This window comes from Panthera pardus, unplaced genomic scaffold (assembly GCF_024362965.1).
Source record: "Panthera pardus isolate Hobbes unplaced genomic scaffold, ASM2436296v1 HiC_scaffold_20, whole genome shotgun sequence".
In the NCBI taxonomy this organism is placed as follows: Eukaryota; Metazoa; Chordata; class Mammalia; order Carnivora; family Felidae; genus Panthera; species Panthera pardus.
The window spans coordinates 60858405-61764359 of NW_026526766.1; the positions used below are offsets into that span (position 1 = coordinate 60858405).

At 42.5% G+C, this 905955-nt stretch overlaps 6 protein-coding genes and 4 long non-coding RNA genes across 21 annotated transcripts; 8 read left to right on the plus strand and 2 right to left on the minus strand.

The window, feature by feature from the left end:
* The first annotated feature begins 46441 nt into the window (after positions 1-46441).
* Positions 46442-154825, plus strand: COL15A1 (collagen type XV alpha 1 chain). Of its 2 annotated transcripts, XM_019454366.2 has the most exons (41): positions 46442-46644; positions 46722-46807; positions 84888-85435; positions 87060-87134; positions 88683-88763; positions 94234-94381; positions 98343-98452; positions 100510-100665; positions 101771-101923; positions 103923-104072; positions 104549-104692; positions 110361-110420; positions 111836-111928; positions 113430-113555; positions 114127-114189; positions 120220-120255; positions 120679-120819; positions 121024-121092; positions 121903-121938; positions 122044-122127; positions 123657-123722; positions 125692-125727; positions 128268-128330; positions 130587-130655; positions 130766-130801; positions 133422-133475; positions 133577-133636; positions 135049-135117; positions 135240-135281; positions 137767-137812; positions 139934-140014; positions 140422-140471; positions 140574-140675; positions 141592-141736; positions 144805-144869; positions 146220-146348; positions 146496-146555; positions 147296-147355; positions 151100-151285; positions 152599-152714; positions 153738-154825. In XM_019454366.2, the coding sequence occupies exons 1-41, from the start codon at positions 46634-46636 to the stop codon at positions 153949-153951; spliced, it is 4119 nt and encodes a 1372-aa protein (XP_019309911.1). In that variant the 5' UTR covers positions 46442-46633; the 3' UTR covers positions 153952-154825. The 2 variants fall into 2 exon arrangements, with proteins under 2 accessions (XP_019309911.1, XP_019309912.1); XM_019454367.2 differs by lacking the exon at positions 100510-100665.
* A 31159-nt stretch (positions 154826-185984) lies between these two features.
* TGFBR1 (transforming growth factor beta receptor 1) lies at positions 185985-243594 on the plus strand. 5 transcript variants are annotated; one of them, XM_019454362.2, is made up of 10 exons: positions 185985-186206; positions 208535-208637; positions 214111-214356; positions 218241-218483; positions 223767-223997; positions 228188-228355; positions 229979-230135; positions 232229-232353; positions 233819-233949; positions 239064-243594. In XM_019454362.2, exons 1-10 carry the CDS (start codon positions 185985-185987, stop codon positions 239187-239189), a joined length of 1752 nt encoding a protein of 583 aa, XP_019309907.2. In that variant the 3' UTR covers positions 239190-243594. The 5 variants fall into 5 exon arrangements, with proteins under 5 accessions (XP_019309907.2, XP_019309909.1, XP_019309910.1 ...); XM_019454364.2 differs by lacking the exon at positions 208535-208637 and having other exon boundaries at positions 186025-186206; XM_019454365.2 differs by lacking the exon at positions 208535-208637 and having other exon boundaries at positions 186025-186206; positions 218253-218483.
* Positions 243595-273301: 29707 nt separating this feature from the next.
* Positions 273302-282908, plus strand: LOC109270082 (uncharacterized). 2 transcript variants are annotated; one of them, XR_002081412.2, is made up of 3 exons: positions 273302-274693; positions 281087-281273; positions 281924-282908. It is a non-coding gene; the product is annotated as an uncharacterized LOC109270082 (long non-coding RNA). The 2 variants fall into 2 exon arrangements; XR_002081413.2 differs by lacking the exon at positions 281087-281273.
* A 6668-nt stretch (positions 282909-289576) lies between these two features.
* Positions 289577-295978, minus strand: ALG2 (ALG2 alpha-1,3/1,6-mannosyltransferase). Its single transcript, XM_019454360.2, has 2 exons — positions 295560-295978; positions 289577-292371 (listed from the first exon to the last, which is right to left on the minus strand). The coding sequence occupies exons 1-2, from the start codon at positions 295905-295907 to the stop codon at positions 291469-291471; spliced, it is 1251 nt and encodes a 416-aa protein (XP_019309905.2). The 5' UTR covers positions 295908-295978; the 3' UTR covers positions 289577-291468.
* A 281-nt stretch (positions 295979-296259) lies between these two features.
* On the plus strand, positions 296260-303148 carry SEC61B (SEC61 translocon subunit beta). Its single transcript, XM_019454361.2, has 4 exons — positions 296260-296374; positions 296567-296664; positions 299263-299364; positions 302865-303148. Exons 1-4 carry the CDS (start codon positions 296372-296374, stop codon positions 302950-302952), a joined length of 291 nt encoding a protein of 96 aa, XP_019309906.1. The 5' UTR covers positions 296260-296371; the 3' UTR covers positions 302953-303148.
* Positions 296368-825954, minus strand: LOC109270080 (uncharacterized). Of its 3 annotated transcripts, none has more exons than XR_008424280.1 (6): positions 825755-825953; positions 810428-810545; positions 729553-729774; positions 483613-483725; positions 313208-313275; positions 296368-296848 (listed from the first exon to the last, which is right to left on the minus strand). It is a non-coding gene; the product is annotated as an uncharacterized LOC109270080 (long non-coding RNA). The 3 variants fall into 3 exon arrangements; XR_008424279.1 differs by lacking the exons at positions 296368-296848; positions 313208-313275 and adding exons at positions 328453-330002; positions 330108-330218 and having other exon boundaries at positions 825755-825954; XR_002081411.2 differs by lacking the exons at positions 296368-296848; positions 313208-313275; positions 483613-483725; positions 729553-729774 and adding an exon at positions 800308-805225 and having other exon boundaries at positions 825755-825954.
* On the plus strand, positions 369263-378131 carry LOC128778619 (uncharacterized). 3 transcript variants are annotated; one of them, XR_008424277.1, is made up of 3 exons: positions 369263-369434; positions 377270-377396; positions 378022-378131. It is a non-coding gene; the product is annotated as an uncharacterized LOC128778619 (long non-coding RNA). The 3 variants fall into 3 exon arrangements; XR_008424278.1 differs by having other exon boundaries at positions 377270-377381; XR_008424276.1 differs by having other exon boundaries at positions 377270-377374.
* LOC128778620 (uncharacterized) lies at positions 570299-587796 on the plus strand. The gene is made up of 2 exons (XR_008424281.1): positions 570299-570574; positions 587377-587796. It is a non-coding gene; the product is annotated as an uncharacterized LOC128778620 (long non-coding RNA).
* Positions 745586-745882, plus strand: LOC109270079 (thymosin beta-4-like). The gene has a single exon (XM_053908125.1). It carries the CDS (start codon positions 745586-745588, stop codon positions 745718-745720), a length of 135 nt encoding a protein of 44 aa, XP_053764100.1. The 3' UTR covers positions 745721-745882.
* A 1813-nt stretch (positions 825955-827767) lies between the features above and the next one.
* Positions 827768-868662, plus strand: NR4A3 (nuclear receptor subfamily 4 group A member 3). Of its 2 annotated transcripts, XM_019454359.2 has the most exons (9): positions 830021-830118; positions 831652-831825; positions 832725-832796; positions 834067-835037; positions 838563-838692; positions 839156-839328; positions 849354-849553; positions 851810-851988; positions 865369-868662. In XM_019454359.2, the coding sequence occupies exons 4-9, from the start codon at positions 834069-834071 to the stop codon at positions 865614-865616; spliced, it is 1899 nt and encodes a 632-aa protein (XP_019309904.1). In that variant the 5' UTR covers positions 830021-830118; positions 831652-831825; positions 832725-832796; positions 834067-834068; the 3' UTR covers positions 865617-868662. The 2 variants fall into 2 exon arrangements, with proteins under 2 accessions (XP_019309902.1, XP_019309904.1); XM_019454357.2 differs by lacking the exons at positions 830021-830118; positions 832725-832796 and adding an exon at positions 827768-828409.
* The last annotated feature ends 37293 nt before the right edge of the window (positions 868663-905955 follow it).

Here is a 905955-nt window from a genome sequence, read left to right on the forward strand (position 1 = left end):
GATTACTTAAAAATTAAATCTTAAAAAAAAGAGAAAATTAAGAATCATGTTGATTGACATTTTCAGTTTTTGTTCCATCTTTGCTGGCAGATTTAAAAGTCATTTTCTGGGGCTCCTGGGTGGCTCAGTCACTTGAGCTTCCGACTTTGGCTCAGGTCATGATCTTGCAGTTCGTGAGTTTGAGCCCGCGTCGGGGCTTTGTGCTGACAGCTCAGAGCCTGGAGCTGCTTCGGATTCTGTGTCTCCCTCTCTCTCTGCCCCTCCCCCGTTCATGCTCTGTCTCTCTCTGTCTCTCTGTCTCAAAAATAAATAAACATTAAAAAATTTTTTTTAAATAAAAAAAAAATAAAAGTCATTTTCCAACCTAAGATTATCTAAAGACATACACAGATTTTCCTGTCATATTTTCATTGTTTCATTTTTACATTTATAGCTTTAATTCCTTTGGAATTTGTAAATGGTGTGAGGTAGGCATCTAATTTTATTTTTTTCCATGTAGTTAGCAAATTGTACCCCAATACATCTCTTTCTCATTGATTTGGAAACAATTGTCTTAGCATCTACTATTTTCTACATATCGTCAGGACTATTTCTGACCTTTCTTTTCTGCATTGATCTCTCTTTTCAGCTGTTAGCACACTGTTGAATTTCTTGCCCTTTTATGATACAATTTAGTATTTGTTAGGATAAATTTATACTATCCCTCATTTAAAAAATGCATAGTCATTATCATACGTTTATTATTTTTGTTTAGCTTTGTTAAGGTAATATAGTTATTTCATGTGATGTGCATTGCTATATTATTTAAAAATTTATGTTCTGCCTTAGAAACAATAGAAACAAGTAGCTGTGTGACACATTATAGATAAAGTAAACAAAGCATATGTGAGCTGGAAAAACCAAGGGAGCACTAAATATTCATGAGGTCTGAGACATCAGATATGCAGCCAGTTATAGCGGAGCTGCAGCAGGAGAGCCCCCTCCGTGCAGACTGAGCAGAGAACCAGAAAGGCCTGGGTCTCTGGACTCATGGGATGGCTGCTATGCCAGGCTGGTCTGCTCCCTGCAATTTAGGCAAGAGAAGAAGACACTTCTATTTTGTTCTAGCCGTGATTACGTGAAACTGAACATCACCCTCACTAATAGCACCCCTAATTTCAGTTTTGTATTTGGTTGTCTGGATTAGGATGTGCAGACCAGCGTTAGTCACACTGATGGGCATGGACATCTTTTTGGTTACTGATGGGAATGGGAATGGCTCTAGTAGTTCACCATTAAGCATCTTGACTTGATTTACATAGAGTACATCCCACTTGACTTGATTTTACGTAGAGTACACTTGTCACTTTAAGAAAATATTCTCTCTCCTGATGGCAATGAGGAGGCAGAGGAGGAAAATGATGATAGAATGTTGAATAGTCTCAAATGATTTGGTCATCTATCAAAATAATCATGTGGTATTTCTGCCCTGCTATAGTAATATGATGAATTAAGACTAATGAGTTTTTCTGCAGTTGAAGTATATGTGCAGCCTCCATTCTTTTTCTCTGTGTCCTCTCTTCTTATCTATATGTAGAAGCTCCATTGTAGCTCTTGATTCCCTCTTCAACCTTTCTTCCACCATATGCATCTCTTTAACCACTTCCTTTGAGTTCTAGAATTGCTCAGAATTTGTCTTCTGACTTCTGGCTCTTCTAAGTGTGGTCCAGGGACCAACAGTAAGACCATCACCCAGGAGTTTGTTAGAAATGCAAATTCCTGGGTCCCATCCTAGACCTACTGAATCAGAATCTGCACTTTAACAAGATTCCCAGGTGATTCATGTGCCCATTAAAATTTGAGAAGTGCTGTAAAATTCTAGCCAGAGGGAACCCTTTCCAGGTTTTTGGTGGTGATGCAGGACTTTCCCCATTATTATAGGAGCTTGATTATTTTAGTGTAAATTTGGAAGAAGTTCAAGAAAAAGCTTTGGATCGCCATCTGGCACCAGAATCCACAGGCTCTTTGTGACAGGATATGGAGGAGGGCAGTCGGCTACTTTGTGTGAGGCCATGAAATGAAAATGACATTCCATAGGTCATCAAAGTCACCACCAGGCATCATTAGACCAGCAAGAAAGAATCCTTCTGTTGCATTTCTGAAAGGCAGTGTGTATCCCCCAGAGGGCTTTGCCCACACTCCTTTCTTTGACAAATTTATAAATGCCAACTGGTAACCACATGAAAGCCTCTGGTCCTGAGCTGATAGAGGGAACGAAAGGGATCCGGCAGACTGGTTTGGTCTCCGGGCACGCATTTCCCTCTTTTCTTGGTAAGCAGAAGAAACTTCTGAGGTCATTGAGGAAAGAGATGTTTTGCAGGGCCCCAGCCTGAGGGTTGCCTGGGTAGCAGGGTGGTATTCTGAGACGTGAATTATGTGAGTATTAGCACATGGGAAGACAAATTCTTTTAAAGAAAAAATTAATTGAATAATGCACAGTTCTCATCAGTCCTGGCAGAATAGGCAAGAAAAGCCTGGGGAAGGTACCGAAAACTATTGAAACGATTCTAAAAAGAACAAGAATCTTTAGGACAAATTGGCTCATTCTTTATTGCTGTCAAACCCTTTATTCCCTGGAGACAGTTGAAACAATACCAGAGCATAACTCTCATTGTGGAATTGACAAACATCCTACCTCTCTTAATGGTTTCATGGAGTTGTTGTCTCAACAGGAAATTCTGGTCATTGTCACACATTCTTCTTGTTTATTATTAGTAATCATAACTCTTTGCATCACAGTCAGGCTCTAAACCTTACAAGGCTTTTCCACACAAAGTAGGTCATTTGGTCTTTCCTGAGAATCCCCGTGGGACAGCAGGGCCAGTAGGTATTAATGTGTCCATTTCACGGAGGAGGGGACTGAGGGTAAGAGGAATCACAGGACTTCCTCAGGGGCAAACTTGCAGTAAACGGGCGCCACAGGCCTCAGACTCATATTCACTGGCCATGAGAAGTCTCCAAGACACATTTGGCCAAGTGTCTTTTTTTTCTGATGTTTATTTATTTATTTATTTTGAGAGAGAGAGGGAGGGAATGAGTGCGAGCGTGGGAGGGCAGAGTGAGAGGGAGAGAGAGAATCTCAAGCAGGCTCTGCACTGTTAGTGCAGAGCCCAACTTGGCACTCAGTCTCACGAACCGTGAGATCATGACCTGAGCCGAAATCGAGAGTTGGACACTTAACCGACAGAGCCACCCAGGGTCCCCAAGGCCAAGTGTCTTTAATCATTAAGTCTCCCAGTCCACCCAGCAATTATGCCTGTGCCTATACAGTAACAAGAAGGAGGGTCACCACCCTTGTGTAAAGGTCACTCTCCACAGTTCTATGCTAAAATGCACTGTGTAACTTTAGTGAGGTTACATTCTTCAGCTCAGGTTCACATGGTCAGACATCTTTGATTCCATGTACGGTGTTTGTTTTCATGTCCCTGACTCTGACAGACCGTTGTTAAACTTCTGTCAAAGATCTAGTAAGTGAGGTATGGTTCATTATAAATCAATCAACAAAACTGTTTTTAAGTTATTTTCTAAATTTGATTCATTTCACTCGATGGGGAGGGTGATGGCATCTTCTTTCTACCTTTCCATGCTTCTACTCCTTATGCTTCTACACTGAACTTCCCCAATTCCCCCCACGTTCTATTTTTTTCTCCCTCGAGTATGTTCTCTTTGCCTTGAACATCCTTCTTCACTTCTCCACCTTCTTCACTCTTCTTATCCTTAACGGAACTTGGCTTAAAAACAGTTCCTTTGTGAAGACTTTCAGACCCAAAGCTAGAAATAACCACACTCTTAAAAGCACTTTGGTGCCATACCACGGACCTATCACAGTCTGAAATGTATTTCATTTACCTCTCTGTATACTGGGAATCAGACTGGGAACTACTCTGGAGCAGGAATGACCTCTTATAACTCTCTGTATTCTCTGAGCTTAGAACCTGACAGCTAACAGGAAATCACTAAATTCCTCCACCTGATGGCTTTAGTGCCTCAGGCATTCTTCTGGACCAGGTATCACTTTAGTGTCTGCAGTTTAGGTGATAGGAAGGTCCTAACCGGGGCTTCTCAAACAGAGCAAGAGTATCATGGCTTATCATTTTAAAGCAGGAAGTACACTAAACTTCTCTCATTGATTTGTTTTGGATTCTATTCCGTTATGTCTGCCAGATTAGTGCCATTTTAGGGGAGAGCTCCTTTATCAACATCCTTCATGACTTTGTCCCAAAAACTGGTTTTGCATTTTCTTTGGTACCGGGGCCTTTTTTTCCAGCTCCTTCACTTTAGGGAATTAATGGTCAATGTTCTCAACCTTGGCTGTTTGTTGTAATCACTAAAGGAACTTAAAAAAATGGTAATGTGAGGGGCCCTTGGGTGGCTGTCAGTCAGGTGTCTGACTTCAGCTCAGGTCATGATCTCATGGTTTGTGAGTTTGAAACCCTATGTCGGGCTCTGTCCCAACAGCTCAGAACCTGGAGCCTGCTGTGGATTCTGTGTCTCCCTCTCTCTCTCTGCCCCTCCCCTGCTCATGCTCGCTCTTTCTCTCTCTCTCTCTCTCTCTCTCTCTCTCTCTCTCAAAAACAAATAAACATTAAAAAAATACTGGTGTATCAGTTTTCACAAATTCGTGGATCCAAATTCATGGATCCCCCTTAAGTCTTTTGCTGAGTAGTAAGCTGTACATGAACAGAGTTAGACTCTAAGAAACCTGGTGGGAAACAGCTACCGAGGGCTGTGAGGTGGACAGAGATTTTGGTAGTCTCGCAGTGCTGACAGATGCTGGATTTCGGACTAGCTGTATTAGAGAGCCCTCACCCAATGCCCTGGACAGTCAGTTGAGACCCCAGGAAGTCTCTGCCTTTCTATCTTTAGAATAAAGCTAACTGTCTGCCAGGAAGAATACAAAACAAAACAGAAAAAGACAAAACAAAAACATGACACTCCTTAAAGGAAGGTAACAATCCCGAGTGTCAACATAGTATCCACAATGTCTGTCAAACAAACAAAAATTACTGGAAACACAAAAAAGCAGGGAAACGTGCACCAAACTCAAAGGAAGAACAGTTAGTAAAAACAGGTCCAGAGATATAAAATGATGGAATTAGTAGATAAAAGCTTTAAATAGCTATTATCAAAATGTTCGTCGATTTAATAGAAGATGAAGAGTTGGACATAATGAGTGGACAAATGGGAGAATCCAAACAGAGAAATGGAAATGACAAAAAAGAACCAAACAGAAACTCTAGAACTAAAAAACCTAATATCTGATATTTTAAAAATTCACTGGATTAGGATAAAGCAGATTGGACACTGCAGAAGGAATGAAGAGCATTGGGAAGGCAAATAACAATGTGGGCATGTTGAAGACTTTTTCTTGATACTTCATTCAGATGACTGAGGTCATCAACAGTCATAAGTTGTGGTAACTGTACCCTGGATGTGATGTGATGAGAATGGTGCTTTACCTCTGTGGTCTTCCTTTCTAAAATCCTTAACTCCAGCATAATATTGAGGAAAACAACATACAAATCCCCACTGAGGACATCTTAGAAAATAACTAATACTTCTCAAAACTGCCAAGATCATCACAGCCAAGGGGAGCCTAAGAAGACGTGTTGGCTAGATGTAATATGGTTTTGTGGGTAGGATCCTGGAATAGAAGAAAGACATTAGGTAACAGCTAAAGAAATCTCAATAAATAATGGACTTCAGTTAATGTAAAGGTGCCAACAATGGTTCATTCATTGTCGCAAATATACCGTACTAACCTAAGATGTTAATAATAAGTGAAACTGGGTTCAGGATACATCAGAGCTCTCTTTTACTACCTTTGCAATTTTTCTGTAAATCTAAAACTGTTCTAAAATAAAAAGGTTACTAAAAAAACTGACATAAGTGATAGCAAGGATGTGGAGCAATTGGAACTCTCTTCCATTGCTGGTAGGAGTGTAAAATGAAACACCTCGTACACCAGTCCGGAAGTTTCTTATAAAGCTAAACATACACTGCTGATATAACCCAGAAGTCCCACTCCTGAGTACTTAACCAAGAGAAAGAAAAACATATGTCCTCACAAAGACTTGTATGTGAATGTTTATGGAGGCTTTATTCAGAATCATCAACCATCACGCTGAATGGAGGAATGAATTGCATAAATCCACACAACGGAATAAAAGTAAGCAATGACAAAGGAATGCACTACTGATACATATAAAACATGGATGAATCTAAAAAGCATTATGCTAAGTAAAAGAAGCCAGACACAGAGGAGTACATAATGTATCATTCTTTCTTTCTATCTATTTATTTATTTTAATGTTTATTTTTGAGAGAGAGACAGAGCATGAGCAGGGGAGGAGCATAGAGAGAGGGAGACCCTAGAATCTGAAGCAGGTTCCAGGCTCCGAGCTGTCAGCACAGAGCACAACGTGGAGCTCAAACTCATGAATCGTGAGATCATGACCCGAGCTGAAGTCGGACACTTAACCAACCGAGCCACCCAGACACCCCTGTTTCATTCTATTTATATGCAATTCTGGAACAAGCAAAAACAATCTAAGGCAGGAAAATCAGAACAGTGGTAGCATCTTGAAGTCTGAGGATGGGGATTGATTAGGAAGGAACAGGAGGAAACTTTCTGATGTGATAGAAATGGTCCAAATCTTGATAGAGGCATAAGCTACATGGGTGTATGCATTGTTAAAACACATTAAGATATGTAGTTAAGATCTATACATTTCAGAGGTATGTAAAGTATATCTCATTTTTTTTTAAAGTAAAATGCTGATGTCTATGTCCTACTCCCAGAGATTCTGATTTTAATGGTTTTAGATGTAGGGTATTAGGTTTTTAAAAGCTCCCACAGCCAAGGTTAAAAAAAAAAACAAAACTACAGTTGTAGGTGATTTGGCTGGTGTGGGGATCCTTCATCGTTGTTTGCCCTGTAGATGCCTCTCTGACTTTGATGTATGGCCCCTGGAAGCTGGATTCATGGAGCAAGGAAATGGCTGTTTGGTGGCCAAGTCTACCTGGGGTTGGCTTATCGGCAAACACCAAGATGCCAAAGGGCCCAAGAAGAAGACAGGAGCAGGATGGACCCTGCCCCGCAAAGACCCACCCATCAAGCTCTTCACTTTCTGCCTCTTCTGAGAATGGCCTGCTTATTCAAGGAGTGGATTGTTATAGTAACAGGAGCACTGGAAGGGGACTCATTATGGGGCAGGGGGACCTCTTATTCCACATACCACTTTGGAAAACTCTCTTGTCAGTCCGCGGGTATCACACAGACCACAAACTCCCACTGGATTCTGCAAGCTGGCCTGGTGTCATCCTGATTTTGTCCTCTTGGTGACTTCGAAAAGGCTGTTAAAAGAGAAAGAGCAGGGTATGTCCATGTGTTGAGCACATGCCGGGGCCTGTGCTGGAACTTGGCTTCTTCTTTCCACTTCCAGGTTAGCACTCTTAACTACACAATTTTCCCGATAACAGTTTTTCTTCTTTTGAAGCTGACAGGCAACCCATTAACATTTTTAGGACAAAAAAAACTTTTCTTAAAACTCTATCCAACATTAATAAAACTGCATAATAAAAACTGAAATGATAAATCATGACAGTTATTCTGTGGATGCTCTTGGTCTGATATTTATTTCAGAACAGATGGCCAAGGTTTCCGAGAGGTCTCATTAATTACTGGAAGTTTGGCTAACAGTTTCATCTAGGATGCACCAATAAATGACAGCATAAACTTAGACGCCCCCAGCTGCTAGGAACTTTGCAGGTCATCTAGCCCAACCCCACTACAGTGCCCGAATAGTGACTGCATGGCCTGAGGTCTCTGCTTGCACACCTCCCAAACATGGAGCCTTACAAGACAACCCAGTATATCTACGAGCTGGTCTGACATAATTTTTCCTAGTATGATGCCACACTTGTTTCTCTTAGCCACAAAGAACATCAGATCCCTTTTCCTGTTTGCTGTCCACAAGCTTTTTCTGCCACAAGGTAAACATCTCTAATTGCTCAAAACATGCCTCTTAGGATTTGGGTTTGTTTGCACTCAACCAGCCTACTTTTTCTCTCCGTCATGAGTCCTGGTCCAATTCCATTCAAATCCAACACAATTCATTGGGACCCAATCTACAGCCATACCATCCCCAAAGCTCCCGATCTGGTCTAAACCCATGTTACCAAAGCACCTTCTCAGGGCCAGGCACTAACTAGGCTAAGGGCTGTGGGGAGGAGCAAATCAGGATTGGCTTTGTGAAAGAGAGAAGCCTCGTCCCCAAAGGCCCAACAACGTGGCGTGTGACACGGGGCAGGAGGGAGGACAGTGTCCTATTTTTCCCCCTAATTTCCAGGCTCTCATCTTGCATTACAGCACACTGGCTAAAATATATGGCTGTGCAAGCTCAGGAGGGAATAGTTAGAAGAGGCGGCTTATCAACTTTTTGATGAACGTATGCCAGTTGGCTAGGTCTCTACAGTCTAAACTCCTGGGAGGGACAGTCTGATTGGCCCAGCTTAGGTTGGAACTCCCATCAGCTGCCTGCAGAAGGGACCAGATCACCTCATATAAAAGACCACGTTTTCTGGACTAGGAACAAGGAAAGTTCTATGAGACATGAGTGTGGTTGGGGAGGAAATGATAGGCATCTTAGAGATGTATTATGGATATAATTACCATGATACACAACGTTCATAGGTATGTATAAGCAAGCAATATATAATATCCATAAGCATCAATCCTGAAAGATGGGTGTTTTCTCCATTTCATAGCTGGGGGAATGGATTCTGAGAAGTGAAGTGAATTTCCCAAAGTTGCTACGTGTTGATGGCGAAGTCATGGTTTGAATTTAGGGCTGCCACGTTGCTTCTTGGCATTTCCTCAACAATTCTTCCTGGAACTCATTTAGTCATTCACTTATCTATTCATTTATTCATTCAGCTAGAATTTCTCCTGCAGTGACCATGGGTCTGGCATTATGTGAGGGCCTGGGAAACAGCAATTAGCCACATAGACACACCCAGAGGGACAGCCATCAAGAGCACGAGAGACGGTTCCTGCCCCCTCACCCATCCGGTTTTGCTAGAGAAAGGACACATGTGGACACCACAAGTTCAGGCATAGTTGTGTGAAATGATTCCTAGAGTGACCAGTATGGTAAGGGCTACAGGATGTCAGAACAGACAGATCTCTGAGCACTGGAGTAGCTGAGGAAGCTTTCTGGAGGCGGAGCTCTGATGAGCGCCCAAGGATAGAGAAAGGAGAAAGAAAGAAGACACCACAGAGGGCCGGGAGTTGTGCAGATTCAACTTCTGGGGTATTGTTCATTGACACCTGCTTCTCTCAGTCCCATCTGGGTGTTCCCCTGGTATGGCTCCCTGGCACCCCACCCACGGACACAGCCTAAGCCTCCCCAGCAGATATGTCCCCGCCATGTCTTATTTTCCACCAATCCACTGTAAATTTAATTGAAAAAACACTTCAAACATATAAAAAAAGTACAGCAAATAATGCAAGAAACACCAAGATACCCACTATTTTGATTCAACAGGTAACATTTCACCATATTTGTTTTACTTCTCTCTTTTGCAGAAATAGAATATTAAAATCTCAGCAAAATTCCTACCCTATCCCTTAACACTCCCTCACAGAGTTAGTGTTATCCTAAGTTGATGGGATTTATTCCCATATATGTTTTTCTACCTTTTTTACTGAGGATCCACAAACCATATGGTATTGGGTTCATGTTCTTTTGCGAGTTGCCTTATTTCTTCCACTGCTCCTTATAGTTTCAGATTTGTCCTTGCTGCATGGAGATCTAATTCATTCATTTAACCACGGTGTGGTATTCTGTTGTATGAATGAACTGTAGTTGACTGAGCTGCTCCCCTACAGCCTGGTTAGGTCATTTCTGCTTTTTCACTATTACAAATGGCTCTGTGGTGAATATCTTCACACATGTCTCCCAAGAAACAGAGCTGCTGGGTCAAGAGTAAACAGATCTTCAACTTGACTAGGTATTGCAAATAGTTCTTTAAATGGTGGGGCAGGTTATAGGCGCACCTCCTAGTGTATCTGAATATGGGAGTTCCAGTGGCTCCACATCCTGACAGACGGCTGCTATTGTTAATATATATATTTTTAAATCGGGTCCCCCTTTGCCCATGGCAAACAGATGGATCTTTTTAAAGTACACTCCTGACCATGTCCCTTTTCTATTTAAAATCTTTCCAATGGGCCCACTGCTTTTGGTATAATACTCAGAGTCTTGCTCTGCCTGAATCAGTCCATGCCCACCTCTCCAGGCTCACCTCTTTATCCTCTCCTCCTCCAATATGCATGCACATGTACACACATGCACACACAGGCATGCATACACCCCCCATATACACATACATGCCCACATGCATACATATGCTCTGTGGTCCAGCCAAATCAAATCACGTTCATGTCCCCTAACCTGCTCATCCTCTCTTGTCTTTGGGCCTTGGTGAAGCTGTTCGCTCTGTCTGGAATACTTGTCCTCTCCTTCAAAAAACTGATTGCTCCCAGCCCTCAGCTCCCAGCTTGATGTCTTCTCCTCTGGGAACCCTCCACAGGCATCCCAAGCCTGAATTAGATGCCTTTCCTCCCTTTGCCTAAGCACTCTCGACTTCTGACATCATGGTTCTCAGGACATGGTCTTGTAATCACCTGTTTATTGTCTCCCTGCCCCACTAGACTGTGGACACCTTGCTAGAAGGGCCTGTATTCTCTGTGTCCAGGCTGTCTACTGAGTGAATGTTTTAGATAATCCGCAGGCAGGAGACAGGTCAGGATGGAGCAGAGGCCGCAAGATGGAAACAGTTGGAATCAGACTAGAGAGAATGTGCTATCCCATAGTCTCTATAGCGCCAGCTTCCATTAGGGAAACTGAGGTTCAGCTGGGTGGCTCATCCTATCTGGAGTCCTGCATTTGGTAAGTGGCAGGGCCGGATTTGATTCCGTCTCTGGACTCTGTGTCCGGGCTTTCTCTGCTGCACTTCAGCTGCAATGGGTGGAAAGGAGCCAGCAGAGAGGGAGAGAGGGGCTGCCAGGGAGGGGAGGCTGTGCAGGAGAGGGAGGTCCTGGGATCTAGGACACAGGTGGAGGGCTGACCCCAGCAGACATGACCCCAGATCCTCTGAGCCAGTGAGGAAGGAAGAACATTCGGCCAAGTTTCTAGAACAGACACTTGTTCAGGCTGCCCTGGGAGACTGGTAGGCCAGCCCTCCTCTGGGGAGGAGAAGACCTGTGGAAAGAAGTTCATCATCTCCCTCAGCACGCAGCCCACCCGAGTGGCTTCTTCCTGCTGCACCAGGAGAATGATTTTTCAAGACTCCCCTCTGGTAGGAGGGAGACCAGAGCCAAGGACAGCTGGAAAGAAATATGGACCCAGTGCAAACAGGTGGGAGCGAGAGCCCCAGTGGTGGAGAGCAGCATGCAGGTCAGGCTCATAGGCCCCAGGTCCTTGGGCATCTAGAGGAGCCCTGTGGACCAGCTCATGTATGGCAGGGCAAGCGGACATCAGTAAAATGGGGACAATGGGGACAATAATACCTATACCTCATATGATGGCATGGATTAAGTAAAATGAAATATGTAGAGGGCTTAGAATAATGCTTGGCACGTAATATGAGTCAATGAACTATTGTTACTTTCTCACAGGCCTGTTGGGAGTGAACAGGACGACATGGCAAACAGACTCTGCAGAACTGTGTAAGTGTTGGTGAGCAGCCTTCTCTTGTTAGGTACTCAGTAAGCAGCGTGGATGGTGATGAGAAATCCAGCAGACAGAGAGGAGGGGTGTGGAATTCGGTGACCAGTCACCCTCCTCTGTTCCCTGAGTTTCCTCATGGGACATTTGCATCAGAGACCACAGGGGTCAGTTTGGGAAAGATGCTTAGAGATCTGCACAGTCCAGTTCTCCAGATACACACAAGGGGACACCGAGGCCTGCAGGGTGGAAGCGACTTGTCTGGGGCCACACACAAGGCATCAGGGGTGAGCTTCCCAGACTCAGATCCAACGCTTCTCCTTCTGTCCCCTCAGTTCAGCCCAAGCGTAGGACAGGACTCTTACAGTAGGTTCAGTGGTTGGTGTTTCTTCCTGCAGGTGTCCCCTCCCCCACCAGAGTCAGTGGGACTCCCACCATCTCTGAGAGGCTCTGCCTCTGAGAGCTCCCTGCTTTGAATGCTCTCTTCCTGTTTTCCCATGGCCAGCCGTTGAAAAGTAATTGAAAGCCACTTCCAGCTCCTGTTTCCCCTCCAGAGCCAGGCCCCCCCTGGGCCTCCCTTGGAGAGGTCGGGAGCAGGTCAGCAGCATGTACGCACCTGCTACCTTCACCAAGGTTTCTTGAGCATTGGGCAAGCATGAGCATCTCCTTCCCCTCAAACAAGCTCCCTCCTTCCTCCTTCCTTCTCTCCCTGCTTCCCTTCTCCTGCTTTTTTTCTAAATGACACCCCCAACCTCCCAAAATTGCCATTGGACTCACCCACCCATCTGTCAGAAGCTTATTCTGAGGGACCTTGGGTATGTATCCTTGCCATTCAGGTGGGATTTCTCTGCTGCAAAGCAGTTGCAGGAGAATGCAGATGCAAAATGTCAAGCCCGCTAAGAATTCATTTATGAGGCACATGTTGACCAGCAAACCCAGCAATTATAGGCATGCCAACAGAGCAAAATTAAGATTCAGGGTTTTTCTTGTAGCTCCTTCCATTTCTTGGAAAGCTGTTGGATCAGCCCATGGGAAGGTCTTGCTGCCATGATAAACTCTCCCATGGGCAGAGGGGTTTCCGATTCATGAAGTTGGCTCACACACATTATTTCATCTGAACTGTGCAACTGCCCTGGATGGAATTATTTTGTCTGCTTTTCTGATGAGGAAACTGAGGTTCAGAGTGGTCAGAGTCACTTCTAAAGATCAAGAGATGGAAGGCTTCAATCAAGGGTTTCTGATTCCACACCCAGTTCTCCCTTACTAACTGTTGTACTAAAGAAAATCCAGAGTTTTAAACTCAGGACAAGCTTCTGCCTTGAATTTGTAGTTGAGAGGTAAAATTAAGTGAATCAGGAGTAGACGGCCACAATGGGACAGATTATGGTAAAGATAGAAGTGACCATTGAATCAATGAGAAATTGGCTGTCCCACTCTGGTCTCCTGCTCTAGGGGAACAGGACTCCTAGCTGGACAGCACTGGCTCCCCAGAGCTTTCCCTGACCCCCTTCCCACACCTGGGGGTGGAGTGGATTCACATCCTCTAGGACAACCTTCCCATGCTCTGCATGCCTCTACTGCAGTTCTTACACTACACTGTCATTCGCTTGTTCCGATAACCGTCTTGTCCTGTGCGCAGTGGGTTCCTCCTGTGCACAGAACCCCTGGGGCACCATAGCAGTGAGATGCTGCTTCAGGTGAGCTAGTGTGGGTCCGTTCAGCTGCACTGCACAGAGCTCCGTCTGGGGCTCGGCCAGAAGCAATAGTGTCTGGAGGTCCAGGGAAGGGCCTGCAGCTGCCAGAGCTGTAACCAGGGGCTGAGGAGGGGGCACTGTGGGAGTTTCTAGGAAAGTGGGTGGCTTCTGAAGTGGTCTGGGAGCCATAAGCCTGAGGTTTAGGGTCAGGATTCAAGTCTCTGGGTTAGGGACTCCAGTGGTCCTGAGGGAATGGGCTGCAGAGCTGGGACTGATACCAGGAGGGGATCAAAAGCCCTTCCCTGCTGGCTCAGCTGCCCAGGCCCACCGGAGCTGAGTCCTCTGAGCACCCTGGGGAAAGGCGGCACCATGGATCTGGGGCCATCTCAGCTGTGGAGAGCAGAGACGGTTGGGAGTGGGGAGCCAGGCAAGGCATTGTAGGGATACCCTGTTTCTCTCACTTCCTAAAGGCAGAAGTGAGAAGCTCTGAGAAGTTAAGATACAAAGAATGAAAAATAATGTTTGATTTAGAAATTGCTGTAACCTTCTTAGGGAACCTTCTTCTTAGGTAAGGGGCTGCCAGACTTTCACACAGGGCTTGTGTGACTCCCGCAGGAGAGGAGACATGACCTTCCTCGTGCAGAACAACTGGTTTCTGCTTCCATTCAGCTGCCCGGGTCTATCTGTCTGACCCCATGGACAGGCTGACATCCAGAAGGCATGTTGAGTAACTGAGCTCACATCTTACCAAACCACTTGGATTTGACTTTCTGGGTAAAGAGTTATCACCCAGTTTCTTTGAAGACGTGGGCTATTCCTATCACCTCTGGGAGGAAAGCCCTCAGTCTCTGCATCCTGTCCCCACAGTGAGGAACCCCAGCTGTTTCACTTATCCTTGGAGCCAGTGGAGTGGAAAGGCTGGTGTATCATATCCTTGAAGAAATGAGAGATGGGAACTCATAGTTTTTACTGAGAACCTGCTGTGCACGGACATGGTCTTAGGCCTTTTACATATGTCACTGTGTGTATGCATTTGCATACAACAGCCCAGAGACATAAAGCTTTACTGTCCCCAAGCCCCAGAAGAGGAAATGGAGGTTCAGCTGCCCTACAGCAAGAATAACGGACCTCTCTGAGCTCTTTATATCCCACCTTTCTGGAGATACCCAGAAAATGTTGGTGCTGCCTTTTCAGAACTGGGATGACAAAACCAAAGGCCACTGGAGCTGGTCTGGCCACCAGGGGCTTTCTGATCTTTCAGATGCTCCTTTTCCATGCCAGTCTCTACAGGTGACATCAGCTGGAACATCTGGAGGCCTGGCCCTGGTATCCAGAGGGGATGGCCCCATCCTGGCCCAGTGGCCACTCAGTGGTTAGGGAAGAGCGAGGCTGCTCATTCCCTGTGAGGGAACTGTGAACCCAGCCGAGAGGACGTGCTGGCTGCACAGGTCTGCCCGTGAAGGGAGCCAACGCAGTTGGTTGTAGGGAATCTGATGAAAATAATCAGCTGCAAGCTCCTAAAAAACAAACAGTCCGTGATCCAGAGGTTTGAATAACAGCCCCCTCAGCCAGATGGCCACAGGAGGCATGCCAGGGAGAGAAAATGATCTCCCGCCCTGAATTTCCTCTTTGTTCTGGACGTCATTGGCCTCCACCCCTCTCGTGCGCCAGCCACCCAGACAGAGTCTTGTGTTAGGGAGCTTAAGGAGGCTTTCCCCAGATTAGGATTTGGGGACAGGGAATCCAGGAAAAAAGCGGCTTTCTTGTCCCAGCATGAGTCACCAGAGGCGGCAGGAAGCACACAGCTGTCTGCATCTGGTCCTGGAATGCTGCTTCTTCCTCGGAGGACACTCCCAAGAAGCCCGGGACCCTTGTGGGTGCAGAGCAAGAGGTCATAAGCAGGGCTGCCTTGTGTGGGACTGAGCCTCTGGACACCTTGGTTCCCTTCAGTAGACCTTCCCATCTGAGCCGTTGGGAAGCTGAGCATAAGCTTGTTGCCTCGTTAAATTTCAACCGTGCCTGGAGTGAATGGTGGCCAGTGAGTCCTGCCAAACTCAGCTTCCCTATGGCTCCAATAAGAGCATCTGTGTAAGAGCATAGCCAACATGGGTTTGAATCCTTGCCCTGCCACTGTATGAACTTGACCACTTATTTGACCTCTCTGAGCCTCAGTTTCTACTTCATTGAGTTTTAGTGAGACCAATATGTAAAGAAATTATATTTTCACTGCGTGTAACACAGTATCTGGCACACAGCAGGCATTCAGTAAACATACCTCCCTCCCAGCCCTCTTGTCCAGAACTTTTTGGTACTAATTTCTTCTATTATCCACTCCTAAATGCTTTCACTGATCCATGATACAATATTTCATTCCTGGCTTTTGGCAAATCTTCTAGGTACAATCCTCTCCTGTTTTCTCTGAATGGATTCCCATCTCTCCATTGTTATATTAGCTACTCTGTCTGCCAGTATGTATTTTGACTTGCTGAGCTGCTACAGATTCTGTTTGGAAGGAAACTGGGCAGTGCATAAGTGCCGTGATTTTGCACTAGGCTCATTTAACTTACAAAGTTACTTAGAACTTTCCTCCCAATATATAATGTAATGCCACTTAAAAAATATTCACGACGACAGACAAATCTATTTATATGTAGTAATGTTATGGAGCATAGTAGTCAGGATGAGCTGGGGCTTGCTGCAGTAACACACAACTCCCAAATATGAAAGGCTTAAAAGAGTCAGGGGTCCTTTCTCACTCATGCTACATCCATTGTAGGTTGTGGGGTTTCTGCTCTATACTGGCCTCTCTTGGATAGTCAGAGTTCACCATTTGGAATGTTGTTGGTCACTGTAGCATAGGAAGGAGGAGATGAAGAATTGTTTCCAAGTATTTTAAAGCTTTGCCTGGTAGTAACGCACATCACTTCACATTTCATTGTCCCAAGCAGGTAATGTGGTCTCTCCTAAGTTCAAGAAAGCAGGGACATCCAATCCTATTGTGTTTGCAGGTGGAAAATAATCAGAAACATTGGTGGACAATGCTAATGTCTACCATATAGAAACTCAATGTTTTAAAAAGAATAGAGAGTTAGGCAAGAAGGAATTCTTGAATTCTCCACCCCCACCATTTACCACTAGAGATTTGCTAGTCACTTTAAAAGCAGAAAATGCCCAAACATTTGCATATAGAAGTTCCTTTTGTCCCTGCCTTCATTTTATTTCAGTGGTCCTCAATTTCTAGTTTGCATAAGAATTGTTATTTGACATTGGGCAACATGGTATATGCAATCCTAGAGAGTTTGAAAGTGTTTTGAACATATGCAGTTTCCCTGTTTGTGCTGAATTCTGAACCTAACCTATTTTGGATGTGACTATAGTAATTAATTCATACTAATGCCTGAATTCATTGTTTTTTTTTTAATTTTCTTTAATGTTTATTTATTTTTGAGAGAGAGAGAGAAAGCGTGCATGTGCAAGTGGGGAAGGGGCAGAGAGAGAAGGAGACACAGAACCTGAAGCAGGCTCCAGGCTCTGAGCTGTCAGCAGAGACCCTGAAATGGGGCTCGAACTCACAATCCGTGAGATCATGACTTAAGCCGAAGTCAGACGCTTAACCTACTGAGCCACCCAGGCAGGCACCCCTAAATTTATTATTTTTAAAACCACTTTATTGAGGTATGACTGACATACCATTTTGTATGTATGACATGCGAAAAGCTGCCCATGTTTAGTGTATACAATCTAATGAGTTTCAAGATAAGTATACACCCGTGCAACTATCACCACCGTCTATGCCATAACCATATCCTTCCCCTCCCAAACTTTCCTCCCACCCTCTTCAACTGCCTGAATTTAATTGTTCCAATGTTTTATCCCTTTTGCTCTTCTGTGCTACACTTGCAACCTGAGGGGCGACTCCATCCCTGAATCCAATTGCAGTTAGCATCTGTTTGATTTTGTGTCTATTTACAGGTACTCATTCTTACCAAAACTCTAAAAAAGTCTTTCACATGCATTGTGTCATTTAACAGTTCTCACCATAACCCTGAGGTGCTGGTTTATTAAGGGAACACTTCCATTATACTGATGAGCTAATAGAGGCTAAGAGAGGTTAAGTGACTTTCCCAAAGACACAGAGTACAGATGTGTTGAAGTCAGGTTCAGAGGCTCAGGTCCCACAGACTCCTCGCGCCACTGCTATTCCTATAGCCAGGGCTTTGTGCTCAGTGGAAGCCTGGCTTCCGCAGGGATTACTACTCCGGGCACACAACATTTCTGGAGCTGGACGTCCAGGAATTCCTGTCAATTAGGCATTTGTTCACAGAATAAACATTTCCCTGAAGAGCTCACCACAGCTGGCCAATGTCGTGGCCCTGCCATGGTTCTGTCTCAGGCAGTGAGATGCCCGTTAGTCGTGGAGGCACGACAGTGTGAGGTACACGTTCACACATGAACTGTACTGTAAGCGTGTAATATGTGTTAAGTGTGCAAGCCGTGTTCTGTGGGGGATCGAAGTCTTTGTAGATCTTTTTTGATTTGTAGGGTCCCCCAGTACAATACAGAATGCCCAGTTAAATTTGAGTTTCAGATAAACAATTATATTTTAGCCTAAGTACGGTCCAGATATACTAACAAATGATTTGTTGTTCATTTGGGCACCTTACGTTTTTACTGGCTAAATCTGACAACTACATCTGTGTGCATGTATGTCAGTGTAAATAGACTTGCTTGTTTACGGCCCAGGGCACATCTGAGTATGTGTGTGTGTGTCTGTATCTGTGTGTCTCTGTGTGTGTATGGGTTCTGTGTGCATGTGTATCCTGGCTGATAAGAAGTCAGAAGGGTGGTTGGGAATTAATGGCTTCACCACCCACAGCTCATTTCCTACTAGGGCAACCCTGCTGGATCAAGAGAGGCCAGGATGGGCCTTGAATGCCAGGCCAGAGAGCGTGGACTTCCTCCGGAGGGCAATGAGGAGCCATGGAAGGCTCTAAGCTAAGGAGAGGGCAGATTTGGATGTGTGCTAGAGGTGTCCTTCTGGCTATTTGCAGAGAACTGGAGAGGGCCCCACAGGAGGGAGGCTGGGAGTCACTTTGATGAGACAGGTGAGGATCTGGGCTCAGGCCTTGGCAGGGGAGATGGAGGGAATGAAGCCAGCTGTGGGATTTGCTCCTCATTCCTGCAGGGGTGAGTGATGGGGGAGTCGGAGGTGATGCTCAGGCTTCTAGCTTGGGCACCTGATGGACTGCAGGCTTCTTGAAGGTTTATCTTCGTTCCTCCCTCATCTTCAATGTGAGGCACCATGCCTGGCACATAACAGAAACAGAATTTGTTTCTGCCCTGAATGCATGTGTGTTTGAATGAGAGGAATGGGGAACGCAGCAGGATGTGGGGGGGGGGGGGGGGACGGGGAGGAGGAAAGGTCTGGGAAAGAAGCTGACCTCAGTCATTTGGGGAGACCTTGGGCTTGAGGTGGCAGCGGACCTCCCAGGGAGATGTCCAGGAGGTAGTTGGCCATAGGACCAGCTGAGGAGAGGGGTCCAGGCTGGAGAAACAAATTCAGGGGGTTGTGAGTAGGTAGGAAACCAGACCACTGGAATCAACTCCCTACAGGACATGGTGAGAAAGACAAAGGCAGTGGCTATAGAAGGAAGCTTGGGGGGAAGTGGCATTTAAGGAGCTGGAAGGAGTATGAGAGGGTTCATGGTTCCACCTCACAGGGCTGCTGGGGGCTACGTGAAGTACCCACTGGGTGGGAGATCCACGAGAGCCAGGCAAGGGGTGGCAAACAGAACATTTAACAGACACTGGCCAAGCAGATCAGGCTGGGCCACCGATGGACGCCAGGTTTTCTGGGCTCCCGGTTGTGTTTGAGCCCACTCCTGAGTAGTTGGATCATAGGGATGTCGGGAGAAGGATGGGAAGAGGGCCTGGGGCAGCTGGGGCAGGGATGGGCGCCCAGGGACTCAGGGCAGCTGTTCTGTACCAGCTAGAACAGAAACATGTAAATATTTTGATAAGTGGGACAATTCTATAGGGACATCCTGGCTGCATGTCAGCCCTGGGGACTGGCAGAATCTATTTCATTCATTCCTGGCTATGGCCCCACATTAGAATAGCACCCAGCCGTGAGTAAATGACAGTTTCCATCAGGTCCTAGCACACTGCCTGGCATATAATAGGTGCTCAGTAAATGCACTTTTTAATCTTTTCAGGGAGTAAAGATGCCTCCATAGTTCTAGGGAATTTCCTTCCCTGAGCACAATTTTTCTATTTTAAGGAATCAAATTTCCTTTCACTTGCAAAGATCTGTCTTTTCTGCCATTGAAGTCCAGGGAATTTCAAAGGCACTGGCTGGCAAGCTTGCTGCGGATCATGGGACAGTTGGAGCCCAAGTGAACAATGGCCCAGTCTCAAGGGATGGTTCCTGTCAGGGTCACCCCTCTCGTGGCCTCCCCTTCCTTCCGACAGCCCTGTCATCTGTCGGGAATTAGGGGCTTCTCCCGGGCCTGGCACACAGTCCATGCTGTGTAAGTGTTTGCTGTGATTATTTTTCTTATTACTGTCCCTGGGCCTGGTGTTTCCTCAAATTGAATCATTTCTGTGACTCTAAAGTTTAGTTTATTTTTTTTTATCCGAGCCTCAGACTAATATCTCAATGGCTTTGGATCCCCAAAGCCAGGCTGTCTTGCGAAGACTAATTCCGACACAATCCCTTTCCGGTGATTTTTAAACACTCACACCGCAGAGGAAGGTAAGCTTCCTTCAAGAGCTCACTTAGTTTAGATAAATACTTGGCCTGTGGATATACGAATGATCCTAAAATGTACCTTTGTCTAGGTGTTGGGTCTCAAAAGGAGTTTTCAGGATTCGGCACATATTCATCAGTGATTGATTTGCCCACCTAGCCGTTGCTGCTAGAATGTCAATGAGGACAGAGCTTGAGGCCCGTTTTGTTCACTGTTGTAGACCCAGAGGCGGAACAGTGCCTGTCACATCATAGGTGCTCAGTGCATATTTGTTGGATGAATGAGTGAGTGAATGAGTTACTTCTCTGTGCCAGGACGCCTGGCATTGGAAAGCCAAGGTAGGACACAATCCCTGCTGTCCATGGGCCTGTGGTCTTGTGGAAGGACTCCCCATCCCCATGACATCTACCAAAAATAGAAAGCAGGTCAGCATGGCTGCCCGTGAGGTACATTCATGCCTTGCAGTCTAGAGCCGGGTAGCGGTGGCATTGCTGTTGGGAATACCCGAAAGGGCATTTGAGCTGGGTTTGATTTCAGCAGGAGTTGGTGGCAGGGAAGCAGAACGAGCCAAGGTCCAGAGTGGGAGATCTTGGTATAGGAGAGGAAGTTTCAGGAAGGCCACTGGTTGTGTGGGTCACAGGGTATCAGCTCCTGGAGGGCAGGGGCTGTGTCTGTCTGGTCCATCTTCTGTGACACAGAGTCTGGCACATAGTAGGCTCTTAGGAAATCATAGCACAAGAGAGGGAATGAATGACAGGAGATGGAAGGAAAAATGGGACCTGGAAATCTCTTTTGGAGGTTTGTTCAGCAACTTCAGTTGATTGTCTTCCAGACTGGAACTGTAGATGCTCGTGTCTGGGAGGAACCTTAGGTCCAACCCCTACCATGTCCTTAACACCCCACCAAGTGATCATGGAGTTTGGGCTGGGATGCCCCTCAGTGATGGAAAGCCCCCTCCTTCCCACACAGCTGGCCCTTTTATTTCTGTATAGATGTGATGGTTAGAATAGCCATCCTTATGTTAACCACAGAGGAGTAGCAGGGATATAGCCCTGAGCTTGGTTTGGCTCTTGGCCCTGCCCCTGACTCCTACAGTTCTTTGGCAGGGCTGCTAGAGCCAGTGATTACAAATGTGGGCTCTGGTGTCTGACAGAACAGAAGTTACTTGACATCTCTGTGCCTTCATTTCCTTACCTGTAATTGGCATTTAGTAGTAATACCTACCTCGTAGGATTCTTATGAGGATTAAATACATCCTAATGTATTGGCTAATACATGCAAAGTTCTTAGTGCCTACTGGCAAATTAGTAAGTGCTCAATAAAAGTTGGCTATGATTTGTAATGTTATTGCCTCCTTTCTGGCTCTCAGTTTCTTCCTCTTTATAAAGGGAATAGAAGCCCTTCCCTGGCTGTCTTGTGGATTGTGTAAGTACCCAGAGAGAGAAGAGTGTGAAGGCATCGAAGAGGGGAGGCTTGTGTAGCTGTGGCATTTGCCTTGGAAGATCTCACCAGCATGGCTGGCCCCCTCAAATCACTCCCACCCCACCCAACTCCTGAGTTTTCTCTCCACCTTTAGGGGCTAGGTTTCTGTCCCTTGCCATCCTGTATCTTGACCTCTAAGATATATATTTAGAACAATCCCTCAAGGAGAGGAAGGGGGACATGAAGGGAAGGAAACAGGCAAAGTGCTCTCTTTCAGCAGTGCCTTGGGGGACTCAAGGCTCAGGCTTTCTGACCCCTTTGCAAGGGGGGCTCACCCAGCCTTTGAAATAACCACTTCCTCTCTCCTGGCTTTTTCAGATCAGAGAGGTGGGAGGGGGTGTGGAGATTCAGTTCCTGGATGAGCTGAACAGGAGGCTGCAAGCTTCCCTCTGATGTGTGACTCTTCTCGAGGGGCCCTGGCCCTGGAGACAGTACTCTGGGCTGCGGCGGCTCCTCTTGGAGTCTGCCTTGGACTCACCGCTGCCCAGCTGCCACTGACCACATGGATTGCTTTTAAGGGGTTTGGCTGACCTTCAACATAACTGAGATGCTGTCAGAGCTGGAAGAAGCTTTAAGACTCTTTCGGCCAGTAGTTCCCAGGTTAGGGGACCTGGGCACTGGGGGTCCTGAGACCATTTCCAGTTCTTTCACAAACCCCAAAGGCACAGCAGATGGCCCCTGTGTGTGCTCACAGGCTTCTAACAGTATCAGGAATCTCAGTGTTTTCCTGAAATCAACTCAGGGTGGTACCTTGGTGTTGCTAGATATAACAACAGCTTTTCATTGAGCTTATCCTCTGCCATTAGCTGGGCACAGCCCTTGACACACATCATCTCACTAATCCCCAACCCAGTAAAATGGGGATGTTGTATGATCTCTGTTTTACTTATGGAGAAAGGAAGGGTGCAAGATGCCTGAGGCCACATGCGCAGTCAGCCAGGATTCCCACCCAGGCGGACTGATTCCCCAGCCCCAACCCTCAGCCACTAGGAAACAGTTTCCTGGAAGCTCACTCGTGTGTTTTTCAATATTGCAAAAGGGCAAACATACTCGTCCTTACTCAGGAAAGGCTATTGGTAGAGAAACTTTCAGATGTAAGTAAAAGATGAAGGAGGCATAATCTGAGGCGTGGTGGGATAGGTGGGAACCAGCCACTTGTGTTGTAGAACGAAGGCCAGAGAAGTGAGGGAACACCCAGGGTCTTCTTGGGAACTGGCAGCTGGGACGAGAGTTTGTTTCACTCCAAGCGATAGGAGAACACCTTTGGCTAGTCAGCAACCAGGGCCACAGAGGGGTTCCTGCAGCTGATGGCTCCTGCCTGTGCTGGCATATGCCTGTGGCTCTGCCTGGCAGGGTCTCTGAGCTCCCCCCTGCCCTGCAGGCTGCTCCCCAACAAGGGTCAGACCACACACCCTGATAATTCTCCACCGGTCCCCACCTACCTCCCACCAGCTCCACAGTGCTTTGGCCTTGCCAGACCACAGGGCTGTTCCATGCCGGAGGGGCCGGCAGTATTTGTCTTCAGCAAACTCTTCCTTTGCCACTGCTGCAACTCCTAACTTCACACTTGTGCATGCACTTCACAGTTTGCAAAGTCCTTCCACATCTACCATTTCGTTTGAGACACAAGGCTGTTCTGGGAACTGGGCAGGGTAGGATAACACCTCCTTTTACAGAAAAGGAAAAGGAAGTTCTAAGAGGCAAGGTGCCTTGTTCAAGGTCATATGCTCAGCTAGGCGAGAGAGCCAGTAGGAGCCAGAAGGTGGAGCCGACTAAGCCTGGTCCACCTCACCAGACAGCTTCTCCCCTTTGAGGAGTGAGGACTCTTGGAGAGCAGTGAGTATGGTGCTAAGGCAGGTCCTGCAAAGAGCTTTATATATAACGATCTGCATCACCGTTAAGGGATAAATCTTTCTTCCTGTAAGGGATAAATACAGGTACCTTGATTAAAACAGTTAAAGCTGTGTCAACTGAGGTTTCAGGCCTGTACTGTGAGAACTCAGGATGTGACGAAAGACACAGATGTTCCAGTTGGAAATGATTTATGTCTCAGATCCATGACTTTATCACTGTGACCCTGGAAAGACAGTTCACCATCTGGGCCTCCGTTTGTATCCATGTACAATGAAGGTGACCACAATACCTACTTTGCTACTTATAAACAAGTAAGGCCATCATGCAAATTCCTCTGAGAGATTTTAAGAAGTGTTACACAGTGATTACATGTGACAATGAATTTTCAGAAACAGGGAAGGCAAAGGAAATTCACATTTATAAGCTAATGATTATTAACTGCTTCCTAAGTAATTTACATAGATTGTTCCATTAACATGAACAAGAACCTTGAAGAATCTGGTACCAAAATCATCATCACTGAATAGATGAGAGCACTGAGACCCAGAGATTTTAAGTAACTGGTGGCAAATGGCAGACACAGGATATGAAATTTTGGTAATTTAGTGCCAGTGGATAAGCACTTTAACTGCCGGGGGCATCAGAATCACCTGAAGGGATGGATAAAACATGAATTGCTGGGCCTCATTCCAGAGTTTCTGACTCAATGGGTTTGGGGTAGGGCCTGAGAATTTGATTAGATTTGGGGTGGGACTGAGAATTTGATTTCTTTAAAAAAATTTTTTTAAAATATTTTATTTATTTTTGATAGAGAGAGACAGAGCACAAGTGGGGAAGGGGCAGAGGGAGAAGGAGACACAGAATCCGAAGCAGGCTTCAGGCTCCGAGCCGTCGGCACAGAGCCTGACGTGGGGCTCGAACTCACAAACCACGAGATCATGACCTGAGCCGAAGTCGGACGCTCAACTGACTGAGCCACCCAGGCGCCCTGAGAATTTGATTTCTAACAAGGTGCTTCTTTGATTTCTGTCTCAGGTGATACAGATGCTGCTGGACTGGGAGCCACACTGTGAGAACTCTGCGGTGCACAGAATTCTCCTGGTATTTCCCATTTCACCAATGGCCAAATCTGGGCCTTCTGAGCCTGTTTGCACAGCTTAGCTGGCCACCCATGTGCACTAGATTCTTGATTTATGTCATGTAGACGTATGTTATGCTAATGGACAAAGTGGCTGAGTGGCCTTACTCCCTCAGAAACCAAGTGAGAGATGTTGCTCTGTGCTCTATGGCCTTGCAGGTGCCCGAGTTCTTAGAGCTGTAGCTTCTCAGGCCCTTCCCCAGAGCCAGCCATCAGAGGGAGGGCCATTTGTCTCAGGAAGGCACAGAGAACAGATTCACAGGCTACCTCTTCACTCCCATCAGTCTTTCCTTTTAAGCTGCTCACACTTGCGGTTTTGTGAAATAATCTATGAATGGGGAGATCAGGCTCAGTCTGCAAAAAGAGAAAGCACAGACTGAGGAGACTTAAATTTAATTAAAGTTAATTAAATTTATGTTTTTGAAAAGAAGGAAATGACTTCTAGAAGAATAGATGCATTTAAGAAAATAAGGGTTGAGCCAAAAGCAGGGGTAATAGGAACAAGAAAGTGAAAACCAAGGGCATATGGTTATCTAATTGTTCTGCAACTCTATTTTTGAAAAGACTGTGCTTTTTCCACTGAACTACCTTTATATCGTTGTCAAAAACTACCTTTATGTCTTTGTCCAAATGTAGAACTGCCAAAACAATGTTGAAAAAGAGTAACATCACAATTTCAAAACTTAGTACAAATCTACAGCAAACAAGATGGTGCAGTACTATTGTAAAGATAGACATCTATGCAGTGGAACAGAATTTGAGAGTCCAGAAAGAAGCCTTCACTTTTATGATCAATCGGTTTTCTGCAGTGGTGCCAAGACCATTCAATGGGGGAAAAACAGGGTCTTCAACAAATGGCATTGGGACAACAGGATATTCACATGCGAAAGAATGAAGTTGGACCCCTGCCTCAATGCCATATACAAAAACTAACTCAAAATGAATCAACGACCCAAACATAAGAGTTGAGACTAGAAGACTCTGAGAAGAAAACAACAGGGGAAGTCTTCATGCCCTTGGATGAGGTCATGGGCTATCTCTCCACTGATTTAGGTCTTGCTTAATTTCCTTGGCAGTGCTCTATAGTTTGCAGTACAGGCCTTCACCTCTTTTGCCAGATTTGTATAGCTATGCATTTTGTACCTTTTAGGCTGTTATAAATGACAGTGTTTTTAAATTTCAAGTACCAACTTTTTATTGCTGGTGTATAGAAATAAAATTGATTTTTGTGTGTTGATCTGATATCCTGCAACCTTGCTGATCACACTTCTTGGTTCTAGTAGCTTTAGAGAAGATTCCATCAGAATTTCTCTATAGACAATCATGATGGCATCTGTGCATAAAGGCAATTTTACTTCTTTTCCAATCTGGGTGCCTTTCATTTCTTTTTGTAGCTTAAGGAACTAATGAGAACCTCTGGTACCTCACAGAGGAGCAGTGAGCCATGCTCACTTTGTTCCTGATCCTTTGAGGAGAGGGACCAGTTTTGACCATTAAGGAAGATGTTAGCAGTGGGTTCTGTGGGTGCCCTTTGACAGATAGAAGAGCCCTCCTTCTATTCCCCTTCTATTCTTAATATGCTAAGACTTTCAATGAGGAATGGTTCTTGGATGTTGTTGGTATCTACTGATACAGAAAATACAGCGATCATGCATGGGAGAGTCCAAACTCAGCAGTCGCCTCTGCTTTTTCTCAGAAAGAAGGAGAAGAGAAGAAAGAGCCCCGCCCAGTGAAAGAAGGCTGTCTTGGACAACTGAGCTTGCCCCTTTTCCGCTCTGCACCTCACTCCTTGACTGATATTCCTAGATATCAGTCTGATATTCAGACCCTTCCCTGTGGACTCCAAAGCCAATGCTCTTTCCTCTACACCAAACTGTTTAAAGACTTTGATTTTGGAACTCTGCCTGGCCAAGGCCCTGAAAATGGATAAAACCTCAGATTCCTCAATAATATAACAGTACCAACCATTTACTGAGCCCTTTTGGAATATCAAGAACCAGGGCTGGGACTAGGGTGAAGTGGGTGAATCCTCCGTGGGTGCAGAATTTAAAGAGATACCTACAGGACTACAGATGCCTCACCTGCCTCACCCTCATCCAGGCCCTGCAAAGAACAGTGCTATATAGTCTGTTTGCATCTACTCCCTACATCCTCAAACAACCCTGCAGTGGTAAGTGCTAGTATTCTTAGTTTACAGACGAGGAAACAGGATCAGAGAGGTGAAGTTACTTAACCAAGTAATAAGCTGGCATGTGAGACAAAGGCTGTTCATGCTCCGTCTGTGTGCTTAATCAGTGGTTCCCAACTCTAGTGGGTCGGAACTACCTGGAAGGTTGGTTAAAACACTGATGGCTGGGCGCCATCCTACAATAACTGATTCAGTAGGTCTGCTGTGTGGGTAGGAGAGTTTGCATTTCTCACAAGTTCCCAGGTGGCGCTAATGCTGCTGGTCTAAGGACCACACTTCGAGAACCACTGCACTATATGTCATACTTTTTTTTCTCTGTAACCTTTGTTCATCAGATCCCAGGGGGCACAAAGATTCTAAGAGTAAAAAAAGAGAAGTCTGAGAAAACACTGCCAGATCCTTCTAGTTTGTGAAAGGAAAGAAAGCATCAATTTCTCAGGACAGGACCAAGAGTTTCTATGTCATCCATGAGTGTGTTGGAGCCCCAACCCCATTCCAGAAGGCCTCACACAAAATCAGTGAGCAGTTATGACTTGAATCGTAGGGTGAACTGACTGGTCGTGATGGGGCCTCTGTAGAGACTTATTCATCCTGAAAGAATGCCTGACATTTATTCTGAAAGGCGTCTTTCTATAGACCCTCAATCCTTGTAGCACAAAATGGCACTTTTTTCTAAATATATTTCAAATGTTTTCTAATTTATTCTTAGACATCTATATCAAGGGGACATGGTACATCACTTTTTCAAGTCTTTGAGTAAGAGCCATTGCAAAATAATAAGGGGAAGGGGGAATCAACACAGAGCTATTCACCATGTTATTAAAAAAAAAAAGTAAACTTAAACCAGTTTTGGCAAAATCTCCAAACTCTGACCATGTGACAACATTCCAGAGTTGACCCTCGTGTCTGAGGAGTTAAATTTTTCTTTAAGCTCCCAAATCTTTGGACCCTAAAACCCTCTTCCAGCTGCATTTGGCCCAAAAGTGCAATAAGGAAAAAGCTGATTTTATTCATTTACTTGAATTTTATGGTGAGTATCACAAGCCCCCATGGCAGGAATTCACAGCCTTGGCTGCACACTGGAGTCACTTGGAGAGTTTCTAAGAATCCCTTCACCTCTGGCCATGCCTGAGACCAAGCACTTCAGAATCTCTGGGAGTGGGATTAGGCATGAGTGTTTTTGAAACCCTCCAGGTGAGACTAGGGGCAGCCAGGACCAAGAAAGCCCGGCTTCAGGGAGAGCAAATTCTTAGTGCATCCCTACAGCCTTCTTCTGATTTTATACATTCTGTACATATGGACAAGGTCCCTTCCCAAAGCGTGGTACCAATTTACACCATCATGGTGAATATAGGCATAAACTCCACCTTGGTGCCTTTGCCTGCATTGCTTGCTTGCTGCAATCTCCCTCCCGATTTGATTCATGTAGAACGTTGCTGTGATTGACTAGAGATGAACACAGATTCTTTTCTGTCTCTCCCATTGAGCAACAGAGTCTAATTCCCTGCCCTTGAACCTGGACTGGACTTAGTGACGTTTTGACCAATAGTTTGTGATGGAGGAGATGTTCTGAAACTTCTGAGCTAAGTTGCTAGAAGTCTTGCAGCTTTTGGCTAGTTATCTCTGAAGGCTTGCTCTGGGAGATGCCACCTGCCAACATGAGTCAGCCAACCACTCCAGGGACACTGCCACACTAGAGAAGCCTAATGCAGGAGCAGTGGTCAACACAAGCAGCTGAGCCCATTCTACCAGCCTCCCCAGGCATCAGACATATGAAGGAACCCTTGGATCCTCTAGACTCATTTTCCAGCCAAATACCACTGAGTGCCCTGAGAGGCCATGAAAAGCAAAAGCATTTCTCAGCTGAGCCCTGCCAAAATTCTTGACCCATAAAATCGTGATCGTGAAATACAATAAAATGGTTTTTGTTTGAAGCTGCTAAATTTTAGGATATATTGTTGCGCAACAATAGATAACTGGGATAGGTGCCCTTATGTTTCCTTTTTAAAAATTTTTTTAATGTTTATTTTTTATTTTCGAGAGAGAGAGTGTGTGTGCACACACATGCACGGGAGGAGCAGAGAGAAAGAGAATCTGAAGCAGGCTCCAGGCTCTAAGCTGTCAGCACAGAACCCAACGCAGGGCTCAAACCCATGAGCTGTGAGATCATGACCTAAGCCAAAGTCAAGTGCTTAACTGACTAAGCTACCCAGGCGCCTCTGGGTTTCCTTTTTCTTTTTTTTTTTTTTAATGGTGTTAAGAACTATGTTCTTTTGATTTCCATTTCCAGTTTGTATTTTCCTGGGTATTTGGATTTGGATTTGTGATTTGTCTTCACCTTTGCACACTAGCCTTGTCTTGTCCCTAGGTAGGACTTTGACTCCAGATTCACACTTCCATAGCAGGTCTGAGACCCTGCATGCCCAACTTTGCACTCACATTGCTGTGAAATGTGTTCCTGCCAAGGAGATTTATACATGAATAACCTTGAATTCCTTTCAATTTTTCCATTATTCTAAGTGTTCTGGATGGTAGAGGGAGAAAATGAGATTTGTTTTCTAAACCCAACACTCATATCCAGCTGATCAGGTCATACTGAGTGCTACAGATGAAATAAAAATGTAGAGAGATATGAAGCATCATTTCAATGCTCCTTGATAAGAAGCCCCCTGTCAGTGGATCCATAACCACCCAAAAACACAGAAATTGGAGAACTTTTAAACCCTGAATGCTTTCTATAGTAGTATAATTTGGGTTTTTTGTGTCTTGAACAAAACTGCCTTTTGCATATGTTATATATTTATTTCATAAAAAGTTAAAGCATTCTAAAAACACGTAATAATTTGGGCAGTAAGCTGGACAATTTCCCATCTTAATTACCCCTAACCTCTACTAATGTTTCTTCCTACTTAAAACATGAACAGTGTCTATTATTCCCTTCCCTGCTTTTTTAGGGATTAAACTTTTTTTTTAAAGTAGAGATACAATAATATTAGAGAAATTTGAAAACAAGGTAAAAATTTATATCCCTACCACTTTGACATAGTGACAACTATATTTTTATGTTCCTTTCCTGTTTTTACAAATCATGTGTGTGCAAATTTTGTTCCAGACTTTCCTCACCCAATACTTTATCATAAGTATTTTCTGTGATCCTTCATAAACTCCATACCCATCATTTTTAATGGTTATAGAATATTTCTTCAAGGTTTATACCATAATTTACTTTACCAGCCTCTCTTTCCTTTTTTTGAATATTTGGGCTGCCTCCAGTTTTTCACTAAAGCAACTCTTTGATGAATATTTTTCTGCATATGGCTTTTTCCATATTTCAGGGTATTTTCTTAGGCCAGCTTCCCAGAAGGGGATTACTGAGTCAAAGTGTATGAACATTTTTATGGCTTCAAAGTATCTTTTGAAGAAGGTAGGTGTTCCATTTCATGAGGTACACAAACATAAAAAAAGGAAATTCAGCTTCAAAAAAATCCCTTGTAACACATGTACATAAAAACTTGGGCTAGGAGCTGCTCTGATAATTTTCTAAGTCGTTAAAGGTTGCCCTTTTAAATTAAAAAAAAATTAAAAAGTTACTTTTTGTTTTATTTGCTTTTGATGAGAGTCTTTTCTGAGATGTTTTACACTGCTGAGCTTTTCTAAAAAGAACCCACAAAGCACAGTTTAACCTTTTTCTTGATGACTCATGTGATCAGTATAGCCATCAGCCATTTTCTCTGGGCTTAATCCCCGAGTACTTCCAGGAATTTCTGCAGCGGAGAGGCCACTGGCTCCTTCACAAAACAGCCACGGATTAGGGGCCCCTGTGGAGGTCTGCCCCTGAGTCTCGTTTCACGGCTCTGCCTCCCAGTGGTGGGCTTCCCTTAGCATGCTGCTGCCTCCTCGGGCACGGTGTCGTTGGCTGAGGATGCCGGCACCAGCTCTGATCCTTCCTCTTTACTCTCAGACCACAGGCAGCTCTTGTAATTGGGGGGCCCATGCACTGAGCAAGCAGCGAGGTTCCCCCCCCACCTCCCCGACGGCAACAGTCCGCCTTGGCGAACACTATTTGTGAAGTGCAAATGTGGAGGTGGTGAAAAATGCGTGCTGGGATTTCCCTGGACTCGCCTTGCTACAGGAACTTGCTTCGCTCACGGAAGTCCCCAACTCTTCTGCAACTTCTCCTCTGAAGGTGAAAATCTCTCAGCTGTCTTTCCGTGTGTCACCTGGATAGCCAGGTGGGCGGCTGGAGTTTTGACTAAAGCCCTGGGGCCATACTGAGGCAGTGGAGTGAAGGGGGGATGTGAGGCCAGAAGACCCAAGTTCAAATTTCAGCTCTGCCCTTTCTTAACCTGCTGGCCTTGAGAAAGTTAGCTGTTTGACCTCCAGTCTTCTCCTTTGTGAAATGAGGGTAACAAGATGGACCGCTCAGGCCAGCACAAGATATTGTTTTATTTTATCCGTAGTTTGGTGGGAAACCCTGCAGTCTCACAGGTCATTCTTTTTTTTTTATTAATATGAAATTTACCGTCAAATTGGTTTCCATACAACACCCGAGTGCTCATCCCGACAGGTGCCCTCCTCAACAGGAGCCCCGGAAGGGTTGGGCTCCCCAGGGCCTGGAGTAGCGCGGGGAGGCATGGAGGGGGCGACCAGACCTTGGTGGCACCAAGGTCCTGCAGCGAGAGTGTGTGGTGTTTTCCACAGGGCTCTACATGTAAGAACACGGAGTCACTAACTCCAGGAAGTGGGAAAAGCATAAGCCAAGATAGGAAGGGACTGTCCATGGAGAGACAGGCAGAGTCCACTTTTCAGCCATTTAATGGTGAAAATGGTGTCTTTTCCGCCATTTAAAGTAATATGTTGAGGGGCACCTGGGTGGCTCAGTTGGTTAAGCATCGGACTCTTGGTTTCGGCTCAGGTCATGATCTGGCAGTACGTGAGATTGAGCCCCACTTTGGGCTCTGCGCTGACAGCACAGCCTGCTTGGATTCTCTCTCTCCCTCTCTCTCTGCCCCTCCCCACCTCTCTCTCTCTCTCAAAATAAATAAATAAAAACATTAAAAAAATTTTTAAAGCAATATGTTGATATGACAGTAGTTAAGAATGTGGTAAGAATAGGGGTGCCTGCGGTGGCTCAGTCGGTTGAGCGTCTGACTTCGGCTCAGGTTATGATCTCGCGGTCTGTAGGTTCAAGCCCTGTGTCAGGCTCTGTGCTGACAGCTCAGAGCCTGGAGCCTGTTTCAGATTCTGTGTCTCCCTCTCTCTGCCCCTTCCCCACTCATGCTTTGTCTCTCTCTGTCTCTCAAAAATGAATAAATGTTAAAAAAAAATTTTTTTAAAGAATGTGGTAAGAATAAGTAGGAATAAGAATAAGAGGAAGCAGTCAGAGAAAGGGATCCAATTACTTAGGTTGTAATCCATGTTAGTGGTCAGGAGGGGTCAAAGTGTGGCTGGTGGTCCCACCAACCAGTGTCACAGGTTCTACCCCTTAAGCCTAGCCCTGCCCTTGGCCTTGTGGGTGACATCTATTCTTGTATTTCTTCCCACATATTAGAACCAGTCCTGCTTGCACAGAGTGGGCCGGGAAGGTGTTTTTTTGTTTTTGTTTTTTTTAATGTTTATTTTTGAGAGAGAGAGACAGAATATGAGCAGGGGAAGGGCAGAGAGAGAGAGAGAGAGAGAGAGAGAGAGAGAGAATCTGAAGCAGGCTCCAGTCTCTGAGCTGTCAGCACAGAGCCTGACATGGGGCTCAAACTCGCGAATCATGAGATCCTGACCTGAGCCGAAGTCGGACACTCAAGTGACTGAGCCACCCAGGTGCCCCAGGAAGTTTGGAATCAAAGAACCAGGCTGCCCATCTGATGTAGGTGCCAGGCTGTGGTTCAGGAAGGTGAAAAATACTCCCTTAAGCCCTCTCAGCTTCAGAGTCCTCAGCCCCACTCCGCTCCCACTGTGGCTGGTTTCCATTGTCCACTGTGATATAAAACCTTTGAATGGCTAGTATCCATCTGTTCCCCACTGCCCCCTACCCCCCACCCCCCATGGGGATATGCAGGACACATGGGCTTCCAGCCTCAGAGCAGGGCCCTGTGAAAACCCCAGGCCTCAGCAATGGACAATTGTTTGTCTCTCTTTGGGCATCTGGTTTTGGGAGAAGGAGCAAGACTGGTTTAGCTCATCAGAAGTCACTGGGTCTTTCACTTGAGCCCTGAGATTTTGTAAGTCAAGTAGTGAGGGTGAGAGCAGATGACTAATGCTTGCAGAGCGATTCACTCCGTATTTCCACTCACGGGTGCTGATTACGAATTTTGAGGGGCACCTGGGTGGCTCAGTCAATTCTGCGTCCAACTCTTGATTTCAGCTCAGGTCATGATCTCACAGTGGAGATCTCTCTAAATCAATCAATAAACAAACAAACAAACAAACAAACATAAAAAAAAAAGAATTTTGAAATGATCACACCCTAATATGGGTGGTGGCTCATTCATGGGTCATAAAATCTATTTAATAGTTTTTGATCAATCTGTCTTTTTTTTTTTTTAATCCAGTGCAACAGAACAGAGTAGAAAGTACCTAAGCTCATGACATGTAGTAAGGGCAAATGAAACTTTTGCTTCAGAAATGTGTGTTTATGGGATTGGGAGACCAAGGGCCCTGTTCCAAAAGATTTGAAAGCCGCAATCTGCTAGCATTTCTTCGTGGGGCGCAGTTGGCATTGTTGCTGGGATATTTCTTTGTTGTATAGACTGCCTCTTGCACTGCAGAATTTAGCAGCCCCGGCCCCTGCCTGCCAGATGCTGGGAACATCCCCATTCATTGTGACAAAAGAAACTTCCCTGCCTGTACATTTCCAGCCACCTTTCTAGGGTTGCCACTGACCAGACCCTGAACTATAGGACTGAGGAAAGAGGAAGCCGCAACCCATCGTTGATCCAACACCACCCCTGCTGCATTGCAGGTAAGCCCAGCAGAGCCAGGGCAGGGGTCTCGTGGCACATCAGCGGGGAGAGGACATGTTTTTCATGTTCTGGCCACTCATAGAAGCAAGGTGTGGCCCTGCCACATGGGGACATCAGTCCTTAATCGGTGATAAAGCTCCTATCACTCTGGGGGCGCCTGGGTGGCTCAGTCAGTTAAGCAACCTATTCTTGGTTTGGGCTCAGGTCATGATCTCACTGTGAGTTCAAGCCCTGAGTCAGGCTCGGAGCTGGCAGCGGAGCTTGCTTGGGATCCTCTTTCCCCCTCTCTCTGCCCCTCCCCTGCATGCACTCTCTCTCTCTTCCCTCCCCCAAGATACATACATACATACATACATACATACATACATACATACATACATAAAAAAAGAGAAAGCGCCTGTCACTTTGGACAGGTTTCATGTCCTGCCCTCTCTAGCTTATCACAAGGACACATTTATCAATTCTCTTCCTCCTTGAGACAAAAATAGCTGTTAACTTTAATTCTTCTGTACCTGCTATCTTTTTATAGATACTGGGACATGACAGGTATTATCTGATGTTTTGATGAGGGGTTTGGGGTAAGATGGAAGGCAGGCAGTCCATAGGTGTGGGGTTTGCCTAAATCCTCTTTGATAGACCTCCCCTCTCTAGCCAAACGGTATCCAAGGGATCCTCTTGCTATCTTATTTCTCTAAATCTCCAAATTGGATTGGCCTTGGAACCAGGTGCAATGTCCCTTCTAGTTTTGAGCTGCTTTGTCTCCAAAATCTTGGATTCTAAAGGCCTTAACTCAACAGAACATATGATCTCTTGCTCTTTCAAAGGCGTGGTGAATGGGAAAGTCTATCCAAGAGAGAGCTTGGCAGTATGTCAGAGCTAGAAATTGTAAATGATCATGGTGGGGGGTTATATTTCAACTGGAAAGTGTCCTAATACCCAAAATGCCAAGCTAAAGTTGAGGAACCAGGTGCTGTGAGAAATAGAGATGTTGAAACTTCAGGCTGATAGCAATGAAACTTCAGTGTACAGAAGATGGAACAGAGGAGCTTCGTAAAATTCCAGTTCCCAGGTTCCACCTGCAGACATTCTGATTTGGTAGGTATTGGGCAGAGACTCAGAATCTGCATTTTTAACATTCTTCCCCACAAAATAATTCTGATGCACATCACAGGTTAAAAACCACTGGTCTGGACCATGGTTCACTAATGCAGAAAGGCAGAGTGAAATGCTCTACGACAGCAAAGCAGGCAGAGACTTTGGGGCATATTATGAGAATGAAACCTTCATTTCTTACTATCTTTCTGATCTGTAGTGGTCTTATTTCCAGGTGTATGGGGGAATTTGGCAGAAGCTCCACAAGGCAGAGAAAAGATCTGGACAGGTGTTTGAACACTTGGCTCTGGCTTCGCCCTGGATTAGAGTTACAGCCCCGGGCAAACCCCTTCCTCCTCCTGGACAGGAGTGGAGGCCGGCCTGACATTCTCTGAGCACTCTTCTAGAGCTGATATTCTATGACTATAAGTATGGTCTTTTTATTTTTATTGAACAGACAAAGGCACTAAATAATAATAAAATAGAAAACTGCTTAGTGACTGCTATGTGCCCGAGCCCTTTAATTTGATGCATTCAACCACTCTGTATTACTATAACTACCTTTCAATTCATGACACATGAGCACAGAAACATTAAGTAACTTTCCTAAGGTCACACGGCCAGTAAGAGACAATCCATGAATTTAAACCCATACAGTCTGATTTTGGATACTCTCTGATGCTCATATGTCAGATGTTGGATGGAATCCTTCTGCTCCTTAAAAATGATCTTTGCTTCCCCCATTCTGTGCCTTTTGAAAGCCAAAAGTCATCTTCAGTATCTGAGCAAATTCTCAGAAAGCTAAAGTTCTTATGTTTACCTCTGATGCTGAGTTCCGTTCCTAAATTCCAGTCATGTCTCGTCAAAGCATCCCGTGTGTGGAGCCTTTGTCCTGTTCTGTTGACCAAGGTATGGAATTCACCTCTCAGCTGGTGTCCACAGAACCCCATTTTCACGAGGCATTTTTGTATTTGGTAAACTTGATTGAAGGCTTCTGTTGTTGCTTCAGGAAGGGGACTTGCAGGAGGAATGAATGTCCATGCTGGAACATAAATGGCTACAAACTGTATGTTAGATTTATAGTTTCTCAAATGGCCTGGGCCACGCCACGCCTGCTAGAAATGTTTCACTGGCTGCTTCATCTACAGACTTTCTGGCCTCTGCCTTGATGGTGCTTATAAGCTCTTACTCTCCGTCTTAGCCTGGGTTGCAAGAAGCAGAGCCTGAGGCAAAGACTTCTATGTTACTTTCTTCCAGAGTACAATCCCAGCAATGAGGGAAGGGGGAATGAGGCAAAGAACAAGGAAGATAGGTAAGAGGCATCAAATGGACAGGATTTCTCCTCCTTTGGGATTTTCTTTTAAGAAACTGATTTTTAGGAAGGTTCATCTAAGAGAGGAAGGGAGAAATATCCATTCACTGATTTCTGTCTCCCGTTGTTCAAAAGTTTGCCGCATATTATTTCCTCCGCATTTCCAAGTTGCTTATGTGTGGGCACTAAGTGAATCCTGCAGCACCTCATGCTTCAGGATGGATGGAGAAGTCCGAAAGCAGGAGGGTGGAACCCAGTGTGGGTGTAAGTTAAGGCTGCCAGGTTGTGCCCATGGTTGGCTGGAACCCATACAGAGGTGATCGCTGCAGCAATGGCCGTGGCTGGAACAAATGGTCACCTGGAGGTGATGCTGGGAGGATTTGAAATGGTGCATTAGAGATACCTAATCCAGTCCACCCCTGTGCCACTTAGGTTTGCACATGCCCTCCCAATAGATCCAGCTCCAGTACTAGGATATGGGGCCTCTGATGCTGTGAGAACAAGATGTTCTCACGCACAAGTCCAACCAGTCAGAGAATCCCTTTCAAGATCAAAGTCAACTGAAATCTCTGGTAAGATTTTAGGCAGGAGAATTAGTGAAACACGCTTCATACAGTCTCCCAGCTGTAGCCAGTGCCATTTCCCTCCTCTGTTGCCCATTCTAGATTTCCTTTATTTCCGATCCACACTTTGGATGGTCTGAGTTGCTCACCTAGTGAGGTGACCTGGACGTTTATCCTTTAAGAGTCTGATCTGTTAGTTGCCTTGATAGTTTCATTCACCATCAGTGTGGAATATAGAGGTACCAAGAAATCCCCCATGAAATTACCTGAGTTCCTCTCTACCTTCATAAGGTAGTTGCTGTCACACTTCTCATGGAAATCAGGGTCCTTATTTCCACTAATGCAGCCACTCTTTGTCCACTGGCTCTCTGGCATGAGCAACTTAAGGTGACCAAGTGGTCTCAGCTTCAAGTTTGGTGACCTTACTGTAGCCTCTGGAAGAACTTTTTCTCTGGAAACTGCACCCCCAGTCTAGAAGAGCCTACAGTTTCAGTGGACCACTGGGAGAGAAGATAAAAGGGCTCAATCTGACTATCCTTTGGCTTCTAGATCCAAGTACTCTAGTTCCGGAGGACACAGCACCATATACAGACCGTGGGTTTCACACTCTGGAGGAGAGTGCCACAACCTTGCACTGTGTTGTCCCTAAGCTGGCGCCTTAGCTGAGCCTTCAACAGGCCCTTCCACCACTGTATTAAGCTAGCTTCTTCTGAGTGAAGTGGTACATGCTAAAACCAGTGAATCCTTTGGTCATTCACCCATTGTTGCACCTCTTTTGCAATAAAATGTGTCCCGTATCTGAGGTAATGTTGTATGGGCCACCATATTGATAAATGAAGCATCCTTGGTGCTGGCAAAGGTGCTTGGTCAGGGAAAGCAAACCTGTATCCAGATAGGTGTTGATGCTCGTAAAAGCGAACCTCTCAGGAAAGGATCTGAAGAAACTGGCTTGTCACTAAGTGGCTGGCTGCTGTCTTTGAGAAATAGTGCCATATTAAGCGGTCACGGTCAATTTCTGTAGCTGGCAGGTTGGGCATGCCACAGTGTGCGTAGCTAGATCTGCTTTAGAGGGATGGGGCCCATGTTGTTGGGCCTTTGTTTAGCACTTACCCCTGCCATCATTGTCACTCCACCATGTCAGCCCTGGGGTAGCCAAGGAGAGAGCCTGGCTCATCCACAGAATGAGTCACTCTGTCCACCTGGTTGTTGACTGTCTCCTCTGTGGTGGACATTCTCTGGTGAGCATTGTGAAATACAAAGACCAACGCATTTTGTGCCCACTCCCGTAGGTCAATACGTGATACACCTCCCTAGATCTCCTGGTCCCCGATAGTCCAATCTTATCTTTCAGGCCCCTGGCCAACATCCAAGACATTTTCACACTGCTCAGGCATCTCTGTATATGCGTAACTCAGACCACTTCTCCCTTCGTCATAGTGGTCAACCAAGTCTACCACTCACAGTTCTTTTTTTAATTTTTTTAATGTTTTATTTATTTTTGGGAGAGAGAGAGACAGAGCATGAGCAGAGGAGGGGCAGAGAGAGAGGGAGACACAGAATCCAAAGCAGGCTCCAGGCCCTGAGCTGTCAGCACAGAGCCCGACACGGGGCTCAAACCCACAAACTGTGAGATCATGACCTGAGCCGAAGTCGAACCCTTAACCACTGAGCCAGCCAGGTGTCCCATCATAGTTCTACCCCCCTGGAAGAAATTCTTTTCGTGATTATCCTTTGGGGCCATCCTTGAAATGGCTGCAATACAGAGAGACTCCATTTTCAACTAGTGCCAACACATCATACTGAGTCATCTGTATGCAGCATAAGTTCTTTCCTTCTCTGTTTATGGGTCGTAGGAAACCACCCATAAAGCCATAGGTGTGCATTGAAGGAGTTTTAGTGCAAAGTGGTAGGTGACATGGGGATCTGGGCTACCTGTTCACATATTTACCTGTGCCTTCTAGATCTGTTTAGGCCTCAACTATGTAATTGGAATAGATATACTTAGCTTCTGACAGAACACTTGTATTAAGCTATTTGACTTATGGAGATGGATGAGAAAGGTCAAGTGGAAGTCCTTAAAACCACCTCCCTTCTCCATCTTCAAGAGTAAGTAAGAAGCAATACCACCTCCCAGGAAGTATTGCAGGGATTAGACCCACTATTAAGGCTTAAATGGTACAGGGCTGGTGAGTCCCATTCTGTTTCTGCTAATTCACTTTCATGGCCCTTGAAAAAGCCAAACAGATTATGGTGGATAATAGTGGATTGCCATAAACTCGGCCAGATGGTAGCCTCGATCGCAGCTGGTATTCCAGATGTGGTATCTTTACTGGAATATATCAACACCACCTTCGGCACTTGGAAACACACCGTGACCCGGCAAGGGCAGTCACAATCCCTATCAGTGGGGAAAATTGAAAGCAGTTTGTTTCCATATGGCAAGGAAAGTACTACATGTTTACATTTTTGCCCCAGGACCGTGTTAACCCTCCTGTTCTCGGTTGTAATATAGTCCACAGGGACTCTGTCATCCTGACATGCCACAGATCACAACGCTGGTTCCCTCCATTGAAAGCATAACACTGATTGGACCTGGTGAGATGGAAATGACAGCTGCCTAGAGACCCTGTGAAGATAACATGAGTGTGAGAGTGACAGGTAAACTCCGCCCCCGTCTTCCCCTGGGTTCTGAGGCAGAAGTTTTTGGTGCTTCTCTGGCATTAGGGAGTATAGTCCCAGGGAGAGGAAGTGAAGGAAAGGGGAGTGAGGAGGGGAAGGAGGAGGGGCCAATAAGATGCATTAAATGACAGATATCTGTGTTGTGAGACCATCTTTTTCTTTTTTTTTTTTAATGTTTATTTATTTTTGAGAGAGAGAGAGACAGAGCCCGAGCAGGGGAGGGGTAGGGAGAGGGAGATCAAATCCGAAGCAGGCTCCAGGTTCTGAGCTGTCAGCACAGAGCCTGACTTGGGGCTCGAACCCATGAACCGTGAGATCATGACCTGAGCCAAAGTCGGTCTCTCAACCGACTGAGCCACCTAGGTGCCCCTGAGACAATCTTCTGAGATGCCTTATAAATGACTTTCTCGGGACAGTGTATCTGGGAGAGGTAGGGAGAAACGTGTTTGTTGGCTTCCTCTGGCAACATGTTTGCTTCTCAGGGTGTTATTTCCACATCACTTGCAGGCTGCTTATGCTGAGTGGATCACGCCATGTGCCAGCACCAATAGGGAGCCCTGGGGCAGGAAGTGAGAGGTGCTCCGCATGGGCATGGGGCACTGGACAGGGACCCTGGGTGCCTAAGGGTTCCCACCAAGTGGGAAAGGGAGCTGACATTTGTATTCACCAGTTCCTGCTGGTCACTGGTTAAGATTTTCTTGGTCGGCGTTAATTCCCCAGCACTTCAGGTCTGTGTGGGTAGGGCGGGCTCCAGTGGCCAGAGAAAGCACTCAGGTAAAGGGAAGCAGGTGCTGGCAGTGGTGGCCCTTGCCTGTAGTGCACCTGGATGACAAAGGCAAGAGGGGACAGGGACCCGGCGCTGACAGTGGCCCCAAAGAGGGTCTGACACACTCTCCCTCCTCGTCCTCTTCCTTTTGGGACTGTCAGATTTTCAAATTCATCTCTTTCTCTTATGCAGCCCTTGGCTCCCCTTTGCACATCCAAACACATCAAGGTGTTCATCAGAACAAGGTTCCTCCCTGGAAAGCATTGGTGGGCTTAAACTGTTATTGTTTTCTCTTGATTACCCGAAAGGCAGCCCTCTTTAGTTACTCTAGTAAATTCTTTTCTAGCCAGCTAGCTAAGTTTATTCCTCTTTTTCTGCTCGTGGAATCAGATGAGGATGCAAGCTTTGGGTGCCTGTGTGCGTTCTGTCACACAGCTCCACAAGGAAGCTGCTCACTGAAGAGACAGGTTCAGGAAGACTTGTGCTATGTGCTTGGTAACTTCTTCCCAAACCAAAATTTGGGATGCTTCTCACTGATTTTTGTACCCCTTCCAGCTGCTGGAGACAGTCTGGAGAATGTTTTCGGAGACGGCGTTTTCTGGGACACTTGGGTGGATTATGGGAAAATGGAACAGCACGGTAATTTAGCTGAGTCCTGGAAGAGCCGAGACATAAGATCCCCACATCTCCACACGTCCTAATCTCTCAGATTGTACTGAAGCTGTGGTAAACAATTTAAGACCTGCTTGGGTATGACATGAGGCTTCCTCTTGGCTATTTCTACCACTTCATATTGAATGGAAGGAAATTGCTGAAACCCTCAAAACACAGTCTGGCAGGAGGCAAAATGCCTTGCTTGGCATCCTGCCCTCACCCCTCCCACACCTGCAGCTGGGACCATTTGGATGCCCTGCACCCTCCCTGTCTTCCTTCAGCCTGAGCCCACAGTTCTCAGCTCTGGGCCCAACTCCAAAATGAGAGCCCTACTGCCTACGAACATGGGCCGCCTTTCCAGGTGAAGTAGGTACAAAACGAACAATATTTGGGGAGCCTGGGTGGCTCAGACGGTTAAGCATCCGTCTTCAGCTCAGGTCATGATCTCTCGGTTCGTGAGTTTGAGCCCCTCATTAGGCTCTATGCTGGCAGCTTAGAGCCTGGAGCCTGCTTTGGGTTCTGTGTCTCCCTCTCTCTCTCTGACCCTCTCTCTCTCTCTCAAAAATAAATAAACATTAAAAATTAAAAAAAAAAAAAAACAATATTAACATGCATCTGTTTCCAGTCATTTGTACAGAAAATATGCTTTGGAGACCTTCATTTTTAGATTCCAGTGAATTGGAAAAAATAAAGATTCCAGTGAACTGGATATTATCTAATACACAGAACCAACAAAATATGAAATGTGCACACAGGATCTCCCTGCCAGAATAGTAAAGGAACCTGCTGCCTTATGCATACAGATCTTCCTCTACTCACAATGGGTCCTGATAAACCCATCGTAAGTTGAAAATCGAAAATGCATTTAATACATCTCACCTACAGAACATCGTAGCTTAGCCTAGCCCACCTTAAATGTGCTCAGAACACTTACATTAGCCTACAGTCGGGCAAAATCATCTTAACATGGAGTCTGTTTTATAATGAAGCATTGAATATTTCATGTAACTTATTGAATACTGTCCTGAAAGTGAAAAACAGAGTGGTTGCATGGGTACAGCATGGTTATCGCTGTATTGGCTCTTTTTGTTTGTTTGTTGTTTTTTGTTTTGTTTGTTTTGTTTTTTGCTGTATTGGCTCTTTACCCGTGTGGTCGCTGGCTGGCTGGCAGCTGCAGCTTGTTGTTGCCGCCCAGGACCACGAGAGAGGATCAGAACGTATATCCCCGGCCCAGGAAAAGATCAAAGTTCAAAATTTGAGGTACAGTTTGTACTGAATGCATATCGCTTTCATACCATCATAGAGTCGAAAAATCAAACCATCATCAGTGTGAGACCATCTGTATGGACCCTGGACTATAAATGGGACCACAATTAAAGCTCACCACTCAAAACGGAGCCATGCCTTCATCCTTCCTGTAACATACATACCTGAGGGAGACAAGGTTTGTTTCATAATAGCATCTTGGTTTTCATTTTTTTCAAGGTAGATATACTTTATTTATACAGTAAACATGCAGAAATATGTTCTTGCACATGTTTTTTGAAACCTGACTCCCTGTTTATCTATACACATCTTTTTTTTTTTTACCCATTTTTTAACAGAGACATGAGCACACAATCTATTCCACTCTTCTCTTTTTTATAAGAAAGAAAAAGTGCATGTGATGGCAAATGATTCATATCCTTGGTGCTGAGGAACAAAAGGGAGTGGTGGGGACCAGGGCAAATGGCAGACCACTTTCTTAACTGAAAGTAGCAGCCCCTTTTCAATGCCAATCAACTGTTGGCACAGGGAATTCAGGCCCCGTGTTGACAGGTTTTCCAAAAATTTAAAAAGAAGCCAGAAATCTAGACTTGAATGTAAAATCAATTATCAGGCGCCTCGGTGGCTCCGTCATTAAGCACCTGACTTTGGCTCAGATCGGATCTCGCCGTAAGTAAGCTCGAGTCCCACATAGGTGAGCTCAAGTCCCGCTTCCGGCAAGCTTGAGTCCTGCTTGGGTGATCCCTTCTTCTCTCTATCTTTCTCTCCCTCTCTCTCTCTTCCCTTCCTGTGATTCTCTCTCTCTCCCTTGCTTACTTGTGCCCTTTCTCTCTATATATAAAAAAATAAAATAAATAAAATCACTTAATTATCAAACATTTCCAACTAATTTAATTTTGAGCTTGTCACCAGACAGGCCAAACAAAACCTGTGGGCCAAATTGAGCCAATGGCCACCAGTTCATCACAACTTCTGGTTTTAACAGTCCAATAGAACCATAGACCTATTACACAATTGTTGTTGATGTAGCTCTTTCTAAGCAATGTAGAAATATATTCTAAGTTTGAGGCCTAAGAAAGTCAATTATATTTCCAGTTGATGTGATACTTTATAAGCAATAGAGAAATATAGAACTAAGAGACCAAATTCCCTATGGTTAGTGATTCATACTAAAATAAGAATGGCTGCACGTGGGAGAGAATTCATATTCACAGAGAATATGAACCGATGAAGAAAGAAGACTGAAGCAGACAATTTTGTTAGAATGTGCTTTGGCTTGTGAGTTAATTCCACGTGGGGACATCCTAGCTCTATGGCTGCTTTGGCTGCTGGTGCCTCAGCCTCTTGAAGGCTGGGTTTGGGGTTTCGCCTCTCTTGCAGACATGCCCCTTGCAAGAATCGCGCCACCATCAATTATAGACGCTAACATTCAGTGAGCATTATTGTGCACCAGACACTGATAACTGCTTTGCATCCCAGGAACATCTTCATCCTTCCAAGAGCTGATAGGAAAAACTCATTGTCACCTTCGTCTTACAGATTTGCCCACATTTCATATAGCTCATAAAGAATGGAGCCAGGATTCGCCAGGCAGCATGATCCCAGAGTACCAGTTCATAATTCCTACCTTCTCAGGGACCTCTTGTTTGTTAAGAGGTGTATCTCTCTTGTGACAGGTAATTCACCACCTTTAAGGATCTTCTGCAACATTTCAAGACCTTACCTATTTTCTCCTTCTCTTATGTGTTTCTGCCCTTACCCCTGACTTGGTAAATTGCATGGCCTTTCTGAGCCTCAGTTTCTTTTTTTTTTTTTTTCTTTTTATTTTTTCTGAGCCTCAGTTTCTCCATCAATAAAATAGGGACAGGAGGGAGGTGGCTGGATCAGGTTTCGCAGGGCTCTGTCCATTGTAAATGTTCTGGGACTCCACAACGCTCAGGGAATACCCATGATTTCAAGTCCACATGCACACACCCATCAGCTGGCATGTCATTGAAGGTCTTGGCTCTGTAACACTTCCCTGCCCACCAGTCCCCTCTGCAACCCAGGAAATTTTTATCCATTTATAGCTTGAGAGTGCATCTCTCTGAGTACTGCCTTCCCCTTCCTCCGATGTATCCCCCTCAAACTCTCCTCAGACCCAGAGCCTGGGTGAACTTCACTCTCCTCTTGAAGCCTCTCCAGCTTTCTCCAGGACGTGCTGCTCTCTTCCTGTTCTGAAGACTGTTCACATTAATCCCAGATCTGTAGATATGTGCAGCATTTACAAGCGACAGAGCACTGTGGTGTGCAAGTTGCATATCGAGAGACCCACAGCCCAAGTCAGGATCATCGTGTCTGCTATACAGATGAAGAAATAAAAAAAAAATTCAGAAAATGTCAGGATTTGCCCAACTTTACTCTGTAGCCCAGACAAGAACTGGACGGGAAACAAGCTCCTGACCTCGGGCTGGAGCTCTTTCAGAGCCCTCACTGCCCATGCAGGCATTAACCCTGTCATGCCGGAGTGCTGCGCATCTCCAGTGGGTCTAACCCGCCGTTCTCGTGCAGGTAGGTGACTGAGTGGTGGAGAGCATGGGTATTGGCAACTGTCACGCATAGGTTGGGCATGTTTTAAGCCTCGGCTTCCTCATCCATGAAATGAGGATCATTGCAGTACTGCCTTTCCAGGGTTGTAGTGTGGATTAAATGAGGTAACACAGGTATATAGGTATTTTCTGCTTTCCAAAAGTTCCCATTTTGCCACTTTGCTTTTACAAAAGACCCACGGGAATACCTGTTCTCAGTAACTGAAAGAAATCTGAAGAGCAGTTTCACTGTTGCAGAAAAAAGGAGCAAAGCGAAAATAGCGTTCAGTGTTTTGGGCAAGCTGTTAAAGATGTGGCAAGCACCCCAAGAGTGTGATGGGCCCCAGGAGACATCTCAGCATCAAGCCGCTGCAGCTTTCAGCTGTAGCTTTCGACTGTGTCTGTGAGCATCTGTGCTTTATCTCAAGTTATTTTGGGCATCATTAGCAAGATGTGTCCTAAGGTTTCAGAAAAACCTAAGAGGGGTAATTTTTGGGGGTCTGAGAATGCTAAAACTTTTTTCCATATAAATTAATGGTAATTGCTTCTTCACTCTACACTGCTTTGGCTCATGAAAGATTTCATAGGCCCACTGTACTTTCTGATAGTGGGCGGAAACTGTAAAGCATTTAGTGCAGGGTCTGGGAAATAATCAGCACTCAATAAATGTTAGCTAGTATATCCATCCCCTCCTATCTCTGGGGCCCTAACTCAGATTACTAGAAATGAAAACCAGGAGCTGACAACAGAGACATGGCCCACGGTGGCTCCTTGGTGCGTCAGGAAGAGCCATTGCTGGGGCTTGCTAGGCTTCAGAACTGTGCCTCCGTGGTGCCTCCTCCCACCCCAAAACCTTACTCTGTGGTGCCTGGTAATCATAATAAAGAGCCACCGTGTGGGGGGTTGGCCAGTGCCAGACCCTGTGCTAAGCCCTTTCCCCGTGGGATAGTCACACATACCAGGGATGGCTGAGACTGCTTCCCCTCTCCCACATCATTATCGTGCCTGGAGAGGTGTCTCACCTCAGACTCTCACCTTCATGCACCCAATGTTTATTTGCATTTCTACCACCAGGTATTGTTTTAGCCAGCTAACAAAACAAATGTATCTTCTTGCCCTCCTGAAACTTACATTCCCATGCTGGGAGTAGGGGGGTGGGGCAGGCAAGTTATACAGCGGAAAACCTTGGAAATATCAGATACGTTCAATTTTTTATTAGGGTTCTCTTTGCGGCATGGATTTGTATATATCACGGGGCCATTTCTGGGCATTCACGTGGGGTTCGTGTGTCAGGCGTGCAGGGTAGGCACAGCAGTTAGGAGCTCAGTCCTTCTGTGTGCCCTTGTATATTCGCCCGGCCTCTCTGAGCCTCAGTTTCTTCATTTGTCATTTAAGGAAATCACAGTGACTCCAGCCTCCCTGGGCTGTTGAGAGAATCCCATTGGTCCATGAAAGGAGAGTGCTTTGGCCGCGGGGCAGCTCAGACCGGGACAGACGTTAGGGCGGGAGGGAAGGAGTCCCGCTGACCCAGACGGGCGCGGGCACGAGGCTTTTCTCGAAGGTTACATAAGGCGGCCCGGGGTGGCGGCCGCGGCCGGGAGCGCGCGTCCGTCGAAGGGGGAAAGGGGCGTGGGGACGGCAGCGGCGGCCGGGACCCCCGGGGCGTGAGTGCGGCGCCGCCGGCCTAGGTGGGCGCGGCGCGGCTCGCGAGCGAGCGCAGGGCGCGGCGGAGTCGGGTTTCAGAGCGCGGGTGACTCAGGGCGCGGGCCGGGAGCCGGGAGCCTGCCCGCCGCCGCCGCCGCCGCTGCCCAGCGCCGCCTTTGTTCGCTGCAGGAAGGGCGAGCGGCGGCCAGCGCTCAGCCGGGCGCACGGTGCCTTCGGGGGGTTCGGCGGGCCTGCGAGATGGCGCCAAGGTAGGACTCGCTTCCCCGCGCCCCGGGCCCTCGCCCCTCCCGCCCGCCTCACCTTCTTGCCCCCCCACTTCTTGCAGGAGGAACGGACGGTGCTGGCGCCTGCTGTTGCTGCTTTCGGTCTCCGCGCTTCTCCCCGCTGTCACCCGGACCCGCTCCGCGACAGGTAAGCGACCCGGCCCGGGCGTGGCCCCGGCTGCCTCCGCGCGCCCCGGGGAAGTTGGTTTTTGGCGGCGGGCGTGCCTGCGGTGCGCGCTCATTCCTGGACATAAAAGGGAGTCCTCGCCGCTCTGTGCGCACTGGCGCTCCCGGCGCCGCTTCCCCGGGCGGTGAAGGGGATGCGAGGGGGCGAACCGGGGTCCCTGACCCGTCGGGCGGGTGGCGCGCGGTCTGGACGCTGTGCAGCTAGGGCGCGGCCCCTGCAGCCGTGGGCACAGAGGGACTTTGGAAGTACGGGGGCAGCGCCAGCGGCTCCGAGGGAACAGTTAGCTCTAGTTCACCCGGAGCCCGCGCGCAGGTCCTGCGTGCCGGCTGGCTCATTGTAAGGACAGGTCTGGTGCCCGCTCTGCACACAGGTGCGGCCGCGTGATCGCTAGCAGAGACACCTGGCGCCTTTGCCGCGCAAGAAATAACGGGACTGAATCGCCTCGATGCCTAACTTACCCCTGAGTTAGCTGAAGGAGTCCCATCCATGGTGGGCAGTGGCGCCCAGGGTGATGAGAAGAACTACCGGCGGGGAGCCAGGGGATCTGGTCCCCTTCTGTTCCACAAGCCTCACTTTCCTCACTAGGACCCAGAGCAGGGTGGGTGACTAGTAGGGTCTGAGTTAAAACAGATTTTGGTTAAGTTGTGTTCAGGCTGCCTGGGCTTGAAGCGTGGCTGAGTTAGGTGACCTTGGGCAATGGATTTCACCTCTTCGTGCCTCAGTTTCCTCACCCCAAAAAACGGGAATAATTAGACCACCTTTCCTCATAGGGATGCTGTGAAGATTAAAAGAGGTCTTAGAGGTAATACGCTTTCCACACTGTGGCACATACTAGGCAGAAAATAAGCGATAGAAACTATGGGTCGGTCCTTGCAATAGCTGTTAGAAAGCAATGCAGGCAGTTTTTACAGAGGACACTGATGATTAGGGAGGCTTAGGAAGTGGCCTGTCCAAAAGGCAGGACTGGAGCCCGGATCCTAGGCTCCTGTCCTTCCACCCTCAGCCCTTTCTCCATGCCGAGTTTGCAGAACTGTGTTCTCCAAAGGGTCCCACCCGTCCTGGATTTAGGAGATCAGTACACAGCCTGGACAGAATACGTGTCTGAGGAGAAGGGGCAGCAACCTCTCTCCCTTTGAAGGACACTGAGGATTGAGGGGGTGGCCTGGGTTAACTCTTTGTATGCCAGAGAAAGCCTGGGACAACCTAGACCATTGTCTCCTTGGCCTCTGGCCACTTTTCCCACCGGAACATCCAGGCTAGCATTTCTTGTAGATCAGAGGGCAGAGGGAGCACAGTTCTGGCTTCTCAGCGCCATGCCCCATGTCGAAACGCTGCAATTTCCCATGTGATATAGGGCACTGCCAGCTCAGCGGTAGAGGGCGGCCTGTATTTCATGGGCTTTCGTGAATTTTGCTGCAACCCCTGCCTCCAAAAGGAAGAAGATTCTGGGCAAAGAGACTTTGGTGTTTCTTTCTCCTCCTGTGTTTGAAGGCTCCCTTTGATGTCAAGTCAGTTGTTAGAAACAACACAGAGGAAACCCTGTTCCCATCGAAAGCGTTAAAAGGGAGTGGCAGGAAACCGCCACGAGCTGGAAAGGGCCACGAGAGGGCCATCTGCAACTGATGGGTATTCAGTGTCCCTCTGGGCCTCTGCAGAAACTCTTAGACATGTAAGATATCCTCCTGCAAGCCCAGTTTTGCATGCCGTTTAATAAGGCCAACAGTTATAAGCAAATCACTTTATATGCTCAGGCAGAGGTGTGGGCATGTCTGGGTTACATTCATCCAATCTTCAAAAGTGCTCCAGGAGGCAGGGACTGGGACTGTTATCTTTGTGCTCCAGATAAGGAAACCGAGGTCCAAAGTCTCAAGGCTTCCCAACTCTAGAGGGTTTTTCCTGGCCTGCCCTGTTTGAAGAGATCCTTGTCAATGGGACCCTATCCCCTACACCGATCCTCGTGCCCCTCATGTGTCATGGCTGAGCTAGTAAAGTTACAGTGTCATTGGAACACCTGCTATTTTAGCAGATAAGAAGGTGGTTTTAGGGGACAAGGGCAGCGGTTTCACAAGGTATTTGTTCCTGTTAATAAAATCCCGATATGTGCAAATTATTTACTTTTCTTTATACTGTTTTATTGTGAAATATAATATCCATTCAGAAAAGTGCACACAAAAATTACAGCCCAAGTGTTTATCACAGAGCAAACAGCCACATAACCCGGGTCAAGAATAGGAGAGCCCCAGAAGCTTGTGCCCCTTGGATGTGACTGTTCCCTCCTTGCCCTCAGAGGTAACCATCACCTTGACTTTTATGGTGATTGCTTCCTTATTCTTTAGAAATAACTTTAGTACCTAAGCATGTATCCCCAGATTCTACAGTTCCACTTGAATTTGAACTTTATACATGGCTTATTTCACTGGATATTCAGTTTTCAGATTTGTCTATACTGTTGTGTGTGGCTGTAGTTAATTCATCTTTGTTGCTGTATAATTTTCTACTGTATTAACATACTGTACATCATCTATTCATTTGTCTCCAATATTTGGGTTGTTTCCATTTTGGCAGAGACAGTGGTGGGTTTGCGAACATTCTTGTACATGTCTCTTGGTGCACATGTGCACATACCCCTGTTGGTTCTGTGTCTAGGAGTGGGGTGCTGGGTAACAGGGTGTGTTCATCCTTCAACTGAACAGACAGTGCCAGACCATCTTACATATGGTGGTACTGAGGTGCATGGTCACCCACTGGGTATGAGTCCCCATTTCTTCAAATCCTCACCAGCGCTTGATCTTGTCACTGGGCTGAATTTCAGCCCTTCTAATGAGTACATAGTAGAATCTTACTGTAGTGTTTTTTTAAAAAAAAGATTTTATTTCAATTCCACTTACTTATTTTGAGGTAGAGAGAGAGAGCATGTGGGAGGGGCAGAGAGAGAAGGTCAGAGAGAGAATCCCAAGCAGGCTCCACGCCGTCAGCACAGAGCCCAGTGTGGAGCTTGAACTCATGAACCACAAGATCATGACCTGAGCCGAAATCAAAAGTCAGATAAAAGTCAACTGAACCACCCAGATACCCCTTACTATAGTCTTAATTTATATTTTCCTGATATTTAAGTTGATTACCTTTTCATATATTTATCGGACATCTGGTTATCCTGGTTGACTTTTTTATTGAGGTAAAATTCACATAACAAAACTAGCCATTTTCACGTGTACAATTCAGTGGCAGTCGGTCCATTCAAACTGTTGTACAGCTGTCACTTCTGTCTGGTTCCAAAGCATGTTCATCTCTCCAAAGAGTGAAAAACATTATTTCCATGAAGTGGTCACTCCCCATGGCCCCCATCCTCATCCTATTAGCCCCTGGGAACCACTAAACTGCTCTCTGTCTTTATGGATTTACCTATTCTGGATCTTTCATGTAAATGGCATCATAAAGTATGTGCCTTTTGTGTCTGGCTTCTTTCACTTAGCTTAACGTTTTTGAGATTCATCCATTTTTTAGCAAGTGTCAGTACTTCATTCCTTTTAATGGCTGAGTAATATTCCACTGAATAGATATACTACAATTCGTTTATCCATTCTTTCGTTGATGGGGATGTTGATTTGTTTCCTCCTTTTAGCTCTTGTGAATAGCGCTGTTATGAACATTTGATACAAGTATTTGAGTACTTCTTTTCATTAATTTGGGTATATATACTTAGCAGAACTGCTGGGTCACAGGGTAAGTACATGCTTAGATTTTTTTTTTTTTTTTTTTTTAGAAATTCCCAAACTCCTTTCCACAGTGGCTGTACCACTTCACATTCCCACCAGCAGTGTACAAAGGCTCTGATTTTTTTCACATCCTTGCCAACACTTTTTATAATTACAGTCATCTTAGTAGGTATGAAGTGGTCCCTCATTGTTTTGATTTGCATTTCCCTGATGACTAATGATATTGAGCATCTTTTCATGTGCTTTTTGACCATTTGTAAATCTTCTTTGGGGCAAATCTGAATGCTAATCAGAGCCAGTTTGGGTTTTTCCTCAGATCATCTCACTCTTGCTCATGGCCATCTGATATGCTTTCCTGAAGGAGAGCAAAGCGGGTAGGAATCACACCTGAGACCCCCCATCTCTGGCCTCTGCCTTACCTGTGCCCTGGCCTGTAGTGAGCTACTGTTGCTGACGTGCCATTAGAAATTACAATGAATATAAATGATTATAGTGTTTTAATTACTGGGTAAACTTGTTGGTTTTGTATAAAGTGGGGAATTCCTGCGGTAACATCCTGTGCCGTGCGTGTGTTTTACAGCAGAGTGCAGGCTGAAAGCTCCTGGCACACTGAACCAGCCACAGCTTCCCATGCAGTGCTGGGATTTTGTAGTCTCTTCAGCTTTGCACATGATGTGAACTAATCTCCCTGTCTGGAGTATACTTTCTTACCTTCTGTCTCTCTTTAAGGCCTAATTCTACCTCCCAGCTTAAATGGCGCTCTGGAAGAGGCATCTCTCTGGCCAAGCTTTCTCATCAACTCCCCATTCCCTCATCTCTCTCTTCCAGCACCAGCATTGTCCCCCTGTACTGTCAGTATGTTTATTTCTCTCTCTTTACCATGGGAGCACCTTGAGGGTGTGGGTCATGCCTCATTTGTCCACGGTTGGCCACTTGGACTTTGGCTCTTTTGTCATTATTATAAACAGAGCTGCTGGGACCATCTTCTGACAAATGATCTTTGTTTTCTTTTTAGGTTATTATTATTATTTTTGACTAGATTACCCCAGACTTACTTTCCCATCAAAGAACAGAAGTAGTTGCACGTTTCTTACATATTTAGATAGATCTCTCTTAGATACAAATTTAATCATTTTCCTTCCTCCTTTAATTGCTCTCACTGGATTCTCACTCTACCTAAGATGGGGGTCATGCTCCTTGCCGCAGAGGGCCCTTTGTGGCTTCCTGGTCTCCAGCCACACAGAGCCCCTCTTGACTTGGGCTCACTCCAAACCACCGGTAGCTTGCAGAATGAGACATGCGATGTCTCACCTCTGCATCTCTGCATAGGCTGGTCACTCTTTGAGAGAATGCCTTTCTTCCTGTCCACCTGGCAACCCCCCATTCACCCTTTAAGCATCCTCTCTGGGAAGCCCTCCTCTGCCTGGCATGTTGGGTGTTTTTCCTTTGGGCTGACACTGTTTATCCACTCGTCCCTTGGTCCCAGGGCTTCTCAGACCGGACCGTGACCACTGATGATTCGTTTGCCTCCCATGCTACATGGGAAGCTCCAAGAGGTAGGACTAGGTCTTTCCAACTCTGAATCCCAGAATGCCTGAGCAAGCATTCAGAAAACCCTTTCAGTGAATCAAAGAGGGAGTGAATGGGTAGGTCCAGGTTGTGGTCTGGAGAGAACGCGCCAATTTACCATATCATCTGTGGATTGTCATTCATCTCGATTCTTCCACAGCTCTGCCAACTCTGGGGGTGACCATGGCTGAGTAATGAGGGTACATTATGGGGCTTTTAGGTTTTTCTCCTTTAGTGACTTTAATAACTAGTTAGGAATTTATGCTTATGTTACTTTGCTCTTTATTTTCATTACATCTAATTGCATAAACAACTTGTTTTCCTGTTTATCCCCACTCATCTTATTCCTAGTGGCCTCCATTTTGTCCAGAGTTGTACACTTATCTTTTCTCTGCTAGCTAAATATATGAGTTTGTTTTCAAGGTTTCCTTTAATGTCTATAGCTTGACCTACTTAAAACGGACCATAAATTAGGTAAATTACATAGATTACATAGGGTATAATCTGGTCAGTTGTTTTTTGTTTTTTTTTTTTTCAAAATGGTACTCAGGATTCTCCAAAACACTAATTAAGATGTGAGCTATTAACCAATTATCATGTTGCTTCTGGTTGTGGTCATATACGTTTGTTTCTTTAATGGTCAAAAAATTTTTCTCAAACCTCTACTTTGGTCACTTCCCTGTACCTATGCATGTGCGTGTTTTTTAAATCCCACATGGTCTTCATGATCATTGCTTTAAAAAATGTTTATTTATTTTGGGGGCAGGGGCAAAGAGAGAGAGAGAGAGAAAGAGAGAGAGAGAGAGAGAGAGAGAGAATCCCAAGCAGGTTCTGCGCTGTCAGTGTGGAGCCCAACAAACTGTGAGATCATGACCTGAGCTGAGTCAAGAGTCGGAGGCTCCACCGACCTAGCCATCCAGGAGCCCTGATAATTGTTGCTTCGTAATATATTTTAAAATCTGGTAAAGGAAGTCACCCCTGTCTCGTTCACTAAGCCATACATTTTTTAGTACAGACTGATTTATCACCCAGGTTTTTCATGATACGATTGGATACTGGGAGTGTTGGCGAGGTGGTGAGCAGGTGAGGGTTATCAAAGAGGAAGAAATCTTACAGTGAGATTCAGTTGAAGATGCTAATGTGCAATAAGGAGAATGGATGGCAAATAAGGCTTCAAAGTCAGAGCAGCAGATCATGGAGCCTGAGCTGCTGCTGTCGACACAGAGCCCAGAGGAGCTGAGATGCATCAGAGGTGTTGGGAGGAGCAGGTTTGCTGGCTGACCACCTTCCTCTGTTCCATCCCAACTCAAGAGAGAAAAAGTCTATGGTTAGAGCAGAACCTGGGAGAAGGTCCAGACCTATTATTGGGCAAGATTTAATGAGGGAGTTATGAGGCTGGGGTCACCTAATGAGTGCAGCCCACCCCTTATCCCCATCAGAACTCAATTTAACTCAATGCAACCTAATCTAGTACAACCCACCTCAACCCAACCCAACCCAAGCCAACCCAAACCGAACCAGTTTTATCCAACCCAGTTCATTTTTGCACTTGTTGCATGGCATGGATGACTTAAGATTGGACAGGGAAGAAATCTGTTCTGAGGGTCCGCATATCTCCCTCAAATGAGCAGGATCCCTGAGTTCAGGTATTAGGGGGCCTCTTCCTGGGTTTGGAGGAGCTTAGCTAGAGTCTGGTGTGCAGGGAGTAGCCCTGCCTTAAGCCTCTCCAGGAGTCATCCTTCCATCACTGAGGCACTCACCCAACATGCCAGGCAGAGGAGGGCTTCCCAGAGAGGATGCTTAAAGGGTGAATGGGGGGTTGCCAGGTGGACAGGAAGAAAGGCATTCTCTCAAAGATCAAATGGGGCCCAGCTTAAAAGTCCCATCTACCACCAGGAGGGCTTTTTCTTTTTTTTTTTTAACGTTTTTTTATTTTATTTTTGAGACAGAGAGAGACAGAGCATGAACAGGGGAGGGACAGAGAGAGAGGGAGACACAGAATCTGAAACAGGCTCCAGGCTCTGAGCTGTCAGCACAGAGCCCGACGCGGGGCTCGAACTCACAGACCGTGAGATCATGACCTGAGCCAAAGTCGGATGCTTAACTGACCAAGCCACCCAGGCGCCCCCAGGAGGGCTTTTTCAACTAGTCTTTTCACAAAGCAAACATCTGCTAAAGTCTTTGAAAAACTTCCCTGTTCTGTGTTCTGGCTACTATAGAGATATATACATTTGTAGATATATAGATTTCTGTCTTCTTCCCGTATTTCCTGGCCGCCTGCTCTCTCTGAGACCCTCTGGGGTGGGTGGTGGGTGACTAAAAAGATGCACTGGACTGAGCACCCGTCCTAGAGGGACTCAGCAGAACTGACTACTGGTTCAGTAGTAGAGACCAGTGTGCAGCAACAGCTGGCTTAAATGCTGGGGAACTGATCCTGTGTGTCCTAATGGAGGTGCAAGCAAGCCTCAGCACTCCAAAGTAGGGGTGTCTATTTCCCCCAGAAGATGGGGCAGGCAGGGGGAGGGAAGCAGCCTTTGAAAGAGGAGACTTATTTTTTCAATAATGTTAAAAAAAAAATTGAGAGTAAAAAAAATAGTCATTGTAAAAACCTAGGGGGTGAAAAGAGTTCATAAATGTCACATATTATCTCACGACTTAGAGACAGATGCTGCTGGCATTTGGTGGACAGTTTTTCAAAGTAATTTGCTGAAATATGCACATACGTTATAAAAAGAATAGATCATTCTGTCAACATTGTGTTGTGTTGCTCGGCATTTTTTTCCTTAGTAATCATCTAAACACTTCCTCTGGGACACTAAATATTATTTCTTAACATCCTTTGTAATTTAAATAATATTTCATTGTACGTATGCCCCATAATTAAACTAGCCCCCTTATATGCCTTCAGACTATTTCTGGCTGTTCACTGTTATAAACACTATCATGATGACCCTACTCTTGTAGCTCTGGATTTGACCTTTTCTGAAGTTATTTCCGAACATAAATTCCTAAAACAAATTGCTGGCCCAATGCATGCCCATTTTGAAAGCTTCTGTTGCATTCTTTGGGAAGGTGATAGTAATTTGCACTTCCCGCAGCAACACACAAGACTGGCTCACCCCTCCTTTATCTGCTGCTGCTGTTTCTCTAATCCAAAAGGAGAAAAGGACAGCAGGTAAGAAGACAGTGCTGCATTACTGCCTCATATCATCCTTAGTTGAATGGAGTCGGGAATCCTTCCTCCCTTTTCCCCTCCTGCTTCATTCATTCATTTTGCACATGCCTTGTAAGGGCTGGAAGAGAAGAGGATTCTTCAGGAAATTGGAGTTCCAGAGGTGTTCATGGTCCATGTTCAAGGACCTTGGTGGTTCTCAACCTTGGCTGCACCTTAGAATCACTTGGAGTTTCAGAATGATGTGATGCCCAGCCTTCCCCACTTCCAGGATTCTGAACTCCCCTGGGGTGAAGTCTAGTCGTTGGCGGGTTTGAAAAGCTCCTGGTGTGATTCAAGGGTGCAGCCAGGGTTGAGAACAAACCACGCAGTCCAAGGGCCCCCTTTCAGAGGTGGTAATCCCGACTCCCAGAGACGAAAGTACCTGTCTGTGGTTGCAACACATGTGAGTGACAGAGCTCGCACTGGATCCCAGAGGGACCTTCAGGGGGTGTAGCTCAGGCATAGGAGCTCTGGGAGCCTGGGTCCTGAGTTCAAATCTCAACTCTGCTACTTCCCATTGAGTGACCTCCCTTTCCCTTATCATCCCTACCTGTAAATTGGGTCAATAATTCCTACTATGAAGACTAACAAGGTAAGCCTTGGGCCTGTAATTGGGGACCCATTCAATACCTCCTTCCTTCCCTGCTCCCACATGTCTGTGGGTTCCCTGAGGGTGGGAACCCTATTTTATTTATCCATGTTTCCTCAGCATCTGACATGGCACCAAACGGACACAATGAGCATTTGAATACATTAATGAATGAGTCATTCAAAGCCTGGGACTGTGGAGATCTTAGTGAAAACCCAGCATTATGAACCCTTGACCATAGCGAAGTCTGTGTGTGCCTCCAGCCCTGCTGAAAGACCACCCGCAGCCCTCTGCTGCGATGGATGGTGTGGGGACCAGAGTGGGCGTGAGAGCAGGGACTGGATATAACAGATATGTCAGGGATAGCATGCATGTCACAGAAGAAAAATGAAGGTATTCTTTTGGGTGCTGGAAAGTTATAACCGTTCTAGAATAGAAGTCTAGAGAGCCCAAAAGCTGGTGACAAACCGAACCTAAGTTCATGCAGTGTCAGTGGCATCATACACACAACTCCATCTGAAGTTGGGTCAGCCAGCTGCTTCTCTCCTCCCAGCCATACATCGTAGCAGTTGGCTTCTTTTGTCTTTATTTTCAGCACACGGGTCTGTCTCCCTCCACCCTACAATGCACCGCCCCCCAACTGCGGCGACAGTAGCCTTCTGGCTTTTTGCTACTCAGATGTACCGGCAGCATCAGCATCATGGGGGATGTTGGTAAAAATGCAGCATCTCCAGTCTCATCTACAGGCCCAGTAAATCAGTATCTGCATTTTAACAAGATCCCCGGTGATTCACATGCACGTTACAGTTTGAGCAGCACTGCAAAAGCAACTCTGATTATGTTACCTGTGCTGAAAACCCTCTGTCATCTTCCCATGCTGACCACCTGTGGTAGGCAGTCATGGCCCTCCAAAGGTGTCTACGTCCTAATCTCCAGAGCCTGTGACTAGATGAGGTCACATGGCATAGGAGAACTCGGACTGCAAATGGAATTCTGCTTGGTAATCAGTTGATCTTAAAAGAGGGTGAGGATCCTCAACTATCTAGATGGGCCAATGTAATCACAAGGGTCCTTAAGAATGGAAGGGGGTGGGCAGGAGAGGAGGGCAGAGAGATGCAACGTGAGAACTTGACCGGCTTTTTTTGCTGGTGTTAAGATGCAGGAAGGGGCTATGAGCCAAAGAACACAGGCGGCTTCTAGAAGCTGGAGAAGGCAAGAAATGGATTTTCCCTTGAAGCTTCCAGAAAGGAGCACAGTCTGTTGATACCTTGCTTTTTATCCAAATAAGATCTGTGTTGGACTTCTAACCTACAGAACTGTAAGATAATAAGCTTTTGTTAATATAAGTCACTAAATTTGGGGTGATCTCTTATAGCAGCCATAGAAAAGGATTACAGCACTTCTTAGCATGGCATTTGAGACCCTGGATGTCCCACCGATGTGGTGTTCTGGCTTCGTCTCCCAGAATATTCCTCTTCATAGCCTGACCTCAAACCACACAAACTCCAAAGTAGCTGGAATCTGGGGGAGGGCCACCTCAAAAGTCTAAACTGGGGACATTCTATCCCCTGTACCCCCAGTACCTAGCTCCATGCCTGGCCCCTGGCAGGTACTCAGGCAACGCTCACTAAACGAATAACCTGATGGCAGCCTGGTACATTCAGGTTACCATCAGCCATGAGGGGTTCCCCTAGATTCAGGAGGCAAGTATGGCAACTGTGGGGGAGGCACGGAAGAAACTTTCCCAAAGGCTCAGCTTTGATGTTCCCCTGTTCTTCTTTTGTCTTAGCTCTCTGCCTCTTTATGGGCCTCGGCTTCCCATCCGAGAAGTGAAGGGGTTAGAGCAGGTGAACCCTTAAAAGCACTGTTAGCATGAATATTATAGGATGCCTGAGTTCAGATGGCCAAATGCTGTGGCACTTGGGGAAAAGAATTGAACTCAGTGGCCCTCATCCCCGTTCATCTGGTTGCTAGGCAGATGCCTCACTCCATCCCGGTCTGCAAGTCAGGATACAGAACTGTGCCCAACAACTGTGTGTATTTGGCACAAAGCAGAGACCAAAGCTGCCCTCTCCCCCTGTCTAGTTAAAATGCCAAATTACTCACTCTCCCACAGCAAGAAAAAAAAGGGGGGGAGGGGGGCAGAAACCATTTCTCACTGCAGAGTTTTTCCATGTGACACATTTTCTAATTTTACTTCAGGTTTAACTGTCTGGAGTAGATGGCTCCATTTCAGGGTCTCCCCCCCCCCCTTCTTTTAGAATGTAAACTTCCAGTCTGAGAAGTGGAATGTTTTTGCTTGTTTAATATTTGCAAGTGTGGGCTGATACCAGATTACAGCTGAATGTGTTCATTTTCTCTGCTGGGGCAAGTTCTCTAAAATGCACAGCACTAACCTAGTGGTCAGATTCCTCGATTCTGGGCTCGGCTGTGGGAGCTTGACCGAGTCACTTCCATTCTCAGACTCAGACACTTGCTGTACGAGGACAGGAAAAGCCTGGCTCACCAAGGAGACTGTGTGGTTGGACTGGAAGAAGTGGTTGGTGAGCCCCATTTCTAAGAGTACTGTTGGGACTTCATTGGAATTGTATGCGCCTTATTTTATTTTATTTTTATTATTTATATTTTAATTTTTTAATGCTTATTTATTTTTGAAAGAGACAGAGAGACAGAGCATGAGTTGGAGGGGGGGACAGAGAGAGAGGGAGACAGAATCTGAAGCAGGCTTCAATCTCTGAGCTGTCGGCACAGAACCTGGTGTGGGGCTCGAACTCACAAACCATGAGATCATGACCTGAGCCAAAGTTGGATGCTTAACCGACTGAGCCACCCAGGTGCCCCACACCTGATTTTACAGGTGCCACCAGCTCTGTGTGGTTGTCCCAGGGCATGGACTGGCTGAGAAATTGTTAGTGCCTGGAAAGAGTCCTGCAGCTTTGTTTTAAAGAAATTGATCTTGCCCTTTCAATCTCTTGATCTTGCCTTTTTCAATCTCTGAGCTGTCGGCACAGAACCTGGTGTGGGGCTCGAACTCACAAACCATGAGATCATGACCTGAGCCAAAGTCGGATGCTTAACCGACTGAGCCACCCAGGTGCCCCACACCTGATTTTACAGCTGCCACCAGCTCTGTGTGGTTGTCCCAGGGCATGGACTGGCTGAGAAATTGTTAGTGCCTGGAAAGAGTCCTGCAGCTTTGTTTTAAAGAAATTGATCTTGCCCTTTCAGTGTCTCTGGTGTCTAATCTCCTGCTTGCATCCATCTGCCCAGAGTCAGTCCTGTGTCTTGTCTTCTAATTGATTGTTGTAGCTGCTCCCTTGCTGGTAGGACCTCTATCTTTCCGTCCTCAAGCACTCACTGCAAGTAGAGTGGCTCATTGAAACACAGGTCCCATCATGTCGTGCCCCCTCTTAAAAACCCTTCCATGCGTTCCATTACAGCACCTGAAATTCCACTCTCCTTGGGCTGAAGCTCCAGGCTGTTTGTCCCCTCCTATCCGTCTTCATGCCCTGGCTCCAGCCACATCAAGATACTTGCTGATCTCAACTTCACAAGTATGTTCCCTTCACTCAGCATTTGCTAGTGCCTACCTGCGGGCTGGAATACTCTCCCTGCCCTGCTGAAATCCTCTTTCGCCTTTTCCCCTTTATAGACTTACTACTCAAAACAGTCTCTGCACCAGCACATTGGCATCACCTGGGAGCTTGTTAGAAAGGCAGGGCCCCGGAGTGCCTGGGTGGCTCAGTCAGTTAAGCATCTGACTTTTGATTTCGGCTCAGGTCATGATGCCACAGTTCATGGGATTGAGCACTGAATCGGGCTCTGTGCTGACATCGTGGAGCCTGCTTGGGATGCTCTCTCTCTGCCTCTGTCTCTGCTCCTCCTTCACACTCTCTCTCTCTCAAAGAAAGAAGGAAGGAAGGAAGGATGGAAGGAAGGGGGAAGGAAAGAAGGAAGGAAGGAAGGAAGGAAGGAAGGAAGGAAGGAAGGATGGAAGGAAGGGGGAAGGAAAGAAGGAAGGAAGGAAGGAAGGAAGGAAGGAAGGAAGGAAGGAAGGAAGAAAAAAAGGGAAAAAAATGCAAAGTCCCAGGTTAGAATCACCCGATGCTGGGGGATGCATGTGTACATGGCCTTTGTAGCATGGTGGTTAAGTGCTGGGGCTGTGGGATCAGACAGAGCTGGCTGCAGTTCTAGGATTTGAACATACCAGCTGGTGACTTTGGATGATTTACGAATCCTCTTCTAGCCTCTGTTTCCTCATCTGTAGAGTGGGAGATAATAATAGTACCCATCTCAGAGTTCTTGTGATGAGGACATGAAATCATGTCCCCAAAGCTCTGAGCACAGTGCTTATACCTGATTCATTCCATTAGGGATCAGAATTCACGTGCAAATCTGTCTTGCCAAGGATAGGAGGGCTGGGATGAGGCCATTCATCTTTGGAATCATTGACCTTCCACTAGCAGGACATAAAAAGCCATACTCTGTTGTGGGGAAAAGTGAAATATAGCTAAATAAGAACTTTGCCAGGGTGGGAGGGAGGGTGGGATACAATTAATTGTAAACTTTCAGGCCTCCTTAGACTTCACCATCCTGCCTGCCATATCTGGTAGGATTTTCATTCATTCATTTGTTCACTCACTTTTACTGAATAAATATTCATTGACGGCCTACAAGGCAATGTGGTATGTGCTGGGCATCACATGATGAACAAGAGAGGCATGGTTCCCACCCTCTGGGAGCCGGCAGTCTATGGGGGACATAGACACCAAGTAAATAATTGTACGAAAACCCCCTAAATATATGTAGATGGTAAACAAATGTTAAGAAGAAGTACAGGGACCTATGAGAGCACAGACCTGGCCACTCTCATCAGCACCGGGGTGTCAGGAAAGTCTCCATGAGGAGTGACATTTAAGATGAGATGTGAGGGATGAATCGATTTAGCCAGGAAATGGGGTGGGGCTGGTGGGTTGGAAGAGGATTGGAATGTTCCAGATCAAGAGATCAGAATGAGGAGAGCGGGGAAACAGCAGCCTGTGTGCAGCCTGAGCGTGGTGTGGGAGGGGAGGCTGTGGGGGGTCTGGAGATGAACACAGAACCTCCATCCAGAAACTGTTTCCCCACACCTGGCCTCCAGTGGGGCCAACATCTTGGCTTCCCTCAGTCCCATGGGTCCCATGCAGTGCTCATAGCCCAGGATCCATGGGCTAGGGGCCTCTGGGTCCTGCCTCCTGCCCTGCTGGTGCCTCTAATTGCAGAGAGCGAACTGCTCTAGGGAGGGGGGTCTGGGGTCTCCATCTCTCTCTTGCACAGGAGAAGTGCATTTAAGAGATTTGCAGCAAAATGATAGGGGAGCAGGGCTGGAGTGAGAGCCACCCAGAGCCTCGGCCACCCGGAGCCTGTCACAGCTGCCTCACCAACAGGCCATGAATGTCACATGGGGAAAGGATTCTAAGAATTGCCCTCTGCAGTTAGACTCCAGTTAGCCTTGGCTTTGAAAAGCTTCTTCCTGTCTATGAAATGAAGGGATTGGACCAGCTGTAAGCCCATCCAGATATGATATTATCTCTTTTGATTTCTGTCTCTCTCTGGATCTCTGTATTCCGAACGTGCGTCCATAAACACACAATGCAGAATTAATTCTCTCCCCATGGAACAGAAACAAGATCTTGGAAGTAAATAACTCTGGTGGGAAACTTTTAGAAGTGTTTATGCAAGAGAGTAACTTCTTTAAAAATGGTGGGATATACCGGGGCATCTGAGTGGCTCAGTCAGTTAAGCGGCCGACTTCAGCTCAGGTCATGATCTCACAGTTTGTGAGTTTGAGCCTGGTATTGGGCTCTGTGCTGACAGCTCAGAGCCTGGAGCCTGTTTCGGATTCTGTGTCTTCCTCTCTCTCTGCCCCTTTCCCATTCCTTCTCTGTCTCTCAAAAATAAATAAATGTCAAAAAAAAATTTTTAATGGTGGGATATAGATGATGGGTTACCCCCTCCTGTCTAGGCCATTCCCCTAGAGACCTTCTCAAACTGGCTGTGCTCATGGTCCATGGCTGTGTGACTGTGGCATGCAAAGCCACATTGTTTATTTTCTGCATCCACTTTACTCAGAGGTTGGTAACTTGGGGTGGAGTGGGAAGTCCAGTAATAACTGGGGAATGATATAGAACATTTTATACTAAAAGGAACAGCACACATATATTATGGAGTGGAGTGCAAAAGTTGAGGGTTTTTAGAGATAAAGCAGGAGGCTTTAATTACGTTTCCAAGCTCTGGGGGGCTCTTTGGCTAGACCCAGATAGTCAGGAATAGGGTCCCCTCTCCCTGATGGTAGGATGCTTGAGTGGAGATGATGCTGTATATAGATTTGAGGTCCCTAACTTGTGGAGGAGGCTCAGAATTACGGCAGTGGGTGTCAGAACCCACTCTTGCATAAACATTTTCTCCATCTGCAAATGCCTAATGCACTTGTGTGTGGAAGGGGTTATTAATATTTTTGTTGTTGTTGACAAGATGAAAATTACTGCTCTCCGAAGCTCTTGTGCTAGGACTGTCAGTTCCATGAGGGAAGGAACTTGTTTGTCTGTCACTGCTGGATCTCCAGCACCTAGAATAGTGCCTGCTGGACAGCAGGTACTCAGTGAATGCTAGATGAATGAATAGCTGTGTGTATGTGTTCATGGCTGCAAGAAGCTTTCCCCTCTCGATCTGCATTTACCTTTCCAGGAATCAGTGTGTGGGGTAGCATTAGCATGGGAAGGTTGGGGGGAATGTGAAAAATGCTCCTCGTGCATATGCATATGAGAGACCAGCCAGTCCCACTCAGGCTCAGGGTTTCTAAGAATCACCCTTTGGAGACAGCCTCCTACCCAATGTGGTCCATGCCACACAGTGGCTCTTGTGGGAGAAGACACAGTTCACCATTCATGCATGTTGGAGAGCTTGGCTCCTACAGCTCCCCTCTGAAAGGGCCTGGAGATCCCCCAAACATTTTGCCTCCATCAAAACCCACTGGGAGCCTCGAGGACCCAGAACATGTGGGACTTTCAGGATTTCTTCATTACTGATGGAGGGGCACCTGGGTGACTCAGTCAGTTAAGTGTCTGACTCTTGATTTTGGCTCAGGTCATGCTGTCACGTCCGGCTCTGCACTGACAGCACAGAGCCTGTTTGGGATTCTCTCCCCCCATCTCTGCCCCTCCCCCGCACATGCACACACTTGCCCTCATGGGCAGGACACACTCTCTCAAAATAAACATTAAAAAAACCAAAATAAATTATAGATGCAAAGATGAAAGCCACACAGCTGGAATACAGAAGGCCTGGATCTGGGTCTTCTGATGTGCAGGTGGGGGGCACGGCACCACCCTGAAATTCCCAAGTCCCAAGAGTGACTGTAGATGCACAGTCAGTCTGTCCCATCCCCAGGGACGTGAGAGGAGAGCCGAGGGCAGGCATTCACATAAGCTGAGGTCCCTCACCTTGTGGGCTGTGGCAGCATGTGGTTAGAGCTGAGCTCTGGAATCATCAGATGGACTTCAAACCCCAATTCCGCTTTTTCTGAGCTTTGTGACTTGGGCAGATCACTCAGACAGAGTGCCGGATTCCTCACCTCGATGTGGGATGGGGAGAGGTGGGTAGAGGTCCCACCTCCAGGGCTGTGCCAGGCCTTCAGCAAGTAACGCTAGGGGAGAGCTCGGAGAGAGCCAGAGGCAGGCAGCATGCCCTTAGTGGATGGGAGCTTCTTCCTAAACCATGAACCTCACGTTGCCGCATGACGGCATCCCTGGCCTCATCCCAGAGATTCCGACCGGGGCGGTGGCAGCCAGGCATCAGTGTTCTAAGGCCCTCCGGTGGTGGTTTTGCCAGGGATGAGGAAGGAGCTCGGTGCTAGAGCACGCAGGCCATGAAGGCAGGGGGCACGTCTGTCCTATTCACTGCTGACTCTCCCAACAGCAGCAATGCCAGGCTTGTGGTGCTTGGTGCTTGATAATATTTACAAGTGACTGAGTGAATGCGTGAATGAATGCGTGAATGATGGACGAACAAGGTGTGCTTGGCACCTGACCTTGCCCTGCAGCACCACCCTGAGAGCCAGACATTGGCATCTCCACGTCCAGGTAAAGAAGCTAATGCTCAGAAATGTGAAAGAACTGGACCAAGGTTACTGGCTAGTAGGCGTTGGAGCAAGGACTCGCTCACAGGCCTGTCTGAAGTCCAATTCCGTGTCCTTTCCCCTGCACCTGTGGTCGGGGAGGCTGGTCCTCCTGGGATCCTCTCCCCCCGCGTCACGCTGAGTTCGGGTTTCCAGGTAGAGGTATCTCCTGGATACTCACCTTGGAATCTCTGATTCTTCCTCCCGTTGCTCTCCACCACCCTTCCTCCAGCCAACATGTGAGGACCATGGAGCTGTACTTTCATCTAGATTAAACAAGCGTCAGCCTGTTGCAAAATATGACTTCAGGGTCACCATCTGTTCCAGCTGTTTGCCGAAACCCACATCCCATTGCAGAGCCAAATGGGTTCCAGCATCCAGCAGGGAGCAGGTCTTTGCACAGTTGAGCAGGACAGTTTGCAGAGAGAAGCAGTGTGTTCGATAACAGCTGCACGACAAATTTCTTAGGTCGTTTGTTTCCGCCTGCTCGACAGCACCCAAGTCATTGTACGTGTGGACCGCAGGCCCCCACTACAGGCACGCGTGCATTCGTTTGCACATTGTGCCCCTACTGTGTATCAAGCACTGGGTGGGGTGCTGTCCTGTGCCTCGCCTTCTTCAGGGTTTTGGGGAGAAGTGGCCTGGAGAGTAGACAGCTGTGGGAACCTGATATGCCATGGGCACTGGGGTGACTCACACCGTCAGTCTGGGCCCCAGTTTTCTCATTTTGGGGACATTGGACCTGTGTTTCCTGAGGTCCTCCCCTAGCTCCGAAGGCCTCCGCAGGCCTCCACCAGCCTTGGTCCGTGTAGGTGAGATTTTGCAGTGCCTGCTGAAAGCCTGAACTCATTCTGCCAGGCTGCTTCTCTGCCTTGGCTGAGTTCACACAGACTCGTCTGCTGGGACACCCCGGACTGCTCCCAGGGAAGCTCGATTCTGCCTGGGGCGTGACGTGCCAAGTGCCCCAGAGGCTGCAGGAAAGTATGTCTCCTGCTGTTGCCAAACGACCGCCTTCGCTCCACATTCCAATTCACCAATTCCACCCTCTCCTTGGCAAGGGAAGGAAGGGGGCCTGGCTGCCAGGGGCAGCAGCTCGGGGTGAGGTAGTGATGCCTCCTAAAATGGTCAGCTGTGGCTTTCCTCAGAAACCTGCTGAGGCTCCCCATGGCCTGTTGGATACATTTTGGTCTCCTTGACTTGACATTCAAGCTTCTCTGCAATCTGGCTCTTGTCCCCTACGTGAAAAAATGATAAGAGTAGAAAGAGCTGGAGAGGACCTCAAGTCACCTACATTTGAGTCCCAGCCACCCACGCACCAGCTCTGTGGCCTTCATCTGTGAAATGAGATAGCAGTAGTCCCCACTTTATCAAATTGTCCTGAGATTACATGATGCATGTTACTGTAACACTTCTAAATCTGTATTTACCTGAGTTTGTAACTCTCTCCTTTCTGCTCGAATGCTGGAGATCATCTTAGGGTCTGTTGCTCCCTCCCCCGGAACTGCTCACATACCCCTCATTTTCCTTGTGGTGGGTTAGCTTGCGCTCTGCTGTCTCCGCCACGTCCACCTGTGCAGAGCCTTCCAGTTCAGGCCACCTGTATCAGGACTCTGCGTTGGTGTCTTGTTCCCTCTACTAGGCTCAGAGCTACTTGTAGACCAGATACTGCATCCTCTTGGTCTCCCAGAGTCCAGCCCCGAGCCAAGTCTGGACAAGGTCAGCCACTGGACACTGGTTGTAGGCAAGGGCAGAACCCTCGACTGGGACCAGGAGAGAGTGAAAGGGAAAGACCCCATCCAGAACCCATTCTCCCCTTGTGGCCACATCGTGGCTGGGATAATATAAATCATGACTGAATTGACCCACGTGGATAGCAGCTCTTTGAGAGATTTTGCTGACCAGGTGGTGTCACCCATGCCAAAAAATTCAAGAAACACCTGAGAATATACCTCACTTAAGAGAAAGGCTTAGAAAGCCCCAGAACTGTCAGTCTTTTAAGCTCCTCCCACCATTTGAAGCTCCTCCCATCCAGTGTCTTGCTTCCTGGGTGGGGATGGGGATAGGGGATGCAACCAGGAGCAGGAATCTTTCTGTTCTCCCCCCAGGACCTGGAGGGCTGGTCTGTCCCATCCCATCCCATCCCAGTTGTCCAGTGGCCCCAGCTCATGTCTGATACCCATATGGGCAGCTTCCCTGAGGCCTCCAGCCAAACTTCAAGACCCTAACAATATGTAAGGGAGAAGGGGAAAACGTCAAGACCCTAACAATATGTAAGGGAGAAGGGGAAGCACATGTTGCTCACATCCTCCACTCAGACCCTCACTTCAGGGAGGGGGAAGGTGGAGGCGGCTGGAATTTAGTCTGAAGTCTAAGAGGCCAGTGTATTTAAGGGAGGCACTCCCAACTTAGTGGGTGAGAGCCAAGAGCAGACGTTTTGCAAAAGACTGGTCATTCAGAGCCCTCCTGCTTAAGGGTCAGCCAAAAGGATGGGAGACTCCAGCCCTCAGGAAAGTTAGCATCAAGCTTTTGTAATATAATAATACTATTTTATTATATCTTAATAGTGGGTATCAGGTGAGAGCTAGTCTATTAGGTGCATATTGAGCTAACGGTGCTGGTGGCATTACTGTGGCAACACCCGGAGTTCATTAGACTTTTTGATTGATGACAATAAATATGGGATGTTAGGTCAAGCCTGCAATCACTCTTGTCCAGAATCCATTAAGCTCATCCATTCACTCACATGTGCATTATTTGTTCATCCATCCATCCATCTATCCGTCCGATCATCTGTCCATCCATCAGTGCTCAGTTTTTGCTTACCCCAGGCAAGGCCCCATGTTAGAGAGGTGGGTGAAGGTGGGAGATACAGAAATGAAAGCAGAACATGAGGCCTGCACCCTCAAGGGCTCATAGGCTGGTGGGAGACACAGGCAAGTGAACAGATAATAACAGAGTAGTGAGAAATTGGAGCTTCCTGGGAAATTCACCCAGGGAGGCTTTCTTAGCCAGATGGCGTGACTCATCTGTAGGCATCCAGGAGTAGGCCCTGAGCCCCAGCTTCCCAGTGTGGCTGCAGTGGACTTCCCTGGGTGACTGTAGGCCCTTGGTCCCAGCACGGAGCACGGGGAAGCTGGAGAGGCAAGGGAAGTAGCTGTTCCGGCCCCCCTGGAAGGCCTGGGCTCTTTCTGCTCAGGACATCTTTCCCTTGGGGATTGGGCCCCTTGGAGGCTGTCAGCTTACTGTTGGCTGCAGAACCCTGACCTGACACACCCAGGCCCTTGGGCTAGGGCTCCCAAGCCTCTTTGTATTCACTCACCACCAGCCTGGGGCCACTTGGACATCTCAATCCAGGCCCTAGGGCCCTCCTGTTGCCAATCAGTGAGATCTAGTCCCTCAGGGGACCCAGCATTCCATTAGCCTGGATAGGAAGCTGCTCATTTGTAGCTCATCATGGTTGGGGCCCTGCCTGAGTCTGTCCCCTGGTGAATGCGGCTGGAGTCCTGCCTAACTCTATGCCTGTGTCCTGACCCTGAAGCAGACTTTTCTGCTGCTGACTGTCTGCTCGAATCTCCTGCTCCATGGTTCCCCACCACCTGCCTCTGTTCCAGCCTTAGGCCACAACCTCAGCCTCCACCAGCACTGCGAACAACAGGTGTCACCAACCTGAGGGTGATCATCACCTGGAGGCCTAGTCCAAACACAGATGCTGGCCTTCGCTGCAGTTTCTGATTCAGGAGGCCTGGAGTAGAGCCTGAGAATTTGTACCTCTGGGTTCCCGGGTGCTGCTGCTGCTGGTCCAGGAGCCACACTTTGAGAACCACCAGTGTTGTGGTTAAGCACATGGGCTGTGGGGCTTGAACCCAGGCTATTTGGGTCCAGATCTTACCTCTGTCACTTCCCAGCTGTGTGAACCAATGCCTCTGCACCTCAGTCTCCTCATCTGTAAAATAGAGATAAGGTGACCCCTGCCTTACTAGGTTGCTGTAAGCATGACATGACCCAATCCAGGTCCCACTTGGCATACAGTGAGCGTGCGGTGAATATATCTGTGTCCTTGGATGCTGTCACAAATTACCGCAAGTTGGGTGGCTGAAAACCACAACAATTTATTCTTGTAAAGTTCTGGAGGCAAGAAGTCCAAAGTCAAGGTGTGGGCAGGGCCGTACCCACTCTGGAGGCTCTAGGGAAGGATCCTTCTTTGCCTCTTCCAGCTTCTGGTGGCTGCTGGTGTTCCTTGACTCCTGGTTGCCTCACTCCATTGTCTGCCTCCGTGGTCACACTGTCTCCTACGTTTTGTCTGTCAAATCTCCCCTATGTGTCTCTCATAAAGACACTTGTCATTGGATTTAAGGCACACGTGGGTAATCTAGGCAGATCTCTTCATTTCAAGATCCTTAATTTAAATATATCTGGGAGCGCCTGGGTGGCTCAGTCGGTTAAGCATCCACCTTCGGTTCAGGTCATGATCTCACGGTCTGTGAGTTGGAGTCCCGCGTCGGACTCTGTGCTGACAGCTCAGAACCTGGAGCCTGCTTTGGATTCTGTGTCTCCCCTTCTCTCTGCCCCTCCCATGCTCATGCTCTGTCTTTCTGTGTTTCTCAATAATAAATAAATGTTAAAAAAATTAAATATATCTGCAAAAGACCCTTCAACCCAATAAGGTTACATTTACAGATTCCGGGGACTAGGATGTGGACATATCCTTTTTGAGAGCCATCATTCCACCTACTACTGTGAACATGGCTATTATGATTATGATTATTATATTATTATTATTGCTTAGTTGTTGTTTCTTCCAGCAGCTGCAGTTAGGCCTGACTCCAGCTTCCTGCCCTGGGGTGGGAGGAATTGGGTGGGGTGCTAAGCCGATTTCCAGGTTCTAGCTCCTCTCTGCTGGCCCCATGTTACGCAAACCATTCCCAGGCTGGAGCAGGAGTTCTGCTTATGGAGTGACGTTGGTCATATTACAGGGTCTCCGTGTGTTCAGATTTCATTAATCTGAGAAAAATAGCAATCTCAGCTCCCAGACACCTGTTCAGAGGCCTCTGTCCATATTAACTGCTCCTTACACCTGAGATGGCTGCACTGGACAAAGCATTTTCCCATTCAGAGCCACATGGGGCCCTCACTGTAACCTAGTGAAGGAGGCTGTATCACCCTATTTGCAGGTAAGAAAACAGAGACCCAGAGGGAAAGTTGCTCCAAGCTATTTTTCATGGCAATTACAATAGTTCAGGGGAGAGAAAAGAAAGCTTATGTCATTGATAATGAGGGCAATGGCCATAACCCAATGTGCTTTATTAAATGTCTGCTTTTGCTAGGCCCTCAGCTCAGGATTTTATATCTGTTATCCCAGGTCATTCTCAAAACTCTTTCCTACAGCAGGTGGCAATATTCCTGTGCTACACATTTAGAATCTGAGGCTCAGAGAAGGGAAGCATTTTGTCCAGAGTTGCACAGCTTTTAAATGCAGAGCTGGGATTTGAAGCCAAAGCTGTCTTTCTCCCCAGCACCATTCTGCTTGGAGATCCTTCCAGCACTGAAAATATGTCTGGTCAGCCAAGATGAGAGCTGTGGCTTCCCAGGGGCCAGCAGGCCTGGAGTCTCTGGCCCTCCCAGATCTGCTCAGAAGAGGAAGCCCGAGAGAGACTGTCTCTGGCTGGCACAGAGCCCTGTTTCTGGTAGCTGGTAGGAGATGCTGTGTTGATGCTAAGAGCCATGGGGAGGGGCTATCAGGGTGATGGGGATAGAGAAGCAGATGGGCCCGAGGCCACTGAAGGCTAAGAGGTCAGGGTGTGCTCCTGGAGTGGATCAGACTCAGATTGAAGTGACATTCCTGGAAAGGAGCAGATGAACCCTCAACTCCTCACACCAGACAGATGAAGGTTTAAAGCCACCAGTTCTGGGACCTGATAGCTGTGTGCCCTTGGGCAAGTTATTTAACTTCTGTCTGCCTCTGTCCCCACACCTGTAGACTGGGCACAAGAAAAGTGAGGTTATTGTGAAGAACTTAGGGGCTGTGGATGAGTACCAGCTGGGGAGCTTGTGCAGCTTCACCAGCCCCGGCCATGGCCCAACTGAATTGAAATCTCTGGGAGTGAGGCGTGGGGAGTAGTATTTTTGGCAGTCTTCCAGTGATTCTTCTGGGCAGCCAGAGCTGAGAACCACCATGCTGGTAAAGCCCTTGTGCCCAGGACACAGTCAGGGCTCAATACACATGAGCCCCTGCTATGCATGCACTCGTATGTTCGTGAAACTGACATTTATTGGGCACCTGCCTGTGCCAGGCTGTGTGCCGTGTATCTGGCCGTGTATGCAAGCCAGCTGTTCATGGAGCAACCGTTTCTAGCATTGCTTCTAAGAAAATGAGTCAGTTGGTTTCAGTGCTTTGTGAAGACGTGACCCAAATCGGATATTCTGAGAAGGCTTTTTACTGATGAGGGGGAAAATATGGAAAATGTACCCACATTAGAGAAACCTAAACGCTGTGTGTAGGAAGTATAGTCAAACATCTCCAAACCTTTAAAGAGGTAGCCGGGGAAGGAAGAGTGGGCTTCAGACTCTCCGTGGGGCCCTAGGCCCATGTCTTCCCTTGCAATGCTTCAATGTGAATGTCAGTGACGTGAAAGGGTTTTGATGGTGGTTTTTTGTTGGTTGGTTGTTGGTGGGTTGGTTGGTTGGTTGGTTGGTTGGTTGGTTGGTTGGTTTTTAGCTACAGAACCTTCTTCAAATGAGGCTGTGACTGGAACCAGATATGTTCAACAAAGGAAGTCTGAGTTGCTTTGGTGCAACTGTGCGTATGAGGGTAGGTGAGTTTGTGCGAATGTGTGTCAGTGTGTGGGAGAGTGTCATGAACGAATGTGTGTGTGAGTACATGAGTGTGTATGTGACTGCATGAGTGTGTCTGAGGGATGAGTGTGGGTGGAGGTGTCAGAGGGTGCGTATGTGTGCATGTGAACGTGTGTGTATGAATAGATGCATTAGTGTGTGTGAGTATGCTTGTGGGTGTGTTGTAAACAGGTGAGTGTGTGCTGTGTGTGTATGTGTGTCTGTGTGGCTGTATACTTGTGTGTGTTAGGAGCCCAACAGTCAGGCCTTCTCCATCTCCCCTCTCCTGCTGTGCACCCCCCCTCCCCTGAGCCCCACCCCTGGTCCTAGGGAATGAAGTTTGAAACCTTCTGGTCCAGATGTCCACACTGACCCTGCTTGGCCTCCAGCTGTTGGCTCTTTGTCCCCTTCTAGTGCTGAGCCTGGCAGTTTTCAGGAGCTGCGGGTTGCCGGGTGCCCGCTTCCAGCAGGCCAATGCACGTTCCCATCCGGCATCCCTCCTGTGCCCCCGACAGGCCCCTTCCTCTCCATGCCCGTTTTCCATGAGTTTTCCTCGCGGTGCCCTGAGTGGAGTCCTCCAGAGCTGCCTGCTGGGAGTGATGACTCATTTCAGTTGATGTCATCCTCAGGATTCAAGGCCCTCATCACACTCAAAGAGTCTTTGTTCCCCAAATGGAAAAGGAAGGTCCATAAATCGAGAAGAGTTGACTAGAAAACTCTTCCCAGATGCTCACGCCTGCCCACACCTGCTGGCCTTCATGTGCCACCTGGTGCACGTGGGCCCTGGAATGGCTCTGTACCCAGCTTTCTGGAACAAGTTTGGAAAAGGGGTGAAGGAGGGGTCTGAAGACAAGACCCTCACTGCAGTAAGACAGCAGGGCTCACTGCATGCTTCCTGAGGCTCGCATATTACTCTTGCACTGGAGCCAATTTCTGCCTAGTCTGAGGGGGTAGCATACACATGCGTGTGTGTGTGTGTGTGTGTGTGTGTGTGTGTGTGTCTAGGAGGTGGTAGTGAGCAGACCTGGGTCTCAGAATGAGCAAGTCATACTATACTCTCTCCAGACTAAACTCTTCAGTTCCTTAGTTGCTGGGCCTACTTATCCAATTATATTATTACTTCTATAATGGTTAACAGTTGGAGGCTGGCTGGTGAGGGCATGGAAGCACGGGGCCCAGAGTCAGCCAGTGGGTGCTGAGTTCTAGATGCACCAGCCCCCTGCTAGGCGCAGCCCTCACTGTGTTGTCCATCCTCACGATGACTCTGAGCCAGCCTCTGTTCCTGCCCCACATACAGCCCAGAGGAGTGAAGTGGCTTCCACAGGGTCACACACAGGGTAGTGGCAAACTCAGGACTCCAGCCCAGGTCTGTCTGCTTGCAAAGCCCGGGGGTGGGGGTGGGGGGGTTTCCCTTACCTGTGGCTGCCAACTGGGAGAGGGCATCAGACTTACCCAGGCCAGACCCTAGAAGACACTGAGCCCACAGGGCCAGGCTGGAGGGGCAGACCTATGTCTTTTTTAAAGCTCCCTGGGTGACTGTGATGTGTGGCCAGGACTGGAACCTTCCCACCACGGTATACCACCCATTCTGATTGGAATCCTGACCTTAATCATTTATTATCCTCATGGCCTTAGAATGGTAATTAATTCTCCAAGACTTAGTCTGTAAACCTGTAAAATGGGGATAATAATATTATCTATCTCATAGAGAATCAGGAGGAAAATGAAATGATTCATGGAAAGGTCATTACACGGTGCCTGCCACGCAGCAAGCCCACAGTAAATCTTAGCTGTTTCTGTGCTTCCTTCTTGTCTGCATTCCTAGGTCATCCTTTCTAGGCTCTTCTGGCACTGGGGGCTGAGACGGGTCCGCATGGTCTATGCCCATATGTAGTCATATCAGAGAGGGAAGGGAGCTCACCACCAGAGTGCAGAGCGATGGGTGTGTTTGGGTGGAGGGATGGGTGGGGACTATGAGGACACAGAGGTGTGCAGGTGCACCTGGAGGGGTCCCAAGGGCAACCCGGGAGGCCATGGGTTGTAATGGGCAGAGCCTAGTACTGAGTCTTCCGTGCTGAGTCCTGCCCTGGGCTTCAAGTAAGTTATTTCCCCTCTCTGGGGCTTAATTTCCTCCTCTTTGAAATGAGAGAATGATCACTGCCTCGCCTCCCTTCTGGTGGGGGCTCAGGTGAGAGGATGTTTTGGAAGCTGAAGCAGGTGCTGAGTGGGGAAATGGCCTCTCCTTCCTGCCGGGTGGGTGGGGTGGCCAAGCCACAGTGCCCACACCTTGCCTGTCTCCGCCCACATCCAGGCACCTTCAAAACCATCCCTCTCTCAGTTTAGGCCAAAGACCTGAGAGAACAAGAAAGCAAGAGAGACAGAGAGAGACAGAGACAGACAGAGACAGAGAGAAAGAGAGAGAGAGAGAGAGAGAGAGGAGAGCTCACACAGTAACTTCATTGAGCATGAAAATTCCTATGCTATATATGAAAACCGGAAAAGGGAAGGAGGCGTTCTAAGTTTACATGTAGAAAAATGCTCCTCTGTAATTCAGAAAAATGAGGTCTTTGATTGTTGCCAAACCCAGGTCTCCTTTCTAAGTTGATCCAGGACTTTTTTCCCTGGCAGGAAAATGGTTCTTTTTCTAAGAAATGCATTGGGTGGTAGGTTTTTCTAAGAGGCTTTTGCATCTTTGCTGGGTGCAGAAGGATCCCATGCAGCATGAATTCTGTTGTGTCCCTTTTCCTTCGAGAAGGGAGTCAGGTAGAGCCGGGAGCCTCCGTGGGCTCCCGCCTGGGTGGGGCGATGCTTCCTCACAGGCAGAGTTGTAACATTTTCCTGGGCACAGTGCTCCACGCCTCTGGCCAGGCTCTGCTGCCCAAAGACCAGGAAGTTTGTGGGGAGGACTGGCTTTGTCCTGCTCCCTGTTGTAGTCATTCCTTCCAGGCCTGAAGGCTGTGGGCTGGAGGAATGGACGGTTAAGAGTGGTTAGAGGAACTGGGAAACAGGCAGGAGAAAAGAAGGATGCCGAATCAGAGACTCGCAGACCTGGCAGGGGCCCCTGGAAACCATCAGCCTGAGGGTCAGAGAGGAGAAGGGATTGCTCAAGATTATACATTGAGCTAGTGGCAGTCTGCCTCCCAGGCCGGCCGTTTCCCTCGCCGCATGCTTCTGAGGCCATGATGCAAAAGTCAAGGCCGACTTGTGTGTGGTCCCAGAGTGCCGAGCAGGGCCCAGCCAGGCGGGTGCAAGCTAAGGGAGATATGCCTGGGTCCATCAGGAGAAAGTTCTGAGGACTAAAGATTGTCCAGCAGTGGTCAGGGTTGTCAGGAGAGAGATGAACTCCCCATTAGTAGAGATGTGCACACGGAGACCTTGCACATGGCACATAGCCTTTTGGTGGCCGTGTAGTGGAGGAAACTGCTTCTCCAGATGGTGAGCTGTGCTCTTCCTGCATAGAGTCTGTGGCTTGCTGAACTCCCAGCTCCCTGTCTCTCTGGGGAAGTCAGAGGAAGGGAAGCCACAAGCCAGGAGGTCTGATCTGATAACCCAGAGTCCTCAGGGGCCATGTCCCTGTAGGAATGTCCAAAGGGAAGGGAAAGAGCGGTCCTGAGAAGATGCAAGAATGTCTGCCTCCCTGGTAGGATGGCCTGAGAAGGAGCAAGGGGAGGGACGCTTGGTTTTCTGAGGCTCCCCAGTTTATGCTGCTGGAGCAAAGGAGGTATTGGAGAACTCCTCTCTCCCCGGGGCCTGGGTGCAGGGAAACCCAGGCCAGAGAGGCTCTGCTGGGGTTCCCAGGGTAGTCACCCCCACTTTACCTGCATATCATTGCCTACTGGCTCCAGCCCCAGTAGGGGGCAGGGAGTAGGATCCTTTGCACCCCTACACCCAGTGGAATACGCCAACCAGCCTGAAGGAGTCTTTAGTCCCCATTTAAGCTGAATAAAGTGTTCTGTGGGTCTTCACAGCCATAGGTGGAAATGAGAGATGTGTGGGCGGGACACCTTTGGCTCCCCCCGCCCCCCTCCCGGCAGCGTAGGAGGTAGGCATCTAATTTCTAGGTGTGGCTTGACCACAGCAACCTGTGTGACCTCAGACCTGCTCTCTTGGGACCCTCCCGGACCTCTGACTCTGATTCTGGTTGTTGGGATCCCCGTTCTCCCAGTTTCCCCAGGCCCAGGCAGTGTCCCTCACAGTTGTAGCCTGGGAAGCCTTCCTTGGGTTTCATGGAGGCGTCGTTCTCCATGTGGCCACCAGGGGCCGCTGCCATGCAGGATCCTGGGATGTCCTCAGCCTCCCTCCCGGTCTGGCTTCTCTGCAGCCCTTGTTGACCTGGAGCCAGAGGAACGCTCCTTAGCTCCTTCCGGCCTTAAATGCTAACAAGCGCGAGCGCTGGGCTCAGGTCCCAGATGATCATCTGTGAGATGGAGCTTTGCGAAGCCAAATACAGTTCCCCAGGGAGGCAAGGCTCCAAAGCCCAGGCTTGTCCTAGGCACTGCTTCAGCACCCCACAGATGGAAGGACTGAACCAGCCCATTGCACAGAAAGAGAAACTGAGGCTTGACTGTGGAAGAGAAATACCAGATGCCCTAGAGTCTGTGGCTGCGAGGAGGAGAGGGAAGGGTTCCTGCTCATCACCTCCTCTGGCCAGGTTGCTGTCATCTGTGTGGAAGGAAAACCTGAACCCTGCCCTGTTTGTTTCTTCATTGCTAGGAATCTGCCCTGGTTTCCATGGAAACCGGCTTTGGACCCCTGGGAGGAAAGTTGCACCCTGCAGTGACTGTTCAGATTTTCCTCTGCCTGGTCCATCTCTAAAGGTTTCTGCTCCCTCCTCTTTGTGCCCTTGGGAGGGGCTGCCCAGAGCTGTTCTCAGGAGCCTGAGCCAAAGACTGGAGGAGAGAGAGGCCCCTGTGCATCTGTCTTTGCCCTTTCATCAGGCCACGGCACTGCCTGCCTGCTGTATGCCCTGATTTGAGTATTTAGAGGAGGGATTGATGCGTGTGGCTCTGTGTATAGGGTGAGAGTAGGGCTTGGTGTCTTGGAGTGCAGCTGAGCAAGCTTGGACGACTCAGCTGTGAGAAGATGGGAACTAGAAGGAATAGCATAAGCAGAGACAGAGAGAGGGGAAGAGACAATGAAGAAATGCAGCCAAGGTTCTCTTCAGTGTAATTTTGACTTGATCTTGAAGGCACTGGGGAGCCATTGAAGGCTTTGGGCTTGTAAATAGCATGAATAGGTGACTGCTAACCAAGACACCTAGATCATGAGCTTCTTGGGCACCTGCACTCTAGATTCAGTGTCATATCCCCCATGGCACACAGGCAGAAATTGGGGGCTTTATAAGTGTTATCAATTCATGAATTGGAAAAGTGTGTTGAAAAACCACCATTGGAGATGAAGCTATCCCTATGCATTGATGAAGGGAGAGATCAAGACTGAAGCCGGAATCAGCCCCAGGAGGTATTTTGAAGGCAGTGAAGATACATAGAATACGTCAGAACTGCTCCGGCTCTGAGATCCCATCTCATCTAACTCCTCGAAGTGCACATGGGAAAATGGCGGTCAGGAAGGAGAACAGCTTGCCCAGGAGCACAGGTGGAGTCAGTGGCAGAGCTGGCACTCAACTTATGAGTCCTGCTTCCCCCACCTGGGCCGTGTCTGTGCCCAGAGGGCTTCCTGGCCCCATAGACCTAACCCCATGGAAATGAGGCAGCGTGTGGGTCTCCAGGAGATGAAGGAGCAGTGAGGTCCTTGTTAGATGTGGAGCTTCAGCCTCATGTCACTGACCTTAACCAGGGCCTCGGACTCTGAACCTGGCACTTCCTGGGTGCTAAACATTTTAGGTGTATTAGTTCACTCAAGTGACATGGCTGTTTTATGAGATAGGTGTTATTATCTGTGGAGAAGTGCAGCCCCCTCCCACCAAGGGCCCGAAGCTCCTGAGGCCAGAGAGTTCCAGGATCGGCTCCCCCCTCTCCCACACCGCTGCCTCCCTTCGCACTGCCCCCTCTGAACTTGAGCCCCCAGGATGGCGGGATGTCTTCCCACCAGCTGTGATCCCCACGCCCTCCCCGCTTCCCGCCCAGCACAGAGCCATCCCAGGACAAGCCTGTGGACCAAGTTGCTGGGCCTGTTTGTCTTGGCTCCCTGGCTTCTCTCTCCCCTCCCTGGTGGCCACCAGAGCAGGTGGCCCTCCCGCCGAAGCCAAGGAAAAATGAGCCAGCAGGCCCAGCACAGCCCTGAGCATGGGTCATTCTAGGCCAGGGGTCGCTCCCCACCACGCCATGCTATGCGACGCTGTGTTTGGAGGGGGAGGTAAGGGTTGCTGAGAGCAGAGCTGGACTGACTCGGGCTTCCTGTAGATTGTAGCTTGGCTCTCTCTGTGGCCAACCCAGTGGAAACAAGGCCTGTCGCCAGGCCCCTGCACACTTGTCTTCCCTCACGCAGCTGGGACCTGGGCAGCAGGAGGGCAGGGGCGATTAGGAAGGGTTCCCATTGCACACTTTGCTTTTGGCTAAGCTTATACCTTTCAAATCAAATAGAATCCCTGGTTGCTACCATTTGCTGAGCATTTGCAATTCCCACCCTTCGTTTTGTTGGATCCCCATGTGTGAGATGGGCTGAATGTCCCCACATCTCCCCTAAGTCATCCACCCAGAGGCTGCCCACTTGGTAAATGGCAAAGGCTGGATCTGAACCCAGCTCTGTCCAATGCCAGGAACTCTCCTCTGCAGGTGGCTTCCTCTGCCCACTCTCCAGCTGGCCAACCAACCGCCTGGGCCTGGAAGGGGCTGGGGCAGTGGGGCAGAATCACACCTCCCCTCTGTCCATCCTTGCTCGCTGCTCATCTGCTACTTCCTGGCTGTGGCTCATAGTCACGGAGCTCCCTACCTGACCATCCATTTTCCTGTTTATAAAGCAAGGAGGTTGGATGGATTTGTGATATTTTTTTTTTAAAGCAGGATTCTTTTGGGACTAAAGAATTTCCAGAGTGGCCACGTGGAAGCCTGGGCTGTACCAGCCATGGCAGCGCTGGGCTGGTTGAAGCAGGCTTCCTGGCCTCTCTGCCTCTGCCTCCAGGTCCCCTGAACCCCCACCTGTCCCTGAAACCCTCAGGACACCATTTGGAAACAAGCCAGTGACTGGATGAGCGGCTCTGGCCCATTTACTCCCTGTGGAAGGACACATTGTCCAAACCTGGACCATCCCACCAGAAAGGGGTTTCTCTTCTTCTCAGTAGGGGGGAGATTAGAACAGGAGGAAAAGCTTTACACTGGGTCAGGGAAGAAGAAAGCACGGCTGTCAGCAGGGTGCTCTTGGTTTTGTTTTGTTTTTATCTTTAAACCGTGGAGGGGAGAAAAGAAATCTCAGTGGGGTGTTTGCTTTCATTTCTATGTCTTTTCTTTTCACTCTTTCCCTTCCCCCTTTCTTTCGGTACAAAGACAGGCTGTATCTGAGGGAGGAAAAGCAAGAAGAAAAGGTTTTATAGTTTCTAAAAGGGGATGGAAGGAGTTAATGCCTTTACAATATGCAAATGTCTTTTTCACACCATGTATATGGTATAAAATTTCAAAAAGTACAAAAGAGTATGGAGAGAAAAGAAAGTGTGTTCTTATTCCCCACCCACCACCTCCCCTGCCTAGAGACAGTCTCTGGTCCTAGTTTCTTCTGTATCTTTCTGGAGATATTCTAATATATATTTTCAAATATATATATTTGTATGGGAAATATGTATTAATGTATGCATTTCCAACTGATAGTGATTCTGCTCTGCACCCCTTTTTGGGCGTCTGTTTTTACTTAATACATCTTGTTGATTATTTTGTATTGGTACCTAAGGAATCACCCTTTTCAAAGGCTGCATGGTGTCTCAAAACTGGTGATGCCACCAAAGATGGACAGTTAGATACATTTTAAATGATGCTGCCATGAACGTTCTTGGACATGCTTTCTATTTCACATACGGAACTTCATCCGTTAAAAAAAAAATCCATAGAAGTATAACTTCTGGATCAAGGAGTACATGTTTACTTTTCATTTTGATGAATATCGCCAGAGCGCCTCCCACAGACATCATTTGCATTGATGGTCCCAACAGCCCATCGAGGGTAGAGAGGTGGGGATGGCCCGTTCCCTTGCACCCTTGCCGACTCAGTGTTCTGACATTCTGATGTTTGCCAGTCTGAGAGGGAAAATGGTGTCTCTGCGTAGCCTTAACTTGTATTTCTCTCATTCTGAGTGAGTGTGAGTGTCTTCTCAGAGGTTGAAGAGCCATTTTCTTTTTTCTTTTCTTTCTTTCTTTCTTTTTTTTTTTTTTTTTTACGGTGGCAAGAATGTCCTATTCTTTTCCCATCTTTCCACTTGGTTGTGGCTCTCCTGTGGATTCATCTGTTTTGTGTATTAGGTAACTAGTTTGTTGTCTGTGGCATATGTGGCAAATATTTTTGTCCGGTTTGAGATTTTATTTGACATTGTGGGATTTTTTTTTTCCCTGTGCAGAACTTTAAGAATTTCTGTGCAGTTAAATTTAACCAGATTTATCAGCCTTTTCATTTATGCCTTCTGGGGTTTCTCCTACTTAAAATTAATTCCTGTTTTAATGCAAGTTGCAAACTGGAGAGGAAAAGCCTTGGATTGAGGATCAGATCTGAGTTCGTAGCCAACAATCTGTTCCCTCTTTTAACCCCAGTTTCACCTTTTTTAAATGAGGGGTTTGATTATAGTCATGCAGTCATTTATTTGTTCATTCATTCATTCATTCATTCACTCATCAGAATTAGGCTGGATACTGGGAACACAGAGATGGATGGCGTGGTCCTTGTCCTCACTGTCTAATGGGGAGAGACAAGTGACCCCACAGTGACATGCAGTGTGTTGAGAACTATGATGGGGGACCCCAGCGTGTGTTGAGAGGGCTTCTAATGCAACTTCCAGAGGGAAGGGGAGGGTGTGGGTGCAGGAGGTGAGACAAGGGATTTCCGGGGAGGTGAGGCCAGGGCTGGGGTCTTGCAGGATGAGAAGGAGTTCTCCTGGCAGAAGAGCTGAGGGGGTGAGGGGGGTGAGGTGGTGTGGGTGGCCGAGGGAGAGGCGCTTGCTGTGGAGGGGAGGACCCGCAGCAGTGCGGGGCCCTCCAGGGCCTGTGTCAGGGCATGCTGGGGAGTAGGGAGCGTGGCTGCATCCAGACCATAGAGCCTTCTGGAGCCAGGAGGCAACAGCCTGATTCTCGCGCTGAGGGCCCTGGGTGGCCATAGTAGACTCTCAGCAGGGCACCAACATGATCACATTTGCTCTTTTGTTGAGGACAGGTCATTGTTTTCACTAAAATGTTGTGAAATATTTTCCAAGACGTGGTCTACAAAGACTACTACAATGAATACTTCTTTTGAATATTGCTTACTTTAGGAAGTAAACATTATTGCTATAGCTGAAAAGCCCCACAGACTGCTCCCATATCGCATCTCCCTACCTCCCCTAAATGTTGGTAAGAATACGCTGCTGGTGGGCATGTCGGACGGCACAGTGGCATCTTAAATGTTCTCGCCACACACACAACGATAGTTATGTGATGTTAATGGAGGTTTTAGCTAAAGCTAATAGATATACCTATATATACACGTATGAATATATTGCAACGTATAAATGTATGCAATCAACACATTATATATCTTAAGCTTACACAGTGTTATATGTGTCACTTATGTCCTAATTTTAAAAAGTAGCACTTCAGAGAACTTCAGAGGACATTTTAGCAGCATTCAGTGAAGTTGCAGGTGTACATCCCCATGTCACCCGATAATTCGGGTGGAATTGCCTGCACAGGTGAGCACGAGGAGATGTGTGGAAGGAAGTATATAGCAGTAAGTGTTTTGAAGAATGATGAAAATCTCCCTTTGCATCAGCAGAAAAGTGAGCCACTCTGTATGGCTTGTTTATACCATAGAGTGCTGTTGTGAAAATATGAGATCCAGAGCCTCCTGCATCAACACAGATCAGTCTTAAAAATACAATGCTGAGGGGCACCTGGATGGTTCAGTTGGTTAAGCATCCAACTCTTGATGCTGGCTCAGGTCATGATCTAACGGTTTGTGAGATTGAGCTCCTCATTGGGCTGTCTGTTGACAGCATGGAGCCTGCTTGGGATTCTCTCCCCCCCGTCTCTCTGCCCCTCCCCTCCTCAAAATAAATAAATGAAACATTTAAAAAAATAACAATTTTTCATGGGGAAAAAAGTGTCAGAAGGCATACGTGCAGCATACCAACACTGACATGAGGTTTAGAGATGCGCACAGTGGCTCTGCATTCTGTCACAGACACATACATGCTCACGTCGTAAACAAACAAAGACACGCACGGGAGTATACACACCACATCCCTCAGAGAGGCTGTCTTTGGGGCATGGCCAACGGAATAGGATTGGAGAGTGGTGAGAGCTTCTGCTGAACCAATACTTTCTCCCCCCCCCTTTTTTTTAACGTTTATTCATTTTTGAGAGAGAGAGACAGAATGTGAGCGGGCGAGAGACAGAGAGAGAGGGAGACACAGAACCCAAAGCAGGCTCTGGGCTCTGAGGTGTCAGAACAGCGCCTGATGTGGGGCTCGAACCCACGAGCCGTGAGATCATGACCTGAGCCGAAAGTCGGCCCCCTAACCGATTGAACCACCCTGGTGCCCCTGAATCAGTACTTTCTTAAGCAGAGTGGTGGACACATGCCTGTTCCTCATAATATTCCTCAGAAATTGTTTTAATAATGTATTCTGTTCAACCTAGTACTTCCCCTAATTATCATTTCAGCATGTAATCAATATACACGTTATTCATGAGATATTTTTCCTAAGACTTTTTTCCAAACTAAGTCTTTGAAATCTAGTTTGTATATTACACTGACGGCACAGGTCAGTTGCGATGACCTGTATTTCAGGTGCCCAACAGCCACACTTGTAATGGCTGCCATCTTGGACAGTGTGGGGTTCACACATCTCAGGTAGGGATCATATTGGGGGACCTCTGAGATTCCTTTCTGAACCTGAAAGTCAATGATGATGATGATGACGATGATGAGGATGATAATTCCCACCATTGATTGAGCATGTGCCAGCACCTCATGCTATTTCCTTCAGTCCTCACATACAGTTACTCCCTTTCGAAATGATGGCAAGACATTTGCAACCATGTGGGTGGAACTAAAGGAGATTATGCTAAGCGAAGTAAGTCAGTTAGAGAGAGACAAATATATGACTTCACTCATATGAGGACTTTAAGACACAGAACAGGTGAACACAAGGGAAGGGAAGCAAAAATATAAAAACAGGGAGGGGGACAAGACCTAAGAGAACAAACGGAGGGTTACTGGAGGGGCTGTGGGGCGGGGGGGGCTAAATGGGAAAGGGGCATTAAGGAAGATACTTGTGGGGATGAGCAGTGGGTGTTATACAGACGGGATGAATCACTGGAATCTACTCCTGAAATCATTATTGCACTCTATGCTAACTAACTTCGATGTAAATTAAAAATCAACAAATCAATAAATAATAAATAAAATGATGGCAAGACATAAAGGCACAAAATTGACCATTTTAACATTTAATATGTGTCTCATATTATTATTTACACTTTTTTGGTATGTCCTAACTATTTCATAATAATTTTGTGACCCACGCGCACACACACGCAGGCTAGCTGCTGACTTTGTGTGGCCTTCTCTGGGGGTGCTGGGGAGTGGGGCACTGGAGTCAGGGCATCTCTTTCTCTCCCATTCTCCAGGGAAGTTTGGGTTTTCCTCGATCACCCAGAGCTTCAGTTGCACCGTCATGCTGCTAAAGGGTCATTGGCATGGCAGGCCGATTAGGTTGGGCTACCCCCAGGCCCCTGGGACGGAGCACCCCCCCCCCCCCCCCGCCACCCGCCCAGCTTATGAGACTGGGCAGTGAACCAACCTGAGGTCAGACCAGTCACGGCTTGAAAACACCTGCCACTTTTACTGTGTAACTCAGGGAGTCATTCCGTCTTCCCAAGCCTGGGCTCTTCATCTGTAGGGTGGGAGACTGGCAGTCCCCGGGGCTGCAGTGAGGACTAAGTAAAATCCCGTATGAAAAACCCGGTTGTTTTTATATTCTGTATGGGGAGTTCAGGAGCACAGAGACAGGGTGTCCAGGCCACCCCCCCCCCCCACCCCATCTTGGCCTCCTTTTCTCCCTGTCAGCACAGTTGGGGCAATAACTCGGGCTTGCTGAGTGGATGTAATAAAAGGAAAGAGTAGTGAATGTTCAATGCATTGCCACCCTATTTACCAGGGTTACGTGGATGGTGTCATTTCATCATTTTCGTGGGGCCCATATCGTTGAAGGAGACCCAGTCTTGGAGCAGTGAAATGACTCACCCAAGGTCACACAGCTGGTTAGTTGTCCAGTCAGACAGGGGCAAAATGTAAACTGAAAGGCAGGCTTGATTCGTCAGACAGGGCTTTACTCATGGCGCACTTGAGTGGCTTGGGTCTTCTCTGGACACAAACCCAAGTCCCCCGTGGTCACTCGGGCTCTCAGGATCCTCTGGCTTTTGGCCGTAGCCCAGGCAGTCACCAGGTATCTGCTCTGCCCCTTGGTCTCTGGGGAAGGACCCTGCTCCACTCTGACCCTCCCTCACTCCAGACCTCCTCATGGGGCTGAATCCTCAGGATCTGGCTTCACTTCTGAGGCCATAGGGTCCTGCATGTCCATTGTCCTGCCTGCAGGGATCCTGTCCACCAGTCCCTGAGACCTGCCTTCCTGTCACACTGCTGGCATGGTGGGTATCCCCTCTGGAGCGGGTGCACATCCCTACAAGCCAACCCAGAATCTGCTCCCAGCGCACCAAGGCTCCTGAGCCTGGGGGCCTTTCCAGGCCGCCACAGTGCAGCCCTGCGGTATCAGTAAGAGCTCAGACTCTGGGGTCAGTTGCCCTGGCTTTGAACCCTGAAGGAACTTACCTTGGGCAAATTTCTTAACTTCTCTTGGAAGTAAAATGAGGTTAACAGCGCCTTCCCTCCCAGAGTTGTCGTGAGGATTAAATGAACTGATGTGTGTGAAGAGTTCAGAGCAGGGTCGGGCACAGAATGAGAGCTCAGGGAATGTCCACGATGATGATGGTGATGATGATGATGATGATGATGATGATGTGAATTTCATTGCCCTGAGGTTTGGGAACACTTCGCTTTGTCCCTACTTGTCCCCCACACCCTGGGACACTTCAACAGTAGACCTCATTCTAAACAAACAAAACAAACTTACCCAGTTTTATAGAAAGAAATGAGGAACAGTCTTTGAGTCGATGGGAGAACATCATATATTCTAGGAATATTCTAGGAGATATTTTTCAAAGTTTTCCAAACTGTAGGTCAGGACCTTTTAGTGGTTAATGAAATCAATGTAGTGAGTCATTGCCAGGATGCTTTTAAGAAAATAAAAGAGAAGAATTCTGAAACAGAGGAAAATATCAGAGTGCCTGGTGGGTATTAAAAATAAATAACGTTGGGGCGCCTGAGTGGCTCAGTCAGTTGAGCTTCTGACTTCGGCTCAGGTCATGATCTCGCGGTCCGTGAGTTCGAGCCCTGTGTTGGGCTCTGTGCTGACAGCTCAGAGCCCGGAGCCTGCTTCAGATTCTGTGTCTCCCTCTCTCTCTGACCCTCCCCCGTTCATGCTCTGTCTCTCTCTGTCTCAAAAATAAACATTTAAAAAATTAAAAAAATAATAATATTTTCTGAAACATTGGTTTCAGTGTTACAGGTATATGTCTATTGAAGGGGGAATATTGTGTTGCAATGTAAATGCATTTCTTATTGTGGGTCATTGTCAAAAAAAGTTTGAAAGCCAGTAATTAAGGCACTACCGTGGGGTTCCGAGGAATCCCATTTCGCTTGTGAGTTTTTATTTCTTCATTTCCAAGCATGGTAGAATATATGTGTAAGGCATGGCCTCTGTCTCCTTCCCTGCAGAATCGGTTTCTCTGGGCCACCTGGACCTCACGGAGCTCATCGGTGTCCCCCTGCCCTCATCTGTGTCCTTTGTCACGGGCTATGGTGGCTTCCCAGCCTACAGCTTCGGGCCTGGTGCCAACGTCGGCCGCCCGGCCAGGACCCTCATCCCTCCCACCTTCTTCAGGGACTTTGCCATCACCGTCACGGTGAAGCCCAGCAGCGCCACAGGCGGTGTGCTCTTTGCTATCACGGATGCCTTCCAGAAGGTCATCTACCTGGGCCTGCGGCTCTCGGGTGTGGAGGATGGCCGCCAGCGGATCATCCTCTACTACACAGAGCCAGGCTCCCATGTGTCCCACGAGGCTGCTGCCTTCCTAGTGCCCGTGATGACCCACAGGTGGAACCGCTTTGCAGTGATTGTCCAGGGCGAGGAAGTGACCCTCTTCATGGACTGTGAGGAGCACAGCCACGTCCCCTTCCAGCGGTCCTCCCGGGCTTTGGCTTTCGAGCCCAGCGCGGGAATCTTCGTGGGCAATGCAGGAGCCACGGGGCTGGAGAGATTCACCGTGAGTCCAAGCCTCGCAGATCAGGGAGGCCAGTGGACACCACGCGATAAACATAAGCAACTATTCCTGTTAATTATTTTTAAAAATATTTTTTAATGTTTATTTATTTCGAGAGAGAGAGAGAGAGAGATCGCAAATGGAGGGGCAGAGAGAGTGGAGAGAGAGAATCGCAAGCAGACCCTGCACTGTCAAGCGCAGAGCCTGATGTGGGGCTGGAACTCACGAAACTAAGAGATCATGACCCGTGTGGAGATAGAGTCTGATGTTTAACCAGCTGAGCCACCCAGGCGCCCCCTCGTTATTGTCTTATCCTTACAGCCTCAAGGAGGCGTGTGTGGGTGGTGTGGAGAGTCCTAGTCCTGGAACCCCAAACCTAGATTCCGGTGCTAAGTTTCCAATTTAGCCTGATGACTTCAGAGTGTGGATTCTCTGGGTTTTCTTATCTGTACACTAGGATAAGAAGACCTACACCATGGAGTTGTAGATTTAAGTGGGATAGCCTGAGTGGAAGCTCTTTGTGCATTTTTAAAAAATGTGTATTTATTTTATTTTTGAGAGAGAGAGAGAGAGAGAGAGAGACAGCATGAGCAGGGGAGGGGCAGAGAGAGAGGGAGACACAGAAGCTGAAGCAGGCTCCAGGCTCTGAGCCGTCAGCACAGAGCCCCATGTGGGGCTCAAACCCGCTAACAATGAGATCGTAATCTGAGCTGAAGTGGGATGCTTAACCGACTGAGCCACCCAAGTGCCCTCTTTGTGCATTTTTAAGGCATTAGAAAAAGAGGAAGGCTTATTATTCCTTCAGTGACTTTTCCTTTGGAGAGGGGCAGCGGTTACATTGAAGTAATTTCTGCAAAGGTGGAGTAAGCTAGAATGCCAGAGTGACAGGTGATTTCTCTCTCACCTTTTAGACAATGTGCCCTGAAAAAATAGCAGAAAATTGACTTTCCTGTCAAAATGGGCTTTTATGAATAAGCCATTCTAAAGAAAATCCCTATGTTATTGTAGTCACACATTTAGTCAGCACCCATGCTTCTGATACCTCACCTAACTGGTACAGGACGGTTCCATGTGGCAGAGCTCAGGTATATTTGCAGTACGTGGGGACACAGTGAGTGAATCTTAAGAAGCTAAAACCCAATTACAATTTTTCAACACTGACTTTGGAAGCCTCATGGAGAATGAACTGTCAGGTGTGGAGAGAGGAGGCAGGAGTGGAGGCAGGAGGCTGGCTGGCCGCTCTTCTTCCCAGGAGGCCTTCCAGCCAAGAAGCTTCATGCTCCAGGGGAGAGACACTCTGGGAGTGGGGAGACGTGCATCTTAGGGCCTGCCGCGGACAGGTTGGGGACCTGGGGCCAGTTAGGAGGCTGCTGTGGCAGTCCGTGCTTGGAACCCAGTACTCCCCAGGGGCCTCCCCAGGTAGTGGAGCTCATATTACATTGGCCCAGGGAGAGTCCCCCTAAATGAGAGTGGGCCAAGGGTGGCTCCACTGTCACGGCCACAGGCAGCACATTCTCGCACCCGTCCTTCCCCTTGGTCTTCTCCGTTACAGAACAATCGTGTTTCCCACTAGCGGTCACGCTGTAGATGTACAAGTGGTGGCTTCTGACCCTCTGCTTTTCCCCAGGGCTCCATACAGCAGCTCACTGTCCACCCGGACCCCAGGACCCCTGAGGAGCTGTGTGAAGCTGATGAGTCCTCGGTGAGCCCCCACCCCCAGCAGCCAGTCGGCCAGGGAGGGTTGGGTGCCCAGGCAATTCCTCTTCCCCAACGTCATGGAGTCTCTAAAATCTCTCAACTTGTCAAGCGCTGCCTCAAGTCCTATTTTGGGCTTTTTGGATTTTTTTTTTTTTTTTTTAAGTGCTTCAGCTATCTTATTTGTGGGGGGAGGGGAGATTGTGTTTCTTGTAAGGTGTTAGGCTCTTCTATGGCTGTGGCAGTCAGTGGCCTGGTTTCCAGACTTCCTGCCAGGAAAGGGTGTCAGGATTCTAAAATCAAAGTTAAAACTCTAAGACATGAGTGTAAATTCCTATAAAAACGAACCTAAATTTAGCTTTTGTGCCTGGCAAATGAATCAGTTCCTAAGTTGGGGGTGGAATATGGTAGGCAGGGAAAAAAGATGGGCCCTTCCGCTCCTCCCCCCTTCCCTTCTGTCCCTCCCCCTTTTCCCTCCCACTTTGCCCTCCCCACCCCCCCCCCCCGCCTGTCCCTGCTAGGTGACAGTCCTGGGGGGTGCTGGACATAAAGGGATACACTGGCACCTGTCTCTGTCCTCCAGCTGCTCACACACACTTAACACGCTCCAATGCAGTGACAAAGCTGAGGGTGACTGGAACACCGGGGAGGTCCTCAAACCCAGGTTCTCTGGCTCGGGTGGGGGTGGGGGCACAAAGGTGAAAGAAGAGGAACCAGACTAGGTGAGGGGGGGCTGATGCCTGGCCAATGACAAGGGAATGTTAGCCAGATGAAGAAGAAAAGGCATTTCAGGCAGAAGCCATAGCCTGCTGCAAAAAGTCGGAGGCAAACAAAGCAGTCTTAGAACTTTGGGGGCTGTCAACCCCAAAGCAAAGCATAAGTTGATTTCATTCATTTAGAAACAAAGCAGAAAAGCCCTTCGGAGGTAGAATTTGGCTCTGTAAGAATGTCTGCACTCCCTGAGGCCACGATCCTGGCCTGACATTCAGATAAAGCCGGGAGCAGGGAAACCTTATGTATATTCATTCCTTTCTCTGCAGTGCTGTGAGTACTGGAAAAGTAGAAGCAACCCCAGAGTCCAAGAATAAGGCATTATTTACAAAATGATGGCCCCCAGGCCCTTTGGCTGACATTAGAAGGCTAATTAGGAAGAAGAGGTAGCAACAGGAAGACATTCTCTGTTACTGTTCTCCACTGTGTAATTCCATGATTCTGGTGACAGCCACGCAAGTGGGAGGGCCTTTGGCAGGGATTGAAGGGACCTAGACAAAACCAAAGTAGGTATGTTAGAGACTGTCCATTGATTGTAGCTTTTTGTTTGCGTGAGCAATAAAATGTGGAAGGAACAGCAAAAAGAGCCAAGCCTGTGCACTGTACACATTCTCTCTCAGTTCCGCTCTTCCTGTCTCTTTTTCCCTCTTATGCACACACACACACACACACACACACACACACACACACACACACACAGAGTTTCTCCAAAGGAGTCATCTTATGTGACTTTCCCACTTGTCAACTGCTCCCCCTGTGCCCGGCATGATTTATCTCCATACAGGGGTCGGGAGAGACCAGCGGGCTTCAGGAGACAGAGGGAGTGGCCGAGATCTTAGAAGCTGTCACCTACACTCAAGCCCCGGTGAGTACTGACTGGTAAGCCATACCTTCTCTGTCAGCTTTTAGAGGCTGAGTGCCCAGAGCCTTAGGTCTGACATCTCTGTTCTTAGATCTGTGACTTCCATTGTCGGCTCATCTGGGCAGATTGGGAAAGTCCTGGCCGAGGGCATTTTGCCAGATCTCCAGTGCACTGGAATGCCAGTTGTCTCCCGGCCACCTTGTGCTGTGGCCACAAGAGGACTGTCCAAAGGCAGATATTGTGTCCTACTGCCTCCAAGCTCTGTGAACTTAGCAAACACATTCAACCTCTCTGAGCCTCAGCTCCTCTTCCATAGAGTGATAATCAGAGTCCTAGCTCCTGGGGTTGATGTGAAGGCCAGATGACGCAGCGCAGGGCCGGGTCTCAACCCAGTGTCTGGCATGAGGGAAGTGGCCCTGAGTGGGAGATGATGTAGCATTTGCTCCAGGCACTGGGCTGTGAGAAAGAAGTCAGGGCTGCCACTCCTGTGAGATGTAGAGTCTTCTCAGGAGCTCCCGTCTGGCCCCATGGGAAAGGCAGCCATCCTCCCAGTGGTTGGGGCCTCCTCCCTCCTGGGAATCCACCCTGTGGCCTAGACAAGGAAGTGGTTTTGAAAGCACTGAGTCAGACTGTGGAGACAGCGGGAGCCCATTTTTAATGAAAACAAGCCAACAGCATCTGAGTCATTGAACACAGAGGCCCGGTAATCTGGCACATTCTATAGACTCATCTCCGATAAAGGAAAAGAAGGAGGTAGAAATAAGGCAGAGGCTATAAATTATAGATTATAGACCTGTGGGAACAGAGGTTTGGGTAGGGCAGAATAGAATTGTAATCTGTTAGTGCTCTTTCTGTAGAGAGGTATATGGAAAACTACCCTTTGCAGGGCAAACTGAGACCCAGGCAGGGGAAGAGACTGGCCCTTGGGTACCTGGGCAGAGCTGAAGCTACAGCACGGGTCCCCTGATGCCCCATCCAGGGTTCAGGCCACAACCCTGTGCTTCTGGCCTGGGCAGTAGTGCAGAGGTTTATCCCCAGGACCACAGCCGATTCGAGGGCAGCTGAGATGGAAGAGGCAAAGGTCCAAGGTGGGCTAGGTGGCAGTGGGGAAGGTGGCTGGTCTGGGCAGTGTTGGAAACCTGTGTGCCACGGCTCTTGGCCACCCTGTTGGCATGTCCAGGGCACATGCAGCAGGGCACAGAGTGGTGGTCCTTTGGGCCTTCTGGCCTGATGTGGTGGTACCCCCAGTGCACCAGTTCACAGGTAGGAGTGAGGCCAACTCAGGCAGAGATGCCAGTAACCCACGGTGGCCCTGCGAGAGGGACGGGAAAGGGGAGTGAGGTTTGAGAGCATGAGATGATCGTGGTGACGGGGACTGGTCAGGGAGGGCTTTCTGGTAGAGGAGGCGTTGGAGCCAGGCAGCTCTCAAGAGGGGTAGAGACAGAGAGGGGACGGAAGAGAACCAGGATTTCCCCATACCTACCGTGGCTCTGCTGCTTTTGTATACATGACTTAATGTAATCCTTACAACAACTGTGTAAGGGAACTGACAGCAGACACTTGGAGAACAGGGTGGCTTTGCTAGGGTCATGCAGTGGTGAAGTCAGAACCTTGGACTACAGTACTGCACGTGGGGGCACACCGCAGCCGGGAGGAAGTGTCCGGAGAAAAGTGATTTGATGGACTCTTGTTCCTAGATTTCCCAACCCCACTCTCCCCAGTGGTTTTAAGAGAACTGGTGCATACCAGAGTTTCACCAGGTGTGGTTTAGCTCTGCCGCTTGCTGTTTATTGACCTTGAATCAGGAACTTTTTCCCACTCAGTTGAGATGGAGCATGGCTACTTCATAGGCTAGCGTGAGTTACATGACCCTCGTGAAACCTGGGTGGGACTCAGCACATGACAGCCCTCAGTTTATGGCGGTGGCTGTCATTAGTCCTGACTGATAGGCTTATTGTGCCAGAGTGCCCTGTTCCCCTGGGGGTCCCCTTCCCACCACCTGCTTCCTGCCTGGCTGGTGACTGGGGCTGCCGGAGCATGCCAAAGCCCTGTAGCTGTCCTCAGTCCTTAACAGAATTCTCTGTGGGCTGTGGGCCCTGATGCTAACTTGCCTGTTCCTGGTATCAGAATCCCTTTCGCAGGTACCTGCACAGCATTCACTTCCTTTGCCATTTGCAGGGCGGTGTTTTTCCATTAATTCTTCAGAGGAGGCACTGAGGCACAGAGGGGTGAAGAGCTTTGTCCCCAGGGCTGCCTGGCTTGGAGGGGGACAGAGCCAGGTCTCCAGCTTGGGTCCAGATCCTAGAGCTCCGTCAGTAATGTCACCATCTCCTGGAAAAAGCTCTGTGGCTCCCTCTATGCCCCGCCACCCCCCCCCCCCCCCCCCCGCCACCCCAGGACAGGGAGTTTCCCTCCTCTCTCAGACGTTCCCCTCCCGTCTCTGTCTTCTCTCTTGGAATGAATCTCACTTTCCTGTCCTCACCCTTTCCAATCTGCCACCCTGCAAGACACAAGCCATGACCAGCGAACTGAATCATGGACTGCCTAAGCAGTTAGGGACTTAAAAAGCCAGCCCTCCTCACCTCTTTTCCCCATTTAGGGCAGGAGTCCCTGCTACCCCGTTCTTCTCCCCTGCTAAGTCAGCTTCTGTTGACACACCTTTCCATTTCTGGAAAGTTCTATCATGCCTAGTTAGAATTAATGTCCTCACGGTTCTCAGCTCTGGCTGTGCATCAGAATCACGTGTGTGTCTTGGCAGGTGGTGGGGGGGCCATAGTGGGGGGACAGTTGCTGCCTACCTGGACATTCGGATTCTGGGGGAGTGAGGTCCACCAAAGTGTAAAAGCGCTGCAGGTGATTCTGATCCACAGCCAGGACCTCTTTTCCAGCCACACCCAAATGCTCACAGTTTCCCAGACTATACATTGCATCCCTTCATCCAGGCCCCAGTGGTCTGTTTGCCTAGAGGGCCCTTCCCCCGCCCTCCCCTACCCGCCCCACCTGGCCAATTCCTACTTTTCCTTCAGGATCCAGTCCACAGCCCCTCATCAGAGCTTCCCTCCTGCACTTGGGTCTCACTTCTGCTGTCCCACGTGTCACAGTCAACCACATTGTGTCTGGGTCTGGTCTCCCCATAGTCCAATAATTGAAGGGCAGACGCTCTGCCTTATTTCTTCATTTCTCTATCCCCCGGGATCACCTAAGGATCTGGCGCACAGGAGAGCCTCAGGAAATACGTGTGGAATGAGTAACTCTGTTGTTGAGAGAGAGGCCCAACAAATCTCTACACTTTTAATACAAAGTCTATACACCCGACAGCCCCGTTGTGTCATAGACCACACTGGTTCCACATCCACGCTAGCCCCTGAAAACCACAGCCATCTGCTGGAGGCAGGACAGCTGCCCTAACCACCGAAGGTCGGCTTACCAGAGTCACGCTCTGCCTTGAACAGGGCATTATAGCTGACTTCTTGGGAGTGTGACAAAAGAGGGTTTGGGCTTGACAGGCTGGAGTCAGGGATTTCATACAACAGAACCTTTGCCATCCTGAGTAACAGAACTCAGCCCGTTGTTCCCTTGCTATCCTGTTTCTCATACCCCCACCTGCCTGCCTTGTCCCAAAGCTCAGGTCCCCTACAGGACACCATCAGAGAAGCACTGCAGGGTGCCCCATGCTCCTGGAAGGGAGAGAAGAGGAAGTGCCCGGGGCAGGGCCCTTACCACCCTGCTGGGTCACCACCACAGCTGGGGAAGTGTGGGGAAGACCACTTGCGAGTTCTCCACAGCCTTCCTGCGGTGGCACCTACTCTCTGCTGCCATCCCCCGCCCTGGTCCTGCCTCTGTAGTGCAGCCTCCCGGTCTCTTGGCCTAAACCTCAACTCTTTCAACCCTCAGATCCACGCTCCAGTTGGTGTCAGGATGAACTCCCCACAGCACAACACTTCTCTTGAGCCTGATATCCCATGAAGGCCCCAGGTCCAAGGCCAAACTTCTCACCAAAGGGCCGGCCTCCCCGCTCTCTGCCTCTCCTGGCTCCGGCCCCCTGCTTCCCTCCTCCAATCCTTGAACCCTCACCAGGCGCAGGTTGCCAGGCCCTGACGATGCTGTGTCCTTTCTTACCCAGCACCTCCCTCCTTCCCTGGCTGCTGAAGTTCTCCTCATTCTTCAACGCCCAACTTCTTGGAGGTTTCCATTCCTGCTTCTACCCTGGAGAGTTTACGCTACAGTAACCTAGATTTTGTTTTTCAATACATATATAGTCCATAATCGTTACTGAAAAAACTGCCAATTGCAGATGAGCAAAGCAGATAAAAAAATCACCTCTAATACCAACACCCGGAGAAAAACACTATTGAGGTGCTGTCCTTTCTCAAAATTTAAAATTCCAGTGATGTTGATAATAGCTACCATTGATGGGTTCGTACTATGGGCCTGGCTCAGTGCTGAGCATCTCCATGCATTTTCTACCCTGAGAGTATTACTATTGTCTCGTTTTACAGAAGAGTGAAGTTACATGACTTGCCTGACAAAATGTGGCCAGTAAGTGGAGAGCAGAGATTTGACCTAGATTTGACTGTAAGAACCGAACCATTAAATCCCAAGTTACGGTGCCCATAAGAATCCCCTTTGTTCTGATGGACCAGAGATCCACTGTTTGTACACTGGATTTTGGCACTAAGGAAGTAACCTATTACTAGTCAGGATAGGCAAGTCATGTGACCATTAACAAATCAGCCCTAATACCTCAGTGGCTGAATTTTCTTATTCATACCACGGGTCCAACACCAGTCAGCAGGATCCTTCCATTCACCGCCCTCAACCACTTGAACTCAGAAAGGGATGAGGCTGGGTCTAGGGTTCCTGGATCTTGGGATGATATCATGACATTCATGGCCCCCCATCACCATTTCCATCTAGATCTTGAAGATGCTCTGTGTTTCCAACTGTTGGGGGTTTTTGTCTGTTTGTTTTTCTCTACTTGGTAAGGTTAGTCTAGACATTGTCTGACTTTGGAAAAGCGACACAGACCCTAAAGTTTCCTTGGAAGGAAATCACACTCATCTTCTATTTCATAGGTGTTCAGGACACATCTGGGAGTGGATGTATATGGTGCTCACTGAGTGCAGCCTGGTTCATTCATTTGTTTACTCATTCATTCCCTCATCTAACAGAGCTTTATTGGGCACCTCCTCGGTGCTGGCCTAGGGCGCAGGGTCCTTGTGCTGGAGCTTCAGCCAAGATGAGCAGAACCTCTCTGTAAATGGAACAGAACTCAATTCCCCCAGCACATACCTTTTTCAGGCCCTGGGAGGTTCAGTAGTTGCCTATGTACATGGCAGGTGGGTCCAGCCATTTTTCTGGGTTAGTTCAGCACCTTGTGGATATGTTATTTTCTTCAGTGATAATCACTGCTGTTTTTTTTCTGCTTCCCTCCCAAGTAAATCCTTTTGGGTCTCATTTTTCCTCCCTTCAGTCTAAAGAAGCAAAAGTGGAACCCATAAACACACCTCCGACTCCATCCACACCTTCTGATGATGGGGAGCTTTCCGGAGAGCCTGTACCTGAGGGGACTCCGGAAACCACCAACTTGAGTGTCATCCTGCACAGCAGCCCTGAGCAAGGCAAGTCCCTGATATGCCTTCATATACGGTGGTCTTTTAGTAAGTGGTTACTGTGTACCCAGCCTGGGTGATGTATGCAACGTAGAGCATCTCATTTAACTTTCCCCTCTGTCCTTTGAGGAAGGAATGCTAACCATTCTCATATTATAGACAAGACGGGGAGATCAAGTCAGGTTGGGTTACCTAGCTGAGGCTCTTTGGCTTGTAAATGGCATGGCTGTGTTTGAACTTGGATACTTTAATTTTTTTTTTTAACATTTGTTTATTTTTGAGACAGAGAGAGACAGAGCATGAACAGGGGAGGGTCAGAGAGAGGGAGACACAGAATCTGAAACAGCCTCCAGGCTCTGAGCTGTCAGCACAGAGCCCGACGTGGGGCTTGAACTCACGGACCGCGAGATCATGACCTGAGCCGAAGTCGGCCGCTTAACTGACTGGGCCACCCGGGCGCCCCTGAACTTGGATACTTGAACTTTTAACTCCCAGACTCCAGTAGGGACTGAGTTCCAACAGAAAAGCTTACAATAATTATTGCTGCATAATAAATACCTACTGTGTGCCAAGTATTTACATACTTTATCTCCAATCCTGATAATACATCTCCCAGATGGTATTATTGGCCAGGATTTTATGGGTGGGAAAACCAATGCTTGGAAAGGTAAGTGACATGCTCACAGTCACACAACTAGGGAGGGTTGGGACCGACCCAGTGCTCAGGCCTGACTCCAGAATCCCCACCCTTTCCAGCTTCGGCCACAAACTCCTGACTCTCAGAGGATAAGATCGAGTCATCTAAACTCCTACGTGGCTCACGTGGGAAACTGGTGGCCAGAGAGGGGCAGGTGCCCAGCAGGTCAGCGGCAGCCCCTGGGGGAGGTGCTGGCCTCTTGGCTCCCCATCCAGGGCTCTCACTCCTAACTCTTATTCCACGAGCTGTGCAGAGGACACTGGCCAAAACCCAAGATCTGATGTGATCCCCCGGGCAGCAGCTTGACACGTCCCAAGGTCTGAGATTGGTCTGTGCTTTCTGCCTTTTATTAGAGGGGTGGCCATTCCATTGAAGGTACTGCCCGTGCCAGAGCACCAAAATGCAGGGCAGGAAAAAAGGGCCAAAAACCACTCAGACTGCCTGGAGGAGGGATTGGTTGGGCATATTGTATTCCATTCATATGTACAGCCCTGAAATTGGAGATGCAGAAGATTCAGTGTCCCAGGGACGCGCTCATGGTATACTCCATGAAAAAAAAGCAGATTTCAAAACTATATGTGTGCTGTAACCCTAATTTTGGATATGTTATTTATATCTACTTGGATATAGCCATGTGGAGCAGTGTATATGTGTGTGTGTTAGAATAACATACAACAAAATGTTATAGGTCATTATCTGGGTGGAAGGATTGTGGGTGGCTGTTCTTTCCTCTTTTTACTTCTGTGTTTGACAGGTCTTCTGCAGTCATATGTATCATTATTCCTTTTACCTCTGCCATCAGTAAATGAACGTTACTTTAAAAACGAAATTGGGAGGCGCCTGGGTGGCGCAGTGAGTTAAGCGTCTGACTTTGGCTCAGGTCATGATCTCGATGCTCGTGGGTTCGAGCCCCGCTTCGGGCTCTGTGCTGACAGCTCAGAGCCTGGAGCCTGCTTTGGGTTCTGTGTCTCCCTCTCTCTCTGCCCCTCCCCCTATCATGCTCTGTCTCTCTGTGTCTCAAAAATAAACAAAAACATTAAAAAACAATTTAAAAAATAAAAACTAAATTGGGAAGCGTATGGATGAGAGACGGTATACAGTACCGATTAGGAAAAAATTTGTATAATTATTTAACAAAGTCATAATACAATCACTGAGTCAGGGTGTAGCCATGGAAAGAGTGGCGACAGAGCAGACACTTTGGACGGAAGCCCTGCTCAGCCACCTATTTGCTGTTGGGCCTGGGGCATGTTGCTTAACACTTCCAAGCTTTGGATTCTTTAACTGCCCCCTGGGAGTGTTCCTAATCCCTTCCTCCCCAGGTAGATTAGAGAATTGAACCCAGTCAGGGATGTGGAAGTGGTTTATGAATTGCAAGTGCTGTCCTCCTGGGCCGAATTAGGATCTCTGAGGAGGGGCAAGGAAGTGTGGGGGGCTTCAGGGCTGGGACCAGGGCCTCTCCTAGACTGAGGGGTGAGTGCAAAGGCGGTGGGAGCCAAATGCAGACTGGGACGCAGGTCCAAGCACAGCTCATCTGTTCCCTGTGATCAGCCAGTCTCCTTAACTGGCAGAGAAAAGGCCAAACGGAAACCATGGAGCTTGCTGAAGTGTTTGTGTTCTGCTGGTTGGGTGGACAGCCCAGATGGTGAGGAGAAAGAGGTCTGAACCCTGAGCCCTCTCCCTGGCTGCAAAAAGCCACCTAGTAGTTTTATTCTAAGCTTTTCTGACATCATCTTGACCCATGGCACCCCCATTCCCCACCCTCCAAAGAGTGGGGACTCAAAGGCATGGGATCTGGCCTGCTGCTTGCACAGCACCCCCTGGTGGCCAGAGCCGGGAGGACGAGAGAGAGTGGTGATGTGTGCTGACAATACATAGTTCACTTCTTACCGTGGGACATGCGTGAGCACACCGTGTGTGCAGATGGCCTGGCATGGGGACAGGCCAACCTGGCTTCAGGGCCCCTCCCAGTCACTTACTTTCTGTGGGACCCTTTTCCTCTTCAACAAAGTGGGGTTAATAATAATAAGGTGCTAACGTGCAGATCAGAGCAGCACACCTATGCCATAAGGAGATGGTGGGGAGACTGAAAACGTGAGATTCCTGTCCTGGCTCTGTCCCTGAAGCTGCCAAGTGGTGGGAAGGTCCTTGTAGGTAGGACGGATAGGCTAGTGGCAGAATGAAATGAGACACTGCAAGGGACATGCTTAGGCTGGGGCCCCACCCACTAGCCTGGGGCCCAGCCCATAACAGGCGTGTATTCATATTAGTATAATTTGTTTTTCTTTGCTTTAGGACTCCATTTGTTTTTTATTTTTATTTTTATTTTTTTTTAATGTTTATTTATTTTTGAGACAGAGAGAGACAGAGCATGAACAGGGGAGGGTCAGAGAGAGAGGGAGACACAGAATCTGAAACAGGCTCCGGGCTCCAAGCTGTCAGCACAGAGCCCGATGCGGGGCTCGAACCCATGAACCGCGAGATCATGACCTGGGCCGAAGTCGGATGTTCAACCGACTGAGCCACCCAGGCGCCCCTCCATTTGTTTTTTAAATTGCAAAAGAGATATGTGCTTGTGCTAACAGTTCAATCAGTGCAGAGTTGTATGAATCCCCCAAGATAGTAGTTTCCTTTCCTATCCTCTGGCGGAAACCAATATTAAGCATTGTGGGTTAGCCAACTGTGTGTGGCATGTCTGCACACACACACACACACACACACACACGTATCTGTATATTACACACATTATTTAATAATTGCATTAAATATATAATGATGATTATATGTATAATGATAATAACACAAGTAAACTCATATAGTTTTTTTTTCCCTTTACCCATATAGAACCACTGACAGTGAACATTTATCAATTGCTAACTATATTGAGGGGCTGTCCTCAATGCTCTTTCTGCATTAATGTATTTAATCCTTATAAGCACATAGTCTTCAGAACAACCTTGTGAAATAGGAATTGTTATTTCCGATTTGCGGATGAGGATCCTGAGACACAGGTTAAACGACTCGCCACGGGTCACGTTTCTAGTAAGTGGCAAAACGGGGTTCCCACTCCGCAGCTGGTGCCAGAACCCGTGATCAAAGCACAGTGTAAAATTGCCCCTCAACATCTGTTTTTCTGCAACTTGTTTTTATTTCCTCTTAATCCTTAATCCTGTATTATGGACATTTTTTTCAAGTCAGTAGATAAAGAGATACTTCATTTTTTTCCAAGATTGCAAAGTGCAGTTATTAATTGCAGAATGGCTGCTTCCTTAGGGTCTGGTGAGATCCTGAACGACACACTGGAGGGAGTTCATACTGTGGACGGTGCCCCCGTTACAGACGTTGGCTCGGGGGATGGGACCCTCATCCATGTCACTGAAGAGGTGAGTGAAGAGTTCATTTCATTTGCTAAGTCAGTAGTAAGTTTGCTTGTTTCAGACTTGCTGGTGGCTTGCCTTGGGCACCATAAAGAAGGAGGAGGGTTTTAGTTGGATGTCATGGGGACTGCCTCCCTCCTGCTGCTACAGAGGAGGGCAGACTCGGGGCCCCAGAGGCTCACCAGGGATGCAGGAAGACAGGAGAGGTGCAGCAGAAGCCTGTCCTCACATCTGCATGGCGCTGAGCACCGGGTCCTCCCTACGGTACCCACCTCCCTCCTGCTCATTTCTGAAGATAAACAGCCTTATCCACCCTTTGAGCCCCTTTAAGACAGAATCCGATGGACTGCACATGTGTCCACCCCGTTGTTGTGTACTCGGCTTTTATACTCGCAAAGCCGGTTTTCTAAAAGCTAGATACAGTAAGGTGCGAAAGTAAAGCACATGTGTTTTTCTCACAGCCGGCTCTGCTGAAAACCCACAGGGTCAGCTCATTCTTTCTGCTCTCCTGGGATGAAACTCAGACACGTCTCATGCTCTCTCAGTCACTATCTGATAATAACCTATTTTCACAGCTATTTCCAAAGTTCAGTCCAACAAAATACCAAAATTCAGTTCCTTTGTCTCCCAAATCCCAAAGAACACGTATCCAGCTCACCAAATGATTTGTAGTGGGGAAAAGGGAGGGGAAAGTCCCAGCACACTGACAATTCTCTCCAAAGGAATTTTTTACCTTTTCCTATATAGCCCAGAGGCAGGTAGTAGGCCTACCCTGATGAACTGATTTCCTTTCCTTGTCTCTTAGCCCGTCCCACACAAGTGGTCTGCTTGCTTCTTCCAGCGCATGGAAGTGTACTTAATTGTACAATGAATTAGTTGTTTTTTTTAAATTTTACTTATTTATTTTGAGAGAGAGAGTGCTTGTGAGTGAGGGAGGGGCAGAGAGAGAGAGGGAGGGAGAGAGAGAATCCCAAGTAGTCTCCATGCTGTCAGTGCAGAGCCTGATGCAGGGCTCAAACTCATGAACTGTGAGATCATGACCTGAGTCAAAATCAAAAGTCAGACGCTCACCCAACTGAGTCACCCAAGCACCCCAGTGAATTAATTGTTCCTAATTGTACTTTATTGTATAGGCCTTTGGGACTCCAGCTAAATTTGAAGCAGAAAGAGTCTCATTTTGAAAATCTGTGACATCATTTTTTCTCTCTTTTTTGGGGAGGACAGTAATTCTGCAAGGAATTCATGCTGTAGGAAAAAAGGGTTCTGTGGTCAAATATGCTTGCGAAATACTCTGTTATGTAGTATATAGCATGTCTTACAGATTCCTTATAAGTCTTGTAGCAAGGAAATCTAACTTTGATCGGCTTAGTGTTTTTAGTGTCTAAAAGAACTACTTTTTGCAAAACAAAATTATACAGAATAACCTGTGTCCCGCCCCCAAGTTTAAAAGAAAAAAAAAAAACCTTTGGAAACTGAGATAAAACCTAGTTTTAAAACCTAGCCAAAATTGCTGTTGCTATTTTGTGCATCTGCTATGTAACCTCCGGAGAAGGGTATGCATTTCCCAGGGAAACTGAGTCACAGGGAGGGGGGAAGCATGGAGTTCAGTCTGGAGAAGGCTGGGGAGGTCAGAGCTGCTGCCCACACATCTCTGAAGCACCATCAGGGGCAAAGACATTCACTTGTTCTTACAGCTTCTGGATGGGCACATAGGGGAGGTCACAGGGAGGCAGATGCTTCTAGATAGAAGTGTTTAGAGCTGGAGCAGGGCTGGCTCAGGAGACAGGCATCACCGGTCACTGGCATGTGCAAACAGATGCTTGGAATCAACCAGCAGATACAGTCATCTTGTAGTCTCTCCTGTCCCTGGGATTCTGGGATTCTGGGACTGTCATGGGGCTGCAGTGAAGTCGAAGATAAGAAAAGTGCTTTGAGAAAAAGAAGCTAGAGAAAGGCAAGCTGATAGAGAGAGGGGTGTGGGCAGTCTGTTCTCTCCAGCCACAGGCTTGTTGATCAGGGCCACGGACTCAGTGATGTGGTCCCTCGCGATGCTTTTGTTCCAGAGTGTGCACACTGAAGAAGGTTTGGCAGCCACAGCAGCGGCCGGGGAGGTGGAGGTGCCCATCAGCACCGCTGGGGAAGCGGAGGCCAGCAGTGCACCCACCGGGGGGCCAGCCCTGTCCTTGTCCACTGAGGACATGGGGGAAGGCGTCACTCCAGTGAGTAGCTCAGAGTCCATTCTCCACCTCACCTGTTTCTGAGGGGTCGTGGGCATCTCTGTGGGAGGAGTCACTGGGTTTCCTTACCAGTCTGCAGAATTCAGAGTGACAGCCTTGTGGGATCAGATCTGAATAGACATGGATTCGGAGGCTGAGGCATCTATTGACTCATCCAGGTGTTTGTGGAGTGATGTGTTGTGCTGTGCACAGGTGCATAAGATAGACCAGTTCTTGGGAACAGAGTGGTAAGAGGTGCAATAGGAGAAGCACCAAAAGGGGCCGAGGGCCCAGATTTTGGGTCCTGCAAGCCTTCCTGGAGAAAGGATGCTGAAGGTAAGACCATGAGGACACCTAGAAGGAACCTGGCAGATGGGAGTGAGACAGGTGTTCCAGGAGGGACGCCAGCAGGAACAGAGCCCTGGGGGCTGTTAACACGAACATGCAAAGAGGTCCTGTGTGAGCAAGGGAAGGTAGGGAATGTGGCTGGAGAGGCCTCTGAGACCTGAGAGCCGCGAGTCGGAGCTGGAGCATGTTCAGAAGTGGGGAATCACTGAAGGGCTAATGGCCAAGTCGGAGTAGGATTTAGAAAGTGGAGAAAGGGTGGGAGAAGCAAGCCTGGGGTCTGTGTTGTGGTCTAGGCAAGGGGCTGGGATCGGAGGCTGTGTCATGGTCCAGGTAAGGGGCTTGGATCAGAGATCAGAGGAAGTGGTCAGTGAGGCCAGCTCACTCCTCTAACGAGAAAGAAAGCTGGGTTTTGCTCCAGCACCATGACTTGGGCATCGGCGAAAGCCCCCCTCCTAGGAGGAGCGAAGACGGTAGGGACTGTGGTGGGTGGCCCTGAGGGTGATGGGGAGGAGCGGGGTGAGCCACACAGGGGGCATGCTGTCCAGGGACTCCTGCCTTGAGTGGTGTGTGAGGTGTGGATTTCTGCGTGGGTGCCACATTCGAGGCAGCGGTGTGGGATGAGGTCTCGGATATACAAGCGCTTTGAAGGCGAGGAAGCAACAGGGTGCAGGTGCCCCACAGGCCTCGGCTGTCTGCCGCCTGCAGCCAAGCCGACCACAGTAGATTGCTGCTAGGTCCCTCATGATGCCTTTCCATTCAGGGTGCAGATGCTGAAGAAGGCTCGGCAGCCACAGCAGCTGAAGAGGCCGAGGTGCCCGTCAGCACGGCTGGGGAAGTGGAGGCCGGCAGCGTGCCCACGGCGGGGGTGACCCTCTCTGTGTACACCCAGGGCCTAGGGGAACGGGTGACACTGGTAAGGAGTGCAAAGTGCTGCAAGGTTGAAGTTGCCGCTGGGAGCAGGTCCCAGCCTTCATGCTGTTCCGCACACCCCAAGGAGCCTGGATGGGACACTTCTCTGAAGGGGAGTCGGCCAAGGCCTGGGTACACGTGCGGTGGAGCCCTGTTGGCCTGGGGACCGTGCACACTGGCAGTCCCAGCAGGCCGGTGGGAAGAGAGGCTGGGGACAGGTGGAGAGCCAGCGGCGGGGGCAGTCCCAGGGGCCCATTACCCACCACCTCCACCAGCAGTGGGGCAGGAGCTGGGGCGTGAGTGGAAGAGGTTATGACGGCACAGCCACGGCCTGTTTCCGGGCACAAATGCGGGCTATCAGAGGGTAGAGGAAGGTCAGGGTCCAAAGGCAGGGGCAAGCATTCTCAGCCCTCTTTTTAGGCAGCATGGAGAGTGTTTCCAGCTCATGAAGATGGGATACAGATACAGGACACTTGGCAGGTCTGTCCCTGTAATGTCATCATAGTGTCTGTCCTTCAGGTTCTCCAGACTCAACAGACTCCAACCTGGACTCCTCATGTCCGCTCCTCTTGTGGTCCCACCTCAAATGATTGGGACCCTCATCCCCTAGTTACCCAATCCAGAATTCTCTTCCCTCTACCTTATTCCCCACATCCTGTCAAGCATCAAGTCTTGTTGAGTTTTTCTCCCTGTTATGGACCCGCCTCCTTCCCCTGCCCCTTTCCCCATGCCAGGCCGTGGACTGAGACCGCATGTCCCCCATCCAGGCAAGGGCTGAGGTCCCTGCCTCACCTGTCCATGCTCTCCCCCGACTCCTCCTGCAGGGGCAGCCCTGTGCATGGAGCCTTCCATCGCCCTCACTCCAGACCCTGCTCCCCCACCCAGTCACAAGGCCTTGCAGGGTCTGGCCTGACTGGCCTTGGTGACCACATCTTAGGCCACTGTCTCCCTGGTTCTTGGGGCTCCCACCTCACTGACTTTCTTTCAGTTTCTTGAACGTGCCTCTTTCCTTAGAATCTTCCCATACCGTGCCCTCTCTCCCTAGAACCTTTTCGCCCCTTGGCCCTGCCTTTAATGCCAATTTATCCTTCAGAGTTCAGCTCAAACACCACTTTATCATGGAAGGACCATCCTAGAGTGTGAAGTCTCCTCCTCAGACACGTTCATGGGGCCCAAACTTCTCTTTGGAAGGCCTCATCGTAATTGTAATTAATAATAATCTTGGTAAATGGTTCATTCCTGGCTCCCTACAACCATAAGCTCTGCGAATACATCTAGTTCATTGATCTGTCTTTATCCCTGCACATAGATGGTGGGTACTCAGTGGATATTTGCTGCATGAATGGAGGGGATGTCTGGCCATCAAATATCAACAACATTGGCCTTTGAGATCACTCCATCCGTTTGCTCCCAGCCTTTTCACCTTTGGTCCACGAGGGAAACTTTGCAGTGGGGATGCTTACCTGACCAGCTAATAGCGCTTCCGGGCCCCTTGCAAGTTATGTGGATTATTTTCATTAACAAAGTGGCTGCCACCACCTTCTCTACCTCCTCTTCCCCCTCCTCCTTCTTCTTCTCTTTCATCTCTCATCTTTGACCCCTCATTCCTTATCCTTCCCCTTCATTTCCTTCCTCCCCCCACTTCTTGAAAAGCAAAGCACTTGTCATGGGGTGAGAGAACTAGGGAGCGAGTATTGACTCAGTAGAAAGCAGCTACCCCGGAGCTAAAGATGTGCAGGCTGAGGCCAGGCCCTCGGCACAGGTGTGCTGTAGGGGAGCCGGGAGGTGGGTGGATTGGCCTGACAGGCGCCCTCCAGCCTGGGGCTCCAGGAGTCCGTGGGCCAAGGCAGGTCTTGCCTGAGCAGAGCTATGGCCGTGTTATCCATCTGGCTGTCTATCTGGCCATGCTATCTATGTGGCTGTGGCTTCCTCCCTGCGCTCACACACCCACTGACCCAGGGGTATAGAAACGGCGGCCGATTCTCATGCCAATTTTGTTTCAGGGTCCAGTCGGTGAAGAAACATTAACAACAGCAGCAGCTGCAGCAGAAGCGTCCCTCAGCACTTCTGAGGAAGAGGAAGCTCGTGGTGTCCCTACAGACGGCCTGGCTCCCCTCGCACCCACAGCGGCCCCTGAGCAAGAGGTCACTTCTGTAAGTGGTTCTGGTATCCCGTCTGCCTCACAGCGGGGAGAGGGGTCAGTGTCACGAGACAGGAACAGTGACTGGCCCTCCCCAGGGGCAAATGCAGCCCTCAGCTTTGTGAGAGCACGTATCTGGGTAGGTGCCGTTCGAGGAAGGCAGGGTGCGGTGGAAGCAGCATGACAGAGCGGGTCAGAGAATGCGAGTCCCGACCGTGCTACCTCCTAGCTTTGTCCAGGAATTTTCTCAAGTCAGAATGGGTTGCTGGGGGCAGGGGGGAAGGAGCGCCCCATCACCAGAGGGGATGCATTTGTTGGAGGGGGATCCTGAGTCTGTGAGTCTGTGCTTTTGCGAATGTGTGGTGGGTAATGACGGTCGAAGGTAAGAAAGTGTTGTGAAACGACAGTCACCCAGACTCTCCGGCAGCTGTGTGCACGTTGCGTCACAGGTAAGGTGAGGTGACTCCTCTTGTTGGTTTTTCTTTCCAGGGTCCTGGCGATGAGGAAGACCTAGCAGCCGCCTCCACGGAGGAGCCCATCCCCGTGGCTGTGGCAGAAGAGCTGGACAGCACCCTCCCTGAGGGGCCCCCACTTCCCGTACCCACAGTGGCTTCTGAAAGAACGGTCACTCCGGTAAGTGGCGTTAGAGGCACGGAGATTTGCACGGCCGTTCTTACAGGGGAGAGAAGGAAAGTCCTGGGAGGGACTGCCCCTGGCTGGCTCAGAGCGGGTTTCAGTTTGGTTCATAAAGTTCCAAATTTGGGCATTTGAGGGGCGTCTATCCTGGGAACACACAAGGAAGCTGCAGTATGCAGAGGAAAAAGCAAGAGATAAAAATCTAGGGCACCTGGCTTCATGTCCCAAATCGTCCTCCATTTCAAATGAGAACTTCCTAATAGGCAGAGCTGGCAAAGATGCAAAGACCCCATTTCAAATGTCATGAGAGTCCCATCCTGAACGTGGGGAAGCCTGTAAGACTTGGTGGGGATTCGGAGGTGTGTGTGGGTGACCCTCACGCCCCCTCCAAAGAGAGTTTCTATATTTCTGGGCTATTCCTGTGTGGCCTCTTGCAAACACTTTCTTTACTTTGGGCCTCATTTCCTCAGCTCTCTGGGAGGGTGGCTCTGAGATCATGTCAGAGAATGCAGGTCAGGGAATGTTTGGAAAGCTCTGTACACATGCATGGGGCTGTCACCACTTAACGGCTATAACTTTGTGTTTTAGAATGAGGAAACCTAGTGCTGGTTGTCAGCATGGCGGGTGTGAATCAGAATGAAATGGCTTTCAGATGTCACAATGTTTTTTTAATGTGTATTTATTTTTGAGAGAGAGACAGAGTGTGAGCAGGGGAGGGACAGAGAGAGAGGGAGACACAGATTCTGAAGCAGGCTCCAGGCTTTGAGCTGTCAGCACAGAGCCTGACATGGGGCTCGAACCTGTGAACCTCAAGATCATGACCTGAGCCAAAGTCAGACACTTAACCAACTGAGCCACCCAGGTGCTCCCAGATGTCACTATTTTTTTTTTTAATATTTATTTATTTTTGAGAGAGCGTAAGCGGGGGAAGGGCACAGAGAGGAGGACAGAGGATCCGAAGTGGGCTCTGTGTGGACCGTCTGACAGCCGTGAGCCCAATGTGGGGCTCAAACTCACAAACCGGGACATCATGACCTGAGCTGAAGTCAGATGCTCAACCAACTAAGCCACCAAGTGCCCCTAGATGTCACTATTTTTAAGAGACAATCTGGTGACCAGATAGGGCATATCAGCTTCTCAACAGCACTTGGTTACCCACGCTTTCAAAGCCTTGACTTGAGCTACAGGCGTGTGACCTGTCACAGTGCTCCAGGGCTGGCCCGTGAGGGGAGGGCCGTGGGATCAGACTCAAGAGCACACTGGCGTCCAGAGTGCCCATTCCTTAAGGACCTCGTCCAGTGGCCCAGTGGTCGTCAGCACTGCTTAACTGTCTCTTTATTTAGAGTCTGTCCATTTGTTTATTGACTTACTCATGGACTCAGCACAGCAATTCAGGGCCTCAGTCCAGACACTTGGAGATAGAGATGGGCATGGCCTCGTTCCTTCTCCCAAGGAGTTCACGGTTGAGGGGCAGGAAATAAGCTGTTTGCACTGATGTTTGTGAAGCACTCTGTGTTCCGAGTTTATCTGACCCTATTCATACCACCTCTGTCTGGTACAAGGTGAATGGGCCCCAGTCTGTCGGTGAGGGTTGTGAGACCTCCAGAAACCTGTCTGCTGTTACATGCCTCGAGGAGGCAGAGCTGACTTTCGAACTGAGGCATGCAGGCCAGCAGAGCTCATGCTCTTGAACTTCCCTGAGAGTGTGGTGAGGTGGAAAGGTGTCAGACTGGGGGCCAGGAGGCCAGGGTTCTTTCCGGGAATGCCACTGACCCGTGATGTGTCCTGAGTGTCAATGTTACCATCTGTAAACAGAGGGAGGTAGACAAGAGCTCTGGTTTTTAACCCTCTCGGTACATTAGAGACACCAGGACATTGAAAATGCTGCAGGTGTCTGAATCCACTGCCAGACCAGTTGAGGAGCCCCTCCATCTGGGGTTCAAGCTCCCAGGAGATTCTACCATACAACTCACTGGGACCCACCCAGCTGGCTGTGATGTCATACATTGTGACTGCCAAAACACCAAGACCATATCCCCCCACAGTGACGCCACATCAGTGCAGCACATGTACATAGAACCAGCCCTCCTTTTTCCTTTTCAGAAACCTTTTATCATGGAAATTGTAAAAATTCACAAAAGGATTTAGAGTACTATAATAAGCCCCCCACATACCTGTGACCCTATGTGAATAAATATCAACTTGCCCGTGTGCTTTATCTCCTCCACCTTCTGTGCCCATCTTTTTGGAGCAGAGATGGAGGCTGGAAATATGTTTAAGTAAATCCCAAATATGGCATCATCTAACTGATGAATACTTTAATGCACATTGCTAATAGTTTGATCTGGGACTCTCCCCTCCAGCGTTAGCCACAATGCTGTCCATCAGTGGTCATTCTGATTGGATGTCATTATCCTTCTAACAACATTAACAATGGTTCCTTCATATCGTCTGATACCCTAGTTGTTAAAAAATGCCTTTTTGCAATTAGTTTGACTCTGGATCCCAACACTTACTACACACTGTGTGTGGCTGATGTGTTTCTTAAGCCTCTTTGGGTCTATGATTGTCTCTCACCTTCCTTTTTCTTTGTGCCATCAATTTGTTGGAGAAACTGGGTCATTTGTCCTTCGATCCCTTGTTTTTTCCACTTGGACAAGTTGGCACTCGAGGGCCTCACCAGACCAGCTGTGTTGGTGGGAAGGTAGATTACTATTTCTGAGAAAGTTCTTTGTCAACACATGTTAACAACTGTAAAACGACATATTATTGATCCAGAAACTTCTGTTCTAGGAATTAATCCTAAAGGAGGTAGTCTTATATGTAAAAAAAAACTGTATACAAATTTGCTAATCTCAGTATTGCCCATAATAGAAAAGAATTGAACACGGTTTAACTAGACAACAGTAGGGGGTTGATTGAATAAAGTGTATTCAAGTAATGGAACATCATGCAGCTATTAAAGTTATACTTCTTAGGAGTATTTAATGATGGGGGAAATACAACACAATGTCAGATGATAAAAGCTGGTTATAAACTTCAGTTACGTTGTGTGGTCTTAACTATTTAAAAGTTGGGGCCCCTGGGTGGCTTAGTCAGATAAGTGTCCAACTCTTGATCTCAGCTCAGGTCTTGATCTCAGGGTCATGACTTCAAGCCCCACACTGGGCTTCGCACTGGGCATGAAGCCTACTTTTAAAAAAAAAAGAAAGAAGAAGAAGAATAGACACACGCACAAACCCTGGAAGGATATACCCTCCCTGATCGTTAGTAGTTGTGGCCTCAAAGTGGCAGAACTGTGGAAGGATGGTAGGTTCCTAATACATTTTGGTGTTTTTGCCATGAGCGTATTTACAATGGGAATTTTTAAAAGCTCTAAGAAGAGTTGGGTCGGGGGCGGGGAAGGGGGGAGGGAAAGACAAACACACGGTATTTCATCCTGGCACGTGACTAATAACAGATCACCCCTAAGTGCCTGTGTCAGGAACTGGCAATGAGGTGAAATGGAAGCCTCCATTTGAGCAAATGGTTTAAAAGCACAATAGGGACCAGCCAAGAGAGCACTCACTCTGGAACCTTGTTAGGATCATTATGAATCTCAGAGTCAGCCAAAGAAATGAGTGAAAGGGACATCCACATCTAGCCCTGCCGTAGACCTGTGACAAATTTCTCACCTGTATCTTTGGTTACTCATACATAAAATGGGGTCATAGTACTCGCGTCTCGGGTTGTGCTGGGGATTAAATGAATTAACACGTGAAAAAGTTTACCTAGTGCATGGTACACACTCAACAAATTAGTATATCGAATTATTTTGCAGATGAGGCCCAGAGAGGTTAGGGGTCACACAGGGCCACATTGCTCCCGGGAGATGAGTAGGGGTGAAAACCTTGGTGTCTGGACTTTCTACCTTTGGTTTTTGCAGTGTCCACAACCACCCGTCTTCAGACATGGGTCAGAAGTTGGTCAGCAAGGTCCATGAGGTTCAAATGAGGTCACTCCATTTCTAAGGTCTTCCCACTAGTCGTTTGGCAAATACTATCAAGAGCCTAGTGTCTTCTGGGTGTTAGGGACACAGCAGAGACTAGAGGGCCACACCTCTGTCTTCATGGGGCTCGCTGCAAGGCCCCTGGCCATCCTCAGCTTGCTAAACAGCTCACTCATCAGAGCTGAGCCGCTCCACGTCCCAAATGCATGGACCAGGTTTTAACCACATCTTCTTGTTTTAGGATCAGAGAGGGCATGTGGGAATGGAAGGGCAGGTTGGGCCCAAAGGAGAAAAGGCTGGTGCTGTGACCATTCTAGAGACCACACTGGATCTGGTCATGTGCCCTGAGCATGTTATTTGGGGTTAGTCAATTCTGGTCAAGGAAATAGCAGGAGTACTGAGAGGACTGAGCCCCAAAGAAACCAAATTGAGAGTCGGGGAGACCCACAAAAACATTGTGGGGCTCAATTCTTGCCACATCTTACCAACCAGTGACCTTGACCTCTGCAGCCAGTTTCTCCATCTGTAATCAGAGGGTCCTTCCAATTCTGGTGTTCTGTGGCTAGACTCCAGGCTCTGTCCCTGAATTTTTTCCTGGGAAAGCTTCAGGCAAACGGGAGCTTCAGAGACCTGGGTGTGCTTTTAGTAGTTGTAGAATTTTTGGAGAGATCTTTACCCCTTCTGTGCTCCAGTTTCTCCATCTGTAAAACAGGGGTGGTGATGACTACCCCACACAGAAGTAGTCAGAATGAAATGAGGTGATGTTGGTGGAACTGCTTTGTCTGGTGTCTGTCACCACAGAAAAACAACAAACTCCTCCTTCTGAAGCAACAGTGAAGTTTATTGCCGAGGGGATATGCCCGCAGCAACCAGGGCCATGGCCCCCCGGGAGCCCCACATCCTGGGGAGGACCTGCTCAGGGAGCCTACTCTGGCAATAGGCAGCAACCTGGCTGCCTCTGGAGACTCTTTGTCAGCCTGCTGGTCCTGGTCCTCTGCCCTCCTCACCTTCCTCAGGGCTGAGGCCGTCTCCCAGGGAGGAGGGTGCTCTGGCCCTGGTGCCTCATGAGGCTGCCTGTGAGGACATTGGGGAGGGTGGTGTCCTCACTGTGATCTGACCGCCTCAGTGGACTTTAGATGCCACCAGTGTTCTGGGGAGCAGTAAGGGAGTCAGAGGAGGACATCATACCACACAGGTTTTGTGCAGATTTACCGTTCATGTTTCCATTCCTTCCTGGGGCTCAGGCCATTCTGACACCTTTTTTGTCAGAGGAGGCAGGCCTATAGGCAAGACAGGCTACAGGGCTGGTGGGAGGGGCAGGGCGACCAGGACCTGCTTCAGAGGGAGACATGCTGGGCCTGGCTACCAGGCTCTGGCAGGACCTAGATGGGGGGGGGGGGGGGCCTAGGTGACAGGGTGGGGAGGGTCCCTACTGCCTGGTTATTTCTACCATATCCACCTACCCTACACATGTGGTGCAGAAACAAAGGGCTCCTGAGCCCAGGGTGGGACAAGGTGCCCTTGGGCTGGCGCATGAAAACAAAGCCTTCTTCACCCCTGCAGAAGCTTCATCTTAAAGATGAGTGGTTTCTACAGAGAAGAGGAGGGACAGTGGCGGGGGGGGGGGGGGGGGGGTGGCGGTGCCTAGCACTCCACTGACCATCTCGTTCTCTTTAGGGTGAAGCTGGGGAGGGGCTTCCTGGCCACCCTGAACCTGTCAGGCCTACTGCAGCCACGGTGAGACCCCCTGTCCAGGTTCCTCACACACACAGTGTTAAGGGACTGGGCTTGCTGACAACTAGCCACAGGCTAAGGATTCTACCTTTCTTTTATTTTTAAATTTTTTTTCAACGTTTCTGAGAGAGAGAGAGAGAGAGAGAGACAGCACAAGCGGTGGGGGGTCAGAGAGAGAGGGAGACACAGAAACCAAAGCAGACTCCAGGCTCTGAGCCTTCAGCACAGAGCCTGATGGAGGGCTTGAACCTGCAAACCGTGGGATCATGACCTGAGCCGAAGTCCGGCGCTTAACCGACTGAGTCACCCAGGCGCCCCTAATGATTCTACCTTTCAATCCAAGATGCCTCCAGTGAGACCTTGGGGCTTTCACCTCTATCAGAACCCTCAGTGAGCTCAGGAGCAGAGTCTGTTTATGTCCCATTCATATCCTGCACCCTGAAGGACCCACGCGTCTGTCAACCACGTCCCAAACAGCTCATCACCATCCCCCCAGACCCGCTCCTCCCTCAGGATGCTCCTGTCTCTGGGAGTGGCACCCCATCTTCCTGGTCACCAAGACAGAAATCAGGAAACAACCTGCAGTGGCCCTCTGCCTCCCACACCCCATCTGGTCAGTCTACAAGCCCCGAGTCTAGCTGTGCAGTGCCTCCTGGTCCCTCAGACGGTGGCAGCAGCCACCCTGTCACTACCTCCCTTCTGCATGTGCACACCACTTCCGCCCCTCTAAACCCAGCCCAACTTCTTCTTGGAGCCTCTTAGCAGGTGCCCCACGGACATTCCATGATTGAATTAAGGCTCTCCTGGTTCCTGTCTTCGGGAACTAAATACCAGAAAAGAGTTTCAGAAATTACCTTTGTTCTTTGGAGGAATTTGATGGCATTCAACAAGTATGCACTGAGTGTCTTCTTGGTACCAGATCTTATGCTAGCTACTGGGCATCCAGAGGTATCTCAGGATCGGGCAGACCCTGGGTCTAGAGTTTAGAGGGGCTGACAGACACACGCAACTGAGCTTCAAGTCAGGTGGCCCTACTACCAAATCGAGACCTTAGTAGAGGTTAGTGGGGAACACAGAGTAGGGAGAGATGAATTCCACCTGGAAATGGGGTAGGTAAGAGGGCTTCATGGAGGAGGTGAGAGTGGAACTAGGCCTTGAAGGATGAGTAGGAGTTTGAAAGGCAGAAAGGGAGGCTGAGAAGATGTGAAAGAGCATAGTATGTTTGAGGACCTATTGGCTGTGCAGCGGGAGGTGGTGAGGGAGGAGGGGAGCAGTGGAGGGGGAAGTGGGAGAAAAGGCTGGAAGGAAAGTTGGCAGCAGCAGTTACTGGGCTACAGAATAAGGGAAGAGTTTTGGTGACGTGGCTGTCCTTGGAGTGGCAGGTGAAACCAAGTGGTGGGACTTTCTTCTCTCTCCAGGTGAGCGCTGAGGCCGAGGGCTCTGGCCTGGGCTGGGGTTCAGACGTCGGCTCTGGCTCTGGGGACCTCGTGCGCACTGAGGAGCTGTTAAGAGTAAGTGTGAGAATGACACTACCTGGTGCCTGGGATTGCCCTCTCGATAATCAGGAGGATTATACTTTCCCTCCACATTTGTATATGTTTGGCATTTTCCACTTCAGTCAGTTTTGTTTTAAGTGAATATGAGCCTTAGTTTATATTTAGGACCTCCACTTTCCCACTTGCCCCCTTTCCCTAGCATTCAGGGCTATTTCACAGCAAGTATGCCCATGACCTTCACCACTGCCTTGGCTCTGCCCCCATCCCCTTTACCGATGATACAGAACTGACTGCTGGCCTCTTCTCTAGGTAGCATTTAGCACTTGGCTTCCAGGCCCTTCTTGAAATCCTCCCTACCCTGATGCAACCCCTACTACCAGTTCAGACCACTCCTTCTCCCTCTTTGCTCCTGCTCCCCCAGCCTTCAGTCCAAGGTGGGCCCCCATCGTCCCTGGTTCCTGGGAAGCACCTCTCTTCTCCAGCTGCAGCTGATGGCTTTGTTCCGGGGCCCCAACCTCCCCGCCAGCCCTTCGTCTGAGTCCCAGTGCTGAATCCCTACCTAGAACACTCCACTCAGTTACCCATCTGCCTCCTCCTCAGGATAGGGAAGGAAGGGTTCTGGACTCGCTGGATAAGTGGAGTGGGAGTCACATGGGTCTTCCAGGCTGGTGGGATCAGCCAACCCAGCCAGAAGCGAAAGAAACTAGTACACTGCAGAGTAGTATATAACCCTTTTAATAAGGGTTAACAACAGGCAGTTTTTGACCACTCTGCCAGGTAATCAGAAAACTAAGTTAGCTAGAGCACCTCTGAAAATTCCAACTGATTGGATTTTTATTTTATATATATATATATATGTGTGTGTGTGTGTGTGTGTGTGTATATATATATATATATATATGGAGAAAACATGCTATAATGGGCTCAGAAAGACTTGGGTTAAAATCCAAGCTTTTCTAATAATTAGCCATGAGTGGGTGAGCTCAAACCAAGCCACAATATCCTACTGAGCCTTAGTTCCCCATCAGCTAAGTGGGAACACCAGTCTCTACTTGCAGTGTTACTGTGAGGAAAAGAGAGAATGGGTGGAACATATATGTTCTGATGTTCTGTATATGTTTATCCCCTCCCCCGCTGTTTCTTTTCTTTTCTTTTTTCTAATAATTTATTGTCAAGTTAGCTAACATACAGTGTATACAGTGTGCTCTTGGTTTTGGGGGTAGATTCCCCCGACTCATCACTTACATACAACACCCAGTGCTCATCCCAACAAGTGCCCTCCTCAGTGCCCATCACCAACTTTCCCTCTGTTCCCCCCCACCCCAAATCAACCTTCAGTTCGTTCTCCACACTCAAGAGTCTCTTATGGTTTGCCTCCCTCTCTGTTTGAAACTATTTTTTCTCCTTCCCTCCCCACCATGGTCTTCTGTTAAGTTTCTCAAGTTCCACATATGAGTGAAAACATATGATATGTCTTTCTCCCCTGCTGTTTCTTAACAGAGTATCTGCCTTTTAGGGTCCCCCAGGTCCCCCGGGCCCACCCGGCTCACCTGGGATTCCAGGAAAACCAGGAACTGATGTTTTCATGGGACCCCCTGGATCGCCTGGAAAGGATGGAGCTGCTGGTGAACCTGGGCCCCCGGTGAGCCCCTGGGGTCATTTCCCCCCTCTCCGTGGCCATGAGACTTCCTCTATCCAAGGAGGGGTGTACAGACCCCATACCCCAGCATGAAGACTCATGATAAGAGCGAGCAGCTAGCTAACATTTGTAAACAAAAGTCCTCCTCAGCTGAGTCATTACTAAGGCTCATAAGAAGCAGAAGCCGAGAAACACACCATCCTATACACTGTTTTGCAGCTTTATCTTAGTATAGGAAATGCAGGCTCATGGAATCTTGGAATTATGGGATATCGAAGTGCTGGGCCTGGGGCAGGGGGTCCTTAGAGACCCTCTAGTCTGACTCAACCTCCTGTTCCCCCTCAGAGGGGAAAATGCAACCCAGAGAATGAAGGACACTCGTCCAGGGGTACACAGCCAGCAGTGGCCATGCTGGGGCCAGGGACCAGCATTCCACCCTGGACCAACACAACCCTCCTGGACCCACTGGCCTCACCCGCTCGGTCCTCCCAGCCCTGGCCTCCTTTTCCAAGAAAGGTTCATGCTTGATTCTTATCAGAGATGTTATGGGCTGATTGTCACTGATGTTCTCCAGGGCCCTGAGGGACAGCCTGGACCCGATGGAGCCTCCGGCCTTCCTGGGATGAAGGGGGAGAAGGTACGGGCAGGGGGGGTTCCAACACATGGGGGCCACCAGGCCCACACTGCCTGTCTCTGACCTCTGGGCCTGTCCTTGCCTCTTAGGTGAAGGACCCTTTCTGATCCCCTCCTAATCCTCTCTCTGCTGGATGTTCCCATCCCAGGGCTCTTGATGCCCAAACCTGAGCTCAGCATCTCCAGCTTTAGTGAATGGTGCTGCCATCTACCCAGTCACGAGGATGCAAAGGCAGAATCTCTAACCCCTCCTTCCTCTCTCTTCCTGCCGTGCCCCACCTGTTGCTAGGACTGGCCCGCCTGACAGTCACCTCTCTTGCCTGTCTCCACCCTGATCTGATGTTCACCTCTCCTGGCCCACACGATGGCATCAGGCTTCTCGACAGCGTCCCATCTCCCCACCTGTAACCCACCTTCTGCCCACCTGCCGCACCTGTCCATCTTCCTGCTTCAGGCTCTCTCCAGTCACAGCCCTCTCCACTGAGAAGGCACCGAACCCTGTGTGCAGACCTGCCTTCCCAGCTCCATCTCCTGCTGCTCCCTCACGTGGCTTCTGGGTCAACCAGCAGCACTACTGATGTGCTGTGGGCATGCTCTTCCTGGACAGCCCCCTGTCCTTTGCACATGCTTTCTCCCCATCTCAAGTGATCTTTCCCTTTTCTCATCCTCCAAGGGCCAGTTTGGATATATCCTCTGAGAAGCCCTTTTAGACTCCCTATTAGCAGAAGGGAGCCCTCCTTCCTGCGCTTTCCGTTAGCACGGTATTTGTTCTGCTGGGACTCCTCTTAGCCAATGTTAGCTTACCTGTGCCCCCACCCCTCCCCTGACAAACAGCACTAGCACTGTCTGTGTGTCCTTAGTTTCTGGCTCAGGCCCCTGTTAGCGTTTGGTTAGCGAATCTGCTGCTCCCTTCACTCTCTTCATTCTCTGTAAGCCTGTCTCTCTTCGGTCTGCAAACCCCACGTGGTGCCTTGGGGGCGGGGTTCCTGCCCCTACAGTGTTCCCATCCGGGGTTGATGAGATAAGCCAAGTCCCCTGCAAAGGAGGGCAATAAAGATAAGGTAAGCCTCCGTGTGGTGATACAGGCAAGCATGAGTTTAACTGGGGTTCAGAGGAGGGAGGGTCCCTCCCAGCTGGGATAAGGACCAAGGTCTTCTGTGTACTCCACGGCATGAAGTCGTGGAAAATGTCAACTCCCTAGACACCACCATCTTCACGGAACTGATTTTCCAGTTGCCGACAGCTCTCAAGTGTGTTTATTTCAATTGAAGCAGTAACTCGATTTTCGCGGAAACCTCCTTTCTCAGAAAAAGAAGAAAGAAACGGTTGTCAAGCTGTATAGAACTCTCTATACAAGTACCGACTATTTCATAAGAAATTAGATTCTTCGGGAAACATCACAGACCCACACTGTTCCTCCCTGTCCTTCTTGCCAGCTCTCCTGCACCCGCCCCCACATGCCCCTCCCTTGCTCGTCTGGCATTTAAAAATACCCGTGCCCACATCCGCATGCTGACACCAGAGTAAGCACACTCTGCACTGTTCAGGGGAGCAGCCGTGCACAGGGTGGCAGGCTTGTATAGGATGATTGTTGGAGATCAATTACATTCCCCACCTCCACCCCCCAAAATTTGCTGTGAGTCCTAATTCATTGCACTATGTGCATAAGATGCTTTCTGGTCAGGTAAAAGCAGATTCTAGAAGGACTTGGAAACTTACATCTGGAGAGCTCAAAGGAATCATTGCAGATGACATTTACCTAAAAATAACTTTTAAAAGCCAAAAGTAAACCAAGGAGCATAGTATGGATGTAAAATAATAGAAATGTACTACAGAAAATGAGCAGTCTCTGGGAGGGAACCCAGCATAAGATCCAATGATACAGCTGATCCTTGACTCCCCTCCACAGTATCTGTTCTTCAGGCTTGCACACCTCCAAGGGACTCATTTCTTGCCAGGAAGTGCCTTCCGCAGTTGCATGGATTCTTGTAAGGAGATCTTTTCTCATGCTGCTCAGAAAGCAGCCTCCTTCTCACTTACAGGGCGCATAGACCAGTCTGGGCAGTTGTCTAAAGGGGAGTTTTTTTTCCCAGAGAATGAGGTCCAAGCTTATCTGACTGGAAAAAAAAAATATTGTCATATATAATCATTATTTTCAAATGTAGGATTGTCATCAAAATGTGGATGGTCTTTAAGAATTCTTGAAATAAATAGTTTATTTTATGTTGAGTTCCATGATAGGAGTACTCCTTAATATATTTTCCCAAAATTAAGATGAACAGCTACTCTGAGATCTTTAGCCCATGAAGGAACAGGCGAAGAGTATCCTGCTTTCTCAGCTACTGAATGTTCCTGGAAAGGATGCTGAAGAACGTGCCGGAGACACGTCTCTATGACATTCCTTTCTGCTTTTTGCATTGCACACTGTGACAGCCGGATCTGCGGCACACATGTAGCATATTTACTATTGTCACTCTTTTCCTTCGTTCACACTCTGAATGATTCATTGTATTCTTCAGTGTCAAAAGGTGCTGGGACACCGAGGCAGAAAAGAGCTTGTGTTTTGACATTTTCTTCTGTGTCCAGAATTGCTGAGGGACATGGAGCTCCCCGTAATGGGCTTTGAATGATCTCACTGAGCCACCGAAATGTCAGTGTTGGGCCTTATAAAGCAGATTCTGTCTTCCCCATGGGATGAGAAGAAATGCAAGTAATTCATCATTGCCTTCCCTTTCTCTGTGTAACCCCAGTTTGGTTTTGAGCAATTATCTAAGTCTTACACACTAAAAACAGGGTGCCCCTTAAGAACCTAAGCAGTGGGTACATCATAATCAGGTGTCAGGATATTTTCCTGACTCCTTCTTTTGTGAATCCTCAGAGATTCTCCCATTGGAGGCCCCCAACCACAGTCCCCTGATGTAGGGCCATATCTCCTGTGGTTGACCACTCCTGGCCACCAGTTCCCTTTGGTCCTCCCCTCTGCTCAGAACTCACAGCTGGCTCCATTCTATGGAACCCACATGCATTTAACAAGGATCCAGTAATGGTTTGGAGCTCGTAACAGCTTATTTCAATTAAAAATTCCAATATTGGCCCGATTTCCTATTTCATATCTCCTTTAACCATCAGATGTGTTTGGTACAAAATCAGGATTATGGGCCTCCATAAAACCAAATAGACCAAGGTCAATTGTAATTGTAACTAATTGAAGTTATCGATGGAACGAACACCATGAGCAAAAGTGACAGACAGCCACAAGGCAGTAAGTTGTGCCATCTGAGATACCACAACAGAAAACGACAATCCATGTATTTATTAGGTTTTTTGATGTTCCTGTATGTTGAAGTCTAATAATGTCCTTGGCAAATCTGATAACTATAATGAGCAGAAATTTCTAATGCATTCTGAAGCATGATTTTGTAGCACTCCTGCACCTTATTCTTTTACAGTATTTCCCTTGTAGAACTGACCTCTCCACACTTCATCTCCACAACCAGACCTGCAGCTTGGCTGGCTGAAATTGTAAGACACACAAGCCTCACACTGAGGAATTGGATATAGGTCTGCCATTATCATTTTGGGAGCAGAGTCTTTGCTGACTCTTGTAATTGGAGTTTCCCAGTTTTCACTCTATCTGTTCGTGTAAATTCCAGTTAAGATGAGCTCTCCCATCCCCAAGCTGATCTGCTCAGATTCCAAAATGGTGGCCACCAAATCTGTGAGCCAATGGAATGGGTCTAAATACTACCTTTTTGCATGTACAAGCTGGATAAAATCATCTGCTTCTGAGACCGGTAACTCAAGGTCCAAAATATCTTCTAGACTTCCTGTGAAACTGCTACAAGACATACTCTTAATTTGAAGAGCTGGGAAGGCAATTTAAAAAAGACAGTTTTTCACTTTCCAAACATAATTTTCTTTGACAGGCTCAGCTGGCAACACAACAGTAAGGTTTTCAGAGAATAGAGTCCAGAAGTCAAGAGATGAAGCTAATTTGACTTCTCTCTCACAATTTCCCTGACTGTGATTTGACTTGTTACTGGAAAGGTGCATACGGTTGGCACTTCCTTCAAGGACAGATTGCGACAGGCAGCAGATGATGGCGCGGCTGGTCACGCCCAAGAAATGTAGGCGCAGGAACCGCAGCCTCCAGATTAGGCAGCAGAACCGGAACCCGATTGTTTTTGTTTCTGCCCATGGTGAATGGTCACAGGTAGTTTCTCCTGGGTCAAGTGGGCAGGCAGAGAAGCCTCTGAGCCCAGCCACCACTGCTTCCTTCGCCGAAGCACCCCTTCCCCTCCCTGCACCTGCTAATGCCCTGGGCGACTGCAGCCTGATTGTGACAAGGCGCATCTCTTGTTATTCAGCCCTTACAGGTGACTTCCTTTCAACAGCTAATGTATTTTTATTTCTAAGGTCTCTAATTCATTCTTTCATATAAGCATTGTGCTTATTTCATAATAATTTGTCCATGTTTCATGGCTGTAATAGCCTCCCTTTTCTCCCTGAGAATATGTATTGTACGCTTAAAGTCCTGATAAGGTTGTGTTCCTCACGCTCCTTCCTTGGGCATACATTCTATTGCCGGCACTGCTGCCTGTCTTTCTTAAATGTTTATTTTTATTTTATTTATTTTATTTTATTTTTTATTTTTGTATGCCTCTCTTTGATAGTGTTGCCCTCCCTCTGATATGTGTTGTTTCTTGCTCGTGTGTTTGCTTTCAAAGTTGGAATCTCTCTTTGGTCTGTTTTCTGCCTCTGTTCATACAGATTGTTGAGGAGTTGGGCAGCGGCTACTTCCGAGGCTTGCAGGTTTCAGTGGGTTTCAGGATGGGGGCAGTGGGTGTGCCATCAGGCAGGGCACCTCAGCAGCTGGTCTTAGGAGTTTGGGGTATCCCTGGATCTCCCAGGATTCCCTAGCCACTCGGGGCTCTGCCCAATGCCCTGGCTCCAGTAAATAGCTCTTATTGTTCTAGGAGTGGGGGCTGGGAGGTGAGGGGGAATGGGCAGGGCTGGCTGGCTTTCCTGCTCCGGAATTTCGACCTATCTGCCCATCAGCACCACACCCTGCCCCTCGCTTCCACCGCCACTTTGCAGGATACTTTTTCCCCTGTGCTTTCTCTCCACTACTGAAGTCTGTGGCTTCAGCTTTCTGTATTTTCCCTTTGGTATTCCTCACTATTTTCAGATTCAGTATCATTCACCATCTTATTTTTGAGCATGTTATTTTGGAACTAGCCACTTTGTCCTTCCTATGGATTTGATATTGGAAGGGCAATCCAACCTAGAATAAGAGGGGACTGGGGAAGGGCACAGCCTTAGATGGTAGGTACATCATAATCGGGTGTCAGGATGTTTTCCTGACTCCTTTTGTGAGTCCTCAGAGTTTCTCCCGTTGGAGGCCCCCAACCACAGTCCCCTGATGTAGGGCCATATCTCCTGTGGTTGACCACTCCTGGCCACCAGTTCCCGTTGGTTCTGCCCTCTACTCAGAGCTCACAGCCGGCTCTATTCTGTGGGACCCACATGTTACACCCCAGAAAACCTATTTTGTGGTCCCCATTAGGGGTATACATGTAACCTGCTTTAGAGAAACACCCCCCAACCCCATCCTGGGGCCACTCCAGCCAGCCTTTTGTCTTTAGATATTTCCGGAAGAAAGCCAGTCACCAGTTCACAATTCTCCAAAAGTCTAGGGAATACATATCAAGTTTTTGAAGCCCCTTTCTTGGCCTCAAGTAGCAGACCTATCTCTTTATTTCCGACATGGGAGGGGTGGGGTAAGGGACCCGCCAGTACACAGATAATTCTCCAAGGGAATTCTTCCTCTGCAGTCTCTCCCTGGTTAATCTCCAACTTCTCCTTTTTACTCTTAAGGTAGGTAATGAGCTAAGAGTTGAAAAATGGGTTTTTCAAGTCAGCTCATCTAATAACCTGTTACTTGAAAGCCTCTAATTCTGCATTTTCTTTGGAATATACCTACTGAAATATATATTAATTGGGCCTTTTTCTTGCCTTTTTTTTTTTTCCTCAGGGAGCAAGAGGGCCTAATGGGTCAGCCGGTGAAAAGGTAAAAGAAAAAAAAAAGGAAGAAAAAGAGAAAGCTTTCTTATTCTTCCCCTTTCTCTGGGTTTACTGTAATTGGACTGCTGAGTATATAAGCATCGGGGAGAGAAACACATCTCTCAGATGTGTTCTCAGAGAGAAACACATCTCAGGAACTGTTCTGGGACCGCAGACCCACTAGAGAGGGAGGGGGAAACCACTTGCTCCTTTCCCATGCCCTCCCTCCGCACAAACACGTGCACAGGAGCGCATCCGCTTGTCTCCAAGTGTCAGCAAGACCGTGGTTTCTGTACCTGGAAGCAGTGCCCATCAGAAAATCCATCAACCTCATTTAGTTCAAAGAATGATTTCCCAACTCAGGCGTGTATGTTACTCCTTTTACCAGCGACCCCAGAGCTGCACAATCAGCCCGTCCTCTTCCTTACAGGGTGACCCTGGCAGCAGAGGCTTACCAGGACCGCCGGGGAAAAATGGACAAGTTGGCGCTCCTGGGGTCATGGGACCCCCAGGGCCTCCTGGACCCCCAGGGCCCCCAGGCCCTGGATGTGCAATGGGACTTGGATTTGAGGTACTCCCCCACCCTTTTTGTGGTTAAAGAACAATGGGCACTAGGGGCTGTTGGAAAAACCAGCTAAGAGAATGCGGGTCCGAGGGCAGAGGCTGTGTGTGACTCCCCACTGGGCCCAGCCAGCTCCAGGTCCCAGCTCCACACCTGGCACATGCATGTGCTCTGGAATTGGATGTGAAATTCTCATTCTTCCTCCTTCTCCAGGATACTGAAGGGTCTGGAAGCATCAGGCTGTTGCATGAACCCAGGATCTCTGGACCAGCGGTTTCAAGTGTAGGTTGAGTTTTGAAACCTTCATTTTGAGGATTGTCATATTGTCCTGCTGGAGTGGGGAAGCTGTGGGGTGCTGCCGTGGCCCTGTTCCTTTTGGTAACTCACCCTCTCTGCACCTCCAGCTTCCAGCCATGCAGCGGGGAGACTGGGTGCTCTTTACAACCTGTTTCTTTAAGGAGCAGCACAGGAGTTTTGCACAAAACATCATAGGGGAAAACTTGAAAGTCATCTTTGTCTCTCTCTCTCTCTTTCTCTCTCTTTCCCTCTCTCTCTCTAGTCCCTTACCATCAAGCATGTCTGCTTCATTGCCTCCTACCTGCTGCCTCATTTCAGAACCCTGTGCTCCCAACAAGTGCCCCTTCCCACTGCGTCCAACCCTGGGGAGATGTTGTCCCTCTTCTGCAATGATTTCCTGCTCTCAAGAGGACCAACCCCCAGATCTCATTATGTTTGTCAAATGGGACCCAGAGCTAAGCACGCCAGCCCAGCAGAAACAGAGCCTCGAAGGGACAAGCAGCATACCCCTCTCTGTGGTTAAATTAGACCTTCCCTATCCTCCAGATGCAGAGGGCTCTGAGAGTCAGGGTTAAGAGGACACTCACCCCATGCTAGGAGAGAGCCTCCGTGGGTGTTCTTCCTTCTGATTCTGGAAGGGGGATTTGCCCCACATCTTTTGCTTCCCGGGGCAAAATCCGTGTGGGAGCTGAGGGAGAGATGGCAAGATGTGAGGATAGATGAGGAGTAAACAAAGTGAAGAGAAGAAAACCAAAGAATGTGTTTGATTGTTTGTTTGTTTGTTTGTTTTACCAGGGTCCCAAAGGAGAAAAAGGAGACCAGGGGCCCAAGGTGAGGTCACAGATCTGAGGCGGGGGTGGGAGAAATTTCCAGCCAGCTTCTAGGAGCATTATCCATGTACAATGAATTTTTTTCCACTATCACTGTTGTATCCAGGGTGACAGAGGGATGGATGGAGCCAGCATTGTGGGACCCCCTGGGCCCAGGGGGCCGCCAGGGCGCATCGAGGTCTTGTCCAGTGTGAGTACCAGCCAGGTTGGAGCATGACTATGTATTTTCTGCCTTCGCTAAAGGGGAGAGAAAGTTGTCCACAACTTCAGGGATGGTGGTTACACAGAAGGCATGTAGCTGGCATCTGGCATTGGCATTTCCACCTACCAGCACACCCCTTGTGTCTGCTCCTGCCCCAGTACCACGGTTCTCTCACACAGTACTTCCAGAATACTCCTCTTATTGGCAGCATCTGCAGTCAAGAGAATGGCTGTGACAGAGAGGCAGAGGAACATAAGTGGGAGAAGAGTGAGGAAAGATGTTTTGGGGTATGTGAAATTAAGGAAGCCTTTCTGGAGGAGGTGTCTTTGAGCAGGGACTTAGGAGCTGAGAAGGATCTTACCAGGTAGGCACAAAGGACAGGACTTCCAGAATTCAGATGGCAGGCACACTCTGAGCCACAGCACAGAATAGGAAAACGTGAGTGAATCCAAGGCACAGGAGGCTGATGGGTATGGAGGGTGTAGAGAGTGGTGGAAAACTGTAGAGAAGGCTGGGGTGTGGGCAGGGAGCAGAGCAAGGTCCCCTTCATGTTAGAGCATCACACTGGTGAAAAACTGTGGCTCTTCTGAGACAAGTGATGCCATACTGGTAGATGAGAGAGAGACAGAAAAGTCCCAAATAACTGGGGAAAAAAGGATGCCTACAGTTAAAAAAAAAAAAAAAAGTGATTACAAATATCCAGGGTGGGTAAGGGTGTGGTGAAATAGTGAGTCTCATATGCTTTGGTAGCAGTGTAAGTTACAAGGCCCCTTTAGACCACTCTTCAGCAATCCATTAAAACAAAAGTGTCCATACCCCCCAGTTCCATGTGGAAAGACATCCATGCTCCATTGTTGGAAGAAGCAAGTTGAAGAATTCTACATTCAGCCTGATGCCGTTGATGTAAAATAGGCACACGGACACACACACTGTCAACGCTGCATGCTTTCTATGGAGATATATATGGAAATATATGCTTTAAAAATATGTGTGTGTGTGTGTTTAAAATTTTAAAAGAGAAGACATTCATAGATGGTGCAATTTTTTTATTTTTATTAAAAAAATTTTTTTAATGTTTATTTATTTTTGAGAGAGAGAGAGAGAGAGAGAGAGAGAGAGACAGAGTGCAAGCAGGGGAGGGGCAGAGAGGGAGAGGGAGACACAGAATCCGAAGCAGGCTCCACACTCTGAGCTGTGTGCACAGAGCCCAACGCGGGGCTCGACCTCACGAACCGTGAGATCATGACCTGAGCCAAAGTCAGACGCTTGACCGACTGAGCCACCCAGACACCCCATGGATGGTGCAGTTTTAAGGTTAATTGAAAGAAGAAAGTCTACAGCAGCTCAGCGCTGTTTCATAAGGGGTGGGGAGGGGATGGATGTGCTGCCAGTGAGTTTAGGGTGTTGTGTTTGCCTCTGCTCTGTGGTGCTGGGGTGACTTCAGTTAAAGACTCCCTGCCAGGAACAAGGTGGAATGTGCTACCCTCTGTCTCATTGTCTGTTTTCTCTCTTTTCAGTCTTTGGTTAACATCACCCACGGGTTCCTGAATCTCTCGGATATCCCTGAGCTCATTGGGCCTCCGGTGTGTATCCACAGCTGCCCTAGAGTGAAGTTCTTCCCAGATACCCTGCTGAAACTAAGCTGGGTTGGTTTGGAATCTTCTTAGCTCCTGAAGCATGGAGCTAGAATATGTCAGAATAGAATGGAAAAAAGAACTTTGCATTTCTGAGAAGTTGCTATCACATTAATTTGATCACTCGGGAAGTTTTGTGTCCAATGCAGTGGAAGCTTCCAGTCTCATGTATCGGAAGTATGTGTCATGGAAAGCAAAGAATCCTAAGTAACAAACCGATTGATGTCTGTGGGATGCCTTTGGCCTGCTTTTGTTTGCATATGATCTCATCTCCTAGAACGGGAAGAGCCTAGGGAGACCTAGCCTTGTGCTAATGGGAAAACCAGCGCACAAGGGGAGAACATGACCTGCTTTGGTCTTTCCAGCCCCCTGTTAGAGATCGGGACCACTTAGCAAAGCTGTAGTATCTCTGCAAGTCTGCAGAGTCGGCCTATGGCATAAGGAGACCTAAAAGGAAGGAAGCTCCTTCCTGCAGCCTGTGCCATAAATCCCCGTTGCACCTCCCAGCATCTGCTGGTGACAGCCGGAAAGAGAGGAAAGAGCTGTGGTCTTAGGAGCCCTGGGGTTCCAGCCCATGTCCACACACCACTCTGAGCCTCTGAGCCTGTCCTTTGACACTGCCTCAGCAGCCTTTGGGGCAGCTCATAAGAGGTTGGTGGATGTGAATCTGCTTTGCAAATGGCAGCACTTAGCGCAAGCCCACATGCAGATTGAGGCTTATACTTCCACAGCTGGGCAGCCCACCCACCCCTGTGGTCCCTAATGAGGTTGGCCTCCACCCCTAGCATCCATGTCCTGGGGAGAACTTGGCGCTCCCCCCAAGGCTTCTGCAGATATCTGGGACATTCTTCTAGAGCCAGCCTGTCCTGCTGAGGGGCCTCTGTTGGTGGGTACTTCTGCCGTCTCTTTACTACAGCCAATGGGGCTTCTTTTCCTTGGTTTCTGTAAAATCACTCAAAATACCCCAATAGTTAACCCCTAAAGCAAACCAGCTCTCAAGAAAAAGTCATCTCACAAAGGGTCTTGGTATTTCCCAAACAATTAGAGGTTTGGGGTTATTAGGCAGGTTATTACTAAAGGAAAATACCCTCTAAAATCAAAGATTCGGCATCTCTGTCCTAAGAGTCCCTGGGGCTTGTCTGCCCCATCCCTTCTCCCTCCCCACACCCCTAGAATCTGCCTTCCCTGCCAATCCCCGTCCTTCCTTTAGCAAATCCAAGGATCCTTTTCGTTCCTAATGAAGGGCCAGAATTTTCCTACTCAGAGGCCCATCCCTCCCTGAGGGGACTCAAGTCCCAGCTGGCACCCTTCTGCTTCCCCACCCCACTGTATATACAGTGGATTGAGAAACGTGTTGCTCTCCAGTTGTCTGTCTCTCTATGTATTCTGCCAAAGTCAGACATTTAATGAGCATGTGGGTACCTGGGCCGGCAGGAAGAAGATTCCCGGCCAATGTGGAGTGAACCGCACACTGTCTGTTTGTTCTTCTCTGAGGGAGAAGCACTGAGTCTTCCACCCCCAAATACCTCGGCACACCCTTTGGGCCCACGCCTCAGAAATTAGGGGCTGCTTCTCCAAGAACATGTATCAAGTGATTTCACAGAGGAGAAGGCAGACCCTTCAAATGCAGAGTCCTGCATGGGGGTGGGGTGGCAGTGGGGGCTCTGGGCTCCTGGGCACAGTTTCTGGCCCCGTCACTAACCAGCCGCGTGACTCTGCACGGTCCCTTCCCCTCTTGGGCCTCAACATCCTCGTCTGCAACATGGATCGTGAGACACCTTCCACCGTGGGAACATGCTTGGGTCTTTGGGAGCTGCTGGGAGGGGGTGGGCCCCTGAGGCACAGCGTTCCTGCTGGCTCTGGAAATGCTGCTGCTAACCAGCCTATTTTATCTTCGGTATTTTATCTTTGGTCACAGGGTCCAGAGGGCATACCTGGGCTGCCGGGATTTCCAGTAAGTACCACAGTAGCCATCTTCCCTCTGTGCCCTGGGGCTGTGTTCATTCTGTGCCTTCCACCTGGAATGCCATTCTTCTCCTTCTCTATGACACCATCTTGTTTATGTAACCTGCCCTGGTTGACCCTCACCTGGAGTGATCCTTTCCTCCTTTTTTTTTTTTTTTAATTTTTTAATTTTTTTTTTTTTTTAAAGTTTATTTAAAAGAGACAGAGCGTGAGTGGGAAAGGGGCAGAGAGAAAGGGAGACAGAGAATCCCAAGCAGGCTCCGCACTGTCAGCGTGGAGCCCAATGCAGGGCTTGAACTCATGAAACCTTGAGATCAGAACCTGAGTCGAAACTAGGAGTCAGGACGCTTAACTGACTGAACCACCCAGGTCCCCCATCCTTTCCTCCTTTGAGTCCCATAGGCTTTATTTTCACCTCTGCTGTGATTCTTTTCTGCCCTTAATAAGTTATTCACACCCTTGTCTTTTTTTCTCGATTGTACTGTGAACAGCTTGTGGAGGTTGGGTCTTAATCTCTCTCCTGGTACCAGCAGAAACCAGAGCCAGTGGTTGGCTGCCTATGAATGTGAGGGGATGAGTCAAGTATACAGTCCCCGCAGATCAGTGTCCTAAAGAGAGAGGATGGGAGCAGTGGGGGATGAGGGGGAGCAATCACAGACTAGAAGCCCAACAATTAATAGTCTGTGTGCACACTATTGTGGCTTCCACCATGGAAGGTGAATATGCATTTCTGTATAGAAAGTGATCAGTTTTGTCTAAAAGTGTGAGCTTGTGCTTACGCTCAAGGCTCCAGCGTGAAATCTGCACAATTTCTCCAAGACGCTCCAGATCTGAAATGTCCTAATGCCAACAGCGTATGCGTTGCCTCCAGGCAAATGAAGGAGATTTAACAAAACTGTGACAGAAATTTGTTCTTGATGATGGAATATAAGTGATTTCTCTTTCTGTTTCTTTCCGTTTTTCTGAGCTTTTTACATTTTGTTTTTTTAATTTTTTTTAATGTTTATTTTTGAGAGAGAGAGAGAGAGAGAGCAAGCAGGGGAGGGGCAGAGAGAGAGGGAGACACAGAACCCAGGCTCCAGGCTCTGAGCTGTCAGCACAAGCCCAACTTGGGGCTCCAGCCCGTGAGCTGCGAGATCATGACCTGAGCTGAAGTCGAACACTTAATGGACTGAGCCACACAGGTGCCCCTGAACTTTTTACATTTTGCAAAAGGAGCATATCTTGTCATGACACTGGCAATACGTGTGAACGAGACCTCAGGAACAGGAGAGAGAGTGGCAGTCATGGAGAACACCTCTTTTGTTAAGAGGAGGAGAGGCCAGACCTCTGAGCTCCGGCCCTGGCTTGGCTGCTCCGAACCAGGGGCATGTTCCGGAACACGTTTTCTTCTATATGAGTAGGGCTGTGTTCCCGCGGGAGCCCCCAGGGCCACTTTAGGGAGTAAAGAGGGGGCCACAAAGTGGGATTCTAGGCCACCAACCTGCAATAAAGAAGCTCCATTTGACATATTTTATATATTGAGCTTTCATTCAAGTCTTTACTTGAAAAAAAAAAAAAGGAATGAAAAGAGTTTCATTGCTAAAAAGTAATAACAAATGTTTGAAAGCCACTGCTCTAGTGGGTAACTCCCCCTTTAACCCACAAGACTGCACAGGGACTTGTGAAAAGCTACATGGCAGTAAAGTGTGAAACACCTTTCTGGGGCAGACATCTGGCTGTGAGTCACTGTCACAGGTATATAGTGTTGGAGTTGAGAAGAGGTCACCTCTGGCCGGGTGTGCAGAACTTGGCTCTGCAGAGGGGTGGCTGGGCATTCCCGCAGCAGGAAGGGCGTGGGCGGAAGCGCGGAGGCAGTGCGCAGGGCAGAGAGGATAAGGGGAAAGGCTCACCTGGGTGTGTGATGGGGAGCAGGGGATGAGGTGCTGAGGCTGGCTGGGATGGGTTTGAGTGTCAGGCTGGGACGTTTGGATCCCATCCCATATGTGGTGGGGAGCCAGACGGGAAGCGGGAGTCCCAGGCGATGAACGGTGGGTGGAGGCAGGCCACAGGGTGGCCAGGAGGACCCATGGGGTAAGCAGGGGCAGCAGGACGAGGCTGTCTCAGTAGGGCCCCTCAGAGGAAGCCAAAGTTCAGAGGCAGGGGCCTCTAGGCCTCCTAGCGCTTAGTGCTGTCGTCTTTCCACCATACCACAATTCTTGCATCACTTAAAATTAAGAAAATGTCATGGCTAGTTGTGACTTCTTCCTAGCAGCAGAAGAAGCTCTTTTTTTTTTTTTTTTTAAGTTTATTTATTTATTTTGAGAAAGAGAGAGAGCTGGGGAGGGGCAGAGAGAGAGGGAGAGAGAGAATCCAAAGCAGGCTCCATGCTGTCAGTGCAGAGCCTGATGCAAGGCTTGAACTCATGAACCGTGAGATGACCTGAGCTGAAACCAAGAGTTGGACACTTAACCAACTGAGCCGCCCAGGCACCCCTAAAGCATTTTAATCTTAACAAACAACAAAATACCCTCCGATGATTCCTTTCAGGGCCCTCGTGGACCAAAAGGTGACACCGGTGTGCCTGGATTTCCAGGACTAAAAGGAGAACAGGTAAGAGGGACCCAGGTATTTAGTGGGATCATGCTCCAGAATTTGCTAAATATTTCAAATTGGCTGAAAGTAGCTTTTAACTTTAAAAAGGTTTTCTGAGATATAATTCACATGCCGCAAAATCCATTCCTTTAAATTGTAGAGTTCAGTGATTTTTAGTATATTCACAAGGTTGTACAGCCATCACCACTTCCCAATTCTTGAACATTTTCGTGCCAAAAAGAAACTCCATATTTAGTAGCAGCCACTCCACAGCTGTTAACTTTTATGATCTAAGTGGCCCTCCAAGGTGAAGGTGGGTCATGGTGGGGACATTGATTCTCATCATAGTCCCATGTGCCATGCTTTATCTAGCGACCTGTTGGGCACCCCCATTAGAGTGTGTGCTCCCTGAGGGCAGGGCCACATGCCAGTTTCTTCTCTATGGTCCCAGTACTTAGCATAGGATCCGGTGCACAAATGGCACCCAAGACATTTATTGGATAAAGGAACATAAAATTAATCAGTACAATAGATGCTAGTATTTAGAAATTATAAGTTGAGCATTCTGCATTTGGATGGCAGTCTTGGTCCAAAATCTTTGGAATAAGTATTTAACATGCAAAGAATATCCCGGGAACTCCCAAGACATGGAACGGACCTTTCTATCCTTCCGTATTTGCCTCTTAGAATTAACTTCCTGGTTGGTTTTTATAGATAAGGGGGAGAGTAACATCTATACACAGATTGCAAAGACTCTGGATTGGGTCACGAATTCATCTATCCATTTGTGTACTCATCCATCTTATATCCATTCCTAAGGATGTGCCAGCCGGGTTCCTATAGTAGGCACTAGGGATATAGAAGTAAGACATGAGGAACAGACATGCAGTTAGCCAACAGAAAGCATGGCCGTTGCTGTAACAGTGGTCTATGCAAGGCCCCTGATCCTTCCTTGAGAGGCACAGAGGGTGGGTATGTCTCCAAAAGGAGGGAGCATTAAGCTTCTGTCTTTTTGTTCTCCCCCCACCATTCCACACTGGCCCCCCAGCAGAGGCTCCAGTGTCTGTTGGACCATAATTTTAGGGCGTAGGGAGTTCAAAGGCTGAGCAAAGGGGTCTGCATTTGGCACCATGTGGGGTGATGTCTTGGGATGCTTTTTGCTGCCTTGGGCCTTTGACAAGCCGCCGCTGTGGCTTGGGAGGAGGCCTGGTCGAACCAGAGTGGCTCTTGCTTTAAACACTATTTTTAGAGGGACCTACGTGCCGTCGCCACCGCTAATTTCCTACCACCTTGAAAACTGGGATGGGCGCCCAGCCAGCTCTGCTCCAGCCCTCGCAGCAAACGCACTTTCTCTCGCTCTGCCTCTAATGCTTCTGTGCTTGTCCTTCTTACTGCTGCCGTGCTCAGGACTGCCTTTCCTCGCCAGTGCAGTGGTAAGATCCAAATATGAGGTGTGGGCTCAGGGGGACGGAGGGAAGAGGCCGCTCTGCTTGCTTTGGCACTGCTGTCCCGGCTGCTTCTGGCCCCGTTGAAGGGGGACTTTAGTGTGGTCCAGCCTAGCACCTCAGGGGCCAGCGCTGAAGTTTGGAGCCAGAGTGTTAGAGTGATATGGAAGGTCCCTCCACCTGGCCTTCTCTGTGCACACATATCTTCTAGGAAGCCTCCTGGGATAAGTAGATGGCTCTGCTGAGGACGGGATCTAGGGCAAGATTGGCCACCTGGCTACCCATCTCCCCAGTTCCCCAGCATCTGAGATAGCTTTGTCTGCTCAGGTTTGCACAGGATCCTGGAGTCTGGGGACAGAGTTCCACATGGAGACACGAGGCCTCTGTGTTGAGAGAGGCCTCTAATGTTCATACTTTTGTCTCTTTCCCAATTGCAGGCGTTTTAACAAGAATAAGGATTGTTAGGGAGGCAAGCCACCAAGTAAATTAGGAGCCAGAGGTTCTCAGAGGGGTGCTGTGTAGTAAGAGGTGGGGAGGACCTTGTCAGGCTGGTTCCTGGAAGGTCGGGGGGTGAGGATGTAGATCCATCGGTGTGGGAGCCCTTGAGGCTTGCAGGACGCCCACCTGGACTTGTGTGTTGAGGGAGTAACCCAGAGAGCGAGTGCTCAGGTAGGAGGCCCCTGCAGTTTGTTCTCCAGGGACAGGTCATGTCCGATCAGCGGGACGGCAGGTACGGGATTGGGGCTGCAGGACCACAGACCCAAGGGAGCCTCTGGATGAGGCCGTGAGGAAGAGACCCGATTTCATTGAAAGGTTCTCTGAATTGCAGGGAGAGAAGGGAGAGCCAGGTGCCATCCTCACCGGGGACATTCCTCTGGAACGGCTGCAGGGGAGAAAGGTAATCATGTCACCAGACCCTGAAGGCACACATCCGCTTCAACGCCCCATGTTTGTTCCTGGCACCGACTGTGTTCCTCTGAATGACGAGTTTGTATCTCCCTGCTTTAGGGTGAACCTGGTGTGCATGGAGCCCCCGGACCAATGGTAAGCCAGACCATCTCTCAGCTGGGGCTGGACTGGGGGGCTTGAAGCATTTCTCATACTTTGGCTGCGTTAGATTGAGTTGTCAAGTTGTGAAAATAGCAAGGGTGTGGCAAATGTATGTGGATTAGGGTATGCTAATTGTAGTCCAGTGAAAATCTCAGTGGGTTAGCACAGAAGCAGCTTCTCACTCTTGCCAAGCCCATGGTCGTTGTTCCTAGGTGGGCATCTACCCCAAGCAGTGATTCAGGGACCCAGGATACTTTTATCCTGGGACTCTGCCGTCTGGTGGTTTCCCAAGCCACACTGGCATCTTCCAGCTCTGCAGGCTGAGGCTGGGGAGGGGAAAGAGGTCATGAAGGATGATGAACATCACTTTTAGCACATTCCACTGGCCAGAACTCAGAAGTATAGGTTGGCTGTGTGTCAAGGAAGGAGAGGAGAATCGACTGGTGCCGACCACTCGCGGGTATACCACATGCTTGCTAGCTGAAGATTGCCATTGTCCAAGGAACCCCTCAGAGGAACCCCAGAAAGTCTCTCTTGTTTCTTGGACCTAGTGTCTATGAGGCCTTGGGCAAGTCCATTTCTGTCTAGGCTTCTGTTTTCCCATCTTACAGAGGGTAGAGGTACAGTTAAAGGTATCAAGTTAGTACTAGATGATATGATAGGGCCCTTCTTGGCTTACTTGCTCTAGGAATCTGTAACCCATTTGGGCTGCTGAATGGTTTTTAAGCTCCCAGTTCTCTCAAGAATGAACTGCAAACCTCTCTGTCATAGAGTCCTCCCCAAGAACAACAACAACAAAATTCAGGCGTAAAATGTCCACTGTGGGTCAGACGCTGTACTGATACTTCACACAGACCATCTCATGTCAGACTCACTGCTCTAAGGGGTATCAGAATTCCCAGTTTATAGACCAGGAAATGGAGGTCAAAGAGAGTGAGTAACTTGCCTGCTGTCACACAGCTTGTAAGTGGTACACTGGGGATTTGAGCCAAGCCTGTTGGAGTCTATATCCAGGTTTTCCCCACTGACCCCAGTAAACATTTCTTCTAAAGCATTTTGGCCTGGAGATTTGTACATGGGGTTTGTTTGGTTGAAGCTGGACCTCAGGCCTGAGGAGAAGGGACCTCACAGACACATGTCCTTGACGAATGGCCCATAACCTCCAAGTTGCATCCCTCAAAGGACCTTCTGAGGCCTTTGGCCCCTTCAGTCGGGCAGAATGGGTGCCCTGCAGAGGAGAAACCGTGGGCTAAGACAGACTGGGGGAGTATGGTGCTAACCACTGGTGAATCACTTACCAACATCCAGTACCGTGGAAATATTCCAGGAGTTAGCAATGGTGGCCAGCACGCCGCTTCAGATGGCCATGTCACTTGTTCCAACCAAAGCCCAGTGTGTGCACAGCTTGCCAAGCTCAGACAGCATGGGAGACCTTCTTCTCCTTCGCATGATGATGTCATATGGGCTACTTGTGGCCCTCATGACTGGTATAGCTTACAGCACCTTTACAAGCTCCCTAGAGCCTTGTTACTCGTGGCTCCTGGATCAGCATCATCAGCATCACCTGGGAGCTTGTTAGATATGCAGAGCCTTAGGCCGCACCCTGGACCTGCTGGGTCTGCGTTGTGACAAGATCCCAGGTGGCGCCTGGGCACACTGACGTTTGAGAAGAGCTCTGCACTAGAACATACCACCAAGTGGCCTGTGCCCTGTTACTCCTTCTGTTCTTGCTTTTCTATCTTTAGGACTATTGTGGGCTGGGTACTTTACATACAGAGCCCGTTTTAACTCAGCTTTATTTGCCATTTTCCAGGGCATGGCTATATCTGTTAATGTCAGCAGGAAGAAGGGACTTGGAGACCCCAGGCTTAAACTAGTCATTCCCCTGGGAGGACGGGGCAGACCCAGCTACAGAAGTAGGAAAGTGTAGACTGGAGGCAGAGGGTGTTCTGGGAAGAGGTAGTGTGCATTGTACATATCCTGGATGCCAGAAGGCATAAGGGTTCCTGCAGGAGAGTGGAACAGGGCAGTGGCTCTAGAAGCATGAAGACATAGAAAGCCAGCACTGGAATGAATAAGGGTCCACAGGTCAAAGACTCACCTGAAGAATTGAGGTGCCAGGCCAAGACTCTGGTCCTGAGAGACAGGTGGGAGCAAGGCAGGAGCCAAATCCCGGAGCAGGTTCTCAGGCTGGGCTAGCATGAGAGGCGAAGCAGGGCTGCGTTATTCCGACTGGGACGTAAGACCTAGGGCAGAGGTCCGTCTTCTAAGCTACCCCAGTACCTAGCTACCAGGGGGCTGTGGCCCTGAGCTACTGCCTCTTGCTCCTTCCTTAGCCCTGACTGAGAGGGTGGGGTCCAGAGTCTTGGGTGGGGTACAGCCTGCAGGAGGCCATGGAGTGCAAAAGGGGTTGAATTGGTGGTCCCAGCTGAGAGCAGAGAGGTTGGGAGTCAAGGTTCCAGGCAGGTGCATACTTCATAATTGCCCGTTGTCCTCCCTCCTCCCTGCCCAGTGATTCATCCTCACCACTATCATGAAGGCAGGCCAGTGCCCCTCATCGCCCTGGCCCTTGACTTTCTCTTCTTTTCTAATCTGATACTTGTTTTGCCTCTAGGGGCCCAAAGGACCACCAGGACACAAAGGAGAGTTTGGCCTCCCCGGACGACCCGTAGGTGTCGCTGTTCCTCAGACTGGATGTGAGGGGAGGACACGTGGGCTGGGCCAGCTGGCGGTCAGTGGGTTTACTAAGGCATCTCCTGTGGGTTGCAGGGTCGTCCGGGACTGAATGGCCTCAAGGGCGCCAAGGGAGACCGAGGGGTCATGATGCCGGTGAGTGAGATGACCAGTGCCCCAGCCCCCCACTACCTGGGGACAGAGCCCTGAGTCCAGTGTCCATGGGGGTGGGGGGGGGGCGGCTAAGAGAGTACCGGGTCCAGTGAGTGGGGCTTGCAGACAGAATCTTCAGGAATGTTTGTCTCCTTCCTCCATTGCCACTTCCAAAGATCCTCCAGCCCATCCCTGTCCTCCAGCCCACTCTCAGGAGGGTCTCTGCCACTGAAAGCTCCTTAGTGGAACATAAGCTTCCTTGTCCCGACCCAAGAGGAAGGGTGGGAGAGCGATCTGGGTATGCTCAGGAAATCTGGTCTCACATCCCAGGCTCCTGATGCTGGGGTAATACCCCATCTTCCCGTTGTACACGGTCCCAGGGATATCACTCCTCTAGGGGCTCAGCACATGTTTGTGAGTGCATATCAAAGGTAGGTCAGCTACTTAGGCAGAGCCTCACAAGGTGGCAGACACTGGGGGCATCAGCAGGGTCCAGGGTCTACAATAAGGACGCCAGTGTTTCTTGAGTACCTACTATGTACCAGACTCTCTACAAAGTCTACTTTTGTTTGCACCATCCTGTCTCTGCTCTGCATGTCCAGAAATCAGACAGGCAAGTGAGGACTGGCTCACACTCCTCAAGCACGCTGCGGCTACTAGGTAAAGCAGGCACTCGTGCCTTCACTTAGGAGGATCCGTGCAGCTTCCAAGCGGGCTGGACTCCTCATACCTGTGGTCAGAGCCTCACCCGTCCTGCTGCAAGGTCCTGCTTGAGATCCGGGCTTGGAGGAAAAGACATTGCACAGCATTAAGGCCGCTGACCTGGCTTTGACAATAATGCCACTCTGTGGAGCAAGCTTGGGATTCTCTCTCTCTGCTCCTCTCCCACTCACACACTCTCTGTCTTAAAATAAATAAATATTAAAGAAAAGAAAAGAAAAAAGAAAAGAATGCTGCTAGTGAACAAGAGTTTTGCATTTATTTTTGCATTTATGAGGCACTCTCTAAGGTACCGTATCAGGTGAGGGACCCTCCGGTCCCCACGCCACCTGCCCCTCCATAGCAGGGATGTGCTGGTAGAGAGGTGGTGGGCTCCGTGTTGGCTGAGCCCTTCTCTGGGAGGCAGAATCTGGGTTCCAGCTGTGTGGCTTTGAGCAGGTCACTTCCCCTCTCTTGGCCTCTGTCTCCATTCACAAACCAGGGATAGTGCTTGCTCCTCTGCCTCTTCCATGGGTGGCCGTAAAGATGCAATGGGGTCATGGATGTTGACGTGCTGTTTCCAAGTGTCAGGCTTCCCTGTGGGAGAAGTAGGCGACTTTAGAGGGTCTTCTTTCCCCATTCCTGGAGGAAGTATCCCGCAGCCGCCCTGCACTCACAATAACCTCAACTCAGGAATGGCCTTTTTCTCCCTTCAGGGCCCACCTGGCTTACCTGGTCCTCCAGGGCCCCCTGGACCCCCTGGAGCTGTGATCAACATCAAAGGAGTAAGCTGGGTAGGGCGGGGGAGGGAGACCTTCAGGGGCTAGTGGGGAGTAGGCCCCAGACTGGCCTAAGCTGGAGTCAGGCGTCCTGATGGCCTCACTTCTCTTGTTCTCACTTCCTGCAGGCTGTCTTCCCAATACCAGTCCGGCCACACTGCAAAACGCCGGTAAGTAGTATACAGTCACTGCCCTGAGGAGCAGATGTTGGCATAGAAAGCGACTCAGAGAAGACGATCCGTCTTTGTGTTGAACCCCTTCAGTCCATCAGTGTTCTCTTTGATGTCTCCTATCACTTACATATAGACCCTTAAGTAGGTCGCTAGAAGCTCCCAGATAACAGACCATGGCAATGACACATACTGGATCTTCTAAAAGGTGCACACACTGGCAGAGTGTTTCTTTTAATGCAATCAAAAAGCAATGTCTTTTGTTATTATAACCACATTAGCTTCACATTTGGAGCAAATAGTAAGAAGTAAAATAACCCCCTTAAAAATACAGATAGGAAAATAAAGCAATTCCAATCAGTGTTCTTTGCGTTAGGAACTTTTGGCTAAAACCTATAAGTGAATGTGTGCTGTCCCTTCCCATCTGGTATGTTGAACAGCATACAACGCTGAGAGGAAGGACTCTCCCTCCCACTTTATAGTGAGGAAGCAAACTGGGACTGGGACAAGCTCACAGAGTTGTCCAAGGTTTCAGTACTGACGGAACTGGGGTCATCCCTCGGGTCCCCTGACCACTAGGCACTGTGATTCCAAGGGGTCAGGCACGTGCCCGGTCACCCCAGCTAGGCAGTGGCACTGTCCCTGAGGTCTTGCCCATTTCTTTGGGGAAGCCCAGGGAGAGTGGGCCTGTCCCTGTGCACGGGCATTGGTCACAGAGCTGTACGTGACCATTTCCTCATTTGTGCAACAAGTATTTATTGAGGACTTACTGAGAGCCAAGTACTCTGCTAGGCCCTGGAGATGCAGGGGTGAACTAGACGGGCGTGGCCTCTGTTCTCAGAAGTTTGCAAATTACAATTTAGAAAGGTTCCTTGAAGTGGCATAATTGATGCTTGTTGGGTGTGGTGTTGAGGCTCGGGTCAGAGGCTTTAAGATGACGCAGTTTGGCTGAGTTCTGTCCATGTCGAAACTTTGAGGCACCCAAGTCTGCAGCCCAGGGCCCGGGAACTCTGGCATAGAATGCAGATGATATGACCCACTAAGACGTCCAGGGGGCCTGCTGGTCTATGTGAGGACGACATCAAGCCAGGTCATGTTTACACCGATCGCCTGAAGGGAAACATAAAATGTCAGTACTGGAGGGACGCTCCTGAGATATGACTGCATTCCTCCTCCTTATCATACAGAAGGAGAAACCGGCAGCCCAGAGAGGCAAAGGGTCTGCTCGAGATTCCCGGAGAGTTTGTGCCCAAAGCCCCTCTCCGCTAACATGATTGCAGGTGTCATGGGACAGCACTTAGCAAATGTGAGAGTGTTCTAAAAATGTACTGCAATTACCACGACCTGTGCTAGGACCCTTTCCAGTGGCCACAACCTTTGGGGTCATGAGATCACAGAAAAGAAACCAAAGATGAGCTCAGACCATTTTTGGTGAGCTTTTGATTTCACATTGCCTGGCTGGACACCATGGGGCTTAGGCATGGACATTTCCTGATCAGCTCTTGAAACGGACACTTGAAAAACAAATGCTTTCTGTCACGTCCATCATTCTATAAGCCCCTTCTAATTTCGGCCCCTTCCTGACACCACCATGATTTCTAGCCACATGGGGAGCGGAGGAACCCTATCAGCATAGCCACAGGATACCAGCTGGCCACTCCAGCCTACATCCTTAACTTTGAAATGTCTTTTCTGGGGGATTCTCATCTGTTCCCCCCATCTTCTCTGGGTGACCCCTGAGCAACTTGTGACCCTCCACCCAAAAGTAGGAGGATCCTGGTGCCAGAGGGATCATTTTGATTCCACATATCAACTGGGAAAAGGGGAAGTTGGGTATTAAAAGCAGGGTCTCCAGTGGCTCTGTTCTATAGAAAAGACAATGCAGGAATCTGGAAATGAACTGGGAAGGAATATTATCTAGGACAACTTAGATGCCAGACCCCTGGCACTTAATGGGGAGTCTAGAATAGCCCTTCCAACCAAATGATAACCCCCCCTTATTCATTACCACTACCGTTATCAGCTCCTGTTCATTACACATATCCTTGGTTATACACCGTAGCAAAGCTAATGGCTGTGTAGCCTCACACCTGGGTCGTCACTCACTGGGATGCTTGACCTCTCACATGAATCAATCCTAAATGATAAGAGAGCAGGCCAAGAGCGTTCTCGGTTGGCTAAATCAACACCGTCGGGATTTGTTGTCTTGCAGCTTTGGGCTTTCCCTTTGCATGGTTGTTCAACCAGTAGGTCTCATCTCCCCCCGCTGGCTGCATAATGGTCCCCCCCCAGTTGAAGGCCTGGGATGCCTGTGCAATGAGGGCTCCTGGGCTTCTGGGGGTTCCAGAGCCAAAGAAAGGCCTGACTCCGTGACATCGTGCCTCCTACCACACACCCCTGGGACAGGGGACAGTGGCGGCTGCCTGTGGATGCAAACACCAGGACACGGTTGGCACCTTATGACCTTGCCTTTCTCTCTCTCCAGGTTGATACCACTCATCCTGGGAATTCAGAACTCATCACCTTTCATGGTACAGCTTCTCTTCTTCACCTTCTGTTTCTGTGGGACCCTTTTCCAGACCCTTGTAGCTCTGCAGAAGGTGGTCTCCACTCCCAGTGCTGGACCTAAGACTCATGGTGGGGAAGATCTGGCTGCATGTGGTGGGATCAGGGGTAGCTGAGCCAGCGCTGTGGGACTGGGCACCTCTCTTTGGTTTTGTCACACATCTGTATATTCTATACATCGTGGCTGGGACTTCCAGCCAGCAGGAAGTACTCAGGTTGGCTGTTTATTTGTTAATTTGTTCATAAAGCATCCACCAAGACCATAGTGCGTGAATCTATCCCGTGCACTGGGCAGATGAATCCTACGCCATTCTTGCCACCCGGGCCCTTAGACTCCCTTAGATAGAACTATTTTAAAAATCATTCTAATGTAATATACCAAGAACTAATACAGGGAAGGGCTATGGGAGCTCAGAAGACCTTTGCTTCAAAGTGTTTTTGGACCAGCAGCATTACCATCTCCTGGAGGCGTGTTAGAAATGCAGCGTCTCAATCGCTTCTCGGGCCTTTGGGCTAAGATCAAGTGTAAGATCCACTGCAGACCCGCTGAATCAGAGGCTGCACTTTAAGTCCCCTACTGTGTCTGCACAGGAAAGTGTGAGAGGCGCTGGCTCTAGGTATCCGATTAGTAAATGTCAGCAAGGGGCATAGGCCAGGAGACAGGAGTCTGCAGGGGAGCAGTCGCTCTGGTCCCCTGTCCCCACACCCTCTCTCCCTCTGTGTGTCCCTCAGACTGAGAGGTCTGAGCACTTGCAGTTTAAACAGGGAAAAGTCATTTTTTCCCCAATACTGACCTCTGGCTCTGTTCTGTTGTCCATGGCCCGCCAGGCTGTGGTCTTCCTGATGATATCTGGCCCCGTGGGTTTTCTGTTGGTTTTGGTTACAAGGTCCAGACTGTTTCCACCCTCCATGCTCAGATCCAGTTCAAGGCTCCCCCTGCCCCTGGTGCAAGGGGGACCTTGGGGAGGCGGGGTAGAGCTGGATTTGCTGTCTCAGATCCCTGGTGGTTCCCCCATCCCCACGGGGCCACTCTGGGAGACAGGGGAGGGAAGAGACCTTTCTGGACAGGACAGCCCCTGGTGAGCCTGTATCCTGCTACTTACTGGTGGTTGTTACTCCCGCTCCGTGAGATAAGCAGCCACATCGGTGGTGGTGATCGAGCTCACCATCCCCTTCTCTGGGCTTCACCACTCCTGTGATCTCACCAGGGAGGGTGGAGGCACTGCCGCCCTGGCCCTGTGATTGCATCTCCCAGGGGACCCCCAGCTGGTGGCATTGGGCCTCTGGTACTCACACTCCTCCCGTGCCGGGAAGCTTGAGCACCCAAACCCCATCTCTCGGCCCGAGAGCACTGCTGGGTCGATCTGTCACATCTCTTGGGAACTGGGAATTCGGAAATCTAGTGTCTACCCCACCCATCAAAGTGGGGAAAGGGGATTGCTTCCCTTTCCCAATGCTGAACTTCTGGAAGGTTCCCTCCGTGCCTCTCCCCCGCTATAAAAGAGTTGGAGAGAGAGAGAATGCTTCTCACAAATCCTGAGGGGTGGTGGTGGGGTCCACAGTTGGCATCCTTCCAACTTTGTGCATGGAATACTTCGCACCCTTATGGTCCTCTGAGGGAACCTGGAAGGTTCCCCTCCTCCCCTATCCCACCATGCCACACACACACACACACACACAGATGAGATGGGACTGGAGGCCTGACTGGGTGTTGAGCCCTCAGGCTGTGTGCACGAAGTTGTCTGAGACAGAGTTAACTGTAGCTTCTGCTGGGCCCCCACTGTGCATTGCTGGCACCTTAGAGACAGCACTTACTGCCTCCTGCTTCACATTACCCTTCACCATGTCCATCTTCCCACAGAGACCGAGCTTTTGAAGGTCAGGAATTGCACCTGATGTATCTACCTCTGCCCTCCCCATAATTTAGCAAATGATTTCATACCCTCAATAGGCCTTTGTTTATTGAGTGGACTTTGCTAAAAGGGCTCAATTTGAAAACTTGTCACAGAAACGTTTTATATAGAATGAAGGTGATTTTCCGCAGTATTTTTTTTTTATATATAAAATATATGTGTATTTGATGGCAGGTGTTAAAGGAGAAAAAGGATCCTGGGGTCTTCCCGGCTCAAAAGGAGAAAAAGGCGACCAGGGGGCCCAGGGACCACCAGGTATTTTATCTCTTGTTCTGGATCTTGCCTTTGATTTCTGTTCCTGAGAAACCCAGCTGAGCTAGAAAGTAAGACGGATTATATTACCACCCTGACCACAAGCTCCATGGAGTTCTAGAGAGACCCAATCATGGGTCCAAGATGGAACACTGTCAAAAGAGACCAGAAGTTCCCGTGCAAAGCAAGGCCCAAAGAGGGCCAGTGACACGCTTAGGATCCCACAGTGTCTGGGTTGTGGGGCCCAGCCAAGGACTCGTTTCTACCTCCAAGGCCAGTGCCCACTCTGTTAGCTAAACCAATGTGGGGGCACTTCCACTGGGGAATAATGATGGATGCCAACTTGGAGAGTTTATTTTTGAATTTCTGAGATTACGGTGGTGAATTATACACAGCACTTCTTTTTTCAGGCCCTCCAGTGGACCCGACTTACCTGAGATACCTTCTAAACAGTTTGAAGGTGAGTATCTCTCTACCAGACATTTGGCCTGTGTTTCCAAGTTCTCGAGCTCACGGTATGCACTGGTTCGCCTTACTCTTATTGAATGTTCTCTGCTTGCAGGGGGAGAACGGAGACAGGGGGATCAAAGGAGAAAAAGGAGACTCTCATGGTGACTTCTTTGTGTCAGGGCCTCCAGGACTACCAGGAAGTCCCGGCCTGGTTGTAAGTAGTGATTTTTCCTCGCCATTTTCCTCAGTGAGTCACAGCCTTCCTTTGATGCCCCCCAGTGGGACTAGGCAGTTGGAGAATCAAGGGTCTGTCACAGCACCACAAGCTGGAGGTATGAGTTGGGCATCGGCCTCTCTCCCTCGTATTTACTTACCAATAGGGATGTTGGCTGAGGACCATGGAGGAAAGGGAGCTGGCCATGGCCATATGCATTCAGGTAACTTCCAGGTCATTAACCACGCTGCCTTATTCATGTCAACGGTGGAAAATTTGCTCAACCCAAGGAGTTACTAACTAACGGTGAACATATCAGATAATAAAGGCAGAATGGAAGGTGAGGGAGATATTTTTAGAGGGGCTATTTGATTCTTCTGAAATCTCACGAAAGAAGGAGCCCCTAGATAGGCTTGGTCTTCTTAGGACGCCAGGTTTCTCCAGCTCACAAGAGAAATTCAAGTTGTCTCCAGTGAGATTATGACCAGATCATGACCCTCAAGAACCAGAAGCAAACCCTGGTCCCGGGCAGAGCTCACCATGAGGGCAGACTCCAGCAAAGCCAGGAGACCAGGATTCTCCTTCTACCTCTGCTGCTAATTTGCTTTGACACTTTGGACAAGCCCTAACCCCTCTCTGTGCCTGGGTTTCTTAATCTGTGAAATGCAAAGTCTGGACCCTCCCGACTCCAGGGCTCTCTGGGGTTGTATGCAGTGACATTGAACATAATGACTGGGTTGCTGTTCTTTAGGTCTTACACCTGAGTTGTGCCCAGATTGGAGGATAATGATAGCAATAGCTTGTATTTATTGACTTTTTACAAACATCCTCACACAAAGAAGAGCTGGGACTTACAGTGATTACTGGGACTTACAGTTGCTTTCTCTCTTCTGTTACTATGCTCTTGCCTTGACAGGGGCAGAAAGGGGAGACTGTCGTCGGGCCCCAGGGACCCCCTGGTGCTCCTGGCCTGCCTGGGCCTCCTGGCTTTGGAAGACCTGGTTCACCTGGGCCACCGGGCCCCCCAGGGCCACCAGGACCACCAGCTATCCTCGGAGCAGGTTAGTACTGTGAATGCCGTCCCTGCTGTTGAGCTCAGGGTCACCACATTGGGCAGGCATGTCAGAGCCACACTGTATGACAGAGAGCTATTTCCAGGTTGGAGCTTTCTTTCTTTCCTTTTTTAAAAAAATTGATGTGTAATTCACATGCCATAAATTCACCCATTTAAAGTGTACAGTTCAGTGGTTTTTAATGTATTCACAAGGTTATGCAGCCATCACCTCTCTCTAATTCCAGAACATTTTCATCACCCCAGAAAGACACCCTGCACCAACTAGCATTCAGTCCTCTTTCTCTCCTCCCCCCCAGACATGGGCACCTGAAGATTTACTTTTTATCTCTCAGGATTTGCCTACTCTAGACATGTCCTATCAATGAGAGAATAACAATGTGTGGCCTTTTGTGTCTGGCTTCTTCCACTCAGCATCCTCCATGATGTATTATGTGTCAGTACTTTGTTCCTTGTTATGGCTTAATAATCTTCCACTGTGTGGACATAGTACGTTTTGTTTATCCATTCATCAGTTGGTGGACATTTGGGTCGTTTCCACTTGTTGGCTATTAATAATAATACTGTAGGGATGCCTGGGTGGCTCAGTTGGTTAAGTGTCTGACTATTGGTTTCGGCTCAGGTCATAATCTCATGGTTTGTGAGTCTGAGCCCCGCATCAGGCTCCTCTCTCCCTCTCTCTCTACCCCTGCCCCATTCTCTCTCTCTCGAAAATACATAAACTTAAAAATTAAAAAAAAAAAGAATAACGCTGCTGTAAACATTCATGCACAAGTCTTTGTGTGGACATATGTTTGCAGCTCTCCTGGGTATTTACCCAGGAGTGGAATTGCTGGGTGGAAGAATGTATGTTCACTCTGGTTCATTGTTTGAGGAACTGCTGACCTGCTTTCCAAAGTGGCTGTGCCATTTTTGCATTCCCACTGGCAGTGCACAAAGCTTCGAGGCTTTCCTCTTTTCACCAACACTTATTATTGCCCTATATTGTTTATTCCAGCCATCACTCATTCACGTGCAGTGATATCCTGCGGTGCCTTTCCCTGAGGTCTAATGATGTGGAACATCTTTTCATGTGTGGGTGGAAACTCCTTGACTGCTTTGTCAATGCCTGGCCCTTAAGGGACTTGAGGACCAGCACTGATTCTAACTCTATAAAAACTCTCCTTACCCATAGCTACCTCACTTCCTCAAATAAAAAATGGGTAGGGGCCATTTGGGTGGCTCAGTTAAGCATCCAACTTTGGCTCAGGTCACGATCTCAGGGTTCATGAGTTCGAGCCCCACATCAGGCTCTGTGCTGACAGCTGGGAGCCTGGAGCCTGCTTTGGATTCTGTGTCTCCCTCTCTTTCTCTCTCTGCCCCTCCCCTGCTAGTACTCTGTCTCTGTCTCTTTCTCAAAAATAAATAAAACATTAAAATTTTTTTTAAAAAAAGGAAATGTAACTCCAACTAGCTTAAGCAAAAGGGAGATTTATTGGACGTGAAGGAGGTGAATCATTAACTTATGGGAGGGGCTGGCATGCAGCAGGACCTCAGGCACAGCCGGAACCAGGAACTCAACCCCTGTGAGGATTCTCTGGCCATCTCTTGTCATGGCTTCTCTCTGTATGCTAACTTCGTGCTTCTTCACCACAGACCACATCCTTTGCATGATGGGAAATATGGTTACTGACAACTCAGAGCTTCTACAATCAGCTAGAAATCTTGGCCTTCCTTCTTGGTGTTAGTTTGTGAGGTCCTGGGGTGGAGGACATAGGATCGAATTCTGTCTAACCCATCCTGGCCCAGATACCCAATCTTGGGCCAGTCACCTGTGGCCAGAAGGTGCGGTCACATAACAACGAGGCAGTGCCTCCTGAATCCAAATGGTGGTAGAGGGGATGGGGAAGATCTCAAGAGAGGGTGAGGGTACTAGTCCCACAAAAAAGGAAGGTGCTAGGCAGATAAAACCACAGGTGCCAACATAACCTTGAAGGATGAGCAGGAGTTGCAGGAGGGGGAAGGATATTACAGGACGTGGAGAATCGGTTGTTCATAGCAGCTCTGTATGGGATGCTGCCCACAGCTCCTCGCTCCGCTGAAGGACTGCCCCTCACGTAATGCCCACAACCCACAGTTTACAAAATGCTCTCATACCAATTATCCCATTTAATCTTCACAGCAACCCCGGGAGGGAGAGGAAATGGATATTACTATAAAACTCATTTCATGGATGAAGACACTGAGGCTCAGAGAGGTTAGAGACTTGCTCGAGGTCACAAATCCTAGTGGGAGACGAGGCTGGGGTCCAAATCCAAGTCCTCTGACCCTCCCCTCACTAGACGTTCACCACCTATGTCATGATTTTCAGGTCCTGTGCCAGAACTGCAGACCTGCTTACGTGACTTGGAAAATCTCGTACAGTAATTTTACTGGGACTTGTGAAAACATCCTTCACTGCCAAGAGCTTTGCAGATTTTGGGAGGTTACAGAGGTAGAAGGAGAGCACAGCCATGTGCATTGTTCTAGGGGAAGAGGGCACTGACTCTTCAAACGCTGAGAGCCCCTGGTTGGGTGCTATGTAGTGTGTATCTTTTCTCGGTTCTCACCTCAGCCCAGTGAAGGAGAAACGCTTGTTTACATTTCACAGGTGACTAAACTGTCGCTGCACTACCCCGCCCTCCTGCAGCCCCAGCACCTTTCTTCCTCTTTCTGAGCCTGCTGGCCTCTGTGTAGCAGTTACTGGCTTGTCTCTAGGGTGAAGTAACTTGCGTGAGTCAGGACATATTTGGAAACTCAGCGCAGACTGACCTATATAAACAACAGAAGCACCAATAATTTATTCACTTACAAAACCCAGAAGTCCTAGCGTGGCTTCCTGCAAGGCTACAGTCAAGAACCCCAGATCTTTCCCAAACCTGCCAATGTGGCAGAGTCCCAGCCTCCTACAAGATGCAGTTGCAAAGTGCAGAGCTCCGAATAAGGTGGTGAACACTCCCCTCAGTGACCAGCAGACATCTGAGGCACTTTTCAGAGAGTGTGCTTTTTTTGTAACTTGTCTTTTCTGCTTTGTCTTAGCTGTGGCCCTTCCAGGCCCACCCGGCCCTCCAGGACAGCCAGGGCTTCCCGGATCCAGAAACCTGGTCAGTGTTATTATCAATGTGTATTCTCTCTTCTGCTCTGGGTGGATTTACTTAGAACTTCAGCTGTAGCGTTTAGGGGCCAGCACACTTCTTATGTAAGAATTAGGCCTCCATGGCAATAGAATCGGTACAACTCCACATTCGGAGGGCATGTATTACCTCTGTAGGTGACTTATTAAGTAAAAAGATACAGACTACAAAACCATTGATGATTTTGGTTCCACGCTCCTGATCCTTAATTCACTAGACTGTAACAGGAACCGATTGTATTACATCAAAAAACATAAGCACGAGAGTAGAAACAATATGGCAGCAGGTCCTGTGCTGGTCCGATTGGCCCTGGGCAATTCAGCCTTCTCTCTCCTGCCAGAGGATGGCTCTTGCACATTCATTACCCTACACACCACTGGCGCAGGGGTAGGTAGCACTCAGACCCTATTATGATGCACAGGAAGAGGGACAAATACCTCACAAGGATGTCAGGAGTCCTGGGAATGCTCTTGGATCTTGGCTGGATTTAACTGGAAAATTTGGCTGCCAGATGAAAAAACCGTCCAGCAGACGACGGAATTTTGATATCTGGCGCCTTTGGGGGATTTCCGAGCCATCTTGCTGCACAGAGTCATTATTTTCAAGGCTAGGTGAAAATTAATTTTTTATAACCTTTCTCAGTTGAAACGAAAGGTAAAAGCTCTCTTGGCCTGATAATTTCTTTAAGACTTGATGCTTTTTGATAGATTTCTGCAGCTTCTCTGTCTGCTCCTGGATTTGCCAAGATGGATGTCTAATCTTCGGCCATTTCCTAGACAGAGAAATTGCGGACCGTGATTTTCTATCATGTACTTAATGTTACAACTACCCAGCTGGGCAAAACGGATTCAAAACTTAACTGGCATCGCTCATTGGCTTGCCTTTCTTATTCCAAATGAAAACAAACTTGAAACTCTTTAAGGAGTAGCATGAGGTAAACGCAATTAATGTCAGTGCTGCTAAGCGGCTCACACAAAGGAAGTGGCAGAGCTGACCCGCGACTTCGCTAATGCCAAGACTCCACAAAGATAACTCTGTTTACAGCTTTTTAATGTCTTTGCGCTCACGGAATGTTATCTTTCTGTTCTCATTTATTTATTACAGTTTCGATTTATGTTCTAAGCCAACTCATGTTTTCGTTTCCTCGAAAAGAATATCATTTGGTTATTAACCAAGGTACATGTCTCTCTAAGGCACAGTGAGCCTTTTCATTGGCTCTCGGGGGATGGCGCCTATTTGCATTTGCAAAGGCCGATTTTTCAGATGGTACCACCGCTCTAATGGTGACTGCACTGTCTGGAATTTAAAATTTCCTGACAGGTTACGGCATTTAGCAGCATGGATGATATGCTGCAGAAAGCACATTTGGTTATCGAAGGGACGTTCATCTACCTGAGGGACAGCACAGACTTCTTTATTCGTGTCCGAGATGGGTGGAAGAAATTGCAGGTAATTTTTAAGCTTCTCTTAACAAAATGCCTCCAAATCCCCTCTTAAAAATAACAACCGACCCCTGGAAGCGCCATTTTTCTGTTTTGAAAATAGCCCAACAGTTTCTAGCTGATGTCTCATTTTCGATGTCCTGTTTTCCTTAAGCTGGGAGAACTGATCCCCATTCCCGAGGACAGCCCGCCGCCTCCTGCGCTCTCCAGCAATGTGAGTGGTTGCCCTGCCTGACTTCTCGCTCCCTCCCTCAGCAGCAGCAGCTTCTGATTCCCCCTTGCTGTCCAGAACCAAGCTCTCCAAGCTCTGGCCAGCCAGCTCTGCATGGTTTAGTATCTGGTGGAAGCCCAGAGATTGCCAAGTGCCAACAGAATGTTCTCGTTAGTAGAGCAGAGGAAGAACTGGACCCAGAGGCAGGAGAGCTGCTGTTTCCACATCATAGCTGAATCCTCTTGGGCAAGAGGCTTGCCCACTCTCAGCCTCAGTTTATTTACCTGTGAAATGATGGCCGGCATAAGCAATCTAGAAGAGCCCTTTAGTTTTTGCACTCTGAGACTTCTTTGCCTGAGAACATTTGCAGCTTCCATTGTCCCTTTTTCAGCCCCACAGCAACCCTTTGAGGCAGGCCTTGTCATCCCCATTCTGCAGCTGAGGAAACCGAGGCTCTGAAGAGTTGACTGTTCCATTAAGTGAATGTGTTGACTATGAAACATGGGTCTTCCTCTTCCTTGGTTTAGTGTTCTCTGTAAAAGATTTGAGAATGTCCCCTCCCTTTCTGAGGATCATTTCTGCATGGGGACATGAAATTCTTGGCAATTAAGAGCGGCCCCCAAAACAATGGCAAGCTATTTAAAGTATCTATTCAAGAGACATCACTCTTGAACCTCCGTGTACTCTGAAGAACAGTTTGAATGCTTATTCAGGACTGTTTGTTTTGGTCTTTCCCATAACAGCCCCATCAGCCACAGCCTCCACTGATGTCTCTGTCAAGTGTCAATTACCAGAGGCCTGCAGTAAGTACAATTCATGCATTTATCCCGCAGATGTTGAGCTATGTGTCTACTGTGTGCTAGGCCCCGTGCGTGGTACATAGTTCCCACCCTCAAGGTGCATCTAGACTAGAGAGAGGGGCAAACAAAAAAACAGGTAGTTACAGTAATGTGGTAAGTCATTGGGGCGAGGCCAACACAGGGGGCTGGGGGTGTGAGGAACATCAAAGAATTTTGGCATCTTTAGAGGGGGTGACCTCTACACTAAGGCCTAAAGGAGAGCTGAGAGAAGGAGAGACCCAGGTGGGGGGAAGAGAGCGGGCATTTGAGGCAGAGGGGATTTGGAACAGAGGGAGGCAAGAGAGAGAAGTGTGCTTTTGTGTAGTTTTAAGTATGTCAGTCTGGCCGAAGAAGCAGAGCTCAAGGTAGAGAAGGGAGAAGGTGAGTCTGCAGAAGGCAGAGACTTGTCATCGAGAGCTGGTAAGCCAAGCTAAGGACTTTGACTTTTCCAGTGGGCACTGGGCAGCCACTGGAGGGTCTTAAACAAGAAAAGGGTCTATAAGATTGGCATTTGAGAAAATTATCTTGGTTACAGTGTACAAATGAATTGGAGGGAACAGGACCAGGGGCCCAAAGACAGTTAGGTGGCTGTTGTTTTATCTGAACCAGGATCACAGCAGTGAACATGTAGAAAAGTAGGAAGATTGGAGAGAAATTAAAGAGATAGGAGAGTGACAGATTTGGTCACTGGTATGGATACGGGGCAGCAAGGATGAGGGAAATCAGGAATGATGCCCAGGTTTCTGCTTGGGTAATTGAGTGGTGCTGGTTTCCTTCCCAAGGATCATTTGTTACCAGAATTAAAATTCTGACTCTTTTCCTTCACTAGCTTACGTGAAGATTTTGTTCAGATAATTGCAGGAACCTCCTGGCACTCAATTGCAGGAAGTACAACTGGGTCTGTGGACTCTTGTCCCTGCTATTAGTCTGCTCCTCTCCCTCTACAGACCAGCTCCTGCAAGGGTCTTTCTTCCCGCCTCCCTTCCGCCCCCACCCCAACGCGCAGATGTAGGTTACATCCACAAAGCTCGCACACACCACTTTGGGTTGCCATGGCGCTGATCCTGGCCTCCGCTCCATGTGATCTTGCAGCTGCAGAGCCCAGTGCTACCTCACCCCATTCAGAGTCTGGGGAGAGGTAGTCTACATGGGTCCTCTTGGGCTAATTGCCCACTCCCAGCCAGATCAACGGCAGCCAAGAGAAGGAGATTGAAGGGGACCTAAGGCCACTCTTTTTAGCGAGCGTTGTGGGGACATTTTCGAAAAACAAGCCACCAGAAATGGGTTTCCTGTAGTGCTGCTACTTGTCAGGCAGGACCTCATCCGGGGCCCAGTGAGTGCGGGCACCTGTAGGAGACCTGAGTGGAGGCCACCCGGAGGGAGGCAGATAAGGGGCCTTATCTGGAGATACAGATCTGGGAGTCTTCAACCGAGCCCTGGCAATGGTGAGGGAGGGCGCTAGGATTCCCAAAAGAGAATCTGCACCCTGAGGAGAGTTTGGACTGTGAGGAGCAGAAGCAAAAGGAACTGATGGAAGAAACGTGAGAACAAATAGAAGCCGTAGCCAGAGAGGAAGAAAGAATGCCGAACAAGGTAAAAGCCAGCCGCGTCACATGCTTCCAGGAGGTCCATCAAAAGAACTAAATGGTGTTCTCCAAAGTTAGAAGCCAGAGAAAAGCATTTCTGGAGCGTGAGGGGATGCCAACGAGATTCCCTCTGCTTGAGGAATAAATGGGAGGTGAGGTGAGGAAAGAGAGGCGTGTGTAGGTAACCCTACCAAAAGCTCAGCCGTGAAGGGGAGAAGTTAGGGCAGTGGCTGAAGGATTTTTAAAATAACATTTTATAAATTCTAAATTAATCTGTATTTTTAGAACATTTGGATGATAAATAAAAAGAATGGAGAAGGAAACGGGACATCGCTGTAACTTTACCAAAACTACAACCATCCACAGAATCACCCTTTTAACATTTGACTGTTGAAACATTCTTGTCTTCATAAAAATGATAGTGTGTTCGTCATAAAAAATGTTCTGGCACTTAGAGAAATATAGACGTAAGGGCACCAAAGCCCCCAGTCCCACCATTCAGAAACAGCCATCATTCCAGACAGTTCTCTATGTATTTTTTTAAGGAAAGAGAAGTGGAGATAGGTGGGATTGGAGGCATGGCAGGGAAGCCCTGTGCTCACCTCTGCACCTTTCCTAGGTGTCCCCTGGTATGGGGACACCACCCTCCTGTGACTGCCCTTGGGTGTGGCCACCAGAAACCCACTGGTTGGAAGATGATGAGACCAGAGGGCCTCTTGCCTCAGGTGCTACAGTCTGCAGATACATGGGAGGGGGGAGGACAGAGTTTGTATGTGAGACTACAAGTCTGGTGGCCTGGAGGTGGTCGCGGTGAGTGAGCAGCATGCTGTAGCCCCCTCCCCATGCTAAGGGCTGCTGCTAGGAGGGCTGCAGGGGAAGTCTTGTCTCAGTTGGAAGGGGTGGTGTGCTTGACCTGGACCTCTATCCAGCATGGTGATACAGGCAAAACAAGGATGAATAAAAAGGAGGAAATTGGGGGATGTTGCGAGCTTGGAGTCTGTTCTCTTCAAAATGGGGCAGGAAGGGGATGGTGAAATGGAGAAGAAGGTCCAGAGACGGGCAGGGACTGCGTGGAGCAGTCCGGATGTTGTACTTCACTGCAAGCTGTGCCCAACCGGGTGGACTCTGGAGGAGCAGAAGAGTGCCAACATGGTGGCACTTGGGGCTGGGCCACAGAGAGGCTTGGTGCCGGGTCTCATTCAGACCTGAGAGACAGTGCAGATGTGCGAGAGAAACACCGACCACCTCCCGCCTCGCCACACAGGGCTCATTTGCATGCCCTTTGGTTTGAGATCGTTTGAAATATTTTTCTTTTCTGGAGACTTGGGCACAGGGTCTGCACCAGCCCTCCCAGCTCTATGCTGATGAGAGGACAGCTACTCCTGAGGTGACATCGAGGAGGGAAAGGACCGCTCCTGGACACATGCCACAGAATGTGTTATTCCAGAGGGCACAGCACAAAGGCCGGGAACGAGGGATGGGTTTTGAGGGAGGAAGTGTGGGAGAAAGCAAGACTATGGAAGGACTTTTATTTTGGCTGCTGACCAAAGTGGCAGGAATGCAAGGCTAGAATTACTCTGCGACCCCTAGTTTCTAAAAGGGTCTGCCCAGCAGTCTTAGCAATAAACGTCATGACCTTCTCCTTTCAGTGCCTTTCCCTCTGGGCCTCTCACAATCAGTCCCAGGCCTACTGGGGAAGTAGATGAAAGGGCAAGGTCAGAAAGCTTGGTGTAGCTCTGGGATCCAGGACCAGAGCCATTCAAAACCCTTCTGGAAGCTGAACTAGGACATACCCAGAAGCTTCCAGCAAATGGCCTGCACACTAGATTCAGATCTCTGAAGTGCTCTGTTTTGTTTTTTGTTTCATATATGGAAGAAATTTCCACCATTTAGAGCTGTTCAGAGAGCTGAAGCAGCCTGCCTGGGATCTGAGCTCTCCTGCCTTGGAGATGGTCAGGCTGGGGCTGGAATGCCACTGTCAGGTGGAGGCTGAATATGATGACCTCTAGCACCTTCCATCCCAGCAAGTCTGGGATCTTACTAGGAACATGAGATGGGTGTGGGGGTTGGGTTTTGCTTTTTAACTAACTACACTGTCTTTTCTCTCACTTCCCTTTTTCAGCTGCACTTGGTCGCTCTGAACACGCCATTTTCTGGAGACATTCGAGCTGACTTTCAGTGCTTCCAGCAGGCCAGGGCTGCAGGACTGTTGTCCACCTATCGAGCATTCTTATCGTCCCATTTGCAAGACCTCTCCACGGTTGTGAGGAAAGCAGAGAGATATAGCCTTCCAATAGTGAACCTCAAGGTAAAAATAAATATTCTTCCCATTGTCTCCCGGGCACACTGGTCTCCACAGAGTCTGTAGGCAACTGCCCCTTCTTGACATCATCAGAAGTGTGCTGGTCCAAGACCTCACCTGCCTCTGATTGGCTATGTGGCTTTGGGTGGGTCCGTTTAACCTCTCTGCGCCTCAGTTTCCTTGTATTTATAGTGGCCCTTGGACAGTATGACTCTTGGGGCAGACAAAAGGAAGGAATAATAATCCCCTCTTTCGCTTACATAGCTCTTAAAATGTTTACTGTATATCCATTATCGTAACAGTACTTCCAATAAAAGAGGGAGTTGTTCTTTCCTCAGGTTGTCAGATGAGGAAACTGAGGCTCAGAGGGAGAAAAGAGTTTGCCCGGAAGCCACTGCCAACAAGAATTCCTTTACTTGACTCGCAGTGCAGGGCCGCCAGTTCCGCCCGAGGCTGCTTTCTGTAGGGCATTGACTGGATGGCACCAGAGAAGAGCTACTTAGCACTGGTCCCAGAGCGGAGCCACGTCATCCTGCATATCTAAGCAGGATGGTCCTCTCCGCATATCTAAGCTGCCCAAACCTGCCAGACATTTCTCTGCCCCCTTTCGCTGGCCAGGCAGGGCCTTGTAGGCCCCCTGTTATTCCATGGAAATTGCCGGCTCCTTTAAGGCTACAGAGGGACAGCTCAGTTACTGCTCAGACCCATCCTGGATCCTGACCTCTCCCCATATCTCAAAAGTGCTTTGAGACCCTTAAGTCCCTGTGACCCCAGTGCTCCAGTTTGGTACCTTGAGGCTAGCAAGTTCCATCCTGACCCCATAGCTGGCACTTTCCATCCCTTCTCCTGAGGTTCTCTTCTGCCACATTCACCCAAATTGTTGGTATTCTTGGCATACAAATAACTGAAGGCAACTGGGCTCCTTCAGGAAAAGAAGTAAGAGATTCATCTCTGTATCACCCACAGTGTAGATTGACACAGGCCTGGCACAGATTTGGAGTTTGGTGTATATGTATAAGATTTTTAAGATAAAAATTAGTGAAGACGTGAAACACACTTTGGTTGGGGAGCAGCCTTCATACACATATGATAAGAGAAATTACCACAAGAAATAGGACCATAAAACCACAAGGGTTCAGGGATGGATGATGAACTCAAACCACAAACAGCTCCTGAACTCCCACTCTGTCCAGGCTCTGGGATTGGGGCTGGTGGCTTTGGTGTGAGGTGGTGTGCGGGCCTTGAAGAATGAATAAATAGCCAGTCCGTTTGCAGGCTGATGGCAGAAGAATTCCAATGTAGCATTTCTATCTCCATAGGGCCAAGTACTTTTCAATAATTGGGACTCAATTTTTTCTGGCCACGGAGGTCAGTTCAATACACATGTTCCAATATACTCGTTTGATGGCCGAGACGTGATGACAGATCCTTCCTGGTAAGTAAAGGTAGAAGCCCTCAAAGTATATGGGGCTGTAGACTGTTTTAAGAGACATTCTAACAATGCTATGCTTTTACCAGCTGCCCCTCTGGGCTGTTGCTAGACTGAGCCTCAGTGAGCCAGCTGAGGGCCATGGAGAGAGTCCTGGCCTCGCAGCCAGGGGACCTGAGTCCAGTACCTTAATAAAGGACCTTTCCAGGTTCTCCCACTCTCTGAGCCTCAGCTGCCTCGTCTGTAAAATGGTCAAAATAATCACATCTATCCCCTAGGATTGCTGTGAGCATCAAATGGTAAGTATGAGACTGTCCAACATGCAGTAGGCACTCGATACCTGGTAAGGAACGCTGTTCTTAGTGACCCTTTAACCCTGTGCTGTGGGAGCTGTGCTCTAATTCTTTCAATACGTGTGCTCATCAAGATCAGAACGAACTGGCAAAGCTTTCCTCAGTGTCTACCCTTTGCCAGGCCTGATGTCCCCCATGAAAGGCACAGTAATAAACTACATGACCCCATGCCCTTACAATGCTCATGGTCTACAGGGGAAGACAGACACGAACCAGCTACAATTCTGGACAGAACACTGTGATTGTAAAATGGAGAAACAGATAAAGATGACACAAGCACAGAGGAAAGATTCGTCCTTGTTTGGGGCTGACAGTTAAGAGGGCTTCCTGTAAAAGGAAGCATTTAATGGACTTTGGAAGATGAGAAGGGGTCACTGATCTGAAAATGAGAGAGAAGCTACTCCAGGCTAAGAGACCTTATGAGCAAAGGTTCAGATTCACACAAGTGGAGAGTCTGATCTGAGAAAGTCCAAGCTGGGTCTGGTCGGAATACAGGATGTTCAGCTAGTCGAAAAGAGCAACTTTCCAAGTGGTGGGGTCTGACCATGATGTGGGGCCAGACCATGAAGGACTCAGGAGTCTGACTTGGTTCATTACTTAGGCCAGTTTGTTCACCGATGGGATAGGCCACAAAGAAGTGACATGTCAAAAGTAACGTGACACAATTCTTTTGCAGGCCCCAGAAGGTCATCTGGCACGGCTCCAGCACCCATGGAGTGCGTCTCGTGGATAAGTACTGTGAAGCGTGGCGAACCGCCGACATGGCTGTCATGGGACTGGCCTCCCCACTGAGCACAGGGAAGATTCTGGACCAGAAAGCATATAGCTGTGCTAATAGGCTAATTGTTCTGTGTATCGAAAACAGTTTCATGACAGATGCTAGGAAGTAATGACCCTCCAATGATTCTTAAGAGTTTTCCAATTTTTCGTATGTGAAGAGCCAACACTGAAATCGAAAATGTTTAAATGTTGTAAATATTAATTTTTTATTACACATCCGTCACAACAGCAGCCAAAGAAAACATACCTCAATACACTCAAAACTGAAGACATAAAGGACTCAGATCAAAAGTAAAATCTGATCCATCTATCGGTGCTATAGATTCTGCAGGAGACCCCATGCAGTGTGAACACATCCCAGCACGGTTAAGAGCGAGTTGAAAACAAAGGCCTTGGCTTTCTGCCCACTGCATCCTTCAGAAAGTAATTTCTTCCTTTAACCATTGTTGTTGAGTGTAAGATGTCCTTCATGTTTTCTCACAAAGTCAGTGTTTAGAAATGTTACCCTAAGTTATGTGCAGACCAAATGCTTTATTCTTCATACATCCATAATATACATCCGTCCTTTGCTGTTCATACAGAGACACAGAACTGCTCAAATGATCCTATTTGTATTTTCTGATATTACCAGACCCTAATGTTTATTTCCTAAAATATTTTTGCCATCATGCTTTAGGAGTTTTAGATTTTTACACAATATTTTAGTATGGCATCTGTTTATATAACTCCGACTTGCTGGAAAAGGTTAAACTCCAAATTATCTGAAACTAGAAAAGAAATAATGTGTAATGACTACCTTTCCCTTGGCAGGCCCTCCCCACCCTCTGCCCCAGATTTTATGACTTTCGCGGGGCAACTCTCGAATTATAACAGCGTTGAACAAACAGGTTCATGAGGATGAATTTTCTGAGACACATATATCTTTGTGCTATATGCTTTGATTTTTTTCCATGTAAGTGAACATAAAAACGTCTTTTCCAGGTGCTTTCTTCTGTTTGACTCGTTTCCCCTAGTTCCTTTATTCTCCACCACTGATGTGGAAGTGGCCCTGGGGTGGGTTTGCTAACCCTGCCACTGCTCCACAGCCCTTGGGAGATGATCAGAGAACAGGAGCATTTCCCGTCACGCTCCTCCACCCCTGCCTGTTGTCTCCCACTTGGAGGGCGCAGCATGGGGTAGGGCAGAAGGACCCCAGCGAGGAAAACAGGGTGAACTATGACTGTTGCAGTGCGTGACCTTGGGCAAGCCCGCCTTGTTTTTTCAAGGAGGTTGGGATAAAATAACCATATCAGCTCCCAGTAATTAAACATCAGACTTATTATAAGGCCCATTTACCTTTCTTAATAACCCTGCAAGGTAGGTATTTTTAGCTCCACTTTATAAATGGGAAAAAAAAAAGTTAGGGCTCAGGAAGTCCCTTGTTTCGGGTCACCCAGCTGGTGAGTGGTAGGTCTGTGTCAGATCTTTGCAAGGAGCCACTGCATGAGGCTGCCTGTCTGCTCCCTCCAGCTCTGAGTCTGTGGCGCTCTGGCTCTTGGCTTGACCCTGCAGAGAAGCAGAATCACCAGGCACGGGGCATGCTGGGATACTTCCTCCCATTCAGCTGGGCTGGCCCAGAAGCTCTGCAACGTGAATCCACCCGAATAGTCCTTGAGGTAGGAAGGAAATTGAGGACAAAACAATAAAAGGAGACAGCCCATAACCTCACTTAGGGGCTTCCTAAGTGGAAGAGTGATGAGAATCTCTAATGAGTCATGGAATAAAAGACAGCTATAGGTTGGAAAGCCCCAGAATTGGATTGTTGAGGACCAGCCCATCCACCAAGTGAGTGGGGGCTGGGTGGTGCCTGGTACAGACAGGAACAGAGACAGGAGAGGGACAGGAGGCCCCTGAGGTCATGAAGTGAAGATGTCATCCATTTTAGTCAGAGCCCACCATGGGCCTGGGTCACAGAGCAGGCAGGACAAGGTGGGAGTGCAGGAAGAGTGACAAGGAGCAGACACTCCTTCTGCTAACTCCCGGAAGGGAGGTTGAGGTGTATGCCCTGGCTTCCCAGTCCTGTTTCTCCATGGGAGTAGGTATAACCAACCGGCTCTCCTGGAAGAGGCCCTGAATCAACCCCAGCCCTTTCAGTCTCGGAGAATGATGGTTAAAATCCTGGGCATTCAAGACCTTTCAGTGAACATCAGCTTTCCTGTCACTTGCCAAAGGCTACCAGCCCCGTCTCCTCATGCTTAAGTGAGTCACATAGGCCTCTGCAAGACCGTTGCTCACGGCCCACCCCATCCTGGGGTAGCCATCACCAGTCTACGTCTAGCCTCGCCCGCTCGCTGATAGCCAGTGCAAACTCTGCTTCGTCCTCGACATCCCCCAGTCCCCTGAACCTGTCTGCCGTTTGTATTCTTCCTCCTCTGAACACCTCAGGTGCTTGGCACATACTTGAAACAGAGGCTGAAAGGTCCCTAAGCCTTTGCTTACTCCTGAATGTACCTCAAGGCCAGGAAACAGGCTAATTCTCTCAGGAATAATAGGGAAGGAACTATGCCCCCAGTAGTTCATCTTTACAGCGCTGGAGGCCTTTGGGTACTTGCCCTGAGTCCACAGAGCATCAAGGTCTGAAGCCCACAGTGTCTAAGTTCCCCTGTCCAGAAGCAAAACCAGAAGGACGGAAGCAGATGTCAACATATATGAGGGGCCAGGCCCCGCGAGGAGACAGACTTTGAAGGGCAAAGAGGAGCCAAGAGACTGAGAGGGTATGGGAGGTGGTGAAGACAAAGCATGGAGAAGGTCCAGGGTGATACTCCCTGCCAAGCTGAACGTGGCCACGTGGTGGTGTCTGAAGGGGAACTGAGGAAAGGAGGAGGATGGATCCCAAGAGCCACTCTCCAATTTCCTGCACCCACTGGACTTCGTATGGCTTGCACTACATTGTCTGAACCCGTAGAGAGTGCAAGAAGGAGACAGCACGGAATTCAGGGAACTGTCAGCAATACAGTAGAGCTGAATACTCATCGGTAAGGGAGACACAAGTTGAATTCATAAGCCAAAAGACATAAAACAACAAACAAAAAGGAACGGCTCTGGAAACCAGGAAGAAGGGCGGGGGATGCAACAGACTCGTGATGTGGTCACTTAGTCTGTTCTCTGTGTGTGTGTGTGTGTGTGTCTGCGTGTCTGCTCTCTTGCTTCTGCTTCTCTCTGTACTTGGCTTCCTTCCCTCCAGAGAGGAACAAGAGTTCTCCGTGTGGCACAGGTTGTTCCCAGACAGCTCCAGGCACATATTACTCCACCACCCCAGAGACTGGCCTCAGAGAAGAGACTTCCTCTCCCTTCTGGGATTATAGTACTTCCTGGAAAGGACACGATCAGTCCCACTTGTGTTGTGTGCCTGTAAGTGGGATTGGCAGCTCCCCCCAAGATGAGTTGTGCAGAAAGAACATATCCTCCACCCAAAACGTGAGGCTTACAGTGACTGGAAAATGGAGACTCAGAAAGTTGAGAAAACAACAAACAAGCAAACCAGTAAAAATTCCAACACACACAGCACCAGGGAAGGGCTGAGTGTGGGATGTGTGGTGGTGGATGATAGAGGTGAGATCACACTGGCCTTGAATTCTAGAAGAAGACATTTGAACTTGATTCTGCAATTGGCACACCTTGGGAAGATTTTAAGAAGATTAGATACAAGATCAGGTCTTCGAGAAAAATCAAGTAGGTCTTTTGTTTATTCATTCATCTGTTCAGAAATACTTTTAAAAAGTTTTTTTTTAATGTTTATTTTTGAGAGAGAGAGAGACCAGGGGAGGAGCAGAGAGAAAGGGAGACACAGAATCTGAAGGAGGCTCCAGGCTCTGAGCTGTCAGCACAGAGCCCGATGTGCAGCTCGAACTCACAAACCGTGAGATCATGACCTGAGCCAAAGTCAGACGCTTAGCTGACTGAGTCACCCAGGAGCCCCCAGAAGTACTTTTTGAATAATGATTTTGAACCCAGGACTATGTGTGGATTTGGAAGTAGGAAGACAGATGATGCTCCCACTTTTCAAACCCACTGAACTCATTCTCATGCCACAGACTATTTCAGATCTCACATATATCTCCTTTCCCCCAGCCAACTCCACAGAGACCTCACCAGTTGAGGCAAGTGTATATGTGCAATCTCTGCCTAAGCTAGCAGCTGGAGAAGCACTTCTCTGGTTACTCCTTGAGCTCCTGGGTCACTGAGGCACCACTGAGTCCCTCACAACTCTCAGATCCCCACTGGCCGACTTTTTCCTTTGCTTTCCACTTGATACTCCAACTTGCAGGGCAGTGGAGTGTAGACAGGCCCTGGTCTGGGTTTGAATTTGGGCTCTGCCCTCTAAGAGCCTTGTAATCATAGGCAGGTTACTGAAGATTGTCCCCTACATTCAACCTTTCCCTGCAGCTCAGTTGCTTTAGCTACAAAATAAAGATAGTAATTGGACCTGCCCTCTATTGAGTTAAGCTGTTGGAAACTCTAGAAAGGGGGTTCTCACACTAAGCATCCATAAGTGCTCACTATCCTTGGCCTGCCCTCAGGTTTCTCAGGAGGAGCTGAGGGCTTGCCTTGCTGGATGGTGTCTTCTAATCTGGTTTCTCTGCCTGACCTCAAGCCCAGGGCTTGGGCTCAACCTGTACACACTGGTGCAACTATACCTGTTGGTGTATATCCACTGTCCCACGCCCCTAAGTGGGGAGGAGTCCCAAGCCTCTGGCTACCCTCGCCCTCTGCTCCTCCTCCCCATAATCCAACAACTTGGATGTTATCATCTGGCTCTGTAGGGGCTCCAGGATTCAGCTCTGGCACTGGGGCTGGATCCCTCCTGATTGGCAGGAGCACGTGCTATGATGACCATAAAATAGTTGATTATTCCCCTGCCTAGGCCTGCCCAGCACCCTGAGTTCCAGAAAGTACCCAGAGTGCCCTGTTATCTGCGATGTTTGTATGGGAGATTGCCTGCCCCACCTCTTCCCCCACACATGCTCTTTTTCCTCTGGTCCTTCACTCAGTGAATGGCACCGCCACCCAGCCAGTAGCCTGGGAGTCATTTATTTCTTCATTCACTCATTCATTCAACAAATATTGACTGAATGCTTCAGTAGTAGTGACAACAACAACAACAACATCAGTAATTTGAAAAAGCCATAAAAGTTAGTGCTAGGAAGTTCAGCAAAGTCTGGGTATTTCCATGATGGCTATTTCTATTCTTCTCGATGTCACAATATTTGACCAATATCTTGGGGCACTGTGCTGTGCTGCGTGTGTTGGTCTTTGAGACACAATGGGATGTTGGCTCCTCTCTTACCTTCCCTGGGACTGCTGCTCACACCTCCAGGCTGATCTGGCCTCCAGCTCCCCCCCTCCACACCAGGGGAGAGAACTTTCTTTTTTTTTTTTTTAATGTTTATTTATTTTCAAGAGAGAGAGAGAGCAGGGGAGGGGCAGAGAGAGAGGAAGATAGAGGACCTAAAGAAGGCTCTGCATTGAGAGCAGAGAGCCTGATGCGGGGCTCAAACTCATGAGCAGGACCTGAGCTGAAGTCAGACGCTTAACCAACTGAGCCACCCAGGCGCCCCAAGAGAGAACTTCCTGAAGAGCCTGCCACACACTGTCCGTGTTTTGATTTGGGTTGCCCCTTAGATAAGCATTCATTTGCAAGTTGTTTATGTGGGAAGTGGCCCCAGGACCCATCAACGGGGGTGTGGGGAAGTGAGACAGAGAAGGGATGGCAGGCTGCAAAGGGGCATCTAGTCACCACTGTGGATGACCAGGTCATGCTCTCCAATTAGGAACTCTAGGAGCCAGTACGGAGTGAATAGGCACCTCCGAATTTCCCACCTAAGGGGCAAGTGAGCTGTGGTAGTTCTACACCATCAGTCACTGAAAAGCAGGGGTGTGTGAAATGCCAGGACTTCTGACTGGCCAGGCCCAGGCAGAGGGGCGCAGGCTGCCAGAGAAAGCTCTTACGTAGACTCTTGTGGTCGGAGGTTGGAGGTCTACGGGCCCGGCACTGCTAAACCTACTGACCCAGGGTCAGTCTAATGGGAAGCCACACGGGTTTGGTTTCAAGAACACCTACCAGGCAGAAACCTTGAGAATTTGTGGAGGATGTGAACCCTGTGTGAGCGCCTATCTGACAAACTCAGGCAAGGCAGCACCTGCCCGTGAGCCAGTCCAGGGGCTGATATCCACAGGACCGTGCCAGCAGGGCCTGGGGACAAACCTGTGCCCAGAGCAGCGAGGAAAGCTCACGATGGCCTGTGCACTTGCTCACGGCACTCAGAAGAGCTCCCGGTCCTCTTCAGGATAGACTTTCATACTTTCTCAACATCAACGAATAACAAGCATTTGTTAGTCATCTGAGGAGATGGTGCGGCCTCAAAATGGCACCAGACCGCCAATCAGAGCCAGTTAAGAAGAATTACGACAGAAAGCAGGAGTTAACTTTTAAACCAGTTGAAATTTGCATTTCAGTGAAAAGTCAGAGGGTAGAGAAGGCACGAAGTGGGATGCTGAGAGAACAAGAAACAATCCTTGAAAGCAAAATGATTGTGCGCGCCCCCAAATAAAATGGAACTGCAGCATGTATACTATTGAAAACTGACTTAGTGAGTTATCAGATAAACTCATAAGAATTCATACAATCCCCTCAGAACACAGACGAAAAGATAAATTTATAAGATAAAAAATAGGACGAGGGAAAATACATATAATGTTCCAACATTTATGTAACAGGAGTCATAGAATCAAAAAGACGAATGGATGGAAGTATTTTTTTAAGTAATCTCTACACCCAATGTGGGTGCTGAACTCATGACCCCAAGATCAAGAGTTGCATGCTCTTCTGACTGAGTCAACCAGGTGCCCCAGAAATGAAGTATTAGTTAACAGAGAGAGAGAGAGAGAATTTCCTGAGCTGAAAAGAGTTTATCTATGGATTGAAGTGGTTCACTGAATCACGGATTATAATGAAAAAGTCTATAAACCGCTGACACAGAAGCCGTTAAAAAAATTTTTTTAATGTTTATTTTTGAGAGAGAAAGAGACAGAGCGTGAGCGGGGGCAGGGCAGAGAGGGAGACACAGTATCCGAAGCAGGCTCCAGGATCTAGGCTCCGAGCTGTTAGCACAGAGCCCGATGCAGGGCTCAAACCCACGAACCATGAGATCATGACCTGGACTAAGCCACCCAGGTGCCCCAACAGAAGCCATTTTAAAAATTAAAAGATTCTATATAAAATTTATTGGTATGAATTTTTAAAACATAGATATAATGCGCTATGAAAATGTAATGATCAAAACTGATGCAAAAAAATAAATAGCCTGAGTATTCTAACCACAAGTGCAATTTAAAAGATTATTAAAAAATCTGGCTGTCTTTCCCCATTCTGCATTCTTAGATAGTTATGGCTGGGATAAAGAGAGACTCCTCAATGAAAGGGTGGTGCTACAGAAGAAAGAAAATGTATATTGGCAAGTAAAATAAAAGACCCTTTATATCCTACCTCTTGGGTGGGAGACTTTCTCTGTATATATAACTCCCATACACACGATTCTAAGAATGCCTTACTTCACATACACTAAAGGTGTCTTCACCCCCAAAGTGACATCACAGCTACCACATCCAGCTGCTGCAAGTTGAGGGTCTCTGGGTGACATCCCAGTCCACCAGGCCCTGATGGTGGTCAATTGTTAATCATTTATTGAGCACATAGGGGTATGGAGAAAGAGTAACTGCCCTCAAGGATCTTCTATTCCAGCAGAAGGAAAAATAAGTTACACAAATACAAAGAAATATGTAAATAAGATGGACTCAGGTAGTGAAAATTGCTAAAAGAAGACAAAATAAGGTGATGGAATATGGTTGGGGGAGGGGATGCCGAGATACCCTTCCGAGAAGATGGCATTTGAGTCGGGATGTTTGTAACGGGTGTATTCAGATGTCTTCCTTAAGGTATAACTTGATTTCTTACAAATATTGTCCCCAAACTATGCTATATCTATAGCACAGTCCTTCACAGGATAGGCCTTTATAAACCTCTCAGGAAGTATATGAGTAAAGGTCCATGCAGAAGACAAAAACACTTTATAAACTTTTGAAACAGGAAATTTGCTGTAATGAGTCACACAAGTGATAGAAAAACCTAAGAACTAAGCAAGGCACAGTAAGGCTATCCAGATATTAACAAAAGAGAGGCAAATGGAGGAGGATATGTGACCAAAGCCCAGAGGCCAGGAGCAAACAGCAAAAGTTGGGCCATGCTAGGCCTGGACTCATAAAGGAAGGAGACCTCATAGCCGGAAATCACACTAGAAGCACAGAGGGTGGAGGAAGATGCCTTAACGCGTCCCTTCCTCCTGCTTTTCAACCCCCCATCCACCAGCTGACCCAGTGGCTTGGGCAGCATGGCCTGCCAGGATCAAGTTCCCACCCCCGAGTTTGGGAAAGGGTGAGAAATGTACCTGGAGGGCAAAGGGACCCAGGACAGATGAAGGTGCATTTCATGACCTCCTGGGGATTAAAAGTCTACTTTAATCAGTCTCAAATGGTTTGAATCTCTTCTGCCTCTCCTGAGCTGGGTCCTGGCTGCTGGGAGTGCAGATGGGGAAGGAGGGCGATAGGTTCTAAGATACCACTCCCCCTTCCTTCTTCAAGGCCCCGCTCTCCCAGTGTGTTCGGGGAGGGCAGAGGGACAGGAAACCGGACAAGAGTGTCTTTACTCACACGGCCACAGCTGTTGTTCTTTCTAAATTGGCTGTTCCCGCTTCTCCGGCTAACAGTGGCCACTGACACCCTCTCTGTGGCAGGCATTCAAATACTAGTGTGTCGTCGGGAGGACCCGAGCCCAACTACCTCCCTTAGTGTCCACTTGGCCCAACCACAGATCCTTCCCTCCTAGCCAGTATACTCCCCTTCTCCCCCTACTCCCAGCTGGAAACAGTGCCACGCTTCCTCTTCTGGACTCACACAAGTCCAGCGGCAAGTCCGAAAATGATGATCAGCTTGGGAACAGCAGGTCTATCAGGGACCCCATCTCTATGGCTGATTCGTTGACGTCTCCCCAGTATTTGGCTTGGGGGAAGGTCGCCGCTCGCCACAAACACTGCTGTCCCCACAAGGCAGAGGATTCTGGCTCTAACCCCCTCTTTTCCTCCACCCCAGTCATCTCATGAAGATTAGAAAGGAGGGATGGAGGGCGGCTGGTAGGGACACTCTGACACCTTCCAGTAAGCCCCAGCAGAGTCTGGTGCTAGGGTGGGCAGTTCACTTGAGAAAGAGAATGCTTAGAGCCTCTTTGTCCTCATCTCTGGGGTTTAGCTGGAATTCCTGGACAACAAGAAAAAGCCCGCTGAGTATCCTGTTACCTTTGAACGATGGAAAGGGTGTGGGCTTGCAAAGATCTGGGGGAAGAGTGTCCCAAGACGAAGAAACACCAAATGTAAAGGCCTCTTTATGGGGTATCTTAGGGGCAGAAAGAAGCTGGTAAGACCTTAATTAAGAGGCAGTGAGGGAGAAGACAGAGCCAGACAAGAGCGGATGGGGCGGAGGCAGCTGCAGATCACCTAGGCTCCTGAGGACTGAGGTAAGGTGTTTGGATTTTACATCTGGTTGCTCTGAGAAGCTACTGGGTTTTAAACAGGAGGGCGACATGAACTGGTTTTATTTATTATTATTTTTGAGGCCACAAATGATACAACTGCATGTATTATTACGATTATTTTCCACTGTCCGAAAACACAAAACCAGCACCGACTCTTCCTATACACAAAGAGAGTCTCACCGACATATGCGTGCCTCCTGCTGTTAGCATTCATTTTATTATTGACATAGACACTATTCTCTAGATGTTTGCTCGCAACAGATCTGTTAGGTTTGACAGCACATGAACTGAGTTTTGTTTTGGAAAGACCACTGTGACCTCTGTGTGCTGAATGGACTGTGGGGGAACGCTGGAGGCAAATGCCCAGTTCATAATTTGTTGCGGTGATTTAGCGAAGTGATGATGCCCTGGGCCATGGCTAAGCCAAGGACGTGGTGAGAAGTGGGGACATTTGGGTTGGATTTAGGAGGGGGCTACTGAAAGGGCTCCATAGTCAGAGAATGATTCCTGGGGTCTGGGCCTGGACGGTTGCCTGGATGGTGTCCCTACTTCCTGGTACGGAAATGACTCCGCGAGTCGTAAGTCACTGCTGGTTGGTTGTTTTCTTCATTATTGTATTCCCAGGAGTATCTGCCACTTAGTAGGTGCTCAATAAATATGTGTTGACTAGTTGACTAGCTTAATCAGATCATAACTGAGAAGCCTAGTGGACATACTCATACTCCTGCCACTTGCGACTAAATGATATGTTAACTCCATATATGTTTGCAAAATTGCATTTAAAAAAATTGGATTGGGGAAGCAATTCCGGTTGTCATCTGCCAACAACCTATATCTCGTCCTTCTGGACAGGGACAGGAAAAAAACTCACTTCTCTGGCAGAGGGGCAAATTCCTCCATGCTCCTATTGGTCCTGCCTCTTGGGAGACATGGGAGAATTCCACCGAGCAGCGGCAAACTGGACCCCATAGTGGAGGAGTCTCTGCCTCCCAGGCCCAGAGAAGCGTCCATTTCCTGGGGGCTCAGCTTCCTGGCCTGAGCTGGCTTGAAGCTCCACGTGATGAGGAAGGTCTACACAGGCCCTGGGCCGTGTTCCAGTCAAGATGAGATGCTTCCTCTTTACTCCAGCACCTTCCTTCCCAGCCACAGATTTCTGCTTTTGCAGTTATTCAGGGAAAATGGTCAGCCAACTCTCTGCACCCATGGAATCTTGCCATGAGGAGAAAGAGCTACTCTTTTATCTGTCTGCTGATCCTTCCACTTTCAAACAACCCAGCTTTGATGGAAGCATCTTTTTCGGTAGTGCCCAGACAACCCATTCCAACATCCTGGCATCTTTTGGGATAGACCTCTTGTAACAGCCAGTGACCATCTAACCGGCTGTTCACAGCACATGGCCTGGAATACCAGCTTCTCCCCCCAGGAAAGGGGAGTCCTTGTGGTTCCTCACCCCCTTGTCCCAGCCAGCTCCACATTTTAGGGTCCATTACCTTATTACTCACAAGTCTCCATTTATAGGGACGAATTGCTGTATTATTCAGGCTTCTTTAGTTGTGGGACAGAAATCCAGTTAACCCTGGCATACCTAGAAAAGGGGGGTTACTGGTGTTTGGACAAAGGGTGGGCCATTGTCATGCTTTTTGCTTTCTACTCCCATCCCTCTTCCTGCTTCACTCAGCACATATATACATATATATATATATATATATATATATATATATATCCATGTATGTATATATATATACATATACATATATGTATATACATATATACATATACATACACATATATATGTATATGTATATATAAATGTTTATTTGGGGAGAGAGCGTGAGCAGAGAAGGAGCATGTATATATGTGTATATATAAATGTTTATTTATTTTGGGAGAGAGCGTGAGCAGAGGAGGAGCAGAGAGAGAGAGAGAGACACAGAATCGGAAGCTGGCTCCAGGCTCCGAGGGGTCAGCAGAGAGCCCGAAGCAGGTCTTGAACCCACGAACCGGGAGATCATGACCTGAGCCAAAGTCGGACACTTAACTGACCGAGCCACTCGGGCATCCCCCTGCTTTCCTCGTCTTGACGTTTCTCTGTGCCCCGGCCTCATTTTCTCTTACTTGGGGTGGCTTCACCCTGGCGAGGACAGAGTACAGGAAGCATGGCCACCAGAAACTCCTGACGTGTTATTTAGCTCAGCTGTGCCAAGGCAGTGAGAAGACTGCTCTCCCCTCCCTGTGCTGAACCTGAGGTTAAGTCCCAGCTTCCACCAGCCTCCTCCTTCAGTCTCGAGGCTGCGGGATGGGGTTCTGTGATTGGTCAGGCTTAGGTTGCGTCATCGCCTGGGGAGGGGGTCAGGACTCGGCGACTGGCAGCCCCACCAGAATCAACCAGATCTCTACACGAACGAGGTGAGAGTGCTGTTTCTCTTAAACAAGTCGGATAAAGGAGCTAGGCAGGCAAACCCAACAGATCCGTCTTACAGGAAGTCAGATTGAATGCAGCCCAGGAACCGGAGAAAGCGTGCGCACTCGGAGGCTGGGTCTGTTTTCTTTTTTAACCCAACAAGAAATGCACGTTGTGGGCAGGAATTGTAACGAGGCAGCGAGCGCCACGTGTTCCTCCGTGGAGAAAAGTAGGATGGAGGGGAGGGTGGCAAACGGAGGCCCTGCCTTCTCGCCAGCCAGCAGGAGGCTCTAGGAGGTGGAAGCCACTTCAGGTGATGATGACTCAATACGGTGTATCACGCCTGCCTCAGTTCTGCTCTGTCCAGTTCTCCAAAGCCAAATAAATAGGAAGTGTGGCAGACTGGATTCTTTTTAGCAGCAGTACGCTTGGGTTTGTTTTCATGGGCATGAGTCCACTGGAAAGCAATTATTTTCCCTTGCCTTCTTGCTGCATCAGAGAAATGGAGCAATGTTAAAGAGAGACTTCAAAGAAACAATTTTGTAACTTACAAAATGGAATCACACAGTGGCTGCCAAGTTGGCTGTGCTGATATGTCAGGACTGGTTCTTTTTTAAAAAAATAAAACTGTGTATATTTAAAGTGTACAACATTTTGACATACATATACATAGTGAAAAGATTACTACAGTTAAGCTAATTAACATATCCGTCTCTCCACATAGTAACCACTTGTGTGTGTGTGTGTGTGTGTGTGTGTGTGTGAGCACCTGAGATCTACTCTGAGCAAATTTCCAGTATACAATACAATATTATTAACTATAGTCACCATGCTGTACATTAGATCTATAGAACATATTCATACCTCGTAATTGCAATTTTGTACCCCTTGCTCAACATCTCCCCATTTCCTCTGCCTCCCCACCCCTGGGAACCACCATTCTACCTTCTACTTCTATGAATTCGACTTTTTTCAGACTCCACATGTGAGTGAGATCATGCAGTATTTTTCTTTCTGTGTCTGGCCTATTCCACTTAATATAATGTCTTCCGGGTTCATCCATGTTGTTGTAAATGGCAGGATCTCCTTTTTAAAGGCTGGACAATATTCCAGTGTGTGTGTGTGTGTGTGTGTGTGTGTGTGTACACATACATAAATTACACAGAGTAATTTCTTAAAAAACATTTTTTTTAATATTTATTTTTGAGAGAGAGAGAGAGAGAGAGAGAGAGAGAGAGAGAGAGAAGCAAAGCAAAGCAGGGGAGGGACAGAGAGAGAGGGAGACACAGAATCCAAAGCAGGCTTCAGGGTCTGAGCTGTCAGCACAGAGCCTGACGTGGGCTCAAACTCATGAACCGTGAGACCATGACCTGAGCCGAAGTCAGATGCTTAACTGACTGAGCCACCCAGGCGACTCCAGTAATTTCTTCATCCATTCAACCATCGACAGACATTTAATCTGTTTCCATGTCCTGGCTGTTGTGAATAATGCTGCAATGAACATGGGAGCACAAATAGATCTTCAAGGTACTGATTTCATTTACTATGGATATATACTCAGAAGAGGGATTGCTGGATCATATGGTAGTTCTATTTTTAATTCTCCAAGGAACCTCCATACTATTTTACATAAAGACTGTACCAATTTACATTCCTACCAATACTGTACAAGAGTTCCCTTTTCTTCACATCCTCTCTAATACTAGTTATCTTTCGTCTTCTTGATAATAGCCGTCCTAACAGGTGTAAGGTGATATATCATTGTAGTGTTGACATGCATTTCCCCAATGATTGGGGATATCACGCATCTTTTCATATACTTCTTGGCCATTTATATGTCTTCTTTGGTAAAATGTATATTCTGGTCCTTTGCCCATTTTTAAAATTAGGGTTTTATTTTGTTCGTTTGTTTTTGCTGTAGAATTGTATGAGTTCCTTATATATTTTGGATATTAAACCCTTATCAGATATAAGATTTGCAAATATCTTCTATTCTGTAGGTTGCCGTTTCACTGTGTTGATTGTTTCCTTTGCCCAGCAGAAGTTTTTAGCATTTAGTGTAGTGCCACGTGTTCATTTTTGCTTTTGTTGCCGGAATTTCTGGTTTCCTATCTCCAAAAAGTCACTGCCAAGACCGATGTGTCATACAGTTTATACGAAAATCAGCGTGCTAGAATCAAAAGAGATCTTACAGATTGCAGCCAACCCTGTCACACTGCAGAAAAGGAAACTGAGGCCCAGAGAGGGGGAGAGAGTGATTTAAAGGACCTTAGTGAGTTTGAGGCAAAGTGAAGTTTAACACAGAGGTCTTCTGCATTGTTACACCAGGATCTTTCCATTAAGTCACTCAAGACTGCTTCATAAAGTAAATCACGGAATGTCCACTGCACATTTGCTTCTAAATGTCCTTGAAAACAGTTGATGAGAAATTTCAACCTGCTGCTGCAAGTGAAATTGCTAAATGAATTCGATTCTTGCATGCCAAAAATATCTCTGCAAAGATGTGCCTCTGTCCTCGTTCAGACACAGGACACTTGCATTCAGCCATCAAGGACGTGCCCCGGCCTCCCAATGGCCTTCTCAACCTCTGAATTGCCATGGTCTGAAGGTGGTCTCCCTGAATCGACTGCTTGTGTGTGTTTTTGTCATCTCTGGTGTTTCCCCATCTTGACTGTTGGGCTGTGCTGCTCAAGACCAGCCCCCCCATCGCCCTGCCCCTCACTTTTCACAGTGAGGCTTTGGGGGTCAGTTGCCCCTCCAGACCCACCAGGCTCTGTGCCCTGCAGAGCATCTGCAGTACGGCGGGTTCCCTTGTATGTTGGCTTCCAGCTGGGCTAGCCCAGTAGCTCCGGATGGAAGGGAGGGAGGAGTGTGAGGTCGGGGTACTTATTTGCAGGGTTTCCTGTCTTGGGCTCTGCTGCATCCCTCCTTTGAAAAGCACCACTCCAGTCAAGTGGCTCCCTACACGGGCCCCCCTCTCCACACTCCGGCAGCTCCTCCTCCCTGCACCCATTCAGGCTGGGCTGCTGTTATTGGTGCCTCCGTGAGCCTTGGGCTTCTGCATTCTCCCTTGTGGTTTCTCCATACCCTGCCGTCCCTTTGAAAATAGTCTTTTCATCAAACGCTCCTCAAATTACCCCATTTGCATGTGTCACCTGTTCAGCTGGGATTCTGACTGACAAACTACCTGACTCCAACCTGGGACTTCAGTCTCCGCTAATCTCTGGGACATACTCTATGCTGAGAGAGACAATGTTCGGAGCCTAAGTTCAGGAGTCAGTTTGCCTGGAGTATCCTTGAACCTAGACTCCTAAGGCTTAATAGTGAATTTTCACATTCTTCCTGAGAACACCCCTCCAAACCTTGGGGTGGAACTGCTCACACGGCGATGGCAAGTGGCCAGAAATCAGGACTTTGAGCAAGGAGCCTGCAGAGCCATACTGCTGTCTGGCTGGCATCAGAGGTCTCATATGGCAGAGGGGCAAGGACAGGGCCTGGGAATCCTGAAAGGGAGCCTCCCCTGGCAGCATCAGAAGCCACAGTGTTCTTGTGCTTTCTTAGGCTGATAAGAGCCGGGGGAAGGATTTGTGTCCATGTTTAGGCCCGAGCACGAAGGAGGTGCACACCTGCCAGGGCCCGGTGTGGTAATGGCAGTGGGGGGCCTACTAGCTGGACTGAAAGAGCCCCTAGGAAAGGGGAGGCATAGTACTCTCCTCTCAGCACTAACCCCTCATAGCCCACAAGTTCAAAGTCCTAGTCCCCTTAGACTTGTCATCCCAGGGGTCTCTGAAGCTCCAAGGCCCTGTTCTGGTGATCACAAGCTATTCAGTAGTAGCCGGTGCCGTCTTTATTTCTGTCCCTCATTGTGCTAGACACAAAATATGTTCGATTGAGAATAATTTACAGTCACTTACAACCTGCTTCCTTCAGACTGCCACTCGAGCACAAAACTGTGTGGGATAGCAGTTTCACAGAAGAAATAAGCAGTTGCAAAGACGCCCAGAGTGATAATATTATCTCACAGGTTTTACAGTGTTTCACGGCGCGTCAGACATTTTCTCATGCGTTACATATCAATGGAGTCTCACCATAAACTTATTATGTGTGTGTGTGTGTGTGTGTGGGTGTGTGTGTGTGGGTGTGTGTGTGTGGGTGTGTGCGCGTGCATTTATCTATCTGTGTAGCAAATGTATCTGAAGAGAGTCAGGCTTCAGGAAATAAAATGACTTACCCAAGGTCATATAGAGAGCCAGAATGAATTTCTTCTTTCTATTTCTTATTATCTCAGTGTGTAATATGTTTGTTGTGATTATGTCTGTCTTCCGCTTGAGCCTGTGGGCTCATGGAGCATGGACTCCATGGCTTATTTTATTTTTTGTCACAAATGCCAATAGGTGTGTGTGTATGCATTCATTGTGTCTTTAAAGTTTAACGAATAATAAAATAACCAGCCATGTATCTGCCACTTAGATTGAAAAATAAGATGTTACCATCCCTGTTGAAGACCCTTCTGTGTCCTTTCCCTATCTCTCTCTCTCTCAATCTACTAAACCACTCTTCTGAATTGTGTTATCATATTAACGTATCCTTAAAAATATATACTTGTGGATGTCATTTAACGTTGTGTACCTGGGTACATGGCCTATTTATCCTCACTCCCCTGACGTACCCCCCCAGGTGCACAGACACATCCTGCGCCCAACAGGTGCTGAGCCTGGCCCTCGCATGACCAAAAAGCATCGTCTTCTCACTATAATCCAGTCACCAAGGGGTTGAAGAAGTCTGGTCAGAGGTTGGAATTGGTTCTGGGTAACAAAAATCACGGAACAAAACATCTCAGGGCACCCAGCTGGATTGCATGCCCATACAGCCTCTTCAGAGAAGTCCTTCGTAGCCATAAATCTGATCTATTTGGGAGGAAAGTCCCATAGACTGATTACTACTTGAAGCTAGAGTCCCACATTGGAATTCAAAAATCTCTACTCCCAGGGCCTTCTTTCTGAGTCATAAGTGACAAGCACCACCCCCGTATGCTTAATGACTTTGTACTCTCCATTAACTCAACTTCCTCAACTTCCACGTCCATACACATTTCCCTGTTAAATTCCTGCAGAATTTATGACACATTTAACAACCATTTAAACTATGCAAGTAGTGTATGTAAACCTTCAGAGTAGCATTTGTCAAACCATGGGCTTTGACCCACTAGCAAGTTGTGAAATCAGTCTTGGGCATTTAGACCAGGATTTTTAAAAAACCACGATAGAATTAGGTGTTACCTGGCCAAGAAGCCAGGACCACAAAATTTCACCATGTGAAATTTGCTTTCACAATTTTTTCACAATTTGCTTGCCTGTAGCAAGCAAAGGGTAAATAGTATTTTGTGGAAGTTTTGTGAAAGCCGTGTGTGGGGGGTGGGGGCCGGTACTGGGTCACAACGTAAAGTGTATTTCTTACTATGGATCATGTACAGAAAATGTTTGCAAGCCATTGCTCAAGAGGAACTTTGCAGGGGACATTGGCTTCTTGCTAACTTGCCACCTATTCCCTCTTTCACCACGGTGGGATAGCCTTGTGGTTAGGGTGGGCTCTGGGAGTATCCATGGACCGACCTAAACCAGTTGCCAGAATCCCAATCAGTTGCCACCGTGATTGGTTCATGGATGGGCAGTAGTCCTAGACCTAAACTAAAATATGTTACCCCACGGCCACAGTGAAGGGACACATGACCGTTGCAATTAATCCAGGGATCTGCCTCTTAGGGAATCCAACCAGATCCTTTGATGGCCCCGAAAACCTTACAAATAAATGCTTTGGAGATGCCCAATCTGGTCGGAAACACAAAAAGGCTATTCACTGTCAGCCCCAGCCCCATCCCGGGCCAGAACTTGCTGGGGAGGGAGGAGAGACCAAAAAACAAACAAGACACAGGGTGACTTCCAAACTACATCATCAACAACCTACTTAGAAAAGTTATGGTTTTGCTGCCCTAAAGAGAGCTTTGTAGTTGACCAGAGGTCTCTCTCAAGCTCTGGGTTCCCCCAAGGAGTGGTTTACAGGTTGGAAGAACCTGGGCACTTAGGAGCTGAATTCCTGGGGAAACAGGGATTTGAGAGTCATCAGCATGTCCGCGCCAGGGGAAGCCAGGGGAGCATTTGAGGTTGTCCAGGAAGTGGTGTGAATTGAGTCAAAATGAGAAGACCTGGGACAGACCCTGGGGAGCAATAGCGCTTGGGGACAGACAGAGGAAAGAGTGGTGAGAGGGAAGACGGCCACCAGGGCCGCACCTGTCCTGTTGCACCACGGTGGACACTAACAGCAGCCACTGCCCTGCCTGCCCTCTCTGGCAGCCTGCCAAGACCTCATCTGCATTTGCCCACCAGACACACAGGGCTTTTGTGGCAGAGATCTGGGTAGTGGGAGAAGTGGAGGGGGAAGGCTAACTGCATAGACATTAGAATGGGCAGGGGCCTGTCGGAAGGGAGGAAGAGGATAGGGCGGCAGAGGCCACATTTTGTCTTTTAAATGTAATCTTTCTGGCACCACTAAAAATTTTATTTTCAACAACAATGTAAACGACTTCTTGTGTGTGCTTTGGGAAGTCAGACCGTTTTCTCTTGGGATGAAACATGATGCAAGAGTTGGGAGGTGGTCCAGTGATGCTGCAGTTAAGATCCCACAATAAGTGAAAATTGTATGTAGCCATCTCCCTCACTTAACTGTGAGCACCTAGAAGGAAAAAAAAGGCTGGGCTGGAAGGAGGTGACCTACTCATGTCTGAGAGAGGAAAGAAGAACAGTTGCATGGAAAGACCTCATGCTTTAGTCCCGTCCTTCCGGGGGCTCCTATCTTTCCCCACACCACCCCGCTCATGAGGGCTGGGAGAGAGCAAGTAGTGCATTCAGGGAGCCTGCCCCCTGCCCCCGCCGACACACACACTGGCTTTTTGTTGGGATTAGGGCGAAGGAGCCCGTCTCATATAATATGGAGTCATCTATAAATGGAACTCTCAAATAGGGTGTGACACAGAACCTTCCAGAAGCTGAGACACACAGATTCTATAAGCTTGAGGGTCTACAGCATTTTCTTCTTTCATTTCCTTAAGCCTCACAGTTAAATTCCTTTGGAAAGTACCTAGTTGTCTCAACTGTCTTACTAGAAATGAGGAAGGAGTTTGGGTTACATTTTGGGGCCTGAAGGAGCCGAGACCTGTACTCTGGAGGTCAGAGTTGGTGATGCGGGCATGGGGTGCCCTTACCTGAGCAGTACTCATCCATTGCTCAGGCTCATTGAAATCTCTCCTAAATCTCCCGGGCCATTGCTTTGGACTCAAATGAGATGCTTCTCGGAGCCTGGCTCCTGCAGCGTCACGCCTCATCCACTCAGCTCAGCCTAGACATGGGAACAAGGCAGAAACCTAGTTGTCATCCCACTGGAAGCTGCGGCCCCGAGAGGGAGGTTGTGACTGTTTACTTTCCAACTGTCTGAGGGCAAGACTGGTACAAACACAGCCACGGTCCGCAGCCGTGGGACTGCTTCTCAAGGTCAGAGAGAAGATGGTTCAGGCCTGCTAGCCCTCAGCCCTAACTCACAGGGGCCAGGAAGTTGGCGTTACTTTTTAGTTCTACGCTGAGGTAAGGAGGGTGGTGAAAGCCAGAGGATGCGTCTCTGGGGAGGCAGGGAAAGCAGCGGGGAGAGCTTAATGCACATCTGTGTCTTTGCAGACCAAGCAACCAAAATTAAGCAAAGGTTAACTACCAGTATTAAATATGCACACATACACAACACAAAAATTCACATGTACAAAAGGGTCCACTTCTGTTTTCCAGGATCAATGGGGCATTTATAAAATTAATCAAACATTCACAAACAAATAAAGTCCCCAAAGCAGAGGAAGTATCCATAGGACAAGTTCTTTATCCATAGTGTGTTTAAAAGTAGACATCCACAACAAAAGCCTGAATGAAAACAAAACAATACAAAACACAAAACAAAACATTTTCTTAAAGCAACCCAAGCATTTGGGGAAACCAGCTTGACAGAGGCGAGTAGGATAGACAGCCTGTGAGCATATTTTTAATGCTTGAGAAGCAGCAGAGACAATGCCAGAAGCTGAATTTCTTTTACACTGTATTGGCAAAATAGCTTTTGTTTGAATTCCCTTTGGTACTTATAACAGTAACAACTGTGTTATGCTGCAGCAGAAAATTTGATAGTAATTTTGAAGATGCCTGTGCAATAGGAGGTTAGATAGCATGAGTTTCATTCCTGATAGTTGATGGGTTGACCCTCCCATGGAATAAACCTAAAAATGCTGGGTAAATATATCTTCCTAACTGCATGTATCAGGGGGAAAGAAACTAAGAGATTCTTCGGCCAAAGTACTAAGTGAAAGAAGGAGCTCATCATGGAAATTGGAGCACTGTGGCTGGCTGTTGCTCTGAGGGCACTTATTGAACCAGATTAACTTGAGCTTCTGATGTCTGGTCTCATAGAATACAGGGAATCACAGAGTACAAAGATCAGGGGCCATCCAAAGCCTCTGGACACCCCTTCCATGAAGATGAGACCCCAAAGGTCTACACTCCCCGTGAGAAGGTGAACCAGAAATAACCATTAATCCCATCAACCAGCAGGGAATTGCAAGAACTTGAATGCGGAGCAAAAAAAGAAAAATAATGTTATCACAGAGACTCTGGAAGCATAAGCTGTCCCTCATGCAGTCTAAAGCCCAAATTCGTATTACCTGTGTGCTCTAAACAATAAACAAATAAAAAAAAATTCAACCCAATAATTTGTTAGAGTAACCTGAGACTGGTAGGGGTACAGGTTACAAGAACAAATGCAAATCCTCGATAGAAGAACATACCTTTACCTCAGACCTTAAAGAATTATCACAAATAAAATTCTGGGGTGCCTGGGTGGCTCAGTCAGTTGGGTGTCTGACTTCAGCCCCAGTCATGATCTCATGGTTCGTGGGTTCAAGCCCCGCATCAGGCTCTGTGCTGACAGCTCATGGCCTGGAACCTGCTTTGAATTCCGTGTCTCCCTCTTTCTCTGCCCCTTCCCTACTCACACTGTCTCTCTCTGTCTCTCAAAATAAATAAACATTGAAAAAAAAATTTTTAAACAAAATTCCGAAGAAAATGCACAGCTTTCAATAAAACGAACAATGTGTATGCAGAGGCACTATAAATGAGAAACAACAGACACAGAAATAGACTCACAAGATTTCATATGCTTGAATCATCACATACAAACACAATTATGAAGTAACTATGATTGCTGTGGTTTTTTTTTTTAACATACCAATGCTTTAAATGCTGTAAAAAAAAAAAACAAAACAAAACAAGCCAAATTGAAAAACACATGTTGGAAACAAGGAACAATAAAGGAAGACCAAATAGAATGGGGAAGATTCAAATACAACTTCTATTAAAAAAAATTAAAACTTAATGGAAACAAATACATGGAGGTTAAATAACCTGCTACTAAACAATGAATGGGTCAACCAAGAAATCAATGAGGAAATCTAAAAATACATGGAGATAAATGAAAATGAAAACACAATGGTAAAAAATTTAGGATGCAACAAAAGCTGTTCTAAGAGGGAAGTTCGTACTAAAACAGGCCTACCTCAAGAAGCAAGAAAGATGTCAAATAAACAACCTAACCTTACACCTAAAGGATCTAGAAAAAGCAGAACAAATAAAACCCAAAACCAGTAGAAGGAAGGAAATAATAAAGATTAGAGCAGTAATGAATGAAATAACAATAGAACAGATCAATGAAACCAGGTTGATTCTTTGAAAAGATCAACAAGATTGATAAATCTTTAGATTCATCTAGAGAGAGAGAGAGGACTCAAACAAAATCAGGAGTGAAAGAGAAGAAATAACAGCTAACACTACAGAAATACAAAGGATTATAAGAGAATATTATGAAAAATTATATCCCAACAAATTAGGCAACCTAGAAGAAATAAATTCCTAGAAACATATAACCTCCCAAAACTGAATCAGGAAGAAACAGAACATTTGAACAGACTGACTGCTAGCAATGAAATTGATCAATTAACAACAACAACAAAAAACCTCCCACCAAACAAAATCCCAGGACCAGACAGCTTCACAGGTGAATTCTACCAAATATTTAGAGAAAAGCTAATACTTATTCTTCTCAAACTACTCCAAAAACTAGAAGAGGAAAGAAAGCTTCTGAATTCATTCTATGAGGCCAGCATTACCCTGATATGAAAACCAGATAAAGACACAACAAAAAAGAGAACTACAGGCCAATATCTCTGATGAGCATAGATGCAAAAATCATCAACAAAATATCAGCAAACTGAATTCAGCAATACATTAAAAAAAAAATCATCCACCACAGTCAAGCAGGATTTATTCCTGGCATGCAAGTGTAGTTCATTATTCATAAATCATTCAACTTGATACATCACATCAACAAGAGAGAGTATAAAAGAAAGGATACGATCGTTTCAAAAGATGCAGCAAAGGATTTGACAAAGTACAACATCCATTCATGATAAAACCCCTCAACAAAGCAGATTTAGAGGAAACATACGTCAACATAATAGAGACGATATGTGAAGAACCCACAGGTAATATCATCCTCAATGGTGAAAAACTGAGAGCTTTCCCCCTAAGGTCAGGAACATGACATGATGTCCATCCACTCTCACCACTTTTATTCAACGTAGTATTGGAAGTCCTAGCTACAGCAATCAGACAAGAAAAAGAAATAACTGTATTCAATTTGCTAAGGAAGGTGTAAAACTTTCACTATTGCCCATGACATGATACTGTATATAAAAAACTCTAAAGACTCCCCCAAAAAACTACTAGAACTGATAAATTAATTTAGTAAGGTTGCAGGATACAAAATCAATATACAGAAGTCCATTGCATTTCTAGGCACTAATAATAAAGTAGCAAAAATAGAAATTAAGAAAAACAATCCCCTTTACAATTGTACCAAAAATAATAAGACACCTAGGAATAAACTTAACCAAGGAGGTAAAAAACCTATACTCCGAAAACTATAAAATACGGATGAAAGAGATTGAAGATGACACAAATAAAATGGAAAGAAACCCCGTGCTCATGGATTGGAAGAACAAATATTGTTAAAATGTCCATATGCTCAAAGCAATCTGCACATTTAATGCAATCTCTATCAAAATACCAGCAGCGTTTTACAAAGAACTAGAACAAAATTTGTATGGAACCATAAAAGACCCCAAACAGCTGAAGCAATCTTTAAAAAGAACAAAACTGGAGGTATCACAGTCCCAGATATCAAGATATACTACAAAGCCGTAATAATCAAAAGAGTGTGGTACTGGCACAGACATAGACACATAGATCAATAGAACAGAAGGGAGAACCTAGAAATAAACCCATGATCATATGGACAATTACTCTTCAACAAAGAAGGCAAGAATATGCAATGGTAAAAAGACAGTCTCTTCAACAAATGGTGTTGATAAAACTAGACAGTCACTTGCAAAAGAATGAAATGGGATTACCTTCTCACCTATAACAAAAATAAACTCAAAATGGATTAAGAACCTAAATGTGAGACCTGAAACCATAAAAATAGAATAGACCACAGGCAGTGATTTCTCTGACATTGGCTGTAGCAACATTTTTCTAGACATGTCTCTCAAGGCAAGGGAAGTAAAAACAAAAGTAAACCACTGGGACTACGTCAAAATACAAAGCTTCTGTACAGCAAAAACAAAACAAAACAAAACACCAAAAAAAAAAAACCCAAAACAAAACAAAAACAAAAAACAAAAAACCAAACAATCCACTAAACTAGAAAACAACCTATGAAATGGGGAAAGATATTTGCAAATCACATATCTGATAAAGGGTTAGTGTCCAAAATATTTCAAAAAACATCCCAAAAAACAATCCAATTAAAAAAATGGCAGAAGACATGAACAGACATTTCTCCAAAGAAGACATCCAGATGGCCAACAGGCACATGTAAAGATGCTCAACATCACTGATCATCAGGGAAATGCAAATCAAAAACTACAATGAGATATCACTTCACACCTGTCAGAATGGCTGAAATCAACAACACAAGAAACACCAGGTGTTGGCAAGGACGTGGAGAAAAAGGAACTCTCGTGCACTGTTGGTGGGAATGCAAACTGGTGCAGCCACTGTGGAAAACAGTATGGAGGTCCCTCAAAAAGTTAAAAATAGAACTCCCCTATGACTCAGTAATTGCGCTACTGGGTATCTACTGCCAAAATACAAAAACACTAATTCAAAGGGATACATGCACCCTACGTTTATTGCAACATTATTTACCATAGCCATATTATGCAAGCAGCTCAAATGCCCATTGATAGATGAATGGATAAAGAAGTTGCGGGGTGCGTGTGTGTGTGTGTGTGTGTGTGTGTGTGTGTGTGTGTAGATGGATATATAGGTAGATAGATAGATAGAGATTGAGATATATTGTAATATTACTCAGCCATAAAAAAGAGTGAAATCTTGCCATTTGCAACAACGTGGATGGACCTAGAGAGTACACTGCTAAGTGAAATAGTCAGAGAAAGATAAATGCCATATGATTTTACTTATATGTGGAATTTAAGAAAGAAAATAAAGGAGCAAAGAAAAAAAGAAACAACCCAAAAACCAGATTCTTGATTACAGAGAACAAACTGATGGTTACCAGAGGGGAGGTGGGTGGAGGGATGGGTGAAATGGGTGATGAAGATTCTAAGGAGCATGCTTGTGATGAGCACTAGGTCATGTATAGAACTGTTGAACCACTGCATTACACACCAGAAACTAATATAATTCAGTATGTTAGCTAACTAGAATTAAAATTAAAAATTTTAGAAAACATAATGGAAGCAATTAGAAAATGAAATTCATTTATAATAACATAAAAATGTAGCTAGAAATAAATTGAACAAGTGTTATGAATGACTTCTACCAACAAAAACTATAAAACATTGGTTGAGAGAAATTAAAGACCTGAGGAGATGGAGACATATACCATGCATACAGATTAGAATGATCAATATTATAAAGACGTCAGTTCTCCCAGAATCTGAATTTACAGTTTCAATGCAATTTCAATAAGAATTCTAGCAGGCTTTTTTGTAGATATTGACAAGCTATCATTACAATTTACTTCTTACAGTGGGCAAAACAATGGTGAAGAAGAACAAAGTTGGGAGGCAAACTCTACATGATTTTAAAACTTCCCATAAAGTACAGTAATCAGGAGAGTGAAACTGGCATTAAGATAGACAATTAGACCAATGTAAAAGAAAAGAGTCCAGAAATAAACTGACAAATATACAGTCACATAATTTTTGACAAAGGTACCAATGTAGTTTAAAAGGGGAAGAAAATTTTTTCAGCAAATAATACTGAATGTCAGTATGATCAACGGAATGTCAGTATGGAAAAAATTAAACCTTGACTCATACCTCACATCTTATACAAGAGTTAATTCAAGGTAGCTTAAAGACTTAAGTGTAAAAGCTAAAACTTTAAAGCAACTTGAAGAAAATGAAGAGGAATATCTTTGTGGTTGAGGGTAGACAATTTTTTTCTAGACAGAACACAGAAAGAACTATCTATAAAAGAGGAATAATTAAAACTGCTGCACTTTTAAAACAACATCAGTAAAATAACAGAGCAAAACATATTTACTATATACACATTTGGCAATAGCCTCATATCCAGATTATACAGGTAACCCCTATAAATATAAGACTTGAGCAAGAGAGTTGGACAGGCACTTCACAGAAGATGATATGTAAATGAATAACAAACACAGTTGCCCAGCATTTCCTCTGATTTGAGGAGCTCGAGATCAGAGCTCAGGGAACCCGCAGCTGCTAGAATCTGCAAGGCAGAGCTCTGGTGAGGAAGGAGTTCTACAGAGAGTTTGAGAAATCCACATTGGGGTCCTTTTGACTTTTTGGCTGAATACTAACCTATGCACGCAGAGAGTGAGACCCCCACAAGGCTGGAAAGAACAACTTTGGAAGACAGAAAAATTACTGAGAAGCTATAAAACAGATTCTCAGAGTTCAGATGAGCTCAGGAATTGAGTCCTCTCCAGCCAGAGTAGAGAGACCTTGTCGAATATATAGAGCATTTAGCAGAGATCCCAGAAAGAACACACCTTCTAAATGATGCACAATTAGTCTTAAAATAATAGTTATTTTGGACTTGCCCTAAAGGAGTTTTAAAATAAGCCTCTGAAGGGTGAAACTAATCTGCAAGTAACTTAACTCACTGTCAGGAAAAGATCATGACTCCTCAGGAAAATAAAGCATTCCATACCCTAAAATTTACAATGTCTGGCATCCAATAAAAAGTCACTAGACATAAAAAGCGGCAGGAAAATGTGAGCCCAAAATATCAGTAAACAGAAACAGACACAGAAATGACAGAGAAGATGGAATTAACCAACAAGTACGTTAAAACAGCTATTGTAAATATGCTTCAGATATTTAGGGATGTAAAGAAAAATGTGGACATAACGAGAGGAGAAATAAAGATTTTTAAAAGACCCAAATGAAACTTCTAGGGATGAAAAATTCAATTAAATAAAAGCAGCCAGATATGGAGCAATAGGACTTGCATTCATTGCTAGTGGGAATGCAAAATGGTACAGCCACTTTGGAAGACAGTTTGGCGGTTCCTTACAAAGCTAAACATACTCTTATCATATGATCCAGCAATCATGCTCTTTGGTATTTACCCAAATGAGTTGAAAACTTATGTCCACACAAAAACTTGCACACGGATGTTTATAGCATCTCATCCGTAATTGCCCAAACTTGGAAGCAACCAAGACATCCTTCAGGGGTTGAATGGATAAATAAACTCTAGTAAATCTATAGAACAGAATATTATTCAGCGCTAAATGGAAATGAAGCATCAAGCCATGAAAAGATATGGAGAAAACTTAAATGCATATTACTAAGTGAAAGAAGCCAATCTTAAAAGGCTACAGTATGATTCTGACTATATGACATTCTGGAAGAGGCAAAATTATGGAGATAGTAAAAAATTGGTGATTGCCAAGGGTTAGGGGGAGGGAGAGACAAGTAGGCTGAGCACAGAATATGCTGTGAAACTATTTTGTATGATACTAGGGTGGTAGACATATGCCATTAAACATTTGTTAAAACCCCTAGAATGTACAACACAAGGGATGAATTCTAATGGAAGTTATGGACTTTGGGTGATAATGACGTGGTCAGTGCAGGTTTATTGATTATAAAAAAGGTACCACTCTGATGGGGGATATGAATAGTGGCGGAGGCTGTGCCTGGGAAGAGACAGGGAATATATGGGAACTCTAGGTAATTTATGCTCAATTTTGCTGTGAACCTAAAAAATAAATGTTTTATTTATTATTTATTTGTTTATAAATATTTTTATTTAGAAAAAATAAAGTCTATTCGAAAAAAGTAGAAAGACCAAGTACCTACAAAGGAGAAACAGACTAACATCTGATTTCACATACACAACAATGGAAGCCAGAAACAGTGGAAGGATAGCTTTGATTGTTGAAAGAAAACAATTACGAATCTAGAATTCTATGTCCAGTGAACACACTGCCCAAAAATAAGGATTAAATGTTGTCATCTCGGTCAAATGAAAACTAAAATTGTTTGCTACAGAGTCGACTCTCACCAAAGGGAATTTGAAAGGATATACTTCAGGCAGAATTAAAGTGATTTGAGATGGAAACGCTAGGGATTAAAAAAAAAAAAAAAAAGTAAAGATCAGAAAAAGTGGTAAAAAGTGTTTGCAAAAATGGCCACATTATTTCTCTCTTGGTATCCACACACCTTTGCAATGTGACTTTGCAGCTCTTTTTATGAAGAGGTGGATTCTATTTCCCCACCCTTTGAATTTGGGTCTGGCCTAATTCAATGCCCAAACCAATGGGATGTGGCAGAAATGATGTGCCAGTTGTAAACTGCCATTCATCATCTTGGATCCCTGAACTGTCATGTTAACAAAAGTAGGCTATCCTGCTACAGAATGAAAAACCACATAAAGGAGCTGAACTAAACCATTAGATGTGTGCAACTCCCAGCTGACCTGCCCCCTGACACCAGACTCATATGTGAGCTCGGCTGCAATCTGCTTAAATTGGCCTAGGCTGAGAAAAACAGCGTAGCCTACCCACAGTCTCCTGAGAAATAATATATGGTTATTATTCTAAGCCACTAAGTTTTGAGGTGATTTGATATTCAGTTAGGAACCCAGGAGTTAGTAATAGATAATGGCACAAATCAATAATAGCTTGTAAGTTAAAAAATAAGATAGAAACAAAATATACAATAGTTAGCATACGACTAGAATTGAAGTGTTTTAAGGTGAAAAAAAGATGTTTATTTTTTTCATGTAATATGAACTTCATTTGTAAGCATTTAGAGCTGGCACAGTTGCTCAAGGAATTTATCAAGGACCCAGACTCTCTCCATTTTTCGCTCTACTATTCCTACTAGTGACCATCATCCTTATGCTCACAAAATGGCTGCTGTACCTCCAGGCATTGCAACTGTGTTCTGGGCAGAAAGAAGATAAGAATGTGAAGAGTCTATCTCTGCTTTATGGGGAAAACAGTATCATTCCAACAACTCTACCTGGTAGACTTCTTATGTTTCTCTGGGCAGAACTCTGTCACATGGTCATATCTAAGTGCCAGGAGCCTGGGAAATTAAGACTTTTAGCCAGGTGAACTGTTCCCCCCTCCCCCCAAAATGAGGATTCTGTTATAAGGTGAATGTAGGAATGGATGTAATTTAGGCAACTGGCTGTCTCTGCTCTCTACTTGGAAGAAAACATCTTGAGGGAATAATCCAAAAGGAAAAGCAAACAATGTATTTGTCATAAAGACTGAGCGGTAGCATTGTGCAGAGGACAAGGCATTGGAGTAAGAGTCTCTTAGTCCTGGCTCTGAAGCTGACTTGCTGGGGGCTGGTTGTCAGTTTCTTCCCCATGAAATCAAGATGGAGTAACAAGCCTTTTTCAGAGCCTATAGAGTCTGCGACGGGAATTAACAGTTATGGGAGATTCTCCATGTGCAAGAGCTCATTTAGACCTTACAACAAATATATGAGTCAGTATCATTATTCCATTTTACACCGGGGAATGTGAAGTCTCAGAGAAATCATGGAGTGTACACGCATCCTACATCTGATAAATGGCGGAGTCAGAATTGCGGCTAGGGTCTGCAGGCCTCCAAAGCCAGAGGCTTCTTCCATTGCTCTCCCTTTCTCAAAAGGTGAAATAAGTATATGCATTTTTATTTCTTGAATTTCAGGGCAACATTTTCCAAACCAGTGTCTTTTGAAGTGTGGCCTGGTGACACCGGCAGCAGAGTCACCGGGGTCTTTGTCTCCTGGACCTCCTTCAGATGAACTGATACAGACTCTCTGGGGCTGATACCCAGGAATCTGCATTTTTAAAAGTTCTCCAGCTAATTTGAAGACATTTTAAAGTTTGAGAACCATGATTTTATTTTTTTTTAATTTTTTTTAACGTTTATTGATTTTTGAGACAGAGAGAGACAGAGCATGAAGGGGGGGAGGGGCAGAGAGAGGGAGACACAGAATCTGAAACAGGCTACAGGCTCCGAGCTGTCAGCACAGGGCCTGACGCGGGGCTCGAACTCACGGACCGCGAGATCATGACCTGAGCGAGGTCGGACGCTTAACTGACTGAGCCACCCAGGCGCCCCGAGAACCATGATTTTAAACTTATAATTTATTGTTCCATTCCCATGTAGTTTATTTATGGATCCATGCTCATGGAAATTTCCTCCTAATATCAGGAAAATAAAATTTAAAAATAGTATGTTTCTCCTTCCTGTTCCTCAGTTTTCTAATGAAGACTCTCAGTTCCATGGAAAATATTAAGGAACTGGAAGTGTGTCATAGAAAATAATCTGACACTGATTAACTGAGGCTCTGTAAGGCGAAGGTACAGGTTAACAGAAATGAATGCTGATTAGAATCAAACAGAGCCGGAAGGGGCTGGGCAAAGGAAATGGCATTAACTAAATATTTACTATGTCCTAAAAAAATGTATTTACTGTGTTCTAGACACTGTTCCAGACACATTACATCATTTAAGGGGCTCAAGATATGTGATTCAATCCCTTTTGTTTATAAATGGGGTAGGTATAATATTTCCATTTTAGAGATGAAGAATCTAATGAGAGAACCCGATGAGGGGACACTTCACTTGTCTGGGTTGAATCATTCATTCATTCATTCATTCTTAGAATAAATGTCTCCTGAGCTTTCATGGAAGACACTGAGAATAGAGTCCTGAAAAATCAGTCCAACAGACCCCATGGTATCACAAGACCCTTACCCACCACATCTCCATGGAAGAAACTGGAACTGAGAGAGCAGATGGGGACCAGAGCCAGCCAGTGGCAGTCTTTCCCTGCCTGGTCTGCCCGCTGCAGGGAGCCGGAGGAGAACTTGTTACCCACTTTCTCCAGCTGCTCAAGAGGGCAGGCTCTGCTTTGTTTTTGGTAGTACCTGCATCCCTAGCTCGGCGGTTCGGTGTAGAACCCTAGCTTACTTGTCAGAGAGCAGTGGCTGGAGGGAGGGCCTAGAAGTACAGCTTGAAGGAGGGGGAGAAGAACCCCAAATCTTACATCCTCTCACTAAAGAGGAGGTATTGTTTCCATTTTACAGATGAAGACATGGAGACTCGGAAGGTTAACTGACTTGTTCAAATAAGTATCCTGTTCAGGAGGGGAATGGGGCAGGTCTCAGATCTCCACTCCAACACCCTACCTACCCTTTTACAGCTCGGGAGGGAAGTCTTTACTGGCAGGTCAAGTGCTCAGCGAGGAGTAGCGCTAATTTACAAATTGATGCTGGAGGGTGATTCTGATTCCCGCCACCAAGGTTTATTTAATTCCAAGCTCAAATCACACAGAAAATAAAATTTTCTCCTTAAAAGTTTCTGTGGAAAAATGTTCTCTGTTCTATGTAACAGCCTCCTCGGCTGTGTTTGTGTCTGAAGAGAGGACTAGTCTGACAGGAAGAATTACAAATCTGGAGCTCATTTTGGTGTCCCAGAGGGAAGGTGGGTGGAGCGTCTCACAGTAAATTAGGAATTCAGAATGAAAACGTAGCCGAGTTTATTTGGGTTTCTAGTGACACCTCAGAATTATTGTGCAGGCGTGTCAGAGGCAAGTCAAAGTATTAACTACGCCCCCTCCGCCACGGGAGGAGTGCTGCGTGCTAAGAAGGAAGTCCTCCTTCTTGGGGGGTGGGGGTGGGAACCTTCCCTTTCCCACCTGGATCAGGAGGAGGTCAGAAAGGAGTGTGGTTTGGAACCCGTTCTGGGTCTGCTCTGAGTTCCGAAGGGAGAGAGGCTCTTCGGGGGTGTGTCGGAGCTCAGGATCTGAAGTCTAAGTCTGAGATCTGAGACCTGAGACCAGGATTTGAGGACTTTCAGGGCCTGGAATTTGAGCGGTGGGCTAGATTGGGGTTAGACACTGACAGCGGGAGGAGAAGACTGAGTCATATATCAAAGGCACGGAGGAAGGACTTGGGGGGCGGGCTGTTGAAAGTTGAAGCTTGGATTTGGGAAATGGAAGTTGAAGCCTGCCTGACGACGGCGGATCTGGGCGACTGTGTTGAGGATTGGTGGTGCAGGGCCATGAAGGGGGGATCGGGGTGGGGTTGGGGTCAGTACTAGATCTTAGGTGCTGAGAGAAGGCTACAAGAGAAGAGCGTTAGAGCTGCCACAGCCTTTTTCCGAAAGCGACTCACACCCAGACACACCCCTCGTGCAACCCTCGCCCTCCGGGGCTGGAGGCTAAGCCAGGGCAGGGGTCGCTAGACCCTGCCGCTACCCGGCCTCCTCCAAGCAGGGAGCGGCTCGAGCTGGGGCAGGGGTCTGGCAGCGCGGCCCCCGGGGAGTCTGGGGGCGTGGTCAGAGGCCGGCGCCCGCGGCTGCGGATTGGCTGTCCAGCGAGCCCGTGGGCGGGGCTCCGGGATTGGTCCCGCTTGGCCGCTCGCAGACAGCCGGGAGGCGGGGCCGGCGGGAGCCCGCCAGCCAATGGACGCGCAGCCCCGGAGCAGTTACAAAGGGCCGGAGCGAGGCCGCCGCGGCGGCGGGAGGTGGGGCGAGGCAGGGCTTGCTCAGGCGAGGCGGCGGCCGGGCCGGACCGGGCCACAGGCGGTGGCGGCGGGACCATGGAGGCGGCGGCCGCTGCTCCGCGTCCCCGGCTGCTCCTCCTCGTGCTGGCGGCGGCGGCGACGCTGGCCCCGGGGGCGACGGGTGAGCGGCGGCGCGGCAGGGCTGGCGGGCGGCTGCGGGGCGCGCGGGCCGGGCCCGGCCTCTGGCTCGCTACCTCTCTTTCTCAAACATGGCGCGGGGCCGGGGGCGCAGGTGGCGGCGCCGGGCCGGGGCCCGGCTGGCCTGGCCTGGCGGCCGCCACGCGAATCACGGGCGGGGAGCGCGGGCGGGGCGGGGCGGGGCGGGGGCGTGTGTCTGGGCGCGGGTGGACCTACCGGGCAGCGGGCGGCCGCCCCTGCTCCCAGCTCCCCCGGGGAGGTGGCGTCGGGCGGAGCGGTCCGAGGGCCGGACTGCCTTGCGGGGAGCCAGGGGGCGCGGGCCGAGGGCCGGAGGTGGTGTGCGGCCGGCCGGGCCTGGAGGAGCCCGGGCGCCTTGTGGCGTTGTCTGGGCACCCCACCCCGAGCGGGAGGGTCGCACGAGGTTTTCGGGGCCCGGGGCGGGGTTGGGGTCGCCGGAGGTTTCCCGGGCTGGGTATGAACTCTGAGCCTGCCGAGCGGTGGGAGGGGGCGACGTGTGGGGAGACCCCCGGGTCATGGGGGTGCCCTGGTTTTGGGCACCGGCCCGACCCCTCCGAGAGGGGCTGTTTCCCCAGCCGGGGGTGGCTCTTGGAAGGGGGAGCCGCGAAGCTTTGTGTGAGAAGAAGGAGGCACGAAGATGTGCGGAATGTTTCTTCTTTGGTGCGTCTGGGAAGTGTTGAAGTGAATCCAGTAACCAGAAGGCTACAGATTGTTTTCGTAGTAGAAACTTGAACGTTTGCTCACTCTGCGGGGTTTGGAATGTTTGAATGGGAATGACTCCGAATTGATCAAACGCTTTTATTTCCTCGAAGGAACATCGCTAGTGATGTTCCTTTTCTTGAGTGACAGTAGTTTGAATCAGTAGTCTCTGTGTACTTTGGTTTTCAAGGGAGAATGTTTGTTTGCTCCTTTTTTCCCAAAATATGAAGTCAGGATGGGATATGTGGTAATAACCTACTTCCGTGGAAGGAACAGTGAAAAACTTTGTTAACATCCAGACTAAAATACTAGAAACTAAAATATAGAATCCTTAGTGTTAGAAACTAAATTACATTGAAAGTACATTTCTGTTTCTAAAATTGAATACCAAATGTTTTAAAAAACAAACAACTCAAGAATGAGAGTGCCAATTATGAGTAATAGCTACTGTCTGTTAAAAGCTTACCATGCTGTAGATGCATAAAGTACATTATCCAATTCTCACAATGAAACCCTCAGGCCTTGTGGCATTTGCCCCATGTTATAGATGAGAACACTGAGTTTCAAACAGGTTAGGTTAAGTACTTAGTTACTAAGAGCTGGAGTTAGGATTTCCACCCAGAGTTCAGTCTTTCCAGAACCTATATGCCTTAATATATACACCTGTCTGACGTAGCCCATATTTCTTTTCAGTCCTCTAATGAGCACTTGGTCTTTATGATTACCTTTTTGGTTTTGTCTTCACACTATGAAAATCCGGTTGGCTTTTTTCTGATGCCTACCTCGTCCATTGCTGGAATCCCTTCATACTGGGCCTACATTAGAGGAAATGCTGGTTTTCTGACAATGGCCTAAGGAGTGGGGGCAAGGTAAATATGTGGACAGGTAGGAGAATCCATAGTCAGGTATCAAGCAAAAGTAACATTTCTACAGCACTAGTAATTCGAATAGCATACTTCACTCTTCCCATCTAGCCTACCCATCACACTAAGTGTTCATGTATTCACTTGACAATATTGGACTTAATTAGCATCCAGAACAGTGCTCAGTCCATGCTGGGGAGAAGCTTCCAGACTACACTGGTGTGCATACAGCACAAAGTTGATCCTGGTGCCGTTACTCTGTAGTCTAGACTCCCTCAACTGGTCTGCCCATGCTTGTTTGTGTTGATCTTTCATTGATTCTGAAGCAGCTCAAATGCACTTTTAAATTTATAATTTAGCTTCCTTTTTAAGACCTTGCAGTTATTCCTTATTGTCTGGGTATCTATCAGTTTTGTATTTCTCTGCCCAGCTTCTCCTCTCTTTAACATAGATTTCTCTAGGGAAATTGGTTCCCTGTCCCTAGTACACAGATTAGTACCATATGTCCTAATATGTCCACAGTATGTCCACATAATATATCCCGTGTGAGAGTCTGGTTTCCTTTCTGCCATCGTGTAAGTTTTTTCTTTGAAAACATGCCTAAAACTCCCAACTCTTTTTTTGTTGTTGTTGTTGTTAAGTTTGTTTATTTATTTTGAGTGAGAGAGAGAAAGTGTGTGAGAGCATGAGCCAGCCGGGAGAGGCAGAGAGGGAGGGAGAGAATCCCAAGCAGGCTGTGTGCTGTCAGTGCATAGCACGATGAGGGGCTTGATCCCTCAAACTGTGAGATCTGTGAGATTACGATCTGAACGTAAAGCAAGAGTCAGATGCTTAACCAACTGAGCCACCCAAGCACTCCTCCATAAACGCTTCTCGAATGTCTCTTCTTTTCTTTGTATGCAGCCATCAGTTTAGCCCTGCCTGTTATCCCTTGACTCTAAGTTGCTTTCTAGTTTCTCTCCTCTAGGCTTTTCTATAGGCTATTGCCAAGCTAATCTTCCTCAGCCATCCTCACAAAGGGTTTACAAGATTTTCCATTTGTATTCAGCAGTTAGAGCAATACTTGAGGCTTATGATTGAAGCCATCTCTGAGTATTCAACCAAAGATTCTCAACTCGTTACTACTGTAAACCCTCAATTCCGGTGATTTCTGTTTTCCCACTGACTCTTGACTTTTTAGCCTTTTAACTACATACTTAACTTTACCCCTTTTGGGAATGTGAGGAGAGAAGTTCTCAGTCCTGTCTTCATGTACTGATTTAGTTCCTGAACTCTTTATTTCCTTGAACTGTATAGTACTTACAGTTTGTGTTGTTTATTTCCACCAGTCCTGTGCCGTTCTTTAACTATACTTTTGAATGTGTTATAGGTACCCAGAGGGCAAGGGTTATGCCTTTTCCTTTATACTTTTGGAACCTAGCACTGTGTTTTATATTCTGTTCCACTTAAATGCTCGTTGATTAAGTGAATTCCACTTGACTGAGCCTTCCTTTAGTATTTATACTGTTTTATGTAAGTACAGCTTATGCAATATTAATTGGCATTTCTGTGTATATAATATGGAAATTGCATAATGTGATGAAAGAAGCAGTTGGTTATTAGATTTGCTTGTTAGTCTCAACCTCACCCCTAGTTATACAGAAACTCTGGATCATACCTACTTTTCCTAATTCATGAGATTTTGAATACCAGATGAGAAAGTTGTATTGGAGTTTGAGGTTGCTATTTTGTGTTGATATTACTGGATTGATGTTCAGCCACCAATTTCCACTGGGCCACGTGTGTTTTGACTGATCAGACATCCTTTCTGATTGGTTGGTACCATTGTGGAGCCAGTTGTTAAATATTTTTAAATTACCCCTGCAGAGAGGCATCAAGTAGTCAAAGAGGGAAATGATTAATGTAGGCTGAAGTAATGGGGGGAGGCTTTCTGGACACTTTAGGACTTGAACTGACTTTGAAAGGTAGCTTAAATCCAAATGGGCAGAGAGGGAGAGTTGATGAGTAGTAAGCTGTGTCCCCCACTGTCCTGGGGCCTACACCAGGGCAGGAATCAAAGCTTTTATTGACTGGCAAGTTCCTTTTTAGAGTTCAGTTCTTTATTCTATACTGCAGGGTTTGGATGTATTACCACGGTTTCTTTCCCCCAATTCTGAAAACTCTGTAATACGTGAATGGAAACAAAATAGAAAGGTAATCTAAGTGGGATAAATAAGGGAAAATAATATTATAGACTGCCCACCAGGGGTAAGCATTCTAATGCTGAAAGTTGTAAGTCCCTTTGGTTTATAAGGGAAAAAAATGACATCAGAGATTAGGTGAATTTCTTAGGGTCAGGCAGAACTAAGACAGGAATTTAGATTATCTCATTCCAAATCTTCTGCTCTTTTTTTTTTTTTTTTTTTAATTTTTAACGTTTATTTATTTTTGAGACAGAGAGAGACAGAGCATGAACAGGGGAGGGGCAGAGAGAGAGGGAGACACAGAATCTGAAACGGGCTCCAGGCTCTGAGCTGTCAGCACAGAGCCCGATGCGGGGCTCGAACCCACGGACCGTGAGATCATGACCTGAGCCGAAGTCAGACGCCCAACTGACTGAGCCACCCAGGCGCCCCACAAATCTTCTGCTGTTTAAAATATGAAGGGCTTTGAGGAGGGGAGGGGAGGGTTAATGGAGTGACTTACCTAAGTGAAGTTAGTTATCTTGAATTTTACAGAATTTATGAAAAGTGACTTCTGATGGAGTGGGGGAGGAGCTAAAAAGTCCTCAAGAGAAGGTCAATATCCTTTTTATATTGCTGATAAAAAGACCTGGTGTAGAGCTTATTGATTGAGAAGAGTAGGCTTTAGTAGTTTAAAAGATGGTAAAGCTGTTTGGGGTTTAATTGAAGTGGATGTAATTGAGAGGCCTTGCAGTACATGGTCTAGGTTTAGAGTTTTAGATGATCTACTTTGTTGAAATTAAATAGGGAACTGACATGATCAAAATAATTGAGAGGGAGGTAAATCTTGTTCCTCTGAGGAGGGCTGCTTATGTGGAGAAGACCTTTGCTGAAAGGTTCTTCTAGGCCTAGTTGAAACAGTTATCTGAACTCAACACCATTCTGGTAGTACCTTTGTAGTTCATCAGATATTTTCATGTCTAATGACATGGGTTTTAAAAATGCCATTTTTTTTATGGATGGCCCTTTTGATGTGAGAACATGTTTCTTCAAACCACAGAGCCTCCTGCACATGTTGACAAACTGCCTGCCTTTTGCTGTTCTTTCTTGGTTGTGGCTTACATAATGCAAGTTCTCTGAACAGATGGACTGTGGTTTATTATCATGTGATTGGGTCACATCTTTGCTTCCTGCTTCTGGAATTGAGGGCAGATGCTGGCATGTATCTCAGGGATTTTCATGCATTGTCCCATAGAACTGGCTTGAGAAAACTTTTGGAATCTTAAAAATTATGGTCTGTCTTGACCCGGCCTAACTCTAATACTTAGGGTAATTAATGACTTTCTTAACTGAATTTCTTCATTATCAAATCCAAGTGTTACGCATAAACATTAAGATTTGTTGCTACTTTGAATGAGATCCAGTTTTAGCTCTACAGTTTTGGGCCAGGTGATGCAGGTAGGTTTCTTATGGTTACCCTTTTTTTATATGAACTTAATGATTGGTTGACTTATAGGCTATTTGCTTTAGACAGACACTTTCTCCAACACTAGTGAGAGAGAGGAGTAAGTCTGGGTCCAGTTTCTGTGGGTCCAGTTTCGTAGATCACATCTGGCTTTTTGGAAAGCTACTCCCTGTTTGGCAATCTAAGAGAATACACATTATAAAGAATGATTTCTAACTTAAAAAAAAATTATGACTTGCAGGAGATGGGTGCACACAGGTTACTTTGACATTTCGTGAAGATTCAGTGGTCCATGTACCATTTATCAATCTGAAAAGAATATATGATAAGAATGTGCCAGGCATTCTGTCTGCCTTGTCTCATTTAATTCTCAGAACCAACGCTGATGGTAGTTGTATAATAGTACAAAAGTTTCTTATGTACCAGTTAATTTCCAGATTTTTTTTTAAGTCCATTTGTTACTAGGTCCGGGTGACCAATGCTCAAGAGTTAACTGTAGATTTTGATGACATTGTTTTTTTTTTTTTTTTTTTAATGTTTATTTTGAGAGAGAGAACATGTATACAAGTGGGGCAGAGAGAGAGGGAGAGAGAATCCCAAGCACTCTCCGTGCTGTCAGCACAGAACCCAACACGGGGTTCGATCTCATGAACCATGAGATCATGACCTGAGCCAAAATCAAGCATCAGACACTTAACTGGGCCATCCAGGTGCCCTGATGACATTGGTTCAAACCCAGGATTCTTTTCAGCTATCTTACATGTTATTCAAAGATGTCAATATTCTTTCATCTTTTAGTCATAGATATATTTATAAAAAAAGATACTGCTTCAGATAGAATAGAGATCTGTAAGCTAGTAACAGTCCAACCACTGAGGTTCGAATGATTGTGCATTACCACTAACTCCAGTAGGCAGAGTTAACAGGATTTTGCTCAGACTGGAACTTAGTTTGTATCTGTGAAAGTTTGTAAAAGGAAGAGCTTCTGTGTTTCCATTTTATAGACCAGGAAACTGAGGTCATGATGTTAATAAGTGGTGGGACCTGTACTTGAACATTTTCAGAGGGTGGACTCTTTCCTGCACATCATGTTGCTTTTGTATACAGTAAATATCTTGTTTCGGTCACTTCATCAGGAAGGGGTTTTTTTTTCTTCTTTTTTTTCAACCATGAGAATTTGCTTCAGCTTGTCTTAATTATAGTGTGCCTCTTTGCAACTGCAAGTTACTCAGATGCTTGCAGTCTTTGACTTCTACTTTTAGGTAATTTTAATCTCTCTGATGAGTCTAATGACAGTTGATCACACACTATTTGTATTGATTTATATATTTTCATAGCACACTCTTTGCTTCTTAAAGTAACATAACCACAGACTTGAAAATAGCTGAAAATTTGAATTAGAGAAAAGAAAAAAGCTATCACTGTCCATCACTAACACTTTGACTCATCCATTCCCCATGGGTTTTTTTTAGTATAATAAAGTCATTAAAAAAATCATTCTATCTCTTTCAGTAGTTTATCAAAGCTAATAAAAGTGTTTTTAAGTTGTAAAGAGCTTCAGCTTGTAGTGACCAACACAGTGGGAAGTAGAGAAAGAGGCTGACTTCCTTTAAGAAATATGATACCTGGGGGGTGCCTGGGTGGCTCAGTCAGTTGAGCATCAGACTTTGGCTCAGGTCATGATCTCACGGTTCATCGGTTCAAGCCCTGCATCGGGCTCTGTGCTGATAGCTCAGAGCCTGGAGCCTGCTTCAAATTCTGTGTCTCCCTCTCTCTGTCCCTCTCTCGCTTGCACTCTGTGTCTGTCCGTCTCTCCCTCTCAAAAATAAACAAACATTAAAAAAAAATAAAATAGAGAAATATGATACTTGGGAAATATGATAAATACAGATTCAGTAATAGCAGCCATAGACACTGCTTTATAGAAGTGGTAGGACTTGATCCCCTGTGGGATGGACAGAGTTTAGATTGGGGCAGAGAGAAAGCGCTCCTAGGTAGGGGAGGATGATGCATATGAAGAAGGAGCATGTTAAGTTCCAAGAATTTTAAAGGGAGGAGTGGAGGTTCATGATTTAGAGGATGGGTTCAAGGAATTATGGGCCTTAAAAATCAGGTGAGTGGTTTTAATCTGACATGTTTTTATGACATTTCAAAGAAATCGGAGGAGCTGGTAGTAGGGCCTTTGCAGGGCTGTCCCTTTGCCTCTGCTCTTCCCCACATATCCACACAGCCTCCTCCCTTACTTCTTCCACATCTTTGCTCAAATGTCACCTTTTTCTCAATGAGACTTACCCTGACCACCCTTTTTTTAAATTGCCATTATCTTACTCTGCTTTTTCTTTTTTTGTGACATTTACTACCTTCTGAGATCCTGTACTTACTTAACCGTATTTACTTATTTACTCTGTCTGTTGTTTCCCTCTTCCTACTAGAATATAAGTTTATGAAAATGGATATTTCTGTTTTGTTCCCACTGTATCACAAGGGCATAGAAAGTGTCTGGTGCATCATAGGTACGCAGTAAATATTTGTTGAACGGCAGTAGATCTTAGTTGTAGGAAGTTGGAGTACAAAAATTAAGGATTCCATGAAATAAAAAAAGAATGACTCCAGGACTTTTACATCTGGATAATGCTTTTAACTAGTAAGGAATTAGGTGAGAGAAAGATTGACGGGGAAATGAAACCTGATTTGAACATGTTGAGTTTGAGGTGAGGGTCGCATAACCAAGTGGAGTTTTTCAGTAGGCAGCAAAGATGTAAGATTGGAATGTGGTTGGAAATGGGAGAGAATCTTAGGCAAAGAAACAATTATCAGCATTTGCCTTCTACCTCATTCTCTCTCTCTCTCTCTCTCCTTTTTTTTTTTTTTTTTTTTTTTTCTGGTGCCCTAAAAAGCCACCTTAAGCGAAGTACTTATTTTGACTCTGAACTCCTAACTTAGATGTGGAGCCTTGCTCAGTTCACTGAGATATTCTTCCCTCCTGGATTGCAGGTCCATGCTTTGTTCTCTCCACCCCCTCCAACACCAAAGAAATATGTATTCAGAATTATTTGTGATCTTCTGATTGTACTGACATTAGCGTTCAAGCTCTCTTTCACCTCTTGAGAATCTGCTCTGGTTCTTGGATGAGGTAGAAGAGAGGCCAACATATAGCATTCATACTCTTTAGCATTCATACCTTTGAGAGGAGCACTATTTTGTAACTTTCTTATTGTATGGGAAAAATTATTCAGTGATTGGCTTGTGTCCTCTGACTGTTTTCCAGGAAAGGATTTAGGAAACTTGAAATAAAAACATATGCAGTAAGATCAGAACTAATGACCAGAAAGATAAGAACCAATAAATAAAAGGGGAAAAGAAAGAACAATTCTCCATAACTTTTAGCTGGGGAAAGCTTTTGTAGTTGAACACAATACGTAGCTCTGAGTTTTCTAGCAGTGAGAGCAATCAGGGAACCTGATAGTTTGCATCTCATTGCCTGTTATTGAGCATTTATGGGAGGCTGCCTCCTTCCTTAATAATAAGGAGCCCCAGACACAAAGATGCAATGCACGGAGAATCTCTAAGTAGTAAAGGCTTCCTGGACCTCAGCCCTGATTCTCGTTCGCAGGCTTCTTCTTCAACATGTATTGAGGGTTGTGCTACCATTTTTCTTCTCCATGCAAAGGCTGTGATCCAAGTATGGACACACTAGTCTTACGCTAATGCCAGTGGAACAGCTGATGTAAGGCTGCAGCATTTAAATCAAGCTTAGCTAAAAGCTAGAGGATAATGAATAGAGAAAGCAACATGAAACTGTTCAAGCTGGCTTACAAAGACATTTTCCTCATGTCCTTATCTTTTGGCCTGTCTCCATTTGGCAGACATCATCTGAGTACTGTCACCAGAAGTGAATAGAGCCAGGCATTTATCTTTCTTCAAACAGGGCCAAAACAGCAGGGTCCAGAGAGTGTCTTTGCTTAGGTTTCCCATCTGAAGAGCTGCCTCCTTTCTGGGTGATGGATGTTGGGATCGATGACTTCCTTTAGGAGAGACCACACATACTCAGAGAGTGTGTCCTTACACAGGTAGGATGCATAGTAACCCCAATATTCATATAAAAGATACTCACATATGTTACCATGAAGGATATTCTTTGTTAGAAACATGCCAATTTCATTGGGAAAAACAAGTTTCTCCCTGCTCTGGAGCAGAATCTACTATAGAAGTCTTTGTATAAGGGGCATGAGAGAGAAATCAAGTGAAGAGTTTGGGTTTATCATTGTCCATGACTTGAGTAGATTCACTTTCCTTTCTTACTTCTCAGTCCTAGTGTTTCCTTGTTCTAATCAACAGGGCTGAACCTCCTTATTTTTGTTCATTTGCTTCAGGATAACCATTCCATCTAGATTTCCTAGGTGTGAACCTCACGTATTACATAATAGTGTGTATTTATAGTTCTAGGACACCTTGTGCGGGCATCCTGTTACATTTCTACAATATAAGATCTTTAAATATGCATTGAAATACAAATAGCTCCCATGGAAAAAAGCAAAAACAAACAGCTTTTTTTAACTAGAAGTGAGGGCTAATATTTGGGAGCAATGAACATGGAGGAGATAGGTAAGCCTGAAGAGGAATGTAGAGGTAGAAAATTAGTAACTGACTTTTAATTTATATGAACACGCACAATATATGTATGGTCTTTGTTGGTTTTTTTCTGGATGTATTTATTCCCAAATGGAACCATAATGTGCTCTAATTGAGTCTCTTTGTTTAGCACATGGCTGTTGATTTGAGTACTTTCTCCAATTGAAAAACTGACATTTTAATTTTGTTATTCAATGTGCAACAGATTTAAATAAAAACACCAAGATTGTGTATTGTAGATTTCCTTCAACAATAATTATATGTAATTATTTTACCAAAATAAACAAGTTAAAGTAGTTTTGGCTGTTTTATCGCATTTTACATTTGGAAAAAAATTACACACCACGGACCAGAGTTTGCTCATGTTTCTCAGTGAGGAATGAAAATTTCTGTTTGCCAGTTCTAGCTAGTTCCACCAAAGCAGTACAAAATTGATGTTAGTAAAAGGTACTGAAAATGTGAAGGGGAAGTGCAACTGGAATTAGGTCAGAGTGGCTGCATGCTACTAAAAACAGTGGGTAGTTTTCATGAATGTGGTATCTCAAAATTTTAAGGAACCTATGAAGATTAAATGAGATTATAGCATACTTCCTGCCACATAGAAAACACAAAGTAAATGGCAGTTATTTTTAAGAAAATTTCATAGAAATATAGGATTTTTAGGCTATAAACAACCATAAGTATGGGGATCATGATTACATTTTGTCTCACTTTATTTTACAGGTGAGGAAACTGGGACTCCGAACATATATGGTATTTCAGGATAATTTTAGGAAAATAATTCAGCTAATAACTAAACAAGAATTTCACTTAAAACTTCACTTAGCATCCCTCACCCCTTTTTTTAAAATGTTTATTTTTGAGAGAAAAGAGTGAGCACGTGGGGGAGGGTCAGAGAGAGAGAATCCCAAGCAGGCTCTGCACTGTCAGCACAGAACCCGATGCGGGTCTTGATCTAACAAACTGGGATTGTGACCTGAGCCAGAATCAAGAGTTGGACGCTTACCCAACTGAGCCACCTAGGCACCCCTAGCACCCTTTTTCTCACTCAAGTCTCCATTAGGGAGAATGGTTTTTTTTAATTGCCTAAATTTATGGAAGATCTCCTTAAATGCTCTGAAATTAGACCCTCAACAGATGGATAAATAATGATAAAATCAATATAGCAAAATAGTGACAATTACAGAATTTAGGTGTTCACAGTTTTTCTGAATGTTCTGAATGTTTCTGAATGTTTGAAAATCTTCATACTAAAAAGTTGGTGGGGATAATTGAAAAAAATCTATAGTATCTCCTCATCCCAGATATGTTTCTAATACTGATCTCTCTAAACATAGACAAACCAACAGTACTTGCTATAGCCAAGTGGAGTAAAAAAGCCAGGGCCCAGTGCCCTCTGGGATACACACAGTCGGCCCTTTTCTTGACATTCTTTAAGGATTGAGAACCACAGATCTGTCTTTTGTCCTTTACTTTTCTTTCTTTTCTTTCTCTCCTTTTTTTTTTTTTTTGTAAATTATTTGAAATTCTCTAATCACCAACAAAGCAAGCCAATTAACACAATTATCACTGTAGATCACTTTCTTATGAACACATACTCTATTTTTTCTCTTTCCATTGTTTTTATTTTTCCCGTGGTAAATTTTAACTTTTGTTCTCTTCCTTATTTATAATGCATTAAAAAAAATTTTTTTTTAACGTTTTTATTTATTTTTGAGACAGAGAGAGACAGCATGAACGGGTGAGCATCAGAGAGAGGGAGACACAGAATCTGAAACACGCTCCAGGTTCTGAGCTGTCAGCACAGAGCCCGACGCGGGGCTCAAACTCACGGACCGCAAGATCATGACCTGAGCCGAAGTTGACTGCTTAACCGACTGAGCCACCCAGGCGCCCCTATAATGCATTTTTAAAAAATGTTTATTTTTGAGAGAGACAGCATGAGTGGAGAAGAGGCAGAGAGAGGGGGAGACACAGAATCCAAAGCAGGCTTCAGGTTCTGAACTCTGAATAGAGAGTTCATTGTGGGGCTGGAACCCACAAACTGTGAGATCATGACCTGAGCCAAAGTTGGATGCTTAACCAACCAAGCCACCCCGGGCACCCCTATTTATAATGCATTTATGAGCTTGAGTCTTTCTGCTCTCATGCAGTCTTTTCCCCCAAGATCACAATTGCTTCTTCCACTTTATTCTTTAAAAAACAAACAAACAAACAAAAGGCAAGGTCACATAAATATTCTTTTAGCTAGAAACTTTCCACCATTTCTCATTGATCATATACGTTATGTCAGATCTAGCCTTCCCTTGCCTTATGATGAGAGAAGGGGAAGGAGGGAGGAGTTTCAATAAATTTGAATTTAGGAGTCAGGCAGAAACCTTAGGGGATACTTTTCAAGGAGCAACAGACTCAGAATTAGCTGTGCATTGCAAACAGATGGCATGCCCTAAGGAAATAGCTGGGGTGCTTGCATCTAATTTAGCATAGAGATCCTGGAACTGGGGGGAAAGTCTCATGGAACAAATGGGTGTAATCACCTATGAACCATTCTAAACCGTAGCTAGGGCATAGTAATTATTGACTTCTATATAGATGTCATAAATTCTGTACATGTGCTGCATAATTCTATACATCAAGTCCTGATAGACCCTTACCTTTTAATAACCAGCCTTCTACTAGAGGCCTTCTTCAGTAACCAAAATGCTAGCATTAATGCTAACAGCAATTTGAAACCCATATTCCTAGTGCTAAGCTTCTGGACATTTATATCGTGATGTCTGAAAACTGTATTTGGTTGGTTCTTCTGAAAGGAGCTCAGACAACATTAGATACTCTCACATCCTCATGCCCCAAGAAAGGCCATGGATTTAGTGGTTAGAAATATTACAAAATATTATAAAAGTCACCTCATTTTGGCTGGTCTTTTCTGTCCTTATTTGGTTTAATTTAGCTGTATTCCTCTAGGAGACTGCAACCAGAATTGAACTGCTTGCTTTGATATTTTGTTTGACAAAGAAGATGAACATATCAGACTAGGGAAGTCAAGAAATTAAAACTTGTGTACCTATATGTGTGGTTCACCAAGTCTTTGAGATTTCCAGCAGTGTTTATCTCTGCCATCCCTCTTTTAGCTAAATTCAGTAAGTGTTTCTTTGTTCTGAAAAGGGATGGGAATGACATAAAGCTAAATACCAAGAGACTCAATTAAGTGTGGAAAGTGTGATTGCTTCCGTGGAGCAGGAAATAGAAAGGGCTGGATGTTGGAGAGCTGCTATCTTTTTTGTGGGAGGAGGGGTAACAGTTTTGTAGAATTATTTGACACTGTAGACTCTGTACATACATAACTTTGATAAAAATAAAATCTAACTAAAAAAATAATCAATGGTCAGGGCACCTGGGTGGCTCAGTGGGTTAAGCGTCCGACTTCGGCTCAGGTCGTGATCTCATGGTTCGTGGGTTCAAGTCTCATGCTGGACTCTGTGCTGACAGCTCCGAGCTTGGAGCCTGCTTTAGATTCTGTCTCCCTCTCTCTTTGCCCCTCCCCCGCTTGCATTCTGTCTCTTTCAAAAATAAATAAACATTAAAAAAATTAGAAAAGAATATTTGAATGACACAATAATAAAGATTTAATGTATTCCAATTTTATAATCATGAACAGTATTCTTTTAAAATACTTCTTCACTTTTCCAGGAAATTGGTGATAGGAAGGTCTGCAAAGAATACCCAAATTAGAAATTCACAACAACTAAAAGAAAAAGTCAAAATAAATAATATATCCTCTTGGAAATATAAGATTATTCTTCTAAATAATCCCTGTAGTAAAGAAGAAATTACAGTTGTAATTACAAACCATTTAGAAATGACCGGCAACACAAGCCCTACATAACAAAACTAGTGGGGATTTTGCTAAAGCATTACCCAAGAGAAAATTCGAAAGCAAGAAGATTTCAAGCTAGAGAAGGAATTAAGTACAAATCAACCTAACTGCATGCTAAGGAAATAAAGATTTAGAAAAAATTACAGTAGATTTGATCTATAAAACACCAAATTGATTCTTTTTAAACACAGTGCTAAAATGGACAAATATTTGAAAATCTAAAAGAAGAAAAAGACATGAATAAGAAAAATGATATAGGAGAACAGTATCTTTTTGACAGACTTTAATGTATTTTAATGTAGTTTAACTTCTGTTGTTTTCTCTTAAAGGTTAGGGCTTTTTGAATCCTATTTGATTAATCTTTCTGGACTCAATGTCTTGAAAATATTTATGTTTTATTCTAGAAGTCATCTTGCTTTACTTTAATGTTGATATGTATAGTCCATCTGGAGTTGATTTTTCATTATGGAATGAAATATATATATATATTATTTTTTAATTTAATTTTTAATTAAAAAATTTTTTTAACATTTATTTATTTTTTGAGAGATAGAGACAGAGCACGAGCAGGTGAGGGGCAGAGAGAGAGGGAGACACAGAATCTGAAGCAGGCTCCAGGCTCTGAGCTGTCAGCACAGAGCCTGACGCAGGGCTCAAACTCATGAACCGCGAGATCATGACCTGAGCCAAAGTTGGTCGCTTAACCGACTGAGCCACCCAGGCGCCCCTAATTTTTAATTTTAATTCCAGCTAGTTACCATACAGCATAATATTACTTTTTTCCTCTCTCAAGTTTTACTTAAATTCTAGTTAGTTAACATACAATGTAATATTTATTTCAGGTTTAGAATTTAGTGATTCAGCACTTCATACGATACCTGGTGCTCATATCAACAAGTGCACTCCTAATCCCCATCACCTATTTAATCTCCCTACCCACCTCCCCCCTGGTAACCATCAGTTTGTACTCTATACTTCAGAGTCTTTTTCTTGGTTTGCCTGCCTCTCTCTCTCTCTCTCTCTCTCTCTCTCTCTCTCTCTCTCCTTTGCTTATTTGTTCCGTTTGTTAAATTCCACATGTGAGTGAAATCAGGTGGTATTTGTCTTTCTCTGACGTATTTTGCTTAGCATAATACTCTCTAACTCCATTCAAGTCATTGCAAATGGCAAGATTTCATTCTTTTTTATGGCTGAGTAATATTTCACTGTGTATATGTATGTGTGTGTATGTGTTTTATTTTTTATTTTTAAAATTTGTATGCCTAATTGATCCAGCACTACTGTTGGTAATATCTTCCTTTTCCCAGGGCCCTGCATTGTCACTGCTATCATAAATCAAATAGTTGTAGATGTGAGAATCTGTTTCTGGAATCTATTTGTTCTGTTTGTTCTCATGCCAATACTTAATTAATAGTCCTAATTATTATCATGTTATGATGGGTCTTGATATTCTGTAGTGTAGGTCTTCCAAAAGCATTGTTTTCCAAAATTGCTTTGGCCGTTCTTGGGATATTTTTCTATATAGGTTTAAGAATTAGCTTGTGAATTCCTACACACACACACACAGCTGTAGGATTTTGATTTGATTTTGTTGAATCTGCAGGTCACTTTGCAGAATATTAACATCTTATAGTATTGAATGTCCCTCCATTTATAAATAAATTAATTTTCTTTTGTATTCTTCATAATTTCTGTCAAGTAATGCTTTGAAGCTTTCCCTGTAGAGGTCAGGTCTTATATATTGTTAGATTTATTCCTATGTATTTGATTTTGGATGCTTTTGTAAATGATACATATTTGAATTTTTGTTTTCTATTCATTGCTGGTTTGAGAAACACCTATCATGAATAGGTGTTGAATTTTGTTATTCTTTTTTTCATGTTGTTTATATCAAGATGATTTATATGATCTGTTTACATTTTCCTAAACTGCTTGAAGTCTCTTATTCCTGAATCTATACAGAATCCTGGTACAGCATCTCCCTGGAATGACTTCCCTTTCTTCTTTAGCCTTCTGTAAGTCTCAGGGGAGGCACCATCTTTGAGGGAAGTGTCCCTATTCTCTGCTCTCACCGCACTTTGTGCATTACCCTCTACCCATGGCGTGCTGGCTTTCTACCTTACATTGTGAGCTCCTCAGCAGCCTAGGAATCTCCTAGGCTTCTTGGTCCTCCTGAAGGTGTTCCTCCTTTGTTCCTACACAGGTTACATACACTGTTCTGGTGAAAGGTGTTTAGGCCTTACTCTGCGCTTCTAAAATATGAACTACACAGTGCTCGTTTCTTTATGGCTCCAGTAGGTCTTTTGCTATTTGCAGGCCCAGGTGTGACTCTCTTCTTCCTTTCATTCAAAGGCAGCTGGTGGGTGGTCACCACTTCCTTCTCTTACCACGGTTCTATTTTAGCTTTATTGTAGCCCAGAATGATTTGCCACTTTTCATTTAGGTTCATCCCTGTACCTCAGTACCTGTGCAACTGAGTCACATCACCTAGAGCCACTGTTGCTTTCCAGAGGGAAAGGCTTGAGTCCTTCATCGTGTCCTACTTGGGAGAGATCATCATAGATTTTCCAATATGCTTTTTTCCCCTGTGCTTTTAGAATATATCTAGATTGTGTTGATGTAACTCTTTGGGCATTTCTGTTTCCTCATCTGAAAAATAAGAGAAAAGGATCAGGTAATTACCAGGTTCCTCCAAGCATGAACATTTTATGAGTTATGATTCTCTATTTGTTAGGGATATGTGCACACTGGATGTATTCCAACACTTTGTTAATTTGGGTTGGAACTGAAAATCTACTTTCTTGTAGGTACGTCTCATGCTACTTACATCTCACGCTGCCTAAGAACTACTGAAGTTCTAATAACCCTATTCAAACAGTCATACTGCTGAAAAACTCTGTATGGGTACCCATGAATGGAGAAAGAGACAGAAATAGCTGACGGGAATGTTCACTGCTTTATGTGCACACTGTTTATATTATGTATTCTGTGTCAGTGTTGTCTTCTGGACTTGTGTAAAGGTTTGCTCTGATTCTCTGTACAGCAGGTATAACAGGGACTGGCACATAGTAGGTGCTAATAAATACTTGTTGAATGAATGCATAAATGAATTTTTTAGCATTTTATGTGCTGAGTACTATGCTAAGTGTTCTTTCTTTCTTTCTTTCTTTCTTTCTTTCTTTCTTTCTTTCTTTCTTTTAATTTTAGAGAGCTAGAGAGAGAGGGAGAGCATGAATGGGGGAGAGGGGCAGAGGGAGACAGAATCTTAAGCCGGCTTCCACATTTAGCACAGAACCTGCTGCCACGCTCAGTCCCACAACTTTGGGATCCTGACATGAGCCAAAATCAAGAGTTGGACACTCAACCAACTGAGCCACCCAGGGTCCCCTGAGTATTCTTATTTCTGTACATATTATCTCAATCTCAAACCTTCTGAGATTGCTGTTGTTATAAATTTAGAAAACAGTCTCAAAAAAGTTAAGCAACTTCCCCAAGATTACTTACAGGCTGTCTGGCAGAGATAGGATTCGAACTTCTTTTTGTCTCTGAATTCCCTTATATTATCATACTCTTGTAATAACCACTAGTCCACATAAACTATAATGAGAAACTATAAAGGTATGTTTAGATTGGGAAAAACCAAGAAATTCAGTTAATGTTGTAGCGCTAACCATCAGAGATAAAAGTTTCTCTATTCTTTTTAGGGGCTAGGGTACACATCTGCTCTGTATATCAACATACCCCTTCAACTCTTTGAAGTGGTTAAAAAAAAAAAAAAACAAGACACATGATAGCAATAGAATTATAATCACATTGTATATAGCTTTAGTAATATAACCATTTCCCTGTCCTTAAAAATGCTTCTAAAATATCAGCTTTAATGCCTATATAGCATCCCACTTATGACTGTGCCATAATTTATTTTGTCATTGTCATATTGTCATTCATATAGGTTGTTTTCAACCATAAAATGCTGTAACAAACATCTGCGTGCATATCTTTGCTCTTATCTCATGTTACTCCTTTAGACAACATTCTAAGAAGTAGTATTAATAGAGTTAAAGAAGTTTTATTTTTTTAAGTAATATTTACTTTTTTTTAAGTTTTTTTAAAAGTTTTATTTATTTAGGTAATCTGTACCCTCAGTGTGGGGCTCAAAGTCATGACCCTGAGATCACAGGTTGCATGTTCTACTGATTGAGCCAACCAGGTGCGCCCCCAAAAAAGTATATTTTAAAGGCTATTACTGTATCTTGGCAAATTGTTTCACAGAAAGAACATTAAAGTTTTGAAATTGGCATGAGGTGGCAATACTCCATATAGTAAATGTACTAAGTTAGGAGTTTTGAAGATAGTATAGGAGAAAGGGATGGAGCATAGGCATTTTTTATTTTTTTATGACACTGAATAGATATAATACACTCACATTTTTCTAAATTCAAAAAGTACAAATGTGTGTGTAGTGAAGTCTCCTCCCATCCCTATCATCTGGGTACCCAGTTCCCTTCCGTGGAAGTCAGTGTTACCTATTGCTTTTGTATTTCCAGGGAGATGCTTTGTAATATGTACAAGCCAATGTGTATATGCATTTTCCTTTCTTCTTTCCTTCCTACCTTTGCTTTTTAGCCAAAATGTTAGTGTATTAAATATACTGTTCTGCACTATGCAGTTGTTTTTTAGAGAGAGAGCCTGATCAGAGAAGAGGGGCAGAGGGAGAGAAAGAATCTCAAGCAGGCTCCATACTCAACACAGAAACCGATGTTGGGCTTGATCCCACGACCCCGGGATCATGACTTGAACTGAAGTCAAGAGTCAGATGGTCAACTGACTAAGCCACCCAGGCGCCCCCAGATTTTTACTTAATACATCTTAGGGGTTAGTCTATGTTAATCATCATCAAATTTTTGAAAACAATTTTTTATGAAAACATCAATTTTTTTTTTTTTTTTTTTTTTGTAGCTGTATGGGCTTCCATTTTAGTGGTACCATCATGTTATTTCACCAGTTCTATTGATAGATGCATAGGCAGGATTAGAAACAACCTAGTATAAAATTCTTAGGAAATTAATAACCATGTATGTTAGGCACTTTTCACATGTAAAGTATATCTGTAGGCTACATTCCTTCTAGGTCAGAGGGTATGTTCATTTGTAATCTTGGAAGTGTCAGGTTGCCTTCCATTTATATGGAGGAAGAGGTTATTCTGGATGATGGGGTATTGTCCATCAAATGGGCTTAAGGGAGGTACTTGAGTGGGAATTTCAGACAGCTGAAAGGAGAGCATTGAGAGATGGGAAAAAGACTTCAAAAATGAAGGTAGTTAAAAGTAAAAAAATTTGGTTGCTTGGCCATTTAATTGAGGACCCTGGTGCTAGTGACCACCCACATACAAAAGAGATACTCCTGGGATGTTTATTCAAGAATCATACTGGATCCTTTCTGGATTCTGGACCTAGGAATGCAGAGATGCATAAAATACTCATAAAATACTAACCTACAGTGTAATGGAGGAAATAGATCAACAAACAATTATACAATGAGTTTTGCTACCCTAAATGCTGTACCTTGAAGATGTCAACTTAAGTTGAATTAGTCAAAAAATGAAAACATGGAGGGGCGCTTGGGTGGCTCAACTGGTTAAGCATCAGGTCATTATCTTGCAGTTTGTGAGTTTGAGCCCTGCATTGGGCTCTGTGCTGTCAGTGTGGAGCCTGCTTCAGATCCTCTGTCTCCCTCTTTCTCTGCCCCTCCTTGCTCACTCAAAAATAAACAAATATTAAAAAAAAAAAAAAAAAAAGGAAAGTATGGGTGTTTAATATTTGATGCAACTTGTAACAATAGAATCTTACTATTTGAAGAATTGTAGAGTTTTAGTTTTATATCAACCCTTTACTTAGTGCAGGAGATCCCTACTTCACAAATTCTGACTATTGGTCATTAAGCCTCTGCTTAAATATCTCTAATGATAGAGAAGTCATAATCTTCTGTGAGGCAGTCAGTTCATTGTAGGGAGGAGCTGTAGTAAGGAAATGCTTTTTATGAAACAAAATTTACCACATCCTGACCTCATGATTTGATTTAGTATTGGAGTGAGACAAATAGACACTAGGTCTATAAAATGAGGTAGTTGTCTCCACGGCTAGGATACCTTTCCAGTCAAACTTTGTCGAATTCGTTCTTTGATTTTCTGACCCATATTTACATAGCAGATGGATGTTCAAGTAACATTGATTATTTATTATTTGGACATTTGTGGAATTTTGTGCCCAGTTCTCTCTCTGTCTCCCCTATCACCATGGCTACAGTTAACAGTAAATGCTGTTGACTTTTAAAAATCTGTTGTTAAACAGATTCCCCAAATTTGCTAAGCAAATCTTTATCCTGTATTTATGCAGTTTATTTTATTTGAGCCTAAACGAAGGCCTTTATATTAATTGTCCCTGTTAAATCTCATCTTGCCATTGAGGCAGCCTGTTCTTAGTGTGTTTTTCTTGGATATCAGTTAACTTTATATCAACTAATTCCATGGAGCTCAGGAGACTAGAAAATGGAAGTATTGTAAAAAACAAAAAAACAAAAAACAAGTGATTGAGAATTTAGGCATGCCCCTAGTCCTCCAGGTTGGAGTTGTATGTTGAATTAGAAATGTTTCTTAAGTCCTTGGACTTTCTGGAAGCATTTCTGGGTAAATCATATTTTTGTTTTAAAGCCCTAAATTTGGGAGTGGAATGTTATCCGGACTAGACTAGAGAATTCGCTTTCACGCTGTATGGTGCTTGGTGTTTTGACAAGCTCACTTTGACATTACAGCTGCCAGGTAACCCTAAGGGGTGGAGTTGAGAAGAACCACTGAGTACTTGGAAGAATAAAAACCCTGTTGGTGGTCAGGGTTTTAGCCTTGTTTACAGAGATTGGCAGCATATTTACAAAAGAAGAGAACCTAGTATGCTTTCCCCAGAGCTGGAGCAGGGAGAAGAGAAGAGAGGACCAGACTCCTTGAGAGAGGGTGTGGCACTGGGCCGAGAGGGAAGACCGGAGGCAGAACTGGAGTGGGACTCGGACAAGATTGTAGCAGGGTTGCCAGCAGTACCTAAAAGGGTTTGTATGTATTCTAACTTTTGCCTTCATCCTTGCCAACAGTGGTATGATCTTCAGTTTTTAACAGTAGCTAAGCAGACTGAATAAAAGACATCGTTCATGTCCTTTACCTGTCTTTTGGTGCATATTTGTAATATTTGGGAATACTCTCACTAGGTAGCAATACATAATTGTGCTATAATGGGAAGGGTAAGGGAAAGTAAGGGTCATCACCCGCAAAGTCAGAGTGGTGAAAAGATTGGAATTCAGTCTCTGAGAGGGAAATCTGCATCCTCCTGTTGCTTTTTTACTGCTGAGCTGTCTCAGCAATGAAGGAACCTGAGTCCTTGTGGGGCCCTTTGATTACATCTCCCACTATTAGAGGAATAATGTTGTATTTTGGTTTTGAATGTGTTGACTTTGCAGTAAAAGGCAAGCCAAGCAGAGTGTTTCTTGGAAGGCAGTTAAAATATGAGTTTGGAGCACAAGGCCAAGAAGTGTAGAGATGTAGATCTGAGAGGTAGCAGAGGGCTGACTGTGGACATGGAAGAGTGGTGTCATGTAAACCAATAAAGAACAATGTGTCAGTGTGTCTCATATCCTGAAGAATTTTAGAAAAGAACATTGAATTTCACCAGAAAGGCATCACTAGTAATTTCAACAGATGTTTCAGTCAAGTACTTGATAGAGGGAAAGAAGGATCGTGAGACCAAACAACAAGGGTTGAAAAAGGAGGGAGTATTGAAGTATATGCATAAAGCGGGGAGTAAGTTATTGGCCTGAGAAGACAAGGTTTCTGGTGCCAGTTTTTATTTAATCAACAAAGGTCATAGACCTGTCTGTTCTGTGTACTGTTCGCAGGCTGTCTGCTTTTCCACTTGTTTAGCAGGGTACCTGGGTTTGTGAATCAGCCCTGGGTGGCCCTAGCTGACTATCTAGCAGTGAAGGGAGGTAGAAGGAATAGGGTTTTGATGTGTGACCTCCAGACACACTCAAATGAAGCAATGATGGAAATTTCCTTTATAGTTGGGACCAAGTGCTAGAATCTCAACTTGGGATTTATCACCATCAGTGAAGTTGATAACCCCAGGAGTCCCGCTGTCTCTCTTTACTGTTGTCATTTTCTTTGACAGCTAGATGTTTGGTTTCTGACAGCCCTTCACATCACACCAACATCTTCTAATTTTGAAAATTCTGTGATTTATTTTGCAGTCTTTGGAAATTTCTATTGCTAGTAATTGTATTTCCTGGCATGGGATTGACAATTTTCTGTGAACGCAGTGGCTTTTCATTGCAGTGCTGAATCGTAGTGAAATCTGCCTGAAGACCTTAATGGGGAATAAGGTTAAGCTAAATTTTATTTGCAGGAGAGATACCAATGCAAATAACTAAAGTGATAATTAGTAATTCCTTCTATACATAGCCAAGTTTGTACATGGTTTGGTTGCAGGAGCAATATCGTGTCTTACCTTTCTGTCCAGAGGCTGAAGTTTTCTTTTCACCTTGATTGTAATGCAGATGCAGATTTCAGAAGTGAGAGTGTGGGAAAATGTGCATCATAGAATGGAGGAAGCTGTAGCTGCTGGTAGATATTGGGGCCTGGAAGCAAAAGGTGACCAAGGTAGGAGAAAGGTACTGAACAGGGAGTTTGATTCGTATCTTTGCTGTCAGGCAGAAAAGCCCAACTCTAGGGGTCCAAGCAAGAAGCTGTCCTATTGAACCACTGGGGAGTCTTGAAAGATTTGAGTTATTTAACATCTGGATACTAACTCAGAAACATACAGATACCAATACCATCACATGTTTGTGATGAAAACGTAGTGGGAATTCACATCCACCTGTAACATGGGTAGGATGTTGTTATAAATTATTTTGGTACTCCTCAGTTTTAGTTTCTGCATTAATAAAATGATGGAACTGAATTAGAATGAGACGGTCTTCAAGGTTTCCTGCGGCCCTGTCTAGGACTGTACAGTGGAACTTTACATACTACTTTGGGGAAGACGCGTTTCTTTGGTGGCCTACAAATAAAAACTGTGTGGAACAACGCCATTTATTATATGTGATAATTCTGTGTGGTCACATATGATTTATATTAGTAGTTTCAAGATGTGCTATTGTACAGTATCTCATTTGATGATCTCGTTGAGATGATGAAATAGGTCAGGAAGGGATTATGTTCATTTTGCTGATGAAATGAAACCATTATGGTTAATATCTTGAATAGTTATTGAAATCTGATGGTCTCATTAACATTTGGGATGCTAGCCGCCAAGGATAAAATCCTGCCACTGAGGAGAAAAAACCTCAGGACAAAAAGCTGTCAGGACAACTTTCTCACCTTCAGCTATCTAGCAGAGTTACATATGCTCCAAGTTCTGACTCAGATGGCCTGTGAAGCTTTTCTTGATATCCCTTCTACCTTGGCACAGTTGAAGCGCTTTGATCATTGTCCTCCAGACCCTGGATTTTAGTGCTCCGTTTAATCCACCCTGCTGAGCTCTTGCAGTCCAGATACTTGTCTTATTCATCCCTGCACCCCGCAGCCTGCGCAGTACCTGGCAGATAGATAGATATGCTCAGTGAGAAGTTGCAGAATGAAAGAGTCGAGTTGGTGGGCTTGTGTTAAAGGATGCTGCAGAGGAGGGTGTGAAACCTGGGCTCTGGGGTGGGAAGAAGACATCATTGTACACCTTTTTTAGATAGAAATTTTGCCCTGTATGTGCGTTTAAAAATTAACAACAGCCTAATTAATAAAGAGAGGTAGCTAGGGGTCAGATCTATCTATTCATAAAATAAATTTGAATTAAAAAATGAGAATTAAAGGTCATGAATTCATGGAAATTTTTAAATTCTTGTTTTATTTTTTCTCTGAACTGTCATCATATATGTCAACTCTAAACATCATATATGTTTAACAGCAATCTTGTATTCAGTCTCAACTCTGATTTAGAGTAGTAAAATAGAATTTTAAAATTCTCGCAAGAAATAAACCCTAATCTGGTTAAGCTTTATGTTAAGTGAAGTTTATATTTGTCCAGTGACCTATTCTTGTTGAAGGACACTTGTTCAGAGAAGCCCTTTAGCCCTAATTTTCTCAAACTTGCCATAAGTAGTAACCCCTTTAAAAGGAAACATGCAGAATGTATTTTTCATGTTACTTAAATTGTATAGCTGTGAAACTAGATAAAAAATTTTTTGTTGTTTTTGGCTCATTTATAACTATAAACCAAGACTGCAAATTAAATACAAAGACAACTATGAAACTAACAAATTTCAAGTTAATAGTTATTCGGTGAGACAGGTGATGTTTAGGTTTCACAATAGAAAAAAATAGCCTCAGGTCTCATGCCATTTTAAATCTGTTTATTTTCACGTGAGTGATACTAAAAGCTGCAAGTATCCATTCTCTGTAAGTAATGTTGTGCAAGGTGCTATTAATGACTTTAAGGCTTTGTTTTTAAGTTCGGGATAATCAGACCTCATGTCTGACCAAAACACTTGCCAGCAAACATTCCTTAAATACCGGTTTTAATGAGATGTCAGCTGTGGTGTTCACTCGGAGATGAGGTTAACATGATGACATTACTGAAGTCTTTATTAAATGGTTCTCTATACCAGCTCATGCTGGAAGTGAGAATGGAAAAATGTCATTGGATACTTCCATCCACATTTATTTCTAATGAACTTTTGCAATTGTACTGCAAAGATAGGACCCATGTAATACTTGCAGCATATATATGTGGCATTAGCTGTTAGACTGTTTGTTGGCTTTTGACGATGCCTGTATTGTCATATGCTCTGATGATTCTAGTTTCCTGTACAGTATTTTTCACTGTTGGTTACAGTTACAATGAGACCTTTCCTTGCACAGTGTGCCATGAGAAACGTTTGGCCTGAGGGAGATCTTAATACAACCAAAGAAGCATCAGTGAAAGACAGCCTACTGACAGTACTTGTTTAGATTGTGGTTACTTATGATCCAGAATTTTTATCATTCATTTTAGATTATCTTTTAAATGAAAGCATTAAAAATTTTTTTATACACAATTTGTAGACTCCCCTTCTTCTCCCAACATACTTGGGACCTCTGGTTTGGGAAATACTGCGTCAGCATGTATTTTTGTGATCACCATCTAAGAGTCCAGGATTAAACGGTGGGAAAACAAATTTTAAAAAACTTGGCCCTTCTTAATGTAATGAGAGACACCTTAACAGCAAACTATAAATAGAGTGATTTGTTCGATATGACAAGTCTTAATTAAAGGTCCACAAAGAAGACTAGGAAACGTATCATAAGGACCCACCCAGTTATCTTAAGGGTGGGGAAGAGTTTAGAGCATATCATGGAAAAGATCTTGTTTGAATAGGGTCTTAAAGGATGAGAGGTGGGTTTAAATGAAGCAGAAAGATAGTATGTGTGAAGACCATGGCCATGAAAGACATGATGGTGGGAAATGTGTGGCCTTAGATGGCATTTGCGAAGGGAGCCGTAAGTTGGAATCCAAAAGTAAAAGTCTTGTTAGGCCAAGCGTGTAGGTCTCATTTCATATATGCTAAGAGAGAAGATGAAGATCTTAGAATTGAGAGAGTATTCATGGCAGTATTTTTTATACATAGCAATTACACACTGTATCGTAGCGTTCGCCTTCTGTAGGCCTTGGAGCTCTTCAAGTGCTGGAACCATAAGTTGGTCTTGGTACACTAAGCTTTTGGTAGAGTAACTGATAAAACTAATGGTTAGACAGTATTGGTCGATTGACTAACCATGAGTACAGAGGATTCAGGAGAGAATTATGACAGTCTCCTATGGTGGTGGTTGTGATCTTTTGTGGGTGACAGACTCCTTTGTGATTCTGCTGAAAGCAACAAACCTTGAAAGCCATATATTTGACCTGCAGTTTCATGGCATTCATGTATCCCTGAAACCAGTCCATGGATTTTTTAGTCAGAATCCCTCCTTAGGAAATTATACCCGGGGAACCTATAATCACTGTGAATAACTACTGTCTCTTTTAATAATCTTTAAGTATTAGACTATGGACTATGACTGTGTCTTTTTTAATACTCTTTTTGAGTTCTTGTGTTTGGGAGGAGTTAATTCAAATAGCTGAACTATTTAAGAAGAAGAAAGAACAATTTTTTTTTTTTTTTTTTTTTTTTTTTTATGACGACTAAGGTAAAACATTGCTGGTCTGTAAAGGTAGTAAGTATATTAGTTAAGCCAGCAACCAAGAAGCACTTGCTTGAGGCATTCCTGACATTCCTGAGTTTGGTTTTAGCAAGTGAGTTGAGGTCCCCAAGACCACCCTTAGGCCCAGTGATTTGCTAGGACTAACAGGACTCAGAAAAGCTGTTGTACTCATGGTTATGGCTTATTACAGTGGGAAAGATACATAGTAAAATCCTCAAAAGGAAAAGGCACATGGGGCAAATCCCAGGAGCAACCAGGTGCCAGCTTCCAGGTGTGCTGGCCCAGTGCAGTGGCACAGGTGCACTCACTCCATAGCTCAGCATCACTGTGACAGCACGTGCAGAGTGTTGCAGCTTGGCAAGCTCAGTGGAGCCTTGGTGTCCAGGGTTTTTATTGGGTCTCAGTCACACAGGTTTGCAGTGTTCGTATCAGGGAGAATGTGCCAAGGGCTCAGAGCTTATTGCCTAGGGACTAGCCAAGGGCCAGTCCTAAACAGGCCTTTCTTGGGAATATGCAACATTTGAGCATCACAAGCCTGTTGAGTTCTCCTTTCCTGCACAGTAAGCTGTTCAGAGAGTTGGCTTTCTTCTGGCCTGCCTGTCTAGCTATTCTTTTTCTAGATATGCTGTTTCTGTGGACCTCCTTGGTCTCATCATAGGTAGCCATTCTGTGTACTACATATCTGGACTGTAACGTTTTCCTCTCCAACGAGTAATTGGGAAGTTTGTTTGGACCTAAGGACATAACTGTGTTTTGCAGTTTCATGAGTTTGTAGTGAAATCTAAGTGCCCATTCTATCATTCATTTAACAAAAGTGTTTTTTTTTTTTAATTTTTAATGTTTATTTTTGAGAGAGAGAGAGAGACATAGGGCCCACAGGGGAGGGGCAGAGAGAGAGGGAGACACAGAATTCCAAGCTGTCAGCACAGAGCCCAGTGCAGGGCTCGAACTCACAAACTGCGAGATCACGACCTGAGCCAAAGTCGGACGCTTAACCGACTGAGCCACCCACGCGCCCCTAACAAAAGTTTTTTGAATGGTGGTATGTAACAGGCCTGTTAGACATGGATTTACAGAAATGATTAATATGGATCTCTGCCTGCAATGTGCTTATAGTTTCATAGGGGAGAGAAAAAATATAGCAATCCTGTTAATGTGTGCTTTGGGAAGCACTTAACCTCATTGGAGACCATGGTGGAAGGTCTGTGTTTGTTTGTAGGGGAAGGTGTTGGTAATTACGGGAAGACTTCCCTGAAGGAGTCACTTCTCCAGTTAAGCCATAAAGATCAAAAGATACAACTGGGCATGTTGCTAGTGTTTCTCCAGTCTATGATTACCTTAACTGGTGCAGTCTCCTTGGCTTACTGAGCAAGCACCCTAATCCTAGCTAGAAGATACATGCCTTTCTCAGGGTTTGCACAAGAGGAAAGAGAAATACAAATCTATTTCCATTACTCCATTACCATAAATCCACCCAAATGACATTTCCAGCCTCTAGTGAAGTAGGTAGTTGTATTTTCACATATTGCTTCCAGGTGGGGGAATATGTGAATACATAGCTTTGGGCTGATAAGAATAACCATTAAAAATTTACATGTACTGTGTTTCAAATGGGAGAGCCTTACCTTGATGAAATTACTTGTAAGAATTTTTCTGTAGTTGTAAACCAAAAAGTTTTAGAAAAAAACCTCGGTCCCGATTTTATCACATTTGACTCCTATGTATGTGTGCTTCTGAACAGAATTTGGAACTTCTGACAGAAATAAGCATTTTATTTTTTGAACAGTGCAAAGAAATTGTATTATAATAGGATCAGGAATGTATTATTTTAGTGAATATGGGATAACTTCACATTGTGAACCTTGAGAATTTTTTCTAATAGAATCTTCTCTTTTCCCAGCATTACAGTGTTTCTGCCACCTTTGTACAAAAGACAATTTTACTTGTGTGACAGATGGGCTCTGCTTTGTCTCTGTCACAGAGACCACAGACAAAGTTATACACAATAGCATGTGTATAGCTGAAATTGACCTAATTCCCCGAGACAGGCCGTTTGTGTGTGCACCGTCTTCAAAAACCGGCTCTGTCACTACAACGTATTGCTGCAATCAGGACCACTGCAATAAAATAGAACTCCCGACTGTTGGTAAGTGGTTGTGTAAGACTTTTCTCTAATACTGCACGAAAAGCTGATTCTGACCCTGGTTTTAGAACTAAAACCTTGCTCCATGGAGAGGCAAGAAGGAACTTGTCCGTAGTTGTAGAGTTATAGGAGTAGCCAAGATCCTGCTTGCTGGGTGTGTGTTGTTGGAGAACGTGGTTCCAATAATAGACTTTCTCTGAGGTCTGTTATGCCTAAAAGGCCATCCTCTTCAAGGCGGATTCTGACAGGGCTGCTGCAGCAGTACATCCTCAGAGTGTCCCTGCTTTGTCCTCAGAGTAGCCTTCTCTTCCTTGTATGATGCCCCAGCCTTTTAAAGCAGTCGGTAATGGGCAGGAATTGAGCGCAGCACTAAACAGTCCAGATGCCTTCATTTTGTAATTTAACTTTGCTTTATGATCTTTATATACAAATCATTATATATGATTTCGGGGCTTTTGGTCCTTCACCATAGTTTACATTTAACAGTGTCCTGGCCGAGCCAGGAATTTGAAGGCTTCATAAATTCTTAGAATTAGATTAATGTTCAGGTTCTAGTTTAAGATGTTAGCCTGAGCACATGTATTTAACTCCTTCCATCACTTTCTTCAAATCCTGAATTTCTACAGTGGCAATATAGAATATTCAATATAAAAGTGGGGGAAACCTGTATTCATGCTAGCAGAATTAATGGAAGAATACCAGCCTCGTGCCTATATTTGTGAGAAACTTCTATGATTTATAGTGCAGATAGCATCAGACTAGTGAAGAATTGACTACCCAGATGAAGAGAAGTACATGAAAGCACCTCTTACAGAATCCCACCTAACCTTACACTGAGGCACTCGGGTGAGGAGGTTACAGGAGGAAATGCCCCATCCTTCTTTAGGAAGCACCTGCTTTCATTGCTCACGGAGGCAACCACAGTGCTCCCTCTCCACTCCGAGTTGGTCCAGGCATCGTGCTAATTAGAGTAGGAAGCACTGCTGTGGCCCAGCAGAAAAGGGCCAGCCCTACAGGTTACAGAGCGAGGCAGTCCTGCGCTTCATTCAAGTGATAACAGCAAAGTAAAACCAGACTTTTCAGCATGGTGGGGAAGCTCCCCATGGCAAGTTTCTATCAGACTGATTTTTCTGACTTCTGTTTAGGCATCTGCAATTCTAAAATGACAAAGAAAAATTATAATTCCACAATTTCCCATTTCCATTTGGCTTGAAATACCTAAATGAAGACTCATAAAGCCTTGTGAAGAACTCACTTCATTTCTAATGCTCAACATACATAAAAATCCCTCATTCCCAGGTCTCTGATAAGCAAACAACAAAAAAATAAAAATAAAAAAAAAATTTTACCAAATGAAAAGATTCAGTGGTTCAGAAGTGAACTGAACTGGATGAATCAATCCTATGAAAAAGACTTACCTCATGATAGGGAAGAACTCCCAGACAGTCTAAAGTCCATTTTCAGTTAAAGATCACTTTTATTTTATTTTATTTTATTTTATTTTATTTTATTTTATTTTATTTTATTTTATTTTTATTTTATTTGTTTGTTTATTTATTTATTTATTTATTTATTTATTTATTTATGTTTATTTATTTTTGACAAAGAGAGAGCAGGGGAGGGGCAGAAAGAGATGGAGACATAGAATCCAAAGCAGGCTCCAGGCTCTGAGCTGTCAGCACAGAGCCTGATGCGGGGCTGGAACTCACAAACTGTAAGATCATGACCTGAGCCGAAGTCAGACGCTTAACTGACAGAGCCACCCAGGCGCTCCTAAAGATCACTTTTAGATGAAAAGCTCAACTGATGAATTATTTTTAAAAATGCAGTATTGAGAGTGAATAGCAGACTGGATACTAATATTTTACAGTTAAGTGTGATACAAGCTTAAGGCAAGATAAGCTTGAGAAATTGTGTTATAATTCAGGGAGAAAAGAGGGTGAGCAAATTAAGAGCTATAGAGGATAAATCTAGGTGATCCAATATACTTACTACAAAAATTCCAGAAAATGACAAATGAGCAGACAGAAGAGATGCAGAATGTTATGCAAAATTAATGAAAAAATACGTAATGAAATACATATAATAAAATGTCAGTTTCAAGAATGAAGAAAAAAATTGCTTATGCATTCGGCACAAGTGAACACTGATTACCTCTAAAAAGAAGAAAAAGTTCAGATTTTCTGCTTTTTTAAATATCAGAAGTTAATGGAACATCATATATTAATTGTTACCTAAAATTCCTTAGGTCTGCCAAGATTTTTTATGTATAAAAACAACAGCCATTTTTAGATAATAAGTATTCAGTGTATGAGAACCCATGTACTCTTCTTAAAAGAAATTATAAGAATTAGGATTCTATCATAAGAAATCAATCCAAGTAAAGATCTCAAGAATGGGAAAGTTGTGATATAAAAGAAATGGTTCCGAGCAGTGAACCAGCAAGGCTCAGGATTAATGCCAATGTAATTAATGTGTTTCTGAAATAATGCAAAATGTTAGTTATTAAGAGATTATAAGAATATAAATGATCTTGAAATAAAAGTCCAAGTGGTAAATGTCTGACTCTTGATTTTGGCTCAAGTCATGATCTCTTGGTTAGTGAGATCAAGCCCCATGTTGGGCTCTGAGCAGACAGTGCCCAGCCTGCTTGGGATTCTCACTCTCTCTCTCTCTCTCTCTCTTTCTCTCTTTTTCTCTTTTTCTCTTTGCCCCTCTCCCACTTATGAGAGCATGGACACACTCCAATAAACTTTAAAAAATAAAAATTAAAAAAAGTCCAAGTGGTTAACATAGACTAGGAAGTATATACATGCAAACTCTATTAACAAAGCAAAAGATATATTTTACATTTAAAAAAATGGATGGAAGGGTGTCTGGCTGGCTCAGTTGGAAGAGCATATGACTCTTGGTCTCAGGGTCCTGAGTTCGAGCCCCATGTGGGGTGTAGAGATTAAGTAAATAAAAACTTACAAAAATGGATAGAGATAGATATATATACACAGACATATACTAAAATGTGAATTGTTTGGGGCTAGTAAGGCTAAAGAAAATTTTTTTTCATTTTACTTTTGCTCATCTATATTTATACTTTTTTTTTTTTTTTTTTGCCTGCCATTTGTATATATTATTGGCCTTGGAATAAGAAGACAAGCTAAACTTCTTTAAAAAAAAAAAAAGACTTAACACTTATGATGAGCACCGAGTAAAATTGTATGATTAAAATTAAAATTGTTTAATCACTGTACTATGTACCTGAAATTAATATAACACTGTATGTTAACTATACTGGAATTAAAATTTAAAAACTTGATTAAAAAAAAGGACTTTTAAGACATTAATGGGAGTTTTTCCAGATTATTTTTTTTAATTTGTTTATTTACTTATTTTTGAGAGAGAGAGGAGGAGGAGGAGGAGGAGGGGCAGAGAGAAAGGGAGGAAGAAAATCCCAAGCAGGCCGTCAGCACAGAGTGTGGTGTGGGGCTCAATCCCACGAACTATGAGATCGTGACCTGAGCCGAAATCAAGAGTCAGATGCTTAAGTGACTGAGCCACCCAGGTGCCCCAGATCATTGGTTCTTTTATTAGTGACCTGAGAGTGATAGTGTGGATGTCCTGGAATGTTGGTGGTCACTGGCTTTATTTAGACGAGGCTGAAGAGCAGAGGAAGAGTAAGTGGATGTTGTCTGACCTGACGATCATGAAAGGGGGGCCAATGGGAGAAGACTAAATGATTTATTTGTTCTGGGTTTGAGCCCTATGAGCTGCTGGAATGAGGCTCTCTGACTAATGGGAGTAGTGGCCAAGTGCATGAAATGGGGAGGATTAGGAAATTGTGGATGCCACCTTCAGTGTTTTTGCTATTGTTGATGTTTATTTCATTTGAGGCCCTTTTTCAGGAAAGCCATCATCTGGCCTTGGTCCCGTCGAATTGGCAGCTGTCATTGCTGGACCAGTCTGCTTCGTCTGCATCTCACTCATGTTAATGGTTTATATCTGCCATAATCGTACTGTCATTCACCATCGAGTGCCAAACGAAGAGGATCCTTCCTTAGATCGTCCTTTTATTTCAGAGGGCACTACGTTGAAAGATTTAATTTATGATATGACAACATCGGGTTCTGGATCAGGTAACATACTTGTTTTTCCTTTTTCCTAAGAAGTCTTTTAAAGATTAACTGTGTTATTTATTAGTTGGCTAAGCCAATTGGTGTATTGTGTAAAACTTAAGATAGTGTAAATACTAATTCCAGCTTTAAGGCCAGTTAAGGTCTGCGGCTAATTCATCGTAGATGAATTAGAATGTACTTTTAATGTTGAAGTAAGTTTGTAAGTCATCTTCATGTTTGTATAAATTTCAAAGCTTTCTCACCTTCTTATGACTCCCATGAGATAGAAAGAATAAGGACAATTATTTCTTGGGAGTGAGGCTGAAGTTCATAGATGTTCAAATGATCTGTAGCTACCTACTCTATTCAGGATTGTTTACCAGCTTTATTTTGATGTTTGAAAGCAAACATGGCAGAAAATGTTTTTGGAATTTTTAAGGTTATTTGCTTTTTTAACATATGCAATTGCTGTCCTTAGCTCAGACCTAGTTTTTTTTGTTAAATGAATGGTTTTCTCACTTTAGAAAAATGTCTAACCACCTTGTTATTTAATATAGCTTTATGGATCCATGACCTCTGTGATGTTTGCTTTTCTCAGTTCCATTTGCTGATTCTTGTGGTTTCAGAAGTAGACTGGCTAATTGCCAGAATCATCTCTTGAAGTGGATTTTGGTATGGCAGTACTTCATGTTTAAACTGAAAGGGATTTATTTTTTCAGTTGCATGAGCTTGAAAAGACACTGAGAGAGGAAGACCCCTGTCCTCTATAATAGTATAATTTGACACTGGGCTAGGAATCAAGAGATCAAGATTCTGGTGCAAGTTTTGTCGTTGGTTGGCTCTCTGACCTTGGTTAAACCGTATTTCTTTTGGGCTTCTATGTCCTTATCACAAATTTGGAGCAGATACTGAGAAACACTGTCTTTTGAAAAGTATAAATCAACTTCAGATAAAGCCTGGATTCATGGATAAAATGAAGATTTGAAAATATATATGATGAAAATTCCACTAATTTTATAATCAAGTAACTAAAGGAACATTAAAGCAGAAGTTGTGACTGGAGTAGGAATAGGACTGAAGCATGAAATCTCATCTGATACCAATGAAATTTCACACTGTGACAAATGTCTGTTTATTTTAAGGAAATGAATATAGATTTATACGCGTATCTGTTTATTCATTTAAGCGCGAGGAAACCGGCTTCTTGGCCTGAAGTCTTCTGTGGACTTTGGCCATATACATTCAGTAAGTGACTTGTGTCCATGACACTAGTACACACACAGGCTTGTGCTGCGACTCAGGTCTCTCAAGGCAGCCTATAGGGACCTCTGAGATCGTTGTGAGCAGGGAGGCAGTGAGAGGTTGGACTGAGATAGAGCAGCCTTGCTGCTGAAGTGTGATAGTCTTTGGGCCGGAGTGCTAAGAGGAATGGAGAGAGCTTGTTTTAAGGCTTCTCTGGGGTTTTCCACTGATTCTGAGTATAGTCCAGAGGGTTCCCAAGGAACATCTGGCTCATTCTAGAAGTCACCCTAGACCAAAAAACTATGATAAGCAAAGACCAAAGTCACAGAAAATCAGAGTGGCTACAAATCATTTGGAATTCCTTATTGCCATACTTCCTGCATAGCAGTAATGTATCAGGCCTCAAGGGGAATAAGCCCACCTAAAGCATTAGAAGAAGTTTCTGTCTGCATGGCAGCTGATTTCTGAATAAGAATACATTTATTAACCTTTTAAGATACAGACATGAAGTAAAGAATGAAATTCTTCTTTTTCCATTTTATCTGTATTTCTAGATACATCGGGAACTACAACTCTGCTGTCTGAAACTTTCTTTCTCTCCTTTTATGCTCCACCCTGCAAAAACTGGTCTACACTGTTTGCTAGCCCTGTGGCTTTGGACAGTTAGCTGATGTCTCATGCCCAAGTTATTTTATCTTTAAAATGAAAGTAATGAACCCTGCCCTCTGCACGTCATTGGATTGTTGTGAGGTTCAAATGAGACAAGATGTTCTGATAAATTGTAGTTAGGTCCAAATGACAGGTGTTACTCTTATTGGAAAGGTATTTGGAAGAAGAATCTGACATGCAGTATAATTTGCTGCATTACAAAAAAAAAACATAGTTGAAGGCCTTCTTTCCCTGTCATAGTTCATTATGTGCTGAATAGCCTCCAAATTTATTGAGACAGAAGCTATCTTATGTAGAATGATAGCAGAAAATGCCACTCGTTTACCTTCTATTCATTATAAAGCCTTAGTCTCATGCATGGGACTCGTGACTGTGAGTAAAATGTCTTTACATAAAAGCCTTTTTAGCCCTTTCACTCACTGAGAAAAGAAGAAACTAATCATTTCATGTTATGAATTCATATGTTCATTATTCAGTACCATGACCATAATGGAGGAAAGGCCTGATCTCTGTTTCTCAAAAACTGTGTCTTTAACTTGGAAACCGTGGGCAGCTCTACCCCTGAAGCTAGCCTGATCCCTGTTGCGTTCATTTGAATCACAGGCTGTATGTGGGCCCTTATTTAAGCTGTCATTAGATTGTAAACTATGTGTGAGCATGTGCATGTGTGCCAGTTTGGGGAAGAGAGTAAGTCTCTTAGGCCACTGTTCATTATGTCTTGTTCATGCTTATGGTCTCTTAGAATGTACGTGGTTGTTCCGGTCTCGTTTTTCTCATTTGCTGCATGTGAAGCTGCTTGGACCCTGTCTGCATATTGATGTTTCTCACAAGCATTTCTAAGGATACAGAAGAGGAAAGCAGATAACATAGAGATTTGAGTTAGGCCTGTTTCTTTTTCTCTTTAGAAGAAAATTATTACTTTTTAAAAATGCTCACTTATTCATACAGGTTGTGGTAACTAAATATAGATACTATGACAGATCTAGATTTGGTTTTGAATTTTAGTTTGGGATCTAGAATGCAGTGATGATGGGGAGACAAAAACTTTCCCCTTTCTTGACTGTATCATTTACATGAGGCCTGAATGTGTTAGACGTTTTCATCCTTCCCATTTGCAGTTCCCCTTTCTCTTGTACTCCTTGCCTTTTTTTTTTTTTAAAGTTTATTTGTCTGTTTTGAGAGAGAGAGAGAGAGAGAGAGAGAGAGAGAGAGAGAGAGTAGGTGAGGGGCAGAGAGAGAGGAAAAGAGAGCATTGCAAGCAGGCTCCAAGCTCAGTGCAGAGCCTGATGCGGGACTCAGTCCCACAGCTGTGAGATCACGACCTGAGCCGAAATCACAAGCCTGCCATTTAACCAACTGAGCCACCCAGGTGCCTATCCTTGCCTTTCTAACTCCCAGAGTCGCTTCCTGAAGTTAACTCTTAAGTATACTTTATATCTTTAGACGTGTGACCCCATTTAAAGGCTTTAAGAAAATCTTGTGAATTAGTATCTATACTAAATAACATAACTAAGAATTGATTATTCATAATATTAAAGAGCTCCTTGATTTAAATAAGAAATTTTCACAGATCTATTTTTAGCTAGCAGCCTCCTTATCAACAAAAACAATTGCTTATAATTAGACTGCTAACTACTTTGCAATAGGTGGGGAGGATAAAGAGCAAGGAGAGAAAAGGACCCATTTGAGAAACTTCTAGATGAAAAGAGGAAAAACTTTCTGGTCACTTTAAAGCAAAAACTTAATGTTCTGATTAATAAGCATTTTATACTAGGAAACCAAGAGAGCACATATTTTCATTTGCTATCATTGGATTAATTTGGTCTACCAAGCAATTCTGAATATAGATTATAAATTACATAAATTTACGTGTATAGGTCATATAAATAAAATACAAGTGTAGAACATAGTTTAAACTGGTATTTTTACTGTTAGGGTCAGTATAATTTAAGATGACATTTCCTTAGTCCATAGGGGATGTGATATTAAGTGAATTGGAATAGTTCCAAATACAGTGTTACTTAAATGTTGTAGATAGTGATAAATCCTTTTCTGTAAATGAGTGAGTGTGGCAATATTTTAAAAATACATATTTTAGAGTAAGGCATGTTCAGATGGTGAAATAATGCCAATGTCCCATCACCAAGTTATAAGTTACTTGGCATCGTTCTTTAAGATGCTAATGTTGCCTAGGCAGCCCGTTCCTAGCAAGTAAGTTGCTTGTCTTGAAATGGTTCCTGTGATAATTTTTACTGATTTATTAAAACCAGTATGGATTGGGGCGCCTGGGTGGCTCAGTCGGTTAAGCGTCCAACTTCGGCTCAGGTCATGATCTCGCGTCCGTGAGTTCAAGCCCCGCGTCGGGCTCTGTGCTGACTGCTCAGAGCCTGGAGCCTGTTTCAGATTCTGTGTCTCCCTCTCTCTCTGACGCTCCCCCGTTCATGCTCTGTCTCTCTCTCTGTCTCAAAAATAAATAAACGTTAAAAAAAAATTAAAAAAAAAAAAAACCAGTATGGATTGTACATACTGATTTTATGTTTCTTGTGTTCACATACTTTTCTTCTCCCGTCAATAAAACCATTACTACATTCATCCTTCTAAGATAAGATCTTTAAATTACTTCTCCTCATTCCCCTCATGGGCCCTTTTCAGAAATTTTTAATAGTTCCTGTTTTATCCACAGCTCTCATTGGTCATCTTGGGCTCAACATACAGTACTCGTCATACTCTGTGGACAGCTTCCCTTCTCTTCCATTGCTTTACCATGTCCATCCCCGTCTGTGTGTCCAAGCTGGTTCTGTAAACATCCATTCATTTTCCTCTTCTACCTCTGCTTGAATATTCCTCCTACCTAAATTCTTAGCTCCTCTTATCCTTTGGTCCTATCCCTTCTGTAAAGGACAGTCAAAATTCAATTTAGTGTACAAAGTCTACCTGGACCCTCTAGGCAGGAGTTTCTAGATTCTTATATTTATTATTTTCATTTTAAATATGAATTGTTGTTTTTGTAAATAAAGTCTGTGTCTCCCAGTGAGACTGTAAGCTCCTTAAAGATAGAGCTGTAAGGGGCGCCTGGGTGGCGCAGTCGGTTAAGCGTCCGACTTCAGCCAGGTCACGATCTCGCGGTCCGTGAGTTCGAGCCCCGCGTCAGGCTCTGGGCTGATGGCTCGGAGCCTGGAGCCTGTTTCCGATTCTGTGTCTCCCTCTCTCTCTGCCCCTCCCCCGTTCATGCTCTGTCTCTCTCTGTCCCAAAAATAAATTAAAAAAACCAAAAAAAAAAAAACAAAAAAAAAACGTTGAAAACTAAAAAAAAAAAAAAAGAAAAAAAAAAGATAGAGCTGTAAGAGTTATTCTGTTCCTGAGTCACTCTTTAATGCCTATGCTTATCTTTAGGTTTACCATTGCTCGTTCAGAGAACAATTGCAAGAACTATTGTGTTACAAGAAAGTATTGGCAAAGGTCGATTTGGAGAAGTTTGGCGGGGAAAATGGCGAGGAGAAGAAGTTGCTGTCAAAATATTCTCCTCTAGAGAAGAACGCTCATGGTTCCGTGAGGCCGAGATTTATCAGACCGTAATGTTACGCCATGAAAACATCTTGGGATTTATAGCGGCAGACAATAAAGGTCAGTAACAGTTCCTTCTCCTTTGAGTAGAATGAACTCTACTTGAGCCTTTCCACAAATATGGCTACTAAACATTGTCAGATTTGGTGAGAAATCAATGTTTGCCATACAGATTAGACCCATTAAGTCAAATAGAATATATTAGAAGCCTTTAGAAACTGGAATTTCTTAAAGATTTTCTTGACTCTTGACTACGTGTTTCTAAATCTCTAATTGTTTTTATAAAATATAAAGAGCAATGTATATTTTTTAAAAGCGATGTTCTTTTTTCTAGGCAGTTAGTTATTGAGTATAGTCATAACATAGAAAAAATTTTATAAACTCTGGTTGCTCAAAATTGAGATAGGATAGAGCCCAGAGATCTGTTTCCTTTAAATTTCCTCATGACTGTTAGGGCATTCTGATCTATACTAATGACCGTATTTATAGGAAGAGTGAAAATAACTGCTCAGTGTATTTTGTGTTTTAAATTGCCAGGGGCTAAGTAGCCTTTCAAATAAATAAAATAAACTTTTAAATAAACTCAGTTAAATAGAGAAATAGTTTGTCCAAGACCACCTTGCCTATTGGTGATCATTCGGACGCTTTCTTGCCTGTGGCACAGATCCGATGCCGCAGGAAGCAAAGAAGCCACGTCAGTGGAGAGTCAGAATGAGTGTGACTGCAAGCAGTGGCTTCAGAATGTCCTTCGCCTACTGTCTTGACTTCAGTTACTACTGTCGTGTCCACTGTTCCTGCTTCCGTAGATTCATCAGAGACTTGTGTTAGAGCTCCTGTCATCCCAACCCAGAATCAGATGTATTTCCCAGCTTTCCTACTTTTAAAAAACGTTATCATTTTCTTGTTTAGATTGACCAGAACCATAGTCCTCTTTTTCATCCTCTCCCTTCCCGTTTTCCTCAACAGTATTTCTTCAGAATATTAAGTGTATTTAAGATATTTAAAATATTAAGAATATTTTTCCTTTTGCTTCTCTGAATTTTCAAACTTATTTGTAGTAAGCATTTATTACTTGGGTTGTTTTGATTTGTTTTTAGTTTTCAGTTTTAGAAATTTTCCGGTATGTAGAAAAGTGAAGTGAGTAGAGTATAATGAATGCCTGTCACTTAGCTTCAACATTGATTGTTAGCTCATTGCCTCACATTTGATCTCTGATTCCACCTCCTGCCTCTGTCTGAATTATTTGAAGCCAAAGACATGATAATGGATATTTTCTCTATAAAAATTTTTAATTTTCATCTTTAGATTAAGGAATCTTTAATGAAACATGACCACACGACCATTGTCACTTTTTAAAATGTCATCAGGTATCTAGTCACTTGAAATTTCTGCATCTTTTTTTTTTTTTAAATAATTGGTCATTCACTTTACGAATAACTTGAGTTCACACATTGCACTTGTCACTTTGTGTCACTTTAGTCCACACAATGCGTTTGGTTGATAATTATCTTAGATTTAAAATTGCTTAAAACTTAAACTTAAAATTGCTATGTTCCCTCTTAATCTTTTTTTTTCTTCTTGAAGTTTATTTGTTGAAGAAACTGGACTGTTTGTCCTGTCTGGCTCATTCTGGACTCTGTTGATTGAGTTTCCATAGTATCTCAGAACTTGCTCCTTGTAGTTAGAATTAGAGACTGAATCTAATTACATTTTATTGGTTTCTTGGTGATATTGTATACCTTCCTGTATATTGTATACTTCCTATGTATCACATCAGGAGGCATATAATGTTTGATTATCTCTTTTTTGTGACTTAGGAGTAGTGATGGGTGTGATGGATGTAGGCAGTGATTTATCAGTGGTTACTACCAGTTCCATATTACTTACCTTAAAAACAGATAAAAGCAGTGATCATTGTTTGACCAAGTCCTTCATTTTCATTTTCTTCTGCCTTTTACGTCATTTAGCTTCCTCTCCAACCCTTAAAAGGACCTTAAAAATAATGTTCCGTGACTAGATTTTCTGTCATTTCTTATTTCTTAGTAGTTGTCTTTGTTTTCTAAAACCCTTCTTACTGATTCCTATGAGAGCTCTGTGTCTACGAACAATAATTGCTCCTTTGAAGAACTTACCCACATGCATAGTTTCTAACTTGGCTGTGGTGGTTGCTTTCAAATCTGTATTTTGGGGCTCTAAATGAGCCCAACCTGTTTTAGGCGTATTTCAAGTTGCAAACACACTGGCACACGGTGCTCTTGCTCTGTGCCCTGGCCTTTCTCTTCCCGGTTGCTCAGGCCGCAGCCAAGCTTGTGCTGTCCTCTGGTGGTCAACATGGGAACTGGCTGCCCCTGCTGCATCTTCCCTGCCCTCTCCTCTTTTCTTTGTCAGGGGTTAATGGACTTTGCCCAGAACCTAGTCCATCCACACCAATTCCCTTCTCCTTTATCCTTATCCCCCTGAATTAGTTAATTCCACCTGAGACAGTCCTTTATATTGCTCAGCCTCTTCCTTCTCCCTCTTCTGCCTTTCTTGCTAATTACCTCAGAAAACCTCCCTTTCTTCCATATGCCTGTGTTCCTATTTGTCAGCCTTTCAGAATTCAGTCTTGATTAGTAAGTATGCAGATCAAGGTAGTGATGCATCCGTGTCAAGGGAAAGAAAAACGTGTAAGTTTGAATAGAATTCGTTTGTACAGTTTATGAAGAACAGTTTATAAAGAACTAGTGTCATGAATATCTAAATTCTTTTGGAAAGTACCCAGAAATCCCCTCTAGAATCTTCTGAAAATACCTTTCTTATTCTCTTCTAATCAGAGTTGCTTTCCTTCAAGTAAAAACCTTCAAAATATAGATGCTGTTTTATGTCAGTTGTGTGGGTTTTTTTTTTTTTTTTTTTACAACCAGTAGGGTAGGAAACATCACATTTACAAAAATTCTTTTAATTTTTCATTTTTTAGGGGGAGAGAGCAAGCACAAGTGGGGGAGAGGGGCAGAGGGAGACAGAGAATCTTAGGCAGGCTCCATGCCCAGCATGGAGCCTGATGCCGGGTATGATCCCATGACCCCAGGATCATGACCTGAGTTGAAATCAAGAGTCGGACCCTCTACTGATTGAGCCACCCAGGTGTCTCAGGAAACAGGAAACAGCCTATTTTAAGTTCCTGTGTGCCATGCGTTACACTAACTGCTTAACTAATTATCTTATATTTTAAATTTTAACACTTTTGCAAAAGTAAGGTATTCTTGCTGTGTAAAAGAAGAAACAGGCTCGTTGGTTACAAAACTTATCTGAGGTCACATAATCCATAACAACAAGGCCCTGGCTTTCACTCCACGTCAGAATGACTCCAAGCCTGCATGTTTTACTGAATTGTGCTACCTCCTAGTATTGTCGTAATGCGTGATTTCACGAAATATGTGATTTTCTTGCTACTTTTAGGTTAAATAGGCTTTTGTGGACCAGCCTAGCCCAGAAGCCTAGCCAGAATCTTTACCATGATTCCCATGGGAAAACACATTTCAAATCCATGTATCAGTTTACAGGCAACCTTTTTGAAATACATATTACTAGTTGTCAAGGTTCAGAATCACCTTATGTAAAACTGGGTTCAGCCCTAGCTTTTTGCCTCTGGACGTTTTAGTTCCTGTCTCTGCTTTCCCATGTGTCAGTGGGAAATACCACAATTTTTATATTTTTTTGTAAGCTGTAAACCTTGGGTTCATAATCCTCTTATCTGGCTTCTTTGTGAACTGAAGGTACAGTCTGTGATAAAGCTTGCATTTCTTCATTTAAGCTCACAGTTTTGTCCTGTACTATTCCATTCCTACTGTGGCCACACTAGGCTCCAGATACTTCCCATCTTCCTTCCTCTCATTTCCCTGCTCCTTCCAGAAACAACCATCGAGCACCTAACCTGAACCAGACATTTTTCTAGCCACTAAGGAGTCCCCGCTCTGTTACTGTCTGTGTAGGTTCAAGGTCACCATTTTGGAACTATGACTCCTTATCTCTTAAATGGGATTAGTTATCCTTGCCTTATCTCAAGACTAGGGGGCTTACTCAGAGTATCTGAAAGATATGTATGTAAAAGTATAAGACAGACAAAACATGAAGGAAATAATATGCACACTTACGGTACCATCATCATATGTTACAGTTGTGGATTTCAAGAGTAAAAAGTGGTAACTTTTGAATTGATAAATCTTAAATGTTCTACAACCCATCTGAAGCATTGTTATTCTACTCTATAGACAACGGTACATGGACTCAGCTCTGGTTGGTGTCAGATTATCATGAGCATGGATCCCTTTTTGATTATTTGAACAGATACACAGTGACCGTGGAAGGAATGATAAAACTCGCTTTGTCCACAGCAAGTGGACTTGCCCATCTTCACATGGAGATTGTTGGTACCCAAGGTAACTCCCAAGTAATTCTGTTATTTAAGCTTTAAATTCCCCTGAATCTAATGTCTGTTAGAAAATTTTGTGACAGGTCGGCCTAAGTGGAGATGTTTAAAATGAGGTTTTAAATGAAATTATTTTATCTTTCTGTTGAAAATCTCAGGGGGAATTAGCAATGTAGGAATTTGTTTAGAGATTCTCTAGTCATTGTGGCACCACTGACGTGCTCGTGAGTTCTTAAAAGTGGCATGTAGTCTTGTGATTTTGAGGATCTTCATTTTAGAATTAAAGTCTAAAAGAATGTATTTTTATGTGTAGTATCAAATGTAATGTGAAAGATGCTTTATAAAAATTAACATGCTATCTAATATTATCTGGCCATCTAATAATCATATATAACCCTGAGATAAGGAGACTGCATGAGACAGTTTATAGTTGAAAAATTTTAGTTACGAAATTGTTGTGGTATGATTTTTATGCCATGTAGGATATCAGATGCCAGTATCTCTCTCTCCTGTAGAGATTCTACACTTGCCATCACTCCGCACTTTACTGCACACATGCTATTTCACATCTTAGCCTCATCTTTGTAATTATTATTGTTGTTGATTGTACCAGCTCCACTGAGTTATAATTCACGTATCATACAATTCACCCATTTTAAGTGTATGGCTCAGTTTTTAGTGTATTCACAGAGTTGTGAATCACTGCAGTCAATTTTAGAACATTTTTCATCACTCCGGAAAGAAATACTGTGCCCATAGCAGTCGCTCCCCAGTTCCTCCCAAACTCCTTAGTGGCTGGCTTCTTGCTCTTAATGTATTTTCAAGGTTCATCCATGTTGTAGCACATATCAGTCCTTCATTCCTTTTTATGGCCAAATGGTATTCTGTTGTTTGGACGTACCACATCTACCCATCAGTTGATGGACACTTGGGTTGTTTCCACTTTTGGCTGTTGTGAGTAATGCTGCCATGAACATTGGTGTACGCTTTTTTTATTTTATTTTTTTGTGTGTGGGCATATATTTTCAGTTCTCTTACACAGTGGAATTATTGGATTATATAGTAATTGATGGTGTTGGGGCACTGCCAGACTGTGACGATTTTTTCCGAAGTGGCTGTACCTTTTTACATTCCTGCCAGCAATGGAGGAGGGTTCTAGGGTTTCCACACTGTAATTATGAGTTTTTAATAGCATGTCTTCCCGTGGTTAGTATTAAAGGTTGTGAATCTAAAACTGAGTACATTACAGTTGGGAGGTAGATGAAGTGATGTAGATATTTGGTTCTTAGACTGAAATATCAGTCTGTGACTAGAGTTCTGTAAATAATTCATGAGATGTCAACAAACTAACGTCTTTAACCCCTAGGCTTCGAGTTGTTAGACTTACAGTTTTTGAGCACCATCTTTTAGAGAATCTTATTTTCTCTATGTTTTTTGAAGAAATGTGATTTCAGCAACTTTTGGTATAATGACTTGCTTGGGGTTGTTGAGTAACTGTCCAGGTATTGTGGATGATGCGGGCTGAGATGCTTTGACACTGCGCTGGGACAGGAGTAGAGGCTTTGAACCTAAAGGTGAGAATTGTGACTGGTATCACCTTTTAAATAATCACATTTAATTTTTGTTTCTTTAGGGAAACCAGCCATTGCTCATAGAGATTTGAAGTCCAAGAATATCTTAGTAAAGAAGAATGGAACTTGCTGCATTGCAGACTTAGGACTGGCAGTAAGACACGATTCAGCCACAGATACGATTGATATTGCTCCAAACCACAGAGTGGGAACAAAAAGGTATACTTGTGAATTGTATTTAATACCTTCTGAAATCAACTTCTTTTTCATTGCCTTCTCATTTGTATATACGTATCTTCTGAAACTCAAACCTGTACTTTATTAGATTGCCCACAGGTAGAAGATCTCATGGTCTTGCCTGCTCTGAAGCCAAGGTTACCTGACTTTAAAAGATGCCTGCTGATGAAAGGTGGCCCTTCCAGAATATTATCATTAGTTATATTAATTATAATAACAATATTAGCTGACGATAATAGGCTGCCCAGTATGTGCCAATCATTTTAATGGGTCTTGTATATATATCATCTCAGTTAATGCTCTCCTTATATGCTGTACTGTAGCTAGCCCAACCATTTCCTTATTTTATTATTTTTAAAAAATGTTTATTTATTTATTTTGAGAGAAAGAGAGAGCAGGGGAGGGGCAGAGAGAGAGGGAGAGATAGAATCCCAAGCAGTCTCTGTGCTGTTGGGACAGAGCCCAGCATGGGGTCCAATCCCACAGACTTCAAGACTGTGACCTAAGCCAGAATCGGGAGTCAGATACTTAACAGCTGAGCCACTCAGGTGCCCCCATTTTCTTATTTTTAGTTCCTGAGAATACACCTTTCTTTCTTCCTCAGAATTTTTGCATGTGCTGTTTCCCTGATTTGTCCTCACCCTTCCTTTCTCATAGGAAGCCTTTTCTCGACAGTGAAGTGCCTTTACCAAGGGCTCTCAGCAGGCTGAACCTGGACGGTTAAGGCACTTAGCACATTGTAATTCTCCATTTATCTGTCTGTATATTCCACTGGATGGCAAGCTGCTTGAGAGCAGCCTTGGATTCCCAGTATCCGTTACAGTGCTTAATACAGAGCAGGTCTTCAGTAAACATTTGTTGAATCCATGAATTTCAAAAGAACATAACTAGGTAGGTGTCCTTATCCTCATTTCATAGATGAGGAAACAGCCCCATGGAAGTTAAATAATGAGGCCAGCCTCATAAGGATGGTAACCTGAAGAGCTGAGATATGAACCTCGGCCTTTCTGACCCAAAAGGCCTTACTCTGTATCACAGCATGTTGCCACAACATATGTTCACACTACTGCCTCGGCTTTGGATAGAGCCAAGCTTCATTCTGTCTCAGTTGTATCTGTGATTTCTGGATTCAACAGGGACTCTCAGAACTTTTGACTTAGGGTCCAGGACAGTGGTTGCTGCAGGTCAGGTCTTCGTGGATCCTGATCTCTAACTTTAGTAGGCTTTTTAAAACTTGAAAACCCTACAATGTGGCATCAATAGGAGGACTGGCGGGAGCCTGGGTGTCCCAGTTGGTTAAGTGTCTGACTTGATTTCGGCTCAGTTCATGAGTTTGAGCCCCACATCGGGCTCTGCACTGACAGTGTGGATCCTGCCTGGGATTCTGTCTCCCTTTCTCTCTGCCCCTCCCCCACTTGCTCTCTAAAAAATAGGAGGACTGGCATTCATTTTTTCCTATTATTTTGTTCCCTGGATTATGTCTTCGTCCTTCCTTTCATCCTCTTCTAGTGAGAAGATTTCTAGATTAAAATGTATGGTCCCTGCATGGTACTTGACAAAGTAGGTGGTATATGTTAGGACATTTATCATAGTCATGGTTATTATATGTTGTGTCTTTCATTGGAAACTAAGATCATTAAGGCAGGTAGCATGAAATTGCTGTTTCAACTTTTCATGGGATTTAGTTAACATCAGTAATTTTCAAATCAGTATGGATATTTAATATTTTTGAGGGTAATATGATCTTAGTTATGTAATATTGTATGTATATGTCCATATATAGAGAGAGATATCTGCAAGGATGTTGATCAAAGTGTTAACACTGGGTGGTAGTAACGGAATGATTTTTTACTTTGTACTTTATGAACTTTGGGAAAATTTCTATAAGAAGTGTGAATCATTTTAAAAAGTAGCAGAACCATGCTAAAAGGGAAGAAAAATCTCAGAGGTAATACTGGTAATACTGATTTATTTTATTTAATTTTTTTAATTCTCAGGAGAAAAAAAATCTATGAAAGAGTTCAAAAGTATTGTGGCCACCATTACATAAAGTAAAATGCTGACTTCTTTTTTAGGTACATGGCCCCCGAAGTTCTAGATGATTCCATAAACATGAAACACTTTGAATCCTTCAAACGTGCTGACATCTATGCAATGGGCTTAGTATTCTGGGAAATAGCTCGACGATGTTCCATTGGTGGTAAATTTCTCCCCCTCCCCCATTAGTTTGTCATGAACAGAGAAGCTGTTCAGGGATAGCCTTGTTTTTTTTTTTTTTTTAATTAAAAAAATTTTTGTTTAATGTTTATTAATTTTTGAGAGAAAGAGTGTGAGAGGGGGAGGGACAGAGAGAGAGAGAGAGAGACAGAATCCAAAGCAGGCTCCAGGCTCTGAGCTATCAGCACAGAGCCTGACACAGGGCTTGAACCCATGAACTGTGAGATCACGACCTGCGCTGAGGTCAGACACCTAACCGACTGAGCCATCCAGGTGCCCCTAGACTTTTTTTATTGAGTGTAATTACACATATCAGCAGTGATCACTGAGAGTGCCAAAGAAAATAAAGGAGATAAAATCTGTGGTGAGAGGAAATGACATGACACACTTATTCTAGTGTATTCTTTTTCTATTTTCCATTTAAATCTTGGGAGCATCAGAAACCAAGCCCTTGTTATCTTGACATATAGTTATTTAGAGTGGATGACTACTTGAGAGGCCACCCAGGAAGCTGTTTCTAAATTATAACTGGGTCAAACTCATTTTCCCCCCTGAGATTGTGGGTATTTTGTCCAACTTCATAGCTGGAAGTTACAAATACAGAATACAGTTATATCACCCTTACACTATGTTTTAAACTAAGTTTTAACTTAGGTTTAGTTTTAGATTGAGAAACTCCCATATTTACTTGAGGAATAGTTTCTTATCCTTGGGGGCCCAGGCTTGGTTGAGACTAGGGTCTCAAGTTTATGTAACAGTAAGAGGGGGAGCATGTCTCTTACAGTGAAGAGGACAGATCCAAGTAGAGGTAAAGGACTTGCACCTCCGATTTGCTTGTAGGATTTACATCTCCATGGTAGAGTGTAGATCCCTGTGCCAAGTGAGAGGGTAAGCGCTCACAGAATAAAAACTCTCATTTTTTGTACCATAGGGTTCTATAGGAAACTGTCAATCTGGTCAACATAGCTCATGGTTAACCATCGTCAAAATAGCCTTTGATGGGGCGCCTGGGTGGCTCAGTCAGTTAAGCGTCTGACTTCGGCTCAGGTCATGATCTCGCGGTCCGTGAGTTTGAGCCTCGTGTCAGGCTCTGTGCTGACAGCTCAGAACCTGTTTCAGATTCTGCGTCTCCCTCTCTCTCTCTGACCCTCCCCCGTTCATGCTCTGTCTCTATCTGTCTCAAAAATAAATAAATGTTAAAAAAAATAGCCTTAGCTGATCCCATGGTGATATTTAGTTGCAAGCTGTACTGGACCCAGTACCAACTCAGAAAGATGGGTTGTTGATGCAGATGTGGATGAGACAGACCAAGCCATAAGCACTTAGCTAATTCATGAATGGAACCCTGAATAGGACTCTCAGGTGTTCCTTTTCTGTCTGGACAAAGAATGGTCTGGCATTATCAATAAATTCTTCAAAATTGTTGTTGTTGTTTTTAACCAATATAGGAATTCATGAAGATTACCAGCTGCCTTATTATGATCTTGTACCTTCTGATCCATCAGTTGAAGAAATGAGGAAAGTTGTTTGTGAACAGAAGTTAAGGCCAAATATTCCAAACAGATGGCAGAGTTGTGAAGTGAGTATTTCTTTTGGATACTATACAATTTTCTAAACTGTTTCTGCTTGTTAAGTGGAAATTTGCCTCTTTTTTTTTTAAGGAAAATAGACACAAGAATTTCTTTCTTTCTTCCTTTCTTCCTTTCTCCCCTTCCCTTCCCTTCCCTTCCCTTCCCTTCCCTTCCCTTCCCTTCCCTTCCCTTCCCTCCCCTTCCCTTCCCTTCCCTTCCCTCCCCTCCCCTCCCCTCCCCTCCCCTCCCCTCCCCTCCCCTCCCCTCCCCTCCCCTCCCCTCCCCTCCCCTCCCCTCCCCTCCCCTCCCCTCCCCTCCCCTCCCCTCCCCTCCCCTCCCCTCCCCTCCCCTCCCCTCCCCTCCCCTCCCCTCCCCTCCCCTCCCCTCCCCTCCCCTCCCCTCCCCTCCCCTCCCCTCCCCTCCCCTCCCCTCCCCCTCCCCTCCCCTCCCCTCCCCTCCCCTCCCCTCCCCTCCCCTCCCCTCCCCTCCCCTCCCCCTCCCCTCCCCTCCCCTCCCCTCCCCTCCCCTCCCCTTCCCTTCCCTTTTCATGGCAATTAAACCAGTGTTTTCATGGCAATTAAACCAGTGAGTGAAAAACAGTTTTCATGTTCGATCTCAAGTCCATCAAAAGGGCCATGGAACATTTGCAGAGGCTGTCAGTGTATCAGAATAGTGTTTAAATCTACCAATGAACCAAGGCATCTGCATTTTATTTTATCTACCTATTTTGCTATCTGTCTTTTACATGGAGTGTTTAATCCTAATGCACTTACCGGTCTGGTGGAATTTAAGTTCACCATCTCTCTCTCTCTCTTTTTTTTTTTTTTTTTTTTTTTGATAAGTACATTCCTTAATCTCTATCACCTATTTAACCCATACCCCCATCCACTGGCCCTTTGGTAAACATCAGTTTGTTTTCTGTATTTAAGAGTCTATTTCTTGGTTGTCTCTCATTTTTTTTCTTGTTTTGTTTCTTAAATTCCACATATGCGTGAGAGCATATGGTATTTGTCCTTCTCTGGTTGACTTATCTCACTTAGCATTATATCCTCTAGATCCACCCATGTTGTTACAAATGGCAAGATTTCATTCTTTTTTGTGACTGAATAATATTTATCCATTGGTTGCTTCCATAGTTTAGCTATTGTAAATAATGGTGCAATAAATGTAGGGGTACATGTATCCCTTTCAATTAGTGTTTTTTGTAGTTTTGAGGTAAATACCCAGTAGTGCAATTCCTGGATCGTAGGGTGGTTCACTTTTTAATTTTGGGGGGAATTTCCATACTATTTTCCAAAATGGCTACACCAATGTGCATTCCCACCAGTAGTGCAAGAGGGTTCTTTTTTCTTCACATCCTCACCAATGCTTGTTTCTGGTTTTTTATTTTAACCATTCTGACAGGTGTGAGGTGATAGCTCATTGTAGTTTTGATTTGCGTTTCTCTGATGATGAGTGATGTTGAGCATCTTGTGTTTGTAGTCATCTGTATATCTTCTTTGAGAAATGTCTATTCATTTCTTCTGTCCATTTTTTAATTGGATTATTTTGGGGGGTATATACTTGTATCAGTTCTTTATATATTTTGGATACTAACCCTTTATCAGATATGTCATTTAAAAATATCCTCTCCCATTAGTTTTGTTGATTATTTCCTTTGATGTGCAGGTTTTTATTTTGATGTAATCCCAATAGTTTATTTTTGCTTTTATTTCCCTTGCCTCAGGCGACATATCTAGAAAAATGTTGCTACAGCCAATATCAGAGATAATTACTGCCCATCCTTTCTTCAAGAATTTTTATGGTTTCAAGTCTTACATTTAGGTCTTTAATCCATTTTGAGTTTATTTTTGTGCATGATGAAAGAAAGTGGTCCAGTTTCATTCTTTTGCATGTGACTGTCCAGTGTTCCCAACACCATTTGTCTTTTTCCGATTGTGTATTCATTCCTGCTTTGTTGATTAATTGGCCAAATAATTATAGGTATACTTATTGGTTTTCTGTCCTATTCTTTTGATCTCTATGTGTCTATTTTTAGGCCAGTACCATACTATTTGAATTACTACCACTTTGTTATATAAGTTAAAATCTGGAACTGTGATACTTCCAGTTTGGTTTTTTTGTTTTTGTTTTTGGTTTTCCTTCAAGATAGCTTTGACTGTTTAGAGTCTTTTGTGGTTCCATACCAATTTTAGGATTGTTTGTTCTAGTTCTATGAAAATGCTATTGGTATTTTGAGAGGGATTACATGAAATGTATAGATTGCTTTGCGTAGAATAGACATTTTAACAATATTTGTTCTTCCATCCCATGAACATGGAATGTCTTTCCATTTCTTTGTATCATCTTGAACTTCCTTCATCAGTGTTTTATAGTTTTCAGAGTATAGGTCTTTTACCTCTTGGGTTGAGTTTATTCCGAAATATTTTATTGTTTTCAGTGCAATTGTAAATGGGATTGTTTTCTTAATTTCACTTTCTGCTGCTTCATTATTAGTGTATAGAACTGCAACAGATTTTAAAAAATTTTTTCAAGTTTATTTATTTATTTATTTTGAGAGAGAGAGTGTGAGTGGGGGAGGGCCAGAGAGAGAGAATCCCAAGCAGTTTCTGTATTGTCAGTGCAGAGCCTGGTGAAGGGCCTGATCCCACGAACTGTGAGATCATAACCTGAGCTGAAATCAAGAGTACTTGGAAGTATTCATGCACTCATTAAGTAGAGCACATTATTAAACAGATGGCTTTTTTTTTTTTTTTTTTAGAGAAAGAGCGAGAGCCTGAGCGTGAGCTGCAGAGAGGGGCAGAGGGAGAGAGAGAATCTGAAGCAGGCTCCATGCTCAGCATGGAGCCTGACGTGGGACTTGATCCCACGAACCTGGGATCATGACCTGAGCTGAAAACAAGAGTCAGAAGCTTTAGTTTTACTGAGTCACCCAGGCACCTCTAAACAGATGGCTTTTTAAGCATGAGGAAAAGTTAGCAGTTAACATTAAGAGCACACATGCAATTTGCTGAATTAATGCCATCGCTGTCATTTTTGTTTTTTCTCAATTTGATTAGTTTTATATGTACTTTATACTAATTCAGTCTTACACTTTTCTAGGGTTTTATGAATCTCCTCTCAATAGTTGAAACACAGTAAGAACATGAAACTGATAGAATAACTGAAGAAATGTCTTGCAAAATCTTCTGATATTTTCCAGTCTGGACTTATAGTTCTCTAGGCCCACTGTGCAGCTTTCCCCTTGGGATATCCCTCACCTTTGGGAGGATTCCCTCACCTGGGATTCCCTTTCCCTTTGTTATGGTGAATATTCTTTCCTGGCTGCATGACTTCCTGTTTCTGGTTTATTCAGGTTCCTCCCTCTTTTAAGTCTCTGCTCAGACGTTACCTTGTTATACCCATTTCAAATATCATCTTCTTTCCCTGGCATATTTTATCTGCTTCCCTAAATGATGTTTCTCCGTAGCACTTACCACTGCCCGTCCGTGTATTTTACTTACTTACTAATTATATGCTTTGGCTCTCTAGAATGTGAGCTTTATGAGGGTAGGGATTTTGTCTGTTTGCTCGCTATTGTATCCCCAGTACCTAGGACGGTATCTGGTAGATGGTAGGCTGTCAGTAAATTTATTATTTTGTTGAATGAGTATATGTATGTGATAGGAACTTGATCCTTTTTATCTGGAAACAAATGTTCATTTCTAGAAAATGTCCCTGAAGTATTTCTTTGATTTGTTCCCTTCCATTTTCCTCCATTCTTTTTTTTTTTTTTTTAAGTTTATTTATTTTGACTGTGAGAAAGCACGAGTGGGAGAGTAGCAGAGACAGAGAGGGAGAGAGAGAATTCCAAGCAGGTACTGCCCTGTCAGTGCAGGGCCTGATGTGGGGCTTGAACTCACAAACCATGAGATCATGACCTGAGCTGAAGCCAGGCACTTAACCGACTGAGCCATTCAGGCGCCTCCTCCTCTGTTCTCTTTCTTACAGTCTACTTACGAATGGTAGACCTCTTGAAGAGGCCTTCTAATTTTCTTGTCTTTTCCTCCAGCTCTGGTTTTTTTCTACACTTTCCGGGAGGTTTATCAACTTTTATCTTTTTTTATCAGGTTTATTTTCCAATTCTTCTGTCAAGTTTTTCCAAAGTCAAACAGGAAGCAAAAAAACGATCAATGGTAAATCTAACATGAACATTTTCTTTTATCTCCTTAAGGATATTAATGATAAGTTGTTGATGTTTTCTTCTCTGTACAACTGTTTTTTCCAAGTTGCTTTGTTCTGTATCAGCTTCTGCATTCATATTGCTTTCTCTGGTGTCTAATCAAACTCCTGCTCTCTTCCTGTTTAAAAATAGGATGCTAAAAGCCGATGGGAAGCTTTGTGCACATGAAGGGAGCTTATCACCTGTGATCTTTAGGGTGATCTAACTGGGTTACTCGCTTGGAGAGCCACTGATGGCAGTATCTTCAGGTCTTTCCACTTGGGCTCGCATTCCCCAGAGAGGACTCTTACAGTCTCTTGCCTGGAGGAGTGTCTACAGGTTGTGGCCTGTGTTTTGGGGAGAAAGCTTATGGTCTTCTCATTTCGTGAGTTGTCAGTATGGAACTTTGCCCCCATGTTCCCCAAGTCAGAGGTCTCTGCTTTACCCTCTCAGATACCAATCTCTAGTCTTTTGCTGGTGGGGGGCTGCAGTCACCCAACTATGTGATGCTCAGGGAGGGGCAAGGATCTGGGGTTCCAGCTCTTTTGGCTGATCCTATTTTTAGCTTGCACTTCACCTCAGAGGAACTCAATGCAGTTAATTCCTTGGATTTTGGGGGCGTTTCAGTGTGAGTCAAGTTCCTTATTTGCCATGTACAACTCTGGTTTAGGATTCAGATTTTTTAGGTCTGCTAATAAGTAAGTCACCCCTTGTCCATCTGCTTTCCAGCTGCTGACAGCAGTACCCTACTGAAGGGAATTGAGGAGGTTTCTATTCATTTGTTATTACAGATAATGCTGAAACAAACAAAAACTTGAACGTATGTCACTTGGAAAGAAACTGTACAGAGTAAAGATCTAATCCAGATGAATGGAAAGTGGTGCATGCGTTAACTATAATTTTTCTTCTATTTTCTTGCAGGCCTTGAGAGTAATGGCTAAAATTATGAGAGAATGTTGGTATGCCAACGGAGCTGCTAGACTTACAGCTTTGAGGATTAAGAAAACATTGTCACAACTCAGTCAACAGGAAGGCATCAAAATGTAGTTCTGCGGCTTCGCCTGAACTCTGCTTTTCTTCAGATCTGCTCCTGGGTTTTAATTTGGGAGGTCAGCTGTTCTACCTCACTGAGAGGGAATAGAAGGATATTGCTTCCTTTTGCAACAGTGTAATAAGGTCAATGAGAAACTCCCCAGGATTTCTTTGGACCCAGGAAACAGCCATGTGGGTCCTTTCTCTGCACTATGAACACTTCTTTCCCAGGACAGTTACAAAGTGTTGTGTAGTCTACCTTTATTTTTTATTAACACAAAACTTGGTTGTTTTTTTGTTTTTTTAAAGATGATTGCTGATCTTAACTTTAGGTTAACTCTGCTGTGCTGAAGATCATCTTTAAGGGTAAAGGAGCTGGATTGTTGAGTTACACGAAACATTTCTTATTTTTCAGGAAAGTGATTTTATTCCTGGTTAGTACATTCTCAGAGGATTCTGAACCACTAAAGAGTTTCCTTGATTCAGACTTTGAATGTACTGGTCTATAATTTTCAGGATCTTAAAACTAACACTTATAAAACTCTTATCTTGAGTCTAAAAATGACCTCATATAGTAGTGAGGAACATAATTTATGCAATTGTATTTTGTATACTATTACTGTTCTTTCACATATTCAGAACATTACATGCCTTCAAAATGGGATTGTACTATACCAGTAAGTGCCGCTTCTGTGTCTTTCTAATGGAGATGAATAGAATTGCTTAAAGTCTGTGTGTCTTAAAACCTATAGTATTTCAATTCAAGAAATTTATTTATCTGGGTAGCCCAGACTTTCTCTGTCTAGTTTTTTGAAGGAATTTTTGTAGTATGTCATTTGGTAGTCCATTTTGAAAATGCCTTTCTCCTACCAAAATGTGCTTAAACCACTAAAGAAATGAAGTGGCATTAATTGGTAAATGTTATCATGGTCATATTTGAATATTCTCACTTCAAGCTTTTGCATTTAAATTGTGTTGTCTAAGTATACCTTAAGTCAAGTGGCACTCTAGATGCTTATAGTACTTTAATAATTTAAAACTTGTAGCCTACAGACTAATTTTTCTAAAAGGGAAAATTTGTCTAGCTGCTTGTGAAAAGTTGTGTGGCATTCTGTAAGCCATTTTTTTCTTTATCTGATCAAAGACAGTGTTATTTTTTTAAGAAATGAATTACATTTAAAATTAGGATATGGTTGATGTTAAATAATAGGTTTTTTTCTAGGAAGGTAAAGGTAATTAATTTGAATAGCTAACAGGTGTGCAAGAGAGTCACATTCGTTATGTCGGAGTCAGTGTTCAGTGGGCTTTCTGTCTTTGTAACTAAGGTCAGAGTTCGTGTGGTTCTGGAGTCTCACTACCCTTTGAAGAAGGCAGCTTCTAATTCAGTCTTTCCCTCCGTGTGCGCATACTGTGCACAAGTGCTTAATCTCCATGGTTATGTAACGAGTTCAGTACACCCTTGATATTTGGGAGTGGTAGCTAAAGAACATCCTGAGTATAGGTTCTCCATTTACAGATGTTTTTAGTCAAATTAAATGTTTCAAGCAAACTCGTCATGGTCTTCACATTAACTTGAAACTAACTTACAATAACTGGTTTTTACTTCCAGTGCTAAAAGTCCTTTAGGGCTTTTATAATTTTCAGAGTTCTCTTTATCACTGTGATCTTATTCTGACGGGAGAGAAAAAACTATCATAGCAATGAGGCAAGACATTGACTTTATAACTGCTATCAGTTTCTAAATGAAAGGGTCAGAATAACCTTTACAGTATTTTGGTCAGTAAGAGATAGTGGCCATTTACACTGACTGGGCTGCATTCTGATAATGTCTTATCTCTTATACATAGAATAAATTTGAAAGACTATTTGGTCTTAAAGCCAAAGTAATTTTAGAATGAATGACATATACATAGGAATTTAGTGTCAATTTCATGTGTTTAAAAACATCATGGGGAAAATGTGCTTAGAGGTTAATATTTTGACTCCAAATCTGAGTTTTTTCTGTAGTTACCATGATTTTAATTTTGTCAAAGCAAATGAATGAGTTTGAGGGGTTTGTTTTTATAAATATGTTAGATTTCCTGTTTAATAATCTCTAGCTCTGTGATTATAAGTACCTTTTTTTTTTTTTTTTTTTTTTTTTTTTTGGCCATTTCTAAGCCTACCAGATCTGCTTTATGAAATCCAGGGGACCAATGCTAAAACTATTTTTATATAATTTTAAGAACATACCAAAAGTTCTTGTCTGATTTGAAATTGTGATACATAATTTCTCACTTTCCTATAAGGTAAAGTAATCAACTTTTACTGAAGATATTCTTTATTGAATCAAAGATTGAGTTGCAGTTATACTGTTCTTGCCTAAGTGAATAAAATGTACTTTTGGGGAGTCAGGGAATTTTTTTTAAAGTTGGAGTTTAGTTCTAAATTGGGTTTATTATTGCAGCAAATTCCTTTTTTGGCTAATGAGTTTGATAAACCCCATTTGGCTAATATTGGAAACGGAAGTCACTTAAAAGATGAAATAGATCCTGATTGCTACGGCCATAACTGCAGATAAGTTTGACTAGAGTGTTAATTTTGTCACTCAGAAACACAAGCGTTTGTTTATGCTGCCTGTCTTCAGACGTTCACCTTCCAAGATTAAACTTGGCTTAAAATGTACCTTCAGACCAGTTACCTGTCCACGTCCATTTTGTCAGTACCCTGGAGGACTGGGGATGAGGGAGGTACGACCCGGTGGGGCACAGGTGTCCCCGGTCCTTCCTTTATAACTTCAGCTTAGTTTTCTCAACCGGCCTTCCTGCTGGTCCCTGCTCAGAGACCATTGCCTTGCCGCCACCATGCCCTGCCCATATCCCCTCAGCAGCCTTTTGACTGAATAGCTGCTTTTGGTATCTAAATGATTGATGGAAACGTAGGACGTGCTTCCATTTCTTCGAGTCATGGGGTGTTGCTGGGAGGGCTCTCCCAAGTTTGGAGACTGGGTGGGTGATGGCTCTGCTGGCTGCCTTGTTGTGACTTCAGTTATGGCCAGGGAGTGGGAAGGCAGCAAGGTGGCAGTATGGCAATAGGAGTTGTGCCAGAAGCAGTGGCCGATCCTACCCACTGTAGGACAGGGTAAGGTCTGAAGAAGGGAGCCTGTGATTCTGCTGTAATGATATTGCTCAAGAAGTGCCTCGAGTCAGTGCACAGTGCCATGGCCATCAAGATTTCCAAATTTCAGTTCTCCTTATGACATTTAGTGATCAGCTCATGCGTGAGCTACCTTCTGTTCCCCCTCTACATCGCGAACTGTCCCACTTAGACTGTTTTGTGAAACAAGATGGCCTATTGCCAATTAAAATGCAGAACAAAATCAGTATCCCAGTAGACCTGTCATATCAAGAGTTTATTTTTATCCTTGCACTGAAAGAGTGATTATAAGTCAACTGTTTCTTTTTGTTTCTTGACTGTGGCAGTGTTCTGGCTCCAAATGATGGAATTTCCAAACAGTGGTTCTGTTACAGCTTGGCAGGAAATGCCAATTCAGATATTTTTGAGATCCTAAAGAATAGCTCTGGACATGTAATCTGTAGCTTCTTGAGTGTGATTAAGAACGCTGAAATACCCACGGGCCCCTTCCGGCAGTGCTGGGATTCTAAGTCATTCTGAGGATTGTCAGTACATTCAAGCTTTTCCACACCATTATGCAATCTTACTTGTAATTGTAAACTTCTAAGAATGTGGTTAATAATATTCAACCTGTTTCTTAAAACTTAAAAAGAACTTAAGTGAATTTGTTTTTATTTTTTAACAAGATTTATGAATTGAATATCGTGAACCGTGTTTTGATATCCCTTTTTCACCTTGTGCCAATGGAATGGGGTGTTTGATATTTCTTTCTATGTCAAGGAGATGCTTCAAAATGTCAATTGCTTTAAACTTAAATTACCTCTCAAGAGACCAAGGTACATTTACCTCATTGTATATATAATGTTTAATATTTGTCAGAGCATTCTCCAGGTTTGCAGTTTTATTTCTATAAAGGATGAGTGTTATGTTGCTAAATTACTCAAATGGTACTGTATTGTTTATATTTGTACCCCAAATAACATCTTCTATACTCTCTGTTTTCTGTATTTTATTGTATTCGTGCAAAATTCTTTTGGCTTTTACCAGTGTAACCTCTGCCCTTTTGGATGTGTACAGAAAATGTCCATGTAAATTTTCATTTAAGTTGAATGATTTTGAGAAACCTATAAAGAGGAAAGAAAAACAAAGACGACAGTTCCCCAGAAGTTTTTAAAAATTGTATATTGTATTTGTAGTAATATTCTGAATGAGCTGTAAATAGGAAGTAGAAGAGCGATGCTTATGTCGGGTCCTAACACTACAGTAGAGAAGTGGAAGCAATGCAAATAAATGACTTTTTTTTCCCAAGTGCTAGTGGCATCATTTAAAATAAAGTATGTATATTGGACTGAGCCATGCTGATATGAAATGCAGTTGCTATAGACAGATCCTAGAGTCTTTGGATTATTCCTCAGTACAAGTTGCAACATGGTAACGGGGCTGAGAAGTGCCCACCTGCCTTGAAGGTGCATCCGTGGCATCCTCCCACATGCGTGGGGGTGCCTGATCTGTCAGGGGATGGGATGGACCTGCCTCCACGTGAACTGCTTATTGTCTCTCACTCCGCAGGTTTGCTAATGTTTTGTTAAAGATGTTACTATTTTGATTCTCAAAGTTTTTTCAGTGATTTTCAAAGGAAATTGAGTGCATCCTCTTTCCTAATTTAAGGATTTGTGAGAATTGGCATTTTTTTTTTTTTTTTTTAAGTCAGTTTGAACAGTTAGTATGCTAACTCGGCCGATAAGGAAACTGAGAAAATAGCAGTGGAGAGAGGTGATGTGTCCCCAAACTCTTGACTAACATTGAGAAAGGTTTTATGGATTGGATTGTTCTTGCGTTAAACACTGTCACTTCAGTTCAAAGACTGGATTTAGGGATTTTTTTTTTTCTTTCTCTATACTAAAGAAGACACATCACCAGGATGTAGCGCTTTTATTGAAAGATGGAAAAAAGTAAAGTTATTTTTAAAATACAGATTCAGAGAAACAGCAGAACTAGCTTTATACTGGTCTCTTCTATTTTGGAAAAAGTGTTTTTACATATGTGGCCTCCCGGACATATCTTGTAGCTCTTCAACCGTCTGTTTGGCTTTACCACTGAGGATTTACAAAAGAGTGGGGCTACTCTGAAAGACAAGAAAATCTTGATGTTATAAAAGGTAAGGCCGAGTCATGCAGGGCTCAGCCCTGCATATTTTTTCAGAATTGGGAAAGAAACTATATTAAATCATTATGGGAAAAAAAAAGGATTCTTTATGAGAGCTAAAGAGAAATAGAAAAAGTAAGAAACTTAAGAGAACTATTTTCTTTCCTGTTAGAAGGAATAGAATTATAAAGGGGGATTGGCAACTTAAGTATTTCAAAAGGGAAAGGGGAAAGAAACCATTGACGGAGGGTACAGAAAAATAGGAAGTAAAGGGGAGTATTGGCATGGACCAGTAATGAAATGTGCACATGTCATAGGCAGCACTAAAACACTGGGATCTTGATGTTGTGGTAGATGGTGTGCAGGGAAGTCTAGTTCTTTGTTAGAGGTGTGGTTGATAGACTATTTGGTAACGTTAGACATTTTATTTTTTCAAAGGAATCTTTATTTTATTTATTTAGAGAGTGCAGAGGAGAGGGGCAAGGGGAGAGAGAATCCCAAGCAGGCTCTGCACTGTCAGCATGGAGCCAAGGTGGAGCTCAATCCCACGAACTGTGAGATCATGACCTGAGCTGAAATCAAGAGTCATACGCTTAACTGACTGAGCCACCCAGGCACCCCCGCCCTAGTGTTAGACCTTTTAAAAGGAAAAACTGTGGGAAGGGTTATGGATGTCAACCATAAAGTAAAGTTAGAGCTGCTGCTTGGCACCCCGGATACCTAGAAGAGGAGTCAGGTGGTCATTGGATTCATAAACTGAAATACATGTGGGCATTCAGCGAGTGATGGATTAAATGCACTTTTGAGATTTAATTCCAGATGTGCAGAGATCATTGTACTGATCATCACCTAATGTGGAGTTTTCCCAAGTGCTTTTATATGTATGGTCTCACCTGACTTTTGCAACTAGGACAGATGGTGGCCAACTGAGTGTCCTGAGGAGGGTAGAGAGGACTTGGAGGAGGCTGGCAGTCCTTCCTTTAGGGAATGACTGAAGGTGAGCTGGCTGCAAATTGGATAGAGGGGTGAGGCCAGAGAGGGCAGATGCTGTGTAAGAGTCTCAGGAGCAGCTTTCTCTCCCTCACTGGCTTTGCACTTGGTGAGCTTCTTTAACCCAGAAGCTTCTTTCACTCCTGGCTTCTTCCCTGAGAGTTCAAAGCCTTGTAGCTTGGGAGGCTGGTGGCAGCCAGCCAAGTCCCAGAGTCAGACCCAAGGAGAGTGAGACTTCAAAATATCTCTCCTCATAGCAAAACAGACAAACCAAAACACTCAAAAAACCTAGAAAGCTGAACATTCTAGATGTTCTCAATACGTAGCAGACCTACCTAGACCTGAACAGGCTAGAGCAGTTATAAGCAGTACAGGTGGAATAGGCCACAGATGACCTACAGGTGCACGTCTCTCTGGTTCCTGGGTAGGGGAGGCTCAGGGAGGGCACCTAGGTACAATGGAGCAGGTTTATATACACCAAGCTCAGATCTTTCCTTCCTTTTCCAACTACTGGATTCCTGAGAGTGTAGGGAGGGTGATTCCTGCTGCCCTGAGCTCTAGTCAGCTTAGAAGGGCTGGGCATCCTGTGATTGTGACCCAGATTTAGGGCCTGTAGATTTGGGATTAGGTTGCCACTCTCCCCAGTAGGCTCCAGAGTATCTGATATTTCTACATCTAATCTTAAAGCCCGCTGGCGTAACAGTCCCCTTGGGATCTCTGACTCGAGACCAGCAAAGGGGCTGTGGGCTCATAGGTGATCATTGGACTTTCAGGAAGCTCCAGGGACTTCTGGAGGATTTGGACACAAGTTAGCTTTCAGAAATGAAGGCGTAAAATAAGGTGGCAAAATAAAAAGATAAACTAAACCAATTTTTTTTGCCTATGGATCTGTTTTTAAATTCTTCAGAACGAAAATATGATGGCTACTCGAATCCACAGGATAGAATGAAGAGTCCTGTAAATGGTAAATATGTGAGTAAATATAAAGGATTGTATAAATGTATGGCTGACATAACAATTACTACAAACGTGCTTCCGATGATACCCGCTTAAGATCGCACACTTCTACGTGTAGTTCGGAAGTTCAGGGATAATGTGGCTCAGTTGGCTCTCTGATCCTTGGTTTTGAAGGTCAAAATCAAGGTGTGGGCTGTACAGTATTCTTTTCTGGAGGCTCAGTATAGATTGACTTCCAAGCTCATTCAGGTTGTTGGTAACATTTGGCTCCATATGGTTGTAAGACTGAGCCCCCGTTTCCTTGCTGACAGGAGTTGTTCTCAGCCTCTAGGAGCCACTCACATTTCTTGGCTGTTGGCTCCTTTCCTCCAACTTCAAAGCCAGCAACAGCAATTTGGTTCCTTCTCATACTTCATCTCTCTGGTCTCTTCTGCCTCATCTCTGTATCTCTCTTCCACTACATTTCTCTCTGATGGACTCTTCTGCCTCCCTCTTCTATTGTTCAGGGCTCATGTGATTACACTGGGCCCATCTGGATAATCTAGGATAATTGCCCTATGTAGTAACCTTAATTTCATTTGCAAAGTCCTTTCAAGACAGCACCTTGATTGAATAACCAGAGGATGGGAATCTTGGGGAGACATTTGCTTACACAATAAATGTATGTTTTTCTTTTTTTAAATGCCATGCTATTGTATAATGCAATAATAACACTGTATTGTTGGGGTTATAACATAGGTGCAATGTATATTATAATAATAGCACAAAGGAGGGAGTAGGAATTGGAGCTATATTGAAACAAAGCTTCTGTATTCATTGGAATTATGTTAATATTAATCTGAAGAATATTGTGCTAAATTGAAATGCATATTATTGTAGTCCCTAGAGGAACCACTGAAATAATACTCAAAAAATATAGTTAAAAAATCAACAGAGGGGTGCCCGGGTGGCTCAGCTGGTTAAGCGACTGACTCTTGATTTCATCTTAGGTCATGATCTCATGGTTCATGGAGTCGAGCCCCACGTTGGGCTGAAAATGGAGTCTGTTTAAGATCCTCTCTCTTCCTCCTTCTCTGAGCGTGTGTGCTCACTCTCTCTCTGTCTCTCAAAAAAAAAAAAAAGTTAAAAAGTTACAGAAAAATATATACTGCAAGTGGTAACCATAAGAAAGCTGTAATGGCTATATTAATATCAGGTAATGTGGGTTTTTAGACAAGAAATACTACTAGAAGTAGAGGACATTTCAAATGATAAAAGGGCCAATATATCAGGGATATACAATAACTATTAATGTATATGGGCCTAACAACAGAGCCCCAAAATACATGAAGAAAAAGTGACAGATTTGGAAGGAGAAATAGACAATTCAACAATAATATTTGGAGATTTCAATATCCCACTCTTAATAACTGATAGAACAACTTGACAAAAAGCACATAAAAGAATGCTGCTGGGGTGACTGGGTGACTCAGTCAGTTCAGCTTTTGACTCTTGATCTCAGCACAGGTCATGATTTTGCAGTTCCTGGGACCAAACCCCATGTTGGCCTCCATGCTGACAGCACAGAGCCTATTTGAGGTTCTCTTTCTCCCTCTCTCTCTGCCCCTCCCCTGCTCTTTAAATAAAGAAATAAATACTTAAAAAAAAGAATGCTGCTGGTCAACTTGTCCTGACATTTGTAGAACACCACCCACCAGCAGCAGACCACACTTTTTCAAGTCCACATGGAACATTCTCCAGGGAAGACCATATGCTGTGCCGTAAAACAAGTCTCAACAAGAAATTCTAAATCATAGAAAGTATCTTCTCCCACTATGTTGAAATTAAATTAGAAGTCACCAACAAAAAGAAATCCCCAAATATATGGAAATTAACACACTTTCTAAATAACTCATGTAATTGAGGAAATCACAAGGGAAATTAGAAAATAATTTTAACTGAATGAAAATGAGATGTCAATTTAGTGTATGAAGCTAAAACAGTGCTGAGAGGGAATTTTATAGTTTTAAATACCTATATTTAAAAAGGTATTTAAATCCCATGAAGATTGATGCAAAATCCTTAACACAATATTGGCAAACTGAATCCAATAATAAATAAAAAGATTTATACAGCAGGACCAAATAGGGTGTATTCAAGGGCCTCAATCTTGATTTACCATCCAAAAATCAATCTTTTACACCATATTTATAAAAAGGGATAAAACCCTTCTTTTTATAAATGGACACAGGAAAAACATTAGACAGAATTCAACACCCATTCATGATAAATACTTAATAAAGTAGGAATAGAAGGCAACTTCCTCAACCTAATTAAGTACTTTTCAATTTATGAAAAACCACAGCTAACATACTTAATGGGAGGGGGGAGTGCTTTTCTCCTGAAATCAGGAACAAGTCAACAATATCCACTCTCATTATTTCTATTAAACACTGTAATGGAGGTTCTATCCAGTTCCCTCTCTTCCTCTCCCAAAAAAGATAAAGTCATTCAAAGTGGAAAAAGAAAAAAAGAAAACTATCTTTATTCACAAATGACATGATCCTGTAAGGTTTGAAGGAATCCACACACACACACACACACACACACACACCACACACAAAACTACTAGAAAGTAAATTTAATATGGCTGTAGAATACAAGTTCAATATACCAAAAAAAAAAAAAAAAAAAGATCTATTGAAATCCTCTCTATTAACAAACAATACCCCCCAACAAAAAAATCCACCCACAATAGCACAAAAAGAATACAGAAATAGATTTATTTCACTGAAATTTACAAAAGTTTCTGAGAAATTAAGGATGTAAATAAATGGAGAAACATTCCATGTTTGTGGGTTAGAGGATTCAGTACTATTATAATGTCAATTCTACCCAAATTATTCCATAGGTTCAACTCAATCCCTGTCAATATTCCAGCAGGATTGTTTGTTTAGAAATTGACAAACTGAGGGACGCCTGGGTGGCTCAGTCGGTTAAATGTCCGACTTCAGCTCAGGTCATGATCTCACGGTTTGTGAGTTTGAGCTCCACATCAGGCTCTGTGCTTATAGCACAGAGCCTGGAGCCTGCTTTGGATTGTGTCTTCCCCTCTCTCTGCTCCTACCCCGCTCATGCTCTATCTCTCTCAAAAATAAATATGTGGTCTATTCTGGAGAATGTTCCATGTGCACTGGGGAAGAATGTATATTCCACTGCTTTAGAATGAAATGTTCTGAATGTTAAGTCCATCTGGTCCAGCGTGTCATTCAAAGCCATTGTTTCCTTGTTGATTTTTTTATTATCTGTTCATTGCTGTGAGTGGGCTGTTGAAGTCCCCTAGTATTATGGTATTACTATCAATGAGTTTCTTTATGTTTGTGATTGATTTATATATTTGGGTGTTCTCACATTTGGAGCATAAGTGTTTATAATTGTTAGGTCTTTTTGGTGGATAGACCCCTTAGTTATGATATAATGCCCTTCTTCATCTCTTGATACAGTCTTTATTTTAAAGTCTAGATTGTCTGATATAAGTATGGCTACTCCAGCTTTCTTTTGTTGACCATTAGCATGATAGATGGTTCTCCATCTCCTTACTTTCAATCTGAAGGTGTCTTTAGGTCTAAAGTGGGTCTCCTGTAAACAGCATATAGATGGATCTTGTTTTCTTATCCATTCTGTTACCCTATGTCTTTTGATTGGAGCATTTAGTCCATTGACATTTTAGAGTGAGTACTGAAAGATATGAATTTATTGCCATTATGTTGCATGTAGAATTGGAGTTTCTGGTAGGGTCCTCTGGTCCTTTCTAGTCTTTGTTGCTTTTGGTCTTTATTTATTTGTTTTTTTCTTTTTCATTTTTTCTCCCCTCAGAGAGTCCCCCTTAAAATTTCTTGCAGGGCTGGTTTAGTGGTCACAAACTCCTTTAATTTTTGTTTGTCTGGGAAACTTTTTATCTTTCCTTCTATTTTGAATGACAGCCTTGCTGGATAAAGAATTCTTGGCTGCATATTTTTCTGATTCAGCACATTGAATATATCCTGCCACTACTTTCTGGCCTGCCAAGTTTCTGTGGATAGGTCTGCTGCAAACCTGATCTGTCTTCCCTTGGTAGGTTAAGGACTTTTTTTTCTCTTGCTACTTTCATGATCCTCTCCTTGCCTGAGTATTTTGTGAATTTGACTACTATATACCTTGATGATGGTCGGGTTTTGTTGAATCTAATGGGAGTCCTCTGTGCTTCCTGACCTTTGATGTCTGTGTCTTTCCCCAGGTTAGGAAAGTTTTCTGCTATGATTTGCTCACATAATCCTTTTACCTCTATTTCTCTCTCTTCCTCTTCTGGGACCCTTATGATTCTGATGTTGTTCCTTTTTAATGAGTCACTGATTTCTCCGATTCTTAAATCATGCTCTTTTGCCTTAATCTCCCTCTTTTATTCTGCGTCATTATTCTCCATAAGTTTGTCCTCTATATCGCCAATTCTCTGTTCTGCCTCATCCATCCTTGCTGCCATGGCATCCATTCGAGATTGCAGCTCAGTTATAGCATTTTTTATTTCATCCTGACTAGCTTTACTTCTTTTATCTCCACAGAAAGGGATTCTAATCTATTTTTGACTCCAGCTAGTATTTTTATTATCATGATTCTAAATTCTGGTTCAGACATCTTGCTTGTATCTGTGTTGGTTAAGTCCCGGCTGTCATTTCTTCCTGCTCTTTCACTTGGGGTGAATTCCTTCATTTCATTATTTTGAAGAGAGAAAAGGAATTAATGGGTTAAAAAAAATAAAATAAAAAAAAATTAGAAATAAAAAATTAAAACCAAACACACACACACACACACACACACACAATCGAATAAATGATGCTAGGTCCTAAGTGTGTTTTGGTCTGAGTGTTGAAAGGGGCTTGATAGATTAGAGAAAAAAGGGGGGAAAAAGGAAAAAAAAAAAGGAAATCATTTGAAAATTTGAAAAGATGAATACACTGAAGTAGACTAAAATGAAATGATGGAAGTAAACTATAATTTGAAAAAATTTACACAAAAGTAAAAAATATAGTAGAAAAAAATTAAATAAAAATATTTTTAATAAAAATTGAAAATAGCAATGAATTTTTTCTCTTTCTGTATTCAAGAAAGAGAAACAAAAAAGAGAAAAAAGGAAAAAGGAAAAAAAAAAGAAAGAAAATTGAATAGATGGACCGGCAAACAGACTGAAATACGACTGAAATTACTTCACTTTCCCCTAGAAATCAAACTACGAAGTGCTTTATAGTCCATAAACTAAGCAGGCGGTGAGACTTCTGTTCTTGAAGAGGGAGGTTGGCCCAGTTGGGCGGGGCTTAGTGTAACAACTCCGTTCTCCACTAGATGGCGCTACTAGCCTACTGGGGTGGCTTGTTGTGGTGCTTGTAGGTGCAAATGCACATGCGCGGGAGCGGTGAAAATGGCGTCACCCAGCTACCCAGTCTCTAGTATCGGGACTCTGTTCTCCCAGATCAGCAATCGCACACCTGTCCTTTGTCTTCGGCTTCCATCCACTGCCCGCTTTTACACAGTCTGTGACCAAAGCTCCAGGCAGCACCTCCCTCCTGAGTTTTGTCTCAGGTGCAGTTGTTTTTCCCGACCCCTTACTTCTGAAGGTCTGTGGCTTTGACCCGTTCTGCCCTTCTGCAGGAGGGTCTCACCGAGTAATGGCCAGGTGCCAGCCACACCCAGGAACGTTCACAGGACTGTGCTGCTGCTGATGCCCAGAGACTGCAGCCAGGTGCCAGCCCACCCCAGCAAAAGTTCGTGAGATAGTGTAGCAGCAGCATTTCAGGAATTATGGCAAATCACAACACACATCTAGCACCAGGTTTCACCCTTAACGACCTTGTTCCAGCACCAGCGAATGTGGTTGTTCTCCTGGGTCCACTGGGGCCTGGCCTTTGGGGGACCCACACAGCCTCTACCAGGTGTCCTCCCAGCAGAGGAACTGCCTCTCCCGGTGTAGCCTGAAGAACCCCAGACTCCACTCTGCTCCTGGGGATTCGCCCTTCCCACCAGAGCACCACCAGGTATTGAGTTGCGGAGTTTCAGACTCTGCACTCCCCCTGTTTACAGTCTTAATGGAATTTAAACCCCCTCCTTTCTCCTTTCCCCCTTTTTAGTTCAGTCCCTGTGGCTGTTTCCACTTTTCCACTTTCTTTCCAGCTGCTTTTGGGGGGAGTGCTTTTCCCGAATTCCATCCCCCACCCCATCTCTGTCCTCTCTCCACACGCAAAAGCAGTTCCCTAGCCTCTGCAGCTTCTCTCTCCCCCAGTTCACCTCTCCGTGCTGCGTACCTGCTGAATTCTGTGGTTCAGGTTGTGCAGATTGTTGTGTCAATCCTCAGATCAGTTTTGTAGGTGTGCAGGGTGGTTTAGTATTGGTCTGACTGTATTTCATGGACCCGAGATGCACAAAAAACTTCCATGCTGTTCCACCATCTTGGCTCCTCCCCCTCTCTCAAAACTAAACAAATGTTGAAAAAAAAAAAGGAATGGACTACTGGTACATACTGCAACATGGATGAATGTCAAAACCATTGGCCAAGTTTAATAAGTACGATGACAAACCTGTAACGGGCATGAGGGAACTTTTTGGATGATAGAAATGTTCTAAAACTGGATTTTGGTGATGGATATACAACCCTAAAAGTCGCTACGCATCATTCATTGTACCCATGCACACAATGTGGCGGGTGTAAATCATACCTCATTAATCTGTTAAAGAACTTCTGCCAGTCTTGCCACCCCGTGCTTTATCGCTAGTCCTACTGAATTGCCCTCTCAATGCCCTGCACACCCTGCTCCTCAAAGCCTCTTGGTGTGGCTTTCCTTCTCTGGCCTGCCAGGTCTTCCCCTAGCCTCTGCTCAAATGTCACTTCCTCCACGTTTGCTCATCCTGCCTGGTGGTACATCACTGATCCCCTGCAGCATTTCCAAATCACTTGGTACAGCCTCTAATTGCCCCTCATTCCCATTTTAGCCCCAGTAGGATTTTCAGGACTTCGTCTCCCTCCTCGCCTTGAAGGAAGAAGAGGGCTTTCCTACCTTTCCCTTGTCTAGCGCCTGAGGACTAACAAAATTGGATCCGGATTATTCGGATGCTAACTCTGCAGGGCCCTTGACCTCTCAGGGAGCATGGCGTGATGGGGGTGCCCTGTCAGAAGCACACCTCCACTTCTTCAGGCTATCTTCTCTGCAGCGCTCCCCGCCACGCTGTTTCTGAAGCCCACGTCACAGCATGCACACGCTTCCTTCTAAGCCCTTGTCCTTGACTGGCTCCAAGGCTGGCCTCTGCAGTTAGAAATGAGCATCCCCACAACAGGGGCCAGGGGCGTTCACTGTGACCCTGTTGCCTAGCCGGGGGTTTGGCTCGGAGCAGACCCCACGAAGAGCTTGTGGATGAATGAGCATCCCGTTTAAGGAATCCTGAATGGATTTGATGTGACAGAATGTAACTATGGAGCTGGATACTTACTTTATAGAAGCAAAGTCTTTCACTCATGGGCTCCCCAAATGGAGGGCCTGCAAGCTTTTTATACAGGCATTCCAGCCTCCAGCTTCCCTTCAGGCTTTCTTAGAGAAGACTTTTTTCTTTGTCCTTCCTCATGGCCCCACCCATCCCTGGCTTCCCGCTTACTGTTCTGTTTACTTCTTCCATCAGCTACTTCCATTGTCCTTCTCTCTGTAGTTTTCTCACACTTGATTTTTTTTTTCTAAACCAGTGGGCTCTCCTTAGAACCCAGCACCTCTTTTTTAAAATGTTTGTTTATTTTTGAGAGAGAGACACACACAGAGCATGAGCGGGGGTGGGGGGGGGTGGGCAGAGAGAGAGAGGGAGACACAGAATCGGAAGCAGGCTTAAGTCTCCAAACTGTCAGCACAGAGCCCCACACGGGCTTGAACCCACGAACTGTGAGATCACGACCTGAGCTGAAGTCAGACACTCAACTGAGCCAGACAGGTGCCCCCCAGCACCTTTTTGGTAAGAGTAAGTTTGGGGCTTTTTGATTTAAATTATTTAAAATGAAAGAATATTTTTACATTCTCAATAACTGTTTATTGAGCATTGACGATATAACAAATTCTATACATTATCATTCACGTCTATTTTCTTGTACTGTTCTTTCAGATTAAATCACTATCAGAATTCTTACAGCATTCCAGACCTCAGCCCAGCTTGTAAGCTTGGTGAACCAGATGATTTTGGAAGTCTTTCCAGTTCTAATATTTTCTGATCCTAATATAGTTTTTCCCTTATGTTTCTTTTTTAAAGTAAGAAGTGAATGAAATCTGCTTTGATCTTATTGGGAGCTTGATATTTTTGAACTTAGGAACAAGAGTTTGGTTCATTAGATTGTACGGCCTGAGCTTTTAAGGAATGTGTCCTGAGCGTGGATGAGTGTGATCTGGAAATCCCGTGCTTGCTAAACACAGGTTGGGTCTGGCAGCATGGCTGACCAGATATAATTTGATTCCTCCTGGACTCTTTGGTGCCTTGGCTATGTTGGAGTTATTCCAAAAGCCAGTCTGTGGATCTGTGTCTCTGGGTGTAAGGGGACTTGCACAGTGCTTGACATATAGTAGGTACCCAGTAGGTATTTGTTGAATGCCTGCACGCCAGGTCAGGTAATGTAACGTCTCAGAAATGCAGGCAGCCCTTCTTTCTGTGACTGTAGGATAGAGGGCTACCCCTGCCTCTCTGTTTACTCGTTTTTACTGACCAGAGAGGCATTCACTGTTTCACAGGACAGTATAAGTTATTTTTGGAAGGAATACCTATTAAAAGGTCCCTTCTGGTATGCTCTCATTCCTCTTCATTGGTCCCACACACCAAGCCTTTGCCCCAGGGCAGCCGTGTCAGAAATTCGAGACCATGTTCTCCCTTGGGCCAGCTCTTTGCTGGGTTGAACAAACCTTATTTCTTAAACTGTTGCCCAGGCCTTCCCACACATCTCTCTGTATGATTCTGACTTCTTACTTATATTGCTAGGAATCCATGCCCCTGGTAGAAGATAAACCAGATTTCAGGTCTCTGCTAGTCTCAGAAGGTAGTTATTTATAAAAACAAAACAGAAAGCCTTTCCCACTCAAAGCCTTCCCCACTCCTCCAAAGAGTCCTCAGCAGATGGCAGTGTTGATCTTCCATTTTTTTTTGTTTTGTTTGTTTTTTTTGTTTTGTTTTTTGTGGGTTTTTTGGGGGGTTGGTTTTTGGTCTGTGGAGGGTGTTTTTTTGTTTGATTTTCACAAATTTAGAACAGTCAACGTTTCTGCCTTGCTTTATTTAGATTGCAGGTTCCACAAAATGTAGTTCTTTTTACTCAGTGTCTTTTTTGTTTGGTCCTTACCAAAAACCATAAGTCCCCTAGGCAGGTTAAGAATTAAGTAAGTCCTCAAACTAGTATCCTATTTAAAAAAAAAATTAATTGCAAAAGTTATGCGTGCTTGTAAAAATTCAAAAGATACAGAAGTGTAGGAAGTAAAAGTGAGTGAAGGTTTTCCAGGTGTTTTACTGGGCATGCAAAGTATGTATACGACAATATATGTATATATAAATGGGGCCATACTATTTATATTACTCTGCACCTTACATTAGCTTCCTCACAGCGTATGCATTCCTCCACGTCAGTACATACAATCTACGTTCTTCCCACTTTCGTGGCTTATAACATTTACATTCTGTTCCGGAACTGTAGTCAAGTCTTCCAGGCCTGAACTTCTGAATACTTAAACCCAATAAAAATAGCATTTACCATACTGTGGTTATGTAAATATTAATCACAGCAGAACAAAATGAAATCAGATCTACAGCAAAATAAAGAAAACCCATGAGTTTATCCCCTACCATGAAATTGTTAAGGTTCAAAGCTGTCTCTTCTTTTTTAATGGAATTTCCCCCTTTATTTTTTTATTTTAAAAATTAATGTAATCAAATTGTAATTGACATACAATACCCTGTTCATTTCAGTTATACCCCACAGTGATTCAATGTCTGTATACACGATGAAGTGATCAGTGCAATTTACCATCACCATACAGAGTTGTTTACAATGTCATTGATTATATTCCCTGTGTCAAAGCTGCCTTTTAATTTCATTTTTCCTTTCCTCACTTTTACTCAGCTACCACTCTTCTTTATCAGTTTGTTTTCATCTCATGTTTCTTAAATCTCATTCTTGCATTCCTTTTGCTCTGCTCCAGTATCTCCTTGAGTAGTGTGTGCATTTGAGTGCTGCCATCATAAGGTTTCCCAGCACAGCCGATTGCTGGTTCGGCCGGAAATATAATTTAGCTTTAAATTCATAGTCCACGAATTTTAAAGCCGTAGTTTAAATTTTGTTTTATGTTTACTTATTTTTGAGACAGAGAGAGCGTGAGCACGAGCGAGCACGAGTGGGGGAGGGGCAGAGAGCGAGGGAGACACAGAATCTGAAGCAGGTTCCAGGCTCTGAGCTGTCAGCATAGAGAGCCTTATGTGGGGCTTGAACCCACAAACCATGAAATCGTGACCTGAGCTGAAGTCGGGTGCTTAATCGACTGAGCCACCAGGCGCCCCTAAAGGCATAGTTTAAAAGTATTTCTGATGGGAAGTCTGATGTTAGATTCACACTCCTCTGTGACTGACCTATTTTTTTTTTTTTTTTCTTTCTGGACGCCTTTGAGACTTTATCGTTGTTCTTGGGGTTCTGAAATTTCTATAAGTATCTATTTTTATTTATCCTGTTTGGTACCTGGTGGGCCCTTTCAATCTGAAGATTTATGTTTTCCCCTAGCTAAGAAAACTTTTCTGTTATGTCTTTGATTTCCCCCCTTCCTTTTTCTCTTTTCTCCCTTCCTCCCTTCCTTTCTCTTCTTCTGTTCAAACTCCTATTGAATGAATGAATGTGGAATTCCTGGATCTTCCCTCTGTATGCTTTTTGTATTCTTTCATTTTTCAATGCCTTGTGCTTTTTCCTGCGTTGTAGATTTCATTGACTTCCAGATAACCAGCCTCGTTTTCAGTCTTGGCCACATTATTCCTTCAGTTTTCTGTATTTTAAAATTTTGACAATCCTTTCATTTATTTTTATTTTTTGTAATGTTTATTTTTATTTTTAAGGGCCATGGATGGGGGGCGGGAGCAGAGAGAGAGGGAAACAGAGGATCCGAAGCAGGTTCCAGGCTCTGAGCGGTCAGTGCAGAGCCTGACTCAGGGCTCCAACTACCTAACTGAACCGTGAGATCATGACCTGAGCCAAAGTCCGATGCTTAACTGACTGAGCCACACAGGCACCCCTTGATGACCTTTTTAAATGTACAGAAATGATTTCTTGTTCTTCTGATGGCTCCCTTCTTAATGGCAGCTAGCTCTTATTTCAGAGATTTAACATTCTCTCAAATCTCTCCAAAGATACTTCGAGTTTCCTTTTGAACATTCCCTACTGCATCTTGTTTTGTCTGTGGTGGTTCCTTTTGTTTATTCATCTTTGTTTAGCTTTCCTGCTGTTGGTTTTCCTCAAGTTGGTGACCCCTGGCTGTTCATTCACTTTCGTAAATGAAGGACTAGACTAATCTGCCTAAGTGGCTGGTAAGGCCCATTTCCCAGGCTTGAGAGGCCTGGCTGCAGGCACCTAAGAGTGATTGGGCTGTGTTGTCCATGTGCTTACCTCTAGATTGCAAGCTGGGGATGCCCACACTTTCCACCGTAAGAAGAGTTTTCAGTAATGAGCAGTTCACTATGTTTTCCTCTTGGGTAGAGCAAAACCCTCCTCCCCTGACATAAATGTCCCTTGTGAATGTCTAGGGAGACTTTAAGCTCTATTCTACTTTTCTGCTGAGTTTTGACACCCATATTAGGATCCCTTCCCAGATTGATTACCCACAGTTTTTGGAGAGTAATTTTTGAGTCCTAGGGACCCAAGAGACACAATTTCTCCTTATGGGTTGGGAGTAGGGGAGGGGGAAAGGTGGGGGGTCCCTACCGGCCCATGTACTGAATGTAGTCCTTTGCTCCGTTATTCTGGTGATGTCCTGTGTTTCTGTTTTGGAGTTCTTGGGTCTGAGTTGAGAGTTTCTCTGGAACTCACTTGAGAAGGAAAGTTCTTGGTCCTGGAGTTTGGTGCTATGGATTATCTTTGCTCTCTCTCAGTGACTCCATTCCCATTTACTTCCAGCTTCTTGCATTTTCTCAGACTTTCCGATCTGCTGCCACCCTCTCTTGTTTTCTAGCAGCAATATGACTTAAGTCTTTAAAAACTACCCTATACTTATTCTAATGAGCCCATGGCTTAGTGGAGAGGTGGACACATGTGCTCGGTTTGTGACTTCCAATGCAATGTATTGTTCAAACTTCAAATTTTGTCTTGATGCACATGGTCCCAAAGGTATAAGATGGATATATAAAGTGAAAATGCCCTTTTCATCCTGTTGCAGATAAAGACCACTAGTTGCCCCCTTCTGCCTGTTCTTTCCTTCTTCCACTAGAAATAAAGCCCCAGATTTTAGCGGGGCTCATCTCATGACTACTCAACTAAGGAGGGTACCTCCTAGGTGTGGCCGAGTGATTGGGTTCTGGACAATGGTAGGGGAGCAGAAACTGTGTGCTGAACATTCCTGGGCTCCTCTGAAAGACATGGATGTGCCTGCCAATTCCTTGCTTCCCCCTTTCCTATTGGCCGGAATGCAGATTTGGTGGGGAGCCATCCTTGTCCATGCAGAGGAGGGCAACGCCGTAGGAATGGAAGAACAACAGAATGGAAGGGGCCTGGGAGTTCCTGACACTTCATTGCCATTATGCCAGCCTCGTATGTGGGAGAGAAATGAGATGCTCTCTTGTTTCAGCCTTGTATCCTGGGGTCACTTCTTACAGCAGCCTATCCTATCTCCTAGCTGGAAGAATTTCTGGGCTACTTGGTCCTCCCTGGAGGCAACCAGTGTGAACATACCGCTGGATCCTTCCAGGAACCTTTCATGCAGGGACTAACATATATATCCACACATGCATGCGTATATGCACACACATACACACAGACATATATATAGCCCCCTGTCCCTTTCCACATAAATGATATTAAACCAAGCAGCTATTTTTTGAAGAGACTGAGCTCTGAAAAGGAGGATTGTTCCAGCTTCTCTTCTGTGCTGACAGACTGATCTCTGCCTCCAAAGGTGCACACTGCCCCCCTAGTGAAACCAAACCCTCTCTACTCTGAGACAGCTTCTTACCCAAATACGTCCCCCAGATGACTCATTACTCCTCCCCCTTCTAAAAAAGGACATTTATTGAAATGTTGTAACCACACAGAATAATCATTGTGAGAAGTTCCAGCAAATTCATTTCCCCCTCCATCCTTCATCTCCAGGGGTCTGCACGATAGAAGCTGTGCTCTGGGGGATGCCCAGCGGGCACCCTGTTATCTCAGCCCTGGTGCTGCTTCCACAAGCTCCAAACGCAGACGTTTCAGCTCAACAATGAGCTGACTCTTCAAGGCCTCCTTGTAAGGTCTGTTCTCTCTGCCCATCTTCCCCCCGCCCACTGCCACTCCCGTGCTGGGTTCCAGTGCCCTGAATTGATCTTGTGAGAGAAAGCACTGGAAACGGGACGGCATCTATCCTGAACTTTCTATTTCTACCCTTTCTGAAAAGAAGGGAGAAGCCAGGAATCTACCAAGCTTGGTGGGAAACGGAAAAGGTCTGTGTGTTGGAGGGAGAGGTGGGTGGGATCAGTCTCAGAACAGAGAGACAATCTATTAGGGCCGCTTCCTGTGCAGCCTGGGCCAGCACGGTATTGTCACACCTGTGTCTTCCTGACTTTTCTCACCCCTCCTGCCTATCTGAACCCTGCCCAGCTCAAAACTACACGCTCCACTCACAAGAGTGTGGAGGAGCTGCTTGTGGAACCGATATCCTTTGAAAAACCTTATTTATTGATAGGTAATGCACTGAAAGAATCCACAAATGGTACAGCCATTATGGAAAATGGCATGGAGTTTCCTCAGAAAATTAAAACTAGAATTGCCATATGATCCAGCAATCCCGCTTCTGGATCTATATCAGAAGGAAATGAAAACAGCATCTAAAAAGAGATACCTGCACTCCCATATTCACTGCAGCGTTATTAACAGTGGCCAAGATGTGGACACAACCGAATGTTGTGACAACCAATGTCCTTCAACAGAGGAATGGATAAAGAAGATGTGATACACACACACACACACACACACACACACACACACAGCAAATGATATATCTCATTTATTTATTTTACTATATATATTATTTATTTACTATATCATTTTTTATTTTCTATAGTACATGTATATAAGATAAATAAGATATATCATTTAGCTATGAGACGTGAGGAAATCCTGCCATCCACAACAACTTGGATGAAACTCGAGGGCATTATGCTAAGTGAAATAAGCTGGACAGAGAAAGACTGATTCTGCATATGTGTTTCATATGTAAATCATGTATATGTGGAATTTTAAAAAGCCAAATTCATAGAAACAAAGAATGGTAGTGGGGGGGGGGATGGGAAGATACTGGTCAAAGGAAGATATTGGTCTTATAACTTCTGATTATGAGGTTAACAAGTTTGGAGGCTCTAATGTAGAGCAAGGTGCTTATAGCTAGTAATACTGTACTACATACTTGAAGGTTACTATGAGAGTAAATCTTAACTGTTCTTACAGCACAAAAGAAACGGTAATTGTGAGGGACTAGAGGTGCTAGCGGAGGCTATGGTGGCAGGAAGCATTTTTGCCAACATTCTCTTGATGGATGCCTGACTCTCAGGACCAACCAATGGAAGGGGTCCAAATGGCTCGTCTCACCCACGAGGGACACACCTCCAGACTTACTCACAAACCCAGGACGACCCACTGGGATTTTTCTCCGCCCTTATCTAGGTCACCGAGGGGTTAAGCTTCTGCTGACCCTCCAGGTTTTCAGCCATTAATCATTGGGAACCAGAGCTGCCCTTGTAACGTTGTAAAGCTTACCAGCAATTAACCTGTGTTAGAGGAGCATTGTTACCCTGGCCTGGCTTCCTTCACCCTCCAAATTAACATTTCCCAAGCAAAGTGCCAGTTAATTGGAAGGGCAATAGAAAGAAAGGCCACACACCCACCTAGTCTAACTTAATAACCTTGAAAGGAGCCATTAATGAATGGGACACATGGCACATTCAGATCTGGTCGAGTCCCGGCTCTGCTCTGCGCCCGCCCAGCCCCGCCAGCGCCCCAGGCTGTAAAACACACACTGGAATAAAACTTCCCCTCTGCAGAATGTCCCCACTGACCGGGGTGGGGGAGGGGGGTCCGAAGAGGTTCCTGGAAGCGCTCTTCTTATTGTCTAGACGGGGAAACTGAGGCTGAGGAAAAGGAAGAGCACTGCCTGGAGTCCCCCCGTCAGCGGCGGGCTGCTCCCCCGCCTGCTCCTCCCTCCGCTCCGCCTTGAAATGCTGAGCAGAGTCCCCTCTGCTTCTGGGTGCCAGGGCGTGTCACCGTTCATGTCGCTGCAGAGCAAGAGGCTGCTGTGGACAGTGGCAGCGGTGTCCCCAGGCAGCCTGCTCTCACTGCCTGTCCCCGTGTGCACCTTTGGGTGCACTGGCACCTTCCTCCTCCAGCCGGGCAATCTGGGGGTCCTCGCAGACCCTCCTCCCCTCAATTCCCGCTGTCTGGTCTCAGATCCCGCCAGGAATCATTGCTCTGAATCTTTGCTCAGCCTAGCTCTTCTTTTCCTGCTCTCCTCTGAAGCCTCCATCCCAGGGGGCCTCCACTGGCCCCTCCTCCCTTTCCTGAGCCCCAGTCCGCACTCCCTCTTCCAGCCCCATAGAGACTGTTTACAAGTTCCTTCCTCGTTTTAAGTCCCTACCTCATCCCTCCATGTCCTTGTCAGACAGACTCACCTCCTGCTCCAAGAAGATAGGGTGTTTGAGGGGAAGGGAGGATGAGGAGGGGAAGGGAGGTGAGGGTGGGGTTCTGCTTAGGGTCCTTTCCTCTATGGTGGGGCTCAGCTGTCCTGGGGCTGCTTTTTAGGTGTAGAGGCTCCCTGAGGCCTCTTTGGGGGCCCTGAGTCTGTGGCCCTCTGGGGTCTTGTTCCTTTCCCCTGTCTCAACCCTCTCTCTGTCCTGGATTCTTCCCTCACTTTGCAATAGTCCCCAGTGACCCAGTCCTAGTCCTGGAGTAGCCTGCTCTCCTGAGCGCCCTGTAGCCAGCAGCCCCCCTCTCTCCTCTCCTTGGCTGTCGAGCCATCTACCCCTCATTGCATAGTCTCACCTCCCATCCACTCTCACTTGCCCCACAGAAACGTTCTTTCCTAAGTTGAAAACGACCTCCTTGTTCCTAAATTCAGAAGACATATTTTAGAGTTTAAAAAAAAATATGACCTTTCTGTAGAATTTTCTAGTTGATCACTGCCTACCCCCACCACCCCCCCCCCCCTTCCTAAAACTCACTCTTTCCTGGCTTCCATGAAACCTCTCTTGCCTTTACAAGCATCTCTTCCTGCCTGTCCCCTCAGGCCCCTTCTCTCCCCATCAGGCATCCTCCTGGGAGCACCGTCCTTGATGGTGGCTTCCATTACCAACCAAATGATGGTGATGATGACCTTGAGAAGGAGGAGGAGGACTCCTGAATTGTATGGAATCCAGATCTGACTCCTGAGCCTCAGGCTCATAGCCAACCACCCTGGAGACATCTTACTTGGGAGTTTTACAGGCATCTCATGCTCCCTGTGTTCAAAACAAGCTCATTGTCTTCCCCTTGCCTGCTTCTCCCTGGGGCCTCCCGACTCCACTCGTTGACAGGGTGACAGGGTGACAGGGTCACCGTGCACTTGAGGGTCGTCCATGCCTCCATCTCTCATGTCCAATCAGCCAGTTAATCGTCAAGGCCTATACATTCAGTCTCCAAGGGGCCTCTGTGTTCCTACTGCCATTTCTTTAGCTGTGACAAATTCCAGTCTTGTCCCCCTACAGCCACAGTGGTCTTCCTAAACCCATAGTGTATCAAGCCACTCCCCTCAGTGGCTCAGCACCACCCTCGGGTCACTGGGCAAGCTCTTTAGAACATCCTACAAGCCAGACTCCTCAAGACCACCAGATGGCGTTCCACATTGGAGAAATTCATGGACTAAGGCAAGAGTTCTCACTGTGGGCTCCTTTTTCTCATTTCTAAAAATCAAACATCCTTTCAACAATGTCAGTTCTTAGGACTTTGATAGCTACCTCCTGATTTAGGTCTTGAAACACCTCCGTGAGGTAGGTGCTATTTTTCCCATTTTATGGATGAGAATAATCGAGTCTCACAGAGTCCGAGGTCACAAAATAATCAATTTGAACACCCGTCTGTTATTTCCTATGTTCTTTCCGTGACCCAAGAGGAGGGGGCTTCCAGGGACTCAGAGACCACTCTGACCATGCCATAGATCTAAGAGACCTTCTCACATTGCAAACACCTTTTCCCGTGTGCCACTGTACCTGGGACCTGAGCCCCCACCCTGAGTTCTGGGTCACAGAGAACCTGCTCCCACACCTAGTCTCAGATGGGATAGGGATGACAGACGAGCAGAGGATCAATAGCCATCTGTCCAGGCTCCACTGACAAGCTAATCTTTTCAGTAAACATTTCATTAGCCCCTGCCAGGCTGCTCGCACCTGCTGACAGGAGAGGCAGAATGGGGTGGGGGCGGGGGTCGGGGCCCTCTGCTTTATAATAGGCACAGATGTCAGCCTGGGTCTCCTGGCCCCTGAGATCCAGCTAAGCTCAGCTAGAATGCTGGTGCCGTGCACTGGCGGAATCCAAATCATCCCCCAGATTTTTGTAAATTCCCGGGGACTCATGTTCTTTTTGCTTCCTCTGGCTTTCGGGACTTACCATCTCAAAGAGACCTGCTCCCACTCTGCTGTGAAGCTCTTACAACTTCCGTTTTCCCTTCATAGTACTCTTACTGCTGCTGCTGCTTATTGCGGCTACTGATATTGTCAGTTAACACTGACAGTGGCAAGCACCCGCCATGTGCTGGACTCTCTGCTGACCTATATGCATTACCTTTGGTAAACCCCACAACGATCCTATGAGGGAGGTGCTGTTGTATTTCCCCATTTGGCATGTAAGCAAAGAGTCTCAGAGATTTCATGGAGGAGTAGGGGGTAGATTCTGGGTTTGTCTACCTCTAAAGCCCAAGCTCTTACCCCCTGTATTGTATTTGGAGTTTGTGGAATTATTTGACTAACCTCTGGCTCCCCACCAGACTGGGAGGTCTGCAGAGGTAGGAAGCACGTCTGATTGCTTCACCACTATGTCCCCAGGGCAATGATTTTTTTTATAAAAAATAATGCGAGGTATCGTACATGAGTTTGTTTAGGCTTTATTGCTCTGAAGCCAATGGAGGTAAGAAGCTGGTTTTTATTTGTTTTTCTTTCGTGGAGGGAAGCAGTGTTTGTTCTTGCCACGCAGATGCATTCTCCTCAACTGTTTCAGTCTGGGTGACCTCTCATTTAGCCTGCCTCCTCTGTTTCTTCAAACCAAACAGTGTCCATAAAGTGTCCTTTGGCTAGCCGATAACCCCTGCTTTCCCATCGCTCTAAATATGCTCCTCCAGTCTTGCATGTCGGGCTGTCTCGCGTTTTCAGAATTGTGTTTGGTGGCTTTCTCTCCGCTTCTTCATGTTTCTCCTGTTCAGCCTCCTGCTTTATGTCCCTGCTCTGGGCTGCCCGTACCTACAAGGTTGCTTCTGGAATCTTAAATGTCTCCACGCTTAATAAAAACTTGGTGCTTTGGGTGATTTCCAGGAAAAGAAAAGGAAAATATGGACCTGCCCTGAGATGACTTTATGGGGACTGGGGTGCATCTGTCTACGGGGAGCAGCCCAGTTGCTTGTTGGCAATTGGGAATACAAGCTCACTGGCACCGGATCTTTCAGGTTTGCGTATGGCTGAGAAAGGACCCAGCCACACTGTCAGCGTCTGACTCTAAAATCCTTGGTCTCGAGCATTGTATTACAAGGTCCCCGCTGGCTGTGCTCTTGGAAGAAAAATAGGAAACACCGATAAGCTACAAGAAACAATTAAAATCACGTATCATGTTTCCACCTAGAGAAAATCACCATCGAACATGGGACATGGTGGTTAAAAGCATTCTGATTTTTTTTCTATACATATACGTACTGAAAAAGTATTATCACACCAGGCATTGATTTTGAAACCAGATATCCTCATTTGGCACCATAGGATGAATGTATTTCCATGTCAGTAAACACAGATTTATTTAATTTTCAGTGGCTTTATGGTATTCTAGCATATGCACGAAGTATGATTTATTTAACTAGTCTTCTACTGACGTGGACTGTTTTTAGTATTTTAGTATTTTAGTATTATATATATATATATATATATCCCTGTGGACTCCCCTGAGTTTCTCCGCTAAGGCAAGGAGGCTTCTTTACAGTGACACTTCTGATGTTCGGACCGATAATTCTTGTTCTGGGCGCTGACCTGTGCCTTGTAGAATGCTTAAAGCATCCTCGGCCTCTACTCACTAGATGCCACTAGCAGACTGCTCCCCACCCCCCCCACCCCCCTGCCGATATCCTGACGATCAATATCTGTTGATCGCCAAGTGTCCCCTGGGTGGCAAAATTGCCCCTGCTTGAGGACCACTGCCTCCAGGATAAAGTTGTTAAGTGACAAGGTTAAAGGATACGCATATTTGAAGACTTCTGTTACCTGTTGCCAAATTGCCTTCCAAAAGGTACAGAATCTATTCCCACCAACAGTGGAGGGCGGTGCCCCATTCATCCCCCTTGTGAATATGTGCCTTAACATAAAAAACCACTTTACTGATCTCAAAAGAAAACGTTCTTTCCGTGTTTGTTTGATTTTTTTTTTTCGTGTGTTTATTTCTAGGGTGAGGTTGGACCTTTAAAAAACCACGTTGATTGTGTTGACTGGCTGTTGTTTCTTGGCAAACTATCTTTCCTTATAACTATTTTTTTCTTTTGGAGCATTCCTTTTTTTTTTTTTTCATTTCATCTTTTAACATATTAAATAAAATGTGCACGTCTATCCCGGTTTGCTGTCTGTCTTTCTGTGTCGATATCTGTGGTTGTGTTTGTGGTAAAACCCTTCCGGATCTGGCAGTAGAGTCCAGGGAAGCATCCTTCCCGGTTCCCTTCCAGGGGCTGGAACTGTGGCTCTGCTGGGGAGCCTCCAGGGCCCCAGCTTTGCCTGGTAGAGGATCCTATTCAGGTCATGCTCTTTTATACCAAGATCTACTGAATGTTCCTTTTGTGTTTGAGGGAAAAGTTCTTGCTCTGGACACCAGCGTGTCAGGGGACAGCGTTGATCTGGGGGGACTGACCGGGGGCTTGACCATAATTAGTTCAGGTTAATTATTGCCGATCTGTAGATTCACAGCACAGGGACCTCTCTTCCCTTAAGCCGGGGCCTCTGGAGGTTTCTTTTATGAGCTCTGAACCCTGAGGGAAGACTTAAAGTAATGAATTTTCCTGTAATCAGATTTGAGGGTTTGTTCCTTGAGACATCCAGTCAATTGGAGAATTGAGCCCTGACTGGTTTATTTGGCCAAAGGATGCCGAAAACAAAACCCAGGACATCTGATACGCAATCCAGGGAGTAGGTTGGAAAAAATGACTTGATATATTAGATGCCTACCTCTTGTGTTTCATGACGTTGTAGGGGGAACAGTTTTATTTACAAGGAGAAGACATAATCTGGACCCAGGGTAGGAAAGAGCGGGGTGGCTTTTGTGTTGACTATCAGGGATGAGAGTCTGATTATCCTTGAGTAAAACCTTGTGAGACTCACTTTCACCTTTTTCCCTTATGGCAGGGACACAGTTTATGCATGTTTATAAATATTTAATGTGTTCGGTATTTATTCAGCATTCACTCATTCGTCCGTTCCTTTATTCAATCACCCAGAGGCACTGGGGATGTAGGATCCACGACGCAAGGCTCCTGCACATCTCAAGTTGCTGACAGGTTGCCTGTATGTTGGGAGAAAATAATAGACCGTGTGTGGGTTTGGTATGTACATCGGGGTTGCAATGTGAAAATCTAAGAGGCCTTGTGGCAAAGTTAGTGAGGCTGGTTCCGGGGATCAATAAGAGGATGAGAACAAGGCTGGAGTGAAGGTGACAGGTGACACGTGCACCGGTGGGCCACCAGGCATTCACTGGATGTGAGTCCCTTCTCGCAGGAGTCTCCCATGTGAGTCTCTCAGAAAATGCAACAGCCTCACTAGGCCTGATCCTGGAAAACAGCCCCTTCCAAATGGATGTCCCAGTCAAGGGACGGACGGGAAAAGCTCAAAGACTTTCGTGTTGCTCTGGAGGCCACATGGCCAGAAGCAAAGGGGAACTCCCGGGGATCTCCCTTTTCCTTTTGGCAGAGGCACCTACACAGCAAAACACAGCCTTGCTCCGGGGGGAGAGGGGGGAAGCCGGTGGGGGGGGGGGGTGTAGAGGGAAGCAGGGGAGGGCCTCTTATAAAGCTGAGCAGCCCAGACCAGCAGATCTGGTGCCCCCTGGCCCTGGGAGGCAGCCAAGTGAGACAGAGGACATAGGCTGCAGAGGGGACCCTTCTGCTGTCTCATCCATTCCTGGAGTGAAGCACGTGTATCTTGACTCTTGATATGCACGGGGCACCTGGGTGACTCGGTCGGTTAAGTGCCCGACTTGGGCTCGGGTCATGATCTCGTGGTTCGAGAGTTCGAGCCCAGTGTCTGGCTCCACGCTGACCGTTCAGAGCCTGGAGCCTGCTTCGGATTCTGTGTGTGTGTCTCTCTCTCCTGTTCCCCAGCTTGTGCTCTGTCTCTCTCTCTCTCTCTCTCCCCCTCTCAAAAATAATAAACATTAAAAAAAAAGGATTATGCTCATTTCTAGTTTTTCTTTGCAATTGCATGACTCTCCTTTTCAGCAAATCTCATGGGTGATACAAAGGAAGACTTGCGATAGAGTTTCTCTTCAGCCTCCCTTGTCTCAGGAGCCACTCACTGGTTTCACACAGGAATGCAGGTTACAAAACTTCAGAAAAAAGTGTTCTAGGGACAGGGATCCCAAAAGGGAAGTTCATTCTAGAATGACGTGAAGCTCTCAAAAATGTCATTCTAAGTGGATTCCATTCTGCGCTTAATTCCCATAAAGGAGAAAAGAGAGAGGTAGCCAAAGACACAGGCATGGCCGCACTGGAAACTGCTGGATCCAAGCAACATAACTGCCTTGTGCCAAAGATGGGACGAGAACACACACACACACACACACACAGCAAGGACACGTAGGGATAGGGTCAGGATAGTAGCCCAGCATGACTAAGATGTGTGGAAAATGACAGAAAGGTTTTGATGGTTCTACTCTCTGTGAATTCAAAGTTGCATTTAACTGCATTTTCAAGGACCTGAAAAACAATGGTTTAAACCAAACAGGGCTGCATTTTTTTTTCTCTCTTAGCACAGGGTCGCTCTGGGGGCTTCACCATATGCCATCAAAATCTGCTTGCTACTCTACCATCCTTACTTAGTGAGGGGCTTCCATTTGCAAGTTTACCTCATGGCCCAAGAGGGCTGCCACTGCTCCTACTATATTGGTGTTCCAGGCAGGAAGAAGAAGGAAGTGAGGGAGAGCAAAAAGGGTGCCTTCTGAATGTGTAAGTTCCTTTTAAAGTAATTCCCCAGAAATCTCCCCAGCGACTTCTGCATACATCTGACTGACCACCTCATTTGCAAAGGAGGCTGAGAAATGTGGTTTTAAAGCGAGACACATGGCCGCATTCAACACTCTGGAGATTCTGATTACTAAGAGAGCGAAGAGAATGGGCCATGGGGAGGCAACTAGCAGTTTTGGACACAAGCTCAAGGAAGACAGTGAACAAAGAAGGGAAAGTTCCCTCCCTCCCCTTCTTAGTCTGGAGTACGTGGTGCACTATTAACAGGCAATAAAAGCCTCTAGCAAATTTTCTTCCACCCTCTCTTTAAACGTTAAAGGGAAGTTCAGACCCAGGGAAGTGTGACAGAGCAGCATTTAAAATGATTTCAAGTTCCAGCTCCCCGGATAAGTTTCAGTGCAGGGTGCTGAAAAGGACTCAGAAATCCAGAGAACGTGATGAGGGAGGGACTTGAACAGGAATCCCATTTTCTGAAGTGCGTTCCACAAGACGTCGCTCTGTGTTACACGAAGAAATGGCTCCTTGGCCAAAAGGCTGGGAAACTCTGGACTAAAACAAGTTAAGTGCTGTTTATTTAAATTAAAAAAAAAAATTGGAGTCATAAACATGCTCACATACCTTATGATTTTTTGTTTTCCTTTCTAAAAGGGAGCATTTCCAAGCTTATTTGATCATGGAAATCACTTCTTGCAGAGCATGCCGTGGGACAAGGGTTCTAGAGTAAACATTTGGGACACAGCGATGTGGTCAGAGGCTGCCTCCTTACCTGCCAGGCTCTAGCTTTCTCAGAGCACTGCCCGCATCAAAATCATCCTAGCCTCACTGCGGGCCTACTAAATGTAATGTTGGGTCCATGGCCTGAAAATCTGCATTTTCCCAAGCTCTCTTGGTAATTCTCAAAACTCACTGGCGTTTGAGGTCCGCTAGACGACAGAGCCGACCCTCCACTTTACAAATACTATGACTTGATGAATTCACCTCCAGGTGAGCTCCTGCTGGCCCCCTCAAAACTCATTTCGCTCATCGCCATTTGGTACCCGGATAATTTCCTAGGCGCTGTGCACGGCAGCCTGCATTTATCTTTATTGCCGTTCTCTTTATTGATTTAGGTCCACCTCTGCAATTCGTCAAGCTTGGATTGTATTTTAATCTTGTCCTCCCGAGTAGCTAAGATCCCTTCCAGCTTTGTATCATGCCGACATCTGATTAGCTGGGTCTCGATTCCATCCTTCAAGTCATTAATGAAAATATTAAATGGTGCTGGGTTAACACAACGGTCTTCAGGCCTCTCTGCAGATGTATGGCTCCTATAACTGCCACTGGTCTCTTCTCGGTGCCGTCATAGGTTGGACATCGCAGCCAGCGTTTCGGTTGAAGGTTTTTGCCTCCTTTACAAGTCCACACGTACAGGGTAAATCTAGGTAGAGGAAAATAGAACTACCTAATGAATCAATTCAATAAACATTAGAGCAACAAAACGTCTTCAAGGCATGCTATGATTTTCCTCTCACTCCAACGGCGTGTGGGCCACAGGGTGAAGAAGCTTATCCCAAGTGCGTGCGTTAGAAAGATCAATTTTTCTGTAAAAGGCAGCTCAGCTCCATCTTTGAGCCACACCATTCTGGGCTGAGCCAGGCTCACAACAATCAGCTTGTACGTAGTAATGCGGAGAGAGCTCGCTTTTCCGAACCTTTCCTGAGTGCTAGCTACTGTTCTTACCTCTTTAGAGGCGTTCACTCTTGGGATGCTTAGAACTCTCCCATGACGTGAGCGCTGGCTGCTTCAGCGCCCTCTTCTGGACGGGCTGTCAGAGGCACAGAGAAATTGGATAGCCTGCGCGAGGTGCCAGCGCTGAAAAAAGTCAGAGCAGACACTCAAACTCAGGCAACCTGCCTGGTTCCCTGACTGGACTCTGGACCACCACCCTGTGTGGCTACAGCTGTGACGGAGTGAGCAATTTGGTCGGAAAGGCCTATCCAGGGCTCAGAACCCAGAAATTACCAGCAAGACTGTGCGTGGTGTTAACGGGTTTTTATCAGTTGTCTTACTGAATGTTTGGGAGCTGTCAATCGGGATTAGCTGCACCTGTTGTACAGATGACAAGATAGAGGCACCGATATTCCCCCTCCCCCCCGAATCCACCCCAGCTCCTTCTGACTCCGTCCCCAGGCTGGCCTGGAGGACACCTGCCAAACAGCCGGGGCCCTGAGGACTCCCCAGGGCAGCGGGGGTGGAGAGACTAGCACCACAGGTCACGTGTTCAGTCCTCCCCACTCTCCCCACTACCCAGAAATTCCTTCTGTGGCCTCCTCCGCAAACCTGCAGCAAAGTGGGGCTGGGCTGAAATTTTCTCCCGTTGAACAAACACGCTCACTCACTCCAGGCTGGGCCTGGCCTCATTCCAGCAGGTGAACGAGACCAGCCCCTGCCTTCGGAGATTTGAAAGTGGAGCAGACATCAGCCAACAGTCCCCACTCACCCTGACCCCGGGGCGGAGGAGGAAGCGGAGGTGTCACCCAGCTGTCACCTGCTCTGGGAGAGCTGGCGGGAGCCAGCCAGGCTTCCTGCAGGGGGCGAGAGCTGGGCCTTGAGGTCGGGTTTCAGCGGCAGCCGAGGGGCAGGCGGGTGGCTTCTGGGGGCTTCTGGGGGCTTCTGAGGGCGACCGACGCCTGGCGAGCAGCGAGCACCCACAGGCAAGTGCCTGCCTGGCAACAGGCAAGCCCCATCCTCACCTCAGTCCTCAGACTCAGCCCGTCAACCAGGCCCCGGCAGCTCCCTCCTGAGCTGACGCCCATCTCCTCCATCAGTAGAGCCACGGCAGCCAAGGACAGGGCCCCCGGGATGAAAAGCTGTCCCCAGACGGACACTTTGCCGTGGCGGGTGGAGGAGACCTGGAGACACGCGTCTTTGTTCTCTCAGTTGGCTATGAAGCACTTCGTCCTTTGGCCACCAGAGGGCGACAGTCGCCCACACAGCGGCTATTGCTGCATCCTGGGGCATCCGCCTGGGACATCTGGGAGGCTGTGGAAGAGGACTTTGTCACTGAAATTTCGTGGGGACTTCTCTCCCCCCCATCTTTTAAACGTCTTCAAAGCGGCGTATTCCAATCCCAGGGAGCAGCCTAGTTTAGGGATAGCACCTTAGGTACCAGGATACCAGATCCGGGGAGTCTAGACGACTGGTTCAGACTCGGGCTCTGACCCTCCCCAGCCTGAACTGTCTCCTCTGTAAAATGGGATGGTTTCCATGACAGGAGGGAAGTGAAGGGGCTCTGAAGGACACGATGCATGACGAAGAAGTTTTGATCAAAGCTGTTTCTCCTCCTGGTGTCAGTGGCAGTATCCTGCTGGTCACGGAGAAGGATGGGGAGGCCAAGGAGCCCGCCCACCATGACCTCGGGTGTCCCGGAAGGTGACTGTGTCCCTACTTCCGAGGGCAGGAGGGAGGCAGGGAAGCTGGGACAGGGTAGGTGGTAGTTCACAGGGTGACGGCTCTGGCCCTGGTTCTGACACCGCCTCACAGTGTGACCTCACGTGTGACCATCTGTGCCTCTGGACCTCCCAGCGCCCTCCCAGCTCTGCCATTGCAGTATCTCCCAGCCTGCGGTCCTCTGAGCTGTTTTGAGAGAGAAAGATCACTGCTGTGGGAGTTGGAGGGAGGGGATGAAGAATAGCCCCCATGCACCTGGAGATGGGAGTTTCCCTCTTCCTTTGAGCCTCGATTTTCTTATCTGTGGAATGGGCAGGTTAGACTAGGTGATCTCTAACCATTGTCTCTTCACCCTGTCTCAGTAAATACACACAGAGTTCATATTGGTGCTAAAATTTCCTGATTCTGATTCCATTAAACAAACAAACGTGCCTCTGCCCAACCTGGCCAGGTCTCCAGGGACAGACACTCTGGGGCACATACAAGTGTCAGTTCTGGATCCTGAGCTCCCCGCCCTTCTTTCTCCTTGCCAAAGCTCTCTCCCCTCTGGGTCTCCAGTGTGCTGTCTATGACGGGTCATTTTGTCTTCAGGGGCTTCTTCTGTCTCCATCCACAGCCCTCCATCCTCCCAAGTGAGGGAGCTGTCCACAGCTTTGTCCTTTCTAGTCCCTGTCCCCAGTGCATGACCCACCCACAGCCAACACCACGGGCACAGGAGCTATTCCATAAACAGGAGCTGGATGAATATTTAAAGGGAAGTAGTAAGTACTATATTAACAACTTACATGGATGTTGTAATGATCCACAGTGAAATATTCCCTCACCTCTTTGCGAAATTATCATTCCAAACCACGGAATACATTAGGTTTTATGATCTACTCGCTTCCTTGGGGAAATATAAATCTTGAAACATCATCTTCATAGGACAGGGCAAAGAGTCCCCTGGGACACAAGATGTTTAAGAACGTTAACTGAGAATCAGAAATAGTTTGCGATTAATATCGGGGTTTTGTTTATGGGCACAAATAAATCCCTGGTGTAGGGCTGACCTGTAAAAATCTGTCCAAGATGAAAACTCTGATTGCAGATGATGGAAATGGGGAAACAATCTGAATTTAAAGAGGTGATTTGGGGTGCAGGGTTGCAGTGTTTAGGAGCTAATATTTTCTGACCGTAAATTTGTATGCTGTTCAAACATTCCTAGCCACCCACTAAAATAAATATGATAGAGACTAAGAATTTATATCAACGGTCTACAGCCATCCAAGTTTTGTAAGTAGGTCATGTGAAACAGGGAGGTTCTTGTTCCTAGGGTCATTGGAAGATCCCCCCTCAGCCCTGTTGCACCATCACTCAGGTGAGGCCCCCGCTGTGAGATGCTCAACGTTGGGGGGTTGGAGAGAAAGCTGTGTCAGCGTCTGGGGCCTCGGGTGACTGGAAGTAGGGGGTCCTCCTGGGAAGAGAATTGCTTTGGGGGTGAGGAGACCCACGTGTGCCCTCTCACTCAGTAGCTCTCTGGGAGGTTAGGCAGGCCTCTTCTTTGTTTACAATCCATCACGGACTCCTCATAGCTTCTCGAACAAAGTCGAACCCTCAGAAGCTCTAGCCTGGGTCATAAAATCCTCTGTGACTTGACTCTGCCCCTTTCTCCAGGATCATTTCCCATCACACCAGGCTTTCGGGACTCAGTACGTACTCTCCACTTCTTGGTCCCTTAACCTGCAGCTTCTTCCCAGAATATCCTTCCTCTTTGAGCCATTTGGTACACAAATTGCTATTTTTTAAAAACAGCACGACGGTCTTCTTGTCTCTCAAGCCTTCTCAATGGCTCCTGGGGAGAGGTAGTTTCTCCTTCCTTTGAGTTTCTGGTAAACCCTGAACATCGCGCTCTCCCTCTGTCTTGCGGACCTCCCTGTACACAGAATGACAGAACCTACATCCCTGCCTTACTGGTCTTGGACTTGGCCAAGGGGCTTGATTAAACCAGTGTGATGTGAACAGAAGAGCCAAGGCCTTAAGAGGCCATGTGTTTTCGTGTTCTCTAGTGCTTCTTTGATTTTCCGTGGGAAGAATGTGTCTCTGACAGCTGCTCTCCCAAGGAGAATATGGAGTCACCTGGAGCCAATCTGAATCCAGCCCTTGTCTGGAGCCAAGCCCAGCTGCCCTCAGCCTGGAGCAGAGCTGCCTTCACCAAAGCACAGACACGTGAGGGAAAAAAATAGATGCTTATCGTCGGACGCCACTGAGTTTTGAAGTGGTTTGTTATGCAGCAATACTGTGTCAACAGCCGACTGATGCACCATTTCACCTTGGGGCCGGAGCTCAGAGAGGAAGTGCATGTAGAGGAAACCATCTGCTAATTTCGGAGGAGTTAAAAAATATTGGGGCTGGTGCTCTAAGCCTCTCAGAGGAGTCCACCTTCGGTGCGATGCCATGTCTGATAGTGGTGCGTGGGGAGGCAGCACCTTCCAGAAATGGGCAGAGGTAGTGCCCTGGCTTCATATTCGATGCTGGGACAGAGATCTAGGAATTCCCACATGTCCGGTAGGGGGTGACGAATGTCTGGGGGGAGCTCTCTGGTTTATATAGATGAGAGATTAGCACAGGGGCACCACAAAGCACAGGCCCTTGGGATCTCAGGTTGCACAAGGTCTCCAGTTATCAGCCTGACATGCCCAGATCAGACAAGGACCAGCCACTGGGGGTCCCCAGGGAAGACCCCAGCACAGGCTGCCCTTATAGTATGAACACATAGCAGTAGAGAATAGATACATGTTGTTTTAAGCCACGGCAGCAACAGAAAACGACTGCAAGCTGGAAGCCTGTTGCTACTCTCCAGCAGCAGGGGATTGTCTGATATAATCTTGTTTTTGTAAAGAAACAAATGACAGAGATTTATGGGAGGGAGTATAGAGCTGTGGTTACAAGTTCGGCCTTTGGAGGTAAACAGATCTGGAGGTCTTCCTCTGGTTCCACGCTTCCCAGCTGTGTGATCCTGGGCAAGTGACTTACCCTCTCCCAGCCTCAATTCCTGCATCGGTAAATCTCATATTGTTGTTGTGGGAACTGAAATGTGCCTCCTATACAGTGAGCACCCACTAAACAGAAATATCTATTATTATTATTATATTATACAAAAGGACCTACAGCAATGTGACAGTCATCTTGGGGTGAGGATGACTTTATTTTTGTCCTCGTTTTCTGATTTTTCTATCATGGACAAAATTTCCTTTGGAATACGAGAAAAAACAATACCAGGTGAATTGAAACAACGAAAGAATCTGAAAATGTTTGGAGCTTTTTATATGTCTGATTTGTTCTCAAACAATGAGCTAGATGGAGTTTGTTGCCTCTTGGGTAATGTTCCCATTTACTTTAATTTTTACAAGCTAGTTGCAAATAAATGCTTTCCAATGCCAGTTCTTTTAAACCATTTTTTAAAAAAGCACAACAGACTGCTTTTGCCCACGTGGTTTGTTCCCAAGACCTTGCGGGGGAAGGGACCCTAGTGGGGCACGCGGCCCTGGGAGAAGTGCGTGGGGTGCAGGAAGCCGGGTCTTCTGAGGATGCAGGGTTGGGTGGGAGCATCTTGGGACAGGGGGCAAGCGGGCTGTTGCTTGATACTGGACTCTGGGAGGAAAAAAAAAAAAATCAATGTTCAATTGTGGTTTTAAGGAGATTATGTTTACTTAAGAAAGTCATTAGTTGTGGGTATTTCTTTGCAAATGGCTTGAAACCACATCTTTGTTTAGCTATGCAAATGTTAGCAGGTAAAACGGATTTTATTTCTAATTTTAATTCACCAAACATATCGAGTGTCCACCATATGCCGGGTAGACTGGAGAGTGGATTTGGGCGAGTGGATGAGGAAAAATGGATAAATCAAGGGCTCCAATTTCCATGAGCTTTATTACCTACTTTAACATTTCCCCATATTTGCTTTATTTTGCTATTTCTTTTAAAATTATTTTGCAAAGCCATTTGAAAGTAATTTCCAGACAACGTGACTCTTTACCCCCCACGGATTTCAGCATAAACCTCTTAAAGATAAGAACATAGTCCTGTATCACCATATGCTATTATTACTAAGAAAAATCATTACAAATTCTGTAATATCTAAGTCTATATTCAAACGACTCTCTCGCACTCTCTCTTTTCAGCTGTTTTGTTGTCATCGACACCGATGCTGTGTTTTGAATTGGCTGGAGTAAAAATGACCTTTGCTCCGTGTAGCCAATGGCACTGTGTTCATCCCCTAGCACCCGCTTGCACAGCAGAGTCCTGTTGGAAAGAAAGTCATGGGCTCAGCAGGGCTGCCTTGCACCTTCCCCTTATGTGACAACAAATATCATGTCTCATAAGAGAAGCTGGTCCCTTTTGACTCCCCTACCCAAGCTACCCAGGAAGAGCTTACGCTCTCATCCCAGAGCAAAGGCTCAGATACACACCTTGCCTGATGTCACCACCTAGAAAGTGGCAGAGCAGAGAGACTCTGAACTGAGTTGTGTAATTACAAAGCTAGAGCTCTAGGGGCTCCCGGGTGTTTCGGTTAGTTGAGCGTCCCCCCGGCTCAGGTCTTGATCTCACAGTTCATGGGTTGGAGCCCCGCATGGGGCCCTGTGCTGGCAGCTCAGAGCCTGGAGCCTGCTTCGGATTCTGTGTCTCCCTCTCTCTCTGCCCCTCCCCTGCCTCAAAAATAAATGAACATTAAAAATTTTTTTAAAAAAGAAAACAAAGATGGAGCTCTGCTTGTCACCCCATCCCCCCTGCCTCCCCTTCTCCCACGTGCAGGAACCACTGGAGTGAATAACTCTGACACCTAAGTAGGAAGCGGACCCAGCTCAGTGGAGGCGATTACTGTCCAATGGTGATTCCCCTCACAGTATGCCACAGAAACCATGGCAAGAGCTTCAAGGAAACAAGAGCATTGCCTTCTCCAGAATGACTCCCCTGACAACCTGTTGACTTAGCTCAGGCTGCCATAACAACATGCTGAAGACCGGGGAGGCTCAGACAGCAGCTCTCTACCTTCTCACAGTTCTGGTGGCTACAAGTCCAAGGTCAAGGTGCCATCAATGTTGGTTTCTGTGAGGCCTTTCTTTCTGGCTTATAGACACCTGCCTCTTGCCGTGTCCTCACGTGCCCTTTCCTCTGTGCGCACTCAAAGAGACAGATGGAGCTTTCTTGTGTCTCTTATAAGGACACAGTCCTTATTGGATTAGGGCCCGACTGTTATTATCTCATTTAACCTCAGTTTCTTCCTTCAAGGCCCTGTCTCCAAATATAGTTATAGCTTAGGGCTTCGGCATGTGGATTTTGGGAAACACAATGCAATCCATCACGCCCGTTCAGTGTTTTTACTGAAAAGCAAATATTTTGGTTGCATCTAAGTTGGGTTTAGCACAGTGTAGATGGTGGTCTGCCTAGCCTAGATGCTTCTTTTCAATCTTGACCATTCCCCCTGCTTAAGCGAGGTTCCCCTGGCTTTACCCGTTGACCCAGCAAAAGGAAATGCCAACTGATCACATCCTGGAGAAAAACCCAGCTCAGCCCTCAGTTTCTTCCTATAGTCTTCTCCTCACACCCTCCCACTGTAGAAACTGAAAATGCCAAATATTCACTGCCCTGTCTCCTTTGCACCAAGCAGGACCATGACCAGGGCTTGGCCAAATCAGACTTGTGCCCGTGATTTGAAGTGTGGCCTGCTGAAGCGGAGGAGGGATCCTGCAGAAGCCCCTCCGGCAAGGCGTCGGGAGCAACGGCAGCCAGTTTCCCGAGGTGGCAGATCTGGCGGCTGCCTCAGTGGGGCAGCAGCAGTGGGGTCTCCATTGGGCCAGTGATGAACATGGTTTCCAACACTGTCCCAGCTGCGTGGCTTCTGAGGCCCTCTCGTATGTTCTGTGTGCTATTCAGCGTCCTACGGCAAAGTCCTTGTCGGTGTGAATTACTGAGTAGATTTCTGCCACTTGCAATGAAGAACTCTGGCTGCTACCTCACCACCTCTGAAGGCCGTGCAGGCACGATCCATTACTAAAAGGAATTGTCTTACCTATTAGCTAAGCACAAGGGATGCTGCAAACTTCCTTTTCTTTCCAAATATACTCTTTCTCTTGGAATAATTTTAAACATACAGAAAAATTGCAAAGGTGGTGCAGAGTATTCTCATATACTTTACAACCAGTTTCTTCTATTATTATTATTATTTTTTTTTTTGGAGAGAGAGAGGATGGGGGAGGGGCAGAGGGGGAGGGAGAGAGAATCTTAAACAGGCTCCATACTCAATGAAGAACCCCACATGGGGCTCGATCTCATGACTGTGAGATCGTGACCTAAGCCGAAATCAAGAGTCGGACACTCAACCAACTGAGCCACCCAGGCGCCCTAGTTTCCTCTATTATTAATATCTTACTTTAGTATGTTACAGTTGTCACAGTTAATAAACTGTTACTGATACATTATTGTTAACTAAAGTCCAAACATTATTTAGATTTCTTTGTTTTTACCTATTATACTCAATGTCCATTTTCTGTACCAGGACCCCATCCCGGATTTAGTTGTCATGTCTCCTTAGTCTCCTCTTGGCCATGACAGTTTCTCAGACTTCCTTCGTGTTTGATTAGTTCTGAGGAGTACTCATTGGACGTTGCATAGAATGTCTTTCTATTGGGACTTTTCCGATATTTTTCTCATGATTAGACTGGGGTTATGGGTTTGGGGGTAGGAAGACCACAGAGGTAAGTGGCCCTTCTCATCATATCATATCAAGGATACATCCCATCAACATGACTGATCACTGTTGATGTTGACCTTGGTCAGCTGGCCTAGGTTGTATTTGTTATATTTCTCGACTATCAAGTGATTCTTTTTTTTTTTTTTTTTTTTTTTTTTTTTTTTTTTTTTTTAGAGAGAGACAGCATGAGTGGGAAAAGAGGGGCACAGGGAGAGAGAGAGAGAGAGAGAGAGAGAGAGAGAGAGAATCTCAAGCAGGTTTCACACTCAGTGCAGAACCCAATGTGGGGCCTGATCCCATGAACGCATGACATCATGATCTGAGCCAAAATCAAGAGCTGGACACTCAACCGACCGAGCCACACAGTCCCCTCTATCAAGTCACTTTTGTTCTTTCTTTCCATTGTGTAGTCTTTGGAAGGAAGGAGCCATGCATAGCTCCCCAACTAACAGAGGAAGTTATGATTCACTTCCTTGTGGGTGGGATAGCTTCTGCACAAAAATTTCTTTTCCTTCCTTCCTTCCTTCCTTCCTCCCTTCCTTCCTCCCTTCCTTCCTTCCATATGTAGGTATTTAGTACTTATTCAGATCAGTATGGGCTCATGGGTATTTATTTTATATTTTGGATTATAATCCAGCACTATTTTATTTATTTTGTTGCTTCCATATCCCATTAGCATACCCTCCATCAATGTGGGCTTTAAAATTTGTTTTGTTAGCACTTTCTACCTTTGGCATTGTAAGGTGTTCAAGGCTCATCTTACCTATTTCCCGCACCATGCTGGGGTTGGCCGTTTCTCTAAGGAGTGTCAATTCCTTTCACTGGAGAATGGTATTTGAAACCACGGTTTGGGTGCTAGGTATGCTTGTAGCTACTGAACGGTTCTGGCCATTTCCTAAGCCTCTCAGCTGAGAAGACAAGATGTACATGGGTACACTAACCTGTGTGTATACGCACGCCTATACGTACTCTATGTGCGACCGTCTGTTTATATTAAGTTGAGTAGGAATTCATAGTCTTATCCCCAGCTCCCATCCATTGCGCACTAAGCACCTGCGAACCTCCCACGCCCACAATGAGAAACCTCTCCCCCATCTGCCATCCATTTACGTCAGTGTCCAATTCCAGTGTACCCACAAAGTAGGTTCAGAATTAACCCTCACCCCGATGGGAAACAACTTTGTCAACTACAGTAGAAGAGGTTTATGTGTCATTCCTTTTGCCTTTAGTTGTTTTAAAAAAAATTTTTTTTTACATTTATTTATTTTTGAGAGACAGAGAGACAGAGCACAAGTGGGGAGGGGAGAGAGAGAAGGAGACAGAATCCAAAGCAGGCTTCAGGCTCCGAGCTGTCAGCACAGAGCCCGACGCAGGCTCAAACCCACGAACTGTGAGATCACGACCTGAGCCGAAGTCCAGCGCGCAACCGACTGAGCCACCCAGGGGCCCCGCTTTTGCCTGCTTTTGCCTTTAATTTTGCAGACACCACTAACTCGCAAAGTTACCTCAGGCAGCACCTTCTGCTCCACCCCTTTCAGTAAGGCTGTTTGACTTTTGTGCAAAATCCCTTTTTTCTCCTGTTACGCAGATCTCAGCCCAGACGGAGTCAGTCTCAGACAGTCCCTAGGACCCCTTCTTTCTCCTGACCATCCTTCCTCTTTTCTATCCTCTGTCGTCTTCCTGAAACCTGCTAGCCCTTTCCCTGGGGTGGGCCGGGGAATATGAGCTCGGTCTCGAACCTGAAGGAGCAGAGGAGAGTTCTTCCCATCAAGGAGTGATGCTCCATAGACCTCCGGGGGATGAGGTCCAAGGTCCCAGATCCCCCAGAGGATAGAAACTATGAAACAAGAACCATTTTCTCTTCTTAGTGTTCATGGTCTCTCGGAGAGTTACTTCCAGTATATTGTTTCTCAAACTTAGCCACCATCCACAGACATGAGGATGGAAAGGAAGACAGGGGTGAATGGGAACAGGGAACAGTGTCCCGCCACGTGGAAGACTGTGTGGACTGGCTGCAGGGTTGGGTGAGAGTCACTCACGCCACAGATCCACAGGGTAAGGATTCTCCCCAATCAAATCGTTCATGGAAACAAAATTTCATTCGCTTTTAAACATTATGTTCTTCAATTTTCTCTGTTATGTCTAGTTAAAAAAAATCACCAGTGTATTGGAATACTTTGAAAACTGACCCACTCCTGCCTGAAAGGTGATCTAATAACAGTCTGGTGCCTGTCATAATCTCTGCGGCTCTGGCCTGGGGGTCCCCAAGTTTGAAGTGGCGTCCCTCATTCTGTCCCCGGGGGTGCGGAGGGAGCCTGACAGCCCGTCGTTTCTTGCCTTTGATAAGCACCTTCCTTATACGAATTGCACCTTCCCCTGAAGTAACTTTTCCAGCTTTACCCCTCACCCCACCCCTTCTGTCCCTGTTTAAAAGGAGGCTATTCAGACAGCTTGAGAACAATGATGCTTCGGGATGGTTTAATCGGGGAAAGGAAACCTGTAGAGGGTCTTATCTGGGGTGAGTGTCTCAAGCATCCAAGATTATCTCCCTGTCACCTTGTGACCCATCTTCTTCATGCCACCTTTTAATTTTGGTAGCAATTACGGTGTATCTGGATAATGCCCATTAGCATATTCATGGTCATCTCTTCACATTTATTGTCCACACGACTCATTAATCTTCATCTACTTTGTGCGTTTGACAGCTCAATCTATTTTGCAATCTCTGGGAAGCAGCCATAGCCCCCCAAAGCCTTTGTTTTCCTGTAAATAAACGGTGTTGGGACCAGAGGACAATGGTGCATCCCGTGGTGATTGACACCAGCCACGGCTACTAATCAGGATGGGACTTCATCGCCAGCTGAGTCGAGTGCATTATGGGGCCATTGTTCCAACGCTGCCGGGGCAAGAACACACACAGCCAGTCACCTTCGCAAGATGGGTTGATTGTTCTTCAAGATTAGACCGAGTTGCCTTATTATCCGTCCCAGACAACAAGGCATCTCACCCAAACAGACGCATGTGCAGGGATGGCCGGTGCGCTGGCCAGATTTGAATTGCTAATGTATAATCTGCCCGGCACAGATGTGCAATGAATATTTGGATGTTGTTTTGCCCGTCAGTCGAAGAGGCTGAATGGATGAGGTGATGAGTATTCAGTGATGGGTCCTGGACGTTGGCCAACAGCAGAGTTTGAGAACTTGTGCTGAGGATAATCAGATTACCCTGCAAAGTACCTTTGCGGTACTTTAGCAGCAAATTCTGTTAGAGACTGGTTGGTGGAAAGTTCCCTTTCCTTTTTGGTGCAACGAGATGTTTTGTTATGTGTTTCAGACTTGGAAAATGTATAGAAGTTGCCTTTATCGTGCCCTCACCTACCAACACTTGAGGCTGTGAGTAATGCAGAGCTGACTGGTTGGGTTTGAATTCACCGTTTTCTAGCTTATTTGTTTAAGCTCATTTTGCCTGTTAAAATATGGCTGAAAAATTCTATCAACCATATAGAGCTGCTATGAGAATCCAATGAGTTGATGTACATAGAATAAGTCCTAGAACAGCACCTGGCTTAAGCATGTGCTCAACAAATGTTAACAATTACCACATTATTGGTCATTTGCTTTTTCTCAGTGTTACTGTGGTCAAGTAGATTGGATACACTGAAAATAAAGTTAAACCATGTTCATTACGTCAGGATGTCTCCTGGCCTTCACTATGCTGCTTTATCTGGCACAACTCCAGGTGTATGGGACATTTCCTGTATTTATATGATCACAGAGTCCTTTTACCTGAAGCATCTCTTACAGCTTATTCCCCCAGAACATACTATAGGAAAAGCTGCCTAGAATATAACACATTTGCAAAGCTTTCAAAGAAAAACATGGGATTCAAGAGTGTATATATAATCAAGCTACTTATATGTGAAAGCAGTAGGAATTAATTATGCAAATGCATATATTCTCTCTGAAAAATATGTCATTCAAAGGTAGTATTCCACACGGAGGGAACACAAGGATGGCAGCTAAGAGCTTGTAGGAACGCAGTGAGACCAGTGGATTGCACTGAAATAAGTCTAAGCAATCATAGCGAATATCTTGTTAAATAGACATCAAAAGATTAAAATACCTTGAAAGAAATTATGTATATTAAAATAATGGGATAACAGCATATAACAATGCAGATCAAAAGAATGAAGAATGGGAAAGAGAAAGCAGGTGATTTAAAAAAATTTTTTTAAGTTTTATTTATTTATTTTTGAGAGAGAGAGAGAGGGAGAGAGAGGGAGTGGGGGAGGGCCAGAGAGAGAGGGAGAGAGAGAGAATCCCAAGCAGGCCCTGCACCGTCAGCACAGAGCCTGACGAGAGGTTTGAACTCACACACTGTGAGATCATGACGCAAGCTGAAACTAAGAGTCGGACTCTTAACCGACTGAGCTACCCAGACGCCCCAGAAAGCAGGTAATTTTTTTAAGAAAAAAAAAAAGAAGGTAGAACAGATTATCATCTATCATCTATCTATCTATCTACCTACCTACCTTCCTACCTATCTAAAGGTGTAATAAAAGCAATTCTGGTAATTGTTCATTAAACATCAAAGGCTGGGGCACCTGGATGGCTCAGTCACTTAAGTGTCTGACTTCGGCTCAGCTCATGATCTCACAGTCCATGATTTCAAGCCCCATGTCAGGCTCTGTGCTGACAGAGCGTGGAGCCTGCTTCAGATTTTGTCTCCCTCTCTCTGACCCTCCGCCATTCACACTCTCTCAAAAATAAGTAAACATTAAAACAATTTAAAAAAAATCAAAGGCCAATACTCTTAGATATGAAGGGGGAAAAAACCCCTAAATCCAAGGTTGCTCCTCTTATTAAACAAACCAAAAAATAAAATATTCTAAGTTAAAATATGGGTAAAATATGATTACTCAAATGTGATCAAGAAAATCAGGTTTGGGAATATTAATATCAAACAAGGCAGAATTCTAGTTAGAGAGTATTACATGTTAGCAATTTCATTTCTTTATTCCAGTCCCTTGCACAAGGTGGGTCCTAAACAGATAGTAGGTTTATTGTAAAAGTGGAAGCAATTGGCAAAATGTATGTGGGAAGGGATGGTTTGTTTGCCAGGGCCATTGAGTGGACTATTTTAAAGGATCTCCATTTTAAGTACTGGAGAGGACACCTGCTTTGTCTGCCTGACTCACTGACCTCTGCCTCCTTCCTCTGCCCTGGGCTTCCTTCTAGCTGTATGAGTCCTGCTGCTGTGGGATCCTGGATTCTGGATCCTGGCCACAGTCTGTGGGAGTCAACCTGCGCCTAGCAAACCGTAGAAACTTGCCCCTGACTTGCTGCATTAAGAGAAGGGTCTGTCTCCGTCCTTCACTGATGTTTCTCCAAACTCTGAAAAAGAGGACCTGATCCACCTGGACGATGCAAGAGGGAGTAAGAGGGAGATCTCTGCTGCTATTGGTGACTGTGTTTCCTGCCACGAGGAAGAAACTGGTCTACAATGAATGACAACGAAGTCTGCTACACAGAAATGGTATTCTGGTGGCATCTGAATTTCTAGTTTTATTTGATCCTCAAGCCAGACACACCCCTGCACTTCTCCTGGTTCCGGTGTGCAACTTTTCCTTGTGATAACATGATCCATCCCTGCAGATTCCCCAAAATTCCCTTGCCTGCCTAAGCTAGTATTGGGTTTCTGTCACTTGCAACCAAGAGTCCTAATTGTGAAGAATGTTAAAGAGTGGTACATACGTCCTGACACAGGATATTGTACTGCTCTAGTGAACTGGAGTGTTGAGTTAGGTTTCCTGGTCCCACAACACAACAGAGGCCTCACATTTGGCTGAAAGCAAGCTGGTCAACATGGTGATTTGGGTTGAAAAGAAACATTACCAGTTAGTGATTTTTGTTTTTGACAATTGCTATTTTTGTGTGTGTGTATTGGTAGGCAGTTTGGCAACCTTCTCATGTGTCTATTTTTTTATGCTTCTCCTTTTGAAATTTCCTTCTTAAAAGTTTAAATATTTGCTTTTAGAAATTCAAGTTATTTCTCCTTGAGGCTGCTCATAACTGTAAAAAGTTGGACTAATTTTGATACATAATAATACAGATTAATATAGAACAATATAGTACATCCCCAGTAGGGCCATCGTCAGAAACACAAATATCTAAAAATATGTTGTAAAAACATAACTGACCATTAAGATTCTTTTATACTTTTATGTTCAATTTTCTTTTATTTTCTTATGAGAAAGGCAACTTATGCCACATCAGAAAATACACACAGAAGAAGAATTTAATGCATTTTGATAGTCACACTTACCTGGGGGCAACCAAAGTCATCACATTGGTGTATATTCTAGTAGAAACTTTTATAATTACCTACGCTCCTGTCCTTTCACATTTATTCACTTACAACATCTTTCATTTCCCATAAAAATGAAACTGCAGCACATGTGCTTTAAAACAACTTTGAGGTTTAATTTCCATACAATAACATACCTTTATTTTAAGCCCATATTTTATTAGTTCTGATAAATTCATACATCTTTATAACCAGCATCATAATAAATACATAAAACACTTTCATCCTCACAAAGTTTCTTTATGCCCTTACCTAGCTGGTCTCGGCCTCACCCTGGGCTGCAAGAAAATAGTGACCCGCTTTCTGTCACTGTAGATTGGATTTTTTTCTCTGAAGTTTCCTACTAACAGTATGAATTCTTTTGTGCCTGGCCTCTTTCTCTCAGCAGCAGGCTTTTGAGATTCATCCGTGTCATTGTGTTTACTGCTAGTTCACTCCTTTTTATTGCCGAGAAGTGTTCCATTGTATAATACAACCACATTTTGTTGATCTATTATCATTCACCTATTGATGGGCACTTGGATTGTTTTCAGCTTTTGACTATTAATACATTAAACTGCTATGAATATGTGAATAAGTCTTTGTTCAGATATATGTGTTCACTTATTTTAAGCAAAATACCTAGAAGGGGAATTGTTGGTTTGGACGGCTGGTGTCATGTTTAACTTTGTAAGAAACTGTCAAAGTGCTTTCCAAAGCGTACTTTTTAATATTTCCACCAGCAATGGGTGAGAGTCTAGGTGTTCCATATGTTTGTCAACATTCTTACTGAGAGTCTTTCATTCTATGGGCGTGTACTGGTGTCTCGTTGTGGTTTAAATTTCCATTTTCTTGATGACCTATGATGTTGAGCATCTTCTCATGTGCTTATGGGCTATGTGCATACTTTCTGCAAAGTGGCCTTTCGAATCTTCTGCTCTTTAAAAAATGTGGGTTATTTGTCCTTTTGAGTTGTTAAGAATTCTTTACATATCCTGGCTGCAGGTCTTTATCAGATAAATTAACTATGAATATTTTCTCTCAGTCTGTGTCTTGCCTTTTCATTTTTTTAAAACACAGTGTCCTTTGAAGAGCAGCAGTTTTTAATTTTGATGAGACTTGACTTATCAATCTTTCCCTTTAGGCTTTGTGCTTTTTGTGTCCTATCTAGGACATCTTTCCCTACCCCAAGGTTATGGAGATTTTCTTCTGTTTTCTTTTCTAAGTTCTGCAGTCTAGCTTTTATATTTAGGCCTAGAATCCCCTTCAAGTTCATTTTTGTGTATCGTGTGTGGTAAAGGTTGAGGTTTTTTTCTCCCCCATACAGGTATCCAATTGTTCCACGCCATTTCTTGAATAGACAAATCTTTTCCCCGTTGAGTTTCTCAGCACCTTTGGCAAAAATCAATTGACTGCATATGTGCAGATGTATTTTAGGACTCAGTTCTGTTGGATTGATCTATTCGTTGTCTGTCCTCACTTTGGTACCACACTGTCTTGACTGTTGGGAAACCTCCCAATGTTGAGTTAAGCAGTGCACAAATTGACAGGGAACTACTCCTTTTGGGGTGGTTTAAACCACCTGTCCATTGCCCCATGGTGTGACTTGCCCTGGCACAGGCAGACTCCCAACGCTACTCTTAAGGGCAATTCATCCAGCCTGTGAAACACTGCCTTCATCCCTAACAAGCTCATGACACGCTGTAATTTACAAATCAGCTTCACATCCTCTGGCTCACTCATTTACATACTGATTCAGCCCCTCCAACTCGCTCTTATCTGTCCTTCTCCACAACCGCCCCGTGGGTCAGGCTACTTAGTTCTGATCATACCACTTTATGGATAAGGAAACGTAGACTTCAGGATTATTGGCATCAAGACACCTTCTCAATAGTTGTGGAACCCTGGAATTCTAGAAGTAATCCAGAAAAACAAAGGCCAATCTGATTTAATCGTTTTAGCAGTCTGTTCTAATTGTGCCTGCCAACATCTTGGGTGAGTGGCAGGTCACAAAGGTAAGCCCCATCTACGCCTGTACCCCTCCGCCCCCAACACACACACACACACACACACACACACACACACACACTGTCTTCTATATTTGTCTGAAATGACATCAGTAGCTGGCCTAGTGATAGTTTTGCTCATGTTCACATCTCTGGGTCACAACAATTCACCCTTATTGTGAGCCCCATGCAATCCTCCGATCCTTCTGACAAGGCCAGAGTGCTGGCTCCAGCAGCCCCTTGGCTCAGGAATCAGTATGGTAAAATCCCTCTCTTTCCTCCCTCCCAAGGGTTACTGTTTGATCAGAGGACAGGTCGGAAACGGAGTCTGGCATTTGGAAAGCTCCCATCCCCCAGCTAGTAGGCATGGCACTGGTGTTTGGATCGTGGCATTCTCATAGGCTGCTGGGGATGGAGTTGCAGAGGCTCAGGTTAGGGATAAAAAACTGAGGGGTTCAAAGGAAGTGGCAGGAGATGAGGTTTTTGATAAAAGTGGAGGGGATGTGAGGGGCTTCATTAAGAAGTTACAGGAGAGTTACGATGACACTGTGTGACCTCAGGCAGGTCCTTTTTTCTTTTGAGGCCTCAGTTTTCCCACCTGTGCAAGAACAAATTAGGCTGGGTGACCTCTGGGGTCCTATTCAGCTGAGTGGATTTGATAGTGGGAGTTGGAAACGCAAAGAAAGGCGGTCACAGGGCAGTTGGCGCCACTGACAGAGGCGAACAGACAGCAGGTCGGTGAAGCGTGCGCGTAGGTGCCTCATTCTCCTTACGTTAGGAGAGGTGGAGCCAGGTAGCACACGTGGGGCTGGGGACTGGGCAGGGTAGAGGTGGCGAAGCATTTACTGGAGAGGCATCTGTTGGACCTTGCCGATCTGGCATCAGACAGCTGGGTTCGTTACAGCCCCAGGGCTTCCTAGCTGCAAGCTGCAGCTTTTCCACTGTCAACACAGCTACAAGAACTATCTGCAGCGACCCTGTGAAGAGCAAATGAGACAACCTGGAAAGACCTTTGCAAACTCTGAAGTTTGCGGTATTTACCGAGGGGGGACGGGCTAAGATTTCCTGGTATGTGCAGTCCTGGATGGATTGGGTAGCTGTGGTGAATCCTGGCTCATTCCCTTTTTAGCTGTGTGCCCTTGAGCAAGCCTTTCATCTCCCTGAGCTCCCTGGGGGATAAAATGGGGGATAACCAGAGGCATCTCACGAGATGGCTCTGAGGCTGAAAAGGGAAAACGATTGGCAAAACCTTTCTAACCCTGAGGACCTCAACAGGCCCGCCTGCAGTGCTGTAGAGGGTTTCACGGAAGAAGGGCCACACAATGAGTTTGGTTAGGGGGAAGGCAAACGGAATGGTAGAGTGGTTGGACTGTGGAACCGGAGAGCCTGGAGACTGTTCATCCCTCCGCGCTGTGTGACACAGGCAAGCTGCTTAACCACACTCACCTATAAAGGCAAGAACCCACACGCCTCATAGAACCGTTAGGATAGATCAGTTGTCTGCTATGAATTGTCATGCCCAGCACACAGTGATTGCTAGAAGAATTACTATTGATAGGGTCCTGGACAACTCACTTCAGTGTGCCATGCTTCTATTTTCCCTAGCTCCAGCTTAGTTTTGGAAGCTGTGAATACATCTTATGGGCAAAGCTCCATCCTAGGTCTAGGAGCCAGGAGCGAATCCATCAGGGGCTAGAAGCTCACGGCACGCAGAGTTCTGCATCCTTCACCCCCCATCTTTGGTCTTATTGTCACCTGCCGGGGTAGACAAAGAAGGGAAATTAAACTTAAGGCCCATGAAGTCCTGTAGTCCATTTTGCTAGGATCTGCGTAAAAATGGCCAAATAGGCAAAAGTTGTAGTGCTCTGAAGGGGTAAACACCAGTTATGGATCAGAGCATGCATGACTCTGTCCTAAACTCAGTGGTCTGAGCCACCAGGCCTTTCTGCAAAGCCTGTGGTTCCTTGGAGGAACACGTGCACCAGGCCACAAAACACAAAACCCACAAAATGGGGATGACCAACTTTATTGGACTGTAAGCTTTCACAATGACAAAGAAAAGCAAAGTCAACTTTTCATTCCACAAAAGACTTCATATATTTGACTCTCATTTTAGAGAACTCCTTTTTTGGTACAGTCATTTTATTGCATATTAAATATTAAAATATTCCTGTGATACAGACTAAGGTGATAAATTACAACCTGAAAGTTCATTCTGTAAAGAACCCCCAAAGCGCAGCATGAACCCACATGGAACTTCTGCAGTTTTCAATATCCCCACATTACAAAATAGCTAATATTTATGTAGCCCATCCCACGTGCCAAGTACTGTTTTAAGTACTTTACATATAGTATGGTAATCTATCATAACTACTCTGTGAAGAACATAGAATATTACAGCTGATGAAGAAGTTGAGGCACAAAAATTAAGTAATTTGCCCAGTCACTGCCACAGGCTGTTAGGCTCTCAGGTCTGTGCTCTGAGAATTGATGAACGTGGAGCCTTTGGCTAGCGATCACTGCTCTTTTTTAAAAATGAATTTGGGGTATCTGGGTGTCTCAGTCAGTTGAGTGTCTGTCTGACTCTAGATTTCGGCTCAGGTCATGATCTCACGGTTTGTGGGATTGAGCCCTGTGTCGGGCTCTGTGCTGACGATGCGGAGCCTGCTTGGGATTCTCTCTCTCCCTCTCTCTCTGCCCCTCCACGGCTCACATGTGCACATGTGCTCTCTCTCAAAATAAATAAACTAAAAAAAAATTGAATTTAGCCTTTGGGGTGCTTGACTGGATCAGTTGGTAGAACATGGGACTCTTGATCTTAGGGTTGTGAGTTCAGGCCCCACGCTGGGAGGGAATAAAAAAATAAATAAGTTTATCTGTAAAGATACGTTGAAAAGTGCTTTAATGTTTATTTGTCCTTAGACCAACAGCTAAGTAAGGAACTGTAAGACTGGTCAGTGCCCCGCAAGGGCTAGGGTACATGGAAGGCAAACACCACGTGCAGGCTGGGAGGAGGGAGGAGGGTTAAGCCTCACAGCCATGGCACCTAAGGCAGGCCTTGAAGGATACAAAGCAATTGTGGCTTACACTTGGTAGGAGCTCACTTAACAAAACACCAACATTAACAAAGCTGAGGACTCTGAGGACATGAAGATGCCAACCGTACGGAAGAGGCACACTCATGAGTGACACTGTCCCCTCACTTCAACATCTAGTTTACTCTAGTTTTGGACTTCAGACCTGGTTGTCTACGTTCCTAACAATACCACACAGATCAAGAGGTCCAAATCTAATGTTATTTTCTTTTCCTATGATAAACATCTATTAATGTAATGTCTCAGTGTGCAAAAACATAATAAATCATCTTTGTAAAAAAGTACAGAACATTCTTGCTATGGATCCAGGCAAAAGGTATGACTAACAAAAATTTCCTAATGGAGGACAGTGAAGGCTTAGGTGCATTGATTTTGGGAACTACGGTGACCCTGTTTTCATTATGCTATGAACCCAAATTAATCGACTTTAATGATGACGTACTTAGACTATCAAAACCAAGTAAGGCACACTATGACTCAAAATTCATAGGCAGAGCAACAAAAATCCAGAGAAAATATAATTAAAATACTCTGCTGAATGTAGAACTGTATCATTTTTATATCTTAATCAATACTGGTAAGACGTGGAATAATCATAGCATAAAACATACCTTCTTTTTCTGAAAAAGTAGATGGGAAGGTGTGGTGTATAGTAAAGTGGCTCAGATTCAAGATTCAAGTATATTTTTCTTTTAATCTTGTCTGTAATAGATTCTAGGTTTCTTTCTTGGTTTCAAAAGTGAGTCTACAAGCTACAGAAAATGAAATTATGAATACAGCATAAAGGCCTTTAAAAAATTCTGATTATACCAGCAGTTTGGCGACATACTGGTAGAGCTGTTCCGTAAAAGCTTCAGAGGAAAACTTTTCCTTCACCCTGGCTCTCCCGGCCAGTCCCATTGTGGCTTTTAAGGAAGGTTCATGGATGAACTTTTCCATTGCTTCTGAGAAGTGCACAGGGTCAGGCTCACACAGAAACCCTGTGACACCGTGGACGATGGACTCCAAGGGCCCACCCGAATTAACAGCAATGACTGGGCACTGCATGTACATGGCCTCCAAAGGGACGATGCCAAAGTGTTCATTGCTTGGTGTGTAAAGCACGCAGGTACAGCCGCAGAGGAGTGAGATTTTCTGTTTGTCTGAGAAAGACCGCAGGAAGGTCACATACTGTGCAAGGTCGGACTGCTGGACCATTTTCTTCAATTCCTGATAGTGTTCCACATTCTCCAGGACTCTTTCGTCATACCCACCTGCCATGATTAGGTGAACCTTGTCCCAATCTTGGGATGTCAATCTTCCACGCAGTTTTATGAGGGCTTCCAGCGCCAAAGTCAGATTTTTCTTCCTTTCGTATCTGTTGATGGAGAGGAACAGGAATTTCTTCCCCTTGGGGATGAGGTCATCAAGCTTTTCAGAAACAGCTGAGTCAAAGCTGGTGACATTCAGAGATGGGTAGAGGATATCAGGGTCTACGTGAGATAGGGACTTGAATGTTTCCTTGAAAATGGCAGCTGTAAACCGGCTGTTGACCAAGATGCAGTCTGCCATGCCTGTGGTATATTCCTCTATCCAGTCGATCGGAGCCCTGTATAAGCGTTTAAGCAATGAATCTCTCCTGGTGAGCAGCAGATCTGGGAAATGACAATAAAACAGGATCTTCTTACGCCGTCTGGCCAGCTTGAGCACTGGGATACAGGCAGACACCTAGCCAAAGCAAAAATCAACAGCAGATATAGACTGGTCAACTCAACTTCAACCAGTCAAAAGCATACCCATCCACCCTGCCTGCTAGTCTGTGGGCTCATTGTGGGCAATGTCTGATTCTGCTTGTGTTCCCCTAGACTCTCATCCAGTACAATGGCTGGTGTATAGAAGGCTCACAGACACCTGCTGGCTGTGTGCTAAGTACTTACAGCTGCAGATCCAAATGTTTCCTCTAGAACAGCGCTGTTCGACAGAAGTAAAAATCTAATAACCATACTACAAATTTTTTAAGGGTGAAATTTAAAGAATATCAAATTCTTATTATTCCAAAATGTAATCAATTATCATAAAAGACACTTTACATTTGATTTTTATTAAACCTTTAAAATCAGATGTATATTTTACACTACACCACATCTCAGTTCAGACTAGCCACGCTTCAAGTGCTTAAGAGCCACATGTGTCTAGTGGCTACCACAATGGACACAGCAGCTCTATCTAGTGTTTCTCCTCCTAAGGAACTAGATGAACTACAGTAGTTTATAGTATAGGCTCTGGAATCAAGATTGCCAGCTGTGTGATCACGAGCAAGTAATCTACCTCTCTTTGTGCCTCAGTTTTCTCTTCTGTAACAAGGCAACAGCTGCAGTTCCAAAAACCCTTGTATGGTTTTTGTGATTATTAAATGCACAGGTGTGTGTAAAATGCTTAAGAATTTAGCACACAGTATGTGCTCAATAAATGTTAACCATAATCATTACTAAGCATGAACTATATGCTGGCATTCCTAGAGACCTTCCTGTTGGGTAATCTGTATAAGTTACTTGATCTCTAGCTCACTTATCACCTGAAGAATACTGCGAGATTTATCCAAAGCTTCTTAGTTAGAAAGTAGCAGATATGGAACCAAATCCAGGTCTCCTACTTCCAAGCTGTTTTTTTCCCCTATTCACTAGTCTCAGCTGCCTCTTTTTTTTTTTTTTTTTTTAAATTTTAGGACGAAACAGATGATCTTGGGATGACTCTTCAGTTACTTAAAAAAATTTTTTTTAATGTTTATTTATTTTTGACAGAGAGAGAGAGAGAGAGAGCGAGCATGAGCGAGGGAGGGGCAGAGAGAGAGGGAGACATAGAATCCGAAACAGCTCCAGGCTCTGAGCTGTCAGCACAGAGCCCGACGCAGGGCTCGAACTCACAGACTGCAAGATCATGCCTTGAGCCGAAGTCGGATGCTCAACCGACTGAGCCACCCAGGCGCCCCTCAGCTGCCTCATGCTTAATGACTAGTTACACATGCAGGATATTTGGAAATGTCCACATTTCTTAAAAAGAAACAGCTTCTATACAAGCAAGGATGACCAAAGTAATTCAGGAATAATAATTAAAGGAACACACAATTACAAATGTGAAACATTTTCCACTTATCAGTTTGGCAAAGATTAAAATGGTTGATAACACCCAATGTGCACAAGAGCATGGAATAACAGGAATAATATGAACAGGAAGAACATGGAATAAAAGGAATAACACTGTGGGAGAGCAAAGTGACACGACCTCTTTGAAAGCTTAATTTGGCAATAGCTATTGATATTTAAAATAAACTCTTTGGGGGTACCTGGGTGGCTCAATCGGTTAAGTGTCTGACTTCATCTCAGGTCATGATCTCGAGGTTCATGGGTTCAAGCCCCATGTCAGGCTCTGTGCTGACAACTCAGACCCTGGAGCCTGCTTGGGATTCTGTCTCTCTCTCTCTGTCCCTCCCCCATTCTCTCTCTTGAAAATAAATAAACATTAAAATTTTTTTTTTAAATAAAATAAAATAAACTCTTGGAGGGGCCCTTGGGTGGCTGAGTCTAATCACCCGACTTTGGAACTTCGGTTCAGGTCATGACCTCACAGTCTGTGGGTTCAAGCCCCACGTTGGGCTCTGTGTTGACAGCTCAGAGCCTGGAGACCGCTTCAGGTTCTGGGTCTCCCTCTTTCTCTTCCCATCCCCTGCTCGTGTTCTGTCTCTCTCTGTCTCTCAAAAATAAATAAATACTTAAAAAATAATTTAAAAAAACCCATCTTGGACACCAACTTTGTTTCTAGGAATTTACTCAAAGGACATGCGGACAAAAGTACAAAGAAAAAGGATACAAGGATGCCCACTACAACACTGATCTATTTGCAAAAAACTGGTCACAATGAGCATCCTTTAACAGAATAATGTATAAATTATAGTACTTTCAAACAAAAGCAGATTTTCCAGCAACCATTATGAAGCATGAAGTGAATCTCTAATATCGATATATACGGATGTCTCAAACAGAAATTTGGGGTGAAAAAAAGGTTAAGTTATCATATAGTAGGTGTGCCACAATCCTCATTATTACAATTAAGATGCATCTGAGAACAGACACATACGTTAGAGCAGCCACAGGCAATTTCGGGAAGAATCCAGGAGAAACTGCTAACAGTGGCTACTTTTACGGAGTGGAACTGGGATGGAACGTTTATACTATTTGAATTTTTGTTCTGAATAAACGTTACTTTCTAAAATAAATTGAGGGAAAAAAAAAAGAAGAAAAGAAGAAGGCGTAGAGTCCAAAATAGCTAGAGCCCAGATCCAAGTAGACATTATTTATAAAGAACTCTGACTTCTCCCAAGCCTAATAGGGAGCCATGTTAAAGTTTTAACAGGGGCATGACATGCTTAGCTTGGTGTTTTTAACACTACACTGAGGACGAATGGGGTGGCTTGGCCTCAAAAGCTACAGGCAGTGGGATGCATGTGGCCTGGAAGTGTCAACAAAAATAATGCAAAGAGAGAAGATGTGCAAGTTACTCAGAAGTGAAAGGTGGCTGAAGGCTGACTTCTAACGCTTCTGCTTCTTAAAGCAAGCCCCAAGGCCCATCTATTTCAGAATCGCCGATGATCCTGCGAAAATGCAGCTTTCTGGGCCCCACCTCAGGGCTCCAGGATGAAAGCTTCTGAGAATGGGGCCCTGTGACAACGTGCAACTTTAATGTGTCCACACTAAAGTTCGAGAACTAGTCTCACTCCCAATTCTCATCTCTCCAGATCAGTTCGGATCTTTCCGAACCGCAAACCGGGAGAGCTCAGCAGATGCCATGCAGTGCGCCCTCCCTACTGGGAAAAGGAGGCGAGGCGGGGTCGGGCGTGGCCGAACTCACGGCCGCCTCACCTGGTCGCACACGACCACGTCGAACTCCTCGTCGCCGAGAAACAGCACGTACAGCGCCAAGAAGATCATGCGCACGTAGGCGCAGACGGCCGCGCCGCGGCCGCCCCAGCCCAGGCTGCGCGGGAGCCAGTCGCCCGCGCAGCGCACCTGCAGCTCGCGACTATCCGCGAAGCTGTGGCCCGGATCGTAGTGCGCGGTCCAGACCTTCACGCTACATCCGCGCGCCTGCAGCGCCAGCGCCGCGTCCAGTACCAGCCGCTCGGCGCCGCCCACGCCCAGGTCCGGGTGCAGGAACAGCACCGACGGGTTGGGACCAGGGTCTTCGTCTCGGCCCCGCTCCTCCGCCATGGCCGGGATGTCGCGCCAGCGCCCCGCGCCCCTGCGGGGTTCCGCGCATGCTCCTCTCCGGCTCCCAGCGGGCCTCTGCGGGGCCGACCACGCCTCGCGGCGCCTGCGTCGGTTAGGCCACATCAGCGCAAATCTGTGGGCGCCCCGTGTCTGCCAGAGGGAATTTCTCGTCTGACCGTGTCTGTATCCTCCCTTTGGTAGGGAATGGACTCTATGGAGGACGCTGCGATCCAAAGGAAGCAGGCGGAAGGTCTGCACTTCCCACGCAGCGACTGATCAAGTCTCCTGTAACAAAATTTATGCAGGCATATGGTGGGACAACCCAGGCGTCCCTGGAGCCACCGAGGACCCTGCCAGGGGCCTGGGGGCGGGGTCTGAGCCAGCCTCTCCTGCCGCTGGGCCTTTGAGGTCTTCACGGAGCCTTGGCCGTCAGTTTCTGCCTCCAACTCCTTCTAGTCTCCAGCATGGTATGGCGGCCCCGGTCTTCCCTGTTTGACTCTTCCTCTCCCTGGCGCCCCGTCTCTTGCTGTCTGCCTTGCCCTCCTCTTGTGGCAGCCTCGCTGTCCCCAGCCTGTGCGGGTGCTGGTCTTGGCCGCCAGGGCCTGGGGTCTGGGGGCGTGCCGGCGGCGCTCACACTCTCGGTTCGTCTCTCTCTGTAGCCTGGTCCGACTCCCAGTGGTACTAATGTGGGCTCGTCAGGACGCTCTCCCAGCAAAGCGGTGGCTGCCCGGGCGGCCGGATCCACGGTCCGGCAGAGGTAAGGATTCCCGCGACCCTCTGGCTGTGGTGTCAGAGAGATGGGGCCCAAGAATTCGCTGGTCCGGAGGAGACCCCGGAATGAATCACCAGGGCAAAATGAGCTTCAGGCGACGTGGCTGTAGGTCTTTTGTGTCTCGAGAGGAAGGCAATGTTTTCTTCCAGTTGTTCAGTTTGGGACACCGCTGTTAAAAGAGTAAAGTTAACACACGAGTTGGATCAGAGACAACTTTGAGAAAACTGATGTTATTAAACTGGTCTTTGGTCCTGAGCTTTCCCGTCTCATTTTTATTTGGAGGTCCCATCACACTCAGTCTAACAGGACTTGTCTGATAACAAAACTCAGTCTCCTTTCATCCTAGCTTCTGCCCCAGTTATATTTCCCTTTACTTCCATATGGCACTGTTACTAAACACTTGTTTCCCAAAGCCAAAACTTCAGGGTGGTGTTGGATTTTTCTTATGCTCTGTCTCTATTTAGTCATTTGTGAGACCGAATGGGACACAGAAAGCTTCTCATCCGTCCTTTTCTTTTTTATTTTCACTGTTCTAGTTTAGCCCAACTTCTCTCCTCTAGACGTTTGCGTTTTCTACCAAAGTCTTGTCTCCAGATCACTTCCACTCCAATCTGTACTGCCCTCTGATTCTGTCACACATCTTCTTAGTTTCTGTCTCACTTCTTTTTGCTGAACCTTTAAAGGAAAATGGGTGGGGGTGGATACCAATGCTTTTGGTGTTTTTTTTCAGCCTACTTGCCTCTTCTCCTCTTTTGTGATCTAGCAGCAGTGAGCTTAATCCAACAGGACTCACTAGGCAGCCCCTTCACCCATTTATATTTATTCTGCAAGACCAAGTTCAGGGGTTATTTCCTCTTGAGGCCTTTCCTGACTTGGAAAGCAGCAGTAGCTATGAGTCTTCTCTTTTGCTCCCAAAGCATTTTGTTCATGTGGTTATGGTAGCATTTATATTTTTGTATTCATCTGTTTTGTTACGCTTTTTCAGAAATGGCCCATCATCTCTGTCCTACTATAAGACCTGGCATAATAAATGATGAATGAATGAAGGAATATAGCCATCCTGTAGTCTTGGGATTTTTGAAGGAACCATAGGGCATAGGAAGTGGGAGGCAGTTACACTGTGACCAGAAAGGAAGGGTAAAATAGACCCCTAATAGAAATTTAAGGGATTAAAATGGGCTCTGTCAACTTCACCTGGCTTTCCAGTGGAGAGATGGGTAGTGTTTTGAGTACATTTGGTATTTCCAGATACCCTGATTATCAAGTCCTCTGCATTGTCCCATGTGCCAGTAGATATGAAAAATCTGTAAAGAGCCTAGACTGATTTCTTTGGATCTCCTGTAATTCCGGGAGACTTTGAGAATAAGCACTGCAGTTGGGAGGTTGTGGGAATAGTGGGAAGTGCGTGGGTCCTAGTCCTGGCTCAACTGGTGACTTATCCTGTCCATACTGGATTTACTATCTAGTTCAAGTTCCTTTTTATGAACAAGGAGGAAAATTTCAGGTACCTACCCCACAGCTTAAACGATGTATATCCTTGTGTGTAAAGGCTGTTCCAATCCCTGTATGATTATGTTTGCTATTTACAATCAGCTTTCTCATAGAAACAGCCATATACATGGACTTCTAAGTCCCCAGGCTACCGTATAGCCTATAATCAATGTGTCTGCACTAGAGTCTGGGGTAAAGGCCCCATGGCAAGGGGATTAGGAGCAGAGCTGGAAGGGCAGCGAGAAGAGATAGGGGCAGCAGGGTTTTCACTTCTGGCTTTTCCCTGTGTACCCTGGTCGGTGGCAAAGTGCTATTTGGCTACTTCTGTGTTCTAGGGCTGCCTGTACCACACAACTCGTTTGCCAACCCTTGATCCCCTTGTGAGGGACGTTCTGGCTGGATGTTGTCTGCGGTTTTCATATCTTACCTCTCTGCCCAAGATCTATAGATAGTATATCCAAATAGAGAAAACGGATTACAAAATAATTTTTTCTAAACTCTATACTCCATTTTAGGACCTGGATTACAGTAAGAGCTTAATTGTTTTGGTTTTTTTGGTAGCAAGTACAGTAACTTAAAAACATTTTAAAGTAGTCATTTTAAAATCTGATTAAATGGATGCAGGGCTTTTAAGCAGGGGTTTATTACTTGACTTCACAAAAACACGTTTGAAGAGAAACTGAAGTGCATTGTCCAAATGAGGCACCCATGGTATGTGGGCAAGTGGATGGGCTCGAGTCAGAACTGGGTCCACTGCCTAAGTTGGCTGCTTGCTGGCTGTGTGGTCCTAGGCCCTTTACTTAACCTTTTATGAGCCTGTTTCCCTCATTTATAAAATGGAAATGGTGACTACTTACTGGGGTTGTTGTATTCCTTGGGATATGGCAGTACTCAGTCCTTAGTGGTTTTCCTGATAATGGAGTAAAAGCAAGAATTTGGGGGGTTCAAGGGAAGAGAAGTTTTTTGGTTTTTTTGTGGGTTTTTTTTTTTGTTGTTTGTTTGGTCTTTAACAACGTAGTGGTCGCAAATGCTATAATGCTGGTGTAAGGGCATCAGAGAAGTAGCCGTTTGTAATATTTCTTTTCTTTCCAGAAAAAATGCTAGCTGTGGAACAAGGAGTGCGGGTCGCACAACCTCAGCAGGCACAGGGGGCATGTGGCGATTCTACACCGAAGACTCCCCTGGGCTCAAGGTGTAAGTTTTGGGAGCCGACCTTGCATTTCTGTCCAGTGTCGCATGGCCGTCGGCAGCACTGTCTCTGCCACCAGCGGGGTTTGCTTTGATGAGATTTACAGTGCACAATGGCTGCATTCGTGCCAGGCGGGCTGGGTTTGGTTTGTCTGTGTATCAGTCAATCAGCTTAGGGCCTGGAATAACATCTCTCCTTGGATTGAGTGGCAGCAAGGGAGAATCTTCACGTGGCTGTGTCAGAAGAAATGAATGGGAACAGAGAGAGCTGGAGGGAAAGCTGCTTAATGAGGTGAAATTGCTCTTCGTTTGGTGTTCTTGTCCCACCGTGAGTAATAGGAGTGACCGCTTGAATTGGCGTCGGGTGAGTTTGCAAAGCTCTCCTGGAGGAACAGGCTGATACTGTTACAGCCTAATGGGAGTTTCTCCGTCAGGCTGTGTTACCAGACGTTCTTTGGCCTCCTTGCGTTTGCTGGGCGGTGAGTAGACCCTGGAGGGTGAACATGTCACTTTCTGAGTTCGTAGGTCCGGCAGTGCTCATTAGGTGATGGGAAGTGGGCGTCCAGGGTCCCTAGGCCTCGCTCACCTTGCAGTTTCTGGTACTGTGTGCCAGACCTGATCCGCAGGTCTCTGCGTGTGAGGCTCCAGAACACCACTGCTTACAGCTGTTTCCTGCTTACACCCGGCAGCTGAGGAACTGGAATACTGATGCGCTCGTTTGCTCACAGAGGCACTTACAAGGCAAAGACAGCAGGAGCTGGAACTACATCTTTTTTTTTCCCCCTCACTTACTTATTTATTTTTATTACAATTTATTGTTACATTGGCTTCCATACAACGCCCAGTGCTCATCACCCGCTTTTCGCTCTCCCCCACCCCCATAAACTCTCAGTTTGTTCTCACTATTTAAGAGTCTCTTATGCTTTGCCTCCCTCCCTCCCTGTTTGTAACTTTTTTTTTTCCCCTTCCCCTCCCCATCGTCTTCTGGTAAGTTTCTCAAGATCTACATATGAGTGAGAACATACAGTGTCTGTCCTTAACTTATTTCACTTAGCATAATACCCCCCAGTTCCATCCACGTTGCTGCAAATGGCCAGATTTCATTCTTTCTCATTGCCAAGTAGTATTCCATTGGATATATAAACCACGTTTTCTTTATCCATTCATCCGCTGATGGACATTTAGGCTTTTTCCATAATTTGGCTACTGTTGAAAGCGCTGCTATAAACATTGGGGTACATGTGCCCCTATGCATCAGCATTCCTGCATCCTTTGGATAAATTCCCAGTAGTGCTATTGCTGGTCATAGGGTAGTTCTATTTTTAATGTTTTGAGGAGCCTCCACACTGTGTTCCGGAGCGTCTGCACCAGTTTGCACTCCCAGCAGCCGGGCAGGAGCTGGAATACACCTTCTGACTGTGCAGTCCCATGCTCTTTCCACATGGCTTGTCTGCTAGAAAAAGACAAAATTACATTTACTTGGATTAGCTTAATTAACTTGACTAGTAGCTTGACTCGGATTGCAAATGTAGTTGAGGAAGACTTCCTAAGAGTTCCTTGGAATTCTTGAGATTTGGTTTTACTTGATTTTTTACTGTTGTCGTGAAGATTTATGAGGTGAGAACATATTTAGGAAATAATTCTTGATGTTGGGATGTGTGAGTTGGTATTAAAAACCTTTTGGTCTTTGTTCGAGGTAATCTTTAGGAGTATTTCAGAGAGAAATTTTGAAGCCTCTTGCTCTTCATGGTATCCAGAGGACTTAATTGTATACTCTTGTCAAGAAGGTGGTAAAACCTCTTCGTAGGCGTCTGGCTTGTGCTTGCTCTGGGCTTTGTGTTGTTGAACCGCCAGGCTTGCTTGCTGCTGCTTAGTGCTTGAGTCCTCCCAGGATAGAAGCTGTTCCTTGAAGTGTCGTAAACCACAGTTTCATCCTCAGGAGGAGAGCGATATTTTTGATGAAAGGATGCAGTTGGGAATTTATATCCACAGATTCACATCTTGGGTCTTGTTGCTGGTTCTTCTTAGGAGTTCAGAATTATTTTCAGGCTGATAATAATTGCATTTCCTGGAGCTTAGTGTAAGCCTGCATTGTGTTCGTATTATTTATTTAACACCTCAACAACCCTATGGGAGAGGCGCCGGGATTATCCCCATTTTACAGATGAGGAAAACGAGGCTCGGAGAAGGTAAGTAACAGGGCCATGGTCACAGCTCATGAGTGACAGAGTTGGGTCCCAGACTCCAGCTCTCTGGGAGCTGCGCTCTCAGCTTTATGTTCCGTGTCTGGTGTTGCTCTAACATTGCACCAAAGTAGAGGGTACGATCAAGTGTAACTCGATGAAGATTGCTTCCCATGTATTTTTAAATTTGTTTATTTCAGTAATTGTACAGATTTTGGAAGAACGGAATAGTGTAGCAAGGACTTTGATCTGTGTTGTTTATCAGCCACTGATGGACTCTTACTCCACTGCTCCACTGGGTTACTCCACTCACTGCCTTCACGATATTCTGGGGTCTTTTCCAATATCCACTCCCCAGTTGTATCTGGGAGGTGAAGCAACATCTTTTTTTTTTTTTTTTTTTTCTCAATATATGAAATTTATTGTCAAATTGGTTTCCATACAACACCCAGTGTGAAGCAACATCTTAACGGGGTGGGGAGTGGGCTCATTTCACCAGCTAGCATTCACAGGTTGTGTGAGATCAAAGGGTTCTCCCTTTAAGAAACCCATGTACCAATTCTCAACTTGAAAAACTGATTTGATTAGGGAAGCGTTGATGGGTAGAATCTGTTTCCTTCTTATGATAAACTCCTAAATTGAACTAGATGGGAACCTTAAAGAGTAAGATGAGCACTATGTATGGAATTAGGAAACCTGAGCTCAAATCTCTTCCTTCCTATTCTGGCTGTGTGCTGTTACGCAAGTAATAATTAGTCTCTGAACATCAGTTTTCCTTATTTATAAAATGAGATTAATATTTGTTCTGGGTCATGAGTTTTGTTGATCAAGTGGAATTACATATTTGAAAACACCTTGTAACTTAGAATGTGATATGTGTCTTTTTATGCCTGATACATTCTAGTTAGACAATGAAGGTTGTCTTTAAATAAATATTAACTTGAAATAACAGTTTGGTAATTGGGTTATTTGCACATAGAGAGTTTGGGAAATTTTTCTTCCTACTTTTTATTATGGAAAATATCAAGTACGTGAAATTACAGAGACTTGTCTCTCCAAGACATCAAATCATTTTATTTATGTATCTTTTAGTATGTCTACTAAAAGATAAGGATTTTTCCTTTCTAAGTAAGCATCATGCCATTTCCACAGCCTCAAAATATCCATAATAATAATTTGGGGGAATATTACTAAATGTTGTAATGATATTCTTGCATGAATCTCAGGTACGCCCCCTGCTTTTCCCCTAGGCAATCTTTAGTGTTACAGATAAAATAATGTATTAGTACTAAAAGTAAGCCTGCCTTCTCTTCTTATTTCCAGTGGCCCTGTTCCAGTATTGGTTATGAGTCTTCTGTTCATCGCTTCTGTATTTATGTTGCACATTTGGGGCAAGTACACTCGTTCATAGATTCGGCTACATCCATCTGTCTGTCATCTGAAGAAGAAGGAAAGAAACCCAACATATCTTGGACCAAAAGCATAGTGATTTTCTGTGTGTGAGAAAGAAATATACTGTAAGCTTATTGTTTTACAGGGAACTTAACAAGAATTGGTTTTAAGGAATCAATTTTTTTCTATGGCTAATAAACTTTTTAATTAATTTATACCAAGTCTCGTTGCTGATCCCTGACTACCAGGGCCCTTAGTCTCTCCAGATTTACAGGTGAATATGCAGAAAACACGTCTTGGGGAGATTGTTTTCTTTGTTGGATTCACAGTTCCTTATATGACCATGTAGTCACTCAAATCCAAGATACTGTAACTGGCCTTGGCTTGTTTTCTTCCAAGTATTTCTGTCCTGGTGATTGTCATTTTGTGTGTGCTGTGATTGTTAACGAGTGTGTCTGTGACTCCCATCAGGCAGATCTGTGTTCAGAGGCAGCTGGTACCCAAGGGAACAGCCATAGGGATCATAAACCAGATATCTTGGATAAAATGGTTCCTCATTCTGTTCTTTGTCTCTAAAACTGTAGATAATATTTTTGCCTCTTCTCTCTCTCAGTTCTTAATTCTGTGAGTGTAGACCCGAGATGTCCATTTATTTATCACTGGTTGCTAAATCTGTTTTGAAAGAATTTATTTGGTACATTAGATTTATCAAAACAAAATTTGTTTCATTTTGAAAATTAAAGACCTTAATAATCAGTGAGATACCAGCATTTCTAAACTGAGCTGATACAATTCCAACTCAAAATAAAAAAGTTTGAAGTTTCACTTAGCTTATGTTGTCTTTCTAGGAAAAGCATTCAGTTTCTCGTAGACCCTAGGAAATACCAAGAATAGCTCACAGTGCATATTCCAGGAGTCTAGGACTCTAAGCCAGAATTTCTAAAGAGTGAGAGATCCATATGAAATGCCCTAGTTGTTCTGTACAATCAGAAAATGGAGAGGTGGTGTATTAGTTTAAAAAATAGCTGATTTTAAAAACCTCTTAAGTCTGTTTAAGAAAAACTTCTTAGAACATTTAAGCAGTTTCCCGAGTTTCTTTCTTAAGTCCTGGCTATAAAGTAATTTAGGTCCAGAGTATCAAGTTTAAATGAAGGAAAAAGTATGTATCTTGTAAAAAGATTTCCTAAGGCAATAGATGGGTGAGCGAGCTCTTGTAAATCCAAACAAATGGCCAATTATTGGGGGAAAAGGAGGAAAAACTGGTTCCTTTGCATCCTGGCCGCTGCTTATTGCATGAAAATGCATAGCTATCTTCATGTTGAAATTCAGGAGACAAAGTCAATTTTCATTTGGAAGAAACGAAAGATTATGTTATCCGTAATGGATTTTTTTCCCTGATATTCAGGTTGATGGTTCCAGTAACAGCTAAAAGTTATGCATTTCATTTGCAAAAGAAATCTGTTCCTCTCTCCAGAGGGTCCCTTTTTCTCTGGGGGAGAAGCTGAAGTCACTTGGAGGAGCTGTTTGGCTGCGGGGGGCACGTTCTCTTCGCTGCAAGATGCTGCCCGCTAGCCCTGCCTGCCTCAGTGATCTCCAGTGGACTGGTAGCTGAAAGTCACGGAATTTTCTGAGCTAGTGATTTGTCAGAAAATACTAGTTGTCAGTGGCAGAGCAGGGAGATGTTTCTTTCAGCAGAAGGAAAATTGGTGGTTGGGCATAAAAATGTACGACATCTATTATGTTATGTAGCTACTTTTGGCTCTGATGATACAATGCTAATACCATAGCTGAGAATTTCAGTGTTCAAGCTGTTCCTTTCTCTTTTCTTTTTCATTTTTAAAAACTAGGGTAAAGTACACATACTGTAAAATGTACCATCTTCACCATTTTTCAGAGTGTAGGTCAGTGGTGTTAGGCACATTCACACGCAGCCATTGCCACCGTCCATCTATAGGATTCTTTTTCATCTTGCAAAACTGAAACTCTAAACCTACAAATAAAAACTCCCCTCTCCTCTTCTCCCATCAGCCCTTGGCAACCACCATTCTACTTTCTGTCTCTGAATTTCATTCTCTAAGTACCTCACAGGGGTGGGATCATATAGCATTTTGTCCTTTTGTGATGGCCTATTCAACTCAGCATAAGGTCTTCAAGATTCATCAGTGTTGTAGCAGAATTGCGTACTCAGAATTGCCTTTGTCAGCCTTTTTAAGGCTGGATGATACTCCCATTTGAATGTATATACCACCTTTTGTGTTCCTTTCTTTCAAAATAGAGATTTCTAGGCTGTTTCTTGAGCCCTAGGGGACTGTAAGCTATTCATAGTTCTGAAAGTCTAACAAATCAGATCTTTTTCTGCGTTACGCTTACCTTGACCCAAGGAATTCTCAACCCCCCTTCACTATCGGCTATAATTCTAGCCACTTCCAAGTGGACAGAAGCCAGCACGGAATCAGTACGCTCGTGGTGTATGGGCAGTGGTGCCGGGGATTGAAAAACTGTCACTGCCTTTCAGGAAATCGCTACTGTATGGTCACTTGTCCAACAGAAGAAAACCAGAGAGCCGGGGTCCCCTAGCTGGAGAGACTAAGAATTCACTGCGTCCTCCCAGTGTTTAATAGAAGCGCCTGGGGCCTGGAGGCAAGATTGTACCGCGAGTTCATAGAGCAGAGGCCAGAGACCAGGCTTCCCGATTCCAGACCAGGGCTCCTCCTCAGAACCGCATTGTGACCCTATTTTGGGCCCGTGCATAAGTCAGCGACCTCTTTCTAGAGGCTAGGCTCTGGGACTAGATAAACAGCGGTGGGCTTTGGAGTTACTGGGCAGTGTTGGTCAAAGGGGGAGGAGTGAAGCCAGCAAGGTTAGCCAGTAGAAATAAAATGAATAAGTCACTAAATTTGGGAGAAAGTCAGCAGGTTCATAAGACTTCATGGGGAGACAATCGGGAGAAGCGGCCAGCCGAAGGGCATGTTTGCATTCTCAGGACCACAGGTGGTAGGTGAGCCAAGCACACAGCGAGACTGACCGAAGAGGGCTCAGGTAAAGGCTGCGCTGCCCAAATCCGATTCCTAGCAACTAGCCCTCTTTCCCGTGCCAGAGACATTACAATAAAGTAAAATGTGCAAATTAACTGAATAGTCTGAGACTAGTTATACACAGTCTATATGGCTCCGTTTTGGGGCAAGGTCTAGAATTCTGTATCTCAAAACAAAGGACATGAGGGGAAGAACTTGATTACACGCGAGTGGGTTAAATTGGTCCTGCAAACAGGCTTGTCTTTCTTCGCATTGACTCTGGCCGGAGGCAGAGTAGACAATAGATCCTGTAGGGCAGCTTGTTCTAGAACCCCTCTAAACTGGTGTGGGTGGTAGAACTGAAGTGGTTCTCAAATGTTGGCATGTGTCAGAATCGCCTGGCAGGAGTCTGCTCCTGCCGCGTGGCAGACCTGGCTGGCAGCAGCCTGGGAGTCCCGGTGTGGGCTCAGGGTGGGCCCAGGCCTGTCACCGACACAGGAGTGCTATTTTTGTTCCCCTTTCTTGTCTTTGAAGCTTCAGCCACGGTACCACTTGCTTTGCGGTCTGCACTGTGCTGGGAAATTCACCCTGCCTTGTGGGATTTTGCATTTTGTATGTTTGCCGCGGGGCGGTGTGCGTGGTCAGCTGGCTGCCGTGAGCCCCTGCAAGGCCCAGAGTCCCGATTGCCCCTTCTTCAGTTCCCTCACTCTCTCTCATAGCAGCACCTCTTTTTACAGATGTGCTGCACGAATGCACAGAACAGGCCCTTGTCAGACTTCCTTTTGCAGGAGGCTCACTGCACTGGAACCTGCAGCCGGCTCCAGGAGGCAGTACCACTGAAACGTGATGATCTCACTGGGCGAGGATTTCCTGCTGGGTGGGCCATTGGATACCAGCGTGGCATCCCGCTCTCCCAGCCCCGAGGTGTGATCGGCAGGGAGCCTCGGCGCTGTGCTCCTCGGCCCGCACCTGCCTGGCTGTGGGAGAGCTGCCGAATCTCCCCCTGGGGTACACCTGTGTGGCACATGCCAGGGAGCCGTGAAACATTTGTGTTCATGCCATGACCACCTTGTCAGCCTTACATTTGTACTGCTTGTTGGTGCATTTGGCACTGCTTGTTGGTGGGCTTTGTAGGAAACCACAATTAAATTTTGGTAAGTGGGGAGTTAATTCTCACCAACCTCTGACCCTGCCTCAGGCTTGGTAGTCTGACCCAGCTCACTGCTCCTCCTCCTCCTCTTCCTCCTTCCCCTCACCCTCCTCCTTCTTTTCCTTTTCTTCTTTCTCCTTTTCCTCCCCGATCCTCCTCCCCTTGCTCTCTTCTGTTCTACACAACTCAGATTCCTGGGCTATCGCATGCAAAGAAACAACAATCCTCCAGTGGAAGTTATTAAAAAATAATTCTGATTTTCACCTATCCTTTTGCAAGTTGTGAGTTGAATTGTGTCCCCTCAATGTATATGTTGAAGCCCTTGCCCTTAGCACCTCAGAATGTGACCTTATATGGAAACAAGGTCTTTACAGAGGTAGTCAAGTTCAACTGAGGCCATCAGCATAGGCCCTAATCCCATATGACTTAGTTCTTTTAAGACAGGGAGATTTGGACACACACAGCCATGCAGGAGGAATGCCGTGCGAACTTGAAGACATCCATCAACAGGAACAAGCCAAAGGCAGGCCTGGACCAGCCCTTTCCCTCGAAGCCTTTAGAAGAAGCAAACCTGTCAGCACCTGGATTTTGCACTTCCAGCCTCTAGGACTTCGAGACACTCCGTTTCTGTTGTTTAAGCCTCCCTACCTTGTGCTATTTTGCATGGCAGTGCTAGCAAACTAATACACAAGGACACTGAAGGGGCAGCCAATCCATAGCTCAGCCATGCTTTTAAACACCCCCCTTCTTGTCTTCCTAGTCCTGTGACACCTGCAGCAGCTAGGGAGCCCCCCTCCCCACCCATGAGGGAGGAAGGTGGTGCCCCAAACCTGGAGCACAACCGTTTTGGGTCACCAGCAGTGATGATGTCCCCTGTCAACAAAAACCTGGCCTCTGTTTATGCACAAGGCGAGCACTATTTCCATCCAGCTTGTTCAGTCTGGAGACTTGCTCATCTCATGATGAACTGAGAAAAACCTAGTGTTCTGACTCAAGAGACCAAGTAGGAAAACTTGGTTGGTGACAAGTTCTTGGGAGGGAATTCGGTAGTGAGCAGATCTTGTTTAGGTGAGTGGATGACATTCCTACAACCAGCCATAAAGCCCGGACCAGTGGAGGCCTTAGCACTGCCAGCTGGGATTTGGTGATATGCAAACCAGCTCGGGATCTAGATTCAAGTTTTCACTTATGCATAGTCTCCTTGCATTCCTGCAATGAGTTCCACTTGGTCATTGGGATGAGAAGACTTAGCACAGCAGGCCAGACCCTGCTATTTTCAGAAAGGTCTGTTTGCAAAGTTGGCCCTTGACCGGGGGTCTGGAAACTTGGCATTTGAGCCGTTCCCTAACTCGTAAGACTGACAATGTGGTTTAGCCTGGACACCAGCTTTCCTTCCCAGATTCTAGAATTTTTGGTAGTTGCCAGGCAGAAGATGCCTATGAAACCCCTGCCAATAAAGTCCTTGGCACTGAGTTTTTAATGGGTCTCCCGGACAGAAGCATTGCACACATTCCTGCATCCTTCACTGCTAGAGAAAGGAACGTGCTAGACGTGAACCTTTGCAGGAGGGACAGAGTATAGGAAGCCTGTGCATGGATTTCTCTAGACTACACATGTGTCTTTTTCCTCTGATGACCCTATAGTGTATCCTTTCACCGTAATAAACCTTAGCCGTGAGTACAACTATATGCTGAATCCTGCAAGTCATTCTAGAAACTCTGCAAACATGTGGGTGGTCTTGGGGACCCCTGAAACAGTCTGATGTATTATTTTGTAATGCGCTGTTGGACTATGTTTGCTAATATCAATAGTCTTCAGTTCAGCTCTCATTTGTCAAGCTTTTCCTTCACACACACTATTCTAGACACACTGGCAGACAGCAACTTCTTTGATCTTTGGAGGTACCCACGATGATTCATCTTACAGGTAAGGAAACCGAGGCCCACAGAGATGGCGTGCCTCACCCAAAATCATGGAGTGACCGACCACGTAGCAGAGCTGGGAAGCCAGGCGGCTGCCTCTGCGTTAGGGTGATGAACTGTCCTAGTATCCCTACCACCGAGGGGTTTCCTGGGACATGGCACTTTGAGAACTAAAGTTGGGGTGGTCCAGGGCAAACCAGGACAGGTGGTCACCCTGCTTCAAGTCTACCGCTGTTTTATCTTTATCTGACTGGAGACTTCTATTTTCCTAAAGGAGGTGGGCATACTTAGCCCTGAATTGGAAGAGCAGACACGTGGCCTCTCGAGAACAATTTCCAAATTCCTTTCCCTAGTGCCAAACACGGGCCCTCACAACCTGCTTTGCTGTGTCTGCTCCTTCCTCTTCCCCACCAAGCCTCCCTCCACCCCTCACCCCTGCTCTGCTCACCACATTTTTCAGCATTACTGGTTTTAATTTCCTTTACAATCCCCTTTGCAAAAACTTCTTTCCTGATTTAATTACTATTTCCCTTAATTCAATTTCATTCTCTTGATTGTCATGAAACTCCTGGCGTTGTTTCTCCAAAGAATTTAACGGCGAGGGCCTCCGCTCAGAGATTAATTGTCATCATTTCACCCTCAAACACAGGCACTTTCTTATTTCTTTTCAATTATCTCCTGGAGAAAGGAAAGTGGTCACTCTTCTTCTCAGGGCTTCTCTGAGAACAAACACTGCTGGGGGCTGCCTTTTGAGAGAGAGAGAGAAAGCGAAGTCTCTTACATTTTTCTTCTACCTTCTACTGACTCTAATCTCAGGATCAGAAAGCAGAGAACACCAGGCCCCATGGCTCTGGCCATGAACAGTTCAGGGGCTCCAGGGGGAGGCAGCCCAGACTTAAGAAATGATGGCCCTCTGCCAGGAGGGGTTTGGGACGGTGAGGAAGGGGAATGGGGGCCGACTCTGGCCTCGAACAGCCCGCCCAGCTAGAGTCTTTCAGAGGAATGTCATGTAGCTCAAAGGAACAGAAACACCATGGGCTAGAATTTCCCTTCTCTGGACTGTCCCTCTCAGGACACCAAGGCCCCGGTGCCCTGTGCCTCTCACTGTTTCCTTAGGTTCTCAGTACAGCAGCCCATTGACCTTGCAGAGACACCCCCAGCCCTCAAACTCTATTTTTGCCCACTCTGTTACCCCTGAATCTCCTCTGTCTTTGTGTGCAAATCTTGAAAAACAGTTGCCAGAGGAGACTGGACTATTCCAGGTGGGGTGACTTCCAGTGGATCCAGTCGCTACAACTCCTGCCCCTGTGGGTAGAGCCCCCTGAGAGGCTGGCTCTGGGGGGTCAGACCAGCGTCTGAGCCTCACGCAGCCTGGCACCTAGCCGCTGTGTGATCTCGGTGCTTAGCTACCCCGAGCCTCGGGTCCCTTGTCCACAGATATTTGGACATCACACCATGTAAAAGGGGCCTAGGCCTGCCTTATCTTTTAGGGCAGGGTTAAATGAAAGAATTCAAGCAAAGCATTCAGTACGGCACCTGGCACGTAATAAGCCTCCAATAACAAGTAGTAACGTTCACAGTGAGGAGCATTTGGTCATATGTTGTAGGATTCCCAACTTTTAGAACTGGAAAGACAGTTTGAATTCCAGTTCAAATCTCCAATCTGAATCTAAAGTCCTGTCTTCAGTCTCTGACTCTGCTTGGATACCTCCTGCGATGGGGAGCTCGCTGCTCTTTGAGAATCCCTGCCTTCTTCGGGCCATTCTGCAGATGCCAAGTAGGAGCTGTATTTACAGGTCTGATGTGTTTCAACTGCTTTCCACTTGTAGGGAACTAGATGCCCTTCCCTATCCAACAATAACGCAGGCGGCCAGAGGACAGGACCAAATGATTGCTTGGAGGATAATTTAGCAAATAACTCAATCACATCCTCACAGGTGATGGTTCCAGACTCCAGACTCTCCCCTTAGCTGGTTCCTGGGACTCTTGTCCAGCTGAAGAAGAGGTTTGGGACTGAAGGAGGAGCACAGCTTGTCCAGACACATTTTATAGACAAGGTCTTAAAGATCCCCAAGGAATCTTAGAAATCACCCTTTCCTTGGGTTCACAAGCGCTCATAAATGATACGATCTATTCCTGGTTATTCATGCTCATTAAATGTCAGAATAAAGAGCATAGAGCCCACAAGGGGCCCCATACCTATTACTCCGGACCGCTTGGCTGCATTTATGACGAGAAGGCTCAGGGGTGTTTAATATAAGCTACCCGATTTGTCTAATAAAATCCTTCCACGTCTGATGTTACCAGCTTCGTGTCACACACTCTTGTGCTATTGGGACAGACCAGAATGTATTTTAAATTCCCATTGTGTCTATTTAATTTTTATTTAAAGGAAATGATTTTCGCAGTGTAAGGCGGGTTTTCTCATGTAAATATACCTATATACCTATGCATCAAGACACCCAGGAGATGATTTAAGAGGAGCACAATATAGGAAGGAAGGAGCCACAACGCATTCACGGCTCGTTTAATTGTAGATCCATACTGTTCTCCTAAGACTTAGGATTTCTGCAACAGTGGATTTGCATTGTTATGTAGCATATATATTTTTTCAAGTTTATTTATTTATTTTGAGAGAGAGAGAGAGGGAGAAAGAGAATCCCAAGCAGGCTCCGCACTCTCATCGCAGAGCCCGATGCGGGGCTTGAACTCACGCACCCGGAGATCGTGACCTGAGCCGAAGCCAGACGCTTAACTGACTGAACCACTCAGGTGCCCCTGTAGCATATGTTTATATAAAGCTGAATTTCTTCTCCTTGAACACTTAATAGATTTAATCTTATTTTAATGATATAGTTTGTATAGGCTTCTAGAAGGTTTGGATTGGTCCTTAGAATTTAATTTGGCCAATCCTTGCTGTTACAGATGAAAAAACTGAGGCCCAGAGAGGTTAAAGGATTTGCCTGCCATCACACTGGTGGAAGCCTAGATTTCAAACATTCAAATGGAGTGCTCTTTCTACATTAACACAAATCTCTTACTGTATGGATAAGTATCTGACTCTCACGTACATACCCACACGGGAGGGAGGTGACGTGTACCCATAAGGATGTTTACGACCAGGGCATCTGGCTGCACTGTGTGTCAGCACTGACCGCCAGGATTCACATGGCCACCCGGTGTTTCCGTGGCTGTCCTCTTGCCCCGCTCCCTGCGCCTCTTGAATCCCAGGCATAGCTGCGGTGGAATAAAAAAAGTGGACAAACCCTGAATTAGAACAGCTGGCCTTTGAGCCAACTGTCACTTCACCTCTCTGGCCTTCATGTGGAAAATGGAGCTACTTCCTCCTGTGACCCCCCATGCCCCCATGCTAACTGCAGTATCTGTCACACGGGATGCAAGCAGTATTGGTCTAAAACTCACCCCATGTGTAGTGAGATGAGCCTCTTTAGCAGTCTCTGGTATAAAAGGGCAATACTACTGCCTCCTTGTCCTCTGGCTCTGAGATCCTGTTTAGGTTGAATTAATCTGGCAGGTGGATCAGCTTGCCATCTCACAGGTGCTGCCCCTTCCTCACACCCATTGATGAGGGACCACAACCCCCTTTCCCCTCCTGTGCGCACAAGGCATCTACACATGTGTCGCAGACTCTACAGAAGGCTTGAAGAAACAGAGAGGTTTGCATCATCGTATTGCTTATTCCCCCCTCTTTTTCCAGCACTCTTCTTTCTGTAGGGTTCATCCCAGAAATTCCCTCTCACCTCAAAACACAGAATAACTTAGCTCATCAATTCTCTATCATTTAGGAATTATGTTTTGCTTCAACACAGACTTGTGAAACAATGTCTTAAATATGGTTTAAAATTTTCTCCTGTGTAAAAGAACTTTGGGGATAGGCATCCTAGGGCTGGTGTGGTAGTGTAATAATCTCATCAATGTCCTAACTTCTTGTCTTTCTATTGTGCTATCCTTAGCACAAGCCAACCATCTTCAATCGAGATCACCTTAGGACCGCAAAATGGCTGCTGCAGCACCAGTCATTACATCCATGTTTCAGGTAGAAGAAGACGAAAGATCAGCAAGTAACCTGTCAACTTAGCCCCATTTTCAGGAAGCTTTTCCAGCAGTCTTATCTGTAGTTTATTCCTTTATTCCATGGACCAGAGTTGGTCATATGGCCACTCTTACCTGGAAGGGAGGTTGGGAAATCTAATTTTTCAGCCAGGAGCATTGCTACCTCCAACAAAATCAGGGCCCTGTGTAAGTAAGAAGAGAGGAATAAATTTTGGGTAGGCAAACCAGCAATGTCGGCCCAACTCAGTTCTGGACCTCCCTTTGCATAGCCAATGACTCATTACATCAAAGCTAAGAGACCATCACGCTGCCGAAGGGAGGGAGCTGGAGTGAAAGAACTGGTTGGATCTTTCATCTGCTGTCTTCACTAACCATCTCTGAAAGTGATAGGAGCAGCGAAGAGATTAATTTATTTCTTTATTCAGCTCCCTACCCCCTTATGAAACTGACCACCCTGCTTGGAACGGAAGTTACAGTTGCCTTTATTTTCCTGCTGCGTCACCCAGGGATTCTCCTGACAACCGGAAGTCAGCTATGAGAAAGCATGTTACCTCCTGTAGATTCAATTCAGTGACAGAAATGATGGTTGATCGTTATTCTGAGTGTCACCACGTCTGCTAAAGCTGCCCGCTCAGCTGAAGAAAAGGGTTTTCTGAGAGAGCAAGAGCCAGAGCCGAAGTGCAAAGGAGTCCAAGGGGGTAGGACGGAGGCAGTGGGGAGAGAGAGAGAAGAGGGGAGAGAAGAGGGAAGGGGGAAGAGTAGAGGCTCTTTTAACATCCAAGGCAGAACAAATATGTATTGATAAGATTGATGTCCATGAGTGACCCAAAGGTACATACGATGGCCTGGGAGCTGGCATCAGACTTTATTCCAGTGTCTCTCACTATTTAAAAATATCTCCCTCCAGCCAAAGCATAAGAGACTCTTAAAAACTGAGAACAAACTGAGGGTTGATGGGGGGTGGGTGGGAGGGGAGGGTGGGTGATGGGTATTGAGGGGGGCACCTTTTGGGATGAGCACTGGGTGTTGTATGGAAACCAAGTTGACAAATAAATTTCGTATTAAAAAAATAAAAATAAAAATATCTCCCTCATTTCAAAGCAATATACGTATATTGAAGACCATGTGAAACATTATGAAAAGACACAAGAAAGTGTTTTTAAAAACTGCTTTACTGATGTATAATCAACATACCAGAAACCGTCCATATTTTTAAAAACTAATTTATATTTATTTATTTTTTTTTTCAGGAGGGAGAAAAATCTTATATTTTTTATTTTTTAACATGAAATTTATTGTCAAATTGGTTTCCATACAACACCCAGTGCTCATCCCAACAGGTGCCCTTCTCAGTGCCCATCACCCACTTTCCCCTCCCTCCCACCCTCCATCAACCCTCAGTTTATTCTCAGTTTTTAAGAGTCTCTTATGGCTTGCCTCCTTCCCCCTCTAAAAGGCAACCAGAATGGGAAAGGATATTTGCAAATGACATATCGGACAAAGGGCTAGTATCCAAAATCTATAAAGAGCTCACCAAACTCCACACCAGAAAAACAACCCAGTGAAGAAATGGGCAGAAAACATGAATACACACTTCTGTAAAGAAGACATCTGGATGGCCAACAGGCACATGAAAAGGTGCTCAACGTCGCTCCTCATCAGGGAAATACAAATCAAAACCACACCCAGATATCACCTCACGCCAGTCAGAGTGGCCAAAATGAACAAATCAGGAGACTATAGATGCTGGAGAGGATGTGGAGAAACGGGAACCCTCTTGCACTGTTGGTGGGAATGCAAACTGGTGCAGCCGCTCTGGAAAACAGTGTGGAGGTTCCTCAAAAAATTAAAAATAGATCTACCCTATTTATTTTATTTTAGAGAGAATGAGTGAGCAGGGGAGAGGCAGAGAGAGGGTGGGGGACAGAGGATCCAAAGCAAGCTCTGCGCTGACAGCATCCTGATGTGGGGCTTGAACTCACGAACTGTGAGATCATGACCTGAGCCGAAGCCAGACCCTTAACTGACGGAGCCACCCAGGCGTTCCGGAAACTGTACATATTTAAAGTGTATAATCTGATACATTTTGACATAAGTATACCCCCATGAAACCATCACTATGATCAGCATAACAAATCCATCACCCCCAAAACTTCCCTCGTCTCCTTCCCTCATGCCCCTGCCTGGCCACCGGCCACCCCACCAGGAATCCCTGGTCTGCTTTCTGTCGTTAGAGATTACTTTGCATTTTCTTAACTTTCATGCAAATGTATGCCACACATGTGCTCTTTTTTGCCGGGCTTCTTTCACTCAGCATAATAATAAGAAAGAAAAAGCCACAAACCCAACTTACAGAGAAGTAGAATTGATAATATAACGTAGAACTTCCAGGATTGAGAACAATTAACGTTTAGTCATATTTGCTTCAACTTTCCTTCTTTTTTTTTTTGTCATGTCATTTATACAAAGAGGTAAGTTTTTAAAACTTGTACATTTTAACGCACAATTATAAAGCAAACCGCTGTGTAACCACCACCCCTGTCAAGAAGTGGAGCGTGGCACGCACCCCGTGTCTCCTCTCCTCTGGACAGCTACGCCTCCCTCCCCATTGCAGGTCATCACTAACCTCACTTTCGGGAAAGTCAATTTCTTGCTTTTCATTTTGGTTTTATGACCTAAGTCTCTGTCCCAGTAGGGCAGAGTTGAGTCACCTGTTTGTGAATTTTGTATGAATGAGATCATCCCGCACATCTCCTGTGACTTGCATTTTCTCCCGTTCTGTTTGTGAGATTAGCCCCGTTGTGCAAGGTGGTTTGCTCATTCGAGTTGCTGTGGAATATTCGGTTGTATGAATGCAGCACTGTGGGCCCGGCCCACACCAGCGAGAAAACTTTTAAATGTAATCAGTTTGGCCTTATGTTGGCACCAAAGCCTGGCAGTCAGCAGACAGTCATCCAGCAGCAAGCAAAACGTCCCCCATCCTGCTGCCAGTCCCCCAACCCCCACCCTGTGTCCAGAGAAGCTTAACCATAAATATTCACATATGCAAATTGTAACTATTTACAACAATAGCTTCTGCCTGACAGAGTATTCTTCCAAAGAAGCAAGCACAAAGTCTTTTTTTGTTTTTTTTTTAAAGAGACATCGAGAGGGAGAGAAAGTGTGAGGAAGTGGAGAGAGGCAGAAAGAGAGGGAGAGAGAGAGAGAAAGAGAGAGAGGGAGAGAATCTTAAGCAGGCTCCACACCCAGCACACTCATGTGGGGCTCGATTTCACAATTCTGAGATTATGACCCAAGCCAAAATCAAGAGCCCAACACTTGGGGCACCTGGGTGGCTCAGTCAGTCAAGAGTCCGACTTCAGCTCAGGTCATGATCTCGAGGTTCGTGAGTTTGACTCCCACGAGTTTGAGCCCCGCGATGGGCTCTGAGCTCACAGCTCAGAGCCTGGAGACTGCTTCATTCAGATTCTGTGTCTTCCTCTCTCTCTACCCCTCCCATGCTTGCTCTCTCTCTCTCTCTTAAAAATACATAAACATTAAAAAAAATTTTTTTTTGAATAAAAGTAAAACGTCCAGTGCTTAACTGACAGCCATCCAGGCGTCAGAAAGTCTTTTAAAAGAAACCACGAACTTCATGTCATTGTGTCAGTCAGCTCCGGCTACTATAACGAAATACCACAGACGGGGGGGGGGGGGGGGGGCTTAGACAACAGAAATGTATTTTCTCAGTTTTGGAGACTGGAAGTCTAAGATGAAAGTGTTGGCAAGTTTGGGATCTCCAGCAGCTTCTCTCCTCGGCTTGCCGATGGCTGACTTCTGTCCTCACAAGGTTGTCCCTCCTTTTCCTCACTGTTGCCATCTGTGCCACTTTGTGTCCTGATTTCTTCATAAAGACCCTGGTCAGAGTGAGTTAGAGCCCACACTGTGAGCCCGTGGCCTCATTTTACCTTAAACACTGCTTTAAAGGCCCCGTTTCCAGATCCAGTCACCTTCTCCCTCATGGGACTGGGGGTTAGGACTTTGATATATGAATTGGGGGGAGCAACTTCAGCCCACGACAGTCGTGTTCATCTTAAGACAGCTGGTTCTGTTCTCCACGCCAGAAAGAGAAAGCAGGCCAAAGTTGGAGGATCTCTTTCGAAGGGCCGCTGACCCTATTTCCACTCTCTTCCTCAGGCCTTTACTCCACCTGGTTCACAGCACCTCAACACCATTGTTCTCAGGCTTCTTCAAAAGACGCTCTCACTATGAGTTATAAAGGAAGCACCAGAAGTCCAAACCCAGTTTCACGTTTCTTCACGTATCAGGAATAGTATAATAAGAGTCACTGAAGTTGGTCCTTGCAGTTTGAGACTTTTTTTAAGGCTTCAGTGCATTATTCAAGTTAAAAAATAATGATTTAGACCTCGTCCTGCCTGTAGCAGATGGACCCCATCGCCCCTCCTGAGCCTTCTGTCAAGAGGTTCTGTTTATCCCGTGATGGCCGGAGCATCTGCTGGAGTGAACCTTTACAAGCACGGTCTCACTGGTGAATGGTTACGTCCTAATCACCACCCAGCAAAGTAATCTTAATCCCTGTTGTACCAAGGAGTTATCTGGAGAATGAAGAATGTGAGATTTTCAAGGTCACACAGTAGGAAAGTCACAAAAGCCAGTTTCCGTTTCTCAGTCTAATATGAATTCCACGATTGCCTTCTCCCAAGGGGAAGTCCATCATCAGTTTTCTGTTCAAATTGGGGTACCGTGGTGATAGTCGTTGGAGGGGGAGCAAGTGAAAACAGCATGATGACCCAGAGTGGTCAAGAGGAAAATGAGTTTATGAGGAGGCGGGAAGAGCAGGCAGAGTTGGGGAAGCATTTACGTTCCTCTGGTAGCAAGGCACACATTTTGCTTTTCAGAATGACCCAGAAGGCACACCGGGTCCCACTCACGCTTCCATGGTTTCAAGGCTTCCTTTCTTTGTCATAATCCAAACTCATGGATTTTGTTTTTTCACACTTTGTACATCTAACAGTTTGTCATGAAAGTTTAGAGGATCCTTTCTTTGGGGGGGGGGAATTTAAAAACTCTTCATTCAGGTTCTTACTTTCTTACAAAAAGAGCTGGGTTTTCCATTTTTTCTCAAGTGAGTATTGGCGACTGTGGTAGTTTAGATCAGGGGGTGACCTGTCAGCCTAATGCAGCCACTGCCTGTTTGTGCAAATAAAGGTTTATCAGAACACAGCCGTGTTCATTCATTTACATATTTTTATGGCTGCTTCCTTGCCTCAGGAATAGAGGTGAATACTGGTGACAGAGACTATGGTCTGCAAAGCTTAAAATAGCTAGTCTAACCCTTTATAGAAAAAGTTTGTCAATTCCTAAGCTTGACTATTATTCTCAGGTATTAGCTGCCCCTCTCTGGGGAAAGGTTGTCCTTCCCCTCACCACCAACTTTAGCATTGGTCGTGCTTTAGGTAATTAATGAAAGTGACATCAATCACCTCCAGGCAGAATCTTTAAGAGCCAGCACATGATACGCCATGTTCTTTCTTTTTCCTCTTCCCCATAAGACGAGCTGTGGTCCAGATACCAGCTGTTTCATTAGCTTGAATGAAGATACGTAGGCAGCTGATCTTGATGGATATGTGCATTGCAATTTTTCTGCAAATCTAAAATTACTCCAAGACCAAAAGCTTTAAAATATATTTAAAAAAAAATAAGTGAGCTGCACACCGATGATATACGTACTTGCTGTTTCAACTTGAAAACTGTAAGTGCTAAATACAATGCAGAATAAGGGCATTAATGGGAAAAACAGGTGAAATCTGAATAAAGTTGGTAGTTTCATTAATAGTAATGTTCCAGTGTTAATTTTGACAAACGCACTGCGGTTCTGTAAGACGTTAACATCTGGGGAACCTGGGCGAAGGCATCCAATAAACCTCTGTACTCTCTTTGCAAGATGCTTTTAAAAATACAAAACATACAGACCCCCTAAAAACTTCAAGTAAGAGCAACACGGAGAGGACAAAGCCACCCTTAGCTGTAACCCAGCAGCCTTTGAGGGGCTGAAAGGGGAGGGTTGGAAGCTGGTACATCCTCACTTGGGCTTGTCCCCACAGTTCACTGACGTCCTTCTTATTTTTTAAAAGTTCTTTTTTCTCTGTGTGTTTCATTTGGAATAGGTTCTATTTCTATACTTTCAAGTTCACTGATTTTTTTTCTTCACCCATCACTTCACGCAATCCACATGTTTTTCACCTTAGACATTGTAGTTTTGATCTCTAGAAGACAGATTTGGGTCTCTTGTATATTCTCCCTGTTTACTTGACTCTTTGAACACCTGTTTAAGGTCCTTTTCTGGCGATTCTCACATACGTGTCAGTTCTGAGTTGGTTTTGGTTGATCGATTGGCTTCCTTATTGGTCATGTTTTCCTGAGTTTTTGCATGTCTGGTAAGCTTTGATGGGATATCGGCATTGTACATTTTACTGTTGATGTTAGATATTTTGTATTCTTGCAAATTACAAGTATTGTTCTGGATGCAGTTAAGTACTTGGGAAACCGGGGGTTCCTTCTGTTCTTGTTGTTATGATTGGCTAGTCAGGTCTGGAGCTGTGCAGTCCAGGACTGCTGGCCCACTGCTGAGGCAAGACCCTCCTGAGTGCTTTGCCCCATGCCCTGTGAATTATGAGTTTTTCAGTCTGATGGCTGGCTGTGGGCCCTGCTTCCAGCCTTGTGTGGGGCTTTAGGTTTTATCGCCTCTAGTCCTTTCGGGTGGTTCCTTCTTCCATCTTAGGGAGTTTCTCCTCATGCATGTGTAATTGGCGGGTGCACCAAGGGCCCTGTGCAGATTTCTGAGGTTCTATCTCTGAGTGACCTCTGTATTATAAGCTCTTGCTGCTTTGGTTCCCCCCTGGACTCAGCTCCATCTGCTCAACCCAGAGAGTCGGCCAATTCTGCCCCAGTTCCCTTCCTGTGCTATGGCCGGAGGACAATCATAAGATACTAAGTTGGGGCAACCACAGGGCTCATCCCCTGTGCTTTGGGTCTCAGGTATGTTTGTCCTCTGCTGTGTGACCACCCGTGCTCTGAAAACCATTATTTTATGTATTTTTTCTTTCTCTTTCTTCCTTCCTTCCTTTCTTTCTTTTTTCCCTTCTTTTCTTGTTTTAGGTAGGAGGTAAATGGGTCCCTGTTGCTTCTCTTGGCTGGAAGCAGAAATCTCCTATTCTTTTTTGTGCCCTGTCTTTAAATGAGATGTACTTTGTTGGTCTGTTTATAGAGGTTTCTGCGGTGAGGGGAAAGAGGGACCAGGACAGCTCTCCTGGCTTCAAAGTGCAAGGACTCCCTCTGCTTTTGTTACCACAGAGAACTCAAAATGTGGAACTACTCACTCTCCAGAGCTAAGCTTTCCGCCCCCAGTTGGTGTTCTTAGAGCTCTACCAGCCTTACCTTCCAAGGTGGACAGCACAAGTCTTACTAAGGAGTGAAGACGTAGTCTGAGTTGAAGAGGGAGCCATTTGTGAAATGGCAGGGCTGAAGGAGATGCCAGGGCAGATGCAGAGAGGAGCTGGAGGCAGAGGCCGAGGCCATACAGGTGAAGAAACCAAAGCTGGGGCCAAATACACACTACACGAGGGCCATGTTTAAGGGAAAGTCCACTCATTTACACGTTCCACGTCTAAGGCAGGGGCAGAATACAAGTTTGCCAAACAGAGGAACAGCCACGTATAAGAAAAGGCCCACACACAGCTGGGTAGGATGTTGAGCATTTGAGAAGAGCTTTGTGTCTGAAACACCTATGTGACAGAGATGGCTTGGCTCCCCGCTGAAGATTAAGAGCTTCCTCTGCAGGCCTCCCAGAGAGTTGTCACCAGGGAGAGCGTGCCTGCTCAGGGAAGTGGTAGACATGTGACTTAGGCCCAGGCCCCGGAAGGTGAGAGGTGGTGACGTGTATCTCCCTCATGGGCTAATCAATTTTGCCCCATCCCTTGGACCGTGTGTGTGCATACTGGATGACCTAATCACTGTCACGTGCCGGGTAATGCCCTGCCCCTCCTCGTGTTGGGGGCCTAACAATGGAGTCTGACTTCATTTCATAGGTGGGCAAACTGAGACCCACACAGAGACATGGGGCAGCCCAAGGTCACTATTTATAAGTTGCAGAGTTGGGTTTTCCTACATTTCTTGACTCAAAGACTTCACAGAGGCCCCCTCCCACTCCTCACACCAATATGCACATTCGAGTGTCTTCACCTGCCTCTGTGAGTTGGTGGAAACCACAGAGTGGACCTGTGGGGAGACAAGCCCCCCATCACCCTTCAGCCTTCACCCAGATGGATTGCACAGTGCAGGGGTGGTGACAGGGCAGAAGGCAGCTTCTCACATACCCCTCTCCCCCCCTCCCCCCCAGCCTAGTCTGCTCCTGCTTTCATCTTTCGGGGGAATCCTTCCTGCCATCAGCTGGTGGCCTCATGGGGCAAATGCCTTGAGTCACTGTCGCCGCAACACTGGGAAGGTGACCACAGAGGGTGACCACAGGGCTGAGGAGCTGGGACTGTCTAGAAAGAAGTTTCCCTTTGAACGTCTATCTAGAGGTTGCTCCTCATACATGTCCCGGATCCCGTCCGCCCTCCCCAAGCTCCTCACAGGTTGACTGTTCTAAGTTATGGTTGTGACCATGTCTCCCCATGAGCCCACAGAGTGGCATGCAAACTCCTCAGGGGGCATTCAGGGAATGCATTCTCCAGCCCACGGTGGCCTCCCTTGTGTCTTACATGGAGGGACGCCTTTGCTCTTTGCAGACAGCACCAGTTGCTTTCAGACCTCTGTGCTTTTGTACAAACCATTTCTTTTGTCTAGGATTTTGTCCTTAACCTGAACTGCTTGGAACACTCTCTCCTCATTCTTTTATTTTAAAAAATGACTTATTTAAAAAATTGTGGAAAAAATATACATAACGTAAAATTTACCATTTTAGCCTTTTTTTTTAGCATTAAGCACATGCACATTGTTGTGCAACCATCACCACCATCCATCTCCTGAACTCTTCCTCTTATAAAACTGAAACTCTGTCCACATTAAATGACGATTCCCTATCCCTTCCCCCTACAGCCCCCTGGCAGCCGCCATTCTATTTCTGTCTCTACGAATTTGCCCACTCTACGCACCTTATAGGGGTGGAATCATACAGTACTTGTCCTTTTTAGACTGACGTTTCACTTAGCATAACGTCTTCAAGTTTCATCCATGTGATAGTATGTGTCAGAATTTCCCTCCTTTAAAAAAATATTTTTTAATGTTTATTCCTTTTTTGACAGAGAGAGAGAGAGAGAGAGACAGTGTGAGTGGAGGAGGGGCAGAGAGAGAGGGGCTTAAACTCACCAACCATGAGATCATGACCTAAACCAAGATCAAGAGCTGGACACTTAATTGACTGAGCCATCCAGGCACCCCCAGGTTTACTCTCTTGTTTGTGGTGATAAGAGTCGCCCTTTCCTTACAAGATTGCTGGCTATGTTTAAAAAGGCGATATACATGAGTCGCTCTGTGCAACCCCTGACACCACAAAGAACAGCAGGTGCACCTAGTACTTGCCCTATGAAGGCACCTGGTGGCTCCTAGAGATGTTTCTCCATCACAGCTCAGGGGCCTGGGTGAAGTCTGTCACCACCATGCTCTGAAAACATTTGTGGGCTGAGAACTGGACAGCACAGCACGACTGGATTTTCGTCCTGGTTCTAAATGGCGGTGTGACCTAGGGCAAGCTTCTTCCCCTCTCTGGGTTTGTTTTCTTTTCTAGACCACCAAGGCCTTGGACTAGAAGCTGTTTGAGGTCCTTTGGCCCATAGAAGCTGGGTGATCTGGGTAATGGGCAGGATGTTACTTTCTGATGTTGTTGATTCTCTCCAAGGAAAGAGATCTCTTTCCGCTCCACCCTTTGCTGAGAGCTCTGCTGGTTTCTTAGGCAGGCCTCACAAGATGGCATGCTGGAGGCGGGTCTAGAGCTAGGGGTTCCAAGGCCAACAACGTCAGTTCCCCTTGCATGAGGTCAGGACCTGAGACTGGTGCCTCCCCGCTGAGTGCCCTGAAGACGCCCCCAGGGAAATGCTGCCTGGATTACTTTCACGGTTCTTGCCCCACCTGCCCTGGGCAGCTCAACCCATGTCCTCAGATCACGGGGAGAGTTCAGTATGTCCTGCTGTGACACATGGCCAGAGGGCAGTAAAACAAGCCCTCCTGGCGGGCAGGTGATCCTCACTGAGCTAGCCAGGCCTGACTCAGAGCCTCGACCCGCCAGCTCCTGAACTAGCTGCTCCCTGGGCCACACTAGGCAGACATCACACCGTGGGGGAGGGGATCAGGCTGCGGGAAAGCGTGTCCCTTGCCCTGGGGCCAAGGAGGGGAATGCGATATCAGCCTGGTCCGACTGGCCTGAGAGAACAGCTGACTCTGCAGGGAAAGCTGAGATGAAGTCCTCAGTTCAAGACTGGCCTGTAGCCTCAGGACAGGGATTGCGATGGTCTGAACCCCTGCCAAGAAGAGAGCTATACTGGACCCTCTGAGGCCGAGCCCCTAATGCCACCTCCCACCTGACTGGGTTTGTCCTTCACTTGGTTCCTGCCCTTCTTCAGGGCCTTGCTTCCCCGTCTGGGGTGAATATGAAGGTATTATGAGAACAAGTTTTGTGGTGTCTTTACTTAAAATTTGGGGACCCTGTTCCTTCTGCCTTTAATGGAAATGTTACTCTGAAGGGTAAATCTATGCTGTGTAATTATGTGCTGCAGTGGACATTCTCTCTCTTCACCACAGACTCACCTGTCCTTACCATGTCCTATGTCTCAGCTGGTCCCTATTTTCCCATTTTCTAGAAGGAAAAGTCCCTTCATGTTGGATTATAGGAAATGACAATCCGGACGTTTCAATGTATAGTTGAAGAGGTCTAGACTGACCAAGAAGGTCTAATTTCTAGTTCCAGCTCTACTGGTGGTGTCTTGAGCAATTCTCTTCCCCTTCTGGCCTCAGTTTCCCTCTTTGTAGTGTGAAGTGTTTCTTTCCGGTTTTGTCTCAGGGTCTCTAATTTCTCCTTGGAAATCCAACCTTTTTTCCCACTTTGTCTCACAAATGGGTTTAATGGGAATGTCTGAGAAATGAAACATTTTGCTGGAGACCAGCTCAGGACAATGAAACCTCTAACCTCTACTGTGAGGGCCGTTGGAGAATTGCTGCCCCCACTCTGTTTGCAGAAAAGGTAAGACACCCTGTTGCTATGGTGCCCCCCCCCCCCACCAGTGGGAGGTAAGTAGGGGCTTTTGGAGAATGTCTCTGAATGGAAGTCAGGTAGAAAAATGTGCTTGGTATGGGGCCATGCTGGGATTCTCTTCATGGAAGAGCCATAACTTATTTTTCCACAGACTTCGAGATTGTTTAAGGGGATTCCAGAAACTTCATGTGAGCAGTGAGGACCCGGCATCCTGGGGCTGCTGGCCAGTAAGGTGAGCTCTCTGTGTTGGCCGCCACCATGTGCTGACTGGGAGCTGGCCGTGGCCGCATGGCATCCCAGGTCATGTGAGAGACTTATCAGAAAGCTGGTGCTCATCCGTCAAGCATTCGGGTGGGAACCTTTGCCACGGAGCTGTCAGCATGCCTGTATCAAATGGGTTCACCTGCATGTGCCAGTGGAAGGGCCACACTCCAGGTGGCCCTTCTGGCTGTCCTGTCACCCTGCTCTGTGGCTGACAGACACCCACAGCCATATCTCTCGTCCGTGCTGCCAGCAGCCTGGGTGCTTGCTTGAGCAGCTGGGCTTTTAGCTTGTTGCCGGAGGGAACCCTACCCTTCGGCCTCTGAGGAGCTGAGCTCTGAACAGTGAGCAGGAGAGAAGGAGGAAGAGCTTTCTGGATGCAAAATTGTGTGGGAAGATTCATGGCAAATTTGGGTAATACAAATTAAACCAGCTTGCATAGACTAGATCAAAGGTTCCTATGCAGATGATCACAAACCTGTGATGATTTGTGAAGAACGTTCATTCTTCACAGCAAAATGGGGAAAATAAAGCCAATAGAATGAATTTTGCAAAACTAGTGTAGCTTGAGGAATTTTTCTTCATTTTAAGAGATATCCTTGTTCCTTCTTTTCTTTCTTCCTTTTTTAAATAAAATGTGTATTTATTTTTGAGAGAGAACAAACCGAGGAGGGGCACAGGTAGGGGGACAGAGGATCTGAAGTGAGCTTTGTGCTGACAGTGGTGAGTCCGATGTAGGGCTCGAACTTATGACCACGAGATCATGACCTGAGCTGAAGTTGGATGCTCAACTGACTGAGCCATCCAGGTGCATCCACCTTGCTCTTTTTTAATGTTAAAATGTTTCTTTCTTATAAAATGTTAGTGATATTAGATGGTAGTTGGTTTTTAAAAACATTCCTACCTGATAACCTATGTCAATCCTCTGTCATTAAGAAAATTATTTTTACTGATGGACGAATTCCAAAAATCTAGGAACCAGTGTACTCTCAGAGGACTCATGAATAGAAGGTAATGGAAGAAAAGGGCAGGAAGTGGAAGGCCTTAGTCTGTAAGCGGCAGGTGACCATGCCTGTTTTGCTCACTGTGGTAAGCTTGGCATCTAACACATGGGTCAGTAAAGTCTTTTTTTTTTTTTTTTTTTTTCTGTAAAGGGCCTGGGACTAAATATTTGAGGCTTTGGGGGCCATACTGCCTCTGTCACAACTGCTGACTCTGCCCTCATAGCATGACAGTTTCCTTAGATGATATGTAAATGAGTGATTGGGGCTGTGTTCCAATAAAACTTTATTTACAAAAACCTGTGGCAGACCTGATTTGGCTCAGGGGTCACAGCTTACCCCAATTTAGCACAATGCCTAGTATCTAACAAATATTCAATAAGCATTTCCAGTGGGCAAGGAGGACACATTGCAGGGGTCTGAGGTAGGATTTCAGAAAGATCAGGGTGGTCGGGTGTGTAAGTTGGGCAGGGGGAATGCGAGGTGGAGCCCAGGCCTGGAGTGTTGGGGGTTCAGTCTGGAGCAGGGCAGGAGGGAAGGTGGTATGGGAACGGTTGAGCCTGTGTGGTGAGGATATATTTAAGGAGGGAAGGAAATGTCACAAATAGCTGGAATTGAAGTCCCAATTCCTTCAGCTAGGCCTCTCATGCTGCAAACCATGCTTCTAGAACTCAGAGCCTTATTTGATCTTAAATTAAAAAGCTTGGCTCTTCCAAACCACACTCTTGGCTTTCAAGACTGTTTTTGCTGTGACTTTCCAAAGCCCACTCCAAAAGCCAAGAATTTGAATCTTTGCTTTTTCTTTACATTTCAGCTATGCCAGCTTTGCTTGGAGGCAATAAGTCCTGTATGTCTTAGCCTCCTGACTTTTCTGTAATGGGAGAGAGGTGTGCACCAAAAAGAGAGAAAGAGAGAGCAAGAGAGTGAGCGAGAGAGAGAGAGAAGATGTACTTGTTAACTTATATTTGGTGCTAATAAAAGGCAGGAAAATCTGGGGACGGTGCTGTTCTCGGTGAAGGCATGCTCAGTCATTTTTGGACATTTATGGTGATGGGGGGTGTTCAGTTGGGATGTCGGGGGGCACTCAGAATTGCTGCCCAGGCTTACCCCAAGGGCGAGTCTGGCTGGAGAGTCGTGGAGGGAGCTGCAAGCAGAGGAATTCTCTAACAGTGGGAAGAGCCAGAAAACCTAAAGCGTAACCTTCGAAATATGCCATAATGTATCCCCTCCAGCCCTAGGCAACCATCAGTCTTTCTGTCTCTATAGATTTACCTATTCTGGGCCTTTCATATTAATGGATTTTCCTATGTGGTTTTTGTCTCTGGCTTCTTTCATTTAGTATGTGTTTTCAAGGTTCATCCATGTTGTCACATTTATCTGAACTTCATTGCTTTTGATTGCCAATGCTAAATAATATTGTATAGATAGATATGCTACATTTTATTTATCCATTCATCAGTTGATGGACATTTATTTGGGTTGTTCCCACTTTTTGGCTATTATGAGTAATGCTGCTATGAACATTGGTGTACAGATTTTTATGTGGAGGCGTGTTTTCAATTTTCTTGGGTATATACCTGGGAGTGGGATTGCTGAAGGATGACTTCTTGGATCTTAATCCCTCCCCACCCCTTCACACTCCCTATGCTCTGACCACAGTGGGGTTCTACTCCCCCACCCCTAGCCCATACTTTAGACCCTCGATGCTTTGTCCACACTGCTGTCTCGCATGAGAAGTTCTTCCCTCCTATCATTTGGAGTTCAAATCCTATGTGTTACTAAGGGCCCAGCCTAACTATCACTTCCTCCATAAAACCTTCCTCCAATGCCTTTTACAGAGAGTCATGCAACCTCATATGTCTGACATATAACATTAGGCTTTTTGTTTTTGGATTACAGTTATTTTGTGCCTAGGTCTTATTATCTTCTCAGAGACATTACACCTCCAAGCCTCATCTAGACTCTAGTTTTAGATGTACTTTAGTATTCCAAGTGCTTGGCACACAGCAGACTCTGCATAAATGATTGAACAGTGAGCATTCAATGTGTTCTGTTATTTAATGATTTTAAGATGGTATTTCTACACTTTATATGGATATCAAGACTGCAAAAGCCCTTTCCATCTTTTCAGAATGAAGACTCATTCTCCAAGCAGCACCTGGGGCATAAGGCTGAGCTGCCTTCTGTTCCTCTGTCCTATTCCTCTTGTCTCGAGTCTTACGTGGACATTTCAGCCTCTTAACATTTCCAGTTAAAATCTAATGAATTACTCTGAAAAAACAGGGTTATGCTTTTTGGATCCTGACTTCTTTGAGCATTGCTCATGACTTTGAAATTTATAAACATAGACATCTGTCTTCCCAGATGACCTACTGAATCATATTCCCCTAGAAAGCAGAGCTAAATTAGACGTTTAAGGGATCAGAAAGTGAAATGGACTAGATGATTTCTAGCCCCGTGCAAGGTAGGTGCAGGCCCTACAAATGGTCATCTGGTCTTGGAAGGAACATTTCTAATAACAGGTGCATATCTTCCTCCCAAGGCCACCTGGAGGGTGAGGAAGTTTTTCTGTACATGGAGGTAAAATCTTCCATCCTGCAGTTCTCGACCATTGTTGGCCCAGCCCTCTGGCGTCCCTCAGACCACTTCTCCTGTTCCAGATTGGCCCTTCAAGTTTTAAAATAGGACTGTGGCTTCTGTGTTTGTTCTTACCCAGATAGAATACCTCCAGTTCCCTCAGGAAGTAGTCAGTACTTTAACAGTAGAAATAATAGATCATAAACAATCAATTAATGATAATGGATACTTTCAAGTAAGAAAAATACCAATAATATTATAATAAAAAGTGACAATATTAAAGTCATAGCCTTTACTATTCAATGATTGAGCACTTAGCATATGCTGGGCTTTGTGCCCATGGGATCAACTTTTTCTACCTCGAAAACAGCCATATGAAGTAAGGACTACTATGATTCCCACCTGACAGATAAGGAAAGTGAGACTCAGAAAGACCTTAGTCTGATAAAGTTTCTATAGCTACGGATAGAGGTGAGTTTTGAACCCAAGCATGTCTTCTTGTGTTCAAGGTCTAACTTGCATGGGCACAGCCTTACTCTAGGGCCCTGGCAGGCAACAGTGACCTTTTCCAGAGAGCTGGCTGCTGGCCTCTTCCTTCCATGGTTCAGAAGAAGAGTAGGGGATGGAGTGTCAGGAAATAAGAGTTCCAGTGTGGTGTAAATCTGCATGAAGTCCCCTCCTTGCCCGGATGTCAAAAATGGGATCTGCAAAACAAGGATGTTAAACTAGATGTCTGTAAAGTTGCTATTGGCTTGTGATTTGAACTTTCCAGCCTTCCTTGAGTATGCGCTAAACTCTCACACTTCTGGGCCTTCGAGGCTTCAGTCTCCTTGCCTGGAAGTTTCTTCCATCTCTACTGCTTGACTAGTAAGAACACATCTTCTGAGACCTGGTTTGAATATTGCTCTCTCTGCATGGCCTTTCCCGAACCCCAGCGGAGGTCAGCCCCGCTCCTCCCTGTTCCCTAGACGCTTGTGTAAGTGTCTGTCCTAGAACCTGTGATTGTTTCCCAGATGGACAGTGAACTTCTCAAGGACTTGTTTGTTTGTGGTGACCTCAGCACTGAGCACAGTGGACATGTGTCTTTGAAGGACTCTGGGATGGCCCTGCTGGTGCCATTTCACCAGCACATCTGCTAGATGGCGCTGCAGCCCACGGGAATGTGCCCCGCGTCCCGGCAAAACTGCAGGTCCTGCCAGTGGAGGCCACAGCCTCAGGCCAAGCTGGGAGATCGCTGGGCCGGAAGCCCAGGAAAAGTACAAGTTTCCATTCCTCACCGCTCCCCCCACCCCCATCTGCTCAGTGTTGAATCCTACTAGGACTGCACCCTCTGTATTCCCATTGCTTGAGGGCTAGGAAGTCTGAGGACGCTCCCTACTTCCCTCCTCTGCGGCCTCATAGCAGGGGAATTTAGACCATTCCTTTCCTCTGTCTTTGGACTGTTCCAGGTTTACTGTCCAACGTATGTACTATCTGCTCCTTTTTTCTGCGTGCTCTCCTTACTAGCTCCTCTGACAAGAGGAGAGGGAAGATACAATTCGGCATTTCATGATATGTCTTGACCAGATGAACCTCTATTTCTGATGCTCTTCCTGTTTGTTCAACTTTGTTCCATTTTCTTTAGATGTTTCTATTTTCTTCAATCTTCTTTCTGCTCCTTCAGTGAGTTAGCACACTCTGAGCACACCTCAGCGAGGGAGGCAGGGTGGGGCATTGATTAAAGACACTGAAGCCGGCTTTCCTGGTTTGATTCTTGTTCTTGCTGCTTCCTTCTATAACCTTTTGTAGGTTACTTGACCTCTTGGTGACTCAATTTCCTCATCTGTAAAACGGGAGTTGTTGAGATGATTAAATGAGTTCTTAGTGCTTTATTTTCCAGGGGCTGATAAATGCTGAGTGCTACTACGGGCTTGTTAAGGAAACTTACAGTTGGAATTCATGTGCTCCATGTGGAATGTACCTCTTAGGTTGAGAGTCTCAAGAAGGCGGGGTTTGGTTAGTCTCGCTCACTGTCTCATCCTTAGCCTCCGGAAGAGTGCTTGGCATATGAGAGAGACTTAATTAAAATTTTTGGAAGAACCACAGTCTCTTTTGTTTCTCCCTCATGATAACAATGAACTAAAATTATGATATATAATATCTTTTACCCTTTTAAATTGGTTAGGATTTAAAATCAACAATACTTAGTGTTGGCAAGAACATAGAATTGGTGCTTGTATTTATTTCTGGGGGAGTGTAAAATGGTAGAACCTTTCTGGAAGGCAATTTGACAATATGTAGAAAAAGTCTGGAAGAAGGTTGGCTCAGTTAATTCCACTGTCATTTGGTAAAAAAATTCGAGTGTTTGGATATGCACCAAGGGTTAAGTACAAAGGTGTTTGTAACAGCAGTATTTATTCTGTTAAAAAATCACTAACGATTGAACAGAAATACTGAAATGGTTAAATAAATGACATGCCCATGTGATGAGATATTAGGCAGCTATTAAATGATCTCTTCTGGGGGAGAGTTAATGATGTGGGAGAACATTCCTGATAACAGTTTAAATAGTAAGAAACAATCTACAAAACTGAGTATACAGAATGGGCACATTACTTAACCTCTTTGTTCCCAATTTCCTTATCTGTAAAATTAAAACAGTAATGGCGCCTATCTCTTAGGATTGTTACAAGGCTTACAAAAGTATTTCTTTAAAAAGGCTTAGGGGTGCCTGGGTGGCTCAGTCGGTTAAGCGTCCGACTTCAGCTCAGGTCACCATCTTGCGGTCTGTGAGTTCGAGCCCCACGTCGGGCTCTGGGCTGATGGCTCAGAGACTGGAGCCTGTTACAGATTCTGTGTCTCCCTCTCTCTGACCCTCCCCCGTTCATGCTCTGTCTCTCTGTCTCAAAAATAAATAAACGTTAAAAAAAATTAAAAAAAAATAAAAAGGCTTAAAATATTGTAGTAGTCTGGGCATGGGAGTGAGGGTTCAGTAAGTGTTAGCAATGGTCACAGAACCTGTCAGAAGAACAAGACTGGAAGGAAATATAGCAGAGTGTTACTAGTAGTTGATCTCAGGTGGTGGGTTTACAGGTTTTCATTTTCTTCTTTATAAAATAAAATATATGTAGAGCAACTAATAAAATGCTGGACCACAGTAGGTGCTTGATAAAAGGTAGCTAGCATCACCCTAGTGTCCTCTATTTTCTCTTTTTAATAATGAACGTGTATTACTTTAAAGCTATTTAATATATCCGCAACACTAGTTTTTTATATTTGTTAATTAATGACTTCACATGACTTAACATGCACTGCACTTCAGGCTTTGTGACAGCCACTTTGGCTCTATGGCGAGAACACTGACCATGACCCTTTCCCCTTAAGCGGCGAGCTCAGTGCCACCAACTTAATTCTGCTTGCATCATCTTCTTTTTAAGACCGTCCCAAATATTCTTTTCCTGTGGCCATCATTTTTGTGATAACACATTCCTTCTATGACTCAGTAGTTTTCTCTTTTGCCATTTTCTCCTCAGACTTTCCTTTTTTCACAGCAAATTCCATGACTATCTTAACTGCCTTCCCCCGATTTTATCCCACACCAACACTCTCCTTTCCTATCCAAAACAAATAATGATTCTTCTCTCCCTTGTAAATGAAGTCAAGATTGTTGATATTAATCATTTCGATCTCTTTTAAGTCCAAATAAAAAGTATATGAGTAAGTCGGGATTACAAACCAGAGGAAAGGATGACTAATTTGATGAAAGATATTGAGAAATGTAACCAACTATTTTGGAAAAAAAAAAAAAGAGAGATTCCTATGGCATACCGCACAACAAATAAATTCCAGATGCATTAAAGAATCATAGCTAGCAAAACCTGAAGAAGATATTGGTGACTATCTCATCTCAGAGTGCGGAAGAACTTTCTAAAGACTTATGATGTGCGAAGGCATATCTATGTGTCTAAATAAACATAAATCTTTTCTAACTCAATACAGTCCAAAACAAAATGGCAAACACAAACATATTTGCAAGATTTGTGACAAAAGTAGATTATCCTTCAGATAGAAAAATACTTTACAAATCAGTGGGAAAATATGACTAAGTCAACAGAAAAATAGGCAAAGATAAGAAACATTGAAAGATAAGTGACAGACCAGGAAAAAAAGTTTGTAGTGTGTAAAACAGATCAAGTATTAATAAACCATTAATTGTATAAAGTGCTCCTCCAAGTCAATATGAAAAAGACAACTCAAAAGAAAAACCAACAAAGGCTGTGAACAGGCACACTACTGAGGCAGAAATAAAAATGACCAACAAAGATATGAAAAGCAGAATCTCACCAATAACCAGGGAAATGTAATTCTTTTTTTTAAAAAAGTCCCCTTCCCACCTAACAAATTGGCAAAAATCAAAAGTTAAAAATCACCAAAGTTGACATGAGTGAAGCAGTCACTCTCTTAAGCCCCTCCTGTTGAGATGATATAAATGAGTAAGGTCTATAGGAGGGCAATTTGGCAGTAAATTTTTAAAATGTTCGTCCTTCTTGGTGTAGCAAATTCAGCTTCAAGAGATATAGCCTCAGAAATACTATACATGTGCACAGAGATGTGTGCAAAAGGTGCTAATTGCTTATTGTAGTAAAAAAGCGAAGGAAAAGGGATTCACATACTGTGGAGAACACTTATGGAAGTGCACACAAGTGTATGCATGAAGATTATCACTGCAGTTTTGGAAGGACTTGGAAATATCTCAGATGTCTAATGAGAGCAGATAATGTAAATAAATTATGTGCATTTACTTAACGGAATACTCAGCTTGTAAAATGAATGAGGTCAATCTATACGCGCAGATAGGGAAAGATGTGCATAATAATTTAAAAAAACCCCAATAATGTCCATAATCATTACTTTAAGAAGCAGGTTGTAGGACTTTAGGTGACATCTGATCCCACTTATGTAAATGAAACTATGGACCCTGCAATCCAGCTGTATGCCTCCGCTTGGGTGGGTGGGGGCCCTGCTGATGGAGGCTGAGCTGGGACTGCTGGTAAAGCTGAGCGGTAGCCCTAGTTCCCATCATGCCCTGCTTTTCACAAGTTACTGCCAGGGGAGGGCTCTTGCCTGAGCATTCTTCCTTTACCAGTCCGCTGGGTGGACTTTGGGCTCCTTTGCCTTTTTAAGTGGGTTTAAAGTAGGACATGACCCTATTATCAAATTCTGAAGTTTTTTCCCCAGGAAATGAATGGAATGGTCACTATTTCTCCATGAGAGAAGGACAAACCAGTAAAAGCTCCCAGAAGATCTTGGGCTTTGTACCAGGAGATCTTTTCCAACAATGATAGTGGATCCTAAGTGGGCCAGGCAGGAGGACTCTTTGTACCAGAAGGAAGGAGAGAGACCAAATGACCATTAGTCTGTGAGATCTGTTTGGACGGCCCTTTCTTTCAAGGTCTTCTGTCTCCTGTAAAGAGAAAATATGCTTCTTTGTGGTTCTATCCTAGGTCTTTTGCAGTCAGGCTTGTCTTCCTAAGGAGAACATTTTAGAAACTCAAAGACAGTTTTCTGTTCTCTGTGTCAGTGCCATGGTGTACAATCCCCCTGTCACTTGAGGGGTTCAAATAGACGCTGCAGTGCCATTGTTAGAGGAGCTGATAAGGGGAATCCCCATTGGTGAGCGGTTATCCTGGTTGATCCCACTAATCAATGGTTCCTTAGAATTCTCTTAGATTATATGAAACTAAGACTTATTGGTGAAGGGCTATATTCATTTTCATTATCCACTTGTTCCTGTGGCCTTTTTCTCTGTGAGTTGCCTAAAGGTCTCAGCAAATGTGAATAGAGAAGGAATCTGTAAATGAATGGGCTGTGGAGAAATGAGTGGCAGTCCCTAGTAGTAGTGAGACTCTCAATGGCTTTGTGGTCCTTGACCTTGAAGAGGGAATAATTCTTCTGAGTGATGATCCTCATGGAGAGACCTTTCCCTCTTTTGAGTTGGGATGAGTATGGTTCTGAATTTATATGAGTTTCTATAAGCTGCTAGTGAATGAGAGGTAAAAAACCACTAGTTGGGGGCTTTGTAAGGAGTTAGATGGTTGGGGCAGCCACATGGGTGATAATGGAGGACCATGGCAGTCTGGGTCACTGTTAGCTCAGTGGTTCTGCTTTGAAGAAAAAGATGACTGGTCATCATCTGAATTCTTATTTCCATTTGGATTTCCTTTAGTTACTCAGAAGATAAAGAATATTATAGAAAAGTATACCAAAACACAGTGTTCTGGATTTTCTTTCTCTAAACTACTTAAATTTCATTTTCCTGAATGAATAATACTTTTTTTTCAGGTGTCATAATTTTTGTACACTGGTTATATTTTTAAACATGTTTCATAGTAATTGAATAATTTTGAGATGTGAAGAGAGCAAAAGAAGACAGTATATACGTGCAGATTATTAGAAACTCATAATTTTATAAAATTGACTTGGCACTTAAAACAAAACAAAACAAAACAAAACAAAAAACTCCCAGTTATTTACTTGTGCAGCCTTGGTAGAAACTCAGTCCTAAGAATTTTGAAACACTGGCGAAACAACCCTTCCTTCTGCTCTGTTGAGTCCATCTCCTCCTGCCTTCTAAGGAACCATAGGTAACATTTTCTCTTCTGTATATTCAATGATTCTGTCTCAACTGGATCATCCCATTGATGTGTAGCCATGATAAACCCTTTCCTATTTAAGAAAGCTTCTAATGTTCCACATTCCACATGAGTACTTCCCATCTCTTTCCTCTCCTTTTACAGCTAAATGTCTCCACAGAGTTGTCTACACTTGCTGCCCCATTTCCTTACCTCCCACTTGGCCCTCGACTCCTCCACTCTGACTTTTCCACCCCATCAGTTTACCACAAACATCCTTAGTAAAGTCTCTAAGCATCTCTACTACATTGCATCCAGTGGACATTTTCAGTCCTTACTCGACTCCTCAGCAGCACTCGACACTAGTGACCATTTCATCTTTCCTGAACCCCTCCTCCAGTGACTTCTGAAGTGGGACTCTCTTGGCTCTTCCTTCACCTCTCAGGCTGGCAGGCAATTCTTCACCTCCCTACCCTTTCAATGTTGGTATCCATCAACTTCTCATCTGAGGGCCTTTTTCTCCTTTTCATTTCATATTCTCTTCCTCAGTGATCACATTTACCAATCTTTAGAAAAGCCACTTTAATTTATTTGTCCCCAGTCAGAATGTCTCCTTTGAGCTCTGGATCTGAATATCCAACTGGCCACTTGCTTTGGCTTGGATGTCTCAATGGTTCCTCAAAGTTGTGTGCTCAAGACTGAACTCATGATCTTCCTTTACCCATCCCTAATCTGTTCCCATCTAAGTGAATGCACCACTAATCCATGTGTTTTCACAAGTCAGGAAACTAGATTTTATCCTTGACGTCTCCCTCTTGTCACTTTTTTTCTGTGAATATCTCTTGAAGTGCCCACTTCCCTCCATCTTTACTACATTAAAAGTATAAAGCAAAAGGGGCTACTTTGAAAGGAAGTGAGCTCACCATTGTTGGTTTTATCCAAGAAGAGACTGGTTGGTCTCTTGGCATGAGTGATATAGGGGCTAGATGCCTAGGTGACTGCGAGTGTTCACTCATCTTCTCTCACTTGAGGGTAGGGTGAGGGTTCAGCTCTTCATTCTCTTGGACCACTCTTTCTCCTGCTTGTGGAGCCACTGCTCTGGGGAGCTTATAGAGCTCTTTGAGTTCATGAGGCCAACTCCAAACCAAAATCCCTTTTAGGAGAGGTCAGAGTTACTCAGAGCCATGAGGGTCCCCAGATAGCATTCAGCTCAGATGGGAAAGTTGAGGCTCAGAGATCAGGGCAGGGACTTACTCTAGCTTAAACAGTGAGCCAGTGGCAGAGTTGGGGCTAGGACCCAGCCTTCTGCTTTCCTATGCTTTGTCTTCTCATTATCCCCTACTGGCCCTCATCAGTCCACTCTGTGTCATTTAAGGCTGGTGAGTAATAATTTGCACTAGACCCTGTCAGATGATAAATTATACCTCTCAAGTAGGAAGAACGTTTCAATGCTGCTCTGGGCTAGGGTGTCAAAAGACAAGAGCTATTTGTTTGAGACACAAACAAGGAAACTGGAGACATAGTAACAATGTGGGGACAAGGTCCCAGTGGATGCTTTATTTGTTCACCCTCATATCTAAAGACTTTAAGTTCAGGCCCATAACTGTGTGGAGGATGTCTTCTGGGGTGAGGGAGGGAAATATTAAAATCTGTGAGTTGAGGGGCATGCAGTTTGAAAAAGGATATTCCATACTGTCACATAATTTTATGTCAGGAAAACACAAAATAGCTAACAGATTCTTAGTGAAAACTCCAGGGAGTAAAGCTTGATGAAATCTTCATGGTCGATAGGGTCATACAAAAGATACGGTGTTCTAAATTAAGGCGTTCTAAATTAGCCTTAAGGGTAGCTGAGATGATGGCCAAAAAATCTGAATCTCTCAAAAACAACACAGAATAACGAGAAGGATAAATAAAACTGCACAAAATCCATGTCTTTGGTGTAACTAGAAGAAAGAGAATGGATACATTTCAAATTTACCCACAAGTAGATAAAGAAACACCAACTTGCAGCAAATCAACTCTCATGCTTTGCCCACTGGCATTCACAAAGAACAAGGATAGTAGGCAAAATGTTAAATGGAAAGTAAAGAGGGTAGATACTGACAAACCCATGCTTGATCTAAAATCACTGCCAGAGAGGGAGAGTCTACCTTAAGTCAGAAAATACTGAAAAAGAGTCCTTGTGTATCTGAGCATTTGCTATAAGAAAGGAACGTAAAACTGTATGCTATTTAAGGGAGCAGTTTTCAAAAGATGTTGCTTCTGAGGGAAAAGAATGTGAAAGGGTAGGGAGAGGTGCTTTTTGGAAATTTAGTGGCAATGGTGAAAAGAAGCAAAGGAGAAATTTTAGAGTCTTGCAAATAAGAGAGAACGCCAAAATTGGAAGACACGAAATTTCTGCCCCTATCTTAAAGAATAAAAGCCATCTTTAAAGATATTATGCTTTGATACATGGACACAAAAGAGAACACTTGAATTAGGAATCTAACAGAATTGGTTGACTTCAGGAAAGAAATGTAAGCAAAAGACAAAAGCATACCAGAAACCAAGATCAAATGTCCTTGGGCACTTTACAGGTGCCCAAGAAAGAATAGACTAAAATTAAATTTTAATTAGGGAAATTGAAGAAAGGCAGGGAAATGATCAAGAGAACAAAAGCAAGATAAAATGAGAAGCAAAAAGGGTCAAAGAAAACATGGCTGAAATGGTAGACGGACAGGCAAGTAGAAACAACATATATATAATTGTAGTAACTGAAGAGGATAATTCCAGAAGACTTTACAGAAATAAAAGATCAGGGTCTATACATTTATAGGGCCCACTGGGTACCTGGGAAAATTTACTCATAAACGTCAACTCTATAACACATTCGAGTATAACTGTTAGACTTAGACTTTACTTTTTTAAAAATGTTTATTTATTTTTGAGAGAGAGAGAGAACAAGCAGGGGAGGGACAGGGAGGGAGGGAAACAGAGGATCAGAAGTAGGCTCTGGGCTCTGGGCTGACAGCAGAGAACCTGATGTGAGGCTCAAACTCACAAACTGTGAGATCATGACCTGAACCAAAGTTGGATGCTTAACTGACTGAGCCATCCAGGTACCTCCTAACTGTTAGACTTTAGACAAAGAAAAAGGCCACCAAGCACAAAAGATCAAAAGATGTATAAGAATAAGAGTTAGAATTGAGGTTCTTTGCAGCAACAGATAAGTAATACATACGGATTTTTACATATTGCAAAGGAGAAGTCCAGCTTCTTTACAGTCCCAGTAGTTTAAAACTGAAGAGCATTCAACATAGTATTGGAAGTCTTAGCCTCTGCAATCAGACAACACAAAAAAATAAAAGGAATCCAAATCAGCCAGGAGGAGGTCAAACTTTCACTCTTCACAGATGACATGATACTTTATATGGAAAACCCAAAAGATTCCACCAGAAAACTGCTAGAACTGATTCATGAATTCAGCAAAGTTGCAGGATATAAAATCAATGCACAGAAATCGGTTGCATTCCTATACACCAACAATGAAGTGACAGAAAGAGAAATCAAGGAATTGATCCCATTTACAGTTGCACCAAAACTCATAAAATATCTAGGAATAAATCTAACCAAAGAGGCAAAAAACCTATGCACTGAAAACTATAGAAAGCTTATTAAAGAAATTGAAGAAGACACAAAGAAATGGAAAAAGATTCTATGCTCCTGGATAGGAAGAACAAATATTGTTAAAATGTTGACACTACCCAAAGCAATCTACATATTCAATGCAATCCCTGTCAAAGTAACACCAGCATTCTTCACAGAGCTAAAACAAATAATCCTAAAATTTGTATGGAACCAGAAAAGACCCCGAATAGCCAAAGCGATCTTGAAAAAGAAAACCAAAGCAGGAGGCATTACAATCCCAGGCTTCAAGCTGTACTACAAAGCTGTAATCATCAAGACAGTATGGTACTGGCACAAGAACAGACACTCAGATCAATGGAACAGCAGAGAGAACCCAGAAATGGACCCACAGACGTATGGCCAACTAATCTTTGACAAAGCAGGGAAGAATATCCAATGGAATAAAGACAGTCTCTTCAGCAAGTGGTGCTGGGAAAACTGGACAGCGACATGCAGAAGAATGAACCTGGACCACTTTCTTACACCATACACAAAAATAAACTCAAAATGGATGAAAGACTTAAATGTAAGACAGGAAGCCATCAAAATCCTTGAGGAGAAAGCAGGCAAAAACCTCTTTGATCTTGGCCACAGCAACTTCTTACTCAACACGTCTCCGGTGGCAAGGGAAAAATGAACTACTGGGACCTCATCAAAATAAAAAGCTTCTGCACGGCGAAGGAAACAATCAGCAAAACTAAAAGGCAACCGACAGAATGGGAGAAGATATTTGCAAATGACATATCAGATAAAGGGGTAGTATCCAAAATCTACAAAGAACTTATCAAACTCAACACCCAAAAAACAAATAATCCAGTGAAGAAATGGGCAAAAGACATGAATAGACACTTCTCCAAAGAAGACATCCAGATGGTGAAAAGACACATGAAAAAATGCTCAACATCACTCATCATCAGGGAAATACAAATCAAAACCAAGTGAGATACCACCTTACACCTGTCAGAATGGCTAACATTAACAACTCAGGCAACAACAGATGTTGGCGAGGATGTGGAGAAAGAGGATCTCTTTTGTATTGTTGGTGGGAATGCAAGCTGGTGCAGCCACTCTGGAAAACAGTATGGAGGTTCCTCAAAAAGCTAAAAATAGAACTACCCTACAACCCAGCAATTGTACTACTAGGCATTTATCCAAGGAATACAGGTGTGCTGTTTCAAAGGGACACATGCACCCCCATGCTTATAGCAGCATTATCAACAATAACCAAAGTATGGAAAGAGCCCAAATGTCCATCGATGGATGAATGGATAAGGAAAATGTGATATATATATATATATATATATATATATATATATATATATGCACACAATGGACTATTACTCAGCAATCAAAAAGAATGAAATCTTGCCATTTGCAACTACGTGGATGGAACTGGAGGGTATTATGCTAAGTGAAATTAGTCAGTCAGAGAAAGACAAAAATCCTATGACTTCAGTCATATGAGGACTTTAAGAGACAAAACAGATGAACATAAGGGAAGGGAAACAAAAATAATATAAAAACAGAGAGGGGGACAAAACAGAAGAGGCTCATAAACATGGAGAACAAACTGAGGGTTGCTGGAGGGGTTGTGGGAGGGAGGATGGGCTAAATGGGGAAGGGGCATTAAGGAATCTACTCCTGAAATCATTGCTTCACTATATGCTAACTAATTTGGATGTAAACTTTAAAAATAAAAAATAAAGTTAAAAAAAATCATACTGATGTAATTACAGAGACAGTGGATTTTCCTGCAAACTGGATTTTTCTGCAACATATAATATTGGACTGGAATGTGTAAAAGTGAAATTGTGATGTAAAGTAGCTCATTTAATCACAAAGAGTGATATTAAAAATATTCACCCAATGGAGACACTCTCCTCAATCTTACATTTGGAATACTGCCAAAAACTACTTGCAGATGAACACTGGGAATTTTTTTTTTCTTATTCAGTTCCATAGTCCAGTGTCAATGTGATTGTGGAAGATATCAAACTTCAAATTTTGCAAAAAAGCCAATCATAACTCATTTTGTTTTTTAGTTGTAATGAATCCACAGAGGAAAAGAATTGAGTACAGTTATTTCTTTATGCCTGGTATGGTTAGAGACACATTTGAATCAAAAGTGCTACTTTTAAAAGTGTTGAAGAAGATCATCACTGAAGTTGAGGGTGTCCGTCAAGCTGTGCCAAAGTTATTTAAGGTTAATGAACTAAGTTGGGGGAAAAATACTTATAGTGTGCCTGATGGACATCGAGCAATGCTGGATTTTTTTTAATGTTTATTTATTTTTGAGACAGAGACAGAGAGAGAGAGAGACAGACAGATCACGAGTGGGGGAGGGGCAGAGAGAGAGGGAGACACGGAATCTGAAGCAGGCTCCAGGCTCCGAGCTGTCAGCACAGAGCCCGATGTGGGGCTCAAAGGCACAAACCATGAGATCGTGACCTGAGCTGATGTCGGACACTTAACCGACTGAGCCACCCAGGCGCCCCTGGATTTTTTTAATGGGAAAAAATTTTAGATTTCACCTGCTTTTAGGATATATGTTGACATTACTGATAATCAATTTATGAAAGGATTTTCATCTTGTTGTCAAGAAAGTAATTTTTTATTTGAAAATTGGGTAGAAGCGTCAGATTATTTGCTTTGCAAAAAATTTAATGTGAATAACAAAGTTCTGTTTTCTGTGAGATTCACTGACTGTCATTGGTTTTATCTTTGAAATTCTAGAAAAGGATCAGCTGTGCCAATTTAAAAAGTGAGATATTTATTTATGAAATATATTTAAAACATTGAATACATTGAAATTGAAAATTCAAGTATATAAGCCAAATTATTATTCATTGTGTTATACTCCAGACATAATTTCACTTCCCACAAAGATATTGCAATGATTTTCTAAGGAACACGCTACTCTCCAGAGTAGAATCACTCGGAATGAGAAACAGAATTTCCAAAAGAAGGCCTGCAGGGTGGTCCTCAGAAGTTCTCTGGATTCTCAACCTGCTGAATCGAATTGCAGTCTGGGAACGACATAGGTACAGGTGAAAAGAGACTGGTGGTACAGGTGTGATGTGCTCCTCAAAGTGAGGATTTCCTAGATGTAATGTCCTAGGTCAGTGGTTCTCAGACTTTCTGTGTTCATGCCAAATGTTCAAATACTAGAATTTTTGGCACTATGCATGAAGCACTTCCCAAACATTTGGACCATTGGATCCATTTTCTCAAAAATATGATGTAAGATCAATATTATTACCAACATCCCTTGGGAAACACTTTCCTAGATGACAATGAGTTTGTTCATATAGAGCTTGAAAGAAAAATACTGTGACCAAAGAGTTAAACTCAGTCAAGATGTTCATGCATGAAGCAATTGGAAATAATTCAGTTGAATGAAAGGTCTCACAGAGTTCACCTTATACATACTTTCTCTGAAATAACTACTCAAAGATATTCTTTCCAGGGGTGCCTGTGTGTCTCAGTTGGTTAAGCATCCAACTGTTGATTTCAGCTCAGGTCATGTGTCACGGTTATGAGTTCCAGCCCTGTGTCAGGCTCTACACTGGGGCATGGAGCCTGCTCAAGATTCTCTCTGCCTCTGCTCCTCCCCAGCTCATGTTCTCTCTCTCTCTCTCTCTCTCAAAACAAAAACAAAAACAAAAAACACAACATAAAAAAAACCTTAAAAACGATATGCTTTCCAATGTATTTCTATTTGAAAAAATAACGAATGAAATATTCTAAATGAAAGAGCAGACCTAGGCCGGCTGACTAGTGACTATGTCCCCGACATGGCCGCAGAAAGAAGTTCCTGCTCAAACCTCAGAACACGCCTCCTCCCCTTAAGTAACTTACTGATTGATGCATTCTTCCGAATTCTGAGGTGGGAGGAAGGGGAATGTGAGAGGCGTGGAAAGTGTGAGTAGAAGAGGGAGGGCTTCTCTCAGGTAGGGGCCAGAGGCAGTAGCCCTCAACCCTGTCCAGGCTTAGAATGATCTGGGAGCATTTTACCCCTCCCCAAACCAATTAATCAGAGTCTCTGGGAATGGTGTTTGGTGCTAGGTATTTATATAGCACAGCAAGGCTGACAGTCAATGGTTAATAGGTGACCAGTGAGAAATGTTCTGTATACACTGAGGCCAAACATGTTAGAGATCCTCAGACACAGTGGTTCTGAAACTTCAGGTGCATCAGAATCTCCTGGAAGACTTGTTCAAACACAGATTGCTGAACCCCACCCCCAGAGTTTCTGATTCAGTGGGTCTGTAACCACCAGGCCCAATATTTGCATTTTTAACAAGATCCAGGTGATGCTGATAATTGCTGATCTGGGACCACACTTTGGCAGCCAATCGGCTGAGTCCACGACCCTTCCCCAGCCAATCGGCTAAGGCCATGATCCCTATAAAACCTTTGTGCTTTTGAAACTCACTCTCTCTCTCCGGTATCTCACCGCTGCCTCGGTGCAGGTAGGAGATTGAGCTCAAGCTAGCTCGAATAAAGGCTCTTTGCTTTTGCATCGGACTCGGCTCCCTGGTGGTCTTTGGGGGTCACGAATTCTGGGCATAACACTAAACAATTGTGGATATAAAAGTAAACATGTTCAGAGAGAGAAAAATGCAACATTGTAATGTATTAAAAGGATACAGAAAGTATTAAACTAAACACAATAGCAGGAGGTAAATAGTGAAGTTGGAAGGAGCAATCAGCAAATTAGGAAACAAAATCTAAGAGCTGATTACTTTAAAACAGATGAATCTCTGTTAATCATAATCCACCCAAAGGGCAAAAATACAAACACAAACACACATATGCACCACCAGAAAAGCATATTCAAAATCATTACATTGGCTACAGACTTTTCTTCTTCCTCTACCTCTTCTCTCCCATTCCTTCTTCCTCCTCCGTAAGGTGACTAATGGAAATGACTTGATATGTATCCTTCTACACATTTATCCTATACAATGACATATACCCATACACAGGATTTTTTTTGTTGTTTATTTTTTATAAAACTGGATTCTTATTAAAAACCTTTATCTTCAAATACTTTTTTTTCCACTTAACAATACATTGGGTCAACCATTCAGATCAATGGATACAGAAGTCATTTATCATCATCATCATCATTATCATCATCATTATTATTATTTGTTTTTGCTTTAAACTTAAAAAAAATTTTTTAACGTTTATTCATTTTTGAGAGTGAGAGAGACAGTGTAAGCAAGGGAGGGACAGAGAGAGAGGGAGACACAGAATGTGTCTGAAGCAGGCTCCAGGCTTTGAGCTGTCAGCGTAGAGCCCAACGCGGGGCTCGAACTACTCATGACCTGAGCTGAAGTCGGACACTCAACTGACTGAGCCACCCAGGCGCCCCTGCTTTTGCTTTAAGCTTTAATGAAATGCTCAGCTGAGAGAAGTGATAACTTGGCTGTGATATGCCAGGGAGATAGAAGTCATTCATTCTTTTCAGTGAATACCCATTTTCAGTGTTCCCCCTGGTACAAATAATGATGCACAGATATCCTTGGATGTATTATATTATTGCTGATCAGAGCACATATATGTTTTAAATTTGCATAGACATTGGCCCTTTATTGTTCTTGCTGGGACACAGTCCTGGAGAGGGATAGGAACTAGCCTAGGGAGCAGATGAGCTGACTCATTAGGAGCAACGGCTAGAAGTAGATCGCCAAGCTTCACACTGGGGCCTGACCTCTTACTGGGGTTTGTGACCTTTGGCATATCATTTAACCTATCCTTGATTTCCCCTACATAGAATGAGGGAAAACAATAGTACCTACCTCGATGGACTGTTATACAGATCAAATGACAAGCTGTTAAGTGCCTGGCATGACGTAAGTGCTCGATAAAATACATCATTATATCTAGACAGTTTTCCTGCAGCCAGAGCCCTCCAACCCAGGGAAGCAGCCATGGGGAACTTTCTCCAGTCTCAGGTGGGTTTTCATCTGAGCTACCTCTGCAAACTCAGCTGGCTGTCACCTCTTGCCAACGCTGCATCATTTTGCCTTGCACTTGAGTTAGCTGCTGGCTTGTCTGTCTTCTCTGAATCTGGGATCTTGCTGAGAGTTCCCGGGGCTGGTTTACTTCATCTCTCCCAGCACACAGCCTGGCACAGATTAGAGTAGACCTTCAGAAGAGCTTTGGGGGAATGGATGCCTTTGATTCCCAGAATTTCTATCTATCTATCTATCTATCTATCTATCTATTTATTTATTTATGAGAGAGGGAGCAAATGAGGGAGAAGGAGAGAGAGAGAGAGAGAGAGAGAGAGAGAGAGAGAGAGAGAGAGAGAGAGAGAGAAGTGGGGTTCATCTGAAGCAGGGCTTGAGCTCACCCGATGTGGGACTCGAACTCCTGGACTGTGAGATCATGACCTGAGCCAAAGTCAGATGTTCAACCGACTGAGCCACCCAGGTGCCCATGATTCCCAGGATTTCTCATTTGCAGAGACTTATAGGTTGTCTGACCTGATTGTCCACCCAATTTTTGGAATTCGTCTTTAGACCATCAAGCAGATATTTTTCCAGTCTCTGCTTACATACCTCCAGTGGTGAGAGACTCACTATTGCTCAAAGGAGCACATGCTACTTTTTAAAACAGCTACATTTTTAGAACTTTCTAATTTTAGTCAATAGGATGAATTTTTCCACCATCTGCATCAAGTTTTGGTTGGAGACTGCAGAGACATGCAGAGAGAGAGAGAGAGAGAGAGAGCACGCTGGCAAATAGAATTACTCTGGATTTATGGCTGAGGTTACACAACAGTAAAAAGAGTGACAAAGCACACAATATCACTTTAATAAGCTTTGCTTAGCTAGTCAGAAGCAAGCTCTCAGAAATGACTATACATTTCTGCCTGCTATGCTTACTGGGAAAATCCTTATATGGTTGTTATTTACAAATCCAGACAGGAGTTTATAGAGGGTTTGAAGACAGCAGTTTATAGCGAGCTTGATGTATTTGTTAGCATGCTAATCTTCTACAAGTTCTTTTTCCGCTCCACGATTGTGGGGAGTGGAGTGAAGTTCTGAGGGTGCATTTGAAAGCTCCAGTAAGAAAGGGCTTGACCTTCTACTTCTAAGATAGTTTTGTTGCCTTCTGGAGGGTGTGCTAGGATCTTAGGAGATGTCTCCCAGACACCCAGAATGCTCTGTGGAGTTTAGCCAGAACATCAGCCTCCATGGAGAATGGACAAAGACAGGTTGGTGCTAACGGTAGTCCTAGCCAGAAGGTTCTTAAAGTCTCCCTGTGGCCAAGCTGTCTGCAGTGGGTTGAGGCTTCCCAGAAAACTTCAGAGAACTGCTCCCCTGAACCTTGCATCAAGAGCAAGAGGGTGACCCATGGGGGGCAGCGTGGTTCAACTGAAGGAACACCAGAAAGGGGAGTTGGTGGTCTAGGGGTAGATATCCATTTGCTGCTAACTCCATTTTTCCACGGAAAGTGAACTCTAACATGCTGAAAATTTAAAACAAACAAAGCAGTCACAATCCTCTCCAACTGCATAGAGCTTCCTCTTGCCCTCATTTAACTCAAACCTTCCCAGCAACCCCGAGAAATAGACGGGATGAAAGTTATAATTTCCATTCTGTAGATGGAGAAACTGAGGTTCGGATTTGATGACAAGCCAAGGTCAGACCGTAAGGGATGGGCAGATCCTGGAGTTCTGCTCTTTCCCCACCCCCCACAGTTGTGACTAGGCCTTCTGACTCCAACAGTCCATAATTATTTGGTCTGCCTTGGTACAGCGAACCGTCTCCTGGGGGAGGTGAATAGTTAGATGGCAAGTGTGGCTTTTATGGGGAAGATGTCTCAATACAAAAGCGTTTTTATACAAGGAGACGAAGAATAGGGGCTCAGACTGTCTCTGGGATAGCGATCTTTTGTCACTTTATTAAATTCAGATTTATTGCTGACTCCCTGACCAAAAACATAGCTGTTAGCAGTCCATAACGTGGGGCAGAAATACGAGTTCTCAGTGAATCCGAGGGGAAAAAAAAAAAAGAGAGAGAGAAGAAACCTTAATGACCTGTCGCTCGGAATAAATCTTAGTGGCCACATAAACTGGGATGACAGGAATTTATATTGTTCTTCAGCACTTGAATGACTAATGTGGCCAGAATGGGGGAACCACAGAAATTATTTCTCTTAACAAGCCAGCACCTGTTTGTAGACTCTTGGAACTGCTTTGACGAAGCCTAGGAATGTCGCCTCGATATCCCTCGGTCACGTTCTTGGGGGGCAGAAACCTTCCCACACAGCTTGAAGCAGAGGTGGCATTTCTGTCCTATCCTGAGACCCTCAACTTGGCTGTTCCGAGGGGCCCCAGAAGGTTCTGACTCAGAGGAGTCCCCTCGAGAGGCTAGAGATAATCATCTGAGAGATACTGACACTTGCAGGGCAGCAGCGGCCATAAAGGGTCTCAGAGGGTCTTGGAGTGGATGTACATCTGGACCATTCCCAATTCTACCCTAATCCCATGCTGGGAGTCTGTATTCTGGACAGGAGATTTACTAAGTTAGAGCCTGAAGTGTCCCCAGAGATCAGTTACTTCCATTTTTCAGAAGAGAAGACTGAGGTTTATGGCATGGAAGTAACTAGTTCAAAGTCACAAGGCAAGAGTGTCTGATGCAGAATGAGAGCTCAGATTTCCAGACACTAGACCAACACAGCTTCTGTGAGGTGACAACAGTCCTTCTTTATTTGAGTCTGAATGATTGTAAACCTGCACCCCACTGATGCCTAACTGATAGCTGTCCCATGTTCAGGGCTGGGGATGTAATCCCTAATGCAAAAAATCCCATTAAGATGCTCCCATGAGTCATTACTGACCCTTAAAAGCCCCCCCTCACTGATGTAGCATGTGACCACCTATACCCTGGTTTCACATTTTTCTTCTTATGTGATTCTCACAACCTCACTGAAAAGGCAGATAGGATGCTACTTTTCGTCATCGTCCCGATGAAAAAGCTGAAGCTCCTAAGGCGAATACAGCTGCACTTTCGTTTTCTCAAAGGAGCAAGAGTCTGGGGAATCAATGAAATCCCGGATGCATTGAAATGAAGTGCTATTAGTGTGTCTCATCAAGAAACATCGCTGTTGTCATTAAGAGTCCATAGAATCCCCAGCTCCGACCGTGACCTGAGGCAGGCAGTCTACTGGGGAAAGAAGAGGCCATCAGAACCTCTGAGCTTTTCAGGGCTGGGCTGTCCTAGCCTTCCCGGAGCCTGCCCAACCCATTCCTGGAGTTTCTGTTTAATTAAACTAACATCATTTTTCCCCCTTAAAAACAGGGCATCTAAAATCTAACCTTTAAAAAAGAGCTTCTGTGTCTGACTGATTTGGTGCCCTATTCTTTTTTTGTCATTAAAAAACATTTTAGCTGTTTTAAAACTTGTTCATCCTAAAGTACTTCTGGGTAAATTTTATGCTTCTATTCATTTATCAAATTCACAGCATCTTCTAAAGATGGCATTTCTTATCTATACAGGTGTCTTTTCCAATAAGAGGTATAAAACTACCTTTTTCTCAAAATGATATGTATCTAGCAATAAATACATGCATTAAAAACTTGAATTCCAGTCACTTATTATGCACAGACACCCCCAATCCTGTCTTTGTAATTACAGGTGCTATGTACCAAGGTTGGGCATTTTCCATCTTGTGCTTCATAATCAGCTATTAATTTATGAACTAAAATATGGAGTCGATAACCCGGGTCGCCCAGGGTGAGCTGCTGCAGATTTGATTGATTGCGATCTGAGAACGTGCATTAGGGGTCACCCAAGTAACACCTAGAACACCGGGGAGATGGTGCCAGAAGAAGGTGTGGGTAGGGAGAGGCCTTTGAACACTGGCAAATACCACCTGTGAGGAAAGACTGACAGGAGTTCTAGGGCCTGGCATTTGAGCCCATGTGCATCTTAAAAAGGCTTTAAAACTGATGACTTTAGGGCAGCCATTGTTTTCATTCATTCATTCCACCAATTGATGGAGCGTCCATGTATTCCAGACACAAGGCTTGATTCCGGGGACACAACTGTGGGCATAGCCCCACATGCTCCCTGACTTCGTGGAGCCTATTCTGTGATGAGGGAGACACATCTTAAGTCACAGTCACACATCCGTGTTTTTTTCCTTTTTGTTCTTAGTAACAGAATCCTGATATTGTGTGGGGAGGCGATATGCCACAGTATGAACAACTTCACTTCCCAGTCTCCCCTGCAGCCGAGGGTGGCCACACGACACTTTCTGGCTACAGAAATGTAAGCGGAGGCCTGTTGGATATTGCAGGAAACTTTTGTGTTCAATCTCGTTGCTTCCTTTCTTTTTCCTTTCCTTCTGGACTGCGAATGTGAGGCTGGGAGTGAACAGCCATCTTGCAGCCATAGTGCGGCCAGGCAGCATTGTTAAGTGAGAAAAAATAAGCCCGTTCTCTTTGGTTAAACACACAGTAACTGCTTCTCTCTTACACGCAGTCCCTACTGATAAAACTCACCCGTATCTTCAACGTAAGGTTGAGAGGCCAGAATTCTCTGAATGGGCAGCAGAAGCCCGTAAAGGGTGATTCCGGCAATGGTCAACTGCCAGAACTCCAGAATCATGTCTGCAAGGGCTGGACAGACAAGTAGGGTCTAGTCTGCTGTGTTTCAAGGGTTCCCCCCAGGCTGGGCAGCATGTGCGAGTGGGAGGCAACTATTCCTCCCGTCTTCCATTCAGTGGCACTGTGCTGTGGCAGGAAGTGCACCATGGCGCCTCCTTCCCAGGGCTGTCACCTAAGAAGAGGAGATGGGGGAGTGTGGGCGGAAATCTGTAAAAATAAGGAAGGGCATGAACGTCAGTTACCTTTCTTTTAATACCAGGCAGTCTGGAATTAAAGGTAGCAAGGCAGGAAATACATCTAGTGAAAGGCTAAGGAAGAGGTGGATTTTGGACTGGACCCTGAAGAATGGCGCTGACCGTCATGGGAAAGACACCGAAGGGTGCGCAGCAGGGGCCAGCATGGCAGAGGCCAGGCAACAGGAAAGGCTGAGAACCAGGGCAGAAAAGAGCCGGGCTAGGACCCACATCCTTCTATATGTTAAAGAATGAATTGGAAACCACTGTAAACGACTAGTGACTGGGTATAAAGGTGTGTGTGTGTGTGTGTGTCCACGTGTGTGTGCGTGTGTGTGTTCCCAGTGCTCCCGTTGAGGGTTTTATAAGGGGGAGAGAGGCACCAAGGTGGAGGTTTCTCCAACAATCAACTAAACTGAAGGAATGTGGGGCCTCGGTTGAGTTATTTTTGAAGCAGTATTTCCAAGGCCTGGGGGCCCGGAGTAGAACTGAGGCTGCCTCCCCATTCCTTCCCAGAGCGGCCACCCACTATTCGACATGCACAAGCCCGGGCGTTCTTTCCACGAGGCGTGGCAGGGCCAGGGAGAGATCCATCCCGGGTAATGAGACAATTAGCTCCTTGCATTCTTCCTGCAGGAACAAATCTGGGCCCCCGTGGCATCTGTCCCCTCCTGTTCCTCCAGCTGGCCTCCTTGCCACGTGCACACCCTGCCGGGAACCAAGCCCCGGCTGCCTGCCGCTCCCCTGCCCACTTGCGCTCCCAGGAGGGGATCGGGGGAGGCTGGAGGAGCAGGAAGGAACCAGAGGCTCACAGGGGGCGGAGTGATTGATCGCGCGCGCCCCTGAACTCCTCGGCGAAGTTCTCCTGCGGGGTTGGCAGCCCCTTCTGGAAAGCTGCTCCGTAGCGGAGGTGGCATATGGACTGTTGACAGAGCAGCTGCCGGGGAAGAAGACGCTGAAAGGAAGCCTCGAGGGATAAACAGAGAAATCCATGTCACTACGTGGGGCCCGTGGCGCGCCGCTCCCCGCGCAGGCGAGCTCACGCTTCTCCTTGCAGGGAAGGGCCCTGCAAGGAAAGTGGTTTGGGCTGCTGGGCTCCGATGCGCTAAAATATGATCGCGATGACGATCCTCATCGTTGCATTTGTTGAGCACTTACTACGCGCCAGCCAGTTTTGTTAAGTACTTTAGGTGTGTTATTCCAGTTACTCCTCCAGAGTCCTCTGCGGAGAAAACTCTTGACCCCACTTTATAGATGAAAACACCGAGGCTGGAGAACTGAAGGATACCGTGCTGGTCGGACAGCTATTAAGTGGCCCCGGGGGGAACTCCAAAGACTGTACTCCTAAGCGTTGTGGTGGCTCCAAAGGAGCACTTTGAGCGTCAGACCACTGGATTCATGTTTATTAAGACTCACGCTGGTGCACCTGACACAGCCACAGGGCCTTCATTCTCTCATGGCACCTCCAGAGTGAAGGGGCAGCTTACATTTGCAGCTTAGAGCCTCTAGCCCAGTGTCAGGCATAGAGGCATACAATGGATTGCATGAATACACCAGTCAACCCTTGGGGGAGCTGTTTTCACACCCATTTCACAGGTGGGAAAGCAGGCTTCTTAGACAGTGTTGCCTAAAAACCTTGGCAGAGAAGAGGCTTGAACTCTGGTTTTCAAACCATAGGACTGGACCTGTCTGTGGCCTACCTGGAGTGCATCAGGTTAAGTAGGGGTGGGGGGTAGGGTGGAGGGGGAGCTGGCTGGGTGGGGGGAAAGGGGAGAGGGTGAGTGAGAATATAAAACCACGAATGTGGTTTATTACGGAATTAGTTGCTGATATCTTAATAAATCCCTGGTCTAGAGAGTTAGCAGAATATTGTGTCAAGAGTATCTAGCTTGAGTAAAAAGATGTTAAATTTTTTTTCTTGTTGTCAGAGCCCTGTCTGCAACCAGATCCCCAGGGAGCTATGGGTTGGTCTCTGTCCTTCACGTCTATCAAGTGCTATTTTCCCCAGGTGCATCAGTCACCCCAGTTGGGAATCTGGACCTTGCAGACATGAAGACAGAAACCAAGAGCCCATTCATCACATTGAAAGCTGATACCTGACAGAGATTCAATCTCATCTTGAGGCTGCAAACTTGGAGATAAATGGAGTGGACTAATTTTCTCAAACTCCAGAGGGAAAAGTTCCCAAGTATCAAAGGCAACCTCATAAACCACACGGATGGCACTACCACATAGCTCCCCGTGAGGTTGAGGCAATTCATGGCCTGGCTGTTGGCACGAGGACAGGAGCAGAGGCTTGGCCCATCTGGATTGCAAACATTTTTAAATGTCCACTGAAACCATAGGCACTTCTTCTCCACCTGATAGGCATGGGGGTACCCTGAATGGGTCCTTGCTGATAGAGAACAACAGAAGCAGGCTCTTGGGCCTGGTTCTTGGTTCTTGGGCCTGGTTTTTGGCTGACCTCCTTCCTACCTCTCCAGCCTCCCCCCAAGTCCTTTCCCCTCAACCTCATCTGATGCCATTTCACCTCTGGGTATTTGCATATGCTCTTCCCGTAGTGCATATCCTACTCTATACACTAAACTTTTTTATACTTAGAAGTCCAGCTCAAGTCACATGTTTTGGACACCCCCCCCCCCCGCCCCCCACCCCAGCAGAGTTGGTTAATTTCTGCTCAAGATTTCCATAGCACTTTTCATGTTCTTCTACATCCAAGGATCTGGTTGATTCTGATACTTGCTTGTTGCTCCTTTTGAATGAACAGTAAGCCATGATGTCTAACCTGTTGGCAACCTCTTCTGCACTATGTATTTTGTGCAAACTTCCAAGGGAGCTTTGAGAGACCAGTGGGGAGCAACTTGGAGGACTCCTGAGGTGCAGAGGCTCCCGGGATTTTGCCCATCCTGAGCTTCTGTCCAAATGGAAATGTCTACCCAGAAAATAACGTCTTCCGAGGCCAAACCTGGATCCCAGGGAAGGGGAAGGCTGAATGGGGACAGTAGATCTCAGTCCCAAAGGTCTCCATGGGCCTTTTGACACCACAATGGCCCCCTCTTCAGTCCTTCCCAAGCCCTACTAATGCCATTATCATCCCTGACATCCAAGTGGGGCCTGAGGAATTTGTGCCAGTCTGTATTTCCACTCCCCTGCCCTGCACCTAGTGCGGATCACCCAGCCTCAGTTCCCCCACATGTGGCTAACAAGGACACTGACTTCAGGATGGAAACAAGGATAAAATGAGATATCATTTACTTCATCACTTATGTATCTAGAGTTTTTTTTTTATAACCATGCAATGAAGTGCCTGAATCTTAACTATAAGCTTGATAATTGTTTTTACATATACTCAGGTAACTACCACCCAGATCCAGATATGGATCTAAATGAGACTTTAAAAACTGACATAAGCTTATAAACTGTAAAGTGCGGCAGAAATGTCGGTTTTGAATATTACCAGGAGGTGGAGCCTCTTTCACATTAAATTCCTCTCCTCCTACAACTCCTAGGTTTCTAGAAATCATTAGCATCGGTTACAGTCATGCTAGCAAATCTCTGCAGGTGCCAGGAGCTCAGCATCCCAGCTATGTCGAGCGGAGACAAAGACCCACCCACAGCTGCTGACACTCACAGCTCCCAAAACCACTGCTCTGGGCAGGTAGCTCGGTGACTACTCCATCAGGCATTTGGATGTCCTGACAAAACGCGGCCAGTGACAACACAGGGGTTGTGTCGTTTCAATTCAGTGCATCTGGCCCTGGGCAGAGAAGGAGAGAAGGAGCTTCCCGGGCTGGGCCTCCAAGGGGCTCACAGAAGGCGGGGCTGTGGACATTACCATGGGCATCCCTGTGAGGTTGGACCCCACAGAGGCGGAGGGTCTGAGCGTCATCCACCTCTCCTACGGGACTCTCTTCCTGAGTTCCCAGGCCTGTCTCTCCAGGGCTGACCACTGCTCTGGGCTTTAGCCAGCTTCTCCACTTTCTCCACCTGGCTGCTCCATGGCCCCTCAGACGCAGCGTGTCCCTGAGAAAACGCATTTCCTTACATTCTTACTTCCTAAACCTGGCTCCTTCTTCCTGGTTTCCCTCCTCCCTCATGGTGACAGCACTCACCCCACCCCAGTCATTCAATCAAAGCCATGCCTGAGGGTCACATTCTTCCTTCCGGTCCTTCACCACTGTCACCTCCACCATGACCTTTGGAAACCCTCGGTCCACTGGGAGCCTCCTGACCAGCTCCCTGCCAACTTGTACCCAACCTTCAAGACCTAGGAAAGTGCCTCTGCCTCTAGGAGTGTCCCCATGTCCTTCAGTTCCATGTCACTGACCTCTTGTGCCTGTTGATACTGCCACTCTTTATCCGAGCCTCTTTCGAGGCCTCTGGCTGCTCTCTACCTGGCCTCGCTCATTTATGCCCCTGGCTCCTGGTACGGAGCATGGCGTCTGGCCCTGGGGACTGGCGAAGGAACGTATGCATGCTGCGCTAATGACCGGGCGGCATAAATAAAGGCAAAACCAACTGAGCTATTAATCATACTTTTGGAGACCCAAGCCTTTTAAAAAAGGCCAGGATATGCTAATTCGAATGGGGGGCTTTGAGAGGCTTCCTTCATCTTCTCCATCCCTGGCCCCTGACCTAACAGAAAAGGGCGAGTGCCTGACACCTCACAGTCCTCGGAGCTTGAAAATGCTGCATCTGGAGGAACTTTGCCATAATTACCTCCCTACTTGAAAGTACAAACTATGTAATTTGCCTTTAAGTGATCTTAAATTAATATAAATAATGAAGTATGCTCAGAATACTCAAGTACTGGTATATCCAATTGAACACAATTAAAATTAAGATGGATTTATTAGTATTGTGACTATTATTGATTAAAATGGTAATGATAAATAAGGAGAAATGTTAAGTACAACAGGGAATTGGTAATATTTCTTCAAAGTAATCATTTTGCTGTGACTACCCAATTATTAGTACATTTAATGTGTTATTCAGTGCAATTAATTACCCACTTGGCTTCTGGGAAGGCACTAAGAAAAAAATTGCTTTCTGCCTGGAGTGGTGGTTGCTTGGGAGAGACACCGGGAAAAGACCCTGCTTGCGAGAGCTTCTGTGACCAAGACCATACTCTTTGGGCATATGTGGGTCCCAGCGGCTCTGATGGAGGCTGCCAGTGCCCTTGGGGGAAGAAGAGACTCAACAGAGACCAGGGTCTCAGTCTCACAGTCGGATGCTTTTGTAGCTGTGGGAGGTGGTGATGAGCAGATCCAGGCGGGGGGGGGGGGGGGGGGGGGGGAGGGGGGGGCTGGGGGGGGGAGGGGGGGGCTGGGGGGGGGGGCGGGTAGACTCAAACAATGTGGCCTGAGACTTCACTGGGTCACCCAGCTTTGGGACCTGAGTTTACCCACAGCATCTCCCAGAGGCTCGTTTTTCTCATCTGTAAAATGGCAATGATAAAGCCTGCCTGCAAAGATCTGTATGTGAGGGGGATCTGCCCACTCCAGTGGGGAGAGGACGAAGTGTTTGCTTGCCAGGAGACAGAGGACGTCCTCAGGCTCAGTCTGCCTTGTGGATTCGCTTCTGGCTCCTGGAAACCACATCTGGGCAGTGTCTCTTGCAGGCCGTTCTGGGTTCTGGATGCCATGCAAGGTGAATGTGGAAGCTCACACACTTGCCCTCTAGCCCTGCTTCACTCCATGTTAGGCTGTCCGTGCACCCCCTTGCTGGGAAGAATGCAGATGATAGAACAAAAATTGTTGGACACTTTTGCAAAGTTCTTGCCTATTCATTTTCTATTTGTCTGCAGAGCCATCCTGTGAGGTAAAGTAAGCTTTATGGGCCGAATTTAAAAAATGAGGACACTGGGGTCTAGAGAGGGAAAGTGACTTGCTCAAGGTCACAGAACTAAGTGGTAGCTTGGGGATTTGAACTCGAATCATCTAACACTAAGAACCACAAGCCCCTGCCTCTTTAGCTTTCCTACATTATTGCCACACTTCCTTATCCCTGAGTTCTCTGGCCCCCAACCTTCTCCAATGCCAAGGTCTCATTGTATTGTCTCATGAAGCTAATTGCTAGTTTTTACATAAAGGTTTTATTTTATGAGCTCCAAATTGCCCAAATTAGATTTTATTAAGCTCGCACATATGATTTTCCTTGTTTTTATTAAAATTAAGTTCACTCATTTGCCATTTGCAAAGGAGTTTGAAATTAGGATCACTTTGTATCCACGGAAACACAGGGAGAATCTTATATGTGATCAGACTTTTACCCACAGAATGGGGGGGGGGGAAAGGCAGCTGGTAATTAGGTGCGTAATTCATAGGTGAGCTCCTGGGGCACAATGGGTCTGTTCATCTGCTTTGTGGATGACGGTTTACAACAGCTCTTCCTGGCACGGCTGTGTGGGACTGGGGAAGGGTGGTGGTGGGTGGGTAGGATGGAGGGGTGGGGGGGAGCTGGCATCAGTTCCAGCTCTGCCCCTCACTCATTCCGTTGCTTTGGGAAGGCATACCTTTTGTACTGGGCCTCAGTTTCCCCATCTAAAAAATGGGGAATTAAGGGAGTTAGACCTAGAAAAAATTTTTTAGCCCTTATCTCAATTCTTACTACTGGCAGCGAGTGGCCATAATGATGTAATGGGAAAGGTTTTACTGCTATATCTGGACTCAGCAGAAAAATGCATCTTGATTAACTGACTCATTCAGCAACTATTACTTGAGCAACTACTAAGTACCAGGGACTCTTCTAGTCACTAGGGATAAGTGAACACATCAGAAGAGGCTTCTGTTTTCAGGAAACTGCGGCAATAACAGCTACAGAAACTGACAACTAAATAAATTAAATTATAGAAGTGATGATATTACAGAAGATGAATTAGAGACAGTGATGCTACGTTAGACTGGGAGTGGGAGGGGTCAGCAAAAACCTCTGTGAGAGAGTAATCTTTGAGCTGAGACCTGAATGATAAAAGAGGTCCCGTCACAAGGAGATCTGGCTGCCTCCAACGTGCAGGGCACAGGGAGGATGGAAGTGGGTATAATACGGGTCAGCGTAGCAGGTGAGACGGAGGTGGGCTCGGAGCGGGAGACATAGGTAGCTCAATGGTGATTGATGAGTTATGTCTGCTACTGCAGTGGGAAGAGTGCTGTTAATGTGTGCTCCCTACTTGTAATCCTTGGGCTAAATGATCCCAGCAATGCTATCCCAGGAGTCTGATGGCAAAAGCCCCTTCCTGGTACACAGTGTGACTCCACTTGGGTGAATAGGGGAGGGTCCCATGAGCAAGGGGGTGACATTTGAACTGGTCTTTGAAAGATGCTCACTTCCATACCAAGGGGTGGCATGACCCTCTCCATGGCATCCAGGTTTGTCCCCCAGTGTCTGGAAATGTACTTGCCTAAATGTACAATTTAGGCAAGACATAGCCCAGTTTAGGTGGGGAGGACTCTCTGTGGAGGCAGAGAAACTGGGCCCAAGCCCATGCTCTGCTGTTCATTAAGCATGTGACTTGTGACTTGGCCGGTTGCTTCAGTTTTTCTGAGCCACAGTTCCCTCATCTATAAAATGGAGCAGTAAAAAAATTTGCCTCTCAGGGTACTGTGAGAACTCAAAAAATAGCAGTACAGATTTATAAACTGTGATATCAGCATTTTAATATTTATAATTTATGTATTAGCTATAATACTTATACTATGAAACATTACTAGGTTTTACAAGTTGTTATTCTCTTTAGGATGCCTCCTGATGCCCATCCCTCAAAAGAATTTGGAGTTTTTCCTTAAGTGTAAATTGTCACAGCTTTTATGGGAAGTAATTAGCAGTATGCAGTATGCAATGGCCTAAAAAATATTTTGTTTCTTTTTGTCCAGGAATTCTACTTAGAATTTTTTTAAATGTTTATTTTTGAGAGAGAAAGAGAGAGACAGAGTGAGAGTGGGGGAGGGGGAGAGAGAGAGGGAGACACAGAATCCGAAGCAGCCTCCAGGTCCTGAGCTGTTAGCACAGAGCCCCATGCAGCCCCATGCAGGGATCTAACCCCTGAACCACGAGATCATGACCTGAGCCGAAGTCGGATGCTTCATTGACTGAGCCACCCAGGCACCCTTAAGTTTATTTATTTTTGAAAGAGAGAGAGAGAGAGAGAGCTATTGAGCATGAGTGAGGAAGGGGCAGAGAGAGAGAGAGAGAGGCACAGAATCCTAAGCAGGCTCCAGGCTCCGGGCTGTCAGCACAGAGCCCGATCTGGGGTTCAAACTCACAAACGCACAAACTGGGAGATCATGACCTGAGCCAAAGTCGGATGCTTAACTCAGGCACCCCTCAACTTCTTGGAATTTAACAAAAAGAACTAAGTGGACTTCTGCTTCTGGGTCTGATGGAGTAGCTTGAAGCAGCCTGCTGCTCCTGCTAAGGACTAGAAATGCTGACTAGGAGACAAAAGAAAGGTTGTGGCTATTCATTCAATGGAATAATATGCAGCGACAGGATGAATGAACGATTGCAATGAGCAGAAACATGCACGAATCTCACAAACATAATGTTAGGCAAAAGGAACCAGATGCACGATCTGTACAATTTTATATTTGAATATACATAAAATATATCAAATGTATGTTTTTCTGTAAGTTTTTTATGTAAAATATTATATCAAACTCAAATATAAATTTATATAGAGATGACATAAATAAATATCTAAGCTATAAAGATATGTAATATATATAAGAATGAAAAATATAAGTAAATTTATAAATATATACTTATATATTACATTTGTACAATATAAATAAGTAAATATATAAATGTACAATATACATTTTATATACTATATATAGTATATATATTTCTATTATGTGTGTGTATATATATATATATATATATATATATTTTTTTTTTTTTTGCATTTATATTGGTGTTGAAGGTTAGGATAATGTTACCCTGAGGGGGGGAGGTGTCATGACTGGATCCGGGGCACAAGAGGAGTTGGGGTTCTAGTAATACTCTGTTTCTTGATCTGGGTAGTGGTTCTATGGGGTATTCACTTTGTGAATTTCACTTTGTGAAAAGTCACTAAAGTGTATGCTTTTGATTTCTTCATTTTTCTATATGTATGGTTCACTTTAATTTTTAAAAAGTTTAAGTAAATCAGGGCACCTGGGTGGCTCAGTCAGTAGAGTGTCTGACTTCAGCTAAGGTCATGATCTCATAGCTTATGAGTTCGAGCCCCACGTCGGGCTCTGTGCTGACACCTCGGAGCCTGGAGTCTGCTTTGGAATCTGTGTCTCCCTCTCTGCCCCTTCCCTGCTCATGCTCTCTCTCTGTCTCTCAAAAATAAATAAACATTAAAATTTTTTTTAATGTTTAAGTAAATAAAAAAGGCAATAATTGGGTATATAGACAAAGATGTGTGAATAAAAAGGTTTATTGCAGCATCTCATATAATCGTGAAAATAAAAATAATATGAGTCCAAAATAGGAAATACTTTTTTTTAACATGGTAATGATACTGTCTTTTAAATGATGTTTTCAAAGAATTTTTAACCACGTGGGAGAATTTTGATACTACAGTGTTACTGGAGTAAAAGTACCGTGAATACTGGGTACAGGATTGGAGCCTGGGTTATGACTGAACAGCCTCCTTAGCCCTGGATGATGAAGGGAGGTGGGAGAGGCCAGGTGTGGGGCGAATCCCCCTCTGCTCAGCATCTGAGTTTCCCGTATTCAAGGGAAGGTAAAGGGATCTCATTTCCTGACCTTGTTCTTCCTTGTTCTCCTCTCGAAAACCCCCTCATCTCTTAGCCACTCCCTTCGAATCTCCAAGGTTTTGGGAGCCTCACGCAGGGGTCCTGTCCTCCCCTCCAGGGTCACGTCTTATCCTCAGCAGGGCTCACACAGTCTGAGCCATCTGGTCTGGATACCTCCCCAGCGACCCTCAGAGTCAGTCTGATAAAAGGCATGGGGGAAGAAAGAGACACATTTTCCTACCTGCCCCATAGTTTACAAAACTGCTCCTCCCCACAAAGTTGTGAGCCCCTCTCACCACTTTGCCATCCGTCCTTACCCCTGGCCAGGCATTTTGGATTTAGGATGGCTGCCCCCTTAGGTCCACAAAGATCTGAGAGAGGCTTTGCCATCATCACCTGCAAGAGCCTGATTATATTCCCATTCAAGCTGCCTTCCTTTCCATCTTCCTCCCTAAACAATGGGAGTGGGGTCGGGGGAAGATTTCCAAATTTTCTACAGTGAGTTTTGTTACTTTCATAATAGAAATTATTAAATAATGTTCTTTATCTCTGTGAGTGCTCTAGAGCTGTGCTTATTAAATGTTAATGTGCTTTGCCTAGAAATCCCCTGGGGAGCTTTTTGTGCAGGTTGCGATTCCCTAGGACTGGGGTGAGGTCGGGGGGGGGGGGGGATGCTGCTAGTCCACACCCCCTCTGAAGAACAAAGTGACAGAGGACAGTTGGGGAGCGGGTGCAAGCTGTGACCTGTTTCCTTGCTTTTCATCATTCCCCCAGCGCCCATGTTTCACAGGTTTTCACATTTTACTGTACAGTTAGTGTAATGATGGTTCAGTAAGAAGTTTCCTAGAAAGTTGGAATCTACATATGTATGTGGGCTAACCAAAGCACTTTGGACGTTTCTCCTTTAGAGACAGATTTGAGCTCCCTTACTCCCCAAGCATATACAACATAGTGAACTCCTACAAAAGGACTTAGATAAAAGTCAAGAGGCCAGGACTTTAACCCCAGCTATGCCAGTGACTCAGTTTCCTCCAATGTAACTAATGAAGTTTAGTATAAATTGTTGGTAAAGAATGATTTTCATGATCCTGTGAAAGGGTTGTCATGGAGTTAGGGAGCACTCAGTCAACCATGTCCTCACTGGAGGCTGGAGAGTCGCTTACTGGGGCGTCAGAAAAGGGATCTGAGCATCAGAGGGGAAGGCGGTGGAGAGACCTGGAATATCCTGATAATAGTGAGTCTCTACTCGCCTTCATTTTCCAGTTCTATTTCTTTTTAAAAAAATTTTTTTAATGTTTATTTATTTTTGAGAGAGAGACAGACAGAGAGAGAGACAGAGAGAGAGAGAGACAGAGCATGAGTGGGGAAGGGGCAGAGAGAGAAGAAGACAGAATCTGAAGCAGGCTCCAGGCTCTGGGCTGTCAGCAGAGTCCGATGCAGGGCTTGAACCCACAAGCCGTGATCATGACCTGAGGCAAAGTCGGACGCTTAATCGACTGAGCCACCTAGGTGCCCCTTTCCAGTTCTGTTTCAAATCAAGTCTGTAATTATGTCTTCTTGGAAAGGTGAATAGGAAAATATTGAAGCTACATTTGTGAACTAGTTGTTTTATTATTCCAAATTGCAGAATCAAGCAGTGCTAGGTTGAAGAGGACACTTAAAGACCCCCAGTTCCACTGCTCCTGTGAAGGACACTGGAGGAGCCTTGGAGCTGTGGCAGGAGAGGTCTCCCAAGTTCAAAGGGGACCAGAGCTTCTGTGATGCACTCTAGGGCCTCCAGGGGAGCTGGTTGTGGTTGTCTGGGCTCCAAACACATCCAGGGACAGGGGATGACTCCAGGCAGCCTGTTCACCACTAGGTGGGTCTGACTGTTCATGAATTCTCTCAGATGAGCAGAAATCAGACTCTCCGTGGCCTTTACCCACTGGCCCAAGGTCTAATGTAGGTGTTTTCAAACTTCTCTGATGACAAGTTTCACTTGGGAGGCTTATTTAAAATTCAACACAGCTCCAACCCACTCAAAACAGATTCTCAGACCCTTCCTAGAGATTCCAATTCAATGGGACTTGGCCATTTTTTTCTTTCAGTAGCCATACTTACTCCTTCAGGCATATGAAATCAATGAGGGAGGGCTTTGGATACAAAAGCTCTTCCTTTGATGCAAGGGAAAAAAAAAACCCATTCCTGAAAGTGGCACATATAATCTGACTTCTTTATTTGATTTGTATCGTATGAGCTGGTAGGTGATATGTTGTTTTCATCTGAACTTAAATGTGAGATGTATATCTATACATTTCTTCTAAATGTTTTAAAATGCCTCCTTCCCTGTGATTGTGAGAAAGATAAGTGAGGCTGTTTTAAGGCAGATAAAACTGAACAAAGGGTTAACAGAGAAAATATTAAAATATAAAAATAACCCACCAATATAGTTGTGATTGATAGTAACAAAATTGAAGTCAAAGTCCAATATTTAGGTTAGTGGATTAATTTCAAGTATGTTTGTGAGATCTAAGAAGAACTACAAAGATGCCCATGTCCTGCAATGCAACACTCTCCCTCCTAGAATTTTAAGGGAAATAATTCAATAGGAGATAAAGGAGCCTTATGCACAAAGATACTTATTGAAGCATTATTTATAATTTCAGTAAAACTATGAACAAATTCAATGTCCAACAATTGAGTATTAAGCAAATTGAGATATAACCATGAATGAAATATTATACAGCTATTGAAATGATTAGAAAATCTATATATCAACATGTAGAGATGCTTATGATATTCAGTGTAGGTCAGCAGAATAAGAATTTGGTCCATTTATCTTTTTTTTTTTTGGTATATGGCTGAATATTAGAAGATAACATGACAAAAGCACACTTTAGTTAAATAATTAGTAGCTAAATAAATATATAGTTGCAATACTGTCATTAATATAATAATGTGACAATAGGGGCAATGGACAACTCCATTTAGAAGAAGTAGAAGGTCAGGCTTTGATAAATATCCATTGAAACCAAGGACCCTAAGATCTTTGAGGTGTTGAGGGAAGGCCCTTAGGGTTGCTGTTTCAACTTGCTAAGCATCGTAAGGATGTTTATTTTAGTCACCTTGACAAATGGCATTCTGTATCCTCCTTGACTTCTGCAACTGGTAAGCAGCCCAAGAAGTTTTCCTCAAAGTTCACGTCTACCTTTGGGAGCGATCCAACGTGGGGGGTGTGGGGAGAGGCAGATGCTCAAAAGAGCAACTAGAAAAGCCAGACTTCCTATCTCAAATTTTGTTTTTTTCAGACCCAAATTCTTTTGTTCAGAACAGATTGGCACCAACGTCTCACAATTTGCATCGTAGAACAAAGATTCATGTTTGAGTAAAAACAATGAGAATAGCACAGCTTGTGTCTCAAAGGTTCCTCCTGCCCCCACTCCCACCACTCAGATTCCCTATTTCTAGTCTGCTAGGGGCCAAGAAAGCCGATGAGTCAGATCAGGAACCATGTACTGAGGTGAGGGCCTCTGGACTAAAGGATGAACCCCAGGGCAAGGACCCTAAGAGAGCTACTCTAGGGGCTGGTGCAGGGGCCTCGGGTTTCCTCACTTCTGGGGTAAGGACAATACTCCTGAGCATTAAACTTCCTAGGTTAGATCTCGAATAAATGTGACAGTACTGGGTATTTTGGAAGGAGCTGGACTTATGTAGAAAAAGCATATATTTTATTATTTTTTTTTTGTTTATTTATTTTACTGTAGAGAGAAAGAGAGTAAGTGTGAGAGAGGGGCAGAAGTAGAGAGAAAGACAACCTTAAGCAGGCTCCACACTCAGCACAGAGCCCCATGTGGGGCTCGATCCCATGACCCTAGGATGGTGACCTGAGCCAAAATCGAGAGTTGGTGCTCAACCAACTGAGCCATGCAGGCACCCCATTACAGCACATATTTTAGAGTCAGAAAGCCTGTATCTTAGTAGTGATGAGATTTTGGGCAATCACATCCCCTTTCTGGGCCTGTTTCCTAACTTATGAAATGGGAAAATAATCACTGTCTTGTACAACTCACAGAGTTATTGTAAAGATCCTTTAAATAATAAATTGGAAGTACTTGATAACTGCAAAATGTTATGCCTGGTAATTATTTTAATAAGCAATAATGATTATAGTGACATTGTAATTCTGAATTTTATTTTGGGGTCTTAGGTATTGATTCCCACAGCCTTGTAATTATGTAAGGGCTGATTTATGGGCTGTCATGTATTGAGGTTGTAGTATAAACTATTTTCCATTTGTGCTGGTGTGGATGGGGTTGTGGGTGAAAGTGTTCAGTCACGCAGTCAAAGTATCTGAGGAAGGCACTTGCTCTGAGAAAGCGGGACCAGACACCTTAGTCCCTTGCTTATTTAAAATCTCTGAAGTATATATAAAGAGGATATGCTGGCCAATGTCGTAATGATAGGAAGACATCTTGAAGTCCCTTGTCAGAGTGATGAAAGATGGAGATGTCTGAGATGGCTGAGATGGGAAGCTGACCGTGCAATGGATTGCCTGTTGGCCAGTGACACCAGAGCAGGATCACCCAGCACCAGGGGGGATACAGAGTGACCCAAAAGGTGGGTACCTTCCATCTGAGCCCTCTCTACACTATTTGTACCCATTCCTGCCTTTCTTCCCTTCCCCAGGCCCGAATCTCAAGGCCAGGGACCCTAAACCCTGAGAGATGAGAATCAGCAATTCATTGCTCTTCCTTCCTTTTTGTCCCGTCTTCCTACCACACAGAGATAGTGATGATACCTAATGCATGTTTCCAGACATTACTCAAATGATACAATCATTCCATTTTTTTTTTTTTTGGTAAAAGAGCCAAATGACAGATGTGATATATAAAAAGAGTCGAACTCTCCTTTCCCCACTCCTCCCCACCCCCAGAGGAAGTGTGGCATACACCCCTCTCCCCTCTTGATGCATTTACACCCGTAGGCGTATTAATCACATATCATTTTGCTGCTTGCTTTTCCCACGAAGTAATATATTTTGGAGATCTTCCTGTTACCATATCTCTAATGCACTCTGCTTTCTGAGAAATGGATATACTACCATAATTTACTTAGCTATTCCTCTCCTTATTAACAGTAAATTAGGTTTTAGTTTTTTGCTACCGCGTACAATCCTGTGATGAGCACTCTTGGATCCATTACATAAATTTGAACAATGAGCTGTGTGGGGCACACAAACAACTTTTTTTTTTTTTTTTTTTTTTTTTTTTGGAAAGAGCCCTAGGAGGGGAATAGCTGTCTCAATTGATATGTGCATTTGAAATTTTGATGGGTGTTCTCAACAGGCCTTCATCAATTGGTTTCATCAGTTCATATACATAGCACATATGAGAATGTCTATTTCTCCACATTTTCTCCAACTAATCTATCTTCTTACTTTTGGTCAAATAATTCTCTTTTCCTTGACTAATGCAGCTCTGCATGATTATTAATTGGGTGTGAATTATTAATTTTCTGTGAATTGCCTGTTTATTTCCTTTACAAATTTTTACAATTGAGTTGCGTTTTTCTTTTTGCTTTGTTAGAAACTCTATATGTTCTGGGTAGTAATCTTTTATCTAAGTGTGTCATTTAATTTTTTCCCCAAATGAGTAGCCAACTGGTGGCTACATTTGTGGATTAATCCATTGTTTCTCTACTAATTTGAACTATCACCTCAATCGTATACATAATTTTCATATATACTTGAGTTTGTTGCTGGGTTTATTATTCTGTCCTATTGATCTATTTGTCAGTATCTTCACCAATACTAGACCATTTTAATTACAATAGCTTACAGTGTGTTTTGACATCCGGCAGGATAAGACCTGAATAAAAAATGCTGTTGAATTTAGACTGGAATTGCACTGATGGACAAATGTGGGGGACATCAGTGTATTCTCAATACTAAGACCTCCTAACCAGGTTTATTACTTCATTTATTTAGATTTTCATGTTACTTTATCTTCAAATAGATCTTGCATGCTGAAAATTATTTTTGTTTTCTAGGAACTTTATGGTTTTTTTGTATAAATTGAATTCTTTAAAAGTTATTATTCAGTTAATACTATTGGATTAAATATATAAATGAGTCTTTCCATGGTTTGGAACTTTCTTATTAGTTCTGATAGTTTTCTGCTGGTTTTTCAGGTGGGCAGTCATATTATCTGCAAAAAGTGAAAGTTATTATTTTTTTTCCTTTCCAAGTTTTAAGTCTCTATTTTCCTTGCCTTGTTGACTTCACAGCAATAATGACTAGTATCGATGACAGCAATCAGTTCTGTTTTGCATTCATCTTTAGTGGGGATGCTTCTAGATCCCATCACTAAGCATTTAACTGCTGATGAATCCTGATAGGTATCCTTTTTTCTGTTGATGAACTTGCATTCCAATTCCTGACTTACTGAGATTTAAAATTTTCTTAATGTTTATTCTTGAAAGAGAGAGAGAGAGACAGAGTGTGAGTGGGGGAGGGGCAGAGAGAGGGAGACACAAAATCTGAAGCAGGCTCCAGGCTCTAAACTGACAGCACAGAGCCCAACGCAGGGCTCGAACCCATGAACCATGAGATCATGACCTGAACCAAAGTAGGACGCCCAACCGACTGAGCCACCCAGGTGTCCCCTGACTTACTAAGATTTTAAACAATTAATGCTGAATGCTAAATTTTATTGAATACTTCTGTATTTATTGAGATAATTAATATTACTTTATTTCTGTGGCAAATTACAGGATGAATTTCTCTAATGTTGAATTGTCCTTTGCCCCTTAGGTCAGTTCTCCTTGGACGCAATTTATTCTTTAATATACACTTGGATTTGATTTTTTAATATTCATAATTTAGGATGTTTGCATCTACATTTCCAAGTGACAACTGGCCATACCTTTTTATTTTTAATGTTTATTTATTTTCAAGAGAGAGAGAGTGAGCACAGGGAAGGGGCAGAGAGAGAGGGAGACAGAATCTGAAGCAGGCTCCAGGCTCTAAACTGACAGCACAGAGCCCCACGTGGGGGCTCGAACTCATGGACCGTAAGATCATGACCTGAGCCAAAGTTGGACTCTTAACCGACTGAGCCACCCAGGAACCCCGGCCATACTTTTCTATGATTCTCACTCCCCTTATTGTCATCACTACTGTTACTCTATTGTTACCTATCATGTATGGTCACTGTGGCTTTCATACTCTTCTTTAAACACTTCAAAGCCAATGATACATTCACTGCTTCCTCAGACTGGGTAGCCTTTCCCCAGAAGGCTGCATGAATGTTTGTGACTGCATGCTGGATGCTTATTAACATTCAGGCATCTGGCCACATGTCACCGCCTTGTCTAAACTAGCCACCCTGTCATCCTCTACCCCTTTAGCCAGTTTTTTGTCCTCCCCAGAGCCATTTCTATCAGGAAGTATATTATTTGCCAATTTGTTTCCTTGTTCATTATTTGTTTTTTCCTACTAAGCTGTCACCCCATGAAAACAGAGCCCTAGTCTGCCTGGGGACGGCTGCATGTCACAGAGTAGGTGCTCAGGAAATACTTATTGAATGGAGAAGTGTATTTGTTTTTGTTTTGTTTTGTTTTGTTTTGTTTTGTTTTGTTTTGTTTTGTTTTGTGTTGCTTTGTTTTTCCAGACAAAGGGCATGGGAGACAGTACATCTCAGTCTCTTTAGCTTGGGATCGTGTTGAATTTTGACTTCTTCATTGCACACCAGTTGACTGGCACAGGATTCTAATATTTAAGTGCCACTCCCTTGCATGTGCATAATGGAGATAATAAAGGTACTCATTTCATGGAGTTTTTAAGGGCACTAAAGGAGAAATGTACACAAAATACCTCTCACCATAGCAGACATGTAGGTAGCTAGTGTCCAGGAAATGCTTGCTATTATAGTTAGTCACTCACACAACATGGAGGGGACTTCCTGAGTCTCAGTTTCTCCTCAGTGTCCAAGGCAGGTAGTAATCCCTGCCCTACTTATTTCACAGGGTGATATGAGGATCAAAAGACAGCACGGAATTTGAAAACAGTAGAGTGTCATGAGAATATTGTGATTCTTTCTTGCTATGCCCAAGAAAGACCCCCTTTAATTAAAAGAACCTGGAAAGCAGTATGTCTTGTAGGCAGAGAACAGACCTGGAGCTGTCCTGGGTGTAACAGACCACCCTAGGCTCAGACCTCCACTCTAGTATTTACCTGCTGTATGGTTTTTGGCAAATCACAAGCCCCTCTGATCCTCATCTTCATTGTTACTGCTGTTCATTCTGTAAAGTGATAATAACACCTATTTCATGGGGTTGCTGTGGGGATTACATGGAAGGGAATACACAAAGACCCACTTTTGCATTTTTCACAGAAGTGGGTATTTAATAAATGATACCTATTAATATTATATTTGTATGAAAAGGATTGGCAAGCCGTGATTTAGAACATTCTCTTTCCAATTTCCCATCATCAAAATAATCACACTTCTCACATCCTCACTGGCAGATTTCACAGCTAGTGCGTTCAGGAAAAGTTATTTATTTGAATAACAAATTCTTTGCCCAATTCCCCAAACTGCACATTCCAGCAGGGTTATTATAGGTGGACAGAGTGGGGTGGATTGAGGAGATGTGGTGATGGGGGTCATAGAGCTAGCACGTGTGGGGCCCTTGCTGTGTTCCGGGCACCCCTTCATTCATCCTCGTCTTACAGATAAGAAAGCAGAAGCCCAGACAGGCTAGGGAACTTGCTCAAGGCCACACAGCTATCAGAGGCAGAGGCCAGATCTGAGTCAGCAGCCTGATTTCAGAATTTGTTGGTGTTAGTGCTCAAATGGAACAGAGGTATTTGGGGATAGCTCTTTGCTTGAGCTTGCCTCAGGCCTCTAATGTGTCACTTTTCATGGGTATAGGTTCCTTGCTCACAGTATGTGCTTGACTAATGCATCCTGAATGAATGAAGAATCAGCGAATAAACACAGGAACACACGTAGTCTTCTGAAGACCCCTGTAAACAAGCCATTCAGTATGCCATGAGACTATACACTTTATAAGTGTGTAAGAGTGTGCTGTGCACAAGACTGTAAGGGATCGTAAAGAGAACCTATCATTCACTTTCAGCCCAGAACTCTAGGTAATGCTCAATCTGAGCATCTATTCTTGGCATACGTTTCCTTCTGTTAATTATATTAATATATGTGGAAGGCTGGCTAGCCCCCCACCAAACCTAGACTGTATTTCCCAGCTCCTTTTGCATCAAAGTGTGCTCTGACATGGATTCTTGCCCCTGGACTGTGACTGGAATGATGAATGGTACTTTCTGGTTGTGGTGATTGAGACGTAGGTGTGTGCCTTCTCCCTCCTTTCATTTTCCTCATCTGCTGGCTGAAGGCAGGGGATCCAGAAGCCCCAGAGGGTGAGGACAGAGCCACAATGTGGAAGGAGCCTGGATCCCTGGAAAACTGCACAGCAACTACCAACAATTGGTGTTGGATGTTCTCATGAGCCACACAACTTTTATTGAGGGAGGCCACTGAAATTTGGGGATTTATGACCGCTCTTCGCATAATTTTACTCAAAAGTCTGATTCCTTCTGAATGACCTCATATCCTTATAGGCATTTAGGTATACAGGTTGGTTTGTTTTATTGTTGATAACTTGTGAACGTATAATTAATAAAAAGCAGAGGCATAAGAAGGATGCCACAGAAGATCCTTCTCCCTCTCTAATTAAGGTATAGAAATAGTCTTTATAATTTACAAAGCAGATTTACCTGATTATCTAGCTCTTATAATTTAGTGGTGTATTTATCATTAAACAGGGGAGGAAATTAAAGTCCAGCTAAGGAGTTTCCCTCAGGTCACCCAGATGGCAATTCAGGGGCTGTGTGGGGACTCAAACCATGTCTGTCTGGCCATGTATCCTCTGCTTTTTTGTCACAATGCAGTAACAAATGTGCCATTCTCCGTGGATAAGTTCCCTTTCCGTAAATATGGTGTGTAAGATGGCTTTGACAAGCGTCCTGTCCTTTCCTTCTTTACACCTTTGTCTCTGCCAGGGTTTCTTTGGGATGGAGTACTCAAAGCTTGTGATTAAAAACAGCTGCAGAAACAAGAGGAAAACATCTTCTAAAAATAAGTAGCGCCTTGGAACACAGTGTGCCAGGACTTTTAGGAGGTGGATGGGGATGTGCCATGTAGAGCGGCCACAGGCAGAGCTCTGGTTTTCCGCACAAGGTGACTGTTTCTGTTGTGAGCTGCTCCCCGCAGACTCCGTGAACTCGATCTTAGGACCAGGGGCAGAAAACTTGGACTTATCTTTCACTAAGGAATGTGAACACTTCCTTCAGGAATTCAAACTGCTTCTAAGGTAGAGCGTACTTAGCCCACGGAGATAATGTAATTCAGTTATATGGTTGGTTCAAAAGTATTTAATGATACAGGAAAATGCTTACCAGAAAAAGAGTCAGGTCATAAAATAATATGATGCAAAATAGTATAATCAAGAATTTATTAAAATTTTATACAGTCACACACACGCTTGGCAAAAAGACTGAAAGAGAATACACCTCAGCGCAGCAGGAGTTATTTCTGGATGATGAGAGATCAAAGTTGAAATTTATTTATTTTTGAATTCCTTTCTGTCATTTTTAATTTTTGTAAAATAAACATACACTATTTTTATAATCAGAAAAAAAACATTGTAGGACAGAAGTAGAGGTTGTTTTTCTTTCTGAATTGATTTAATTTTAAGGTTTTTGCTCATTTTCAAATTATAGCTTTGTTGGGAGATAAAAGAAAATTAAATAAGCTACAGGAATTTTGCCAAAAATGATAAATTGCTATTAATGTTATAAATTATATAAGTTATCAGATCAAAATTGAAAGCCAGCATAACAGGCTATTCATATAATACTCTACTTCAAATGTTCCCATTTATTTTGAATTGCCTAACCTGCTTTACAGAGTTCAGATAACGTAGTTGTTTCATTTTGTCATTGTTAGGGTTTTGTTTTGGTTTGGCTTCCTAAACAAATGACACAAACAATAAATCCAACCCTCCACAGATAAAATTAAAAAGCAAACCAGATGACCAAGCATAGGTAGGTACCTTTGACAGAAAGTTAAGAACTGCATTTTCTAAAGTGTTATTTATAAGAAAATAATCATAGGTAAAATAATATAGGCAAATGAAGAAAAGAATATTTATAAGAAAATAATATTTATAAGAAAATAATCATAGGTAAAATAATCGTAGGTAAAAATAACATAGAAAATAATATAGGTAAATGAAGAAAAGCCATAAGTGTATTTTGCTCCATAAAAACATAACAAACGAAATAGCAAATGAGTGTGAATCCTGACTAGCGATCCATGCGGTCATAGTATACACAGCTACGATAAGCCCCAAATGCTGACTAAAATAGTTGTGAAACTGGTCAATGTCTGGAGTCTCTGTAGTGATACTCATCGACAGACATCACGACCACTGTGACCCTTTCTTTTCATTGTCTCCACTGGGGAAGTCAGCTGTGCAGATAACTCAACCGAAGCAAAGGTTAAATGAAGACAAAATTTAACTCCAATATTTTCTCTGAGTGTAAGGAAAAAAATACCGGAAACAACCCAATGATCCACCGAATAGGAATGGAAGTAAATTCTGGCACCCCAACTTAATGCAATACAAGGCAATGATTATAATCACAACTATGAGGGCCACACCAAACTATTAAATATATTTATTATAAAGTACAAAATGTAAAAGAATATACAATTATATTCTGGCTATGATTGCTATTATTTCAGCATAAAATCACATGTACCTATGATCAGGGATGGAAAAGGAAGAGATAATGAAAGCAGTTGCATCTTGGTGAATTATAAACGGCCTTCCTCCTTTCTTAAACATCTAAAATATATATATTGTTTTGAATGTGTTTTTAAATTTTATTTTGAGAGAGTGTGAGCAAGGAAGGGGCAGAGAGAGAGAGAGAGAGAGAGAGAGAGAGAGAGAGAGAGGGGATCTGAAGTGGGCTCTGCACTGACAGCAGTGAGCTCAATGTGGGGCTCGAACTCACAAGCCGTGAGATCATGACCTGAGCCAAAGTCGGATGCTAACCGACTGAGCCACCCAGGTGCCCCTGAATGTGTGTTTCAATAAAAAGAAAGATTGATATTTCGCTCATCTCCATAAACAAAGAAAAATATTCTGAATGTGAGATCCTGTGAAGTTTGAGTTGATTTAATTCTGGTTTAGAAATAAAAAATGATAAAAAATGACTACCATTGGTTAATTAAACAAATATTTATGGAGCTTCGTATTTGTCTTCTATGGCTGTGGTAACAAATCACCGCAAACTGAGATGCTTAAAATAACACATATCTATTGTTTTATGGTGCTGTAGGTCAAGAGTCAGACACAGGTCTCACTGGGCTAAGATCAAGCTGTTGGAAAAGCTGTGTTCTTTCTGGACTCTTAAGGGAAGAATCTGTTTTCTTGACTTTTCCAGTCTAGGGGCTGCCTGCATTTCTCGGCTCATTGCCCCTTCCTCCGTTTCAAAACCTCTGGCCGGTTGAGTCATATCACATCACTCCAACCCTCTCTTCTGCCTCTTCTTCTACCTTTAAGGAGTCATGTGATTAGTCGGGGCCCCCCAGGATAATCTTCTGATCTCCAGGCCAGCTGATTAGAACCTTAATGGCACCTGAAACTCCAGTTCCCTTTAGCCAAATAGGTAACCTATGAATTGCTATTCTGCCTGCCATAAGGTCCTACTCAGTTCTAGAGGTGATGCCAGCAGATGTTGGGGAAGTGGGGAGAGGGTCCAAAAATGAGGCTCATGGTCAAGAGTTGAGAATAACCATGTAGGAGAAGACCCACAATACAGTGTGGGCAGTGATTAGGGTAGTGGTAAATGGGGAGCACGGTGAGCTGGGGGACTCCAGGGAGGTTCACGGTGGACTGGCGTTTGGGCTGGGCCTACAAGGATAAGTAGGATTTGGATACAAAAAGATGGCCGAAGAAGCCAATGATATTTCAAGTAACAGATAACTAAATCAAAGCCAATGAACTAGCCATTTTTGTAATGGAAGCATAGTCACAGATTGACTTTCTAATTCAACCTCATGCATCAGAGCAAAAGGCGTGGAGACAAAAGGCAGCAGTGTTATAGGAAAAATTCGGAAGGCCTCTTCCAACTCCTCTTTAACTAACTTGGTCAGAACTGGTTTGCTTGTTTGTTTTATCAGCTGCTCAAATTCTCATTTTTCCTTACACAGCTTCCAAGGTGCCAGTTATGTAGTTCCCTTCCAAGAAAAGTAGCCTCTTAGCGATTTTTTATGGCTTACAAAGCTTTATGCTTTGAGCAGAACAAATTCTGCTGTTTTGATTGGACCAGCTGGAGCTAAAGGCTGCCTAACAGAGAAACGCCTACTTGGATGCCGATCATCCAGTCCCGTCAGATGGTACCTGCTCTGGGCAGTTGAACAGGAGAGACCAAGAGAATGCAGACACTGTAGGGAAGGGGGAGTAAGGGGTGGGCGAGGGAGGGAGGGAGGCTAGGTCAGCATTAGCCGAGGGCTACTATTGCGTCCTTCCGATACGGTTCTGTTATTGAAGGTTTCCTGAGCATGTATCTGTGCCTTGAAGTCAATGAAAATAGTGTCGGGCATGTTTTATGGAGGAATCCTGTGGCCTCACCAAACCTCTGAGTCTGTTGTGGCTGCAGGTTATTTTGGTTATTAAGATTTCCATATTGCTTTGATTATTCATGAGCTGGAGACAGTTCTTTGGGTAGCCAAGTGCTTCTCTTTTGTACCTTATCACACATAGCTCTTAATTTACTTATTTTCAGATAACCACTCATAGGGTTTTTTTCTTCTAAGTCCTGGATAGACTCTGTCTATCATATCACGTCATGTCACCTTACTGGTCTGGCTTCCCAAGGGTGAGGATGCTTCTGAACCCTTATGTCTAAAATCCAGAGGAGATAGCCCCTGGTGGCTGGTGGTGTTGTTATGGACTCTGCCTCAGTAATCAACTCTCTACAGCAAAACTGGAAAGATAGGTTAGAATAAACTAGATAGGGGCAGTCACAAGGGCCACTGAGTTACAAGGCAGGCAAACCCCCAAAGAAAGAAAATAGTAGAGGAGTTAATAAATTAATTCAGGAAAGAAGAAAAAAAACATCACTAAAGGAAAGAAGACACCTTCAAATGGTATTATTAGTAGTTACTGTTATAAGATGGAATAAAATGGAAGCGGACGGAAGGATAGAGAAAAGAAATGGCTCACAGAACATGTCTCAGAGATTTAGAAACAGGAAGATTTTGGATCAACCCCTTTTTATAGTTATAAGCTTCAAGGAATTATAAAAAGAACACTAGAGACAATAACCAGCAAACTGGAAATCATTACCAGCCAACAAGAAGAAAAAGGAATTAGGTTCACAGAAAAGAGCATAAAGACCACCAGAGCCAAGAAACTCCATAAGCTGGGCTTTAAAACAAGAGACGGGGGGCGCCTGGGTGGCTCAGTCGGTTGAGCGTCCGACTTCGGCTCAGGTCATGATCTCACAGCTTGTGGGTTCGAGCCCCGCGTCGGGCTCTGTGCTGACTGCTCAGAGCCTGGAGCCTGTTTCAGATTCTGTGTCTCCCTCTCTCTCTGACCCTCCCCCGTTCATGCTCTGTCTCAAAAATAAATAAACGTTAAAAAAAAAATTAAAAAAAAAAAACAAAAACAAAACAAAAAAAAAAAAAACAAGAGACGGCCCTGAGGATAGGCAGAAGAGGAATGTTCCCCAAGGTATAGGTACATTTGAAGGAAGTGAAAGAGGAAATGGGGGGAAATAGGAAGAAAACAAAGAAAAATTCTTACAACACTGTTCCCAAAGAACTATTGTAGAAACAACACAAGAAAATCTGCAAAAAAAACCAAATAAAGGTGCACCCAGATAATTAGTGGCCAAAAATTCCTGAAGTCCGTGTGGAAAGAAAAGATCTTAACAACTTATGGAAAAAGAAAAACGTTATCCTGTACGGCTCAATTTAACAAAAAATATGCCATATTTAGCATCAGCCACTCTAGGAGAAAGCAGAACGCATGGTCCCTGAGTATATACACCCTGGTGAAACACCAACCAAAATAAAAGCCCAGACCCAGGTCAGGTTTCCAGCCAAAATATATCATCGCATTTAAAGAGAAGATTTTTGCACAGCTAGAAAGTCCACAAAAACTAATCCATCTTGGTTCTAAAAGAAGACATTCAGGAAAACGTATTCTTTTATTCCAGGAGGGGTTAAGACAAGGGCTGTGCTAGGTGGGGCCATCAACCATCCTGGACTGGCTGGGACAGGAAAGTTTCCTGAGATGTGAGACTTCTGGTGCTAACGCCAAGCCAGCCCTGAGCAAACTGGGGTAGGTTACCCAAGCACTAGCTTCTTCCATGTGATAACCCACCGAAGCTAATTGGGCTCAAATGGTCAGTTCCATTAAGAGAGAGTATTCTTTAAACTCCTCAGGTACTGCATCTTTAAATTTGTTGTTTTTCTCCTGCCTTCTAGGAAAATGTTCCTAAAATATTCAGCATTTGGTGGTTCATTCACTCATCCAGTTAAATATTGATCGTGTGCTCTTTCATGCCTTGGGGTTGGTGTCTGGTTATAATGACAAATAAGCCCCCGCCTCCATGGGGCTCAGATACGAAGTGGAGAGCAGGGTATGTGGGGAACAAACACAACTATGCCTATAATTGGAAGCGTGATAGATGGTGTGAGGGAGAAGAACAGGGTGGTATGCTTGAGAGTGACATAGAAGATGTAATTTTGACCCGGGGAGAGGAGGCCTGGTCAGAAAAGCCCCTCTGAGGAAGTGGCCTGAAAGCAGAGACCTGAAGGATAGGAGAGGAGAGGAGCCAGATGAGGAGTCAGGCTGTAGTAGGGAAATGTGTGAGTGGGTGGAGAGGGAGGGCAGAGTGTTCCCAACAGAGGCAGAACATGCAAAGGCCCTGAGGCAGGAAGGAGCCTGGTGAGGTGAGGAGTTGAAAGAAGGCTGGCGTCTCTTTTCCATTAAGGGGAAAGAGGAATGCTTTGCCCTTCAGCTGCAAGAGCCAGGAGTACCAGGAGTGATGGTGGTAACAGTGATCCAAGCAGAGTTGGTGAGAGAGAGAGAGAGAGAGAGAGTCAGAGACAGAGACAGAAATGGGGGGGAAAGACTCAAGAAGCAAAGGCTAAAGATCAGTAGATAGTGATTCTTTTTGCCTGAACTTTTCTTATATCATCTAAAGAAATCGATATAACTGCCCCGGGGTCTCTCTGGTGAACACACATTATAAAAAGCTTTGGAACACAGATGGAAGCAGAAGCTTAGAAACGGAGCTGAAAATAAGAAATGACAGAGACTTAGAAGGATGAGTCGTGGAGGATAAAACCCTACTTAATCTGAGATTTGCAAAAACGATGAGAAAAAGAAATACAAAGGCTGTTTCTAGCTATGCTAAGTGCCAGAAGAAGGGGGAGTATTAAAATGTGAGCAACATTTTGGCTAGTGGATGGTCTCATGCCAAGAAGACCCAGATATGCCTCAATATTGCTTAATGGTTCCCTTCAGAGGCCCCCAGAGGAGAGATACCTGAGGGGTTCTGAGGTAGGAAAGCAGTGTTTTCTTGTGGAGCCTTTTTTTTTTTTAAAGCATAAATGAATCCATAACCTGTTAATTACTCAGGATAAACCTGTAAGGAGGATTTTTCTATGCTTCTAAACTCAATCTTTGGACCTATTGAATGTTCTAAGTAAAATCCCTGTGAAAATGTTGAAAATGTGTTCTACAGTTTACAAGATGAAACAAAAGTGGGAGTCCTGTCTGAAATACTGGATTACACAAATTCATAATCAAACTGACAGGCTGGAAGGATGACCTACTAGAAGGATGGGATTTTAGCGACCATAGGCGGAGCCAGTGCGACAATGAGGGGCCCAAGAGGGGCTGAAGAGGGGCCGAAGAGGCTTTTCTGTGCAGGGGTCCAGGCTGGGGCTGGTGGCGGCTGCCCAGGACCAGAGGGGCAGACAACGTATGGGCGCATAGGTGGTGTGGCCTCTGCCTGGGTGACTCCGTTCCTGCTGTCTTCATGCACCTATTCTCGGAGCTCCTGTGTGCGCTCCCTTGTGGTGCAAGCCCAGGGTTGGGGCGCATGCGCCACTCCAGGTGCTTGCCATATTGTCTTTTGCGTCCAGAGGTGCAACACAAGTTTCCAGAAAACAAGGCCTAGAACTTTCCCTGTATGGTTAACTGAATCTCTGGGAGCCTCCATGCCCAACACGGAGTACCTACATAGAAAAATTTCAGAAAAGATTTTAGCCCGGAGGAAGTCAATCATGGCATGGACTTTAAAATAGAATTTGAATGTTGATGTGACCCGAAACTCTGAATTATCTCCATTCTTGCCATAACATTCTCACTAGGTTTTTATTTTATATGCTTGAAAGAAATGCTGAACGGTTTTATACGGCAAGACAATGGGCAGAAAGCCACTAACAAAGCCAAAGATCAGAGAGGGGGAGTTCAAGCAAATTGTCATCATTATTGAAAAGCAGCCTGGGTCATATGGTGCTAATGCTAAATAGAGCAGAGCACACAGACTTTGGAGTCAGAAAGACCTAAGTTTGAATCACGCTCTGCCACTTAGTGTCTGGCTTGGTGTTACGCTGTGTTAAGGGGGTCAGTGATACTTATTTCAGGAGGATTAAATGAGATGATGTATGAAGAGCATTTAGCACAGGGTTGGACACATAATAAATACTCACATTTATTACTATTGCTGTTATTATTATTGCTGTAATTTTAGGATGCGTGAAATCGTGTTGAAAATCCTATCAACTGATTTAAAAAATCACTTTAATAATAGACCCAATAGGCAACCAAGCCATTAAATTCACAGGCCTGGTAAATATCTCCAGAAGCCAGCCAATTAAGTAGCATCCAATCAAATCATCTTTGTGAGTCAAGAGACCATTTCAACATCAGGCCTAGGGATCATGGAGTGAATGTTTGTCCCCCCCCCCCCCCACCCCAATGCATATGTTGAAGTCCTAACCCCCAGTGTGGTAGTGTTGGGAGGTAATGTGAGAGACTCTACCTTCATGAATGGGATTAGTGTCCTTAGGAGAAGAGATGGGACAGAGTATGCTTCTCTCTCTGCTCTCTGCCAGGTGGAAGTACAATGAGAAGACACCCATCTGCAAACCAGGAAGTGGGCCCTCACCAGACACCAGATCTGATGGCACTTGATCTTGGACTTCCCAGCCTCCAGAACTGTGAGAAGTAAATGTTTGCTGTGTAAGCCACCTGGTCTGTGGTAATTTCTTATAGTCGCCTGAACTGACTAAGACACTAACACAGTAGGAATCTAGAAAATAAAAAGACAACAATATTGGCCCAGTTGCTTAGAGGTGACAAATTTATGCAGTATTTAAGTATGTAAGAAACAACACTAGATAATATCACCTACTTAGAATATGCAAAGCTAGAATGTCTCTGCCAACAGGCAGACAACGACGAGGTTTTAATGAAAAGAACAAATGGGATAAGATGACAACAAGGAAAAAGAAAAAGCTAATAATAGATTAAGAATTAATCTCAAAAAAGATGATGTTCACATAAAAATGAGCTAAAAAATGCACACTATTTCCACAACCAGAGAAATTAAATTAATTTATTAAAAATATCGATAGCATCTAAAGTCCCCCATGCCAGCAGAAGACATGCATAGAAGTATTGACAAGATTTTGCCATTGAGAGATTTTTTAAAGCAATTAAAAGTAATAATAACATGAAAACAATATAGCTAACAAGAGCAGCAGTCTTAAACATGTGGAAATAGGTCAGAAAGGAGCCCAAATATAGAGAGAAGATATAACACAGCACATCTACCCATTTCCTAAGATGTACTTTTGTTTCATAGGAATTATGAATCCAGAAGTTCAAGACAGAAATAGAAAACCAAGAAAATGGATAACATTTACAACAAGTTGGGTGGTGGTCTCTTTAGATACGTGACTTAATAAATTGCAGGCATTTTATTTTTTGTTTTTTTTTCTTTTGCTTTAAAGAATACAAGACAACGGCATAGAAATCCAAATATAAAATCGATGTTGAGAGATTTATTCACCTTTCAAGCATGACCAGAAGGATCTTCCTAAGTCATATATCATTTTGACCTTAAAGAAATCTGAAAGCTCTCCAGTGAATGTAGGAGAAAGTTTAAACTCCAAGGTTCATTGCTCATCTCTGGGTAGAAGCAGATGCCCCGAGTCAGGCTTGCCTGGATGGAAACAGGCTCCATCACTGATGGGTGATAATTGTTTGGATTGGGACAAGTTACTCTTTCATCCTTAGTTTATTATCTGTGACATAAGGACAGTCGTGTGTAGTAGCACAGTGCCTGGTGTGTGGTGAGCTCACAGAACAACTGCCAATATCACATGGATCTCTCTGCACGGTTAGTCTTCTCTTCCTGTACGTATCCTTCTTCCAGAAGAATAGCCATTCCCTGAATACACCCCATCATCTCCTGCCTCTGTCTTTAATCCGATATTTGTAAAAGAAACTGAGGCTTGTTAAGCTCACAAATAGAGCCTCAGAACCTGGATTTGAACTCAGTTTTGGGGGATAGCTGACTCCTGCCTTATGCCACTTCTCCTTCCCATTTTATGCTCACTTTCACTTTGATGGACAAGCTTGTATCAGAACAATCCCCTTTCAAGAACAAGTAGGAGAAAATAACTGTTTAAAGTTGTTGATGAGCTACCAAGGAACCAGGATTTGGAGTGTCAAGGTCCTCGAAACAAGGAAGGCTCATTGAGATGAGGCTGCCATTTGACATTGCTTTTTCTCTTGAAGCATTTGCTGCTTCATAAGAGGAACTAAACAGGTGGAGGCCTCTTCCTCACTCATGGATTAGGAGACTCAATATTATCACTTCTTGTCAAATTAGTTTATAGATTATTATAAGCCTAATCAAAATGTCAGCAGATGTGTGTGTGTGTGTGTGTGTGTGTGTGTGTATGGAAATTAACAAGCTGCTTCCAAAATTTATATGGAGACACAGAGCACAGAGAATACCTAAGAATACCTAATGTAGTCTTGAAGAATGAAATTGGAAGGCTTACATTTCCAGCTAAAGCTATAGTAATTGCAAGAGTAATATTGGTAAAAGACACATAAAGGAACCAGTGGTACAGAATAGAAAATCCAGATATAGACCAACACTTGTCCAGTCACCTGGTTTATGACAAAGGGGACACTGGGTACAATAAGAAAAAAATTGTCTTCAATACATGACTCTGTATCAATAGGATATTCATATGGAAGAAATCTGAATCTTGTCACCCACTTCACACCTTACACAAAAATCACCTCCAAGTGGATTATAGCTACAAATGTTAAAATTATAAAGCTTCTAGAAGTATAACATAGATTATATTAATGACTTTGGAGTAGACAAAGAGTTATTAAATATTAGGATGAAAGCAGCACTAAACAAAAAGAAAATCTTACAAAATTGGACTATATGAAAACTAAGAACTTCTGTTCATCAAATATACTATTAAGAATTAAGAAAGTGAGGGGTGCCTGGGTGGCTCAGTCGGTTGAGCGTCCAACTTCAGCTCAGGTCATGATCTCCCAGTTTGTGAGTTCAAGCCCCACATTGGGCTTGCTGCTGTCAGTACAGAGTCTGCTTTGGATCCTCTGTCCCCCTCTTTCTGCCCTTCCCCTGCTTGTGCTCTCTTAAACATAAACAAACATTTTTAAAAAAAGAAGAACGTGAAAAGCAAACCACTAAATGGGAGAAGACATTGCAATACATGTATTGACAATGAACTTGTGTCCAGAATATAAAAGCAACATACACAGGCAATCAAAAAAGAGGCAATCCAATCTTTTAAAAATGCAAGACACCTAGGGGCACGTGGGTGACTCAGTCAGTTGAGTGTCTAACTCTTGATTTTGGCTCAGGTCATGATCCCAGGGTCCTGGGATTGAGCCTTGTGTTTCTGCATTGAGCATGGAGCCTGCTTGGGATTCCGTCTCTCTCACTCCCTCTGCCCCTCTCCCTGGCTCATGTGCTCTCTCTCTCTCTCTCTAAAAAAAAATTAAAAATAAATAAATAAAAATGCAAGAAACCTTGAACAGAACTCCAAAAGAGAAGATATGTAAATGGCCCGATAAAAATATGAAAAAGGGCTTAGGATCATTAGTCATCATGAAAGTGGAAATTAAAATTAAAAAGAGATAACACTACACTCACTAAAATGGCTAATCTAAAACACTGATAATAGCACATGTTGGGGAGGATGTGGAACACTGGACCTCTCATACATTGCTGAGAGAGGTGTAAACTGGAGGTTGAGCCTTTGAAATTACTGATATTCAGCTTTGACCTGCAAAGATTACAATTTCCTAGGGTGCAAGCAAATACAACTACTTTGGAAAACTGCTTATCAGCAAGTACTACAGCCGAATATACACATAGCTTATGACCCAGTAGCAATTTTACTCTTAGGTATAAATCCAACAGAAATGTGTGAATGTGGGAGTCAGAAAATACGATCAGGGATGTTCACAGCACTGCTATTTGTAGTAGCTCAAACCCATAAAACACTCAAATATCCATCATCAGTTGAACAAAAAAAAAAAAAAAGAGAGAGAGAGAGAGAGAAATTGTGACATTGATTCAATGCAATACTCTTCAATAATGAAAATGAATAAGCTACAGCTATAGGTGACCATGTAGAGGAATAAAATACACATAATATTGAGTGAAAGGAACCAGACACAAAAGGATGCATACTGTATTAAGTTCAAAAACAGTCAAAACTAATCTCTGGTGACAGAAGACAGAATACTGGTCACCTTTGGGAAGGGGGCATTATTGGTTGGGAGGGGGACTAGGAGGGATTCTGGGGTGCTTCCTGATCTGTCTAGATGTGAAAACCCATTCAACTGTACACTTAGGCTTCATGCATTTAAAAAATACACACATACTTAAATTAGTTAATTAATATTATTTAATTACAAATCAGGGGTGAGAGAGCCTAAAACAGTGGGGTGGGCAAGTCATCATCAGGGATTCCAGGAGAAAATGGCCCTGTAGGTATTTCGAGCCCCAAGGTCAACTACAGTAGAGTCGATGTGAAAGTAGGCAGAGAGGACTGGAGGAAGCCCTGTACCGCCCCTTCCAGCTCTCCATGTCTGCGTGTCCTTCAGAGGGAAGGACCATGTTTCCCTGAGCTCTAGTGGAGGACTCAGAGCTACCAGAAAGGCCACGTCATTTGCTATTTGTACTCATGTCCTGCATTCTACCTGCTCAATGGGTAATGGTGAACACTAAAAACTGAAACCTCTAAACAAAAACAAAAACAAAACAAACACAAAAAAACCGAGCCCTCTAAGTTTAGGCTCTTTGAGGCCCGTACGTTTTTCTTCTCCACCCAAAACTTGGCTTTTGAAAATGAAATTCTTGATTCTCACAGATCCTAATTTGGAAGTTAAAGTTTGAACTAACATCTTTTCTCTCTGCATTGCAGCTTTAACAGTCTTATTCTCCACAAGGCAATGGCCTTCTGGCTGAAAAGGACAAATCTGATGTGGGGAAAAGCAAAGCACCTTAAAATGCTTTAAGGGGCGCCTGAATGGCTCAGTTGGTTAAGCATCCGACCTCAGCTCAGGTCATGATCTCGCCGTTTGTGAGTTTGAGCCCCACATTGGGGTCTGTGCTGACAGCTCAGAGCCTGAAGCCTGCTTCCAATTCTGTGTCTCCCTCTCTCTCTGCCCCTCCCCTGCTCACTCTCTGTCTCTCAAAAATTAATAAACATTAAAATTTTTTTAAATCCTTTAAAATGTTGTCTTGGCACATTAACTTTCATTTTTATTCAATAATAGGTGGGGAGCTCTCAGGGGTCTCTTTTATAATGGTAGTAATCCTGCTTATGAGGATCCACCCTCATGACCTAATCACCTCCCAGAGACTGCATCTCCAAATACCATCACATTGGAGATTAGGATTTCAACATATGAATTAAAAAACATTTTTTTAAATGTTTAGTTTTGAAAGAGAGAGAGAGAGAGACAGAGAGTGAGTGGGGGAGGAGCAGAGAGAGAAGGAGACACAGGATCCAAAGCAGACTCCAGGCTCTGAGCTATCAGCACAGAGCCTGATATGGGACTCGAACCCACAAACTGTGAGATCATGACCTGAGCTGAAGTCAGGCGCTCAACCAACTGAGCCACCCAAGTGTCCCTCAACATATGAATCTTTGAGAGACTCAAACGTTCAGTCCATGACAGGTACTGACATCACAATGTGTGAAGTATGCTTGAAAAAGCTGTGTGTTTTAGTAAAAACAAAGCAAAACCAAAAAACCCAACAAACCCCCAAACTTCAGGAGAAATATCAGTTGACTTCAAATATCTAAAAGGTTGTCCCTTCTCAGTATTTTTAATTATACTTGCACATGTGTTTTGGGTTATATTACCTCATGTACATTTTTGGGTAAGAATGGACAGTACTACATCTTCAAGCAAATACAATACAATTCAATTCTTTATGTTGACCAGATTGACCTGCTCAACATACTCCTTTAAGTTAAAAATTTGCATTTTTCATTTTCAAATAAAATTTCAAATCAAATAAAAGCAGTGGCTCATTTTATTGAGGCAACTATATGTGTATTGCTGAAGAACTTACTGCTGAAGAACAGATTACAAAAGCTTGTTTGCTTCTTTAAATGGCTTTACATAATAGCTGTTTTCTGCTCAGCGCAGTACAGAAAATACATCCTTAAAACTAATATATAGAATTGGAGACCATTCACTATCCATATTTGCTTCAATCAACTTTGGAAAATAAAATCTCCACATTGAATTTTTTGTTGATGAAGCTGCAAAGTGAATTTTGGTAAACAAAACAACAATAAAAGTCTATGAAAATGTGCATTTATATGATAAAAATAAAACCTTTATCTATCTGAATCATGGAAAAAAGGGATTATGGTTCTTTTTTATGGAAATAATCCCCCCCTTACAGAAAGAAATGTGTATTGGTTACTTGCATTTTTCTGGCTGGTGTTTTCTCTCATGAAATTGATCAGATATAGATCAAATTTTTTAAGTGATCACAAATTCAAGGATCAAAGAATAGTAGGAAAGAGACCAACTTTGGTGCATGCTCAGCTGAAGTGATTAAAACTTAAAACATCTTTGGTTTCACAGGCTTTGCATAAGAATGTTACACGGATCTCCATATAGTTGCTTAAATAACATCCATCCTGATGCCCAATTACTTGCAACAAAATTTCTGGTCAGTACTTTAGTAGATCTCTCAAAAGTACCTATAACACTTGATTGCAAAGTTCTTATGTTTGAGAGACAGAAGACAAACCATGCCTTTAAGATGTCATCTGAACATAAATAAAATCTTGGCATTTGACATTTTTATCATTATTCAGTACAGTCCCAGTTCTATTCTGTCTGTCCTAGTCCATCTCATCCCATCCCATCCCCCTTCACTTTGCTCCACTTGTTCTGTTAAGATTCGCTGATCCTTGGCCTTCTACTGTGCACTTCAACCTTTCAACACAGAGTGTCCCTCTTCAATAGGAAATTATGGGTCAGGGTGGTGGTGGTAGTGGTGGCGGTGGTCAATATTTCTGAAACTATTTCATCATAAGTAGTGCTTCCTCTACTGGAAACAGTTATGTGATTTCTCATTCAAACTTCAATCTATTTTATCTATTTTATCTCAGGTAAGAAGCAGAGTCTCTTATTAAAACTCATTCACTCACACAGCCACACATTTTAAAGCTTAGTCTTTCATATTGGAGACTAATACAATTCTGAGATCTGAAAGGTCTTTAGGTATCTTGTAGCAGTGGCTTGAGAAAGAGACTTTGACCATGATTCATTCATTCACTCACTCATTCATTCATTCATTCATTCATCTATACATTATTGTACAAGTATTTATTGTGTATTGGACACAGTGCTATGGGGGAAATGGTGGCAAGACACAAGATCTCTGAACTCTTCACCATTCTTTGGGTGCTGAGATCATTTCCTTCCATTTTCATCTTTTTTGTTTTGTTTTGTTTTGAGCTCATTTGTAGTTTCCCCCAATTATCAACTCTTAACAAATGAGTAGAGGCCCAGATTCCAATTCCGTGTGAAGCACATACATTGGGTGAGACTAGCCATATGCCTCAATTGGCACATGCTCCTTTTTTTTTTTTTTTTTGAAAGGATTTGTTATGTCTTTAATAGGGATTTAAAAAATAGTTGGAGTTTTTATTCTACCACACAATGGAAATATTTCTACAGTTTGTTAGGGAAAATTAACATAAGCCATTGACACCGAGTTTGGGCATAGGGATGCCAGATGAAATATGGTATTTGGGACATATTTGCTGAAAATTTTGTTGTTGATCTGAAATTAAAATCAAACTGGATATTTTTTTCCCCTAAATCTGGCAATCTTATTTGGGCATCATAAATTTTCTAAAGCGGGTCAGGTCCATAGTTTATCCTTCAGTAGAATCCAGTCCAAACACTGTCAAATAGAATTGCACATAAAAAAGGACTGGAGATCTTTTAGTATCTAAGAGAATTCTGTTCTGACCTTACCAAAAAGTCACCAAGATCATGTCAAGATTAGTAGACTCTAACAAGAGTCCTTACATGGAGAGTAACACAGGCATTGGAAATGATGCAAAATGTTCAAGAGCCAGGGGCCTTCCGAAGGCCTTCCCACATTTGGTGTTAGAAAAAAATTCATAAATGTGAAGCTGATCTGTAGAGGGCATGATAGTGCTTCAGGTGAATCTCTGGGTTCACGGTATAAACACTCCTTTACATAATGTTTATCTCAGAGACTAGAACAGTTCCAAAAGAAGTTCTCTCACTTGCCAAGAAAGATCTATTTTTAAAAACCCTTATTATAAAAAAAAAACCCTATTTAAATATCATGGCAATAATCCCTGAGGAAAGGTGTAGTATTATAAAGAAAATTGTAAGATAAAAAGATTTAGGAAGGAACTCTTAGGGAAAATTCTCTCTTCCCAGCGGAGACTTTCTGAACTCACATACCCAAATAACTCCAAATAGATTTGCTACTCAGTATTTTTAAGTTATTTGTGCATGAATATTTTATACTGATTTTAAAGAACAGATGTTCTCATATTTTCCCCTCTTGCAAATTTTGAAAATAATCTTTTAAAATGTCTTCAATATTCCAAAGTGCTTAACCTTTGCTCTGAGGTAATTACAGGTAAACATCTTGTTACCCAGTAGGCAGGTTTTTCAAGGATTTCCTAAATCGCCTATGAGTTCTGTTCAAATGTGTCTGGCACCTGGTAGGGTTTACCAAAGAGTAGGGTGAAGATCAGCACAAATGCCCAGTAATGGCTCTGACAATAGTTGATACTTCTTTTATAACTCCCTTATGACCCAGCTGCACACCAAAAATAAAAGGCAAAGGGTTGAAATCAGCCATAGATAAAAGGGTGGAATAATCTGGGGATGACTAGGTGGCAACGGAAAGACAGAAAGAAGATTGGAGAGCTTACATCCAGACTCTGAAACTCTACCAAGAGGAAGAGGGATTGGGTTGGTTGTGTGTGGCCCTGGAGGCTATAGCCAGGATATCTAGGAGAAACTGAGGGAAGGTAATTTTTATCTGTGCTGTAGAAGACCTTCCAATGATGAGAACTTCCACTTCTCTGCTCTATTGGAGGAAATGGAAATGTTAGCAGTTCTAGATGAAGCTTGCCTGTTCAACTCTATATTTGGGGGTTCACAAAATTTAGCATCAGTGAAGCCAGAATGTGCTATTTCAGATCTGTACATTGGGAAGTCCTATTTGAATCTGAATCTCAGCTCTAGCCAAGTGACCTTGGGTAAGCTGCAAAGCACTGTGAGGATTGAACAGCATATGAGTAATGTCTGGCACTCTGTAAAATGCCCAGTAAAAACAAACAAACAAAAAATAACCCTCCCCCCAACCTGAGCAGCTACATTAAAAAAAAAAAAAGGTTTCACCTGGGGTGGGCTTTTTCTGAGGTCTGAGCCTTTTTTGATGAGTTCACAAACACACCTATGGGAGAAAAGAGTGGACTATGCCCAAGAGTTGATGGGGTTGAAGAAGTAAGTAGTCTGACCCCTGGTGGATTCCCAGGAGGGTGGAATCAGTCTTTTACAACCTGGGTAGATGCCTGAACCATCATGACCTTCTTTTGAAGGGCCATTTTGGCCTTGCAGGGCACGGGGCAAGTAAGACTTTTCTGCAGGAAATAGTAGCACTAGACAGATGGTGGGGGATGCTGAATGGATGGTGGGGGGCACTGGAGGGATGGTGAGGGATACTGGATAGAGAGATGGAAGGGGATGCTGGAAGGATGGTGGGGATGCTGGATAGATGGTGGAGGACATTGGGTAGAGAGTGGGGGACATTACATGGATTGTGGGCATCATTGTATGGAAGTAGGTGGACACTAAATGGATGGTAGAGGACACTGGATGTATGGTGGGGGACTCTGGGCAGATGGTGGGGGGCACTGGATGGATGATGGGTCACTGGATAGAGAGATGGTAGGGGACACTGGATGGATGGTGAGGGGACACTAGGCAGATGGTGGGGGATTATTTCCAGTGTCTGTGCAAGAGAGTCACAGGGGATTTTCCCTGTCCAACAAGAGTTTCTTTTTTTTAAGTTTATTTATTTATTTTTGAGGGAGAGAGAGTGAGGGAGGGGCAGAGAGAGAGAGAGGAGAGAGAGAGAGAGAGAGAGAAGAGAGAGAGAGAGAGAAGAGAGAGGTGAGAGGAGAGAGAGGGAGAAGAGAGAGAGAGAGAGAGAGAGAGAGAGAGAGAGAGAGAGAAGAGAGAGGGAGGGGGAGAGAGAGAGAGAGAGAGAGAGTGGAAGAGAATCCCAAGCAGTTTCTGCACTGTGAATGAGGAGCCTGATGTGGGGCTCAATCTCACTGAGCTGAAGTCAGACACTTAACTGACTGAGCCACCCAGGAGACCCTCAACAAGAGTTTCTAAATGTCTAAGTCTTTGGAGTTTTCATACAATCTAGGGGAGGGGAGGGAGCCATGAAGGTAAGATACTGGACCTTCTGCTTTTGGTGGATGGGGCCATGAAACAGATCTAATTTAACCTGCAAAATAAATAAATGTGACCTTCCTTGCATCCCTAGTGAGTGGAGCACCCCTGCTTTTTCCTGGTGTTTTCCCACATCAGTGCCCAGTCCTCCGTGCCTTGTCCACTCAGTCTGGGTTCTCTTTGAACATTCCCTTCAGACTGCAGGCATCTACCTTGGGACTGCATTTCTGTACTATTCCCCACCCCCAGTTTTTTTCAATATTAGAGAGCGTATGAAAACATCAAAGAGGAAATTTCTTGGTTATGATACTGTTTGCCTGCACATGGTTCAAAAAATAAAGTGAGGAAGTGCTTTGCCTGTTGTCTTTTTGAAATGCAGGGGTTAGAATCTGTAAGAATCTTTCTAGTTCAAAAGTCCTGCGATCTTTGAGTTGGGAAGTACTACTTAGTCAGATTTGCAGTCACAGGGACAAAAATGGAACTTCCATGATGCACTTAAGTGTTTCCACTTGTGTAGCTGCCATTCCCATGTCAACACTGACCGTGGGAAGAGTGCATGTTGGCCCGGGAGAGACACAGGCTCTATTCTCATACTCAGATGCACCTCTGGAGAGTCTGGTTTCCAACCTTTAAGTGCTTAAAGACATAACTTCAAGGTCAGCCTTAACCTCTCAATTTGCACCTTCTCCGAAGATTTACTCCAAGCCAAACATTAAAACATTTTGATTTAAGAAGTAGTCACCAACAGTGTAATCACTCTTTAAAAATACTCCTATGGTCCCTTCCATTTTCTACCAGAATCCTCAACATCTTTCTGCATAAAATAGAGGTAACTGCTTGTGGGATTAATTGAGACAAGGTGTAAACCGTGCCTCTCATGGTTGCTGTGAATAGAGGCTCCTGAATAGAATCAATGGCAGTCTTAGTAGAAGTTATTGTTGTTCTATTTGGGCTCTTACGCCTCCTGTTTGGTTCACACCAGCGAGAGGTCATGACTTTCTCCTCACTCCTATTACTCTGGAAGGATCCTGAAAGTATCTTTTTTGAGGAACCAGATTTCCCAGCTGTGACCACAATGAATCCGGGGGAATTGTCAATTCAGTGAACCATTTCTTTGGAGCTCTACTTGCATGATTTTCCATATTTAATGACATTCCACCAGCAGGATAAACATACATGCAAGGTTGAATCATCTTTTCTTTCCCCTTGGATCAGGAATCCAGGAAAACAGGTGCAGGAAGCAGGTGGGAAGTCTGGGGAGCAGGATGCTGCTCCTGCCATGCTTATGCTGTGCAACGGCCCCCCCGGGGGATGTGGGTAGAAGCAGTGCAGGGGCTCTTGGGCTGACTAGTGGCTCACCTCTGTACTATATAGCAGTACAGGAAGGAGCATGTTGTGGGTTGCCTAAAAGCAGTTCTTCCAGAAGCCTTTCCATCAAGACCAGAAAGAGGCAGTTTCCATGGCAGTGGTTTCGAGAGTTTCGAGGGGAACCACATCACTCTGGAGGCTTGTTGAGAGATTCAGGGCATGAGGCTTGGCTGTGAGGCAAGAGAACTAATTACATCTCTGACGAGTGCCGTTTGCTCTTCTGGCTAGAGGAGAAGAGGAGAGGCCTCCAAGAATATCTCTTTGGCCTCTTTTAGAGAATAGAAGAGTTTCCAGATTGAATGAGAGAAATGACAGAAAAGAAAGTTAAAAAATGTAGATACTTCCAAAGAGATGAACGGGCATCAAAATTTAGAGAAGGGCGAGTGGAAGAACTAGGCATTTTCAAATTTACATCTGTATTCCTTGCCTTATTTCGCAGCTTGCTGGAAGCAGCTGGCAGTAGACACCATACAGCAGGATAAGAATGAAATGAGGGGGTTTGGGTTTAAAAAGGCCTTTGGGAATTCTGGTTAAAGGTGGCAGCACAAAGGCATTTTTCATTCTCCTCCCTTCCTAGAAACCCATTGAAAACAAGTAAAAAAAAAAAGAGTGGGGGTGGGGGACCCTTCATTTTACATAAAACCAGGAAAAAGCCACGGCTCCACACCATAAACAGTGAAGCATACCTACCAAATACTGTGTAATGGAAGGGAAATAGGAGAGGAATGGAGACCACCTCAGGGCTTGAGCAAGAGACGTCTTAAATGTGAGGATTCCCACCCTGAAAGGAGCCTTTGATTGGAATAACATCAATTTGGGTGGGTCACCAGATTAACAGGAATGTCTCTGTAGAGGACCAGCTGCATTCCTGAGAACAACTGCAGAATGGGTGCTGGAGAAGACACCACAGGCATCATCATCGCGACCATGGTCTGAGCCTGACTCCTGGTCCAGGGCTGCTGCAGGGAAAGAGGCTGAGGAGGCAGTATTGGCTATTTGCCAAAGAGCCTATGGCTTAGAGGGCTTTGCTGTGAATAGCATGGGCCAAAAAAGCATCCAAGTGCAAAGAAAACAATGGGGATTTGATGAAGGGGGGTGTTTTGAGACAAGAAACCCAAACCAAAGTTTCAGACGTCCCCACCTCACTTCTCCTGCCCCTCCCCACAGGAAACTCCCATAAACAGCTCATCTCAAGAAAAGTCAGTAAGGAACACAAAGGAACCCACAGATGACTTACATATAGATCCTGCAAAGAAAGAAGACATATGACTAATAAAAAAGGCAAAAGCGTAAGAGACATCTTGATTATGTTTGAAATATCCAAGATTATTCACTCTGGTGTGTCTGGTGATGCCAAATTAAAGTATTATTTCTGTTGTGAAAAAAATAGACTTGGTCGTGGACTTGAGTTAGCCAAGTAAATATTTTCTTGGCAGTGTACAATATCAGTGCAAAATGCCTATTTATGCATAGACTATAATTATAGCATTCAATTAACATTCTTAAGTGATTCTTATTTCTGGCCTGGTGGTTGTTGAGACTTGGGAGATAGGAGTTCTGCCTGGCATCTTCGCCTGGATGCCAGGCGAAGTTTGAGTTTGGAGATTTGACATGGACATACTAGCACTGAGGTTAGTGGGGAAGTGTGACATGTGCCAAGTTCACATCTCAACTTGTTGAAACTGGTTGTCCAATCTTTTCAGTGAAATGGAACTTACCAAGGTTAAAAAAAAAAAAGTCTACTTGCCAATTCAATAGACACTTTTCAATGGAAAGGCAGCATAGAAGGAAAGGTATATGCAGAGAATACATTTTGCCTCTCCCATACACAGGAGGGCAATGATTTATTGAGTGCCTATTATGAGCAATTTGTAATTATTTCTCAAGTTTACAATCAACTTGAGTAAAAGGTGGCATTGTTCCCACTTTACAGATGAGAAAATTGACTTCAAGAGGTCAAATCATTGGTTCAGAATCACACAGGCAGTAGTTGGAGGAATGGAGATCTGAACCCAGTGATGAGAGACCGAGTCTATTAGCATCAAAAGGGTCATAGTGTTGATATTCCTCAGTTGGAAAAAGTTTCTTAAAAAAAATTACCTACTTAAAAACTTTGGTGGGATATAAGATGGAAATACAAATATATGCATTTTTCTCCCCTCTCATGCAAAATGTCATTAAAAGGTCAAAGAAATACAGTAAGGGGGGAAATGTGCAGGGAAATAGGGAAGGATGCTTTCCACTTGCTAAAGATGACAAATACTTTCTCCAGAATGCAGTGGAGACAGACATGCCTGGACTGAGCAGGGCAGTGGGTGGGGGCTGATCAAGAACAATTGGTCACATTTCAGTGATATCTTCTGGCTCAGTGCTGGGCTGGAGGTGGGGGGGAACCATGGAATTTCCAGAAGTTTATTAGAGCAAGAAGCCTCCCTAGCTGCATTCTCTTGCCTCATTCCTACCTGCATGGTGATGGAGCAAGGGACGGGCCCTATTCTTCACCAGCTTCTTTTTTTTTTAAATTTTTTTTTTTTCAACGTTTTTTATTTATTTTTGGGACAGAGAGAGACAGAGCATGAACGGGGGAGGGGCACAGAGAGAGGGAGACACAGAATCGGAAACAGGCTCCAGGCTCCGAGCCATCAGCCCAGAGCCTGACGCGGGGCTCGAACTCACGGTCCGCGAGATCGTGACCTGGCTGAAGTCGGACGCTTAACCGACTGCGCCACCCAGGCGCCCCTTTTTTTTCTTTTTTTTTTTTTTTAAATTTTTTTTTTCAACGTTTTTTATTTATTTTTGGGACAGAGAGAGACAGAGCATGAACGGGGGAGGGGCACAGAGAGAGGGAGACACAGAATCGGAAACAGGCTCCAGGCTCCGAGCCATCAGCCCAGAGCCTGACGTTCACCAGCTTCTAATGCAAGCTGTAACTGGCCCCAAGAAGTGGCAAGTCAGGGCTTGAATCTTCTCTGGGATTCAACACATTTATACCCAATGGGTGTTGGAGACACTAAGATGAATTAAAATAAGCCCTTATCTTCCATGAATCACAATCTTGTGTGGGATGTAGAGTAAACTGTGCTATGACAAATGGCAGGGAAGCTCCCAAGGGCAGAGAAGGCTCAGAGGAGGGAGAAACTCTATGTGACTGGAGAAGGGGTCTCCTTGGAAAAGGTGACACTGAACTAGACTTCAGGATTGATGAAGTAATTGTTAATGTAAGAGGAATGCAGCTTTGAATGAAGTATATGAAGAGGAAATAAGTGGATGAAACAGTGAGAGTAAATCTTGAGAAAATTTAAGAAACTGGGCAATACACCAACACTCCCACCCGCCTCTAGGGAGCGCACTTCCAGGCCTATGAAGAAAGTTTGCTGAGAGGTGCCTGAGGTGCCTGAGCAGGAGAGTGGGCAGGGCAGTGTTCTCCCATGCTTTGGAATGTTCTGCAATATTCTTGTATGCTCTGGCAGGGATCACCATGGGGGTGAAGTAGTAGGTGAAGTTCAGGGAAGAAGTAGGGTTTGCTGTTCTTTACGGCAGAAGGAAACTCCCTACCGAGGGAGGAATAATGTGGCTTTGTACTTGTATCCAAGGTACCAGATTTGATTATGGCACATCCCTGGGTCTCAACAAATAGGACTGTGAAGCAAAACAGTCACACTACTATTGATATTCGCTGAGCATCAGTTTCCCCATCTGTAACTGGGGAGATGTAATAATTCCTCCATCACTTAAAAAATTTTTTAATGTGGGGCGCCTGGGTGGCGCAGTCGGTTAAGAGTCCGACTTCAGCCAGGTCACGATCTCGCGGTCCGTGAGTTCGAGCCCCGCGTCGGGCTCTGGGCTGATGGCTCGGAGCCTGGAGCCTGTTTCCGATTCTGTGTCTCCCTCTCTCTCTGCCCCTCCCCCGTTCATGCTCTGTCTCTCTCTGTCCCAAAAATAAAATAAAAAACGTTGAAAAAAAAAAAATTTTTAATGTTTATTTTTTTGAGAGACAGAGCATGAATGGGGGAGGAGCAGACAGAGAGGGAGACACAGAATCCGAAGCAGGCTCCAGGCTCTGAGCTATCAGCACAGAGCTTGATGCAGGGCTTGAACTCACAAACTGTGAGATCATGAGCTGAGCTGAAGTCAGACACTTAGCTGACTGAGCCACCCAGGCGCAATTCCTCCATCATTCTTATCTGTGTCACTGAGCCTGGCACCTACAGGATAAACTCTACAATTTTAAATGGAACCATTAATTTTTAGAGTTATTCCTGTTTCAAACCCAACACTTCTTCCTCTATTCAACAATGGCCTCTTATGGAAAAGCAGACAGGCAGAGGAAGAAACAAATTTAAATTTTATTTGTAGAACATTCTGCAATTTGCCAATTTCATTTTTTTCTATGTCTTTGGCCATGCTTTCTCATGCCATCTCATTCCATGGTTCTGCACACATTGTTCCTTCTGTCTGAAACATCCCTCCTTCCTATTTCCCCAACTGACTTGGTCTTGAACGCTCAGCTCAGCTTTCACCCCTGCGCCTGCCTCTGGTCTACATGTCCCTTCTATGATATACCTCTCTCACGTTGCACCTTCATCCCAGATTACTACCATCTGGACATCTGTCTTCTTTGATAGACTGTGAGTCCCTGAGGACAGGGGCTGTTTTATTTCTCTTTACCTAGTACCTCGCTATGCAGTAAGCCTGACCAAATGTTTGTTGAAAGACTGTCTTGAAGCAGAATCCATAAAATATTGGAGGAAAATGCACTTTTTAATAATTTGGCATTGAGTAATTGTGCATGAGAAAAAGAGAGAGAGAGAGAGAGTTTCTAAAATTAGACAAACTCTCATGATTCATTAATTTAAACAATTTTCCCCTGAGGACTTCTCTATCTGGCATTGTTCCAGGCTCTGAAATACAAAGGCAAGTAAGAGAGTCAGCTTCTGCACCCACACCAAATGAGTATGATGTCAGAGCTCCACATCAGGTATTCAGAGGGTGGAGCCATGGATGTTTCACCACAGTGGGGTGCTGGGATTGTCTTCCTATACCTGAACCCGGAGCTGTTCTCTGATGCCTGTATTATAAACAGTTGGTCTAGTGATCAGGTAAGGAAGCATAGAGCTGTTGGATTCGGGCCCCCACAGTAAATGTAGAAATAGATGTAGAAAGAGCAGCAGTGGTCCAGGGGGCAAGAGATGGGTTCTTGTGTGAAGTTTGCCATTGAAAGTTGCATGATTTCAGGCAACTTGCTCCCTCTCCTTTGAGAGAGAGCTGTCAAACTTTCGTCAGTTTCTGCTTATACAAAAAAAGAGTGAGATGAGATAATCTCTAAGGTTCCTTACAGGAAGCTTGGCTCTATGGCAGCTTGAAGCAGGCTCTGAAATCCATCAGCAGGAGCACTTTGATTGGGAAGATACCCCACAGCCCACAAATTGGGCCTTCCCTCTTCCCAGCTGTGTGATTGGCATCTCACCAATATGGTCACAGCATCTGGTTCAGGGAACCAGTGCATTGACTCTCAACTGTCAGAGCCTTACTGCCCATCGGTGAAAGCCATCCTAATGTCTAAATGAAAGTCCATGAACTAGACCAACCAAGTGACCTCAAAAAGGAGGGAGTGGACTTCTGAGCACAGGGAGGTGAGTTTGTTTTTAATTCTAATTAGAGGAAGGAAAAGAGTGTCAGGAGTCTTTAGTGATTCACATCTTAATAGCCTGGTTATAATTTATTAATCCCTTTCATCAAATTTTCAGCATCTTTTTCCCCAGGAGTGTAAGACTGACTCAACTGTATTTATTGTTTCTAGGTGGGGTGTCATTAAATATTTGGCATCTCCTAAAGCTGGTTGGGAAACTGGATTATATATTACGTGAAGGCCCACAATTTCTGAAGGGAAAGGCATGAAGCGATGAAACATTTTTAGGCAGAATGAGTGATATATGCAGATACACATATGTTTATTTTTTAAAATATTAATAACCACATATTTATCTCCAATACTGACAATGTAGGTCTGGCATTTCATTTTTTTTCCCTGTAATTTCCCTTCACCAGCAAATTCAGTGGCTTTCCTTAAGGTGGAATATTAGCTGAATAGTAAATGTGTCATGCTTTTTGAAAATTTGATATATATATATGTTGTAAAATGATTACCACAATAAAGTTAGTTAACACATCCATCATCTTGAATAGTTACTGTTTATGTGTTGGTGTGAGAACATTTAATACTCACCAAATTTAATACTCAGTAAATTTCAAGTATGCAATACAGTATTGCTGCCCTGTAGTCACCATGCTGTACATTAGGTCCTCAGAACTTATAACTGAAAGTTTGTACCCTTTGACCAACATCTCCCCATTTCCCCCACCCCCCAGCCCCTGGTAATTACCATTTTACTTTCTGATTTTGGAGTTCAATTTTTTTAGATTCTACATATAGATGAGGTCATACAGTATTTATCTTTCTCTGTCTGACTTATTTCACTTAGTGTAATGCCCCCAGATCTCATCCATGTTGTCACAAATGGTAGGATTTCCCTTTTTTATGAATGAATAATATTCTATGGTGTATATGTGTGTGTATATATATATATATATGTATATATATATCATACATAGATACCATATATATGCCACATATACACATATCTGCTTATATACCCATACATATATCTATATATGCCATATATACATCTATATCTATAGATGTATATATGCACATCTATAGGTTTATACATCTGTATATATACTTCTCTATCTCCAGGTGTGTGTGTGTGTGTGTGTGTGTGTGTGTGTGTGTGTGTATCTCACATTTTCTTTATTCATTCATCTGCTGATAGACACTTAAGTTGTTTCCACATCTTGGCCGTTGTAAATAATGTTGTGATGAGCATGAGATCTCTCTTCAAGATAGTGATTTTGTTTCTTTTATATATATTCCCAGAAGTGGGATTGCTGGATCATGATAGTTCTACTTTTAATTTCCAGAGGAACCTCCATACTGTCTCCTGTGGTGGCTGTACCAGTTTACATAACCACCAAGAGTGTACAAGGGTTCCCTTTTCTCCACATTCTTGCTAACACTTATTATCTCTTGTCTTTTTGATAATAGCCATTCTAACAGGTCTGAGGTGATATCTCTTTGTGGTTTTCATTTTCACCTCTCTGATGATTAGTGATATTGAGCATCTTTCACGTACCTGTTGGTCACTTGGATAAATTCTCAGAAATATCTATTCAGGTCCTTTGCCCATTTAAAAAAGAGGACTTTTTGGTTTTTTGCTATTGAGTTGTATGAATTCCTTATATATTTTGGCTATTAATGTTTTATCAGATGTAGGGAGTACAAATCTTTTCTCCTATTCCATGGGGTTGCTCTTTTGTTCTGTTGATTTTTCCATTGTTGTGCAGAAGTTTTTTAGTTTCATGTAGCCTCACTTGTTTACTCTTGTTTTGGGGTATAAAAAGGAGTCCAACTTCATTCTTTTCATGTGAATATACAGTTTTCCCGATAACATTTACAGAAAAGACAATCTTTTCCCCACAGTGTATTTTTGGTGCCCTTGTCAAATATTAGTTGGCCATATATGCATGGATTTATTTCTGGGTTCTTAATTCTGTTCTATTGGTGTGTGTCTGTTTTTATGTCAGTACTGTACTATGTTGGTTACTATAGCTTTATAATATAATTGAAGTCAGGAAGTGTGATGCCTCCAGTTTTATTCTTTCTCAACATTACCTTGGCTATTTTGGGCCTTCTGTGGTTCCATATGAATTTTAGAATTGTTTTTTCTGTTTCAATGAAAAATGCCGTTGGAATATTGATAGGCATTGCATTGAATCTATAGATCACTTTGGGTAGTATGGACATCTAAACAATATTAATCCTCCCATTCCATGAGCATGGGACATCTTCATTTGTTTGTGCCTTTCTCACTTTTTTTTTCATAATAGTCTTATTTTTTCAGTTTATAGATCTTTCACCTTCTTGGTTAAGTTTATTCATAAGTATTTTATTGTTTTTGATGCTATTTTAATGGGATTATTTTCTTTATTTCTTTTTCAGATAGTTCATCATTGGTGTATAGAAAAGAAACTTATTTTTATATATTGCTTTTGGGTCCTGCTACTTTACTGAATTTTTATATTAGTTTCAAAAGATTTTTTGGTGGAGTCTTTGGGGTTTCCTATGCATAAGATCTTGTCATTTGCAATCAGTCAATTTTACTTCTTTCTTTCTGATTTGGATGCCTTTTATTTACTTTTGCTGTTTAATGGCTCTGGCTAGGACTTCTAGTACTATGTTGAATAGACATGGTGAGAGTGGGCACTCTTCACTTGTTCCTGATCTTAGAGGAAAAGCTTTCAGTTTTCAGAACAGAAGTTTGATGTTATTTGTGGGCCTTCCTTCCTTCCTTCCCCCCTCCCTCCCTTCTTCCTTCCTTTCTCCCTTCTTCCTTCCTTCCTTCCTTCCTTCCTTCCTTCCTTCCTTCCTTCCTTCTTCCTTCCTTCCTCCCTCCCTTTCTTTCTTTCTTTCTTTCTTTCTTTCTTTCTTTCTTTCTTTCTTTCTTTCTTTCTTCTTCTTTCCTTCCTTCCAAGAGCATGCATGCATGTGTGCGTGTGCAAACCAGGGGAGGGGCAGAGGGAGAAGGAGAGAAAATCTCAAGCAGGCTCCACACCTAGCACAGAGCCCAACATGAGGCTTGATCCCATGACCCTGAGATCATGAAATGAACCAAAATCAAGAGTCGGACGCTTAACTGAATGAGCCACCTAGGCACCCCAGTTGTGAGCTTTTCATATATGTTTTCATATGTGGCCTTTATTATGTTGAGGTACATTACTTCTAGACCTAATCTGTTGAAAGTTTTTAATCACAAAATGATGTTAAATTTTGTCAAATTCTTTTTTTTTTTGCATCTATTGCATTTTTTGCACCTATTTATTCATCATTTGTTAATGTGGTGTATCATATTTATTGTTTTGTGTATGTTGAAATATCCTTGCTTCCTAGGAATTAATTCTATTTGATAGTAATCCTTTTAATGTGCTGTTGAATTCAGTTTGCTAGAATTTTTTGAGAATTTTTGCATCATGTTCATCCAGGATATTGGCCTGTAATTTTCTTTTCTTGTAGAGTTCTTATCTGGCTTTGGTGTCAGACTGATGCTGACTACATAAAAAGAGTTTGAAAATGTTCTCACCTCTTAAATTTTGGAAGAGTTTGGGAAGGATTAGCATTAATTCTTTAACTGTTTGGTAGAATTCACCAGTGAAGCTGTGTGGTCCTGGGCTTTTTTTTTAGTTAACAGTTTTGCTTACTGATTCAATGTCCTTACTTGTTATTGAGCTGTCCAGATTTTCTGTTTCTTCATGATTCAATCTTGGTAAGTTGTATGTTTCTAGGAATTTAAGCATTTCTTCTAGATTATCGAATTTGTTGATGTATAGTTGCTCATAGTAGTCTCTTACGATCTTTTGTATTTGTGGTATTAATTGTACCATCTACTCTTTCATTTATAATTTTATTTATTTGAGTCATCTTTTTTTTCTTGGTTAGTCTAGCTAACGTTTTGTTAATTTTGTATACCTTTTCAAACAACAAATTCTTAATTTCATTGATCTTTTCTGCTTTCTATTTCACTTATTTCTGTTCTCATCTGCATGATTTCCTTACTTCTACTAACTTTGGGCTTAATTTGTTCTTTTTCTTTCTAGTTCCTTTGGTGTGTAGAGTTAGGTTATTTATTTGAGACCTTTTTTTTCTTAATGCAGGTATTTATAGCTGTAAATCTTCAGTTCTATTAATATTTGCTTTATATATTTAGGTGCTCTTTATAATTTTTTCATTTAGGTATATTTAGGTACTCTTTATATTTATGTGCTCTTTACAATTCTTTTGTTTATTTATATTTACATGCTTTTTATATACTTAGGTGCTTTTTAGAATTCTTTTACCTTCCTGATAAATTAACCCCTTTGTCATTATATAATGACTTGTTTTGGTCTCTTGTGATCATTTCAGACTTCAAATCTATACTGTTTGATGTAGACTTGCTCTCTTTTGGTTACCATTTTCTTGAAATATCTTTTGAATTCCTTCACTTTCAGCCTATGTGTGCCCTTAAAGCTAAAGCGAGTCTCTTATAGGCAACCTATTGTTGGGCCTTATTTTTTATCCACTCAGCCATTTTGTATCTTTTGATTGGAGAATAAGTCCATTTAGGTTAAAATAATTCTTGATAGGTATGGTTAAAATAATCATTGACAGGTATGGACTTACAACTGCCATTTTCTTTATTGTTTTCTGCTTTGTAGTTTCTTTGTTTCTTTATTCCTCTCGTTGCTTTCCTTTGTGATTTGGTGATTTTTTTTGTGGTGGTGGTTTGCTTTGATTTCTTTCTCTTAATCTTAATATATCTGCTACAAATCTTTCCCTTGTGCTTACTATGAACTTACATAAAATATCTTAGAGTTGTAACATCCTGTTTTAAGTTTAAAATGACTTAACATTGATTGCATACAAATAGCTATACTTTTACTTCTCTTGGTCTTCAATTACTTCAGTGACTTCTCAGTCTCCCTCAAATTTTAGGTTATTGGTGCTATAATTTACACCTTATTTACATTGTGTATCCAATAACAAATTATTGTAGTTATAGTTATTTTTAATGTTTCTATCATGGCTTGAAAGTTTGAAAGTGGTTTATGTATCCCCATTACAAATTAGAGAATTCTGACTTTGTTTATGAATTTACCTTTGCTGGTAAAAAATATTTAAAAATACATTCATATATTGTTATTGTTATCATATATTGTTTTCATTTACCTTAAAGAATTCCCTTTAGCTCATTTTGTAAGGCTGGTCTGGTGATGATGAACTCCCTCAGCTTTTGTTTGTCATACTTTTATTCATTCTGTTCTTTTCATCTACAATGTACCAAAATATGTGGCCACATTACTAAGGGTCTATCATTATTACAGAGTAGGAAAGGACCTCAGGAGTAATTTTAAAGGGATGTAAATTGAAGCCTGGAGTGGGAAAGTAACTCAGAACCATAATTCTAAAGATGGAATGAGACCTAACAGCTCTAACTTCTTTTGAGGCTGTAAACTCTTCTATAGTATTTCCACTAAAAGTTGACCTTTCTTGGCTAGTTCCCCTCCAGAGACAGAGAGCTGACAATCTTCAGAGGTAGCCTTTCCCTCATGGAGAGCTTAACCATCAGAAAGCTCCTCTTCAATCAGCTAAAATATTCCTCCCTCTACCTTCTCCTTTGTGGTCTTCAGTTCACCCTGAAAACATCCCTTGCTCTTAGCAAACAATGACAGAGCCGGATGCTGGGTGAACCTAGGGTAGGAAGAATCCTAAGAGAGGGACAGCCAAGCCTGACACAATTACCAGCAACCCCAGGTGTATCTGCCCTAGATGGGATAGTTCTCTGAATATAGTGGAACATTAGCTATTCATGTGGTTTGTCCTAACTAGGAAAAGGAATCCTTTCACATGGTCTAACTTGGTTTATTAGAATTCTGTAACAGGTTTTAGTACTAGAGCCTTAACTGATAATGTCTTATTTTGGTACTTTTGATCATATATGTCTTCCGTGGACTCTTTATGAGAAAGAAAGTGGTTGGGAAGTTAGACAGAATTTAAGGTATACCTGGTTCTCCTGGCCAAATCTATTTTCATATAATTTCTCAAATATATGATTTCTGATACACTGGACATTGACACTGTACATCCTTTGGCTCACATAAATTATCCTTTTGGTTCACACAGTGCATTCTTGGACTCAAACTGCACATTCTCAGACTCCTCTCCTGGCTGCTTGATGCCTCAGTGGGCCCATCTCATAGTGTTATCAATGTCTTTGGGCCTTCCACTTTTTGAGATCTTCCCTTCTTGTAATAACAGAAACTCTGTAATATCTTTGGCCCAACATTTATTTACAGAGTTCAGGGCCTGGCCACCACCCCCAGATTTCTTGTCTACCAAGTTTTCCATAGAAAATAGAGCCTTCATCATCTTTATTGGCATATCTTGAAAGCACACACACTTATAACATGGTCTTTTTCCTTCTCTACCAATAGGCAACATATAAACCTAATTGACCCAAATCTACAAATCCCATATTTACAGTTGTTCTTAGTAATGTAAACCACTTCCTTCTCAAAAGCTTTCTCATCCACACTGTCCCATTGTAATGGCAAGGTGACCATTTTCATGAAAGAAGCCAGGACACATACCCACTGCCCAGCTTCTAACCATCCTGAAGGCTATTTGTCAAAGGGCCTTAAGGTTTCTCAGATAGTTGGAAGACCATTTGTGAATGTCTCACATCCAGCTCACTGATGAGCAAGGATTTTGTGAAGAAGATCACCCTAGACATCTAGAGTATTTTTAAAGAGAAATAATGAAATCCTTTCAGAGTACAAATCCTAGGAAGTAAAATGACTGACATCAAACTTTCCATTCATTTTGAAAGCATTCATGTGAACAATATGGTATAGGATGGAATTTGTGTTGAATTTCTTACTAATGGGTCTTTGGAGGAGATATGCACTTCTTGCTGTTGTCCATCTATTTTCTCAAGACAATTACCCATCACCATAGTACATATTACTTTGGCCAAAAATAAAATCAGATGAGGAAAAATTTGGTCTTCAAGTAACAATTGGTCATTATTATAATGATAATAGTAATAGTTAACTGTGTAAGAGCTAGCTGAGTCTTAGGCACTTTATATACATTATCTTTAATCCTTACACCTCCAGGAAAATATGTATTAATGGTAGTAGTGATAAGATGGCAAAATGTTTTGCTGAGATCTCAAATCCATGAGTCCTTGATTGGCTGTCTGCCTTGTCTGGCACCAGTCCTGCCACCTCCATAGGCAAGGTACAAATGGATGAACCTAGTTAAAGGAAAGCTGTTTATAACTATAGAGAAAGCGGTGGCACCAAGTCTTCCCACCTTGGGAGAAAGGCTAGACCATGTCTGAATCATAAGGACTGACTCTGTGCTCCTGGGTGGACTAAGGCCTACATAAAAAGCCATCCTAGCTCATTGTGAGAGCTATCATTCCCATGAGCAGAACCAAGGAAGGACAGACCCAAGAGAAAAAGCATACAGGTAAAGAGTATTTTCCTAAGATCTAGTGCAATAGCATTCAGTCTTTCACCCTACCCACTCTTACAAGATTAATGGTAGAAGAGAGCAGTCTCATAAGCTAGGGTAGCCCTTCTTAGCCAACTAGAGTTACAGACTTAATCAATCCAAAAAGGAAAATAGATCCACTAAGGCATGCCATGTGGGAAGAAGAATTTTTAAAGTTCTTTGTTCCTCCTATTGAAAGCTTTTCTTGTTAGTACAGGAATGGCCAAGTACTAAGATGAGTATAGATGTTCTCAGCTCCTGAACCATAGCCAACATCCCTAATCAATGATGTCCCTCATTCATGCCAAACCTAGAATCTTTCTCAATATGATGCCCTAAGCAGCTATATTAGATGACTGGAATTGGCAAGTGTTTAAAATCCTTTTACTAACATGATCATAGCACCCCAGTAAGAGTACTGTCTATTATCCACTTCAGAAAGCTCCTGTTTATGTGTGCAGTGTGAGAGATGCCTTAGCTTTCCTCCCCAGAAGTTGAAGCCTGCAGCCAACATGCCCTCAGTTCTTTTTTAAAAAATATTAGAGAGAGAGAGAGAGAGAGAGAGAGAGAGAGAGAGAGAGAGAGACAAAGAGCAGGGCAGAGGGAGAGAGAGAGAATCCCAAGCAGGCTCCATGTTCAACATGGAGCCCAACGTGAGGCTTGATCCCACAACCCTGGGATTATAACCTGAGCCAAAATCAAGAGTGAGACACTCAACCAAATGAGCCACCCACATGCCCCATGCCCTTATATTTTCATCGATTCTATTACTTAGGGATGTGGCCTTCAGCCACAAAAATCAAGAGTATCAGAAAAGTCTTGCTTGACTCTTCATGAGGCCTCTTTTCTAATCCTTGCCTCTTCTGTTATGTTTAGACCTAGAGCCAATGAATGGTTACCTGTTACTTAGACCACCTAATCTTTTCTAACTTCCATCTAGAAATATGTTTAGTCACTTTGTACAATCAATTTCAAGAAAGGTTTATACAGTGTACACCAGAGAATGAAGTAATGTACACAAAAAACAAAAAGAACACACAAACATCCCGGATAAATGCTAAACCAGACAGAAGTCAAGACAACAGGCATAAGCTAGGACTTTGTTCAGTGAATGTGGATGTAAGGCCACTCCAGTCAATAGTGTCTCTAAGAAGTACACAGTAACAGTCCCACACCCATGGAATGTAGAAATCACAAGCATATCTCAGGATCAATGTGACTTCATATTTACACCCCAGCCTAATATCTAGACTTGAAGCAGACCAAGTAATTCTCTGCTCCCATTTCCTTACCTCCCAAATGAAAAATACCTGGTATCTTTAAAAGTATATATATGGCATATGACACCTCCCTTCCTCCCTCCAATATGGAAAACAGGACTGCCCCAGAAACGGAGACAAGGTGAAGCCAATCCTGGCCATTCAGATGCTCCTCAATTCCTAGAGTTGGGCTCTAGGGAGGGGTTTTTAAAATCCGTTTAATCCCAGGTCTTTATCTCCTGGAAACTGGTATATGTGGTTGACATTTGGCTTTGGGATCAGTCTGTGTTTTCCAGATGGTGCAAGTAAGTCTTGGTATGGCAACTTGTCTTGTTGACCCTTTGGAACTTTGGAGAAGTGGAACACGGTATTGGATGGACTAAATGGGGACGTGTGGGAGTTGCTACAGTAGAAGATGCTGTCTGCAGCTCCTGAAGAAGAGAGCCAGCTTCTGTTTTGGCTTCTCCAGCTCCCATGGCTCTTATTGCTGGGGTCAAGCACAATAAGAAGAAGTAAGGGGCACATGACCCCGATGTTTACTGCAGCATTCTTTATAACAGCCAAAGTATGGGAGCAGCCCAAGTGTTCATCAGTAGGTGAGTGGATAAAGAAGACGTGGTATATATACACAAGGGAATATTACTCACCATCAGAAAGAATGAAATCTTGCCATTTGCAGTGACATGGATGGGAGCTAGAGAGCATAATCCTACATGAAATAAGTCAGTCAGATAAAGACAAATACCATATGGCCTCACTCATATGCGGAATTTAAGAAACAAAACAAATGAATGAAGGAAAAAAGAGGGAGAGAGAGACTAACCAAGAAATAGATTTTTAACTATGGAGAACAAACTTGGTAGTTACCAGAAGGAAGGTGGAATAGTGGATGGGTGAAATTCGTAATGGGGATTAAAGAGTACACTTATCGTGATGAGCACTGAGTAATGTACAGAATTGTTGAATCTCTGTATTGTACACCTGAAACTAATATAACACTGGATGTTAACTAAACTGGAATTGAAATTAAAAAAACTTAATTTAAAAAAAAGGCATACTATAAGAAGAAGAAAGAAGATGCAAAGGGAGCGTCTGACATAATTTGAGAATTTGAGAAATTTTTCTCTGTGGCAAAGGGGGTAGTGTAAACAGGAGGGTTTACACTACAATAACTGGACAGCGTGGTGGCAAATGTGTTTCTGTTGCAGTCATGGCTTGTTGCTCTTGGATGTCCATTATGTAGTCTTCAGCTTGTTAGCCATGTGGTTAATATGAGAGAACACAACTTTTCAACCTAGTGTAGAGTGTGGGGCAGCATGAAAAAGGCATTTGTAAAGCCCTTGGGAGTATGAACTTCCATCTCAATAGTCTCATGAAGGACCGAGTGGGACATGGAAGTAGTGGAAAGGATTAGAGATATTGCACTGCCAGGATGCTACTAGGACTGTTCTTATAATTCATAATTTTCTCTCTTGCTGGGACATCTGTGCCTCTGGTGGGTCTGGTCATGGAGCGCACTGGACTCACTAGGAAAAAGGATGGCCTCTAGAGGGCGCAGTAGGTCTCACCTCTGGTGGAAATCAAGTCAAAGGCATGCTTGGATTATAGTTATCTATCAGAGAGGCAGGTTAAAAAATTCTGGTGTCTGAGTAGCAGGTTCCGCTTAGACCCTTCCCCTTTGCATCTTCTGTTTTGAGGATCCTACTTTGGGCCTTCTCATCTCCTAAATAAGGAGTGGCTAAGAAGCCAGCCACTGTTTATACTTGAAAGTCCAGTGGAAACTTAAGTGTGACATATGTAGTTAAAAAAAAATTGTTGGGGCACCTGGGGGGCTCCAACTTCGGCTCAGGGCTTGATTTCACAGTTTGTGGGTTCCAGCCCCATGTCGGACTCTGTGCTGACATCTCAGAGCCTGGCGTGCTTCAGATTCTGTGTCTCCCTCTCTCTCTGCCCTTCCCCTGCTTGTGCTCTCTTTTGAAAATAAATAAACAAACATTAAAAAAAAAGTGTGGGTAGGTGGCTTAGTCAGGCTGCCCTAAACTTTAAAGAGTGGCTAGCTTTCCCTGCTCCAGAATTAAGACAGAGGAAAGTGTACCATTTAGGGCAATTAGCCTGCTTGGACCAAGGATTTAAACCAAATGAAATTCTAGGCTCACATATTATTCACCCCAAACTACCAAGACATTTATTATGGTTTGGGGCCATGATTGGTAATGAAAAGGGTGGGCATCTGCCTGCCTTTGTTTACCCTTTAGGGATGTCCCAGGTTCAAGAAAGCAGCTATACAAGATCCAGAGGTCCAATCCTGGTTTCTCATAGTCACCACCGACCATTATCATCGTTAGTGTCCAGACGAGACCATATGGCTTAGAAGTAGCAGAACTAGGCTTGACCCTTCCCTCAACTCTTCTTGCCACTACACCTCTAGTGTGGGGGTCAGGACACATGCATTTCAGCTCTTCCTCTGCCACCTTCCGTGGGACACCAGGAAAGCTCTCTCTCTGGGTCTCAGTTTCCTCATCTGACAAATGTATGGCTCACATCAGACCTTCTTCAAATCTGACACTTAATGATTTGTTACATTATTATAGCTTGTACTGTTTTGATCTAGGGACTTGGTATTTTAATCTACTTTAAAAAAAAAAAAGGCATCAAATCAGGAATTCAAGCCTGTAGCCAATGAACTTTCCGCCCCCATTATGAGAAACAATCCCCAGAATCCCAAGAAAACCGAGGTCCAGGATTTCCCCTGGGGGAGGATTCTGCATGCGCATAACTTATTTTGTCTTGTAAAAAACAAAACTCTTGTGACGTCCTTCCCCCCTCCAGTAAAGTCAATGACTTTCAACTTCCCTTCCCTTTCCTAGTCTTCTCTGGAGTCCTAGGCAAATTAAAGCAGGAGCATTTAATCTTCTCCCCAGATGTTTTGATCACAGAAGGGCCACATATGTGCACACATTCCTGGATATTTTTAGATATTTACAGGCTCCAAAGTTCTAACTGCTTTTTCACTCTGAGCTTTGTGACCACAGCGAGCCACTCTGCCAAAGTGGCCAAGGCAAGGCTGCCGGAACAGGTCTTGGTGCAGGGAGGCTCTGATGCAGCTCCACTCAGCCACATTCCCAGAAGTTGTTCCAAGCCAGCCTTGCAGGCTGCAAGGCTTCAGGCCCTGAGGCCTCTCCGGCCACAGAGAGGAAACAAACCACTGCCATTTAAGAATAAGAATTATGGGTTGGGGCACCTGGGTGGCTCAGTTGGTTGAGTGGCTGACTTTGGCTCAGGTCATGATCTCATAGTTCATGAGTTCGAGCCTGCACTGGCTCTGTGCTGACAGCACAGAGCCTGGAGCCTGCTTCAGGTTCTCTGTCTGTCTCTGTCTCTCTCTCTCTCTCTGTCTCTCTCTCTCTCTCTGTTCCTCCCCCTGCTCACGCTCTGTCTATCTCCAAAATAAATAAACATTAAAATTTTTTTTAAGAATTATGGGTTCCACAGACATCCCCCTGGAGTGTTCTGCCTGCAAGTCCCTTACAAACATACCAAAACCCCAATGAAGAGATAGCAAGGTAGAGCGGGCAGAAGATCAGCAGATGTGCCTCTGGTGGGCTATATGACCAGTTACTTTTCTTCACTGGGCCTTAGTTTCTCTACCTGCAAAATGGGATGCATCATACATGTTGCACAGAAGTCTGCAAACTATGGTCTGCCAGCCTGCTGGCTGTTTTTACGAATACAGTTATACTGGGACAAAGACAGTCCCATCTGTTTATGTATTATCTGTGGTTGAGCTGATGAGTTGCAAGAGAAACCACAGGGCCTACAAATCTAAAATACGTACTCTCTAGCCCTTTAAGAAATAGCTTGCTGACCCCTGATGAAACTTGCCACATTCAGTACTCTAGGATGTGCCAAAGGCATCCTACTGCCAGCAGTTGGGACTCTCCTTTCTCTTGGGGGAGGAATGATAGAAGCTAATGTCCCCAGGAGCAGCTGTCAGCCAATGACAGATGGAAATTGAGGGAAGCTATCCCTGCTTCCTTACCTTGCAGGTGGGAAAATCCTGAGATGTGTTTCATATTGTCTCCTACATGTCCCCAGTAGGATTACAACTCAGATAGCCACAACAGTAGCCTCCTCATCACCATATCCTGAATCGGCTTTCTTCCTTTCCCTGTCCCCTCTCCACTCTCCTACTGGTGCTTTCTGGATTCCATTCTCCCCCAAACCCATAGCACTCAAATCCTTGACTCAGAGTCTGCTTCTTAAATTTTTTTAAATGTTTTATTTATTGTTGAGAGAGAGAGAGAGAGAGAGAGAGATAAGAGAGAGAGCATGAGCAGAGGAGGAGCAGAGCAAGAGAGGGACACAGAATCCGAAGCAGACTCTGGGCTCGGAGCTGTCAGCACAGAGCCCGACACAGGGCTCAAACTCACAAGCAGGGAGATCATGACTTGAGCCAAAGTCAGACGCTCAACCGCCTGAGCCACCCAGGCACCCCTACTCAGAGTCTGCTTCTGAGGGTATGTAGCCTAAGACAGGACATAAGTCTTGTGAGCCTTCTGTTTTTCTCCCTTGGCTAGCATCCCACCTACACTAGGCTGCACATTGACTTCTGGGCTTACATGAAATGCCACAAGGCAGGATGTGGGATGCGCTTTCCCAATGGCCACCACAGTGCTGGATGACTCACCCTGGAAGCGTAGGGAAGCTTATTCTCCATGGGGTGAACCTCGACCATAGGAGGAAAACTGACAGACACATGCCCCCCACTTTCCGCTTCCTTGGGCTTCTGTCAAGTGTGATTTCTCTTTGCAAGCTTTCCAGGGAAATTCTGTGTGCTGAGAAAGCATGCTTGCCAAGAGACCTACTGTGTTCCTTTGGTGCCCTATTGAATAGTTGCATGGTGGATAACTCATGCATCCCCCTTGTCTCACTTCCCAGTTTTTTCCTAACCCTAACTACCCTGTGTTTGTACTTCCCAAGAAAAGTCTCAGTACTGTAATCCTTGCTTCAGGCTCTGCTTTCCAGAGGCCCTGAGCTATGGCATGGTATTGGTTTAAATATCTCTAAGGACTCTTTCAGTTCTGAAATACTAGAGTTCTACTAAATTCCATTCTTTACATACTTAGGAATAAAAAAAATTACATACCTACTATACTGGACATGAAGCACCGTTTAATTTCTATAGAGACTAGCTTCTGAGATATGCCAGGGGTCTTGCTTGTTACAATTCAAATCAGACCAGCAGAAGATGTTATAATTATTATTAATAATATTTTTAAGTTCTATATTCTAGGTTTTAAGTATCTGATCCTCATTTAAGCCTTATTGGGCTCTATTATTACTACCATTTTACACAAGAGGAAAATGAAGTTCAGATGAAGCCACTTCATCCTAAGTTGCCTAGTAAGTGGCCAAGCCAGAATATGAAACCAGGACTTACAGATTCCAAAGGCTATGTTCGAAATCATATGCTTTGGTATATCTAATATAAACAAATATAATAACTCTCTGAAAGCTTCTTCTTTGAATAGACACTTCACCAGTGAAGATATGTGGGTGGCAGGTAAACATATGAACAGATGCTCAACATCATTAGTCATTAGGAAAATTAAGAACATAATACACTATCTCTACACACCTACTGGCATGGCTTAATTAAAAAGATGGGCCCTACTTAGTGTCGGTGAGGATGTGGAAGAACTGGATGCCCACACACTACTGGTGGGAAGGTAAAATGGTGCAGCTAATTTGGAAACCTGTTTGGCAGCTTCTTGAAAAATGAAACATAAATTGACTATATGATCGAGCCAATCCAGTCCTAGGTATTTGCCCAAGAAAAATGAAGACATATGTCCACACAGAGACTTGAATAGGAATGCTCATGGCTACTTTATTTGTAAGCTAAAAGCTGAAAAGAACCCAAATGTCCATCGGCAGGTGAATGGATAAATAAATTGTGGTACTCTATCCATAAAGTAGAACACCACTCAGTAATGAAAAGGAATGAGCTTCTGATACATGCAACCATGTACAAATCTCAAAATAGTTGTGAAGCAAGCCAGATAAAAATGAGTACATAGTGTATGATCCCATTTATATATGTTCTAGAAAATGTAGTAACAGCAACAGAAAGTAGGTCTGTGGTTGCCTCTGTGTGTGTGTGTGTGTGTGTGTGTGTGTGTGTGTGTGTGTGTGTGCAAGGAAATTTTTAGGGGCAGTGGATATGTTCACTGTCTCAATAGTGATGGTTTCATGGGAGTATAACTATGTCAACTCATCAGATCATATGGTTTAAATACATGCAGTTGATTTTAGGCAATTATATCTCACAGCTGTAAAGAACACAAACACATTCTGTGGATAACCAAACACACAAGAAGTGGCTTTGGAGAAATGTTCTTTTAAATTGGCTTTTGGGATTGTCTACAGAAATCAAACCAATGGTGAGTGAGGGAGTTGACTGACTGACTCAAAATAGTGTAGCGCAAAGAAAGAAGAAGGTGGAGATTCAGTACTTGGCAATTTTGGGACAGACTCTCTACCTCCTTCAGCCTCAATGTCCTCATCTAGAAAATGGGAATGTCTTTGCCTGCCCTGCATACCCCATGAAGCTGATTTGAGGAAAACTAAGTGACTTTGCTTTCAAGTGTGAATGACCAAATTTCCTCACCCTTATACCATGTACCTGCCACGCTCTTGGTGGCAATCCCAGGCCTGGGTGCCACTGGCACCCCCTTGGGGGTTGTGCTGGGAGCTTACAGACCCTGCCTCTGGAATCAGCACAGATCATCTCCCTTTTAGTCTCTCAGGCCGACTTCTCCTCTGTGACTTTGTTCCCGGGTCCTGTTCGGCTGGTCCCTTAGCACTCATTTCATGTCTACACTTTCTAGCTGCTTTTGATAGCCCTGTTGGCCTCACATACCTCTCTGCACATACTTTAGCTCCCTGTGTGTCTTCTGCCATTGAGAGACAATAGGCTGGACCTGCCCACCCACCCAAGATCACCTGCCCTGCCCACCCACCTGGACCTGCCCACCCACCCAAGTGGCTCCCATTGTTCAAGGCCTCCCCAGACACTGGAGAGACAGACCAGACATCGAAGGAACCCACAGCCTGGTGAGAGCAACAGATACACAGGTCTACGGTGCCAGCACCTATCTTGTGTGATGCTGTGTGGTAGAGGTGTCCTGGGCCATCCCAGGGATGGTGGGGGGTGGAGGTTGGGGGAGTAAAGGGTAGCAATATTGGGGGCTGGTTTTCAGATGAGGAAATGGCTCAGCTGGACTCAGAAGGATGGGTGAGTACTTTTCAGATGGAAGTCAGAAGAGAGAGCATTTCAGACACAGGACATGGGAATCCCCCTTCCTCAAGGGCAAAGGTCTTGGGGGTATTGGGACACTGTGAATGGTTTAGTGTCACCAAAACCCAGCAGGAGGTGAATCTAAAGGGTAAGCCAGGGCCAGATCATGGAAAGAAGGCTTGTGGTGTGCACCAAGAGGGTTGGGTCCAGACCTGTGGGAACTGGGTAGGTGCTGAAGGGTTCTAAGCCTGAGAGTGACAGTCACAACTCACTCTCCAGTAGGACAGAAGGTTCGCTTGTGGGGCCTGCTCAAATCTTCCCCGGGAGGATTGGATTCTCTCTCCAGCAGGGTTTCTTAACCATGGCACCACTGACATTTGGGGTCTGGACGGCTGCCCTGTGCCTAGTAGGATGCTCAGTGACAGATTCTCTGGCCTCTACCTACTGGGTGCCATTAGCACTCTTCCAGTTGTGACAATCAAAAGGCCTCCAGACATTGTCCCTGGGGTGGCAAATTGCTCTCTGTTGAGAAGGACCGCTCTAGAGGATTTTCCCCCTATTTGTTTGTTTATTCTTGAGTGTGTATGCAGTTGGCCCTGCCTGTATTTGTCCTCTTGCCTCCTGCTAATGCCTGGCATCCAGCCTTCCCACGAGGCACACGGCTGGACGATACTCTTGGCTCCGTGCACAGCCTCGTTTCAGTACCTTGTCTCAGGTGGCTCAAACCCCCTGCTCATGGGGGCTCTGGCTGGGGCTGGCTAAGGGAGCCATGACTCTGAGACATCCACCTTTGCCTCAGGCCAGCGGGGCACCTAACTCTCGGTGGGGCACACCATGTGATGTCAAAGAGACTACTGGAAGGGGTCCCACCTCGAGGTCAGCTAGACCAGAACTGTCCAAGCCTGTTGGCCCTGAAACCTCTGTCCTTTGGGCCTGCTGTCTGCCAAGCTTAAAGCCTGGAGGGACGAGGGAAGACTGCCAGGGAGAGGGCACCAGGCTGGGGACAGAGGGCAGGTGGTGGCAGCTGGAGGCCATGTGACCGCTGGAGGCTATGTGTGTCACAGGGCAGAGCTGGGCCACTGGCTCATTCCTGTGCTCAATCTGAGAAGGTCTCACATGACTTTTCTGGGGGAGCCTGCGTGTCAGGGTGGGAGAAGAGGTGGGAGGGAGGGGGAAGTGATTTTAGGATCCACGCTAGAAATACAGAATACATTTGTGAATCACAAGCAGATATTCATCATATGACCCCATCGGCTTTGCCAATGTAGAAATCAGGCTAAGGGCACGAAATATTCATCCCACCCCCTGCTCTGTGCAGGCTGTGGTAGCTGAGACGGTCACTAGGATTAGAGTAGGAGGTGAGGGAGCCAGCCATGCGACCCACAGTGTCAGCGAAAGCAGAACATAAACCGGCCCCCAATTTTGGATGTTTCCATGTGCTCATTCACATGTTAATCTAACAACAGCCCCCCAATTCCCAGCGAGAAAACCAAGACCAGAGGATTCCTCTATGTTCCTTTTTCTTCTTTCCTTAGGGTTTCCAGGGTTTAATCTGGTTTTGGTTTTGCTTTCTGCACCCCCACCATCAGCTCCCCTACCTCACCATGGCCCCAAAACGTACATGCTGGCAGGTCCTTCTTGTTGACAGGACAGGTGAGGGTTCCTAAAATCACCGTGCCTCCGTGGAAGAGGCCTCTGTGCTGCTGCGGTACAGGATCCCCAGCAGAAGAGGTCAGAAATGCAGGAGACAGAAGTCAGGCAAGTTCTAGAGAAGGACGAGAAAGCCCTGGAGGCTTCTCCTCCCCCCACCCCAGGAATGAGAGGAAAGCCCCAGGGTTCCTCCAGTAGCCCCACCTCCTGGCCCTCAGTGAGCCAGGAGCTTTATTTAGTTGCGCAGAAACCCCATGGCCTGGATCAGGACTCCTAAGCCCATGTCCTTACCATCCAAGAGGACAAAATCTTGTGAGCAAGATCTACCCTCTCCGGGAAAAGAGCCACCTGTCTCGTGCTTGCTGAATGTTTCACCTCTAGGGTTATTACTTTCAAAATAACATTTAGTATATTTAATCTGATTACATAAGCAAGATATATTCAGTGCAGAATATTTGGGAAATCCAGAAATGTATAAAGAAGGAGATTAAAAATTCACCATCACCTCACCAATCAGAGACAGCCTCTGCTAAAAGTTTGGTATATAGCTTTCTCATCTATTCTTGAGTCCTGGGTATGTATATAACTATAAAAAGTAAAACCAGAGAAATACTTCAGACAAAAATTTTTTTTAAATTATTGAGGCATAACATACATAGTAAAAGGCACAAATCTTAAGTGTACAGCTCAATATATCTTTACATATTATTGCAACCATGAAACCCTCAGTCAGATCAAGATATAGAACATCTCCAGATCCCAGCAAACTCAACTCCTGTCCATTCTCAGTCAATAACTACACTCTGCTTCCAAGATGTAGCCAGTATTCTGATTTCCATCTTTCCCGATTAGATTTGCCTATTCTTGAATATCGCATAAATGGGTTCACAAAGTATTTACTCTTTTGTGTCTGGCTTCACTCACCCAATCTGTGGCATCTATCATAAGGCCTGGCCTAGAAAAGGCACTCAACACTGGCACACGAAATGTATGTTGGATGCATGTTAAGTAATTGAATGAGTGAGTGAATGAATGAACGAGTGAATAGGGTTTGGTGATGGGGCGGTCTCCTGTGTTTTTTGGTCCCCATCTGGTGGTCCGTGTGGAGAAGGGAGAGCAGTCAGGTAGCTTGACTAATTATCCTGGTGGGATTAGATGAACCTGAGCTAAAGGGGTGGCCGTGGGGAGGGTGAGGAGGGAGCAGGTTGTACACGCCTGTCTGCCTGGCACTCACGAGGGTTGGGCTGGTGCCCTGTGAGCAGCAGACCGGGAGTATTTTTAGAAATCCCATCAGAGCAGCCACTTGACACGGTGGCTGTCTCACTGTCACAGTGTCCCATGGCTCGATGTGGAGTGCCCACCCTGGGTCAACCCCTTGTACTCTATGAGTCACATAGCATAGTAGTATGTTACTGCCCCCAGTAGGGAATCATACTCAGCAGTGGCTTGGGATGATGAACAAGAACATAGCAAGGGGACCCAGGTGTCCCCAGAGAGCACTCTGTGGGGAAATACAATCACTTGGCTCCTGAAGAAATGTGTACTGTGGTCCTGTACCCCGAGAAAGAGACGTTTACTCTCTAGAATCAGAATCATGGCATAGTTCCTAGCCGGTGTAGTCCCCCTTTACTATCTGAAAGTCTCAACATTAGGAAGGACCCTTCTCCTGCCCCATGCCCCATGGTGGGGGGGAACTGAGCCCCCCTTTGACAATCTTTCCGACACAAACTTAGCTTTCACACCTGCCTTTTCCCCTTTCTCTGCATCTCCACTCTGGACCCAGCCACCATCATCTCTCGGCTGCCCTGCGCTAGCAGCCTCCTTTCTCCATCTGCTTTTGTTTCCCGTTATCCATTCTGCTCTGCAGCCAGGGGTCAGGCACTTTCCACAGCTGTGGCCTTGACAAAGTGGCTGGACACCGCAGGAGAAGGAGCAACCTTGCCAGAGAGGGATGAAACCATGGTCGGCAAGAGATTCCTGCCGGGCCATGCAGGTGGGAGGAGAAGGCAACCTGAGGCGCAGCTGGGGGTACGAGGTTGATGGGGCAGGACAGGTCACAGGTGGCCTGAGACCAGGCAGGGTTTGATTATTTGATGAAGCTTCATTGGCCTTGATTCCTTTCCTTGGGCTTGTAAGGAAGGGGTTACAAGGAGATGAAAGGGTAGGCATCAGGTTCTTTTATTGTTTTTCTCCCTATCACTGGGGACATGGTAATGGCTTTGGGAATGTAGGAAATCAGTTTTCCATGAGCTTATGAACTATTGGGATAGAAGATTGTCATGTTAAATTTATAAACCATAGACGAACAGGCTGTTAGAATAAACAGTGTCGATCACTGAGAGTGTTTGTTTGTGCAGCGCGTGACCTGGCATGGTTTGTAATGCTGTCCCAGAGAACTGCAACGTTTCAGATCAGCAGTATTTGGGGGTTCTACTTGGAGAAGGCGACCCCTCAGCTGACTGGTGCTGTCCTCAGCTGGGTGATTTAATGGTCAGACCTGCTTAGTTGAGGGGGAGCAGGGTCATGACAAGGCACCTGTGCCCATCTGCCAGTTCAGATTAAGGGCCAAATCACAGGGTCAGTAATGCCTCCTGGCCAGAGGACATGAGCCGAGCAGCTGTCCCTGACATGCTGGCCAGGAGAGGTCCTCTTACCAAGGCAGCCAGGTCACCATGGGGAGGGTGAATCCCCTGTGGTCAGAGGGTATGTGAGTATCAGGGCAGAGGGAGGTAAGGAGCCTGTTCCCGGCCCCTCAGACAGCCACGAATCCAGGGAGCTGGAAAGGAGGTCTTTGGGCCAGGACGGAGGACACCCCAGTACTCTCCGTGGCCAGAGGGGTGGGTTCTTAGTATACACTGGGGCCAGCTGGGAGAAGAGATGGATGGGAACTGAGCGTGTTGCAGTGAAATAAGTCTTAGACTGCAGATTATCTCTGTGCTTCCTTTTCCTCTTCTGAAGAATGAGTAAAATGAGATGGGGGAGGAGGTGCACATTCCCCATAAGTGGAACGATATCATATGAATCTAAGGCACTATTTGCCCCAGAAATTTTTGTGTGTAATATTTTTATCAGCAAATTGGAGGAAGATACTGGACACAGGCTCATCAGATGTGTACAGAAAATAAAGCTGGGGAGAGTGCTGAGACCAGTAAGGGAAACCTTGAATTGCAGGATCTGAAAAGCCTCAGGGTTTCTCTCCCCTGGGTGCTCTCTCCATGCGCCCATCAGAAAAGGCAGTGTCCCTAAAGGAGCTCCATCCTTCATGAGGTGGCCAATGCCTCTCTCTAGCTTAGCGTTTCCCAATCTTGGCATTACTGTCATTGTGAACTAGATCATTCTTCGTTGCGGGGCTGCCCTGGGCATTGTAGGATGTTTAGCGGTATCTCTGGCCTTTACCCAGTACAGTAGATGACAGTAATGCTACCCCTCTTGCTCCTGTGACAACCAAATGTCTCTGGGGGACAAAATCACCCCTATTTGAAACCACCCCATTACCCTCATCCTTTGCATGTCCCTGCGTACATCCTGTGTGGCTCTGGTCACACTGAAGTATGTGTGGCTCCTTAAATAAAGCGTTTCCACATGCTTCCTACACCTTTGCATACACAGATCCCTCCCCCCATCATCCCTTCCCACTCCTGCCTTTGGAGCTTCATGAAATCCGGCTCATCTTTGAAAACTCATCTTAAGCATCCCTTCTTTGAGGACACTGTCCCTGAGGCTTCCGGGCAGCTGGTGGACTCACAGCACACTTCTTCTGGAGCCCTGGTGGCATGGATGTTCATTTTTTGCTTGCGATTGCCTCTCCCATTGGACTTTAAACTTGAGGGCAAATCCTGGATCTCGTTCATCTTTGCTCCCCAGTGCCTGGTACACGGCCTGGCACAGTGTGGGGCTCAGTAAATCCTAGCTGAGTAATATCATTTAATGAATTACTGTTAGGGGGTCCAGTATAATGGTATAATGTATAATGCTCCAGTTGAGAACATTTTCTGGATCCTAATAAAGCAGAGTCTAGTGTTCCATCCTTAAGCAACACAGTACAATCTATCTCATCTCTTATGCACAGAAAAACCAACTTATTATTATGTTAACCTTTAGGATGCTAGAGAGGTTTGGGGGAGTTTGCTCCTGTGACTCCGCCCTTGAGAAAGCACCGGTGTGGCTGCAGTAGGTAGCACTTTCTCTTTGAAAGATGCTGAGGGTTGATGCCAACCCCAGCCAAACTTTCTCCTTGTTTCCCTCCAGAGCAGGGGACTCCAGCACGTCTTTCTTAAATGCAAATGCCCTCCGTCGGGTCCCAGAGCTAAGCCCCGCCCCGCGGCTCCCTGCACCCTGGGCTACGGGACTTTCTCCAGCTCTCCCCTCGGCATTGTCAAAACGGGAACAGACTGCGCAGAAGGAACGCGTTTGGTGCTGAGACCAGAGCCAGGGCAATAAGCGGCAGATCCAGACAATCTGCTCCGCTCCTCCCCAAGGAGAGAGGAAAGGTTTTTATTACTTGCTGACAACCAAGTCAGCGATGGGAAAATCTCTGGGTGACCAAAGCTAAGCAAAGCAAGAGACTCACCCCCTACACTGATGCGCCTTGAAAAAGTAAACAGCCTCTGGCTTTAAATGGCCAGGCTTCGCTGTGTGTGTGTGTGTGTGTGTGTGTGTGTGTGTGTGCGCGCGCGCGCGCGCGTTGGGTGAGGGGGTGATGGGCATGCACAAAGAGAAAAGTCCTGGACTCTCAGATAGAAAGACCCATCAAGTCCAACCTTCACTCAGGAGGGAACTGCACTGATGATCCCTCCTCCCCAACCTGAACACCATCCGTGACAGGGACCTCTCACCACCTTAGCAAAAGATAGCTGGCTCTGTCTAATGGAAAGCTTTTGGTCACTCTGATGGTTTATCCTTTTGTTTCCAAGACCACTTTTTTTGTTCCATTTGGAGTTCACCCAATCCTTCTTCCCCAGGGAAGATTTTCAGAGGCAACTCCTTTACCAACCAAATCTATTCTTTTGGCAAAACAGACCCAGTTCTTTCTGCCAGCTGTCTAGCCCATGGCACAGTTTTGTTGCCTCTCTTCCTGACCATCCTTTTCTTGTTACCATGATAGGTCCCACAATACCCCCATTTTCTGCAGTTCTCAGAGAGTGCTATTTGGGATGACAAGTTTTCCAGAGGGCTGAGGAGGTACCTCCTTAGCAACAAACTTTTGAAAAGTATGACAGAAAGCTTTCGAGGGTGCATATACAGGTCCCTCTTAGAATGAGCACAGCCCTGCCAACTCTCTCTCTCTGACCTTTCTACTCACCCTGTTTCTCACTTCATCCCTTGCCACCCTTTCCCAGATGCCTCCCTGCCCCTCTTTGCACACCCCCTTCCATCAGGACTGGACATCCTGTGCCATCTCCGGACGCACTAGGGCCACGAAGGGGTAGGCACAGGGAAGCTGAGCAGTTCAGATCTGGGAGGGGTGACACCAGCTGGGAGCAAGATCTCCATCTGGAAGATGCTAAGCAGAGGTCCTTGGCAGGGTGTTCTTGAGGGGTCCCTACTCATGGGTCTGCTAACATTTGGAGTAGGGGCCCCACAGTCTCTTCCAGCCCTATGATTTGTGTCTGTGGGCAAAGCTTGCACAGAGGGGTTTAATGTGAAATAAGGACCCCTGGGTGTCCTTGTGACAGCTGTGGGGGAGGGGCAGAAAGCCAGTTCTTTCAGTCAAACAGTTGTGGGGCCAGAGGCAGGGCAGGTCTCAGCCCCAGGCTGTGGCTGAGCAGGGGGCAGGGCAAGGTGGGGGGGCTTGAAAGACGAAAGAGCACACAGAGTGTAGTGACAGGCGAAAAGAAGAAGGGCATGAGTTTGTCTCCTGCATTTCGAGGACTTAAGGGATGGGGCTTGAATGTCCATGGGTCAGTTCTCTCTCTCTTTCTCTCTCTCTCTCTCTCCCTCCAGGAAGCCAGTTCTCTAATTGGTCCAGGAACATGTACCGTTCTAAAAAGTATGGGGATGGAGTCTGGGATATTGTCCTGGAATGATTTGCCAAATTCCTGGACACCAGAGAGGCCAGTGGGCTTATCATAAATGTGGGTATCAGTGGTTTTCATAGGATTCTGGAATTCATTCCTAAGAGGGACCTTTATGCCCTTCCAGTCCAGCCTCTCAGAGGCTGGCATGACCTCCCACACTGTCATCCAGCCTCTGTCACAACACCCCAGTGTTTGATTAAAGGAGGTGATGGATAGAAATTATCTGCCCCTGGCAGGTAGATAAATGTCTTCCTTCCCTCTTTCTTCCTTTCGATGACAGGGAGCTCGCTACCTTCTGAGACAACTCACTCCATCTTTGGGTGACTTTGACCTGAAATTTGTTTAGCTGGGCGTCCCACTGGACATCTTCTTATTAATACTATGCTATGTGGGGAATCAGAAGTTATTTATCACTATTGCTTATGACAAACACTAGTAGCAAGTATTAGTAAGTACTACCTTGTGCCAGATAGTAAGTTAAGTGCTTTACAAACTAAAAACAAATGTCAGGCTTATGAAAACTCTAAACTGCATTAGAAGGTCCCCCAGACACCATTCCATCTAGTCTTCATGCTCCAGAGTGTGAAGTTGTAAGCCACCAACATTAGCTCTCGCATGAGTGGATGAAAAGTCTCCCTAAAAGAGGCTATGGTCACAAAGATTTTTAGATGCTTCCATCTACCTGAGGTTTCCAAGAAACCAGTCCTTTAGGAATGTAGTTAAGGTCAGTGGCTCCCCCCAGGGTTACCCAGAGAGCCTCCTCAGAATGGCCTGTCTATCCAATGTCAGGATACTGGGCCAAAGAGAGGTGTTCTGCAGAAATGGAGGGCCCTCTCTGGCCACCAAGGACAGCAGAAAGAGGTAATGACAGTCTCAAGTCAGGTTCCCTAGAAGCAAAGCCTAAGATAAGGAACCTGTGGCTTGTTGAGAGAGTGCCCTTCAGGAACAGCCAATGAGGGAGGGAGGAGAAGGAAAGGGATGAACACAGATGTGGTTGTGGGTAGGGCCACCATATGAGATAGAGGACATCTGGTTACATTTGAATTTCAGATAAACAGCAAGTAATTTTTTACTACAAGTGTGTCCTAAATATTGCATGGGACGTACTTATACTCAAAATATATGCTTTATCTGAAATGCGAACTTAACTGGATATCCTGTATTTTTATTTCCTAAATCTGGCCACCCAATCAAGGCTAATTAACTGGCTCCAATTGTCCAACACTGAGGGGTTTCTGGGACGTGGGACCCTCAGTGCTAAAAGGTGGGTAGGCAGACTGGTTTGGGTGGGCACCCTAAGTTGGGGTCTCAGGTAAAGCCTGACCTTGGCCTGATCCTTGGGGAGGGAGTGAAAGCAGGACTGACTTGAGCCTAAAGCACACTGCAGAGTTATCCCCCGCATCAAGGGGGTCTCCATGGTGTCACTTAGTTGTTGCCCTGCTGGGTGTGGTTGGGAGTAGGTGTGGGAGAAAGCTGTAACCTCCTGGAGAGGGAGCCCCTGTTTCCTGAGGGCAGTTCTTCCAGGAGAGGGGGCAACAGTGAGTCGTTAACAGGAAAAGGGGGGTGGGGGGCTAGGGTCATAGATCCCCACACCCCGAAGATGACCAGCTTGGGCACCACGGCGTCTATTACCTTAGTAGTGTCCTCCAGCCCAGAGACTCTGCTCCAGCCTTTAGGAGAAGGGGTGAGAATGAAGCCTGACTCCAGTCCCATCGATGAATCGAACATCGCCTCTGTTCTTGGCTGGGCATGCGGCTACTTCCTGCCCTGGCCTGGGGCATGCTGCTATGTTCACAGAAGGTGCTGAAAGCCCAGAGAAGGGGCTCTTGTTATTCCTAACTGGGAGAGAGGACCAGAACAGATTTCACAGAGGGAGTAATATCTGCCCCAGACCTTGAAAAAAGGTGGGAATTTGGCAACGGTCCGGGGTAGGGAGGCCAGGTGGTGGTGATGGGAAGGGTGTGGCCAAAGGCACGAAGGTCAGAGTCACGGAGGGAAGGTGTAAAGCTATGGCAATGCAAAGAGGTCTTACCCTCAAGTCCTCCAAAAAGCAGCTACAGGGGACTTTAATTCCTTTTCTGCAAGCCAGTTGTTAAGTTGGGTGAACACCAGGCCTCACCAGGTTGCAGATTCTGGGACAGGTTTTGTCTGAGCTGACAAGACATCTGGTCTGTGCGAAGGGCTGTATGATTTATGTTCTGACCTAAGCTAATGCTTTGGAAAAGTGCTGGCGGCCCTACTGACCTGGGGATGCCCGGGCACCTGGGGAACGTCCCAGCTTCTGGCGGGGGAGGCCCTGCCACCCGGCGCTGGCCCTGATCCAGGGGAAGACAAGCTTCCTTCTCGCCTTTCCAGTATATCCTGAAACCAGAAGCCCCATGACACTGGCTCCTCTGTCACTGTTCTGGGATTTCGGCACTGGCTGAGGCAGGACACTCACACTGCTGAGAAGCCTGAGAAGCTGCTGGCACAAAGGTGCAGGGAGGGTCAGCCGGGGAGAGTGATGGGACCCAGCCCAGATCAGTGTCCCCATTTCTGGGCTGAACTTGGCCCAGCGCTGCTAGAGCTCAGCATCCGAGCCTTCCACTGGCCCTGCAATTTCTTTTCAGCCCTTTGCAGAGAGAAGCAGGACTATAAACCCTTATTTCAACCACTAACTTGCTGTGTGACCTTGAACATGTCACTTGGCTTTGCTGAGCTCTCTTTCGTATCTATACTAACGTTAAAAACATCAGCTTGGCAACTGATGGTCTTGTAGTATTTGCCAGCTTTCAAAGCAGCACACTCACATAAATCCCCTTGTTTAAACTTCTCTGCAAACTGTGAAAAGAGCGTGTAGGAAAGGTGGTATTGGTATATCAGTTTAAGGAAGAAGAAATTAAATTGAATATAAGCAATGTGACTTGCCCTAATGTCACAGCTTCTAGGCTTCTGGGCTTGGGTCTCCTGACTGCAGGGCACCAGGTAGATAATAATCTCTTATCAGAGTCTCCAAGAAACGCCTGAGCCAGAGTCAGCAATTTTAAAGTCTTGATGATGGGGACCCGGGGAGCATTTTGTTTCTGTGAGTTTTCTGACCCTGTAGAAGCTGGGCTAAGGAGGGCAGGTGTCCTACAATTGGCTCTGTACTCTTCCACTACAGTCTGAGGTGAATTCGAAATCTCAGTACTCTTTGCTCTTAGAAATACAATAAAAATACTTCACTCTGAAGCCACCATCCAAATTGTTGGAGGAATAAAATAAGATTTGACAACATGGGGTTTCTCTGAGACCTTTGGGGGTTTACAAGGTCTTTCCAGGGACCCACAGGCTGGTGTCCTTTTAGATTCCAATGTGTTTGTATTTCAGATCAGTTACCATTCAGGGTCTGAAGGGGACCTTCAAGTACTGAGAAGTACATGCAAGTACTGAGAGTTCCGAGGTGGGAAGGGTCTCTTCTAGCTGGGGTGGGGGCTGAAGACAGGAGCCAAACCAGGAACAGAAAGTAATAGAAACAGCCTTAATTAAGTCTGTTTATTTTTCTGGAGAGGTGAGAAGGAAGCAGTAGGTATGAGATTTGGGGCCAGCATGCAGGCTGTGGCCAGACCTGTAGATTCAAGTCCCAGCTCTGCCACTTAGCAGCTAATTGAACTCAGGGCAGTTGCCAGATCTCTTTGGGCCTCAGTCTCCTCACCTGTAGCCTGGGTGCAGGCAGAACCAGCCCTTAGCACCATTGTCAGGGTCCAGATTTGACCACAGCAGGTACTTAGTATGTGTTAATTCCACTGACTTCCCCCCCTTCCCACCAGTGGATCGTGCATCTAGGAAGTATGAAATCCTCTTTCATAAAAACAAACAAAAATTCTGCTTCTTAGGAAAATCTGATAACATTAACTTGTAAGCTGAAACAAGGTTCTGCATGAATGATGAAACTATTGGCTTATTTTCTTCTGACCTTGCTAGCTACCCCTTCCCCAACCCCAAACACACACACACACACACACACACACACACACACACACACACACAGAACTGGAATGCTACAGAGAAAGAAGGCCAGGCTATATCCCAGCATCCTGCCCAGATAAATTGGAGGCCATTATGGACTCCAGGGAGTGGGATCTGTGCTTGCACCCCACTGGCACTGAAAAAATCCACAGGTCTAGTGCTTGGCCACACTGCCCACTCTGCTCCATGAGGATGGGGCCCTGAGTGTCCCCAGAAAAACTCTGGAAACACAGCCTGCCAAAGACCTCTCGTTCCGATTTCCTCTTGGGGAAAGAAAGGAAGGAAACTGGAGAAAGGAAGGAGAAAGAAAGAAGAAACGAAAGCAAAATGATGGAGGGAAGGAGGGAAGGAAAGAAACCTGGTACAAGTGTGAAATCAAAATAATAGACTCAGGATGGTGAGATGCATGTGAACAGAGTGTGACGCGGGCAACCCCCACAAATAGACCTTCTGTTAAAAATAGCCTTTGTCTAAATGTGGAAAGGGTGTAAATATAGTAGCGGTTTCGGCTTACTATGGAGCCGCCCCAGCTCCAAGTAACAGAGGCTTATTATAGGACGTGTGCGTCAGCAGCAGGAGAGGAGGGAGGGCAGGCAGACAACCTCTGGGCTGTGGGTACAGTACCCACCACGGCGAGGGGTCAGCCAGCCGCCATCTCCCCATCCAGCAGAATGGCCGGATTGCTCCGAAACGTTCTCACAGAGCTCCACTGGGCAGATAGCTCCAGCCAAGCAGGGGAGGGAAGAAAGGAAGGAAGGAATCACAGTGCTGAAAAGGATCTGGGGAGATTGTCTTGGAAATGCCACTCGCTTTCGTCTGGAGTTTCACCAGGCAGTGTGCTCACTGTCCAGCAGGCTGCTTTGCTCCTGGACATGACAGGAAGTTTTCACGGGAACCCCCTGGGATGACCAGCCTGTAGACAAACCAGTTTCCACAGACCTGAGTGTGGGGGACAAAACCTCTAGAAACCTGTGGAAAGTGCCAGAAAGGACTCTGACTCCAGTCTTCTAAAAAAAAGACTTTAGGTTATTATCCTCCATATCTCAGGTGTCACTTAGCAGGTGTGTAGGGCCTGGTGGCTGGACGGCTGAGGGGGACAGCTGCGTGTGGCTAAGGGTGCTGCTTCCCTGGTCTGACGCATGACCAAGGAGGCCGGAACTGTTCCAGACAGGAGCCCATTGCTCTCCATTTTTTTTGACACGGGTGGCCAAGGGTTGACTGGCTGTGTGGGTGCCAAGACCTAGAGCATGTCTCCCATCCAACCCAGCCGGACCCCTCGTTGTCCTCCTGGTCCATCCCCAAGTCATGTCTCCTCCCTGCTCAGCACATGTTCATGTGCACAGGTACTCACAGATGGCCCAGCACACACGTGCATGCATGCACACACACACACACACATACACACACCCCCAACACACACATATAAACACGCCAACATTCAGTGAGAAGCCTGAGTCCAATTTCCAACAGTAGCCCTCATACTCCTTGCTTCGTCCCCACTCTGGCCCCTTGCTCCCACTGGGGTCCTCCATTTGCCCTGCTCTAGCTCTCTGGCAGCTTTTCATTCCTAACCTTGAGCTTGCTACTTGGATCTAAGGTGGACCTGGCTCTTCCAGGGGGACCTTCAACTTTTCTCTGACATGTTTGGGGCTTGCTGTCTGATTGTGCCCCCCTCCGGTTCTGCTAGGCCTGGTGACTACACCACTGATTTAGCTCTTGCTCCGGAACTGATGCCCTTATCATTACTCACCAACACCACTACTAGAGACTGGTCCCATCCTGCTGGCCTCCCCACAGCATCATCCAAACTTCCCAGGAAACCATCTCAAAAATGCAGACCCACAGTGTCACTGCCCCACTCAAAATGCCAGCAATGGCTCCCTGGGACCTGTAGGACAAAGTCCAAACCTTGTAAGGCTCTGACTTGCTTCCCATCTGCTTTTCCATCTGTGTCCCTTGCCACCCTACCCTATGCATTCTATGCATAGGTCCTGGAGATGAGCTCTTGTCTACTGGACATATCCTCCATTCATGCCTTTGCCAGGGACCAGGCCATCTCCTTAGGCTGACGTGCTTTTCCAAATCTTTGCCCATCAAAATCCTACCCACCCTTCAAGTACCCAGCTCCAGAAGGTCACTTGCCTCTCCTGAGAAGCCCACAACTACCACCTCCTTTTTCATCCTACCCCAAATTCTAAGTTACTTTTGCATATGTAAATGGAAAATGAATCAAGAGGCCCAGCAGCATGTCTAGGTGAGGTGCCCTCCCATGTGCTACAACAGAGCCTTTATGTCCCTCTCTCAAAGTGTTTATCACTGTGTGTTGGTGTTGCCCGTTTAACTGTTGGTCTCCCCCACTGGACTATGCCTCTCTTAGGGTGGGGTCTGGATGGTCTTGTTCAGGCCATAGCTCCAGTGCCTAGTATGGGGCCTGGTTTTATTGCACAAAACTACAGGGCTCTCTATTTCTGCTATGGACAGAATGTTTGCGGCACCCCACCCCACCCAATTCATATGTTGAAACCCTAATCCCCAAAGTGTTGGTATTTGGAGATGGAGTCTTTGGGAGGTAATGAGGTCATGAGGGTAGAGCTTGCATGATGGGATTAAGGCCCTTATAAGATGAGGCAGGAGAGAGCTCCCTCTCTCTGCTCTTTCTCCCCATCATGTGAGTTCAGAGCAAGAAGACAACAAATGTGAAGGAGGTTCTCACCAGCACCCAATTAGGCCAGCACTCTGATCTTGGATTTCTGGGTCCAGGGCTATGAGAAGTAAATGTCTGTTGTTTAAGACCTCCAGTCTGTGGTATTGGTTTAGAAACCTAAGCTGACGAAGAAAACTTTGTCACTGACAACCTGAGTGCTCTCCAAATATCAGGGCCTCCATTACTGCCCTCACCCACTTACAGCCGTGCTTTGGAAACCTGCCCAGAAGTCTGCTAGGTTGACTCCAGCTGCCGTTTGGGCCCATAAGGATGTCCTAGAAAGTACTTCCGCCACTCTCTGTGTTAACAGCTCAAAATCTCCAGACACTTCTGGTTACCAGGACCCTTTTGTGCACACAATGGTTTTCTTCCTCAAAATTAAAAAAAAAAAAAAAAGGTTTGAATGGCAGTCAGGACTGGCAGAAGTTGGATACTCATTGTGAACCTAGGAAGGAGGCTGGGAAAGGAAATGGGAAGAAAGTGGATATGCTGATAGGCAGGCTGTTGCTTCTGCAGGTAAGTCTACCTGCCCTGGCCCCAAGCAGTCCCCTGGGCTTGGCTGGGCCTGCAGGCTCCCAGAACACAGCAGAACTAACAAACAGCCTGGAACACCATATATTTGGACAGATACAATCTTCTGCCTAGAGAGTATTATTACAGCAGAAAGAGCTGGGCTTCAGCAAAGCCCAGCTCCAGTCTCTGTTCCACCCTCTTATGAACAGAGTAAACTCAACCAAGCCTCCCAACATCTCAGAGCCTTGGTTCTTCATCCATAAGATGGGGATCAATTTGACAAGAACCAAAATCAAATATGATAATTTATGACAATCTCAAGCACAGTACCTGCACTCAGTAGATGGTAATTGAGACTGATTATAAATAGATTTCTACAGGCAAGTATATCATACTGCGAGGAAATAAGCAAAGATAATGATTCAGAAAAGTAAGGTGTTAAGAGTAGATTTTATTTTATTTTTTTGGTAAACACATCCTAATCAGGACAAAACAAACTCCACAAAGCAGGCTGAAAAACTTGCCCTGATCAGCAAGGGTTTGGGGGAAGGACAAGAAAAGAGATCTCCTGTAGGATTATACTAGACGAATCAGAGCCTCAAATTTCTTAAATGCTCCAAAATCTGTGCTGTGGCCTACTGTATAGAAATTCTTGCAGCTAGGATGCAACATGTGTTTCCAGATGACACATACTAATAGAATCATATTGGAGGGGGTGCTTTTGGAACTATGTCCCTACATTAGCCATCGATCTATAATCAATCCATACCTCTCCATGTATAATTCTCTTCATTTTTCTTATATATGCACGCATATGTGGTTTCATGCAACAAATGGTCATATGAATGGGTGGGGGTAGGGATGTAGTGGAGAGGACAAGAGCTCAGGTTTTGAAGAGGAACATTCCTGGTTCAATCCATGGCTCTACCTTATATTACCCAAGTGGCATGTTGGGGAAAATGTTTAGGCTGAAAAGAAGATAATAGCTGGACACATATCTGCTTATCTACCTCATAGATACTTGTAAAAGTGAGAGATACTGTGTGTAAAATGCTTAGCATAGTGCTAACGGTATCATTGTATAAATTCACACACACGTACACATAAATATTCATGCTTATCCACTTATGAAAATATACCCATTCATCTGCATGCACACTGACAATTAAGCACGCATACCTACACATGTGTGCATTCAAGTACAGATGGAGACACAGGGCATGTGCAGCTTTGCTATGTGATCTAATAAAGAAGTGGGAAATATGTTTCTCCCAGAGTTGGGGTCCTGACACATCATTGTGCCTGAGTTCCTATAATATTGTGGGTGAGGAGACTGTGGGTATGTAGTATAAGGCTCTTGAAGGTGTGGGCCTGAGACCAAGCACCTGATGTGTGTGGCCAAGGGAAAGATGTCAGGATCAGGTAGGTATGGTGACCATGCAAATACATCAATACAACTGGCAGACAGGGAGCCAAATTGACCAAAGGCCCCAGATGCTGTGCACTCACATTTGGGTTGAGGTCACACTTCCTATGGGCTGCTCCCAGCCAATCGGTTACTGAGTAGGGCAGAGGTGCTAGGTCACAAGGGACAGGGGCATCTCAGATAAGTGACTTTGGCTGAAGACTCGCTCTTGGTCTTACTGAAACTTCCTGGAGCTCACAGGAGTCCAGGATACTTTTGCAACCTTCCTTCCCTCCCTCTTGCATTCAGGTCAGACTTGCATGTGGTTGATGGCTTCCCAGGTCTCTCCTGACCTCTCCCGGCTCCCTCCCCATTTTCTCTCAGGTGTTTCCCAGGTAAAACCCTAGTGATTTTTGTTGTTGTTGTTGTTGTTGTTGTTGTTGTTGTTGTCTTATTTATTTATTTTGAAAGAGTGAGAGTGGGGAAGGGGCAAAGAGAGGGAGAGAGAGAGAATCCTAAGCAGGTTCCACACTGTCAGTGGAGAGCCCAATGCAGGGCTTGAACTCATGAACTGTGAGATACCTGAGTTGAAATCCAGAGTCAGATACTTAACCTACTGAGCCACTCAGGTGCCTCCAAAGCCTCGTGTATTGAATTCTGTCTTGGTGTGTTCTTCTAACACTAGAGGGGAGTGTGGAATCCCAGGTCACAGAGGAGTCAGGGTTAAGAAGACCCAGGAGCTCAGAGGACAGCACACAAACTCATTTCCTTGATCATGCATTCTGTACCTCATTAGTGTCCCCGGAAGGTTAGGAGACTAAGGTCTGGGAAGTTCTATGACTTGCCCAAGGTAACAGGATCAGAAAGTAGCACAGCCTGGTCAGGAACCAGGCCTCCTGACCCCCCAACTCTCTGCATTTTTTGTTCTGTGCTGCCCACTGAGCGTCTTCCTGAGGGATTCCACAAGCATGGTATCATATCCTCAATTTCCCTTGTGATGAGGCAGAGTTCACCACCCCCATTTCAAAATGAGAAGCTGAGACCCAGAGAGGTGAGGTCAAATCGCCCGGGGTCACCAGTTATAACCCTGGTCTCCTGCCTCCCAGCCCAGGGCTACACACATTTTGTCCCTCCTCTAAGCTACTTCTTCCCTACAAAAAATCTGGGAGTTGCCCACTCTGCCACACCCCACACATTCTCATTTCCCCTCTCTTCCTGGAAGCACCAGTCCCAGGGTGACCAATGGCGTGGCTCTACCAGGTACACAGCAGCTTGGGGTCCGGCCTGGGGGTGTGAGGAAAAGCCCCTGCTCCCACCATTGGAAACCTGCCCGCTGAGCTTCTTTCCTTCTTGCTTGAAAGTGCTCTAGAGTTTCTGTGCTCACAATGCATCTCTTTGGAAGTCTGCCCTCCCAGGGTTGCCATGGTGACTATTTTGGTACTGCATGCTAGAAAAAGCCGAGGCACCTGCTGGTCACACCACCAAAACTTGTCTCTCTGAAAAATCAGCAGATGGCATTTGTCAGAAATTCCTACTTCTTGATTAATTTGGGAAAAAGAAGAGTGTGTGGTAGTGCTGATATCCTTTAACCTGGACTGGCTATGTTGGTGTTTTGGGGAAGATGGGAAATAGCTGTGCACAAACCCCATGAGCTTCCTCTGCAGTGGTGGGTCATTTAGTTTTCCCAGAGAGGCTCAGAAGTTTGGTAATTTTAATTCTAGTAGATGAAAACAAGAGGAAGACCATGATGTCGATTTCCTATTAAGAGGGCTTGGGATTTCAGGGCTAGTTCTAGAAAGGCCCATACATCACTTCTAGTAACCTCCACAAATTCTCAAACATGACTCAGGCTGGGTCCAGCTTTTAATTAGCATAAAGGGGAAAAATTCTGAGTTTATTCAAATCCCAGCTCTGCCACCTATTAATTGTGTGACCTTAGTTCAGTCTCTCAGTCCATCTAAACCTTGGTTTCCCCATCCGTAAAACAGTGATGATGATAGTGTTTATCTCACAAGATTGCCATGAGGATTATAGAAGATAGTTACCATCATCATCATCGTTATTCACTAGAATTAAATATAGGCATGGAGGGATTGACCCATATAAATGTTCATGTGGTTTTTACACACACCTGCGCTCATGAAAATAAATCTATTAATTGGACTATCTAAGCAATGATTTATGTTAAAGCAACATAAAAAATCCCCCCAAACTTCTGGGTGCACACAGTATAATGTGTCTCTAACTTGTTATCTTGTTCTGCTTTTCTAGGAACTTATTGCCACCATTTCTCACATCCTGGCTTTCACACACCCTTTTTTTTCAGTTTGCAATACTATTTGTTCCCAGTGTAACTCTGACTGTAGGTGTGAGCCGGTTTCCTAGGCATACATTGACTACCACCTCCTAATTTTGGACTAGGTAATTTCAAGAGTCTTCTATTGAACTGGTTATGTAGTTTTCCACCCTTCTTTCCCCTTGGTTCTCTGTGGAGAGAGCCTCTGGTCACACTTGCAGTTGGAGTCTATAATGAGGCCTGGTAAATCAGACCTCTCCCCTCCATGGCCATGACAGACACTGCTCATCAGTCTCAGCACTCTTCCCACTGAGCCCCAAAGGGCCTGGGAAGCTTCCTGAGGACAGTGCTCAAGGCAGCCACTGCTGATTCATCAGAATTAGCACAGAAAAGCAGGAAAGCTGATGCTGATTTCAGTTCTGCCTTTAACTAGCTGTGTGAACTTGGACTAGTTATTTCCTTCTCTGAGGCTCAGTTTCCATATTTGAAATGAGCTAGAAATAAAGGAAAGGAAAGGAAAGGAAAGGAAAGGAAAGGAAAGGAAAGGAAAGAAAAGGAAAGGAAAGGGAGGGGAGGGAAGGGAAAGGAAGGGGAGAGAGAAGGGGATGGGCAAAGGAGAGGGGAGGGGGAGGGGAGGGAAGGGAGGGAAGAGGGAGAGGGAAGGGGAGGAGGGGAGGGGGAGGGAACGGAAGGTGAGGGGAGGGAAAGAAAAGAAAGGGAAAGAAAACAAAAGAAAAAGAAAAAGAAAAGAAAAGAAAGGTGAATAATATTTAATTCCTTCTGGTTCCAAAAGTGTCCCTACTCTCAGCATCCACCCCACCCCCATCACATACACACACACTCTCCCACCAGGTGGGCTTCCCACACCCAACGCAGGCTCTGATCTGTTCCTCTCCTGGGGCTTGTCCAAATGATCAGATTTTATCAAATATCCTGGGGTGGTTGCAAGCTAAATAAAACATTCTCAGATGCTCAGAATGATCAAATCATAACACTTCTGAGCTGAATGTCACCTTAGAGCACAGTCAGCTGAATCCTCCATATTAAAGATGAAGAAATTAAAACAAGAGAGGTTCAGCTACTTCCCAGCGGTCACTCAGCAAGTTAGCAAGTTGATAATGGTCTCCCTTTGGGGAGCCAATGGCTCTGAGATCAGGGAGGTCCCTTAGTCACACGACCTGAGCTCCACCAATCAAATGGGTCCATGAAGGAATTCTGCTCAGAAGTGGCACAGAAGTTAGAGGGGCCGCTAGGAGCCTTCCCTTTGACCAAAGGGGCAGTGGAGGCATGCAGCCTTGGTGGTGTCAGAGTCCCAGGTTCTGGTGTTCAGTGCTCATCGTGTTCGGTGAAAGCTGTGATGTCCATCCATGGCCAGGGGTGTCGCTGGTGTGTGTGGGGGAGGGCGGTCTTCGAAGGTGTAAATCTCACTTCATGGTTTGGGCACCTCCCTGGCTAGCTATCTTTATGTTGCTTGCACTCTTTGGCTGCCCTTGAGAGTCTGTGAACTATCCAGTATTCTTTAATAAATTCTCTTTCTACTGAAATGAGCTAGGGTGGGCTGTGTTGTTTATACCAAGAGCCCTGACTGGCACACCAACCCTTGAAAGGAAAGGAAATTCTAAATATAAATGCCACTTTGCAGACACTTGTTAATCCTCTCTCTTCTCCGCCCTCCTGCCTTTCCTCTGTCATGCCTGTCAAACTCATCAAGGCAGTGCATCACTGAAGCATTGTGGGACCTGTGAAAAGGGATATGTTGGATCTAAATTCCCACAAAATGACAGTGATTGTTTGAAAACGCTTACACAGAGGCAATGCTCCTCAATGCAGAGGGGTAAGAATCACCAGGATTTGTGAAGGCTGACCAGGGCCGGGTCAAGGGGGGGAGTGGTGCAGATGTCCCTGTGACTCCTCACTTCCCATCTGCCCCGTTCTAGAGTTTAATACCACAAGAATAATGTAGGAGCACCTTTTACTAGTTCATGTATGAACTTGAATTAGAGTTGCTTCCTAGTTTGACTGTCCTGTTCTTTCCCCAGCTCCCTCCTTGGAAAGATTTGTGTATTACAGCAGGAGCTACTTACAGGTTCACTTGCTTGAAAGGACCTTTCATGTAATGACAAAGCCTTCATAGACCATCCAAAACCAAACAAAAGAGGGGCAGGAGGGGAAATAAAGAAGAGCATAGCAAAGGGGAGGTTGCAAACATCAGAGTGAATCCTCCTTACCCAAACTCCACAAATGGCAATTGTTCATATACAATTTTGGCCAAGAACCCTGACAGGCAGGAGGTGGTAGTAGATGGAACAAAGATTCAGACAGACCTGAGTTCAAGCACCGACTCTGACGCCCATCAGATGAATGACCTTGGACTCTTCGGGCAATTCCTCTAAACTCTCTGAGCCTTGGTTTCCTTTGTTTTATATATTGTATATATTTACAGTCTATGCTGTATTTTCACTATCTGTGATAGTTGTGGTCTCTAAAGTCACCGGGAATGCCGCATCAACAAATACTGAACTGCTGCTTGTAGGGGAAACACAGGGCTGGGTTCCAGGACGCCTCTGGGCACACTTTTGTCAGCCATAAAACTTAACCTTGTTTGGGTGTTTCTGCTTAAAGACATCTTATTCAATATTATTGTTGATTCGTTAATGTTGAACTCCTGGCCAATAGCACTATAATTCCTGACTGAAAGAAGCTCATCTAACACACATTTTCTCTAGAAGGCATATCATAACTTCCTGTGCACTATGCTTCAGGACATTTTAAACAGCAAAATCACTACCAAAAAAAAAAAAACCCACAAAAAAGGTGAGAAACATGGCATTAAATAGACCACAAAAGGACACTTGTTTATAGTATGAGAACTGAAACACAGCTTCACCTTGTTTGACCTCAGCTGGGAATGTATGCAATGGGCCACTAAAATTATTCACTGCTCTTCCCATGTCTGCAAATGATAATAAAGTGCTGTGAGTATTGAGTTTGGGGTTACAAATAAATGCTAATGAGCAGACAAATTTGCATACATGGAATCTGTGAATGGTAAGGACTGACTATACTGTATTCAATATATGTATTGTTACCTCACCTCACATAGTTTTTATCAGGACCAAATGCATATGAGAATGCGTCGGAAACCATGAGGCACAGTATAAATGAATGTGAGGGTTATATAACACATATGCCCAGTGATCCTGGCTCTTTCTTCAGGTGTCACCTCCTCCAGGAAGTCTTGTACTAAAGGCAAGTATTTACTAACTGTAAATACAAACTAGGATGGGTTCCTGAGTCACATGGGTGTGGAGGAGAGAAAAGAAGGTCAAGAGGACAACTCATTTGCCTCATTCAACTTCTCACCTTGTCCAGGAACCCAGATGCAAGGGCACACATAGCCAAGTGGCAAAATCAGGATTTGCATCCAGGATCTCTGACAACAGAGTGAGCAGCCTTAACCTCTAGAATTTGCTGGCAATAAATTTAGTTATATTATCATTGAGACAAAAGCACATCACCTAAAAATTCCTGGAGAGAACAGACCTTTGAGGATACCTCTCTGCACCTCCTCCCATCACCCCCATTAGAGAAACATGGATTTACCAGAGTCCCTCTGAAGTGTGCTATGGGCTGTAAGCCCCCTTTTCTGCCCCCTTCACACCATCCCCCCAGTGGTGATGTGGTGGCTCCAAGATGACAACAGTGTGGGATGAAAACCTCCTGCCATGGGATCGTGTGAGCTAGGGATGAACTGACTCCATGGAGGATTAAGGATGGAGATGCTAGCTAGGAAGTGGCTAAGCATCAGCAGGAATACTAAAGAGGCTCCCGCAATGGGGACACTCCCTGGTAGCCTCACGGCAGCCAATCTTCCCTCCACTGCCTGCAAGTTTATGGGGATATGGGTTCCCTGGGCAAAGGCAATACTTCCTGCAACTAGTAACCTAAGGAACTCAGTCATTCCACAAACATTTACCGAACAGCTACTGTATTCCAGGGCTAAATGGTTGGGCATATTGACATTAGGACACTATATTGACTTGAGGACACTATAGAGCAGTAAAGCAGTGTGTCCAAAGTCACAGCTGACACCTGGCCAGGTGAGGAGGTGAACTCAGGTTTTATAAGTGCAAGTGCTGTGTCTTAGCTGATAAGCTCTACTGTCCTCAAGGAGCTTACAGCCTATTGGGGTAGCTGGCACTTTTAAACAAATAATCGCAGTGGGTTGGAAAAGAGCTGGAAGAGGTGCATGGTAAGGCAGCCCTCCACAAACCTGTTCTCTCCCCTGCACTCTCTTGTTGGTGCCTATGTGGCAGAGACCAGATCTTACCCATCTTGGTTCTCCTTGCACCAGTCAGGTGCTTGGTAAATATTTGCTGGTTTAGTTCGATTTGAATGAGATATAATGACTCTTTCAGATGGCTAATGATTTCTCTCGAGTGTGGATTACAAGCCCTCAGGGTATGTTATTGTTTCTGAAGTTGGAGCCAGAAATGACAGTCTCTGTTTAAGGATGTAAGAATGCTCAAAATAGGAACGATGTTTGTTGCAGGCAAATTTGCTAGATGTGCGCTCTTTTGGTTTCTGGGTCATTTACAACTGGCTACCTTGGACTTTGGTACATTCCAAAAAGCTCCCGGCTGTTCTGTTTCCCTGAGTCATGAATTGAAAATGCAAAATAAGAAGGCAGATCTTATCTTCGCAATGAAAACACGCTACATTTCATCTGTAATCGCTTGCTCTGCGCCAATCTGACCCCTCCCCCAACTCTATGCTCCTCCTGCCTCTGCTTGGTCACACTCAGGGGAAGGGAGATCACCACCATTCGTTCCATCTTTGGGAATGTCTAAGCCTCAGGAAGGATCTTCTTACTAAGTGAAAGCTGCCTGTCTCGAGCTTTCTCCCACTTGTCCTGCCTGCCCAACCCAGGGCCATGCAAGGCCCCATCAGCTTCCTTTGCCTCAAGACAGTCTCTTATATAGTTGCCAAGATATATGGCTGGTTCCCCACAATCAGTAAGCATCAGTGGGAAACTGCCGTGAGTGGGGCAACAAGAGAGGCGAGTCTCCTCCTTGCACTAGACCCTGATGTACAGATTGGATTCACGTGGTGAGAAGCAGAACCAGGAGAGCAGGCCATCGGAGAAAGCCTTGAAAGAGGACATGAGCCCAGGATTAGGAGATCTGGGTTTGAAGCACATTATTCCACTTACAAGCCCTCTTACGACATCTCTGCTCACAGGAAGGAGACGTCAAAGTGACACATAGCCTAAATATGCTGGGTCACCAAGAAACACCAGTCTAACGTCCAGAAAGCCATGACAACCTATTTAAATTAAAAAAAAAATTTTTTTTACATTTACTCATTTTTGAGAGATACAGAGAGACAGAGCACAAGTGGGTGAGGGGCAGGGAGAGAGGGAGACACAGAATCGGAAGCAGGCTCCAGGCTCTGAGCTGACAGCACAGAACCCGACACGGGGCTCAAACTCACAAACCGTGATATCATGACCTGAGCCGAAGTCGGACGCTTAACCAGCTGAGTCACCCAGGCACCCCAACCCATTTAAATTTTTACTGAGGTCTCTAAGTGGCAACATGGAGAGACTTAATTGGCTGAATCATAGCAAAATCCTTCTTTGCCTAGGTATCTCCCCAGAGTTGGCTGTGCTTTGATAGCTGGACACTTTCTCCCATCTAGAAGCTCCTTTGTTCCCAAACCTGTAAACCAAACTGTGATGGGGAAGATGGCCAGTAGAAGAAAACTGAACTCTTGATTCCCTGTACCCTTTCTTGCTCTTGCCTTTAACTGAGTTGCTCATGTTTACTCTGTTCTTCCAAGAGTTGTTTAAAAGTTTTCAAAGGCATATAAGATGCATGTTTCAGTGGGAAAAGACTGGGCTCGTAAGGCAGTGTTTACTCCCTTAAGCAAGTTAGTACTGTTGTCTCCTCCTACTCCTCCTACTTCTCACACTGCAGGAGCCAGTAGGGGCTTGAGGTGGAGAGGGAAAGGGGAACACACACAACCAAGTCTGGGTTCAAATTCAGCTCCACCATTTGCTACCTATGTGATCCCGGGCAAGTCATTTAACCTCTCTGAGCCTCAGTTTCATCATCTGCAAAACAGGACGGCATTACTACCAAGGCTTTGGAAAGATTAAATGGAAGGTGTCCAGTATGTGCCTGGAAACAATATATCCCTTCCAAATCACGTGTGCTAGGGTCTCTGGGAGGTGTTCACATGTCCCAGACTGAGCCCATTCCCTGGGAAAGTTCGTGGTGCAGCAGGGGAGAAAAGACAGGCATAGCAATACACCTAATAGGAAGTAGAGCCTGCTGAGAGGGTGGCACAGGGCTGTGAGGGAGACAAGGATAGGCTGGGCCCAGAAGGCTCCCTGGAAAGATGGAGTGTCGGTGGGTTACTGCTGGATGGCCGGGTTTGGATGTAAAGGGAAACCCAGGAAAGGAAAGTGTGGCGCCTGTACTGGGAAAGAGAACTGCAACACTGAATGTGTAGGTGGTCAGGCTGGGAAGTGGATGGAAGGTGGGTAGTTGTCTGAATAAGGACTAACTTTCTGGTCTCAGAGCTCGAGCTGCAAACAGGTCCTCCAAATGGACTTTCACACAGGCTCACAAACAAAAAGCAGTACAGAAAGCTTTAATGTTGTCTCCTGCTCCCCCAAGACCACGTGGGAAGAGAGAGAAGGATTGCAAGGTGGGTAGGGGGTGGTCACTGTTTCTCACTCCTCTGGGCAGGTTTGGTGCCAATGACTCCAATAGAAGATGAAGATATTCTGACAGCCTGTGGTCCCCGAAGAAACTGGGTCCCTCTGCGTCCTCTCACTTGCCCAGAAGCAGGAGCAGGTGTGGGTATTATTGCCACAGGCCTCTTACGTGGATGATCATCAGCACTTCTCATTTCTGAGGCCAACTGGGCGTGGCTGTAACTTTTATTCGGAGTCAGGCCTGGACTGTTTAGTCAGGAGTGACCGTCAGTTCTTGAAAAATGTATAACTATAACCTGTCACACTTTTACCATTTCAAGCATAGCATTGGTGCCTACATATGAACTGCTGATGGCATCTGTCATCTTTATTTAAAGCCTACCTGCTTCAACCACTTTAGGATACTGTTATCTGTTTATGGGCTCCAGGTCCCCCCAAAAGAATTTTCCCCAGGACTCTTACCAAGATGTATGAATGCCAGGTTCAGGCAGCTGGAGGGTCTTTCTGTAGGTTCAGGAGGTGTGTGAGATGTAGGGTGGGAACTAAAAGGCCCAGGAAGAAGATAGCTGGAGCAGAAAAGACCATTGTGGAGAGTGCTGGGGATACCATAATTACTCAGAGGAAAGGCAAGGGGCTGGACCAGGCATGAGGCAAAGGAGAGGACAGACTCAAGAAATAAAGTCAAAGGCAGACTGTGACCCTCAAGAAGTGAGATGGTAAGCCACAGGTAAGTGACGAGGTAGGCTACCTCTTCCATATCAGTGAGATGAAGGAGTTCCTTCCCAGTGGGTTGTGTTTTTTCTGTGCAAGAGGAGAGCTAGTTCTCCTGGGGTAAGATGCTAGAGGAGAGGTGGGGAGAGGTGAGAGGCATGGGGAGGAAGGATGGAGACCACAGGGCCAGGAGCAGGCATTCAGAACTCTAGCAGGAGTGGCTCTGCCTCTTCACATCCTCCACTCCCCAAGTCTCCCAGTACAAGACAAGTGCTTTGTACCAATTACAGATTGGACCACAGGGGAGGGCCTGCTTGTTCCGGGGTCCTTAGAAGGCACAACCAACGGACATGATGACGGCCCTCTGAAAACTGGCAAGCTGGCCTCAGGAGGTTGTTGGAAAATGATGGATGCGGAATACCCAGTGAAGGAGCAAGCATGTGCTCAGTGTCAATTCACTGTTTCCTTCCTTTTCCCCAGTTTTTAAGGCATTTCCAACTTTAGAATGCTCAAGCTGGAAAGGATCATCATGTGGTCAAACCCTCACATTTGCCACAGGAAAAAGAGGCAAGTATAAAATGGAATGATGGGTGCTCCAACAGAACCGGCAGGGTCATATGGGAACACTAGCGAAGGACACTTAATCCAGCTCAGGGTGGGAGCAAACTCCCTAGGATGCTCCCCTCCCCCCGACCCCCCGCCGGGCCCACTGTCACCGCCCCCCCTCCACACCAGGCCCTGGCTGTCTTCTGTGTCCCTCCCCCTCATGCAGGCACACGCCCACACTGGCTTCGAGCCCTGGCTGCCCTGGGAATGGTCTTACAGGGTGGAAAGCTCTTAGGATACTTTACTAGGACTAGAATATCATTGTGGAAAATCTCCCCGGGCTCCAACCGCTGACTCATCCCTTGAGCCTTGTCCAGGAAATCAGTCTCCAAGATTGCACAAACTCACATGCAGAACAGCTATCAATATGTTCACATTTGTATCCATGTCAATCTCCTTCCCTTATTCCTTGATATAATGAGTTATCTAATTATGGTGACATCTGTTGAGGAGGAATCTAGCTTCCCGCTCCCTGCTCAGAACCCAGTACAGGGCTCTTTTTGGGGGAGATCACATGCTTCAGAGTTTGTGGGGGAGAGGCAGAACCCCAAAAGGAATCAGCCATGGCTGCCACATGACTTTTGCTATCCTCAGCAGCCAGCTCCTCCCTATCCCCAGCAGGGTCTCAGGGGTGGGCAGACATGCAGATTGAGCTGATAGAGCCACAGGCTACCTGCCCACAGGTCTCTGTCCTCCCAGCCCGGCTGATTGAGAAGTCAACAGGGAAGGCAGAAGAGCATGTGCTGGTTGCCTTACCTTTGTCTAATAATTAACACAGTTGCTTTCTTTTAACCCAGAAATGAGTTTACATTGGTTAACCGCTATGTGACCTGGAAACTAATGTGTCTACAATTCCTCCTTTCATGTGTCAGCATTACTCAAAGTTGGATTGTAAGTCTTGGCCAACAATCATTCATTCATTCACTCATTCATTCAACAAATATTTGTTGAGCACCTACTAGACACTAAGAGGCTCTGAGATAAATAAGCACAGTCTCTGGAGAATTTAACATTTAGTGATGCAAATCATAGCCACACAGGAAGATGATGCCTAAGAGTTGAAGAGGGTGCTGAGAGAGACTTAAAAGAAGAGGCCATCTCGTCCAGGGCTCCCCCTTTGCCATTACCCCAAGGTGTCTTTAGAAACCACAGAATCTTTACCTCTCATGCAGAAGACTCACAGTGGCACCCCCCAACATGCCAAACCACAGATTCAGTAGGGTCAATGACACCCCAGTGAACTTGGATTCATTTTGTTCGTGCTTCTCATTGTTCTTTTTCTCAGGAGAATTCTGAGCAGGTTTGATTCATGTTTCCAAGCTTCCTGTGTCTTCAGGGTAAATGTGACTGCTGTACATACTTCTGACAGAATTGCTTTTCTTGATATGTTAGTCCTAATTAAAGTGAGGGAACAGAGGATCCACCTCTTACACAGCCCTCACTAGTTTGATAAGATCTTCCACTATGCCCTAGTACTCAGTGTCCTTTGGAAGCATTTTTTTCAATTAAAAAAATTGCTTCCACTCGTTTTTCTAGGAAATTCCTAATGGTGTAGTCACTAAAAAGCAAAGCTCTTGAGAATCTAATGATCCCAATAATAGAACTGGAGGGCTAGATAGGACCTTCAAGATCATGTAATCAATTCTCTTCATTTTGTGGATTAGAAAATCAAGGCAGAGAGTTGGGTTTTGAGAACACATATGGCAGGCTTTGCCCTGTGCTCCTTCTGTACTCAGATTCGTAGGTTCCTGCCATTACCCACCTAGTTTGTTTTCCCCTTTACAGATCAAAGTATCTTTAAATATAAATAATACTTTTTTTTACAGCATCAGAGTTAAATTATATTTTACAGGTTGTATTCACTCACTTACTCAATTATTACAGATACATTCTATAAATACTTTTTGAGCACATAGTATGGGAGTGCATTTTGTTATTCACTGAGGAAGACCAAAAGTGAGTAAGACTCTCAATGGCTCAAATTTTATTATAGGAGATAAGACATGGACACAAATAACTTTAATATAATAGCAATAATAATAATAGCCATTGTTTACACAGAGCTCATTCTACTCCAGGCACTTCTCTTAGCTTATCATGAATATTAACTCATTAAATCTTTACAGTGACCTTAGGAGACAGGTATTATTATTATTATCCCCATTTTTACCAGTGAGGAAATAGGGGCCCAGGAAGGCGAGAGAACTTTCCCAAGGCCAAAGAGCTAGCAAGTGGCAGAGCTGTGGTTTGAATCCAGACAAGCTGATTCTAAAATTGAAAAAAAACAACAACCAAACAATCACTGTAATTAGAAGGGAACATTTGAAGAAGCATGAGAGCCCCAAGAAGAAAGATCCCTTCCAAGTGACAAGATTGGGGAAGAGCTTCATGGAAGAAGCGGCACTTGAGGGGGGTTGCCAGATTTAGCAAATCAACATATTGTGCCAACTTGGTGTGGAGGTGGACACAGGAGGTATCGCATCAGGGCAACGTGAAAACTTGCAAAAGAGGGACGTTCTTAGAAGCAGTGGTCCAACTGGTCTCCTTAACCCTGAAGACTCTCCCACTCCTTCCAATCCTCTTTCCCATTTCATCTGAAAAAAGTGATGATCATGTCATTCTCTACTTAAGACCTTTTACTGCTTCCCCAGTGCCCTCAGGATTCGGTTCTGACTCCTTTACCTGAGATTTGCCCCTCCCTCATTTATTCACATCCATTTGCTCATTCATTCCGTTTCTCAACCTTATTGCAGATAAACTTCCATCACCATAACAACCGACTGCTCAAAAGCCTCCATGGTTTCCCATTGTCAAATGGTACCAATTCTCCAGATTGGCTTTCAGTGTTGTCCACAGTCCAGACCCTCATATCCACCCACCTCTCCTGAAAGAAACAACCTGCTCCAACTGGGTTCTTCAGAATTCGGGGGCACATCCTGCACTTAGCCTTGGCCCATCACATCCCAGAAAATGAGATTCATTCTTTGATCAGGCTGTACCTATTCCCTCCGACCCAACCCAACTCCACCTCCCCTGCCTCACAATACTTTCGGCCTTTGCTCACCTCTCTGCTTTTCCACACCCGGCATCGTGGTGGGTCCTAGATTCTGCTCTCTGCAGAGCTGCAGCAGGCCCCTTTATTTCTATGAGGGCATCTAGAGTGTCATCCCTAGGCCTTTGCTTGCAGAGATGATTATTTTATTTCGATGTGTTTTTGTTGGCAGCAGTCTGATGCATCACACATCCAACTTAAAGTGTGATGTGCATCATACAGTGCTCTTACAAGAGGAGTAAACAGTGAGACAAGCAAGTGGCTGTCATTTGTCTCAAAATGTCTCCATTCTGAGAATTGCAGACTGCAGATAAGATCTGTCAATCAACAGTCATGAATATTGTTAAAACTGGCAAAGACACTTTTTGAACTTTTTTTTTAAAGAAGAAAGTCCAAATTACTTAGCCAGACCCCTAAAATCAGTTTCCCAAGAGCTAATTAATCAATCAACGAATCAATTAATCCGATAAATATTTATGGACCGTCTACCACATGCCAGGCACTATGATAGGTGCCTCAGAGAATATTGCACAAAAGGACAAAATCCTCACTCTCCTGGAGCTTGCATTTTGGTAGGCAAGTGGTCAACAGACTCTGGCCCATAGGTCAGATCCAGCTTGCCGCCTGTTTCTGTAAATAAAGTTTTATTGGAACACAGCCATGCTCATTTATTTATGTACTGTCTATGGCTGCTTTCGCACTACAACGACAGAGTTGAGCAGTTGTGATGGAGACCGTATGGCCTGCAAAGCCTGAAATATTTACCATCTGGCCCTTTGTAGAAAAGTTTGCCAACCTATGGCCTAGAAAAATAAGTATATAATATGTCAGGTGACAGTTCATATCATAAAGGAAAATGAATAGGTGTGAAGATAGAAGTGATAGAAAGGAGTGTCTGTAGATGCATACTCCAGTAACGTGACCGTTGAGGAAAGACCCCAATGAAGGTAGGAAGCAAGCCACAAGAAAAAGGTAACCAACTGAGGCAAGGACTCAGCAGAAACAGCAAGTACAACAGTCATGCCACAGAGGCATTCTGGGTACATTCCAAACATCAGGAATGCTGCGGGGTTGAAGCCAAGTGGGCAAGGAGAAGAGAAACAGATATGGGATCAGAGCCATGGTGAAGGGCCAGATCACGATGGTGGACTTTGGTTTTATCCTGACAGGTGTGAGGCCATTGTAGGATGGGGGCAGAAAATGGTCTAACTTTGAGTTTTGAAGGATGTCTTTGGCTGCTGTGTCAAAGAAAAGGGGACAGGATGTGGGGTCAAGGGTGGAAGTGGAGAGGCTACTATAATAGCTCAGGTTGGAGATACTGGTTCTTGGACCAGGTCCATAGCCATGTGGGGATGAGGGTATTCTGATTTAGGGTGCAGATTTAGGGGCTAAGGGGAGTCTTATTTAGGGTGCAAAGCCAGTAGGATTCCCTGATGGATTCAATGGAGGGTAAAAGAGACTCCACAGTTTTGGGCCTGAGCGGACTGCAGAGTGGAAGTAATGAGATGGGAAAAGTTGAGGGAGACCAGACTGGGGGTTAATGAGTGAGTGGACATTGGCCCTTCTACTTGGAATGTGTTATGTTTGTTTCTTAAGTGTCAAACGTGAAATAGGCAGCATCAGCCACTACTGCTATCCTTGGCTCACCGCCCCACGGCCTGCAGGGGTCCTGTGCCCTCCAGCGTGCTTCTGGCCCTGTGCTCAGACTGTGCACGCCTTTCACCCCTGAAGCGGGTCACACACCTTTTCTCCTGATGATCCTCCCCAGTACGGCCTCCCACGAGGCCCTCTCCCCTCTCCTCTGCGGAGAGGGCCATATTGCACCCTGCAGGTTGCAACTTAAACATGACCTCCTGAGAAGAGGTCTTGCCAGCCACCCTGCCTCAGGTAGGCCCCCCTCTTGTTACTCTCTACCTCAGCCTCCATATCTTCACCAGGTAGTGCCTTTCCACGTTGTATTTTATACTTTATTATTTTATTAATTTTTTTTAACATTTATTCATTTTAGAGAGAGCTTGAGCAGGGGGAGGGGCAGAGACAGAGGGAGACACAAAATCTGAGGCAGGCTTCGGACTCTGAGATGTCAGCACAGAGCCTGACGCGGGGCTCAAACTCAAGAACTGTAAGATCATGACCTAAGCCAGTCAGACACTTAACCGACTGAGCCACCCAGGCACCCTCCAGGCACCCTGCCTTTCCACGTTTTAATTATTTTATTTATCTGTTTGCATACTTGTCTTTTGACTGGCTCTTCAGCCCCTCCCATATCCCACGGAACCAAAAACCATAGACAGTATGTAACTAAGCAAGAAGTCTGCGTCTGTCCTGTTCGTCATTATATCCCCAGGGCCTCACAGACTCTCTGCCATGTCACTTTCAACTTGTTCTTTTTCAGTCATAAAGCCTTTTCCTTATCCTGAAAACCTGTGCAGAAGAGCAGTAAACACATTCATTTATTCACCACACAGATAAGCAGGTGTGATAAGACAGGTGTGCCTCTGGCTGAATTGGCACAGAGGGGCCCCCTCTCATGGCCCCTGACCTGAGAACGCTTGTTCTTGCCAAACTGGGTACCTCCCACGCTCCAGCTATCAGAGCGTCAGAATGTCCAAGAGGTTGTACTTCCTGGGACAGTTAAATGTCAAAAGGCGGGGAAGAATACCAACATAAGATTGGCAATGTTTTAATTTTGCTAAATAGAGATATGAAAAAATTAAACAGCTACTCTCTTAGTCAGACTATGCTGCAGGAACAAATAGCCTCCAGAGAGTCACAGCTTGATGCAACAGAAGCCATAGCCACTACGTGCCCAGTGAGGTTGGCAGGGGCATGGCTTCTGGGGGAGCCAGGATGACAGAGGCTGCACCTTGACACATGTTTCCAGAGGCAGAGAAATGGGATCATCCAGCTCCCAGAGATTCAGCCCGGAAGTGACGAGTTCTTTCCACTTGCATTTCACTGCTAAAAACAAGTCACTTGTCCAGACCTAGCTGAAATGGGAGCCAGAAAGACAAACCCTCTCATGTGCCTGGCAAGTGAGAGAGTCAGGATAGTTAGATGACCAGCACGGACGACATGCCCCCTCCCCGCCCCAGCTACCACTGAAGATGACATCATTTTATCAAGGGAATGGCTCTTTGGTACCTGAAACATAAGGAGGACATCACGTCAGAATAAAAGCAAAACTTCAAGTTGAAAGAATTAGCTTTATTCAAAACTTGCTCTTCGTCCTTACTGTTCTCACCCTCACTGGGGGAGGGACTGGAGGAAAACAGTTGTAGATTGGTGCGGGTCCCAGGGCCAGCACTGGTTGATCCGTGCCCGGATCCACTGGAGGACTCCCACCTCCTCGCCCTCACGCCAGTTCCTGTACCCGCAAACTCATCCTCCCCTTGGTCCCTCTGTGTCCCAGTTTCTCCATCTTTCAAAGTCACCCTGCCGAAGCGTCCAGCGTCACTGTGCCCACGCCTCTTGGGGCCCAGAGCCCTTTCTGTCTTGCTTGTGCATCGTGTTGAGGGGATCCGAGTACGGATGAACGGAGAGGTCACGGTCTGTTCCCATCCATACTCATTCACAGACAAAGGGGGAAGTATGAGAGCAAAGGTTCATCACTCAGAGTTTCCTTATGCTGGAGGAGAGGAGACAGACACTAGAGGGGACAGATGGCCCAGGCACTACTGAGAAGCCCTCACAACTACAGTCTCCCCCTGAGAAATGTTTCAAGTGGGAGGCACAGGTGACAGGAGGCAGCAGAGTGAGCCTCAGGCGCCTGGGAGCCTGTGGGCTTTGGACCACCTAGACCTCTCAGGTGTTCCTGGGCTCTTAACCGTTTCTCCTTCCCTGGGTACTTTTCTCAAGACACAAACTTTGGGCCACTTCTGTCTCCTTGTTGGGGGTCCCTTTGAAGTTCAACAGGACGGAGGGAGAGAGGAGTACCTGTGCCCTGTTCTGATGCGACCATGGCTCTGGAAAAAGCCAGATTCTACTTGGTCAAAGTAGAATGGAGATTTGAATAAATCAACGATGTAAACAGTTTTATGAAACAGACTCAATTTGGCCAGTGCACATTTACCAAAGCTTAAAATAACAATGATAATAACAACAACAATAATAATGATAGCCTAAATTGTCCGGCACTATGTAGTTTCCTTAAAAAGTGCTTTCATATGTACTTTCTCACTCGATCCTCATCAGAAGTACGCAGAGGTGGATTATTATAAAGCTCAGAGAGGTTAGGTGGTTTACCCAAGATCACACAGCTAATATATAACTTCAGATGCTTTAGGTGGCAAATATTGGAAAACTGGCTTAAATAATTAAAGGGGAATTTACTCTCTAACATCATCAGAAGTCTAGGGTAAAGCAGGATTCAAGTTTGGTTGATTTAGCAGCTCGAGTATATCATTAAAGAAGTGTACTCTTTCTACCTCTTTGCCATCCCGGGGTGGCTTTGTCCTCAGGCTGGTGACACAGGAGTGCCAGACCAGTCATCCAGACATAATCATAGCAGTCATAGCAGAAGAAAAGAGACCCGTCATTTGCTGGGCCTCTCTGAATGACTGGAAATATTCATGAGGAGCAAGCCCCCTAACTCTTGCCCCCAGTGATGCCTTGCATCTCACAAGCCATTTCTGAACCACTTACTTGGATGGGAAATGAGGTCATGCTCAGACCACTTGGGCCTGGCTTGGGAACTGGAAAGGGTCAACTTTATTTGACGCATATGAATGTGTGGGTTGTGTCTACTTTAGCTGGCAAAAGGCAGAACTGGCATTTGAATTTTGCCACATCACAGATGTGATGTGGCTCTCTCTCTCTTTTTGTTCTGAAGGACTACCATATTATAAAATAACAACCACACAATAGGTATCTCTGAAGTAGCAGACTCTTTTAGTTTTTTCAAAATAGGAGTTTTTAAAGACCATTTCTATTCTTCCTCTACCTCTGCCCCAAATAAGCAGGCAAGTCGCCTCAAGCCCAGGACTGGGGGACAGAGTGGTGCCAGTGGGTTCAGGCCAGCATGGAATCTCTTGCCTATGACAAATGAGCAGTTCAAGTTCTAGAGAAGATGCCTGAAACTTGGAAGTCAGAGGGAGAATGGTCAAGGCCTGCTCCAGTCCCAGCCAGCACTCATGAGAACCAAGAGGAGGAAGCAGGCCATGTGGAAAGATCACTTCCAACAGCCCTGAGGAGGCGGTGGGGGCCACTCAGAAACATCTAGATTCCTAACCTGCCATCATGGCGAGGTCTGCTTGGTTTCTGATGGTAGATATTTGCTGAACACCTGCTATGGTTAGGTGCTTTAGACACATTCTCTCTTTTGCTACTCACTACCTCCATGTGGGGTGAGAAATATCACCCACCATTTTACAGAGAAGGGACCAGAATTTCAGAGAGGCAAAGTAGCCTTCTTGGGGGAGATCACAGTTAGTATGGTAGGCTGAATAAGATCCTTCAAAATGTCCACATCCTGATACCCAAAACCTGTGAATACGTTGCTTTACATGGCAAAAGGGTCTTTGCAGATGATATTAAGTTAAGGGCCTTGAGAGGAGGAAGTCATCCTGAGTTATCTGGGAGGGCCCAAGGTAACCACAAAGGTGCTTAGAAGAGGGAGACAGGAAAGTCAGAATAGAAAGGGGAGAAATGTGACAATGGAAGCAGAGGTCAGAGTGAGGTGAGGAAGGGAACCATGAACCATGTAGTTGGCCCCCAGAACCTGGAAAAGGCGAGGAAAGGATTCTGCCTTAGAGCTTCCAGAAGGAAAGGATTCCTGCCAACACCTTGATTTTAGGATTTATGACCTGCAGAACGGTCAGGTAATAAATCTGTGTTGTTTTAAGCTAGTAAGTTTGTGGTGATATGTTGCATTAGCCATAGGAAGCTAATACACTCTACCCTGGGGTTAAGTATATAGATTCTGAAGCCAGAATGCCCCAACTCAAAGCCTGACTCTACTACTTAGTAGCTGTGTGACCTCGAGCAAGTCATTTAACCTCTCTTTGCCTGCACTCCCTCATTGATAAATTGGGGATGGAAATAACATTTGACTCAGAGAGTGGTTGTGAGGCTTAATATAGGCTCAGCCCCTAGAATGTATCTGAAGCATTATAACAAGCACTCAACACATGCCAAGTCTTATTATTATTAATATTTGTGGTAACACTGCAAGGTGGGTATTTTTATTTTCATTCACACGCTCAGAGAACTCACATGAATTGTCCAAGGCCACAAGGCCAGGAAAAGCCAGAACCCGCAGGTCCATCTGGCTCCATATGCCTTTTACCTTTTACAAGATCTCACTGCTTGTAAGGCCCAGCAGTTTTAGTGATTGCAAATGTCCTGCCAAGAACCTGGTCTCCAGTCCCCTTACCTGCCTTCTCTCACCTGTTCTGCTCAGCCTCTCTCCTTTCTGCAGTCAGCCACCGGCTCAGATTGAAGGCAGCTAAAAAACGGTGTGATTTGCATCCCATGTTCTAAGCGCCATCTCACATTATTCTTGCAACAACCCCACGGGTAGGCGGTTAGGCTGGGCAGGGAGCATCAACCCCATTTCAGGGATGAAGATACTGAGGTTCGGAGAGGCTAGAGGACCTGCCCAAGGTCAGTGGGTCCCTGAGAGGCAGAGGAAAGGGAAGAGGTGGTCTCCTGGCTGCTGGTTCTGAGCCTTCCCAGCTGCCTGTTGACTCCTCCTGAAGGCTCCTGCTAAGTCCCTGCTGTCCAAATCCGAGCCTGTGAGAACTGCCATTGGTTTACCGCTCATCTAAGAGAATGTGATATAAATCCTGCGTAGGTGGTCTGTAGCATGTGCACATTTTCTTTCCCTTAATATTTGCTTTAATTGAGTATCACTTGGGTAAATGCTTTGATTAGCAAATGTTTGTGCTTTGTGGATTTAACAAAGTTAGACTTTTCCAGTGACTGGAAAATACTGACTGCTGTGATTGTTTTGATTTTTACGGTGAACCCATTAGAAACCCAGGGACCCTCGTCAGGGGTCATCGTCCTAGGCTGAACCCAGCAGAAGATCCTGCGTCACTGACATTCCTGGTGACAGTGAGCAAATTCCTTCCCCTCTCTGGGCCCCAGCAACGTGCTCTGGGAAATGAGGGGGTTGGACTAGATAATCCCTAAGGGTCTTTGCAGCGAGAGGTTTTGACGACCAAACCCCAGGCTGAGGGTTCCTAGAAGCACAGGAATTCTCTCCCAGCTCGCACGCTACTGAGTCCCAGTGCACAGGGAGGATTGGCCAGGGTCCAGGGTCGCAAGTGGAGCGGGGCCCTGTGCACCGCGTGCCCCCGCCGCAGCCTGGCTACCTCTGTGTGTTCTCTGCCATCACGGGGAGGCTGTCCTGCCCCAGCCACGGCTGTCCCAGCCCTGAGCATTGCCGTGAGCATCTGGGCCTCTTCTCCTTGGCAATTCAGAGACAAGATGGGGGTGCCAGAACTGTTTCCTGGGGCCCATGCTCTGCCTGTTTCATAATTCTCCACAGAGGGGCTGCTAGGTGTGGTTGAGGGTGAGCGGCGGCTCCATGGTCAGTTGGTTCAATGAGGAATCGATTCAATCCCCCCCACCTTTTTTTTTTAATTTATAAAGATGACCTTTTCCTTACTTTTAAAATCAGGCATTCAACTTATTTTGTGTTTCATACTCTTCACTCTGTGCACACCATTCTTTGAAGTGTGAGGCTGTTTTTATGTTCTGGAGGGTGTCTCATAACCCAAACATTCCCAGGCCTTAGCAACTTGGGGATGCAAATGCAGTTTGGTGACATTAATGCCGAAGTCTTGCTGCCATGAGCCCTGACCTGGATGACCAGGGGACGTCCACAGACGTCTGCCCCTGGCTGGTCCCCAGGGCCACCTCACCTGTGCCCCACAACGTGTGCATCTGTATGCTTCCTTGCTCTTCCTCGCAAATCCTCCTTCACACAGCCTCACTGCACAGGGTGCTTCCGTGTGGCTCTAAAGCCACAATCTGCCGTGGTTCAGAGGGAGGAGGCTAGTGGCCTCTTCCCTGTTCTGGGGCGAGCTGCCTGTGCATGCAGAGCCTTTCAGTGTTTTGTGAACACGGTCCCTCATCTTCCAGCCTGCCCCCTGCCCCCAGGATCCATCTCTTAGGTCTCCAGAGGGGGCAGACAGTGTTCTATCTTAGGGTTTCTCTTCTTTACATACTCCCTCCAAAACTACACTCCCATCCTGGCGACCAAAAATAAATGTCCCCATGCCAATAGAATCAGGAAAATGAATTGCAAAGGAACCAAAAGTGCACCAGTTCTACAAACCCCAGTCTTCAAACCTCAGTTTGGTTTACATATTTAATTTTTAAAAAATTATTTACATCCTAATTGATATAGGAAGAATTCTGAGATTAATTCATTATAAAAATAAATTTTAAAATGTCAAAAAGAAGATAGCAAAAAGGACCAGAATAGAGGTGCCTGGGTGGCTCAGTCAGTTGAGCATCTGACTCTTGATTTTGGCTCAGGTCATGATCTCACCATTTGTGGGATTGAGCACCGGTCTCAGGCTCTGTGTTGACAGTGCAGATCTTGTTTGGGGTTCTCTCTCTCTCTCTCTCTCTCCCCCTCTGCCTGTCCCTCACTCATGATCTCTCTCTCTCAAAATAAATAAGTGAACTTAAAAAAATACCAGAATATCTGAACAAATTTAAAAAACATATATGGGCTGAATTTTAGGAAAACTGGTCATTACATGAATTGGTCAACAGAAGAAATGGCTTTGGGTGAAGTTGTTTTAGCCAGTGGGATCTGTTAAAGAAGACGGGCTACCTACAGTGGAATGTGGATTTTTGGTACCTAACGCGGTACCTACAGCATAATAGGAACTTCATAAATGCTTACCGAATCAATAAATGAATGTGTAAATGAGGTAAGTTTGGTCATTTCTAATTCAGCTTTGAGGATACCCAAGTAAAATCTGGTGGAACATCTCTGATTTCTTTTAGGGGTAGCCAAAGTTCTCAGGACACTGACAAAATTCACCTTCTCTTGGAAAACAAACCAGTGCCAGGCAGGTTTTGGGAAGACAGGCCAGCAAGTCAACAGAACAGAGAAGGTGCAGAAGTCCGAAGGCCTCACCAGTCACGGGTCTAGCGTTCCCTCCTGAGAAGAAGCATTGGGTGCCAGAGGCAGGATTCTAACGGTCCCACTTGGGTTATGAGGAGTCCCACCAGAGAGGTAGACTGCCAACCTGATTTTGTGTGAAGCTTCCATAGCTCAGCTGCAGGAGAAAGAAGGATGGATTTCTGAGTTACCAAAAAATTTCTTCAGAGCTACAAATGGTGGTTGAAGTGGTCCCAGTGGGACTCAGATATACTAAGTTTGTTCAGTCATGCATTAAAATTTATTGAACGCCTATTATGGCTCTGGGGTAATAATAGAAAAGAAGATATAATCCCTTCCTTCGGGATACCCTGGAGACAGGTTAACAGAAAATTGGAATTTATTGTACTTATTAGAAGTACCAGGTGCTTTGAAGCTAAAAGCACCGAAACGAAGTCTGGTGGTTTGAGGAAGGCCCTGAGGTCTGAGCTGAGTTCCAGGGAATGAGGAAGGGTAAGTCTGAGGAATGGGCAAGTGGGGACAGGAACACGGACGAAGAGAACTTCAGGAAGAGGGCACTGCAGGTGAATTGGTTGGAGGGGAGAGGGAACGGTAGGGAATTCAGTTCTCACTTCCCTCAGCTGTGGTGGGCTCCTGGGAAGGGGGTGGGTAGGCACCACTCAGGATCTCACTGCCACACGTGGCATGTCCACCAGCCACTTAGGCCTCTACAAAACAGCTGTAGCAAGAGGCGAGTTGAACCAGGGGTTGCTCTGCAGCACAGGGGCTGCCTGCCTGGAAAGTCCCCATCAGAATTGCTGGAAAACTACATAACTTCTATCAGAGTGAGGTGTCGGCCAGGTCCAGAAAGGTGGGGCAGAAAAGTGAGGAAGTCCTAAGGGTTAGTTGCAAAGTAAAGATAGCATCCTACTCAAAGAGGCACCAGAGAAGAGATAAGAGGAAGCAGGTAGGTTTGGTGGGCAGGGCTCCAGGGAGATTCTGAAAGGCAGTAGGAAGCTCAGGGAGCCTTTTAGGGGTGCTGCGGCCAGGCCCACTGTGAAGAGGAACCTGGGAAGGATGCCCTGCCTATTTGGGGCGTGGACACCACAGTAGCCAAAAGACTAGAAAATAGGGTAGTGAACAAGCCAGGCAAGTCACACCGCAGACTATCATTCCTCCCTGATCTAGTGTGAGCAGTTCATTATTACCAACAAGGAAGACTGGCTGATGGGTACCACAGGGACATGCCTGGAGTCTTCTTGGGATTCTTGGGATATCACTTCAGAGCTCACAACAGCAAAAGGAAAGGGATTCTTGGCAGAGTCAGAATCTTTAGAGACCTCTTATATTCAGATAATACAATAGAGTCTATACCAGCCCTTCATGTCCATCGCTGTACAGATAGCTCATCCCAGCCCCGGGAGACCAGCAGAGGGAAGGGTACTATCCCTGCTTGATGGATAAGAACAGTGAGGTTCAGAGATGCCACCCAGATATGGGAGGGAGAACCAGGGCCCAAGCTACTATGGCTTGTCTGCCTCGATCCTTGCCATCACCTGCACGTTACTATCTATGCACTGCCATGCTCCAGATCTCAAACCTTGCAAAGGGTTAGAACCCATTTGTTTAAAGTATGGTCCTATGGGAAGGCAGTCACCACACATCCCTCCGTGAAAGAGGTGGGTTACAACACAGAATTGCTGTATGGTTACGTATTTGTAAAAGAAAAATATGTTGACACACGTCCTTTACGTGACCATTGGACAATGTCTGGGTGAACAAACAGCACAATTCTGGCAGCAGTTGTCTCTGGTGATGGGGTTTCTAGGAGGTTTTTGAAGAATTCATGCTTATCTGCATTTTATCATTTTTCTACAATCAATATAAATCACTTCTTTAAAACTCGACAGTCAGGGTGGGGGGGGGGGCAGGGGGAGATTTCACAGCTAATAGTGACAGCTTCTCAAAAGAAACATTATCCATGAGGGATAGAGTGTTCTAAAATAGAAATTTTGTCCAGAAACTGGCAAGTAAGCCCAAGTCAGAGTGTATCGGAGAGTCTGCACAGGGTGTTTCTGAGAACTCAGCCTTTAGAGGCCACAGAGGGGCCATCCCAGACGGCAATGGGCCAGCCACCCAGGGATGAAGAGGAAGGCTCCCTGCTGCCATAGTCAGCGGCACCATATCCTCCAGCCTGAGGCAGCTCTGGGTGCCACCTTTCCCAATTGGTACTTTTCATACTGAACTATTATTTTCCTCATGTGCATGCTCATATTCCCCAAGGCTACAAGCCTTGGGGAGCCGGGCTATGCCTTAAGACAAACTAGAGAGGTTCTGTAGAGAGGTTAAGACCTCAGGCTTTAAAGCCAGATATTCGGGTTTAAATTTTAGACTGTCTACCACGGATACGTTCTATGACCCTGGATACATTACTTAAATCCTCTTAAAATGTTTTTAATGTTTATTTATTTTTCAAAGAGAGAGAGATAGAGTGCAAGCAGGGGAGAGGCAGAGAGAGAGGGAGACCCAGAATCTGAAGCAGGCTCCAGGCTCTGAGCTGTCAGCACAGAGCCCGACCCAGGGCTCGAACCCATGAACCATGAGATCATGACCTGAGCCAAAGTTGGACGCTTAACCGACTGAGCCACCCAGGTGCCCCCTAAATCCTCTTAATCTCAATTTGCCCATCTGTATAAGGGGGATGATACTAATACCTACTTCATAGGGCTGTGAAGAAAAAAGGGATAATGCATATACATCCTTAGCAAAGTATCTGATACTCATTAAATAGTGGGTGGTATTATTATCATTAATAATAACGATAGTAATAGCAGTAGTAAGCTCAGGATCCCCAGGCCCAGTATGGGTCTTGTAGGCATTCCACGAATGTTTACTGAATAGAGAGGTGCCTCATTGTGGCTTCACACAAGCTTCCTCTCCCCACTGACCCCCGGCACAGGTCAGCAAAGCACCATACACCCTCTCCCTGGTTTTTTCACAGAGCACACTGAAGTAAGACTAGCCTTGGGGTATACCTCCATCTCTGGGCCTCAGCCTAACATATTCTCCTTGATCCCAAGCCCAAATCCTTGAAACTCAGCCTCTGATTTTCACGAGGTTGAAGTGATTCACAAACGAGTGTTTCAAGCCCACCTTTGATCCCTGTGAACTGACATTTGACTGGAGAGATTTTAAAGAGAGAGCTACGTCTTCTACCGGCTAGATGCCAACAGAGAAAGCCTTATCAGCCCGGCAAACTCGTGGCCACATTCTTCACGGTCAGAACCGAGTGGCAGCAGCTGAAATTCGCCATGGGTGACTGAGGTAATGCTGTGGCCTGAGAGGAAGGCCCAGGGTCCCCCGAGGGTTGTCATGGTAGAGAGCCAAGTGCACAGGCTCTGAAAGCAGAAAGACCTGAATTCAAATCCTGTCTCTGCTTGCTCTCTAGCCATTCAACTGCAAGCAAAGTGTTAAGCTTTCTGAGCCTCGGTTTCCTGCTTCTCTGTGAGAACTAAATGAAATCCAGAAGTAAATGTCTGAAGACTCACAATAGGAGCTCAATAAATATTACTTTCCTTCCCTTGGTCACCATCTCCCTCAAGCTCCCAAACCTTATGGAGGTGAAGAAGGTGGTATTTGAGCTTGACATGGAAAAACTGGGTATGGTTTGGAAATATAGAGATGGGGGGAGGACATCCTACACAGAAATGGTATAACAAACCAAGGCCCAGAAGCAACAACGCATGTTGTGGTAGGGGTAAAAGGAATCAGTTATGTTTGGGCCCTATCTGGTCAGGTAGTTTAGGCAGATCTTTGCTTTTCTACGCCTCCCCCCCCATTTTTTTCTATTTTTTCCCTGTTTGCTTCTTCACTTCTTAACTGTCTGCGAGAGGTTAAAGCAATCTGAATTAAGTTCGTTAAATTGACTTTTATTATTGAATTATAATCATTTGTGTAATTATGAAACCAGGTGTTCCTGATTGAGATCAATTATTCCTTCACCTGATCACTATAGAGCTAATAAGGACTTAGAATTGCTGTTCAAGTATACTTCCAGCCGGGTTGAAGCCTTCTGGAAAGGCATTTATTAAGCCAAAGAGTGGTGGAAAAAAAAATCCAGGGGAGAACAAGGACAGAGATTAAAATCCTTTAGGAAAAGGCCTAGAAAGGCTGATTTGATCATTAAGTAGCCTTGATGGGTGGCTGGCTGTTGACGAGGAATCTTTGAGGTGTTCCTACAGGAACTTTGATGGGGGTAGGGTAGAGTGGGGGTGAGTTAGGCATGGGGTAGGGCAGGAAAAGAGGACACAGACACTGTGTGTAAACTGCAGGTTAGAGACCCATCTTCTGCTGTGTTCTTCTGCTGAGATGGAATTGCCCTCTCTCCCTCCTGAGGCTTCTCAAGCCTGACTTTGGGAAAGATGCGAAGATGCCATGGTGCCCCCTTCCACTGTGTGAGGAGTGTGTGAAGGGGACGTGCAGTCTCTGTTCTAGGAGATGCAGGTGTGGGATGCATAGAGGTCTAGGTTCCTTCACATCTGATCCTTATTAGACCCCTCAGGAGGACAGAGCAGTAGTTACTATTTCCATCTTACAGGTGGAGTTCCTGAGGCTTGGTCAACAGACATGCCTACAGTCACAGGATTAGTGGCCAAGATGGGGAGGGGAGAGTTAGACCAAGCCCTTCAGATGCCAAGACCACAGAATGGTCTTTTCCTCACAACCTGACTGCCTGAGATCCCATTCCATGGATAAGTAGGGTGAGTTGATCATTTCTGCAGAGATGTGCAAGTCTCCTTAAATGTTAAAACCACTTAGGGAGATTAAGGAAACACCTGTTGTTTGGGCTAATCTCTAGATCTGTTAAGAGTCTGGCTGTGGTACCATTAGGTTTTAGAAGTGCCTGAGGTAATTCTAATAAGAGTCAGGGCTATGAACCATTGATCTCATGGGTAGCTCATTAGCTAAATGGAGCCTGGATGGCCTGGGGGAGTTCTGTAGCTGTATAGGGCCCTTTGGGTTGCAAAGGACAGACACCTAATGCAGCTAACTTGGCTTGCTATTTGCAGGGAGATTCATTAGATGGCTTATGTAATCAAAGGCATGTAGGGGATATAATGGGATCCCAAGGACAAATGGTATGTGGGAGTAGAGAATCACCTGATCTCATCTAACCCAACTCCACATCCTTCATGCCAAGACCTGAGGAGCCATTTCATTCTCTCCCTCCTCAGACTGTTTGTGCCACAGTACAAGGGACCTGGCCACTGATGCCTCTAGACATCTCCACTGTTGGAGAAGATTTGAGACTACTTTCTTCATCTCATCCTTGGGCAGGTGCCCACTCCAGACCAATCACTTTGGTCACATGGTTGTGCCATTAAGATTCTGGCAACTCTCTTTCAAAACACATGGCTATAGTGGGGAAGGGGTTATTTTCCATAGGAAGGAGGGAATAGTGTTCTAGAAAGACATACAACAGAGGTTTCCTAGCCATCATCTGTGACCTTCACATAGAATTCCTGCAGCTGGAGCACTCACTTGAGAAAAAAATCCTTCAGCAGTTTCCCTAAAAGACCTACTGGTCTGGAATCTTGCACCATCAAGGAGCAAAAATGACAGCTTTGAAAACAGGACAATCATCATTCCATGAATGGTCTAATCATTCCATGAATGCTGAGCAGCAAGACCTGCAAGGCAGAGGAGATAGATGCCAAGGCTGTGTAGACACTATTCCTGGCTGCACTGCCTCTCCCTGTCTGCCAAAGACTCACAGTCTTGGATTTAGAGGGGACTCTATATTAGTCAAGGATCTTTGGTTTGTAAGTGACAGAAACCCAACTCAAACTAGTTTACCCACCAGAGAAAAGAAATCTCTTGGGTCACATACTGAAAAACTCAAGGTATTTGCTTCCAGGGGAGGCTGGATTCAGAATCCAGACAATGTCCTGAAGATAGTCACTCTCTCCCTTTCCTAGCTCTGCTCTCCTCTCCTGAGGTGCCCCTCAGGCAGGTTCTCCCTTTGCAGAGCAAGATGGCCATCAGCTTCTTAGCTACCCCTGTGGAAAGACCAGCATCTTTTTTCCCCAATGGAATTAACAAAAACTCCAGGGTTGTGTATCATTGGAATAATGTAGGTCCCAGACCTGAGGCTGTATGTGTGGTCAGAGGATGAACTCACACAGGGGAGGTGGTAGTAGGAATGGGTGCCAGGCAGAACAGGACAATAGATGTCCTTTAAAGACCCCAGAGCTCATCTAGTCTGATAGGCTCCAACCCACCTGCCCAAATATGATCCAAATATGATACTCTGTGAAGATGTCCCCGATCAACAGCCTGACCATGGTCAACACTCCTCCTTGTCATCTTATTTTGTATACAGGAAATACTCAAAAACCACTCTTGTTGTGAACCTGCCAAGAGACTGAATATGAATCAGTTGTCTTGGCACCCTAGCACTGGACCCTGACAGAGAAATCTGTGAGTTCTGTTGAATCAAAGGACTCCAAGGAGCCAACAAGTTGAGTAGAAAATGGGCCTCAGAGGGTGGTAGGCAGAGTTCTGAAGCTGGAGCCTGGCCTGGCCAGATCAGATCTGATCCCAATTCACTATGCCCCTCAGGCAAACCTCCTTCTCAACCTGCACTTTGTCCACATGACCCTGCCTACCTACCTGTTAGAATTACTCAGAAGTTTGTATTAAAACAAGTTGGGACAAACTTGTAATTGTCAAGTAGTATCATTATGCTTCTCGCCCGTAGAAAAACCAAGGTCCAATGTCAGAAAATACGACGTTATGAAAAACAGCTCAAAGGTAGGAAAATCATACAATGATGGACTGCCAAACAGAGAAAATAAGTCTAGAGAAGAATGATTTTAATACGAAATATGTGCTTTGAAGAAAATAACAAAATGGTAAAAAAAAAGAAAATAACAAAATGGGGAATCTAGGAGAACAGAAGCAGAAGCCAGAAGTCCATGGAGCAAAATCAAAGGGGGTCGTCATGCTGGAAGGGAATCCTGGGCACAAGCGAGTGCTGAGATTGTAGCTGGACCAGACTCTGGATATGGTCTTTCCAGGCCTGGCCACAGAGAGATGCTGCTTTTGAAGGCCCTGGCCCTTCTCAGGCCTTCTACTCCCTTTCCAGTCTACAAAAGGAGGGTCAGTGAGGCAGGGGAGCCTTGCAGGCAACCAGACCACAACCAGATCCAATCCTGTCTGAAGACACCATGGCTGCTCCCTTCCCTGATACTGAAGGCCGTCTGGCTTTCCTCACTGTCATCTTGGGCTGTAAGTAACCCACTTAAATCACCACTGGACAAGGAGAAGCTCACAGCCTGCTTTGCAGCTCTTCTTCCATCCAAGCCATTAGTATATTTAATAGCTCTGGCCCCATGCTGATTTATGACACGTGGTAATTAATTCCTTTCTACTCAGAGATACAGACATTCACAGGTCTCAATTCAAACGTGTCTCTGCTCTGTTCCTTTTTAAAAATACTCGAAATGTTGAGTTGGAAAGCCATTTGGTCTTTTGTGAGAAGTTACTGATCTCTATCCCATCCTTATATAAAAATAAATTCTAGATATATGAATGATTTACATGTAAAATATGAAACTATAAAGATATTCTAAGGTGAATATATAATCTGAGGGTGAGAAAGGTCTCTTTAAGCATGCCACTAGAGGCAGAAAAATAAAGATCAAGGTTCATGAATTTTTTTCACATCAAAACTTTAAACCTCTGTGCAGCCTAAATTAATAAAGTATAATTGAATTAAATGAAAAGAAAATGACAAATTTGGGGAAACCATTTACTGTGTACAATGATGCTATCTATAGGGAGAAGGAGGATGTGGCTAATATTTATTTCTATGTGCCAGCATGTTAATATATACAGAATTCTAACAGGTCAATTCACAAAAGAATAAAATAGTAAAGAAACATAAGAGACAATATTCTTATTTATAATTAAAATGATGATAGAAGGCTACTTATGACATTAACCAAATTGATAAAAACAATAATACCCAAATATTAGGGTTCAGAGAAATGTTCACTCTCACTCACACATTGTTGTTTGGGAGTCTAAATTAGTGCAAACTTTCTGAAGGTAAAATTTGTCAAAATCAGAAGCATGAATCCATTTCCATATCAAGGAATCTATCTTGGAGAAATAAGAATATGCACAAAGATACAGCTACAAAATCCTATTTTAACAGTAAAGGTTGGAATTAATCAAATGCCCAATAATGAAAAGTGTGCTAAATAAGTTGTCATACACCCATATTATGTTGTAAATGTATATTCACTAAAATGGAGGAGGTTCATTATGTATTGTCAGTAAATAAAAATAGGTTATAAAATTGTAAGCTCAGCATACATTTTTTTTTGCAAAAAAAATCATATAAGAAGTTTGAGGAAATATACCAAATATTAACAGTGGTAAATTATCTCTGTGTAGTAAAATTTGAAGGTATTTTAATTTGCTTCTTTTGTTTAGAGGTCTTTTCTAATTTTCCTATAATGAATGCATAGTTATAAAATAGAAATAACAAAAATGCTTATTCTGTACAATTAGTGTGAGGATTAAATAGTATAACAGAAAATGGTTTAGGTGAATGGTAACTATGATATCCAAAGAGACAGCCCCACGAAGATGATCAGAGAATTTGGGAAAGATGAACCAAAGGGAAAGTGGAACTTGAATATGCTCATGACATGCAAAGAAATCAAGGTGCAGGGGTTCTGAAGGGTGAGGGCAGACAGAAAACATGGACACAAACCTCCCTTTTGGAGAGTTTGATGGAGTAGAACAAGGAGAAGGGATAAACAGAACCAAGAAGGTCAGAGGGTCCAAAGAAGTACTCTAGTGTTTCTCTTTTTAATTTTGAAGATTATGAAGTTCTGAGAATGTTTAAAAGAGGAGAAGTCTTGTGAAGACTCATACAGAAGTGTGCAAATAATCAGTCTGGATCACAGTTCATAAACTTCTAGATCCATGGCCCCTGATCCATGTGTCTCCCAGATAGGATCCCTCTATTTCATCTGGGGTTTCTGCCGATGGTCTCTAACTCTCTGAAAGTATTATATAGTTGTGATGTTATTTACTCCAATGAATGATCTGGCAACCTTCATCAGGATTCTCAAGACTACACCAGGAGAAGTCAAGCTATAAAGGATTCCACAGGCTCTAGCCAGTTGGAGGGTGTCCCATTCTTAGGAAAACATCGTATGGCATCTAAACTAGAAGGAAGTAAGGACGACCAGGCTAATCCTTAGCCAGTTCTAGACTCCCCTTTTCAATGATCTTTTTTTTTATTAAAAATTTTTAAATGTTTATTTATTTTTGAGAGAGGGAGAGAGACAGCATGAGCAGGGGAGGGGCAGAGAGAGAGGGAGACACAGAATGTGAAGCAGGCTCCAGGCTCTGTTCTGTCAGCACAGAGGCTGACGTGGGTCTCAAACTCATGAACCGCAAGATCATAACCTGAGCCAAAGTCAGATACCCAACTGACTAAGCCACCCCGGTGCCCCTCCTTTTCAATGATCTTTATAACTAGTTGTCTAGCCTTGTGCACACACCTTCAATGACTGGTAGTTCACTACCCTAAGCCAGTCACCCACAAATGGATGAGCTTCAGGAAACATGCCAAACACTAATGTCTAGAAGTTCTGTGGTTTTTTAAAAATCTGCTACAAACTTTTTATAGTTTCCTATTCATTGAAGACATCTTCAAGTTTTTAAAAATGTTTATAATCCTTTTCACATGTAGCTGTTGTGAATATAAATTATTATGTTACAGATTGCATCTGATAATTCTACCAGTGAAATCCCTGTTGCTCTGTTTCCATTGCTGTTTCTGAACCCCTTGTAGAGCCTAATTTTCTTTTGTGACTTGTTTTTCTTGACTATTTACTGGGTGTTATATTAGAAAAACTATTTTCAGGAATAATTTGAGGTCTAAAATGAAAGTACCTTCCTTTTGAGAGGATTTGGGTTGGCTTCTATGAAGGATCTTGTCAAAGTATAGATTCTGATACAAGTGGTCTTGGATGAAGCCCAAGAATTTGCATTTCTAATAAGTTCCCTGGTACTGCTTAGGTTGTGGCCCCATGGATCACATTTTGAGTAGCAAGAGACTAAAGAGGGACCCAGAGGACTGGAGCCAGGCTGTAATTCTATGGGAGCTATGTCACGTGTTCACTCTCGTGCTGGCGGTGAAGCCTTTGGGGTCCTAGCTTGTCATGGGAAGGGTCTCTGAGGAGATGCCTCACTATGTGTGGCCTGGGCTTTAATTTCTGTCCCTCTTACCTCTTAGACTTCCAGAACAGAGCTTTGATTTTGAGATACCAGCAAGGGTGTTCAAATCAAAAGCAGTTTCTGTGCTTGCTTATCTCACTAGGTTTTCATTTTCCCTTTATTTTTAATCCATTAATTCCTTATTTTATTATCTCTTTTATGCTTTAAAAATTTTTTTTAATCTATATTTTTAGTTGCTTTCAGTGGGAGGATTGGCTAAATAACCTACTTGGCTGTTTCTAGAAACAAGAAGGTCTATGCCAAGCCCTCATGAACTCTTTAATACTCTCAAAATAATAATATCCCACGAACCTCCCAGCATCATCTCCTTCATCTAGGTAGGACTTTGCATGCATCTATGATTATTTGTCTAGAATACATTTGTAAAGTTCTCTCCTTCCATTTGTACTTGTCCTTCCTGTAAGGCTCCACTCAGTCTCCTCACTCAGCAGGCCTCTCCTTGCTGCTTTGGCTTGCCTGGGTATTCCTCTTTGGACAGCCCTCTTGCCAATGTGTCCAGGATTTCAGAATGGGGCCACTATAAGGAACATAAAGATCCCCTTCTCATTCCACGCCTGAGGAGATCGAAGCCCCGAGAAGGAAAACAACTTGCTGAAGGTCCCACAAAGAATTACTGCTGTACTCGAGACCAGAACCCAATCCTCGTCACTCAGCCTGGCAGTGTCCCACCATCACATGCGAGTCCTTCGTTATGTCGAGCCAAGCTTGCCTCTCAGCAACTTCCATGTAGTAATTAATCAAGAAATGGCAAGATGTGTGTCTTCTAAATCTGGGAAAAACACCAAAAGAACTTGGTACATTTTTATGTAATTTATATCTGCCCAGTTCTGAGGAGAAAGGTCTCCATCCCCAAGCAGCGGACAGGGAAGGAAGAAGTCAACAGACATTCCTGGAGAAAGTAACAGTTCACAGGGTTTGATTTTTAACTTTCTCCTTTTATTTAATTTCTATCTGTGAGATCTCTGAAATCTAAGGAGCCCTGAAACACCACAGAATACACCCACTGTCCTCCTGGAAGAATTCCAGTAAAAACAGCTTCTAATTAAATAAACGAGCTCTGCCATGTTCGCTTCAGATAGCAGAATAAGGCTTCCAATGACAAGCTCATTTGACTGCAGTCAGTTTATTACTTGTTAAATAATCATTGACTTGCTGTTCCTATCCATCTTATAACCTTTTCGTAACTGAACACAGAAGAATGTAATATAAACAAACAAACAAATAAACAAACTAATTATAATTAAAAAAAATGGCAATGCTCAGGGAAACTTGAATATCTCTAATGAAATCCATTAAGAAAGGAAGCAAAATGACTAATTCAGGAACTAGGTAGTAACTCATTCAATCTAATTTCTTAAACTCCTGAACTCCTGGCCCCCAAACACTTCTCTGACCATATGTCCTCCTGAATAGCACCTCCCCCTCTCAACCCACATAGACATACACACAGACACACACACAGATTTACACACAGACACATACAGACATACACACATAGACAGACACGCACAGATACACACAGACATATGGACACACCCATACACACTGAAGTCCTTCTCAGCCTTTCAGGACCTAATAACAACTTCCCTGAAGATTTCTCAAGGATGAAGTTCCTAGCCCGACTTGTGGGAATCACTCTTCAGAGAGGCCCTGGAGATTCAATCTCTCTGGAAGGGACTCTGATTCCAAAGTGTGGCTGTTCCCCCATAATTACACTGTTTGCTAGTATAAGTGTGTCCCATGAAATAGTTGGGACATACTTATACTAAAAAATTATTCATTGTTTATCTGAAAGTTACATTTAACTGAGCATCCTGTATTTTATTTGGCAACCATATTTGGGTGGTGTGGCAAGTCTGTGGCAGTAGTTAACATTGTAGGACCTTTGCAGGCCTTGCTTACTGCCCAGGACATAACGAGAGCTATGTGCAACTTATAGGATAATGGCTCACCTTGACCTCTGCTATTAAATAAAGCAGGTAGGTATGAACTATCCATAAGCTTGAGTCTCTTCAAACATGTGTATATGACTTTTCAAGTTCATGGGAAAATAACCCAAATAATAATATAATAATAGTAATAATAATAACTATATTGCCAGGTACTCTTCCAAGTGTTTTACAAATACTAACATTTAATCCTCCTAATAACCTATGGGGTAGGCACCCTTATTATTGGCAATGAGCATTTAATAATTTGTCCAGGGGACAATAGGTGGCTGTGGTTGGTCAGTGACAGAGTTGAGACTGAATACCAACATCCAAAATCTGCCTTCTCAACCCTTCTTCTCCCCTGCATGTTTAATGGCCATTGCTCACGCATTACTCATAGCCTCTCACAACTGATTGCAACAAACCAGTGTGTAATGACCTTATACTTGTGAACAATGTCCTACAGAGTCAATTCCAAATTTGTCACCTGGGGAGTCATGACTTGTCATAAAGTGATGCAGGTTATCTTTACAGACCCAACTCCTGATATTCCCTTTCTCCATGTGAGAGAACCTCCCCACGAGAGGAGAAGCCATGTCTGTCTGGTTCTAGCACCTTGCAAGAATCTCTGGAAGAGATGAGTAGACACTCAAAAAATGTGCCTTTCACTCTTTTTTTTGATACACATTCTTTGTGACACATTTCAATGGCTTCATTTTCTCCACCATTCTTTCTTCTCCAAAAGGAAAATCCCTACTCATTCTTCAAGATCTAACTCAAATGTCATGTCCTTTGTGAGGCTCCCCTAATTTTCCCTGGCCATGTTAGTTCTCCCCCATCCTTCTGTGTTCCCTTAGTACTTGGGTGATGGCTCAAAGCCTGGTGTCTGGATTTCCTAATCAGGTATTTTTCTGATCTCTCCACGCCATCTCAATGATATGCTTCTCTGGAATAGAGGTTCTTCACCTTAACTGCAGCTCAGAATCAGCCAGGGGGTTTTGTAATATCCAAATACCCGGTGCCCTGCACGCCAAAATTCTGATTTGGCAAGTTGGATCCAGACGTCAAATATTAAAAAAAAATAATCCACAGATGGTTCTGAGCCACAGCAATGGAGCTTGTTCAGAGTCATGGTTCTGAGTAGCAGGTGATAACTCTAGATCAGTTTGCTGAAGCTGAGTTGTGTTCTTGGTACCCAGTGAACATACTCCTCTTTATTGGCCCTACCCTTAGGTGCTGGGGATGGGTATGACAGAGAGTCTGGAAAAGTTTCGGGGAAAGTCTTTAAGGTCACTTCCAGTGCAACGCTGTATTATTCTGATGACATTTTCTGACATAAGATTCAATTCCATGGACCCAAAGCAGTGCCCCCTGCTACAGTAATGTCAGGAAAAGGGAAAGTGCGTGTTTCAGAGAGCAATAGAATTGTTTAGAGGAGAAAGACATTAAAATCAGCTAGTATCATCCCAGGTGGGAAAATCAGAACTCAGAAAAGTAAAGGAAGCCACCCAGGTGTGTTCTCTGTGCCTTCACATTCTTCATCAACCCCACCCAAGGTCAAGTCCCCATAGGTGGATACTTGAAAATGAAAAGAAAATGGGTTTAACCCATGCCCCTACCCTATATCCAAGCAAAGAAACTACACTCTGGTCACCCACCCAAAATATAATTTTAAATGGGATCTAGCCTCATAAAAGACACACACACATACACACACACACACACACCATCACACTATTTAACAAAACCCTCTACCGCAACATTATTCAAACTAGTGTAAAGCAGCTGCATTAAAAAAAAAAATTGAAATTGAATTCTGAGGCATAATCCAAGAGATAAAAGTAAAAAAAACCCCAATATGTGATGATTGAGTATGCACGACCACAACCCTTAATCTCTGCCATCCTCTGCGGTGTAAACAAATCTGCTGATTGTTGATGATATTGCTGAAAACATCACTAATCAAACCTTAAATACCAAATACATTTAAGCAAATAACACTCCAGTAACAGTCATTCTAGCTGATCGTGAAGGAAATTCAAATCGGAGACCAGTTTGAAAATGGCCAGGGCTAGACTGTAGCTTCACATTAATTGACCAACATCCTAGAGGCAGAGCTTTCTCTTAAGTACAGAAGGCCTGAAACACAAAAGGAAATAAGGAAGAAGTCCAGGAGGCAAGCGCTAATGCAATTTCAAGCTGGAATTACATCAGCAGCTTTAAACAGATGGCAGAATGGGAATAAATGTGTTAGCTCCTTTCTCTTACTTGGGCTTTCATTGTTTATATCATTAAAAATAAGGAGAGTTTAAAATAACATATATCGTCATGTAACGACTCACAGAGACATACAAAACTAGTTTGAAGACAGGGCTGAATTTGGTCATACTCCTGGTTGTTTTGAAAACAACTTGGTGAATTCAATTAAGTAACCAGCTGCCTATTTACAAAAGAGAATAAAACCTTGTAAAGGCACACTGATGATGACTGAGCTGGTCATAGAAAAGTCTAGAGAATCCAAAGACTGGTTTCTGAACATTGCTCCTGTATGGGAGAAGGTGACAATGGGTTACGGAATCTTATACCCCTAAGGTTGAAGAGATCTAATTGATGATCTAGTCCAGGGATAGCAAAGAAATGTATGAGTGTCACCACCTGCTGCTCCCAGACCTCAGCAGACATCACTAACCTATGATGGTATCATTCCTGCAACTTGATGCTTACTCCCAGAATTCTTTGCAAGACACCCTAGCAGTTTTTTCATGACAGAGTTGGTGTATGGAAACCTGTTTCCCATCCCTGATCTTGTCCAACTCACTCATTTTACAGAGGAAGAAACTGAGGCCCAAGGAGAGTAAAGTGTCTGGTAATATGGATTATTAATGCTTTGCTCTATAAATCAAATGCTCCATCACTACTTACATATTTACTGTGCATGACCTACATGCCTGGCACCTTCCATGAGTCATCTCACTTGACCTCACAACAATCCTATAGACGCAATTTTTGTTTCTATTTAAAAAAATGAGGAAACAGAGAGGTCAAATAGTGCTCTTCTTGTCAGGATGGTGGAGTAAGCACACATAAAATCCTTCCCTTCCTTGAATACATGGGAAGGTTGACAAAATATTTAAAATGTTTAAAATGCACTGGAAATAAAGGGAATATCTTCATGGAGCACGAAGAAGAGAAAACCTACTTACCTACTTACTGGCATATAGGAAGTGGGGCCCTGGGGCATAGGAACCAGATGTGAGCCCCTCAAATATTTGGGGGCTCCTAAGTATGCCTGAGCTTGCATTCTAGCCTACATATACCCACCTTCTCTGTTCAACTTTTCTTATGAAGTTAGGAGATGCTGCAGAGGGGAGTGAATTTATGTTGCACTGAGCCCTGCGGGGGTCCATTTGGTGAGGTGTGGACTGTCAAGCTGCCTCAGAGGACCTGGGCTCACGCCCCCAGTCTTGCCTCTTTGGAAATGTAACCTATGTTCTCGGGGATGAAAAAGCTTTTTCATCTTTGAAACAGAACATCTGTGCTGCTTCTGTGTACTCACAGGTTCCTGATGAAGTTATGGTGGGCAGCCTCAAAGGTGGCCCTCAGTAATCCTCAGTGGCCAGTGTCCATGCCCTGCAAAGTCCCCTTGCACACTGCGAGTGTGATGATCGTGGTATGTCTGCTGAGGCTGGGTCCCATCGTGACTTTGCCTTGTTCTCTCTTGTGTCACTTGCTCCAGGGAAGCCACCGCCACACTGTGAAACACTCCAGCAGTGTTACGGAGAGGTCTCCGTAGCAAGGAACTGAGGCCTCTTGCCAGCACCAATCTGTCATCCAGATGAGTCAGCCACCTTGAAAGCAGATCTTCCAGCCCAAGTCATACTTAGGATGATGGCAACTCTAGCCAATCTTGACAGCAACTCCAGGAGAGACACGAATTTGGAACCACCCAGCCTAGCCTCTCCTGAGTTCCTGATCCACAGACAATGTGAGATAATAAATGTTAATTGTTTTAAGCCACTAAGTTTGGGGGTAATTTGTTACACAGCACTAGAGAATTTGGAAATAAGTAACATAGTAACTCTAAAGTGCTATATGTTTATTTACCTTAGGGATCATTTTGATACCATCTGAAAATCTGAATTTCAGGTCACTGCATTTCTACTTTATTTTATATAAGTCACTTGGCCTTTCCCCTTGGTTTCTCCTGCAAATGAGTAGCAGAATTAACTCAGCATTGTAAATCATTACTAACTGAAGATGTGAAATCTCAAGTCCCAGAAATGAAATGCAAAGGACTTAAGCCAGCACTGTTTCCCCCACCCCTGGTGAATGCAAATTAGGTCTTGGGATGGTGTGCTCCAAGATGATGCCCCTGAGACCTCATTGCCTTATATTAGCATCCAGACTGGTCAGCTTCTTGTTAACATTTCTCCCTAAGTCTGTTGAATCCCTTGATGACTTTAGCATACATTAATTGAAGGCTTAACTTCAGGAGAGAAAATAACAGATAAACATTGTTTTTACCTGCTTTAGGTATTACCAAAAAAACCCATTCTGGGTCAAAGTTCATCAATATTTCACATAATTAGTCATATTAAATAAAATAATATGTCTCATATTTCTTGTTAGGTTCTTATCTTTCGTTCCTTGAAAACCAGAGATAAATAATTCCTTGCTAAAGACTAACATTTTATAAAACTAATTGCTTTCATAGTCATCTGGAAATTTTTTTGAATTTTTTTTAAGGGTTAAAGCTTCTCAAACCCCTCCCATTCTTGAGTCAGAGTGAGATTAAAAAATTTTTTTAATGTTTATTTATATTTAAGACAGAGAGAGAGATTGGAAGAGAGAGAGAGAGAGAGAGCATGAGGAGGGGGTAGAGAGAGACTGAGATAGAATCTGAAGCAGGATCCTGGTTCTGAGCTGTTAGCACAGAGCCAGATACGGGGCTGGAACCCACAAGCCGCTAGATCATGACCTGAGCCGAAGTCGGATGCTTAACTGACTGAACCACCAAGGCGTCCCAGAATGAGATTTTAAAAATCACATTGGGACTGCAAATATTTGTCAGTTATTTAAATCATAATACTTCTCCATATTTGCAGTATGTTTTTATACAAATATGTTGAATTGAATGGATGGATATGTTGGGGCTTTGACTTAAAAGAATTATCTTGTGGCATGAAAACATTTCCGAGGTGATGTATTACTTAGGAACTTGTCCTAAGGCTAAGAAACCGGTAGTATTGCAATTTAAAAATATTACTGTAGTCTTATTATATCTATAATAGCAAATCGTAATTTTGTGAAATTAAAGTTTTTTGCAACTTATTTCTCACGAAGATACTAATATTAGAACCTGCCCTCCAAAACACTCACCTGGGCCCCATGAGCAATAGAGAAGGTCAGCACAAAGCTTCCTGAGGCTCCAGAACACTAAGCCCTAGTCTGATTCTGTCCCTGAATGATTGTGGGAGCTTATTTAATTACTTTCGTTCTTGGGACTCATTGTACTCATCTATAAAATAGTGTCTCCTGGACTATAGATGCTGGAGAGGATGTGGAGAAATGGGAACCCTCTTGCACTGTTGGTGGGAATGCAAATTGGTGCAGCCACTCTGGAAAGCAGTGTGGAGGTTCCTCAGAAAATTAAAAATAGACCTACCCTATGACCCAGCAATAGCACTGCTAGGAATTTACCCAAGGGATACAGGAGTACTGATGCATAGGGGCACTTGTACCCCAATGTTTATAGCAGCACTCTCAACAATAGCAAAATTATGGAAAGAGCTTAAATGTCCATCAAAAGATGAGTGGATAAAGAAATTGTGGTTTATATACACAATGGAGTACTATGTGGCAATGAGAAAGAATGAAATATGGCACTTTGTAGCAACGTGGATGGAACTGGAGAGTGTGATGCTAAGTGAAACAAGCCATACAGAGAAAGACAGATACCATATGGTTTCACTCTTATGTGGATCCTGAGAAACTTAACAGAAACCCATGGGGGAGGGGAAGGAAAAAAAAAAAAGGAGGTTAGAATGGGAGAGAGCCAAAGCATAAGAGACTGTTAAAAACTGAGAACAAACTGAGGGTTGATGGGGGTGGGAGGGAGGGGAGGGTGGGTGATGGGTATTGAGGAGGGCACCTTCTGGGATGAGCAATGGGTGTTGTATGGAAACCAATTTGACAATAAATTTCATATATTGAAATAAAATAAAATAAAATAAAATAAAATAAAATAAAATAAAATAAAATAAAATAAAATGTGTCTCCTGGATGCTCTCTAGTGTCTTTCTGTCAGTCTTTTCAGACTGGTGATAACGACAAGAGTATACTACCTCCTGATCTGAAGTGAGGGCCTCCCATCATCTCTCACCTGTTAAGGGCCCCTAAAGAACGTTTTACCTCCTTTGTCTTCAAATAGGTAAGAGTTGCCATTCGTACTACTGAGAGTAGGAACAAAGTATGTAAGGTCTCCAATGGTGAGAGATTTGAGGCCTGCCTGAATAGTTTTCTCTGAATAAGCCCATAGTTAAAAACTGTTTTCTGATAAAGCAGTAATACTAAAGAAGTACAAACGGTCACAGGGAAAAAGTAACATCGATTGCATGCTTCCTCTGTACCAGACACTGGTCTAAAACCCTACCTCTATTAATCGTTTAATTCTTACATCAAACCTATGAAGTGGCTGCTGTTATTTTCTCCATCTTACAAATGAGAAAACTGAGGCACAGAAAGGTTAAGCAACTGGCCTAAAGTCACATAGCTCATAAGCAGCAGAGCTGTAATACAAACCTGGGTACCTTGTGTGCTCTTGATCTTTTGCTATACGTATGAAAAGGTAAAAATCTTACAAATAATCAGTGAAATGAAAATAATTAGCATACTATTTGTTTGAATCCACCAAAGCAGCAAAAATTTTTACATTGTTAAATTAGGTAATATATCCGAGCTAGGGAAGTATGTGGGGTATTTTCACATACTTTCGGTGGGAGTGTAAATTGGTATCGTAGCATAAGTGCATTTTTTTTTTTTTTGAGTCTTCCTGGAGTAACACCCACACATATGTTCAAGGTTGTACAATGTGGTGCTAATGTAACAGCAAAACATGAAAATCACCTGGGGTGGGGGAGGGGAAACAAAAACACTGCATCAGAATTACTACGGGTGGGGCCTGGGCACTGATTTCGTGGTATAGCTCCTCGCCTGATCCCAGTTCAGAACCAATGAGCTAAATAAACTGCAAGTCTCTCCACTTGATGGAATATTATGCTTTTTTCCTTTTTTACTGAGGTAGATTTACCTGTAACTGACGTGGGTAGAAAACTGCAGGCTATGTGTTATATGCCATCTCTGTAGAAATGAAACAATAATGTGTATATTTATGTGCATATATATGTATATGTGAATATGTTGAAAAAATCTAGAAAGATGCATGCCCACGTTATGTGATTACCTTCGGGAATTTGAGGATGATGGTCCAGGATGATTTTAGCCTTAAGAGTAATGTTTTTAATGTCTTGCAAGTAGATAAAAAATAAATTTAAAAGAACTTATAGATGTTAAAAAATGACTACATTGAAACAATACAAATATAGAAAAGGAAAAAGCTCAAATCATAATCCAACCAGCTAGAAAAAGCCATTTAAAATCTTTTGGTTGTTCTCCTTCCTCTCTTTTGTCTATACTTACATATATGTTTATTTTGATCTACCTACCCCTCTTTTCCACAAAGTAGGAATTATTACGTGCTGACTTTTCTTTCTTTTGCAAAGGTTTTTCTCTATGGATGCTCCTAAAGTTTGTGCACCAACCCCTAACATTCCAGCATCTTGAATTCTGTCCTGCCTTCCATGAGAGCCAGGCTGGGGATGGGGGCCTGAGGTATGAGCCAGGAGACGGGGGGGGTGGGGGGGGGTGGGGGGGTGGTTACAACATCATATGGACCATCACATATAGAGATTTGCAGGGTTCTTCCAAACCTGCCACAGGGCTGGCATTCCTGCTTGGGGATTTAAAGTTTTGGGAAATGGAAGTATGGAAACCACCCCTTTTTTGAATGTGAGTTTGTTACTTCCAGACAATTATCAATCTGTATGAAAGTAGGGGGTCACCTATAATTGACTTCACCCCAAGAAATGGGATCAAACTATGCAAAAGAATAAGAACTGGGTCACATGTTCTAAAAAGGAGCATCTGACACATCTATCCCTCCAAGTGGATGAGACTGTGTCTTCTAGTCTGCAAGCCTACATTATGACCCAATTGGTGGTGTTACAAAGTGTCTGTTCCCATGATTTATTTCAACCTCATACATGTTTATGAAGCATTGGCACCGGGATGGGTATGTATTAAAGACCTGGATATTGGTCTGTGGGCTCCCATGGTCCAGAAGGGAAGACATACATACATGAAGAGCCCTGATTCAAGGCCAGGTGTGATGCACTATAACTAGCAGATCCCTAAGCAATCTGTCAAATATGGGTGTAATAATGGGGACCAATAGGATGAAATTCTTCAAATCCATAATCATGAGGGTGGGGAAGGGGAGTTAGGGCAGTTTTCCTAACCACCTTGGATTCATTCTTGGACTCATAAACTTGAATTCACAACACTCCTGTGGCTAGAATGCCATCCCCATTTTGGCTGCCTAGAGAAGTATGGCTGCGTTTTAACTCCAACTCAGGGCGGCTAGCATTAAATACACACAGTCTGTTAATGCCTGGGAGACAGTGTGAGCTTGAATCTTTCTGGGGTCCACTTCCTCATCTATAAAGTGAGGATCATTTTGTTTTACATTCCCTCTCATTTATCTACACACACACACACACACACACACACACACACACACACACACTCTTGGGAATCAAATGAGTTAATGGATGTGAAAACAGGTTCCACATTTTAAATAGCTATAGACACATAAGGCCATTATATAGATTTTTATCAGAGCTGCAGGTTTATCAAGTGTTTATATTTCATCCTTGGAGACCTGTGCTTTTATTTGAAATGCAGTATTCATCTCCTCATTTTTTTGTGAAACTAATCTTTTTATCCAATGACTTCAGTCTGTTTGCTAGAAAGCTGTCTAGGTGACAATGCTGATATTCAAAAGCCAATCTGAAAACACTTTCCATCTAAGAAGTGTCGAAAATCACAAATGTGTATCTTTTTAAAAATTGACTTTATCCACTGTTTTACAACCCGGTGAAAATATTGTCAGTTGTAGATGTATGTCTGCTCTGAATATTTCTGGTATTCTTCATGGGCCTAAGCGTGGTTCTTGATTTATTCCTCTTGAATAACCTGGTGCTCCCAGGGGGAATATCACAGTCTATAAGTATCACTATTTACAATAAGATGGATTTTCCTATCTTGCTAATTACAGTATTAATTTCCATTTACTAGTTGGTAATTTGTAGCATCAATCCTTCCCCTGTCATTGGGGTGGGGCTGTTGTTTTCAAAGAAAGCCCCAGGAACATCCTTTCTCTTCTAATCTCCAGTTGTGCTACACATAACAGAAAATGAGAAAAAAAAAGATAGGATAATTTCCTTGATGGCAGACTAAGCAGGCAGAAACTGCTCAGGTTTCTGAGCAAACTCTGCACACAGAACCACACCCCGGGCTTCATCAGCCTCTCAGAATCCTCATCACCCTCCCTGCCTCATCCTTCTACAACCAAACCAAATTGCATCCCCACACCAGGTATTAAAGCATTACCATCATTATTGCAATATTTATAATCCCACCCCACTCCCCCCCACCCCCGTTGCATATTTCATTTCATCGCCAGGTGTGGGAAGAAAATCATGAAGTAAAAGCATTTCCCCACATGCTCTGTTTCTCTGCTTTGAACCCTCAGTCCCAGCTGCCAGCAGGAGCTCCTTGAGGGCTTTCAGAAATTCAATCAGTTCCTGGATAAGAGCATAACAAGATTTTAACTTTCACACTGCTTTCCTCTATGACTTGGATTTCCCACTCTTTGAGTAAAGTCTAATAATTTTGCTTCTAATGGGACCAAGGAGTGGTAAGAAGTATGGAGATGCTTCTCGGGCTGGAGCTCAGGAATTTAGGAATCCCCCCCACCTCTGCCCACCCCAAAAAATGGCTGAACTTTTCCTCTCTTCCTTCATTACTGGTTCTAGGACAGTGGAGATGAAAGGATGGCCAAGATTATGAAAGCAGCACAGATGAGAAGTCAAAGTAAGAGGGGTCTGAACCTGAGCTGGACCCGGAGGACTAGACCTCAGTGGCAAGCTGGTGTGCACAGGCAGCCTTGGCCAAAGGGCATGGTGCAGAGCCTATCCTTGGAACTTCCTTGGACTTCTCCTGATGCTTCATCCCTGTATCAAAATTCTAGAACAGGAACTAAGGACCTCAGAAGTCCTCCTGTCTTTCTTTCTCTTTGATTGGTAAACTGAAGCTTTCAAGAAAGCTTGAAACAGAGCCCATGGATGTAAACAGACCTAGAAGGTGATTTGTCCAAGCTGGAACAGGAGGACTGAGGAGAGAGAACAGAATGGAACTACTGAAGAACTCAGTGTGTCTGGATGTTTTGAGAGGAGTTTTATAGCTTGGTCAGGAGAGCTTGGGGGAAAATTAAGAATAAGGACACAGAGACCTAAATTGCTGGGGGGAAAAAAAAGGCATTTACTCACTTTATAAAAAATTGCACAAGAAAGAACATGAAACCATAGTATGCTACATAGCTCAGCTATATGTGCTGTTTACAGGGTCATGATGTTATAAACACTCTGTGCAGAAGAGAGGTAAGTCCAATTTTCCCTAGTAGGAATTGAAAGATGGCAGCTAAAATGGAAAAATTAGGGAATAGAACTATCCTTGTGTTATTTAGAAACTTGGAGGTAAACTCTAGAAGAAACCAGTAGAATAATTTAAAGTGGCTGCCACTTGGGAGTAGCCTTCTGGAATAAAGCAGGGGACTGATTTTTCATGATGAAGCCTGTAGTTCTATTTTAAAGGATGTGGACTTTATTTAAAGATGTTCATGTATTTTAAGGGGAATCACTGGGACTGCCCATAAATATCTGGGGCACTGTGGAACTTGGATGTGGCCAACCAATTTGTTTTGGTCAATGAAATGCGACTGGGAGTGAAGCTTCAGGAATGAGAGCACAATCCAACACTGTCTCTTCCCTGTCTTAGCTCTTGTGGATCTTGGAGCTGGATTTTCCCTCCACTGGGGTCCCTGAGTAAGGAAAGCATGAAGCAGAGCCCCCTCAGTTGCCCCACGATTAACATGCAATATGAAGGAAATTAAGCCCTTATAGTTTTAAGCCACTGTGGGTTGGGGTTGTTTATTAATGCTTACAAATTTGGCCTATCTGACTGCTATAATCACTTCAATACAGGTAGAATCAAGCGAGAAAATGAAGATATGGAAACAGCCCATTCCATCCAAGCCACTGAGTGTGGAGCCAAGGGTAGAGAAATAAGACTCTGTGACAAGGAACCGGGAAAAGGTGCCATAGGTATTTCACTGTATCATATGTGTATATATACATACATGTACATATATATGCATTCAATATACATATGCAGAAATTTTTAAATGCACGGATATGTAATACTTTCATAATGTATGATATAAATATGCAATACATATAAAATTCATATGTATATAATATATATATTATATATTACTATCATATATACAGTGATAAGTAGAATAATGGCCCCCAAATACAACCATATCCTATAATCTCTACGTGGCTAAAGGGACTTTGCAGATGTGGCTAAGGTCAAGAACCTTGAGATGGGAAGATTATACTGGATTATTCAAATGTGTCTAATCTATTCACATGAATCCTTAAAAGCAGGACTCATTCCTGGCTGCAGAAAGCTAGAGACATGGCAGTGTAAGAAGGACTTGGCCTGTTTGGAGAAGAAAAGGAAGAAGAGGCCACAGGCCAAGGAATGCGAGTGATCTCTAGAAACTGGAAAAGACAAGGACACAATTTTCTCTCTAGAGCCTCCAGAAAGAAATACAGCTTTGCCCACACCTTGATTTTAGATCAGTGAGACTGGCATTGGACTTCTGATCTATATAGCTCTAAAATAATAAATTTGTGTTGTTTAAGTCACTAACTTTGTGGCAATCTGTCATGGCAACAGTAGAAAACACATACATGCTCACATACACATGAATTCTAAGAAAAATAAAATTCTAACTTTAAAACTTAGTTCAACATGAAATTAAAAAATTTATTTTAATGTTTTTTATTGTAATTTTGAGAGAGGGAGACAGAGACAGAGCATGAGCAGGAGAGGAGCAGAGAGAAAGAGAGAGGGGAAGACACAAAATCTGAAAACAGGATCCAGGCTCCAAGCTGTCAGCATGGAGCCTCACTTGGGGCTCAAACTCACAAACTGTGAGATCATGACCTGAGTTGAAGTTGGTGCTTAACCGACTGAGCCACCCAGGTGCCCCTCAACATGAAATTTTTAAAAATTGTAAACATGGTTGTAAATGGAAATGTTTAGAATAGTTCTTAAAAGTAAAAATATATGAAGCAAAAAGTAAAGGAGTAATAAACTCTTCCAAAATGTACTGTCTGAATCCAGACTCTGTTGCCTGCTACATGAATTTGGGCAATTTGCCTAACTTCTCTGGCCTCAGTGTTCTCAGCTGCAAACTATCCACCTTACAGAGCTCTAGGAAGCCTAGAATAAAGATGCAGTGTGTTCCTGTCCTGGGACTATTTCTTTAGGACAAACCACTCACATGTAATAGGCGATCAGGAATCAATAATAATATACCAGCCTCGAGTTTGAGTCCCAGTCCTACAACTTACTAATTGTTATAGTCATTCACTATATGATTCTCAATTTCTTCATCTGTTTATAGGGATAACAAAACCATTTACATTCACCGAAAAGGTCATATGAGATAATGTTTTAATAAATGTACATAGAGAAATCATCTTTTTTGAGGACAATACAACAATGTCAAGAGTGGAACCTAGGAGACCAGTTAGAAGGCTAAGGTCATATCAAAGAGAATGACAATATTGACTTTGGACAAGGATATAAACATGGAGAGTTCATTATCTGGAGATACTGATCAGAATATTTAAACTCTAAATGCCCAAAGTCCTATAGACCTATATGAAAAGTCATGGCATAATTAGAATTTCACTTGAGTATGGTATCAGGGAAAAGGGGTTAGTAAGAAGAATCAAATATTTAATGTCACAGTGCTGATAGGGTATGACTTATCCCTTCAAAATCAAGGATGAATTTGCCAAGAGAACAGGGATATTCTATTAGATGCAATCCCCTGTGTGCATTTTCATATTAGATATACTCTTTCTACTGGGATTATTGACCAAGGCTCTCTTGTCACTGGAGAGCTGTGGATGGGCACTGACAGCATGAGTCCTTGTGATTCCCCTATTCCCAATGGTTTCCATTGCCAGCTTACGGCCGATTTGTACATTACCGCTTTAACTAGGTTCATTTATTCAATCACATAATAATCAAGCCGGGTCCAAGAGGGCCATGAAGTCAATACTCATTAAATAGAGCAAAAGTCCCAAGAAATCACCCACTTTACCCCATTCTATTTCCTGGTAGATAAAGAACATTGTGATCAATCAGAGAGGAACAAAATAATATTCAAATTATAACAATGCAGCAATTACTCCAAAAAGTATCAATAGGAACAAGAACTATATATAATTTTACAAATTGCTTTAATTAATTCAAGAACAGCAGTGATTGAAAGTCACACCCAACTCATGAAAGCTCTGATGGTGCCCTTATAACAAAGCTTCCTGAGTATCTCACGCGCATCTTGACTCTCTGATGTCTGCGCGTGGCTCTAAATTTGCTGTGCTGCCCAGCCTTGTGTGTAGCATTCTGACTTCTTATTAGGACACCAAGTTAGAATTCTTAATAAACTCTGGTAATGTGCTCCTTTCTTTATGAATATCAAATCTTGATATCTTTTAATAACCCAGTTATGAGTTGACTATGTTTCCCTTGGTTATACATAAAAATAATAATGAGTAACACCTCTTAAGTTCTTATGATATTCCAGGAACTCTTCTAAGAGCTTTTCATGCGTTAGAAAAATGAGCATTCGTGGTATTTCCCATCATTCATTGATAAGAAGAAGGAAATTGTATTTTTGCTTCATATCCAGCCAGTCAGTTTGCTCCTAAACATTGCTTTAAGGTAAGTTTGTATGTCTCTGTCCTAATCCACATGTGCCTATTTTGAAGTTTAACTTCCAAAAGCCATTCTCATTTCCCTTGTTTTCAAGTTTTGGGAACTATTCTTCATCATATCCAGGTCCTGACCATAATATATAAAAACATTTTACAAACTATCAAGTGCTGCATGTGTGTAAGGGTTTTAGAATGAAGCCCGGAACTAGCTCTTCCTCTCTATTTACAAGTGAGGAAACTGAGGCTCAAACAGGAGAGAAGACATTTTCAAGGCCACTCACTGAGCAGGCAGAAGAGTCAGGATGAGACTCAGGCTTTCAGCACTCTGCAGACCTCTCCTTCCAAACTGCTGAAATCACTCAAAACCCTCCCGGACCCATTTTCAGAAGAGTACATTCATCCTTTTCCTGAGCACACCTTAACAAAGTACCCCAAAACTTAGAGGTTTGAAGCATGTTATCTCACAGTTTCTGAGGGTCAGGAATCCAGGAGGGGCTGAGCTGGGGGCTTCTAGTTGGAGGTTCTCTCTCTCAAGAGATTGCAGATAAGATGTCAGCAGGGGCTTCCATCACCTGAAGGTTTGACTGGGTGGGCGAACCTGCGCCCACACTCTCACGTGACTAGGGGCTGGCGGCCTACATTTCCCACCACATGGGCCTCTCCATAAGGCTGCTCATGACATTGGCTAATGATCAGAGAGACAGAGACAGGGAGAGAGACTTGAATGCCACACCGAAGAGCCTGAACTTTATTTCACGTGTCGTGGGGAGCCACTGATAAGGGATGCCTTTTGGGGATTCATCACCGATGTTCAGTTCTGGTTTAATTACCTGGGCTGAGGCCATTCTACATTGCCTAAACCACCACAACTGGTCGCTGTCAGAAGCTCAAACACAATTTAGTGGCAAGAATCCTCTGACCATTCTGTAGTGGCACATTAGAAAGGGAGCCAGGGAAGGGGTGTCTGGGTGGCTCAGTCGGTTAAGCTTCGGCTCAGGTCATGATCTCACGGTTTGTGAGTTCGAGCCCCAGGTCGGGCTCTGTGCTGACAGCTCAGAGCCTGGAGCCTGCTTTGGATTCTGTGTCTCCCTCTCTCTTTGCCCCTCCCTTGCTCATGCTCTGTCTCTTTATATATATATATATATATATATATATATATATATATACACACACACATATATATGAATATATATACATATATATATATATATATATATATATATATGTAAAATAAATAAAATGTAAAAAAAAAAATTTAGAAAGGGAGCCAAGGAGGAATGTACTGGAGGGCATCATTAGTCCAGGGAGAGAAGAAAGGTTTATATTTGAACTTTTCCTTTTATAAAATTTACAATCACAGATCCACTGACTTTGGATTTAGAAAGGAACTTTGAAACGATCTAGATGCACATAAGCCGATGACATCCAGATCTACATCTCTGGCTTCAACCACTCCTCTGAGCTTTGAGCTTTGGGCATGCTTATCCAGCTGTCTGCTGGACATGTCAGTTGGTCGAACTCTGGATACTTTCATTTCAACATGTCAGAAATTGGATTCATTGCTTTTTCTAGCCTCTCCTGCTTTGGGTGTTTTATTTAATTAAATCATCACCTGCCAGGTCACCCTAAGCAAGAGCCAGTAGGCCACCCTCTGTTGAATGCAGAAAGCCACATCAAATCTCCCCATCCTCTTCTGCCTCCAGCCCTTAAGGAATGTCTTGCCTGGCCTGGAACATTCTTCTCTCTTGCCTGACTGGAAAACTCTACTGGGTTTCTCAGGACCCACTTCAAATGTCACTTCTTCTCTATGGAATTTGTCCTTCACCTGGACTCCCCATACATCATCACCAACTTCCAATATCATTGCTGCTTACATGTTTATGAGCTCTTTTTACTTTATGGTCAGAGAGACTGTGGCCTCTAAAAACTGACTTACCTGAATTCAGGTTCACTCAGTTTATCAATAGCAGAGCCAGGACTAGAAGATATTCCAAACACAGGGCTCATGCCTACATTACCTCTATGATAAAATGTATGCTGGTTTTTCCTTGCTGTTGTTGTTGTTTGTTTGTTTGTTTTCTTTTCAGTGATGGAGAAGTATCTATGGGCTAAATCCATGGTCATCTTTGAGATTAAAGCTGAACCCCCAAACATGTGTCCTGTGTTGTGGGTGGCAGGGCAATACCCTGACTGGTAGGCCGGGGAGCGTGTGCATTGAGGGGCTGGGTGGGGATGTTCAGGCCTTGCTTGCAGGACGGCCCATGGAGAGGAAGTGCCACTCCAATTTGTGAGTCACCCATTTCCGCTCCACAGAGGCCTTGTCAAGTAGGAGCCTGTCAGCTCTCATCTCCATCTCTCTTACCCCTGGGGCCAAAAGTCAAATTCTGTTTCTGCTCACTTGTTTGATTTTTAGTGGCTCCTCTGGCATCTCCAGCTTCAGAACCTTTAGCAAGTGGCTTCTTTTGAAAGTTTAAGGTGGAAATCTCTGAGCTGGGCCAGTGCTTCTCCCGACAAGTGTGCAATCGATGTGAAACCGCTCACTGGAGGCCATCCAATCCCAAGTCTTGCTAAAAGGCACTTTCAGATGATGGGAAAGGCTCTTAGAGGCCTTTTTCAATGGACTAAACTGGCTTAAAATCGTCACCTTTTTTCTCCTGGGTGACCATTCACCATCACCAACCTCTCTGGCAATCAAAGAAGAATGTGAAGATATAGACAGTAAGGAGATCACTCCTCAATACATACAGGACAGAAGGGGCAGCCAAAAGGTCAATGGTGTGGGAGAAAACTGTGAAGTGTGGGTGGAATCCAGGGGTCTTTGGGCTTTGTTTCTGCCCTTCCAAGTATCCTGTCTTTCTTGGGGTTTTCTGCCTTTGATCCCTGCAGCCACCACCACACCTGGCCCTTCCCTACCAGCCCCCAGGGAACACAAACGCTTTTCCAAAGAGGGCTTCACTAATGTGCTAAATAAAATGTACATAGAAAATACCACCCACATTGAAAACAATCCAGTTAACTCATGATCACATGTTGATCCTAAGAGCCCCAGAAACAAGCGTGAGAGGTCTTCATCGAACTTCCCCCAGTGCCCTACCCAGCTCTACCCCTTGTCTTGCTTCTTCCCCTATGGATTTCCTGCCCTTCTGTCAACCATAAGGCCTCTGGGTACCATTTTGTTTTCTGGCACCTAGAAGATGGTGTGGAGAATCCTTTTGTTCAAATCAAATCAGAGTGGGAAAGAGATCAGTCAGGAGATAGTTGAAAGCTAAATTAAGGCATCAGAGATAAAGCTAGGCAGCAGTATAAAGATGCAAGAAATATTTAGGAGTCAGAATAGGTGGAATTTGGGGTCCCATTAGATATGAGATGGAAGGGCTGAATCTTCTTTTTCTTGTTTTATAAAATATCTTCTGAACTCAAGCTGGAATCCCCTATACCATGTGCATGTTGGAAATAATATTGCTAAAAAAATTGAAAAAGGGAAGGAAGCACAGACCAACATAAAGGGTTAAACAGGACTTCTGTTATTAATGAAGATATATGTAATGGCATGTCACTTAAAAAAAAAAATCTAACTTATGGGAGTGCCTGGGTGGCTCAGTTGGTTAAGCGTCTGACTCTTGATTTAGGCCCAGGTCATGATCTCACAATTTGTGGGCTCGAGCCCCAAGTCAGTCTCTGCACTGTGAGCACAGAGCCTGCTTGGGATTCTCTCTCTCCCTCACTCTCTGACCTTCCCCCATGTGTGCATGGACTCTCTCTCTCTCAAAACGAGTGCACTTTAAAAAAATAAAAATAAAAAAATAAAGAATCTAATTATGAAGATATAATTTACATATAATAAAGTGCCCACATTTTAAGTGTATGTCTCACTGAGTTTTGACAAATATATATACCCATATAACTACCATTACAACCAATATGTAGAACATTTCTACACCTCAAAAATTCCCTTGTGCCCTTGCCCACTTAATATCTACTGCCCCCCCAAGCCAGCCACTGATTGGCTGTCCCTATAAATTAATTGTGCATGTTCTAAAATAAACAGAACCATATAGCATACAATCTTCTCTGTACAGCCTTCTTTCATTCAGCATTATGTTTTTGAAATTCATCCCCATATAGCATTTCATTTTATTGCTGAGTAAATATGTCATTATTTGGACATGCCACAATTTGCTTACCCATTCACCTACAGATGAATGTTTGGGTTGTTGGGGGGTTTAGTTATTACAAATAAAGCTGCTGTGAACATTTATATTCAAGTCCTTGGTGGGGGGGCTATATTTCCATTTTCTTAGAGAAATACCTAAGAGGAGAATTGTCATATGGTGGGTACATGTACATTTAACTCTATGAGAAACTGGAAGCTCTTTTTTTTTTTTTTTACCAACAGAATGCTTCTTACCATTATTCACCATAATTCAAGGATGAGAAAAAAACAAATTTAGCCCAATCCTACTTGGATTATCATAAAATTTAAATTAGTAGGATCTGAATTAATGAGATTGAGCCATTATAACATGTTAAATTAATCCAAAAATGGTTTGGATTTTTAACTCATATGAAAATAGTGTTTCTAAAAGAATATTACATGTACCAGAAGGGAGAAATTTTGTGAACTTTGTATATTTCCTCCCAGAAAATAACAGCAATATATTGTTATTTTATCAATGGGATTCAATTATATAATGCTATATAAAAGTGTGAAGTGCTCTATAAACATACATAGGGTATTATTGCATTACTTTAATGGAAGTTGTCAGGGGACTGCTAGTACTGTTTTGCTTATAACATCAAGTGGATCCTGTAAATGCCATGATATCAGCCTTCTGAGTTGACTCAGCCAAAAGCTGAGACGTGTATCGCTAGGTAGGCCAGTGACTTGGAAAATTATAGCTACGCTGTCCTCAAGGGTTCCCCTGCGATCAGGAGACTTCACATTGCCCCTAGGGACCTAACATCTCCAGGAGCTGCCTAATCATTGGCTCAGAAATTTCTTTAGAGGCTGATTGACAGCAGCTGCCAATCTAGATAATCACCAGAGAGCCCCAATTAAAGCTCTGACCATCGATCTCACTGCCAGGATGGAGGACTTTAATATAAATCCACAAGTGGAAAAAAATTACCCCCTGAGAAAAAAGCAGCATTTTTGCAGCAAGCACTATATTATACAGCCATATTATACATTATTTATAATTCATGGATGCATTTTTAACCCATCTTCTGAAATGTTGTATTGTTAGTCTAATAAGGATGGTATTCAGAACCTTTCTTTTTCAATTCTTCACTTTGGAAAGAGACATAGTAAATCTAGAAGAAAATATAAATGAAAGAGTATTTTTAGCACTGACAAAAATAGGACCGTTTTAAAGTAATTTGTACTATTGTCATCACTGGGGCCTTCATTAGCCACCTATGGAGGAAGCGCCCGATGTTTTCACTAATCCTCCAGATGAGGCCAAGTTGAAAACACACACTCTCTATAGGGATTATGTGAAGATGTTAAAAGTTGGCCAGAAAGGTGACAAGGTATCTTGATAATTGAGACAGTCCTGGAAGTCAACTGGTCTGTCCAACCGTTATGAACTAATGGTGGGTAATCAAACACAGCAGGTCTGCACAGATATTGGCAAATGCCAAACAGCTTCCTGTATGCACAGAATTCAGCTTAATTAGTCACAGAGGAGGACTAGGCACATTTAAACTAATCCAAAAAATCATTATTGTTTGAGTTGCTTACACGAAAACATAAAAACAGTTGCCTTCTTAGGCCAAGCAGTTCCTACCTGCAAAGGGAGGGCATGTGAGACAGTCAACTGACCTTCATACAAAAGAACTGTCCAGAAGATTAATTCTCCCCATCATTTCTCTTTTTGGTTATATCCCAGCCTTATTTCTCAGTAGCCCTATTTCATCCAGTAGATGATAAATGCATGGTGCATGCTAACTCAAGAGGGGCTACTGACGGGAAATGTAAATGGACTTTTAAAGTGTTTGCATAGTTTTATTGGCGAGGCGCTCAAGGGCTGGGAAAGGGTTATACACACCTGACTGGTAAGGTGGAGCTTTCCATGCCTGTCTCTGTGGCTCTTCCCTAGCAACTAGAACACGATTGGCAGGTGAGGGCTTTCCTGTTGCCCCAGAATGGAAACTAAGGCTCTGAATGGTGAGCAAAAGGCACTTAGTGTCCCACTTTCTAAGTCCATCTCTCCAAGGGGGCTTTAGATGCTTGGGCCCAACCATAACAACATGGGCTTATCAAGAGTTCTAATTCTAGAATCAGCCCCTCCTCCATCCCCATTCACCACCCCTACCCAAAACTCACAGGAGGTTAGCGAGGGTCAGCCTTTCGGTAGCGCCGCATTTGCCAAAGGGGGCTATTGCCTTCCGTGAATAAAACTAAGGAGGTTCTTCCTGCCCACAAACCATCTTGAAGTAGTATGCTCCCCCCTCTCTAATCATTCACAAAGATGGGTGGTGTCTATGAGAAGACGCATTTCATTTTGTCATCATGCTCAGGCTGTGTGAACTGAACGAGAAAAAGAAACAGTCTCCCCATTTGCGTAGGTGTGATTGGGAGCCACAGCCCTGACCGCCTCCACAGAAAGAGCAAGGAGGCATCTGCATCAGAGGAACATGGTAGGAGAGCCACCAGCTGGGGTTAAGTTGGAATTTTCCATCAAATCTTTTGAGGGATCTTTTATGTGGAAGATGACTGCTTGGGCGTGAGTCCCTTATCAACTGACACATTAGAGCTACTGCCGTCCTCATCAAAATCATAGAAAATGAGACAGAAGAGCAGTCAGCCAGCCCAGAAGGCCATGGCTGTACCCAGTTAAATGAAGAGGCACGTGCCCTTTCCTTCTCCCTCCTCCCTGGCCCACATAGAAAGCTCAGCACCCAGATCAGAGGGAAGATGGTGTTTGAAACCACACCCGGCCTCCCCCTACCCCATCCCAAGCACTCAAGGCCAAGGAGCTGTGGCCAGTGTGAGGGCCCATTTCTTCTCTGTCTCTGGATAAAAATCTAGCCAAGATTCTCCACCTTTCTCCAGGCATCCTCAGGTAATAAAAAGGACCAACATTTTCAATCACAGATATATACTCCATTTTAGTAAATAAAATAACCAGTCAAAACAAAATTGTCAAAACATTACTTCATCCAGAGTTAAAGCTCTCCACTCTCCCCAGTCCTGGCCTGCCTCGGGCTTAGAGACCATTGGTGGGTCAGCTTTTTTCCTTTTCTTCCCCCACCTCGCTCTTCTCCTTCTTACCCCCTCACTGGGCTGTCTCTGACTTCCAAGGGGTTGGAAATAAGATAGAGGGAAGTGGAGAGAAGGGTTGGCGAGAGGAGTAGTAAGGGAGAGGAAAGGTGTTCGCTGACTACAGGTGCAATCAGGCCATGATGCTCTTTGGGCAGGGTGGAGTCCTATTGCTAATTCTGTTTCCTGAGTGAAGCTTTCATGAGGGACTCTGTGACATCCCCTCTGGGGCCTCTGGCTGTGGCCCCCTCGATGGGAATGAAGCCCATTTTGGCTCTTGAGTATCTGGAGGCCCTTCCTATTATCCTTCCAGGCAGTCTTTCTCAGGAGAACCCAAGACGACCCCATGCTAACTCTTCTTCCCTCCTTCCCTAACGTGGGCTGTGTGGTCCCTCAAACACCCTCATCCACCCAGCACCCACTGTTCATGGAAGTACAGTTTGCTCCTTCCCAACAGTCCCCATTCTGTTGCCAAAGACCCTTTAAGCATGGTCTTGCCCGTGGCTTTTTTTTCGGACCAATTTGATAGAGATGCAAATGATTTTTGTCTGGTGGAACAGATAATCTCAGTGGGTTATGATTTGTGGTCATCATGGAATACTGACAGGTTCTGTATCTAACTCAGCAATCTTATCCTAACATTGCTATAAATACTTAGCTTTTCAAATACTCCTTGGAATGATTTTAACATCCTAGTGGTTCCTTCATTAACTAATGAGTTGAATAAAATCTTTGACTTGTGTTCATTTTATATCTGAAAGAGAGTGATAATTTTACCTTTTCGAAAATTAGTTCTTAATAAAATTCAAGTCCCAACACTCTCTGCTAAGAAATTCTACTACCACTAATATTTGATGATAGTACTGACTTACATGTCTGTAGCAATTTGTAGGCTGCAACTTCCTTTCTGCAGTGAGAATCTTCTTGAGGAAAGAGACTCTGGCTGTCTTGAGCACCACTGCATCCCTTCTTCCTGGCAGAATCTCTAGTAAATAATAGGAACTCTGTAAATATTTGCTGTGAATCTCATTTGATGTTCTTATAACCCTGCAAGGTAGGTAGAGAGATCCTCTTTCTTCACTTCACAGATTAAATGTATTTGGATGGCTTGCCCAATGTCACACAGGTGGTCAGTTAAGAAAGTTGGGATTCAATTCAGGCCTTTTTATTTCTAGGGCGATGCTTTTTTCCAGTGTACCACAATTGTGTCTCGTTTTATCAACATGTACTTAATACTCCCATACAAATTAGAAATGCCTCCTGGCTAAAAGCTTCCTTAAGTGACTGCTTCTTGTTGTTCTAAAAGAAATTTTTAAACATAATCCAATCTATAAAACTTCCCAATTCATACTCATAAGCATGAAGTTATCTAAGGTCATGGCAATAATATCTAGAGAAATTTGAGGAGGAGGATTTGTTATTGAAACAGTGGGAAGTATTTTTGCCTCAGTGTGGCAGTGTGTCGTGGTTTAAGAAAAATCCAAATGTATGGAGCCTTTGTTCTCCAAGCAAGGCACAAATTAACGCCGGAAAATCAGAGGCCAGTTCCAGTCTGCAGCTGGGATTTCCCTCAGTAAATGTTCTTATTTCTTTGAAAGCCAATGGAACCCCCAACCCTCCTGAAAAAGAAATCAAACAAACAAAACAGAGAAGGTGTGTGTCCCTTCAAAATATGCTTGAGTCTTCATTTCTTCCCATTCCCATTGCCAGCGCCCTATTATAAACCATTATCCATTCTTATCTAAATTGCTGCAAAAATCCCCTCGCTGATCTCTCTGCACCTGTTCTTATGCTTCCCTCACATCAACACAAGTAAAGAGATTTTTAAAAAACACAATCTGATCTTGTTTCACCCTCACTGTGGCCTCCCACTGCTCTTAGATAAACCTAATTCCTTAATGTGGGCTAGAGGTCTCCCACGACTCGGCCTTGCCTGATTCTGTTTCCAGTTACTCACCCTTGCTCACTCAAGACCTTTCCCATCTCAGAGCGCTTGCACATGGTAATCCCCCTTCCTAGAAAGTTCTACCTTTGCCCTCACCTACAGCATCCCCCGTCCAGTCTCAGTGGCAGTACCAGTCTCTTGGAGAAGACTCCTGCACTTCTCCAGGCCCTGCGTCACACTGTGATTGCTTTTTCAGCATCTGTCTTCCCCCCAGACTATGAGTTCACTGAGGCCAGACTTGCCATCTACCTCGTCTGCAGCCCTGGGGCAATGCCTAGCATTGTGTCTCACCAGTTCTAAGATGCGCATTTTGTCACTGTTAACATCTCTGAAATCAGGATATTACTTTCAACCATTGGTATGTCATAGTTCATTCCACAGCATTTTTATTTCCTAATGCAGGTAAAACAATTGAGTGTAATACAACTAAGATTATCTTACATTTGGGGAAACCTGGTAGTTGGTACATGAATGACTACTGGTAACAAAAAGCCTATAGTTACTTGGCTTTTGGCCTGAGTGCAGAAATTCTACTACTTATGGATGGAAGGCTGGGTTCTTGGAAGGCTGTTTGCAAGTTCAAAAGCAAGACAGTCAACTGCTGTTTCCTCCACGGGTAGGACCGCCCTGGTGCTTTTTTGCCTGAGTACTAGCTAGATGCTATGCGTGTTGGAAGCTCATGGGAGAAGAGCACTGTATCTGGGATAATTCGTGTTGGCTACTGCCTGCTGCTCTGGTGTCTGCTGATTCAACGTCTGTCAACGCAACTTCATATCCCAAACACTGCTTTCAGCACCTGCTCTGCCAAAGCCGATGTCACGTCAGCTGCCCCGGCTCAGATCAGCTGCCCCCGACACCATCCTCCTTGTACTCCATATAGTGCTTCTCTCAGCTAACCAAACAGAGCGGCCTTTTGGTGCTCACAAGACACTTTACCCTGTTATACTTTCAGATCCCTCTGTTGGGAGCCCAGGCATAGCCCTGGGAGAGAAGAAGGGAACTATGGAATGCTTGATCACTCATCATATTCCTGCCTTGACCATTGGTTCAGAGCCCTAAAGCTACCACAATGGTTGAATCACATTTCCTTGGAATCCAAGAGTAACTCCGGAGTAATTCTAACAGAGAAGGAGAGCTACAGGGCCTAACAAATTCCAGTTTTGCCTTTACATAAAACATTAGCTCATTTTTCCCCTTCTTGGGAATCGGCTCTTCCTCTGGTAGAGGTTGTTCCATCCTGATTATTTATGGAGAAAACTCTCTCCTTATCCATGGCCATGTCTCAGCCCTAGAACAAGAAGGCATAAGTAGAACAGGTTTGTTCAATTGACTGTGGCCTTGATAAGTTGCAGCCATGATTGACGAGGCTGCTATTTCTGGGTGTCCTCTCCCATCATTACCCTGCCTGGGGCTTTACAAAATAGCTGGGTTGTATCCCACTGACAGAATCTTTTAGCCACTTTCAATTCTGCCAAGGAAATACAGACATGGGCCTCAGCTTCTAAATTAACTTTGATTCCCTCCAGACCCTGGTCCCCTTTAGGTCACAAAGCATCTTAAAGTGATCTGAACATTTTCATTTAAAAGAAAAGAGAGAAAGAAAAAAAAAAACATGAGGGAGAAATAATTGAGGCAAATATGACAACGAATTAACACCTGCAACAAATAAAGATCTTATTCAAAATGTAAGAAAAATTAAGATCCCAATAAATAATTGAGATTTGTCCAAACTTTCCAGCCCTAAATGGAAGCAAAGACAGAAATATCTGGTTAGAGGGTGCCACTGAACTGTGGCTCACAGAGGACTCTCCCCTCAAGTGCAGCACACTGGGCTGGAGCCAGAAGTCATGTGTGGATGAGAATCCAATAAGCCAGAGAGGAATATCTGATGAGGTTGCCTCACCTGAGGGACCAAGGGCATATGTCAAAAGCTAAAATGTTTGGAGGGGGTTGGACAGAAAGATGTGCTGTGCGTATAGACATTAGGGTCCCCTAAGAAAACCAACTGAAATTATCAAATGAAAACTTAAAAAAAATTTTTTTTTAATGTTTATTTATTTTTGAGAGACAGAGAGAAAGAGCACAAGTGAGGGAGGGGCAGAGAGAGAGGGAAACACAGGATCCAAAGTAGGCTCCAGGCTCTAAACTCTCAGCACAGAGCCTGACATGGGGCTTGAACTCAGGAGCCGCGAGATCATGACCTGAGCCCAAGTCCGGTGCTTAACCGATGGAGCCACCCAGGCGCCCCTCCAATGAAAACTTTAAAATAGGGACTAATAACATCACTTATGATACTAGAGAATGATCTCAACATACATCAGAAATTTTGACAAGCATCTGATCTTCAAATGGAACCATTGGGCATCCAGTTGAAGGAAATATCCAAGGCAAAGGGCACTCCTAATTCCTGTGGGGGTACAGGCTAGAGGCCAAACTGGGCCATGAGCGAACAGGGACCTCTTCACTTGAAAATGCATTTGCTACCATAGAAAAATCTTTGAGAATCAGCTGTGCGGGCAGCACAGGGGAAATCTGTCACATTCAACAGGAAGCCCAGGAGAGCAGGGTGTTTGTCTTAAGTGGTTTTACTCTTCTGTGATATGGTCAGAATTTCCCTCATGGGGAAGACAGAAGTACAGGAAGGCTGTCAGACACAGATACAGAAGGGAGGCCAAGCCAGACAGTGATTTGGGTGTAGAAACTTTGTTAATATAAAGGTCCCCTTGTAGAAGACCTCTTCTGATAGACATCTATGTTCCTAAACTAAAATGACATGGTCAACCAGTCCTCCAGTTGAAGACTGAAGATTTTAAGTCTATCCAAGTAAGACCTAAGAAGAACTCGCCCACCTTACTTTTCGGCAAATACAGGATACACACACACACACACACACACACACACACACACACACACACTATTTTTTGAAAGCTTATTTATTTATTTTGAGAGAGACAGAGACAGTGCAAGTGGGGGAGAGGCATAAAGAGAGGGAGAGAGAGGATACCAAGCAGACTCCATGCTGTTAACGCAGAGCCTGACGTGGGCCTTGAACTATGAAACCGTAAGATCATGACCTGAGCTGAAACCAAGAGTCAGAGACTTAACCGACTGAGCCACCCAGGTGAACCCCCCCAACACACTCTATTAAAAAAAACTTTCTGTAACATACAAGATAAATGTAGCATTGAGAGACAAAGACATTTTTACATATATATTTCATTCAAGCCATGGAAGTAAATTTTAGAGAAAGTCTGCTTTACACCCTGGAGGAAATAAGAGCAAAGATTTTAAGAAGTAAGAGATAAAAGACAAGATGGTAAAACAATATATTCACATGTTCTGAGGTAGTTCATTAAAGAATATATATAAAGACACTGCTACAGAATAATCTGATAACTGTTAAAGGCAGAACTAATCACAGAAAATCAGATCTGTAACAGGGAGGATAAACTTGAGGTGGTCTCTCATGATAGGAGGGAAAAGACACTAAAAAGACATTAAAGTAATAGAAGAAACATAAATAGAAGAACCAGAAAATGAAGAGTCCACATGTAGGTCTGCTACTTACTTGCTCTAAAACCGTTTCTCCTGAGTTATAGGTGTTGCTCCAAATCTAAAATGAGCTGACTTCAATACTAGTCTATAGGGTACTGAGAGGATTGACTGAGACAACTATCATAAAGTGCCTAGCATTGAGAAAGCATCAAATAAACAGTAGTTGCTCTTGCTACTATTACTACTACCATTACTCCTCCTCCTCCTCCTCTACTATTTCCATTATTATTACTAAATAAACAAAGACAGGGAGGCATGGAGAAAAAAATCAGTACTATTGACTGTGGTCTATGTACCCGGATGATCAGCTGGATTTTGTCTATAGATATTTTTTTCCCGAGAAGACCTCAGAGCTGCTAAATTCCCTGAATCCATTTTCTAAGGATATCTGGCTTCATGCATAAATTATACATACATAAGTTATCATTTTATGGATATAAAATATTTGTCTAAAATTTTTCCCATAACTCTGCACACAGAGCTTTAGTCTTCCGACACTGAATGTTGCAATGGAGAAATCAGAGGCCAGTTTGATTTTTTTTTATATGGAATATATTACATAGGATAAAAATTACAGCTACCACACTATCCTTATGGTTCTGTAACTTGAGATATGGGTCAGGTTTTTTGTTTTTGTTTTTGTTTTTGTTCTCAGGCTGCTGCTGCTGCTGCTTCTTCTTCTTCTTCTTCTTCTTCTTCTTCTTCTTCTTCTTCTTCTTCTTTTCTTTTTCTTTCAGGACTGAGTGCTCTGCTGACCTGCAGGCTCAGCTCTGGGTTTATTACAGGGAAGTTTTTTCTATGATAGCTTACAATGCATTCAATGTGCTTAGGTTAGTTGGCCTTTATCTTCCATGTCCATCCCTTTTCTAACAATTAATAAACATCGTCTTTCCATTTTCCTTAGTTACTCATGCTCTGGATTCTGGCTATTACAGCTTCTAAGGTGACTTCTCTTTCAATAGTTTTATTATTGTGTTCAGTTTCTTTCCTAAACATTGACAGTTCTCTTTTTCCCCTTTCCCTATCTTACAGTCTCTTCCTTGAGTTCTTTTCTCTCCCTTGTGCTTCTTTCCCAAAGGAGCCATGTTCTTTTTAACTTCTCTGAGGTTGAAAAAGTATTTACCTGAACTTTTTTCTATACTCTAGAGTATTTTCTTTGATAGTTTGGAATGATTCCAGATGTAAATTCCTCATCCAGTTTCCACTTCTTAACTTTGCTCATTCTTTTCCTTTGTGTAGTGTCTATACATAGGACCCATAGTGTGGCTTTTTTAATTCACTTCTCCATTAAGGAGGGGACCATGCTACTTGAGTTAGCTATTTGCTCAAGAATGGTGTGTAGAGTTGCAGCAGAGCTGTGATTTGGAGCAGCTGATAGCTTGGGTCCAGACACATGGTTTCTGAAGATATCAGAGAGATTATTTTCTTCTTAATTTTTATTGTTTGTCCCTATCAGCTGAGCAGATTGCCCAGACAGGAGGTAGGTCTGGCTCACAGTAACTCCCTAACACACAACTGGCATCCATCCCATTTACTTTTAGCCGAGTATCCCATTTACTCCATGCCGAGGTCTGGAGAGTTATATATCACCTCTCAGCATCCTTCTTCAAATCCATCCCAAACTCACTGATTTGGCAGACATCCTTTTTATTCTATGGGTTGGCAGTTGTAGCTCTAACTCTATTTGATGGAGTTGTCATTTTCTTCCCTATTTATGTTCTTTGGATTATTTTAATAGGTTACAAACTGGGGACTATCGTTAACCTGCTTTTCACCAGAAGTTCAGTGTAGACTTAAAAAAAAAATCTGATGGTGGTATTCTGCTACCTCGCTGTGATCTGAGGCTTAGCTACATCTCCAGCACTTTTTTGTCCTTCACTCTTCTGCTTCATGTGATGTTGTTCACTTGCTTTCTCTCTGAAATCTGTCCTCTTGTACCTTTTGTTCCCTCTACCTGAAAGTTCTCCCTCCCCCACTCCCTTGGCTTGGCCAATGCCTCACACTCCAGGCTCACTGTAAACACCACTGTCCAAGGATGCTTTCTCTGATCACTTTAAGTTTATATTCACGCCATGTTCTTGCACTTGCTATGTCAAACGTCCCTTCACCTCTGGTCAGCAGCTCCCAAAATAACATCTTGATTTCTCTTAATGTTATGTGGTGTGGGCAATAAACAATGAATTCAAATTTTAAACTGCAGTTTTCAAGTGCATATTCTCGAATCTAGACTGGACGTTAGTAGGAAAGTAAAAACTCTGTGAATTGATTGTGGTTTGGGTTTTTAAACTATTTTTTATTTTTAATGGAAGTATACTTGACATATTACACTAAACTAGTTTGAAGTATATGACATAGCGATTCAACAATTATATACATTACCAAATGCTCACCACTTAAGTGTATTAAAATATTATTTGTCTTTCTTTGACATATTTCACTTAGCATTATACCCTCTAAATCCATTCATGATGTTGCAAATGGCAAGATTTCATTCTTTTTATGGCTAAGTAATATTCCAGTGAGTAAGAGAGAGAGAGAGAGAGAGAGAGAGAGAGAGAGTGTGTGTGTGTGTGTGTGTGTGTGTGTGTGTATCTCAAATCTTCTTTACCCATTTATCTATGGATGAACACTTGGGTTGCTTCCATACCTTGGCTATTGTGAATATGTTAATAATGCTACAGTAAACATAGGGGTGCATATATCTTTTCAAATTAGTGTTTTTATTTTTCTTTGGGTAAATACCCAGTAGTGGAATTACTGAATCATGGAGTAATTCTATTTTTAATGTTTTGAGGAACTTCCATACTGTTTTCCACAGTGGCTGTACCAGTTTGCATTCCCACCAACAGTGCATGAGGGTTCCTTTTTCTCCACATCCTCGCCAACATTTGTTATTTCTTGTTTTTGATTTCACTCATGTGTGGAATTTAAGAAATAAAACAAAAACAGAAAAAAAGATAAACAAAAAACCAGACTCTTAAATAGAGAACAAACTGGTGGCTGCTAGAAGGGAGCTAGGTGGGGGGATGGGTGAAATTGCAGAAGGGGATTAGGAGTACACTTATCATATGAACACTGAATAATGTATAGAATTGTTGAATCATTATATAGTACATTGGAAACTAATATAACACTGTATGTTAATTATACTTGAATTAAAAAATATTATTTTTTAAAGTTTTTATTTAAATTCCAGTTAGTTAACACACAGTATACTATTAGTTTCTGGTATACAATTTAGTGATTCAGTACTTCCATATGACACCCAGTGCTCATCACAAAAAGAGTACTCCTTAGTCCCCATCACCCATTTATCCCATCCCCCACCCATCTCCCCTCCAATAACCATCAGTTTGTTCTCTATAGTTACGAGTCTGTGTCTTCGTTTGCCTCTTCTTCCCCTCTATGATCGTGAATTTAAAAATATTATTTGATGAAGTTTCGGGGTGATGGTGGGGTGGTCTGGAGCTGATGGCCAAGAAAGAATTCTTGAAGATATCTTTGGTGCAAAAAAGGTGATTTTATTAAAGCATGAGGACAGGACCTGTGCACAGGAATAGCTGCACCGGGGTTGTAATGGGTAATTCATTATGTACCCTCAGGTTGGGAGGGGGTCAGGGATAGAGTAAGTCTCTAAGGTATTTTAGAAGCAAGGTTTGTTTCCAGGACCTTGAGGGGCTAGCTGTTGCTGGAGAAACATCACTTATTACCGTTTAATAAAACCTCAGTCATGAGACCTTTTAGATGTATATTGGGAGGCCATAAGCTTGGAGTATGATTGCCAGCATATATCTTGGGGAAGTTGAGATAAAAAGAAGCAGACTCACAGGATTCTAGAGGTTGGGATGATGTTAAGCTAAGATTCTCTTTTGCTCCTAGCAAAGTGTTATCATTGAGGCAGCTGAGTTCCTGAGGGAGGTCACTCTGCCAGTTTCAAGGACCTGTCGATGGGCTGTAGGCAGTAAGGGAATTTAATTTTTCATTTTCCTTAGTTTCCCACCTTACCAAGGCAAGCACTTAAACCCCTTTCCTTTGTTCTTGAGTAGCTGGGAGTGTCCAAGGACTATCACACAGATTCCACCTGTGGCAGTGGGGGGAAGGGGGTAGTGCCAGCCTGTATTTTGCCCACAGCTTGCCCCATGCTCCCTCATCATTATTGACTATATTCCCTATGCTGTACTTTTCATCTCTGTGACTTGTTTATTTTATAACTAGAAGTTTGTACCTCTTAATCTCCTTCACCCATTTTGCCCACCCCCCACCTCTGTCCCCTTTGTCAACCACCGGTTTGTTCTTTATATTTATGAGGCTGTTTCTTCTGTTATTGTTCATTGTGAATTGATTTTGAAGTATCGTGTGCTTGTGTCCATTACAGATATTCACTCTAGAACAAGTCTAGTATAATGAGATGTAATAAAAATGGGTGTTTCAGAATCTGTATCATAAAGCTGAACAAATGAATGACTGGTATATCTTTAAGTTCCTACCCAAACATCCAAATAAAAGGTGATTCACAGATAGGCAGTTCTGTGGGGCTGGAAGAGGGAATACTTTCTCAATACAAATCAAGGCAAGGATTCAAGTTTTTCCATCAACTCGCTCCACTGTTTTCATACTTCCTGTTCATAGGTAAGCACTTTGTAAACCTAGATGCAAAATGGAAGGCCTGCAGATTCCTTGCTAACAAGCTGTGTGAGGCATTCTCCAAATTTCTCCAGGCTGTCAGAGGGCTTAGATCAAGTGTTTTCACACTTTGCCTAAGCTCTTCTCAGACATATTTGCTCCAGGCTTTTATCAACTGCCAGGAACTGAGCAGCTGTGAGTTCCAGACCTCACAGGTCTGTGGAGCTGTCAACATGTCCAGTTCTGATCAGCGGCAGAGAAGCTGTGCTAGGGTCAGCTCTGTCTGACACCCTCTCCTCTGACCAGCAGGAGCTCCTGTGAGCTCTAGGCTCCTGCTAAACTGGGGGATTTCTGTTGAAGACACTCAGTCTGGGGACTTCCGCCAAGCAGAGCCTGGTTCCCACCCAGCTTCATATGGACCCTAATGCCCTGTCATCCAAGATGCCACATGGGATTCGGAGGGCAGGATTAGCTCCGGCACCCTGCACCTGCCTGCAGTCCATGGGCTGCACTAGATTAACTCAAATGTCTGTGTACTATTTATTTATTTATTTATTTATTTATTTATTTAATTTATTTTTAATTTTTTTAATATGAAATTTATTTTCAAATTGGTTTCCATACAACACTCAGTGCTCATCCCAACAGGTGCCCTCCTCAATGCCCATCTGTGTACTATTTAAAATGTGGCTCACCACTGAATTCATTTTACTTGGTTTTAAAGACTAAGAGTTTAACTCCTTTTTTTTTTCTTTTCAGTCTTTTATGATATGGAAAATCAACTACTTTATGCACAGGGAAGTTTTTCATTGTTTTAATGCCTTTCAGGTTGAGGCTGGGTCTTTGTTTTTGGCTTTAGTGCTTTTTTTCAATGAGCTACTTTTTAAATGTGTTAAGACTCCTTTTTTAGGCTTTAATCTGCCTTCAAGTGATATTACTGTTTTGTCTTTTAAATTTTATTAACTTTTATTTGGGTGTTTTAAGAGTCTTCTTGGTGGTGAGATTTCATTCCACTGTCTAGAATCATAGACTTTTAGAGCTGGGAATGCCCTGGAGATTTTTCCTAAATCTCCCCTTGTAGAGGTGAGGGAAGTGAGGCAGAGGTGTGAAGAGACCTGCTCAGTTTCTCACAGTCAGTGGTAGAGTTGGAGTGAGGAAAATCAGGTTTCCTAACCCTCAGTTCAAAGGTATTTCCATTACAGCTGCTTATCTTTAAGGTATTTCCACTTGCTATGCTCAATATCTTAGACTCTAAGAGCTCCACCCCCACCTTTGATGAAAATACACATGCCAACTTGCATGGGAAAAGAATTCTAACTACAGTCAGTGTGATTTTGTCAACTCTTCACCCAAGACCCAAGAAATACTAATACCTATGTCAAACAGTCAATCAATGGTTAATTAGTATTAAATGCATCTGTGTGTCAGGACAACTGCCAAAATGTGGAAGCCTTAGTTTCATGACAGGGTCATACGGAGATATGAACTGTGACATCCTGAGAAGCATAGCACTAATAATGGTAAACTAGATTTAGCAGTGGATATGGGGGAGAGGGGCATTCCTTGGAAGCCAGATATTCAAATTACACATCTTAGGCTAAGAAAAGCAGAAAATCTGGTGCTCTCTTTCAATTAGTAATACTGATAGATTATGCTGAATTTAGCAAGCCCTCATATTTTTTACAATAATAATAATGATAATAACAATAATAATATTTTCATGGCATCTTAAAGTTTGCAAAGCTCTTTCAAATTTATAATCTCATGTAATTATCACAATAAATATTTTAAATAAGTATCTTCTTTTTTAAAAGATGACATTTGTGACTCTAAGTCTCACAGCATATTAGTGGGAGACATTAGATTTCAACCCAGTTTCTTTCTACTCAAAATCTCATGATCTTTTGTCATTTCTTTCTTCCTCCCTCCTCCAACACATGTTCATGGAACACTGTTTATGTGCCAGAAACTGTAGTAAGGAATGATTCCATCAAACGTGCAAAATTGGTTCAACACAAGGAAAATTATGGGTTAATCTATCACTTTAATAGACAAAGTAACAAAAATCAGATTTTGTGACTACATCAGAGCAGTAAGAAACAGCTCTTTGGATTAGCGTGCCCAAGTTCACATTTTACAGATGAGGGAAATCTGGCATGGAGGTGGGAAACAGCTCAAACATCCAGTGAGACAGAAGCAGTACACTGAGTAGCTCAGATATTTCTAGTAGACCACAGTGCTTCTCAGGAGACACACAAAACATGCACTTGGTAAAAATCTTCATGCATTTCTGAAGAATGGGCATGGATACACACAAAGACACACACACACACACACACACACACACACACACATATACAGATAAAATATATACATAAGCAAGTCAATATTAATCTCAATGGGGAAGCCACAGAAAGGCCTGCCCTCTGAAAGAATAGGATATTATAGTTTTTAATATAGATTAGCAATGCTCTATAATTAGAGATGCTCATGAAAGGGGATTCACATAGAAAGGAAAAGAGAAAAACACCACCTTCTAAAAATCCAAGGGAACCAACCCAAAATCTAAGTAAGGTAAACAACGTGGCAGAAACCAAGTAGAAATATAATAACTAAGTCCTGAGAACCTGAGATAAATAGCCAGAAACTATCCTAAAAAAGAAAAGTTGAATTATAATAGCAATGCACAGCATTAAACATTTTATTTATTAATTCAATAAATGTTTATTGCCTAACAATGTTCTGGGCACTTGGTTTACAGCAGAGAACAAATAGACAAAGATCCTGCCCTTAGGGATCTTTTGTTCTCATGGAGGAGACAGACAAAGCATAAGGAAGTTGTATCATTCCTTGGAAGCTAAGTGCTATGGGAACAATGGTGAGCATGGTAAAGGGAATCAGGACCACAGATAGTGAGCATGGGTTATAGTGTCAAATAAGATAGTCAAGGCCACTGAGAAGGTAACATCTGAGTCAAGACCCGAAGAAGGTGAGTGAATTAGCCTTGCAAATATTTGAGAGAAGAGTGTTCAAGACAGAGAAGTCAGCCAGTGTAAAGGCCAGGAGGTGGCCTCTCTGTTGGGTTAAGGAAATAGCATGGCAAGGTGAACTACCCAGTGTTTGATTTAGCACAGAAGTGGAGGAGGGGTGTAACCCCACAGAGCCTTGAACACCCTTGTCTACTACTCTAAGAACATGAAATATGAAGCCATGTGGGTATTTAGCAGAAGAGTGTCATGATGTGACTTGAACCTTAACTAGATCACTCTGGTGATGGTGTTGAGGCAATGTTCCATCACTGCCCTTTTTTTCTTCTCCCTGGCTCACACCTCTTTCTTCTCAATTATTGTAGATAACAGTGGCATGGGCCAAGGTAAGGGCAGTGGAGGCAGTAACAAGAGGCCAAAGTTTGTACATATTTTGAAGGTAAAGTCAACAAGATTTCCTGAGGTGCAATGTGCAAAGAAAAGGATAATGCTAAGGATTTCAGCCTTGACCAATTGGAAGGATAGTTAATAATTAACATAGTATGGGATATATGAGAATTACTGAAAGAAAATACCAAAATCCTTATAGCATAGTACCAGAACTAAGACTCTATCCTCCTTGTTCTCTGTATTCCTGGAGTCTAGACCAATGTCCAGAACACAAAAGGCACTTGATAAATATCTGTTGGATAAACTGATGAATGAATAGTAATTATTGGAATCTCCTTTCTGAACTATAGTTTAAGCCAGCAGTTCTCAAACTCTCGCATTCAACAGAATCACCTTGTTAAAACACAGATTTTGGGCCTTGTCCCCAGACTTTCCGATTCAGTAGGTCTGGGATGGGACCCAAGAATTGGCATTCATAACACATTCCCAGGAGGAGGCAGATGCCGCTGGCTCGAGGAGCACACTTTGAGAACCACTAGTTTGAATGCTGTGCTGACGACGTGCTCTGACAGTGAGCACATCCCCGCCAAACCTGAGGTAGACTGAACTCCTGCTTCTCTGAGTGCTTGGACATCCCAGCTTCCCAGGATTGGCCTCCACGGGCCAAATGATGCCACCCATTCCTGACCACTCATTCCTGCTCCTTAAAACTTTTCTTTTGGTTTTCAATATTGCCATGTATTTTTTAATTTGCAAATGATTTTACTGGTTATCTCTTTTTGTTTGGAGCTGCCATTTTTGCCACTGAGTCTCAGCTGCCTCTCACTTCTTGGGGCTGTTTTCTTCTTTAAGTTCTGTCTCAATTCAAATGGGAAAATAGCCCCCTTTCCTTGATTTCCTCAGAGCACCATAACCCCCTGTGAGGTGGCTGTGTGGAGCAGGCATTTTACTGAGGAGTCTAGCACACCTCAGCAGATACTTAAAATCTAACAGAAGACACTACATCTCTGTTTCCAAATTTCATAAGCCACTCCCACAGAGACCAGAGGGCTTCCCTTTCCTGGCCCAGTGACCCTCATTCATCAGTCTTTCTTATTGAACTCCACACCACATACACACACCCCTAAACTGAAAGTCCTTCCCACTTTGCTATGCAATGTGCTTCCTCTCTTTTTCTCACCTAGGCTCATTCAGGCCAGGCCCTGGGGCTTCCCCTTTTACCAAAGTGATTTATTTTTCCAACAAAGATGACTTTCCCACTTATGAGATTTCTGCCATCTTTATAATGGTAATATTTTCCTCTACTATAACACACACATGCATATACACACATGTGCACTCATACATACATTTAATTTTAATAAGCAAAAGACCATACCTCACTATGGTTCTAATTTGCATCTCTTTGCTCATTTAGGAACTGAGGTCATTTTTTTGTGTGGTTTTTGTTTCAATGCGTATGTGTTTTCCAAGTAAATGTCAACTTTCTATCCTATCTGATGGTCTGCCTTTTAATTTTGTTTTTGCCAAAGTGTTTTAATTTTTATTAGTTAAGACTGTCAATCTATTCCTTGTGACTTCTTCAATCATTTGTAACCTTCCTTTCTTTCCCCTAAACTCTGAAAGTCTTGTGTTTTTTTGTTTGTATGTTTATATTTGGCTTTTCTTTTATAGTTGACCATTTATTACACCTGGAATAACTTGCCCCTGATATGAAATAAAGTTTAAATGAATTTTTCCCCTGTTAATCAATCTTCTTTATAGCCCTGTCACCCAGCACACGTTCCCACTAAATGTTTTTACAATCAGTGAATGCATCTCTGTACTTTGTAGAAAATAATACTTCTCTTCCCTATTGAACCTTGTTTTATTTAGGGATGTGATGAACATGGCATTCACCATTCCGCCAGCTACCACCACTACCTACCCACATATATACACTTCGGGAAAAGCAAACTCCTCTTGGACATATTAGGTCCTTCTCAACTAGTGAATCTGCAGCCAATCAGAGACGGTCAGAGAAGATGTGAGCATTGTCCAGAAAAGAAGGTCCAAATGCTCTCTGGGTTTCTGACAACAGAGGCATGAGGATTGGAAAGGAAGGGATAAAACTATCTCTCTATGCAGTGGGTCTGCTTCTGTATGTGGAAAACCCAAGAGATTTCAGAAAAAAACTACCTCAAATGGTAGGACAATGTAGTGCAGGAGCACATAATGAAAATCAACATATGAAAATCAATAGCTTTTGTGGAACTGAATTATGTATAAACTACATATCAATCCAAATTGAGGAGCATTTTATAAAATAACTGGCCTGTACTCCCCCAAAATGTCAAGGCCAAAAAAGGCAAAACGAACAAACAAAAAAAAGCCAAGGATCTCTTCCATAATAAAGAGACTAAAGAAACACAACAGTTTCTCCTTTAGGAGAAGAGAGATGGTGGAGAGGGAGGGGCAAAAATATCAAGGACTTTGTTGGTTTAATGGGTTAAAGTTAGATATCAGTTGTAGGTTGAATAGTCACATTATGATGTTACATTTTTTGAACTTGATAACTGTACTGTGGTTATGAAAGGTAATGTCCTTGTTCTTAGGAAATACACACTGAGTATTAGGGGTAAAGAGCATCATATCTCCAACTTACTCTCAAAATGATTTGGGGAAAATGAAAATGAAAGCAAGATAGATAGATAGATAGATAGATGACAGGTAGGTAGGTAGATACATGATAGATAGATAGATAGATAGATAGATAGATAGATAGATAGATAGATAATAGGCAGAAACAGAGCAGAGGCAGAGACAGAGAGAGATCGAGAATGATAAAACAAGTGGAACAGAACATAAACAATGAGTCAATCTGGGAAAGCATATATGGAAATCTCTTGTACTATTCTTTCAACTCTTCTGTAAGTCTGAAATTATATCAAAGTTAAACAATTAAATAAAAAGTAAGAACGCTGACGTTTACAAACACAAACTAGTTAGAAGATACAACAGAAGACAAGGCCCTGTTCACACAAACATGTACCCAGCATAGACCTAAAATGAAATATCTAAAACCTTATGAGAAAAATGGAAAAAAAACCCACTCCCTAAAGACAAAATTATTTTTATAAACAGAAAGATGTTCTTGATTAGAAAGACCCAAATTTAGAGAAGTCAGTCCTCCCTAAGTTAAACTACAAATTTATTGTGATACCTATCAGGTATTAGATATAGTTTAAAGGTTCTATAATTAAATATGTGGTATTGGCATAGAGATAGACCAGTAGAATAGAATAGAAAGCCCAGAAATAGACCCAATGTAAAAGAAAATTTAAAGTATGATGAAGCAAATTCATAGAGAAAAGATGATTTGGGATAAGTGGATAGCCAGATGGAAAAAGATAAAATTTGGTCCATTCCTCACATCATACATTAGGATACATTCTAATTGGATCAGAGGTCTAAATATAGAAAGAAAGAAAGAAAGAAAGAAAGAAAGAAAGAAAGAAAGAAAGAAAGAAAGAAAGAAAGAAAAAGAAAGAAAGAAAGAAAGAAAGAAAGAAAGAAAGAAAGAAAGAAAAAAAGAAAGAGAGAAAGAAAGAAAAAAGGAGGGAGAGAGGGAAAGGAAGGAAAGAAAAACGAAAAGAGAGTGAGAAATATTGGTACTAGAAGAAAGCACAGGTTAATTCTTCTATAATACAGGAATGGAAAAAAGGTTTTAATTGAAAGGTCATAAGAAAAAGATTGATAGATTTGCCTTTATAAAAAATTTAAAAGTAAACTTTCACACAGCGAAAATACATGAAATGACAGTAAAAGACAAATGACAATCTGAAGAATATTAACTCACAGTGCATACAGCAGGTTAATATCCTAACCTATAAAAAATAACCTAGCCTATAAAAAAACTTAAAACAGAGACTAAAAAGAGCAATGGCCCACAGAAAAATGAACAACACTGATGTGGAAAAAGAAATGCAAATGGCCCTTAATCATATGAAAGATGCTCAATGTAACTCCTGCTAAGGGGAAAATAAATGAAAAGGACATTGAGACACCATTCCAAAACTTCGACTATTGGCAAGATTTAGGAAATAGACATTGTCATACATTGCTGGTGGGATTTATAAAATGGTATCTCCCAAAGAGGTGAATTTGTCAATATCTGTAAAAATCAAATACATGTTTACACTTTGACCCAGCACCCCAGTTCCAGGAATCTAACCCAAAGACATACTGGCAAATATAGAAGGTATGTGTACAAGGCTACTCACTGCAGTAAAATTTGTTATATTACTTTGCCCAGTAGTAGACTGTTGAACTATGTGACATGTTTACATGACCAAGGCCCAAAAAAGGAATGCATATATGTGTATGTGTGTATATCTATATCTAAAAAATATATATGTGTGTGTGTGTGTGTGTGTGTGTGTGTGTGTGTGTGTGTGTGTGTGTATACTTTTTGTCTTGGTTATTCTATTTCTAGGGATTTATCCCGTGCCAATAATTTTAAGTATATTAAAATTGACTATGTTGGTTTTCATTCTAGTATTATTAATCATATCGAACAATTAGAAATAATTGAGATCCCTTCTCCAAGAAGCCTTCCCTAATGCTTCACACTCACACAGTTCATTGTGACTATCTCTCCATGGCAATCATCACCTCATGCCTTGCTTTTGACGAATTTGTGTATGTCTGTTCCCTAGGCTACAGGTTCCTGGATCCAGGGAACCAGAGATGTATTGCTCATCTCTGTATCCATTTCACCTTGACTCTTACCTTTTCCCCTAAAGACTGACCTGTACCTTACCCACACTAGGCCAAAAAAGGCAAATAGTTTTCATTTGCAGCATTAGTCCTAATCACCTAATAGTGGCTTCCTAGAGCACCATTTGAGAATGATTCTGAGGCTGAATGCAGGCTTTGCTAGAAATAGTGCTATAATCAATCTATCTGTCAAACACCTTGAAAAGAGAATAGGGGCACATATGCCATGCCTTGCATAAGAAACTATACCTTGGTCACATCGCACTGACTTTGAGTACTAATTATTCTAACAAAGGCATTGACTCATCTTGTAATTCCTAGTTGTATTTAAAACACAGACACACTCACAAATAACCACTGTATATGGCAGACTTTATTAAAGGTGTTTAGGAAAAAATATGCTGTAGTTTTAATTCCAAAGGTAAAGACATTATAACTAGCTGGGGAGACCCCAGTCAGCTTCAGGGAAGACAAACTTGAGTCAGGTTATGAAAGATGAACAAAATGGTAAAATCTGAACAAGAATAATTAGAAAGGCATTCCAGGCAGGGGAACAAGTGTGAACAATTCATTAGATAGGAAAGACTGGGTCAGTTTGAGGGCATCGCCACCCAGCATTCTTTTTCTTCCTAACTGAACCCTAAATTTCTTTTAGATATCCACCCCTCCCTCATGCAGCCACTTGCACCAAGAAAGGCTGACTCTTCCCCCAGCTCTAAGCATGGCCCTGACTGGTGGAAGAGTAAAGCTATTCGTGATGTCAAAGATCAGTTTGGGAACAGTGTGTGTTCTGTTTCTGGCCAATGAGATATGAAGAGGAGTTTTCTCGGAGGGCTTCTTGGAATAATCTTCTTATTATAAAGCACTTATAAAACAGTGCTCCTTTCTCTTTGAGATGTTGCCATGTTGACTTGATAACCCGGAACTGCTGCGGCCAATTCAACCTCTGGCCTGAGGTTGAATCCAACGCTAAGGATGGCAAGGCAGATGGGTGGGGCCCTGGATTAGGTCACTGAGCTGCTAAACCCAGTATCCCTGCAGCCCAACCAATCTCCAGAATTTCTGTTACGTGAGAGAACACGTTGCCTTTCTCTAAATGGCTGTTTGGGTTTCTGATCATGGCAGCTGAAAGCATCCTGAGTCATTAGAAAACTGTGAGAGCCCCAGCGCCTTTGGTTAGAGCAAAAGGTACCTGAAAAGAACTTGACTGGGGGGCAGTCCTCACAAAACCCTGCATGCCAGGCCAAAGGATTTGTAAATAATGGGGAGCCACTGACAGTTTTGGTAAGTAATGGGGAGCAGACTCTCAGAACAGATGGGATAAATATTGGTGCAAATGCATGGTGTAGCTAGCAAAGGACTCAATTTGATTCAGACTTCTCTCTCCTAAGTGAAATATGCATCTTCGGAGCAGCATCTTAACCAGACTGGGAACAATATGGAAAGGACGTGGGCGTGAGCGATGATCAAGTCCCCGGCATTGGTCTCGATGGTCACGCTCATACACAAATGCTGCCCTTGGCTGCAGTTTCGCCAGCATCGTGTGTGAAACCAAACAGTTGGTTTCTCCGCTTTCCTTGGCAATGGCAAAGCCCCAGTTGGAGCCCCTTGTTTGTGCTAAACTCCAGGCGGCATGATTCTGATTTATAACTTTTAAAATTATTATAAATGTGATTTCTTTCCATTGTAGAAAAATTGGAAAATACATATAACAAAAAGAAAATTAAAATACTTTTTGATCTATCTCTCAGAGACAAATCACGGATAACAAACATTTTGTTGTATTCATTCCAAACTTAGTCTCTCTCTCTGTGTATCCACTTGATAAACAAAAGTAATATCACAATGTATATATTGTTTCATTTTTTTTCACTCAGCAATATATTGTGAATCACTTCTCATGTCGATAAATATTATTTATTTTATACAATGTCATTTTTAATGGCTCCATGAATTTCATTCTAAGGAAATATCCTGATTGGAATATTATTTCCAATGTTTGTTATTATATACATAGATGCTACTGTGATGAACATCTTTATATATATGCACAATTTATATACGCTGTCCAGTTATCATCTTGAAATAGAATCCCAGAAGTAAAACTGCTAAACAAAGATACAATAACATAAAAAAGTAAAAAATATTATTTCAAATTCTCTTCTTAACTAAGTATACAAATAAGTAAGAGTATCTCTTCTGTGTGAGTCCCCCAAGCTACATGTTTTCCAAGCTTTTGAAATATCTATTGAACACCTATTTGGACATATGTCTAAATATACAAATGCATCCACGTATATAATTCAATAGATATAGGTATATATACACACAAATATACAAATCTCTATTTAGGTAATTTGTTTTCACAAGAACAATAGATCTGTTGTCCTCATATGAAGACTTGTGAATAGTGCATGTTACATTGTCCTACCAACATCTTCCCATCTTCCTCCTGAAACTCGCTGGGATTATGCTTTAAAGCAGGGCCACCAACCCAATTGCTGCCAACAGGGATCGCACTGGATGCAAATGATCATTAAAACGACTGCCAAAGGCAGGTGACTTCAAACACACTGTAGTTCAATGCAACCTTATTGTGAATCATTCTTTAAAACCTTCCAGGTTTCTGTTCTTTCCACCTGAGAATGACTGGGTGTCACCTCCTCCTCTCTCCTGTTGACATGGTAGATATAATATACACACTGTGTCCAAAGACTTGGCTGTATTGCTGACTTTCTCAGTGTCATCATCCAACCTCTCTGTTACTTGATTATGCAACCTATAAATGGGACTGCAAGGCATGGTATAGTGTGACTGAAATTGGGGGTTCCAGCTCCAGACTAACAATGAACAAATAGCATTCTAAGAAGCCCCATCAGTGTGGCAAAGTCAAGCCAAAGCTGTTTTCTGGAGTCAGGATGGACAACGCCAAGAATAGAAGCCAAGCACAAGAGTCAACATCAATGCAGTGACGAAGCAGGGAACAGGCACTGGAGAATCTGCATGGCCAATAATATCATCCCTCTGAGTTATGATTCCCTGGCATGAGGCCCCTTTGTGGAGCCAAGCACACACCTCCCTGATTATTCTGTGGACTGTCTTAAAAGCACCATCTACCACCTGCTAAGGATTCAACTAATCATCTGTGAGCCAAATCATGGCATCAGAGTCAGTTTTCACAATGGCTACAACCTAGAAACCAAATCATAGGATATACATATATTTATATATTCAACTACATTCATTCATTCATTCATTTGAAAATACTTATTGAGCATTTACCATATTTAAAAAAATTTTTTTAGTGTTTATTTATTTTTGAGAGAGAGAGAGAGAGAAGGGCACAAGTGGGGAGGGGCAGAGAGAGAAGGAGACGGAGAATCTGAAGCAGGCTGCAGGCTCTGAGCTGTCACACAGAGCTCAATGCAGGCTTGAACTCCGGAACTGTGAGATCATGACCTGAGCCAAAGTCACATGCTGAACTGATTGAGCCACTTGAATTTACCATATTCAAGTCCAACACCAGGCTCTGAGGATTCAGAGGTGAGTGAGAAATAGTACCTGCCCTCAGGGAGGTAACACTTTAGTGGGACTGAGACACATAGGCACATGTTATTTCAATAGATTGTGTTAATCACAAAGATAGAGGCTGGAAAAATTGTTCTAGAGTACTTTTGAGCAGCACATGGAAGATTTCATGGAAGAGGCAGCACTCAGACAAAGAACTCCAAATATGCAGAAATGAATCAAATGAAGATAGAGTGGTGATGAGGGTGTTCAGGTAGAGGGGGCAGCCTGTGCAAAGGTGAGGGCTTAACAGGCTATGTCAGGAAATGCTTAGGATTCAGAGTGACCAAAGCAGAGAGGGCAAGCAGGCAGGAAGGAAGGGTGGTGAGATCTAAAACCAGAGAGGTGGGGCATCTGGGTGGCTCAGTCGGTTAAGCGTCCAACTTCGGCTCAGGTCATGATCTCACAGTTCGTGAGTTCGAGCCCCGCGTTGGGCTCTGTGCTGTCAGCTCAGAGCCTGGAGCCTGCTTTGGATTCTGTGTTTTCCTCTCTCTCTGCCCCTCCCCGCTCACACTCTCTCTCTCAAAAATAAAGAAACATTAAATAAATAAATAAATAAATAAATAAATAAATAAATAAAACCAGAGAGGTAATCAAGGGCCATCAGGATCTTACACACCATGCTAAGGGGTATGGACCTCATCCTAAAGAAGATGAGAGCTACAGAAATGTTTTAAGCAGAAAGAGGGCTGGATTGGCATTTTAGAAAGATCATCGAGGCAAATGGATTGGAGGCAGGGAGACCATGCCTCTGAAAACTGATGTCAAAATAAGCAACATTTTCTTTTTCTACTTCTCATCTGACCATTTTTTATTCATTAATATTTACTGAGTATCTATTAAGTATCAGATTGTATATTAGGAACCAGAGGTAGAAAGAACAGGACATTAGCCTTGCTAGAAAGTGGTTGACTGCCCCGGGCTGCTCTGTGCTTGTGCGATGGGTTTGTTCAAGGGTGCATGTCATTAGAACTTTAGCACCCTGTATTCTCTATAAAAAGCATCACGAAACCTCCTGCTCAGCTTCGGTTTCAATAAGAAAGCAGTACTCCCATCCCCCTTAATCCAATTAAAGGAGCTCTGCGTCACTGTGAGTGCCAGCCTGGCCATGCAGAAAGCTCCTGGCCACGGAGGATGTCCCATTCCTCGAGCTCGGCCTGGGCTGTTGGGCCCTAGCTCCTCCCCTGAGCCGTTTCCATGGGCTGCTGGCCATACTTTGAAAAATGCACAGGTTGCCAAACTGTCAGCAAAAGCTTTAATGAATGGTTCTAATTACATTCAAGTAGCAGAGCCCACTGCCATTTTAATCAAATCTGGGCCTGGCAAGCTCTTTGGCAGGAATACAAGAGAAAGCCTCATGAAAATCCTGCCAAAACACTAATCACCTTTTATCCGAAATTTGCCTGATGGAGGCCTGGATGTAAAACGCTTAGGGAGGGGGGAGAAAAAACCCAACAACAACAACGTTTGGATATTTTAAGGAGCTTATTTTGGGGCTTGCCATAAATTATTACATGTGGGGAGGGGAGAAAATTCCAAATCAGGAGTTGCTGGGGGACCTCCCTTTAGGAACAGTCCTAGCTGTTCCTAGCTGAGGAGGGGGAGGAAGCGAGCCCTCACGGGGTCTGAGGCAGGGGCACTCAGCCAGGTCCAAGTTCACCTTGCACACTGACAGAGACCTAACCACATAGCCTTGCCCAAGGCCTTGCTTTGGGCAGCAAAGGACCTACAGCCCTGCTCTGTGTCCTTGCACTCTCTGCCACCTACATCGTGTCACTGAAGGGAGTTCTTCCGACCTGAACCGGGGTGGTAATTAATAACTTCTTTTTTTTTCTCCCCAAAAAAGATGGCTTTCATATTAACTACTGTGATTCTCAAAAGCTACAAAGAGAAGGCTTCCTCTACCGAGTTATTCAAGGCAAGGACACAAGCAATAGGAAAGCTAAAACCCAGACACCTAGCAACTAAGTTCTAGCCAGGGCAAAACAGAAAGAGGAGGTTTGGTGATAAACACGGTTCCTCTCCCCTGGGGCAGAACAAGAGGAGAAGGATTCAAATTGCAGCAAGAGGGAATTCTTTTACAAATAAAAAGGAGAGCTTCCTGACAATGAGTATAGACAGTGAATAGGGAACAGAGATAAGGAGTAAAATCTCCTTCACTCCCAACTCTACCCTTAGAATCTGTTGTGAGGGGTTTCCACACCACCCCCCAAGTCTAAAAGCAAGTTGCCCTCAGGAAACAAAATGAAGTCCTCTTAACATTTTACTACTACAAATACCTCAGCCAATTGTATAACTCTCCAGCTTCTTGGTTTGAGTTTTTTCAACTTTATATTCTATATTCCACATATTTTATACCTTTTCCCCCATAATGAAGCCCCCAAGAGCCCTGGGATACAGGGGAGTCTCAAGTACCTGAAAGGGTTTGATTCGTGAATTTGGAAGCTCTGTTTTTAAACCCAATCCCTGTTATGGACTGGTTATGTGACCTGAGCCTTGGGTTTTTTTTTGTGACTTTCGGTTTTTGTCACTTATAAAATGAGGATTAAAATATTTGCTCTGCCTTTTCTACAGAATACCTACAAGGATTATATAAGATCATGTATATAAAAATGCACAGGGACGCCTGGGTGGCTCAGTCGGTTAAGCGTCCGACTTCAGCTCAGGTCATGATTTATGGCTTGTGAGTTCAAGCCCTGCAACGGCCTCTGTGCTGACAGCTCAGAGTCTGACCCTGCTTTGGATTCTGTGTCTCCCTCTCTCTCTGCCCCTCCCCCGCTCACACTCTATCTCTGTCTCTCAAAAATAAACATTTATATATATATATATATATATATATATATATATATATATATATATTGCATTGCAAACAAGAGTACTTTACAAATATTTGCTCATTTCTTTATTTTCATATAAATATAGCTATAGAGGGTGATGGGGATTGAGGAGGGCATTTGTTGTGATGAGCACTGGGTGTTGTATCTAAATGATGAATCATGGGAATCTATTCCAGAAGCCAAGGCTACACTGTATGTTAGCTAACTTGACAATAAATAAATAAATAAATAAATAAATAAATAAATAAATAAAGCTATAGAAGAATCTGAAGATCTGAAGTCTAGTCTTGAATGTCACTTATTCACTGGCTACATAAACTTGTACTCTTGCTCCCTCATCTCTAAAATGGGTATAATATTGCCTCATAGAGCTATTGAGAGAACTGGATAAGATAGTCTATGTGAAAGCACTACAAAAAATAAAACAATAGAGAAATATGATTATACCACAACATGCTTGCTGTGGGACCTAAATTATATTGGTTGGATCCTGGAGATGTGCCAAGAACTAAAAAATTGGTCAAAGCCTGCAGTTTAATTTGGGGAAAACAAACATCTCAATGGACATGAGGTTCCAAAAGAATGAATGTCTATGTAGCCAGTAGTTTTCTGACCCCATTCAGGTGATGGAGTTCAGCTCAGGTACTACATTGCTAGGAGACCAGGTTGGGTTCTTCAGCCTTTCAGGATCAGTCCTTCTAAAAAAAAAAAATAAAGCATATTTCATATCATATATAGCTGATAGTACTTTATTTAATTGAAATTTGCTAAGGGAAAAGAACTTACATGTGTGCGTGTGTGTTTAAAACAAAACAAAAAAACCCATAAAATGGAAATCCTCCATTTTTTACTCCTTATCTATGAAATACTTGAAGGTTATATAATAAGCCTCCCTTTTATCTTTGAAGAACTTGGACTTTTAAGAAAGTGTTCATAATAGAAGTAGGATCACGTAACCAAAGATGAATACAAAAGTATGGTGGGGACACTTAAGAATAGTATCCATAGATTAGAGCCCAAGAGGTGTAGTGCTCTTTAAGGACCCATAAGGTAGAACAGGGAAGTGGATGGGAGCAGGAACTTGCAAGAATAGTTGGGAATGCTCAGGACCAAAATAAGCTGAGAGATAAAATTAAAAAGAAGGAGGAAGAAGGGAAGGAAAAGAAAAATGAGAGGAAGAGGAAGAGGAAGGAGGAGGAGAAGAAAAAGAAGGAAAGATGGAGGAGGTGGAGGCAAGAAGAAAAAGGAGGAGAAGGAGAAGGTGGTGGTGAAGATGGAGGAGAAGGAGGAGGAGGAGGGGGAGAAAGAGAAGGAGAAGGAGAAAGAAGGAGAAAGAGAAGGTGGTAGAGGAGGAGGAGGAGGAGGGAGAGGAGGGGGAGAAGGAGAAGGAGAAGGAGAAAGAAGGAGAAGGAAAACGAGAACAAAAAGATTTCAACAACTAAGAGGAAAGATAGGCCCTAAAAGTGAGAGCAGTATTTCCCAACATGAATTCCTTGAACATCAATTTTGTAGAGCGTTATTAAGGGACAAAGAAAGGAAAAGAATAACTCTTACCAGAGTAACTCTTTACTAAAAAGTTTTAGAATTGTTGAATTATATAATTAATTAATTAAGTTCCTTTATTGAGGGACTTCTCAGAGACTTTAATATACTAATATGCACTGAAGTCTCTAAGATGATACAGTGACGTGTCTCCCAGACTTATTTGACCACAGGATTTTTTTCATAAGGCATCTTGAAGAAATAATACTCCACAGAACAGTTTGGTTTAGAACGCTGGCTTAAAAGATCCAAAAATTATATTCTCTTTTATGATGACCAGCAGAGTCTCTGGAATGTTAGATATTCTGCCATTTCATTAATTCATTAATTTATTCATTCAACAAATATTTATCAGCATCTATTATAAACTGAACCCTATCCCAGACCCTGGATATACTGTGGTGAACAAAACAGATGAGGCCCCTGCTCCCACCCATGGAGGGTCCATTTTACTAAGGGTGGCAAGGAGAGAAAAAACATAAACAAGTAAACAGACATCTGAACAAGATTGTGGTAGGCTCCATAATGGTCCATAAGGATGTCTGCATCCTAATCTCTGGAACCTGTGAATGTTACCTTATGTTCACAGGAATTTAGCAGTTATGTTTAAGAATTTTGAGATGGGGAGATTATCCTGGATTATTCATTGGGCCCTAAATGTAAACACAAAACACCTTATAAGAAGGATACAGGAATGTCAGACAGCTGAGAAACAAAGAGAGAAACACCATAGAAACAAAGAGAAAAAGCTGTGAGACGTGGGGACACAAACCAAGAGACGTGGGCAGCCTTTAGGAGCCGGGGAAGGTGAGGAACAGGTTCTCCCCTGGAACCTCCAGAAGGAGCCTGTCCTGCCAACATCTTGTGAGACTCAATCCAGACATCCAACCTCCAGAACCATAAGAGAATAAATGTATGTTGTTTGAAGCCAATAAGTTTGTAGTAATTTGTCATGGTAGAAACAGGAAATGAATACAAAAGTCATATGAGCTGATGATAAGTTCAGTGAAGACATTATGACAGGACCTGATGGTGTAACTGGCTGGGAAGGGGACAGGCTGCTGTTTTCAGCTGGGTGGCCAGGGAAGGCTGCTCTGAAGGGGATTCAAATGATAACACACTCAACACAGCTCAGGTCTGCTCCTCTGTTGCCTTGTCCCCTCTAGCAAGGAAAGGGGGCTCTCTGGCAGCTGACAGTTGAACCCTGTTGGTACAAAGAATAAAGACTCACTCCAGTCACTTTAAGGGATGAGCAGCTTACTGAAAGGACACACATAGAAGTAAAGAAAGCACGATCATCATCCTGGGCCACGTCCCAAGAAAATGGAGGAAAAAAGCTTCTCAGTCCAACTCCCAGAAAGAAGAGGAAGGGTCTTCTAGAGGTGGGAACAGAGTTGTTCAGAAATGGAAAGGAAGCAGGGTAGGCCGACACCATCAATAGGAAAAATAAGGGTCCTTAGCCTAAGCCTCCCTATTTAGCTGAGTTCTGTTTCTGTCTCTGCTTTTTCCTGTGTGTCTTACTGTGTTGGCTCCAAAAACAAATGGCTCACTCTGCCAAACTCTTCATTAAACTCCCTGAGAGAAAAAAATCTGATTTGTCCAATTCTTCACTAGTATCTCTCATTCGTCATTGGCCTGGGTAGAGATTGGCTGCCTCTGGGTCAAGTGCCCACCCCTGATCCAATCAGCTATGGCCAGAGTAGCCAGGTTGGTTGCAAGAGGAAGTGCCCAGGACCGCAGCAGAGAGGAATGGAGTCAGGCCTGGCTGCTTCCTTCTGAAGAGGTTGTGGGTGAGGCTGGAAATCAGCACCAAAGACCCATCTCAAGATTTAAGTTCCTACAGAGTGAAGCCTGTTTTACTTCTATCTTACCTCAACAATGTCTGATATTCTTAAAAAAAAAAAAAAAAGAAAAGAAAGGAAAGAAAGAAAGAAAACATGATCTATGTAAAATAATAGTATCAAAACTTACATACACCTCTTTGTCATTTGAGTTATCCAAGCAGCAACCCTATCAAGATGACAGAGAAAGGATTTCATCCTCATGTCTGACCCCAGAGATTTCCTCACAAGCCATTTGCATTTCCTGAGCACTCAGATATGTAGAAGGATAATCTAAATGTGTAGACAGCAGACACGAGGATGGCTGGTCCAGTTGACCTCCAGATTGTGACCCCTGCTAAAAAGCATGATTTCATGACATTTCAGACCAGCCCCTGTGGGACGGGGCAGGAACAGAGAAAGGAGGAATCAGAGGTCAAGAAAAGGCTAATGAGGCCAGTTCCCCCTTCCCCCACCAGAGCCTAGAGATGAACCCAGGAGTTTCATGGGGTCAGGGAGCAGACAGATTTTCCCCTCTCTTCCTGTCCCATCAGAACCTATAGATGGAGTCCATGTGGTAACTTTGGGGACTGAGGGGGAGGTTCTTTGGGGGTCCATGAAAGGTAAAAAGGCAAAAAGACTCAGTCACTTTATAGATCCCAAGTACAAAGGTCTATTTAAGTTTATCTCTTAATTTTTTTTAAATTTTTTGAAGTTTATTCATTCATCATTTCTGAGAGAGAGAGAGAGAGAGAGAGAGAGAGAGAGCATGCGCACACATCAGGGAGGGGCAGAAAGAGAAGGGGACACAGATCTGAAGCAGGCTCCAGGCTCTGAGCTGTCACCACAGAGCCGGAGATCATGACCTGAGCTGAAGTTGGATGCCTAACCAATGTCTAACTGACTGAGCCACCCAGGGGCCCCTCTTAATTTTTATAATAGACCACAGTGATAAGGAGATCTATATTAGCCCATTTCAGCAATGAGGAAATGAAGAGTTGTAGAGGTGAGTGTCCACAATGTCCAGAGACCCCTGAACCTCTGCAAAGCACCAGCCACCCCTGGGCAGCTCACAGTGTGATGAGATTCCTATCGCTGCCTCCTTTCTGCCAGCTCCCTTCCTCCCCATACACACAGCTTTCTGCGAGCAGACCTGGATGTAATAACCACTATGGTACGGCAGAGAACTAGAGAAAATACCCAAGAACATTGATAAGATCTGGCCTGGGACAGATGGTCGCTAGGCATGGCTCAGGGAGGGAGAGGAAGAGGGAACCCAGGCTCCATCACTTGTAAGCAGAGAGCCCTTGTGAAAGCCACCTCACCTCCAGCCTCCGTGCCCTCAACTGCAAAGTATTTCTGCCCACCCTGCCATATCACAGACCTAAGGTAGGAGTAATTCTGAGACAGTTTGTGAAAGTGCTTTGCAAACAATAAAGTGTACTTTGAAGATTATTGTAGCCAGAAGGAAGATTACTTGGCCAGACTAGAATCTCTCTCCCAAGAAGCTGAATTTTCTCATCTAGTCATTCACTATCCCAGGTGACTGCTCTCTCTCTCACTTCCAACTCCAGCTGCAATCAGCAGTCCTGGAAGGTAGGGGCTTTTGTCTGAGCACCTTTGAATGCTCATCAGTTCAATGAATCTTAATTGAATGAACGTTTGTGCAGTGTTTTAGTCTATGCAGATTTACATGTAAACCATTTCATGAGTTCCTCGCGAACACCCCATGTTTGCCATAACCCTTTTAAGTAAGCACTAACCTTTCCGTGCATCATCTCATTTAATCATCCCAACTCTATGAAGGCAGGTGTAGTATTATTATCTCTTTATTCCAGATGGGGAAACTGGAGCACAGGGAGGTAAGGGAACTTGCCCAAGGTCACACAGTAAATAAGTAACAGAGTTGGGATACACTCCCAGGGTGGCTGGCTCCAGAGACTATCCTCTATAGCATGCTAAACTGGCTCTCGGCAATGCCCTTGTAGTATCCATTTCCTTTTCATTGACATGTGCCATATCATTCAACCACTACAGGAGTCCTACAAGGCATGTGATTCCATTATCCTGAAAAGGAGCAGTAAAGTGATTTTTATGAATCTTCGCAGTAACAGAGCAGGATTCATACCAGGTCTTGTAACCTAAGTCTGGTTTTCTTCCCATCAGAGGTACCTCTCTGATAATAAAGGTAAAAATAAGCTTCTTCCACGGTCCTCTAGAGATAATTGAGATAACAAAGGGCAAGTGGTTTGATTTTCTTGGGAAGAAAGGTTCTTGAGAAACTTAACATTTGATTATTGTTCCTGCGTCTTCAGTGAGGAGCAGCAGTGTGGGGGTGATGCCAAATATCAATCAGCCGGCGAGCAGATCAGTCATCTTCTGGGTAAGTGTGTGCATCAAATTAGCATTTTAGGAGCAAGGCAGAGAATAAGGTTTCTGATAAGTCTCTCTTCAAAACATATACCAGCCTTCAGAGATTCGCTTTAGATATTTCTGACATCCAACATGCACAGGATTTTCACAAGAAAGTTAGTAATCCTAAAACTCTCACTAGGCAATCAGCACCCTGCTTAGAAATTATAACAATAATCATTCTGAAGAATGCAGTTAAATTCTACTTCCTTATTTTCCAATTTCACATACCCTACAGTGGTCATATGTGGGATGTTGTTGATTTCTAAAGAAAAACCTAGTTTTACCCAGTGGAATTTTTGCAAGGGTGGAAAGTTACAAAAGGTGATTATTTAGTCAAGTCAACAAACCATCATTCACCATAGATATAAGAAACAAGATTGATCTTTCAACTTGACTTGCTTGAAATGATCTAGGAACGTAACAGGACATGTGGGAGCCTAAGAAGGCTTTTTTTTTTTCTCCTTGTCACTTCAACTTTTATTCTTCTGTTGAAATTAGGATAAACAATTTTAATTATTTTTATGGTGTTTTATATGTTCCTTTAACCTTTCCCCCAGCTTTATTGAGATATAATTGACATATGACATTGTGTAAATTTATGGTGTACAATGTGATGATTTGATACAGTATATATTGCAAAGTGATTACCACAGTAAGGTTAGTTAACACACCCTCACGTCACATAATTACTATTTTGTGTGTGTTGAGAAGAATCATTTAAAATTGACTCTGTTAGCCACTTTTCAAGTACACATAACAGTATTGTTAACTATAATTACCATGCTGAATATTAGATCCCTGGAACTTATTCAACTAATCACTGGAAGTTTATATACTTTGACTGAATCTCCCTGTTTCTCCCACCACCACCATCCCCAGCCCCTAGAAGCCATTCTACTATCTAGGAGTTTGGCCTTTTTTTTTTTTTAATTTCACATGAGATCATATAGTATGTGTCTTTCTCTGCCTGACTTATTTCATTTAGAATGATGCCAGTAGAGTTCATTTTGGTGTATGCAACCCAGCTCTGGCACTTATTAGCTCTGTACTTTTAGGCAAGACAATCTTGTAACACTTAAGCCTTAGTTACCTTATCTGTAAAATGGGAACAAAAATAATACCAACTGGATTATAATAAGCGTTGATTGGGCAACTACCATATATCAGATACTGTTAGAAAGCTGGAGATACAGCATATAACAAGGCAGGCAAGGCCCTTGATCCTATCGAGCTTACATTATAGAGGTACTCAATAAATTGTTTGTCATTATAACATACTATTACTGTTACTGATATTTTTTTATTGATGGGAATTTGATCCTTTTCTCCATGCCATTTTTTAGAAAAGAATGTATTGTTTCAATAGAAGTTATTTTCTTTTTCATGCTTAGTGAATTTTCTTAGTGTTGCTAATAGTGGTGTATGAGTTGTCTTATAGACCAAAAAAAAAAAAAAACAAAGTACAGAAATTTGTTCTGCAGGGCCTGGTAATTTCTCGAGAGGTTAAAGATTCCTGGAGAGATACAAGCAAGGTCTTAGCACGATCTTGGAAGAATTCATGCCATTACTGAGTGCACAAGGAATGGCTTGAACAAGAAGGCATCCTGGAAGCATCACAGAGATGCAAGGCCCACCATGAAGGGACAACATGGCTGTGGCCACTGGAGAGACTCAGAGGGACATGCCCAGGAGGGGCTGAGAGGTGCCCTCAGACAAGGGTAGCTGAAGAAAACTGCCAGGAGCATGAGGTGCACATGTGCTGCACCTCTCTAAATATCTAGGGGCGCCTGGGTGGCTCAGTCGGTTGGGCGACCGACTTCGGCTCAGGTCATGATCTCACAGTCCGTGAGTTCGAGCCCCGCATCGAGCTCTGTGCTGACAGCTTGGAGCCTGTTTCAGATTCTGTGTCTCCCTCTGTCTCTGACCCTCCCCCGTTCATGCTCTGTCTCTCTATGTCTCAAAAATAAATAAACGTCAAATAAAAAAAATTAAAAAAATAAATAAATAAATATCTAAATATCTGCTCCAAGAGAGACCCCACAAAGAGGTGGAGCCTATCACTCGCCTGCGCAGCCTTGAGTAGACCCACTCACCTCACAGCTTCCCTTTGGAGCCCAAACAGGCTTCTCTGCTTCTGACGCATCTGGATGGTTTTGTCTGGAGGCTCCTATAAGGCTCTCGGACCTTCTGTAGGTTTGCACATCACCTCAGCCCAGTCTAACTACTGCTAGAAGCAAAGCTTTGAAACTGAGGACACAGGGATGAAGATTTGACTTTGAATTCACCTCTACATTTATTTATTAACAAAGATACTCCCTATTAATTTTTTGATAAATGAATGAACTTTCGTACAGTTTATAAAGTTTTTAAAAATGGGGTAAGCATTCCTAGAACTTCAGAAAAAGAAATTATTAGAGATGGAGGGGCGATCAAGTCAACTAATCCAACCTCCTTGTTCAGAGCTGAGGGAAAGGCAGTTTGGAGAAGGGAGGGGCCTCTTCTGCAGCCCTATAATTAATATCTGAAAAATCTGGAACCAGGAACCAGAACTTCTGCCTCCCAATCTAGTGCTCCTTCCACCTCTTGATCAATTTACAACCTGGAGCAGGAAATTTGACTATCCTTCTAATCTCCTCCCAACTTGTGCAGCTACAAAAATAGATACAATCTGGAAGCCCAGCCATGCCAAATATTGTGGCAGACTTCCCAGCCTCTCCTCCTCCCCCAGCTGATGGGAAGTTGAAGCTCTATAACACTCTTGCTAGAAATGTGAAAATTATTTCTCTTTTATTCTTTCTTATATCTAAATCCTACTGCCCAGCCCAGTGAGGTTCAAAACCTATCCAGGATCTTCAATCCAGAGGGAAGATCAGACAGGTCATCAGCTAAGCAGAGTCCCCTATTTCAGATTCTATAAATTTAAAAATATCTGAGACAATTGTGAATATTTATGTTTAAAAAAGACCCAGACTAGTGATGAAGAAAAACATGAAGTCTTCAAGGGAAAACCTATGTGGCCACGTGAGGTCTTTCTACGGGGAGAAAAGGCTAAAAAGAGAGGAACAAACAAACAAAAAGGTTGGACTACTTAAAAGATTAATTTGAAATGGTGGTTGGACCCTATGAGAGAAGCATCCTACGTACAAAAGACAAGAGCATTTGAACATAGATGGACGTTGAATTCAAGAAACTGTTTTTCTTCATGCCGATACTTGGCAGCATATTGGAAAGAGTGATGGGGACATACGTACACAGCAGCCCACTGCTGCATTATTTGTAATAGAAAGACATGAAAAGAATCCAAATCTCTTTCCATAGGAGACCTGTTAGAATAAATTATGGTGCATAGGGAGTATGGAATATCATGAAGGTTAGGCTGTATGTTCTCACATAGGATGGTGTCCAACAGACATTAAGATACTACATGGTGAAAAGCAAGTCCCAGTACTGTATGATAGGATCCCATTTGATCTCATAAGAAATGTGTGTATGTGTATACATATACAGACAATTCTAGAAGAACATGCAAGAAAATGCTGGGAAATACTAATAGGAAGAGAAGGACAATGAGAGGCTTTTGTCATCTTTTATTTTTCTAATGTGAAGGTTCTACCCTGAGAATATATTATGTCTACTATCTTTTTTTTTTATAAACCGTGAAAATCTAATATTTTAAAAACTGCAAGAGGGGAGTTTTGGGTGGCTCAGTTGGTTAAGCATCTGAGTCTTGATATTGGATCAGGCCATGATCTCACGGTTAGTGGGATTTAGCCCCATGTCTGACTCTGCACTGACAGCGTGGAGCCTCCTTAGGATTCTGTCTCTCTGCCCCTCATTTGCTTGCTCTCTCTCTCTCAAAATAAATAAATATTTAAAAACTTTTTAAAATTAAAATAAAATGAAAAAATCCCACAAGAATAATCCAGAAAAACTGATTTTCTCATAAATTTTCATTTATTAACAAACCTTCCACAACATATAAAATAATAATGATAATGTCATTAAATGAAAATAGTCCCTTTTCTCCCTTCATGAAGAATTCAGCCCTTGGATAAAAGTTATCCTCCCCATCCTTGCCATCACCCTCTGTAACTTTGAAGACTGACACCATGTAAAATTTCTTGGTCACATGCTTTCTTGTTCTCCTTGCTTCACAGAGCTCTAGATCCATCCTACAACAGCCACCAGCCTTTGGTTACTTGCTGGGTCTCATTATAATGCCTAGAGCTAGAATTTGGAACTTCTTTTCTTTAGTCAAAGCCCAGAGAGCTATGATCACAAAGAATTGGCACAGATGCCCCAATAAATCCAACCAAACCATCTCTATCCCCTTTTTTTTTTTTTTTTTTTTTTTTTTTGGTAAAAGAACAGATCAGGGAATGTCCTTAGTGGGGTGCCAGTGAAGTGCAGCAAGGAATCTGCCCAAGTCTCTGCAACGTAGTCATGGCAGCTCTCGAGGAAGAATGGACTGGAGAACTGAGGAGTTAAGGCTACAGAGTCAACAAACACATCCACAAAGTGTAGGTTACTAATTATGACAGCCTGAAGGGAGCCTCTAAAGGTCTGCAAAAGGGTCCAGATTTGGGCCCTTTCTTGCTGAACCTACTTTTCAGTGATTTGGAGGAATACTGGAAAGCCATGTTTTCAATACTCACTAACTTTTCACCCATCACACTGATTTTCTTTCTGCTCCCACTTTATTAAAACATTCCAATCTCTGAATTGAAAAGGTAAAAATTGTATCATATCTTTTCTATGTTAGCAAGTTGCCTGTTTGAATACTATAGATTTCCATTTGTATGACATTCTGGAAAAGGCAAAACTATTGAGCTACAGAACAGGGCTCCTGGCAGGAGTAGGGACTGGCTACAACGGGGCCATGTGAGTGAACATTTTTAGAAGATGAAACTATTCTGTGTCATGACTGAGGAGGTGGATACATGACCCTATGTGTTTCAAAACCTACAGAACTATATGCCAAAAAAAGTTTGAATTTTTCTGTCTGTAAATTTTAAAATGAATCCCCAAAAATGTGCTTGTCATTTTAAGATTCTAATATTGACATTAATAATAATACAACATGGAAAAATAAATGCTAGCTTCTCAGTTCATTAGCTCACATTGAAAAGGTAGAAATCACCTGGTTTCTTTGGAGTTGGAGTTAATACAGGGCTGGACGTACGCATCTGATCGTCACCTGGTCCCTACCTGCTTCTGCAGTTTCACCTCCAATCACTGCTCTTCCCCCTTATTTCACATTCCCAGTCCTAAATGGAGCAGGTGGTTTCTTGCTCCTCTGCCTTCACACAAACTCTTAATTGATAATGACTTCCCCCCACCCTCGCCTGCCACCCCATCTCCCTATGGGGCCCTACCAGAGAGCCCTTCCCCCTTCAAAACCTAGCTCAGCCATCAGCTTCCTGGGCAAATCTTCCCTGACTCCTGATAGAAATGATGCCTATTTCTATCTCCACTCTTTTGATGCTGGACTGTGATTATGTATCGATTCACCCCATTAAAATGATCTCCTGGAGGGTAGATACTGGGTCTTCTTATTTGCTTCTAAATCCAAGGAACTCAGCAGCATAGTGTGGGGTGGATAATTCAGCACTCAATAAATATTTGTAGACTTTAAACAATTTAAACAACTATTTTTTTTTTCTGACTAGGCAAACTAAATCACTAATTATGTGTTGGAAGAAGGGGCATTTCTCCAAAAAAATAATTCCTTAACAATTAATCAGTTCTCCCTTTTCCAGCATTTTGTTACTACTTGGGAGCAATTTTATACATTCAGAGGATGCAATCAGCAGTAATCCATTTTATAGCATGTTTTGCGAGATGCATTCCTGTATCTCATGTTAGTCCATTTTCCTCTAGTTTTTAGGCTTGCAACATCTTTGTGCAGTGTGTGATTCCTAATTCTTCCCTGCAGTCCCTTATATGTAAGATAAGAGGACTGAAGTGCATTTGATTTCAGCTGGGGCTTATCCTAATGCACCCGAAAGCAAAGAGAAATATTGGCAGACCACAGACTCGTGTGATGCATTGCTGTGGAATCCTAGACTATTGCTTATGGTAAAAACCCAGGTGTCTTACTCAAATACTAAGGGATCTGAAGGGATTGCAGAAAGGGATTTCCTACCCCAGTATTCTGTATTCCCCAAAGCTGACCTCATTCCCTGGCTAATGAGATAGGTCAAAGACATCTGGCTGTTTCAGACTGGGATTTCGGCAACAGCTGGGATGAACCCTCGTCTCCAGTGAGACTTCAGTAGGCTGGGTCTGCCAGCCTTGTCACACTTGTTCGAGTCTGGTTAAGTCAAGGTTCTGGCTAGAGCTGGGGATGCAGGCGGACCATTAGAGGTCTGAACAGAGTGCAAATACTGGCAAGGCAAGGCTTGGGGACATGGCTTAGGGGCCTTGACAACACCACTTATGAACATAGTATCTTAGAAGAGTGGCATAGAAAACATGTGCTGTCATCTCTGTGATTCTGTTTCCCTATCTGTCAAAGATAATGCTTGCATTAGAACTAATGATTTCTGAGACACCTGGGTGGCTTAGTCAGTTTAAGCGTCCAACTCTCAGTTTTGGCTCAGGTCATGATCTCATGGTTTTGTGAGTTCAAGCTCTGTGCTGGGCCTTGTGGAGCCTGCTTGGGATTCTCTGTCTCTCTCCCTCTCTCTCTCTCTGCCCCTCCCCCATGCACTCTGTCTCTGTCTCTCTCAAAAGTAAAGAAATAAATTTATTAATTTTTTTTTTAAAAGGACTAATGATTTCTAAGGTTTCTTTCTTGATCCCAATTTAGATAAAATGGTTTGATCACAAACAAGGCCAGGCAGGAACAGAGGACAAGGCATTTCAGGGTTCATGGTAAGCTGGACTTCATGCTGAGCTAGAGAAGGATGCAGGTAAGAGTGGCCCCCAGGGACTCCAACAGCCCTTGGGGAAGCTGTCCCCTAGATGGGCTAAATTTCCCAGGCCAGCTAACAAGCTATCTGCTTAGAGGATATTTGTCCAAGGAAAGGCCTTCAGAGGCCCACATAGCAGCCCATGGTCAATCCACTAGGGGCTCAGCATGCCAGGCAAGAATCCTAGAATTTCTCAGCCCCGCTGCCCTGCATCCACACTGGCCCCAGGCTTCACACAGCCCTTCCAACTCCTTTTAAGGACCCTGCCCTCCCCTACCTCCAAAGCATATTTCATTGGGAAGCAGCATACACAGTGTAAATAGAGCAATTTTAGAGCCTGAATCCCTGGATTTGGGTCTCAGTTCTGACTGTTATGCACTTAAGTGACCTTGGGTAGATTATTTTCCCTACCTCTACCTCAATGCTCTTTATCTGTAAAATGGAAACTGTATCACCCACCTCCAAAGATGTTTCCATGATTCAAATCAGATCACTAAATAGCTGTGCTCTGTAAACTGAAACACTAGATAAACCTAAGCCATTAGCCACATCAAATTATTTTGGGAAGTTGTTGGGGTCTAAATGATGCATAAATAAAACCAGAGCTAGAGAGAAAGCCTCTCTATGCCCTGTGCAGACTCGCTGTCTCCTATCCTTCATCTGGCGATCCAACACCACCCCCCCACCCCATCCCGACCCTCCCCTCCAGGCTTCCGGGCTTGGCTGTGGGGCCAGCCAGCCTCTAACAGGCCGGCTTACTGCTCAAACCAGACAGTCCCCAGGGCTGGAGCTTGTGCCTGTCAGCCTATCAGCTGGCATGCTGACAGACAAGGAATCCGGCCAATAAATGTCTAATCAGGATGATACCAATTCTCAAATCTGGCAATTCAGCATAGTGAATCCAAAGGAGTAGCAGGCAGTTCTATAGGCTAGAGGTCTGCTGGCCACAAACCCTGGAACTTCAGGGCTATGGGTATTATGGGAGGGGGACAAACTGGGGAAAAAGCACATCAGCATACCTTGCACAGGAGGCAGTGCATGGCAGTGGAAAATGCAATGTTGAGTCCCTAGACACTCAAATACCAAGCCCCGCTGTGCTATGTACTGACTACACAACCTTGGCCAGATCGCTTAACTTCTCTGAGCCTTGGTTTTCTCATTGTACAATGGGTGTTACAATAAAGGATAATTCTAATAGCTCCAAGCTGTTCCTTTTGCCTGGGAAGGAATCTCACTGGTGAGGCCACTGGGGGTTGACAGTGGGTGTGACTCAAAAACCCTGAATGAGCCCAGTGTCTCTGTGGCTGCTCTACAGGTGGAGGAAAAGGCCAATCCCAGGCAACTAGAGGCCCTTGAGGGTAATTTCTGTCAGGGACATTTCCAGACTAGGGAGAAGGGGGGCATGGCTCTCAGTGGAAACAATTCTGAGCTTGGAAGTCCTCAGACCCATCTCAGGGTCCCACAGAAATTGAATGCAAAATTGTATGCATGAATGCTCCAGGTATTTTTCTGGGGAGAAAGTCCAAAGCTTTAATCAGATTCTCAGAGGCATCGCTGACTCACAGAAGGAAAAGAACGGTTATTCTAAACTGCCATGCTGACTTCCACACCTGAATCATGCTCTTCCAAGTCCTAGTCCCTGGAGGTAGTGTCTGTGGACCATGACCATAACCAAAGGAAATTGCCACCAGCCTCTATCTGCTTTGCCTGGCATGATCTTTATTTTCCTATTTCATTTATATATATATTTGTCAAAAATATTTTAGTGAATAAATAGTACCTTTATAGTCACTCAAAACAACATAGTTCCTTTCTCTCTTTTTTTTTTAAGTTTTAAGTCCATTATTTAACCCAAGAAACAAGAGTTAACATAGGCAGGGTTTACCACTTTGTCTCAACAAACACAATTTAGATGTGCTGTTTCTAATGAAAACCAAAACAGAGCAAATAATTAAGTTAAAAACAACAGCATCAATTTAGTGGTTTACCAATTAGCAATTCACTCCAACATGTATTGAGTAAATGCCGAGCTCACAGAACATCATGCTTAGTGCTCCTAGCTTAATTGGCCTCTCTGCAACAATTAGCATGGCTGGCCTCTGTCATCTACACCACCACCTTCCCTTGGTCTTGGTGACAGACACTTCTCAGACACTCTGTGGGTTTCATGTGCAGGTTCTTTCCTATTTCTCTGTGCTCCCCTAAGATACTGGCTGTACCCCCAGGCCCCTTGTTTTCTGGCTGGCTGTTTCCCTGATGGTTTCCTTTGCTTCTATGACTTTGGAGACCATTTCTACCCTAATGATTCCCAAATATGTAACTCTAGCCCAGGTATCTAGAAAGAATTCTAGGTCTGTAAGCCAGTCTCCTACTGGACACCTACATCTGAAGGTCCTACAGGCATTTAAACTCAACATGTCAGAAGCTGAACTTCTTATCCCCAAGGTCAACCCTCCTCCAAATCATGATCTTCGTCTTATGTCTCCTATTAATGCATCCAAGCAAGAACCAAGGATGTTTGACTCCCTCTTTCCTGCCACACCTAGCGATCCTAAACATGTCAGTTCTTCCTCAGTACCCTCAGTAACCTCCAAATCCATTAGCTACCGTACTAACTTCACTCACGGGGTGATGGCAACAGCCTTCTATCAGGCCTCTTTGCCTCCATTCTTGCCTGCTTTGATCTATTCTTGATGCAGCAGTCAGAAAGAACTCTTCAATAGCTCACCAATGCCTTCAGGATAAGGTTCAAGCATCTGAGAATGTCTTACAAGTTCCTCTGTCTCTGACGCCATCCTTTCTGACTACTTCTCTAGACTGCATCTACTGTCATCTGTAGTAGTTAAGATTGAGGTTCGAGCTGCTATAACAAAGACACAAATATCAGAGTGGCTTTTAAACAAGGTAGATGATTTTTTTCCCCTCTTATATAGCAATCTAAGTTCAGTTCTGGACTTAAAGCAGTTCAGGATAGAGGAACCCTGATTCCTTGTATCCTGTGGCTCTATAATTTTTACTATGCAGCTTCCATCCAAGATGGTCTAAGGTGGTTTCTCCTGCTCCCACCTTCGCTTCCCTTGCCTACCAACAGTGAAGGGCTAGAGAGACAAGGGAAGGATCCAGAAAAGGTAAAATATGACATCCAACTACACTCCATTGGCCATAATTTAGCTACTTGCCCACAGATGGCTGCAAGGGTACCTATGTAATAGAGTGCTGAGCAGCCCTGTGCCTACTCAGACTTGTTTCAACTTAAGACTTTGTAGGGGAGCCTGGGTGGCTTAGTCGGTAAAGCGTCCAACTTCGGCTCAGGTCATGATCTTGCGGTCCGTGGGTTTGAGCCCCGCATAGGGCTCTGTGCTGACAGCTCAGGGCCTGGAGCCTGCTTTGGATTCTGTGTCTCCCTCTCTCTCTGCCCCTCCCCTACTCATGTTCTGTCTCTCTCCATCTCTCAAAAATGAATAAACGTTAAAAAAAATTTAAAAAAAAAGACTTTGTAACCACTGAGAAGCATTTCCATCCCACAGGATGGTGTGCTTCCTCTCCTAAAGATCTTATTACACTCAATTTTAGTTATTTGATCACTTATCTATCATCCCATCTAGGTTACGAGATTCTTTAGAGCTAGAATTGCATCTTGTTTATTTTTGTTTCCTCAATGTTTGGCATGATGCCTTATGCATAATGGGTTATCTATACATGTTTGCTGGTTGGATTAATGAAAAAAATTAAAAGTAGGACCCCCAAATTGTGTACACACAGTATGAACTTAACTATGAAAAAAACCACAAGAACAAAAAGACAAACCACCAAAAAGACAAAAAACAAAAAACAAAACAAACAAACAAAAACATAAACATAGTCCTGAATGGAAATATGTCAAAGTGTTAACAGTTGCTGCTGATAGGCAATGAGATCTGGGTACTTACTTTCTCCTTCTAGCAGTATTATTTTAATTGGGGCAGGGAGATAACATAAAAAACAAAGATGGAAATTTTGCTCCTTTTAATTCATATTAAGATCTTTAAAGGTTTCACTTAACAAATGACCATTACATTTTTTAGAGCATTGCTCTTTCAAAACATCAAGGAGTCAACTTAGAATGAACTTTTTTTAGGTTAACAGTTATGGTTAGCAATCACTAAGTCCAGCCTGGCCATTTTATACATGGGAAAATCAAGGTCCAGAGAAAAGAAGGGGCCTCCATGTATATGGTCTTTCTAAAAAATACATGCACTTAAAAATTATACAATATAGTATTATTGATTATGGGCACAATGTTGTACAATAGAACTCTAGAATTTACTCATCTTGCATCACTGACTCTTTATGCCAGTTGAACAGCAACACTCCATTTCCCCCTGACAAGGACCATTCTATTCTGTTTCTCTGAGTTTGACTATTTTAGATACCTCATACAAAAGGAATCATGTAGTACTTGTCCTTCTGTGACTGGCTAATTTCATTTAGCACAACGTCTTCCAGGTCCATCCATGTTGTCGTAAATGGCAAATGGCAAATGAATGGCACCCATTCATAAAGGACATTAGCTTGTTTTCATATCTTGATTACTGTGAATAATGCTGCAGTGAACATAGGTAAAGTCATTTCTCTTTGAGATGCTGATTTTAAGTCTTTTAGATATATCACCAGAGGAAGGATTGCTAGATATTGTGATAGTTCTGTTTCTAGTTTTTAAAGGAACCTCCATATTCTTTTCCATAGAAGCTGCATCATTTTATACCCCCACCGATAGTATTTCAGGGTTCCAATTTCTCCATATTTTTACCAGCCCTTGTTACCTTTGTGGGGTTTTTGTGGTGGGGGGGGGGGGGTGGTGGTGAGGAGTTTGGATAATAGCCATCCTAACAGGTATGAGGTGATATTTCACTGTTTTTTTTTTTTAATGTTTATTTATTCTAGAGGGAGAGAGAGACAGAGTGTGAGTGGGGAAGGGGCAGAGAGAGAGGGAGACACAGAATCTGAAGCAGGCTCCAAGGCTCTGAGCTGTCAGCACAGAGCCCAATGCAGGGCTCAAACTCATGAACTGTGAGATCATTACCTGAGCCAAAGTCGGACGCTTAACTGACTGAGCCACCCAGGCACCCCATCACTCTGGTTTTGATTGCCATTTCCCTGATGGTCAGTGATATTGAGCATCTTTTCATATACCTGTTGGCCATTTTTATGTCTTCTTTGGAAAGATGTCTATTTGAGTCCTCTGCCCATTTCTCCATTTAAAAATTATTATTATTATTATTATTATTGCTATTGAGTTGTAGGAGTTCCTTATACATTTTGGATATTAACCCCTTATCATCAGATACATGGTTTAAAAATATTTTCTCCCACTCAATAGGCTCCCTTCTCACTCCGTTGATTTTTCCTTAGTTGTGTTTTTTAGTTTGACATAATCCCACTTGTTTTTTTTGTTTCTTGTGCTTTTGGTATCATATCCAAGAAATTATTGTCTAGACCAATATCATGAAGGTTTCCCCCTTTCTCTTCTTCTAGGTTTTATAGATTCAGGTCTTATATTTAAATATTTAATCCATTTTTTTAATGTTTATTTTTTAGAGAGAGAGCACCGGCGGAAGAGGGGCAGAGAGAGGGAGACAGAAGATCTGAAGCAGGCTCTGCGCTGACAACAGGGAACTTGATGTAGGGTTTGAACTCATGAACCATGAGATCATGACCTGAGCTGAAGTCAGATGCTTAACCGACTGAGCCACCCAGACGTTCCTTAATCCATTTTGAGTTGATTTTTGTGTATGGTGTAAGTTATGGGTCCAATATCATTCTTTTGCATATGTATATCAGTTTTTGCAATAGCATTTATTGAAGAGAGTATCCTTTTCTCATTGTGTTTTCCTGGCACCCTTATTGAAGATCAGATCACTGTGTTTGCATGGGTTTATTTCTGGGATCTCTATCCTGTTCCATTGATCTATATGTCTATATGGTCTATATGCCAATACCTTACTGTTTTAATTACTGTAGCTTTGTAATATATTTTGAAATCAAGAATTGTGATGCCTCTCATTTGTTCTTTTTGCTCAGGATTGCTTTGGTTATTCAGATCTTTTGTGGTTCTATATGAATATTAGGATTATTTTTTTCTATATCTGAAAAAGAATCATTGGAATTTTGATAGGGATTTCAGTGACTCTAGACCACTTTGGCTAGTATGGACACTTTAACAATGTGAAATGTCCAAACCACGAGTATGGGTTATATTTCCATTTATTTGTGTCTTCGTTGATTTCTCTCATCAATGTTTTATAGTTTTTAGAGTACAAGTCTTCCATTTCCTTGGTTAAACTTATTCCCAAGTGTTTTATTCTTTTTGCTGCTATAGTAAATGGGATTGTTTTCTTAATTTCCTTTTCAGATAATTCACTGTTAGTATATAGAAATGAAACTCATTTTTTTGCATGTTGATTTTGTATCCTAAGTTTGTTTATTAGCTTAAACTGATTAGCATGTGGCTCTGGATATATCAGATTTGGTTTTATTCTTCAGGAAATGCCTTTGATGTTTTAAAATTTTTTGATTGTTTTCATTTTCAGCCATGAGAGACTGCCGGTCCAGAAATGATGCATCCCACTGTGTGCATGGCTCAGTTTGGTGCCTTGGCCAGCGCATTGGAAATAAATGATGCAATCAGCCCTAGTGGCCCACTGCAGATGCCACCACATCACAGCATTCGGAGACAAGGCCATTTGTCTATAGGTCTTCTAGGAAGAAGCCTCTGGCAGAGCTCTTCAAAATAAAAGGTGAGGCTGCCAGATGTATTTCTTTTCCTGACATGATTGTGGAGGCCATTTTGTGGTAATTTAAAAAATATATATGAATTTATTCTTCTTTCCACTTACCTCTTTACCTGTCAGTTATGTGGGCTTGCAGAAGGCACAGAGAGGCAAGTCATTTTTTAAAAGACTTTAAAAAGCAGACAAATTCAAGGAGGAACTGGATCCTTGGTTTTCTGTCTCTCTGTTGCATGCTACATTCTGGGGAATTAGACTTCTTCCTCAGCATAAACACAGCATGAGCACACCTAACTAGGCATCTTTACTCACAGCTTCTTCTGCCCAGCCTCCATACCCGATGGTGTTACCTGTCTTCCTGAAATTCCTGAAATCTCTGCTCTCACCTGCCCCAGGACTCCTAGTTCATGGTGGATATGCATGCACCACTCTTCTACACTTCCCATGTACACCTTAGGCTGTGATTAAAAAATTTTTCACATGAACCTGCTGTTGCCCCACACCACGGCTTTCCTGAAGGCAACAACTGCGTCTGATCTGTCTCCATTTCTTCAGTGACTCACACTCACTAAGCCCTCAGGACATTCTTGTTGACTCCATCAGATTGTCTAAGATCCAACCCTCGAGGGCAGCTTTGCTCTGGGATTTGAGCCAAGATTCCTTTCCCAGCTCGCCCAGAGCTTCTATCTCTCATCCACAGATCTTTGGAACCAAGGCCTTAGGCTTGAGGAAAAGGAGAAAAGGGTGTGGGGCTGGTGGAGTTCTGGGTGCAAGTCTAATCCCACCCACCACTAATTCAATGAGTCATTTCATCTCTTCCAGAAACAGGTTTTTTTTTTCCCCACCTGCAAAATGATTGTTGTTGCACTTCACAGGTTGTAAGGATTCATTGAAGTAGTATACCCAAAATAGCTTGCAGACAGGTTAAAACTGAAAAAAGCAACTTTGTGCATCTGTGAACATTACCTTTTTCCTTCTCCACTTACAGGCATCACTACTTGTTTGTTTCTTTTGCATCCATGTCTAGCCTATCTGCAACATTGCTATCCACAAAATTCATCCTAGCACAAGATGCCCTTGCCTATAACAAACAGCAGTTTCTAGAATTTCAAATTTCATAATTGCAAATGGAGTCATTTAAGAATACCATGATCAGTGCCATGCCTAGGGTCTACTATGAGGGTCCAGAAATAGTTATAAAAATCAAATGATCTCTCTATTATTATAGACAGCCAATATATCCTGCAGGGATTCATGTTAGCAGGAATGCCTAGATGGTGACAGTAAAAGGGTATATGGAAATGGAGTTCCTACAAATTGTATTGGCCATCTTATGTAAAGATCCATTGTTTAGCTCCCTTTGTTCACAATGCTACCAGCACATCAGCACCCTACATTTCCTTTTTCATGGCTAAGGCCACTTGGGGGAACTCAGAATATTTCTGCAGCCTTCATTTTGTGAATACGGCCTGATCATATAAGTACAACATGGATCCTTCATCTTTCCACTATTCGATATGTAGAATTTTTTTTAACTTTTTAAAAATTTTATTTTATAAAGAGAGAGAGTGTGTGTGTATAAGCAGGAGAAAGAGTCAGAGGAGGAGGGAGAGAGAGAATCTTAAGCATTCTCTCCACCCAGGATCATGAACTGGGCCAAAATCAAGAGTTGACACTCAACAGACTGAGCCACCCAGGTGCCCCTTGATATGTAGAATTTATATAATGTGAAAATTCATCTTATCTCTTGATTCTAGACATGGGAGAGCTCATATATGAGTCTAAGAAAAATATCCTTGGTGCCAAGATGTCAGAAGAGCCAGATCCATGTGGGATTTTCTGGGGCTCTTGTATAATGCAACATGCCCAGAGTCCGGAAGAAGAAAATGTTATTGGGTGAGACCTTGCAAGATAAACACCTCTGAACTGGAGGGCAAAGGTCACAGTGACAGGTTCCTCCTCCTGCCTCTCCTACAAATACTACTTTTCATGGGATGTGACTTGTTATAGTGATGGAGGCAGAGTGGAGTGAACCTAGAGGGAAAAAGGAAATGTGCTATTGGCTATGGGTTCTCTTCTCTTCTGCCATGCCTCCTTTACATCTTTCCCAACCATAGTCTGCCAACTCAACCTTTAACAGCCATGTGCCTTCTGGCAAACCTTACCACACACATTTCTACCCAATTGCTCATTTTCAGATACTCCTTCACTGATTAGTTCTTTTCAGACTGATAACTTCTTAGGATTATCTACAAATTTTAGATTTGACCTCCCTCTTCTATTAAAATTATGCACTGGAGGCCTTAGGCTAGGCAGGCACCTAGGTTCCTGGAATACTGCTCTGGCTAAGACTTCTGAGCACCCAGGTCCCTGGTTTCTGAAAGAGAAAATTGGACACCCTGTACACATATCCTCTCTGATAGGTTTATAGTCCCCTGTGAGAGTCTCTCATTGGGTTATGGCTCTGACACTTCAGAAGAATATACTTTGTCACTAAATGAGAAGCTCAGTGGTCCCTAAGTAAAGGTCGAATTATGCATTGTTTACTCAGCTAGAAAATACCTTTTTGAGAAAGAGCTTAGAGCTGGAACTGGCTGTAGGCTCAGCAAGGGTGGACAGTACAACATGGTCACTCATCAAAGTCTGCAGCATCTTGGGCAGTCTTGGTAAATGAGAAGAGCTCAGATGAATGGGAGGGAGACAGGGGCCTCTTTCGACCTTGTGCCAGTCAATCCACAGTTGGATTACCACACTCCTAATTACAAATCTCTTCATATAAGTCACACAACCGGAGTCCATAAAGAGAAGAGGAGCAAGATGGATAAAGGGTTGGATATGTAACAGATGTGAAGAAACAGGGCATCTTTAGCTTGCAGGGGAGAAGGCATTTTAGGCTCTATAAAAGCTGCTTCCAAATATCTGAAAGGTTGTCACTTGGAAATGAGATCAACCACATTCTATGTGAAAACTGAAACCAATGGCTGAAATTAATTTTGGCTAAACATTAAGTATACCTTTTCTAACAGAGCTGCTTATCAGTAGAAGAGGTTGCCTTGTGAAGGAAGGAGCCCCTCACCAGTGGGAGTGGTCAGAGGTCCGATAGCAAACCATTAAGAACATGGTTTAAGAGGATACAACTTTCGGGACTCAAAGCTGATGACCTCTGATAGCTTTCTGAATTCCACAAAGTTTTCATGCCAAAAGAGAGTCCAGAACCTAATTCCAAAGAGCAGCCTTTCCCCTACCCGCCTTTCTGTTCCCAGCACACTAATTTTCTCTCCTTTGGTGCTGGTAGGAAGCAGGACTCCATGAGAGCTGGTAAGTGAGACAAGGCTCTGCCCAGCCCTCTCAGCATGATTGGCAATTAGCTGGACTCCAGCCTTCCAGGACTCACAAGCTCTCAGCAGGTTGTGATACTCCACAGTGCTTATTTAGAACCCAGGGAAGGAGGCAGCCACAGGTAGCAGGAGCTTAATTCTGAACCCATGCTAACCAAACATTAACATTTGCATTTAAAAAACAGAGCAGGAAAAAGAGCAATGAAAACTCTACTCAATTAAAGCTGTTTGCAAATGCAAATATGCCTGACACAGAAAAGAAAGGGGCTCCGGAGTGGCTACCCTTCTCTGCTGACATTTGTGACCAGACAGGAGAGGGGAGTATATACAAATGGTGGAAGAAGGAACTGGAGTGGATGGGGAGTGGAGGATGAGGAGGGACAGAAAGATAATTTGGTTCTATACCATGAAACCTATAATTTCACTCTGACATGAAAATTAGCTCTGTAGCTAATTAGCTTTCTAATATCATTTGCTGCCATAGAAAGGACAAAAGTTTATCAATTTATGAAGCTACCTGAAAAAGAAAAAAAGGTGGCAAGTTTGCAAGAGGGGATTAGCTGATTCAAATGACAGGGACCATTTCAGGGAATTAGGCCTGTCACTGCCTTTGTGCTCTGAAGAGCCCACAGAGGCAGGCCTTGGGTTGTGTCTGTACACAGTCACCACTCTGGCTGGCTTGGCTTCTCTGAGGAGCCCTTCAGTATTTGGAAAACACTGCCCTCTCATACTGTGCTGGACTCTCCTCTGCAGCAACCCACCACTAGGCCTACTTGTGCCCTCTTGAGCCACTGAGCGCACTTTCCCTCCTCCTGCCCAGAACAAGCCTACTGTTACTTGAAGTAATTTATAAATCAGACCATAAATCCACTTGGAAGCTGGCCTTCTTACCCTATCAAGCATCTAGCTCCCTTCACCTTCTCTACCAAGCTCTATGTGATCCACTTAGGTTTAGAGCCTTCTGGAAGCTTTTAGAACTCAGCCTGACCTTGGGAAATCTCTCCTTTATTTTTATTTTCTTTAAAATAGAATCATGGGGGGGTGCCATGGTTGGCTCAGTCGGTTAAGCATCTGACTTTGGCTCAGGTCATGATCTCACTGCTCATGAGTTCGAGCCTTGTGTCAAGCTCTGGGCTGACAGCTCGGATCCTGGAGCCTACTTTGGATTCCGTCTCTGTCTCTATCTCTCTCTCTCTCTCTGCCCCTCTCCCGCTCATGCTCTGTCTTTTTCCCTCTCTCTCTGTCTCTCAGAAATAAATAAACATTTAAAAAATAATAAAACAATAAAATATAATCATGGTATAACAGAAAAATAGCAGGATATGAGGTCTAACCTATGTAACTCCCATAGAAGCACTGATTTTAACAACCACTCATGAACGATAATACCTTTAGTGGAGTCCAAGAGCACAGTGGAGAGGTTTCAGCACCCAGGTGGAGCAAAAAATCCAAGAATAGATGCACTGATGGGTATAAGAAGAGCAATTTTAATTCACCAGCACCAACTCTCCCCCAGGTTGGCATAATTCAGGACTAAGAGAAACCCCCTAGGGCCACGATTTTTCCCAAAAGGGAAAGTGAGAGCAAAGTGAGTACCGAACTTCCCTAGTCTTGTAGTACACTACTCATGACCCACTTTTGTCTCATCCCACCCAGAACACTCAAGGGATGGGAACAGCCAAATCATCTGGGAACAGTTAGGAGCAGAAAAAAGGGATAAGGATTCACAGCACCCAGAACATGGATCTCAACAGCTCACAGATACTAACCAGCTTGCAGGCTCCACTAAAAGCCCTAGAACAGACAAACAAAATTAAGAGTTAATTTTTTGAAAAGATAAACAAAATTGACAAGGCTTTAGTTAAAATAAGTAAAAAGGTGAAAAGGGGCACTGGGGTGGCTCAGTAGGTTAAGCATCTGGCTTTTGGTTGAGTCAAATCATGATCTAAAGGTGAGATTGAGACCTTCATCAACTCTGTCCTGAGTGTGGAGCCTGCTTAAGATTCTCTCTCTTTTTCCCTCTGTCCCCCCTAAAATAAAGAAAAAAAAATTTTAAGAAAGAGAAAAGGCAAGAAGACTCAAATCAATAAAATTACAATTGAAAGATGAGACATTATAACTGATTCCACAGAAATACAAAGGATCATAAGACACTACTATGAACAATTATATGCCAACACTTGGATAGTCTAGAAGAAATAGCTGAATTCCTAGAAACATACAACCAGCAAGATTGAATCACAAAGAAATAGAAAATTTGAACAGACCAATAACAAGTAACGAGATTTAATCAGCAATCAAAAACCTCCAAACTAAGAAAAGCCCAGGACCAGACAGCTTCACTGGTGAATTCTACCAAACACTTAAGGAATTAACACCAATCCTTCTCAAACTCTTTCAAAAATGTGAGGAGGAGGGAACATTTCCAAACTTATTTTAGAGGCCAGTATTATACCAAAGTCAGGCAAGGACACTATAAGAAAAGAAAATTACAGGCCAATATCCCTGATAAACATAGATGCAAAAATTCTCAACAAAATAATACCACACCCATTAAAAAGCACATCAAAAGAATCACACAACATGGATCAAGTGGAATTTATTCCTGGGATAAAAGACTAGTTCAACATATGCAAATAAATACATGGAACATATCACATTAACACAGTGAAATATAAAACTCATATAATCACCTCAATAGATGCAAAAAAAGCATTTGACAAAATTTGATATCTTTTTATCACAAAAACTCTCAAGAAATTGGTATGGGAAAAATGCCTCTTGACATAGTAAGGGGCATATGTGACAAGCCCACAGCAAATATCACATGCAATGGTGAAAAGCTTCCTCTAAGATCAGACACAAGACAAGGATGCCCACTCTCACCACTTCTATTCAACATAGTAATGGAAGTGTTAGAGCAGTTGTGCAAGAAAAAGAAATAAAAGGCACCCAAGTAGAAAGTAAGAAGTAAAGTTGTCTCTGTTTGTAGATGACATGATTCTATACATAGAGAACTCTACAGAATTCACCCAAAAGCTGTTAGAATAAATAAATTCAGTAAAGTTACAGGATACAAAACCAACAGAAAAACAAGTTGTGTATCTATACACTAATAACAAACTATCCACAAAAATAAAATTGAAGAAAACAATCCCATCTATGGCAGCACCCCCACAAATAAAATACTTAGAAATAAACTTAACCAAGAAGGTGAAAAATCTGTACACTAAAAATTATAAAACATTGATGAAAGACTAGCAATCCCACTCCTGAGTATTAAATCCATATCTTAAGATATCTGCACTCACTTGTTCATTATAGTATTATTTATAGTAGCCAAGATATATTTATGATGTGTATATATGTACATATACATAGACATATATACCATATATATGATATATATCACATTATATACAATGGAACATTATTTAGCCATAAAAAAGCAACATATTTTGCCATTTTTGACAACATGGATGAAGCTGGATGACATTAAGCTAAGTAAAATAAGCCAGAAACACAGAAAGACAGTGTATGATTTCCCTTATATGTAGAATATAAACAAGTCAAACTTATAGAAGCAGAGAGTTGAACAGTCATTGCCAGGGGCTTGAGGCTGGAGAAAATAGAGGATTTGGGTCAAAGGATATAAACTTTCAGTTATAAGATAAGTAAGTTCTGGGCACCTAATGTACAAAATGGTGATAACACTTACCAATATTGTACTGTATACTTGAAATTTGCTAAGAGAGTAAATCTTAAGTGTTCTCATCAGGGGAAAAAAGGGAACTAAGTGAGGTGATGAAATATGTTAAGTAGCTTGATGTGGTAATTATTTTACAATGTATATGTATACCAATACATCACATTGTACAACTTAAATATATATAATTTTTATTTGTCAATTACACCTCAGTAAAGGTGAAAAAAATTGAAGAAGATATGAATAAATAGAAAGATAGCCCATGTTCATAGATGGGAAGAATTAATATTGTTAAAATGTCTATACTATCCAAAGCAATCTACAGATTCATTGCAATCCCTATCAAAATTCCAGTGCCATTTTTTTCATAGAAATAAAAAAATCCTAAAACTCACATGAAACCACAAAACACTCCCAATAACCAAAGCAATCTTGAATAAGAACAAAATTGGAGGCATCACATTTCCTGATTTCAAATTATATTATAAAATTACAGTAATTAAAGCAGTAGGATACTGGCATAAAAACAGACATATAGACCAGCGGAATAGAATAAAGAGCCAGAAATAACCCACCTATATATCGTCTAATTCTTTATAAAAACAACAAGAATACAAAATGGGGAAAGGATAGTCCCTTTAATAAATGGTGTTAGGAAAAATTGATATTCACAAACAAAAGAATAATATTGGACCATATCTTATACTGTAGACAAAGGCCAACTCAAAATGGATTAAAGACTTAAACATAAGACCTGAAAGTATAAAACTTTTGGAAGAAAATATAGGGGAAAAAACTCATTGCCACTGGTCTTGGCAATGATTTTGGATATGATACCCAAAGCACAGGCAACAAAAGCAAAACTAAACAGGTGGAATTGCATCAGACTAAAAAGCTCCTGCATAACAAAAGAAACAATCAACAAAATGAAAAGACATCTTACATAATGGGGGAAAATATTCACAAACCATGTATCTGATAAAAGGTTAATATCCAAAATATATAAGGAACTCCTACAACTCAATAGCAAGACAAAACAAAACACAACAACCAAATAATCTGATGTTAAAAGTGAGCAAAAGGCTTGAATAGACATTTTTCTGAAGAAGACATACAAATGAGCAGCAAGTTCTTGAAAAGATCCTCAACATTACTAATCATCAGGGAAATGGAAATCAAAATCACAATGAGATACCACCTCACACCTTAGGATGGCTATTTAAAACAAAATGAAACAAATGTTGGCAAGAATATGGAGGAAAGGGAGCCCTGGTATGCTATTTGTGTGAATGTAAATTGGTAGATCCATTATGGAAAACAGTGAAGAACTTTCTCAAAAAGTTAAAAATAGAACTATCATATGACCCAGCAATTTTACTTTTGGTATTTACCCAAGGGAATTGACATAAAAATCTCAAAAGAGATACCTGTACTTTGGTGTTCACTGCAGCAGCATCATTCATAGTAGCCAAGATATGGAAATAGCCATTGAAGGATGAATGTGTAAAGAAAATGTGGTGTACACATTCAATGGAATACTATTCAGCCTTACAAAAGAAAGAAATCCTGCCATTTGCAATAATATGGATAGACTTGGAGGACACTAGGTGACGTGAAATAAGCCAGACACAGAAAGACAAATACTGCATGATCACTTATAAGTAGAATCTAAAATAGTCAAAGAAGCAGAGTAGAATTGTGGTTGCCAAGAGCTGGAGAGAGGAGAAAATGGGGATGTGAAGGTCAGAAGGTATAAAGTTTTAGTTATATAAGATAAAGAAATTCTGGAGATCTACTATGCAGTATAGTGACTGCATTTCACAATATTGTATATTTCAAATTTGTTAAGAAAACAGATCTTATGCTGAGTGTTCTTACCACAAAATAATAGTAATAGTAATAGTAATAATAATATAGTGGGACGAAATTTTTGGAAGAGATATGTTTAGGGCCTTGATGGTGCCATTGGTTTCATAGGTACAGCTTTTTATATGTTAATCTTACCCCAAAAAAGTATTTTTTAAATATATGTATAATCATAGTTACACTTACTGAGCACATCATGTACCAAAAATGTCATGTACATTATCTGATTTAACCCTCACAGGAACCCTGGGAGTTAGATGTTCAATTATTATTCCCCCTGAACAGCTGAGAAAACGGAGTCTCCAAGAAGGTATTGCCCTACGCAAGGTTATAGAGCTGGTAAATTATATACCCAGGATTTTGAACCCAGGTCTGTCATTTTTTACCAATACCACTACCTCATACATGTAGGACCCTTTGCAGCTCATTGATTATCAATTTCATTAGCTCTGTGAATTCTCCAATTTCCCAAGGTGGGGGTGAAGAATGTAAGCTTCACAGAGGTTGAGTGACCTGTCCCCTGTCAACAGCAGGTTGTTCTGGGGTTGGACACAGATTCTCTGTTCTATGCTTTCTGCATCACAGCACACTGATATACACCTGCTAAATATTTTGTCCTAAAATTATTTTCTTTGGATTAACCAACTCTCAGGATTGTTAGGATTTCCATAAAATAGAACACTTACCTGTAATTAAGCTTATTTTTAAGGCCCTTTCCATGGGCCCATAAACATGACATAATTGCATTCCAAGGCTTTCTATATGCAGATGGATATCAGCTTCTGGCCACACGTAACCACCAGGCTTTGTGTCCAAAGCATCACAATCCAAGAGTCCTGGGGGTGGGAGTCCTTCGAAGAAGGCCAGGGAGCCTCAGAGTCCTGCCCAGCTCCTCATCCATACAGAGTGCCTTCCTGCCCTTTCTCCTATTCCTTTTCCCCTTAGCAGTCCCTCCCAGCTTTGAGGCTGGATTTACCCAGTGACTACAACTCCCACACTGACCTGTAAGTTCCCAGATCTGTTATCTCCTGGGATGGGACCACTAATGGTTTCTTTTTGGCCTCCACAGCCAGGTCTAGGCTCTGTGCCACATGCTTCCTATAATCTGTCCTGACACCTTCCCAGATTTCTTGGTATCCACAGTTTGTAGTAACCTCAACCTTAGACAGGACACTTTAAAAAACAAAAAAAGAATATCATCCATTTATCTGGTAAAGTCCACAGTACACAGAACCCCCGTTGAGTAAAAGTGGGCCCTCAGTAAAAACATCAATTAAGCTGAATTAAAAAAAAAATCTGTACCAAGTTACCATCCTCTTTCCAAATATTGTTATGAATTAGAGTTCCTTAAATGATTACATTCTTTAATTGTCAGAAATGTACTCTGGGATACCTTAAAAAACAAATTTGAAGATGAATCAAGCAAAGCTCCCTGATACTGTAATTGCTAAACTTCTCATGGACTATAAGAAGCAAACTTACTTTTAAAACATCCTCTTCCAGGTGATGGGGCTTAGGGAACTGATACAAGTAACTGATTGTTACTTGGGCACTTCCATACAGAGGGTTGTGTATAGAGACAACAATAGTACTCTTAAAGAATAATTAGCATCTTTAGAATAGGATTCATGAATATTACTTATCACAGTTTATGGCATCCAGCCAAAAGCACAGCCAACGGACTAATGGCTGTTGATATACAGAAATAGCCAAACCTGGCAGTGTGATCAGTGGCCTCAACAGTCCAACCAAAGAGTGGAATGGGACTCGAGGGGGCATGAGAGTAAGCACTTCCCACAGCATTCTGAAGATGGTCATCTGGTACAAGTGACCCCCCAATTCAATTTCTTCATTCCCAATAGTGCCCTTAAAAAAAAAAAGTTACTCTTAACTATTAAGAGTGCATCCAGTTTCAATGCTCTCGCGCTTCTCTAAGAATACAATCCTGCTTTCTGTTTTTATATTTATGACATAGTTGAGGTTCATCAATATTTTGGGAATGATTTCTATCTTTCAAAACTTTTGCTGAACTTGATCTCTTCACAAATGAATGAGAGTGTCCCTGTTCTCCAGGCAGCCTCTCCTTCTAGCTCCCCACTCCGTTAAAACCCTGCCATTCCCTTCTTTAGTCCCTCCAACATGGTTCCCCTCCAAAATAGACTTGCTACCTCGTTTTCGAGATGTGTCCTCCATTCATTTCTCCATGTATCTCTCACCCTCCTCCTCACTTCTTCTGTGGACTTCAGATTCAGCTGACATATCTGAGCTCACTCTGACAGCCTGAATACCGAAAGAGCTCCTTTGGCCCTGCTCTTTCCTTGCTGTGTCTCAAGTTTAGCCTTAATGATTTTGTTTGCTTGCTTCATTTCATTCTTTTCACTTCTTGCAACAACTCTTGAAAAGTACCGTCTTGATTTCTCCCACTGGTCCCCTTCAAAAATATGATGGAAAGATGGGGTGCCTTGTGGCTCAGTTGGTTAAGTGTCTGATTTTGGCTCAGGTCATGATCTCACAGTTTGTGAATTTGAACCCCACATTGGCCTCTGTGCAGACAGCTCAGAGCCTGGAGCCTGCTTCAGATTCTGCATGTGCGTGTGTGTGTGTATCTCTCTCTGCCCTCCCCAGCTTGCACTGTCTCTTTCTGGCTGTCTCTCTCAAAAGTAAATAAACATTAAAATTTTTTAAAAATATGATAGAAAGAGGTCTGAGGTGGGAGAGATGGCTTTAGAAAACTGGAATACAAATGGCACTGCTAACAAGCTGTGTGACCTAAGGAAAATCACATAACATTTCTGAGCCTCTTTCCTGGTTTGTAAAAGGGAGATTATCACTCAACTAATAGGGGTTAGCACGGGTGAGTGGTTAATCCAAGCCATCCTCATCACCTTGCCATTTACACATGTCTGGAGGCAACAAGGTGGTACTAGAAGGACACAGCTTTGAAGGACGATGTCCTGGGTTCGAGTCCTGCCACCAACCGTTTTTACTAGCTGTGCCATGCTGGGTTAGCCTCTGAACTTCTGTGATCCTCAGGTTTCTCCTCTATGAAATGGAGACAAAAATACCTCACAGAGGCACTCAGTAAGTGCAGGGAGCTCATTTGAGGAACATCTAGTTTTACTGCTACTTTTCTGGGATTAAAATTTCCTAATAACTTGTTAGCTAAGTCCCACGGCTTTCTGGGGCCACTATGCCATTCATAGGTCCAAGGAGGGAAACACTTAATAGTCCCCCTAGATGACTTACTTGTCTCCTAGACATCTTCCAAAATAAATCTCATTTCTTATACCATGCTCCATATCTCCAGAAAATGGAAACAAGACAAACATAACTCTTGGATTAATTCCGAACAATCACTCACTGTTCCCCAAATAAGCCCCTCATGTTGTTGCCCAAATCCTACCTGTCTTCCAAGTCTCTTGCTCTCTGCTTCCCCTGATGTTCAGAATCCTCTGCTAACATGTCTTACCTCCTTCTCTGCCCTGGTAGCTCCTGGAGGGCAGAGACCTTGCTACCATCTCACTGGGGGAATTCAGAGTGGTACTTAAGGGGAAGAGGAAGTGGAGAAAATGGTACCAGTAACTGATACAGGAAGAAGAATGAAAAATTACTGAAGTCAGGGAAAATTTGAATCCGAGGGTCACCCTATGTTCAGACAGGATTTTCATGACAGGAAAACACCGTCTAGTGTAAGAAATCAAATGACAGAAGAGCTATGGGGAGTCTTTATCCTGGAAGAGTGCAAAATATTCTCACAAGGCTTTCCGTATACTATGTTCTGTAAGACCATGATTAAAATCCACAAATAATAAGAAGGTAGATGTAAACATAGAATAAACATTAGTGCTCAATCAATGCAGAAATGATCATCAGTTAAGCCACCTGGAGAGTCTCCAAACAGCAGAGGTACTCAAACTATCCTGGAGGGCTCTCTCCTCTATGCAATTTCAGAGTGTTTCACTTTCCAAGTATTGCGGTTGTCTCCTTCCGGGGCTCCACAGCGACAAAGCTGAATCTGATTCTTGCCTGTCTTCTTGGCACCCAGTAGAGGATCAGCTTCTCCAAAACTGAGTTCTGGACCATGCCTCCTGCCCACATTCTCTCACACTGCCAGAGCAAACCCTTTGTACTCAGGGTGAGGCCTTGAGTTGCTGAGGTTTGATTCCCAGTCCAGCATCTTTCCAAGGCAACACAACCAGCATGCTAAGAGGCCTCCATGAATATCTGCTGACCAAGACCTGCCCACCTCCTGGCACCCTCTTCCCTGTATAACTCTGGCAGGAATGCCTCTTCAGCCCTACCTGTGGGCTCAACCTGACCTCCAGCTCTGGGTCCTTTCCTGGCCTGAGGTAAAGGGAAGCATAAGTCCTCAGTGTGAGCCAATATGGCACCTGAACGACTCAGACTTAATCTCAAGGAGACAAGATCCCCAATCTTCTTATCATCCAGTCAATCTATAACAGCAATGGATTTGGAGTGCTACCACCTTAATAAATCACCTGGTTTCCTTTCTCCTTGTTCCAGTATAGACATGACTTCTACATTGCAAAACAATAGAAAAATTACAATTTTTATTGTGTTTTTTTTTTTTTTTTTTGCTTCACATTATAAATATTTGTTTCCATCTTGTTGTTTGGTTTCTAGTGGCCTAGTGGCTGTATAATATTCAGTCAGGTTGATATACCACAATTTACTTAACCAGCTGTCTATTTTTGGACACTTAGTTACTTCCACACTGATACTAAACAACCCTACAATTAACACCTTTTTCCTGATTCAGAATTATTTTCAAGTGAAGATTTCCAGAGATGGAATCAATGAATCAAAGAAGAGGAGCATTGCAAAGACTCTTAACACACACTGTCATATTAAAGTTAGTCTACCTTGCTATGAGCAATAAATACGTAAGTATCCCAGTTTCAACACGATATCACCTATATTAACTATCATGATTATCTAACATGTTTGCTAATTTAGAATGTATAATGGTATCTCAGTAAAAAAATTTTTATTCTTCTCTAATCACTGGTGAGATTGGAAGGTCTCCCTTATGTTTGTCACTAATCACATTGCCTCTTGCAGGTTTTGACAGCATCAGAATTTGGGTTCTTGCATTTGTGACCTGTTCTCCCTGCCTCTGGCTTTAGAACCCATCTGCTAATCTCCCCGACACCACTTGATCCCACATCTGTCTACCATTTAACCAAGGTCTACAGACCTGGATAGGGATTTATAATCATGGATTAAGAGAACGTCATCCACAATTAGAAGTTTGGGTTTCACTATACACCGTTTTTTGTTTTTTAAAATTATGTGGCAGTAACTGATCCACTTTTCCTCTCAAGGCCTCTCTTCCCTCACCTAGGAAAAGAGTAACACCACTCACCACTTACCCACAGTGTTATAGGAGTGCTCTGGACCCTATAAAAGCAGGGCCAGCTACCTTTTTCTGTAAAGAGCCACATGGTAAATATTTTAGAGTTGAAGGTCCTATGGTCTCTGTTACAACTACTCAATTCTGCTATTGTGGCATGAAAATAGCACAGATAATGACAGTAAAGAAATGAGCATGACTGTGGTCCAGTAAAACTTTCTTTCTGGATACTCAAATTTAATTTTATATTTATATATAAACATTTTATAGTTATATATAAATTATATATGTAAAATACACAATAACATATTATAATAACATATAATAGGTAATTATACAAGTAACATAAATAATATACTTACATTTATATATTATATAATTAAATATGACCTATATAATGATATATAATAATATGCATTAATATATATTTTTATATAAGTTTATATATATAATATAATATAAGAACATATTATATGTTACTATATATAATATATTATTACATATTATAATAATATATAATGGTGTGTGTGTATACCTACGGGCCAGTTTGCCAACCCCTGCTCTAAAGCCCTATCCAGCAATGATCTCATGGGATGGTCAAAACAAATAAGTAGGGACTCCTGGGTGGCTCAGTCGGCTGAGCATCTGACTTCAGCTCAGGTCATGATCTCACGGCTTGTGAGTCTGAGCCCTGCGTCGGGCTCTGTGCTGACAGCTCAGAGCCTGGAGCCTGCTTTGGATTCTGTGTCTCTCCCTCTGTCTGCTCTTTCCCAGCTTGCTCTCTCTCTCTCTCTCTCTCTCTCTCTCTCAAAAATAAACGTTAAAAAAGAAAACAAATAGGTACACAGAACAGGCACTAGTATTCATTGATATTTAGTTGTGAAAACTAAAGACAAAGCAGGTGAAGTGACTTGCCCAAGGCCATTCAGCCTTTTTTTTAAAGAAGATATACCAGATGGGGGAGAATATTCCCAAGGATGACGCAGCACATGCAAAGGTAAGGAAATGTGAAGAGCAGGTTATGGGGATTTGAGCCAGTAAGAGGTAAGGCATGGGGCTGGGGAAGACCCAGGTCTTAAAGCTCTGAGAATCTTTTAAGTTTATCCTGAGGACAATGGGGAGCCACTGATAATTCTTGAGGAGTGATGGGGTCACTTTGGCCTTCTTGGTACAGTCTAGGAAGGACAAGCTCAGAGGTGCTTGAGTAGCCTCTGGTGCTTGAGTAGCCAGAGGAGGGAAAGGAGAAGTTGACCTGGGAAGAGAGAATGAGGCTACCTCCCCCCGCCAGGAGTCTTCCAGCTGCAAGGGTGGACTTGGGATTCTGACCAGATCTGTCTGACTCCGAGCCTCCAAGCAATGTCTGCTGTAGCCAGCCACCTCCCCAGTCAGTGATCTCAGCCCTGGGCCAACTCTTTCTCAACCTGAACCTATTCCCAGACCTCCTCTCCTTCCTCAGCCTGCTCTAGGCTAGGCCTAGGGCTACCATGGTCATATTAGCATTAACAGGGAAAGAGCAAACCCTGTTTCTCTGGCTCCAACAAACGGGCCCTTGATTCTCCTTCCTACCGCAAGCCATGTATTTGCAGGTCAAGCTCTAGTTTTCCACATTCATGGAGATGTTTAGTTGTATATAGATAGAGCTCAAATCTGCCTTCCATACTCTGCAGATACTTAGTCACCAGCTATCTCTGATTATAAATCTTCTCTGTCCTGATGTGTGACCACAATCATATCTTTCTTTTTAGTCTGCTTTTGACAAGTTCTCACTCTTGGAGGACAAGACCAGAAATAACAACAAAATCACTACTGTCAGAAACAAGAACCTTACTACAATAAGAGCCTAAATAGCCCGGTGGAAAGAGCATGCAATTTGGAAAATGAAGACAAAAGTTCAAGCCACAGATTACTCGACGCCCTGAGGTTCAGTTTTCTCATCTGAAAATAAGCAGAATTAGCTTTAAATGAGAAAATATATGTAAATGTGTATTATGAACTGTTGAGCGCTATACTAAAACACTAGCTAACAATGCTAATATCAGGTTTGTACTATTCCAAACAAAACCATGACTCTCTTAGCCATAATCAAATTGCACAACGTTCATCATCTATAGAAACTCTAAGACAGTGTTTTCAGATTTGTTTCCCCCCAAGCTTTACTTTCTTTCCTGCATGAATGGGAAAGTGAATTCATTATGAATTCTCCTGGCCCCGGCACAAATCTGAAGTGCATGTGGTTTGAAGTGACAAATGATAGGATGTTATTGCAGGGGCTTGTGGGGGCTGGCAGCACAGAGCCAGCAGCAGCATCGACAGCCTCTGCATGACACTGTGACTGCTGCCTACACGAAGCACATCACAAAGTACCCCCGCCCCAGAGGAGGCTCTCAGCCTGGCCAGCCTCTGAAATCCCAGGGTTGTCAGATACACACCTCTCCCTGCCTTTCTGGAAACTCAGTCACCTAGACAAGAATCCTTTCCTTGGGTTCTGATCAGTGCCTGTTTAAAGCTTAAAAAGACCCCGCATCACCTAGTCTAATCTATTCCTCTTACATATGGAGAAACTGAGGCTCACATAGTAAAAGTGACTTACCCCAAATTATGTAAGCCCTGGTCTTAGCATTAGGAGACTTTGGTGTGAATTCCTGTTCTGTAACCAACTAGCTTTGTGACCTTGGTCAAATCATCATTGTTGAAAGACATTAATCGTATCATCAACAGAAAGCTAGCATTTCAATAGTACTTTAGGATCAATCAACTGTATTCACACTCGAAGCCTTACAATATACATTAAGACAGGTTACACATTGTGCTCATCTGCATTCTGGTGAAGAGGAAATAGGAGTTCAGAGAAACTAAGCTATTTGCAAGGTTACCCAACCAGTAAGTGGCATGTTCTGGTTCCAAGTATCATATTTTCTCCACCAATATATATTGCTGAAATTCTTCAGTGATGAAACAGAATTAAACCTTGTCTTACAAGATGTATAGAGTATATGTTAAAGTATGCTTGAACTAGAAACTGCTCAACTATTGGTTCCTGACATTTTGAAAATGAGGGTCTGTATTAGTTATCCATTGCTGGGGAATAAACCACCCCCAAATTTAGTAGCTTATAACAACAAACACTTATGCCCTCACACAGTCTCAGCTCGGGAATATGGGGGCAACTTAGCTAGGAGACTGTGGCTCGGAGGCCCTCACCAAGTTGCAGTTAAGCTGTCAGCTAGGGCTGCAACCATCTCAGTACTTGACTGGGGCCAGAACCCTCCTGCAGGTTCTTGCCTGTGGTTGGTGGCAGTGTCTCACTGGCTGTTGGCTGGAGACCTCTACTCCTCCCCATGGAAGTCTCCCCATAGGCTGCCTGAGTGTCATCATTATGGGACAGCTGGCTTCCCTCAAACTGAGAGATCCAAGAGGAAGAGAGAGACAGAGAGAGTACACCCAAGACAGAGCTGAAGTGTTTTATAACCTAATCTTAAGGGTGATATACCGTCACTTCTGCAGTCCACTAGTCATTAGAAACATGTCACTAAGTCCAGCTCATACTCAAGGGGAGAGGATTACACAAAGATGTGAATACTGTCTGATGAGGATCGTGAAAGCCATTTTGGAGGCTGGCCGCCATAGGGCTTCTTTATCATTCCAAAATCTTTGTTGACTCTCACAAAATCAAGATCATAATTTTTGTATCATGTGTTTATTGAAAAAAATTAGATTAAACTACATGAAATTGCCTATATTTGATGATTTGTGACCCGCAAAAATAGTAATCTCATATGATTCAACCAAATTTATTACCTCTGGGAGTTCTCAGATATCTGCTAACAATTTGTGATTAAGTTGCATTTTATGAATCATATTAGCATATGTGTTCCCTGGGAAAACGTTAACATGTATTGTTGGAGATATGTTATTTATTTGGTCTTCAGACAATGGTTGGTGGAAAATGACTTCATGTCTATGCATCACCTTCTCAGAATGAACTACATCAGCCTATGGGGATCTAGAACTCATAGATGTAATCACTGCACAAGCCAGGTGTGAGATACTACTAACTCTAACAGGTGCCAAGTGTCCTTTCTATTATAGCATACTGTCTTCCACTAAGTCTTGTTATCAACCATAGAAACCGCCTTTTCTGTTAAAATGAACACTTCCAATGAATCAGTTCTGATTTGCTAATAGCTGCCCCATATCAATCAGAGGTTTTTGTCATACTTACTGGTGCTGAAGTAATGAAACTGAAGGAATCATTTTTAAGCTTAGTTATCATTTTATCCTCCCAACTTCTGATTGACTGTACTTCAAGCCATTGGCCTATTATACGTATCCTTACTGATTTACATGGTTAATGCTTTACTATTAATACCACCCTATAAAAAGTAGCTGATAGCAGTGATTTGGTTCAGGGAGCGGCTATCCTACGTAGTAACTGAGAAACTAGTCTGGGCAGAGGCTGTTCTGGGTCCTCCAGGTGCAGTGATGGACAAGACAGGGAAGGTCTCTGCTCTCATGGACTTTACGTTCTAGTGGTTCCCAAACCTGGCTTCTTAGAAATATGGATCCTCAGGACACACCCTAGACTTACTGAATCAGAAAACGTGGGATAGAGGCCAGGAATTCATGTTCCCTAATGCCTCATAAGTGATTCTGATGTAGCTGAGTTCATGGTCCAGCATTTGGGAGTCACTGGCACATATTTCAGTTCTCAACTGTTTCACCTCCCATTTACTCCATGACCTACAATGCTGATTTCCACCTCAATATTTCAAGCAACTGGTCTTGCTAACATCACCAATGAACTCCTGATAACCAAGTCCTTGGCTTATTTCAGACTTTATCCTACTTTCTCCCTTCGTGGCATAATAATTGCTCACCTTCCCGTGCTTCTTGAAATCCCCCTCCCTTAGCTTTTGACAATGTTCTCTTTTGGTTCTCCTCCTACCTTAACTCTGGTTGCTCCCTCTCAGTGTCCCACTGATCCTCTTTCTTTCCCACTGGATAAATGGGTGGTGGTGGTGGTGGTGGTATGTCTGTGTGTGTGTATAATGGAGATAGTAACTGTACCTACCCCACGTAATTATTATAAAAAGTAAATGAACTAATGTAAATAAAATACTGAACACCTGTCTGGTACATAGTAAGGATACTTTCGTGTTAGCACCTTTCCAATCTCTCCATAATCTTACTTGCTTACAAAAATTTGCATGTGAGTCAGATTCAATTGTTAAGCTCAATCTTAGGCCAGAGGGTAGGTAACTGCACCCCTGAAACTGTATGCATAATTTTGTATAAATATGTATATGTTTGTTTTTCTGAGGAGAAAAGCCATTACTTTCACGAGATTCTCAAAGGTGTCTAAAGATGTCCAGAATGCTTAAATATCATCTGCTGGTCAACATTTCAACAACCATTACCATTCTCACTGGTTCGTAAACACACTACTTTCCCATCAAGATATGCACCAGTGGGATGCCTAAGTGGCTCCATTGACTAAGCATCCAACTCTTGATTTCAATGCGGGTCATGATCACAGAGTCATGGGATTGAGCCCCACATTGGGCTGCACACTGAGTGTGAGGCCTGCTTAAGATTCTGTCTCTCTCTCTCTCTCTCTCTCTCTCTGCCCCTCTCCCCTGCTCATTCTCTCTCTCTCTCTCTCTCAAATTAAAAACAAAAATGAGCTTGAATTCAAAGAATATTAAAAAAAAGATATGCATCAGTGACTCAAAGATGCATCTTTTAAATGTTAGTAGAGTCTTTATTCATTCATGCATACATTTATTTGTGCATGATCACACAGTCAGGGGATTGAGCCCCACATTGGGCTCCACACTGAGTATGGGGCCTGCTTAAGATTCTGTCTCTCTCTCTCTCTCTCTCTCTCTGCCCCTCTCCCCTGCTCATTCTCTCTCTCTCTAAAATTAAAAAAAAAATGAGCTTGAACTCAAAGTATATTTAAAAAAAAAGATATGCACCAGTGACTCAAAGACACTTCTTTTAAATGTTAGTAGAGTCTTTATTCATTCATGCACACATTTATTCATTTGTGCAAAGGCAATTATTGGTACTGACTCTACATCTGACATTGCTAAGCACAGGGTACAGGGGCACACAGACCGTGAGATCATTCAAAAGGCAACTGCCTAAGCTGTGATGAAGGCTTAAAGGGACCATAAAATTTGAAGAAGGAACTTTCCAGCAGCTTAGCAGCAACCGCTTTAAAATTTGCTACTTTCAAGACAATAAGAATGTTTCTGAGGAAGGGAGATCATTCAGTAGGGAACACATATGTAAGTTAGAGAATGTTTTCTGTTTAACTGGACAGAAGCTAAACAGAGACAGTCTCCCAAACTCTCCCACCTATCCCCCCTGCCTCTTTAGTTATTTTGAACCCAAATCTTCCCTTTATGTTCTAGAGTTAGTCTTTTAGCTGTGTGTGGATTGTAGACTTTGGACTCTTTGAACTGGGAGAGCCCTTAGTCCACAGACACAGCATATAAATTAGGTCTAGGGGCTCCTGGGTGGCTCAGTCCATTGAGCATCAGACTTTTGAATTCGGCTCAGGTCATGATCTCATGGTTTGTGATATCGAGCCCTGTGTAGGGCTGTGCACTGTCAGCTGTCAGTGCAGAGTCTGCTTGGGGTTCTCTTTCTCCCTCTCTCTCTCCCCCTCCCCTGCTCACATGCTCACGCTTTCTCTTTCTCTCTCTCTCTCTCAAAATAAGTAAACATTTTTTAAAATAATAAATTAGGTCTAATCTTGAAAATCTCCAAGGGCAGGGGTCTCACTACCTTGAGAGGTTCATTCTATATTTGAGTGGGCCTAAATACTAATAATTTCTTCCTTGTCTTGAGCTGAAAGATGCTTTAATTTTCACCTCAAAATCCTAATTCCATACTCTGGGATTGTAGATGTCTCCCACATCAATATTTTTCATTAATAGGTCATAAAATCAATTTTGTGGTTACATTCTGCATTATGTTTAATGAAATTAGGATAGGATAGAAGAATAGAATAGAATAGAATAGATCAGAGTTCATAGCATGTGAGAAAGACAAGTTTTATTTTTCAAAGTTTTGTTTTAGTTGTTTTAAGATTTATTAATATGTGTATTAGGTTGTGATATAAAATGTATTTACTGTGGGTTGTACTGACAAGTTTGAGAAACACCAATTCCTTCAGATAATTTAAGATGGCTGTGTCATGGAGCCCTATGCCTTCTCTTCTCCAGATTCAATATCCCAGTCCCCTTGAATGTGCCTCCTTTGTTTGTTTGTTTTTTTTTTCCCAGTCTCTTCTCTACTTAGGTCTCTCTCCTCTGACTACGCTCTCTCTCAAGTGTTCCTAGTGAAATGGAATGCGTAGAACCACCCAGTCATGATAGCACATGCCATGACAGGACAGACAGAGGGACAATACACATTTGGGGGCAAGGAGACAGGCAGGAGTTCTCCCTGCTTCAGTGTTTGCTAAGTTCTCCGATGCCCTCAGCAGTGGAGCTCCAAGGTCATTGACTCTATCGCCAGAGGTTTTAGGAAGGTATTATGGGAGACGTGGATTCAAAAATACGTAATGTACAGCTACTCTACCAGGGCTCAGGCTAGTGCCAAGAGATACGGAGGTAACACCACCATCCTGCACATTACAGGCCCACTCACACCCATCATCTCACTGAATCTATGAGCTAAAAGTCAACTAATTTTACAACAAGAAACCTGAGGCTCGGAGAGGCAGGTAAAAACTTCCTGACGTATTTGAGGACTTGTCATAAAGCTTGTAACAAATGTTTGTCAGACAACCTACAATGTGACATGGGTGACAATGGTGGTAGCTTTCACTGTAATGGCACTTCATTGTTTTCAAGAAACTCTTATATCCCTTATCCTGATCATCCAGTGATATGTACAGGGCAGATGATAGTTTTTCCATCTTTCCAATGAGAACATGGGCCCAGGGAGATTAAGTTACTTATCGATGGACACATAGCTAGAGGTTAGTATAGCTAACTCTAACTTAGATCCTAACACTAAATCCAAAGCTATTTTCATGGGCCTCTCTGCCTAATGCTGAAAGTTGTATTCAGACCTATGGAAGCAAACTGCTCTTTATCTTTCCTGGCCCATAAATTTACAAAGAAATAGATTCTGGGGTGTTAATGCTCTATGCAGCTATCCTGTTATGACCACGATGGCATTAGCCTTTGTGACTCTAGCATAAGATAGATTCTTCCCGCAAATGGCCAACAAGTTTGGGCCAAGTTATAAACATTATTTACATCAACCTTAGACAGCAGCTGAGTCTGTGGTCAGGGTGCCAGGGAATAGATGAGAAAATCAGGCAGCCTTAATCTCTGTAGCATGTGGAAGGAAATAAAGACCACCTTGACTGATGGTTGGCTTGATATATCTGAAGAGGATTAAGTCTGACTGTGACAGAAACGGCTGGGGAGCCAAGGTGAAGACAACTCGATGAGGTATGGCCTTCAAAGTTTAAACTTCTAATCTCCAAGGACCAGAGTGACTTCGTAAGGAATTCAAGAAGAACGCAATTCACTCAACATATAATAGGATCCTGAAATCCTAAGAATGTTTTCCTGAGGCCAGAAAAAGGAAAGAAGTGTACTGGTGCCCACTGTGGGGTGACTGAAGTCTCAGGCAGACTGTGTGGTGCTGCTTTGATAACTCAGGGCTACAAAGGTATTACAAGACTGATGACATTTGCAGGTGTTGTCACCTACCCAAACTCATCCCCTAAATGGAGAGCTTAATAGATAGAAGCAAGCAACTAAACATATCCATGCATTCACCCCAAATGGCAGACTGGCAAAGTCAAGCCCGGAAATAAATGGAATTTAATCTCTGGAGTTTAACCTTAAATACCATCATTGGGTTTGTAAGGTGATTCTCTGGCATCCCCCCGCCCCCATCCACTGTTTTTCTTCCTGTAGGGGTTTGTCTTTTGATAACAAGCTCTACTTGCATTTGCAAAATATAAAAAGTGAACTTCCAGATGGACTTCTCAAAGTGCAATCCAAACATGAAGGAAACAAGAAATCCAAAAGTCAAAGGCGAGTGGGAGGTTTTCTTCTCCCCCAAATCTCTGGGGAGTCCAATTCATTCAACATGCTCACATTCTGGTTTCATTTCCATTTTCTATAATAAGAGATGAAGATGTAATATGTCAATGTTGATGTATCAGAGAGATGATGAATTCCAGGCTAAAACACAGCGACATCTGCTTGGAAACGAGATGGAAGAAATTAAGATGCTTACCATGATTATTTTCCTCCCGAGCAAATTTATAGTATCTCTGGTCTCAAGGGCAGAAATTCCAGACAGATTAGCTTTTCATCTCCTAGGTAACTCTCTGAACCGCATAGCTATAGAAATTCATTGCTTCAACACTGGGTGTCCTTATTAGGGAAATATCTTAAATTCTGTGCCAACAAAGAAACTCATTGACTACTAAGCAATAGTCACGAAAATATTTATGACATGGATTACAAACAGGTGCTCCAAACAGAACAAAAGCTGGGGTCATTCACCATTTGGGCTAACTGGGGAAAAAATTATTTACACCTAGTACAGTACGTTTTATGCTTTCAGTAAATATTTTTTTCTGGGTTATGTGCCCTCATTTCTAGGAATGGTAAATTTGCTCAAGTACCAGAGGAAATTGGCAATGTGAATAGAGCTATACGAATAATAGGTGCTAGAGCTATAGAACTGCCTGTATTATACTCATTTGTAAATTATTCAAAAAAGATGCATCCAGTCCCTACTATGCACCTGGTTTTGGCACTGGAGATGCAAAGATAAATACAACATGACCCTGTATAGTTCAAAATTTGCTTTATTTATTCTCTGTAAGTGTCTTAGGAAGCTGTGCAGGCATAAGGCATGTCCATTTCACAGTTGAGGAAGCTGAGGCTAGATGAGGTCACACATCTGGAAATGCCAAAGTCCAGAATGGCATCCCAACTTTCTTTCCTCAAGTCCAGTGCCCTGCCTACTCCCTCATACACTGGCATTGAGATGAGACCCGAAGGAGGTTTGGGTGACCCACGGGCAACCACTCATAATGTCGGAGGACATTAAAACTGGCTTTTGACTCATTATTAACACTCCAATGCATCTCAATTTTTATTTTTCAGCCAGATGTTTAGCACCATGTAGACACAACTGTGGTCTCAGTCAAGCCTAAGCAATATTTTCCAGGGAAGACTCTAACGCTCACTGAAAAACTCTTGTCTTCTCACTGTGTTCTGAAATGATCCAATGTGGGGAAAGGGTTTTGGGGCCTTTTCGAAGCAGCTTCTCTCAGAACTTTAGCAACAGGAGTTGTAAAATGTTCCCAAAAATATTGCTTGGCATGAAAACCTCTTTCAATGCAAATGAACCATTGATAAAAAAGAATTTGTTAAGAGAGACAGGAGTTGGGGGTGAAGCTCATTAGCCATTTGGTTGCCAAGGAAGCAAAGCTGCCAGAAAAGCTCCAGTCGGGTTGGGGCAGAATGCCTGGGGGGCAGGCACCAAGCACACGGGGTCATTTGCAGTCAATAAGGAACACAGAGGACATTTTTACACCCATTTTAGGTACTATTATTTTTTTAAAAACCGGCAGAATTAATATGGGACTACTCTAAAATAACCACGATAAAATGTAAATAGCGCCATTAAATGAAAATGATTTTAGGTTCAGAAAACCTGGATTTGAGAATTCCCTCACCTGTTCATTGTGTGACCTTGGGCAAGACCCTGAACTTCTCTGAACTCCCATTTCCTCATCTCCAAAATGAAGATAATAATTCCTACCTCACAGGATAAATATGACAGATTTGACAGTGCTTATTAAATTGTAAAACAGTATATGAATCCAAGTTTTCCTTTTCTATTTACACAAAAACTCAAATCCCAATACAGAGTTGAACATCTCTGTGTGCTCAAATATTATTCATCACTAATTCAGTCTAACTTTGAGCGGCCCCAGCCTCAGCCACACTCTCTCTGTGCCTCTACTAAGAATAAACATTCAGGTGCCTTCTGCAGGCGCCCCCCACTCCAAGGCTTCAGTTCTGTGATCTCAGACCTGAGAGTGTTTGCTGAATCCCTGACAGGAAATCAAGGCTTTCTACTGGTTTTCCCAGCACTCTTAATATGCAAAAGGCCACACAGCAACTAATCCAGATGTCTGACTGCTATCTCAAGCGTGACCCTTGATCTCTAACCTCTCCAGCCTGCTCTGTACCATTTCCTCGAATTTCGGTAAATAGCAACCCCATTCATCCAGTAGCTCAGGTCACAAGAGTAGGGGTCATCTTCTACTCTTCCATTTCATTCGCTCTCCATCAGTATCCAGTCCAGCCCCCAGTACTGTCACTCTGCCTTCAAAGCACATCATGTTTATTTTGTCTCCCCACGGGAATATAAGCCCTGCAAGGGCATTCATTGGTCTTTTTCATTTATCAACATATCTCCAGCATTTAAATTAAACTGGTCCATTGTAGATGCTTTAAGAGGCTGCCTGATGCATCCTTGAGCCCATCAGGAGATCCAAGTTGTCTTTCATTTGGGGGCATACTTATCCAGTTTGGTGAATGGTATGATTAAGGGTATAGAGAGGACCATGTATCAACCAAGGTGTTCTGCCTGAAGCTGAGGAATAAGGAGGTGATCAGTTCCGGCAGTGCGAACGGATACCATAGAATCTCCAGAGCTGATAAACAGAGACATTGAACCTGGATCACAATGGCCATTCCAGGAAGCTCTGGTGGCTGCTGCCTTGGACACTCAGGAGACCATGAGAGGGGCAGCCTCTTCTCAGGCCTTGGGTGGGTCTCCAAAAGGAGATTCCGACTTCCTGACCCAGCCTGAGTTGGCATCATGGGACTCACCCACAGAAAAGGTGCACTTTAACTTGTTTCATGATTGTGAAACTCTTGGGGTTTCAGTTCCCAGGGACTGCCTCTTTCTCTAATTCTCTTGAAATCTCTCAGCTATGAAAGCGGGTCACCAGGAAAATGTCCTTCCAGGGCCCTGTCCTTGAACTGGAGACAACATCCTGACCCCAGAAGCTTACCAGGTCCTCTGAGGTTGGCAGAGGAGACAGACCTATGTCTAAGGAAGGAGATGTCTTCAAGCAGGCATCACTAAGCCTTGATAAAGGCACTTCTCTCCTCTCTTGTGAGAGGCTGGGTGCTGTCCTTTACGCCGCTTGCAAACCCTAGAGCATCCTGAAGTGCATTGTCATTACCAAAGACGGAATAAGTGAAAATCCTCAGTGAGACATTCAGATCTCATACAAGTATATGTTCTTATGATCCCCCAAACACTCTCACTATGCTCTGCACAGGCACTACCAATAACCAAAGTTATTCTCTCCAGAGCATGCTGAGAGAGAAAGCTATTTTGCTGAAGATTGTGTCTTTGACATTCACGCTCCAACAAGGATCGTCTCTTCTGGGCCTAATTTGACTTCTTTATGTGCCAAGAGGAAACTTTCCTTCTGAAGGGCAGGCATACAGATATCTGAAGAGGTCTTTAGCAGGCACTTTATAATTTCCTTGAATTTCCTAGAATGTTTGGAGAATAATGTGTATTGATTAACTGTCTCTTTCAAAATACTTAAAGTTCTCCTATCCTTCCTTTTTTTTTTTTTTAAGGGAATTAACAGTGAAGGGGAAAAAGAAAAGAATATACCTATTCACTTACCCATGTTTTCTAACCACAGAGAGTGTGGCCTAAGATCCCATGAAACAGAACGAGTCCACAGAAGGACAGCAGAAGCCAAGTGGCCATTCCTGATAAATGTGGAATCGGGGCCAGTGGAAATAAGAAAGATGGCAGAGACTCCTTGAGACCATGTCATAATCTAGAGCTGACACGAGGCTGGCCAGTGTGACTGCACAGAGACTTCATGAGTCCAGGGTTATCAGGGATACATGACCTTCTGCTGCCTGGCACAAAGGGAAGTAGAGATCTGACCGTGTCACAGACGTAGTCTGTGTTATTTAATATGCAAAGCAAATGATACTCCTAGGCCAATATTCTAATAGAGAATTCTGCATCCAATCAATGACTTGGCACAAAAACAATAGGAAAAATGAAAGCTATGACCAGTGATGCCACATAATAGCAAAACTAGCATGTCTGAGGGGTTGGAGTTTTTTAAGTTATTATTATCGTGCCCTATATGCAGGGTTTCTGAGTGCTTTTTCTTCCTCGCTCACCCCAGGGGATTGGCATTTTGGCATACTGAGGACCCACTGGTGGCACACTGATAAGCCATGGCACATGGGTTGAAGCTTTGCTGGTGGAAAGAGCACTGGATTTAGGGACAGACCTGGGTTGCATTCCTGACCGTGGCTACTAGCTGAGTAACTTTGCACAAACTACCTAAATTTCTGAGCCCTGCTGCTATTATCTCTAAAATGAAAAATCTGGAAAATTCAAAGGGCTAACCTTAGGAAGGAGGCATTATCATCCCCATGTCACAAGTGAAGAAACTGTGGCCATGAATTCATAAGGAAAAGAACCGAGATAGTAAGATTTTTCAGATTATGTTTTTAGTGCCTGTCTATACCATGATTTCCTGAGGCGGCCTCAACAAAGAAGGAAAAAGAGTGATGGGGAGTGGAGCTCACATCTGTAAGAAGTCCAGGCACGGTGAGGAGGGAGGGAAAAGAATGGCAGTGGGGTTACTGTTTACCCACCCCAACACACAAGCCTACTCCCGCTCTTAACCACGCAGCTACACCGTGTGGCTCCTAAGGTGAGGGCAGGGCCAGATCCCAAGCCTCTGAGGACATTGCAAATGGATGTGCCTCAGAAAGGCCTGGAATCCACCTAAGGGACCAGATGATTCTGAAGCCTTCACTTTAACATTAAACGCATTTTACATTTAATACACTGTGAGTTCATTAATACACAGTGCATTAAAAGTTGTACAGCAATAATAGCCAAATTATGGAAAGAGCCCAAATGTCCATCGAATGATGAATGGATAAAGAAGATATGGTATATATATATATAATGGAATATAACTCAGCTATCAAAAGTAATGAAATCTTGCCATTTGCAACAACGTGGATGGAACTAAAGGGTATTATGCTAAGCGAAATACATCAGTCAGAGAAAAGACAAATATATGATTTCACTCGTGTGGAATTTAAGAAACACAACAGATGAACACAGGGAAAGGAAGAAAAAATAAGAAAAAAGAAAACAGAGAGGGAGGCAAACCATAAGAGACTCTTAAATACCAAGAACAAACAGAGGGTTGCTGGAGGTGCAGTGGGTAGGGGATGGGCTAAATGGGTGACGGGCATTAAGGAGGGCACTTTTCAGTATGAGCACTGGGGGCTATATGTAAGAGATGAATCACTGAGTTCTACTCCTGAAATCAAGACTACACTGTATGTTAACTAATTTGAATTTAAATAAATTTTTTAAAAATTTGCACATTAAACTTCCTCCACTCAGCCCAGCTTTGAGGGCAAGGAGGTAAAACATAACAACTCCTGAAACCATTTTCTCTTTTTTTTTCAAGGTGCCTTTGAGGAACTTAGAGCTAAAACAAAGGAAGTAAAACAGAACCTTTATTTTGGTCTTCTTTCCAGCTTTCCTGTAACCCTTGGGTCCAGCCTCAGTGCCAGCACCAGCCCCACCTCCTTTCTTTGGACAGGTGTCAGCTGTAGCCTCGCTTCCTCAGGGAAGCCCTCCCTGGCTCCCCAAAGGGTCTCGTCCCCACCTCTCTGCTCTCCCCGCTACCCCCAGAACTCTGCCTCTGCAGGGTATCGCACACTTGTCCTTGTTCCATTAAACTCCCGAACTTATTGGTTAAGCACCTGTCTTCCCTAGAGACTCTGAACTCCAGGAGGATGGGGACCCTGTCTGTTTTGTTCACTACTGAGCCTGTAGAGCCTAAGGCAGTGCCCGGCACAAGGTAGTAGATGCTGGACAAATATGTGTTGGCCGAACCACACCCTAGTCATGACCTCCTTCCTTTCCTCCACAAGGTCTGAATCACCCACCACCAGAAGCTATCCACAGAGCACGCACAGTGGGTGGTAATGTGTTGGGTGACGTGGAGTCCAGAATGTCACCTCCACTCCCAGAGTGAGCTGACGCTGATCTGAGGCAGCTGCCATTGTGGTATGTTAGAAACAATACTGTTTGCAGCCAGGGTACCCTGCTTCAAACCTCAGCTTCCCCATCTGCAAAAAGGAATACAAACACCAAATTCACCTAACTTACAGCATTGTTGCAAAGACCACATGTGAAAAATAGATGAGAGATGTTTATTTATCATGCAGCATGTTACCATGAATGTCCAATTTGTATAAGCAGTGTAAGAAGCAGGTGACTTTCCTTAAGCCCTACAGAAGGGCTCTCTTGTGGCTCCCTTTATCCCTTGCTCCTCTCTAAGCTCCTTTTGGGGCTGTGGTCTCCAAGGTCTCAGGACCTAACCTTTCATTTTATAACCATGGCTCAGAAAACGGAAGGGACATGCCCAAAATCAAACATGGAGTCTGAGCCAGGGCCAGGTCTGGAACCTTGTGTATCTGGTGTCCTTTCCATCCATCTCTTTTGTGTTGCCTCCCTTCTGTGTCTCCTCGAGTCAATTTCCACGCTCCTAGATAGTTCCTTCTACCCATCTGGAAACCATTCTCCACCTTCACTGCACAGAATACTGATACAAGAAGGTGCCGGCTGAAGTGTTTGTTAAATATGAATTTAGTTTCACGTTTGGTTGTTAGAGGCCCAGAAATATTTTTTCACAGGCCAGGCTGACCCTTAATACTTCTCCAATTTTCCATTCATTGGTTATTTTAATGAGGCACCTTGTCAGGATCTCCTCTTATTCTCGTCCTAAAAAAGTAAATACACCTTTCACCTACAGAAGAGAATTTCAGATTCGTTGTTACCAGATCCAGGGACAGAAGAGTCTAGCAGATTATAGCCCAAGTCTGTGGAGCTGAGGTAGGCTCAGGGAAAGGGGGGGTGTGAAGGAGGAAGAGCAAAGGGTGCAACCCAATCACCGCACTTTCTCTAGCAGTACATGCTAAGCCTTTAGCCTGTGGGATCTAAGTTAGTTCTTAAACAATCATAATAAGGTGGTAGCCTCTGTTAAATAATGTTCCCACAAAATTCATGTCCACCTGCAACCTCAGAATGTGGCCTTATTTGGAAATTGGACTTTTGTAGGTGTAATTAGTTAAGATGAGGTCATACTGGATTGGGGAGAGCCCTGATGCAATGACTGGTGTCCTTGTAAGAAGAGAAAACTGAGACACAGACATGCTGAGAGAACACCTATGACCAGGGAGGCAGAGACTGGAATAATACATCTATAAGCTAAGGAACACCAAGGGTTGCTGGCAAACACCAGAAGCTAGGAAGAGGCAAGGAAAGACTGCTCCCTAGAGCCTTTGGAGAGAATATGGGTCTGTGGACACCTTGATTTTGGATTTCTAGCCTCCAGAAGCGTGAGACAATAAATTGCTGTTGTTATAAGCCACCCAGTTTGTGGCAATTTGTTACAGCAGCTCCAGAAAACTAATATGCAAGAGGTATTAAAATTCCCACAGCCTAGATAAAGCTAGAAAGTGTTTCAAGTCTAGCACCTTTGATCTTGATAATAGCCCAGGGATGGTGGGGAATTCTGTGATTAGTCTCCATTTCATGGGTGAGGCCACCGAAGCCAGAGAGATCAAGCAAAATGCCAACGTCATGTGAAAGCAGGCTTTAGAGTTGAGATTAATGCATACCCATTTTAAGTCAGGTCCAGGGGGTTGTTCCCAAAGAACCCAACACCCTTCCCATGGCCTACCCTTCACCCCCTCCTGTGAACAAAGAGGTTTCCGGGTGTCAGGTCAACCCTTGTCAGATAGAACTTCTAACTCTGGCTTGTGGGTCTAACAGAGAATCCAAAAACTCACGGATCCTTGAGTCTTGATTTAATAAGACAAAACTGGACTACATTTGAAATGGTAGAATGCAGTAAGCTTGTTGTTTGGCCTTGAAAGTGAAAACACTTCAACTAAAGTGGTTTCTCCTTGTTGTTAACTCTCCTGAAGAGAAATTTACCTAAAAGTCATCTCCCTTAAAATGCTTTGAAAATTAGATGAGATTAAAACGGGGATGTTAAAATGAAATCAAGCAATCGCTTTAGGTGGCAAGATTTTAGTTAACTGACTGAGAGCCTTGAATGTCAAGCTGAAGAGTCCTAACCATTTTAGAGGCTATAGGAGAAATCATCAGAGGGCTGTGAGTCAGAAGTGATACACTCTCTAGAAAGTCTAACTTGGCAGCCATAAAAAGGGTGGATTAGACAAGAGATGGGAAGACATTTGAGAAAGTTGTGGTAAAAGTTCAAAAGGGAGAGCTGAGGCCTGGGCTGCAGCAGGAAGGACCAAGTGATGGGCAGGTCAAAGACACATGGCAGATGTACAATGGCATTTACTCCTGGATGATGGTGGGAAACCAAAAAGGGATAAAGCCTGGATTGTCCATGAAGAAAGAAGGACAGGGCAAAGAAAGGCAGGGGGATAAGTAGGGTCTGGGCAACACTAAGGCCAATGTGACCACAGGAACCCTGGCCAGTTACCTGAATTTTGGTCTGCTCATTTCTAGACTTTAAGTGACAGAAATATAAACTTCCATCTGGTTTAAGCCATTGTTATTTTGGGTTTTTCTGTACATTACAATCAAATGTAACTCTAACTAATACCAATCCTGGGGCTCTGTTTTCCCCACAACTACAGTCTCTTTCGAAGAGACAACTGCTGCATCTCCAGAATACTGCATAGTTTTGAAAGAAGCTTCTCCTCCCTCTCAGAGTGCTCATATTCCGTCTGTCCCTAAAGCTTACAATTTCTCACTTAAAGATACATTTTAGATTCATCTTTCAGTCTAATGTCCTTGAAGGTGTTCCTCTCTTGAGGGCTGCTCACCTGGAAGAGCATCTCTTCCCCATCCCACCAATGCAAACACTGCCGATGGCCTGCCATGTGCTGCCCTGATGGACAGCCCTACAGCCCACCCTGACACTTCTGAACCTGACTTTCAAATTCCTCCCAAATCTGGCTTTGACCAATGTGACATTCTTTCCCACCGTTTTCCAACAGGAACTTTAGTTTGAATCAAACCAGTCTTCTTTCCAAAACACCATGACCATTCCCAGCTCCGCGGTCCACTTACTCTTTCTACATGAATTCCTACTCACTCTTCCCTTGGCTACAGTGTATATTTAGCAATCTCCATCTCTCAAGGCCTTGAACAAACTAGTAAGCCATGAGATAGGAGCGGGTATGACCTGAACCAGGGCACAAATCCATCAAGACTGTAAGCAAGCTTCCAGCCAGAAACCATAAGCAACTTGAAAGCAGAGGTGCTTTCCAACACCTCCTCAACACCAACCCCCTCCCCATAATTCTGAGAAGAGTGATCAATACTGAATCTGCAGAGATTCTCCAAATGAGGGAAGAAAAATAATGCAAAATGAAAGCGAAATCATGAAAAGAGTCACAGACAAATAACTAAAACTATGTGATAAAATAGACTCGCACACACAAATATAATTGGATTTAAAATTTATAATCTACAACGGCCTACCCATTAGGATGGCTACTGTCAAAAAACAGAAAATAACAAGTGTTGGTGAGGATGTGGAGAAACTGGAACCCTTTTGCACTGTTGGGAATATAAAATGGTGCAGTTGCTATGGAAAACAGCATGGCAGTTCTCCAAAAAATTAAAAATAGAATTATCATAGGATCCAGCAGTTTCATTTCTGGGTATGTACTCCAAAGAACTGAAAGCAGGGTTTTGAACAGATATTTGTATGCCTATGTTCATAGCAGTATTATTCACAATGGCCACAAGTTGGAAGTGTCCATTGATGAATGAATGGATAAATAAAATATGGAATATACACACAACGTAGTATTATTCAGTCTCAGAAAGGAAATAAATTCTTACACATGCTACAACATGGATGAACCTGGAGGACATTACGGTAAGTGAAATAAGCCAGTCGCAAAAAGACAAATACTGTATAATTCCACTTATATCAGGTACCTACAATAGGCAAATTCATAAAGACAGAAAATAGAACCATAGAATGGTGGTTGCTGAGGACTGTGGGGAGGAGGAAGTGAGGAATTATTGTTTAATGGGTTCAGAGCTTCCGTTTGGGAAGATGAAGAGAACTCTGGGGATTGGTTGCACAACAGTGTGAATATTCCTAACACTACCAAACAGTATACTTCAAAAATGGTTAAGATGGTAAATTTTATGTTGTATGGACTTCACCACAAGTAGAAACAATTTTTTTTTTAATTAGAATCTAGAGGATTTTGACGTTTGGCAACCTATTTGAATTCTGGCAACCTATTTGAATCACCTGGGCAATTATTAAAACAAAACATTGATTCCTGCCTCTCTTTTCCCCTTATCCTCCCCTAGAAATACTTATCTAATTAGTTTGAAGTAGAGTCTTAATAAATGATTCTAACATGCAAACAGGGGAATCACTGGTATAGAAATTAGGAAAAAATGTCAATGACCTCACACATACTTTTTAGACATAGAATCTTAGAAGAAATGTGGGAGAGGAAGAAGAAAGAGTTTAGACATCAGTTTAACATACCTGAGGTTGATTCCTGTCCTACCACTTACTAGCTTTGAGACTTTGGGCAACTTATGCCCCAGCGCCTGGCAAAGTACTCAGTGTCCATCTTGATGCCTGGCACACAGCAAGCTATCAATATATATTAGATAAATAAATAACACATCTCTCTGGGAGCATAATGACCATACTGTCACATTATTCTGAGAATTAGCTACCAGACACAATAAAGGTAGTTTCAACTATTGCTTGGTACACAGTAGGCATGCAATAAATGGTAGATGTTATTACAAGTATTATGGAAAGACTGGAGGGCATCTCCAGTCTTCTCACTTAGCAGGTAAGAACACTGGGGACCAGTTAAGAGGACAGGTTCTTTACCCAATGTCCATATTATTATATAATAGCCTTCTACTTTCTTAACTTCTTGTGTCTGAAGTGCTTTCATGTAAACACCTATACTAAGACTTCCAAAAGTCAATGCTGCTGTTCAAACCATCAGTTATAACAGGAACCGGGATATATGTTCATATAAGCCCATAGGTGCCTTGCTCAGCAATGGTAGATGGTAGAATGTAGCTCTTTATGACAATCTGTGGAACATCAAATCTGAGACAATAACCTTGAGAAGCTACAGGTCTGAGTCATTCTATGTATGGAAGGCAATTTCCTGGGGTTCCCTGGGGAGCAAATTGCTCCTTGCTGAGTTTCCAGGGTTTTCTCTAAAGTGGGGCTTCAGGGGCACCTGGATGGCTCAGTCAGTTAAGCATCTGCCTCTTGATTTTTGGCTCAGGTCATGATTTCATGGTTTGTGAGTTTGAGGCCCACTGACAGTACAGCACCTGCTTGAGATTCTGTCTCCCTATCTCTCTGTCCCTGTCTCTCTCTCAAAAATAAATATTTAAAAAATAATAAAATAAAATAAAATAAAATGTGGCTTCAAAACTCCCAAACTGTCAAGACCTCTGACCTACCAGCAACGTCTGGTGCCCTATGGCTCTTAGTTATTCCCTGACAGCCCCTACAGAATGTGGCCAGAGGGAGGTGCACAGACCATTGTGGCACCTGTTACAAATGAAGATTCCAAAACCTGAGGGTTCAATTCTGCAGTCTCCATTTTCCCAGACTCCCAGGTGACTCATGCATGTTAAAGCTGAAAAGCACTGTCATTCTAGGAACCATCTGGCAGTTCATCTCTTCCAGTGGTCAACATTCTACTGAGCAGGTACTCCATGCAGGCCCTGTTCTTGGCACTATAAAGTCAAAGAAGACATTGTTCTTATCCTCAAGGAGAGGGCAGATGATAGCATGGAACAGCAGAAGATATAGGACAGCGTGATCATTCATTCATTTCATTTAATCATTCAACAAATAACTATCAAGAGCCATGTTCCAGGCATAGATTTGCATACAGAAAGGCCATATGGTGTGTTGGTTAAACCAGGGACAGGGTATCTATGCTTCCAGGGTTCGCATCCTAGCTCCTCTGCTCACTACCAGAGTGACCTTGGGCAAGTCACTTAACCTCCATATGTCTCAGTTTCCTCATCTATAAAATGGATATAATAATGGCACCTCTCTCACAGGGTAGTTGTGACAGTTCAATGAGTTAATATATTTATAGCCTAGAATAGTACCCTGCACCTGGTAAGTCCTGAGTAGATTTCCACAGGAGTGGAATTGTCATGAATGCCAGGATTTTTGTTTGCTTTATCCCTAACACCTACAGCAGTATCCACTACATTAGCAGTCAATCACTATGTATTTGCCAGCAGCATGGCAGACTGAACTGGAATTAGCAGATTCTTCTCCACTCTCAACACATATATGTTGGGTAATATATAAATAGACATTAAAAAAAATACATATCTGGCCTCAAAAGAAAGATAAATCCCCAGGTACTAAAAAATCAAAGAAAGGAATCGCAGAAATTTAAGCAGAAACTGGAAAATTAGAAGTCTCCAAAATGGCCAGTTCTTTTCATGATGGTGGTGGTGATGGGGCCGGGGATGACGGGGAGATGAAGATGAGGGCTGAATGAAGATTGATCTCAAGAATTACAGGGTACTTGTATTGAATTACAGGGCAGTCTTTCTAGAGCAACTCCTTGGGAAGAGATCCCCTTCCCTACTTTTTGCCTGTGACACCCACATACTTACCAAATACATTGCAACCCCCATGAAGGTGGGACTGCTTACCCGGCTCATCTCTTTGTCTCAGCTCTTTGGGTTCATCATGTGATCACTGTACTTCAGAAACTGAACCAGGTGTAGAAACTTCCCTGGGGCACTTTCTTCTGTCTCTGGAGCAACCACACACAGACACAGACTTACCCACCAATGTTTAGGAGAGACACAACATGTCAATAATATCAAACTCTCATGAAGTGTTTCCCTTCACTGCTCACCATAGCTACTAAGGTTGCCCATCCTACTGATCACTTTTTTTTATTTAAAACTTTGTTTAAGGTTTACTTATTTTTGAGAGAGAGAGAGACAGAGACCATGAGTGGAGGAGGAGCAGAGAGAGAGGGAGACACCAAAGCCAAAGCAGGCTCCAGACTCTGAGTTGTTAGCATAGAGCCCAATGCAGGGCCCAAACTCACGAACTGCAAGATCATGACCTGAGCTGAAGTTGGATGCATAACCGACTGAGCCACCCAGGCACCCCCACCCTACTGATCACTTTAAGGAAAGAATTCAAACTTTCATGAGTCTGTTAGAAAGGGACTGCAGCCTGCTGTAACCTGCTCTATAAGGGATGATAAGACATTATTGGAATAAATAAGAATATGGTGTCTGCTAACCCAGATTTCCACACAGCTCCTTCAGATAACTACCAAAATATAAATTGGACCTGCTGAAACTGACATAGCACATTGGAATAGAAATTTTAAAAATATTCTCAGCTGGCACTAACCAATGCAAGGTGAGTATTTAATTCTTTACATATGCAAAGTGTATAGTGCAAATCCTGGATATACCACCAACTCTGAGACTAGCCAGCTAATATTATAAAACCAAATAGGACATAGGATAGGGCTGCTCATTAGTAATGAGTGATCTAGGGGTGCCTGGGTGGCTCAGTCGGTTGAGCGTCCAACTTTGGCTCAGGTCATGATCTCATGGTTCCCGAGTTCAAGCCCCACATCGGGCTCTGTGCTAACAGCTCAGAGCCTGAGGCCTGCTTCAGATTCTGTGTCTCCCTCTCTGTCTCTTCCCCTCCCCCACTCATGCTCTCTCTCCCTCAAAAATAAATAAACATTAAGAAAATTTTTTTAAAGGAATGAGTGATCCTTTTTATTATTTAAATTTTAAACCCTTTAATATTATATCCCCCCAAAGCTATCTTTATCCGAAAAATCAAAATTCCTCAACAATTTTTGGGGTGCCTGGGTGGCTCAGTTGATTAGGTGTCTGACTCTTGAGTTCAGCTCAGGTCATGATCTCATGGTTCATGAGTTTGAGTTCCATATTAGGCTTCATGCTGGCAATGGGGAGCCTGGTTGGGATTCTCTCTCTTTCTCTCTCTCCCTCTCTCTCTGCCCCTCTCCCATGCACATGTGTGTTCTCTCTCTCTCTCTCAAAATAAATAAATAAACTTTGAAAAAGTTTCAAATTTCCTCAACACTTCTAAGTAAAGTGTTATGATACATTAAGTAGACATAATAAATTCTTTATTTTTAACATAAAGAAAGAGGCACACCATTTTTATTACTAGAAAATCAGTTTCTCCTGAACCTACTAAAATACTGAACAAATCTTGAGGGATTTTTCTTTTCAAAAGTGCCCACATATCTCTATCCCTGGCTCTGCCATTACAAACACCCACCTATTACCTGCCTCTGGTCCCCCAAACACGGATACCCATGCTTGGTCAGCCTCTGAAAGCCAACTTTACTTCTAGACAATCAGAAATTCCTGGGGAAAGGCTCAATTAGGAGACTCAATCCCCCTTCCCACCATCAGAGGTGGCACAGAACACTGGTTGAGTCTACAGGGTCCAGCTACCCAGGTTCGCCTCCTGGCTGTAGAATGACTGTGTGACCACTCAATAAACATCTGACCCTGGGAAAGTTACTCAACTTCTCTGAGCCTATTATCTCGTCTATGCAGCAGTAATAATGCCTTCCTCATCCTGCAGTTGTGAGCTAAAATGAGTGAACACCGTGGGAACATGTAGAACAGTGCTTGGCACAGAGTAAGTGCCCAATACTCATTAGATACTATTATTGTTGTCACTGTGCCCTTTCTAGCCCTAGATGACTCTTTCCTTCTTCTCTACTCTGGCTCAAGTTTGTGTCACCTCTTACACAAATTTCTACCATGAATTGGAGTTGGGGCTATAGACATGCCATAGTAGACGTTAGGGAAACTTCCATGAAGGCAATGACATTAGCAATTAAAAAATGCCTCCCTCCCTATTTAGCATTTATCAGAAAATTAGAAAGAGCGAAATTAAGGAATTACACAATCCTCTTAAAATTCTTTATAGGCCAACCAGGGCCCTCGCAACTTCCTTCTGTAGTTCTCAGACAGGTATCTTTAGTTCTTTCTCTCTCCCTGTATGTCACATCTTCCCCACCTTACTGTTATACCTTTTATCCTTTGGAGCTTTTCTCCTAACTTTGTCTTTTCTAAACTTTCTGAGCCCAAAGGCATGCCATGTGCCAGCCACAGTAACACCGAGGCTTAGCAGAGCAGACTAACACACCAAATTTTCCTTGAGCTTTCGATTCCCAAGAATATGATTAACTTTGAAGAAGCCACACAAGACTTTAGTTAGGCAAAAATAAAATGAAATGGCTTATTCGACCCAAACTGTTTTTTTATTTGTGCCATTTCTGTCAGTGTCACACATAAATTTTAATTATACTAAAAGAAGAATTATGGAATAACTCTCAGGAGCACAGAGTGAAACTGACAGGGCTGCTGCAGGTTATGAATGTTGTTCTCTGCACAAAGGCAGCCAGCTGAGGGGTTAGTGGGGCCTGAAATCCAGCCTCTGACTCAGAAAGCTGTGCTTCCTGGGACAGGGTGGGATTCACTCAGAAGAGATAGCTTTTTCTATTTCATACAAAGATACTATATGGCCTAGTGGTGGTCACATACAGGGGGCTTAAATAAATAAGTGAATATATTGAGGATAATGAGACCCAGATTTCTCATTGTCAAAGGAGTTTTGAGCATGGAAAGGGTGCTGGCTGGAACTGGAGGTGTCAGTGTAAACTCATGGTTTTTTTAACATAGGCAGATACAATTTATGTGGGTATGTGGAATGTGTATATGGATAATATTGCCTAACTCTTTCTACCAAGACCAAGAAGGTCTAGAATCCATGATATACCTGTAGCAATGATCACACCTCGTAACCCAGATCTTGGTTTATTAAATGCCTTTTTCCACTAAAAGGAACAAAAAATCCACTGGAAAGGTGGAGGACTCCAGGGTGGGGACAATGAACATGTAAGACAAGCCAGGAACATCCTGTGGTTCTTGAAAGTAAAGAAGTACTCTAAAATTTTGAGAACATGCCTAAATTGCATAAGGGCAGCTGGAAATGACTCCCTCCCTCCACCTGTATCTGGTCTCCCAAACACCCATACCCATGCTCACCCAAATCAGGGGAAATCTGAGCATCAAAATAAGTAATGATGATCATAGATTATAACCCATTAAATAAAATTCCAATTCTGTAAATCCATACTCACACACACACACACACACACACACACAAATAAATGAATTTAAAAGGGAACTTAATAGAGGGAAAAGCTACACCTTAAAATAGAATACCAGCTAATAAATACACAATAAATGCTAACATCAGTTGTATTTGGCAACTGTCACAACAACTGATTCAGGCAAAGTCAATGAATGCTAAAATTAATGGGTGAAAGTTTGATGGGGAACAGGATATTTACATCCCAATGTATCATCCCCAAAATGCTTATTAATAAATACAAAATATTTATTCATTCCTACGTACAAAATAGCTATTAATCTTAGAGCGGATAACCTTCCAAGACACCGTCTTAACCAAATGCCAACACATAGTGAACATCATGTACCACCTGACAGGACGCACTGAAAAGAGCACATAATCGCTTCTGTGGTCTTCCTGACAAACATACATAAACTGAGTCCGATCATTAGGAAACATTAGACAAATCCAAATGGAGAGACTTTCTACAAAGTTATGGGATTACACTTCAAAAATATCAATGTCATGGAAGGTAAGAAAAAAGTATAGAACTCTTCCAGGCTAAAGTGGCGCCATGAGTAAATGCAACACATGACCCTGGATTGTATCCTGGATCTGCAAAAGGCATTATTGGAACAATTAGAAAATTGCTGATGGCATCGATAGATTTTGATATTTATTTTGTGGGTATGTAGGAGAGTTCTGTTTGTGTTTTAGGAAATATACACAGAAATATTAAAGAATAATGAGGGATCCTGTCTACTTTACTCTCAAATGGTTCAGGAAAAAAGTATGTATTAATAGAGAGAGGCAAAAGTGGCAAAATATGAATAATTGGGGAATCTGGGTGAGGGTATATGGGATCTCTGTATTATTGTTGAAAATATCTGCACTTGGGGCCCCTGGGTGGCTCAGTCAGTTAAGTCTCTGGCTCTTGACTTCGGCTCAGGTCATGATCTCATGGTCTGTGGGTTCGAGCCCCATATCGGTCTCTGCACTGGCAGTGTGAAGCCTGCTTGGGATTCTCTCCCTCTCTCCCTCTCTCTCTGCCCTCCCCTGCTCATGCACTCTTGTCTCTCTCTCAAAATAAATAATAAACTTAAAAAAAGAGAAAATATCCATAAGTTTGAAAATCAATTAAAAAGATGTTTTTTCTAAAAAATGAGGACAGTGAAAAGATTTTTAGACAAAATGACCCTGAGAGAATTAATCCCAGATAAGCCCACACTGAAAGATACTAAAGGAAGTTCCTCAGACAGAAGGAAAATAGTTCCTCTAAAACACTGAAATTTGAAAAAGAATGAATAACAATGGAAAAAGTGAAAGTGTGGCTAAATGTACATGAATACTGAGTATAACAATGATACTATATTGTGTGGTCTAAAGGATGTGTAGAATAACACAAAATGGGTGGTGGTTGGGGGAATACGTAGAAGTTAAGTTTTAAGGCCCTAGCATTGTCAGTGAAGTGATAAAAGTACTAACTTATATTAGACACTAATAACTCAAGTTAGCATCCTCCAATTGCGGGGCTAGCCATTAAAGACATAGAAATATATACATACATAGAGATGTATGTATATATATAACTACAAGCAAATAGGGAAAATGGAATAGTAACAATAACTTCATTAACCCAAAAGAAGGGAAGAAAGAAGAAAAAGCAAATAAAAAAACAGGTGGAACAAACAAAAAAATTAAATTATAAGCATAGTAAAGTATATAAATAAATCATTTACATAAATATAAATACTAAATACTCCCATTTAAAGACAAAGATTGTCAAGCTGAATAAAAACAAAACATAAAACCTAGTCAGAGGCGCTTGTAAGAGTTAAATATAGGAACATGAAAAGATTCAAAGTAAAAAGATAGAAAAGGTATACATACAAACACTAACCAAAAGAAAGTTGATATAGCCATATAACATCAGACAAAGTAAAATTTAAGATAAAAACCATTGCTAGAAACAGAGATACTTTTGATAATAACAAAAGGTTCAATTCACCAGGAAGATAAAACAGTTTCTAAATTTGTATTCCTCCAATAACAGTTTCAAAATATATGAAGCAAAAATTTTACAGGACAAAATGAAATAGTTAAGTGTGCATCATTTAAAAAAAATTGACCATACTTCTCATAGTAACAAATAGAATAAACAGGAAAAAATCAGTAAGAACAAAGAAGACCTAAACAATGCAATTAATGAATTTAACCTAATTGATACACATAGAACACCACAGATGAAGAGGAAATACATGTTCTTTTCAAGTGCATGAAAAGTGGTTGCTAAATTTGACATATGCTAGATCATAAAGTGAGCCTTAACGAATCTCAAAGAATTGAAATCATTTAAGGTATGTTTTCTGACCACAGTGGAATTAAGTTAGATATCAGTCACAAAAAGATGACTCAAAAATTCCCATGTTTGGAATTCAAACAATAAAATTCTAAACACCTTCTAAAAGATCTGCATCTACATATCAGCCTGACCTCCTGGCCACCTTCCCTAACACTGCCATGCCCTCTGGCTGTCCTAAAGGCAGATCTGGTCCTCTCACTGCCTGACCCTTTCAATGGCGGGCCTCCTCAGGCTGTAGCTCTGGGCATGGCCCTGCTTTCACATCCTGGAAGCATTCCGTGGACGCTCTCCCTCTCTACTCCACATAGTAATCTGGCCATAGGTCTGCCTCCTTTCTCAGCCTTCAGAAAAACCTGTATTTCAGCCACCCGAGAATATTTACCATGCCCTCGGTGCACTATGTTCTATGACACATGCTGTTCCTGCTGCCTTAAATGCCTCATTTCCTCTTCCCCACACCACCGACTTTCACCTGCCTGTGGAACTCCTACTCATCTGTCAATGCCCCGCTCAAACTTCATCTTATCTCTCCCTGAGCCCCAGTCAGAACCAAATATGGTTTCGGAGGCTATACTTCTACTCTAATACCAATTTTATTTACTCTGGCAGACGTATTTGTCTGTCTCACCTACAGATCAAGAGCTCCAGGAAGATGTGGACCTTGTACTGTTCAGTTTTATTACCTAAAGACTGGCTCCATGAATTAAAAGTAGGAACTGCGCTATCACTAAAGGAATGAAGCTGGTAGGCATTAAAAAATTGTCTTTTAATAAATGAATAAATATTTTAGAGGTAACTTCTACTTATTACACATCTGGACACCAATACTGTTATCTGCCATCATCAACATATGGGTGTAGGTTGATTCACTGATTGATTCATTTACTGAATCCCTAATATTGCAGTGGACTAGATGCTGGAGATATGGAGGTAAATAGGACATAGACCCTGCCTGCACGGAGCTCAGATTCTCCTTGAGTTAATGTAAAACAATGTAAAGGCTCCTTAATAGGCACATGCTTAGGGCTAATGCATTTCAAAGAAACCTATGCTTCTTTCAAAACAATATGAAGTTCGCATGCTTGTGATAAATGTTATTTAGTGGCTGGTAACACTGCAGAAATTTGAAAATGGTTCCATCACCAGCCATTTCAGTCTCTGGGTGATTTTGGTTGACACCAAGATCATCAGGCAAGGTTTGAAATAATATTCATTTAAAGCTGAAAACATGAATGAGTTTCCACCTGAAAGAAATGATGAACCCTTGTCCAAAAACAGAGATAATTGTTAGCAATTTCAGAAGGTGAACTAGTAAAAGATTCATTCTCATATCGTTCTCATCTGTCTGATAGAGATGGAAGGTTTATACAGGCTTGTCTAGTCCCCATGGCAACAGCCTTTCTCCTGGGTTACCATAGGAATTGTGAAGGCCTTTATAAACCTCCATTAGCAGAGCCCGGGCCGGCAGCCGGCAGAAACGTCTGCTGAGGAAGACACTGCAAAGTGTCAGCAAGGGCGTCTGGGAATTAATTTCACCCTAGAGTAGCTGTGCAGGTCTGTTGAGCCCCCAACTCTACAGCTATGAACACCAGATAACACTAGAAGCAGTCTGATGCCTTGAACACCTCATACGAAGGGGTTTTCAAAATCTAGCCACAAACATATGACCAGATTTGAAAGATTTTGAGACGAGGAAGGAGTCTATTCTGACACAGCCTCACACAGGAGAGAGGTAAATTCACTCTTGTTTTTTTTTTTTTTTTTCCAGGACAGGGCATTAGAGCCATATTAATAATTAATATAGTGGTAGATGGTGGGGATGGTTATTCAACAATGTGAATGTTCTTAATACCACTGAACTGTAACTTACAAAACTGTTAAGCTGTTAAAATTTTGTCATGTGTATTTTAGCACATTAAAGATAATTTTAAAAAACCTAATAGTTATAATACTACTGTTACTGAGGACCTACGACGTCCCAGGCACTGACGCTAGGCACTATACATGTTCTATGTCACATCATCTCCCAAGCCTAGGGGTAGCTATCCCTACTTTAAAGATGATTACTATTCCTACATTGAAGATGAGAAAACAGAGGTTTCGAGAAATAAAGTGAGTTACTCAAGGGTACACAGCTAGTATGTCGGTAGTGACCATGGTCAAGCCCAGGTCTCTCTGACTCTGGAATCCTGACCCTTGACCACACAACCTCAGTATTGATGCCACACTCTACGTCAGCTCTCGGATGTGATTAGGACAGCCTCTTTTGAACTGATAAGTTAAAGCTCTTGTGCAATTTTGTTTAAATTCTGTTGTTTTCTTTTTTAAGACATGATCGGTAATCTCTTAGGGTGTGACTACAAGAGGGCTTTCATTTTCATTCTAACCTTTGTATTATTTTACAACAATCGTGTACTTTCAGAAAATATAAAGATACTTCCATTTTTTTAAAAATTGTGTTGTATAATGATGAATAACTCCTGACACTTTCAAATAGTGATCTGTATTTAAAGAAAAACTTGCCACTAACATTTGCAGGACAGTTGCATTTAGGGGGAAATTATTTAATAAGTAAGCTGGAGGATGCATTTTTAGGCACTGGAAAGCTCTTTCTCATCAGGGTAGAGAAAATTACCATGTTTCATACCAAAACAAAAGTGGAACGCATGTGGTTATAATTTCTTTGGGCTTTGGTCAAGCTGTATGGACGAAGTATGAAAAAAGAGAACTCTAGAGAGAAGGAATTCTAAAACCCTAGGGAATTTCTTCAGTAGCAAGAAGGAAAGCAGCACTGGGAATTGGTTTTTTAAAAATAAGCCTTTGGGACATGCCAGCAGAGAGGAGGCATGTCCTCCTTCAAGGTTTCTTCCACAGGCCAGTCAAAGCTGTGAAGAACACTAACCAGGATTTTTCTACCAAGAGTCAAAAACCTGGGTCCCGGCCCTCAAAGCTCTCGATGCTCAAGGAGGTAAACGGGAGAAGGAATTACATTTTTTTCCCTTTGAAGACATTAAGTGGAAAAGAGGATACTAATTAGCAAGCAGTGAAAATATACCAGATTGCATCTACTTTTCTTTATTATTTTGCTTTTGAAGTACACTTTTAAATATCTGGTAGTGTTTCTCCTTAGCTGCTTTGATAACTTTTTGTTTTAAAAAGTCAAATTGAGGGGAAATGGAGAGTTCTTGTTTAGTGGGTATAGAGTTTCAGTTTTGAAAGATGAAAAGATCTGGAGATCTGTTGCACAACAACGTAAATGAACTTAATGCTACTGAACTATACACTTAAAAATGGTTAAAATGACACATTTTATGTTATGCGTTTTTAGCCAGAATTTTTTTTAAAGGGTAAAATTGATGACATCTGTCTTAGTCAGCTCGGGCTGCTATAACAAAGTACCACAGACTGGGGGGCTTAAGTACCACAGACTGGGGGGCTTGGGCAACAGATTTATTTCTCACAGTTCTGGAAGCTGAGAAGTCTAAGATTAAGGGGCCATAAGATTACCTTCCTGGTAAAATCCCTCTTCCTGGCTTGCAGATGACCACCTTCTTGCAGTGTCCTCGCAAGGCAAAGAGGGTAAGCTCTAGTTTTTTCCTCTTCTTACAAAGATACTAATCCCATCATGGGGCCCCACCCTCTTGAATTTATCTAATGACTCTTGTAGTAGGCATCAAAGAAGAGACACCCTTTCCCCATTAAAAGACAAAATCCAGAACTCTCTTGGCTTTACTCTTACATTCAGCTCACTTCTAGTCCTGTTTCTGCATTTACTCACCCCCGACCTCTTGCTCTGCCTTTGTCCATCAGGGTAATGATGGGCATGGCTTCTTTGACCTTGACTCTTAACTCTTTTCCTGGGTCTTCATGCTGAACTTGCCCCCAAATTAGATCTGCTTCTGACCAGGCCTCTGAATCCTACCTCACAATGAGAGCCCATCCCAGCCTACCTCAAAAGTGGGATGCATTGGACAGAAAGCCAAAGGCATTATCAAGACATTGGGCAAGGAATTATAAAACAATAAGCGAAATTCTGTCAGGAATAAATTTAGAGCTCTGCTGTTTTAGTCATTAAATCAATTGTTTCCATCTAGGATTCAAGACATAGCTTGATATCAGTTCATATGAAACAGATATTGGGCTTTTATTGACCATTATTGACAAATCTAATATTAGTCAACAGTCTAATAAGGTCACTAAGAGTACTAGGATAATGTTTTGTCACATCAGAAAGTTGGCAAAGTTGTTTAGTGAAGGGACAGGTAGTAAATATTTTAGAATTTGCAGGCCATACAGTCTCTGTCGCAATTACTCAACTCTGTCCCTATCTATCAAAATCAATCAGAGACAAAGTGTAGAAGAAAGGGTGTGGCTATGTTTCAATAAAACTTTAGTTATACAAACTGGGTCAGTTTGCTGACCCCTCGGCTACAAAGCGCACAGCCAAGATCAAGGAGGTGATATTCTCACTGCACTCTGCAATAGTCAAGCCATAAGCTAATTCTTGCTTATTTCTGGGCTCTAAAAGTATAGTTGGTCAGAGACAAGAGAATAGAGATTTTCCTATTGGTCAATATTGGTTTATTAATCTACCAACTTATTAGTCAATATTGGTTTATTAATCCATCAACTTTGAACATGGTTTTTCAGTTCATCTAAGAATCTACCTAGAAGTATTCATATTCCATTTGGACTTCTCCATCTGGTCCCCCAGGAGAACATGGCTATCCTTGTCATCATTTTGCTGAAATCACACCACCAAGTCTACCACAGAATCTAAGAACTGAGAGAGGTTAGAGTGTGGCATATCAGTATTGGTCCTTAGTGAACCCGTGTAGTTCCCAAGGATTATCAGTCCTTTAAAATATTTACCAGGTGATCATTTAATAGACTGTCCTAACTTCTGAGCTACAAGATGGCAAATCTATGGGGAGAAGTCAAATACTGGTGGCCTATTAGCCCTATCCATCTACAAACCTATTTAATTCAACCTGTATAATATTAAAAAAAAAAAAACATTTAAATTGTGATCCCCATTTGAAAATTTTATTTATTAAAAAAAAATTTTTTTTTAACGTTTATTTATTTTTGAGACAGAGAGAGACAGAGCATGAACGAGGGAGGGTCAGAGAGAGGGAGACACAGAATCTGAAACGGGCTCCAGACTCTGAGCTGTCAGCACAGGGCCCGACGCAGGGCTCGAACTCACGGACCGTGAGATCATGACCTGAGCCGAAGTTGGCCACTTAACCGACTGAGCCACCCAGGTGCCCCTTTTTTTTAAATTTTTTTTTTTTTAACGTTGAAAATTTTAAAATTTAACTTAACCATTCTGGGCATGGCTACCACCAGAGCTGGAGCTCAGTAACAGCTGCCCTTTTAAGAAGGAGCCTCCTTTTCCAGCTCACTAGGGTCTCTATCTGCCCTACTTGACTCTTTAGTTATTTTCTGGTCTCTGTAAAATGTTTAAGTTTACAATCCCTGTATATAACCCACTTTTTCCCCTTTTAGAAAATCATGACTATTCTTAGCTGATTCCAGTCTTCTGACACATCCCCCATTTTTCACAGCTCCTCTGAGATAACCAGAAGTGGCCCAGTAATCTCATTTGCAAGGTCTCACAGTTCCCTAGAATACAATGTTCCTGGGCAGGAGGCTGGAAGCTTTGTGCTCACTCACAGTCTCTTCACCAGTCTGGACTTTGCTGATCTTTTTTATGCCCCCCTTGATTGTTCTACCCTTTCCATTCATAAGGTCATTCACCTTGGCAGAACAAACGAAGGCCAAGTGTTTTGGAATGGCTTTGAAAGCATTTACCCAAGACATTTGCTTTTGCCTTGTTCACTCTTCAACTTGCTCCAAATAGCATTCTGTGTCTTTTATGATGTCCTGAACATTGTTCACAAGTCAGGATTTATCCTGAGCTTTTGCTTTTCTGACGTCATTTGCACAAATCTTCACCATTCTTTGTTTTCATTCTTTGGTTTCCAGTAATGTCCTTTGAAGAGCTGAGCTCACATAGAGATCTCTAAGAAGCCAAAGGATTCCTTCTATTTAGAGACCACCTCTGTTTCTTTGTCATCAGAATTGCATGCAATTTCATAGACAGAATATCCACATGGGGACCTTCCCAACCCCTGTTGAGACATCTACCACTTTAGAATTTCAAACTAACTCAATCTTTTCTCTGGGTTTCTTTTTTCCCCTTGGCTCACGCAAGCTCTTTCTCTCTAGCTTCCTCTTCTTTCTATTACAATTAAGTACAGGCGACGATCTCATCACTTCATCTACCTGCTGGGAAAAAATAAATCGTGTGGCAAGTAAGGATTTATTAGAAACTGTGCAGAATCTGAAATTTGGTTAGGTCTGACACCTTCTGGTTTCCAGCTTTATTCTTTGAATTTTGGGGGAGTTAGGAAGCCTCCTGGGAAAAGAACTCAGATATATATGGCATAGGAGAGGAAATGATAAGGTAGGGGCATTCAACAGAAAGTAAACTGCAAGAGGACCTGCAGAATCCCTTGGACATAAATTACATCCAAAGATGAGCAGTTCTGCATGACTAGTTAGACTCAGTGACAAAGCCTGAGAGTCTATGGGGAGAGATGTTGCAAGAACCATGATGGGGAGCTTTTGCTTGAACCTACTCTGACTCCTCCATCCAAAAAGACATGTGTGCCCCGGAAAGAAGGCAGCAGTGAGTGAACTAAAAGAGGTTTCCACCAAACTGGTTGTGGGTTCCTCTAAGAAACTGAGATATGAAGGAGAGAAAGGAACAGCCAGCCAGAGTAGCAGTGGGTATTAAGTGCTGGTATAGAAGCAAGCTGGGGACAATCAAGATACAATATGTAGACACCTTGCTTCCTTACCAGACCTGTAATATGAGTCAGGGATTCATTTTTTCCATCTGGCTGGATGATCTTCAGCATGCCCTTATGTCAATAATAACTTCTCTTCTTTTATATTTTTGCCTTTCTCAAGATTTGACTCACATATCAATGTGTTTCTGTTCAAGGATTTGTCTTGTGATATGTAGCACTACCATACCTGCTTTTTCCTAACAAAGTGAACACCTCCATCACCATATTTAGGATCCTCCCATCATGTGTCTGAGACTTCTAAAGCTGTATCTCCCTTCTTTATGTGAAAATATCAAAATTATTCTATTTCACAGTACTAGTAAATCTTTCCAACCCCTTGCCTAGTTTTCACTTTCCATTATCTGAGATTCTCCCTGCCCCCACCCCCAGTCTTATGCTTCTGGATAACTAGCAACCAGCTCTACAATTTTTTTCTAAATAGTCACCGAGGACACTATGATCTTGCCAGTCCTCATGTGATAATAGTTACTAGTAATGATGATGATAAGTACCACTTATTGGGTAGTTACTATGAGCTGTTCACATCTATTATCCCTCATATTTGCAAGGGATATCTTTATTTCCACTTCATAGATGAAAAAACTGAGACTCAATTACAGAAATAACTTGCTCAAAATTCCAAAGCTAGTAGGCAGATGGGCTGGTCTAACAGGGTCCAGATGACATCCTCAAAAGAGATGACTGAAGAAAGTTGAATGAAGGGGACACTGTAAGGTATTCAGAGTTACAGAAAACCTGCAAGAGGTATAAAGGGGCCCATTAATAGAAACAGCAGAAAGCTTTTATTATCCTTGGGCATGAAGGGGCAAGAAAAGCCAGTGGTTACTTGAACCTGGAGAGAAAGCTATAGGAAAGGGCCAACTGTCAGGAGAAGCCATGGCCAAACTGCAATCCAACTGAGAGGGAGCTGGGAAAATAAATATCCTGACCTCCCTTCTCACCTCTGATTACCTGCCTATGCCTCCCATTTCCTAAACCCAACAGGATGCAAGAGAGCACATCTTAGATCAGCCCTCAGCACACAGAACAAGATGAAGAATGGTGGAAAGTGGGTCTGGAGGAAAATGGAGAACATCCCTCAGAACTGAGATTTAAACCCTGGTTTGTCTAACTCCAAAGTTTTTGTTTTTCTCAAAATTCCAGTGTCTTAAATTCTAGATACTTAAATTAGTGTCTTACCTAGGAGCTCATAATTTCAGTTTCTAACACCTTGATCTCCAAATGCAAATTCCATTCTTAGACATGTGACTTTGGCAGCCATTAACTTCCCAGATAACCTTATTTCTTCTAAGTCATCTTCCAAATAATGACCCAAGGAAACACAGAGGAAAGCCATGCCAGTACCCATGCCAGGACTGCAGTGTCCTGTTGAGCATATTAGAATCCCTGGAGATATTGATAACATTTGCCCACACAAATGATTCGTTAAGAGTGGGATATCTTAGCAGACTCTGCCACAGCCCAGACACCTGCTCCAAAAAGTCAGTCCTTTCCTGATTGGATGACTGGCCCAACTCATGGTCCTTTGAAATCCTTTACTCCTTGGTTTTCTCTGACCTTTTTTCTCCCATTCCATCTACCTCTTTCTTAAGAAGGAATACCAAGAGGCATTTATCAACCTCTTTCCTATCCTACTCAGTCAGGGAAGTCTTCCAGTGACTGCTGGTTACTGATTTCTGTATAATCAACATGGCGTCATCGATGGACAGTGTCTTCCATGACTCTGCCAAAGATGAGGAAATAGTGATTGTATTGGTCAGTTCCCAAGACAAAAAGTGAGCCACTTTTTCAAGCAGACAGTATCACTGTTTTTAACAGGCATGTAAAATTAAAAAAAAAAAAGTCATGTGAAATAAAACATAATTATACATGCAGAAAATCCTAAGAAATCTACATAAAACAAGAACTAATAGGTGAATTTAGCAAAGTCACAGGTTACAAGGTAATTATATAAAATAAATTACATTTTCATAGACTATCTGTGAAAAATTAGAAAATGAAATCAAAGAAACAGTACCAATTACAGTAACATAAAAAACAAAACATTTAGGAATATGTTTAACACATATATGCAAGACCTGTACACTGTAAACTACAAAATGTTGCTGTGATAAATTGAGAATAACTAAATAAATTGAAAGATATAAAAAAAGAAAGAGATACACATATGTTCATGAATTTCAAGTCTCAATATTGTTAAGATATAAATTTATTTATAGATTGAATCTCAATATTGTTAAGATATAAATTTATTTATAGATTCAATGTTATCCCTATCAAAACCCTCGCAGTCTTTTTTGGTAGAAATTGACACACTGATTCTAAAATATATATGGAATTGCAAATGATTGAGAACATCCAAAACAATTTTGAAAAAGGAGCAAAAAGTTGGAGGACTTACCTGACTTCAAGACTTAGTATAAATTATAGTAATCAAGACAGTGTGGTATTGGTATAAGGATAGACAAATGGATCAACGAAGCAGATTAGAGAATTCACACATATATTTTCAACAAAGGTGACAAAGTTATTCAATGAGGAAAGGGCAGTCTTCAATAAATGTTGCAGGAATCACTGGATATCTGTATGGGAAAAGGTGAACTTAACCTTACCTCACATCATACACAAAAATTAACCTGACATAGACTATTGAACAAAACAGAAAACTAAAACTATAAAACCCTAGAGGAAAACATAAGAGAAATCTTTGAGACTTTAAAGTTGACAAAGAATTTTTACTCAGGACACAAAAGGCATTAAACATAAAATAAAAAACTGATAAATTTAACAACAGTAGTCCTGAGGCTACCGCCTGGGCAGTTTAAGCCAACTTGGCACCTAGATGAGTCTCTTTTTCTCTGTGTATTTTTGCCCTTGTGTTAACGAGCATGTTAAATTGACCCTTGGCTAAAGCTTTTGAGTTCTCCATAACTCCAGCCCAGCCTGCCAAAGTTCTCTGTGCTGGACTGGGTCTCAATTCCAGTGGACAATAAAATGTGAATGTAACTTTCTTTGCCTCTGTTCTTTGTTAATGCATATACTTGTAAATACGTAAAGAAAAGAAGAGGTTAAGCAGAGACAGAATTTATGTTCTCCTGGGTCCTGGGTCCTAAGCCAAAATATTAGAGTGAAAATCATACTCCATGATTATCACAGGCTTCATGTACCGCTGCTTTGTCTCATTCTATGATTTAAAAACCAGTGTCCTCTAAGTGTTACATTAGCATCCTTAAATTTAATTAATAGGAGGCCACATTTTCTGACCCTGCCTTGGAGAAGAAAAACTCTTCCCAAGAGAATGTTTCTATTATAATCCACACTGCCACCTTGGAAATACAGTATACCAGGATTGCTGTGGATATTGTCCCTATCACAGAACCTCAAGTCCCACTAAAGGATCAAGCCGCGGCTTAACTAAGGACATGGACAATGATAAAGGTGTGTCTCTGCTTTAGAGATCGAGGTATGTTTTAACTGCTTGAGGCCACCATAAGGTCCCTGCATCCTTGCCCATTAGGACAACGAGAGAGGCAATAGAAATCTAAAGATAAAAGCAGGTGAGGCTGAAGACATCCTTTGAAAGAAGAGCACACATCTGTGGTCTCATAGCTATGAATCCATTGACCCTACCTTGGCTTCGTTTCTTACTAGCCCTGGACCTGTGGACTTAAGTCTTTATCCTTTTGTGTTAACCCAACAATTCCTGAATTTCTGATCTTGCTGAAACCTGCCCTCAGCACCTTAGGGTTCCAGCAATGTCTCCAGCATTAAAGATGTTCCTTTGGATGTGGTCCCAGCTGATCCAGGTTACCCAACATTGGCTGTTATTCTGTTCTTTAATAAAAGCACAGAACTGAGGAAACTTGTAAGGTTTTGCCACAGCTCTATCTCAGACTCTCCAGTTCAGTTCTTTTCTGGCCTTGGAGACACAAGGTGCTCCTTGACTTCCAGAAAATTATTCTCTGGTTAGGGAGAAACTGAAGCAAGTCCCACAATTTTTTTTTGAACTAAGACAAGTGCTGTTTACAGGGCTGGTATGCGGATCAAATGGAAAAATATAAACTACATGTGCAATAAATTCGTATGATTTCTGCACACATGGAATGCTACATAAAATGTGCCTTCCATTAGAGGCTGTGTTAATGAGGTCCTTAGTCTGAAAACAATCAAAGTGCAAAAAATTAATTAACTAATTAGCAGAAGCCTTGCTTGAGTTCTAGATTTAAACCAAAACCATAATTACTTATGCAGCACACTGTCTTGATATCCTTTATATATCATTAAAGATGGTATTTTGGCTACTTTTTTATGTATTTTCTGTTTTCACATAAACAAAATGGCCCCTTCAACCACAACTCTGGGCCCCACTTCTGGCCAAAATGGACACTCTACATTTAATAGGCCTCAGAGATGGCACTGAGATGGGCCCTCCACCTGTTGCCAGAGCCTTCTTGGATCCTACCATCAGCCATTCTGCAGAGAAAGGGTTTTATAAGTACCCTATCCTCAATATAAAAGTTAAGTCGTGTAGCTAAGAAGACACAGATTTAACTCCTGCTTAGCTTTCCACCCTCCTCCTCCTCAAGCCCACCCCTACACAGCCTCACTGGTCTCATTTGTGTATATATCAATCTCCCCACTGGATTCCAACCTCATTTGAAAACAAAGACTATATGTCTCTTTCATCTTGAAGAGGCCCCCAGAGCTGTCTATTCAATAATTTGCATACAATAAACCTAAATACACATTTTAAAATAAATTAATACATCAAAGTCTCTTTCAAAAAATGTATCTTTGGGTGGGGTGCCTGGGTGGCTCAGTCGGTTAAGTGTCTGACTTCAGCTCAGGTCATGACCTCACAGGGTGTGAGTTTGAGCCCCATGTCAGGCTCTGTGCTGACAGCTCAGAGTCTGGAGCCTGCTTCAGGTTTTGTGACCCCTTCTTTCTCTGCCCCTCCCCTGCTTGCTCTCTCTCTCTCTCAAAAATAAATAAATTATATATATATATGTATATATATATACATATATATATATATATATATATATATATGTATATATATATACATATATATATATACCCTTGGGAGCTGGATATGACCAGCTGGATATGACCAGCAAGGACAGTGGGACCCTCACCCACTTGTCTGGAGTATGGATAGATGTGAAGTATGAAATGGTCACCAGAGAAATGGGGTTACAAAAGACACTGTTGCCAAAAACTGAGAAGCTGTTAATGTGGGGCTCAATCTTTTTCAGAGGCATCCCTGGGAACCTGGGGATTACAGACCATTAAGCCTCACCTCGGTATCAGGACAACAGATGCGGAGTTTAAAGAAGGACAGAATAGTACAACATAGATAAGGTGGATGTGATACTAGGTCTCAGCATGGCTTTCCCTGGGGAGGCTGTGCCTCTGCGGCCAGGCTGAGTTCTTTGATAAGGAGAATGAAGGAATAGAGTGTTCAACATGGTTGTACTAGGATCAGATTTGCTCATGTTTTCAGCCAGTTTGGGTGGGGAGTAGAACACAAACACTCTCGGAAGAAGAGCCAGAGGAGTTGGCACAGGATCTTGCCTGCATTCAAACATCTTCCTAACAGCAAACAAATGTGGTTAACCTGGGTAGCACTGCAGTGGGCTGGGAAGTCTTAAGGAGTCACTTAATAGAAGAGATGCATTCCAGCTAGGTCTACTGTGGGGGGTGTTTCTTATTGGTGAATCCTACATTCTTACTGATCGCATTTTAAAAAAAAATTAGACATAAATTCTTTTGATATAAGAACCAACAGTCCAGTGAAGTATACCAGAATTTGATCACAGACAGAATGCTTAGTTAGAGACTTATCATGCCCAAATGACGGTTGTCTCTCCCTTGAAGAAATAATAAGCACTACCATCCTCCCGGCCACAAAGGTAAAAACACACAGAAACCATCTTTAACAACCTCTTACCAGTTCTATCCCAATAACATCCCTCTTCTTCAACCCCATTACCACTGCCCTAGGTCAGACATCCTCAGGTCTCACTGGACCAAATGATAGCTTCCCAGCTGGCTCTTCTGCCTCCTGATATTTCCCTTTAAGCTCCCTCCACACAGCACTTCCAGATCAACTTCAAAAAGCATATCTGTCATTGTGTCACACTCCTGCTCAAAACCTTCAGAGGCTCAGGGCGCCTGGGTGGCTCAGTTGGTTGAGCGTCCGACTTCAGCTCAGGTCATGATCTCGTGGTCTGTGAGTTCGAGCCCCGCGTTGGGCTCTGGGCTGATGGCTCAGAGCCTGGAGCCTACTTCCGATTCTGTGTCTCCCTCTCTCTCTCTGCCCCTCCCCCGTTCATGCTCTGTCTCTCTCTGTCTCAAAAATAAATAAATGTTAAAAAAAAAAAAAAATTTAAAAAAAAATTAAAAAAAAAAAAAACCTTCAGAGGCTCCCCCTTGTCTAAACAAAATCTAGACTTTGTAAACTGGAATTCAAGAGCTGGATAATCTGCCCCAGCATATCTTTATAATAATTTTTTTAGTTCCCCGAAATTTTCACTTTTCTTCAAATTTAACTTTGATTAAAATAATATCCACTATTTATTGAATATAGGCTGGGTGTTTTTTTTTCTCTCTCTCTCTCTCTCTCAACCACTTTATGAGACATGTTTTTTGATTAATCCCCATGTGACATCAGGTCCAAAAAGATAAAATAACCTGCCAAAGGTCATCCAAAAACCAGGTGTGGGCCTCTGCCCTCCCCCCACAACTGCTCCTGTTCTGGGAGCACTTGCACTGCCCCCTCCTCCCCATGAAGAGGAAATGCGCGTGCTCCTTTCACACCATGCTTTTAGTTCCTTGGAGTGTTCTGTTGTACAACCTGGGACTAGGAGTTTTCTGGCTCCAATTTTCTATAAAGATTTGACTCGTTAAAGCAGGTCACTCCCATTCATTGCTTGTTCATTTATTTCTAATTCCACTTATCTGAACTGGGAGTTGTCCCTTCAGAGTAGAACTGCTTTTCCTCCTTTCTTGCCAGGCAATAGAGAAAGAATTAGATGAATGACGTGTGTTCACTTAAGGTAAATTGGGTTGGTTTGTGAAATCTTATCTGAGTTCTCCCCTCTCCATGGCCTGATTTTCACACAGAACTGAGAGGTATGTAAAATGTCCCCGCTGGAAGAGCTGGGTAGAAGGGGCAGTCCAAAGGCACCAGGGGAAGAAGATGAACCGCCATAAATTCCTGAAGATTCTCTGTAGATTCGTGTGCTTCTATGTGGAAACTGGATTAGTGCTCTTGTCACGGCTATTAAGTAACATCAGCTGATTATTTTCACAAGTGCAGCTCTCATGCCCTGGGCATATTGGCTAGGTTTTTAAAACAAAGAAATAACCCCTTGCTGCACTTTACAGAGCACCATACTGATATAAAAATGCTTATGCAGATTTTTGAATGAATATGAAGTCTCATTAAAATTTGTACAGGATCCATAATGTTGTGATAGATCTTTTTTTCCCTCTGTGTGTTTCTGCATATCCTATGTAATAAAACATTTTCATAGTACTTTGCAGTTTACAAGGAATATTTATGTTTTCTTGAAAGGTAAATAGAATAATTGTAGATAAGGAAGCATGGCTCAGACAAGGAAAGTGACCTATACCTGTCACAGGGAAAATGGATGGAAAAAGAAAGGATTTGAACCCTGGCTCTTAATTCCACCCCTCAAAGCTTTTTCCAAGCATCTTCTAGATACCTGGCCCTGGATTGGGCAAAAGGGACAGAAGGCTCAAAGAGTCTTCAAGAAGCTTACATTGTAGTGGAAGGATATACATAGAAGGTGGTATAAAGCAACTTGATGGAGGTATGCACAAGGTGTTCTGGAAGCTCTGAGGAAAGGCTCATGTATTAGCCAAGGGCTCAGGAAGGACTTGTGAGCTGAGTCTTAAAGAATAAATGCAGCTCAGCCAGGCAAAGGAGAGGTTGAGAATAATGAGGAATTCCAGGCAAGGGAAGAACACAAGCAAAGGCCTGCCTGGTTGGGATGGTGTCAGGTATGGACTCTGAGTAGTGAACTGCTACTGAGGCAAAAAGGATCATGGAGGGAGGGCTGATCAGTGGAGCTGAAGACATCTGCGGATGTTCGATCAAGAAAGCCTTCGTATGGGAAGAGCTCGGACATTCCCCTGGACATCCTGCTTATTTTAATGCTTTAAGCATGGGCGGGCTTGCCTGGTCAGATTCATATTTCATTAGATGGTGCTGACTATGGCATGAGAATAGACCAGAAGGGAACAAGGTGGAAGCAGGGAGCCTTGCATGAAGGCCATTGCACCAATCCAGGAGACAGCAAAAGGGGAAGCTTTAATTTGGCAGGATATGCCCACGGATATGATGTGGCTGACAAAGGAGAAAGAGATGTTAAGGGTGTTTTCCAAGTTTTAACCAGGTGCCTAGGCAAGGATGAGTGAATTGTAGAATTTAGGAGAAGGAGCTGGTTTGGGGGCATGCTAGGTATGACAGGTCACCTAGAGCTATCGAGAAGATAGTTGAATTCCTGACTCAGGGAAGGTATGAATGGAAAAGAATACTTAGGGGTTAGTGAACTTACAGGTGTTAATAGAAGTCATAAGCGTGAAAGAGATCATTTAGGGAGGGTGTGAGACAGTGGACAATTCCACAATTTCCAATATGTAAGAGGAAGAGGAGCCATGAAGAACCAGAGACAGAATTTTCAGCCACTATGAAAACTGGAAGGATGCATACTCTGGATGCAAGGAAATCCAGAGTCTCAAGAAGGAAAAGAATGATTAACAATATTAAATATTGGAAAGTAGTTCTCAGTAGGATAAATACTGGAAAGACACATACTGGATTTAGCAATCTGAAACTTAGTGTTAAGTTTAGTGAACAGCTGTTTCAGTGGAATGACAGGGGCAAGAAGCCAGACTGAAACAGGATGGGGAGTGAATGGAAGATGGGAAACTGGAGGTAGTGAGTATAGGCAACTCTTTTGAGATAGCTGAATAAGATGTTACTGAGTTAGAGGTAAACATGGGGTAGAAGCAATTATGGTTTGTTTGTTTGTTTGTTTGTTTGTTTGTTTGTTTGGATAGGAAAAATGTGACCATTTTTATATCCCGAGGGAAAGGATTTCATAGAAGGGAAAAGGTTTCATAGAGAGTTGATGACTGCAGAGCAAGGTGCAGGGAGAGAAAGTGGCATCAAGGATACAATCCTCTGAGGTAGAGAGAAAAAGAAGCAATGGATGGGAAGCTGCTGAACGTTGAGAGAGATGGATCAAGACTAGAAGGATCAATTTCGTCAGTGCAGTATGAGACATGACATTCTGCTAGGAATGTACAGTGTGGTTTGCAGGGTTATGTATGGAACTCAAGGAGAGTGGTAAGTGTTCAGAGAGTTGCAGAGAAGGAAAGGGTAATCAACCATGGACCCCAAAAAGGAAAATAAAAGAATAAAAGTTGGGAGAGGGCCAACTGATGGAGAGAAAATTAAGGGTCCGACAAAGGCATGAGGCTACCAGAAGGGACATGAAGGCTTCAAAAAGGAAACTCTTCTGGGGGTTGAGTATGTGACTGAAATTGAGGCAAGGTAATGGTCTCCAGAAAGAAGGAGTACCAGAGTTATGAGACTAGGATGGTGGATGGTCCAATTCTTGTCATTGAAATGACCTAGGATGATGATGGCAGGAGTTGAGATGGAAAGAAAGGTCATGAATCAGGTGCCAAAGCCTTCAATAAACCAACCACAGTGCCTGGAAGGCTAGTAGATGACAGTGATATAGAAAAGACAGTGGATCATATAGCCAGATAGGATAAAACTCAAAACACATTGCAATTTTTAACTAGGGTGAAAGTGTAATGTCTGTAAACATAAGAGGAGATCCAAGAAAATGTCAACTCCTTTCCCAGCACCATGGTGCATGGAAAGTGGAAGAATGAATAGCTTCCAGTGGGGAAGTCCACATAGGGCAATCCAGATCTCAGCAATAAGCAAGGTGAGTGAGGAGTGGCTCAGCATGAAGCAGTGATCCAGGGGCACAGTGGAGAGGGGTGGGGAAGGCAGTAGTGAGAAGCAGCTTGCATTAGTCAAGAAATTAATGGGACACTAACAAGGGAAAGGAGAGTAGTCACATGTGGCCTTTCTTCTGTGATAAAAAAATTGTTGAGATAGGAAGTCTGGTTAGAAGATACCCCCCACCCCACTTTCAGGGAGTGGTCTCAGGGACACCACAAAGGACACCACAAAGGACACCACAAGGTTTGCAAACAAATCTCCAGAGCCTTCTCCTTGTCTCCCAATACTCCAAAAAAAAAAAAAAAAGTATTCTTAGTTCATCCTACATTAATTTTTATCCAAAATAAATCCTGCAATTAAAAAAATCAACTCTCAATCTTTTTAAAGATGTTAAATTAAAATGTGCAAAACAACTATTACTTCTTCCTTTAAAGAGAAACAGAGAAGCCTTTACTTCTGCTTTTTCATATTTTGCAGGAGAAAAAAAAAATGGAGCAAATGATGTGATTGAAGCCAAGGTTGTCTATAAAGTGTGAAAGCACTTCCTTTCCTTTCCCAGGAGCCAGGACTAACACTAGGAGGGAGAGGAAATTAGCATGAAAGTTTTACTTAAATTACGAGATGGGTGAAGACCTTGCCCAAAGATGATATCTCCCTGTCTCCTGTGACAGACAATGAATGGCTTTCAAGACCAAGGTTGTTCTCTTTGTTAGGTAGTTTCCAAGAAGCTCATAGAATGTTCCACTGGGCTGAGGGTGATGGTACTGACCCAGGAGGATGGAGTCTGCTGGATTCCTCCTCACTCTGCTGCCTATGCACTATATGACTCAGTTTGATCCTCTGTTTCCCCATTTTGAAAAAATCAGAACCTGTGCCACAGAATTACTATGAGATTAAATGAGATGATGATGGGAAATTGCTTTATAAGGTGAGAAAAGCACCAGATGCATGTTTATTGATGCTAGGGTGGCCTAAAATTGCTGTTTCTGCATTTACTGTCTTAACTCTTGGCTGAAGGAGTGACAGTAGGGCAGAAGAATGGCTTCAGGCTGTAGAATACAGCGGGACAGAAGCTTCCGGCAGGCAGGGTCCAAAGCGAATCCTTCTCAAACCATACATGATAAGAAACCTTTCCTTTATCTGGCTATACCTGCCCTCGTTCATCCGTCATTCAGAGTGGGAGTACGAAAGCACACCATTGTTACAATTTTCTTTACAGTCCAGTCAAAAAACAAAGAAGTTCTTTTCTTACTCACTTAGAGGCTCCTAGATATATAGTTCACAGGTCATCAAACTAGCTTCTGCAGAAATGCATGTGTATATATCAATACATAAACTATACACATATACACATATGTATACATATACATATATACACACACATATATACATATACTATATATATTCAATTCCTGCTTTTGCATCTCCATCCGGATGTCTGCCAGTTCCTTAAACACAAAGCTCAGTGTGGAGAAAGAAACTTAGTGGTTGAAAATGATGTATTGCTTCTACAACTCTGTGGCATGGCTGGAGGGCTCTTCTTGCCTGGGATTACTCCCACAGCCACATTCAGCCAGCAGATCTGCTGAGAGCTGGACTCAGCTGGAGCTGTTGACTGGAGTGCTCCCTTTCCCTCCACAGGGGACTTTCTCGGGCACAGTGGTCTCATGGCACTATTGAGAAGAAGCAGTATGAGAAGGTGAAAATGGAAGCCACAAAGGTTCTTAAAGCCAAGGCTCCGAAGCTATGCAGTGTCACATCAGGAGCATTCTACAGGTCAAAGCCGGCATGGGGTCAGCCCAGGTTCAAAAGAGAGGAAACAGACTCCACCTGCTGAGAGGAGCAACAAGTCTCATCATAAAAGGCCTGTAAGATGGGAGATTTTGTTGTAGCCATCTTTGGAAATAACCTGCCACATCTGACTCTAGTCTCTCTCCTTCCTTCCTTCCCTACTTCCTCCCTCCCTTCTTCCCTTCCTTCCTTCCCACCCTCTTTCCCTCCCTCCCTTCCATTCTTCCTCCCTTCCTCCCTTCCAGTTCATTAAATTCTTATAATCACTAAGTACCTGCTAAGAGCCAATCCCTATTCTAGGTGCCAGGGATACACCCATGTGCAAGACAAGTAAGACCCCTATGCATGTGGAACTTAAATTGTAGTGGAAGGAAACACATAGATGAATGACTTCACATCAGCTGGAGATAAAGAGTGAGGGGAATGAAGACACAAGGTGGGGGATGAGAGGGCATGGAGACAGCTTTAGAATGGGCAATCAAGGAAGCCTCTTGAAAGAGGTGACATTTAAGCTAAAATTGGGCACAGAGGTCCCCAAGTGCAAAAGCCCTGAGGCAGGAGCAGATGTGGCCATGGCTGCAGCATGGTGAGTTGAAGGAGAACGGCAGGGCAGGTGTTTTCCTATTTACCACAAACTGTGTCTCAGCCTTTTAGGCTAGACACTTTTCAGTATCATTCTCAACTCCTTTCTCTCTCATCCCCACATCCATTGAGGCCAAGTCCAGTCAATTCTTGTGTAACCTCTCAGACCAGGCTCTTCCTTTCCATCTCCACTGCCACTCTTCTTGGCCTCTCTCACCTAGATGCTGGATTCACTCTCCTGCCCGCCTCTGCTTTCTTCCACTTTAATCTAGTCTTCAGAGAGCTGCCTGAATGATCTCCAGAAGATACCGCTCAGATACAGCTCAACAACCCTCAGTGGCTCCCCTGCAGCCATTGGATAGAGTCCAAACCCCTTAGCTTCTCTTTGGAAGCCTACATAATGTGGCCCCCTGTCTACTTTTTGAGCCTATCTCCCCACTCTGAGTCTAGACTGTACTGTGAGAGGGCCATTCTTCTGAGGTTGAAGTATTGCTCTTCTCCCAAAGTGCCAATGAAATGAGAATTGAAGCCACAATCTGCCATTAATCTTTCAACGTGCGTTAGAAAAGCAGAGGTTTCTAAAGCCAGCTCCTCTAGACAGCAGAAAACTGGGCCAGAAAGGAGTCGAAATGAAGGGGAGCAGGGAAGCAGCAGGCTCAGTGCTAAGGGTAAGGATGGAGTTTAAATCTGAACCTGAAATGAGCAGCTCTTGGGGACAAGCAGAGTACATGAAGAGTGGGGGTGAAGGAAAGGTCAAGAGTCATTGACAAAAAGTGGAACAGCATTCCTAAATAACTCATGATTCACAGAAGGCCAGAGCCAGATATGACCTTGGGGGCCATCAAATCCCACCCCTCATCACACAGAGGAGGGTGACCACCCTAATTGAGGAAGTGTGTCGCTCCCTGTCACAAAGTGCATCCAGCCTGGCCCTCAGGCCCTGGACTCCCAAGCCATGCTGCCACATGTCACTTCCCACTAATTCACCTCCCATGGTCTGGTAGATTGACCTCCCGGAGCCAGGCCCAGACACAGGGAGCCTGATGTTACTTTAGAATGTCGCAAAAAAAAAAAAAAAAAAAAAAAAAAGCCAAAGGGAAGAGGGTTTTCTCCAGCCCTCAGGGTTGTACTTTCCCTGGCATACAATGGAGGCACCCAGGTCCAAAGCGTCTGGGTCAGAGACAGAGGCTTCTTATCTCCTGCTGTGCTGATGTGACACATCTAGAGGCTGACAGGAAAACAACCAAGTCATTTATTTGACTGCTTGAGAAGTGAATTGGATCAGCTGTGCAGCTGGGCCAAGGAACTGCTTGGAAAGATGTCATTAGGGTGGCCAAGAGAAAAGCATCAACCCCTGGCAGCCAACCTAGTGGCCTCTTTCTAGCTAAAAATAGCCACCGCATCACAATCTTTTTAAAGAGGTTTCACATCCATTATATAAAATTCTCCACCCAACACGTCTGTGAGGTAGGTACTATTTTTCACTATTTAAGGATGAGGAAATGAGAAGCCGAGGGCACACTCAAGGTCACATGAGCTCATGAGTAGAAAAATTAGAATTTGGACACAGGTCCTGGGACTTCAAATCCACACGACTGATATTACTTAGCCTTAAAAAGGAATGAAATGCTGACACACAATACAACATGGACGAAATGAAGACATTAGGTTAAGTGAAATAAGCCAGACACAGAAGCACAAATACTGCAGGATTCCACTTCTACAAGGTCCTAGAGGAGTCAACTTCACAGAGACGGACAGTAGACTGCTGGTTGTCAGACGGACAGTAGACAGGGGCTGTGGGAGTGGAGGGAAGTGAGTGTTTAACACATACAGAGTTTTGGCTGGAAAGGTGAAGAAGTCCTGGACAGGGATAGGAGTTAGAACGATAAGTTTTATGTTATGTATACTTTACTACAATAAAAAGTAACATTAAAAAAATTTTTTTTAAATCCACATGAAGCCAGGACGCCTGAGTGCCTCAGTCAGTTAAGCGTCCGACTTCGGCTCAGGTCATGATCTCGCGGTTCATGAGTTCGGGTCCCGCATCTGGCTCTGTGCTGACAGCTCAGAGCCTGGAGCCTGCTTCAGATTCTGTGTCTCCTTTTCTCTCTGCCCCTTCCCTACTCACTCTCTCTCTCTCTCTCTCAAAAATAAATAAACATTTAAAAAAATGTTAAATCCACATGAATCCAATGACGCATGTTTTCTAACAATTCCATTCCTTAAACATAGTTTATAGAGTGCTAGAACTGAAAGCAGCCCTTAATTCCCAAAGGAGGAAACTGAGGCCCAGAGAGGAACGTGGATGAACATGGGTCAGTCAGAAAGTTAGGAACAAGTCATGTCTTTCTGGCTTTCTTAGTTCTTTCTAGCCTATGTCACCCCTGCCTTTTGTCAAACTTCCACAGCTAGCATCTTGGCCAGCTCAGGCTGCCCTAACACAATACCATAGGCTGGGTGGCTTAAACAACGGAAATGCGTTTTCTCATAGTTCTGGAGACTGGTAATCCAAGATCAAGGTGCCAGCCAATCAAGTCATTCCCCGTGAGAACCCTCTTCCTGGCTTGGTTACATGTCATGAGTCCTCACGTGGCCGAAGAGGAGAGAGAGAGAGAGATATTTCTGTTCCTCTTCTTATAAGGTCACCAACCCTATTAGACCAGGACCCTGCTTTTATCACCCCATTTAACTTTAATTTCCTCCTAAAAACCCTATTTCTCCAAACATAGTCACATTGTGGGTTAGGACTTTAACATATGAATTTTAGGGGAACACAAGTCAGTCCATAGCAGCTAGCTACCCTACCCTGGGCACTTACCACGTGCCAGGCGGGTCCTGTGCTTTTGCAGAAGCCGTCCCTCGTCTTTCCAATCTTTCATTGATGGCGTGCCCCAGGGCTCAATCTTGGCTCTCTACTTTGCCTACATCCACTCCCTAAAGTGATTAAGGTCAGTTTCATGGGTTTCTCCCCAAGTTACATCCAATCTCTGCTCCGAACTCAACATCTCCCTTACTTAGAAATGCTAAAGCATCTCGAATTTAATATATTTCAAACTAAACTCTTGATTATTCTCCTTCAACCTTCCCTTCATCCAGTCTTCCCCATTTCAGCAAGTGGCAACCCCATTCCACCTGCTTAGAGTCAGCCTTGACCTCTCTCTTCCTCTTCTAGCAAATCTATCTGTGAGCTCTACTTTAAAATAATTACAGGGCACCTGGATGGCTCAGTCGATTAACTGTCCAACTTCAGTCTGGGTCATAATCTCACAGTTCGTGAGTTCGAGCCCCACATCGGGCTCTGTGCTGACAGCTCAAAGCCTGGAGCCTGCTTTGGATTCTGTCTTCCTCTCTCTCTCTGCCCCTCTCCTGCTCATGCTCTGTCTCTCTGTCTCTCAGAAATAAATAAACATTAAAAAATTTTAATTATTATTTCTTGCCTTCCCTTCTGCAAGCATCGTCATACACATCATCATCACCTCTGGAACAACTACTATAACAGCCCCTATCGTGGGTGCTGTGATGCACAAGTCAGACCCTCCCTGCTTCAGGACTGAGGTATTGATTCCCCCAGGTGCTGAAGGCTCATAGCTGCATCCCTCCTTAGAAACAGCCCTCAGAAAGGAGCTCTCACTCCAGGTCTCTCTTCCCCATAAATATCCACATGGGTCAAGTCCTTATTCATCCATGTTTCTGTTCAAATGCCATCTCACTGCAGAGGACCTCCAGCCACTCCGATGCAAACAACATCCCCTTTGTTCTCCAGCTCCCTTATCCTGCTTTAATTTTTCCTCATAGCATTTATTAGGCTCTGACATATATATTTTTTTATCTATTTGTTTATTGTCCTACAAGTTAAGCTCCAGAAGACCAGGGGATATCTGAGTGCACCAGTGAGTGCTTGTGTGTGTGTGTCTGAATGCTTGGCCCCAGCATCTAGAACAGAATCTGGTGGCACATGGCAGACATTTGTATCAGTTTCCTATGGCTGCTGTAATAAATTACCATAAATTTAGTGGCTTAAACAGCACAAATTTATTATTGTGCAGCTCTGGAGGTCAGAAGTTTGAAATGGATCTCATGGCTAAAATCAAGGAGCAGGCTGGGCTGTATTCCTTCTGAAGGCTCTAGGGGAAAAATATGTTTCCTTGCATTTTTCATTTTTTAGAAGCCACCTACGTTCCTTGGTTCATGGCCTTGTTTCTCCACCTGCAAAGCCAGAAGTAAAGCATCTTCAAATCTCTCTCTGACTCTGATCCCTCTCCTGCCTCCTTCTTCCTCTTCTGAGGACTTTGGTTACCAAATTGGGCCTATGCCATTAATCCACATTAATCTTCCTATTTTAAGATCAGCTGAATAGTAACCTTGATTCCATCTACAACCTTAACTCCTCTTTGTGAAGTAACCTAACATACTCACAGGTTGTGGGGATTAGGCCATGGATACCTGTGGCAGGCAGAGGGGTTGTCATTTTGCCAACCATGACACTCAACAAATATATGATAAATAAATGAATTAATGATTATCTAATTTCACTCATTCAGTGATCCCTTAACATCAATGCCATGATTCTCCCATTTTACAGATGAGGGAAATAAGGTTAAGTCAACGTGCCCAAGTTCACACAGTTAATAAATAATGGAGAATTCAAATACATGCAGGCTGACTCAAGTCAGTCTGTCCCCACTTGCTTAATTTTCCTATAATTTTCCTATAATAGGCAGAGACCAGGGCCTTGCCTATTTGTAGCCCCAAAGCTCAGTCCAGGACTTGGCAAATAGCAGCAACAATAACAGTGGTAATTTATTGAACACTTGATATGTGCCAAGTACTGTTATAAACACCCTGCACCCAAAAATATTTACTGAGTAAATGTTGAATGGATAAAACCATCTATATTCACTAAACCTTAATAGCCACATATTTAGCCCCATCTAATACTCAAGCTCTATACTAAATGTACAAATTCAGTCATATTAAGTTGTAGAGACTCTAAAATATCATCATATCATCAAGAGTGGGTTTATTTCTGTCTTCTGGTCTGAATCCAGAATCCCAACTCATCATCAATCAGCCTGTCTAATGAATGAACATTCACCGTGAATAGATTTATCCATTTTAGATTAAGACTTTGATTTGACAAACTAGAAAATAATGACTAAGATACACAGAGGTCTTCCCCATTTCCTGAGCACTCTCACAGATGCATTTAATTCTCACAAGCGCACTGCACACAGAGTAGGATGTAGCATTGCTCCCATGCATCACAGGGAACCCCGGACTCAGAAATCCTAAATTGCTAGCCCAAGGTCACCCGCACAGTGAGGACTGCAGGCCAGATTTCCTGTCTTCTAATTCCACACTTTTCTACTATGTTGTGCTGCCAAGTAGAACATCATATGCCTTTTAGAAGGGACTGTCCGTGCAAACTGGCAAAACTCGGCTTCCATGTGGATCTGTGGGGACTCCGCCAGCTCCTCACGTCTGGTTTCCCCACTCTTTCAGATCCCCCAGCTCTCCCAATTACGAGGTTTACAATTTCTCAGTCTGCACAATGAAAGGGCAGCCCTAAGAATTTGAATCACTGCATAAAGTCTATTTTTTAAAATACTACTACTACTAATAATAATAAGGAAAGGGGATAATTGCCATTGGGATGGTTTTTAATTTGTCTTCAAAAAATGTTTACTGAATATGAATTGTGCATAACATGGGATTCAGGGAAAGAATTTGGCAGGTTGAGGAGATTTCTATTCTGTTTTCTTTTTATCCTCTTTTCTAAGCGTCCTTTCTGTTTCCACTATGCTTTGAAAAAAAAAAAAAAAACGCAAGAGAGCTCAGACTCTGGGGTAAAGAGAGAAAGAAGAATCCCAGAGTTACGGAGCCGGGCTAACCCCTTTTCTGTGAAGGTCTGTGTGCTCTTTTGTGCGCTAATGAAGAGATGGAAAGAAAAGACTTGTCCCCACATTATCCACCACTAGGCCAGCCAAAAGGACCTCTGACTCGCGGAGCGAAGCACACTCTGCTGCAGGCCTGTTCCCCTCGCTTCTTCGCGTCGAGACGACACTCTCAGAGAATAGCTCTGTCCCCGCAGAGATTGTCCATGATTTGTGGGTCAAGAGTTGCCACAGGAAAAGTATCCAATTCCACTTTCACACACTTGTGGTGTCAGCAACCCAAATACAGAAATCTATTTTGGCCACATTTTAACTACTCAACTTAAAGGCAATGGCAGAGAAAAAGAAGCCCACCTGTTGGAACCAATGAAGAAATGTCCTAAGTCATTTCTAGGCTATAATTCTAGGTGAATTCACCTCACCTAACATCCTGTAAGGTTTGTTGTTACAAGAGACTATGGGGTTTCCAACTCCAATACATGCTGCACATTCCAGCCAGAGAGGACTTTTCTGGCGTAGATTTCTTCCCTTCAGGTCTATTTTTCAAACTGTCACCAAAGGGATTTTTTTTCCAAAACACATACACATTTATTCCACATATACATATTCAGTTGCAATTAAGTGCCAGGCACTTTTCTAGGTAGGTTAAGTGATCAAGACAGGCAAGTATCTGCATTTGTCCAGACAGGGGAGACAGCATTACTAAAGTAAACAGGGTTACTTCAGATAACTGCTTCGTCATAGAAAGACATCAAAATGGGTCTTGGGATAGAAAGTGACATGGGTGAGGGGATATGTCGGTGGAAACATCACATCTGAACCAAGGTCTGAGAGACAAGAGGGGAAGAATTGTGCCAAGATCCAAGAGAAGAGCATTCCAGACAAAGGAAAGAAGAGATCCAGAAGGTAGGAATGAGCCTGGCTCTTCAAAGAACACAAAGAAGGCCCAGGAGGCTGGCAAGTGGGGGAAGGGTGGAAAGTGGTCAGAGCTGAGGCGAGAGAGGTGAAATAGATGCTGGCGTGGTCGTGGGAGAAGAAAATAAACAGGTGGGCTCAGGACACATTTTGGAGGTACAGCTCACAGTACTTGCTGATAGATTTGACATGGGGAAACAGGAAAAAATAATCAAGGATGATTCTTGGGTTGGGGCTTGAGCAACAGAGTGGATGGCAGTGCCATTTTGAATGGGGGCAACAAAGGAAACTAAGTTGGGAGAAAAACAAGTATTTTCCTTTGAATATGTTACATGTTAAATATCCATTACACATGTAAGTGAAATGTCAAGTCAATAGCTAGCTACACAAATCCACAGGTAAATAGAAAATGGGGGTAACTATATAAATTTAAGTGTCATGGACATATATACCTGTTATTTGAAGCCATGGAATTCCTAAGGAGAAGGGATGAAGAGGGCAGAGAAGAGCCATAGGGCACTCCCAGTGTCCAGAGGTTCAGTGGTGGAGGAGAGACCAGCAAAGAATAGTAAGGGAGAGTGGGCAGTTGTGGTTGGAGGAACACAAGGAAAATGTCACATAATGAGCCAGAAGAAAGTAATCAAGAAAAAAGGAGGCAATTAACTGTGTCAGATTTTGCTTAACAGTTTACTTTAAAAATAAGAAGAGGGGAGGCACCTGGGTGCCTCAGTTGGTTGGGCATCCAGCTCTTGACTTCAGCTCAGGTCATGATCTCACAGTTCATGAGATTGAGCCCCAAGTCAGGCTCTGTGCTGACAGCTCGGAGCCTGGAGCCTGCTTCGGATTCTGTGTCTCCCTCTCTCTCTGCCCCTAACCCACTCACATTCTGTCTCTGTCTCTCTCAAAAATAAATAAATATTTTAAAAAATTTAAAAAAAAGGAGGAATAAGATCTTGTCCTATCATTACTACTTTCCCATTAGAAACTCATCGATGGGTTGTTCTACACATTAAAGGGTAAGGGCTGCATTCCTTTCCAGAAAAGTCACTTCCTGACAGCCAACTCTATAGAGGAAGTCAGTAATCATATTCTGCATTCTTAGTTGCAAATGAGCAGAAAGGGATGTGTGAAAGGATATTAGGTATCTCACAGAATCTCCAGGAAGGCCCAAGAACCAGGCTTGGATCCCACTATAATCAGAAATAACAAACACAGGAGCCACACTGTGAGGAGAAACTCCCAAGTGTTTCCTAGGACGTTTCTAGTATAAATGGACCTAGAAGTTCCACCACAGTTGCCCCAGAAGAAGCAGATGCCCCCAGCATCATGCCTGTCAGAGGAGCCAATCTGTCCACACAGTCAACACCTTCTGTTGTTCATTTCATCCTCCTGTTGGCAGATCCTTAGCCACACGTAAAACAGGTAACTGCAAAGGGGTCTGAGGAGTCTACAATGTCTATGGCACCTTCCAACATCTATTTCCCCTTCTTTTGGACTACCCTGATTTTTGTTAACCTTGTAATACACTGGATTTGGAGGATGCTGTCTCTAGTCTCAACTTATGGATCATGCTTGTGATTGGTTGGCCTATGGCAATGAGCATAGCCCCCACCTCTAGCCATAGATATAAATTCAGGAATGAACATATGACCTAATTCAGGTTGGTGAAATTAAAGTAGACATTTGCTTGAGGCTTCTGTAAAAGAAACTACCTTAATCTTCTAAGAGAGCTCCCAGAAACAATCTTCTCTCTCTATTCCTGGATTGAAGGCTTATCCCCAAGGGAGAACATAACCCTGGGAAGAGTTCATTGACAACCATCTTTTGGCTGGAGAGGCACCAGCTTGGAATTAAGCTGATCCTGCAGAAGCACAGGAGAAAGACAGAAAGAAGACAGACTTTAAAGCACATCCTTGGGCCACTGAAATAAACCAATTCTGAGACCTGCCCTACTCCTGGACTTCCCAGTTACCTAAATGAATAAATCCCTTTTAATGTTTAAGCAAGTTTGAACTGATTTTGGTTAGTGGCAATGAAATGCATTATAGTTGATTCTGACTCGAGTCTATCTCTTGGGGCTCACTTCTTGGCATCACTCATAGCTAGGCGCATCAGCCCATTTACTTTAAACCACCAAAATTCTGTCAAGACTGGTCTCTCTGCCTGGATGCCCTTCCTTCCTTTTCTCCTTTGCTGCATGCCCGCTTCCTACTCACACTTAAACCCAGCTACAACGTCACTTCCTCCCTGAAGTCTGCCTGGATTTCTCTTAGCTTGCTCTATCATAGTGTACATCACTGTCTGACCAGTATCATGATAACTCTTAAAGATATGTACCCTTAAATTAGATCATAAGCCCTTTGACAGCCAGAGTAGTCTCTTTGTCCTTAGTGTCCTTCAAAGGCTGGCGCTGTCCTCGCATCCATCAAATGTTTGTTAACTCTCCAATGATTACCAAAAATGTGTGGACAGTGGAGATTTCCACTGTTGTGATCTTATAGATCCATGTGCTGAGACAGCTTTGTGTAAGTGTTCTGGTCAATCCCCAAAGAACAAAGCAGTCCTTGATGACAGCTCCTCCTAGAACCACTGAGTTCTCATAGCTCACCTAATTCACCATCTCATTTTACTAGGGACAGAAGAGAAGCCCAGAGAAGGGAGGGTCATGGGCAACTGGGGCATGAAAACCGGTGTTGCCTAATTCACCGTCCATTCTACAACAGGAAGTTGCTTCTTTCCTTTGGCCCTGAGAGTTGAGGGTGAGCATGACTGACCATCATTCTGGATATCTTTGGTGTCTGTAGTCTGCTCCTTTGCCACAGCCCTTTTCTGCCTCCCACCTCCCTTATAGCTAGCTGGAGAAGGCACAGATGGAAACTACGTGAGACAGGGCCATTATTTCTTCTGGCTTACCTTTGGTGGGAAGGGAAAGACCTTATTCCTCATAAAGGAAGTTCTTATTTTCCCCTTGCTTTATTGAGAAACAACTGGCAAATAAAACTGTATACATTTAAGGAGTATAATGTGATGAGATGAAACATGTATATGTTGTGGGATGATTACCATGATCAAGCTAATTAATACATCCACCACCTCACATTGTTGCCATTTTTTTTTTTTATGGGTGGTAAGAACACTTAGGATTTACTTTCTTAGCAAATTTCAAGTATACCATACAGTATTATTAACTATAGTCACCAGGCTGCACATTAAATCCCCGGATCTCAATCACCTTGTAACTGGAAGTTTGTACCCTTTGACTGTTGGAGGAAGTCATTGAGAAGATATGACCACCTGTAACGGGTAATCAGAGGCTCTTGACCCCTCCCACTGTACATTCTGCCCACTGTTTCCACACATTGACCATTTTCAAGGACACGGCCTTGAGAGAGCGATGAGTTGTTAAGACCATCTGGATGGCATACCTGATTAAACCTTGTTAAGTCCTCTATGTCAACGTTTAAGATTCTTGTGGGCCAGTGTAGAGATCTACTCATCTCATAGTCATCCAAGAGAAGCCTCATTTGTAAGTTCCCTTGCTCATTAAAACTTCCACCTACCCAACTGGAGTGGCCTGCCTCTTTCTGTGGCCTCTGCTTGCACTCAGTGTACAGCGCCCAGTTTCAAATTTCATGAGCAACTCCTGAGGTTGCAAATCAACACTGACCACCATCTCCCTGTGAGATGGTGCCTGGCTTATTTGACTTAGCATAATGTCCTCCAGGTTCATCCTTGTCCCGGATGGCAGGATTTCCTTCTTTTCTATGGCTGGAATATGGAATATTCCACTGTATGTGTGTGTAAATGTGTGTGTGCTTATATATATCACATTTTTGTTATCCAGTCACCCCCTGATTGACACTTGGGTTGTTTCCATATCAGAAATTTCTGAGTCTGTATGAAAAGAAGGAGAGATTTAGACAGGGTAGGATTTTTTCATGACCTCTGCAACTTCAGCTCCCTCCTCCTTCTCTGGTGCATTTGATCCCTTTGCGAAGCAGACTCTGGCTAGGGTTAGAAATGGGGGGGAGGATACCTGTAGAGTAATCTCCTTGGTTGCCCTCTGTACCCTCCCTCATACTCTGGCTCTCTCCTGCCCAGCAGTGTACACTCGCCTGCCAAGCTTCACTTCCCAGACTCAGGCTGGAAATTACCTTCCAGGCAAGTGAGCAACACGCCCCAGGGTTCCCAAGGCCAGAACACGTGATGGTGCCTTCGGGAGTCAAGGAAGGCTTTAGTACAAGGGGATGTTTGAGCTCATACTTTAAGGACAAAACAAGTTTGCAAAGGGAGGAAAACATGATTGCGAAGGACCATCGAGGATCAAGGGTAGAGGGACAAAAACCGAAGTAAAGGCACAATTGTGAAGGGACGTGAATGGTGCCTCACCTCAAACTATATGTCCACATCCTAACACGTAGAATCCATGAATATGATCTTATTTAGAAAAGCGGTCTTTGCCGATTTAATTAAGTTAAGGGCCTCCAGATGAGGTCCTCCTGGATTATCCTGGGATTATTACTGACAGGTACCCTTATGAGGGAAAGGCTGAGGGAGAGGTGAGACAGGAGAGAAGGGAAAGCCCCACAGAGGAGAAGGCCATGTGAAGAAGCAGGCTGAGGGATGCTGCCATGCCCGAGGAACATGTGGAGCCACGAGGAGCTGGAAGAGGCAAGGAAGGGTTTTCTCCTAGAGCCCTCAGGGGGAACATGGCCCTGCCAGCCTTGATTTCAGACTTCCAGCTTTCCAAACTGTGAGAGAGTATGTCTCTGGTGTTTTAAGCCACCAAGTGTGCGGTAACTTGTCATAGCAACCCTCAGAAGCTAATAAAGATGGCCAGATGTTCACTGTGGCGGGAAACCGGTCACCCTTCTGTTTCCCCTTTCTATCAGATACGGATCCAAGCCATTCTACCCTTCATGAGTTGCAAAGAAAGCAGCCACTTACAGCTAGCCTGGCTTCTCTTCAATGAAAGCCAGGCTTGCTCGGCAAAACCCAGACACAATAGTGAGGACATCTAGGTTTCCAAAACGGGCAAGTTCAATATATGCTCAAATACTAATGTGAAGGGACTCAGTTACCCTGGGGGATGATAGCCACCCTCATCTCTCACTCTGGGACAAGCTGAAACCTGAGGTGTCACTCAAGTTTGCAAAATCAGAGAGGGAGAACTGCCCCTTGGGCAAAGGTCTGCAGTGAGGACACCACACTAGAGAACTGAAGAGGAAACCAGGTGGGGAAAGAGAACCTGAGAGAGAGGAACCCATCAGCAGAAAGTCAGACATCTTCTCTAGGAGGACCTTGGGCCTTTTCTTGTGTGGGATCAAACAAGAAGTATCTGGATTTTGTATCTTGATGCTGTACATCCCCCCCCCCCCCACCCCGGGATCTGGGAAAGAGCCTCGTACAATGACCCCACTGTCTGGCTGATGGGTCTGGTGAAACTGGAAGGGGGAAGGGAAGGGAAGCCCCCCGCCCCCACCCCGAATGGAGTGACCTTGAGTGCCTCTCTTCTCTGGGACTGAAGGGTGCTGTCCCCTGTGGGCATTCCTATGTAAGAGAAGTCATGTTGGGCAATGACAGCAGCAAAGACCCCCCCTCCCACCCCAACTAAGCTGGGAATAAAACCAAGGTACTGATGGTTTTCAGCCAGGGAGGGCATGATCAGATGTGCTTTTTATAGAGATTTCACTGTAAGAGCAGTGTGGAAAATGGAGTGCATGGGAAGAAACTGGTGACAGAAGGATCATGTTCCAGAATGTTTAAATAACAGTCCAAGAGAGATGAAGAAGACAGATGAAGGCAGTGGCGGTGTGGGCAGAAGCACTGACTAGAGACTGAGCTGGGAACTGTTCTGTTAACCAAGATCTGGACAGAAGGCAAGAGGCAGAATTCTCCATCCGATTCCTATTCCCAAAAAACTGGGCTGTTGGGGCACCAGGGCTCCTCACGGGTCTAGAGAATTCCAGGGCATTTCCATCTTTAAGGATTTCAGAACTTTAACTAAAAAGGAGGAAATGCAAAAATGGGGCCAAATAAGCCGCAGTATCTCTGAAATATTTGTTTTTAAAAAATTATGGCTTTTCAACCACGTGAACTATGCCATGCATGTTTGTTTACTCTCCAAAGACAATCACAGAAATTATCAACGTATTTACCATGCCATCAGGGCTCCAGTCTCAGAAACAGACAGAATTTTCAGTTGCGCGACGTGAGTCTTCTCCAAGGCTTGGCGGTGCCTCACAGAGACTGTGCATAACCCTGATTCGAGATGAGGTTAAAAATAGACACCAGGGGCTCAACACAAATGTGAGGCCTGGGTAGGCGGTCCTCGGTAATCAACACTGAGGCCTGGTTGTGGATACTCTGACAGCTGAACTCTGAAAAACTGCCCAAAGAAATAATTAATCCAAAGCCAATGGTTAGAAAGAGCTAGAAGCCAGAGAGACCAGGCTGAGTAAAGGCTGGAAGCAAAGGGGGCAGAGCTGGGAAGCACTCTCAAGCCCACCAACTGGCGGCCACATGGATGGAGGCGGGGGGAGGATGTGCTTGGAGGGTTGAAGGAGACAGCCTGGGCCTGAACACTCTCTGTCCCTCCAGCAGACTGGGCAAGAATAAAAGCTTCCTCCATGGGAGCCCAGCACTTGCAGTTGGGCGGGAATTTGTCTCCTGCTATAGCTCTCTTTTGAGCCCTAAGTCCCCTCGAGAGGTTTTCCTCGTTGGGATTCTGACCTGTATTTTCCCACTCTCTTACTCTTCCATCTGTAACACCTGGCACGTGTACTATGGCACAGAACAGAACACTGAGAAAAGTACTGGCTTCAAGGTCACACAGATCTAGCTTCAAATGCATGGGCACAGCAATGCATCATTCTGAGCCTCAGTTTCTCTACCTATGAAATGGGAGTGGTAGTACGAACCTTGTAGGATTTGTTGTGAAGATGAGCAGATAATGGCAATGAATGTGCCTTGTGATCTCAAAGCACCCCAGGCACTAGCCCAAAGTGAGGTCATTGGCTTGTAAGTGGCATGGGGAAGTCCTCCTGGCACAGGACCCAGAGTCAGGGATGCAGCCACAGTGTTATGACTTGCAACCTAAGCTTCCACAGAGCCTCAGCCCCTCCTTGTGACTCAGTGCCATGGGATGTCTTCTACCCCAACTTCTCTTTCTCTGCTGCCCATAACTACCTGCCCCCCTCCAGCTGGCTCTTGCATGGCCTAATTAGGATCTGTCCTCCCCATAGCCCTTGAGCACCATCCTGAGCCCAGACCTTCAGGGGCCCTTTACCGCCCCACCTGTCCTACAAGGGCTCTCGTTTGGGCACTGACTTTGAACACGGCTGGTCTCTAGTGGTTAAAGGAGCAGAATGAGGAGGGGGAACATGATCACGCTGACCTTCCAACAAGTGTGCCTCCCCCAGCCCCATAAAGAAGGCTTTTAGGTTCCACTCAAGTTGTTCTTCAAAGCCCAGCTAACATGTTTTCCTCCAGAAAGATCCTTGATATTCCCGGTGCTGTGAATTCTGAATCCCATCTGCCTTCTGTAATGGCCCCGAGCATTCTGGGACGTACACGATAGTGATGTGAGTTCCCCCACCATACCATGAACTTCTCATAGGTAAATCCTGTGATTCATCTATGTATCCCTTACAGGGCTGGACACAAAGTAGCTGCTCAGTAATATTTATTGAGTTTATAACAAATATCCTCATCAAGGTTTTCTATTGACCAAAGGTGGCTTCTCCCTGCCCCACCCCCAACATCCTGAGTGCTTTATACCAGAGATCAGAAAAGTATGGCCCACCATCTCTTTTTGTAAATAAAGTTTTATTGGAACACAGCCATGGCTTTTGTTTATTTAGTGTCTATCTCTGCTTTCATGCTGCGATGGTAAAGTTGAGAGTTGTGACTGAGACCTTCCAGTCCACAAGGCCTAAAATATTTACTATCTGACCCTTTACAAAAATTTTGTTTGATCCTATCTTACAGCAAGCAAATTTAAGTTTTTTCATCTGTAACACAGGGATAATAACCAAGAACAGAGAACTGTTGAGAGGATCAAAAAGGGTAATGGATATAAAATTGTTCTGCAGACAGCATTCACTCTGCCCACCACATGGGGTCAAAGGCTCAAGTGTTGATATGGGAAGTGGGAAGGCTCACTTGGGGGACATCCTATCCCATCTAAGCAGATACCTGGTAAACATACAGTGCTCTATAAATACAGAACTCAAATATCTGCCTGCAAGGAACCAAATTCCCCCTGCCCCCGGGGATAGACTCTTCCCATTCGGCATTAATTCAAATGAGGCTATGGCTCCTGGAGAGAATAAAAAAGGCCTCTGAATGTTCCTGTTCCTCATTTAAGATAAATGCTCCGAGAAGTAAGAAAGTGCTTTAATTAATGCCATTGGCAGACTTGCATAACTGCTGGTTATGATAGATAAGAATGATTTTTTACTTGATTTGACAGAGCTAACATGCAAACCCCAAAATATTTTCAATTACCCTCCTAGCTAGTTATCAACATGGATCTCACACTTCCTAAGGTGGGCCTCGGAGCCTTGAGGAAGTGGCTTGTTTTAAGCTACGTAGGAAGTGAGGGGGATGGGATAGGCAGGCAGGCAGGGGCACAGCCCAGGGTCTGTATGGAAGGAGACATTTCACTGTGGCTGAGCTGGAAGAAGTGTCTGCCAAGAGGGTCGGATTGGAAGGCCAGGCCGCTCTTGGCCGCGCGCTGCCCATGGGGCTGGGATGGCGGGATGGCAGCTGTTCTGATCGCGTGGACACCAAGCGCAGCTGCCTTTGTCAAGCTGAGATCTTTCGACTACCTTAGTGAGATATGAAGTCTTGCCCCAGAAAGGGGAAGTCGTGCACTCTCTGAGTGAGTCAGTGGTGGGGTTACGCTTGACCCCGGGCTCCTCCTACCCACTTGGATTCCCCACTCCCTGCCATACTTCACTTTACTGCTAATCAGATGCCTTGACCGCCACGATCAAACCGAGCCTGGGAAGGAGACAGGGAACATTAACACTGTCCACGCAGAGGAGGAAACTGAGGTCCAGAAACAAAATGCTGCGTGTGGCCCTCATCAGCGGGACATATGGGTGGGATCCCAGCCCTGCATCTTCCTCTCCACCATGCTACTTGCCGTGAGAACGGCCTCATGGGTCTCCGACCCTGACTGCAAAGCTCTGGGCTGGGCCTTCTTACCTGACCACCAGCAGTGAGGCTGAACCTCCGCTCAAACCAAACTTCCCGTCTGAGATTTGCCCCAGCAGCTGCCCCAGAAGCCTGTTCCATGTGTCGCTGACGCATGAGTCCTACCAGGGCTGGGAGTGGGTGGGGGGTGGGGGAGAGGTAAGTGAGGCACCAGGGCACAAAATTCAAGGAGACCCTGACTCTCAGGGACTGTGCAAGTGCTGTCGTCTTGTTGTGAGGACGAAATGAAATAAGAAAGTGCTTAGAGGCAGAACCTGGCACATAAGAAGAGCCATAAAAATATTCGATTATTATTGCTATCAGTAGTAGCACGACTACTACTGGTAGCATTGAGAGAATCTGTTTCTTCTTCTGCCCACTGGAGATAAAATTAATTTCTGTCAGTGAAGAGAGTCGATATTGTAAAGTTCTACAAATGTAAGCTATTGTTCCAGAAGGCCTTATACTACTTTGGGGGCGCAAGTGTCCCTGAACAAGGGACAGTTAACCTTGTCCTATTTTATGGCCTCAGCCGACCCCCTACCCTGCCTGGCCTACCTTATATGCTAAGAAAACTTGGATTCCACGAAGGAGCTAACAGGAGCCACTGAAGGATTTCAAGCTGGAAGTGATACGGCAAATCTGTGCTTGATGAAGTTTCCTCTGGTAGTGTGATCTTAGACCGAAGAGGGCCGGAGCTAAGGCAGGGAGGCCAGTCGGAGGCAAGTGAACAGTTCTGGCAAGAGACAGTGAGGTCTGCAGAAGGGTAGCGGTAGTGGGGACAAGAAAGGACCAAGCAAGAGAGTGGGGGTGAGGAAATGAAATCTGTTCATCACTCCTGGAAAAACAACTGTGAATCAGTGATACCATCTTTATCCCCCAAAGCAAACAGATCCTTCATTAGTGCTAGCAATTGAGAGCTGTGTGAGGTTTGGTACCCACTAGCTGCTAAACATGCATATAAAAGGAAGCACACCATATGCTGTGATGAGTTAATGCCAATTGGCCCCACTCAGATATATACTGCTTTAATTTTAACACTTTATTTGAACAAAAGTCTACTTCTAAGGAAGCTCAGGATTCCCAGAGTTTCTTCTTGCTGGCCATTTGACTTGATTTCTTTCCTCGGTAACGAAATGTCACTTTCAGTAAGTATGGCCAGGATTCAGATGTCAAGTCAATAGAAACAAAACTTCATGGACAGATGAAATGAGATGCCTTTTAAGGTAGTGAGCTCCCTGCCACTGGGGGCATTCAAGAAAAATCGGGATGGCCACTTGATGGAGTTGTTGCAGAGAAGATTCAAACATCAGAAGGTGAGTGGAATGGGGATGTTAGACTTGATGACCTTTAAGGTTTTCAAGAACCATAAGTTCTAAGAGGTTGAATCACAAATGTAGTTCTTGGCTGACCAGGGGAACCCCATAATCACAGCAGAGTCAGAATGAGGATATAAGATTTTTTAAGCAAATTCAGAATTCATAACCACCTTAGGGAAGAAATCTGGACAACCCATCAGCCAAGACAGCTCCAGGACAGAAGAATGGAGATCATCAGAAGAAAAAGTTTGTCTGCAATGTCATCCTAAAAAGCCTGGCATAAATAAGGGACTTCTCTCAGGGCTAAGAACTAGGAAAACACTTGGGTCTTCTTTTCTATATAACTGACCCTGTGCCTCTTTTCACATTGGCCGTTAGGAAGCTCAGAACTTAATTTGCACATAAAAATAAAAACCGCATTGGGGCGCCTGGGTGGCTCTGTCGGTTGGGCATCCAACTTTGTCTCAGGTCATGATCTCACAGTCCATGGGTTTGAGCCCCACATCGGGCTCTGTGCTGGCAGCTCAGAGCCTGGAGCCTACTTTAGATTCTGTGTCTCCCTCTCTCTCTGCTCCTCCCCCGCTCTGTCTCTGTCTCTCTCAAAAATAAATAAAGATTTTTAAAAATCTTAAAAAGAACAACAACTGCATAGACCCTTGTAATCTGTCATCATCGCTCTCTCCTTCCTCATCACCATTCTGGCCTCTTATTTTAATGTATGTTTCCTAGTCCTAATTTTGTTTTTAATCGATAGTTTGCCTTCTAGTCCTTTCTATAAGCTTCCTCAAGTGCTCTGAGAAACAAGCAAGGAAATAAACAAGAAAATAAATAATAAACTGGCACCTAGGATGCCAGTTATTAGCTCCCACTGATAAATGCTGGGGAAGTAGAAGGGGGAGCATTGGACTGGGGATCACTTGAGTTGTCACCATTCCTGTGCCACAGTGGGAGCTTGGGGAAGACGCTTCCTGGACTCAGTCTCCCCTTCTGTAAAACAACAGACTAGGGCATGGGCGTGGATTGGACTTTGGCTCCCGAGAGCTCCTTGCCTCCCGAGAGCTCCTTGCCTCCAACTGTCCATCTAGGGTTCCCAGGTAAATCTCCAAATGCCGCCCCTCTACCAAGGTCAGACCTCCCCTGGATTTTGAGGTCTCTTGCCTGTAGACAGTATCCTAGGCTTTTTATTTATGTTTAAAAAAAACACATGTATATAGTATTCACTATATTCCTTGTACTGTTCTGAATACTTCCATACTGTGATTAATGTCAATTTTGTAACGACTTTATGAGAGAGGTACTCTTATTATGCCCATTCTACAAATAAGAAAATGAAGGCTTTTAGGGTTTAAGTAAATCACTAGTAACTGACAAAGCTAGATTCAAAACCCAAGGCACCAAGTCTCTGAGTTCATACTTTTAACTGTATGTTCCTTCAAATCCAGCCATGACTTTGGCCCGACAACCTGACTTTATTATAATTCCTGACCTGGATTATTAGCTCTCCTAGATTATTGCCCACCTGCCATCCAAGTAAGCAAAGACTTCTCTGGGTGCTTACTCTGTGCCAAACTCTATGCTGGACCAGGGACAGGCATGAATCCAATATGGTCTTATCCAAAGGGAGCTGTCTATTTGAGGACAGGAGTCAAACATATATCCCACTCACTAGAATCCAAAGAGAAATTAAATGCCATGTGGACGTTCAGGCAATGGCTATGTCAATGGGACTTCCAATGGGGCAGATGATGGTGGAAGGGGGTGGGGAAGAGCATTGCAGGCAGAGGGAAAAGCATGAGCAAGTCACAGAGGCATGAAAGTATATGGTATGTGTCAAAGGGACTGGCTCCTGGCTTTCTCACCAATCTGGTCCTGTATCACCCTTCCCCTTCAGCTGTTTTACGTATTTATTTATTTACTGAGTGCCAACTGTGAGTCAGGCACTGTTCTAGATGCTGAGGATATAGCAGTCCAAAAAGGTAGCTTTCATCATGACGCTTACAAGCTAGGGGAGAGACCCAGATCATTAACAGATAAAAATGATATGCCGGGTGGTGGTAGGTGTGATGAGGAATAACATGCGGAGTAACGGGACAGAGAGCAAGGGAGGGTCACTGTCACAGGAAGAGGGAGCAGAGAAGGCCCCTTTGATAACATTTTAGTGCAAACTCAAATGAAATGAGGGAGTGAGCTATGAAGATATGTGCTACGCGTGTGGTATAGGTAGAAGGGAGAAAAAACTCAGTTGCCCAGAGAATGAACTGTTTGTCATTTTTGAAGAATAGAAAAATGAGGCCAGTGGGAGAGGGAGCTGAGCTGCAGTATGGTTCTGGGCCACGTGCGGTCTGATTTATGAGAATAAGGACTTTGGATTTTGTTCCCAGTGTAGTAGGAAACCATCACAAAGCTGTAGCTGAACCAAGCTATTACAAGCCACACAAGCCCTTTCTAAATCTCTTTGGGAAAATCAACTTCTGTTCTACTTCAGGGCCTTTACCCAGTCTGTGCCCTCTGCCAGGAATGCCCCCACTGTCCCCCATCTCTTTGCTGAGCTATTTCCTACCCCGCCCCAAAGGTGGCACTTCAGGGAAGGTGCTCCTGACCCTCCTAAACAAATTAGATTCCCCTGCTAAACAACCTCACCACCCTATACTTCCCTTTTGTGGCACTTAGCGAAACTGCCATGACATAATATAAACCATAACATAATACAACTTTCATTTTCTACTGTTTCTTCCACTGGATAGTGGGCACCATGAGGTGAGACAGTGTCTTTTCTCTTTACCCGTGGATTGTCAGTGCACAGGGTCTGAGTCTTAAGAAGAGCTCCATAAATACTTGTCGAATTAATGCAAGGATAAATTAAGTGAAAGGAAAGGATGAGAAGGCAGGTTGGAGGCTCTAACCCTGGGCTGGAGAAGCACTTTGGCCTGGAACCACAGACAGGCCACATGGAAATCATATGAGGGGTGTAGTTCAAGGTACACTTAAGCCAAGCCCCTGATGGCTGTGGGCAGGAGAGATTGAAAGGTAGTAAGACTGGGGGCAGAAAGAATGGAAAGCAATTTTTAAAACTGTTTGGTGGATTCCCTGCCCTATGTAAAATGTTCATATTAAGAAAAATCTATGTGTTATAGATGTTTTCATGAATTTGGGGAACCACAAAGATCTCAAGGTATATCCCTTGGGATGTTGCTGGGATGGTGATAATAATCAGCTAGTGTGTAACCAAATGACAACAGCAATAAATGCCAAGTAGCAGAAATCATACTATATGGGAGTCAGGAGACCTGGGTTTTTTCATTCATTCATTCATTCATTCATTCATTTATTCATTCATTCATTGTTCATGCAATAAATATTGGCTATTGACCGCAAACTAGAGATTAAATCCTGCGGTAGGCATGGGTTTAGACTCTGTTACCTACTCAGTATACAAACTTGGACAAGTCATTTAACCTCTCTGTATAAAAGGAAAAAACCCTTTTATTTATAAGGGAATGGTCTACCTTATTAAAGGAAAATACAAAGCCCTTTGGTGCTGAACGGGGTCTCCACATGGGAAGAGATGATGTAATAAAAGGTCTTACTTCCGTTCCCTTGAGTTTCCTTTACCCCTTGAAGTTTGATTTTGGCTGTTACACCCAAAAAGTCTGGAATGATGGTCATCATCTGTTTCATGGCCTAAAAAAAATCTCTTCTTGTTCCTCAAAGCCCAGAGGAATATCAAACATCAGAGCTCCTGAAACCTTCCCTGGTTCCCCGCTTCCTAGGCGAAATGAATCTCTCCCATCCTGCCCTGCTTTGAACGCTAGCTCATCCAGTGCTGTATGGCTCACTACTCCATGTGACATAGTTGGGTTCACCTGAGAGCTGTGTTTTCTCTCCTCTGTTTTCCCAGCCTCTGCCTGAGTGTCTGGCCCATAGCACATATTCTGTTGTTAAATGGATAAAAAGTCACCAGGAGAGCAGAACAGCTGACAAACCACACAGTGGTAGAAAGAAGTCCAAACAGACTTGCTAAGAGCCAGAAAGAAGAGACTAAAGCAGCTGGGAACATCAATGAGTACTCTCTGAGGGACACTGAGAGACCATGGGACATTGTGGGTTGGGGTCCATGCAACTTCCCTGTTGGAGAAAACAGAATGGCAGTCAAGTATTTATTTTCTTTAACAAAACCACATCGTAGTCCATACCTTTGCAATTTAGAGGCTGATGTAAACTTAGGAAAGTCATTTAACCTGACTGTACAAGGGAAAAAAAGATGATGATGATGGCTTACCAAGCTGTAAGTCTGCAGGGACACACCCTTATTGCCTTTGATGCCTTGGGCATTTCAAATTAGAATCGCTGATACCTTTTCTAATAGAATGTAAATAATTAAGAAAAACTACAAGATATAATTTTTAAATGTAGCAGTTGTTCCAATATATCAAAGCTGTGTAACTCACTACCTTGCTTTCACTTAGCCTAAACCATGAACTTCTGTTCACTGAGTACTACTGTGTTTGTGAGTACTTCTACCTGGCATTGAGTGTTTTGTATGCATTATGTAATATAAAACTAATGCAACAAAATGAGGGAAGTTGTTTTTATATTCTCCATTAGGATGCCTCTGAGGGGGAAAACTTGAATATTACTGCAAGGAATATTTTGATAAATGATGTGAGTGAGAGATGAGACCCCAAAAGACATACTTAAGTAACAAGGGATGAGTGCTAAAGTTGCTTCTGACAGACAGTCAGGTGTTCACTTAACGGCAGGGTTTTGAACCACTGAGTAGCAAGATGGCTGTGGGCTGCAATGGTGTGCAAGTCTGGGGCAGAACTGAATTGTTCAGAAATACTAGAGTAGAGGCTAAGGACAGTGTTCTGGAAGGATCCTAGGGATTGCGAAAACCCACAGTGAGGCATGTAATGAAACCTTCTCCATCTTCCTTGGAAAATCACCAGAAAATTCTTCCCTATTCCCCATTGTTCATGGGACCTGAAGATTATTTCACAGGATGGAAAGAAAGTCTGAGGTCAGCAAAGTCAGCAGACATAGGGGAACAACCATAAATCTGGCTTACATTTCACCCACAAGCCTATGAGACAAAAAGCATTACCCTCCTTTTACTGGTGAGGAAACTGAGGCTGGTGTAGGTTAACAACCTTGTCCAATACACAGCTCCAAGTGGCTGGGCAGCCATTCGAAACAGAGCTGCTTGATTGCAACACCTATAATTTTAACCCTAGGAGAGAACTTCCCTCTGTGATTCTAAGAGTGTTTCCTGCTTATCAAAAGTTCGGTAAGTTTGATGATTACTCTTCCTAATTTCATTTTAAGCCATACTAATAACAGGAGAAGTAGTTGCACATAGACTAGAAGGAGAGGAATGTTTCTAGCCATGGGGTATAAATAGCCTACTGATCTCTCATCTTCAGAAAGGGACCAGAAGTGAAGCTGCAGCAGGAGGAGTGATTGCATGTGAGGGAGGGGAGCAGCCTTTTGCACACATGGGCACACGCTGCCGAAAATGAGACTTGCGTTATCACTGCCATAGTCTCGACAAACGCCCACCGTGGAATGACATCATTGCCAAAGCCCAATTAGCTCAAAGAAGACCCTGGCACTGGATGATGTTCCTTCAAGATGGCATGAAATTCCAAATATAAATTGGGTCCGCACTGGGCGATGATTCAAGGAATCGTATTGGCCAGTTCACAGGACAGCTTGGCAACTAGAAATCCTTTAAACAGGCTTTTGAAACTGTATCACCCCCCGAAAAGACAGAGGTATAATTATACCCAGATCCCTCAGTAAAAATCTAGAAAAAGAAATGCAGAGGTTCTCTGTACATGGAGTGGTTATATCATAAATTATACTTCTAGAAAATGGAGGAAAAGTTTACCAAGGTGCATCATCTTCTGAAGCTACTTTGTCCTTTCAGAAAGACAATTGTTAGACATTTAAAATAGCAAAACTTCCTCACAGTATATAACCCTTTCCAATGTACTGCATGCCTTCATGTACTTTATCTGATTATACCCTCCCAACAGCTTGATGCAATTATTGTTGCCATTTTATAGACGAAAACCTAAAGTTTAAGAGGGATGTGTCAAGAACTGCTTGAGGGCAGGGATTTTGTCTCATCCTTCTTTGAGCCATCAGCATGCCTTTTAGGGGTTGACATATCACAGGGATACTATAAATGTGAATGCGATGGAATCTACTGGAATAGAACTGAGTGACTTACCCAAGCCAACTCATAGTTCAGTGTTCATTTCTACCTGATGTGCAGCCCCATCACTCAACCAAAGTTTGCCATACACCTGTTTTGTGTCTGGGCATGTAATAAACACCAGAGAACCAGAAGAACATGGGGGAAGGCCAGGTGTAACATAAGCATAAGACAGGGTCCCTGTGAGAGACTGAATATACAAAGGGACAATAGCCAGACTATATATGAAAACAGAACTCTGACCCACTGTCTGCAGCCATCAATCCAGGAAGGCAATCCACTATCTATAATCGATAGTCAAGTAAGCCAAACAATGACTTCTACAGCAATCAGCCCCACATGGTGGAAATTGACTAATAACTGACAGCTTCCCTATTTTTTATTCTGGTGTCCAATTTAGGACCAAACAAAGAAAGCCATATACACACTCCTAACCAATCACATAGAATGCTCTGCCTTTAGTCTACCTCCAGCATCCCTATGCCAATGGCCTCCAATCTGGGCACACTTGAAGCATTCCCTATTTCCCACTAATAAAACTTTTCCACTCTGCTGCCTGCCTTTGAATCTCTGCTCAACCCAAGTGATGGTGGCTGACTCCCTTAGTACAGCAAACTCTGAATAAATAGCCTTTGCTTATTCTCATTTGAGTGGTCTTTGTTTTCTTCTACATCTGTGTTTAAGGAACTTATACTATAGTGAGGAGAGAAGAAAGAACAAGATATATGCATAGGAAATAATAAAATTATAATATAGAACAGTGCCAAAATGAGTGGTCAACTAGTTTTTCAACCCCCAAAAAGAAGGATTTTTATGTACTAGCAGTACAAAGCTATCAGTGATAGCTGCCTAGGAGAAGCATTCCATACCCAAGGTTGACTTGCCTCTGCTGAGTCAGGGGGAGGTAGCCTGGATGGACAGGGTGTGAGGAATATATGGTCAAGAGATGTCACAGAGATGACAAGGCTTCCCAAATACACCAACTACTACACATGTTTATAGATCCATAAAGCATCCAAAAGCCTATGGATATCTCTCTTGTCACCTTGAAGTACTGGATAAAAACTAAGAGACTAGAGGGCCCACTTATTCCAATTGAAAGGTGTGACCTTGAAAGACAAGCAATTGTAGGGGGTGAACATTTGGCTACATAAGAGGGAGGGGTGTGAGAGTCTGTTCGGGACTGTGGTTGACAACGGGCTTTTGGAAAGGTATGAGGAAATCTTATCAGAACCACAAGGTTCTTCATCAACCTAATAAGACATGATCTTATACAATACTTATTGAGCAGTTAAACTATGCCAAATATTTTTCAAGGAACTGGAAATACAAAAGTGAGTAATGTGGCCTGTGCCCTCATAGCCCTTACAATCACTTGCTTTAAGTTAAAATTTGAAAGAAAAGGCATAAAAATGCTAGGAAAATTCTAAACCAGATCCTAATACATTTTATACAGAATCTATCCCCCAAACCAAGAGCACACTGTACACACTGTATGTTAGCCAATAAATTATATTAAAAAAAAAGATACAGGAAGTATCCAGTAGTGCTAAGAAGCCAATCAGAAGGGCTATGCGTATATCTGAGATACCTGCATACTAATTATGCCCAGAGCACAGAGAGAAACAAAGTCACCCTAAAATGTCAACACTGACTAGGAAGTATGTAGAACTTAATAGGTCTCATGTATATCAGTCCTGGTATCAACTGGGTTTAAACTTCCTCCCATTCTTCCCATCCTCCAAAGTCCATCAGAATAGTTTCTTAACTCTGACATACTTGTGATCATGTCACTCTCCAGCTCGGAACACTATAATGACTCCCTATTAGCCAATGCATGGTTTTCAAGGCCCTCTATTATATTACATTGCCTCAGTAAATCCTCCAATGCAGTCTTCAAAAACCCTTTCCCAAAGGATCCCTTGTTGCAGTTACTCTAGATCGGTGTGATCCAAATGGCAACCTCTAGCCACATGTGACTATTTACAATTAAATAGATTAAAATTAAATTACAGATTTACTTCTGCAGTTGCATCAGTCACATTTAAAGTGCTCAATGGCCATATTTGGCTAGTGGCTACCCTATTGAAAGCACAGATCTAGAATATGTCCATCATCATAGAAAGTTCTATCAGACAGCACTCTCCTAGACTAATCAATCTCTGAACACATTCTCTGTGCCTTTAGTCATTCCAGTCCTTCTATCTAAAATGTCATTTCCCATCTCTACCTATGAAAGTTCTAACCATCATTACAATTTCACTTCAAATGGTACTTCCTCCAGGAAGCTTTCCTGAATAAATATTAATTGGCTGTCCTCTGTGCTCCTTTGAGTTACTTGGAACTACCATTTGTCACTTAATCATATTCTGCTTTTACTAAGGTCTTTGTGTAAATAAATGTTTCCTCCATCAGAGCAAGTTTTTTAGGGCTTTGTATCTGGTGAAGTGTCTTACATGTAGTTAAGGAGCAAAAAACTTTTGGCTTTCTGTTGAATCCTGGTGGAGCTGACTCTTAACTAAAGCAAAGCAATGGGAGGTAAAATGACAATACCCAAAGGAAGGAATGTAGGTAAAATAATGGCACCCCAAAGTTATTCATGTCCTAATCCCAGAACCTGTGAATACATTAGGTTACATGGCGGGCGGGGAATTAAGGTTGCTAAAACAGCTGACTTTAAGAGAGGGCGATTATCCTGAATTATCCAGGTGGGCCCAATGTAATCACTTTTCCGCTATCAAAGGGGAAGAGGGAAGCAGGAGAAAAAAAGCCAGAGAGATGGTGGTGTGAGGACTTGGTCCAACACGCTGGCTCTGAAACTGGGGGAAGGGGGTCATGAGTCAAGGAGTGAAGGCAACCTCTAGAAACTGGGAAAGGCAAGGGAATGGATTTTTCCTAGAACCTCTGGAAGGAAAGCAGGCTTGCTTTTATATATATATATATATATATATATATATATATATATATATATATATATATAAACGTTTATTTATTTTTGAGACAGAGAGAGACAGAGCATGAGCGGGGGAGGGGCAGAGAGAGAGGGAGACACAGAATCTGAAGCAGGCTCTAGGCTCTGAGCTGTCAGCACAGAGCCCGACGCAGGGCTTGAACCCACGAACTGCGAGATCGTGACCTGTGCTGAAGTCGGATGCTTAACCGACTGAGCCACCCAGGCGCCCCTCTGCTGATATATTGATTTTAACCCAGTGAGATACACTGACCTCCAGAACCATAAGATAATAAATTTGTTTAAGCCATTAACTTTGCGGTAATTTGTTAACAGCAGCAATAGTAAACTAATACAGAGTAGCAAAGGAATATTATAAATCAAGGCTCATGATTCCTGTATGGATCAAGCACTGACAATATTTGTATCCTTCCTCTAGCACTTTGCCTCCACACATTTGTCCTAAGAAAATAACCAGAATTCTCATGAAGGTTTATATCAGGATGTTCATTTATAGTGTTATTTATCCCAGTAAAAAGTTCAGTAAGTAGGGATTGATAGCCATCCACACAACATAGCATTATGTGGCCATTAAAAAATACCACTTTCTTTGAAAACTATTAAGTGACATGGGAAGAGCTGACAGTCAAGTTTAAAAAGCAGGATATGAAACAATATATGATCCCAATTTATAAAAGTTAAAGGAAATATACCAAAATGTTAATGATAGATTAAACAAAAATTTAATGTTAATGATGGTTATCTTTGTGGAATAAGATTAAGAGAGATTTTTAGTTTGCTCTTTACACATTTCTGTGTCTTCCAGGTGTTCTATAATGAGCATGAATTACTTTTATAGTCAGAAAAATAAACAACTTTTTTCATGTCAAGCAAGCCCCTCAGGTAACAAGAACCACAAAATTAATCATGCCTTTGACTGAGTAATCTCATTCATGAAAATATATCCTAAGGAAATAATTCAAAACAAGAAAAAGAATCTTATAAGTAGAAAGGCAATGTTTTATAGCAATGTTACTTATAATAGTTTAAAATTGGAAGCAACCTGAATATCCAGCAATTTAATTATGATAAAGCAAATTGTAATATATTTGCTTGATAGAATATTGGGAAGTCATAAAAATAATTAATACAAACACTATCTAGAAATTCAGAAATGACAGAATAACACAAAGCAAAAAAGCTCAAGCAGAAAAAACAAAATAGCTTCCATTATAATAACGCCACTTAATGTGGACAAAGATGGGAAGAAGAGATAAAGATTATAAGTCCTTGTTATGTTAAAAGGGGTTCTGAGAGTAATCTGCATAAAGTTGTTTTGATAACAAACACAACTATTTGATAAAGACTCACACCAGCAGGTAAATGAAGAAACCTGAGAGGAGAAGACATGGTAAGAGCATGGAATGATGATGGCAGCACAAATGCGAGCAATTTCTGCTGGAGACCACCCACACAGGACATGAATTTTCACCTCTCTATCCATCAAATATTTATTGAGCCTGTTTTCCCCACATACAAATAAAACCATAATGAAAAACAAGAGAATGAAAGACACAAAAATTTAGAGTCTGAGTTACTCTTGGGGAATTAGGGTTCCACTGAGGAGAGGAACACAGAGTTTCGTAGGGTATCGGTAATCTCTTAAATTATTTCTTAAATTGGGTGCATAGATGTTCTCTTTAGTCTTCTGATAAATCACAAGTGCTTACAATAGGCTTGGCATATATTGGCTCACACAAGAAATTATTTTCAGAAAGAAACTTTTCAGTGGCTCTGTAAATAAAGCTCAGACTCTTTAACATGGCATTAAGACCTCTTCAGGAACTGGCTTATAGCTAATTTATCATTACCTATGACTTCACCCTAATCTACAATCACTCTTATTAGTTTTTTTGCCAAACATGTAAGACTTTTTAGTGTCTCTGAGACTTTGTCCAGCTGTTTTGTTTGTTTGTTTTCCTTTCTGGAATGTTCTTCTTCACCTACAGATTCCCTAATCTCAAGGCCAAGTTCAACACACCTGCTTTGCAAAGCTTGTTGATCTCCCTAATTGTCTCTTCTCTGTGTTCCATGCTGTTCTATTTCCTTATCTGTGCATTAGAACCTGACTTGCTCTAATCTATTATAATCTCTCACATTAATGCTTTACTGCTTACAAAGTCCTCTTAGCTCCATTATACTTGCAATAACATTGTGAGTTAGTCTTCATTAGCCCACTTAACAGATGCAGAGTCCAAGTTTCTGAAGGAAGAACAGGACTTGAATACCGATCTTCAGATTCACATGGTCTCTGAAGGGACAGCGCTGCCAGGGAAAGAGAGGGCAGGAAGAGGCTGAGGGGATGAAACTATAGTTTCTAACAATGCAGTCAGCATTTGTACGATAAGGGCATTCTCACAACTATTAAGATCTGCCATGAAGATTATGTCCAGTATGTTTAAGACACATAAGTTATTATACCTGTCAAAGTAGAAGGTGGAACAGGCTAAAAGAATGACTACAAAATTGAAAGGAAAAAAAAAAGTTAAATGAATTCAACAGAATGGGCCCTACATCTTACCAGGAAACTCATAGCAGACTAGTCTCCAAAGTAGGAACCTTGCCTTATTTTTCTTTTATTCCAAGTACCTAGAATAGGGCCCAGCACTAAAAAGGGACTCAGTACATGTTGAAATAATTTATTAATGAAAGGATGTGCTATTGAGAAGCACAATTAGTTTTAGATTTCCTCAAACTGCTTCTCTTCAGTCATGTTGGCCCTTTCAGTTCAGGGGGACTGGACATCAGTTTCTTGTGTGTTTAATAACACAGATCCTGAAGCTTCTCCAATGCTCAAAACCAAACAAAATATTCACTTGTTTGAATCAGTCAATAAGTATTTAGGCAGTAAAGTGGATTTAGAATGTGTTAGACAGCAGACAACTGCCCTATCTTTTATACCATCTTTAACATTTGAAACCTGCACAATGCCTGATTTGAAATACTATACATGAAGAAATCCTCATGCCTAAAAGTCACAGATCCAACGAAAAGAAAACCTACCAGCAAGAAACCTTGACCTGCCATAGAGACACAGCTCTGATGAAACTAACAGTAATATGGAACAAAAAGATACCACTGAAAAACTCAGTGGGAGTTTTTGAAACCCTGCCATCGAATACCAATGGCTATCTACTCTTTAAGTTGATCACAGAAAACCTGCTTTTGGGAAACTGGCCATAGGACAAACCAGCCTTTGGAGAATTTGCTTTTTGCAAACTAATTTTTGGAGAATTGACCTTGAACCAATGCTGGACACTGGTACTAGGCACTCTGTAGTGTTTCACAGCCTGGCCTGTGGAAGTAATCTATAGTTAACTGATCATGGTTCTAGGATACACTTCAGGTAAAAAAAAAAAAAAAAAAAAAAAAAAAGAGAGAGAGAGAAAAGAAAAGAAAAACAGGTCTAGGTTCAAATAAGTTGATTAAAACGAAGCATTTGCAATAAGAAAGGATTTAAAGGATGTGCCAAGGGATGCCTATCCTGGAATGGGCGAAGGGTCTTGCCCCCGCTGCCTTATCTCTGTGTCTCATTGTATGTTGTCATTTCGTGAGGGAGAGGAGGATGAAGATAGCGATCCCCCTTAAAGAACTAGGGCTTAATTGTCCATATTACAATCCTTATGTGCATTTACTCTCATGGGTTCTGCCATCCCCAAGCCCAAACCCAAACCTCTTCCTTTCATTCTCTTATTTAATAAATACTTAATTAAGTGTCTATATCCTATTCTAGGGGCTGGGAATATGATAGTGAACAAGACAGGTAAAATCTGGGCTCTTACCAAGCTTACATTCTAGAAGAAAGAAATGAGAGTAAGAAAATATCAGGGGTTGGGAAAGTTGAAACCCCCAAAAGTCTGTGCTATTGTAGGCAACAAGGTGTTTAATCTTCATTCCATTTCCCAGCAACATTAGACAAACAGACCAAACAGCAGACCTACTCAAATGCTCAGCAGTACCTGGAAAAATTTGATTATGAGGGGTGGACAGGAGAGAATTGCTCTATTTGGTCCAATTTCTAAATGGAAACTCACAGTCTTTGATGAATAATGAATGTGAATAATTAATGCATTTGAGAAAGGAAATTTCCTTACCTGTCAGTTACTTATCTTGGAGATTACACATCCATCACTCCTCCCCCAAGGGGCTAGACTCATCTCCATAGAAACTGGGGGCAACCCAGAATGTTAATTATGCCTCAATACCAGATTTCCCTGCTCAGAATGTGACTCACCGGAAGACCTTCTAGGGCTAGTTTGTTCTGAAAAGTAGAAAATTTAATTTATCTGAAGTATTTCTTTAAAGCCCCAAATAGTGAAGTATCTTAATAAGACTAAGAAACAATTGAGACACGGACTCTGTGTGTGCACACACTTAGGAAAATATTGTATAGAAACACATGCATCCTCTGGGCAAGAGGCTGGATGGAATAAATGGATCCTTGATCCGGCACCACGAACAATGACAAACACATAGTAGATGCTTATTGAATATTACTGTTATTGTTGAATTTTGTTGAATGAACCACCAATTGTGTGCTGAGATAATACAACAATTCTTATTTTCATGGTGACATTGTACACAATGTCCTTTTCATACACGTTATTTCATTTATTCTTTATGACAACTTGAAAACTGGGTCTACAATACACTATCCATAATTTTTTTAAAACTCTAAAACCAAAAGTTTAAGGGAAACACATATGATGAAAAGCCTGATTTCAGCTGAAATGAGCCTCTTCATAGTCTTTATCCTACTTATGTAAATATTTATACATTTTGCTACAGAAATATTAATACATTTGCATTTGGAGGACTTCCTAGGTCCTGTCAGGCTTTTTTTGACCTATATATCATATATAACATATTACCTTTCTAAAATCTAAAACATTCAGAATCCAAAAAACACATCTTGCCCCCAGAATTTTGGTTGCAAAGGTCATGGGTTCACATTGTCATCCCACTTTTATAACTAGGATTCTTTGACTCTGTAAAGCTAAGCAATTTACCCACAATCACAGAGCTAGTAAATAGATATTTAAACCAAAATTCTCTGATGCCAAGTCTTTGGGGTTTTATTTTCCCAACTACACTAAACTTCAAACAATTAAACTGAAATTAATATTATTAAGTATTAAGATAATTGTCTGAGTATTAAGATAATTGTCTATCTCATTGACATAAAAGAGGTAAAATTATCAGAAGCAGCACAGACTTGGTCAGTGCAGCAGAAACTGAAAAAGAACAAATGGAGCTTGGTGAGGGCTGTCTCATGTCGAGAGACCTCTGATCCCTGAAGGAAATGACTTCTGAAACTTAGTCTCATTCTTCAGCTCCTGAAGTGCACATGAACTAGGAGCTGATGAAGGGTTTTCTGGCAGACTTCTTTGAATAAGTCAGATATGACCCACATGATATTGTCATACCACATCCTTTTTTTTTTTTTTTCTAATCATGAACTTTTATTTGAAGGTAAATGATACCTAGATCTCTCTCTTGGGAAGAGAGAATAAGACTAAATTATAAGGCTGGCACTTTTATCAGTCAGGATAGTCTAGGTTATGCTGAGGTAACAAACAACGTACAAGGTTCTGTGACTTAAAACAACAAAGGTTTGTTTCTTGCTCATATTACATGCTTATCACAAGAGGACAGGAGAAGCTCCGTTCATTGTAATCATTTTGGGACCGAGGATGACAATGCAGCCACTCTTTCAAATGTTGCTAGTTGCCTGACAGAGGAAAAGAGAAGGCAAAAGAGCACGTCCTGGCTTTTTAAGCTTCTACCCAAGACTGATATGTTGTCACCTACACTCACATGGCTCATTGGCCAAAGCAAGTCATCTAGTCACACCCAACATCAAATGGGTAGAAAGTTCAAAATTTGTGGCTTCCATGATTTTCAATACATTTGCCTGCTCAACAAATACTTTCTTGAATGCCTGCTAGTGCTAAGCACTATTCTATGCACTGGGGATTTAAAAAAAAATTGAGTGCTATGAAGAAAAAGAAAGTGAAGCAATGGGAGGTAAGTGATAGGGTTGGGGAAGAAGAGGTGAAAAGTAAGTTCAGGAAAGCATTCTCTGAACATGAGGCCTGGAGGAATTGAGGGAGGGAGCCGAGTAAGGGAAATTCTACCTTTGAGACCAAAGCAAGACACAAAGAACTCAAATCCCAGGAAAATCCAGCATGATTCTTAAAGTAGAGACAGAGGGGTAAAGCACCAACAGTGTGTATCTGTGGGACTGAAAAACAGTTGGGCTCATTCTCTTCAAGCCCCATAGTACACCTTCCCACTTCCTTCTTTTTCTGACTGAAAAAACACAGACAGCAGAACACTTCCTTCTTCCTGAGGTTAAACAACATGCAAAAGTGTTTTACTTGAGGAAAGAAGAGCAATCAGCAAGTGTTCTGTAAATAAATAAAACTATCCATTTATTGATGGAAATTTATACTACATGAAGGGTCTTGGGTATTTTAGATACTTCATTTTATTGAATAGGGTTGTTGTAGAAAGGATAAGATACATAGGATTATTATTACCATTTTACAAATGAAAAGGCTACTAACGAGGGTTAACTGACTTTCTAGAAAGGTATGCAGGGTTTTTTGTGGCAAAGATAGTCTGACTCCCAAGCCTGTGCTCTAAATTGTCATGAAACATAGTGAACTTTAGACTACTTTTGGAGGGAAAATTTGTGGAAATCCACATCTACATGAATTCTTATTTGATAACTTAAAGATAGAATTGCCTCTGTTACAGGAAAAAAGGAATGTTATTTAGACATCTTTGCAACAGTGATCAGGTCTTCCTATAGATAAGACTGAGCCCATGGCTACTTCATCGCATACTCATCCAAAAGTCACCTTCTCAGTGAACTTTCCCCTGACTACCCTATTTAAAATTGCAATGCTGCCTCCTCAGTACATCCTACCTCCTTCTCTGGCTTTGTTTCTCCACACAGCATTTATGACATTCTTATAAACTATATGATTTATTTATTCACTGTATGTCACCTACCACTTGAACGTAAACTCCATGGATGAAGGAAACTCTTATCTGCTTTTTTAAAATCACTTTTATTTCCCCTAGAGTATAGAAAAGAACATTATACTCAATCAGTAACTATGAGTGAATGGCCAGAATGAATGAATGGAGGGGTGAATGAAAGGATTCAGAGAATGATCTCTTATTTAAGCAAGAGTTTTTAATCTGAGGTATATTAATGGGCTTAAGCATAAAATTACATGCAATTGTGTGGGGATAAGAGTATTTGTGTGTGTACAGACAGTCTCAAAGAAGTCAATGACCCAAAGGTTAAAAACCAACTTGTGTGGTATATCCATACAATGAAATCTTATTCAGCCGTAAAAAGAAATGAAGTCCACAGGTCACCTGGGTGACTCAGTTGGCTAAGCATCTGACTCTTGATTTCAGCTCAGGTCATGATCTCATGGTTCGTGGGAGCAAGCCCCACATCAGGCTCTGCACTAACGTCAGGCTCTGCACTAACAGTGTAGAGCCTTCTTGGGATTCTCTCTCTCTCTCTTTCTCTGCCCCCCCATCACTCTCTCTCTCTCTCTCTTTCTCTTTCTCTCTCTCTCTCTCTCTCTCTCTCTCTCTCAAAAATAAATAAATAATCATTAAAAAAAAAAAAGAAATGAAGTCCTAATACTTGCTACATGAACGAAGCCTGGAAACATTATACTAAGTGAATGAAGCTGGACACAAAAGATCACATATTCTGTGATTCCATTTACATGAAAGGTCCAGAGTAGGCAAATCTATATGGACAGAACATAGTTGAGTGTTTGCCTGGGGCTCAGGGGAGAACAGAGGGCAGAACAGGGGGCAATTTCTTAATGGATATGGGATTTTCTTTCAGGGTGATGATAACATCCTGGAGCTAGACAGTGGTCATGGTTGCACAATATTGTGAGTATACTAAATACCACTGAATTGTATATTTTGAAATGGCTAAAATCATACATTTTATGTTATGTGTGTTTTTGGCACAATTTTTTCAAAAAAGAACCACTTTGTGAATAAGGGAAAGAAAGAGATGACAAAGATTAGGCAAATCATCTCCTACACTGAACAGGATGGATGAGGGAATCTAAGTCTGAAAACTGTCAGTTGCAGTCAAACATTCTAAGAACATATGGAATTGGAATATTTATAATACTAGGAAGAATAACTTATATTTGTATCGAGTTTTGCAGTTTTGGACAAATTTCCAAGTGTATTATTTAATTTAACTCCTAGAAAAGAAACTTGTGAGGTGGGGCAAGGGGTAGCTATAATTCTATGATTATCTCCATTTTATAAATGAGAATAATGAAGTTCAGAGAGGTTAAGTAATTTTCCCAAAGTCACATAGCTAATGAATGGTAAAATAAGGATCTAAACCCAGGTCTTTTTATGCTTTTGGCATAAAAGCTCTTTTCAACCTTTCAGTGTCTTTCCAGAAATCACAAGTTTTCCTGTGGCAAGTCTCCCCAGGTGAGGTCAAAGGCCAAGTTTCTCCTCTAACATTTGGAATTACATCCCCTTAGTGTGGTCACACTGAGAACTTCACTGTGACCAGAAGTTCTCACTAGAAATTATACACATCCATGATAAATGATAGCACTAGAAAAAATAGATTATTACTTATGCAAATTTTTGGGAGTGAGAATGTTCTAAAATGCAGAGTCAATAGTAAGAAAAAGGTAATCAAAGCTAATGAATGAAACCCAACCTCTTCATTTTACAAATGACAAAAGTCAAGCACAAAAGGCTTGTCTAAGATGACACAGAGTTGGTGTCAGAGGTAAGATCAGAATGTAAGGCTTTTAAATACTCTGTAAAAGCACAGGGTTTCTAGGAAACCACCCTTCCAACAGCCTTCTCTTCTCTGAGAAGAGATTATTTATTTAGTTTGTGTAGTTAGCAGGTCCACAAATATGCCGACATTTATCATAAACACGGAAAGGAGGAATTAGGGATCCAGTGGTAATAAATAACCCAAATGCATAAACTTGGCCTCAAATGAATCTGTTTTCTACCTTTTGTCATCTCCATTGGACTGAAGCACCAGGACACGTTGACTTTTCTGTTTTATCCAGGAGTGGTTAATTATCCAGAATTTACCAGTCATGGTTTGTAAACACAGTTGGTGGTGGGGTGAATAATGCAGGCCCATAGTGTCACTTCCGTCCATGGTGACACAGATGGTCAGAGCTGAAGGGGCCTCAGAGACCTTGCAGTCTGGGGTTTCCCAGCCACAGTCAGCTGACCTCCAGGGAGTTACTGCCTTGAGCCTGTGTCCAACTCCACCTTCCTTCTCAGAGACAGAGCCTGTGTTTTGCTCCTCTCTCCCTTTCTCATCTTCTGCTCCCTCACTCTGAGGTAGGTTGAGGGTTTGCAATAAATGCTCCTAGAGTGGAGCATCAGCCATCTTAGGGAAGATGTGGAGGAGAAAACTTAAAAAAGGGGAAAGCACCTGCTAGAACAAAGTAAATTTAGCAAAGCTCCTCGGTGTACACTTTGAGCTGGAAGGAAGATGTTCAAAATCATGTAAGCTAAACCTTCACTTCTCGTATGAAGAAATTCAGGCACAGAGAATGGATGTGACTTATCCAAAGCTACAAAGTCAGGAAGCGGTAGAGTCAACATCAGCACTCAGATCCTCCAAGTTCTAATCCAGTGCCTTTTCATGATACTTCTTCTCAGTTTCCATTGTTCTCTCTTACGTAAAATAACCATGATTCATAACCCACCACTGCCACATCACACATTGACTACGCTACATTGTCTGCACGTTTCACAGAGTATATTTTGACACTCAAGGACATATGAGTTAAGCCAAGGATTTTTGTCTTGTACTCTTGTACACCTGTATCTCCTCATACCTAGTACAGGTTCTGTCTCATAGGAAGGATGCATGATTTTTTTGATGGAATGGATGCTGTGCATGGGACAGGTGGGGTTCCAACATGGCTATTAAGGTCTCTTATGACATGCCCTCCTTTCCTCAGGGCAAAAGACTTCTCTTTGTGTCCCCTCCACCGCACCCCTCATTTTCCCTCTGTCAAAATATTTTTCAGGCCCCAATCAATAGCTACCTCCTGTTATCTCTAGCAGAAAGGGAACTGCCAAAACTGGCATCAAACAGACTTTAATTTGCATGCCACCCTAACTAATGTATGATATGCACTGACTATATGATATAGGTGAGTTACTTAATCTCTCTGAGACTCAACTTAGCCAATTGTAAAAGAGTTCATAATACCAACCTCATTTGATTTTTCTGTAGAAGAAATAATATATGTAAAATTTCTATGCCAGCATATGCCATATGGTAGCTACTTAACAAATGTTAATTCCTTTCATCTGGTCAATTCCTCCCTTAAAACTGTCCCATGGCTCTCTGCTTACTCTTCACCAGTTTATTATGTATTATTTTACATGTTATTGATAACTTCAGAATACTTCTGTCTTCCCACTAGACCATAAACTACCTTGAAGGCATTACTATATCAAGAAATCTTTGCATTTAACGCAACGTGACTTCCCACAGAATCTAGAAGGATGGCCAGCACAAATGTGGCACGTAAAACTTATTTTTGTAGAAGTAAATTGAAATGTGTGTGGGTGGTGGTGATGGGGAGTGCATAGTGTATCTGGCCCTTTAGATAGTTTGTCTGAAAAGTAATAGCACTTATGCTGGTGTCTTATGTATTTCTCCATGTTATGCGTATTCTTCTCCCTAAAAACAAGTAGCCAGTTGTTTGGCAATGACACCCTTCCATTCAAAGTGAGCATCTGAAGAGCTGACGCCCCCTCAGTGAGTGACCAAGCTATATTTATGTGTTTGGTCCTCATGCCCCCACAAAGAGGAAGTGGTATTTCAGGGATGACAGATGACAATGTGACGTCACCCATCTCCGTCAGTGCTCATTTCATTTCTTCAATTTCAGCAAAGAAATTATAGAAAAGGTTGCTCCTTTATCACATGGGTGACCTATTTTTATTATTTATTAATGAAAATAGGGAAGGTTCTCTTCTCCCTGTCTTTCACTATTGAGCTTCCCATTTCTGTCCTTACCTCTTATCCCACCTTTCTGGAGGAAATAAAGGCCAGTAACTGAAACTTAAATGGTAAATTCATAGATCATATCTATCTATGTTATAATCTAAAAAAATAAAAGAACCAAAAAATTTTTTAAAGAATTAAAGTATGGATATATATGCATTCCTAAAATAATAATTAAAATTAACAAATGTTTATAAATTATTATTAGACAACAATTATTGAGCTCTTGTTATGATCAGGTCTCTGTGTTCTATGTTTGCTTACTTCATCTACTCCTCAACTAGCCCTACATGGAGGGTGATATTAACTTGTCCAAGATCTTATATATAGCTGCCAAGAGTCAGGGAGATTTGCATCTACATTTGTCTGAATCAAGAGGATGCATTTATAATCATTACCCATACTGCTTTGCCCATCCATGTGAGGGATTGAGTCATGAGTTAGTAATATGGAAATTAATGACACATAGCCCCCTCCCTCAAGAAGAAACTAACAATGTAGAATATACATACACATACATATATATTCCAGAGAGAAAGAGAATATATGTATATATGTATACATAGATAATATAGAGTGATTGGCGCTATACTAACACTACTAAAAAGGGACTATGGAAGTTCCCAAAAGGCAGAACTGAATTCTAAGGTCCAGATAATGGAGAAGACTCAATATATAATCTGTATCAAAGGTGGTTCTAGGAACTTTCACATAAGTGATCTTTGATATCAATTTATTTAATTACAAAGTACTCCTGTGTGATAAGTGGGTAGTAGTATCCCCATTTTACAGATGTGGAAACCATGTCTCATATGATAATAGCAAACAGCTAACTAGCACTTATAACATATTGGATGCTGTTCTAAGAACTACGTGTATTAATCCTGTATTGATCCACATGTATTAATCCTCACAATGATTCAACCATACAAGTGCAGAGCCCATTTTAGAGATGAGGAACCTGATTTCCAGAGTGTTTAAGTCGTTTTCCCAAGGTCTTACCACCAGTAAGAGGTAAAGCCAGGTGGAGGGGTAAAGTCAGGTAGAGGGGTTTTTATTTTCAACCATCATGTTATTGCTCTGTAGAGGGAAAGTAAGACACCCAAAGTTACCACCTAGAAAAGTGAGCCAGGATTTGACCCACATCTGCCTTTCTGTAATAAAGACAATGCTCTTAAAAAATACATTTAAAATATTTTATACTATAAAAGAGACTGGAAATATAGGTTGAAGTAAAATACCCTGATTGCCACAGCAAAAAGTAAGAATTCTATTCTATGGCAAGGGAAACTCTCAAAAGACTTTGAGCAGAAAATTCAAAATCAATATGATTAAATCTGCACTGAAGAGGAAAGAAAGCTCACTAGAATGTAAAGAATGAGTCAGAAGTGGGTGAGGCAGAAAGTAACGAGCCCTGTTAGGAGGATTCTGCAAAAGTCCTAGTGATGAGGTCTGAGAGAGGACAGGTCACAATTAACAGAGAACGTGGGAGGGAATATTCAAGAGAATTTTCAGAAATGGCTTTGGCAGGACTTACTCAATGTGGAGAGAGAGGGACAACTCAAAGAGGAACCCAGAGTCTGTAGCTTAAATAACTGAGAAAATAGTGGTACTCTTGACTGACCTAGGTAACATGGAGGGATAAGAAAGTTGGGGACATGTTGAGTTTCTGGTGCCTGTAAATCCTATGAAGCTTACCAGGGGAGAGTCATTTCAGGAAATAAAAATTATTTAGTCTCTTGGTCTCTGGGAGAAACCCTCTTCAGTAACTTTCAGGATTAAATAAACCAATATGCTCTTTATAAGTCATTCTAGCCAATAAAGCAGCAATTGTGACCTCTTTCCTGTAGCAATACATGAGGGATGCCATTCACAAACACAGCATCCCCTTAGCCATATCCACCATGTTGTAGAACCTTCAAGGTAAGTGAGACAGGTAGTACACAATTGTACAAAATTTTCAGAGTACCAGCTGTCATTCCAAAACACACAGTTTTTTTTAAGTATATCTAATAGCATGAGAAAATGTTAAGGAGGTAATCAGATTAAGTGGGGGGAAAAGCAGAGAACAAAAAATACATATAATGTATTCCAAAAAACATAATATACATATATATTACACACAGAAAAGACACTACAGGGAAATGCACCAAAATGTTAACAGAGGTCCTTCATTAAGCAAATATTTATGGAGCACCTGTAGTATGCCAGACTTTGCCTATTCATTATGTATGGTGAGAAAAAAGGACTTAATTTGATGCCCTCATATAGCTTACAGTTTGGGGAATAAGCTAAGAATATAAAGACTGTAAAGCAATCTGAGTACAGAATCCTTCTGGCCTTTTCTAATTGACTAAGTCTTTGCTCTCAACCATCATGTCCTGTTGGGGTAAAGTAAGGTGCCCCAAATTACCAGCTAGATAGGGGACAGAGCCAGGACTTGAACCATGTCTGTTCCACACCCATATGGACACCAATTCTTTTAGCAGGTTACGTGTTTAGTGGTGCAAGTGTTTCTAAAACTTTCAAAGTTCTCATAGAAAGGACTCTCTTTGCATTCATATTTCATTGATTTACATAACTTTGTAATTGAATTCTACAATTACAACAACAAGTATAACTGTCATTTTCCGTATATGTGAATAAACACAAGTGATTCTTGTTGAGCATGTACCCCTTTGGAAAAGGTACAAGTGCCTGACCACACTAAAGAAGAGCCCACTGGTTTCCAGCATTCAGCATGAGGACATTGGTTGGCATAACTTACAGAAGTAATCAAGAGAATACATCAATCCACTAGGTGAACTAAATGAAAATTGATTAAGAGAACCTATATTGTCACATTTCCAGTCATACAGCTTGAGATTACTACAACATGAGGCAGCCAGTTAAATCATATTGACCTCTCTGTCAGTTAAAATCTTGTTTTCATTATTATTATATTTGCCACCAAGTCATAATTTTGTGCTTGTTATTTGTTGAATTGTGTCCTCCCAAAATTCATATGTTGAAGTACTAATCCCCACTCCCTACCCCAGTACCACAGAATGTGACTTTATTTGGAGATAGGGCCTTTAGCAAGGGAATTAAAAACAACAATGAACTATTGGGACCTCAACAAGACAAAAAGCTTCTGCACTGCAAAAGAAACAATCAACAAAACTAAAAGGCAACTGACAGAATGGGAAAAGATATTTGCAAATGACATATCAGATAAAGGGCTAGTATCTAAAAGGTATAAAGAACTCACCAAACTCCACACCCAAAAAAACAAATAATCCAGTGAAGAAATGGGCAGAAGACATGAATAGACACTTCTCCAAAGACGACATCCAAATGGCCAACAGACACATGAAAAGATGCTCAACATCACTCCTCATCAGGAAAATACAAATCAAAACCACACTGAGATACCACCTCATGCCAGAGTGGCTAAAATGAACAAATCAGGAGACTATAGATGCTGGAGAGGATGTGGAGAAACGGGAACCCTCTTGCACTGCTGGTAGGAATGCAAACTGGTGCAGCCACTCTGGAAAACAGTGTGGAGGTTCCTCAAAAAATTAAAAATAGAACTACCTTATGACCCAGCAATAGCACTGCTAGCAGTCTATCCAAGGGATGCAGGAGTGCTGATGCATAGGGGCACTTGTACCCCAATGTTTATAGCAGCACTTTCAACAATAGCCAAATTATGGAAAGAGCCTAAATGTCCATCAACTGATGAATGGATAAAGAAGATGTGGTTTATATATACAATGGAATACTACTTGGCAATGAGAAAGAATGAAATATGACCTTTTGTAGCAATGTGGATGGAACTGGAGGGTATTATGCTAAGTGAAATAAGTCAGATAGAGAAAAGACAGATACCATATGTTTTCACTCATATGTGGATCCTGAGAAACTTAACAGAAGACCATGGGGGAGGGGGAGAGGGAAAACAAAAGTTACAGAGAGGGAGGGAGGCAAACCATAAGAGACTCTTAAGGACTGAGAACAAACTAAGGGTTGATGGGGGGTGGGGGGAGAGGGGAAAGTGGATGATGGGCATGGAGGAGAGCACTTGTTCGGATGAGCACTGGGTGTTGTATGGAAGCCAATTTGACAATAAGCTATATTTAAAAAAAAAGAGATAGGGCTTTTAAAGAAGTAATTAAGGCAAAATGAGGTCCTATGAGTGGGTCCTGATCCAATACGACTCGTGTTGTTATAAGAGGAGATTAAGACACAGACAACACACAGATGGAGGGGCAACCACATGAGGACACAGCAAGAAGGTGGCCATCCACAAGCCTCCAAGGAAAGGAAGAGGCCTCCAAGGAAACCAACCCTGCTGACACCTTGATCTTGGACTTCCAGCCTCCAGAACTGCAAGAAAATAAATTTCTGTTGTTTAAGCCATTAAGTCTGTTGTATTTTGTGATGGAAGCTGTAGCAAATTAATACAGTGCTTATCTCAATGGCTGGCACATGGTCAGTATTCAAATATTGACATAAATGAGTGAATGAGGAATGTATATGTCTGCTATCCTGCATTTCTGTGATTGATTTTTTGAGGATCTTTAAAAAAGAAGTTTAGGCTGGCAAGGATGTGGAAAAACGGGAACCCTCCTGCACCGCTGGTGGGAATGCAACCTGGTGCAGCCGCTCTGGAAAACAGTGTGGAGGTTCCTCAACTCTTACATGAGCAGGACCCATAAAAACTAACTATCCAGGAGGTATTCCTTACTGAGTGAGTCTTGGCAAACTGACCCAAACAAATCCTCTTGGTTGGGAAGGCAAATGAGCCAAATAAAAGCAAAGGGCCACCAGACCTTAGCAGTTGAGACAAGATGGAAAATATGTACTGAAGAAATGGAAGCCTGGATGACTGAGTGGTGGACAAAGGGACATTCCCATATTTCCTTGTAATCAATCTGCATGTCTAATATGAAAACTTCAGAGTAGAAGGTTTTAAAGTCTGTTTTATCCTGCTTTCCAACCCTTCAAAGGCCAATATGTGTATATAACGACTTTTCTTCATTCTCATTGCTTTAGAACCCTTCCTCTGTGTCTAGGACACCCTTAACAAGGTTTTGATTTCACCTTGTCTGATAAATGAAACTTATGTAGATTGCAATATATCATGTTGGACCCTAGATACTGTGAGGGTATAAGAGGATATAAAATTCTTTGGGATACAGGAAAGTCCAAATGATTAGAGATTTCTAAAAACAAAGTGAATGTACTGAGGGTTTTTTCAATTAGGAAGATACTCCCCCCACCAATAATGCCATAGAAGCAGAGATTCCACTTTGCTTCTTTTGTTCATTTTGGGATGACAGGGAGGGATGAGCTTAGAAAGTAGGAAGAAGGGACACCTGGCTGGCTCAGTCAGTAGAGCATGCGACTCTTGATCTTGGGGTTGTGAGTTTGAGCCCCATTCTGGGTGTAGGGAATACTTAAAAATAAAATCTTAAAAAAAAAAGAAGAAAGAAAGAAAGAAAGAAAGAAAGAAAGAAAGAAAGAAAGAGGCAAGAAAAGAATAGGCCCCAGCTAATCTCAAACTCCAGAAGCTTCTATCTTCCCAGAAATAAATACCTCGCTTTCCATTTCAACACATGAACATAAGGTTCATGTGAGACATATTCGGAGGAAATAAGGTTTAGACAAAAGAAATCATTCAAGAAATGAATTCAGTATCTGTCCAAGTAGTTGAAGATGTATACTGGAGATGTAGTGATAAATATATACATGGTTTTTGCTGTCATGGAGTTTATAATCAAATGATCCTTGCTGTTCTTTCGACTGATGTTACAAATAGTAGTCTTTACAAACTGTAGTGTTGAGGGAGTAAAACAATCATGCCCTAAACATCTTGCTATGGGCTGAATATTTGTGTTCCCCCAAAATTCATATATTAAAATTCTAACCCCCAATGTGATGGTATTAGGAGGTGAGGCCTTTGGGAGGTAATTAGGTCATGAGGGTAGAGCACTCATGATGAATTAGTGCCTCCATGAGAAGGGGCAAGAGAAAACTTGGTTTCTCTCTCTGCTCTCTGCCATGTGAGGATACAACCCAACGACAGCCATCTGCAAACCAGGAAGCAGGCCCTCAGGAGGAACTAAATTGGCCAACACCTTGATTGTGGAATTCTAATCCCTAAAACTGTGAGAAGTAAATATCTGCTGTTTAAGCTACCTAGTCTATGGGTATTTTTGTTACAGCAGCCTGAAAAAGACATATCTACAGGTGCCTAGCCATGGGCACACACTACTGGGGACAGAGTGGTATAAAAAAGATTTATAAAACATGGGCTGTGTCCATGATACGCTAAAAAATCTAATTGGGAAAATAAGATACCCATGTGAAACTGTTGGCCAACAGAACAGTTTAAATTAAAGTACTAGATGGAGTGATACAGCTGCTTAATAACTAGAAAATGTACAATAAAATGTTAAGTATATGTATGGTCTTAGCAACGAATTTTGAAGGAGTTTAAAGAAAGATCAATATAGAATAGAGATATCAAAAAAGACTTTATCAAGAAAGTGGTGCCTGAGTTAAGTCTTAAAGGATGGGCAGGAGGGGGTGGGCATTCTGGGCAAGAATAAAGCCATAGTGGCAAAAAAACAAAGAAAAACCAAAACAAAAAACGAAAAAGAAAATTAAAAAACCTGACAGTCACTGGGTAGGGATAACAGAGTAAAACCAATTAAATAACCACAAATTGTGAATGTTATAAAACAAAACCAAACAATTCAGATCACACCTAACAAACAAAATTATAATAGAAATACCATGTCTGCTCCCCAAACACATGCACATTCTAACACATTCTTGGAAAGAGTGCTGTAACATTGATTTATATCTGACAGTCCAAGTAAAAAATGAAAGAGCTGCCAAATCTGCCTATATAAATCCCAGTGATTTCACATGTTTTTATCCTATGAACTGAAGGCAGAAAAAAAGATTTAAGCCTTTGAGACAGCAGACAATAAAACGGTACCCTAGTGAAGCTTCTCCGAGGAGCCACTAGAATCATATTTATCATGTCCAAGACTGACATTAATTCTAATGTGCAGACACTCTTCAGCATTCAGATGCACAATATTAAATAACTCTAACAGGTGAATTTATCGAGTCATGCAGCAGTACGCTGAGTTGTACAGAGGGACCATATAACGGCTGTATTATGCAGAATCAAACACTCCATAGGAGCCACATTAAGCTTCTTCTGTTGACAGACGGATGATTGACAAGACCCTCCTCCAAAATCTTCCTGGATAAAAGTGCTTCTCTTTTGCCTTGTGGTGTCAAACCCTTGGGCTACAAATGCCTTGAACAACTGATCAGAACCAAAACAGCTACCTAAGTGAGAAGTCTGGGCCATGCTTGTAGGTAATCCTGACTGGTTCATGAAAAGGAGGACTGATCCTCTGTCTTGGTGAGATTACAAGTCCAAATCCCTAGCTATTGGCAGAAAACATCATTGCTGCTGCTTCCTTGCCCTTACAGAGAACTGCCTGGCTTCCTGACCTCACTGGAGAGCTCCAATTATTAGCTAACAAGCTACTGTTCTGGTCAAAAGCCCCAAAAGAAAGGTAAGGATCTGGGGCAGAGCTAGAAATCTGCATTTCTAACAAGCATCCCCAGGTACGAGTTTCCTAATTTGGTTGATCACTGGAAGCATCTGGAGCAGTTTCAAAGTGTGAATTCTCAAAACATACCCCAGACCTCCTAAATGGAATCTCCAACAGTTTGTAAATTATGATTGAAGTGATGGATCATTATGCTGTTCAGAATTGTTTATATAACAATGAAAGTGAGAGATTCCAGTTGATAGAGATGTCACTTCTCTAATTGTTTGCTTCCTTTTACAAGAAAAGAAGAGTTGGGGAACCCATTATGTTTCTATTCTTGCCATGGGTGCCAGGAAACTGTAAACTGATAGCGACTCTTCCTGGTTTAGATTTCTAGGTACAATTGCTCCCCTTTGTATTATTAGGCCTTTCTTTTAAAATGTAACTTTGAATTAAGTCACCTAGAAGTGGTTGGAGCATAAATTACAAATTAGTGCAATATAAATAATTTTAATTCAAGCTTCACCTCAAACTTCAGAAAGTCACTTTCTCTGTTCAGTTTATAAATGTGGGCAAACCTTGCATTTTACAGCTTCATACCAATGATGGTGCTCCCATCAACCTTCCTCACTGGACAAATGACAGAGGACAAAGGTCCCTGAAGGACTGCTCTACTTGGCAGAGTAGAGGAATCCAGGCCTTATTCAGTTGTCCAGAAACTCAGCTGCTCCCTCTTAAACCCAATGACCTGCCAAGGAGAGCCACCTATGGAGTAGGGAAAACACGGTGTGAACCACGTCAGAGAACTGAGGTTGAAATCCCAACTCTGTATGGTATTCCATAAGCCATTACCTCTAGTTTCCTCATTGGTGAAATGGAGGTAACTAACTTGACTTTGCCTGTCTCGGGGTAATTGTGAAACGTTTTACAAGATGCACATTATTTAACAACTAATGGAAATAGCTCAGAAATGCTATACTCAACTGTGATAATGAAAGAGGGTTCTCTTGTTCCTAGGAAAAGGTTGTAGGTTTTAAAAAACTAACCTAGAGGGATTCTAATGTACTCCTCGAACAGATGAAAACTTAAGAGCACAGTGAGGTCCCCAACTGGGAGGATGGCCTTTGAGTGTCAGGGTGTTAAGGTTTATGTTGACTTTGCACTAAATTCAGATAATGCTTGGAGCATTGTGTTCATCTTTCCACAGCACACTGCAGCAGGCCTTCACCACCTGTTGGTGTCCAAAGGAAACCAATCAGAATATAAGGCTCTAGAAATCATGTCCCATTAAAACTAGTTGAAGGAACTAGGCACATGGAGACTGGAACAGATTTAGGGGACATGGCTGTGTTTTCAAATGTATATAATGACATAAGATTGTCATGAAAAAGAGAGAGGAGTTTCTTTCAGTGAGGACTAGGATCTGGGGAACGTGGATTTCCCAAAGGAAAGTTGCTGGAGACAAGATGTCGATTTAGGGGAAGACAAATTTCAGAATGTAGTACATTAGCAAGTTAAAATGGGGAGCTCCTACAGCATCAATTTTCAGATGTTTCAAAAAGGATTCTTGCCCTTGGTAAGAAGTTGCAATAGATAATCTTTGAAAAGTTCTGACCCTAAGATGCTCTAAGTCTGTCCCTTCATCTATGGCAGACGTAAAGTTTCTCATTCTTGGAGACAAACTGAAATCCTTTGGCTAAAGAACTCAAACTTGACTTCAGGTGGTAGAAATTGGGAGTTATCACTGAGAAAGGCTCAACTTTGGGACTCTCCGCTCACCCCCTGCCAAAATTGGTGCTCTTCAACATCTCCTGGATTCACTACTTCACTCTGATTGCCAGGCTTCTCAGATCCAAGCTTGATGCAGCACCATCCCCCTACACTGTGCCTACCTTGGCACCGAGCCAGAAATCCACTGCTGCCATTTGTGTTTTCATTTAGTAAATAAAGATCAGAAATGGCTGCTGCTTTAATAGATTGAAAACTCTGGCCTGCAAATAAATATCTTGGGGGAATTAGAGAAGATTTGGAGAACAACAGTCAATCTCAATATAATTAAAAATAAGCTCTCACCTGCTACTAATTTCCTTCTTGTTTCTTTGCTAACAGAAATCTTTGTTTGAACAAAGAGGTAAAAGGCACAGTTAGAAGCTGTTTACATAGTGCAAATGAGAGTGCTAATTGTAGGGAGCCTGCATGTTAATGAGAAAGAGGTTATTTATCAGTGTGAAATTCTGAGTGCAATAAATTGCAGGTGATATTTCAGGAAACATTCAGTTTCTAATGATTTCTTTTCACCTCCAACAGTGGCCCCAAATCAAAGTGCAGTATGTTGTCATGAAATAAGAATTCCTGTGGAAGCCAAGAGATCTGGTTGTGGCCCATAGCTAGCTGTATGCCCTGGAACAAGCTTTCCCTCTCTGACTTTCAGGCTCATATCTGCGGAAATTTCGCATCTCTGATTTTCCTCCCAGTTCTGACCATTGTTGGATAAGAAGTACCAGTATATAAGAAGTACCTAGTGCTTCTACTGAGAAATCAGTTTCTCTTTCTTGGGATAACCTTTGTTGTTCTGAAACCAACGTACAAAAATACATTCTTGGAAAGGGCCTGGCTTCCTAGCTCCCAGGTTTTCCCCTACCCTGGCTGCTATGGTTCTGCCCGGCAATTTTTGAGGAACTCAAGGAAGATCCCTAGAAGCAAGCCTCCTAGCAGCACCCCAATATCACAGGCCTCCCAGCTGCTTCCTCAGTCTTTCTCAGACCTCTGAAGAGGCTCCAGGACCTCTGACCTCCCTGTGACTCATTCATTCGGCAAATCCTCTTTGAACACCCACTGTGTGCATGGCACCATGCCAAACACTAGGAACACAGAATTCTGCAAGGCAAACAGTGCATTCCAGCATGGAAGTATCTAATGGGGAAGTCAGATGTGAAACAAATAATTATACAAGTGACAATGTGATAAGCCCTAAGTGGCAAAAATATGGGTTGCCATGACAGGAGGGTCAGGAAAGGCTGTCCTGAGTGACACTTGCACTCAAACCTAAAGTAGAAGTGGGCTGGTCGTGGCGGGAGGGGTGTACAAACTGAAGAAACAGTACTCAAGGCCATGGGCAAAGAGCCCAGTACATCTAATGACCAGAAAGTCAGTGTGACCAGACGACTCTCCATAACCAGAGAACAGACAAATACAGGCTGGAGAGGTAGGTAGGGCCAATTCATGTCAGACTCTGGAGGCCCTGCAAGGACTTTTGGACTGTGCTCCAAGGTAACTGGAAGCCATTAATAGATTTTTTTTAAAGTAGGCTCAACACCCTCTTGAACTCATGACTTCAAGATCAATAGATTTTAAATGAGAAAGAAATGTGATCAGCCAGAGGGGGTGTATCAATCTCTCTCAACTGTTGTATCTAAATTCAGGGTCCTGGCAGGACCCTGGAAGCCCTCTCCCATTCCCTCTCAGGGCCACATATGTATACCAAGCTCTGAGAGAAAAGGGTGTCCCAGTGTTCAAAGGAAATGGCATATTCTAAGTATTCCAAAGAAAATGAATCCACAAATACACTTTGGTAACAATCCTCACTATAGGAAGAAATCCAACAGGGACCTTAGAGATCCTTCTACCCTCCCTCCTACTTTCCTCCCTCAAGTGTACCATGTAAATAGGATAGTAAACAGGAAGGAGCCTACTCCATAGCAAGACAGGAAGTGATAAGCAGGAGACCCTGAAGGCTACAGATTATAAAGGAGTGCAAATACAGGGGAAAAAAATATTAAAAAAAAAAAAGACATCTACAGGCTCTGGCCATGGACAGAGTTCTCAACTCACACTCCCAGAAGGCTTTGTATGAAATGTTTTCAAACACTTGTGGGGGCAACTGCTTACTCCCATGAGAGGCAACAGCAGGAAGGGGGTCACGGTAAGCCAGCTCCAGGAGTATTGGGGGATGCTGGAGGCGGAGGTGGACGGAGATGGAATAACTTCGTAGTGTTTCCTAAAGCATGATCTACAGAACTAATGTTTCCTAATCAAATAGGGTGTGGTGACAAATGTAGATCCCCCAGCCCCAGAAACACACAGCCCTTATAAGTAGCATGGGGCTGAGGCGTCAGCACATGGGCCCTGAAGTCAGACTAACTGGTTTCAAATCCTGATTTCACACACTTACTTGTTTTGTGAACACAGGCACTTTGCCTCATCTATTTTAGCCTCAGTTTCCTGGCATGTAAAAATGAACATCATAATAGGACCTACCTGGTAGGGTTGCTGCGAAGAGGAAACAAGGTAACTCCCGAAAAGAACTTGGAGCAGTGCCTTCCTGGGACATAGTAAGATCCTGATGATTATTAGCTATCAGTGTAACTGAGAGTGGGCCTGGGGACCTGTATTTTTAACATGCTCTGCCTGCAATTCTCCCCACTCATTAATGTTTTATTTTCAGTTTGAGGAGTATTTATATGCCAGCTTCTGAGCTGAGCCTTTTATGTTTCTCATCTCATTTAAATCCCATGAAGTAGCACCAATATCTCCCCCTACCCCCGCTTATCGAGAAGGGAATGGAAGCCTGGAGTGGTTAAGTACTTTCCCCAAGGCCAGATCCTGAACTTCTAGATACTTTTTAGGAACAGCATATTCCACCAGGATAGGGACAGACAGAGCACATATAGGGGACCTGAGCAGGCTAGCGCTCATGAGCTTGGAGAGCAGCTGTGAGCAAAGTCCACAGCCTCTGCCCAGCTGTCAGCAGAAGGGTGGGTTTGAGGGTGGGCTGAAGCTGGTGGGCAGACCTGGTCCCCAGAAGGAATGGTGCTTCCGCCCAGAGGGAGGGCCCATCCTGAGTGTTGTTGCAAGCTTATCATGTAGCTGCTGGCCGCTCGCTGTCCTGACCTACATGGCATCACCCCTTCTGCAGTCTGTACACCTTTCTCATGGCATGGAGCCCTTGTGTAGCACAGTTGTTTACGAGTCTGTCAACCCCTGTCAGGCCTTGACCGCATGAGTGAAGTCTGGCTGTGTCACCACGGTCAAGTGTGGTGACCGGAGAGACATCATAGTGTCATTTCAGATTGGTATAAAACTTGTTTTGTGCTTAAGAGTTTCTCCTTGTCTGGCCACCCCAGGCAGAGCTGGGCCTCCTTTCATGTGTTCCCATTGACTTTCCAAAGCCTTTCATCATGGCACCTGTGACACTGCCTTGGTATCTACTGGTTCCCCTAGCTGCACTGAGAGTACACCCTCTGAAGAAGCAGCCCTTCGCACTCACTCCCCTCCAGAGGTAGCAATGGAAATCTATCCCGACATGTCTGGACAGCCTACTCCTTTGAGACTGACCCAGTGACCGTCTTCATCACAAAATCCTTCATAAAAGGAATTGAAAATTCTTGCTTCTTATCAACAAGCCTCCCCTTCCATGTGAGCAAGGACATGTCTGTAGAGAAAATTACTACCAGTGAAGTCTCATGCTCTTGAACTGGAAGCCAGGCCTGCCTCTGAGACTTTGCCCTCTCTCCACCTCTGGACTGAGGGTCCACCTGGTAAGCTGAACACACAAGCATGGAGTAGGAAATCGAGCAGAGCCCAGCCTCCCACCAGGGCCAAGTCCAACTCTGGGGAGTACAAGACAGGTGCTTCACGGAGGTTTTTGATGAAGGAAGGAAGGAAGGAAGGAAGGAAGGAAGGAAGGAAGGAAGGAAGAAAGGGAGGGAGGAAGGAGGGAGGGAAAGAGGGAGGGAGGAAGGAAGGAAAGAGGAAGGAACGAAGAAAGGAAGGAATGAAACTTTCAAAAAAGAGAGCCTTTTCATTTCAAAAATTCTAGAGCTAAAATTTCATAGCAATCATAATTTCCTCTGGATATACAAACACACAGGAGTACTAGCTACAGTAAATACCTAGGTGGAGCCCTATCCACTGTCAAGAGTGTCTCATATTCCTCAAGAATCCCCACAATCCTGAGGGGCAGGAGTTGCCTCGGTCCAACACACCCTTCCCCGTTCCTGTCTGCCTCCCTGTGCTGCCCACCCCACTCCCCAGCGATTTTGCCTCCTCAATTCATTCTTCAGATCTGATTGGCACTCAAAGGTCAGTTCTTGCAAAAGGCCTTTTTTGAAGGAGTACCTGAAGGAATAGGAATGCCCATGTTCATCTTGTAATAGTGCACCTGCCTATCAGCTCATTGCAAAGGTATTGGTCTACAGTGGAGAAAGACAGAGAGACTGAAGTGTAATGCTCACACCCAGGGTCATGTTTACCAAAGGGTCAAGAGATCCCTGTTCGACTCATTAGGATTACTTACTAGTAAACCATCAGGTTAACAGGAATAGCAGCAAAGAAAGGAGAGTCACCAGGCAGGGTTAAAATCAGCTTGTCTGCCAGATGAGGAACTGAATGGACAAGCGGTTTTCTGTGGCAACATTCAGGGAAATTTCTAGGGGGTGGGAGTAGTGGGCCACAGAAGTCAACCAGCTCACTGTACAGCCAGAAGAGAAGGTTTCTGTTGTGGTCCTGTTTCTCTTCCTACTGGAGGTGGAGAACAATGGTGCATAATACAAATGATTTTCTCCTGCCCCCTCCCCACTAGAAGTCACAGTAAAGGCTCTTGAAGAAATATCTCTTCCATGGCTTGTGAGGAGAACAATAGTCAAGAATACACTTGAGTATGAAACAAATAAGAAAATCATTCCAAAGAGGCAGGGACTTAAAACCAATGTCAGTAATCTAAAAAGTGGTAAAGACGGGAATGAAGATCTCCCTCCAGTTCTCACCATCATGGGAAAGTCCCATTTTTCTAAAAGAAGCAATAACTTATATTCCTTAGAACAAAATGAGTGAGTCTCACACACTAGGAAGTAGGAAGCATCTTGTTACCTTCCCTCCTCCACACACACATACACACACCCCTCCCAGGAGAACAGAAAGTTCCTCCTATACCACAGCTGATACAGCAAACTAGGGGGTGGTATCTTCCAAAAATAGCAACCTCCCAAGATTCAAATCTCAGTCTCAGCATCCTACAGTGGAAAGATCAAGGGTTCTGAAGCCAACCAGATTTGGATGGGATCACCTTCAGGTCATTCAATCAGAGGCAAATTATCTGACTTTCTGAGTCTCAGTTATTTCATCTGTGAAATGGGCACAAAGTATCTCTTGCACAAGGTTTTTATGGATTTTAAAAGATATGACTAACATAAAGCACTTGGCAACAATGCTGATGAAATTACAGTACATTATAAAGAATGTTCTGAGCCCTTCCTTCACATCTGTAGATTTGCTAGAGAACAAGGAAGCCAGAAGAAATCAAAGGTGCTGAACTGTAAAATTTCAAATAAAATATATACTTCCCAAAACAATGGAGAAGCTAAAAGAAACTATGTACCATGTATAGAGAATGACCCTCTAAAATGTAAGAAGAGGGGCGCCTGGGTGGCTCGGTCAGTTAAGCGTCCGACTTCGGCTCAGGTCATGATCTCGCAGTCCTTGAGTTCCAGCCCTGCGTCGGGCTCTGTGCTGACAGCTCAGAGCCTGGAGCCTGTTTCAGATTCTGCGTCTCCCTCTCTCTCTGCCCCTCCCCTGTTCACGCTCTGTCCCTGTCTCAAAAATAAATAAACGTTAAAAAAAAATTTATAAAATGTAAGAAGAAAGTAGAAAAAAAAGTTAATGAAACAAAATACAAAAAACATGTGTAAAATATATCTGCTTTAACAAAAATACTTAAATGACTTACAACCCTTATTCAACTCAGATTGGGTCAAATAACAAAATCTAATAATTGCTATTTACCAAATATACCTTAAAGTAAATCAACACAAAAATAGAAGGAATATTAAGTAAATGCACACAAACATAAAACATGAGTACAATATTGCTCTCAGATAACATTGAAAAAATTTTTTTTAATATTTATTTATTTTTGAAAGACAGAAACAGAGCACAAGTGGGGGAGGGGCAGAGAGAGAGGGAGACACAGAATCCGAAGCAGGCGCTAGGCTCTGAGCTGTCAGCACAGAGCCCAATGAGGGACTCTGTCTCAGGAGCTATGAGATCATGACCTGAGCTGAAGTTGTATGCTTAACTGACTAAGCCACCCAGGCGCCCCGCTATCAGATAACATCGACTATCAGGCAAATGCAAGAGAGACCATTATTTTATATTGGTAGAGGGTTTAACTTACAATGAAAATATAATTGTCATGAACATTGATATGTCAAATAATATTGCACTGACACAGTTAAAGCAAAAATTGTTAGAAATACAAAGAGAAAAATGAAAGATACATGATTACATTCAGTAATGCTAAAGCATCTGTCTTTGACAGATAAAATTAAGAGTAAGCAAGGATATAAAGATGCTGATCAATCTATTTATCAAAATCGATTTAATACACAATTTTATAAATTATACACTTTAATATTATACAAACAGAAAATATACTTTGTATTCTAAGACCTATAGACTACTTACAATAATTTATGATACATTAGGATATAGAGAAAATTCCAAAGTTCCAAAACCAAAGCTTCACAACTTGTACTTTTGAATGTAACTTAACAAAATTATAGATTAATAACAAAAATTTAAAAAAAAAGCCCAGCCTCTTAGAAGGTTAAAAATCACTTCATTAAGTAATTGTTAAAAAAGAAATATGAATAATTTCAGATAATTATTTAAATAAAGATGAGAAAACTATAAATAAAAAATTATATGAAATTCCCAAACAATTTTCAAAAAAAGAGAGCACAGTCTTAAATATTTCAATATGTAACAGTAAAGGTGGGGAAAAAATAAACTACTCTATTATTTAAAATCTAGAAAAATAGCAATAGTATAACTTTTAAAAATAAAAAAGGAATAAACATCAAAGAGAATAACAAAGATAAAAGAATAAAAAATATTATATAGCCAGTACTCAGAATTGGTAAATAAACCCCAAAGCTGGTCTTTTGAGCATAGCAATTATCCAAAAAAGCTTCTAACATATAATTAAGAAAGAAAGGGAGAATTCTGGGAAGATGGACATGATAGTGGCAGGTTCATTTTTGGATATTCCTCAATATCCACATAAAGACAGAGTAACTAAACAACAAAACCAAAATCTATAGACAACATTTACAGCAAAACTAGGTGACAGGTGTCTTCTTGAGCCCTTAAATACAAGTGGGTGGGACAAATCTACAAGAGTCAAGGCCTGCATATCACTGGATCTCTGCAAGAAAAAATAGTAGGATACACAGGATGTAACTGAGAACAGAAGCCTCCTGAAAAGGCCTGCAGGTTTTCACTAAAAAATGCAATGAACCAATTTAAGAGCAGTGGCTAAAATTGGCAGGAATTTTACTCACTCCAAGATTAGATAAGAACAAAGAAGCCCAAAGGGATGAAGCAGCCCTGCCCCTATGAAGTGAGAAAAATGGGAGAGAGATATTTGCCATGAAAATTTTCTCTTTTGAAAAAAAATATTTATTTATTTTTGGGACAGCGCAAGTGGGAGAGGTGCAAAGAGAAGGGGACAAAGGATCCAAAGCGGGCTCTGTGCTAACAGGCTGACAGCAGCAAGCCTGATGTCAAGATCATGACCTGAACTGAAGTCAGAAGCTCAACCGACTGAGACACCCAAGCACCCTGGATGGCACAGTTCTAAACCATAACTTACTGTTATACTCTAGAAAACTTTAGAAATCAAATGTATCAAGAATTTTAATTGAAAGTATGAAATGGCTTTGTCAAAGCCATGTGCTTTCAAGCAATGCCCTATGCCCAGACACTCTACTGAGAGAGTAGAGCCAAGCAACTGCCAGAGTCCTGATTCCTGGGGTGAGAAGACAAACCACCCTGAACAAAAAGCAAATACAGCACCTGAACAAATACAGCACCTCGGTGCAAAGAAAACTCCACATTACTCGCTTCTAATTCCTTAGGGCAATAAATTGCAAGTGTCGGTCACAAAGCAACTTTTACCTAGACAGTTTATGTATTAACCAATGATCACCTAATAGGGCATTTTAGTTTAAATGTCTTCATCAGATTATACAGTCAATTTTACAGGACAGAAAAACATTATATGGCAGTGTACAGTTTGCAAGTATTTTTCTATCATTACTTTATTTAATCTGAATATAACTACATATCATTGCACTGGGAGAAAAGGACAAGAAAGCAGTAAGTCTTGATGGGAGCACCAGATCACTTGACATCCCCTAGCTCTAATTAAATGACAGAGATATGAACCAGCATCAATACAAACTTTTTTCCCATATACATCAAGGTTTCCAAATTGGAAGAAAATATTTCTTAGCTCATCAGCACATGTTAAATAAATAGTCATTAACAGGATTTTTTCCCCTGCCAGGGTTCAAACAACAACCTTGGTAACCAAAGAGAAAGTTAAAAATAGGTGAAATCTCATTTTTAATAATATTAAAATTAAAAGTCTCTCCCAGAGAAAGTGGACATGATTCAGTCATTCTTACTTTCATCAAGACTGTGGTTGTAAAGTATTTACTCTTATGAAGCAGGTAAGAGTGGAAAGCTTTGCCTGGATGCTATATTCATGTGCTAGAAGCACCTGCTTTCTCTCTGTCACCATTTCTCCATCACCTATTATTGGAGTGCTTAGACATTTTGACAAGGGTGTTATTTCACTATGAAACCTTACAAAAGGGAGGAAGAATATTTCAAAAATATGATGAAAACATCTAAGGTCATTATGCTCCTCATTTCTTTGCACTGAATTTATTTCCTTTTGGTATTTTGCAGTACACACAAAAAATTTCAGTGCAGAAGACATTCAAAAGCTCCTCTCTCCCCAGAAGATAAAATCTTTAAGAATCGGGTCTCTCCCTGGCGAGTGTTTTAAGAAAAACAGAATCGAATGTTAAAACTTCTGTGTAAGGGCATCAGTCATAGAAGTCCTATTTCATAAAAATTATGTATGGCAAATATAGCAAACACATTAAGAAGAAGGTCTAGTCAGGACAGAAGAGCTACCATTCCTTAAAATAGTTATCGCCATATTCATAGATTGTACATTTCCTTTGGGGCTCAGTATATCCGGCTATATTTGCACGTGCACACACACACACACACACAATTTTTTTTTAAATTTTTTTAATGTTTATTTATTTTTGAGAGAGAGAGAAAGCAGAGTGTGAGCAGGGGTGGGGAGGGGCAGAGAAAGGGAGACACAGAACTTGAAGCAGGCTCCAGGCTCTGAGCTGGCAACACAGAGCCCGACGCGAGGCTTAAACTCATGAACTGTGAGGTTATGACCTGAGCCGAAGTTGGACGCTTAACTGACTGAGCCACCCAGGTGCCCCAAAACACACATACATTTTAATCCATACCTTTTGAAAAGTCCTGTAGACTATGGCTTAAGCAAGGAAGTAGTGAGGGAGTGCTTAATGAGAGTTGCCCCTGAAAGCAGATAGACATGGGGGGGGGGGGGTTCATATTCAGCAACCTACAAGAAAACCATGCTTATTGTTAAGTGGGAAGCAAAGCAGAGAAGTCAAGTACCCCAAAGTTATTCTTTTTGGAAAATTTTTTAAATATTTATTTATTTTTAAGAGAGACAGAGTGAGAGCAGGGGAAGGGTAGAGGGAGAGGGAGACACAGAATCCGAAGCAGTCTCCAGGCTCTGAGCTGTTAGCACAGAGCCCAATGTGGGGCCGAACTCACGAACTGCAAGATCATGATCTGAGCCAAAGTTGGATGCTTAACCAACTGAGACAACCAGGCGCCCCTCAAAGTTATATTTGAGGGTTGCCAAAATGGTATAAATGGAAAGACTGTGACATGAACAGGTATCAAAACAATAAAATGAAACAACCTCAAGAATCAGGTGAGCTAATAACAGCCAGTATGGGAATTAATCTGGTGAGCACAGCCAGTCTGCCATTGTATCCTTTGGGCATGGCTTGGGTTGAACTGGGGACCTATCTTTTAGAGCAGTCTTTTCCAAACTGTACTGGGCATAGATTCCCCTGAGAAACTTATTAAAATGTAGAATCTGATCATTCTGAATCAGTAGGTCTGTTGTCAGGTAGAGATTCTGAATTTCTTACAAGCTCCCAGGTGCTGTTGGTGCTGCTGGTCTAATGGCCACATTCTGAGTAGCAAGTAGCAAAGGCAGAATCTCATCCTGAGCCAATAATGACTTTGGTAGCAACACCTTTTGCCTCTTCCATCTTTGCTCTACACAACGCTAATAGCATTTTTAAAACTTTTTAATCATTGCTTTTTAGGAATCATACAAAGGTAATTGGACCAAGACTGTACTTGGACAAGTGTCAGGATCTGTGCCAGCCAAGAAATACCATGTCATCAAGGAGATCACGATCCATAGAAAAGTAAAAGGACCTTTATGAACTTCTTCCTGTTTCAGGAGTGACCCAGGGTACAGATGGCAATATAAAATGGGCAAAGAGAAAGCCTACATGAATCTTGAAAATGGTATGAGAGATTCAACTCTTTAAAGTTTGTTGGCTCCATGTTTCAGCTCAACAGCAGAAAAAAGTAAAACAAGAACAAAAAAATTCCAGGAGGAATGGTAATCAAGGAGCCTCAGTTAAACCTCCCAAATCCAACACTAACATTAAACCCAAATTTCATAGAACTGAAAGCTTTTACTTCCCATGTTATAAAAAATGAATGGTGCTAAGGCTTCCCTGCAACCTAAAAGACTTTAGGAAAGAATATGGGTGTTCTATCTCCCCTTGTCAAGAAATCATCAAATAATAGCTATTTTTCTTTCACATTTCCTGATTTAAGCACAATATGTGCTCTAATTTAATGCTCACAACAAACCTGTGTAGTAGCCACCACTCTCAACTCCATTTCACAGATGAGGGACCAAGTTTCAGAGAGATTGAATGATGTGCCAGAGGTCATTCAGCTAATAAGAAGCAAACTAGGATTCTAAACCAAGGTTGGTTAGAGTGTTTTCATAATAAAAATATTTTTTTAATTAAAAGTCTATTTAATTCTAAAACTAAAATGCAATTAAAAACTATAATAACCATATCTACCTGAGCTACCTCACATGTTATTTACAAAGTTCCAATGAAAAGATTAAAGATTTGAAAGTGCTTGGAAAATATCTGTAGCAAAACAATAAAGAAAGAAAGACAGAGAGACATACAAAAAGAAAGAAACTGGCAAACAAAGGTACTTTGTAAATAATAAAGGATGAGTTTAGTTGTTAATGTGATTTATCATTATTAGATCCCAAGATTGTGGAGCCAAGTTAAAGCTGCAAACATAAATCAATCCTTCTTCAAGCTTCAGGAGATAAAAGGACCTCTTTGAACTCTAAACTTCAACTTTTCTTGGCCTTGGTATCACCCTGTGGTAATTTATATAAATGAAGACTAATTGTAAGAAATATTATTTCTCTTTCCCCAAGGAAATTCTCTCTCTCTTTCTCTCTCTCTTCATCTCTTTCTGTTTCTGTCTCTCTGTCTCTCTATGTCTCTCTGTCTCTGTCTCTGTCTGTCTGTCTGTCTGTCTGTCTCTCTCTCTCTCTCACACACACACACACACACACACACACACACACACACAATTAGATCTAACACTTAACTTTTTCTTCTCATGAAAGCAAAAAAATGAAATCCAGGGAATAGTGATAAGCCCAAGGTCTAACTAGACAATAGAAGAGTCAACATTTTAACCATCCATTTGACTCCATACTGTTTCTTTTTGAAACGGAATGAGAAGCAAGTTATGGAATAAATCACAGGGACAAAAGGGACAGCATAAGAATATAGTCAATTATTATGATAGTGTTGTATGGCAACAGAGGGTAGCTACACTTTTGGTGAGCACAGCAAAAAGTGTAGAGTTATTGAATCACTATGTTGTATACTTGAAACTGACGTAACTTTGTGCGCCAACTATACTTCAAGAAAAGAAAAGAAAAGAAAAGAAAAGAAAAAAAAGGAAAAGAAAACTGGAAGCAGGATGCACTATACCTTCCTTCCTCAAAGTACATTGTTATCAATTCCTTCATAATTCAACACATGTTTATCAGAGTTCAACATTGAGTGCTGGTATCATAAAGCTGAATGAGACATAGTCTGTATCCTCAGTGAAGTCATAGTCCAAGACTTTCTGTGTGCTGGGCACTGCCTTTGCCACTTTGAGAATCAAAAATAAGTCAGTGCTAGTCACTACTCTCAAGAAAAGTGGTAAAGAAGTAGGACCTGAACCTAGAAATGTTTGGCTGGGAGACAAGTGTGAGGAGGACCCAAAGAAGAGCAGGATTTGGGCTTTTTTGGGGAGAAAGTAACAATTCCACCAACATGATAGATTTGAGAAAAAAGATCAATGTGCCTACTGGAAGATATGACTATGGTGGAGACTCCTGGAAACAAAAAACCAATGGTTGGGAGAGATTTTACATACCTAATCCAAAGTTGAGCATCCTACCAGAGAAGTATGTGTTCTTGGATAGGAGGTTTTTCAAGACATGTTCTGAGAAGTTTCAGGGGTTGGAGCCATAAGCATTATACTAAAACTGGGTTGCTATTCTGGCATCATTAATAATTTTTATTTTTCACTTTATTCAATGTTTAAGAGAGTGCACATGCTATGTCTCCAAAGTAGAGTCAAGCTTCCCATTCGTTCCTGGGAGCCCTCTAGCATCTTTTGGGCCATGATTTTTGACTTGTGGAAATTCCTGCTTTGGATTGCTTTCCTACAAACAACACTAAATCCAGAAGAGAGTTCTAATTTCCCCACTCATGTCCCACCTACCCACATGTATAGCTCCAAAGTCTACCTTAAAAACTTTAAGGAAGGAAATTCCAAGCCTCTCTAGTAAAGAAACGATCCTGGACCTTGACTGATGGGCTTCCACACCTTGAATTTTGTTGAGCCAGAATCCCTCCCCCCATTGGTTTAAGCTCATTCCTACTACATAAGACCTCAATAAAGACAGTTGATCTGGGGCACCTGGGTGGCTCAGTTAGTTAAGCGTCCGACTCTTGATTTTGGCTCAGGTCATGATCTCACAGTTTGTGAGTTCAAGCCCCACATCGGGCTATGTGCTCTGCTTGGGATTTTTCTCTCCCTCTCTCACTGCCCGCCCCCCCCCCCCCCCCCGCCGGCTTCCCCCTTGAGCTCTTTCTCTCTCTCTCAAAATAAATAAATAAACATTAAAAAAAGACAGCTGATCCTAATCCATCTCTTACTGATTAATCAAGCCTAATGCTAAGCTCCAAGGAAGGGCTGACTTGCTCCTTTTATTCATTTCTTCATGGGCATTCAGTATTCAGAGCACTTCCTATATGTCAGATCTGTGCCAGAAACCAGAGCAGATACAAAGAGAATCAGTCATGGTTCCTGTTTGAATACCTTATCTTCTAATATGGAAACCATGCAGTACAATAACTATAGGAACAAAGAGAAAATGCTCAGAGGCCTAAGGCAAAAACATAGACAAAGTGCTAAAGAATTTGGAAAGGAAAAGATTACTTTCATTTGGGGGACAAGGAGGCTCACGAGAAGTTGTGTGGATAAAGTAGCACTTAGCTAGGGATGGAAAGATAACAAGGTGGACATGTGGACTTGGAGAGGAGCAGAAATGGCCAATGTCTTGAACCAAAAGACAGGACACCAGACTAGTTTGTATGAGGGAGTTTGAGGGAAAGAGGGAACCACTGAACGGTGATATAGTCAAGGGATCTGCACTAGGGAGAGAAAACTGTTTTCAGTGATACACAGCACAGGTTCTGTGTGAACCCATGAGTCTTTTTCTGTCTATATTCAGTCAAGTCAACCTGAATTCAGAAGGAAGATACAGAAGAGTTTTAATTTTAGTCTCAGAAGAGGAAGTCACTGCTAGGGAGAAAAAACGGGTTTAACATAATAAGGGAGGACAAGGGTAGCAGGTTTGCTCTTATATCAAAAGTGTACCATGGCATAGACCCTGAAGTTTTATGTATAGAGCTACACCAAGAAGGTGTTTGGATAAAATATTATCTTCTAGGATGAAGTGTTTCTTAGATGTTACGCTATGGAGCAACTTATAGGGAGAATGCCAGTGCAGTCAAACAGGACAACAGGCAAATCTCCTTAAAAAGTGAATGTCAGGAAATGGTCATTTTCCCCCCACACTTGCCAAGCTGAGTAATGTGCCTGTAAATTTTACACATTAGCGTCCTCAAAAGAGAAAAAACACAGAACAATGAAATTAGGGAAGGATCTGGCAATCAGATTAAAGACTCCTGGGTGAAAAAAGTCCCCAAAATAAATGTGTTGGAAAACCCATTTTGTTAATCATGCCAAGAGCTAAGCCCCACTTGAACTACCAGGGATGTGTGAACCTTCCTTAATGTCATTTTCAAGAGAGTGCACCTAACAAGTACAAGTTTCCCTGGGAGAATCACAGTTGTGCAATGGCATTTTTTGTTTGGTTGGCTAAAATGCCTTTTTTGTGTGTCTTTTATTTGTAGAGGGGCTTCTTTTTGTCAAGATACTGGGTCCTTTCTCCACCTCATAAAACTCTGTATGTGAAAACGGAGGGGGGAAAAACACATTTATTTGGGGATAGAATTAAAAATAAAACACTGTTATCTTGAGCTTGGGTAAGTTTGAAGGCAAATATTTTAAAACAGCATAGCTTATTGGGAAATATGGATCAAGGGTTCTTATAACAGTAAATCACTTTCAGAAAACTAGTCTTGGCTGCTATAAAAACAGAGTTGCCTTTTCATTCAGCCAATAGACCATTTCTGATAAAATGATCCTATCTGGGAAATACTGGTGATCCCCACTGAACTCAACACAGCTAAATAAGAGTGGTTCAAGTTACGCTTCCCCCATGGCAGCCAGGCAGCAGGGCACTAATTCACCTTCTCCAATGAAGGACAGTCAGGACAACAGATATCTTGTTTGGAGAAAGGTATCGAACAAGGCTATACAAGACCATGTAAGTTTATAAACATTGGCATCTGCCCTTCTGTAAGGAAATGGAGACAGAAAATAAAGCCATTTCAGTACATGAACTGGCTAAAATGAAAAAGGGAAGAGAAACTGTAAAAGTAACCAGCTCCTGCAGAGGATGACAACATGTATTTTTGTTTGAAAGTACTAGAAAATAAAGGTGTGGTCATCAGCAACGAGTAAGAATTCCAGAAGAGTTCGGAAGGTGTGTTTAAAATTTAGTACATACATATCTATCACCCACACACACACATACGCACGTATGGCAATTTGGCATTTTGAATGCCTAGGATATGTCTCTTCTACCCTTTTCCCTTTTCCACATAACCAGGAAAAACATAGATATCAGTCCAAAAATATAATTGGGTAGAGAATAAATCTCAGGAAAAAAACAGTAATAAAGAAAAAGGATGTCCTGTTTCCTTAAACCTTTCATTCATAGATAATCTTAACTACCTCTTACTTTTGCACCAAATTATGACTCCAGTGAATGTTCCATTGGCAGTGGGTAGTGTTCACTTTCCCTGCTGTCTGAGGCCAGTCTACAGCTGCATTTATTCCCCTTTGTTCATTTTGAATAATTAGAAGAGCCATTGTATTTCAAGCCACTTGAAATGACAACCCTCCAGTTGTGAAAAAAAAAACTATAAAATTGACTCACATAAAAGAAATTTGCTGACTTTTCTGGCTCTAGGTAGTATAGATCCACAAACACTCCATCAGCAAAGCACAGCGTCATCCCTGGTGTCCTTCTCTTGATTGCACTCTTGCTGCCAGAGATGGAGTTCTCAAGAGGTCCTGAGCGTCTACTGAGGCATTACTGGTTTATCTTATATAGCATTCCTTAACTGTGTAGTGTCCTTTTGATTAAAAGTACTGCATCTTCTTTGGCTCATGTAATTATTTTGGAAATTTTTTTGATTTTGCAAACCCCAAAAGAGCAAAAGTCAGCTTAAGCGGACTTGGGAGAGAATAAACTGGTCAAATACTAGGGCTGGGACTTAATCCCTTAGCAGCCAGGAAGGCATTAGCAGATGGCAATTGTACTTTGAACAGAGTGGAACATGAGCATGCATAAGTTCACCAAGAACAAGATAGAACAAATCTCATCTACTTTTCTGATACAGGAGAAGACCACAGATATAAAGTTTTGTATCTCATTCAGCATTATATCTGACCAAGTGCCTCATAACATACTTATGTACCAGAAAGAGAAATACAAATTGGTTGATCATATAGTTGACCAATAAGAATTGGTTAATGTAGCAAGGTCAAATAGGAGGGAAATCTCCATTGGTGTAGAAGATTGTTTAACTAGCTTCAACTCCCAGCAGCTCTTTCAGACCCTACAAATGTGATATCAACCTGGAGGGACAGGGACCTGTATTTACAAAATTACTATGTATTGTCTTTCAAGGTTACTATATTAGTTATACATTTTATGTGCATTGGTATGGAAATGAGCACCTGACCTGTTATTTTTCCCCTGAGAATTACTGAGCACTGTCTCCCATTGGCATCTTTGAGGCCCCATCTATTGGAATCTGTGTTGCTCTTACATTTAGCATTTTTACTCTCCTCTCCAATATTCAGTTAAAATCCCTCTTGGTAGGTAAGTCTCCTAAACAAAACAAAACAAAAAACAAACTCTTTTTTCCTAGTCTTTGTAAGAAATACTCTATAATAGTAGTTTGAACCACTTTTGTAAGTCAAAAGAAATCATCATATATCAGCAAACCCAATGTCTTCTGCTAGTTCATTGGAAATCATCACAATCTGGGGGGGGGGGGTGGGGGAGAAATTTTAGTTCATACAAGTCTATGAAGATAATAGAGGAAAACATTTGAAGTAGGTATCACTACTAATGTTAGCTCAGGAAAAAAACATAATTGGACAAAGGTCAATGAGCTTCAAGCATGTCTTTCTCCTTCTCTTTACAGCTCTATTCCTAAAGATGAAGGTTTTCTCTTTCTGCCTGACAGAGTAGAGGCCATTACTTCCCAGGAAACTTGAGGATTTACCACACTGTACTCTAATGTTGATGATTTTCTCTGCCTCAATTTTTTAAGGCTTCCTATAAACAGGCTGAAACAAAGAAACACTCTTTTCTTAGAATTTAATAACAGGAAATTCCATTCAGAGCAAAACTGAAAACATATAAAAGTTAATTTAATCATTTGATTTGAAATTGTCAATAAAGAAATATTATATGAGATAAGTGAGGTTATGCATAAAATATTTCATAGTTGTAAACAAAAGTAACTTTGTAATCTAGAAAAGTATTTTACTAGTCCATTAAAAAATAGAACTCTGCTTTGCTTCAAAGAAAAGTATTTTTGTAATTTTTAAAAAATATACATTTATCTTAAGTCTAGATTCAAGTTGTTATAAATATTCCATCTCTCAAGTCTGAATTATAAATCACAACACTCTATCAGAGTTCCCAAAAGACAGACCTATATTATTATAGAAAGTGCCTTGCCATTAAATATAGCAAATATAATTTGCCCCCAATTAAAAAGAAAAAGAATGATGACCAGATGGAATAAAATGTAAATATCCAAAATGCTAACCTATTTATAATATATGACCAATTAGAAAGCTGGGAAAAGGGAACTGAGAATATGTTGCCAAAAAGAAAATGACTAAAGGGAGATTTTGATCATTTTTAGTAAGTTTCTGAATTTGATAATTTTCATTGTTTCTGGACAACTGAAAGAAATATGAAAGCACAACTTAATGAATCTGTAGAAAACTTAGGAGTGACAAGATGGCAGGCAGTGAGTGGATACCTAGTGTATTCCTAGAATGTTCTATGTTCACAGTTTTTAAAATAGCAAAATCTCTCTGAGACATGAGACTTTAAAAACTTGAACACAGAAACCAAAGAGGATTTCTCCAAGCCTGAAATCTTTTCAACTGTCTTTTCTCATCTTTGTGTCTAAGAACCTAGGACTTTAGTGGAGCAGTTCATTGTGAGGAGGAAAAAAAAGGAATGTGAAAATAGTTGAAATTATGACATTGTTAATCTCTAGCCACGTGTTCATTTTAGGCAGGTATTATTTCATCTTGCCGAGTTCTGTAAAATTGTCTCATAAAAGTCCCCGACTCTCACCAAAACAGTCAGGACATGATGGAAGAACTCCTTTTTTGAGTTTGTGACTCATACACTTAAAACTTCACTTGCATTATCAGAGTTTCGGTATTAAGTTCCCATTATTATGCTCTCTGAGGATGTAGAAAGTTAGAAGTTATCCAGACATCTCAGGTAGAAGAAATAGATATTGAACAGATCAATCAGTATTAGCTATGGGTAGAAACACAAATTACCATATAAATTATTGATCTGCCTAGTTGACTTTGTCTGCACTTAACCAAACAAGTCAACTGTGGGCAAGACTTAATGCTAGATGATTCTTAGGTTTTCTAAAAATAGGCATTTATCTATTTGTTTTATTCTCATTTCATTTCACAATGTAAACACAAATGCTTGCAGTACAATTGAAAAAATATATATAAATTAAAAAATAAAACAGGACAAAGCAAAATAAAAATAAGAGGCATAGCCCAGGGAAAGAGAAGCTCAGATAGGCAACCCGAATGACCTCATATGGACTATAGAGTTTACTCTGATCTTCCAGAATGTCACGGCAAAAGGGCATTGTTCTTTTTTTTCTTATGAAATTCTTTTCATTCTTTTTTTAATGTTTATTTATTTATTTTGAGAGAAAGAGAGAGAGAGAGCACACAAATAGGGGAGGGGCAGAGAGAGAGAGAGAGAGAGAGAGAGAGAGAGAGAGAGAATCCCAAGCACGCTCCACACTATCAGTTCAGAGCCCGATGTGGGGCTCGATCTCACGAACTGGAAGCTCATGACCTGAGCCAAAATCAAGTCTGACACTCAACCAATAGAGCCACTCAGGCTCTCCAAAAGAGCATTATTCTTATTTGTGGTGCTGAAATATAGCTATCCCTCTAGAGAAGGAAACTTTTTAAAATCAATTACCTCTAAAATAAATATCTCTAAATTGAGGAATGTGGTGTAATGCCGTTAACCATGGTGCTAATTATTTTCTATTTGTTCCTCCAGCCCCAATTTGGAATCTGCTTTTCCTTCTGCTATGTGCATAGGAGGCTCACCCTGTGGACTCTCTCTCCCAGGATTCTTCCTGGTTGGCTCCTGGTTGGGTTTGGCTGGAGACTGGTAGTCAAGAGAAAAGAGAGGTTGAAGAAGCTCTTCCCCACTCCTCTCTGCTTCAGCCACATTTCTGCTAGAGGCTGCCTGTCTTTAGGACCACAGCCCTGTTGGGTAATACTTCCCATGACTCCAAAAGCCTGTCGGCCCAAAATAGTAAGATCTTCCCACTTTGCTAAACTCTGGCTGCCTCAACATTTTTTGCTAGTTCTCCAAATTCTTATCCACACCTTGCTGTCCTTGAAGACTCTTCCTGTGAAGGAATGCCCTGGCTTACCTACCCAGGACCCTGATTGATACAGACAAAATGTGTATTTCAAAAGCCTCCTTCTCAAAAGAAAGGTGAGAGCATAATAATTGCCCTCAAATACATCTACATAAAAACACCTTTACAAGACCAAGAAATTATTGTTCAAGTATACAAAAACTAATAGTCCAGAACAATACTACCCAATAGAACTTTCTGATATATTGGAAATGCCTTATATCAGTGTTGCTTAATATAGTAGCCATTAACTCTATGTGGCTATTGAGCTTCTGAAATGTGGCTAATGAACTAAAACACTGAATTTTTAATTTTCTTTAATTTTAATTAATTTACATTTAGATAGCCACATGTAGCTAGTGGCTACACTACTGCACAGCACAGGTCTATACTAACCCAAGGACAAAATCTAGAGACTATCCAAATATATCATACAAAAATAAGTACAGTCCCTGCTGATCAAGAGCCTACCGTCAGTATTGGATTAAGCAAAAGGCAATAATGACTACAATATGAGGAAATTAAGGTCCACAAAATAAAAAGGATACAAAGTATAAAAGAGGAAAAGTTCACACCAAACCACAGGTATCCAGAAAATCTTCACAGAGGAGTCTGAAATGAGCTTGGACAACTGAACAGATTTTGTATTAGCTTTCTATTTCTACTAACAAACTACCACTCACTTAGTGCCTTTAAAACAACACAAATTTATTATCTCACAGTTCTGTAGATTAGAAGCCCAACATGGGTCTCCCTGGGCTAAAATCAGGGTGTCAGCAGGACTATATTCCTTTCTGGAAACTCAGGAAAATCCATTCCCTTCCCTTTTTCAGCTTCTAGAGACCACCAACATTCCTTGGCTCATAGCGCCTTCACCCATGCTTCAAAGCACCAAACTGCAGTTCCTTCTATCTTTCTTCCATAGAAGAAATGTCCTTCTGACCACAACCAGGAAAGGCTCTCTGCTTTTATTTATTTATTTATTTATTTATTCATTCATTCATTCATTTATTCATTTATTTATTTATTTTAAGAGACAGAGAGAGAGAAAGAAAGAGAACGTGAGCAGGGTAGGAGCAGAGAGAGAATCTTAAGCAGGCCGGACACCCAGCTTGGAGCCCCATGCTGGGCTCAGTCCCACCACTGTGAAATCATGACGTGAGCCAAACTCAAAAGTTGGATGCTCAATGGGGCCACCCAGACAACCCAAGTTCTCTGCTTTTAAGGACCCATGTGATTACATTGGGTCTACCCAGATAATATAGGATAATCTCCCCGTCTTAAGATCTTTAACTTACCCGCATCTGCAAAATCCCTTTTGTCATATGTACAGGATCCAGAGAGTAGACTGTGGATATCTTTTGGGAGCCAGTATTCTGCTTACCAAAGATTTTCTTCAGCCAGAGTTTGGAGATGAAAACAAAGGGATTCCAGGAGGAGGTGCAGGGCAAGAGAAAAGCAGACCAACAAGAATTGACAAAATAATCCCTAGAATCTGTCAACCAGTTCATCTGATTAACCAGTATTCTCTCTTCCCTCTGTAAACCCTATGGTAACACAGAGCTGGTAAGCTACCCTGAGACACCTGTTCACATCTACTTCTCCCAAATGAGTTGTATGCCTACCAAGAGCCAGCTGTGTTTCTTGCAAAACCTATTTAGGCCAGATGTACTTGTCATTGTAATATATAATTTAATTAAATAGAACCTAAACCAGGGGTGCCTGGGTGGCTCAGTCCATTAAGTGTCCAACTTTGGCTCAGGTTATGATCTGGGGTTCATGAGTTTGAGCCCCACATCTGGATCTCTGCTGTCAGTGCAAAGCCCACTTTAGATCCTTTGTCTCCTCTCTCTGCCCCTCCCCGACTCTCTCTCTGTCTCTCTCAAAAATAAATAACCATTTTTTTGAAAGGCTTCAAAAAATAGTACATAAACCAAAATGATGTGAAAAGAGAGTTGTTTCCATGCAAATTAAGTTGAATGCTTTGGAAGGACTCCTTAAAAATAAGACGCTAGAAACTTTTGCTAACAATTTAGATATGGCCAAGACAACTACAAAGATTTTGGAGAAAATAGTAAAAATCTAAGAAGATCTATAATCAGATTGTCTTTTAAATATGTTTAAAGCATACTACATGTTATGAGCTAGGTTTATTCAAGAAATGTTATAAAGAACTTCAGTCAGATGACCCATGCTTAAAGAGATGCCCTATCCCTTCCTCATATGAATGTACAGTGTACCTTCCACGTATAAAAACGTTTAATGTGTATGTAAGTTTTATACATTTTTATAATGTCCTTCTTTCAATGACTTTTCTCAATAAAATGGTTAACTAACTGTGTTACAAAAGAGGGCTCCTGCTGTATTTAAAAAACAAAGATGGTACGATTGCAGATGGGGGAGAGTGGAAGGAGGATATGCCATCAGTACAGGTTGAGTAGACACCGAGAAGGACCTGCAACGTCACAATGAGGAATCTGGATACTGCGATAGGCCATATGGGGACGTTAAAACGCTTTTGTTTTGTTATTTGATAGCAAATGTTTTTGAGTGTATCAGAGGACATGGCTAAGATCTGCCCTTCATGAAATTCATTCGGCAGCTAGCAGGCTTCCTGCTTCCAGTCCCCAGAAGTCCAAGTCACTCCTCCTTGTAGCAAAGGCCCCTGGACTCCCACCCACAAGCTGAGTCTTACTCCTTGGGCTCTAGACCTGCTCTGTCCAACAGGGTAGCCACTAGCCACGTGTGGCTCTTGAGCACTTAAGTGTGGTTAGCCCACACTGAGATATGCTATGAATGTAAAATAAACCCAGATTCCAGAGACTTAGTATGAGAAAAAAATGTAAAAATCTCATTAATAATGTTTTACTGATCACATGTTAAAACAATAATATTTAGTATATATTGCATTAAATAAAGCCTATTATTAAAATTCATTTCACTTATTTCTGTATACTTTTTAAAAATGTAGCTACTAGAGAACTATTGAAAACTATATATGTAGCTCAAATCTGAGGCCTGCATTATATTTTTCTTCTGGATAGCAATGCTCCAATCTTAGATCAGTCCTGGCATGAGATAGGAAGTTTAAGCCACCCCGTCCCCAAGCCCTATGCTTTGGCACTCACATTCCTATTACTGGGTATCTAATTTGAAATAAAGAGCCCCTGTCACAATCTTCTTTCTCTATCTTGGTACACAGTCTGGCTTCCTTAATTTCTGTCTTACATTTTTTTCAAATTTATTTACTTATTTTCAGAGAGAGAGAGACACACACACACATGCAAAGAAAGAGAGAGAGAGAGAATCCCAAGCAGCCTCTGCACTGTCAGCACAGAGGCCCACATGGGCTCGATCCCATGAACTATGAGATCATGACCTGAGCCGAAATCAAGAATCTGAAGCTTAAACAACTGAGCCACCCAGGTGCCCCTCTGCCTTACAATGTTTACAGCTCAGGTTACTGGCTCCTTAAAAATATGCTTTCCTTCTCACTTTCCATCATTCCCAAACTCATGTTTCCTCCCTCTGTTGACTGTTTGCTTCCTGTGGAGAAGCAGAGATTTCTGGGAATATGGAGAGCAACAATAGGGCATTGGATCTGGTGGTTAGGGGATCATTATTGACCTTCATGAGAGTGACCATATCAACTGTTTGAGTGGACACCTGAGCAATTGTCACAATTGCCACATCAGTGATGTCATGGAAATAAAGACCAGAAGAAGAACAGACAATGATGACAAAAGCACTTGCACATCCCTGACACAGGCTTCATCTACTGGTGTAACCAAGACTTGGAGAATGGAGGGCCTCCTGCCTGTTATTTATTAGTCTAAAGTAGAATGTTACCAAGTGTATGCTTTAAAAAAGCACCCTGTTAGACAGTTAGGGATCACAATAAGGTTAAAAGGAAAAGAAATGCACTAGGACTACATTAAGAAGTAAGAGATGTTCCTGCAAATCACCTCACTCTCATGCAAACAAAACTGAGCATCCCCTGATTTATTTTCCCATCCAGGGAACTGTCCAGATCTTTTTCTAAAACTCTGGAGGGCAATCTTTGTGTTCATGTTGCCTATGGACATGACCTGGAAGAAAGTATGTGATTGTGCCTTAGAGACAATTCAAATTCTCTTGGGCTGCTGAGGAATCTCAACAGAAAATGTTTCAATACATATGAGTACATGCATACCTGAGCATATATGCATGTACATATATCTCATGTGTGTGCTCACATGTTTTATGCATGTGAGAATTTTAGATGATGCAATGCAATAGATACCCAAAAACATGGCGCACAAAAAAATCAAAATCGACTATTCACTATCAAAATAATTCCAGTGAAGTTGGATAGGTATATGTTTCATTTGGGTTTTGTTTTTTTAAGTCCCTATATTGAAAACTGTGTCACATTGTACATTTTCATCCTGAGGTACTTTATAACTTTTTGTGAAAAACTGCTTCCTTCTGATTCTTTAGTCTTGCAAAGTGCTCAGTGACTTTGCTGTTGTAGTCTGAAACAATTTAAATTCTTAGCATTCCGGTTCTCAAAGAGATCTCCCTGCTGACCACGTGGAAGGGAGCATGAGTGGTAAAAAGAGTCCTAAACAGTAAGCTAAAGGATGTGGGTTTAAGTCAGAACTCCACCCATTGTGAATCTAGGCAGGACCTTTCACACTCCCTAGTCCATTTCCTCATTTATAAAATAAAGCTATTAATCCTTGAGCCTGTCTTTCTCATGGGAGTTAAAAATAAATAGGTGGGAATCGACTTTATAAACTTTGAAGTACCAAGTACTTCAAATACCTATTTGAAGGTATTATTATCACTACAATTGTTGAACCATGTCTCATGCCTAAGAAGTAGCTCCAGTGCTGAGTTCTTTGGTAAAGTGAATCAGGAAGGCAAGTAGTGGATCCCAACACACACCTGTCCTGTGACTTCATTCATGAAATTCAGGGTAGAAACTTAAAATGTTTCCCTAGATTGCATTACAATTACATTGGCTTCAAAGGAGGTAAAAGTCAAGATGTAACAGAAATTTTTATTCTAATTTGTTCTGAAATATGGGTTTTCAATCATCATGACTCCTTAAATTAGAATGGATCTGCAAAAATAGATACATGCAAACATTTTTTCCTAAAATTTTTTCATGTAAGAGTATGCAGCCTGCTATGTAATGTCACACATTAAAATAACACTGGCATAGAATGGGAGTAAAATCCTTTCTCTGGAAATAAGCATATGTTATTAAAATTATATATCATTTGTAGCCAACTACTAGAAAAGAATCTACACTGCAGTGTTTAAGTTTAGGAACCGGAGGACTGTGACATTGTGCAGTAAGCATAGGACTAGGAGGCAAGGGACTTGGGTTCTACTTCCTGATACTCCACTAATTAACCTGGTGACTTGAGTCAAGCATTGACTTCCATGAGCCTTAATGTCCTCATGTATAAAATGGATTAACAGCACATGCCTACTTAATCTGTTTCTTAGAATTCTTACAGGGATCAAATGAAAGTACCTATGAAAATGGCTCTGTAAACCATGAAATGGTGTGGACAAATAAACAAGAAAATGAGCTTTATGTTAAGGTTTTTATAGCATAATATTGCTGTCCACCAGTTTCTTTATCATCTGTGTAACCCACAGAGATATATTGGTCATTCTGTTTTTCATACATTAGCCTTAATAATGTTATAATAACCTTGACCTTAATAAACCTGCTAAAAGAGAGCTAAATATGCTCTTCATCCATCATTCCTCTCCAGAGTTTTTGAAGAGAATTCACCATCCCCCAAGTCATACAAACTTTAGTTACTCTGACAAAGTTGTATATACAGAATAAGCCACAAAACTGTCGTTATGATATTAATAACAAGAGTATGAACAAGACCTTTGAATATGTAAAAAAACAATCCTATAAACACAATGCATTTACAGAACAATAATTAAGAATATAATCACAGATAATATAGAAAATGATGCCTCTGAAAACTGAATGCATCTATTAAGTGCAGCCAAAGTAACTCTTACAGAAAAATTTCAGGATGTTATTCACCTCATTTTTTAAAAATTAAAGAAAATCAGCTGAATATTTTAAAGGATAAAAAGACAACCCAAACAAAAACAAGAAAAGGGAAAAATAAAATTAAACAAACCTACTGGAAAATTGAACAGAAGTGTAATTGAAAAATAAAATCATAATCTGACTTGCTAAAAACAGATAGGTCAACAGCAAAAACTTAATCAAAGGTAAAATGCAAATAAATTAAATAGAAGTGAGAAAGAATACATAATCAAAATACAAAATAAAATGAGTGAATATACAGTTGTATGAAAACGAATTTCATGCAATGAATAATTTCCTCTTACAAAATATGATAAACAAAAACTGAAAAAATTGCAGATAAGATCAAAGGAAGCAGAGGGATTATATGAGTTTATAGATAAATTATCTAAAATGATCAGGGAATAATATCAAAGTATTATAAACCATTTTTGAACATAGCGAAAATGATAAAACCATAAGTAAACTATGATTTCGACTCCAAAACCTGATAAAGATAATAAAAAAAAGCTACAGGCAATTTCATTTATTAATATGCATGCAAAAATGGTAAACAAAATATTAGCAACAGAATTCAGCTAGTCACTAAAAAAACAATACACCAATGAACAAGTGGGAATTGTCACAGGAATTTAAGGAATATTCCACATAAGAAATAAGAAAAGTAATCAAAACAATATACCATGTTAATAGCATAAATAATAAGAACCATAAATATATGCCCAAAGGGTTTTCAAAAAACATTAGAACTTACTTGTAAGTTTTAGACATAAAATATAGGAATAGAAGCTATTTCATTTTGACTTCACAAAAATGTTATTAAATAAATCCTTACTATGTGGAAAGATAGTCAAGGGAAAGGAATACTTAAAACCATCAGCTAGCATCCTGTGTGACTGAGGAAAACATTAGAGGTGTTCTCATCAACATCAGAAACAAAACTTAAATGCATTGTCACTGTTTATTAATACTGCATTTCAGTCTCTTACAAATGCAATGACACTTAAAGAAATAATCCGAGATGTTAGAAACAAGAAAATGTTAATTTCAGACATTACTGTATACAAAATTTTTAAATCAGTCATAAAATTATCAAAGTTATTAAGAGTTCAGCAAAGTAGTCAGTGACAAATGCATACACCCCTAGTATTTCTCTGTACTATTTCCACATCATTAAAAGTAGTCAGAAATTAAAATAAAAACAATTTATTCGTACCAACAACAAAAATGTAAAATAGAGATTTTTTTAGGTATAATTTATGTTAAACTGTGAATTAAAATTCTGGAAAGAAAAGAACAAATATTATAAGAATGAAAATCCTCCACAGGTTAATCTATAAATTAAAGCAACTTGAAAGTGAACCTCAACTATTCCTAATATAACTTGAAAAATTATTTTTAAATTCATTTGCAACGGAATTCCTTTTTAAAATGGAAGCAAATCGGCAATCCCTGATGCAGTTACTTTCAGCAGCCCAGTAAAATTACCAAGAAAGAGGAGAAGTCCAAAATTAAAAACAAGTCTGAAAACTGAGACATGCAGCAAGCCGGTTGCCAGAATCTGGGAGGAATTTTCAGTATCTACAAGACCTATGGAGCTGGATTGAGAAATACAACCGGTGGCTTCCTTCTGCTTCACAACACCAATAATAATAAATAAAAATAAAAAGTCCAAACATCATGAAATAAAATAGGAAGGCACTTGTCTCTCATTCACAATCTCTTCCCTGGCTCAGAAAACTAGAATCAGGGCCAATCAGACTGTTGAGCATCTATTCCTCTGATATTATGATATTCCTTTTTTATGACTTTTCTTTCAACCCTCTCTTCTTTCTACAGTCGTTCAGAGAAGGTACTAGAATAAGATTATTAAAAGGGGGAATCGTGTTTTACTAAAAAAGCAAAACTAACAGCAATTGTATGCTAGAATGGAAATTTTTCCCAAGGAAAGAACAGTAGGCAGGTGCAAACAGGAAAGAGCTCTGACACACTACAGTCCGTTTGGTAGACTGTAGCTTGTCTTTTATTCCATAGTTTCAAAAGCATCAACAAACCAGAAAGAGAAAGCAGAAGATAGCACAATGGTCAGCAGAATCATCTACTTGAATACTGGACAAATACTTAGAATTGGGCTCAAAAGTTCATGCAACCAATTGTAGATCTAAGGAAGGGATCTGGCACAGAAAACAGAAGGGAGAAGCCCTGCAATCTTTCTTTTGTAAAAATCTCTGAATGTTAACTCTCTTGTTTGAAAATGAGTAAATAACACACACACACACACACACACACACACACACACACACACACACCCTATAAAAAATAATGCAGAAGGAGAACAGCAGTCCATCATCCTTAAAGTTAAAAGAAAAAAAACATTCTGAAAAATAATCTTCTGCAAGAAACAGAAGTCATCATGAGAAATTTTTGTGTGATATTTTGCTCAGATGCAAAAACTAGGTTTCCATGAAAGAGAATCAGAGAGTAACAAAAAAAAAGAGAGGAGAAAGTAAAACATAACAAAAAAAAGGGCGGGGGGAACTTAAATCTTACCACAGCGATTCAGGAAATTGACAAAAACTTCCCAAATATTGCCCAGTCCAGTTGATTTTATAGTTACATTTTGCCAAACTTTCAAAGAACAGATCTCTATCTTATACGAGCTTTTTCAAAAATATAGAAAATGAGATAAAACTACCTAACTCATTGTCTGAGACTAATATAATCAAACTCTCAGAACTGGATGAGATTGAAACAAGCAAATAAAAATGTTGGCTTGGGGCGTCTGGGTGGCTCAGTCCTTTAAGTGTCTGACTTCTGCTTAGGTCATGATCTCACAGTTTGTGAGTTTGAGCCCCGCGTTGGCCCTGTGCTGACAGCTCAGAGCCTGGAGCCTACTTCGAATCCTATGCCTCCCTCTCTCTCTGCCCCTCCCCTACTTGCACTCTGTCTCTGTCTGTCTCTCAAAAATGAATAAACATTAAAAAAAAATTTTTTTTTAAATGTTGGCCTGGTAGCTCTACAAATATAGATGCAAAAATTCTAAGTGAAATATTAAGTAACTGAATTCAAAAATATATTTAAAAATTATACATCATGATCTTATAGATTTTTCCCTAGGAATGCAAAAGAAATCTATCATTGTAACTCAAGATACTAAAGAACTAAAAAAAAAAAAATCATGGGTATTTCAATGGATTTTTTAAAAAGTATTTTAGATACTTTAAAAAGTATCTAAAAGAGACTGACTTCTGGAATGATGAATTAAGAACCTCTGAAAATCTCTTCCTTTGTAAAAACACCAACCCCCTCCCCCCCCACCAAAAAAAAAGGCCAAAATCAACTTTTTCAGAACTCTGGAGACTAACCAAAGACTCACAACAACCTAAGGAGGAGTTATTCAGAAAAAAAATGGTTGAATCTTAATACAAGCAGTGAGTTTTGTGGCATCTTGCCCTACTACCATCTTCCTCTCTCATCTCCATAGTAGTCTTGAAAACCAACAGCCTCGAAATCATGGCAACTATGAATACCAGCAACCTTGCAACCACTAAAAGAGGCTGCCATGTTTGCCCAGAAGCCCCATCTCCAGAAAATTGTTGCTATTAAATCTGTCTGGCAGTTTCCCTAGTAATCTCCATTTGCAGAGCTTATCTTTATACAACCTGATTCCAATCTTTATACAACTAATTCAATGAGAACAGCATTTTCCCTGGAGGTATTTGTCTAAAACAATCAGTGGCCAACATTTAATATATGACTGCCTATAGTGTTGATGAGAGTTGGGGCCAATAAAAAGCTGATCTAAAAACATTAAAATATATATATGGGGAATGAGATGTCCATTAAGGGGCTTTGAAAAGCTCTAACATATTCCTGGAATCCAGAAAGCCACATACACAACAGTGCCCAGGAAAGACCTAATTAATTTATCACCTCTGAACTCGAAGCTCTGTGCAAGCAGGAAGTGAAAGCTAAGGCAGAGTTGTATACTACCTGCCTGAGTGCCAAAGGAATGCCCAACACACGAATGGAGTCCGTTAGTGAAGGCTTGGAATACTATTGGCAAAGCATTTAAGACAAACAACAAAGGAAAACCCCAATAAGAGACATCAAAGAAACTATGAGTAAATGGAGTGCTATGACAGGGTCACAGAGAGATGATTAACCTAGTCAACTCTTCCCACTTTATCTGTGAAGTCAATGCAATCGCAAAGAAAATTTCAGCTTTTTTAAAGCATTTGAAAAAAAACATCCAAACTTTATAAGAAGTTGTAAAAGTCATCAAATAGCTTGTAAAACTTTGAAAAAGAAGAGAAAGGAAGGAGTGATTTCCTCTAACCAAATATTATGGACTTATTAAAAAGTCACTGGAGGGGCGCCTGGGTGGCGCAGTCGGTTGAGCGTCCGACTTCAGCCAGGTCACGATCTCGCGGTCCGTGGGTTCGAGCCCCGCGTCAGGCTCTGGGCTGATGGCTCGGAGCCTGGAGCCTGTTTCCGATTCTGTGTCTCCCTCTCTCTCTGCCCCTCCCCCGTTCATGCTCTGTCTCTCTCTGTCCCAAAAATAAATAAAAAACGTTGAAAAAAAAATAAATAAATAAAAAATAAAAAGTCACTGGAATTAAAACAGTATGGTACTGATGAAGGTCAGATAGGTCAATACAGCCAATTGGAGAACTCAGAAATAAACCCATGTATGTATGAAAACTTGATATAAGACAAAGAAGCATTTTAAAATAAGGAGAAAATAATTTGTCTAGATGGTATTAGAAAGATAGGCTCACTACATGAATAGAAATAAAGTTGGAACACCCTGCCTAACGTCATTTACAAAGGTGAACTTAGAATGGATTAAAGACACTTCCATATAAGGTAAAACTACAAAGCTAACAGAATAAAATGTGGGAATATCTTTGTGACCTAGGGATATGAAAAATTTTCTTAAGTAATATCCATAAAGCACAAACCATAATGTAAATATATATATATATATATATATATATATATATATATACATCTATTGCTAGATCTTACTATAATAAAATACAGAATTTCTTATTTAGGCATAAATCTTTAAAAATATGAGTAATACTTAATACAAAACATTGCTGAGAGAAATGAAGGGAAACCAAAATAAATGGAGAGATATACTTTGTTTATAGGTTGGAAGACTCAATATTGGTGAAGGGTCAACTTTTCCTACATTGATCTATAGATTTCTTGCAATCCCAATAACAATTCTAGTATGCCATTTTCTAGGTATTAAAAACCCAATTCTAAAATTCATATAAAAATGCAAAGAACCTAGAATAGCCAAAACAAATCTGTAAAAGAACAAAGTTTGAGGAACAAAGTTTACCTGATTTAAAGCCTCATTATAAAGCTATAGCAATCAAAACAATGTATTGCTGGTGAAATGATAGAGAACTAGATAAATGGAATAGAAGAGAGTCCAGAAATGGACCCATACATATCTAGGCAACTAATTTTTTTTTTAATTTTTTTAACATTTATTTATTTTTGAGAGACAGAGCATGAGCAGGGGAGGGGCAGAGAGAGAAGGAGACACAGAATCCAAAGCAGGCTTCAGGCTCTGAGCTGTCAGCACAGAGCCCGACACAGGGCTCAAACTCACAGACCATGAGTTCATGACCTGAGCCAAAGTCGGACGCTTAACCGACTGAGTATAGGCAACTAATTTTTAACAAATTAGATTCAGAGGCAATTCACTGGAGAAAGAATCACTTTTCAACCAACAGTGGTAAAATAATCAAATATTTATCTTTTTAAAATGATCTTCAATCCATATTTTGCACTGTATTCAAAAATTAACTGAAAATGGATCACATACAGAAGTGTAAAACCTAAATCTGTAAAACTTAGAAAAGAAAAGATATAAGAAAATCTCTGTGATCTTGGTTTAGACAAACATTTCTTATGTAGGACAACAAAAGCACAATCCCTAAAAGGGAAAAATAATAACCTGGACTTCATCAAAACTTAAAACTTCTTTAAAAGACATTGTAAAGACAACAACGACAACAAACAAATCAAAATCACAGACCAGCAAAATACCCTTACAAAGTGCTTACATTTAGGGCACAAATACAAGTATACATAAACACAAGTATATATAGGATATTTAAATGCAAATATCTGAATGAATACAATATCTGATATACGACTTGAACCTAGAATATATTTTAAAAACTCAAAATTCAATAATAAGAAAATAACGCAACCTAAAAATGGGCAAAAAATTTTAACAAATAAAGATCTATCGAGGGAAAATAAGCACATAAAAAGACACTTGACATTAGTCATTTAAAAAATGCTTATCAAAACCACAATTGGATACCATTCCTTGCCTATTCGAATGGTTAAAATTAAATAAACTGACTACATCAAGTATTTGTGAGGATGTGAAGGGACTAGAATTCTCATATATCCTGCTGATTGGAATGTGAAATAGTACAACCATGTGGATAAAGAGTTTGGCAGTTTCTCATTCAACACTATGCATTTTATGTGGTGTGTGTGTGTGTGTGTGTGTGTGTGTGTGTGTGTGTGTGTGTGTAAAATCTATATGCTATGTATATTAAAGTTTATTGATTTTTATACTGCATAGTATTTTATAATATGCATCCAGTATACCTCATTTATCCATTCTCTGCAGAAAGAAAGTCATACTTGACTTTCAACTTTCTACTACATACTTACACAGCACCCCGTTGTACCTCTGTAGGAATTTATACCCAGGAGTGGTATTGCTGGACCATAGGATGTATGCACACTAAACACTGTTATATTCCTTTCCAGAATGACTGGTAAGAGTAAATTCCAACCAGTAATGCACAAGAATTTCCATTTCCTTTCCTTTTGATAATTGCCAAATGGTGATCTCTTAATTACATAACTCTTTCTACATTTATTACTTGGCATATAAGGAAGAACTTTTCAATCTCCACCTGTTCGTTTATTTATTCATTTATTTATTTAATCAGTGTGGGCTCATGGATTTCTAATTTACTCAAGGGATTATAATCAATTGAAACCATTATTTTGATATGCACATTGTCCCAGAATGGGAGCCCCCTCAAGCTGGTACCTGTGTCCCTTTGATAAGTCTCCATCAGTATTTAATAAACTTTTTTCTTAGATCAGTTTTAGGTTTATAGAAACGTTGAGCAGAAAGTACAGAGAGTTCCCATACACCCCTCCCCACATAGTTTCTCCCTTGAGGTCAAGTAATGAATTTAATTCACCTTTGAATCCCTAGCATCTAACACAGTGGTTGCCACATAGTAAGTACTCACTATATGCTTGAAGAAATCATTAATTCATAAATCCAGTCTGAGATAAGCTACCACGCATCAAGTTTTCAGAGATTCTGAATATCCTAATAAACCATGGAGGCATAAACACGTTCTCAGAAATGGAATTTTTCCAGTCTTCTGTTGCCAAAATGTTGCCTCATATAGGCTTTATAGCTAAACAATAAACTCCATACTCCATCTATGCTTGGAGAGATCTTCACAGCCTGACAACTCTCCTATAATCCTTCCCTATACTCACAAAGAGAAAAACAGAATGTTTGGTGCCATTTCCCCAATCCCTGAAAATACATCCCATGCATGCATATCATCTGTAATTTCTACATATCACAAAATCACATGGCCACAGAGCCACAGGGTTAGAACTTCCAAAAACCTTTTCCTCTCATTTTATAGATGGGACAACTGAAGCCTAAGGAGGTAAAATTACCTCCCCAAGGTCATAAAGCAGATGAGCAGCAGCGCTAACCCAAGTCTGGTGATTCTTAACCATTTGACCAACATTACTACAGCAATAAAATTTAATTCTCTCACCCACACATAAGCCTTTCAACCGCTGGTTCACTTACAAATTGTTCCAGGATCATTGTTAATAATTGTTACTAAGCATGAATAAGTTTGGATACTAAGTTGTAAAATAACAGACAACCTCCTGCACACAATTGTTGCTATTGATTCAAAACAAAGTGACATGGTTGATCAGTGTCCCATCTAATTCTTAGATGCCTTTGGTTTGTTTTTGTTGTGTGTATGTATGTGAGTATGTGTGTGTTTGATATTTTTTTCTCTGATTTCTATTAGCACTATACAAAAAGGGAAGTTGGAAATGTGAAGGCTCCTATCGTTGTACAGGCATGTGACTCTTGTCTAAATGGCATTACAACTGTTCAGACATTGAAATGAAAGCAAATGTGCGTATACCTATCACATTACATAGGGAAACTACTGTAGGCTGAGTTGCATGTCACCAAATGCCCCACATGTGACATACAGGGAAAATGACATAATCCAAGTATTCGGCAAAAGCAGCCCACAGTAACAAATGCATCATTTCTGAAGAGGAAGAGAGAGCAGATGGCTCAGCAAGCAATTGTAGAACAGCCAGCTTCCCCCTCCGCACCTCCAAAACCAAATTGCCTCCCGGTGTCTCATCCTAGGCCCTGGGGAAACTCAGAGGCAAAACACTCAAGCACCACATCAACAGCAGCCATAGCAGAAGGAGTCCTAGGTCATGGTGCCCTGGGCTTGGACCCAAAGGACCTGAGTTCACAGCCACATTCTGTTTCTTACCTTCCTTGCTACCTTAAAAAAGTTACTTAATTTCTTCAAATTTTATTTCCTCATCTATAATGAAGGTTTGGCACAACTCTAGAATGTCAAAGGGGATATTGAAATGAAAATGCTTCATTAACTACAAAGTATTCAACAAATGTTAAAGTTCATTAATTTAAAAAATGCAGATTAGTGGAAACTGATAGTTAGAAGCCAACCTGAAACCTAACAGCATATATTGTACAGTGTTCACAGAGCTCCAACCCTAAGTAAGTGATCACAGCTTCACAGTTCCTTTTCAAGAATGGTCAGTGGATTTGGGTTGTCTCTGTGTTAAAAAGTCACCATGACTTTATTCCTATCACAGGAGTGGAATAAATCTCTTTCATTCATTACTCACTCAATAAACATTTATTGAGCATTCACTCTAAGCCATGCACTTGCTAAGTGACAAAAGATACAGTAGCTGGGGCTCTTCAGCTGCTAATTTTTTTTAAATAATTATTTCTTTTTCTTTTGTTGCTACTGCTTAAAGGGCAAGCATGGTGGGAAACAAAATAAATATTTAACTATCTCAAGAAGGTTAGAGACAGACATTCTTTGATGATGTGTGTATCAGCATAAGAAATAATGAATTAGATTCTTAGCATTTTCTTTTTTTGTTGTTGTAATGTTTACTTATTTTTGAGAAAAAGAGAGAGACAGAGCGTGAGCAGCGGAGGGGCAAAGAGAGAGGGAGACACAGAGTCAGAAGCAGGCTCCAGCTCTGAGCTGTCAGCAGACAGCCCAATGTGGGGCTTGAACCCACAAACCGTGAGATCATGACCTGACCCGAAGTCGAATGCTCAACTGACTGAGCCACTCAGGCGCCCCTCCCCCCGGCATTTTCTTAAAAGTTATTCCATAGATGTTAATTCATTTAATCTTCACACTTGCTTTATAAAGTAGGACATATTTCCCACTCTTCAGAGACTAGAATGCAAATCCAACCAGTCTGATTCCAAGTCCAAAACACTCCCCACTCTACCACACTGCCTCTCCCTTGAATGCTAAGGGATTTCAGGGTGGGAAGAGAAAAATGTCCTCTAACAAAACAAATCATGCTTATTTTCAATACTCTAGTGTAGGTTGTTGGGGCAGATTCCTAGGACTCTACTGTCCTCAAACTTCATAAATGGTAGAAAAACAGCTAAAACAAACATTAGGAAAATCATAAAAATGAGACTAAGTAATTTCAATAATCCCTTTTGCTACTGTTTTAATCCCACACAATACATTTATTTTATTTGTTTATTCACTGACATTCTGCTAACTGCAGAAGAAACTCCCAAAAGCTGAGACTAGACCAAAATAGTAGAACACTACTAATTGGTGGATCAATAAAGTACTCCATTCTGTTTGCATAAATAGACATTTTGATGGCAATCCTTTGCTTTGATGGCAACCAAAATAGATTAACTGGATCTTTAATAGATGTATATAATAAGAACAGCAGACAATATGCCCCGAAGATTGTCACTCTTGTATTCAGGCAGATGGTAGAAGTGGAGGAAGGGGGAAAGAAGGGAAAGAACATTCCTGGAGCGGCTGTTGCATGTGGGCACCATGCTGGGCACTTTACATATTTTAACTCTTTGAAGCTTCATAATAACCCTAGGTGCAATTTTACAAATGAGGAAACAGAGGCTCAGATAAGACTCAGTCTCTTCTCTTTGCCCCATGGCCTTACATCGCCTTTGAAAACGATCTGATGTGGGAGGGCTAGAGCATATGTGCGTTATAGAGAAGCTCCCCGGCTCCCGATACTCCTTAGAGTTCAAGTGTCATGATTCAGGAATCATGCATGCCGCCGAGGTCACAGGTGGTACCCTTGAGACTCCTTAGCCTGTGCACACAGTAGTCCCAGAGAGCAGTAAAAGCAAAGGGTGCAGTTTTAGAGCCACTAATTGGGGGGCTAGGGAGGCAGAGAGAGAAATGCAAGATGTGAAAGATCTAGAAAAGTACAAATCCATAGAAGTCAAGTATGTGTTAAGAAAAAATGGGCGGTCAAAAGCTAGGACAATGAGAACAAAGGCTAAGAAATGATGACCTCAGGATTAGGGACCAAGTCTTTATTATCCTGTAAGACAAGAAAGTTAGTAAAAGGGTGGAATTTATTTTTTTAATGATCGTAAAACATAATGATGCATTTTATGATAGGAAATTGGTAAGCACATAAAAGTATAAAGAAATTGGGCCTAGGCTGGGGGGTGGGGGAATCACCATAATTCCACCCTGATGTGATTAACATTTTTTAACATTTTAGCATACTTTCTTCTAATCTTCTGGGAACTTTTTACATAGATGAAATCATATCGAATATGCAATTTTGTATGTCATTTTTTTAAACTTTATTTATTTTTGAGAGACAGAGAGTGGAGAGGGGCAGAGAGAATGGGGGGTGGGGTGGGCAGAGGATCCAAAGAGGGCTCTGCACTGACAGCAGAGAGCCGGATGCGGGTCTTGAACTCACAAATCACAAGATCATGACCTGAGCCAATGTAGGACACTTAACCAACTGAGCCACCCAGCCTCCCCTGTGTGTCATTTTTTAAATTTAACATTTTCATGAACACATGCCCAAGTCTTTACAAATTCCTATAACTGCTTAATCTTGCATTCTACTGAACCACAGACATAGAGGGTAAGGTCAATGTTTTATTCTTTTTGTACACTTCCATAGAACTCAGCACAATCGTTTATAGACAGTAGGTGTGCAAAAATACTTGCTGAGTGGAAATATGAACACCAGTGCACTCTCATCAGCCCTTAATTTACCAGTCCTCTCCAGCCCTGTGTCTATGGTTCATTTTATGGTACATTGTGTCTATTCTCAGGGTGTTTTATTTTTTCCGTTTCAGGCATGTGTGCTACTCCTAACTAGAAAGTATGTCCTATGAGAAAGAAAACCATGTCTTGCAATTCCTCTTATATCTTCTGTTTTCCATCTTCACCAACAGTGCCCACTATTGTGTTTGTTTTACGGAAGACAATTTAATCTCATTAAATTACAAAATAGATTGTAGCTTTTAAAAATTCAAAGAGCCAGAATACATTTGTGTTCGTGATACTTCTCCTAACACCAGGAAAGCTTTGATTTTTTTTCCCTAAGTTTCACTCCCTAGTATCAAATCCTCTTTATGCTTTCTTTCTCCCCTTCTTTTCCCCTTACAGTAGACTGAAACTATATATAGGTATGTGTTTGCGTGTATCAGAACCAGAAAATTCCCAAAGCCATAAACAACGTATAAATCAGACACTAGTTCATGATATTTCTTTCTTTGCCCTCTTGACTAGTCATCTAAACAGGATAATTCAAACTTGGGTGAAATAAATAAAGTATCCAGAACAAGGAAGGAAACATCATGCTCTGCTTTGGGATGTCCAGTAATCCTAGGAAGACTGTGTTCAGCCCAAAGACAAACACTGTAAATGTAAATTAAAAGGAGAATAATGTCCATAGTGAAATTCCCAGGAAGGCGATGGGTCTCAAAAACATAAGCAATTATCAAGGGAGATGTTTTTTCATGTAGGAGATGGATTCAAGGACACAGGAACTTGTATGTCATGGAAAGTCCTTGACTTTTGTCTGTAGAAACTGGAAAGTGAATTTTGAGCAGAAGAATGACATGATAGAACTAAGGTTTTTGGAGGATCATTTTGTGGAGGATAGATTATAACAAGGCAAGAGTAGAAAGTAGACCAGGTAGGAAGCTATTGCAAAAATCCAGAATTTACAACTCTAAAGTGTAGAACCTCCACTGCGTGGAAGGCATAGTCAGGCATATGGTATGGGCTGACTCAGAAGGCTGTGTGCCATCAGAGGTATACAAGTAGAAAACCACTTGGAAGGATATTGCAGAGGTTGGCCTTATAACCTAAAAGTCATTTGTAACATCGAGACTCCATGCTCATTGCCCATAATCTACCCATACCTTCAGGCAGCCTAATAATACCACCACTGTGTCCATAATTTATTTTATTATAAAAGCAGAACATGCTCATTGTAGAAAATTAGAGATGAGAGATACAGGTAAATGGAAGAGAAAGAAATAAAAATATAGTCTTAGCATCCAGAGATACTCACTGTTAGAACCTTGGTATGCATCCTTCCATTACATTTTCTTGGCACATGTATCTTTAGGTAGCCAGATGATAGGAAGCACAGATTTTTTTTCTCAACTAAATGGGATTACTATCTTTATGGGTTTTTTATAATCTTCTTTTAAAATTAAATAAATGGTAAATATGTTCCCCTGTCAATTTATGTTTTCTTCCAGAATCAGAAACCCCCTATAAATAGCCCCTATAACAGTCTTGAAGTAATGGGTAATATAAATAACACAGAAACTGGCAGAGGACACATAGTAGTAGGAGATTTTCATGATGAGATAATATCTTCCTCATGAGTGTCTCCCACCTAGGTTTAAGAGGGATATTTTGAACCATCTCCATTACAATATTTTTCAATCCTGTCCCAGTTTCAGTTTCCTTCCTTCCAGCATATAACAAGCTATATCCCATGTCAGGTGACAGGAACATAACCAGAAGAGAGTGAAGGAATACCCGTCATCCTAATTGAGCCTCAGAGGTCTCATCTGACTTTTCCCTTGTTACCTCTGGGCATCTTACAATATTAAAGCAGTCATTCATCCCATGAGCGCTTAAAAGTTTCCAAATGACCCTGGGCTTTATTCATCACATTAAAACTAACAGTAACACTATGGTATTTCCTCAGATACAGCATTTGTAGATTTATTCAACAACAAATATTTATTGAGCATCTAATATGTACCATGCACAACATTTGGGATAAACCAGTGAACAAAAGAAGAAAAATCTCTGTCCTGGTAGAGCTTTCATTCATGTTGGAGAAAACAGACAGTAAGAAATAAGTATGTTAGACGGTGGAGGTCACTACAGAGGGAAAGAAAGCAAGGAAGAAGAGCAACATAAGGGAGGAGGAGGATTGCGATTTTAAATAATTGTGTCAGGAAAGTCCTTGACACAAAAGATTGACATAGCAGAGGGGTGAACCATGAGGGCAGAAGAGAAGAGCATTCCAGGCAGAGGCCCTGAGGTGCGAAAGTACTTGGGCATATTCTAGGAACAGTATGGAGACCATTGTGGGTGGAACAGAGTGAGGAAAAGAGTAATTCAAGATGAGGTCAGAAAAGATAGCCAGAGGCATGGTCACATAGGATCTTGTATATATATATCATGGAAAGTCTTGAATTTTTTTTCTGAGGGAAATGGAAACCATTCGTAATTATTGATCAAAGAAAAGAGACATGACATGACTTGGGTTTTTGGATAATTGTCTTGTTGAAAATAGATTGTAGAGGGCAAGAGTGGAAGCAGTAAGACCAAGTAGGAGTCTAGAACCATCCAGTAAATAGTGGCTGGGACCAGAGGGTAGTGGTGTGGGTGGGGAAAAGGCAGTCAGATTCCACATAAATTTTGAAGATTCAGCCTCAGGATATGGTGACAGTTTTGATATGGCGTGTGAAAAAAAGAGGAAAGTCAAGGATGTCACCAAAGTTCTTGTCCCTGGAAACTGAAAGAATAGAATTATTACCTGACAGGGGAGGGAGCACTGTGGAAAGAGCAGATTGACAGGGTGGGTATTTAGGAATTCAGCTTTGGACATCTGAGTTGAACAACCATCAAAGTGGAGAAGTTAAATAAATAGTTGGATACATTCGTCTGAGTCTTGGAGAGAGGTCAAGTTAGGAATTTAGGAGTTATCAGCACAAAGATGGTTTCAAGAGCCAGAGACTAGAAGAGTTTACCAGTAAGTGTAGATAGAAGACAAATAGGTCCAAGAACTTAACACAGGGGCCAATATTTAGAAGTCAGAGCCTATGTGGAGGAACCAGCAAGGGGGAAAACGCATCAGATAAATACCGATATGCATAAAGCCTTCATGCTAACTCTAGAAAAGGTATAAGTGAAAAGCTCTAAGAAAAAAGAAATTATACATCATCAGCTTGGTGACCCTGAGATATGCAAGATGATATAGGACTGTAATAGTGTCCAATCTGGAGAATAAAAGAAATATTGACCAGAGCAGAGTTGATCCCTATCAAGTTAATGGCAACTTCAGAACTCCATTAATTCCTATTAAAGCCACTTGCAACCAATCAACATGCATAAGTAATGTATGAATGTATGAATAATGTAAATGATTGCATAATATTCCATTATATGAATATTAAATTATTTATTTATTTAAACAATTTCCAGGTTCTGGGCATTTATGTTTTACATCTCTTAGCTATTTAAATAACACTTTAATGATACTTTAATGATACTTAGCTATTTAAATAACACTTTAATGATAACACTGGTAAATGCTTCTTTGTAGACAATTATTTCCTTAGAATACATTGCCATAAGTATAATTACTATATTAAAGGTAGTGTGCACTTTAAAAAGACTATTAATATATATTTTCAGATTAGCATCCATAAAGGTTACACCAATTTATATTCCCACTAACAGGGTATAAGTGTCTTATGAGTGAGATATAATAAAGCCAGCCTGTGAATCCAACAGCAGAATCTGTATGGACAGCCTTCAACTGATTTTTTTCTACCTACTAATATCTAGACACCCCATTCGTTCTTATTCTGGCTTTAGACCTTGGACTTGAGCTTTCAGGGGCTCCTCCCCTCTCCATCCCTGATTAAATTATTCCAGGGTTCCTTCCAGGCCCTGATCTTCCTTACCTTTGGTGAACCCCTCCCCATTCTAGATGAGGTACAATCATTTTCCTGTTATCAGTTCAGCACACCTCGAAGTTTTGCCTCATTCAAGTGCCAGGAGCACCAAGAAAGAAAACCCACCCATCTAAGTCCCCTCACATGGGATGGGAGGAGGTATTTGGGGACCATCTGTCCTGATTGCTCATCTCCATGGACCCCTTCCAAAAGCTTGTCCACCCACTAAAGCCTTTCTTTATTCTGGCGCAAGGAGGATACTAATGTTCCCCACTCCTGAGACCCTGTCCACCTCAGTGACCTGGGTCAAGAATAGCGAGAGAGAGTGTAATCTCAATAATTACCTCACCTGAGACTCACAAGGACCCTGGGAAGTACATATATATATACAATCATATCACATGCACTCAAGAACTAAGAAAAGCTTCCACTTTTAAATGAAATGTCTTACTCCTCCTAAAAGAACAGTGCTTATTGAGATAAATGAAAAGAGGGCGGTTGTTTCAAATCAGTATGACTAATGTTAAAAAACAGCTGGTAAGGAATACTAGGTAATCACATACACACAAGCTACCAACTGGGAACATTACAGTGTTATACCTACCATAATTTAGTTCTCCCTCCCCATGTAGTCACTCAGAGTGGCAGCTGTGATCCTGGGCTTTGCACGTTAGAGACCATTAGGAAAAGCAGCATGATTCATCATCTTCTGCTTGTGTTATTTTAACTTAGTCATTTGGGGGCAGATCTTCTGAGGCACTAACAATAGTCTGAGACTAGATTGATTTTCTTCTTTAAATAACTTGTGGATTTTTTTAACTGTTGAAATTTCTGCCATTTCAGAGAAAGGTGTATAAAATCTTGGAAGTGGAAGGGAACATGGAGGTCACCTAGAACAATCTCTCACCTTCATCAAACTATCCTTTATAACATTCCCAGAAAATACACAGACTCTCCTTGATTTCTTCTGATGATAGGAGGCTCACTACTCATAAGAGATCATTTTAATTTTTTTAGATAGTTCTCATTAGAATATTTTCTTTAATGTGTTCCTTTATAATGAATCCTTGGTTTTTCATGTTTTCTTCTAGATTAATCCAGGAAGCAATTATTCTCTTATCCATATAATACCTCTTTAACTATATTTTGCTTTGTCTTCTCATTTCTGGGATAAGCATCTGTAATTTCCCTTAATTTTCCTTTAGAATCCTCAGCATCCCAGATACTCACCTTTGATTGAGTATCTCTCTTGGAAAATGACGTAAGAATTTAACATAGGGCTCCGGATGTGATCTAGCCAGGGCATAGCATGATGGCACTCTGGGCACAGTGCTATTACAGATGAAAATTTAGCTTTCCTAGAAGTCATGTCACACTATTGGCCCATCTGAGTTTGCAGTCACAGAAGCCCCTGGGGTCCTTTTCAAATAGTCTGCCTTGCTCTCAGGGTGTTCCTGGCTCTATAACCCAAGGATATGCTTTTTAACCTAAATCCACTATTTTATATGTATTTAGAGCTACCAAATTTTATCTTGTAGACTTTAACCCAACATTTCAGGTGCTAAGACCATGTAACTGTCTGTATCCACTGTCCCTCCCAAATTTTCATTCTCCAAAATGTGAGGAGTGTATTCTATGACTTCATCCTTGATGATTATTCTGGGTATTCAAGGACAGAGCAGAGCATTAGAGACATCAATCCTTTAATGAATGATCTTTGAAGAAGTTTTAATAAATCACCCTGTTAAACTAGAACCTAATGGTAAAAGCGTTTACCCAACTACCAGAGAATTGCATATCTTGATGGCATTCTCATGACCCTTAACCCCCAATTTCCCACAGAATTTTTTTTAACACAATAGTGCTTTGGTCCACAAAAAGGTACTCCATAAGAAGCAGCCCTTGAAACTCACCACTGTATTTCATGTGAGGATGTACTGAGCAGATGGTTTACTATATGACATATGTCCTCTTTACGAGAACCCACTGAAGTTTCTCTCTGTTCTCAGCACTGTTTTTCTTTCTTATAGACATTTTTATTTATGATGTTTCTTCTTTGCATGAACTGTTAGGAAGTCCACAACAAAATCTTCAAATCACCTCTAGAAAGTGTACAGACTATGGAATAACAGAATCTCATGGTGTACATTTCATGGACCAACCACACACTTGTGGTTTCATCTTATTCTCCCTAACATTTTTTCCCTTTACTCTAATTTCTTCACTTCTTTATTTTGGGATGGGGTGGGGGGAGGAGAGAGGTTCATCTTATTGAGTTTTGTGTATTATTAAAACTACCAAAAGTCTTTTTAGAACAAAGAAAAAGATGGAAGATAGATAGATAATCCAGACCACATTTGTCTAAATATTTTATCCACACGGATACCATAAGGATTTTGTTAGAGGCTTTGCTGCATCAGAATACACTATGTCTACAGCATTGATGTGATCCACAGGACTTACAACAATTTAGTAGAAAAGAGAAATGTCCTGGTCTTAGTGAATCCACACTAGCTCCTAACAATCACAGCTTTTGTTTCTAAATGCTTACAAATCATAAGTATACTGCATTTTTAGAATTTTTCCAGAGATTGCTATCAAGATGGCTACTGTATCATTTGGTGAGGAAGGGAGTGAGGGCACATATTTTGTTCTTCCTTTAGAAATTTGGAGTATTTGCTCATTCCTAGTTTTCTGGAATTCCTATCCTCCATGTCTTATCAAAGATCACTGATAATAGCTGTGAATTTTTCACTGCCAGTTTCTCTCAGCATTCTGGGGCAAATAATAAATGCAGTGAACTTTATATTTAAGCCCAAGAAAAATTAGGCATCGTTCTTTTGAGAATAAGGTTTAAAGTATGTTACAAGCTGTTACGGTGGTTAAATTATAATAATTAGTATTTTGTGCAAATGATTTTACCCCAACTAAAAGCCTCAAAAGATAGGAGTAAGAGATATTAAGGAATTAAAATTTATTGAGTACTCACTATGTACAGGTACCATACTAGGTGGTTTACGTATTATCTTATTCCACATACATAATAATCCTATGATTTCGGTTACTGTCCATTTTACAGATGAGAAAACTAGGTTTCAGAGAAGTTAAGTAGCTGCCCTAGATCACAAAGATAAATTGCAAAGCTGGGTCTCGAACCCAAAGCCTATGCCTTTCTCCCAGACATGCGGAATTGTGAGTAACATAAAAATGATTACCCTGTCATGGGATGCCTGGGCAGCTCAGTTGGTTGAGCGTCTGACTCCTGATTTCGGCTCAGATCATGATCTCACAGTTTGTGAGATCAAGCCTTGTGTGGGGCTTTTCACTGACAAGGGGGAGCCTGCTTGGGATTCTCTCTCACCCTCTCTTGGCCCCTCCCTCGCTCACTGTACTCTCCCTCTTTCTCTCACTCTCTCTCTCAAAATAAATAAATAAACATTTTTTTTAAATGGTTAGCCAGTCATAACCTTTATCTGGTTGGAAAATGACAACCATGCGGTTTGTGCCTCTTCCTTGGCAAACTCGCTCTTTCAGCACAGTCTAGTTCCTTCTGGATCTAAGAAAACTAAGATGAAAGAGGAATTTTGTGTTCCTAAGAAAAGTAAATCACAAAGAAAATATTCTTTTGCCAGAGTATGAAGAGCTGACAAAGTGAATCATACCAAAGGCTGAGTGAGAAACTCTCTTAATAACAGTTAAGTACTCGTACCTAAGTATGAGAAAATAAGAAAATGTCCTTAGAGCACAGTGAAGAAACAAAAAATTAAAGGTTACATCAGGCAATGACAGATTATAGTTAAAGCTGAGTTAAGAAAAAGGTATCTATACTAAGTTGCTTGTATTTCTTTAAATTTGCCTTAAATTACACCCAAAGCCATTACATTAGAGTGTACAGAAGGAAAAACTGATCCAATGGGGTGGGACAGATTCCAGACTATCTCTCCTTTCAGAATTTTTTCTGGAAAACTCTAGTGCCCAACTCCAGGTGAGAAGTTTGGGCCACGATTTTGTATAGCATGCTGTTTTAGTATCTAGGAATAAAGCAAAGAAAAGGTACTTTCTAAACCTGAGTTTGGTAATTAATTACTATGTAACAGTTTGCATAACTTTCTATAGAAGTAACTCATCTTAAGAAAATTTTGTAAATTATTGCTAAGAAGAATAATGTGATATTCCGATTCCCATCAGACACCAGAGTATTTCCTGAATTCATTCAAGGAGACTAGACTACATTTCTAGGAAGACGTGACAAGAAAGCAATGGAGGTAAAGATGGTGATAAATCCATTGCCTTGTAACTTACCTTGCACAAGTTTACGTCAGCTAAGGGACCAAAGAATGAACTGGATCACAAACACCAATTTATCATTTTTTATCTAGCAGTACACAAGTAAGAAGATGTTTCCATAATAGATGGAAACATTCTATACATAGAACCACACCTACAACAAAAGGGGCAATTCAACCAGATAATTGTGCCTAACAGAAATAGCCCTTTATGCATACAACTTTTTTTTTTAATGTTTATTTATTTTTAAGAGAGAGACAGAGCACTAGTGGGGTGGGGGTGCAGAGAGAGAGACACACACACACACACACAGAATCTGAAGCAGGCTCCAGGCTCTGATGTGTCAGCACAGAGCCTGATGTGAGGCCCGAACCCATGCACCCCAAGATCATGACCTAAGCCAAAGTCGGACGTTCAACCCACTGAGCCACCCAGGTGCCTCTATGCATACAACTTCCTGTTCCAATTTTTGTCCCTTCCTATTCCAGCTATTCATAGTAATGTCTGTGCCCAATCAGATCTGCACCCGGTGAGACTTCAGCAGTCCCATCCCATTGGCTATAGTCCCTATGGAACCCTACTATACGCCATTCAGTCTATCACTTGAGGACATGGTACCTTCCATCACCTTTTTCTGGTAGCAGCTACCACTGCAAAAGCAATAGCCCTCATATTTTGAGGATCTACAATGCACCAGTAGGCACTGGGCTTAGCCAGCTTCATAATTAATCTCAGTTAAACCATATCACAAACCTACAAGGTCTGTTAATAACCTCAATTTAAAGATGAGGAAATTAGGTCAGAGAGCCAGTGTGTGACAGAACTAGAACTGAAACCCAGGTGCATCCAACTCTAAAGCCCACAATCTTCCCAATATGTCACGTTGCTCCTCTAACTACAAGCAGAGTATGCTCTTCCTCTCCAGCACCCACTCCTTTCTCTGACCTTTTCCCAGTGGTAAGCACCTTGAATTCGCCATAACATACCTCTTCAATCAGTTGGGATGTTTTTATTGTCACACTACATTTCCAAGTACTAGTAAACCTAACTCAAACTGGCTTAAACATTCAAGGAGGTTTATTTAGTGCCTGTAACTAGAAAGTCCAGAGGTAGGGAAGCAGCAAGCATGCATTCTGTTGGCTCTGTTTGACTCTATGAGTTGGCTTTGCAAGATGGTTACAAGCAACGGTTTCATTGCTTACATATGGGAAAAAGGAAGTGTCCCTTCAGAGAACCATTAAACAAAAGTACTAAGATTCATTCTGACCTTAAACCAGTCTCAGTGGCCAGGGGCAGTGATACACCGTGGCTACCTTGGGTCTGTGTTCTTCATCTCCAGAACAATTCCTGAATAAAACCTCCTAGCCAAAAGGGTAAGAGTACCCAGCTTGGTTACACTACTGGTTCTCAGCCCTGGTTGCCATTAGCATCATCTAGTGAGCTGTATATACACTACCAAGTCTCAGGCTCCAACCCCGATCCACTCCTCTCTAAGGGTGGTGCCCTAGTGTCTGTATTTTGTTAAATTCCCCCAGTAATTGAAATGTGCATCAGAATTAGAAGTAACCTGTTGATATTAATCAAACCCCACTAGTGTTAGGAGTGAATCCCATTCACACTCTAGCTCCTCCAGGAGAAGTGGAATGGGTGAGATAAAGGGGGAAGAGGCTGTTTCCACACCCTCTACAACATTTACCATCCTGTGGTAGCTGCTTATTTTAATGGTGTCTCTTTCCCTCCAGACCATAAACTCCATGTCATAAACTATGACATAAACTGTGTCAATATTACTCATCACTGTATCCCCAGAACCTAGCAAATACTGGGCACCTAGGAGTAAATGACCACTGGAACTTTTTCATGAATGAATGAAACTCAGACTCCATTGGACTGACTTCGCAAACAAGTCCTATTATCCTTTAAGTGAGTCAGGCGTCTCCTGCAGATTAATCTCTCAGTGTTCATTGTCAGTCCCCTCCACGCACACACTTGAAATTCTCAGGGGTTCTCCTCTGACTTCATCGAACCTTTAGCAACTTTGCCGTGTGTTTAAAAGTTCTCTATAGTTTATCCTTCATCTACCTCCCCAGGCTCATCTCTCAGGATTACCTGCATTTAGAAGACCTCATCTATTACTAAATTCCTCTCAGACGCATCCTACATACAAGAAGCTCTGCTTATTTTTTTTTCCTTTTTGCCAACATAGAGAATGGCTATAAAATAATCTATTTTCATTTAGAAATTGGGCTGATGTTCTGTGCAAAGCAGTCTTGAATTGTACGAAGGACAATAACAACAATAAAAATAACGCTAATAGCTAACACTTTTGCAGCTCCTATATAAGCAAGATACTGCTCTTAGTACCTCATACGTTATATATTAACTCATTTAATCATCCCAATAATCTTAGGAGATGGATATGAGTATGATCCCTAGCTTCCCAGATGAGAAAACCGAGGCACAGAGAAACTACGTGACTTACCCAAAACCACACAGCTAGTAAGTGGCAAACCTAGGATTTAAGACCAAGTCATCTGGCTGCAAAACCCAGGAACTTAACTGCTACAACTTTGAGGTGTCACAAGAGACTAAACTAAGATGATGGCAATGGACATGAGGAGAAAGGATCATCTGTGTGTTCACAGAGAGCTACTAGAAAGGAAAGAACAGCCGGACTTCAACAATACCCTGCCTTACAGCTACATGATAAAAATAAAAATGCCACCGTATAGGACAATAGGGAAATCTTGGTAGAGTATAGGCAATCCTTAAAAGATGAGTTTTTAAACAGATTTTATATGATCTGAAGATTAATCATATCCAGGAGGCTGCCAGGAAAGGGTGTGAATGTGAGGGTAGCTGGGGTCAGAACCATGTGAGAATCTGAGGATCAAGGTCCCAGATCTACCTTCTAATACCTGAGTCAGACTGAGACTCAAAAATAAAAAATTCAACAACAGAGTCAAGGTCTCAAAGGCCCAGCCCATGTGGCTTGCGTCCTCTTGAGAGAGGCCCCAAGATTTCAGAAGTCTAGAAATGTGCATAGAGAAATAAGGCAAAACACAGCAGGTGATGCCAGCTGGAACCTTCTCTGTTTTATTCATGCCTCGTTGGCAGACGGCTGGTTCCCAGGAGGTGGCTGAATCTCACAAGGTTCAGATGTTAAAGGAAACAAATAACTAATTGTGCTGAACCTCAGCTTGGATTCACTCTGGGGTGTGGACAAGCGTTTGTGTCTCCAGAGCTTGCAGTGAAGTGGAAAGCATGTATTAGCCAGCTTGGTGATCTGAATTGAACAGAATAATTGAACTGTTGCCAAGTCTGTGGGTGACTAGATGTCCTGTGTGAGCCTGGACGGTCCTGAGAAATCGTAGTAATTGTCAGACACGGCCTACATTTGAAAGATAAGACATGTACCTCTTTTTCCCTGGTAAGACCTTATGCATCTCTCTAAATTTAAATTTAAGTTTGGTTAAATCCTTGTAGGACCTATGTGTATTTTCATCTTCTACATTCTACCTAGATGATTAATAAGTTTAGTCTCTGCCTACAAAAGAACACTTCCTTTTTATTTGCTTTAAAACTACTGATTTCAGGCATCCAGCCCTGCCCTCCTGTTCTAGTTCAATTCAGAGAGGCCAGAATTAGAACAGTTTCTGATCTCTCTCCTATCTGCAAGATGTTATGCTCCAAGTTGGGCAGGTGAATAGAGAAGGATTAAAAGGTTGGCCCTGGCCTTCAAGTAACTCCCAAATCATTAGGGATGCAGACACAACTTTTTATAATATGATAATGGTACAATTACAATAACATAAGATCTCAAATGATGATTCCATTCATTATATTGTAGGAATGTGGGGAAGCTTCCTAGAGGAAGCAACTCTCAGATTAACCCTGAAGATGGAATTAAAATTTCAATAGGAAGTGAAAATTGTAGTTTGCATCCTCTAAGATTCATTTAGAAATAAGGTATTATATGAATACAAAATAAAATAAATATTCAACTTGCAGTATGTGCAGAGGTCTATATAAAGATATACAAGAAGTAGTTGGAATTCACGATTGCAACAACACACACAGAAGCCACATACCTACAGAGATAAGCAAAGCCATGGAGATGTATATGACATGGCAGGAGTGGAGAGTCAGAAGAGAAGGTTGAGCTTGTAATCTTGGGGAACACCTAAGTCTGAGGCAGAGACAAGAGTGAAGCCAGCAAAATGGGCTGAGGAACACTGGTCAGAGGGAACAGAGAATTATCAGCATATCAACATAAAAGGGCTTCTGGAAAAACAAAAACAAAAACAAAAAAACATCATGCAGGATCAACATTGGGAGGAAAAGGCCATAGGATCTGACATCGAGAAGCCATTGTCAACTTTCATAAGAGTAGTCTCAGTAGAGCAAGTGAGTGTGAAGTCTGAATAAAATGCAGTAAGAAATGAAAGGGAGGTGAGGAAGTTTTGCAGTTCTTTTTTTTTTTTTTTTAAGTGGAGTGAAGGGCAAATGCCATCTTGAATAGAAAACAATGGCTAGGCACAATGTAAATTAGTTGAACCAAGTGATTTCCCGTATTTTTAGGGTTTATAGTCTGAGAGAGAATTACAACAGAGAGTGCCAAGATGGGTAAATTATACAACTGCATAACTTATGGATGTTAACTTAGGTTATAGGTTTATAATTTTAGTAAGTGTTGTAGATTTTTATAGTTTTCTTTGCCTGGCTCTTCTTGAGGAAAAGCATACCTCTTCTTTTGATGAAATATACCTGGTCTACTAATGATTCCAGTGAAGAGTACCAATCTTAGCGTGAACACACACAGTTGTTAGACCAAGTGATGAGTATGTAACCAACCAGGCTGATCAGAGTCCTTACTAAGATATTTCAAACAGGAGCTAGCAGAAGAGACTGAGTCCCTCTCATGAGGTAAAGTTGGAACATAAGCCTGGAAGCTGCTCGTAGCTATGTTTCAAGCCTAGTGGGAAAACATTAAAAGTGAGAGAATAAATCCAATACAGATGAGAAGCAAAAAATAGTTGATAAAGAAAAAAGAGAGGGGCACCTGAGTGGCTCAGTAGGTTAAGTGTCTGACTTCAGCTCAGGTCATGATCTCACAGTTCATGAATTTGAGCCCTTCCTTGGGCTCTGTGCTAACAGCTCAGAGCCTGGAGCCTGCTTTGGATTCTGTGTCTCCCTCTCTCTCTGCTCCTCCCCCACTCATGCTCTGTCTCTCTCTCAAAAAACGAATAAACATTAAAAAAAAAAAAAAGAAAAAAGAAAAGAAAAGAAAAGAGTACCCCACAGATATTCAAGTCCCTGATTCCAGAGACCCTTAAGGCCCAACTCTACCCCAGCCCATCTTGCAGTTTTGTGATCCTCCCAATAAATTTCTCTTTTCTTGTAAACTAGATGGGCTCCTGTCACATGCAATCAAGAGGCCTGACTATTATAGAAGAACAAATAAAGGGTGAAGAATTTTTATTTCTTATTTATTTAAGCTTCTGGTGCTTTTTGTTTGTTTACTTATTTTTGAGAGAGAGAGAGAGAGTTGAGTAGGGGCAGACAGAGGGGGACAGAGGATTTGAAGCAGGTTCTGTGTTGACAGCAGACAGCCTGATGAGGGGCTCAAACTCACAAACCGTGAGATGGTGACCTGAGCCAAGGTCGGAGGCTTAACCAACTGAGCTATCCAGGCGCCCCTCTTATTTTTTATTTGTTTCTAGATTTAGGTTTAGGGTTAGCTTTAGGGTTAAGGGTTAGGGATTAGGGAGGGTATGTGCCTGGTATCCTGCAGTTCATAGACCTCCTGAGATAAAAACCCCAGACGTCTGCTGGGGTGAGAATAGACATGGCAGCCATCTACAGAGCTGAGTCAAGGAGGGGATTTGGGGCTCTAAATACTCTTTAAATAAATATTCAACTGGTCCTTCTGTTTTTATATCTATCCTCACAAGAGGTGGAGAATTTTTAGAACTTGCCAGTTAATGGTAATATTTTCAAGATTTTTTTTATAGTTGACAATTGTATAGTAAGCTGGAGTTGGAAGAACATGGCATAGACAGAACATGACTTGGTAGAAAACTTGGAGATGTTGTTAGGTATATAACATTCACTAGAAGGCACTCAATAAATGAAAGACAGAATAGAGTGGATTTACCTAGACTTTGGGTTAAAAGCTTGGCTTTGCCATCTACCAGCTGTGTAATCTTGGGCAAATTTTCTTTTTTATTGTGGTAAAATACACATAATTTAAAATTGCCATTTTAGCTGTTTTAAAGTGTACAACTCAGTGACATTTGGTACATTCATGATGTATAACTGTCACCACTAATTCCAGAGCATTTTTATTACCCCAAAGGGAAACCCTAAATCTATCAAGAAATTGTTCCCCATTTTCCCCCAGCAACTACTAATCTGTTTTTGCCTCTATCAATTTGCATAGTCTGCACTTTTCATATAAATGGAATCATATAATATGTGGCCTTTTGTGTTTGACTTCTTTCGCTATTTTCATGATTCATCCCTGTTGTAACATGTATCTATCCTTTATTCCTTTTTATGGCTGACTAATATTTATGGCTGAATGTATGGATATTATCCATTTTGTTTATTTATTATTTGATGGACATTGGGGTCATTTCCACCTTTTGATGGTTATGAATGGCACTGCTATAAAGATTTGTGCTCAAGTTTTTGTCTGAACACCCATTTTAACTCTATGTCTAACTTTTTGAGACATCATCAAACTTCTCTACAGTGGCCGCATCATTTTACATTTGACAGCATTGTAAGAGCATTCAAATTCCTCCACACCCTTGCCAATATTTGCTATTTTTCATGAGTTTTTTTAAATATTATTATAGCCATCCTAGTAAATGTGGAATAGTTTCTCATGTCGTTTTATTTGCATTTCCTTAACAATTAATAATATTAAGTATCTTTTAATGTGCTTGTCAGTCATTTGTATATCTTTTTTGGAGAAATGTCTATTCAAATCCTTTGCCCATTTTTAATTTGGTTGTTTATCTTTTTGCTGTTGAATTGTAAATGTTCTTTATAGATTCTGGATACTCGACCCTTATCAGATATATGATTTACAAATATTTTTTCACTCAAATTCTGTGAGATGTCTTTTCACAAACAGTGTCCTTGGATGAACAAAGTTTTTAATTTTGATGAAATTCAATGTATCTATTTCCCATTTGTCCTTACAATGTTGTATCTAAGGAAACACTGTCAAATCCAAGGTCATAAAGATTGAGCCCTATATTTTCTTCTATGAGTTTTCCGGTTTTAGCTTTTATATTTAGGTCTTAAATCTATTTTGAGTTATTATTTGTATATGGTGTGAGATAAGAGTCTTGGACAAGTTTTAACCTCTCGATATCTCAGTTTCCTTACCTATAAAATAAAGATAGTAAAAGCACCTACCTCATGGGATTTTGTGAGGCTACATTATAAATCAATAAATTAAGGTGTGTAAAGTACTTAGAATGGTGCCTAGCACATCTAATAAGTAAATATTCAAGAGTGTTAATTATGATTTGCTGTTGTTGATTGATTGTGGTATGAGAGAAATCATCTGAATATGAGCTCATAGACTAGAAGAGAAGAACAAAATTTACCTCTCACAAACAAATATTTTAGGTGACTTAAGATCAATTTCCATCATCTATGTATTATGGGTTTTTTAATAAGTTAATATTATCACTGCAGTAATAGAAGCGTAAAGTTGTTAAATAAAGAGAGATGATAGTGTTTTGCTATCCTGGGCTACTCAGAATATACCTTAAGTGTGCCTATTTTTGAGCACACTTAAAAAGAGCTTTTGATAACCCAAATTACAGCAGATAAACCAACTTAGTTATAAGAAATCTCAAAATGACTAAGTTTGGAAAAGAGCTGAAAAAATTGAGAACAGAGGGAAATTTTCTATGAGGCTGATGAAGCTTAAACTTCAGGCCTCCTCTGTGGCACAAACTCCTCCAGGCCCTAATTTTGTATTCATAATTTTGTATTCTTTTTCTTTTTTTTAAATATGAAATTTATTGTCAAATTGGTTTCCATACAACACCCAGTGCTCATCCCAACAGGTGCCCTCCTCGATACCCATCACCCACTCTCCCCTCCCTCCCATCCCCCATCAACCCTCAGTTTGTTCTCAGTTCTTAAGAGTCTCTTATGTTTTGGCTCCCTCCCTCCCTCTCTGAACTTTTTTTTTCCTTCCCCTCCCCCCATGGTCTTCTGTTAAGTTTCTCGGGATCCACATAAGAGCAAAAACATATGGTATCTGTTGTATTCTTTTTCTTAAGAAGGAGTCCAAAATTATATACACTTTGGGGCCAACAAAATCTGTACCACCCCTGACTGAGAATAAACAAAATCACCACCATCGTAAAATCTCATTGCCACTAAGCAGAGGCTGACCCCATGCAACTGATGACTTATTGAAGGAACTGAGTCCAGGGACACCTGGGTGGCTCAGTCGGTTAAGCATCTGACTCTTGGTTTCAGCTCAGGTCATGATCTCACAGTTCGTGAGTTCAAGCCCTGCTTCAGGCTCTGTGGTGACAGCATAGAGCCTGCTTGGGATTCTCTCTTTCCCTCTCTCTTTCTGCCCCTCCCCTGCTCTCTCTCTCTCTCTCTCTCAAAATAAACAGATAAACTTAATAAATAAAATAAAATAAAGAACTGAGTCAGCACTCAGCAGAGAACAGAGTCCAGGACTGGTAGGGTGCTTTCTAATATTATGGTTCCAATTTTAAAAGTTTCACCCCTTTTCTAGGAAGCAACCTTCAAGAATTTTTTTACTCTTAATTTGTAGTACAGTAGTTCTTAGCCAGTATAATAAATAGATGAAATATAGACAAGTGGATAGATAGATGATAGAGTCTAGTTATATGTGATTTTGACATATAACTTCAATATGAGAAAATTTTGATTGATTAAAATATTTTTGGGGACACCTGGGTGGCTCAGTCAGTTGAGCATCCAACTTCAGCTCAGGTCATGATCTCGCAGTTCATGGGTTCAAGCCCCACATGGGGCTCTGTGCTGACAGTTCAGAGCCTGGAGCCTGCTTTGGACTCTGTGTCTCCCTCTCTCTCTGCCCCTCTCCCACTCATGCTCTGTCTCTCTCTTGCACTCAAAAATAAACATTAAAAATATTTTTTTTCAAGTTCTAAGCCTAATTCTACCACCAATCCACTGTATGTTCAGTTTTCTTATTTCCTTATAAGTATTAAGTATATTTATTATAAATAATTCAAATACTGCAGAAAAGCACAAAGATTTAAATATCAGTTAAATATCACAACATAGAAAGAAACTGTGCTAATATTAGATGAATTTCATCCAGTCATATTTGCTTTACTTTTTGGTTTTTGTTCTTGTTGTTGTTGTTTTGTTGTTGATGTTGTTGTTGTTGTTTTGGGGGGTGTTTCAGTTAATCTTTTTTTAAATTTTATTTAAATCCAAATTAGTTAACATATATGTTCAATTTTATTCTATAGTTCAATGAATATAGTTCTTAGACTAAGTCAAAAAATTTTAAAGCTGTTTGCTTGCCTTTAGCACCTTAATTTTAATTTTCTTTAAATTTTTTAACAAAAATAGTTTATATCTATTATAGTTTCTCTAAGGTTTTGGTATAATTGCTCTGTTAGCTTTGTGAAATTAATTGAAAAGTACACCATCTGTTTATTATGGAGCAGTTTATACCTAGGAATTAACCATTCATTGAAAGTTGTTAAAAGATTGTCTGTAAATCCATCTAGACTGGGGCCTTTCTAGGAGTTAGTTCTTTGACAATTTTTATAATTCCTTTAGTGGTTACTGAATGTTCAGGTTTTCTAACTCTATTTGAGGTCATTTTGGTAATATATATTTCTTAGAAAAATAATTTGTTTTATCCAGGTCTTTAAAAAGCCTTGTCATGGTATTTTTTAATAATTATTTTAGTGATAACTATATATAATTTTTCTTTTCCTTGAATACACTTGCCCAAAATGCATACCTTTATTGATTGTTTCTTTAAGAGCAGCTATTTAATTTATTGAGCAATTCAACATTTTTTTTCATTTTATAATTCATTGGTCTATTTTCAAATTTTAACTTTTCTGAACTTTGAATATATCTTTCAATAGACATCAAAGACATTTGGCAGTGGCCAAATAGAGGAGTAAGTTGAGGCATAGTTGTAGTTGCCACAAGCATAGAAGGTATGTTCATCCAGTTGTTGCCTTGGGTGAGTTAATTGCATTGATAGCCCAACATGGTATTAAACTTTAGACTAAAATGAGATTCAAAATATCATGTTATGTAGCAGCAAATGAAACATTTGGGGTATGCAGATGATTTTCTGTCTCATACAAGGCAATACAATTAAAGTAAGTCAAAATTGACAAATTTCTCAGACAGATAATAGAGCTTTCAAAGCTAGGAACAGAAATGTAACCAATGCTGGCCAACTTTCTAGTGATACTAATTGTCACCCAGCTATAAGTACTCCATTTAAGGTGGAAAAATTATGAGTTTAACCCAGCAGAAAAAACAAGTGAACCCCTTGCAGTATGCTTTCAAATTAAACTGTCAACTCTAAAGGTGAATAGTGGTTATGTTCAGAAAAACAGGAATAGAAAGCAGTGTGTCACCATAATGTTAGACAAAAGTATTGACTGCAAGAAGAGACGTAAGGGGGATGTCAGACTTGGAGTATGAAGAAGGCTCAAACTAAAAATTGGTTGTAATATTGAAAAAGAAAAAAGTACATAATTGTGTTGGTAAATATGTACTATATTTATTTATTTGTAGATGACATGAATTGTATATGTAGAAAATCCTAAGATTTTCTAAATCCTCTAAATCCTAAATCCTTGTGAATTGAACAAGGTCAAAATATACTAAGTAAATATACAGAGATTTATTGCATTTCTATATAACAGTAATTGAGAAATTATATTTTAGAAAAACAAGATACAGGGGGACCTGGATGCCTCAGTTGGTTGAGTGCCCTACTCTACTCTTGATTTCGGCTTAGGTCATGATCTCGCAGTTCATGGGATCGAGCCTGACAACATGGAGCCTGCTCAGGGTTCTCCCTCTCCCTCTCTCTCTCTCTGCTTCTCCCCCAATCACACACTCTCTCTCTCTCTCTGTCTGACTCTCTCTCTCAAAATAAGTAAATAAACTTTTTAAAAAAGAAAAGATACAAACTAAATATACAAAATCAATTATGTTTCTACATAGCAGCAATTAGAAATGAAATTTAAACAATACCTTTTACAGTGGAATTAAAAGCATATAATGTTAACAAAAGATGTATAAGACCTTTACACTGAATAGTAAAATAAATACCTAAGAAATATTTTAAAAGAACTAAAAGTATACAAAGATGTCAGTTCTCTCCAAATTGATAACTAGGTTTAATACAATTCCTATAGAAACCCAGCAGGCTTTTTTTTTTTTTTTTTAAGAAATTGATGAGCTGATTCTAAAGTTTATATGGAATTGCAATAAATCCAGAATAATCAAAACAATCTTGAAACAATAGAACAAAGTCAAAGAAATTATAATATCTACATCTAGATTATTATCAAATTAATTTATCCATTATCCATCTCCTTTGATAATCACTTTTGACATCAGCAATCAGTTCTATAAACATATTTACAATAGTTATTTTTAAGCAGTGATTTTCAAACTTTGTTCCATAGAGTCCTAACATTTTGAGGAGGTACCTCACTGGTTGCCTGTGGGTATGTCTCTTAGCTCTTCATACCCTCTTTAACCGGAGAATGACAATTGTAGCTGTTTTATATTTGGGGTTTTCAAGGAAGATTTCCTCTAGATAAATAATTTAATGACTGAAAATCATTTGATACATAAACACTGATTGGACATATCCCTGTTTTAACTGGTTTCAGACCTAAGGAAAATCCTTTTCTAGCTTAGGTTCTCCATTTTTAGGCTTTTCCAAGTAATTGTTTTCAAGAAGCATACATATATCATAAGTCCTTGCTTATCTGAGATGTCTTTTTATTATTCACAAGTCAAAGATGATTAGGCTGGGTATAAAAGCAATAAGTTACAAACTTTTGTTCTCAAAAGTCTGTGTAAATAAGCTATGTAAATACTCTGTGCAAATACTTCTAAATTTAGGCTTTCAGAGTAAAAGCCAAAGAGCAATCATACTTTTGGTGGGTATTTTTTTTTTTGGTTTTTTGGTTTTTTGGTTGTTTTTTTTTTTGTAGTCTGTTTCTTTTGCTGAGATGCTTGTGCAAGTTTTTTCTTATCTTTATAGATTAAAATTCTTGGCAGGATACTTCCTATGTGTGTCTTTGTGCACTGACTTATCTGGAACATAATGACTTTTTTTTAATATGGGTCTTATTTCTGCTTATGAACTCTTCCTGTTATATCTTTGGGGTGGCAGGATGAGATTATTTATTTATTCATTTATTCATTTTTATTTTACTTTAATTCTTGTATAGTTAACATACAGTGTTATATTAGTTTCAGGTGCATAATACAGTGATTCAACAATTCCATATATCACCCAGTGCTCATCACAAGTGCACTCCTTAATCCCCATCACCCATTTCACCCATTCCCCCACCCACCTCACCTCTGGTAACTATCAGTTTGTTCTCTATAGTTAAGAGTCTGTTTCTTTGTCTCTCTCTCTCTCTCTTTCTGTTATATCTTTAATTAGTGTTCCTTTCCATTAGTTTAAGTGTCTTCTTCAAGAATACCAAATATCTATATATTTACTCTCTGCTCTTTAACATCCATACTTTTTGTATTCTATGGAGGAAGTCAAACACTTCCCTGAAATCGTCAAGTTTCTGGACCCTCTTGTAAATCACTTCAGAGATGTGCTCTTCCTTTGGGTCTTCTAGATACTCTTTCTTCCCTTGCAGTAAAGTCTTTTTCACGCACTCAATGTGTTTTTTTCCTCCTCCTTACTTATCTGTGAACAACTTGAAATCTATTCATATGTGGTGTTTATCAAAACACTGGAAAGTTAAAGTACCCTTGGCTCCACTCCATTTATTAGATGTGCACAGCAGCATCTGGCCTAAGCCCTGGTTTTCATCATGGCTTCCTCAAAAAAAATCTGTAATTCCCAGCATACACTGTTCCCAGAGTTTTGGTGGTGGTGGTTTCTTTTTGTTTCTTTGTGACCCAGCCTAAACCTAAGGAGATTTACCCTTAAGAAATTTTCCCCTGAAAATGCAATATACCTCCACCAGCCCTCCAACTCAGCCAAAGCTGACCTCACTTTCTGAGGATCCAAGTTGTTTTCTGAGAATTTTAATTTCTCAGGATAAAGAATTATATGACAATACTCTCAGCCTCACAAATCAACACACATGGGTAAGAGCTCACCTCCTCAGTTGTGTTGATAATGAACAAGACAGTGGAAAGGACACAGTGCCCTCCCTCCCCATTTCAAAGGGTTTTTTGTGTTATGTAGTAAAGCCAACTCAGTGTGCCATAGAAAGAGACTTGAGTGGATTTGTTTCAATCTTGCTTTGTAACTAGTGTAGATTCTTCTTTCCAATTTTGAGCCTATGCTATCCATTGTTTTTATTTGTGTATTTAAATTATTAAAGTTTTTTCTTTGTCTTTACAGGCATTTTAGTAGGAAATTTGGGAAATATTTCCCCAGGGACTTCTATCAAGCTTCATTTGTAGCTGGAATTCCTGTAGCTTCTTAATGAACAATTAAAACATGTCTGGAGAGGATATTCAGAAACTAAGTCAATGCTAGAAATTATTCATTAAAGATATGAAATCTGGGTATCTCAATATGAAAAGAGAGAAATATTATTTTCCAGGAGTGAAATAAAATTCCTAATAACTGACTAATATTCCTTACAGAAATGATGACAAAGAATGGTATTCCCAAAATAAAAGGCTTATGCTTAGAGCTCAAGTTGCTCTCCACCCAAGCAGAATTAAGAGTACCATTCTGCAGATTTGGGATTAATGTCACCACATTGAGTAGCTATAATGCAGGCAATAACGTTTCGTAAAAAAGAACACCATGTGGCGGCCTTGCTAATCTTCTGGATGAGAATCAGTTGGAAGTTGGCAACACATATTGACATGCCTTGGACTAAAAGGAGTTCTTAACATGACACTGCAGTTTTTAGGACTATTCAGAGATAAGAACTATATGGTCAAATATAGTGTGGAATATGGGCAACTATAAAACAATTGAATACTAAGAACTTAAATCAAATGAAATTTTTAAAACAAGACAGTTTAAACAAAAGCCTAGAGCCTTGAGACTGCAGTCTTGCAGTTGCAGTTGATATCTCCTTGTTGAAATAGTAGTTGATATCTCCTTGAGTGGGATGTGGGAACAGTGCTGCTAGATGGGGTCCACTTGAGGCTGAATCTTGTCATCCTTTTTTAAAAGAATTCAGGTTAAATTCTTCAGTCTTAACTAAAGAACCTTAATAAAGGAATGGGTAGATGGCTCATTCTGGGAACTAAAACTGCCTCCACCAAGAACAAAATGTTCCCCCATGAGAAATATGAGCTCTTCATGGCTAGTGCCCTAAATAAAGGAGCCCAATCACATTTCTGAGGTCAATGTTAATATCCCCAACTGAACAAGCATTGAGCAGCTCCCAGTTCTTAGCCAGCCAAATGAGCAGAATTTAACAAGAAAGGGCTTGCCTTCACGATGCTAAAGAAAGGCTAAAACTACAACCTGCCTAAACCTAATTTCCCAAGTAAGAAGTACCATAAAGCAAGACAGGAACAGGGATACAGAAAGGAGATGGAAAATGAGCAGCTGAGACTGGGATGGGATCAGGAGGTGGGCAAAATATTTTTAAAAGCAGAGCCTCAGTACTCTGGCAACACATAACAGGGAAACATCTTGTTTGAACTAGTCTGTCCTGTCCTCCCAATAGGAGGGACCCTGCTAATCCTTGGATAAATTTATTTTAGAGCTGAAAGAGAATTTAGAGATTATCTAGTCCAGTCCCCTCACTTGAGGACACTTAGGCCCCAAGGCATTAAAAGACTTGTGGGGCTCATGTGATAAATACGTTGAAGAAATGGAATTATAACCCCAAACCTCCTATACTCATTGTGATGTTCCTTCCACAACACTACCAACCTCCTCATAGCTATTCTTGTGGGAATTCTAAGGGAGGCAGTATATTACAGTGAAAAGAGAAATATATCAACTATAAGTTCTGAGTTTTAGTCTTTGGTCTCTTAGTTTGAATGACAGAACATTAGAAGTCATATAGTTCTACCTGCCACTCAAAGTGAGAAACCTCTATGTAATAACCATGAGTAACTGGGTGGATGGCCAGGCTCTCAGGACCACTTCTCAAGGGTGGATATCTCACTACCTTGGTCAGAGCTGATATGACTCCATGACCTGAAATCTGCTTCTCTGAAATTTCTATTCTGATCTCCAAGCCCCAAGAAGGGGCCTTCATCTCTTCTACACGATAACACTGCTCATTTAGCTCAACACACATTCACTCAAAGCCCAAACGTGCTAGATGCTGGAGCTATAAACTTAACATAAGGAATGCATAATCTAGTCAGGGAGATGATCCTTAATCAATATTAAATATGATAATGTATGTCTACCAGTCCAGTCACATGTACACACTCAATAAATACTAGACACTATTCTTATTAACTGTTATATAGTTCTTCCATTTTTTTGTGTTCGCACTGAATCTCCGCTTTCTTCAAGCACGCAGCATAAAATGGCCTGTAAGTCAGGAATCAGCAAGCTTTTTTTTCTGTAAAGGGCCAGATGATAAATATTTTAGGTTTTGTAAACCATATATCTCTGTCACAACTACTCAACTCTGTATTTGTAAGACAAAAGCAGCCATAGAAAATATGTAAATGAATGGGTGTGGCTGTGATCCACTAACACTTGACCTATAAAAACAGAGAGCCAGCTGAATTTGACCCCAGGCCATAGTTTGCTAACCTCTGCACTAGATGCTTCCCTATCCTCACCACCAGCCTTCAGTTTGTCAATGTTTCTTTTAAAATATGTCAGTGGAGGGGGGCCTGTGTGGCTCAGTTGGTTGGGCGTCCGACTTCAGCTCAGGTCATGATCTTGTAGTGTGTGAGTTCAAGCCTCACATCCAGCTCTGTGCTGACAGTCTGGAGCCTGCTTCCGATTCTGTGTCTCTCTCTCTGCCCCTCCCCCGCTCACAGTCTGTCTCTCTGTCAAAAAATGAATAAACGTTAAAAAAATTTTTAAAAATAAGTAAAATATGTCACTGGAAGCTAATCTCTGCTCTAAAAAGGCCAGAACCTGTATTAAGTACAATAGGGCTATTAAATACCATGAAGAGGATGCCAAAAGTCAATTTTTATCGCTGAAGATGGTCACTTTTTTAAATAAGAAGGGTAGTTACATTAATTTATTTTTAGTTTGCAATATGCTTCCAGAATTATTTAATTTTAGTTGCTGCACGCTGTACTGGTTTATATTACTTTTAAGGTCAACTAGAAATCCTGATTCCAGAGAGTGAGGATGAAGTACCTTAGTAAAACAAGAGGAGTAAGTGAATGTTGCCATTCTAAACAATGAAAAACCCCAACCTCCTTTTTCTTAATAAGGTGTCAAAATTCTGAGAGGGAAATTTAAATCTTGTACTTACCATGAGGGCAAGAGATAAAGGATTCTGCTCTAGGGGCACCTGGGTGGCTCAGTCAGTTAAGCGCCCAACTTTGGCTCAGGTCATGATCTCACAGTTCATGGGTTCGAGCCCTGCATCAGGCTCTACTGACAAGCTCAGAGCCCGGAGCCTGCTTCAGATTCTGTGTCTCCTTCTCTTTCTGCCCCTCCCCCACTCATGTGCGTGTGCGCTTGCGCGCGCGCGCTCTCTCTCTCTCTCTCTCTCTTTCTCTCTCTCTCAAAAATAAATAAACATTAAAAAAATTAAAGGATTCTGCTATAGAGAAACAGACAGGCCTGGTATTTGATACTGGTATTTCAGAATCCCCAACGAATGAGCTGGGTTCTTTCTGAGTGGTCAGTGAAGTCCACTCCAGCAACTATCAAGCTTTGCCCATAAATAGTTTTCAATCCGCTTTTTAGTGCCTCATTTTAAAATAGGAACAGACAACCAAGGATCGCCAGGCATTTCAGGAAAACCACCAATCAATATTTAAGACAGAGACCAATATAAACATGCAAAAAGAAGGAGGAGGAGGAGGTGGAGAAGCCACCACTGCCTAAAGGACTAGAAATAACACAAGGAATTTAAAAAGAAACCCTCCCCCTCCGGATATATAATTAATATCTTAAGCAAGAATAAGATGTCATGAAAAAAAGAGAATACTTAGATATTCATAGAATAAGAAAAAAAGTCAACAGAAAGATTAAAAGATAAAATTGAAGAAGTTATCCAGAAAGCAGAAGAAAAAAAATGAGAATATTAATAAAAAAGATTTAACATTTAACTAATAAGAATTCCAAAAAGAAAGAATAAAGATAACAGAAGAGAGGACATTCTTTAAGAAATAACACAGGCAATTTTCCTAGGCCTGAAGGAAACTAAATTACTTGTTGAAATGGTTCATAAGAGCTCTACACAATGTGCACAGCACCTTGCCAAGTTATAGCCCAAGTGTTAGAAGTCACTCAGACAACTACCCTTTATTGATCTGGGCTAGGTACTAGTGGTGCAGAGCAAACAGGAGAGACATAATCCCTGACCTTGGAAGGTTTATAGGCTAGTGGTAGGTTAGATTTCTTCACGTATCCCCCAAAAGCTTCTCCTCTAAAAGACACATCTTCCCCCAGACTACAAAGTTTGGCTCTTAGTAAATGATAAGCCTGGTCCAAATGATCAACCTGCCTCATCAAGACTAGCCCAAGTGGCTGGTAGAAACTTAACTTTCCTACCCAAGGAGGTTTTCCCTTGCCCCTGTTCTCTGAAACAGGTTTTTGTAAATATTTATGCTTTCTTGCTGCAGTCCACCCTGACAACTGACCTTCCCACAGAGTTGGTATATAGTAGAAACCATGACAACAACAACAAGCGCGACATACATCTGCTGTCTCAAATTCTTTCTGGAGAAAAATAGGATCTTAACAAGCAAATGAAGATAAACAGATATATAACATTCACTTTAGCACTTTACTGGTCTTTTTCACACATTAGCTCTCTTTACAACCCCATTTAATGCTCTTTACAACCTTATGATACAGATACCCTTGGCCATTTGTGCACAAAGTTCCAAAGGGGTTAAGTAACTTGCCAGGGGTCCACAGCTAGGCAATGGTACTGCTGGAGTCACTTGTAGGTTCTTCCTTCCATTGTACAGATTTAATTGGACAATGAATGCTCCAACTAGACTCCCCTCACACATACACACACAAGAAAACCCAGCTTGTGTAAAGCAACATCTACCACAAATCACCTCCAAAATTAATCATTAGTGATCATGAATCACAAATTAATCTCTGAATTGATAAAACAGAATACTTGGTATTACCAGGAAGCATGTATGAGGTACCAAGTACATATTTAATCTGAGAAAGACAGCAAACTATAACACAAAGTTCAATAGCCTGAGGGTGGTGGTGCAGATACCAGCCATAATTCTGTCTCACATTTAGTCAGATTATATAACCTCCCCAGACTTACTGATCCTTATCTATGAAATGAGATATTGAAACTAGATGGTGCTTATTCTCTTTCACTATAACAGTACTTCTGAAAACATGGGACTTTAACTCAGTCTTTATTTAACTATACTTTATTAAGTAAGTTATAAACATGAAAAATTGTTTAAACTCACTAGTAACCAAAAACAAATCAAGAGGCTAATTTGCCTATCAAATTATCAACTTTTAACTTTTAATATTTTTTAATATACAAGAAATACTCTTTTACAGGGGGCAAATTAGAAATAGTGATACGGAAATATCACTACTACCCACAATTCTATGAGTCAAATACAACTATTGTTCACATTTGTATGCCCTTCAAAAGCAACATCATGTTATTCTTTTTGGTTTCATAATCAATTTACTCCCCAAAATGGATTGCAAATATCTTTCCATTTCAATACAGAGCTACATCATCATTTCATGGGTCTGTATCATCATTTATTTAACCAGTTCCCTTGTACTGGGCATTATTTGTTGTTATCTTGGCTATTATAAACAGCCACAGTGAACATCCTTGTAATATACAACTTGTCTGATTATTTCTTCAGGCTAAATTCCTGTAAATAGAATTTATGGTATGCAAATATTGAAGACTTGTGGCAACTTTTGCCAGACTGTCTCCAGAAGTATATTTCATTCTCTTATTAGCCCCATGTAAGACTGCCTATTTCCCATAGTTCCACCAACATGGGGTATAATAATCTTAACTTTTGCCAAACTTATAGGGAAACTTGTTTAACTTGAAACACTTTGTTTATTAGGGAGTTAAAATTTTCCACACATGGCTATCAATATTTTTAATTATTTATTTCTTTATGATAGTTATATCCTCTGGCCATTTTTCTGTTGGGATTTCATGGCCGATAAGATGTAATTATCATGTTCCCTTGGAATTTTTCACATAAGGAATAGTTGATGGAAAAGAAGTTTATTTAACCTAAGGAAAAGATTTGAGTGAGATATGATTATAAACTATAAACATTTGAAGAACAGTTCTTGGTATAGGAGCCTCTATAGGATGCAGAACGTGAATTATCATTTATTAAGTGTATATATATGATATTTGGGATTTGTACGAACCAAATAGCCTAAGACAGGTCCCAAGCGGGAAAATGGTCTCCCATCAGTCCCTCTTGTAGATGGATAGACAGGGGATTATAACCATCTTAACCCAACCCACAGCAGGGGTCCAGGGTGTAGGACCCCAGCCTTTCACAGCTAGCCCAGAAAATCAGGGATGAGTGGAAGTGAATTCTGTTTTGACTGATTACCACATTCAGGAGATATTAGTCACAGTAGAATTGTACTTATCCTATTTCTTATTACGAATAGTATCACAGAACTGGGGAAATTGCAGGAAAAATGACCCTTAACCACAAATTATTGCCAATTTGTTTTCAGAGGCCTGGGGCCCTGGATTCAAGAGGAAGTATACCTCTTTCGGTTGGAATTCAATTCCAAGTACAAGGATAATTTCTCACTCTCAGATAATGGTATGCAACACCATGCCTGGCTTCCCGCTCTAAGAACACCAACACAAAATCCACTTGGAAGGTAGGCTGTGTAATGACATTCAAGGCCTACTTGAGTTGCGGAGGCAGTATAATCAATCACCCCAAGACCAGAGTCCTCCAGCCAGGCTGGCCCCCATACCCAAGGTAACATGGGGGGTAGGAAATTAAAGTATGAACAATTTCATATGACCTTCTGCCTGGACATCCAAGGGTAAAGTCATCCACATGACAAGATTTCCCAGCATTAGTTGCCCACTGATGCATTCACTTTCTCCCATGGGATTTCCGCCTTCTTGGAAGCTACATTGGTAAGCCCTGTTGGTAATCTTTCAAATCTGTTCAATACTCTACAGTCCATCATAGTCATGGTCAGCAGGCAAGTTGCAGAGTCTCATCATTCCAAAGCCAGTGGAAACACTCTAGAGTAGGCTGCCAACCATAAAAGAAATGAGTACACAAAGCTAGACCTTATTAGTTCATCATTTAGAGGACAATTCAAAAATTACCCAATAGCTATAAGTAGGTGATCACGGAGTCTAAGATTACTATAGCATAGACAGAGCATCACTCTAGTTGTCCAGCATTAAGCATGTAAGTAGGAAAGAACCCCTCATGCTACCTGGGGTTCTTCATACATGAGCATAGACTATGCCCGGACTCCAGTAGGTCTGATGAGCTGGTGTGGGCAGTGGTCATTCTATCTTTTTACCAATAACTATACACAAGCAGTCAACCTTGGACAGATATGCACGTTAGCTTTTTATTTTATTTATTCATTTATTTAGATGGAGAGACAGAGAGAGAGAGGAGGGGAGAGAGAGCATAAGCAGGGGAGGGTCAGAGAGAGAATCCCAAGCAGGTTTCCTGCTATCACCTTGGAGCTTGATATGGGGCTTGATCTCATGAACTGTGAGATCATGACCTGAGCCGAAACCAAGAGTTGGAGACTTAACTGACTGAGCCACCCAGGCACCCCCTGCCAATAACCATACACAGTAATCAAGATTGTACAGACATCTACATTAGCTTATTTTAAAAGGACTTGTCAAGGTGCTCTTCATAAACAGGGCACCAAAGGCATTAACGTCCAAATAATAATAGCTAATATGATCCTCTCTCATTTTTTTTACTCCACTCTCCACAAGCAGAGATGACAGGATGGTGTACCTTCACTACAGCACTCCTACAAGATAAAGTTTCCCCACACATGGAATTTCTTTGGCTTTCAGGTGACCATGACATTTCTCTACCTTCCCATTTAAGAAATACTAACAGATTTGACTACTTGATATTTTTAAATTCTGTAAATAAAATCATAGCCAAAATAAAAAGCAAACAACCAACTGGGAAAAATATTTGCAGCAAAAATGAAAGATAAACAATTCATATCTTGGTTGTTCAAGAAACTAATTTATAAGAAAAACACAAAGTCATAAAAGGCAATTAACCAAACAGAAAATATAACTATTATAAAATACACACACATACATATGCTGACCATCATAAATATTCATTCAAACAAGGCACATTTTATTTATCACTTGGCCTCTCAACAAAATGTTTCTAATGATATTTCTCAAAGCCTCAGAACTATAATTTCAATGGTCCTGAGCATTTACCATGGGAACTTCAAAAGAACTCCAGAACAACTAGGATTTAGAGCCAGAGTGTGCTCCCTTAGAGGGGATTAGTGACTGAGCAGCGACCAAAGCCCCCTGGAGAACTCCACCTGCCCTAGACCACTATCTGCTTTACTTTGTCCTCTTGGGCCACCCTAGGAGCAAGCTCATATGAACCCCTCAGAGCCTATGTGACACATCAGATTTATCAGCTTTATTTCACCACTGAATGCCTTCTATCTCTTTCTCTGATATTCTTTCATGATGAGCATAGCAAGAGGGAAAAAAGTCTGGAGATCAGTCACTTCATACCTGAAAGTATATTGGTCCTTTTATTAAAAAAAATAATTCTAACTGTATAGCAGAAAGCAAGTGCATAAGAGATTGGAACTGTGTTAATTGGTTTACTAAGGATATAGCTGAATTTAAATGACTAACTCACACAGTATAAGAGATAATCAAGGAGCATAAAAGGGATTCTGCTGACCTAGGACCTATCCTGACTTTCACACTTTCACAATTGTTCAGAACACAGAAATCATTCACTAAATATTCACAGGAATCCTTAGCATAGAACAGAGGGTCCACTAGAAAAGACAAAATTTGTCCCTGACCTTTGATTGGTCTATCAGCAAGGCAATGGATTCTCTGACTAGCTAGTTTAATTAAATCCCAGGTGGCTGAGAACCACTGGGGGAGATCTGACCCTTAGAAACAAGAAGAGAGCACTGAAGACCAGAATGTGTTCCGAGAAAGGATTTTAGACTCTAGATAGAATAAGTTATCAGGGATTAGAAATAAGTGACCACCCTAGACAGAAATCTTAAATTTCTAGATTGGAGAAGACCTAAAAGGCCATCTTAAGATCCAAGTACTTATACAATGCATGAATGGCCTCTACAGCGTTCTGGATGGGTGAAATACAGTTCTCCTGTACAGCTTTCTTCCATTCCCTAAGCTAAGATTTCCTTTTGTTTAAGTTGAACTTTAGACTTGGCTGGTGTTGCTCAGCACTTGGAAATCAGATCTGGTTGCTCCCATCTAATATGGGATCTGGGAAGGCAGGATGTTACCTCTCTGAGACAGTGTAGGGAGTAAATGGAACCTAAGGAGTGAAACTAAGCTTCATGCATCCTACCCATCACCTCTTCCTTCCCCGTCACCTGAGAGGAAGAGAAGGGTTCTCTTCTCTAGTCAAAAGCTAATCTTTCCATCCGAACTCTACACTAATAATTCTTAAACACTAAGGTGCATCAGAATTACCTGGAGAGCTTAATATAGATTTTGGATTACCACTCCAAAGTTTCTGATTCAGTAGATCTGGGCGTGGCCCAATAATTTGTATTTAGAAATTCCCAGGCGATACTGATGATGCTTATCCACTGGAACCACTGCTCTAGACCAGAGGTCAAAAGCCTTCTGTTAAGAGCCAGGTAGTAAATAGGTTGGGTTTTGCAGGCCATACGGTCTCTTTTGCAACTACTCATTCTGCTGTTGCAGTATGAGAGCAGCCAAAGACAATACGTAGATAAATGGATATGGCTGTGTCAAAATAAAACTTCATTTATTGGAAAAAAAAAAAAAAAAGCCATGGACAGGGCTGCAGGCTGTCATTTACCAACCCCTGCTCTAGACTTTCTTGCTGCTCAGAGTTCTGCCATCACCCCTAACTTTTACAGACAAGTTTCTTAAACAAGTCAACACTCTTTGCTTCTACTTTTTCACTTCCCATTCACTCTGTAATCCTGGTAATTTGGCTTCTACCCACTCCACTCCACTGAACTGGATCTCAGCAAAGTCACCAGGGCTGTCATATGAGAGTTTTCAATCCTTTTCTTATCTACGCTTTTCTCTTGCAATAACTCTGCTGACTTCTCCATCTCTCTTAGAACATCTTCCTCCGTCAGCTTCTTTGACATCACTCTTTACAGCTCCTGTCATATTTTTTTTTCTGTGGCTTCTGAGTTTTCCTTTTCTCCAGCTAGGAACAGCTTCATGGAAGTGAGTCCAGTGCAATTGCATAAGACCCAAAGTTCAGAAAGGCCCCTGCTTGGGATTTAATGTACTCCAGTGACTATCTTGAAATTCTTAATAATTTTTCCTTTGAATTTCTACTTTGTTAAGTCCAGTGGGACAAAGGAACATGCACTGGGCTTGGAGTCTCAGCTCATGTTCACCCTGCCTCTGCCTACCTCCCAGAGATGGGTTCTTGCTGCCCATTGCCATGCCACCTTGCATCCCAGGGCCTGCCTGGCCTCCCCCACTCACTCTACCCCATGACTCTAGCCACTTTCTGCCCCTGGAAAGGGCCTGGGCCAAGTACTGGGAAGATCAGGATTGGGTACACACTCCATTACTGTGCCACATTAGCAACACCATGGCATGTATGGCAAGTGAGCAACTGGAGGCTGAGTCTTGGCGCACAAACCTCTTGGCCACCCCATCCAGGTACTCAGTGTATTGTGGTTTAAAGTGCAAAGGTTTAAACATCCTAGGGGGCCATCCATCTGCCGTGACGTAGGAGAGAAGATCATGGTTAGAGGAAATGACTGGCTCCACATCCCCAAACCCACCTTTGCCCAGGGCTTGGTATAGAAATTCTACGTTGACAGAAGGCAAAACCTAGGAGCCTTTAGCCCCAAGCAAATGAGTGTTTCATATCATGGGCAGGGCCTTGCCCAAAAGTGTTCTTTCAGCCAGTTTGAAGGGAGGCCAGATACAGGAAGGAGAATCCTCCCTCTTCCTTTTCCAACATTACTGAGTTTGGCTTGAAGGTGACTCTTCTGTCCAGCTTGAGGCACTTTTCAGAAATGAGCCATGAAGTATGAAATGTGTCATTTCAGTAATTCCACATACTACTTAAATATTCTGATATTTACACTTAAAATTGGCATTGCTGAAAGAAGTCAGTCACAAAAGACAATATATTGTATGATTCCACTGATATGAAATATCCAGAATGGACAAGACTATAGAGATAGAAAGTAAATTAGTGGTTACCTAGGCTGGGGGGAGGGAGTTATTGGGACTACCAATGGGTGCGGGGGATTTCTTTCTGAGATGATGAAAATGTTCTAAAATTAGATTGTGGTGATGGCTGCATAACTCTGTGAATATACTAAAAGCCACTGAACTGTGCACTTTAAATGGGTGAATTTTCTGTATGCAAATGATATCTCAATAAAGCTGTTAAAAAACTAGCATTGCACACTATAAAGATGAATGATAAAATTCATGCTAATATTTTAAAGTTTCAATTCTTCTTTATTGGAGTGATATTAAACAGTGAATAAAAGCCACCATGATGTCAAGGGAGAGACCACAAAGGAAAGGAAAAGCTTTGTAATATAACTATAACAGCACTTTTTCCTGTGTTTCTTGAGCAATTGGTGTTGTAATTTCATTTGCCTTGGCTCCACCTCTGACCTCTTAAGTTTTAGTGTTTCCCACAGTTTTACCCTTAGCCTTTTTTTCCTCACAATCTCCCCAGGAAGTCTCATTCAAGACCGAAATTTCAGCTACCATATATTTCTTCACGATTCCCAGGTCTTTATCTCCAGCCCAGACAACTTAAGATACAAATATCCAAAGGCCCAGTGAATATCTCCACAGGCACACACGTACCCATAATCCGCTCCTTCTTTGTGTTTCCTGTTCTGATGAAGGACATTACCATCCAAAACTACTCAAATCAGAAACACTGGAATCCTCTTGTTATTTCTCCCCTACCCCCTTTCATTCAGTCATTCACTAAATTGTAAAACCCCAAGTAGCATCTATTCTAGACCTTCTTTTTAATCTCCTCTGTTTCTGGGCTGACTTATATCTTCATCAAATCTTAGCTAGACTATCAAATAGCTTTTATATGAATCATTTTGGCTTAATCTCAACCGCCTGCAATTCATCTTTCACTTTCTAAAATGCAGAGCTGAACATGCCACTCCCTGGCTAAAAATATGCATATGTGTCACCATAGCCTATGTGATAAAATGGAAATTCACCATGGTACACAAGACCTATGGATTCATAAAGTGTTTTTTAACTTTCATCATAATATTCTTATAGTAGGAAAACATTGGGAACACAGTAAATGTCCAATAAAAACGGAGTGGTTAAGTAAGTTGTGGTATATCAGCTTGATGAATACATTCATTTGAAACATTAAAATATTAATTGCAAAATAAACTGGGGTATGTTCACATAGTACTTTATTGTATTATGTCATCATTTTAAATCAAATTTAAAAAAAATAATTTCTGATAGTATGGTGCACTAATTACCAAAACTGGCCATCAATTAAGAAAAAAACCCTAAAATGGAAAGATAAAATTTTTATATCTCCTTAAGTTAATATATGATATGATAAGAAAATAAAATATGCAATCTAAAAATTAAATAAAGGCAAAATCTCAGAGAAGAAAACAGAACACCGAAGCTGGCTTTAACCATGAGACTATTTGCTAAATCAGCTCAATTTGAGTTTAATTTTTCACAACCTTTTGAGAATCATTCAAGGTGGAAAAACTAATGGGCATCTCTTCCCATAAAATTGAGATCTCAAAGGACTATGCCCCCATGGTAAGGATGAACTAACAGAAATAAACTGAACCCCACCTCCAAAGAACTTATATAGAAAATCTCCTGTGTGGGACCTTCACTATGAGTAAAGGTAACAAAACCTAAATCTGCCTTGAGAACTGGTAATGACAACCAACATTTATTTGGGTTTTCACACGAAACTTCCATAACTTGATAGTTTCAAAGAAATAAACTTAAAATCTCCAGCTGAGAATTTAGCTTAAAATGTCCCAGTTACACACTGATGTTACCACCCCACCCAAGCAGGCACCTGACAGAAACAAATGCAAATTCTCTCTGAAATAAACCACCTTCATCAGGGTCTCAGAGAGTTTACCCAGAAAAAGTTCCAAGGCACAAATCAGTCAAAATTCACAAAATGCATAATAAAATGAGATGAAATGACAGCAGAATTATAGCTGCAAATAATTAAATACTGGAATTAATGACCAAAAACTAAGAACATTCAATATTTTCAGGAAATAACAAGCTGACTTGAAACTATGAGTAAACAGCAATGAGATTTTTAAAAAGAATAAAAAGAGTGGTGCCTGGGTGGCTCGGCTGGTTAAGCACTGGACTTTTAATTTCAGGTCAGGTCATGATCTCATGGTCGGAAGATCAAGCTCCACATTGGGCTCTATACTGGGCGTGGAGCCTGCTTAAGATTCTCTATCCCTTTGCCTCTTTCTCTTTCTTAAAAACATAAATAAAAATCAAAAAATAATTAAAAGAGTAAAAAGAACATCTAGATGCTAAAAACATAATCTTTGAAATTAAAATCTCAGTGGAGGGGCTTAACAACAGAATAGACACGCTGGAAAAGAGAATCAACAAATGGTTAGATCTAAGGAAATTATCCAGAATGCAGTTCAGAAGGACAAGCAGAGGGAAAGTGTGAAAGGTGAAAAAACATAAAATGTATGTAAAAGTATGTAAAAATGCATCTATTTATTTGGACTTACAGAATAGTTTCATAACCTTTTAAAATTGGAATAGTCTTATAACCATTAAAGCAATTGAATCAGAGGTATAGTTTCCACATCTGGAGAAAATGCCAAATACAGATGGCTTCACTAGCAAGTTATACCAAACAGTCAAGAAAAATATCCTTCCAAACTTGCAAAAACTCTTCCAGAGAACAAAAAGTAAGGGAATACATCTCAATTCATTTTCTCATTTTATAATCTAGCATGGTCTTCATTTTAAACTTGACAAGGACCTATGGCAAAGGAAAAGCACAGACCAGTCTCAGACAAGAATTCTGAGGCAATAATCCTAAACAGTATAGGAACAAATTAACAATATATAACACCTATCAGTATACAAAAAGGATAATCTAACCATAACAAGTTGGATTTATGCCAGAAATACAATATTAGTTTAACACTAATTCCATAGGGAATAAGACCCACTATCCCCACTTTTATAAAATATTATATTAGAAACTCAAACTAGTGTGGTAAGGAAAAAAAAAGAAACAAGTGATACAGCAACTAAAAAAGAAACACTGAAATTGTCACTTTTGCATAAGATAGTATTCAAAATAATTTACCAGATAGATGATTAGAATTAGAAAGAATATTTATGTATTTTTCTGTATAAAAAGTCAATTTACAAAAATCAATTATATTTCAATTACCAAAGAAACAGATAATTAGAATACATATTTTTAAAGAGGCCATTTTCAATAGCATTAAAAAGAAATTTAACAAAAGTTGTATAAATGCTCTCTGGAAAAAATATTTTTAAAAATTACAAAAAGCATTCATTAAGACCTAGATAAACAAAATAATATTCCACATTCATTGAACTAGAAGACTCAGTATTACTGAGATGTCCATCTCCTCTAACTTAAGCTATAAATTCAATAATATTCTAAATAAAATCCCAGCAGTTTTTTTAAATTGACTTTGCCAAGCAGTTTTTAAAATTTACGTGGAAGAAAAAAAGAGCCAAGATTAATGAACACATTCCTAAAGAAAAACTAGGACATTTGTTTTACCACATATCAAAACTTCAAATAGAGCTGACATAATTAAGAAAATGTGACATTGGCATAATAACAAACAAATTAACCAAAAGGGCAGATTAGAGAACACAGAAATTCACCCACCCATATATGGAAATTTGGTGTATGGCAGGGCTGGTATTGTAAGCCAGTATAGAAAGAGTAAATTTTTAATAAATAGTACTGAGTCAATTGGCTATCCTTATTTAAAAGAAAAAAGGAAAAAAGAAAATGTGCTTGTACCTCGAATCACACACAAAGTCAATTCCAGGTAGGTTACAAACCTAACTGGAAGACTGAACTATAACATTTTCAGAAGAAATGCAGAATATCCTTAATACCTGAGAAAGAAAATTTTTACTTTAGACACAAAGGGCACAAATTTTGTATCAAAACCAAAACAACAACAACAACAACAACAACAACAACAACAACAACAACAGAACAGATCAATGAAACCAGGAGCTGGTTCTTTGAAAGAATTAACAATATTGGTAAACCCCTAGCCAGACTGATCAAAAAGAAAAAGGAAAGGACCCAAATAAATAAAATCAGGAACAAAAGAGGAGAGATCACAAATACAAACAGTAATAAGAGGATATTATGAGCAATTATATGCCAACAAACTGGGCAATCTGGAAGAAATGGACAAATTGATAGAAACTCACAAACTACAAAAACTGCAACGGGAAGAAATAGAAAATTTGAACAGACCTATAACCAGTAAAGAAATTGAATCAATTGAATTGAATTGATCAAAAATCTCCCAAGAAACAAGAGTCCAGGGCTGAATAGCTTTTTAGGGGAATTCTACCAAACATTTAAAGAAGAGTTAATACCTATTCTTTTGAAACCATTCCAAAAAATAGAAATGGAAGAAAAACTTCCAAACCCATTCTACAAGGCCAGCATTACACTGATTCCAAAACCAGACAAAGATTCCACTAAACAGAACTACAGACCAATTTCCCTGATGAACATGGAGGCAAAAATTCTCAACAAGATACTAGCAAACTGTATCCAACAATACATTAAAAGAATTATTCACGACAACCAAGTGGGATTTATTCCTGGGATGCAGCCTGGTTCAATATCTGCAAATCAATGTGATACATCACATCAATAAAAGAAAGGATGAGAACCACACAATCCACTCAATAGATGCAGAAAAAGCATTTGACAGAATACAGCATCCTTTCTTAATAAAAATGCTCAAGAAAGTAGGGATAAAAGGAGCATACCTTGAGATCATAAAAGCCACATATGAAAGACCCACCGCTAATATCATCCTCAATGGGGAAAAACTGAGAGCTTTCCCCCTACGTCAGGAATAAGACAAGGATGTCCACTCTCACCACTGTTATTCAACATAGTGTTGAAAGTCCTAGCCTCAGCAATCAGATGACACAAAAAAATAAAAGGCATCCAGACTGGCAAGGAGGAAGTCAAACTTTCACTCTTCACAGATGACATGATACTCTGTGGAAAACCTAAAAGACTCGACCAAAAAACTGCTAGAACTGATACATAAATTCAACAAAGTTGCAGGATAAAAAATCAATGTAGAGAAATTGGTTGCATTTCTATACACCAATAATGAAGCAGCAGAAAGAGAAATCAAGGAATCAATTCCATTTACAATTGCACCAAAACCCATAAAATACCTAGGAATAAACCTAACCAAAGAGGTGAAAAATCTGTACACTGAAAACTATAGAGGGGCAGCTGTGTGGCTCAGTTGATTAAGTGTCTGACTTCAGTTGAGGTCATGATCTTGTGGTTTGTGAGTTTGAGCCCTGCGTCAGGCTCTGTGCTGACAGCTTGGTCTGTAACCTACTTTAGATTCATCTCCCTCTCTCTCTGCCTCTCCCCAACTCATGCTTTGTCTCTCTCTCTCTCACACAAATAAACATTAAAAAAAAGAAAACTATAGAAAGCTTATGAAGGAAATTGAGGAAGACACACACAAAAAAATGGAAAAACGTTCCATGTGCATGGATTGGAAGAACAAATATTGTTAAAATGCCAATACTACCCAAAGCAATTTACACATTCAGTGCAATCCCTATCAGAATACTGGTGCAACCACTCTGGAAAACAGTATGGAGGTTCCTCAAAAAATTGAAAATATAACTACCCTACAACCCAGCAATTTCACTACTAGGTATTTATCCAAAGGATACAGGAATGCTGATTGAAGGGACACATGCACCCCAATGCTTATAGCAGCACTATTGAGAATAGCCAAAGTATGGAAAGAGCCCAAATGTCCATCAACTAACTGACGAATGGATAAAGAAGATGTGGTATATATATATATATATATATGTATATATATATATATATATACATATATACACACACACACACACACACACACACACACACACACACACACACACACACACTGGAATATTACTCAGTAATCAAAAAGAATGAAATCTTGCCCTTTGCAAAGACGTGGATGGAACTAGAGTGTATTATGCTAAGCAAAATCTGTCAGTCAGAGAAAGACAGATATCATATTATTTCACTCATATGTGGAATTTAAGATAGAAGACAGATGAACATGAGGGAAGGGAAACAAAAAACAGAGAGGGAGAAAAACCGTAAGAGACTCTTAAATACAGAGAACAAACTGAGGGTTGCTGGCACAATGTTGGATGGGGGGATGGGCTAAATGGGCATGGGGCATTAAGGAGGACACTTGTTGGGATGAACACTGAGTATTATAAATAAGTGATGAGTCACTAAATTCTATTCCTGAAATCATTATTGTACTATATGTCAACTAACTTGGATTAAATTAAAAATAGGGGCACCTGGGTGGCTCGACTCGGTTAAGCATCCAACTTCATCTCAGGTTGTGATCTCATAGTTCGTGGGTGCAAGCCCTGCATCAGGCTCTGTGCTGACAGCTTGGAGCTTGGAGCCTGCTTCAGATTCTGTGTCTCCCTCTCTCTCTGCCCCTCCCCCACTCATGCTCCATCTCTCTCTGACTCAAAAGTGAATAAACATTAAAAAAATAAATTTAAAAATTTTTAAATAAATAAAAATAAATTTTAAAGGGCACAAATTTTTAAAGAAAAGTTTACACATTTGACTAAATTAAAATTAATATTATATGCTTACCACTAGATACCATAAAGAATGAAAAAGAGAATAGGAGAAGGTAATTGAACCCATATAACCCAAAGAATTAATAACTAGAACGTCTACAAACCAATCAGGAAAAGAAAACCCAAGAGAAATATAAGCAGAAGATTTGAACAACCTCTTCACTAGAAGATAAACCATATGAAAAGATGTTCTACCTCATTACTAGTGGGAAAAATACATATTTAAACCAAATGAGAAAGCATCTCATAGCCACCATATTAGCAAAAATTATACTGTCTCATAATATCAGGCGTTGACAAAGGTGTAAAACAACCAGAATTCTCACATGCTGTTGGTAGCATAATTTGGTACAACCACTTTGGAAAACAATTTTGAATTACCTAAATATTTGAGGAAGAGTCACTCTTAAATGTATAAAGGAAGTCTTAAGTAACTGTAATAGGAATGGTTTATTACAATGTTCTTTGCACTACCATTTATAATAGGGAAAACAATCTGGAATAAGCCCAAATGTTCACTATGGACGATAAGTTGTGTATATTCATATACTAGAACACTTTATAGTCATGCAAGTGAATGCAATATATAACACACAATAACATGGAAAAAAATAAAGGTATTTAATATTGGTTGAAAAAATCACAAGAGAATACACCCAGTATGAATCCATTTAAATATAGATTCAAAAGCATTCACTAAACCATGTGTTGTTTGGAGAAACAACAAAATATATATAATAAAATTATACAGAAAATCAAGGGTACAATAAACACAAGATTTAGGATAATGGTCATGTGACCTCCAGGAAGTAAGAAGGGATGAGATAGGAAAAAGGCACATAGGAACTTTCAAAGATAATGGTACTGTTCCTTATCTTAAACTGAATGATAGTCATATGGGTATTGATAACAGATTGATTCATGATAGCTTATATGTAATTTGTAAATTTTTGCATGTATTCAACATTGAATAGCCACTTCAAAAAAAAATATCTACTGACATGAAAATGCCTATTTGTCCAAATGATCATTACAAATTACACTATGTAGAAACATAAAAACATGAATTTGATATATTATTTAAAATTAGAATAATAAATTATGTATCAAAAGCTATGGTTATGACTACACACAAATTATGGTTATAAGTGGATACAAACTAAATATAAGCAAAGGAAAAGAAAAGACACTTGATTCTTAATTTAATTTCCCTTCCTTATTTTTATTTCCATTAACGTGGTCATAATTCTGTGCCAACAATAAAATGATATAATTAAAACAGAAAACTGATGCTCTGAACAGGTCTTCCATGAAAGCTATTTGGTCTCTAGGCCAGATAACCAAGGTACCACCACTCACCTGGTGGCAGCTTATCTCAATTGCAAACAAAGTATTCAAGGAAAAAAATCAATGTCTTGATTGCTGCACTTATGAACCTTGCTTTATATAGCAACCAAAACATGCTTCATCAGCCTTCTTCATCTATGTTACCTTTGCCCATAATGCTGACAGCCATAGAAACATGGTACCCAGATAGCTGAGAAAGGACACTACCACAGAAATCTTTCCTAAGGACAACTCTGCAACCCAATGACCTAATTTTATAAAAGACATTGGAAGAGAAAGATTATGACCAATTGACTCCTTATTACTAGGGAACTAGGAAGAGGGAATATGATTTAAGGAAACTGCACCAGGTTCTATTTGATCTGCAACGAAAACTGCTCCTACTATTCTGAATTTAAGTATCATGAATCATCCAAGGTCATCAGAAATACTTCATCTCAATCATATTAAGAAAAAACCAAAATGTTCCTCAAGGAGATATAAAAAGGAAATTTGAGGAGCCTTCATACTTACTCTTGTACCCGTCCAAATATCTCAAGTTTGTGAAAGAATAGAAATTGAAATATAAATTAGTGATGGTATTGAAATCGCTTTAAATCACAATTAAGCATTCATACCATCAAACTTAGAAGAGAAAAGCCAATACTGCTATATTGAAGTTAAGAATAAATTAGAGGCATGTAAAAGTCTGGAATAACAATATGCTATAAAAATTACTGATATAAAAATATGCCATTTAACAAATTTGATACTACAGAGGCATAAAATTCTACATAGAGTCTGGAAGCAACCATGTGAGCATAAGGAGGTAGCTGGGGTAATGCCAACATGGTTAATTCAGAAAGAAACTCAAATTTATAACTGGTTTAATTTCTGTTTTGAAGATAAATTACATGCCAGAAATGTATATGTTTCAGAAATTTTTCTACCGATATTTAAAGGTAAAAACTGGACAATATAAAAAATATTTTTCAGTAAATATCTTCCCTCTTTTCCCCCCAAATCTCATGAACACCTCAGTTCACACACATGTATGCACACACTCTCACACATATTCTCATGCACATTTCCTAAACTATTCAGTAGTGAACAATTCTAGGTTACCAACTATACTGTATTATATAGGTATAAAACATTGTAATTGTTTAGAAACTAACTGTACAATTTGGTGTTCAAAGATTTTTAAAGAAATTGATTTAGGAAAAGTTGGAAAGGAAGCCCAAGTTGATTGACAGTCTGGAGTTTGTGTTTCCACCATCTGAGCATAGCCAAATGCAAATGTGATTAAGTTCTGAGAGACAGGAATCTGCGAAGTGTCTGCAGCTTATTAGAATCTTCTCTCTAGGTACTATCCCGCAAGGGCATCAAGGGTGACCTCTCAGCTTCTTGTCTTAGAAGCCGCTTAGATTAGGGAAGAGAAAATCATCTTTATTCCATGCACCAAATCTAACCCATTGGTGGAGTTATTACTGGAAGGTAGAGTTCTGAGTTCATGCCCAGGATCAATAGGAAAAAGAACTGAAATGATTTGTCTGGCATAAGCACACAAGGAGAAAATGGTGGCAGAGGTACTATGTGGTTGCTATCTTTGCCCCAAGCAAATTCTGCAATTACCTATATCATTAGGAGGTTAAACATACACACTTATATGCATCCTGTGACAAGTGCATTTCTTTATGCTATTGCTTATGTATATAGAAATTGCAGAAATGTAAACCTGTTTCATATAATCATTCAATAAAGATATTTTACAGTTCAGTTAGAAAACCCATTTTTATGTATCCATTTAACAAACTGAGTCATAATTATATGTACCACACATTATTCTAGGTACCTGGAGATATAGAGTAAGATGAATTGGTTCATGCTCTCAACGAATTCACAATCTAGAGTAAAAAATATAAAAATCATCATCAGACACTATGCCAGTGGAGAAAGGTACACAGAGGAGGAGCAACTAACTCTTCCTCAGAGAACTCAAAAGAGTTTTCTCAGAGGAAGTAGCATTGCTTTTGGTCTTGAAAGGCAGGTGTTTGTCAGGTGAGACTGGTCATGGCATTTCATGCATCAATTAATCAACAAACAGGGTCCTTTAGTTGTGCCAGAATCTGTGCAAATTGCTGGGAATAGAAATAAATGCCAAGTCATACCCTCCAAGAGCTGTGGTCTAGAAGTTTGGAGGTAGATGAATAGAATCCAATAAAGAAACAGATTGGAGTGGGAATAGAGATTGGAGTGGTGATAGGGACTGGAATGGTAATAGGCAGTATGATTCAAAGGAATATTACAAAAGATATTTTACCAAATAAATAACTTTATATATCATCCTCTTGGGAATTCTGTTTCCATTTAGAATATAAAAAGCTGGAAAGAGCTCAGTCCAAACCTAACAGTAAAAAGCTGGATGGACTACAAATCATAACTTCTCTTGAACCATCAGAGAGCTGCAATTATAGGACAACCTAGTAACCTGAATTCTAAGAAAAGATGGACCGTTCCGAGGAGAGCCAGGGCAGGAGCACTTGCTCATGAGAGCCACGGAAATGAAGGAAGAGATACTAGGTGCTAGGTAAGTGGGTAAGAATAATTCAGCTAAATATTTTAACCAATTGCAAAAGGTCAAGTGTGCGCTATCTTTTAACTCTCTCAACATGTCACAGCTACTCTGCAACCATTTGAAATAATAGGCTTCAGTAAAAAGGCAACAACTTATTTGGATTCAGGAATAGTTGGTTTTTCCAACCTTGACAGGTCCTAAATTTCTAGACTCTATTCCCTCTGTTTCTGCTATCAAATCATCAACACTCTGGCTCTGTGTAACCACTTTCTTAGAGTACTCACATGATAATCATATAAATGATCGTGGGTTCAGTGAATACACACACAATCTTAAGGAGGTAAAAGATGCTTATTATGGGACTTGTACACTAATTCATAAATCTCTAGAAACCTAAGAATCTCAATCCATTCCTATTTCCAAATATTTACCAACATTTAGATAACAGGACCAGAATCAGAATAAAGAGTCCAGAAATACACCCTTTCTCATTTAGTCAAAAGACTTTTGACAAGGCACCAAAGAAATTCAGTTGAGAAAGGAAGTCTCTTCAAAAACTATGTTAGAATAACTGGACATCCATAGCAAAAATGAGAGAGACAGAGAAAGAGAGAGAAAAAAATTACCTAATGCCATACACAAAAAGCAATTAGAGATGGGTCATAGACTTAAATGTATACAAAGGCAAAACAGTAAAGTTACTAAGAGAAAAAAAAAATCACAGGAGAAAATCTTTATAGCTTTGTAGTAGACAAAACTTTTTCAAGAAGGACATAGAAAGTATGAACCATAAAAGAAAAACATTGATAAACTGTACTGTGCCAAACTATAAAAATGCTCATTGAAAGACACCATCAAGAAAATAAATAAGCAAGCCATAGCCTGGGAAAAAATATTAACGGTGCATATACCTGACAAATACATTGTGTCCAGATTGTACAGAGAAATCCTATAAGTCAATTATACAAAGACAAAGAACAAAACGTCTTAAATGGGCATAAGACTTAAACGGCTCACAAATGAAGATATACAAATGGTCAATAAGCACATGTAAAATATTAAACATCATTAGTCATCACGTTAACACAAAGTATAATACATGACATGCCAGTATATACAACACACACACACACACACACACACACACACACACACACACACCTGTAATTTTAAAAATATTAACAACACAAATGTTGGAAAGGATGTGGAGCAGCCCAAATTTTCATTGGTTCTAGTGGGAGTAAACTTTCTACTTTGGGAAACGGGTTAGCAATTTCTTTAAAAGTTAAACATAATCTACCCTATGACCCAGAAATTCTATTCATAGATATTTTCCTAAGAGAATTGAAAATGTATGTTTACATAAAGCTTTATATAAGAATGTTCATAGCAGTTTTATTCATAGTAGCCAAAAACTGGAAACAATCCAAGTATACATCAACAGGAGAATGGAGTTTTTAAAAACTGTGGTACATTCAAAGATTGAATACTACTCATAAATAAAAAGAAATGAACTGCTGATACATTCATGAATGAATCTCAAAAATATTACGCTCAGTGAAAGAAACAAAACACAAAAGAGCACATACTGTATGATTCCATTTATAAGAAATTCAAGAATAGACAAAACTAACCTATAGAAAGCAGAGCAGTAAGTAGTTGAGGAATGGGTATGGGGTTGACCAGCAAGATGCATGAGGGAACATTCTGGACTAATGAAAATATTTTATGTCTTTATATGCAGTTGTCAAAACTGATTTAAGATGCGATTTTACCATGTATAAATTGTACCTCCATTTTTTAAAAAGGTTAATAAATGTTGCTAGGGGCCCCTGGATGTCTCAGTCAGTTGAATGTCTGATTCTTGATTTCAGCTCGGGTCATGACCCCAAGGTCATGGGATCAAGCCTCGAGTCTGGCTCCACACAGGGTATGGAGCCTGCTTAAGATTCTCTCTTTCTCCAGGCACCTCGGTGGCTCAGTCAGTTAAGAGTCCGACTCTTGATTTTGGCTCAAGTCATGATCTCAGGGTTCATGGGATCAAGCCTCGAGTCACAATGTGGAGCCCACTTGGAATTCTCTTTCTCTCTCTCTCTCTCTCTCTCTCTCTCTCTCTCCCTCTCTCCATCTCTCTCTAACCCTTTCCCCACTCATGTTTTCTCTCTCACTAAAAAGTAAAAATAAATTAAAAAATAAAATTAATTAAATAAAATAAATTAAAAATAAAAAATGAAATGAATATTGCTAAAGGTATAGATTTCAGGTGATACCTCCCTAGACATAATTGATAAAAATGTAAACTTTTCCTAATGTCCTGGCTTTGCACCTTCTTTTGACTTACATAAAGTTTGATTCTCCCTATACTTCCACAAATCTCCTACACTCAGGTTGGAGGAGTGGTCACCCCTAGCCATCTGAAATGTTGGCCTCAGATCCTGGAAGAGTGAAAAAAGTAGCATTTCAGAAGAAACTGAAAACAGGGTTGGACAAATCCAAGGGACACTACAAGAAGAACAGGAGCTTTACCAGCCTACTATGGGACAGTGACCAAGAGCTGACTCACCAGATACAAAACTATGTAAGGTGGTTATCAGGGATTGATTCTTCACACCCACCCCTTCTGTGCATAGATGCAGAGCCACAATAAGGATGTACTGCCTTATGTTTTCAACTAAACATAAACTGGGGGGTGTCTGGGTGGCTCAGTCAGTTAAGCATCAGACTTAGGCCCAGGTCATGACCTCACGGTTCATGAGTTTGAACCCCGCATCAGGCTCTGTGCTGACAGCTCAGAGCCTGGAGCCTGCTTCAAATCGTGTGTCTCCCTCTGTCTCTGCGCCTCCCCTGCCTACCCTCTGTGTGTGTGCCTCTCTCTCAAAAATAAATAAACATTAAAAAAAAATTTTTTAATAAACATAAACTGAAAATTTATTGAAGCCAATTACCTACTGTGTTGGCTTGAACTTTTCCATTTTGTCTTTAGAGTACTCAACTTTGAACATAATCTTGGCTGGATGAAGCCACCTGTACTTCGATCTCACAGAAGACTTTCCATAGAAGAGAACACAATTGACTTGCACTTAAGTGTTTTGTCTTGTAAGTGCTTTAAGTCATTGGTGCCAGCCTCAAGTTAGTTTCATGGCCAAAAAATAACCAATTTGGTCTGTGATTCCTGATAACAGCTGGCACAAATCAAGCTACCATCCTTCAGAACTGAAGTCTTTGGGCATACTGGTAAGTGGATGAAAAAATTTCAGCAGAGAAAGTTAGCTTTATTTTTAATGTGGTTATTCAATGCTGAGACAAGTGTTAGTGGATTTTAGAGACATGGAATAAGAATGGAAGTTTGGTGTTTTTGGTCACAGGAACATACTGTGACTTCTCAAATATAGAACAGATTACTTATTTTTTTTTAGAAAACAAAAGCATCTTGATGATTTAGGGGGCTATTTATTTACAAATGGATGAAATGGATGAGTCTTGCAGAATCTGATTCTAGACCCCAATATTCTCTAGGAAAAACTACAACCTAGGGGCACTTGAGCGATTCAATCGATTAAGTTTCCGGCTCTTGATTTCAACTCAGGTCATGATCTCATGGCATCCAGTCCCATGTTGGGCTCTGTACTGACAGCGTAGAGCCTGATTGGGATTCTCTCCCTCTCTCTGTCCCTAATCCCACACCTGTACGTGTGCATACACTCTCCCTCTCTCTCAAAAATAAATTTTTAAAAAAAAAAAAAAACCTACAACCTAAATGTAGTTTGTCTGCTTGTGACCAGTAAATGCAAGGGTGGGGGGAGGCCCTGGCCTTAAGTTTGCTTTGTAGCCCTCCCTAAACATACTCTGAAAGCAACCACATTACAGCGACAACAGCGTTGCAGTCCACTGAGTAATTTCTTCCTGGTAGATGTCCATTGTTATTTAATTCAGGGAAGTGTATATGAGGTTGCAATAAAAAGAACTATGCTTAGTGGTTAAATTTCTTATTTTCTTGTAATAATACCCTTCTATTTCTGTGACTATGTCTTTGCAGGTGCACCCTACTTTCTCCACTTGCCTGACCCAGTGGTTCTGTTCTATACAATTCAACTCCTTGACTCTCCATTATTTTTCTTCACTATCCCCCTACTTGTAGATTCCTCCACTAACATCTTAACTACCATGGTTTTAATGATAGTTCCCAATCTTACAACTACAGTTCTTCTGTCTTTTTTTTTTTTAATGCTAATCCTACTGTTTACTTTTCACTTGGATAACCCATCATACTGCCAACTCTGCAGATCAGGCCAGCACCACTCCTCACCTTCTATATCCCCTGATAGCACTCCCAGGCTGCAAGACTCTCATATCCAAAACCTGGACTGCTGATTTCTATTTCTCCTTTCTTCACCCACATCCTACCAGTCCTCAAGTCCTGGTAAATCTTCTCTCGTAATTCTCTCATAATCTCCACTACCCTTTCCATTGTCCAATACACCAAGATCCCCCTCTTGGATTGCTGCAGTAGGCTCTTACCAATTTCCCTAAGTGTCCACCTCCCATCTATTCACGTAGCAGCAATAGCAAAGGCACTTCAGACAACACAGTTGGGTGATCATGGGTAAACTGCTTAATTCCTAGAGGCACAGGTTCCTATCTGAAATGGGAAGGACAGTACCTCACAGGTTGGTGTGAGGGTACTTGAAGGATGCTAGAAGAATGATTTGTCTGAAGGCACTTTGCAAACAATGAAGTATTGTGCAAAGTGTTTGCCACCAGCTGGTAATTATCTTCCAAATAGACTAGAAACCCCTTGCCAGAGGGGCAAGGGTGTCACATTCCTGGATGTTCCTCAGAGTGCCCATTAGGAGGGTCCTCCACATGATAAGTGGTCACTAAATATTTGTTGTATAGAGTGAAGTCAGCCTGGCAGCTGCAGGCAGCAGATGATGGTGTCCCACAGCTCTGTTGCTACCTGCTGCCATCCAGTCATCCCTCCCCTTCCTCCTGCACTCACCCCAAGCCTGAATATCCCAACCTCCACAGGCACCAAATTCTCAATGCATGGCCTTTAACTTAGCTAGCGGCTGTGCAATATGATGTTAGTGATTTATGGGTACTTACCACTTTTTCCATTTTCAGGACAAAGAATGGGAGCAATGATAGCATGTTAATTGCTAGAAAGTCTGCTGTGACACTTTAGGTACCAAGGAAATTAGTACAGAGAGCTCTTTCCTGAGATCATTCAATTCTTTGGGAGCTTTATGCCCCAGAGAATGTGAATGGGAAATCACAACTCAGTCTAATCAATAGAGACTGTAAGGAGCTCTTATATAATCCTTCAAGAATCTATATCTCCATCAAGAAAGTAGGCCGAAGGAGTGAGGATGGGATGGATATAGTCCATCTGAATACACACAAAAACATTTTCCTAGAATCTTAGAATTGAAAGAGATCTTTATGTCATTTAGATCAAATTCCAAATCAAATACAATAATGTCTACTCTGATATGTCTCATGGTCCTCTACTTAAACACCTCCAATGACAGGAAGCCCGCTGTCTAGGAAGACAGCCTACTGATAGACCAACTATAAATTCCACTTCAGAGCACATCTAATCCAAATCCTGATTTCACAGATTATGAAACTGAGGCCTACAGAGTGGAGAGACTTAATATCACACAGTAATTTAGAGGCAGAATCAGAACAGAAATTCTTCTGCCCATAACAGAAAGTTAAAACACTTCTGCACCCCACACCATCCACTTTTATTCCTACTCTCTTCTCTGGGTTCCATCTCCAGAGCAACAGAGACTCTGTCTAATTCCTTTTCCACACGATAGCCCTCCAAATTTTTCAAGAAAGCTTTATTTCGGCTCTTGAGTCTTTCTGCAAAAGAAGAAGTTATGTTCTTTATTCCAGCCCTTGCCATCTTTCTTAACTTGGAATGACTCTACACTCTTCATCACCTTCAGCCCTTGATCACCCACAGGCTGAAGGCACTTTCTAAATTAAGGACACCCAGAACTGAACAAAATCCCAGCAGTAAACAGTACAGTGGGCTATGAGATTCCTTTGACCTTGACGCCTCACTTCTATCATTGTACCCAAAGACTGTTTTACCTTTTTAGAACCAGGTCATGTTGTTGAGTCTGTTATAATAGATATCTATTGAGTATTAATTCGACCCAGGCATTCCTCTAAGTACTTCACATGTGTTTAATTCTCACAAATATTCCCACAATTATTCCAACAATATTAGCTAGAACTAATATTATCAGGAAGGAAAATAAAACACAGACTTTAAAAAACATACCCCAGATCATACAGCCAGTGAGTAGCAGAACCCAGATTCTAACCCAGGCAGATGGCTTCAAAGCCTGCACTCTTAACTTAAGGCCACACATGACTTAAAGGAAAATAAGCCTCTTTATTTAAAAAATTGTTAATTCTGGGGTGCCTAGGTGGCTCAGTCAGTTGAGCATCCAACTCTTGGTTTCAGCTCAGGTCATGATCTCACGGTTGTGGGCTCGAGCCCCGCATTGGACTCTGCACTGCCAGTGTTTGGGATCCTCTCTCTCCCTGACCCTCCCTTGCTCTCTCTCTCTCTCTCTCTCTCTCTCAAAATAACTAAATAAACTTAAAAAATTCTTAGTTCTATTCGTTTCTGTCAAGGGAGACCTCTCACAGCCTATGAAATGGGATATTTTGCTACATTTGCATCCATCTCTATTAAATTTCAGATTGTGAGTTTGGGCTTCTCCTTTTCCACTTTCATTCTATAATTCAATATATTAGCTATTTTCCTTCAGTTTGTGTCATCTTCAAATCTGATAATATGCTTTCCAGCTCTCCATTTAAGTTGTTGGTAAAAATTATAACTAGCAGAGGGGCCTGATGATATGAAAACTTGACTGGCAGTAAAAAGTAATCTAAGAGTTGGCCCTTCTTCACACCTCTTGCTTAGCCAATCAGAAAGCTACATAACTACTCTATTTTCTAGCCCACATTTCTTCATTTCGTCAGAAGGATATAGTAAAGAAATTTAACAAACACTGTATAAAAATGGGTACTAAGACTACAGAATTCCCCCAAACCTCTGTGTCTAGAATATCTTTATGAAAATGAGGTTAACATGGTCTGATGTGTTCTTTGTGAATCCTTGTTACCTCTAAAGCATTACAACTTGGCAAATTACTTAAAAATCATCTGTTTTAATGGTCTATTTTAGAAACGGGGCCTAAAGTTGTCATTAAGCTTATCACCTATAGTGTCTAATATTCACCTTTTGCCCTTCTTACAGGCTTGTAGGAACTATGGCTTTCTCACTCACTCCGCATCCATCATCAGAACCCCAATAAAAGTTTCCAGCAGTGCTACCTCAAATACATATGCACGTGATATTCTTTCAATATCATGGGCAGTTGGTCTTCTGAACCTAGGATTTGAAACGTATTTTCACAGCTTCAGATTCTTTCATCCACTCGCCTCTGTTGTATCTTCACTTAGGTGTCTATGAAGCATTTCCAATTTAATATGTATCAAATGGAGCTTCTAATTGTTGCCTCAGTCTCAAACTTGCTCTTCCCACAGTCTTTCCCTTCTCCATAAATGGTCAGGCCACAAATCCTGGAATCATCCTTGATTCTTCTCCTTCTCTTACATTGTATAAACAATCCATTAGCAAATCCTATGGGCCTTGCCTTCCAAAATTTTCCAGAATCCAACCACTTCTCAATACCTCTACTGTTACATTCTAATCTAAGCCACCGTCATCTTTCTTCTGTACTATTGAATTAGTCTCCTAATTGGTATCTTACTTCCATCCTTATTCCACGTAGAAGATGCTATTGGTATGCTCGGCCATGCCCCCTGGAACCCCTTCTACCAATGTGGTTGGTTAGCCCTTTCCAATCCATTGTGAATGCATCCATGAGGACTGCCCTTCAGCAATAGAAGCCACTGTACCTGGATGTGCCTGGGATTTAGATTCTCCATCCCTTTCCTCAGAGTCTTTAGCCAGTAACCAAGGTGAGGGTAAAAAGCCCCTCTCCCTTGACTCAAGTGAGGAAAACTCTACAGTGAAATTATGTTACAGAGCTTGCCATGGGATCAGGCTGAAGCTTCACATCACCTAAAACCATTTTCTTGCCACTGTCCTTCTTCATTTCTACCCTGCATCCTTCACTCCCTACCAGTTTCTTCATTAATCATATGCACATATTCATCTCAGGCTCTACTTCTAGAGAACTCAATGTAACACACGCCCCTTAGTGCAGCCACAGTGATCCTATTAAAATATTCACATCATTCCTTTGCTCAAAACTCTCCATTGGCTTCTCATCTCACTAAGAAAAAAAAAAAAAAGAAAAGAAATCCAAAGTCTCTACCGTAACCTAAAAGACTCTCCATGGTCTTCCCCAGCTATCTTTCTGACTTGCTTCCTTTCCCTCTCCCCACTCATTCACTCCACTCTCACTGGCCTCCTTGATATTGATAATGATTGATGTGCAATCTCCTCTCTCAGGCTGTGTACCCAACTTTCCTCCACCAAGAAATCTCTCCCCTGAGGTATCCATGAGGTGTCTTCACTTCTTTCAAGTCTCAGTTCAAATGTCACTTATTATTGAGGTCTTCTCTAATTACCCTATTATAAAACAGCATACATGTCCCACTTCCTGTCACTCCCTTCCCAAGAGAATGTAAATTCCCTGAGAGTGGGAGCATTGCTCTGTACACTCTTATATCCCCAGCACCCAAACAGTGTCTGGCATATATTAGGCACTAAATAAATTTGTTGAATTATTTAAACAGACTATCTTTTGACTTCCTATACACAAACCACACAAACACACATACACATCCAAAAACTACCTCTGATTTCAAAGCCCTATTAGCACTATCTGTTCTATTTTTTTATAGCTTGGGAACCATTACCTGTGATGGCCACGACAGAAGAAAAATAGAAGTTGAGTTGTTATGACTTACTGCTGTAATCTATTAATGTTCTTCCACTAGAAAAAAATGGATAATATGGGGAAGTCTAGAAAAAATAGAGCTTTGCAAACCAGAAAGCTTGAGAATTGTACTGTTAGCTCAAAAGGCTTATAGTCAAGTTGCTAGGCAGGTAACTCCAAAATATGAAGCATAGTTGCCATCATTAGTGAAAATTAAAGGAATGAAAATTAAAGGAATGAAATTTAAAGTTAAGAAAAACTTACATAACAGAGATCATTGATATTTAAAACCAAAGAAAGTCCTATAATTATTTAATCATATAAAGAGTGGATATATTTCTCTCAGTACTCATAGAAAGGTTTATGTGGTAGGTTCTTGGAATGGACAAAAACTAACACAAAAGAATTTTGGATTTGTAGCACATGAACCATGAAAATGACACTGAGGTGTTTAATCTATAATTTTTAAATGTATAAAATCGATGCTGAGGCAAAAAGGACTGATGGTATGAGAGGCACAGGTTGATCTATGAGAAGGAATGCTTTGCTTAGTTCAAACCACAACTCAAAAATCTAGGAAAAGCTGTCCTTACCCACAGTTTAGAACACCTCCCTCCCTATTCCAAGTTCTTTGAATATACCCTTATTCTTCCAAACAGATGAGTTCATCAAAAATGTTATAAAAGTCAGTGTATATATTAGATAAGTAACCTATAGGAAGTTTTCTAGCTTGTTTGCAGTTAGTGGAGGGAGAGGTTAGCTCTGGGCTTCTCCCTATACCAAGCCCTACAGAGCCTCTCCTACTTCTTCAGCTTCATAGTTAGATTCCTGACCGCTCTGGGACATGCCTGCTCTATCCTGAGGTCTTCCCACCCTCCCTTCCAGTGAGGTCCCCCAGAAGCTGCTCACGTCTCATGTCCCTCTGCCTACACCCATAGTCTGCCCATTTGAACATTTCTCCAGTGTGCTCCATGCTCTCTGTAGCCACATTTGACAGCTCTCCCTGCCTTCTTTCTCTCAGCCACCAGATCCCTTGCTCTGTTTCTTTTTTTTTTTTTAATTGAAGTATAATTAATGTACAGTGTTATACTAGTTTCAGGAGTACAATGCCATGATTCAACAATTCTACATCATTCATCACAATAAGTGTTCTCTTAATCCCCATCACCTATTCCATCCATCCCCCCACCCACCTCCCCTCTGGTAACCACCAGTTTATTCTCTATAGTTAAGAGTCTGTTTTTTTGTCTCTTTTTTTTTCTTTCTTCATTTGTTTTGTTTCTTAAATTCAAATATGAGTGAGATCATATGGTATTTGTCTTTCTCTGACTGACATTTCATTTAGCATTGTATCTTCTATGATGTTGCATCCATGATGCAGATCCATCTGTGATGTTGCAAATGGCAAGATTTCATTCTTCATTATAGCCGGGTAATATTCCATTGCGTATATATACTATATCTTTTTTATGTAATCATCAATCGATGGACACTTGGGTGGCTTCCATGTCTTGGCTATTGTAAATAACACTGCAATAAACATAGGGGTGCATGTATCTTTTCAAATTAGTGTTTTTTGTTTTCTTTGGGTAAATACCCAGTAGTGAAATTACTGGATCATCTGGTAATTCTATTTTTAATTGTTTGAGGAACCTCAATACTGTTTCTACAGTGGCCGCACGCACCAGCTTGCATTCCCACCCACAGTGCACAAGAGTTCTTTTTCTCCATATCCTTGGTGGCTGTCCCTGCCTACCCTCTGCTCTCTCAGCTACCAGGTGCTTTGCTCTGGTTCTTTATTGATCCTACTGGGAGATAAACCTCTCTGTATGACAGGGTCTTCACTGTTCCCAAAGGGAATCATTATTTATTTCCCAAAGACACCTCTTTTACCCTTCGACCTTCCCCCAACAGCTCCCTCTACAACCTGTTACAGGGCTTTTCAAAGAGTAGTCCCAGATCCCCTGAGACAAAATCTTGGGTCTGGGCCAGAAATTCTCAGTGTGCCATGTGTCATTTCTAACAAGCTTCCTAGGAGATTTTGTTGCACATGTAAGTTAAAGAACCACTGCATTCATGTACCTCAAGGGAGTACCTCTGTAAATCTCCCTCCTCATCTCACAGAAGTCCCCACCCCTCCCCATGGGTAGCATCAAAGAGGGGAGATGGTCTATGGTCAGGGCCTTTTAGAGGCCACACCACTTCTAATTTCTGAGAATGACGATATCTTAGAAAATGAAAAAAATATCAAAACAGCATGACAAAAATTGACATATTTTAAATGTTTGCACTCAATAAACATATATAGTGCAATACAATTGTGCTATTCACAGGTTTACAAAATATAAAATTTATAGCACCCCACAGCTAATGCAATCTGGTCATAGAACACAACTTTCAAGTCATGCTTAACAGCTGTTTTGGGATATTTTTATGTGTTTTGTTATTAGATCAGTGTATGTCTGTGGCTATGCTAACCCCATTTGGAAATAACATCAAAAGTCTAAATTTGAGGTTGTTCTTAAATGTGAGGTGTTGGCAATATGGCCCTCCTGATGCTCATTGTGTCGCCCTATCCCTTATCTCTTCGAAAGTGGCAAGACCCCCCTTCCTGGGACATAGTCCTAGATCTACTGTGTGGTGAAAGAAACAAAGGTCACTCAGCTGGAAGGGTGAGTACAGCCAACATGGAAGTAGAACAAGAATAGCTGGGAGGTTTGGGGACATTCACAAGGTGAGTCCTCCCCAAGTGTGCTCTTTTATTGGAGGCAAACCCAGCAGACATTACTGACCCAGCCTAGGGAGAGAAAACTGCCTCTGTGGAGTCAGATCAGCGTGCACTTGTCACTCTGTGGTTGGTGGCTGCTTGTTACCCCCATCCTCTTCCCCATCCCAATCCTATTCAGGTCTTGATTGAACCTCCCAGCCTGTTCTCTGCCTTGTTACAGAAAATTGAGACGGGATACCTGTCTGAGCCAGGGAGACCCTCCTGGGACTGTTGTAACAACTAGTGAGAGATCCTCAAAGAGGGGTGGATGGCAGGGTCAGGGACTCCTCCTCACACTTCTCAGTGACACCCTGGACAGCTGGGATTTAGTTTCAGGGGGGAAGATGGTGGAGTTCATTCTAGTTACATAAGTTAAAATTTCCCTCCATGCTCACCTTGTTTCAATCAAGAAAATCTGAATCCTTACAATCAGCAACACTCACTAGAGAAAGGAAGTTCTAAGGGAAAGAGGTTTAAGTTCTTCTGGGTTTCATTCACACTTTACCCTGAAACCCAGGATTGAAATTCACACTATTTGGCAGACACTTGGAGCTGGGGTTGTTGTCTTTCATCCCTTTTCTCCCCCAGGAAAAAATAAAAATCCTTTCCACACCTGAAGGCTTTCTGCTTTCCTGCCATCATACCAAAGTAAAGCGTCATCTCCCTGGCAACTTGTGCCTCGTGTGAGAAAAGAGTAAGCCCCTGGGCACATGTGTCCGGCACCTATCTGGGAGGAGAGGGGTCTCCACAAACGTACTCCTGTCTCTTCCCAAACAGACATTCTGGCATTATATTCAATCCCTAACTGTGTGGATTTATTTAGCTACAGTGTTATCTCCATTAAGCCACAAGTAAGAGACAATTCTCTGCTTTTATTTATAACCTGAAGGGATTATTTTTCAGTTAAGGCTTTAAGAATTCAGATCTATCAGGAAAGAACAGCTTGTGTAATGAACTTCCTGTTTTCATCATATTTGGACACCGAGCCTCCTTGTTGCCTGTTATTATTACCCAGTTAATATGAACTGCCTGGAGTTTATTTTTAGCTGCGTTGACTCTATTGTAAGGACTGCATAACTGCTTTCAAAATGGGAAAATGTAATTACGGGATCTAACACTAAGTTGGGGATATTCTTAGGTTCTTTCACAAGGCAGTGGCTTAAAAAATGAAAATAGACCATTTTAAATGGCTAAAGAAAACACAGTTATTTGATCCAAAATAGCCCATTGATCCTTTTACAAACTAAACACTTACTTCACAGAATAAAGTCTCATTTTTGTTTAAGTGACCTAAACATATGAATTTATTTCCAAGTTCAGAGCAGGGGGAGTCGAGTGAGGAGGAGAAATTGGTGGAGAATTGAGGCAGGAAAGGTTTAAGCAACATCTACTAAAAGAGCACAAGATTAAAACCATGCTGAAGGCACCTAAACTCCTACCATGGGGGTTAACAGATAAGGGTTGGCGGTGGGGGTGTGAATCTCAGCACATCTTGGATCATTCTATTGTGTGCACCAAGTGTCTCATTCAGGGGCTTCACGGGCAGGGAGAAGCCTGCACTCAGAGGGCTGTGTAGGCTTGCCTTTCACATTTGGGGGCCTTGAATTAGTCACTTGCACAGTCCACTGCCTCAACACCCACCTCTTCTAAGACTCCAGGTACTCACCACTGCATTATCCCTTCATTCAACAAAAATGTACAATAGTTCCCCCTTATTGGGGATATTGGTTCAGAGAACCCCAGTGGATGCTTGAGACCCAGAGTATGGAAATATATATATTTAGTTATATATAGTTACTTATTTATATTTATTTATATACATATACACATATACCTGTGGTAAAGCTTAATTTAGAAATCAGGCACATTAAGAGATCAACAATAAGAGTAAAATAGAACACTTATAACAATATACTGTAATAAAAGTTATACGAATGTGGGCTCCCTCTCAAAATATCTTATTGCATGGTACTCACCCTTCTGTTGAGTGTGTGAAATGATAAAATGCCCTCGTGATGAGATGAGGTGAACAACCAGGCGTTGTGTCCTAGCGTGGGGCTAACTCATGCTACGTCAGAAGGAGATGTGCCTGCTTCCTTACCTCCATCACCATTGACCACAGGAGGGTAACTGAATTTGCAGACAGTGACCCCGATAGCAGGGCACACTGTATTGCTCACTCAGATTGTGCTGGGTTCCTGGAATGAAATGGCAAACAAGACATGGTCTTAGATCTAAGTGTGACAAATGGACGGGTAGACAGAAGTCTAGGGGATTCTAGAAGCACTGGTGTACACCTAACCCAGCCTGGATGAGAGGGGGAAGGCTTCCTGGAAGAGCTGATGTCTTGAGCTGAGTCCTGAGGTACAAGCTGAGCTTATTCTGAAGAATGGCACTGTAAGCAGAGGAGGAGGCTGGGCAGAAAATCCAGATGTGAAAGGAACTGTGGCAAGGTCAGGTAGCCTGACTGAAGGGGAGAGTGTAAAGGAAGACAAACAGAATGAAGCCTGCTGTGTTGTGTGGGGGCAGGTTGTAAGCCATAGGAAAGCCTTTTAGGTTTATCCTGGGAGTAATGGGGGCAAGTTACTATAAGGTTCCAAGGGAGAAAATATATAATAAATACCACTGTGGTCCCTTTGATGTATGAATAGACAAACAAGATGTGGTATATACATACAATGGAATGTTATCCAGCCTTAAAAAGGACAGAAAGGCTGACGCATGCTACAACGTGGATGAACATTGAGGACATTATGTTAAGTGAAGTAAGCCAGTCACACAAGGACAAATAATGTATGACTCCATTTATATGAGGTCTCTAGTGCAGTCTGTGACTTTCGTAGTCACAGAAAGTAGAATGGTGGCTACCAGGGGCACCTGGGTGGTTCAGCTGGTTAAGCATCCGACGCTTGATTTCGGCTCAGATCATGATCTCATGGTTGGTGAGATGGAGCCCCATGTTGGGTTCTGCTCTGACAGCGCAGAGTCTGCTTGGGATTCTCCCTCTCCCTCTCTCTCCGCCCCTCCCCTGCTTGCCCTCTATCTCTCTCTCAAAATAAATAAATAAACATTTTTTAAAAATTAAAAGAAAGAATGGTGGCTGGCAGGGCTTGGGGCAAAGGATCATGGGGAGCTAGTGTTTAATGGGTACAGACTTTCCATTTTGCAAGAAGAAAAGACTTCTGGAGATGGTCGCATAGCACTGTGAATGTGCATAATGCCACTGAACCATACAAGTTAAAATGGCTAAAATGGCAAATTTTATGGTATGCGCATTTTACCACAGTTTTTTAAATTTTTAATCAAAAAAAGAAATATCACTGTGGTGGCTGGGTTTATATGTATGTGTATACATATGTAAATGTGTATATAAATATATATATATACACCATATTATAGGTATATGTACACACACACTGAAGTGGCCAGATTAATATATTATTATGTATGATATATAATATATATGTTTATTTGTATATACATATCCAGCTACTGCAATGATAATTGGTCATACACACACACACACACACACACACACACACACGCGCACACACAAATGTATATCTATACATAGGTAGATAGGTGTATGTGAGTACATCTATGTATCTCTGTGTGTGCTTGTGTGTGTGTGTGTGTGTGTATACAGAGAGAGAGAGAACAGAAAAGTAGAGGTGAGGACACCAGTTAGGAAGCTGTTGCAATAGTCCAGTAAGGTATAAACAGGCCTGAATTTTAGGCTGTGTGAATAAAGAGAAGAGAACAAAATCAAGGTTCATTTGGACAGTAGAATAGGAAGACCTAGTACTGACTGGAAGTGAGCACTGAGGGAAAATTCATTTGCTACTCCTTTTCAAGGAACCCCTCCAGCATGAAAAGAGACACAGCTACTCTAGTATTTCTTTCCCTCATGCTAAACCTCCCCATTTCCTTCAAGTGCTGCTAGTGCAATATGGTTTCCTGCCCTTGCCATCTCAGTCATCCTTTCTGAAATATATATGTGTGTGTATATATATATATATATATATATATATATATATATATATATATATGTATATATGTGTGTGTGTGTGTATATAACTTGCTAGTGTCCCTCTTAAAACATAGTACAAGTATATTAATATTTAATAATACCATAATATACTATTTATATATAATACTAAATGTAGTATTAATTTTGAGTTGATATTTATATTTTCAAACTATCAGCACTTGGACATCTCAAATTGGATCTGTCCAAAACGAAAGTCCTGACCTTCCTTCCACAGTCTTCTTCATCCAAGACATGGCAATTCCATCCTTTGCACTCCTTGATGCACTTATTCAGACCAAAAACTCACCTTTTTTCACAACTCCTATCCTAACAGTCACCAATCCTGGTGGCTCTACCTTCAAAATATGTCCAGCTTTTCCCCACTTTCACCAGTACAGCCCAAGTCCAACTGGCCATCATCTCCTAGCTAGGTTTCCTGCTTCCACTTTTCCCACATCTCACTACTGTCTATTTTCCACAAAGCAATCAAGTGATGCTTTTAAAACATGTCAGATCACCTTACTCCTCTGCTCAAAACCCTCCAGTTGTTCCCTGTCTCATTTTTTAAACCCCTTAAAATGGTCTACATGATCTGGCTCTCTACTCCCTCTATGGCCTCTCAACCACTCTCTTTCCATGCTCCATTCCTGCCACATCAAACATGCCAAGCACAGACCTACTTTGGGATTTTTGCACAAACTGTTCCTCTGCATGGAAACTTTTCCCAGAGGGACTCACATAACTCTCCCCTTCCAATCTCTGCTCAGATGCCACCTGGTCACACTATTTGAAATAGCAACTCCACACTCACACCCTGTGCACTCTATCTCTCAGTTACCCACTTGACTTTTCCCATAGCACTTATCACCAACTGTCACACCATGTATTTTTTTGTTTATTATTGACTATCTTCCCCCTGTCCCTACTAGAATGCAAATTCTGTAAAGACAGGGAGCTCTGTCTGTTCTGTTTACTGATGTATCCTTGGCACCTAAAATGGTCTTTGGAATACAGTAGACTCATATATGGAGAATGAATGAGTGAATGAATGAGTATGTTCCCAGCTAGACGCCCTGGGGTCAGGCCTACAAAAACATCTCTACTCAATTGCCTGCACTTGTCCTAATAAACCACCATAGTTCTACCCACCATCTTTTACTAATTTCTTCTTAGGGCTTGGGCAAAAGGTATTGACTTAATTCAACTATGAACCTTATGTCATAATTTCCTTAAATAGTAGAGCTGTACATGCTACAATAAAATGGATCTCTTCAAGGCTTAACAAAATCTATGAAGAATATTTTCATCTAATTCTGAATTTTAATGAATAGTTATAACGATGAGTAATTAATTTTGATATTCATAGAAAATGAAATGCATTTCTTCCTCTATGAAAATCTAGTACTTTAGGAACAACAGATTCTTGGAGAAAAAAAATCTTAATGAGATCATTAAAGTTGGAAGGATTATACCAACCTAAGCCATAACAGGCACAGCAACTGAATGGACACCAAATGGCATCCTCTCTGTTGTGCCCAACTCTGCTACCCAAGCTCATCAATTCCTCTGATCTGTATGAAATTGCCAGTGGAGAAGTACTTGGGGTAAAGTATGAGTTTCCTGGTAACTAAAGCACAAAGAGAAATGCCCACTCTCTAACCTATGTTATAAGCAAAGAAAAGTTATGTCCTAAATTCAAAAGGAATTTATCACATATTTGTTTTAATAATAGCTTGTAGGTGACATAAGGCACTACACCCTCAGCAATGATATTTGCAAAAAAAATGCATAAGCATTGTTCCAATGGACAATTCATATATTGATTCTCACAAAGGCTCAAACCAGACCGCTAAATTTTTAACACGGTGGGAGTTTTTCTATCAGGAATTTATATCAGGCCAGATACGTTGCTTCCCAATACCACAACGAATCACAAGAACAGAGATTAGAGTTCCTGGAAGAAAAGTGGAGAGACAACCCATTTTAAATCATCTCTCTCCAATATCATGTGTCTTAGGTGAGCCTTTGGCAAGTGTACAGTTACAAGTCACTTCAGGATTGAATTCACTGACAAGTGTCTGAAGTGCCAATAGTCTATGCTGTTGATTATCCATAAGCTTTAAACACCAGATGTGCAGGAAGTGAAGCTGACATTCTGTTGTTAAATTTTTAAGAACCTAACTTGTATTCTTGCCATTCCATTTCTGCACAAAGATAAGCTGCAGGGGTTCCTGCAGGTGACACCAGTATTTCCCGCAAAACGGAGTTTGAATCCACTCACACACTTAGACGCACTCTTTTGAGGATCCCAAGTTTTTCACTATATTGCAGAAGGCGATTTCATCCAAGGTTTTTCCTAGGGCAGGTGTAACCAATCAATCATTTCAACTATTTTTAACAATAAAATAAAAACAACAAAATGAAACACTCTCCTTGTGGACCCAGTTGAACCAATATCTGGAATGCCTGTCACAAGGAGTTGTTAGCGAAGGAAGGAAGGAAGGAAGGAAGGAAGGAAGGAAGGAAGGCAGGAGGGAGGGTGGAGGCAGGTTGGGAGGGAGGGAGAAAGAAAGGGAAGGAAGAAGGGAGGAGGAAATGCTCCTATGGACCAGGGGAGTTGACTTCTGGATTAAGGTTATCTGACATTGTATATCTGATGTTGAGGAGCCTCTGCCAAAAGCAGCAATTTTAGCTCTGATAGAGTCGATGCTAAGCTGCTCTTTCTAACAATAATTAGTCAGCAGGTTCAGCTGCTTCTTTTATAGTATTGTTTATTACAAAACATTACAAAAACATTGACAAAACTCAAAAGAAAGAAAAATCCACCCAAAATCCTGCCATCCTACAAACCAAACTGTTTACATTTTTTTCATGCTCCCTTTTAGTCCCTGTCCATATGCAGACAGAATTTTTGCAGTTGTAAGCATAGCACAGATACAATTTTGTAGTCAGGTTTGTCTCAATTAGAGTTTTAAAGCATTTTTCTAGTTCACTCTGTCATCCTTGGTTTCACTACCGGGAACACTTCACCCCCGCCATCCTTACTGACCTCTCATGGGATCCTAAATGGTGAGGAAGGCTTAGAAAGAATAATAATCAATAGAATTAGGGGAAAGGGCTATTTTTAAATTCCTTGTTTAAGGATGGGGGGTTTAGAATTAAACGTGTGTAGAAAGTATTTCTCTCAACCTTTGTTTGCTCCCATGGCTGGAAACCTTCATGAAAACAGCTACATTTCCCACCATCAAGCATGTTTTTGTTATCTTAAGAAAGAGCCCTTGCAGGTATTTCCTCTTTACCTAGTTTGTTTTGAAGGCCTGCTTAGTATTTAGGACATAGGCATATACAGACATCTTTTCCTCCATCTGCTATAATGATTTACGTAACTTGGAAGTTAAGTGTGGATACTAGATACAGAATCCATATAAACATGAAGTGAAATATTCAGCTGTCAAAATGCTGAGTACCTGGATGCATCTTTTTACATTTTAATTTGCAGCTCTGTAGTCACTGGCTTCCACACCAAATGGCACGTCAGACTCATGTTGGCAGGAGCTGGTAAAAAATAGAGATCATGGGATTCACCCTTGACCTTGTGAAGCAGAATCTCTGGGGCTTGGCTATGGACTGATGTTCGGTAACATCATATATCATAAATTGTCAGAGGTCTCTCTTTCTTAATAATAGCTCTGATTATTATGGGTTCTGGATTTTTATGGGGATGAAAGGGAAAACAGCTGTAAGGATTTGGAGAAGGCATGGTAATATGGAAGAAGAATGTGGCCTATAGAAGCTTTGTTGAAATTTTTCTCTTTGAGCTAGATAGGCCTAAAATGTGAATTACCTGCTCCAGCAATTCTAGCAAGAATCCCAAAGTCAATAGTTTCCCATCTTGGTAAGCCAATCTATCCTAAATTTTCTATACACAATCCTGGAACCCCAAGGGCCATGGTCACAAAGGGGAGGATATCTGTTGGTGACAAGGTTGGGGAAGCATGTATCAAATCTCTCTTGGTTTTTTTTTTTTTTTAATTAGAATACTTTGGATGGAACTACAGTGTATTATGCTAAGTGAAATAAGTCAGTCAGAGAAAGACAAATATCTGATTTCACTCATATGTGGAATTTAAGAAACAAAACAGATGAATATAAGAGAATGGAAGGGAAAATAAGATACAGAGAGGGAGGCAAACCATAAGAGACTCTTAAATACAGAGAACAAACTAAGGGTTGCTGGAAGGGAGGTGGGTGGGCAGATGGGCTAAATGGGTGATGGGCATTAGGAGGGCACTTGTTGGAACGGGTGTCATATGGAAGCGATGAATCACGGGGTTCTACTTCTAAAACCAGTAGTTCACTGCATGTTAACTAACTTGAATTTAAACAAATAAATTTAAAATAAAGTACAAAATAAAACTGCATTTACACAGTAAGAAAAAAAAAGAATACTTTGACTCCAGAAATCTTTCATTTTTAATTCAATTTTAAATTAATTTTTAGAAGCATGGATTCATGTATTAACTAGTTAATTTTTTTTTTAACTGAAGAGTGGGTTATACCCATATGTGGCCTTTTCAAAAAAAAAAAATGATCTCACCCGTGGCCCAATTAGTGTCCTGGAATCTGACCAATCAGATTGCTAGTCCCTCCTTTTCAGAGTAATCAAAGAAGTTAGAGGGCAGAAAGATAGAATTTTTTCCTCTCTCCCTACATTAGACAAAGAAGGAGGAAAGCTTTCCAGGAACAAATAACAGAAAAAGCAAGGAAGAGAGGTACTACAGACCCTAATGTGTGCAAAGAGTTTGTGATTCACCACCCAAGTCCTAGCTACAGTGAAGTCATATGAATGCAGTTATTTTTGATCACCATACCTAGAAGTGAGTACCATTGGCATCTAGTGGGTAGAGGCCAGGGATGCTGCTAAACATCTTAAAATGGCACAGGATAGCCCCAACACAACAAAGAATTATCTGGCCCAAATGTCAACAGTGCAGAGGCTGAGATACCTGCTGCAGTGTGAAGAGTGAGGTGGTGAACAATAGGTAGGAAATAAACCTGAGAGGCTCATAAAAACCAGATCATGGGACACCTTGAATTTTATGCCAGGGAACTTTATTTTTTTCCATTTTACTTTTATTTTATTTTATTTTATTTTATTTTATTTTATTTATTTTTACTGTGAATGATGGAGAACCACTGAAAGAAAATTACATGATTGAATTTGGATTTTAAATATATCACTCTGAAGGCATTCTGAAGGGTAAATTGGAGGAGGCCATAACTGGAGAAAAAGAAAGTCCTTAGGATGCTGTTATAAAGGCCCAGAGAGAAATGTAAGGGCCTAGGATAGCACAGTGCCAGAAGGCACCAAAGAAGAGAGGGTCAGCACACATGTAGGATGTGAAAGTTCAGCAGGTATTGGGAACTGAATGGGTATGAGGTGGGCAGGAAGGATTCCAGGATAACTCCCATATTTTCTTTTAGATGATTGGATGGACAATGGTTAGAAGGGAACATTTATGGAAGAAAAAAATAATGTATCCAGATAAAAGTTTCACAAAGTTATTCTTTGGAGGAGATAAAATAGGTAATAGAATCTATTCACTCAACAAATATTTTCATAACCATTATCTGTAGAAAATAATTGCTAACTAAAGCTGGTTAGCTCCTTATGCAAGCAAGCTATTAGACTGAGCCTTAAGTCTTTCAACTTAAGAAGAAATTTGATGTTATTTTGAGGAAGTCTCTAAGAGCCTTAACGGTTCTCTAATTTCAGGAGATGGAAAGTTTCCCTTTTTGAACCTAGAGTCAACTACACTTAGGGTTTATCTTGAGGGAACCATACCTGTGGAGTTAATTAAGGTAAATAGGTTGGCAAGGACTTCAGCCAACTACTCTAGCAAGACCAAAATAATTCTGTCAGCAAAGATTTTCTTCTGGAGCTCGTTTCAACCTTGAAAGACTGGACTTTTTTTTAGAGTTGATGAAAATAATGGATTCTGGCTTTGGAGAATACTGGAGACAACAAAATGCAGAGATGCAGAGTCGAAATTGAGATGATTTGTTTAGTAATCAATCCATGCACGTGATTCTGAATTTCCTCATACTGAAATGACACCAAAGAAGATAAAATCCTCAAATCTGCATGGTTGGTGTCCCTGCAGTCAAGCACAAAATATTCCAGAATATTTTATGTAATTTAATTTTTGGAAAGGATAAGCTGTTTTTAGAAGAACTATAATTTAATGAGTCTTTGGATGACTTGATCTCTTGTTATATTTGAGATAATATCTTGACAATATGGCCTGGAATTTTTTTTCCTTTATGATCTCTTTTATGAAGCAAGAGATAAAAGAACTTGCTCTTGAATAGTCCGGCAACATAAGTACTAAAACCACAGTTTGTTAATATTACAAATAGTTATTTTTGAAGACTTCCAGAATAAAATATGTGCTATAAATTCTGGGTTACCATAAATTTACTTGTTCACTTCAGTTTAACATTATCCCTAAAATCTCACTGATTGAGTTATGTGTAGGGACAGATACAAGGATGATTTTGAAAGTTCAGATTAAGTTTAAGGGAAAAATATTTACTTTCAACCAGTCTAAAATTTCCAACTCAAGGTTGTAGATAAGCTCTGAAGACCTAACTCTTCAATCATCAATAATGCTGCCTCTGGTTGGAAATGTAAGTAAAAGCCCACAGATTTATCCCACAGCCTGCCATTTACCATTATTGGACTATGATTATAAATGAGTTTGACCAGATATTTTCCTATTTGATTCAGACAGTTATTCCTGGAGAAGTGCCTTAAAAGGAAGAATCTGACAATTGCTGTTTTCTGATAGATGTAGCTCTGGTGGAACTGCTGCCAATCCTGGCATTCAAGTCCTCTGAAATTATGTCAGCTAATGAATACTTAGAAAACATAAAGTTCAGAAGGCTGCCAAATTACCGTACAATTTGAAGTATCAGTATGTACATTGTAGGGAAAACGTATGTGTTAAAACCTAAATCAGCCTTACCAGGAGCTGGATTAGTCCATAAATTCCATACCCTATACACTTAATTTTGACTCAGTAAGTGCCTTCTATGTGTTGGCCACTGTGTGAAGTTTTCACAACAACATATCTCCATTCACCTATGCAACAATCCTTTGAAGTAGTTTTAGTAGTCTCCCATTTAGAGATGAAGAAGAAAAGCTAAAGTTCAAAATTATCTTTCTAATAATTGTTGGAGCTGGGATTTAATCCAGGTCTTTTGACAATAAATGTACCTTTTTGGCATTACACCATTCTGTGCCCTCCAATTTCAGGAAATCAAGCTCGGTGTATGAACCTGAGTTCATCATTTTTCTTCTCAATTTAGCTCCTTCTGTTGAAAACTCACCATCCCTCTTGTCTTCTGTCCCCATGACCAATCAACTGTCAATTCCTATCAATCCTACCTTCAAAGTCTTTGCTATTCAGTGTGCTCTGCGGGCCAGAATCATTGGTACCGTTTGGGATCTTGCTACAAATGCAACATCGCAGGTCCCTATGAACCAGAACCTACTGAACCAGAACCTGCATTTTTGTAAGATTCCCAAGTGATTCATGCACACATTGAAGTTTGGAAAGTATGTCTCTAGGCTAAGTGGCCCCTCTCCATTCCTGTTATCACCATTATTCATCAGGTTCTCAGTGTCTCCGATCCAGAGTGTTTAATAATCCCCTAACTAGACTTCCTCACTTTCAGTCTCTCCCTAATCCTTCACCACCAAATTCCTATTCATAAACCAACACATTGACTTTTCTAAAGAAAAGATTGAGTCAGTCACTCTCCCCCACCCCCGACTCAAAAACGTCCACTTGTTCCTCAGAGCCCATGAAAAATAATAACAAAAGTTAACAATGGCATTCTTAGTCCAAATATTTTATAAGTCCTTTACATAAACTAACTCCTTCACTCCTTACATCAACTACGAAATTGGTATTATCATTACCCCCATGTTAGAGATGAGAAAATGGAGACTGAGGAAAGTTAAATAACTTGCCCAAGGTAATGCAGCTAGTAAATAGTGGCAGCAGGGTTAAGGCTCCCCCAAACTTCTTAACTGGTCTTGAATATCCTCCACAGTTACATTTAAAAGGAAGGGAGGGTTTTTGTCCAAGCATCCACTCTTTGTCAGGAACTTTGCTAGAAGTGTCCACTTGATTGTATCTCACAACAACCGCACAGCAAGGTTTTGATGTTATTATTCCAATTTTTACAGATGAAACTAAGAATTAAAGAAAATTGAACCAAATTTCAGTTAACTCCAAGTCAATATAATTTCTATCTATAGCTCTACTATTCCTTCCACCTAGAAAGTGTTCGCTACATCTCTGAGTGCCCAGATTTTACTGTCTTTTAAGACCAGTACAAATCTTACATACAAATTTTTCCCTTTCCTTCCAGTATGGAAGTATTCTTACCCTCCTCTGAAAACTTAAAATCTCTTTCCCTCCTTTTTCCTTTGGCACTACTTTGTATTTTTTAATGGTTATCTCTGTGTATGTATAATGATGTATATGCATGAACATTTTCAGAATACTGGGTTCTACTTTCTTTCAGTAACTGTGATTATTGTTCCTGAAGTTTTAGAAGATTAATCTAAGGAAAAAAAATTAAATTAGAGCTATAATATTAATAAAATTTAACATAAATTCATGAACAGAAAAAATACAACAGTGATAATTCAGGGTTGAAACAAGAATTATCACCCTGATAAGACAGAATTTGAGAAACAGACAAAAATTAACATTTACTATTTTCTTAATTTAAATTTTTTAAATGTTTATTCACTTTTTTGAGAGAGAGACAGAGACAGAGACAGAGAGCAAGCAGCAGGGGGGCAGAGAGAGAGGGAGACACAGAATCCAAAGCAGGCTCCAGGCTCTAAGCCGTCAGCACAGAGCCCAACAAGGGGCTCAAACCCACAAAGAGTGAGATCATGACCTGAGCTGAAGTCGGAAGCTTAACAAACTGAGCCACCCAAGCACCCCTATATTTAATTTTTTCCCATAAAATCAAGCAAATCCCTGTTGTGAGTTGATTTTCATGCAAGATGTTTTCTTAATTTTCCACCAACTCATCAGTTATTTTCTGTCACTTTGCTTACATCTTTCATTCTATTTTATTTTTCCTGACAGCTGTTATCCATTATAAACAATCCTTTCAGGTAGCTCCACTCTGATAATAATTCCAAAATTACCCCAATATGATTCCAACCTTTTCTTACTACCTGACATATTCATTCCCACAAATAGCCCATTTTAAAAGGGATATGAAGGGAAAAGGAGAGAAGACTTGGCTTAAATATTCTTTTAAAAACTTCTATTGTGGTAGTTCCTGCAGCCCTAAAATTCCATTAGCAAGTGAGTTTAAAACTTTACCAGCCCATGTTAATTACACTAGAATTAAAAAAAAAAGCTTATCAGCTGAATATTTTTCCAAGATATATGTCACATAATTTATTGTCAACCAAACAATAAAATATATACATTTTCTATTCATACTTATTTATAATTATTACTGATACCCAATAAAGATATTTATAGTCCAGAGATAATTTCAATTTTATAACTCAATAAGTATTATCATACAGGCAGCAACCAAGAAAACTTTCATTTCCTCTTTCACTGATGCTGACTCCCACATCTAAATAAAGGTCAGTCTTAATTACTTGGTAATTCCTTTTTTTTTAGTGTACTTTAAAAAGCAGAGCTCTGAAGTGTATTTCCAAAGGTGTTCTAAGATTCACTTTAAGAGAGGGATATAGTATGCAGCTTTGACTTGAATCTTTTCTAGAAAGAACATCTCACACTGGTTTCCATGGAATGCCCTGTAGGACAAAGTGTAAAGTATTTATCTTAAGCCAAAAGAATTCCCAAAAGCCAAAAACAAACTTCAGACATATTATATTTTTTTCTATTCTGTTTAAAAGAGAATTGGAACTAAGTGGAAGTATCACATACAGTGCCATAAATTCCAAAGAGCCTTGGAGTTTATATCATTTAATGGCACTAGAATATACTTTCCATGAGAGGAAGCATCTTGACTTTTTTGTTCATTGCAGATTGTCCAGCATCTAACATACTGCCTACAGTTTAACATTTGCTTAATACTTGTTGAGTAAATGAACACTCTTTTCATTTCACAGATGAAGAAATTGGGAGCCAAGTAGTCAAATGACCCAACCAAAGTCACACAATAACTTTGAAGCTGTCCTGGCACTAGAACTTCAGTCTACACCCCTCATTTGGGATCATTTCCACTGGTTGAAACATAAGCAAATTCAGGAGTTGGGTAGGGAGAGAAATGAATGAAAAGTGAAATTAAATAGAAGCCTAGAGACTTTTTTCAAACACCACATCAGAAGCCAAAAATAAAATTGTAATTAGCATTGGGAAGGGAGTACTAAAAAACATGTTTTTTAATTAAAAACTCTTCCAAGAGCAAACAAACAAACAAAAACTCCACCTGTCTGACTGATGGCCAAAACAGCAATTACAGGGGTTTAAAAGAAAATCAGGTTTTAATAATAGAAAAGTAGCCCACAAAAGGAAAGGAAACCCACAAACAGAGCAGGTTAACCTTAAAACTGAAAACTAGACCAAATATAATTTGAGAAATGCTTTGAAAAGGACTCCAAAGGCAACAAAACACTTTTTACAACACACTAAAAAAAAAAAAAAGTGGGCTGAAGAATCTGAATGACAATTTAATGATCAAGGTCTAAAAAAGGTACACTCATCAAAAGATCAGATAGCAAATTGGGTAAACGAATCACTTTTCTTGGTCCTCATGGGGAAAAAATGCTAGAAGGGAGGTTCATGCATCATAAATATCTTTTGAAACAGAAAACTCAGGGCTATCATATCAAATAGTGGCAAATGTCCATGAGTAAGCAGGAAAAAGGCAAAGAGGTCAATGTATGTAAAGTACATACTTATGCAACTGAAGAGAAAAACTATTCTTGAGTCTGTATCAGGACACCACACCAACCTAGAAAAAGGACAGAGAAGTTCCCTGAAGGATACTGCCTCGATGTGATGCTGCAGCCAAAAATTCTACTAAAATACTGCTAAAGAGCATCAAGTAGAAGAAAACTTTCCTGTTTCTATTTAAAACTGTGGTTTAGCCATGCTGGAAGAAAACATACATTTCTTACTACTGGTTTTAAGAATAATATAATAGAATTGAACTAGAAAACGAAAGGAAAAAAATAGGGACTCATGGTCAAGGAGACTATGCAAACTACTATAGACTATCAAGGCAAAGTTTCTGCTCTTGAGAGTTGTACTTAACCTAGGAATTCTGCAATCTCTCTGAACAGTCTGTTCCAGTATGTGGATGTGGGCACCACTTTACTAAGCACTTAATCATGTACCAAGCATTGTGCTAATCACTTCATATCCATTATCTCATTTAAACTTCACAATAACATGAACATATAAGTATTATTTTCCCCACTTTACAGATAACTAGATTGAGGTTTAGAGAGGTTAATAATTTGTCTTTTTGACACTACAGATAAGAGTTGGGATGTGAACCTTGGCTGATCAGACCTCTATATCAAGGTTTTATCCAACCTGCCCTCAGCAGTTTTCCAAAGCAGTGCCAGTTTTCCCACAGCAGACCTACACAAACTTTGATAACATCATGCAGCCCACCACCATGCTCTCCTAGAGATCACCCCACTCAAGCTGCCCTTGGCTGAAGTCCATCCAGAGTGGCGCCACAAGCATGGCAGTGTGCTAGCAGCAACATGGGCCAATACCACTCCAGTTATTCCTGCCCCAGGAAGAGGGGAAGATAACTACTCATACCAGTTTGACCGAAGCCCCAGCAGTGGGCTGGGGGCAGACATCTAGTCTGACTACAGGCCCCACCCACCAATGAAAGTCTCCCGAGGAACAACACAGTAAGAACATCCTGCAGTTTAGTGCAACCACAGTTCTGGAAAACACCTGATCTAACTCAGCTCAAGCCCAAGGTGGCCCCAGATTGGGCCATTAACAACACTGGGACCAAACACTACCCATAACAGGCAAAGGGAGCCATTGCAGATGACTGGACTGAAGGCAAATGCAGTTCAGCCACAACAGTAGAGTGTGTATAAGACACATAGAAGACATCCCTGAAGTGCTAGGCTCTGGGGAACAGAGGACACTGCACTATGGGGCACCACAGAACTTCTTCTTCATAAGGCCACTACTTGAAAAAGCAGGAGATGTAGCTGACTTTCCTAACACATAAAATAGACACAGACAGTTAGACAAAATGAAGAGACAGAGGAATATGTTCCAAATGAAAGAACAGGACAAAAATCACAGCAAGAAAGCTAAAGGAAACAGAGATAAGTAATATGCCTGAGAGAGAATTTAAAGTAATGGTCATAAAGATACTCACTGGACTTGAGAAGAGTGGAGGACCTCAATGAGACCCTTAACAAAGAGAAAGAAAATGTAAAAAAGAACCAATCAGAAATGAAGAACAGAAGCTGAAATTAAAAATACACTAAAGGGAATAAATAGTAGACTACAGGAAGCAGAAAAATGAATCATCAACCTGGAGAACAGAGTAATGGAAAGCAATCAAGCTGAATAGGAGAAAGAAAAAAAACTTAATTAAAAGAGAGAGAGAGAGAGAGAATAGATTAAGGGAATTCAGCAACACCATCAAATGTAACAACATTCACATTATAGGAATCCCAGAAGGAGAAGAGAGAGAAAGGGGAGGGGCAGAAAATGTATTTGAAGAAATAATAGCTGGAAACTTCCCAGATCTGGGGGAGAAAACAGAAATCCAGATCCAGGAAGCACAGAGAGCCACCAACAAAATCAACCCAAGGAAGCCCACACCAAGACACACAGTCATTAAAATGGCAAAAATTAGTGAAGAAGAGAGAATTTTAAAAGCAGCAAGAGAAAAGAAACAGTTACAGATACATGAAACCACATAAGGCTGTCAGATGATTTTCCAGCAGAAACTTTGCAGGCCGGAAGGGAGTGGCATGATATATTCAAAGTGCTGAAAGAAAACCTGCAATGAATAATGCTTCATCCAACAAGGCTATCGTTCAGAATAGAAAGAGAGATAAAGAATTTCTCATACAGGTGCTCTTGGGTAGCTCAGTTGGTTAAGCATCAAACTCTTGATCTCAGCTCAGGCCTTGATCTTATGGTTGTGAGTTCAAACCCCATGTTGGGTTCAACCCTGGGTATGAATCCTACTTAAAAAAAATTAAAGAATTTCTCAGGCAAACAAAAATTAAAGGAATCTATCACTATTAAACCAGCCTTACAAAAAATATTAAAAGGAATTCTTTCAGTGAAGAGGAAAGATCACAAGCAGGAGCAAGAAAAGTAGAAACCACAAAAGCAGCAAAATTAAATATATCTATTAGGTATATCTATATCCCTTGACCCAGTCAAGGGATTCATAAAATGAAAGCATGTAAAGTATGGCACTATATACATAAAACATGGGGAGGTAGAAGTAAAAATGTAGTGCTTTTAGAATGGACTCATAGGCTATTATATGCACAAGATGTTTCATATAAACCTAAAGGTAACCACAACTCAAAAAACTGATAATAGATATGCAAATTTTTTTTAAAAAAAAGGAATCCAAGTATATCACTAAAGAAAGCCAGCAAACCATGAGGGAAGAAAGCAAGAGAAGAAAGGAATAGAAAAGAACTACGAAAACAACCATTAAAAAGTAACTAAATGGCAATAAGTACATACCTGTCAATGATTACTTTGAATATAAATGTACTAAATCCTCCATTCAAGAGACATGGGGTGATGGAATTGATAAAAAAAGAAAGACCCATCCATACGCTGCCTACGAGAGATGCAGACACATGCAGATTGGTACTCATGCAGCAGCCACTGTGCAGACAGGACTTTGCTCACTCCCACACCTCATTCCTTTCTCCCGAAACCATGTTTGACAAACCCATTATGGCTGAGATTGAGAAATTCAATAAGTTGAAACTGAAGAAGACAGAAACGCAAAAGAAAAATCCACTGACTTCAAAAGAAACAACTGAACAGGAAAAGCAAGCAGGCAAATCATAATGAGGCATGCACAGTCAATATGCACTGTACATTCCACAAGCATTGCCTTCTTATTTTACTTTTTTCAGCTGTTTAACTTTGTAAGATGCAAAGAGGTTGGATCAAGTTTAAATGACTGTGCTGCCCCTTTTTACATCAAAGAATCAAGAAATACTGACAACAAGGGCCGTGCCTACCTCTCCCTTCTGCTTGTCTGGCTGGCTGGGAAGGGAAAGAACTTGCATGCTGGTGAAGAGAGAAGCTGGGTGGTACAAGAGTGAAATCCAGAGTAAAAACCAAGCTGGCCCAAGGTGTCCTGCAAACTGTAATTTGCAGTTTAATCACAGAACCATTTTTTTGTTCAAACAACTTTAATTATTGGAATATACAATTTTTTGAATGTGCAAATAAAAAGTTTTAAAACCTGAAAAAAAAAAGACACATGCAGATTGAAAGTGAAGGGATGGAAAAAGCACTTATCATGCAAATGGAAGTGTATAGAAAGCCAATGTAGCAAACTTATATCAGGCAAAATAGACTAAAACAAAGACTATAACAAGAGACAAAGAAGAACACTACATAATCATAAAGGGAACAATCCAACAAGAAGATATAACAATTGTAAATATTTATGCACCCAACATAGTGACACCCAAATACATAAGGCATTTTTTAACAAATATGAAGAAAATAATTGATAGAAATATGATAATAGTAGAGGACTTAACACTCCCCTTTCATCAATGGATAGATCATTCAAACAGAAAATCAACACGAAGAGTGGCTTTGAGTGACACATTGGACCAGATGAATCTAACAGATATATTGAGAACATTCCATCCTAAAACAGTGGAATACACATTGTTTTCAAGTGCACATGGAACGTTCTCTAGAATAGATCACATGTTAGTCCAAAAAACAAATCTTAACAAACTCAAAAAGATTGAAGTCATACCATGCATCTTTTCCAGTCACAATGCTATGAAACAAAAAATCAACCTCAAGAAAAAATCTGTAAAGAACACAAATACATGGAGGTTAAATAACATGCTACAAACAATGAATAGGTTAACCATGAAACTAAAGAGTAAATCAAAAACTACATGGAGACAAATGAAAATGAAAACTCAAAAGTCTAAAATCTTTGGGACACAGCCAAAGCTGTTCCAGGAGGGAAGTTTATAGCAATACAAGCCTACCTCAAAAGCAAGAAAAATCTCAAAGAAACTTACACTTAAATAGCCCTAACCTTACACCTAAAGGAGCTACTAAAAGAATAATAATCAAAGCCCAAAAACAGAAGGAAGGAAATAATAAAGATTAGAGAAGAAATAAGTGAAATAGGAACTAAAAAACAGTAGAAGTCAATAAAACCAGGAGCTGGTTCTTTGAAAAAAAAAAATCAACAAAATTGCTAAACTTTTAGCCAGACTCATAAAAAAAAAACACGAAAACACACGAAGAAAGAAAGAAAGAAAGAAAGAAAGAAAGAAAGAAAGAAAGAAAGAAAAAAGAAGACTCAAACAAAATCTGAAATGAAAGAAGAGAAATAATAACTGACACCACAGAAATAAAAAGGACTTTAAGAGGATATTATGAAAAACTATGCCAACAAACTGGATAACCTAGAAGAAATTGACAAATTCCTAGAAATACATAGTCTCCAAAACTGAATCAGGAAGAATAGAAAACTTGAACAAAGTTATTACCAGCAATGACATTAAATCAGTAATCAAAAAAGTCCCAAACAAATGTCCAGGATCAGATGGTTTCACAGGTGAATTCTACCAAACATTTAAAGAAGAGTTAATACCTATTCTCATCAAACCAGTTCAAAAAAAAAGAACTATTCCAAATTCATTTTATGAGGCCAGCATTACCCTGATACCAAAACCAGATAAAGACACCACTGAAAAAGAACTACAGGCCAATATCTCTTATGGACATAGATGCACAAATTCTCAACAAAATATTAGCAAACTGAAACCAACAATACATAAAAAAAACATCATTCACCACAATCAAGTGGGATTTATTCCTGGATTGCAAGTGTGGTTCAATATTTGCAAATCAATCAATATGATACTTCAAATCAGCAAGAAAAAAGAGAAGGGTGCCTGAGTGGCTCACTCGGTTAAGCATCTGACTTCAGCTCAGGTCATGATCTCGTAGTTCATGAGTTCAAGCCCCACATTGACGCATCGGGCTCTGTGCTGACAGCTGGGAGTCTGGAGCCTACTTCAGATTCTGTGTGTGTGTGTGTCTCTCTCTCTCTCTGCCCCTCCCCTACTCACACTCTGTCTCTCTCAAAAATAAATAAACATTAAAAAAAATTTTAAAGGATAAAAACCATGCATTCATTTCAATAGATGCAGAAAAAGCATTTGACAAAGTACAACATCCATTCATGATAAAAATCCTCAACCAAGTAGGTTTTGAGGGAACACACCTCAACATAATAAAGGTCCTTTATGAAAAACCCACAGCTAACATTATACTCAAAGGTGAAAAAATGAAAGCTTTTCCCTTAATATCAGGAACAAGACAAGGATGTCTTCTCTCGCCACTTTTATTCAACACAGTACTGGAAGTCCCTAGCCTCAGCAATTAGACAACAAGAAGAAATAAAAGTCATCCAAATTGGTAAGGAAGAAGTAAAACTTTCACTATTTGCTATGACATGATATTGTATATGGAAAACCATAATGGTTCCACCAAAAAACTACTACAACTGATACATGAATTCAGGAAAGTCGCAGGATACAAAATCAATATACAGAAATCTGTTGCATTTCTATACATTAATAACAAAGCAGTAGAAAGAGAAATAAGAAAACAATCCCATTTATAATTGCACCAAAAATAATAAAATACCTAGTAGTAAACAACCAAGGAGGTAAAAGATTGTATTCTGAAAACTATAAAACATTGATGAAATAAATTGAAGAAGACATAAACAAATGGAAACAAATTCCATGCTCATAGTTTGGAAGAACAAATATTGTTAAAATGTCTATAGCACCCAAAGCAGTCTACACATTTAATGCAATCCCTATCAAAATACCAACAGCATTTGTCACAGAATTAGAACAAATAATCCTAAAATTTGTATGGAATCACTTCACATCCCGACTAGCCTGGATTTCAAGATATACTACAACTGTAGTAATCAAAACAGTATGGTACTAGCACAAAAATAGACACATAGGTCAATAGAATAGATCCCAGAAATAAACCCATTATTATATGGTCAATTAATCTATAACAAAGGAGGCAAGAATATGCAATGGGAAAAAGACAATCTCTTCAACAAATGGTGCTGGGAAAACTGGACAGCAACATGCAAAAGAATGAAACTGGACCACTTTCTAACACCTTATACAAGAATAAATTCAAAATGGATTATAAACCTGAATGTCAAATCTGAAGCCATAAAAATGACACAAGAGAGCACAGGCAGTAACTTCCTCAACATTGGCCAAAGCAACTTTTTTCTAAATATGTCTTCTGAGGCAAGGAAAACAAAAGCAAAAGTAAACTATTGGTACTAAATCAAAATAAAAAGCTTCAGGACACCTGGGTGGCTCAGTCAATTAAGCATCTGACTTCAGCTCAGGTCATCATCTCACAGTCAATCCCACATTGGACTGTCTGCTGTCAGCACTGAGCCTGCTTCAGACCCTCTGTGCCCTCTCTCTCTCTGCCTTTCCCCTGCTTGTGTTCTCTCTCTGTCTCTCTCAAGTACACATTAAAAAAAAAAAGAAGTTTCTGCATAGCAAAGGAAACAGTCAACAAAACTAAAAGACAATCTACTCGATGAGAGAAGATATTTTCAAATGATATATCTGATACTGATATATCTGATACTGGGTTAGTATCCAAAATATATAAAGAACCTATAAAACTCAACACTCCAAAATTAATAATCCAATTTAAAAATGAGCAGAAGACATTAATAGACATTTTTCCAAAGAAGACATCCAGATGGCCAATAGACACATGAAAACATGTTCATCATCATTTACCATCAGGGAAATGCAAATCAAAACTACAATGAGATATCACCTCACACCTGTCAGAATGGCTAATATCAACAATACAAGAAAAAACAAGAGTTGGCAAGGATGTGGAGAAAAAGGAACTCTCATGCACTGCTGGTGGGAATGCAAACTGGTGCGGCCACTGTGGAAAACAGTATGGAGTCTCCTCAAAAAAAAAAATTAAAAATAGAATTAACAATAGATCCAGTAATTCCACTGTTGTGTATTTACCCAAAGAATATGAAAACACTAATTTGAAAAGATATATGCATCCCTTTGTTTATTGCAGCATTATTTACAATAACCAAAATATGGAAGCAGCCCAAGTGTCCATTGACTGATGAGTGGATAAAGAAGAGGTGATGTAGATATACAATGGAATATTACTCAGTCATAAAAAAAAAAAGAATGAAATTGGGACTCCTGGGTGGCTCAGTCAGTTGAGCATCCAACTCGACTTCTGCTCTGATCATGATCCCAAGGTCATGGGATTGAGGCCCACGTCATGCTCCATGCTGAGCACAGAGCCTGCTTAAGATTCTCTCTCTCTCCCCCTCTCCCCCCAACCTGCTTGCTCTCTCTCTCTCTAAAAATAATTTTTTTTGTAAAAAAAGAATGAAATATTGCCAATTGCAGCAACATCAATGGATCTAGAGAATATAATGCTAAGTGAAATAAGTCAATCAGAGAAAGACAAACACCATATGATTTTGCTCATATGTGGAATTTAAGAAACAAAACACATGAGCAAAGAAAAAAAGATAAGCAAACAAACAAACACAAAAAACCACTCCTAAATATAGAGAAAAACTGTGGTTGCCAAGGGAGAGGTAGGTAGGGGGATGGCTGAAATAGGTGATGGGGATTAAGTATACACTTATCATCATGAGCACCGAATAATGTATAGAATTGTTGAATTGTACGCCCAAAACTAATATAACACTGTATGTTAATTATACTGGAATTTTAAATTAATGAACTAAGAGAAATAAATTATTTTTCTCACACTTCCTGAGTTCAAGCCCCGCACTGGGCTTTGTGCTGACAGCTCAGAGCCTGGAGCCTGTTTCAGATTCTGCGTCTCCTTCTCTCCCTCTGTCCATCCCCTGCTTGCACTCTGTCTCTCTCTCTCAAAAATAAATGAACATTAAAAGAAAAAAATGATTTTAACCAGCATGTTATACTTCCTTCCCCACCCTTAATCCTACCTATTCATTTTTCCCCTTTGGGCATGACTGAGTTGGTTTGCCCAAATCACACCATGAAAAAACAAATTAAACAGCTCTAATTCTAAATACAAGCATGAAGAAACCATGTCTTCTTTGACTTTGTGTCTGCAAAGTCTGACCATTGTCTTGTACAATATTCAGTAGGTGTCTGATAAGTTGAAATCTGCTGGATAGAAATAATGCATATTGCAGTAATATGGCAACTTTCTGACAAGAAACATATTTGATTATGTCTGGGTACACAAAGCCCGTACTTTAGAAACTGAGGCTTAAAGAACTATAACAGATAAAGGTCAGACTTTTCTACAATGGATACATTAGCTCTGACATAAACAGGCAGCCATTGAGTAGTAGTAGTAGAAGGAGGAGGAGGAGGAGGAGGAGGAGGAGGAGGAGGAGGAGGAGGAGGAGGAGGAGGAAGAAGAGGTGGAGGAGAAGGAGAAGGAGAAGGAGAACAGGACAAACAATAAAGCCAACCCTGGTTAATTACTAAGAAAAAATGAATTCATTGAAAGCTATTTTGTAATTCATAGAATCAGCACAAAGACTGAAGAACTAGGCTTAAAATATCAGAAGAAACCAGGAAAATATAGGTAACCAGAACCACTGCTAAAGCCACATGCCAGGAATAGCCTGGTTAGGTGCTAAGCCATCACCACTGAACGTTGGATGGCACAGCTGGACTGCCACCACCTGAAGCTTAGGGAACCCTGCTAAAACTGCAGACACAACCACCAGTGGATGCTGGATGCCACAGACACTACCCACCACCACAAGAAATTCTAAACTGACCCTGCTTCTTTAGGTAACTCACCACAGATTTCCAGTTCTTGGGCAGACTCTATTATAGCTGAAGTTAGGCAGCCTAAACTCAAGCTGTAAGGGAGGAAAAATAACTGGCTTTTTGGCCTCGACCATGGAGTGGACTCTGCTTCTCCCCAAGTCTTGAATAAGATTCCACAAACACAGGAAGTGAATTTGAGTGTGGGTGACCACAATAAAAAAAGATATGTATTTATTACAAAATTACAGTCTGAGAAAGGGATCTAGAACTAGATTAGGATGAAGGGAGTCTCCAAAATCTAGTAAGGGGACATACAAAAGACCAAAAACCTAGTAAGGGGAAACCACACCTCCAAGTGAACTCTGTTTCTCAAGTGGAATGCACTCCCGGAAAAGGGAGCATGAGCTGTATCAGCACTGAAGGGGGACATTACCACAAGGGTCCCATGAAGGGAGGCACACTTCCTGCATCATAGGTCAGCAGTTATGGTTTCACTCCCTTTGAAGTCCCTGAAGTTATGACATGCCTGTGGCCATAATTTCCTACCACCCCTGTTCAGACATTTGCTGATTATTTCCTCCTGGGTTACAGTGATGCTTCTGAGCCGTTCATAATAATGGTGATGGTTACATTTACTGAGTGTTCCAGAGCTATGCTAAGGGCACATGTACTAAGTCATTTTATGTTCACAATAATCCTATGAAGTAGATACTGTGATTACTCTCAGCGTATGGATGAAGAAAGTGAGGCAGAGAGGTTACTTAATTTACCCAAGGACACATCACAGGAAAGCCAGCAGTACCAAGGCTGGAACCAGGCAGTCTGGCTACAGAACCGGTCCTCTTCGCCACCTCCATTTTGTGAGAATTTTCAGCAAGCCCCACTGGACTGCTGCTGTATACCATATATTTCCTTTATTATATCAACCACTACAGAAAATTAGCATTTTACACACCCAGCATAATACCAACACTTCTATTTGCACAACTTTATCAGCCCCTATGCATCAAACACATTTACCAGAATAATAACATTAGAAAAGTCACAGAAGAAAGAACAATCAAACTGTGGTGAATCCCACTCACCAACTCTACCTATGAGCCTTTGATGGATCTCAATTTGTTGCACTCCATGCAAGTTAAAAAAACTGTGTTACCACAGTGTTCAGTGCTGCAATAAATGTATGTATATACTTCTTTGTTTCCATTGCACTCTGTTGCATGGGTGTCCCTGCCCTGAACCTATTCATTTCAGGGCCAGGAAAGCTCAGACTCATCCCCCTGCCATATGCCCACAATTCCCAGGCAAACTTCAGCTTCTGATTCTTTGCTACCTTCTTTCGGAAAGTGTCCATCCTCAGTTTAAAAAAAATAAAAATATTCCATCCATGTACCCTCTCCATTAAGATTATATATATCAGGCAGGGATCAATCAGGAAAACAGGACCATTCTAAATGTTGAAGGAGAGGGAATTCAATGTAGAGAAGGAACAGAAGAGCCCAGTTAAACACAGGACGGTGAAGCAACTTAAAGAGCTTAGCAACAAGAAGCCACTACCACTTCTGTGGCTGGAGGGACAAAAGAAGGAGGTAGTGATAAGGGCTTCCAGAGTTTAAGATTACTGGGGAAAGCAGGGACCATGGCAGGTATGTCTGATAAGAACTGGAGTCACAGAGAAGATGCAGCGACTGCTTAAGATGCTGCCCATGGCAGAGAAGAGGAGAAACACCCTAGGCTTTCCTCTTACCTGCTCTTCTGTTTCCTATCAGTCCCTCCCAACCCAGCTGACAGGGGAGCCTGAGAAAAGATCCTGCCAGGTCAGCCCCATTATGACACCGAGTAAATCAGGGAATGCCAAGGAATGGATCTAAGAGCAAACAGATCATGGACAGTTCATGCTTCAATATTTAAATTACATTTGTTGGAGTATTATTTAATTTCTAAAAATAAGTGAATTTATATGTATTATTGAATACATATGTATTTTAATATTAAAATATTTCTGAGATAACCATCACTATTTCAATTCAGCACTGTTTGGGGCAGCCCTAAATAAAGTATGCCTATATATTATTTGTGATTTATTATGTGGTGGTAATATATTTATGATTAAGCTGGTTGTTTAATGAACTATATATAATCCATTTAGTAATATATAATCGGTTCTTATTAATATATTTGCTGTCCTTTTTTCCATTTTGCTATTTATTTTTTCCAATATTTTAGCGTGAAAACTTTATTTTTTATATTAAATATAATTTATTTCCATACAACACCCAGTGCTCATCCCAACAGATGCCCTCCTCAATGCCCATCACCCAATTTCCCCTCTCCCCACCCCACATCAATCCTGTTTGTTCTCAGTATTTAACGGTTTCTTAGGGTTTGCCTCCCTCCCTCTAACATTTTCCCCCCTTCCCCCCCCCCCATGGTCTTCTGTTAAGTTTCTCAGGATCCACAGATGAGTGAAAACATATGGTATCTGTCTTTCTCTGCTTGACTTATTTCACTTAGCATAATACCCTCCAGTTCCATCCACATTGCTGCAGATGGCCAGATTTCATTCTTTTTCATTGCCAAGTAGTATTCCATTGTATATATAAACCAAATCTTCTTTATCCATTCGTCAGTTGATGGACATTTAGGCTCTTTCCATAATTTGGCTATTGTTGAAAGTGCTGCTATAAACATTGGGGTACAAGTGCCCTTATGCATCTACACTCCTGTATCCCTTGGGTAAATTCCTAGCAGTGCTTTTGCTGGGTCATAAGGTAGTTTTATTTTTAATTTTTTGAGGAACCTCCACACTGTTTTCCAGAGCAGCTGCACCAGTTTGCATTCCCACCAGCAGTGCAAGAGGGTTCCTGTTTCTCCACATCCTTTCCAGCATCTATAGTCTCCTGATTTGTTCATCTTAGCCACTCTCACTGGCGTGAGGTGATATTTCAGTGTGGTTTTGATTTGTATTTTCCTGATGAGGAGTGATGTTGAGCATCTTTTCATGTGTCTATTGGCAATCTGGATGTCTTCTTTAGAAAAATGTCTATTCATGTCTTCTGCCCATTTCTTCACTGGATTATTTGTTTTTTTGTTGTGGAGTTTGGCGGGTTCTTTATAGATTTTGGACATTAGCCCTTTATCCGATATGTCATTTGCAAATATCTTTTCCCATTCCGTCGGTTGCCTTTTAGTTTTGTTGCTTGTTTCCTTTGCAGTGCAGAAGCTTTTTATCTTGATGAGATCCCAATAGTTCATTTTTGCTTTTAATTCCCGTGTCTTTGGAGATGTGTCGAGAAAGAAATTGCTGTGGCTGAGGTCAAAGAGGTTGTTGCCTGCTTTCTCCTCTAGGGTTTTAATGGTTTCCTGTCTCACATTCAGGTCCTTCATCCATTTTGAGTTTACTTTTGTGAATGGTATAATAAAGTGGTCTAGTTTCATTCTTCTGCACGGTGCTGTCCAGTTCTCCCAGCACCATTTGTTAAAGAGATTTTTTTCCATTGGATACTCTTCCCTGGTTTGCCAAAGATTAGTTGGCCATACATTTGTGGGTCCAATTCTGGGTTCTCTATTCTATTCCATTGGTCTATGTGTCTGTTTTTGTGCCAAAATCACACTGCCTTGACGATTACAGTTTTGAAGTAGAGGCTAAAGTCTGGGATTGTGATGCCTCCCACTTTGGTTTCCTTCTTCAATATTACTTTGGCTATTCGGGGTCTTTTGTGGTTCCATACAAATTTTAGGATTGCTTGTTGAGAAGAATGCTGGTGCAATTTTGATTAGGATTGCATTGAATGTGTAGATTGCTTTGAGTAGTATTAACATTTTAACAGTATTAATTCTTCCAATCCAAGAGCATGGAATGTTTTTCCATTTCTTTGTATCTTCTTCAATTTTCTTCATAAGCTTTCTATAGTTTTCAGCATACAGATCTTTTACATCTTTGGTTAGGTTTATTCCTAGGTATTTTATGATTCTTGGTGCAATTGTGAATGGGATCAGTTTCTTTATTTCTCCTTCTGTTGCTTCATTATTGGTGTATAAAAATGCAACCTATTTCTGTACATTAATTTTTACCCTGCGACTTTGCTGAATTCATGTATCAGTTCCAGCAGACTTTTGGTAGAGTCTGTCAGGTTTTCCATGGTAGAGTATCATGTCGTCTGCAAACTGTGAAAGTTTGACTTCATCTTTGCCAATTTTGATGCCTTTGAAGCATAGAAAAAAGTTAAGGGGACTCTACAGTGAACATCCATACACATACCAACTGGATGTTACAATTAACATTTTGCCATGTTTGCTTTATCACATATCTACCTATCTCTGCATCCTTCTACCCATCCATTAACCTATCTTTTTGTTTTAAAGTTTTTATTTTAATTTCAGTTAGTTAACATATGGTGTAATATTACTTTCAAGTGTACAATACAGTGATTCAACACTTTCATACATCACCCGGTGCTCATTACAACAACTGCACTCCTTAATCCCTATCTCCTATTTCACCCATCCCCCACCCACCTCCCCTCTGGTAACCATCAGTTTGCTCTCTATAGTTAAGAGTCTGTTGCTTGGTTTGCCTCTCTCTGTCTTTTTCCCCCTCTGTTCATTTTTTTTTTGTTTCTTAAATTCCATATATGAATAGAACTATATGCCATTTGTCTTTCTCTGAATGACTTATTTAACTCAGCATTACACTCTCTAGCTCTATCCACGTTGTTGCAAATGGCAAGTTTACATTACTTTTTATGGCTGAATTATATTCCATTATATACACGCACACACATACATACATGCATGCATACATATCACTTTTTCTTCATCCATTCATTAATTGATGGACACTTGGGATGCTTCCATAATTTGGCTATTGTAAATAATGCTGCTATAAACATAGAAGTGCATGTATCTCTTTGAATTAGTGTTTTTGTATTCTTTGGATAAATACCTAGTAGTGCAATTGCTGGATCATAGGGTAGTTCTATTTTTAGCTTTCTGAGGAAGCTCTGTACTCTTTCTCACAGTGGCTGCACCAGTTTGCATTCCCATCAACAGTGCACGAGGGTTCCTTTTTCTCCAAATCTTCACCAACACCTGTTGATTCTTGTATTTTTATTTTAGCCATTCTGACAGGTTGAGGTGATATTTCATTGTAGTTTTGATTTGCATTTCCCTGATGGTAAAGGATGATGAACATCTTCTCATATGTCTGTTGGCCATCTGGATGTCTTCTTTGGAGAAATGTCTGTGCACATCTTCTACCCATTTTTTAAATTGGATTATTTGTTTTTTGGTATTGAGTAGTATAAGTTCTTTATATTTTTCAGATACTAACTCTTTACTGGATATGTCATATGCAAATATCTTCCCCCATTCCTTTTGGTTCTTGATTGCTTCCTTCACTGTGCAGAAAGTTTTTGTTTTGATGTAGTTTCAAAGTTTATTTTTGCTTTTGTTCCCCTTGCCTCAGGAGACATATCTAGAAAAAAGCTGCTATGGCCAATGTCAAAGAAGTTACTGCCTGTGTTCTTCTCTGGGATTTTTATGGTTTCAGGTCTCACATTTAGGTCTTTAATCCATTTTGAGTTTATTTTTGTGAATGGTGTAAGAAAGTGGTCCAGGTTCATTCTTCTGCATGTTGCTGTCCAGTTCTCCCAGCACCATTTGCTAAAGAGACTCTCTTTTTTCCACTGGATACACTTTCCTGCTTTGTCAGATTAGCTGGCCATACATTTATGGGTCCAATTCTGGGATCTCTATTCTATTCAATTGGTCTACGTGTCTGTTTTTGTGCCAATACCATACCATCTTGATGATTACAACTTTGTAGTACAGGCTAATGTCCAGGTTTGTGATGCCTCCTGCTTTGGTTTTTTTCTTCAAGATTGATTTGGCTATTTAAGGTCTCTCATGGTTCCAAATTTTAGAGTTGTTTGCTCTAGGGCTGTGAAAAATACTGTTGGTATTTCTATAGGAATTGCATAAAATGTGTAGATTGCTTTGGGTAGCATAGACATTTTAAGAATGTTCTTCCTATCCATGATCATAGAATGTCTTTCCATTTCTTTGTGTCAACTTCAATTTCTTTCATCAGTGTTTTTAAGTTTTCAGAGTACAGGTCTTTCACCTCTTTGGTTAGATTTATTCCCTATTATTTTTGGTGCAATTAAAAATGGCATTGTTTTCTTAACTTTTCATTTTACTGCTTCATTATTAGTGTATAGAAATGCAACAGATGGGGTGCCTGGTTGGCTCAGTCAGTTAAGCATCAGACTTTGGCTCAGGTCATTATCCACCATTGTGGATTCAAGCCCCGCATCAAGCTCTGTGCTGACAGCTCAGACCCTGGAACCTGCTTCAGATTCCAGGTCTCCCTCTCGCTTTGCTCCTCCCTTATTCGCTCGCTCTCTCTCTCTCTCTCTCTCAAAAATAAACAAACAAACAAAAAAAAAAGAAATGCAACAGATTTCTGTACATTGATTTTGTATCCTGCAACTTTACTGAATTCATTTATGAGTTCTAGTAGTTTTTTGGTAGCACCTTTAGGGTTTCTATATGCAGTATAATGCCATCTGCAAATAGTCAAAGTTTTATTCTTCCTTACCAATTTGGTATTTCTTTTATTTCTTCTAGTTGTTTGATTGCTGTGGCTAGGGACTTCCAATACTATGTTGAATAAAAGTGGTGAGAGTGGATATCCTGGTCTTATTCCTGATCTTAAGGGAAAACCTCTCCATTTTTCCCCATTAAGGATTATGTTAGCTGTGGGTTTTTCATAAATGGCCTTTATTATGTTGAAGTATACCTCAAAACCTACTTTGTTGAGGGTTTTTATCATGAATGCATGTTGTACTTTGTCAAATGGTTTTTGAACCTGTGTCTATTGAAATAATCATATGGTTTTTATCCTTTCTTTCATTGATGTGATGTATCATGTTGATTGATCTGCAAATATTGAACCACCCTTTCAACCCAGGAATAAATCCCACTTGATTGTGGTGAATGATTTTTTTATGTATTGTTGGATTCAATTTGCTAGTATTTTGTTGAGAATTTGTGCATCAATGTTCATCAGAAATACTGGCCTGTAGTTCTCTTTTTTAGTTGTGTCTTTATCTGTTTTTGGTATCAGGGTAATGCTGGCTTCATAAAATTAATTTGGAAGCTTTCCTTCCTTTTCTATTTTTTGGAATAGTTTGAGAAGAATAAATATCAACTCTTCTTTAAATATCTGATTGAATTCACTCTGAAGCCATTTGATCCTGGACTTTTCTGTTTCTTGGGAGTTTTTGTTTTTTGGTTTTTTGGTTTTTTTACTGATTCAATTTCTTTGCTTGTTATCAATCTGTTCAAATTTTCTATTCTTCCAGTTTCAGTTTTGGTTATTTATGTGTTTCTAGGAATTTGTCCATTTCTTCTAGGTTGTCCAATTTGTCGGCAAATCATTTTTCATGCTATTCTCTTACAATTGTTTGTATTTCTGTGGTGTTGTTTGTATTTCTCCTCTCTCATTTTGTGATTTTTTAATATTTAGGTCCCTTCACTTTTCTTTTTGGTAAGTCTGGCTAGAGGTGTATCAACTTTATTTTTTTTTCAAAGAACAAGATCCTGGTTTCATTCATCTGTTCTATTGGGTTTTGTTTGGTTTGATTTGGTTTGGTTTTTTAGTTTCTATATCAATTTATTTCTGTTCCAATATTTATTATTTCCTTCCTTCTGCTAGCTTTAGGTTTTGTTTGTTGTTCTTTTTCTAGCTCTTTTAGTTGTCAGGTTAGGTTGTTTATTTGGTATTTTTCTTGCTTCTTGAGGTAGAACCCTATTGCTATACACTTTCCTCTTAGAACTGCTTTTGCTGCATACCAAAGGTTTTGGACCACTGTGTTTTAATTTTCAGTTGTTTCCATGTATTTTTTTGTTTCTTCTTTTATTTAATAGCTGACCCATTCATTGTTTAGTAGCATGTTATTCAACTCTATGTATTTGTGTTCTTTCTAGATTTTTTTATCGTGGTTGACTTCAGTTTCATATCATTGTGTTCAGAAAAGGTGCATGGTATGACTTCAATCTTCTTGAATTTGTTGGGCTATTATGTGATGTATTCTGAAAAATGTTCCACATGCACTTGAAAAGAATGTGTGTTCTGCTATTTTAGGATGGAATGTTCTGAATATGTCTTTTAAATCCATCTCATCCAATGTGTCATTCAGATCATTGTTTCCTTATTGATTTTCTGTTTAAATGATCTGTCCATTGATCTAAGTGGGATATTAAAGTCCCCTACTATTATTGCATTATCATCAATTAGTTCCTTTATGTTTGTTATTAACTGCTTTATGTATGTGGGTGCTTCTATGTTTGGTGCATAAATATTTACAATTGTTATATCTTTTTGTTGGATTGTCCTCTTTATTATGATATAGGGGCCCTTTTTTTGTCTCTTATTATAATCTTTGTTTTAAAGTCTACTTTGTTCAATGTAAGTATTGCTATGTATTGCTACTCCAGCTTTCTTTCGATATCCATTTACATGATAGATATTTCTCCATCCCCTCACTTTCAATCTGTAAATATCTTTAGGTCTAAAATGAGTCTCTTATAGATGGCATATAGTTGGGTCGGTTTTTTTTAATCCATTCTGTCATCCTATGTCTTTTAATTGAAGCATTTAGTCCATTTACATTCAAAATAATGATTGGTAGATATGTATCTATTGTCATTTTATTATTTGTTTTGTGGATGTTTCTGAAGTTTTTCTCTGATCCCTTCCTTTCTTTCTCTCTTTCGTGGCTTGCTAATTTTCTTTAGTGATATATTTCAATTTCTTTCTCTTTATTCTCTGCATATTTATTAGTGGATTTTGATATATTGTTACCATTAGGGTTGTATATAAGCTCTTCTACATATAGTAATCTACATTAAGTTGATGGTCATTTAAAGTTGAACCCATTCTTTACTCCTGTCCTCCCCACATTTAGGTATATGTGTTACATTTTACACCCTTTATTTTGTGAGATCCTTGACCGGATTTTTTTAACAGAATTTTAATTTTTACTGCTTTTGTGTTTCCCAACTTCATACTGTCATTTTTGGTCTTTCCTTTCCATTCAGAATCCTCTTTAATATTTCTTGCAGGGTTGGTTTGTGGTCATGGATTCCTGTAGTTTTTGTTTTTCTGGTTAACTCTTTATTTCTCCTTATATTAGAGTATTTTTGACTTCAGATTTTTCCCATTCAGCCCTTTGAATATATCATGCCACTCCCTTCTAGTTTAGAAAGCTTCTGCTGAAAAATCACCTGCTAGTCTTACACATTTTCCCTTGTAAGCTACTGTCTTCTTTTGTCTTGCTGCTTTAAAATTTTTTTATTACTATAATTTGCCAATTCAACTACAATATGTGGATCTGCTTTTGTTGATTCTGATGGGAGTTCTTTGTGCCTCCTAGATCTGGATATCTATTTCCTTCCCCAGATTAGAAAAGTTTTCAGCTATTATTTCTTCAAATAAATTTTCTCTCTCTTCTTCTTCTGGACTCCTATAATACAAATGTTTCTACATTTGATGGAGTCAGAGTTCCCTAAGTCTATTCTTGTTTTGTATAATTCTTTTTTCTCTCTTTTGTTCAGCTTGATTATTTTTCATTATTCTGTCTTCTAATTCACTAATTTGTTCCTCTGCTTCTTCCTTCTGCTGTTCATTCCATCAAGCATATTTCTCATTTTGTTTATTGTACCATTTATCTCTGTCATATTATTCCTTACCTCCAGGCTTTAAGCCCCACTGGTTGCCAGAAGTCACAAAATTCAGCCCCTATCACCTTCCAAGAAATTGATATGGGGATTCATTTTCCCCATGTGCTCGCCTATATGTTAGTCTGTCTCTCACCCTTCTCCATGACCACAGCTCTCTCCCCACCACAGCAGCCATAATCTGTTTCTCTCCCAAACTACATCTCTGTACTTCCTACTTTCTTTGATGTAGCCTCTTCCCTGCCTTCAGTTCCAAGTCTCCAGTCTGGAAGACTCCAGTCTGCCAGTCTCCAAGTCAATTTCTGGGGTTTTTAGGATGGTTTGATAGTTATCTAGTTGTATTCATGGGACAAGGCAAGACTAGGGTCCTCCTACTCTGCCACCATCTTCTTTGTTTTTAAGTAGACTCCACGCCAAGTGTGGAGCCCAATAAGGGGCTTGAATCCACAACCCTGAGATCAAGACCTGAGCTGAGATCAAGAGTTGGATGCTTCACTGACTGAGCCACCCAGGCAGTCCCTCTGCTGCCATCTTCTAAACTCCCCCTTCTATCTTATTTTTTTAATGGATTTCAAAGTAACTTGCAATATCAGGACACTTCCCCCCAAAACACTTTGGTATGTACATCATTAAATAGAGCTTAATATCTGTGTACAGTTATTTTCAAGATAAAAATTATGTATAGTGAAATGCAAAAATATTAACTGTGATAGTTGATGAATCTGTCAAATGCATAGTCCAACCCCCATCAATTTAAGAATATTAGTGTTAATCCAAGCAGTTCACTTTTGTTCTTTCCCTCTCAATCCTGGCACACACTCCTCTAGAGGCAACCAGTGTTCAGATTTTTTTTCAGCATAATTTAGTTTTGCTTGTTCTGGAATTTTATTTAAATGGAATTACGAAATATTTGCTCTTTCGTATACTTCTTTCACTTAGTACAGCTTTATATCAGTGTTTTGGGGTTTTAGATTTTTTTCATGTTGTTGTGTACATGAGTAGTTTCTCATTTTTATTGCCCAGTAGTAGTAGTTTGTTTGTTTGTTTTCAATATACCATGGTATCTTTATACTTTCTCTTATGGATGGACTCCTAGGTTGTTTCCAAGTTTTTTAATGCTGTACATTATTCTTGTATAAGTGTTTTTATGGAGATATTTTTCATTTTTCTTGGGTAAATACCTAAAAGTAGAATTTCTGGTTCATAAAAAAGTCATATGCTTAGACCATTCAAGAAACTTACAGATGATTTTCCAAGGTGATGAAACCCATTTTACACAGCCACCTACCAACAATAAATGGGTGTTCTGGTTGCTCCACATCCTCTCCAACATTTGGTGATAGCAGACTTTTAAAAATTATCCATTCTAGTGGGTATCAAATGTTAGCTCATTGTGGTTTTAAGTTGCATTTCCCTGATGACTAATGATGTTGAGCACATTTTCATGTGTTTTTATTAATCATTGGCCATTTGTACATTTTCCTTTTGAAGTATCTCTGCAAATATTTTGCTCATTTTTATTAGGGTGCTTTTCTTTTTATTATTATTATTATGTCTTTTATAAGATCCAAGTTAAATAAACTCTTTTAAGTTCATAAAGCAAGATACATGAACTATGCTGCCCCAACACATTTTTGGTCATCATATTAGTAACTAGATTAATAAAAACTTTAATTTCCCTTTAAAAAAACTAAAACCTTATTTTTTACCAAATTCTTTCTAAAAAAAATCATATTAAAACCTCCTCCTCCTCCTCATATTCAACCTGTATATACAGGGATATACACAGTGGGTATATACAAGTGTTGTATTCAATGGTATAGCTACATGTTTCTGTAAAACAATATATACCCCTTCCTCTCTATTCTACATCAGTGCTTATAATCTTTTTTTCTAGATTCTCTGGACTTCAGAGTTCAAACCCCAGATCTATGCATAGTTTTCTAGACACAGTTCTTATCTCCTGTTTTCTAGAGAACAAATCTTGACCAAACTTAGATGTGAATCAGCCCTTCCAGACTATTCTTCTAGTTATTCTTAAATCATCTTACTTTTCTACCTTATTTCCTAGTGATGTTGCTCACTTTGAACTCAGTTCACACTCAAGAAAAAGTGTTATCAATGTATGTCATCTAATATCTTAAAGATATTAATAAAAGAATATTAGCAAAATGAATGGAACAGATTATACAGAGAAAGAGATGAGCTAGAATAAACAATCCTAAAATTTTTATGGAACCACAAAAGACTCCAAATAACCAAAGTAATGTTGAAAAAGAAAAACAAAGCAGGAGGCATCACAATCCTGGACATTAGCCTGTACTACAAAGTTGTAATCATCAAGATGGTATGGTATTGGCACAAAAACAGACACATAGACCAATTGAATAGAATAGATAACCCAGAATTGTCCCACAAATGTATGGCCAACTAACCTGACAAAGCAGGAAAGTGTATCCAGTGAAAAAAAGAGAGTCTCTTTAGCAAATGGTACGGGGAGAACTGGACAGCAACATGCAGAAGAATGAACCTGGACCACTTTCTTACACCATTCACAAAAATAAACTCAAAATGGATTAAAGACCTAAATGTGAGGCAGGAAACCATCAAAACCCTAGAGGAGAAAACAGGCAACAACCTCTTTGATCTCAGCTGCAACAATTTCTTACTAGACCCATGTCCAAAGGAAAGGGGAATAAAAGGAAACATGAACTATTGGAACTTCATCAAGATAAAAATCTTCTGCACAGCAAAGAAAACAATCAACAAAACTAAAAGCCAACTGATGGAATGGGAGAAGATATTTGTAAATGACATATCAGATAAAGGGTTAGTATCCAAAATCTATAACTTACCAAACTCAACCGAAAAAATACCAGTGAAAAAAATGGGCAGAAGACATGAATAGATACTTTTCCAAAGAAGACATCCAGATTGCCAATAGACACATGAAAAGATGCTCAACATCACTCATCATCAGAGAAATACAAATCAAAACTACATTGAGATACCACCTCACACCAGTCAGAGTGGTTAAAATTAACAACTCAGGAAACAACAGATGTGGGCAAGGATGTGGAGAAATGGGAACCCTCTTGCACTATTGGTGGCAATGCAAACTGGTACAGCCACTCTGGAAAACAGTATGGAGGTTCATCAAAAAATTAGAAATAGAAATACCCTATGACCCAGCAATTGCACTACTAGGAATTTATCCAAAGGACACAGGAGTGCTGATTCATAGGGGCACATGCACCCTAATGTTTAGAGCAGCACTATCAACAACAGCCAAATTATGGAAAGAGCCCAAATGTCCACCAACTGATGAATGGATAAAGAATATGTGGTTTATATATACAATAGAATACTACCTGGCAATGAGAAAGAATTAAATATTGCTATTTTGCAACAACATAGATGGAACTGGAGGGTATTATGCTAAGTGAAAAAAGTCAGTCAGAGAAAGACAGATATCATATGTTTTCTCTCATATGTGGAATTTGAGAAATTTAACAGAAGACCATGGGGGAAGGAAGGGGGAAGAAACTAGTTTCAAACAGAGAGGGAGGCAAACCATAAGAGACTCTTAAATACAGAGAACAAACTAAGGGTTGATGGGGGCCTGGGGGGTGGGGGGGAGAAATGGGTGATGGACTCTGGGGAGGGCACTTGTTGGGATGAGCACTGGGTATTGTATGTAAGCGATGAATCATGGGAATCTACTTCTGAAACCAAGCTCACACTGTATGTTAGCTAACTTTACAATAAATTATATATATGTATATATATATATATATATGTATATATATACATATATATATAAATTATATTTAGAAAAAGAAAAAAAAAGAGAGATGAGAAAAGTGGAATGGTTGGAACTCTTTAGTTTGCAGGGTAACAGAAACCCAGCTTGACTTAGATTAGGTAAAAAAGGAAATGTATTGGTTTGGGTGCTACAAGAAGGGAAGGACTACAGGTAGACCTCAAGGACAGAGACTTGAATATAAGCAACTTTGGAACCAGAAAACCGAGTCCCACCTGGATTTCTGTCTCTTCATTATTTTTTCTCTACAAATTTATTGTATTCTTTTAAACCAGCTGCAATCATGTGATAAGGAAATTGGCTGCAAACACTCTTCATCTCAGCTTCATCACCAGAGAAGAACAGACCATTCTTTCCCTGGTCCCTAGTCAAAAACTCCAAATGACAAGTTCTGACCTCACCTCTCAGCCATCAACTGTGACCAGGTTCAAAGTCTCTCAAAAGGAACACGGCAGCTCATATCCAAATCAATTGCCTAAAGGGCCAGAAGGAATATTTGCCCAAAGGGGTGAATGATGTTCCCAGAAGAAGAGTTAAAACTATGGGCAAATAAAATAGCAGAGATTTACTACAAATACTACAACAGAGACCCAAAATGACTTATTCAATGAAGAAAGTGCAAGATGATGAAAGGAAGAGAAAATTTAAGGGAAACAATGTGGGATGATGACAGCAAAAGTCTATTTGTGTGGAGACAGATTTCTTTCCACTACCTTTTTTCAGATACGCTCTTTTTTTTTTCACATATGATCTTTTAGATAGACATGCAATCCTAGTCCTAAAATGTCTGAGCTTCTCACTTTCCATATCCAACAAAAAATTCTGATATAATAAGACCAAATCTTATCCCCCTTAATCCAACTATCCTCAGTCTATTTGTGTGCTGTTCCTTCCCAACTAATATGTCAAAATACCACACAAGATTTTGCCCTGTCCAATAAGCTCAACCTCCCACCTTTTGACAAAATTATAAGTAAGCAAAAAGATGGAAATTAGTCCCAAATTTAAGACTCACTATTTGCTTAAAACAAAAATAATTCCCTTTAAGGCGTGTTGCATTCATTCTTTAATGACACAATTGTAACATAATTATAAACATTATAACAGTATAACCATTATAACATCATAAATAATTTGAGGGAAAATTCAGGAATAGTTGAATCAAACAGGAATTAGGTTGCATTTTGGCTAAAGCTTAGTAATTTATCCCAGTCTACATGGGTAGGCTAAACATCCAAAATAATTTTTTTCATTTTTATTTTATTAATATTTATCTAAAAAACTGTATTCACGTACTAAATCCAAAAATGACTTCATTTTAACATTATTCCTCCTGTATTGTACATCCTCAGTAAATGCTTGTTAAATAAGTAATACAGGATCCATGGAAGCAGAGAGATAAAGAAACTTAACTTTTCCTTTAGGGAGAGGTCAAGAAAATCTTCATGAGTTCACTAAGGGGACGAGGCAGGTAACGAAAGAACATGTACAAAAAGAGAGGTCTGCACAAGCACGAGGAGCCAATTAGTTCACTACACTAAGGAGGAAAACTAAAAATGGGAGAGCAGGGAGAGGTGCAGTAAGAAAAGCTGGCAGAGGTCAAATCATAAAGAGCTTTATAAGCCATGCTAACAAATTAGATCTTCATTCAGTAAATGATAGAAAGCTGCTAAAGATTTTTAAGCTGGGAGCGGGTGAGGGAGAAGAAAAAAAAAAATCGTATCTTCAGTTTTCACATTTATAAAATCATGCTGAAAGTATTAAGCAGATAAATTGAAGAGATCTAGGCCAGCAGCTAAGGAGAGCAATTAGAGGTAAGTATTATATTAATTCATGGGGTAAATGATGAAAGGTCTAAATTGAGAGATTCCAAAAGTATTTCATCAGAAGTAATAATAGGATTTGAATCTTGGAAACAAAAGAGAGGGCAGAGACTAGAAGTCCCCAGCTGAATGTATGTTGGTGCCACAATCCATAATGAATAATATGGAAGGAGAAAGCTTGTAAGGGGGGCAATAATGAGCCCAATTTAGTACCTAGTGTGCTGCCTGTAGTAGGTCCAGGAGAAGCTTCCCAGAAGGCAGTGAACATTGTATGTCCATCATGTGGGATGGAGGTCTGAACCAGAGAAAGAGATTTGGAGCCATGAGCAGAAAGGTGGTAACTCAAGCCCTGCAATTAGATGAGATGATCCAGGGGAGTGTGCCAAGGAAAGAAAGAAAGAGAAAGAGAAAGAGAAAGAGAAAGAGAAAGAGAAAGAGAAAGAGAAAGAGAGAGAAAGAAAGAAGGAAAGAAAGAAAGAAAGAAAGAAAGGGAGGGAGGGAGGGAGGGAGGAAGGAAGTCGGTCTTAGGACAGAAGTCTGGATTGTATGCAACTTTATTTAAGACTGTTTCTTAATTTTATAACATATTTGTTTATAAAAATTTGAACTATAAGAAAACTTGCAGACTAGTTGAAAATTGGCATATGTGGTAAAGGGATGATTTGTTACATGAAAAATAAAAATAGCTAAGCATATATATACATGTATATATGTGTGTGAGTGAATACATATACAATAGGAGGTATGGTTGATTCACTTGAAGGGGGGTTTCAACATCTGACAGAGCAATGCCCCTCAAAGGAGCTTGAGGGGAAACCTTCTGCTATCAACTCAAGTGGGTAGTGAGTATGGGAAGAGACAGGTGGCATAACCCACATAGATATTCTCCTTGAAGGCCAACTGCTAACCTGAGTACTTCTTGTACAGACCAGTGCTTTGATACCTAGAAAATATCTTAAAGGCCCTTCTGAATAACCTGTATTTTTCCCAGGTCATGGAAAACATCCATGATGTGAGAGACGCAGTGAGTTGAAGAGAAGCAGCAGAGCCATCAATAACAGCTAGTATGGAGCTGAATGCCATAAACGAGCAGCAAATTGTGGCATGAGAATTCTATGGCCACATAAGAAAGATGGAGCCTAAAACTTCTTGTGGATGAGTATCAATAGCCTGAATGATAGGTAGAATTGTTTACCCTACATAGTGGTAACACTTAGGTATGGACATAAAACTGACCAACCCTTTACTGACATGAGACATTTCTTTGACTTTACAAATCTCTGAAGACAAAAATGAGTCTTACCCTTGGACTCCCAAATACCATTTTTTTAGAGTTGACCATAGAGATAGAAGTATGTCATGTCACCCTAGAAAACCATGATCCCTCAGTCCCCAGCACTCATCTAAGATGTTGTTGAACGAGTATTGGAAGATGGCCAAGGAGTGCAGATGCTAAACAGTATTACATTATATTCAGACTCATCAACAGATGCCTGGAAGGATGGTATTTTCTTTCCACTTTTTCAAGAACAAAGTTATAAGCATCCTGGGTGTCAAATTTCGTAAAGATCTAAGCGCCTGTTCAGGAAGATCAGTGGTAATGATGATGATAGCTACCATTTATTGAGTACCTATCATGTGCCAGATCTTATGACAGATAAACAATACTTACAGCAACTTCTATAAGATCGCATAGTTTAAAATTGGTACAGACAGAAGTCAAACCCAGATATTATTGGTTCCATTGTCTATACTCTTTACTTTATGCTACATTGCCTCTTCTACTGAGAGATGGTGTGGGTTATACATGGTGAGCTTACCAAAGTCACAGTTGTCTTTCTAGAAAAGGTAAACACCAACCTTTTTCTTATTAAAGAGAACCAAGATAGACCCTGCAAGAAATGTGGGAAACTGATCCATCCTCCACCATTAAGTACTGTTTTACTTCAAAAGAACTTCAGCCTTTCGTTTTGTAGCAGTAAAAACACCAGGATCCAGCTCCATAATACACCGGCCTGGTGATGGGCACAGAACATAGGAGCCAGGGTAGCTCTTCTGCCTTCCCATTGGAGAATTATTATCTATACATGGTAGAATTATTCAGAACTCCTGGCAGAGGTAACAAATGGGATAGCAAATAGCCAGGTACCAAGAAAATATTGGTGGTAGTGAACTTCAAAGCGAACTTCGAATTTGGAACAGATTTAGGGAGAAGTTAAAATAGTTTGAGCATCCAGTGAAAAGTAGCCTCAGGAACTCTTGATATACTCTTCAGACACAATTTAAGGGGGGCATTCTCTTTATAATGTGGCCTTGCAAATAAGGAAATCCATGGATAATGTCCAAGCTTTTGAGTCAGACAGAGAGCCTGGCCTGCCAAACCAAGTCTTCATCCACAGAACTGCCAATACTTCATTATGGAAGTTAGCTTCTTTGGCTAGGAATAACTCTGAAATGCAGAACATCGTTTCCTAAACTCAGACCTAACAGGTAGTAAGGGTCAGAGGCCAGCTGTCTTCTTGTGGAGTTACATCTAAGTGTGGACTCCCAGCAGCAGTGAACACACACACGCACACACACATACACACACACACACACACACACATCCCAGTAGAGACAGGTATATCACTAGCATTGCCTCTACTCAGAGGACAAGTTCTACCAATTCAGAAAAGTAATAAAGGTTTCAGTACCATATCAGTGTGAAGAGCTCTCCTGAGGCCTCCTTGGAATTCAGCCAAGATAACTGAGTCATTCCATTCCATCTCCTGGGCAAGAAGCCAGAATGATCACTGACCCTCACCTCACGCTGAAGCCTATGGACATCACTGATGGCATTCCCATCTGCTGTCACAGCAGGACAAAGTATAACCAACAATTGCAACACGCTTTGAAAACACAAAATATCTAATAAAACTCATTTTTTTCTGGAATCACTTTCTATTTAGTTTCAACAACCAAAAAAAAAATTTCTAGAGAAATTTCTAACAAGAAATAATAATAATAATAATAATAATAATATGCTGCCTATTGCTATGGCAAGTTCTGTCCATTCAGTCTCTAACTGCTAAAACTGCATGTGAAAATGACACAGAAGGGCTATGATCATTTTATTTGACCCTAAAGGTCACTACTGAAATTCAATATAAAGTGTATACTTGATCCTGTTCACAAAGATAAATAAGAATATTACTTCACTACTAACTACTTCTAAGAGAATTCAGCTCTTGTTAGAGCCTTGCTGAAAAATGAATCCTCAGAAATTCGAAGCCCCATCTTTAAAACGATTTGTAGAAACTAAGGGACTAAGCCTTGACACCTGGAAACGAATTAAATATTTCTTAAAACATTTTAAATAATGTTCTCATTCTATTTCTAGAAATGATTGATTACTTCTGAATGTGTAATAATTTTCCAGACTACCTTCCACAACTATAGCTTTCACCCTGAAAACTGGACTTTCATTACAGAATGAGCACAGTGACAATTGAGTGTATTTAAGATAATAAGTTAATGGGCAGTTATTTTGTATAAATCAGACATTCAAATATTTATAGGCAAAATAAGAATTGTTTAAAAATTTGAAAAAAATATTCTCATCAAGCACACAAACTATAATATTCCTGAATAATTTCCTGTGACTCACTGACCAGCTACACATTCATTCAACATATTTTGAATTCAACATACTTTGATCTTTTGGTTAGGTCAACTTTATATTTTCCAGATTTAGTCAAATTTTAGATTTAACCAATTCACTAAATTAAACTTAAAACCAATTGTCATATCTCTTTTCATGCAGAAAGAAGGGGTGGAGGGATGGGACTCCAACAAATTCATGAGCAAGTTGCTTGGAATTGAATTCTTATAAAATAGTGTGGGTGGGGGAAAAAGGAACCCTGTGAAATTCTTTGAGTACTACTAGTTGAAATAGTTTTCATTTTCTTGATTCATCTCTCACCTTCTCATCCTTGTTTGTCTCTATTGCCACTCAAAAACCCTCTCACTTACCTCTTATTAATTCCCTGTTCCATTCCCTGAAGTGGCCTTTCAAAACTTTCTCTTCCTCTATGTTCCCAAAATCCCCAATCACAAGACTTCACTTCTAGCCTGCTACTTTTCTGAGAAAATAGAAGCTATCTGAGGTATGTTTCTTTTTACTCCCTTTCTCTTCCCCTCTGAATTCCTCTGTATTGTAAATTGTATTCCTCCTTCCAATCTTTGGCTCCAGGATGAAATGTCTCTCATTCTGGTAACATTATCCTCTTTGCCTTTACATTTGATCATAAACCCTCCCATCTCCTTACATACTTGCTCCTTCAATTCTCTTCCTTGATTTTTTTTTTTTTAATCTCTCCTGACCAATCATCTCTTCTGCCTACTTAGGTAGACCCAATCCTTTAAAATAAACAAACAAGATGCCTGGGTGGCTCAGTCGGTTCAACTTCAGCTCAGGTCATGATCTCGCAGTTGGTGAGTTCGAGTGCCATATCAGGCTCTGTGCTGACGGCTGGGGGCCTGGAGCCTGGAGCCTGCTTCGGATTCTGTGTGTGTGTCTCTCTCTGTCTGTACCCTGCTCATGTTCTCTCTCATTCTCTCTCTCTCTCTCTCTCTCTCTCTCTCTCTCTCTCTCCCTCTCTCAAAAATTAAAAATAAACATTAAAATAAAATAAAATAAAATAAAATAAAATAAAATAAAATAAAATAAAATAAAATAAATAAAATAAACAAAAATCTTCTTTTGACCTTATCCCTTCCTCCAAGTTTTCTTATCATCTCTTCAACATCCTAATTATTAGAAAAGGAATCTACATTTGCTCCCTACATTTCTTCACTAGCCCTTACTCATATATTCCTTCTAGGATCATGATGAGCTCCTACATGTCAAATCCAACTTCATTCTCTCAAGCTCTTGCAGTGTTTGACACCGTGGATGACCTTGTATTTCCTTAAACCCTTCTTTCCCTTGCTTTTGTGACCTTGTAGTACCCTGCTTCTCCTAAGCATGTCCTGGCCGTGACTCCCCTTGTTCTTCCTTCTCCTGTCCTGTGACACCAGGACAGGTTTACCCTTGATCCTCTTCTTCATACCCCCTAACTCTATCCTTTAATAATCCAGTTCTTTGGGAACTCTTTTGGCATCGGGATCTCCAGTCCAAAAGTTATCTCTCAAACTACTCTATAAATATGTCTACCTGGCAGACAGCTTTATCCATAACACTAGGGACTCCTCAAAGGCATAAACCCTGTTTTACTTATTTTTGTTCTTCAGTCTCCCACCTCCACCATCGAGGGGCAGGAACAGGGTAGTAGAAACTCAATAAAAGTTATTTAAGCTAAACTAAATTGTATTTACCACCAGCACCCAAAACTGAACAGACACAAACTGAACAGCTCTCTGGCCCTCCATACCCAGAACAACCCAGCCTCCTAACTTCCCCATTTCTCTTAACTTCTAACCTCCAAGCCTTAAAACCTCAGCTCCAACTCTGACATGTTCTTTTTCTTTATCCCTTAAATCCGATAAATTATCATGTGTTATTGATTCTTCCTCTGTTATGTTTTTACGTCTGTTTGCTCATTTACCTTCTTTGTGTCATATCTTCAATTTGAGGCCTTAATTACCTCCCACAGATCTTACTGTAATAGATTTCCAAATCAGTTTTCTCATCTTGCCTACATACTACTTCTATATTAATCTTCATTTAACACACTTCTAATGATACTAGTCTGCATCTCAAAAATAGCTAATATTTATCCTTTGCCTAGCAAACTACAAATGTCTTGCCCTAGCATCCAAAGTTCTTCATAATATGGCCCCAAAATGCCTCAAGTTACTTTAAGAAAAGAAAACATTGGGGCACCTGGGTAGCTCAATCAGTTAAGTGTCTGACTTTAACTCAGGTCATAATCTCATGGTTCATGAGTTTGAGCCCTGCATCAGGCTCTGCACTAGCAGGCTCTGCTTTCTCTCCCTCTCTCTCTCTCTCTCTCTCTCTCTCTCTCTGCCCCTCCCCCATTCTCTCTCTCTCTCCCAAAATAAATAAGCTTTTAAAAAATTAATAAAAAAAGAAAGAAAATAAAACATTTTTAAAAAGGATATTTATTGATCAACTGATAGCTGTCAGAAACAAGAAAGCTCTAAAAATAAACCACTCTCTCTTTCTACTGTGTCTCTGTTTCTCTTTTCAGTTTCTCTTCTCTCTATTTCTCTGCTTCCTCTGGTTATTCAGTTTCCATTCCCTGATGGTTTCAGCTAGCACACAGCACAATAAATATGACCACTCCTAACACCTTCTAAACCTCGGTGACTCTCAATACTTCCTTGCAGTTTCTGCCCCCACTGCTAATTGTTTCAGTCTTTGATTTCCCACTTACAAATTCTGAAGAGTTCAAAAAGCCTATACACGTTTTCGTGCCACAGGAATGCCACAGGACAGCCTATGGGTTGTCTGTACTTGGATCAGATGCCCATTCTATTCCAATCAGCCAAGATCCAATCACACAGGGGATGGCAGGATAACAGAGTCAGAGAATGGACCCTTTGGAAGTAGAAAAAGATTCCCTTAAAAGGAATCCTTTAGAAAGGCAGGCAATGATCAACATCTCTAAAGCAGTACTTTTTCTTGCCCTGTTCCCCTACATATATGCCATGATTCTATCAAACAGGAATTGCCATCTCACAAACCCAGTCCACAATTTTATAACTGCATGTCTTTGCTCATTCTGTTATCTCCACTTAAAATTATCTCTGCCACCATCTTACTATCTTGAAACCTACCACCCAAAGGACACAAACAGACATAAAAGTAATTCCCAAGGCATTCAATACATACCAAGAAAAGGAAGCGATGAAAAATTATTTGAGCACAAAGAAACAATACCCAAAAAAGGTTCATTTTTTTGGTCAATTGAATTAGCAAAAATATATTTTGAATGAATAATGTACCTTATGATGACAGTTTCTTGTCTTCCAGTGAAATACAACTAAAATATGGCTAAAACATTTAATTCCTGTCAAAATGTCACAAAGATGTCCAAATATAAATAAAAGAAGACAAGCACACCTAATATCAAGATTTTTTAAAATAATAGCACTAGAACAAGTAATGGTAAGAATATAGTAAAACTGTTGGTCTTATAAATGGCTTTCTTATAAATGGTATTTAAATGGTATATAATATATAATATATATAATATAATGTATACATTATATGGTATATAATAATATATATAATAAATGGTATATAAATATATATTTCTTATAAATGGTATTGCAAAAATACTAAAACCCATTTAGAAAGCAACTGACCAAATCATTTTGGAATATACAGAAAAACCTTAAGAGGAAAACTAAATTGCTTTTTAACACTATCAACTAGAGGAAAACTCTTACTGTTTTGATATATATCCTTCCATATCTTCTCAATATGTACATTTTTTTCTTTTTATAAAAGAAGTTTGGGTCAACAGTCTTCAAAAACATTATTTTTAATGGTTACATAGTAGTCTATCATATGAATAGGTAAAAATCGATTTTTAACAAAAAAAGTTCCTAATACTAGACTTCAGATTTTGTCTACTTTTTCATAATTACTGATGGACTAAAATGAATATAATATATATAAATGTCTTGCACATTATCTCTGACATTTTTAAAAATAAATTCCCAGAGATATGCTTGATAAGGCAAACAATATAATCATTAAAACATTTTTTAATTAAAAAAACTTCTAAATATCAATTTAACCAAAACTGTAATATGGCAATATTAGGAGTATAGGGAGTGAGGGAGGAGGAGGGAAAGGAGAGATGGTATAAGGAAGCTAAAGCTCCATCATCCATAGTAAGAAGCCGTAAGTATACAAAATGAAAACCATTTTTAACTAGTGTAAGGGTGTGTCCTAGAAATAAGGAGGTGAGATAGCTAATAATGAATAGTGGGCAGGAATCAGGTGTAAGAAAAGATGGCACAGAACACTGCTGTTTTCCAGTATAAGTCGTGTTCCGTTTGACTTTTTTAACCATGAATTTATACTAGTTTGCTAAAAATACAATTAAATTGAAAACATAAAACCAATAGTATAATTCAGATATAAAGTACAACAGACACACAAGTTGGCTTACAGGCCCACGATTCTCACAATTAGGTAGGAAAAAATCCTTTTATGTACATACCATTATCTATAAAAACCTTGAAAGGTACAGTTTTGTGAATTCTTATTGAGAACTCTCTGCAAACAAAGTGCACAACTAGGTGCTGTGGGAGGTATTAAGAAATACTCCATCTTTTCATTCTCTCCAGAGTGGAGACAATTGTTGTCAATACTAGAAGTATTGTCTCCACATGACTCAGCTGTGGAATGTTAGTAAACTGCTATGCAGAAAAGAAGCTCAAGTTTTCTCTCAATAAAGTTTAAAAATAGAGAAAAACTAAGATACCAATTCCTCAAGGTAAAGTTCAAGAAAGCTGTGAATTTTTCTTCAGGAAAAACACTTCCATTTTTCTACATACCAAAACACATGCTACAGGCAGCCCTCCCCAAAATATGTCAGAAAATTGGGAAAATGAAAGGAACACTAGAATAGTGGAAATAAAATGTTAGAAACATTAATTCTCAGGCAACTTCCTCACAGATCTTGCCATGTATCCTTGATAAATGTTTAGTTCTTCTTTGTTCACTTCATTGTTGGGTCAGAAATTTCCTCAGAATAGTAGTACCTTTAGAAGAAATCATCATAGTGGCACCAGACCAGTGCCCCCTCTTTATTCAACTGATCTGAAGAGCACGTGTGTAGTAAATAAAGAATCAGATGAGTCTCCACTGTCGATGGTTATTAAGTATCTGCCTTCACTGTATTATCTCCTGCTAGTACACAAACTGGAGCTTTTAGACCAAGAGTCTTGTCCCTTGCTCCCTCCCCAAAACCTGTCTCCTTCCCCTCTTCACTGTGCATTTCTCCTTTACTTACTTTCTCTCTCTCTCTCCACTTCTCTTCCTCAAACCTCATTTCTGGGTTTTCCCTTTCTCTCTCTCTCTCTCTCTCTTTCCCCTAACACTCTCCCACCCTTACCCTATCCACTCCAAAGACCTGAGATGAGGAGAGATAATCTTTCTTGTTCTTCATCTACTTCCATACACAAAGAAGAACCATAAATTTTACCTATAGGTGACTCAAGTCTAGTAATGGAGACATCTAACAAAATGCCAGCTAACATTTTAAGTATAGTTCAGACTAAATTATTTGTAAGTTTATCAGAATTGCATGAACAATTTTCTCTTTGTATTTGAGTAACTACCACTTGGGATATTTATTTTGATTTACAATGGTAAACTAAATGTATAGTTGTGTTCTCTATTTCTAAAGTTAATATGCTTCCTTCAAACTGTTTTGTCTGATGACCATTATGTAAAGTCAGCATCCATTCACACCATGCTTCCTTCCCCAACTTTTACCCAAATCTATCTCTCTTTCCCATATAGTGGGTATTTTGAAGAAAAAACTGAATGTTCCCTATCTTCATCCAAGCCTCTATAAATCAACATGGGTCTCTGTGCCAGAGTAGACAATATAATGTTCATTCCTTGGGAGCAGCTATATCCAAATATCATATTGAGTAAAGTTCAAGTTCAAGTACTATATGAACCTTTGAACTCTGAAAAATGTGGCTTCAAACCCCAACAAATATGGCTTTTAGAATGGACACTCCATCTTCCAATCAGAATGGAGATGTTACAAGAAGAACCTGAAAGGAAAGGATGAGATTAGTCTATCTGATGAATACATCAAGTAAGAAATGGGAAAGGATGCCAGAAATAGTTGGCTAAAAAGTAATACATCAAGTATTTAGATTGTACAAGTAAATCTTTACAGATAATCTAAATTTCCAAAAAGTATGTTCAAAATTATGCTTAAAGTATAGCAAATCCCAAAAATATCACCTTAAGACAGTCATATAAATAAGGATGGCACCCATGGGTCTAAGACTAAGGCAAAACCCATCACCAATATTTGCTGATACATAAAACTGCTGAATAGACTTAGTACATAAGTGCATAAGTACCAGAACAACTGGGCCAAACTGCTCCCACCCGAAGTTACTCTAATTCTTCTTTTTCAGTATCATGAGCTAATGAATTCACAATTTATGAAAAGAAAAACCTATTACAAGCCCACTATATGCTAAGCATTGTGTTAGGGAATTTAGGGCACTTCCCTGGCCTGAATGATGGACAAAATATCAAAATTCTAAAGGCAGGATTAGTATCACCTTGGGCTTCAACAGGGGTAAAGTAAGTACTATTACTGATTCTATTTTTATTTAAAATTTTGACACTTTGTTCATCATGGATTTTTTGCATTATTTTTTGAATATTGCATTAAAATGTTATTTAATCTTGATTATTGAGTTTTTCAGTGCCCGTTTAAACTTTGCACCCGAGGCAAGTTCCTCACTGTCCTCATTCTACTCCTGGTCCTGCCTAGAGTTCACAGTCCACACAAGGGGTTGGAAAACTTTTTCCAAAATGGGCCAGATTGTAAATATTTTAGGCTCTGTGGGCTGTGTCGTCTTTGTTGATAACTACTCAACTCTGTCATTATAAAGCTAAAATATCACTGATATTTAAATTTAAAAGTGTACTATATTCCAATAAAAATTTATTCACAAAAACAGGCTGCAGGACATATTTGTCCCACAGACTATTGTTTGCCAACCCCTAATCTACACTAAATCCTCATCTAGTTGTCGGTGTTAGAGAGTCAAGTAATTCTCATTAATAAATTGTCTGTAAATAGCTAAAGCTTACCCTTGAAGAGTCAATGATTCTAATTTAACCAATTTTGGTCAAAATTTTTCTAAAATGAACTAAAAAAACTTTTTAATGGTTTTAAAATACAAAAAACAATTAAAGAAAATTAAAAGCACCCATAATCACTATTCAACAATTACCACTATTACAATTTTGGTGAGTTGTCTTCAAGTCTTTCTACACGTAATTTTTCTTTTTTTTTTTTTTTTAGAGAGTGTGCATGCAAGTTGGGGGGGGCGGGGAGGGAGAGAGACAATCTTAAGCAGGTCATGCCCAGCATGGAGCCAGATACAGGGCTTGATCTCACAACCTGAGACCTGAGCCAAAATCAAGAGTCAGACACTTAACTGACTGAGCTACCCAGGCACCCCTCTATACATATTTTAACAAAGATATGAGTATTGAGCAGCATAGGCCTGATTGTGCTGTGGTAACAAATTAACTCCTAAATCCCAGTGGCCTAACTCAACTAAGGCTTATTTTTCACTCATACTACCTGCCCATCATGGGTCAGCAGAATCTTAGTCCATCAAGGACCCAGACTAATTAGGAAACTCCACAGTCCTGTAGCTGCACCTGGAACATGTGACCTCATCAATCACCCTGGAAGACAAAGCAATAGCTGGAGGATCTCATACCAGCTCTGCTATGCTTTGGCCCATAAGTGACACACAACTTTTGCCCACAGCCCGTTGTCTAGAACTAGTCATGTAACTATAGGTGGAAGGATAGAAATGACAAGGACATAAAATGAAATGTTTAGTGGCCACCATCCTCCTTATCACATTATATACATTTATGTATGTATGTATTTGTATTCCTTTCTTTGCCCTTAAAATTATATCATAAACTTTTCCCCACATCATCCAATCTCCTCATAAATACAGGTATCACTCCTTGTTACTGAGTCAGGTTCACTATTATAGCTTCTGTGCAGCAAAGGAAACAACAAAACTAAAAGGCAACCTATGGAATAGGAGAAGATATTTACAAATGACATATCTGATAAAGGGTTAGTATCCAAAATATATAAAGAACTTATAAAACTCAACACCCAAAAAATGAATAATCCAATTAAAAAATGGGCAGAAGACATTAACAGACATTTTTCCAAAGAAAACATCCAGGTGGCGAACAGACACATGAAAGGTGCTCAACATCACTCACCATCAGAGAAATACAAATCAAAACTACAATGAGATATCCCCTCACACCTTCAGAATGGCTAAAATCAACAACACAAGAACTTAACATGTGTTCTCTACTTAAAGCAAGGATTGATATGTACATATTTCGTTACACACAATTTTTAGTATTCTTCATATACTCATGTCTTACCACAGAAATTTTAAAAATTGTAGGATTTGCTATGTATCATATCTTAAAATTCTTAATGAGCTGAAAGATTTATATTTAAAAAGCACTATCAATATAATCATTTAAATATTATCACCACAATTGTATCTTAAGATTAGAACATATATCAAACATAAGCATGCTGTCTTAGTCTATTCAGGATGCTACAACAAAAATACCATAGATTGAGTAGCTAAAACAACAAACATGTATTTCCCACAGTTTTGGAGACTGGGAAGTCCAAGATCAAAGTGCTGGTAGATTTGATATATGGTCAGGCCCTCTTCCTTGTTCATAAACAGCCACCTTTTCATGAGACCTCACATGGAAGAAGCAGTGAGGGAGCTCTCTGGGCTCCCTCTATAGGGACACTAATCCCACTCATGAAGGCTCCACCCTCATGACCTAATCACCTCCTGAAGGCCCTACCTACTAACACCATCACATTAGAGGTTATGATTTCAACATATGGATTTGGGGAAATTACAAACATTCAGTCTATAACACATGCTAAGTTCTGTTTTAGTAATAAACCCATTCCTAGATTTACTGTGGAGCAGACAGACACATAAGAATTTTCTATTGGTCAAGTTTTTATTATTTAGAAGGAATATTAGTTGCCTAGGGTAGCCATAACAAATTACCACAAACTTGGCTTAAAACAAAATTTATTGTCTCACAGTTCTGGAGGTAAGAAGTCCAAAATCAAGATGTCAGCAGGGCCATGCTCTCTCCGACGGCTCTAGGAAAGAATCTTTCCTTGTTTTTTCCAAGTGTTTGGTGGTTCTTGGCACTCCTTGTCATTCCATGGCACATAGATGCATCACCCAATCTCTGCCTCTACTATCACATGGCATTCTTCCTATCTGTGTCCAAATTTCTCTCTTCTTATAAGGACACCAGTCATTGGAGTAGAGCCCATTCTAATGCAATATGACCTCATCTTAAATTGATTTCCAAATAAGGTCACATTCACAGATACCTGAGGATAGAATTTCAACCTATTTTTGCCAGGGGGACACAATTCAACCCACAACAGATGTCATAAAAGTGTCTTCATGTCTTCCTTGGGAGTGTAGGTGAAGACAGCAGAAAGGGAAGAATTATTTTCCACCAACTCTAGCGGAAGGCTCTGTGTTGAGTCTTGATAAATTTTTACTAATAGACCCATATTCAAACATTCTATCATATGCCTAAACACACAGAGTTTCAACTCTTGAGTGGATTTCTTAGAGCAAAACTGGGGGTACCTATACCCCATATATAACAGTGTTTACCAATCAATCAACAAAAAGTTCTCCAAGTTGAAACAAACTAACTTACAGACAAAATTTGGCAACCAACCCATTTGAAAGTTAGGAATTGCTTATAATTTTGATCATTACTCATTTTTCTCTCTTTTTTTATAAGGGCAAGAACTCTGTTATTTGATATATACTATTTGTAACTGCTACTGGAACTTACAATAATCCCTGAACTTAATGGTTCGCAACCAATATTAACAGATGATGACGATCATCATCATCATCATGACAGAAATAAATCCAAACAGAAATTTTTCAGAAGGCAGTAGCCTTCTGTTTTTATCATAAGTACATTTTTTAAAGTAGATAACTATATTCAAGTGTTTATTATTTCTTACATAATAAGTACAGATAGAAATCTTGAGCTTATGTTAAAAATAAAAAAATTAACCAAAGCTCAAAATAAATATATTCAGCAGGGAACAATAGTCTTATAACAATGTAGCCTTTCGCAGAGCACCTTGGAGTGATGAATCATTGTACTTGATGATCTTAAACAAGTTTACATATAATTAGAGAGGCATGGAAGTTAGGGGGCTGGTATTGTTGTTTTACACAGAAACCTAGCACCAGACATCTCATAAAAATTCAGAGGTTTGTATTTGTATTATGTAAGAATTACAACAACCCTAACAAAAAATAAAAATCCTTGGTCAAACTGTAAAATGATTTTTCACTTCCGTTTCTGAGTCACTTATTACAAATAGCAAGCCAAAAATAAAGCACACAATTAGGAAAGGAATCAAGCTAATTTTGTGTAATAGGTAGATAGATAAATATAGATAGATAATTGTGTTTTAAGTGTGTAATACATACATACTTGTAATTTTGAGAAATTTTGGTGAGGAATATTCACAAATATGTTGTGATGTATTTTTTTAGGTTTCAATCTGCATTACTAATACTTAAAACTTCTAGAGACCAAATTTTATTTTAAATTATCCAGTAGAGAAATCTTTACGGTTTTATGTTACTTAACATATATTATGCCTTTCTTCTAAAAAATTAATATCTTGAACAAGATCCCTGTCTCCCAAAGTCCTGCCTTCTTATTGCAAGTACCCTATGTCTATTCAGGTATTCCACTATCTGGTTGCCCCTCTTCCATCTAAATACTGCAATCCTTACTACTTCAACCCCTTTATTTTTCAGTCTGTAACCCTGAGTTCCCATCCCAATCCTTCTCTCTTCGGATTTGACGCTATTAAGGCCTGATCTTCTCAGCTTCAACCGATCACACTTCCAGTGGAATAGAGAACTGAACAGACCCTTAACAAAGGAGGAAAAACAAAACAAAACAAAAACCTCTCCTTTACCAGATCAAATATAATTACAAGACTTGAACTTATAAAATGATACTCCAGGTGCCTCCCTCTCTCTTACTACTTGCTTACCCTCCCTTCGGCCATTTCTCTACCAGAGCCTGGGAACCTAATCACAGTGACATCACCAAGAGCTAGGGACCATTCTTCCTGGGTTGCTAGGTCGTCACTTGTCATCCTCATGTCATTAGGCTGTGCAACAGGTTCTGTTCCTCATCCTATCCTGAACCTACAAAAAAGACCTGTCATTTATAGACAAAATTATAAAAACCTCTCTTCTCTATGAATCCTAGAAAATAGCCGAAGCTCCAGGAATATCTGCCTAATTCTCATTAAATCCCCAAACTCTCAAACAACTTTATCTCAGCTATCAGTTATGTCTGATTCCTAAACTCCATAAAAATTTGTTTTCCACAGAAACCTTCTGTTGCTTTTCCTATAACCTCACCAAATCTGCAGGCCAATAATATATTCTTCCTCCACAGGATCCATGAATCAAGCTTCATTCAGATTTCCTGACGCACTGGGGCTGGTATTTCTGCTTCTGTCTCTCATGTTCTGCTTCTTTCACTGGTATGAAGGAGGAGGTAGAATGGTTTGATGAGTTGGTCAAGTCCAGAAAAATCAGTGTACACTATGCCAAGAACCTAAGAAGCTCAGAGAAATTTAAGACACAACTAAGTTGTGATGATCTACTCAGTAGTAATAGATTGACTATGTTCCTTTGGATCCCTTAAATGTAAATGAACAAAAATCCAAATGGAGACAGAAGTTGGCCGGGATGAGCAAATCCCAAGAAAGACAGGATAGTCCTAGAGACCCATCTATGAGCCTGAGCCCCACAGAATGACCTAATAGTTACAAAACTCAGATAATGAATGGGGAAGCAGTACTTTGCCAGAGACCAGAGACCATTCAAATGGGCAAGGTCACTTGATAAATAATATCTAGAGAATGATTCCAGTTAAAATATTCTAAAAAAAATGCAGTGGCTTAATACTGAAAATATATATGCTCTAAATTCAGTTCTGTATGTAGACAGACATATCATTGTTACAATGAAGAAGTAAAATGCATTGGTAAAATTAAGCAAGGGAAATCTTTAAGTCTTCGCCATATCTAATACCACATTTCTGGCCACTTGCCTTGTGATGAATGAAGATGATAATGGAAGAATTATATCCACAACCAGGCATTATATTCATGAGCTTGATGCAAGGCAACTTTTCTCACTTAGAAAATTAAATCTGCTGAATTAACAGCCCACCAGCCCAGTTGGAATGATAGTGTAGAAGGGCATTACTTATAATAACAAATATGATGTAATAACCACTAATGGCCCTACAAATGGTATAGGAGCAGATTTTCTTTCCCTACTAATGAAACTGAACGTGATAGGCATTGTTTTTTGTCAAAACCAGTGGTGTTGAGCTTTGGCCATATGCGGAAAAAATAATGTTTATAAATAAATTTAAATGAACTGTAGCACCACTTGATAACTTACATTCTGAAAACATTGAGCTTATACTAACATGGAATAATCATGATACACAAAAAGAAATCCCTAAGGTAAATACACAATTAGAAGTTCAGTATCCACATTTCCATAACCAAAGAAGCAAAAATCCCTTTGATATTCTTCAAATCAACAGAATTTACACATTATTATACTTATTATATATAAGTTTAATGTATGATGAAGAAAGATCACTAATTAGTGCAGAAGAGAATAGACAGTAAATGATGCTGCGATAAATTTGTATCTGTATCTCATAAATAAATTTCAGATGGATAACAGATTTAAATGCAAAAATTGAACTTTATAATGCCTGAAGGAAAATATAAAGAATTATATGTAAAAAAATGTACATTGGAAAAAAGTCATGGAAGTCATCTTAAAAGTTGTAAAAGAGGTTTTAAAGTAAAAGATTGGTATTTTTTTTCTTTTCTTTTTAAAAAATGTAATTGTGGCAAAATATACATAACAAAATTTTCCATTTTAACCATTTTTAAGTATACAATTCAGGGGAATGAAGTAAATTTACAGTGTTATGTAACCATCACCACTATTTCCAGAACTTTTTCATCATCCCAAACAGAAACTCTACCCATTAAGCATTAACTTTCTTTTTCCTTCCCCTCCTCAGCCCCTGGTAACCTCAATTCTCTATATTATCTCTCTGAATTTGCCTATTCTATCTACTTTACACATATAGAATCATGTAATTATTTTGTCTGGCCTATTTCACTTAGCATAATGTTTTCAAGGTTAATCCATGTTGTAGCATGTGTCAGGGTTTCACTATTTTTTATGGCTAAATAGTGTTCCATTCTCTCTACATATCACAGAGTGTTTATCCATTCATCTGTTGATGGACACTTGAGTTGTTTCCGCCTTTTGGCTATTGTGAATAATGCTGCTGTGAACATCAGTGTGCACATACCAACTTTTTATTATTTCCAGCATGTACCTAGGATTGGAATTGCTGGAACATATAATAATTCGATGTTTCACTTTTTGAGGAACTACCAAACTGTTTTCCACCATAGTATCTTCCTGTTATCTGTTTAATCTTTGCACCAGCTGAACATATGTCCCTTTATTTTATTTAATTTTTTCTTTTTTAATGTATTAATATTTTCCTTTTTTTCCTTTTTTAATTTTTTATTGTGGTAAAATACACATAACACAATTATTTTTTTATCTTAACAATTTTTAAGTATACAGTTCAAGGGTATTAAGTACATTCATATTATTGTGCAACCATCACCACCATCAATCTCCAGAACTTTTCATCTTGCAAAACTGAAATTCTGTTCTCATTAAACAATAACTTCCCATGACCCGCCCCCCCCCCTCCCCAGCCCCTGGGAATTACCACTTTACTATTTAATTTTTTTAAACCTCCTCTTCCCCTCATGCTCCAGCCATTGGTAACCACTATTCTATTCTCTGTTACCATGAGGTTGGTTTTTTGTGTTTGTTTGTTGTTTTTCACTAGCATAATGTCCTCCAGTTTCATCCATATTGTCACAAATGACAGTTTCCTCCTCTCTTGAAGCTAATACTCCACTATATATATATATATATATATATATATATATATATATATAATCCATTTATCAGTCAACATTTAGATTATTTCCATATCCTGACTATTGTGAATAATGTGGCAGTGAACAAGGAAGTACAGATATCTCTCAGAGATACTAATTTCATTTCCTTTGGTTATATACTCAGATCATATGGTAGTACTATTTTTAATTTTCTGAGGAACCTCCATACTGTTTCCATAATGATTGTACCAACTTACATTCCCACCAACAGTGCACAAGGATTTTTCTCCACGTCCTCATCAACACTTGTTGTCTTTTGACTTTTTGAAAATAGCCATCCTAACAGGTGTGAGGTAAGATGTCATTGTGGTTTTGATTTACATTTCCCTGATGATTAGCAACATTGAGCATCTTTTATTTTTTATGTACCTGCTGGTCATTTGTATGCCTTCTTTGGAAAAATGTCTATTCAATGGCCAAATTTTTAATCAGGTTACTTGTTCTTTTACTATTGAGTTTTAAGACTTCCTTATATATGTTGGATATTAATCCCTTATCAGATGTATGGTTTGCGAATATTTTCTACCATGCCATAGGTTACCTTTTCATTGTGTTGATTCCATATACCCTAAAAGCACAAAGTCAAAATTAAAAGGTAAAAAGAAGTGGCGAGAAATACAGCAAATATGATTGACCAAGAGTCAATATATCAAGAGCATATGCAGATTAATAGAAAAAACCTAAAATTTTAATGAACCAATTACAAATAGCATGAGTATATAATTCACAAAAGGAGAAATGCAAACAGCTAACATTGTGATGTTATATGTTAAACCCCACTTATGATCAAAAAGTAAAAATTTAAATGAGATTATTTTTTGCCTATTCAGTTAACAATAATTTTTCTAATGCTCAGTTCTACTTCACCCCACCAGAGTTAGTAGAAAAGAAGGAAATGAGACCTGCCGATCACAAAAGAAAAATATTTAAAGATCCTTCTGGCAAAAAGAAAAATGCCATAAGGGAATTATCTCCTCTCATACCCCAAGCAGTACTACTGTCAGAGGCTCTGGTTTAATACAGTCCACAATCCCAGGACACCCATCCTCTGAGATGTGTTCTAGACTTTATCTTTCAAATCCATAACTATCAAGCTTTATTCATGCTGTGATATGCCTAATTTTTAGTTATTCACACTCTGACTTTCATCCCTGATCTTATATCTCCCTATCTTTTGGATGGAATCCCTAACTTGTGCTGTCTGTTTTCCTGAACTTGATTCTTTTTTCTGCTAACATGATATATGCTAACCCTCCTTATATCTAATAGAATTCCTGGTCTTGGCCTCCCCTGCCCAATCGATATGTTTTTATTCAAATTGTAGGGGAATAACATAAAAGTATCAATAATCAAGTATACCATAAAGATAATAAAAGTAGCTAACTTTATGATATACATCCTATGATCCAGGCATTATGTTGAATGCTTTACATACATTATTCACCTGAGACTTCATAACCCTCTGAGTTGGATAGGTAGTAGTATTTTTATTTTGCTTATGAGGAAGATATTAATTAACTCACCAGTCTCATAAAGCTGCTGATCCTAGCCAACTCACCTTGACCCCTCCATGCACTCTACTGTCTCCCTGGGCTTTTATTACATTGAACACATCTTGAAGACCATGATTTGACTTACAGAAAAAAAATCCTATTATATTAATATAAATATAATGTCCTACTGCATTTATAGCATCTAGCTGGGGAAATCAAATATTTCCTGGGAAACAAGTCACTACTAAAGTAAACAGAGATTTATTTTTCATAAATCATTATTTTCTATGATTTTTCTAGAAATATGAATTGACAGATACAGAAAAAACAAAAACCCATCATACCATCCCATAACAATGAAAGGCCACCAAATGACAGGAGAACATAGTCATACGTAAAACCAGATATTAGTATGCCAGGATGCCGAGTAGAACTTTCCCTATGGCCCCAGTACTGGCACTAGGGGCTATAGATGAAATCTACAGGCACTGAGTCTCCATATCTAAAGGGACAGACACCTTCCCTTAAGGCTTACTACTAGTCACAACCAAGACTATGACTAGAGGCCATCAACCCAACCCTCCCACCTCTTCCCAGTCCATGTAAGAGCCTAGGCAGGAAGAGGAGGGTGAATGGAATCCCCAGCCTTGCTTATTGTGAGGAAACTTTCTTTTCCCCTCTCCTACAAAGCCAAGTTTGTTAGAGGGAGGAGATGCACGGCTCTAAAATAACTCCTGGTATGGGGTGCCCAGGTAGCTCAGTTGGTTGAGTGTCTGACTCTTGATTTCAGCTCAGGTCATGGTACCAGGGTTGTGGGATCAAGCGCCACACTGGGCTCACACTGAGCTTGGAGCCTGCTTGGAATTCTCTCTCTCTCTCTCTCTCTCTCTCTCTCTCTCCCCCCCCCCCCCCATCTCACACTCCCTCTCAAATCAAAACAAAACAAAACAAAACACAAAAACAACTTTGGGTTGGGGGTAACTGCAGGAAAGGAGAACTACTGTGATCTCACTGTGACATGAGGGGAGCACAGCAAAGCCTGGTGTGTAAGTTCTAGGGTGGGCCTGGCCTGTAGACGGGGGCATGCAATGGAACTTAGAGCCTTGTGCCCACTTCTCCCTACAGATGTCTGAAGGCAAGAGGCTTACTGCAGTAATCTTGCTATAGCACAGCAAGGAAGCATAGAATAGTAATCCTGGGAAGGAAAAGATGTGTGGCACCTCCAGTCTGGTTTCATGACAAAAGGTATGGCAGAAAACCCCATCAGTCCACAGAAAGGACTCCACAACAGACAAGGGACTGAGAGACAAAAAGGGCTATCCAGAGAGCCAGGACAAATGAGGTGGCACTCTACCAGACAGAGGCCAGGAGGCATGAACCACAGCAGGGTTGCCCCTCTCTAAGAAAGCCCTCACTGACAGAGTGGGCCAGGTTGGCCTGAACAAGAAACCATCACATGGAGACAATGACATCAGCAGAGGCTGCTAGAAGCAGATAGAACTAGAGTGACCAGAGTAAATAGGGTACCTCCCTACAAGTGGCAAGTAGTCACAGTTGTAAAACTATTGTTACCTCTTCTATCCAAGATCTCTTTGCCCCAGTCAGGGACTATGTACATGACAGAAGGGGAGGAAATCTCTTAGAATCTTTCTTTCTTTCTTTCTTTCTTTCTTTCTTTCTTTCTTTCTTTCTTTCTTTCTTTCTTTCTTTCTTTTCTTTCTTCCTTTCTTTCCAGCTATCTACCTATCTCTATCATCTATCTATGTCTATTTCTCAACATCTCCCTCTCTCTCTTCCTCCCTCCCTCCCTCCAACCTTCTCTCTCTCCCTCTGTCTCTCTCCCTTCCTCCCTCTTTTTCCAATCTCCCCTTCCAACACACTTTTGGGTCCCTCGAGCAATGGGTTAGGGGGAAAGTTTTAAACTGTGTTGGACTGAACTTTACTCATCAAAAATGACCAGTATGTTTTGATACTTACTTAATATTTTATTAAAGCAAAGGAAAAGAAGATTCTACAGATTTTAATAGAAAGAAGTAACTGAAAAAAAGTTAAAGTGCTTAGTATATCCCACTGCGTTGTCAATTGATAGATTACATTATACTACACTATACTGGAAGAACTCTTGCTAGAACCTTACCAAAAGTAACCCATTTCTAGGACTATATGCGAGGGTGACTGAGATGAGCTCTAGTTTTCTAATCTTTTTTGGAAAAAAAAAATCATTAAATACAATTTCCCTTCCAGGGCATTCTATCACTAGAAATCAGGACACCACAAGTTAAAAAATCAAATCAAAGATACAAGTCACATTTATGCACATCAGACAAATCTGCAATGGAACCTACAGCCCCCTTCTCTGTGAGTCATCTCAATACTACAGAAAGGTGTGACCCTGTGTTTCCAGGAGGGCCAGTCATACGGTTCTGCTGTGCAGATGAGTCATAAGAAACCTGGCCAACCGTACTTGACATCCTCAAAACACCTCCCCAAGAGCTGGCCATTTTCTTTCCATTCACTCTTATTCTCTTTTTTTTTTTTCCCCTCATATTTCTTTCCAGAAGCCACCCTTATTTGAATTCACATAACAAGAATATTCTACCTGCTGCCCTATGGAAAGGACAAGAAGACTTTCAAAACTCAGTACAACTACAAAGTGATTCTACTATGGGATCCCTACTTACAAAAGTAAAATCATTTTTTTTTCCTCCACCAGAAAATGGTCCAGATTCTCAACAGTCTCCAGTCTCAGCTTGGTACCATAATTGCCATAAATAAACTTCTTACGCACTAAAACCAGTTTTGCCCTTTTCCCAGGAGGCTTTTGTAAAGCTCAACATAAATTCAGCTATCTCATATGATGCAATTGTGATTTAGGAAAAGCCAAGACCATCATCAATACACAGTTCCATCCTCCCACACCGACAGCCCAATCTAACTGCTGCCAAGTCCCCAAACCCTGAAACTCCCACCCACAAGCTGCCAAACCCTCTGGTTGCCCTATCACTGGCAGATGCTACGATGCTCTGTCAGTAAAAGGTTTGTGAGAAACTGAAAAGTGTACAAAATCAAACAGAATGCAAAGACATTTTTACTGAACTCAGTATTTCAGGATTCTGAAATACTTAATGCTTAAGAATTAAGAGAGATTTGGGGATCCATAGCCCTGTGTTTCTCTGTTTGGCCAACTTTAGGCTACTACCTGCCTATCCTGAAAGAAATCAGAAATGGCGGTTTGAATTTGCAAAGACTTTCAACTTGTGCCATGAAAAGCACCATGTACGTACAACTCTGAAAATGTGAAATTATTTCAATTACGGGGGGACTTGTGTGTGCTATAGTCATTATTTCTACATTGAAGCAATACAATGAACACTCACCTGTGGAGCCAAGTTATTCTGCTAAGGGGGAAGCCATATTCCACTGTCACTGACATGCACCACATTGAGCTGTGTCCAAAGACACTGACTTAGTGACATAATGAGCTGAAATGCTACAACTACAATCAGGTTAGTCCTAAAGAGCTCAGTAAAGTCCTTCGCCAAATCGTGTAAATTTTGTTTCAATCTGGAAAACAGTACTCATACTCTGAGCCCCTCATCTAACATGTGGGAAAACTGAGGCCCAGGAGGCTTAGCAAAATAGTTAAAATACAGACTCCTTGATTCCTAGCCCTGCGCTCTTTCCATTCCCTTCTTCTGTGCCCCAGCCTAATACAAACCCACTCTTCCCACATATACTCTCCCCACCCAAGTCTCACCTTTGTACTATTACCAATGCACTTCAAGTCCCCAGACTGCTTCTCTGACTACCTGAGCTGACCCTCTCTTTTCCTAATGCTTAACTCAGTTCCTCCTGGCATAGCACTGTCCTCTCTAGGACTATGTCCCTAAAACTTGGGCTTCTTGTGCCTCCCAATCACTACCTGCTGTCTGATTTCACTCCACCCAGCCCCCAAACTCTTCTCTGATTCCTGAGTTCCAGTCCTCCCTCAACTAATTCTTACCCTGAAACCTTATATACTGCCGGAGTACATTGCTTTTCTACAGTATCAGTATTCTACTGTGCTGTAACAAATTGCTACACAGTAGCTTGAAACAACACAAATCTATTATTTTATAGTTCTGTGGGTCAGACGTCTGATACAGGTCTTACTGGACTAAAATCAAGATGCACTCCCTTCTGAAAGCTTCGGAGAGAGTTAGTTTATTTGCCTTTTCCAGCTTGTTGAGGCCACCCCCATATATTGACTCATGGTCCCTTCTTCTACCTTCACAGCCAGCAATGTAGTATCTCTCTGATCCTCCTTCCTCACCACTTCTCTTTCTCTGCCTCTTCTGTTCTGCCTCCCCCTTCTACTTTTAAAGACTTTTGTGATAACAACGAGCCCACCAGGACATCTCAGGATATTAAAGCCAGCTGATCAGCAACCTGAATTCCATCTGCTACCTTAATTTGCCTTTGCCATGTGATCTAATGTATTCACAGATCCTTGGGATTAGGACATGGACATCTTTGGGGGTGCCATTAATCATGCTTGCCTGCAGCACCTTCTCCTCATGCCTTGACAGCCTCCACCCCAATCTACAGAAAAATGGTTCTCCATTGTCTGAATCCCCAAATGAGCACTGAGCTCGCTTCATCCTATGTGCCCCAGTGGTCATTTGGAGATTCTCCTTGTAGAAGTCTGGAAAGGACATTGGCCAGGCCACTCCCCAGCCCTCTGTGTACATAGAGCCAGGGAGGGCTGAGCCTAGAAATGGAGAAGAGAAATGTGGGAGCTAGTGTAGAATCCACGGACCCAGAAACAACAGCCCATGCAGTGCTATTGCTAAGACTGGTCAAAAAGAACGTAAACACATAGGACACTGAATGTGTAGACTGAGCCTTCAAAAAGAGATGCCAGGGACCAAACCTCATGGTAGAAATTATGAAAAGCCACTGCATTGTGAGGAAATCTACATTGCACCTTAGGGGAAAAAAAAGCTCCAACTCAGACAACTGTGGGAGACATTATGGAATCAGCCCTAGAGAGTCCTATTAACAACCTTGTAAAGACTTGGTTTTTTTTCAAAAAATTTTTGAAACAAAGATTCACAGGAAGCTGCAAAGATAGAACAAAAAGATCTCATGTACCCTTCACCCAGGTTCTGTCAATGACTGGATCTTACTGAACTATATATAGTACACAACTAAAACCAGGAAATTGGCATTTGTATAGTGCGTGTGTAGAGTTCTTTGCCATAAGACTTATGTTTTAAAAACCATAACTGGACAATTGAATATATGTCGACATTCACCATTCAGAATCCTACAAAGATGGTTCTCAGAAGAATCCACATGTCTGTGCAGTAAAGCACAGAGAACTCAACCAGGGCCAACATCCATGATGTAAAACCACAGGGAACTCTCAGTCCTTGAGACACACCTGCTGGAATGAGGAGATGCTCTTGAAACATTTTCATATGGTTTTCCTCAGTGTGTGGGAATTGTCTTAAAACTTCAGGGATGCCAGCCATCTCTCAGAAAAGAAATGGGAGAGCTGAACTGAAATCCCATCCCAGGGTCTCACTTCTTTCTCTCCATCCCAGGAAAGGATTCAAGAAAAATCCTCTGAATTAGCCCCACAAAGTATCTCAGAAGGTTAGACCTACAATGGCCCCTAGAGACTTCATGGTTTGGTCCTATTCTTTAACCTACACATAAGGAAACTAAGGTCTGGGACATAGAGGAGAGACTGCTCAGTAACACAGCTAGTTAGTGGTTGTCCCAGGATTAGAACCTGAGTCTTCTAACTCTCAAACTGGCACATTTTCTAGTATCCACAAATATATGCTGCAAATACATGCTCCTGAGATTTCAACATGATTTTAAGAAAGAGGATAACATGATGAGTAATGCTATGTGGAATGAATTTGAGTGGGCCAGAAGTTGATATGAGGAAACTGGTGATGAGGCCATTGCAATATATTGAGGAATATATATCATGGCTTCAACTAAAGCGATGGCAATAAAATTGGAAAGAAGCAAAAGAATTCAAAATATATTTTAGAAGTAGAGTCAGGCTTGGCTGAACTCTCATATGGGTCATCAGTAACAAATTTCTACATCATTCAGGGAGACCTAAGGATCCAGACTATGACCATAAAACAGACCAAAAGTGAGTAATCTTTATGGAAGTTATACCTGAAAACTTGGCCTCATTGTCGCTGTTGTTACTAGGATTCACCAACAGCTATTCAGTTCAGATGGTTCCACTTGTCTTGGCAAGCAATACCTCCTGGGTTCACACGTTAATAGATCTCACTTCCTCCATAGCCTTCCTTCCTTAGCCTCCTGCCTAGAAAACTGACGTACAAACTGTGCCCCAGGATTAGGTTCAATTGTACACTTGGGCTTGGATATTGGTGTCCCTGTTTATATCAGCTCGGCCATATCTACCTGAAGTTCTACTTGCAGGTTCAAGGTAGCCCAGGTTGAGTGGCATCTTAAAAGCCTCCTACCCTATGTGCCCAGAAAGGCAAAGAAACAGCAATCCTAATGCTGGTGTAAACATCAGATGAAACCTGAATCATTTAAGGATTCAGCATATGGCTGGCTCATGAATCTACCCCCTTGTACCCAAGATCCTCTGGTTCCCTGAAGAGATGGAATTCTAACCAATTATCCCTGGGACCTGACGTCTTATCTAATGTCTGTAAGCCCTTTCCTGAGACTGGCTTTCCACACACATCCCTCTGTTTCCCACTCTCCTCTGGGACTTGCAATCTGGACACAGACAGCAAGAACAACTGTCAACCTACAGACCTGTTGTTGCTCTCTACATGTTTCTCTTGGATTGGACACTGGACCACATGAGAGTTGGCTTTGCCACATTCCTCCAGGCTTAGTTTTGGTCTTCCCATAGGGAAAAGTCTGTATTGTTTGAACTTTACAGTGGGAGAGGGAAAACAGAATGAGCAACTTTCAAGCAGTGCTAATTGAGAAGTAAATTCATGTAACCACTTTGATGAAAAGATTGGCAAAGTCTTGAAAAGTTAAAGATGCAGATCTCCTGTAATCCTATTCCTAGGTATATGTCCAAGAGAAAGGGATGATATGTCCACCAAAAAAAATCATACAAGATTGTTTAGAGCCACTTTATTATTTTCGTGTGTTTGTTTTGTTTTGTTTTTTAAGTAAACTCTGTGCCCAACATGGCGCTTAAACTCATAACCCTGAGATCAAGAGTCACATGCTCTACCAACTGAGCCAGCCAGGCACCCCTGAGAACCACTTTATTCTTAATAGCAAAAAATGTAAATAATCAAATGTCCCAAAAGGAAAGAATAAACAGATTGTGATACAGCCATTAAATGGAATATCACCAAGCAATTTAAAGAAAACTTATTAATATATAAAACAATGTGAGTGGATCTCAGAAATACTATATTGAGCAAAATAATCCAAACCTAACAGGTACACACTCTGTGATTCCATATAAAATAAGTTTAAAAACAGACCAAAACTAATCTAAACTAGGTCAAAATAGTGGTTATCTCTGGTGGGATATGGGGAGTGGGGCTACTGAATGGCAGGGGCCATGAGGAAACTCTTTAGGGTGATAGAAATAGTCTATATATTGATCTGCGTGATGGTCACATAGGTGTATACATACGTGGAATGTCATAAAATGATATACTTAAACTTTGTGCATTTTACCATATCCAAATTATACCTCAAAGGTATAAAAATAAAAACAAATAACATTAATATGTTATCACTATAAAATGTTTTAAATAAATATAAGCAAAAGGAATAAATCTATCTTTCACTTCCCACCACTCAGATATAACTACTGTTAAATGTCTTTTGTAGCCATGTATCTATTTAATTTACAATTCACACTGCTTTTTTTCTTTAATATTTATTTTTTAGAGAGAGAGAGAAAGAGAGACAGAGAGAATGAGTGGGGGAGGGGCAGAGAGAGAGGGAGAGAGGTTCTAAGGCAGGCTCAGTGCTTGATCTCACGAACCAAGAGACCATGACCTGAGCTGAAGTCGAAGGCTTAACAGACTGAGCCACCCAGGTGCCCCCAATTCATACTGTTTTTTAAAGCAGCTATTTTTTATTAAAAATATTTATCATTTAATTGTTTTTTTAAGAAGTGATCTTCAAACATTTTTGTAGCAGAAACCGTTCTTAAAACCAAACTCTGTGGGAACCCTCAACATACAAATATTACTCTGGTGGGAGCCTATTATTTAGGAAGGCATGCCCTGCCTGCTAGACCTCCTCCACCTACCTCTGGGAACTTCTGAGCCCTCTTAGTAGTGCCCACCCAGCCTCAAACCCCTGACTTGGTTTCATTTGTGATTAATGCATTCCAATTTACAAATGACCCACAGTGCGTCAATTCTGATGGTGGCAAAAATATCAAGACCTGAAAATCCACAGCCTCTTCTCTTTTAGACCTACAAAGGAAATTCCGCAGTTGTCAGATGACCCCATTCACTAATTGAGTCCATTTACTCACTCCACCCTCAATATCCCTCAAAAAAAAAGATGGCTTAGTCCAACCCAGTAATGAGGCCTTTTTGAGACAGGTGCATGAAGAAAAAAAAGACTTGTGAGGTCTTACACTGGAAAAGGAAAGAATTATCAGCTAAAAAAAACAGATCCAGGAAAGGGAAAGTTGGAGAGGAAGAAGATAAATCTGGGTCCAAGAAAAAATATGAAAGGAATTTTGGACAAAGAGGTAGTGGAGCAAATTGGAAGCAGTTACAAAGGATGGGAAAACTTTGGGAGTTGGGGGAATTTGAAATCGTGAAGAGCGCTTGGGGCAGGAAAACTCCAAAATGCCTTTTCCAACATAAGTTTACTAGTGCCCCACCCAATGCTATTTTATTAAATAATACAATATTTTTTGTTGATTTAAAACTAATGTATAACTTCATTATATGCTAATATGTTATATACACTTGTGATTGTTTCTAGACTTTTGATTCTAATCTTATGACCTGCCGATCTATATCTGAACTCGTTCCACACAACAGCTTCATAATGTATTTTAATAACTTACAGGGCAATTCTCCCCTCATTATTTTTTAAAATATTTTTTAGAGGGGTGCCTGGGTTTATCAGTCGGTTGAGCGTCTGACCTCGGCTCAGGTCATGATCTCGTGGTCCGTGAGTTCGAGCCCGACGTCAGGCTCTGTGCTGACAGCTCAGAGCCTGGAGCCTGCTTCAGATTCACGGTCTCCCTCTCTCTCTGCCCCTACCCCACTCATGCTCGCTCTCTCTCTCTCTCTCTCTCTCTCTCTCTCTCTCTCTGCCTAAAAAAAACATTAAAAAATTTTTTAATATTTTTTAGATACCCTTGAATATCTGTAATTCCACCTAAACTTTAGAATCATTTTGTCACATCCCCCAAAACGTGTCATTGGGATTTTGGTTAGAATTTAGAGTAAGTTAGAGGAAATTCACATTTTTATAATTTGGAGTCTTTTTCTCCAGAAATGTGGTCTGTCTCCACTTATTCAGGTCTTCTCTTGTTCCCCAGGAAGTTCTGTTGCTTTCTTCATATAATCCTATTTCTTGCCAAGTTAATCCCTAGGTCCCTGTATATATTTATCATAATTATGAAAGGGATCTTTTTTTCTATTATAGTTTCTAGCCAGTTTGTGTTGGTTTGTGTTGGTTCATATGTACATGTGAAATCAGCATGCATATGTGTATGTATATACATACATGTGTATATACATACATGTGCGTATGTCATATGGTATAATGATATGTATGTACACACATACTCTAACGAGACACAAAAATTCATATTAGCTTTAAAAGGTTTTCATTTGAGGGGTGCCTGGGTGGTTCAGCTGGTTAAGGCCCCAGCTTCAGCTCAGGTCATGATGTCATGGTTGGTGAGTTTGAGGCCCACCTTGGGCTCTCTGCTGTCAATGTGAAAGCCCCCTTCAGATCCTCTGTCTCCTCTATCGGCCTCTGCCCTGCTTGTGCGCTCTCTCAAAAATAAAAAAAATAAAAGTTCCTCACTTGATTCGCTTATATTTTCTAAGTATTTTCTAGATAATGATAATTTTGTCTCCTCCTTTCCAATATTTATACTTATTTCTCTCTGTTTACAACAATGGCTAGGAATAGTATCATACTGTTAAAAAGTATAATAAAGTTAAATATTTTCAGTGGTATTTGGCACCTTTATGTTTCTAAGGTTTTGTCATTAAATAGGTTTACTCATAGTTGCTCATGAATGAGCTTTTTAGTATGTCAAGGAAATCTCCTTACTAAGACTGTTAAATCGCTAAAAACTGGTAAATTGTATTAAATGCCTTTCTGGTATCATGTCCATTCCCCTTTTAGCCTATTTAATGTAATCAACTATGCTAATAAACTCCATGTTGAACAATCCACAAATTGCTAAAATAAGCCCTATATAACATGGTTATGGTATTATATGTGTAACACAGCACAAAAGTCAATTTTCTAATATAGACTATTTACACTGATTTTCATAGGGAGATTGACATAGTTGTGTGTGTATACCAGTTTTGTCAGGTTTAGTTATCAGACTTATGTTTGTTTCAAAAAAATAAATTGAGAAGACTTCTTACATTTCTAATATCCAACATATTTACTGATCAAAAGAAATACCTGCCCCTGGAACATTTCCAGGAATTACCCATAAAATCATCAAAGTCTGGTGCTTTCTGGGTGGAACAGATCTTTAACAATCTTTACGACTCTCTGTGTGGGTCCACTTAGTATATGCAGGTCTCCTTTAATTAATTTTGGACACTTGATTGTTTTTTTCCTTGGAAAATCATCCATTTTATCATCTATTAGCTTGAACGTGGGCATCATTCTCACTTGCAATTCCTTCTCCCTCATATCTGTCATTCCATGCCCATTTCCAACCCTATCGCGGCTTTCCTTTCCTCTTCCTTGACTGGACTTAGAGGTTTTGTCTGTTTTTTCTCAACATTCTCAATGGATTTACCATTCCACTCTCTTTATGTCCACCAATTCTTTAATTTCTGTATTTAACTTGGTGAGCTTCTATCGCCAGTATCCTCAGTTGTATTCGTTGTTCTATTTCTAATATCTTCATTTATTCTTCCCTTGTTTCATATTGAATATTAAATATATGTTTAAGGCACCAAATCTGGTCTAAGTTCTGCTTTGGCCATACCCTTAAGTTTTAGGAGTGGTTTTCATTGTCATTAATGTATACATTTTCTCTTTGCCCCACAAAGTAATTTAGGAGGGTGTCTTAAATTATTCAAGAGTCTACATTGTTTTGCTTTAGTCAATTTCAAAATCTTATGGTATTCTGGTCAGAAACTGTGGCTTATACATTTTCTACTTTGGAATATTAAAGTTTTCTATCTGGTCCAGTATATAATCACATTTTATAAATGTCTAATGTGGACATCAGGAAACAATGCATATTGTCTCTTTATAAGGCATAGAGTTAATATATATCACTGATTTTTCTCAAACTTTATGTATCCTCGTTCTTTATCTACTTATCCTCCACTTACTTTGTCAATACTGTGTTGCTGTGCTCATCTCAAATCCCCCTTGTGTTCATATTTTGGTTTATATATTTCTGGGCTATACCTTCCAGATATAATTATTTCTTATGAATTCTTCCTTTTATCAATACAAAACGTATTACTTTGTTTAATGTTTCACATAATGCTTTTGCCTTGAAATCTACTATTGTCATATATTACCACCCATTTTCTTTGTTCTTCACTATAATTGTTGACCAACTTCATATCTTTAACTCCCCTTGGCCACAGTTAACTGTCAGTTTGGTTTTGACAGAGGCAAAATACACATACAATGAAATGCCTAACCATAAGTGTACAATTCAATGGGTTTTTACAAATATATATACCCATGTTATCTACCACGGTCGCAATCAGGATATCAAACATTTCCATCATCCCAGAAAATTACCATGTACCATGTTCTTATTTCTATCAACCTAAGTTTTACCCCTTCTGTAATTCTATATAAATAGAATCATTCACTATGTATTATTTTGTGTCTGGTTTCCTACACTCAACGTGTTTTGGGGATCTGCTCTTGTTGCTGCATATATTATTCTTTTTTTCTTGCTGGGTAGTATTTAAATGATTTATACCAAAATTTATCCTTCTGTTGATGGATATTTGGGTACTTTTCATTTTGGGACTGGAGTAAATAAAATTGCTGTGGGAATAGCAATTTCTTTTGGATAAATACCTAGAAGTAGGATTTCTGGCCACAGCACAGGTGTATGATTAATTTTATGAGAACACTGCCAGAAATTTTTCCAAAGTGACTGTGCAATTTTATACTCTTACCAGCAGTTTCTCCACATCTTCACCAACAGCTGGTGTTGTCTTTTTAATTTTAGCAATTGTAGTGGGTATGAAATAGTATCTCATTATACTTTTACTTTGTGTTTTCCCTGAAGACTAATGGTACTGACAAATTTCATGTGCTTATTGACTATTTATACATCTTCCTTCATGAATCACCTGCTCGAGGCTTTCACCCATTTTATATTGGGCTGTTTGTCTATTTATTACTGGTTTGTAGGAGATGTGTATTGTAAATATTTTCTTCCAATCTGTGTCTTCCCTTTTTGTTTTTGCTATGATAACTTGATGAGCAGAACTTTTTATTCTGAGGTGCCTAGGTGGCTCAGTTAGGTGTCCAACTTCAGCTCAGGTTATGATCTCACAGTTCGTGAGTTCTAGCCCCACATTGGGCTCTCTGCTGTCAGTGAGGAGCGCACTTTGGTTCCTCTGCCCTCTCCCTCTCTGCCCCTCCCCTGCTCATTCTCTCTCAAAAATAAACATTTTTTTAAAAAAATTTAGTTCCATTTTATCAATTTTTTCCTTTCTATTCAGCGACATTTATGCTCTCTCTAGGACATCTTTTCCTAACCCAAGTTTTTGTTTCCCTCGAGAAGTTTTATGGTTTTGATCTTATGTTTGGATCTCTGATCCATCTCTTAAGTATATTATGGTTTTTTGGTGTTATCTAATACAGAATTATATTGTTAATTGCATTTCCCAAGTATTTGCTGCTGATCTATAAAAATACAATTGACTTTATGTTCTACATTTTCTAAATTCATGTATTAAATTCACTATAGCTTTTCTAAATTACTTTGGCCTTTTAAAATTCATTTCTAAGTTCTAGTAGTTGTTTTGGGGCTTCCTTAAGATTTTCTATGTAAAGAATCATGTTGGGGAGAAATAGAGGGTTTTACTTTTTCATTTCCAAAGTTTATAGCTTTTACTTCTTTTTCTTGCCTTATTGCAATGGCTAGGAGCTCCAGTGCCATATCAAACAGAAGTAGTAAGAGAGGACATCCATACTTTGTTCTCAATCATGAGGAAGGCTTTCAATATTTTAATGTTAAATATGATGCTACTATAGGTGTTCTGTAGCTGCTCTTCATCAGGTTAAATAAAATTCTTTCCATTCCTGATTTGCTAAGTCAAGAATTGTTGAATTTTGTGAAATGTTTTTTCTGCATTTATTGAGAGAATTAAACATTTTTTCCTTTATCATACTAATATGTGAAATACATTAATTAACTTTTGGATTAAACAGCTTTGTATTCCTGGAATAGACCCCAGTTGATCATGAGGTACTAACTTTTTCATATATTGCTGGATTCAACCTGTTAATATTTCATTAAGGATTCTGATTTCTGTCTTACTTCAGGCTACTGTAACAGAATACCATAGACTGAGTGACTTTAAACAACAAACATTTATTTCTCACAATTCTGGAGGGTATGAAGTCCAAGATCAAGGCACCAGCAGATTCAGTGTCTGGTAAGGGTCCTCTTCCAGGTTGCAGACTGTTGACTTCTCCATCACATTGGAGGTTAGGATTTGAACACATGAATCTTGGAGGGACACAAACATTCACTATATTGCAGTGGCTACAATCACAGAAATACTGATCAGCAACATTTTTTTGAAATAGTTTTCTCAGGTTTGGTATCCGGGTAATACTTGCTTCATAAAATGAGTTAAGAAATATTCCTTCCTCCTTTATTTTCTAAATTTGCTTAGCATTCATATTGTTTTTTCTTTAAATGTTTTATAGTACTCCTCAGAGAGATCATCTGAACCTATAGTTTTCTTCATGGGAAGGTTTTTTAAATCACAAATTCAAAATTTTAAGTAGATAAAGGGTTACTCAGATTTTCTATTCCATCTTGTATTAGCTTTAGTAAGTTATGATTTAAAGTAATTTGAAAACATCTAATTTGTTGAATTTAATGGTATAAAATTTCCACATTGTTGTTTTCCATATTATTTTTTTATTATTCTTTTAATGTCAGTATGATCTAGTGATATTTCTTTCATTCCTCAGGTTGGTAATTTCTGTTTTCTATCCTTATCAATCCCGGTAGAGGTTCATCAATTTTATTATACTTTCAAAGGACAAACTTTTGGCGTTGTCAATTTTCTCTATTAACTATCTCTTTTCTATCTGGCTGATTTCCGCTGTTATCTTAATCTTCTTGGTTTGGGTTTAATTTGGTCTTCTTTTTCTAATTGCTTATAGAGGTATGAAAAGTAACCTTAAAGTAACCTTTTTAAGGAGGTTTGAAGACAGAGCAAGCAGTTAACAAAGTTTGTGCATGAAGCACACCAGATTCAAACCTGGGTATCACTTTCATTTGAAGTCTTGGAGATTACCTCCAGGTTATAGATACAGACACACACACACACACACACACACACACACACACACACAGGACATTCTTGGGCTTCAGGAGATGTTCTTCATCTTTCGACACACTATTTCTGCATACTGCGATACACTGTATGAGATCCAAGGTCAAACAAAGTCCTGAATGACCAGGTTCACAGCCTTGAACATGTCTGGATAGTCTACTGGTGTGTCATCATGGCCCAGACTAAACATGAGTCTGGACTTTCAGGCAAGCATAAGCTCCTAAAATTTAAGCCTCTTTTTTCACATCTCTAACGGTTTTCCTAGGAAACCAGTGAAAGAGGGTTTGTCTCAGCACCACTGTCTACATAAATTTGAGTCCTTATAGACACCAGAATTATGAAGGTTATTTATTCTGAACCATAGGCCCTGGATATATTCTATTTTCCCCCACCCTTTTCTAATAGTAAGCAATATGTCTCCTATGACTTATTAATTTCCATACGGACTTAAATTTGTGGAAACTCTTCCATTATGAAGTCATGAAATTGCAAAAGAATTTGGAAAAATAACAAAGCTCATGAGACAGACCTGCCCCAAACCTGGAGATCTCTATTTGTGAGGCATCAATTCAGTCCCATTACTACATATACTCAGGGGGATAAATCCTGAAGTTGTGGGAGCTCTAATGTGGCAGTGGAGGTGACGGTGGGGCCTACTTGCTAACACCAATCTGTTCCCATGAAACTTAAAGCAAGGCAATATTTTTGCACATTTTTCTGTAATTGAATACCATTAAAGTATTGAATATACAATGCATCCTGCCTTTCTTTTATTCTTTCAAAAACTACTTATTGCATGCCTACTATATACCAAGCACTGTGCAAGGGATATTGGGATAAATTGGTGAAAAAAAAAGAAAGCTGAAAGACAGTTATGACTGGAAAGAGTAAGAACAGAGAAGAAAAAGTGAATTGCTGGTGGGAGCCTCTATTACCAAAGACTTAGTATGTTCTTAGGACCTTGAATCAGAAAAAAAGCAGTTATGCTGGGTCCCTCTGACATGTATGGCAAGGAATGTGTGTGTCTGTGTGTGTGTGTGTGTGTGTGTGTGTGTGTGTGTGTGGTGCCTTTTGGAGAAGATGAGGGAGCATAAGGAGAATACCTCAATTTCTGCCCAATAGAAGTGGGAGGATGGAATCACTGATGTTCCAGAAGCTAAGAAAGGAAAAATGTAAATTATTTTCTTTACGCATGTGGTTTGCACAACATCCTCCAACATAAGACTCCCACTTGGGTCCTAAAGTTGGAAAAATCTAGGGAGTATGGAGAAAAGGAACAGAGCTACAAGACTTGACATTGTATACTGGGTGCCAGCACTAGCAGACAAACTCCTAGAGGGAGACCTTTATAAAATAGTCTCTAGGTTCAATAGCTATGTGAACTGTGAATCTGGAATTAGCATCATCTACCTAAATTACAGAGATATACTTCTCACATAAGTCTCTAAAGTGCAGGCAAGGTAGCAAAGGAAGAGTTCTTTAAGTGAGGGTAATTTGAAGAGCCCCTAAGAACTCCCTACCCCAAATGGTATTTCCCATGTTGACTAAAATTCTTCATTTTGTTTCACTGCTTGGAACCCATCTTTACTCATCTCACTATAACCACAGAAGCAGTTATAACATAGAATAAATAGTAATTAAAGATTCTGAAGTCAAATTGCCTTGTTCATCTTGGGCTTTACCACTAATTGTGCCTGTGACTTTGGGGTGTGTTTCTTAATAATAGCTAAAAATTAATTATATGTAATTGCTTAGCAACTATAGGGCCAACCACTTTACATGTTTTTACATGTATCACTACTCCTCACAATACCCTATGAGGTATTATTATCATTATAATTTTACAGATGAGGAAACTGAAGCACAAATGTAACTTTGAGGTCCAAAACTAGTAACTGGAGGAGCTGAAATTCAAACCTAAGCAGACTTAACTATTATGGTGGTCCCCTCACTTAAATGCTCTAAGCCCCTATGCTTAGAGAGTAGTAAGGATTAGGTAAGATAATGCTTATAGATTTGACAGAGTGCAAAAGTGTTCAACACTATTACTGTTATTATTCCAGATAAATTAATTCTTGAAAAGAATTAAAGCAGTACCCAGCAAACCCAGTTCAATTTTACTGGCCTCTAGTATCAAGCTCTGTATTAGGTGCTAAGGTGATACCATGATGTATAAGACTTGATTCATACCATCGAGAAAAACAACTCAAGGCTTACTTAGTTGTCCCCTACATAAAGTCCTTCAAGGGCTCTATACTGCTTTCAGAAAGCTCGTGTGCCTAGCTTGGCACAAAAGGTCCATCACGATTCCATTGTCTTGCCTCCTTGAATGCATCTCCTGCCACTTCCCCCATCCACTCTGCAGCCTGAGCTACTTATTCTTCAGATATGCAAGACATTTCACATCTCAGTGACTTACAACGTGCTGTTCCATTAGTCTGGGAAATTCCTTTCTCTACCTCCATTTCTCCAATGTCCAGCTCAAATCTTTCTGGAATTCCCCAGCCCCTGCTACATTAGATGCTCCCTCTCTGGGCTCCCACAGAATCCTGCACACACCCACTGTACTTATTACACTGTACTGAAACTATCCTGCTCATATGCCTCCCCCACTATTCTGTAAGCTTCTTGAAAACTGTCTTAACAGTCTCTTACCCTAGCTCCCAGAACAATTTATGCACAGTAGACACTCAATGAATGTGTACACAATGAAAAAATTAATAAATAAACTTTAATTAGCACTCTAATGAGGGTATAATGATTTAATGGAAGAATGAGTATATTGAAATTGACTAAGAGGATCTGTAATGACTTCTTTGAGGAGGTGGCATGTGAACTGGCTCTTTGTGGGAAGGTAGTACTTAAATTAATGGACATATGCAGAGAACCTCCCGGTAAGAAAAGTTTTGAGGAAAGGCCCTAGAAAGAACTTTTGGGGTATACTGAGTAAACCTCTGTGACTAGAACATAGGGAAGAAAAACGGAGAATAAGGCAATAAAGTGGCAAGAAATCTAGCAATAAAACTGGGACATGAAGAGAAGCCAGGCCATCAAAGCAATTCTCAAGCAATTTCAATTAAAAAAATCTTAACTGCTGTAAGTAACATTATCAGCTCCCAATTCTATCTCTTCTCATGCATAACTGGCCCCTATAACCATAACAGAACTAAAGTTATGTGTACAAGGAGATGTTGTAGCAAAAAGACACAAATGGGGAAAGGAAAGTAATATGGGGAGAAAAATAGGAGCAAACTGATCTAAATTAAAATACCAAGCAGAGGGGCACCTGGGTGGCTCAGTCGGTTAAGCGTCAGACTTTGGCTCAGGTCATGATCTCCTGGTTCATGAGTTCGAGCCCCACATTGGGCTAGCAGCTGTCAGTCCAGAGACCGTTTGGGATCTCCTGTCCCCCTCTCTCTCTCTGCCCCTCCCCCGCTTGCAGTTTCTCTCTCTCAAAAATAAATAAACATTTTTTTTAAATCTTTAAAAAATATATCAAGCAGGTAGGAGTGTCTCACCTGTAAAACAGCAGAACCATGTCATCAGCAATTTGATTAACCTTAAATTTATTTTCAACTTTATGTCATTTTTGCTATATATATTTCTATAACCAAACCACACTAACTAATCTAAGATGCAGAAACAGAGATCTCTAGGGACAACCAGTATCATTTTAGAAAGGAAAGCCTTTCACCCACATGCTTTGCACTGCACCTAATGGGCCCCGGCATAACTACAGAGTGAATCTGGTACAGTATTGAATACAGGTTGCATCACAAAACAACAAAATGCACAACGACTTTACTCACTGTGCTCTCTGCTTCAAACACCAACTCAGTATTTACTGCACACCTGTTATGAGAAAGATACTGTTCTTGGCATAGACAGGGAATCTGGATGCATCTGGTAAGATCCAGGCCTTTAAAAGAATGTACAGAGTAGGTAAGATAAATGTGTATGTGATAATGCAATTCAAGGTGTGATGAATGTATGAAAGATGTAGCATGAAAGCAAATAAGAGGCATTCAGCTGAAATGGGGAAAGATTTCATGGCAGGGTTAACTTCAGGGAGTACTAGGGAAAGTTTTCATTGTATTTCTTCTTTTATTTTTATTTATGTATTTTAATTACAAAGGTGATAGATGCGCATTATTTAAAAGATCTTAAATACAGATAAGCAAAAAATCACTAAAAAACCACTATATTTTTGTATATGCCACTTAAAAATTATTTATTTATAAAACTGAAACCCTATTGTACATTCCTTTCAGTCAACAGCTTATTCAGGCAACAATATATTACAACCATCTTTCCATGTCATTTACTATACTTCTACAACTAACTTCTTTATATCTAAAAAGGAGCATATCAAAAGGTATAGATGAGTATACAGTAAAAGCATGTCTCTCTCCCATCCCATTCCCCAATCACCTTTTAGTTGTAACCAGAAACAACCACTGTTACCGGTTTCTTGTGATCCTTCCACAGATATTTTGCGTATGTGTATATATTTCTTTTTAAATAAGTGGTAGCCATGCACACACAATCCTGTACCTCATTTTTCAAATCTCCCAGGCAATACACTTATCACTGCCTTATTACTCTTAGTAGCTACAAAATGTTCCATTGTATGAAAATATAACCACTTGATTATCCAGTCCCCTTTTTTTTTTAATTTTTTTTTAACATTTATTTATTTTTGAGAGACAGAGACAGAGCATGAACGGGGGAGGGGCAGAGAGAGAGGGAGACACAGAATCGGAAGCAGGCTCCAGGCTCTGAGCTGTCAGCCCAGAGCCCGACGCGGGGCTCGAACTCACGGACCTCGAGATCGTGACCTGAGCTGAAGTCGGACGCTTAACTGACTGAGCCACCCAGGCGCCCCTATCCAGTCCCCTTTGATGGACATTCAGAATATTTCTAATATTTTGCTACTACAACGTTACTAGATGTGTCCTTAAAATGTAAATAGGTACACATTTGTAAATATATATTCAGTAAAAACTGCTAGAAGTGGAGTTTTAAGTTCAAAGGATATGTATAGTTTAAAATTTGAAAGATATTAATTACCACAGTGTCTTCTATTCAGAGGTGTCATCTTGCCAATTACAAATGAGAACGTCTATTCCTTTCCCTTACGTGTGGCTGCCCAGGTGATACTATTTCCCATTCTGCCATGCCCCCCGCCCCACTACCAATATACAAACACACCTTACAGATAGGTGAGAACACCTATCTGGCCTATGGAATGTAAGAATGTGAACAGAAATGATGTGCATTGTGTCAAGACCAAAGTAATTGAGAAGAGAGTGTGCATTCTCCACCATATCCTTGCCTTTCTGCCAGTTGGAAAGAGAAGATGTCAAGGCCTTAGGAAATGGCAGAGCCACATGATGCAAGGAACCTGAGTCCCTGAATCCATACAGAGAAAAACTGTTTATCAACCAGAAACATCCACATGGGAGTATTACATGAAGGAGAAATAAGTTCTTATTGTATTAAGGTGTTGAAATGTTGGTGTTTGTTAAAATATGTTGCCTTATTGTAACCAACATACTAAAATACCTTTTTTTTAATAAAACTCCAGATCCCTATACACTAATAACGAAGCACAGAAAGAGAAATTAAGAAAACAATCCCATTTACAATTGCACCAAAAATAACAAAATACTTGGGAATAAAGTTACCAAAGAGGTGAAAGACCTGTACTCTGAAAATTTTAAAACACTGATGAAAGAAACTGAAGATGACACAAAGAAATGGAAAGACATCCATGCTCATGGATTGAAAAAACAAATATTATTAAAATGTCTATGTTACCCAAGCCAATATACACATTTAATGCAATTCCTATCAAAATACCAACAGTATTTTTCACAAAACTAAATCAAACAATCCTAAAATTTGTATGGAACCACAAAAGACCCCAAATAGCCAAAGCAATCCTGAAAAAGAAAAACAAAACTGAAGGTATCACTATTCCAGACTTCACAAAATATTACAAATCTGTAGTAACCAAAACAGAATAGACACATAGCTCATTGGAACATGATAGAAAACGCAAACATAAACCCACAATTGTAACATCAATTTATCTTTGATAAAGCAGGAAAAAATATCCAAAGGGAAAAGGACAATCTCTTCAACAAACGGTGTTAGGAACACTGGACAGCTACATGAAAAAGAAAGAAACCAGACCACTTTCTTATACCATACACAAAAATAAACTCAAAACTGGAGCACCTGGGTGGCTCAGTCGGTTAAGTGTCTGACTTCGGCTCAGATTGTGATCTCACAGTTCACGGGCTCGGGCCCCACATTGTGCTCTGTGCTGACAGCTCAGGGCCTGGAGCCTGCTTCAGATTCTGTGTCTGCCTCTCTCTCTGCCCCTCCCCTGCTCATACTCATTCTTTCTGTCTCTCAAAAATGATTAAATGTTAAAAAAAAATTTTAATAAATAAACAAACTCAAAATGGATTAAAAACCTAAATGTGGAACCTGAAACCATAAAATCCTAGAAGAAAACACAGGCAGTAATTTCTCTGATATCAGTCATAGCAACATTTTTCTAGATATGTCTCCTGAGGCAAGGGAAATAAAAGCAAAAGTAAACTACAGGTACTGCATCAAAACAAAAAGCTGCACAACAAAGGAAACAATCAACAAAACTAAAAGGCAACCTACTGAATGCAAGAAGACATTTGCAAATGACATATCCAAAAAAGGTTAGTACCCAAAATATATAAAGAACTGATACAACTCAACACCCAAAAAAACAAACAATCCAATTTAAAAAATGGGCAGAGGGGTGCCTTTGTGGTTCAGTCAGTTAAGCGTCCAACTCTTGGTTCCAGCTCAGGTCATGATCTCAAGGTTTCATGAGTTTGAGCCCCATGTCAGGCTCTGCGCTACAGAGCTGCTTGGGATTCTCTCTCCCTCTCTCTCTTCCCCTTCCCTGCTTGTGCTATCTCTGTCTCTCTCAAATACATAAACTTAAAAAATATATATATAGGCAGAAGACATGAACAGACATTTCTCCAAAGAAGACATCCAGATGGCCAACAAACACATACATGAAAAGATGCTCAACATCACTCATCATCAGGGAAACGCAAATCAAAACTACGAGATATCACCTCACACCTGTCAAAATGGCTAAAATCAAAAACATGAGAAAAAACAAGCACTGGTGAGGATATGGGGAAAGGGGAACCCTTGTGCATGTTGGTAGAAATGTGAACGGGGACAGCCACTGTGGAAAACAGTATGGAGGTTCCTCAAAAAGTTAAAAACAGAACTACCCTACAATTCAACAATTGCATTACTGGGTATTTACCAAAAAAAATACAAAAACACGAATTCAAAGAGATACATGCACCTCTATATTTATAGCAGCATTATTTACAACAGCCAAATTATGGAAGCAGCCCAAGTGCCCATTCATAGATGGATACAGAAAATATGGTGTGTATATATATGTGTGTGCATGTGTGTGTGTATGCACACATACATACATAAAATGGAATATTATTTAGCCATAAAAACGAATTAAATCTTGCCATTTACAACAACATGGATGAAGCCAGAGAGTATAATGCTCAGCAAAATAAGTCAGAGAAAGACAAATACCATATGATCTCATTCATATGTGGAATTTAAGAAACAAAACAAACAAGCAAAGGAAAAAAAGAGAAAAGGGGGCAAACCAAGCAATAGACTCTTAACTATACAGAACATACTGGTAGTTATCAGAGGGAAGGTGGGCGGGGGGACAGGTGAAATAGGCGATGGGGATTAAGGAGTACACTTGTGACAGGCACTAGGTGTTGTACAGAAGTGTTGAATCACTATATTGTACACCTGAGACTAATATAAGACTATATGTTAAACCATACTGGAATTAAAATTAAAAGCTTGATTTAAAAAAGTATCATGTAAAATAGCAACAGAATATGAGATAGAGCTAACAAAATACATGCAAAATATGTATGCTTTAAAAAAAAAAACAAAACTAAAGAGATAAATAAAAAAGACCTAAGTAAAACTGGCACTATGTAACATGTTCTTGGATTGGAAGACTCAATATTGTTAGAATATCAAGTCTTCTCCAAATTGAACTACATATTCAATGCAATCTCAAAAATAATTCCAGCATAGTTTTTGGTAGAATTTGGCAGACTGATTCTAAACTTTATATGGAAAAGCGGAGGACCTAGAATGAGTGGAACAACTCTGAAAAAGAGAAACAGGAAGGAGAATTCACATTACCTGATTTCTGTACTTAATATAAAACTAAGCACTTAAGACAACGTGGTATTGGTAAAAGGATATAAATATACATCAATGAAATAAAAACAAAATTTTAAATTAAAAACCCACAGTTCAGAGAATACACTTAGGAAATATCCCTTAAGTTATTTCAATGTTAAGTATGACAGTGGCTATTAGAAAATATCTTTCATCTCCTGGGTTACCAAGAACTGTTTTTTATTTCTTCATTTTATTATGAATGAATACTGATTTATCAAATACCATTGTAATATCTGGGGAAATAATCCTAAATTTTTTTCTTCTGATCTATTAAAGTGATACATTAAATTAATATTTCCTAATGTTGAAACAGCCTTAACACATCTCAAATAAACCTTGTTTACTTGATTATGATATTTTAATATGGAAAAAACATAATAGACTGAGAAATTCTTTGAACAATTTATAAACTTCAAATTTCAACTGAGGAATTAAACAGTAGAACCAACCCTTAAAAGAACAAACTTGTTATCTGGAAAAGCAAGTGAATGAGTTATCACATATCCAAATCAAAAATAAAAGAAATGGAATTCCTGAATGAAAAGGAAAGAGAAATGGGGGGCAGATCTAGGAGCCCTCATTGCAAATAAAAGAAACTCAAGAGGGACTGCATTGGAGAAAGCAATAATCAAAACATAGTGCAAGAAAACTTCCCTCAGGAGGAGACTAGAGTTCTTAGATCAAAAGCACTCATTGTGTGCCAGGCAGGATAAATGAAAAAAGGCATACAGCTTAGACATATCCTGGCAAAAGTTCTAAAGTTTAATAAAGAAAAATATAAACTTTCAAAAAGAAAGAACAGGTTACTTACAAACGAATGAGCATGAGGCCAGCATTGGAGATGGCTAAGCACATAGGCTCTGAAGTAAGACTACCTGGCTTCAAATCTTGGTGTGAGCCTGGGCAAGTTACTTAACTTCTTTGTGCTTCTGTAAAACAGGAATGATGACAGTACTTCACTTCTAAGGTTGGCTGGAAGCAGTATTTGCGATAATACCCAGAAGAGTCTGGCACATAGTTCATTATAATCACTGGACTTCGATCTGTTAACACTGGAATTTGTATCAGAAAGTGAAAACTTTGTAGTAGACCTTTGAGAAGGCAAAAGCCAGAACCTTCCCCAGACCTTAATGTTTAGCACTAATGATCTGAAAAGCTGTACAATAAGCCCCTTGCTACTGCCTCTAATGCTACCTGAGCTCATGCTAGTGAGTAGTGAACTGATGGGCTGAAGGAATCTCATTGATTAATTTTTATTAATGTGAACAAGGCAAGGATGACAGTTTTTTTGGCCTAGAGTTCAAGATTATCATAGATGAAAAAAGTTGTAAGCTCCGTCAAGAGTAAATGGACTTGAGGCACCTGGGTAGCTCAGTCAGTTAAGCATCTGACTTTGGCACATGTCATGATCCCACAGTTCATGGATTTGAGCCCCACGTCAGACTCTGTGCTGACAGCTCGGAGCCTGAAGCCTGCTTCGGAGTCTGTGTCTCCCTCTCTGCCCTTCCCCTGCTCGCACTCTGTCTCTGTCTCTGTCTCTGTCTCTCTCTCTCAAAAATAAATAAACATTAAAAAAAAAAGAGTAAATGTACTCACAGTGCAATCTCTGAGAGACATGGAGGATTCTCCTACAATGAGTAGATCTTATTGTTATTGCCACTCAGGACCCTCCAAAAAGTGAACTAGTATGGGATCTGTGGCTACGTGATTTGAATGTCATAAAAAAGTTATTTCGTTCATTCAGCAAATTACTTGAGCACATCTATGTTATGTGTCAAGCAGTAAACTGGAGTTCTAACCGTAAGACACATGGAGCCCCTTCCCTCAAAGAGTTACATATATGAATCTTGATTTATATGACCCAAATTAGAACGCCCATGTGATGTAAGAAACTGATCATACCAAGGTCATTAACAAAATGCAAAACACACATACACATACACCTCTTCTAGCACAAGAAACAAAAACAAAAAAGCCAACTTTTAATAGTTAATCGTGAATAGCAAATGTTACTTTAACTTATTTTAATCCCATCTTTTATAGTTCTGTGAATGCGAAAGCCAACATAACAATTTGGTGGAACCCTTGTATTAGGTCAATTCTACTTACTAACCACTTAGCACCAATCAGAAATATTTTAAATGTTCCTCTCTAGATACTAGCTAAAAATTCCCTAAGTCCACTACCTATCTTCACATGGAAGATTATTTTTTCAATCCAAAAGGAAGATAAAGAGTTAAATTGCATATAATAAATGTAGTGGGGTTAAATGGTGGCCCCTGAAAAGATATGTTCATGCCCTAATACCTAGGACCTATGACTATCACCTTCTTTGAATAAGGGGCCTTTGGGGATGTAATTTAGGATCTTGAGATGAGGAAATCATCCTGGCTTAACTAGGCATGCCCTAAATCTAATCACAAGTGGAGTCTTAAAGCCAGTCCTTATCAGAGAAAGTCCTTTCCAGAGAAAGGCCAAGAGTGTTTTGAGACAGAAGAGGAAAAGACACGGAGCAGAAAAGAAGGAGGCTATGAGAACACAGAGGCAGAGACTGGAGTGAGGCAACCGTAAGTCAAGGAATGCCAGCGGCCACCAGAAGCCAGAAGAGGCAACGAATGGATTCTCCTCTGGAGGCTCTGGAGGGGTGCTGCCTGCCAACACCTTGATTTCAAACTTCTGGCTTCCTGAGCTGTGGGAAAATACGTTTCTGTTGTTTATGCCCCGGATCTGTGATAATTGGTTACTGCAGCCCCAGGAGACAGTGAACAAAGGCATTTTGGTAAGAAGCCCTGGGTTCAAGTACCACACCTGACAGTTTTGTCCCTATTTGCTGCTTAGCAAGTCCATTAGCCTCCCTGAGCCTCCACTGCCTTATTAGTAAAAATGGGATAATCAGACCTGTGCTACTATCCCCCAGAGTTCTGATAAGACTAAACTGAAATCATGGATCTGAAAACACTCAGAACACTGTAAAATCCTATGTGAATATGTATTATTATTATTCTTATACTTTATCTGGAATTTCAAATGAGGTTTGGAGCACAGGCTCTTTATTCAAATCCACTTGCTGCAACCCTTTACACAAAAATCAACGTGCCTAATTTTAACAATGCCAACATTCTATCAATTCTTAATATCCAATTTTATGTATAGAATTAAGCTATCACTAATATACATAGTACCTCTTTAGTGCTAGGATTTAATGAAGGCCTAATTACCACTAACCCTATCGTCTATTTTATTTCCCTCCAGATAATCTTCTACTACTGTCATACTAATTTAGTAAAGAGACTATCTAATTGGTTTATTGCCCCCATATATATTAACAAATCAGTTCTAGCTGATTTGCCTTCAACAATATCTGTGAACTCACTTAACATAATCATAATTCTTTCTGTAGCTGACCTTAATTATTCCATACTGAATTTTTCTCGGTGAAGAATGAACCATTAATAATCTCTTCCTCCTATTTCTGGTTTTCCCCAATAGGTAGATCCTGATCTACTGCCAGACCTAGTTCTTCTTTCTAAAATCAAGTATATTTATGAAGTATAACCGTAAACTAAGGATATTAGTTCCACAAGTTACATACAAAAGTTCACTTCATAACTCTATAATCTTACTTTACCAATGTACAAGTTCATATTTCCGAGAGAATGTTTCCATTTTTATTTCACATAAAACATCTTCAGACACATTTTAAGTTATTGAGAGGTTGGTTCTACTGCAAGCTGCAAATGTCTTCCCTTCAGGGCAAGGAAGTTTGACATTAAAAATTTTAAAAAATGGCACTTTGATAATGCAGTCTGGTACCAGAATTTATTTTCTTGTGCCTTAATCATTCTATTCTGTATTAGAGTAGAATGGCACTCAAATCATCCTTAGATCTAACCCAGAGTTCCATAAAAATGTGTTGTCTGAAATGTTGCCTCTTCAGAAACCTTTAAGTAAATGTTAAAGGATTCTTCCCAAATAGCAGTTGAACAATAAAAACTTCAAGGACTTTGAGATTTGTAAATGTAATAATCACTTATAATTATTACCATCAACAACATACATCCTTAAAATGAGATGTCCTTCAATAATGCATTAGGTGTTCCCACCAAACCACTGAATTGTGGGTAATATGTTATTTTAATCTACCTAATTTCACTACCTTTCCATAGAAAGCAATTAAATCACCTCCAAGATGCATGTTAAACATTCAGTTCTCAGGATGGCCACTAAAAAATTTCAAATCAATAATTATACTTAGGAAAGCCACCCCATTATTTTGTATATATAGGTGAATACTACTGTATGGCATACCCATAACTTTAAATATAGGCTTTATCCCCCTACAAATGGATTTATAAAGGTACATACTGTATTATCTCAGATTAATAAGAAATTTAGCAACAATAGTCTCCTAATTCTCATGCTCTTAAATGACCTACAAAAAAAGTAAACTGTGAACCACTTCCAACTGTAGCATCTATATTTTTCAATCAATTCCACATGAGACTGCCAAACTACTACTTATTCTGTAAAATGTGTTAACTCCCTTGATAAGGAAGATGGGCTAAAGATCTTCCTTAAAAGTTCTGACTCTAGATCCTTGGGATTCTTCTTAAGAAACTTAAAAAACATCCTGGGGCACCTGGCTGGCTCAGTTGGTAGAACATGCATTTTAAGTTTGAACCCCACAGGACATATAGAAATTACTTAAAAGTAAAATCTTTAAAAGAAAAACAAAAAACAAAACTTAAAAAACATGCTAAAAAGCCATTCATTCCCTAGTCACCCATCTTAGCAACCAAAGTATAGAACCTGGCCCCTCGCCACTAGAGGGGGGTGTTTCTTCTACTGGTTTCTCTTTCCCCAAATTTGGCTCACCAGAATTTCTGGTTGAACTAGAATCAAGCCTCAAGATAAACATTCTGACCTTTATTTCTCCTTCATAATTGTATAGTCCTTTCACTTTATTTCAGGCTGTAAGTTGCCACTAAAATATCAACTTCAATCCCTAATTACTTGTATTATTATGACCCATATCACACTTTCTTGCCTTTCTTACAGGCTAACAAGCGTTACACAGAGCTGATTATAGAGATTTTGACATTAATTCACTGGAAAATAATCAGAAAATCCAACCAAGCCTGAGTATTCATTTTTTAAAAACTGGACTTTTTAAAATTTGCCATGTTCACATGACTTCATTTGAATCACAATACCATGAAGGAAAAAAAAGACTATCAGTAACAAATTTCAAAGAAGAAATTCAACATCTTCAAGTGACTTGCCCAAGATCATGGGTACGAAACAGTGAAGCCATAATGAAGACTCAAATACCCTGACCTGTACACATTCCTGGTACTACTTACTCTATGCCATGAGTAAAAGACACAAGATGAGAAAATACACCAGTTCTTTACTGCTTTCTCTGAAGAACCCTGGTCTGAGGCAATGTCCCTTAGAGAAGATCAAGACAAGAACTGGCCGAGAATCTGCACACACTCTATGAAGCCAGAAGTCAGGAGAGGGAAGAGCCCTGATAAAAGTAAATGTATCATAATAAAATCAAATCCATCGGACATGAATCTGCTTGGGACAAAGTAGGTATAACCACTCAGAATGCTTTTGGCTACAAGTGACAAAATCCCAAATCACGCTGTATTATCTCACAGAACTAGAAGTTCAGAGGTAGAGCAGACCAAAAATAAAATCAGCAGTTCAATAAGGTCATCAAGGACTCAGGTTTCTTCTCTCGTTCTGTTACCTTCTAGATGAACTTCTTCCAAAGCTACTTTTTCTCATTGTTCTAAGATGGCCTGAGCAGTTATAGCCATTACATTCTCTCATAACATCATCAGAGGAAGAAAAGGTACCATCTCTTTCTTTTATCTCTTTTTAGGAATAAGAAACTCTTTCCCAGAAGCACTCTGGCCCTCCTCCAGACTTCCTTTCAAATCTCATTGGCCAGAACAGGTTACAGGCCATGCCTAAGCCTTCACTGGCAAAGGAAATGGGATCAACCATAATTGCTTACACTAATCATCTGGGATAGAACGAATGCTGGAGAGAGTCAATCGCCATGACCATACCATGGGCAATTTATAATGATGAGTATTACTGTGACATTGTTTTCACTCCAGAACAAAACTGTAATTTAATTATGCTTCTTCCATGATCATAACAATGAGGCATGTGCTTTGCGTGAGACTCAGATAATTACTGCCTGCTCACATCTCATATTTACCATCATAAACTTATTCATCAGATATAAAACATTTTATTAAAACTTTCTATTCAATCCACTATTTAAAAAAAAATCTTTAATGCAACATTTTAGAGCAAGAATGGCAAAGAGATTGGTGTTCCACACCTATTCCAGTAGATACAGCTATCTAGAACCCCAATTTAAGAATGATCCAAAGCAGAGTTTGGATCAGTGAAAAACAGTGACATGACTCATTAGTGATGTCTTCCATGGACTTGGGTTTGGGCACAATACAGAGTATATTTGCCAACACTGATTTAGAGAAAATCTCTTTAAATAATTTCCCTCCAATGATCATGGATTTCTCTAATGCAACGCCTCGTTATTTTCATTTTAGTGGAAATTCAATCTACTCTTTCCCTCTTTATTCTCCCTATGTAATTTACATATATATAAATATAATATACATCAAGCACAAACTCCAAGAATTATTTTATATATAATCAGAGTTCCACAGGAATTCTGAAAACTGACCCCTTTTCTAAGTCCATAGAAAAGCTTGGCAGAATGGCTTCATTTACAAACTATCTCACTTACAGGAAGCAGAGCGTCTTTGGGGCCCAGTCTGGATGTGGGCCTAGGCAAGATTGATGGACAGAAGGAAAAAAAAGAATGGCCATCTATTCACAGTGAAGATGGCCCAGTCCACAGCTTCCAGACAAAAACCAAAATGGAACCAAAACCTAATCCTACACAAAGGTGACTAATCAGTAACTGAAGAATGCTTAAATAATGGCAGATTACAAACAACATGCAGAGTTTATGTGTATAAAATGCATTTGAAAAGACAGGGAAGGACAACAGTGGTTATTCTGGAATGAACTTACAGCTTTTTTTCTTTTGTCCTTCTATTTCTTATCTACATTTTTCTGAGTGTCCTGTACTGCACATACACTGCCTTTTTAATGAAGAAGGGGGAAAAAAAGGAAACATGTTTTTATCTTATCGTTTGATGTTTATGTTTTCGTTGTTCCAATTAACCTTTAACTGCCTTGTAGTTAAGATCAAGCTTGTCCAACTATTCCTAAGGTTGGGAAACGAGGTTGTTTTAACTTTTTGATATCATAAGCAACAAAGTATTCTTGTAGCTGAAAATTGATTTGAAATATAAAAGAAGTTAGAAAAATCCCTAAAAAAATGAATCAAAGTGTTTAATCACCCCATAATACTCTAAAATTACCACTACTCAAAAATTTAATTAACTTAGGATATTCTCTCTCTCTCTCTCTCTCTCTCTCTCTCTCTCTCTCGCCCTAAGTCAAATCATTTTTTTACCCAAACTGCCAGTTGGCCAGTCTGTGTTCACAAAATTGGTTTTGGCCAAAATAATTTTAAGTCAATTTGGTATTGGACAAAGAACACACCATCAGCATCAGGGGAAAGTCTGAAGGCACAGATAAGAAATAGGATTCCCAAAAAAGATTCAGTAATAAAGAACAAGCAAGATAGCCTGGACAAGTCTGAAAAAGAAAAATCACCTAGGGCAATGGTTCAAAAGTGGAAGGAAGTCTTTTATCAAGGCAAGGAGCTGTAAAATGAACCCAAGTAGCTTAGTACGTGCTTGTAAGGATACCAAGTAAACTGGTTCATCAGCCTGCTTGGATTCTCTCCCCTGGGTAGAACAGTACTAGGGTTTTCCCCAGGTTCCCTATGAAAAAACCTAATCTGCCTGGGTCTCAAGTTGAAGACAAATGTTCCCCAAATCATTCCATAATCACTTTCACAGTAAATGAGGTTTTGGAGCTGGCCACTGCACGACAGAGGATTCAAACCAGGTTTTTGGCATATTATGGTTCCCACTCCAACTATAGAAGGTAATTTCCCACATTGTCAGACAAAGCAGAGATGGCAGATGATATGACCTTGCACAGGAAGAAGCAACTCGAACTGGACTGCTTTAGGAGTGAAGAACTCAGGTAGTGGACTTCAGCTTCTACAATAGCTGGTCAATATGTCTAGCGAGAGCCAGAAGACATCCCTGGTTCGAAGTCCTCTAAGGAACCTGATTACAGTTAGGATTTCTTTTTAGCTAGTTAATGTTCAATGGAAAATCTGGAGAGCTTTCTGAGCACCTATATTCAACTCAAATATTAACTGGTTGCCAGGCTGTGGGTGTTGCTGAGGCAAGCAAGGAGGTAGCAGGGTGAAAGACATTATTGCCACTGTCGTTAAGAAAGGTGTTCTAGGGGCGCCTGGGTGGCTCAGTCGGTTAAGCGTCCGATTTCAGCTCAGGTCACGTTCTCGCGGTCCGTGAGTTCGAGCCCCGCGTCAGGCTCTGTGCTGACAGTTCAGAGCCCGGAGCCTGCTTCAGATTCTGTGTCTCCCTCTCTCTCTGCCCCTCCCCCGTTCATGCTCTGTCTCTCTCTGTCTCAAAAATAAATGTTAAAAAAAAAAAAAATTTAAAAAAAAAAGAAAGGTGTTCTATAGGAAGGAAAACAGAGAACAGTATTTATATTCAATCACAGCAAAGTAGGTGTGAAAAAAAATAGATAAATCAGTCTTGTTTTTGTAAGAAACAAAACAGCATAGAGATGGACTATTCACAAATGCTTCTGGGGCAACTGAGTAGTCATTCGGAGAAAAATATAGTTGGACCCATCCATCACCCATACACCAAGAAAAATGGGTAAAAACTTAAGTGTAAAATAGAAACCACAAAGATAATAGAAGATAATATGAGAGAATTCTTTTACAACTTTGTAATGGGACAGGCTTTTCTAACTGTGACCCAAAATCCAGAAGTCATAAAAGTATAACAAATTCAACTACATTTAAAAAAAAAATCTACTTAGCAAAAACACCATAAGCAAAGATGAAAGACAATAACAAACGGGGATGGCAGACATGCTGCAACTCACATTACAACAGGCAAATTAAACACAACAGCCACAGGGTGATTTTAAACAACCAACCACTCCCCCTCCCGCCCCCCCACCAAGAAAGGTAGGGATAAAAGACACATTTCACAAAAAAGGAAATATAAATGGCTCCTAAACATATGAAAAGATATTCAAACTCACTCATAAGGTAAATAGAAATTAAAACTACACTAAGATAACATTTTTCACCCATCAGATTGGAAAAAATCCAAAAGTTCAAGAACACATTTTGTGGGCAAGAACATGGGTAACCAGTCACTCCCATGCGTTTCTGGTGGGGGTGTACATTGTACAACCTCTATAGAGAGCAATTTGGTAGTACCTATAAAATTATAATAACATACACTCTTTGGTCAGCAATTCCACTTTTAAAATTTTACCCTACAAATACATTTACACAAGTATGAAATAATCTATGTAACAAAAGTACTTATTGCAGTATTGTTTCTAATAGCAAAAGATTGAAAATTTCCCAAATGCCCATCAATATGGGACTGGTGATATAAATGATGCTATACCCACACAATGATGTGGAAAAGAGCTCCAAGATATATTATTAAAGTGAAATATATCTGGGATATTTTCCCACTGTTATGGAAAGAACTCCAAGAAACACTGTTAAGTAAAAAAGGGAGAATAATACATATATAATTATATGTATTATATAAAATGAAAAACAGAATTTATATTTGTATTGGCTTGAATATGCACTTAAAAATTCTGGAAGGACGGGAATTGAATAGATGGGGAACAGGGGTGGAAAGGAAACTGCTCATTTCTAAACACTTTGTTGTGTGAATCAAGTGAATGCATTACCTTTTCAAAAGGTAAATTTTTAAATGCTTAATATATTAAACGTTTAGTAGATATAATTCCAGAGATATCTACTAAATATTCCACATTTGGACCCCTCAGTCTATGGGTGATAGATGGCGGACAAGTGAGTATGCACTTGGAAGCTGCCTTAAATAGTAGCATCCAGAAATGAAAAGCAAAGTGAGGGTTACAGTTGGAAACCTGATGACTAGAAGTGAAGAACTCACTGATGGTTGTTTATTCCCAGGGCCGAGGCAGTGAAGAAAAGAGGAAAGAACACAATCTTGTGAAAGTGTTATAGTAAGAGAGGCACATCAAAATAGAGATAAGCCAGAGATTAATTCTTAGGGGGAGTTAAGTCAAAATGTGGTACAATTCCTTAGGATACCTGAATTGGTTCTTGGTTCAAACACAGATGTCACAGAGTGGTACAACTAAAGGCACAGCTCTTCTGTAGACCAGCTGCAATGGTGACAGCACACTGATGTGCAACCAGCCTCCTCGGCTGCTCTCTTAGGCCTAAACTCTACGTAAAACTCTCTCAGAAAAGTTATTAAGGCCACAAGGCTGGTTAGGATAAAGAAAATAGAATATCTGGTATAAAGCTTCTTGAAAACTGCTTTCATTCACCCATCAAATGTTTACAGAGCACCTACTCTGTGCCAAGAACTGCTCTAAGTGCTCAATAAATTCATCCCCCAAAATAAATATGTCCAAGGTAATTTAAACAAAAAAGAGATTTTAAAAGATTTTGAGATAACAGAAGCTTCTCTTAAAAAACATTTTGAAATATGAAAAATAAACTAAAAAGTCAATTGACAGCTGTAAAATGCTATGAAACTATGGTAAATGGATTTCAATTTTTACCCAGTTTATTCTGTTGTTTTAAAAGAGTAAAAATAGTAACTGAACATGTGAATTTAAAATAAGAAAATCATTCTCAGAAATTAGAAATAATGAGGTAGTATGTTTCAATTTCACTAAACTTAAATAGGATAAATCTTTAAAATATAAGCTTTCTATTCTCATCACCACAATCGATAAAACAGGAAAACATAACTGGAAAAGGGAACTAATTCAGAACAGATGTCAGGGAGGAATTTTTCCAGTAGTGAACTATAAACATGCGGAATAAATACTGGAAAATGTATTATGGTAAAAAAATCAGAATCAGTTACTAATTACATGATCTAAGCAGGAAACCAGATACCTAAATATGTAGAACAGGCATTTAAAAAACAGCCCTAAGTTAATGGACAAACCACGTTTTGACTCTCCAAACCTCAGATAATAAATAAACCTGCAATGTGTTAAAATAGGTATTTCTCAATGCCTATAAAGTTGGCTCTTATTTATCCATAAAGATGTATCCAACTGAAAATGTAACAAGTTTGCAAACAGAATTTATTGCATTCTTCCTGCTTGATGTGCTAATATTTTTTCAACCTAAAACCTATTTGGTACTTTCCTTTTGACCAACCTTCTTAATATTTCACCCTATCTACTTACACTCTACAAGGAGATATAAAGACTTACAACCTCACCATCACCAATCATTCTCCAGAAAAAAGCAAAAAGGACAGTTATTCCTTGGCTGCTACATCTAAGAAGAAATAAATGGTTTATGCCTAGCATGCAGTAAGGATCAGAAAGGAACTGAAACAAACAACAGTATCCATTCCAATGAAAGTTTATTAATTTGTATGAAGTCAATTTGCTACTCATCCATATTCAGATGAATGTACAAAAAAACAAATTCCATAGCTAAATATAAAATGACTTTTGGACTATCCAGGTTTCTGCTCGTTTCTACTTTATGGATAAGAGAAAGCTGTGATGCTAGCAGTACATTAACTCCTTCAGGCTACCAAGATCCCACTCAATAGCTACAACTATCACACAGGCCAAAGCAGTTTAATATATTACTAGTAAGATTACTACTATAAGCATACATGTTAGATACAAGAGTTATTGAGCCTGCGGACTACAGCAATCAGGTAGTGACAGAAGACTAGACCAGAGCTGACTCGTGATTCACAATATTTAACTGGCCTAAAAAAGCATTCCACTCCAGAACCCAAAAGATCCTTCAGATCAGATAGCCCAATGTTGTCATTTTATAGATGATGATATTTAGGCTCCAAAAAAAAAAAAGCTTAATAAACTTACCCAAGGTAGGGCAGTTTCATGGCATCCAAGCCAGACCCAGGCCTCTGAGAAGCAATCTAGTGCTCTCTGGGAAATACAGCATCCCACTCCTGGAGAACATTCTGAAGCAACTGAAGTTCATGTGAGGCAATTTTTTTTATTTCACAGTTGGGTGATAAGGAAAAGGGTTATGTGGTTATATCTGGAAAAAGATATTAACTTCATCTATCACTTCTAGCTCAAATAAGTTCTCATTTTATAGGTATAAATAATATCCCAAGTTGATTTATCACACAAGAGTAGTAACTTTTCTCCCCCAAATCTGTGGTCTTCTAGAGTTTACCAGCAACTGGGGAAAAACATGACTAGGAAATAAACTCTCTTGGGGCACCTGGGTGGGTCAGTCAGTTGAGCATCCAATTTCGGCTCAGGTCTGATCTCACATTCTGTGAGTTCAAGCCCCACGTTGGGCTCTGTGCTGACAGCTCAGAGCCTGGAGCCTGCTTTGCGTTCTGTCTCCCTCTCTCTCTGCCCCTCCCCTACTCACACTCTGTCTCTCTCTCTCTCTAAAATAAACATTAAAAGATTTTTTTAAATAAAAAAAAGGAAACAAACTCTCTTTTTAACCACACTCCAAGCCTGTTATTTATTAATGAATTAAAAAAATATATCATTTAGTGAGATTTTAAAATATTATTAGCAGTTATGCTATTAAGTAATCTTTCTATCTCAGTTTTTACTGTTTTCTAAAATCTGTAATATAGAAAGTCTTCCCTCATCTATTACTTTTTCCTTTTAAAGTAAATTTTAATATTCTAAGTCACAAGAGCCTCTCTCTAAAACTTCCTACAAATATAATTCCAAAATCTCTTTGCCTAGCTCACTTCTACATATACATAGTGTCATACACATCTAGTTAAATATATTTCAGAAGAGGTAGAAAATTAAGAAATTTTTATATTTAACTCATTATACACAGATGTCAGAGTTCTCAATTTTGTAAATCTTAAGAAATTTTTGCACAAGAATATGACATTACATTTCCTAGCCTACAGCATCCGGTTCATCACTAAGAAAAAGCAGCATAAGAGAAAGTGTAAATAAAGGGAGAAAGAGGGTAAAATAAGAATCAAGTCTATCAGGAAAAAAAAAATCATTAACAAATCTTCCTATGCAGATACAACAGGTACAAGCCGAACTGCAATTTCCTTGTATCAACATGCAACTGTCTGGGCTTGTAGCCATTATCTAACAAGGTATCTTCAATCAGGACTGTCAGAAGTTGAGGTGAAGAAAGCTTAATGTATGATCTCATATACATCCATTAATGCATGCCAAGAAGCTCCCAATCCATATAGTTTGTTATTTATATTATGGCTGGTCTCTATACTCAAATTTAGAAGAGAGAAGTATCTTATGGATATTTACTATCTATGTTAAACTTAGGTGCCACAGAAATTTCAAAGATGTGTGAAGCATGTTTCTGAAGCTTATAGTTTGACAGGAGAATAAGCTATGAACACAAAAGCACCAAAAAAAAGCTGTAAAATAAGAACTCTATAAAAGACTAAAACACAATCTGAGTACACTTCTTGAGCTAGTTTGACAGGAAAGATAAGATCTCAATAAGCAGAAAAGAAGGAGAAGGGAACATAATACAAAGGAAAACTATGAACAAATGTGGGAGGGGGAAAGATGTTTGAAGAGCAGTAGAAATACCAGTTTGACTAGAATGGGGAAATTCTGTGGAAATAAAGAGGCCAGGATATGGAGACCTTTGAAGAGAATATCCAGACCTTTTGAGCAATGATAGAATTGATATGGAAGAGATGATATACAGGTAGATCAGTCAGAAAACTACTACAGTAGTACCATATTCCTGAGCCCAGAACACTAAAGTTTGTAAGTGAATGTCAGCTACAGTTACCAAATTTTACATATACATACATATATATATATCTTCTATTATATATATATCTTTACATATATCTATATCTATATCTATATATATCTATATATATAACTTCTACAGTGATTCTAGAAACTTGGACTTACACAATTCTTTTACTTTCCCTTCCTATTTTCATTTCAGGTAACATCTTCTGGCTTGGATTTTTTATTTCACTTTTCCTTATCCAACCTTAGCATTAATAAGACTTATCATTCTTTGTTTATTAGCAAAATCAACAACATCATATGTCATTGCTTAATCAGAAGAGCATTTAAAGCAATTTTTTAAACCCCACTTTGTTAAAGTGATTGTTTTCTATCACACACAATAAATTTCCCCAAATTTCATATTTTATTTTCCAAGAGCAAGAGCACCTTTTTTCTTGCAGACTTCACCTACAAAACCAAAACAAAATGAAAGGTTAATATCCAATGAATCTGTAATAGTTACTTCATAGAAAGAGTTTTTTACAGATTGACTGCCATACCCTTCATGAAAGCAAAAACTAACTGCTTTCTTTGCTTTGTGTGTGTAAACTAGGCCACACATGAATGTCTCTCTTCTAGAAAAAGGACCAAACCAGTTAAGTTTTCAACATTGCACGGATTAAGGTAGTCTTATTCTATTTGATTTCCCCAAAGAAGAGATTTAATTATAAAGTATTAAGCTTCATTTAATACAAAATAGTCATCAAAAAGGTAATTCAGACTACTGAAATAGTCATATTACACATGCCTTACAGAATATTGTGATTTCTAGTAAATCAGATTTATGAAAAGGTATAGATCAATAGATATCAATTTGAAAAAGAAAAGAGAATGATTCATTCTGTTTGAGGAATTGCATAGGTTTAGAGACCAAGGATTAAGCAGAGGATGGTGTCCCAATTTGTAAGACAGCCTTCCTTGTCTCTCCTTCCATGACTTTCCATTTGAGTGCAAAGACGTTGCCACTTATCAGTGACTATTGGAACTTCTCCAACAGTCAGCCCAACTTCCTACCCAGAGGAGTACTAAGCCAGCTGATTGGCTCAGTGCAATCAGACAACAGCCCTCAGCCCAACTGCAGTCAAGGAACAAAGATTGGTGACCTGATACTCAGGAAGGAAAGGATGCAAAAGAGGGGCTGGGGAAAGCACAGAATTAACCAACACAGACAACCAGAAAAACACATCCACTTAAAAGAGAGAAATCCTTTACCTGGAGATATTCAGCCAGGAATCGATTTTTTTTTAAAGGTAAACAAAGACACGAGTTTAAAACTGTCATTGGAGGAGCCCGATTCATATGAACAAACTTAGTAGCCTTGGAACAACCCTGAGTGGGCAAAGACCTTTTTATATATTAACACTTAGAAAATGGACTTTATTCAATAAATTCATTAAAAGATGTCCTGTTTCCTAAAAACTGTACCTAATTTTAGGGTTTCTGCTCTACATTGACTCCAGTTCTGCATGAGATTTCAAACTAAAGGGGGAATGGGTGGGGTGCAGAACACATGAAATTTTTACAGCATGGAAATAAAAGTATTTTTAAACCTTCTTGGGGGTGAAGAATTAGGCAAGAAGTAATACGTGGAAACTGTCAAGTGCTTCTCTACACACCCACCCACCAGATACCATCACAGCCGGCTAGGGGAGTCTCCCTCTTCTTGCCTGACAGCTTCACTTTCTTTGAGGTCTTGAGCTGGTGATCACACTGGCCCGTCATGGTATTTTCAGTTAACAAAGCAGTTACTCAACAGGGGAAAAAGCCACAAAGGAGCAGAGCAGCTGCTGCTGCACCCGTGATGCAAGTGCAGGATGAGCCCCGGGCCGCCACCGCCGCCTCGGCTCCTCCGTGACGTCCGGGAGGGGTATCCCCGGCTCTCAGGAAGTGGTGGCCGCGGGCGGCTCCGCCCCCACGCGACTCGGGGCTGGCCGGGCCGCCGGGTGGCAGGACTGCCAAGCAGGTTGGCAGACGGCTTACGCCGTCCGACACACACGCACGCCCCACGGGCCGCGCGCCCCGCTCCCTCGCCCGCGCCTCGCCCTCTTCTCCAGTCACAGCCCGCGCCCCCTCTCTCCCAAGACTCACACCCACTCACCCCGACCCCCTGCGCAGAGCCTTGCCCAGCGCCGCCGGTCACTAGACGGGGACGAGCCGGGTCCAAGATGGCGACTCCGCCCCCGCCCCCTCCGCACTCTTGGCAGGGTCAGGGCGCCCCCTCACGCGGCGGGCTCGCGCCCGAGGCCCGGCTAAAAATAGCCAGGCTCCACTATATTTGGTTCGGCCGGATCCCGACGCGGCCGCGCGCACTCCGCCCCGCCCCGCGCGCTCCGCCCCGCCCCGCCCCGCCCCGCCCCGCGCGCTCCGCCCCGCCCCGCGCGGCACTGAATGGAGAAGGGGCGGGGGTGACCGAGGGGAACCTACTCCGCTATCTGCGGCGCGCGCCGGCGGCAGGGCCCGGCCAACTGCCGAATTTAGTAACATCGCCTGCGTCAATCACGCGCCTCCTGTGCGTCAGCGCCGCGCTGCTCCAGGTCCTGCTCCCCCCACCCCCCAGCCTTTGAATGGATACAATGTAGCAGCGCCCTCCTTCCTTCCTAGACTGGATTGGAACCCGCGGCAGTGCAAAGGCTCCATTCCTCTCTGCTGGGTCAACTTTCGGAGCATCCTCCCACGGTCTTCTCCACACCACTCTGTGGAATCGAAGAAATAAACCAATGTCATACATATGTATATAATAGTATATATAATATACATAACACTAGTTTTGTTTTCAAGTTTCTGGTGCTAACTCGAACCTTCGATTCTGAACCTTGAGCTGTCGACAGCTCCCTCCCACTACGCCACACACACACACACACACACACACACACACACACACGCAAAGATTGGGGAAGGTCAAAGAAATAGAATGCCACATCTGATTCAAGCAGACCACATGGGGACCATGCCTGTCTGCATTGTTTCACTCAAATATTTTCTCCACCTCAAAAATTAATTTCTAGAGAGGTTGCTTTCACTCAGCTGCACGTTGAAACTAGGAGACTTTAACTCTGATAAATTTTTGTTTTTGTTTTCAGCAAGAAATACACACTTAAATTCAACATTTCCAGGAAGAAATTGCTCTCCCTCACACAGTCGCTGAGGCTTTCAGCACACTGTTTCATGACAAATGTGTCCCAGAAGACCAGAGCAAATCCCATGGCGAGGGACTCACTAATAAATCTTGTTGATTGATTTCGAAATGTTTAATTTGGGAGATTGTGAGAGGGGCAACCAGCAAAAAGTGAAAGTGCGAGCTGAGATTTCCACTTCTGCGGGGGGGGGGGGGGGGGGGAATGATTTGCAACAGACCCGCTCAGCTGTTCAACACGTGTGTTTCTTTTACACACATTAAGTAGTTTCTTCTGCAGCGCGCACGTGGATGATGGATGTGCACTCAGTTGGGTTATAGTGGGTCCAGTTAGGAAATCCACACCTTAGTATAAAGAAATAAAACCTTATCTTCCCGGAGCCATCTGCATCCCAGTGCGAAACACGCACTCAGCAAATTATAGGAGGAGAGGGATTAGTCTACACGCTGAGGGCCAGAGAGACTTAAACAGCTTTGGAACTGTTGCTTGAGGAAAACGCAGCTGCACCTCAGGGAGTCTTCGGGCCGGTGCCTGACTCCTGCACCGGCTGCCAGGTCACTCGGAGAAGCTAGCTGGCGGAGCCTTCCCTTTCGGAAGAGCTGTCCTCTCCCTTACCCCCCTCTCCCTGGCTCCATGCCTCGGGGCAGCCTCGGAGTCGCGCCAGCAGCACTCCTCCAACTCTACTCCACCCGAGCCTGACAGCTGGGCGGTCCCGCCTGACCCGCGGGCGGGCCGCTGCACCCTCTCGCAGACTCGCGCCCAGGAGAGCAGCGTCGCTGCGAAGGGATTGGCGGCGCGGGTCCAAAAGGCCCCCCTGCCGGGGCTGGCCGTGCCGCGCAGTTTCCATTGTGCAGCCCTGAGAATGGCCGGGGAACGCGCGCGCGCGCACATGCACACATACACACACACACACACACACACACACACACACACACACCCTCCCTCGCACACGCGGAACCGGCTGGGCCAGGGGAGGGAGGAGGAGGGTGACGTAGCGTCCCATGGCGTCACATTGACGTCTCGCATTCCAGGCACTCTATGGAGAGGCCGCTAGGGCTCCTGTGGCATAAATGACGTGCCGAGAGAGCGAGCGAACGCGCAGCCGGGAGAGCGGAGTCTCCTGCCTCCCGCCCCCCACCCCTCCAGCTCCTGCTCCTCCTCCGCTCCCCACACACAGACGAGCTCACACCCGCTCCCTCACTCGCACACACAGACACGCGCGCACACAAGCTCCGCACACACTCTCCACTCTCTCCCGCGCGCTCACACCCCTCTCGCCCCGCGCCCTCGCCCGTGCAGAGCTGCGCGGCAGCCGGACGCCCCTCCCGGACTCACTTTGCAACGCTGACAGCGCCGGCGGTGGCCTTGGAGGTGGGAACTGCGGCGGCATCCTCCCCCCTGGTCGCGGCCGGAGCCCGGACGCCCGCGGAACCCCTCGCCGGCACTCTCCCATGAGTCGGGATCGCAGCATCCCCTGCCAGACGCGCACCACCTCTGGGAGCCGCTGGGCTTGTACACCGCAGCCCTTCCGGGACAGCAGCTGTGACTCCCCCCCAGTGCAGATTTCGGGGCAGCTCTCTAGAAACTCGCTCTAAAGACGGAACCGCTACAGCACTCGAGTACGTATGAGATTCGCCCAGTTAATTGGGGGACTTGTTAAAAAGTTGGCGCGCTGGGAAGCGTCGCTCCCGAAATTGACAACTTTGAGTGTGGGGTTTTTCCCCCTCGCCTCCTCGCTCTGGCTTTGCTCGCCGAGTGGCCCGGTGGGTTCTGATCTGAAACTTTTCCCCTGTAGCGGGCCCGCGGGGATCTCTGAGGCTCGTGGGATTCCTGCCCCCACCCGAAGAGGCGAAAAGCCTCTAACAAAGAGGAGGACCGGGATTTGTGCAGTAGCAGCTCCAGCGATGTAATTCAGGGTATTTCGGCTCTAGTTGTCATGGTAATGATGCTCTCGGCGGCGGCGGCGGCGGCGGCGGCAGCGGCAGCGGCAGGGAGTTGCAGCTCCGGTGATGAACGGCAGTAATTTTCCTGCCTTTTAACTAGGATTGAAAATAGGGGCTTCAGTGGGTCCAAGTTAATATATCTAATGGTGACTCCCAGCTGGTTGGCTGGGAGGAAGCTTGACAGGGAAGGGGCCTGGGCAGCAGTGGTTGGAGTTTGCAAAGGCGCTCCGGTGATCTCTGGAAACAGGGCGTAATTGTAGGAATGTGGCTTATTGTATTGAAATGAGCCTGGGGCTCTCCTAGGCACGTCTGCCTGGCGTAGCCTACTTGCCCGTATACACTTTTCCCTTCAGAGGTAATCGGGTGTAATTGCCGACTCCCGAGCCCGGACACGCGTGGGGATGGTGTTCCTTTCCTTCGGGCCTTGGCTTGGTGTGGGAATGTTTTACTCTTAACTGACTTTTGGAGAAGTTGCTCTGAGTGTTTTGCTCTTAATAGAAATAAATGAAAGTTCTCAGTGGTGAGAGGAGAGCGGTTATGAGAGCGCAGCCTGCGGAGACTGGCTTCCAAAGGCACCTCTCGAACCCGTTGGAAGCTTGGGTCAGTAGTAAGAGAGAAAGCATTTGTCCCTTGCTTCTAAAGAACGTTCCTGGAGATTGCCTTTTATTTACGCCTCTGGATTCTTCAGAGGGAAGAGCTGCAAGGAGTTTAGTAATCAGAAATCTCGGGCTGTTATCCCAGAGCCTTAGGGTGCCAGGACAAAGGTAAAGGACAAATCTGTCCTGAATCTTCTATTCCCACGACAGAGAAGTATTTTACAGAACTGAGTTGGGGAAAGAAAAAAGCTGCCCAACGCGGCTACTTAGGGACAATGAATGAAGTTAGAGTTCATTCGAGTTATCTTACCTGTATTCGGCGCTCCTAACGTGAATATCAAAGACTCCTTTGGCTAGGCAATCTCCACACCGGCTCCCTCCCCCCGCACCCACCCACTCCCTTCCCTACGGACGCGCGCTCGCAGAAATTCTCCCCCGCGGTTTGTCTCCTCTCCCTCGGTCTTTCTGAGAATCTCTGTCTTTCCCTTTCTGTCGGTCTCTCCTCCACTCCTACTGCCCCCGCCCAACCTCCGCCCCCGCTCCCCAGGGTTGGAAACTCCGCGGAGGAGCCCCGGTCACAATGGTGCGTTTCACGGTTTTCTCCACACACTTCACCACGGGGAGGGGAACACGGGGGTGTTCCTTTCGGCTGCCCACGAGAAAGAAAGGAGCTTTGACAGAGGTAGTTATTTCTACCTAATTTACAACCCCGAGGCTCAGTGCTCCCGGCCTCGGCGGCCGCGAGCGGGAGCGACGGAACGTGTTTCCAGGCGCGGAGGCTTTGCCTAGGTAACCGGCCATGGGAGTGGGCGGGGGGGGGGGGGGGGAGCCATGGGGCTCTTGGCTCGGCTGTAGGAAACGTGGTGTGGCTTTTTCCCGCGAACGCCCGGAGCTCGAGGGGAGCCCATTCCTTGATGAGACGCAACCCTCGCCGAGCCTAGTCAGAAGCCGATCCTCGGAGAAAGACTCTGCTCGAAAGGACCCAGGGGAGGGCAGGAATGAGGGCACCTACTGCAGGAGGTGGTGGAAGGTTGCTGGAGATTCGCATTAAAAATTCGGGGCGGACGGGAAGCTCCTGCTACAGCCGTGGGAAGATCCGCCCGTGCTTGCGCTAGAGCGAGCGCAAGATTTCCGTACGATCAGCTGGGGCACGGCAGGGGCTGGGGCTGGGGGTGGCAAGGGAATCCCCCGTTTCCTGGCTTTCCAGGGCTTCCCGTACCTGGGGGTTCTGATACCCACTCTCTCCCTTCAGGCAAGCCCCTGGCAGGGGCGGCGGGGGACGAAACTTACACTCCCCTCTCGGCCCGCGCACCCCCGAGGTTTTTTTGGGTTGTGTTTTGGTTTTTTTCAGTTCTGTGTTCCCAACCCTCTAGAAATGAACGGGTCCAGGCAAAGGGGGCGCTGTAGGCCAGAATTTGGGGCAGGGGATCCCTCCCCTGAGGCCCGCGGAGCTGCGCTTCCAGCTACAAAGTTTCGATGAGGCTGAGCGCAGAGACGCTTGCCCGGGAGCCGCGCTTGGCGCCCTCCGGAATGTGCCCCCTCTGGGCCGCCGGATGGCCCCGAGCCACGAAGTCGCCCACCCTCAGGGATACCGCCTGCTGGGTGCAGGGGGCCTCCCTCCGCCCACCCCACCAGCCTGGAACTCCAGCCGCCTTGTCCCCTTGTTTCCAGCGCGGGCCTATTTCCACTGTGCCCTTTTGTTTGCTTGACCCCTGGCCCCCGAAACTCGCGGCTAATAGAAGCGAAGCTCCATTAGCATTTAGAATGAAAAGCGCAGACTTTCTTAATTCCTCGGGGCATTCACGCATTCGTTCCGGACCTTGTGCATTTCCTATGCAACGTGTAAATTTTGTATTTGAGGGGTGGGGAGGGGGGGGAGGACAGGAGTTGGAAAATGGCTATTTTCCGCTCGTGCACACTCACTGACCCCTTGAATTCGGGCGAAACTCTTCCTCAGGTGCTCTTTCTTTGGTTTCCTTGACTTAACGAGCTCAGAACCGGTTGTAGGGACAGAGAGATCAATTTCTGGGCAATGACAGAATACACTTTTTTTAGCCTAGGTTTAGGTGCCACAAAACGCCAGAAAGTGCAGTGTGTGCTGACAAGCTTTCTGTGGCTACCCCCGAGGTGATGTGACACTTAGTGCCCAGGGACTCCGTTCATCTTAAGCACTGCTTTCTAGCCCTTTACCATTCTTTATAATTAACATAGTATTCATAGAGACCCCCTACCAACCCGCCCCCTCCCAATACGTCCAGCCCAGACTGCGACGACCCAGATTAGTCTCACTTTGAGCTCTGTCCTCTCTCCCGGTTCCCGCAGAGCCCACTGCGGAAGAGCGCAGTCCGGCAAGCCCCGGCCCTGAGACTGGACCCTCCGCGGAGCCAGGCAGCACTGTGACCGCTTCGCCTCGCCGGACTTCCCCGCCTCCTACCCTCTCAGCCTCTGCTGGAGAGACCCACAGCCCCACCATTCAGCGCGCAAGATATCCTCCAGGTAGGTCTGAAAGCACGACCCTTTATCCCTCCCAGGTTTGGAGAGGTGGGGGATGGGGGGAGCCACACGTCCAGCAGGCAGGCTGTTCCGACTTGCCCAGCGCCAGGACAGTGACTGCTGGCCACGCATTTCACAGCACAGGTGGCCTCTTCGCACGAAGCTCCTCTGGATACCACACCCTGTTGCTACCTAGTGGAGCAGCCAGATTAAATTAAGCCTTGCATTTCTCAAAAATATTTTTCCTAAGAAAAATGTAATGCATATAAAAGATTAGGATCTTTTTATACATTTTAATGTCTTCATTTTTGCTCTCCTTTTATATTCAGTTTATAATGCACGTAAAAGTTACAGGATCACTTTGAGCAATACAGAGCTCATGTTTGTATAAAACCCAAATCATTTGGTGCAGAAGTTTGGATTATTGAAGCTCAGAGGAAAAGGGAAAAAGCATTTAAGCAGGAAACCAAGGAGTAAATTCGAATTGGGCAAAAGAAAGGATTGCAGGTTTTGGCTCCTTACACCTCTTTTTTTGCATTTGTTAAAGAGATGCCAGGTCCCTGGGCTGTGGTCACCAAAGATATGCAGATAAATAGAACTTAGTCCCAAGCAGACTCATCTTCTGGCTGGAGACCTCAGGAAGACATGAGGAAGAGCAATGGGTAGGGACTGGCAAGGAAGGATGACAGAAGACTAATGGAGAAATCTAGAGGTGCTGAAGGAGAATAGATGGAACATCAGGCAGTGGCCTTTCTTTTAAATCATTAGTCTTTCATTTCACCCCAACAACAAGACAGTAGGAAAAGTAATCTTTTAACATCAAACTAGAGAGTGTTTTGAAGGCCCTTCTTGAAAAATGAAGGCTTGAACTGGACTCTCCTTATCACTGCTTCTTCCAACAGGCCCTCATCACCTTTTTCCAAGTCAAGATTTCATCCCATACACACATGACTCAATCAGATTTGGAAATGTGGGTAAGAGAAAGATGTCAAAGGAAGTGTGAAGTATTGACTTTTTTTTTTTTATTATTAGTCACAACTTCTATACCATAGACTCCAGGTAGAGGCTAAGCACTTGGTTTTCCTCCAGTTCAGAAAAACCAACCACCAGAAGCTGCCCATTGTATCATTTCTAGTTAGCCATAAAGAAAGGGAAATAACTAGATAAACATCCACTAGGTCCAATAATTCTCAGGGCCTTCTCATCCAGCCCAACCTCTCTGAACAATAATAAGCCCCCTGGATACCCATCTCTTTGGGGGCTCAACATAGAAACTAAACCTACTAAGCGGCTGCTTTCTTTTCTAAGGGTACTAATTCTTCTGCCATAAAAAATTTGTGGACTAACTCACCTATTACAGTAGCTATAAACTGTTGTCTTAAAACAGCTACTGATATATTTTATTAGTCAGAATTGGAAAAAAAAATATATATATATACTGTACATGGCAGAGAGCACGTTTGGTGGGTGTTTTGTTGCAGCTGCTGATCTTTTTCTTTGCAGATGGCACACACTCCCCCGAGTCCATTTCCTGGGCCTGTGTTCCCACCTCTCCACCTAGCTGGCTGAAGTCATCAACAGGGGTCCAGTTTGTGTAGGCTGCTGGCTGTGTTTGGAGAAATGGGGAGGGGGTGGGAGAAAGCGACCACAACGTGTGTGGGTAGGCTTAGTTGGCACTCATAAAATGTTAGAATGTCAGTCTCCCTTGGCCAGTAAGTCCCACATAGGACACCCCCCCCCACTTTTTTTTAACCAACTCATAAATGTATAAATCAATGCGTGTGACTTGGGGGACTCCTGGCCTCTTTCCCCAAAAATAAACCAACAGAGCATTCACTGGCTTTCTTTTTGTCCTCCCAGCTTGTGGCTGAGACCACCCCCAATTAGTTTATAGGACTTAAAACCACTTTGTAAAAACACCCCTGGGCTTATGAAGGAAGAAATCAAATTTTCCAGATCTGGTGGTGGACAAGGGCAAGGGAAGGAAGGTGGGCACAGAGATCCCCAGGAGTCCTGGTCTTGGCATCCTGTGCCCCTTTGACAGTCTGTCAGGGATTCTGCTTTCTTCCCAGGAAAGAAAGTAAGCATGGAGCTTTAAATCTATGCTACCAGAAGGAGGAAAAGATGTCACTTCCTATCCCACTTCCCAGATTAGAGAGCAATGAATCCAGTGCTACCTGTCAGCTAGAAGAGAGTGCTGACTTGCTTCTGAAAGACCCTTTTCCCTGTCCCTTTGTCCTGCAGATATGCCCTGCGTTCAAGCCCAGTATAGCCCTTCGCCTCCAGGTTCCAGTTATGCAGTGCAGACCTACGGCTCGGAATACACCACGGAGATTATGAACCCAGACTACACCAAGCTGACCATGGACCTTGGCAGCACTGAGATCACGGCCACGGCCACTACGTCCCTGCCCAGCTTCAGTACCTTCATGGAGGGCTACTCGAGCAACTACGAACTCAAGCCCTCCTGCCTGTACCAAATGCAGCCGTCTGGGCCACGGCCCTTGATCAAGATGGAGGAGGGCCGCGCGCACGACTACCACCATCACCACCATCACCACCATCACCACCACCACCACCAGCAGCAGCAGCAGCAGCAACCTTCCATTCCGCCCCCCTCCGGCCCGGAGGACGAGGTGCTGCCCAGCACCTCCATGTACTTCAAGCCGTCCCCGCCGTCCACACCCACCACGCCGGGCTTCCCTCCGCAGGCGGGGGCGCTGTGGGACGACGCGCTGCCCTCAGCGCAGGGTTGCATCGCTCCCGGCCCGCTGCTCGACCCGCCGATGAAGGCGGTGCCCACGGTGGCCGGCGCGCGCTTCCCGCTCTTCCACTTCAAGCCCTCGCCGCCGCACCCGCCCGCGCCCAGCCCGGCCGGCGGCCACCACCTGGGCTACGACCCGACGGCCGCCGCCGCGCTCAGCCTGCCACTGGGAGCCGCCGCCGCCGCCGCCGCCAGCAGCCAGGCCGCCGCGCTCGAGGGCCACCCGTACGGGCTGCCGCTGGCCAAGAGGGCGGCCGCGCTGGCCTTCCCGCCGCTCGGCCTCACGGCCTCCCCCACCGCGTCCAGCCTGCTGGGCGAGAGCCCCAGCCTGCCGTCGCCGCCCAACAGGAGCTCGTCGTCGGGCGAGGGCACGTGCGCCGTGTGCGGGGACAACGCCGCCTGCCAGCACTACGGGGTGCGCACCTGCGAGGGCTGCAAGGGCTTCTTCAAGGTGAGCGCACGCCTCCTCCTGGCGCCCCCTCCCCCCTGCAGCCAGCCTCCTGTGCCACCCGCTCAAGTGAGCAGCCAAGGGGTGCGTTCCTGTAGCCCTTCCTGGCACCTTCACATGCGCTCTCTCAGGGGGTTTTAACTTGAGGTCCATTACAGGAGGCCGAGCCGGATGGACTCCAGGGGGCTGTGAACCTCCTGACATGGCTTTACCTCCATGAACATTTTTCCAGAGGGAACCTTCAGCATATTGAGATTGAATTCTGGCCACCCAGTAGCTATTTTTATTAACAGTGTCTTGAAGGTGGTTATTAATTATCCTTGTTTCACAGATGAGGAAATGGAGGCTGGGAGATGTTACTCAGCTACCCCAAGACACACGTTCAGAGCGAGAGGGAGGCAGGATGCCAAGTCACGTTTGCATGATCCCAAAGTATGCACCCTCCTCCAAGATCTGCAGCAACAGAATAGACAGGAGCAAGTGGCTGATGCCCTCTGGGGCAGCTCCCTCTGTGGAAGACAGAAGCTGGGTCTCACCAGTCCCCTCCAACTCTGTGCCACATGCAGTGCCAGGTGTAGATGCTGTTCATTAGCTCAGCCCCAAAGGGGAATTTTACAGTTCAAGGGGCTTCAGCCTCCCCCATAGTTTACCTGGGAGGAGGCTGAGGCCTAGGAGAAGTCTTGTGCAGGCTAGAAATGGTGACTTAGTGGCATGTTTGGCAGTTTCAGCCGGTTTCTTTCAACTCTTGAGGCCAGTGCTCTTTCTAACTGAAGAAGAGGCCTTGTTCTCTTGCTGCTCTACTTTTGCTCTTGACTCCCAGACTTCTTCAGACACTTAATGCTGTGCCACCCTCCCTACTCCCCTGGCCATTATCTCAGGCATTTGCAAACCCACAAATGTTTTCCCACAGGAACCACTCCCTAGCCTCCAGTGCTGGGCAGGGTGGAGGGAGAGGGGAAGCTAGATGCTGATTGGGTAATTGGTATGGGGGGGCCAATAGGATATATCTGGGAGTGTGCAAAAATTGGAGTCAGAACATCCAAATAGGAGTCCTTGATCTTGTCACCCACCAGTCTATGACGTTGAGCATGATATGCCTTTCTAGGCTTCAGTTTTCCAGTCAGGTGAATAAAATTCAGAGAAGGGCTATGCATACTAAATTAGATAAGACATTTATGAATGCACTTTATAATCTTTAAATGGCCGTAGAACACTAGTTCATTATCAAATGAAAACTGCAGAGTATTTGTAAAAATGCACGTGTTTGTGGATTGGTATACCTACCAGCAAGCAATAATTATTTTTGATCTGGAGTTAGGATTCGTGTGCTTAATTAAATTCTGCAGATATATGAGAAAATGCTTGTGGAAAGACTTTGCAGTATGCAAAGTGCCATACAGGAGGTATGTTAAATGTAGAACCCTCAGGTTTGTCTTCTTCTTCTTCTTCTTCTTTTTTTTTTTTTTTTCTTAACTACCCAAGCTTTACCAGGGTTACTTTCAAGTTAACCACTTTCCTTTAGCAGATTTCATTTTCACAGTATTTCAGTGGAAATGCTGGTGGGCAAGGAAACAGGCAGCCAGAAAGGGTAAAAGAAAGGAAAAAACAATTAAGAGAAGTACGATTAACCCACAAATATAATCACCTCTGAATAATTGAGAGTTAACCAAAATACAGGAATGGTAATACATTCCTAGTCTAGAAATGTCAATTAAGTGTTCCCCAACAGCGTCCCTTTTCTGCAGCAATGCCTTGAAAACAAATCTATACTTGAAAGGGTGGGGGTAGGATCAGGGAGAACCACCCCACAGATCTGTTAATTAAAGGAACAGGAGCCGGTTTGACCCAGTGGCTTTCTACCATTAAATTGAATTCTTTAAAAATGTGACACGAAGTGCAGTTAATGATGGGCATTCAGTGATTGAACCGTAACGATCTCTCCTTGTCCTTAAACTGTGCAGGCACACACAAATGTGGGGAAGCTTTCAGGTTATTGGGAAAATGTATACCTGAAGCAAAATGCCACCAGCACTCAAACTGGCAGAGAGCCTTGAGGATGATGGCAAGAAATAGAGTTTTAGAAATTACTGCACGTCCAATAAAAGAGAGCTTCATTCAGAAAACATAAGTTTCCTACCCTTAAAGACTGTTGAGAATTTAAATGCTGGAAATTCAGAAATACGTTTGTGTTTTGGAATTTTGCATTTTAAACTAAATGGATCTGGCTTTGGTAGATTTTTTAAGTTTTATATAAGCAATTTAGAAACCATTTCCTGAAATGAAATTAAAGGGCGATAGGATGAAAACTAATACGTGGGGGTTGAGGATGGCTAAAAGTAAAAGATTGAAAGTAAATCTAGAATTTGGGACCCAAAATAGATCACCAATCCCAAATTATCTCGATTTCTTTCTTTTTTTCTTTTTTTTTTTTTTAAATGCAGCCCAGGCTTACCAAATAAAATTCAACTTTCTGCTCTATCTAGAGTTGTATAGATTCAGGTGATTTCTGAATGATTTCCCCCAAGTGGTAAATACACATCCGTTTGCACAAGTGTCTTTAACTTTTAAAAAATAAATCATTATTTTGAAAATCTGGAGCATAAAATACGCTTTAATTATTTCTCCATGTGTCATTTAAAAATATATGTGATTCTGAAGAATACAACATCATCTTATATCCAAGTCCAAGTTTTATGATGTGTCATTTACAATATGGCTATTTTGATGTCTATGTCAATAGTCATTTTTGAAATGACCTATTAATGGAAATTTTCCTTGAAAATTTATGGCTCTCATATTTCTTTCTTTTACTCTTTTCTGGGTTTTTTTCCTTCTATGTGGTAGTGGTTTTTAGTAACCAATTTTAAGATTTTGCTTTGAAAAATCAGAAATGACCAGTTTACTATACATATTCTCTTAAGAGAATATTCTTTTAATATGTATTATCTTAATATTTTAAAGGTTAAATAAATGATATAGGCCGATTGAGTGATTTTTTTGTTTTTGCATTAAAACATTTCCTATATGTTATAACTAGTCAAGTCCTCATTTTGCTTTTTAAGATTTCATCTCTATTGGGGAACAAAGCCAGTTACTGTGATATTTGGCTTACAATAGTGATAGCCAACAAAGTACATCCCAGATAATTTTGATTTTATTTTAATAAGGTCAGCAATAATCAGGGGAGTGGAACAAGTAGAAAATTGTTCCCAAAGGGATATTAAAAGTGGAGATAATCTAATCCTCCAAGGTATGATATGTTGACCTGGTAATTTCAGATATGATTTTATCATTCAGACTTGGGTGTCTCCTGAGACTTGCTTCAGAACAATCCGAGATGATTTTCATTGTCAGCAGCTAACACTAATAAAATTGTTTTTCCTGCAGGCTAGCGTGTTAGGAAATTAAATTTATCTAATTATACGAATTGCACTGTCGCTTTTCACATTGTAATTAAAATACATCTTGTCAGGTCCTACCTCTTTCCAGAAACTATTAGTTGACTATCTCTGTATTGTGTTTTCTCAGAGAACAGTTCAGAAAAATGCAAAATATGTTTGCCTGGCAAATAAAAACTGCCCTGTAGACAAGAGACGTCGAAACCGATGTCAGTACTGTCGATTTCAGAAGTGTCTCAGTGTTGGAATGGTTAAAGAAGGTATGGACATAATGCTTTTTGTTCAGCTTGTTTACACATATTCTTAGATATCACTGAAAAAATGTTAATATTGACCTTGGGATGGGTGAATTTTCCTAGTTTCCCCTTCTTTCCCACATTTTATTTTTATGGTGTATATTAGCATTTAAAAATAGCTGAGGACTACTTATTCTAATTTCTCAAAATCAATAGAGAACTTGTGTACATACATCTCTGTTCTATTTAAGAAGGAGACTTTCAGGGCTAATTCATTACCAAATGTAAGTATGGGTGGCTTTTATCCTGCTTGTTTCAACTCTCATTAAATCATTGTGCGCATATCATTCCAAACTTACTGCCACCTTTAAATGGTTGGTCCCATTAATGATTGCTCCACTGTAATGTGTTTTGATTCCTTTTTGTGATTTATGGCTCTTCGTGGATATCTCTGAAGACATTTTTTCTTTCTTTCTCTCGGTATCAGTTGTCCGTACAGATAGTCTGAAAGGGAGGAGAGGTCGGCTGCCTTCCAAACCAAAGAGCCCATTACAGCAGGAACCTTCTCAGCCCTCTCCACCTTCTCCTCCGATCTGTATGATGAATGCCCTTGTCCGAGCTTTAACAGACTCAACACCCAGAGATCTCGATTACTCCAGAGTAAGTTTTGTGATGTCCTGCTTTTCGAATGAATGATCAGAGTCTCTATTCATGATACTACTAACGAGAGTAGATTGAATGACTTTGTGCCTGGCACTGTACTAAACAGTTTTCATACCTCTCCTATATTTCTCACTTCATTTAGCAATTCCGGTGCGTCCATTGCACCAAATCATTTTTGCCTTATTGGATCTCTAAACGCCTTAACAAATGACCCTGACGGTGCTGCACCTGTCATACCATTGTTGTAGGATTCCTGGTGGTTGTGCCAACGAAAATCTGCACAGGTGAATTACAGTGTGTAGATTTCTTTCACAGTTTAGAGGAAATGACTACCAATTTTTTTCATATTGTGATCACACCATCTGGGTGGGCCTCAAGTTATCCTTAAGCAGTTTACCCAACTGCATGGGCATTGATTGACCTGCCCTCTGAATAGAGGGACTAGACCACTGATGGAGAGGAGCAAGCTCTGGCTTTGACATTGGGAGGTGTCAGGGACACTGGGATGGAATGCTGCCTCTGCTGCTTCCTGCCTGTGTCACCTGGCTCCTGCTCTTGGCTTTCTCATCCCCACAGTGGAGATGATTACAATATTTAACCCCAGCGGGATGTTTTGAACATCAGTCACACACGAATGATGGTTTTGAAAAACGTAAAATAAGCACCAATATTGTTATTGAAGTCAACCAAGGCATATCAATATTTTTATTTCATATGAGATATAGTAAAATATCATCAGCTTGAACTGTGAAAATTCCTGGAAATTTGGATAACACAGAGGCGGACCATGAGAAGGGATTTTCTGAGCAAATGTATAAACTTTACTGAAAGGCAGTTTTGAAAAAGACTTAGAAGAGAAACTTCTAATAAGATGGGGTCTCACCAGAGTTGGAAAGAAAGGGGGAAAAAACACAGTTATTGAGCTATTTCTACATGCTAGACATTGTGGTGTGTTGTCTCATTTCATCATTTAAAAAACCATGAACGGTGAGGATGGTTACCCCCTCTCTGATACAAGAAAACTTATAAACACAGTTTGCACACAGATGAGAGAGAGGCAAGTCCAGGGATCTCCAGTTGGTTGATCTGGCTTAGCAGCTGCTTCCAGATTGCCCTCCCCAGGTCTCATCAGTATTTCAGGTTTTTGACAGAAGAGCTGGCAAAGATGTGTGTGTATCTGCTTCGTGCCCTCCTTTTGGGTTGCAGTGTTGACAGAAATGAAGGGGTGATTGGTAAACCCGCTGTGATCCTCCTTCCCTCCTCCTCAGCCTCATTATAGGCGGTGAAGCCTCCTCTCCACACCTGATCACAAGACTTCACATGAGAATCATGGTAGATCCTTAGCACCAAAGGTTGAGGACTCTTATTCTGATTACAAGTAGCATCTCTTAACTAAAGTCAAGTCTCAAATAATAGTATAACAGAATAATGCAATGGTTAAGGGCTTAGGCTTTGGAAACATGCAGGCCTAGGAGAAAATCCAAACAACCATCATTTAGTAGATGGGTGACCTTGAGCAACTGACTAAACCCTTTAATGCCTCAGTTTCCTCATCTGTGTGATAGAATAATAACAATGATATCTACTTCCTGGGGTCGTTTGTGAAGAAGATTCAATAGGATGGTACTTGTCAAAGCTTTAGCACAGTACGCTGTACATTATCTCCTTGACCAACCTTTCCTACTTTACCATTTGTTTGAATGTATTCATAAGTGTGAACACAACAAATGTCAGGCACCATCCAGCAATACCATTAAGGTAGATGTTATCTTATCTGTTTCACAGATGAGGAGATTAAAACTGGAGAGGTGAAAGGAGTGACTTACCCAAGGTCACCTAGCCATGCATCAGAGAGACAATTAGAAGCCAAGTGTGTTGGACCCCAAAATCTGAGCCCCTACATACCATGCTTCCTTCCCTGTGTCTCTGGTTTCAATGAGAGTGGGTGCTAGAAAGGCATTTGGGAATAAAGATGTCTCCTCCCTGAAGCAACTTTGGCCTCCCCTTGTGCAATTAGTCTGAATTAATGAAGCTGTTCCACACTGCCAACACTGAGGCTGTCGCACACAGTCTGACGTTGTTCCAGGGTATTGGAAATCACTAATGATGATCAGTGCAGAGATTTTAGGCCCCAAAAGTGATTTTTTGGCCCAAAATTATCCATTTATTGGTCTACATGGCCTAATTAGTCATTCAGTGGCAAACCCTCTCCAGCACTTTGAATTGCCCCAGCTGGGAACTGTCTCCACACAGAAAAATCAATCCAGTGTGTTTGCTTGCCTCTGCACTATTCAGTGTGTTAGACTAGAGTCATCATCCTCATCAACAAACATTTATCCAATTTAATTGTTAGCTTTGTCCAAAATAGCAGATTGACCATGCCTGAGTCTGGGTCACATTGATACTACCTTGGGAGCCTTGCTCAATTCTGTAAAGCATATTTATTTTAATTGCATTGTTTTGGAATCAGATTGAACCTCATAACTTGGATTCTCCTGCTTTGAGATAGCTTTACAAAATTATCAAAACTTGGACCAAAATCAATTAAATTAAAAGACTTTTTAAAAATACAGTGAGTTTTCATCAAAAACTTGGATGAAGGCATAGAAGGCATGCTGATCACATTTGCAGATGACAGAAAGCTGGGAGGGATCGCTAATATGATGGATGTCAGTATCAACATTCAGAGTGATTTCGACAGGTTGGAACAGGATGGGCTGAAGCCATCATGAAAAAGTTAACAAAAATAAATATGAAGCTCGGTATTTAGAATTTTAAAGCATGGGAGAGCCTTGGCCCATTGGTAGTTCGTGTTAAGAAGATCTTGGGGCTTTATTCCATACACACTCACTATGAACAACAAAGTACATGTGTGGTGGAAGGAAGGGATGCTAGGTTACCTTGGGCTGCAGTGGTAAAAGTATAGGACCAGAACCAAGTTGGTGGTGGTCCCATAGACTGTCCTGTGAGACCACACTTCAAGGATTAAGTCCAGTCCCAAACTGGAGTTTAAGAGGGATGTGGACACACCTTTTCTGGAAACTTGCAAGGGCTGGTTGGAGAAAATGAAGATAACTGGATGAGAAGGGAAAAAGTTTGGCAGGACTAGGTCACCCTTTTACCCTGTGGAAAGAAGACTGGTGCTCCCAAGGGCAAATCTAGAGGGAGAAGAAGGGGGCCCCTTCCAGCTCATTCTGAAGATAAGGATGAGCTCTCCGAGCCACAAGAGCTCCTGTGGAAGTAACTAAGAAGTAACAACCCAAGAAGTAACTAAGGAGAACACATAACAGGATTTCTCACAAGCAGAGAAGTTATTTTGGAAGTTCAATTCCTTCCAATTCTAAAATTTGGTGATTCTGGGGTTTACTTTGTTGTCCCAAATGCAAACGTTTTTTTCATTTATATGAATTTATATTTATATATACATATATATTAATAATATGTGTTAGGTAACTTGTTATTTAACAAGATTGAACTCGCTTTGATCTCTAAAAAGCATTAACATAAAATGAATGAAGTAAAATGAATTTATTGAGTGCCTACTTTGAGCTAGGTGCTATCTCATATGTTCTTACACAATTTCACTTATGCCACAGCTTTATGTGTTATAATTTATGGTTTCAGTAATTTTTTTAGGAATGCCATTCATTGAAATTCAGTTTCTTAATACCTTTTCTTTATGCTTATATACGCATGTGTGTATATGTATATTAATATGTATATATATTCAACACAAATTTACAAAACTGGAGGTGACCTTGAGATCATCTAATCCAACCCCCATATTTTCAGAGGAGTAAATAGAGGCTTAAAGGAGTTAAGTGCCTTGCCTAAGGTCAGTGGCAGAGCCAGGGCTAGATCCAAATCTCATCACTGCAAGTATTAAGTTTCTGTTTCACCATACTGCCATTTCTATTTAGTGACAATTTACTAGGGTTTTTTTAATTTATTTATTTTTTTTAATTTATTTATTTTGGGAGAGACAGAGACAGCGTCAGTGGGGGAGGAGCAGGCAGTGAGAGAGAGGCACAGAATCCCAACCAAGCAGGATTGGGATGAAAACTGTGAGATCATGACCTGAGCTGAAACCAAGAGTCAAGTCGGACACTTAACCGACTGAGCCATCCAGGCACTCCTCACTCCTCACTAGTTCTTTTTTAAATAGAACCCTTATTAAGCTTTTAGAAATTACAATAATAGTAATATATGCTCATTGGTTTTTTAAGGTAACCCTTTTAGAAGAGGATAAAGTGAAAAATGAAAGTCTCTTCTTCATTTATTCCTGACTAATCCCACTCCTCAGCGGTTAACCAATGTTAACAGTTTCGTGTGTATCCATAACTTACTACATTTAAATAAGAATTTGCCCTGTCAGACTTGCATCAGACAGTTGACTTGACCAAGACAACTTATTGACATGACTATGCCAGTTTCCCCTGTGAATCAGGTAAATAGAGAAAGGAGAAAATGTTTGCCCGCAGGTGTGTTCTAACCTTCTTGTTCAGGCATGTGTGCCTTTAAGGTAGTAAGTGAGCAGGTTTTTCTCATTTGTGGGAAAGGGAGGTTGAGGGGTTTCGTTCCAGGTCACAGAGGGAATGCATGTTTTAGAGGCCAGGGAGAGAGAGAGCTCCTCGCTCTGTGAAAGTGTTCCTGGCTCTAAGACCTTCACTTCTCCTTTGGGCCAAACTTCTCTCCTTCAAAAGTGAGCTCAGATCATTGTATATCAGGGCAGTCAAAACATGTCATGTTTGATTTGTTTCTTCTAGAAATGTAGCTATTCTCTGTCCCACAGTTGCTTTTCATTTAGCAATACAAGTATATATAGATACTGGGCTTGGCTTCAGAGCCTGCATAATTACTGATGAGGAAATATACTTAAGGTCCTCATTAGTTGGTCATTTCAAGTATTTTTCAGGAAACTAGGATGTTGCTTGGTAATTGGTATCACTCAGTGTAGTAAGAGATTCCAAATACAAGAGATGCTGCTGGGATAAAACCAGGCACCAGCAAATGGCATTTAAATATGTTAACAAGAAACAACGGGGCGAACGCGTGTTAGACTACAAAGTAAACAGTATAAAAACTCTGCGAAAAAACTGTTTTCATGAAGCTACTCAGAAAACCCTCTCAAATTGCCACCAATTCCCTAGATGATTTCAGGCCAGCTCCTGCGCTACGGTGGGCTTTCGTTTCCTCAACTGAATGGTGAGGAGATTGGACTAAATGCACTGCCACGATCCCTTCCAGCCTTCTTCCCTGACCCTCTGACCATTACACTTGCTGTAATTCCACTGTGGGTAGGGCTCAGCATTTCCCAAAGTGTGGTGTGCCAAAGGACCTAGGGTGTTTGCTTAAAAATTCAGATTCCTGGGCCACACCCAGACCTATGGAATCAGAACGGGGAGCAGAGGAGGAGGCAGACAGAAATCTGTTTTTTAACAAGTGCCTCAGATGACCTGTTGACACACTAGGGGTTGAGAATCACCAATATAGTTTAATAAGAACAATCCAGTTTTACCTCAAATCTATTTCCCAGCCTTTTTTGAGACTGAGAAGGGATGGGCAATAGACATAAAAATTTTCCGGAAAGTAACTAAGTCGTTTAAAAAATATTTATTGAATGGCTACTGGGTGTCAGGCACTGTTCTAGAGCAGCAGACACATTTTTGAGCAAAAGAGTCCCACCCTCATGCAGCTGACATGAAGGATAGAGAAAGTAAGCAAATGTATAACTGTGGTGATGCCATTAGTGGGAGGAGAGGAGGCTTTTTTGTTTATTATTTTTTTTTTTTAGCAGGGGAGGCGGTTAGATCAGAAAAGAAGAAATTTGGGGGAAAACATATTTATTGCCAGTTTTTAAAGTGTCACTTTTTATAGTGTAAGAACCTAAGAATATGTGTACGTAGTTTGGCTCATATGTAGTGATCACATCTAAAATGTATAAAGAAATATAAAGACTCAGGGAAAAATAATCTTCTACAGGGAGATAAGACGTTCTTAGGACATTTTACATATTTAGCCTGGACTGGCAGTGAGAGAGTAAATAATATCAGATTCCATTCTGCTATGAAAATGTCACATTGCTAATGTAGGGCTGGCATTCACCAAGGGTCTCACTGGATTCCCATTCGAATAATTTATTTTAGGCCAGCATTGTTTCTGAAGTCTGATCTACACAGCCATATTATTGCCATATGGAAACTAACCTCTGTGGTTGTTTTCAGCTTTAGATTCTCATTCTAGGTAATTTGGAGAAACTTCCATCAGACATTAGCTGTATCCTCTTCTAAATGGCTAGTAAATGTAATACTGTGTCTTTGATTAGAAGTAAAGACAGATTTTTTTGATGCATAAAATTATGCATACAGGCTGGAATAAAAAGCATAAACAGGAAAAAAAAGATTCATTTTTTAAAGTCATTCTCTGTTTCACCAAAATTCAATTGGAATGATCAATAAACAAATGTTTCCAGATTTTCTCTGGTGAACCCCAAACCTGCCTAGTCCAGAGACAGAGTAATGTAGAGGAGAACAGAAGCAGAGAATGGGGATCTGGTTCACCCAACTCCAGGGCCAGTATGCCTTGGTGAGGTTTGATAAAAACTGCTAGGCCAGGTGAGAAAGTATCTAAAATGTTTTGTTCTGTTTCTTTAAATCTTATGTTCAGTAGAGGCAACACTGGGTTTGTCTTTTCCTCTAGCATTGGATGCTGACCCACCAGTCACCCCCAAGTTACTGGTGGCTCAGGCTGAATCCAGTTTGGCCCCAGAATTCTGGAATGTGGACCAGAATCACTGCAGGTGAAGCCCAGAGGGTCTGGCTGGAGTCTGGCACGCCAGGCCTGCTGGCTTTTCTCCTTGCTGGACTCCATCACAGACAACTACCCACGCAGGGTACACAGGGTCTACATCTCCCTGTGTGCAGGATGCATGAAATGTGAGCCCAGCAGGGACAGAGCCCTGCAGAGGATGCTGGGTGGAAGCTAAACACTCCAGAGGATTCTGAGCAAATATTGAAAGCAGAGTGATTATTGAGTTGTGAGCCATGGTTTCAGAGAAGTCAGCACAGGAGGGAGCTGCTAGGTGCCATTCCTAGGGAAAAGTTTACAACCTTTGGTCTTTTTAACCAAACATACAATTGTTTAACATACTATTTTAAAAAAAATAATGCTGAATCAGTGTCAAATTCCAGGCAGTAACATCATACCTGGTATGATTAGCAACACTTAGAATCATCGAATGCAAGAACCAACATTTGGAACATTTGCCAGGATAGATGATAGTCTGTGCCAGAAAATACACCTCAACAAATTTCAAAGAATAGAAAATAGACAATGTCTGTTGTCAAACCACAATGGAATTAAACTAGAAATCAATAAGAGAAAGACAGCTGAATGCAAAGAGCCAGATGGAATCTTCAAAATCAGGTAGCCCAGTCCCTTCCTTCTCCAGAGAAGTTAAGCGACTTGTCGAGGGCAGCACAGCAAGTCAATACTAGAGCCTAGGGGAGGACCCCATGACCTGCTGCCTGGTCCAACATTCTTTTCTCTACTCCAGTTATCACTCAGGAGTTTCACATGTAGAGCTGTCGGCTTCCTAAAGGGCGTTTTCCTCCTGTCCTTGGAGGTCATATGGAATTAGATTCATATAAGAAGAGAAAGCAAAAAAATAAAATAAAATCCCTTTTTCTACTCTCCTCCAGTTAGTAGTGTATGTGCTGAAAGAAAGTGTTGGGAAGTGTCATGACACCAGGATCATGCTGACATCCTTGACTATCTGTGGGAAGAAGGACTACTTCCTTCTCCTGGACTTTGCTCCTGTGGAGTCCCACCACATCACAGAAACATCCAGGGCTTCAGAGAACCCAAGCCCTGCGTGGGATTATTGAGAGCGGAGGAGCCAGGACCCCAAACTGGACCTGATGGATCCTAGAAAGTCAGGGCTGAGAATTGGAAATCTTCCAGTTTTTTCTAACTTTCCCCTTTCCCCATTTTATAAATAAGGAAGTGGAGGGACAGTGTTAGTTCCAAGTATCATAATCGTTATCAGTATCGTCACTGTCATCATCAATCATCTTCCTTGTCCTGGGCCCTTCACGAATATTATCACATATAATCCTTACAACAGAATCTCGAGGAGGCTATTATCCCCATTTTACAGAGGAGAAAACTGAGGCTCAGAAAAGTGAAGTCTTTTACCCCAGGTAACTAAAGTAAGCTGCAGAGCTACATTATCTTACAAATTAGGGACCTGGACAAATCTAGGATTAAAGCAGCTGGGCCCTCCGACTGATGGTGTCTTTTGTTATTTCGTATGCCTCCTGGGAATGCAGAAAGGGGAACAAAAGAGACCCAATGGAGAGAAATGTCTCATTTCCTCGTGTCTACATTCTCAGTCGGTACCTGGTGCTTATTGGCGGTTCTTCCTCCAGTCAGGTTAGGGCGTTGTGGCAAACCTAGGCAGTCCCATGACTATTCTTTCATTGCACAATATGCAACAACACTTTATTGGGGGTCCATTATGTGCCAGTCACTGTGCTGCTGACAAAACATGGGACCAAATGAATACACACCCGGAGACCTCCAATTAGAGCAAAGCAAAATGCTTTTTAAAACTATCCCACAGCTACCAGTTGGGAACATCAGACACATTAACAGCCAGGAAGTGTAGGAGCGGAACACACAGGGCCATGTTTAAGTCTTAACTGGACCACCGTTGGTCGTGTACCTTGGGAAAGTCTCTTAACCTCTCTGAATTCCCTCTGAGCCGGAGTTTTCTCATCTGCAAAATAAGGATTAAAATCCATATCCCAGGAGGAGCTGAGAGAAAGGATGCAAATGCACACTTAAGGAAATGATGCACATATTTACATGAATGTTTCTGCAGATCTCTTAAGTCTCTGTGTTGTTGGTTGTCCCTTGATTATTATCTTGCTATATCAATCTTCCTGCCTAAAGCAGGAAAGATTTTTTTCCTCCAGTGACTCAGGCAAAACCTTGACTCTACCAGAATATCCAAAAGCTGGGCAGGAACTTCATTCCTACTTGTACCTTTCTTCTCCTGGGATCCTTTAGATCAATGCCATCCAATAGAATATTCTGCAGTGATGGAAATATTCTATATACCACACATGGCTTTTGAGTACTTAAAATATGGCTAGTGTGACTGAGGAACTGAATTTTCTTTCTTTTTTTTTTTTTTTTAACTTCCATTCATTTTAGTACCCACAAGTCCTGAGTCTGATAGCACATAACTGTCTGGGCCCTACTAAGAAGACACCCTCCCATCCCCTTCCTGATTTGGTTTATGTCACAGCAAGCAAAAATCATTCTCTTCTCCTGTTGGTTAATTCTGTGATTCCTAGACTCCAGTGTCCATGAGAATCAGCTAGAGATCTTAATAAAACAGTTTCTTGGTCCTACCCTCAGAGTTTCTGCTTCTGCAGTTCTGGGATGGGGCCCAAGATGTTCATTTCTGGCACATTCTCAGGGACTACACTTTGAGAACTGTGGCTTAATGAGCATCTTGCTTGGAGACAGCCATGCTCTCCTGGAATCAGTAGACCCTGGAGGCCTACTTGGACACAAACCTCTAGGGGTAATGGTTCTTAACAATGGTTGCTCTTTGGAATCACCTGGGGAGCCTTTGAAATTCCTGCTGACCAGTCTCCACCCCAGACCAGCTAAAGTAGAATCTCTGTGCCTAGGAGCTAGACACAGTGTTTTTTAAAGCTCCCCAGATGATTGCATCAAGATTGAAAACCACTGCACTAATGGGACTTAACCAGATTTCTTTTGTCTGTGAAGAGGTAACAAAATTTGCTCTGTTTACATTGTGAGAATCAGATGAGACTAAGTGCAAAAAAAAAAAAAAACAAAAAAAACAAAAAAAAAACAACAAGTGTTTATGTGAGACCTAAAAGTGAGGATTTAGGCACTGATGGCCTGGGAAGAGCCAGCTTGTTAAGACTGCTGCTGCTTCTGCTGCACTGAGATAATGCTGTTGTGTGTGGTTTGCATTCCAGTACTGTCCCACCGAACAGGCCGCTGCAGGCACAGATGCCGAACATGTGCAACAGTTCTACAATCTCCTGACAGCCTCCATCGATGTATCCAGAAGCTGGGCGGAAAAGATTCCCGGGTTTACTGATCTCCCCAAAGAAGATCAGACATTACTTATAGAATCAGCCTTTTTGGAGCTGTTTGTTCTCAGACTTTCCATCAGGTAATCACTATTTATCTTTTTTTCGTTCTCTCCTTGCTTTGAAGCAGTTGGAAACCTGCTGGGTTTGTTAACTGAGTCATCGGTGAAAAGTTTGCTCAGGAAAGAAATAGGAAATTTGGTCAGGCATTAAAAAACCGGGCAGTGGGTAGAGCACTGGACTGGTAGCCAGGACGCCTGGGTCCTAGTCTCAGTTCTAACATGCACTTGCTATAAGACCCTGGGCAGGTCAGTGGCCTCACCTGAAGTTTACTTTCCTTTGTAAAATGAGGTTAGATTTGTTGATCTCTGAAGCCCATTGCAGTTCCAGCATTCTGTGATTCTGTGAAGATTCTCTCATGGTGCATAAGGTATTTCCTGGCAGCAAGTTTTTGTTTTGAACATTGCATTTACCTCATGGGTTTCTATTTGACAAGTTACTGTCCTAGTACCCAAGCTGGGGCTCTAAAGAGTTCCCACGGCTTCTCAACCCCCCAGTGTTTACTGCAGGAGAATCTGGATCAAAAGATTTGGTTCAACCTATCCTACTCAGTGACACCAAAGACAGAATGGCAGTGAATTTTCAAAAAGCTGGAACCTGGGATCTGTCTAAGCTTTTCATACTGTGTTACCAGAAACTCTTGTTTAAACTGCAGATTCCCGTGCCTCATTCCCAGCTATTTTGGTTTGGAGCTACCTTGGAGAACGTTCAGAAATCTGCATTTTTAACTCATGTTTCAGCAATTCTGAAGCCAGTGGCCTGAGGTCCATGTTTTAAATACTGAGACTGAACGATTGTGTCCTTTATATGCCTCTGTGGCGGGATCTGTGAGAGAGAGGAGGAGTTACATCTAAGGAGTCAGTAATTAGCATAATTACAGCCAAGCCGGTGTGCACAGGAGCCAAGCCAGCAATGTGACTGTCACTTGTTAGGCAGACAGCAAAGGATTAAGTAAGGGATAAGCTCCCCACAGGCAGGTGCCACATATGCCCCATTCACTAAGTTTTCTCCAGTGCCTGGCTCCAGGAATGGCATATACTTGGTCCTAAGGAAATACTTGCTAAGTGAATGAATGAATGAAACTACTCATCCAAGAAGCACAAATTAAGAGATATTAACTTATCGCAATAGGCTAAAAGAGACAAATATGTAGCAAGAGACTGGAAAATGAAAAGAAAGGTAAGATTCAAGTAAGGACCACAGAGAATTCAGAATTAGTTACACCTGTTGCTCTTTGAGCTCCCCTTGTGTACCAGGCCCGGTGCATAATCTTTCAGATCCTTTATTTCATTCCCACAACAATATTAAGAGGTAGCAATCGGGATTCCTGTTTTACAGGTAAGGAAAAGGAGCGATTAAGAGTGGCGTAGGCCCCATAGCTAAGTGGTGACATCTAGGTGTTCCAAGGCACCTGTCATGAGAGACAAACGAGGTGATGATGGACATAATATAAACTATCAGGCAGATGTAGAAATAGCCCTGCACCGGGGCACCTGGGTGGTTCAGTCGGTTAAGCATCTGACTTCAGCTCAGGTCATGATCTTGCAGTTGGTGAGTTTGAGCTCTGCGAGCCCTGCATTAGGCTCTGTGCTGACAGCTCAGAGCCTGGAGCCTGCTTCAGATTCTGTGTCTCCTCTATCTCTGCCCCTCCCCCACTCACACTCCGTCTCTCTCTCTCGGTCTCTCAAAAATGAATAAACGTCAAAAAAAATTTTTTTTAAGTAGAGAAGGATATGCAAAATGACTGTTTTACTTTCAGTGACTTTTTATTTTTGTGATTGACTTCTGGCGGTTGCAAGGACTTGGTGTTCTTAGAGTCTGCAGAGTGGAATTGTAGTGTCTAGTCTCGGGTCTTTTCAGTTTTTGACATTTGAGAATAAGAAGGGAAGGAGCCATGAAGGGAAAAGGCTTGTGTTCACTACAGAAAGAGGCGGTGCACAGTGCTTCACTGCCGTGCTCCTGGAGTGCCTGCTCCTCTGTGTCCCATCCCGGGTGGGACGGCAACTGATTCTCATAATAAGAGTACAAGTGCTCCACCCCAGCTTCCCAGGGCTGATGCTCACCAAGAAAGTTCGCACAGACAAGTGGCGGTGGTTGTTTATCCCAGGAGCACAGTCTCGGTCATCAAGAGTATCTGGGCAAGTTTCACAGCATAGGCTGCCGGGTTCTGAACACTGCCGCGTGGTTACTCAGGTGCCTTTGTGTTATGGTGTTGGACAGACTGAACACACCCATTTAATGTATCTCTCTCTCCCACCCGCCATGACCTTGTCTTATAGGTCGAACACTGCTGAAGATAAGTTTGTGTTCTGCAACGGACTTGTCCTGCATCGACTTCAGTGCCTTCGTGGATTTGGGGAGTGGCTCGACTCCATTAAAGACTTTTCCTTAAGTTTGCAGAGCCTGAACCTTGATATCCAAGCCTTAGCATGCCTATCAGCACTGAGCATGATCACAGGTAAGCACCAGCTGGTCACCAAAGTGACTGTGTCCCTAGCCCCCCTTCCTCTCCTTTCCTGTGTTAAGGGGTTCTGGCTTTGGCTGTCACACACACACACACACACACACACACACACACACACATACAAATTAGGATAATGACTGCCACTTTTCTAAAATCTGCTAAGTTTAACCTTGTTTAAACAAAGAAACATATATCTGCAACTTACTGCCATGAACCTTCAGGAAAAATCTGAATTTCCACAGAAGCTCTGTTGACGTTGGACCAACTGCTTCTGGGTTATTTTTACGTGGGGTTTTTGAAGGAAGTTTACCTTAACTAGCCTGTTCCTATGGAGCAGAAGGGGCAAGTCTCCCTTTCTCCCAGTCCTTGGCAGGTGACCCAAAGTAAAACCAAAAAATATGAAACATACCTTATTTATTTATTTATTTATTTACAACTTTATTTAGCAACTTTGGCGGAGAGCTGAGAAAAATAGATATTTATGAAAAGCAAAAAATGGCTCAACTCAATAATTTTTAAAGGTTGAGAACCAGAAGCATAACACATATTCAATTTCTGTGTTATGCCTTCTTCCCCCTAGATGCCTCTCCCTTTCTTTCTTTTTTTTTTTTTAAGTTTTATTTATTTATTTGAGAGAGACAGAGAGAGAGAGAGAGAGAGAGAGAGAGAGAGAGAGGGAGCTGGGGAGGGGCAGAGAGAGATGGAGAGAGAATCCCAAGCAGGCTCTGAGCCGTGAGTGTGGACCCTGATCTGGGGCTCAAACCCACAAACCGTGAGATCGTGACCTGAGCCAAAACCAAGAGTTGGACACTCAGTCGACTAAGCCACGCAGGTGTCCCTCTCCCTTTTGGTCTTTTGGGAGAGAAAGGTTCCCGTGGGGCGCCTGGGTGGCGCAGTCGGTTAAGCGTCCGACTTCAGCCAGGTCACGATCTCGCGGCCCGTGAGTTCGAGCCCCGCGTCAGGCTCTGGGCTGATGGCTCGGAGCCTGGAGCCTGTTTCCGATTCTGTGTCTCCCTCTCTCTCTGCCCCTCCCCCGTTCATGCTCTGTCTCTCTCTGTCCCAAAAATAAATAAAAAACGTTGAAAAAAAAAAAAAAAAAAGAGAAAGGTTCCCAAGACAGAATGAGAGAGAAAAAGAAAGGCACATCAGTGAGAAGAGAAATACCACCTCCTTGTGGCTGCTTTCGGAGCCCCAGGCCCCAGCTCCCTTTGCCCCCCTCCCTCCACTTCCAAAGTGTCCTGTTCAGTCTCATCCTTCTCATCAGACTGGGGCCTGGTGAACCAGTGACAGAGGTTGGAGGCTTCAGAAGAGGCTAGCCAGACCTGGGGCTCACCTGCCATCCTTGTCATCAGAGCCAAGCATGGGCTAGGCTGTCAGACTAGGAATTAAGGTTCAGATTTGCTACACTCTTAGCTGTAGAAAACATGTGTTTTAGGAACATAATGAGCTTCACAGAGGACCAAATCCATCCTTTGGTGCAAATGGGCCCATTTTTCTCATGCATCAGGTGGGTTGTTCACATGCACCTTCTTGTGACATCTCCTGTCAATGACAGTGAGATGCGTCTGAGTGCCTTAAGAGGCTAGGCTGGTTCAGCAATTAATGCTTCATCTGAAGGCAAATAGAAGTAATTAGCACATGCTACGGTAAGACTCAGACACTACTTTGTTCCCTCAGTGTTCCAAGTGGAACCCCACTTCCTCCAGGTTTTTGGTCCTTCTTTTGATGGTGCCTACCAGAGATTTCTGAGGGAGCCATTAACAAAAACAGAAGCAAGGCCATCTTGAAGAGGATGAATTCCATTTAGAGGGCTTTCAAATGGCTTGTGGGAGCACCTGAGGAAAATAAGCATGTTCAAGGCACAAGTTTATTGCTCCCAGCAGGACTGGAGTGAAATTGGTTCAAAGGCTACCTTTGAACTAAGCTCTTCAGCTCAATTTCAAAACCATTCAGCTCTTCCTAGGACAGTTCAACATTCAAAACTAGAAAGTACAGAGTTTAGTTAATTAAAAAAAAAAAATACTAGAGCCAGCCTTGGCTTTCAGTAAACAAAACCAGTACATTGCCACATCTCTATGGAAATGACTGTTGAGTCTAGTTAATCAACAGGTGTTCACTGATCTCCGTGCTCTGCAGCGTGTCAGTGCGTTTTCAGAGATAGCACACATCCCTGGAGGAGACAGAATGCACAAACTAATGCATGTGGTACAGGGTGTTGTGGCATAGTAGGGATGGGGGAGTGGGCACAGAGTGCTGAGAGATAGAAGGTAGGAAGTGGTCTTCTCAAAACAGGTAATCTATTAAAAGCATGAATGGTCCTAAGGTGCCTGGGTAGCTCTGTCAGTTAAGCGTCCGACTTCAGCTCAGGTCATGATCTTGCAGTTGGTGAGTTCCAGCCCTGTGTCGGGTTCTGCGCTGACAGTTCAGAGCTTGGAGCCTGCTTCAGATTCTGTGTCTCCTTCTCTGTCTGCCCCTCTCCCACTCACGCTCTGTCTCTCTCTCTCAAAAATAAATAAACATTAAAAGCAGTGATGGTCCTTGATAAAGGCACAGGATATCTCCAGGGTAAAATGGAAGGACTGAGAATTCTAGAGATAAATAAAAATTCACTAAAGCCGTTGGAAATATGGCTATCATAAGTTTCAGGAAGGAAGTGACCAAAAAAAAAAAAAAAATAGCGTTCTGGGCAGTGAGGCTGGCATGAGAGCTAAGGGTGGAGCAAGGCAAGAAGAGCCCCTGACATCAGTGAGGAGGTCAGAGTTTATTTGGAGGACAATGGGGACCCATGGAAGATTTTGACCAAGGGAGAATCATAGCCAGGCTTGCGATTTAGAAAGAGCTACCTGGGTAGCTGAGTCGGCTAAGCATCCCACTCTTGGTGTCAGCTCAGGTCATGGTCTCATGGTTTGTGGGATCAAGCCCTACGTCGGGCTCTGCACTGACAGTGTGGAGCCTGCTTGGGATTCTCTCTCTCTTTCCCTCTCTCTCTGCTCCTACCTCACTGGTGCTCGCTCTCTCTCTTTCTCTCAAAATAATAATAATAATAATAATAATAATAATAATAATATTAATAAGCAAACATTTACAAAGAACTACCCTGACAGTTGGCTTTGAGCACAAATGAGAGGGAAGAGGCCAGTTCAGGTACAGGAGCTGTGGTTTAAGAGGAGAGCCACTGAGGCTTACACCTTTTGTTGTTGTTGGTTTACTCTTTAAGTAGAAATTAATAGATGACTCTGAGGCCAGGACATGTGGGTGCCAGACAGTCCCCTCCTGGAGATACTGGGCAGCTCAGTGTAGTGAATGCAGAGAAGGAATTGGGAGAAGGTGCTGCTAGTGCTGTCTCTGCGTCCAGTCCACTGTGTGTCCTGCGGCTATAGCCGCTCAGCCCGCTGCCCTTTCTGTGGGGATGTGCTCGGGGAGGAGGCAGTTTGGCACAGCAGACACAGCATGACGATGGGATCTGGCAACCCCAGGTTTGCATGTGGGGTCTTGCATTTAACAAGCGTGTGTTATTCAGTAACACGTTTCCTTTCTCTGAACTTCAGTCTTCCCGTCTGTGAAGTGGGGATGACAACAACTCTTCCATGAGGCAGCAGTATGGATTACAGGAAAGTAGCTTTGTGATGGAACCAGACCGGATTCAGAATAGGCACTGCATCCACCCACATTCCATCCTGGAGTGATGGTGACAGGGAGCCCCCAATATTAGGCACACGCCTGCCCCTTCCCCTTGGAAGCCCTAGGTAGTCGAAAATCAAACTCTGTGGCATGAGGAAGTGGGTGGTGGCTTTAGGAGGTATGAAGTTTGGTGACTATCTCAAGCATCCTTGGATGCTTGAGAGGCCCAAAGGATAACACTGGTATTGAAGAAATGAGATTGCACTTACCAAGCACTTGGGCACAGCAGGGCCACGTCCTTTATGGGATACTGCCCTCAGTCCCGCCCACCTGTGCAGAGTTGTTACAGGTGCTGCGGGTATAACCAAAAAGAAAAGTTAGCCCCTCTTGCCTCATTTCTGGACCTTGCAATACTTTGTGACTTGCTGGTTGGGAGAGTGTTTGAAATGTGTGAAAGCGTCAGGAAATGGCAGAAAAGGCAGTGCCTGGAAAACAGCAGTGTGCGTTGTTGCGGATATTAATTTCCATTTGAATATGGGCTCCCGTGAAATCCTCACTTCTGAATAAGACCCACTGATCGTACAGGGTGTTTGTGGAATACCAGTTGGACTATTGGCGTCAGGAAATTCATCCCAAAATAATTGTCTACCCCTAAACCACAGGGAAGAACTCTTGAAAAGGAAGCAGAATGTTAGAAGTTTTAACCAATCTCTTTTCCAGGAAAATTATTAAGAATCCGCGCAGTATTAGAAGTTTGCGCAAAAGTGGCTTTTCTTTTCTAATTCTTTTTTCTGCTTCTTCCACCTCTCTCTAGGCCCCCTTGTGATAAACTAGGTGGGGAGGTGGGGCAGGAAATGGTTTCTTTCAGATCGCTCTCATTCCCCACAGTTGTGGTTGTCAAACGTTTTTAAGTCCCCAGTTTTTCTGCCCTAACCGCCCTGTTTAACCGGTGCCCCATCCCTGACATGGGAACAACCTACAGGCTTTGCTTCTGATGGGGTATCTGTGAGGAGATGTCTAGTTATAGTTAATTATATTTAATAAATAAGAAGCTCCCCAAACATAAAGTTAGTGTGGAATCACCATTTTTATAAGTATCCATTCATTAAATAAATATTGAGGTCCTACTATGTGCCAGGCCTGGTGTCAGTTTCTTGGGATGCAAAGATAAGCCATGGATAGCCTACTAGGAAGTCCTATGTGATTTTCATGTCACGAACTTGATGTGCAGTGGTTAGTGCCCAGGTCCTTAAAATGGACAGATTCAGTGCAGGGTAAGGCCAGACTACTGCTCACACTTTTAGGGCAGAGAAAGGTTGAAGTGCTGGTCATGAATGACTTCCCAAGGAGGTAGCATGTAGCCATGGGAAGATAGAGAAGAAGGACATTCCAGACCAAGGGAACAGCATCGCAAGGGCTTGGCATGGAGCACTTGAGCACCTCTGGGGTAGAGCAAACACAGTGGCATTGCATCACATGTGTTAAATTGCACCTGTAATCTCAGTAGAAAGAAGAACCAAAGGAGTGCAGTCTATTATACTCGATGACTATGTATCCTGGAGTGAGCAGGAGGGAGAAGACATGAACACAGTGTGGGCCCTGGGCTCTCTACTTCTAGTGGTGAGAGCTGCACTGTAGGGAAATTTAGAAGATTTTCAGGGAAAAGATTGATTCCATGTGATATTTATCTTATGGCCTGGGATTATGATCTAGCCTCAGAGTACAATGCATTTCCCACATAATGAAAAGGGGGAAAAGATCGGAAAGGCCATTTTGGACCAGATGGTGGAGAGAATCTTGAGTGCCCAAATGCCGTCTTGCTAATCACTTCAACAAAAGGATGTTCTCCATAGCTTTCTTTTCCCTCTCAGGGCTTCTGTCAAGTGAGAAAATGACTTTTTTCTCTTATGCTTTATAATCTTTCTCCTGGTCTTGTTGGAACATGAACTCTAAGATTGAGGAGCAGAAAGGAAGGCTGAAGCAGGGGCAGAAAGCAACGAAACAGTGTCATAGGAGGACCGGGCAGGTGGCTGATCCTGCCACACCCTCCACCACCTGTCTTCCCAGAGCTCATTCTAAGTGGTTACCTGGTTACCCTGTGTTTATATCGTATATGGCCATCAGCTGCATTGCAAAGAAAACTAAGTGTACAACTTGGCAAGGCAATATCCTTTTTTTTAAAAAGGGGTGGGGGCAGTCTCAAGATTTGGAGATGGGAGATCTGAGTTCAAGTCTTCACTCTGCTACTTCCTAGCTGGGCAGTCTTGGGCTAAGTTGCTTACCCTCTCTGAATCTCAGTTTTCTCATTTTTCACAGAGATAATGTCTACTTGCAGGTTTCCTATAAAGATTAAGTGAGCTAATGTGTACTTTGCAGAGAAAAAAATATTAGCCAAACCTTCATTATTATTATCCTAAGTGTTATTTTCTTACCTCCAGGAAGAGCTAGCTATTCTCCTGAGAATCCAGAACAATTTCCTGCATCCCTATAATTGCATATACACATTATATTAAGTAACTTATTTGTGTCTCTTCTTTTCTAAATAGACTGTGCGTTTCTTTAAGGGCAGGGAGAGTCTTACTCATCTTTATAATTACTTTGGCATTTAAAGGCGTCTGGCACATGGCAAATATTGGTTAAATGAATGGGTTAATTGTGAATTTCAGAAAGTCTCCCAAATTAGGAAAATTAATTATTTTTAGCCTACTACTTTGTTATTAGAAAATAGTCTGAATTCCTGAGGACTACCTTATTTCAATTCAGATTAATTCAGTATTATTTATTGAGCATCTGCTCTGCGCCAGCCACACAAATCCCTCCTCCTCAAAGAGTTTGTGGTGTCGTTAGGGAGACAGACACATACTCTAATAAACCAAAGACAGGCAGAGTGGAAAGCACTATTACAGCCTCAGCACAGACTGCTGACCAACCTGTGGCTTCCTGATCAGTGTGGGCTCGGTGTCTCTGGGGACCGCCCAGCAGTGAAGGATGTTACGTATGCAATAAGAGGTAGCAGTGAGATGACTTCCCCAAGAAAGAAGGAGAGCTCAGAGCAGGAAGGTCCTGTTTGTTTGTTGGGGTTCGTTTTCCCCTTCAGCTGGAACTATCTCACTGTGGTCTCCATGCTGGCCTGTGCCCTGAGACCTGCTCAAAAGAAGAAGGATTTGCTTTTCCTTATTGGGTGTCCTCATCCCCTGTCCTCATACCCTGCTGCTTGACATGAGGAAGAGAATTTCTTTTTTGTATGGGTCCAAGAGGCAGAACTGGGCCCTGTAAAATTCAGCTCAGTATAAGAAAAGCTTGATCCAGGAGCAAGCAGCACTGGGGAGTTAGGTTTACAAACAGAGGCTAGACAACCACTGGTTGCAGACTGGCCCGGGCATCTCATGGGGACCAGAATTGACTAGAGCAGAGTTTCCCTAACTTTCACGTGCATGAAATCACTAAGCATCTTGTTAAACTGCACGTTCTGATTACGGAGGTCCAGGGTAAGGCCCAAGATTCTGCATTTTGATGTTGATGCTGCTGGAGGAGGGACCACACTGTGTAGCAAGGGACAATGAAATCTATTGGTAATTAGGATTCCGTGAAATTAAGAATAGCCATCGTTTTAAAATACCCAGTGCCAGGCACCGTGCCAAGGGTTTTACATGTGCTCTTTTGTTTGTTTAGTAAGGAGATTTGGAAGGACCTGGGATGGATTACAGCAGAGATGGGAAGCAGAGGGACCAGCAAGGAGCTATTGAAATGATGAAGGTGACAGATAGGGAAGACCTAGCCCAGAGGCTGCAAGCTGGAGAGGAGGAGCTAGATGAGAGGAACATCACCGAGATAATAACCTAAGTTCTTCGATGGATTAACTAGGACGGCTGGGGGGAAGCAATCATTAGAGATGGTTATGGGAGTGATGGGGAGGACTGTGAAATCATTAAAAGGCAAACTCAGAGCAGTGCCTGATTGGAAGGGACATTAATGAGTTGAGTCTTAGACATAGGGGATACTTGCTAATATTTGTTACTTACTGTATGCTGGCATTGGCCCAAATACTTCACATGTATCAATTCATTTACTTCTCACCACAACCCACGAGGCAGGTACCATTATTAGCCATATTTTACTGATGGGTCAACAGTCATCAGGCTCATGAGTGGTAGATGGTACATCCAGGAAATCTGGCTCTTAAGCTTCTAATACAAGAGGTTTTAGAGTTGTGAAGTTCTTTACCATTGGGTGCTGCTTATGCCCTACTTGTATATTTATTCTGAGCAACCTACATGTTTAGTATTCAGTGAATCGTATTTTACAGATCATGGTTCCTCCATGCACATATTCATTCAACAGACATTTATTGGGTGTCTCCTAAGTAGTAAGCTTGGTGCTGTAGGTATAATGGTGAGCAAACACAGTCCATGCCTCCATGGAGATTATATTTAATGGAGGAGGCAGGCAAGAGTCAGACCAATGTCTGATTTCAACCTGTCATATCCTTCAAAGGGGAAAAGTAGAATGCCATAGGAGAACATGGTCTAAACTGGGAGTAAAAAGGAATGTTCCCTTGAAGAAATATTTGATCTGCAATCTAAAAGATGGGTGGCTCAGTCAGGTAAGCATCCACCTCTGGAGTCTCACATTGGACTCCACGCTGAGCATGGAGGCTGCTTAAGAAATAAAGGATGAATAGGTCTTAACTAGGCAAAAAGGGGAAAACATGAGCACAGACCTAAATACCTCTATCATTTCAGTCAATCTCTCCCTTTCTCTCTCCCCCTTCCCTCTCTCCCATTCCTTCACTTTCCCCTCTCCCTTCCTCCTCTCTCTCCTCTTCCAATTGCCTCTGTTTCCTCTCTCTGCAGAGATGTCTATGGCATGGGCAGCTAAAATTGCATGGGAATCCAACAGTTTCTTTAGATACTAATACCACACAGATCAGGAGTATATGATCTGTTGTCTGTCTGTTTTAGTCACTGCTCTACCCCAATGGCTATAACATTGCTAGGCACGGAATAAGCACCTAATACGTATTTGTTGAAAGACGTAATTCATTAATTAGTTCATTAGGTACACAGAAAGTAGGAAGGAGTTTCAGGGGGGCTGAGCTCACCTCAGGATGAGGAAGAACATTCTAATATGATGTTCAAAGCATCCTGGTATAGTAGAAACATCTGGACTTGGAACAAAAGAAATTAGCCATTTGCTAGTTTTGACTGTAAGTAAGTCATGAAACTCTCTGAGCCTCAGCCTTCTTAACTATGAAATAAAGATCATCTTTGTCCTGCCTGATTCACAAGGATGCTGAGAGGTGTGATAAAATAATCTAAGTAAAAGAGGATAATATAAAGTGCTACTAAGTTTAGTTTTATTACCCAGCTGGTTCTGGGCACTCTCTTTGTGATCTCTTGTGGTGGGGATTCTTGTCTTAGGTGGGAGTGTGATCTAAATGATTCAAATCCTTTCCAACTCATATGTACTATGACTGTAACATGTAAATCTATTAGTTAACCATTTCTGTAAGATGCAGTTTAAAGCTTTGAATGCATAAAGGTGAGTTAAAATACTGGAGTATTGGATAAAAATGATGTAGATCAAAAAGCAAGAAGTGCTGAAGACCCTGTTTTGTTTAATGGGGACAAAGATCTTACACTAAGATGCATGTGATTCTCTAGGAAGGGGGAAGTCCAAATGTCCAGTCTCCCCCCGGATTGAAGTCTCTGTTTATTAGCGCTGCAGCCATGTTTACCAAGCTGCAAAAAGAAAGAAGGTCCCTTAAACTAAAATGTCAGTTATTGGGGTTTTAAGGAATTTCAGATTACCAGGAAGGTCCCAGACACCTAGTGACTCCCTAGTGATTTGAAAATTTGCTTGCTGCTGGCAGTAGTTTGCATGGAGACCGAATTTTATCTCAGCCCTTTTGAAAAAGTAAAGAAGCCACAAATCCAGTAGCTGTTCAAAACAACAAAGAAGGTGCCTTTGGCTTCTAACAGGAGTGTCTCTGAATTCCTCAAGGAATTCCAGGCCTAGGGTTGATCCAGCTGGCAGGGAGGTATCGATCTCCACTTGAGTTCACTGAATAAATAATGGTTGCCATAGTTATTGAGCAGCCACAACTGGTTGGAGAGCAGGGAAAACTCTGAGGCTCCTTCTGTGAGTTTGGCCATAAGAAAGTCTGGTTATAAGTTTCCATAATCAACCCCCTCCCAAAATCCAGCCAACACCTTGCTCCATTCCTTTATCCTAAAAATGAATATGGGATCTTGAATATAATTCAAGACATGGGGCACTGAAAGGAAGGGGAAGTTCACATCAACGGATTGGTATTTTATTCTGGGAATAGTGTCCCTCCCTGGGTTATGAACCTAATTTGATATAGCTCAGTATTGATAGAATTTACTATCAGCACGATGACTGTTTGATCATGTTACAGCCACTAGAGCCACCAAATCGCAGATTGTTCTGTGTTAACACTGTTTCAAACGTAAATGCCACTAACTTGGAAATTTTAAAAGAAAGGAAAGGAGTTATCTGATAATCTCATAAATATTCTCACTATTTTGTTTCCTTTCACCCTTCTCTATATGCAGAAATAACTTCCACTTAGATGTCATTGCAGCTTAGATACCATTTTATATTCTATTTTTTCTTTAGTGTGATATTCTGTATTTGTCCACGTTGCTTCATAATCTTCATATTTGTCCTTTCTGGTGTCTACAGAATCTCCCATTACGTGCATATACCATTTTTTTTACTTAACAATATCCCTATTCTTCTACCCCTTACCTTTTTCCAGTTTTTTTTTTTTTTAATAGATACTGCTACCCCAAACGTCTTCATGCATACAGTTTCATTCTTCTGAATTTTTCCTTCAGATAAATTCCCAGGAGTGGGATTACTTGGTCAGAGGCTATGCACATCTTATACCTTTTGAAGTTTGTTGCCAATCTTGCAGCTTGCCTTTTCACTTTTGGAGGGAAAATAAAACTTTAGGCAGAACACCATTGCAGGAAGAGTTTCTCTTCAAGTTCACTCCCGGGTGCATCTTTTGAGACTAAGCAAAGGGACTATGTGTATGTAGTAAAGATAAAAGTAGAGGACAGGTTTGCACCTGGGCTGATTAGCTAACAGTTTGCAATCATGCACTGCAAACCTTGAGAAGTAGGGAACTTTACTGCCTTTTGTCTGACCCTGTGGTTGCCAACCACTTGCCACATGTCACGCAGCATCGTAGGTGCTGACGGTACCACGCATGGAGCACCCTGCAGTTGGCAGAGCACTTTCGGGTTTCATCATCTCAGTTAAGCCTCACAATGACCCACGGAAGTAGGTTTTATTATAATGGCACTTCTTCTTTTAATTTATTGTGTAATATTTAAGACACACGGAAAAGGGGGAGCCTGGCTGGCTCAGTAGGTAGAATGTGCAACTCTTGATCTCCGGGTTGAGTTCCAGCCCTGCGTTAGGTGTAGAGATTCTTTAAAAGTGAAATCATAGAGGCACCTGGGTGGCTTAGTCAAGAGCGTCCAACTCTTGATTTTGGCTCAGGTCATGATCCCAGGGTTGTGGGATCCCAGTGCTGAGTGTGGAGCACTGAGCATCAAGTGTGATTGATTCTCTCTCTCCCTCTGCCCCTCTCCCCCATTTGCATGCACACACACACACTCTCCGTCTCCAAAATAATAATTTTAAAAATTTTTTCAGTAAAAATAAAAATCTTAAAAAAAAAGACACACAGAAAGGAATGAAGGATAGAATCAAGACTTGTGTGTCTACCGCCCTGTAATCCCCATTCTCCTAGAAGGACATTGAGCTTCAAAGAGATTAGGTCACATGGCTAGTAAGTAACAAAACCAAAACCAGAATCCAGATCTGTCTGACTGCACGCCCAGTGCCCTTTTCTCTATATTATGATGCACTGAGATGAGATGCCTACAAGTCACAATCCAACTGAGATGCCAACCAGCAATTTTCATGGTTGTACTTTAATATAATTACAACCATCAGGCTGGAAGGGACCTGAGAGGTCATTAAATTCAACCTCCTCCTTTTAAGATAAGCCTTGGAGAGAGAGGAGCTCACCCAAGTTGTACACAACTAGCCAACCTAAGGCCAACCTAAGGAAGAATGCAGATCTTCTGGCCCCTGGGCCTCCTTTGATTTAGAGCAAGAGAAGAAAACATTGCTGGACATTGCTTCTTTTTGCTGATTGGCTTTTGTTTTAAGGAAATAATTTCCCCAACAAAAATATCCCCAACTGAGGATTAAGAGTAACTTCTTATCTTCTGAGCATTGAGTAATGTGTAGAAATGTTGAATCACTGAACATTTCTGTACACCTGAAACTAATATAATGCTATACCTTAATTATACTGGAACTATATCCCCAACTGAAAAAATAAACCTAGGAAAAATTAGACAGTGTTGCCTGATTTCCCATTGGAAGGATGCCTTCCATCTCACAAGAATTATTGTTTTACATGTAAATATACTTAGAGATACAAGCCCTGACTGAGATAACTGGGGCCAAGCCCTTCTCTCAGGAAAGAGGCTCTGGTATCTAAATGCTGAGGGAGAGCAAAGTGATTTGTACTGGATGGCAGGCTCCTTTCTGATTAGAGATGCAACATTGTTCTGGGGCAAGAGGACAAAATCTGCCTCAGAAAACTGAGTTCAGATCAGTTTAGCAGTTAAGGTTTATCACTTAACCTTAAAATAAATTAGGGGATCATAATATTCAACATGGGGATCATTTTATGTATTGTTTTATAAAATATGAGATACTGGTGTTCATGTATTGCTACATTGTAGAATGCCACAGTGCCTGTTTCTGGGCCTTTTCCCTTCTCTTTGACTTTTCCATCTCCACAGCAGGAAGACATGTGTATTTTGTACAGAGTGCCTGGTGTAGGTCAATAGGTGTTTCAAAGGGGGGGGGGGGTGCAAAAAAAACAAAGAAAAGAAAAGCTGGATTCTTCTCAGTGCTGGTTAGCATGAAAGCATGTGCATGAAAACATGAAGAATGTGCTTTATGCTGGGTCTTGGGGGGTAGCCCTTGCATTAGCAAATGGAACTGACCGAGCCCCTTTCCCCATCTGTCAAGATGAGAACATTAATTCATTTGTCTGGACGTGTTTCTTTGTCACTCTAAAGAGTTGCTTCCTGACAAGGCTTTCGTATGTATGCAAAATAATAACCACTCTGTCGTTCACTCAGTGTGACTATGTGCCAGGAACTGTGTGCTTCACCTAAGTGGGTCCTCCCAGAAACCCGAAATTAGGGACGATTATTATCTTCATCTCATAAGGACACTGGGGCTTAAAAATCAAGAGGCTAACTCAGGGGCACACAGTGAAGAAGTGGCAGGACTAGGATGCAAACCCTGGTGCCATTGGAGTCCAAAGGCCACGAGTTCCCTCCAAGAGGGAGGCGCTTGCATTGTAACATGCCATCCCAACTGCAGGAACAAGACGTGGGCTTCCATTAGGGATTCAAAGCCTCTTAAGATGTGACTGCCTCCTGGGGCGCCTGGGCGGCTCAGTCAGTTAAGTGTCCGACCCTCGACTTCGGCTTAGGCCGTGATCTCACAGTTCGGTTTGTGAGTTTGAGCCCCACACTGGGCTACGGAGCCTGCTTGGGATTCTTTCTGGTCCTCCGCTGCTCGTGCGTGTTCTCTGTAGACAAACAAACTTTAAAAAGATTTTTTTTTTTTTAAATAAAAGATGTAACTGCCTTCCAAACTTGCCCCTTTTCCATTGCTCTGCAGAACGACATGGGTTAAAAGAACCAAAGAGAGTAGAGGAGCTATGCAACAAGATCACAAGCAGCTTGAAAGACCACCAGAGTAAAGGACAGGCTGTGGAGCCCAGCGAGCCCAAGGTCCTGGGCGCTCTGGTAGAACTGAGAAAGATCTGTACCCTGGGCCTCCAGCGCATCTTCTACCTGAAGCTGGAAGACTTGGTGTCTCCACCTTCCATCATCGACAAGCTCTTCCTGGACACCCTGCCTTTCTGAACAGGAGCAGCCTGAGGGGGGAGCCTCCTCATTGGCTAGTGCCTCCGACTTGCTAAGCAGCAGAGGATTTGGGTCTGGACACCTACCATTTTCTGTCCTTGCTTAAGAGAAAAAAAAAAAAAAGCAGCTCCTGTAGAAAAGACTTTTTTTTTTTTTTTTCTGGCACTTTTCCTTACAACCTAAAGCCAGAAAACTTGCAGAGTATTGTGTTGGGGTTGTGTTTTATATTTAGGCTTTGGGGTTGGTGCGGGAGGGGAGGGTATAGTTCATGAGGGTTTTCTAAGAAATTGCTAACAAAGCACTTTTGGACGATGCTATCCCAGCAGGAAAAAAAAAAAAAAAAAGGATAATATAACTGTTTTAAAACTCTTTCTGGGGAATACAATTATAGTTGCTTTGTATTTAAAAACAAGAACAGCCGATGGTTGTTCGCCAGAGTAGGATGTGTCTTGAGGTTGATCTTTAGAATACACTTCCTGTGTCAAGGGTATGTATGTGGTGCAAACAAGGCAGAAATTCTCTCTTCTTACTTTCTTTCTTCCTTTATTTTATTTTAACAAATGGTGAAAGATGAGGATTACCTATAAATCAGACATAGCAAAACAATAATGGCAGTTCGCTTCCATATACAAGTGCAATTTTTAAAGTGCTGTCTTACTAAGTCTTGTTTATTAACTCTCCTTTATTTTATATGGAAATAAAAAGGAAGTAGTCATGCTGGCAAGTGACACATGTTAATTTTCCTAGCAGAGGCTTTGTCCACCTGCCCTATAGAACCCTTCTGAGGTATGGTCCGTCCAAGATTTTAGGCGATTCTTAATGGATCCAGATCTCTGCCCTAACTGTCCAGCTGTCCCAAAGGGGGCTCAGATTATAAAATGGATTGCATACAACTGAGTTGGTTGTGCTCTATCAACCCACACACAGTTCCCTAAACTTGTTCCAGTTGATAGCAACTAGCTGACACATTCGTTCAGAAGCCCCAGGAGCATTCAGTGAGTCTCACATGTCTGATCCGTAAATAAGAACATACAAATAAGTAGGAACTGATCATACAGGGTAAACATCAGAGGTAATAAGATTTTTTAAACATATATAATTTAATTTTTGTTACTGGTTACAGAGACAATTTTGGAGAGCAAGTGAGTCTTATTTTAAAAAAAATTATAGTATGAATGTGACTACTAGACAGGATTAGTGGGCTGCGTTTCAACATTCCGTGTTCGTACTCCCTTTTGTATGTTTATACTGTCAATGCCATATTACTACGAGATAATTTGTTGCATAGTGTCCTTATTTGTATAAACATTTGTATGCACGTTATATTGTAATAGCTTTGCCTGTATTTATTGCAAGACCACCAGCTCCTGGAAACTGAGTTAGAGTACTTAAATGGGGTGTTCACAGCGACTTGGATACACCTATTAGAAATTAAATAAACAAATATATATATAAATATAGCAGGTTACATATATATATTTATAATGTGTCTTTTTATTAACCATTTGTACAATAAATGTTACTTCCCATGCAGTTATTTTATGGTTCATTTGCAGTGACTTTTAAGGCAGTACTGTTTAGCACTTTGATATTAAAATTTTGCTTATGTTTTGCTAAATTCGAATAATGTTTGAAGATTTTTAGGTCGAAAAGTCTTTATATTATATACTCTGTATCAAGTCAAAATATCTTTGGCCATTTTGCTAAGAAACAAACTTTGAATGTCAAACTGATGTCACAGTAGTTTTTGTTAGCTTTAAATCATTTTGCTTTAGTCTTTTTAAAGAAGAAAGAACAGAACTATGCTGTTTATATTGTCATTAAATTATACAATCAAACAAATGCCAAATGAATTGCCTAATTGCTGCAAAGGATAACCCAGATAGCAAAGCATATATGGTTTTTTTTTCCAACAGTCATTCTGATATTTGATCATGTATTATGTTTGTGTGAGCTTTTATAAAAGATTATTATTTTTATACCCAGGTGGTGGGGTCTGCAATGTTAGGATCTTGGAATATTAGACTTGGCAGGGGCCTGACTTGTTGACTGGTCCCCCACCCCTCTGAAACTCATACAGGAGAAAACGGGGGCCCAGCGAAGAGTAAAGATTACCCAAGATCCAACAGGCTGGTTGGACCAGAACCAAGACTAGGACCTGGTTCTCTTTTCCATAGTGTTTTTACTCAACTTACTACATCTATAGGAAAATAGGCTTTTAAAAATAACCACGACCATTTACATTTTACCTGATGACCATGAGGAAAGTAGTACTTTTGCATTAATTTTTTGAGCTTATATGCAAACATAATAAACATTATTAAATATCAGGAAAGCTAACATTTCATACAAGGTAGCTTCAGATCAAATTCAAATTGAATTTGAATAAATTAGAAATGCTGTGCATACATAACCCTTTTGTGCACCATTGGTATTGGAAAGTTAATCCTTGTTTTTTGTCATATCCATAGGAGAAAAACAAAACAAACAGAAAAACCAGAGCCCTGGAGAAATGCTGTTACTTTTTATTTTTACACCCATCAGATTTAAGGAAAAGACTTTTTAGCCGTAATATTGATTGGTTGAAATGAATGAAGGTTTTTAGTTATAGGTCTAGACGCTAGTGCTGAAAATAATGGTTATAGCCAGTGTTCTTCCGTCTTCCATAGTTGTAATAACTATGAGAGCTTCCCACATAATCCATCAATTCAACTCCCTTTTTTTGTCTTGATGTTGACACACAAGTTCATACAGAGTGGATGACCAAACTAGCTCAGAAGAGGACAGCAAGAATTAAAGCAGGTGATTCTTCCTTGTGGGAGAGCTCTCTCAGTGTGAACACGCCTTCTGTGGGCAGAAATCAGGAATCCACCAGCTGTTAATGGAGAGTGCCTTGCCTTTCATTTCAGACAGCAGAGTTTTCCAAAGTTTCTCTGCTCTTCTAACAGCATTGCTCTTTAGTGTGTGTTAACCTGTGGTTTGAAAGAAATGCTCTTGTACATTAACAATGTAAATTTAAATGATTAAACTACATTTTATCAATGGCTACCGGTGTGTTGAATAAGCATGCTTCATTGAACAGTATTCTCTTAATCATTTTTAGAATAGTATTTGCTGTGAACTCTTAAACACATCCCAAAATAGATTTTTTTAAAAGGCTTACTAATGCTGAAAAATTAATAGGCATTCTGAATTGGAAATATATTAAACCTCACTGATTGGGAAGGACATTCTGAATTCAATAACCATTTATTGACTGCTTCCTGTGGGCAAAGCACTGCTGTGTGCTTTGAGGAGATACAAACATGCACAATTTTTGTATTGTGCTATTTTCTTTCAACTATATATAACTGTGTGTATATTAAATGGAGCTAATAATTTATTGCCTAAAAGTATTCTTTAGGGGTATAAAGGATTTATTTCTCTATCAAGATGATGGATACTAATTGTTTGTGAACCAGAATTTATAACAATCAGGATTAGAGTTCTCCAGGGTTGATCAGAACTCTCTGCCTTTTTGCTGACGTCATTACTGCTATATTGCCTAGAAACCCCTCACTGTGGGCATTTCCAATGCAACTTTCATTCATCTCTGCCCCAAACATCATATATTCTGAGTTAGTGCAAATATATATTTTTTGTGGGCATTGATGGCTCAAAAAAAGAAATATAGAGCTCTCCCAGTCTACTAAATCAGTTCATGCACAGAGTATTTTGCGTGACATCTAAGTGCCATGTTTAGCCCAGGGCCAAACCCTTCTTCCTGCTTCTAAGAAGTACCTTCAGTACCTTCATTTCTTCAACTATACAGTATGATTACTAAGAAAAGAATGAGAGAGTTGGTAGAGCTCCATCTTGCATATGACTTTAAATATAGGTGCTCAGCCACAGGGGAAAAAGAGTTCATCTTCTTCTCTGGGGACTCCAGAGGCAAAAGTCCGGTTTGAATGGGAAGGGAGGTGGGAAATCCAGGGCTAAATAAGGGGGATGTGCTTGTAGTTGAAATTTCCACAAGTTAAATCCACAAAGACAACACAAGAAGCTAATTGCTGACTTTTCTTAACTGGGGTGAACTACACATAAAACTTACATTCTTAAACATTTTAAAGTGCACAGTTCAGGGATGTTAAGGACATTCACACTGTTATTTAACCAATCTCCAGAGCTCTTTTCATCTTACAAAACTGAAACTCTATACCCCTTAAACAATAGCTCCCCATTCACTCCTTCTGCAGCCCTGGTAACCACCATTCTTTCTGTCTCTATGAATTTGACTACTATAGGAGCCGCATGTGAGTGAAATCATACAGTATTTGTCCTTTTGTGTCTGGTTTATTTCACTTAGTCTAATGTCCTCAAGATTCATCCATATTATAGTATATGTCAGAATTTTCTTCCTTTTTAAGGCTGAGTAATATAGCAATGTATGTACATACCACATTTTGTTTATCCATCCATGTGTCCATGGACTTTTGGGTTGCTTCTTCCTTTTGGCTATTGTGAATAACACTGCTACGAACATGGTGTAAAAATAACTTTTCGGGACCTGCTTTCAATTCTCTTGGCTAACTGTTGATGGTTGAGCTTAGTATAATATAAGTGCTTTGCAAGGATAATCTTGATTATAAGTGATTTTTTTTTGCCTCAGGCACTGATTTCAGGCCTTCCCCATTTCTCTCTCAGAAGGCACCTGAGGTCATTTCATGAGCAAGCTGTTTGTAAACCTTTGCTCTAAGACCAGGCTTGAAATGGAAAGGACTAAAATCTAAGAACATTAAATGGTCCATCATCTTGTCCAAATACTTTTTCTTTGAAAAATTCCATACTTTGCCCAAGGGGTTGAAAATCCCATCAAATTTCAAAGAGGGTTTTTGCACCTTCTATTATCTGACACCCTTCACCATGAACAAAATTCTTCAAAAAATCTTTCAGAAAATTCTTCCTTGGGGCTGTCTCTGAGTTGCACTGTGACGCTAACACAGATAATATCTTTTGTTTGTGTGTTCTGTTTTGATAGTGTTGCAAGTGCAGTGTCATTCTTGTGTTATTTTTTCTTTGTCTCTGCCCATCTCATTGTTCCATCAGTGACCCCAAGGATCAATGGATCCTTCTCTGATTACCTGCTGTGATTCTGGCCGTCTCTCATGCTGGGCCTCTAAGGGCATTTGATTTGAGGGGAAGAGAAGAGAGATCTAATATTTATTAGGCATCTATTGTGTGTGCCAGACACTCTGGTAAATGCTTTCATATGTGATCTCATTATCAGACTGTTACGCCAGTCTGAAAATGGGGAAAGAGCTGGGAAGGGTTAAGTCCCTTACCAAGGTCCTATTAGATTGAAACACATTTCAGTATGGCTCTGTGACTCCTGGCTGCCTTCCTGCAGCTTAGTCTTCAGACTCCTGCTCCTCTTGGGAGATCATTTACCCTCCGTTCCCTGCTCACCAGCAAGTGATGAGGAATTCTACACAGGCACCAGAGCTACTATCCTATACACAGACTCAACCTCATTTCCCTTCTGGTCAACCCTACCACCTGTCCTACTAATCCCTCAGGACTCAAGGCCCCCACCGTTTTGTCTCCAGGTCTCTAACCTTGTCCCTCATGAGCCTTGTACCCGAAGAGCCTTCTAATAATGAAGCTCTGCTCCGCTTCTAGGATCATTTCTGGTGCTTCCCTCTCTCGACACAAATGCTGTCTACCCTGAGAGCAGACTTCAATTACTGAACCCTCACAACTCTTTCCTGCCTCCTGCCAAACTCCCAGTTTCTGGGTAATTTAAAACTTCCACTCAGGGGCTCAGCTGGTTAAGCACCCTACTTCAGGTCAGGTCATGATCTTGTGCTTCATGAGCTCGAGCCCCACATCAGGCTCTCTGCTGTCAGCGTGGAGCCCACTTCAGATCCTCTGTCTCCCTCTCTCTGCTCCTTCCCTGTGCATTCTCTCTCTCTCTCTCTCTCTCTCTCTCTCAAAAATAAACACTAAAAAAACCCTTTTTTAATTAAAAATAAATAAATAAAACTTCCACTAAGGCTCTATAGTCAACAGCTTCAAAGTTGTCCTCCTTTGGAGTCTACAACCACCCCTCTGTTCCTTTCTGGCCACATTCACTAAACCCACAAAGACCAGCCTCATCACGTGCAGAATCTACTTTCTTTGTCCCTGCAGAGAGAGAGATGTTGGAGCATTGCAGAGAACCAGACTTTCCTTAAGCATCTCAGACTTGTTCTCTTCCTTGAAGCCTGGAGTACATTTGCCCATTGAATTTATGTGTCTTCTAACACACGTCCCACCTTCTCTCTCTCTCTCTCCCCCTCTGTCTCTGTCATCTCTCTCTCTCAACAATAAATAAATAAACATTTAAAAATAAAATTAAAAAATTTAAAAAAATTTTTTTAAGAAAAAGGGGGCGCTTGGGTGGCTCAGTTGGTTAGGCATCTGACTCTTGATTTCTGCTCAGGTTATGGTCTCACTGTTCATGAGTTTGAGCCCCGCATTGGGCTCTGCACTGATAGTGAGGAGTCTGCTTGGGATTTTCTCTCTCCTTCTCTCTCTGCCCCTCCCTCTCTCTCTCTCAAAAATAAATAAATATTTAAAAATAAAAATAAATAAAATTATAACACACTTTCCACCTTTTATACCTAAAGTCCTAATTTCTTCCCCCTCACCATCTCATCCTTGCTCATTTTTTCCTGCCAGTTTCCTGAACAGTTCAATTGTTCAGAAGTTTACAAAAATGTTTTTAAGTATATAGAAAAAACATACATGTAAGTACACTACCTAACAAAGCTACTTGCATGTGTTTCACTGTACATTTATATATCTTTAGGGGATTTTTTTAATTTTAAAAACTAAAGAATACATCCTTTACATTTGTATTTTTGCTTTTTACATTACCAAGATTCTATGGGAAATTAAAATAATATAAAATTAGAAAAATATGATTAAAAAGAACAAAGTGGGGGTCCTGGGTGGTTCAGTCGGTTAAGTGTCCGACTTCAGCTCTCACAGTTTGTGGGTTCGAGCCCCACGTCGGGCTCTGTGCTGACAGCTCAGAGCCTGGAGCCTGCTTTGGATTCTGTGTCTCCCTCTCTCTCTGCCCCTCCCCGCTTGCGCTCTGTCTCACTCTGTCTCTCAAAAATAAATAAATGTGAGGGGCGCCTGGGTGGCTCAGGTCATGATCTCGCGGTCCGTGAGTTCGAGCCCCGCGTCGGGCTCTGAGCCTGGAGCCTGTTTCGGATTCTGTGTCTCCCTCTCTCTCTGACCCTCCCCCATTCACGCTCTGTCACTCTCTGTCTCAAAAATAAATAAACGTTAAAAAAAAAATTTAAAAAAAATAAATAAATGTGATTTAAATTTTTTTTTAATTCAGAAAAAAATTTAAAAATAACAAAGTAAAATATTTATATGTACAAAAAAAATTGAAGTGATCTAAAAGCAAAAAATTATGGGGCGCCTGGGTGGCTCAGTCGGTTAAGCGTCCGACTTCAGCTCAGGTCACGATCTCGCGGTCCGTGAGTTCGAGCCCCAGGTCGGGCTCTGGGCTGATGGCTCAGAGCCTGGAGCCTGCTTCCGATTCTGTGTCTCCCTCTCTCTCTGCCCCTCCCCAGTTCATGCTCTGTCTCTCTCTGTCCCAAAAATAAATAAACGCTAAAAATAAAAAAAATAAAAAAATAAATAAAAGCAAAAAATTATGATGAAATGCTTTTTTTAAGTTTATTTATTTTGAGAGACAGCATGTGTGTGTGTGCATTCATGAGCGAGGTAGGGGCAGAGAGAGAGGGAGAGAGAGAGAGAATTCCAAGCAGGCTCCGTACTGTGAGCATAGAGCCCAACACAGTGCTCAAACTCACTAACCATGAGATCATTACCTGAGCTGAAACCAAGAGCCAGTCGCTTAACCCACTGATGCATCCACACATCCCAATAAAATGATTTTTAAAGCCTTTATTTTATTTTATTTTATTTTATTTTATTTTATTTTATTGTCTCTTTTATTTTTTATCATTTTGTTTCTTTTTTGTTTTCAACATGTTAAGTGTTTTCTTTAATCTCCATTCCCTATTTCTCCCACCCCCACCCCAACCTCCCCTCTGGTAACCAGCAGCTTTTTGTTCTCCATTGTCAAGAGTCTATTGCTTGACTTGTCTCTCTCTCTCTCTCTCTTTCCTTTTTACCCCCACTATGTTCGTTTGTTTTGTTTCTTAAATTCCACATGTGAATGAGATCATATGGTATTTGTCTCCCTCTGACTGACTTATCTCACTTAGTATTATAAAGCATAAAATGATTTAAACATATAAAACAATACTAAACCAAACATCTATGAACGTACCATCCAACACAAGAACTGTTGGAGTCCCTGTGCTTCCCAGCTGTATTCTCTCTTCTCCCCACTAGCCTGAATTTTGGTTTAGCATTGATATGTGTACATTCCTAAACAACTTATTGTTTAGAGTTACATTTTTAAATTTTTATATCAGCGGTATCATAAGGTATATGTTCTTCTGCAACTTGTTTCTTTGCTCAAAATTATATCTGATATTTATCTACGATGTTATAGAGCTCTAATGTATTACTTTTCACTGCTCAATAGTACTTCTTTTAATACATTATAAGTTCTTTTTTTCAATGTTTATTTTATTTGGGGGGGGGGGGTGGTGCAGAGAGAGGGAGACACAGAATCCGAAGCAGGCTCCAGGCTCTGAGCTGTCAGCACAGAGCCTGATGCAGGGCTCGAATTCACAAACTGTGAGATCATGACCTGAGCTGAAGTTGGCCACCCAACCGACTGAGCCACCCTGGCACCCCTACATTATAATTTCTTAATTAATCTTCCTGTCAATGGATATTTAAGTTGTTTCCATGTTCTTGCTATTACAAGCTATAATATTATGAACACTTTTGTATACATCTGATAAACATAGGCAAACATCTCTGTAGATTAGTGGTTTTCAAAGTGTAGTCCCGGGACCAAAAGCATCAGCATCACCTGGGAACTTGCTAAAAATGCAAATTTTCAGCCCCCACCCCAAACCTACTTAACCAGAAACTCTAGGGGTGGGGTTTAGCAATCTGTGTTTTAACAAGACCTCCAGGTGGTCATGATGTATACTAAAGTTTGAGTCACTGCCTTAGGCTTACCAAAAAATAGAACTGCTATGGGGTATACAAATCTTCTCCTTTGCTAGATATACCAATTTTCTTCCAAAGTATTTGCACCGGTTTATACTCTGAACAACAAGGTAGGAGAATTCCTATTGTTTTAGATCTTCCCCAACACTTGGATTCATCAGAATGTTTCATTTTAGCTAATCCAGTGGCTATAAAATGGCATCTTGTTGTACTTTATACAATTTTGAATAGAGTTACCATACGCATTTATCTATAGGTCTTTGTGTGAACATGTTTTATTTCTCTAGAGTAAAAACCTAGGAGTGGAATTGCTGGGTAGGTTTAAGTTTATAAGAAGCTGCCAAACCTTTCTACATAGAAATAGAATATTTAACCAGGCACATGGTTGCTCAGGATAAACACATTTCTCAGACTTCCTTGCAGTTAGGCATGGTCTTGGCCCACTTAAGTGGACGTAAGTCAATGGACGTAAGTGAAAATGTCCCTCTGGTTACTATCTCCTGTATGTCACTCTCTGCTTCCAGATGGCATTTGACAGCGGCCTTCTAGAGACTACATTATTATTGTCTGGCCCCAGAAAGTGGCCCTATGGATGGAAATTTCAAGGTGGATAAGAATCAAGAATAATATCATGCTAGGTGATATTTTAGGATGGCTTATACATACTACTGGTCTTGGAATATATCTGATGTGTATTGTAACCCACATGCTAGCTGGGGCCTCCTCCACTCAGGATCTAGAAAAGATTGTTTTGATCTCCTTCTTCCACAAATAGAAAAATCCAAAGACTTCCTCAAGATACATGTAAATTCTGCCAGTTTTTACATTAGCACTAGCTTTGGGGTCCCACTTCCATTTGTTTAGCTCCGTTAATGTACTATCTTGCTGTACTTCTGGTGTCATCCCTAGTTCTGGTTTTGCTCTAGAAGTGGAACTTAGATATTTTCCTTACGTCACATGTATAGGATATTCCCAGGTTCTAGAAACCTACCTTAAGCAATAGCTGGTGTCTTTTGCCCCTTGTTTATTCCTCTCTCCACCTTCCATCTGGAACGTGGATGTTATCTTAGACTATGGAGATAAGGATACTTCCTAGGGATTGTAGAAAAGTAAGTTGGAAGAAATCAGAGTCTCGGAGGGGTTTTTGGAGAAGAGCTACCCTATCAGCCCTGGATTGCTTCTATCCAAACTTTCCATAAAAGAGAAATAAATGCCTTGTTTAAACCACTCTTTTTTTTTTTTTTTTTTTTTTTTTAGTTTTTCCATTACTCAAATTTGAACTATATCCCAACTAAGACGCATAAGATACAAGAAACATAGTCCATCTGCAGCGTAAGTTTAAAAAAAAAGTCAGGAGTATTAAGGATAGTGATTCAATGTGAATCATTCATGTTTTGAGGCTACCAAATAAGCCAAAGACATCTTAGGCCACAATTATTTATTTATTATTTCATTGATTCATTCAGCTTTGAACTAGGTCCTGTGTTTGTAGTTCCTCATAACCTTATAGACCTAATGCTGCTGCCCCCTTCATGGTCTTCTTTCTTTCTTGTGCTTTCTCTCCTACCATCTTCTAATTTCACTTTTACCACTAACTGCCTTATTCAGCATTCTCCAATTCCTATTTCTGAAAGAGAAAATCTAATAGTTTAGCTCAGCTTTTCTTTCTAGGCCAAATGTAGGTCCCTGAACAATCTGTGGATTAGGTGCCCTTGTGTCATCTCTGGTCTAATCAGCTATCATTGAAGAACAGACATTGACCCTTCAGAAAACACTGTGACTTGAATATCTCACTCTGAAGGGTCTGTGAATATCATAACACTGTGATTGTCATGTCTGGTATAGTAGGAAGTTTGACTTGGTTCATGGAGCCAATTGTGTAGGTTTGGTAGAATCATTCCTTCTTGACCTCCTTAGTGCCTAGCACAATGTCTGGTTCCCTAGAAACCCTTAGAAAATGCTTCTTGAGTGAATTCAAGTTGGATATTCATTGATGGGGGTGAGAGATGGAAAACAGATAAAATTCCCAAATTCCATATGTCATTCCAAAGTTAGTTTGGAACTAGAGCCAAAGGTCTAGTTTCATATTTTTCTGAACTTCAATGTAATAAGAGAGAGAGAGAGAAAATCAACACAATCCCTAGGAAGATTTGTTTTTTCCTTTCCTTTAGAAAGCAGCTGTCAGTTTAACTTATCCCAAAATTCTGTCAGTGATGAGCATGACTGAAAATGCGTTTTATCTGTAATTAGAGAGATTACATTAAACACTATTATTTGCAGACACACATTGAATTAACCCTAATCGAGGCTAGCAAATAGTAGAGCCTGCCTATTTTTTGCCCCAAAATTTTTAGAAAATTGTGACAGTTGACACACGAGGGACAATGCTGACTAGATTTCTTTCCATCAAATACCAGACAGTAATTGTAATTGCCTTTAAAAATGTTTTAAGCAGTTTTGTTACTAAATCAGAAGTTGCCACAAATCATGCTGAAGAGTTTCTAAACATGGGGGTTGTTGACTGTGCATTCCAATATGAGTTTAATGAATTGATTTTCTAAGGAATTTAACTTTGCATCTGTTTTCAGGTGTAATTAATTCACTCTGATTAATGTGATTAGCATGGATATCAGTGGATTACACAAGATGCCATTTATTTATTCACTTATTTTTAATCTGCCACACTGTCCATTGGGGAATTATATAAGTGTTTTGGGGGGAAACATCTTGCCAGTGACTCTGATCACATTGGATTACTGCAAAGCAGAATCCTGGTAGGAATTTACTGATTATTCACAGCCTGTGCAGCAATGTACTTTTGTTTGAGGGACCTATTCAAGTTTACACAGTCCCTGCTTTTAAAGAGCTTATAATTCAGAAGGGAAGATGAGACACACATTCCAATGCAAGTCACTTACAAAAAAGAATGGCTGTCCCCAGATTCTTCTTTCTCTGAGCATCTCTCCCCTACTCTTCTTAAATAATTCTATTCCTTAGGGTATGTCAATGCCCCCCCTTCTTTAATGCTTCCCACTATCTTGAGCAGTCCTATTCATACCTCAATTACCACTCCCAAATCTACATGTCTAACTCAGTCCTTTCCCCTGAGCTCCAGACCTAGAGGCTCCAGATGCCTCCCAATGCCCTCACTTGGATATCCCATAGGTACTTCAAATTTAATAAACCCAAATTCATGATTTCCAACCAAATTTGCCCCTCCTGTCTTCCCAATCTCTGTAAATGGCTCTTCATGCCATGCAATCATCCAGGCTAAACTATTATTGTGAGTCTCAAAACAGGAAGGCATTCATTTACTCCCCGAGGTTCTCAAAATTTAATGTTCATCTTTAGCGCTCACTGGAATCATCTGGAAATCTTATTAAACACAGTTTCCTGAGACTCATGCCCAGAAATTCTGTTTCAGCAGTCTGGAGTGAGGGTCTGAGTTTGCATTTCTAACAAGCTCATGAGTGACACCAATGCTCTTGGTCTAGGGACCACATTTTGGGGACAATTGCCCTAGAGAATGACAAGAATGCAAGTACATTTCCATGATTCACCAAATCACTACTATGTGAGGAATCATTCCTAGAGAATGAAAGCCCAGGAAAAGAATCCCCCGTTTACTCAAAGGATACAATACAGATTCAAAGAGATACATACACCCAATGTTTATAGCAGCATTATCAACAATAGCCAAAGTATGGAAAGAACCCAAATTGATGAATGGATATATATGGATATATATATATATATATATATATATATATATATATATATATGTGTGTGTGTGTGTGTGTATGTATATATATAATGGAATATTACTCAGCCATCAAAATAATGAAATCTTGCCATTTGCAATGACACAGGTGGAGCTAGAGAGTATTATGCTAAATGAAATAAGTCAGAGAAAAACAAATACCATGTGATTTCACTCATATATGGAATTTAAGGAACAAAACAGATGAACGTGGGGGGTGGCGGAAGAGAGGCAAACCATAAGAGACTCTTAACTATAGAGAACCAACTGAGGGTTACTGGAGGGGAGGTAGGCAGGGGGATGGGTTAAATGGGTGGTGGGTATTAAGGAGGGCACTCGTGATGAGCACTGGGTGTTGTATGTAGGAGACGAATCACTAAATTCTATACCTGAAACTAATATTACAATGTATTTTAACCTTAACTGGAATTTAAATAACAACTTGGAAGAAAAAAAAAGAAAATCTCCTCTACAGAGAGCATTTCTGCATCAGCCAGAGGCAGTATGAGTTAGTGAAATAGCATGCGATTTAATATTCCTTTATCTGTCAACTATGTACTGAGTGCCTGCTCTCTGCTAGGCATAGTGCAAGCACTGAGCTAGGCTCTGAGCTACAATGCTGGATAAAATCATGATATGATTATTTTTTTTCATATATATACATATATATATATATATATATCATCAGTCAATGAACACGGGCTATTTCCATATTTTGGCTATTGTTGATAATGCTGCTATAAACATTGGGGTGCATGTATCCCTTTGAATTAATATTTTGGTGTCCTTTGGGTAAATATCTATTTGCAATTGCTGCATCATAGGGTAGTTCTGTTTTTAACTTTTTGAGGAACCTCCATACTGTTCTCCAGAGTAGCTGCACCAGTTTGCATTCTCACCAACAGTGTAAGACGGTTTTCCTTTCTCCACATCCTTGCCAACATCTGTTGTTTCCTGTGTTGTTAATTTAGCCATTCTGATTGGCATGAGGTGATATCTCAGACACAATGAAGTTTTAAAAACCGGGTGGCTCAGTTGGTTAAGCAACTGACTTCGGCTCAGGTCATGATCTCGTGGTTCATGGGTTCGAGCCCTGCATCAGGCTCTGCGCTGACAGCTCAGAGCCTGGAGCCTGTTTTATGGATTCTGTCTCCCTCTCTCTCTGCCCCTCCCCTGCTCGTACTCTGTCTCTGTCTCTCTCACTCTCAAAAATAAATAAAACATTAAAAACATAAATAAATAAATAAATAAATAAATAAATAAATAAAATGTAAACTCAGGCAATCTATTGAGACTTAGGTGTCTCATCTGTAAAATGGAGATGATGCTGATGCCACTATATAGACTTTATAAGAAATATAAAATAGCAATATATAATAAGTGCCTAGTTCAGTGCCTGGCACATTGATTATCAATAAGGATTTTTAACAAATGGTAATTAGTTCTTATTTTTATGTTAGAATTAGCCACTCTAAAGTGCTATGCAAACGCTAGTTGTAATTATTTTTAGCATTATTTCATAGATTCCTCATTGAGCTTACCCAGGTAGTTGGCTAGGCTTTAACAATATGAGAAAAGACCCCAAACTGAAGACATGGTAGAACTCTGGGGTTGTAGAGCTCAGAGTTTCTTTCACTCTTTAATATTATTGGGGCTTAAGTGTTAATAATCATTGCCCAACTTCCCTCCAAAAAAAACTTTTCCACATTGGCTTACTATTTGATTAATTGTAATTCTTCCAGATAAATTGCAGTTGACTCAGAAGCCAAAAGAAACAACAAAATTTGATCATTTTTAATGATATTCTAGGATTTCAAGTGTCACATTGTCTGAAAGGAAGGGGATATGGAAATAAAAAGAAAATTTCTTCTTGTTATTAAAGACTAAATGAGGTACTTCCAAACAATAGAATGCTATCAAACCTATGGAAATGGCATAGATTTGAACTTATTGATATGGGAAAAATTGCAAAAACAGCAGTATGTATGTATGTCATTTTGATTTTAAAAGAGAGTGAGGCTTATTTATGTGTCTCTACACAGACAAAAGTCTGGAAAGATACACATCAAATTGTTAACAGTATTTATGCTCTTTGGAATAACTATGATATTAATCTAAAGATTAGTCCATAGTTTCTCGATTTTATCCAATGACTATATACGATTGGTATAACAAACATTTAGAAAGGAGAGAGGAGAGAATGCATCCACAAATCCTACCAGGAACAGGTAAATCTGTGGAGGCTCTCAGGCAATAGTTCTCAATCTTGGCTGCAAATTTGTTTCACCGGGGAGTTTTTAAAACATCTCAGTTACCACGCTGCTCCCAAGACCAATTAAATAAAAGTCTCTGGGGCTAAAACCCAGGTTTCAGTATTTTTTAAAGCTCCCCAGGTGTTTACTATGTGTAGCCAAGGTTGAAAACTACTGCCTCAGGAGACTTTGTCCTGCATTTCCTTGCTCTGAGTAGGCCCCTACTGAGACCTGGCTAGAGGGTCGAGGGGGTTTGGACTCATCCCCATAACAAAGTTCATCCCCCAAGAGAGACATCAGTGTTTCTTGGCCCCCAATATCAATGTATTTTTATTAAAGCTTAAGAATCATTTTGAAATGGAGCATAGGTGGAAACTACTTCAGCCACTGGATGGATGTAGAGGGTGGAAAGAAGATGTGAGTTAGAATATCTGGATTCCTTGTGAGGGCTGTCATCTAACAGATGTGTGATCTTTAAAAAGTGACTTTTAGCCTCAGGTTCCTCACAGCTCTGCCTCTCTGGGTTGCTACTAGGATTATAGGAACGAAAACCCATCAAAAGTTTTGTAAAAGGTAAAATACTGTAAAAGTATTATTGTTATTATTATTATTATTATTTTGTAGCTAATAATATGAAGAACAGACTCAGGGAAAGATGATATCCGATGAAGACACTGAGAAAGCTTGACTTACTCTTCCACAGGAGATCCAGGCCTCAGAATGGACAGGCAGACCTAAGTTCAAAGAGAGTTAAGTAAGGGGGCAAATCCATGGACTGAAATTAAAAGCACTTGACAAGCCAAACATGAAACATTTCTTTCTGAGAAATCCAGAGAAGAGACTCTGAGAAAGAGCTTCCCCTTGCTTTTCTGATGACTTCCAGGAATTTATCCCAAAGTGGTGATGTCCTACAATAAATAGGTTTTCTTCTCATAATTAAGCCAGAGGTTCTGGGAATGGGCTGAGCACAAGGCTGAATTCATTACTGAGATTACTCACAATTTAATTCAGGTCCCAAGGAGGTGTTCCCTGTGTGTCACCAGAAAAGAGTCCTTGCATCTAGACAACAGTCTATGTATGTCTCTAGATTGACTTTTTATTTTCCTCTGGACTTAATTTATTCTCTGAACAATAACAGGCCCTGGAAGGAACATTATTGCAACACTCTCCTCCTCTGTGGGAGGAGCTCAGCAGAGGATGGGGCCATTTGAGATATCATTTGACATCAGTAGTAACTGAAGGAAGTTGAGAGTCCCTTAAGAATAGGGACCATGACTGGGACACCTGGGTGACTCAGTCGGTTAAGTACCCAACTTGAGCTCAGGTCAGGATCTCATAGTTCGTGGGTTCGAGCCCCACATCAGGCTCTGTGCCAACAGAGCCTGCTTTGGATTCTGTATCTCTGTCTCTCTCTGCCCCTTGCCCACTTGCACTCTCTCTCTCTCTCTCTCAAAAATAATAAACATTAAAAATATTAAAAAGAAAAAGAATAGGGACCGTGACTTTTTCATCTTTGCATCCCCTGCAAGTCACATAGTACAGGACCTAGGAAAAGTACACAATGAATCAACACCTTGGAAACTTCTCCTGAAGATACAGTTCCTAACTATGGTAGCAAGTTAATAAATATTTGTGGAATGAACAGCATTTTCACCACATCTAACACACTGAAAATGTCCACTGTTGTGTAAGTGTGTTTTCCTTTTGTTCACCTTAGCCCACTACTGACTGAAACCAATAAGAAATGGATTTATTGCCCCACACTTTCAGGGTTAATACAGATCTACACTGAAGATAAACCCTAGCATGTGTACGGTACATTCTAGTTGTGTAATTAGATCTTCACGACTTCAATAAGAGTAACTACTGTAGTAATCCAGGCAAAAGATAAAGGAAACCCAAACAAGGAGAGTGGCAGTAGGAGGGAGAGAAGTAGGAAGCTTTGAAACCAGGTTTCTGGCTTGGACACCTGAGTGGACGATGGTACTTTTCACTGAGATATGAAGGAGGTATAGTTTTGAGGGGAAGTGTGATGAGTTTAGTTATGAACATGCTGACTTGTAGGTACCTATCTATCATCCAGGTGTGGTATTGGGTAGACCACTGGACACGCAGATATGAAATTTGGAGGAAACATCTGGATAGGTATACTCTTGAGCATCATCAGCATATAAAAATAGAAATTCCATAAGAATGGGTATAAGGAGAACAGTGAAAGCAGTTTTAGGCAGAAGGATGTGACAGACCATTAGCAGATAATTGAGGCAAAAGGTGAAAATGGGTACAGCCAGGAATAAAGAAGAGAGGGTAGTGAGGGAGTGGACATGAGGTCAAAGTAAAGATTTTTAAAGATGGGAAAGACATGTTTAAATGCCAATTGGAAAGAACAAGATGGGCCCACTAAGCACCTCTGTATCTGTCCATCACTACACCTGAACACAATAAGCCTCAGAGAGTATCGGTCACTGCTTCACTTCCGCCTTGGAAACATAGCACAGGTTCCTCTCTTAGCCAAATCTAACTCAGAATCATATAAAAAATGAAATTCTAGGAAATACAGTTCTCAGTTTATCCAAGTTGACATATCACAATCCAGCACAGTCCCCCCTTGTCAACTTGGTCCACACACTTCTTTAACCGTATTTAATTTCCAAATAAAAACTTCAAGACCATATTTTTGTATAACATGATTAAATTGCCCTTCATACAACTGAAAACTTGTTAACCTTCTCTTAATAAAAGGGCACACAAAGTCCACTTCATCTATCCTGAAGAGCAAAGTTTTGCCACCCATCTGGCACTAAACTGAGTCTTCAAAAAGCTATTACATAATTCAATCAGGTCAGTTGCTTCTAAATGATAGGAAGACTATTACTGCACTCACTCTCTGTAAAATGAGTTCCTTGGTCAGAACCAAGGCTGATGGGATACCATGATGACAAATAAAGCATTCTGTAAGTGCATGGATGAATGGTTTGGGAAGAAACACTGCAGGAAGGGAAGGCAAATCCATATCTGAAATGAGTATCTATTCTAGTAAGAACAATGCATTTCTCTTCTATGGTGGAAATGGTCCAATATAATCAACCTGATGTCAGGTGACCTGAGAAATAGTGCCATATATCCAGGCGGTATTGGTCTTTGTTGTCGGCAGTTGGTGACACAGAAATGGAAATAATCATACTGGCTTTGGTAAGAGAAAGTCCATGTTGCTGGATGACCTCTATGCCGGCAGCCATGGCCATTTTATTTGTGAGTGCACTGGGCAAAGACAGAAATGACTGGGGAAAGATACTTACTGATATCCATAAAACAGGTCATCTTGTCTACCTGATTATTAAGATCCTTCTCTGGTAAGATTGGTCTTTGGTGAGCATTCACCTGGGACACACATATCATATTCTGTATTCATTCAAAGAGGTCTTTCCTCATATCCCTTCTCCAAAACTCTTTGCCTCTCATTCTTTAGTCATCTTCCTCCCAAGTCCATTACCAGATCAACCAAACTATTAGCCATTGTTCATTAATTAATGCAGATCCATACCTCTGGTCATTTCTCCTCCAGGCAAATTAGCCAACCAGGTACACTGTTTAGAGTTTTGCCCACTGAGAGAATCTCTTCAACACTGTCCATGGCCACACCTAAGTGGGGCTGTCATGCTGTAGTCGCTCAATTTCAACTTCTGCCAGCATTTCTGGTAGAAATATCTGTAAACCCAATGCATTATTTTCTATCCTCAATCAACTTATCATAAAGAACACCCCATGAGGCCACAGATGCCGACTGAGAGAGAAGAGGCAATGTAGCAAAAGTGGGTTTCACAGGAATCCGTGCCACTTACTGATGCAATTTCTTATATCTTCAGGACCTGCTTGAGCCTGACCCCTTACATATCATTCCCACTTGTGGATGAAGTGATGCTTATTGGGTCAGACATCACTCATTTTGTGATAAGCAGCTCAGATTGCACGGTGGTAACTCGGTGTCCCATAGTCAAGTGTTCAGACTCCACTGGGGCCCAGTAATAAGCCAGAAGTTGTTTCTAAAAATATATATATATATAGTAATTGGGAGAGGATGACATAATTTTGTCTCAAAAATCTCAAAAGATCTGTGCTATGATTCACACACAAAGGCTTGCCAAATGCTCTACAATGCATCTCTGTTTAGACACTTCAAGATCTGCTGAGTCAGACAACTGCTTCTGGTGGTCTTTACCAATGGGCATTTAGAAAAAAGCATTTGCCATATCCATAGCTGCCAAAGCGTTTGTTGTTTTGCTTCAGCAAATAAACCACATCTGCAACTGTAGCAGAGCAAGCAGCTAGCTAGAAGAGCTACCGGCACAATGGAGGAGCTCAAGGGCAAGCTAGAACTTGCTGGGAACCTGTGCGTCTCTATCACCACATCTGACTACAATGACTTTCAGAGAATAATGGCTGCGTCTCCGCTTCCACTTCCATATTTGTGCAAGTTCCTCTTTAAGCCAACTCTAGCCATGAGTCAGAGTAAAGGGAATACTAGGAACACAGTTCCAGCTTAACCAGGTTGACCCAGCATAATCCAGCACACTGGGTTTTGTTATTGTCATTATCTTGTATTCTTTAGCGTGTATACATACATTATGTTTATTCTTTTGCATGTGTGATTTAGTTCATAATTTTAAAAAAAGATGTTAAAACCAATTTAAAACTTGATGCATAGAAGCTCTTCTTATAGAGATATTTGTAAAAAAAAATTATTTGTGACTGAGAAAAATTACATTTTTTTTCTATACCACACTCTTCCTTCTCTTAAAGAAGAGATTCCTTTTCCGAGTGCTGAGGTGGGTCTAAGGATGCAAACTGGAGAGAGAACTATGAGTTGGGGGTGAGGTGACAGTTTGGGATTAGAGACTGATAAATTTGGAGAATAGTTCTAGAGGGAGAGGGCAGATTTTTGAAGAGTAAATAAAATTGCTATTCACTATGGAAAATTGGGAAAAGAATAGAAATCATGAAAGGGTTTTTAAAAAATATTTTATTATTAAATAACCTCTACACCCAACACGGGGCTCAAACTCACAACCCAGAGATCAAGAGTCACATGCTGTTCTGACTGAGCCAGCCAGATACCCCGAAAGGGGATTTTATCAAGGCTTACAATATGATTTTTCAATGCCAAACCTCTTCCCTTAATCCCACGGAATTCTCAGCAAAATGTCCATTTCTCATCCATGCATGAGAGAGGTAGATCTATACTGGAAATATGTCAAAATGCTGAGTGCCATCTCAATAGCAGGCCTGGAGCTGTGACTGCTCCCAGGAAGCCTGCTGCACTCCTGTTACACTGGTGAAAAAACAATGTAAAACACTGTTACTAAATTGCTGTAAGCAGTTTGCACCCTGCAAAAAGACACTTTGAGGCAGATTATTCTTTGCTTCAGGGGATGTGGCCCAGAATTGGCCCTTTAGTTACACAACTATAAAACAAGCTTCCACCTACTGTTCTTGGGAAGATCTGTGATGTAACCTGAATCCAGATATTTTAGCCAAAAAAGCTGAGTGACTGTGGTATAATATAAATTGTCCTGGCTAGCTTCTAGCAGCCAAAATTATGCATCCACAGACTTTGTTGCTTCTTTGGGAGAAATGTTTATTTTCTCTGTATAGAATTAAACTGGATGTTCTTCACCTAGAAGCAGTTGCTTATTCTTGGAGAGATATATGTGCCTTTATGTGCAGAAATAGGAAGCTGCGAGGAAGAGAAAAGCAGGAGGGACATGTAAGCAAGATCTTCACCTCACCCTGGAATAGTCTTTTAACAAGTTGGGCTCAGTTTGAAGCATGGATATGTAGTTAAGAGCATGGGCTCTGGAGTTAGACCATCTCCATCTGAATCCCCTCCCCCCAACCATTTATAGGCTGTGTTACCCTGAGCAAATGACCTAACTTCTCTGTTCTTCATTTTCTTTATTTTATTTTTAACGTTTATTTATTTTTGAGACAGAGAGAGACAGAGCATGAAGGGGGGAGGGTCAGAGAGAGGGAGACACAGAATCTGAAACAGGCTCCAGGCTCTGAGCTGTCAGCACAGAGCCCGACGCGGGGCTCGAACTCACAGACCGCGAGATCATGACCTGAGCCAAAGTCGGCCGCTTAACCGACTGAGCCACCCAGGCGCCCCTTCTTTATTTTAAAATGGGAGGGATGATAGTTGTTACTCTATAAAGTCGTTGAGATCACTGAAAGAAGTGTATGGAGAGTTTAGCACAATTCTTGGTATATAGCCATATCACAATCAGTTTTAGAATAATCAAGGAAATACTGATAATGGGCCATCACTGATATAATTGCCTAGTAGGAACCAGCGGGTGAGGCCACACTCCTATGAGTAGGTTGGAGTCTCTTCAGGAGTAAAATTCCCACCACTACTCATCCCAAGAAAATGTGGATTACAGGGGTAGAATGATGGAATGAGAAACCAAGAATAGACAATGTGAGAAATGAGCCAGAAATGAGTGAGACAGAAATATTTACAATGAAGTCCCAGATCTCCTGGAAGAAATAGAGAAACTGTCTCTGACATTAAGGGTGAGGCTTCTGGGATACCAGAAACGAGACTTTCAAAACCAGAAGAGGTAAAGTCTGCTCTGGCTGTGGCTAAGGGCAACGTCTCAGGATGACAAGAAACTCTACGTAAGAGATGGAGTGGAATTGGGCTCTACACCCACCCTGGGGGACTTGCTCACCATTTGTAAGGAACACACTGAATAGGATACTGTTTCTGTCCACGTTACTGTGCAATGACTCCCCCCACCTGACACACAAACTTAGCAGCAGAAAACAACAATTTTATTAGACTCATGTTTATTAGACTCACATATTAGACTATCTGTGGGTCAGGAATTGGGACAGAGCCTAGCAGCGATGGCTTGTTTCTGCTCTCTAATGTCTAGGGGCCTCATCTAGGAGTTTGGAATCATCCAGAGGTATCTTCACAGTGGATGCTCAATGGGGCTACAACCGCGCTAGGGCTGACAGCTGGAAAAAGTACAAGCAACTTCCCTGTGTCGTATCTCTGCATGAGATAGTTTGCACTCCCTCCTCTCAGTGGCTGAGTTCCAAAAGTGAGTATCCCAAGAGGGCCAGGCAGAAACTTAATCACTTCTTACAATCTAATCTTAGAAGTCACATTGTGTCACTTCTTCCAAAGTCACAAACCCACTCAGTTTCTAGTGAAGGGAACACAGATTTCACTTCTCCATGGGAGGAGTGTCAAAGTCACATTGTAGAGAAGAACATGTAGGATGAGAGTTATTCTTTTGGTCATCTTTGGAAAATAAAATCTGCCATACATGGACAGCACTGAACTGCTCTTTTGCCTGGGTTTGGGGGAGTTCTTTTTACATTGCTCTACACCTGGGGCTCAAAAGCTAAATGATCAAAGTATTACCCCATGTGGGAGTCCAATAGGACAGAATTTCTTTAAGAGTCAGATTAGGAAATGGTGGCTGCGTGATGTGTTATCACACGGAAGGAAAAATCCCTTCCAACAGAGTGAGTGGAAGAATACAGGCAAAACAGAATTTGGGAAAAGTCAGGAGCAATAGAAACATACTCTGTCTGGAGAAGAAATGAATAGCTGCGGGATGAAGAACAGGAAGATACAACAGACCGATGAAGGCCATAAAAGGAAACAATGTTTTCTGTGAAATAGAAATAAACCATGGGTGGGGCGCCTGGCTGGCTCAGTCAGTAGAGCATGCAGCCCTTGATAGCAGAGTTGTGAGTTCAAGCCCCACGCTGGGTGTAGAGATTACTTCAAAATCTTAAAAGAAAAAAAGGAAGAAAGAAAAGAAGAAAGAAAGGAAGGAAGAAAGAAAGAAATTTTGGACAGAATTAACCAATCTTAACTCACAAGGAGTAGGTAGCAAACTGTTTTCAGTTGGGAGGTGGGGGCATTAACTAAGAGAAACTGTTGTTAATGTGCCTTCTGTTGTATTCAGGAATGACAGCTCAAATGGGGACCATACTTCTAAGAGATGGTGATATCTTAGAACTGCACAGTACTTTACTATGATTGCTCCTTATAAATTTATTCTAACAGGTATACCACATTCATTTCTTATTATATCATTATGTTTTTTAATGTTCTATCTTTATTTATTATGTTAAGTATCCAATATCCTAATTTGTGTTATCTCTGAATCTAGGTTATACTTTCTGGCATCTGTCAAACTATTTAGTCATCACTACCTGGAACATTTTAGCACCAGGTGGCAGCAAAATCTGAGAGCTGAGATAAAATTCTTGGCAGAAAAGTAAACACCTAATTAAGAATTTACGTCAAACCTCAGGATGGTTAATCAGGAGTAGCAAATGCATTACTTCCCAACTCCTCTTGTTTCTATTTAGATACCCACCCCCATTTCAGTGAGTGATTATCCCAATTGCAGGTACACTCTATCCCTGCCCCCCATACACTCACATAGACTCCTGCAGACACAGAGAACAACCAGCCAGCTAAGTGTACTATGCTGGAAGTTAGCTTCAGAAGGGCAAGGACTAGAATAGCTCAGAGCATAGAGAGCCAGCAAAATAAAACAAATTGAAATCTGTTGGGAAAACCCAGGGTCTAAAAAAACAAAACAAAACAAACAAACAAACAAACAAACAAACAAACAAAAAAAACAGAGACCAGGTTCAAATACCAATTCCAAAAGGCCAGAAGCAGATCCAAGGTCAGGTATCTCAATGAGACAAAGAGGAAATATAAAGCAAGAGCAAGTATGAAACATAACAATAACTCAAACTGGAGAGGTCAGGGAGGGCAGGTGTTTTGTTACTTTGAGCTAGCCTAAAGAGACAGGAGAAACTAGATCCATACTCTCTTCTTAAAGGTATCCAAGTGTTGACTCCCTCACCTCTATAAGACTCTCCGACTTAATGGGCTGGCCAAAGAACAGAGTTCTGGGATCCTTTTCTGGCTTTACCTTGTACTTGGGTGATCCAAACTGGTTGTTTCCAAGCTTGAGGTGATTCCCTCATCAGATGGGAGTTAGGGCATATCTAATCTTGTCAGAAGAGATGATAGTAATTTGGGATGGCAGTTCCAATTTGCTCTTATTTAAGAAGCACTGCCTTCATCACTTCAGATTTTATCTGGCTGGGACCTGGTACTTAAGCTGTCAAACCAGATAAGAGTTGCATACTTTTTAAACAGAAATACAACATCATTTTAAAGTCCATTAACCAGATTTTTTTTAGTTGAAGAGTAACTCAAAATTGCTAAGCAAGTTTATTTTCAGATGCTTCCTTAATCCTGAAAAAGTTCCAAATAGTACTTTTCAGTAATTATATTTTGCAAGCATTTTTTAAAAGCAGGTGTTAGAGCTTTTAGGCATTTCGATCCTTTTCCTACTTGTTGTAAAGGCCCACAATTCAGTCCTTGGAATATGTATCAAACTCTCAAATTAGACACAAACATTTGAAGGATCTCTATAAGGTTTGTAAGGGAATATTTTATAATCTTTCTTTATTCCTGAAGGTGTCCATACAATTGCATGTTTCACCCAATGGCTACATAAATGGATTTTTGTGTCATATGTCTAAAGGAAAAACAATACTGTTTGTTCCATAGAGCATTTCAGAAGATGTTTTAACAGGTGGGAGGATTGCACCTTTTGCTCTTAGGAAAAAAAAAGACCTATTGTGGTCAGTAACTGTCTCTTGAAAAGTAGCTATGTTTATTTCTGGGCTTGAAAACTAAGAGGTGGACTGTCTTCACAGAGCAGGTGTTTGTGGACAACTAGCAGCAAGATGGAATCAAAGTACTTCATGGTGAAGAGTGGCCAGGTGCCCAGAGAGGCCTCAAAGGGGCCATACCCTGGTGTGATCTCCATGTTATAGAAGCTACACCTCAGGAACCTGACTTAGCAGCATGGTGAGAGTGGATTTCTCTCTCTCTCTCTCTCTCTCTCTCTCTCTCTCTCTCCCCCTCTCTCTCAGATGGACACCTACTAACAAGCATTGATGTATAAACCAGGAAGCCCATTTATTTATTTATTTTTATTTTTTGTTTTTGAAACCTCATTTGTTAACTTATAACTAGGGACTAGCATATTATTCATTTATAGACAGATCTACACAGAAAACCAAATTATTATCAAAAGTCTGCTTCACATAAGCATAGATTCAGAACAAGGGGAATTAGCACATGATACAAGTGTTTAATAGCATAGCTTTGATGTAGCCCAATGTACTTACCTCCATAAGGAGCAAGCCAGATTAAATCCCGCACTTGTTCCTTTATCTGGACTTGATCTAATAGCTTTTCTAGTTCTGACATTTTATATTCAATTTCAACCTGATTTCCATTTTCTTCTGGTGCAAATGGAAGCATTATAGGAACTCAAAAGGGTCAGACAAAGCACAATAGTAGAGAACGATGGCTCAAGATATATGAGGAAGAAAGAGTGCCCTTAACTACTCTGCATGACTTCAAATCTTTAGACCCAGATAAATTCTACCCCATAATGTAAAAGAAACACAGACACTGTCATCCTCTGAGACATTTTGAGACATCATAGAAATGAGAAGAGGTGCTAAACATTAGAAACAAGTACATGTTTTGCATTTCTAAATAGAGAAATGACTTGAGCCAGAAAAGAAAGGACAAATAAGTCTAATGTAAACCTCTGGAAAATTTAGGTGCATTATTGAGCATAGAAAAGAATGAAGTGATCCCCAGGAAGCAACATGAGTTCACTAACCATGTATCGCTGTTCATCCAGTTCATCATTTCTATTCTAGGCTGCATTATTAGCAGATATTTGTTTATTGGTTTATATCAGATTTAAATTTAAATCATATTTAAATCATCCAAAATAAATCCAAATTTAAATCATAAAATCAACTGGAGGGTATTTGTCTTTCTATGTTCTAAATCAGTTAACATAGCAACAATTATTTGTTCACGAGAAGTCTTAGTAAAATCCCATAGTGAGTCCATCCTGACCGTGTGCCCATCATCTCCTGTAATCAGCCTAGAGGCAACATTTTGTTCTCATACTATTGCCTCTATTTAGAACATCTCCAAATTCTTCTTTCAGAATTCTCTTCTAAAGTTTACTTCTTTATAGGTATAAAGGCATTGCCATTTAGAGAATGGTTTTTTAACCTTTTCAGAGATAGTCAAGTCTATTCGAAACAAAGAAGGAAGGACTTTGGTCACCTAGTCAATTAAATGAGGGGGCAGGGAAATGAAGATGGTAAAGATTAAGGGTATACACATACACCAAGGAAATTGACTTAGTTGGGGGTCTTGTAAATTGGACATGAAAGCAATCTTTAGACAGGAATTTTTTTATGGAAGAAAATGTCCTTAGTACTTTCAAATTCTTAAAGAGTATCTTGTTTTCAAATGTTTGAAAATGTATGTTTAAAATTATAAGGGAGATTGAATATAGGAAGACTACAGACTTTTCTATACTTTTCTTTTTTCTGATACAGCATTGTAATCTGAGCATTACAAATATCTTTTAGTAACAGAACAGATTTCATTCCATTTCCATGCATTTTTATATGCATGATTTTTTAAATTGGATAACAGACTTTATCTTCTAATGTTCTCATAGGCTATATATTTTAGTTATTTTATTTAAACTTAAATAAAAATTTTAAAACACATAGGACAAAAATTTAGGTAGTTTTAAGTTTGTATCTTTGCTTAAATTCTTTTGGAAAAAAAACCCCAAGTTTAACTGCAAATGCAAAAATTTTCATTACCAATAGATTCACATTATATTCATAACAATATTATATATGACTTTAACCAAATTTTTAAAGTTAGGATATCAGCAGTAGTATCAGAAAGTAACTCATGTAATGTTACTTTCCAAATGTGCCTCATCCATGCCAATTTCCCCAGGGGACATTCCCAATAATTGTCACCAGAAGTTAATTGATAAGAAATGTTAAAAAATAAGAAATGATTTTTTTTAGTAACTTAACTTCATCCAGAAAGGATTAAAGATGATTTACAAAAGTATATATAATTCAACAAGATTTTTTAAAAGCAAGGAGGGGATTAAAAAGAAAATGAATGTAGGGAAAACAAGCCAGGGCTAAAGTGAGTTTTCACAGGGCACCTGGCTCACTCAATTGGTAGAGCATGGAACAGTTGATCTCAAGGTCATGAGTTCAAGCCTCACGTTGGGCATGGAGCCTACTTAAAAAAATAAGTTAAATGAGTTTTCGGGGTGCCTGGGTGATTCAGTCAGTTAAGTGCCCGACTTTGGCTCAGGTCATGATTTCAGCTTGTGAGTTGGAGCCCTGTGTACAGATGTCTGCTGTTAACACAGAGCCCGCTTTGGATCTTCTGTCCCCCGTCTCTGCCCCTGCTCCTCTCTCGTTCTCTCTCAATCTCTCTCAAAAATAAATAAACATTAAAAAAAAAGATATTATATAGAGGAACTCACAGTTAGCCAAGAAAGTTGGTGGAAACCTCTCCAGGCCTCAATTCTGTTCTTGAAATGCCTTCCCTGCCAGCTACACCTGTTGAGTGCTGACTGACATCTTCAGAGTCAATAATAATGGTAATAGTATCTCCATCACCCACAATAGCCACACCATTATAACAATGTACAATTATATATACCTATTATATATGCTTATTATATTATGTATTTGTTATTATACACTACAATAACATCACTTTGCATTTGTATAGGCTCTACAAAGTTTTAAACCATTCTCACAACCAGGCTTGCTTTGTGGTCCGAGCAGGGATCGCAGTCCTTCCTCTAACGATGTAGAAAACAAATCTTGTACATGTGCATCTTTAGGAAGTGGTATGTGCCATTTCCTCCCGATTTCCACAATGGGACGTGGTCTCTTCCTCTCCTTCAAACCCTGGGGGAATTTGTTTTGTACATTTCCTATGACACTTAATAGTAACTCCATACATTGTATATAGTGCATTACAGTTTACAAAACACTTTTTCATGCTAACATCCTGTTTATTTTTCATTCTCACAACTCTGATTAAAGAAAAATAATCGGCTCCTTATCTTAAAGACCCTGTTGCGCTCTTCACGCTCTCTAAAAACGTGAAAACTGCTCAGTAGTTCACCAGCCATCACACCACCACGCTCACTTTACCATCCTCCAAGAGCAGTGGAAACTAACATTTTTAGCTCCCTACTCTCTGCCAGGGGCTGGGATACTTTTTTTTATAGATAACACTGCTTCAATTTACCTCTTCTTTGCCTTTAGATTGTTAAATTTGATTCCCCTTCTCCCTGTCCCCCACCAAAACAAAACAAAACAAAACGAACAAACAAACAAAAAAAAACAGACAAAAATCTAGAAATAAATATGTACTTTCCTTCTCTGTGGATACTTTGACTAATGAGGAAAAAGAAAAAGGGTGGAGAAGCTGAGAAGGAACTGACACCCTCTCTGAAACTCTGCTGCAGTGACTGATTGAAGAACCAGTTTTGGCTGGAGTCCAGCAGAATGGTATAACATACAGGGCAGATCAAGGATGTGTTGACAAGAGCTGCCAGTTAGAGGGATTTCTGACGAAGACCTCATCAGGTAGGGAAAGACTTCAGTAGAAGTGTTTGGGTGAGGATGCTCTTCATTCTTCACCTTGGCTCAGAGTGACAGTTTCAAGACAGAAGATGGCTGGGGAAGAGAACCAAGATGGAGGCCACCACCAGCAATCTCCTCATCTGAGTACAGGGAAATCCCTGTACCAAGATGCAGACTTATACAATTCCAGGGCACACTCTTTACATGGAATACAATGTGCACAGTGCCTGTAGAGTTGTGCAACATGGGGTCTTCCCCTTGGTGTCTGGCTCTTTCCTCCATTCTACTGAGTGTCATAGGGGATATCCATGTGGGAAACCCTTAAGAGAATGGGAACTCTCAAGCTTTCATGACTCATTTGCTGATTTGGTACTTGGTGTTTTGATTTCAGTCTTATTTTATGGCTTCCTACAACTTCCTATTAAAGATGGGGGCAGGGCAGGGAGCATAATGGGATTCTCTAGACATGCTGAGTAGGAACATGAAGGCCAGCATCATGCCAATGTGTGATTTCTCCCATAGCATAACTCAGACTCCTCGTAACAAAGATTTCCCTGGAAAAAGGTCAATTTCACCCAGACTGTGTGGCCTCCATTCTTTTAGCTATGTTTTCCTGGGGGAAAGCATCAGCTTTTGAGAAAGTGATTTTGAAATTATTCTAATTCATATATGGGGCCTGGATACTATTTTCTACCCTTTTAGGTCTGTGGTTTTCAAAACTGACTGCACTTTAGAATTACCTACAGAACTTTAAGATGACTGGTTTCCACTTAGGAACAATTAAATTGGGATCTCTAAAGGTAGAGCCCAGGCAACTTTTTTTTTTTTTTAATGTTTATTTATTTTTGAGAGAGAAAGAGAGAGAACATGAGTTGGGTAGGGGCAGAGAGAGACACACACACACACACAGAATCCAAAGCAGGCTCCAGGCTCCAAGATGTCAGCAGCCAGCCAGATGAGGGGCTCGAACTCATGAGCAGAGAGATCATGACCTGAGCTGAAGCCAGAGGCTTAGCTGACTGAGCCACCCAGGCACTCCAACTGTATATTTTTAAAGTTCCCCAAGTGGCCTTGTTGTGCCATCAGGGAATCTGTGCATCAGGTGGTTTTCTGGTTATTTCTCTGATCTCACCCTCACTAACAAACTTAGCTTCAGAAGGTATGTCCCACTGGAGAAGCTCTGGAGAAGAACCCAATGAGATTGCAAAGGCAATGAGACACACAACATCATCTAAATATTTATCCAGTGCTACATTCCAGGCCACCAGCTGTGAACACACAATAAATAACATAAGGCATCTGCCCTTGACAAGTTGTGCTCTAGTTGGAAAGACAGACATGTGAACAACTCTACAGCAGAGAAAAATTAAATTGAGGTACTGTAGAGCACAGGCTGGGGAAATAGGGAAGTGTTTTGGGGAGAGAAGGGGATTTGAGATGGGTCTTCAGAGAGGGGTAAAATTTTGATCAATGGAAAGGAGGCAGAAAGCATTTCAAAGGGAGGAACAGCTTCAACAAAGACAGAAGCCAGAAAGTGGATGGGATATTAGGGAATTACAAGAACTCTGGTAGAACTTCAGAAAATGTGGGCTAGGAGGCTGGACATTTAAATTAAAACTTGGAGGGCCTCAGAGTCTCCCACAAGGAATCGGTAGGTGTTGTGTGAATTTCCATGTGTGTCTTAGTTGGAGGGGGCCACAGCACAGGTTTAATATTAAATAGTGCCATGACCAGATCTGAAACAAATAGGAACATGATCAACATGAACTTTGCTTTTTTAACACATTTATTTTTTTAGAGACAGAGAGGGAGTGGGGGAGGGGCAGAGAGAGAGAGGGAGACACAGAATCTGAAGCAGGCTCCAAGCTCTGAGCTGCCAGCACAGAGCCCATTTCGGCGCTGGAACTCATGAACCGTGAGATCATGACCTGAGCTGAAGTCGCTTAACTGACCGAGCCACCCAGGTGCCCCAACATGAACTTTGATAAATACATCTGAGGTAGTTACTCATCTTGGCTTTTGCAAACTTCGGTCTGCTTATCTGACCACACTACTTTGGAAACCTGAATATATATCTGTTGCATTATTTGTGCCTTTTACATTGTTCTTTCTGTTCAGAATGCTCTTTCAACCCTTCACTGATTATTCCTATGTATTGACCAAACTCTGAAGTAATCTTCTCTGTACTTCTTTCTATAGCACTTTTTAAGGATAGCTAATAACAGTGCTTGTCAATCGTATTGTATTTATTGACATGTCTGTCTTTCCCTCCAGACTGTGAGTCCCTAGAAGACAAGAATGGAATCTTTAGACCTTCAATCAGCAGGATGAGGCATAGTAGCTGGTTTGTTGGCCATATAGACTGTCTGATTGAATGAATGGGAAAGCACTTACCAGATGTAGGAAAGATTTAAACTTAGCAATCATGTCCTTTAAGGTTTAAGTACAGGGACTCAGGAAATTTTTTCCATATTTAAACCCATTTCACTCAGGTTTTAAACATTTCTCTTCTGAAGTGCTCACTTATGCAAGCAAAATGAGTTGCTGAACCTATCAATTTATTTCCATGAAGGAAGCAATATTTCTTTCTTTGGTAATAATCTGCCAAAGAAATATTAAAGTTAATTTGTCTTTGGCTGGAGGAAATATAAATACCACTCAAAAGCCCCTGCAGTCCATGGAGGCCTACAGAAGGGGAAAAAATCCCCTGCAGGCTGTGACAATGGGATTTGGGGGCTTGCTGGGCAGAGAAGAGGGAGGGTGGGGCTCTTTGTGAATTTTGTTGATTTCCAATTCCTTAAATGTATTTCACTAGTTGGAGGATTAAAAGGTTTACTGGTGAGAGTGTCAGTTGTCAAAGGATTGAAGATAGATTCTATAATCCTGTAAGAGAGCCCCGGCAGTTTCTTTCTCTATCAGGAATCTAGAAATATTTGGTATCTTGGAAATCATTCTGCCCTATTGTTAAATTCGCTTAGTTCTTCTATGACGATCCTGCTGCCCCTGGAAGAAATAGCAACTTTCATGAACCTAACGCATGTTGTTCTCATACTCTATTTGTGAGGCACTTTTTTCTCCCTGCAGTCTATCAGCTTTTGCCTCGTGAATTTTGATGCTGTGTTGTTTCGTGCACACATTAAGGATTGTTATGTCTTTTTGGAAAATTAACCTCTATCATTATGTAGTGTGATCCTTTTTATCACTGTTAATTTTCCTTGCTGCAAAATCTGCTTTGTCTGAAATTAATACAGTTACTCCTGGTTTCTTTTCATTAGTGTTGGCATGGTACATCTTTCTCCATCCCTTCACTTTTAACCTTTCTGTGTCTTTATTTTAAGATGGGTTTTGTGTAGAAAACATATGGCGGGGGCTTGTTTTTTGTTCACTTTGACTATCACGTTGACAAAAAAAAAAAAAATGGTGTAGTCAGAGCATTAATATTAAAGTGGTTACTGATACAGTTGATTTGATATTTACCCATGTTTGTAACTATTTTCTATTTGTTGCTTTTGTTATTTCTCCCCTAACCCCTTCCTGCCTTCTCTAGTATATCAATAATATTTCTTTTTAAACTTCTTTTAGTGATTCGTTTAGAGTTTATAATGTATATTCACAACTAATCTAAGTATACTTTCAAATAACACTATACCGCTGATGAGGTTTTGGGTGACGGTGGGAGTTCAGAGCTGACGGCCAAGAAAGAATTCTTGAATATGTCTTTGGTGGAAAAAGGTGATTTTATTAAAACATGGGGACAGGACTGGCGGAAGGAATAGCTGCACTGGTGGTGTGAAGAGTGACTGATTATATACTATGGAGTTGGGAGAGGTAAAGGCAAAAGGCAGACCTCCAGAAGGACTTTGGAATGCTAAAGAGGACTCTTAAGATACCTGAGGTCTTGCTATTGTCAAGCTAAGGTTGTTTTCCCTCTAGTAAGGCACTAACTTTAAGATGGTAGGGGGTTCCTGGAGAAATGTTATACTCTGTATTTGCCTCAAGTATTTGTCAATGGGCTGCAGGTTATAAGGAAATTTAATTTTACCTGCCATTTCCTTCTTGCCTTTGTTCCCCACATAACTATGGAAGGGAGGGTAATATTAAGGGCTCCAAGAAACGGAGTGTATAGGTGTCTGGAGATTAGGCTATTCATAAGATTGCCTTTTTCTTGTAATTTACTAAGGTATTTGTAAACTGATAGATGACTGTGATCTCTCTCAGTTAACCACTTGTTTTCTTTCCTTTCCTTCGTTCTTGGGCAGCCAGGAAAGCCTGGGGAATATCACACATATCCCACCTGGGAGGGGTGGGAGAGGGCAGTATGCTAGCCTGTACTTTGCCCTCAGCTTGCCTTGTGCTCCCTCATTACCATTTTATGAAGAGTGCAGGTACCTTCCAACAAGAGTATTCCCAATTCCTCCCTCCTGCCCCTTGAAATATTGCTACCATTGATTTTACCCAATACATTGTTACTATTACTTTGAACTATTAGCTCATGAAGAATAAGAAAAGTCAAAGATTTTATTTTAACTTAATTTATTCCTTCTCCTGGGCTCTTCTCTCTTTATGTATATCCAAATTTATGATCTATATCATTTTCCTTCTTCCTGGAGAACTTCTTTTAACATTTCTTGTGGAGCAGGTCTGCTAGAACTGAATTCCTTCTTTTTTTGGTGTGAGGAAGTATTTTTCCTTCACTTGTAAAGGATAATTTAGCTGAATATCAAATTCTAGGTTTGTATTTGTTTTTTTTCCCCTTCCCACACTTTAGATATTTCACTCCACTCTTCTTACGTGTTTGGTTTTTGTTGAGAATTCTGATGTAACTTTTCCTTGGTCCTTGTGTGAACCGAACTAATGCCATCTTGCACAAATCCTCCATGATGCTTGTTTTGTTTTGATTTTTTTAATGTTCATTTATTTTTAAGAGAGAGAGAGAGAGAGAGAGAGAGAGAGAGAGAGACAGAGCGTGAGTGGGGGAGGGGCAGAGAGAGAGGGAGACACAGAATCTGAAGCAGGCTCCATGCTCTTAGCTGTCAGTACAGAGCCCGATACGGGACTCAAACCCACAAACCATGAGATCATGACCTGAGCCAAAGTCAGAAGAAGTTTTAAGGGAGGTGGAGTTGCTGAGATCCACCTGTCTTGTGGGCACTCAATAGAGGCTTCTGTTCTAAGTCTCCTTAATAAAACATTTCTCATAAAGTTGGACTTGGTCTCTTTCTTCTGTTTTAGGCTCCTTCTGCCTTTGGAGGTCATTTTGCATACACCTCCCTTTCACAGAACAGTTCTCTACAGGTTGGTGTTTTTTTTTCTGTCTGGTTTCTTTCAAGATTTTCTCATTATCCTTTTTTTTTTTTTTTTTTTTTTTTTGGAATTGGATATACCTAGGTGTCAACTTTTTGGCATTTATTTTGCTTGGTTTTCTCTGAGCTTCCTTGAAATCTGTGGGTTAGTGTCTGTCACTAATTTTGGGAAAAGCCATTATTACTTCAAATATTTCTTCTGCTTTATTCTCTTTCTCCTTTCCTTGTGGCATTCCAATTACATATATGTTACATCTTTTCAAATTGACTCACAAATTTATTCTGTTCTTTTTTTTTTTTTTTCATTTTTTTTTTTCTTTGCATTTCAGTTTGGGAGGTTTCTATTGATATATTTTCATACTCACTGATTCTTTCCTCGGGACCATGTCCAGTCTACTGACAAGCCCATCAAAGGCATTTGTCATCTACATTACAGTGTTTTTTATTCCTGGCATTTTCTTTTTATTCTTTCCTAGAGTTTCCATCTCCCTGGTTACATTACCCATCTGTTCTTTCATGTTGTCAGCTTTTACCATTAAACCCCTTGCCATAATAATCATACTTACTTTAGGGGCAACCTGGGTGGCTCAGCCGGTTAAGCTGACAGCATGGAGCCCGCTTGGGTTTCTCTCTCTCTCTCTGCCCCTCCCCTGCTCATGCTTTTTCTTTCTCTCTCTCAAAATAAATAAATGAATACACTTTTAAAAATCGTACTTATTTTAAATTCCCTATCTGATAATTACAACATCTATGTCATATCTGAGTCTGGTTCTGATCCTTGCTTTATCTCTTCAGACTATGTCTCTCTCTTTTTGCCTATTAACAGGCTTTGTAATTTTTTGTTGAAAGCCAGACACGATGTATCAGGTAATAGGAACTGAGGTGAATAGGCAGTTAGTGTGAGGTTTTGTGTTAATCTGGCTAGGACTGAGCTCTGTTTAATGTCTGCTGTACCAGTAGGTATCAGAGGCTTCAATTTCTTCCAGTATTTTTGTTTTTCAGATTTTTCTAAAAACGTCTTATATAGAGAATGTACCTTGCAGTTCTTTCAACTATAGTCCACTGTTATTATATTGGAGTGTTAGGGTGGTGGTAAGGAGCACGGGGAAGGGAAACATCCTATAGTCCTATGATTAAGTTTCATCTTTCAGTGGGCTATGACTTTCACAGGTGTTTCTTAACCCCTCCCCCACCCCACCACCCCCTTAGGAGAGACTTGAAGGCTAAGAGAAGTGGGGCTAGGTAACTTCTCATTCCTTCCCTCCCCTCCACCCCATCCCTCCCATAAATATGTCTCTAGCTAAGTCTTTTCCTGTGCAGAGTAGGGCTTTCTTATGTAGAAGGCTCTGGGTATATTTCAAAATGATTTATTTTCCTCTCTTCTGCCAGAAACATGAAGATTTTTTTTTCTTGGCTCTCTCTTCCCCTTTAGAACTTGGTGAGGTTCATAGAGGTAAAACCCATGAAAGTATTGGTTTCCCCAAAGACTGCAGCCCCCAGGAGTTTCTCACCGTCACACAGTCCACGTGTCACTACTAACATTTTGTTGAAGTTACCATTTAGATGTTCCTAGCAGCTTCAGATGTTCCAAGGCTTCCGTCCCAGGTAAGCTGATGTTGCCTGTGATTCTCTGTACTTACCTGTCTCTCTCCAGATTTTGGCAGGCAAATGCCCTGCAACCTCAGTTCTCTGATGAGTCCAAGAAGTCACTGATGTTTATGTTTGTTCTACTTTGTTCTTATTTTAAGGATAGGAGTGATGACTTTCAAGTTCTTGACACAACTGGAAGCCCTCAGAACTCTGTAAAAGCAAACTTAAAGAGCATTGTCATTTATTTATTCAATTATTCACTTATAAGTACAAGGCATTGAACTAGGAACTATAGGTAGATACCATGGGTAGATATGGGTAGATAAGCAAACATGGATCCTCCCCTTGGGGAGCTTACATTCTTTAAAAAAAAAAAAAAAAAAAAAAAGATTGTTTTGGTCGCACCTGGGTGGCTCAGTCAGTTAAGTGTTCTGACTTTATCTCAGGTCATGATCTTGCCGTCCGTGGGTTTGAGCCCTGCATTGGGCTCTGTGCTGACAGTTCAGAGCCTCAAGCCTGCTTTGGAGTCTGTGTCTCCCTCTCTCTCTGCCCCTCCCCTGCTTGCATTGTGTCTCTCTCTCTTCCTCAAAAATAAATAAACATTTAAAAAATTTTTAAAATTTAAAAAAATTTTTAATTTGAATATTGTTGACACAATGTTACATTACACAAAACACAATGCTATATTAGTTTCAGGTGTACAACATAGTGATTCAACATCTCTATAGATTATGCTTTGCTCACCACAGTGTAGTAACCATCTATTACCACACAACACTGTTATAATATCACTGACTATATTCCCTATGCTATGCTTCTTATCCCAGTGACCTACTCATTCCATAACTAGAAGCTATATCTCACATTTCTTTTCACCCATTTTGCCCATTCCTCCACCTTCCCCTTCCCTCTGGCAAATGTCAGTTTGTTCTCTATTTGTAGGTCTGCTTTTGCTTTGTTTGTTCATTCATTTGTTTTGGACCTGGAGGGTATTATGTAAGTGAAATAAATCAGACTGAGAAAGACAAATACCAAATGATTTCACTCAAATGTGGAATCAGGGAGCTTATGTCCTAACATGGGATGGTACAAGACAACTTCTCACCCCCTGTGCTTAAATGTGTTTTAGGTATGTAGAGGCATTAACTTCCCCAGCTCCCACTGCAGCTGGGCCAGTGGCAGAAGCTAAGAGCAACTTTCTTATTTTTGCTTTATAAATACCATTTTCTATTTGTGCCACAATAAGGAAAAGGTTGAAAAGCATTGGAGGTGGTAACAAGACACATACTAAATTACTGTAATAAAAGGTAGACAGTGATGTGTCAAAAAAAAAAAAAAAAGGATCAGATTATAAGGTAGATATTTGGAGGAGGCAGGCATTAAACCTAAAAATTCTAGGGGCACCTAGGTGGCTCAGTCCAACTCTTGATTTTGGCTTAGGTCATGTGTGAGATCGAGCCCTGCATCAGACTGTGTGCTGACAGTGCAGAGCCTACTTGGGATTCTGTCTCTCTCTCGCTTTCTCTCTGCCCCTCCTCTGTTCTTTCTCTCTCTCGCTCTTAAAATAAATAAACTTTTAAAAAAGTAGTCTTATAAAAAATAAATAAAAATAAAAATTCTAGAAATATTGAGAGGGGTCACATTTGGGATGAACATGGAAAGATGAGTTGGACTTGGATGTGTAAAGAGGGAGGGGCGATTGGTGGAGAATACCTCCGGTGAAAGGCACAGTGTAGGACTGCGGAAAGGACTGGGATGAAGAATACTGAGGAGTTTAATTTGGTTAGAACACAGGATGTGTGAAGGGGAGTAATGAGAGACAGAAAGCAAGGTTGGGTCCATGCAGAATATGTGTCAATTTGCTTGTCTGTGTATCTACCGTGTGATATTAACTGACATTCATGATAATAATTAAGGTACCATAAAATTCAAGGTGCCTTGCAAATTACTGAAGTTTAAATAACATTTAATATGATTCTAATGCTAAGTATGTTTACTGAGTTTTCATTGCAAATGTAAATTTGCATCTTTGGAGGGTGAGTGAGTTGGATAGAGAGGGGTATGGCTATGAAGAATGAAAGTCAGTGAATAAAGCAAAAATTAGAGTCAAAATTACCCTTGAAAATTGTTTAAATTGCCCACAAGGTCCATTAAGCGTGGTTTTATGAATACTACCTTATGCAATAATTCTTGGGCACATCAAGTTTTGAGAATAATTAAGGTAATTTTAAAAGAACAAAAAGTGGGGTAGGGAAGTTTCTAGGCAGATGTCTGGGCATTTAAGATATTCTACATGTAAAATGATTATCAAATTTCTAAATGATGAATAGTTGATGAGGGAATTCCAGAGTTACTGTTTGCCTGCAGAGTTTACTCCTTTTGGTTTGATACAAGGTTTCCATAACTATAATACACATTATAGACTAGCGAACAGACTGGTGATGGTGGGGGGGGGGGGGGGGGGCGGGGCAGGAGTGGCAGGTGACAGTAAAACAGACAGTAAAGTCACCTGGAACGAGGGATTTGAAAGTGCTCCAAACTCTGTTTCTTTTTTGTACATCTAGACACTTTCACCTCCCTCCCCTCTCTATCTTTTTCATGGCTTTTTATTTTATTTTCAAAGGGATGAAGGGCTTTAACAAGGGTAGAGATTACTGTTGCTAATTCACCACTATCTCAGAGAGGTAATAGAAATAATATTAAGAAGGTATAGATTTCCTTGTTTACTAAGAGGTTTTGTTTGTTTTATATCAAGACTTGCTAGCTCTTTATTTTCCTTTTTTATTATGGGATAACTTACATAAAGTACATAGATCTTAGATGTACAGCTTGATGAATTTTCACATATGTAATCACACCGTGTCAATATATAGAACATTTCCAGTACTTCAGAAAGCTACTTTATGCCCTCTCCCAGTTAATGCCATCCCAAAGGTAACTACTATTATTTTATTTTTAAACTTTCTTTGTCTCAGTTCCAAATGACATTGGTATCATAAATGATATTGGAATGTAGAATGCACAAAGAAATAGAACGCATTCAAAACTGCAATAGATGTTTCAATAATTCATGGTTTGAGAAAAAACAAACAAAAAGAAAAACCAAAAAACAAAAAAACTTTTTTTTTTTTTTAACACCACGGACTAGGACATACCTATACTCATTTCTCCACAATTACAAATGGTATCTAAGAGCATCATGGCTTCCTCTGATTCACCAGTCTATAGAGTGAAAAACACAGCCACCAGGAGCTCTGCTGTGAGCATCTTCTCCTTTCTAGAAACCAGTCAGACTGAGGCTAGAATCCTAGTCCCAAACCCAAATTCCTGGGAAAGGTATCTTACTGCTCCAGCTTGAGTCAGATGTCTGCTCCTAGAACAATTCACTATGGTCAGGGGCATGGGTTCAGGCTTGTACAAAATGGCTACCAGAGGCTTATAAGTGACAGCTTGTAGATCTGTGGGGGTGGGGTGGAGAGGCAGTTCCCAGAAAAGGACTGGGCTGGGAAGATAACCTCAGAAGTCTGTATTGTTGCCCTAAATCTGATTCTCAGGTTCTCCATATACTTGCTCTATGATACTAAAAAAATGATTTCTTAGTTCATATCGTGAATATATATTACTTTCTTAGTCTTTTAAATGAACACATAGAATTCCACACACTGTATGTTTAAATTTTTAGAGATTATAAATCAAACTAACAAGCTGTTAGATTAAAAAGCTTTATCCTGCTACCTTGACACACCTATGTTCTAGCAAACATACATAAAATAACCCATAAATTTCAAATATAGAATCCTTGAATGCCACATCTCCCTACCCTGGTTGAGGTTGGTTTTCAGGACTTATTTTGTTTTGAACGACGTTTACTTCAAAAGATCTTGTTTAGGGGCGCCTGGGTGGCTCAGTCGGTTAAGCGTCCGACTTCAGCTCAGGTCACGATCTCGCGGTCCGTGAGTTCGAGCCCCGCGTCGGGCTCTGGGCTGATGGTTCAGAGCCTGGAGCTTGCTTCCGATTCTGTGTCTCCCTCTCTCTCTGCCCCTCCCCTGTTCATGCTGTGTCTCTCTGTCTCAAAAATAAATAAACGTTAAAAAAAAATTAAAAAAAAAAAAAAAAAAAAGATCTTGTTTAATTGACCCTTGCTGGAAAAACATTTTCCCATGGCATTGCTTAATACTTTAATATTTCTCCTTAGAATTAAAATTTTATAAGCCTTTCATTCCTAGAGTAAAGCAAACAAACATCAGAATTCATTATACCCACAAAAATCTCTAAATTGCTTAGATTTTTTTTTGTTCTAGTTTAGTTCAAGGCTTTCTCACTGGCCCCTAATCTTCCTTTGTCTACAAATTCTACCTCTACACCCACTCCTCTGGAAGACGGTAAGACCTGAGTTTCCTGAGCTGTGGCTTGAACATCCTTTATGTCTTCTAAGGAAATTATCAGCGGATACATTCTAAACAAGTCATCTGAACACTCACAAACACATAAAAGAGGCGGGGTCTGGAAGTCAGAGCATGTGACCCGGACAGGCTTCAAAGCCAGCCATCTGCGTGGTCATTGGTAGCAGCTGGTAACTGGAAGAGCTTGAGAGGGTAATTGGGAAACGAAGTTGGGCGTCCCAGCTCTGCCACTAACTGGCTGAACTGGAATTGAGTCACTCAAAACTCTTTAACCTCAGCGTCATATCTGTGAAATTGGGATAAGGATCGCCACCAGCT

Bases quoted from the DNA above. Each gene is read 5' to 3' on its own strand.
- COL15A1 (XM_019454366.2), top strand. The intron at 111,929-113,429 runs GTAAGTGTGAGA...TCTGCCTTTTAG, and splicing joins GCACTGAGGAGCTGTTAAGA to GGTCCCCCAGGTCCCCCGGG. The intron at 152,715-153,737 runs GTAAGTAAAGGT...ATTCTTTTGCAG, and splicing joins GTGATGACAGATCCTTCCTG to GCCCCAGAAGGTCATCTGGC.
- TGFBR1 (XM_019454362.2), top strand. From the start codon at position 185,985: ATGGACGCGCAGCCCCGGAGCAGTTACAAAGGGCCGGAGCGAGGCCGC. The intron at 230,136-232,228 runs GTATACTTGTGA...CTTCTTTTTTAG, and splicing joins CACAGAGTGGGAACAAAAAG to GTACATGGCCCCCGAAGTTC. The intron at 233,950-239,063 runs GTGAGTATTTCT...ATTTTCTTGCAG, and splicing joins ACAGATGGCAGAGTTGTGAA to GCCTTGAGAGTAATGGCTAA.
- ALG2 (XM_019454360.2), bottom strand. From the start codon at position 295,907: ATGGCGGAGGAGCGGGGCCGAGACGAAGACCCTGGTCCCAACCCGTCG. The intron at 292,372-295,559 runs GTGAGGCGGCCG...TGCTTTGGCTAG, and splicing joins ACGTGGTCGTGTGCGACCAG to GTGTCTGCCTGTATCCCAGT.
- SEC61B (XM_019454361.2), top strand. The intron at 296,665-299,262 runs GTAAGGATTCCC...TTTTCTTTCCAG, and splicing joins GGATCCACGGTCCGGCAGAG to AAAAAATGCTAGCTGTGGAA. The intron at 299,365-302,864 runs GTAAGTTTTGGG...TCTTATTTCCAG, and splicing joins GACTCCCCTGGGCTCAAGGT to TGGCCCTGTTCCAGTATTGG.
- LOC109270079 (XM_053908125.1), top strand. From the start codon at position 745,586: ATGTTTGACAAACCCATTATGGCTGAGATTGAGAAATTCAATAAGTTG.
- NR4A3 (XM_019454357.2), top strand. From the start codon at position 834,069: ATGCCCTGCGTTCAAGCCCAGTATAGCCCTTCGCCTCCAGGTTCCAGT. The intron at 835,038-838,562 runs GTGAGCGCACGC...GTGTTTTCTCAG, and splicing joins GCTGCAAGGGCTTCTTCAAG to AGAACAGTTCAGAAAAATGC. The intron at 838,693-839,155 runs GTATGGACATAA...TCTCGGTATCAG, and splicing joins TGTTGGAATGGTTAAAGAAG to TTGTCCGTACAGATAGTCTG.